At 46.8% G+C, this 1,153,433-nt stretch overlaps 5 protein-coding genes, 6 long non-coding RNA genes and 3 pseudogenes across 36 annotated transcripts; 9 read left to right on the forward strand and 5 right to left on the reverse strand.

Annotated features, from left to right (window-relative positions):
- The first annotated feature begins 5,246 nt into the window (after window positions 1–5,246).
- LOC147828984 (uncharacterized) lies at window positions 5,247–11,740 on the forward strand. The gene is made up of 2 exons (XR_015449923.1): window positions 5,247–9,207; window positions 10,747–11,740. It is a non-coding gene; the product is annotated as an uncharacterized LOC147828984 (long non-coding RNA).
- Window positions 11,741–26,398: 14,658 nt separating this feature from the next.
- Window positions 26,399–637,603, reverse strand: Ptprn2 (protein tyrosine phosphatase receptor type N2). Its single transcript, XM_004860321.4, has 23 exons — window positions 637,332–637,603; window positions 574,879–574,929; window positions 492,292–492,405; window positions 423,940–424,042; window positions 416,985–417,147; window positions 397,201–397,561; window positions 373,642–373,761; window positions 372,475–372,515; window positions 369,854–370,233; window positions 363,239–363,325; window positions 353,889–353,968; window positions 233,853–233,917; window positions 115,264–115,476; window positions 100,068–100,262; window positions 76,347–76,494; window positions 68,737–68,810; window positions 62,327–62,404; window positions 50,766–50,885; window positions 49,639–49,805; window positions 45,031–45,084; window positions 42,944–43,008; window positions 31,879–31,952; window positions 26,399–27,831 (listed from the first exon to the last, which is right to left on the reverse strand). The coding sequence occupies exons 1-23, from the start codon at window positions 637,438–637,440 to the stop codon at window positions 27,760–27,762; spliced, it is 2,934 nt and encodes a 977-aa protein (XP_004860378.3). The 5' UTR covers window positions 637,441–637,603; the 3' UTR covers window positions 26,399–27,759.
- On the forward strand, window positions 122,752–129,718 carry LOC110345042 (uncharacterized). Of its 2 annotated transcripts, XR_002388089.2 has the most exons (4): window positions 122,752–123,004; window positions 123,167–124,180; window positions 125,146–125,331; window positions 125,827–129,718. It is a non-coding gene; the product is annotated as an uncharacterized LOC110345042 (long non-coding RNA). The 2 variants fall into 2 exon arrangements; XR_015449922.1 differs by having other exon boundaries at window positions 123,167–125,331.
- Window positions 383,005–383,781, forward strand: LOC101715993 (UBX domain-containing protein 2A pseudogene; annotated as a pseudogene).
- A 7,620-nt stretch (window positions 637,604–645,223) lies between the features above and the next one.
- Window positions 645,224–707,353, reverse strand: Ncapg2 (non-SMC condensin II complex subunit G2). Of its 9 annotated transcripts, XM_087207715.1 has the most exons (30): window positions 707,207–707,338; window positions 705,159–705,328; window positions 704,767–704,883; window positions 702,480–702,668; window positions 702,027–702,141; window positions 699,418–699,572; window positions 697,738–697,872; window positions 696,042–696,136; window positions 694,789–694,858; window positions 692,438–692,524; window positions 691,071–691,166; window positions 689,916–690,041; window positions 687,681–687,860; window positions 679,235–679,387; window positions 675,235–675,457; window positions 674,934–675,037; window positions 672,061–672,234; window positions 667,560–667,630; window positions 666,461–666,614; window positions 666,186–666,347; window positions 665,464–665,580; window positions 665,238–665,378; window positions 664,763–664,862; window positions 661,544–661,731; window positions 660,275–660,415; window positions 654,722–654,825; window positions 653,576–653,676; window positions 651,925–652,024; window positions 646,802–646,965; window positions 645,224–645,601 (listed from the first exon to the last, which is right to left on the reverse strand). In XM_087207715.1, exons 3-30 carry the CDS (start codon window positions 704,842–704,844, stop codon window positions 645,579–645,581), a joined length of 3,546 nt encoding a protein of 1,181 aa, XP_087063841.1. In that variant the 5' UTR covers window positions 704,845–704,883; window positions 705,159–705,328; window positions 707,207–707,338; the 3' UTR covers window positions 645,224–645,578. The 9 variants fall into 9 exon arrangements, 7 of the variants coding, with proteins under 7 accessions (XP_087063841.1, XP_087063844.1, XP_087063843.1 ...); XM_087207718.1 differs by lacking the exon at window positions 705,159–705,328 and having other exon boundaries at window positions 679,235–679,336; window positions 707,207–707,353; XM_087207717.1 differs by lacking the exon at window positions 705,159–705,328 and having other exon boundaries at window positions 674,940–675,037; window positions 707,207–707,353.
- Window positions 707,354–726,047: 18,694 nt separating this feature from the next.
- Window positions 726,048–829,365, reverse strand: Esyt2 (extended synaptotagmin 2). Of its 7 annotated transcripts, XM_013078036.3 has the most exons (24): window positions 828,741–829,361; window positions 795,558–795,599; window positions 794,551–794,685; window positions 793,204–793,280; window positions 789,065–789,137; window positions 788,778–788,867; window positions 774,862–774,917; window positions 770,170–770,290; window positions 767,552–767,728; window positions 765,811–765,893; window positions 764,458–764,506; window positions 763,099–763,188; window positions 762,153–762,248; window positions 760,073–760,174; window positions 757,162–757,224; window positions 753,435–753,509; window positions 752,404–752,490; window positions 744,801–744,950; window positions 743,448–743,821; window positions 741,537–741,635; window positions 730,553–730,684; window positions 729,724–729,829; window positions 728,893–728,942; window positions 726,048–728,788 (listed from the first exon to the last, which is right to left on the reverse strand). In XM_013078036.3, the coding sequence occupies exons 1-24, from the start codon at window positions 829,068–829,070 to the stop codon at window positions 728,743–728,745; spliced, it is 2,703 nt and encodes a 900-aa protein (XP_012933490.2). In that variant the 5' UTR covers window positions 829,071–829,361; the 3' UTR covers window positions 726,048–728,742. The 7 variants fall into 7 exon arrangements, with proteins under 7 accessions (XP_012933490.2, XP_004860373.2, XP_021096609.2 ...); XM_004860316.4 differs by lacking the exon at window positions 757,162–757,224 and having other exon boundaries at window positions 828,741–829,360; XM_021240950.2 differs by lacking the exon at window positions 760,073–760,174 and having other exon boundaries at window positions 828,741–829,359.
- LOC101714111 (uncharacterized) lies at window positions 731,995–736,180 on the forward strand. The gene is made up of 4 exons (XR_015449921.1): window positions 731,995–732,304; window positions 734,655–734,773; window positions 735,429–735,544; window positions 735,780–736,180. It is a non-coding gene; the product is annotated as an uncharacterized LOC101714111 (long non-coding RNA).
- On the reverse strand, window positions 737,115–741,530 carry LOC106007510 (lysine-specific demethylase 2B pseudogene; annotated as a pseudogene).
- A 3,633-nt stretch (window positions 829,366–832,998) lies between the features above and the next one.
- On the forward strand, window positions 832,999–841,150 carry LOC147828985 (uncharacterized). The gene is made up of 2 exons (XR_015449963.1): window positions 832,999–833,914; window positions 839,802–841,150. It is a non-coding gene; the product is annotated as an uncharacterized LOC147828985 (long non-coding RNA).
- A 5,821-nt stretch (window positions 841,151–846,971) lies between these two features.
- Window positions 846,972–927,936, forward strand: Dync2i1 (dynein 2 intermediate chain 1). 5 transcript variants are annotated; one of them, XM_004860312.3, is made up of 25 exons: window positions 846,972–847,432; window positions 852,947–853,000; window positions 853,644–854,058; window positions 857,416–857,504; window positions 859,537–859,818; window positions 862,521–862,576; window positions 864,439–864,493; window positions 866,612–866,677; window positions 871,969–872,046; window positions 872,889–873,108; window positions 877,689–877,791; window positions 882,507–882,636; window positions 886,862–886,973; window positions 888,142–888,230; window positions 897,028–897,157; window positions 899,957–900,129; window positions 901,129–901,291; window positions 912,574–912,687; window positions 912,904–912,965; window positions 913,427–913,478; window positions 915,930–915,990; window positions 923,494–923,593; window positions 923,790–923,921; window positions 925,153–925,376; window positions 927,395–927,936. In XM_004860312.3, exons 1-25 carry the CDS (start codon window positions 847,418–847,420, stop codon window positions 927,618–927,620), a joined length of 3,201 nt encoding a protein of 1,066 aa, XP_004860369.2. In that variant the 5' UTR covers window positions 846,972–847,417; the 3' UTR covers window positions 927,621–927,936. The 5 variants fall into 5 exon arrangements, with proteins under 5 accessions (XP_004860369.2, XP_087063970.1, XP_021096482.2 ...); XM_087207844.1 differs by lacking the exon at window positions 866,612–866,677; XM_013078053.3 differs by lacking the exon at window positions 852,947–853,000 and having other exon boundaries at window positions 846,990–847,432.
- On the forward strand, window positions 879,339–882,576 carry LOC110345045 (translocation protein SEC62 pseudogene; annotated as a pseudogene).
- Window positions 927,937–956,276: 28,340 nt separating the features above from the next.
- On the reverse strand, window positions 956,277–1,015,733 carry Vipr2 (vasoactive intestinal peptide receptor 2). The gene is made up of 13 exons (XM_004860311.4): window positions 1,015,581–1,015,733; window positions 1,013,523–1,013,622; window positions 999,971–1,000,078; window positions 997,631–997,728; window positions 977,353–977,450; window positions 970,860–971,001; window positions 967,777–967,927; window positions 967,088–967,148; window positions 965,865–965,934; window positions 965,468–965,559; window positions 963,114–963,243; window positions 963,007–963,048; window positions 956,277–962,287 (listed from the first exon to the last, which is right to left on the reverse strand). The coding sequence occupies exons 1-13, from the start codon at window positions 1,015,641–1,015,643 to the stop codon at window positions 962,114–962,116; spliced, it is 1,329 nt and encodes a 442-aa protein (XP_004860368.1). The 5' UTR covers window positions 1,015,644–1,015,733; the 3' UTR covers window positions 956,277–962,113.
- An 88,667-nt stretch (window positions 1,015,734–1,104,400) lies between these two features.
- LOC147828986 (uncharacterized) lies at window positions 1,104,401–1,141,876 on the forward strand. 4 transcript variants are annotated; one of them, XR_015449971.1, is made up of 8 exons: window positions 1,104,401–1,104,493; window positions 1,106,039–1,106,116; window positions 1,110,635–1,110,713; window positions 1,111,330–1,111,450; window positions 1,125,153–1,125,230; window positions 1,129,755–1,129,833; window positions 1,130,450–1,130,570; window positions 1,141,351–1,141,876. It is a non-coding gene; the product is annotated as an uncharacterized LOC147828986 (long non-coding RNA). The 4 variants fall into 4 exon arrangements; XR_015449968.1 differs by lacking the exon at window positions 1,110,635–1,110,713 and having other exon boundaries at window positions 1,104,416–1,104,493; window positions 1,141,351–1,141,828; XR_015449970.1 differs by lacking the exons at window positions 1,110,635–1,110,713; window positions 1,141,351–1,141,876 and adding an exon at window positions 1,131,312–1,132,242 and having other exon boundaries at window positions 1,104,416–1,104,493.
- Window positions 1,141,877–1,141,900: 24 nt separating this feature from the next.
- LOC147828987 (uncharacterized) lies at window positions 1,141,901–1,150,705 on the forward strand. Of its 4 annotated transcripts, none has more exons than XR_015449965.1 (5): window positions 1,141,901–1,142,944; window positions 1,144,163–1,144,225; window positions 1,146,852–1,147,011; window positions 1,147,318–1,147,377; window positions 1,147,817–1,148,022. It is a non-coding gene; the product is annotated as an uncharacterized LOC147828987 (long non-coding RNA). The 4 variants fall into 4 exon arrangements; XR_015449966.1 differs by lacking the exon at window positions 1,141,901–1,142,944 and adding an exon at window positions 1,148,054–1,150,705 and having other exon boundaries at window positions 1,143,749–1,144,225; window positions 1,147,817–1,147,870; XR_015449967.1 differs by lacking the exon at window positions 1,141,901–1,142,944 and adding an exon at window positions 1,148,686–1,150,705 and having other exon boundaries at window positions 1,143,749–1,144,225; window positions 1,147,817–1,147,870.
- The last annotated feature ends 2,728 nt before the right edge of the window (window positions 1,150,706–1,153,433 follow it).

Below are 1,153,433 nucleotides of genomic sequence, written 5' to 3' on the forward strand. Positions count from 1 at the left end.
GGAGATGTTTCTGCATCTTCTAATCTGTTCCACTGGTCCTCAGGTCTTTGCTAGTACTATGCTGTTTTTATCACAGTAGCTTTGTAGTATAGTTGCAGGTTGGGGATTGTGATACCCCCTGCCATGTCTCTGTTACCTAGAATTGCTTTTGCTATTCTGGGCCTCTTCTTGTTCCAAATGAATTTTTGGATTGTTTTCTCAAGGTCCATGAAGTATGCTGCTGGGATCTCAATTGGAATTGCATTAAATCTATATAGCAGTTTTGGAAGTATGGCCATTTTCACTATATTAATCCTTCCTACCCAGGAGCAGGGCATGTCTGCCCATTTTCTGATATCATCTTCAATCTCTCTTTTCAGAGTGCCATAGTTTTCAGAGAAGAGGTCTTTGATTTCTTTCGTTAGATTGATTCCTAGGTATTTCAGTTTTTTGGATGCTATTGTGAAAGGAATTATTTGCCCTATTTCTCTCTCAGTGAGTCTGTCATTGGTGTAGAGGAAAGCTATTGATTTTTGTGTGTTGACCTTGTAACCAGCTACTTGACTGAATTTGGTTATTAAGTCTAGAAGACTTTTGGTGGAGTTCTTGGGGTCTTCTATATAGAGTATCATGTCATCTGCAAATAAAGACAATTTGACTTCCTCATTTCCTATCTTTATTCCTTTTATTTCTTTCTCTTGTCTAATTGCCATGGCTAATGTTTCCAGAACTATATTGAACAAGAATGGTGATAGTGGACATCCTTGTCTTGTTCCTGATTTGAGTGTGAAGGATTTCAGTTTTTGACCATTTAGTATGATATTGGCTGTTGGTTTTTCATAGATGGCTTCTATCAGTTTGAGGTAGAGACCATCTATTCCAATTTTTTGTAGGGTTTTTATCATAAATGCATGTTGGATTTTGTCAAATGCTTTTTCTGCGTCTATGGAGATAATCATATAGTTTTTGTCCTTGGTTCTATTGATATAGTGTATTACATTGATTGATTTTCATATATTTAACTATTCCTGCATCCCTGGGATGAATCCCACTTGATCAAGGTGTATGATCTTCTTGATGATCTTCTGCATTGTTTGCCATTATCTTATTAAGGATTTTTGCATCTATGTTCATTAGTGGGATTGGCCTACAGTTCTCCTTTTTGGTTGGATCTTTCTCTGCTTTGGGGATCAAGGTGATGCTTGCTTCCAGGAATGAATTTGGGAGTATTGCTTCCCTTTCAATTTCATTGAAGAGTTTAAACAGTAGTGGCAGCAGTTCCTCTCTAAATGTCTTGTAGAATTCAGCAGTGAAGCCATCAGGGCCTGGGCTTTTCTTAGTTGATAAGTTTTTAATTACATTTTCAATTTCATTGGTTGATATTGGGTTGTTCAGAATTTTTAGGTCTTCTTCGTTCAACTTTGGGAATTCATATGTATCTAGGAATCTGTCCATTTCTTCTGTGTTGTCCATCTTATTGGCGTATAGGTTCTGGAAGTAGGTATTGATGATCCTCTGGATTTCTGCTGGGTCTGTTGTCATTTCACCCTTTTCATTCCTAATTGCATGGATTTGGGCCTTTTTTTCTTTTTTCTTGTAAGGTTGGCTAAGGGTTTGTCAATTTTGTTGATTCTTTTGAAGAACCAACTCTTGGCTTCATTGATTTTTTGTATCGTTCTCTTAGTCTCCATTGCATTGATTTCTCCTCTGATCTTTATAATTTCCTCCCTTGTATGAGCTCTGGGTTTGTCCTGCTCTTCTTTTTCTAGAAGCTTGAGGTTCAGCATCAGGTTGTTTAATTGGGCTCATTCTGTTTTCCTAATATGCATATTCACTGCTATGAATTTCCCTCGTAAGACTGGTTTCATTGTGTTCCATAGATTTCGATATGTTGTATTGTCATTGTCATTTAATTGAAGGAACTGTCTGATTTCTTCATTAATTTCCTCTGTGACCCATTGGTTATTCAGAAGTGTGTTGTTCAATTTCCACGTGTTTATGAAATTTTTTGAGTTTCTTTTGCTATGGATCTCCAATTTCATTGCACTATGGTCTGATAATATACAGGGGATAACTTCAATTCCTTTGCACTTACTTAAACATGTTCTATGTGTGAGTATGTGGTCTATTTTGGAAAATGACCCATGTGCAGCTGAGAAGAATGTGTATTCTGATTTTGTGGGGTGGAAGACTCTATAAACATCTGTTAAGTTCATTTGTTCAAGAGTTCGATTGAGTTCTAGTATTTCATTACTTATTTTTTGTCTAGTTGATCTATCTATTTGTGACAGTGGGGTGTTGAGGTCCCCCACTACAATTGTATTAGCGCATATATGACTTTTCATGTCTTTTAGCATTTATTTTATATAGTTGGGCGCACTAGTGCTTGGTGCATAGATATTTATGATTGTCATCTTTTCCCCTTTGATTGTTCCCTTTACAAGGATGTAGTGTCCTTCTTCGTCTCTCTTAATCAGTGTTGGTTTGAAATCTACTTGATCTGCCAAGAGGATAGCTACTCCTGCTTTTTTTTTGGTTCCTGTCGCATAGAGTATTGTTTTCCACCCTTTAACTTTCAGTGTATGAGTTTCATTTTTAATTAAGTGTGTTTCTTGTATGCAGCGCATTGTTGGATTTTGCTTCTTGACCCATTCTGCCAGTCTGTTTCTTTTGATTGGTGAATTGAGACCATTAAGATTGATGGTTATAACTGAAATGTATTGACTTGTCATTGCCATGACTTTTTCTTTTTGTTGGGTTCTCCCCCTTTCCATTTAATTTCTTGTCATGCCAGATGGGTTCATTCTGCTTTGCTTCCCGGGGTTGTGATCCTCAATGTCTGTTCCTAGGATATTGTGTAAAATTCTTTGGAGCGCTGGTTTGGCATTCACGAAGTTCCTAAGGTGCTCTTTGTCATGAAAGTATCTTATTTCTCCATCCATTTTGAAAGATAGTTTTGCAGGGTACATCGATCTGGGTTTGAGGCTGTTTTCTTTTAGGGCTTGGAATATGTCACTCTAAGCTCTTCTTGCCTTGATGGTTTGTGTTGAGAAGTCTGCTGTGATTCTGCTGGGCTTTCCTTTCTATGTGATTTGTTTCTTTTCTCTGACTGCTTGGAGAACTTTGTTCTTCTGCTGAGTTTCTGGAATCTTAACAATTATATGCCTATGTGTCGATTTTTTTTGATCAAGGCTATTTGGAGTCCTATATGCCTCCCTTATCTGTATGTCAAGCTCTTTTCCCCTGCTTGGGAAGTTTTCCGCCATTATTTCTGTGAAGAGATTTTTTATATCATCTCCACTCTCTCCTGTTTCTTCATTGATTCCGATCAGTCTTATTGTATTCTTCTTTGCATCATCTAGCAGCAGCTGGATTGATTTCTCATGTTCCCTTATAATTTTGAAGCAATTTTTCTTTTCCTGGTCACTAATTGCAATCTTATCTTCTATATCTGAAATTGTGTCCTCACATTGGCTCATCTGCTGTGTAGACTTTCAATGGAGTTTTTCATGTCCTGGAAATCTATTTGCATCTGTTTTATGGATTCCATTTGTTTCTTATGTTGGGATTCCATCATGTTTCTGAGCTCCTCTCTAGATTTATTAATCATGTCTTGCACTAGGGGCACAATTTCTCCTGTTATCTGAGAAATTATTTCTGATTTCATTTTTTCCAGATCTCCTTTTGTTGCCAGTTCAGTGGGTCCAGGTGGTTGAGTACCAGAGTGTTCCATCTCATTTCCCTTTGGGGTTGCTGTAGGTGATCTGGAAGTCTGTTTTTGAGACTTATTTACATGTTTTCTCATTTTGACTGTGGGGGGTTGGCTGTTGGCGCCTGCATGGATTACCTCCTCTGAGCTGGGTGAGGTGGGACAGGGGCTGGGAGCAGCAGTAAGCATGGTGGCCCAAAAGCCCTTTCCTGTGGGCTGGGAGCAGTGGGAGGGATGGTGGCTGGGAAGCCCCTTCCTCTGGTCCAGGAGCAGAGGGATGGTGGCTGGGAAGCCCCTTCCTCTGGTCCAGGAGCAGAGGGATGGTGGCCCAGAAGCCCCTTCCTCTGGGCCGGGAGTGGTGGGACAGAAGGTGGCCCAGAAGCCCTTTCCTCTGGGCTGGGAGCAGCGGGAGGGATGGTGGCCGGGAAGCCCCTTCCTCTGGATGGGGAGCAGTGGGACAATGGCTCAGAAGACCCTACCTCTGGGCCGGGAGCAGCAGGACTCAGTATTGTGGTCTGGTGGTCCGGTATCCTCTGCGTCTTTGTAGTGTGGAACCAGGTGGCTGTACAGGGGAGCGGGCAGGTGTGGGGGGGTGTCCAGTGGATTGTTGCTGGGGTGTGGGCTGATTCGGCGTGTTCCACGCGACTCGGGACCTCGGTAGGTTGTCTGCAGACCTGCCTGTCTGCAGCGGGCTGATTCGGCCTCTTCCGAGTGACTTGCGACCTCAGTAGGGCCGATCTAGGCTCTTTTTAAAAAATTAACTTGTTATTTCTCTCCATATGATAAACATTTACTGTATGACATTTATTGCAAACCCACCCCCCTCTATTTTTAAAAATTTAGTTTGTGGTTTGCTTCCTGTGTGAACTTTTCCATCTTCATGGAGAAAAGTCCCTTGGTATTTTTCCTTGTGATTTCAGGTGTCAAGAGTCATTAGAGGGCTGGGAATGTAGCTCAGTGGCACTGCACCTGCCTGGTAAGTGCAAGGTCATAAGTTTGATCTCTGGTACCGACAGAAAATAAAAAGTCATTAGAGACACAGGCAAATATTTACATATATTTTCATTTTTTAAAAGAATGTATAGGTTTGGGTTTGGAGTTTGGTGTGAGGTAAGGATCTAAATTTATTTTGCCTTTGAATAAAAAGCAGCTGCTTCCCCTGCCTGTTAGGATTCCCTGCCCCGTGGCCTCATGCTGTCTGTCTATCTCCTTTGTCACATGCTTGGCTTCACGAGTTTTCTGATTTTGTTCCTGAGCACAGTGCATGCCTGAGGGACAAGGGATTTGCTCAGGGTGCACCTTGCCTGCCTGGCCCCCAGCAGTTGGTCTGCATGGTGCCTGTATGTGTGACTGGGCCTGCGCACATGTGTTTACCTGTGCGTGCCTCTACCTGTCCAAGGTTCATGGAGTCAGGTGTCTTTATCAACAGCCGCAGGTCTCTATGTGGACACATCTGTGCCACTTGCCCTGTGATGCAGGCCCAAGCCATCACGTGAGTGTTGTCAGTCTCCTCTGGCCAGGTTAGTGGTGTGGGGTGGGAGGGTGGGGCTTGTGGAAGGTGGTTGGATCCTGGGGTGCTGTGCTCAACCTGGGAGTTCCGCGCTGTGTGGTGTTAGAGGCAGGTCATCAAGGCATGGCCTGGAGCGTGCAGCCCCCTCCCTGCTCCTTCCTTCTCTCTGCTTCCTGACGTCAAGAGCTGAGCAGCCCTCCCTCGGCTGTGCCATTTCTGTCTTGGAGCCTGCCGACCAGGGCCTGTAACTCTTCTCCTCGCCTCCTTTAAGCTCCAGGTGTTCGTCATTAGCTCCCACCTGCGGGAAAGTGATCCCTGCTCCCATCTACAGGGACTGAAGTCTGCCCTTCCTCCTCCGAGGATGCTTCCTGTCTCACCACCGTAGTGAAATGTGGAGAGAAACTGGATGTTGTGGACATCAAGCCAGTTGCCCCAGAGGGACAAGAGGATAGGGTTTTTGGGCAGGGACTTGAGCATGTGTCAGCATCCAAGCAGACTGCTGCAGCTTTGATAGGAAAAGTCCAGGTCTGTCCTGCTGCTGGCGGCACAGAGCACTCCTAGGATGGGGCACAGACAGTGTGGTGGTGGGAAGCCAGAAGATGACTTAAGACCAGTTTCCCACCAGTTCCCAAGAGGACTGAGCAGGAGGTCAGGGGACAGGAAATGGTGGAAGGAAGTCCTGGGAAGGGAAAACCTGAGGACAGGAGGATGTAAGACAAGAGGATATGGGGACAGGGGGATATGGGGCAGGAGGGCTTGGGCACAGTTTCCTGGAAGTTGGCTGTTAGCTCTGGTTCCAGAGACTCCAAGATACTTATCTGCCTTGTCTGGGCTTGGGACCCCACAGCTGTTCCAGCCGCTCCTGTCCTGGGCCCGTCCCCCTGGTGGCACTGGAGTGACAGTAGGACTATTATCCATCAGATGATAGACACACTGGGGCTGTGACTCTTCCCATTCCCATGGGAACAGGGCTGGGAGACTGGAGGCTCCCGGGAGCCCAGGGCTGTACAATCAGTGTCTGCAGCCTGGCATCAGGATCTGCCCTGTCTGCCACCCCCTCCTAGCCGTATTCCTGCAGTCCTCAGTCCTCAGTCCTCTGTCACCCAGGTCCCCTCTGCCTTGATCCCTGGCTCCCCAAGCCCTCAGTACCTCTGGGTGATTCCTGCAGCCCATTTTCTGGTGACCCCGGGCTTCTGGCTCCAGGGTGTGGTGCTGCTGGCAGCAGCCTTGTGTTTCTGTCCAGCAGAGTTGGGACACATACTCAGCTGCACAGCATTGCTCTCTTTTTGAGCATGCCATCCCGTTTCCCCAAGGCCTGCTCTCTGGGACTCCAAGTGACTATGATCCCCCACATCTCCTGCTGTGGCTGTGGCCAGGCTGAGGACAAGGTAGTGACTTGGCTGCTCAGGGACTGGGGATCAGACCAGGGTATCCAAGTCTCTGCCAGGGCTCTCTCTGAGTCCCCTCAGGAATGCCACAGGGGCTGTGCTCCATCTGGCCTTGCCACCTACTGCCAGGAGCTATGCCAATGGCCTCACCCAGGTGGTGGCTCTCAGTGTAGAGGAGATGGAACCAGCCAACCCCATCACAATACCATTAGCAGAAGAGCTTCACAGGTGACAGGCTGGGGATGTGTCCACACTGTGTTCCGTCACACCTGCCACCCCAGGGCCTCACCCACCATGTGGTCCGCACATCACAGGCATTAGCGATCACAGCTGTTGTTTTCCTTGCACTAGGGTTCTGCTAATGGGCAGCCACTTAGTTTCTCTCTCCCAGTTACTTCCTCTGTCATTTTAGGGTCTCACCTTGTTCCAAGAAAAGAGAAGAAATCAGGGATCTGAGGTGCAGTTTCTCTGAGGGGTTGTTTGATGTGAAGAACATCCACCTTTAGGACTTGGAAACAAAGAGCAAAGAGGCCAACATGTCCTTCTCCATGTGCAGTGCTACCTGGAAGCCTCTCCAGTGGGATCACAGATGTGGTCTGTGGATCTGAGCATTGATTGCAGACACCTCCCAGGACTGGGCCTGGGGCTCTGGTGATGAGCCTAACAGGAAACTGGGCCCTGCCCCATTCACACAGACGGCCTCCAGCCCTACTGCCCATGGCTTTGCGCTCAGAGCTGAGCAGGAGGGACAGTGGCCAGGCCGTGTCCTGTGGTCTGTGTTGTGTTGCGGTGCCCCTTCAGGGTAGAGCGCTTCGATGGGATGGAACTCAGTGTCTGGCACATTTTAACAAATCCCTAAAAAAGCACAGGGACAAGACTAAAACTCCAAAACCCTGCACTGTTAAGCATGGATTACACTAGTGTTTGTGGGCATCTTATCTGTTTTGTGCAGCTGTTGCAGACTGGTGACTTGTAAAGGACAGAAGTGGATTTCTCAGTTCAGGAGCCTGAAGTCCAAGAGCAAGGCTCTGGCAGGCCGGGGTTTGGTGAGGATTTCGGCTCCCACGTGGCGTCAGGGAGCTTGGTGGTGGGGAAAGAGCCTCACTCCCAGCCAGGCCTGTATGATGTGTCGTCCCCAGGATGGCAGGGCCCTCACCACCCCTCACCCTCCAAGGCCACAAGTGTCGGCACTGTTGTGCCAGGCTTGTGTGCCTACCACATCACATGCACACATACACAATACCACACCCAGACCCACCACGTTCACACACTGGGTGCACACACGCCGCACACACACATATGCCACGTGCACACTTACCCCATGCGCACACAGACATACACAAAGACATACAGCACATATACACAGAGACACATGCCACATGCACACATCACATGTAACACCGCATACGCACACACGCACACATACCACATGCACACAGACACACGTTCTTTGCACAGTCTTCCACACAGTTGTGCCATTGCACTCCCCTCCCTGGCGCTGGAAGTCTGGAACCCTTTGCTGGTGCGATGCTGGCCCCGTGTCCGTCTGGCTGGGCTGTGGGGCTCAGATGGGCAGTCGGGCTCTAGTTTGGGGGTACTTCGGGCGTGGCCTTGGAAACATGGAGAATGGGCTCTGCTCACATTCCTCTCTGATCGGAGTCCTTCAGGAGCCCAGGGAAACATGGTCCCTTGGAGCTGGTCCATGGGGCAGTCAGGGCCTTGCATGTGGGCAAGTGTGGTTGGAGCATGTGTTTGGCTGTGTGTGTGTGTGTGTGTGTGTGTGTGTGTGGTGTCTGTGAGATTTTTTTCCAGACAAGCTGCTGCTTCTTTGCCTTAAAATAATATCCTAATTAGTTTTAATACCTGCCTGACTGTGCATCTAAGTCTGTGTCACCGAGGAAATTGCTAACAGCAAGTGTGCCAATTTGCAGGGTAGGGAATGTAACCTCTGAGAGGGGAGGGCAGGAGAGGGAAAGAGAGGAGAGGAGAGCAGAGGCACGCAGCTTTGCCTCCCTCAACGTTGAGGGAATCGGTGCGGGGCTGATTACTGAGGCAGCCTCCAGACAGATCCACACAGCTATTGAAATTCCAATCACTGCTGTGTACCATTCCCACCTATATAATTGTCAACTGGCCCTTATCATTATTTATTATGCAAAATTGAATTTTTTTGAAGCATGAAGAATGAAGTAATTTCATATGCAAACAGTTGAAACTCTCGTGTGTATTCTGATTACGTACGTGTTGATAAATCCACTTATGATGAGTGACAGTGTGAGGTTTGGGGTCCGATCGGTCAATCTGTGGAAGGCGCTGATGAAAACGATGAACTAAATGCCAGAAGAGTCCCCGGCACATCTCAGGACGGAGTGTGTGAATGCTGCTGCCTGGCCTGGGTCTATTAATAACTCAATGTGATGGTGTGTAATGAGCGGAGATTTTCCTGGTGATTGAAGTATGATATTTTTGATCTTCCAGATGTTGCTGCTTAGAAATTCATATTGCTCTTCTGCTGATCAGCACATAATGACCTTCCCAGACCTCTTAGCTATTGAAGGCCCTGTTACTCCTACACCAAGTCGAGCTGGCTGTGTGTGTTGTTGTACACCCTGTTCTTTGTTGTAAGTCTCCTTTATTCCCTCTCATTTTACCCACTTTATCCTTTTGTATGAGGCTGCAGAGGTGGAGCAGCTGAGGCAGGTGGTCACCTGGGGGTGGATCTGCCCCTTGCAGGTCAAGGTCTTTTCATCCCTGGGGTCTGTGGCTATGGCCCAGGCACCAAGACCTGGCCTTCATGTGTGAGAGGTCTGTGGTTCCTAAGAGCCACCTAGTGTAGCTCCTGGGGTCGTGGGATGGGGTGGGGAGGTCCATTCTAGGCTCCCAGGGAGCCCCAGGGCTGTGGCTGCCCAGGAGTGGAGAGAATTTGGGCTTCATGGCTTGACTTGTCCCAAGTCCCAGAGGAACCCAGGGTGCCACGCTGGTGTGATGGAAACCAGATGGGCACAGGGCTGGGCCAGTCTTTGGGAAGCACAGGATGACCCTGGACACAAGAATGGATGAGGGCACAGGGGTCATCATAGGGGCATCCACAGGTTATGGATGAGACACAGGCATTGTGGTTTTCAATCAGTGTTTATGAGCAGAATCTTTCCAGCATCCATGAAGGTCCTGTGCTGTTCTGAAGTGTGGATAGGGTGAGGGAGGGGTCCAGAAAGCTCTGCTCAGTCTGATTCTGAGTCTTGTGTGGGCCTGGGGTCTGTGATGGGCTCTTGGATGCCCATCCCATCTCCTTGGTTTGTGAAGCCTGGTCTTTGCCCTGGCTTGGGACAGCACTTCATTCTTAAAGTGCCCTTTCTAGGGCGCGTTCCCAAGCCCACACTGGGACAGACAGAAGCACCCGATTCTCCCCTTTCCCCCGATGGCCAGAGCAGGCTGTGGTTTGGCCAGTGGCTCTCACACCCCTCCCCTTCACTTGCCCTGGTGCCCACTAAAGATAGACCGGGACAACTTGCCTCCGTGTCTTCCAGGGTAACTTCACGGCTGCTCGTGGAGCCACTTCCACAGGAGGTGCAGCTCAGCTATCAGCCGAGGCTCCCCTCCCCCCATCCTGCCACTCCAAATGGTGCCACTTCTCTGAAGAAGAAATAGGGAAAGCTCAGCCTTAACATGGCAGAGAGTGGGGAGGGATTAGGTCCATTGTTAATATCCCCAATCTTCCCCAAACCCGGTAATCCATGACAAACCCAGCTTACCCTTCTGGAGATTCCCTACTGTTTTTACAGAGATGCAACAGGCTGTCAATCAAACAGCCTGCATCTCCTGATGTTCCACCAGCCCCTTGGCCATGACAGCTTGGCTGTCCTGGATGCCCTATACCCACTCTGGGAGCTGTCTCCTTTGGAGTGGGCTTGAATTTGAACCAAGCAATGGAAGTGAATTTAGACCAATCAGTAGGGACAAATCTGAATTTAGACTAATTTGGACCAACCACAGGCCTGCAGCTGCTATATAAGCATCACTCCTTTCATACTTCCCAGCTGGTCTAGGAGAGTCTGTTCTGGTGCACTGACCCTCCCTGCCCTGTGCTGCAGCCCCAGGTTTGTTCAAATAAAGCCTTGCTCTGGTGGTCCTGTAAATCTCCCTGTGATTTATTTCTCCAGTAGTGTGGGCTAGGAATAGCAGAGACCAACAACCAGAAGAGTCAAGTGATGGTGTCCAGCACTGGCAGCATTAAGGGCCAGAACTGTAACAGGAGGACTGAGGATCATTGGCCTCAAAGCCTGGTGCTGCTAGCAGAGCTACACGTTGCCAATACACAATTTCTATCTGAATCGAGCAAAAGAACCCTCAACTAACTGGTGATAGTTATGCTATCAGAAAGTTATTGTCCTTCCAACACATATGGAACACTCGGTGTTTACATGATGAAGCCTTTGTGCCAACCAACAAACCCAAAGTTAAACACAGATCAATGGAAAAAAGCAAGTAATGCAAATCATGACTATGAGTTTGTGAATCAGCTGGGTTGTTCTGGGCAGCTCAACACAGTAGTGACTTGTAGTGGCCTTGCTGCATACCCACAAGTCCCATGTGTCACTCTGGCAGAAACATTTCCTTTGGTAAAGAAGATATGTTCGGGGAAGCTCATTGTATGGCTGAGCTCCTGTGACTTGCTGTGGGCTGAATCATGTGCCCCTACTAGAACCTGTGTTCAAGGCCTGAGCCCCAGGACCTGTGAATGTGACTTTATTTGGAAACAGGACTTTTGCAGATGCAACCAAGTTAAGATGAGGGCATTAGCATGGGTCCTGATCCAATGATGAGTGTCCTTATTCAAAGGTCATGAGAGGACACAGACCTCTGGAAACATGTCATCGTGTCTTTGGATCCATGAACATGGGATGATGACTTTCTACTTATTTATATCTTCTTAATTTCTTTCAACAATGTAGTATTCATTATGTGTTACATTTCTCCTGTTAAACTTATTCCTGAGTATTTTTTTGATGCTATTGTGAGCAGTATTGTTTTAATTTAATGGGTTGATTGATCATTGCAAGTATATGGGAATGCAATTGATTTCTATGTAATGAGCTTGTGTTTACCACTTTATGAGCTCATGCATTAGTTCTAATAAAATTTTAGTGGATTCCTCAGGATGTTTTATATATAAGATCGTCTTCTGCAAACTGAGATGGATTTGTTTCCTTTCTACTTTGAATGCTTTTTATTTCTTTTTCTTGCCCAGTTGCTTGGGGAGAACCTCTAGGACAGTTATGGCATATATATAGACGTACCCCCAAAGGTTCAGGCACTCACAGGTGGGGCTTTTGGGAGTGACTGGATCATGGTTGTGTGATATTGGATTTGTCCACTGATGGGTTTAGCATAGTTCTGGGTGTGGATAATGGATTTATTGAAGAAGGAAGAACCAGCCTGGGTGTGGGTGGCACCAAGCAATTGGCTTATAGCCTGGAAGGAATAAAGAGGGAAAGAAGCCGCCTGCCTCTCAAGTGGAAGGTCCCGAGTTCGATCCCTGGTACAAAAAAAAAGAAAACACTCCAATCCCGCCCCCCCCCCCGCCAAAAAAAAAGAGGGAAAGAAAGAAGGCTGGCTGCCTCGTGCATACCACTCCATGAATTGTTTCTCCTGTACCATGCTGCCCTGCCTTGGAACTAGCTGACTCTAGACTGAAACCTCTACAAACTCTGAGCTAAAATAAACCTCTTCTCCTTTAACTTGTGTGTGTTGGGTATTTTGTTCTAGCAATGAGAAAGTAACTAAGGGATTTTGGTACCAGGTAAGTGGGATTGTTGCCATGATGCTACATGACAATGTGGTTCAAGAGCCTTTGAAACTGGCTTGTGGGAGGAGTTTGGAAAGATTTGGAGAGGCCGGCTGGAGAAGCAGCCCTAGATTGTTGTGAGACAAGCTGGATAGGAGATTGTGGTAGAAGCTCAGAAGCCCAGAATGCCGAGACTAGTGCACCTATTAAAGACCAGGCTCAAGAGGTTTCTACTGTGAAGAGGGGCTCCATCTGCTGTTGGAGTCCAGGTCATGTGTGTTATGCTCTGGCAGACAATTTGTCTGTGTTTTGTTCATGTCCTGAGACATTGCAGGAGGCTGAGATTAATTAATGCAGCACACTAATTAATCTGGCAGGAGAAATTTCAAGGAAATCTAGTTTTTTTTTGTATTAAATTCTTTTATTGGTACATTGTAGGTATACAACACAATAGCATTTCTCATTGGGAATTGGACCTTTACATAATGCATCTTGGTTCTTATTTTTCCCCATTCCTAGCCCTCTGCCCTTCCCTATTTACAAAGACTTTATTTCCATTTTTTCCATTTCTCAGCATTTTTTCCTTTGCCTTCTTTCATTTCCCCTGCCCCTCCCACTACCCCTACCCCTTTGGACCTTTTCTTCCTATTTTACATTATCGATTATTCATTCTAATCATTGGTACATTTTAGGTATACAACATAATGACATTCATCATTGGAAATTTGCACCTTTACATAATCTCTCTTGGTTCTTATTTTTCACCCTTACCCAGGCCTCCCTTCAACCCCTCCATTCCTCCCTATTTACAAAGCTTTTGTTCCTATTTTTCCATTTTCTCATATTAATTCCATTCCCTTCTTTCTCTTCCCCCACCCCTCCCACTTCCTTCCCTTTACCCCTTTTCTTCCTATTTCACATTACCTATTATACATTTTAGTCCTTATTTATACTTTTGGTTTCTCACACCAGAGACACTATTTGGTATTTATACATGTGTGTCCTATTTCTTTCACTTAAGAGTATCGCCTCAATGTGCATCCACTTAGCTATAAATGTCTCTAATTTCTCATTTTTTATGGCTGAGTAGTACTCCATTTTATAAAAAACCCCCACATTTTCTTTATCCAGTCTCCAATTGATGGGCATTTGGGCTGTTTCCAAGTTTTAGCTATCACAAACTGTGCTGCTGTGAACATGGGTGCACATATATCACTGTGGTATGATTCTTTTAATTCTTTGGGGAGGATCCCCAGCAGTGGAATAGCAGGGTCAAATGGGACTAAGGAAATCTAATATTGAGGTGATGGTATGACTACTACTGAGGGCTTTTAGCTAGATTTGTGTTGAGAATCAAGAGGAAAGGGCCCAGTAGAATGATTTAAAGTTTTGAGTTTGGTCAGAAAAGAAACTCTGGTAAAGTTGCATCCTGCTAAGATGGAGCAGATGAGAACTTGGTTGCTGAAACAATTTTCATTAAAAATCCAAGTACTTTGGGACAGGACAGTAGAAAAGATGGCCTGTGGACATCCCTAGATGTTCAGCAAGACTCCACCATTTGCAGCCTCAAAATTGCAAAAGTGAAAGACTTTGCTTTGAGAAGAGAGCCCCAGTGGACCATGTTCCAGAATGGCAGCAGCCTTGGGAATTTGTTCTTCTAGATTGGGTTCATAGTACTCAACAATCTAGGCACTCAAACCCTGCAGCCAAGAGAGAAGAAAGCCTGGCTACTACTCCAGCTGGTGGCAGACTTTGGTGTTATCCACGTGGTGCTGGTTTTATTTAAGCACATGAAGAATGTGAGAGTTGTAAGGTCAGGAAGGCTTCCACCCAGATTTGAGAAGAAAGTGTGGGGGGGCCAGTCACTGTGTCCCTGAGAGGGCAGTGCACGAAGCTGTGAACGTGAGGCCAAAGATGCAGCGGACACCCCAGGAAGTTGGGCAAGCCAGGCATGTGGAATGTCTGAGAGCTGCAAGGAGTAAGTAAAATCAGCCCAAGAGAGGCCATGAGGGCTACAGTCACTGGCTGTGCCACAGGAGATGGTCCAGTCAAGCCATTTGGAGTTCACATCTTGCACAGATGTCTCAGGTATTGGACACGGAAGTACAGGATGTAATGTCCACCGTGCTGGATTTTGGTCTTGTTTTGGTTCTATTCCTTTCTATCCCCCTATTTCTACCTTGTGGAATTGGAATATTTACTTTGTGCCATTTTATGTTGGAAGTGTTTTACTTTCTTTTCTACAAGGGCTCATAGGTAAGAGTTTGTCTTAATTCTCAAAAGAAGACTTTAGAACTTTTCAGCAATGCTGAAACTGTTAGTGTTCCATGTAGGAGTGGATAGCTTGCCATGCCATGTCACACCATGTCACTGCTCTGGTGAAAATGCAGCTCCCTATGATCTTAAACCTGGACCCAGAAAAGAACTAAAAAAAGGCAAAGTTTAGTATAACAAAAGATGGTTTATTTAGGGAGAAAAGGTGGAAAAGGAAGAGGATATATAGCTATAGTGAGGGGATAGAGGGGTTCAGAGCTGAAAGCCCAAGAGCTCTTATTCCTGGCTTCTTTTATCGGGTACTAGTGTCTTCCCCATTCCCCAGGCAGGCGGGCACTTGTTGATATCTGACCTAACCTAGGCATGTCTGCCTACATTTTTTTTGTCCCTTTGTAATAAATGAGTGAAGGGGGAGGACCTATTAGGATGACAGCTTACTTAATGATTAAGGGAACATGTGTAAATGCATGTATCTGGTGCAATATCACACTGATGTTAAAGTGAGAGCATACGTACATGTGTATATGTGTAGATGTGTGTTGTGCATGTGTGTACACATGTGTGTCTTACATATTAAATAAGAGTCCTTAGGTGGCTGTCTCTTATCGCTCTTACACTTTGTCAGGTGGGTGAGGGGAGCTGGCTTTCCTGGTAAATGTGTTGCCTAGAGCCTCTCCCAAGTCTAGCTAGCTTTTTCTTCCTTTGTCTTACTAACTACCCTAACTTCAGAGTCTACCTGTGAGGGTAGAAACTGCTTTTGGTGGTACAGGCAAGAACTGCTTTTAATAAGTTTCCCTGTCATGCATGGCCTGAATGAGACCTTTGTAAAGCAAACAGGCTGGTCTCAGCAAACAACAGGCTAGTCTCAGTAAACAAGACAGATGGTCATAAAGAAAATTTAAGGCAGAATATACAATCTCCCCAGCATTAAGAAGTCCAGTGATTATTTGCACACCTGCGCTGACCGTCCTTGGATCCTCAGTCATAAACATTCCTTATGACCACAGGCCCCCTTTCAAGCTCTATACAAGCCTAGTTCCCTTCCAAGCTAACTGCTAATCTCTCTCTCTCTCTCGATGTTAGCCCATCCACACAGATGAAATTTTCCCCAGCTAGCTGCTGAAATCTGCCCCTGATTTCAGTCTCTGTTCACTCCTAGAATAGAATAAACTTTTTTCCCCCACAAAGCTTATCTCTGAGTAGCAACTCACATTCTTTTTTTTTTTTTTTTTTACTTAAATTCTTTTATTGGTACATTGTAGGTATACAACACATTTACATTTCTCATTGGGAACTTGTACCTTTACATGATGCATCTTGGTTCTTATTTTTTTCCCATTCCTAGCCCTCCCTTCACCCCCTCCACCCTTCCCTATTTACAAAGACTTTGTTTCCATTTTTTTCACTTCTCATCATCTTTCCCTTCTTTCCTTTCCCCTGCCCCTCCAACTTCCCCTTCCCCTTTGCCCCTTTTCTTCCTATTTCACATTATCTATTATACCTTTTACTCCTTATTTACACTTTCAGTTTCTCACACTAGAGAAACTACTCGGTAAACTCACATTCTTATTGATCTTGATAAAGCTAAATGATCTTAATCATTAGCTCAATGAGGCCTTTATCCTAACTTTTTCCTACCTCTGGGGCCCCTGGTGGTACATGAGGACTTTGGCAATTCTTAGAGATGGACTAAATGCATTTTTCATAAAAGGATGGATATGAGTGTTTTGGGGGCCAGGGGCAGAATGTTATGTCTTGTAGCCTGGATGGAATAAAAAGGAAAAGAAGAAGGAAGGCTGGCTGCTTTCCTGCCTACCCTGCCATGAACTGTTTCTCCTCTGCCAGGCCCTTCTGGCGTGCTGCCCTACCTTAGAGCCAGCCAACTATGGACTGGAACCTCTACAAACTCAGAGAGAATAAACCTCTCCTCCTTAAACTTGGATGTGTCAGGTATTTTTATCCCAGTAATAAAAAAGAAACTAAGACAGACATTGAGGATGTGAATGGACATGTTGGTCCTTTTTTCATGATCTGAGGGTAAGATATACAGTCTTTCATCACAAAATATGATGTTAGTCGTGGGGTTTTAGAGGGCTCTTTTATCAGATGGGAAAAGTTCCCTACTACTAGTAGTTTGTTGAGTGTTTTTGTCATGAAAAGATATTGGGATTTTTTTTGGAAGTGCTTTTTCTGCATGTATTGAGAAGATCATGTGATTTTTATCTTTATTTTATTTTACTGACATAACGTATTACCTTAATTAATTTTCACATATTCAACTAATCTTGGGCTCACAGGACAAATTCCACTGGGTCATGGTATATCATTGCTTTTATTTGTTGCTGGCTTCTGTCTGCTAGTATGTGGTTGAGAATGTCTGCATCTGTGTCCCTAAGAGATATCTGCCTGTACTTTTCTTTCCTTGTCATGTTTTTGCAGTTTTGGTAGTGGGTAATACTGGTTTCATGAAAGACTGCATATTCTTAAAAATAATTCCCGTCAATTAAGGAAGTGATTTGGGATTTTGCTAGGGACCAAAATGAAATTTGCCAGTCTCACAGGTACCAGCCTCTCCAGTTGTGAGGACCAGGGCAGCAGACAGTTGGGTGTTCCCACTGCTGCGTGGTAAGACAGTGGTCAGCTGCCTGCAGTTGTGACTTCTGTTAGTGAGGACACCTCAGGGCTGAGGTGCTGCCCCCATGCGGGTGCTGAAGCCCACATGTTGCCCATTTCCTTCTTGTTGGGGTCAGGCCCACATGGACATGGTTCCAGCCACCTTCACATCTCTTCTAGGGAGGTGCCAAGTGTCTTGGGGATAAACTGGGGTGGAAGCCTCAGTTAGCGATGACGAAGCAAGGGGCTGAGATGCAGCCTGAGGAGGGGGCAAGGCAGGTGGGACCTGGGCTTCTGTCTCCTTATTCTGTCAGTGCTGTCCATAGGCAGAGGCAGGGAGCAAGAGACATCTTCAGGGCTATATAGAAATCAGTAAGATGGGAAAGACTGGCAGATACACATGGAACCTGGAACCTGCACCTTCCTTAGGAAGTGCTCCTGGGATTAGAGTGGGAAGTGGCCAGGAGCTAAGTGGCCATGTTTTCAGCAGCTCTTCTTCACGGAAGGGTAAAAGCCCCCAGCCCTGTCTCTCATCACTTATACCAGCCTGGTCCTCACTTTTACCCCGACCACCTGTGACCAATGAGTTGGACCAGGACTTCTGAGCAGGTGGGAAGCTGGACACAGAGACTCTGACCTTCTCTGAGTCTGTTTCTGGCTCAGAGAGCTGGATGAACCTGTGCTGATGCAGGAACTTATAATACAAAGCATCTGGCTCTGCAAGCTTGACACGGGGGTCCTGGGAAATCGTTTTGTGTGAAGTTTTGATCCAAGCCACCTCAGATCCTCCCAGAGCAGGAAGGGGTAGAAAGTAACAGACAGTGAGAGCTGGGGGAGGGAAGGGGCTGTGGTCCCCACCTCCAGGATGTCAACCCACACCTACTATGTGAAAGAGTGCAGGATACCAAGAAGAACCAGAACCTAACCCTGCCCTAAAACTGCTCAGGGCTGAGAAGAGGACAGCCTGGGCCACTGAGTCCCACACAGCTCCCGAGTGGAGCAGGCTGGAGGCCGGGTGGCACATTGGAACATTCTCAAGGTCAGTATGGTTCAGGTGGTAGGGAGGACACTGCGGGAGGACCCACAAGGCTCATGGTGGGTAGAGTTAGCAGTACCTTTCAGGGTGCGTGGTGAACAGCATTGGCACGTACACCCCCCCCATGGCTCATGGTGGGCAGAATTGGCATGGACCACAAGGCTAAAAGTGGGCAGGATTTATGGGGAACCCCTGGGTTTATGGATGGCAGGAAGGATCCTAGGGCTCATGGTGTGCAGACATGGTGGGTACCCCCACATGGTAGACAGAACTCACATGGACTTACAGGGCTCATGTGTGGCACCATTGGCAGGGACCTCTAAAACTCATGGTGGTCAGAGTTGGCATGGACCCCTCACAACCATTGTGGGTAGAATTGTCGGGGACCCCAGAGGTCATGAAGGAAATAATTAGCAGGGATCTTCAGTAAAGTTGGCATGAACCCCAAGGTCTCAATGTGGGTAGAGTTGGAAGAGTCCTCCAGGATTCATGGTGGGCACAATCTCCTTGGACACCCAGATGTCTTGGTGGGCAGAGTTTGTGGAGACACAAGGGCTAAGTTTTGGCAGAGTTGTCAGCATTGCCAGGGCTCTTGTTGGGGACCCCCAGGGCTCATGGTGGGTAGAGTTGGTAGGGACCCTTAGGGCCCATTTTGTGCAGAGTTGGTGGAGGGCCCTGGTGTTCATGGTGGGTGAAGTTGGTGGGGATCCCTGGGTTCATGATGGACATTGATGGTGGTGATCACTGGGGATCCCTGCAATGAGGTTCCAGTACCCTGCAGACCTGAGAAATAAATGTGCTATGGGAAAGAACTAAGAGAGAGAAAGCGGGGTGCCAGGATGACCAATGCCTGTGCAACAAAGGCCCTGGTCAGTCCCAGGCACTGACTTTTATTGGCAATCAATTGGGGTAAAGGCAAGCTACATGCAGTTTCTATGGAAATTAATGTAAACAAGCCTCAGAAAGGACAAGACAAAGCATTCTTGAATTAGGAACAGAATAGACAAAATATATGGTTGTAATTAGAACATTGTCCTAGTTGAAGGTCTTAGTTGTGGAATGGAGTTTGGGTGCGAGTTACTCTGATCTTTGCATGTAGGCTTCAGCCAGACTCACTTCTATAAACAAGCCAATTGTGGAGTTAACTCTTTACAGCCTTCTTTGGGCATAATCAATGTTGCAGTCCTCTGCAGGGATCCCCAGGGTTCATGGTGAACAGTGTTGATAGGGACCCCTTGAGGTGGGCATAGTTAGCAGGGACCCCCATGAGCTCCTAGTAGATAGAGCTGAAGAGTATCCGCCAGATTCAAGGTGGGTAGTATTAGTGGGAACCCCCAGGTCGGCAGAGCTGGCAGAGACCCCCAGGGTCCATGGTAGGCCTAGTTGGTAGGGTTCCCCAGGTTTATGGTGGACAAAGTTGTCAGGGACCCCAAGATCTCATGCTGGATGTACAGTTATCAGGGCTCCCCAGGGATTGTGGGGGGGGGAGAGTTGGCAGGGACCCCAGGACTCTTGGTCAGCACAGTTGGAAAGGACTCAACAGGGCTCATGGTGGACAGAGTTGGCCAGATCACCAGGGCTTATGATGGGCAGAGCTGGCAGGTATTGCCAAGCCTCGTAGTGGTAGAATGGGCAGTTTCTGGACTTCTGGAGTAGTTCTCCTGTGACCAGGCCCAGCTCCAGCCATTCCCCTCCTCCTGTGTGCCCTGGCCATTGGCCTGCTGTTAGTGGGAACCCCTTGAGGTCGGCCCCCAGAATGCAGGCAAACAGCAAGTGCTGCAGAATTGAGCCTGAATCCTTTCTAAATCTGTTACTGTTGACATCTGCCTGGCCTGAAATCAACACTCATGCGCAAACATAGACCTTGGAGCCTGGGCTTGTGGTAGCTGTCATGGCTCTTGTGTCCCCTCTGCAAACTAGGGCCATGACTTCCTGATTTCAGGCTCGGGCAAAACGGGGTATAGGGGTTTGCAGCTCATGTAGCCCTCAGGCTAGGTCCCACATGCTGAGTGGACATTGGACATGCATGTGCCCACATGTATGGGCATGTGCAGTTGGGGCCATCATGGTCCATCTTGTTTTGTGGGAGCCCGTGCCCCAGGAGGGCATGGCCACTCAGTGCCTGGCCCTCACCCGTCAGGGCCTCCTACCAGTCTGGCTCCAGGCAGCCCTCCGGGGAACCAACTGCCCAGGGAGTGCCCTCATCATGGGATCTGGGGGTCAGCCCCTGCCTACCCCTGGGGCAGAGATGAGGCTGGGGCATGGGGTGTGTCACCTGCACAATAGGGGTGAGTGGCAGCTGTGCAGGGTTGGGGAGATACATGGACAGCTCTGGCACCTGCTGAGTGCTCAGTGGGCGCTGGAGCTGTTCTTCATGGGAGGGGCATGGAGCCAGAGTCCACTGTTGTGCATAGTCACGCACAGGCACCATCACACACAGGCTATGGGTGGGCTGGGATGGTGGTCGAATGTACAAGAAGATATGTCTGTTCTTCCAGGTGGCTGGTCATCCACTGCCCCCACCTGTAGCTGTTGGCTGTAAGAGCAGTGAGACACGGGAGGGACATGTGCAGGAGGCATGTGGGAGGCACACGGTGGGGACCCAGGAGGGACATGGAAGGGATCAGGATTCGGCTCCCTGGGCAAGCCTGGGCCTAGGGCCAAGTCCACTTACTGGAGGGTAGGTGTGGCATGTGAGGTGGGACAGGGGATAAGGGGCATCACAGGGCTGCTGAGAATCTGGTGTCTCCTGCAGGGACAGAGCAGGCCGTGGCTGAGGGCCCAGGGTGGGCCAGCAGGATGGGCACTAAACGGTTGGGCTCAGGGAGTGCCTCTCCAGGAGGCTTCCCTGGGTCCCGAACCTGGATGCATTTCCTGGACCCCAAGCTTTCCTGTCGTGGTCTCCACACCCACACCCAGTGTGTGTGGGTGACCTGAGAAGGTGTCACCATCTCTGAGCTGGCCTTGGGATGGCCCAGACTGGGCCTGTACCACACAGGCTTGTCCTGGGGGTGGACTGGCCTGGAGGGTGGCAGTTTGAGCTAGAGACACTGCCATCACACCAGTGGGGCCAGGACAGCAGTAAGTGAGCTCTCCTGACCCCTCATGGATGCCACCTTTATCGGACACCTCTTTGATAGACATTCAGTGGCTGCAGAATGAGCAGGTGGGTCTGAAACAAGCAAACCACAGGATTTCACGCGGAAGCGGCTTCCTTCAAAGGGGGAATGGGATAGGGTGGGGTGGAGGGGGAGAGGCAGAGGAAGAGGGAGGCTGTGGCGTACAAGGCCTCCCCTTAGAATAGAGGCAGGACGAGTGGGAGAGCCGGGTGACAGGCAGAGTAGTGGCAGCGGCTGCCTGCTGTCTCTGGAGCCCCAGGCCCCATCTCGTTCCAGCCGTGTCTGCCCCCAGGCTCCCCCTTTCTCCAGCTTCCAGTGCCAGTGCAGGGAGTCCTGGGAGCCACTGCCAGACACCACTGCCCTGTACCGGCAGCTGCGACAGCGCAGGACAGGACAGGGAGGCTCATGTCCCCACACGGACTAGAAGGACACATGCAGCTGGGCTGGGCCACAGTCCCGTGTCCCACGAAGGTCCCAATACCACCCTCCAGAGGAGAGCGGAGAGCTGAACAAGGGAAAATCACCTCGCATTCAGGAAAACCTCCGGGATATTTATTAACTCCGTACCACTAAAAAGAGTAAGTGACATAAACCATCTGGTTTGTTTAATAAATGGAGTGACCTAAATGGCTATGGCCAGTTTCTAAACGAATACCCAAATAAAATGAAAAGTGCCTATTGTTCAGGAACAAAGGTATAATCAAATTCTAATTTTCTATTCCAATAAACATCTTTGAATTAATGCCTATTCCACTAATGATGAAGGTTTTTTATTAGTGTTCTACTTGATTAATAAAGCACAAACACAGATTCCACATAATAGCGCTGTCATTTCCCCGTGGAGGGCGCCTGGGTGGCTCCATGCATACACTGAAACCCAGGAGGGAGAGAAGCGAAGCTGAGAGGAAGGTGGTGAAGCATGAAGGCTGCAGAGAAGGGAAGTCTGGTGTGGAGCGGGCAGAAGGGTGCTTGGCGCAGTGCCTTGCTTAGCACAGCCCAGGAAGATATGCGGAAGGAGCAACTTCAACCCCACTTTCAGCAGGGAGCCCTGGGCTCAGAGCCCTGCCGTGGCCTTGGGAAGCTTTGGGAAGAGCAGCGGCCCTGCAGCTCTTGCTACAGAGGCTGTGGGCAGACACCTGCCTGCCACCCAGCCATGTGGAGGCCATGCTTGTGCGCTAGACAGCAGGGTGCACTCTCAGGCCTGAGGCATGGTCCTGGGGCTGCAGGGAGGATGGAAATTGTGAACTTGAGTGGAAGGGTGTGGTAGGGGCTGAGGAAGGCAGCATCCTGAGAAAGGTGACCTTGCAGAGCTGGGCCGAGGACTGTCGACCGAGGCTCAGAACATGCAGCATGGTGGCATCTTCAGGGAGACTCTCTCTCCAGTGAGGATACGTGTGTGAGGACAAGTGGGTACGTCCCAAAAGTCCAATCCTCCCCACCCCAACACCCTGATATCTGTGGGTCTGATTTCTCCTAAAATTGGGATTGAACCCAGGGCCTTTGTACTGAGTTACAATTTTTTTAAAAAAAAATTTTGAGACTGGGTTTTGGCTGTTCTCTAAGTTACCCAGGCTGGGCTTGAACATGTGATCCTCCTGCCTCAGCCTCCCAGAGGGCTGGGATTACATGCCTGCACCACTATGTGAGGCATCAGTGTCATCACTCTGTGAGGCATCAGTATCTTAATCACCATTAAGATAAGCGCTGGTGCATTTCTTCTTTTATTTTTTGGTATGATCACATCTAACCATTTTCTCCCATCATCTTAAGCAATATTCCATAAAAATGCATCACTGATTGCTTGGGATTACTCAGAACCCTCCACTTGAGGTTGGCAACCAGGCAGGAGGCTCTGGTCATCTGGGCCTCTCCACCAGGCATCAGACTGAATCAGAGCACTGTGCTCAGGGTACTGCCGCCCTGTGTAAAGTGGGGTGGATTAGCCACGCCCCTCATCTAGCCACACCCACCCACTTAGCCCCGCCCCCACTCCTCAGCCAGATATGGGTCCCCACCTTGTTCACTGTGGCCTTAGGAGAATTAAGGTCCCAGTGAGCTCACCTGCTGTTCTCCAAGGACAACATCTCGCAGTCCTCTCCGCCCCAAGGCAGGCCGTCACAGGCAGAAGGAAACCCTCCTCGTTGCCCTGGGTCTCGACCCCACCCTGGCACACATCACAGCTTTTTGTCACTGTGACAGTGCCCAGGGAAGTGCCTATGGAGAGCTGACTTGCTGAGCCCAGGCTGTGGGGCTCTGGGCCTGGCACAGGCTCAGGTGACGTCCTCATGGGTGGTGTCACCACGGCGGAGCATGTGCAGAGGGGAGCACACGCTGAGGGATGGTGGGGCCTTTGGAGGTCGGGCTGGCTCTGGGCAGACTCAGGCCCCATAGGACCTTGGGCACTGCACCAGACATCACAGCCATGTATCCTGGCCACAGCCTCTGTCAGGCAGGAGCAGGTGTCCCTGGCTCCCTGAGCTGGGACCCCATAGGGACCAGGCTGCGGAGGGGCTCCTGTCCCTCCTGAGACTCCTCTCTGAGTTTCCTTCCCTGTGGCTTCCCCATTCCTCTTGGAGTTTCCAGCTGCACCCCTCTTCTGTTCAGCCCGACACCAAGTTTCAGTTTCTGCTATGTCACCATGCTCTCCCTGGGGGTTCGTGTCCAGAGGACCTGTTGGGCTCCTCTCCATGTCTGGCTGTCCTCATTGCTGCTGTCCTCATGCCATCTGCAGGCACAGAGTCATCGTCACTGCCTTCCTGTGTCCTCATGTGTCCTGTGCTGGTTGTTAGGAGTGGCCCTCATGGGGTCCTCAAGGGTCTACTTACCTTCTCCTATCTTGGGGACCCATGGGACTCACTGGGTCTGGGTCAGTTCGAATTGTGGGCCTTTTGTCCTGTGGGGTGGGACCAACTCCACACCACACTCTCTTGTAGGACCTTTTCTTTTCTTTTTTTCTTTTCTTTTCTGTTCTTTCTGGTACTGGGGATTGAACCCAGGCCTTTGCACTGAGCTACACCCCCAAACCTTTATTTTTCCTTTTGAGGTAGGGTCTTGCTAAGTTGCCGGGCCTGGGCTAGAACTTGCAATCCTCCTGCCTCAGCCTCTCAGAGTGCTGGACTTGCTACCCCTGGCTGGGGCTCCTCTTTCTGTGAGACTCCTCTCTTTGAAGTCCCGAGGCACTGTGTTCCCCCCCACCGTCTTCAGACTTGCACGTTGCTGTTCAGAGGAATTTCATAGGTGGTTGTTTGATATGGCCATTAAAATTAAATGACATTAACTGACATATTATATCAGGGTACAGACAGTAAATATTCAACTATGGAGCAAGGGCTTGTGGTCCTCCAGGCTCCCAGGGAAAACAATGCCTGCAGCAACAGGTTTTTGCAAGAGAAAAAGCTTTATTGTGTGGGTAGCATAACCAGCCAGGGTCTGGGCTGAGCTCAGGTTGGGATTTTACAGGAGGGAGAGGGGCTGAGTTTTCCCTGGGTGGCTGCCCTGGCACAGTCTGGGGGATTCTGAGCTTGTTGCGTGGTCCTTGGTGCTTCTGCTCCCGTTGGTCCTGGAAAGCCACTCCCAAACTGTGACCAAGGTTAGTGGAAGGCCCGGGATCCTCCTGGGAGACAACTCTAGCACTTGGTCACTCAGAGAACTCATGCCCATGTGAGTCCAGGCCTTAGCTGATTTCAAAACCTGGCTGCTTCCTAATCATTCCCACTGTTTCTGTTGCCTCAGGTAGCTGTACTCTTACCTATGGCTTCCCCTCCAAATTCTGCCCTGGTGCTGTCACACTGGCACTGTTTGCTGAAGGTGTGTCAGCACACAGGGCACCCTGCTTGTATCTTCAGTGTGGATGATTGTGTAGATGTCACATGTATGGTGAAGACAGGATGCAAGTGTGTGGGGCCTGGGGCCTCCCCGTCAGGGACAGCACAGGAAATCGAGGACAGAGTCCTCCAGGATTGGAAACTAGCTACCACTATGGGCAAGTGACATCCAGGTTCATGTCTCCTCCTGCCCATCCCATGGCCACTGTCCAGTGCATTCCGGTGGGAGGACTCTTCCCATCACCACTGCGGGCTGGCCCAGGACACAGAGCTCTGGATAACTGGGGTATGTGTCCCATGGGCACATTCAGGACTGAAGGCTCACGGGGCAGGGGTGCCTGTGTCACTCTGTCCTTCTGCCCCTCAATGGCAGCATCATGGCATAGATTTCCCCAGGGCTGGGTTAACATTCCCGGTGAACCCAACCCAGTATCCAAGCTGAGCTCTGCCCTCTGTGCAAGTCCCGTAGTGAAGCTGACTGCTCTGTCCTCAGCCTAGCTCTGACACCCTGGAAGCCTGGTGATGGTGAACCAGTGATGTGGCACCATAGAGGGCAGTGGGGTCTCAGGGACACCAGCAGGAGGCACTTGGAGAGGAAGTTCCCAGGAGGTCACGCTGACAAGGACACACCAGAAGCTCCTGTGCCCGGCTTCCCAAGAAACACACACTGACATGCTGATGGGTGCTGTTCAGGAGCAACCTCGTATGTGACAGCCTGACTGCCCGTGACTTCTCACCATCACTGGATGAAAGAGCCAAGTAGAGGAGGAGTCAGAGCGACACTGCAGGGGTGCCATCCCCTTACCTGTGGCCTGAGACATCCCGAGTGTGCTTCCTGTGCAGTGAGAGGTGCAGGGCTGGGGTGACACAGGCTCTGCTCACTGAGGATGGAAGAACCAGTCCCCTGGGTCAGATCTTGGATGACACATGCTGTGGGGCTCGCTGGGCAGGCACCGCACATGGAGTCTGGCACTGCCTGTCGCTCTGCCTCACCACCATGATGGGGGCAGCCCCGACACCCACAGATACTCTGCAGGCCCTGCCACCGCCTAGAAAGGACCACATTCTGATTGAGCCATTGATCATTCAAGATCTTCAGGAAACAAACAGATGGACAGGAAAATAATTGCTCTGTGCTTCTCAAATAAAGACCACCAAATGTGAAATCAGAAGTTTAATATGACACCATTAAATATATTTATATATCTCACACCACAGGGTTTTATTAAAACATAGGAATTTAGAAATTACAAGTAAGTATATGATTCCTATATTCAGATAAATTCATTTCTATTAATTATTATTTAAATTCCAGGTAGGGAGAAATGATTTCAGGAGAGGACAGGTATCAAAGCAGGTCTACAATACCACTTAAACCAGAGCATCCACCCCCTCCCTCCCTTCCTGGACCTCCTCATCACGCTTGGCCACAGATGGCACACGGAGGTGGAAGGGATGGAGGGGCACTGGGCGGGGCGGGGTCTCTATGTTCAGCCTTAGAGAGGTGTCTGTGGCTCTCGGCAACACCACTGCATCACCCTGATGTCGTCTACAAAAGGGGCTTTTCCTACTTGGGGGGGCAGGGGGAGGAAACCTGATGCTCCAGTGTGATTTTGGCACCTCTGAATCATGCAGACTCGTTTTGCTAACCATCGGGAGGCAGGAGGGCCCAAGTCTCTCCCGGGGCTGGGGTGTGGATGACAGCGGAGTCAGGCCATCCGCCCCTCTCCTCCCTGGACTGGACCTCCAAGCATCCCCTGGGACCACTGTGCCCTCAGGACTCTTGGAGCTTGCTGATCACCCACTCCTGCTCCAATTGGATCACCTCCCAGGAAAGCATGTCAGGGCATCTTGTTCTAGAGTATAGATCCTGATATTCTCACATTAATAATGGGCCTCACCTATAACCTCAAGTGAGGTCCTGACCTCGGAAAGAGTGGCAGGGAGGTGTCACCCAGGGAAGCTCCTTTCTGTCCTGGGGGACCTGCGTGGCTGACTTGGCCCTGCACAGTGCTTGGGGAAGCAGGTCAAGAGGAGCTGGCAGCGACGCCTTGGGGAGGTTCTTCCTTACCTTTCTTATCCAAGCTGTGGATGCTAACGTTCCTGCCTGAGACTTCTCCCATGATGGACCAGCCTCGAGGCCGGTGCCACGGTCATTTCCACACCTGCTGGCTTCCCAGGTGCCTGCCTCCCTGCCCCACTCACCCACTTTGACAAGCTGCTTCTGAGACCATGCTGAAGGGGCCAACTACCATGTCACCAGCACGGCAGGATTTGCGGTTAAGAATGCAAATGTGTGCTTTAGGAAAAGTAATCTTCTCAAGAATGTGAAAACAGATGAACTGATTCTCCCCTCTTCCAGTCAGATGTTTCTGCAAGCCCCTCTCACTCAGTGAAACATAAATACATTTTCGGGGGTGAAGGGCGCCAACCACAGCAGCTTAAGGACCCTATCACTATTTGGTCACGATGGGAGACACACGGGTGGAGTCACGGCGTGGTCCTGGTGGCTGCGGTGGTGCCTACTGGGGCAGGGCCCTCAGGATGGCATTGACCTCCTCGGCTACGGCTGTCAGTGCAAACTCAAACTGCTCCTGTGAGGGGACAAGGAGAGGACACATGAGTGTGGCTTCAGTGGGGAGCTGTGGCAGAGATGCTGGGAAGAGAGAGGAACCAGCAGTCATTGGTTTGATGACAGACTGGTCAGTGTGGAGGGCATGGACTTCAGGGTGGGACATGTTGTCTCCAGAGCTGGGTGGGGAGCAGTGGGTCCAAGATTACAGGGGACCCCTCAAGCCTTGCTGAGTGCTGACCTTGGGACTCCGCACCCTAGCCCCTGCCTTCCTGGGGTGGAATGGGGGGGCAGGCAGTGGGGGCATGGCCATTAAGACCATCACAGCCATAGCCACGGTGGGCTTGTTCTGTCCACAGATGTGTAGAGGCGTGGTATCATCATAGCTTGGGAAGCCACCTGCCCCTGCATCCCTCCTAAGTGATGTGTGGTGGCCAACCTGCCTTGGGAAGGGTATGCACACTCACATGTGACCTGTTTGCACAGAGCCAGCCTTGGTCACCCTGGTATCAGGACTGTGGGCTTCTCGAGGGGACAAGCACAGACCTGATGGCACAGAGCTCCAGGGAGACACCAGGCACTTGACAGTCACACCAGAGGAGTCACGGGCACCATGGACCTCACATGCCATTGCCTGGCCAGCCAACTTGATTAAGGATGGGCCCACCGGCGGATGGAGCCATTCTTCCCTGTCATTCTGGTGGCAGCGCTGATGTGGTCTGGTGCCAGCCTCTGCCCCACCATGGTCACAGTGTGTGAGGCTCAGCAGTCGGTGGCCATGTGTGGAGTAGTGTCCTCTGAGCTGGTTACCCGGATGGGCCCCCAGGAGTTGGGGAGGAGCCCCAGCGTTTGAGTGTGAAGTGCACTTGTGAGAGGAATTCACACCAAGGGAAATAGGAAAATGACTGCAGAAGCTGCACTTAAGGAACAAGCCCTGATCTCAGTGAGTGACAGAGACACTGGTTTTCTTGGAGCAGGACCTCAGGGCCTGTACTGTCGGGTGGCACAACTAAGGGGCTCCTGGTGATCGATCTGCCTTGGTGGGGAGTGGGTTTAGAAGCAGCGCCGAGACGCGCTGGCCAGGGGGCTGAGCCCAGTGGGTGGTTGTCCAGCTGCCCTGTCCACACTGGGCAGGAAGAAGGCCGTGACCACGGACACACATGTGGGGCCAACCACAAGGGAGCAGCCACGCTTCTCACACTCACATGCACACGTACACACACACTCTCTCACACCCACGTCCCATCCGGGCAAGCTGGCATCCTTCTTTCCTGGGTGGGGGATGAGCTAGTCACTGCTTTATCTCCACAGGGACAAGTGTCAAGGAGGAATGCAGGTGCAGGAAGGGAGCCTCAGGTTGAGGACACCCCGCCACTGAGTTGCCACGGTGACCTCACTGCAATGCTGTGCTCTCTTTGCAGCAAGCCTACCCATGTCCTCACCCAGGGCCTCATGGTGACAGCTCCTGGGGCACCGGGTCTCTGGCCTTGGCACTGCCACGACTTCCCAGGTGTCCAGCTCACCCTCGGAGGTGACAGATCCTGTTCCATCAGGGGACTTTGTTAGGTGTCTGTGGTTCCTGAGACCCATTCTGCTAATGCAGGGCTCCACTAGGCGGCTGCACAGTGCCAGGTCTGTGGTCACATGCTCCAAGCAGAGAGGTGTCAGCTCCCTGGGCAGGCGCAGACCCCAGCCTGTGCACGGGGTGCTCAGCTGCTGTTTCATACACTGTGTCTCTCTGGGGTGGAGCCGACCTGGGATTCTGCAGCCTCAGGGGTGGTGCTGGCATGGTGGTCACTGAGGAGGAGTGGCAGCAACTTCTGTGTAGCTCAGCTCCCAGGAGCTGGACTGATGCACACACCTCAGGACGACTGACTGACCTTGATGAGAGGCAGTGGGTGCCTGGGGCCCACAGGGAGCAGGCCCTGCATGAGGAGAGCTGTTAGCTGGGACGGAGGCCACAGGACGGCGTCTGCTTTGCCACAGTGCTGGGGCGAGAGTCCAGGGTTGCGGCAGATGTGGCTCCTTTCTCCTCAGTGTGTGCCACAGCGCCTTGCTCAGGTGGGACTGCTGAGGCTGGTATCGGGGAATAGGACGTGGACACCAGGGGCCGAAGGGCTTTGTCCTTGTGGGGTGTCAGGAAGGTTAGGTTTGTACACAGGCCTTGTCTGGAACCAGGTGCAAGTCCACACTGAGCTCAGAGGTGCAGGTAGGCAGGGACACTGTTGGCTTGAATTTCCCACCATTGTCATGGAGTAGGGGCCTGCATACATCCAACTTTGTCCACAGCAGAGGTCGATGCTCCTTCCAGGGTGTGATCTCCCTGCCTACTGATGTCACCCGCCTCCACTGCCTATCCCCAGCTACCTGCAGCTTGGGGGTGCAGGCCAGCGGGGTGGTGCCTGGCCTGACCTCTTGTGGCAGGATGGACCTTCCATGGGGCATGGAACCTGAGAGTCACCTGAAAAGTCACTGCCTGTGATGCCGTCTGTCTACAGGGGCACTGTGGCTGGTCTCTCTCAGGCGACACTGGGTCACTAGAGGGAGCAGCCATCACCTCGAGGAGGCTGGGTGCACTCTGGGCTGAGATGTGCTGTCTGTTCCCAGCCTTGGCACCTCTCTATGGGAGCCAGTGCTATGCCTGGGTTCATGTGGCCCACCCTACCCTGCATGCACATGCTACTGTCACAGTGCTCAAATTTCACCCTAACGTCTGGACAGCATGAGGGGTCTAGGAGATGCCTACACCTCCCAGAGAAATCAGCTTGGCCTGGACGTGCAGCCAGGGACCATGGGGTGTGGCTCGTGGTCTGCCAGGCAGTGAAGGGTTTTGTTGTGATGCTGGGATTGAACCTAGGGCCTTGAAAGTGCTAGGCAATTGCTGAACCATGGGATACATCCCCAGCCTCTGTAAGGTTTTTAGAACTTAAGATCCTCTTAAGTTATGGAGTCAATCGGCAAGGGGATCTTTCAGCAATCTCACATCTGTGTGCACACTAAGCATCCAGTGTGTTAGGACCTGACACCAGCAGGGGAGATCCATATTTGTGACTTCAGGATGTCCAGGATGTGTGATAGATCTGATCCCTGTCGGTCTCCAGCTGCCCGAGTTCCTGAGCTCCTAGATCAATCACAGCCCATTCCTACATCCTGCGGTCCCCACTGGAGCCTGGGAACAGTGCCTACTTTGCCAGGACATGACACACCTGTTCCGCTCACTAGGTCACAGCGCCCATTGCTATGGCCATGTACTCAGACATTCTCACTCCCCCAGCCTCACACCCCTCTTCGCCTCCTGCCACCTAAGCCCATCCATCCCACAACCCCCCTGCCCTAGCCCTAAAAGACCCAGCTCAATAAACTGGACCCAGACTCGCTTTTGGAGTCACTCCAGAAGGTCGTGCCTGGACACCCCAAGTTCAGGTTGGCTGTGTTCTTCACTGGGTCACTGTTTACTTAACAGGATGGACATGCAGGAGCTGCTGCAACTAGACACAGCATTTCTGGAATGCTCAGGGAAGAGGGAATTGGAGCAACCTCAATTTTAGGTCTGGTTAATCAGAAAGCTTTTGTTTTTACCCCTGTTGTTGCAACCTGGTTTTCGCTGAGTCTGAGCGATTCCGGGGGCACCAGGACCCCCTACATCCTAGGGACAACTTGATGCCTTCACCCCAATGGCCAGGACCCAGCACAGGTATGGTTAGGGAGGCAGGAGATGGAGGGCCAGGTATGCATTTGGTGAGCTGGGGACATCCCTGGGTCCTGGGGTTTGTCTTTTCCCTCTTTCTATAGAAACTTGGTGTTCGTCCCCCGGCCTCAGAGAGACATCTTGTTCATTGAGTCTCCTACTTGGGCTCTGCCTGCAGCTGTAGACACCGACAGTTCTCACAGCTATGGGTGCCCTGTGACCCTCTCAGGAGGGCCAGGGTGCCCCTGCATGAAGAGGACGGGGTTGGACAGCAGCAGCCGGCCCATGTCAGATCAGCCTGATCCCCTCTCTGCTCTCAGGAAACAGCTGCAGAGAGACACCTCTAACACCCTGAAAGTCCCGGAGCACTGATTGACATACCTTTGTCTGGACCATGCCTGGTCTCTGGTCCCTCAAGTGCTCCAGGGTAGCCGCGATATCAATCTCTTTAGCACCTGCAACAAACCACAAATTGGGCTGAGCTCAGTGCACAAGATAATCCACGCTGAATCTGTCAATCTCCTGTTATCGGGCTCCCTCTGGGCAAAGAGGCCAGTTGAAAATTATTACACTCGTCCCTCAGCAGGCTTGGGAGGCAGCTGCAATTTCAGTGTTCACACAGAAAATAAGGCAAGGGCAGCTTTCATTAGCATTAATTTGAGAAAGCCGGGCTAAGAACAGTCCTAGATGCCTGTATAGATACCACACTCACCACCAGCAACAGCCACCACTAGGAACTGAGTTTTGTTGGGTTGTTTTGGTGGCATCTGGACTGTTAAGTCAGAGGAAGCAGAGTATGTTTTGACTTTGATTGCATAGAATTATTTCTCATTTTATGAAAGGAAGGTTAGAGCGATCTCTTACACCTAGTACTGGCCTTTGAACGCAGAGTTCCCTGGTTTCTAAAGCTGAGGGCTGCAGATGTGAAGCAAGGGCTTTGCTGTGATGAGGAAACAAGAGAGGTCCAAGGCCATGTGCAGCGGACCGCACCAGATGCCACCAGGCACCACAGGACAAGCACAGGGTGCTCTGGAGAGCAGCCCCCGGGAGGAGAATCCCCACCGAGCCGGAGTGTGGCCTTGGCAGTCTTGACACCCTAGTCCTGTGCTGCTGTGGCCTCCTGGGTGGCTGAGCAGCCATGGCCAGCACTGCCTCAGGAGCACACATGCTGTGGCCTGTAGGACCAGAGGTGGCAGAGCAGTGAGGGAGAAGGTAAAGCATAAATCTAGCTATGGGAGCTAAGGAGAGGGGACAAGATGGGCGGCACCTCAGGGGAACCAGCTGAGCTGGAACCGTACATCACATCTGCATAAAGGAAAACAGCAAGAAGCCTGGGGAAGCTGTGGCAAGGCTGCCTGGTGCCGTCACTGACTCTACCATCCCCGGCCCACGCAGCACTGGGGCCTCTGGGCCACCCAAGGGCAGGTGAAGTGCCTTCAGAGCTGACCAGAGGTCTCCCCAGCTTCTGTCCATGGGCAGCACACCTCCTCTGTGTGTCTAGGACACCAGAGCCCACTGCCCCTTCTCCGGTAGCCTCTCCCTTGTGGGTGGCCAGTATCCCTGGGAGCTGGATGAGAGGCATTCTCAGCTGAGGACAAGGATCAGGTCCTGGTTTGCTTAGGTGTTGCTCTTCAGGGGTTCAAAGGCTGTCAATGCTGAGAGGCCATAGGACCCACTGCCTCATTTTAAAGAGATTCCATGCATTTAGAGCAGTCTGGAACAGAAGGGTGAGTCTCAGGGGGTTGGTTAGGAAAAGGAAGTGGCAGCCAGCCAGGTCCCCTGCAGGGACCATCATCCCCCAGCAATGGAGCCCACACAGCTGAGTGACAGTGACAGCCATGCAGGGAAACTTCCTTCTCCCAGAACAGGCCAGGAGTGAGAGAGGGGCTTCAGGGCTCCCACATGCGGGCTTCTGGCCTTGCCAGGGCACCAGCCCTCATGGCGGCCACGACTGGCCCTCAGCAGGGCTGCAGCTGCTGGTCATGCTGCACATTCTGTTGCACCTGAATTTCAAGTGTGAAGAATGCCAACCTGCAGATAGCACGGTGCCTGAGAGGATGCTCATGGCACTGCCTTCTCCCTCATCTCAAGCCCGTGAGGTCTCCCCAGGGATGTGGGGCACAGGCTGGGCTGAGCTCACCCAGAGAATGGTGAGCCCTGTGACATTTAGTGACAAGGGCGGAAGAACAGCCTTGTGACCAAACTCGGCAGCTTCCCACAAACACCCTACAGCCCACAGGAGGATTTCTATGTCCCATGAGCACTATGCCAGCACCCTCTGCCCTCTCACAGGGAGGGGTGGCTTCTGCAGCACCCATGACTCTCACCTGGGGGCCTGTGCATGGCCTAGGGCTTCTCACGAGCATCCCAACTATGACTGATGTCAGAAGCCATGGGGCCCAGGTCGTGTGGCAGGCACGGCTCCCAGATGCAGAGACCAGCAGGGACACTCCTGGCCAGGGCTTTGTGTTCGCTGTGCAGTGTGCTCAGTCAGGCCTCTTTGGTGGTGTTGTGGGATTGGGAGCTGGGCTCTGATGAAGTTCATCAGGACTGGTCCAGGGTATTAAAAATATGTCTTTTTTTTTTTGGGTGCCAGGAATCAAACTTAGGACCTTGCACTTTCAAGGCAGGCAGCGGAACCACTGAGCTAAATCCCCAGCCCCAAAATACGTCTATTGGTTTTTTTAAAAATAAATTTTATTTTATTTTATCCCTTTCCCCCCTCAATACCCCTTGTCTATTGGTCTTTAAGAAACTTTTCTGAAACAGAAAAAGAGCAGTTCAGAGTAGAAATGTCCGGTTGGAATCCAATGTGGCTTTCTGAGTTCTACAGAATGGGCATGGCTCTGTGTTGGGGTCCTGGTGCTGCTGTGAGTGTGGATTCAGGCCACCACCTTGTCCTGTGGCAGGGGCTGTGTCAGGGCCCTGAGAGACGAGGCCAGCGATGCTGTGATCTTCAGGGTACAGCAAGGCTCACTTCGGGGACACTCCAGACAGACGGCAGCTCCACAGCAACTATTGCCCTCTGACCCTGGGCCTCAGGTGCAGCGTGAGGCATTGGCCTCAACAGAGGAGAATTTCAGTCCTCTGAGGTTGTCACGTTGAGGGTCCACCTGGGACACAGACTCAAGGCTTCCGTGATTTAATCCTGAGGGCTGTCTGCACCGCAAGCCTGGGTACACTGTTAGCACTGAGAGCCACTGGCTGCAGGCCATGTCCCACAACTCTCGTGGGGGGCCGGGGGCCCCTGAGAGCTGGAGCTGGTGTGGCCAGAAGAGCTTGTCCTCACGTGGGCAGTGACGTGGACAGGTGGTGCTAAAGACAGACCCCAGGGCCAGGCAGGTCCTCTGGTGAAACGCTATGACCAAACCCTCTTGCTTCACGCCTCTGTGACGTCCTTTCACAAGACTGTTCTCAAAAGAAAGTGGGAAAGGGAAGCAGAGTGCCCTGAGTTCACCCAGATGGGGCACGTACGTTGTAAGAAATACCAGGGAGATGCTCATACTTCGCCTGGCTGACACCAAGGCAAAACAGCGGAGGAAATTAAATTAATGCTGAAAAAAGTGGAGAGCACTAAAGTTAGGTAGGTAATGGATTTGTTAAGTAAAATCCATTGTCTGAGGTGGATGGCTAATGTCTTCTTGCATGCTAGAATTAAGAATAATTAGTTATCTGAAGTGTGTGTGGAGACAGTTTTAATAGAGCTCACTGCATAATCCCTTATGAGGGACAGAAAGGCAGCAGTGAGTAGCTCAGCGTAGCCGCCCCAACACCAGTGTGAACTTTTGCAGGCAGAGTGGCAGGCAGAGGGCTGAGTGCTGTCCTTTCCCTTTGTGGATGGACCACTGAGCTTCAGGGTTGGTCTGAGCCCTGGCCCAGAAGCTCCTCTGGCATCAGTGGTAGAATTCTTTCCAAGAATGTGAAGCCGAAACTGACAAAGGTCACATTCCAGGGGGCAGTGATGCTCAAGTCAAAAAGCTGGTGGACAGTCCAGGGATTTTATCACATGCAAGAATCCAGGTGGAGGAGAGACAGGATGCAGGGACACAGTGGGCAGCCCGGTGCTCTGCCCGGCCCCCAGGAAGCCCATCCCCCAGGCTGCATATCTCCCATCAAACACCACAGCACCAGCCCCGTGTGTGTGTGTGTGTGTGTGTGTGTGTGTGTGTGTGTGTGTGTCTTGCCCTCAGGGCCACCCAGAGGCATCCAGTGCGGCTTGGTGACACTGACTACATCATTCCACCTCCAGTCATGGTGGCTGAGGAGTCTACATATTGGAAAATACATTTTCAAGACAGCGGAGGCTTTTTGAAAGCTTTAGATAAAAAGTATTACCCAATAAACATTAAAAGAACGTTAGTATTAAAGTATTAAAACTATTTTTTACGATGAAAGAATCAATTTGAAGCTGAGGAAAACTGAGTGAACGTGCCCCTGGCGTCTCTTTATGATGTTTGCTTTGATTTCTGTGGGAGTTGGTTCCAGGCTGTGTGCGGCGCCGGCTGGCTTATGCCATTACCTGTCTCCTTCAGGTGGATGGGGCACCAGGCGGCCGTCCTGGGAATGCTGGTTGTGGCTGCCCAGCTTCCCACATTGCTCAGGAGTGACAATTTAATAAGCATGGAGGCCTCTTTGTAGCTGTCTCACCCAGGAGGTTCTCAGACTGTAGGACACGACGTGTTCTTTATTGAAGCAAACCATAGTGTGTATCAAATGTCCGTGAGAGAAAGGCCTCATGCACAGGGAATTTTCTAATTCTATCCCCTGGAAGGTCCACGAGCACAGCTTCTTGCACCCAGCCTGGGGGTGCCTTGGTTTGAGCCTTTGGTTAGGAAGGGCTGGACCACGAAGGTCAAGTTCACCCCATCCCCTGGCCCTGCATGGGCATGGAGGTGGGTGGCAGAGGGCACAGTCTGAACCCTGATGGGACCTGGCTCAAGGGCACAGGGCTGCGTGGGCTCTGGAGTCAAGCACATCTGCCTGCACCACAGCTGGGTGCTTGCTGCCTTTTGGCACCATGTACTGCAAGCATGCAGGCACACACATGTATGTGCCCACTGCACACACCTTACACACACACACACACCACCCTGCCACATGACTGCGTCCACATACAAGAATCATACATGCAAAACACCTCACCACACACTCACATGCACACACGAGACATCCTACGTCCACAATAGCCCACCACACACACACACACACACATACACACATATCTTTGGGGGCCTGTTTTACTGAATTTTTATTCATACTCCTATGTGTGATCCTAACTAAACACTTAGAAAAATTGAGCTGGGTGTGTGGCCCAGGCCTGTAATCCCAGCACTTGGGAGGGAGGCTGAGGCAGGAGGATCGCTGTGAGTTCAAGGCCAGCCTGGGCTCTGTAGTGAAGTCAAGGGCAGTCTGAGCTGCACAGTGAGACTCTGTCTCACCCCCACCCCTCAAAGGGCAGGAAACTTATAAGCAGGAAGATTTTTTTGCTGATCTCCTTTTTCAACATTTCGGTAGGATCAAAGGAGAGAAATCTTCATCATATTCATTTGAAAATCAAGTATTTCAGAACCAAGACAAACTAGGTATTGTGTTTCTTCTTTTGAACAGATTCAAAATCGTTTGTGTGGAGAAACTGAGGTATCTCCAAATCTTTACAAAAGAAGAAAGCTGAACAAAATCTCTAAGTGTGCATTGTTGTCTCAGTTGCTTCCTCTACTGCTCTGTTCGGAACACACGACAGGTCCTTCAGCTTCAAAAGGGCACTGACACTGTGCAGTTACGGGCTGGTTACCTTCTTGGGGACCCTGCCTGACTGGTGTCATAGAGACATGGAGGGATTTAATTCGGTGTGGCAGAGGTATCCCGACTATGGCCTCAGCATCCTACTGAGTAGTGACCAGGGTGCTGTGCATGGGACCCTCCTGTCACCAGGGACGTGCTGGCCAGGAGTGGCCCCGCCCTGGGCTGGGGAGAAGGACACGGGGTGGGAGGCTGGCAACGCTCTGGTAGCTGCCCAAGTGCAGAGAGCCCAGCAGATGGAGAAATACTCTGGCTCTGCCCAGGGACCCTGGAGTCATGGAGGGACGGCGCCAGGCCAGGGAGGCCGTTCTGGCAGGGGCCAGAAGAGCAGCAGGAGAAAGGAGAGGAGCAACAGGAGAGACCAAGTGAGCAGGTCTCTGCCCACAAGGTGCAGAAGAGGACCAGGTACAGACACAGGACATGATGCCTTGGGACAATGCCCGCCCACACAAGCCCGCTCCCCTGCGTATGCAGAGCCCATTAAGACTTTGAGTCCTGACGCAGCTTGGACCTGAAGAACGTGGACTTAAGAACTGTGCTCAGAACCCCAGGATGGTGACATCCTCTGCCAGGGTCATACTCTGTTTCTACCGAACTGTCCCCAGGTTCCCAGGTCTGCGGCTGTCAGCCCGAGCAAACTCTCCAGGGGCTCTGCTCTCTTATGGCTCAATCTCTGGGTGCCAAGGGTGGCTGGGGACCAGGAGAGGAGGTGCAGAGCCAGGGTTAGCTGCTCCTGCTGCTTCTGTTGCTCGGGGGTTGGGGTCACCTACATGGTGACCGTGGCGGTTGTGGGTGCAGTGGAGGCCACAGAAACCCCAGAGGGCTTGTGTTCACTGTGGTTTCCAAAGACTGAGGTGTCACCGGGTCCCAGGGCCCAACCCATGACCATTTGCATGTCTACTACCTGGCATGTCTCGCAGTGCACCTGCTCTCAGAGCCACATCTGTCCCTTGTGCAGGGCCCACTGCCATCTGGCCTGGGGACACATCCGGCTCTGCACACCCATGTGCCCATCACCACTACTGGGCACCGGACACTCAGAGGGGGAATATGTGGAGAACACTCAGATGGGAGGCGCCCTTGGCACTGCCAGGACAGCTCCTCCAGGGAGGGGGCCCAGGGCCATTTGTCCCTCTGCTGAGCAAGTGGGTCCTGTGGAGCCAGTGAGAGCTGGTGGCAGGCGCTCCCACCAAGGCCTCCACTGGCCTACAGGCCATTGGCAGGCACAGGCTCCAGCGACCGGGCCCTTCCTGCCTCTCACCGAGGTGTCCTGGAGCCGTGCTGGCCAGCAGCGGGTGCTGAGCCGCTGGGCTGGCTATGTGAGGCTATGGCTGTCCCTGTGGCCCCGAGTGGCACCTGCATGGTTTGAGTCCATGTTTCTGAAGGAATAGTGACCAGACGGTGCCCATGAGCAGCAGACTCCACAAGAGAACAAGGGGAGAGGCCCAGGTGCACCACCCAGGCCGCAGGTAACAGGTGCAAAGGTCCTGCGTTTCGTGGCCCTGCCAGGGGAGTGTGGCCAAGAGTGAGTCAGTGACCATGGCAACCAGCCCAGGGTCCTGGAGATGCCACGTGAGGAGGATGAGAGGGGTGGGTACAGGTCAGAGGCTGTCACCCTGCAGCAGGAGGTGCGGCCCCAGCTCACTGCAGAGGACCCTCTGTCCTGATGGGCAGCTCTGTTGCTGCACTGCCCACCATGGCGGGTGTCCCCAGTGCCCTTGAGGTCAGGCCTGTTTTGATTTTATTCAATTTTAATTAAAGTAGCCCTGGGTGGCCATGTATTGAACAACCCAGTTCTGAGGGGTGTTGGTCTTAAGAGTTCAAGGAGCCAGAATTGTCACTGAGGAAGATCCTCCAACCTCCACCCCATACTGGGCATGCCTAGGCATGCCTGTGCACAAGGGTGGCTGGCCTTGCTATGTCTGCAACCCTGGCTCCCTTCCAGCTGCCTCCCATGCCCCACTCAGCCGCTCAATTAGAAGCCAACGCCTCTCGTGAGGGAGTGGAGCTTCAAGACTTTGGATGCAGCCGCGACAGCACAGGCAGTGAAAGAGGAGTTTCTAGGAGTCTTTAGATGGCAACCTGGATGCTGCCCAGTATTTTCATGCCACAGAGGCCACGTTGGAGATCATGCCTGCTGAGGGGCCACTTGTGGGCACAGGGAGCCCTGTAGCAAGGCCACTGCCCATGCAGAGGGCGGGGCTGAGCTGACACAGGTCCGTGGCAGCTGGGCAAACAGCCACAAGTGCACAGGAAGATGGTCAGCATCATGGGGAGATGCAGACCAAAGCCACACATGACACTGCCTAGCACTCCCTGGATGACAGCATTGAAAAGACCAGTGCCAGCTGTGACAGGGAGAAACAAGGACTCCTGTGCCCTGTGGTGAGGATGAGTTAAGCACAGACTTGCTCCTTGATCCAGCAGTTCTGTTCTTAGGAATATACCCCAAGAACTCAACACTGAGATTTGAGCAGGTGCTAGAAACCCATGTTTGTAGTGTCACCAGTCCCTATAGCCAAAGGGTGGAAACACCACCCATGTCCATCCATATCATGCTCCACCAAGCGGGGGAACATTATTCAGTCCCGAAAAGGAAGAATTCTGAGCCACGTGGTGAGCTGTGGGACTAAAGGACTTGGCTCCACTTGTGGGAGGCATTGCAAGTTGCCAGTCAGAAGAAATGAAATAGCAGGTCCCTGCCCCTTCCCCAGTGCAGAGGAAAGCAGTGAGATGGACCAGGATGCTGAGGATGCTGCCAGGGTCACAGGTTCTCATTGTCTGCTCACATGCATGCAGTCAGACGGCCCAGGAGAGTGCTGCATCTCCCGGCACAGGGACCTGGCTAGATGTGTGCTGGACGGTGAAACCCCTACCTGTGGCCCGGCAGGGCTGCCTGAACTCGTGCTCTGGGTGCTCTGTATGACAGCAGTGCAGGGAGGCTGAGCCACGCCCACCGGAGTGGAGCTCCATGTCTACCTGGCAGGAATGTGGCCGGGCACCGAGTTCCACACCACCCCAGCTGTGCTGCCTGCCTCCTCACTCTGCTGGGTCCTGGCCATTGTCTAGCTAAGGAATCGTGAGGAGACAGGGAACCTGTGGGCTTGGAGGTGCAGGATGGCTGGAAATGGGCAAGTGCGAGTGGAGGGCAGCTGGGCTGGAATCAGCTTCTGCGGGGTGTGAGCTGAGCCTCCCAGCGAGGGGGATGAGCTGCCGGGACCCCGTTTGTCCCAATAGCAGTGACACTCGCAGGCCCCACTTTCTACTACCTTGTGCAGAGGGCAAGCCTTCTGCTTTGATTTCCAAGTGCGTCTTTGTCTGCTTGCTAATAAACTCCACAGTGGAGAGAGCACTGAAATGATTCTGTGCTTGTTCTTCAGGCCTCATGATCAGCCCTGCCTTAATCCCTGAAAGGCTGAGTGAGCCCTGCCCGACGCCATGCAGCTGGGCCCTGGACGTGCCCAGCCCACTGAGCCACGGACGAAGGCGGGCACACAGGAGCGCGTTGCAAAGCATTCTTTGGGAGCTTGCACAATTCATTCCTTTCAAGAAAGGGAAACGGGAAGAAAGGCTTCGTGTCCAGGGCTTTGGGCCTTTGATCATTTGATGAACGCTGGGCTGCAATGTGGGCCTCCAGCTTCTCAGGCCAGACAAAGACGGTCTGGCCAGCAGCACGGGACAAAACCCCAGTGGCCTCTGAGGGCAGCCTGGGAAAGGCCACCCGCCCTTTGATCTCTCCCGAGACCACGGGGTGGGTCAGGGGATTTCACACCAGGAAGGGGAGCAGGTCAGGAGCAGAGAGAGGGTGAGTAGTCTCAGAGAAAGCCACAGCCATCCCTGGGACTGTTCCACACGGCTGGGCTTGCACTGCAGGACACCAAGCCCACACTTCGAATGCAATCTGATGCTGCATAGTTGCAGAGTACGGTGAGCCAGCAGCACCGGACAATAGCCAGCCCTCTGGGGCAGCAGAGAGCAGCTCTCCGTGCTCCTGCGGGAGGGAACCTGTGCCCCCTGAATTCCACCTGCAGTCACCGAGGGCCTCTATGCAGACCACATCAGTGCCAGCACCCACTCAGCACCCTTCCTTGTGCAGGAGCAAGTGTCCCTTTGCAGGACGCTATGAATGTTGTGTATGACCCGCCACAATAGACAACACGTAGGTGAAACGGCCGGCCTTACTCTGGAGGTATTTTGAGCAATAGAAGGAAGATATGTTTGGGAGAGAGGGAGGGTGGGTAATAAGGGAAGAATTATAAACTCTGTCAATAGCTCTGAGCTCCAATTTGCAAAAGAAAGGGTGTTTAAGGAGAAGACAGGAGCATTAACAAAGACAAAATGACTTTGAAATAAAATTTGGGATTGTGTTATGTTTTCAAACCAAAAGGTAGCATTAACAGCGATAACAGAGCACTTGTGTTTTGTCCCAGCTCAGCCTGTGCACATCCCCAACACTCAGCTAATTTCGGTGGCACAGAGACCAGCTTCTTGAGTCCCTGGCAGGGGCAGAGGAAGAGGAGATTGGTGTGGTCTGGCACCAGCCACCAGGAACTTCAGGTGACTGAGCCTGGCCACAGGACTGTGTGAGTCACTGGCCTCTGTTCCCTCTCCACACATCTGTCCCCGCAGCTAAAGAAGAGCTCTGGCTTTGTTTTTGCCAGAAGAAAATGGAGCAAGAAAGATGCTTAGCCTGGCATTTGTGTGTCGTGTGTGGAGACCCAGGTTCACACCCCAGGCCTGTGGAGGGGAGGTACCCTGTGCGGAGGGGTGACTTCTCCATGGCCCATGCATGCTCAGAGCCTGGGGAGAGTGCAAAGCCCCACCCAGCTCTGTGTTTCCCAGGGTCCTAGATTACACCAGGTGCCACAGGAAAAGCAGTGCTCTCAGAAGGCCTGGGCACAGGGTGTGGGGTGTGGAAAGCTAGGACACACTCACTGCGACTCAGTGCCTGCGACCCCAAAAGAGGGTCCCTGGAGCCTCTGCTCCAGAGGCCACCTAAAGCTCTGGGTACCCTGTCCCACCTTCTCGGAGAAGCCAGGACAGCTCTGCCCCTTGCTTCCTTGTGGGGCACTGGGCCCTGTGCTCTCTAACAGTCCCTGATGGCCAGCGCTTTACTGTTTGGACACTGCACCAACTCTGGGAGGGGGAATTTGGGGTCTGGGGGCACAACTTAGTGGTAGAGGGCTTGACTAGCATGAACAAAGCCCTGGGTTCCATCCCCAGGACTCCAGTTCGGGACATTCCTTTGAGACAAGGGAATTTATGTTGGATGACATGGCCACCGGAGACTTTTCTGCAAACACAACTTTAACAGCAGCAGAGACCTGTTCAAACAGTAGGGATGTCTGAGCCTGCTGCAGTCTTTTAAGATTCAAGCTATGCTCTCCCTGGCTCTGACAGAATCTCAGAGTGAATGTGGTGGATTCTTATCAAAGCCCTACTATGTGTCCAGCACATGCAGGCTGATAACAAAGGCCCGACTGCAAACATAAATGTGCTGGAGGTAAATAGCATTCAAATGATTCAGGAAAGGAACAACAAACAGCTGATTTTCTCCAAGGCCTCCAGTGAGTATTATGCCCCACGTTGCTGTGGCAACACCTCCCATCTCTGAGCCACAACAAAGCAGCCAGACGTGCGCTCTCACCTTTGGCCATCTTATTGAGAACCATGTCGATCAGGATGTAGGTTCCGCTCCTGCCGGCGCCGTCGCTGTCAACAGAAGGAAAGAGAGTGAGCATACTGTTTATCCCCGTGAGCGGGGCACCCGCAAAGCCTTTATGTTCCCGGGGGGGGGGTTGATGGGGGGGCTGGTGAGGGAGATGGGAGGGTGGGAGGCTCTAGGGAATCAGCCATTGTGTGTGGTGCATTTTCCTTGTCCTCTACCTCTGCCCAAAGATGGGCTAAATTTTGTCAGCAGAAAAAGGAAATAAAGAGCTGCACGGCTGTGTCAGAGGAGATGGTGTCATATTCAAAATGTCTGAAAGACACTGTCCCCCACACCCTGGAGGATATGCAGATCTCGGGCATGTGCCTGTCCTTCCTCTCAGGAGTGGAAATGTGCGTATTGTTTGTTCCTGAATCACAATCTTGAAAGGGGCTCTTATTTGGTCTCTTCCTGGCTTCACCAGCCAGAATGGGTATATTTACCATCTGGTCTGGAGTTGTAGAATTGTTTTGAATTCTGTCTCAACAGCTAACTGAAGAGAATGAAAGTTCCTTTTCTGGGAGGTAAACAGCCCTGTGTCACCCTCTTCTCGTGAGAAGTGTGTGTACCACTCCTTCCCCACGTGGACGTGTCGCCGAGGGCCTGAGACAGGCTCTGAGACCAAACAGGTTCTGTGTTCACGGTGATGTCAACTGGTACACGGAGAACATTCACATTGTCATCCCTACAGGAACCAGGGTGGCTTTAAGGAAACCATGAACATTTCCATTTCGAGACTTCAAGAAGAATATAACCGGTACCAGTTGTGGTGGTGGAGGCCTGGAATCTAGCACTCTGGGAGACTGAGGGGGAGAATTGCAAATTGGAGCCCAGCCTGGACAACTCATGACTTAGCAAGACCCTGCCTCAAAATAAAAATTAAAAAGGGTTGAAGATGTAGCTCAGTGCAAAGGCCCTGGATTCCATCCCCAGTTAAAAAAAAAAAGTACAGGACTGGCAAATTGCTTTGCTCTCAGCTTCTGGTTGGCAGGCTGGCTGTGACCTCCTAGAAGTCAGAGGTGAGCCGGCTGGCTGGCTTTTCATAGCGAAGAGCCCCTACATTTGGTTTTCACACTGATCAGCTGTGGTTGGAAAGAGAAACACTACACACCTTGTGCTTCCGTCTACACTCATCCTCACTTGTGTGGTCGTAGAGGACACACAGTGCCCCTTCTCACTGTGTGACCCATGCACTTGTCTTGAGCGTCCACACAACTGTTCTGAGAGGCTCTTCGGGAGTCCTCCAGAGAAGGTGGCTGGCTCCGTGCCCAAGGGTGAATGATGCACTGTCTATGGGGAGCACAGAGGATGGAGGTGTCTCCCCTCACAGATAGGTGTGTGTGCACACCTGGAGGCATCTGGGCTTGACCTCTGGACACAAGTTTCCTTTTATTCCAGGCAGGAAGGCTTGTTCAGTGAGGAAGTTCTGGAGAGCGGAGTGTGAGTTACACACCACACACAGCTGAGCATTCAGTCCAGTGGACATGACCCCCCCCGCCCCCGCCCTGGTCTCAGCTGCAAAGACCCTCTCCTCCAGGTGTGCATCCTGGATGCGGACTGCTGGTCTACCCAAAGGTCCAGACCCCACATCAAGACCTGCAGGTGCTGTGCCTCCTGTGATGACGGATGCTGTCCCTCTTTGAAGCTGGGCTGGGCACCTTTGGTGCACGCACGGCCCCTCATCTCTGCCAAGCGGCCTCCGGAGGCTGATCAGACACCTCTCTCAGTTTTGTAGTACCAAGAGGGTTTAGGAAAAAATAAGGTGGTGAGATACAAATCCTTGGAAATAGATGATGGAACAGGATGTGTCACTGGCAGAAAGAAAACACCACTCCAGGCACGGTGAGATAGGAGAGCAGTTTTTCAGCCAGGTGGCAGAGCCAATTTTGTTTATACCTTTGGTTTCCCATAGAGATACCAGGGAGATATATTCACTAAACCATAAGAAAGTCCAGCTTCTATACTAACTGTACTGGTTACTTCAGACATGGCCACAACTTCTTAACCCACATTAAAGTTGTACTTGCCTGCAGTGAACGATTATTGGACAAGAACGGCCCCTGTAGCACTTGTTTACTTTTCTGAAATAAAAAGAGATAAAAATTACAGCGATGCACTAAGACTATGTGTTCTCCAAAATAACTCCTAAGCCAAGGCAGCAGTTATGTGCCCCCAAAATCAATTTGCAACTGCTTGTTTGCATAGAGAATAATAATTGCACATACAATTTCTGGGACTTTTCAATATTATTAAACAGAGCTCTCAAAGCAGCTCTCACACTGCACAGCACTTTTCCCCCTTTGCAAGTCAGAGCTCCAGGCTTTTAGCCTTGGTCCCCGGGATGCCGCCAGCTCTGGTGCCCTGCCCTTCCCCTGGCCCCTCCTCCTCCCCTCTCGGGCTTTGAGGGCCATGAGCGCGGTGTGACACAGCCGTCTCCATGCTTCGCTGAACTTCTGAGTTGGGCAATTTAGGTTAAGGGTTTTGTCTACCCTACACATCATGTTGGAATAGGATATTGCTATATCGTCTAAAACAGCATTCCCGGAGCCCTGTTTCACCTGTCAGTCTTGGGTAAGGAGATCTAAATTACAGAGAAATCCCACTAAGTCCAAGATAGTCTTTCCCATTTTTAAAAATCTGTATCCTTAACAACGGCCCCATTGTGCAGCTTTCAGAGCAGAGGTTGTGAATATTAACAATGAGAATGTATTTATGATTTCACCAACTAGCCCCTATTCAAATAAGAGGGCTGATTTTAAATTTACTGTATAAACTTCAAGTGGTTTTTCCAAAAAATTCAACAAGACAAAACACATTTACAAAGCACATCAAATTCTCAGTAAAATGTTTCTTAATAAAGAAAACCGAAGGCACGATCTCAGTTTATTGGCAGGGAGAATGGGTGAGGAGCATTCTTCTAGAAGTGCTGTAGGAGCTCCTACAGCTGGAGACTCAGATTTAAAAAGATGATGGTACAGCAAAAACGTTTTTTCCCTTGAACTACAAACAGGAACTGTCATGTTTCTTTGGAAAGTTTTGCTATTCCGCACTGTGACTGTCAGGTGCCAGTCGGTGCAGGCCTCTGGCTGAGGAGAAGGTGGAGGGAGGGGCGGGCACCCCGCGCCTCAGGGGAAGCAGATGCTTCTGTCACTGCATCTGAGGGCTCTTTCCCTTTCCCTACTTCCTCCGTGGAGTCAGCAGCATGAGGCACTTCTGAGGGGAGTCTGAGCCCGCCCTGGGCCACGGCGCGGAGTGGAGGGCAGGCTGCAGAGCAAGATGAGACTGCCCACCTGCAGACAGGTCGTGTTCAAAGCCCTGCTCAGCCTCGCAATTGATGTGTGCACCGGGCAGCATCTTAGAGCTTGTGGACCACCCGGCACCGCTTTAAAGAGGGGACACAGGTAAAATAAGCCCGTGTCCTTTAGGGTTGCACGGCCTTCTCCACCAGAGCCACTCCCGGCTTTCAGCGCACACTGCATGAGAAAGAGATGGGAAAATGGATCCAGTGGTCTGTACTGTTAAACCGGCCCCTTCCTGACTCAGTGGTACCAAACTGACCTAGACCACAGGCGTGTACTCGGCGCAAGAAGGGCAAAGCCCCTCGCTGCATAAAGACTGCATGGGGCAGTGGTGAGCTCCTGCATAGCACGTGCAAGGCCTGGGCTCCAGCCCCAGCACCACCAAAAAAGATGGAGTGCATGTGCTCAGCCGGCGGGCCCATCCTCCTTCAAACAGAAATTTCTCCTCACTGGGCTGTGCTGACATGGATGACCTCGAGGACTTCCTGGGCTTTCACGGCTGGTTCTGGAGATTGCATGGACTAGGGGCAATGTCTGTGTGCTCACACCCCTGCCCGGTGGCCGCTTGTGCTCACTTTCTCCTGACAGGACCAACCCTAAAGCAAGGCACACCGAAAGCCACCAGCCCAACAACCAGATGCCCTTGAAACTGCACTAGTTTAAGAAGACGGTGTCCGAGAGGCGGCAGTGGCAGTGGCCATCTGGGCTGCTCAGGCCCTCTTTGGAAAAGTGCACTCACTGTCACCCTGGGTCAGAGAGGGTGGTGAAAGCAGAGAGTGCTGGCGGTGGAGGGTGCACGGCTGGTCACTCCCGTGGCCTTGTCTCTGCCTGTGGTGTGTTTAGGGCATCATCTCCTCCAGGGGCCCTGTGGGGCTCTGCTGCCACCGTGACATCTGTGCCAGCCCCCACCCCACGCCAGCCCCAGTTACAAAGAACCACAAGCAGTCCAGGGTGTGGTGGGAATGGGCCGCGGGTACGTTGGAGAACTTTATTGACACAGAATCATGCACTTCGATCGTCACACCGCGAGATCGCAGACAGAAAAGCGAAACCACCGCACAGGGAGCCAAGCTGCTCATCGAGGCTGCAGGTTATTCATGGAGGTGAGCGGCTCGCAGCGTCCCAGGGCTCTCAGACGCTCGCCAGCGAGCCAGAGGGCTCCAGCACCGAGAGCAGGTGGCACAGAAGGAGTCACCGGAAGGACCAGCCCTCGGTCCCCGAGTGAGGAGGACCCGCCATGCACCACAGCAAGCAAAGGCGAGGTCGTTAGCGGTTCGGGGTCCCCACATGTCCCTGCAGCAGTCACAGTTTCCAATGATCACTTTTGTGACTATGCAACTGGGCTCATATTACTAGCTGCAACATCACAAAAATGACACCGGCCACCGCTAATTAGCTGGCAAAGTAAGGGTTTGTCCATTTTTACAGTGAGCAGCAGCATTAGTGGATGCCATGGCACACGGCAAGAGGTGACGGGGAGAGGGGTGGAGGGGAGGGGGAGAGAGGAAAGAAAGAGAGAAAGAGGTGGAGAGAGGGGGAGAGGTGTCTGAAGCGAGCGCTCACATGGGATGCTAATAATCTTTCAGCAGTTTCCTTTAAAGTGTAAATGTGCTCCCTCTGGGCTCCAGAAACATCGAATTACACCTCATGGGCCCCTGAGCACACCCCAGGCCAGCGTCTGTGTGCAGGAGGAGGAACCCTGGCTTCTGCAAGCGGCAGGTACTCCAGCAGGGCCTCACCTTGCTGTGGCTGCAATGCGGGTGCCTGAGGGTGCTGTGCTCGGAGGGGCATGTGGCCTTTCGCCCCAGCTGTCTGGGTGAGGCTGAAAGGCCCCTCAGGAACGAACTGCTGGGTTCTGCCAAACACGGCAGGAAGCCAGAAAAGCTTGAACCCACGAGCCTGTCCAGCTGGGCCTGAGAGTTTTCTTTCTAACAGAAACCCTGGTGCACATGGCAGACCCTGGAGAACGGGATTTTCAGGATCCCTATTTTTCTTCGTGATGCTTGAACTCAAGTTTGGGCATGGCTCTGCTCCGCCCATATATGGGTACAGGTGCGTTCCTGTATGCAAATATGCACAAACACACGGATGAGCCCAAAGACGGGTGCTAGAGGAGTGTCGTCTTTGTGGCTACATCCATTTTGCCAGTAATGACTGTTTTCGAAGACTACTTCAGGAAATTATGTAAAATTTTCATGTCTTTAGAAATAAATTTGCACTGAGAAAACATTGAGAGGCCAGGGCCCTGGAGTGAGCAGGTGGGGTGTGTGTGGCTGCTTTTTCTGATGTGCTTGGGCATCCCCAGGGGAGGGGGCGGGCGTCACAGGTGACACCATATTCTTGTCTGTCCTTGAGCTCTGTCACACGCTATCTGATCCAAAGAACAATTCAGATAAAACTTTTTTGATTTTCAAAGCAGACTAGAAGGCAAAAGAAATATTATCATGAAAAGCTTAGGAAACTGTAACACACAAAACAAGAAACCCAGAGCTGAGTCCAAACCTCATCTTTACAGCAGTCCTTGGGTCCCTACCACCCATGGGTCGCAGAGCTGGGTGGACAGTGCCCAGACCCGCGGCCTAGCGAGGGGCAGTGTGGGTGCCTCGGTCTTCTACCCCTCGCTAGATACAGGGAGCCTGGTCACTGTGCTCCTGGACAACTCTGCTTCTTTGAGGTTCACCTCACCCCGCCCCAGGAGGCTAGGCTACCTCAGTCGCCACCATGTGCAATACACGGACAAAGCTCCCGTCTTCCATCTGCTTTGTTTGTGTGCTGTTCACACCCTTCTACAAGACAGAGTCCAGCTCTCAACAGTTCAGAAAACACACTTTAAAACAAGAGAACATGTTGGTGACTGGCTGACTAGAGCAATGAATGAAAAAAAAGGGTCTGTTTAAAACGGTCAGCCTTGAAATCACACTAAGAATGCCTACAGTCTTGTGTGAGGCCTTCCCCGAGGTTATCCATGGTGGCTCTGGCCCTGCCCTGACTAAACCCCCTCCTGTACAACCAGATGAGTGGCCAAACTAAAAATCCAGGTCTATTCACCAATATCCCATGAAATATAAACTTCAGGACTCCGTCAGCTGCAGAATCTTATCGAAAACAACGGCCATACTCCCCCAGTTCTAAGATGCCTTGCCTTGAGCATCGACACCACTAGATCTGGTGCCCATTCCCATTCCTGGCATCCCCACCTCCCACTCTGTCGCTCCTCAAACACAAGTGACCCGCAGCTGGAGGTGGCATCTTAGAAGCAAGAAGTCTGGCCTCTGCCTGCCCTTCCTCCTGGCCTCTGGCTCTAGCTATGTGCCTCTGGGCGGCTCTGGGTTTTACCTGCGGAAATCCAGAAGTGACCTCGTGGAGGAAGGCACGCCCTGGTCATACCAGCTCAGGAAGTGGAACTGAGTCACTGTGCGTGTCTCGTGGGTCTGAAGGTTCTTCAGGTAGAAGCTCCGCACCAGGAAGTCCTCACACCAGATGTGTTCTGAGACCAGATTGACCTGGATGGGGTGGGGGTGAATATAGCACAGGGGGCGCGTGGTGAGTCTGGGAGCTGCTGAGCGCTGTGCTGCTCTTGAGGTGAGAAGGGAAATCACTGTGCAAGGCGACACACATGTGTTGAGGGTTGGCCCAAGCCCTCCGTACGGCCAAGAGATGGCCAAGGGTTACCCAAGAGATGGCTGTTTGCATGAATGTGTGCGTGTGTGTGTGTGTGTGTTTTCAATGGCACTTAGGGGCTTGAAAGTCATAGTTTTAAGTAGATGTTACAGTGCAGAACTGCTTTAGCCAGAGAGGGAAGTTAGCTGGCGAGGAAGCACCCCTGGGGCAGACCCCAGTGTGCCAACTGCAGTCTCATCAAGGCCAGGAAGGGTGAGGGGCCAGGGCCCAGCCCAGCCTCCTGGTTCAGCAACCGCCAGCCACAGGGGTGTGGCCCAGAGTTTTGACAGGCTCCCACATTGCTGCCCACTGCGGGCCCCTGACTTTCTAAACTCGGAGCACAGCAGGACAAAAGGATGGACACTGGCTCAAATGCCCACGTTCAGGGAGTTCATGCTCGATGTGGGCAGAAAACCCAGCAAGAGAAATCCTCTGGGCGCAGGTTCCTCTAAGTGTAAGGCCCAATGCTGTGGCCACCAACTGCTAGTGAGCCCATGGGGCAGTTCCACAGTGGAGCCTGCCAGACACTGGCGTCATGGCCACATTCCTGGGAGCCTGGGCCGCTGGATCCTGCGGACCGCCCTGTCGGGGACAGCCCAGGGCCCAACCACACGTGGTGTGGACATATGGGCTCCCCTGGCCGGATGTGACGTGCTGACCCCTACCCGGAGCTGTCCCAGGCTCGTGAGGTACATGGGCCAGGCTGTCCCCCTCTCCCCGGGGCCACCCGGGACAGGGATGCCTGCTCCTTGCACGGGGACAGCAGCCCCAGGGCCCCCTAGTGGCAGGCCCTGCTCCAGTACCTCGTAGATGTGGTAAAGGTTGGAGCCCTCATCGGGCCAGTAGTGGTGGCACTGCCGGACGCCGTTCTCTGTGAGTGGGGTCAGCATGACGATCACGGCGCAGCCACTCTCCCACACCATCTGCAAAGGCAGGCCGAGGTCACTGCATCAGCATCTCCGTCTCCTTACCGCGTGACATGGGTAGTTACCATGCAGAGGGTCAGTCCCAACTTATTCCACTCACAGGAAATTTATTTCGTGGTCACTGGACACGTTTACTCTGCAGCTGCTTCACATCTCTGAATACTCTCACCTCATATTTTACCATGAAATATTAAAAAAATCACAGTGTTCCTTCCCTGCCACGCAGCACCTCCCTCCTGATTCAGGCTCCACTGTCCAGCTCCCCAACTTCTGAGCTACAGAGGAAACTTTAGATCACATGACACAGTAGGCACGTGGGCACGCCTGTGGAAACCCTCACTCCTCCCTGGACACAGCGAAAGCCAGTTGCCACGCCCACTGCTCCAGGGGAAACAATGCTCTGTGGCATTGCTGCCCTTCAGGACCAAGCTCCGAGGCGCGTGACGGAACTCATGCCAAAACAGCACCATGTATTTAAAGCAAATCCAAAATCCATTTAATAATTCATGGCTACCACATAAAAGCTGGTCTAAAACACAACCAACACAAGAACACACATTTAGTACACAGTAAGGACACATGCAGAACCTGCCAATCACCCTCTCTGTAAGCACGACTTGCCATTCTGGGTGCAGACTCCACATTCTTAGCACAGGGCCTGGGGCACTCGTGGCATCACAAATACCTTGTACAGAGTGAAAAGGACTCTGCTTCCCCTACAGGGGTTACGTGAACTTCACAGAGATACTTATAAGCAGCCTCATTTAGCTGTCAGATTGGTGTCAGAAAGAACTTCCATTTTAAATACACATGTAAAATCCGATTAAGATCCTCTGATTTAAAAAGAATTCTCATATTTCACGTATAAAATGCTTTCTTATCACAGCTCATGTTAATGAATTCTCCCACTAATTCACAATTTAAAAATCAAATATGTGGATGATATTTTCTTCTTTTACTATTGATTTATATTCCTGCAAGGGTAAAAATAGCCAATATCCTTAGGGTACTGCACTTCTACCATTTATATCAGAAGTCAACATGTCCTTCTGGGATATTCACAAAAAAAGCCCACAAATAAATACGAACTATGCCCAGACCTGTACAACTCCCCAGCTTAGTGCCAGTCCACCAGGAGGAGAATCCAAAGCCTGCCTTTTGCTGTAAGCCTTCAAACCTGTTCTGCCAAGTCAGTGCTGGCCACATCAAGATTTAATGTGCCTCCAGAAAGTAGAGGAGCTCATTGAAGCCATTATGAAAATGTGGAGAAACATGGATTTTATGAGTGTAATAAAAATGCAATGATCTAGACCATAAACTAATCATCGAGCATTCTGCCAGGGCGCCTGAGTGTGACACTATGGAGCCCCTGTCTGAGGAGGGGTCCTCGAAGTGTGGCGGGATCTTATTGGCTCCCACACACAGTGCCTCGTTCCGGGGAGCCTGCCAGCCTCTGAAGGTTTGGTTAAGATGAAGCCTAAATAAAACTTAATTTAAGCAAACAATCCAAAGGTACCCTGAGGGGGTGTTCTTTTTAGGTCATTGTGTATAAAAGAAGGGAGGGGGTTTTCTAAATGGCACAGCTCGTAAACACAGGGCATTTACTAAATGGTAGCTCAACTGAGTACTACTGGCACAAGCTGCTCACCAATCTGGCTGAACATCCTGTGTCTCAGCCGAGGTGGGAGACCAGGGTCCCTCCCTGTGTCCTCCTCTGTCTGCAACACCTGCCCAGTGAGACTTCAGAATATGTTGGAAAAGTCATAAATGTTTGTGGGAACACAGATTATTACTAAGAATTTCAGCCTGCTAAGTGTCAATGCCTGAAGCTTCAGTGTTTCTTCCTGGGCTTGGTTACCCAGGTGGAACACAGGTGCCATGGTGCAACAAACCCTGACAATGCAAACTTTCTGTTCTTGAAGTAACGACCCAGAATCCCCACTTACTCTTTGTGCAGCTCATTGGAAAAGGTGGTTTATGAAATTAAAGCTCTGTATTATCCAATTCCAGAAATGGCAACTCCTAGCACTTCTGTCTGGTCAGGTAGTACAGAGCACCACATTTTGGGCGGCCAGAGACCCAGGAAGACCAGCACTTTGGCACAGGCAGGGTATGGCATGGCCCTGGTGTCCACAGTGTCCATGATGCCTCTGTTGGCAGAGTTACAGTGACTGTTCTTCTGGGATCGGAGCAAAGCTGCTGGTGTGGGTTGAAGATGATCCATGAGCACTGGGGCCCCAGTGTGAGCTCCTGCTTCTGCTTTAGAGAACTGGAGGCACCTGGTGCTCACAACACACTGGCACCTTCCTTGGAAGCCATCTTGAAGGCACAGGGTTCCCCAAATGTGACCACCCCGAGCCCTGCTCCCTGTGTCCCACCACTGTCTTCACTGTGAGTTGTGGAGTAGAAATATCAGCTCAGTGCTTCTCGCTGGTGCAAGAACCACAGCTCAGCCTGGGAGCTGCCGGTCCCTGTGGACCACCCATCTGACGTACTCGGAGACGTCGTGGACTGGGAGCACGAGGTGACAGCTGCAGCCAGCACCAAGCAATGGGAAAGCTGGGGTCAAGGGCTCACTCAGCTGATATCCACAGGACAGGAGACGCAGGCTTGGGCTGTTTCGACCCGACTGTGGCATTCACTGACTGCTGATTCAGAGGGTGTATGTAGTCTTCGTTGCCTGTTGGACTGTGTCCTCCCCAACAACCATGCTGAAGCTGAAACCCCTGCACCTGTGAATGTGGCCTCATCTGAAACAGGGTCTTTGAGGTCATCCTTGGAGACCCACCACAGGGGTGTCCTTACAGGAAGGGGCAGCACGGGGGTGGGCCGGAACACATAGGAACAGACAACCCCATGAAGACGAGCAGGACAGAGCATTGTTGCCAAAGCCAAGGGGTTCTGGAGTGGCAGGATCCTCCCCCAGAGGCTCTGGAGGGCACACAGCCCTGCTGACACCTCAGTCAGGACTTCCGACTCCAGAACGGGGAGGGATACACTTTAGCTGTCCTGAGCCAACTAGCTGGTGGCGCTGTCACAGCGGCCGTGACACATGACCAGCTCCTGGACACACTGCCCATTCAGGAAATCACTGCAGATGTTGAAAAACTAATTCCATCTGAGTTCTATGTCCAAATGAAAACGGGCAAAAAGAAGTATTGGTTCTCTTCATTCAAAGACCTTTTTGAGCCTTAAGTATTTAACTAACTAGCACACAAAACATAACCCAACTAAAAACTGGGTAAAGGACCTGACAGACATTTTTCCAAAGAAGACAAATACCAACAGGGTATGCAAATGTGCTCAGTACCACCGACCTGGTATCGGGGGAGCACAAACCGAGATCACAGAGAGACATCTCCTCCCTCCAGTCCAGTGGCCAGTCCAGTAAGGTGAGAGGTAAGCAGTGCTGGTGAGGATGTGGAGAAAGTGCCTTACACATGGAGGGGGATGTGAACTGGCAGAGCTGTAACGGAAAAGGAATGAAGAATAGCACAGGACCTGGTGATCCCAGTGCTGGGTGTGGATCCAAGGAACCAAAATCCATGTGTCAAACAGATGTCTGCACTCCGAGTCACCGCAGCATGGAGAACATGGTGTCTACACTCGATGGAGCACTACTCAGCCCTGAGCAGGAGGAAGCCTCTGACCTTCATCACCTGGTGAACCTGCAGGGCATTGTGCCAGGTGCAATTGCCTCCCACTCATGCATAGAGCAGGGGAAAGGTGGCACAGCTGGAGGCGGGGGAGGAAGGCACGGAGGCCCATTGAAGGCAGACTTCTGTCCTGCAGACCTGTGCCCTGTGGCTCTACTGATACACTGTGTCCCACATGTTTGCCGAATGGGCTTTGGTGTAAGAAGAGGGTGCCCTCAACTGCTAGATGGTGCTCACAACACCATACAGCACACCTCAGATGTACACAATTTAACAAGACCGCCCTTCTGAAGACTCAGCAGACCTGAAAAAGGAACCTTGACCCATGTTCTCTGGACAGCATCCTGGGCCCTCTGGGCAGGAGACTCCCTCTGCCCAGATCTCTTGCGATGCATCCCTCCTAGCTTGCCTTAGCCTCACCTAGGGTTCTCACATCTTTCTTGGGCCAGATCCCAACTCCTCACAGACGAGATCCTGTCTGGTTACCATTTCTATCCTCCAAGGCATTGAGCAGAGTGAATTATTTAGTTGACTTGAATATTTATTTAAAAAGAGGGAACTCAAAGACCATGCTAGCGGAGGCCTGAGTGACAGTCCTCCCAGGACTTGCTTAAATGTACAGAAAAGTGTTTTCTAAAAGCAAGCATGTTGTTTTCACGCATGTGGAAACCTCTGGGATAGGAAGACACTCTTCCTGCAGGGGAAGTCGCTTTGCTGTAACCCTGACTGCGGCCCTCTGCTGTGTAAACTGTTTCCAGGGGGAGCAGAGGTGAATGGAAGCTGCTGGTCAAACCCTGACATCAGCTGCCAGCCGGGCCTTGTATGTCACCCCCTGTGAGCTCCCTGGTGCCGTGATGGCATTGTCTAAAATATCGGGAGAAAACTGGGTCTCTGACACCTTTGCCGGGGAACCCAGCCCGGCTCCTGTCCCTGGGAGGCCAGCTCCAGACACTCAGACAAGCTTCCAGGGTGCTGCAGGTCACTGACAGAGTCACCACAGAGAGTGGTAAGAGTACTGTTCTGTCTCCCACATGTGACTCGTGAGGTACCCATCTGCCTGGGGGGAATGAGAAAGAGTCTTCTAAGGGGCTCCCCAGAGCCCGTGGAGGAGTGGCGGTAGCGGGTGTTCCCCATGTCACTGGGCACCCATGGCAGTGCAGCCTACACCTGCTTCCCTCTGTCCAGCCTGCACGGTCATGCTGGGCAACCCTGTCACCAGCTGTCCCCACCTGGCCCAAGGACATGAGCCACATGGAGTCTGGAGTCTTAGCCCGTGCCCGTGGTTCCAGTTAAACAGGCACCGGATCTCCTTAGAGAGCAGCGGCACCGTGAGGGCCCCGTGCTTCTCTCCCAAGTCAGGACCTGAGGTAAACACGTCTGACCTGGTGGTGAAGAGGAAGGAGGAGGAAGAGGAGGGCGCAGGGGGAAGCTGATGGTAAGGAGACTAATGCCTCACCTAGAAGCAGAGTGGCCAGCTGTGATCCACAAAAATCACTTGAAAAAGCGCCTCAGGATAGTCTCTTCTTACATCTGAGCCTAACTCAAATGCGCCCTGGGTCATTTCCCACCATGGTGGCCCCCAGCGTGATCATGGGCCCAGCTCCCTAGGTCGTGTTTTCAAACCCCAGACCCTGAAGAGCCATATGACATATCTTTCACTTCTAAAGGTTTGTGAATTTATGTACAGAGAATCCATCAAAACTGCATACTTGAAGTAAGAAGTCCTGGAAAATGGAGGGCTTGTGGTTAAGGCACACACAAATCAGCATTTCCTTTAATCCAGTGAGTGTGTTTCCAGCCACCCAGCCTGTGCTGGAGGGCCCTGGTGCACCCCCATGCCATGCCAGGAGACTTGGAGTCTCTCCTGTCACTTATAGCCCTGAGGAGACAGGGATGAATACCTGACAGCAAACTGGGCTTGAGGCATGCCAGCACCCTGGCCTCTTGCTGGATGCTGGACATGGGTCTGTCTGGCCAACTTGGGACGCCGAGCCTGCTGTCCCAGCTCTGGCATGCTACACAGAGCACTGTGGGCTCAGAACATATTTGTGACTGGTGGGGCAGGGGCCTCCGTCTGCAGAGGCAGGTGGTCTCTCTGGAGGCCCCATGGGGCTCTTGGAGGTGTCATCGGCTGGGGGCACCTGTCACCTTGTCCTGTGCCAGGCCACCCTGTGTTTCCACTTCATGCCCCCCTGGGTGGTCTGCACGTGGGAGGAAAGTCATGGCCTTGCTGGATGTCCTGGTGCTCAGCCTGGCTTTTCTATACCACAACAGGAATTAAGACCAAGGAACACTGAACACTGCAAACTCTGCTTAGACCAAGACTATGAACCCTAGGATGGAGAAGGGCAGCTTTCATGGGGTACTTTAAACAGTGGAAGGTGGAGACTGATGGTGGCCTTTGTCCTGGTGAAATGTCACTCGCAGCCATCGGAGTGAATGTTAGCTGGGGACTGTGTGGGTTCTTTGAGCCTCCCTGTGGGATTCATGCCCCAGCGCCAGCCTGGGGAGAACGGCGTCCTGACTGTCCTAAAGGTCAGCCCTTGGTCACACAGCATGGGCAGGGTGGACGTGAGGATCCCTCTGGACTCAGCCCCCTGCACAGTCAGTGGGGCAGTGGCAACTCTTCTGTCTCCTACAAGGGGCTCCCAGGTGGCAGGTGTGTGTGCCCGTGCCTGGCTCTGCACCCCGCCTCTGAGAGTATGCGTGAGGCCCTGGACAGGCTGACCATGCTGCTGTGTCTCCAGGCACCCAGGATGTGATGTGGGGACCATAGGCGGGAGCACATGGTTCTATGGCTCACCCTGCATGTGTACAGGGTGGGGACCTGCCAAGGTCCCCAGTCACACAGACGGCTCAGGACAGGACGAGGGTGATGACAAGGTGTGGGCAGAGGCCATGGGTCAGTGATGGGGATCGGCTGGATGCGCCTGAGGTTGTCCTCACCCCACTGTCCTCCATTAGAGCAGCCCTGTGCCTGCACGGCACCTGGCGGGTGTGGGGGCTCTCGGTCTGTGGCACCTCTGCACCTAGAGAGACCTTCACCCTTTATGATCCTAAAATGACCTTGAGCACCTGAAGAATGGGATCCTCACCTGCACTGCACCTTGGGGACGAGCTCAGGATAATTGCACCCTACAAAGGGCTTGCCCTCCGACCCCCGAGTCCTCTCAGTTACCAGACCCGGGCTCAGCCTCCCCTGGTGGGATCAGGCTGTTGGCTGCAGGTCTGTTTAGAGACCTGCAGGGATGTAATACGTGTAACACACAACTGACCATTCTGAGTGCACGACTCAGCAACGGCCATCACCACTGCCATCTCTGGGATGCTCTCATCTCCCCAAGTTGCAGCTCTGTCCTCGAGGACACCCAGGCCTGGCCCGCCGAAGCTGGGCCTTCCTACTCCCATGACTCTGATTGTTTTTGATCCTGTCCAGCTGTGTCTGCCCTGCACTTGAGCAGCCCTTCAGACTGAAACACATCTTCTAGAAAAAGGTCACGGTCCCAACACATGTGCCGAGCCACAGGACAGGGACAGTGGGCTTCTTGTTCCCTTCCCTCTCTTTCCTGACATTCAGTCTCCCCAAGAAGCTGGGCTGCTCCAGCTGGGCTGTGATGCTGCTTGTACTGAAGGCTGCTGTCAGGCCACCTGGGAGTTAGTCAGAAGTCCTGAACAGGCAGCACACCCTCACAAGACCACACAAATCCTCCTGACTGAAATTTCCTATAAGCTGGAGGTGGTGGCACATGACTATAATCTTAGCACTCTGGGAAGCTGAGGCAGGAGGATCTCAGGTTCAAGCCCAGTCTAGACAACTTAGTGACTTAGTGAGACCTTGTTTCAAAATAAAAGAAAGCTGGGTATGTAGCACAGTATGAAGGCCCTGGGCTTAGTCTCCAGTAACATGTGGATGCACACACACACACACGTACACATCTGTGTCTGCTCTGCCAATGGGAACCCCCACCGAAGACCACTCTGTTCTTGTGGGCCCCAACTCCCCTCTCTGGCTGTCGCCCAGCACTCTGGTCGGCCTGGGTACTGACCATCACAAGTTGCAGTGGGTTTGAAGCCATGGTTACGGAACAGAGCAGCACCTTCCAGAGGACTGAGCCGACTGGAGCACAGGACTGAGGTCTGGAAGGGGGCTTTAAGTGGTGCAGCCCAGGACAGTGTCACACTCTTAAAAAAGTACTCATGTGACAAGATGACCCCACTGCCCCAGACTAGGTATTTTTTCCTTTAAAATGCAGATGATTTCTAAGTCCGTTTGCTCCCCTCTGGGAAAGCTGACCTCGGAGCCTTCTGCCTGGGGTGGGCGCCCACGTGGGGTGCTCAGCCTTCTTGTGGATGGGACAGTCGTGGTTTCTCTCCTGTGTCCCAGCGAGGCCTCCAGACTCATGGGCTCCATGGCCCTGGAGTCAATTCATGTGGATTGAAAATATGTGAAGAAAACCATTGTCCCAGGACATGCACAAGCGTCCTCCTTCCTGTCAGTCTCGGGATGACGCAGCGCAGCAGCATCACACGCCCTGCGCTGGACTCGGTGTTGTCAGTGACTAGAGCGGCTCTGATGACCAAGAGGACAAGTGCGGGCCTCGTGACCAGATCGTTGCCTTCTGTCAGGACCAGAGCAGCCTGGTCTGGGGCCTGTGTGTAGGGCGGCTCTGCAGCCAATCCTCTCCTGTGTGGGGACAACTGTATACTTAGTTTTGAAATTTCAAAATATAAATCCGATGTTTGGAAATAAGTCTTAAGATCCGTGCTGTGTTTGTAAGGAAAGAGCCCCATCACTAGAGAAGAAGCAGTCTGTGCGGGGACAGGACGGCCCCTCCTCTACTGGATGTCCAAGCTTTGCTCTGGATGTGCCCAGAAGGTCAGGGACTGGCACAGGGATCTCAGTGCCCAAACTCGGAGCTGTGGGGCGGGAGGGCATGTGGCCTTGGGACTGCCAGGGATGGAGGGGCCTGGAGGGCCAGATGCAAAGCCTGGGAGGCACGTGTGGCCTTTTCCAGCTCTCCCTGTCCTCGTCATGGCCGCGCTGTCCTTCTGAAGACTTGGGACACCAGGCTCTTCCTTCCTCCCCAGCCCTCTCCCTGCCCACTCTCTGGACACCACAATGACCACAGGATTTGTTATAACACTGTGGTGGCACCAGTGGGCTGCTCAGTAGAAGTCTGCTACTTACAACATGGTACTAGGAGGAGCGGCGTCCCTGTCTACATCCAGTCAGAGCCTGGCTTCATGGCCACTGCGCTGGTGAGGCTGGTGGCCCTACAACATTCTGCCAGAATCTGGTGATGTGGTCCTTATCCTGGACAGAAGAGGGTTCCTGGTACATCCACCTATATCTGGCAATGTTGCCACTGTACTGGGGAGGACCATAATACCCCCACTCATGTCTAGTAACAACTTGGGGCTATGCCTCTATGTAGGAAAACTGTCTTCGCTGATGTCACCAGGGAAGATGAGGGCACGGCAGTTAAGATGGACTCCATGGCTAATGGCTGGTGTCTTTGAAAGGGGGAAATCTGGACACAGAAGCAGACACAGTGGGAAGGAGGCTCTGTAATAGTTGGGGCAGAGACCAGAGAGATGCAGCCACAATCTAGGAAATGTGACTGTGGCATCTTGAACAGGGCAGGTTTTCCCTCCAGCGTCCAGTGGGGCCAGCCCTCCCCACCTCAATCAGGCCTTCTGGCCTCCTGGGCTGAGCGAGCACAAACCCTGTCATCCTAAGCCACCTGCTGTGTGTCACTGTCACAGTCACAGTGGCCCTAAGGCAAATTTGCTCACTGCTGACAAAGCACACACACTTGCAGCTCTAGCAGGGTGCTCAGATCAACACCCCAAAGCTGGAGGGCTGAGCAAGACGTGCTGCCCATTGCTGTAATGTGTCTCGAGGTTTGCAGTCAAGGTGGTGAAAGGCCATGAATCCAGATAGTGGGAAGAAGGTTAGCTTTGCTGTCTGCCACCAACAGCTTCATATTTCCGTCTGAGTTTTCTTCCCCAAAGTACTCCACCATTTCTGTGGATTTGGAAGGGTTCAGCCTTGCTGAGTGTGTGTCTTGTGTCTGGGTGTTTAAGGGTACCTGTCTGGGACAAGCCATCACTCAGTGCAGGAGGACATGCTGGACAATGCCGACATCTGCAGACACAGGACACAGCCGCTCTCTCCACCGTGCTCGGGGCCAGCTGTGCAGCTGCTCTCTGCTCCTGCTTAAGGAGCATCCCTGAGGCATCCAGATGTGAGCACGATATCCAGTCACAGGAGTTCAGGAGAGGTGAGGCCAGCTTCTGCGATCAGACCTCCTGGAGGACTTTGCTGCTAAGGGCACAAGGACATCCCAGCAGGGTTGAGTATCCAGCCATCAACTCCTCTGTCTTGGACACTGTGTTTCCAGGAACTGTCTGCTGCATCCTGACCGAGGCATCTCACTGATCTGGTACTTCACCTCAGGTCAACATTTTCTCTAGTAATTTCACTTGGAGATGTTTCCTTTGTATTCCAAGAATGTGCTCCTCAACAACTCTCTAAAAGACACTGTGAGCTGTGGACAAGGCTGGAGTGAGCTACCTCCAGCCTCAGCAGGTGCCGACAGTACTCAGGCAGAAAGAGGGGCTCATTTGGATGAGGGGTTCAGGTGGAGGGCAACATATGAGACAGGGGTGCAGCGTCCTCCTCGACTGAATGAGCTCACACAGAGGGAAGCGCAGCATCTGAGATGGAGGGGCCCAGGGCTACGGGCTCAACAATGAGACTTACAGGGCATGAAGATGCAGGCACACTAAGAGCAGGTGGTGACATCAACATGGTGCAAGTCCCAGCTTCCTCCCTGCAGCTAGGTGAGCCTGGGATCTGTTGGGTCTCACTTGGGAAATCCCAGTCCTCCCTAACTCCCAGAAAGCTCTGTCTGACTGACCTCTGGCAGAGAGAGCAATGTCCCCTCCCTCTAGGAGGGGCAAGAGAGGGTGGACGGCAGAGTTGGGAAAGGGAACATGATTGAACGGACTGGCCTTTACGGTCTAACTTACTGTCATGAATTTCTCCATGAGAAGATGGTGCCACATCTAGGGCTGAAACAGCCTAGCTACAGTATGAGCCTTGTATGGCTGTCGGCAATGCGGCCTCCACCCACTGCACCCACCGGGGCCAACACATGAGCTGGTTTTGCCTCCTCCTGTGCTACCCTGGGACACAGCATGGCCGTACAGTGGCAGAGGTCACATCTGCTGCTGGGGGAGCACACATGCTGCTGAGAACCACAGTGCCACTCCCAAACCTGCTCCTGTTTAGCTTTCTCAGAGGTTGGCGAGGGGAAATCCAGAGTTCTGCTCCTATTTAGGGAATGCTAACCTTCACCCTCAATGTTGACGCCTGGGTCTGGGATCCAGGATGTGCTGCACGAGGAGGCTGCCTGGCCTTCCAGACACACGAGACTCCTCAGAGGGGAACTGTACTTTAGCATCATCTTTACCTTCCTAAGACTGAAGCAACAGGTAAGAGGCACATTTGAATAAAAGTGTAACAGTGTAAACATGCATGAACTTCATTTCCTTATACTGAATAAAATGAAATTATGAGAGTTTATCATACTCAAGTCTGAAGACCGAAAGATCAACAATGAAAATATTAATGGACATATAAGTTCTGGAATCCTATAATATTTGATGAACACCTGTAAACAAGTTTGAACTGGGTTAATGGAATTCAAGGCCTAATTCATGGCCAATTTATTAAGATTTTATTTTTAGAAAAAGTAGTAATTAGAGAAGACTCACCTGCCAGAAATCAGCCACCGTGGCGGGCAGGGGTCCTTGGGTGGTGATGTATGCAGGGTTCCTCGGGTCATGGTCCATCTGCAGAGACAAGGTGACTGTCACAAGGGTCAGCTGCACAATTGGAAGACTGAAGAGGAAGGACCCCAGCTGAGGAGGACAAGGGTGGCATGGCAGGCGAGGGCACTCACCCACACGCAGGGACCCAGCCCACGCACCATACCCTGAGCCTGGACTCACAGGTAGGATGCTTTTCAGAGGCCCGCACTGAGGTTCTAACAGCAGCATCAACAGAAGCAGAGACCAGGAGCCCTGAGGGCCCCATGTGTGTGGCGGGCTGGTGGCCCTGGCTATGCAGGATCAGTCAAGGAGGTGGGGCTCAGGGCAGTGCTGCCCTGGTACCATGTGGATGTCCTCTGCCCCCAGGCTTAGAGCCTGCCTATTAAAATAGTTACCCTCTGGGAGGTCCATGGAGGGCTTGGGCACCCAGGGCCCAGGGACAAGCTCTCCATGACTGCACGCCTCAGCTGGGTGCCTGGACCTGCCTGGGCCATGCCTGGGGGCTTATGCAGTTATTGGCCTGCTCGAGGGCCACCCTCTGTCCATCCCTGCCCAGTGGCCCAGCATTGGGAAGAAGTAGATGACCAGGAGCCTTTCCAGAAGCTGCTTTGCCCCGCACATGCTGCTGGCTCCAGCGGGGACTCTGGGCTGGAAGACCTCAATTACAACGTGATATTCAAAGCCTGATGACACAGGGACAAAATACAAAGAACATGAGGACAAAGCTTTGAGAGACTAGTGGACTGAAGCCACTGAGGAGAGTAGTCATGCCAGGTACTGCCTGGCTACCCTGCAAAGGACAGGGCATCTGCCTCACTGTCCCCACATCACAAGGAAGCTCTACACGCTCCAGCAGGGGCCCTATGACCCACCCAGAGGGCAGGAGGGTGGGAATCTGGCTGGGGCAGATGGTGGCCTGCTCAGACTTCCGCCCTCCACTTCTGGGGATGAGGACAGGAGCGTGACGAGGGACCCGGGATGCTCTGAGGCTCAAGATTTTTCAATGGTGAGAAATGAGAGCGTTTTAATGCTATATAAAATCCCTGATCCCTTTAAAACACTTGGACACCATCAACTTGGAGGCTGTTTGGATACCCACGATGAGGCATGCCCTGACGAGGTGCAGGGAACAAGGTGTAAGTTATCCCTGCAGAACACCGCATGGTGCTGGCCTATGGCTGGGCAGCTGGAGAGCTTTGTGCACCTAATTTAGGGCTTCATAATTAAAATTGGACCTTGTTTGGAAATTCACCTTAACACACACAATACAGGTAAAGTTATATTCCTCTCCTTGAAAGCCCCAATTAAAATGTTGCAGTAGAGGGCCGGGGATTTAGCTCAGTGGTTCTGCTGCCTGCCTCGCAAGCATAAGATCCTGAGTTCGATCTCCGGTAACCACCCCCCCCCCCCCCCCCGCCAATGTTGCAGTAGAAAAACATTTGGCAGAAATAAGGAGTTTGTTTAGGATGTGCACTTGCTGGGGCGATAGCTGTTTAGGAGACCCTGTCCTCCTCCCTGCAGGTGGATGCACCTGCCTGCATGTGTTTCCCTGCCCCAAGCAACATCTTTAGAAAATTATGTGCTCATGCTGGCAGTTTAGGTGCCTTCAAAATGAAAAATATAAGATTTAGAGTAAAAATTGGGACAGGGTTTTTGGAAGGTGTGCTGGATTAACTAATGGTCACCTTATAACACCCAGCTGAGCTGAATCAGTGTGGTCTGGGTGTGGAAGATCCACTGGAGGATTGTAGCCAATAGCCATAAAAAGAGAACTGGAGGGGAAGATCATGGCCTGCTTATTTTCTAGGAGAAGCTTGCTTCGGATGGTTTTCCTGATGCAAACTTGGCTGTTCTCGGCATCAGAGGAGCTGTTGCTGGGAACGGCTGCTGTTCTTATCAGGGGACCTCTGATCTTCACCTTGAGCATCACTTCCTGTATGGGTCCCTCAGCCTGGTGGCACAAATCCTTCACCACACCAGTGTAGGTTTTCGGGCTTCCACTACTGGCCTTTGGGCCTTCCAGGTGCAGATCCTCAATATGGACAAGCATGAGACATTGCCTGGGCTCTAGGCCACTGGCTGGACTCGTGTGTCACATTGCCTTCTACTCTAGGGCTTTAGCTGGACCTGTGTGGGACATTGCTGTGGGATCCAGGTCTTTGGCTGGATTCTCTGGGCCTCTAGTGTGCGATTAATCTCTTGCACTCCTCTGTATTTGACTTTTTGGGTAAATATCATAAAAGAGTCCTATGAACGGTGTCCTGTATTAAATGTATTTCTTGACTACAACAGAAGGCAAATGTGCTAACTTCTGAGATAGGTCTTAGTCACTGAGATTTAGAAATTACTCCAACCCACCTCCTGTTCAGCACCCCAGAGCTAAGCAAAGGAAGCAAGGTCTTGGCAAGGGGCTCTGACACCAGCCAGCTCCCCATGTGCCCTCCCGCTGCTCCTCGGCCACCTCTGCTGGGGTATGGTACCCATCTCAGTCATGCTCCCTGGAGAGGGTGGGACTAGAGGGGGTGCAGAGCCTGCCGCAGTCCTTTGTGAGGCAGAGCAGGGCGATGAGTGGCTACACTGACAGAGGCCCTCGCTTGTCACTGCAGGATCGCGCCTACAGGGGACGTGGGCGAGTCTGCAGCACTGCTGTCTCTAGGGAGGCCTGGGCAGGGCCTCCACTGCAGGCGGGGCTCCGCCATCTTCCTGGGGACTCCCCGTCCTCCGTCCTCATGCCTCATCTTCCCGTTCCTCCTCTAGCTTCCATCTGCCTCTGATGGGCTTTATATCGGGGTGGTGCTGTGTCCCATAAGCAAACTCTGTGACCGTGGAGAGTCAGTGCAGTCTGGGCCTCAGTGCCTGTAAAATGGGGTACTGGGAAGGGGGTGTCAGACAGTGTCACCTCTAGGCGCCCGGGAGCTCTGGGCTCGTGTGCACATGTGTGTGCGGACTGGTCTACACATACATCTGTGTCTTGCAGTGAAACCCTGGGACTCCGTGCTCTGGGGGGGTGAGGCTGTGTGCAGAGCCTGCCTCTCCCTGTGAGCTGCTGCAGGGCAAAGCACCCACCCCAGGAGCCCATCTCAGTATTAAGCACTTGCTCCCCAGCTCCTCTGCGAGGTCACAGATGGTCCAGCCTGACTGATTTCAAGTGACTTCACAGTGACTGATGGTCAGAGGACACGGGGACCCAGGTACAACCAACAGTATAATTTTTCTTGAACATTTTTTTTTTCAGAAAAAGAAAAATCATTCACTTGTGTTGATTCCATTGTCCCTCAGTGGAGCCACCTCAGGAAGGGACCCAGTGAAGCATTACTGTGTTCTGAATGCAGGGTCTGGGATCTGCCATCAGCTGTGGGGTGACAGTCCATACGTGAGTTGCCTGACTGGTTCAATCTGTGTGACAAACCCCAGTGGCAGTCCCCCAATATTCCAAACCAAATGGAATGATTCTAGAAACAGAGCATTCAACCTCCCAAGACTACAAACCCTGTCCCAAAGCCCAGGGCTCACGGGGATCGTGCCCACTGGAGGTGCCCTGGAGGATTGTGTGTTTCCACACCTGGCACTAATGCTTTCTTCAAAACTTTAGACTTTAGCTGGGTTAATAGGTTGGGTTAACAGGTCCCGGTGCCAAGAGTGGCATCTGCTGGGGCCTCAGCTCCAGAAGCCATCAGGAGAGAGACCGATCCGTGAGCATGAGTCGTTTCCTATTTATCCTTGAGTTGAGATTTTTGTGAGTACAGTGCTGAGAGTAAGCCATCATTATGCACGTAGATGCTTGGTTGCAAATAGTTCCTAAGAACCGTTGGTCGGCCCTTGTATCTGCCAGTCTCTCAGGAGCCTCAGGCCACTTTACTGCGGTCCTTTGCTGAGGAAGGAGCCCTCTGACCCCACTTAGCTCAGGGAAGTGAATTTGAATGGAAACAGAGAGCAATCTCTAGCCTTTAATAAACACGGAGGGCTTGTCTTCAGGGTTCATTAGGACCCTCAGGCCTGGGCCTGGTCATCAGCTCTTGTGCTGTTGGAGCCCCAGTCCAGCACTCTCCTCCAGAATAACTAAGCTGAGTCCTGAGAGAAGCTGATGGGTTTCTCTCAGACGCCCCAGCAGAGGAGCAGAATTCCCATCTGCTTTCATGACCTCTGATTTAAAAGCAAAGATTGCACATTATTTACTACTGGTGGCTTCCCTGAAATTTAATGAGGACTAAGTACAAATATGACAGATGCAATTATCATAGTTTCATTCTGCACAGCCAGGGTCTTGTGCTGTAATTGCAAGCTTTCCATTCAACGGCTGCTGGAAGGTCATTATCACTCAGCCTCCATTTATTTCAGAGCGAAGAGGCACTGTGGGTTTCTAGTTCATTCCGACAGCTCAGATTTGACCAAAAAAAAAAAAAAAAATAGAATTGTGGTATGAAGTGAAGAAGAAACAGAATAGGCACCATAAAATTACTCCTCTCTCCTGCACTGGCTTCTGTCCCAGGTCCAGGACAGGGAGGCTGCTCTGGACTCACACCAGAGAAGTGTGTGTGTGTGTGTGTGTGTGTGTGAGTGTGTGTGTGCATGTTACACAGTGCAGCTGCTGCACCCAGCGTGTGCCACCGAGCCCGACCAGCTGGGATACCTCAGCTGCTGCAGATCCGGACCCACCATGCTGGGGGAGCTGGGCTCAGCCACCTCAGATTCTTGATGCTGGGACTTGAAGGTGACAACATTGCTTTTCACTCTGGCCTGGGCATCTGGTGTGTTCCAGGGAAAGGGATGACTGCTTGGGGAGAAAATGGCTTTTCTTTTCCTTCAGTTTTGTTATTTCTTTGGTACTGGGAGTCAAACCTGGGGCTTTGCTTGGTAGGCATGTGTTCTATCTCTGAGGTACAACCCAGCCCTTTGGAGACAGTGCTGAGTGGTCATCACTATCACCTGCTGGTCAGGGATAAATCCAGGGACCTACAGGCCTTGTTCCCAAGGAACGGTGTTGTTCAAGAATCATGAGCTGAGTCAGTGCATAAGATGCTGGTTGTGTTTCTGAATTGGTCTTGTGGAGAAGGGTCAGCATCAGGCGAGAACATCCAGGGCAGATGGACCCACCTTGTGGCCACTTCTGCGAGGTGAGGAAGTCATCCTCATGACCCATTGCCAGGTTGGGAGCAGGTGGGTGTAGATAGAGCACCCTGGACCAGCTCCCCATTCTGAGTTCATTTTCCAAAGTGCATGTGCTCTCCTCGTGGGCTGTGACTCTTCAGGGAAGGTGACTCTGGGGTCTCAGGGAAAAGACAATGGTGCTGAAGTGATCAGCAGCCAAAGACGTACTGCCACCTGAAGCCCTCATGTGCCTTTTAGGGTCTCATTCTCACCAACAGCAGCAACCCAAGGGCAGGAGGGTCGGGGACCCCATGGACATGCTGGACCCGAGATGACCTGAGTGCTCTCGACCTTACTGGGGCAGGGCATCCTGCAGGCTGGAATTCCAGTGACCTCCCTGATGCCACCCTGAAGGCTGAGGGGGAGGAGCAGTGTGGAATGGGAAACACATCTTGGGTCACAAACCCACACTGAATTGTGACTTTCCCGCTTGGTTTCACCAATGGTCGCATGGGGTCTCCAGGATCCTGGCTCTGGACACCTCATTTTCTTCTCTTCGCACCTGCCCTTTGCTTACCTGGGAGAACAGCCCGGCCCCCATCAAGGAGACCCTGCATCCTGGCCCCTCTGCCAAGGAGACCCCGTGGCCTGGCTTCTGTACTGCTCATCCTGCCCCCTCTGCTCACCCAATTTCCCCTTTGCGGCTGCCTGCTGCCCCTGGGCTTGGTACGGGTGAACACTTAGGTGGTGCCCACAGTCACAGGTTTCGAGGGCCAGTGAGGAGCCCCATGAAAGTCAAGGATGCTCGAACGGGGGAGGCCATCATGCCACTGTGCCCAGATGCAGGGTTCCTTCATCCTCATGTGTGGTCCTCGAAGCCACAGACCCAGACGCCGGCTCGAGTTTTATTAAAAGGATCCTGACCACCAGAGAACCCAGAGCAGAAGACTTTGAAGCTCTGAGCTGGTTTCGAGGTCATCGACACAGGGGTGGGTTTGGGGCTGGATCTCTGTCTCCCTGGGACACAGGGAGAATAAGTCAGGCGCTCCAGGAAAGGGGCTGCCCCCAGCATGAGTGTCCTCTGGGCATGGGTTCCTCATCATTTCGGACCTTCAGTCCTCCCTGAGCACCAGGTCCACCCTGCCCAAGCGGCCTGCCTGAGAGAGAGGCAGGAGGCCCGGGACACTGGCGCCAGGCCCTGAAGGGAGACTTTCTAGGGACTCCCGCTCCCTGAGGAGAGCTGGCCGGGCCTTGGCGGTACTCACGATGGGGCTGGCGTTGATGTAGTCTGAGTTGCCGTGGCTGTTCTCGGCCTTCAGTAGGATCCGGGAGTGGTCATCTGTAAGCAGAACCAGAGCAGGTTACTGGGGCTCAGACAGCCCTGTACCCACAGAGAGGCTGTGCAGCCCTCAGGCTCAGGGCCAGCTGGTCCCTGAGTCCCTTCTAACGGGGTCTCTCTTCCTCCCTTCAGCACAGGAGGCACAGCCAGGGTCTTTGGGGCGTGGCCCAGAGCCCACCTAGGAGTGAGGGATCCCAATGTCTCTTTCACGTAAAGCTCAAACACCAAGGTTATTTCCTCTGTGATATTTTCTACGCTGTTTGCCTTTACATCACAGATACAGCTGTCAACGTACAATGAATAGACATAAGTGAGAACATGAGCCAACCGGCTGTCATCTGAAATGTAAGGTTTTGTAGTTGATGAATGCTTACATCCCTAAGGTTACTGGTTCAGACCTAAAGAGACTGCAGATGAAAAGGGAACATGCAGGAGCATCCAGAGGAGGCTCGTGAGCACGAAGACGGCCCGAATAGGGAGACACTGGACCCACCACAGTATTAGGGATTCGTGAAGAGCAGTGTGGACAGTGCATGAGCCACCTGGCTTTGCCATGGAGTGAGCCCTGCAGGGCGCCCTCAGCAGGAAGGCGGAGGAGTGCGGTGAGAGGAGGGGCACAGTGCCGCCCCACAAGTGCTGCGTGGGACCTGACCCTGGTCTTCTCTCCTGAGATGGCGACGTCTGTCTGGAGGCCTCCGGAAGCCAGTGTGGGAGCCTTCCTCTGGCTCTCCCTGGCCCGCAATCCCCACGTGTACAGCCACTTTCTTTGGAAGAAAGGACCCAGTCACCAGCGTGGCTTGGTAATGAAGGCTTGGAGACTGTGCTTTGGCTTAAACCTTCATTTGTCTTGGAGATTTTACTCAGTTTTTAAAAACCAACAGATTCTGGGGCTTGGGAAACGGTGAATCTTGTAACAGGTGAAATTTGGAAAGTTCATCTGTGGGCGATGTGATGGAGCCAGAGACCCTCCTGGGAGCTCTCCCCATGGACACAGTTGATCCCGCACGCGTGTGTGTGTGTGTGTGTGTGTGTGTGTGTGGTTTGTCATAGAGAGAGGGGTTCCAAAGTCACCCTAGCAGCTTTTATTGCCTGGTACTTGGGCTTGAAATCAAGGCCTCCAGTGTGCTGGACAAGTGCTCTGTCACACCCCAGCCCATTGGCTTTCAGCAAACGTGTGAATAACAATCTTAAAGTCCCAGGGATGCCTTGGCTTCTTCCTGGACATATTTATTCCTAAGAGAGTGCAAAGTGGTAGTGACAGGAAATTGAAATAAAATTCATGAGAAAAAAATTGGTCAACTCTAACTGCCCGACATCCTACAAACACTGCCCCCAAAATCAGAGTCCAGAAGCTCTGATTCACAGCGTGGTGCTGCATAATCCTACAAACAAGACTCCCACTGTATGCAGAGGCAGCCCACTGTCTCAGGGCACAGCTACACTGAAATCTGGAATGAAGAGCTGGACTCTTATCTGGGTTCTGAGGGCTGAAGTATTTTTGACCCAGGCGATTTTAGGCACATGTGCTATGGCAACAGGTGACCGCTCCTAGTTGTCCAAGGAACTGTTACAAAGAGCAGGTTGGGAGTAAATGGAGACAGGGAAGGAAAAACCACAGCTTGCAATTTCCTGCATTGTGGGTGGGATGCAGCACATGCACCCCAGAAGGGCCACACGCAGGGTGGGAAGGTGGCAGAACCCGCCTCTGACAGGGGACAGTGCTGCCTCACTCCCTGGCCCCTGTATGCCATGGATGGCTGTTTTCTCACTGCAAAGCTGGGAGGTGCCCCTAAATTGGGGAGTCTCTGTGAGACATGGATGTGGTCTCCTAGGACCCCACCTGCACTGTGGACTGGCGGGACAGTCTGTCGGGAGCCTGCCACACCCCAGTATGGTGACAGCCACACCACAGAACTGCTGTAGTGCCTGATTTCAGCTGGGCACAAGGGCTACAAGAGCTTCAGAGCCCTCCTCCCTTGGAAGGTATCTGTGGTTCTGCATCAACACCTGGCTCTTAAAATTAAATGTGACAATACTTTGTTTTTGGCATTGGGCCATCTTGAGGCACCACTGGAGGGATGGAGCATAGCAGCTGGCTCTGTGTGCATAGGAACGAGGCTTGTCGGGTGGAGACTTGGCTGCTGGGCACAACTCCAGACTACTTTGTGGTTCATCTTTTTAAAGAGATGCCCACGCCAAGCTATGGGTTTCCCAAGGTTAGGCTCTGGCACTGCCAGGGTTGGTAAGGTTGCCTACGTCTGCTAGGATGCTGGGGAGGGTGGTGGCCTGGCAGGAGCTGGGTGCTGGCACAAGGCTCAGTGCAAGCTGGGGAAGCAAGCTGGGTGGTCACTCCCTGCACTCCTGACTAAGCTGCCTGTTCCCAGAGCACGTACCCTCCTAGCACTGGGGCCACAGTGCATTTCAGGGAGGGCTCCTCAGAGACCCTGGACTCTAGAGCCAGAGCAACAGGAAGTCTGACTAGCTCCTTCCTTTTCCTCTAACAGTGAACCACAGATCTCTGTCTTTCCAGAGAGGGGCGGAGGAAGCAAGTGTGGAGAGGACGCTTGTGGAATGAATATCTCGGGCCTCCTCCCCAAGCTCCTAAAGGACCTGTCGGTGTTACTGGACACCACAGATTTCTCTGATGCTCTGCATTTTCACATACATCATCTCTGACCACCTGGATCCTTGTGCCATGGGTCAAGTAGGCACAATTTACTTATTTAGTTGGAGAAAGGGAGGCCCAGGAGGGCCAGCCGGGTCCTTAGCAGCAGCAGACATGGCCTCACATCCCAGTCCTGCCACGAACTCTCCAGGTGATGCTGAGGTAGATGATTCATGTGTCACACATCAGGTTCTTCTTCCTGAACATAGTCATGGCACCCAGCCCACAGGCTGCTGGGATGGGCAACAAGGAGCTCAAGAGGAAGCTCTGGGTCACAGAGGATATCTGCCAGAGCACAGGCCTCCATGTGGGCGTAGTGCACCCAGGGCACACGATCTCTGCAGTAAATGTAAGATGAACTTTGTGAGCAACCAAGGGAGAAGCAAATTCCCAATGTCTCCTGTGAACAGTGGCTGTGCTGGAGGCCCACAGAGCCCTCTGTAGCCCAGGTCAGTGGACTCAGGCCTGGAGCCAGCTGTGTCCCTGAGGGAGGCACCTGGATGCTGCCCATGACTTGAATGTCTCCCTGCAGTGTGGCTCTGCTCTTCCTCTCATCTGAGGGAGCCCATGTGTGCAGTCCAACAGCCTGGCTTTTCACTGGTGTGTCCCTAAGTGCTTTGGTCAGAACATCAAATGGAGTAGGGGTCCACACGTGTTGGCTCCATGGTGCTGGGTAATGGAGCCACCCTATCCAGGTGGGGCTGTGTCAGTCAGCTCTTCTGTCCGTGGACAAACACTGGCACCCCAAACCTAAAGGAGGAGAGCACAAATGTGGTTTCAGGTGATTTCTTCCACGGTCGGCTGTTCCAAGGCTGGAGCCTCATGGTGGAAGGGCACAGTGGCCCTTCATGGTGGTCCTTCATGGTGGCTGCACAGCAGAGGGGAAGAGCACTAGGAGGACGTGGTGCAGGACCAGGTAGACACCCCATGACCAGACAGACACATCCAGGACCCTGCTCTACTCATCTGCTGAGTGTCTCTCACTCTAATCAAATTGGCACCAGGATCAATGATCACAGGGCCCTCAGCTGTCTGCATTTTCTGTTGAGATTTAAATGGAATCATGTATGCCATGGGTACCATGTTCTTGCCTCAGTGGTGTGGCTGATGGCGACATGGACACATCTGGTGATGGTGGCAGTTTGCCCTGGAAGGTCAGGGCTGTGCAGCTCCAGGGGATTCTTGGCCTGGGATGGCATCCGTGACCACGGCTCCTCTCTGGTTTCATGGATCCACTGGAGGTATGACACATGGTGAGGTCTCTGTGGTGGTCACCCACTGCTGTCCTACACCAGCCACAGGTGCTTGCCTTGCCTCTCTAGCTACTGCACATGGAAGGCTGTGTTCTGACTTGTCACAGTAGACACAAAGTGACACATCATCATGCCACATCTGTTTAGCTCTGGGATGCTCAATTGACGAGGCTCTCTGCAGATTTGAAGACATGAAGACAAGTGGCAGTGTGACTTTGAGACTCCATCTGTGGGGTGCATCCTCTGTGGATGAAGGCTCCTCCCCACACTATGTGCTTCCCGCTGTGATGCCTGTGACCCAGGATTGGGAGATCATGAAGGTCATTGTGCACAGAAGAAGGCCACGGAGCTCTATTTATGGCCTCCGTGGATGGTGATGTGGCCTTGCATCTGGGCAAACAGGCATGGCTGGGGTGTCACATCAGAAAAGCCCCCTGCATACTGCAACAGCCTCAACATAAGACTGTTTCCCTCCAGGGTTTATTGGGGAGCTGCCAAGCAATGATGGCCTGTGTTTGGCTTCCTTGCCCTGAGCCCACCAGCAGAGCTCCGGAGCCATGACCGTGACCTAAAGGTGGAGGTCTTGAGTAGTACTCTTATTTCTAAGGTGTGTCACCAGCATTCCCAACAGGTCTCTGAAAAAGCAATCCCCAAACAGGACCCTGTGTGCAAGCAGAATACAGGGTCTGAGTCTGACCACATGAGCCCCACTGCCTGCCTCGGTGTGGAAGGGGAACTCCCAGGCGTGGCTGTGTGCTAGGCAGAGCAGGGGATGTGTCTAGGCCACTCCCAGGAGCTGAGCTGAGTCCCTCCAAAAAGACATGTGTACCCAGAAACAGGATCCATACAGAGGTCATCAAGTTAGACAAGGTCTTGGGGGTGGTGTCTTTAGCAAGGGTGATCTGGACACAGACAGGAGAAGACACTGTCTGAGCCGCAGGAGAGAGCCTGCAGGCAGAACCAACCCAGCCACGCCTTGATCAGGATGTCAGCTTGGACCCAGAGAGAATAAGCTCTGGTGTTGGAGCCACCCACATGCTGTTAGGGCAGGCAGCTCAAGCAAGGGGATACAACTAGATATGGGGTGATGCAGGGAGTTACTGTCACTTTCCTTGGTCACGATGGCAGCAGGTGTGTAGGAGAAGGTCCTTATTTTCAGGAATTGTGGACTAGAGTACTTTGATGTCCACTGCCTGAAACTTACTTTGAAATAGTACAGCCAAGAATAAACGAAGCCCACACACACACACGTCATGCAGATGCAGCGTGATGACACGTGGAAGTAGTGGCATGTCCAACTTGGCAGGGGACCACACCGAACCCCAGAAGGGGGACCCCTAGGGAGCAGATAGGGGATGCAGCGGGCCTGCCAGTGGGCAATCATCACAGGTTGGAGGCTAGGCACCTTCTGGTGACTTCAGCTGTGGGTGTGAAGGACCTCCAGTTCTGGCTCCTTCACTTGCACAAGGGAGACATACCAAGGACTACACAGGCATCAGGAGGACACTGTGGGGACATGTTGCTTGCACTGGGTCCACACTCCACTCCCTGTAGGCTGGTCCTGGCCAGTGTGGAGAGGCTGGACATGGAGCCCACACTCGTCCTGGGCTCTGTTCTATTGTGACACGGAGACAGGAGAAACGTGTACCGAACAAAAGGTGGCGGCACTGGGTAGGGGCCACGGCGAGTCAAGGGCCAGGTTCTTCATGGTTCTGAACAGGGTTCCACCCCCAGAGACCACTGAAGGTCAGGTCCCTGTCACACTCACAGACTGTGGAAGGGTGCACGGTGGCCAGGGGTCCTGGCCCAGCAATGGCCCTCATGGGAAAGACCCAGGTTTCAGGGGACAGCTGCCAATGTGGCCAACATGGCCAAGGGCACCTGTGGGATGCAAACTCCACCTTCCTGCAAGAGCACCAGACTGAGGGCACCCACGTGGCCCTGGGTCCTTGGAGGTTTCCATCCTCTCTGGGTAGAAAGCCAGGATGGAGAGAGAGGCTGCATGGCCCAGTTAACCTGGCTCTGGGACCGTGAGCTGGGCTGGCACGGCCCTGTCTGACGATGCTTTCAGGACCCAAGAACAGGACCCCCCATCTGTCCTGTGCCCCTGGTCTGCAGCCCTCCATCCTCTCTCAAAATTCTCCAGTCATGCTTTGTGTCTGCATCTCTCTCTCTCTCTGGTTATTCTAACACAGAACCAAAGGGTTTTTTCTGCTTAAAACAGTGCACCAAAATAGCATCAGAGTTCTGTTCTTAATTTGAGAGGCAGACAACAAACTGCTCTTTTTAAACCATGCAAAACACTGGCCATGCACGAGCACATTAAGGGCCTCACACTTCTGAGATAACAGAATGAGACCGACTCTAGGGCTGACCAAGCACCTCATGAGCATCGGCAGCCTTCTCCTCTCAAGAGCACTCCATGGAATGAATCTCTGTGCTGGGAGGGACCCAGCGTGGCCAGCGATCCTGCTGTGAGTGTCCTGTGGCCTCAGCACCAGGAGTTGCACTCAGACAGGACCACATGGGCCAAGGCCCAGAAGTGGGGAGGGCGGGCACGGGCCGCTCAGGGTGAGCGGGAGAACACACTCAGAGGCCACACTGTGTTGGACAGAGCAGGGATGGGCTGTGGCTTCACGCTTGGGGGCAGGTGACAGCAACCTGTTGCACTCAGCCAGTGGGGAGGCAGCATCAGGGAGGAACGGGAGGCTGGAGGGTGCACAGTGAAGACCTTTCTTGGGAAAACGTGGGAACCCAAGAATGTCATCACCAGACATGGTCATAGGAGCAAATGCAGAGTGCACAACAGACCCCATTTCCTCCTGAAGACACCAAGACGCCACCGCCAGGAACATCTGGCAGGCTCCCTTGGAGCCCCAGGAAGGCGGCCTATGGTCCACTCCAGCCTCACTGCAGGCCCAGCTCCGCCGGCTGGGAGGACAGGGTGGACAGAGAGAGGATGAGAGAGAGCCAGGGCCCCTACCAGAGCTGGGAGGGCCAGACAGCAGGGCAGGCACACGTGTGGGCCAAGTGCACCACTCCCCCGAACACACCCCACCCACGTGTGACAGCCAGACACGGGACTCGCCAGCCCCATGGGACCACGCTTACCCCAGCCCTGTAGTGCTAGCCAGGCAGCCAGGACCCTGAGGGTAGCTGGGCCCCTCCTGGCACTTCTGGACGCATCGCTCTCTCAGCCTCGGGTGGGGCAGGCTGAGGGCTCGGCACAGGGGATGTGCGGGGCCCTGGTCCTCCCGGCCCTGCCCGAGGCCTTGCTCCTGAGGACAGTGCTCCGCCATCACTGGGCTCCTCACCTCTGAACGTGCTGCCAGCACTGTGAAGATGGTGCCCCAAGGCCATGCAGGCCGATGACAGGGCAAGGACACACCAATGGGCCAGCTGTTACTGGAGGGTGTGTCCCCGAGGAGCAGGCTGGATTCAGTCCTGAGCCAAAGCTGCTGGTCCATTCCCCATCAGACATGAGCAGTCTGAGCATGTGTATCTGCTGGCCCAACTACTCCCAACCCCTGTCCTGGGGCTCGAACCTAGGCTGGTACAGAAGGGGCTCTGCAGGCCAAGGCTGGGTGCCCACCCCTGCAGACACTTGCTGGTACGTACAGGTCAGCACAGCTGGGCAGCGGTTCTTGGCCAGGTTCTCCTCCCTCTGGGCGGCAAGTGAGCTGCTGGGCTCTGCCTGGTAGGCACACAGGGCCTCCCACTCCTTCTCCAGCCGGTTCTTGTTTTGCAGGTGGTCCTCCATGTAGGCCTGAAAAGGAGAGGCAGTCAGGAGGGTGTGCAGGGCATGGAACACAGGGCTCCCTGAGCCCTGGGCACCAAGCATTCCTGAATCCTATGGTGCTTTCTGGAGCAGTGTGAACCCTGGCACACCAGCTTCAAACATGCAGATGGTCCAGACAAAGCTGGCATGGAAATATGTGAGGGTGAGGGACTCTGGGCTGGAGCAGGTAGGGTGGACCCTGGCACAGGATCATGGTCAGGCCAGGGCGCTGCACCAGGGGACACAGGGGACAGTGCACAGGGCGGGGGCTCTGGGTTGGGGCTGCAAGGGTGGTGGAGCTGGTGCTTGGGAGCAGCCCGAGGACAGTGCTGCCCACGTGAGCAGGAGCAGATGTGGTGACACAGTTCACAGCAAAGAACATCCCTGGACAGGCTAAAAAACAGGGCTTAACACCCCATTAGATGAGAACTGCTAATGAACTGAGTTCACTAGTGGATGTCCTGTGCTCCAGTCATTCGATTTCTCCTCCTCTTCCTGACCACCAGCTACCAACAGACTCTACCTGCTAAGAATTCCTCAAAATTATCTACTTGACAAACAGGAAGCACAGTGCCAGACAGTGACCTTACAGTCAAAGTGGCGTCAGAGCCTGAGGTGGGGACTCAGCCTCCAGGACCCTTGTGGGTCGGGGAGAGTGGGGATGCCCTGCTGGGCACAGCCCCAAGGCAGCTGTCTCTCCTGAGCTCCGGATGGCCCCGTGGGCACACCACCAGGTCGCCAAGGACGCCCATTTCATGAGAAGCCATCATCTCCCAGGGAGGGGCTGACACACACATCCTGCCTGTGCCATGGTGGGCACCAGCATGTGAGATGGCTGCATGCTTCCACATGCACTATCCATGTGAAAACGCAGGTTATGAGGCAGGGGTTTGGGAACTGGTTTACCCTAGAGATGGTGAGAGTCACCAACTATTGAGTTCAGCCCTTTCGTCTGTCCCTTGTCCTTCTTGTGTCCACACGGAAGTCGTTTCCTTGAAAATGGTGTGCTTCTCTGACTCCCTGGGCATGCTGCTCCTAAGGCACAGGGCACACAGGGCTGTGCCCACGTTAAGAGGTTCTAGTGTTAAACAGACAAAAATCTCGACTCTCGCTGTTCCGCCCCTGGCTGAACTGGCTCTTGCCGGCAAGGCCAGAGTGCTAGAAGCAGCTGGGGACCCCGAGACTCTGAACTCCCTGTCACAGGGACACCGTGTGGCCGGCATGCTGGCTCGTCCCTTAGGATCCGTCCAGTTGAGACCCAGCGGACTCAGAAAGCTTCTCAAGGCCCGTGTCTAGTGTATTTCAGGGAACGGCAGTCTTGGGCCCACACGCGACACAGAAACACAGGCGTGTGTGTGCGTGCGCACGTGAGCGCAAAGGCAGCACCTGGGACCTGGGGCCCACGTTCCCTCAGCCTCCAGCTCCCCACGCCCCCACACCCCCAGGGGACCCTCGTGGCCTCTCTGTCCCTGGCACCTGGAGCAGGACGGTGGAACAGCTGTGGGGGCCGGGAGGGAAGGGTCCGCCTCACATCTCCACAGCCCCTTGGCTGTCACCCTCCCCGCTGCTCTGAAGGTGCCAGATCTTGGCAGGCATGGCTCAGGGATCCAGGGCATGCAGATGGTGCGACGAGTCCCTGCCTGGGAGGAGCTGAGAAGCTGCTGTGAGGTGTGCGGCAGGGGACCCGAGGCTGCCTGCTGGAGGCGTGGCTGTCCTCACCACCCTTCGGCCTGCGTGACCCACTCTCCATCCAGTGGGCCTGCCCGTGAGCCCCGGGGCTGCCACTGTGGAGCGGGCATCTGCAGAGACGGCCTGTGCGGCGAGATCAGGCAAAATCCAAACGGCCCCATCTAGAGAACGGAGACCACGCGCTGCTCTCCTCCGAGATGACTGTTACAGAATATCAAACACACATTCTTGTTCCCGTTTCCTAGAGCAACAAGTCCTGTGGCCAGGGCACAATCTAAATTCTGAGCTGACCACAACTGGCTCCTCCAGCTTGAGCCCCTGAGGTTGTGGAGCCCAGGCAGGTGTGCGGCCACTTTCCTTGGCCCCTGGTAAAAGATCCTGTCCTGCTGTGCTTTGGAAACTGCTCTTCGCACAAAAGCCACATGGACACCTGAGCTTCTCCCAGCAAACTATGGGGACCAGCAGGCCTGGGTCATCCCAGGTTTCACCTGCAGGGGGCCCGGTGGCATCCAAGTACCTGTGCCCTGCACTGCTTAACCTGGCCTACATTTACCTTCCCTATGGAAAGTGCAATCACTGGACATTCATGCAAATTTCTAAAACCATGGCATGAAATCTAAAGTGAACTTCAGGTCGGCAAGCTTGGCTATGGAAGGGAAGACGCAGATGTTGATATTATTTCCCCCTGAGAAGTCAGTCATCTACAGGTGAACTTGATTCTATTAAACAGGCGAGATCTTCACTCTCTCAGCACTTGCTGCTCCACCAGGCTGTTGGTCCTGGTCCGTACGCCTTGATCCGATATGTCCCGTAGTTTTCTATTGACATTCTTAGGAATCATCATTCATTATAAGAAACTGATGATTGCACTCAGCCACATCCTCGGAGTCACCCCTCTTCTGTGGTTTGCGGGTAAAATGCCTCTCTTCTGTCAATTTGTGGGGAAGCTGGTCTTTGTGGTATAATAATATATTTTAATCAATAAAGCAAAACCAGAAAGTGCCACAATCACTCAGTGTTCTTCAGGGATGCAAAGAGCCAGAACCAGCCAGAGCCAGCCTCGCTGGTCAGGCATCAGTGGGACTTCAGCAACACCCAGCCCACCTGCCCATGGGCTTTAGCTGGAAATACTGGGGAGCAGACACCCAAATGCTCTTATTTCACAGAGGATTGTGCATGTGCAGGGTGTGGAGCCGGAGAGCTTAGCTTTTTGTTTGTTTGTTTGTTGGTTTTTTGGTACTGGGGATCGAACTCAGGACTTTCCGCTTGGGAGGCAGACAGCGGAACCAGTGAGCTAAATCCCCGGCAGGAGAGCTTAGCTTTTTAAAAACCTGCAATGTCTTTGTCATATAAATAGCACATGTAGAAAAGAATAGAAAACCAAGACAAGAATGAAGACATAAGGCTCGAACAACTCGATCACCCAGTGAAAACTCAGAGGCTTTCAGATTCAGCCCCTCTCTGTACTCAGGCTGGCTTGCTTTCTCTTCAGAGCTGACCATTATCAATGCTTGGGCATCCTCAATATTATAGATTTTTCTTATTTAAGATGAAAAGATGCTGATAAGAGGCTTATGTCTTATATAAGAGGGAACAAGAGAAGGCAAACATCTGGTTCTTGGCTTCTGCAGCCAGTGGCAACTCTGGGCTGGAGCCTGGACTTGGAACACACAGAGGCTCTGTCCTGGCTGGGTTCCTGATGCCACATCAGCCTCTCGCAGCTGCCTTTGTCACAGAGCAATCAGGCCAGGACAGTGGTCCAATCGCTGCAGAGGACAGGATGCTGGGTCCAGGGCAGTGTGAGCTCAGAACACATGAGCTCTTCCTGAAACATAGGTACCTGCGGCAAGCGTAATTTGCTGGTCAAGCACAGGGACAGAGTAGTAACAGCCCCTGCAGCCCTGGGCAGCTAGAGCCCACAACAAGAGCTTTCACCTTTTCACTTACAGGAAGTTCTCCTCAGCTTCTCCCTGGCACATCTGAGTGGCTGGCGTCATGACCTTTGTGCTTTGGGGCCATCGCTAAGTAAGAGCACCCGAACACCAGCCCACGACACCATGCACTTAACCTGAAAACTGCATAGGGGGCAAACACTGCGTGCAGATGCTAGACAAAAGCACAGTATCCGCCCCGGGTGGGATGGCTGGGAAGGTGGGAGAGTCCACCTTGCTCCTTGGAATGGCTGCAATCTGAAACTCAGGAACTTGTTCATTTCTGGGATTTTCCAGATAATCTTTTCAGACCACAGTTGGCCATAGGTAGCTGAGACTTCAGAGAGCGAGACTGGGAATGAAGGAGAAATTATTATTTTTTTGTGCAAAGTACGACCTTCAACAACCAGCAAGGGCCAGGTGTGATGTGTACACCTGTAATCTCAGCTGCTCAGGAGGCTGAGGCAGGATGATCGAAAGTTCAAGCCCAACTGGGGCGACTTAGTGAGACCTTGTCTCAAAAAATAGATAATAAGGAAAAAAGCCTGGGTATGTAGCTTGGAGTTAGAGCATCCCTGGGTTTGATCCTAGTACTGCAGAAAAACACAAAACAAACAAACCTCTAAGCCAATCCACCAGGTGTGCACACACTAGCACAGTCCTCTGTCCAGACTCTGTTCACTGACTTGTTGCCATTCACGCCTTGGTCCCTGAACCCCATCTCTAGCTTTGTTCCTGATGCTGCTGCTGTGTCGAATCCACTCTGAATTCCAGGTCCAGCTGGAGCATCTGCTCTTCACCCTGCCCCATGTTGTGCACCTTTCTTCTTAACAACTGACTCTAGCACTGAGCACTTCCACTCCATGCTATAACTGCAGCCTTGCTCGAGCTCTCTGAGATGCAGTTTTTTTGTTTTTTGTTTTTGGTACCGGGGATGGAACTCAGGTCCTTGTGCTTGCGGGGCAGGCAACAGAACCACGGAGCTAAATCCCCAGCCCTCTGAGATGCAGTTTTTCTAGGGTGTGGACTGTATTTCAGTCCCTCAGCCCAGGCAGTGACCCACTGGATGATTCCTGGTAATCTGTAAGTAACCTGCACTTCGGATTAAAGCCTCACATTGGCCATGGGCACCAGAGACATTTACTCCGAGTCCTCTAAAATTTAGAAGAGTTTCCCCAAACTGTGACCTCAGGAATGTTGCTGTCTCCTGACATGTTTCCCGTGGTCCTTCTTCCTTCCTGGGTTATTCAGAGCCATCTTTAAACTTGAGCAAAAGGGTGACTCCCATCCTCTGCCCCAGCCCCAGGCTTGAAGTCCATCCAGGCCCAGGTGAGGCCAGACCCTTTGAGGCTGCCACAGACTTCAACCTCCAGTGCACACAGCAGGACCTTCTTTTGCATCATAGGCTGGGCTGCCCTAGCCCTGTGAGGGGTGCTGCTCCCGGAGCCTGGAAATGAGCCTGACCCCTCTCTGCACCGTCCCTAATTGGGTGGCACATGGCCCTGTGGAAGCTCTGATTAGGAAGTGCTAAGACGGGCAATGTGAGGGTGACAAGGCTGGGTGGAGCAGCCAGGGTGCACCACGGCCTAACATCAACGAAGAACCGGCACTTAGCACTCGCTTCTGCAAGCTGTCGCTGGGGATTTCACGGCAGGGCATCTTGGTCTTGGAGATGCTCAGCCCACACACACCTTCAGGTTCTGAAGGGCCCTGGCTGGACAGACTCAGCAGGACCTGCCTGCGTGGAGTTCTGCAACTGCTCTAGATTCTGGCTGCACCCCAGGGGACAGCGCTCACCCCTCTCCTGACCTCTCCTGCTCCCGAGGTGACACGTCACATGCCTGTGTGAAACACAATCCCAGGTCAAACTGTGGGGGAAGCAGAGCCCCCAGTGTCAGGGAAGTGCACACCCACACATGGCCGAAGCCTTCAAACTTCGAGGGAGGCCTTGGCATCTTCAGTGGCGGAGGATAAACTTGAAAACATCATCAGCTTTCCAAAGACATTTTATGAGACCTGAACACAACCTGTGGTGTTCCTCTTTGACTTTTTCTTCTCACCTCAACTTGCCAGCTGCCCCTCTCAGATCTGTTTCTGGCACCCACTCTCAGGCCTTTTACAGAAGATTCAGAGAAGGTTCAGGTGGTGAGGACGGTGCCGCTAGGCGTCAGACAGACCGCTGACTCCACATGTACACAGACTCCCAAGCCCTGTGTAACTTAGGGTCACGGCAGCACAAGGTGGAGTTCACATCCACGTGCATTCACAGAGCCCATGTTCATCCTGCACCATCTTCCAGCCAATCGTCCACGCCCAGAGGGCAGGAGGGAGAGAGAGATCCAAGAACACGGAGGCTGCGTGCTCTGCCACACCATGGGCTATATTGCCGTCTCCAGAGGCTCTGTCCTCAGGTGAGGGCACTGTCACATGGCCCTCACCACACATGGGGACTCCGACTTCGTGGGGGCCCTCTGGGAAAGCAGGAGGTGCTGGGCTGGGTGGCCGTGGTACAGGAAGGGCTGCTCTTCCATGGTGCACCTGTGGGCGGCTCCTAGGTAAAAGGAACCCTGGTGCGCAGGATGGGGACTACGCTTGTGTTGTAAAGGTGGGTTTGAAGGTCGCCTCAGTTGACACCTGCCCCGAGTCCGGTGGACGTGGGTGTGGCCTTGTGGAGAAAGTGGGGTGGCTGCAACTTCCCACCAGGGACACGGAGTTGGATAATCTCTGCGGCTCTCTCCACCGTGACTGACTGTGGTCCTGGGGGCTTGGAAACAGGACACAGGGAGTGGCCACAAGTCCCAGCCACAGGCAGTGTCTATGGGGACAGTGGACACAATGTCTCTGCGCGGTGCTGTGACTGTCAGCGAGGGTGGGGATGCCACCAACAGAGACCAAAAACAACCAGCAGTCTCCCACTGCGTGGGCCAGGACCATGACGTTTCTAACAGACTTGCTGTCTCCTCATGGCTGCTTATCAGAACGCAGAGCAGAGCCTCCTGCCCCACGGTCCATGCGCTCTACCAGGTGAGTGGCACGTGCAGGAGCACACCTGTGTCCCCTTTCCTGTGTGCTGCTGTCTTGAGAGGAAGGTCTTCCATGATGATCTCGAGAGAAGGAAGCCCTGGGAGGTTCCCAATTCAGAGATGATGGAAACCAAGCTTCTGCTCGGCAAGGATGACTTTTAGCATGGCAACCGCACATGAAGGCCAGGGGCCTCTGCGCACCATGGTCACATGAGACGCAGAGACAGGAGGGCACCATCTCACCAGTGCCACATCAAGGACCAGTGTCCACGAGGAAACAACCCATTCATTAGAATTAAGCAGCCACCTCTGAGTGCACTGAGCCTGAGCTGGTGGCAGAATCGGGGCACTGACTTTATGAAGAAAGCAAATGTAGCTGTGCGCCTGACCTGTCCACCCCTCATGTCAGCCAGGAGGGAAAGGCTGGGACGGTGGCTTGGGACCTGTGAGAGGCCCACATGGTTCTGGCCGCGGGTGTGGGGACCTTGGTAGAATCCATGCCACGCCTGCAGGTCCCAGGCTGAGGGGCTTCAGGAAATCCTAGCGGAGTGGCAGGGTGCAGCCTGGGCCGGGCCAGCATGAGTTTGGGTCCACTAAAGGCCACAAAAATTGTGCTATTGTAGCATCTCTTGGCCTTCACCAGGATGGGTGCAAGAAGTTTTATTATTAGTATCAAAGAGAATAATGAGAATAGACTCCTCCATGTAGTGCTGCCGCTCAGGAGGAGGGCAAGCGCTTGAAAAAGAAGCCAGCATCTGGCAGCAATCAGCAGCGTTTCACGTCAGTCAAATGAGCCAAGACCACCAACGTCAACACAGAAAGTCCTCAGGGATCGCCAGACCCCACCACTGTGGTCTGTAGATGTGGAACACACAGAACTGGTCACAAGGAAATATCATTCCTGCGATGAACGGGCAGGAAATAAACATCTAGCCCGGCATGGTGGGGAACGACTGTTATGCTACTCTAGGAGGCTGAGGCAGGAAGATTGCCAATTAAAGCCCAGCTTGGGCAACTTAGTGAGACCTTGTCTCAAAATGAAAAATAACAAAAAGCTGGGATGTAGCTCTGTGTGAAGGCCCTGGCTTCAGTCTCCAGTATCTCCCCAAAGGAAAAAGACATATAACATCTGTCCACCGAGGCAGAGGTTATTTTATAAAGCAGGATTTTGTGGATATAGTTAATACTAGAAAAGCTCTGATTCTCTTCCTTCTTTACCTTGGTGCCTACTGTGGCATAATGCTCTTTAATTTAGTGATGCTACAATCAAACCCTCTGTTAAAGGGAAGAACACCACCTGTCTGCATTCGACAAGACCCCCATAGGGCCTGTGTTTAAATCTCTGCTGCTATCTGGGGGAAGGGATGACCTGTTTATCTTTAAAAATAAACATGCCACCTGGCTTCACGGATACACTAAGGGAAACGCTTACACTAAATGCTTGACTTCTAAAGCAGGACATTTGAATTTCAACACAAATATGAAAAGAAAAGTCGAGAGGAGGAATGGAATGGGTGGGTGTTCAACCAGCACACAAGGGCACCACAGAGCAGGAGACAGCGCGCTGCTTGCTGGGAGGGTACTTTGGCTCTCTACAGGTTGCTGCATCAGGCACATTTTAAACATTATTTATTAATATCATGCAGCGTGGTCGGGCATGGTGGTGCACACTGGTCGTCCTAGGACTTGGAGGCTGAAGCAGGAGGATTGCTACGAGTTTGAGGCGAGCCTGGGCTACACTGTGAACTGCATAGCGAGACCCTGTCTCAAAAAAAAAAATCATGCAGCAGGCATATTAAAATATGTGAAATCAAAAATTCAAAGTAGTGTGTGCAACTCACAGGTCAAATGCATTTGAGTGACTGAGGAGAGCCTTGCTGCTTCTCAGCCTGGGGAAGATCTGCAGAAACAGGAACCATGAACCCGGTGATGGTCTCTGAGTTACCTCCAGAATAACAGAGCGACTCAGTGGGCAGGCACCATCTTGGTCCTGAACACAGTCCCCACCAGTGCCACTCACAGCCTGTGACAGGGCAAGTGCATCCTGCTAGATGTTGGAACGTGGACCTCGTTGGCTCCTCAACCAGGATGTCAGAGTGTGGAGCAGGTGTCCACATATCATAACAGGCCACCACCTGGCCACCACTCAGGGTAGCTAGCAGCCCATGTGAAGTGGGCTTGGGAAGAGCAAATTTGGTGCTGGAAATGACCTCAGGGTTCTCTCTACCAGGTCTGAGAAGGAGGGCCAGGGCCAGGGGGATGATGGGGAACAAAGAAAGGCCACTCATGGGGTCTTTTTCTATGTGTTGCACTTTTTAAAAATTGCTTTTGTGGAGTTTTTCTAAGGATGAGGCACTCCCAGTGAGGAAGGAGCTCCCTTCCCCAAGGGATCAGGAGGTGTCAGATGTAGGTGTGGCTGGTGGGCAGTGAGGACCCGGGCACACCGATGCCACATCCTGGGGCCTCTGTGGGCACTCACTGCCCTGCTCTCAGGAGGGAGCACCTGCAGGAGCACCTGCAGGCCTGGTGCTCCTTGAAACCCGTCCTGGAGATGATCTTTGTGTGACTGAGAAATGACTCCCCTTCCTCACACTGCAGCCAATGGTAGGTAGAGAGGGCAGACAGTTTTAAATCATTTGAGTAGTGGAGAAAAATTCAAATTCTTCAAAATAGAAAGCCTTCTGGGGAGTCCCCAGGGACATGCAGGTCCAGGAGAAGAGGGGCAGTGAGAGGCAGTGAAAAAGTAGCTTGAAGGGGGCCCAAGAGCGAGGTGGTCGGGAGTCAAGACCTGGAACACCACTGAGTTACCCATTTTGTTTAAGATCCTAACCGAAAAATAAAAGATACGCAAGACCTAAGAACCCCTCTCCCTCAAAAACAGCTCAAGATGGTGGCATGCAGCCTTTGGAGAACCATGAGGGACAGACCAGGGAGGACAAGACCCTCCCGTGGCATGGGGAATGAGACGACATCCTAATTTGAATGTCCTTCTGGATGAGGGAAGAAGAAGAAGGTGGTCAACTCTTTGCAAAGTGATGAATTAGAAGGACATGAAAACCGGTTAGATCCCCACTGTGCAGAGCTCAAAGTACCTGGAAACTTAATTACTACATTTTGATGACTGTAATTTTAGCTTTCAGTATTCTAAATCTAGAAATCTTCTGGAAGTCTGGAAGTCCAGTGCTGGAAGATCACATCAATTCAACGGCGGCCTGAACGCCTCCTGGCTGCGGGATGTTCCCCGGAGTCAGGAGGGTGGGTCTGTCTCCAGGTCCTGTTGGGGTTGTGTTTTACAGTGTGGGGGTTCACGCATGCAGGGCTGCGGCAACCCAGGCCCGCAGGGTCACCTCGGGAGGGCAAAGCTCTTGGAGCGCTAAAGACAGAGTGACCGTCGCTAAGTCGTGACTCCTGCTAACTTTTATGTTATAGATTTATAGAAAGAGAAAATCACAGCTCTCCAGACTCACAGTGGATGCCTTCTGAAAAATGTCAGTGAACACATTCTGTCCCAGAAACGTTCTAATTGATAAACCTGAAAAAACAACTCCCTTTGTCCTTGCCACCTGCACAGGGCGGGGCGGGGGGGGGGCTGGGTCCTTCCTCCACAGGGTGGGTTTGTCTCAGGCTGGCATTCTCCAGCCCCGAGTGGTACTGGGGTGTGTGCGTGGGAGGGGCGACAGAGGTCTGCCTCGGAGGAGCTGCGCAGCCATGGTGACGAGGACAGTGACACCCCTGCATGCTCAGGCTGTCACTCTCGAGGAGCTCAAAGAATTTTAAATGAACAATTGTATGAATCTTACCTTATTTAAACATCCTAAAAGTTAAGGTCATCTGAACACGGGTAAAATACAAAGGAGAGGGTTTATAAGAAACGGAAAATAATTAAGGGAATCACCACCTTTTCCACGAAGGAATAACTCTTCATGTTTAAAGCTGCAGGGAAACTGGATGCTGTCTCCAGTTAAGGGGGAATCGAGGGCAGGGCAATTGCTGAAGTCAGATTTTTGCCCGCTTGTGGGCTGGTCAGTCACTGGTTCAGCTGGTTTGAACCAGCACCTCCTTGGTCAAGGCCGTCTCCATGGGGCTGATTCCGTTAGTTGGAGGAGTGTCCAGGACACGCAGACAGAGAGAATTAACATGATGGCTTCAGATGACAGTACAGGGCATGAAGATGCCACCCCAGTGTGACAGAGGCTTGGGCTGGGAGACCCCAGACCTGTGTTGGAGCAACTGTGAGTTCCTTTCTGGAAGACAGGGGGACTTGGATGTGTAGAAGCTCCGTAGGCAGTGGAAAATGGGGTGGCATGGTTGCAGCCTGGGTGGGGATAGCTCTGGAGCCTCCCAAAGGGCAGGGTGGCCTGAAAAAAGGGAGGAGGAGGTGTCCAGAAGTCCAGGGCCAGAGTCTGGGGCCTGTAGGTGTGGTACTGAGCCAGGGTTACTTTAAGAGTAAGGGAAAGGGATTGGGAGGTTTGAAGCAAAAGAAGGGCCCTCTGCCTCACCTCTGAAGGCTCCTCCCTCTGCAGGGAAGTGAAGATAGGGCTGGTGAGGACACTAAGACTAAGGTGAGGGCCTGAGGCTGAGAGGCACCCGGTGGAGGATGTCCCAGAGGCAGAACTGCCAGAGTTTGCCAGAAGAGCACATGCGATTTTAGTCTGTTTCATCACCTAACCTGTTCTTCCTTATACTCCTAAAATTTCTGTGACCTTTGATTTTGCAAAATATTTTGTAATTGCTTAGACTCTATCCCTCACATAACTGCAGCAAGAGACGGCATCTGACTCAATCTGAGAAACAAGACCTTGGTTTACCTGAAGTCAGAAGCCCGAACAGAAGCCAGAATGACCCTGATATTTCCAATGACCTCCATGCTTGGGTTACAGGGAGAAAACATTTAGATCCTCGGTAGCACCATTTGGCTTCCATGTCACCCGCTGTTCGCAACCTCACTGAAGAAAAGTTTGCTCAGAGTAGCATGGAGAATTAACAGCCAATGGCTGAACCCAAGATCTTCAATGTAAAAAGCTGCACAACAAGAGGAACCCGAAATGTCCTGATACACTTCTCCACAGACAGGGCAATTCTGGAAATGCAGACAAGCATGCTGAGGGCTCATCCCCAAGCCCATGCATGGCTCTGTAGCAGATGCCTGATGACTAACCCCCCTGGCAGGCGGGGACACTGCATCACCCTTTTGACCACCTGGACCACCCTTTCGGCTCCAGGTATTACATGACTCCTGCTACCTTGAGCTGAATGTCCCGTGACACAGGCTCTATGACTTGTAAGTTGGAGGAGACGGACGGGGCTCCACTCCTTCAGATATTTTTCCATGGGAACCAAGGAGTGGCTGGGTTTTGAGTAAAGGAGAATTCACCTCTGCACAACACATGGTCACCTTCACGCACCTTTATGGGAAAGGGCTGAGAACTTCTTGAAGAGCTTACCAGAACTCTGGTACAGACACCATGGTCGGCGAGGACATCTGTAGCAAGGTGTCCAGCCTGGGACATCATGAGTGCCTGGTGCAGGCTCTGAGGAGCCGTGACAGCCCAGCTTTCTAAGCTCCTGGAAGTGAGAACATTGCCTCTCTCTCATTCACAGCTATCTGGATAGCTCCATCTATTTAGTATTTTTGTCAGTGTCACCAATTCAGGGGGAAAAATCCAGAGCACAGATCAACGGACGGTATGTTTTAGGCCCTCCTCGTAAGCTAATTTTGTACCTGTAGGGTATGCACAGTGTCTGGGTAGAGCTGGGCGTCGGCTGGGTGATGGTAAACACTGCCGAGTGGGTGCAGGGTCCAGACACCCCTGGGTCTGGGGATGCAGAACAGCTCCCCAGTTCTGACCTGAGCTCCAGTGCGGTCCAAGGCCAGTCACATGTGGTGGGAACTCAGATGTGAGGCCACAGCACATCCACCCTGGAGAGGCTGGCAGTGGTGCAAGCCCAGCAGAGCTGCCTCTTTTATAGCTCTGGACCACCAGGCAGCACTGTCCTGTTGGCTGACTTTCTCTTGCCATGTCTGTGTCCATTCCCTACAGTGAGGAGCCATTGGGAGGGGCAGGGACGAGGCAGATTCCTATGGTATTAAACAGTCCAGGAAGTTTCATTCTCTTAGGGTGCTGTCCCATCTTCCTCCTTTTCTGACCCCTGGCTCTGGTCTTAGCTGGCTCAACAGACCCACCTGGCCAGGTATGTGGGAACAGTGATAATTCACTCCTGGAATACATGACCAGCTCCAGACCAGATAAAATATTCATTCACTTTAAAAAATATTTGCATCCTGCTGTCAAATGTAGACAAATGCACATGGAGCATCAGAAAATGGCCATTCTAAAGACAGATGTTTTCCTCCAGCCTCCCTTTCCACTAAAACATTTTCTTTAAAATTATTTTCATAAGAAAGATTAACAATTTCAACATTAACTGCTAATCCTTTTTCATTTAAAACTCTGCTGATACAATTCTTTGCTTGTCATTCAAAGAGTAAGTAATAATTATAGATTTGAGGCTTCCATCTCGTGCTTCATTAATGGCAAATTGTATGGAAGTGTGACGCGTAAGTCAGCTTTGATACATCGCAAAATGCAATTTCCATGCCTTCCCTTGGCTGTGTGCAATTAATTACACAGTTAATAAGGGAAATATGTTAATGAAAGGAACATTATTTATCCAGACCACCTGCCTTTACCAAATATCTTTTGTGTGTTTCTCTTCTTGTAATTTTGGTCTGCAGACACTAAGAAAAAAAATCACAATGTGGTGATTTTAAATACCAATCTGCAGCTACTATATTGCAAACGAACCTAAAGAAAATTTAATTCTATTTTATAATATTTCTAATGATTTCTGCCTTTAAAAGTTTAAAAAATATCTACCCATTGAATCTTGAATTCCTGAAATAGCTCTCTATCAAATACTTACAAATGAAATGTCTTACTTCGACCAATGATGTAGTTATCTTCATAGGTAAATAGAAAATTTTAGAAGAGACTACACAGGAAACCAAAAGATAAATCTCAGTCATTCTAAACAGATTAGAGTTTTCTAATTCTTTTCTCATCCTTTTAAACCTCTCCGCTTAGCAATAATTAAATCCTCTCATTCCATTTGGATAATCAAAGTTTGAATGTGGATAGTTTAACACAAAAACCAATGTTGGCCTTTACAAAGAAAGTTAATGCCTTCTAAGGCTTTGGCAAGTAATAGAATCAGAATAGTGCCACTACAAAAGGGGAGATGCCTGGCTAAATCTGTATTTTTGTTTAGTCTTTATAACTTACTTGGATGGTATGGAAGGATTTATTTGCAAATATTTGGTTTACAATAAATTTTTATTAATATCCATCAATATACATTTTTTATTAAATAAGAATTTGAGTCCAATCTCAACCACATCCCTTTGACACAGGCAATGTACTCTACACTATGAGTTACTTAAAAATCCCACGAACTGGTAAATTCACTGGTAAGCCAGCCTTGGGTTCCAAAGAGTTAATGGGAAAGGCAGGGGATAAGAGATAAAGGCCTCTCATGAAAGTGCAATTCTAAGATGACCCAGGATAGAGAGATCCAACGGATAATAAACAGTGAGGAGAGCAGTCTCCGGGAGAGACTGGGTCCACTGTGGGGGCTGTGGCAGCAGAACCAGGGTACTTGCCGGCTCCGTTCACAGTGGCACTGGGGGACGCAGGTGGCGTTGGTGCCCTTCAAGGCCTCTTCCTGAGCCGCTGTGGGCTCTCTGTGTCCCTGTTACAGCAGATCTGTTTGTTTCAATGGCTGTCTACCTACCTTCCCCGATTTGACTGTCACCTATGAAATTCAGATGCCCAAGGTCCAGCCACAATCACAGGACATGGTCTGCTCAGAGACCAGCACCTCTGCATCTCGCCCACCCACGAGAAGACCTGGAGGAGACAGTTTTACTCTTTGGATGACGACAGTGGTTATGACAGGGAAGCCTTGGGAGGGGGCAGAGGAGGGTGGTTGCCTAGCAACACAGGCAGCACTAGCGGTGACAGAGCAGCGGGTCTTTTCTTAGTAGCAGCCTTTTATGTTCTGTACCAGTAATGTACTTGTTACGATTTTCTGATGAAGTTTTTTTGAAGAATAAAGAATTCCAGTGAGTGCAGTAAAGGTTACCTAGACAGTGACATAGGTGTGAATTTTTTTCTCCCATAAGCAGATGGGAAACACTGAATTCTATAACATGTTATTAGAAAATATTTGCTAGAATTCTAGAAGTAGTCATTAAAAGTAGAATGTTTTGATTTTTTATCTTCCTGAAACAGGGTCTGCACTCATGAGGAATAACTGGAATGAGAAGATGCAAATGGCCCTGCGAACACAAGTCCTGGACCCCAAGATGTCTCAGCTCCTAGCCAACTGGACTTGCCCAGATGGATGCAGGCCAAGCCACCATCCCTTCTCTCCCCAGCTCCTAAGAGAGCAGAATGGCTGAGCTGGGTGGACAAGAAGCAGAGCCAGGTCAGGGTCAAGCCCTGTAGCCAGGAGCTGGTGGGGTCAGGTCTCACAGAGGAGCATGAGGAAGAGCGAAGACAGAGAATGTCAAGAGTGGGGTGTCACACTGCAGGGTAAAGTCAGAGGTCAGACCACTGTCTTAGTTTCGCCCAGCTTGATGCCAAGCACGCCACAGACTGCCCAAAGCATGCCCCCATGCATGCGTCCCAAGGGCTGTGGTGAAGGACAGTGCATTATCAGGTGTCAATGACCTTTGGGGTGAGCCTGCCTCTGCCAACAGCTGCCTGAACTATTGCAAGCGCTCCCTGGTATCAGGGACTCGCAGGGCACACATGGCACCACTGTGTGGCCCGAGGGTTTACAGGCCTTCCTGAAGCCAGGCAGCAGCTCTGTCTTACCCAGAAGGGTGAGTGTGGGAGCCAGGGCACCTGGGGGAGTCTGTGTTACAGAGGACACAGGTTGGTTCTCAGATGCCACTGCCCATGTGCTGAGAAATCAAAAGCAGCACAGCCTTTGCACTATGGCGCCTTTGTTTAATGCACAACAAGTGTCCCCAGTCAGATGGAGGAGATGATGCCATGGATAGCTCCCCCAGGTCAGGGAAGTCCTTGGATTCTGGGTGGGGAGGGACATGAGAAACAGTGTGGGGATGGGGGCTGAGTGGGTAGGGCAGGCAAGGTGGTTTCCTGGGCGTAAAATAGAGTCCTGTGCTCTGCAAGACTTGAACCAGGATCCTCCAGCCACCACGCTCTTGGGGAGAGAGTGTGCTGGGCCACAGGAGGTATGTCCATCTTCACTGGGCTCCGAGGGGAGGCAAGAACCCTGGCCTCAGTGTGGATGGAGGCTCCAGTCAACCTCCCATGAGTGACCCAAGCCCCCGAGGAGGAGCTCAGGGAAAAGGGCCTGATGTGAAGATGCCCAAGCACCCAGGTCTACAGAAGTGGTTTCAAAAAGCCCCTTAGCAAATGTGCTTGGCACAGGGCCACAGGAGAAGCACAGTGTGAAGCCTATGGATGAGGGCGATTGGTCAGAATACAACCAGACCGCACATCACCAGGAGCAAGTCAGCTCAACAGCAAAGAGCAGGATGAGGCCCTGGGACTCCACAGATGCAGAAAGTAGAAACAACTGATGCATCTGTAATGCATGCAGGGATTAGGGTGGAAACAAATGTCACAGCAGAACAGCCCAACAGGCAGGTTTTAGAAACAACAAAATGGACCAACAGAAGTGAAAAACATACTCCGTGAAATTACAAATCCAATGGGTGGATAAGCAGATTAGATGCTGCTGAAGAGAGGCACTACACATCGGAAGTGACAGCTGAGGAAACTCAGGACACAGTGGTCAGGAGAGGGCTATGAAAGACACAGAGGTGTAGGCATGAATGCCCAACTTGCTTCTACTAGACAAGGGCCTCAAAGAGAGGCAAATTTAAATAATAAATGCCTTAAGAGTCTCCAGAATTGAGAGGAGATGGGAATTCCCAGGTTCAGGGATTGCATACAGTAAGTCTCGAGTGAAAATAAAATAAAATAAGTCCATTCCAAGCTGGGCACAGAGGAATTCCCAATCAAGGCAGGTGCAAAGCCAGGCAGAGAGTTGCAAGTAACATGAGATCTGGCACAAGACCACAGCACCAGGAAAGGTGGAGAGAGGCCTGGGATGTCAGCTTGCCCAGCACACGAGGGACAGAACCACCCCACATAGGCCCTAGAGGAAGACAGGCCTCTCCCCAGCCTCAAGCCACCGGTGTGGGCTTCACACACGACCTTGGCTGTGGGCTGAGCTGTGTCCCACCAATCTGTGCACCCCCGACCCCCTGGAGGCTGTGAAGGGTGTGACTTCATCTGCAGAGAGACCCTAACGAGGACTGACTTACAATGAGGTCATGGGGGCTGTCCTCAGAAGAGGGAGTGGCTAGGAAGTGTGCGTGCTGCTGGGAGGCCAGGCCGTACGGAGACACGGTGGGGCCCCTTCAGAGGACGGACTGCCATGTCTGACACGGGAGGAACACACGGTGTGTTGCAGTTGCTCCAGGCATGCAGACCCTGGCTGCATGCTTACCCTCAGCTCCTTTTCTCGCCAGTGTTGTGGGCAACACTGACTGGAAGCACAGCCTTGCATATGGGACACCAAGGTTCCTGCCTGTGACCCTAGGGTTACTTTGAGGTTTCCCTGCCTTCCTGAAACTCTGCCCTGATGAACTGACACTGCGGCGGAGATGCCTAGGGCTGTCTGGACCATGGAAGGGAATAAATGGGTCCACAGAGAGACAGGAGCAAGCAGGCTGGATTCAACATCCTCTCTGACCTGGGGTCTATAGCACTGTGCCTTTCAGGAGGAGCTGCAGGCTGCCCAGAGGGGCCACAAAACCATCCTGGGGAGGAAAGAGGCTCTGAGATGTGTGAAGGATGCTAAGCTCACGCACAGGAAGAGAAAGGTGAAGCTGCCCCTTCCCTGAGGTGGCTCAGGGGCGGGCCAGCCAACACCATCAACTGCCACTTGGGCAGTGAACATGGGAATATCTACCAGAACAAACCTGGAGCATCTGCAGGGGCTCAGGGTCATCTTTCAGAAGGAAGGAGGGCATCTATTCTCACACAGTCAGTACTGTCTGAGGGGTAAAATCTTGAAAATTGCTGGAATTGTCCTCAGCGAGAAACACTGAGCTGCCGTACCTGGAGCAATAGCAATGTGGTGCTGGGATGGGGAAGGTCTGCAGGGGGTGTTGCTGCTCAAGGCTGTCTAGTACCTTCCTGCTGCACAGGAGGCCGGGCCCTGGGGCCTCAGGAGTCCCTGTGACTCTGACACTGGAGTGTCACACAGGGTGATGGCACAAGGACCTTAGGATAGGGCTCCAGGTCTAGGCCGGAAGACCAAGAAGCCATTGACGGTCAAACTGACACTTGTGGCTGGTACTGAACTGCTCCTGAGGGGTCCCAGGTGCAGGAGCAACATCAGGACACTGGGGCTCCAGGGGCAGCAGCTCTCTGGCTGGATGGTCCCTTCCTCTCTCTGTCCCCTCCTCTGGGGGTTAGCATGGTCTCAGGACACGTAACCTGGTGACATATAACACTGTGCCACATGGGTGGCCACGGGAGAAAGACTCTAACAAGGGTCTTCCCTGTTTGCAGATGACATCCCTCACCTCACAAACACCGCTGTCTATACCCACCATGGGAAATGGCTGCCTCTGCTGCGCACTGGGGAAGATGGTGGTGAGGGGCCCGAGACCGAAGGAAGGCAAGGGAGGTAGGTATCTCAGCCCAGCGAAGTGGTGAGGCCTGAGAAGCTGCCAGGGAAGCCTTGCTGCAGGGAGGACCCCGGACCTCTGCACCTTCGACCCACTAGTGATGGGACGGGAAACTTCTGGCCATTCCAGAGCTGCTTAGAGGGAGGAAGACACTGAGACTGGAGCCTGCTGGGGGCCTGGGACCCAATGGCTCCTCTTGCTCTCCAAGGGGATCTGTGGATTTCCAGATACCACCCCGTGAACAATGAGCCTGTGCTGTTGCTCAGGGTAAACAGAGGCACAGCCAGTCAGCATGGCATGGGAGGGGACAAAGAGCCAAGGGCTCTCAGGGATGGCATGTGGCTGTCCCAGACTTTGTCTCCAGGTGGATGCATGGTGTGTCCTGCATACCAGCTGTAGGATTCTCCATGGTGAACCTAAGAGCCCTGAGAGCCCCACACTGTTAACCGGGCTCCCTGTGCCAGTGATTGTCAACCAATGTCCTCTGTTGTCTGGGATGACAGAATCCTTGGGGCACTTCCTGTGATGGTGGAATGTCTCCCTTCCGTGTTTTACACCCGTGCTCTGTGTCCTGCGGGCATCTGTGCACAGCCTGGCCATGCTCCTGTGGCGTAGCTTCTTGGGATGGTGTCTGCTCTGTGACATCACCATGACATCCTGGGAGTGAAGGGAAGGCAAAGGCCACCCACGGGCCGCAGTTCCACCTTCGACACCAAGGCAGATATCTTCCTGAAAAGTTCGTATTCAGCACCGTTTTCCTGAATTCAGTTCTGTAAGTCTAATGGAGAAGGTATTAAATGAACTTTGTTTTTTAAGTAGTGGTGATGGCGATCGAACCCAGGGCTTCTCCATGCTAGGTAAAGACTTTACCATTGAGCTGCATCCCAGCCCTTTTTATTATTTTGAGACAGGGTCTCACTGAGTTGCCCAAGGTGGCCTCGAGCTTGTGATCCTCCTGCCTCAGCCTCCCAAGTGCAGACATGGGCTATGCCCAACACAGCATGTTTTCCATGTTCTCCTCTCCGGAGGCTCCCTGCTGGTGCTGGCTGTGCAGGACGTGTGTGTGGCACCCTGATGACTCACATGCAATTAGAAATCAGGATGGTTGCCATCCCTTCCACCCTCACATGGAGCCCGACAGATAGAAGCTTCGCCCTCCGAAAGCAGGAGTGATACTGGAATAGGACTTCTAAACAATAAGCCCCTCACAAAAGACACACCAGAATCTCTTAGGAAGGCATGCCCCCCGATTCCTTATAATACAATGACAGTTTTATAACAGTTCTATTAAGTGACATGAGGGACCTCACTTGGTTTCTGGAGGTCCTGACTGGAACAAGGCCACTGCACTGCCTTGGAACATCCCCCGACAGCAGCCAGTGTCCTGGTGCGAGGGGCTGCCCCGTCACCCTCCCTGGGGCCCCACCCACCACAAAGGCCTTCTCCAAGATGGTTCTAGGTGCCAGACCCTCCCCTCTGCCAGGTGGCAGTTGGGTGGCATTGCAAGGAGAGTTCCCTGTGGATAGTGCCCTCTACTGAGCTCACCCAAGAGTTGGGCTTTTTAAAAGGCACTTTCCCCAATGAGAGGGAACACTGAGAGGTGCTAGTGTCTGTCCTGGGTCATTCCACTCCACATAACATTCTCCAATGCTCTGCTGCAACAGGGCTCATTCTTCCTCATGACTAACACTCCACAGTGTGCACATGTGTGCAGCTGCACACACACACACACACGCACACACTTGCACATATGCTTTCCTTATCCACTCATCCGCTGGTGGACACAGGCTGGTTCTGTCTTACCCTGAATTCAGAACAGCAATTCCTAGAGGCCGGAGAGTGAGGTGGGTAGAAGGACGCTAGATACGATCAGTGTACTCTACACTTGTTGGAACATCACACTGATCTTTACTGAAATATACAACTAGTCCAGGTGAGTCAAACATCAAATATTTCAAAAACACTGTCTGAGAAAAGGAAGGCAAACGTGACAAAAGCCAAAATCAAGGTGGGAATCAGAATGGGTGGAGCTTGCAGGACTCAGCCTTGAGCCTCGGGCTGCATGTGGAGCAGCTGCAGCCCAGGCCTGATGCAGGCCCACCTGTTCTGGCCTGGTTCACAGAGGTGAAAACAGGGGCAGATCTGTCCAGAGATGCAGAACTGCAAGCTCATGGGACCCTGGAGCCTGGCCCCATTTCCATCCACTTCATATGTGAGCACACAGCATCCAGGTTGGGGAGTGTGCTGACCACCTGCCAATGTGCCCGTTTATAGCTCCCTGGCCTTGCCCATGAGTGCCCACATGTCCCGAGCCTCTGAAATCCTCACTCTGCATGGTCAGTTCCACAGCAGACACCCTGACTGGGGTGATGCGCACTCGACCTCCTCCAGGGGTGCTGCTTGTCCCCAAGGGCTGGGGTCTCCAGCAACTCCACAGCCTGTGTGATCTCATCATGTCACCAGTGAGACCCCTTCTCCTCTGAGAGAAGCTCCCTGCCCTGGCTCCTTCAGCATTGCTCCTGAGGGAGGATGTGCTCTCAGAGTTGTTTCCATGGTTTCTAGCATGGATGTGAGCGAGTGGTGGAACATGGCCATCCACAGTGGAGGGAGGGTGGGGGCTCTGGGCTAGGGTCTTCCTGCAGGTCATGGCCCGACCAGCCTGGAGGGCCCAGTGTTCTAGGAAGGACTCAGCCCAGCACTCCCCAAGGGGCTGGAGAACAGTGCCCCCAGAGACTCAGCTGCTCCTCCTGGTGCTGGGGGTGTGCCCTACCCCCACACTGCATTAAATATAAATAGCCCTGCTCCTTATTCTTCAGATCGTCATGTTAAAATGCCGTGCTTTGCAGATGCTCCAGCAGAGCAGCTGAGTTTGACCAAGAATTTGGAACACAATCTTCAGATTCACCTGGATGCTGCATAATTTATCTGATGGTACCTAAGCCCATGCCACATAGCTGGGATGACCATCATGTTTGCTGTCTGATAAACATGAGCCATCCTTATGGAGGGTTGGGCTGACTGATCACCATGGAATCATCTTCTTATAGCTTTAATGACCCACAAGGTCAGTTTCTCCAGAACAGTCCATGCAGGTTTTCCCTGTGGATCACCTGGGTACCACTTCTGGTCCACTTGCCATGGCTCTCAGCCTTCCCCTGAGGACAGCCTGTCACCCCACAGCCAATGGGTGAGCTAGGTGGCCTCACCTGTTGAGGGAATGAGCTAAGTTTAAGAGAGGTGCAGACTAGGGTTCCCCATGCCAGGCAGGGCTCAAGGTAAGATTCCATGTGGCCTGAATCCACCTGGAGTTAGGCCAGGTGCAAGAAAGTCAGGACTTCTTTCCTGAAGGGAAAGGAGTCCCAGGTTTTAACCAGCTGTCCCAAACTGCAGTGGTGTCCATACATCCTGCCTCTCTCCATGTCAGCCCGTGTCTTGCAGTCAGGGAAATGTGCCTGGTTGTGTCTCTTGCACACACAGCACTGGTGGCAAGGAAGAGTCAGTCTCCCTGAGTTTACAATCTCCACAGATGAAGTCCCTAGAGCTGGTGGAACTCACAGTTGACACCAAGGGTTTGGGGATGCAGGGAGGCATATTTGGACAGATGTTTGTGACAGGGTCTCATGGCATTAACTGTGCTTCCAACAGGACACCTTATTTTAGGCCAACTGAGACAAAGTCTTCCTTGTGGCTTAGGTATTTCAGTTGAAAAATAACCACTGCGCTATGTTCAGAATCACATCATACACGTCACCATCAAAGCCATTTGCCTGTGAAGAGCCCATTATTCCCATGTTCCATGTGCCCTTGAGATGTCACCAGGTCCTGCTTGGTGTCCTGGAATATGATGAACCCCACAGCTGCTGGCAGCAAGCACTAACTGGCAGATTCAGCTGAAGCACTGATTTCTGCTGAGTCCTAACTTCGGGTCTTGTCTCCTTTTCTGAAAGCAAAAAACCCTGAAAATCTCTGAAAAGTCCCACCCAAGTAATGTGACTGCTGTTCCTAAGGAGAAACAGTTCTGCAGATGGTAACAAGCACAGGCACAGAGTAGGAGCTGACAGAGGTTTGCCACGTGAATGAGGAGTTGTTTTCACCACCCTGATTCAGCATCTCCACCAAGTCAGTGCGAGGCATTTGGAGCCCACTGCAGGGTGTGACGGGGACGTGAAGGTCACAGGCAAGAAAAGGCCATTGTCGATTCACTGACCAGGAAAGGGAGACTTCTTAATCGTAGAGCCAGCTTCCATGTGTCTCAGTTTCCTTGCTTGTCCCATCCGTATGGCTCTGGAGCTGAACATTCATGGACAACTTGGCCAGTGAGGCCTGGGGTTCACCAGCAGCCTCTGGGATTCACCGACCAGCTCTCCTTCAAGAAGTTTTAGTAAAATACACTTTTCTGGCTTTTCAAGGTCTAATTCCAGCAGTCCATATCATTATTAGGTAATTGGGTAAGGATGGTTCCCCAAAACTTGAGCTGCATACTAACACCTCCAGGTGACCCTGGCTTCACTTTACAGCTGTGAGTCCTCCCAGGTCCCACACAGAGCAGCTTCTGCAGCCAGAAGAGGAAGGGGGCTTGGCTTTGCCCATGGAGGGTGAAACTCCAGTGAGAAAGTCATTGCACTAGGTTGGCATTCTGGCTTTCACGGTGCCTACACAGGAAGGTGCCCATGGAGATGGCATGGAGATCGGGAGACAGCCAGTGTGAAGATGGGGGGAATTATGAACATCTCTCTAAGGACAAGCTGGACATTTATTACGTACCAAGTAGCACCACGCAGCCATTCTGTGTGGTCACTGCAGGGGGCAGTGTGCAGCTGGAGAGGGGTGTATCCCTGTGGAAGGGGCATGAAAAGGCTCCCCAGGCTCCCCCAGACTTCAGTGACAGTGCATACCAGTGACACTTATTTACCTAGTGGTGCCAGTGGGCTGGGAACTGAGGGTGAAGGAGGCGACTGCCATTCCTGGGTTAGGGATCCCAGGAGCAGTGCCCACAGCAGGCACTCATCAACTGCATCCCAATGTTGAGAGCAAGGCAGCGGTGCGGGCCTGACAGGGCCCACGCACACCAGGCAGAGATGCTTCTGCCTGGAATCACCAGGGTAGCTATGGGACCAATAGCTGTGGGATCTCAAGGAGACACTGCTGCCCAGGGAAGCAGGATGTGAGCTGTGGCCTTACCAGGATCATGTGGCCAGTGGAGATGTCCATGTTGGACTGCACAGGCTCCTCGGACCAGGAGGAGGTGCTGCTCCGAGCTGAGGGGCTGGGCATGGGGCCGTCGCTGAACTGGGAGGAGACGCTGCTGATACGGGAGGCGTGTGGACCCTCTGGCCGATCAGGCAGGCGCACAGCCATGTGCTGGCGGCACAGCTCCTGCAAGACAGTGAGAGGCATCAAGGCGTGGCCTTTTTCGCCTTGCTAAGCACCACAGTTCACACAGACCAAAGGCCACCAGGTGGCCCAGGGTCACCTTGACTCAGCATACCTTCCCTGGGTCCTGGTACCACATTGCAGGTACTCCCAACCTCATGCGGGGAAGAGGTGGGCTCCTCCCCATGAGCCACAGGCCACACAGGCCAGGCTGGTTCTGAGCACAAATGCTTGCATGCACGCACACATACACAAGTGTGGACACACACACACATATGCACACACTTGCAGACTCAGAAGGGGTCTCAGCCTCCTACATGGCTCAGGCAGGGATCCCCTTCCTCAGGAGAACATCAGCCATGGGGTAAGGGGGTTCTCACACGGGTGGAGCACAGAACCTCACTTCCCAAACAGCTTCCCAACTGAGGGTAGCCTGTAGAGACCCAGGGCCTGGCAGTGCCACATCTGCTGCCATTGACCCTGTCATTGGGGTCTGGCTGGAGGCTGCTGCCCCTCTGGCCAATGTGGCAGCACGCAAAAGGTTCCAGGATGATCCACCACAGAGAGAAGGCTCAGCTCACCATGCTGAGAGAGCCTGGACCTCAGCCCTGGTGACAGGCACAGCCACCCACCAGCCCCAGCTCTGGATAGGTGGGGAAGGAATACCACAGGCATTAAGGAGTCAGGGATGGTGACCGTAAGAGAAAAGGCTGCTGTGAGGACAAAGGGAACAGAAAGAAAAGACTACGCCATGGCTGCACCTCTGCTTCCTCCCCGTCACAAGTTGTCCAATGCTTGTTGGCTTGCACAGAGCCTCTGAACAAAGAATTTATTTTAAAAATCTCTATTCCAGTGCTATTGCCCAAATGGAATGCAAACAAAAGCCCATCCGGGAATTCTGTAAGGCAAGTGACACACCTGGCTGCATGGAGTCTTGCCTGCCTCCCACCTGCACCACGGAGAGACTGGATGGGGTCAGGATGTGGGGCCAGGGAGTTGCCCAAGCTCCGAGGCTGCAAGTATTGCACCTAGAACAGCAGGGACAACCAAGACAGAGCCAGCCACTGCCCAGGTGAAGAGAGCTGAGGGGTCCTCCTGGAAGGAAGTAAGGTGCAGGAGGAGATGGAATGATTGGGATTCCTCCACAGAGGAAGGCGCGTGTCACCAGGCGTATCACCACGCATGGCCCAGCACCATGAAACCCAGCGGGGAAGGAAGCCCCAGGCTAGGATCCACCTCTGCTTTGCTGTAAATATTTTACATGAACTTGGCAAGTCACTGGGGTCTCTAATCCTGGTCTGTTCACTTTAGAGACAGATATCAGTATAGCTGTGAAGATCAAAAGTTCACAGGGATAAGATGTTTGGCATGGTGCCCACTACAACAGAAACCCCCAGACTCCAGCAAATGACCATGCATGGTGTCCGTGCAACAAAAACCAGCAGAATGAAAACTAAACCAGAATGAAACTTGAGGGCTGAGCAAACTCAAAGTCATCTCAAGGGCATCGGGACATGAGTGCTGGAATGCTGATGGCTGCAAGCTTACACCTGCCTTGCATGGGGCCATGGGCAGGCGGGCGACAGCATCGAGCAGCCCTGGACCCTGGAGGACTCAGCTGGCCCTGCTCTGTGAGGACTGATTTCGGGCTCTCCAGTAGCCTTTAAGTTTTGTGTGTCTTTTATGAGCACATATTGGCTCTACAGATCAGGGATTACATTTTGGCAGATTTGTCCCTGTACATGGCACACTTTGGCTACTACCCATGTGGGTTTTTATTGGTTTTAAAAGGGAAAGGGGAAGCTGAGGGGGAAGAACCCAGGGAAGTGCCCCCAGGAACAAGGAGCCCCACACAGTGCCAGCCCGGGAGAAGCTGTGCAGCCTGGCTGAGGGCTCCCAGGAGGGGACCCTGGGAGCTGTTCCCGTGTGGGACCCCACCCCCGAGGGCTCAGGGGCACCTCCTGCGGGGCAGGTCCTGGACTGACTACACCAGGTCTTGGTCCTGGGGTGACAGACCCAGGATGCCCCCTGGGAAGGTGGGGTTGGCGCTCGGCCGATGGACACCTCAGGTCCTGCTCTCCACTTCCCAGGCTCAGCAGCCTTGGATGGCAGACTGATGGCCACATGTCATGGCCTCCAGAAGGGTGGCACCTCTATGAAGCTGCCCACAACTGGACGCCTAGGTCATCCACAATGACAAGGAACCCGGAGCCTGTGTGCCTGCCTCTGAATCCCGGTGTAGGCATGTGCTGGCTGTGTGGTCTGGGCAAGCTGCCCACCCTCTCTGTCTGTCTCCTCACTGGTGAATGATGAGTACCACGCCAAGCAGAGTGTACAGTGGCCTCATGAGGGCTCCAGTCGGGAGTCCACGCTGACTCCAGCAGCAGCTATGTAAGATGCAAATTCAGCCGCCAACCACCACCGAGTGCCTTTGGGTGTGAGCACAGCCAAGTCCCTGCCAGCCACATTTTCCCTTGGGATCCTCACAGGCCCAAGGGGCCACAGGATGGACTTTGCAACTCCTACAGTGGAGCCAGGTGGGCAGCTCAGCTCCAGGAGGTGCATGGGAGTCAGGGCCCTTCCTATGCACCCTCCCAACACCAGGTTCATGCAGGGGCCACCGCAGGGGACCTGAGCACGTCTGTGGCCTGTGCACATCCAGTGCCTACTCCTCAGTGGCAAGGAAGAGGTCAATGGGCGTGAGCACAAACAGTTCCACTTTGTGAAGGGCTGCTCTCTTCATCTGTACCCTGCTGCCTGGACCTTGGGATCTGCATCTCTGGAGAGGCCTGCTTGGCCTGGAGCACCTGGTTCTGACCTCTTGGCTATGTGGCCTCTCTGGTGTGTTGGGAGAAAACCAGATGCAAATCATATCAAGCTCCCAGTGAGAAGATGGTGGACAATATGGAAGGGGGATGCGCCGGTGGCACCATACCTGTCACTGTCCATGGTTACAAATGCTCTACTCTTGGGAAGTAAGTGTGCCACAGACATTGGTGTCTTAAAAAAACAGTCCCGCAACAACAAAATCCATTACTGGGAAAGAGGATGGGCCTAGGGCAGAGCCAGGAAGTGCGCAAGGCTCTAGTGTGATGTGTTGGTTCAGGGCAAGGACTCTGCAGCCAGACTGTCCGGTCCGAACCCCAGCTCTGCCCCTCTGCCCCTAAGCTCCATGGCTCTGTCTCATGACCTGTGAAGTGGGGTTGATATGTGTCTGTCCGAGGCACTCACGCTCTGCTCAGCCAGGTCTCAGGCCCCTCACAGCTTCCCTGAAAGCTCACTGCCAGCCGGGGGTCCTGACTTTGGATGTCCTCTTTCTAGACGCTAGCCGCCAGGCCAGATCTGCAGGGCTGTCCCACTGTGCCAGGTTCCAGGGCCACAGCACAGTCAGTGTGGCTCCTGAGCACCCCACTCACCGAGGAGATGCTCTCGTCAATCTCAGCGCAGCCAGAGTGACCGAGGCTGTGAGGTGATGAGAGCAGCCTTCCCCACAGACCCTCTCCAGGTAAATGCTCCGTTACTAAACAGACAGGAAGCTTGGGCCACGCTGTGTGAACCATCCAAAGAGCATGCCATTCGCCACGCAAGGCAAGACGAGAGGACCTGCCGCAGGGGCCAAACTCTCCCCTGAGAACACAGGAGAGGCCAATCTCTGATGGCCTCATGCAGCCTCCAGGGGCAACATTCAGACTGCAGGAACCCAGGGCCTCTGAGCCCCACCCCCACTAGAGTACCGGGCTGCTTGGATTGGCAAGCCACACACCTTCCATGAAAATCCTTGGGGCACGGGCATGCAGATTAAGCAAACAGAGGCGCACGTACACGTTGGATACCACAGTCATCACATTCTGCATGACCGCCTGCCTCTGCTGCATGCTGAGCTGAGCCCTGGGAGGCTTCCACAGTGCCCTTGAAGTACTTTAGGCTGCTTTATAGCACAATTTGCAAAATAAGTTGAATAGGATTCTGGGGGCAGAAATTCATCCATACACACAATAATGCAAATGTCTCATTTCTCAACTCTACATCTGATGGGGGAAAATTACAGAGAGCAGGATCACTCTGAGAGAAAAGACCTGTCATTCTCCAATTCTGCCAAAAGAAAGACCAAGACTACAAAGGCTCAAGAAAAGCTCTCCGTACCTTTCGAGGAACAATCAGAACAAAGCTGTGCGTTGCCTAAGTATGCACACAAAGGACGCCTGGAATTTTTAGGGTTATTTGTGGAGCATAATTAGCAGTAACAGGACAAAACTAAGGAACAGACACACAAAGCCACAGAGGAAAAAATGGTTCATTAGGATGTGCTGGGCGGTATAAAGGCCAATTACTTCCAGGCTGGATAAAACACGGGGGGAGCATGTTGCACAACCCGGGGCCCAGGCTCCACAGTGCAGTGCACTTGCTACGAAAATGGCTGCAGGATGGCCCTGTGACGGCTGGCAGGCTGCAGAGCATGTGACCGCAGGGATGTTTGTATCACAGAAAGTCAGACTGACTGTAAGAGCACACGTGAGGGTGGGTAGGCAGAACCCCAGAACGTCAAGAGCCGAGTTAGTTATCGGGGACTTGATCATGGGTGGAATTAAAAGTGGTTTTAATTTTAATTTTAATTTTGCTTATTTGGGCAGTTATTACTTCTGTAACAAGGAAACAAAATGAAACAACAAGGTCCTTTTAAAACATGCAGTTCGACATTCAGGGCTATTATAATGAAGTGTTTGGAAGTGCGGATGGGAAGGGCCAGGCAGAGGCGTCTGTCCTGTGATGGAACAGGCTCCTTGCATAATCACCCTCTTCATTCAAAAACAGTTCCATTCAAGAAGCTTCGTGTCCCTGTAAACCACATGTGACAGGGAGGGTGCTGCCTTGTGCACAGCCTAGGCCTCGAGGAAGTCTGATTTCTGTGTATAATCCCACTGTAAAAATCTTTGAGGATGCCGGGGCCATACCCCTGTGGGCACACCAAGAGAGGGGTCAGGACCCGGAGCCACACTCCTCGCTGCAGGGCACATGGCCAGGCCAGAGCAGCACACAGTCCAGAGTGGGGCTACCACTCCGTGGAGACATAGTTCCACTCTGCAGGGGGCTTCCCCATGGTGCCTGGACCGTTGTCACACATAGACCAAGGGCCACACATGTGCACTCATCCCAAGCACGCATGCATGAACATACCACACACTCAGGGAAGGGGCTGCTTAGAGCTAGTCCTGGGCCAGCTGCAGAGACAGAGGGCATGGCCCCACTTGCTGTCCTCCCACCCTGCTGTCCCCTCCCCCAGGCTCTGAGGACTCAGTGAGTGACATCCACCCACCCAGGAACATGCAGCTGCTTTATTTGAATGGCTGGCTCCACGTTAGCAAACCAACCAAAACAGCTCTGAATAAACAGTGTTTACCAAGCACCACTGAGTAATTTTTCCCATCTTGCAAGATGTTTTCTCAAAATAAAATTTAAAGACACAGACACATCCTGAGCCATGTGAAAATGCCAGCCTGCCCTAGAGCAGCCTCGGGAGAGGAGGACTCTTCTTCCTATGTCACTCCTCCCATACATCCCTGTCCCTTCTCAGGCTCCTCCAGTGGGCACAACCAGATGCTGGATAGACACGTGCTCCCCAACATGTTCTGTGCCACCAGTCACCTGCCAGCATGTCTGGATTTGTGGCTGTGTCTGGCTCCTGTTGCCTCCTGGTTGGTGGCAGGAAGAGGCAATGTACATAGATAAGGGGTCTCCATGCTCCGCAGCTGGCACACTGCCCATGGCAAGGACTGGGCTGCAGATAGCCTGGGTGTGTGGATGCGGCAGAGTGCCTGCTATGCCAGTCTATCTCTCCCAGGACTTCTACCTTCGCTCTGCACCTGGTGAGCATCTGACGGTACACAGGAAGGACTTGTGAACATCAAACATAGAGGAAAATACAATTCCAGTCAGCCTCTTTGTTCTGAATAACTCATGCAGTAATCTGAAATTATGCTCTAACTAAAGAAGTTTTAGATGTCAGAGAGCATGTACTGGTGAAGGACACTGGTAACCCTTGCAGGCGTGGCAGGGACCTGGCCACCCTGGCCACCACCTCAAAAGGCAGGCACAATAGCACACACCTGGACTGAGTTGAGGCAGGTGATGACTCGTCACCCACATGGGGGTCCAGGGCTCCCCAAGGAGTCACAGGAGCGGAGTCGTGCTGGTGACCCCCTTGGGCACCATGGTGTTTGGTCCCACATTCAAACACTGGGAACAGCCAGGCCAGGGAGAGAGAAACCACAACCTCCTTGCAGCCTGGGTAGTGTGGCCTGGCCAGGAGCAGCCGTTTTCTTCAAGAAACTTTTGTCACCTTCCTAACATTCTTTTTGCTCCAAAGTAAATGAATGACCATCCCTTATCATTCTTGCCACTGTCCCTGGCAACATCTACAGCATGGAGCATCTAGTGGCAGCTTCCTGCATTCTAGGTCCTGTTCTGACCCTGGAAGTTTTGGGCTGGCTTTCCAGAGAGTTCTAAGTGACTCTCCTGCCCAGAGCCTCGGACGTCGATGTCTTAGTTCAATCCATCAATTAGTGTTATTGAGCACTGAAGGTCCCTTGCTGGGGGCTGCGAGTTACAGGATGTAGTGTGTGAGAAAGGCAAGGTGCAGAGGGAGCAGGTGGCTGCAGACACCTGGGTTTCCTGGGTGTCCTTGCCCAGGCAGGAGGCACAGTGAGCCCAGGCTGGTGGGGAGATGTGAAACATCACTGCGGATATGAGGGGACACTGGGTAAAGAGCCGGGTGGTGGCGTTCGGGACAGGGCCTAAAGCCCTGGCTGGGGTGCAGGTCCCACACTTGGGGCTAACAGATGGCAGTGGTCGGGATGTGGGAGGGCAGAACAAAGGCTCAGAGCAGGCAGCACAGGGCGTTGGGGGCTGGAAGGAGTGGCTAGGACACAAAGGGTATTCAGGGCTTTCTGCTGGGCACTCCTCATTAAGCCAAAGGGCAAGGCTGTGGAAGAGTAGGGGGAACAGCTGCTCAGTCTGTATTCTCCAAGGCTGCCCATCATCCTGGGCCCAATTACCCCATCCTGTACCATTTGGAGGGGCGATCTGACTGCATGGGCTGAGACTGAGTCAGGGCAGGGCTGGGGACCACGGGCGAGGGTCTTTAATGTCTAGTCAAGGACTCCAAGCTCCATAGCCTACTGGTCTCCATATACATTCTCTGCCCCTAAGGAGCAGATGAGGCACACCAGGGGGCACTAGTGAAAGTGACAGCTGGGTGCGGTGGGGTCACTTCTCCAACACAGCCTCAGCTCTGTCTGAATGTGGGTGTCCAGCCAGGGATGGGACAGCGGGACCAGAGTCACACAGCCTTAGGGGGCATCCTGGCCAAGGCCAGAGAGAAGACACTCCAGAAGCAAATGACAACCTTTCCCCTCACACTTCAATTTCATATTTGGGGACCAAAAAATTCTCCTTCCATCTGGTAGAGGAGAACATCACAGACTGGGAAAAAGTAACTCTGAAACCTCTAAATCCTGATGTAACTTCCAGCTCAATTAATTATTTTGTTTTATAAACAAATCTGCTTTTATTTCTTCCCATCAAACATATCTTTTTTTTTTTCCTTTTGGTGTTGGGGTTGAACCCAGGGCCTCACGATGCCAGATAAGCATCTACCATTGACTGAACTCCAAGCTCCAGCAGTCTGGTTCCTGGCTTAAGTGTGTTTTAGGGACAACGAAAGGTGTGATTCTGCAGCTACTCCTTCTATTCTTCTGCTTTGTTATCTTAAAAAAAAAAGTGTGTGTTGGGGGGAAACAATACAGTGCTTAACTGTGAAGGAAACCAGACTTTCTGTTTAAGGAGTGAACTCGAGTCCACTTGCACACTGGTGTCAGTGTCATTTGGCACGTTTGTCACCTATAAACGAGTCTCACTGGCTGACTGCTCAGCATCACAGGGTCAACCCAGGTTTAGGTCTATGGTTTGAACCTATGTCCCTCAAACACCGTACACAGGTACTCATTTTCAAATAGCTGGCTTTGCTGGCTAATGTAATCACAATAGTCACACATCTAGACACCGAATTTCGCTGGTTCCCTTATCTTATATTTTAACAGATCTTGAAAGAGTACCTGCTCACACCTGCCCCTGTCCTATAGGGTTCTTTGGTATAAATGTTTTATACTAGTGACAGAGAATTAAGCATCCACACTTTGCTCCTGACCACTGCATCCTCCCAGAGTAGAAACTCAGGCGAGGACATCATATTTAGAGCAGCCAAGTCTAAAGATGGGTGACTGATGGCCTAGACAGACACTGTCATGGGGCTCCTGCAGGGAACAGGCAGTGTGGTTCCCAGGCCCAGGAAGATGTTTCTCCCTGACGTCCCACTTGCTCTGAGTCCCCGCGTGCCCTATCTGGCCACCAGGCATCATCACAGTGCCACATTTCCCCTGCACTGAACTCTGGGGTTCCTCACCAATAAGTTCAGGTCCTGCTCACGTGCAAAACTGAGTTCAGCAAGCTCCTGGTGGTTCAGAAAATGTGGAGTCCCAAGGTGCCTGGGTGGCCCCCAGGTAGGAGGCCCAGGACAGACACCAGCACCCTGTAGCTCCTGTCAGGGGTGGACAGGGAGATGGCCTCACCCAGGGCCGGCCCCTGCAGACTGCATTCCTTGGTCAGCCTGGACCCCAGAGAGGCCTATCTGCATCTAGGGTATGGGAAGGCGGGGCCTTGAGAGGGAAGTGCAGACCCAAGCGAATTGCACCTGGTACCTTCCAGGTGCCACAGCCACTTTCTTCGGAATGTTTTTTTTTCTGGTACCAGGGATTGAACTTGGGTCCTTGTGCTTGTGAGGCAGGCAGTGGAACCACTGAGCTAAATCCTCGGCCCTCTTCTGAGTTTAAATAATGGGAAAGGAATTTACAAAATGAAAGCATAGCAAGAAGGAAATAAGACAGAAGAGCAGAGCAGAGCAGGATAAAGGAGAGAATGTGGGGCTCCTCCCTCCATCAAAGTGGTCCCCGGGGGAATGGTGGGCATAGTGTCCTCACCCCAGGCCCAGGCCATCCAAGTGGGTTCCTCTCCATAACCCCCGGAGGATCCCCATTCCCACCTCCACGATGAATGCTAGCCTGCCCCAGGGACCCTGGTGCTGCAGCCCCTAGCATCCCTTCTACCATCACCACACACATTTGGCTGCCCAGTGCCCTGCTCCACGCCCACCTGGGAGCCTCTACCCACCCTGATCCATGGATCCATCCACCGTGAACCTTCCATGAGAATCCAGCAGCTGGCTCACACCCCTCCTGGTCACCTCAGTATCACACTGATCCCTCCTGTCACCATGTGTGGCCTGGCCATGGGCTAACACTTTGCCTGGTTCGTTGCATACCCACATCTCCAAGAAATTGCACACTGAAGACACAGGTGTCCCTGCTCCTGAGTCCCAAGGGCCCTGTTCCACGGAGGAGCCTTGGGGCAGCAGTCCCGGTGTGGGCACGGAGGAGAACAGGCTCTGCCCATCACTGGTGCTCTGCGGGGAGACTTCAGCCTGGCGTCTGCCCGAGCCGATCCAGAGGGTAGGGTGGGGCTGCTTTACCCACATGTGTCCCCACCTCCCTCAGGCGGCTGTGAAGTGACAACTTGGGGACCTGCTGGGGCACTGCTGGGCGGGTGCAGCTGGTGGCCCGGGATGGGCACTGAGTGTCTCTGTGGAGCACAGGCTCCCAGAAGCACCCCAGGATCTCAGTTGTGGAATGGTCTCATACTCCCTACAGACACCCCACACCGCCCTTCTTACTGCTGAGCTCCCTCCTTCTTTGGGCCAGAGACCCTCCTGCCTCTGCGCCAGAGAGCAAAACCAGGTGGCCTAAAAAGATGTCCAGCGTGCAGCAGAGGCTGTCAGTACATCTCCCTCCTTCCTTTTCCTTTTCCTTATTCCTGGGAACAGTGGTTCAGGAAGTATCCAGGTTTGCTGATTAATCAACAACATCAGGGCAACAAAAGGAGCCACTGAACTCAGGCCGCAGAATGCTCACGCATTTAATATCCAGTCTCCGGTTCCCACACATCTTGCTGAGTGCTCTGCTAATTTTAATCACGCTGATCTAATTACTCCTGTCTGACCAAGGTGGGCAGTAGATTTACTTTATGCTCAGATGTTCACTGTGTCAAGGAGTTTGTATGGGCCATGTTGCAGAACAGGCCTGGAGACACTGATAGGAAATTACATATCTGAAAGTTCAGGGTGTCTGAGAACAGCATGTTGCTATCAGGTGCAGGCCTTCTGGAAGAATGCTCCAACCTGCAGTGAGAAGGCATCTCGCAGATTCACATGAGCTTACAAAAACATATTGATCTTTTGAAACTGTTGGGAACAAAATGTATTCCTTTATCATCAGCAGGGCGAAATTTTTGCAAGTTCTCCTTAGATGGTCACATTTCTGCCTCAAAAAGCATGGAATGTGGCACCAACTGAATCACTCTGGCTTTATTTGCAACTAGGCCCTGGAGCATCCCAGGGCACGGAGGGCCCAGAAGAGCAGGAGGCCTCCCCTCCAGTCCTTGGCATCCCCAGGAGGAGACGGAACACATGTCTGGGAACCACACCAGTCACTGGGAAGGCCAGGCAAGTTCCACCGACAGGCTGCTGGCTTCTCTTGCAAAGGTGAAATTAGAAAACTCCCGATTCTCAGGTTTGACTGTGTTGTAATAAAAGGATGTTCTTTAATATCATGTTTGCCGACACCCTTCCAATTCTGAAGCAGGACTAGATTTTGCTTCTTGAATATTTGCAAAAAAACTATTATTTCAACCTGAAAATTTAAATATAAAGCCAGAACAGCCGTTTTAAGAAACACAGCTGATTGAGTAGAGAGGCCTTTGTAGAAACTTGGGGTAGGGTCAAGTAAACCTCAGGAAAACTCACTGTTCCCTGACTTAATTCCTATCTTTTCTCCACTTCCATGACTAGTGATTACACCAACTGCAGAAGATTAAGCTCACCTAGAAAAGGAGGGGGGTCTCTTAATTCATAAGAGAAGGAGCAGCATGTGACCTTACATAAGCACTTGGCTTCCTTTGCCAGAGGTGAGAAGTCAGGGCACTTCTGAGCCTGCAGAGGCATCAGCCTGAGTCTGCCGAGCACCCTAATAGCAGCAGCCACACACATGCTGTTATTACATTAATAACCACTTGCTAATGGGTGCCACGGCAGCCAGATGTGCACTTAGTGGCTCTGTTTATGGGGATCCCTGTAGCCCCAGCGCATGCCTTCCTCTGGGTTTGGTTCCAAAGGCCTCAAGTACACAAGAAAACCTGCTGGGTATTGTGAAATAACCATCAAAAGAGAACTTGCTGAAAATTCTGCAGGAGTCTCTGCCTTGGTGTTGGGGAGGAAGAGCAGGCAGGCGGAATACTAAACTTGCTGTTCAGAGATGATCAAAGCCTCAAAGAAATGGATGCAACATTCAAAGACACTCAGAGAGAAAAAGGGGAGAATATCTCTAATCATCCAACAACTTATTTTTGGCACAGTTTTACCCAACCACCTTCCTCAGAAATGGGATATCTATGTGAAAAAGATGCATAAGATACACAGGTATCAAACACGGCAATTCTCACCCTCAGAGTGGGTGTGTCCATGTGAATCCACACGGACCCATATGACACACGTGGACATGCTGTCCTAATTTGAAAGAACAGAAATAAGCAAAATCTGTTTTTAAATGACCAAGTGCAAATTTAATCCAAATATGTTATGTTGCATGTATGTTGAAAGAAAATTCACTGAAACAATGGGGAAAAGTTTGGTGGTAATATCCTATTGAAAATAACTTTGAATTCAGAAAGTTAGTCTACCCAGTTTTTAAAGTGTGAGCAAATTAAACTTTACTGGACTATCATATGGGATTGATATCTTGGAAGAGCATCAAAAGTAAGAGTCTGCCAAAAAGATCTGGTTTTACCAATAAATAAAGCAAGAACAAGTATCACCCCCCCCCATAAACTCAGAAAGTGATGAATTCCAATGGTCTCGGGAACAGGCCCACCTGGAGGAAGGAGGCACAGATGTTTACAGGAGAATCTCATCATCTAAGCCCGCAGGAAACGGTTTTAAGAAAGGGACACTCAGGGACTTGCTGTGCCCCTCGGCCTGTCTTGCATGGTCACGTGCACCCGGGAAGCACAGGCTGTCCCTACCACATTCAGCAGATGGCCAGGTCACCACTGAGGGCCTCCCGGCTCCTGCTGTGAGTGTCCCCAGGGCCACTCACACGAGTGCTCAGTGGAAACGTGTGGATTCTCCTTTTGGGACAGCAAGACCAGAGGCTGCCAGTGCCACCCCAAACACAGTCACCTTCCCCACGCCATCCAAATGCCCCACTCAGTGCCTTCCTTTCCCTATGTGTGAACTTTCAGCTCTCTCACTTCCCAAAGAACTTCAAGATCTGACATTAACAGAACTTCGTATATTGTCACTGATCATCTTATTGCCCCCAGGCTACTTACACAGGAATGTGTACCAATTCTAGAAACTTCAAAATAATGCATGGAGTATGCGTGCCATCCCATGTGACATGAAGCATAATATCAAATTGCTCAACTTTCTCTGTACCCCAGCAATGGGAATTACAGTGAGGTTACCTACAGCCTCACTTCTATTACAGAATTAAGAAATACAGAAGTTCAATGATGTAAAGGTAAGTACACTCAGACAACTAGACACTTTCCCTAAAATTTATTGTTTTATGCTTGCAATATTTTGAAAACCTTTTTATAAGATTTTTAAACTTGAAGGATATCTCAATAGCAGCTTCAGAAAACTGGAGGCGATGGAGATGCACTCATGAATTAACATCGGCTTCATTCACCAGTGTACGTACGCTGTAACCACAATGGTAGGTCATCCACTTAAACCCAAAGCCAAAAGCCACAAAGACCCCGTCGTAAGGGTGGTGTCCTGCTCTGCTGTGCTCGGGTTCCCTCTGGAGGAAGCCCCTAGCGTGGTGGCAGGAGACCTTGTTACCCAGGTGGTTCCCCAATGGGTGTCTGATAGTGCTTACAGAACTAAGCCCAACAGAAAATCTTTATAATCATTTCCAAATTTTCCCAGATTATATTTTTAAAGAAAAAGGTTTTTTTCCCCTCTGTCTTTTCCCCTTTTTATTAATCTGGATTGAAGAAAAGCACATATTTCATTTATTGTCTGGATTACAGATTCTTATTAAACAAACCAGAGCTCATTATAAAATCAATATCAACTTACCCACCATGTCCCCAGGAGGAACACAAAAGGTCACTCTAAGAAATTCAAACAATTTTCCTGCTAGAAGGGCATGATTTTAATTACAGATACTATTAATTAGAGCTGTCACTGGGAAGACTTTTTTCTGTTAATTATCACAAATTCAGTTCTAAGTATGCATTTTCAACCTGCATTTTTGTAAAAATTAGTCATTTCTGCATGCAAGTCCAACCTTTCCATTCTATCAATATTTTATATTTGAATTTCAAAGTATATCAAAGGATGCCATGCTTTCTAGAAATCTACGCCTGTATGATCTCCTGACTCTCACATTTGGAACAGAACGAGGTGATAATTTATTTATGTTTTGACACAGGCTAGGCCCTGAAGACCTGGCATCCTATATTGATGGCCCCGCTCAATAGAAGCTCTGGGTAAATTCTTACTAGTTTTGTGACATTTTTTTCAAGCTGCTTCTTCAAATGTGGTTTTTCCTTTGCTTTGAAGCAAAGCTACGCACTGCCCTTGAAATGCCATCTCCAACCCATTTGAAGCTGCCATTTCTTTATACGAAAAGGATAGTCCTGACTGGGCTTGTGACCCCTCCAGGAGACTAGAGGTTTTCTCCATTCAGTGACAATACTAAGCATTTTGAAATTAGTGGAGAAGCTATGTCATGGTCTCTTTTAAGCACAGAAATTTTATGAATTCATCGGAACTCCTTCCATGGGATAAGGGGTAGGGTGGCCCATGGGGCAATGTCCAGCCAGCTCCATGCCAGCTGGGCATCGGGCATCTACCTCGGTAAAGCTGATGGCAGAACAACAGTACTGACTTTCTGTTGTGAAACATGTGAATTATTTACACGACGTTGTACACCATGGTCACATGACCACAGAAGACAAAGACCGAGTCCAGTGGGAGAAAACCTTACCAATGCATATTGATTAAACTTTTAAAATGGCAATGAAGGTAATTATTTTTACCTTCTCAAATGGGAATACTGTATATACATGGAATCAACATATTTTTATGTTACAGAAATCAAATGTCCTGACTTGTAGATGTGCTTGGCTTGTACTACTGTCATAACTAAAGTCTTATTTTATTATGCAGTGTTATTAGATACGAAACACACATAACAGAACATCCCAGAATTCTGAGGTTTTGTTTCTGTCCATCATCTCAGGTCTCCCTTTCTCTCCAAGTGTGTCTGCTGGAGCCTGGCACCTCCTCACACAGCTGCCCACCACCTCCTGCAGACATGTGGGCTTATTTCCCATTAGAAATCAGCATTAGATTTCACTTTATCTGAGTCATAGCAAAGGGTGGCAACAGATCAGGTCAAAGGGGGCTTTTCATACAGGACCCTGAGGAAGTTGATGATTTAAGAGACATCTTCAAATATTTACACAACCAATTCATCTTGCTACTCTGGCATGTTTCATTAACAGTCGCCAAAACTAAGAAAGATAACAGATAATACGTAATTCATGTATTGTACTTTTTCCACATCTCTAATTAGCAACCTGCTTTCACAGCTAACACCAAACTATCCAAGAACAGTAAGATTAATACAGAGCCGTAAAGCTGTGGTTGCAAGGTATTTACATGAATGCTAATGAGAAGTTTCAAATTGTCATCATAAAAGAACCCAAACTATGAATAAATGAGCAAGTTCTGGGAGTGGGGGAGGGACCAGGGACAAGTAAAAATAAAGATTATCTGCTCAGTGGATGAACCCAGCAAAGGCCTTTGAAAGGAGTCTCTTCTTACCTGGTAGGCAGCAGTGGCGTCCGCACTGGGGTCACCCCCCAGGCCCGATAGCTTCTTCTTCAGCTTGTGGTGGGACCTGTGGCGGAGGCAGTAGATGAGGCTGGAGGCCAGGAGGACGCCCACGATGCAAGCCATGGACAGGAAGGTGAGCACAATGAACTTGGTGGAGTCCTCCTGATCTCCCCGGTGAGGCAGGAGCTTGAGTTTGCTGCTCTGCACAGGGATAAGGAGAGAGGCCATGTTAGCATGCAGAGAATCACCACCTCTCAGAAAGCCAGCCTCTGCTGCAGTTGAACACTAGTGCCACAGGACAAGACAGGGAGCAGGCACCGGCACACACAATGCTGGAGCCCCTCAAGGGGAGCCAGTGTGATAGCACCTGGAGATGGTCCATCGGATGACAAGGGGGCCCCTGTGTTTCTCTCCTCACTGTTTTTCAAACTTAACAACATAAAGTGCTCTGCAGCTCATTCTCTGCCTTAGAGCAAGTGGGGAGAGGGACAGACTGCAGAAGATAAAGCAGCAACAGAGTTACAAAGTCGGCGGCATTCCGCAGAACAGCACAGCCTCTCTGCCCATCATGTTCTGAGGAATCTGCCATCCCTGAAAGGCCCATTTGCCTTGGGAGGCATCCAGTGTCCAGGAGCACCAGACCCCAAGGTGTGGCTCCTGGAATTAGCCAGGGTGGGGACAGGGAATGGGTGGCCTGAAGTCTACCCCTCAACCCTGAGAGTTAAGGACCCCAGGCCCGCAGCCTCCTGGAGTCCTCCTTGGGTGGGGACAAGGCATGAGAATACCCTTTGGTGCCTGTCACTGGTCTCCCGGGGCAAGGAGCCTGGCGCCCCTCATTAGCTTCATTAGGAGGTGTATTAGCGACAATTAAAAGCGCCACAGGAAAATGGACGCTGCGGCACATTGCCCACGACTCCCAGCCAGCGAGCCCCCCACAATTACCCGGGAAACGAATGGGAAAGCACGCCCTGCCTCAGTCCTGGTTGCTACAAGATGAGAACAATTAGCAAACTCCTTTCCACCACCTAATTTCGCGTGGTAACAAAATGGATTTTTCCCCATGAATGCCTGGCCGGCCTAGTCATTATCTCTCTTCTATTCGTAATTTTCTGCACCGCATTCAGCCTCCCAACTCTTCATTTCCTTCTGCCTCCGAATGTACACAGTGCCTCTTATGTCAGGCCGGCCCATTTTTATCTTGTAATCATGAAGGCCACCAAAGCAATTATCGCCGGTCTTGACTGGAAAAGCTGCTCATTAATTAGCCTCCTTTTGCCTTCCGTGCGCGGATTAGCGGGCGCCGGGACCGAGTTAATGGAAACGCGGGTTAAGTGAGAAAGGACGCCCGGATTTTCCTGCCTGGATGCCGCTCCGCTCTGGAGGACCGCGAGGTTCGGGGCTCTGAGCGGATAGCGTGAGGGGAGGGACTGGGACCGGGCCGCGGACGGGGCCGGACCGGAGGGGGGCGCGGGGCCTCGCAGAGAGGTGGTGGCGACCCCTCCCCTTCGCCCCCTCCCTCCCTCCCTCCCGCCTCTCTTTCCCTCCTCCCCTCCCCCTCGCCCTCCCGCCTGGCCCCCGCAGCCGCTTCCAGGAAGGAGTCACCGGGAACCGCGGCGACCCAGAGCCACGCAGAGGCGGGAGAGCGAGAGCGGAGCGAGCCCTCGATCCGGGTCCGGGTCCGCGCGCCACCCCGTGCGTCCCGGGCAGCTCCCGCCGGCGCAGCTGGGGACCGGCCCACTGGGACAGGGCTGGGCCCGCACGGAGCGGGCTCACGGACCCGCGTGGGGGCGTCTCCCGGGCGGCCCCCGCCCAATTCGAGTCCCGTCTCGCATTGGACACGCAGTAGGGCAACAAAGGCGAGGACTGGCGCGACCATGTGGCCGACTGCGCCCGGGAAAGGGGACCTCGCAAACCTGGGGCCCACGCGAGGGCAGGCCCATCCGACGAGGGCGCGGACGCGCAGGGGATCCAGGGGGCAGTGCCCAAGTCTACCAGTCCAGACCCGCGGGGCCCAGGAGCGGCCAGGGAAGGGAGCGCCCCGGGGACCGCGCCCGGTTCGTCCCAGGTCGGCTGCTTCCCTCCCACGAAACTCGCGGTTGCTGCGGTCACAGTGCGGCCGCGCTGGGCCCCAGCAGAAAGCGGGACGGGGCGGGAGCGCCTGGGATTTACTCAAAGGTCAAAGACAAATGTCAAGGAGAGAGACGGCGGAGATCTGGGGCTCCTCTCCCTGGGCGCCGCTAGGTCTCAGGCGTTGGGCAGAGCAGGGTACCCCACCTCCCAGAGTCGCGCAGCTCCCCCGACGCCGGGGCCTGCGCTTCCCAAGGAAGGGGTGGCAGTGTTTCGGAATGGGCGCCAGCGCCCCTCCCAGAACTCCTCAGGAGCCCTTCCTGCAGCCGGCGGGGGGGCCTGGTCACCAGAGGGACCCTGCGGTCGGTCGCAGGGTCTGACCTTGAGGGCTTGACCTTAGGGGCCGCTGGGGTGGATCCCCAAAAGTTACCCCCCGCCCCCAGCAGCCCACAGCCCCACCTAGCGTTGGGTGGGGAGGGTGGATAGCCGCGCAAACAGGGCTGCAAGTCTTGCTTTAAGAATCCCGGAAGAAACGAAAATTAAAGAAAATTGAAATGGCTGCGTGAACGCCCTTTCCGGGCACAAGTGGTTGAGTTTAAATAACTTTACAATTACTTTATTTCATTGCTTTTCGTAGCGTTAAAAACAAAGTTAAACACCCAGGTAACCAGGGAGCTTTGCGAAAAGCGCTTCAAAGTGTTTGGGTCCCAGAGCCAAAGCCCCTCTTCCTCCCGCTCCTGCCCCTCGGGCGGAGGGCTGGTGGGGACCACAGGCGCTTTCCTGGGGCTGGGCCCGGAAGAGAGCCCAGACTAATTAGAAGCATTTTATCAGTCTTGACTTGAAATTGAAAGAAAATGATGTTTAAATATTTATGACTTTGACATTTGCAGCCAGCCGTCTTTAAAAGCAGAACACCTCCTTCTGCAGGGAGCAGGGCTCTTTCTGAAGTTTGGAGCAGAGGAAAAGAGGAGAAGGTAGAGAAACAGCAGTTCTCAGAATCAGGTCACAAGGCTGGGGTGACAAGCATCCCGTGTCAGAGGCGCCGCTCACCAGCACTTTGGTACCAAGTTGTTGAGAACGGGGATCTGACAATGGTTCTTTAAGTAGTGAGGAATGAATAATCGAGTCGAGTTTGCATCCCATTTAGATGCATCTTGAGAGGTGAGGTGAAGTACAACATTACATATTTCCTCTCTCATCTCCACCTGCAACTCCTCAAATTTAGAATATATGTTATTGCAAAAGTTGTGATTCAAAATAAGTGTGTTGGCACAGCAGTAATTTGTGGAACTGCTCTTAGGAATCAGAAGCTGCAGGTAGGGCAGCCCGGACTGGTTTAGTATTCTGATCTGTGCTGACAAGCCAAGGTGCCTGACTCAGGAGCCGGCTCTTCTGAGCCCTTCATGGCCAATGCCCTCAGAACTTTTTTTTTAAGCTGTCCAAGAGGAAGCTTAAAAGAAGAGAAAAGAAAAAGGAACATTCTATACTCAGACTCGATTGTGAGAAATGAGACAGCCACAGTGCAGAACTTTATGGTAAATATTTGTTGTTGAGTAGCAAAATCTAGCATTTTTGCAAGGCTGCATAATGTAACCAGTTCAGAAGACCATTATCTGACTCACTGAATTGCAATTTTAAAAGATGCTTCTACTAAAAACAGGTGGGAACAGACATTCAACTTCATCGATATTAAACTTCTAATATTGTTAGTGCATTTGTTTGTGTCATTTTTAAGGAATTTGATTTGCGTGCATCCAACCCCAGGCTGTGTTTGTCTGCACATTTTTAAAGGGTAGCAGAAGCCTTTACTGAAAATGAGAGGAAGGAGGTGCCCCTCCACTCCCCAGGGCGGCCATGGTCTGTGAGGATGGGCTTTACTCTAACTACAAAGACCTTTTCCCCTGTAAAATTCAGAAATTAGTTTTAGAAGCAATTAATGAGTTGCTATAACAAGTTTGCCTTTGGTTCGCTATGTGAGCATCTTAGAATTATTTGGAAATTTCATTCTAAAAGTATTAAATATATTTACTAAAATATAGCAACTATTACATTAAAGCTGTTCACAATTTTTAGCAGTTTTCAGGCCAGGACAAGTGACCATATTTAAAAATCTGGGGGAGGGGTGTCTTACAATATTTTAAAAGTATTTTTTAAAGCTGTTAACTGAACTATTTTTAATTTGGAATTTACCACAGAATTCTAATAAATGAGAGAAGTCAGGCGGAAATAATCATGTATTAATTCTCTGCATTACAAAATCTTTTCAGAAGCTATTATCAGAGCAAGAGGCATTGCGGTCTGAATTCAGGGTGGGAGAAGTCCTTTGTGCTACTGAAAGCTATTGTTCCTCTGTGCAGATGAAATTGTACTTGCAAATCTGCCATTCAAGTAGCCAAAAAAGAGGAGGGAGATATGGGCAAAAGAAAAGAATCTCCGAAAAGTAATTATTCTTATACACAAACTTTAATGAAAATAAGTTGGAATGGACTGTTTTAAAATGGACTATTTGTTGAGGTTTCTCAGGCATACACACAAAAAAAGTGGCCATGCAAAAGATAACAAATCGTTTATTTGCCATCTTTAAGCACTCCCAAAAGTATCAGTTTTAGAAAAATACTGTTTTAAGACATCAGAGAAGATTTACGATACCAATATTTAAAGGAGGAAAACACTCCGTGCACACTTCTTTTCCGCCAGGCATGATAGCCACATTTCGTCCCGGGTGGAAGAGACAGGACCAACCAACTGAAAGCAGGCTGAAACGGACGGGGTAAACTCGCTCCTTCCCACCTCTTTGACTCCTTGGCGGCAGCATTTTCATTACAGCAGAGCTCAGACTAGGCCCCTGTTCCTGGCAGGCCTGTTCTGTGCCAGGGGCCTGGTGCATCCTCCCGTGCTGTCTTAGGCAGGTGTTGCCCAGGATAATGACTTGGTCTGGCTGAAGGAGGACACCCATGCCATGCCACCCTCAGCAAGGACAAAACCTGCTTCAGGTCTGGGACTTCATGCTTTGCCTGCCATACCCAGGCCAGGAAGCCTGCACTGGACTCTCGAAATTGCGGTCGGGACTCCACTGTAGTCCAGGGAAGCCAGGGTTGGCTTCCAGTCCCCTCCCCCACCCGGGGAGGCGGACCTCAACAGGCCTGCGACTTTCTCACCCCTGCCTCCCTGTCCCTTCCCCCTCCTTAATTCAGGAGATCCCCACAGAGGTCGGAAAGATCAGACCATAGCGCAGGACACAAAGGGTTGAGGCTTCCCCTGGAGCCGGGGTTATTCACAGCCTGAGAGGATCCCCTTCCCAGCAGGGACAATGCAGTGGCCCAGGCTTCCAGGCCACAAAGCACAGTGCTGGAGGGAGGAATTTTCATCCCCAACAACTCCGGCACCCATCTAAGAATCTCAGAGCTACCCAGTCCTCTGCTGCACTCTGGGGCTGGGTGGGGTACACCTGCTGGTCGGGTGGGCATTTCTTCCCACGTGGGTGGGAAGAGAAGAGCTTCCTTCTTCTTCCTCTGCACAAACCTCCACTTCCTCCCATTTGCCTGGCCCTGTAGCAGGGGATCTGGGCCAGCTTGGAAGAACTCTTGGACACTCCGAACTCTGGACTCCAGGCCAGGACCCAGTAGGGACCAGTGAACTTAGATTGGCTAATAAAACCCAGAGCAAAGGGGTGCATTTGGGGTTTCAAGGAGGTTGGGGATGAGACCAAGGGACAGGAGAGTGTTGTGCATCCTGGCCCCCTCCAGGAGCCTCCAAGCTGACCTTGGTGGGGTGTACTGGGTATAGAGCATTGGTGACCGTGACAAGGATCTCTCTTGCCCCAAGGCCAGCCTGCAGCACTGTGAGCTTAATGCAGAGGATGCAGAAAGTTGGGAACCTCTGACTCCAGGTCAATGCTGCCCAGATTTTAACACCTAAATTTGGGGTGCACAGGCTGCCTGGGGCAGGCTTCTAGCCAAGAAGCAGGCCAGTGTTCTGACCACACCACACTGTAGTTAGGGAAGAATGAAGCCTTCCTTCAAACCACCGGACTCAGAAGTTTCTCTGGCTCTGCTGAGCAGGCACATCTGGGAGGTAGGGTGCACAGGTTTCCTCCCGGGGAGGGGACCCAGCTGACCCCCCCCCCCAGTACCCTCCACACTTTCTGACTCCCTCTCGTCCTCTACCTCTAACTCACTACTTGAGAGATGCCTGGATGGCATCGAGGTGCTCCTGGACCCCGAGAAGAGGGTAAAGAGTGCCCCAAAATGCACGGGAAGAGAAATGCCCCACGCTACTGCTCTCCACTCTGGCTGTTCTTCCTGTCCTTGCTGTCCACCTCCTTGCCCACACCCCTCCCCATCTCTGTGCCCGTACCACGGCCAGCCCCGCCGCCCTGTTCTGTCAGGTCTGAACTGCCCCAGTGGCAGGCGAGGCAAGTTGCAGGCTGACAGTAGAGCGCGGGGAGAAGCGGGGCAGGCCGCGGTCCAGCCTCCTCAGACTGGGTGGGGGGACTCGCGGAGCAGGTAGGGGCCACCCCCTCCCACTCTGTGTGCAGGAAGGGCTGCCACCTCGGGATCCTCCTCGACACCCACCCCAGACCACTTGAGGAGGACCCTGGGCTAGGATGCCTCCCGCTGGCCGACCCTTTGACAGGTGTCCTGCGGCGAGTCAGTTTACCTCTGAACTGGGTACGACGCCCGCCCGGGTGGCCCATCTGAGCCCCCACGCACACCTCCACCCTCTCATCACCAGCTCCACGCCCTTCCATCTCCGCACCCGGCGACGGGGGTGGGGTCCCCTCCTTTTCCCTCCCACCGCCGCCCCAGCTCCTCTCGGCTTTCCGAGGACCCACGGGCCGCTCCATCCAGTGTCCGCGGGGCCGGGCGCCCCTGGTTACCTGCAGCTGGGCGGTCGCCGGGAGCCCCGGTGGGAGGAGGTGGGGGCGAGCACCCCGGCGAACGGCCTCGGGGCGCAGTGACTGCCGGCAACGGCGACGCCATCATCACAGCCAGCCGCTTCCTTGCGCTGGAGGCACGGATGAGCCAGCCCATCCCGCTTCTGACCACAAACTTCTCCGCGGCCGGTGGAGACAAAGGTGCCGCGCGTCGCAGCTCCAGCTGCAGCCGCACCGCTCGGAGCCCGCGGGCGCACGCAGCTCGGCGCGGCCTCTTGGGGCCGCTCTGCGTGCCCCGCCTCAGCCCGGCCCCTGGCTAGGCGCGTGGAGCCGGACGCGGCGGGCGCAAGAGGGCGCAGGCCGGGCGCGGGACGGTCCCCGCAGGGCTGCCGGCCGCGCGCGCAGCTCCAACCAGCGCGGCCGGCGCGCCCCGCCTTATATCCGGCCCGGCGCGCACCCGGCCGGCGGCGGCGCGGCTCTCGGCCCAGCCACCGGTTGCTATAGCGATGTCCCCCCACCCCCCACCCCACATGTTGCTGACAGCAATTGGCTAAGGGGCTGCGGCTTTCCGAACCCTCTCTCCCGCCCGTGACTATGAATGGACATCGGCGTTGTCAGTCACCCGTACTGCGCCGCAACCAGGCCCTTGGCCGGTCTTTCTGTCTTTCTTTCGTCGCTGATTCCTACCTCATCCTGGGCAAGTTCAGGGTAGCACTTGGGAGCAGAGGAGCTTCGGCAAGGAAAGTCAGCCCGCATGGCCCTAACGTGACCGTCGGTTATGGGAGGGTAGGTGGGGTGTGATGAAACTCTTGCAGGAGAAAAATGCGTGGCCAATCTTTCAAGTTACTTTAAAATTGCGGTGGGGGGTCTCTTTGCTTCCTTTCCAAACTGAAGCATGTCAGTTACGCAGGGAATCCCTTCCCCATCTTATGTGAAACCCTCCCCCAGGTTTTAGGCCTAGGAGGAGCGTGGAAAGCGCACAGAGGAACTAAGGCTTTGCTACCGTTGGTCCAGGCGGACTGTGAGCCTCCAGTTCAAAAGCTGGACAGAGTTGGCGGCAGCGAAAACCGAGGAATCCCAGCTGCGTCCTTATCTTCTTCTTCCCACCCCAGGTCAAAGGTAGAACCTGAGCCACTGCCTCTCGGGTGGGACGAATGGAAAAGGTCATAAGATCTCGTTGCCAGTCGCTCGAGACGCCCAGCGGCGTCCTGGCGCGGGTCACACAGCACCCTGTAACAGGCCTTCTTGGGTCTTCGCCACTGTGCCGCGTTCCCTGCCCCCGTCTCCCTCCCCAAGCCCTGGATCCCCGGTCGGTCGCAGCCACAGGTTGCTGCACCCCGGTGCGCGGCGCCCCCCGCCGCGCAGCCTCCGCCGGGAGTTGGAACCCAACATCTGTGTGCACAATGCGCTCTCCGAGGCCCACAGCTGCAGGCACAAGGGGAAGAAAGGAAGGAGCGGGGGAGCAGATCCTGTCACACGCAGATGACAGTCTGCAGAGGGCTCTTTAGTGTCTCCTTTTCTGGAAGCCCTGGCGCCCCCCTCCCAGTTCCCTCTCCTGCCGCCTCCCCATTGTTCCTAGCGCTCCGGACAGCTGGAGACGACGACCACACCACCCGCCGCTCTCCCTCCGCTCCCCTCCCGCCGCTCGCCAGGCGTCCCCTCTGGCAATCCGCGGTCCCCACCAGGGCAGGGCCAGGCGGGGATGCACCGCCTCGTACCCCACCCCCGGCTCCGCCCCGACCTGCTGGTGCCGGAGCTTGGCCTTCGTGCACCTCTCCGGTTGTCCGCCCCTGGCGGAGTCGGCGGGCAAGGCCCCTGGCAGGGCTTTGAGAAGAGATCCAGTCCTGCGGCGCGCTCCGGGGACTCCACTTTCACTTGTGTTTCTTGTTTTTACCGGGCCGGGAAGGCGCGCTTCGCAGAGCCCCAGGGCACGCGGTGCTGCATGGGCCACGGTCCACGGAGGTAGGAGAAGGCCTGGGGTGCCAACCGCAGGGAACTTGATGGGGCTGGAAGGGGACAGGGAGTTCCGGAAGAGGCCAAGAGTCGAAGCCTCAGCCGGTTACTCCCACGCCCCTACCTCCACAGGCCGGTAGGGGTAAGTCACCCGGGCCCTCTAGTCCGACTCTCAGCGGGCCGACACGGGCGGGCAGAGGGACCAGGATGCTGTGGCCCTACGCCTTGCGCTCTGAGGCATCACCGTCGGCCAAGACCCTAGCGGCAGCGGTTCCTGTCCCTCTCTGCGACCGTCCTCACGGCTGTGGCCGACCGGCTGTCCTGTGCCTCGGCGTCCCCCGCCAGCGTTCCGGGCTGGGAGCGTGGCCCAGGGCAGAGACAGGGGAGGGGAGGTGGCGCGCGCGGAAGAGAGGAAGATAAGGGAGAGAGGCGGCTGGGGAGCCAGGCTGGCAGGAGCTGACCTGCGCCCTCAGCCTGGCTGGCAACCGGCCCTCCATAGCAACGGCCTGCCAGAGCCTGTGGGCGCGCGCGTTTGTGCGCGCGCGCGCGAATGTGTGCGGTGAAGATCTGAGCCTTCCCAGTCCCTGGGTAACAGAGGCTGAACAGGATCGCACAATCCCGGGTCGGGGACCGAGGAGTCCCCTTCAGGAGGGAGGCTCAGCTTTGCAGGTGCGGCTGGCGCCTTAGGGCCCGGGATCCCTCTCGGCCCGGGGTGGGGATGCGCCCATCTCAAGCTCGGTTTCAGGGTCCCGGGGCTCCTGGCCTCCTGCCCAAACCTCCTGTTGCAGCCGCAGGATCAGGGAATTGCGCGTGGTGCGGCTCGAGCGAGCGCCTGAGATCTGGCCCGGAGCGTGCGCCCCCGTCGGCTGGCTCCCCAGAGCCCAGAGGGGCTGAGCGGAACAGGCCGAGCGACCCGTGGCCACCCTCCGCTGGGAACCTGCTCGCCGGCCTCAGGCGCTCCTCTTGTCCTCCAGCCACGTGGGATTCCCTGCTGGCCCAGCCGCATCCCGCAGCTCAGTTTCGGAGAACCGCGTGAGGGCCCGGCAGTGGGCCCCAGGATCCTGAAGCCACCGAATACAGGCTGAACCCCAGAGTAGGGCATGCAGCTCCAGGCCAGATGGCCAGCTTTGTGTTCTCCACAAATTGATGTGACTTGACAAGTAAGTGAGTAAAAAATTATTTCACGTAGTTTTCTGTCGTCCCAAAGGATCCTACTTTCATGTCAAAGCACCACACTAGATTAGACCTGAACTGAAAAACCCAGTCTTTCCAACAAGTGGAGGAAGGATGGGCTCGGAGGTGGCTCAATGTAAGTTGGATTTTGGTCACTTTCAAAAGAGTGAGATGGCTTTAAAGGCACCATAGAAAAGTACGTTCCCCCCCCCCCCCCGGGCTTCCCCTGTGGTGGGCAGTGACTTGCCGTGGACAGCCCTGACCCATGGCCCCTGCTTCCCATGGACAGCCTCCAGGATTCTGCTTGATCCCACACCATGCTGGTCAGTTCCCAAGGGGAAAGACAGACTCTCCAAGAAATTCAGGAAAAGAAGTGTTTGTAATTTAAGTGGGGACCCATTTAGCCTGCTGCTTCAGAAACAGGTAAACTAACCTACTAGATTCTCATTCTATTTCATTTTAAATTCCTTTCTCATTTCCAGGGCAGAAAAAAATATATCTTTTAATTCATGAAAACACTCTGGAAAAGTTTCCTGGCAGTCATGACTCAGCTATCTTGAAGAATGAATAATGACGTTAGCTTTGTTATTTTCTAATGTTTTGGTCAGGAGGCCCTGGACTTCATTTAATAATAAATATGAATTTGTATAATTTTGATAACATTTCAGAAAAATTTCAACACGATACAAAACATTTCTGAAACATGTTGATTGAAATCATTTATATATGACAAATGAGCACATGATTCACACAGAAGTTAGGGTTGCTTGACTAATGAATAAAAAAATCTGGCATTTATAGAATTTCCCAAGACTCACAAAATGCCTAAACAATATAAGTAGTTTAAAATGATTTGCCGATCCCTGCTAATTCTTCTTTTTAAGTGTGCTTCACATTTGTCATGTGTAAAAACTAATGTGCTGTGATAAGAATCTCATTTTCAATTTAGGGAACAATGGACTGGTTGGTAGAGATCACACATTTCAGTGATTAGAATAAATCTCCAGTGTTCTAAATTATCAAAGAAAACCTATTTTTAAACAAAATAGAGAATGGCTGTTATGGAAAATACGATTATTATAAAGCAAAATACTTTTAGGAACTTAAAATATATGGTAAGGTAGAAAATATTTTTTAAAAACCTTTTAAAAACCTGCTTCATTTCATAAAATTCTAAGCCGATTTTGTTTTTAAAATAAATGCTAATTTATATAACTACAGTTCACCAACTATATTTCAAATACTTTGGATTTGGAAATCCATTTATAAGAATGATTTAAAATTATAATTTAAAAATAGAACTAGATCTTTGTAAACATCGTAGCACTCTTCAGATAGCTACTAAAGAGAATAACATTTTGCAGTACCAAGGAGTGAATGATGGGAAGCAAAGTGTTTCATTTGGCCACCCCCCTAGTGACATGCAGTAATCAGCCCTGAGGAAACTTAAAAAGGTACTGGTAAGGTCCGTATGGAATCTGAAATCTGTCAGTTGTCAGTAAATAGCTATTTTTAAGGCCTCTATCCGGGTGAACATTAGATGGCAGTGAGAAGTCTCCCCTCCCTGTGGGAGAAGCCAGCCCACCACAGCTGCACTGCCGCATCTTGGAGGAGTCCTTGCCATGCACCCTGCAGCCCTTGACCCAAGTTTAACCCAAGTTTATCCCTCTGTGCCGTTGGTTCCCAGCCTGGGAAGAGTCCTGGCGTAAGGACTCTTACGCCAGAATATACTGCTATCAAACCAAGGTCTTAGCATTAAAGTTCACAGGAATTGAAAAATACTGAATTTATTTGCTCAAATATTTCACTTCATTAAAAACACGAAGTTTTCATTCAAAAAAGAAAAATGCAAGCCACTTTTTTGTTTTAAAAAGAATTATCAGAATCACCTTGCTTTTATCAGCATTCAAGTTGGCTCATATTCTGAATGATCTAAAGTTTTTGAAATCTCCAAATAGTAACTCTATTATGAGATATAGTTGCTGTTCCCCCAGTGGCTTAACATGATAACATGAAACCACATCCTTAAAAACCAAAAATGTACTTTAACATAGATTTATGCTTGATAGGATGGTCAAAAAAGTCCAGATTTTTGGACTTTCTTTTTCAAACTTTGACACAATTCAAAGGACAAGAAAAGTCTCAACACCTTGTGATTACTATTACTAGTTTTGTCCGTTGACCACAGTATTCTAAAAACTACCGCTCACTCTGGAAGGCTGAGGCAGGAGGATTACAAGTTCCAGCCTAACGTGGGCAACTTAGAGACTATGAGACCTTGCCCCAAAATAAAAAATAGAAAAGGGCTGGGGATGCAGCTCTGTGCAAAGGCCCCGGGTTCAATTCCCAGGTCCACAAAACCAACCAACAACAGGAAGAAAAAAAACCCCATACACAACCACTGTTCATGGGGACAGTATTTATAAACAGAACCATCTTCCTGGAGTTCCTCTACTTTTCAGTCTACCTCCTTGTAAAGATCTAGTTTTTATTATTTACAAAACAGTGTTACAAAAGGTGTGCTTAAGCACTGATGTTCAGCGTAGTGCGTGTTTTATGTTTGTGGACAGACATAGTTCAGCTAGAATTCCTTGACCGAACACTGTGAGACTCATCCCCATGCGGCAAGAAGCTGACTTTTTTGAAAGTGGTTAAATGGTGCCCTTGTGATCCAGTGAAGGGAAACAAGGTGCTATGTGGAGAGTTTCCAGGTATCTCTGTTTTTCAGTTAAAAGCTCTTTCGTGCATTTTGTCACTTACAAGTTGCAGGTCCATTATAGTTGTCTAAAAACAGCTTTTCCCTTGAATTGCTCTGAATTAAAAGTAGAACAACAGTTCAGGTAAACGTTTGTTTCACAATTACATAACTCTGCGATGTTTGCATAGACTCTCAGAAAGGTGCCAATGTATATTTTAATGCCTGAAGACAGGCTCTGATGAAATGAAAGAATGGCCGCTGCCTACCGAGCTTGCCTCTGTACTGGACTCTGAGGAAAGGAATCCCTATAAAGTGCCGTCTCCTGACTATATTGCAAGTGGGTTTGTAAGCATTCAGACTGAACATGAACGAAGACTCAGAGCAACCAGTTGCCTGGTGTGGAGAAGACACAGAGCTCACCATCACCCTATAGAGTGAGTCTCGGTTGTCCAGAGCTCTGTACAAATTCACTCGCAGCTGCTAGAGCCAGTCGAATGGAAACAGCAGCTCCTCATCTACAGACTCAGTCTGACATGTGCTGCTATCTACGAGGGATGCTGGGTGTGGACGATGCTGTGTGCCGTGCACTCTGACGCGCTTGCAGGCCGTCTCCTTGGCGCATACGCCCTTCAGCTTTGCCCAGTCAGTTCAGAGATTCCCATCTGTAATCATCTCCACAGGCACTCCATCTAAACTGGAAGTCTAATCTCATGGCTTTAAATCGTTCTTTGCTTCTGATTCCCCCAAACTGGATAACTTCACTCGATCACCCCTTGCTTTCTCTGTCCTTTTCTCCAGTTACTTTTGAGAATTAAAAAAAAATATAAACTACCTTTTAAAAGATCCCTTCCTCCCACTGAGAATATGTTTTTAAAAGGCCATTTCAACAGATTAGTGCTCTGAGTCTGGTAAGCTGTGTGGGGTGGCAGGGCAAGGCCTACCCTTCTGGGATGCATGGGGAGTGGCGTCACCTCTGGAACCTTTACTTTTCCTCTGTTGGGTTCCCAGTTTCCATGGCGACAATCTCTCTGTCCTCAATGTCCATCTCTAGGGTGAAGCTTGAGGCTTTCCTGTCCTTTGTCCTTGCCCCCCACCAGATTCTGCCACTTTCTCAGGGTGTCACTTTGTCTGTCCCCATTCCAAGCCCCACCTGTGTTAAGGGCATTGGCCCAGGTGGCCCTGATGACTCCTCCTGCATCCACTTAGCTGGCTTCCTCCCTCCCTGAGAATTCAGCACCTCTCCCTGACCTTCAGAGTGTCCCTGCCCCTTGTGTCCCTATATGCACTGCAGTCCTTATCCCTGATCGACTGCTCCAAAGTTATTACATGCAAAAGCCTAGCAATAAACAATTCACAAGTCTTCAGTTATGCACTTGCCTGCTGCCCAACCTGCCCTGCCCTAGATGGGAATCATGCCTGGACCCCCTGGCCAAGATGTCTACATGGCCTGCCTGGTTAGTCACTCTGAGCCATCTCTGCTACCGGATCAGCTGCTACAGAACCACAAGGCTTGTGTTCAAGTGACCTTTATACTTAATGACAGGCCCCAGTGCATGAGAGCAGCAATTCACGTAAAGCTTTTCTTTATGACATAAACACTCAGTCATAAGATCCATATTTTTGAAAATGTTTATGTACTTCACCTCTCAATAATTGAAAGAGATGTTTTCAAATCATCTACTATCATGATGAATGTTTTGACTTCTTCCTGTAATCTTATCAGTTTTTGCTTTATGTACTTTAGAGTTATTTTAAGAGATGGGGAAGGAGGAATCAGATGGGAAGGAGAAATAAAAAGAATTAAGATGCATTATATACATGCACCAACTCCCCACAATGAATGTAAATCATGTACTGCAGACATTGACTAATGAAAAAAAATTCAAGTTCAAGGGGCTGGGGATTTAGCTCAGTGGCACCACACCTGCCTCACAAGCGCAAGGTCCTGAGTTCGATCCCTGGTACCGCAAAAAAAAAAAAAATTTTTTTTTAAGTTCAAACAAAACAAGAAAAGCCAAAGAAAAGCCACACAATGCTTCCTTCAAGTGAAGAGGTGAGGGTGCTCAATTAAGGAGAGGGAAAATCATATGTTGAGGTAACGGAGATCTACGGTGAGCACAAGACACAGCAGAAAGTGCAGAGTGGCATATACCATGTGTGGGCTTAGGGCGTGGGTGGCATCCTCAGCAGGTCAGGGGGACATGACCACCTCATACACACATATGCAGGACTGTGCACGTGTACACACAACTCATGAATGCCCCACAGTGTTCCTGCACTGTGCACAACTTCACAGAAACATGCATCCCTGTACTTTGTTTCCTTCCCATCTCTCAAAGGCCAGGGCTTTGTGCACTGAGAAACCAAAGGGTAAACGAAGTCTTTCAAACTGGTCAGTGCTGGAGCCACAGCAAACCCACAAGCACATGCACCTGTGCGAACACATGCATGGCACACATATAGCCATAGCCTCAGGGCAGCACAGGGGTGATGTGGGCTCCCTGGTCTCCCCTGGGTCCTCCAAGCAACCTCTGAGCAGGCATTATTATTTAAATGATAACTCAGTGGTAGTAATCGTTTTTGAACAAGGAGAGGGCTTTGACCCTCGATCTTTTATGTGATGTGTCCTGTGAACACATTTAAAAACCTCCGGCGTCTCTCCTCACACTTGCTCAGCTGCTGCCCCTTCCTGTGCCAGATCCTGGAGCATGCAGTACAAATCTGTCCCTCACTGGGGACAAGAGCACTGGGGTTTCCCAAGACAGCACAAGTGTTGCCTGAGCTGGGTGGCATTGGTGGCCCCTTCAGCATGGACTGGGTGACGTCGACAGGGCAAAGCCGTGCTGCCTTCAGCTTTTATCAGTTTCAGTATCTGTGGGTTTGGAGTTGATACCTGTTAAACAAACACAGCAAGAGACATAGACAGGATGGTACAGATGTGTGAGGCTGGCCCGGCCCATGCTGACGCATAGCTGGGTGGCCTCCCCACCCCGAGGCCAAGGGAGGATGGCGGGAGGAGCCTCAGAGAATGTGGTGGTGACCCTCAGACCTTGAGTGGCCCACAGGCCAGAAATCCTGGAGTGGAAATGGAGGAAAAGAGGGTCATAGCTGCATTATGCGACACTTGAGAACAGATCAGTAAGAGAGGCTCCCGAGTGCAGCCCATCCAGGGAGATCAGCTACACCTGGGTGGCCGGTTCTGAGACATATGGGTGGTGACCTGTGGCCAGTGTCTTGGCCAGCATGAGAGGACAATTTGGCCAGGAGTCCTAGTGTCTACAGGACTACACCTCCCAGGCTGCTGAGACTGTCGGGTAAAAAGTACTGCTTAGGTGCGGAGTTTGGGGACAACATCTTCTGCCATAGATGTCAGCACAATGGTAAGCGAAAGCAAGCTCCTGGTAAGGAACACCTGAGGCAGGGCCTTCCTGAGAAAAGCAGTCCTCTAGGTAAGGCCAAGACATGACGATGGATGCATCGGAGGTGGGATGCTCCTGTGGACGACTCCTGTGTCTACTGCCCCAAGATCCCCAGAGATCCCTGGCCTCTGCCCCTGCTCGCCTTCAGGAGCTCAGACAGGGGCTTCTGCCCAGCCTGGACCCTCAGCAGTGGGTGCCGGAGTGTTGTTGCCCTCACAAATGGCTTTTCCTTCCTCTGCAATCTTCATCAGAGTGCAGCAAATACTCTGAAAGCATCACCCCAAGGGGCGCAGGCTCCTCACAGGTCACCTCTGTCTATGTGGGGAAGGAGGGACAGCCTCTGTCACTTCTGTCACTGTCAGCCCTGGGCTGGGGTGGCTGGCCGGTTCTTCTGTCTTCTTCCTGTTGCTACTCACATGCCAGGGTGCCCAGGGGCAGCCCCTTGTGGGGTTGGGAGAAGGGTCAGCTCTAGTCTGCCTTTTGCCAGCTGTGGACCTGTGCCTCAGTTTCTTCATCTGAAAAGGGGGCTTGCAGAGGACAGGAAGTGCCAGATGGAGCACCCAGGACAGCATATGGCCACGGACACCCCAGAAAACAGGCTGCTACTTATTGCTATGGTTACCTACATCTGCTGTGCCCCTCATCTCATCATTTAGGATCAGTGCTAATGCTCTGATGACGATGGCATCAGTCAGCAATAAGGAGAAGTCACCAGAGCAGAAGATGGTCCCAGCAAGGGTGCCCACCAGCCTAAGGTGGCCGGAGCCAGGGCTTCTGTGCCTCCTCAGGCATGTGATCCCTCCTCAGGGCCTACGGGAGGGGAAGAACAGTTGGAGATAGACACCCACCTGACTCCCAAGTTCACGGTGGTTGACAGAGGTGATTCCTTTGCTCGCCTGACATATATGTTCCTTCTCAGCTTTGACACATGCTGCATACTTGCATGTTCTGTGTGTGTATTCATTTGTGTGTGTGTGCAGTTGAGAACAGCTTTCACATCAGAAGCCCTCTTGCAATGACTGGGTTATGACCAAGTAACCTGTGTGCAGTGCTGGGCTCCATGCTCCCCTGCATGCATGGGGCTCTCCTCAAATCCACATGACCCCAGGAAAGGGACACTGAGGATAGAGGTCCTGGGTGACCTGCTGGAGGCTGTGCAGGTCAAGGTCTGGGTGCCCTCCCCCGAAGAGAACTCTGACCAGTGCTCCCTGAATTGAAGAGAACCATGCTAAACTGAATCCACTATGGCTTCTCATCAGCCCCAGCATTCCACATTGTCCTTCTACACACACGCACGCACGCACACACATGCACACCCTGTGCCCTGTGCCATACTCACGGACAGGGCTGTCACTCCACTGAGACCACTGATGAATGCTGCAGCCCACTCTGAACATGTGCTCGCCAAGCACTATCCAGGGGGGGATCACCAACCATCCCGGACGAGGGTGACCCTGAGAGGTAGAGGCAGATCCCTTATGCAATTTTTGGAACAAAAGGAACAACAGCAGTTCCATGCTTTTCATTTTTATCCTCCTCATGGAGGAACAGACTCCTCAATATCTTGTCTAATGGTGGCAGATGTCCCTGTAGAGGTGGTGACCTATATCGTGCAGAGGGGACAGGAGAGGAAGAAGGACTGTGTGCAAGGCTGGTGGCAAAAGTCATGCTGCTTGTCCCCTTAGAACAAGGTCTGGCCCCTGTAGCTGAGCTTCCAGCTGCAGAGCAAGTGGCCAGTGCACCCAGAGATGCCCAGAGACAGAGATGGGGAGAGAACAGTGGGTACCTGAGTGCTCTTGCCAGGCGTGGGAGTACTAAGGACCCTGTGTTTCTGATGAAATTGCCATCACTGGCCATGCTGCACATGTGCCTGAACTTTTACAAAATCATATAAGCATCGTTGGAAGCGATCTCTGCCTTTATGCGTTTTAAGGCGGTTTAGTGTTCCACATGTAAGGCCCAGTGCTGGTGGTGCCTGTGATTGGTAATTCTCTCTGTGGGACTTATGGGTTCATAAAGCAAAGAATGTAATCTAATCACCCATAGGTACATGATTTCTTTATCCCTCCTATCAGATGTAATGTGGGTCATAGTCACAATTTAATAACGGCCCAAGTAGGGCTCAATAAAAGTTACCATTAAGAGCTGAAAATGTTCTCCCATTTATTTCCCTGACAGAGCCTGGCTGCCACACAGGGTTTGGATGGAGATTAATGTCACCTGAGAACTGATGCCCTGCCAGGGCGAGAGAAACCATGTCGAGCCAGGGCTCGATGCTGAGCTCTGGCTGTACCCACAGAGGGGAGAGTCGGGGGTTCTGTTTCCCATGTGGGGTTGCAGCTGGCAGGGATACACTGCTCGTAGCGGAGCTGCTTGGCTGTTATCCTGTCTGCTGGGGACAGCAGTGTGTTCTCGGTCTCCAGTGGGAGAGGACATACATGTCACGGGTAACTATGATCCTCAATGCCACCTTCTATGCAGCAAGTCCTAGTGGCTGTGCTATTTGTTTTTTTTCCAAGGGAGTCAGAAAGATGACTTTGACCTCTGCCAACCCTTTAGCCCCTCTTCTGTGGAGGTCACTAAGAGCAGTGTGAGCTGAGATGAGGGGTTCAGAAGCCATCCCTAGTGCGTATTTGTAGCTGGTGACTCAGGATACGGAGAGTGCAAGACAAAGGCTGGGCTCCCTCCACTTGGAGTGGTCTGTGGGGCTCCAGCCTGGAGAGGGCGCTATGCTGACACACATTCCTCGGCTGAGGGGCACACAGCTTTTCAGATGCGGCCTCCAGTGGTCCAGGCCCAGAAGTTGCAGAGGCAGAATGCACATGTTGATAATGGCCTGGGGCAAGGCATATGCAGGAGATGCGCTAAGGCTGAACCCATAGACACACAGGAAACCCAGAGGGGAGAGGAACACACATAAAGAGAGGATCGGCAGCAATGCTTCCCAGCAGGAGCCTGTGTTCCATTACCTGGGAAGAGGAGCAAGTGCAAAGTGTGACGCTGAGGGAAGAGTGTGCAAAGTGATGCTAGGGAGGAGTGTGCAAAGTGTGATGCTGGAGAGAGGAGCCTGCAGCACCCTGGGCCCAGGATGCTGTAAGAGCGAAGGTGCACAGGTGTTCCTCCATCAGAAGTGGTGCTCACTGGAGATGTGGGCTCCCTGTGTCCTGTGTCACCCTCCCAGCCCTGGGAGTCAGGTGCCTTGGCCAGGCAGTGCTGCTCTATTGTGTCTGCACCCAAGACACCGTGGACCTTGGCTCTGGAGGAGGTGGCTATGTCTGCGAGGTGGCCACTTCAGGACGTTAGAGGGAACAGGCTAAGAGAAGGCCAGGACCTGACAGTGGTCAGGAGACCACCATCAAGGCAGGGGACACAGGCCCAGCTCTGAAGCTGTTTCAGCAGTGTCCACATGCCAGGGACCCTAGGACTCGAGGATGTAGGCCCCGAGGATGACCTTCCCTGCTCCTCAGCCCACCCAGTCTACACCTGCTCTCCGGAACCCTCTGGACAAGTGTGCGCTCGCGATTGCTTGTGGCTCTGAGACGGGGATAGTGTCGCGTGCTCACTGGAGTCCTTCCTCATAGCCCATGGTGTCCACAGCTGCACAGACCCCAACCCTCAGGCTAGTGTCCTTGTCTATCAGTGCAGGGCTTGGACTCCAGCCCCACCTCCCAGCTCACCTCAGCAGCCCAGCTCCTGTCGGGCCCCAGGCTGGGCCCTAAGCAGTGGAGGAACACAGGGTGCAGGGCTCAGACAGTGGCCTTGAAGAGGTGAAGTGTGGCTGAGGAAAGGAGTCTGGATGCAGAGCCAGTGGCCACACCCCAGCCCATGGGGTCAAGGGGACGTTCCTGGCCCTGCAGAGTCAGTCAGTTTGGTGGCTGAACGCCCTGTCCAGAGGACAGGGCCCTCTGGGAGCTGGACAGTGGCAGTAAGTGGATCTTTTCACCCTAAAGTATGCCAGGCGCTTCAGGAGTAGTGAGCTGCTGGCTGTGTCCCTCATAACCCTGACCATTTATGCCTCAGTTGACTTCTCATCATGTTGGTGGGCCTCTTAACATCATGCCCATGTTTTCTTGCCTTGGGTAAGAAAAATATCCAGTGTTTCCAACACATCCAGAATAACAGCTCATGAGCATGTGCTTTCCTTGGCTGCTGCAGTGCTCTAACCAGGGCTCAGACCCTGGGCATGTCACCAGCCTGGGCTTTATAGGTGCCTTCGCCAGAACCTGGGGCCTGACCGTGAGGAGTATGTGTGGAGCATGTGGCATGAGGTGTGTGTGGAATATGTAGTATATGATGTGTGTGGACATGCTCCATGTAATGTGTGTGGAATATGTGGGTATGAGGTACATGTGTGTATCATGTGGTGTGTGAGTTGTGTGTATAATATGATGTGGTGTGTGAAGTGTGTGGAATACATACTGCATGAAGTATGAGAGGATGTGTATTATGTAAGGTGTGTGTAATATGTTGCACATGAGGTGTGTGTGGAGTTTGTGGTGTGGGGTGTGTATAGAACATGTGGTATGTGGAATATGTGGTGTGTGGAGTATGTGTGCAGTTTGTGGTGTGTGTGTGTAATACATGGTGTAGAACATGTAGTATGTGGTATGTGTGTGTAGAATACATGGTGTGTTGTGGTATGGAGCTTGATTTTTGTATTTTAAAAGAGTCAGATGTCTGAGTTCTTTATGGGAAGTTTCTCAAGTCTGAGAATACTCAATGGGCTCTTTGGGCGGAACTGTGTCCACTCCCAGTGCTGTGATACAGCCTTTCTCTCAGGTCCTCAGATAGTGACTCTCTTTGGGAAGAGAAAAGGGACCCTCTTCTGAGAAGTGATCTGTTAAGATGGGGCTCTCAGGTGGCCCTAGTCCCAGGTGACCGTGTCCGCATGAGAAGGAAACCTCAGACATAAGGACAGACACGCAGAGGCGAGGGGGCCCAGCACACTCAGGGAGGAGCTGCATATGGGCTGGGGCCGGAGCCACAAGCCTGGGATGCTGCAGCCACTTGAAGCTGTGTGGCAGGCAGGGCCTCCCCGGGAGACAACAGCGCCTGTCAGTTAAGCCACCAGCATGCAGTGCCCTGCAACATTGGCCCAGGAATTGTGGTGAACAGGGCTGACACTGGCCCTGAGGTCATTTCCAGTCTGTCGCTCCACCGGGGCACTCTCTGCCACCAAGGTCGGCCTGTGGCTAGAGTCTGTCCTCATCACGCCCTGCTGCCCTCCCTCCTCCTGGCCCTGACCCAACCAACGCATAATAACCCTGTCTACATGTCTTTAATTAAGTCTTGACAAGAACATGGGCCGCATGGAATGGAGGGATGGCCAAGTATGTGTCCCTGGAAGACACCTCCACTCCCTCTGTCCTTTCCATCCGTCAGTTATTTAATTAATGGCTAGTAGTCTGCGTGAGTAGAAATTTATCTAAGGGCACAATCATTCCATTTCTCCATATTTTCTTTTGCGGATTTTGTGAAAAAAAAGAAAGCAAACCCTCCCACTCATGGTGTCACAGCTGTTCCTGGGTCTCCTGGAGGAGAGGGAGGGGCCAGCCCTTGGGGCTCCATCCCCTCAGGGTTGAATGTGTCCTGGACTTCGGTGGGGACCTGGCAGGATGGTGGTCCCAGATCGCATGAGTGTGTGGCTGTTTGCTGCTTGGTCCTTCCTCTGTCCCCAGCCACAGTCTCCTTTGCACCCCTGTGGTGGCCATGAATCCTCACCAGGGTGCTCAGGTGCAGAGCATGGGGTCGGGCTGAGTCTGTGTCACCCAGCACAACTGGTGCACACAGCCACTCTCCATACCCTGACTGCCCTGCACCCCTGTCCGTGGAGACAGACACAAGCCCAAAGCCGCCACGCTCTGTCACTGCTGAGACCTGGTGTCCTCGTGTGCCCGCTGGTGGTCCCGCCCTGAAGGAGAGACGATGGAAGGCACTCCATACTCCACGACTGCCAGCGCCACTGGTCACTGCCCCTCCTTCCCGCTGTGAAGGTTTTGAGGTGACAGACACGGCTCTGTGAGCTCAGCCCACCACGCACCGCCAGCCCTGCCACTTTATGATGCTACGAAGATCTGAACATAGGAGTGCTCACCACAGGCGACGGTGCAGTGCCATTGCCATCTGCCTCCTTTACATGCATCTGTGATGCTGGGCTAGGCCTGGGGCTGCAGGAGCTGAGACCCCAGTAGAGACTTGAGACACAGAGGGTGACTTAGGAACTTAGAAGCTGCCACACAGCTTCTAATTGACATGGAGCAAAACATTTCAGCTGGCTTCTCCCTTGGAAGATCCATACCCTGCACCCTTCCTGAGGTCAAACCTGCAGGCAGGGTGAGCACACTCTTCAGGCCCAAGCTGTGGTGAGACTGTACCCACAGTCCTATCTGGGCTCCCGCCTGTCACCTTTGCTCCGAGCAGGTGAGGGTCTGCTGTCCAGTGACCTTGTGCAACAGATTCTCACCTGAAGGTTGGGAGAGAAATGTGTATGGGGGGCAAGGGCAGAGGCAGGGCTGGGAAGATGACGCCTAGGCAGGCCACCTCATGAGACACAGGGACATGGGGGTGCTACCTTCCTCTGGCAGCAACCCCATGAGTGCCACAGAAGAGAAGAAGGAGGAGGAAGAGGAGGAGGAGGAGGAGCCATAGCTAGGCAGAGTAGGGGGCAGCTGCTGTGCCCCAGGCTGGGGGACAAGGTTGCCTTTACCCTGTTTGTCCCCAAGTGCTGTTGAAGGCTGGTCTGACCTTAACTGCCAGGTGACCAGCATTGCCTTGGGTGAGATCACAGAGTCCCCGTGACCCTTGTCAACAGCCCTCCAGAGGTGGATGACAAGGACTCTAGGCAACCTCACCCAAGTTAGACCTGCCAGGAGGAAGTGCCCTGTGATCTGTGTGGAGCCACAGGGGCTACTGTCTTCCCATCCTGGGGTTCTCACGAGTACAGCAACTCCTGAAAGACAGAAAGCAGACGCCTTTGGTCCTGGGATGCACAGGACACTTTGGGTGGTGACAACTGACAGGCGGTGACTTTCAGGGGCGTTATTAAGTGCTATGATCTAACTTTGCTCTTTCTCCTTTTTCCCTAACCCAGCCCTATCTGAGATACCACTGTCCCCAAAACTGGGCGTGAAAACCAAGACCTCTGGGATCCTAAAGGAGTCATGGGACTTACGGCTCTGGCCGTCCCTGTAGGCGATGCCCATAGACTATGGTGGGGTGCTGGTGCCCTGTGAGAACCTCTGTCTGGTAGCTTGTGAATGTGGACATGGGATGGGACATAGATAGGAAGTGGTCATCTACATGGGTCACTCACATCCACTAGAGAGACTGGAACAGGATGAACACGGGCAGCTGTGCTTGGCTGCTCAGGGGGCACCCATGTTTAGTCCTGAACCCCAAGATGGGGTGGTGGTGCTGGGGAGCAAGCGACAGCCCAGCTCCTAGGGTTGGCACCCCAAGGATGCCAGCTCTGGCACTGTCAATACACATTCGAGGTCCCACGCATGGTGAGCGTCTGCACTGCCTTGGCCTGTTCCTCTCTCTGGCCACCACACCACCTTCTGGACCCAGGAGAAAGGCCTTTCCCCGCAGCCTGGACCTCCTCAAGCATCACTTCCTGTGGACACGCAGCTGTGCATCACGTCACCCCAGTGAGCCCCAGCCCGACTTCTTCTGTGGGCTGGCAGCCCATACCCTGCAGGGCTGGTGCACAGCTATCAGGAGCAAGGACCCTGGCTACCAGGCGAAGACCGTGAGCTGCTCCTGCCATCGTGTAACCCTGGGATGATAGTGTAGCCATGTGCAGCGCTCCTCCCAGCAGCTCTGATGCACACGGCCACCCGCTTATGTCCCTACCCTGTGGGCTACCCAGCCCTAGGCTGCTTCCCCTGGACACCACAGCTTGGCTCTGGGGAGGATAGGTTTTGTCCTTAGATTTTCTGTGGGTGGCCTCGCCATGGTGATGTCTTTTTTACCCTATTATAAATTACTTTTTTGCAATCTTGCTTAAGCCGTTAGACAGAGGGAGGGGGCTGCAGGAAGTAAATACATATGCAATAAAAGCGGGATTTGCAAAGATGATAAAATCAGGCTAATTTGGATGAATGTGGCAAATGCATGTAGAGTTTCTGAACTACAAGCTAATTCTACAAATAATCACTCATAGGAGAGGCTATTTTTAAAACAATTCATTTTCTCTGCTTTCATGTCAACGAAATAAAACAAGGGATTAATGAAAGCATTCTTTAAGCACAAACTTGCCCGGGACACACAGCAGGAACAGACCAGTCTGGAAGCAGTGATTATTGCAAGGTGGCTTTGCAGGGTGCAGGTGGAGAGAGCCCTGGCCTTTTCCTTCCCAGGTCCTCTGAGCCTGACCAGGTTGCCCTGCATGAATCCTAGGCTGGTCTGCAATGTGCACTGTGCTGAGGAGCACAGATGCTTGTCCAGGGCCCAGGCTGCCCCTGCTGGCCTCTACCATATGTGCAGACCTTGACAATCCCAGACTCCAAGTCTGCCCGAACCTTTCAGTGCTGCCTCTCCCCCAGGCCCCACCTTGGGGTGCTCTGGGAACAGGGTCACAGCAACGCCTCTCCTCGGATGGCTGTCCACAGTTCCCCAACCCAACCCACTCTGCAGCCCCAGCCAGACCTCACGTTCCTTGCGATGAGACCACCCACCCTGAGAAGGACACACCCTGGGTCCATCCCAGGTGGCCCTGGTTCTGGGAGCCACTGTGTCTCAGAGCCACAAGTGCCTGTTGTTCAAGGTGCCAGTGCTTCAGACCTTCTGGGGCACCATGCCAGGTGTCCTATGGGTGTGTGGTGTGTCCAGCCTCTAGCCCACCAACCACGGGGACCAGGATCGAGCTCTCCAGGGGCCCTAGATCCCCACTCTTCAGAACCTAGAAATGCTACAGGCCTCCACTCTGGCACCTGAAGGAGTGGTACTCCCCGCCTTTCCTCACATTAGCCTTCTGCCACACTAGGGGTGGGCATCAGGCTTAGCTGGCTCTGGGTGCACCAGCCCTTTCCATAGGAGTGTGGAAGCTCCTTCCACTTGCTCCTGGGACTCAGCATTTAGGAGCTCCCACCGTCACAAAGCCTGAGATGACACCATCTTATAGCCCCACGAAGTGGCCAGGGTGAGCCTTTCCCTGAAAGAGAGGGCCCAACCCTAAAGGGCTACTTTAGGAGTTATAGGAAGGGCCAGAAGAGGAGGGAAGACCTTCAAATCTCCTTCCTGAGATGTCTTCTTCAGCCCCTTGCCTTCTGGGAATTCCCCATTCACCTTCTTTCCTCAAAGGCTGCAGGAGTTTATAACTAACTGGACCAAGAGAGTGTGACCAGGAAGGCTACGCATCAGCTAATTAATTCACCAGTCTGTAGTCATCAAACTCCTATTGGGTCCTTACTATGCTCATGGCCCTGTGAGCGTGACTGTGGGGGCCATAAAGCCCCTGTGTGGTCCCTGTGATCCCAGCACTTAGGAGGCTGAGGCAGGAGAATTGTGATTTCTAGGTCAGCCTAGACTCTACGGTAAGCTCATGGCCAGCCCGAGTGAGACCCTGTCCCCCCAAAACAAAACAGACAAAAAGGTCAGTAAGCTACAGCCCCTGTCACCAGGATCTTATCAGAGAGGCAGGGAGCCTCACCAGGACTCCAGGAGTGGGAAAGTGAATGGGTGCTGCGAGAGAGAAACACAGTGGACGGCTTCCGAGTCGCCTAGGTCCACCTCAGGCCATCTGCTTCCTGTGGATCTCACTGGATTTTCCAGGGACCATCTCCCCCGAGGCCTGCTGCCATAGGGAAGGCACCATGTCTGTCCCAAGCCAGCCCCTGCGGGGCTCTGTGTCTCTCTCCTCACCCCACCCCATACCTCACACCTCTTGGTTCAACCCTACACATTTCCTCCCTACCTCTCCCTGCTCACCAGCTCACTCGCTCCCTGCTGGGGAGGCTGCCAGCCCCCGAAGTTCTCTGAGTCACGGACACCAACCTTAGGCACCTCACTCAGGTGTACAGTAATCAGTGCTGGAGTCTGAGCGCCCAATTGTGGATGCAGCAGACTCCACCATGCAGTCAGCAGACTTCAGAGTTATGCTCAAGACAGAAAACCACAGGGTAAGGGTATCCAAACTAGCTTTACTTTATAAGACTTTAGCCCACCCACGTCCAAAATGTGTATTTGCAGAGGCTTCCTCATAAATTGCCCGAAACTTTTCACTTCATCTTGTAATTTATAAATGAGACATGGCAATTATAAAAATAAAATTTTTAATCTAAAGGGTAAGAATATTAACCATTAGGTCCAAGCATCTTTGTCTATTATTGGAGCCACAGCACCTAGTTACATTTCCATTTCCACTTTAATATGCATCCCATTTCCAAACTAAACACGGTATATTATGGCTGAATTTACTTTTCATGAGTTATGCTTTTTCTTACATAATTAATTTAGAGTAAATTAAAAAGTATTCCTTACATGCTAAATCAAACAAAGTCAATATTTGGTTTTATATATCATCAATATTTTAAAGGTCATATTAAATAAATTTTATAATGTTTAAAAATGTACTAATCTGAAATAAAACTCCCCTTTACTTGAACACGACCTGTTTTTTTTCCATGTATAAAAAGGAGCTGACTTTAAAAAAAAAGTCTGTTCAGAAAAGACATAGGGCTGTCTCTCTAAGAAATGGTGCTGGGGAAAGCGGGTGGGTGTCTGCGTGCAGACCCTCACCTGTGTCACCTGGCATGAGATAGACAACTGCAGACTCTTAGGAGCACATACACAGGGAAGAGCGTCGCCATACTGGGGTCTGGCAATGACTTGGCTATGACACTAAAAGCACAGGCACCACAAAAAGAAAATAGATCAATCTGGTTTCATCAGAACAAAAACTTCTGTGTATCAAAGGACACTAGGAAAAGAGTAAAAAGGCAACCACAGGACAGGAGAAGCTACTTTCAAATCATTCTTCTGCCAAGGAATTAACATCTGCAACCTACGAGAGTTCCCAAGACTCAAATAGCATGTGGGACCCAGTCCAAAGTGGGAAAGGACATGAATCGACATTTCTCAGAAAATGACACAGCTGGCCGGGAAGAACGTTCAGAGCTCAGGTCACTCCTTCTAAGGGAAACGCACATGGAAACTGCAGTGAGATTCACTTCACACCCGTGAGGACAGGAACCACGGAAATGCAGAAAATAGCAAGTGCCACCGAGGCCGTGGGGAGAGGAACACTTGGGGACTGTTGGTGGGCAGGTAAAATGGTGCAGATGCCCCAGAAAACAGCAAGAGTTCCCCCAAAACATGAAACACAGGATTGGCACCAGCCCCAGCAATCCCACCTCTCCATACATCTCCAAAAGATCTGGAAGCAGGGACCCCAACAGAAACCTGCACATCCCTGTTCATAGCACAATTCCAATACCCAAAAGGTGGAAGCAACACAACTGCCCATCCACAGACGAATGGATAAGCAAAACATGGCCCATTCACACAACCGAACACCATTCAACCTTCAGGAGGAAGCGCGTCTGACACTGGCTGCAATAGGGTGCTTTGGTGAGATTAGTTGGTCACGGAGGGGCAGATATCATATGATTCTCCTTACATGAGCCATTCCCAAATTCACAGCAACAGGAGGCAACATGGGGGTTGCTGGGAACTGGGCAGGAAATAGGGGTTGGCATTTATTGGGGCAAGAGTTCTAGTTCAGGAAGATGATGCAGTTTTGGCAATGGGTAGTGGTGATGGCTGCACAGCACCGGAATCTGCTTACGCTGCCAAGCTGTGCACTTAAAATGGCTAAGCAGGTCCAGTTTGTTACGTGTGGTTTTACTATAATTAATGAAGGGAAAACTGAGGGGCCGCGTGGGACCACGTTGCATAGAAAAGGTCTGAGAGGGCCTCAGAGGGCACGAGACTGGAAATGGGGAGTGGTAAGGCTGCTGTCCAGCGCAGCAGCTCCCATGACTGGGGCTCTGCCTGCAAGCGCAGTCTTCTCTGTCCCAGACCCAGGACCTCCCCTGCTCCACCTCACCATGACTTCAGCCTGCAGAGCTCTGGCAAGGTTCTGACTCACCTGTCTCCACCCAAAAGTCATGCATGCCTGGATGCTCTGCACTGGAGGGTGGGGAAGGACAGACAGTGCTCAGCCGCCCGCCTGCCTGCCAGTGTGACGAGCAGCCATCAGAATGCCACCCCTGTAACAGCATTGAGGGACCTTCCTGGTGGAGCCGCCCTGGCCCCTTGTCCTGGGGAGCAGGGGGTGCCATGTGGCCAGAGGAGCCCTGTGGTCAGCGGGGACAGGGGCTGCTGGAGCCTTTCTTGGGAAGTGACCAGGACCATGGCTGGGAAGGCAAGGATGTCTGTCGGGGGCCGGTTTCCCTGGTGTCAGGCTTGGGGACCAGAGACGCCCACAGTCCCCACTATAGGGTCACGTGGTGCCCTTTCGTTCGGCAGACAAAACAGCTTTAAAGTTCAAGGCTCATTCAAATTGGATTTCAGAAACGCAAAGTCTTAAACATTTGTACCCAACTAAGGGATTATCTCTTATCTGTCCACAGAAAGGCTTTTGAAGAGGTAGGGAAAAAAGGTGGCTCAAATTTTAAATCGGGTCCTCAAAACTTGCTTGTCTGTGGCTCTTTCCTCGGGCTGGCTGCCTATTATCAAAAGGTAAAATGTCTCAGACTATTGAAAAAGGGATTTGCATAAATTGCTTTCACCTGCTTCTTATACGAGGTTAATGAAATTGGAATAGAAAGGAGTGGATTTCAAGCCAGAGCAGCCTCACTCCCCCAGAAGGGGCCAGCCTGAGCCCCGGGCTCAACTTGGGGACCCCTCCCTTAGGGGTCAGAGGCTGGGCCCACCACATCCTCTTCTGAGCCTAGGATCTGGAGCAAGCTCAGCTTGTTGTGCAGATGCTGCCCTGTCCTCGGGTCCCCCTGCTGTGGTGACTGGGTCCCCACATGAGGCGGCCACATAGGCACGGGGACTCTGGGCTGTCACCCAACCTCTGAATCTGGGCAGAAAAGATGAAGAGTCAGTAACTAACTTGATGCACTAATCTGTTTTGGATGCAGCATCATTAAATATAATAGAGTGTTTTACGAATCCATGGACCATCTTAGAATCTTCACATGTTTAAAGGAAGAAGAAATATAGAACACTGTCACCTTGGCTCGCTGTCCAGGAGGCACCTGGAGCCCTGTGGGCTCTGCAAAACTGGAAAGTGGGCTTGCCTGGTGCTGCTCTGTCTCTGATGTTTTGGGTTCCCCAGAGAAACTTCTCTCAGAGGAAAGGTCCCTGTTGCTAAGCTGGCATGGGGTGGAGGACGAGGGAACCTTCGGCACAATGATGACACCCATGCCCTGCACAGGGGAGCCCTGGAAGAGGCCTGGGCTCTGCAGATGGGGGGGCTCCCTGGCCTCCACCATGGGCCACCCTGGCTGTGCCCCATTGAGTCCACTACAGGCCCCGTGACCCCAGCATGGTTGCAGCTTGCTGCCTGGTGGCCCTTGGTTCACTCTCCCGGGGACTGCTCTGCCTCTCCCAGCTTCTCTACCCCTCGCCACCCCCTTTTCTACAGTGGGCAACCAGTGTCCTGCTCCAAAGAGAAAATGGCGCACAGGGCTCTGTGCTGCTCCAGCCTGGCCAAGGTGTAACCTCCTGGGTATAACCCTCCCCTGCCTGTCCTAACACTCCCAGCATCCTCTGCTGTGCCCCGCCCCCTTGTTCCTGCATCCTGTGTGTCTCGGCTGTTCTGTCTGGGCACCATCCGCACAGCCCGCATACTCACTGGATTACGTGAAACACCACACAATACACACAGAACTCAAGAGCAAACCCATGTCAGCTTCTTCATTCTCTTGAAACTAGCCAAAGACAGTGACCTATACTCTGGAGGCTGAGGCAGGAAGATTGCAAATTCAAGTCCAGCTGGGGCAACTAAAAGACTTAGGGAGAGTCTGTCCAAGATGAAAAAATAAAACATAAAAAGGGATGGTGATGCAGCTCAATGCAAAGTCCCTGGGTTCAAGTGTGGAGTGTATGATATGAGAATCATGCACAAACTGTGGTTACCCCCTATTCTGCGGGGGAGAACTTCTAAGACCCAGTGGGCATCTGAAGCCACAGCTAGTGCCAAACCATGTATACATCATGCCTCTTCCTATTCATACATTCCTATGACAGTTGTTTAGTTCATGACAGTTTAGTTCAGTGTCAGGCACCGTAAGAGATTCACAACGATAAAAATATAGAACAGGCATGATACACCATCATTGTGATGATTTGTCTTGATTGTCATTTCCTGGGCTTGTGAGACACTTTGCAGATGAATAAAGCACACTTCTGGGTGGGTCTGGGGGGTTGTAGAGGAGAAGCCTTGGGGACTGTGTCTGGTCCTCAGTGGCTTCTTCCTCTCTGGCTTTTTCCCTTTCTGCTTCCTGTTTGCCATGAGGGGCGAGTTGTTTTCCCTCATGCCCTTCTGCCATGATTCTTGGCCTGGCCATAGGCTTAAAGCAATCGAGCCAGCCAGCCATGGACTGAAACCTTTGAAACTGACCAGAACAAATCTTTCCTTCTTTAAGTCGTTTATGTCAGGTATTTGGTCACAGCCAAAAAAGTTGACTAAAACAGTCATACAAGTTACTTGAAGCTTAGGAATTTATTTTTGGAATTTTCCACTTATTTCTGGTTCATGGTTGACCAAGGTAACTGGAACCTGGGAATGCAGATGGCAGGTGGGTGGGACCCCTGCGTGTCAGCTGCATGGTGGGCCTTGCCAGTGTCTCTCTGGATGAGGCTCACTGTGGGAAGGTCACCTCCTCCATTTGGTGGGCTCTCAACTGGATGCTATGTCTCAAAGGTCTGGGTGTCTGGTGTCTTTCCGTCTGGCTATGAATGGTCTATTTCCTGTATTCCCCTTGGCTTTGCTTTCTATGCCTCCTGTCAGGCAGATAACACATGCCTCTCGGCTGGCCCTGCCATCTCACCATGCATGTGTGTTCCTCCTTCAGTAAACGTCAGCTGCACACCTTCCCCTAGATGAGCTGCCCACGTACGCACGCACACATCACATCACACTGCCGTCACTGTTCCCACTCGCAATCCCAGGACTCCTGTCTTCATGGCTAGTCGGCCTTCCCTATTCCTGCTCAGGTTATTGTTTGAAACAACGCCCTCAGGGGACACATCTGTTCCTAGGACAGGATTTTCAGATGAGGCTGGTCTGAGGACTCTCTCCTGGCATTTCTAGGTGGCCCTATATCCTGGTCATGGGGACCTCTGCAGTTCCTAGGCTCTTACAGTACCACGAGGGTCCATGGCTGCACTGCTGCAATTGCTTCCTCTGCATCTCCTCTTCCTAGAAAGTACTGGTTGACCTTGCCCGGCTGTTAGAGCATCCTGTCCACGAATCACCATCTCTGCCAAGCCCACTCTGAACTCCCCAGGAAGGGACGGCTCCTTCCTGCCCCTTTAGTGCCTGTGACAGCATGGCCACACGGTGTCACAACTGCTTGCTTGCAGTGTGGGCCATGTAGCTGCTGGAGCAACACCTGGCTGGGCAGATGCTCAGTGAATAGTTCTTGAAAGGATGATAAACAAGCTAAGGAGCTTTCTTTGGGACCGGGACTAATCGCCCCTGGGGGTGCCCCCCCCCACACTCTGGCCACACAGTGGGTAAGCAGTCAGTGCTCCATAAATGTTAGCTCCATGAGAATACAATCTGCTCTTTTTGAAAAAGATACACACACCACTTCAGTCCCAGGCACACTTTCATAAGCATATGAAACTGCTTTGGTGAATCTCAGCTTTTTGCATTTGCACAAGACAGAAAGGGGAAGGGAAACTTTCAACATCTTCCTTTCCCAGAGATGTACAAATATTTTAACAACATCCCAGTGACTAACCGGTGATTCAGCCAAGATTCCCAGAATAAACAGAACTCTATTCTTAACTCTGCTCTGATCTTACTCAAGTGTTACCAGGCTACACTTACATCTGGCATGAAATTGTGTTGCCTGGGCTTTGCAATGACAATGACCCAGGGCCATGGCCAGAGAGGTCACAGTCCAGCCCCACCCAGCTGCAGTCAAAGCACGCAGGGCAGCAGGGAAGCTAGGTGGAGGTCACCTGAGCTAGCGCCAGGTGGTCATCTCTGAAGCCAGTCTTTGCTATGCTCCAGCCTCTTCCAGGCTGGGTGTTGGCACAGGAGCCAGCCAGGCAGCTACTTGGGAAATGCACACATCTGAGATTGTCAAATAGCTGCCTCTTCCTGCCACTATGAGAGGGGTCACCACCCCAAAGAAGCTGTAGTTGTGACAGTGATATGCAGCTCAGGTTGGTGCCTTCGAATTGCAGAGCATCGGCTTTGTGGAGTTTGGGCAGAGCCTATCTGGACGTGGCACCTGGGTGACCAGGGCCCTGCTCTCCCAGCTGTGTCAATCTGAGCAGCTCCAGCAGACCTGGTCCTAACTCTCTCTTACCGTTGTCCCTCCCAGTGCCCAGCAAGTCTCAGCTGGGTCACATCCATGTCTATAGCACCCATCTCTACCAAAGAGATGACCCTTGATGAAATTTGGCTGGGAAATCTACAACACTGGTCATTACTGGACTAAACTGATGGGTCACTTTGGTAAGAGCAATCCCCTTTACATTGCCTGTGGACACTGCTGGGTGTGTGGCTATGGTATGTCCAGGGCTCCAGGCAAAAGCCAGGTAGGACAGTGGGGATCCAATTTCCCCAGCCATCAGCACCTTACTGGGGCTCACACTCACTGGAGCCCAGGAGCCCAAGGTCTGGGCACAAGTGAACTGAGTCTGAACATGGAGTTTTAAGTCTATGCTCAGAAATCATTAGGTCGCTCCAAACTCAGTGAGTATTTTTACAAAGTAGTTGGGCTAGACTAATGGAAGTCTATTTGACACTGTGAGAGTGTCAATACACTTGAAACTGCAGGACCTGCCCCAGCTCCTGGGCTGGGCTCCAAACCCAGGGTGGGGCACGTATCCACCCTACTCCCAGCACACGCTCTGCGGAAGACAGACGGCAGCTCGGTGGAGTAGAACAGACTCCTCTGTCCACTTGGCTCCCCAGAGCATGGCTGCTCACTGTTTTCTCAGGAAACCATGGATCATGGAGATTCAGGTGGACTTGGGCAGCAGCTCACGGTCACCTGGGATGGTCTGGGATGGGCATGCAGGGCTGGCCACATGGCTCCAGAGAGTCAGCCTGGCTACAGCCTGGTGTCTCTTGAGAACAAAGCCTGCCGTCAGGCCCTGGCCCAGCATGGTGCTCTGTATTCTGAGCCTAGATAACTTGCACAGCCATGGGAGCAGAGGCAGCTCTGGGACTCTGGTGTGCACATGATCGTGGAAGAAGACCTGGCCCCTGCCTGGTGCTCCAGTACACCATGTCCTGCTTTGTGCCTGGAGTTCTGTGTGTCTACCTTGCACATGATTCCCTCCATTTTCAAAGAAGAGAAAAGGAAACAGTTCTGAGGGTGCCGTGGGAGCGTGGAGGTGTTGGTGCAGGGGCAGCAGCTTCCCTGTGTGGCTGGAAACCCCTCTGCCTTGCACATGGGCTGACATTTTAAAAGGGTAGAATAAATTTGCTCCTTACCAGTGCCCTTTGCAGAAGCTTCATGACACTCCCAGGTGATGTGGCTTCTTAGTAGAAAGCAGCCCTGGTGGGGACCTCAATGGACACCCTGGACAAACACGGGAGTGGAGCATCGGTTCAGCTGTATTTTTTTCACTTGCTCAGTAAGAAGGTGATTTGACACCTGTTTCTGGAAGCCTTACCCTGCACACCACGTTGCCCACCCATCTCATCTTGTACATCTGCTCACCAGAGTCCTGGTAAGATGTCCTCTCCTGGACAGCCAAGGCCCTGGGCTGTCCCCAGACGTGGCCAGGTGTGCATGTGACCCCAGGGTATCTTTGCCTGAATGATTTGGAGGCTGTATTTGCTGCACTTTGGACTTTCTTTAGTGTGGTCCAGGAGCCATGGTATCTTCGGACACGCCAAGCACACGTGTGAGCTGTGTAGGCCTGGAGGCTGGGTGTACTGTGAAAGGCTGGGCTGCCTTTCTTCCTGGTAGAGCTGGCCTTATGTCCTGGAAAAGACTCCAGAGGAGGGCTGGCTTCCCCTTTCAGGGGCCAAGTGTCCTTGTTCTTATACCATGTCCTGTGTGGAAGCTCAGGACCAATCTCTTGCACATAAAAGTCTGCTCTTCACAACAGTGGCTGGCGTGGCAGAAATGGGGCCATGAACACCAGTGTTCAGGGATATTGGAGCATTGCTGTGTCCTGGGAGGAGTTGGTCACTGTTTTCAGGGCAAAAACATGTGCGGAGTCCCTGCAGCCCACTTGGAATGCCTGGACAGAGCCAAGGGCACTGAGCCTTAACCTGGATGTCCCTGCGCTTGTGGGTAATATGGGCACCTGCCTCTTGGGGCATGGGCTTGGGTAGACATGCAGTGCACATGGTACCTCTGCTGCTCTAGAGAGCCTCACCATTCTGGTGAGTGCTGTTCTTCAAATTTTATTTTATCATGAAAGCTTCTACTTTTAAACATTATGAAACCTTCTTAGTGCCATATTTCTTTTACAAAATCTATTAGAGTAGAATGTCACAGTGTACTAATAGATCAACTAGACACTGGCTGTGTCCAGTGAGCTACTTCCGACACTTCAGATCTGTTGTCCTCAAATGCTATAATCTTCCAACATCAGGAGGAGAGCCACTGGGACAGAGAGGGGCCCGGAGGAGTGTGGAGCCAGCCTTGGCAGGGTGTGTGTCAGCAGGACACAGAGGAAGGAGAACAGAGTTCAGACAGGGAGCCACAGATGCCACACAGAATCTCAGCTGGCGACTCCCTGGTCCATGCTGAAACCCATAAGCACAGAAGAGCAGAAGGGACGATGGCTATGAGAGAGTCTTCGGCTAACTCTTTGGCTCAGTGCTGGCCATTTGTGAGCAGACTAGGTTTATACTCAGGATGCCCACTTTGACAGACTTTACACATAACCCTTTGGTAGCTGATGTCTCAGGGATCACAGCTGTCAGGTTTTGCCTTGGGAAGAAGCAGAACCCTGTGCTGCTCTAGATGTGTTTTATGCTGTGTCCATTCCTGTCATGGTGTGCAGGCCTGGGTGTGTTCTTAGGATGTTAGTAGTAGGCCAGGCTGTGGGCTGTCCCCATGCCCTGGGGATCTCAGGGAGGATGGGAGGAGCCAGGCACAGCTGGGGGAGCAGGTGAAGGAGACAGGTGATTTTGAAATATAAATCTTATTCACTTATTTCTCACAGGCTCTCCCACTTAGCATCCTTTCCCCCAGGAGCTCAGAGTACTTTCTGCATATGCTTGTATTTCTCATTCCCAGGTCCCCATGAAGCGGGAGTTAGGTTTCATGGACAAACTGTCCTCGAGATTGGTAGCCAGAGCCAGGGGCTGGTGACTCACTTGAGGTCACAGGGCTAATGCAGATGTTCTGAAATCAGGGCTACTTCAGTCCTTCTGTGTAGTGGGAGGGTTGCTCGACAGGGTGCCCTGAGGTGACATTCACAAAGAGCCCTCTCTTCTGAGCCACCTCCCCATGAAGGACTGGATCAAGAACGCTGCTTCAGCAGCAGCTTGACTTCCCCTGCAGCAAACATGAAGTAACCTGTGTGTGCTGATCCAGGGGTCCCTGGGATGAAGTGCGGAGGGACATGAAATGGACCAGGTTCCAGGTTGTGATCAGAGCCCTCGCCTCGCTGTTGCCAGTGTGACCGAGGCACCAAAGCATCATCTCAAAATATACGCGACATCTTGTTCTAGCTCTGTGGAAGGCTGAAGCAATATTTACTTTGTCAGAGAAGAAAAATAACCAAACTAACTCACCATTTCAGAAACCACTGAAAAGAAGCCATAAAGAGAACAGAGAAAATGACACCCATCCCCGGAAGCTGCTGGCAGATGAGCAGTGGAGAATGGACTCAGATAACTTCTTCACACTCTCTCTCCAGGCCGTGGTGTCCAAGCCTTCATCTTGCCCGGGTGGCACCGAGTGAAGAGCAATTGTCTTCAGCCACACATAGAATATGCGGTGTAGTTCCAAGCACCCTGGGCCCAGCAGAGTCTCCATCCTGCATCAGCCAGAGCCCTGGACACAGTCCCTGCCTAACTCAAAAGGCCAGTGCTCTGTCTGGTTAAGCAGCAAGGGTCAATGGCTGCCTTTTCTGCCTGGTACTCTGGACACCTGTGAGACACCACCCAGCACTCTGTGCCCTCAGTAGGCTTGTAGAAATCTGTACATGTTAGTCCTGGGCAGATTTGTTTCTGAGAGTCAGATCTGAGAGCCCACAGGAGCCTTCACATCGGGAGCCTGTTCCACAGACACTGGAATATACATTGGGTTAATAGCATTGAGGCCCAACCAAAAGAAATCCACAACAGGAGCCTCAGAAACAAGGCCCATACCTTCCCTGGTCTGGTTATTGAGCTTGAACAGCTGCCCTAAATGGGACTGTGGACAGAGGCCTCCTGAATGGAGTGATCTCCATACAAACTCCCAGACTGTGAAGGGGGCAAAGAGGAAGGTGACTTGCAAGATTAAAGACTACTGACCTGGGAAGAAAACAGTCCTCTGGAAATGCACAGGAACTTCTCTCTCACTCTTTTGTTTTTTCTTCTCCATAATTGGTATGTTTTTGATTTTTCACTATTTTGTTTTTTTATTTTTCACTATTTGGTGGAGTTTGGAGTTTTATCACCCACTTCCTTGTCTCTCCCTTTAGTAGGACTTTGACGAATTTGTCTGAATAGGCCTTCCTTTCACTCTCTCTCTCTCTCTCCCTCTTCTTTTCTCGATTTCTTTCAACTTGTTCCCTCGGTATTTTTTCTTTTCCTCTATTATTTCTGATCTCCACTCTATTATTTATCCTTCTCCTAAGTGGTTGTCTGTGTTACTGTTATCTAATACCACTAACTTTCCTTTACTTCTTTACAGGATTTCCTACACCAGTCTTACCACATTCCTCACATCTACTGTTGCTTTGTTTTTCACAATTTATTTCTTTTGCTTTTTTTCTTCATACTACCGCACGTGCACCACCTACCCATATGAATCTATAGGTAGTTAGCTATATCTTACTACAACTGAATACTGCTTTACAGTGAAAGGGGGTAAATTGCTCTATTGAGGACATATTGACTGTATATAATTTTCTCATTAGTCTTAGATTTTGTTATATAGTTATAAGTCTTGTACCTAGGGTAAAAGGTGACATAATATTAGTTATTACAGTTTGTCATTTTCCAGTTTGAGTTTGCTACCATAGTTATTACTTATTGTACTAAGTTAGCCAAGGTGACATAGCTGTTGTGATCAATTGATCCTCCTTGTATGCCAATACCTGAATTGTATGGAGGCCATAAACAATACTACACCTAGTACCAAAGAACTGGGTGCCAGGCCAAAAAGGCTGCAACCTCTCATCCCTAATAAACAGAGGAAGTAGGATCCTGGGACAGATTCAAAGGCCAACAGCCAGCTACATCTAGAAGACACCTCTGAAAAGTAGTCATTACGTAAACAGATCTTGATATAGTAATAAAACTACCTACTGTATGCAACGTACAAGGCTCAACACATAAAATAAACAAACAAAAAAGCAAATAAAATGAGAAAACACAGAAACAAAATGCAAACCAATACATCCAATTCACCCAAAGCAAGCCCAGAGGGCATTGAAGTAAAAGAAATCAAAACCATCCCAGCTGAATTTTATGAAATGATAGCAGCAGAAGTAACAAAACAAATGAATAAGTCCCGAGACAAAAACAACACAGAAATAATCACACAGATAATAGAAGAGATGATGACCATAAGGAAGGAAATGATTAGTGAATCTAGGGTAGATGCAGATAAAAAATAGAGTAGCTTAGGGAAACCATGAATGCCTAATATAGGAAAGAACTAGATGCCATAAAACAGATACTAAAAATTATACTGAAAGCATACTCAGTAGGATCAACCAATGTGAAGATAGAATATCAGATCTAGAAGACAGGATTGTGACTGGCAATCATCAAATGAAAGACCTCTTAAAAATAGCAAGGGACCACAAAAAATCAACCCAACAGCTGCTAGATAATGCAAAGAAGAATAATATAAGACTAATTGGAATCAATTAAAAATCAGAAGACAACACAAAAGACATAAAAACCTGTTCTCAGAAGTAATAGCAGAGAACTTTCTAAGCATGGGAAAAAAATTTGACATACAGATAAGTGGCATGCATAGAACCCCAATTAGCCATGATCAGAAAAAATCCACACCAAGGCATATAATAGTCAAGATTCCAGAAATTCAACGCAAGAACAGAATATTAAAGGCTGTTAGAGAAAAGAAACAAATCATCTATAAAAGAAAATCCATTAGAATCACAGTAGACTTCTTAACTTAAACTCTTAAGTCAAGGAGAGCTTGGAATGAAGTATTTCAATCCCTAAAAGAAAACAACCTCCAACTCAAATGGTTGTACCCTGTGAAGTTATCTTTCAAAATTGATAGAGAAATGAGATACTTCCATGATGAAGAACACCTGAAGAAATTCACAATCATCAAACCAGCACTCCCAAAATTTCTGAAGGATACTCTAGAAAGAGACAATGAAGACAACAATTCCAATAAGCAATTCTCTCCCAATAGAATGAATCCACCAGGCAAGGCAAACAATTAAATAGAAGGGAAATAAAGGGAGCCAATAACAGGAAAAAAATACAATGACAAGGATAAGTCAATACCTACCAGTTATAACCATCAATGTCAATGGTCTCAATTCAACAATCAAAAGAAACAGATTGGCAGAATTGGTCAAGAAAGAACCACAATATGTTGCATACAAGAAACACATGTAACTCAAAAAGAAATTCATAGACTGAAAGTCAAAGGATGGAAAACAATACTCTATGCAACAGAAACTGGAAAAGAGCAGGAGTAGCTATTCTATTTGCAAAATGGATTTCAAGCCAAGACTGAACAGAAGAAACAAAGACAGTCACTATGTACTTGTTAAGGAAAGAATCCAAGAGGCATAGATAATTATAAATACATATGTAACAAATACTGGTACACTCAACTATATAAAACAAACACTATTGTATATGAAAAACTAGATATACACTGATACAGTTATAATGGGGGACCTCAACACCCCACTGTCACAAATAGAAAGATTTACTAGAAAAAAAATCAAAGAATTATCAGAGCTGAACTAAATCTTTGAACAATGGACTTAGTAGACATCTTTGGAGAGTTCCACCCCACAATAACAGAATATGCCTCTTTCTTAGCAGCACATGGGACTTTCTCCAAATAGACCACATGCTCACTCATAGAGCATGCTTAAGTAAATGCAAAGGAATTGAAGTTATGCCATACATATTATCAGATCCTAGTGCAACAAAATTAGAAATAAATGGCAAAAGAGACCACAAAAACTATATAAACACATGAAAATTAAAAAATACTCTCCTGAATAACCAATGGGCCCAGATGAAATTAAAGAAGAAATTAGACAGTTTCTACAATTGAATGATATTGCCAATACAACATACCAGAACTTATGGGATGCAATGAAAGCAGTCCTAACAAGGAAGTTTATAGTGGTGAATTCCCACATCAGAAAAACAGAGTGAGTTCAAATAAATATCCTAATGTAGAACCTCAAACTTTTAGGAAAAGTGCAAGTTAAGCCCAAAGCTCATACGAGAAAGGGAATTATAAAGATCAGAGCAGAAATTAATACAATTGAGACTAATGTAACAATTCAAAGACTCAATGAATCAAAGAGTTGGTTCTTTGAGAGACTAAATGAAATAGAAAAACCTTTAGCCAACCTTATAAAAAAAAAGGAAAGAAAAGACCCAAATCCATGCAATTAGAAATGAAAAGAAGAAATCACAAGAGATCCTGTAGAAATCCAGAAGATCATCGGTACCTACTTTGAAAACATGTACTCAAGTAAGATGGAAAATTCAGAAGAAATGGATAGATTCCTAGATACGTGAATTACCAAAGCTGAATCAAGAAGATACAAAAATTCTAAAAAGTCTAATATTAGTCAATGAAATTGAAGAAGTAGTAAAAAACTACCAACAAAGAAAAACCAGGTCCCAGCAAATTCACTGCTAAGTTCTACAGAAATTTAGCAAAGATCAACTCTTTAATGAAATTGAAAGGGAAGCAATACTCCCAAACTCATTCCTGGAAGCAAGCTTTACCCTGATACCAAAATCAGAGAAGGATCCAACCAAAAAAGAGAACCATAAGTAAGTATCCAGAAACGAATGTAGATGCAAAAATCCTCAATAAGATACTGGCAAATAGAATGCAGCAAATCATGAAGAAGATGACCAAGTAGCATTCATCCCAGGGATACAGGGATGGTTCAACGTACACAAATCAATCAATATAATATACCACATTAACATAATCATCTCAATAGACGCAGAAAAAACATTTGACAAAGTCCAACACCCATTCATGATAAAAATCCTACAGAAAATTGGCAGAGAAGGTCTTTATCTCAATCTGATAAAAGCCATCTATGACAAACCAACAGCCAACATCATATTAAATGGTCAAAAATTGAAAGCTTTCACTCTAAAATCAGGAACAACACAAGGATGCCCACAATCATCATTGCTATTCAGTGTAGTTCTGGAAACATTCTTAGCCAGGGCAATTAGACAAGAGAAAGAAATAAAAGGAATAAGGATAGGAAAGGAAGAAGTTAAATAATCATTATTTGTGGCTGACATGATACTCTACATAGAAGACCCCAAAACTGCACCAAACGACTCCTAGATTTAACAACCTAATTCTGTGGTGTAGCGGGATACAAAGTCAACTCTTGGAGCCACTTTCTGGGTGAACCATGGTCTCCTGGTCCCTTGAGGAAGGATGCCGCCAACAGTCCTGTGCCCCTTGGGTCCTGGGCTTCCCAGCGCTTCCTCAGTGTGGTTCCCAAGCCTTGGCACTTCACTCCCCGCACCTCACTGTCACCCACCTCCTTTTCTTTCCTGGTGCACTGGGGTCCTTGAAGGCAGAGTCTGCATCTGATGGTCTCTGAGTTTTTCACAAGGTCACAGACCTTGAGTGGCTGAGAGCCCAGTCACCTGCAAAGTCAGGTGTGGAGAGACCAACCCCCTGACGGGTCACTCTGCACCAGTGCTCCAGCCCGGAGTCAACAAACACAAAGACAATTAAGTATGCTTCCCCCAGGAAGCTTTCCCCAAGACAGCTGACAGTGCTCCATGCTTTTAGGTAAGGTTTTACCCTCACCTGTAGCTTCTTTGTGTGGTGACTAGTTTGAACCGCTCAGATGGTCAACATCACTACTTTTGTCTATGTGCACGGAAACCATGGCTGGCTGGGCCCTGGCCACATGGCTGCTCTCACCTTGACAAGGGGAGGTAAGGCAGCTCCTCAGGGGTGATCAGGCTGAGTTTCCTGTCCACATCACAAGGCTCCTACTCATCTGGCGGCTGCAGAGGTGCAGAGAGGGGACCCAGCTACTTTTTCCAAAAGTGGGTTTCTATCCTGCTGACTGATGGGGTCACTGACCACCCAGGAAGCAGGGCAGATGGGGAAGCTGTGGCGGGCTACAGGTGTCACTCTGGAGGCTGGGGGCAAGCTTGTGCACACCCCAAGGGGAGAACTCCCAAGCTCACCCTGATACTGGGCAAGGGGCTGTGGACCTGCACTGCATCTCATACTTCCCAGATAAACCTCCAAATGTTGTCATCTCTGATAGCCACTTGACAACCAGGCCAGACATAAGACCATGCTAACTTGGACCTGGCTTCTTCCTAACAGCTCCTACTTGCCATTCTCAGGTTCTGATGTTTATATCTCAGAAGGGGCCAAGGAAAAGACGAGGCTGCTATTCGATTACATCTGCCTTAGCTAGGCTTCAGGGTGACACTGGGCTGGATTCACTTGGCTAAGTGCTCCACACTGTAGTGGATTCAACATCTGAGGGGAGAGAACCTAAGGACCCTTGGGCAGTGTCCCTGGCTTGGAAGGAGTATCCTAGAGGTACTGCCTCGATAACTGCTCCTCTAACAGTTCTTACCCACGCAGAGTCCCTGTGCCCTATCACCTCCTATAGGTCCTCCAAATACCATAGTGTATGTACTTAAGGATTAAGTCCACAGCACTTGAGCTTTGGGAACCACATTCATCCCATAGCCACCTCCCCACAGAGAGTGCTGCTGCCTGCCCAACCACCAACCAGGCCCCCGCGCCCACAGAGTCCTGTTCTCAGTATCCACACCACACTTCCTTGCCTGAACGAGATACACTTTCCTACTTGGGATACACATTCCTGGGTGACTGAGCTGAGAAGTCACTCAACTGGGCTTCCTGTAACACTGAGGTAGAGCTGGTCTGCCCTGGCCATCTGCATGACTTTGTGGAAACTGGGAGACAGTGGCAGCATGCTCGGCCCCATTCCACTGGGCATGGTTCTCCACGACACTGTCCAGATAGCTCCACCACTTTCATGCTGGTGCCATCTGATCATCTCATGTCTTGATCTTTACACAAAGACCCAGATTTACGCTATGTGTGCTGAACACCTGTGGCGTGTCAGGTGACAGGAATGTATTATCTGGCAGATCATGAAAACATAGCAACAGGGCAGGACCCACTCTGGAAATAATACACAGCTCTTCGTGAACACACCAGGCTTCCATTCTAATAATGAAAAATTGAAAATAATTCTTTACTTAGAACATAGTTACAATATTGTGGCCATTGATAGCCTTGATTTAAGATAGGAATCAGTTCTGCTTTGAGGCTGAGAGAGCGAGGAGAGCCTGGAGTTAAGTTTTCACACATAAATATGTGCAGCACTGGCGCTGCCCAAATACACCTGTGATGGGAAACAGGCGCCCAGGGGCAGGCTGCGGGGGGTGCCGAGACACTGTGACCACTGCACTCCTCCACACATTCAGGTGGGCACACAGGAAGGGAAGCCCTGGCCACCAGGATCCCTAGCCTCTCCGCAGTCTAGGCCCAGCCTCGTGGCCCTGCTCCCCACCTCTGCCCATACCTAGGTTCCCCCGAGCTTCAGGACACCAGGCCCCGTTCTGTTGGGGAGAAGTAATTAAGGCTTAGAGATGGTGATGGCACTTCTAGGGACCCAGGCCCAGGGTTAGAAGGAGAAATAGGTACGGGGGAGGTGGGTACTTCCAGGGCAGACCCAGGTTCCTGGCCTCAGCCACCACCTGCACGGCTGTCGGGCTCCATCAGTCAATTGCTCTATGGTGAATGTGCCCCCTGGGTCTCAGACACTGTAGAGTCCAAACTTCCTCCGCCCCATGCACAGCTGAGGCCCAGGAGCTGGTACCGTGGGCCCCCTGAGGAGAGGTACCCACAGTCATGGGAGGTGGCTCCCCAGGAGCCAGCAGTCTGACCTAGGGTGGCCCCACAGCCTCGCCACTGTGGCCCTGCCAGTTCCTGGTGTCGGGCCCATCACACTGGACACTCTCCATGTTATCTAATGTTTGTTGGAATGTCTCTGGCCTCTTTTGAAAGTAGGTTTGGGGAGCTAGGACTAAAGCGTGAAGTATCATTCTCCTCTGGTCCTTGGTTTCTCCTCTTCTTCCTGGCTCCACTATGGCCAGGCACTGCACTGGTCCATTGCTGTTGCCACCACAGAATATCTGAGGTCCACTCAGTTTTCAATTCTGGTTGCCAGAGGTCTATGAACACAGAACCAGTGCCTGGTAAAGGCACTTGGTGCAGAAATAAGAGAACCAACCTTCGTGGATGAGGTGCTAGAGCGGGGAGGAGCCAGGCTGGCTCTTCCAGAACGATCAGCCCTTGTGGAACTACTCCTTTCCCAACAGCACGAACCCCTCCCAGCACAGCATTCCATGACCTATGACCTCCACTAGGTCCCACTCTCAAAGGTTCCTCCACCTCCACCCAGGGAGGCAGGAAATGTCCCTGGTGCTGACATCCTCAGTGCACTGGGAAGTGTCACTCATGGCCTCTGAGAGGCCTGCACCAAGCAGAATGTAGCTTCTCTGGGTGCTGGGCACAGGGTGCAGAGTAGTTGTTGCCCCGGGGGTGAGGGTAGGGGGACCTGCCACCAGACAGGGTGTGTTCAGGACCACACCTTGCCTCTGTGAGAAAGGGACACAGACCCCAGGCTCCTCGAGAAACTGCTCCCCAGTAAGCACCCCACCCTGCAGGTGGGGGGTAAGGCAGTTGCATTACTGACTGTGGTTGAGAGCACAGTTGGTGTCCAAAGGCCCATTAATGGGCTGGGGGTTTGCACTTGGCCCCAATACCAGGGAATTGATTTCTTTCTCGGTTACAAATTGCAAATGGAGACATCCTGACATGCTAAGGAAAGTCTGGGGATTGGGGTGCATGGAGCAATATCCAGACTAAAGAGACAGCTAAATTCTAGCTCGTGTGAGCTGGACAAGGTGAGGATGGGTCAGGAAGGGAGGGGGACAGTGGGAAGAAAATCCATACAGTGAATACGCTGATGGCGGTGGCAGGTTTTCTTTTGAATGAGAGCACCATGCATTTAAATTAAATGTCAGATGCAATTTAGCAACCAGGCATCAGGAGGCTGAGGGTGTGCAGAGAGAGCCGACAGTCCTCGGGTGGTTAATTGCTGCCCCTCCAGCACCCTGCAGAAGGGTCCCTTTCGGAGGTGAGCTGAACCTGCCTTCATGAGGGCTTAGCCAAGGTGATAAGCAGGGGCAGTGCCTGGAACAAGTGAAGTTGTTGCCTGGAAGGCGGTCCCCTCCAGTGCCCCCAGTGACTCTTAATTGAGGTTGCTCCCTGGGTGGTGTGCATAGTGGAAGCCTGACCTTACTTCGAGAACTTAATCAAGGCTGATGGAGGAGCGGAACCATCCCTATGGCCCATGTCTTTTGTTTCCAACATTAACCAAGGCAGAGGGACAGTTTCCGGAGGGAGGGAAGGCATGGCAAAGGCATTCCTCTAAAAGACAGGAAGGAAGGAAAGAAGGAAGGAAGGAAGGAAGGAAGGAATAGGGAGAGGAAGGAAAGGGGGAAGGCTGAAGAAGAGCAGAGTGGTGTTGTGCTCTGACATGAAGGGATGCCACAATAGACAGGTTTTGCAGCTAAGTGTGGCTCACAGTGAGCCAAAAAATCTGCTTTTGTGTGACTTCTGACCCTAAGGAGCCCCAGTGTGCTCAGATATATCCTGGCTCGAGCACGGGACAAGAGCTGTGCCTCACGGGCATTCCCACTGCCCTGGTTCGAGGGCCCTGCACTCCTCTCCCTCCATAGTTCTTGCCAGGCAAGCTGGGCTGTTTCCAGGGCTGGGGACACAGCCCAGGGAGGCTGACCAGCCCGGCAGGGGACGCAGTGGGGCAGTTACATGGCAGTTACATGGGACTCTTCAAATCTGGCTCCATGATGAGGACTGCACATGCAGGGGCAGGGCCACGGCTCTGAGAGCCTCAGGCGGGCACCCAGTGGGTCCAAAGTCCATCCTCAGCATTCACAGTGGGCTTGGCACACTGTGCAGCCTTCGCCCCTCTCGCTCTGGCCAGGGGCCACCTGCCCCGGGGCTGATTCCCACCCATTCCTCCCCATGGCTCCGCCCCTCCTCTCAGGTCTCGCTCTCAGGATCCTGCCTCACCCTGATCAGCCCTGCCTGCTCTCTCTGGTCCTCTCCCTGGTCCTCGCCGCCTCCCATTTTCAGCCTCTTCCTCTGCCACCAGTGAGATATGGTTCTACCTCCTGGGACGAAGAATCACACTTAGAGGTGGCCGGACACTGGAAACCAGGATCAGAGAGGGGCAGCCACATGTGAGGACGGGCTTGGGGTAACAGGGACACACATGGGTGGCCATGGCCTCGGGTGTCGATCAGGATGGTGGCACTCAGGACCTGTGACAAGCACCTCATGGTCTCATCCATCATGGAGACCACACCGCCGAGTCCCAGGTGCTTTCCACCGTGAACACTGGGGCTGAGGACAGAGATGGCCACTGAGTAGCCCGGCCCCTGCAGGGTGGCTCTGTTTCTGTAGGAGACAGAGGCCTGTGCAGATGAACCTTTGTCCTCTGCTTCGGCCTTGGGTGGGGACACAAAGTCATGCCTAGGGATTCCCAGCTCCCAAACGAATGCCCACCTCTGCCTGGCCAGGGCTGTGCCCATCCCACACAGCATCCCTTCCGCGGTCACATGCAGCTCAGGGGTCATCTTCCCTTGGGAAGCAGGTGCAGCCCCATGAACTTTGTGCTGGATGGGCTCCTGCAGATAAAAGATATGGTCCCAGGACTCTTAAAAGGAATATTAACAACTTGTAAGAATAAAGTCTGATGCATTAATATATTTTTCTGCAAGCAGATTCTTCCTGGTGCCATCAGAACATAGTCCTTGATTAAAAACCCCATTATGGAAATGATAGTTCCCTGATCATACTTGAGTTCCAGCTTTACCACCTCATCTGTCCCCAGCCCCGCAGTGGCCTGTCAGGGCCCTCAGCTGGTCATATGACATTTCCTTCCTCTGACCTCCATCTCTGAACTGCCTTTGCCTCTGAGTCTCACACCCACCTGCTCTCTGCTCTGTGGGCTCTGCACGTCTGAGCTTGGCCTTGTGCCCTCTGGATCTGTCCCATGGCCCTGCTGATGGCTCCAGGCATGTGGCATCTCATACGATGTCACTGTCCACATCCTTTCTTGCCACCTTCCTGTGACACCAGAATTAAACTCACTTGGTGACCATCAGCTCTGGAGTCCCTGGCTGGGCCCACACTGCCCGCCTCCCCCCAGGATGACCCTGACTGACCCTCAGGGAGGACCCTCATCCTTGTGGCTCCACCGACAGGGGGTCCGGGGACACTGGGCAGGAGGCTTGCAGCCCGAGGAGGTGGGTGGGTAACGGCAGCCAGTGTATGCTCTTAGTTACACTCAACAGGCACGTGAAGCACAGATCCCCGAGGAACCTTGGGGATGACTGTGGAGCTTGTGTTGTAGGGCCAGGGCCTGGAGGTAGGTGAGCGGGAACCCAAACTCCCTTCCTGAGGACCTCGGGGCCACCCCGGTGCCAACCCCATTCTGCCTGATGGCCCCTCCCACCTGTGCCTGTCTGAGCGACTCTGTCCTCACCTGAGGACCTGGGCGAGGTGGCACACGAGGGCACCTCAAACCCTAAGCCTGAGAGAGAGGATCTGGGGGAGGCAGAGCAGAGGGGTCATAGCTGGAGGAGCAGCACAGACAGAGGCTCTTTACCAATGTCCCTGTGCCCTGCCCTGCAGCCCGAGGACAGGTGTCACCACTGTCCCCAGGGAGGTCCAGGCCTAGATGGACTGTAACTGCCACCTCAGGCCCTTCCCAGTGGACCCCATGTGCCACATGGGGAGGGCGACCGCCCTGGTGAAGAGTGGGTCTCTTTTTCCATGGCATTATGAGGTGGCACGTGAAGTGGGGATTTCAGGTCCCATTAGAGAACCATACGTGATGCAAAGATGATCAGGGTTGTGGGAATAAGTCTGTAGTTGGCTACCCAGATGGAGTGAGGTGGATATGAGGTTTAACTTTTAAAAATCTATGAAAAGCACAAATACTGGGATGTTAGATTGAGCAACTGGCAGAGGAAAAAGAGCCTGGTATGCTGCCACATGTAGAAGAGGGCAGGTATAACCCAGGAACTCATTTCTGATAGTGTCTGTCAGGTTAAAGCTGTTGTCCAGGGGGAAGGTGCTTGGGGAAGTGTGACCAAGCAACTTCCTTTCTTCCCCCCCGGTACTGGGGATCAAACTCAGGACCTTGCGCTTGCAAGGCAGGCGACGGAACCACTGAGCTAAATCCCCGGCCCTAAGCACCTTTCTTGAGTGTGACAGAGTAAAGTCTTGTGACAGAGATCCTTCCTTGTGTGTGACCAATTTCAAGTGTGACAGTGTTACTTCCTTGAGTGTGACAAAAGCTTTCCTCATGAGACAGAGCACCTTCTTTTTGTTTAACAGAGCCCCTTCCTTGAGTGTGACACAGCTCCTTATCAAATGTGACCGAGCCCCTTCCTGGACAAGTTTTTACCTGGAGCTGCATATTCATGGCTCTGTTCTTGTGGAGGGACTGTAACCACCTATCACAGGCCCTTGGAATTATCCTCTGGGACATGAACAACTATATGGGGCATTTTAGTTTTCCAGAAGTCCTCAGTGTGTTCTAGGTAATACTCAAGGACCGCAGGCCAGGAGGGCTTAGTGCCACACAGAGAACTAGGAAGTGGGACTTGGCATTTGCTATGTTGACAATTTTCATGCAGGATTTGTGCCACTGCAGGTGTGAAGATGGTACAAAATGGCAGTGACAATACCAAAAATCACACATCGTATGTGTCTGAATGTTTTACGACAGGTCTCTGGAGAGTGGCTTTTTTGGCAAAGGGTTTCCACCACTGAGTGTGGCTTTGGGAAAGGCTGTAATTCAGCCCTGACTGGTGTACACCATAAACCAGGGCAGCTCCTTCATTGTGCCAAGCCCAGGGTCCCGTCCTGTAATGGAGCTGGCAATGTGGCCATCCACGGGAGGAGTGCAGAGTGTCCCAGAGACTGTTCAGGATGAGAGGGACAGTGATCAGCACCAAGGCCCTGTGGACATTAGCTTTGTGCTCACCTTTGCAGGAACTGAGGCCGAGCCATGTACGGGTAAGTGTGCCATGAGGAGGGAGTAAAAAATCAGTCCACCCCCTGCTTCTGTGGGCAAAGTGCGCTCAGGAGGAACAGCTTTTCTGCTCCATTACTCCTTGGCTAGTGGCTATGGATTGGAAAAAATGGTCAATAACTTGCTGAAGAAGAGAATGTCTGCGAACACAGCAATGCTCTGGGGACTTTCACATGCAGACTGCCCTGTGGCTCTGAAGTCAGGGAGGTGCAGGGCCTGCCGTGAAGGATCTGGCAGGAAACCGAGGCCCTCGCCAGCAAAGCGATCTTCAGGGACCAGAGGGCCATTGCTTCCCCAGGCAGTACAGCCATGTACCACTGCCACCAGCACACCAGGAGGGAAGCAGAGTGGCTGCTGTGGGGCAGAGTCTCCACTCATGGCCAACGTAGGAAGCTGGGCTGGAGGCAGAGGGCAGAGCTCCATCTTCAGGCCAGTGGCCATGGGACAAAGTGGGAACTCCAGTCAGTGCCCAGGTCATGCTGGAGACGGGAGATGGAGGACGAGCATGAATACTGGCCATGAGGGTTAGCAAGTTATGGTGGTTAGTGGTCTATGGGTAATCAGCTGGATAGCAGTGGTCAGCAGGTTATAGAGGTTAGCTGGTTATGGGGGCGGTTAGATGGTTATGGAGGTGAGCTAGTTATGAGGGTTAGAGGATCTTGAGTGGTGAGTGGGTTATGGGTGGTTAGTGGGTTATAGATGGTTAGTGGGTTATGGGTAGTTAGCTGGGTATGGGTGGTCAGCGGGTTATGGAGATTAGTGGGTTATAAGCGGTTGCTCATTATAGTAGTTAGCTGGTTATGAGGATACTTTGATCTCTGAGCCCTGCTTTTCATGATCTGCCTCTGGCCATCTATATAGCTCATAGAAGTGTATACTGAAGACTTGGCTCAATTGATAGGAAAGGTATTTAAGAGCAAACCTCCCCTACCCTAAAAACAAAGCACCTCATTAAAATATACAGTATAAAAGTCCAAGAAATAACTGCCCAAGCCCCCGGCTCTCCAAGCAGATCACTGAGCTCTCTGAGGAGTGTGCCATGCGTGCGAGTCACAGAGGACTCTGCCCTGGCCTCCTGGACACTGGGGAGCAGCAGGCCCCGGTGTTTCTTCAGTTCATGTAAAATTTGGCCTGGAATGAGGGTCGGCACCGTCCCAACAGAGTCCCTGGACCCACGCAGGGATCCACGGCTGTAGGACTTGACTCCTAGAGGGCAGGAGACAGCAGCTGGCAGGAGGAAGCACAGGACTCTGAGGCCAAGGAAGGTGGGAGGGGCGGTGGGACCCGGAGACACAGGGACAGAACTTGCCAACCGCAACTCCTGCTTCTTGCAGAGACTGAGCAATGAAAACAGAATTGCTCCCATGAATCACAGACTCCGTAATGTGTCAACAGATCCTGTCCTTCTGAAAGCAAAAACGAAAAACAACAAAAATCCAACTGAATAGGAAAGACCCCTCCTTGAACTGAAACACTGCTTATATTTCTTTGTTTAGTGAAACCAGTAACTGAAAGGTTTGGTTAGTATAGTTGCAACCTATATTTGTGAATCCCCATGCGATCCCTAAATTTCCGGAACTTCAAATCCAGACGCAGGAGATGGGTGCAGAGAGAACAGCCCAGGAAGTTCATTTTACAGCCAATCAGTCACTTGTGCAGCTCCTCCACATCTAGTTATGAGATGTTAGCGCCTCTGCTGAAGCAGGGCACATGCATGGCAGCTCCTGCACCATCTCCCTCAGGCTTTGCTCTAGAGTCCAGCAGTGACCATGTCACTGGACACCCAAGGTCCACACCCCACCCCTTGCCCCCACCAGGTGACAGACCACTTGGTGCTGCAGCCTGTCTTCATGAGACATAATGGGAAGGAAGGTAACCCTTTCATCTCAAGGGCCGTTGTCACCCCAGCCAGCCTGCCCTGAATGGGTTGTCAGTGGTGAAAGTGGTTTCTAAAAGATAAACTTAAAAATCTCTTGGAAATCACACTGAATTCCTTAAAATTTTAGAAGTGCTCTGATTTACTGCAACCCCGTTTGCTCTGCAAGACGTGTGGTTTCTGCGCTCATCGCAGTGTCTTTCTTCAGTGAACAGTGACAAGTGACTGGCAATGTGTCGGCACCACAGCCTGCTGCCACGCACGAGCCTCCAGCACGAGGAGAGCTCAGCCAGGCGGGCGCACAGCGTCCCTGACTCAGCCGTCTCCTCGGAATCTCTACCCTATTTATCGACACACAATGACTGTCACCATTGTGTGTGTTACTCAGCGCGAGCTTACGTGTGCCAGTCAACATAAAAGAATGGCCATAATATTGGCATAATTTTTCATTATTGTCTTCATTAACCACACTGAGTGGAAGGAAGAGCTTGCCCGTGCCCTGCCATCGCCATGACAACCTTTCAAAGCCCGCCGGCCCAGTGTCCACCCGCGAGGGGTGGCTGAATGTCCCCATTATTCTGCCCCTCGCCTGCCTCGCCCGTGCCAGGGGAAGGATGGACGCACAGGCGGGCGATTTATCCCTGGATTCCTTCTGACAGCTTGGCATGGTGTCGGGGCATGAGGCAACGGTCTGATTTCACAGTTTAATTACTGCTAATCTGAGAGGGGCAGAGCTAATGAGCTGCCAGCCGTTCAGCAGAGTACCACGGGGCGCCCTGTTGGAGTCCCTACCACCCGCTCCTCCAGCAGCACGCCCTCTCACCCCAGCCCCGGCGATTCTGGCCTGCTTCAAGGAAGCGGCTCATGCTGGCTCTCAGGTGTAACAGATGATAAGCAAATCCGGAAGCAGGAAGGTTGGGAAACTGTGCCTCTCAGAATAACCACAAGAAGCCAACACAGCACTGTAGGCATCCAGGAGTTTTGCCACTATGAGCCCAGGATGGGAGCCTGCAGTGCGGATTCCCACAGTCCCGGGTCTCCGGGAGGCAGGGAGCAAAGGAAGGTCTGAGCCTCACCCTGGCTCCTTTGAGTCCAGGCACAGCGCCTCCCCATGAGAAACCTTCGCTGGGCGCCCACTGGCCCCCATCCCGGGCCCGTCACGTGGTCCTGGGCACTGCCGAGTCCTCCCTGGGGGATGGCCCTCCCCCTGCCTCTGTCAGTGCCCCTCTGCCTCTGCAGCCCTGCTCCGTACCCTCCCCTCCTGGCTCCCTTCTCCATCCCAACATGAGGGGACCAGAGCAAAGGCTCTCAGTGGACGATTAACTCAGTGGACGGTGTGCTACAGGGTCCCGGGCAGCTGCTGGAACAGCCATGGGCTTCACCCTGTGCTCCTGGGCACCAAACAGAACAGAACACCAATCCAGGACTCGCTGCAGCCACAAGAAGAACGCTGCGCTCACTCTGACGTGGTGGAGTCAGTGGACGTAGCACGGCCTCATACCAGGCCCATATGGCTGTCTTCTAGAAGGTTCCTCCACATCAGCCAGGGGCACTGGGGGCCACTACCTCATCTGGGCCCGCAACAGCAGACTCCGCTTTAGGCCTTGCCCTGACAGCTGTCTGTCCACAGGGGCCAGTGGGCTGTGACCCGGGCTCGTGACACATGGGAATTTAGCAATCCAAAGTTTTCACTCCTGGCCTCATGCTGTGTGACACTTAGGTATGAAATTCTAGACCTGCTTCTATTTGTTTAATCCAGCATATTTAATTTCAGAAACATACTGGCTGGGTATAGAGACGCAGGTCTAAGTTGGAGCCCAGTCTGGGCAACTTAGCTAGATTCTATCTCAAAATAAAAAAAATATAAAGCTGGGGGAATACCTCAGTGCCAAGGACTTGAGTTGAATCCCCAGGATTTGGGGGGTGGGGGCACACTGACATTTGCTTAGCTTTAGAGCTTTTTTATATAGATTCAATGTAACTGGAGGTTCCTGCTGGTTTAAGTGTAGCAGTCACAGAACTCTTAGGGCCCAGTCATAAGTTAGCTGAGTATTCGCAACAGCTCACATCAGGGTTTCGGTGCTGAGGTTCTTATCTGCCCAGAGGTCCTCTGTTCTCACTGACTCTGAGTGTGCACTCCAGTTGCACCCCAGGGCCCTCACCTGTCTCCTTGCCTATTACAGAGTTGGCCCTGGGTTCAAAGTGAAAATATTTCCTTGAAGATGATGCAAGCTGAGAACAGAGCCCAGGGACACTGGCTCAGGTAGGCGGAGGACACAGGCCGGGAGGACACCAGTCACCAAGGGAGGACTCGGGCACAACCTCCCAGCTCAGCTCGGCGGGGAGTGGTCATGGGGATCTTCCTCCTCCACTTCTGCCAGCAGTAAGCCTTGCTATTGGAGTCTCTGAAAGATCGAGGCTGGGTCCCAGTGGAAGGCCAGCACATTCCCAGCACTGAGGGACAGAGAGGGGGAGGGGATGCGGCCCAGCTGCCCAGGGAGGTGACGCCTGGAGCTGGGAGCTCACCTGGGAGACCACGTTCCCTACAGAGTGAGGGAAGAGCACTGGCCACCGACCTGGAGGGTGAGGACAGAGCTGGAGAATGGTATTGCTGTCACCCCCGGTCACAGTGCAGGGTAAGCCTGGGGATCCCAGCAGGAGGCCTGGGCCCATGTCACTGCCCCAGGCCCTGGCAGCTCCATGTCCCCAAATGGTGTTCTGCCCCGACAGAGCCTGGCGCCTTGAAGCTGGGCTTTTTGCATTGTTTGAGCAGTTTCCATTTATAACCTGTATAATAAAGCCGCTACCTTCTGTGATGCTAAAGGGCAGGTTAGTGAGGTGACAACAGCCAAACTGTGCAAACCAAAGACCAAGGGTGCTGTGGACAGAGACCGAGAGGGACCGTGACTCAGCAATGGTCAAGCACTGACAGGCTCCAGTCTGGCCTGCGTCCCCAGGTCGGATCTGCTGGAGGCTGGCGACACAGTGCAGGCTCTCACTCACCACATAGCTGCCCTGAGGCTGGAGGCCCTGTGCCAGGAGAGAGGGTGAAAGGTGCCTGGGGGGGCACAGCTGGGTAGGTCCCTGGCATGGGGGCTTCTTCTCTGACTGCCTGGAGGTGGGGAGCCCTGGGAGCAGCATCTGGCACCCTCCTTCCCCACCAGTTCCTCTGGCTACAGACGCGAGCCCTTCTCTGTGCCCCAGGCGGCAGCCGTGCTCCAAATTCAATGCTGGCAGATCTGGCAACTCTGCAGGAAGAGTCACTCTCTAAATGAGAGTGGGGTGACGTCCTCATTGCAGGAACAGGGTCCCCCCGCCCCGGCCTGGGGCCGAACCTTCTCCTGTCTTCCTAACATTGCTCGCTTGTAGCCACACGCCCCTCACGGCTGCTGAGAAGGGCTTTCTTGTGCAATTCCACCATTAGTTACTCATTCCTCTGTGAGTTCCCCCATGCACAGTGCCCCTGGGAGGCCTAACACGTACATAGGCTTTCAATTTCTAGGCTGTGATAGGAAGGACCTCTCAGCACCCACTCAAACAGCAGCTCACCGGATTCCTTGCAGACATAGGCCAGGAAGGCACATTCTGGAAGTAGGGCGAGAGGGTGGAGACGTGCTGGGTTTTGAGAGCCAAGCCCTGTCTTTGTGTCTTGAGCCAGTGCTCAGCGGGCTCCCTGGGCTCCTCTGCACTGGTGTCAGGGGTCTGCTCTGCTGCTGCCATCGCAGGGCCTGGGGCAGGGCTCACCCTTCCCAGCCACACAGCCGTACAAGTGCACGCAGGCAAGCACTGCATGGAGCTGACCTGAGACTTCTGCTGCTTTGTGAGCTGCAGCATACGGCTTAGTCTGCAGGTGGCTGCTGGATGCCTTGACTGCAGTGAGCAATGGCCCCTTTCTGTTGGGGTCGTTGTGGGTGCATGGGCAGTGCCCCACCTCAGCTGCTGCCCCAGGCCCAGCCAGGAGCCCAGATCTGCAGCTTCCTAGGACCCAGTCACACCTCCATTCCGTGTTCATCCATTTTCAGGACTTGGGCCCCAGCTGACCTGTGTCCCCTAGGTACACAAGATGGGGAAGACAGGCTAGGACTACAAGGATCTTCCATGTGTCCCGTGGGACAGGTGTGGGAGGTGGTGGGGACCAGGTGGGTATGAGAGGCGCCCGGGGTCCCACGGAGGCTGTGAGCCCTGAGGTGGAGAGGAGCGGCCCTGTGCCTAAGTGGCTAGGGGGCAGCAGGCCCCAGGAGGCTGAAGCTCAGATCTCCTGAGCATCTCCCACTGGAAAGCCCTGATCTGGGCTGGAACCCTAGATATGCACAGGGGAGGCTGGGCCACGGGTAACAGAGCCACCGAGAGCTCCAGGGTTGCCCGGGGCACAGGTGGAGGCACAGACCATGCGGGGTTTAGAGGTAAAGCTGTGCCTCTCACGGCCTGGCCCATTGCTGGCTTCAACAGAGCATCCTGCTGCTTCACTTTGTCCCTGAGACACCATACCTCTCTCCTCAACCACTGTGAACCCCATGGAAAATGCTCACCCCCCCGAAGTGTCCTGGTTCGCTACGGTTCCCTGCCACCGCCTCTGTCACCAAAGGGATCTGTGACACCACTGAGCTCACAATGTAGTATGTGGACTTTGTGCTTGGCTCAGGGACTCCACACTTGCCACAGCACTTCTTGCAGGAGGGATAATGAGGTGACAAACTCTGGCACCAGAGGGGAGGGAGGGTCGCAGGCCAGGAAGAAAGATGGCAGAGGGCTGGGAGGCGAGGGAGCAGTCAGGGTGCAGATGGTGTGAGTGGGGGGCACTGGAGAAGGACCCTGGCATGGTGCTTCTGCAACCACTGCCATGGCCGGCCTGTGGGGACCTGGTTGTCACACGCCATGACTGGCCTCCAGGGTACAACCAAGGGGCCCAGGTAAGATGCCTACCCAGCCTGCCCTTTTGGCCTGGGTCACAGGGCACGGGTCCAGATGGCCACGGCTGTGTGCCCAGAAGGTACAATGTGTAGGTGCTCCAGCTCCAGGCATTCAGAGCCAGCAGAGGGAAGGCTCTGGGAAAAGCTGAGGCCAGCCATGCTACACTGGACCCTGGTGTTGCCCATGGTGTTTCTCTGTGGCCAGTGAGGGGAACCTGTCAGAGCTTTCAGTGATAACAAATAGCCATAGAGTTAGCCCCATGCTCTAGCCTTCTCCTGTTTCCCTGTGTCTTTCTCTCATGCCCCTGTTCTTCCTCTCCAGCCTTCTCCTCCATCCATGAACAAGAGCCATCCATGCCTACTATATGGGCTAACTGTGACCTCCTCAGTGCCATCCCCTAGGTGCCCCCAGCTCAGAGTCTGCCATGCCATGGATGTTCCACCACACTAGGGTGTTTCTACCTCAAACCCACATGCATCTCACTCCACCTACCAGTGTCACGAGCAGGTAGATGGACCATGTCAGCATCCATGGTAGGGTTCAGTGGCAAAGAGTTAATTCCTCATGGCCTTGGCTCTCTCTATGGGTCTCTAGGTATCAGATGGCAAGTCATGTCCCAGATTCATGAACTGAGGACACAGACAGGTGCAGGGCACCATTCTAGGGCACAGGCACCACCCATGGGGGCAGGCATCACCCTCTATGCACGGGATGAGTCCTGGATGATCTTTGCAAGTGGACACTTACTGTCACCTGCTGTTATGGCTTAGATCTGAATGGGCCCCACACAGCCTCATGCACTTCTTGTGAGGCTTTTGGGAGGTGCTTGGATCATGAGGCGTGATACTCATCACTGGATTAGTCCACTGATGAGTTCACAGCTAAATGTGATGTTGGGAGGTGGAGCATGGTGGGAGGAAGTGGTCACTGGGCATGGTCTGGGCAGGCTCTATCTCCTTCTTCCTCCTTAATCTCTCTCTGCTTCCTGCTGCCATGCTATGAGCAACTCTCTTCTGCCCTTGTCGCCTATGGACTGAAATCTCCATAAACTGTGAGCCAAAATAAACCTCTCTTCCTTACAGTTGTGGGTGTCAGGTATTGTGTCCCAGTGATAAGAAAGTGACTAAGACAGCCTTTCTCTGGGCTCCTGGAGTAGCTGGTGGATCTTGAGATGTATCAGCTTGACCATGACCCATCAGGATCCCCTGATGACCCGACCGACATATGCCATGCCTGATGCCAAGTCCATGGTGACACGTCCCATGATGACATGGGAGAGAGCATTTGCCCGTTTTTCACTGCTGATCTCGTAGAACAAGATGTCTACTGACAAGGTTGTTCCTCTCAGCCACTGAGGAAATCCTTCCCTCATCAAGGACAGTGATACATGACTGACTTGGAGAGCACTTTCCAACAAATCTTCACAACCCCAGCAGGTGAAAATCAGCCCAGGCCAGACCCACCAAAGGGATTAGGAGTCCCAGAGCCAGAATTTGAAGGGCACAGAAAGATGGAGAACTGTTCATACATCCCCACCCCCGCAGGACAGGCAGGGGAAATGGCATAGCCGCAGTGTCAAGCTCCACATGGTGAAGGACGCTTACCTGAACAAACGTGTCAAATCCCCAATGTGACACCACAACCCTGCACCCTCATGACACAGCTGTCCCCTGTGCAGCCACAGTGTACCCATCACTGGAGTGTGTATAGGAGCACAGTCACATCTTCAATTGAAGCAAGACAGAGACAGGCTCCCTGTGCCCGCTTTGAGGGGATGCCACAGTGCTATAAGGACCTCCTAGCAGCCCCATCTCTGAAAGGTCCACAGAGCCTCTGGTGCCGCCAGCCAGGGACCCAGCCTTTACACATGGACCCTGGGGGATGCTTACCCCATTCTCCATTGGCCCACGACACTGACCTGCTGGCTGTCGCCAACCCCTTGAGCAATGTGCTCCCGCAAAACCCTGGCTCTGAACGTTGAACCTGCTGTGATCCTTTAGAATAAAACCTCTTCCTTGGTCTGGGTTTCTTTGATACAGTTTATAGATATCATTAGTTCATTATAGAATCAAGGCAGACTAACATCAGTCACTGTTCAGATCTGCCTGGATTTAAAATCTTCTTGGAATGACAGACGGTTCCCCTTGACACACCAAGGCTGTTGGTGTCAAGTCTCTCTGAGGAAGTCCTTGTCCAGATTACACAGCAGATGGGACACGGCCAGGTACGACTCAGTGTCATGGCTGATTCTGCTGATGCACGTGGTTGGAGGCACAGGTGTGAGGGAATCTGTATGAACTGTGAAGTCCCCACTTTCTCCACCGAGCCCCAGGTCCCCTCCTGCTCCCCATGTTTCCCCGACTCAGAGAAGTCAGAGCCCAGGGCACAATCAGGAGGCCCCTGGGTGGCTCAGGACGCCCCTGGGCGGCTCAGGACAGGGGACTTGCTGTTGACTCAGTTTTCTTCTGGGTTCTTTTCTTGCCCTCGATTAAATTGCAATTTTTACTCTCTATCAAATCACCTAACTTCGCAGCATCCAGATCTTTCCATTTCAAGTTCACCCACCTACCACAGCCTCCTGGCCAGCTCCAACCATGCTCTGGCTTACGTGGGCTCCCTGGAAAAATCACCCTGGCTTTCTGGGTGACAAGGACAGACCCCAACCCCACATGCTCCTGTGATCCCAGTGGCACTAACGTTTTCAGCCATGTCTTCTCCTCCAGGTGGGTCACAGTTGGCACTGATTTCTGGTGCAGAGGAGACACAGACTTGGCTGTTAGGCTGGCTCAGCTGCACCCCACCCAGCACTCAGAGGACAAGGTGTGCCCCTGTGAGCAGACAGGAAGGGAGGCTGGGTTTGAGCCTCAGAAACAACCTGATGCTGGGCCTCCTGCACCTCCTGCAGGGCACCCCATGAGTTACGTGGATCCGGACTTGGCAACCAGGAAGTAAAGGGGTGCAAGGTTGGAGTGCATGCTGCGCCAGTGGGGTCAGGCGCTGGAGGCACCCTGCAGTGGGGAGCTTGGACAGAACTTGAAAATGTGGAGGGCTCGGCACCAAGGGGATGGGGCCGCAGTCTCTGCCTCTGCAAATGGGCTTCACTCTCACTGATCAGCCATGCGTGGAAGTGACCTGGGGTCAACCTGTGAAATCAAACACCCAGCTTTGCTGTCTTTCATCTTAGCAGCAACAATCAGAGCAGGAGAGAGAAGCCAGCTAAAAACTCATCCATGTGTAATGCATGGCTGCTCCCAGGTGTCCCTTGCAGGGGCGCTGGGAGAGATCATTGAGAAAATGACTGCCCAGGTGACGGTCACATGCACATCAGCATTCGGCTCTGCTTCCCAGCAGGAGTTGGCTGCTCACAGAGGGCATCAGAGGGGAGTGGACACTGAAGAGAAAGGCCCTGTTTCCTCTCCTTACATACCAAAGCTCTTGGCACGATGGGACACATGTGCTCCTTGGTGTGCACCACGATGCTGCCGTGTGGGTGCTCTGCTGCGACTCAATGCCACAGCTGCTTCTACTCGGGTGCCAGAGGCACTCAGAGACCTCACACAGAGCACAGGTCATCCATCCCCAATGCCAAGATGGGTCCAGTCTCGTGCTTTGAGTGTTGGAGTTTCTGAAGAGGAGCTAACAGCCAAAGCCCTGATATCACATTGTGTTTATGTACTGCAGTGTAAGGTGATCTTGTTAATAAGACTCCACCAATTTGGAGGCTTAGGAATGCAGCAGATCCATGTCACAGATGACAGATCTGCCTTGAACAGTGCACAGGGTCATAAACAAGATTCTGGGAGATGAAGTCAAAGATGTAGAAGATGCCCTCTGAGGATGCCTTTCACACTTGTGGGCCCGGGATAGGACAGTTTTGTGTACCACGCGTCTGTGACACAGGATGGCTTCACACACTTGTCTGTTCTAACACAGGACAGCTTTGCACACTTGAGTGTGACACAGGCCTCTGCTCCCCTCCGCCAGATTCTGAAGGGGAGATGCTTCCTCTCCTGGACTCCTGGATGACCAGGGACAATCCTCCTTGTGAGGCCACGCTCATCTTATCCTAGCTCCAGGCACTCTGTGGTGTGGGTCCTGCCCTGTGCTGTTCAGGCAGAAGTGACAGCAAGAGAACATGTGTTTCCCTATGTCTGAATCCACAGCCGCTGTCTGTGGAGGGTGTGCCTGAACAGCAGTGTTGGGGAGCGTCAGGGTCCTGGGTGGCTGGACCAGGGAGAGGGCAAGAGAGTCACAGCCTTGAGCAGGGCGAATGGTGAATGCTTCTCAGAGGAAAGCCCATCTCCCTGGAGTTAACAGATGAGAGGTGAGGAGAGGGTGCAGCAGAAGCTGTTCAAGCCTGGCCGCTTCTGTCTCCTCAGTTATAACAGCGATTACAATAGCTACTTCATACTGTCATTGTAAGAATTAAAGAAAATTATATTTGCATGTATATGTCATCTTGACACAGTGCCAGGAATTGTTGATTAAACATTTAAAAAGTGGCAATCACAGGCATCTTGCCAAATGGGGGCCTGGCATGTGTGGAAATAAGAGGTTTATTCAGTTAAACTGAATGCGTGTTTGAGGAAATTTTACAAACTCTACGTGATAACCTCGTGTGTCTGGACAACCACTCCCATGCAGACCTGCAGCCCTCTGGGGACCGGGACACGGCCAAGCTTGAGCCCTGTGTGGGCTACCTGGGGGGTGAGCAGCTCCAGAGCCCCAGGAGCAGGGCTGGGGGGCTGGGCCAGGGCAAGGCGGACACCATCCACAAGCACTCTTGTCCCAGGCAATTCTCAGCCTAGCATAGGACGAGCACAAGGTGGACCCTGGGGCACCAGGACCATGGGCCCCTCCCCGCTGTGTGGGAGGTGGGCTAGGAGGACAAGGGGGCTCAGCAGCCCTTCTGAGGGAGTCGGAGGGAGGAGCTACTTTAGAGATGGGTCAGGGAGGCTGAGAATGAGGAGCCTAGAGGATACATTTTTGTCTTGTTTCTGTTTTTGCAGAACTGGGGATCGAACCCAGGGCCTTCTCACTGAGTTACGTCCTCTGCCCAGCCCCTATCCTCTTTTTAAAAGATTTTGAGACAGGTCTTGCTAAGTCACTCAGCTGCACAGAATAAGCTTGAGCTAGTCATCTGCCTGCCTCAGCCTCCCAGCCGAGGTGTGCACAGGTGTATACCGCCATGTCTGGCTAAGAGTGGGTTTCATTTCAGATGAATGGTTGGGCTGACAAGCAGGGTCACAGTCTCCGAATGGATAGAGTTGGCCATAGGGTCAATCTGACCTCTTCTGGGATGTCTGGAAATGTGACAGCAGACCCAGGTTCGCAGCCCAGGGCAGCTGCCCAGCCAAGACCTGATGCCAGACACTTTCCCTGATGCCAGGAAAAGGTGGGTGTGGGCCCCCCAGGCTGGTCTCCTCCCAGAGCTGGGCCCCTCTGCTCCTCCGTGGTCTCCACCACACCCTACCACGCTGCATCACAGGGAGGAGCCACCACCCAAGGTGGCCTGGAAAGATCCCAGTTCAAACTTCAGAGTAAGATTTCTCTGAACACATCACTCATGCCATGGTGACATGGAAGAATTGTCCCTATGTGTGACTGCTAAATTTGCAAAGACCGAAAAGTTACTGTCACTCTTGTCCTAGGCGTCCAGGCTACCAGGATAGGGTACGTTAGTATTATGGATGCTTAAAACAATGACATTGTGTCCAGGGCTCCACAGCCCTCTCTACTGGACAGTACTGAGAACACAGCAAGGTTGTACCAGGGACTGAGGGCAGGCAACTAGAGGCAGGAAGGAGCTCGGCGTCCTCATCTGTTTCCTGGAGACTCTGGTCAGGCCTCTGCTCAGCTCTGCACATGCTAATCATGGAGGAGTGTGGGTAACACCAGCCAGGGTCTTCAGCCCTGTATCACCTTGCCTGTCTGATCCCCTCCAAGCCCGAGGGCTGCAGGATCAGAGGCACTAAGTCGAATTTAGGATCTGCCAGGACATCCATGCCTGGAGCGATGCCGAGAATTCTCCGGTTGTCATCCTAAACCTGTAGTTACCTCAATTCCAAGAAAAGCACAGCCTCGAAGGCCACCCCATAGTGTGGTCACCCCTCAAGTGGGAGCAGTCCCTGTGATGGAGAGGAGCCGTCATCTCATGATGGCACTGAACCACCCCCTCAGGCGATGAAGCCTTCTCCCAGGACCAGTCCTGAGATGGCGATCAATCAGACCACACTTGGCCAGGATTCCCTACCCTACCATCTATGTCAACCCCAAACTTCACCTTAGTTCCCCCTTTCTACAAAACTCCAAAGCTTCTGTCAGCCCTGTGAAGATGGATCTTGCCCCATGTCACACTGCTGATAAAGCTTCCCTCCTGGCCTTCCTGCTGCTGGGCTCTTTGATTGGCTTCATGGGGCAGGCAGTTGAATCTGGTCTGTTGGGATCCTGGAGCTGCAGCTTTCGGCCTAAAACTCCGACAACAAGACAGCTGAAAGAGGGGGTGCCCAGAAGTCAAGTTTTCTTTTTGTCTGTTCTGTTCAGACAAAAAGTGAAATGGGCAGAGCCATGTCCCAATGGTAACAATGAGCACAGATGCCCGGGAATCAGTTTAACTAGAAAAGTGGGTACCTCTGAAGAAAATGATGCACTTGCTAAAAGGAAAAGCAGTTCTCAGTAAATAGAGGGATTAGTCACACTTTGGGATTGAAAGACTTTCAATTGCGAAGGCCAGGCCATTATAAAGTAATACACAGTGTTAATACATTTCGAATGGGAACCCTGACGAGGTGCTGTGTGTGTGTGTGCACTTGTGCATGCAGGGCTGTGTGTCCAGTTGAGCTGGCTCTGAAGATCATCTGGATTCAGGTCCTGGAAGCAAAAATGCTCAGGAACAGACAGGAAGGTCTGTTCAAGGAAGTGAGAGTAGGAAGCAACTGCTCCCAGAGTGGAAGCACATCAGGTGGCATCCAGGTGGCACTGGCTGAAAGGAGAGCCGACAGCACGAGGGCCGAGAATCCAGAGATGGTGCCAGACACAACTGGGGGCTCAGCATGTGCTGGAAGGAGCATCTCATACCAGTGGGGAAGAGCACAGTAAATAAACACAACCGAGAAATGACTGTTGATGGTGGAAGGAGGTTGACACAGGACCTGGATTACATTCTCCCAGACACAGGGCATTGTTCTGGGGGCTTCCGGGAATGACCGCCTGTCTTTCTGCAAGGAAGATTGGTAAAACCTTAAAAGTTTGATAACCCTTATTTTTTCATACACTGTGGATGCACACTTAAATTGGCAAAGCCCTCTCAGAGGGTAATTTGGCAATAAAAATGCACATACTCCATGAGTGAAAAATTCCATTTCTTGTAATCTAATTTGCAAAAATTATAGCATAAGCGCATACGTTTGTGCAAGAAGAAAAGCTGCAGCACTGTCTGCCATAGCAGATGAACAGGCAGAAGACTCAGCAGTCCTTTCCGTGACTGAAAGCATGAGGTGGACCCATGTGGTGCGGTAAGGGGAGACACCAGGCTCCACTTCCTGCTGTTGGGCATTTTTAGCAAAGTGTGGACAAAGTCTACCCCAGGCGGGTCAGAATCCAGCCAGAGATGATGATCTCAAGGCCCGTGTCATGGTGCGGGGTGCGCGTCACGCGGGGTGGGTGAGGGGCCTGTCTCCATGACGTGTGCCATGGGGGTGGGGGGGGCTGGGCTGGCCAGACAACACCCTCCCTGCTTCATACCATCTTCAGTGTGAGACGGTGGGGTCACAAGCTGTGATTTACTCTTTTGTTTTGCACTTTTCCATATTTTTCCTGTGAAGAAAAATCTTATAGGAGGCAGAACTAGCTTAGCTAGGGCCATGCAGAGAGGTCAGTGGTGCTGGACACAGCCCTACAAGAGACCTGGGGTCAGGACATACATGGACAGGGGCCTCAGAGGTAATCTGTGCCCCTTGCACTGATGCCTCAGGGTGACCAGATGAGCAGGGCCCCCCTTCCACCACAGGCTTCCCCCTAGCTGTACGTAAATTGGTGACAAAATATTTGAGACAGAATCTGAACTTCAGCGTGGCTTACATTGCCCAGAGTGCCTTCCTGAGGAGCTGCTCCTGTAAAATGGGACCCCCGAAGCCCATGTCAGGGGGACCTCAGGCTCTGTGTCCTGACTGCCAGAAAGCCACAGTAGTGACAGGGCAGGCGGGGACCTTGGGGGAGGGGTATTCAGGACCCACAGCCACGGGTGTGACCCTACTCCACATCATTGTGCTGTGTGCACCAATGTGTGCAGCATTTACGTGTTGGTCATCTCACCAACATGGCTGAGGGACAGAGCGGGTATGCCACCAAGAACTCCTCCCTGCTCAGCCACCCTTCCCCCGTGCTGTCCCACTGGTCACCGTGCTCTGTTTGCCTGAATTAGGCAGAGCGGCCACTTTCCCTCTCCACTGCACCAGGAAGTGGCTCCTTTCAGACATACAGGGTCTGGTGTCCCCATGCATCCCCTCACCAGCTGGTGCAGGGGCACTGTCAGTCGTGTCTGTGGGCCGCAGCCCTTGGACCCCTCCTTGCTATGAGGAGGCTGCACAGGCTGGGGGCAGACCTCTGCTCCAGGGGACTCGGCGGGGCACATGCTCAGGACCCCTTCCTCACCCCTCGCCCACACATGGGCTGTCTGAGCCCCACCAGTGTGTGACCTGGGGGACCTCCTTCCCATGGAACGGCCCACTGGCTACAGTCAGATGTGCTTTCCTGCCAGCCCAGATCACTGGACCTCAGCCCACCTCGGCTCTCACGTCCTGCACGTGACTGGGGCAAGGGGACCTGGTGCTTTGGACCTGGCATTTCTTATTCACGGGCTCATATTTTAAAGTCTAGCTGGTGATCTCACACGAGCAATCAATGAACTCTGCGTTTTAACTTCAAAGCATGAAGGAGCCGATCAGTCTCTCCATGTCGCTCCCGCAGCCACAGGCACAGGGTTTAAATCCCATCTCCTTTCCCAAAGGGGAGGCTGGGACCTCAGCCTAGAGTTAATCAGCAGTGATGGGTTTAAATCAATGAGATGAATTTTCTGTGTATCACCTGGGTATCCCCACATCCATGGGGCCCCTCTACGAGGTGTTGCTTATGGTGGGGCAGTGCAGTCTCCCTGGGCTCCTGCTCAGAGAAGGTTCCAGACCCAAGTTGCGATGGCTCAGGATGCTACTGCTACCAGCCTTTGCCTTTGCAGTCACACTTGCACATCAGGGAACGTTCAGGTGAGAAGTGCCACAGTCTGTAGAGATACACGGACTCGGCCTCCAGGCAGCCTGCACAGATCCCTGTCCACACCACAGGCGGGTGCCTCCCACCACCACACCCACAGATGCTTGTGTGGCTAGTGTGGCCAGACCCTGGAATCCCTCAAGTCATAAATGAGCCACAGAGACCCAGGTCTGTGGGACCCAAGAGGTGTCCTGGCCCCATACTTTCGTGCCCCATGGGGTCCTGCGGCCAACTTGAGCACCTTGCAAGTTCTGTCACTCTCAGGAACAAACACTGGCTCCCTGAGACTATATTCACTTCCTGTAAGCCACACGTAGACTGAGAGGAAACTGTCACCACAGCCACTGGTTGTCCCAACGGGCCTCAGGCCAGCAGGGTGAGAGGTGGGGTGCCTTGGAGTCCCGGTGATCCTCTCCTGGAAGCACAGAAGCAGCTGGTGCAGACTGGGCCTCAGTGTGCACCAGGCCTCCTTCCAGAGCAGCGTGAGGACTCGAAGCTGCCTCGCCTGTTCCCTGTCCCTGTCCCACTCCCTAAGCCACGCTGCAGCAGCCTCAGCCGTGGAATTTGCTACTCCCAGTTCCTAGGAGCCAAATTCTGAGCTGGGCCTCACACAGTGTCATGTGGAGGCAAAGGAGATGTGGAGGCAAAGGAGATGTGGAGGCAACACTTTGTACCCTGGGCCTTAGCTGGGCTGCTGAGGACCAGGGATGGAATTGTGGGCACGGGCTGGACCTCAGTAGGATAGAATAAATTAAGGTAGGTAGAAAGGAGACAAGGAAAATTGACATTTTAAAATAGTGCTTTTCAGAAGAACTGCAGCTTCAGGACACACAAGTTACTCCACCCAGTTTACATGTTTTTTTCCTCTCTTCTCCTACACAACGAGCCCAGGCAATTCATTTCCACCTACAGACTGGCCCTTTCCACCTGCGAACAGCCCATGCTTTCTGCCTGGAGTTGATCTCCTCTTGGCATCTGTGAATTGTGCTTCCTCCTCCTCGAGGAATTAGTTCTGTTGTGGGCAGCAGATCTCAGCTTGCTTCAGACATGTGAAGTGGCCGGCATCGATATGGCCTAGAGGGATGACTCGGCAGGAGGAACATGCATCCTGGGCCACCCGACCTGAGGACACCCAGCCCACAGACACCCAGTTCAGGTCCCAGTGCGCCTCTGCCTCTCCCAAGGGCTGCACTCTGTTTCCTTGTGAGCTTTCACATTTCTGCCTAGTAACCCTTTCCACGACAGGAGTCAGCAAGCCTGCCGGCCTACTATGCATCGGCTCCAGTGTCCTCAGTCACCACCTCCAGCTGCCCAGTCATCAGCTCACTCTCTCTAGGCCTCACTTAGAACAGAAGATTAGCTGAAGAGTCCTGTTTTATAGATGTGCTAGGGTCCAGCCCCAGGCTCCCTCTCAGATTGGGCTCCAACATGAGCAGGTGTTCCCCAGCAACCCGGCCTGTCTGGCCAGGAGGAAGCGGCGTTCTTGGCGTGGCAGGGCACGAGAGCGGCTCACACGAGGGCTCGGGAGGCTTTTGCTCTTCCCGCCCTCCATTCCCGAGGAGAGAGGGTGCCTGTCTCTCTTCTGCCTGTGCCCAGGGGAGCCAGATGGCCAGAGAAGGAGTAGAGACAGTGGCCAGGCACAAGCCCCTTGGGCCCTTCAAATGGCTCAGCTGCACCAGGTGTCTTAGCACTACACTGTGTACTTGTGCACCGCGGGAGCACAGTGGCTGTCTCTGCCATGAGGCAGTCTGCAGCAGCGACATGCACGTATGTGCTTACACACACACACACACACACACAGAAATACACAGGGAGAGACACAGATACAGAGACACACAGATATACACACAGGTACACAGACACACAGGTACGTACAGAAATACAGAGCTATACACACAGATACAGAGACACTCAGACACACAGACAGGCACAGATACACAAAGACACACACAGAGATATACATGCAGAGATATACAGATACACACAGTCATGCACAGACACACAGACACACAGACACACAGATATACATACACATACACATAGATACTGATACTGACACAAACATATACACCCAGATAAACACACATAGACACACAGATACTCAGATACACACAGACACACAGACGCACCATGACCCCGGTGAGAATGTCCTTCCATTCTATTACCGTTTTAATCTAGATGTCCCTACAAAGCCTCGTGTACTCCTAGGGAGGTAAGTGGTTCGTGGGGACTATATTCACAGGCGGGTTAGTCCACTCACAGTTTAAGGCTGAATATGCTGTTTGGGGTGGGTCTGGCTGGAAGCAGGTCACCAGGGTGTGGCCTGGAAGGGTCTGTCTCCCTCCTCCCCCTGACTACTCCCTCTTTTCTGGCCCCATGCTGGGAGCTGTTTCCCCTCTGCCCTGCAGCCCCCCTGCCTTGGAGTCAGCGGCAGAAACCTCTACAAACTGAGCCAAAATCTATTTTTCCTCTTTTAATTTGCAGGTGTTGGGTATTGAGTCTCAGTGGTGAAGAAAGTGACAAAGACACAGTCCCTTGAACAGGACATTTCCTTCTCTTTCTAATCCGAAAAGCAACCTATCTCATATGGTCCTGATGAGATAGTTGCACCCTGTAATTAGAACTTCATTTTATTAATTACCTCTCTTCTGCTGTGGATGAGACCAGTCGGAGGCTGAAGGGATCACAGACTCCCTCAAGACTTGGGGTTTGGAGAGCAGACCTGGTACACACAGTTTTGGTGGGGTGGGAGGTGGGGAGGCCCTGCCTCCTGCCCACGCTCCATGATGTCTTCTTGGTCTCGTCACCAGCCTCAGAGACTCTTCTTCCTAACACTTCCCAGGAAGCGGCCTCAGGACAGGATCCCTGCCTCCACAAAGCCATCTGTATGGCATCCCCAAGTGCTTTTTCCTCTGAGTTCCAGGTTTGGTCTGAGGAAGTGATCTAACAAGCCCCAGCCCCTCATCCCTTCCTGGTCAGCACAAGCTACCACTATGTCAGAGCCTCCATGCAAGAAATACCTCAGCCTGGAGCCCCCGGGGGCCCCTCTGCAGCTGCTCACCTGCAGGCCCTGTGCCACCTGCCTTCCCTGAGAGTTTTGGCCTCACAGGGCCTGGCTCTGTGCCCCAAGCCTATCTTTGTCCTTCCATGGGACATCCAGGCTTGGGACAGAGCCCTGCTAGGCTGGTGCAGCCAGAACCTCGTATCTGATCACCCCTGTTTCTCATCTCCTCTGTATCTGATCACCCTATACCTAATCTCCCACATACCTGATCACCCCATTTCCATATCTGACCAGGTCTGTCCTCCTGCCCCACCCTCGGGGATGCCAGTTGCCCTGATCCATTTTCAACAAGAATCCTGCTAGGGCACCTTATCCAGAAGCCCTCACTGAATGTCCCCTCTTAGCTATTTTTGTCACTAACCCTTGCTCCCTGGCTACAGCCCTCTGCCGCCTCTGCTGCGCTGGGATGGAGGCCTGCTGCTCCCTGCTGCATCGCCCATTACCCTGGCCCTAGCACCGCACAACATCCTGAATGAGTCTCTGTCCCTCGCTTTAGCATCGCTCTCTAACCCTCCGGGCCACGGCTGTCAGGGAAGTGAGGTTGGTGGGTCCTCAGAGTCCCTGTGGCTCTGTCCTTGCCTTATCCCTCACACATGCACACCCCTTGGATCCCATTTCCGTTTGATTTTGTTTGTCCACCTGGAAAGCCTTCAGCTCCTGCATGCCTAGGAGGAGGCTGGCCCCTGGCCCTCTGTGTGCCGTGGTTGGAGGCTGGTCCCTGGCTCAGGCTCAGCTCCAGCTGGAAGAGACTCATTCCAAGTACAACCACGGACCCAGGGGTTGGACTATGCTGTTGTCCTGAGCGTGGGGATGCCCCTTTCTGGTCATTTCCCTTTACACGGTCCCCAGTGAATGGTGCTACTGTGGCTCCCATTGCCACCTGTCTGCAGCCACCTGTCATAATGTACTACCCACATCTCAGGCACAGGCTGCCCGACTTAACTCCTGTAACTTCAGCAACACACCCTCCAGGTTGCAATTGTCACTCAATTCTGCACAGGAGGAAGCTGAGTGCAACAAGAATGCGGAAGTGACTGGGGACCTGACTGAACAGCTATCTGATCACTGTCACCTGGGAAAATGTGGCCATCCCTGTCCTATACCATTCCTCACGGCCACGGCCACCTCCAGCTGAACAGGTTCCTGGCTGGCTGTGGCCAGAGATCCCCGTGCACTGCTTTGTCCTGGGTGTGTCCAGGTGCCGATAGCTAACAAGGACACAGAAGACCCCATACCTGCCGTCCCACCTCCAGACTTCAGCTGCCAGGGGACCAGGATAACACAGCCAGCAGACATACGCTGAGAGGAGGTGAGCGTGTGTGACTCCTGAGCCTGGATGTGGAGGAAAAGAGGCACAGTGTCTTGGCAGGAGGAGTGGCTCTGTACTGGAGTCTTGTTCTTGGATTTGCTTCAGTCAGAACATTGTACTGGGGCAGTGGGCTGGGCAGGGGCCCGAAGGGCTGGTCAGGGTCAGGCTGTCAACAGCCAAGGTCAGAAGGCAGTGGGCTCAGCCCTGAGGCTCCAGAGCAGGGAGGCCAGGGGACAGAGGGAAGCCGGATGCAGGTCTATCCCCTGTGTCAGAGCAGCTGGGGCACTCTTCTCCAAGGTGCTGACCCCTGGACTGCAGAGCCATGAAAGAGAGGAGCAGCAGGGAAGTGGCCCTGGGCTCACCCGAGGCTTGAGTGGAGTCAGCAGGGTCCCAGGAGGGGGACAGCCTGGTGGTGAGGCGGCCGGGTCAGGGCGGGGGCTGACGGTGTGGATGCATCGTGGGCTGGATGGGCCCTCACTGCCAGGCCTCAGGCTGGGTCCTGTTGTCAGCCAGCCTGGCCTCGAGCCTCTCCCAGACCCGCACCTTGACACCTTTGCCGAGAATCCTCCCCCAGGCTCCAGCTGTGCCCCTAATCACTCTTCAGAAGTTCCATGTGAACACAGGCCAGCACCTGCTGTGCCTCTCCAGGCCACTCAGGTCCTTCGTATTCCCGCCCCGCCCCGAGGCCATTGAACAACAAGACACTGTCACCCCACATGCCCAGTGGCCGCCTGCCACTCCCTCACCTACCCAGGCCCCTGTCCTCTGTCTCATCTCGTGGGCCCGTGGGCCCTGCTCTGGCCACCTGGACCTGGGGGAGCTTTTAGAGTGTCATCTGGGTTGCTCTGCTCTCCTCCTGGCTTCCCGCCCACCAGGCACCCAAGTCCTCTTTGTCTGGGACAGCGGAGCCCTGGTGGTCCAGCTGCTGCTGTCCTAGGCCAGCCCCTGAGGTCTCTGAAGCTTCCTCCCATTCATTCCGGGTGGGCTCCTTATTGTTCCTGGTCACCTCTGTGCCCCAGGCCAGTGTTCATCCACTCACTGGGCTCTATTCCCTGCAGGTCACTTGGCACCATGCTTGTTGGCTGGTCTTCCCCAGGGCACACTCTGTGACAATGTGGCCTCTGATCTGCATTCTTCCCCGCAGCAGAGTGACTTGGTTGTTGCCTGTATCCCAGGCATAGCCTGTCCCCGACAGAGCACCTGGTATAGACACTCCACGGAGGTAGGTTTCGTTTCCCCACCTCTTGTACCTTGTTCATCGAAAATTTAATCAATGTCTTATTAGGGAGACAGGTTTTCTGTTCTTTTTCAACCTTTAAAGGGTGAACGCCTGATTCACAGCTTGCTCTGCACAGGTGTGGCTATGGTGCGGGTCACACATCCAATCCGACTTAGTGACCCAGGAGGAAGTGGCTCCACGGGTGCACTGGGCTGAGGCCAGAGCAGAGATGCCATGCTGCCCCGAGGTCTGGCCTGCAGGACAGTCTGCAGCAGCTTCGCAGCCGCTGCCCTAGGACAGAGGGTCCCTGGGTGCTGGGAAGAGCTGCGGTGACACCTGCAGGCCTCGTGCATGACACTTGGTCACCAGAGTCCTCCACATGAACGAGGAGATGGAATCCTCCCGGTGGGGGCAACCGCAGGAGTTTTCAAAATGCTGAACTCCGCATGAAAACAGCACAAATCCCCATTTCTGCCCCACTGGGTTGAGAAATCTGTGGATGACAGGGTGTAGTAAAAACACATCTTTTTAGCCTACATGAAAACAAACATTATCTTGGAACAAGGAAAAGGCAAATGTTTTAAAGGAATAAAAACAATTATTTATGCTAGGGGAATGTGAGGGACGTGACAGATTTACTGCCAGATAGTATTTAAATGGAATTCACAGGAGGGAGGAATGGGGCCTCTGCTGTCAGGGTTCAGCATTGTCTGGCATGTGGAGAACCCTACTTGGGTCAGACATGGCCTTGTCGAGAGGGCTTTGTTTCTGGGCTTCACCTGCTGCCTCCACAACAAATGTGGCTTACTGGAAGCTTGCAGGATTGTTTTGATTTGGCTTGGAGCTTTTTGGTGGCTGAAAAATAACACAAATGGCCTCTCTTCACGGTTTTGGCGGCCAGCAGCTGACAGGGCTCTTACTGGGCTGAGATGGAGGCACCCAGAGACTCCCTGTGTGGTAATGGACCTCAGGGGTGGCTCTCATGCCACCCATGCTACCTCCTGAGTCTCCTGCCTTCCTGCATCTGTCCTCTTCATGGTGGACGCTCAGCCACAAACTGCCAAGTGTGCAGCACAGACTTCCTGACAGCAGGCATGGGCACAGCAATCCCTGGGTGGTGTTTAGGGAAATGCGCAGGAGAGGCTGCCAGTCGGCTGTTCATCCAGTGGAACCGAAACCCGGCGTGGCCAGCACCTCCTCTGCTTGTCTGAGCTTAGCCCTCGAGCCACCACCTGGCTCTCTGCCTCTGCAGGTTCCATACGTGAGGAGGGGCAGGGTCAGCTCAGTGCCTGACTTATTCGACGTAGATGGCATCCCCAGCTCATAAACGTCCTTGCTGATGACAGAATCTCATTATTTTGAGACTGAATAGTAGACACAAGGTATAGGGGTCTCATGTTCTTCATCCATTCATCACCTGATACACCCTCAGGTTGTTTATGTTTCTTGGTGATTATGAATAGTGCTGCACGGAACACGGGGCAGGGGCCAGGTATCTCTTTGACAAACTGACTTATTTCCTTTGGATGGGTACCAGTAGTGGGGCTGCTGGATCCCATGATAGCTCGCTTCAATGTCTCGCGGACCTTCCATGCTGTCTTCCATCATGGCGGTGCCAATTGTATTCTGACGGTTAGTGTGCAGTTACCCTTTCCTCCACTTATTGGCCAACGTTTATCTATGTTTTTGACAGTGGATGTCCCAGCGGTGTGAGATGGTTTTGATTTGCCTTTTCTTGGTGATTAATGGTAGTAAGCACCTTTTCATGTATTTGTTGCCTATTGGTACATCTTCTGTGGGAACATTCACCTGGCTCTGTTCATTTTTCCACCCGGCTATTTGTTTTTTTCTTTTTGTGTTGCTGTTGAGTTGTAGGAGGCCTGGTATATCTTGGGTATTAACGCGTCTCAGACACATGGTTTGCGAATATTTTAGCTTCACAGTTGCCCATGAATGTGTCGCTGGTCTCCTTTGCTGATCAGCTTTGTAGTGTCGTGTGATCAGCTTTGTAGGCTGGTGTAATCCCTCTCGTTCACTGTTGCTTTTGTGACATATCCAGGAAATCCCTCCCTAGACTAATGTCATGAAGGTTTCCTCTGCTTTCTTCTTATAATTTTATGGTTTTAGGCCTTGAGTGTCAGCCCTTAATCCATTCTGAGCAGCTGCTGTGTAAGGCAAGGGTCCACCTCCACTCTTGGGCACGTGGCTATCCAGACTTCCCCCCACTTGCTACTGAAGGCACTGTCCCTTCCTCCATGTGTTTCTCGTCCCCTAAGAGGGCCAAAGATGAGTAACCACACACGTGGGAGTTTGTTTCTGGGTTTTTTATCCTGTTCCTATGGTTTGTATGTCTGTGTTTTCTGCCAGTACTATGCTGTTCTAATAACTGTAGCATTAATAATTGTAGGATTCGTATTTTGAAATCAAAAAGTATTGCATGAATTTTAAATTGCAGTTCTGAGAAGGTTTTCCTGACAGCAAAACACGTCAATTTTGGGGGTGGGGGCAATAATTTCTTCATTGCAGACTAACATTTTCTTTAGACAATGAAGTAAAAGCATTTTCTCAAGTCCCTTGGAAGAAACTGTTGGAGTTCTTTAGTATAAAAATGGGGAAGCATGGATAATATCGGTGCATCCTTAATGCACATGGAAGCTGGAATTAAAGAGCTTCTCTTGGGACTTTAGAAATCTCGCCATCGGGGCTCCTGAAGCAGCAGCCCAAGCCCTTAGTTCCTGCACAATTGCAGCTCCTCCTCCCACACGCATCAGCTGTCTCGAGAGGGGGGCTTGTTTGTTGTGGTAGCCAGCAGCACCTGGCTCTTGGCAGTGTTTAACTCTCAATATCAGAGAGGATTGGTTTCTAATTCAGGTGACAATGTGGTAGGTTGGGAGACTTCCCTTCAGCTTTGTGTGAGTGCCTGCCCTTCCTTGTTCTCCTTCCTCCTCCACACATGGCCTCACTCACCAAGTATCTGCTGAGTGTCCAGGTGCTGTCTGAGAAGTTCCAGGTACAGGTGACCAAGGGACAGACTGCGGCCCTAGTGCTCAGCCAGAGCCCTGGTCTTTATCACCATCCTGGGGCCCCAGATGGAAGTGTTCAGCTCCCCTCTGCATGGCTGAGAGGCTGTGCTGTGATGTACATGCGCTGGTGTGCGCACGCACGTGACCTCCCCTTGACCCTTTCTCCCGGCCAGGTAGCTACCCTCAGTGAGGCAGAGACCGAGCAGCCATCACCCAGTTGGAACCCGAGGTCCAGTGAGATGGCTCTGCGACACCAGTTCCCCTTGCCCGTCCTGCGCCACCCACCCTGCCAGCTGTGGGCCTTACTGATTCAGGGGTGAGCACTCAGTGTTCCCTGTGGCGCCTGCAGCCCAATGGAGCCCATCCAGAGGTGTCACTGGGAAACAACCACAAAGTGCAGGCTCTGCTGCTGGGCCTCCAGGTGCCAGGGCCCCATGCATTTCCCACCGAAACCAGAGAATGGAACTCCGTGGGAAGGATGGGCTCCTTCCTTCTCCTATATCTCAGTCCCTCCCCTGTGGTCCTTTTCCTATTTTGCAATTCAGAAGGTTTTTAAGCCCCTGTTGTTTCTTTAAGAAGCAAAGGAAAAACACACATACCATCAAGTGAAGATTTAAATGAAGGAAGAAGATGTCAGCTTATGGAGAGTGAAGGAGGCTCATTCTCCAGCTCCTCATTAAAAGTTCAAAGCACATTTTTCTTATAAATTAGGCAGAAGTAAAATTCAGGGAGACAGGAAGAGAAAAAATAAGGTTTTGAAATCTGCAAAGCATCTAAATGAGCAACAGGGAGGAAAATCAGATGCATGGAACATGCATCAGACACAAAACCCTGAGCGCTTAACGTGTGCCAAAGTGTCGGTGTCAGCTGACGTTCCCACAGCCGTGGCTGCCAGCTGTGGGGCAGGGCAGGGCCGGTTCACATTTAAGAGAGGGCTCTCCGTTAAATTAGCTCAACAGCATGTGGGTATAGGGGTATAGGTATGTGTGTACGTGTGTGTATGGGCATGTGCCTCTCTGTGTGTGCACATGCACACATCTCTGTGTCTGCACACTCACACATATGTATGTGTGCATATGGGGGTGCATGTTGTGTATGCAGGTGCATGAGTACATGTGAGTATAGATGTGTGTATGTGTATACATGCATGTATATGTGTGTATGCATGTATGCAGGTATATGGGTCTGGTGTAAGTTATATGGAAGAGTATGCGTGTGTATGTGTAGGTATATGCATGTATGTGTGTATATATAAATGGGTATGCATGCATGTATGGGTATGTGTATGTGTGGGTTTGTGTATATGTAGATGTATGTATTTATATGTACATACATGCGTGTGGGATGACCAAGAAGCCAGCTATTGTCCCACCCTGACCTTCAGCTCTCTGGTGGCTTGAACAGATGTGAACTAGGAGGAGAAGCAGAATATGGCCACTCCAACGTCCCTGGGTACAGCCATACATGGATGGTGTGTGCCCTGGGAGCCATGCCAGAGAGTGCTGTGTCCCACAAGGCCAGGCCACATGCTCCATTGCCAGGGAAGCTGCCCCTGTGCTGGCTGTATGAGCATGTGGGGTGTATAGCACAGAGCTCAGGGGGACACCCAGGACTCTGTCACCTTGCCTCTCTTGCCTTCTGGGGATGGACTTGGATGATGGGGAGAATTGGAACACCCATGTGTGTGGTGTGTTCATGTGTGCTCTATATGTGTAATGTGTCCACATACATGTGGTCCATGCCCATGTTTTGTGTGTGTGCAGTGTGCACATACATGTGGTGCCTCGTGTGCTTGTGCATGTGTGTCTACAGATTTTTTTGTCCAAAAGACCCTTCCCTAGGACCTGGTGCAGGTAGGGCACCATGGCTATGGCTATGCCAGGTGTCAGGGCACCAAGATAGAAACCATCTCATGGCAGAGAGGAAACACAATTTCTGCCAGATGCAACACCTATCACGGGGACTCAGAGCCCTGGAAAGGTGGGAGGGAGGGCTGGGCAAGTAGAGAATTGCCCTTGGGGAAGCTTCTAGTGGGGAGGTCCCCGAGCAGAGACCTCATGACTGGAGTGTCTCAGAGGAAAGGGTGGCTTGGGGCCCCAAGATCCAATTTCCTCATCCACAGAGTGAAGCAAGTACATGATTTACCCTTTCCTGGACACTGATTATGACTTTAGTGACAAACGTGGACATCACATGCATTCTTGTGATCAAGCTCATGCATCTGCTGTGTGCTGAGGCCCTGGTGCCCACACCGAAATCTGCCCCGCACACAGGGCTGCCCTGTTGCCTCCCAGGCACCTGCCATGTTCCATGCCCCTCTGGAAGCCCATCTGGCCTGTACCTGTCAGGAACCCACACCTCTTCCCACCTCACCAGGGGACAGAGGAACAGGGGAACAGGTGGATATGACCTTGTGAGTGCCTGGCCTCTCAGACCCCTTCTGGTCCTCAGAGCAGCAGCTGTGGGAGCTGGGTTGGTGTGTGGTCCCCAAGGTGGCGGGGGGAACCTGTCCTGTTTGCTGGGTCTTCTGACATGGCCCCTGCCCAGTGCTTCATTAAAATCAGTCTGATAGGCTGTGGAACCAGGCGGAGGATTTGGGTTAATTAGGGAGATTTTTAACTGGCTCCAGCTCTGCTCAGCCAGCTCTGCCTGCAAGAACCTTGTCCATCAGGCAGCTCAACTAGGACACGGGCTGGGGCCCAGCTCACAGAGGTCTCCCAGAGGGAGAACCAGGGGAAGCCCCTGTAGCATGCTCCCCAGGACAGATGCACACCCTTCCTCTGTGTCACAGCAGGGCGGGCTCCTCAGGGAATGTGCTGGCAAGGGAGAGAGGGACACAGCCGGGTCTCCCTGTCACCAGCTCCTGGACAGATGGGCTCTCCTTTGCTCATACCCACTACTAACCACTCACACATACGTGTGCACACACACAGCATGCAACATATACACAGTCTGACCTGGGGCCAGGCCACAGCAGAGGCACGAGGATGTGGGATGTGGGGCAAAGGGGGGGCTCAGGTGTTGCTCACCAGGAGGGTGGTGTACTTGCCAGGGAAGGCGAAGCACAAAGGAACAGATCCAACAACCAGCAGCAGGGAGCAGGGTCAGCCTGGGGTTCACTAAGAGAACCAATGCTGCTGAGCAGGGTTTGCCTGTGTGGTCCCCAGGGGTGTCATGGGCTGCAGGAGGTGAAGAAGACCAACAGAGACACCAGGCAGCTCGCCAGGTCATGCAAGGTGCTGGCACTGAAGCCTTAGGCCCTGAAGCCCGGCGTGTACTCGCACCTTGATCTCCGGCTGAGTGGAGAGGCCAGGGGTGATGCAATGGAGCCCAAGGGCTGTCCTTTCTGGCAAGAACCAGGGTCATAGAGAGTGTGCAGCAAATGCCAGGAGCTCAGTGTTTACCCTGAGAGGTGACAAGGCCCCAAGTGGGGAGGAAGCCTGGAGTCCAGGAAGAACTCTGATCTGAGCTACACAGTCAACAACAGTAGCACTGAGTTATGGGGGTGAATAGGGCCATCACAGGGACAGTCCTTGGACAAAAGCGTCCTGAGGCCTGAAGGGTTGAAGGGTCATGTGGGGTTGATACTTCTGCGGCCAGAGAAGCAGCAGATAAGAGGTGAGCCAAGGAAAGAGACAATTTTGAGAATAGGGAATGCATCTACTCTCAAATGTGCTGGAGAGGTCACCATCAATGAGAAGTAGAAAGTGGTCTTGGGCTTCAGCACCCTGAAAGTCACAGACAGTAGGATGACAGTGGAACCCATCCTGAGGTGGGCTGAAGGTGCATGTTTGGCCAGAGCACAGAGGCAGTAAGCTAAGGAGGTTAGAGCCTTGAGGGAAACAAGGGAACCAGAGGAGGCCAGGCAGCTGGATGGCTCTTGAAGCCACAGAGAATGATGATGATGATGAGGCTGTGATAAAGACAGCTGTGAGAGACTAAGGGGCAGGGGTCTGGGTTAGAAAACCACTCATCCATCCGCTATCCATCATCCATTCACCATCGATCACTCATTCATCATCCATCCATCCATTGTTTCACTATCCATCATCCACCCACTATCCATCTACCCAGGCATGCGTGCATCCACCCATCCTTTATCCCCTTAGCTATCCATCCACTCATCCATAGCCACCTATCCATCTACCAACCTATCCACCATCCGTCCATCCATCCATCCATCCATCCTTCCATCCACCCACCCATTTATTCATCCATCATCAGTCCACTGATCCATCCATTTATCCATCCATCCATCTACTCATTCATCCATCTACTATTCTTCTATCCACTATTCATCCATCCATAATCCATCCACTCATCTATCTACTCACTAGCCATGCTGTCTATCCATCTATCAATCCACCCACTATCCATCATCCATCATCCATCCATCCATCTCCTATCTATCATCCACGTACTCACCCATCCATTTGCCTATCTATCCATTAAATCACCTCTCACCCATCCATCCATCCATCCATCCATCCCCATACCCTCTATCCCAGAAATGGTGAACCTTTTAGAGACGAGTACTCAAACTGCAACCCCAAACCCAGTTCTTTCTTGAAAAGTGCTCAACACTGCAATTAAACCTGAATGCCGAGGTTTTAGTTTAGAAAAGACTCATACATTCATGTCTTTTGTTTTAAAAGAAAAGCAAATAACACACATGCCACAGATTAGCCACCACTGCTACCCACCCTTGTTCCATTCTCCTGCCAGTCTACTTGTCCATCTATCCATTCACCCCACCACTTGCCACTCATCCATTCACCCATTCATTTAGCAACCAGCTGAACTTTTGCCTGTGGTGTCCTGTGGGCCAGGCCATGGGGTTCAAGGTTGGTGAGGACATACTTTGTGTCATAGGGGAAGAAGAGACCTATAGGAGCTGGTGGAGTGAGGAGGCTCGATGGAAGCGGCACGTAGGGTGCATGGGGCGCAGGCCCAGGTGTCACACTCTACAAAGGTCGTTGACACCACCCTCACAGGACTTTTATGGACACACCCAGGGACACCCACAGATCTGACTGAATCCTTGAGCTCATGTCTTGCTGGCTGTTTGTGCCCACCCTTCCTACTGGCATAGTGGGCTCCCAGTGCAGAACATAGCACCTCCTCCACGCCCACATCTTGTCCTAGGTGCCAGGGCATGGGTCCCCTGGGGCATCTGAGGCTTGGGTCCCTGTATTTTACATCCACCACCCCACATAGCGTATGCAAGCAGCTTGGCAGAGCCCAAAGTGTGCCCAGGGAGGAATGCTTACTGGAAATAGAACTCCCGCCCTATTATGTCTACTCAAAGCCCTCTGCTCTTCCAAGGAGCTGCTGAGATTTTAATTTCCTTGTGACACCACCTCTGATCCCCCAGACCTTTCTGATTCCACCCTTCTCAAGTGGTGAGCACAGGCTAGGTCAGGTTTTAACAGCTCCTTCTTTAATTGTTGTGTGACTGTGTGTGTAACTGTATAATTATGAGCATGTGTCTGAATGTGCATACTTATGCAACGTGTGAGAGCGTGTGTCACTTTGTGTGTTTGTGCCTATGTGTTTGTGTGTGACTGTGTGTGACTTTGTGTAACAGTGTTCGAGGACCCCTCTGGGTGTGGCAAGTGTCGCTGGTGCTCTCTGACATACATCAGGGAGGCGGGAGGGCTGGGGAGATGACCCTGAGCAACCACCAAGCCTTCAGGGCTCTCTCCGTCCTTCATGGCAGCTACAGGCAGCACCCAAGTAGAGGGTGGGTCCAGGCTGGAAGCCAAGCTCCATTCTGGATGGCAGAGGACCCACAGCTGGCCAGAGGCAGCCACCATGTGTCTCAGCCTTGTCCTGGGTGCAGCTGCAAGTCAGGACCTTAAGGCTCCTACATGACCTCCAGAGCCCCTCCTGGTGGGCTGCTGGACCTGTGTCTGGAGCCCTAGCGTGGGCAGGCATGGGCACCACCCTCCTCTGCAGAGTCAATGTGGGAGGTGTCTTGCATGGTAAAGTGGGCCCAGCTCTCTAGTGGTCACTGCCCTGACCTCCTGCACTAGCTCTTTCCATGTGCCCCTTCTGGGTGGCTTTCAGCCTGGGAAGGGCTACACTTACCATAGCCCCTGTGCTGCTCAGGTCCACCCTGCACTTCTGAGCAATGCCCAGCCAGGCCCTGGGCACATGGGTTAGTGTGACATCTTCTCATTAACATCCTTGCTCGAATGTTGCTGAGGCAGTGGGTGCTGGGGGGAAGGACATGACTTCTCACACAGAAATCAGACAAAACGGCCAACAGGGGAACATATGGGAGGCATAGAACCCTACATTCTGGTCGGCTTCAGTGCCCAATAACAGGATGGCCCTCCTTCCCTGGCCATTTTTACGTAACTTATAATGTTGTATTTGGGTTTCAATGAAATGTGGGTGGAGGTTCCCTTCCCTTCCACCCTGTCCCACACACGACGACAACTCTGAAAAGTGCCCCTAAAAACCCCTAAATTAGTCTTAAAAATACACACAAATCTATGGGGGCAGGGAGCTGCCCATAACGGAGTGGTAATTACCGAGAGAGGAGGGGCGGTGGCCTTTGTGCTCTAGGACTGACAGCCTTGACTCATGCATTATTCAGGAGCGCGGGAACAATACGGGAAGCCGAATTGAAAGAGAAAAAAAAGAATGGTGCAAAAGCAAAGCCAGGAGTAAATAAAGATTGCTCAGGGAACCCTACTATTTTTCTTCAATTGACGAAAAAATGGCCACATTTCTGGTGCTGGGGTATGGCCCTGGCCACCTCCGGGACGCCCTGGTTGGTTTGGCACTGTCCCCTGCTGCTCGTGGCCTGCAGGGCTGCAGGATGCCCTACGGTTTGAGTGACACTCTCTCCTGTCCCCTCCTCTCCCTTTCTATCCACCATAATGTAAAGCTTTGTCAAGCTAATACCTCAAGGATCAACATCAAAATTGGAACTTTCTCTTTCTATAGCCACATCCAATTAAAAGTATCTTAGACCTCCCAGCGGCATCCCCTTCGGGGCAGCCTGGCTGTCAGGGTGCTGGAACTACACATACATTTTAAATCCAGCTCAGGCTGCAGCAGTACACAGTGCTATAAGCAGCATTATCTGCAGCCCCTTTGTGTGGGGGGCCGTGTGTGCCTGCACATCCTGCATGGGGACACTGCAGGCGACCCACTCCCGCATGGCAACAGCCAACCCCTTGCTGGTCACACACCCATGCGCTTCAATTTTTTCCTGGGGGAAGAGGAAGATTTTGGAGTTCAAGTAGTGCATCCAGGGCTTGCAGGCCATTTCTGAGCAGTGCCTGAGCTCACCGTTTACCTTCTTGTCCAAGCTCATGAGAGCATTTAACAGCCCCGTAATGCCTGTGCCCCATACGCCTGTGCCTGCTTCCTAGCTGCTGTCGGACCTGGGGCTGGCAGGCATGCATCGAGTGGGAAGACCACACAGGGCACGTGTAAATGAAAGACATTAACAAGCAGGAGGAGCGAGAGGGATGGGTAGCACCCTTCTTGGAGGCAGGAGACGTGTGAGCTCTAGCACAGCCAGTACGCAGAGTTGCCGGACGTGGTCTCCGTGCCTCTCTCAAATCACGCTCTGTGAACATTGCTATGACAGTGAAAAACAAGATTTTCCCCCTGCAAAATTAAATGTCACTCCTGATAGCATAAAATCTGAAACATCATCTTCCCAGGTCACACCAATACTTTACGCAGAAGATTAAACTCTCTCTGTTTATTGAGTGGATAATGTAGCCTTCCAAAGTGTGAGGACCCCTGCTAAGTGAGAAATTAAAAAAGCTGCACTGTAAAGTCTAATGGTATGTATGAAATAAAGAAAGGTAACTTAATTGGTAATCAGAAGAAATCATAAAACTAATCTTGCAATTAATGTCTTAGAAAGCAAGCCTGTGAGTGAGGTGTGTGTAATTACAAGGAGACAATGTGACAGTGGCCTGCAGTGTGATGAGGCCAGTGACACCCCCCTCCCTGGAGATGTGGGGGGTTGGGGAGTTGGGGATCCCCTCATAAAACGTGGGAGGTTGGCTGCTCCCTGAGGGCAGGTGCTGAAGTCTGCTTTGGTGCTGATTATTCCTGGTCAGAGCCAGTGAACAGGATGTTAATTTGTTGATGAAAGGGAGGGAGGCAGGGGTCTGCATTCTGCCCAGGCAGCCGTGTCGTCCTGTGTCCCCCATCTTGCATCTCCCATGCAGGGTGCGTTCTTCCTAGACAGGATGTGGCAGGAGGAGAGTCGGGCTTCCCACTGCAGTGTGGACAGTATCCCTCCGCAGGACAGAGATTGGAGGAGGCTCTGTCTGCAGCCAGCAGCCCCAGCTACACTCCTTGGAGGAGCACAGAAGCTGGCAAATGTCCCAACCTCAGCCTGCCACCATCCAGGTAGAGTCCTTGGGCCACACAGTGCCTTCCAGGGCCTCTGACTGCGGGGGGGACAGAGGACCCCTGAGCCGAATTCAAGGGGGAGATGAGACATGGGCAAAGGCCCAGGAAATGCAGAGCGTGGAGCACTGGGCCTGTGGGGTCGGCTTGGAGCCCACCCGGTATTTCCCATACCATGGCTCAGGACAGAGGGTCAGCTTTTGCAAGGTGAGCTTTTGGAAATGAATAAAACACTATCATTGTTTTATGAGCAGCTGGGAGAGGGCCTTTTGCCATGACAGCTATGTGAGCTCCATCCCTGAGAGCCGAGCAGGTGGTCCCCAAGGGACAGAAGTGGGCACCAGTGCACGGCCGGAGCATGCTGCTCACCCTATGGACCCTGTGAGGGAGGGACGAGCTGTCTCTTCTGGAATGAGCCCTGGGCACCCTTGGCGTGGTCATCACTCTTAGTGGCTCTGTGGGCTCTCACTGCGCCCGGCTGGCAGGTGTGGGGCACGGCCCTCAGGGTCCCCCAGGACAGCAGCTGGCGATGCCTGCTTTCTCTTTAGGGTCTGCATTTGTCAAAAACAGAGATGGGTGACTGAGGCACAGGAACAGGAAAAGAAGACACCATCCTAACCTCCTTGTCCAAGAAAGGCGAGAAGGATGCAGGTGTTTTCTTTACTGTCACATGGAGTATTTTATATCTGTAAAAAGGTGCACAGATGGACATCACGAACGCAGTGGTGAGAGAAGACAAAGGACAGGCACTTGACAGCCCTGGGTCACTATGGTCAGGTGGCCTTCCCCTGCCCCCATGTCACTAGGAAGTGATTTGAGAACGATGGCCCTGGCACCTTCTGGTTTCCCTTCCATCAACTGGGGTTTCTCATGCTCTTGTCTGTAGCCTTGATGCACCGTGCGGACACTGGGTCACTGCTGAGGACCCTCCTGATGCAGAGGACACTGTGCAGCCTGGGGGCTCCACAGTGTCATGGGCTGGGCAGAAGCCCCAGGGCAGAGCCCCCAGAGGAGGACAGGGGGACTCAGGTCTTGCAGGAAGAGGAAGGACCATGCCATTTGGCTCCACACAGGTAGAAGGAAGGTAAACATGGACCCTGGCTTTCCGTGACTGGGCAGATGAAAGCCTGAGTACAACTCAGTTATGAATATTTCCAAGAAAAATATCCAAATAGCTCTCTGAACTCAGGGTAGAAAACCATATCCTCAATTTCTTCACTGGAAAACACAAACTACGGAGAGGAGGTGGACAAAATCTGATCAGTAAGTGGATAGGGTGCTCTGCCTCACAAAAAGACCACAGGCAAGGTCGGTGGGTAGGGTGATAAACTGCACAGACTCGCAGTGTTGCGGCCTTGGGCATTTCTGCCCTTTCCACAAGGCAATGGGAACTAACAGCGCAGGGAGACGGTGTATCAGCAGGAGTGTGGGACCCCAGGGTTCCAAACCTGCCTAGGCATGGCTGAGGTCAGCGCCTCAGGGATAAAGAGGCTATAAAGACCCTCCTCCCAGATGTGGAGCGTGCCAAGAGACCTTGAGGGGGCTCACTCTGCAGTACAAAGCTTCCAGGGCCAGGGATTTGGCTCAGTGGTTCCACCACCTGCCTCGCAAGCGCAAGGTCCTGAGTTCGATCCCCAGTACCCAAAACAGAACAAAACAAAACAAAAAAACAATACTCCTTACCACAAAGCTTCCAGCCTCCACGGTCTGAGAAGCCACAATAGAAGGGCTCAATGCCCAGCATGACCCAGCAGCAGCATCTCAAGTGGTGATGGCCAAGACTGCCTGGAGTAGCCGTTTGGTTTTCTTGCCTAGTTCTCTGGCAAAAAATCAGCAGCAACCCAGCAGAGCATGGGGTGGGGGGCTTTGCCTCCAGAGCAGGCCCCAGGGATCTGCTTGACTTTGAAACCAGCTCAAGACAAACCAGGGATGTCCCAGCAGGGATCAAGTCCCTCTTGTCTTCTGGGCTATGTCTCAGGGCCTGTCTGGCCCGGCTGCCGAGCAGGACCTAGCTCCAGGGACATCCTCAGGAGCTGAGTATCCTGAGCCTGTTTATACCACCTTCTATAAGAATGCTCTCCTCTAGGGGGCTGGAGATTTGGCTCAGTGGTTCCGCCGCCTGCCTCGAAAGCCAAAGGACCCGAGTTTGATCCCCGGTTCCAAAAAAAGGAATGCTCTCATCTAAACAGGCTACTGGGTCCAGGCTGCTTCCTGGGGGTGCCAGGACTGTCCATAATAAACAGAGCTGTGCTGTTCTCTCCACTGTAGACCAGGCACTTGGAGTTATACTTCCAGGAGGTTTAGGAAATGCAGCCAGGCCTGCCATTTCCTATGGAGTGCCTCAGTCTGTTACCCCAAGGGCCTGGTGTTTAGGGGGTCGGTGTGTGGACTATGTACTGACACTGCTGCTCAGTGTCTCCCATGGCACACGGATGCTCCCTTTCCCAGCCCCAGTGGACTCAGTCCGTAAGTTCCTTGTCATAGGAACCTCCAGGGGCCAGGCAGGGTGTGTGGCCAGCTCCAGGGGAAATAGTCTGGGTGTTGTGGGCTCCAGGTCAGAGGCTCCTCAGGGCCTTCTCTGCCTGAGTCACTGGGGAGATGGAGCCCAAACACTCCTGCAGTGCAGGACTTGACCTCCATGGTCAGGGGAGCAAGCCAGAGCCTCAGCCACTGTGCTGTTAAGCAGGAGCTGCCTCGATGCTTGGGGAGGAGGGTGCTGGAAAGAGGATTTAAGCAGAGGGACCAGTGGCTGGAGCAAGGTGGGGGTGGCAGGTGGCCACCGGGCCTGCCCCCTGGGGCTTCCTGCCCCATACCACTGCATTTCTAACTCACCTCTGCACCGGGCCTTCTCCCACCCCTCTGGCCTATACAGAATCCTTGGTAATTACCAGCCCTCTCCAGGCGGGGACTGCTTCATCATTCCCTAATGAGGCTGTTTTGGGTGCCTGCCTCCTAGGGAGTGGTAGTTAATGCTTAACAAGCATATGCACTATTTAAATAATAAAGAGAATATCAGCTGAGAATCTAAATTATCCCTTAACTTCTCAAAGTAATCATAACAGGCATTTGAAAATTCAAACGAATATGGCTCATGAATAAAAATGCACTTTTGATTTTTTGATACAAATATGTACTAACAGGAAGCTGGGTGCTGGGGTACCCTGAGTTCTAGGCTATGGCAGCAAGCTGCTGTCCAGTAGGTCCCCGGGCACGGGACATGGGTGTCGCTGTCTCGTGAGGGAGAAGGATGGAAGTGCAGTCCATGCTGGGTGGCACCTGTGCCGTCTCTGCCCATCACACAGGAGTTGGTCACCCCAAGGGGCCCTGGCCAGGTGCCTCCAGGTCTGCTGTTTCCATCTCTTCCCCAGACCCTGACAAAGCCCCGTAATCCATCAGGGGGTGTGGACCAGGAGCCCCTCTTGGGATTTCCTGTGCGGTGTTCACTTCCTGCTCGGAACCTCAGTGTAACTGAGCAAAACTTTCCCCAGGAGCCTGGAGATGCTCCCACCCACCTAGCTACAGGCCCCATGCTGTCCCTAAAGCCTGCAAGATGGGGTCTTCTTCAAATGTGCTGCAGAGAGAGGTCAGGAACGTCTCATCTCAGGCTTTCTGAACCAGCCTCTTTTACCAAATGATCATTTTAATTTAAAATAAATTGACCTTAAAAACCAATTCAGCAGGAAAGGCTGTGTTTAAAGGGAATGGTTCCTATTTTCAGTTTTCCTCCTAGTAATGAGGGTGTCTTTCATGGTGGCTATAGAGTCGTCCCAAACAAGCCCCTCACAGCTGGGTTCGGAGCAGGTCATGTGAACCTGGAGTTTCCCAAGGCAAACGCTGTCCCAACTCATCTCCCTTCCTCTCTGAAAGACTCTGACCTGGGCAGCACTGTTCCATCACGGGCCTCAGTCCTCCCCCAGCCCCAGCCAGGAGCTGCACTGTTCATGGGGGTGAACGAGAAACACCTCAAGGTCACCCCTGATGAGTTACTGGGTGTAGGGCAGCTGCTTTGTCCCTTGCCATTCGAGGAGTGATTTATTCACAAGCAATAACAAGTAGATGGGAAACCAGTGTGAGGACAAGCAGTGGGCACTCGAACCTTCTGCATCAAACGCTGTGGGCGGCAAGCATCCTGCTCAGGACACAGAAAAGCCAGCTGATCCAGGCCCCGGAAGCATTTTTGTTTGGCCTCTCTGCTGCAAATACCTCAACTCATTCCATCCTTTGTGTTTGACTTTTGTTTAAATGCTGAAGTGGGAGACCCTTGCAATCAACAACCTGAGCTCCCTTCCCAGCTGGGCAGGCGCAGCAGCCTCTGTCCCAGCGGTGCTTCCCTCACCCCCCATCGGAAGCACCGGCAGGTCAGGGCAGAGGCCGAGCTTAGAGAAGGCGGAAGCAGAGCCTCCAATGGCCTCTCAGCATCCGAGCACAGGGAAGCTCCAGTTTCTTTCCACAGGGCTTTTGGGCTGTTCCTCCTCCCTGCTGCTGCCCAGAGGGAAAGCCCTGGTGGAGGGAGACACTTCCCTCACATTAGGGGTTCCAGTGAGTCTCCTTGAAACTGCCACATCCCGACCTAAGTTCCTACAGATGTGGCCTGCTTGGAAGCAGCTTTTGTAGCTGTAAGGGAGGTCATCAGGGTGGGCTCACCCAGCCTGGCTGGTGTTCCGGGGGATCTGAACACAGAGGGACACAGGGAGGAAGGACTAAGTGATCATGAAGATGCCACGGATAAGCCCAGGAGGTGACTCTTGTCCCACGAAGCCCTGATCTCGGGCCTCTGTCTCTAGATGGTAGATCTACCCTTCCCAGCCATTATCAGGCTTCTCTCTCCTTTCCATCCTGCTGTCCCCAGCTGAGCTGGCCTCACGGATAGGGAAGGCCTGGGTTTGGTTTGCCTGTAGGAAGAATGCACCCCAAACCAGCATTGAGGGTGTAGGGTCAGCTCAGTCAGGGCCACCTCCTGCCCACCTGCCACATCTGCATCTCTCCAGCCACACAGCCTGTTACACACCCACACCTGAGGCTCTCTGTGGCTCCCACAGGAAGGATGTCCGTGGAAAGAGGCCAAGAGACTCTGCTGGAATCCAGAATCAGGGACTTTCTGCTTACGAAAAATTAAGAACGTTTGTGTCTTCAAGTCCAGCTAGCTATCTGTGAAAACAGGCCCTGATACCCAGTGCGCTAGTCTCTGAGGGAGGAAGTGAGGGAGCAGTGGGAAGCCAGGGGCTGAGGCGGGACCTATTCCCTTCTGGGCTAGGCGGGAAGCCACGCCCTGCGGGGTGAGGGCGGAGCTGCCAAAGCCGGCCTGGGCCTCACAGGAGGAGAGGACTGGGAGGAGGGATGCAGGGGCTCCAGCTCCCCTGGGGCATCACACCAGTGGGTGTTAGGGAAGGCACCAGGGCTCCAGGCCCCGCTGCTGCTCAGGTGTCTGAGATCTGGTGGGAGCACCGGAGAGAAGGGCAATGCCTGAGACATGAAGTTGAGTGAGAAAAAAATGCCAGCTGGGAAAGACTGCCAATCATCTGGTTCCATTAAAAATATTCCTCATCTGCAAATTGGCACTTGGCAGGACCTGATATCAATACTGTATCCATGTGTATCCAAATGTATACACTGCAGAACCTTTAAAAGACGAGGACAGGTCAAATAAACATTTAATAACAACTCTGTTCTTTATAGCATGAGATGATTTTGCTCTCTCTAGAAAATGATTATTTTAGCAACAGGAAGGGTTGTGAATTTGTTGTTATTTTTGCTAGATCCAGCATCGTCTTTGCGAGTGCCTCACAGATCTAGCAGCTGGAATGCTGCTGTACACGGTGAGTTGGTTCACATGGAAACAGCCCGCTGTGCTACGCAGATCATGGTGTTTACCTCCCAGTCCTACCCAGCAGATGTGCAAAGGTGTCTTCCTCCTTGCCTGGTACTCGTTTTTTGAAGCAATTCAAAGGTCATATACTTTATTATAATTTTAATTTATATTCAGTGGATGGAAACATTTTATTTGGAAAGATGTTAGGAGAGTTAGAAAATTCCAAGTATTTTGGGAACAGAGCCACGACTGATCTTACAGGGGACACAAACTCTTGTCCTTCACCATGTTGTAAAGGGATGGAAACATTACCCAGTACTCATTTTCATTGGGCTCTATAGCAGGTGTGTTTTTTGCTATTTTCTTTTAAAGTAGACTCTTGCACATCGTTAAGCTGTCTCTTTTGCACTAAAGGTTTACTCTATTTTAAAATATTTTCTGGGCACATCTGCTCTCACCACAGGCCAGCACTCCTGAGACACTGGCCCTGGACGCCCAATCTACATGGTCCTTCCTGACAACCGGCCAACCTCCGCCATGCACAAGTTTTAGCTTTCTTCCTATGTTATTTTAAATCTTCTTACCAGGTATAATTAACAACAGTTCAAAGGTCTTGGTTTTATAAAATTTATAAAATTTAGAGTATGCTGAATGCATACAATGAACAGGCTGGACTATGAACACCAGGTTCTTGGGGTGGTGGATCGGAGGGACAGAGGGGGCTGTGCTGTGGGCTCCTGAATTCTTTCTGGTATCTGAGTCTGAGTAGCCAATTCCTCTCTGGTAATTCTGATTGTAAAATTCTCCCTCCATGGAGCACTGCTCTTATTTCCGAAGTCATTCATTGTTTTAAATACACCTTGCTCTTCACACCTTTCCTTTAATGGTTTGCAACAAAGAACTTCAGGAAAACTCAGTAGTGACACTGCATTTAGCAGCCATCACAGAAGGGACAAGGTTTGAAACTGGATCTGTTCATCCACCACCTCTGCAGCAAACCTCCGCAGCTCACCGTTCACCCCCGCATGCCTCTCCAGTGGGTCTCTGCCTCTCTTCCCAGTGTGCGCTGGCTGGGCAGGGCTATGTTCGCAGTGCTGCTCGTGCCATGAGCTGGTGGTGTTACTTGTCAGCAGTTGCGAGGGGGTTCCCAGAAGCAGGAGACACTGCTGCCCTGCTGCTCAGCCCACCCACCCCAGTGCTGGAAAGAGGGTAGAGACAGGGCAGAGGAAGAACTCCTCCAAACTGCTCAGGCCCTCTCTGGATGGGGAAGGTGAGTCCACTCATCCCTCGAGGGTTTTGGTTCCCACCACACAGGCCCAGCCATCCAGGGAGGAGGGAACAGGAGCCATCGCCCCCTACAGGACAAAGGGCTGTGTGTCCCTCCTTGTGTCCTTCTTCCCTCCCCACCACTGCTCCTCTGTGTCGGGTGGAGTCTCTTCCTCTTCGGGTTGGCCGGACCACATCAGAGTTATCTCTGAGGCCCACATCAGAGGATCCAAGGCGTGGACATGGCCAGCCAGCAGGGTGTTGTCGTTCTTCCGGTCCACTACAAATGACTCAGTGCCTCTCAGTCCCAGAGCACTCTGGGTGCTGGAGACAGGTGCAGGTGTGAGCAGGCTGGGCTGTTGCTGTGAACGCTGGGGACAAGGGTTTAGGTAAATGTGTCTCTATAACATGTGGGTGCCCAGAGCAGGCCGGTCCTGCAGGCTCCAGGGACCAGAATGGATGCCAGCCAGAGGGGCAGGACCAGGACACTTGTCAGGGCGGAGCTGGAGGAAAATAGCCCTGTGCAGGACTCAGTGTCCACACTGTCATCTACCAACCCTGAGAGGTGCTGCTGACACCCCATAGGCAGAACCTTGGAAGTCCCAGATGCTGAGCCACAGCTTTCCCCAAAGATCAAGCTGGCAGGCAACATACATCCTGCCAAGTGACCCTGAAAGCCCAGAGTGAGGACAGGCATGAGAAGCAGCCAGCCCCCGTTCTGTCTCTGGTGGCAACCAGGCCAGGCCCAGTAGGGTGATGGTGGCAGGCCTGTGCTCTCCTTGGAGGCCCTGGGAGACCTAGGGTCAAAGGCAGTGCCTGACCCATGCACCTCTGAAGATGATGTCTACGAACTGGTCACAGCTCCTGGAGGAGCTGGCAACACCTCACTAACAGGAGTCCACATCAGTTGACCACCAAGTGATTCTGCGGGAGCCCCACACTGCATTTTTTCAGTGGTGGAGTTTGTGTTTTTAGACACAGTGTTGGGTGTTCATCTTTGTACTGTGTTTTGGAGCTGGATTGGCTGGGTGACTGTGCGCCCTGTAAATGCATTTCCTCTAGAATTGGAAACTGTTCTATGCAAATCCCATTTCTGTTCTCTAACGATGCCTTTTAATATCTAATCTTCTGCTTTGATATCGTGCTCACTAAACGTGTTGAGATAATTAGGTGATAGAGCTAGACAATTACTCCAAGGGAAGAGAGCGGGTGGGTTCTTATATTTATATAAATATGAACGGTTTAAATAAAACACACACCAATGACAGTCGCAGCCCAGCAGCATGAAAACCCATGGCACTGCCTGGCTCTCTCAGTCAGCAGCTGGCTGGTTCGGTTAATTTTAATTTTAATTCTTTTGTGGAACTGGCCAATAGTTGACACTGGAGTCTGAAGCGGCTGGGTCAGCTCACAGGTCATTACTAACCAAGAGGAAGATGAGGGAATATGGCAAAATGTCCTTTCTCCTCAGAAGGCTGCAGCAAGGGACAGGACGGACGCTGAAGGGACAGGAGGTGCTGCAGAGAGTGACAGTACGGATGCTGGATGTAGTATTTGATGCTCGTGTGTGGAAGGAAATGTTGGTCAGAGAAATTCTTTACACTTGGTTCATAATAGTGCACAAATGCCTAATTCTTACGGGTTTTAAATGGCAAAATCTTTAAAATCGTATCTCAAGGACTCTGTAAAGCAAGAGGCCTGGAAGATGCAGGAGGCAAGTCCAGCCGGCCAGATGGCTGGCAGGGCCTGAGCTTCGACGTGGGTCCCTGGTTGGCACTGACCGTGCTGCTTGTTGGTCACGGGGCCGTATCTTGGGGGTTCTGTGTGCGGGTCTCGCTGTCTCCGGATAGCTGATTCCTCCCCATGCCCAAGCTCCCAGGCCACCAGCCTCACTCATCTGCACTCCAATGCCTTACGGGTACTGAGAGGCTGCTGAGAGCCCACAGGCCTGTAGCTCGAGACAGCAGACATGACAAGGCCGGGGTCTGGTCACAGTGCTGGCAGCCTATGCCCTGCGGACTCTCCCAGGCAGGGTCCTTGCCCGTGTTGCTGCTGCCCTCGGCTGGCACAGCCTTGCTCCCAATGCTGTCCACGTCATTATGTGGTGTCTTCCTTGCACATCTGCATCCTGTCCTCTCATTGGCAAGGCAACTGCTATATGGGTTAAGGACCCGCCTCTCCCCATTGTGACGTCACCCTAACTTAGGAATGATATCTGCAGTGGTCTCATCTCCAAATATGGCTGGGCCAAGACTTTCACACAGGGCTCAGGGACACGATTTGGGTCCTGAGGCAAGCGAGGGACCTCAGTGGGGGAACCCCATCCCATCCTAGAGCCCACTACAGTGGGTCCTCTTCTGAAAATCAGAATTTCACGTTTATTTCAAGCTAATTTGTCATAACCCCCTACTTGACCTAATTATAATGTATTTTTCTGTGTTTTCCTATTGGATTGTTACATAACTGGGGGCAGGATCCGCTTTATAGCTGTCTCACTTTAAGAACAGAACTCAGCATGTGATGGTCAATAAATATCATGGCCTTGCTCTAGACACCTGGAGAAGGAGATGCTGGTGACTACTCTGCTGGCAAAAGCCATGTCCCAGATGGCATCTGGAGCAAGCACAGTTCCAGGGTGAGGAGGTGCTTTGAGGATGAACAAGAATTTAATTCTCACAAATTGGCAATCAATCAGTCAATCAAATGATAAACAATGGAGGATCTCAGGACCTCTTATCCAGCATGAAACATCTTACTTTTTTCAGTACTGGGGATTGAACTCCAGGCCTTCACACTGAGCTCCACCCCCAGCCCTTTTTTATTTTGAGACAGGGTCTCGCTAAGTCACTCAACTGCTCTGGCTGGGATTGAATTTACACTCCTCCTGCCTCAGCTTCCAGAGTGCTGGGATTTCAGGCATAGAGGCTTGAAGCTTGCACATGGCACAGGCACATTTGGCCTGGCTGTGGAGCATGAGCCCCGTCACATGTAGGAGGTTTGCAAGGGCAGCCTTAGCCCCATGTGGCAGATGCTCCTTACCCTGCATGGTGAGGAAAAGGGACCGTGAGGTGCACAGCCAGCCACTGATCCACACAGCATGGCCCTCATGAGAGCCCATGACAGACACGGCCCTGGAAAGCTGGGTCTCAGGGAGGTTTCTCCCCAGGCGTGCATGGCCCATGGCCCTGGTTACCACCACCTGTTGTCCTATGGACCAACAATGTCCACTGCATCACCAACCAGAGTCATGAGAAACCAGGTCTTGTGGACTCCATGTCTCCAGGAGCCCAGGCTGTAGCCTGACCCTCTTCGCCGAGTTCTATCCAGTGCAGGGTTGGCAGGTGTGTCACATACCCCGCAGCCCATTGGGCACACAGCTGCTTCCTTAAAGACATCTGTGGAATCTGTGCTCCAGAGGACATGGCCCTGGTCATCTTCCTTCCTGGTCCTTGGTGAATCCTTGAGACCTCATCCGAGGTCATACCCTGGTTGCTCCTTCTGGCCTCTGCGTTTGAAAAGATGCTAATGCCTATATCCAGCTGGCCTGTAAAGCTCTATGCCATAGTCAATTTTTTAAAAAGTGAGGAATTCCAAACCCTGAGAATGTACGTATAATCCCTCAAAAGAAAACTGTCAGGCAGAGGCTGCATGATTCACTGGCCTTGTTAGGGGATGTGTTCCCCAAATTCGTGCTGGAGTCCTGCTCCAGCATCTGAGAATGTGACTGGATTTAGAGACAGGGCCTTCACGGAGTTGACCAAGGGAAAGGGAGGTCTTGGGAGGGGGGACTTGAATCCGACCTGTCTGTTTAAAACAGGAACAGGACATCTGGACGCAGAGGTGGACCTGGATGGGAGACTGCTAGCCAAGGAAGGCGGCTGGGGTAGATCCTCCATGAGGCCTCAAAAAGAAGCAGACCCAGCTCTGGACTTCAGACCCCCAAATGGAACTACAGACTTCTGCCAAAGCCACACTGCCTGTGGAACTCTGCTCTTGCACAATCCAGGCCCCCAACATCTCCTCCTGTGTTATTCTGGCCATGGTGAGCACACAGCAGTAGCTGCAGCCTGCATGGTGTTAACCATCTGATTCCTGTCAACTTGGGGACCTGAAAGCCTTCCCAGAGCTCCTCCTCAGCACAATCTGCCCATAGGCTCTGTGGATCTCTCTTGTCTGGGATGCAGCCTGGGCCTGAGGCTTCTAGGGAATGTGTCCTGCGGAGCATGGACCCATGCTTGGTAGCCAGCTGTGGAAGTGGAGCTCTTCGTGGTCCTGGGGCTGTGTACAGGTTGGCAGTACCAGGCTGTTCTGAGGGGCCTGGAGGAAGGAGGATCACACGTGGGAGCTCCCTGCTCCCATCTCTGTGCCTTGGTGTTGTCCACACAGATCTAACCCTGGCACCATCACACACCTGTCTTCTCTGTGGGACAGTGAGTGCCTCGTAGGCCTCTCCAAAGGCTTGCTGACCCCAGTGTTGGGACAATGCCTGGCAGTCCTGGGAGCTGGGACTGTGCTGTGATGAAGTTGTCTCTTGCTGGTGACAGCCAGCGTCCTTGCATGGCTCCTGACTCCATGTCCCCAGCGGTTACCCCAGGCTTCCCTCCCCATGCAGCCTGGGCTGGGTCTTGGTTCAAGACACCTATGTCCACTCAGGATCCTGCTCTCCAAGGTCACAGGACACAGTGAACCTGGACTGCCCAGTCCTTGGCCTGCAGGTGTCCTTCTTAGTGGCTGTGTGGGTGCCTGGTGTGCAGGGGGCCCAGCAAGGTGAGCAGCCGTGTGCCCGCCCAGCCCACGAGGCTCTTCTCACTCCTGACTGGTTACATTGCAAGGGGGTGACTCCTGGCCAGAGAGGACAGCTTGGCGGGGGGCCCAAGTGTCCAAGTCGGGCACTGTCAGGCACTCACTCCTGCCCACACTGTTGGGGGCAAGGAGCTGACTGCCAGGACATTGTTGGTGTCAGATTCACATGGGGACACTTCCCTCAGCCCAGGACCCTTCAAGTCTGCAGATTACAGGCCCCAGGGTTACAGCCGGAAGAAGAGACAATTCTGGTCCGGCTGGGTCCAGGACTGCTGGTCAGAAGGCATCACACTGCTCAGATGACTAGATGGTTGTGGAGACCCTGACAAAGCCCATGGGTGTCTGACCTCCCAGCCTCACTGCTTTTCTGGTGGATGTGATAAATTTAGGCAACTTGATCTGCATCTGCAGACCGGCCGTGGGCTCCGGCCTCATTGTCTGGGAGCCAGAGCTGGTGAACTGACCAGCTGGGGCTGCGACCCCAGCTGATGTCACCAATGCCAGCCTGGCTGTGGAGTGGCCTCCAGGAGCTTGTGGGGGGAGCATGGTTAACATAACAAAGGCCTCCCCAGCAGAGGAGCTGGCCTCCTCTCTGCACCCCTCCCAGTGCTGCTCTGACAGATGCTCCCTAGCACCCTCACCCTCCCTGCCTCCTGCACCTCTGACAGCGTGTTCTGGTGCAGCATGGAGCTCACTGTCTGCATGAATACACTCGCAGCAGATGCTAGAAAATGGGAGTCCAGGCACCTTTTTGTTGTCTCTCCTTCTTTCATAGGAGCTCTGCATGCACAATGTGAGGGTTATGACTACAGGGAAAGTGTCAATCATGTGGAGCCTGGTGATGAGCTGGGCTGGAGCCCTCCTGGGCCTGCTGCCCCTTGGCCTCGGTAAATTAATCATCAGTGAACGGGAAATGCTGTTGTATTACATGTGTGCACACATGCACAGAACACAAAGCACATATACATGCACATGTGTGTCCACATGCATACTCATATGTACGTGAGCACACATACAAAGCACACATGTGCAGACACAGGCAGTGCTCCCACCATACTGCTCTAGACACTGCTCATCTCTTGGTGAAATTTAATGGTTAGACTCAATGTTGACCTCATGGGGAAATTGGATTTGGTTCTCGTCCGATTTGGTTTGTGACCAGAATCATGGGGAGAATTAAGTTCGTGAACCTAGGTACCACTGTGAACTCAATTCACGGACACCAGCACAAATGTACCTCACCATGTAAAGCAGATGGGAGACGCCAGCCTGTGCCTTCGCACTTGAGGAGGGAGACTGTGACCCCTCCAAGACGCCTACAGCCCATGCTGCACACAGACTTGGGCCTACCCTGGGCTGTCTCAGTCAAACCTGAAGCCCACGAGTGGAGAGGTGTGTAGGTGTGTCAGGGTGTCGGCGTGGGTCTGGCCCTGAGGGTGCCCCATAAAGTCCACAGAGCAGGGAGGACATGGTGCCACTGCTGCCTGGCTGGTTCCTGAATGGCAGGGTGCCACAAATCCCTCAGAACTCAGGGACACAGGTGCACTCCTGTGGTCACCCAGGAAAGGGTGGCCAGACACATGTATCCTGTGCTTACCAAGGTAGGAGGCAGACGCCATACCCAGGAAGCAGAGTCTGCAGAGCTGAAGTCTGCAGTTTCACCTGCTGACTCAGACGTGGGTGTCCCATTGTTTGTGTGCCTCCTGCACATAAACCGGGCCTCCTGGCCAGTCCAGAGGGCTCCATGGTGCCCTGGTGCTGCATCTGTTACCACTCATGCCCATGGTGAATGGTGGCACAGGACGAGCTGCAGGCAGGCCCAGGCCATTGGTTTCCTTGCAGAGCTTGCTCTTGACAGCTTCTGAGGAGCATGGAATGCTATGGCACTGGGTCACTGCAGGGCAATATCTATAGACCTGGGCTTTGGGAGGAAGCCCCAGCTGCTGGTTTAAGCCAGGCCTGGATGAAACCACCCTGTGAACTTCAGAGCTTCTCAGCCCATCCTCTGTGTCCTCCCTGGTTTAATGCAGCAAAACCCGATTTCAGGAACTGGTTAAATTTGCAAAGGGAGGAAAACCATGGTACGTGAAGAATGACTTAATTTCTACTCAGGACCACCCAGGAAAAGAGTTCTAAGCCTGGCAGATGAAGTGTGAACTCATCCACTCAACCATTCAACCATCCATCTACGTATCTATCCACTCCTCTGTGGTCCTCCAATCATCCATCTGCTCATTTTCCCCTCCATTCATCTATCCCTCAATCATTGGTTGATCTTCCCAGCCAGCCACCTATCCATCTATCTATCCACGCATCCATCTGTCCACTCATCCATCTATTCATTTATTCATCTATCCATCCATTATCCTTCTATCATCCTTCATCCATCCATCATCCATCTATCCATCTATCCACCCATTCATCCATCATCCATGGATTCATCTATCATCCATCCATCCACCCATCCAACAGAGAGTGACTGAGGCTGGATTCAGAGCACATACTGACCTGGCTCTTTCAGGCAGATGTGGCTCCTGCATTTGTGACTGACCTGGCCAAGTTTGCAAGACCATCACCCACTTTTGCTGTCTCAGATTTGAAGAAACTGAGGCCAACAGATGTCACATGATTAGTTCAGCATCACCAGAGCATCCATGACTCAGCCAAGACTCCCCCACTCTTGCCTCAGCACCAGGAATTTTCCTATGAGGCTCCACATAGGACCAGAGGTTACTTCACCGAGGCCTATGAGATGAAAACCATGGGATTCCTGGACACCTGGCAATACCGTTTCTCATCCTTCCCTTATCCTTATCCTTCATTCCTTGCTTTCAGTCACCTATATTCAATCAGAGTCCAGAGCTATTAAGTGGAAAATTACAGAAATGAATAAGTTATGAATTCTAAAATGTGCATTGCTCTGAAGAGCATGATGCACTGTCCAGCCCTACACCAGCTGGGACATGAGTTGTTCCCTGTCCGGCGTATCCACACTGTCCACACTACCTGGCCATCCATCACCTGGAAGCTGTCTTGGTTGTCAGGCTGATCATGGCAGTACTGCAGGGCTTGTGATCCAGTGACCCTTACTGTACTTAACTATGTCCCCAAAGCACAAGAGTGGCACTGTTGCAGAGCAGATGTACAAAGAGAATTCATGAAGCGCTTCCTTCATATGAGAAGGTAAGAGTTCTCAATGAAGAAAGAAAAATGTTGCATGTGGAGGTTGCTAAGGTCTGTGGTAAGAAAGAGTCTGCTGTCTATGACAATGAGAAGGAAAAAGAAATCCATGCTAGTTTTGCTGCCATACCTCAAACTGCAAAACCATGGTCACTGTGTGCAGTAAGTGCTCTGTTAAGATGGAAATGATGTTAAATTACAGGGTTTGGGACTCTCAGAGGTTTCAGGCATCTCCTGGGGCTCTGGGAACAGCACCATAGGGTGCTGGCCCTGGGTCAGCAGACTGCAGACCTACTCTGTCCAGTCTCTCATGTGCAGAATGCCTCATTCAATGAGAGCACAGCATTTCCTGACACTGTGGCAAAGAGAAGGAAATGTACGAGTCAGGAAACAAATGTCTTCAAGAGCCTAGAGGCTGCTCCATGGGTTGGACAAGCTCAGAAAAGCATCAGGAGTGAGGAGACAGCTCTCAGGAGTCAGGGTAGAGCCAGTGGCTACCTCCCCCATACCCACTCTGTGGAGGCTCAGCCCAGGGAGAGCTGGGAGACATGCAGCCTATGCAGATGGAGGATGTACCTCTGGTTGAGCCCAGATATTGGGGTCAGGACAGCCAGTCTCCTGTGGAGACTTCTGCATGCCAACTGCAAGGTCCTGCTGTTCCCTTTGTGGGCCACATAACCAGGGCTTCATGAGGCATCATGTGTCCTGAGGCTGCCGTTTGGGAAACCGAGAGGAGGGGTAGGTGTGAGGCCTGCACTGTGACTCGGCCTATTGGGCACTGAGTTTTGCTGTGATGTCTCTTTGAAAACACTAGAAGTAGGCTGGGCAGTGTGGTCAAGGTGTTTGGGGCTGGTTTTTAAAACAAGACAAAACGATAAGTCTTTAATGGGAACTGAGGGTGCCACTGAGGGTTTCTTCCATTGGAGTCCAGTACTCACAGCAGGAGATGGAAACGTATGCCAGAGATTCTGATGACCTTGCTCAAGGTCATGCATTGTCTTTCTGATGTGGTGGCAACAGAGAATTTCAATTCAAATGCCAACTGTGGAAAAGAAGTCCCTGTTGCCCAGGGTCTTTTATTGTACGTCTCAGAAGTCTTAATTCTGGGAGGCAGTGACCCCAAACAGATCTTTCAAGAGCCTTCCAATTTGTCTATTTTTCCATCCCTTCTTCATATCTTTTTTTCCTACTTTATCCTTTAAGTCTCGGTAAATTCTTGGTAACCTTGGAGGTTTAAGTCACCCTAATTTTGGGATTCCATTAGCACTGGAGAAGAGGTGTGTAAGTGCGGCCCCTAGCGGTGATGCAGGATGCAGCAACGCAAGCGTTAGGAGGTCTAGAGACACTGAAGTCCCACCTCGTCTCTAAAGGAGGAGGGTCCTCCTGGGCTGGTGGGTGGGTCTTGCCTAGGGAGCCAGTGGAGCTCCCTGGAGTGAGTTCTCTTTCTGACGATTTCCCTCTCTGGCTGTCCACCGCCAGCTCTTCTGATGATGGCTCCCAGTTTTTAACGCTGAGGTTCACTTTCATCCCATGCCGACTTGGCCACCCTGGGTCTCCTTTGTTTATGGTAGCATCTCCCGGGAAAGTCTGTGTGTGTCCTCAGAGAGTCCGTGTTGGTCCCCACCACGGTGAACAGCTATCTTTTGTCATAGAGTTGGGGTGGCAGGTGGCTGATAAAGGGGTGCGGTGTGTCTAAATCCTGCACTTTTTTGCTCTGGGAAATTACCCCTTTCTTGAATAAGCAAAGTTGCATATTAACAACAGCACACATAACCCCAGTTGTTTAGAGCTTTAGAGTTGTTTAGGCACAGAACCTGAGGAGACATTTTTTCAGAGAGGACATGGCCAGCAAGCATGTGAAGAGATTCTGCATTAGCAGCACACAGGGCCTCTGCTCTCAGTGACACAAAGTTCTTTCCACTCTCCAGGGCAGAGGGCTTTCCCAGGAGAAAAGGCTGGGCTCTGTACAGGCGGGATGGCAATGGGCCTGGAGCCCAGAAGGGACACAAACTGACTTCTGGGAGGACCAGGCTCTGACAAGCAGGAGGTGCCCTCATGGCTTCTCAACCCTTCCTCCTCTGTGCTTAGGAGCAACAGAAGATGCAGCTGTCCTAGAGAAGCTCTGGACCTGAGCATGAAGTGTGGGCACCTCTTGGCTCTTTGTCTCCTGCTGGGTACGCCCTTTGTCTGAGGGGAGCAGCGTTCCTGTGACCTCAGCCAGGTCAGGCTCGGAGTGGGAAGCTGCAGTCCTGAATGAGGCCTGTCCAAGGTCCTGCCCTGTCTCCTTGGCCAGGGTTCCTGACCAGTGGAGCAGAGCTGAGAGAGGAGAACTCTATCCAGAAACCGGGGTTCTGTGTTGTCTCCAAGACAATCAGGGCCACTCTGCCTGGCCCAGGGCATGAAAGCAGATAGAATATCACTATAAAATACACACTGATATAAACATTCTGCTCTAACATATTAATAGTGGTCTGTTTTCTTCACATAAATAGGGAACAACTGTGATCCATGGCAGAGGCTACATCAGCAAACATGGACCAGCTCCTGGCTAGGATGGAAGTGAGCCAGCCCCTGAGCAACGTGTGAATGTGAGCTGCAACAGTGGTGACCCCAGAGACTCTCTCTGATGGCCTGGGGTCCAGCACAGAGCCCTGAACACCAGGAACTCACAGGGTGGGGAGGCGGGACCCAGGAGGACACACATGGCGACGTGTGTCTGTGCTTCCTACTGAGGAACAGCATGGGCTCTAATCCCTGTCAACATGCAGGGAAAGCACATGCCCAGGCAGACAGCAGGACCCCACACACCCACACACCCACACAGGCACACACGTCAGCACACAAGCACACGCGCATGTGCACAACCACATCCTACAGTTATGATCTTTTCTTTTTCTGTCTTTTCGTGCAGTGTCTTCTGATTTATGATAATTGTCAACAAAAGCAAAAACACAGACAATTTTAACTCTGCGGTAGCTATGAAGTAACTGGCATGAAATTATGTTTTTTTCTTTTAATAAAAGGGAGGGGTCCTAAAGTCTCCATGGCCTGTGCACAGTGGTCTTGTTCACCCAGACGCCCCTCGGCCCTCTGTGGCCACACCCACCTGACAAGGACCCACCCCAGAATATTTGGCCAGCCAGGGCCTGGAGGACTCTGAGTTAAACTCATTTCCATATCAAACCCAATTTAGATGAATAGTCTTGGTTAAAAAAAAGCCACAGCATCAATAGCCCCTGATTAGATTTTCATCTCCTGAGCAGACAAATATGAATATTTATTACCATGAATGCAGATTTTTCTCTTTCCATTGCTCTGATCTTGAATATTATCCATTGCTAATTTTTATGAAAATTTGGGCAACATGATGTTTTCACATAAACTGACAGTTCTTGAGATAATCCTGTTATTGTCTGGTTGAAAATGACAGCTTCCGCTCATTCATGTGTTAACGAGGGATTAAATATTGTTTTTAATTCCCATAATCTAAGATGGACTGGAAATTAAAAATTGAACATTGTGTATTAGCAGGGCTTTGAGGACCAGAATTTGTTTGCATTCACTTAGAGAAGATCTATAAATTAGCAGCCGTGCAACTGGTCCCTTGATATTGCCATGAAGCCAGCATCGTGAAATACCAAGGACATTTCTCAGTCAACTCTTCACTGTACCTGCTCCCTCCACCCCAGGGGGCAAACAAAAAGACCCTTTTTTTTTGGCCCTTTGCCAAAAGAGCAAAACCACAATTCTCATCCTGGCATTGTCAAATTCTTCTCCAGGCCCTCACGCCAGGGGACAGTGGTGGCTCCAGGGAGCTGGCATGTAGTCTGTGTTCTCACCTCTCCTGAAGAAACCCAAGGACAAGGACCTGTGGTGCAGAGATGTCTCCCCCATCCTCTCCTGGGCACATGGTCACCCCCGGGTATCCCTGTGACCCCCTGGATGTCCTCGTGACAGGTCAGCTGGCATGTGTAGGGGTTCTACTGCATTGCTGTGCCAACAACTATGGGCCTAACTGTGGATCTGATGAGATTTTAGACAAAACTTTCCCATTATGCTTCTAAAGACACACTAGACTTCCTTTACCTATCTGTTCATCCATCCATCTATTCATTCTTCCTGATTGCTTCAGTAGAATTTTGTACTTTTTCATTTCTTGTTGATGTGGTATAGAGAAATAGCATGGACATATTTCTTAGCAGGTGGCTTGTCCAAACACTGTCTTTTGGAAAGAATGAAAAAAAGAAGCCCAAAGTCTAATGAGATGCTAATGGGTTGGGTTTGACGATGGGTGAGTGCGGTGGCTGACTGTGTCTCCAAAATTACTATGTGAGGTCTTAACCCCAGGGCTTCAGAGTGCGGCTGCCTGGGAAAGAAGTTCTTCATGGAGAAGTCCTTTAAAGTGCAATGGGGTCACTGGGGGTCCCCAATCCAACAGATCAGGACCCATCCCACACAGAGGGATGGCCATGTGAGGACACAGGGAGAAGGTGCCATCTACGAGTCAAGGAGAGAGACCTCAGGGGGAGCCAGCCTGTGTCACCCTAGCCCGGAAGGCCTCAGTTTGGGGCACCCCATTCATGCACATGGCAATACGCTAGTAAATGTCCCTTCCCTTGTCTCTTGCCCATCTTCTATTTGTTATAGGATCTGTACTGATTAAGAATATTCTTTTCCCTTCCTTCCACTGGTAACTCAGCCACTGTCTCTGAGGAGAGGGGATCTCACTGGGTAAGCACATGCATTGGTGAAAACTGAACCCTGGGGCACCATGGTCTCGGTGCTGAAACGGTGGACTCCAGCCTGCTTCGTCTCCAATGGGTCCTGCAAGAGCAAGGCTGTCTATGCTTCTGTTCCTCACCCAAGCACCACATTCAAAGCAGAGCCTTGGGAGAGCGCAGCACCACCAGTTGGGGCATCGTGCACCACCGTATTCCATAGCCGCCTAGGACTGAACTCTCTGGCTTGTCGGTGGCCTCGTGGAGAAGGCCCTGGTGGTGACACCTGTGTAGCCCTCACCTGCCTGGACCAGAGTGGTTCTTCCCAGGGACAGCACTTCAGGGCTGGTCCCAGAGTGTCTGGACCCTTGTTGGTGTAACAGACTCAGGTTGGAGAATCAGGGGTTTCCATTTATTTCCACTTATCTCACAAACTTTGCCAGATCAAAATTTTATACCACTGTTCATTTCAGATGCCCATGTTTGGACTGGGTCTTTAAATTTGGGAGGTCTGACTTTTTTAAAGTTCTTTATAGATTCGAGATAGTAGACTGTTGTCTGAGGACAGCTGGTGAAAATTTTTTCCCACGTGGTAGGTTGTCTCTTCATGTACCGTTGGTGGTTTCTCTTGCTGTACAGAAGCTTTTTTTTTGGTACTGGGGATCGAACTCGGGAACTTGCAGTTGCGAGACAGGTGGCAGAACCACTGAGCTAAATCCCTGGCCCCGAAGAAGCTTTTTAATAAGAAGAGATCCCACTTGTTGATTGCTTGTGCTAGTTCATGGGCAACTGAGGTTTTGTTCATAAAATCTTTTCCTACACCAATGTCTTCAAGAGTTCTTCCTAACCTCTCTTCCAGCCGGTTTAGTGTTTCTGTTTTAATATTTAGAACTTTAATCCATGTGGTTTTTTTTTATTAAATGGAGTATTACTCAGCCATAAAGAACAAGAAACTAGAGACGTTTATAGCTAAATGGATGCACATTGAGGCGATACTCTTTTTTTTTTTGGTACCAGGGATCGAACTCAGCTCCTTGCGCTTGTGCAGCAGGCAGCGAAACCACTGAGCTAAATCCCCGGCCCTGAGGCCATACTCTTAAGTGAAATAAATAGGACACACATGTGTAAATACTGAATAGTTTCTCTGGTGTGAAAAACTGAAAATATAAATAAGGACTAAAAGGTACAATAAATAATGTGAAATAGGAAGAAAAGGGGCAAAGGGGAAGGGGAAATGTGAGGGGTAGAGGAAAGGAAAGAAGGGAATGGAATTAATATTAGAAAATGGAAAAATGGAAACAAAGTCCTTGTGGATAGGGAGAGGTGGAGGGGTTGAAGGGAGGGCAGGGGAAGGGGGAAAAAATAAGAACCAAGACAGATTATGTAAAAGTGCAAATTTCCAATGATGAATGTCATCATATTGTATACCTAAAATGTACCAATATAATTTAAAAAACTTTATCACTGAGTTTAAAAATATTTTATATTCACAGAATATACCAGATACTAATGGATCTTAGAGATGGAACCGGAAGATTTCAGTGTTTAGGAATCTTAATGAGAAAAGATAACCTGAAAAACAATGAGAATTAGCTGGGTGCGGTGGCACACATCTGTAATCCCAGAATTCTGGGAGGCTGAGGCAGGAGGATCACAAGTTCCAGCCTAGCCTGGGCAATTTATCAACGTAGCAAAACCCTGTCTGTAAATAAAAAATATAAAAATGGTTGAGGATATAGCTCAGTGTGAAAGCTCTGGGTTCAATTCCCTGTATCATAAAAAAGATTACTTACTTTTCATATTCACTTGAGAATAGAAAACTGTCAGGGAGTCTGTAAGCATCTCTTCTCACCCTTTGCTGCTTCGCAGGCAGTGATCAGCGATCACCCAGCCTCTGTGCTTCCAGTGGTTCTGCCACCCCTGGTCTTACAGGAGGTGGGGCTGCTGAGGTGTATGGGTGGGGCAGGAGATCCAGCCCAGCTTTGGATTGGTGCATGCCTGTAAATTCCGTACATGGGAGGCTGAGGCACGGGGATTGCTGGGAGTTCAAGGGCAGCTTGAACTACACAGTGAGGCCTTGTCACTCGCAAACAAACAAAAAACCAAAAAAACCCTAAATCAAACTTGGTTATTATGGGGAAACGGCTGTGGCTGGAGAGGATGGTAATGCAACACTGTGTGAGGTACTGTGCTCCCAGAAGGAAAAGCATGCTACTGTAGAGCAACTGGTCACTGACATCATCGAGTGGAGGATGCCTGCGATCCAGGTATTGTGGGCTGATTTGGGTCTCCCCAGTCCTAACCCTCTGCACCTATGACTGCAGACCCCTCTGTAAATAGGGTCATTGCTGATATAATTAGGTGATACTGCAGTCCTGGGGGACAGGGCTGTGTGCTTAGGAGAAGATGGCATGTGACGACAGGGCTGCATCCTCAGGCCAAGGAGCACAGGGTCACAGGCAGCACCAGAGCTGGGGAGGCTGAAAAGACCCCAGAGCTTGCAGAGACAGTGTGGCCCCCAACACAGGAAGTCCAGTTTTAGAACCATGCACAGCTCTCTGTGGCATGTAGCACTTTGCTCTGGTGTCCCCAATGTGCTGCTGCCCAGGTCAACAGGGCCAGCAGCAGTTCCTGGGCCCAGGGTCTCTGCCAGTTAGTTGTGGGAGCCTGGGGCCATGTCAGGCACAGTCCTGTTTAAGTACCAGGATCCAAGTCCAACACCTGATCCTGCAGAAGGGGTGGGAGAGCCTTCTGCGGTCATCTGACTTGCACAGGGTCGCTGGTGAGGTCCTGGGCTCTGGTGTGGCCTGGTCAAGAACTTCTGTGGAGTGAGGATGGGGCCTGGAGTCTGGGGGCTGAAGTGGGTGGCCACTCTGTGCCCCGGGTGTCCAGGATGGGAAGAATGGAGAGGTGTTCTTGTCCCCGTGGTGCTGACATGGAGGGGCCCAGGAGGCCTGAAATTCTGTCCAGGCTGTGCCTTCTGCTGGCAGAGCATGTCAGCTCCACATGTGACTCACACGTTGGCTCTGCTAGGTGCTGGGGCTCTGTGATACATCAGGCTCCACTTTGAGGACATTTCTGTACGTAGGTCCCTTCTCTCAGTGCAGGAGAGGTGTTCACACATCTCGATAAGAAAGCAGGTCTACGTCACATCTGTGCCTGCTGCATTGGTGCATTATATGTCTGTGTTGCCATGACCTAAATTTAAATTTAGCACCTGGTTATATTTAGGGTTATGTGGATGACTATTTCACGAGGGTCAGAGCAGCCTGACATCCTCATGCCCATGGCACCAGGCACAGGGTGGGCTCTGTGTCTGTGGCCCTGGAAATAAGTGGCCACAGCTGTCCCCAGCTGGTGCTCTTGGAGAGGGTCCTATATCGGAGGCAAGGCGGGTGCCGTGGCTGAGGGTAAGTGGGTGGAGAGTAACCCCATCTTTCATGGGGATCCCAGGCCCACAAGCACTGAAAGCTGAGAGTGAGTGCCACCTAGGGGCATCCACCTGAGTGTGGTGTCACAGCCCCATTCACGGCTCATGTCACAGCTGGTGTGTACCCAGTTCCTGGCATGTGCTGGGCACTGTGCCACCTGCCAGAGACACCACGGAGATCATAGCACACTGTCATGCCTGAGCTCACAGTTTATGAAGGAGATGGATGTGGAGTCACGTGGTCAGCAGGACTGTGATGAGGGCTCTTCAGGACATGGGCAGGATGATGAGAGAGGCTGTGCAGGGCACCTACTCTGTCACCCCTGCCCCAGTGCTGCCCAGGTAGAGTGGGCAACACAGGCTGGACCTGGCTCAAGGGGTCACTGCACCTGTCCCAGTGTAGCCACCATGTAGGCCCTGCTCTGGGGTGTGTGGGGTGGGAGGCAGCTCTGATGCAGAAGCCTTTATTGTTCCCAGGCTTGGGGCAGCCCCAGTCACCAGCTGGCAAGGTGTAGCTTAAGGAACAAGATGTAGGCTCTGGACCAGGCTGCCCGGGCTTGACCCTGGCTGCTGTTTCTGCTGTGTTACTTACCCATCCCTCAGTTTCTCCATCTGTGCCATGTGTCACATATTTGGGATAGATCCTGGCAGGGAGGAGGTGTCAAGCAGCGGTGAGCAGCTACTGGCCCACCATTCCCTTGTGAGGACTGGGTTGGCATCCTGAGGGCTCCCTTTAACTTCCCTCTGAAGAGCTCTTTTCAGGGTTTAGATCTACATGGCCTCCAAATTCCCCCTTGTCTGCAAGGGCACTGGATCACGGGGCACCACAGCTGAATGCAGTAGGAGGTGGGCCTGGTGAGAAGCAGTCACCAGGGCATGGCTGGGAAGTGCATCCCCTTCCCAGGCTCCCTCTCTTCTCCCTCTGCTTCCTGTCCACCATGACCTGAGCAGGTTTTCCCCACCAGGCCCTTCCAACATGCAGCTTTTGGCTGGAGCGGGCTGACTATGGACTGAAACTTCTAAAGACTGTGAGCCAAAATAAACCTCTCCCCCTTAAAGTTGAGGGTGTTTGGTATTTTGTCCCAGTAATGAAGCAAGTGACTAAGATAAATTCCAAGTCTTATAAGGAAGAACCAAAGATGTTTCCTGAGCACTACCTGATGGCTCCTGGGACTCTCCAGAGTTCAGGTTTTCAGTGAACACAGGCTCTGACGCCACGCTTATCAGGCTGGGAAACTATGGGAACGTCTGTGCTCCATGGGCCTGTTTCCCAAGGAACTCAAAGGATACCATCTGAATCCAGCCTCAGACAGCACACGCACCCCGCAGCTGGAATATACATGATGGGTGTGTTTTACAGAAATGCAGCTGGAATGCTAGAAAAGGGCAAGGAAGCATTGAGAGGGCGGTGGGAGGTGGAGCTGCCACTGCCCTCAGCGGACATGACCAATGGATCCCATGCTATGCAACTATGTACTTGAACAGTAAGGTCATTACTATAGCAACTGCCACTTCGTGTGACCTCTCCTGCATCTAAGTCATGAGGAAGAACTCCAAAGGCACTGGAGAGCCGAGGTGGCACTGGGTTTCAGAAGAGAGAGGTGCTTCAGACAAGCTCCTGTTTGCTGATATGTCAAGTGCAGTTAATTACATCGAGTGCACCCTGTGTCACTTTCTTCACTGTGAGAAGCAGGAAGAGTACAAGAAGCAGTGGGGGCGAGACATGGGGAATGCTGTGGGCCTTCCAGTCCTACAAGGTCAGCGTCAGCCTCTGTCACACATAGCTGAGCCCAGAGAGGGGATGTGGGACCTCTGTTTAGCCAACACCTGCTCACTCAGGACTCTGGGTACACCCAGCTCACACAGTCGTCCAGGGTTAAATGCAGGGCCATGTCTGGGTTGCCACAGACAGTTAATGCAATGCTACACAGAGTCCCTTTTCAGACATAAGCAGGAGGGTGTGAGGGTCATCCGGCTTTTCTTGGAGTGACACACTTCTGCAATTAAGAGAATAACTGTGTCCTCTGTCAAGAAATGCAGGTTAGATGGACAGGAGGAAGGTGGCAGGTGTGGAGCAACAAGGTGTGCTGAGTTGCAGCAGGACTGACCAGAACACAGCCCTGCTCCCAGGCTGCTGGGGGCGGGGCTGGCGCGTGGGGCCCTGAATGAGCTTGGGTGTGAAGCCTCACACTCTGGACTGTGCCCCTCTGGGTGCGAGGGGTGGTTGTGGCCTCAGGCTGTGACCTGGAGCCCAGCCCTCCACTGAGGGCTGTGACGGGATCCAGGGCATGTCCAACCAAGCAGCCCCAGCCTCAGCTCTCTGTACCTAGGCCACTGCATCTCTGACCCCAGCTTGATGCCCAGTGTCCCCACCCTGCCAGCCTCTCCACGGAGCCTTCCTTCCTGTTGGGCAGATGTCCCCTCCCTCACACTCTCCAGGAGCTGGGGTCTCCTGCCCCAAAGCCAACGGAGGAGCAGGTGGAGGGTGGACAAAGGGTTTATGGAGCTGCTGCAAGAGGGAGCACCCTGGGCAAACATGGATTCCACAGACAGAAAATGGAAGGACAAGAAAGAGGGCACAGTAAACCACTGTCACAGCTTGCAATGGGGGCTCAAGCCTGTCACTCCTGTCCCCCATCCCAGGCGGGAGCTGTGCTCAATCAGCAGGTACAAGGCATCTCCAGGTGGCTTTTCACCGACCAGTGTCAGCCCCATGTCTGTACCTCCAGCACTCTGAAGACTGAGGTGGGAGGATTGCTGTGAGTTTGAGGCCAGCCTGGGCTACACAGTGAGACCATGATTCAAAAAACCGAACAAAAGACAAAAACCACATGATCCTCTCAATAGAAGCAGAAAAAACATTTGACAAAATCCGGCACCCATTCATGGTAAAACCCTACAGAAAATTGGAATAGAAAGTTTTTATCTGAACCTCATAAAAGCCATCTCTGAAAAACCAACAGCCAATGTCATACTAAATGGTCAAAAACTGAAATCCTTCATGCTAAAATCAGGAACAAGGCAAGGATGCTCACTATCACCACTCCTGTTCAATATTGTTCTGGAAACATTAGCCATGGCAATTAGACAAGAGAAAGGAATAAAGATAGAAAAAGAAGTTAAATTGCCATTAATTGGAGATGATATGATACTTTATATAAAAGACACCAAGAACTTCACCAAAAGTCTTCTAGACTTAATAACCAAATTCAGTAGAGTAGCTGGATACAAGGTCAACACTCAAAAGTCAATGGCCTTCCTCTACATGAACAACAGACTCACTGAGAGAGGAACTGGAGATATAACTCCTTTCACAGTAGCATCCAAAAATATAAAATACCTAGGAATCAATCTAAAGAAGGAAGTAAAAGACATCTACTCTGAAAACTACAGTACTCTGAAAAGAGATCGAAGAGGTTATCAGAAAACAAAAGGATACCCCTTGTTCTTGGGTGGGAAGAACCAGTATAGTGAAAATGGCCATACTTCCAACTGCTATATAGATTCAATGCAATCCTGATTGAAATCCCAACAGCATATTTCACAGAACTAGAGAAAACAATCCAAAAAAACCAGAAGAGACCTAGAAGAGCAAAGGCAATTCTAGGCAGCAAAGACAAGGTAGGGGGTATCACAATACCCAACTTGAAACTATACTACAAAGTTACTGTGATAAAAGCAGCATGGTACCGGCAAAGAAACAGACCTGAGGATCAGTGGAACAGATTAGAAGATGCAGAAACAATGCCAGACACACTCAGCCATCTCATCTTTGACAAAGGAGCCAAACACCCTCACTGGAGGAAAAATAGCCTCTTTAATAAATGGTGCTGGAAAAACTGGGTTTCAACTTGTCAAAGATTAAAACTAGACCCATATCTATCACCGTGCACAAAACTAAAATCAAAATGGATCAAAGATCTAAATATTAAAACAGAAGCACTAAACCTGCTTGAAGATAGGTTAAGCAGAACTCTTGAAGACATTGGAATAGGAAACGATTTTATGAACAAAACCTCAGTCCCACATGAACTAGCACAAAGAATCAACAACTGGGATCTCATCTTATTAAGAAGCTTCTGCACAGCAAGAGAAACCATCAACAGAGTGAAGAGACAACCCACAGTGTGGAAAAAAATTTTTTCCTGCTGTTCCTCAAACAAAGATCTACTATCTCGAATCTATAAAGAACTTAAAAAAATTAGACTTCCCCAATTTAAAGACCAAATCCAAAAACAGGCATCTGAAATGAACAGACATTTCTCAGACAAAGAAGTAGAAATAGCAAATAAATACATGAAAAAATGTTCAACGTCACTGGTCATTCGAGAGATGCAAATGAAAACAACGCTGAGATTCCACCTCACTCCAGAAAGAATGGCTGCTATCATGAAATCTACCAATAACAAATGTTGGCGGGGCTGTGGGGAAAGAGGAACCCTGCTCCACTGCTGGTGGGAGTGTAGACTGGTGCAACCACTGTGGAAATCAGCATGGAAATACCCCCAAGAACTAGGACTGGAAGTCCCATTTGACCCAGCTATTCCCCTGCTGGGGATCTTCCCCAAAGGATTAAAAGCATCATACCACAGTGATATATACACACCCATGTTTATAGTGGCACAGTTTGTAATAGCTAAATATTGGAAACAGCCCAAATGCCCATCAACTGGATAAAGAAGATGTGGTGCTTTTTGTTGTTGTTGTTTTTTAATAAAATGGTATACTACTCAGCCATAAAAAATGATAAACTAGAGACATCTATAGCTAAATGGATGCACATTATGTGAAATAAATAGGGCACACATGTGTAAATAACAAATAGTTTCTCTCGTGTGAGAAATTAAAAGAGTAAATGAGGACCAAAATGTATAATAGATAATGTAAAATAGGAGGAAAAGGTCCAAAAGGGAAGGGGAAGCAGGGAGGGAGGTGGGGGAAAGGAAAGAAGGGAAAGAAAAAATATAAGAAAAGAAGGAAAAAATGGAAACAAAGTTTTTGTAAATAGGGAGGGGTGTACAGGAGGGAAGAGGAATGGGGAAAAACAAGAACTAAGAAAATCAGATACAGGTACCAAATCCCAATGATGAATGTGATCATAACGTATACCTACAATGTACCAATAAACTTCATGAATAAAAACCCCCAAACAGACAAAACAATAAAAATTTAAAAAATAATAAGCACATGGCAACCGTGGTCACTATGGGTGGGTGGGCTCGAGGACTCAGCAGCTTTCCCAGCACAGCCAAGTATGTTTACCCTGCTGGTGTCCTCCCCAGCCTTGCACACACAGCCACATGAACACGCACTTGCTTGCGGCAGCTTCCTGGTCTTCATATTTTTCCTTATTTTTCAGTCGTGTGGGGACGGCACCAGGGCCTGTGCAGGCTGAGCATGTGCTCTGCCAGTGAGCTGTACCCTAGCCCCATGTTCCCTGTGACGTGTGCACAGTGGAGTTGAGGGAGAAACCACTGAGCTGCACTCTGTTGCAGCCACAGCGAGGCCCCAGTTGGCTGATGTCCTGCCAGTGTGCAGACCTAGCCATGGGGACCTCGCCAAATGACGGAGGCCAGGGGCTGTACTGTCTTGCTTGGCCGTGTCCTGTGAGTCGAAAGGACAGAGGCAAAAGATGGTTTGAAAGAAAGTTTTGCAGGAAGGGGAAACCCTTCTGTGCATGTTCCGGTGCTGCATGAGACTTTGCCCTGTGCAGTGCCCACACCGCACTGGAGGGCAGAGGCCTCACCGCAGCCTCTACAGAAACCGTGGATTTGATCACTACAACACAGTTAGTTACCTTCCTATGGCTTCATATTGTAAGTCCATTTTATTTTTGTTGCAAGGGCTTTTTTTCTTTTTATTTCCTTACTTGGTGAATGGCCTTCTTAACCTAAGTTTCTGGGAGTTTGTCTATTGACCTGAAGGGCAAGGTGTATTTTTTTTTCCACAGAGGGCCCAGGCATGCTCCCTCCCTCCCTTCCTCCCTCTCTCTCTCTCCCTCCCCCGTCTTTTCTTTCCCTTTTAATTTTTTAGGTTTTGCAATACAGGGAACTGTACCCAGGACCTTTGCACTGAGCTACATTCCCAGACCTTTTATTTTTTATTTTAGGGCAGGGTTTTGCTAAGCTGTGCAGGCTAGACTCAATCTACAACTCTCCTGCGTCAGTCTCCCAGAGTGCTGGGAGTATGGCATACTATGGTATGGCATACCACACTTGGCTCATATTGTTCTTTAGAAGTTAAAATTGGCTTGTCTCCAGAGAGTAGGTGTATTCAAGTTTTAGCATATTTAGTTTTTATTTAAAAGCAAAGCTATCCATAAGCACCCTTCAATTTTGTTGAGATGAGACTGGTGGAAGTCAGGTGTCTCCACCTCACTGACACCACAGGCAGTGGGCTCCCCGTGTACCCCCTGGCAGCAGCAATCCTCTTGCCTGTTGTGTACCCTGACATGTCCTGACCTAGAGCCTCCTTACTGGCCTGCCCCTTGTGAGCCCCCCAGACACAGCAGAGTGCCTGTCACTCTGCCAACAGATGCAGCCTTCTCTTCCCTGGACACTCACTTGTGGGCGAAAGTCCCTCTGTACTGATGGTCTTCTGGTCAAACCTGGCCTAGCATACTGGCATGTGAGCAGTGGGGGTGGTGTGTGTGTGTGTGCATTCTCCCAAGCTTCCTGTGACAAAAATGCCTGGCCTGCTGGACCATCATTTTCCTGTCCATTTACTTGGCCTAAGTCTGCATTCAGTATCCAAGCTCCTGAGCAAGGAGAGTAGAATTCTGAGAAGGTCATTTAAAGTAGCAGTATCGGGCCAGGGATTTAGCTCAGTGGTTCCGGTGCCTGCCGTGCAAGCACAAGGTCCCGAGTTTGATCCCTGGTACTCCCCCCCCAATAAATAAAGTAGCAGTATCTCTTTCATCAGCTGGGAGGGGACTGGGTAGGGTTTGGGGGAAGAGAATGAAGCTGTTTTCCTGCATCTCCATTGCACAGTCTCATCCCAGTCATGCCCATGGAGACCACCAGGTACCCACACCCGCCTCTAGCCAGCGTGCCCCATGCTCAGGGAGCCCATATGAGCTCACCAGACAGGATCCTGGTCACAGGCTCAGGGTTGGCAAGGGGTCTGGACATGGACATCCTCTTTTCTTTGGATCCAGGATGTAGCAGAGGCAGCAAAGGCACAGAGCTAGTGGAGCCAGAGGTGAGATGTCCAGTTCATATCCACCCATGACGTTCAGGAGGCAGAACTCTCCAAGGCCCTGGGGCTCTGGAGAAGCACCTAGAAACTATGCTTGCTACCAGTGGGAGAGCTCACTTGGCAGCTAGCCTGCTCCACACAGGGACCTGGGACTGGCCTCTCTGGAGTGCTCCCTGCTGAGGCCCGGGTGGCCTCGTTACTGGTTACTATTGTGGAGGCCAGGAGGAAAGGCCTGCAGCTCCATGCTCATCATTGCCGTAAGGGGCGCAGGTGCTTGCTTGGCCCACACACCTGGGAGCTGGGCCCCAGATGCCTCCTGGAAACTTCATCTAGATTGGTTTTCTCCTCAGCTTTTGAGCTTTTCTTGGGGGTAATAATAATTTTCCCTTGGAAGAGACATTACTATTAATTTGGATAAAATGTGAAAACTTTTCAAGATACCAGATTATATTTTGAAACATATCAAAATACCACCCATCTATTAGAGTGTGTGTATGTACCAGAATCTATTTTGTTTCCTTTAAATTTTGTTTTGAGAGATTTCTATTTGGCTTAAAAGGTTTTAATTCTGCTGTCATCACGTGTGTGAGTCACAAGCGCTGGGGAGAGATTCTTCAAATGCTGTTAGATTTTTAGTAATCAATCTCTGCTTTACTTTTCAGAGTCAGGAATTAGAAGAATTTTAAATACATTTAAAAAATCGGAATCATGAAGATCAGGCTTCTTGAATAAGGGAATTAAAATTAGGAAAATGATATCACTAGCTTCTTGGAAATTTCTCAACTGTACTCTTCTCTCCTGTTTTTTTCTACTTCAAATTTGCTCCAAATACATAACCTTCCCTTCCTTATGTCAAGAACAGCTTCCAGATTGGGTATTGGAGGGGCAGAAATGAAAGGGAATGTGTAGAGATCCAGGCCTGAGATCCCACTGAGAACAACACCATGCAACTTCAAAGGTATGAGAAATACTATCTTTTGGGCTGGAAAAATTGACACTAGAAAAGGACAGGAGGGGCAGAGAGCTGGTCTCAAAAACCTGAAGGACCAAGGACACACCTGGGGACAGCAATGAGGACAGAGCATGGGATGAATCAACGTCTCCCAGCCAGACTTCAACCAGAGGGTGACCGGAATGACCTAAAGCTGGGTTATTTTCTGCTCTTAGGGATGGCAAGTATTCCGGTCACTTGAGGACTGAGTGTAGGACCACCTCAGATGTGGGAGTGAGATGCAGGAGCCAGTACTGTGATGCCTGTGTGCTAGGCTCCTGCCCTGTTCCCACCAGCAACTGGGAGCCACTGGTCCATGGAGAGCCACGCAGGAGAAGGGTGGACATCTGGAGTGGACAGAGGGATAGTCCTCTGCCTCTACACAGCCTGCTTCACAGATAATCTAAGTAGTGATTCACACTTCAATAAATCGGAAGTGATGAGAGGAAAATACTATGGACCAGAAAGAGGTTGAGGCAGCAAAGTGGAATCTTGCTTTGTCCAAGTCAAGTGTGAGGTATTCCTACATGCCCCAGTGGACGAACCCCAGAGATGGCTAGGTGTGAGACGCCTGCATGGACATTCAGGTGGAGAAGTCTAGAAGGCAGTTAGATCTGAAGTCTAGGATGCTGGTGACTAGACACATTTGTGGCTTAGCACCAGAGACTTATGCCAGGGGTCATTGTAAGATAGGTAGATGACATAACAATCCATGGCCTGGATGAGATTCTAGAGGAGAGAGTACCCAGAGGCATGGGGTAGGGATAGTGCCTTGGATTTGCAGATTGGTGGCAGGTGGGCAAAGGAGAAGCTGGCCGTGAGGGGTCTGCGGTGACACATCCATGCAACAGGTGTTTCAAGATGAGTGAGAGTAGCCACTGCGGAGCCCATGAGAGGTGAAGGTCAATTTTCCAGCTCTGAGGCTCGGATGGTTCTGGCAGTGGACAGTGCCATTGATCGTGGAAGTGGATCCTGACTGGAACATGTGGGGAGAGACAGATTCCAGGACACAGGCTTGTTCTGGATAAGCTTTGCTACGAAGGGAAACAGGGAGGCTAAGAAGGGGTTTCTGCTGAGAACCTGGTCTCGAGGAAGGTTTAGACAGTTTTCATAAGATGGGAACAGGAAAGTGTACTTGTCTGTTGACAGCAATAATGTGGCAAGGAAGGCATCCAGCCATGACAGAAGAGTTGGTGCCAGGGTGGCTGGCCACTGTGAAGAAGGAGTAGGCAAGAAGTTCATTCTTTCTGTGCAGCAGGTGGAGGCACCATACAGGCTTTTTCTGCTGTGAAATGCCATCAAGGTCACGGGCTGTGGGGACAAGGTGGCTGTGTGCACGCACATACACATGTGTGTGTACAAGCACCCCAGCATGCAGGTGAGTTGCTGGCATGTGGCAAGAGGAGAGTGACAAAGCAGATGTGTGGAGAGTGGGAATCACTGTCTGTGTTGAGGGCTCTTCTGAGAACTGGGGTGAAGAATTTCAGGTGAAACTGACTGGCATGGCAGTGAGGTGAAACCGACCTCAGCAAGAGGCTCCCTGCCATCCAGAAACCTAGGAGGGAGGTGGATGAAGACACATACTTTCAACAATGCACAGTAATTCCTGAGAGCACTCAGGTGGGCTCAGTACTCACTGGTACAATGCGGGGAAAGAGGAACCTGCTCCACTGCTGGTGGGAGAGCAGACTGGGGCAAGCACTGTGGAAATCAGTATGGAGATACCTCAAAGAACTAGGACTCGAAGTCCCATTTGACCCCACTATTCCCCTGCTGGGGATCTTCCCCAAAGAATTAAAAGAATCATACCACAGTGATATATGTGCACCCATGTTCATAGCAGTGCAGTTTGTAAGAGCTAAAACTTGGAAACAGCCCAGATGCCCATCAGCTGGAAACTGGATAAAGAAAATGTGGTTTCTTTAATAAAATGGAGTACTACTCAGCCATAAAGAAGGAGAAACTAGAGACATTTATAGCTAAGTGGATGCACATTGAGGCGATACTCTTAAGTGAAATAAATAGGACACACGTGTATAAATACCGAATAGTTTCTAGAGTGTGAGAAACCGAAAGTGTAAATAAAGACTAAAAGGTATAAAAGGTAATGTGAAATAGGAAGAAAAGGGGCAAAGGGGAAGGGGAAGTGGGAGGGGTAGGGGAAAGGAAAGAAGGGAATGGAATTAATGTGAGAAAATGGAAAAATGGAAAGAAAGTCTTTGTAAATAGAGAGGGATGGAGGGGTTGAAGGGAGGGCAAGGGAAGAGGGAAAAATAAGAACCAAGAGAGTATGTAAAGGTGCAAATTTCCAATGATGAATGTCATTATATTGTATACCTACAATGTGCCAATAAAATAAAATTTAAAAAACTACTCATTGATAAAAGAGAAGAGGTAGTGATTGGAACAGGAGGTTGGTATGGACTATAGAGACTCGCAGGTGTGGTCAAGGCTGGAAACAGAAAATAAGACTCAAGGGATGTGGGTCTCAAAAGACCAGAGATAAAGTCCAGCAGGAGCCCCCTGGGTGGCAAGGAGAGGTGGCCATGATGCAGGTTCACAGGGATGGGTCCTCCCTGAGTTCAGGGGTCCCCTCTGCTTCTGGTTGTGGATTCAGTCATTCACACCTGTCACCACGTGGGACACTCACCATGAGTACTGAATGGATGAACGAACGAACGGTACAGTAAACTGATGAGGGCAGGGACCCTCTCTCGAGCTGGAGACCTAAACTATGAAACACAACACAGCTGAAAGAGGACGGGGCCCAGTCAGAAGGAAGAAGGGGTCTCCAGACACCTAACATCAGGAGAGATCAACACTGGTCTAGTCCAGGAGCCAAGGTTACAGCCGTTCTGAGAGGGGCAAGGACCTGGGGCTTGGGTTCCTAATGGCTCATGTGGCTGTGGGGTTGTGGGGAGGGGGGAGTTGGCACTGAGTCCCCACATTAAGCCTAGGACCTTAAAAGCTGCTTCACTGCTTCACCTGAGGACAGAGGACCCAGACTACACCACCCACTTACCGCGGAGGGCAGGGGAGGCTGAACCAGACCTGTGGCTCGTGCTATTGAGAGCCATGCTATATAATCTTTGGAGAAAAATATTTCCTAATTAAATTATGGTTAGGGCACCTAAAGCATAGTGTCTAGCCAGGAGAGCTTGGTATGGTATGTGGAAACATAGCTCTGGTCCCAGTTGGGGACTCAGTGGTTCCACGATGCTGTGACACTCCAGGTCAAGATTACATGAGCTGAAGACATCCTAGACCCGTTAGAACCCAGTAGTAATAAAAAAAGAGCAAGGTTTCACCTGGGGGAAGGACAAATTCCTTATTAGCCTGCTATCTCCTCCCACCTACTATTGTAAGAATGCTGTGCCCGTCTCACCATCCTTACCAACATGAGACCCTCATCAACATAAGATCCCCCTCAGCAGACCATCACTGCAGCCCTCTGAGCCACCCAATACTCCCTCTGGTTATTATGAGCCCCGAATAAATAGTGGCCAGCTCAGAATGTCTTTGTCTCTGCCCACTCTGGCACTGACCTCCCAGCCCCTCATGTACTTTGGAAGAGTGTCTGTCTTTCTTTCTTTAGCCCTTGCCACACTCCTCTCTAGGCAGATTGGAAGACTGATTAGCCTCCATATCATGCCAGCGTGGTGCAGAAACCTCAAGGTGGGAAGTTAATGCAGGGGTGGATGCTGAGATATGGGGAGAAAATGCAAAACTTCTTATGCAGAAACTCAGGGGACCCACAGCTCCCTGCTGAAGATATCACAATTAAAAAGAAACCACAAATCTACTTCCCTCCTAGAGAACACACTTCTCAAGTGGCCCTGATGCTCCCAGCCTCTGGCCTTTCCCAGATGGGGTTATGCTGATGGCACTGACCCGTATCTCCTGGGTTCGCTTCCAATCTCAGGGCACTCTGCTCTGGAACCCAGAAGCTGCCCTGCTGGGCTGGTGTGCAAAGGGGGGAGGGGAGGCACATCTTGTCCGTGCTGAGACTGGCAACGAAACCCAGCCCTTCCCCCAGTGACCAGCCTCCACAACACAGTGGGCCTCTCTGCCATCAGTCACCACCCCTCCTGCTGATCAGGACGGCACTTGGGAGGGACACTTAGTCCTTCTCTCGCCCTACACTGGTGCTGAAGGCACAGCAAACTACCAGGGACACCAGGATACTCAGCAGTCAAACCCCATTAGTCCATCCGGGGCAGCACAGCTTCAAGGAAGTACCGAGAATCGAGCAACTGTCAGGGCCTCAGGCATCTCTACAAAGTTCCCTCAGATCACTGGTGGTGGCCCCACCCCTGCCCATCAGTCTCAGAATGCACATCCTCTCCAGCTTCTGTGCACAAGCTGGTATCAATACACATACTTCGTAAATACAGGGCCTGTTTGAGTACAGCCATCAATTCAGCAAGTTCTCCTCTCAAGATCTCAAGACCAGCACGGGGGAAGAGGAGACAGCCCCAAAGCGGCAGCTTATCTTTAAGTGACTCGCCAAGGAGATTTCTGCCACACAGAGAGGCGCCCACGTAACAAGCCTTCCTCAATAGCTAATTATCTTGAACGGCAAGTGGAGTGAAATTTCAAACACAGAGCAAGACTGGTTTGGTCCATGCTGACTTCTGAGAGGAGTCAGTCTGCAGCTCTGTGGACAGGTCATTCAATCATCACTCAGTTGGGAGTGTGGTCACTGGCCTTGATGGTGGCTGAGACTGCACATTGGTGGCCTCAACGGTGGCAGAGCGTGTGGTCAAGAATACACACAGTCAGTCACTGTGCCCCCACATCATGGGAACACACCCTCTTTTATACCTTATACCTGATGTCAGATGCCCCACCCCACTGACGCCTGGGAGGAAGCAAATGTTTTCCCCACCACTCCCATCCACGCAACACCTGCAAAACAGCTGCAGAAGCAAGGGTATGTTTCTGTAGGCTTCTCTGCTTTACTTCTTTGCAACTGATCTTTCAAGAGGAAACAACAGATTTGGATCTCAAAGGCTACCCAAAACCTTAAATCTGGGACACCCTTAGCCAGAATCTCCAACAACAGAAGGACCCACTGCAACGACAACTGCTCCAGTGGAAGGAGCATCAGCACTACATCCTTGGAATCAGTCCACAAGCCACCAGACCCCAAGAAGACACCAGAATAGGACGCGCATGCATGAGGCCTTCCTCATATTACTCACCGGCCCAGTACCGCTCTGAAGGATCTTCAGTTCAGATGTGTCTGCCAGCTGGTTCTTGTGGTCAGCTGTTGGGAAAAATGAAGAAGCAGAGGGTCATTGTGGGGAGGGAGTGGGTCTCTGGGTACAACTGGACATGTGCCCCCAAAAAGGAAGTCGATACCTGCACGGCTGCTTCAGCAGGGCCCTAGTGGTGATCAAGAGGCCAGTGACCCACTGAGCCCCGTTCCTGCCTTGGGCCACCGTGTGCCATAGGCCGAAGTCAGAGGATAAGGCCACCCAGGTGTGGCGAGGAAGTGCAGGTGACTGTGCTTTACAAACTGTAAAGTCTTATTTTAGAATGATGTAATGTAAGTCCTTATCCAGTCACTGGGAAATAGCGTTTGATTAATTAACATTACATGTTCATAAAAGATGCCCCAGGAGGCAGAGCTGGATTTTTGGTATTAGTGCTGGAGTTCTGATTCCCCTTGCTTCTGCCCCTTCAAGAAGCATCCAGGGTGATTTAGCTCCGGTAAAAGCCTCCCTCTAGTTTGCTCCTGACTTTGAGTGAAGAAGACTCCTAGAAAATGAATCCCACTTGAAGTCATACTTGCACAGGTTAGGTTTGGAAACAATCAGTGGTGTCAATGACAATGCAGGGTGCTGTGCGGAGGCAATGAATCCACCCACCCAACTGCATAGACAGGAAGTGTGTCAGAAGGCAATTGACTTTGGATTATAGTTCTGTAGGAATATCCTTTTGGATAAAGCCCCTGTCACTTTGCAAATGAAAACCAGAAAAAATAGAATTTGATTCCAAATTCCATGAAAGAATGCATCGCAGTTGTGATTAATATGGAACAAGAGAGCAAGAAAACAGCAATCACTTCCCCTGTTATTGCCCTACACCTACAATAATCTTGTGTAATGAAATGATATCTTTCAGAGGGATACAAATGAGACCTCATGCCAGGCCACCATCCCCACCTTCCGGGCCTTTTACTGTCTTCCAGAAGTTTTCCCTTTGAACAACAGGCATTACTTTTTACACATAGGTAAGTGTGGCTGCGTTGAGAATGAGGTGGCCCTAAAGCAACACAGGTCATGCAAACGACTGGAGACTCCTCTGGGGGGCAGGGAGAGCAGTCCAGGTGCAAACTGTGAACGGCAAAGGGTATTTTTAAAGACACAGAACACAAAGCAATCCATTTCATGGGCTCTTGCAAACAAAAGAAGCATTTTATTGAATGGCCAGCTATTTGGGGGCGGGACAATGGTGAACTCTTTCAAGCAGCCTGAGAAACAGAAGTGGATAAAAATGGGAATAAAACTACAGCAGTCTTTGCCACAGAGCGTGAGATTTCAGGGTCAGGAATGAGAAAAACCCCTTCCAGTCGATAACCAAGTAGACCGACCCAACTGGGGGTTAGCAAGCTTTTATTGAAGGGGCAGGACAGTGAGTGTCTCAGGTGTGGCAGCCCCAGCTCGGCTCCCTGGCTCCTCCGCTCCGCCCTCCAGAGGGCCCGAGGTCATTGGACCCTGGGGTGCACAGTGGACGGCCAGCTTGTGTTCCTGTAAAACCATTCCCGGGAGCAGCTGGCAGCTCCCAACAAGGCCATGGAGCCCGGCCAGATCTCTGGGAGGTGCGTTGGCTGCTGGACAGACAGCGTCTCGGAAGCTGGTCTTGCAGACGGGGACAGGAACTACAAGTAGTGCTGCTTTGTCACCACTGTGCTCCTTAGACCCTGCAGTGGGAAAAGCGTGGGCACAGTGCTCTGAGCAACTGAGGAGAGGGCTTGGAATGTGAGAGTGTGTGAGGATTTCATCCACCTGCTACTCCCACACCATCCTTCGAGGTGTTGCAGGAGTGATTTGCGGCGAGTCTGAGAGAGTTTCACTCAGTCAACACACACTATCCCAAGTGACCACAAAGCACGCATCTGTCCTCATGCCACAGCCCCTCAGAGCCCGGAGACAGGGCTGCCTGTGGTGAGGTCCCTGCCATATGTCCCAGGCTGGCGAGGAGGTGCTCGGCTGCTTCGCTCCTGTTTGTGAACCCACGACAACACCACCAGTGCCGAGTCTCTGCTGATGCACGCTGAGGGGCAGAAAAAGGACAATTCTGTCCACTAAATGTTCACATTTCAGTTCCGAGTTATTTTTCAGCCAAGTTCTGAACTTTGGTTTGAAGTATGAGCCTAGGCCACCAGGCCAGGATGGGAGAGCAGGACACTGCTTCAGGGAAGGCAGAGAACAATGTGGGCAGCCCATTGTTACCTTCTTAGGAGGCAAAAAGGCCTTCTAAACACAAAAAGGAAGTCTTTTAAAATTAAATTCACTAGATGAAGGATATGCAAATCACCTGAAGAAGCGGAACCCTGTAATGTTCTCAGAATTCTGCAAAAGCCTATTTAATTAGTATTTTAATTTATCAGAATAATTCTTTGCACTTGACAATTTCTGCAGCATTCCATGTAATTAAGCATGTAGCTCAGCGGAATGGGTTTGCCTCCCCTTTCTGTCCCCACTATTCTAACCTGAAGGGGTGTGCAGAGGTCTCCTCTGTGATGTAAATGACAATGGAGGCGCTTAATGGCTTTGCACTGTGCAGGGAGGCCCCGGGCTGGCCCTGTCACCTGGCGGGCCTGCTGGCTTCTGGACAGCTGGCCACATAGTGCACCGTGCACATCTTCATGCCCTGAGTCTGGACAGCAGAGTCAGTCCTTGCCTGGGTGATTGGGGGACCCTGAAGGACCCTTGGGCCCCCCCATCTCAGCTTGGTCTCACAGGAGGTGACCCAGCTCAGTGTGCTCAGTCTCCTTTTACCCTGGTGTTCAGAGGCTGCACATCTGGACAGGCAGCCCTGCTGAGGGGGAGGGACCAAGGTGGGGCTGACTCAGCACCTAGGTCTTTCTTTCTTTCCTTTTTTCTCCTTTCTTCCTCCTTCCCTTCCTCCTTCCCTCCCTCCCTGCTTGCTTGCTTGCTTGCTTGCTTGCTTTCTTTCTTTCTTTCTTTCTTTCCCTCTCTCTCTCTCTCTCTCTCTCTCTCTCTCTCTCTCTCTCTCTGTTTTGTTTTTCTGAGACAGGGTTTCACTATGTAGTTCAGGTTGGCCTTGAACTCTGTTGCCCAGGCTGGCCTCAAACTTGTGGCAATCTTCCTGCCTCAGCCTCCCAAGTGCTAGGATTACAGGCAGGCACCACCACACCCAGCCTCACTCCTCCTTTTCTACATTAGGACCCAAGGTGGTCACAGATCAGTGTCCAGGTGAGGCATGCCTGGGGCATCCCTAGGACCTAGGGTAAGAGGCCACATTTACCTGTGGGAGGAGACCTATGTGGCCCTCATTTCCTCAGGGCCCTTGGGTCCCAGCCTCTGCAGCCCCTCCCTCACATTCTCCCTTCGGGGAGCCAGGGACAGAGCAGAATCTGGTGGTGGCCACATTTCCCCTGGATCTGCCCTGGTTTCTCACACTGGTGAGAACCTGGCACTTGAACAGCAGTGTGTCTGACCCTGCGCCCTGCATTCTCCCTGCATAGGTGTACCTGTAATGAAGCTTCATTTTAAAAGAGCCTTGTATGAGGTGAACAGCAATGACCAAGATAAAGTAGGACAATTACAGCAATATATCACAGTGGGACCTCCCTATTCTTTGTTACTGGTTCTGGGAAGTGTAACCAGTACTGAACTCAACAAGGACCACACAAGCTGTTTATGCCATCCGGCCGTTGACACCAAGTTCTAGTTTGAGCATTGAGTACCGCACAAGGTATGAGTATATTTTGGGGACAAAATTTTTGTGTCCACATGCATCAAGTACCAAATTTGATGAACTTCAAAGCAGTTGAGTACTGGTATCTGACTGCATAGTGAAAGCTATGGAGCGTGGTGTCTCTTTCTTAACAGATCTGTTATAACACATATCCCAGCAACTTCAGTGCATGATACTTGCCTCCGTGAGTGAAGAAGTCCCTTTCACTTAAAGGGAGTACCTTATGGCTCATTTGAATCACTGGATCACCGCCCTGTGCTCAGAAGCCAGGGACATTATGACAGTCAACTTGACCCCTGGGTACCTACCAGGCTGGTGCATGTAAAGTGTGGATTCGATGGACAGAGCCTTCCCATGGGACCCACTCAGCCAGGCTGAAGTCCTGGTGGCAGCTGCAAGGCCCCTCAGGATCCAGTCCCTGCTGCCACTGAATGTCATCTCCAGTGCCCCTCCCTGGCTCAGGTTCAAGTCCTTCTACTGGGACCCAAGGCACACACCTGCCCCAGGGCCCTTGTCCCACTGTCCTCCCTGGGAATCTACAGGACTGCTGCCCCCACCTGGTGGGGCGACACCTCACCCCATTGGCAGTCCATCCCTCATCCTGCCTGATGTTGCTGGGACACTGATCATCTTCTGTTAAGACATGCGTCATGTGACATGAGTTCAGCAAAGGCAGGATTCACACTGTTTCTCAGGACACTCTTGGTGACTTCCAGAGGAGAGGACAGCCCCACACCCTGGTGGCAGTGTTGAACCAAGGCTGCTCTACCTCCTGAGTGGGACATAGAGCCACTCGGTGAGGAGCCTCCTCCTTCTCCTGACAGTGGCCTCCATGAAACTGGCTGGAGATCATGCAAGGTGCTCACTCAAGCTCAGCCCGCTCAGGGCTTCCACCACCCCTGGCGACACATGTGGTGACTCAGTGACATGGAGCCTGGCTTGTCCTAGGAAACTCAGGCAGAGCGAGAGTGGACAGTGGGAGCACAAGACAAGTTGTGTATGTGGGTCCCCAACTGCCCAGGGCCCGGGGAAGGCTTCTGTCAGGTACTATGATCCACTGAGCAGTAAAAACACACACAGGGAGATGTTTGGATGCTAATGTTTTGCATAGAGTCATCTGAAAGGAGTGCATTGTCACAATGTTTGGGCATTTAACTGTCAGAAAGAATCACGAGGAGTCACGCGGAAGATGCCGAATCAGCCCGCTGCAGACAGGCAGGCCTGTGCACACCCTACCGAGGTCCTGAGTCACGCGGAAGACACCGAATCACCCCACTGCAGACAGGCAGCCACCTGATTCCACATTACCAAGGCGCAGAGGACACCAGACCACCAGACCAAGGTACTGAGTCCCACTGTTCCCGGCCCAGAAGTAGGGGCTTCTGAGCCATCTTCCCACTGCTCCTGGTCCAGAGGAAGGGGCTTCCCAGTCACCATCCCTCCCTCTGCTCCCAGCCCAGAGGAAAGGGCTTTTGGGCCACCTTCTGTCCCACCTTCTGTCCCGCTGCTCCTGGCCCAGAGGAAGGGGCTTCTGGGCCATCATCCCTCCCACCGCTCCCGGCCCAGAGGGAGGGGCTTCTGAGCCACCATCCCACTGCTCCTGGTCCAGAGGAAGGGGTTTCCAGCCACCATCCCTCCGGCTGCTCCCAGCTCACAGGAAAGGGCTTTTGGGTCACCATCCCTACCACTGCTCCCGGCCCCTGTCCCACCTCTCCCAGCTCAGAGGAGGTAATCCGTGCAGGCACTAACAGCCCCCTGCCCCAGTCGAAATGAGAATACACATAAATAAGTCTCAAAACCAGACTTCCAGATCACCTACAGCAACCCCAAAGGGAAATGAGATGGAACACTCTGATACTCAACCACCTGGACCCACTGAACTGGCAACAAAAGGGGATCTGGAAAAAATGAAATCAGAAATAATTTCTCAGATAACAGGAGAAATTGTGCCCTTAGTGCAAGACATGACTAATAAATCTAGAGAGGAGCTCAGGAACATGATGGAATCCCAACATAAGAAACAAATGGAATCCATAAAACAGATGCAAATAGATTTCCAGGACATGAAAAACTCCATTGAGAGAGCATTCTCCACAGCAGAATGAGCCAATGTGAGGACAGAATTTCAGATATAGAAGATAAGATTGCAATTAGTGACCAGGAAAAGAAAAATTGCTTCAAAATTAGAAGGGAACATGAGAAATCAATCCAGCAGCTGCTAGATGATGCAAAAAAGAATAACATAAGACTAATTGGGCTCAATGAAGAAACAGGAGAGAGTGGACATGACATAAAAAATCTCTTCACAGAAATAATGGCAGAAAACTTCCCAAGCATGGGAAAAGAGCTTGACATACAGATAAGTGAGGCATATAGGACTCCAAATAGCCTTGATCAAAAAAAATCTACACATAGGCATATAACTGTTAAGATTCCAGAAACACAGCAGAAGAACAAAGTTCTCCAAGCAGTCAGAGAAAAGAAACAAATCACATACAAAGGAAAGCCCATCAGAACCACAGCAGACTTCTCAACACAAACCATCAAGGAAGAAGAGCTTGGAGTGACATATTCCAAGCCCTAAAAGAAAACAGCCTCCAACCCAGATTGATGTGCCCTGCAAAACTATCTTTCAAAATGGATGGAGAAATAAGATACTTTCATGACAAAGAGCACCTTAGGAACTTCGTGAATACCAAACCAGCACTCCAAAGAATTTTACACAATAGCCTAGGAACAGACATTGAGGATCACAACCCCAGGAAGCAAAGCAGAATGAACCCATCTGGCATGACAAGAAATTAAATGGAAAGGGGAGAACCCCACAAAAAGAAAAAGTCATGGCAATGACAAGTCAATATGTTTCAGTTATAATCATCAATGTTAATGGTCTCAATTCACCAATCAAAAGAAATAGACTGGCAGAATGGGTCAAGAAGCAAAATCCAACAATATGCTGCATACAAGAAACACACTTAATTCAAAAGGAAACTCATAGACTGAAAGTTAAAGGGTGGAAAACAATACTCCATGGGACAGGAACCCGAAAAAAAGCAGGAGTAGTTATCCTCTTGGCAGATCAAGTAGATTTCAAACCAACACTGATTAAGAGAGTCGAAGAAGGACACTACATCCTTGTGAAGGGAAGAATCCAAGAGGAAGAAATGACAATCATAAATATCTATGCACCAAACACTAGTGAACCCAACTATGTAAAACAAATACTAATGGACATGAAAAGCCATATATGCACTAATACAATTGTAGTGGGGACCTCAACACCCCACTGTCACAAATAGATAGATCAGCTAGACTAAAAATAAGTAATGAAATACTAGAACTCAATCGAACTCTTGAACAAATGAACTTAACAGATGTTTACAGAGTCTTCCACCCCACAAAATCAGAATACACATTCTTCTCAGCTGCACATGGGTCATTCTCCAAAATAGACCACATACTCACACACAGAACATGTTTAATTAAGTGCAAAGGAACTGAAGTTATCCCCTGTATATTATCAGACCATAGTGCAATGAAATTGGAGATTCATAGCAAAAGAAACTCAAAAAATTTCATAAACACATGGAAATTGAACAACACACTTCTGAATAACCAATGGGTCACAGAGGAAATTAAAGAAGAAATCAGACAGTTCCTTCAAATAAAGGACAATGACAATACAACATATTGGAATCTATGGGACACAATGAAAGCAGTCTTACGAGGGAAATTCATAGCAGTGAATATGCATATTAGGAAAACAGAACGAGCCCAATTAAACAACCTGATGCTGAACCTCAAGCTTCTAGAAAAAGAAGAGCAGGACAACCCCAAAGCTCATACAAGGGAGGAAATTATAAAGATCAGAGGAGAAATCAATGCAATGGAGACTAAGAGAATAATACAAAAAATCAATGAAGCCAAGAGTTGGTTCTTCAAAAGAATCAATAAAATTGACAAACCTTTAGCCAACCTTGTCAGAAAAAGGAAAGAAAAGGCCCAAATCCATGCAATTAGGAATGAAAAGGGTGAAACTACAACAGACCCAGCAGAAATCCAGAGGATCATCAATACCTACTTCCAGAACCTATACTCCAATAAGATGGACAACACAGAAGAAATGGACAGATTCCTAGATACATATGAATTACCAAAGTTGAACAAAGAAGACCTAAAAATTCTCAACAACCCAATATCAACCAATGAAATTGAAAATGGAATTAAAACTTATCAACTAAGAAAAGCCCGGGCCCTGATGGCTTCACTGCTGAATTCTACAAGACATTTAGAGAGAAACTGCTGCCACTACTGTTTAAACTCTTCAATGAAGTTGAAAGGGAAGCAATACTCCCAAATTCATTCCTGGAAGCAAGCATCACCTTGATCCCCAAAGCAGAGAAAGACCCAACTGAAAAAGAGAACTATAGGCCAATCTCACTAATGAACATAGATGCAGAAATCCTTAATAAGATACTGACAAACAGAATGCAGAAGATCATCAAGAAGATCATACACCCTGATCAAGTGGGACTCATCCCAGGGATGCAGGGATGGTTCATCATACGCAAATCAATCAATGTAATACACTATATCAATACAGCCAAGGACAAAAACCATATGATTATCTCCATAGATGCAGAAAAAGCATTTGACAAAATCCAACATGCATTTATGATAAAAAAAACCCTACAAAAAATTGGAATAGATGGTCTCTTCCTCAAACTGATAGAAGCCATCTATGAAAAACCAACAGCCAATATCATACTAAATGGTCAAAAACTGAAATCCTTCACACTCAAATCAGGAACAAGACAAGGATGTCCACTATCACCACTCTTGTTCATATAGTTCTGGAAACATTAGCCACGGCAATTAGACAAGAGAAAGAAATAAAAGGAATAAAGATAGGAAATGAAGAAGTCAAGTTGTCATTATTTGCAGATGACATGATACTCTATATAGAAGACCCCAAGAACTCCACCAAAAGTCTTCTAGACTTAATAACCAAATTCAGTCAAGTAGCTGGTTACAAGGTCAACACACAAAAATCAATAGCTTTCCTCTACACCAATGACAGACTCACTGAGAGAGAAATAGGGCAAATAATTCCTTTCACAATAGCATCCAAAAAATTGAAATACCTAGGAATCATCCTAATGAAAGAAATCAAAGACCTCTTCTCTGAAAACTATGGCACTCTGAAAAGAGAGATTGAAGATGATATCAGAAAATGGACAGACATCCCCTGCTCCTGGGTAGGAAGGATTAATATAGTGAAAATGGCCATACTTCCAAAACTGCTATATAGATTTAATGCAATTCCAATTGAGATCCCAGCAGCATACTTCATAGACCTCGAGAAAACAATCCAAAAATTCATTTGGAGCAAGAAGAGACCCAGAATAGCAAAAGCAATTCTAGGGAACAGAGACATGGCTGGGGGTATCACAATCCCCAACCTGCAACTCTACTACAAAGCTACTGTGATAAAAACAGCATGGTACTGGCAAAGAAACAGGCTTGAGGACCAGTGGAACAGATTAGAAGATGCAGAAACAATGCCAGACACACTCAGCCATCTCATCTTTGACAAAGGAGCCAAACACCCTCACTGGAGGAAAGATAGCCTCTTTAATAAATGGTGCTGGAAAAATTGGGCTTCAACTTGCCAAAGATTAAAACTAGACCTGTATCTCTCACCATGCACTAAACTGAAATCAAAATGGATTAAAGATCTAAATATTAAAATAGAAACTCTGAACCAGTTGGAACAGAGGTTAGGTAGAACCCTTGAAGACATCGGTGTAGGAAAAGATTTTATGAACAAAACAAAACCTCAGTTGTCCGTGAACTAGCACAAACAATCAACAAATGGGATCTCTTCTTATTAAAAGGCTTCTGCACAGCAAGAGAAACCATCAGCAGTGTGAAGAGACAACCCACATTGTGGGAAAAAATCTTCACCTGCTCTTCCTCAGACAAAGGTCTACTATCTAGAATCTATAAAGAACTTAAAAAGATCAGACCTCCCAAATTTAAAGACACAATCCAAAAATGGGCATCTGAAATGAACAGACATTTCTCAGACAAAGAAGTAGAAATAGCAAATAAATACATGAAAAAATGTTCAACATCACTGGTCATTCAAGAGATGCAAATGAAAACAACGCTGAGATTCCACCTCACTCCAGAAAGAATGGCTGCTATCATGAAATCAACCAATAACAAATGCTGGTGGGGCTGTGGGGAAAGAGGAACCCTGCTCCACTGCTGGTGGGAGTGTAGACTGGTGCAAGCACTGTGGAAATCAGTATGGAGATACCTCAAAGAACTAGGACTGGAGGTCCCATTTGACCCAGCTATTCCCCTGCTGGGGATCTTCCCCAAAGAATTAAAAGAATCATACCACAGTGATAGATGTGCACCCATGTTCATAGCAGCGCAGTTTGTGATAGCTAAAACTTGGAAACAGCCCAAATGCCCATCAACTGGAGACTGGATAAAGAAAATGTGGGTTTTTTAAATAAAATGGAGTACTACTCAGCCATAAAAAATGAGAAATTAGAGACATTTATAGCTAAGTGGATGCACATTGAGGCAATACTCTTAAGTGAAATCAATAGGTCACACGTGTAAATACTGAATAGTTTCTCTGGTGTGAGAAACTGAAAGTGTAAATAAGGACTAAATGTATAATAGGTCATGTGAAATAGGAAGAAAAGGGGCAAAGCGGAGGGAAGTGGGAGGGCTAGGGGAAAGGATAGAAGGGAATGGAATTAATATGAGAAAATGGAAAAATAGGAACAAGATTTTTGTAAATAGGGAGGGCTGGAGGGGTTGAAGGGAGGGCTGGGCAAGGGTGAAAAACAAGAACCAAGAGAGACTATGTAAAGGTGCAGATTTCCAGTGATGAATGTCATTATATTGTATACCTAAAATGTACCAATGATTAGAATGAATAATTGATAATGTAAAATAGGAATAAAAGGTCCAAAGGGGTAGGGGTAGTGGGAGGCACAGGGGAAAGGAAAGAAGGGAATGGAAAAAATGATGAGAAATGGAAAAAATGGAAATAAAGTCTTTGTAAATAGGGAAGGGTGGAGGGGGTGAAGGGAAGGCTAGGAATGGGGAAAAAATAAGAACTAAGATGCATTATGTAAAGGTCCAATTCCCAATGAGAAATGTAATTGTGTTGTGTACCTACAATGTACCAATAAAAGAATTTAATAGAAAAAAAAAAAAAAAAGAAACAATCATGACACACCCGGAACTAACTGCTTACCCTACGACTGCTTCCTAAAGCCAGGAAGCCATTACAGAGCTGTTCATTCCCAGTGCAGCCTGGCTGGAAACTACTGATGGTCTCTGCTGCCCTGAGCGAGGCTGTCTGTGGCCGGGCCAGGGGGCAGCAGGCACAGCCTAGGGGCAGGAGCAGCCACAAGGAAGGGATCTCCAGCAGGAGGGCGAGGCTGGTGTGGCCCCAAGAGCAGGCAGCAGAGGACAGCACAGGAGCTGAAAGCCCTGACTCTTGCTGGACTCATACATAGACCTCTGGCACAGGAAGAGGCTACATCCATACTCAATCCTTTAGTTCTCCCCTGACCGAGCACCCAGTTTCCCTAGTGCTACCAGCCGACGCGGTGCCTATCCTGCAGACATGCAGACACTCTTGCTCTGCCATCAGTCAGGTCTGTGGTGCCACCTCCCAGCTCTCTCAGCAGTCTCCTTCCCACCTAGGCTGCTGGGTCTGACTGTAGCCTTGGCCCTCCACTCTCTGCAGGAAGGCAGTCACTGCACATGCTGACTTCTCTAGGTGTTCTCTGGACCTGCACTCGCTGACAGAGCCTGCCAAGCTCATCTGTCCTCCTGCCTGCCTATCCTCTCTCTCTCTCTCTCTCTCTCTCTCTCTCTCTCTCTCTCGCCATTTATCCAGCCATTTCTCCCTCCCTGCCTATCTATCCATCCATCTATTCATCTCTCCCTCCCTCCCTCAGTCCCTCTCCTAACTAGCCATCCACCCATCCACCCACCATCTTTTCCTCCTCCCTCCCTCAGTCTATCTAGCTATCCCTCTGTCTGTCTTTCTCTTTCCTGGAATTCTTGTTAAAATTTTGTTTGAGATTTGGAAGAATTAGCGTTATTATTCTCAGAACATAAAGCTTTATAATTTTTCCCATAAAGGTCTTGTAGATTTAAAACATACATATTCCTGGTACTTCATCTTTCTGATGCTATTATAAATGGTTATTTTTAAACTGCATTTTCTAACTTTTTTCCTAAGTATAGAAACACAAATGATTTTCTTTTTTTTGGTACCAGGGATCGAACTCGGGTCCTTACGCTTGCGTAGCAGGCAGCAAAACCACTGAGCTAAATGCCCGGCCCAAAACACAAATGATTTTTGCATATGATGTCACATGCAGCCTCCTCAACCACCTACTTTTGCTGATTTATCCTGTTGATGGCATTCAATGTCAGCTCCAGGCTCGAGGGTTGAAAGCTTGCCCCCAGTGTGGGGGTGTTTTGGGTGAGACCTCTCAGTGGGGGAAAAGGTTGGGGCACTGGGGTCCTGAGAGGGAGTGTGGCTGTCCTGGGACCTGGCTGGTTCCCAAGAGAGGACTGTTTAGCATGAGGTAACTTGGCCCTGCACTGCTCTCTGTTTCTGCCTCACCTGTGACCCCTTCTCCCCAGCTTGTCCACCGTGCTTCTGTCCACTCTACGCCCATCAGCAAAGACAAACAGATGGGGATCACAGGCTTTCAGCCTCCAAACCTGTCAGCAAAAGAAACCTCTTCTCTTTAGAAATCACCCAGCTTTGGGCACGCTGGTGCAGCAACAAGAAACAGACAAATACCGAATCCAGGTCTAGGTGGATGACTGTCACCCTCAGAAATACCCAGACCTCATTCTGTCTTCTGGCTTCATTTTGGCTGCCAGGAGTCCCACTGTCTGTGCCTTCTGGTGCCTGTTGTGCCCCTGGCCCCACCTCACCCATTAAGGATCCTCTCTATGGGATGCAAATGCAGACTCAGAATCAGCATCACCTCAGTGGGCTTCCTACCCCACAAGTGGAGAGTTTTCAGCCTTTCTATCCTAAAATATTACCTCTACTTTCCTCCTGGAGCTCTTAAAGGAATAGAAGATGCTTCTACTCTGCCTTCTAGGAGTCTTAGCCTATTGTAATATTTTATATTTATTTTTCTCTGTGGGTTGCATTCTGGAAAATTCTGTTCTATCTTTTGTTTCATTAATCTCAAATATATCTAATCTTCTACCTCCCCTCCCCTGCTTCCTCTCTTGAAGGGTTCCCCAGCTCTTCTTTTAAACTCTGAGACAGGGTCTCACTAAGTTGCTAAGTTGCCCAGACAGGACTCAAACATGCAACCCTCCTGCCTCAGTCTTCCAGAGTGCTGTAAACTCATTGTTTGAGTAAAACTTTTCTATTTTAGTATATTTCATTTGCATTCTACATCTGATAGTTACAACTACCGGGGTTTTGGTTGCTCTTTGTTTCAGTCAGCTTTTGATCAAGACTTACTCAAGGTACATTCTTGTATATTTTATTGTGGACTCATATTTCTTGGAATTTTACCTCTAGGAATCCCTTAAGGCCAGAGGAGGAGAATCCTTCATGGAGGTTTGCATTTCCTTTCTCGAGCCAGGGCCCTGCCACCCTGGGAACATTTAGCCTGAATCCTGTGCTTGAGATTTTGTTGGTGTGGTGGTCTGGCTGGGCTTCCTCTTTCTGGGGGCTGACTGGGGTAGCTCCTCCTTGGGGTCAGACAGGACCTGAGATGTCTGCCATCCTCTGAGACACTCTGAGGCCCAAACCTTGGACCCAGGCCTTGGGACACCACCCTATCATCCTGGCCATGTTGAGCTCACCCTCCCTCTGGGCTTCTGCTCTCCATGAGCTACAGGTCCTGGATTTTGGAGTTCAAGTTTACCCAGTCCTGGGAAATATCCCAGGTGAAGGTCAACATGGGCTCTGCGTTTGCTTAGCTTAGGCTCTCCTAGATCTACTTTCATACACATTTGAAACCATGACTCTGTCCTCACATTCACCATGCTAGGCGGTTCTGAAAGAGTTGGCCCCACAGTCACTTCCTCTTGTGCGTGGATGGAGACAGAATCTCCAGCCTCCACATCTCTGCACTGCTCCAAATGAAGACGGCGAGTTCTGGGTGGAGAAAGCCTCAGGGGGAGCCAGACGTGAGGCTCTGGTGGACACATGATGGACAGACGCATGCGGATGTACAGCTTGTCAGTGCTTCCGTGTGGGCCGTAGGTGCTAAGGCCAATGGGGCCCTCCCTGACTCACAATCTGCACTTCTCTTCCAGAGCGGGGCTCACCTGGGGTCACATCCTGAACTAGTCCTGCTCTGGGAAGGACTCAGTTCCAGATCCACAGGCTGCTTCCCTAGTGCCATCCATTCTAATGCTGGGGTTGGGAGGTTTGGCCAGCTCTTCCCAGCCCCAGGCTGATCATGAGTGGCAAAGAAGTGTTGTTTTCATGCTATAAACTGCTGTCTTTTCATTAATTCTGTTCACAGAACAGGGATGGAGGACACACCTGAGGTGATGCTGTGTAGCAGGAAGCCCCTCAGTGCTGCCATGCATGGGCTAAGGGTTATGAATCCGGTTTGCAGAACCCTGCTCAGAGGCCTACATGGGGATTCCCACGGGGGCATCACAAGGCACCTGTGGGACTCCAGAGCCCTTCCTTCTCATGCACTCCACCTGCACTCAACCCTGTGACTGTGAGCCATGGGCCAAGGGGGATGCTACAGCAGCGGATGCTTGGGCTTCACACACCCTGCTGTTCCATGCCTGGTTGGTTGGTTTGTTTTTAAATGTCCCGTGCGAAAGAAGGCACGGAACACGCTCTCATGTCTATTGCAAACATGTGCATTGCCGTCAAGGTATGAGCGGCCTCTCTCCTTGGAAATGGAAAGGTCAACCTGCCAGCCTGCAGCTCAGTTTCCAGAAGGCTCCTCGGCCCTGCTTTGCAGCCGTCGCTGGGTAAACAAATGAGACTTTCTGAGGGTCTCCTGCGACTCCCGTGGTCGACCAGCATCGGTGAACAGGGTCTTCATAGTGATAATGATGACAGGCTGGTAAGAGCCAGTGTCAGCTTCAATTTCCAAGTCATTTTTCAAATTATTTTAATTAGATATTGTTTCAATCTCACTTACATTAATTTAATATCTGATTTCAACATTTCAGTTTTCAATTTGTTCAAATGATTTTTTTCCAGTCTGCTTGGTTGGTTGGATTAATTTAAAATACAATGTTTATCTTCAGCAATTTTCAATGCCTGGGTCTGGGGCAAACTGCTAAGTTCAATAAAAGTGATGGAAGGGAGGCCCAAGGTCCTATGTGGTGCTTAGGAAAATGGAAATTTGTCTCCTTATCATTTATCTCTAGACATTAAAGTAAGCAGGTGGTACAAGGGCTGCAGCTCATAATAATAAGATTTTCCACCAATTTCTCTATGTAATTGGCTTTCCCCATGCAAATTCCAGCGGAACCTGGTGAAGAAGGATTTGTGTATTAAGAAGCACCTGAATGAGCAGCCATGTTCCCTCAATGCATTTTCTGGCAGTTTTTATCCACGAACCCTCAAACATGCATCCAAGTGTGCTTCCTGGACACTGTCAGGAGGAGTTGTTGGTGTGGCGCTTCCTTGTGCTTTGTCCCTTTCTCCATGTGTTAGCTCTGACCCTGGGAAAACATTTACTTTAGAAAGGCAATGGGAAGCTAGCTACAGCAGGCACAGGAGGTGTGCGTTTTCCTGACTGCTCTCCTAGGACACCGGAGAAGTAGGAACTCAGATCCTGGCTGGCTACAAAGTCTGAAGAACATAACTGGATGGATGCAGCCAACTCCTGCAGAGCACATAAAAGCAAGGCAAAACATAATTTACAGGCAAATGCCAAGAAATAGGAAGGGAGCATAAATTAAAAACATAGTAATGACAATAAATATAAATAGGTTAAATTATCCTGCTAGACCAACTTTCTCCCTTTGATCAAACTATGTGGAATCTACAAGAAACATCTAAAATAAAGAAGAAAGATTGAAAATTGAAAAAGTAGGGAAAAAATACCAGGCATATTAACAGAAATAAAAGGTCATGATATTAACATTAAATGATGTACAATTTTCAAAAAGCTTTTTTAATAAAGTGGAATAGATAGGGTCATATTATACTAATTTTTAAAGTTCAAAATGAAGGTATAGTATTCACGTACTGGTGTGTACCAGGAAATGGGCAGTGGTCCAGGGCAGCTGTGCTCCTCACCCCTGAGTCCTCAGTGCCTGCCTCACAGGGTAGACCCCTCACAAGAGCCTAAACAGGTGTCTTAAGCCACTGTGTTGTGCTACCGAGGAAGCCAGGCTTGGGGATTAGTAATTACCCAAAGTCTCAGCCTGGTCAAGACACCCATGGTAGAACACACCTCGCCCCCCACAGTGACACAAGAGGACCTTAGGACTTCATTACCAAAGACGGGCCACAGTGGTCGGCCAGATCGACTGATTCTGTGGTCTAGATGAGAAAGGGTAACTAATAGACGCTGGGCCTCAGAGGAGGCAGTCATGGCGTTCAGTAGTAGAAACTGTACAAGGCACATTCTCTAACCATAATCTAAGGAAATTAGAAATTAGTAACACAACTTCCCGATTAGTTGGGCTCTGACAATACGTTCTTTGATAATTCTTACCTTAAAAAAAGAAACAGAAACTATAATTGCCGAATACTTAGAAGACAATGACAATGAGGACTGTGTGAGTTAGAACTGTGGGCGGGGAGCCCAGCACTCAGCAGGCAGTGAGGAGCACTGAGTACCTTCTCAGGACCAGACACAGATGGGGCAGGCAACCAGCTGCTCAGTTCAGGGAGCCCAAGTGAAATGGGTTAAAGAAAAGAAAAACTTGAGGGGGGAATAGAAATTCAGCAATGAACATGTAAATAAATCAATTATAAAAGGGAAACAGGATTGGACAAATCCAGGAGCCTAATGTTGGGGAAAAAGACACAAGCTCTCAGTACAAATCGAATATTGAGAATAGTAGGTTTTTTCACACCTTAGGATCACTGAGCATTGATAAGAAAAGGAGATGCAACCACAGAGATGACAGGAAGATAAGAGTTAGAAGCCAACGGCACTACTTGTGCATCCAGGTATGAGAACCAGGAGTTCTGAGGGTAAATACAAGCTACCAGCTGGCCAAGAGTGAAGGAAGGAGTCTCAACAGACAGCTGTGAAGAAACAGAGCCCTCAGGAAAAGAAGCAAGTCCCGAGCTCTGTCCGATTTGACACAGAACAGCCCCTCGCACCTGGGAGGAGCAGCTGATGCCACCCACTCAGCATAGAACGTTGGTCCAGGAGCCCTCAAAGTTATTACTTTGAGACAGGGTTTCATTAAGTTGTCCAAGCTGGGCTTGAACTTGTGGTCCTCCTGCCTCAGCTTCTCAGAGTGCTGGAATTACAAGCATATGCTATGTGCCCAGCTTCAATCAGTGGAAATTGACAGCACAGGGAGGGACCAGGATCTGGCACCAAGGGCCTCAGTGGGCTGGTCTGACTGTCCTGCTGGTTCCTTCTTATGGATGTGGAGTTCAGATGCTGAGATGTCTGAAGTGATCTGAAACCTGGAGCTGAAGAGGTTTTGTCCCTACGTTTGTATGTCAGAAGTTCAGAGGCACCCACAGAGACAGTCACTGGTCTGGACACAGGAGCAGGGCCTGCTCAGGGGATACCTATGTGCAGAGTGAATCTAGACATACATGTGCTCCACGCAGTGGTCAACCCCAACCAGACCCACACAAGAAATGCAAACAATAACATCCAGGAGACAAATGCAGAAAGCCCAGAAAACATCTATTTAGACATAACGCCAAAAGCACAGTCCATAAAGGAAAGATCAGTAAGCTGAGCCTCATCAAGATTATAACTTCAATATGCATCCATTTAGCTATAAATGTCTCTAGTTTCTCATTCTTTATGGCTGAGTAATACTCCATTTTATAAAAAAACCACATCTTCTTTATCCATACTCTTAAGTGAAATAAATAGGACATGTGTAAGTACCGAATAGTTTCTCTAGTGTGAGAAACTGAAAGTGTAAATAAGGATTGAAATGATTAAAATGAATAATTGATAATTTGAAATTTAAAAAAAGGTCCAAAGGGGTAGGGGAAGTGGGAGGGGAAGGGGAAAGGAAAGGAGGGAAAGGAAAAATTATGAGGAAAGAAAAAAATGGAAACAAAGTCTTTGTAAATAGGGAAGGGTGGAGGGGGTGAAGGGCACACAGGTAATGGGGAAAAAATAAGAACCAAGATACATCATGTACAGGTACAAACACCCAATGATAAATGGAAATGTATTGTATACCTAAAATGTACCAATAAAAGAATTTAAGCAAAAAAAAAAAAAGATTACAACTTCAAACCTGTGAAAGGCACAGTTAAAAGACTGGCAGGACAAGTCACAGCTTGGGAGGAAATACCTGAAAGACTCATATCTGGAAAAAAAAAACTATGCAAAATGCACACAGAGCTCTTACAGCTCAGAAATAAGAAACAAATAGTCCAATTAAAATAGGCAAGAGGTGAATGGAGGCATCACTAAAAATATATGACAAACAAGCAGGTCTCCGAGCTCACCAGAGACATGCAGATGAAGACATCTGAGACATTAGTTCATACTTGCCAAGACAGCTGGGGCCAGGTGCTGACTTCACAAACTCGGGAGAGGACACAGCTGCGGGACGCCATCCTCTACCAGGGTCAAAAGATGGTGCAGCACCCTGGGAGTTTGGAGGCTTCCGACAAAACCAAGCATGCTCTTGGCAAACCATCCAGCAGCATACCCAAAGGGGTTGAGTACCAGGCCCATACCAAGTCCTGCACACAGGCGTGAGCGGCAGTGGCATCATTATTGCTAACACCCAAGAGTTCTCCAGGAGGGAGGGATGCACTGTGGGACACCTAGTGGGGTGCGCTCAGCGGTACAACAGGGAGCTGGTGAGCCAGGAAAAGACAGGGAACCGGAGTGCCTGTCACCGAGGGCAGGAGCCAGTCTGGGAGGGCTGCAGGTCAAAGGACTCCACCTACATTCTAGATGGGGCCAGCCTGAGACAGGAGCAGGATCAGTGGTTGCCAGGGTGGAGCGCAGAAAGGGAAGAAAGAGGGAGAGCACAGAAGCTCTGAAGGGCAGTGAAGCAATTCTGTTGTGTTCTACACGGAGGGAGGGTATGTGTCATTGTGTATTTGTCCACACCCACAGCACGCGCAGCACAGGGAGCGAACGCAGTATGAGCTGTGACTTGCATGACATGCTGTGTTGCTATGGGTCCATTGCTGTGACAAATGTGACCGCACGTAATGGAGAGGGAGTAGGGAAACCTGGCAAGGGTTTGTGGAACTCTGCAGTTTCTGCTCAATTTTTCTGTCAACTTTAAACTGCTCTAAAAATAGAATCTATTAAATCCAAATAAAAAATAAAGGTTAAGAGTCACTTGTTTTTATTTGAAGTGAGAGGTCCCTGGGTAGGTGTTCAAACACCTTACAGACTTCAGGTAAAGGGCACACAGATTATTACTGCCACAGAATGGCCAGAAGAGTTGTGAAGAGAGATTATTATTTCCAAGCTCAGCTGCCTGGTGTTCTGAGTTCAACATCTCAGTGTGGGGTTTTTAATTTTTAAAACCTGGGGGCCAGGGACAAAGAAGGAAAGGTGATGGGCGGCAGGGCACAGTTCCGGCTCCGCCATGCTGTGCCTCGTGGCCTTGCACTGTCCTATGTGGAACAGAGTTGGGAAGAGAAGGCGGAAAGCTGGGCTGTACCCTGTGTTCCCAGCGTCCATAGCTTACCAACTCTGCAGAACTGGAACCACACTGAAAATTCTAGATGGGACACAATGGGGGGTGAGTGTCCGTGGAGAGCAGTGGTTCAAACAATGTAAACATCATTCCCTTCAGCCCGACGCAGATTGGCAAGTGGGGCTCTTTCCCCACATTCTGCCGTGCGTGTTATGGTGGTGGCACAGGCTGCATCCTGACTGAGGGGTGGTGTCCTGTCCCTCACACAGTCTCGTCAGAAAGGCCTTTCATATTTCAACTGACTGGTTGCTTCACTAAGTCACAAATAACACAGCTAATCCTTAAGGTCAGTTGCTTACAAAAATCTATTTGCTCTGCTTTAGAGCAAAATAAAAACATAACACAAATGACGCTACCAGGAACAGCCTGCTCTGGGCTCAGCCACCCCACTGTTCCCTTCCAGCAGTTAAAACAAATCTTCCCTTGCCTTGAAGCTGTTTTAACAGTGACCCCAGAGGCTTCTTACTTGGGTGAATGTGCTATGTAACCAGTGTTCAAGGTAAGATGTAGCCTAAACTGTGGGGGTTTCCATGAAGCTCTATAAATAAAACCTCATTTTGGGGTTTCCACCCTCAGGCCAGCACCCTGCACCGCCTGTGTGGGGCTGCAGCTGCGAGGCGCATCTCCCAATTCTGTCCCCAGGCCTGGTGGATGAGTCCGTGCAGGTGCTGGGATGGGCAGCCCGGGACTTCAGAGGGCTCTAGTGCTGCTATGCAGGTGAGCAGGCTGAGGCCCGAGGGACCTGCTGGAGGTGTGGAGATAGGAGCCCGGTCCCCTCCTCCAGCCCCCAGCCCAGGCTCCCCTGCAGTCACTGGACCGGTGTCTGCCGGCTGGTGACGGCCCAGTCCCACAGCTCCTCTGCCCAGCTCACCGTCCAGAGCCCCAGGTCTGTCCTCTTCTCCAGCCTTGTCAGTGACTGTGCTTCAGGTGGGGACGGTGGACGGCAGCCGGGAGACCCACTGATCCCAGGCCGTGGAGACCCTGGGTCTCCTGCACACACGAGCCTCAGCTGGTCAGAATGAAGACATCTGGCCAAGCACGAGGCCAAGTCAGGCCGGGTGTGGCTGACACTGGCACTGGGACCTTCTTTTCTCATGCTGGCCGCGTCCAGTCACATCATCCCAGAGGGCAGTTCACCCTTCAGTTGGCCTTACCCCCACCCTTTGCTGTCCGGGCAGCCTACTCTGCGACAGTTCTCCAAGGCCTCCCTGTCCTCACCAGTACTGCAAGGCCTCAGACCAGGCTGCCCCTCACAGGAGGCAGGGGTGGGTGGAGTCTGTAGGAAGGGAGTGTGCTCAGTGCCCTCCAGTGGCCTGGGTACCCTGCCTCAGAATAGGCCGAGTGCATGTCCTCATGTGGGCCCTAATGCCCGAGCCTGCTGGATATGTGATAGGGTGACAGAACCCTCCCTGACTGAATCCATGTGAGGGTTCATCCTGACTGTCACCTGACTGGACTGACAGGCACTCAGAGGTTAGTGGAGCACACACCTGGGTGCATCTGTGGGTGTCTCCAGGAAGACTGGCACATGGGGCAGTGCAGGGACTGGGAAGTCCCATCCTGAGTGTGGAGGTACCATCCAACCGCAGCCCGCATGGGATGAAGGCCGGAGGACAGGGAGCCAGCCAGTGCACACACGCTGGCTTCTGTGTGCGGGTGGATTGGGAGTTTTTGGCTGCTGCCACTGCCTGTGGACATTGGGCGTCCCATCTTCAGCCTCAGACATGGGCTTACCAGTGACAGTCCAGAGGCTTAAAGGCCTTCAGCCTCCAACTGGGGCTGTGTTCTTGGTCCTCCTACTCTGCAGCTCCCAGCTTCTTGGATTGAGTGGATACTGGATCCCAGGACCACTGTGGATTCTCCTATAAGCCAGTCTAATAAAGGACCTGTTGTAATTTTATATAAGTTTTATTACTTCTGTTTCTCTGTGGAAAACTGACCAATGTCTCACACCAGAACTGCATCCTCATTGGCCTCAACCTGTTTCTCTGGACCTTCCTGCAGAGAAATCCCAGGGCTGTAGAGGGGCTGCTGGGGCACTGGGCAGATCCAGGCCAGAGTCTGTACCTTCTTGTAAACCAGAAGTCCTATTTGTCACTGCCCAGGTCCCCCAACCCTGTCCTGAAATGTTAACCGCACACGGCACAGTAACAATAGCAACCAATATGCAGCCTGCTTTGTCAGTAACTGGCCATGGTGCGGTAAGCTGTGACGTCCTGTGGCCTCCTGGCTCTGCGTGCCCTGGCTGGTGGGACCCGCAGTTGGCTCCCCAGCTGCTGCTGATCCTCGGGGGTCACTTCTCCCTGGTCTGTGTGGGCAGGTTTGGGCACTGTAACCAGCTCAAGTGATTTTCATTTCTCCCATTGGATGCTGTAATTCCTGCAGGCAGTGCTGATGCTTTCCCTGTGAATTTGGAGGCATCTGCAGGGTGCTGTTTGCTGCTCCCCACTGACCCACATTGTGCTTGAAACACCCACCAACAATGCCCCAAAGGGGCTTCCTGGGCGCAGCTGGGTGAAGGGCAGGTGGGCCACCCTCTTGGTGCCAGCCTCTGCAACAGCCAGCACACCATGGAAATGTAGCAAATCAGACAGCATCGCATCCATCTCCATGGCCACTCACAGGCCAAGTGTGATTTGTCAATGAAAAGTATATTTTTTCGGGAGTGTTAAGAATTCTTTTTGGTTGCCCAAAATATCCGAGATGCCTTCCTATGTTTGAAGACGTATTTTTCACCTGAAACAGAACGGACTTCCCACCACGTCAGCCAAGAAGTCAGCTAGATCCAGCCTTCTCCCTTTCCCAACAGCAAGCTGCAGACCTGTGACAGTGAATGTCCTGCCCAGGCCCTGCATGCCGAGGGGAAGCAGATGTAGAGCAGCCTTCACAGCAGTGGTGGGGCTGTGGGAATCAGGTTCCAGAGGTCCTGGGCTGTCAGCAGCATGGGTGGCCATGGCCGGTTCTGAGGAGGGGCAGTGCTGGTCTGAGGCCTGGGGTTAGGCCTTTCAAGGCTGCTCTGAGCTGCCTGAGATGCTTGCTGTGCTCTGTGAGTCAGCTGGTGTCTTTCCACAGCACATCTGCCACTCACAGATAATTACACACAGGTCACCAGGGACGCTTCTTCCCATCGTGCCCGGTCTTTGCCCAAATCTCCTGGGCCAAGCAGGCCCTTTAAGAAGAGCAGCCAGGCTGCTGCTGACCCCAAGCTGGGAGCCAGGGGTGGGATACAGCCTGGAGCTCTTCCTACCTGTGGCTCACAGTGCTTGAGAGTCAAAATGCAAGTGCCTTTTTATTCTTATGAGTAATTCTACAAATATTTATTTTTATGTATGACAGCATTTTCAGTGCATTATTGGACTGTTAAAAGTGTGTCTTTGCCAAGCTACATTTAGTAACTGGGTGCAGCTTCCTGAAGATGGGAGATGATGCTCCCCCTACGTCCACTGAGGCCCAGCCTGTGGGCAGCACTGGGCTCCTCTGCTGGTCTTGGTGCTCTGTTGCTATTCTAAATTGCTTTTTCGTTTTATTTTTTTCAAATGTTGTTTCAATATTTGCAAAAAAGTTGTAAGAATATCACGCTAAAGACTCCAGTACACCTCTCCCTGCTCTTCAAACACCACCACCTCAGTGTACTTTAATCTCTTTTTCAAATGCTCTCTGTATTTTATTTAAACATATTTTAAGTTTGTTACTCTGAACCATATGAGATAAAGTTGTGGACATGATATCCTGTAGTCCTAGATACTTCAGTGTTGATTTCTTACATAAAAAAAAAAGACCTTCTCCTATGTAATGACAGGCAAATGTCAAAATCAGGAAATAAACATTGATGTAGCATTAATATCAAAGCAATAGAATTTATGTAATTCTTCTTGTTGTCCCAATAGCATCTTTATAACAAAGTAAAGCAAGCTCAGGTCGTGAGAGGTGCGTAGGGTTGTCATCTCTTTTCTTTAGTTTAGGATGATTCCTCAGCCTTCCTCCATCCTTCACAATACTGGCATTTTTAAAGCACACTGGTCAGTTTCCTCACACCATGTGCCTCGATGGGCTTGTCTGCTGCCACCCCACAAGGTTCAGCTTCTGCTTCCCGGTGATACCCAGCAGTGCTCTCTGGGCTGGAAGTTATCCTCTTTGCAGATGAGTTAACTTGCTCACTTTAAGGGGTGCCTGCCGCGTCCCACTTTGGGCACATGGCCTCCCCACTGTAATTCAGAGGCATCTCGAGGAGAGGCCCATGCAAGTGGTCTTCGGAATTTCACCCTTCGCTTTGGTACGCACTACGCACTGACTCCAGCGCCCTGAAGATTGACTTAGTCTTGGTACAAGGAACATCGACTGTGAGGTTTTAAGTCTTTGCTTGGCAAATATGAGCAATTTATCTCTTGATTTTCCTTCAAAGGTGGGTGGGGGACGAGAGGGCCAGGGTCAGGGACTTGGACAGACGGGAGTCAGTCTGCACAGCAGTTTACTGGGCGCCACTTTGACGTAAGAGACTGGCAGCCTCGGGCATGTGGAACTCTTCCCCACTTGAGTATACTCCGTCTTCATGTTTACTTTCTTTAGAAACGCGAACTTATCTCCATGTCCCTCTCCTGCCTGCCCTGTCCTTCGGGAGCTCCCTGCAGACCATAGGCCTCGCACCGCCCTGATGGGGTGGGCTCTCCTGCCTTGTCCCCCTGCAGGACCCTCAAGCTCTCACACGTCCCATCCAGGCGTCTCTGCTTGCCATGAGGGATCTTTGCTCCCGAACACAGGGCTCCAGCTGCTCCTCCCCCAGCAGAGAACTGTCTTCTGGCTGTGTGGAGCAGATTCTCCCAGGATGGGCTGGCATGAAAGTGGGTTTTCCCACCCTTATCTTTTTTTTAAAAAAATAACTTTATTATCAAACACACACACAGACAAAATTAAAACTATTCAAAGAAGAACAATGCAAGGGAAAAAAACTACAATAATACTCAAATATGGTAGAACTCAACCAAAACAAAACTGAAAAGCACTTATACATTTTTCCATATAACTTAAAAAAGCATCTCAAGCACCAACAAGACACCAGAGGATGTGATTTGTTTCAGAAAGATCCCCCAAACCAACACTGAACAAATAATGATCTGGAAAACAATTCCAGTTAGTTAGCAGGCTCCACATAAGCCAAGCTTCTCCCTAATTTAAATTTCAATACAGTCATATGACACGCGATGGAAACACAATCTGAGAAATATGCTATTAGGCAATTTCATCTGTGTGTATCCTTAATTACACTTTCAGTCTCTCACACTAGAGAAACTATTCGGTATTTACACATGTGTGTCCTATTTATTTCACTTAAGAGGATGGCCTCAATGTGCATCGGTTTACCTATAAATGTCTCTAGTTTCTCATTCTTTATGGCTGAGTAGTACTCCATTTTATAAAAAAATCATATCTTCTTTATCCAGTTTCCAGTTGATGAGAACTTGGGCTGTTTCCAAGCTTCAGCTATTACAAACTGTGTCACTATAAACATGGGTGCACATATATCACTGTGGTATGATTCTTTTAATTCTTTGGGGAAGAGATCCAGCAGGGGGATAGCTGGGTCGAATGGGACCTCTAAGCCTACTTCTTTGAGCTATCTCCGTACTGTTTTCCACAGTGGCTGCACCAGTCTACACTCCCACCAACAATGGAGAAGGGTTCCTTTCTCCCCACACCCCTGCCAGCATTTGTTATTGGTTGATTTCTTGATAGCAGCCATTCTTTCTGGGGTGAGGTGGAATCTCAGTGTTGTTTTCATCTGCATCTCTCGAATGACCAGTGATGCTGAACATTTTTTCATATGTTTATTTGCTGCTTTTACTTCTTTGTCTGAGAAATGTCTGTTCATTTCAGATGCCCATTTTTGAATTGGGTCTTTGAATTTGGGGGGGGGGTCTGATTTTTTTCAATTCTTTATATATTCTAGATAGTAGTCCTTTGTCTGAGGTACGGACGCTGAAAATTTTTTCCCACATTGTAGGTTGTCTCTTAGCTCTGTTGGTGGTTTCTCTTGCAGTGCAGAAGCTTTTTAATAAGATGAGATCCCAGTTGTTGATTCTTTGTGCAAGTTCCTGTGCCATTGAGGTTTTGTTCATGAAGTCTTTTCCTATGCCAATGTCTTCAAGAGTTCTACCTAACTTATCTTCCAGCAAATTTAGTGTGTCTGTCTTAATATTTAAATCTTTAATCCACTTCAATCTTAACTTAGTGCATGATGATAGGTATGGGTCTAGTTTTAATCTTTGGCAGGTTGAAATCCAGTTTTTCCAACACCATTTATTAAATAGGCTATCTTTCCTCCAATGAGAATGGTTGGCTCCTTTGTCAAAGATGAGGTTGCTGAGCATATCTGTAGTCGTTTCTGTATCTTCTAATCTATTCCACTGATCTTTGCATCTGTTTCTTTGCCAGTACCATGCTGTTTTTATCACAGTAGCTTTGTAGTATAGTTTCAAGTTGGGGATTGTAATACCCCCAGCCATATCTCTGTTGCCTAAAGTTTCTTTTGCTATTCTAGGTCTCTTCTGGTTCCAAATGAATTTTTGGATTGTTTTTTCTAATTCTGTGAAATATATTGTTGGAATTTCTTTTTTTTTATTGTTGGAATTTCAATCGGCATTGCATTAAACCTATATAATAGTTTTCCCACCCTTATCTTGAAGATGTTTTATCCACTACTGAGGATTGAACACAGGGCCTTCACAAGGATCTACAGCCTCATCCCTGTTTTATTTTTAATTTTGATCCAGGGCCTCTTTAAGTTGCTAAGCTGCCCATGTGGGACTTGAAGTTGTAATCCTTCTGCCTCAGCCTCCCAGAGTATTTGAAGTGTATGTTTTTTTGTTTTTGTTTTTGTTTTGGTACTGGGGATCAAACTCGGGACCTTGCACTTGTGAGGCAGGTGGCGGCACCACTGAGCTAAATCCCCAGCCTGTGAAGTGTATTTTTGATGGACATGCATAACCTTCCTTTCCTTGAAGGACTTTGAAGATGTTAAATTGATCAGGGGAGAAGGAGCCTTGTGCCCACTGAAGCTTCTCACAGGGACAAGCCCCCAGGAGAGGCTTTCGTGGGGAGACCTAAGAGGAGGGCTATACTCCCCTCAGGGGAGAATCACGGCAGCAGGGCATGGGCGGACAGGAGGGTCAGCACCCTGTGTACCCCCTTGATAAGCAGGCAGTGAGCAGTGGATGAGGGTGAGTGGCTGTGGCCAGGATGTGGGCATCAGCAGGCTCTCCTGGGACCTGGGGATAGGGCACATATGGTGGCCCTGAGAGGAGGGCTGGAGTCAGGAGTGCAGCCCCACTGAGAGGCAAGGATGCCAGCAGGGCCTGGCTGGGTCCCCAAGGCTCTGCCTCTGCTCATGTTTTCCAGCCTGAGTGCCTTCTGAGGCTGAGCTGATGGAATGAAGATTCTCATCTGGTTCCTGCAGACCCAGGCAAACTCCCTGTTCCTGAGGGCTCTCCCTGCCCAGCCCATCCTGAGAGGTAGGAATCACTGGGGAGACATCTCTGGAGAAGATGAGCATTCAAGCACCCTGCCTCTCCCTCCTGCCCAGCCTTCTGAGTTGGTTATGGCCATCCTGTTGTACAAGGGGCCTTCTGCCTCTGGGGGCCCCTGCAGAGAGAAAGGTCACTGAGAGGCCACCATGAATCCCATGGGAGCAGCACTTCCACCCCGTTGGCCCCCAGATGCGTCTGGTGAGGAGCAGGTGCTGGATACTGCCAGCACAGTACTGAAGCTGAGCAAGCTTCCAGCAGAGACAGCAACCTGCCTTGGTGGATAGGCACTGGGAGTGATCAGCAGTGACCAGGGACACTTTTGCAGAGTGACCACTATTTGCAGTCATCCTGTGCCACGTGTTAAACTTTCTTCTTCCTGAGCTGCGCTTGCCATAGCATGAGCCCTCACGTCAGATTGGCCAGGGCATTAGGGTCCCTGAACCCAGGCCCATAGTGTGAAGAGGAAGCACCTGAAGGGTCTCATTGCAAATGACTTGTCCCACTAAGCTGCCACTGCCTCCCTCTCAGGCTCCTGCTGGCCCTGGCATCCACGTTGGCAGCAACAGGCTGCACTGCTGGGCATGAAGAGTCAGAGCCCAGCTCTCTACCAGGGCCTGCCTGGTGGACACCAGGAGAGGATGAGAGAAATGTCCTCACCCTCCTAGCACCCACCAAGAACCAGCTGCTCCCAGCCCCCAGTGCACTTCGGGATGTGGAGGAAAAAACCCCAACTTTTCTCCTCTTGTGAAATAAGCAAAGCAACTATCTGAAGTGTCCTTAGGACGCGTGCACCTCCTGAGAGTTCTTGCAGATGTTTCTGTGCTTGAGAAGTCTCTCAACACACACACACACACACACACACACACACACACACACACACTCTGGTTGGACTTTAGAGGTTATCCCTTCTTCATCCTTGGAAACCCAGCAAGGCCTGTATTGCTTATATACTGAGTGAAGTCGCCGAGACAAGAATATGTAAGCTATATTTTTCACACTGTTTCACTCAACCATTCTTTCCCAGTGCAAGGACTCTGCATTTCACCCTTCACATATCTGCACACAAATGAGCAGCTTTTAATTATTACTGCATGACCAGATGTGAAGGCCTATGCCAGGAGCCAAGGTGTTAACCCCAGGAAGCTCTGGCGACAGTTCTCCCAGCTGCCCAGGCCACGTGTCCCTTGGCTGATAGAGACCCTGGATGGCCACCCAGCAGGGTCAGGGCTGAGGACACCACGGGAAGATCAGGTATTTAAAAGAATGAAGGCAGAGGTTGCATTAGTTTGGGTTTCCACAGGAGGAAGTCATCGGCAGTGCCGGAGCCAGTTCCCAGTGTGGGCAGCATCCCAGCCTGCAGTGTCCTCTGAGAGACATGTGGAATGGGCCTCAAGTCACCTGGGGGCCAAGGGGCAGAAAGCTTCACCCCACATTCCCAAGGGCCTCTCTGAGGAGGGTGACTCCACGCAGCCCTGGGCTGGCTTGGGACAGGCAGAGACACAGGTGCTCAGAGCGAGGCTGTGGGCTGTGAGGAATCGCCCTGCAGAGTGGACGCATGGAGGGGAGCCCCTGCAACCTGTGCTTCCACAGAAGAAACAGCAGCTTGCAAGTGCTGTAAGGATCAACTTTTTTGGATCCCTGCAATCTCATTTTAAAAGTATCTTGCTGTAACCAGGGGCTGCTGAATGGAGAAAGGGGCTGCTAAACTCTGGTGTGAAAGCATTCTGCTCTTCTTTTTCTTTCCCACCATTACCCCCCACTCCTGTCTCCCTGCAGTTGTGGTGATGGCTGTCCACATTCCTGGTGAGAGTCAGTGGAACCAAGGACCTTGTCCTCACGAGTGACATAGCCTGATGTGACCTGTCTAGCTTCCTGCAGGACCAGTGCCAGTGGTAGCCTTGTGTGGCACTTGGGCAGATCAGTGTCCAGGAGGCAACTGCAGAAATCACTACACACGAATACTGACCAACCGTGCCGAGAAAAAGAGTCCTGAAAGCACTGAGCGGAAAGTAACTTGTCACATCTGAGGGACCCCGAAAGATTAACATCTGATCTCCCCTCAGAAGCCTGGAGGCCAAAGGATGGTGGAAGGGTGTACCTAATGTGCTAAAAAGAAATCGACTGCCAACCTAATAGTCTGTATCTGGTAGAATTCTCACTCTAAATGAAACCAAAAGTAAGATGGTTCCAGATAACCAAACGCTGAAGGAACTTGTCACTAGTGGGATTTACCTATTAAAAAAACCTTTTTAGAGTGCTAGAAATGTGGGATGTTAATTGAAGTCCCCATGGTAACCACTAAGAAAATAACTAAAAATGTACAAATAAGGAAATGAGGGGATCAAAACAGTACTCAAAATAACCCCCAAAACAAAAGAAGGTAATATTGGTGGAAAGGAGAAAAAAGAAAGGTGTAAGATATACAGAAATGAATAGCAAGGTGGCAGCAGGAAGCCCTTCCTCATCAGAAATTACTTTAAATGTAAAGGGCCTAAACTCACCAATCAAAGGACAGAGATTGGCACAATGGATTTTATTGGTCCATTGTAGGTATACAACACAGTTACATTTCTCACTGGGAACTGGACCTTTACATAATGCATCTTGGTTCTTATTTTTTCCCCATTCCTAGCCCTCCCTTCACCCCCTCCACCCTTCCCTATTTACAAAGACTTTATTTCCATTTTTTCCATTTCTCATCATTTTTCCTTTCCCTTCTTTTCTTTCCCCTGCCCTTCCCACTACCCCTACCCCTTGGGACCTTTTCTTCCTATTTTACATTATCGATTATTCATTCTAATCATTGGTACATTTTAGGTATACAATATAATGACATTCATCATTGGAAATTTGTGCCTTTACATAGTCTCTCTTGGGTCTTATTTTTCACCCTTGCCCAGCCCTTCCTTCAACCCCTCCATTCCTCCCTATTTACAAAGATTTTGTTCCTATTTTCCCATTTTCTCATATTAATCCCATTCCCTTCTATCCTTTCCCCAGCCCTCCCACTTCCTTCCCCTTTGCCCCTTTTCTTCCTATTTCACATGACCTATTATACATTTAGTCCTTATTTACACTTTCAGTTTCTCACACCAGAGAAACTATTCGGTATTTATTCATGTGTGTCCTATTGGCACAATAGATTTTAAACTCAAAATCTAACCACCCACCATCTACTAGAGACTCACTTTCGACCCAGGACACAGAATGAGAGTGTGAGCACAGGGCTGTGCACATGACTTTACTACCTACGTGGAACCCTTCCCTTCACAGCCTCTTGTGCCACATGCACTTCCGTCAGCTTCTTTATGGGAGTCCATCCCTGCAGCTGTGCTGTGCTTGTCTGCTCTGTAGTCTCTGCATCTCTGCTTTGCAGATGTTTCAGAGCACAGAGAGGCTCCACTTCCTCTCTGCATAGTTCCTCCCAGTGCAGTGCCAGGCACAGCGAGTGTGAGGTACTGGTCACACAGAGCAGGCATCTGAGTGACACAATGTCTGTAGGATGGCATACCCTGGAGCAAGTGCTCACATCCTCCTGGAGGAGGCCCAGCCTCGTGTGCAGCAGGCAGAAGCACTGACAGGCACAGACATCCTGTGTGTGTCCCCACTAGGCTGGGAACTTCCAACTGGGTCCTCCACGTACTATGCCAGTGCTCTGCTTCCCTTGCCCTCTCTCTCTTTCTCCAGGAATGGAATGGAGTCTCTGACTCTGAGGGCAGCACAGGAACGCTGTCCCAGGAGAGGAGGGTGTTCTCCTGGATGGTCACTCAGGCAGGTCCAAAGACCAACTTTACCTCAGGCAACTTAGTTTTGCAGAGGCCCAGTGTTGGCTGGCTTAAGACTCTCCTCAGATCTTCCTGTACTCCATCCACTGAGGGTGTGCACCACCTGCTAAGCCTCAGCTGAGGTGGAACATCCAAAGACGACATCTGCACTGTAAGGTTCACCCTCTGAGCTGGAAATGATGATGACCCACCTGGAGAAATCTCAGTCTGGCCTTCAGAGGATAGCACTCTGTTCCCTGTGGCCACACAGGACTCACTCGAAGGCTACAGGGCCGGTGTCTCGCCAGGAACTGGACACTGGCCTCTAACTTGAACCATTTCACAATGGGCATCAAGCTCCATAAAGTTCCCTACCCCATTACTGACAGGAATGCCTCTTGCAGCAAGTGCTTTGGGAACGAACTTCTCCATTGGAGAAGTCGGTCAGTCACGTAAAGAACCCACGTGGCTCCATGCAGCAGAACTATAGAAGAACTCGGCCCTTCTACCCGACGCTGAGGGTGGCCCTGTGTGCTAGAACGCACTCAGCCAGCAGGATGCACCTTCCCCCAACACCTGGTCCATGTCTCTCTCCCTCGTGGCTTTCCTTCCTGGATTCTGACTGCATCCCTCTGCCTCCTGCCTCTGTCAGGCACAGCACCCTGCTGACTGGATGCTTATGCTCTGGGGAGAGCAAGTGTCAGTCAATCCAGGCAATGAGGAGGCATTTGCATTTTAAGCCTTTTATCTTTTGCGGAAGTGAAAGATTCTGTTCTGTTCTAAAAAGATTTCTGTCAGTTTCAAGAAAAGGAGGAATCACTTTTCTGACGGTTTGGGGGACTTTCTATTCTCCTAAAAGTCCCAGTGTCCTCTGACAGCCCTCTGACTGCCACTTTGACCCCTGAAGCATCCAGACAAGGTGGGGCAGCTGGTCCTTTGGGTCCCTGGTGGGATCTGGACCCTTAGGGAGCCTCCTGCCCCGATGCCACCTCCCAGGGACCCAGGCTGTGGACCTGGCACATCCCTGGAGACTCTTCCGCATTTCCTCTCCTGCCCAGCCCAGGCATCCATTTGTCCATCCTAGATTTCTGTCCCCACAGCCGCTGCCTGACCTGAGCTGACTTCCTCAAAGACCCTTAAACCATTCTTGATGAGAGATCCAGAAAAAAAGACCCCTCCCTCCTTCACCTGAGAAGGGAAATTGATTGAATCAACAACCAAATGGCTGGAACTGATCTGAAAGGGGCCAGGCAGGGTTTGTTTCAGGAAGGTCCCTGGTGCTTCCAAGAGGATAGGCCGGGTCCAGCATGTCCAGTCATATCACCACGGCCCAATTTGGGTCCCTCTGCCCCACTTCTAGCACTGGAAAGTAAGGCAGATACCCTGACATTTCAACTCAACACCAAACCCATGTATTTACTCTCTGACGCTCGTTTAGCCAGCTTCATTGCTGGTCTCCTCTTTGACTTTTGTCTCAGGTCTGGCAGGTTTGGTGCCTTTGCAGACCATGGGGATTTTCCACCTACTGTCCTGCTTCATCAGGATGGCCAGCGGCACCTTCCCTCTGCGGTCCACCTCTGTATGTCACCTCCATTGTCTTGGATCTCTGTACCCTGTCTGATCTGCACATCTATCATCCAGTGAAGGTGGAGTGGTCCAGCCAGGGATGCTGCAGTGGCCCTGAGCACACAGTGTGTGTGAGTGGACCGTAGAGTGAGACCTGGTGGCCCTTCCTGGGAGCCTGCCAGTTCCCAGTGCCTAGGGCTAAGGTGACAGCAGCACTCAAGGAGTGGCTGGCAGGAAGCACATGTGGAGGACAGCACTCTGGAGTGGGTACAGTGAGACCCTGGGACTCTCTCTTTCTCTGACAGCCAGCTTTTCCTTAGGGTTACTGATACTTCAGACGTTGCTCTGCACTGAGCTGAGTGCCACCCCACCTGCAGTCCCACCTGGGCTCCAGGTCTACAGAAACTGCCCCTTCGCTATTCCACTGACCCATGATTCCAGGGGCTGGCAAGGTGGCTGGCTCGGCAGGAGGACTGGAGAGGGGGAGGGATAGTGGGAAAGTACAGGGTGGTGGTGGAAGAAAGCTGTGCTTGAGAAACAGAAAAGGGGCATTTTAAAGCAGAGAGAGCAGGTGCAGGATTTTCTCCTTTCCCTTACCCTCAAATGCACATGTCCTCTGAGAACACATGCATGTCTGAGCAGCTTCACCCAGAGAACACTTTTAAAAGAGTGTCTTTAAACGTCACATCAGCAGAGGCTCCGTGAACAGAGCTGGTGTCATTTTCTGGGCTAAAGAGTGAATGTTCCGCACTTGACCTTAAGCTAGCTCATCCTTAATCGCCTGGGAAACCCGATGCTGTGTGTGTTAGGTGTGCATGGGTGAGTGCTTATGTGTGTGCATGGTTGCGGTGCATGTCTGTGTGTGTGTGCTTATGTGCAGGTGTGGTTGTGTTTGTATGTGCATCCGGCCCCAGCCCCTGCGTGAGGCTGCCATCTGGGTGCTGCCTGCCCTGCTCAGCCCACCCTGAGGGAGGCATGGGACAACTTTGGAGCCAAGTCAGGGGGTGTGTGTAGATAATTTATAAGTTTTCCAACCATCATTTCTATTTACTTCTGTTAAATCACCTTTTAAAATACATTTTAAAAGTAATAGATCTGAAATGTGAAAGTCGGGAAGCTCCTGGCCTGTCCCGTCTCCATACAGCACTGCGCCTGAGTTCATCCCATCTTCCTCCCAAGGCGAGCAGGCTGCGTACCGGGCCGGGTAGCCCTGTGGCCCTGAGAGGAGTGGCCCATAAGGAATATTCAGGAGAAGGCTGACTCCCAAGGATGTCCTTGCTCACATGTGTCCGCCTCTAGGCACTGAGGAGAGCCAGGAGAGCCTGGGGACACTGGGGTTTTCTAGCCTGCATTCCTCTCTGCTGCTGATTAAGTGGCCTCTTGTTGCCGGAAACGTGCTAAATGTATGCCAGGTCACAAGTGCCTGGCAGGCAGAGCAGTTCTGAGTGCCCTTGGCAGGGAGGAAGTCCTGTCTGTGACACAGTTCCCATGGAGGCCTGAAGACGGCTGCATGCCCCTGCTGGGAGCCATTTCTGGACCTAATCAGCTGGCCACAGTAAGGCCCTGCCAGTAAGGTAATTTTTTGATCATTTTCACTTCTCAAAGGCAAGCCCAGGACGCTAGCCCTGGCCACCCCCGCCCCTTGAGATTGGCCGCCCTGCAGTTCTATGCCCGGGCATGCCCCAGACAGCACCAACAGGGTGGGGGTTGGTCAGGGTCTGAAGAGATGGGTTCCAGGAGCTCATCCTTCCCTTCAATGGCTCCTAATCATTCTGGTTTTGGGAAGCAGGGGACTGTGTGGGAAACAAAGGCCAGCACCACAGCTCAGCACCATGGGGTACCAGGGCAGGTCTGCAGATACCTGGGCCTGAGTTGATCCCCATGTCCTTGTCACAGAGGGCCAGGGCCTCAGCAAGGACCCAAATCCTTGGTCTTATTAAGCAGAGGTTAAAAGGCTCCCAAATAGCACCTCTGAGTCCAAAAATTGGTATAATTTTCAGCAATAAAAAGTGGCCTTTGAGAATTTCCAAAGAGTCAGAGGTGAGCAGGAGCCTGGGAGACCAAGAAAGAAAGAAAGATGTAGATTTTGACACATGTGTTCTCTCAGTGTGATGTCAGCATAGGCACCACCCAGCCTCTGAACCCAGGATTCAGGGCTCATGGGTTTTACCCTCTTGGGTCTACTGTTATCTATGGTTGTCTCTTGGGGAAAATTGAAGGACCTGCTGGTTTTGAGCTAAGAACATTTCACAGTGGGCTCTCTGTGAGCCCAGGACTCACTGGATAACAGGAAGAGTGGAATGCCAGGGCCCAGGGCCTGCTTTCATGATGCACCTGAGACAGAAGGCAGAGGAGACAGCGAGAGCTCACACAGGACTCATCACAGATGCCAAGGAGAGGACATGCAGCCACTGAAGCCAAGAAGCCCACTGATGCCCAGTCCCCGACTCCACTACCCTTAGAGTCTGAGAAGCACTGAGGTCTCCAGATGCAACCCACATGGAGACTCTGTGCACAGCCAAGATGTGAAGGGCAGTAGCAAGTATGGCATTCCTGTGGGCCCTTGCCCACCTTTCCTATGGCAGCCTGGGGGCCTTGCCCAGCTGGCCACCATGTGCATATAAAGAACTAAAGAAGTTGTGGTTGGCCAAGCCACAGTGCAGAGGTGGAGCCACCTTTCTGTGGGGACATCCTAGGGCAGCCAGGGAGATGGAGCCCAACAGAGGCAGTCAGGCTTCAGGGCACTTGGTTCAGCTCCTAAGAAAAACTCACTTTCCCATTCTTAGAAATAGGGTCTGGTTTCTTCTGGATCCTGAGCCTGTGAGTTGGAACCAATTTGCATGACTAATTCATGCTAACAATTCACAAAAGGAAATTTGTTTCAAATGCCACCAACCAATGGAGCCACATAAACTTGGACTCTGGCTGGAACTGAAGCTCATCCTACACTAAAGTGGGACCCTGGGGAGGAGAGGAAGATGAGGGACATCCTGCTGCAGGGAAGACCAGATAGGCAAAGAGACATCTGTTGAAAATGATAGCTCAGAGAGAAGGCAGAGGCCATGAGGCAGTGAACAAACTATCCAGGCGTGTGTATCTGTCCAAGCCCATCCTGAGGCCCATGTGGAACAAGAGAAATGTGAAGTCACCCAATCCCAAAAGACTGCCTGTGTGCACGTCCTGGCCCTGTCTCTCTCTTCCACCCACCAGTGAATCGCATCCACAAGCTCATCAAATCTGGCCTTGCCAGTGCAGACTCATTCATCTGGTGAATTCCACAATGAGACAGTGCAATGAGTGGTCAGAGGCTTACAGGGAAGTAGGGCAGAGTGCGGGGAATCCTCCCTAGAGAAACACTGACAGCATACATGGCAGATGAAAAATTAAGATAACCAAATGTACTAACACTTTAAAATAGCAATATTTTATTACTATGATTTATTTATTATTAATTTATTAGCAGTTATTATTTGAGGCTTTCAAAAGTATCCCAACAAATTGAAAGGATTATAAGGAAGTACTATGAGTAGCTACACACTAACAAATTGAAAAACCAGTATGAAAAGGACAAAGGCCTTGGGACACCCAACCCACCAGGGCTAAAGCACAAAGGAACAGGAGCCTGACTGGACAGTGGACCAGCACAGAGGTGGAATCAAACCCCAACAGAGAACAGTTCTGGGGCAGACAGGTCCATGGAGAATTGGTCCAAACACTCAAAGAAGATGAACACTAACCCTCCTCAAACTTTTCAAAAATCTTGAAGTGGGAACACTTCCTAACTCATTCTATGAGGTTAATATTACTTATGCCAAAGCCAAACAAAGATACCCCAAGTAAAATACCCACAGACCAATATCTCACATAAATATCAGTGGAAAAACCTCAACAAAGCTCTAGCAGAGCAAACTCGACAGCAAATTAAAAGAATTGTATACTACACCAAGTGGACCTAGAATGCAAGGATGGTTCACTATGTGAAAATTATTCAAGGTAACACACCATATTAGCAGGATGAAGGAATGTACATGATCCTTTCACTTGATGCAGGAAAAGCGTTTGACAAAATTCAACACCCTTTTGTGATAAAAACACTAAAAAACCTAGGAATTAAAGGAAACTATCTTCATATAATATGGGCCATATATGAAAACCCATAGCAAATGTAATACATGTAACACAGTGGTGGAAGATTGAAAACTTTTTAAGATCAAGAGCAATTATAAGCATATCTGCTGTCATGACTTTTATCCAACATAGTACTGAAAGTTCTAGCCAGCCTGTTAAGCAAGAAAAATATAAATAAAAAGACATCTGCTATGCTTAGATCTAAAATGTTTCCCCAAAAGTCTCACATATGTCGAAGGTGACTGGATCATGGGGTGCTACACTTATCAGTGGATTTATCCATTGATGAATTCATGGCTGAATGTGCTGTTAGGAAGTAAGGTCTAGGGGTTGGAGTTGGGTCTCTGGGGTGTGACCTAGAAGGGGGTGTTCTTGTCTCTGCTCCTCCCTTCTCTCTCTGCATCTTGGCTGTCAAGTGGTGAGCAGCTTTCTTCTATCATGATATTCCTGCCTTGAAGACAGCTGACTGTGGACTGAATCCACTAAAACCATGAACCAAAATAAATCTCTCCTCCTTTAAATTGAGGGTGTTGGCTATTTTGTCCCAGTGATGGAAAAGTGACTAATACAACATTCAAATCAGAAAGACAGAAGTTAAATAGTTTCTCTTCATTGAGATATGATCTTATATGTAGAAGCCCTGAAGATCACACACACACAATCCTGTTATAGTAAAAAATTAAGCAGAGCTGCAGGGTACAGAATCAACACACAGAAATCAAATGTAGTTCTATACACTAGCAATGAAGAGCCTGAAAGAAAATTAGGAAAGCAATAGTATCAAACAGAATAAAGTACTTGGAAATAAACTTCACTAAGGAAGAATAGGATTTATACACTGAAAACTACAAAATGCTATTGAAATAAATTATATATGACACAAATAAATGGAAAGACAGTCCATGCTCATGGATTGTATGATGTAGCATTGTTAAGACATTAATATTACCCAAAGTGGTCTACAGATTCAATGTAATGTCTATACAAATTTCTTAAGTTTTTGCAGAAATAGAAAATTTTATCCAAAAACTTGAATGGAAATGGAAGGAAACTCAAATAACCAAAATAATCTTAGAAAAGCACAAACATGGAACACTCATGCTTCCTGATTTCAAAGCCTACTGCAGAGGGAGTGATCAAAGCAGTGTTGTGGCAGCATAAAACAGGTACACAGACCAGTGGAACAGAGCAGAGGGCAGGAGCCAGCTGCTCTACTGGGTCAGATTCTTGCCGCCTGGTGCCAGCACCATCCAGAGGGAAAGGACTGTCCTCTCAACAAACAGTTCTGGGACAAATGGATCCTATGTGCAAAAGAATAAAGTCTGACCTGTAGCTTACACTATACACAAAACTCAAAATGGATCAAAGATTTAAACATAAAAGCTAAAACTACAAAATTCTAAGAAAACAGGGAGAGCTTCATGACATAGATTTGGCAATGATTTCTTAGATATGACACTGAAGGCATAGGCAAAAAATGAGCAAATGAGACTTCATCAAAATTAAAAACTTTGGTGTATTGAATAACATTATCCAAAATTGAAAAAGTAATCCAAAGTATGGAGGAAAATATTTGCAAATCACCTGTCTGAAGTGAGTTTAATATCATGATACATGAAGAACTCCTACCATTTAACAACAAAAATGTAAACAATCCAATTGAAAACAGGCAAAGGATGTGAGTCATTTCCCTCAAAAAGACATATGAATGGCCACAGTCCACAAAGACGTGGCCGCTTCACCTGTCACCAGGGAAGCACAGACCAAACTTACGCCTCACTACTCGCACAAGTTTGGAGGGCTGCTCTCCAAGGAACAGGGAATGAGTGCTGATACAGTGTGAAGACATCAGAACTTCAGTGCACTGCTGGAAATATAAAATGGCACAGCCACTGCAGAAACAGCTTCAGGGCTCCGCTAACAACTAAAGGTAAAATTACCATAGGGGCCAGCACTGGGTTACAAACTCAGATCTGAAGGCAGAAACTCAAATAGGTGTCTACATTCCCTTGTTTAGAGCAGCGTTAGTCACAATAGCCAAAAAGGGAACAACCAAGTGTCCACAGGTGGACGAGTGCACAAACAAAATCTGTTCTACTCCACTGTGGAATATTACTCAGCCTTTAAAAGGAAGCAAATTCTGACCTATGTCACAATATCAATGAGACTTAAGGACATTCAGCCAGACACAAAAGGGCGAAAATTGTGTGATTCCATTTATTTGGGGCATCCAGAGTGCTCAAATCCACAGTGACAGTGGAATGGGGGGGTTCAGGGACTGGGAGGACAGTGTGTATAGGAACAGAACTGTGCTGAGAACATAGGAAAGTTCCGGACAATTTCAATGCTCCAGTGCCATGGAACTGCACACTTAACATGATTAAAATGATAAATTTTATGGTATGTATATTGACCACTGCAACAAAAACACTGCAAATAAGCCGTGGGAAAATGCGTGCTCTCTTACTGTCCTAAACTACAAATCAGCAAGTCCATTCTGAAAATAAGCCAGACAAGACTTATCAAGGGACCTTAAATCACAGGTAGAATGTGATGAAACAATTTAAATTTTGGAAATATATCTTTAATTCTATCAGTGCTTTTAAAAATACAGTAAATGTTAAAGAAAGCCTAGCAATAGGAAACTAGCTAATTAAACAATAGTTGCAGTCCATGAAAATTCACTCATCCATTCAAATAACCCTAGACACTTTTATAGATACTAGATGTGCCTTTGAAAAAAATTCTGAAAGCAGAATCCTGCTCTTGATCACATTAAATTACGTATAAGACTCCGGAAGGGAGCATGCTAGATATCAACAGTAGTTACAACTGAGTAGACAATTGTGAAGGAGTATTTTTCTTTCCCCTTTGACATTCCTCCAAACCTTCATAATGGTGCATATCATATCCTTATACAAAATTCAGTAAAACAATAATAAGTGGAGGGCAGCAGGTCTGCTCTAAGGGTCAGAAGACCTGGCACAGGAGACACAATGACCATGGTGCTACCAGGTCTGGGCGTCCCAAGTGCCACCGAATGCTGTTGCCCCAATGCAAAGGCTCCCACAGCCCCAGTGTCCCTCACTGGCACAGTTTCCTCACAGAGGGGACCCACAGCCTCTGCCCAGGGTCTGCCACACACACAGGCAAGGATTTTGTCCAAATGTTTAAATGAGTTCAAGACAACAAAGTGGGTAACTTATTAAAAACTGCCAATGTCTTCTATTTGTCTTTGCAGTTTGAGAGGAACATGCTTTTAAAATCTATTTTTGGAGTAGCACAAACAACTATAAATGCTTGTTTTTCCAGGTTGTGGTGAGATTGCCATGTTGGTAAGACAGGCGTTGGATGTGAGCAGCCACCCATCAGTGTGGGTGTCATTCCTGTCCTCCATCCTGTGGTGTTGGTTTCAACACAGAAATAGTGGGATTTTCTAGCTCAGTCACTGCCAGGTTTAGGTTGAATAATAAGCTTCATTGTTCAAAGTTAGGGCACTTTCAGGTAAAAGCTGCAGCCCAAGTATATAGTTTAGTTTTTGGAGAATGTGTAATACACATATTGTTTCGTGTGTATTTAGACTCCAAGCTCCTGCAGTCAGCATCCCACCTTTCATGGATCTAAGCCTACCCAGTACTGAGCACAACCCATACAGGGTGGGTCCTCAGGAAGCCTTGTGGGTGAGATGATGGAGAATCCTAGGGGTTGAGCCTAGGGGTGAGCAGAGGTGGCCACAATCTAGGGTATTTGTTCTTGCTGTGGACTTGGGAAGGTTCAACATAAGCCAATCAAGAACAATTGCTGCCAAGCTGCACAAGGAACTGACAATGCTACTGTCACAGGCTGTTTCCTGAGAACTTCTTATTTTGTTTGGGGACGGTATACCATGCAGACCACGGGGACAATGAACCCGTGTACTGTTCCCAGTCCATCTCCTGCTGCTCATGTGGCCTTTGAGCCCTGACATGGGGCTGAACTCTCCTGAGACCTACGAGATCGGTAGAGTATTTGCATTGGTTGCACCGTTTCCCTACCTCTGAGCGAAGTGCACACCTCACAGAAGGGGGTGAGGATGGGCCAGGTCATCAGGCACCTGGAACAGCACTCAGCTCCTGTGCACTCCATAAACTTCAGCTCTCACCTCTGACTGCCATTGAGAACTTGAATGTGACCCATGGCAGAGCAATGGCTACACACTAGCCAGGTACTTAACAAGTGCTGTCCTTTTCTACGTCTCCATGGTAGAGTCTGGGATGAGGGGCTGTTGGTTAAGACAAGGGGCAGAAAAAGGTTCTGCAATGTAGGGAGGGGAGGTAAAAGTATGGGAACTAGGGGTAGAAACAGGTTTTTGAGCAATCTACAGATACTATTTATTGAAAACATCCCCATGTTCCAGGACTAAAATAATTAAGACTTGATTCGGGTTTTTTTACTTCTCTTTAAGCACCACATCTGTGCTTAAGACCCAATTCTCAAGAAGAATTACACAGGATGTGAGTTACATACCTCAGTTCGGTTGCTAAACAGCCCATTAGCCTCTGTTTAATTACCCCCCACTTCCCTGAGAACGCATTCCGCAGACGTGCAGAATTCCCACGGTGCCTTGCAAGCTTGGCTGAAGGCAGAACGGCCCTGGCTTGGGCAGAGCGGGCAGAGCCGGGATCTCTGGCCAGCTTCTCGCACTTCTTCCCAAAGCACACAGATGCTTTCACCCCTTCCTAGAGCTACAACAGAGACGGTCCACTCACAGAATGTCAGCACGGTATCAGTATCTGGCTGGTTTTCATTTACCGTTCTACATATATCAAACTTAATTTCTAGTAGTAAATCCCACTTCCGTGTTTTTTGTCCTCATTAAGTTCAAATATTAAAAACATTAGTTTTTAAAATCCGGACTGTATCCAGCAGACACTGTTCTCGTCTAGAAGTGGCTGCCAAGGGGACCTCGTTCTCATGCTGCTGGAGCCCCCTCCTCATGGCGCTCGCTTTCCCCACTGCGTACCAGGCGGCTGCAGGCCCTGGTGAGCCTAGTTCTTGTCCCTACTCCCCACCCACTGGGTGGGAGCCCCGGCCCCTACACCCTTGGCGGGTCCTGGTCTGCTGCACCGTCTGACCGCTCTGACCAACGCTGTGGGATCTGCCTCTCTCAAGTCGTCTGTGGGAGAGCTAGCACCTGGAGTCACAGTTCGGAAGCAGTGGTGTGGGGCTTCACATGCAGGCGGAGACCAGGAGAGCTGCAGCGTCACTCTAGGTCCGCTTGCAACAGGCATGCCCGTTCAGCACACCACTTGTCTCTCACCAGGAAGCATAGTTCAGCGACCGCAGAGTCTCTGGAAACATCCTGTCATGGCGGGACGTAAAACTACTCAGGCAGCACTGTTACCTGGAGCATCCGCTTTCCCATGCAGGGATGGCCTCCTCACCTGCTCCCAAGGCCCCTGCTCCTCCCTCTTCTTGCCATCACCCCTCCATTGCTACCAGTACCACCACCATCGCATTGATCAGCACCAACATCGCCACTGTTGCGTTCAGATCGCAAAGTCCCCTCCATGTCTTGGGTGTTCAGAGGTGGGGCTTTTGGGAGGTGACTGGACTGTGAAGCATGCTGCTTATCAGTAGATTAATCCACTGATGGGTTCACAGCTGAATGTGCTGGTAGGTGATGGGACTTGGTTGAAAGAGATAGGTCATGGGGGCGGGACCTGGAAAGAGGCATTATTTTTTTCTGGCTCCTCCCCTTTCTCTTACTGCTTCCTTACTGCCAAGGGATCAGCAGCTCTCCTTCTCCAAGGCCTTCTACCATGCCATTTCTGCTTGGGGCCACCTGGCTTTGGACTTGAACCCACTGGAAAACATGAGCCAAGTAAACCCCTTCTCCTTCCAATTGTGTATGTTGGGTGTGCTGTCCTAGCAGCAGGAAGTTTGACGAAAACAACCATCATCATTGTCATCATCATGATTACCGTCATCACCACCACCATCAGCATCATTTTACAGAGCAACCGAACCCTAACGGCTCCAGGTGTGAACGTGGATGGAGGTCCTACGGCTGTGCTGTGCTTGAGTCCTGACCTGTGGTCCTCAGTGCCTTTCTTCCATAGTCGTATCTCCCATGGAGTCTCTGCTGCAGTCCCTTTTCTGCTCGTATGGATCCTGTGATCTCATTGAGCCTCCACAATCTCCCCACCTCCCTCATACAATCCCAGGTGCCACCTAAAGTAACGTATTTACAGGCTCCGGGGCTGAGGGTGAGGCAGCATTGCCCTGCTATTCTGCCGGCCACGGAAAGGGTGGGCGATTTCACAGACACAGACTGGGAGCTGGGTGTGCATTACCAAGGGGTGCTCCTTGTTCCTGTGCAGTCAAAATTTGATTCTTCCAACGTGAAACTGGGGTGAAACACAGTGTCCTCTTATTCAGCCAGTCATCTATGGATGGAGTGTATTAGCCACATCTTTAATCTGCAAAGGACTACCCAGTGGCGAGTCACCTTCAAGGCATGGTGAGAATACCCCTAAACATACACATGGAAATAGAGATGCCGCCCCGAGAGCCACTGTCCTCCCCTGTCTCTGTGATTACCCAGTCGACTGCCAGGCCCCTGGGAATATGAATGACTGCACAGGATTGTGCACTACTGTCTCTGTGTGGCGGATGGCAGCTCACAAATGTGGCTGACTTGAGCCATGCAAGAGGCTCAGGAAATGCAGGAGGGTTGGTATCTGACCCTGGGTGGAGGGGGCCATACAGATGGGTGGTGTGCAGGGCTCAAATCCGGCAGCTGGGGCATGTTGGGCTGCAAAGTCAATGGTGGGACAACTTCTGGTTTTCGGGGTTTCTGAGATGGGGAATGGCATCATTCGGTGCTCCAGAGAGCGGTCCGCAGCATGCCTTGTCCCAGGAGGGGACTGCACGGTTCTGTGTCCTAGCGAGGCTGGAAGAGCCTGGGGTGAAGAGCTGCTCTGGACCTGGGATCCTAAAGTCCCACTGGCACCTCCCCTGAGTCCTCAGCAGATGAAGGACATGAGCTTTTTTTGAGCCATCGTAGGACCTAGGAGGTTTTGGTTTTGTCTTTTCAAATGAATTCCTGAAATCATTTTATTTTTTTGCCATATATATTGTCAAGTGGATAAGGCAAAACAGAGAATGATCAAGTCAGTGCTTGCAACTCAGGTATGTGGGAACTAATTTCCTCTCCTAGGGAGCCGGAAGAAGCAGGGAGGCGGATCCCTGGACCCTGGAGTTCAGCGAGCTTCCTATGGAAATGACCTTTGTCTGCGGCTCAGTGGAAGCTACCAGAAAAACAGCAGGCAGCCTCCCTGTCCCTGAGTCACAAAATAATTTCCTTATTAGATTCATACGTAAGTTTTGAATCCAAGAAAGACCATGGGAGTCTGCATCCTTCTGCAAGAAGCAGGGGTGAAATTGTAACATGTTATGCTGTCTGGCAGCAACATTTCTACCTTTCCAATGTCCTGGGTTTGTCTGTGGACGCTGCCTCACAGCTCGCTTATGAAAAGGAATCACAACAAGGAAAGTTGGGGGGGGGGGGCAGGAGACTCTGGCTTCATCAGACCTCCTGGGGAGAGAGACAAGTTGGTGACCATGGAAACCAGGAAGCCCAGCTAGGGAGCTGTTGGCAGGAAGGTTATTGGGGGGGGAGGGGTTCCTGGAGACTGCAGGCACAGCCAGGGACATGGGCGGGGCAGTGAGTCTGATCTTAGACCAACAGCTCAGGTGGCAGGGAGCCACCCAAATAGAAGTGCTCACAAAGGGTCTGGGTCGGAGGTGACCAGAGACACAGGCCTGGCAGGAAGGCAGAAAGGGCTCAGCTCCTCTAGTACATGCTGGATGTTATGAAAGAGAGCACAGTGAACATTTGCACAGCCACCGAGTCAGGGGAAATGGAGTTTGCACACCCACATGGGGACAGTTGTCCCTGACAGGCCCAAAGGGACAGCAACCCTGAAGAACCAGACAACAGGAATTCCAGCAGAGGCCCCAAAGGGCGGGTGGCCTTTTCTAGCTGACACATCGTGCAGGCCCATTGAGGAAGTGGATCCCTCCCAGGGATGGCCGGCCTGAGACTCCCCACTGCTGGGATCCGGCCAACTGATCCCAGATGGAGCTGGCAGGATCCCCTCACCTGGGCAGCTATGCCTCAACACCCCAGTGGGCATCTGAAGCCCACTTTTGAGAAGTAAGTACCAAACCCTAGGTATAGTGTGGTTTTCCTATGCATACATACCTATGATAAAATCTGGCTACTGAATCAGGCACAGTAAGATATTAACAATAATAATAATAAAATGGCAATGGGCAACAACATACCGTAATACAAGTTTGTGAATGTGGTCTTTTTCTCTCAAAGGTCAAGACAAAGATTAGTATTTTGGGACTGTGCTGACCTTGGATAGCAAACTGTGGAACACAAACTGTGGATAAGAGGGGATGCCCAGGCCTGAGCAGGGAGCACACTGCTCATGGAGCAGCTTCCCATGGCCCACCCACAGCCACATCTGGCCATGGACTCTGCAGGCTCAGACATGACCCGCCTGCTCTCTGCTCAGGCTGTCTGTCTGCCTGGCCACTCCTCGGCACTTTCAGAAGCAGCTGGGTCTCATCTCCTCGCCAATCCTGAGATGGCCCGAGAGGAGCCCGTGCCCACCTCTGTCACAGCTGCCAGGATGCACTACTGCCGTCTGCCTGGTGTACAGGTGTCCCCTGACAGCTCAAGCAAAGAACCTTACATATATTCTCTTGTCTCATGCTGAGTCTGCCACCCAGAGTCTGTACATGGCAAACGTCTGACTTGTATTCAATATTTTTTGAATGAATGAATAAATGAATGTTTAAAGTATTAATCCCTCAAAAAGAAAAAGTGATTAAACTTTCTCCCTCTAACCATTTTGAATCCACATTTGAAGGCTTTTGGAAGAAAAGCGAATTGGAAAGTTCCAACATCAGTGGTGAGCCTGGGTCCCTTGCATCCTGGTCCAGTGGGTGGCACACCCGGGGAAGCCACCCTGCAGGCCTTTGGCACTGTCGCTGCGATGAGCGAAGATCTTTGCATTTCCAGCACACTTGGAAGTAGCAGGCTAATCATTGTTAATTCCTTTGGTATTTCTATGATAACATTAATCACAGCAAAGCCACCTGAAGTAAATGGAAAATCAGGAGCACTCCCGGAATGTCCCACAGCACATGGCATTAATTAACTGGAGCTCCGCGTAGAACTGCCACTCTGTTTCACGATTAAGTGCATCTCTTGCACACTCTGATTAAGACACAAACCCCAAGCCAGTGAAGGAGGAGGTGGGTGAAGGCTCACCAGGCCAGAAGGCTGTTACTGAAACGGGGCTTCTGTGGAACCGGAGAAAGAGCACACGGAGAAGCTGCCAACTGAAACGCCTTATCTGTGTTGTAACTTACTAGATGCCAGTGCACAGGAATGCTTCAAAACATGTGCTCAGCATTCCATGGAAGGAAAGGGGATGATTTGGAAAGATGCATGCTTAGTAAATACGTAGGAGAGAGATGAAGCAGAGACTCCCAACAAGCTTGTGCCCAGGGACAGACAGCACTTGCTTTACCACCGAGGGTTAATGGTCTGTTTGGTTCAGTCTTCACAGCGATTGGCACTTGGAAATCCAGGAGGAAGAGGAGGAGGAGGAGGAGGAGGAGGAGGAGGAGGGAGCTCACCACTGGGCTTCATGGTGTGGAAGTGCAGCGTGCTCACCAGGGCAGAGGCTTGGCAAACCAGGTCCAGGTCCTGACAGAAGTCACAGCAGTAGCCATGGGGCTGTGCAGGCGTTTCTCTGTCAGGCAAACTCAGTCTTCCACCCTGCCAGAGGTGTACAGTGGACACCTCAAGCCTCAGAGGAGGAAGCGGGGTCAGAGTGCTATCTCAGACACAGGGATTGACCAACCCCATGCACGAGTCAGAGGTGCCCGCGACCCTCCAAGGAAAATGACTGCAGCCGTGGGAACAGGCGCCAATGCTACCCACCAAATAGCCTGCATGGGGCTCCACTGGGGCCCAGGCAATGGCACTCACCAGCCTGCCAAAGTCCATGACCCCCACCAGCGTGCATGACCCTCACCTTGCAGGGGCCGGGCAGGGCCAGTGACATCCACAGGAAGGGGACTGCTGTCAGCAGAGGGAAGACAGGGCTGCCTACCTCCTGCCTTTGGCTAACAGGCTGACAGCACAGTCACACATGCAAATGCAGAGAGTCACAGAAAACCCACAAAGGTGAAGTAAATTGCATTTGAGGGGAGAAGGGAGGGACAGGGTGGAAAATAGTGAGGATATACTCTTTCAACATTTAAAAGTTCCAGCTACCCATAGACTGCTTATGTCACTTTCTTGACTGGAGGGAAATTGATTTCCAGTACCTGGGGATACTAGAAGGAGTAATTTCACCAACTCCTCAAAGGCCTTGGAGAGGACCCATGCACAGGGCCCGGGCTGCCGTGGGAGGTGAGCACTGCCATGCTCTTGCCCTATGAGGAACAGCTGTGTACCACACAGCAAGGGCCTCCTGAACACAGCCTCCACTCCACATTCCCCTGTACAGCAGCTGCCTGGCTCCTAGCAATGGGTCAGACTAACTTTGCTGTAAGATTTAAAAATCTGTCTTTAGGGTTTTAAAAATGGCAATATACAGTGAAGAAAAATAAAACAACAAAATAAGCAACACAAGTTAGAAAGGCGATGTCGATGGAGCCCAGCAATCCCATTGCATCCACCTGCAGGACAAGGGCTACTCATCAGCTCATGGTTGACCCCATCTGCACCCAAGGTGAGTTTCTTCCCAGAATCAACCCTGATGGCACCTTTGTGATGAGGGCTTCTGACAGCGAAGGGACAGCAAGTGCGGCCACGTCTATGCCCAGGGAGTGAGACGTCCATGGCTGGTAATGACTGAAGGACACTGACCCTGGACCAGCCGCACCAATGTGCGAGGGTCCCCGTCATCCCATGAAGGAAGGTATCACTGTGGGGGCATGCGGTTTGGTGTTGCTCAGTCTGGTCTGCTGTGCTTCAGCTGGGACACGAGGGTGGCACACAGAGGGGCCAGTCCTACCCTGGGGGCCCCTGAGAGTCTCTCTCCCAACCACAAAACCTCACACTTCGTGTGGGCCATGCCAATCTGGAGCAGGTATGAGAGGAGCCTCCCCACTAATTCTGAGGTCACAAGGCTGGGTGACACATCCTTAGTTTCCCATGAGCCTTGCTGTAGATGACACCTCTGACATGGGGGTTATGAGAATAGTGACCTAGGTCACTTCCCGGGGACTTGAAGGCTGCTTTTGCTGAGGACAGTGACTCTTCACTTGAGCTGCAGAGGTCTGACAGTGAGGAAAGTAGAGTAAGAGTGTGCACATTTGTCTTCGTCTTGTGTCTGTCCCTGCTGCTGTCTTAACCCTCGGGTCAGAGTCTGCTCAGTTCTGCATGTGGACCTGTCTAAAACCACAACTCAGGGACAACCCAGACTCTTGGCCATGGAGCTGGGATGCTTTCTCTCTCCCTGTGTTTCTTCAGCAACTGCCATGACCCAAGCACCTGCATCCTTCAGCCCCATCCTAAGGCTGGGACCAGACCACGGCAGAGCATCCATACAGGCTGGTGGTGCCAGGTGCAAGAGGAGCTCTGCAGTTCCTACCATGGGACAAGTTCACTCTGCCCACCTGGTGGTCGGAGTCTCAGGAGAAGAATACATCTCTTATAACCACGGCCCTGGCCAGTGGGAACTTCCTGGACTTTGAGCCCACCCCAGTGAATTCTTGAAAGCTTGATGCTTTCTTAGACTGTGGGTATCCCAAGGTTCCTCTTCTTGGTAGTTCAGAGCTTCTCCCCACTCAGTCTGGCCTGTGTAGGTGGTGTTTGCAGCACTTGGTCTCACTTCTTCTGGTGACCTCCCTATGCCTGCAACACTGGAGCACCTGCCTCTGTGTCAGTATCAGCACAGTGTGACCTTGGATCCCCTTCACACCCACTGCCATCATGCCTCAGCTGACCTGCATGCTCACAAGTCCACACAGGAGAAGAGCTGCACTGCACACCATTCCTGTCTTCCCTGTGTGCAACATGGAGCCTGGTCTGATATCACAGTGACAGCATCCCCTGGTGCCAGGCTGGGGAAAAGTCACTCCCCTCATCCTCACCCTCCATGCAGTTTCCATCCCAGGAAGTCCAGCATTGGCCTGGTTTCACCTGGGTTTGCCTTGGTTCCCACCACATGCGTTTCAAGAGGCCTTGGAGACCCAGGTGTGCAGTGGGTCCAAGGAAGCTGAGACTCTGAGATGCTCCTGTCTGCTGTGGCTCATGCCAAGTTGAAGGACCAAAGGGGCAGATACAGGTACAGCAAGGGGAGAGGGGACACTCAGAAGTGGCCAAGTCTGGGCCATAGTGGGATGACAGGCTCCTTCGATGACAGAGAAGGACACACTGTGGCCTGGCAATGGGGAACTTGGCAGGGACACCAATGGCCACCTGGGCCCTCCTCAGCCTTGCCCAGCCGAAGTGCCCAGCCATAGATCCGCGTAGCTGGAAGGGGATGGAAGCAGGTGCCACAGTGTCCTTGGGAAGGACTTGTGAACACATCCATCGCAAGTCTTCCTACAACAGAGCCTGACCTCATATGCCCCGGGAAGAAGCTTATGCTCCTGCCGCCACCATCCAAGGCTTGCTCACTGGCTGCTCCTGCTCCTCAACCTTCTCCTCTGCTCCTCTGGGTCTTGTGGGACACTGGGCATTGCTTGTTCCCTGTGCCACTGGGCTCTTCTCACTTTGTTCAAGTCTTCATCTTCAGCTCTGAGTGTTCAGTCTGCTTGAGGGCCCTGCTGAGGACCACCATACCAGCCCGGCCTCTGTGGCTCCAGTCCTCTGAGCATTAGCTCCTGGCCCCCCACAGACCCCCAGCCCATGCCCAGCATGCCTGCTGGGCCTCAATGCCCAGCCCTTATCATTATCTGGAATTGTCCAGATAGACTGGTCCCACCATGGAGGGGCTCAGGAAGCTCTGCAGGGCCAACATCCCTGCACATGGCAGGCATCCTAGTGACGTGTCCACACTGCCAGCTGTGCACACTTGACTTTCCTGCCACAGGCAGGGGTGTCCAGGCGATGGTGACTGCGTGAGTGTCCTTGCCTACAGGGACGCTTCACTAAAACCCCTTCCTCCAACCTGAGCCCCATGGGGCCAAGTCCATCCTGTGCTGGCCACACCCTATGGGGCTGGCAGATGCCTGGGCCTTGCAGGCTACCCATGTGCTAGCCACGTGACGCCCACATGTCCTCCACAAGGTGCCGGTGCTCATCTTGTACCCCATGCCCTAGTGCTTCCAGCTTCCACCTGGTCCCCAGCTTCTGGTCTTCTGCACAGCAGCTTGGGGACCGAACTGCACAGCCTGCTTTCTTCCCTGGATTCCAGCCCTCCCAAAGGAACAGCATCCCTGCCCTCTGCCCATCTGCCCCACAAAGGACCCCATCATACCCTCCCTACTCAGGAGCCCCTGCCATGCCCAGCATCACCTACCTCTGCCTTCGCGACCCTGCACCCTGGGCTCCCTCAGCTGCCAACCTCCTGGCCCAGGTTCTCTCCTCAGGCCCCGGTGCTCTGTGCTGAGGCTCCTCAATTCTCTTGGCCCCACATTCTCCATGTTGCCCCCCTACTACGCCCCCCACATTCAACCAAGAGCAAACAAAAATGATTAGAAAAGTTATGTCTAAACTGAGCCTGTGCAGAGGTTTATCTTGTCCTTATTCTCTTACGGTAACATGTGACAGCCTTCTGTACAGGGCTCCCCTGCACCAGCTGTCCGAAGCCATCCACAGGTTATTTCAAGCATGCGTGGAATGGGTAGGCTACGTGCAAGCCCTGTGCCATTGATACCAGCAACTCCACCCGAGGATGTCAGTGTCCTGGGGGCCCGGGAAGGAACCTTGAGGACGAGAGGGAAGACACAGAGGCAGCCACGGTGCTTGCTTTCCCTTCTCCACACCCTGCCCCATTCCCCCAGGTCCCCACCCCCTCCCTCTGCTCTGTGACCTTTCCAGGACCCCCGCAGCAGTCCTTCCCCCAGTTCTGGCAGCACCACTGCTCTCGTCGGGTCCTCCCATTGGACAGTAGCAGCAGGATGCCTGGGCCCTGTTATGCTGAAAGCACTCAGTGCACTCTGCATCCATCCAGAGCTGGCATGGAGAGGGAATGGGCCAGTCAGAGCCAATCACTCCTTCCTGGATACCAAAGCAGGTGCTGTCTCATGACCGAGCAATCTTCGGTCTAACTAGCACTTCTCTCCGGCAAGTTTTAACCTATTTGCTGTCAACACCCACTCTCAGCATGGGGATGTGGTTCTGAGCATGTGGTGCATGTTCACAAATAATTTCTATGGAGAGCAGCAGCCAGACATGAGATGGGCCCAAGGTCACCTCATTACCAGGATTTGTTCCAGCTGTCGTTAGACATATCACACTGTGTCACTCAACGTGGGAAAGGACGGACTCTGACACCAGCACCGAGATCACAGAGGAGAGACACAGCAGTGCTGGGAGTTCAGTGGGTAGGAACTTGTGTGGGTTTGAGGTTCTGCCACTATGGACCTGTCATTGTGGACCTGTGGCTCAATCTTCCCGGAATCTTGGCATTTTTTCCGGCATGAGTCATCATAGGGTGCCCTCGGAATGACACCCCCTGGCTGATGAGCACATGGAGAGATGCGAGAAGGAGTCATACACAGAGCATGGCACGGTGCCGTCACGCACAACTGAGTGAGAACCCCGGTCAGAGTCCAACGGCTCATACAGAAAGCACCTCCAGAATGCAGGCCCTGGAGGCTCCTGAGATGACATGTGTCATATGGGTCCCACACTGACAAGAAGCAGGAGACACAGGCACACTTAACCCCAGGTGAAGGCAAGGGTTCTGGCCCTCACTGGGTCTCATCCCAGGCATCACAAGAGATGGGGATGCACAGCCCCATCTGACATGCAAGGGGGACGTCAGGAGAGTCTTGTGGGCCACACAGCCTGGGCTGTCAGTGTCCCTAATCTGTGTGGGTCTCAGTATTTCTACCATTGGTTTCCAGACAATGCTGTATCTGAGCTTTGGCTTGTGATGGATTCACAATCATAGAATTGGGGGCTGGCAGATGGTCGACCGCTGTCCTCATTTTGAAGACGCAGAGAGGGGAGCCTTTGTTGATGATCATGGAGGACTAGTGGCAGAGAAAGGACACACTTCAGGACAGGGTCCTCCTCTCACTTACAAGGACCTGTGTCATGGCCAGGCCCATCTCACCTGCACAGACCCGGTCACTTGCTCTTTCATGCCCTCCTCACCTGGTGGGGCCCACAACCCTGTCCTGAGATCATCTGAGCACCCTCACCTGGTCACCCATGACCTCAGAAGCCCAGGGCCTGATGTGACCTACACTGGCCTCTTTGCCCTTGTTGACAGAGCAACACTCAGTCCCTGAAGCAGGCCTATTGCAGATGATGGCCACACGTCATTCCCTCTGACACCAGGATGTGTATGACCTCCTTGCTGGGTGGCCAACACCTATTCCACACCAAGCTCCTTCCTGCCCACACACACTCCTTGCTAGCTTGAAGGTCACAGGCAGGCATCACATAAAGAAGGGCAGAGGCGGGCACAGTGCCAGGAACCACCTGGCCTTATGAGCAGACCATACTGAAGTCGAGACCTGCGGGAAGCCTGTGACCCAGTGCCACGGTCTGTGGTGGCCAGGTGAGGCACAGAGACCCAGAGTACCAGCCAGTCAGCCTCCTTGGAGGAGAGGAGAGCCCATGAACTGGGCATCGACCTGCCTCCGGGTTCTGACAGCACATGCACTCTCCTTCGGCTCATGACTCAGCCACGTTCCTCCTGGGATGGAAAGGGCATGGCATGGTGGGCCCTGGCTCCACTGCACTGTCTGCCCTGGGCCACACAGGCTGCCTGTGACACAGAGGAACTTAGCTCCCTCTACAAAAGCCCACAGGACACTGAATCCAGATGTGTGCAGACGTGGGCTTCAACATGGGCGTCACAAGTTATTGTCTTTGTTTGGAGCTCAGTGAACGTGGCTTTAGAATGAAGCCAGGTGAGGTTCTAATTCCCAGTCTGAAGTCCACTGGGCTGGACACCATCCTTGTACTCTGTGGACAGGCTGCTTCCTGCAGCATCAGCATCTCAGGTGAGTCCAAGCCACAGAACCTGGGGTCCCTGACAGACGGTGAGCTGCAAGAGCACTCAGGTGTGAACTAAACTATGCTGCACACTGAGACCCCAGCACTGCCATTGACTGCCATCCATGCCCTTGTCACCCATCCCTGTATGTGAGGTCCTCCTGGACCTCCTGACAGACCCAGCCTCAGGCCTTGAAGATCCACAACAGATGCTCAGTCCACTATGCAAGCAGGCTGTGACCCAGGGCTGGGGGGAAGCAGCACAGCTACCAAGCACAAGTGTCCTTGCATGAGGGAGAAGCACCATAGTCACCAAGCACAAGAACCCTCACTCAAAGTGGAAGCAGCGCAGCTACCAAGCACAAGCACCTCTTGCTCAAGCCTGCAGTTATCTGGTCAGCCTGTTCTATCTTGTTTTAAAAGCAAACCATAAACCATTTCTCAGCTCATCTCCTGGTGACCTAAGTGACTGAGGAGGTGCTGCCTGGTCTCCCCCGAACCACATGACCCCATTTCCAGGAGCTCCAGTGCCACAGAAGATAAAAGCATCCAACAGGACCATCAGACAGGCATCCTCACCCTCTCCCTCCCTCCCTCTCGTGCAGTGCTTTCTACCAGCATGCAGTGGGTCTGGGCCTGAGGGCATGAGTCCGGATGAGTGCCCTGGGTCCTTCATGTCCATCTGAGCTGAGGGGCCATGGGGATTCCCAGGTTTTGGAAGCCCCCAGCCTGTCCTCCATCAGCCTGAGTCCGGGTGAAACACCCAGGTGACCATGTCTCTTGACACCCAGCACCTTCTATCAAAGCCACCTTCCCAGCAGGTGGGGAGGCCTGGGGAGGGGCAGGAAGCCCTGATACCCACTGCTGACTTTCCATGCTTATCTAACAAACTCAGCCTCTGGTCAGTTTTTTAATTAACTACTTGCCTCACCAATAAAACTGTTTTCTTTTGCCCAAGGATTGATCTCAGGTTATAGTCAAGGGAATAACCAACGAATTAAAACAAAAGGTTAACATCACTTCAGAAATGATCACAGTAGTATAGGGGCTGGGTGTGAGGCCTGCCACAGCCTCCTGTGCAACAACAAGGCCGAGGGCCCTGAACACAGCACCGGATACAGCACACACCACACACCCTCGAATCACACTTTGAAAACACCAGGCCCTTGATGCCTGTTGCTCTCAGCTTGTGGACAGGCAGCAAACTTTGTTTCCATACGACTTCCACAGGAACGTATGGATGAAGTTGGAGTTCAGGGCCTGGCTACAGTGAAGGTTGGGTGGGGTGCATTTGCCTCACTGGTCCAAGTTGGCAGCAACCCTGGGAAGTAGGTGCAGGGTCTGTGTTTGCAAGAAGAGACTGAAATACTTTGCCTAAACTCACACAGCCATGAAACCTGAGCCAGATCTGGAAATTGGTGCAGCTGATTCCGAAGCTACTTCCTATATGCGTAGTTCCCTAGGTCTCAGGGTTCAGGAGTCCACAGAGACCCTCACACCCTCAGGGGACTTGGGGACAGGGTGGCAGCCCTCCCACTTTCGAGCACTACCACACGGAGAGGCATGCGGGTAGTGCTGTAGCTGGAAAAGTATGACACAACTCCAAAGCATCAGAGACTTGTCACTTGTCTTGCTACAGTTTCTGTCCTTGGCCTGAGGACCCCGTGCTTTGGATGCTGTCACCTACAGATGCCCAAGTCCCCCATCACATGGCACCATGTTTATATATATATACAGGATCCTGAGTATCCTTCAGATCACCTGGAGACTCACTATACCCAGTACAGTGTAACTACTGGGGAGGGGGTTATTACACTGCATTGCTTAGGAAAGAGTGACAAGAAAGTGTGGGCATTTTTCCTAATATTTTCCATCTTTAGTTGGTTGATCCCACAGATAAGGAACTCGTTGATGGGGGGCCCATGGCTGCCACAGAAAGAGCTGTAAATGCTGTCAACATGTTTAGATTCAAAACCTTTATGATTCCAGGACCGTGCCTGCCTTGGTGTGGCTGCCTTGCTCATGGTGTCTCAGCTGGGCCTGTGCAGACATGCAGGTCACTCCATAGCCCCTGTGTCCCACCAGCTGAGATCACTGCGTGCAGACACACCTGCCTGGGAGACTCCGAAGTCCTCTTCCGACTGTACATAGACTTATGGTCTCCAAACACAGAGGCCAGTGGCTCAGGCAGCAGACTGGATTCTGAGCTTTACCTCGGAAAGAACACCTGGTCCCATCTCCCTCCACTGGGGACTGGGCCCAGTTGGCACCACCAGTCCTATCTAGCTTTGCCCTCGCAATCTTCCCCCAGGAAAGAAAGCCAGAGAGCAGGTCCTCAGAGCATGCCACCCCTCACCCCCACAGGAAGCCCTGGTCTGTGAGTGGCGGAGGCTGCCCTGCCATTAACCACCTGCTGCACAGAGGGTGCTGCCAGAAGTGGAGCTGTGCACCACACACGGACATTGGCCCTGTGTTGTTTAGGTGGAGGCCAAGATGAGAGGATGAAGGCACCAGCATTCCAGGGAGGGCTATGAAGATGGGTGCTGTGGGGCTCTCACCCTTAAGAAGCTTGCTGCTTACTGACTTGACTTGTTCTGTTTGTTCCTCAATGCCAGGCAGGTGCTCCACCTTGCTGAGGTGTAGTGGTGGGGAGGGGAAATGCTGGAAACCAAACCAAATCCCTGGTGCAGCGAGTGGCCTTCAAGGAGGCAATCAGCTGGGATGAAGTCTCTGGGCAGACCTGACCCAACAGGACTGGTGTCTTCAAAGGAGGAGGAGGAGACAGCAGATATGAGGGATGTGGCCTTAGGGGCACAGACCATGTGAGGATGCAGCTCCGAGACTGTCTGCATGTGGGGCACAGAGGCCCAGGAGGAGCCAGCCCGCCCACTCCTGGACCTCAGGCTTCCCGGCCTCAGATGTGTGAGGTCATGTTTCTGCTGCTCCACTCTGTCCAAGCTGTGTGTCCCAGCAGCTGGCCAGGAAGAAAGGAGAAGCCTAATGGAGTTGGCCTTTGGTGGGGCCCCTTTCCTGGCAGCAGGCAGCTTTTCATCTGGGCTCATTGACCCTCCCATCAAGGGGATGAAACCTCTCCAGCCACCCCTTTTTAGAGCAGCTCACTTGTCTAATTGCCTTGAGAACACCCATTAATTTCATCACGGTTGCTGACTTAATCAGCAAGCTTCATTTACAATTCTATAAACTGCAAAAACACTGCTTGCTGCTGTCACATCATTGCAGAAGGCTGTCAGCACCTGTGAATCTGGCTGAGGTTTCCCTTCTCACCCACTTCAGGAAACCTGTATTGAGCAGAGTGCGCTGGGCCTGAGCTGGGCTCCATCTCCGTGTTGAGTCCCTAGCTGGTGGCGTTTGATGACCCCAAACCATGGGCCAGGCAGAATGGCTCTATGTGTCCTTCCAGTGTGTAACTGGGGGTGAAAATGGACTTCACAGTCAGAGTGACATTAGCAGTGTTCAGCAGAGAAGAGTGTGTGGGTTCTGGGGCCTCTGGGAACTGCTCTGAGCACCTTCCAAGGATGGGAATGGAAGTAGCCAGCTGCCCTGTCAGCGTGGACAGAGTGCAGTCTCAAGCCCATGCACAGCAGCATCCTGAGGGAGCCCACTGTACCCAGGCTTCTCCCTGGGGGTCTACCTGACCATGCTGGGTGGTACCCTGTATCTGACAGCAGATGCAAAGTTAAACAACATGTATTTTAAACAGTTGCATAAATTCCCTTGCTGCAAATAATGGCTTTGTCAATTCAAAATTAATTGAAGGGACGGGGATTTAGCTCAGTGGTTCCACCACCTGCTTTGCAAGCACAAGGACCCAAGTTCGATCCCCGGTACCAAAAAAACCCCCCAAAAACTAATTAAAAAAATCAAACTTTAGCAGAGCGGCAGTGGCAGAGGCACCTGGGCCAGGCATATGGGCTGTAGCTGGGGCCACCCAGATTCCAGACCCCAGGGTCACTGGTTGTGGACCTCGGGGAAGCCTTTGTGCATTAGTGCTGCGGCAGGGCTGTGGCTGGACACTCGGGGAGGCTGGCGTCGGGAGCAGACCAGTGGTGTGCTACCTAGTGTAGAAGATCGCATATGAATCAGTTTGTTAAGAACATGAAAGCTTTGAAGAGCTGAAAAAAGAACCCAGCAATAAACCTGTTTTTTCAAACTAATTTTTAGGTCTTCGGTGGCTCCCAGCCCAGAGGATGCTTCCAAGTTGGTGTGACACAGCTCCCAGCCAAGAGGAGGATTCTGGGTGGGCATGCTGCGGCTCCCAGCACAGAAGAGGTGACCCCCCCCAGGCCAAAATGAGAAGACAGGTAAACAAGCCTCAGCAGAACCAGACTTCCATATCACCTACAGCAACCCCAAAGGGAAATGAGAGGGAACACTCTGATACTCAACCACCTGGACTCCCTGAACTACCAATGAAAGAGGATCTGGAAAAAATGAAATCAGAAATAATTTCTCACATAACACTGAAGATTTTCCTCATAGTGCAAGACATGATTAATAAATCTAGAGAGGATACAGATAAAAAAAAATAGAGGAGCTGAGGAACATGATGGAATCCCAACATAGGAAACAAATGGAATCCATAAATCAGATGCAAACAGATTTCCAGGAGATTAAAAACTCCATTGAAAGTCTGTGCAGCAGAATGAGTCAATGTGAAGACAGAATTTCAGATATAGAAGGTAAGATTGCAATTAGTCACCAGGAAAAGAAAAAATTCTTTAAAATTGTAAGGGACCATGAGAAATCAATCCAGCAGCTGCTAGATGATGCAAAGAAAAATAACATAAGACCAATTGGGGTCAATGAAGAAACAGGAGAGGGTGCAGATGACATAAAAAAAACTGTTCACAGAAGTGATGGCAGAAAACTTCCCAAGCAGGGGAAAAGAATTTGACATACAAATAAGCAAGGCATATAGGACTCCAACTAGCCTTGATAAAAAAAAAAACCAAACATAGGTATATAATTGTTAAGATTCCAGAAATCCAACAGAAGAACAAAATTCTACAAGTAATTAGAGAAAAGAAACAAATCACATACAAAGGAAAGCCCATCAGAATCACAGCGGACTTCTCAGTGCAAACCTTCAAGGCAAGAAGAGCTTGGAATGATATGTTTCAAGCCCTAAAGGAAAACAACCTCCAACCCAGATTGATGTACACTGCAAAACTATCTTTCAAAATTGATGGTGAAATAAGATACTTTCATGACAAAGAGCACCTTAGGAACTTCATGAATACCAAACCAGCATTCCAAAAGATTTTAGACAAAATCCTAGGAAAAGACGAGGATCACAACCCCAGGAAGCACAGCAGAATGAATACACTGGGCATGACAAGAAATTAAAAGCAAAGGGAGAGGATCAAACAAAAAGAAAAAGTTATGACAATGATAACTCAATACATATCAGTTATAACCATCAATGTTAATGGTCTCAAATCACCAATCAAAAGAAATAGACTGGCAGAATGGGTCAAGAAGCAAGATCCAACAATATGCTGCATACAAGAAACACACTTAATTCAAAAGGAAACTCATAGACTGAAAGTTAAAGGGTGGAAAACAATACTCCATGCGATGGGAACCTGAAAAAAAGCAGGAGTAGCTATCCTCTTTGCAGACCAAGTGAATTTCAAACCCACACTGATAAAGAGAGACAAAGAAGGACACCGTATCCTTGTAAAGGGAACAATCCAAGAGGAAGAGATGACAATCATAAATTATGCAACAAACACTAGTGCACCCAACTATATAAATCAAATACTGATGGACATGGAAAACCATATAAGCACTAATACCATAGTAGTGGGGGACCTCAATACTCCATTGTCACAAATAGATAGATCAACTAGACAAAAAACAACCAATGAAATACTAGAACTCAATCAAACACTTGAACACATGAACTTAACGGATGTTTACAGAGTGTTTCACCCCACAAAATCAGAATACACATTCTTTTCAGCTGTACATGGGTCATTCTCCAAAATAGACCACATAGAACATATTTAGGTAAGTGCAAAGGAATTGAAGTTATCCCCTGTATATTATCAGATCACAGTGCGATGAAATTAGAGATCAACAGCGAAAGAAACTGCAAAAACTTCATAAACACATGGAAATTGAACAACACACTGCTGAATAACCAATGGGTCACAGAGGAAATTAAAGAAAAGAATCAGACAGTTCCTTCAAATAAATGACAATGACAATACAACATATTGGAATCTATGGGACACAATGCAAGAAGTCTTACAAGGGAAATTCATAGCAGTGAATGCACATATTAGGAAAACAGAGCAAGTCCAATTAAACAACCTGATGCTGAACCTCAAGCTTCTAGAAAGAGACGAGCAGAACAAACCTAAAGCTCATACAAGAAAGGAAATTATAAAGATCAGGGCAGAAATCAATGCAATGGAGACTAAGAAAACAATACAAAAAAATCAATGAAGCCAAGAGTTGGTTCTTTGAAAGAATAAACAAAATTGACAAACCCTTAGCCAACCTTATCAGAAAAAGGAAAGAAAAGGCCCAAATCCACGCAATTAGGAATGAAAAGGGTGAAATTACAACAGACCCAAAGAATCCAAAAGAAATCCAAAGAATCATTAATACCTACTTCAAGAACCTATACACCAATAAGATGGAAAACACAGAAGAAACAGACAGATTCCTAGACACATATGAATTACCAAAGTTGAATAAAGAAGACCTAAAAATTCTAAACAACCTGATATCATCAATGAAATTGAAAACGTAATTTAAAACTTACCAACCAAGAAAAGCCTGGGTCCTGACGGCTTCACCACTGAATTCTACCATACATTTAGAGAGGAACTGCTGCCACTACTGTTTAAACTCTTCAATGAAATTGAAAGGGAAGCAATACTCTCAAAATCATTCCTGGAAGCAAGCATCACCTTGATCCCCAAAGCAGACAAAGAGCCAACCGAAAAAGAGAACTATAGGCCAATCTCACTAATAAACAGAGATGCAAAAATCCTTAATAAGATACTGGCAAACAGAATGCAGAAGATCATCAAGAAGATCATGCACCCTGACCAAGTGGAATTCATCCCAGGGATGCAGGGATGGTTCAACATATGCAAATCAATCAATGTAATACACTATATCAATAGACCAAGGACAAAAACCATATGATCAGATCAATAGATGCAGAAAAAGTATTTGACAAACTCCAACACGCATTTATGATAGAAACCCTACAAAAAATCAGAATAGAGGGTCTCTACCTCAATCTGATAAAAGCCATCTATGAAAAACCAACAGCCAATATCATACTTAATGCTCAAAAACTGAAATCCTTCACACTAAAATCAGGAGCAAGACAAGGATGTCCACTATCACCTCTCTTGTTCAATATAGTTTTGGAAACATTAGCCACAGCAATTAGACAAGAGAAAGAAATAAAAGGAATAAAGATTGGAAATGAAGAAGTCAAATTGTCATTATTTGCAGATGACATGATATACTCTACATAGAAGACCCCAAGAACTCCACCAAAAGTCTTCTAGACTTAATAACCAAATTCAGTAAAGTAGCTGGATACAAGGTTAACACACAAAAATCAATAGCTTTCCTCTACACGAACAACAGACTCACTGAGAGAGAAATAGGGCAAATAATTCCTTTCACAATAGCATCCAAAAAACTGAAATACCTAGGAATCAACCTAACGAAAGAAATCAAAGACCTTGTCTCTGAAAACTATAGCACTTTGAAAAAAGATACTGAAGAGGATATCAGAAAATGGAAAGACATCCCTTGCTCCTGGGTAGGAAGGATCAACATAGTGAAAATGGTTATACTTCCAAAACTGCTATATAGATTCAATGCAATCCCAATTGAAATCCCAGCATCATACTTCATGGACCTTGAGAAAACAATCCAAAAATTCATTTGGAACAAGAAGAGACTCAGAATAGCGAAAGCAATTCTAGGTAACAAAGACATGGCAGGGGGTATTACGAGCCCCAACTTGAAACTATACTACAAAGCTACTGTGATAAAAACAGCATGGTACTGGCAAAGAAACAGACCTGAAGACCAGTGGAACAGATTAGGAGATGCAGAAACAATGCCAGACACACTCAGCCACCTCATCTTTGACAAAGGAGCCAAATACCCTTGCTGGAGGAAAGATAGACTCTTTTATAAATGGTGCTGGAGAAATTGGGTCTCAACTTGCCAAAGACTAAAACTAGACCTATATCTTTCACCATGCACTAAACTAAAATCGAAATGGATTAAAGATCTAAATATTAAAACAGAAATGCTGAACCACCTGGAACAGAGGTTAGGTAGAACTCTTGAAGACATTGAGGTAGGAAAAGACTTTATGAACAAAACCTCAGTTGCCCATGAACTGGCACAAACAATCAACAACTGGGATCTCTTCTTATTAAAAAGCTTCTGCAAAGCAAGAGAAGCCACCAGCAGTGTGAAGAGACAACCCACAATGTGGAAAAAATTTTCATCAGCGGTCCTTCAGCAAAGGTCTACTATCTCGAATCTATAAAAAACTTAAAAAGATCAGACCTCCCAAATTTAAAGACCCAGTCCAAAAATGGGCATCTGAAATGAACAGACATTTCTCACACAAAGAAGTGGACATGGCAAATAAACATATGAAAAAATGTTCAACATCACTGGTCGTTTGAGAGATGCAAATGAAAACAACACTGAGATTCCACCTCACTCCTGAAAGAATGGCTGCTATCATGAAATCAACCAATAACAAATGCTGGCAGGGGCTGTGGGGAAAGAGGAACCCTGCTCCACTGCTGGTGGGAGTGCAGACTGGTGCAACCACTGTGGAAATCAGCATGGAGATACCTCAAAGAACTAGGAGTGGAAGTCCCATTTGACCCCACTATTCCCCTGTTGGGTATCTTCCCCAAAGAATTAAAAGAATCATACCACAGTGATATATGTGCACCCATGTTCATAGCAGCACAATTTGTAATAGCCAAAACTTGGAAACAGCACAAATGCCCCATCAACTGGAGACTGGATCAAGGAAATGTGGTTTTTAATAAAATGGAGTACTACTCAGCCATCAAAAATGAGAAATTAGAGATATTTATTGCTAAATGGATGTACATTGAGGCGATACTCTTAAGTGAAATAAATAGGACACACGTGTAAATACCGAATAGTTTCTCTAGTGTGAGAAACTCAAAGTGTAAATAAGGACTAAAAGTTATAATAGATAATGTGAAATAGGAAGAAAAGGGGCAAAGGGGAAGTGGGAGGGGTAGGGGAAAGGAAAGAATGGAATGAAATTTATAAGAGAAAATGAAAAAATGGAAACGAAGTCTTTGTAAATAGGGAGGGATGGAGGGGTTGAAGGGAGGGCAGGGGAAGGGGGAAAAAATAAGAACCAAGAGAGTATGTAAAGGTGCATAGCTCCAATGATGAATGTCATTGTATTGTCCACCTAAAATGTACCCATAAAAGGATAAAAAAAATCAAACTTTGCTTTCACTATGAGGAATAGCAGATCTTATCTACCGCTTCATTTCCAGGACCCTGGGACACTGCGCATTTGTAGGAGAAAAAGTGATCACACTGCATTTGGCTCTTCCTAAGTTTGTTCCCATTTCCTAAAAACTCATGACAATATTGAACTCCCAGACATTTTAGAAACTACATCCTTCAAGCAAATAAATGTAAATTTCACTTCTATAACTCTGATTTAATTTTTAAAAGTTACAGACATATCATTCTCACCTCTACCAATTTATCTTTGACACACTCATCTCTGCTCTTCTCACACAACAACATTTATGAGGAAAGATTCAAAACTTCTTGAGGCATGGACACATGCCTCAAGGAATGTTCACTGCTAATGGTCACATGGGCAGAGGCGGAACCCACATGTGAGAAGCAGGGGCTGGGCCTTCCCTCATCAGCCCAGGAGACAGCACTGTGAATGTGCACATGCCTAGTCTGAGGCTGCTTTGGTAGTGAATTTGGAAAGGTTACGACAGCGTCTTTTGTGGATTTCTTCTAGAAATGCAAAGAAGAAAAAGGTCACTAAGCAGTGTGCTCAAGATAGTGTGGACTTCACTAATCTAACAGTGACTAAAATCTTAAAAATGGGGCCTGGTAAAGCCCACTCAGATGCACAAAGCCAGACCAGAAGTGGTGACGTGGTCTTTGAGCTCTCAGAGCACAAGAGCAGGGGCAAAGAGAGGGCAAGTCATTCAGAGCTCAGCACCGAGGGACTCTGCCAGGGTGAAGACCACCGGAGGAGCTGGGACTCAGCCTAGGCCAAGAGTTTGTGAGGGATGGGATGTGCCCTCATTCACCTGCAGCTCTGCCCTGGACTTGGATCCTGTTAGAATCCCACATGTCAGTCCAGCGTGAGTCCAGGTGCAAACGTGTATTGCTGGGACACCAGGTGCTGTCTGCTTCCTGTCATTCTGCAGGATGTGAATAGGCAATGTGGGAGGCTGAGCTGTTCCTGCCCTGGCTGACCCTGAAGCTCCTCACACGATTGTGTCACACCTTTCAGCAGGTGTGTGGCTCTGCCAGCAACTGTCTGGGGCAGGGTTGTGGTCCCTGGTGGGTGTGTCTGAGCCTCCCATCCTGCTGTGCCCAGCACAGACGCTTCCTCCTTCCTGACCTCTGCCGAGTCCAGCAGGTCTGATGTTTCCTGTGTCTTCATGACTCAGACCACGAGCCCCAAGAGCAGGGCCTGTTCCACACACAGAGCAGCCACTTGCATGCTTCACAATCCCCTCTCCAGGTAGATTAGAAAATACCTTCACTAATGAACAAGTCTGTGTTTGCCCCTTGTGTGCACACGTGGCTCGGAGGTACAGACCTGCACTGGGTCACCACAAGTCCTAGTTCTTTCCGATGAGGGATTTCCCCAAGGAAGCTACACTCGAGTGGCCTCTCACATGTAGCCAGGGAAAGGTGATGTCTTATTTTAAATGCAAGTGAGATCAGTTCCGAGTTAGAGGCTGAATCATCAAGAGAAATGGTGGATATGTGATCTGTAAATCCCAGCATATTAAGAATATAGTAGATAAAGAGTTTCCAATAATAGGGCCATGATTCCTCATTGATAACTGGGTAACCCTAAAAGGTTAGCTAGACCAGTGAAATTTTCCTCCTCATGTACTCTCACAACATTGCCTTTAAATTCTGGCCAAAGGCAGCATTATCCTGAGAGTCACCCTGCCCTGTGTGGCATCTGCCCTGTGTGGCATCTCACAGCCCATGAAGACTGTGAGGACATCAGCCCAAAGCCTGCAGGAGAACAGGAGAGGCGATGCCAGCTGAGCATCTGCAGGTCTCGCCGGGACCTGTGAGCACTGCCAGTCACACGCCCATCATAGGTGTGCCACATGGATGCCCACACTCCTAACCCAGCACCCTCCCCGCCCAGTCATTGGAGGGCAGGCTGGGCTCTGCCTGCCTCAGAGCCTTTCCTTTCCTGGCTCCTATAGGAAGGTCACGCAGGACTCCTGTTGAACAGGCTGAGGGACCATGTTGCAGTATCCCAGAGTGCCAGGACTGCCACCTCTCCACCTGCAGGGCCTGGGCAGAGCAGCCTCCTATCCTTCTCTCCAAGGCCCTTCAGCCCCCAGCCAGCACCACCCAGAACTCAGGACCAGCAGGCGACCCCACCATCCAAGCTTCCAGCAGGTGCAGGCTGGAGCCACTGAGACCACAGACTGGCTGCTGAGCAGCTCCACAAGGAAGTGCATCCCCTTCCGTCATATGCAGGGCACGTTTGGGTCAACAGACAAGGAAAGAGAAAAGTGCAGCAACTGCTGAGCCACAAAGGAGTTCAGGAGCATTTGCCCTCATACTCCAGGAAGGAAGAATGGTGGGAGTGGGGTGGGGCTAGGCATCTGAAGTCAGACAGTGGCAGCGCATTTATTAGTATCAGTGAGGTAGAAGTCATACCAAACAAGTGTATTTCGCGACAATTTAAACCTACGTAAGCAGCAGCGGGAGAGGGTTTGATACGTTAGGCGGAGTCTCTCACTAAGAAGGGCCACTTACTTTTCACTGCCTTGAGCACGCCAGTGTGAGCACAGCTCACTCATTCCTGATGCCTGGGCCTGTTGGTTTTCTGGGGCTGGCAAGGGGTCGTCTCTGTTCCACCCCAAACGCCTGGCAGTTGGAGTGATTTATCCTCATTCAGAGGGTCCCAGGGAAGGAGAATGCCACTCAGTTAAATCCTCCACTCTGAGCACACAGAGGCTGCAGAAGTCAACCGCCGACATCAGGATGCGGCAGGTGAGGTGCACATGACAGTGACCAGGAGACACAGACTAGGAGACCTACTTCACCAACACAAAACCTCATCTTCAGGCCATCATTAAGGGAACCAACCCTGCCTGTCCGTCCCTGTAAAAGTCAAATCGGGGCCTCTGCTCCCCCATAACACATACCAGTCATCAATGAGGGTTGGCAAAAGCCCCTCCCATGACCTCTGGTTTATGACTTCCTCACCGTGAATGACGGCAACAGCTCCAATCCCAAATCAAAGAAATGCAGCCTGCAGTTGAGAAAGGGTGAGTGTTAAATGAAAGAGACCTCAAGCCCAGAGCCTCCACAAACCACACTATGGGCTGAGTATGGGAAATCACCGGATGATGTGGTGAAGCCCTTGCCTGGCACTCAGGCCATGAGCAAAGCCAGGCACAGACTAAGAACACTGACTCCAAATGTGGAAGCAGGAGCTGCACCTGTGTTTTGGCCGTGCTGGGGATGGGTTTGTTCTGCAGACTCAGGATCATAACATGGCACAGGCTGGCTGGGGACTGGCACTTGGACTGACCTCTGCCCTGCCACCCAGTCCTAGCTGCTGATAAGAAGAGGGGATGGCGCTGAGAGATGTCTTTGCATCTAGGAGAAGGAGCATCTTGGAGAAGGAGCATCCACCTTGAGAACCCACTGGTTTGTGACTGGAGGTGGTTCCTTCATAGCAAGGCACATTTCTGTCATTTCTTAGCCTCCACCTTCAATCTGCGAACAGCTCAGCCAGGCCTGCACCACTCTGCATGCCTGCACCGCTTTGGACGAGGGTGGGAGCTCCTTCCCACACACAGCGGGGCTACCTGGACTCCCACTGTGTAGAAGGGCGGTTGTCCAAAACTGTGCCCTTTGCAGAACTTCCTCTGGTAGATTGCCAGTGTGTGGGGAGGGTCATCGCGTCCCTTCCTGTGTGTGTCCGTGACAGTGTTTGTGATTCTCCTTCCCAGAGTGGATGCTCAGAATACCTGCCAGGTAAGCGAGTGGCTGCGTGAAAGGGTGGAGAAAAAGATTCCCGGGACTTTGATGCACAGTGTAAGAGATGCTGCCTCATGAGGCTGACTCCCTCGAGCCTGCACAATTTACACAGCAGGGTTTTCCAAGAAAAAACCCACAGCACTTAGTAAACCACAGTGAAAGATTTTAAAGTGAGGTGTAATAAATCCACATGGAAGAATTACCAAAATTCACATGATATAGGAAAGTACATGGAGTAATTAACAGGGGAGGGTGTATACCTGCAGTGAATGAGGAGTTGCCCTGAGGCACCCCGAGGAGGCACCAACCCTCCTGGCATCAGCTTAGCTGCCAGTGAACAGAGCAACCTACATAACAAGAGCAGAGCCACACAGCAGCTTCCACTCTCTTGTAAGAAGGTGGGAATGGGCTGCTCAGGGCTGACATAAAGACTCATGCATATAGCTGCTTCTCCTCACAATGCCCAGGTCTCCTGGACTACATTAGGGCTCCAGCCATCACCTCAGCATCCTGGGAACAGAACTGAAGGGAGACGAAGAGGAGGGAAGGGCATACACAAAACATGCCAGCCGATAGCTCTCTAGCCAGACTCAGCCCAGTGGGCACACCTAGGTGAAAGGGAGGCTGGGAAATGTGACTTCTTGGTGGGTGGCCACATGCCCCAAGCCAACCATCAATAGCTCTGTTGCTAGGGAGATGGAGGAGAGGGATTTGGGCTCAGCCATACCTCTGAGGGATGGTGGGACAGAGTTCGGATGCGGCTGAATTAGATGAGCTATGAGAGGCACAGGGAAGCCAGGACTGAGATTCTGAAAAGCAAGGTGCTATCCTCCCACCACGGGGGTGATGCCAGGCACACAGCTTCATCCTGCCATGCAGGAAGCACAGACCACTGAGGACCTAAGACAACACCCAGACATGGTCACAGGTAGGGTTCTCCACCCTACAGGAAGAGATGCATGAGCCATCAAAGGCTTGGTTGTAAAGGACAGAAGCTGACGTCACCCTCACACACATGACCAGTCTTTTCCAGCTCAGCAGCACTCCTAACAGTGGAACAGCCATCTTTAAGAGATTCTTCTCTTCTATCCATTTCACCTCAGAATCAGCCCTGTGTCTCCTCCTCTCAGCAGGAAGATCCCTAAGGAGGACAGGCAAATTTCCAAGGTGCTGTTCCCCTAGGCAGGGCTACTGGAACTGCTGAAGGTTTCCATTTGTCCATTTACCCAACCACGTATGTGTCCATCCACCCATCCATCCATCTATGCTTGTTTTCATTCCTTAATTTTTAAGAGAATATGAATTTCTCCAGGACGTCTTACTTCTTCTTCTCTCTTACCTACTTCCATTTTATCTTGTGAATCCCTCAGAGAAAAGTGGGTTGCTGAGATGGGAGGCCTGGACAGAGCAGAGGGAAATAGCTCCAGCTCCCAGTGCCAGGGTCTGGGTGTCAGCTGGCCGTTTTTTGTGAGCAGAGCTGAGGGCCAGTCTGGGCCTCATTTGTCTTCCACACTGAATCTAATTATTTGATTAGCTTAGCACTTCTCTAAGCCATAGTATCTCCAGCTACTTTTCCTCCACTTGCTCTCATGTTTGTTTATTTTGTTGATAGCCTAAAATGAACAGATTCACAGTCAACTGATGAAGGAGGTTCGAGGTTCTTCCAATTAATTTGTTCATAGAGAGATTGAAAGAAAGGCTGGCAAGGGAGGAAGGCAGAGGAGGCTCCGGAAGAGGAAGTGGAGGACCAGTGGGCAGAGTGGGGCAGAGCCGCTGCCCTGGGAGCACGGGGCTGCCCTGGGTGGCAGAGGCATGGATGCAGGCTCATGCTCAGTGCAAAGCCAGCCATGGTTCCACATTTTCCTCCCTCCCCAGTTGTCCTCAGCCACCCCAAGATCTGGACTCCTCTCCCAGAGGAAAGATTGCCATTTCCTCCTTACTCACCAGCCGCTCATTTTGTTAATTTTTAACAAATCTTTACAGAGAATTGATTTTTGCCACTAGCAGAGAACAGTGAGGGTTTTCTTCCTTTCTGCTGCAATTAAGCAACTAGTTATTTGGAGGAGTTCAAAACAAATAATAAACATGTCTCTCTATTACAGTCTGACAGCTCATGTTCAACACTAAGGGAGACATCCATTCATTAGACTCAGCTAATTAGGACAAAAATATACACAGAACCTGAGATGGGGGTGAAGGAAAGGCTGTGGCTGAAACCCTCAGCCACAGCACCGAAGAGTTCAGCATGCTCCTCCCTGGGGCTGGGCACAGGTGGGAGGGACCTCAGGGAACCACTGCACAGACTTTGGGCTCTGGAGCCTCAGCCAGGGCAGACCGCAGGGTCCGCTCAGCCGTTCCCTGACAGGACAGGGTGCATCCCTTTGGCTTGCGTGAGCAGAGAGCACAGACTTCTCCCCCAGGCCCTTCTGAACCTCTTCTTGGGAAGGTGACTGGAGGAGTATGTGTCCACATCTCAGCATGGTCTGGGCAACGTCAGTCTCCTTGTGAGGCCTGCCTGTGTGTGGACATCACCCCTGACCCCCAGGGTCCCATGTGGAACCATGTCAGCAGGCTCAGCTGAGGTGGGTACCAGAAGGAGGTGGGCTGTGGATGTCTTGGTGTCAGAAGGTCAACCTGAGTCTCAGGACACTGCACTTGTCACCCTGGCTGGGACGAAGAGGGTCACAGGCAGACTTACTCTCTGAAGGTCATCAGAAACGAATCCCAACACCCCCCCCATCAGATTAGCAGACAAAATGGTTTCCATGGCAACGATTGGACAAGAGCAGTCTCCTGCAATTGGCATTAATTTAAAATATTTTCCCGAGTCTCCTTAGAGTCGGTTCCATGAAACACAAGTGCTTGCCAGCTCTCTAATCTCCGGCCCCCTTTGAAATCCCATCCAGTGTGTGCTGGAGCTGAGCCAATTAGCAGGAAGAGAATTGGGTGGATCGCAGAGAAGCTGGCAAGACTGTGTTTACCAATTAGCTTTTTTTATGATGCAAATGTTGCACACCATGCGGCAGGAATAAAAGCTAGCTACGCTGAATATGAAACTGTTAATTGCATTTTCAGAGACGCGGCTACAAGGTGAAACTAATCATACAGATGATAACCGAGTTTCACCACCTACAGTGCTCTGCTATTGCACTTCCACTAATCTGTATTAAAACAGCCCCCGTACGTTTTTGCAGGAGAGGAAAACATAGCATTTGGTGTAACCTTCCAATTTTAAAGAGAAAAATGTGTGTGCATGTGTGAAGCAATATACAGGATAATTTTCATTTAAATTAGATTAATAGTGTTAGCAAACACCATGGCGAAGGGCAGGGTGGCACTGCTTGAAGTGTGTTTTTGCTCTAAAATTGCAGAAAGGTGTGTCTGCAAATGAACTCGGCACAGTCAGCAAGTGTGGGTCGATGTGAGTGAGCTTGTGGCAGAGAAAGGGCCATGGTGAGTAGTGGCATCAGAGAGGCCTCTGGGGTCACTATGGGGAGATGTCCCTGGCTGCCCAGGGTCCAAGAACACCGCAGCCAGGCAGGCCGCCTGCACAGAGGTGAGGGTCAGTGATGGTGCCCAGAGCACTGGCCCATTCAGGTCTCAGCACGACACGGTTCTGGAATGGGGTGTGGCTACATCATAGGCTCCGGTTTAGGGTTAAATGCCCTACATGAACTTATGCTCTTGTTCTCATTTCTGTATTAACCAACCTAGTCGTACTTGATTTAATGTTCAAATGCCTTGACATTGATGGAAGAACCAGGTGGGTGGAAGTAGGAAGCCTTGGCCTCTGCCCTAGGCAGCAGGTTCTCCAGCCTCCCAAGAGAGGCTCTGGAGCACAGGGGCTGCAGGACACTTGCTATGGCTCAGCCCCCATCCCTCGGTCCCTCTCTGCAAGCACCTAGAGGGCCTGGTGGACACAAGGCCCCATAGGCGGGCCAGCTCAGTCTCAGGAGGATATGATGTGCACCATGGCCTCTCAGCAGGAACCAGTGAGGCACTCCTGTGTCCCAGGGCCAAGTTGGTGCCATCTGAAGACCCTGTTGAGCTCTGCATGGTCAAGGCCAAGGAGGGTGCTCTTCAGACTCTCGTAAAAAGTCTGGGGTGGAAGGAGCAGCCCATTGCTTTGCAGGCAACACAGAGCTGAGTGCAGTACTCACGGTGAGGGACCAGAACATCTGTGACCAGCACAGGACCCAAGGACCACAGCAGAGCACCCTGCAGTTGGCACAAAGGGAAGCAGGCATATGACTCTAATGCATCACCAAACTGGCAGGATGGCACGGAGGGCAGGGTGTTGCTCTGAGGGGACCCCACCATGTGGATGTGGCATCCGGCCCATGGAGGTTCTTCGGTGTGCATAGGAGTCTGTAAGGTTTAAGATCTGTGGCTTGGACTTAGAAATGTCTTTCAGAAAAATAATCTGCCTCAGAGTGAAAACTTCTGGCCTAGAACTTGACCTGTTCCCCCCTGACTGCTGGGTTCACATCTCCAAATGTGGTAGAGGTTGTCCCTGCTTGACATTTGGTTTGTCTCTCTGAAATACAGGGACATTATTAAGAAAGGGAGGTACCTCTTTAACACCTCAACATAGAAACTCATTCTAGTAGGGCCCACAGAGCCGGGGAAGCTGAACGACTGACCTTCCGCAGGTCTCCAGGGTCGTTGTGCAGAGCGGCACTGTCATAGGGGAGGCCACCTGGGCCTCGGGCTGTGCACAGTGTACTAGAACACATTTGGTCACTCAATGTCTGCTTTGTTTCAACCACCATTTCTAATGTGCAGGCACTTTCTAGGTTGATGAGAGCCATGATGGCTTCCAGTTGGACACACGAGAGAAGAAGAAAGCAGGGAGACAACCTTTAGGGTGGCCCTTCCATGGCAGACATGGTGGGGGGGCATCGTGTGTCCCGGGACCTGCCGGTCACTTTATTTCATTGAAGTAGTTATTTCTTTTCCTTCCTAAGAAAAGATTCAAGAAATGAGAGAGGGCGTTTAAATTAAATAGAAAAACAGATCATCTTGGGTTCCACTGTATCAAAGACCCGTACTTGGGAAACCAAACTGAAGACTTGGGGTCCAAGGAAAAGGGGGTGTGGTTTTGCTCCTTGTCCTCACCTTGTCACACTCTGCACCAGTGGGCCCTGGAGCCAGTCCGGCCGCCATGGCTCAGCCTCTACCTTCCCAGAGCTGCTCAGCTCAGCACAGCATTGCCTGCATCCCCTGAGACTCGCATTTCCACTTTCCCTGTCCTCCGGGCCAAATGGCTGTCCCGATGTCCCCATGGCCCGTCCTGCAGGCTTCTGTGTGGCACCTCACTGTCTTGGGCCTTCTGGGGCTGAGGCTCCCTCTGCAGCATGGCCCAGGTCATGGACAGCACACCCCAGACCAGCTCTTCCTCCCTGTCCTTGTCACAGTCACTATCCTAGTCCCTGCTCAGTGCAACCCTGCCTGCCCTCCATCTCAAAGCCTCCCACGGACCCCGAGACCCGGGGGTCTGTATTTGTGAGTTCGATCAAACACGGATGAAAACTATTGTTTAAAACCTGCATCCATACTGAACACATACAGACTTTAATCTTGTTATTATTTCCTAAACAACACAGCAAAGGGTATTCTGCACAGTACTATGCTGTATTAGGCATCATATGAGATCCAGAGTTGACTCAGTGTCTGGAAGGACGTATGTAAGTGCTGTGCACCTGAGGACCCTGGAACCACTCCCCTTGGGTCTGGAGCAGTGGTGTACACAAAGCAGGGCGGAAGCCCTGGGAGCCACTTCCTGCAATGCTTGCTTGGCCTGACCAGGGCTTTCAGAGGCCAGGGCAAGGGGGTGTGGGATGCAGACACCTCGAGTGCAGGGCTGGGGGAGCTGGCTGCAGCTCAGGGCTGACAGGGACCCGCTGGCAAGACAGGATGGTGGGACAAGAGGAAGGTAGATAGCAAAGTACAGTGGCCTTGTCAGAGGAGGAGGGAGGGGTAGCTAGTTGGGTGGCTTCTGACATGGCTGGCGAGGTTCCTGAAATTGCCCGGCTAGTGCCCAAGATTATGGCAGAGGCAGACACACAAGGGGATGAGTTGAAGGCCTGGGTGGTAGCGTAGGGCTGAGTCCCAGTGGAGGACATGGAGGAACTTGTGAAGGATGCGGAAAGGGAGGAAGTTGATGGTTCTAACACTTTACTAATTCAGACAAAGCAAAGCTTGATGTTGGCAGTATAAATGATAAAAATGTGTTTGTGGGGTCATTAATAGGAAGTCCTTGAAGAAGACTCATGGAAAGAAGTCCGCTGCTAATTAGAACAGAGCCCTCTTTGCCCCAGGGACACAGTGGGGGGCCCAGAGCCCAGGACAGAGGCCCAAGGAAGCCAGCCTCTCCCACACCTTTACCTCATCCTTCCAGCCCTCAGCTTCAGGGACCAAGGTCTGCGATCTCAAGCCCCATCTTGATATTTTATGGCAGCCCTAAAAGACTATCTGGCCACCCTGTCTCCAGTAAAACTTTATTTAGAAAATTGAGTGGCTGCTTTGCCCGCCCTAATTCCTGACCTCTGGTTTGGGGATGGTCTTGATGCCAAGAGCTAGGTGAGCCACCAGGACTGCCAGGGAAGAGGGGCAGGCGGACGAGGTTGCCTGACCTCAGCTGGCAGCTTCCCAAGAAGGGACCCAAAGCCTTGGCCTTGGGATGCCAGGCAGGACAGGTTCCCCAGAAGGTGCCACTGTCACATGTTGGGATGATTGGGATCCCAGAACAGATGTGGCCTCCTATGAGTGTTCTTTCCATTAGCACTGGCCCACTTTGCTTGAAGTGCACTTGCATGTCCTGAAGGTCCGTATCTGGATGTCAGCTCCTCTGCAATAGGAACCCGAGTCCACACTCTCACTCTTTAATCCCAACCCTGCCATTCTCATTCCTTGAGAAAGTTTACCCACTTGCGCAGGCTGGCAGGGCCTTGAAGCATGCATCCCCAGTGTGGGTGTCCAAGCTTCTCCTCTGGGGTGGTGTCTGACTTATCACACAGCCTAGGTCAGAAGGTCTTCTCCAAGAGAGGCTTCAGCCAGACCTCAGAACACCTTCCTAGACCCTTTTGCAGGGAAACGTTCTCCTCCCAGCCTTCAGTGGGAAGAAATGAGGGCTTTGTTCTCAGCATCAAGAAGCTGAGCCATAAAACTGAGGCCCATTCACCAAAACAACAGCTGTTCTGTGCTGTACCACTGACTGACAACTTTTAAACATGTTCGTCTTTGTGGAAAGCTGTCCAACAGTTTAGTGACAGCCACACTGAAGCTGCCACATCTCCCCTTTTCCAGTACTGGTGATCAGAAGGTGGCCCAGGCCTACTTCTCTGCTGTCTCAGTTTGCAGAGCAGTTGGGGTAGGAGTCCTCAGCCTGTGTCCCAGATGCCACATGGGAACCTGCTCTGAGTTGTTCTCCTCGCCTTTTTCCCACCTGGAAGGCATGGCCTCACTTCCATTTTATTATTGTGTTTTCTTCCATGGTAACTGACTGTCCTTTTTAATTTTACTTTTTCTATTCCCATACTATGAAATAAATCAAGTAGAGGTTACAGGTTTTGGGGTGCACAGCCTGTGGCATCGACACCCCTATGAATGAGGAGAGAGTGGTCTTGCTCCTCTTCTAGAGAACCTGGGCCCGCCTCTGTGAGTGGCAGCCCTGGGCGAGGAGACCATGATGCATCTGGGAAAGCAGCATCTTTGGGAAGAATCCGCCTCCAAATCAGGAAGCAAGCTGTCAGTCTCCAGTCTTTCATCTCTCTTCCTCTTCACGTGTTCAGCCTCCCTTCCCTTTACACATGTGCTCATATGCACTCAAATGTGTGCACACACAGGCATGCAGATGCCAACCCCCAACCATCCCAGCTGGCAGCAGCATGCAGCCCTACTCAGCCCTAGAAGTTCTGAGGACAGTCACCTTCTCACCAGAGATGGCACCGACTCTGTTAGACAACACAAGTGTCAGCAACCTTGTGTGGGCTACACACAACCCATGCACATGACCTTGCCCAGCCATTAGCTGAATACTGACAGGTAGGATTTGGAAGCAGAAGCATAAAATATTGAACAGAACCCTAACCCTTATAGAAAGGGCCTGTCTGGTGGAGGGAGGCACTGCACAGTAACTGATGCAGGTTCAGCAAGTGGACCTGCAGAGAGCAGTATGGGCTTTTGGGCCAGGCCTGTGGATTAACACACCAGTGGATGACTCACATCCAGAGTGGAATTTGCTCCTCGGTTTATTTTTATTGTCTGGGTCTTATTTTTCCTTTCAATTCCTTTTGTAACAGAGGTAGCTGTTGTTATTGGCAGGCAACAGGAGGCTTCAAAGGCAGTTGCATTTGAAGGAGGCAGTGTTCTGTGGTGCCAGATGCCACTGCTCTGTGCTCCAAGCTCTGTATGCCAACATCCCGGGGAGAGAGCAGCTCAGGTGGGGCCAGGCTGGGAGTGGAGCCGGGCACTCATGTGTTGGGGTCTTGCTCACATTCTTGGTTCCTCCAGAGTGAATGTCTACGAGGGAAGATTGTGGAACCTGCATCACTGCTACAAATCTATGCCCAAGTATGAATTCACAGGAGAAACGCCAGTGACAATGGAACCCTGTGTGCCCCCCGGGGGGTGGCTGTCCAGAGGGAACCACATGTAGCAGGAAGAACATGTCATCCACGAATCCCAACGGCATGTGGCCTGGAGCCTGGGCACTAATGCCACCTGTGGCCCAGCAGAACTGAGTCTGGCTGGGTGGGCTCTGTCCAGAGGCAAAGACCCTTGCTATCACAGAAATTATTTCACTGTTGATGCACATTGAGGCAATACTCTTAAGTGAAATAAATAGGTCACACATGTGTAAATACCAAATAGTTTCTCTGGTGTGAGAAACTGAAAGTGTAAATAAGGACTAAATGTATAATAGGTAATTTGAAATAGGAAGAAAAGGGGCAAAGGGGAAGGAAGTGGGAGGGCTAGGGGAAAGGATAGAAGGGAATGGGATTAATATGAGAAAATGGAAAAATAGGAACAAAATCTTTGTAAATAGGGAGAAATGGAGGGGTTGAAGGGAGGGCTGGGCAAGGGTGAAAAATAAGAACCAAGAGAGACTATGTAAAGGTGCAAATTTCCAATGATGAATGTCATTATATTGTATACCTAAAATGTACCAATGATTAGAATGAATAATTGATAATGCAAAATAGGAAGAAAAGGTCCAAAGGGGTAGGGGTAGTGGGAGGGGCAGGAGAAAGGAAAGAAGGGAAAGGAAAAATGCTGAGAGATGGAAAAAATGGAAATAAAGTCTTTGTAAATAGGGAAGGTGGGGGGGTGAAGGGAGGGCTAGGAATGGGGGGAAAAAAAAGAAATTATGTCACTGCTCTTTTACTAAGTTTCTCATAAGCATAAACCAGGGAAACTCTTTAAGCTTACAGTTCTGACATCTCATAAACTAAAGCACAATTGCTGGTTAGAGATAGAACCAAAACCATGTGGCCACCGCAGAGGATCAGGCCACACCTGGAAGAAGCAACCAGGAGGTCACGCAGAAAAGTGCTGTCTTGTTTCACACCTGCCCCTCGGACCTCGTCACATACATTTCAGCCAGTATGGATTCTCTGATTTGGACCATAGGTACTGGGCCACACCCTGAGGCTAGGTGACTGGAGCTTTCCACCAGAGTTTGCCCCTCAGGTTCCAAGCTGCATGTTGGAGCTGAGCCCAGGGCAGGCTGTGGTCATACCATCACCCTGTGGGCACACAATCCTTTCGCTGTGGACTTCACATCCAAACCCCGAGGTCTCTGGATCATTTCTGCAGGCACCACAGGGCACAGCCAGCTTGGCCAGCGGCTCCTCCCAGGACCACTGCCCCCTCACTCCTTCTCTCTCCTTCCCTGTTCCCAGTTCCAGCCCATAGCCAGCTGGGGTCACAGACAAAACACTCACATCACCTTGCACTTGGCTGCACCTGCTCATAGGCCAAACTCCCAACACAGGTGGGGAATGTGGCAAAAGGGTGTCCATGCATGCACAGGGTGTTCCTAGAGCCCACGTCATCTCTGGCACCGAACACCTGCCTGCTGGTGGACCTGCTGCCCAGGACCATCCTCCACCCAGAGCTGTGCCGAGTTCCCTTCAGCACCCTGACCTTGGTGTCAGCGTTCTGTTCTACCTCCCTCCACATGTGCAAGCTCTGCATCTTCCCCCTCAGCCTGAGCGTCCAGGGGCAGCTGTAGTCAGGGCACACGGACCCCCATCCCAGGCCACACCCCTCCAAGGCCTCCCTCATGTTTCCTCAGTGGATTCGCCTCCCATTCTTGCAGCTCCGTTGAGTGCTCCTCAGGGCCTCTTGAATGCACAGCCACAAGCCTCATGTGTTAAACACCATGTTAAAGCCACATCTGGACAGGAGCTCTCTGACAGCATTAGTGCACAGAGCCCACTGTGATGTGACTCCAGTTTTGCTCTGGAAGAGGGGATGGGTCCTGTGCCAAAGTCACAGGAGTCACAGGCTGAGCTCAGAGGCTGCAGCAGAAGGCGGAGGAGCTCAGCACAGCCACAGGAGACTGGAGTCTGCCTCACCTTCCCGATTTCCCCAGAGACTAGATCTTTCCAAGCAGCATCAGAACCCTCAATGGCTCTGCAGCCCTTCAGTCTGAACTTCACATGTTCTAGAAGTGCAAACAAACCAAGAAGATGTCACTGTGAGTTTCAGTAGAGACCATGTCGGGACTGATCAGTCTGTTTCATGAAGATGGCCAGTGGAGGGTCTGGTGGGCAGGGCCTTGCCTCCCCTCACCAGGCAGACCCCGAAACCCGCAAGAACAGACCTTGCCCAGCTCCCCTGCGGCCTCTGGGGCCAGGGCTATGAGGACAGTGCTTCAGGTGTTGCTTGGCTTGCAGAGAGACAGGGACAGAGAGAATCAAGGCGTCCACTCGAGGGAGAGGAGGAAGGAGGAGAAGAGAGAGGGAGCCAGAAGCTAAGCTGAAGGAACTTGGAGAAGGTATGTGGGTGACGCAGTGGCTGGGACCCAGGGCTGTGTCCTCCTCCCCCAAGGCCAGGGTCATCCCCATGGGGAGGGCACAGTGGGAACAAACAGACAGAAAGGGCAAGGTGATCACATGGAGAATGCCAGCAAGGCCCAAAAGAGAGAAGAGATGGCAGAGGAATAAAATGAAAACCAGAAACAAGGGAGTTAAATTAATCAGCATTAGCTGGAGACAGGGGAGGCTAAAGTTCTGGCACAGAGCTGCCTTCGGAAGCCTGAATGACGGGCAGATGGGCCCCCGGGCCATGTCCCCACAGTGTCCCCCATGTGATGCCACAGGAAGCAGCACTGCTCCTAGAGCCACACTAGACACCTGGGGTGGCAGGCAAGGGAGGTGCTCTGTAAAGTGGAGAAAAGAAGGGTTGTATCTTGTCTTTCTGCTCAAGGAGGCCAGGTCTCTACCAGGGCCATGTCTGCAGCTAAACTAATACAGCTGCTGCCAGGCTCATAATGAAGGTGTAGTCAGATAAAGCATGGAGGCTGAGACTGTCCCAAGTCAGCGTGCACATCATACCTCTCCCTGGAGCGCCTCAGCCTAGCCAGTGGCCAGAAGAGCAGCGTGTTGCCTCAAGGTTGCCAGCTAGCCAGGAATGCAGCTGCCGTCTCTGCCCAGCATCAAGAGATAGCACTATTCTGCTTTCACCATCAGGGAAAAGTCCAAGCTCAAATCCTGAGCCTGGGTCCCATGGGTCCCACCGGAAGTATATCACTTTTACATCATCATAAAGTCAAAAGCATCCTTGGCACTTCTTTAAGCGTCATTAAGTAGGACACTGACTACCATGATAACCTCAGGTCTGTGCTTCCATGAATCTGGCGCACATCTTAATGTCCAACCAGAGCATTGAGCTACCAGCACGGATCCACAGGCTGACCTCAGCATTAGGGTCAGTCATGGACACCCAGCAAGGTTGGTTAGAGGACGGCGGAAGTTGGGGTGCCTGGCCCCTCCCATGATCCAGACCCTTGAGGCCTCTGTATTCCCCACTAGGCATGCAGGGCCTCTCTGGTTACTCTTCCCAGCCCATGTTTCTCAACAGGCCCCAAACACTGAAGTCTTCTAAGCAGAGAGACACAAGAGACATGTGACCCTGTCCTTTGAAATAAAAAAGCACCTACCACCCATCTCCTCACCTGAGATCCTGTCAGAAGGCCAGCACCAGTCAGGGGCCAGGTGTCCTAGCTGCCTGCGTCCACAGCAGGGGAAATGAGGACCCATGCATTGCTCCTCCCTGGTCCCCACCACACAGGACATATCTGCCCTAAGCGGGTGCACTGTGTGTCGATAGCGGTGGAGCTACCAGGTTCAGACACATTCAGAGATGCATAGGGTGGAAACACACACAGATAATGATGATGATAATCATTACAATAACATTTATTAGAAGAAACATTTCCTGAGCAGAAGCAACACTGGCTGAGGCCACACAGAGAAGACTGAGGGCATGTTCCCACCACGACAAGTTCAGAGGCTACAGTGAGCCTGTTTCCCGTATTTCACCCTTTAGTCTGCTTTACATGTGGAGCTTGGCCATACCCAGAAATGAATCTGCATGGCTCATAAATAGGACCAGGCCCCGAGGATGCCCCAACTCTGGGAGATACCTGTGAGGAGATGGCTGCACTTATGTCCTGTGCCACAGAGCTGGCACCACCTGGGCATGAGATGGCACTTGGGCATGGTTTCCACAGAGGTGATCTAGTTAAAGTGGGTGTTAACTCCTAATGACTGGGGACATTTGGACACAGCCAGACGCCTGCCCCCTTAATCCCTGCACTGCAGTTGTTCAGGAAGGAGCCAGAGTCTGGCATCCGTGCTCCTCTCCGGAGTCTGTCTGCCAGTCATTCCTCTTCTACATGACTGTTGCTAGATCCCATGTGGAATAGAAGGAATCATATTAAACAATATCGTAAGGAGATGTTTTCAATATCTGCTAAAGATATAAAGACAATATGTTTAAGGCAACACACCGTGGGTGGAGAATGCTGAATAAAACAGGTATGGGTAAATTAAACGACTGCTACCTTTAATATTTTCCTAGTCCACCCAGGTTTTCCAAAATTTATAGCCACAACCAATGCCTGCTTTGGAGCCTCGGTTCTGTTCCGCCTCAGCCCTGCAATGAGGATTCGATGATTTGACATCACACCCGCCCAGCTCTCCTGCATTGCTCTCACTGTTCTCTGCTCCCTGGCTCTCTGCTGTGAAGGAAGCAGAGTTCTCCCAAGGTGGAGCAGAGGCAGCAAAGCCAACCCTGCCCAAGCGTAGCAAGGTGCTCACTTAGAGCTGTGAGTCTGTGCCAGATGCCCAGCCTTGTGATACCATAGTGCACACAAATGAGAGCAGGGAAAAAGTCCTTTCAGCTGCTTTGTGTTTATTTTTTAGACATAAAAATACAATACTAATACATATTCAGGAACTGGTAAATTAATGCTTTCACTGGCTTCAGAAAAACATAAATGAAGGGCAGACAAAGGACATTTTCTAGGCATGGCACCTTCATAAGCGCCTTTCAAAAGGTGTTTTAATCTTCAATAGCTGTTACTATTCATTTGTTAAAGAGAGAGAAGAGAGAGAGATAGAGAGAGATTAAGAGCCACTAAATAAAGTGACAGAGAAAGCCAGGAAAGCAATTTAAATCACCTAGTGAAAAAATGGAGGAAGGGGGAGGAGGCACTTGCAGAATGGCATTTAAACACTTTAATTATGGTTGGAGGCTGTGCAGGGCCTTTGAAGCTCCTGACTCCTCCCGGGGGTCCAGGTTACCAGGCCACAGCTGCACCACCTCCTGAGGGCTCTGGCTGTGCTGCCCCTGTGCCCCCTCTGAGATGTGGCGTCCAGGCCTGTGTGCAGCCTTGGCTTCCCTTCCACACCAGCCTGAGTCCTGGTGAGCAAGGAGTCTGGGGCTCGGGGAGGGCCCCCTCCTGGGGCACAGGCAGCAGGAGCCCTGGATGCTCACTTGCTGGCCTGTGAGGATCCTCTCCTGCCCAGCAGGCCACATGGAGGAGACCCCTCCATGCCCCTCCCCAGGCAGAGACCCCGCCCTGGGGTGCATCCTGTTCCTGGCCAGTCGGGTAGGGGGAGTGTGACACCCACACCTGCTCCCTGACCGGCAGGTCCCTGCAGACCCGAAGGGGACTCGAGGGAACCCAGGGGCTGTGTGACGGGTGCTGCTGTGAAGACTTCGCTGCCTGTCACAGAAGGACCGTGTGAACCTGCACATCCTAGGTTCAGGTAGATGCTTGTCTGACACACACACTGAGCCATGAAGCTCTGTGACAGGTGACTGTCCTCAGCTCCCATGGGGACACAATTCTAGGCGACTGAACAGCCTAAGTCCCTAGTTACTGACATACATGTGACTCAACCCAAAATATTCATGATGTCACTTAAACAAGGCTCTAAGGTGCCTGGGGTTTAGAATACATATCAACATGATCCTTCTTTAACCATCATCTGCATATCTGCACACATGTGTCACACAGGTGAGGCCATCCCAGACCCCAAGTGGCGGCCACTGGACAGCCTGCCTGTCCTCAAGGCATTGGAAGCAGCTGCAGGGGCACCAGGCACAAGTCAGTCACTGCGCCTCCAGGGACCAGTGTCACCTCACTTCACTTCTGAGGGGCCACACTCTTTACAGAGGGAAACAGTGTTGGAAAAACGTTTCATCGAGGAGATGCTGTGGAAGAGCAACCGAATGTGCTACAGGATTCCTCACACACCACCTCAGCTCCATGTGAACATCTCAACACAAATGAAGCCTAGAGACAAGTACTGTAAAGGCAAACTGAGTTTTAAAAAACAGGAAAATCTACAGTTAGCACATTCTCAGTCCAAAACATGAGCCAAGGTAGAAGGATGAAGTATACAGAACCTGAGGGCACACTTGGCTGTTCTGACCCAAGTTAGGCTGGACCTAACTTGACCTGACAGACCAGGTAAATTCAGGGCAAAGGGCATGGATCGCGGGAAGGAATGCTTGCACAGCTGTGACCTTGAGGGTCCTAAAGCTAGGTGAACAGGAACACAGGGAAATCAGGCATGGGCTCTGCTCACCACCTGGGCCTCCATGTATACACAGCAGCTTTCAAGGAGGGTACCATGCCTGGAGGGTCCAGGAGAAGCCCAGGGTGTGCTGCTCCAAGGACAGAGGGGATGCAGAGGAAGGGAGAAGGGTCCTCACCTTGGGACACATCATCAGTGCTTCTCATCTGGAAATCACACACTGGTGTAACTGGCCACCTCCCAAGCCGGGACCATGCTGGGGCACACCATGCAGACTGGACCAGAAGGGCAGCAGATCCTGGTTGGGACACGGACCTGGAAGACCCAGCCTGAGGAGCAGGTGCCATACTAGATACCTGGAGACATGCCCAGAGGGCCAGGCAGCAGAGGAAGACGAGGGACAGAGTCAGGAGAAGCAGGAGCTAGTGGTGAGCCAGAATGAGGACTTTCTACCCTACCAACCATGAGAGCTGGGCTTTGCCTGGCTACTGGCAGTGGCCTTTACATCCTGGGGATTCCTGAGTGCTGTGTGTGGCTCACCCTGTTGACAATGAGTGACACAGGAGTGGCAGGCCCCTCCAGAGGACCAGCTGTGAGGCTCCAGGGTGGGGCCTTGGGCCAGCCTGACCTCAGGGTGGGCTGAGACTAGGTCAACTGTGTGGTGGGGATTCAATCAGTCCCACCAGCATGATGGGCTGGGGCTCCCTGGCTAGCAACGTTGTGTACTGTTACATATCAAGGGGCCAGCACAGATGACCCAGCCTGACTCATCTAGTCTCTTCTTCCAGATGGTCCTAAAGACGCTCTCTTTTTTTTTCCTATAATAAAGCTCCTATGATAACTATAGTGCTTTTCTGTGCTCAATGAGTCACTGTAGCAAAGTATTGCATCAGAGTGTGTAGGAACCTCAGTTCACAGCCAGTTGGCCAGAAGTATAGGTGGCTGTGCATCAAAACTGGACAGAGGAAAAACAAGAAAGAAAAATAAGTGAATTTCACTTCACAAAAATATTAGCAAACGGAATCCCACAGAGAAAAACCAGTAAGAAGAGCATCCTGTGCCCTCACTGCAAAACGGCTGTCCAGCAGAAGCCCACCAGGATCTGGACCACAGAATCATGCGTCACAGAGACCTTGGGCCTTCAAAATGTTTTAACTTGTAAGAAACTAAGAATAAAACTTCTTTAATCCCACAAAGATTATCTACTAAAATCTTTTGGCAAAGATCATCCTTTACCTAGATGAAACATTGAAAGACTTTCTTTAAAGTGTGGAAAAGACAAAATCTACATGACTTTTAATGTCCCACCACCCTCAGGTCCCCAGATCATATATAAAACAAAACTAATAAGGATTGGAAAGAAAGAAGACAACTGTTCATAGCTCAGATGACATGCTTGCCTACACAAAAAATCCCAGAGGACTGACAATCAAGCATTGTAACTAATACAGTATCTCTTTAAGGACTCAAGATACAAGGACAAAATACAGAACAACATGCCTGTGTACCAGCAACAAGCAACATACAGTAACTTAAATAGCTAGGAATTCCTGGTGGAAGTTGGAGGTGGAGTGGCGGTTCAGAGGTGGGGTTCTGGGGCAGGGGTGGGAGAAGTCGGTGGTAGGCGCTGTGTGGCAGCAGACAGGAGAGGGAAGTGTGGCTGGTGTGGATGCAGGGCAACCTCAGGTAATTACCATGTACTGTGCCTATCAGAAAATGAGAAGAAAGGATTTTTAATGTTTTCACTATAAAGAAATTATAAATGGGGCGATAGATATACCTAATTTTATTTAAATAGCACACAATATAGTCCGTCTTAAACTCTTCCACAGCAGCACCTCATAAATATGCATGGTTTTGGCTTTTATGCTATCAGTTAAGATAAATGCAATAAAATTAAAAATAAAAAACTAAAAATTAATTTGAAGATAAGGTTTTAAAAAAATCACGTTTTAAATATGGTAAAAAAAAATGGTAAAAAAAAAATAATAAAACTTCACAGAATGAGAAGGGCCTCCGACATACACAGGTCTGTATCTCTGATGGGAAGGCTCACCACTGAGAACACTGATTCCATCTACACAAAAGGTTCCACCAGGGTTTTCATGAATCTGACAAACTCGCCAGGAAAATAATACTGTGATCATGGAATAAGGGACGCATTAGTACTTTTGAAGAAGAGTAGAGAAGGATGAAATTCATCTCAGTCATTGTAGAGACACCAGGAAACCACCAAAAAAGCCAGGTCTACCATATGCTGCGCAGAGCGGTGAGCAGACTCAGGCCCCGTGCAGGCCCTGGCCCGGCACCCTCAGGGTAGAGGCTGCAGGGAGACTCAGGTGGCCGGTTCAAGTGGCTGGATGGTGGCCAAGGGTCAGCACAGGTGCAGCTCCTCTTCAGAGAGCACATGAGCACTGCACCTCACGTAGTTACATGCCAGCGCACACACGCACACACACACACGTGAACTACAGCAGTGAAGACGTGGGGCCCAAGAACAGAGAAGCCTCGAGCCTTGGGAGGGCTGTCAGTGGAGCTGGAGGGAGAAAACTGAGACACTGGACAGTCAGCGTCTCTGTGAGCTGGGTTTTCACCAGTGGGAGCTCAGCCTCACAGGGGAAGGGACGGCTCAGCTACGCTGTGCGGGCAAAGGGCTAGTCCCTGTCTAAACAGCATGTGATCACAAAGTCCTCTACCACAGCAACTGAAGGATGGCTACTGCCTGCACTCTAAGAGAAAGCATGGGCAAATATTTACATGACACGGACACCAGGCCTGGACACCCGCATCACACTGTACATGGACATACTGAAGAACTAGATGAGAGTGATGATTTTTTAGTTCTACACAATAAATGATGCCAATTTAACAGACAAAAAGCAAGCTAGATTTTACTATTGTATATATAATACACTGACAAAGGAAAGTATTGAAATCTAAATATTATATACTATATAATAAAAGTTCTACCATATATGTTTTATAGCATTTACATAAAAATATTTGCATGAGTTATTTTTATACATCTAAACTTATATAAAATCCATGGTATTTAGGTTACACATAGCATACTTATACAAATAGAAACATTTATCATATAGAATGTATACAATGTATGTATAAGTATCCATAAAATAATAATAAAATAACCCAAAAAACCCTACAGTGAAAACCAAAGTGTCCAAATAACCAGCTAGTTCACAGAGGGACTCTGGCCAATTTGTACAAAGCCTCCATGGTAATCAGATACGAGCAGAGGAGAGCTGTAGGACACCCTTGTATCATGACAGACCAAAATGTGTGATAAAGGTTTAATTAAACATACTGTAAGGAATTAGAAAAATGTAAACACTACCTAAATATCCCTCAGAAGAAAGATGTTTTATAACATAATCCCAGACCACCATTAAAATAAGTACACAAGATCTAAAGGTATCCACCTGGGGAGTCCCCAGAGTGTCCCCCAGAGTTGAAGCATCCTCCCAGGACAGGGGCACCAGGCTTCCCGGGACAGGAGCACCCAGTCCTCTGAGGATGGGGCAACATGAACCAGTGGTGAACTCTCCAGGCACCTCGTTCTCCCAGGGCCTGCCTTCAGAGACTTCTGAGCCCACCTGGCGTGGGAAGGGACGTGCCCACCTCAGCCTACCAGCCTTCCTGTCCATCTATGCAGGAAGGAAAAGCTCAGAGGGCTGAAGATGGTGCCCACCAAGGTGCAGGCACACAGATGGGGATGTAGCCATGAGGCTACAGTATGCTGCCCTTCCCTAAACCCCCTCCCACCCCACTGCAGGTTCCTGTGGGTCACAGCAGCTCAACTCAAGGAGCTTCTAGGGAAACACAAAGAAAGTAGGAAGACAGCCAAGGGCCTGGGAGAAGGGCCAGTTCCTGGCAACCTCACCATGGTGGCACAGCCCCACCCAAAGCCTCAGCTCCTCTGGGTATCTCTGGCTTTCAGCAGTTCCCAGGCTTGCTAAACACGGCTGGAGAGGCCAAGCCACGGATTCTGAGACAGCAGCGATCCTGCAGTGTCTGACCAGGAGTCTACAGCAACTATGATTAATATGCAATTACTCTCACAGAGAAAGGGGACACATGCAAAAAGAGATGTATGATTTAAGCAGAGAGATAGAAACTAAGAAAAAATCAAAAGACAACATTAGAATTCAAAAGAGTGTAGCAGAAATGAGGCAGGCCTCTGACGGGCTCATCAGTAGACTATACAAGACTGAGAAGGAATCAGTGAGAATGCAGATATGTTAAGAGAGAGTCCCCAAACTGAAAAGCAAAGAGAAAAGGAAATGAAAAAGATAGAACAGAATACTCAAGAACTCTGGGATGTCACCAAGGTGTAACACACACCTAATGAGAATCCCAGAAGGAGGAGAAAGATGGGAAAGAACAAAAGAAGTAGGTGAAGTAATAGCTGCAGAAGACTTTCAAAATTAATACCAGATGCCAAGCCACAGATCCAGGAAGCTCATAACAGCAAGATTTGTGCAAAAAAGAAAGGGCACACCTCTACATATTGCATTCAAAATCAAAGACACTCTTTAAAAAATATATTATCTGTATAATAATGGCTTACTGCTTTCTTCTAACTTGTTAATAACATTATAATAAAAGATAAGTTAAAGCTAAAAACTATCACAATTATGTCTCTTGAAAAAGCTGTGGCCAAAAAGGTATCTGGGTGACTGGATCCAAAAAAGAGGAACCAATTTGTGGTTCTATTAAGTGCAGCTCAATAACTTTGCTAACTGTTGTCTGTCATGTGACCCTGCCCAACCACACTTCCTGCCAAGATTAAGTACAGTTTGAAAGCACACACTTCTTCCAAGCCATGTCTCACTCCTTTATTCATTCTTGTATCTTCTGAGCTCTTATTAATTACATGGTTTTAAATTTTCCTATACAGATATCACCTATGTTAAGCCTTAGCAAAAAACAATATCGGGCCAGGGATTTAGCTCAGTGGTTCCACCATCTGCCTCGCAAGCACAAGGTCCTGAGTTTGATCCCTGGTACCAAACCAAACCAAATCAAACAAAACAAAAAACAATGCCAAGACAAACACATATGTTTTAAAGGTATAATTGAAGACACCAAGACTCTGAGGCTGGACGCACAACTTTGCCTATGAGTCATTCTGCAAAGTGCCTGTCAAATAATGAAATGCTACTAAGAAACCACAAGCACTGAAATACTCACTGTGTGTACAGACTTTATACCCAAAGGACTAGTGAGTGGATTTCCAATGCATGGAAAAAGACTCCAGGAGAAGTGAAACAGGAAGACTAGGAGCTCAGCACAGAACACCTCTGTGGTCAGCACTCCCCAGCGCAGGTGATGACAGGCAGTTCCAGTTAAACTTCTTGGTTAAGCCAAGCACAGCAGCCTGGATGGGACACACATTCTGTACAGTGTGCTGGGGCATGGGAGGCAGCTCCCTACCAAATACTCAAACCGCTGATTTAGAAAGAAGGGAAAGAGAAGTGCAACTGGAAAAATGACACTGGATACAGGCTTTCAGTTTATTTGCTTTGTCCTTGACACCCTCACCAGGCCACTCTGCACTTGATAAAATGGTGCAATTTTACTTTTTGGGGGTGTGCTGCACTCCTCTCCTCCATGGAAACTTGTGCGGGCAGAGACATCCTAGGCTCAGTGTCTCTACAGAGCTGACTGACCCAGGCAGACAGTAGGTTCTCAGCAAATGCTAGTTGGTTAAAATTCCCACTGGCCTAACGACAGTGCCTTGGGCCAGGGTGGTGAGCACCTGCTGTCCATCAGTGGAGAGATGATTACAGCTGACACCACAGAAGGCAGGTTTCATGAGTTATCTATGATTTGATTCATATTGTGTTGTCGTCATTATTAACAGGAAAGATTGTCACAGTTTTGTTCTTATAGAGTCCACAATTTTGTGCAAAAGGAAACATTAATAAAGGCTCTGGAGTTCTTCAGTATGCATACACCTGGCAATTAAAAGCAGAGATGAAGCAGAGGGAGGGAGGACTCTGTTGTATGAAGGGGAAATGCCTTTCTAACCTGGGGAACACATTCGAGGTGTGGAGCCAGAGAGGGTCCTGGGTGCAAAAGCCCTGGGCTCCATGTGACAGTGACATAAAAGTCAGGACAAAGGACAGATATCAGAGGACTTCAGTTTCTGTCACCTGGCTTTTGAGAGTGGTGAAGTTTCCATAAGATGCCCATCACTACTCAGTGGTCCCTGACCCCAAGCCCTATGCAGGAGGAGGTGGCTTTAGGGTGGCAGAGCTGGAGGGAAGGGGAGGCCAGCAGGGGCTGGGTGCCCCAGGCCTAGCACACACGTGGGATTACCCAGCAGGTCCCTAGGCCTTCACAAATCTGTTCATGAGCTCCATCCTCACCCTAGGCACAAATAGCCAACTTCTGGAACTGCTGGATTATGAAAGCCCCAGGATCAGCTCGGAGAGGACACTTCAGTGTGGGACGGAAGGTGAAAAAGCACAACCCCAGGGTTGGTTTGGCACTTCATAGTTATACAAAGGTTCATTGTCACTCATGCAAAAACACTTGTTGCCCCAGTATGCACAGACCATTTGCCAGCACAATGGGGGCCACCATGTGTGAGGAAGAGGTCACAATGCCACCTGCAGTGACAGACCATAAAACACTCACATAGTACATTCCAGCATGCACATTTAAAAAAAATAATTAACCCTCAAAGTGACCCTATGGAGTACTTAAGATAAGAAAATTTAAAATAACTTTATCTGAGTTATATGATTTTAAATGCTAACAACTGATGAAACTCCCAAAGCCAGGCTTTGGTTATATAAAAACCAATTTAGTGGTGTAGAATACAGGAGAAGTTATGAAGCCAGCATGTCCTTCCTGAGGAGGTAAAACTGGACAATAGGATGGGGAGGCAGAAGGTTGCAAGGTGGCATTTCTTCCTGTTAGCCACTTGGCCCCTCCATGATCCTCAGCCCCTTCTGCCACAGAAGTTGCTGCTCTGCAGAAACCTGCAGACACACAAAGAACACTACTGTGTCCTTCTCATCCCTCTGGACCTCCATCCCCAAAGGCAGAACAGCCTTTGCATCTGGGAAAGGACTGGCCACAATTGGGCAGCAAAGAGCTGCCAGAGCAGAGCCAGAGGAGGCAGGGGTGGTGCCCAGCTCAGGGGGTGCTCAGGCTGGGATCAACCACCGTGGAGACCCCCAAACCCAAGTGCAGGAGCACAGAAACATACAAGGGGCTGGCTCTGGGGAAGGAGCATGCCAGCTGCTGAGACCACAGACATCCTAAGGGACTAGGAGAGACTGTCCTGACAATAAAGAGTCCCAAAGATGACCAGAAGGAAACCACCCTCAGAATGGCACCCAGGGGTGCTGCAGACCCAGGTAACATCTCTGCTGCTTGGAAAACACACCCTTCCCTGAACCATTTGCCAACAGATACCAGCCTGAGCATAATTACACTCTTAAGGGTATTCTGCAGGAGTGAGTGACACTCAATGACAGCTCCCAAAAGTTGCTATGAGCACCTCACAGACAGGAGAAACCTTGAACCATAAAGGGTGGTCAAGGCACTGTGAGTGAAAGTTACTTCCTTAGGACATGCTTGAGATTTACATCAATAATGTTTAAAAATCAAAACTTTGTAAATGAAAACCACAACAAAAACATGTTATATACTTAACCCTCCTGGACTGGACTTTCTAACCTTGGGCTGAGGTCTTATTAGAGACCAGAGACTGGGGACCTGGCATGGCCAGAAGGCCTCCCATGGGGAGATGCAGCACTTTACCTTCCGCTGAGACAGTGACCAACCAGTGAAGCTGGGCAGTCCCTATGGTGTGCTGCTCCTGATGGCTGGAGAAATAAATTTTTATTAAAAAAAAGTAAATTGGAAACATGTTTACATTCTAATCTTTCAGTTTTTAGCAGTAAAGATCCGGGATAAATGCTGCTTGAAACATCCCCTGTCCTCTGTCAGCCCTGGTCTCATGTCAGCATTTAAATATCCACACTGGTAACATGGTAGGAGAAGCAGGGTGGGAGAGAGGACGTGGACCATGTAACCACTTGTGGGAGATGGAACAGACTCAATGGTTATAGGCACAGCCTCCTGTTTGGTCCCTGGGGACCACAGGGACAGAGAGTTAATGAGTGGAGACAGCACAGCCAGCAAGTGAGACCAAGGAGCAAACCCTAGACCCAAGCACTGACTTTCCAATATGTTAACAGTTTTTCTTTTTGCAGTAGAGGGGACTGAACCCAGGCCCTCATGCACACTAGCCAAGCACCCTACCCCTGAACCACAATCCAGTCATTTCTTTTTAAACAGGGTCTGCAAACTGAAATGATCTGCTGGCCAGTTAAATACCCTGGAACAGCGTGAGTGGCCATTTCCCCGACACCTTGGGCCCTTCCCTCCCCTCACCACTGTGCCTCCTCAGCACCTCCCCTCCTCACCGCCCCGCCCTCCGCCCGTCGCTGTCCCATCCCCCACTCTTCTTACCCCCGTATCGTCACCATTACCATCATCCTTGCTGTCCCGACAGCTACCCCACCACCAGCACCTGTCGATCACCACCGCCATCTCCCTCAAGTTTAGATCATCGCCACCACCGCCAGCACCGTCCTCACCATCCTCCTCCTCACCACTGAGGCAGAGTTCCTGAGTGAAGCCTACTGACTCGGACACTATAGTTTTGTTCTACTTAATGTCTGTAACTAGATAGGTTTATCTGGGAAATTGAGCATGAATTGGGAATTCATCTATTCACATCCAACTCATTAGAAAATATTAACATTGGCAGCCACCATGTGTCGACACACTGTGTAAAGTATATGAAGTCTTCCAAATAGCCCCCTGAGGTGGGCACTATTACTACTATGTTACACAGAGGAAACTAACATTTATGGAGATTAAGCAAACTGCCATAGTTGCAGTCACCTGCTCGGGTCTCAGAAGCCAAGGCCCTTGCTCCTGACACCCCTCCCTTTGCCGGTTACTTGCCTGCCATGTCTTCCCTCCACTGCCTTTACACCTTCAGAGAACAGCCCGCAGCACCAACACAGGCCCCTGCCCTTCCAGCTGCCCACACTCCCAACTCACTGGGTCAATCCCCTTGCCCTGCATGCTTGGCCTCACCCACTCGCCTCCCTGCACTTTGGGCATCTCAGCTCCAGCGGGCACATCAGCCACAAGCATCTACATCCCGAAGCCAGGGCACATTCACCTGGGCCCTCGGCAGGCCTTAAGCTCAGGTTCCCCAGGCACATGACCCCGACTTCACAGTTTCCCACTGCTGAGCCAGGACGGCCTCAGAGGATGCCACCTGTGAGTATGTGGTGCTCAGTAATTACCCATAGCAATATGGCTACTACCTCCCATGCCCATGGAAGTTGGAAGGAGAGAGGAGTGGTCTGGAAACACGTGAATTCATAGCCAATGACCCCCGTTTATTAAGACAGAAACAAAGTAGCTGTGGGATAATGGACACCTTGGTGTAGCTAGCAAGTGTGCTCTGAAAAGATGTCTGAGCATTTTATTTTCAGTTCTGGGGACTGAACCAAGGGCCTTCACACTGAGCTATATCCCCAGCCCACTTTTAGTTTTTATGTGGGGGCAGGGTTTCACTAAGTTGCCCAGGCTGGCTTCAACTTGCAATCCTCCTGCCTTTGGCTCCCAGAGTGCTGGGATTATAAATTCACCACCACACCTGTAGAATACTTTTTAAATGGCCTACATATGGCTGGTGTTTAAGCCACTGTGGATAGAATTACAGTGGACCCTCAAGTTACGACCAGCTTGACATACGAACAACTTGGGTCAATGGAATATTCATCTGCCTCTTGTTATCTGTAGTGTGTACCCAGGTAAACATCCAGATCTCAGCTGTACTGACTTACAACCAACTTGAGTTACAACCAGCCCTCAGGAACCAATCGAGTTCATAAGTCAAGGGTCCATGATACTTCGAAAAGAATGGAAACAGTGAATGCAGATTTTTCACAGACTATTCACATTTTAAAGCAATTACACTTACATTTCTGTCTTCCATTAGAAAAAAGAAAAACATAATCCCTAGGATGAAATCTCTACTAAGTTACACACTGAGCACCTGTGGGTCCAATTTCCTTTTGCGCTGCTTTGGTCTGGTGTCCTCTTTTCACTGACTCCTGCTACAAAACCTCTGCTGGCCCCTCCAGAAACTCCTCTAGTGACAGCAGGATCTCGGGGTGCCCCCTCAGCATCACCTGGTCCTCCTAGTCTTTTCTGCAGAGGCTTCTCTGAGACCCACAGCTTCTGGCCTTACCTGCAATGGCCCGGATTTCCAGAAGCTGTGTGTGTTCTGCAGGAGGGAGCAGACATTCTCCTTTCCTGCAGCAGTTCAGGCCCCGGGTCTTTCTGTTCCTTCCACTCCTCCTGCCCTGTCCACTCCCAGTGCAGCACCTTCCTTCCCAGAGGAGCAGCGTGTTCCTCCTGCGTGTGCACTGTCCATGCCTCCGCAGCCCCAGCAGCCCTGCTGGGTATCAGCTATGCTGGTCCCTGTTCCTGGCTCCCTGGGGCCCCTTCCCCTTCTGCTGGGTTTTCGGAACTCACTCCCTCCATGCAGGTGCAGGAGGCACATGGCCTGGACTGTGAGCAGCATAAGACAACCTCACCCCACCAGTAAACCCCAGGCACGTGCAATGGGTTGCCTTGGGCATCTGCATTTCCTTTACTAGTTTGTGACTAGCAGGTAAAACCCAGAGGCATTGGAAGGCATGGCAGAGAAACCACAGACACTGGTAATGCCATGGGAATTGGGGCACTGCCCCAAAAGGGCCCTCCTAGAAGAGTCTGCAGCCAACTTCAAACAGCCTAAGTGTGCTGAAGATACCAGGGTCAGGGCTGTGCTGCAAGGGGGAAGGCATGCCGGGGGCATGGAGCAGCCTCACCCTGGGCACAGGTTGGTTCTTACTGTGATGTGACTCTGGGGCAGGAAACATACCCAAGAATCATAACTTCCTGTGACTTCCAATGAAACACAGGCCCTGCCCCCTACACACACCTGCCCATATGCACCTGCAGCAAGGCCGCACCCCTTTCAGCACTTGAGAATGAGAAGGTAGGGAGCCTCCTTCTGCAGCAGCTACAGGTGAAATCACTCGTGGTACAGCTAGAAAACTAGCTAAGCATGATTTTACCCTTCAGGCCTTCCCTAGAAAATACCTGCCACCCCTTCTCCCTGAGCACCAATGGCACACAGTGCTGATTACAAAGTGTCCCAGCTGGTAGTGAGTTCACTTCATTTTTCTTCAAGTGCCTTTTTTATTCAGTTCACAAATGAATCCAATTAGCATATCATTGTGACTGATTAAATATGCCTCATGTAAATTTACATGTCAAAATACACACTGTACTTAAACAAGCAGTTCTGGCTGCCAGCATCTGCAAACAGCTTTGCCAGCGCGGGGAGCCCCAAACACACAAGGTGAAATTTATAAGTGCCTGGCTACCTGAAGGAGAGGAAGGGAGCCCTGCTCATGCTGGAGGGACAGGGTGAATATAGACATTTGTCTCTCTTTGTCTGGGACGAAAAGCTATTGACAAGAGAGTCCCATCTGCACAGGAGGCTGCCACGTCCAATTAGCTCATCAGGTGATGAAAATTTGGCCTCTGCTCCAGAAGAGTCCCTGTGCACTGAAATTGAGACTGTTTCAAAGAGATTATATTATCCTAGATGGCAGGATTAAATTAATATGGCAAGGACTTCTACTGGAGGAAATTTTTTTTGTTAAACATGTGCTAATGTTTATTATGCGTAACGTTGTCCATCATAAGTGATCTTCTCCAATGCTCTATTTAATTCTTCATTTCCCAGACCTTCTCTTTAGCAAAGAGCAAAAAATCCCCCATAAAAATTGAATTGGGGAAGTTAAAGAAAAATAGAAAGTCTTAATTGGATTCCTCTAAAAACAGTGACCATGGGCTTCATGGGATATTTGGGAAAATTTTTCAAATGGTGAAATTCTGTTGAGTGTAGGCTAGGCATGCCTCACTCAGACCACTCAGGCTCCTCTCCACCCTGCCATCTCCTCCACAGGACTGTCTAGGTGCAGCACCTTCTCCCGAGGCCAGGCTGGTCAGGCTGAACCTGACACTGGCTTTTGCATCCAGGAAGACCTGGCGCATGGCAAGCACATAGCTGGTGCACCACCTGTGACTCCATGTTCTGCACTTCCACTGGCTTAGTAGTTTTGGGACAGGGCTGTCTTTCCACCTGAGTAATGCCAATGAAAGTGAGTGTTATCAGCTGACCCAGGTCCATTTCCAGGCCGGGGAGCGCTGTGGGTACCTGGGAAAGACATCCAGAGTCAGGCCCTCCCTCCAGGATTTCTGTGTCCAGGTCCCAAGAGGAGCTTCAATGACAACTGAAATCTTAAGAAAAATCTCACAACTTATTGGCACATTTGGGATGAGTAACTGATGGGAAATACCAGCGTGTCAGGAGTGCTTTGGAGAGCCTCCACCCCTGCCTGGCTGACTCTGGACGTGGTGCTGTGGTTGAGGCTCAGCTATCCACTCAGTGTGCAAATGGAATGCAAAGAAGAAAACAGAATAGCCAAGAAAGAGAAAATTTGTTCAGGACTAATGTGACCATCTCATATCAAACATAGGGAGTTCTGAAAAGGAATGAATATTATGACAAAAGGGAAAACCAGATTTTCCTGCTATATTTTATTAAAACACACTTAAAGGGATTAGGCTTGTTTAACGTAAGAGAAAAGTATTTAAATGTAACAGGCATGTTCCAGAGAGCTGCATATAAATGTGCTTCTTTTCATTTAAATAATGCTTAAACCTATTGTGGAAGATTTAGAGAACCCTAGGGAGTGTGGAACCCTATAAGGAGAAATCACTTCCAAACATATTCTGGGAGGCAGTTAGGAGCCAAATCTGGAGTTATGTGCAGGGTTGGGCCTGTGGGGACTCCCTCCAGTGATCTGATGTGTGCTGCGGGCCGGGCCTGCTTCTGAGGCTAAGAAGAAAACTGCTGAGCCCAGCAGCGAACTGAGGAAAAGGACAGCAGGCTTGTGCTGCACCCCTGGCTGTGGCAAGCATTTCCTGTGACACAGGGTTCATCCCAAGAGCCTGGAGCCACGCTCTTTCTCCGCTGAAGTTCTCTCACCAAACCCTGCTGATGGCTCCACCTAGACATCTCCTGACTCTGCCCTGTACCCTGAGCCTGGCAAAACCACAGTCTCCCTGGCTCTTGCCCCTTGCCCTGCTCCAGCCAGCTTTTTGGTCAAAGGATGTTTCTCATGGCCCCAGCTCAAACCCCTGGCCCTTGGATGACAGCTGTCACTGGGCTCCACCTTCCTCTGCCTCCCTATTGCTACTTCCTCTTGGGGCAAAGAGTTAGTTCATTCCTTTGAAAGAGCTCTTGCTCTTCCTGATACAGACCTCGGGCCATGTGAACCCTCCACCTGGAAGGCTAGAGCAATGCTCCCTTGTCATGTTAATCTGAAACTACTGGTCATCTCTGCCAGGGGGTGGTGCTTGCCTTGGACAAGGCTGGACTTCCCTGTGGATGCGCCTCCAGAACACAGCCATCACACCCAATCACAGACACTGGCAGGAGCTGCATCCCATCTGCCCCACACCTGCTTGTTTTCCATGGCACCTCTGGGTTGCTGGATGCTGACGCAGACTCAGGCAATGGTCAAGTGCATCCTCAGGGAGGTATTGGGAACCACATTTAAAAGTTACTTCTGTGTTCATTTTCCAAGAGAACTGAGTTACTGCCATGTGTCCAGGATGGGTCAGGGATTAAAATCCTGTGAGGGGCACAGAGATCTAGGAAGGACACTTCCTGTGCCTAATGTCAGAGGCCACAGCTCAGGTCACACCGCACAACTTGAATTCAGTTGCTGGAGCAGGGCTGGGCCACGTTATGTTTTTTGCTCTTCTGGTTTTCAGAAAGGTTTACTTCCTTCGGTTGAGTTCTTCAAGTTTTAACTCAAGTGATTCTTTTTCAGTGTGCACCATCAGCGGAGAGAAGAATGGGTTTGGCTGGCACCAGATCTTCTGTTAACTCTTTGAGTCAGCACACTTTCCTCCTCCAGGTTCCAGTCATCCTTCATGCTGAGAGGACAGGAGCAGCTGTGAGTCCCCCCACCCCCACCCCCGCCATGCACAAAGCCAGGCCAGCTGGGGTCGCTCTGAGCAGGACCTGTGCTCTGCTCCCCTGCAGCAGCACTCACTGCAGTGCCCTACCTGGTGACACTACTGCCATCATATGTGCCAGACATAGGTGAAACTCAGCCACAGACACAGACAAGCAAACAAGTAAATGGCACAGACAGCACAGCTGCCTGGAGCCCCTCCCTGAAGGCTGCTGCCTCACTGACCTCTTGTCTGTGTTCAGCTCTGGGCTGCAAGTGCAGGGATGTCACATTTCTTTGTCTGCAATTCTAATTTATGACATATGAGAAAGCACCCTGTGTCCCTCTGTCCCCCTCTGGGCAGGTCTTACTCTCTCTTTTCTCTTTAAGCCCTCCCCGCTTCCTTTGCTTTGGGGTTGAAAGGGGAATGGGCACTTCTGTTGGGTTTTCGGGTATGCTCTGTTCATATCTCCTGATACCATTGTACTAGAATCATCAAACTCTGAAAAGTGTGATTAATTTCAGCTTTACATGTAGCATTGCCCCATACAGTCATCCCTTTTTAATGAAAGCACTTGGGTAGGCTATACACCAAACAGTACCCTCCAACATTGTCACAAATCTGAGGAGGCTTAAAAATACTACAGTATGCATGTAAAATAACAGGGTTTCCTGGCTCTACAATAATAAACTCTAGATTTTTTTTCCTGGTTCTGTGTGTTAAGAAAAATAAAACAGATCTCTAATTACTCACTACAGCCTGGTGCAGGTAGGACAAACTTAAAGGCTGCTGAGCAAAGGTGATGCTTGGTGGAGAACGGAGACCCAGACTTTCCCATGGCAAGGGCTGACTTCCTTGGTCACAGGGAAGACCTGCATGTCCCCAGCTGCAGGGACCACATGTCCCTGGCACGAAGACCCTGGCAGGCCCTTGGAACTGTGCTAACTTCTCCACCTCCACTCACACACTGCAAAGACACTAGGATCAAGCCAACTTTGCCAGGGGGAGTCTCCCTATCAGCCCTCATTTCACATTGGCAACCTGACTTGGTACTGAAGGAACTGAGGCCCTAACTATGTAACAAACTGTGAATCTGACTCAGTCTTGGTAGCCAAGCTCTAGCCAATCATCACAGCAGCTCAGCTCCAGCCAATCATAGCCAGGCTCCAGCCATCACTGACAGGCAGAGCCCACTCAAACCACCTTGAGATGGGAGGGACTCCAGTTCTGCTTGTCCCATTTCTCTTTCCCTGCCCACTTTTCTCTGGCTACAAATGTACTCTCCACCTGTGGAGTGGAGCTCTGAATTACTTCTGTCCAGATGGCGGCTCAATTCAAGTGAAATCCAAGTAAGAGCTGCAAAAATAGATTTGTTACAATTTTGTCTTTCAACAATACTCAGAAAAAGTTACCAAAGTAACCATCTCAGGCTGTACAATAAGTAATGGGCCTGCTACAGTTACATGGTTTTAAGCCTATTTCCGTGACTGCCCCATAAAACAACAGCAGAGAGAGGTATGTGTGGGGAGGGGTGCTGCACAGTCAGCGGAATGGATACACACAGGTGATTCTGAGAAGAGTATTTCAACCAGCCTACAGTATGTGTGGGCCTGTGATGCAAGCATTTATTGCTTTTAAGCAGAAATGCACATTTTCTTACTTAATTATTAAACATAGCTTGTGTTGTTTCATGAAATAATTTAATATATTAAAAGATAATAAAGAGGTATTGCTACTTATATGCATTAACTATATGTAGCCTAAGACAATTCCTCTTCACTCAGTTCTGCCTAGGCAAGCAAAGAGATTGGACAGGAGGAAGTTAAATTCTTTGGATCTAGGAATAAAATGATATCTTTATCCCCTTGCTTTCTTCTAATTTGTTTAAATCTCTGCACTAAATTCCCCATTCTTTGAAGAATATTCTTCTTCAAACCCCATATAAGGAAATACTTTATAAGAGATTGTCTTTAAGTAATTGTCTAAAAATAACTAAGTACAATGATCTACCACAGGAAGAATATTGCTTACCTGAAATGCTTGGGTAATGAAGTATTTGATTTCAGTTTTTCAGATTGTAGAATATTTATGTAGATCATCATGTAAATATTATGTAGAATAATGGCCAGGCCTAATCTAAAATCCTAAATCTAAAATATTTCATGTGCTGACACAACTCTCAAAATATTCTAGATTTTGGTGGAGTGTTTTTGATGTAGGGTTTCTAGATTAGGGGTCCTCGATCTATGTAAATAAATCTGAATTGGTTTCCTTTTCTTTGAGAAGACCGAGCTGCAGTCCACAGTCCCTGTTCTGTTTATAGGGGACACCGTGGTAGACTAGAAACATCCCTCCTGTCCCCCACAGGGTTTCCAGGCAGCACTGCTGGACACAGGTCCCAGTCTTTAAGGAGCCTCCTTCTGAGCCCTGATGTCTCAGCCCAAAGTCTCCTTGAGACTGACTCCTGAAGGTCACCATGCACCTCCTGCTGGGATGGATCAAAGCAGAACAAAGGCTGAGCAACCCTCTCTTTGAGCTACATTTCACGCCTCCCCAACCTGCAAATGCCACACATCAGCCCACTTGCACCATCCAGAAACTGGGCTCCTCCCTGGCCCTGCCTTTCTCCACTGTTCCAGCTGGTCTACCATTAGTTGGCTTCTCCTGGCTCCTCAGTTCTCACTGTTCTCTCCCACTGCTGTACCCTTCTTACACAGGGTGGCCCACTTAGTCACTGTGCTCCTCTCATGGCCTGAGAATCTGCCACCTGCATGGCAGCCAACTGTCTAAATAACTCAGAGGATGGTTCTTCAGAGACTTTGTATCCCCATCAGAAAACCAGAGATCTCCCTGAGGGCCTAAGGGTGCTGATGCCTTCCATCCATACAGCACCACCCACTGGTACGCCTCCTGTGTTTCCCTGTGCCCTGAACAAGCTATGCTCCTCCTTGCATGGGGACCACAGAGGCAGATGTCTCCTGTCTTTCTGAACTGGACGAGGCTGAGCCCATTTACTTCTCCGCCCAGTCTTGGCCTAGATGTTGCCTCTCTGGAGAGTCCCCTAGCCTCCTCTATCTTTGCCATCAGCTCATCTGATGCTCTGACACATATGTGACCCTGTCATCAGCTGAGTATGTGTCCACTTCCCTCATGTACTTCTTCCCTTGGAACATCGTCCTTGAGAGGGCAGAGAGAGCATCCACTTGGTTCCCTGGCAGCTTACACAGTGCCCATCCCAAGTCCTATTTGGCAGATGTTTGCTGGATGGCAAGGGGCCTGGGGAGAGGAGAGGTGGTTTTGGGGCTAGGGAGACACAGAACAAGATGGCCAGCCATGTGTTCTGGAGAAGTGAGGAGGTATGGGATGAAAGGACACAGAAATTCTTGTCACTGCTAGTACCATGCTAAGCATTGTGGTTCTCTAATCTACTTAATTTCCCCCCTACATCAGGCTGGCAAGTATCTTGTTCACCTTCCAAGAGGGGAGACCAAGCTCAGAGTACCTGAGCCCCTGCCTGAGGTCATAAAGCAGTGAGTGGCACAGCCAAGTCTGCTCAGCCTCCATTGTTCTCACAATGCAGTGCTTTTGCCTGTGGTTATACCAGACAGGAGGAAAAGAACAGGAGCAAAAGCCTGAAGTCACATGTCCTACAGACAGTCTTTTCTGTGCCAGGCTCAGCTAGAAGCTGAGACCTGCACATTCTCATGTGGTCCACTGCATGTCACACCGGGACCCACCCCAGTACCCTGCACCTGATTGCATCACCAGTAAAACCCTCTTTCCAATGAGGCCACATCCACAGGTACCAGTGGCATGGGGCTAGATGGGTCTCTTTGAGAACATTTTCTACCCACAGAGGTGGTGGTGCTGGCTGTTGTCATGGGGCACTTCCCATATCCCCCACACCGATCACCATCTTTGTCTGGTTATGAAAAAGGAAAGGTTTTGCAAAGTAATGAACAGTATGGAAAAAGACTGTGTGGCCTTGTTAAGAAGAAAGGCCTAGAAAGGAGGGGAGGAAGACATTGTAGGGCCTTGTGTTAGAATAAGAAGCTGCATTTATTAAGTTATTTTCTGGAGAACACTTATATCAAGGCTGAACTCTCAGCCTAGTGTTTATAAACTGCATACCTTTCAAAACATTCTATCAATCTGACATTTCCTTAAGCCAAACTGACCTTCTAGAATATGGAACAAATCAGGGTGGTTTAACTGCACTGACTGAAGAGTGTTCCCATACTGAGACGGGAAGACGGCAGGCATCCTGTCATTCAGTATCACCCACTGGAGTGTGATGGTGGCAGGTAGGCGGCAGCCAGAGATCATTTCCTGCACCACAGCACAAATTAGAGGGATAGAAGCAGCCAAGCACTCTGCTCAGAGAACAAGTGCCCAGCTCCCTCTGCAATTACCAATGTGCACACATGGCCCGGGAAACACTTAGGCCCCAGCCAAGACTGGTGGACATGGGCACAAAGGCAAGGGCAAGACCCCGCCACTTGACAGTGAGCACCCCCTTGACAGTGTACTCTGTGCCCTGCGCCATGTGTCTTACACGCCTGGCCCCAGGCCTGGCTGAGCTCTCTGGTGGATGAGCTGCTGGAGCCCTTCCTCAGCACAGGGCCAGGCCAGCACAGCATAGGATCCCCCTCCCCCAGCTCACCACCCATTCAGAAGAGAGGACTCACACTGCTATATCCCCTGGAACCACCATGTGAGGAGCCAGAGGTGGCACGGTGGTTCCTGAAGCAGTGTGAGTGTTCGACATACTGGTCTGGACCCAGGGGAAGCCCGTGGAGCTAGAGGCTGCTATTTTTAGAGCCACTGGCCTGGAGCTCCAGGAGAGATGGCCATGAGCTGCCTCCTTCCCAGCGCCCTTTCCCTCACACCCTGTCAAGCACCAGGACAGCTGCATTCAGGGTTCATGCCAGGAACCTGAGCCTGAGTTCGGGTGGGAAGCCTGCTCGCCTGTCTCTGTGTCATGATGAAGGAGCATGAACCAGTCAGCCAACTGACACTGGAGGCCTTCCAGCCCATGAGGGAGAAACAGTAGCTGATGATTTAGGATGAAAAAGTGATGCAATCCAACAGGTCAGCTGCCCTGCCTGACTGTACTGGTGGTGCTGTGTGGAGGTGCAGCAGAGCACACACAGCCACCACCCTGGCTGCCAGAGCTCTGAGCACAAAGACCTTGAGCCTTGGCCATGCTGTCATAGGACAAGCACAGCAGCCAGGTTCCTAGACTTTCAGAGACCACCTTGTGGACCCCCAGCAGCCAGTGCAAGGTCTTGAGCCCATGTGAGGACAGGAAATGAGGTTTGGAGAAGACTCCCAACTTGTCCAAAAATGCATGAAACTAAGAGGCTAGGGACCCAAACCCCATCCTGCTGGACTTCGGCACAACATGTGCTGGGACACAGAATGCCATGAGCATGTGTGCAGGGCTGGGCAGTTTTCAGGCATGGTCAGTGACAGGGAGGTGGTGGGAGGTGGACACAGCTTCTGGAAGGGTCACAACAACATTAGTATCCAATTAACTGGGGCCCATTCTGCAGCCTTGGACACACACACAGAGACAGCTGTGTATACATATACACTTTCACACATGCAGATACGCACATAATCAGACAGCTAGGTATACACATACAGCTGGGCAAAGAGATAGCTGGGCATGCACACACTCACACAGCTGGTAGAACCTTTGGGATGGGCTGGGTGGAACAAAACCTGTCCCCACCTGCTCCTGCCCACTGGCATGTCCTGAGGGAGAGCCACGGGGAGTTTGTGCAGATTCTCAGCAGGGCTGGCTCTGGCTCACTGTGGAGGACACTGGCCACACACAGCGGTGGTGAGTGGCTTGCTGTGTTCCGCTGGGCCCCACTGCCCGTGTCCACCAGTGAGTGGATCTCTGTATGCTGTTTGTGGTCTGAGAGGCTCCAGCCTACTGCTAAGCACAGACCCTGCTCCCTTCCCCTGCACCCCATGAAGGAGGGAGACACTGGATGAGCCTTCCACACCTCAGCAGAAAGCAGACAGCTCCACAGGCAAGAGGCTGTGCCTCACTGGACTCAAGTGATCTGGAAATCACCACACACTCTCATCTCCCTCATGAAGGCCAAGGTCACAGCATCATGGTATCACCAGACCGAGGTCTATGGAAACCAGCAGAGCAGAGCTCAAAGGACAGGTTGATTGAAAAATAAAGCCACAGACAGGGTGCTGACTACAGGTGATGGGAGTCCCCCAGAAAATGTCCCATGAGTCAAATTGGGACCTCAGAATTCTGCTCTTATAATAAGTAGATGAGCTGAGCCACTTGGTGCGGTGATGCCCAAGCTCTTCTCTAACTCAGCTTGGAACAGTAAGATCAAAAATCCAAAAGGGCTAGGCCACCATTCCACTGCTCCCAGACCAGAGGAAGGGGCTTTCAGGCCACCATTCCACCACTCCCAGCCCAACAGTAGGGGCTTCTGGGCCACCGATCCACCACTCCCAGTGCAGAGGAGGTGAGCCATGCAGGCGCCAACAGCACCGCCCCCCCCCATAGAAATGAGAAGGCACATAAACAAGTTTCAAAACAAGACTTCCAGATCAACTATAGCAACCCCAAAGGGAAAAGAGATGGAACACTCTGATACTCAACCACCTGGACTCCCTGAACTGGCAACAAAGGAGGATCTGGAAAAAATGAAATCAGAAATAATTTCTCAGATAACAGCAGAGATTGTGCTCATAGTGCAAGATATGGTTAATAAATCTAGAGAGGACACAGATTAAAAAAATAGAGGAGCTGAGGAACATGATGGAATCCCAACATAGGAAACAAATGGAATCCATAAAACAGATACAAACAGATTTCCAGGAGATTAAAAAATCCACTGAGAGTCTACACAGCAGAATGAGCCAATGTGAGGACAGAATTTCAGATATAGAAGATAAGATTGCAATTAGTGACCAGGAAAAGAAAAATTGCTTCAAAATTGTAAGGGACCACGAGATGTAAAGAAGATGCAAAGAAGAACAGATGCAAAGAAGAATAACATAAGACTGATTGGAGTCAACGAAGAAACAGGAGACAGTGCAGATGTCATAAAAAACTGTTCACAGAAGTAATGGCAGAAAACTTCCCAAGCAGGGGAAAAGAACTTGACATACAGATAAGTGAGGCATGTAGGAATCCAAATAGCCTTGATCAAAAAAAAACTACAGGTAGGCATATAATTGTTAAGATTCCAGAAACTCAACAGAAGAACAAAGTTGTACAAGCAGGTAGAGAAAAGAAACAAATCATATACAAAGGAAAGCCCATCAGAATCACAGCAGACTTCTCAACACAAACCCTCAAGGCAAGAAGAGCTTGGAGTGATGTATTCCAAGCCCAAAAGGAAAACAGCCCCCAACCCAGATTGATGTACCCTGCAAAACTATCTTTCAAAATGGATGGAGAAATAAGATACTTTCATGACAAAGAGCACCTTAGGAACTTCATGAACACCAAACCAGCACTCCAAAAAATTTTAGATAATATCCTAGGAATAGACAATGATGATCACAACCCCAGGAAGCACAGCAGAATGAATCTACTGTGTGTGACAAGAAATTAAATATAAAGGGGGAGAATCCAACAAAAAGAAAAACTCATGACAATAAGTCAATACATGTCAGTTATAACCATCAATGTTAATGGTCTCAATTCACCAATCAAAAGAAATAGACTCGAAGAATGGGTCAAGAAGCAAGATCCAACAATATGCTGCATACAAGAAACACACTTCATTCAAAAAGAAATCCATAGATTGAAAGTTAAAGGATGTAAAACAATGCTCCATGCAATGGGAACCCCCAAAAAGCAAGAGTAGCTATGCTCTTTGCAGATCAAGTGGATTGAAAACCCACACTGATTAAGTGGACAAAGAAGGACACTACATCCTTGTAAAGGGAACAATCCAAGAGGAAGAGATGACAATCATAAATATCTATGCACCAAACACTAGTGCACCCAACTATATAAAACAAATACTAATGGACATGAAAAACCATGTAAGCACTAATACAACAGTAGTGGGGGACATCAATACCCCACTGTCACAAATAGATCAACTAGACAAAAAACAACCAATGAAATACTAGAACTCAATCAAACTCTTGAACAAATGAACTTAACAGATGTTTACAGAGTGTTTCACCCCACAAAATCAGAATACACATTCTTTTCAGCTGCACACAGGTCATTCTCCAAAATAGACCACATACTAGCTCATAGAACATATTTAGGTAAGTGCAAAGGAATTGAAGTTATCCCTGTATATTATCAGACCACAGTGCAATGAAATTGGAGATCAACAGTGAAAGAAACTGCAAAAACTTCATAAACACATGGAAATTGAACAACACACTTCTGAATAACCAATGGGTCACAGAGGAAATTAAAGAAGAGATCAGACAGTTCCTACAATTAAATGACAATGAAAATACAACATATTGGAATCTATGGGACACAATGAAAGCAGTCTTATGAGGGGAATTCATAGCAATGAATGCACATATTAGGAAAACAGAGTGAGCCCAATTAAACAACCTGATGCTGAACCTCAAGCTTCTAGAAAAAGAAGAGCAGGACAACCCCAAAGCTCATACAAGGGAGGAAATTATAAAGATCAGGGCAGAAATCAATTCAATGGAGACTAAGAGAATGATACAAAAATTAATGAAGCCAAGAGTTGGTTCTTCGAAAGAATAAACAAAATTGACAAACCCTTAGCCAACCTTATCAGAAAAAGGAAAGAAAAGGCCCAAATCCATGCAATTAGGAATGAAAAGGGTGAAATTACAACAGACCTAGCAGAAATCCAGAGGCTCACCAATACCTACTTCCAGAACCTATACACGAATAAGATGGAAAACACAGAAGAAATGGACAGATTCCTAGATATGTATGAATTACCAAAGTTAAAAGAAGAAGACTTAAAAATTCTAAATGACCCAATATCAATCAATGAAATTGAAAATGTAATTAAAGTCTTGCCAACTAAGAAAAGCCCAGGTCCTGATGGCTTCACCACTAAATTCTACAAGACATTTAGAGAGGAACTACTGTCACTACTGTTTAAACTCTTCAATGAAATTGAAAGGGAAGCAATACTCCTGAAATCATTCCTGGAAGCAAACATCACCTTGATTCCCAAATCAGAGAAAGACCCAAGCAAAAAGGAGAATTACAGGCCAAACTCACTAATGAACATATATGCAAAAATCCTTAATAAGATAATGGCAAACAGAATGCAGAAGATCATGAAGAAGATCATATACCCTGATCAAGTGGGATTCATCCCAGGGATGCAGGGATGGTTTAACATACACAAATCAATGTAATACACTGTATCAATAGAGCCAAGGACAAAAACCATATGATTATCTCCATAGACGCAGAAAAAGCATTTGACAAAATCCAACATGCATTTATGATAAAAACCCTACCAAAAATTGGAATAGATGGTCTCTACCTCAAACTGATAGAAGCCATCTATGAAAAACCAACAGCCAATATCATACTAAATGCTCAAAAACTGAAATCCTTCACACTCAAATCAGGAACAAGACAAGGATGTCCACTATCACCACTCTTGTTCAATATAGTTCTGGAAACATTAGCCACGGCAATTAGACAAGAGAAAGAAATAAAAGGAATAAAGATTGGAAATGAAGAAGTCAAATTGTCATTATTTGCAGATGACATGATACTGTACATAGAAGACCCCAAGAACTCCACCAAAAGTCTTCTAGACTTAATAACCAAATTCAGTCAAGTAGCTGGTTACAAGGTCAACACACAAAAATCAATAGCTTTCCTCTACACCAATGACAGACTCACTGAGAGAGAAGTAGGACAAACAATTCCTTTCACAACAGCATCCAAAAAACTGAAATACCTGGTAATTAACCTAACAAAAGAAATCAAAGACCTCTTCCCTGAAAACTCTAGCACTCTGAAAAGAGATTGAAGATGATATCAGAAAATGGAAAGACATCCCCTGAACCTGGGTAGGAAGGATTAATATAGTGAAAATGGCCATACTTCCAAAACGCTATATAGATTCAATGCAATCCCAATTGAGATCCCAGCAGCATACTTCATGGACCTTGAGAAAACAATCCAAACATTCATTTGGAACAAGAAGAGACTCAGAATAGCAAAAACAATTCTAGGTAACAGAGACATGGCACTTGAAATTATACTACAAAGCTACTATAATAAAAACAGCATGGTACTGGCAAAGAAAAAGACCTGAGGACCAGTGGAACAGATTAGAAGATGCTGAAACAACTCCAGACACACTCAGTCATTTCATCTTCAGTAAAGGAGCCAAACACTCTCACTGGAGGAAAGATAGCTACTTTAAAAAATGGTGCTGGAAAAATTAGGTTTTAACTTGCCAAAGATTAAAACTAGATCCATATCTCTCACCATGAACTAATCTAAAATCGAAATGGATTAAGGATCTAAATATCAAAATAGAAACGCTGAATCACTTGGAACAGAGATTAGGTAGGACTCTTGAAGACATTGGTGTAGGAAAAGATTTTATGAACAAAACCTCAGTTGCCCATGAACTAGCATGCACAATCAACAAGTGGGATCTCTTCTTATTAAAAAGCTCCTGCACAGCAAGAGAAACCACCAACAGTGTGAACTGACATCCCACAATGTGGGAAAGAATCTTCACCTGCTGTTCCTCAGATTAAGGTCTACTATCTCAAATCTATAAAGAACTTCAAAAAATCAGACCTCTCAAATTTAAAGACCCAATCTGAAAATGGGCATCTGAAACGAACCAATATTTCTTAGACAAAGAGGTAGAAATAGCAAATAAATATATGAAAAACTGTTCAACGTCACTGGTCATTTGAGAGATGCAGATGAAAACAATGCTGAGATTCCACCTCACCCCAGAAAGAATGGCTGCTATCATGAAATCAACCAATAACAAATGCTGGCGGGCCTCTGGGGAAAGAGGAATTCTTCTCCACTGCTGATTGGAGTGTAGACTGGTGGCAATCACTGTGGAAATCAGTATGGAGATACCTCAAAGAACTAGGACTGGAAGTCCCTTTTGACCCAGCTATTCCCCTGCTGGGTATCTTCCCCCCCAAATTAAAAGAATCATACCACAGTGATATATGTGTACCCATGTTCATAGCAGCACAATTTGTAATAGGTAAAACTTGGAAGCAGCCCAAATGCCCATCAACTGGAGACTGGATAAAGAAAATGTGGTTGTTCTTTTTTTTATAAGACGGAGTACTACTCAGCCATCAAAAATGAGAAATTAGAGGCATAGGACACACATGTGTAAATACCTAATAGTTTTTCTAGTGTGAGAAACTTAAAGTGTAAATAAGGACTGAAAGGTGTAATAGATAATGTGAAATCAGAAGAAAAGGGGCAAAGGGGAAGGGGAAGTAGGTGGGGTAGGGGAAAGGAAAGAAGGGAATGGAATTAATATGAGAAAATGAAAAAATGGAAACAAAAGTCTTTGTAAATAGGGAGGGATGGAGGGGTTGAAGGGAGGCTGGGGAAGGGGGAAAAATAAGAACCAAGAGAGATTATGTAAAGGTGCAAATTTCCAATGGTGAATGTCATTATATTGTACACCTAAAATGTACCAATAAAATAAAATTTAAAAAAAAATCCACAAGGACCTTCAACAAATAAGATATTCTGGATTTTATTACAGATAAAAGAAGTCTGACTTCTATTTTTTTAAAAAAGGAGAAATTGCCTATAAAAATGGAAATCACCCCTAGAGCATGATAATGGCATTGTTTCTGTGTGTATTAGTATAGAAAAAGCAAACCGGGTTCTGAGTCACGTGGAAGATGCTGAATCACCTCGCTGCAGACAGGCAGGTCTGTGCACACCCTACCGAGGTCCTGAGTCACGCAGAAGACAACAAATCACCCTGCTGCAGACAGGCAGCCACCTGATTCCACACTACAAAGATGCAGAGGACACCAGACCACCAGACCAAGGTACTGAGTCCCACTGTTCCCGGCCCAGAAGTAGGGGCTTCTGAGCCATCGTCCCACTGCTCCTGGTTCAGAGGAAGGGGCTTCCCAGTCACCATCCCTCCCGCTGCTCCCAGCCCAGAGCAAAGGGCTTTTGGGCCACCTTCTGTCCCGCTGCTCCTGGCCCAGAGGAAGGGGCTTCTGGGCCACCATCCCTCCCAGTGTTCCCGGCCCAGAGGAAAGGGCTTCTGGGCCACCATCCCACTGCTCCTGGCCCAGAAGAAGGGGCTTCTGGGCCACCATCCCTCCCATCACTCCCGGCCCAGAGGGAGGGGCTTCTGAGCCACCATCCCACTGCTCCTGGTCCAAAGGAAGGGGTTTCCCGGCCACCATCCCTCCCACTGCTCTCAGCCCACAGGAAAGGGCTTTAGGGTCACCATCCCTACTGCTGCTCCCAGCCCCTGTCCCACCTCACCCAGCTCAGAGGAGGTAATCCGTGCAGGCACTAACAGCCCCCTGCCCCAGTCGAAATGAGAAAACATGTAAATAAGTCTCAAAACCAGACTTCCAGATCACCTACAGCAACCCCAAAGGGAAATGAGATGGAACACTCTGATACTCAACCACCTGGACCCACTGAACTGGCAACAAAAGGGGATCTGGAAAAAATGAAATCAGAAATAATTTCTCAGATAACAGGAGAAATTGTGCCCCTAGTGCAAGACATGATTAATAAATCTAGAGAGGAGCTGAGGAACATGATGGAATCCCAACATAAGAAACAAATGGAATCCATAAAACAGATGCAAATAGATTTCCAGGACATGAAAAACTCCATTGAAAGTCTACACAGCAGAATGAGCCAGTGTGAGGACAGAATTTCAGATATAGAAGATAAGATTGCAATTAGTGACCAGGAAAAGAAAATTGCTTCAAAATTATAAGAGAACATGAGAAATCAATCCAGCAGCTGCTAGATGATGCAAAAAGGAATAACATAAGACTGATTGGGCTCAATGAAGAAACAGGAGAGAGTGGAGATGACATAAAAAAATCTCTTCACAGAAATAATGGCAGAAAACTTCCCAAGCATGGGAAAAGAGCTTGACATACAGATAAGTGAGGCATATAGGACTCCAAATAGCCTTGATCAAAAAAAAATCTACACATAGGCATATAATTGTTAAGATTCCAGAAACACAACAGAAGAACAAAGTTCCCCAAGCAGTTAGAGAAAAGAAACAAATCACATACAAAGGAAAGCCCATCAGAATCACAGCAGACTTCTCAACACAAACCATCAAGGCAAGAAGAGCTTGGAGTGACATATTCCAAGCCCTAAAAGAAAACAGCCTCCAACCCAGATTGATGTACCCTGCAAAACTGTCTTTCAAAAGTGATGGAGAAATAAGATACTTTCATGACAAAGAGCACCTTAGGAACTTCGTGAATACCAAACCAGCACTCCAAAGAATTTTACACAATAGCCTAGGAACAGACAATGAGGATCACAACCCCAGGAAGCAAAGCAGAATGAACCCATCTGGCATGACAAGAAATTAAATGGAAAGGGGGAGAACCCAACAAAAAGAAAAAGTCATAGCAATGACAAGTCAATACATTTCAGTTATAACCATCAATGTTAATGGTCTCAATTCACCAATCAAAAGAAATAGACTGGCAGAATGGGTCAAGAAGCAAAACCCAACAATATGCTGCATACAAGAAACACACTTAATTCAAAAGGAAACTCATAGACTGAAAGTTAAAGGGTGGAAAACAATACTCCATGGGACAGGAACCCGAAAAAAAGCAGGAGTAGCTATCCTCTTTGCAGATCAAGTAGATTTCAAACCAACACTGATTAAGAGAGATGAAGAAGGACACTACATCTTTGTGAAGGGAAGAATCCAAGAGGAAGAAATGACAATCATAAATATCTATGCACCAAACACTAGTGCACCCAACTATATAAAACAAATACTAACAGACATGAAAAGCCATGTATGCACTAATACAATTGTAGTGGGGGACCTCAACACCCCACTGTCACAAATAGATCAACTAGACTAAAAATAAGTAATGAAATACTAGAACTCAATCGAACTCTTGAACAAATGAACTTAACAGATGTTTACAGAGTCTTCCACCCCACAAAATCAGAATACACATTCTTCTCAGCTGCACATGGGTCTTTCTCCAAAATAGACCACATACTCACACATAGAACATGTTTAAGTAAGTGCAAAGGAATTGAAGTTATCCCCTGTATATTATCAGACCATAGTGCAATGAAATTGGAGATTCATAGCAAAAGAAACAAAAAATTTCATAAACACATGAAAATTGAACAACACACTTCTGAATAACCAATGGGTCACAGAGGAAATTAAAGAAGAAATCAGACAGTTCCTGCAATTAAATGACAATGACAATACAACATATTGGAATCTATGGGACACAATGAAAGCAGTCTTACGAGGGAAATTCATAGCAGTGAATATGCATATTAGGAAAACAGAACGAGTCCAATTAAACAACCTGATGCTGAACCTCAAGCTTCTAGAAAAAGAAGAGCAGGACAACCCCAAAGCTCATACAAGGGAGGAAATTATAAAGATCAGAGGAGAAATCAATGCAATGGAGACTAAGAGAACAATACAAAAAATCAATGAAGCCAAGAGTTGGTTCTTCGAAAGAATCAATAAAATTGACAAACCTTTAGCCAACCTTGTCAGAAAAAGGAAAGAAAAGGCCCAAATCCATGCAATTAGGAATGAAAAGGGTGAAACTACAACAGACCCAGCAGAAATCCAGAGGATCATCAATACCTACTTCCAGAACCTATACGCCAATAAGATGGACAACACAGAAGAAATGGACAGATTCCTAGATACATATGAATTCCCAAAGTTGAACGAAGAAGACCTAAAAATTCTCAACAACCCAATATCAACCAATGAAATTGAAAATGGAATTAAAAACTTATCAACTAAGAAAAGCCTGGGCCCTGATGGCTTCACTGCTGAATTCTACAAGACATTTAGAGAGGAACTGCTGCCACTACTGTTTAAACTCTTCAATGAAATTGAAAGGGAAGCAATACTCCCAAATTCATTCCTGGAAGCAAGCATCACCTTGATCCCCAAAGCAGAGAAAGACCCAACTGAAAAAGAGAGCTGTAGGCCAATCTCACTAATGAACATAGATGCAAAAATCCTTAATAAGATAATGGCAAACAGAATGCAGAAGATCATCAAGAAGATCATACACCCTGATCAAGTGGGATTCATCCCAGGAATGCAGGGATGGTTCAATATATGAAAATCAATCAATGTAATACACTATATCAATAGAGCCAAGGACAAAAACCATATGATTATCTCCATAGACGCAGAAAAAGCATTTGACAAAATCCAACATGCATTTATGATAAAAACCCTACCAAAAATTGGAATAGATGGTCTCTACCTCAAACTGATAGAAGCCATCTATGAAAAACCAACAGCCAATATCATACTAAATGCTCAAAAACTGAAATCCTTCACATTCAAATCAGGAACAAGACAAGGATGTCCACTATCACCACTCTTGTTCAATATAGTTCTGGAAACATTAGCCATGGCAATTAGACAAGAGAAAGAAATAAAAGGAATAAAGATAGGTAATGAAGAAGTCAAATTGTCATTATTTGCAGATGACATGATACTCTATATAGAAGACCCCAAGAACTCCACCACAAGTCTTCTAGACTTAATAACCAAATTCAGTCAAGTAGCTGGTTACAAGGTCAACACACAAAAATCAATAGCTTTCCTCTACACCAATGACAGACTCACTGAGAGAGAAATAGGGCAAATAGTTCCTTTCATAATAGCATCCAAAAAACTGAAATACCTAGAAATCAACCTAACGAAAGAACTCAAAGACCTCATCTCTGAAAACTATGGCACTCTGAAAAGAGAGATTGAAGATGATATCAGAAAATGGACAGACATCCCTTGCTCCTGGGTAGGAAGGATTAATATAGTGAAAATGGCCATACTTCCAAAACTGCTATATAGATTTAATGCAATTCCAATTGAGATCCCAGCAGCATACTTCATAGACCTCGAGAAAACAATCCAAAAATTCATTTGGAACAAGAAGAGACCCAGAATAGCAAAAGCAATTCTAGGTAACAGAGACATGGCAGGGGGTATCACAATCCCCAACCTGCAACTATACTACAAAGGTACTGTGATAAAAACAGCATGGTACTGGCAAAGAAACAGACTTGAGGACCAGTGGAACAGATTAGAAGATCCAGAAGCAACAGCAGACACATTCAGCCATCTCATCTTTGACAAAGGAGCCAAACACCCTCACTGGAGGAAAGATAGCCTCTTTAATAAATGGTGCTGGAAAAATTGGGCTTCAACTTGCCAAAGATTAAAACTAGACCTATATCTCTCACCATGCACTAAACTAAAATCGAAATGGATTAAAGATCTAAATATTAAAATAGAAACTCTGAACCAGTTGGAACAGAGGTTAGGTAGAACCCTTGAAGACATCGGTGTAGGAAAAGATTTTATGATCAAAACCTCAGTTGCCCATAAACTAGCACAAACAATCAACAAATGGGATCTCTTCTTATTAGAAAGCTTCTGCACAGCAAGAGAAACCACCAGCAGTGTGAAGAGACAACCCACAATGTGGGAAAAAATCTTCACCTGCTTTTCCTCAGACAAAGGTCTACTATCTCAAATCTATAAAGAACTTCAAAAGATCAGACCTCCCAAATTTAAAGACACAATCCAAAAATGGGCATCTGAAATGAACAGACATTTCTCACACAAAGAAGTGGACATGGCAAATAAACACATGAAAAAATGTTCAACGTCACTGGTCATTCGAGAGATGCAAATGAAAACAACGCTGAGATTCCACCTCACTCCAGAAAGAATGGCTGCTATCATGAAATCAACCAATAACAAATGCTGGTGGGGCTGTGGGGAAAGAGGAACCCTGCTCCACTGCTGGTGGGAGTGTAGACTGGTGCAAGCACTGTGGAAATCAGTATGGAGATACCTCAAAGAACTAGGACTGGAAGTCCCTTTTGACCCAGCTATTCCCCTGCTGGGTATCTTCCCCCCCAAATTAAAAGAATCATACCACAGTGATATATGTGGACCCATGTTCATAGCAGTGCAGTTTGTAATAGCTAAAACTTGGAAACAGCCCAAATGCCCATCAACTGGAGACTGGATAAAGAAAATGTGGGTTTTTAATAAAATGGAGTACTACTCAGCCATAAAAAATGAGAAATTAGAGACATTTATAGCTAAGTGGATGCACATTGAGGCAATACTCTTAAGTGAAATCAATAGGACACACATGTGTAAATACTGAATAGTTTCTCTGGTGTGAGAAACTGAAAGTGTAAATAAGGACTAAATGTATAATAGGTAATTTGAAATAGGAAGAAAAGGAGCAAAGGGGAAGGAAGTGGGAGGGCTAGGGGAAAGGATAGAAGGGAATGGGATTAATATGAGAAAATGGAAAAATAGGAACAAAATCTTTGTAAATAGGGAGGACTGGAGGGGTTGAAGGGAGGGCTGGGCAAGGGTGAAAAATAAGAACCAAGAGAGACTATGTAAAGGTGCAAATTTCCAATGATGAATGTCATTATATTGTATACCTAAAATGTACCAATGATTAGAATGAATAATCGATAATGTAAAATAGGAAGAAAAGGTCCCAAGGGGTAGGGGTAGTGGGAGGGGCAGGGGAAAGGAAAGAAGGGAAAGGAAAAAATGCTGAGAAATGGAAAAAATGGGAATAAAGTCTTTGTAAATAGGGAAGGGTGGAGGGCGTGAAGGGAGGGCTAGGAATGGGGGCGGGGGAAAGAAAAAGCAAAGTGATCATTTGGCTCATGAAAGAGATTTCTTTAAAATGGCTGTAAGGTGAATGAAGGGGAAGGCACATAAAAGACATTTTCTAGTGAAGTATCCCACCCTGGCTTTCTGACTCTAAGTCAAGATGGGCTCAGTCATGGGCTCTGTGCCCTTTGGCACGAGGTGATGTTTCCATTTTCCTTCCTGGGGAATCACATGGTACCTTCTTTTTCTCAGTAAATATTTGCTGTGAGCAGTGGAGGCCTTGGCCTTGGAGCAGTGCTGGCAGACCCCATTTCTAGGGCACTGCCACTCCACCCTGCCCAGCTTCTTCCTGATTTTCCAGGGTGGGTGAGTCCATGGCTAATGTGCCCCTCACTTCAGCCCTTCTTCACATGGAGCCCACCATTCCAGCTCCAGGGATGACTTTAAACCTGACCTCTGCCCCATGAGGTACCAGGGCAGGGCTAGGGCTGCCTGCATGTCGTCACATTGCCTAGGATAAGCTCTCCACTGGGAACTGCTGCCCATGGCCTGCTCTTCACTGTGGAGACTCTGGGTGCTCTAAAGGACACCAGCCCCAGTACATGTCATGAGCCACCTCCAGAGTGCCACAGAGAATCCCAGAACACACAGCCGAGTATGAGGAGGCAGCCCCTACAGAAAGATGCCCAACTGGTGATCATGTCTCCCTGAGCTGTCCCAGCTCTGGCCTGCTGTGCTCCTGGCCTGCCCTGGCTTGGACCTCACCTCCTAGGGAACCTGGCCACACTGGACAGATACCAAGGCAGGTGCCTGTGTCTGCACTGTGGGATAGCACAAAAGTACTGACCACTGGGACATGAGTGCATCCCCACAACATGGCAGGACTCTGTGGTAAGGGATGCTGGTCGGTCACCAAGGTGTTAAGCAGGAAATAAAAATCTTAGCAAAGTTTCAATCATTTTTCCCTCGACATCAGAAAATCCTTCAAACATTACAGTGAGAATAAGAGCAGTTGTGGATTACAGCCTTAAATCAGAGTTGAGGAGAAAACTGGCTGTTCTGTTTGGTCTGCCTGAACCGTTTCTGCTGGCCCCAGTGGTGGGTGGTCCACAGTTGCTCTGGTATGGACAGAACAGCCAAAGGTGGTGTGTGGTGCACCCAGGGTGGGTGCCACTGGGTGACACAGTAGCTTTTCAATGAAGACTCTTTCTGCACTTAGGGAATCTCATGAAAGGGGAAAGCTGATTTCAAACACCTCACATTTTCCTGTTTTCCACATGTTCTCACCATCAAGCACTTATTGAGCTCCTGCTGTGGACAGGCACAGGATGTATGATAGGTGTATCAGTCCTTCCTACCACTACAGGGGGAGGCCTGCAAGAACAGAGCATGCCTGCCACAGTGTCCCCACTTCCATCACCAGAGCAGTCACAGTTAAGCAGGTCAATGGGCCTGGGCAACTGTCTAGATTCTAAAGCTCAACCCAAACACTGCAGGCAACACAGGTGTCCATGTGTGCTTCTTTCTACACAACCACAATAGAAGTCTGTACAACAGTGGCCTTGCAAACCAGGGGTATTGGTGGGAGGTGTGTGAAGGGGGAGAGTCTATCTGTACATTTTATACATGGGAGAAACTGTGTAATTGCTCTCACTAAAGACTGCATTCTGAATTTGCTATCTCGTGCTTTGCAATTGTAATAAGACAAGGTGTTGGTAGAGTACAAACTGTCTTCAGACCTGAAGGAATACGTGAACACCACCTTAATCAGTGCCAACAGCCAGCACAGACCAGAACTGTCCTTCTGAGCTGCTTGCAGATGGTGTGCTAACTCTGGTGCCAGCATGTCTTCAAGTGACCTTCAAGTGACCATCCAAGGCTGTGCAAAGCCCCAGCCACAAGCCTCTTGTTAGCACAGGCTTCCTGGTGTACAGGCACAGGAAGAACACTGAGAGGGCCCCACTGCCTGGTCTGGGCTACCTCAGTATATGAGGCATGGACCCCACTCCTCCACCCTCACCCACAGCACACGGCTCCTCTCCTCACCCCTGAGACACCACCACCACTACAAACATAGTCTTCCCTGTGATTTGGCACAGTATCTTTTTGGTTCTACGCACCCTGGGCAGTGCTGGGGCAAAGCCAACTGAAGTCTTTGGCAAGCAATGACACTGACAATTTGTTAGTCCTTTAGCATTAACTTGTACTCTCAGGTCAATTCTTCTCCTTCACTTGATCCCAAAGTAACCTCATGGAGTATTGCTACTCATCCTGTCCGACAAAGAAGGCACAGTTGAAAGTTGGAAGTGGAAAGGTGCACATGAGTTGTCAAAGTCACATGGCAAGAGGTAGCAGTGGGCTTTGAACTGAGGTACTAAACTTCAAATCCTTGCTCATCCACACTTCTGTATTTCCAACCTTGCTGCTGTGAAATATCAGGGAAGACACCAGCCGGGCTGGAAGAACTGGAGCCTGGCTTCTTGGTCTCCTGATCTGTGAGGCTGGTGAAGGGCTCCAGTGCGTGGGTGTGACACATGGTATTCTCTGGGCAGACACCCAGAGGTGGCTGTCCTGAGCTGGGGAGGAAGCCTGGGATCCCAGGTCCCTCTCTGCCCATACAGAGGGATTCTACATCACTATAAGCATGGGAGTGTGCTAAGAACTTGCATCCCGGGGCTCTGACTCAGGCACAGCTAGGGAAGCCAGGCACAGGCTCAGGCAGTGGGACCAATGTCCAGAGGCCTTGCGCAGGTGAAAGCACAGACTCCATTGTGTGGAGATGGGAGTAGGAGCCAGGCCTGAGCGATGCAGTGCCTGGTGCTTTGTTCCTCCCGAGCCTGACCTCTCCTGACACGGGTCACAGTCGAGCAGGTGGCCTGAAGATGATGAAGGAACCAGTCCATAGCATTCACTCATGTTCAGACCGTAACCTGATGAACACTGGCTTTTGTGACTTCTGATTACAGAGCTATGGCCACCTGGGTCTCTGCCAGCTGGGCCATGCGATAGATTCTGGATGTCAACAGTGCTGGCCTCCATGACAGCCACAGTTCTCACAGTGCCAAGTTATGGCCTGGCTGTGTGGCAAGAAGCGGTAGGTGTCACTGCCTCCCGTGCTGACAGCCCGTGCACAGCCACACTTTGTCCTCACAGGGGTGCTCGTGTCTGCCAGGGGCTGTCAGCCATCACAGGATAGGAGCCACCTTGGCTGTGACACAGGCCTCCTGCAGGGTCCTGCACGGCAGTGAAGGGGTCAGGCTGCAAGACCAGGGCTGCTCGAATGGGGAAGGCAGAAGAGGTAATGATCCTGTGAACCAAGGAGCTCCCTCCGACTGAGGAGCAGGGTTCTGCTGAGTGGGGACAGTGTCCCTCTGACTGAGCTAAAGAGACCACAGACTGCAGGGAGTCCCCCAGATGAAAGAGCAGAGTCCCCCTGATTGGGGCTGGGGTTCCCCTGACTGGCACCCCTTGAGTACCTCCTGTACTGACTCCATGCTATCCCACCCTCATCCAGCCTGGGATCTCTCCAGTGCCCACATGGCAGCCAGTTTGGTCCCTGCACACCCAGGCCTGCCACTCTAGTCACACCCTTAGAGCTCCTCTCACAGGGAGACGAGACCCTCCCCAGCCTGGAGGACCTGCCCCTCCATGTCCCCCCACTTTGTGCCAGGGGTAGAGTCGGCAGCCTGGCCTCTCCCTTGCACCTAGGTCTCCTCATCCACCCCTCGTGAGTTTGCCCTACTGTGGCCTCCCAGAGGCCATGTCTGGCTCCCGCCCCAGCTCCATAGCCCTCCTGATTTCCTCCCCAGCATTTGGCACACAGAGTCAAACACACAAAGGAAACACACCACACGCTGCAAACCCAGCTTCTGGAGGCCAGGAGGGGAGTGTCTGCAGAAAGGGCCTGGCTTCGGACATGTGGGAGATGCAAGGCGGCTCCTGGCAGCAATTCACGAAGGCCAAGGGTTATCAAGTGGGATCTCCTTGGAGGAGGAGGGGAGCGAACACAAACACCTGCTTCTAAAAGATGATTGGCTATGTTTTCTTTGAAGAGAAATGCAAAAATTGATGAGAAATTTGCTGTTTTAAGAATCACCTCCAAAGAGGGCCGGGATTTAGCTCAGTGGTTCCGCCGCCTGCCTTGCAAGTGCAAGGACCCGAGTTCGCTCCCCGGTACCAAAAAAAGAATAACCCCCAAAGAAACAAGAGAAAGAAAGGGATCTTTCTGTCCTGGCCTGTGTGACTGAGTGACGTGGGCCACAGGACCAAATATACAGCTGGCTACACCTGTGTGCCCCACGTCGGCTCCTCAGACAGATCGCGTCTCCTGTGTGACCCTCTCATCTTACTACGAACTGGTTCCTTATGTTCACACCCAAGCTCAGAGACCAGGCAGAATTCCCAGGAAAGGATCACGTAGGACAAGGAAGAGCTCACACGGTGAAAGCTAGCTGCCCTGGCCATTCAGCATAAACCCCACATGGTGCTTGATGGGGACTGATGTGGCATCAGCTGTGTGCCTGTCATTAAGTTTCCTATCATTCTGTGTAAGCTTACAAAGTAAATGCCCTTTAAATTCTGTTGCCAGGATTATCTCTCCCTTCATTAATAACAAAAGATGTCCAAGTTTGTATCATCCAGTACCAAATACCAACCACAGCCTTTGGTCTTTCGGGCAGCCCGTGACATTCCCTGTCATATCAGCAAAAGCCTCATCAGGCTCAGGGTGCTGATGGTCCAGGCAGCAGGACCACCGCTGTCTTTCCAAAGCACACAGCTTGCCATGACACTAGCAAGAGTCAATGCAATCTTTTAAACCTAGATCCCACAAGAAATTCTTTTTGGGTTTAAACTCCTTTCTTCTCACTTCCCACATAGGGTTGCCATTTGGTGAGGTGTTGCCACACTCCGTGACACCAATGTCCTCTAGCAGACATGGACTAGGTACCCAGTACCCTTGACATTTCTGCTGCCAGACTCTAAGATTCGTATGCTCTCATGCTTATGTTGTATAATCTTTTCCCTGTACAGCATCCACTACACTTGTAATACTATAACATTACTTGAAATATGAAAGGAGCGAGTGTTTTTATAAATTATGCACGGATGTTAACAACTTTGTACATGTACAACAAGCAGGAAACATTGTGGCTTGCATAGCTACAGCAGTTAATATAAATGCACTAGAGTAAGTTAGGAAATCGAGCATTCAGAGAGTTGTTGATATGAGACTCAAACATCCATTTGATAGGTAATTTCTCCCTTGGTACAACACATTAGTGCATGACATGAACACATTTGAAACGACCCAGAAACTAGATTTCAAATAATCAAACTCATTTTCCCTTGAAAGCAATAAAATAAATGAAAGGACATTGTCTGTGAGTATATTGTCATGATTAAAAAAAGATAAAAAGACTATATTGCATTCCATTTTATTCCACTCACAGCCTCCTTAAGTTCCAGCAAATCCAATTTTAGGTGAATTACTTCCCAGTCCTGGGGTGAACTGTCAAGCGTGGAATAGCCAAGGGTGTGTTCCTGCATACAAACCTGACAACGAACCGCTTCTGATGAGGACAGTGCATGAGTGCACCCCAAGGCTGTTGAGGACAGAGGGGCCCCAGCTATCACAGTCCAGTCCCCCTCTTCAGGTGGCAACACGTTCAAAACGACAGCTCTGGGCTCCCTCTTCCCAGGCCCACAGGAGGCTGCTCTGCTGTGTGAGGACACTTTGCCCTGCCATGTCATGTCCCAGCTCCAAATGGCTTCTGACGAAGCATGGTGACAGTGAGGCTGGGGATCCAGTTCTCTACAAAGTCCATGTCCCTCAGACCTCTGGATTTAGCACAACTTTGAAAAGGATCTTTTTCTAATCAACACCTCTCAGTGGTCCAATCACTACCTTCAGGAAGTAAGTTTGTCTAAGAGCATAAAGACTCCTATGAGCAAACCCAATAGCAACCACGGCAGAGGAGCTGACAATTTGCCCCCTGTGGGGTGGCAGCTCCTGCATGCTGTGTTGTCCACCACTGATGAAGAAGCTGCATCAACAGGACGCCCTTGCATTGAGGCCTCAGATGTGTACAGAAACTGAAGATCAACTCTCTGAATCAGCGGGAACATTGTCCTGCACTTGCCATTGAAAAAACAAAATACTTAAATTTCAATAAACAATAACTCCCATATTTCACTCCCATATTTAGGGATGACTGAAGCAGAATTGTGTTCTGCCCTACCTGGACAGCACCCTTAGCCTGGCCTCTCATAAATGACCACAGAGCATGAGGTGTCCTTCCTGCCAAGTCACCCCAGAACACCAGAGCTAAGGCTCTTTCAATTGGCCTTCTTAGACTGTACAGCACACTCTATACGATTGCTCCATCCCCAAGAAAATGTGTTTCGGAAATTCAAAAAGTATGTCCTCTACCCCTTCTTGCTCTTCAAGGCATTAGTGAGTGGCGATTTGTGATCTTCTACTCCATGACAACACTGATCACATGGCCAAGGCCACTCCTGCTCCATCAGGGCCCAGGTCTGAGAAACACAGGAGCTTGGGATCTGTCAGGAAACCACCATGTTCACTCAGACAATGCCTGTGCTCGGCCCTAAAGCCTCAAACCAAGTCACACAGCTCTGTTCACACTGGGCCCTGTGCACACCAACTCTTGTGTCTCCAAGCCTCTCAGATGTAATGCTGAGGTTTCCTCTCCTGTCAGAAGGTTGACAGGTTGTGTGTGACAGAAACCCAAACAGCGTGGCCCAGGTGGCACTTTCTCTGATGGCCACGTCTCTGCCTAGACTGTGTGGGGCACACACACATGTGGAAACAGCCTTACCTGTGGCCCTTGCGACGTCTGCAGTTGTCACATTTCGGACATTGGCACCCACTTTGAAGGTCACTGCCGGCCCCAGGACACTGGAAGAGACCATTCAGGAAGAGGTCATTACCAAGTCACCACAGGGGTGGTCTGAAAGCTCCCCAGCAAACCCCAACGAGTGGAAGCGTGTCTGAGGCACTGTGCTGCAGGCGTGATCTCCTCCTCAACCCTGGGCTGTTTGGCTTTGAAGTGTGACTCGGTTTCCACCTCCAATTCTATTAGTGGCTTTGCCATGGGCTACCCTCTTATAAAAATGTTCAAATCCATGCTAGGACCCAATACTCCCCCGAGGGAACAGGAAACACTGCATGGACCCAGGCCTTGTCCTGAGCTCCCAAGGGGGCACCAAGAGTTAGGGCAGGAAAGAGGGAGACAAGGTGTTCAAACTGCTCGTGACAGGAGACTTTTTAAAAACCACCACTGTTCCATATAAAAGTGCCCGGCGGGGAATAGCTTGACAGGAATTATCTAAGTGTCAGTTGCTTTGTAAACACCACGTTCAACATGATTTTGAGAAATGACATCATCTGAAGACTTCTGTGTCTGAAGGACTGGATGCCAGGTGAATACCAGCTGTGTACAGATGGGGAGACCAATGTGATCTTGAAAGCTGGGACTTCCTCCACCTCCACAGTGACCGTCTTCAGAATGCCCCTGACTCCTGTTAACCCACCTGAGGACGAGAGGTGGGGAAGGAGCCAGCCAGTATGCAGAGGCAAGAGAGGAAGTCCTGACTGCCTAAAGCTCCTACAGTATCCCTGGGGGCTCACAGAGCCCCGGGCTCCTCTGTGCCCCACCCCAGCTCCCACTGAAGTGTAGAAACCCAGCTAAAACCCTTCCCACCCACCTGCTCCCTGCCAGACTGCATCTCTTAGGCATTGCAGAGTTTGTGGGCTCCACTGCGCTCTCTGCCTGTGAGCCTTGGTGTCCCCTCCAGTCCCTCTCTGGAGTTCATCCTGCTCAGGCACAAGCCTCTGCCAGAAGGAATCTCGCCACTGCCAGGCCATGACTATTCTCTGTCGCTGTAGGAGCCTCCCCATAGAAGTCCAGCATCACTCGGGCTCAAGATCCACCCTGGACCCCTACTGTAAGGATTGGCAGGTGCTACCCACTGGGCACTTAGGCCAGATACATCCAGGGGGTCCGACGCCTGGAAATGCCAGTGTACCCATCGACCTTCTCGTTCCAAAAGCTGCATTCCAGCCAAGCTGTGCCACCATGTAGCAGAGCCAAGTTGCTTCTGTGTCTGGCTCTCCTGCCTGTCAGACCAGGCATCCCCCTGGGCCCCTGTGCAGCACAGGGCTACAGAAGCTGTCTTAGGACCTCACCTAGTCCTCCCATTGGGAAGGAGGCCAACAGGCTTGCATGGTCTCAGAGGCCGGCTCCACTCCAGGAAGGAGGCCATCCATCCCAGCGTGGCCTCGCCCTTCACATCACCACCCCAGTGCCTGATTGCTTTTGCTCCCTCCCCCTGCGTTCCACATCTAGACCCACTGTTGGTTCTGAACATGAGGTAGCTCTGGCGTGATGCCCACATTCACCTCTGCTCAATCCTGGTGCAACTGTCACAGCCCAGAGCTCCAGAGATTCAGCACCATGTCACAGAGCTGGCCTGGAGCTCAGAGCCTGGTGGGTTTCTACACCTGGCCATCCTGAGGACCAGGGACCAGAATCCTCTCATTTCCTCAGGCCTCTGTGGGAGGCAGTGGGCAGGGAGCACCAAATTACTTTCAGAAGGTTGACATGTTGTGTGTGGCAGGGAGCCTCTGAGCATCCCATGGGGCCAGGAGAGAAGCTGGAGCCCAGTTCTGCAGAGGTGGTGGTCACATTCCGGGCACTGATATTAAGGATACCAGGAACAAGTGATTGAGGCATCTTCAGAATGTGTCTCCTGCAGCCAGAGATGCTCTGGAGAGAAGGTGAGGTGGACAGCAGGTGCTGTGCCTCCTGCCTGGCCCTCCTGCAGTGCCAGGCTGCAGGCATTTGTCAGCAGTGATCATTATGGGTAGACAGCCACAAAGGATCCACTTTTAACCTGGGACTGGGGAAAGTAACTCTTCCTAAGGGACATCGTCGGCCATTGTGTCTCAGTCAGTGGACACTGAGTGGTGGTCTGGACTGGACCCTGGGAGCCTCCTAGGTCCTCTGCATCATCATGGCCAGGGGACACAGAGACATATGCACCATCAGTGCCGGAAGCTCTGCCAGCTCAGAAATGCCACTCGGGGGGCCCACTGGGGAGCACATGGCCCCAGATCTCACAGGAGTCTTGGCATCTTCCTGATAACTTTCTGAAGAAGGAGAGGGGCAAGCTGGGCTCCATCATTACCCTGGCACTGGGACAGACAGTGCCTCCCAGGCAGTGGCTCTCCCAGTCTGCAGGGTTCAGGGTGTCAGGTGAGGGCAACCGTCTTCAGGGGAGAAAGGACCAGCAGGGCAGAAAGGCCTGATGACTGAAGGACACCTGGGGGGCCAGGAAGGTGAGGTCCACCTGGGGACATTGCCAGTCATGCTGTGAGCTGCTGCATAGCACCGGCCTCCCAGGCCCCTCCTGTGGAGTCTCCACCCAGGCCTCACTGTCCAGGCTGATCCAAAGCATGCCACTGGTTTCAGTCTTCTCAAGGGAGCAACTTATTTCTACCTGACTATGCAGAAGCTTCCATGTCCACAGCATGGGCTCCTGTGTCCCCATGGGAGCTGCTGTGGACGCAGCACAGATCCTGTGCCTTTGGAGGGATGAACATGCGCCTCAGTCTCAACACCTCCAAGACTGCACGGTGCCCAGCACTCAACCTTAGCACTGTCTCATCAACTAGCCAATACCTTGTCCTGTGTGGGTTTCCACTCTAGGACACCTAATTTAATGCACTTTGTTGAGTAGCTGACGCTGAACTCACAGGCCTCAGCCTGCAGCCCCACTGGCAGGATGCTCCTGTGATGTCCGAATACCCTCTGCAGCAGCCCAGGGTCCAGCATGCAGAAGCACTGGGCAGCACAAAAGCATGAACAGCGTGGCACCAAACCAACCACGGAAGCCACCCTTGCTCACAGTGTGAGTCGGAACAGGGAAGCAGTGTCCCAGGCTGGGAGCATGTGTGTTGGCAGCCCACGGCTTTTTGGTGCTCTGCATATGTCCAGGAATGGCCATGAGAGCGTCATAAGAATTGACACAAATTTCCAGATAAAAACCACAAATGATGAGCACGGATGATTTCCTGCCATCTGTGATGACAGTTCCCTGTACGTCACTGATTTGGCTATTTTTTTCACGTTACAAGTTAATATTGTAGAAAACAAGGGTGTTGGCATCTAAAAGCCTTACGTGACTGTTCCTTGCTAGTGATTTTGTCTCACCATATTCTTTAACCGCACAAACAGGGCTGAGAAGGCCCATCTTGGAGGGCATCTGGGTGACTGATGGGCACTGGCACACTTTAGGGTGGTGATGGTGAACCTTTTAGAGCTTTTAATGATACAAAAAGACCGCTGCAGCATGCGTGCCTCAGGTCTGCCACCACTATTCTAGGGTTTCACTCTAACCAGGGAGTTCTTGCTGTACCCCAACAGTCCAGGCAGCTGGTGGCCTAGAAACTCTGGCACCCACTCTCTGGATGGAGGATGCTGCATAGCGCATGGAGCTCTGCACACTGCAACTCTTTTAATGGCCTGGCTGATACGAGCGGCAAGATCATTCTGCTCTCCCCTGGCCCTGTGACTCTGGGATATAGGTCCTAGTCCCTGTGGGGCCGACTTCCAAAGGCTCCTGGGGAGGTCAAGTCAGTGTGTGGCATATCCTCCGGGGCAGTATTCTTGGTGGGGAGCACACAAGCATTTTTGAGTCGTGGTCCCTGAAGGTCCACTGAGTTACTGGCTGTCACATTCAGTTGTGAGAAGTGACTGCTGCTGATATGGAAGCAATGAAGGAGGAACATAAACCTGGGCTCATGTCCTCCATGCCCCGGGAAAGAAGACATTTTCAAACATCCCAGTGGTGTGCAGAACTTGCAGCGCACTTTTTACATGGCTCCTATGATAAACAAAGCTCCCCATGACCACGAGATTCAGTTCCCTCCAGACTGGACACAGCAGAAAAAGCTACATCCTCGAGAATTTGCAGAATTCTTCATTTAAAACTACCTTTAGCCAATTTAAGCAAATCATACTTGTCCACATAGATAAGCAATTGCTCCATAGCCGCAATCCCAGCTATAATTATTTCCATGCTAAATGCAGGTCTAGTCGCTCTGAGCTCTTCATCATCCAGTGGTTCTACTCAACACATTACCACGTTGATAATAATTCACTCTCTTTTTATGGTCATGGGCCATGCTAACAAAGAACAGAAATAATTTCTAAGATTTCAACACTAATATATTTTCCAGAAACTTTGCCTGCTATCAGTTAAGGCAATGCAAAACAAACAAGCCAGCCCAATGCTGATGAGTGTCAGGCACATGAACTCTGCTTAACTGAGGGCTTAGAAACCAATCTTGCCCACTTTCTCATTAAAATAATTTAAAATGCATACAGTGTCCTGCCATCGTAACATCAACACATGACCTATGAGTCTTCTCAAAGGCCACATGTTCCAGGTCATCTCTGACTGTGACACCACAGTCTGACACCCTGGCCACCCAGAACTCGGTGCATGCTCTGACTGCAGGTCCATGAAGTGTGCGGTAGACTAGCAGACCTTGGAGACAGCTTCTTCTTGTTTAAAACCATTTATAAAACACAGAACCTCCTAGAGCCCAGTCCAGTGAAGCTCTCTCTCAGTGTGGTTAGTCTAGGAGTTGTTACTTTCATGTAATGATGGGTTATATACACACAGGACTACTGGTAGCAAGTCTACCTTTTTTTTTGCAGAACTGGGGATTGAACCCAGGGCCTTCACACTGAACTACATCCCCCAGCCCTTTATTTATTTAATCTTGAGATAGGATCTCACTACATTTCTAAGTTGCCAGGCTGGCCTCAAACTTGTGATCCTTCTGCCTTGGCCTCCCAGAGTGCTAGGATTACAGGCCTGTACCACCATACCTGGCTCAAGTCTACCTTTAAGGTCTACAATGAAGATAACACAAATGATGATAGTTGCCCTTGTAAACCCTACTTTGTAGTCAGTTTAAATAAGACAAGACTTGGGTCCTAAAATTCTCTTTAATTTTGCAGATAAAAAGAAGATAGCAAGGATATATTTGGCAACAATGGATAATTTTAAGGTGAATCGTTTAATGTTGATACTTTACAACTAACATAAATGTAAATGCTGTTCTTATCAATGAATGAACTTTTTTTTTTCTTAAATTCTTTTATTGGTACATTGTAGGTATACAACACAATTACATTTCTCATTGGGAATTGTACCTTTACATGATGCATCTTGGTTCTTATTTTTTCCCCATTCCTAGCCCTCCCTTCACGCCCTCCACCCTTCCCTATTTACAAAGACTTTATTTCCATTTTTTCCATTTCTCAGCATTTTTCCTTTCCCTTCTTTCCTTTCCCCGCCCCTCCCACTACCCCTACCTCTTTGGACCTTTTCTTCCTATTTTGCATTATTGCATTATCGATTATTCAATGAATGAACTTTCTTGAATGCTGTTTAGAGATAAGATGAACTTCTGATAGGCTATTTTCATTAAAACTTGTTTGCTAGCTTACTCCTTTTTGGCCTGGTAGACTGACCTGTTGTCTGTTTGATACCTGAATTTTAGGTGCAGTTCACAACACATGTGGGTGGGTGGATGGATGGATGGATGGATGATGAATGACAGACAGATGGATGGGTGGATGGAGGATGCTGGATTGATGGCCAAGAACCACTTTGTGGGTGGGCTCTTCCCGCAGTCCCTGTAGCGTGACCCTGGCTTGTTCCTATGGACCATAGCTTCCTCCCAGTCTTGCTCAGCCCCTCTCCTCCTCCATGGAGGTGACCCCGGTTTGGGAGTGGGTGAGTCTAAGGTGCTCATGGGAGCCAACAGGAAATGAGGGCTCCCACAGATTACCTTTGTGTGCCCCATTCTGTCCAGGTCACGGACCAGAGGACAGGCCCCGGCCATGACATCTAAAATTTCTTGCAGATGGCAAAATAATGCAGACACACACTCCTAAAGCATACTTTCCATGATCATAATTTCTGCAGTTAGATATTCCTGCCTCCCAATATTAGGCAATAATGTTTCAAAAGATCCAGTGTGAGAGCTTATAAGGGAGGAGGGACTGAGAGAATCAATTCCTATTTGAATGTGCAAGGAAACAAAGACTCACTAAGTTATTGATTACAAGGTAATTTAATGTAACCCAAGCTTTAACCAAAAGCACAGTGATGGATGATGCTCTCCTTTCCTGGGGCTGAGCAGCTGCATCACTGGCAGACTGCATCTCCTCTAAAGTCATGCCGTGATCTGTATGATCTGGGGCTTCCTTCTTTGATTAATCGACGCCCTGTCTTGCAAGTGAGGCTTTGCTCTGAGCCTCAAATTACTGTATTGAGTGGGGCTGGCCCAGTTCCTGCCCCAAGAAGCCTATAGTTTGCTGGAAAAAATAAAGTCTTAGCTCTCATGGGTCAAACATCATCACCCGAAACCACAGTCTCCCAGGGAACCCCTAATTCCTGGACCAGTTCTACACAATGCTTCAGGCTGGGCCTAGGGAAGAGCCGAAGTCCTAGAAAAAAGAGCTTACTAGGATGCTTAAGTCCAGATCTACTCATGTTAGTTTTTCCTAACAGTGATAGGAATGATGCACCATTGCACAACCCACCACATGCTGTGTGTCTCCATACCAGGTGCAGCCCGAAGCTCTGAGCAGGGCACCCCCCTGGGGATCTGCCAACCTGCATCAGCCATCTGTGGGGCCCTTATGGAGATTGATGAGGGTTTAGAGAGGGTGACAGCAAAGCGTGTTCCTGTGAGGGAGCTCCTGAGAGGGGCCGAGACCCAGGCCACACCCAGACTCCCTACTATGCAGAAGGGAAACTGAGACTTAGGAAGGTAAGCGACTGACTCCCTCCAAGTTGTCTGAGACTACAAAATGGGCTCAACCAGCATGTAACAGGCTAGCATTGTTAACCAAAGCGCGGGCCTGGGTCAGTGAGCCGCAACCACCTCTCTGTCAGAGAGCAACAGCTACCTCTCTGGAATTGTTTGCAAACACACAGCGGCTCTCCTGACATCTCACCATGATCCTTATTTCAAGGACAGCGTGTACCTGTGTCTGGCAGTAGACCACCTCCTTGTAGCTGTCTAAAGCACCCGACAGGGTGCTGAGGATGGAGCCTGCACTTTGCTCCGGGAAGAAGGCTCTGGACACCAGGCCCGTCCTCCTCTCTTCTCAGTGCCCTCCCTTCCCTGCTTCCCGTGTGCCAGGGCAGTGAACTGACAGCAGCAGGACTGTGAGTGGCTGCGAATGCCCCTCATTCGGCCTAGTGACCCTCAGGTCCTGGTAAACCACACTACATTCATGACTTAGCACTGGCTGCACCTGTGCACCTGTGCTTAGGCTCTGCTCAGTGAGGGCGCTGCGTTTCTGGTTGCCTCTGAGGCCCCAGTGATGATAAAGCCCTGGTTAACTTGTTCTGTGTGAGGGGTGGGGCAGGAAGCAGGGCTCAGGGCTGGCGCAGGCATCTCCCCAGCTCTGTGCACGCAGGAGCCTGGAGCATAAGTGCCAGGGTGGAGGATTCCCAGTGCTGCATCCTCGGAGCTGTCTTGAAGAATAAGAGCCCAGTAAATCACACAGAGGAGAAATGCAACTGTTTCTGGCAAACGAGAGCCATGAAGATTGATCATGGAATTAAGCTGTCCTCCCGTGACATGCCGGGTGACCTAGGAGCGGAGCTCGTCTGAGGAGAATTGACGCCTGGCACCTCCCTGTGGCTCCAGGGTCTGGGCAACATCTTTCATTGGCACTGCTCACCCTGGTGCTCCCCACCTGACCGCATACCATGGGAGGCAGCCCTGCATCCATCAGCCCACCCGGGACAGCACGGTTAGATTGTAAAATCATAACTGTGGTCGTTGTACGTCTGCTGGCATAATTACATCAGCATGCTAATGCCATTTTAATGGTCTCTAATGATGTAATAAGAAATAATGGAATTTATTTGACAGCTACATAACCATTAACAAAACATATTAAGCATAACTAGTACTTCCATAAAAATGCAGACAATGTCTGCCAGCGCCAGCGCACATGTCCCCTCTTCCCCACTCCGGGAACAATGAGGCCCTGGCCCTCCCTCCCAGGGCCTGAGGTGCAGGGGCCCTGAACAGGTTGGAGGAGTACACGTCCATCGCTGTGGGGCAGTGTTCAGAATTGTTGGGATGTGCCGGTACTGCTAGTGTGTTCAGAAGTCAGTGCTGTCACCAAACGCATGCACACACATCACACACGTACAATGGCTCAAAGCGCAGGGTGGCACAGAAGCCACAGGGCCAGGCCTGGGGGCTTTGGAGGAGTGAACGAAGGTCGGGGGCAGGATGAAGCTGAGCAGGACCGCGGCTGTGGGGAGGACACTGGACAGGAGCTGCAATGGGCCAGACTCTCTAAGGCACAGGTGGGTGGTGCTCAGTGCCTGTGCAGCAGGTGACACACCAGGCCTGAAATGCTCTGAAAGGGTTTGGCTGGCTCAGCCCAGGCCTACTTCTCAGAGAGGCCCAGACGCCTGTGTTGGAAGTCTGGCCTGATGCAACCACACAGGAGGACTGTGCCAGGTCCCTAGCCAGGGTCAGTGTGAAGGATGGAGGACAGGCACCTTGCCCACTGCTCCACTTGTGAGTCCCAACCTCTCTTTGCTCTCCCACTGTCTGTGCACTGGGCGCCCAGCCCTCTTGCACTGCCAGCCCGTGCTAGTCATTCACGCACACAATTCCTTGAGTGCTGCTGGCTTCAGGAGTGGAGAGGGGCTGCCCCACGACATGCCCCTGTGAGGCAGGGACACTGGCATGCTGGATCACTTCAGGGGCTCAGGGCCAGGCTCGCTCTCCCCCAAGGAAGCAAGCTTTTGAGGTAATGAGGGATGCTGTGTGCCACAGGCATTGGTGACTGCTGGCTGAGCATCCCTGGCAGGGGCACCAGTCCCTCCTTGCTTCCTTAACAGTGGAGTGGGCCAAGCCAGTGCACCACATCCAGGGTCAGAATGCACACCCTCAAGCACAGCTTCTGCTGTATTTACAGCTTCTCCAGCCACTGCAATGTCCCCTCCTTTCTCCCCTACAGCTCCTCCCAGACACAGTCAACAAGGCCCCATGCCCAGCTCACCCTCACAGGCTGATCTCTGAGAGGACAGGCCGGTATCCTGCACTTACTCAATGTCCTCGAAGATGTTGGGCGGCACCTGCAGGAGGCGGGCGACGTCTTCCATCAGCTGCCTCCCCTTCTCTGGGCTCAGGGGGCTGTGGAGAGAGGAGAGGCAGGGTCACCAAGGACTGGGACCAGGTTCTCCCTTGGGCAGGCAAACCCCTGCATTTCCAGCAGTAAACAGAAAATACAGCGCAAATGGGATTGTTAGGAGGATAAGGGGCCCTGATGCCCCTGTGACTCATCTCAGCCTTCAGTAAAAATACAATAAAGAGGGTGAGAGAGGAAAACTGAGAGAGGGGAGGAAGAGGAATGGGAGCTGATGCTGGGGGTCAGATTGCTGGGCCGCGTCACGTGCACAAAGGAAAGAGCTGCCTTATGTGGAGTCATTTCCAAAGCGAGTCACAATTCCAGGAGGTGGGTGTCTAAGTACCACATGTGCAAGTGTAAACGGCGGGGTGAGGTGGACACTCCCACTGGCAGCACCTTGTCAGAGGGGCACAGCTGTCCCAGACAGACACTGTGACCACGGCTGCCCAGCAAGGCCACACCACAGGGAGAGCCTGGAGCAGTAGGCACATGTGACTCAGAGCTCCAGTTACGACTCCTGAATTCCAGGGTTCTGGTCCCTGGACCTTCGAGCCTGTGAAGCCCACCTGTGCTTCACCGCTGAAGCACTAATTTATGTTATTGCGACAGCAAAGGCATCAGCCCCGCTAGCACTGTTTCCTTCACTTGCTCAGCAAATGCTGAGGAAGGAGCACAGCCATGGACAGTAGAGACTGGACCCTGCGTTTGTGGGATGTGTGCTTGTGTGGGGAAGACCAGCCACAGACATTCATAGTCCTGTCGTTAGTGTTGAGTTGTCATCCAGAGACCCATCTGTTGAAGTCCGAACCCCAGAGAGCGTGAACTTCTCTGCAAACAGGTTACGTGAGCTTACTCAGTCAAGGCGGTGTCACTAGTGGGGCCCTGAGCCTGTAGTCGTCACCACCGTCCTTGTCGAAGGGGGGACCCAAGTAGGTGCAGTGGGGGAACACTATGAGGACACAGGGAGAAAACCAACCACATGTCAAAGTCATCGAGACCACCGGTGGCGACAGATGGCCTGGGACTGGCTCCCTCAGGCCAGCCAACACCTTAATCCCGGACTTCACATCTCTAGGAGAGGTTATACACTGTGGAATCGGCTGCCCAGCTCGTTGTGTTGTTAGGGGACCAGAGCAGGCTGGTGTGCACATCAGCTGGTGACAGGGGCAGGGAGAGCTGGAGTGTGGGTGAGCAGGATCTGTCCTCGATGGGCGAGGTACCATTTCCCAGGAGGCCACATCTGACAGAAGCACAACACCAGGCCCTGGAATGGCAGGCTTGGCGGGTGGCAGTCAGGAGGTCAGCATGACAGGGACAACACGGGCCGGGCCAGGATGTGCACAGGTACGACGGGGACCTGCAGGCTTCTCCGGAACAGCGAGGACCCGTGGGGGAGGGGCCAACCGCGACACTCCCCCTGGACACAGCTGTGGCCCACGACTGTGATCAACATAAGGACCCAGGACAAGCTGACCACGGACTCAACCCCTCCTTCTCTCATAAATGCTAACCCAGGGATAAGAGGCACTAGCCAGAAGACCACAGGGGGTAGGAGCAGGCCCCACAGGGGAAACGCACTGCATGGGCACACATTCTGGGCTGGGGCTGAGCTTGTCCTAGAGACCCAGAACGTTGGCCAGTGGGGCCCATACCTGTTCCCTTCAGCATCACACACAGCTGCACCCCTCATGAGGGTGCTCCATGTGTGCCCACACCTCCATGTACACCAAGATATTTGCCAGATGCACACAAACACCTCCACGTGCACCAGGACACTCCCCCGTGCACACACTCTCCAGGTACACCAATACACTCCCCACATGCACACAGACACTTCCACATGTATGAAGACACTCTCCAGGTGTGCACGTACCTCCATGTACACCAAGACACCTACCAGGTATACACGCAGACAGCTATGTGCACTAAGACACTCCCCAGGTGCACACAGCCAACCAGCAGTTTTCCACCAGAGGGTGGTGGGCCCAAGTGGAGTGTGGCATCATCATGGACTCAGCCCCACTGGCCCTAGGACTCTCCAGACACCACACAGGAACTGAATATCACCACAGCGAGATCAGTCAAGGCAGCCTTGAGGGTCACCATGGCATCTGCAGCCAGGATCATTTCATGTCCTGCAGACAGGACATCCCCAACTACCCCAGCCAAACAGCAGGACAGCCAGTGCCTTTCAGTCTCTCTGTGGCCACTTGTCATGGGTGCCAGCAGGGAAAGCACGTTTGTAACGACCACAGTGGGGCACCTGGGGTGCTCAAAGGAGCATGCACTCATCAGTTCATTTCCAACGCATGCTGTCGTCTGTCCTGCCGTGGTCTGAATTTCCATAGGAAGCAGTTAGTTAATCTCGAAAATCAGTGGGACGATTCAGCATGAACAGTTCTACCTGGCAGTGTGTGGCAGCTGTCACCCAGTCCCCTGATCATGGTGCTGCCCTTGGACAGCAGGCACCGAGCTCTTGTGGACCAGGATCTGAGCTGTGAGGGCTGGGGACCTCAAGCCAAACCTGGACAGTGAGCAACAAAGGGTCTCAGAGATAAAGAAGGCATCTCCTCTCCACTGCGTTTCCAGTCTGAGGGAAGCGTGCTGAGATATTTTAATGCTACTGTTCAAGATTTTTGACTAAATAAACAAAATGGAGAGAATCGAGAGGGTCGGTAATCATCCATTTGCTGGGAAGTTCACAGTGGGAGGTAACACCCGTCTTCCCATGACGCTCTCGAAACACCAAGGCTGCAATGTGGACGTCCACACAGCACCTGGACTGAGGACCTAGCTGCACAAGCAGTGAGGAATATGTGGAGAGCACCCTTCGCATAGAGACCGGGGAGTATAACGGAGGGTCAGAAGTACCAAGAGCAGAGAGAACTGCTGGAAGGCTCCCTCAGGCTGCTCATAACACTTGCATGGAAAGCACTGTTGCTGACTCACTTATTTATTTTTTTATTTATTTTAGGAGATGGCCTCTGTCTGTGTTGTCCAGGCTAGCCCTAACTCCTGGGCTCAAGTCCTTGGCCTCTGTCTCCAGCAGCTGGAACTACCGGTGAGCACCACCATGCCTCATTTTTTAAAAAGGGAGACTGAGACTGGAAAAATTATGCTCCTAGACCAGGATCCTTCCACCAGGAAACCTCCAAGAAAGAACCCATCCAGGCAGGTCACTGGAAGGCTGACACTCAGGGTGGGTGTCACAAGAAGGGATGGCCTGGGCCTGTGGCCTCTCATGGGCCTCCTACAGCACAAAGCTGAGAGTCTGCACCTGCGATCACTGCATCATGAGTCTCTATGCCTCCTCACACAGCAATGCCATCCTCTCTTACCTCCAGGGCAGCTGAGATCAAGCTGAGAACAGCACGCTGTGGAGAGCACTCCTGCTGACCTGCTTCACATCCGTGTCTAAGGGCTGAACCACTGTGTGTCTGCCATGCTACTTGCTCAACTGTGGACAATTTACAATCTATATGAAATTGCACTAAGAGTTAGGGAACCACGATGATGGGCTGTGAAAGAAAAAGCACTCGACTTGGGTACGAACCCGGGGTGATACTGGAAACCAGTGGAGGGACTGAGGTTTCCTTGGGATTTGCCGATTATCCCAGTTCCCGCTCCGTCACCCTAATCATGGCTCACCTGTGGGCTCCTCCAGTGTGGAGAGGCGCAGAAGAGGGCACCAAGAAGAGGCAACCACCGGCCTGGTATCTGCTCCCTCCACTTCCCTCTTAGAGAGCCAGGGAGGAGCCTGTGACCACCTGCATCCCAGGCCAATTCATCTGAAGTTGATAATGTTCCCTACAGCTCCTGAGAGCGATGCTATAAACAACCACTGACTCCCACAGCAGCTGAGGAACTGCCATGTGCCAACAACTCTTTCTCAACACCAAAATGAGAATGTCCTTCTCGGTATAAACACATTAATTTCTCCACATTGAAAAAAATGTCAAGAGTTTAATAAAAATCTAAGCGGCTGTTTGCACAGAACTTGGCCTTGGAGACAGTGATCCCGTGTTCCTGTGAGGCTGGTTCGCAACTCTACAAACAGCCAGGCGAGCTGTTGTGGGAGTGAACCCGTGATGACTTCCTCCCCACCCTGAGATGTCTGTGAGGGGCTCTTCCCTGGATGGCTCCAATCCCTGGGATCCAGGACCCCCTGAGGGCCCTGACACCCACAGGGAGCTCAGCACATTTTTCTGCTCCATGCTTGAGACCAGGGAGGTCCCGCAGAGAGAAGCACTCAGCATGGAGGACAGGGCCAGGCTGCTGACTGCCGGGCTGCCCAGAAGGGTGGCCAGTGTACTGTGGGTGGGGACAGGATGGGATGGGGGTTGCACTGAGGATGGCTCCTGGGCTGGCCCAGGAGCAAGGGCCCAGGCGGTGACTCCTCGCAGAGGGCTCCAGCAGGAGGGCAGCCCCAGTTCCCACCCACGGACAGAATATCCTGAACTACACCCTGCAGCCGGGCTGGACATGGCTGCCCAGTGTGGGCCCTGCCATCTCTGCCCTCATGGCTGCCGCCCAGCACACTCACACACACATGTGCACACACACATCAGATAGACACACCATACACATATACCACACACACACACATACACACAACACACAGACATATTACATACACATACCCCACACATATACACACAGACGTGTGTGCGCACACAACAGGTAGCCACACCACACACATGTGCACACATACAACAGACATACCATATGTGTATAGACACATACATGTGTGCACACACAACAGACAGACACACTGCACACATGGACATACCACACACACAACACACATAGACACACCACGTGCACACCCCACACACAAAACACCACAGACACCTCCTGGACACATACAGGCATATGTGTATAAACAGTCAGCACACACAGACACGCATCACCCCACAGCCACACCCACACCCACACCGGCATGTAGGCTGCACACACCACCTGCTAGGACGACACTTCCAAAAGCACCAGCCATCCTAAGGGGTGGATCCATGATGACCCTTGAACCCGACGTATGCCTGCCCCAAGCCCCTGCTGGCTGTTCGCCCTCGACCCTGTGCCCACTCCCACTCCCTGAGGGAGCAGCCCTGGTTCCTCTCTCCCTCTTTCTCCGAGAAAGCCCAGCCTCTCAGGACCGGGGCAATAACACCCTGTGTGCAAGACGTGGTGCAGGCATGTTCCCCGAAGCATGCAGGCAAGAACCCTGAGAGCCCTCTGTATGCAGAACAGAGAGGACCCCACCCTCCCGAGGCTTCTGTCTCACACAGGCAGAGCGTAGACAGAGGCAGGGACAGAGACAGCAGCTAGTGGCTCCTCATCCGGGCCTGATCATCCTAGTGAGAGAGAGCCCTAGAGAAACAGGGTCAGCAAGGACCCCAGGGAAAGCTGCTCCCATCTGCACACCAGTCTAAAGTCATGGGATCACCGGTGTGAAACTGGTGTGAAATCTGAGTTTGGTTTTGGTGACCATCTGTGGTTTGAGCTCACTATGAAATCTCTACCCGATTATAATACACGTGTGTCCCTCAAGGGTGAAGCATGGCCTCGTGGGCAGCAGGGTGGAGTCTGCCAGAGCCAGGTCTCTGACCCACTCCTTCCCCACTGCCACGGGCAACAGCTGAAACATGCTGGGCTTCCTGGCAGGGGGAGCAGAGCGTGAGCAGGTGCGCACTAGTTACAAATGAGCACACGTGCACACTTGAGACACTGCCTGTGGGAGACCCAGACTCACCGAGATGGCCCTAGATGTTGGCTCATCAGTGAGGGAACCAAGGAACCAGCTGGCCCTGTACTCACAGGGCTCATCACATCCAGATCCCTTTCCCGAGAGTTCAGACTGAGATGAGGAGAAAGAACACTGTGCTTCAGTGGGGCACACTGTCCCTCTGAAAGGCCCCTCCGGCACTACTATTTGGGCCATGGGGTGTGAAACAGACAAAGCTTTTGGAGGAGTTTTTCACTCAGTACTGGGGATTGAACCCCAAACCTTGACACTGAGCTACATTTTCAGCCCTGTTTCAATTTTTTATTTTGAAACAGGGTCTCACTGGGTTGTTAAATTGCCCGGGCTGGGCTTGAACTTTTGATCCTCCTGCCTCAGGCTCCCAGAGTGCTAGGATGACAGGTATGTTCCACCACACCCTACCTCTTCTGCAGTTTCAACCATCAAGGAACCGGCACAGAGTTGAGCTCTCCAGGCGTCCTACCAGGAGAGCAACCTGTCCTCAGCCTTTGCTTGGCCCCAAAGGTGCCAGCCTACCAGGTTTGGGTCAGAGCCAGAGAATGAGGAAGGACCTTGAGAGTCTGGCTTTGTTCACTGTACTCAGAGCACCACTCTGGAGCTTAGCACCAGGGTCACAAGCACCAGACAAGCACACGGGGCTCCTGGCTGCCGCCCACCTATGATTTCAGACCCCACACTCAACAGACATTGAAAATAAGATTGTTTTCTGCCTCTGTGAGACGCCCTCCCGCCAGGGTCTTGGGGCACCAGGAGGTGAGAGTCTTCTACTTACTCAGTGTCTGTCACGATGTAGCCCAGCTCCTCACCCTCAGAAGGCCTGGCTTCCAGCTGCAGGCCTCCACCTGGGGGGACCTGCGCTCCTGCCTGGGGGCTCTGCACATCCTGCAGTGCCCCTGGATCCCAGCTCTGGAGCCCTCCAAGCCCAGTAGCCCTGGGCTCTGCGTTCGCCTTCTCCAGGAAGTCTTTGGAGTATGTCTGGCTCTTCACGTTCTCCACCCCCACATCCTCTTCCTCTGAAGACAAGGAAGCCACAGGCTCCTCGGATTTCTTGATCTCTGTTGGGAAGGATTTCTCCAAGGGATGCTCTCCGGGCAGGAGTGGGGACCCGTGGTCCTCCAGGAGGTCTCCAGGTGGGACACTCAGGTGATTGACCTGGCAGAAAGGGAACTCCTGTGAAACAGTGTATAGAGAGGACAGCAGGAGCTGAGACCGAGGGATGTCTGCAATGGAGTCCCCCACGTGGGTCACAACGGGACTTGAAAGGAAAACCCTGGACGAAGGTGGTGCCTTTCTGTCTCTATCTGGAACGCTATCTAGGAGAGACCCTGCAACCTGCTTGGGGCAGGGCACTGTGTTTGAGAACCACGTGATCTCAACTGGAAACTGGATAAAGAAGATGTGGTTTTTTTATAAAATGGAGTACTATTCAGCCATAAAGAAGGAGAAACTAGAGACATTTATAGCTAAATGGATGTATATTGAGGCCATCCTCTTAAGTGAAATAAATAGGACACACATGTGTAAATACCGAATAGTGTCTCTAGTGTGAGAAACTGAGAGTGTAAATAAGAGTTAAAATGATGAAAACAAATAATTGATAATTTGAAATAGGAAAAGGTCCAAAGGGGTAGGGGTGGCAGGAGGGGATGGAGAAAGGGAAGAAGGGAAAGGAAAAATTATGAGAAAGGGAAAAAAGTGGAAAGAAGTCTATGTAAATAGGGAAGGGTGGAGGGGGTGAAGGGCACATAGGTAATGGGGACAAAAATAAGAACCAAGATACATCATGTGCAGGTACAAACACCCAATGGTAAATGTAAACGTATTGTATACCTAAAATGTACCCATAAAAAAAAAAAGAACCATGTAATCTCGACCCCACCCTTTCCTGAAGAACCTGACTCTGTAGCTAGCACAGTGCTCTGCCTGCACTGGGATGTTGTCCTGGGCATGAAATCATGTCACTAAGGTTACATTAGCCAGAAATAGGGAATCAGATTTGCTGGAGAACTTACTTTACCAAACACATTTACTTAGGAAATTAGGAAGGGTCATGAAGGGAATCAGCCCTTTTTGACTAAAAACGTGTGATTCCTTGCCTTTTCTTTTTCTGTTTCTGAATATTTAAACAAAATGGCAGTCCTCTGACAAGGTCTGCTCATATTCAGATCCTGGGTCACACGGGTACATAGCATTTACCTTGCTGACCAGAGACCAGACAATATCTTTGGGCTACAGAAGGAAAGGAGAAAATAATCTCCCAGGGCTGGGGTTTCACCAGTGAGGACAGGACTCCAACACCCAACACCTGCTCTGACAGAGCCGCCTGAAGACCCAGCAGGCTGTAGAAATGAGTAGGGGATTTCTTGAGTGGGGGAGGCAGTTGTGCTGAGTCTTGGCCACCCTGTGGCAGAGCCCAGCCAGCCAGCAGCACTCTCTGTGACTGCGGTTTGGGGGCCACTGGCCCGGGGTGCTGCCCTCAGCCACTGTCAAGCTCTCTGTCCCTTCCTGAATTTGGAACCAGCCACTCGGAGAGAATTCAACAGCACTGTGGGGCTTAAAATGTTCTCAGGTCCTTGCCAACAGGCACTGAGCCATACACCACTAAGATAATCTGTTGAGCGGTTTACCCATGATTATCTTTTTTCCACTCCAAAACCAGTGTCATGGAACCACATAATATCATTGTCATTGCATGTGAGCTGATTGTGGCATTCTTAAGGCTTGGTTAATGAGACAAGTCTCTAAAATAGGAAAAATGAACATGAACACACTAACAGTGATGGGCAAAACTGATGCATGGTGAGCAGCACCATCTGTACCGAGCCCTTCACAAGCCACTGCCCCAACAGCATGTCTAGCAGCCCCACTGGACGCTGGACAGCCCATGCTGCAGCTGGACTGGCCTTGGCCACAGGTGGAGACCAGCACTTGACCAGTGGCCAGTGCTGCTGAGGAGCTGCTGGATTCTATCTTAATTCACTGATGTTTGGGGCTACACAGCCATATGCTGCTGGATGCTGCTGTGCTGGCCATCACTGTGGGCCTTTGTAGGCCATGCCCTCCACCTGCCCCTCAAGCACACGGGGCAGCATCATGACTGGGAAGGGTGTGCAGGGAAATTCTGGGAATACTGGTGTTCTTGTTTATATTAACCATATTTCTTATGTTTCTACAACGTGTAAAAATTAGTTTATAATCTGAAAATGTCCATCATTATGTACTGATTACATACATTTTATGTACTCTTTCCATTTTTCTCAGTTTAGGGACTAGAAGGTCTCTTCCCTACTTTTCTTAGGGGTGAACTTTGCCTTTCACAACTGCTCTAAGCCTTGAATGAAAGGTTTACAACATGGTTGAACGTGAGCCCAGCACCCAGGGACTTTGTCTCACCTCAGAGGAGCCTGGGCTGTCATCCTCCCATGCTCTGCTACCTGTAACAGACACAAGTGTCACCATGGCCTTGCAGCACAAAGAGCCACAATGAAGGTGAGCAACAGTCAGGGCTCAGTCTCGCACACAAAGTGAGCCTTTCTGACTACAGCCCCAAACAGCACCTTATAAACAAGAGGGGAGAGGGTTACAGCTGAGCAGCCAGGAAGTTGGCATGGAGCGCACCTCCCCAGGCCTAGGGCCGAGTTTGTCCTCGTGTTGGCTCTCACACGTAGAGCCTGCTATCCCACGCCCAAGTGCTGCCATGGAAATGCATGGTGAAGCATCCGAACCAGCAGCCTCAGTTAAGACTGCTCCACCACCCTGACTCTGGTGACCACGCTGTGCTTCTCTAGAAGAATGCCCTACCTGTAACACCCAGGGTTGTGTGACCCACTGTCCACGCTCCAGCCCATATTTGGCCACCCTCTCAACAGTGGCGCTGCTGGGCACAGCACATTGCCGTGTGGCAACCCCTGCCTTCTGCTGTGTCCTCCACTGCCACTAGGCAGGACACCCACTCCCAGGGAGCCCCAATCCACTGCAGGGAAGGGGCCTTGCCATATGGCCCATGTGCTGGCCATCTGTAGGCACTGACCTGGAGGCCCAAGGGACACCAAAGTGAGGGCAATGGGGGGCCCAGCTGCATGGAGTGGCAGTGGAGGGGGTGACCTCGGGGAACCAGACAGCCAAATAGGGTTTATTATTCAAATATCTGGCAGTACCCACTCATAGTAGGAGTAAAACAAAAACCCTCTCCATTCCTCCTGCTCTCTGAATCCTAAGCCTCAGCATGAAGGAACAAAAGGTCCTCGCAGAGAGCAGTCTGCCCTTCAATCTCACTTCTCCGGCAGGCTTAGTCTGTTAGGAAAGCTTTTAGAGGCAAGAGTTCAAACAGGTAAACATTATTAATACAAATCCCTTCTTCCCAGCAGGGACTGTACTGTGGCTAGGAAGCAGGGTCTCTCCGAGGTGCCACGGTCTCATCCCCTCCCCACGACACCTGAACTGCAGATATTGGAGAAGTGAGGTCACCTTGGAGCATGGCTTCCCGGCCTCCCACTGGCTCCTGTAGCTGTTGCTCAGCTCCTCCCTTGGGGCCAGCCTGGACTTCTGCTGGACACTCACCTTGCCTCGCAGTGGCAACAGCGATCACATCTGCCATCCCCTCCAGCCCGATGGGGGCCCCGTGCTCCACATCAGCCTGCTGCCTCCTCAGATCCTTCAGGAGACTAGGGACAAGCACTCCTGGGGACACAGAAGGCACAAGGACACAGTGGGTTCAGCCTTCCCAAGGACACGAGGGCAGCTGGATCACGGAGCATGACAGGCCACTCGACTTCCCTGGGAAACTTCCCACAGAAGCTGGAGGCGGTCAGCCAAAACATGGCGGCATGTTGGCTGTGAAACCCAGGTGCTCTGGTCAGGTTTAGGGGAAGCAGAGAGCCAGAGCAGGACGAGCTCATTGACCTGGTCAGGGACAGAGGGAGGTCTCTGGGGAATCGCCTTCAAGACTGGGCATGAACAAGCCGTGAGAAACTGCTTCCCTCTCACCTGGAGAATAGATCACAGGCCCGAGGAAGAGCATGGAGTCCAGCACCTCACTGGGCCTGTGACACTGTGGACGTAGACAGCTGCCATATCCCTACAGTGTGTTTAGGGGGAGCTTAGTGGGAGCCCTGGGCAGTGTGGCTGACCTGTCCTGGCCACACATGGCAGCCCAGGCCCTGTGTGGCGCCCACGAATCAGTAAGAGGGGAAGCTCCGGAGTGTCCCCCCAGGCAGCCAGGCAGACCAGCCCTCCATGGCAGCAGGGTGATGTAGTTCCTCTCAGATAGCCACCTGTGGCACAGCCAAGGGGATTATAGGAGTCATTGTGCTTATCAAGGGACCCTCTCCTCAGTGAGCTGGAAACTGGGCACGCGAGGTGCATACCAGTGGGACATCCTGAGCCTCTGTCTCATCTAGGTCAAGCCTCTGCCCTCTATCCCCGACAAGGATGGACGGTGTGATCAAAGATCATCCCTGACCATGCGCCAGGGTAAGGAGCCTCCTGGAGAGGTGAGCAGTCAGAGGGCGCTAAATTCCTCACTGAGACTCACTGTTGGGGTACTGCAAGGAGGGTTCCAGGGGGAGGTGGTCACTGGAGCCTTTGGAGGGTGCGTCTTCCAAACCAGTCTCTTCCCTTAGGTTCTGCTTTCCAGCCACCGCAAGCAGGTGACTTTGCTCCACCACACCCTTCCACCATAACACTTCTGCCTTGGATCCAGCCAACCATTGACTCAAATCTCTGAAACCCTGAGCCACATAAGCCTCTCCTCCTTTAAGTTGTAGTGTTGGGTGTTTTGGCCAGCAACAGCCTCCAGCTGTCCACACTCCATTCAGGCGGGAGGGAAGAAAGAACACCTAATGCGAGGCAGGAAGATGCCGATCTTCAGAGGCCCTTTCCATCCAAGCTGTGTTTGATTGAATGGTGGAAAGGTCATCACCCCTCCTGGGCCCTTCTCTCTTCCACGATGCCTACCAGCCCTTTCCCAGGTGAGATAGGGATGTGTCTGTCAAGCTTGTTTCAATATGGCCCATGATCCAGTCACCTCTCTGTTCTTCACCTGCTTTCCACCTGTTCATGCACCTGACACTACTAATGGATTGCTTTGCAGTCAGAGAAGACACAACAGAAGGGGTCTGCACATCGGCTGCTGGCTGGGGGGTTTCCCTTAGCAGCGGGGCTGGGCAGATGTTACATGGAGGACAGCAGTGGCCCTGGGGTGGGCAGACGGGCATCACACGGAGGACAGGAGTGTCGCAGGGGCAGGCGGGTGGTCATAGGAGCTTTGGCACAGGGTGGGAGAAAGGAGCCCACAGTACTCATTCATGGTGACTTTGATCTGGCCCTTGTATGAAGCGGGACCTTGGTCCCGTTGGCTCCACTCATGTGAGGCTGCAAGTGCAGTAGTCCTCACTTCAGACAGCTGGCACCCAAGGGGCACCCATGGGAGCTGTTTCCAGACTGTGGGCCACAAGGAAGTGGCTAGGCAAGGTGAGCCCCACCCTGAGTCTGAGCAGCTCTGCCCCAGAGTGGGAGGTCAGGGGTCAGAAGTGGGCAGGGTGGCTGGGATGAAAGGCAGGCAGGAGCCGTGCATGGGCTCCCCTGGGGCTGCAGGACTGCTGTGAGCATCACGAGGCCAAGCTGAGCAGTGGGTAGAGGAGCTCCAGCTCCTACCTGCTGCTGTATAGAGACCAGTGAAACCCAGTGGCCATTGCTGAGGATCACAAAGGCCCCGTCTTTGAGGAAGTCCACCACCACACACAACGCCCATAACTACCCACTGTAGCTGGATGTGGTGGCAAATGCCTGTAATATCAGCAGTCTAGTAGGCTGAGGCAGGACTACAAATTTCAGCCTAGAATGGGCCACTTAGTGAAATCCTGTCTCTAAAATTTTTTAAAATTTAAAAATGGGCTGGGGATGTAGCTCAGGGCAAAGGTCCTAAGTTCAAGTCCCAGTTCGTAAGAATAAAACAGAACAAAACAAAAACATGTACCCTGAGAGGACCACAGGGTCAGCCAGGAATGTGGCTGCTGCTGGAAACTGTACAGAAAGGAAGTCAGCCTAGGGGCCTCAGGCACAGCACTCAGCACACAGCACAGGGACGGCGCCACAACGCAGGCAGCCAGAAGGGGACCGAGCTGGGGACAGGCAGCGCCGGTCCAGATGCAGGTAGGAAGGGCTGCATAGCGAGCACGGCAGAGGTGTGGGCACTCAGCGGAGAATCTCGTGGAAGCTCTGGGAGGAAGAGTGCAGACCTAGGCAACAAAACACGTGGTGTGGCAGTGGAGAGGATGAAGGGAAAAGCGGGGAGAGCTACAGCTGCCTGGGTCCAGGGCAGAAGAAGCCTGCATGACCATGGAAGTGGAGCCTGAAAGAAAGTCCAGCACATCCCAGATTTGGTGAGGAATATCCACTTAGAGATTCACGACACCCAGGAAATCCCAAGAACAAACAGAATTCACCACCATCGGATGTCACAGTCCACATGCTGACCAGGATCAGGAGGCCCGGGAGAGGCGGTTGGGGCAGAGACCAGCACGGCCAGCAGCCAGCTTCTAAAAACAGGGGGCCCAGACCCACACTGAGCATCTTGTAAGAACACATGCCTGATATGTATGACCGCGTACCTGATATTACACATACGAATGACATTCTGGATGTGGTGAAAGGGAATGCCCAACCCAGAAATCTATAGCCAGTGAAAACTCCCTTCAAACATGAAGGTGAAGTAACATGTTTTCATGCAATGCACAGGAAACAGACGCCATGTGCATCCATCCCCAGCAGACTCTGACAGCTCTGCCAGGCCCAGGAGCACTTTAGCATTGCCACATGGCTCAGTAGGCCCGGCCACCAGTGGCAGCCCCAGATCCTCTTGTCTCTTGCACTGAGGGCTTTGCTCTGGTTGGCCAAGCAGCAGAATGAGGATCTGTTCCGAAAGAGCAGCACAGGCAGGGCAGGAGGCAGTGCTCTGGGTCAGGTAGGCTCTGCTGACTTTCTGAAGAGAGGGTAGGGGAGCCCTCAGGAATGCCCATGGCAAAACAAAGGCAGCCCCTGTGACCAGAGGGTTGAAGCTCCTCCAGTAATCCCTATACATAGTCACGAGGGCCATTTCAGTGTTTCGTTCTTTCTAAGTGCCCACCCGCCTGCCTTCCCCTCCCTATGTCTGCCAAGGAAGGGTGGCATCTGCCCTGCCCCCGCCTGCGCCCTGCAGGGACTGTGACCCTGGCTGGCACCCTCAGGAGCTGCCTCTCAAACATGGCCTTATGTGGGCTGGCTGACTGTCCATGGTATCCTTTAAAGTCAGTGCCCATGAGCTCAGAAGGGCATGAGCATGAGCCACCACTCCAACTGAGTTCTCGGGGAGAAGCCAGGTCCCCGCTGGACCTGGGCCTGGGCCTGGGCCTGGGCCTGAGCTCCACAAGGGTAGGCTCCAGCTCCACTTTGCCACCAGGCTCAGCTCTGACTCAGCCTCATATCTCAGGGCTCTGACAGTGGGTCTGGGGCCACCCTGGTAGTGAGCACTCACGGAGTGAGCACGTGCCCCTCCCTGGGGGCTGTCAGGGGACCACTGTCTGTGTGCCTGAGTCTCCACATCAAGGGGACCACAGAGGCCTGGAGCCACACAACCTGCCCAGTGCAGGCCATTGATCCTGGCTTGCTGACCCTCCTCAGAACTTCAGTGAAGGAATGGCTCGGTGCCCCTACCTCTTTTGCCTTCCAGCACCCATGCTTCCCTCCTGGCCCTGGGAACTGTGAGTGATACCTTTCCTTCTGGGGGTGGTCACCACCCCACACACTGACCTCACCACAAATGAATCACAACAAAAGCCACATCTAAATGCGGCTTCCTCCCTTGGGCAGAGACTCAGGTGTGCACCATGGCTGCTTCCTTCTGGTCCCACTGGAGCCTCTGCCCACAGTGGCCCTGGCCCAGGGCTCACCAGGGCTAGACGCTTGCCAGAAGAGGGGATGGCAGTGACAAACAAGGGAGATACCTCTAGACTACATGCCGAGGCACTTGCTCTCGCCTTGTCACTCCTTGTGCAAGTGCCAGAGTGATGCTTTGCACACTCCACATGGAGGGTGGCACAAGCACCCACATGGCTGGCTGGAAAACTGCACTCATGACCTCCAGATCAGAGGAGGCATCTCAGACCCAGACCCACACACAAAGCCACTTCCAGGCACAGCCTTCTCCTCTCTGTGCTGCACTCTGCACTCACCGCACCTTTTTCTTGTCTGTGCTGCTGCCTTGTGAAGTCTTATCTCAGGCACACATATCCACAGGTCTAGTGACAACAACAAAGGAAATCTCAAAGAAAATGGAAATCAGGAGGGAGGGGAGGACAGAGCTGTGGGAAGGCTATGGCCACAGCCCTCCTGCAGGGGCTCCTGCCCATCCGGTAAGACCAAGCCACTGCCCACAGGCCACTCCCCCGAGCACCAAGCTGCCAGAGAGAAACATGAGTCACCTTGAGGCCTCTGCCAAGACAAGGACCCTGAGGGGGAAGAGTCCCTCACATGGCACCACTGTTCCAAAGCCCCTGCCTCCTGTGGTGGACAAGCTAGGGCAGTGGCCTCCATGGCCAGGTGCAGAGGCAGAGTCGTCACAGGGGAGGTGGCCAGGCCAGGCACCACAGGGGAGCCCCAGGCTCTGCATTTCACCCAAGGGATGGAGAAGGCCAAGGGCTCACAGGGAGGGCACTTTCTGTGGGGCCCCAACCAACGGATGCCACCACCATTCAGCTGACCAGGCTTACTGCTCAGGAGGTGGGAAGGGGCCCAGAAACAATGGCATAGCCAGAGGCTACCTCTTGGGCAGACAGTTACTTTAAATGTGGTCACAAGTGATAAGGGGGAGCCACAAAGACCACCGCGTTCAAGTCAAGATCTTTCTGTTCCCCCAAAAGAGAAATGCACCCTGCACAACCAGCTCAGGATGGTGGGCACCTAGAGCAGAGGTGCAGAGCCTGGCTTGCCCTCCCCTGTTGAGCACAAGCCTCAGCTGGCATCAGAGGGTCAGAGACCTGTGGGTGGGGCAGGCTCAGGGGTGCTGCTGTGCTCTCTGCGAGGCCACATGGCTTGAGGGTGCTGAGGAGGCAGCAGCCAGTGGAGAATGGCAAAGAAAGAAAATTCTGTGGCCTCTCAACAAAGACAGCTAAATGTTTCCTCAAAGTTAGGATTTCTTGGGAACACAAACAAAGCTTCATGATCAATACCGACAGCCAAGATGTGAATGTTTCTGAGCCCTGGAAGGTTTAGACAGGTGGTACATTGGTGCACATGTGTGCCTGTGCCTATGTCCACCTGTGTGTATCTCTGTGTGCGTGTGTATCTCTGTGTGCATGTATATGTGTGTCTCTCTCTACGTGGCTGTGTGTGGGTGTCTGAGTGTGTGTCTGTGTGTGTATTGGGAGTATTTGCTTCAGACTAGTAAGGAAAGCCAACTAGGAAGGAAGCCAGAAGGGAAATCACGTTGGAAAGCACAGCCCTGTCGGCACCTTTCTTTGAAACCTCTCAAGTCCAGGAGCCCTCTGCCTTTCTCAAAGGACAGGAGTGTCCTGGGCTGCTCCAAGGGAAAGGCGCACAGAGCCCATGTCCAGGGAGAGTGGGGACCACGGAGGCTGATCAACCATGTGCCACACGAGTAGAGATGTTTTGCCACGGCCCCTCCTTCCAGAGCCGCACACTCACTCAGACAGAGCGTGTCTTCAAGACAAGAAGTCACAGTGACTGTGTTCTTTATGCCAGCGGCCCCCCCCACACACACACAGCATGCCTGCTCCCTCATCACGGTGAGGATGAGAACCAGTCACTTGTGTCCCAGTGGATGGCACACTTGGCCACACAGAGAACCTGACTGTGGACATGGCCAGGAGAGACTGGCAGCTGCAGTCCCAGAACCAATAAGGATGGCTGAGGAGTGGATCAGGGTCTGTGCTTTCCAGGAAGGGAGGACACAGAGAGGATGTTTCTCATGAGGGCAAAGCTAGAAGAGCCAGGCACGTGGCAGGGTCCGCTGGACCTGTTAGCAGAGTGTCTGGGCACTGCCAGCTACCCTAGTGGACAGCACTGCTCTTATGTTGGGCCAAAGGATTCCAAGACCCATAGGGTATCCTCCCTTTTGCTATAGTTGTGGCTAAGGCTCTGGGCCCCACTGGTCACATTGTGCTTCCCTGTGTACTACACCTCAGGCTTGCTGACCTGGACTCAAAGGAAGTGGACTAGACTGCCTTCTGGTGGGAAAAAGACTGTGTTGTATCCCAATGTGATTCCACGGAGCAGAGAGGAATAAACCTACAAGTGTGGGCTCAGGAGTCTCATGTAGGCCTGGTGAAAAAGGCACAGTGTGTGAACCTCATTATGCCTCAGTTTCCTTATCTATAAAATGAAGACAAGCGAGACAAGAGGATCACTTATCCAAGTATCCAGTACATTGTGAGTGTTTTATAAATAACAAATACCCTAACAATGGTTAGGCAATAATGAGGGCTCATGTTAGCCCCCCATTGCCTTTCACCCCTTCCAACCCATTCTGAGATCCAAATACTTGAATCTATGGTAGGTGCTGGCTACAGCTCACAGCACTCCTTGAATAAGAAGCACAGAACACATCAGAGCGCCCAGCCATGCACGTGAACTCCTGTCTCCCACTGCACTCAATAGCCAGTTTAAAACTGTATATCATGAGCCTGCCCTTTGCCAGAGTGTAAGCCTATATCCAAAAGTGTGAATTTCAGTTATTAAAGTTAGACTCCAGGCTGCACTGAGCTACTCATCCATCCAGCCATCCTTCAGTCCATCCACTCTTCCATCTAGCCATCCATTCATCCAACCCATCCAGCCAACCAGCCAACCATTGTTATATCAAGTCATCTGTCCATGCATCTATCCCTCATGCATCCAACAATCTACTTATCCATTCACACATCTATTCCTCATCTATCCATCATCCATCCATCCATCTACTCATCTACTCACCCATCATCCATTGTCCATCTATCCATCCATTATCCATTAACCATCCATCCATCCACCCACCCATCCAACCAGCAATCTATACATCTGCCCATACATCCACCTATCTACTCATCCATCCATCTATCTATCCATTTCCTCAACTTGTCTTGGGCAAACATTGTCTTTAGAGTCCAGGAGATTTTATTATGAGAAATGGCAGCAAATTAAAGGCAAACTTTTCTGTAGAGTCACAATACACACACACACACACACACACACACACACAGACCCATACCCATACACACACCAAAATATTGTAGGCCCAGAGTCTAAAGACACTGGAAAGTACAAGCAAACTTGGAATGGGCCAATTATTAAGACCTACAGAAAAGTTGCATGGCAGCATCTTCAGTCATTTGTCTTTTCTCCTAAAACAGACAAGCATTTAGGCTGTCACGTTACCAAACTGTCACGTAGTAAAGTATTTGTAAAGGAAGCTTCTTTCCTGAATTCAACTAAACAGTCTCCAAACTATTAAAACATAATCTATTTGTAAATCACTCCTTGTATTTTACCCCCCAAAATTAACAATTAAATTTGACATAAATATGATAAAAATCCCTTTTCACTATAAACCTTTAAAATATAAAAAACATAAAATGTTACTTTTTTTAAAAGTATAAAACTTTATTTTTTATCTCTAAATAAAGGTAATTCGATAAATTTACTGATTTTTAAAAGATAAACCTAAATTAGGTTTTGAAAAAAAACCCTTACTATATAATTTTGGAATATTGAGTTATCCTGAGCAAAAAGTGTCAAATGTATATTTTAAGTAGAAAATTAATAAGATATGAAGAAATGATATAGAATAAAAAGTACACAAAACAATTCTCAGTGCACGTAAGCCTCATTATGAAAACGAGGAATTGAAGTGATCTGTACCGTGGCAATACCAGCATAGAGATGAGAAAACGCCACCATCTGAATCAAGAAGCTTCCCTACCAGGCTCCTCCAAGCAGAGGCCCATTGAGGACACTGCTGTTCCTGCAGGCATAGGGCCTCCTAGGGTCCAGATGTGAGACCTGCCACAGGTTCCCAAAACATTTCCCAAGGCAGGTAAGTAGATAGAAGCCTTTATGAGAAATCTTTAGTGAGTGTTGAATGAAAACATGTTCTGTTGGATGCCAACAACCAGAAAACCCAGCCAGAAAGCCCGCTGCGCTCTGAGTGCTCTGGTTAGCCAAGCACGAGCTCTGGGTTTCTGGGACCATCCTTGATTTGCTAAGAGACCCAAAGATACAGTCCCTGCCACCTGACCTGGTGCCAGTGTGCAGAAAGGAAGGAAACTAAGTGGCTGGTGGCCATGCTGTAGGATGGCAGGAGGGTGGGTCCAGTATGGGGACCTGGCTGGATAACTCACAGCAGCCCTAAAGCATTCACTCTGACACTCCACTGTCCACCAGCCTGGGTGGGAGTAACATGACCCGCACTGGTCAAAGACAGCTCAGTCAAACCAGAAATCCTACAAATCCACAGCAAACATACCTGACAGTCTCCCAGAGTAGGGATCACCATGGAATCCCAGGGTCTCCTGGAGCCAGACCTGGGTTCATAACCCCAACCTGCCAACGCAGTCCTAGAAGTCTAAGACAACCTGTCCAGTCTCCTCCTGTCTCAAGTCTCAACTGTGTCAAGTGGAGTCAATCATTCCTACATACATGGTCACCGAGGAATGAAATGAAGTAGATAAGTCACCTTCCACGTGGTCAACACTCAGTGCCATTGATCTAAAAGGACCCCTGTCCCGTGCCCTTGCCCGCGACCTTGGCATGTGACCGCGTAGCCAGAGTGGGTCTGGGGACGGCGCGCCTTCTGGAGTGATTCCCACCAAGCCGAGCGGTGGCGAAAGTGCCCGCGGGCCCCGAGGGACTGGAGGGCCAGGCTGCCACCGCGCCCCGGGAAACACCAAGAGAATGAAAGAAGTAGATAACCTTGAAAGTATAAAAGAAGAATGGGTTTGTGAAACAGGACCTGACAATCACCGGCTTAGTGATAAGCGACGAAGGAATTGTGAATATTTTGTTGACAGTCTTTTCGAGGAAGCTCAGAAGATTGGAGCCAAATGCTCATCCTCCACTGAACAGAAGAGACAGGTAGATGTAAATATAAAATTATGGAAAAATGGATTCACAGTCAACGATGATTTTAGAAGTTATTCTGATGGTGCAAGTCAGCAGTTTCTGAACACCATCAAGAAGAGGGAATTGCCTTCAGAATTACAGGGATTTTTTGATAAGGAGGAGGTGGATGTTAAAGTTGAAGACAAGAAAAATGAAGTATGTATGTCCATGAAGCCTGCATTCCACCCCTTTTCAGGGCAGAGGCACAGACTGGGAAGTGCCACACTGCAAATTGTTTCTAAAACAAAGACTGTTGAAGTTGAAAGTAAAAATAATTTGTCTGTTGTTTCACTGAATAACTTGGAGCCCATCACTAATATAAAGATATGGCTAGCAAATGGGAAAAGGATCATCCAGAAATTTAACATTTCTCATAGGACAAGCCACATCAAAGACTTCATTGAGAAATTCCATGGGTCTCCGAGCAGTCCGCCCTTCTCCCTGGCAACAGTGCTTCCTTTCCTCAAGTCTCTGGATGAGTTGCTCACTCTAGAGGAAGAGGATCTGCCGAACTCCGTGATCATTCAGAGACTCAGAAACACTGCCGAGCCTTTTAGAGAACTTTCCTAGTGTTGGTTTCTGAGAGACTGGAAACTGCAGAAACGTGATGGTTGCAAGCGGACGTGCAAAAGTGGGAGAAAGGAGAACTCAAATTTGCTAGACTTTGATCTAGAGATATTTTTGTTGGTACCGGAGATCAAACGCAGAACCTTGCATTTGCCAGGCAGGCGAGTGCCACTGAGCTAAATCCCTGCCTGACCTAGTGATATTTAATTCTCTCCTGATGAGAGGTTTTTTTTCTCAGTACTGGGGATCAAACTCAGGACCTTGTCCTTGCAAGGCAGGCACAGCACCACTGAGCTACATCCTGGGCCTGATGATGGGATTTTTAATCATTACAAGTTAGGAAAGTAACATATGACTGGAAGTTGTATTTGTCACACTTTTTTCCAAAAGGCTACTCAGAAAAAAATACACTTATTTTCAAATACCAGTTAATCAACATAACATATATTAACTGTATCTTTTAGAATCTTAATATGGGCTGGCCATGGTGCTGCACACCTGTAATCCCAGCACTCAGGAGGCTGAGGCAGGAGGATCATTGTGAGTTTGAGGCCAGCCTGAGCTACACAGTTCAGGGACAGCCAGAACTACACAGTGAGACTCTGTCTCAAACAAGAGAATCTTCATATGGTATAAGTTAACAAAAATGTTCACAGCATCAGTTACTTACATATCATTTCCAAACAACAGGTATTTATCTAAATTTTAGCTATCTCAGAATTTTTAAATAGCAATACATTAAAAATGACAATTCCAGGTTAAAAGCATCAGTGTAATTGTTTTGTGCCTCAGATGGAATCAGAAGTCTGGGGTGAGCTGGGTATGGGGGTGCACAGGTGTCCTGAGTTCAAGGCCAGCCTAGGCTTCATCACAAGGCCCTGTCTCAAGACAAGACAGAAACCCTAAGATAATGACCTGTTTCCACCATCACTTTGTCTGGACCTCAAAGCCTTCTCAGTGTTTACTCTACTGGGATGATGTATGCACATATTTGTTGGCACCGGTACATAGGTTGTATTTTCACTTAGGTGTAAAATTGTGCAGTTTAGGATAATGTCACTATTAAAAAAAAATAAATGAATAAAAGGACCCCTGTCCCAACCACCTGTCCACACTCACAGTTCAGAAACATTCCCTCTCATGGTCACCACACAGTTCTCCTTGGCCTGTCTTCATTAACCTCCCATTAGACAGAGAGCGGAGCACAGACACCCCATGTCTGGCAATGCCCCACGGTCCTGAGGGTGAGCACATGCATCATCAAGGGGACACTTCCTTCTCCAGACGACAGAGGTCAGAGGGAAGGAGCACATTCAGCAGGCCTCCTACCACGACTGTGACAAGAAGACACGCTCACTTGAAGACAGCATGATAAAAACAGCCCCTAAATCACCTCCTCTCATCTCCAAAAGCAGCCTCTGAGGTTATCATTGGTGACCAGCTTTAGAAATGCCTGAGGGAGATGCCGGAGCCCTCAATGGCTACAGCACATGTGGCACAGTGAATGCTCTCTATGAGCCACATTCACACGTGTCAGAACACACTGAGTCACCTCAAAGGCTCCACTGTCAGTCATCAGAGGATGAACCGAATGAGGACAGACTTGAAGTCCAACCGTCTCGGTGGACAGAAGGACCAGGCACAGAGAGCAGTCAGATGCCTTGAGCACCAAAGTGACTATTCTTTGGTTTCATCCACTGACTGTGCGATTCTGAGATCTGGCCAGCTGATAACGACATTTTACGTAGCTTCCAATGCTTCAAGTGGGCTCTGGTAGGGCGATTATATGAAATGTCAGGATCAACTATATAGGGCTAGAGAGGAGATCAAGTCACAATGACTCTGCACCCATGCCTGCTGTAGACCCGACCCACTGAAATTATGTGTCTCTGTGGGGTCTCCCAAGCCAACTCTGAGGATGAGCAATGACATGCAGAGAGCCTGCTACGGAAATGCTCTCACCAAGCCATGAGTCACACAGGGTGGCTTTTGCTCCTGAATGTCTTCATTAGTGTATGTGGAAGACAGGACACAGCCTAGCCACGCCTGGACACCCGTGGTCCTCACCATGCTCATCATCATCCCCACCACCTTCACTACCATCACTAGACTCATGGTTACCATCATCACCATCATCAGGAGGAAGTGGCCATGCTCCTTTTGTCTGGAGGGCATATAGCATAACTGCTGGAGTGCAGTCCTTGCATATTTGCAAAGGATTCAGATAGATTCAGTAGGAGCTTATTATTTTGCTGTCTTTGGGCTTCTAGCAGAAGACATGGATGTAATTATGTCAGCATCTTGTCTATTTTCACTGGAGACAACACAGTGATCGCAAAACGTGTTCCCCTTCCAATTTGAGGGGCCTAAAGTAGCATAGCTAAGTGGCAAAGACTACTCCCTGGTGAATTCTAACAGCTCAGACTGCAGGCACCTGTTTCCCAGCCAGGTAATGTGAGTTCATATTCAGGGGGCTCTGTGTTCACCCAGCCTACCTTTCTACTCCATGCAAGAGCCAGGTGGAGGGGCAGTGAAGCTCAGCCGCTCCCAGCACCCAGAAGGAAGCTCCCCTGCTGCCATCCCAAGCTCCTAGGGCACAGAAGTTGAGCCGCGTGGGCGCCAGAAGCACACACCTCCCCCCGCCGCGGAAATGAGAAGACACATAAACAAGCCTCAAAAACAGACTTCCAGATCAGCTACAGCAACCCAAAAGGGAAATGAGATGGAACACTCTGATGCTCAACCACCTGGACTCTCTGAACTGGCAACAAAAGAGGATCTGGGAAAAATGAAATCAGAAATAATTACTCAGATAACAGCAAAGATTTTGCTCATGGTGCAAGACATGATTAATAAATCTAGAGAGGACACAGATAAGAAAGTAGAGGATCTGAGGAACATGATGGAATCCCAACATAGGAAACAAATGGAATCCATAAAACAGATACAAACAGATTTCCAAGAGATTAAAAACTCCATCGAAAGTCTGCGCAGCAGAATGAACCAATGTGAGGATAGAATTTCACATATAGAAGATAAGATTGGAATTAGTGACCAGGAAAAGAAAAATTGCTTTAAAATTGTAAGGGAACATGAGAAATCAATCCAGCAGCTGCTAGACAATGCAAAGAAGAATAATATAAGACTGATTGGAGTCAATGAAGAAAGAGGAGAGAGTGCAGATGACATAAAAAAAACTCTTCACAGAACTGATGGCAGAAAACTTCCCAAGGAGGGGAAAAGAACTTGACATACAGATAAGTGAGGCATATAGGACTCCAGCTAGCCTTGATAAAAAAAAAAAAAACAAACATAGGCATATAATTGTTAAGATTCCAGAAATCCAACAGAAGAACAAAATTCTACAAGTAATTAGAGAAAAGAAACAAATCACATACAAAGGAAAGCCCATCAGAATCACAGCAGGCTTCTCAATGCAAACCCTCAAGGCAAGAAGAGTTTGGAGTGATGTATTTCAAGCCCTAAAGGAAAACAGCCTCCAACCCAGATTGATGTACCCTGCAAAACTATCTTTCAAAATTGATGGAGAAATAAGATACTTTCATGATAAAGAGCACCTCAGGAACTTCATGAATACCAAACCAGCACTCCAAAAAATTTTAGACAATACCCTAGGAAAAGACAATGAGGATCACAACCCCAGGAAACCCAACAGAATGAATCCATTGGGCGTGACAAATTAAACACAAAGCGGGGGAATCCAACAAAAAGAAAAAGTCATGACAAGGCTTTTAAAACTTTTGACTTCATCTCCCTAATGAGTGTAGAATGCAATCTTATTATTGTGCTGATTAGTATTTTTCTGATTCTAGAATTGCACACCATTCCTTGTGCTATACTGGCTCTTTATCATCTTCTTATGTCTACATTTTAATTGGGTTGTCTATTAATGAGCTCTAAGAATTCTTTATATATTCTGCTCATAGGTTATACGCATTGTAAATATGGTCTGTTTAAGGACTACTTTTCATTTTAATGATGTCATTTAAAGTTCTAAATTTTGATGGAATCTCATCAATTTTTTTCTTTTATACATCATGTTTTTTGTATCCTAGGTAGTTCTTGCCTACCCTGAATTCATAAATATTTTCCCTTATAATTTCTTCTTAAAGTTTTACACTTTTAGGCTTTCTTATTTAGGTTCATAGATCCCTTCAAGTTATTTTCATGTATGGAAATAAAGGGTTGAGGTTAATTTTTTATATACGGATACCAGGTGTTCTAGTGCCGTTTGCTGAAGACATTATCTCTTCCTCGGCTCTTGAATGGAGTTTATATTCTATAAAATGCTAATGTTAAATAATCTTTCAAAACTCAGTGGACCATATATGTGTGGTTCTATTTCTAGATTCTCTGTTTTATTCCAATGATCTATATGTCTTTCCTTACACCAACACTGCCTTGATTACTGTACCTTTAGAAGAAGTCTTAAAATTGGGTGCTAAACGTCTTCCAACACTGTTTTTGTTTTTGTTTTTGGCTTTTCTGGGTCCTTTGTACTCCTACATAACTTTTAAATTTCAATATCCAGTTCTTCATTTATAGAAAGTATACACAGACCTGAATTTTTATATATACCTTGTGTTTTCTAATCCTGCTAAATTCAAGTACAAGTTCTAGGGGCTCCTAGAGATTTCTTAGTATTTTCTCTGTAGATGATCATTTCATCTACATATAAAGATTTTGCTTCTGCCATGCCAATCCTATCCTAGTTGTGTCATTTTATTGCCAGACTATTTTGGTTTAGACCTATGTTTCAAAGTCTAATGGACAGATGAAGAGTAGTCATACCTGCCCTTGTTCCCCACTTTAAGGAGAAAGCATTGTATCGTCTCCATTCATAGAAGGAGTTTTTGTTGGAAGTATGGAGTACATGTCTTTGATCTGTTGAGAAGTTTCTGTTGTACTTCTAGTCTCCTGATAGCTTTTACCATGAACAGCTGTAGAATTTAGTCCAATACTCTTTCTCCAACTAGTGACAGGATCATATGGCTTTTTCCTTTCCCCTGTTAAAATGATGACTTTTGGGGGTGGATCTTCCAATGCTGAACCAACACTGCCATCCCTATAACAAAACCACTTTCTACATACTGCCAGATCTGACTTCTAATAGTCTGTTTTGTTAAACAAATTTCTATCTATGTTCATACTTTTTTCTTCTATTATCTTTATCCAATTTTAGGATTAGCACAATGTTGAGTTCCTGAAATGAGGGGAGAAGTGTTCCTTTTTTCTGCTTTGTTTGATATAATTTATCAGTTAAAATGTTTATGAGCCTGCTGTTGTCATATAGGTAGGTTTTCAAGCTAGAAATATACTTTCTTTAATAGGTGCTTTTCAAATTTTATATTTCCTCCAGAGTTAGGTTCATTAATTTGTTTTCTAAGTTACTTCTTAGAAGTTGTCAAATTTATTTCAAAAAAGATTTTTGTAATATGCTTTCTGTATCCTTTTAAATTCTGTAAAATCTGTGGTAATGTCTCCTAGATCTTAATATTGTAATTTAAAAAAAATGTATAACTGATATTGTGTAACAGGAAGAAAAGGTCTAAAAGAGCAGAGGAAGTGGGAGGGGTAGGGGAAGGGAAAAAAAGGAAAGGAAAAAATATGAGAAGAGGAAAAAAATGGAAACAAGGTCTTTGCAAATAGGGAAGGGTGGAGGGGGTGAAGGGAGGGCAAGGGAAGGGGAAAAAAATAAGAGCCAAGAGACTCATGTAATGGCACAAGATCCCAATGATGAATGTAACTGTATTTTATACCTAAAATGTACCAATAAAGTTAAGGGGGGGGGCGGGAAAGAGCCAGGTGGAGAAGGGCACCAGTTAAGTAACTGCAGTGGGTGGTGAGCGGTGGAGGTAAAAATTCTCCTCCCTCCCTTCCTCCTTCCCTCCCTCCACTTTTCCCTTTTTGCTGTGCTGGGGATTGATTCTAGGGCCTCATATGTGCCAGGCAAGTGCTCCAACACTGAGCAACCCCTGAGCCTCAAACTGCTTTAAGTAGCTTCACTCAGCCTCACACAAGCAGGGCTTTGCGTGCTCAGATGTTACCTGGCTAACGACAGGGAAGGCAGCTGGGCCTGTGCTGGTGGTCAAGGCCAGAGCAGATTATGGCACTCTCCAGACATGGCTGCCAGGGTAATAAGTGTGTCCATTAACTAAATGAGGTAAAGCAGCACTCAGAAGAATACTCTGAATGGTAAGATTATCTGGCAACACTGGCAATGCCAACTGAGATGAGGAGGAGCAGGCACGTAGGTAACACTCCTCTACCATTAGCCGTGTGGCCTAGGTTCAGAGCAGACCAACCCCTGCCCAGCGCCCAGCAGCCTCAGGACCCAGCTCCATGTGCGGGGCCACAGGTGCACTCACTGGAAGGTGAGGACCCCTGCTGTTCCTGCACATCCTGGTGTCTTCAGTCAGCGGTCACTGCCCGGCCAGAATGCTCAGGCCAGGGGGGCAGAGGTGGACGGGGCCAGGATGGGTGACATTCGGGACCTTCTTGGTGGGTGTATACTTCTCCTGCATTCCAGGAGCCAGCCTGTCAGAGCCAACCACGGGAAGAGAAAGCGACAGAACATGAGGGTGTGAGCAGCTGAGCATGCTGCCTGTGGGTGCTCTGTGACCCTCATCTTCACTGAGGGAAATTCCTACTCAGTACCTGAAGAACTGTCCTGCCAATCCAACTGGCTTACAGGTTAGCACCAAGTTCACAGGTATTAAGGGAGCTGAGGGCCACCTGTCAGAGATGCTTCAGAAGAGGGGTCCCTTGTGGAGCCTGAGCCATGCGTGCCAGTGCTGATCTGGTCAGGGTCTCTTGCCTGGAGGAAGGCATGCCAGTAGGTAAGGCAGGGCAGTGTGTGTCCAGGGGCCCTGGCACACAACGGCTGTCACCCAGGTGTGAAAGACCCATCAGGTGCATCCCTGTCAGAGCTGCTGAGCGCAATCTGCAGCCAGAGGAGCCACCAGCTCGTGTGTAAGCCACAGTGTCACCCAGCAGCTGCCACTTTCCTGCCACCTCCTGCCCTGGGGAAAATATGTCTGCCTGCAGGGTGAGAGGCCTCTGACTACACAGCTGTCTCCTCGTGACACAGAAGGGGTTCACACATTGTAGGGGGATGTGCATCTAGGGCAAAGGACTGTCGGCTGCTTCCTCGACTCCACTCAGTGAGCGGCAGGGGTCCTCCTCAGCAGGCTCAGTACAGTGTGGCAGGCCGGGCATACTGCCCTGCACTTGGGGCAGCATGGCACTCTGCAAACACACGAGGCCAACAGGGCTTCACTTTAGTGAAAGGGACTCAGGACCAAGGTCTCACTGTCTCCAAGGGGACAGAAACAGCTGGCCCTGTTTTTCTCTACTGACATTGGCTCTGGTCACTGTGAGGATAAAGCTTGGCATTGTGCCTTGCTGGGAAAGGATGGGGTGCCTCTACTTCCCAACGGCCTGCAGGCCCACAGCACCAATGGGGAGGGATAGCACTGCAGGCTCGGAGGGAACAGAGGTCTGGCCCGAGGGAAGGTCAAGCAAGAGTGCACAGAAAGGAATGTCCTCAACGCCACCAAACTGTGCACTTGAACATGGTAGCACAGTCAGACTATCACACCTGTAACTCCATCACTCTGGGAGCCTGAGGCAGGAGGAAGGCAATTTTGAGGCCAATCTGGGCAACTTATTGATTTAGCAAGACCCTGTCTCAAAATAAATAATGGCTGGGATGTAGCTCAGTGCAAAAACCTTGGGTTTAATCCCTAGTACTGTAAAAAGAAAAAAATTTTAAAGTTAGCATGGTAATATAAGGTTTTGTGTATTTTATGCAATTTCACAAATTTAAAGTGAATAAGGAACTTGTTACATATTAAGAGTTCATGTTGCTGGCCTGAGTGTTTGTGCAGGGAGAAGAGAGAAGTATGAAAAGGACAGAGGCTGGTGGCCATGTGGTGCAGTCCCATGGTAGTTCCTCAGGCAAGGGCTTGCAGGGTGCTGGGGACACTAAGTGCTGGCAGGTCTGGGCCCTGGGGAGGAAATGGAAAGTGGTTCTCTCTGCATAGCCATTTTTCAAGTTGTGTACACGGATCATTTATTACTTTCACAACTGGAAAAGAGTACAACAAATCTTCTACAAACGCCGACACCCATGGTGACCTGATCACGCAGTGACCCAGCCTGCTGTGTGTGTGCGGTGACCGGGGTGTGGAGGCCCTCTCGGTGCCTCCACAGCTCACTTGCCGTCCTCCTGCCACCCCATGGGGCACACCTCTCCTAGCTTCAAGTCACTTTAAAGCTTTTGGAAAGGAGAAGAGTTGTAAGTAATGAATAAAGGAAGAGGAACTGTTTTCTAAGTTTTTACCAAATGAGCTTCTGCTGTCTGTGTCCAGCCAGTATCCTCGTGTGTTTGTCACGAATCAGGGAGTGGGTGTGGGTGGGGGCACACTGCAGGGGTCACATCTGGGACTGGACAGTGCTTCAGAGCTGCCCCTCCTCGGCTGCCACCATGGGACACGGCCTCCCCTTGGGGCCTTGAAGACATCCAGCTACCTAGAGCCACCTGCCCTCACAAGTCTGTGAAAACATGCACCCCAGAAATGTGGCGGGCCACCAAGGAAAAGGCAGTCCATCCACCTCCTCTCATCCTCCAGGTGAAGCTGGGCTTAGTGGAGGGGCTTCAGTGCCCCATGTCCCTCCAGTGATTCTGTCTCCTGGCCAGCTGAGCCTTTCCCAGGAGTCACCACTTCTGCCACGCTGCTGCCCACTTTCCAGGGTGAAACATGACCCACACCTGCCCTCCTGTCAGGCAGCTGTCCAGGAAGCACAGACTCGAATCCGGAGCAGCTTCCCTTTCCCTCCTGGCATTAGGAAGCAGATCTTCACCCCTGCCTGGACTGACTATTTCCTGGTGGCAGCTCCTCCCAGTGGCATAGCACTTGTGGACAGCCAGGGGCCTCTCAGCCTCCAGCTGCAGGGTCAGTGCAGAGCAGCCTTGCTGTTCCCAGCTGCCCATGAAGTCTCAGCAAACCCCAAAGCTTGAGGAGTATGAGCCAAGAAAGCCTGGTGCTGGAGCTGAATGGCCATTTTAAACATTGAAGCCCAGGAGCAATTCACCATGGCAGTGGATTGCTGTTTAAACCTGCATCACAGGGAGTGGGATTTTTGAAGGGATCTGAATTTTTGATCAAGTCACAATGTTAGCCTTCTAGGCTTGTTTCCTTCTCTGGAAAGTGAGGTTGTAGGAAAGGGAGACTGACAACAAAGCCACCCCTTGGGGCTGACAGAAAGCTGCTAGGGACAGCGGAGGGGAAGCATCAAACCCATGTGCACTCAGCACTCTCAGTACAAGTGGCCTGGTGCAGACACTGAAAAGGACACCATTCCCTGCCATCATGAAGGTTATGGCTCTAGGGGCAACAGCCACTTGTCACAATCACACAGTTGTACAGTGACCAGCTGTCCTCAGCAGCCACGAGGCGCAAGTGAACTGCTGGGTAGAACTCATCCTGCTGAGGATCAGGAAGGCAGGCTTCCCCGAGCAGTGTGTGAACTGTGGAACGGGAATCTGCCAGGCAGGCTACATGACCCTCAGGTGCCAGCAAGCCGAGAGGGACCAGAGGACACGGCACACTTCCCTGGAGAATGCTCCTGAAGTCCTCTGGCTAAATGCCGAGCACTCCTGCTCTTCCTTTACAGGGAACAGGAAACAGAGCAGAGGAACATGTTACACATCCCTGGGACGTAATGTGCACAAACCAGAATGTGAAAAATTCCTGGAGACAAATGATCCAGTTTCTGGAAAAAAATATCTGGAGTGAAAAAAGAGGGAGAAGAAGCTCCTCGATGGGCCCCTGCAGACCCTGCTTCAGAAGAGCCAGCTGTGGAAACTGTGGCAAGTGGGGAATTTGAGCATTGAACGGCTACCATGGTATTCATCTTTGTAGCCACAAAGCTATTGTGGTTTGGTTCACAGAGAATCTCATCTCTCAGCAGTACCGAAATACTGACAAGTGAAGGAATTCGATGACTGAGTTCGCTTTGAAATCATGCAGGGGCTGGCAGGGAGCAAGAGGGCGAGGTGCTGTAAGCAGAAGTGGGGCAGGCATGCAGGGGGCTCCTTGCACCATGACTCCACTCTGTGCGTGATGCTTTGCATGAGGCTGTGACAGCATGCAACACAGATGGGGCACAACAGGGTAAAAGGGTCATCAGCACTGCCAGGCAGCATGGGAAGTTGCCAGAGAATCACACAAACAAGAGTGAAGAGGGCTCTTTCAAGGAGGGGCAAGTTCCCAAAGATCTGCTCTGTGGGCCATGAGGACAGCCCAGTGCCAAGGAGCTCAGATGTGGGCACCTACAGGGACAGGGGCAGGAGCTCGGGCATTGTGTGCCATGTTCTTTCACCAATGGCCTCCAGCTGGACTTAGTCCCTTAGCGGTGGCAGTGGTATTGACCTCTCCCTGTTTCCATTAACTAGAACCAAGGTTGCCAGCAAGTAGGATTTCTTACACCCTGTGAGAAGGAGCAGGAGACAGAGGAGGCTCAGAGAGAAGATGACTGAGGATGAGGATGGATGTGGCTACAGGAAGGAGCATCAGAGGAGCATGCAGGGGTGTCAGGAACAGTTCAGGGTGGGCTTGGAAGGCAGCAGGATGGGAGGCAGGGGCTCTGCAGTGCAGCACAGCAACTAGGGACCACACTGGGCTGGGGAACCAAGCCACCGGATGATACCTTAGCCACATCGGCAGGAAGGGCTGCTTACCAGAGCCAAGTAATAAGGGCAGTGTGGAGGACACGGGGTCACAGAGAAGGGTGGCCAGGGCTTCAAAGAGAAGACCATCCCCACAAGTGGCACCCTTTGGGGGGTCAGCAGTCTCCCAGATGGCCCAGGAACGGTGTGGATGAGTGCACACTGTTCTGTCTCCCAGGGCACCCTCTGCACACAGCAGTCCGAGATAGCACTAGCGACAGTCACGCACCCTCCTCTCTAATCATCACTCCACATCTCCACTTAAGAACTGCTGTTAATGGCTGTTTGGACAGAGAGAGCAGAGAGGTGCCAGGCTGCAGAGCAGCAATGAGAAGAAAATAGGACTTTTACAGAGACCACAATTAGGCTTCTCTTATGGAGAACAGCGGCGGCCAATTTTAATGCAAGTCTCAGTCAATATTTTTAAAAGCTGTCATTTGCTTGGCTTCAGGCTGCATGTGTCCTCACAGGAGAAGCCTCTTCTTGTCAGAATCCCACTCCAGGCCAGGCTGAGAAAAAGGCTGCTAGAAACACCAGAGTCAGAACCTTCCATACATGGTGGAGGAGCAGGACAGGAAGCATCCTGCACTGTGATGGTGGCAGCTCACACAAAGACACTGCAAGCTGCAGTGTTGACACAGTCACTTCAGGGTCTGCACTCCACACTGCTGCACTGAGGATGGCGCCAACTGCAAACCAGACTCTTCTGAGGACAAAGCAAACGACCATGGCTAGGCTGCTGGAAGTGGTGAGGTAAGGCAAGGGAGGCATGACATTGCTCCTACTCAATTTTCCAAAGCACAACTGGGGCAGAACCTGTTCTGTGAGGAAGTTCCTCATGCTTCATCTTCACACAAGAGGTCAAACCTAGATCCCTATCTTTAACCTGGAAAAAACCTAATTCAAAATGGAGCAAAGACCTGAAGCTTTGACTCTGTTAGAAAAAAACATAGGGGAAACACTTGAAACTGGAGGAATAGGCACAAACTCCCTGACTAGGATTCCAGTAGCTCAGGAAATAATAGCAACAACCAACAGATGGACTACATCAAACTAAAGTTTCCAGAAAAAAAACTAACGAAGTGAAACACTCTACAGAGTAGGAGAAAACCACTGCCAGCACTGTTGCACCAGATAAATATCTAAATCTCTATAAAGAACAATGGAACGGCCCAGTCAAGAGATGGCAAGTGAACTGCACAGATATTTCTCAGAAGTACAAATGGCCAATGAACGTAGGGAAAATGTATAACATCCTTAGCCTCAGGGAAATGCAAATAAAAACGAACTGAGATTCCGTCTCACCCTAGTCAGAATGGCTGGTATCAAAGATTATAAAAAACCACATATGCTGCTATAAATGGGGAAAAGAAGGAACTCTTTTACACTGCTGGTGGGAATGTAAATTAGTAGAAACCCTGTTTCCACAAAAAAACTAAACAGAGCTACTGTGTGATCCAGCCACAGCACTCCTTGGTGAACACCCAAAGAAATTAAAGTCAGCATGGTATAAGGTAGTGATTGGAAACCTTTTAGAGACCGAGTGGCCAAACTGCAACCCCAAACCCTCTTATTTATTGCCAAGTGCCAACACTGCAATTGAACCTGAGGTTTTTGTTCAGAGAAAACAACTGTTATCTGATGCCCAGCTACTGAGGCAACTCGGCTCACATGCCAACAGAGAGGGCTCTGTATAACCACGGCAGCGCATGTGCCACAGGTGTGCCACCACTGGTATAGGGGTATTTGCTTATCTGTGTTTACTGTAGCACACTTCACAACAGCCAAGATACAGAACCAGCCTAGGTGTCCATCAATAGATGAATAGATAAGGAAAATGTGATACACATACACAGTGGAGTATTACTAAGCCAGAAAGAACTTATGGATGGATCGAGAGACCATAATGTTGAGTGAAAAAAGCCAGACTCAAAAAGAAAGGTATCTCATGTTCTCCCTGATGTGAGGGATCCAAAACAAATGACATGGAAAGTAGAGGGGCACTATCAGAGAAGAGGAAAGGAACAGGGGGAGGGGATGGGGGATGGACGTGACCAAATATATTATACTCATTGAACCCCAAAACGTTATAAAGTCAGTAAGCACTAATAAAAGCGAAAATCTTTTTAAATGTTAGCTTCATATTTTGAGGTAACATCCAGTGCTGTACCAAATGATAGAGCAGCTATTAGCTATAGCTGGCTCTGGAGTGCTTGAAATACGACCAACCTGAATTGAGGTGTGCTGTGTGTATAAAATACTTCCTGGCTTTCTAAGCATGAAAAATAATGTACAATGTGCACTAATTTTAAATATTGATTATATGTTAAAATTGTAATTTTTAAAAATAAAATTATTACTAAGATTTTTAAAACTTGTGCATTCAAGACATCTGGGGAGGACTGAGGAGAGGTGAGGACTCATGCAGATGGAGTGTATTTCTCCCTCAGCTGGCTCTGTGTCCAGGGGAGTCAAGACCACCCCTTGCCCATTATCCACATGGAGGGGACCAGAGGTCCTACAGTCCCTCCACTGCACAGTGGCCTTCCTGCTAGACCCTCCTTCCATGCAGGACAAACTCTCAATGTGGTCAGAAAGCAACAAAAGCAGCACCAGGTATCCGGGCCAGCAAATACACGCGAACCCGGGATGGGGGCTGACCGACTCACCATTGCCTGTGCTCAGGGGCTGCTGGGTGTCTCCTGGAGCTGAAAGCCATTTCTGGGGGGGTGCCAGTGCAGAGAGGGGCCTCGGCGCTCTTGAGGGGCTGCGCAGAATGTACCTCGGCCCTGGGTCACCCTCTCGGGCTAATGCTGGAGGCATTCGAACAGTGTAGGTGCCAAGAGCCTCCATCAGGTGCTGTCTGTCCACACTGCTGTCTGCCTTTGGGCTGAGCTGGTCTGGCTGGAGCTGACTGATGGTCCTCAGTGGGAAGGCCTTGGGGTTCTGAGCCCGGGTCTCTGGAGGGTAGGTCAATGCTGACTTGTGGGCCACATAGCTCAAGATGTTCTCAGGGAAGGGCAACTCACCCTGAGGGGCAGAAGAACACAACAGTGAGAGCTGAATCATTACCACCAATACCCACACAGGATGGAACTGGGTTCAGTGTTTAAGGCGCTGGACAGCACCAGATGTCAATGAGCCATTAGCCCAAGGCCTCTACTGGACCAGCCAAGTTCCATACTTTATAGTCACTGCTGCATTGGTTTTAATAACAGCTTTATGGATAGAAGACACACACCAGTCAGTGGGTTTTCCTGTACTCAAGAGTTGTGTGAACATCACTCCAAATACCTCCACAACATTCTCATTGCCCCTAACAAAAATAAATCCTGTACACATTTCCATTTCCCTCCCAGCCCAGGTAATCACCAGTCTGCTTCTTGTCTCTACGGCTGTGCTTGTGTTGTGGATATTTCACATTCCATAATCTTACAGTGGCCTTCCCGGTCTGGCTTCTTCCACAGCTCATGCTCCGGGTACACACACATTGCAGCATGTGTCAGGATGCTCTTCCTTTCTAAGGCTGAATACTGGGCTTATGTGTGTACACATCACATTCTATTTATTTTATTATTTTTTGGTATTAAATTCTTTTAATGGTACATTGTAGGTATACAACACAATTACATTTCTCATTGGGAACTGGACCTTTACATGATGCATCGTGGTTCTTATTTTTTCCCCATTCCTAGCCCTCCCTTCATGCCCTCCACCCTTCCCTATTTACAAAGACTTTATTCCCATTTTTTCCATTTCTCATCATTTTTCCTTTCTCTTCTTTCCTTTCCCCTGCCCTTCCCACTACCCCTACCCCTTGGGACCTTTTCTTCCTATTTTACATTATCGATTATTCATTCTAATCATTGGTACATTTTAGGTATACAATATAATGACATTCATCATTGGAAATTTGCACCTTTACATAGTCTCTCTTGGTTCTTATTTTTCACCCTTGCCCAGCCCTCCCTTCAACCCCTCCAGTCCTCCCTATTTACAAAGATTTTGTTCCCATTTTTCCATTTTCATATAATAATCCCATTGCCTTCTATCCTTTACCCTAGCCCTCCCACTTCCTTCCCCTTTGCCCCTTTTCTTCCTATTTCAAATTACCTATTATACATTTAGTCCTTATTTATACTTTCAGTTTCTCACACCAGAGAAACTATTCAGTATTTATTCATGTGCGTCCTATTGAATTCACTTAAGAGTATTGCCTCAATGTGCATCCACTTAGCTATAAATGTCTCTAATTTCTCATTTTTTATGGCTGAGTAGTACTCCATTTTATAAAAAACCCACATTTTCTTTATCCAGTCTCCAGTTGATGGGCATTTGGGCTGTTTCCAAGTTTTAGCTATTACAAACTGCACTGCTATGAACATGGGTCCACATATATCACTGTGGTATGATTCTTTTAATTCTTTGGGGAAGATCCTCAGCAGTGGAATAGCGGCGTCAAATGGGACTTCCAGTCCTAGTTCTTTGAGGTATCTCCGTACTGATTTCCACAGTGCTTGCACCAGTCTACACTGCCACCAGCAGTGGAACAGGGTTCCTCTTTCCCCACAGCCCCACCAGCATTTGTTATTGGTTGATTTCATGATAGCAGCCATTCTTTCTGGAGTGAGATGGAATCTCAGCATTGTTTTCATTTGCATCTCTCAAATGACCAGTGATGTTGAACATTTTTCCATGTATTTATTTGCTATTTCTACTTCTTTGTGTGAGAAATATCTGTTCATTTCAGATGCCCATTTTTGGATTGTGTCTTTAAATTTGGGAGGTCTGATCTTTTTAAGTTCTTTATAGATTCGAGATAGCAGACCTTTGTCTGAGGAAGAGCAGGTGAGGATTTTTTCCCACATTGTGGGTTGTCTCTTCACACTGCTGATGGTTTCTCTTGCTGTGCAGAAGCCTTTTAATAAGAAGAGATCCCATTTGTTGATTGTTTGTGCTAGTTCACGGACAACTGAGGTTTTGTTTTGTTCATAAAATCTTTTCCTACACCAATGTCTTCAAGAGTTCTACCTAACCTCTGTTCCAACTGGTTCAGAGTTTCTATTTTAATATTTAGATCTTTAATCCATTTCGATTTTAGTTTAGTGCATGGTGAGAGATATAGGTCTAGTTTTAATCTTTGGCAAGTTGAAGCCCAATTTTTCCAGCACCATTTATTAAAGAAGCTATCTTTTCTCCAGTGAGGGTGTTTGGCTCCTTTGTCAAAGATGAGATGGCTGAGTGTGTCTGGCATCGTTTCTGCATCTTCTAATCTGTTCCACTGGTCCTCAAGTCTGTTTCTTTGCCAGTACCATGCTGTTTTTATCACAGTAGCTTTGTAGTAGAGTTGCAGGTTGGGGATTGTGATACCCCCTGCCATGTCTCTGTTACCTAGAATTGCTTTTGCTATTCTGGGTCTCTTCTTGTTCCAAATGAATTTTTGGATTGTTTTCTCGAGGTCTATGAAGTATGCTGCTGGGATCTCAATTGGAATTGCATTAAATCTATATAGCAGTTTTGGAAGTATGGCCATTTTCACTATATTAATCCTTCCTACCCAGGAGCAGGGGATGTCTGTCCATTTTCTGATATCATCTTCAATCTCTCTTTTCACAGTGCCATAGTTTTCAGAGAAGAGGTCTTTGATTTCTTACATTAGGTTGATTCCTAGGTATTTCAGTTTTTTGGATGCTATTGTGAAAGGAACTATTTGCCCTACTTCTCTCTCAGTGAGTCTGTCATTGGTGTAGAGGAAAGCTATTGATTTTTGTGTGTTGACCTTGTAACCAGCTACTTGACTGAATTTGGTTATTAAGTCTAGAAGACTTTTGGTGGAGTTCTTGGGGTCTTCTATATAGAGTATCATGTCATCTGCAAATAATGACAATTTGACTTCTTCATTACCTATCTTTATTCCTTTTCTTTCTCTTGTCTAATTGCCGTGGCTAATGTTTCCAGAACTATATTGAACAAGAGTGGTGATAGTGGACATCCTTGTCCTGTTTCTGATTTGAGTGTGAAGGATTTTAGTTTTTGGCCATTTAATATGATATTGGCTGTTGGTTTTTCATAGATGGCTTCTATCAGTTTGAGGTAGAGACCATCTATTCCAATTTTTTGTAGGGTTTTTATCATAAATGTATGTTGGATTTTGTCAAATGCTTTTTCTGCATCTATGGAGATAATCATATGGTTTTTGTCCTTGGCTGTATTGATGTAGTGTATTACATTGATTGATTTGCGTATATTGAACCATCTCTGCATCCCTGGGATGAATCCCACTTGATCAGGGTGTATGATCTTCTTGATGATCTTCTGCATTCTGTTTGCCATTATCTTATTAAGGATTTTTGCATCTATGTTCATTAGTGAGATTGGCCTATAGTTCTCTTTTTCAGTTGGGTCTTTCTCTGTTTTGGGGATCAAGGTGATGCTTGCTTCCAGGAATGAATTTGGGAGTATTGCTTCCCTTTCAACTTCATTGAAGAGTTTAAACAGCAGTGGCACCAGTTCCTCTCTAAATGTCTTGTAGAATTCAGCAGTGAAGCCATCAGGGCCCAGGCTTTTCTTAGTTGATAAGTTTTTAATTCCATTTTCAATTTCATTGGTTGATATTGGGTTGTTGAGAATTTTTAGGTCTTCTTCGTTCAACTTTGGGAATTCATATGTATCTAGGAATCTGTCCATTTCTTCTGTGTTGTCCATCTTATTGGCGTATAGGTTCTGGAAGTAGGTATTGATGATCCTCTGGATTTCTGCTGGGTCTGTTGTAGTTTCACCCTTTTCATTCCTAATTGCATGGATTTGGGCCTTTTCTTTCCTTTTTCTGACAAGGTTGGCTAAAGGTTTGTCAATTTTATTGATTCTTTCGAAGAACCAACTCTTGGCTTCATTGATTTTTTTGTATTATTCTCTTAGTCTCCATTGCATTGATTTCTCCTCTGATCTTTATAATTTCCTCCCTTGTATGAGCTTTGGGGTTGTCCTGCTCTTCTTTTTCTAGAAGCTTGAAGTTCAGCATCAGGTTGTTTAATTGGGCTCGTTCTGTTTTCCTAATATGCGTATTCACTGCTATGAATTTCCCTCGTAAGACTGCTTTCATTGTGTCCCATAGATTCCAATATGTTGTATTGTCATTGTCATTTAATTGCAGGAACTGTCTGATTTCTTCTTTAATTTCCTCTGTGACCCATTGGTTATTCAGAAGTGTGTTGTTCAATTTTCACGTGTTTATGAAATTTTTTGTTTCTTTTGCTATGAATCTCCAATTTCATCGCACTATGGTCTGTTAATATACAGGGGATAACTTCAATTCCTTTGCACTTACTTAAACATGTTCTATGTGTGAGTATGTGGTCTATTTTGGAGAAATACCCATGTGCAGCTGAGAAGAATGTGTATTCTGATTTTGTGGGGTGGAAGACTCTGTAAACATCTGTTAAGTTCATTTGTTCAAGAGTTTGATTGAGTTCTAGTATTTCATTACTTAATTTTAGTCTAGTTGATCTATCCATTTGTGACAGTGGGGTGTTGAGGTCCCCCACTACCATTGTTTTAGTGCATATATGACTTTTCATGTCTGTATTTATTTTATATAGTTTGGTGCATAGATATTTATGATTGTCATCTCTTCCTCTTGGATTCTTCCCTTTACAAGGATGTAGTGTCCTTCTTCATCTCTCTTAATCAGTGTTGGTTTGAAATCTACTTGATCTGCAAAGAGGATAGCTACTCCTGCTTTTTTTCGGGTTCCTGTTGCATGCAGTATTGTTTTCCACCCTTTAAATTTCCGTCTATGAGTTTCCTTTTGAATTAAGTGTGTTTCTTGTATGCAGCATATTGTTGGATTTTGCTTCTTGACCCATTCTGCCAGTCTATTTCTTTTGACTGGTGAATTGAGACCATTAACATTGATGGTTATAACTGAAACGTATTGACTTGTCATTGCCATGACTTCTTCTTTTTGTTGGGTTTTCCCCCTTTGCATTTAATTTCTTGTCATGCCAGATGGGTTCATTCTGCTTTGCTTCCTGGGGTTGTGATCCTCATTGTCTGTTCCTAGGCTATTGTGTAAAATTCTTTGGAGTGCTGCTTTTGTATTCACGAAGTTCCTGAGGTGCTCTTTATCATGAAAGTATCTTATTTCTCCATCCATTTTGAAAGATAGTTTTACAGGGTACATCAATCTGGGTTGGAGGCTGTTTTCTTTTAGGGCTTGGAATATGTCACTCTAAGCTCTTCTTGCCTTGATGGTTTGTGTTGAGAAGTCTGCTGTGATTCTGATGGGCTTTCCTTTGTATGTGATTTGTTTCTTTTCTCTAACTGCTTGGAGAACTTTGTTCTTCTGTTGAGCTTCTGGAATCCTAACTATTATATGCCTATGTGTAGATTTTTTTTGATCAAGGCTATTTGGAGTCCTATATGCCTCACTTATCTGTATGTCAAGCTCTTTTCCCATGCTTGGGAAGTTTTCTGCCATTATTTCTGTGAAGAGATTTTTTTATGTCATCTCCACTCTCTCCTGTTTCTTCATTGACTCCAATCAGTCTTACGTTATTCTTCTTTGCATCATCTAGCAGCTGCTGGATTGATTTCTTATGTTCCCTTATAATTTTGAAGCAATTTTTCTTTTCCTAGTCACTAATTACAATCTTATCTTCTATATCTGAAATTCTGTCCTCACATTGGCTCATTCTGCTGCATAGACTTTCAATGGAGTTTTTCATGTCCTGGAAATCTATTTGCATCTGTTTTATGGATTCCATTTGTTTCTTATGTTGGGATTCCATCATGTTCCTCAGCTCCTCTCTAGATTTATTAATCATGTCTTGCACTAGGGGCACAATTTCTCCTGTTACCTGAGAAATCATTTCTGATTTCATGTTTTCCAGATCCCCTGTTGTTGCCAGTTCAGTGGGTCCATGTGGTTGAGTATCAGAGTGTTCCATCTCATTTCCCTTTGGGGTTGCTGTAGGTGATCTGGAAGTCTGGTTTTGAGACTTATTTACATGTTTTCTCATTTCGACTGGGGCAGGGGGTTGTTAGTGCCTGCACGGATTACCTCCTCTGAGCTGGGTGAGGTGGGCCAGAGGCCGCAAGCAGTGGTAGGGATGGTGATCCAAAAGCCCTTTCCTGTGGGCTGGGAGCAGTGGGAGGGATGGTGGCCGGGAAGCCCATTCCTCTGGGTCAGGAGCAGCGGGACAGAAGGTGGCCCAAAAGCCCTTTCCTCTGGGCTGGGAGCAACGGGAGGGATGGTGACTGGGAAGCCTCATCCTCTGGACCAGGAGCAGTGGGACAACAGCTCAGAAGCCCCTACCTCTGGGCTGGGAACAGCGGGACTCAGTACCTTGGTCTGGTGGTCTGGTGTCCTCTGCATCAGACAGGTGGCTGCCTGTCTGCAGCGGGGTGATTTGGTCCACATTCTATTTATTTATCAGTTGGTGGACATTTGAATTGTCTCTAGTTTGGGGCTATTTTGAATAAGGCTGCTACAAAGATCCGTGAACCAGTTTTGGGGTATACATGTCTTCAATTCTCTTGGGCATCTACCTAAATGTAAAATAGCTGGGTCAGATGATAAGCATATTAAAAATTGACCAAGCTGCCATCTGCTTTCCAGCACAGCCGCACCATTTTCACCCTCATCAGTAAGGTGAGGGACACAGAGCATGCACAGCTCCTCCTCACCCTTGCGTCCTAGTGGCTGGAAAGGGACCCCACTGTGGACTTGCTAGCATTTCCCCGATGGCTCATGATGGGCAGCACACTGTCCTGTGCTTATTGGCTATTTGTGTTTTCTTTGGAGAAATGCACACCCAAGTCCTCTGCCTGTATGGTGGCTCCCAGCACAGTGCCCCTAAAACCAAGTCCACAGGTCTTGATCAGTCCAGCTCTGTTACTTATCCTCTAAGACTCACTGTATCCCATGTGTGGACAGCAATATTCTGCAAAGGGAGGTGCTCAGGGTCTCTTGTTGAAGAAACACTTGTGATACCGCTTACTAGTTGATGCTCTGCCCAACATGGTCTCTCCTTGAATCCTGTCTGCACTTTCTCCTTACTCACCTAGTGGCATTCCCAGGAGGACATATCCCCTTTGTACTTTGTGTCTGCCATTAGACTAATCAAGGCCTGGTGGTTGTCCTTGTGTCCAGCACAGTTATGAAAACGATAGATGTCTCAATGTTCTGCTTTGACTACGGCTCCATCAAGACCTCACAGACACAGTGATTTCTAACTTCATGACCTTCACAAGGTGAAAGCTGTCCTGGACAGGCATCAGAGCTGCCTTGATGGGGGAGAGGTCCTTGGGCTGCACAGCTGCCGATCATGCCTGGCTCAGGGGCACATCCCTTCCATCCTAATGGGGCTGCAGCCACAGTGGACTTCAGACCAAGTGTTCAGACCTCCAGGTCAGCTATTTCCAGGGACAGATCTGTGTGTAGGAGGCTGGAGCTTGGAAAACGGGTTGACAGGGGCCTGGTTTCAGCCCTCATGTATGAACTTGGGCAAATCACTTCACCTTCTGAGACTTGCTTCTTCTGTCAAACAAGAGTATGAACAGTGTCCCTAAGGTTTTTTTTATCATCATTTTAAAAATGGTATGACTTCAGCTACCATCCAAATTGTTTAATCTTGTCTGAGGACTAGCTAAAGTCAACTGTTCTGACTTAGGAAAAGAGAAAGTAAGCTGAGAGATACAGAGACTGAGAGCACCGCCAGACTGCTGCCCCAACAAACAGCCCTCCAGCAATTTCCTGCAAATTGGGTATGAGTGTCAATTGTAGGCCCTTCAGCACTCCTTCAGCAAAGCTGCCTCTGAACACCTGGGCAGGTCACTTCATTGGCAGCTGGGGACTCTCATCCAAATGCTTCATTAATGTGCCTTTGGCATCTCCCCTCACTGTGAGGGTGCAGCCTAAGTTGAAGCTTCCACTCACAGGACTCTAATTAAAGTCACAATGGATAGCTCCAGGCAGAGGCCTTGCCAGGTTTAGCACAAGCATTACAAGATCACAGCATCTGTGCAGCAGGCCGGGATAAGCAATCTGCTCTTGGTTTGTTTATGCTCTCAATCAAATTAAGATGAAGAGGAGAAAAGAATATATCAGTAGGCAGTACAAACAGCAGTGACGGTAGAAATAATAGAAAACACTGCTTTCATACTTCAGCCAGGTCCTCTCTGAGTGGCACCAGCACTCAAGAAGTGACCACAGCCTTGAGGTGACCCTCCCCTCCTGGTGAGGAACATGAGTCCCTTCTCAGGGTCTTGCTCTTCTGTGGCTTCAAGTCTAGAAGGGGAGGGTAGCAGGCTCTCAGCTGCCAGAGTGGACATCCAGTTCTTCAGTGACCATCTGGGAGCCTGTGGCCCCTATACCCTCTGCAAGTGGGTAATAATGACAGTGACACTGCCATTCTGTTGTTGCTCTGCTGTTGTATGTCTTCACATCTGCCTGACCATCCTGGGGACCCAGAGGACACCCAGGAGGAACCACTCATCATTCTTTTTCTTCTGCCTCCAGCTCTGAGTTTAAAATTATGTGACTTACTTTTATAGCCTCTACTTTACAGATAGCTTAAGTTCCCAAGTAACTATCTTGTTGGGTTTCCTGAGATGATGCTGGATAAATTTTAATACCAATGCTATCCAAACTCAGAAATTAGCAATCTAGAAGCAAGAATACTTCTGGCTTCTGAGGACCTCAACAGTGCATAAGAGAGCCGAGTTGGGCACCTGGGTAGGAACTGCTGCCAAGTGCTGAAACTTGAGCTAAAATGACTTCCTCCAAGTATTTTCCTTCTCCCAAACCATTTCTATACAAGAAGTAGAACCACTCAGCCATACACTGATAAAGAACAATGGGAAAGAAGGCTCATTTGGAAGCATGCCCAATCCTATGTTGGCATAGCTCTGGGAAACTTGTATAGTTCTGAACCACTTATTTACCTTCTTTGAGCTTCATTTGTACCATGGAAAAAAGAAAAATTGAAAACACATTCCATTTCTGTAAAAGTAGCTGTGAGTATTAGGGAGAATATAGGAGCAGGTGCCTACTTCAGTGCAAGGACCAGAGGAGGATTTGATAAATGGGGTGTCACCGTCAGCAGCATCCCCACTACCAACACCAGCATCACCGTGTCAACTGCACCATCCCCACAGTCAGGATCCCCACCAACTCTGCCAGCATCATCCCTACCACCAGAAGCACTGTCCCCACCAATACCATCAGCGGCATCCTTACCACCATCAGTACCACCAGCAGCATCCCACCCTCAGCATTCTCCCCACCACTACCATCAGCAGCATCACACTCCTTCTGATGCTATGTACCAAGCTCTCACTTGTATTCTATGGGGTAGAATAACTCAGATGTGGCCCTTCCTCAACAGCTTGCAGGCTGATGTGAGAGTTAAGACAGAGTAATCAATAACTGAACTAATTTGGAAGCAGAATATCAGAAGGATGAGGACAGCAACACTGGTTTGGAAGGAAGTGATTATGTTCTGTGGGGCAGATCGGAGCAGCCTCCCCACCTGCCCAGCAGCAAGGCTGCTCAGGAGTGACTCCTGGTGCTCCAGCTTGACCAGGCTGCACAGCCTCCTGTCACTGGCCAGCACACCTCCGCCCAGCATACATACACACTTCAGGGTGAAAGGGAAATGGAGGTCCAAGTCCCGCAGGACGGGGAGTAGGTGAGGCTCATGTCTGCATGCTGGCTGCTCACACTCGTCAGATATTTTCTTATGCCCAGGTCCAGAAACAAATTAGGAAGCTCACATCAGGACAACATTCAACCACACAATGCATGTTTTCTCCTGCCTGACTCACAGCCTGGGGCAGTGTTGACAGGCACGGTGATCAAGATGCACTTGCTGCTGGGTTGACAGAGCATGCAGCACTCGGGCTGTCCACAGACATCCTAATGAGCTGGCACCACAATGCCAATGGGTCACTCAGGGCCACAGATGTGGGAGTACAGAGCAGGGCCACAGGGGGATCTTGGACACCCGTCATCTCCTGCTTGTTAATGTTGAGCTGCTTGGGCGTGGAGTGTATGGAGGCTCCTGGTTTACTCTCTCTGCTGTTTATTTATCTATGGTCTTGCTGCCCACTACTCTTCCGTCTCTGTCTCAGCACGTGGCCCGCAGTCCAGGCTCTGGTGCGTCCCGCTATGTGCCGAGAGGAAGCCCACAGGCAGCCCTTCCAGCCAGCAGTCCTGCTCTTCTCCAGGGAGCACAGGAGGCTGCCGTGCGAGTCATAGCAACACAGCAACCCTAACCCAGCCTCATGCAGCCCTTGGAGCTCCCCGGGTCCAGGAGGTTGGAGAAGTGTTAAGTCCGAAACCTGAGGATTAAGAACGGAGCAGAAAGCTGATAGTACCATGTACAGTGGCATCAACTCAGGGATGCCTTTGGTGTGCTACGCTCGGGAGGATCCTGAGGCCCATACGAATGAGGCCAGCAGGCTGCTCTCCCCACTGCCCAGCCCCAGCCACTCCTACTCCTCTCATTGTTGGCCTCCTGGCCCTGCACCTACAGCCTCATATCCAGTAACTGAGAGACAACGGGCTGAGCGGGCAGACCTACTTCCTGTTCACTTGGCCATTAAACCACCTGGGCACAAGGACTCTGGCTTTGATTTCATTCTCATTGCTGCTCTTGACTCCATGGCATAGACATGATCACCCCCATTCTGCAGATAAGGCGAGATTCCCGTGGAGTGAGCTGGCAGGGCCAGAGTCCTCCCACATCCCCCTGGCAGAAAATGATGGAACTTGCTCAGCTGAGTTTGGAGAAGGAATGTTTGTTTCTGGCTTAAAAAAAAAAAAAAAATCAAGAAGCTGGGCATGGTGGCACATTCCTGTAATTCCAGCTACTTGGGAGGCTGAGACAGGAGGATGGCAAATTCAAGGCCACTCTATGCAAGCTATCAAGACTCTTAAAATAAAATTTTAAAAGGGCTGGGGATGTAGCTCACTGGTCAAGTGGCTGCCCAGCATGTGTGAGGCCTTGGGTTCCATCCTCAGCACCATTAAAAAAAAAATCAAGAAAAAATTGGACAAGAATTCTAGGATTCTGATTTCAGCTCTACTACCAACTAATCATTTGAAAGTGGCTATTCTGGTCCTCTCCGGGTCTCAGTTTCCCTGTCTGTAGGTGACAGGAATGTACCACATTCCTGGGGCCTTCTCATGTTACCGTGACTGTGCCACAGGCAGGCAGGTGGTCCTCAGTAACAGGGTGTTGCTCTGTTTCCTGGGCGCACCCATTCTACTGAGAGTTCAGCTGGGGTCAGTCAGCCCAGGGAAGAACACCAAAGTATTGCCTATGCAGGGGGACAGAAGAGAAGTCAGATTAAAGAGAGAAAAAGGCTTCGTTCAGCCCACACAGACTCCATGCTAATGCAGAATATGACAAAGACATGCTTCCCAAGAGGCTTTGTCCCTGCTGAACTTAGACATTCACATCCTGCCTGTCCAGCAGGTCACCATGGTGCCTAGGCATGGGTATTTCCTTCCTGGAAACCATGGTGTCTGGGAGAGGAGCACAGGGTGGTAGCAAAGACAAGCAGCTTGGCGGCAGGGCGCAGATTTCCTCTCAGGCTGGCCCAGGTCCCTGTCACTGTGGAGGGAAAGGGACATGGCTGCCAGCAGGGCAGTTGAGTGACACTCAGCAACTGAAACATGGATGCCGGCTCAGGAGACACGCTGGATGAGTGGAGCACAAACATCAGGCCCAAGGACGCCAAACAGAGCCCAGCTCCCTCCTCTCAGGGAGCGCTGGCCTAAGCAGGGCTGTCATTTAAAATTCCAGTCAGCATTCTAGATGTGGCACACAAGCCATGTTCATGGTCCTCATGGCTCTGTGCCTTTGCACGCATGGTCCCCAGGACACAGCTCAGTAAGGACAGCAATGTGGCCTCCAGAAGACAGCCTTGAGGGGGATGTTCACACCATCTCGGGTCTGGGGCCACATGAGGAAGGCAGGCACCGCAAGCAGGAGTCCTTGTGGACACGGATGAACGCTGGTCCTTCTCTGAGGCAGCGGCCCAGAGTGGAACTGCAGGCCCAAGGTAGACTAAGTCTAACCTGAAAGAAATCACCAAATTGTGGCTGTGTCCATTTGTATTCCCATAGTGCAAGGCTGGGTCCTACTCTTCATCCTCACTGAGAGTTGATATCATTGATTATTTTTAAACACATTTTAGCCAGGGCAATGGGCATGAATCATCAACTCTTTCCAGCTTTATGCTGCATTTCCCTAGTGAGTGATGCAGAGCAGCTTTGGTGCCTTCGCTGGGCATTTATGTATTGTTTTTAAAGTATCTGTTCAAAACTCATCATTTTTGTGTTGGTTGCTTGTCTTTTTTTCATTTTCAGTTTTGTTGTAGATGACGACAGTGCACATTGGCTTCTAGGTGGCTTCCACCCACGAGACTGTCCCCAGTGCTGAGGCCATGAGCACACCTGTCACTGGGTTGTCACGGCTCCCTGTGCAACTCTGACCACTTACACCCATTCTCGGGCAGCTGAGATCTGTTCCTTAAACATGAGTTAGCATTTTCTATGATTCCACACAAATGGAAATAGGTACTCTCTTTCTGTCTCTCTCTGTCAACAGAAATTTTGAGATTCATCCAGGTTTCATCAATAATTCACTCATTTTTACTGGTGAGTGGCATTGCAGATTATGGATCAAACAAAATTCATTTATTTACTTACCTGTTGATAGACAGTTGGGTTGTTTCTGGTTGCGGGCATTTTCTACTAAAGCTACTAGAAGACTCACTTACAAATCTTTGAGGCAATATTTGCTTTCACTGGTCTTAGGTGGAGGTAGGATGGCTGGATCACAGATAGACATGTGTTCAACTTTAAAAGAACACTTTACCCTCCCATCAGTAGTGTATGAGAATCCCAGGTCCTCCATCTCCATACCAACACTTGGGCCAGTCTTTTTCTTTTTCTTTTTTTTGAAAAAGGTATCACTAAGTCACTAAGCTGCCCAGGCTAGACTCAAACTCGTCTTCCTCCTGTGTCAGCCTCCCAGGGTGCTGGGATTACAGGCGCGCACCACCATGCCTTGGCTTAGGGGGTCAGTCTTATAAATTCAGCCATTCCAGTAGGCTTGTGGTGGACTCTCAGCGTGGTCCAGTTTTCATTTCTTTAGTGAGCAATGATGCTGGACATTCTACAGAAGTCTCTTTGCCATCCATGCATCTTCCTTGGCAAAATGTCTCAATTTTTGATTTGTATCATTTTTCTTTTTAATGCATTTTGAAAGTTCTTAATACATTCGGAAAAGAAGTACTTTTTCAGAAGTATTATTTACAATTTTTTTGGCAGCCTTTGACTTGTCTTTTCATTCTGTCAACAGTGTCATTTGAAGAAGGAACTGTTTAAATTTTGACAAAGTCCAATGAGCTGATTTCTATGTCTTGGTGTGACATCTATTAATTAGTTTGGAGGAATTGTAACACTCTTGAGTCTTCTGACACATAATCACGGAACAGATATCCTTTAACTTACTTCTTCTCTAATTATTCACATCAGTGTTGTGTAATTTTCATTGTGCAAGTTCTTATACCTATTTTAAGATTTATCCACAATTACATCATAATTTTGTAAATAGTAGCTTTAAATTTTTAATATCTAATTGTTCCTAGTGTATATTCCACAACCTTACTAGACTTAGTTTTAGCAGTTTTTTGTGGTGCTATCATTTCCTACAGAAGTTATCATGCACTCTGGATGCTCTGTGTTTCTTTCTTTTGTTGAATTGCACTGTTGAGGGCACCCATGCCATGTGGACTGGAAATGAGGACAAGGGTCCTGTCCAGCAAGGACTTCAGCATAAAGCGTTTGGCCCTCCCCTGTCCGCTATGCTGTTAGAAGCAGGGTTTCATCAAGAAGAGTTGGCTTTTGTCAGGTGCTTTTCTTTTGTAAGTTAAGATTATTGTATTTTTTTGATTTACTTTTTCTTGTTAAGGTGGTGAATTATACTGGTTGGTTTTCAAATGTAAAATTAACCCTGCGTGTCTGGAATAAATCTCCCCTGGTTGTGATGTGTTATCCTTTTTATAAATTGTTGGATTGGACTTGACAGAAATTGTTTTAGATTTTTGCTCTTTTATCTCTGAAGGGTAAGGATGTGTATTTTTCTTTTAATATATTTGTATAGTTTTGATCCACTGAAATTTGTTAAGATTTATTTTATGGCCTAGCAAATGATCTACCTTGGAAAATACTCTGTGTACTTAAAGAGCATGCACATGGTAGTTTAGGGGTGCGTCATTCTACAAATATCAATGAGGCCAGGCTGGTGGAAAGGGTTGATCAAATCTTTTATATCTCTATGACATTTTATCTACTTGTTTAATCAGTTACTGAGAGAGGAAGATTAAAATCTCTAGTATTGATTGTAGACTTGGACATTTCTCTCCTTAGCGTTCTCATGTTTCACTTTTGTCTGAAGTGCAAACAATAGGTCCATAAAAAGGTTTCCATGTCACCATAATGAACTAGCTGATCAGTGACTCGTTACAGAGTTGTCGTAGAGCGTGTCTCTGGCAGTGTTAGCTGACCGAGGGGGCTTTGTCTAACTGGCACAGCACCCAGCCTTCCTGTCTGTAAGGCTCCCTCTCTGCACACTCCCCTTCCTCGGACTCCATCTCTTGGAAGGAGTGACAGGTGCGGGTGGTACCAGTTGGCCCACCTTCCTCAGAGGTATGGACACAGGTGCTGTGAGGCTCTGGCGACCTCTTGGTGTTTTGCAGCCAGGTGCCGGGAAGCACAGGAGCTCAGGATAGCTGAAGACATCTCTCCTGTCCATCCCCGCCCAACTCTCCCAGACAGCTTTTTCCCAACCTGCTTCCTTTTCCCAAGCCCTCAGGCCACTGCGCTGCCCTCATAAAGACTGCAGTTCCTGGGACGACCTCCTCCCTCTCCCCCTCCTAGCAGAGTCCACTCTGGGCAGCCAGCTCGCCCTCGAGCCAGCCTCCACATGCGATACCAGTGCCTTGAACCTTGTCTTCACACCCTTGGCTTCAGGTGATTTCTTAGCCACGAGGCCCAGCAGCTCACCCGGCTTGCTCGTGGAGTCAGAGTGGGTTGGGGAGGTCTCTGGACATACTGTGTGCTGCGTGCACCAAGACCTTCCACCGGGGACTTCTGGTTCTCCTTCCACTCTCTGTCCTCTGCAAGTCTCCCCGAACACTTAGGCCCCACCCCAGCAACATACTTGCCCCATTTCTCAACCCTGTTGTTGATAGTTTGTTGTCTCTCTTCCCAGTTAAACTGTAAAATGTTACAGGACAAGGACTTTTATCTTTCTAATCCCAGCACAATTTCTTATAGATTAAATATATTTTTACATTGTTTCCAAAACAAATCAATTGATGGTATTGCCAAGTAATGTATTTTGGCTTAAATCCCTCAGTGACACAGTGAAGTAGTGGCTTGGCAGTGTTCTCTGTAATGACTGGAGGGATTCTGAGCCAGTGCTGCCGTAGCCAATAAAACAAGAAGTTGGGTTCCCCACTAACAATGCAGAAATAACGATAACACTTTGATTTAGCAATCGATAAGAGCTCAATTAGCGTGTCAGAGCTGTGAGCTGGTCGGTTTGATTTAAGAGGAGCAGTGTGATTTTATTCCCTATGGCTCCTGTTATGAAGTAATCAGTATGAGAGCTTCAAAGATAATAAATTCAGAACGTGTCTCTGACTATCTACGCTAGAGTCAGATTTTTTATGATAGAGACATAGCAAAACATGATTTGTAAATAATTCATTGGAAATTGGTTGTACCTTAAAATACGATCAGCAGATCAAGCTTAAATTTCTAACTGAAATATTTCATCACTCAAGCAGAGCGGGGCTCGAGAATGCTGCCCAAATCCCCATCTGGCCCCAGGCCCCACAGCGGCATGGTGGCTCCCACCGTGAGCTTCTTGCACTTTATCCTATCCCTGCACCTTCGGAGATAACTAAGCTTTCTCCTTGTTCAAACACTGGACAGAGAAAATAACGAGTTCTGGGTTTTCATGCATTTTTTTGTTTTGTTTTACAGTGAAGAGCCATCTATCTTAACACAGAAGAAAAATGCCTAAGACAAAAATGCCACCCAGTGCTCACTTTCTGAGTGAGCTGTGACTGGCGGGCTAAGCCAGCCAGGTGGCAGGACAGCCTCAGGCTTGGTTGGTCCACACTGGGCTACATCAAGAAGGGAAAGGTGGCTTACGGAGAATCACTCTGGGCGGTGGGTGTAAGCCGGCCCTGTCACAGCACAAAGGTCAACCATGGCACGGGTCACCCTGCCAGGTGGGGGTCCCATGATCAAACTTAGGGCAAGGTGGAAGCCCCTCCTGATGTGTGCTGGCTATGCCCTGTGCCAGCGCCCTTCCATTGCTGGTTCTTGACAGAGAAGCAGGTGGGGACTCAGGCTGCAGGGAAGGGTCCAAGCCAGGAAATACTCCATAGACATCCCACCGGCCCCTCACAGACTCCTGCAGGCTCGGGTGGCTGGTAGAGTCAGGATTTTCATTCTGCAAAGGAAGGGCTTTGTTTCTAAGGCCTGGATGTCGCACCTGCTCATTTCCTGCATATCAGGTCACTAACGGCAACAAACAGATGTGAGAACTCAGTGAATGTCACTCCAGGGACTCAGGCCACTGCATGCCCAGGGGTGAATTCTAGCTCAGATATAATGCGTTCACTGTAGCAGGAAGGCTCACTCAATAATAAAACTACACTGAGGGAGAAGCACAGCTGTGGTCCAGAATTGAGCCCTTGGAAGCCAGTGGTTGCTGCAGGGAGACCTCTGTCTGGAATGGCCCCAGGGGAGGGGTTGGCTGTGCCTTGCAGCCTTGGCCCCTCCTTCTTCCCCTTCTGTAGTGGATGTGGGTATGGACATCGCCGTTATGCTGAGGAAAAGACATTAAGCCTTCACAGAAAACTCCAAGTGCTTTCCTTTCATTGGAACTTTTGCTGAGTCTCTGGAACTTTCCAACACTCCCCTCCTTCTCTTGCTTTTCTGCACTTGGGTTGTGTTCTGACGCTTTACCTGCACTCTCTGGGACAGGATGGGAGGTCTCAGGCAGCCTGGGCATCCGGATGCACCATGGGCACCATGATCAGAACACACAGACAAAGGAGGAGGGCAGGAAACAAATTGTGTGTGCGTGCATTTGAGTCACCACAATTCCAGAGAACTGGGGAAAGGCAGACTCCACCATGCTATGACTGAAGAGGCTGGCACCATGTGGAAGAGCAACACATTTGCTCTGGAGCCTGGAGTCCTCACACTCCTCGAAGAATCACAGAACTCCACTGGTGTTCAGACTCTTGACCTGATTTCCATCTTATTTTGGAAAGACTGTCACATTAACAATAATGATATCATAGCTACCATTAGCACAGCACTGCATAAGGTCTTTCAAGTGGGTTTTCTTGCAGTCCCCACAAGGATTTCATGACCAGGGACAGAAGACAGAGCAGTTGGGCAACTTCCCCAAGGCCACAGAACATGGGGGGTGGTGGGGAGCAAGGCCTGAGCCACTTCAGCATCACACATTGTCTTTCCCTTCACTGATTCCCAAGGAAAAGGTCCATGTGAAATCTATTTCACCCTAGGACCTCTAGCTGCATGTCTGGCATATCCAGAGTGTACACTCACTATCAGTGAAAGTAAAAAAGCTCAAAGTTTCATATTTTTAAATTAAAGTTAAGCAGACTAGGCTCACATAGGTAGGACACCCCGTCACCTCTTGCAAGTCAGGGAAGGCCCGGGATGTGACTTCCATCCAGCCCTGTCTGTGTGGAAGTGGGTGGGGTGCTGGCACACTGGATGTCCCTGCACCGTCTGCTCTCTACCTCCAAGCTCCGCAGCCCCGTCACCTGCTGTCTGAGGGCTGAAGACCCCACTCTGGCTGACAGGGAGTGACTCTACAAACCAGGAGACCTGGGCAGACAGACAAAGACAGAACAGAGGCCCCGGAGCAAGCCCTAAGGTGGGGTCTCAGCCTGCACCTGAGCCAGTGTTGGGACTCAGCCCAGTGGCCATGCCCAGGCTGCCACAAAGCACACTGTGATCTCACTTGAGGGTGGGTGGCAGAGGAAGGAGGAGGAGCTTCACAGGAGTTTCTCGGGGAGGGCTGGGCTCAGGCCTGACCTCTGCCTAAGGGTGGCTGCTCAGAGCAGAGCTGGATGCAGCCAGCTTCTGTGAACACACATGGCTCTGCACCAGTACCGGGATCCGAAATGGGTCTGCGGACCTCCTCCATGTCATGTCCTCTAAGGCATTTTACCTTCAGTGCAGGGTTTGCCCAGTCTCCTGCTCAGGGTTAGCTTAAGCAATTGCAGTGGCTCCATTATAGTAAAACCATTTTCCCAGCCTACACCACCTTCTGAGAAATCCCAGCACAGTCCAGGGAGAGTTCCAGGCATCCCTGCCCAGCCAGCAACACACATCAGTCTCAGAAAAATGTGCTATGTCTCATTTTGGTTAAGTGGCACATCAGCTGTCAGAAAAGAGGCTCCGAACACCACTGTCAAGCGCCCAGCACACCAGTCACCTCGGGCCCTTTCCTGCCAGCCCCACGATGGCCAGAATCATGCATCCTGGTAGACGTTAGGGTGGTGCCCTGGATGATGGCCCCAGAGACGGCCATCCCTGTGCCCGTCCCCTGTGCTTTCCTGCCCAATGCAGTGTGGCAGCACCCTCCCGAGGCTGTCACAGAAATCACCGTCCTTTTCCATATAGAAGCTGCTGAGATCCTGACACTGCTCCTTGTTTAAAGCACCCCTCCGCACAGCTTGGCACACCCTGAGGCCCTTTGCACTGGTCTGAAATGAGCTTGTCCCCAGCCCTGCCCCTGAACAAGAGCTTGTCTGTCAGCACCCCAGCCTGCCTGCCCTCTGCCTATCTCGGACACTCACCTCGTTCCCGGTGCCCAGACCCCGGTGCCCAAGGCAGGCAGAGCCCTCTGCTGTCCTGGTCACCCAGCCAGGTTGCTCTTCCCGGGAACGAGTGTCTTAAATGATAAGTAGGGGCAGCATCAAGATCACGACCCTGGGTGCCAGGGTGTAACTCCAGCCACGCCAGAGCCCCGCATCGCCCATCCGTGCTGACCCCACTGTCACCTTGGGCCCTTCCTGCCCAGCCCCACGTGTCCCATCTGTGCTCATAGAAGTCACTCCCTGAAGGCCACTTGTCCCACAGAAGGGCTCCTCAGGGCCCTGCCTGAGGCTGCCGTGACACCACTGTGGTGCAGACACCCCAGCACCAGGGGAGCACACACAGCCCTAGCCCTGCAGCTGTCCCTGAACACAGGCCCTCCCTGCACTGACCCCAGCAGGGACCCAGGAAGGCAGCAAGAGGGACCACAGTCATGAATCACCCATCACCTGGGTGCCCTACCCTGAGAGAGTGGCACAAAAAGGGTGTAGGCATCACCTTGGCTGGCAGCTTCTCGTGCACCATCCCTTGGTGTGCATTCAAGGCCATGGTGTGGGACAGACCCTCCAAGTAGGGCAGGTAGCGCTGCAGAGTCTTGGCCAGAGCCACATCGTTCTCCAGGCTGTACTGCCTCTCAGTGTCCACATTCTGCTGTGAGACCCTGAAGAGCAAAGCAAACCACAAGTCAATTGTGTGTGCAGTCTGTGTGGACAAGCTGCTGGATGTGGACAGGTACGTGGGATGTGCTCTGCACAGCTTAGCAGATCATGCAGGAATGCTGCTGTGAGGCTCACCTGCGCCTGATCCACACTCTGCCTTCCCCTGCCAGGGGGTTGATTTCTCAGGGACTCTGGGCCTCCTGGGGAACTGACAAATGGTCCAAAAGAGCATTCTCCTCACTGCGAGAGAGGGAGGGTGAGGCTACCACAGAGAAGGGGGATGGCGGCCTGGGAGTGGGACGGCCACTGCCGTGAGGTTTGAAGGTTAGCAGGGAACGTGGCTGCAGAAGCTGGACATGGCCAGTCACCATCCTCACAGGCCTCCAGAAGGTCCTGCCCAGGAAGACCCACGTCTGAGCCTGGGGCAGAGGTGATGCTGGACAGCCAGTTTGTAGTGTTTTGTGTCTGTATTGTAGTGTTTATTACACAGGACAGGAAACCAATATGGCATCCTGTGCCCCTAAGTCCTGACTATTGCTTTGTTTGACAGCTTGTTGCCACCTTCTACACAGATGCACACCTAGGCAGAGAAGTCTGAGGCCAGGACGACAGGGCAGATGCTTCTGTGGACACGATGGATGGGGCCCACTGTGTGACTAGGGTGGCGAAGCCAAGGCCACAGCAACCCAGACACCACCACAACCCGGCTTCTCTGCCCACACCACAGGGCACCTGGGGCTGGGGAGCAGTGCAGTGTGCCGGACATGATTACACACACTTGACAAATGCATTGGGATTTCAGGTGGATATAACTGATCATAAAGCCCCAGTTAAAGTAACTGGGGATTCAGGCAGAACAGCTGGTTCTCAGGAATGAGCCAGGGAAGGTGTGTGATATCTGTATGTATTAAAATGGTCACTGTCACTAGCCAGCAAGGAAATGCAAACAAAACCACAATGAGATACTATCTCACCAAGTAGAATGGCTACTACCAAGAAAGAGAAAGAATACCAGTGCTGGTGAGGATGTGGAGGCAGAGGACTCCATGTAGCACTGGTGGGCGTACAGGTGAACACAGACACCATGGAGAAGTGTGGGAGCTCCCTTAAAACCTGAGAACAGATCTACCTTATGCCCAGCCATCCCACTTCTGGGTATATAGCCTAAGGAAATCCAATCAGCAAAATAGAGGGACACTGGCACACCCATATTTATTACAGCACTGCTCACAATAGATAAGATGTGGAGGTGCCCATTAACAGATGAATAAAGAGAATGTGGTATATGTACACAGTGGAATATTATTCAGTCACAAAGAAGAATGAAATCTGTCACTTGCATAAAGATGGATGGAACTAGAGGATATTATATCAAGTGAAATAATCCAGACACAGAAAGACAAGTACTGCATGATTTCTCTCATATGTAAAAGCTAAAGAAAGTCACCTTGAATGTAGAATAGTGATGACTGGGGATTAGAAAGGAGAGAGGAGTCAGATGATGGGCACCAGAATAAGAGGAATAAGTTCCAGTGCTCCAAAGCAGAAGTGCAACTATAGTTCGCAAGGACCTACTTACTACAAGCTTCTTGAAGAAGCAAAAGAGAGGAGCTTGAAGGCTCCAAACAAACAAATGATAAGGACATGGAAATGCTACTACCCTGATTTGATCAATGCATGCTGTTATATGATTAAAATATCACATATAGCCCCCATTGATGTGCACAATTAACACATGGTGATAAAAAGTTCTAGGGTGAGATTTTCCCAGAACCTTCCTATCTGTGCTGAATTACCTCAGTGGATAACCCACCATTTTTATTTCTAGTGTCTCTTCAAAGTGTATTGTCTCAGGCTTAAATAGGCATATAATTTACCAGGTGATTCAGGTCTTCGCGTCTCAAAACATGGCTCTGCTTTCCTTGACCATTTTTTTCCCCTTAAATTCTTTTATTGGTACAATTTAGGTATACAATACATTTCCATTTATCATTGGGTGTTTGTACCTGTACATGATGTATCTTGGTTCTTATTTTTTCCCCATTACCTGTGTGCCCTTCACCCCCTCCACCCTTCCCTATTTACATAGACTTTATTTCCATTTTAACAGATGAAATTTTGTGTTCTATGCTATTGGAGTGTAATTTAACTGAACTCAATTTACTTGTCCGGCATTTTGCTTATTTTTCCCACTAATTACTAATCAATGCAGATGGAGCCGGCTCATAAATGTGCCTTTAAATTGTCTTATTTATCTTCCCAGTGCCTTGTCCACACACAGGGACTTGTGAGTGACACTGTGATGTGTCACAGTGACAAGTCATCACTGCTCTGTGCAGCACTGTAGCGATTAATTTGCAGCTGGCTTCTGACCTCTCATCTGGCTCTGTGGAAGTTTCCCCTGCAGAAAGACGGAAGGCTCTAGCACTGAGCCCTGCCACACTCTTCCTGCATTGAACTTGCTGCCCTTCAGGCCTCAGCACATGGCAATGCTGGAAGTTGTCACCCAACTTCTGAGAGGAGAAAATCCAAGTTAGAAAAATCATGGCAAGCCTGGTTCCCACTGAGCCCCTCCATAATCACTTGAACCTGTTTGTTTCCCGTGTGCAGGCTCACAGCACCCTGATGTTCCCCCATGGAGTCATGGGCCCTCCAGAGTGGCCAGCCATCCTGGTAGCCATTGCACAGGCTGGCTCTCAGTTCTCAGCTACCACTTCTGTGCCAGGTCTGCACCTCACAGCAGCACCTGTGATGTCCACTTGCTGATTCCCAAGCTGCACCCCAATCAAGGAATACAAGGGAGGCCAGTTTGAGCCAGCTACTGCTTCTGTTTAGTCAGCCCAGGACAGGCAAGGGACTCCCAAACCCTAATCTCACCTTTGCTGCAGAATGAGTCGTCAGCTCCAGGCAAATTATGGGGTCTTGCTAAGGATTAGCAGCCAGGTATGAAAAAGGCCAACTGTCTGCTCCTGATTTGGACAACTACAAGGCTGCTAGATGCAGAATGCTCTGGAAACATGTGGGAAATGAAGAAAGCCAAGGGTTGTGAGCCAGTGTAGTGACCCGTGCAACAACTGAGGTATCAGCAGATCATTCATGCTGTCCTCGCTTCATTTAGTCAACAAATGTTGACCCAATATCAGCCTCATGAAGGGTATGCCTGAGGTGCCAGGGCAACATTGCCAGGAATGGCACTGGGAAGGAGCCAGGGAGGAAGGCAGAAGTGTAAACAGCCCCTTGCTCTCAAGGTAGAACCAAAACATATGGATTATTTTAAATAACAGAGAAAAAAATGTAAAAATAGTGTGAAAACCCAGGAGTGACACCCACAAATCAGCTTGAAGTGCTAGAGGAGACAAAAGCAAGAACATCACAGTCCACAAAGTAAAGAAGGAAGAGAGAAGACGGGTGCCTGTGAGTGTAGACGCCCACGGGGCTCCAATCACAGAGGGAAGAATAGACGTTTGCAGGTATGGACACGCCATGGGGCCCCAAAAAGCAGTTAGGAAGCCACTCGGTGCTGCTCACAATGCTGCCCTTCAAACACAGTTAGCAGATCAGGTTAATCGGGCACAGCAAAGAAAGAAAAAGCAGAGATTGCAACCCTAGCATTAGAACAGTGGAGTCCAAGATGGAAGAGTCAGGCAAGGGAGGCACCATCCTGCAGGGCAGCAAGTGTCTGGAGGAGCCTGGACACGCTCACAAGGAGCTGGGCCCTGGCAGGAACCCCACAGACCAAAGGGCATCGACAACAAGTGGAACCCACAGGAACACACATTTTGCCTGAGAAATTTCAGTCAGTAAAGGATACATCAGGACATATGGATTTGGGGTCATATCATGGACATCTATATTTATAAATAACTATATATTACATGTATATTAAAGTGATAAACTATGCATAAAATTCTGTGAATAGTGGTACAAATATCTTTTTTGAATCGCTCATTGAAAATTAGTAAAAGTGTGGCATAAGCTAGGATAAAAAGTTAAAGTTGAACTTTTGACTAAAATGCAATAAAAATTACACACTAATACAAACGGAGCCCTAGTCTGCCATAAAGAAGGATAAATTCAAGTCATTTGTAGGAAATGGATATACCTTGAGACCATAATGTTAAATGAAGTAAATCAGACACACAAGCTTAAATATTGCATGCTTTCTTTTATACAAAAAATTCAATATACAAATAAAGTGTGAAATGAAAAACAGATAATAGGGAAAAAGAGAGAAAAAAAGTTAATTGTAATCCTGCATGGACAATGTACAGTATCTAAAAGTGCACCTTGGTTTAGTATAATTGTTTTATATGGTTTTTTGGCCTAATAGTCTGGCTGTCCATCTGTCTATATGATAATTAACTTTACAATGACTTATAAGATACATGAATCTAATGCTGGCAAAATAAAAGGGGTGTGGAAGGAAGGGAAAAAGAAAGAACTGAGGTGTGTTATGTACTTGTACCAATTCCTTACAATGAATGTAATCATTTTGTATTGAAAACACTAATAAAAATTTAAAATTTTTCTAAATAAAAATAAAGACAAAAACAATAACATCTAAATATAGAAAATCTGATATATATTTATTATTTCAAAGGGATATAAAATGACAATTTTGGAAAATTTATAAAATAAACAAGTGAGAATACATCAAAGCTATAGAATGATTGCCAAAACTATGCTAAAGGTAAACAGACTTCAATGACTTCGTTACTTTAAAAAAATGAACAAGTAAAGATGTGAACAAAATATTTAATCTAAAAAGTTTTATAAAGAAACAATAAATCTGAGGATAGCAAACAGAAAAAAAATCCAAGGTATTTTTTAAATTGTGTTAAGGTGTTGGAAGGAAAAATTAAAATGGCAAAGAAATTATAACTGCACATATGCTGAACAATTTTAAATCATAACAGGATCGATATATAGGACAAAGATATACTAATAAAAAATGAAGCCAAGAAATAAAAAAATTTAAAAATTAAATTGTATTAGGATAACCAGTATGACAGTATGTCAACAATCTTGGAAATCTCTATGGAAGGGATGGCTCCCTGCAAAGATAGAAATTCACAAAATAAAACTTGGGAGTGGGGCTGGGGATTTAGCTTAGGGGTGCCACCACCTCCCTCACAAGTGCGAGGTCCTGATCCCCAGTACCAAAATAATTAATTAATTAATTAATTAAAAATTGGGAGTAAAATTTACAGATACTCTTGTAAGATGATGAAAATGCTATAAGAAACTTACCTATAAAGAAAGATTACTTTTAAATAATCGCAATGATTAAAATGTCTCCAGAAGTTTTGGAAAAGAATGAGATCTCATCAACTGATATCATGGCAATGACGCAGGAGCGGAGGCCAGGGAAGAAGACAGCTTCCTGATTCCCGCAGCAGCTGTGGGTCCTGCTGGGTCAAGGTGACTGGCACATGGCACTGGCACAGGGGGAGTGACAGAGAAGCCCGTCCCAGCAGAGGACACCAGTCCACAGTGTCCCAGAGAGAACTGAGAGGGATGTGACCGTCATGACCTTGGGAAGACATAGCCTGTGCCTGGGGTGAGGAGCCAGAGGAAGAAGCCCATTGGTCAGACCCAAGGGAGTCAGAGACAGAGGGGGTCTCGTGGTCATGCAGGCCATGAAGTGCCGGCTCAGACCAGGTAGCAGAGAGGGTGCAGCAATCTGCCAGCTCCTCCCAAAGAGGGCCCATCCTCAGAGCTGCTGCCTGGGCTCATTCAGGTTCCACCCCCACCCTTGACCCTGGGCTAGCCAAGAGCTCTGGACTTTCACTTGTAACTGTGCTCAGCATGTCCTGCACAACAGATGGACAAAAACACTTCTGTATCATGCCACAAATAAGTCACTAGCCTTAAATCCTCATAAAACAAGCAGAAAATACAAGATGTGGTTTCATGTGGACAGTGATGATGTACAGTACATGAGGAAACCAGGCACAGGACACCCATTAAGGACAGTATGTCATACTCTTATCTCACTTGCTATAAAAATAAAAGCAAAGCTAAACTACAATATTCACAGTCAAACCTTCAAAAGTGCCCACACTCCCAGCTGTGAGAGTGCACAGTCCAGGCCTCTCCTATGTCCCTTGGTGAACTGGAGACAGCTCTCTGGAGCTCTGCAGGAGGCCGTGTCCCTTACCACATCTGAGAACACCCAAGACCCCTTCCTGGCTGTTCCCCAACCCTCCAGCCCCTCAGTCCTTTTCCTCTCCCAGGTGACCCAGCCCACCCTGGCCTTGCTGGGGCTGCAGCTTATTATCCACTTCCATGATTCACCCTCCACCCAGGTCCTCCCCTGCAGGACAGGGAGACCCTGTCACTGCCTCACAGTGGCAGGGTGGGGACACAAGGACACAGGACCAGGTAGAACAATGCATGTGTTCAGCCCAAACTGCTGCTATGGGAAAGGACGGCAGGATTTCATGACTCAGTCCTGTTCTTTGTGCTACACTGAACTTCATTTCTCAGTGAGCAACAAGAGTTCCTGGCTTCTGCGTTTAAGCAAGGCTCTAAGGATGCAGGATTCTTCCAAAGGACTCAGAAAATCGGGGTGGGGAGACCCTCAGGCCTCTCTCTCAGTGGCAGCAATGCAGTGCTGCAGAACTACCACGCTATGCCTTGGGCTTGTGGTGAGGGCTCAGTACAGCAAGCTCATCTCTCCCTGAGGACTCCCAAGTCCCTAACATTCCTGCTCAGAGGAGGGTGGGTCCTTGTGCCCAGCTCAGTGCTGTGGCTGGGTGGGAGTAGGCAGAGTCAGACACATCCACACTTACCTGGCTGGGCTGGAAGTTTCCATGTGCTGGGGGTGGGCTCTGAGGAGGCCTGCAAGCTCCTGGGCCATGATGCGCTGGGTGTCGTCATCCTGCCACATGAAACCTTCGGGAAGAGGGGCACAACCAAGTTACCATTCAGAAGTTTGGCCAAATTCTTGCTTTAGTCTCATGTGCAGGGTTTTTCTGGACACTGGTGATGCCACTCAGAAACCAGCGACCCACTGTGGGTCACTGAAGAGATTTCCTCACAGAAAATCTAGCTTCCTTTATTTCGAGACCAAAAAAGACACTCAATGCTTTGTTACGCTGCTTTCAGAAACAGACATCCTGTCTGCTGCTCTCGCTAGCAGCAAGGAACAGTACACCAAACACGATGTGAGTCAGAAGCAGTTCCATCTAGCGTGGAAGCCAGCAGGGTTTGGTCACAGCAGAGACTCCTCAGCCCCCAAAGCTCACATCTGCCTGGCGGCTTGCTCTCCCCACCCCACACTGCTGGAGAGCCAAGCATTTGGATAGAAGAAGGGGCACTGCTCCCATGGAGCAATTGTCGTGGGGCTTAATGTACTGTATCTGGGAGCCAATTACACTATATTTACACTCAAATGTTATGACAAAGAGCTTTGGAACAAGGGTGAAGCAGTTATGAAGGCAAAATCCATGTGATTATGCATTAATTACATGCACTGTGGATCACATGATAATTATGCTCAGAATTACCAAATAACTCCCAAGAATAATTATTATGCAATTTGTACATTTTAGATCTTATGGTAACACTTTCACACTTAGAACTACCCCATGCAATTATCCATAATTATCTAATCACTAAATATCATGTAATTACAGAGGTATATTTTTATGCCCTGTACAAAAAACACATTACTAAAATCTTCAAATCAGGATAGCCCTGTGTGTGTGTTCATGCGTGGGGGGGGGGGCTAAGGAAGTCCAGAATTCTCTGGATGGAATTAAAGGAAGTGCTCAGTAGATATAAGTGGCCTTCATGAATACACCTAAATTGTTTTCAAATGCAAATCTATATTTGTTTAAGTTTACAGATGGTAAGATTCACACAGCCATCACACTCATGGGTCCCACAGGCCCAGAAGTGCAATTACCGAGGAGGGTGGCCTCAACCCACCCTGACCCCAGCTCACCCTGAAGGGCCCCCTTTGAAGTGTGACACACGGAGAGTCAGTCACTGTGGGGGACAGTGTCATAGCCACTCTGCCCTGACTTAGGGTTAAATGCGCTTCATAATGAGCAAGTCCAGCCGTCCCACTTGTGAAACGCGTGCTCTCAGAAACACATGCTCCGTGGCTGCTCCTGGCCCATCCCAGGAGCATTCTCAATGGAAAGCACTTTTGCAATGTAACCAAACAGCCAGAATTTTGGATTGAAGAAAATAAGCCTACTTTAAGCATGCCATTCCCCAGTGGTAGCCTTATATTAATATTTATCAGGAAACAGAAAATCAACGATGCACAGGGAACTTTCCATGCAAACATTTTCATTTATAAAATTTAGATAACTGAAATTCAATAACATTTTCTACCTGAAGAGCACAAAAGCCTGAGCTGTGTCAATCCTGGGGTCTGAGATAGGGCTCAGTCCTCCTGGACCACAGCTGGCTGGCAAGGAGGGGCTGCCCAGGTGGGTGGGCTGGGGAGGACTACCGACCCCGCAGCCCTGATTGCTGAACTGTCCAGAGAGCGGGAGGGAACAAAGATCTGGGGGCCCACATCCCTGTGAACTTCTCCCAAGGCTTGTCTCAGAGAAGGAGGCACGGCCCAGAGGAGAGGACTGGCTTCTGAAAGGTGGAAAGACAAGTTTTTTCCCATTCCTCTACTAGGTGGACCTAGGATAATGGAAAGACTCCAAGAGAGGAGAGAAAAGAAAGCAGGAAATGGAGCCTGACCTTAGGAACGGCCTAGGCTTCCCTTTGTCTCATGCTTGACCTCGGAGCAAGCAAGGCCAGCGATGCAGAAACACCTAGACTGGGCAGACACGAAGCCCTGACTCAGCTGCCTCTCTCAGCCAGAAGGCCAGGAAGAGGGGCAAGGTCCAGAAATGACAGACACCCCAGAAAGGGCAGAGCCCCACCCAGCAAGGCTTAGAGGCATCCTAGGCCTCCTCCCTCATGAGACACAACAAGCTGCTAAACATGGCCCTAAAGATGGCTGAGTAGGGCTTCAGGGTCCACCACCATGGTCCCAGGGAGACCCCTTGGGGGCTGAACCTCCTGTCCCTCTCCTACCCTCAGGTGTGGGCAGACAGAGGGACTTCTGCCCCCACCTGTCACACAAGTAGCACCCTACCCCCACCTAGCAGAACAGTGCAGAAAGGCCAGGCCAAGCGCAAGGTTCACATGAAATCTGGGCCGGGCCTGGTGGCTCATTCCTCCAATCCCAGCACTCAGGAGGCCAAGGCAGGAAGGAATGGAAGCAGGAGCCCTCCAGAGTTCAGAATTCATGGTGGAGACTGTCCTTGCCACAGCACTTCTCAAAGTAGGACAACCTCCATTCTAAAGAGTTTGCTTCTGTTGTTTTTGAGCTTTTGAAAGGACGAATGCAGATTAAAAACAGAAAAAAGTAAAAGATTGATGCAGAAAGTGATTACATCCAAAATCATATGGTTTTGTCAGTAATTCAACCGCACAGAGCTAACATGGAACCCAGAACATCACAAGCAGGTGAGTCATGATAAGAAGACAAAGAATACCAGATTAGCTGTGATGCTGCAAAAGGCGTCCTCCCAAGAATGTGGGAAACATTTCAAGATGCAATGAGAGGCGTGACGCCTCAGGGGAGAGCCACAGTTGGGAGATGCCTGTCAGCGTGGTCATGGGGTGATGAGGTAGCAGGATGAGCCCTTGCTGGGCACGGGATGACTCAGGAGGAGGAACAAGCCAACTTCTAGTTTGATCGGCTTAGTGCCCTGCTACTTCTGCTCAGGACACGTGGCCAGCAGGTGAGCCTGAAGAAAGGTGCCATCATCAGACAGCGGTGAGGACAAGAGCAGACCGTGGGCACACGCAGAGCGCCGAGATGTGCCTGCCGCAGTGGATCACCAAGGTGGATGGTGTGTTGGCCTGGGACAGAGGTTCCCGTGTGTGGTGGAGCAACTCTTGCGGGGAGGCCGCAAAGGGCAGTGGCAGAGAAGGAGAGAAAGGCACCTCAAACTCTCTGTCTCCACGAGGATCTGCGCCTCCCATGAGGCCAGCAGGGCATGCTCTCCTCACACCAGACAGAGGCCTCCGAAAGGGAACACTGAGACCTGCATTTCCAGACGGGAAACTGAGTGGTGGAGCCAGCACACAGAGTGGTTAGCACGTCGTGCAAAGGCCAGTCCAGGGTCTGGCAGGGGGCGGGGATGGGTTCAATGGACCACGTATGTCCTCAGCTGCATGCTCACAGACCACCAGCCCAGGGGGGCAAGAGGGAGGAGAGAGGGCCTGTACCTTCATAGTTACGGCCATTCCTGAAACGGCAACACTTTAATAAAATCACAACTTTGTCCTTCCAATGGTGAAGAACTAGGGACTTCCTTGAAAACAGAAGAAACTGAATGAGTCTTTAACGTGCTGTGGGCCACACTCAGACGCCACAAGGGGGACGAGGTGGGCTGTGCAAGGAGGCCTGAGGCCCTCCCGACCTACACAGCCTGCAAGTGAAGAGCCGGAAGGCGCCGCCTTCTCCAGCACATGCCCTCACTCCCGGGACCCACGCTCAGGCTTGCCAGAGACCACTGCCACCTTCTTGCGGGCTCTCTCGGAGACACAAATCAAGCCACCAGCTCCCTGGCAATGGGCGGCTGAGCTGTAGGTCAGGAGGGAGCAGCTAGGCCAGCCCCATGGGGTGGATCCCCAGGCACAGCAAGCGCTTCCAAAAGGAACCTGGCAGGAGCTGGACTCCCTTTTTCTCGAGATACCCCAGAGAGGGATATTTATTGGAACATAAATTTTAAAACATTGACAATGATTCTAAAATTTTCAAAGCACTGTTTAAGACTGAATAAACAAAACAAATATGCAAACACACTACATAGCCACAAATATGCATATACAGTGTGCACATAGCACATACACACAGACCACGTGCACACATAACCACACACACCAGCACAGAAAGAGCAAAAGAAAGAGTCTTAAGGAGAAAAGCAAAAGTTCTAAAAAGAGAAGTTTATTTTCTATGTCAAATTTTAAACCAAATTCTTCTGGTTTCTGCCCTTTTGGGTTTTTTTAAATAATGTAAAATATGTTTGATTTCTGAGCTACAGTGCTGGTATTTTCTTTCAAATTGACATCAACTGATGTTTAGCACTATGTCATTTTCAACCAACTATAAATTTGCCTTGGTAACTATGTTTACATAAAAGACAATTTCAGTAGCTTTCCTAGCTGTAGGGAAAGTGCCAACAATGCATTTATTCTTAAAGTGCTTGTGGAAAAATTTTCTCAAAGGAAAAAAAAGTCAAAATCATTGATAGCAAATTGAACACGTTTTTAACTTGATTATAAGAAGTACAGAGATTAAAGCTCTTTTGAAATCAGGGTGGAAATGGTATGAAAGCAGAGCATGGGTGACAATTCCCGATCTGGGCTGAAACTCGAATCCTAAACGTAGAAAGAGAAGCAGCGTGTGCAGAGCCTGGTGGTAGTTCACATCCTCCAAGAATAAGGTAGAATAATGGAAATAATATACTTATCCTTGAGAGTACAGGAATGACAGCATGTGGAGACAAAACAGAAGCTAAATGTCCTTCTGGGATCCCTGGACATGAGCCCTGGGACTCTTAGATACCAGCGATTGGACTGAAGAAATTATAGCCTTTCTCCCAATATAAACAACACATCCCCCACAAGGCTCCAAACTATCTAGGGAGGCCAAGCATCCTCGCCCACTAGGCCCAGCGATCAGTAAGTAAAGTGAGTCTGTGAACATTGAAAAACTCAAAAACCAGAACTATGACCAAAGCCTCCATTTCCTTGTTTGAAATACGTAAACAGGACTTCAAGACCATGTGCACAAAATGAGCTCCCAGGATGGATGAGCACGCATCTGCTAGGCTCTGGACAGGTCACAGCAGAGCCCTTCTCCCTGCTCACCGCCCAGCACACTCTCATCTCACCGAAAATCAAAGGTCAGTGGGAAGAGGAGGTCTCTGTCTTCCCCTGAGTGCCGGCCTCTCAGTTGCCATGGTGACTCAAGGTAATCCCCAGCTGCTGTGGAGGGGGGATTCAGCTAGCAGAGCACCCATGGCCTGACAGGTTTTCATTGTCTCCTCTATTGCAGGAAATCCGAGCAATAACAGCAGCTCATGCCACACTACTCAGGCAAACTTCTCAGTGCCAATTACTTGGAGGAAAAACAAAATCATGCCTGTGCCTCTGGATGGAAAGTGGTGTCGCTGTTCAAATGGCTCAGACAAAGCCAGAGGCCCAGTGTGTGGGGTGGGGTGGGGGGGGAGTTTCTGTGCAGACCTGAGCACATTGCTACTAAATTATTTGTACGTCATTGGACAGTGTGCACTCCAGAGGGACCTGTCTCATTTCTGCCCTGTGAAAACCACAGACAAACTAGAGACATATTTCTCCAAAAGACTGTGGGCTTGACAGGCACCCCTACTCATGTGTCACAGGTACATGACAGACACAGGAGTGCTAGGGACCAAAGAGGAGCTGGATCTGGGTAGCTGGTTAGACTGAGTGTCGTGCGGTTAAACAGTACACAAATTCGCCACACAATACAGTATGGTGCAAACTAGGAACTCAAGCCACCTACTCCAAATCCAAATCACCTAGGGTATAAACAACCCCTGGGCGTTCGGATGGGCAGGATAGAGTAGCATGCTGGGGAAATGAGCCTGCATCACAAAACAGATGCATTTTATTGGGGAGATCTGACTGTTCTTTCCTAACCCTTATCTGGATAAAAGTTAATTTGTTCTCAAATTCCTTATCTCCCTCTCAGGAAACCAGGAACTGAAGACAACATGGAAGAGACTGATTTCATAGACCAAATTTAGTTGTTCAGGCCAAACTAAACCAGAAGTATACAATCAGTTTTTTTAACTGAGTGCTTTAAGTATGTGTCAAGCCCTAACACTTGGAGAATTTAAATTAATACCTGAGGCTTTTCTTCTAGTAAGTGGGCCAGTCCCTTAGACCTCTCTGGGGCAACTGGCCCAAAAGAAGCTGTCTGGACTGAGCAGGAGCCTATTCCGGGAGCCATGAGGTCCCACCATCAACAGTTTGCCTTTCATTTGTTTTAGTGTTTGTTCCTTTCACAGAGCAGTAAAGCTGCAGGACTTGTCTCAGGCGGCATGTTTCAGAAGGGAGCGGGGGAAGACACCAAATGAACTCTTCTCCAGTGAGTGGACCTAACTTCATCAGTGGATTAATGACGGCAGTGATGAGGTCTTAATGTGAGGGTATCATGGGAGGTCATGGAAACAGGTGGTGGGGCCTAGTTCAAGAGCAGGCCTGGGCTGTGTGACTCTGGGGATGTCTGTGGTCTCCAACCTTCCTCTCTGGTCCTTTCCATTTCTCTTTCTCTGCTTCCTGGCAGTCATGCCCTTCTGCCATGATATCTACCTGAACACAGATCTAAAAGCAATGGAGCCAGCTGACCATGGATGGGAACCACTGAAATCATGAGCCAAAATAAACCTTTCTTCCTCAAGTTGGTTTTTAGATGTATTTTATCACATGACTACAGACTAACATAGACCCAAAAATTATGGGAAAATATTTGAGGCATGTGCCAATCTAAGGAAAATGGAAACATTCTTGAAGACATCCCCTCTTCATCGGCCACCCTCAGGACTATGCTCTGTGAGGGGCTTCTGTCCCTTGACGTCCAGTGTCCGTGGGGAGAACACACTCAATGGGAGCTTTTACTTCCTCTTAGGACTCAGGCAAGCTGAGATTTCCCTCTAAAAGCACAACTAATTGTAACTTCTCTCAGCAAAGGTGTTGGGGACACATCTGTCCCTGCTTGCAAGCACCCCAGAAGCCGACACCAGGAAGCCAGGCCTGTGATAGAGCCTGGGCCGGCCTTCCAGGGCCACACTGGTGTACCCAGGGAGATCAAGGCACTCAGTGTGAGACTGTCACGTGGGTCACAGAGGTGGGGCTCACCTTCCCTAACCAGGAAGAAAAGCTTTGAGGGCCCCTATGGGATTCTCACCACTAGAGAGTCAACTGAGCCAGCTCGTTGGAAATGAAGGTGTTCCTCAGCATGGTAGCTTCAGAATAAAGGCATCCTGACCTGGGGACCAGGTAGGGAAAGTGTACAATCGTGTATTTCTGGTGGAATGGGGGCATTCTGTGCTCCTCTCTCATTTCAAGATGTTGCTGGCAAGTTTGCCACCAGCTCCAGTATCCCAGCTGTGATGCCTCCATTCTCACCAGGGCTGTGCTGATCAGTCAGCTCTCAATGTGTTGCTATCAGGACTCTGGGCTCTCTGCCTCCCAGCCCCTCACTAAGAGGTTTGGCTTCTTCTTCATTGCAGTCTCTGGGCTCAGTTTGACCAAAGTGCCCATCAGGGTTCCATGGGCCTGACTGGCTCTGTCTGTGTCTCTGGTCTAGGAACACCCATGCCACTCCCATTTCCTCATTATCTCTCTCTGTCCGGTTCTGGGCCATGTCCATCACCTGAGGCCCCCACCCCTTGACACTCTCAGAAACACCCAGCCTTGGACGGTGTCTTCAGGTTGAAAATGCCACAGGAAGTGACTTGCTGGTACCTCCAATACATGCTCCATTTTCCTGGTGGATTTAATTTGTGGTGCTGTGATCCAAACCCTGAAGGTGCCAACAGTGTTTCGTATCATTGGAGGGACATCCTGTGGCCCTGACGGACTTTGATTTAGAGAGGAAGCCTGTATCCAGGATGTCCACCAGAAGATTTCTGTGGGAGGCATCACTGATGAGGATGCTTCAGTGGTCCCTGGCCGCCCACCTAACGGAAGAGCTTCGAAGAAGCCCAGCCCCTACTGAGGCCTGACCGCTTGGGATGCAGCCTCACAGACTCCCTGAGGGAGGGGATGCATCAACAGGGACCAGCATCTGCATTGCTAATGGGCCAAGACTGCTCTGTTGAGTGTCCCTCCCTGCCCTTTCCTGCCCACCATATGTGACACTGTACCTGGCAGAGGTGTCATCTTAAAGCCTGATCTTTGAATATTTGGACACAATCTTCAAAGATCTACTCTGCCTACCTCCTCACCCTGAGAGTCTGGTCCTCCTGACCTGGTGCCACCTCCAATGTTAACTTTGCTCCCCGCCACCCCCTCTGCTCTGCTCAGTTCCAGTCCTTGGCTATCCTTCCCTGAGAACAGGACAGTCTAGAAAGACACTAAAAGACTGAAGCAAGGGGGAGTCATGGATAACTTTTCTGTGCTGATGGTGTGGGTGGGAAACAGTGGGGTCCACAGAGCCCTGGGGCCCCTGGAGGGCAACACACTGGACACACAGCATCATCACAAAGAGCAAGGTCCCTAAGGTGTGTGGGCCACACATGGTAAGGGGAGGGGACAGCCACACAATGTCAAGTGAGAGGCTGGCTGTGTCCTCGGCACCCTGCAGCGGGATGAGGGGCTGGTTTGCTCAGAAACAAGAGGAGTGCATCTCATGAGGGTACAAGAGCAAGAACATCTCGATCCCCTGTGTGCGTGGGCTCGAGGGCAGTGGGAACCCATCCGTCACTGGGTGTTGCCATGAGCACACTCCTGGGAGCAGTGGCAGTGTGGCACTGCTCCAGCCAACCTCTGGGCTTCCAGCCATCACTTCCAACCTGTAGGGCTCTGGCCATCAGGGGGAAGTGGCTTTAGAAGTCCTTTGGAGCAAAAATCTAGATGATGCTCTTTCTGAGCTGTGACCTTGATTAAGCTCTAGGAAATCCAGGGTGGAGGAGAAAGAGTCCTTTTCTTTCACTAGGACTGTGACCATCTCTCAGGTGAGAATATCCTTTTAGATACAAACCAAGGAAGGAAATGAATTTGGAGCTGGATTTCAATGGCATAGACCTTCCATACCAAGGACCCATTTGCTCAATGGGCCAACGATCAAAAATTTTATTTCTTGAAATGTTTTCCACCCTGAGACTTCCTCCAGGATGCACTTCAGGGGTCCATGACTTGGTCATTCCTAGTTCTAGGCCATGTCCTTGAAGTTTCCTAGCTGCCCTTTCCTAGTTGCCCAGAAATGCCCACTGCAACTATGACCTTGACCCTAGGTCACCCTCTCTGAGCCATTTACTGCAGCCTCTATCCCTGGAAGCCATGAGCCTGGTGCCATGATCCTGGTCTCCTCCTGCCTGCTGGCACCTGGATGCTCCTGTCTCCTCCACCCTTGGCATGCCCAGCCCTGGGAGGAAAAGAACATCAAATCACTGCCCTCAGCACAGCTTAGCTGGCCCTTTCCTGACATTGATAAACCATGGAGAACTGAAGCCACAGATGGGCCCAGACACTTCCTGGAGATCCTGAAGAGGAGTCTGTTTGGATAAAGCTGGCAGTAAGGTGGTATTAGATCTCAATGCTTATGTACTCCAAACACCCCAAACTGTGGCTTCTTAGCCTGCAGACATTCAGATGTTCATGGGAAGTCTAAAGTCCTTGTACACATAACACACTCACATGCAAACACTGAGTAGATTAGAGGCAGCTGCTTAGGTGTTCAGAGGATAGGCTGGCCTGGACAACCACTTGCCCCTCACAGAAGGCGGCACTGGCAGACATGGCTCCATCCTCCTGAACCCTGAGAAGAAAAGTGACCTGAGAAATCTACAGACCTAAAAGCCAGTCACCCACATGCACAGAGACACCAGCGTCTTCCCTGTGCCCAGGAGGGGAGTCCTTAGGAGAGACTGGCCATGGGAGACCAGGGAGGCCCTTGGTCTGCAGGCAATGGACACAGTCCACGCCTCTAGATCAGTCAGGAACCTGTGGTCTACCCTGGATGGGTTGAAATCTCTGAATGCAAGACCAATCCACCACTGAGGAGTAGAGGAGGGAGACCTTGCCACAGGCAGTTCAGCAAGCAGGTGGGGAACAGACTGGCTAGCAGATATGTAGACAGGCCAGCAAGTGCAAATAAAGGCCAGCAGACATGCAGACAGACAGGCACTGGATACACAGATGGGTCACCAGGCACAAAAACAGGCCAGCAGACACATAGACAGGCCAGTGGGCATGTGGACAGGCCAGCAGGCAACAGGAAAAGGCCACCAGGAGGGCACCACAGGCCAGGCTGAGTGTAGATATGGCAGGGAAGCCATGGACTGGAGGCTATGGCTTCACCAGGAAATAAAAACACCAGGGACTTGAGACTGCTCCTTTCCCTGGCCTCCCCATCCTTGAGATCCCTGGGTAGACACTTGTCCGGACCCCAAGTGACAGGCTCAGCCCACAGGCAGGGATAGGCAAAGGCAATGCACAGGGACTTCAGGCAGCAGCTCCCTGTGAACAGTGCCCTGTCCCAGGTGGCCCCAGTCCTCCTGCCTCCCCCTGGTGGGAAGGACACTGATGGACTCCACATGCTCCAGATTAGAGCTCCACTAGCCTGTCCTGAGCCAGGACACGGAGGTCTGCTCTGCAGGGGTTTTCTTTAAAAATCTCAGTTTTCTTTAAACTGCACACTGAGCAACTGGTTTAGAGAGTCTGAGTTCCAGTTGGATTTTAAACCCACAGAGCCACCAATGACTGTTGGCCACTGGACTACTAAGCAAGTCTTGTGCTCTGCTTATCTATAAAAAGGTCTGGACAAAGGAGCCACCTGGCACCCCACTTCCTAGGACCCCTCTCAGTTACTGGGAGCCTTTTTTCTTCTTTAATTTCCAATAAATACTTCCTCTTTAACCTCCTTTCTATCAGTGATTCTATTCTTTGACTTTGAGCTCAATGTATATCATAGTAGCTGTTTTAAAGGAATCAGGGCCCAGCCCCTCTGACCTTGCCCACCCTCACATAGGGCAGCTTCTGTGGCTGTGTCACAGGTGTCACTGTGGACTCCCTGGGCAATTCCTAGAGAAGGCTCAGCTAAAGAAGGCAAGGAAAGGAAAAACTATGAAGAGCTCCGTGTGGACTCAGGCTGGAGTCTCAGGACAGTCTCCATCCTGAGGTGCTGCTTGGCAAAAGGAAACACCAGGCTATTGGCTGGAAGCAGGTCCTGCTTTGGGTACCAAAGGGGCCAAGGGGGCTGAGTGGCTCTGCAGAGTGGCCTCGGTGGACACAGCTGTGAGACCATGAGCAATCAGAGGCAGTGAAATCTCTGTTCCTTTAGAAGATTGAGCTCTCCGTCGTCCACTTAATAGCTTAGAGGGCATTGTCTGACACCATTAAAGGACTCTGTTCAAATATGCCAGATTAAAAAGTCTTCATTCATTGGCCATACAAAAGGGAAAATAAGCCCCATTGTTCTGAAGAGTGGTGGCTTGATTTAAATGTCACTGCTGATCAGGTGCTGGGCAGCGCTGGAACCTGCCCTGCACACTAGCAGGACTACCCCACCTCATGCCCCCACCTGTCTCTGCATCTGGGAAGCTGGTATTTGCCGTGTCTACGCCGCTAAAGGGCAGAGGAGCTGGGGGAGGAAAAGCCTGACTCCTTCCCCTGTGATGATTTATACATGGCTCACCGCCACATCTACATGCTTCTGCCCAGCGCACAAGAAGCTTTTTAACCCAAGAGGTTCGGAAAGGCTCAAATAGTGAGGGGAGCTAGAGAGCACCCAGGCAGGTCTGAGGGACAGGGCAGTGCTACTGTAATCAGCATGTCCCTGGCAGAACAGCTGAAGCTCAGAGGGACACAATAGAAGGATGCTCCCTTCACAGAGCTGCTATCCCTGGTGTGAGTGGGAACACAGCCAGCCTCAGCCTGGAGGATGCAGGACTCTGTCATGGGGCTTAGGATGCAGCCAGTCTCCCAGAAAGAGAAAGAGGGGCCCTGGGCCAAGGGGCTGCTGTTGCAGAGCTGACCCCACACTGTCCTCAGCTCCTGGAGATGGGATGCGCCAACTCCTGGGGCCCTCGTCCTTTAATCTCTTCCCTTTCCAGCATTTAAGCAGAGACTGCTTTAAAACATTCTCTAAACAGCAGCACAGGTCCGTTTCTGGGTGTCAAGGGCAGCAGTGAGGTCCAGCAGCTGCACAGCAGGCACCCTTTGCCATCACTGTCCCTGTTGTGCGGACTTCCGGATTTGTGCAGAGTGTGGGAACTCTGTGTCTGTCCCTTTACAGTCAGGCACTGACTCTTCCCAGCCCATGGGGCTGCAGAACATGTAGGGCTGGCCCAGCAGGTCAGACTCAGGAATACTGGGGCCATAGTCATGGTGCAAGGGACACACAGTCTCTCCAGCCAAGGCAGTGTCTCCACAACCATCTCTGCATTTGGCCAATAGCGACTTGGAGACTTACAATGGATCTGTGACACGATCCAGTCTTCAGCATCAGAGCCACCACTACAGACGCAGCCAAGCACACGGCATCCATGTCAAGCTGTCCTAGAAGGCAGCAGGCAGCAGCCGGCCTGAGAACTGCAGTCCCCGTGGGCCCGTCCCACACACTCAGCTGTGCCTTCAAGAAAGGCCGCTGCTCACTGCATCTATTGATTTGAGGGACACAACATCATCACCACTGTCCCCAGGCATCCCATCTTCATTAGATGAGCTCACCAAAGGGATCTCCTCCTGCAGGGTCTTCCCGGGGGAATACACAGCACCCGTTCCAGAAGGGGGTGCAAGAAGTGCTAAGCATCAGCCAGTGAGTGGAGCTGCAGCCCAAGCCAGCACCAATCTTGTGCCCATAGGAACCTTTAGGAACTCCTTCCTGCCAGATGCTGCGGGAAGAAAGAACTCAGAGGAGAGAGAAGTTTAGCGCAAGTGTGTAGCCATGATGACTGTGCACATATTTCTCTAGCATCTCCATGCAGCAATCAGCTCTGAGCCACAAGCAAACCCCAGCTTTGGGATAATATGGACCCTAAGTGCTTTTCACACCAATATACTGCACTGGGCACTGTAATTAACAGAACATCCAGAACTAAGCAAACTCACATTGATGAAGCAGGGCCAGTGGCAACTTCTGATGTGGTGAACAATGATGTCAACTACAAAGAAAAATCAACACACAACTACATGGGTGCAGCACTGTGCCCCAGGTTCTGCCCAACCCATGGGCATCTCTGCAAAGGACTGTAATACTGATTATGCCCAAAGCAGGCTGTGAAGAGTTAACCCCACAATTGGCTGGTTTATAGAAGTGAGTCTGGCTGAAGCCTACCTGCTGAGATCAGAGTAACTCGCACCCAAATTCCATTCCCACAACTAAACCTTCAGACTAGAAGGACAATGTTCTAATTACAATCATATATTTTGTCTATTCTGTTCTGAATTTGAGAATGCTTTGTCTTGTCCTGTCTGAGCCTTGTTGACATTAATTTCCATAGAAACCACACTTTGCCTTTATCCCAATTGATTGCAAATAAAAGTCAGTGCCTGGGACTGGCCAGGGCCTTTGTCGGTTGCACTGGCATTGGGCGTCCTGGCCCCCGCTTTCTCTCTCTTAGTTCCATCTCTTAGTGTATTCTTTTTCTCAGGCCTGCATCACACACTGGGCAGGTGGGTACTGGAACCTGACTACAGGGATCTCCAGCACATCTCTGCAGAGACCCTGGCATGGTGCCCCAGGTCCTATCCAAGCTATGAACATCTTAAAAGGCAGTTTGGCATGGTGCCCCCAGGTTCTGCCCAAAGCCATGGGTATCTAGGCAGGGAGCCTAGCACAGTGCCCCAGGTCCTGGCCAAAGCCATGGGCATCTAGGCAGGGAGCCTGATATGGGTCCCCAGGTCCTACCCAAGCCATGGACATCTTAACAGGAAACCTGGCACCATGCCCAGGTCCTGCCCAAAGCTGTGAGCATCTCAGCAGGGAAACTGGCATGGTGCCCCTGGGTCCTGCCCCAGTTATGGGCATCTCATCAGGGAGCCCAGGGCCCTGCAGCATAGCTGGGGGCTGGTTGTGGTCAGGCTTCCCTGCAGATGCTGCCTGTCAGTATGTGAATACCAAATTTTAATATCAGTAAGTCAAGTGGCAGGGTCTTACCCTGTCTGGCTGCTGTAAGCAGGTGCTGTGAATCGGGCACTTATTGCAGCAGATACATTTCTCACAGCTCTGGAGCTTCAGTCAGAGGCCAAGGTGCCCACAGAAAACCTGCTGCGTCTCTGCTCATGTCACCTTCAGACTCCACACCAGTGGGAGCCAGCTGCTTGAGGCACTGGAGCCTGAGCATGTCATCTTGCTGGCTCCTTGTTATGTCAATTAGAAAACTGTTCTTCCTGTCCATGGAGACCACATGGTCTCACCAGCTGACCACAGAACATTTCATCCTGAGCTGCAGAGGCAGAGGAGAAAGGGAAGGGTCATGCCAGGGAAACTAGTCCTGATAGAAGACCTGGGGCAACGTGCCCTTCTACCTCAACCAGCTGCTCTGCCTGTCACAAACTCCCTGGCCTCTGGGCCAAGAGTGGGGATTGTCAGTGCAGTTTAGAAGCCTTGGTCTTCATGGATTGATTTCTTTCTTGACTGAGGTATTACCCAGGAGATCAGGGCAGTGTGTCCAGGAGCAGTGCGTCCTCCTCAGGACTACCTGACTACCGGCCCTTGACTCCACCTACACATGGCCCACCCATAAGACAGCTCACACAGTGCTCTCAGGCTCACTGCCTGACTCTGGCTGCTGAGTTGGAGCCTCCTTGGAGCCGGTCCAGAGTGGGCACCAGAATCCGTTACTGGGGGCCCTGAGTTGGCCATGTCTACCTGCATCTCCCATTGACCTGGGAAGTGGGGGTGACTGTGGCTTCAAGAGTGTGAGCACCCCAAGGAGAGGAGGCCATGGGTGAGAGAGGAGGTGAGGAGGAAGGCGGTGGGTGAGAAAGACCGAGAATGACAAATAGGGCGCATAGCAAGTGATTAGGACCCCGGGCTGCCCGTCGGTGCTGGCCCCAGGCCTGGGCTTCCTCACCCCAGGGCACCACCTCCCACATGCTGTGCCCACCCAGGGACCCAGCCCTCCACACTCATTGCCTCTGCTTGCAGATCCTGTGAGCTTCAGGGCTGACCTAATGAAGGCCGTGGTATTTATTTTCGAGACACATTCATTTTGATATCGTCTGTTATCAACTTCTTTGGTTCTACACAGGCAAGATCATCACGGCTCCGGAGTTTGCCTTCACTCCTCAAATCACGTCTGGACCATCGTAGGGAGTCGGTTATGAGCCTCCGTAGAGCTGATAAATGTTGGCATTCAAACTTGGCATATTTCTTTGTATCATTCCCTCCTGTGTGCTACTTCTGTTCCAATATTCAGACAGTGCTGTTTGCACTGCTTTTAGGTCTGCTGCCTCTAGACTCTGGATCTCCTCCCTAGGAGTCAGGATGGGCCCTAGAGGTGCTGCACTAACCGTGACCCTGAACCACATGTGCACCGCAGTGGAGCCCTGTGTCCTGTCCATCCACATCCCCTGTGAGCCAGGTGCCTGCCAGGGCTACCTCACTGCCTTCCCAGGGGTCCCACTGACCCAGCCTGCTCCCAGTGGTGGCTCTGGGACTCACTGGGGCAGGGAATTGAGGTCTCAAAGGCTAAACCCAAGCCAGGCTCAGGGACAAGCAGCCCTGTGCTCATGGGCACCTTCCCATACCCTTGACCAGGACCAGCCTTTCTGCAGGAGGGCTGAGATGTGTGAGCCACAGGGCCTGGGAAGCAGCACCCTCCCCACCTGCAGGCCTAGGGCAGGGCCAGGCACACGGCCACTGCAGTCAATGTCACTGGTAAACATAAGGCTGCTAGAGTCCCCACTGTTTGGGGAAGACTCAGTGAGCACACTGTTCTTTCCAGTGCAGAGTATGACCTACTCTATCTTCTCCTGTCTTGTATTTAGAGTAGTAATTGATCCTGGTCTTCAAACTTTCACCCTGCTTTACCTGGTTAAACGCAAACCAGAGGGCTTGGTGCCCTCTGCCTCTGTCCTTCCCTAACCATCCTTTCTGATGACAAGTTGGCAGCTACAACTGCTGTTTCCACTCAGAAAGACCAAATCAACACACTCAGAAAAGGTCAGTGCTCACTGGGGCGCCTGCTTCCTGTGCAGAACCAGCAAGTAAAAGAGCCAGAAAGCACTGTGCAGGGTTGGACTCGGGCCCTCACAGGTGGTTTCTACACATCAGTGAGCAGTAAGCCAGCCCAAGGAACTGGTACCTCACCTGGGCTCCAGACCACGTCTCCCGCTGCAGGGACCACCCAGAGCCAGCCAAGCTCCACTGGTTCCTCCATATTGACCTGAAACACTGCATCAACCCATGGGCATGAAGGTCCTCAACCTTGCTGGTGCCACACAACCCAGAAGGTGACACCTACCTGGGAAGACCAGGCAAGGCTGGGATGAGGATGTATGTGCTGGCCCAGAGTTGCCCAGTGCCTGCATGCTGGGCCTTCTCTGTCTTAAAAACAAAAGAGAGCTCATCCCAGCCTGCACCTGCTGGCCACCAGGAAATTGGTCCCAGCCAGGCACCCAGCCCCCACATTGTGTGCCCTGCATCCTCCAGGCAGACAGGGACAGGTCTCAGCCAGCACATTCCCAGGTCCAATGGGCGTGGGTGGCTGCAGCCTGAACCATGGTGCTCAGAGCCGCCTCGCTGTGAAGCTTTCTGGAGACGTGTGGTTGGGCCACATGGACAAGAGGTCAGGCTGGGTGGCTCCTGTGTTTGGTACTGGAGGTGCATGCCGGACACAGAGGGACTCAGGTCCCCACCATGGCTGAGACATCCCCGAGACTAAGGACCCCACTGGCCATCTGGAGGGAAAATCTGTTTGTAATTCTCTGAACATCTCACCCGGACACAAGGCAGACTTTTGCACAGTTTTGTCACATGATTAATTTCCAGGGTGCCATTATAACAGAAACAAGGTAAAGCTGTACTGTGTTCCTCAAAATGTGCAAGAGTAGGATCTCATAAAGCCATGGCAGTGACAACCTGGCTAGCAATACGTCAGCATTCAGAACCATTGCTGGGACTGTGTGCCCGCATGGTAGTGACTGTTATTACATCCTCTGCTGTGCTTCACACGGCAGGCATGTGTCCTGTACATGCCATCACTTACTGTTCTCTTACCCTTCCTGTGATAGCTGGGGCATTAGACTGAGTTTTAAAGACTGTTGTGTGTTGAGGACCCTTATCATTTATTGTTTTGTTTCTGGCCAGTGAGAGAAGCATTACAAAATATTGGCTCTAATAAGACCCCTGAGTCTGAAAAGGCCAAGACTGTCCACCTAGGTAGAGACCCACTCAGCAGGGGCCACTGACTCTGCTGCAAGGCAGGTAGGAGCTCCAAATCCCAAGGGCAGAGCACGAACCAGGGGTGCCCATACAGAGGCAGAAGAGGCCCTGCCTTTTCTTGAGACAACACGTCCAGTCCCAGGGGATGGCGCCAAGTGGCAGCACATGCCTGGCCCGGTGTCTGTGGAGCAGGAGTCAACGGGAATGTGTGGCCCACTCTGGGAGCCTCCAGTGACTCTGAAATTTCACTATAACCCCGGGTGGTGGGGAGAGGTAGTGAAAGTTAAAATGAGAAATTTGTAAGGGAGAATAAGGCACATTCCCAGATAAACCTTTGTGGGTTCTTTCCTGAAGTTCAGCCAGAATGTTTATTTGTGCGGACAAAGGAGAGCACAGCCCTGCTCAGGGATGGATCTCCCTTCCTGTCAGACATAGCCGCTGGCTGCTTTTCAGTTACAGTGCTGCTCACAGGGTCCTGGTTCTGTCTCTGGCAAGGAACATGGTGGGGAGGCGTCATAGCTGCTTCCTCAGGGCAAAGGCTGCTCATTTCCTCAGTCGAAGGTTAACGCCTGCACCCTATGATTCTCCACTGAAGTGCACAGGCCAGGGGCTTTGAGTGTCTGTGGTCAGCAGCCGTCGCCACAGTGCATTCTAAAACATGGCATCACATCAGAGGGAACCCCATAAACAGTGGTGCCCCCCAGCCCTTCCTGGCAATGTTCATTTACTTTCGCTCTGTCTACTACTCCTTCTACTCCTATTCTCCACATGTGTTTGAATGTCCCTCCTATTGTTACCCTGCACTGATCTCGCACAACCCGCTCCACCTAGCCAGACTCCTATGTCTTAATCTTCCTTGTCTTTGAGGACAGGAAGACTGTGGGCCAGAAATTCCTCCTCAGGAGGAAGCCAAACCTGGATGGATCTCAGAATCAGTACAAGGACCCCAGATAATCTCTCCTTCATGATAATCTGCCTGCATGCTGACCAATGCACCCCAGCGCTGTGACAATTGACAATCACCATGACAACAGCCAGAAAGAACCACAAAAGGAGCAGAAAGAGATGGCACCCAGATCCCCGAAAAGACCTGATTATTCTTCCCATTCCTAGCCTGCCCCTCCCCCTGCTTCTTGTACCTAATCTATAAGCTTGGCCCCTGATGGGTTGGCAAATTGATCTTCAAGTTTATCTCCCACTTCTGCTGCTGGCCAAGATACAGGTCTCCTCCACTGCCCAGCTACGCTCAGTCATGGGAGAGCATCACAATTCCCAAAAGGAGGAAGGACCCACTCTGGGGTCATGGTACATCCTCTGCCCAGCATCTCCTGGCCCCTCCGGTCACCACCACTCTACTCTCCACTGCTGTGAGATCCAGCCATGCAGATTCACAGTGTGAGATCATTTGGAATTCGGAGACCAGGAGAGGGAAATGGAACAACCGGATTCTGATTCCAGCATGGCATCAAGGACCCCAAGGTGAGGAGCTGGGCACTGGAAGCCAGGGCTGCTGCTTCTCCAGCCCTCCACTCCCACTGCTGCCTGGGCTGTGTCCTAAGAGGACAGCACACTGGTGGGGTGCTCTCTGGATGCCAGCCCAAGGGCCACTTTCCAGAGCCTCACCAGGCCAAGCTGCAGGAGGATGGAAGGCTTCAAAGTGGAATGGCTCCCTCCCTGCTCCCTGCTCTGGCACTGGAGTCAGCTGCTCACCCTTTCTTTCCCATGTAGCCTTTTCCAAATGTCCTACCCAGAAAATCTGCTGAACAAAGTGCCTGGAGAAAAGCCACCAACAATAAAATTCACAGGCGTCTCTTGAATAAAGGCATCACCCAGAAAATGTACTAAATTAGGATTTAATTGCTAAAAATTACTTTCAATTACTAAAAATTACGACAAATTACTTGTTGAATAGACACATTCTTTCACCACCATTAATAATTTAAAATTGCTAATTATATGTAATTGTCAGTAATTTTTGTTCTTTGGTGAGAAGTGAGGTGTGCGTTATGTGGATTCACTTTTCAGGGCCAGCCCACGGCACCTCTGTGTGTGGCAGCTGAGCCAGCCCTCCCAGGAGAGTCCTGGTTGCCTGGGTATAGCCAGGGTGAGGTAGCCCTGCTCCCAACAGCCCTGTTTCCTAGGGTTGGTGAGGACCCACAAAGTGCCTGCACGCGCCTCTATCCCAGAATCAGGCTGAACAGGATGTGGAGGTACAGCCACAGCTGTCTTGGCCACTGCTTCCCTACACCTGCATCTTCCCTCCCTCAGGGGTTTTCCTTTCCCACCTTCAAGGATGGCTCCTCCCGGGAGGCCCCTGACCAAGTGGCCCTCAGGGCTCTATGCTCCCATGGTCTGTCTGCTGCCAACTGCTGTCCAGCCTAGAAGTCCTGGGTGCTATGGGCTCAGTGAGCCTTTCCCGATGACAAATCTGGCCCCATGACTGAGCAGGAGCTAGCTCCCCGAGTGAGGGCAGAAAGCAGGCCTTCAAGTTTCCATGTTCCCTCATAGCTCCAGGGAAGCACATCCTTGGGGATGCCCTTGGCCACTGACCTGAGCCAGGGACAGGGAGGCCCCTCGGCTGGCCTCGGCCATGCCCTGCTGAGGCCATGCCTCTGTCCTTCTCAGAAGACATGGGCTTGTGAGGCTGGCCACTGCCTCTGGGCTTCAACAGAGTGGGAGGGACAAGGTCCGCGTGGAGCCATGCCTGCCCACGGTCTTACCATGCCCTGCTTCTAGAGCACTCTCCAGTCAGGAGGAGGCGGAGATCTTCCAGGAGGCAGTTCCTCCAGGACTGAGGGAGAACTGAGGACACAACTCGCCTACCCACCCCAGGTGACCTCCCCTCCGGGAGGAGAAGGGGGCTGAGTCCCACCCCTTCAAGAGCACGGATGATAGTGGCCCTGTGTTTCCCGGCCGGAGGGGCCTGTGAGCCTGACACCATGCAGCACATGTAAACACATCTCATCAGCTCCCTGAAGACAAATCATCGCAGGCCACACCCGGCACACAGCCCGTCACTTGGACACCTGGGTGGGACTCAGTACCGTGGGGTGGGACAGCCCTGAGGCTTTAACATGCCTGTCAGCTTCCTGCGCTGAAGACCATGGGGACACGGATAGCGTCCACCACACCTCTGCAGCATCTCCACTCCTAAGTGTGCAGACTGAGGCGCTCAGCTTACTGGTCCCCTCTTGAGTTGGGAGGCAGCAGGCTCTGAGGACACCGTCCCCAACACCACAGCTGTGGCTCATCAGGAACAGGGTGAGGAGGTGGGGTGGCCTGGTCGCCTGATTCGGAGGGCAGGGGGAAGGGGCCAGCTCCACCTGGGGCACAGCGAATCTCCACGGGCTCCTCACACTGTGCCTGTGTGTCTAATTGGCCCTCAACGGGGGAGGCTTTGAAACCAGGCCTTTGAAGACTTTTCATGATGTTTTCAGATAGAGGGAGAAGAGAGTGGGGGGGGGTGTAGAGAGAAAAAAGAGCAGATAAAAAGGGAAGCTAGAGATGAAGTGGGAGGGAGTCAGGGATGTGGGGGCCAGGCGGTGGGCAGCCCAGGGTCTCTGGGGACCTCCACACTCTGAGCCAGGTCACCAGCACAGCAAGAGAAGGCCAGCCTCCTTCTCACAGAGGACCACATTACCCATGTTCAAGTTCCCCCGATGCTGAGCAATGCATGTGTTGTTTGCAGAAAGAGTTTAGCTGGTTAAAATTAGAGAAATAAAAGTGAACTGGGGCTGATGTGGAGAGGAAGGGGGAAGAGGAGGGGCCCCGACCTCCCGATGTTCAGGCACCACACTAGGAATCACTGCTTACTCCTCATCAAATCTTTTATCTAAATCTCTGTGTATGGTTTAGAAGCACACAGCCCATCAGAACAGTAGCACACATCATCCTAAATGACCAAGCACAAAGAGCACCTCAGTGCCGCCCGATACGCTGTCACCAAGCACCCAGAAGGCTGGGTAGGGCCATACATGCAGGACTGCAAAGCACCATCATGCCCACTGCCCACTGCCCACTTTGAAGAAACTGGTTCAGGATGTAGGGTGGGGTAAGAGCAGAGCTTCAGCTCAGGGCCCAACCCTGACATTCCAGCTCCCTGGTGCCATGGCAGAACTCCAGGAACACAGGAACTGAGGCAGCCCTTTCTGCTTAGAACCGTGGTGGGAAAACCCCAAATCTTCTAGGAACTACACCCCTCTCTGCTCCCTTCTCTCTGCTCTGTAAAGCTGCCAATTAATAAGAGAGAAAGCCAGAATAAACCCTCCCATCCTCCTGAGATGACATGGCCACAGTGCTCTGCCATGGCAGGACCTGTTTTGTTAAAGAGGAACAGGATTTAGGGTTTAAAGGGAGCAAACTTCACTTTTCCCCATGGAGGCTCCCTAAACTCACATCACCTCCCAAACTTTGCCTTGTAAGGAACCTGGACATCTTTGTAGTGTTTTGTTTTGTTTTTTGAAAAGCTGTTAGCAGCTTACTTTGGACACTCTGAGCCCTACACAGGTGGCCCAGGGCCCAGGGCTGGCCTCTACCTAAAGGAAAGAACAGACCTAATTAGATGGGACACACTCAACCACACGTGTGAAAATCTGTGGTGGGACCTGTCATGCTACAATGAGGCAGAAAACCAAGCCAGTTCTTTACTCAGACAACAGCGTTACGGGAAAACTAACTCCTGCTTAGGATGTCAGTGGAAGGCAAAGTCAGGCTGCTCCCAGGTCCCTCAAGGAGAATGTGCGGCTCACAGTGCTCTGCCCCAGAGCTGCTTGCTCTCATAAGATGCTGCAGAGCCCACAGAGTTATTTATGCTGCAGGATGGGGACTGGAGCAAAGCCACACAGACCATGAGGGTCTCAGTGGCATGAGGGAGTCAACCTCTTGGAAGGAAGCCGGGCCCTACCCATGGGAAGGGATCACACAGGCTTGCCAAGATGTGAGGAGTGGGGGAGCTGCCAGCTGGCACCTGGGCAGAGGCTTGCTCTCAACAACACAGGAAACCAGCTGTCAAGGGATTAGGTCTCACCTGGTGGGCGCACCCATAAAGACTTTAGCAGAACTGCAGCAGACTCACAATAGGCCACAGCATCCTCCTGGGTCCACAAGGCCCCCCAGCCCCTCACTGCCTTCACCCTCAATTCCATGTCCAGGGGAAGCAGCAGGAGTGCTAGTGCAGTGCAGGCACTTTTCCTTCAAAATGATTGTGTGCTGCTTTATAAAAATGGTAAGTTTGGAGAAATCAAAATTAGATCAAGTGTTAATGACATGACTAAGATGTTTCATAGCTGTGTTGATGTCATTGCATTCCCGTTGTGGGCTGACGTTCTCCAGTTCCCTCAAGCCCACTTATACACACAGATGTGTGCCTGTGGAAATGTGTGTGTGCAAGCGACTAGTGTGTGCCCACATGACTCAGCGCTGGCAAGGTGTTAAGTCTTGAGAAGATCCTAAATAATCATCACAAAGAACAAACAAGCGTGGCGCACTTGCTGGGTGTGTCCCACCCCACTCTGACCTTCAGTTCTCTGTGGACAATTGCGCAGGGGGTCCCACTTCCCAGGGGAGAGCCCACGGGGCAGGGAGGTGTGGCACGATGCTCTGTCGGGTGGGAGGGGAGAGGGAGTGGAGGCAGACAGCGCTACTGTCCGCGGTGCTGAAAACTGTCACCTAGATTCTTGTACTACTTAACAATCCCTTAGGAGAATCCACCGTTGGAGTCAAATTTCCTCAGGCGCACCTCTCTGCCTACTCTCAGGCGCCATGGAGATGTCCACTGGTCCGTCCCAGCCCTCTCTCCAGCTCTGCCCCTCCACACACGTTGCAGGGACTTCCGTGCTCTGCTGCATTCTCCCCAGTGACACATATAAAATCATGCATATGCTCATGGATGTGGACTTTCAGAGTAGAAACATGGAATGTGCATACCCTCATTGTCACACACCTCCCTTCCCCACACTGTGCTGACCCCTGTGGGTTTCTGCAGCTGTCCAGCCACATCACCAAGGCCAGACTGCACCACAGCCTGATGCCTCCCTTCCCTGGAGGAATAAAAAGGAAGATGACCGCTCCCTCCACTCAGCATGTATCATCTCAACAACTCCCTGGGTTTTTTCATGGTTTTTTGCATCTAGTCTTGTTTGTTTTAAGAGGAAAACACAAAGCGTTCCTACTGCCCCAAGCCCTGGGTTGTGCTGGGTTGTTTATTCCACTTCTGCAAAGCAACCTGTATCATACTCCTGCCTGGAAATTTCAGAGCCAAACAAAGGGAAGTTTGGGGTCCTATGCTGAGAAGACTCAAGGGAATATGCAAAGTATCCCAGTAAATGAGAAATTCCAAAGCCAAGAGTTACTTTCCAATGAAGGGTGGCAAAAGAACCTACCAAATGACAGGTAGCCATCATCCTCATGAACACCAGAGCAGCCCCTGCCACCTTCTGATGCCCACATAACCCCACCATGCCACAGGTGTGAGGACACAGGCCCCCACTGTCCAGAGCCCACACTGGCAGCAGGGTCACCTTGGGGCATGGGCCTGTTCCTGCCCGGCCTGGGCATTGCCAGGTGTCAGAGTCCCCCTCACTCACTGTCAGCAACCAGGATCCTCTATCTCTGTTGTTCCTCCTGATGTGGCCCAGGCACCCACACACAGGGCCCCTGTCCTATGAGAATAGCTGTGAGCTTGGCATAGATCGTCTTGTGCTGAGGTGCATTATTCTTTACCTAATTTGTTGAGATTTTTATCATAAAAGGGGGTTGAATTACATCATATGTCTTGCTGTATCTACAGAAGCGATCATATGGTTTTCACATTCTATTAATGTAATGCATCATATTTGTAGATTTGCAGATATTGAAACCACTCTTGTATCCCTGATATCAGTCCCACAGTCAGAGTTTCTGACCCTGTTAATGTGCTGTTGGGTCTAGTTTGTGAATATTCTGTTGAGGAGTTTTGTATCTATGTTCACCAGGAATGTTGGCCTGTACTTTTCTTTTCTTGAAGTGTCCTTCTCTGTCATTGGCCAAGAGCAATGCTGGCTTCGTAGGTTGTATTGGGAAGTGTTCTCCACTTCAATTTTTTGGAAGAGCTTGAGAAGAATTGGTATTGATTGTTCTTTAAATATTTGGTAGAAATCAGCTATGAATCCATCCGGCCCTGGACTTTTTTTTGATGGGAGAATTTTTATTGCTGATTTAGTCTCCTTATTTCTTATTGATCTCTTCAGGTTATCTATTTCTTCAGGTCTATTTCTTCAGTCTTGGTAGGCTATATGTGTCTAGAAGTTTATCCACTTCTTCTAGGTTATCCACTGTGCTGGCTTTAATCGTTCAGTATTCTCTTACTATCATTGTATTTCTGCAATATCAGTTTGTAATGTCTGCTCTTCACTTTTATTTTGAATCTTCTTTTTTAAACTAGCTAAAGGCTTGTCAATTTTAATTCTAATTTCAAAAAAACCATCATTTGTTTTTGTTAATCTTTTCTATTGCTTTTCTAGTTTCTATGTTATTTATTTTTGCTCTTATCTTTATTATTTCCTTCCTTCTACCAACTCTGGGTTTAATTTGTTCTTTTTCTAGCTCCTTGAGGTATTTAGGATCTTTCTTTTGTTTTGGATATCAGTATTTATCACTAAAAATGTCCCTCTTAGAACTGCCTTTGCTGTATTCTCTAAGTTTTGGCATGCTGTGTTTCCATTTTCGTTTGCGCTGAGACACTTTTTAATAATTTCTTCTTTGACCCATGGGTTCCAGATCATGCTTCTTAGTCTCTATATATTGGCGGATTTTCTTAGGTTCCTCATCTTATTGCTATCTAGCTTAGATAATTATGGTCATTAAAGATATTTGATATGATTTAAGTCTTCTGAAATTTTTTGAGATTTGTTCTATGGCCTAAAATATGATCCATCCTAGAGAATGTTCTATGTGCACTTGAAAAGAATCTGTATTCTACTGCTGCTGAATGAAATGCTGTCTATGTGGTTGTTAAGTCTATTTAGTCTGTAGTGTAATTTAAGCCTGATAGTCCCTTATTGATCTTCTGTCTAAATGAGCTATCTATTGCTGAATCAAGTGTTGAAGTTCCCTACAACTATTGGATTACAGTCATCTCTCCTGTTGTGATTGTTAATTGTAATCTGCCAATTTGACTTGGGTAAGAACCACCTGGCTGATTAGTAAGCCTGGGTGTGTCTGTGGATTATTGACAGCTAGGCTGCAAATTGAGCGGGGGAGGGGGGGGAGACCCACCCTGAATATGGGTAGCCCTAATTAATAGGCTGTATCTCCAGAGGAATAAAAAAGAAAGAAGAAAGGAGTCTGTCCTTTTTCTTCAGAGGAGCTCTGGCCTTTGCCTGTGCCTTCGGACATTCATCTCCAGTTCCTTCAGGCTTCTAGGGCAGACTCTTCAGCCTTCCAGTACAGACTCACACTGGTGACTCTGCAGAGAGCCTCCAGGCTTCTGACCTCATGCTCTGCTGTGTGCAGATGGCCATTTTGGATTCTTCCACCTTGGTTCTGCGGGTCGCCATGGGGACTCCTACCCTTCTGATCCTGTAAACCTACCTCATAAACACTAGTTTAATTGTACATATATTTTATATTAATTTTATTCCTCTAATGAACCCTAATCTACCCTTTACACCCATGAATATTTGTTTTATATATTTAGGTGATCCAATATTGGGTGCAGATATATGTATAATTGATTTATCCTCTTGATAAATTGACTCCTCTATCATTATTTAATGACTTTCTTTGTCTTTTAGTTCTTGGCTTAAGTTCTATTTTATTTGATATAGATATATTACTTCTGCTCTCTGGTTTCCAATTGCATGAAATATAATTTTTTTTAAGAGTAGGAAATTTATTGAGGGAGAGACAGCTCCTGAGAGGCAGGAGGGGACCTGGAAAATGGGTTGCTCTGGAATATCATTTTTGATTTCTTCACTTTCGGTCTGTTTTTACTTAGAGGTAAGGTAACTTGTGGAGAGCAAAGTTGATGTCTATTTCTTAATCCACTCATTAGGGAATTTAATTCATTTATATTGAAGGTAATTACTGATAGGTGAAGATGATTGCTAGTTTGTTCATTGCTTTCTAGTTGTTTTATAGATCCTTTGTTCCTTTCTTTGGTTGCTGTCTCTCTTTGTGATTAGGTGATTTTTCTTAAGTGGTATCTTAGATTCCTTACTTTTTATATCTTGTGTATTTACTGTCAGTTTTTGATTTCTAGTTACATGAGGCTTACAAAAAGATCCTATAGTAGGTGATTTTAAGCTGATAATAACTTACTTTTGCTCACATAAATGCCCACTTTTATCCTGTGCACATTTAATTTTTTGATGTTACTTTTTAGGTACTCTTACATTATATATCCTTTAACAGTTATTGCAATTATTATCATTTTGAGAGCTTTGTCATTTAACCTCACACTAAAGATATAAATGTCTCATGTACCACCATTACAGGATTATTTGTAATATGACTATTTACTGTTACCAGTGAGTTTTGTACTTTCATATGTAACCGGTGAGTTTTATGCTTTCATATGTTTTGTGGTACAAATTAGCACCCTTTTATTTCAGCTTGTAGAACTCCCTTTAGCTCTTGTAAGGCAATTCTGGTGGTGAGGAATTATCTTAGCCTTTGTTTATCTGAGAAAGTACTTATCCATCTGAAGGATAAATTTTCCAGTTATGGTATTCTTGGCTGATCTGGGTTTTTCTTTTTAATCCTTTAGCACTGGAATATTGAATTAGTTAGCTTTTTAGTTATGGAGGCACAACACCTGATATCCACAACTTGAAGGAGAAGAGGGTTACTTTGGCTCACAGTTTCAGAGAATTCAGTCCATAGCTGGCTGGTCCATGGGAGAAACATCATGGCAGAAGGATGTGGTGGGACAAAGATGCTTAGGTCATGGTGTCCGGGGAGCAGAACAGGGCAATAGTGCCAGAGAGGAAGTGGTGAAGGACCAGATACAGATCACACATTAACACCCCCGTGAGTCACTCAGACACACCTAGAAGTATGCTTTAATAGTCCCCTTGGCAGCTTCCAACCCAAACAAGTTAAAAAAAACCCTTAACCAACACAAATATAACATCCCGTTCTCTCCTGGCCTATAGTTTCTTGTTACAGTGAGCAACTGCAGGTGGCGTAAAAGATGAAAAAGATTACTCAGAGACAAGACTTGGTTCAGTCCACCGAGAGGCCCAGAGAGGCCATTTCTCACCTGAGAGTGCCCAGCCATTAGGGAGATGCAGGGAGAAGAAAAGACCACCAAACTGAGAACTCTGACTTTTATTTAGAATATGAATGTAAGAGGAAAGACCAGGAGAAAAAGCAATTTGGGCCAGGAGCTGTCTCCAGGCTGGGCAGTTTTTGAGGGGAAAGAGAAAGGACAAATGGTCAGACATAACATGCTTCACTGAATCTGAACTTCTTGCTGTTTAACCATTTGACTCTCACACAGCCTGTGTGCTTATGCCCTGTAGTTTAATTTACTCCTCATGGAGCCTGCGTGCTCTTTGTCCTACAGTTTATTTACTTCTCACGGAGCATACATGCTTTTTGCCTTGCAGTTTGTTGTTTGTGTGCTGTTGCTGCTCATATCAATCGTTCACTCCTCATAGAGTCTATGCACTTTTGTCTCACAGCTTAACATTCAGTTTGATCATTCACTCCTGGCCAGGTCCCCCACAGTTGCTGATGAGAAATCAGGTGCTAGCCTTACTGGACCATCCTTATTTGTGACTTGTTTCTTTTCTTATGCTCCTTTCAGGAACCTGTTTGACTTTCATTTTTGAAAGTTTGATTACAGTGTGTCTTGGTATAGTCTTGTTTGGATTGAATCTTGTTACAGATTTTTGACTGTCCTATATCTAGATATGTGTACCTTTCCACAGATTTGAAATTTTTTCTTCTATTATTTCTTCAAATAAGCTCTTGACTGTTTAACTCTTTCCTCTTAGTCTTTTAATAATGTTTGCCTTTTTAATACTGTTCCTAATTCCTGTAATTCCTAATTCCTGTAATTTCTAATTCCTAATTCCTTGTAATTTCTAATTCTTAATTCTTCTTTGGTTGGGTACAGTATTTGCAAATAATCTATCTTCAAGTCCACAGTTTTTTTCTCTTCTGCTTCTTTAATTTTGTGATTGATACTATTTTATTTTCAAATTAATTCATTGTATTTTTCAATTACAAAGTTTGTTTGATTTTTTAAAATAATTTCAATATTTTGATCTCTATTACATTTCTCATTTTGGTCATTTCTTGTTTTCTCAATTTCATTGAATTCCTTCTCTGTATTTTCACAATGTTCAGAACTTCCTTAAAATATGGGGGCCGGGGATTTAGCTCAGTGGTTTCGCCGCCTGCTGTGCAAGCACAAGGACCCGAGTTTGATTTCTGGTACCAAAAAAAAAAAAGAACTTCCTTAAAACAATTATTTCAAATTCTTGATCAAGAGATTCATGTATCTCTGATTCTTTGGGGTCAGCTACTGGAACATTATTGTGTCTTTTGATGGTAATATATTTCCTTTGTTTCTCATGCTTCTTTTCTTATATTGAATGCCTGCATTTGAAGAAGTAGAGACTTCTTCCAATCTTTGGAGAATGGCTTTGTCTGGGAAAGCCCAAAGATTCTAAGAAGACTGTCTGGCATGATATACAGGAGGACTTTCTGCTGGCTAGCCTGGTGCGAGGCAGACCTAGAGCCTACAGCATCTGGGCCAGTTTTGGGCAAGGTGCAGAACCTGGAGCCATGCAGGTCTTAGAGATGCAGCAGGCTGTAGACCAAGTCTACAGGGCAAGCCCAGAGTGTTTGGATATGGGATCATCCTAGAAACTAGGGCTCTAGGGCTTGCTTGGCACTGAGTTTTACAGGGCAGGCTCATGCTGGTGTCTGAGGCAATGTCTTCTTCACCCAGTGCTGCCTAGGTTTGTTGTGGCACACGTAATGTACAAATGTGACTGTTCTTGTTTGTTCTGTACCCAGCTGCTGTAATCTCACATCTTGCTTCTCTAGCTCTTTTGAAGGCACTTGTTTGTGTGGCTAGTGGTTCAAAGCGATGTTTCCACAGAGGGACGAGCACTGAACTGTCCTGTGCTGACATGCTTCTCCAGATAAATGTCGGCTATGTAACCATCGTGAGTATATTCAGGGAAAGGGATATTTAATTCCTTAAGAAGCCAAAGGATAAAGTGTGGACTCTATTTGCTGAAGAGAGAGGAAGAGGGCTGCTGAGCTCACAGAAGGATGTAGAGATGAGGCATTTCCATTTTGGGGACTTGGAGGAGGTTTACAGCCACATGACAGAATTTTCAAAGGTATGTCTTTATTCTGTTCCACTTGGTAATGGCATAACAGCTTCCACTTATATAGCATTTTATAATTTCCAACGTGTATTTGCCTACTTTCAGTTCATCATCCAACAACTTTTGTAATGTGGATCTGTCTTACTTTGTAGTATTTAAGATGACTGATCATTTTCCTTCTTGAGGATTCTAGGGATTTTTATTATATTGTCTACTTTTCCCTTGATATAAAAAGCCATATGACATTAAACTACATATAGCTACAGATCTGGAGAAATAGAGAAGGCATCATTTATTGAAGTGTGTTTATATTTATTTACTTTTTCTCCCCTAAGGCCTAGGAGCTCTGCCTCTCTTGAGTTTTGATGAATGAACTAGATCTTGGTTGGTTTATAATGTTTTACCAAGTGTTTATCCATCTTTTTTTAACTGAAACTTTGAATTGCTGGACTGATGAAATAGAGCTGTATTTCGAGAAACACTGCTAGGACAGGGGAGACCGCTGCTGGGCACCACAGTCACTGCCTCTGCTTTGTAATCATCCTTCTAGGCGGACTTCAGTGTTCAAAGACATTCTCTGTCTACACCAATGTTCCTTCTCTTTGTAATTCAATTCCTGACTTCAGATAAAAGTGGCTTCTTCACATAGCTCTGCCATTTCCTGATATGGACAATGAATGCCACCAGAACTCTATGAAATCACAGGAAAGTTTAACTCGAGAAGAGAGAAAGATGAAAGAGGGAGAGAAAGAAGAAGAGGGGGGTAAAAGCCATTTCCAAACTGAGAGTTCCAGAAATCAATTTGTAATTATCTGCCCACACAAGTCCAAAGGCTTTTATTTGATAAGACAAGTAATACACACGCCTGTAATGTGAATTATTTCAAGGAATAAAAGCCTGATTGTCTCCATGACCTCTATAGCTTTTAGTGAGGTCTAAGGCGAGATTGCATTCTACACAGCCCGTAAGTGGGCCCCTCCTCTCCCCACCTGCCTGTTCCTTTCAGAAATGCCAGGGTTTTCGGTGCCATCTGGTGAGCTCCCAGGCCTTGCTAGGTCTCCATTTCCTCCTATGTTGATACATCTACTTCTCTTGAGTGTGAAATGAAGCTCCTATCAGACAAAGGTTGCCCACTCCAGGGTGTTCAAAGCAGACACCGCCTGCCTCCTGATGAGGCTTTTCCATTAACACTAAATAGTGCCCTAAATCAAGCTTTCAGCGATTTAAGTTTTAAATAGGGATACAGTCTACCCAGCCTCATCCTTTAAACTTAAAAGGCAAAATCCCTACTTTGCATCAGAAAAAATGCAAGCTTTTAAAGCATGCAAAAGTAAGTTGTCTCATTTTAACCACGAGAGTGGGGCATAGCCAATCAATATTGCCTGAACCTACAAGAATATCAAAGCACTTTGTGGAAGCCAATAATGAGATTCTCAAATACACATAAACAAGAATGACTCTGGTTTGCCCCAAAAGCAATGAGACTCCAGGAGACTCACTGTTTTCATTTCTGTTCCCATATTTGTAATAAGCCTTCTGTGTAAAGGTTCACTCAGGTGTCTGCTAGCTGCCTCCTGGTGCACAGTGACAGAAGTTCCATTCTGTACATCCTCTCTGCCTTGGGAACAAGTCGCAGGACTCCCTGAGCCCAGCTCCTTGGCTGATTCCTGTGAATGGTAGCATCAGAAATGTGTGTACAGCCGGGGATTTAGCTCAGTGGTTCTACCGCCTGCCTCGCAGGCAAAAGGTCCCGAGTTTGATCCCCAGTACCAAAAAAAAGAAATGTGTGTACATTGCCACTGATGAGACAGCATCATGGGATGAGTGGCCACACAGGACGGGATGGGACAGGAGAGGCAGGCCAGAGCAGAGGGAACCGGGCCACACAGAGAGGGCAGGGAGGGGGACTGGAGAGGGCAGGACCACAGCAAAGGGTCCCAGGAGCAGTTGGCAGCAATGTGGGCTGCTCACGTTCCATATGCTTCAGTCAGCCATGGTCCTGGGATCTGCATGTATGAACACAGCCAAACATTGCTTCTCTTGGCACTTCAGTGTCTTAATAATGACTGACTTGTTCATTAGTGTCCAAAGCAAGGTATCAAATCATCTTGTCAACTTGCTTTGCACATTGTCAGACACCATGTTTAAAATGGTTAGTTGGTTAAATGCATTGAAAGACAGATTTGTGTTATTGATCTCAACCTGTTGCCCCAATCTTCTGAGGTCACTGTCTCTCTGAGGCACCAGACTGGGCACAGGGTATATGCTGTGGTCACTGGTGCACAGTCTGTGGTGCTAGGGCCTACCAGATGCTGCTCCCAGCCATGTCCACTGGTCTCTCCTATACATGGCCACATGAAGCCACCCTGTCCTAGGGCTTCCCAAGTGCTGTGTGACAGCTGTGTTCTCCATGTACTCTCACTTCTCCTGAGACCACAAAGCCACCATAAAGAAAGTTCTTCAGAGTTGTTAAGGAGATGTCCCAGGCAAATCTGGTCTTGGCGATGGCAATGGGAAATTTTCTTATAAAACAGGAAAGCATGGTCAATATCTAGAAGGGTAACAATTTTTGCAGTTTGGATTGCTATAAGCACACACTGCCAGTGTTTAAAACAGCACCTGTGCTGTTCAGCCCATGGCATGACTACCATGTTTTCTGGCCACTCCCACACCCTGGAAAACAGGGCAAGGTGTCTGTCAGGGCCAGGATGGATTTCCTGCTGTGAGTGTAGACTGTTCTCATGGAATTTACAACACCAACATTTTGAAAATTTAAGTATATGTATTTTAAAACAACTATAGGCATATTAAAGTTTTCTATACATTTTGTGTCATTTTCATTGGTTTATAGATTTTTTAAATGGTCTTTTCAAATGTCTTAAAACAAAGTCATGACAGTACAGTATCTCCTGTGACATTGGAATGCAACTTACAAAGAGTGAGGGTCCCCTTTTCCCCAATAATTGTATTTTATTCCCTTTTTTGCTATTGATCAGAGAAATGTCCTACAAGTCTTTTCAAAGAATTAGAGGTTTTGTTGTAGTTTTGACCCTTGCTATTTTATCTTTTCATCAACTTCATTATTGAAGTTGTCTTGTCTTGTCTTGTTTCCTTCTAACAACATCTTTTAACTGCTTTGTTGGTCTTTTGATTTTTAATGTATTATGAAATGCTTCATGGACACAAGAAGGAAACAAATAAGAGCCTATGTACCATGGCCCACATTTTCTTGGGATGTACTGTTGAAAACTCTGAAGGGCCCTTTCTTACTGGTGGGTTTTGCGATCCAAGGAGAAGGGGAGGTTGATAATGAAAACCCTCTCAAGGCAGGATTTCTTTCCTCCACATCTAACACAGACATACATTGCACTACGCCAGGCTCTGTGAACTCTGCTGGAACCTGATTTTCTGCTCAACATAATGTGGATACCTGTACGATTAATTTGTTCATTTGGATTACTTTGTAGAGTTAAACTACTCTCTGGTTAATGGACATTCAGGCAATTTCCATTTCATTTGCTACTATAGTAAATGTAGATACAAACATGATGTATATTTCCTAGTGCACAGGTGTTAATTTTGTATATAACTAAACCAGGAAGGGCTGTGATGTAGGATTTCCACTTGCCCAATTTTTGTTGCCAAAATGATTACGTCAACTATGTCTGAAACTTTCCACTGTGTCCTAAGCTGTGGCCCACACTTGGGATTGTCAGATTCTTTATTTCTTGATGTTCTTATAGTCCTTGATTTAATTTTCACCGCCAGACTCCAGGGCCGTATTTCCTTGCTGTATTTCCTATTGACCTGTGAATGTTTTCATGCTCTGGCACCAAGGTTTTGTTGGTTCTGTACATCACAATGCCTTCCTATCTCCGTCTCAGGACTCTGCTTTTGCATTTCCTTATTGACACACAACCCGTTGGAAATATAATATTTCAGTCTTCTCAGATTTTTTTCTTCTACAGTTCGTATTTTTGCAAAAGGAAGTTCTTCCTCCAATGCATGCTTTGGAAGTTCCTTTAGTTGTGTCTATTAATGGGAAACTCACCTTTTTCTGTCTGTCATTCCGTTTCCTTGACCTAGGGTTTCAGTGGCCATTCCATTTCCCATGTGAAGATTATTTGCTCTGGGCCTTTCTGAACTTCCCACCGTTTTTGACCTTTATTTCTGCTGCAGAAGGTGGCATCTGTCCCTCTTTCAGGCCTTCTCTCTTCCCTCTGGCTGTCCCTAGCCTTCACTGAGACTGGTGTCTGGTGCCATGAAACATCCACGTCCTGCTGGACACTCAGGGCCTCCCACAGGAACAAGCAAGTTAATTTCCTGGAATTTCCCATGCCTGCCTGCAAATAGTGCCTGCCCTGCATTCTCTCAATCCTTCCAGAGTCCTCACCTCATGTCCCTTGGACCTTCCAAATCGCTCGCTGGCTCCTGCATATTTCCATCTCTTTATCTCAGTAGGTGGCATTTTTAGGGATCTCTTCAGACCATCTACAGGTCGATAATGCTCAGCCCCTGTGCCTAACAGCTGTCCCATCTACCCACAGGCTTTCTAATTCCCATGACCATATCTTTCACGGCAAGATGTCTGGTTATTTTGCTTCGACCTTCCATTCTTCCATCCTGTTGCACTTCTGTGGTGGTGTTCATTGTTTCCTTAGTAATCATCTTATACAGTTAATAGCTCCTTCCCAACTGTTCCATTATTTTTAATTCTCACAGTCTGATTCTCCTAGGTGTTGGGCTCCTGTGGTTCCACTTTTTGAGGGCACCCTGTGTGTCGCTGCAGAGGGGCCTCCCTCTCCTTCACTAGGCTTGGGGTTCAAAGGCTGTGGAATTCTGTCCCTATAGCAAGCACCCCTCTAAGGACTGCCAAGTGCTTTTCTCAACAATGCCATGATGCAGATCTACTTGAGAGAGTATCTTTCAGGAACTGTCTTCAGAATCACAGGTAAATAATTTCTTTAATGTGTAATGTTGCTTCTCACTAAAAACCTTCCAGATTGTTTTATTTATCTGATGTTATTTAGATATTCTAAACATGTTCCATATAGAAAGTGTCCTGCCTTCAAGGAGAGACCCAGGTAAGCAAAGTACGGCCTGACTGCATCCTTGGAGTGTCACAAATGTCCCAATGCACTGCTGGCAGAGGTGGTGAGGTCAGGGTGGGATGAGGACAGCTATCCTGGTTCAGACACATGGCTGGAGCTGGCCAGAGGCCTCACTCATTGTTGACTGAAGGTGGATGTACAGGAAGGACAAATTTTCCTTGTCATCCACCTGAGGGACATGACGCCAACCATATCTGTTCCACCCTGACCCATACAATAGAACATCAACCCATCAATGAGCACATCACATGAGGACTGCACCATATGATTACTTGCAGACTCTTCAAATGCTTCAGGGGAGCCTAACTTAGGGTGCCTAGCTGAGTGGGAAGCCCTCCCCCCAGCACTTCTAGGCAGGAGGGCCTTGGGTGGGTGCCCACTATGGCCTTGCAGTCTGGTCACCTCAGGACACCTCTGATCCATCCACTAGCACACGGTGCCAGGCAGGAAGAAGTCGAGACAGGAGAGGCCACACTGACCCAGGGCAGTGATCCTCCTTCCCACCCCATGCACAGGGGCTTCTTTTTAAAAACACTGTCATTACTGCATGTCAATCACAGAGGACACTGAGTTACACTGTAACATTTTTATAGGTGCAGATATTCACTTTGATCACACACCCCCATTGCCCTCTCTCCCTCCCCTGTCTTTCCCCTACGTCCCCATCCTGTCCTTTAATAGCTTCCTAAAGGGGCTTCTGCAACAAGACCCTCATGTGTCAGGTCCAGCTTATTCTAAGATGCCTAATGCCCCTGAGAAGCAGAACTTGTCCTCCCACAGCACCCTACTAGATGAAGGCCTAAGAGGCTTGGCTACAACTCCTGCACAGCTACCTGCAAGAAATGCTTTGATTGTGCACTTATAGAGGTGACATGAAACAGCGAAGCCCATTTTATGCAGCATTTCTATCATTCAAATGAGACACATGTGTGCGAATGAGCTATGAAATAAGCATTTTATGTTTTTGCAATTCTGCATGTGAATTAAATGTTCTTATACCTACATTGAAAACCAGCATTGCATGATATAAAGATGAATGGTGTCATTCATTCCAATAATTTAAAATCTTAACTTTTCCTTTTAGTATGCTGGACATCAGAAACACAATGACAAGTCCGGAAGGGGCTGTGTGTGGGAAACGCCCTGGTTCCTCTAGGGGCTTTCTGATCTCCAATGCCTGTATGTCCACTTTGCATGGGCCGCTGCCCACTACGCATGCAGCTGGCACCGCAGGGCACAGACAAAGGGTGTGAGATCTGCTCAGCTGTCCTGCAGCTAGCTCTGTGCTGATGATTCTTGACACATTCCCAACTCTGATTTTCTAATCTTCTTGGATTGATGTGTGCTCAACTGCAGAAAACTGAACAAATGCACTTACTCAGTTAACCAGAGTTCTCAATTCCTGTTGGCAGCCAAGACACTTAGCAGAATGCTAGTTTACCCATGAAACTTAGCCACACCCCAGCCCTGTCTGCTGGGGAGACTGGACACCACACCCTGGACCTCTCCCATGCTTGCTGAGTCATCCGTACCTTGAAGTTGTAAGGGGGGTTGCCACAGGCTCAGTAATGACAGGAAAAGGCACCCTCACCCCAAGGACTTAGGGGAGGCTGCAACTGGCTTTAATCTTCGGGGCAATCCCATGAGACAGCACCGCTGTGCTCTGTCCACCTAAAAAGCCGTCTGACAGATTGTTCCTCCAGAATCCCTAAGGGAAAACTGGCAGCTGCTGATGCAGATGCACACTGATCTCAGGGACAAGGAAATGACCAGCCCTTGGGTAGGGATGAGGTTTGCCCTGGTGGACACTGCAGACACCATTTCGGGACTTTGCCCAGCCACAGGTCCCCTTGGCTGGGAACTGCTGGGTCATTCCTTAAGCAGCAGAACAGCTTCTCCCAACTCATCTCCTGTGGGCAAATGGCACCTAGGAAGCCCAAGCAGGGCCTGAAAGCCGAGCCCTAGAGCAGCCCCAGGGTACCTCAAAGGATCAGCTCGGGATCCCAGCCCACATCCCAGCCCAGGGCCACCCTCTGCCAGGCTGTCCCCCCTCACCCACACAACTGGGCTTCCCAGGCAAACCTTCTGCTTCAGGGCCTGGGCCCTGCATGCGTGACCCGGGACAAGGAGGAAGCCTTTTCTCATGTCACAGGAAACAGAAACCAGGGACAACACGTGGCCCCCCCGGTGACACGACTCGTGAGTGCTGCCACTGGGGTTTGACAAACTGTGTTCTGACTCCAAGTCAACCTTCCTCAAAACACATGGCTCTCAGGGTGCACCCTGGCACCGCTGTGGGTCCCCATGACCTCTCAGGTGGTCCCTGAGGTTAGCATGGTTCTCATAAGGTTCTGAGACATTTTTTGTCTCCCTTACTCCTGACCTCTCAGGAGAGTATGCTGGGGTGGTCCAGGGGCCACGTGGCTGTGAGCTGCACACCATGAGATACACAGAAGTGAAATAGACACTGAGGACTGTGCATGCAGGGACAGCAAGGACAGTGGTGACTCTGTCAGTGGTGATGAAATGGAGCCGTAAACACTCACATGGAAAAGGGAGAAGCTCTTCACTCAGTCTAAACCTCCACCTTTAGAAATTTAGAAATGAGCATCAGATAAATCCAAAGGGAGGCCAGAAATAAATATTGCATCATGAATGAAATACAGAATAAAAATCAATTCTTAAAACCCCAGAAATTAATTCTTTGAGGATCTACAAAATGACAAACTTTTAGCTAGACAAAGAAAAAGGGGAGGAAGATGCAAATTACTGAAATCAAGAATGAAAGACAAAACATTACCATTGACCTTACAGAAATAACTACAAGGACTATATAGAAATTCTATAACAATTGTATGCTCAGAAATTAGATAACCTAGACAAAGTAGATAAACTTCCATACAGACTCAAACTGCAGAAACTGACTCAAAATGAAATGGAAATTTTGAATATACTTATGAGAAGTAAAAATTTAGATTGAGTAATTTAATATCTTCCCATAAAAAACAGGCCAGAGCCAGATGGCTTCCCTAGTCAATGTCTTTGTTTCAAATGTTTAAGGAAGAATTAGCAACACTCTTTTGCATACTCTTCTAAAAAAACAGAAGTGATGCAACATTTCCCAAGTAACTTGACAAGTTCAATACTTCCATGATGCCGAAACCAAAGCTATCTCAAGAAAAGAAATATCCCTGATGAATGCAGATACAAAAATTCTTAACAAATTACTAGCAAACTGAATCCAGCAACAACAAAAAGGATTATATGGCATGAGCAAATAAGAACTCACCCAGGCACACAAGGTTAGCTCAGCATGAAAATTAACCAGTATAATACACTATATTCACAGAATGCTAAATGATGGAAGGTTCCTGACATTCCCACTAAATCTACAGTATTAAATGCTACAGACAGAGAGTTTCCAGAACTTATTTTTGGGAAGGAAATCCCTGTGCAGTGGTGCTGGGTGGTAATGAGGTCATGAGGGCACAGGCCTCACAAATGGGATCTGGATCCTTATGCCCCATAGGACAGTGGGAAGATGGCCATACAGGAGCCAGGAGAAACCCCACCAGACAATGAATCTGCTATAGCCTTGAGCTTGGACTTCCAGGCCTCAGAACTCTGAGAAAGTAATGCATGTCATATGAGCCACATAAGCTGTGGAATTTAATGGTAGAACATAACACTGGGGTCCACAAACACATCGCTTATTTTTCTACTATAAATGTTTACTTTAGCATAATAGTAGCCAGCTGTGTGTCTCAGTACCTTTTCCTGAGGGATATAGGAAGGAATCTTTGTGTTTACCCACTTGGTATGATGAACAGCAAGGTGTGTGCACATATGCAAAAGTGTCAAATTGGGATTTTCACCCATATGATGCTCCATCTAACAGGTTTTGTGTATGTTTACCTGAGCATCTCAGAGAGGATAATACACCCACACCACTCCAGGATTTGTTTTTTAAATTTTTCTTCTGATTTTTCTGGTAGAAGTAGCTGAATTCAGTACAATGGCACAGGAAAACCCAGATTTGCTAGTTTTGGAGGAGGTCAAGAGTGAATCATCAGGTTATTCATGCATGATGATGAAGATGATCTATTACAGTAAAATACATGTTTTCTTAACAGGACTCATGGTGTGAGTGGATAATGATGATGATGATGATGATGATGATGATGACTTTGACATTGGCCATGTGAGCCAAAGTTCCTGTGACACTGAAATGGAGCAACAATCGACTGATACAGACACAGGGAATGCAGACCTCCTTGATTCAGATAACAAAGAAAACAGCAATATGAATGCATATTTGACTAGTTGAAATGTTGCAAAATGATAGTGCAACAAAATGGAATGATCCAATGCTAGAACTAGGTCCAAAAATATAGTGAGGATTTTGGCAGGAGTGAAACCTATTGGACAGAATGCTAGCACTGCCATTCAAGGTTGGAAATTGTAACAGATGAAATGCTACAAGATGTTGTGAAATAGACAAAGGCTGAAATACAAATAAAATGTTCTGTATGTTCTGTATGAATAGCTATATTTAAAAAAATGTATTTATTAGGACACCTCACTAGATGAACTGAAAGCATTCATAGGTCTGCTGTACTTAGCAGGGATTTCTCATGGTAATTGCAGGAATGTAAAAGACTTATGGAAAAGATAAGGGTCAAAACATGACATAAAAATTTATGCCCTTGCAGATGCGAAGACTTATTATGCTTTCAATTTATAAATTTATCCTGGAACTCAGCCAGCAAGTCCTTATTTGTATAGTAATAAACTGAATGATACTGTGAACAGACTTGTTACTTGTGGCTCCCAAATTAATTGAAATATGACATTCATCAATTGGTCTACCAGTTTCCAATAAATGTTACATTTGCTAACAGAGAACAAGTGACCAGCATAAGAACTGTAGACAGAAATTCCAAGTCAAATGTTGCAATTTCAAAACAAAGAATTATATAGTACAATTTTTGGATTTCGGAAAGATTTACATTGGCCTTGTATATGACAAAGAAAAACAAACTGATCCTGCTGATGTCAACATTGTGCCATAATAGAAATATTGATAGGGAAACCTCAAGAAAACAGAAGTCTGAGTGAAAACTTTGTACAAGAATTTGTACACCAAAAAGACAGTCGATGTTGAAAATTTTGATGCTTTTTTATAAACATTCAATAAATGTTAAAAATTCAATACTTTCTTTTTGTGATTTTTTTTTTTTTTTCTGTTAAGGGCCATCCCACGCTCCTAGGGCTGAGAAGCTGAGCCAGTCCCAGCACCCGGAAGGAAGCACCCCTGCTGCCATCCCATGCTCCTAGGGCAGAGAAGGTGAGCCAGTTCCAGCACCTGGAAGGAAGCTCCCCTGCCACCATCTTGTTAAGCACTCATTGTTTAGTATAATAAAACTCATAAAATTAAAATTAATAATTCATCATAGAAATATTCTAAAGAATAAACTTTGGTGTGACAATCGGCAATTTATGAGAAAATTGGTATTACGCTTTGCTTAGTGAAAGCAGCCAGCACAGATGAAAACACAGGATGAGATCACATGGTCATCTCAAAAGAAGTAGCAAAAAGTGTTTGACAAAACACAACACCCTGCCACAATAAAAACATTCGATAAACTAGGAATAGAAGGAAATTTCCCCAACCCACGAAAAGATGTCTATGGAAAGAAAACACAAGGATTACTCTTGCCCAAAAGACTGAACTTTCCTAAGATCAAGAATAGAACAGACACGCGGAATCACCCCGCTGCAGACAGGCATGTCTGCCCACGCCCTACCGAGGTCCTGAGTCACACGGAACATGCTGAATCAGCCTGCTGCAGACAGGCAGGTCTCTGCATGCCCTACCGAGGTCCTGAGTCATGCGAAAGACGCCGAATCACCCCACTGCAGACAGGCAGCCACCTGGTTCCACACTACAAAGACGCAGAGGACACCAGACCACCAAAACAAGGTACTGAGTCCCACTGCTCCCAGCCCAGAGGTAGGGGCTTCTGAGCCGCCATCCCACTGCTCCTGGTCCAGAAGAAGGGGCTTCCCGGCCACCATCACTCCCGCTGCTAACAGCCCAGAGGAAAGGGCTTTTGGGCCACCTTCTGTCCCGCTGCTCCTGGCCCAGAGGAAGGGGCTTCTGGGCCACCATCCCTCCCACCACTCCCGGCCCAGAGGTAGGAGCTTCTGAGCCACCATCCCACTGCTCCTGATCCAGAAAAGGGGTTCCCAGCCACCATCCCTCCCACTGCTCCCAGCCCACAGGAAAGGGCTTTTGGGTCACCATCCCTACCACTGCTCCTGGCCCCTGTCCCACCTCTCCCAGCTCAGAGGAGATAATCCATGCAGGCGCTAACAGCCCACTGCCCCAGTCAAAATGAGAAAACACATAAATAAGTCTCAAAACCAGACTTCCAGATCACCTACAGCAACCCCAAAGGGAAATGAGATGGAACACTCTGATACTCAGCCACCTGGACTCCCTGAACTGGCAACCAAAGGGGATCTGGAAAAAATGAAATCAGAAATAATTTCTCAGATAACAGGAGAAATTGTGCCCCTAGTGCAAGACATGATTAATAAATCTAGAGAGGAGCTGAGGAACATGATGGAATCCCAACATAAGAAACAAATGGAATCCATAAAACAGATGCAAATAGATTTCCAGGACATGAAAAACTCCATTGAGAGAGCATTCTCCACAGCAGAATGAGCCAATGTGAGGACAGAATTTCAGATATAGAAGATAAGATTGCAATTAGTGACCAGGAAAAGAAAAATTGCTTCAAAATTAGAAGGGAACATGAGAAATCAATCCAGCTGCTGCTAGATGATGCAACGAAGAATAACATATGACTGATTGGGCTCAATGAAGAAACAGGAGAGAGTGGAGATGACATAAAAAATCTCTTCACAGAAATAATGACAAAAAACTTCCCAAGCAGGGGAAAAGAGCTTGACATACAGATAAGTGAGGCATATAGGACTCCAAATAGCCTTGATCAAAAAAAATCTACACATAGGCATATAATTGTTAAGATTCCAGAAACTCAACAGAAGAACAAAATTCTCCAAGCAGTCAGAGAAAAGAAACAAATAACATACAAAGGAAAGCCCATCAGAATCACAGCAGACTTCTCAACACAAACCATCAAGGCAAGAAAAGCTTGGAGTGACATAGTCCAAGCCCTAAAAGAAAACAGCCTCCAACCCAGATTGATGTACCCTGCAAAACTATCTTTCAAAATGAATGGAGAAATAAGATACTTTCATGACAAAGAGCACCTTAGGAACTTCGTGAATACCAAACCAGCACTCCAAAGAATTTTACACAATAGCCTAGGAACAGACATTGAGGATCACAACCCCAGGAAGCAAAGCAGAATGAACCCATCTGGCATGACAAGAAATTAAATGCAAAGGGGGAAAACCCAACAAAAAGAAAAAGTCATGGCAATGACAAGTCAATATGTTTCAGTTATAACCATCAATGTTAATGGTCTCAATTCACCAATCAAAAGAAATAGACTGGCAGAATGGGTCAAGAAGCAAAATCCAACAATATGCTGCATACAAGAAACACACTTAATTCAAAAGGAAACTCATAGACGGAAATTTAAAGGGTGGAAAACAATACTGCATGCAACAGGAACCTGAAAAAAAGCAGCAGTAGCTATCCTCTTTGCAGATCAAGTAGATTTCAAACCAACACTGATTAAGAGAGATGAAGAAGGACACTACATCCTTGTAAAGGGAAGAATCCAAGAGGAAGAAATGACAATCATAAATATCTATGCACCAAACTATATAAAATAAATACGGACATGAAAAGTCATATATGCACTAAAACAATGGTAGTGGGGGACCTCAACACCCCACTGTCACAAATGGATAGATCAACTAGACTAAAAATAAGTAATGAAATACTAGAACTCAATCGAACTCTTGAACAAATGAACTTAACAGATGTTTACAGAGTCTTCCACCCCACAAAATCAGAATACACATTCTTCTCAGCTGCACATGGGTATTTCTCCAAAATAGACCACATACTCACACATAGAACATGTTTAAGTAAGTGCAAAGGAATTGAAGTTATCCCCTGTATATTAACAGACCATAGTGCGATGAAATTGGAGATTCATAGCAAAAGAAACTCAAAAAATTTCATAAACACGTGGAAATTGAACAACACACTTCTGAATAACCAATGGGTCACAGAGGAAATTAAAGAAGAAATCGGACAGTTCCTTCAAATAAAGGACAATGACAATACAACATATTGGAATTTATGGGACACAATGAAAGCAGTCTTATGAGGGAAATTCATAGCAGTGAATATGCATATTAGGAAAACAGAATGAGCCCAATTAAACAACCTGATGCTGAACCTCAAGCTTCTAGAAAAAGAAGAGCAGGACAACCCCAAAGCTTATACAAGGGAGGAAATTATAAAGATCAGAGGAGAAATCAATGCAATGGAGACTAAGAGAATGATACAAAAAATCAATGAAGCCAAGAGTTGGTTCTTCGAAAGAATCAACCAAATTGACAAACCTTTAGCCAACCTTGTCAGAAAAAGGAAAGAAAAGGCCTAAATCCATGCAATTAGGAATGAAAAGGGTGAAACTACAACAGACCCAGAAGAAATCCAGATGATCATCAATACCTACTTCCAGAACCTATACGCCAATAAGATGGACAACACAGAAGAAATGGACAGATTCCTAGATACATATGAATTACCAAAGTTGAACGAAGAAGACCTAAAAATTCTGAACAACCCAATATCAACCAATGAAATTGAAAATGGAATTAAAAACTTATCAAACTAAGAAAAGCCCGGGCCCTGATGGCTTCACTGCTGAATTCTACAAGACATTTAGAGAGGAACTGCTGCCACTACTGTTTAAACTCTTCAATGAAATTGAAAGGAAAGCAATACTCCCAAATTCATTCCTGAAAGCAAGCATCACCTTGATCCCCAAAGCAGGGAAAGACCCAACTGAGAAAGAGAACTATAGACCAACCTCACTAATGAACTAGATGCAAAAATCCTTAATAAGATACTGGAAAACAGAATGCAGAAGATCAGCAGGAAGATCATACACCCTGACCAAGTGGGATTTATCCCAGGGATGCAGGGATGGTTCATCATATGCAAATCAATCAATGTAATACATTATATCAATAGAGCCAAGGACAAAAACCATATGATCATCTCAATAGATGCAGAAAAAGCATTTGACAAAATCCAACATGCATTTATGATAAAAACCCTACCAAAAATTGGAATAGATGGTCTCTACCTCAAACTGATAGAAGCCATCTATGAAAAACCAACAGCCAATATCATACTAAATGGTCAAAAACTGAAATCCTTCACACTCAAATCAGGAACAAGACAAGGATGTCCACTATCACCACTCTTGTTCAATATAGTTCTGGAAACATTAGCCATGGCAATTAGACAAGAGAAAGAAAGAAAAGGAATAAAGATAGAAAATGAAGAAGTCAAATTGTCATTATTTGCAGATGACATGATACTCTATATAGAAGACCCCAAGAACTCCACCAAAAGTCTTCTAGACTTAATAACCAAATTCAGTCAAGTAGCTGGTTACAAGGTCAACACACAAAAATCAATAGCTTTCCTCTACACCAATGACAGACTCACTGAGAGAGAAATAGGGCAAATAATTCCTTTCACAATAGCATCCAAAAAACTGAAATACCTAGGAATCATCCTAATGAAAGAAATCAAAGACCTCTTCTCTGAAAACTATGGCACTCTGAAAAGAGAGATTGAAGATGATATCAGAAAATAGACAGACATCCCCTGCTCCTGGGTAGGAAGGATTAATATAGTGAAAATGGCCATACTTCCAAAACTGCTATATAGATTTAATGCAATTCCAATTGAGATCCCAGCAGCATACTTCATAGACCTCGAGAAAACAATCCAAAAATTCATTTGGAGCAAGAAGAGACCCAGAATAGCAAAAGCAATTCTAGGTAACAGAGACATGGCAGGGGGTATCACAATCCCCAACCTGCAACTCTATTACAAAGCTGCTGTGATAAAAACAGCATGGTACTGGCAAAGAAACAGGCTTGAGGACCAGTGGAACAGATTAGAAGATGCAGAAACAATGCCAGACACACTCAGCCATCTCATCTTTGACAAAGGAGCCAAACACCCTCAGTGGAGAAAAGATAGCCTCTTTAATAAATGATGCTGGAAAAATTGGGCTTCAACTTGCCAAAGATTAAAACTAGACCTGTATCTCTCACCATGCACTAAACTGAAATCAAAATGGATTAAAGATCTAAATATTAAAATAGAAACTCTGAACCAGTTGGAACAGAGGTTAGGTAGAACTCTTGAAGACATCGGTGTAGGAAAAGATTTTATGAACAAAACCTCAGTTGCCTGTGAACTAGCACAATCAACAACTGGGATCTCTTCTTATTAAAAGGCTTCTGCACAGCAAGAGAAACCACCAGCAGTGTGAAGAGACAACCCACAATGTGGTAAAAAATCTTCACCTGCTCTTCCTCAGACAAAGGTCTACTATCTCGAATCTATAAAGAACTTCAAAAGATCAGACCTCCCAAATTTAAAGACCCAATACAAAAATGGGCATCTGAAATGAACAGACATTTCTCAGACAAAGAAGTAGAAATAGCAAATAAATACATGAAAAAATGTTCAACATCACTGGTCATTCAAGAGATGCAAATGAAAACAACGCTGAGATTCCACTTCACTCCAGAAAGAATGGCTGCTATCATGAAATCAACCAATAACAAATGCTGGCAGGGCTGTGGGGAAAGAGGAACCCTGCTCCACTGCTGGTGGCAGTGTAGACTGGTGCAAGCACTGTGGAAATCAGTATGGAGATACCTCAAGGAACTAGGACTGGAAGTCCCATTTGACCCCGCTATTCCACTGCTGGGGATCTTCCCCAAAGAATTAAAAGAATCATACCACAGTGATATATGTGCACCCATGTTCATAGCAGCACAGTTTGTAATAGCTAAAACTTGGAAACAGCCCAAATGTCCATCAACTGGAGACTGGATAAAGAAAATGTGGTTTTTTAAATAAAATGGAGTACTACTCAGCCATGAAAAATGAGAAATTAGAGACATGAATAGCTAAGTGGGTGCACATTGAGGCAATACTCGTAAGTGAAATCAATAGGACACACATGAATAAATACTAAATAGTTTCTCTGGTGTGAGAAACTGAAAGTGTAAATAAGGACTAAAATGTATAATAGGTAATTTGAAATAGGAAGAAAAGGGGCAAAGGGGAAGGAAGTGGGAGGGCTAGGGTAAAGGATAGAAGGGAATGGGATTAATATGAGAAAATGGAAAAATAGGAACAAAATCTTTGTAAATAGGGAGGAATAGAGGGGTTGAAGGGAGGGCTGGGCAAGGGTGAAAAATAAGAACCAAGAGAGACTATGTAAAGGTGCAAATTTCCAATGATGAATGTCATTATATTGTATACCTAAAATGTACCAATGATTAGAATGAATAATCGATAATGTAAAATAGGAAGAAAAGGTCCTAAGGGGTAGGGGTAGTGGGAGGGGCAGGGGAAAGGAAAGAAGAGAAAGGAAAAATGATGAGAAATGGAAAAAATGGGAATAAAGTCTTTGTAAATAGGGAAGGGTGGAGGGCGTGAAGGGAGGGCTAGGAATGGGGAAAAAATAAGAACCAAGATGCATCATGTAAAGGTCCAATTCCCAATGAGAAATGTAATTGTGTTGTATACCTACAATGGACCAATAAAAGAATTTAATTCAAAAAAAAGAACAGAACAGAGGTATGCTGAGGCTCCCAGCATAGAGGAGGCTTCCGTGTAGGCATGGTGCTGCTCCCAGCACAGAGGAGGCCTTCAGGTTGGCGTGCCATGGCTCCCAGCCTAGAGGAGACTTCCAGGTCAACATGCCGTGGCTCCCAGGCCAGAGGAGACTTCCAGGTCAGTGCACCAAGGCTCCCAGTGTAGAAGAGGCTTCCAGGTAGGCATGCCCTGGCTCCCAGCACAGAGGAGACTTCCAGATCAGCGTGCCTTGGCTCCCAAGCAGGAGGAGGCTTCTGGGTAGGTGTGCCACAGTTCCCAGCACAGAGGTGAGCTGCATGGTCGTCAGGAACACAACCCCCGCCCAGCGTCAAAATGAGAAGATAGGTAAACAAGCCTCAGAACCAGATTTCCAGATCACCTACAGCAACCCCAAAGGGAAATGAGATGGAACACTCTGATACTCAACCACCTGGACTCCCTGAACGAGCAATGAAAGAGGATCTGGAAAAAATGAAATCAGAAATAATTTCTCAGATAACAGCAAAGATTGTGCCCATAGTTCTAGTCATGATTAATAAATCTAGAGAGGACACAGATTAAAAAATAGAGGAGCTGAGGAACATAATGGAATCCCAACATAGGAAACAAATGGAATGCACAAAACAGATGCAAACAGATTTCCAGGAGATTAAAAACTCCATTGAAAGCCTAAGCAGCAGAATGAGCCAATGTGAAGACAGAATTTCAGATATAGATGATAAGATTGCAATTAGTGACCAGGAAAAGAAAAAATTGTTTAAAATTATAAGGGACCACGAGAAATCAATCCAGCAGCTGCTAGATGATGAAAAGAAGAATAACATAAGACAGATTGGAGTCAATGAAGAAACGGGAGAGAATGCAGATGACATAAAAAAAACTGTTCACAGAAGTGATGGTAGAAAACTTCCCAGGCAGGGGAAAAGAATTTAACATACAGATAAGTGAGGCATATAGGACTCCAACTAGCCTTGATCAAAAAAAATCAACACATAGGCATATAATTGTTAAGATTCCAGGAACCCAACAAAAGAACAAAATTCTACAACTAGTTAGAGAAAGGAAACAAATCACATACAAACAAATCACATGCAAACCCTCAAGGCAAGAAGAGCTTGGAGTGATGTGTTTCAAGCCCTAAAGGAAAACAATCTTCAACCCAGATTGATGTATCCTGCAAAACTATCTTCCAAAATTGATGGAGAAATAAGATACTTTCATGACAAAGAGAACCTTAGGAACTTCATGAATACCAAGCCAGTACTCCAAAAAATTTTAGACAAAATCCTAGGAAAAAATGAGGATCACAACCCTAGGAAGCAGAGCAGAATGAATCCACTGCACATGACAAAAAATTAAAAGCAAAAGGGGAGGATCAAACAAAAAGAAAAAGTCACAACAATGATAACTCAATATGTATCAGTTACAACCATCAATGTTATTGGTCGCAATTCACCAATCAAAAGAAACAGACTGGCGGGATGAGTCAAGAAGCAAGAGCCAATAATATGCTGCATACAAGAAACACACTTAATTCAAAAAGAAACTCAGATGGAAAGTTAAAAGGTGGAAAACAATACTCCATGAGAAGGGAACCCAAAAAAAAGCAGGAGTAGCTATCCTCTTTACAGATCAAGTGGATTTCAAACCCACACTGACTAAGAGAGACAAAGAAGGACACTACATCCTTGTAAAGGGAACAATCCAAGAGGAAGAGATGATAATAATAAACATTTATTCATCAAACACTAGTGCACCCAACTATATAAAACAAATACTAATGGACATGAAAAATCATATAAGTACTAATACAATAGTAGTGGGGGACCTCAATACCCCAGTGTCACAAATAGATAGATCAACTAGACAAAAAACAACCAATGAAATACTAGAACTCAATCAAACTCTTGAACATATGAACTTAAGAGATGTTTACAGAGTGTTTCACCCTACAAAATCAGAATACACATTCTTTTCAGCTGCACACAGGTCATTCTCCAAAATAGACCACAGACTCTCACATAGAACATATTTAGGTAAGTGCAAAGGAATTGAAGTTATCCCCTGTATATTATCAGACCATAGTGCAAAGAAACTGGAGATCAATAGCAAAAGAAACTGCAAAAACTTCATAAACACATGGAAATTAAACAACACACTGCTGAATAACCAATGGGTCACAGAGGAAATTAAAGAAGAAATCAGACAGTTCCTTCAAATAAATGACAATGACAATACAACATATTGGAATCTATGGGACACAATGAAAGCAGTCTTACGAGGGAAATTCATAGCAGTGAATACTCATATTAGAAAAACAGAGCGAGGCCCAATAAACAACCTGATGCTGAAACTCAAGCTTCTACAAAAAGAAGAGCGGGACAAATGCGAAGCTTATACAAGGTAGGAAATTATAAAGATCAGGGCAGAAATCAGTGCAATGGAGACTAAGAAAAAATACAAAAAATCAATGAAGCCAAGAGTTGGTTCCTTGAAAGAATAAACAAATTGACAAACCCTTAGCCAATCTTATCAGAAAAAGGAAAAAAAAGGCCGAAATCCATGCAATTGAGAATGAAAAGGGTGAAATGACAACAGACCCAGCAGAAATCCAGAGGATCATCAATACCTACTTCCAGAACCTATATGCCAATAAGATGGAAAACACAGAAGAAATGGACAGATTCTTAGACACACATGAATTACCAAAGTTGAATGAAGAAGACCTACAAATTCTAAATAACCCAATGTGAATCAATGAAATTGAAAATGTAATTAAAAACTTACCAACCAAGAAAAGCCCAAGTCCTGATGGCTTCACCACTGAATTCTACAAGACATTTAGAGAGGAACTGCTGCCACTACTGTTTAAACTCTTCAATGAAATTGAAAGGGAAGCAATACTCCCACATTCATTCCTGGAAGCAAGCATCATCTTGATCCCCAAATCAGAGAAAGACCCAACCAAAAAGGAGAACTATAGGCCAATCTCACTCATGAACATAGATGCAAAAATCCTTAATAAGATACTGACAAACAGAATGAAGAAGATCATCAAGAAAATCATACACCCTGACCAAGTGGGATTCATCCCAGGGATGCAGGGATGGTTCATCATATGCAAATCAATCAATGTAATACACTATATCAACAGAGCCAAGGACGAAAATCATATGATCATCTCCATAGATGCAGAAAAAGCATTTGACAAAATCCAACATGCATTTATGATAAAAACCTTTAAAAATCGGAATAGACAGTCTCTACCTGAATCTCATAAAAGCCATCTATGAAAAACCAACAGCCAAAATCATACTAAATGGTCAAAAACTGAAATCCTTCACACTCAAATCAGAAACAAGACAAGGATGTCCACTATCACCACTCTTGTTCAATATAGTTCTGGAAACATTAGCCACAGCAATTAGACAAGAGAAAGAAATAAAAGGAATAAAGATAGGAAATGAAGTCAACTTGGCATTATTTGCAGATGACATGATATTCTATATAGAAGACCCCAAGAACTCCACCAAAAGTCTTCTGGACTTAATAACCAAATTCAGTAAAGTAGCTGGATACAAGGTCAATAAACAAAAATCAATAGCTTTCCTCTACACGAACAACAGACTCACTGAGAGAGAAATAGGGCAAATAATTCCTTTCACAATAGCATCCAAAAAACTGAAATACCTAGGAATCAACCTAACAAAATAAATCAAAGACCTCTTCTCTGAAAACTATAGCACTCTGAAAAAAGATATTGAAGATATCAGAAAATGGAAAGACATCCCTTGCTCCTAAGTAGGAAGGATCCACATAGTGAAAATGGCTGTACTTTTAAAATTGCTATATAGTTTCAATGCAATCCCCATTGAAATCCCAGCAGCATACTTAACGGACCTTGAGAAAACAATCCAAAAATTCATTTGGAACAAGAAGAGACCCAGAATAGCAAAAGCAATTCTAGGTAACAGAGACATGGCAGGGGATGTTACAAGCCCCAACTTGAAACTATACTGCAAAGCTACTTTGATAAAAACAGCATGGTACTGGCAAAGAAACAGACCTGAAGACCAGTGGAACAGATTAGAAGATGCAGAAAGAACTCCAGACACACTCAGCCACCTCATCTTTGACAAAGAAGCCAAACACCCTCGCTGGAGGAAAGATAGCCTCTTTAATAAATGGTGCTGGAGAAATTGGGTTTCAACTTGCCAAAGACTAAAACTAGACCTGTATTTCTCACCATGCACTAAAGAAAAATCGAAATGGATTAAAGATCTAAATATAAAAACAGAAATGCTGAACCACCTGGAACAGAGTTTAAGTAGAACTCTTGAAGACATTGGGGTAGGAAAAGTCTTTATGAACAAAACCTCAGTTGCCCATGAACTAGCACAAACAATCAGCAAGTGGGATCTCTTTTTACTAAAAAGCTTCTGCACAGCAAGAGAAATCACCAGCAGTGTGAAGAGATAACCCACAATGTGGGAAAAATTTTCACCAGCGGTCCCTCAGACAAAAGTCTACTATCTCAAATATATAAAGAACTTGAAAAAAATCAGCCAGCATCAAGAAGGAAGCTCCTCTGCTGCCATCCCACACTCCTAGGGCAGAGAAGCTGAGCTGGTCCCAGCACCCAGAAGGAAGCCCCCCTGTCACCATCCCATGCTCCTAGGGCAGAGAAGGTGAGCTGGTCCCAGCACCTGGAAGGAAGCTCCCCCACTGACATCCCACACTCCTAGGGCAGAGAAGATGAGCTGCGTGGGTGACAGAAGCACCCCCCCCCCGTGGAAATGAGAAGACATGTAAACAAGCCTCAAAAACAGACTTCCAGATCACCTACAGCAACCCCAAAGGGAAATGAGATGGAACAACCTGATACTCAACCACCTGGACTCCCTGAACCGGCAAGAAAAGAGGATCTGGGAAAAATAAATCAGAAATAATTACTCAGATAACAGCAAAGATTGTGCCCATAGTGTAAGACATGATTAATAAATCTAGAGAGGACACAGATAAAAAAATAGAGGATCCGAGGAACATGATGGAATCCCAACATAGGAAACAAATGGAATGCATAAAACAGATGCAAACAGATTTCCAGGAGATTAAAAACTCCATCGAAAGTCTGCACAGCAGAATGAACCAATGTGAGGATAGAATTTCAGATATAGAAGATAAATTTGCAATTAGTGACCAGGAAAAGAAAAATTGCTTTAAAATTGTAAGGGACCATGAGAAATCAATCCAGCAGCTGCTAGACAATGCAAAGAAGAATAACATAAGACTGATTAGAGTCAATGAAGAAAGAGGAGAGAGTGCAGATGACATAAAAAAACTGTTCACAGAAGTGATGGTAGAAAACTTCCCAGGCAGGAGAAAAGAACTTGACATACAGATAAGTGAGGAATATAGGACTCCAGCTAGCCTTGATCAAAAAAAGTCTACACATAGGCATATAATAGTTAGGATTCCAGAAATCCAACAGAAGAACAAAATTCTACAAGCAGTGAGAGAAAAGAAACAAATCACATACAAAGGAAAGCCCATCAGAATCACAGCAGACTTCTCAATGCAAACCCTCAAGGCAAGAAGAGCTTGGAGTGATGTATTTCAAGCCCTAAAGGAAAACAGCCTCCAACCCAGATTGATGTACCCTGCAAAACTATCTTTCAAAATTGATGGAGAAATAAGATACTTTCATGATAAAGAGCACCTCAGGAACTTCATGAATACCAAACTGGCAGTCCAAAAAATTTTAGACAATATCCTAGGAAAAGACAATGAGGATCACAACCCCAGGAAACCCAGCAGAATGAATCCATTGGGCATGACAAATTAAATGCGAAGGGGGAGAATCCAACAAAAAGAAAAAGTCATGACAAGACTTTTAAAACTTTTAACTTCATCTCCCTAATGAGGGTATAATTCAATCTTATTATTGTACTGATTTGTATTTTTCTGATTCTAGAGCTGCACACCTTTCCTTGTGGTGTACTATTTATCATCTTCTTGTGTCTACTTTTTAATTGGGTTGTCTATTAATGAGCTGTAAGAGTTCTTTATATATTCTGGTCATAGGTTATATGCATTGTAAATATGGTCTGTTAAAGGACTACTTTTCATTTTAGTGATGTCATTTAAAGTTCTAAATTTTGAAGGAATCTCATTTATCAATGTTTTTCTTTTATACATCATGTTTTTTGTGTCCTAGGTAGTTCTTGCCTATCCTGAATTCATAAACATTTTCCCCTATAATTTCTTCTTAAAGTTTTATACTTTTAGGCTTTCATATTTAGGTTCATACATCCTTTCAAGTTATTTTCATGTATGGAAAAAAAGGGTTGAGGCTAATTTTTTATATACGGATACCAGGTGTTCTAGTGCTGTTTGCTGAAAACACTATCTTTCGCTCAGCTCTTGAATTGAGTTTATATTCTATAAAATGTTAATGTTAAATAATCTTTCAAAATTCAGTGGACCATATATGTGTGATTCTATTTCTAGATTCTCTGTTTTATTCAAGTGATCTATATGTCTTTCCTTACACCAACACTGCCTTGATTACTGCAGCTTTTCTTAAAATTAGGTATTAAATGTCTTCCAACACTGATTTTTTTTTTGCTTTTTTACTTTTCTAGGTCCTTTGTACTCCTACATAACTTTTAAATTTCAATATCCAATTCATTTATAGCAAGTATACATAGACCTGAATTTTTATATATATCTTGTGTTTTCTAATCCTGCTAAATTCAAATACAAGTTCTAGGGGCTCCTAGAGATTTCTTAGTATTTTCTCTGTAGATGATCATTTCATCTATATATAAAGATTTTGCTTCTACCTTGCCAATCCTATCTTAATTGTGTCATTTTACTGCCAGACTATTTTGGTTTGGGCCTAGGTTTCAAAGTTTAATGGACAGTTGAAGAGTAAGCATATCTGCCCTTGTTCCCCACCTTAGGGAGAAAGCATTGTATCTTCTCCATTCATATAAGGAGTTTTTGCTGAAAGTATGGAGGACATGTCTTTAATCTGTTGAGAAGGTTCTGTTCTACTTCTAGTCTCCTGGTAGCTTTTACCATGAACAGCTGTGGAATTTAGTCCAATACTTTTTCTCCAACTACTGATAGGATCATATAGTTTTTTCCTTTCCTCTCTTAAAATGATGACTTTTGGGGATGGATCTTCCAATGCTGAACCAACACTGCCATCCCCATAATAAACCACTTTCTACATCCTGCCAGATCTGACTTCTAAGAGTTTGTTTTGTTAAACAAATTTCTATCTATGTTCATACTTTTTTCTTCTATTATCTTTATCCTGTTTTAGGATTAGCACAATGTTGATTTCCTAAAATGAGGGGAGAAGTGTTCCTTTTTTTTTTCTGCTTTAAATTTTTGAAATAATTTATCAGTTAAAATGTATACAAGCCTGTTGTTGTTATATAGGTAGGTTTTCAAGCTAGGAATATCCTTTCTTTAATAGGTGCTATTCAAATTTTATATTTCCTCCAGAGTCAGTTTCATCAATTTGTCTTCCAAGGTACTTCTTAGAAGTTGTCGAATTTATTTCAAAAAAGATTTTTGTAATATGCTTTCTATATCCTTTTAAGTTCTGTAAAATCTGTAGTAATGTCTTCTAGATCTTGATATTGTAATTTTAAAAATGTATAATTGATATTGTGTAATAGGAAGTAAAGGTCTAAAGGAGCAGGGGAAGTGGGAGGGGTAGGGGAAGGGAAAAAAGGGAAAGGAAAAAATATGAGAAATGGAAAAAAATGGAAACAAAGTCTTTGCAAATAGGGAAGGGTGGAGGGGGTGAAGGGAGGGCAGGGGAAGGGAAGAAAAATAAGAACCAAGATGCATCATGTACAGGTACAAGATCCCAATGATGAATGCAACTGCACTTTACACCTGAAATGTACCAATAAACTTAATGGGGAAAATATGTTTTATTTCTAGAATGTCTGATACTGAGAAAAAATAAGCTACTTAACATTTTTTGGATATTGAGGCAAAACAAACAACATAACTGGATTGGATCTGTTATGCAATCGTAATTATTGATGAGCACTTTCTATATCATTGCTATAAGATATCCTGGATTTTTAAAATAATTTTCATCCTTGCCTTTTCTGATATGTGAGGGATCAACATTTCCTGAACCCAGCTGATGTGATGATTTATTGGTGGCTGCTATATTTTATTTTAAAGGTTATTGGAGAATGTTTATTTTTAAGAAACATATGGTTGCTTGTTTTGCCTCAATGTCCAAAATATTTATGGTTTACCTATTTTGATGCAGTCAGGAGTGATTTGCAGCACAGTTTTATAAGACCTGTTGATCACATATGATACAGGCAGAACAGCTATGCCAAGGGGCCAGAAAAATTTAACAGTGCACTGTTCTATGGGCTCACTTCTAAGGACTATGTGCTTTCAACAGTTCCTTGAGTGATTATAAAACTGGCTCATTTGGAGTCAAATAAATTCTCAGATATAGACAAACACTTTAGAAGTGATGTTACTTTTGAAACTTTTTGATGTGTAGAAATGTCTTATAAGATATGGGTGTACATATTTTCACAAGGGTGATATATACGCTTCTGAACCAGAGGAAACAATTAATTATCATTGTTATTCTTGGCTCTGTGATTGTTTTATTGTTTAATTTTTGTCTTACATTCCTAACTAGTAAGTTTCTTTACTATACATTTTGTATGTCTTTCTATCCTCCAAGGTATTTACTGAGGAAGCAGACAGAGTAACAGCCCCACTAATGCCAGTTTCACTGTCAAGGACATTTAGCATTTCCAATGATTGGGGCAGAGGGATTGAGACAGGGTCTCACTATGCAGTTCAGCCTGGCTTTGTACTCACTATGTAGATGAGGCTGGCTTTGTACTTGTGGTGATCCTCCTGCCTCAGCCTCCCAAGTACTGGGATTACAGGTGTACACTGCCACACCTGGTATTCCAATGATTTTTACAGAGTCAAGCGGGTTTGGGGTTCTGTGATATCTTATTAGAATTTTAGCTTCATTGGTCCCTTACAATGAGTTGCAGAAATTCCTTCATTAACAAGCCAAAATTGCACATTCAAAACACAGCTTCCAGCAATATCAACCATGTGATCTGAGTTATCTTGAAGGATTCACAGAGGCTGCTATAGTGCTGGGTAGAGCACGTGAGGAAAGACAGAAATAGATGCTGCATTGATTTGCTGAAGATCATAACTGGATTGCATCATTGTGCAATCATGATTATTGATGAGCACTTTCTATACCTTTGTTATATCATAAGATATCCTGAATTTTCTGAATCATTTTTCATTCCTGCCTTTTCTGACAAGTAAGGGATAAATATTGCCTGAACCCTGCTGATGGGATGAATTGTTGGTGGCTGCTGTATTTTATTTTAAAGGTTACCGGAGAGCATGTGTTAAGAAAAACAAATCATTTTCATTGAACTATTTTGATAATATGAAGTCTAATACAGACACTCCTGTTTTAATGACCTACCTAGTTAATGACTGTTTGGGCTTGTGACAGAAGCACACTGTTCAGACTTGTGACCTGTCCTATTTCTGGTACAGTTCTGTACATCTTGTTGATAAAGCTGCAATGCCTTTTTTGGTATGGTACACCTTGTTTACACAATACTATAATTTTTGCTGATTGTACTGTGCAGTATAGTACTGTAGTTCTTTCCACTGTTATGCATGACAGTACTCCACATAAGAGTTATGCAAATAAGAGCAAAGTCACCAAGTTGGAGTTTCCTTTGATGATTTCTTTGTTCTGAATATCCTATGAACATACTATATATGATTCCTCACTTAGTGACCAATGAGTCCCTCTCAGTCGCAAGCTTCCTGATAGTCCCCTGATTCACATTCTGAAGGCCAGACCCCTGCTCTGTGTCGGGAGCCAGGAGCCAGGAGGGCCAGGTCAGAGCTCATAACAGAGTGAAGCAACTCAGACAGCAGGCCGGGGTGTGAAAGTGACATGTACTGTGGTGCAGGGGCGCGAGAGCCATGTCTCCCCTGTGCAGCCGGATACAAGGCCCCTGTGTGAGGGTCAGAGGAGGGTGGGGCAGCAGCCTGGCCTAGACCTCATCCAGAGAGGATGGCTCCCATTTCCCTGGCAGCAGGTGGCATTGCATAGGAGGGGACAGTGGCTAATGGAGTCAGGAGCCCACAGAGGGCAGCTGGTGGTGTCACAGCCACCAGCACCCCAGACAGCTAATGTGACCAGCAGCCTCAGGGCTGAAACCAGTTTTGTGTTTTGGGGTTCTTTTCACTCTCTTTTAAGGAATGATGATGCTGTGTTTGCTGTGTTAAAGAAAATGTATTTTCTTTATAATTTTGCTTTGCTGCTTTTTGCTGTTGATATACAGCTCAATGTATCAGGAGAGTCCTGCCAGAAAATAAATCCATAGCTGTTTTCATGACAGCAATTGCATGCCAACAAGTGACATGTAAATGCTGCATTTTAATGGCTTGTCAAAAGAACTGAAATGTATTTTTAAAAAATTTAGTGTGAGTTCGATCTCCAGTACCAAAAATCAAAATAAATAAAATTTAAAAAAAAAATGTAGTGCGTGAGAGAACAGCATTTCTGCCCTTGTAGTAGACAAGAATGGTGAAAGCAAAGTACGTTTTGTTCATTGGCATGTCTGTTCATGAGGAGGACGAGCACAGCACCATTACTGAGGGCATCTTTCCTCCACCTCCACCCACCCCTGCATCTGCATCCTTGTGCCAGTCTGAGTCTACACTCCATCTACATCTCTGTCCATACCTGCTCTTCCACCCACCTTGCATCCACACCCACACCTTCTTGTGTCTGCTCTGCACCCACAGCCACCTGCACTTCCCACTGCACACCTGCAGGTGCACCGGTGCCCCCGCCATGCCTGGGAACATCCACACTAACACCCAATCCCCCCACTCACACGGCCCATGTCTACTGAATCCCTCCCTATCGTCCGTCTACCTACTGGCCTCTTCTTATCCTTCGACTATGTCCCTTTACCTAATTCCTCTCATACAGTTCTTACAATTTTTAAAATATTGGGATAGCTACCATTTTTTAAAATTTTAAATATTTATTAGAACATTTGCAGTGCATATTAATTACTTTCATTGTGAGGAATTGCTACATGTTCATAACATCTCGATTCTCCCCCTTCCCATTTTTGGAAACACTTTTTTGGGTCATCATCAGATTCATTTATTTTATGTCTTTATCCATTCAATTATCATAAATACAGATTAACAGCCAGACTAACAGGCCAGAAACATATAACACACATAAAACAATCATGCTAAATAGAGACACACTTTTATATACATTGTCCATGCTGGATTACAATAACTTTTTCTCTCTTTTTTTCCTATTCTCTGTCTTTTATTTTTGTACTTTACTTATATATTGGGTTTCTCATATAAGAGAAGCCAAGTAATATTTAAGCTTATGTGTCTGATTTACTTCACTTAAATTATGGTCTCAAGGTGCATTCATTTTCCTACAAATGACTCACAGTTATCCTACTTTATGGCGGAGTAATATTCCATTGTGTATAAGTACCACATTGTCTTTATCTATTCATCTGTTTATGGACATATAGGTGGCTTCCAAGATTTAGCTATTATGAGTTGTGCTGCTGTAAACATGGGTGTGAATGTATCACTGTGATATGATGTCTTTAACTCTTTCGAGAAGATATCTAGAAAGGTAATAGCTGGGTCACATGGAATTTCTTGTTTTAGTTTTTTTGAGGAATCTCCATACTCATTACCATGGCAGTTGTACCAGTTTACATTCCCACCAAGGAAGAAGGGGTCTTTTTACCCTGTAGCCTCACCAGTATTTGTTATTGATTTCTTGATGATTCTTCCTTGGGTGAGATGGAATCTCAGCATTGTTTGACATGTTATACATGTACTGTATGTCAGCAGTGTTGAACATTTTTTCATGTATTCCTTGGCTGTTTCTACTTCTTCATCTGAGAAATGTCTATTCATTTCAGATGCCCATTTTTACTAGGTCTTTAAATGTGTGTGTGGTCTAATTTCTTGAGTTCTTCATATTTTCTAGATACTAGTCCTCTAAGGAGTGGCTGGCAGAAACTTTTTCCCATTCTGTGGGTTGTCTCTTCACTCTGTTGGTGGCTTCCTTTACTGTGCAAAAACTTTTTAATTTGATGTGAGCCCATGTGTTGATTCTTGGTATAATTTCTTGTGCAACTGGGGTTCTGTTCAGAAAGTCTTTGTCTATACCTACGTCTTCAAGAGTTTTACCTATTTTGTCTTTCATCAGATTAAGTATTTCTATTTTAATATTTAGATCTTTGGTCAATTTTTATTTTATTTTCATGTATGGTGAGAGATATAGGTCTAGGTTCAATCTTAGACATGTGAATAGCCAGTTTTGCTAGTATCATTTGTTAAAAATGCTATCTTTGCTCCAGCGAAGATTTGGTCCATTTGTCAAAGTCCCTTTGCCAAGTGTGCCTGGAGCTGTTTCTGCTTCCTCTATTCTGTTCCATGGATCAGCATGTCTGCTTTTTTTCCCAATACCATGCTGTTTTTATCACTGTAGCTTTGTAGTATAACTTGAATTGTAATGGCCCCTGCCTTGCCCTTGTTGCCCAGAATTGTTCTTGGTAGTCTAGGTCTCTTTTGATTCCATATGAATTTTGGGATTGCTTTCTCTAGTTCTGTAAGAGATGCTATTGATATTTTGATTGGGTTTGTGTTAAGCCTGTATAACAGTTTTGGAAGTACAGATACCTTGTTTAACCACACACCTGTTTAAGTTATTTGGACTTATGACCTTCAGACTTATGACTTGTCTTTTTTTTTTTGTAAAGTTCTGTACATCTTGTTGATAGAGCCACAATTCCCTTTTTTGCACAGTACCCCTTGTTTATATAGTACTGTGATTTTTGCTGATTGTACTGTATAGTACAGTGCTGTAGTTCTTTGTTCTGTTATACATGACAGCACTGCACAAAAGAGTTATGCACAGAAAAGCAAAGGTATGCAGTTGGAGCGTCCTGTGACCATTTCTTTGTTCTAAATATTGCAGTGTATGTACTACATACAATTCATTAGCAACCAGTTTGTTTAACGACCTCGTTGCTGGAACAGAACTCAGCTGTTAAAGGAGGAGTGCCTGTATGGCCATTTTCACTATATTGATTCTGCCTATGAAGGAACAGGGGATGTCTTTCCATTTTCTGATGTTCTCTTTGATTCCTTTTTCAGAGTACTGTAGTATTCATTATATGGGTCTTTCACTTCCTTGGTTAGGTTAATTCCTAAGGATTTCATTTTTCCTGACACTATTGTGAAAAGTTTTGTTGCCCTAATTTCTCTCTTTTATTATTGATGTACAGGAATGCTACTGCCTTTTGAGTGTTGACTTTGTACATTGCTACATGATTAAATTTGGTTATTAATTCTAGGAATCCTCTGGTGGAGCTTTTGGGGTCTTCTATGTAGAGGATCATGTCACCTAAAATAATGATAATTTAACTTCTTCCTTTCCTAGCCATATCTGTATCAGTGAGTGCCAACTACAGAAACAGATTTAACATAAGGTATATATCCTTATATATAAATATATAAGGATAGACAAGGTGAGTCTAAAATGGCCGCCTGCAGAGTAACATGTGGAAGAGTGCAAATGGGCTGGCTCCAAGCTGGAGACCCACAGTATCTAGTCAGAAGCCAAAGGTCTGGAGTCCACTGTACATCCCACGTGAGCTCACGTCAGGTAACCAAAGGGTCTTCATTGGAAGCCAGGAGATGACATCCAATGCGAAGGTGAAAACTGAAGCTCCTCTGAAGAAACAGACGGGGACCCTCCTTCTTCTTTCCCTTTCTTATTCTGTTCAGGCTACAAGCCTACCAGTGGTGCCATCTACACCCAGGTGGGCCTCCTGTCTTCAGTAAGTCCATCACCCACACCCAGAACTGTGCTGACGCAATCATCTGCCTTTTCTTACTAAGTTTCTACAGCAGTTAACTATTACACTATCCCTTTTTTTTCTTTCTCTTGTCTAACTGCTCTGGCTAATGTTTCAAGAACCATATCGAACAGCTGTGGTGATAACAGACATGCCTGTCTTTTTCCTGATTTTAGGGAAAAGCTTTCAGTTTCTCTTTGTTTTTCATGTGATGTTAGCCACTGGATTGTTATAAATGGCTTTTATCAGACTGAGATAAAGATCTTCTATACACATTTTCTTCAGGGTTTTTATCATGAATGGATGTTGGATTTTTTTTTTTTGCTTAAATTCTTTTATTGGCACATTTTAGGTATACAATACATTTACATTTATCATTGGGTGTTTGTACCTGTACATGATGTATCTTGGCTCTTATTTTTTCCCCATTACCTGTGCGCCCTTCACCCCTCCACCCTTCCCTATTTACATAGACTTCGTTTCCATTTTTTCTTCTTTCCTCATAATTTTTCCTTTCCATTTTGTCAGATGCTTTTTCTGCATCTTTTCAGATGATCATGTGATTTTTTTGTCCTTGCTTCTATTTATGTGCCATATTACATTTATTAATTTGCATATGTTGAACCATACCTGCATTCCTGTAATAAATCCTACTTGGTCATGATGTATATTTTTGTTGTTTTGCTGTATTCTATTTGCCAGTATCTTTGAGGATTTTTGCATCTATATTCATTAAAGAAATTAGCCTGTAGGTCTATTTGGTTGAGTCCTTTTCTGGTTTTAGAATCAGAGTAATGTTTGCTTACAGGAATGACTTTGGGAGTACTGCTTCCCTTTCAATTTCATTAAAGAGTTTGAGGAGCATTGGTGTTAGATTTTCTCTAAAGTTCTTATAGCATTCAGTAGTGGCAGTTCAAGCCAAAAGATTTTTAACTTTTTTAAAAAAGTACAAGTAATACAAATAGGCCATTCCTAATCCTGTATGTATTACTCAGGGTTCTCTAGAGAAATGAGCCACTGAGAGCGATGGAGAGAGAGAGGGAAACAAGAAGGGAAGGAAGGAAAGAAGAAATAGAAAGATGGTGGGAGAGATTAAGGAAGGGAGGAAAGTGAGGAGCGGGGAGAGAAATTACTCTCTGGATTAGGAGCTAAGAAGTCCATTGGCTGGGGGTTTAGCTCAGTGGTTTCGCCGCCTGCTGTGCAAGAGCAAAGACCCTAGTTCGAACCTCGGTACCAAAAAAAAAAATTCCGTGACAGGCCAACTGCTGGCTGGAGACCCAGGCATGCTGGAAGCCTGGCTCAGCCCAGGTTTAGAAGCCTCAGAACCAGGGACGCTGGAGATTTAATGCTCAGGATGAAGCGAAAGGGGAAGTACCGAGGGGTCACTGTGAAATACCAAGTTCCATTGCTGGAAAGCTGGGAATTCTGCTGTTCACAACAGGAGGAATGGCCCACCCTGGCAGCGAGAAAGGAAATCCACATCCTGCCTTTGTGTTCCAGGGGCCTGGTCTCCCTGTGCAGCCCACAGCCACCCATGGCAGCCTCTTCCAGGAGCCCCAGTCACAGTGATGCCTAAGATCACCCATCGCATCATGACAGGGGGTTTAAATTAAAAATGGGTTTATCAATATCAATCAATGAAATTGAAAACATAATTAAAAACTTACCAACCAAGAAAAGCCCGAGTCCTGATGGCTTCACTGCTGAATTCTACAAGACATTTAGAGAGGAACTGCTGCCACTACTGTTTAAACTCTTCAATGAAATTGAAAGGGAAGCAATACTCCCAAATTCATTCCTGGAAGCATCACCTTGATCCCCAAAGCAGAGAAAGACCCAACCAAAAAGGAGAACTATAGGCCAATCTCACTAATGAACATAGTTGCAAAAATCCCTAATAAGATACTGGCAAATACAATGCAGAACATCATCAAGAAGATCATACACCCTGATCAAGTGGGATTCATCCCAGGGATGCAGGGATGGTTCAATATACAAAAATCAATCAATTTAATATGCTATATCAATAGAGCCAAGGACAAAAACCATATGATTATCTCCACAGACACAGAAAAAGCATTTGACAAAATCCAACATGCATTTATGATAAAAACCCTACCAAAAATTGGAATAGATGGTCTCTACCTCAAACTGATAGAAGCCATCTATGAAAAACCAACAGCCAATATCATACTAAATGGTCAAAAACTGAAATCCTTCACACTCAAATCAGGAACAAGACAAGGATGTCCACTATCACCACTCTTGTTCAATATAGTTCTGGAAACATTAGCCACGGCAATTAGACAAGAGAAAGAAATAAAAGGAATAAAGATAGGTAATGAAGAAGTCAAATTGTCATTATTTGCAGATGACATGATACTCTATATAGAAGACCCCAAGTTTCAGTAAAGTAGCTGGATACAAGGTCAACACACAAAAATCAATAGCTTTCCTCTACACAAACAACAGACTCACTGAGAGAGAAATAGGGCAAACAATTCCTTTCACAATAGCATCCAAAAAAACTGAAATACTTAAGAATCAACCTAACAAAAGAAATCAAAGACCTCTTCTCTGAAAACTATGGCACTCTGAAAAGAGAGATTGAAGATGATAACAGAAAAATGGAAAGACATCTCTTGCTCCTGGGTAGGAAGGATCAACATAGTGAAAATGGCCATACTTCCAAAACTGCTATATAGATTCAATGCAATTCCAATTGAGATCTCAGCAGCACACTTCATGGACCTTGAGAAACCAATCCAAAAATTCATTTGGAACAAGAAGAGACCCAGAATAGCAAAAGCAATTCTAGGTAACAGAGACATGGCAGGGGGTATTACAAGCCCCAACTTGAAACTATATTACAAAGCTACTGTGAAAAAAACAGCATGGTATTGGCAAAGAAACAGACTTGAGGACCAGTGGAACAGATTAGGAGATGCAGAAACAATGCCAGACACACTCAGCCACCTCATCTTTGACAAAGGAGCCAAACACCCTCCCTGGAGGAAAGATAGCCTCTTTAACAAAAGGTGCTGGAAAAACTGGGTTTCAACTTGCCAAAGAGTAAAACTAGACCTATATCTCTCACCATGCACTAATCTAAAATTGAAATGGATTAAAGATCTAAATATTAAAACAGAAATGCTGAACCGGTTGGAACAGAGGTTAGGTAGAACTCTTGAAGACATTAGTGTAGGAAAAGATTTTATGAACAAAACCTCAGTTGCCTGTGAACTAGCACAAACAATCAATAAGTGATCTCTTCTTACTAAAAAGCTTCTGCACAGCAGAGAAACTACCAACAGAGTGAAAAGACAACCCACAATGTGGGAAAAATTTTTCACCTGCTGTTCCTCAGACATCTATAAAGAATTTTTAAAAATCAGACCTCCCAAATTTAAAGACCCAATCTAAAAGTGGGCATCTGAAATGAACAGACATTTCTCAGACAAAGAAGTTGAAATAGCAAATAAATACATGAAAAAATGTTCAACATCACTGGTCATTCGAGAGATGCAAATGAAAACAATGCTGAGATTCCACCTCACTCCAGAAAGAATGGCTGCTATCTTGAAATCAACCAATAACAAATGCTGGTGGGGCTGTGGGGAAAGAGGAACCCTGCTCCACTGCTGGTGGGAGTGCAGACTGGGGCAACCACTGTGGAAATCAGTATGGAGATACCTCCAAGAACTAGGACAGAAAGTCCCATTTGACCCAGCTATTCCCCTGTTGGGGATCTTCCCCAAAGAATTAAAAGAATCATACCACAGTGATATATGTGCACCCATGTTCATAGCAGCACAGTTTGTAATAGCTAAAACTTGGAAACAGCCCATCAACTGGAGACTGGATAAAGGAAATGTGGAGTTTTTTATAAAATGGAGTACTACTCAGCCATAAAAAATGAAAAATTAGAGATATTTATAGCTAAACGGATGCACATTGAGGCAATAATCTTAAGTGAAATAAATAGGGCACACATGTGTAAATAGCAAATAGTTTCTGTAGTGCGAGAAACTGAAAGTGTAAATAAGGACTAAAAGGTATAATAGAAAATGTGAAATAGGAAGAAAAGGGGCAAAGGGAATGGGAAGTGGGAGGAGTAGGGGAAAGGAAAGGAGGGAAAGGAATTAATATGAGAAAATGGAAAAATGGAAACAAAGTCTTTGTAAAGAGGGAGGGATGGAGGGGTTGAAGGGAGGGCAGGGGAAGGGGGAAAAATAAGAACCAAGAGAGATTATGTAAAGGTGCAAATTTCCAATGATGAATGTCATCATATTGTATACCTAAAATGTACCAATAAAATAAAATTTTTTAAAAAACAAAAAATAAGTTTATGATAAAAAATAATAATAATACCTACAAGATGCAAAGCCTCATACTAGGCACCCATAAGACTCCCTAAATGCTTGGTGGTGTGTGACTCAGTGTGGCTTTTGGTCCAATGCACTTACAAAGTGTGCCTGATCTCCTCTCAAATAGGTTTCTTTTGCTGAGAGAAAAGAGACAGGCCTCCCAGTGCAATCTCCCCTGGACTACCAATGTGTGACTTGCTCCATCCCTTTGTGGCCCACACTACCCTCACCCCTCCCCAAGTCCTCTTTCTGGAAGGATCAACCCTCTGCAGCCCCCAACACCAGGCCCTGCATGGGCCTGAAGGAAGGGGTGACAGGAGCTGCCAGCACAGCTGGCCTGGAGCGCAACTATGGCAGAAAAGGTGGTGTGGTTGCCACAGGCTTGCTCTCTGTGTGATGTATCCCACTGACAAAATACACAGGATCTGACCCCCATTCAGTCCTTGGTGCCTAGACAGTGATGATGAAGGAATCTGGTGTGTTCCCAAGCTCCAGCCCTGATCTGACGCCCTCCTAGGGGGGCTAAATGCCTGGGTGTGAGAGGCCAGGATACCCATTTAATGTCCACTCCATGGCTTCATGGGACGAACATCTGTCAAGGAGCCAACACACTACAATGCATTTCCATCTTCATCATTGCTGTCATCTCAGGAAAGAACTAGGAGCTGTCCTCACCCATGGAAAATCATTGTTTTCCTGCTGTTTGACCTTATGCACAGAAATAACCAACACAGAAAAAAATTGCTATATCTCCACTTAAAAGTAGTAAGTGCAAATGTTCTATATAACAGCTATCATAATTTAGAAGTAGAATGTCAAAATAAAATAATATTTCACATTTGGAAATACTAGTATTTATAAAATTTCTTAAGCATTTTATTTCATTTGACCTTCACAGCAACTGTTTGATTATTCACATTTACCAAATATAATGTCAAAGAAGCTTAGTGACTCACCTATGCCTCCACATCTCCTTACAAGACAGGGTGGCAGCTTCTTATAACACTGAACATATTGCTGCCATGTGTGTGGTGATCCCACGCTGTGGTACTTGCTCAAATGAATGGAAAGCCGGGTCCTCTCAAAAAATCTGCACATGAATGTTACAGCAGCTTTACCCATACCTGCTGCAACTTGAAGCAAATACGGTGTCCTCCTTTAGTAGGTAAATGACTGAGAAATTCTGGAGCACTCAAACCATGGATGGTATGTAGTGATAAAGAAATGAGGTTCTGAGCTACGAAGAGATGTGGAGGAAACTTAGATGCACTGTACCAACTGAAAGAAGTCAGGCCAATGCCAGCTATATGACATCCTAGAAAAGGCAAAACTCCAGAGACAGAAAAAGGTTAGTGGTGCCAGGGGCTGAGAGGGGGTAGTGTGTTAGAAAGCTTTCTGTCACTGAGACAAGATGTCTGAGATACCTCACTTATAGGAGGAAAGGTTTCATGGTTTCAGAGGGTTCAGTCTATGCACTATTAGGCTACACCACACAGCATGGCTTCTGGCCAAGGACTCAGTCCACAGCCAGAGAAGCACATCATAGACTCCAGCAGCCTTGCCTTACTTCCTGCCACCCTAGGCCACAGGTTGACGGAATGTGAAATGGCCTTTGGAAGACACCATCCTAGCATCTAGCAGAGCCAGGCACATTTCTCCAGGAAGCTGGCGTGCTCTGAATTGGCACCCAGTTCATGGTACTCTTTATCTCCCTGCCAGGATTCGCTAGTCCAGGAACCAAGAGATGAACCAGTCACCTTTACCCCAAGTTGCTCACTAGCAAAACTTCCACTCCTGTCCCCAGGAATTTATGCTCAGTTGGTGTAGACGTTGGTTCTAGAAAGAAGAGTGCTTCCATCAGGGAAAAGTACTTTGCTGCTACCCACCTGGAGATAGGAGAATTTTGTCAGAGATGCACAGAGTCTCTTTGTACCCCGTGTCTCATGACTGCGGTTAATGAACAAGTAAAAGACACTGGTGCGCACAGGCTGCGAACAGCCCGAAAGGACAGCACACCACCTCGGGAGCCCCAGGGAGGGGGACACATGTGTGGGGCAGGTGGGGAGAAGCAGGTTGACAGCAGCCAGACAAAGCTGGTTTGGGCTAGGATCTGCGTGTGGCCCTGTATCAGAACATGCTTTCACCTCATCCCTCTCGTCTCTTTACCTCTGAGATGTAGCGTGTTGGTACCTCTGCAGTACTCATGCAGTCAACTTTGCACTCATGACGTCAGTTACAAGATGTGAGAGGGACAGAGCCCGCCGGTGGGTGACATCAGCAGAGCAGCTCTGGGCAGCCCTTGCCCTTGCCACGCTCACTACCCTCAGTACCCTCGCCCTCTCCACCAGGTCGAGGTCACACGACAGGGCCACAGCTGTCCATCTGGACACCAGCTTGCTGACCTCTCTGCCCAACCCCTTCCATGGGCTCATCACGGTCCTGCTACCCTGAACAAACCTCACAGGACGCAGTGTGGAGAGACAGCGAGCCCTGGCCTAAGGGCCTTGCCTCAACAAATGACACACGCCATCAGCAGAGCTCCCCGAGGCCTCTGATCAGCCAGCGCCCCGTGAGCACTGCAGAGAGGGTGGAGGGAGCCACCAAGCCTGTTGACCACAGGCCTTCCCTGTGGAGCAGCACACCTGGCCCAGAGTGCTGTGACCCGCAATGCCAGCTGGAGCTCCAGTCACGAGTCGCAGGATCACTGGCTCCACCTCTGCCTTGCTCCCCAGTGTGACAGATATTTAAGTCCTGACTGTGAGACACAGGATTTTACCCCATGCCACTCTGAGCTGTAACACTACATGTGGCCGCAGCCTGGGTCTTATTCAGAGCAAAAGGAGACATGACCATCTTGGGAACAGGTCGTGAGAATGTGATCTCATGATGGCCCCCTCCATGTATAATTATGCACACAGAAAGTTAAATCAGGAGCAACAGAAACTGCATAGGCAGTGCAATAATGTATACCTTTAAAATGACCGTAATTTGTTAAATGATCTTAGCACCCCTGTGAAGTATACAGGAACAGGACTCTCTGGCTACCAAACTGTAGTACATGGCACTGCACAGAGCCTTGGGCCAGTGCCGACTGTGCCACATCTGATGGCTCAGGCTGGGATGTGCATGGACTCCGCCCCGCCCTCAGTTACCCTTCCTCTCTGTAGAAGCCCCAGCATCTGTCCCTCACTCCCTGTGATTTCCACCCGTGGCCCACAGACAGGACACCACAGGGGCCTTCCTGGTGTAGACCCTGGCCTTTCTGGACACCAGGCCTTGATTCATGGGGTCCTCCCACCTCCTCACCCCTGGAGACCTCATGGGTGCTGGCGTGGGTATAGCTGCCCAGCCTTACCTGTGCGAGACAGCGCCTGCAAGGTGGCCCTCAGGTGCTGCAGGGCCACAGGCGACACTTCATAGCGTGATATGTCCAGACCCGGAACCTTCTGGCACCTTCCAAACATGCCGTCTGTGGGAAGAGGAAGGCAAGAAAGACTTAAGGTTTGGTCCTCAGAGAGCAGAAAGGTCTGCACGCGTCCTGTGAAACATTCTAACTATGTACCTAGCAGTGGCCTTGGGACAGCGAGATTGGGAAGTCAAGAGCCCTGAGGACACAGATGCGTTTGGAAAGCACTGATTTGCCTACATAGAGAACCAAGCGTCATGGACAATACCAAGTGGAAGGCAGAGGAAAAATAACTGGTGATTTGAACCTGTTTCGTGAGGCAGTGTCACACTGTGTGGCCCACACTGGCCTCTGACACCTGGGTCCAGCAATCAGGACCCCACGTGCACCCTACGCCACTGCAGATTTCGCTCTGCCTTCCCAGCACCCCACACACTGCACGGCCTGTAACCCTCATTTCTGACATGAGACCTGCATCCGATGGCTCAGTAACAGAAACTCACTAGCACTCAGGGCCGCTCTGCAGAAGGAACAGACACCCAGGAGATATGAATATTAACTTTTAGAAGCCTCTGGGACCTTTGGGGACACCCCAGAGGCAGCAGCCTGCTCTGATGCCCAGGAAGCGGGAACACAGAGGTGGTCACAGACACCAAGCTGAGGTAGCTCTCTCCCATGTGTCCACAATGACAGACCCCGCTGTTCACGGCCCTCCGAGCCACACCCTCTAACGAACTGAGCCCCAATTAGTCTTTATTCAAGAACTGTGCACTTTGAGATGAGCTTCGTGGGGGGCTTCAAACATTCAAATTTCCTTCTCTGGCTTGTACAAAAGACTAATTCAGGGTCTAGTGCTTCCCACACCGGCAGCCATCTGCAGACCCTGCCACGAAGGGAAATGGTTTCTTTCATTGTTCACAACAGTTTTGCTGCCAGTGTGGCCAAGAAAGCCATTCAAAAGCAACAAGTGTAATTAGCAGAATCGCTCTAGCTGGGCCAGGCTGCTCCTAATGGCTGATCGGATGATACTGCCTACATGCTCACCATGGCAGTGCGATTAGCAGAAAACAACCCTCAACCCACAAGCATCTTGTGATTTCTCTGGGACTTTGCAATGCAGAGGATAACGGGCCCACCTGTGTGGAGCAGGGAGCAGAGCCCTGAGGACGCAGCCTCCTGCTGCCAGCCCTCCTCAGTGGGTCCGCCGCATGCCCCATCCCAAGCTGTGGCCACACAAAGCCAGGATGGCTCCCAGGGGTAATTTCTGTAGAGGACATAGCACCCCACAGCTCCATCCGGTGGGAGAATGGGGTGTGCACAGGACCAAGAGTGTGTGCCCCAGCTCTTTCTCTGTCCAGTCCTGAGAATGTTGTGTGTGTGCATGCATGTGTGTATGTGTGTACACTCATGGGCGCGCTGTTGAGGGGGCAGAAAAGACCAAGAGCAAAAAAGAGAAGCACTGCAAAAATGGAACTAAAACTTGTATGTGAAAAGCGAAGGTGTCACAGCAGGCAGGAACACTGAGGATCAGGAAAGGGCCCTGAGGATCTGCTCACTTGCAGATGAGGAATCCCGGTTCACAGTGCAGTGACAAAGGCCATGAGGTCAAGGAGAACATGGGGCCAATGGCTCCCCAAATCCTGGGCCACCCCACCCAGCATCCCAGCCCTGCTTCCGGACACAAGGACTCTGAGGTACCAGCAGGATAGAAGAAACAAAAGGCAGGTAGAAAGGAACCATAACTAAGATCTGTACTTCAAGGAAACTGTGATTTTCCAGGACCCAGTGGAAGTCACTACAGCGAGCATCCATATCAGCTTCCTTTGGTTAAATTAGGCTCCTTCCTTCCAGACCAATCAAAATCAAAATTCCTCGGGAATACTGTACTGAAAGTCCTTAAATTGGCTTCAATGAGAAAGAATCAGGAACCTGATCCTAAGATAAAGGAACAGGTTGAGACCATCCAAACAATGCTTCAATTACCTATCTGAAAAACAACGGGGCTCAGACCTGTAAAATAAGTCAGTGGCTTTCTAGGGGGTGGGCCACCCTTTCCTGGGGTTTCCACCCCTCAAGACAAGCATAAATGATCCCAGTTCTAGGAAATAAGTCCTCTCTCTCTCTTTCTTTCTCTTGCCTGCACTCTATTTCTTTGAGTGCATACTTGAAATTCCTGCCTAATAAATCCCTTTATGTCTCTTACTGATGCATCCTCAAAATTCTTTTTCTGAGACTATAGTCAGTGAACCCGAAGACATTCTACAGGCAGGTGGGTCAATTCCTTACCTCAGCTTCAGGAATCTTCACAGGCCCTGACTAGGGACCCAATAATGAGTGCTTCGGTGCCAACACAACCCAGACAGCTCACTTTCAGCTGTATCCCAGCCCAATAGCAGTACCACCTGGGACCCCGCAGGCCAAGGAAGCCCCCAAGGGGAAGTCCAGTGGGGGCACTGGGACTCGGCTCCCAAGTGCTCCCCAGATGTCATAAACAGGAACTTGGTGGTGAATACAGGAGAAGCTGCATGTGGATAACTGCACACCCTCAAAGACATGAGGGAGAATTACCTTCCTCAGGAAACAAAATCATTCGGGTTTTCATAGGAGAAAAGGCCAGAGACACTTCCTATTTTGGAATTATCCAAGCAGTTACTTCTCTTCTTGGGTACAATGGAATTATTTCTTAAACTTGATTTGTTGCATTCAATGTTGCAAGTATATTTTCAGAATCATATTTATTATATTTTGTTGAAACTTTTCTTTTAAACATGTATAGAATACATTAAATACAGTCATACATAATATTGCTTATACGTTTAAAAATAGTGTTAGCTAATAATTTTCTTAATGATTTGAAGGTTAAAATAGAACTAACCACTGGTTTTCTTTGCCCCTAGGCTATATAAGGAAATAGCAAAGCAAGAGAAGGCTGGAAAGGGGAGCCTGAACCAGGCACACGCCCACTGCTATGTGACCCAGAGCTGCAGATCTGAGAGGCGTGTGGTGCAGGCACCGGGCGCCCAGAGCAGAGGAATCAGAGTCCCCACAAATCCAGGCCAAGTGCCCCGCTCACTGTCCAAGAGCATTCCATCCCTAAAGCTACCCCAAGGGCCGCCCTGTGGCCAGCAACTGCATATGTACCCCCGAACTGCCCAGAGTGCTGCCCTGCAGGCTGCCCCGTGGCGCCCTTCCCTGGTGCCTGCCTCATTCCCCTCACACACTCAGTGCCAAGATGCCTCTGGGACCAAACCTCATCAGTGCTCATCTGCTTTGACTTCCTATTTCTTCTCTGTGTCTCTGACCTGCATCCTTTCGTGTAACCCAGCACTGGAGCCTTGGCCAAGGGCCTGGGTCTTCAAGAACAGGCAGCGTGTGAAGGTCCTCATTCTGAGCCTCGCCCAGACACACAGGGCTCACACAGCCATGAATGTCATGGAGATGCGAAGAGGTTCTCTGTCACCTGGGAGGAGGAGAGGAGATGAGGCCATGTGTTCTCCCATCTGTCTCCTGTCATTACCACCACCCAATAATCCATGCGTGCCCATGTGTCTGTAGACATGAGTAGGCACACACGTGTGTGTACATGTGTGTGTGAACATACATGGGCATGAGGTGTATTCGTGTGTGTGTGTAAATGTGGGCAGGCATACACAAGCACTCCCATGGCATCTAGCCCTGACTGCCTTACTCACCCGGGAACCCGAGCCGCTGCGGGGCCAACAGACCCACAAACACTGCCACACAGGACCCAACCCACGAAGCCACTCTCGAGACTGCCTGAACTTCAGCGACTGAGGGGTCCCAGGTCCCTAGCATTGTAAAAGGGCCCAGCCCCTTGCTGGGCAGAGCAGGAGACCCCCACAGCCTTGGACGACACTGGAGTCAGAAAAGGAAGGGGCGCTGAGGTGCCATGGGCCACTGCCACCTCTGGTTAAGTGACCTGGGCACAAATGGAGCAACTGGAGGAGTGGGAAGTCCCTATTAAGAGGTTTCACTGGTGTGGTCCAGAACTAGGGCTCAGTCTCTGCTACTTGAAGGGGAAAGTGCTGATTTCTCCGCTGGATTTTTTAAAGAATGTTTAAAACTGCGCTTATCTTGCTCACTCCTTCATACTAGCTGGCACTCCTTGGCACAGTGTTCCCACAGGCAGAAGCCACTCACAAACGTCATCTCAGAGGATGGCGCAGCACCTCGAGTCAGCCGCCAGGAAGTGTGGATGCACAAACCGGCCTGGTCCCAGCCCAGGGCCCCACAGGCCTGTCCCGCCCTAGGACCAACTGCAGCCGTCTCAGCTCTCTCTGGGTCTGTAGGCTGCCCATGGCCCCCAGCCCCACGCGGCAGGCACATGCACACACATGTACATACACACGCATATCCATCATGCAGACACTTCTCTCGTGCACAGCTTCCTCCCGAGTGAACATATGAACACACAAGCACAGTCTTACATACATGCACACACTCACCCACAAACATCCACACATGCATGTTGCATGAGCGCACACATGTGTGTGCACACATATGCATGCGTGTCCACTCGTGTGTGTGCACCTGTGTATACAATCACATACACACACTTGTGTGCTCACACATGCGCTCTCACAATGCTATCTCCATACCAGCCAGTCAACTCCTAGCCTGACACGCCTCCAGCACCACCCTCTCCCTCATGAGTCCCCAGAAGGCAGGGGTCACTGCTCCAGCCTCCGCATTCCCCAGCAGCTGACACAAGTGTCTCACCTCATGTGGATTAGGGAGAACCAGCGACTGATTTAAAAGGAAACTGGGAGGCCTGTGGAAGTGCCTCACATGAGCCAGGGGCCTGGTTTGTTGGAATACAAATAGATTAAGAAGTCTTCACCCCTTGCCAAATGATCTGCTGGATGCCAGACCAAGAGCCTGAGGCAGGGATGCCCTGGAGTGGCAGGTGTGTGCTCGGTCCCTCCCCTATCTCTCTGGTTGGAGCTGGAAGGCTGTTTTCTCCCAGTTCTTCCATCCCCAGCCAGGATGCTACAGGCAGCAGAAGCTAGTAGAGGAAGTGCTCTGGGGAGGAGGATAGGGCTCTACTGGCTAGGGTGCCTGCAGGTCCTGGTGCCCAGAGAGTGGTCTTCCACTTTCTATGACTGTGCAGCTGCTGGTCTCTCAGAGGATGGCCCAGAAACATCAAGGCAAACCACCAGGAAGTGGATGAACAAGCTGGCCTGGGTCCCCCATAACTGAGGCGCTCTGCCTAGGAGAAGCAGCTGAGACCCTCGGGCTGGCATCCAAGGGCCCCCAAGGAGAGACAGCCATGGAACCTGGTTGAGTGTCAGCTAAGAAACGTGCCCTCCCATTGTCCGAGACTCTGAGTGGAGATCCATATGGAAGTCCCCCAGCTCTGGGGCCACCCGCTTCCCACCACTGCAGGCCATGACTTCCACTGACCCCGTCCACCTCCCTCTCTGCCCAGGGCCATGGACAGCACAGTGTGAGACAGATCCTTCCTCACTGTGCATGCTCTGACGGAGAATTGAGGGCACTGAAGTTTCCTTTGCAGCTATAGTAATTTCGTCTTCTTTTCTCCTTTACCTAATTCTTTGCCTATTTTTGGTTCCATTTGCCATTTATTTCCTTTGCCTATTTCCATTTCTTCACAGTCTTTTTAGAGGTACCTACAGGACTTGGGGATTAATAAGTACAAAACCACCACCTAACTTAGTAATTCTAAGTGGGGTAATTGTTATGGCAAGTGCACACACCTGTCCCATCCTGTGGGCAAACAATTCCTTCAGTTCACCCATGCTTCTGGGTATCTGGTCTAGGTTCCTTTAAAATTCTTATTTGTGAGCAAGAGGCAGGAAAGGAGCCACAGTTAGGAAGTTTCTGTGAAGAAGGCACACTAGAAGTTGAGCTGAAATTATTGTGGGCCAAGCAAGAAGCACACAGCAAGCAACCCAACCAGCAGAACAGGTAAGAGCAAGAAGGCACTCAAGAGCTGGGCCAGGGAGCTGGGTGGTTTCTCTCCATGGTCAGAAACCGATACATTTTGCTTGCAAAATGCTATGTCCAGTACATATCATGTGCGTCTCTGCCACTCCTGCATGGAGTCAGTGGCTGGCCATCCAGAAGAAGGACCACAAGGTCCATCTCAAGCCCTCCCTAGGAGCACAGAGAAGCAAAGCTGGGAAGAAAGGACCCCAAGAGGTTCCTAGAACTCAACCCGTTCTGAGAAACAGCAAAGTACAGAGCTTTCCAGGGAAACCCCAGCCCATAACAGGAACAAGGGCCGTCCCTGCCACATACAGTGAGCCCATTAGTCTACGGAGGGCAAACACCTAAATCACTTTGCATTGGATTTTGAAACTCCTCCAGCACTCACTGCCTACATCCAAGCGCCAAGTGCTTAGGCCATGAGGACCAAGCAGCAACAGTGCCCTCTGGTGGCCATCTCTCCAAAGCACCAGGCTCACCACTGAGACAGGCAGCAAAGGAGCTCTGGTTCCAGGACCCACCACAAACCCAGGGCAGTGGTCCAGGAGCCAGCAAGACTAGGAGCCTGCCACATGGACATCAGGAGACAAAACGATGACACCTGGAGGGCGGGAGAAGTAACACACATGTGCTCACCCATGGCACCCAGATATGCACACAATATGTGCACACAGCCATACCCAAGCACAGACATCTACACTTGCCCTTGTACTCAGGCTGTGATGTGGAGAGGCACCCAGAACCATGCACCATCACACATGAGCGCAATGAGCACAAAAATCACACCCACACTCACTTACACACACATGCACACACTCCTGCAAGGTGCACACTTGATCCAATACACATGTTCACATGCACACTCTGAAAATAGCAGCACAGCCCCCCAGACTTCCCTCATGTGGTGTACAAGTGACCCCACATCCAGTGTCCATAGACGCCTGACCAGAGACCAAGCTAGGGACTCTGACTGCAGGGTCAGGACCAGGACAGGGACCCTGTCTGCAGGCAGATGTCTGTCCCCACCCTCCAGCTCACCCTTTGACCGCAGGCCTCCAGGTGTCTCTTCTGTTCAGAACAGACCCTTTTCCTTCCTTTCCCACCACCCTGGGGTCTCTCGCACCCTGTCCTCCTCCCTTCCAGATGGGAGCTTCCTAGCCCAGGTCCTTCCCTTTTGGCTGTCCTGAGACCCTGGAGGCTGAGGACTCCAGAAACCTCCTCTGGCAGGACCCCCAGGACTGCTCATGGTTACTTTTGGAGAAGAGAGAAGTCAGAACAGCCTGGATCTCTGCCTCCCAGCAGAGAAGAGCTTCCCCGAGCTCCATCCTGCACCTTGTACAGCCTGCAGCTAAGCTGGACATTGTTCTTTCCCAGAAACTCTGCAGAAGCCGCAGCTCTAAGTGCTACATGAAACACGGAAGAGTCCTGGGAGGAGCAACCCAAGGCCCCTGAGGCATCTGGGCCCAATTGCAGCCCAGACCCAGAAGCCCTGGGTCTGTGAGCCTCTCCAAGGCCAGATCACTGCGCAGTCTGGCAGCTCAGTTCTTAAGGACACACATGGATAAGCCGGGCCTGTCCCTCTGAACACTGCTTCTCTTCCAGGATTTCATGGCAGCTCAGGCGGCTCACTGACCAGCCACAGAAGGCAGGGGCAGGGGGACAGGAGGATGGTGCTGAGCAGCTGCCACACTTAAGTGGGTCTGGAAGGGCCCTAAGTGCTCTAAATTACCACACCCCCTTTCCTCCAGCACAAGCGCCATGTCCACAGAGGTGAGTGATTTGCTGGGCTTGCAGCACAGGCTGGTGCTTGGCACTGGGCAGGGAGATGGGAAACCAGAATCACAGCTCCACATCCTTTAATCACCACCACCACTTGGTCTCGGTCCAGGGAAATAAAACCCTTTGGGGGCTGAGAGAAGAAGGCAAGATGCATGGGCCTGTAGTTCTATTAGCTTGTGCCTGCCACCACCAGTTCTTCACAGGCATTCTGCCCTGGGGCACCCTGCAACCCTGCAGAGAACCCCAAGGTATGTGACCAGGAACAAGCAGACTCTGGCTCTGCATGTGGCCCTGTGGCCGAGCAGCCACCAGCCTCCAGTGCTCTCAGGAGATGGTGTTGCAGAATGGAAGGGTACAGTGCCCTCCTCAAGATCAGCAGGGAATGGATTCCTGTGTCAAGCCTGAGATCCAGCTTCTTGTTACAGCTGAGAGCCCTGTGGGACCACCACAGTGACCACAGACCAGAAAGGCCCTCTGCACTCAGGCCAGGCACTGCCAGCCATGGCCCTGTGGTCGCCCCACAAAAGCCAGCAGCAACCAGCTCAGTTCGTGGGTTGGGAACACTCCCTGCTCCACCACCCTCTTGTCTCCCAGGGAAACAGAACAGATCACAGAAGGACCGGAGTCCCTGTGCCTCTCGGATGTACTGCTGGGAGCTGAGTGAGAAAGTGAAATCCTCAGTCTTATGAAATGACAATCTATATTAAGTCAAGACAATTAGGGACTTTTAAATAAGAGGAACGTTTTAAAAAGCATTTCAGGACAAAGATAGAATAATGTAACCTCCAAAATTGAAAACATGTGCATTGAAGGACACTGGACAGAATGAGCAACCCAGGAGTGTAGAGAACGTCAGCACACCCTGCAACAGAGGTGGGAGGGATTCGGGAAGACAGGGAGACGCCTGAGGTGAACAGCAGATATACCTGGTGTACAGACCGGGGGAGGCCTGGAGCAGAAGTTCTCCAGAGAAGACACAGACAGCAGCCTTACACACCTGTGCAGCAGGCATCAGCAAAGAGTCGAAGGTGACATTTCCAGACATCAGCAAGAGTTGGAACTTGCCTCATCCCCATCCTGGGGCTATGCTGTGCACTCACAGGCCAAGGGGCGAGACAGCAGTTCCCAGTCCAGGAAAACCTCCTCTCACCTCTCGCCGACGCCTGCATGGGGTAGAGCCCAGCATCCCTCACAGACATGACCACACCCCACCAAAGACCAAGCATCAGGCTGCTGGAGAACCCATGGCCCCAGAAGCAGGGGCAGGACCTCATCCTAGGGACCACAGATGCACAATTGCACAGCAGGTAAGTCGAGCCGTTTCACTCCTGAATGGGAGAGACCACAACCCAGCCCCACGAGGAGTGAGTCTCTTGGTGGGCAGAAGTCATGAAAACGTTGTGGGACTGGGCTGACCCACTGCCAAGACCCTCCATCCACAGGCCTCCATCCCACAGCACGACAGCAGCTCGCAGGATGCAGTTCCTCCGTCAAACTGACCACACCAGTAAATCCATGGTGCACGTTCAACACAAGAGATTCGGGGATGTGGGCACAGTGCCACCCTGGAAAGCCAGGCTCTTCTTGCTCAGGAATAAGTGAAACACTGCACAATGACAGAGAGGCCCATGGGTGACCTCTGGACAGACAGTGAGGCTCGATGCCAGGGTGACCAGCCCTTAGCACCACCTCCAATGGAGACGCGGCTGGAGCACAGGGCCTGGGACACTGAGAGCAGACAGACAGCAGGACAGGGAGGCCAACAGCTGCCCAGAGCATGGAACACCTCTGCAGTGGCTTTCTGATGACTAAGACCTCCATGGACACCTTTGTGACTACCCACAAGTGCAGCACCCAGGATGGGCCAAGGCCACACAGGCTGCAGAAGAGGGCAGGGCACAGGGCAGGAAGCACCAGTGGGAGATTCACAAAAGGAGAGAGTCACCTGCAGGAGAGACAGGAACACCAGCAAGGCTCTGCCCCAGAGCATGGACATGATGGTTGGGGAGAAACCAGAGAGAAGGTTGGGCAGGTCCAGGACAACATCTGCTCGCCTTGGTGACATAAAAGGCCAGTGGTGCTTGGTCTGGACTCCCTTGCCCCAGTAACATGAGGAGCAGCATCTCTTGAGACACTACCAGCATCCTTGGAGCAGCACCACGCTGTCCCCTGGGGCTCTCTGCCCTGACCCTGGATGTGCTCATCCAGCCCCACACCTGGTGGCGTTGCCCCATATGGGCTTCTCTGCCCAGAGTCTCCTGCTGCCTGAGACACGGCTGCAGAGGAGCCACCTGACGAGCCCCCTTCCAAAGGCCCAGAGCCTGCCCCGGAGGCCAGCTTCCCACAGCCACAGCCAGCCTGCCCAGTCCATGGGAGCAGCCTCTGCAGGCCCGAGATGCTGTCCTTGCCAGGCCCTGTGCTCAGGCAGGGAGAGCAGGCATCACAGAAGGAGCAGCGGCTCATGTGGGGCAGATGAGGCACCAATGACCTCCCTGCCGGCGCCCACTGCCCAGCCTGGGCCCAGAAAGCACGTCCCCAACACCTGGACAGTGCGAGAACAGCACCCTCCTTCTCTCCAGGAACAAGGTCCAGGACCAGGCCCTGGCACTGATGGGGCTGTGCCCAAATGCCCCAGCTCTGGAGCCCAGATGATGAAGAAGGCAGCTGCGGTGCTGCAGTCAGGTTCAGTACTTTGCTGCTCATCCTAAGAACCCTGCAGATGGGCAAAGTAAACTGCCCCCAAGCCTCAGGGTCCAGGCCTTCCCCGAAAAGTAACCTCTAAATAGCCTCATGTGTGGCTTTTGGCCATGTGGACCTACTCATCCAGGCCAGGGCAGTAATGAGTTTCAGTGGAGACACTGACCTTGCTGACCTGGGGCCCGGGCCTCTGCCCCCTTGGTTGCTGGCTGTGCCGGCGCCCACACTGGATTCTACCGAGCCACATGCCCTGCTGACAGGAACGCTCCTCCCCCCAGCCTCCTGACATCAGGGCACCCCGCCACACCACCATGGTCACAGCAACCGGGCTTCTACTGTGGGCCGCAGAGAGCAGGAGCATGCGTCTGGGGCAGGCACTTCCCCTCAGGGACCAGAAGGCCGGTCCTGAGAGGTGGCGCTTCACTGTGGAACCACGGTCTGGACCCTGCAGGGTGCACTACCCACACTGATGTCTTTTAGTGGAAAACAAGGGAATCAAAAGTAAAGGCAGAGAAGGTATAGCACAGTGCTGTGGGCTTGTCAACCAGTCCTTGAAAACAGACTAGCAGATGTCATTTACTTTGCTAAGTCGATACAGAACCTGGGGCTCACAGCTTTCCCTACGCTTTTGTGAGGCTGTGCTCAGGCAAGCCCCTGGAGTCTCATGCTGCCCTGAGTCCTATTAAAGGATGGAGGGAACACCATCACAGCCAGTGGGGCCCAGAGGTGGCTTTCCGACCCCACCCCATCACCAGCCTGGTGTGCAGCCTCGGGAAAACAATTTCACTTTTCTGTTTTCTAAAGCCACTGAATTAGAAATGTCCTTAGGTCTTTCCAGACAAATGCTACTTGTGGGGACAAGCAGGACGCAGATGTCAGCCTGGAGCCCAGGTTTGCAGCCAATGGCCCTGCCAACCTCCGCTCCTCCTCAGAAGCACCCATGGCCAGCTCTGGCTGGTGCTCCACTTCCCACGGCCCTGTGTCACCTGTCCAGCTGTGTCAGGAGCTGAGGAGACACTGCTGTAGCCCCCACTGCTCTTGCTGGCCTCATCACCTGCAAAGATTCAGCCATGGCCACAAGTAGCCACAACTGATCCAGAAGCCAGTCCCCAAACTGCCAGGCTCTGCAGAGCTCCCCGGCCACATCCAGAGGCTAGTGCCTACCTCTGCGATGACCATGGGAGCTGGCATGGAGGACCACAGGGAGACAGAGCTAGGCAGGGAGCCAAGTCAGCAGCCCTGAGACTGTTTATCATTATTTATCATAGAAAAACCGCAAACCTTTGTCACTGGGTTTTCACCCAAATATAAACAAAGAGAGTTGTCTTCCTGGTACATATTCGTGGCATTCCAGCAGATGGCTAAAATGCCCACAATTAGGGTGCAGTGTAAGACTTCACCCAGGGACACTGACCCTTGTAGGTTCCACTTTTCACACTGAATTTTTGTACACATATATTCATATTTTTACAATATATTTGGCTCTTTTTCTTCACTTTTCAACTTCAAATACATCAACCTTATCACTTTATCATTTCCTTACTTTTATTTTTTTGGAAAAAGAAAGTCAAATATAATCAAAAGCAATAAGTATAAAATAATGTGCTTGGCAGATCATAGATGCTCAGTACATGCCTTTGAATAAGGGAATAGCTAGCCCAACTCTGAAAATACACCTTTTCCAGGGTTCTGCTGAGCAATGTACATGAAGAAAAACCAAGACAATATGACAAAATTCTATCTGCAAGGAGTTCATGCTTTATTTAAGGAGCCAATATGTGGCCAAAAAAGTCTGGAGCATCACAAAGCAAAATGTAAAAAGAGCTAAAGAAAGCAGGAGCAATTTCTAACAACCAAGTTTGCTCTTTGTATTTTCTATTGGGAAATCAAGAGAAATTTACTCAGTGGGAAGATGCTTCTATGGGCCAACCCAACCTCAAGTGGTCTCCATGGAAACTGTGGACCAACCCAATCACAGCATGGTCTCCATGGAAACTGTGGACCAATCCAAGCTCATCTTGGAGACTGGACAAATCCAACCTCATCATGGTCTCCATGGAAACTGTGGGCCAACCCAGACTCATCACAGTCACCATGGAAACTTGCTGGGAAAATTGGAGGAATCCAAGACCAGGGCTTTGGTGTGGCTCTGTCAATAATCAGCTGTGCAAACCTCAAGTGACTGCTTGCCCTCTCTGGATTTTCAGGTTTGTTTTTTCTGAAAATAACAGAGTGGAACCAAATGATCTGAACATCCCTTCCAATTCTGAAATTACATGGTCCTGCATAAGCAATCAAAAATAGCAACCAAGAGTCAAGGATGGTGGGGAGGCAGCAGATGTGAACAGGGCTTTTCCATTGCCAGAACCCTGAGTTCAGGCCAGAAGCAGTGCTGCCTGTAACTAACTCGTACTCTCCTGGGAAATAACCAGAGTAGGAGATTGAGGAGACAGAGAAAGCACTCAGTGAGAGCCTGCCCAGCCTTGGTCCCACACGGCAGCAAGTCAAGGCATGGTTTCAGCCTTCACACAAGGGCCAGACACCACGATCGCAGATGAGCACGTGTGGCCTCCTTGCATGTCACTGTGAGTTGCAACCAGCTGGCCTGGGTGTCCTGCTTGCTCAGCCAGGGGCCAGGGCCACAGGCAAATGCCAAGGGCAGAGGGTATCCTCCTGGAGGCTGTGGGCAGGAGACGGGCCATGGGGAGAAGTGCTCCCAAGTCCAGAGGATCCACTCCTCATTCAGCTGAGAACAGAAGGGTGAATACCCAAGACGGAGATGGCATGCAGTGTGGAAGAGGAGTGATCTGCATCCTCACAGTGGCTGCTGTCTCTCGCTCTACTTAGCGATGCAGCCACCTAGGGAATGAAGCCTTCCCAACCAGCTCTGCTGCACACCTCCCCCCTCCCTCCTCTCTCTGTCTCCCTTCAGTTTCTGTCTTTCTCCTCTGTGTCTCTGTCTCTGTCTTGGTCTGTCATTCCCCCTCTATGTCTGTCTCCAGACACATGGCCAGTCCTTGGCAGGGCAGGCCTTGCCGTCTGGGTCACCCCGTTGCCAACAACAGCCTCAGGAAGCCTGAACACAGCCCCAGCTGCCTTCCCCACTCCACCCCTATTCATGGACAAGCGGGGTGGGGGGCGCAGAGTGAGGGCACTGTGGTGGGACAATTATGCTGTCCAGGCTCTGGCCATCCTCTGGGGCCACATGGGAAGGGCTAGCTGTCCACACCTCCTAGAAGCAACTGACACCTGGTGAAGTTCCCACCTCTCTGACACCTGCACCAAAAGCAGCCCAAAGCCAGAGTTGCCACACGAGAGCTCAGGGGACTGTGACCCTGGGCCATGGAGCCTCCCTGCAATCATGCTCACAGTAGGCGAGTGCACTTGCACATGGGGCTAGGGTGACTCGGAGACTGCTGCACTCTCTCATGGCCGGAGCCAGCATATGCAGAGGGGCGAGCCCCACCCAAGCCAGAATACAAGCAGGGGCCACTCCTGAGTGTCAGGCCAGCTCTGTGCCCCAGGTCACGGACACGCATCTGTTCTCCACGTGCAGGAGGCCCCATGGAGACTGAGGGAGTCCTGCAGAGGCCGCCTCTCTCGCCTCTCACCCCACCGCACCCGCAGTGGTGTAACGGACACTGCAGCCCTGCACCCTGCTCCCCTCTCAGACTCACCTGGCTCCCTCAGGCCTCAGTCAGCCCCAAAGCTCCGTAAGGCCAGGGAGCCCAGCAGCCCGGAACACTCTGCCAACCCCACTGCCTCCTGGAGGGAATGCAGCTGGTGCATCTTTCACAGCTCAGGACCGCCATCTGTGGCCTCAGAAACAGCTCTGTAAGAATTTGCCAAGTTCCAAAGAGGCCCTTAGAAACACTTGCACAGCTGTGATCTCAACACCATTGTCCCCGAGAGCAAAAAGGCAGAAGCCACCAGGTATCCACCATCAGGTGAGAGAATAAACACAATGTGCCCCATGCCTACATGGAGCATCCCAAAGCTCACCTACACTACATACCGCACTGTGAGCCTTGGGGACATCACACTCCATGAAAGACTGTGGTCACAAAGGACAGATCCTGTCGACCCCACCCACACAAGGCACTGGAGAAGCAGACTCATGGACTAAGGAAGAATGTGGGCCCAGGACTGGGGTGGGCTGGGGAATTGGGGTTCAGGAGGACATTGTCAGCTTGGAGAGATGAGAATGTTCCACGGATGGATGGTGGCAATGGCTGCGTGTCACAAGTGTGCTTGATGCCTCTGAGCAGTGCACTTGAGAGTGGTTAGGAAGGTAAATCCTCTGTTAGGTGTCTTTTGCTACAATCTTATGATAAGTTTAATGAGTGAATGGGAAGCTGACTGGGAGAGGCACCGCCCCCACACTAAGGAGCCTGGGAATGAAACTTCCACTGACACTCAGCAAAGGAGCTCTCTGGCTGCCAAACCCAAAAGGAGCTGCTGGATGATGCCAGTCCACCAGCAAGTCCTGCCAGACCAGGCAGGCCACACCAAGCCACAGGGCAGATGTTGTCACTCTGATTGTCGCTCACAAATTCACAGGGACGAGCCGCCCCCACAGAAGAGCTTACTGACAGCAGGGCACGTTTCCTGTTAGGATGGGATCGTTTCTTAAGGGAGAGAAATCAGTTCTGTCAATGGTGGGATTTTTAAAGACTTACTGTAGCATCTTGTTGACAAAAAGATCTTTTGGCCAGGCTCACTATCAGTAAGCAAGGAGGCCATGTCCAGTTGCCCAGCTGGACAGAGAGTGGATGCTGCAGGAGAGGACCTTGCACGGCCAGGCAGTGGCCACTGCCCAGAGCAGAACAGGGGCTGTCCCCAGGCTCCCACTTCAGGTGTCTCTATCCAGAGAAATGATTCCAGCAATGCTCCAGGCTATGTTTCAAAAACCAAAAAGTAATATCTGCACATCCAGCCCAGATCATCTTTAATTACTGCACTGAAGCCAGGGCTGTTTAAAAACCAAGTCAGCAAAGCAGCTGACAAACACTAATGAGCAGCAGCATACACGGCAGATGAGAGGATAATGAAGGCAATTTATCTGAGAATTAATACATGATTAAGAATGGCAGCCATGCAGAAGGACCAACACCTAAAGAAAGGCTGGACGTGTGACCACGAGCCTGAGGACATGACTCTCTGTCCCCGATAGCTGTGACGGTGACCTGACCAGCCTTAGCAAGGACTCTCAGAATCAGACCCCACAGTCCAGAACCAAAGAGGTTGGATGCCTCGAAGGCACAGTGTGCCACAGTGGCCTTCTGATGGGGACACTGACATGCCCACCCACCCTGTATGACCAGGCAGACATGTGCCCACTGACTCCAGGATGACCACACAGATGGGTGTCCCTCCATAGCTAGGCCCCATTTCACTTGCAGATAAGGGAACTATGAAAACCACCTAGCTCCTGGCTGCTCAGATCATCCACGTGCTCTGACAGAGTCCCGGCCACTGGGTTCCCAGTATGCTCCGGACTCTCAAACCCAGGCACCACACCTAGTAGCTGCATGGAGACAGCCAGGTAGCAGCCTTCAAGTCTGAAGCCAGCCTCTCCTTTGGGACACCTTCTCAGAGGGTGCAGATCCAGCAACCTCCCAGTGGGCTCCTGGGCGGGGGAGCTACCACCTCATGTGCACTGTGGCATCCAGCAGGGCCAGGCCCTCCTGTTCATGCTTTCATGCATGCAGATTCTCCTCCCTGGCATGCATACTCGGCCTCTGTCCACCTCCTACCCCGCTCCTGGCTGCCCGGTCTGATCTGTAACTCACCCTCCCTGCTCTGTTCTCGGGTCACTGTTGTAACTGATGTTTGGGCCCCTTCTCCATCGGCAGCAGCTAGTCTCCTGCATCTCTGTGCCTGTCGTCCTGAATTTGTGCTGCTGCTGACTTCCCAGTGCAACTCAATCTGTCACATCCTCTTAAGGCCCAGTACAGGAACAGGGGAAACCACAGGCCCCCATGCTGCCTTTCCTAGGCCCTGCATGCCTGGCACTGATAACCTGCTGTGACATCAGAGGAAGTTTCCCTGCCACCCAAGCCCACCAGCACCAACGGGAACTTCCCAGCACCCAGGCCACTGGGCATGACGTGGCAGAGCAGAGGGAATATGTTCCTCAGCACACACAGAAAAGAAAGCAGCTGATTCTGCTTTGCTTGTCATTCACTGAGCATGCAGCAACTTTGCCCTTCAGATGCCGGATGGGCTCTGGGTTTGAGGTAATGATAATTCAAGTTGCTGGTAAGTAAAGCCAAGCCTGTCCCTTTCAGGTGGGTGCAAATTCAATGCCCCTTTCTAGAGGACAGGTTAGAAATATTATCAAAAAGTTTCAAAATGGCCAAACCCTAGGACCACTAGAAGTGACCCTACTAGAAGTCTATTCTAAGGAATTAATTGGACACTTGTATGAAGACTTAAGTCAAGTTTTTCCACTGCAGCAGAGCTAATACTATGAAATAGGAAGTCTGGAGTTCAGCCTTGCAGGAAGGGAGGAAGCTGGGCACACACACCTGATTTGCAAGAAAACGACTCCTGTCTTGGCTCAAATGTCCAACAGATGACAAGCCAAGCCTCATGCAAGACTGGCTCACCTTTATTTCATGAGCCCTGACCTTGAGTGAGAATTAAACAGGTAAAGGCCTCCAGATGACATCATCATGAGCACAATCTCTGCCAGGTGGTCCTGCCACCAGTGACCCGTCGTTGGTTTATGACAACTGTGTTGGAGATTCCAGGTGTGGGGCAGGATTGCCAGCAGTACAATTCCAAGAAAAGCATCTTCTCTGCCTTCCCAAGTGGGAGCAATCATGGATAGTAGCATGCCCACCACTGGGATCAGGTTGACCCTCAACAGAAGGGTGCCATGGGGGGGCTTCTTCAGGAGAGCCTCTCTGACCTAAAACACACCCACACCTAGGTTCAGAACAGACAAAACAGACCAGGACAAGCTAGCCACTGGCTCTGAACTCCTCTCTCTGGCCAGACAGCTCCCACCATCCCTGCAAGCTTGTCGACCAACTCTGCTGATTCTCTAGGGAAGGGGGCCACACTGTCCTGCTAAGTCACTTGGTGACCTCCACACCTGCTCTGGAGACCCTGCAAATCTGCTTCAACCGTGGGGACATCCCAGAAGGCCTGGCATCAGAGCTGCACAAGGTGCAGGATCAGGCACAGGTGGGGACCTCAGCAGGGACAAGAGGGGCCACACCAGCAAAGGAAGCAGTGGGGACCAGTGGCCCCAGTGTGGGGACACAGCAGCTGGACTGCAGCACAGGAGACCACTGCAGGCACACAGGCACACACACAGACTCACACACTCTTCACAGACCTAACTTCCTGTCTGGCATGGAGTCTCTCTCCTTCCTTGAGGCATTTTGAAAGAGCACCAGTCAGTGACAGTCTGGCCCCTGGGACTGAGGAGGCAGACCGAGTACTCAAGGCCCGCAGAGCCTCCTCCCTGATTATTCCACACCACTGCGAATCCAGCCACTGAGTCTCAACATCCACCTCACCTTTACAGGGCCGAGTCTGAACAGAAATGGCTCTTTCCCTGGCTTATAATGCTGAATTCATTCTTAAATATTTCCAAAGTCCTGAGAATTGAAGCAAAAAGGCAGAAGGTTGCTGGAGTTTAACAGGTGTTCACGTGGAAGGTGAATCACCTTCAGCTGAACATCACACTGCCTGGAGCACCATGAGTGAGTCCTGAGTACCACCCCTGTCCCTGAGCCCCGCAGCACAAGCTCTGCTCCCTCTCAAGGGTGTCAGCACACCCTGATGTATCGTAGGCCTCACTCCAACCCAGGCTGCTGCGTTGTCGCTCCGGACACAGTTATGCCATCAAGGCACATTTACCCTTAGTGCACACATGCCTGACAGGGGCTGCTGGCCCGAGAGCCACAGGCCCTTGGGAAGGACAGTCAGGGGCAGCAGCCATAGCCACAGTGAGGTAGGGGCCACACACAGGGCCAGCAGTTGGCACCTCCTGCACACAGCCACCCGAGCACACACGAATGCCCACAGATGTTCTCACCCTAAAAACAGCCCAGGTGGGTGACTTTCCCCAAACTATTCCAATGAACAGACTTCACTTTTCAGATATAAGCTGAAAAGATTCACATTCAAAAATGGGCCCCGTCAGTCAGGACTAGAAACTGTTGTACAGGTGAAGTGACACTGCCCAGGGCCCCGGGGACCCCCAGCACGAGTGGAAAGTCCTCATGTATTGCATGTCTCTGGGAGCCCACAGAGTTGAGAAGTTCGGCTAAGCTGTGAGTGAGTTTGACTGGCCTTCTGAAAATCTTTCTCTAAACTCATTGCAACCAGGCTGTGACTTTATCTCTCTCCCTTCTTCTCTTTTCCCCACCTCCCCTCACCTCTCCATTCTCCCTACAAAAGAAGTCAGATGACATCTATTCCCTGATACTCGGAGCTCTGATGCAGCAGGAAAACATTTGTGCTCTCAGGAAACGGCACATGCTCTGGCACAGTGCACATGTACATCGAAACTCAGTGTGCACAGGCAGGAGTGCGGGTATGTCTGAATGACATGCCACACATGTGCTTACACACGCGTGCGCACACAGAGCATTATCAGGAGAAGCTGCAGCACAGATGCAAGCTGTCAATCCTGACACCACATCTTTGCAGCTTGGAGATAATGAGGCATCTCCATAGCAACCCTAGAGCAAACACCCACAATCACCCTGTTTCCCTGAACACCGCGTGTAGCTGCATCTCCATCTACCGGAACACAGGCTGTTGGAGGGCAGGAAATCGTGGGGTGGCTCTTGTCACTTGCTGTGACTTGTGTCAGACTATGCCCCTCCTGGAATCCACCGTCATATACAGCCAGGGTCTCAGCCTAAATTTCATCTTTGCCACTGGTTGCCCAGAGGTTCAAAGTTGCTGTCATTCTACTGTGTTCTGTTTCCAGAGCCACTGTGAATGGAAATGAACCTTGGGAATCACTGAAAACCACACAGGGAAAGCCAGGAGGATGCAGAAAACAAGGCTGCTCCTGTACCCAACTCCAGGTGTTTCTGCTGCTGGACTGCTGTTGCTGAACAGTTCTGCTCCCTCACACTCAGGACTCAAGAGCCACAGCTTCAAGGGCACAGGGTGAGCATGGCAGACCTCAGCACAGCTGAGATCTAGGCAAGCCTCTGAAATCCAGGGCCAGGCCCACAGATGTGCAGCTGTACCTGAGGCTGCGGGGAGGCCTTGGTCTGATTCTTCACCCACGTGCAATCTCCCGTGCCCCACAGCTTATGCCCCAGAGCCACCCTCTGACAGCACAGGGCAGTCGAGACCCAAGGTGGAAGGCCAGGGCCCCGTGTTTCCCTCTGCGATGATGGTGGAGCAATCTCGCTCCCATCACCGAGTCCTCTGGGCTCAGACACACCCAACAGTGACTGAGTTCCAAGGACACTGCTTCCAAGACTACCCTACGGGAAAAAACAAAAACAGACCCCACACCTAAAATAAACAAAAATAAACCTATTATAAAAGGAAGAAAAAGTCAAGGTGATCAGGGACAACACTATGATACTCAGGATGAAGGCGGGCTCTTGGCTCCCCAGCTGCACCTCCCCAGGGAGCAACTCACACAGCCTGGCCCCCAAGGGTCCTCTAGAGCCAGCGTCCTGGACCCCTCCCTCTGATTTTTCTCTGCTTTCATACAACTTGCTTTCATTGTAGGTGCATAAAAATATCACTAAACAAACGAGCCCAGAGGAGAGGAGGCCAGTGGCATCTCACTGGGCCGTCACTGGGCACCATCCAAGAGCCTTGTCGGTGGTGCTGCCGTGAGGCCTGCTGCTCAGATCCTGGCCTGACTGCTTCTCACTGTCACTCCTACAACTCAGGGCACCCTCAGCCACCCTGGATGCCCTGCAAGAAACCAAAGATGGAAAGGAGCATTAACACTGTTACACACAAAACTAACAGGAAGTGGCCACCCTTTCTCATCACTAAAGGCCACCCCTGGATTGCATCATGTAACTGGAGTCCCAACAGACACCCCAGCCTTGGCCTGGCCTACTGCAGATGAAATGAAGACGACTCTGAAACACAGTTTTGCCATGAGCTGCTCTTGCTTTTGCTAAAAGTTTGAAGGCCTTTCTAGTCCAAATGAGTATGAATAGCTTTCATTCCATAGCATAACTCAGCATGTCCTAAACACATTAGTTGAACTATGGCTCCAGAGGCCAAAAGGCCATTTCTGTAACACCCAGAGTTACCAAGAGGTCTTTGCTTAATCTCTTTGGAGGGAAAAATAAACCAGCTACCATGGGAGAAAGTCTCCTTCCTGCCACAGACACTTGGTTGTGTGGGGTCTAGAGATGGCTGTTTTCTGATGAGTTTGTGTGATTCACCCATCTTTGAAATGAAGAATTATACTGCAGTGTAGTCGCCTGCCAGGAAATGAGGACACCCCTCACCTGACACAGCCTGGGCCTGCTTCTGGATAAACACCTCGAGAAAGGTAAAAAAACAAAAAACAAAAAACCTCATAAAATTCAAAGAATTAATATCAGTGTACAAAGACCTGAACAAAGGGCTTTATGAAAAGTCATGGCTACAATTACTTCTAAAAACACTCAAGAACTGGCTATGGTCATGACCAAGGCCCCTTTTACCAGTTCGTACACTAATTATTCTTGTTTGCACTTACAGACCTTGCCTGTTTAACAAATATCCATAAATCCTCTCTTCTAGACTTCAAGCTATGTTCCTCCTCCACAGGCTTCCAAGCCTCTGATCAACTCCCAACTGGCCCCAGTCCACGTGTCCCCTTTGGACCCGTTAGGGTAAACATTACACGATTCCCGTATAGGCAGGACTGTAGTTCCAAAAGAACTGAGACCATCAGGCTTCAACACACACAATGAATTACGGGAATTTCACCTCTCAGGGAAAACTGAGACAGAAGGTAGAGCAAGGATGAGTAAACAATAGGAACCCACAGGGCAAGAATTGAGAAACAAAGGTAGAGCAAGGGTGGCTCTATCAAAACAGCAGGAAACTGACAGATGAAGGTCACCCTGTCCCCCACGACTTCAGGCATGTGTCTGAGGAGCAAAAGTGGCCAAGAGAGTAAGGTACTTCTGCCTCCATCCCTGACCATAACCCTCTGATATGGCCTATGAGGCCAACGTTTGCTTCAGGATGGAGCAATCATGCAAATACTATCATACAACAAAGGAGGAAATAACAAGGACAGAAAGGTCACAGTACAGTCTTCTCCAGGACAAGAGGCCCTCATGCCTCTGTAGTCAACAATTTAAAATGTAAAGCTCTGCCAATGCATGTGTTCTTGCTTTCTCATTAATTGCATGGAATCGTGCACTTTAAATATCCGACAGGGATTCCAAGAAATGATTTTTAAAAGTTAACTAGCTGCAGTGTCTGAACATTAACATGACCTTCAAAAGCCAAGAGAGCACTGAATGAAGTCAGCAGAATGGAAGAATAAAGGGAAAGGAAGGTGCAGGCAAACGTCCAGGCACTGGCAAGCTCAGCTCTGTACCTAGGGTGAACGCACAGAACCCTAGGAGGGTGGCAGAGCGGCTCTCACACATCTGTGCTTCTCCGAGTAAACTGAGTCTCAGAAAGAGATGTGTAGGCCACTGAGCATGAGAGCCATTTGTGGTTTTACTGACTTCTGCACAGAATTATGAAACAATGCCATCACTGTCTCCAATACCCTTTGCCTGGTGAGATGACTCATCCAGCAGGTTCGGGAACACTGAAGAAGGCTTTGCTTGCATCCTTGCTGTTAAAAAGCTCCACACTGTGGACTGTTAATTTCTGTCAAGAATATTCTCAGAGAACAGTGCTTTTACATTGAGGACATAAATAATTATGCAGCCAAGAGATCACAGCAAACAATTTCACGTTCCACCATTCTTGTTCAACATCATGGGCCCATGTAACATACTGACTTCGCTGTCCACACAGCAGGATTTCCTGTCAGCTCTTAGGAAAAGGATATGGTTAACCTTCCGCTTGTCAGACATTTTCCCCAAAAATGGAAACTATTGGCTTTGAGGCTTTGCGGAAAGTTAAGAAGACATCTCAAGAAGCTCCCAGCTTCTCCTGGGAGCAAAATACTCAAGACAAACAACACTGGGAACAAGTAACCAAGCTGCCAAGACTGTGGCTGTGGAAACTATTAAGTTAGTCCTGCCAGAAGCAAGGGCTAGGCCTCAAAGGCTTTCCTACTAACCTTGGTAAAGCTGGGCACTGGCCATGTACCAGGAAGGGCGGGGGAGGTGTTCCCCACCCTCAGAGACCTCTGCAAAGTAAACATCACCACGTAGATACGGGAGGAAGGTTTTGCTTAAACAAATGCAGGCACGATACAGCAACACCGGACTTCAGAGGGCTGAGTAAGCCAGAGCGATGTGTGTGGCAAAAGCGAACATTCGCTTTCATCCAAAATCACAAACAAACCCTATACACAGGTCTTAGGCACTTTTCTTGTCACTGAGACACAACACCCAATATCCATCACTTAAAGGAAGAGAGGTTTATTTTGGTTCCCAGTTTGTGGCGGTTTCAGTCCATATCCATTGGCTCCAAGGCAGGGTGGCCTGACAGAGGGGCCTAGTGGGGAAAAGCTGCTCACTTCATGGTGGCAGGAAGCAGAGAGTGAAGGGAACAGCACTGGAAGGAGACAGATCCCAGTGGCCACCTCCCAACATCACACTTAGCTATGAACTCGTCAGTGGACCCACCCACCAGGGACTCTCAGGCCCCATGATCCAGTCACCTCTCAAATGGCCTCGTGAGCACAGGAGGCTTTAGGGAGACATCCAGTTCTAAACCATAACAAGATACAAGCAGGACCTACATGAATGCTTAAAATAAATGTGATTTTCTAAAAATATTAATTTTAGTCATGAATGTGCATTTTTATAAAACTCACCAAAAGCACAAACCCTGAGGTACTCGTTTCCAGAACATACAACCACGAGTAGGAGGGCCACCCACATGATCAGATGTTAGTGAGAAATTCTGCTGCCACCAGCTCCCCTTGATCTGTCTCAGACACCTCCTCACAGTGCGGGTCACTGTGGGACAGCACCAGAATGCACACTTTGGTGTTTGTTCCCATTACTCTTACTGAGCTGTAAGACAACACCGCAAATGCTGTGTGTGGCCAGGACTCTGTGTACACACAGGCAGTGCCAGAAACATACAGCTATTGTACAGCTATGCATTCATTTTTAAAATAATGGAAAAAATAGCATTCCTGACTTGGAATAAAAGCATGAGGTAAGCACTTAACTGTTTCTAGCCTCCTCCTTGACCCCCTGTGCGTGTGCTCCCCACTCTGCCCTCTGGATTTCCCCTACCCCGTCCTCTAGACCCCAGCTCCTGGGTTCCACCCCTGCAAGAGCCTCTGCAGCTCCCAGGCACAGGCACCAAGGCTGCACAAATGAAACCCGCATGACTCCTTGAATGGAGACTCCTCAGTGGCAGGGAAGGGAGACCCACTGCACACTGCACAGACCAGATGTGGGAGACCCTGGGTCCTTCTGCAACACGATTAATGCACTTTATGTTTCAGCACAGTTTAGGGTTACAGAAAATCAAGCAGAAAGCACAGAGTTCCCACGTGCCCTTCTCTGACATGCAGAGTCTCCATCACCAACACCCTGGCATAGACATGGCATCACCCGTGGTCCACGGTTGACACGGGGATCACTGCTGCTGTTGGATGTCCTGCATAGCGCCATGTCCACCAGCACAGTACCAGGGAGCATTTCACATGGCCCTGAAAGCTGTGCACTCGGCCCACTCCTTCCCTCCCTCCCAACCCTGACTACCACTGAGCCCTCTCCACAGTTCTGCCCTCTCCAGGCCTTAAGATTGGCTTCTTCACCCTGGACTATGAACTTAAGTTTCCTGTTTGTCTTTTCAAGCTCATAGCTCATTTCTTTTTAGCGTCAAATAACACTGCATGGTCTGGATGTACCACCGTTAAATTATCCCTTCTGAATAAGGGACACTCACTGAAGGACCTCTTTTTTGCTTCCAAGTTTTGCACTTATAAAAACCTATTTTTAAGTTCAATTTTTTTATACTCAGTTTTCCATTTATTAAGCAAACATGAGCAACAAGAAAGAAATTACATTCCGGTGACTGTGGAGAGCGTGCAGCATGGGGACTGTGGCATCTGAAGTGTGATGTTACTCGGGAAACATGTTTAAAATGAACAGTGCTGCTCTCTGCTTTCCACTGTCTCTGGGACCTGGGGCAGGCAGCAGTGGATGGGGCGGGGCTGACTGTGACCTCTGCTGAGCTTGAGAGGTGCTGTCTCAGACATTTGGCCTCAGTGTCCTATATGGAGCAAAGCGCCAGGTGTACCTGCCTCAGGGGAATTCTGGATAATTTTCTAGAATGGCCCACAGAACTCAGGAACTCTGGGTCACTTACTGTCCCTGGTTTATTACACAGGAACATCCAGGGGAGATGCATCGGACAGGTGTTGAGGTATGTGATGGGGTGAGACACTCCTCGCCTCCTTGGCGCATCACCATCCTGGTGTCCGTGAATCCACCCACCCTCAAGCTCACTGAACCCTGCCCTAGGTTTCTCTGTGCAGACTCCATTGGTAGGCAGGGCTGATCACATCCCTTGCTCGTGGTTCTGAGGTAGGCCTGTTCCTGAGGTGCAGGGGCCCAGCCACTGGTTCTGTTGCTAATGTACAAAAGCCACTCCCTCCACACACACAGACACACACCCCAAGATCCCAAGGGACTTAGGACCTGTGCTCTGGGAGGGATGTGCATATTTTACTAAACCACAGTCAGATCCTACAAAACTTCTCTGGTTCTACAGTTCCCAGTGCTGAGCCCAGCCTGGAGGAATGCACCTCCCAGAGGCTGCACTCAACCAGGACTGTATCGGACAGCCCAAGAGGCTTCCAGCCCGAAGGGAGGAAGAAATAGCCACGTTAGCACCCAGATGTGGGGAGACAGCCAGGCCTGGATGCTGGCAAACAGAAAGGAAGGGAAGTGTTGAGATGAAATGAAGCCCTGGCCAGAGCAGGGGACCTGGCCAGGGCCTCACCACCTTCTGGTGAAGAAAAGACAGCAGAGCAAATGCCTTCTTCACCAGTGTTGTTTCCTAACCCGGTGTGTGTGTGAGAGGGCACGAGGATGAGGGCACCTCGAAGAGGAGCAATGCACTTCAGCTGCAAAATTCTGTTACTGTGGATTTGCGCCCTGAAAGAACAAGTTCATTAGGAAGAAGGTATATGGAGCCCTGGTGCTACCTTGCTCCTCAACAGATTCTCTGGCCGCTGAAGGATGAAAACATCACCTGACAGGCTCCCCTTCGTGGAGACAAGGGTTAGGTTAATGGTGACAGTAAAAAAACACAGCCAGCCCACATGTGGGATTCCAGGAGGGACCTCCTAGAATAACTTCAAAGGGGAGTCCAAGCCCAGTTCACTGAGCTGGGTCTTTATGGATCGGTTAGGGTTAGGGAGACGGGCTTAGGAGGTATGAGGTGAAGTGGGGCATGAGATTAGGGAGCAAGAATGCCTGAGCAAGTGGCCACAGCAACAGCTGATGCTCTGTTGTGGGTGTGCTGTGGCCTAGCAGGCGGGGCAGGTGTCCTGTGTCCCAGGAGAGTAGGCATTGTTCCCCGGGCTCAGGTGGCTGAAAATGGCTATTCCAGGAGCTCCGGTGGCTGGGGGAGGACAGACCTATCAATAAGAGCTCAGCCATTACGGGGAGGAACTGACTGTGGCTGGGTTTCCAGGTATGTGGCCACCGCAGCCTCCCGGCCTCAACGTCTCCCTCCTCACCATGGTGCAGAAGCACCTGTGCCCCACGGCGAGGTGAGGAGTGTGCATCTGACAAGAGGATGTGCCCTGGGTGTGGCTGGGAACAGGGAGATGCCTTCCCAGGAGCTCCCTATGCCTGGAGACCACCCTGTCACACTCACTGACTTTGGCTGGCAAGGACAGAGGGCAAGAAGAGAACAGATGAGAACTTGGCAACAATTTGTGCTAATCAGCTTTTCATCCCTGTGACCAAATTCCTGGGGAAATGACTTCAAGGAGGAAAGGTCTATTTGGGGTCGCAGTTTCAGAGGATCCAGTCCGTGGTTGGCTGGCTCCACATTTTTAGGCTTGAGGTGAGGGGGAGTGCAGTGGTAACTCAGTTTATAAACTTGATTTGTTTTACCATTTGGAGGAAGATGATTACATTGGTGTCTGAGGGGAAGATGACTGTGATCATGTCTGCCACCCGATGCAGAGTAGCAAACAGGAAGCAAAATTTTGCCAAGCACTTTTGTTTGTGAATTTAATTGTTTGCAAAGAGAAGAGTTCATGAACTGAGGTATTACTGTAATCATGGCAGAAATAGGAGGTGGAGGAAAGCCACTCACCCATGCTGAGCAGGAAGCAGACAGGGAAAGAGCAGGAGGGGAAGCCTGGGGCTCAGATACAGCCCTCAGGGCACATGCCCCTGGTCTACTCCCTTCATGAGCCCCACCTCCAGCTCCCAACCCTCCCAGTAATTCCATCAAATTATGATGTATCAATGGAGTCTCCCACCGATGGAGTCCGAGGTCTCGTGACCCAGTGGCCTTTCCAAAGCCCCACTACACACAGCAGCAGCTCTCCAGGGGTGTTCCCGGTCCAGAGCACCAACCCATACCATAGTCTTTAGTGCCATTTACATCTCCCACCCACCTAGCATCAGTGGCTTCCTTTCACTAAAAACCTGAGCTTGAGAATCCTACAAACACCCAAGATGCTTAAAGCCTGTGAGTATACATTTAGAAAGGTCAAGTGTACTCACCAACGAGCACCACATGGAAATTAAAGTTCAGCCAGGTTCCTCAAACAACATCACCTGTGGGTGTGTGAAGCCATCCTCCCCAGGAGCTGTTCACAAAACCACCCTGGCTGCAGCTACATAAATGATGCAGAAAGGGCTCCCAGTGTGAACGGTGACATTTGCAGCACAGACCTCAGGTCCAACCTTCCCTCAGATGACACAAGGTCCTGCCAGTTGCCCGCTGGGGCTGTGACCACTGGCTGGTTTCTTGGGTGAGTTTGTATCCTGGAACTGAAATTCTTCAGACATCGTTTTCAGATAAAATTTCTTGTTTCTCAAAGCAATTTCTCAGGGCTTGTTGGGTGATTTTTCCAAAGGGCACAATCACTCTAATGGCACCTGACACTGTGAAGACATGATCATAATGTCTCACGGCGGCACCTCACTGGGCATCTGGAGAAGGACAGCAGCTCAGAAAGGCTCAAGTCCATGTGTGCACCCACCCTGCCCTGCCCACTCCGTGGAGGGCAGGCCCAGAACCACAGGAGGGCACGCAGGACGACGAGGTACGTGCTAGGGCTGGGTGTGTGAAAGGCACCACCCGCAGCAGGCTCCCTGTCACAGTCCCAAGAGTTGGGAGCCAGAATGGAGCCCTGTCCAGGGCAGAGGCCCCCAGAGCTGACATCCACCGCTCTCAGCCTCACTTCCGTATCCTCAAAGCACAGGAGAGGAAAAGACAAAAATGTCAGTCGAGCAAAGGGAGAAATATTCTACCACCTGGGGGCTGGGGCAGAAGAATAAGTGTCAAAGCATCTGGCTCTGGGGCTAGGTAAAGAGGACCTCGAAAATGACAAAAATTGTGGAGACAGTGGGAGCTACTCAACTACCTGGCTCAGCATGGCCTTCAGCTCCACTGCCCTGACCCCAGGACCTGACCCAACCCTGTGAGGTCACGAACCCGAACTCCAGCACTCAGCCAATAACAGATTCATCCCCGCTTCCAACTCAGGACCGACCAGAGAAAGCCACATAAGCCCCACCAAGTCACACAGGAGGCTCAGCTTCCAATGAGCAGCCTCCGACTTCCCTGAGAAGCCACTGCTGTTCCTGCTCCTCTGCCCAGAGCCAACCCTAACCCTAAGCAGTTGATCCCCTGATTCCAATACTGAAGGAGTGGCCTCTCCACCCCGGGGAGTCTTCCTTCACTCCCCACCTAGGGAGCCCAGGACCCTTCTCTGTGGCTGGGAGGCTGCGATTTCAAAGATGGCCACTAGATGGCATGCGGGACACTCCGTGCAGGATCCAGATACCGGCACCTGCGGTGGGGACCCCGTCTGGGGCCAAGAGCCCGGAGCTGCAAGAGGGCTGGGTCTGCAGAATCCAGCCCCCCGCATCAACTTCTCACCCCAGGCCCAGGGGCCCAGAGGCAGAACCATGGTGATACCAGGCAGGGACCGTTTCTACAGCTGCCAGTGGTTCTTAGGAAGCCAAGTGACCACGGTGGGCAACTGCAGCCCGGTGTGGCCTCAGCTGTGCCCCGAAGTGAACCGGCTGAGTTCCCCCACGGGAGAGGAAGCCAAAGGCCTTCCCTGGACAGTAGAGACACACACAGTCGCCTCAGCCAGTAGGGACAGGGAGCAGGGGCCACTCCCCAAGAACAGTGATTGGTATATGTGGGCTTTTTTCAAACTTGCAAAATGAATCTTTTTTGTTGCTAGAACAAAACGCCAGAGCCACATGCAATTTAAATGAGGAGAGATTTATTTTGGCTCACAGTTTCATTAGCTTCAGCGCATTATGTTGGTGGGCTCCAAGGGAAAACAGCACGGCGGGAGAGCCTGGCCCAGAGGCAAGTGGCTCAGCTTGTGTCGTGACAGTCAGGAAGCAGAAAGAGCAGGGAGGAGCTGGGGAGGGAGGTGCATCCTTCTAGGTCAGGCCACAGGCCTGACCATCCAGGTCTCCTCCCAGGCCTCCTCGCTCACAGCAAGTCAGCTACAGAGCTCCCATAATCCAGTCCATTTCCAGAAGCCCTGCCACTGAGTGCGTGGGAGCCATTCCAGATACAAACTGCAAAATTCTGCCTCTGGCCCCTGAAGGTCCATGTGACCTCTTTATGCAAAATTCATTTAGTCCATCTCTTAGAGAGTCACCAGAGTTTTAACAGTTTCAGCATTGCTCAAAGCCCTGAAAGAAAAATCTCTTTACATCACCACAACTAAATCACAGCCATAAAAATCAATGGGATCACTTTGCAATCACTCCCGCCAACTTCTCTGAGACTCAGAGCCATTTGACGTCAGTACTTTACAGAGGCCCAGTGCATGGAAATCAAATGAAAACAATGGCGAAACTTAGCCTGTGGTCTCTGGTTTCAATTCAGACCTAAGCAGAAGTGACAGGGGCTCAGTCAGCACCTGTGAGATAGTCAAACCCTTCCCCAAATGAAGAGAGTGACAGGTCACCCAGCTTTGAGCCTCTAAGAAGTGAGACCCTCGGCCTACACATTGCTGACCCCTTGAAGCTCCAATGCCCTGCTCTTAGCACTCAGGACTTGGGCTTCAGAACCCAAAGGGCCAAGGTGGGTGAAAGGAGGGACAGCTCCAGCTGAGGCTGTGGAGGACAGGTGAGTGGGAAGGCCAGTGTCTGCACCGTGACCATCGATCCCTCCATACTCTGCCCAGCAGCAAACACAGGCCTAAGGCAGGCACATGGTGGGTCAGGCAGAGAGGCCAAGTGCCAGTTATGGGGGAAGAAACCACAGGGGCCTGAACAGCAGCCAGCGCCAAGCCTGAGCCCTGCCTGAGAGCAGACTCCAGGCCACAGTTTTCAGCTGTCAGGCCCCTGAAGGGCTCACACAGAAACAGATACATCCTTGACATCAGAAGAGAGCAGCAGGTCCTCCTCCATGGTGGAGTCCTGCTGACAAAGGCAGTGCAATTTCCCTCCCAACCAGCATCCCTTCACCCACATGTGTCCTCCCTCACAGCAGGATTACACCCTGGAGGTGCCAGGGAGGAGGCATCTCCAGATGGCTGCACGGTGTCCAGAGTTTACTGCCCCAGGAACCACCTGCAGGAAGGGAGGAGCTCCGCAGCCTGGCACAGGATGGGCACTGCATGCAGGTGCCGTACCTAGGGGAGGTCATACTGTGTACATCTCCTCCAGGAGGGAGGGAAGCTGTCTCACCACAGAGGTCCCAGCCTGAGCTGCTGCCCTGAAATTAAAGTGCAAGGTCTTTCACGAGGACACAGTGACCCTCACACAAGACCCAGAACAGAACCCAAGGCCTGTGCCAACCCAGTGCCCACAAACACGCCGTCTTTGTTCAAGTCCAGCTGGGTTTGGCTATAAACGGCCCAAATAAAGAACACTCCTTTTCAAGGCTGCACCCAGAGAATAGCTGCCCCTCCTCTCCAGGCTCAAGCTGAGGGAGCGGCTGCCTCTTGGGCAGTCTGGCTGAGATCCAGCTCCTCCTCATCACTTTTCAAGTCTGGAATTCAAAATATGGGGGCTTTATCCCCTCCACCTGACCACCTCCGTGACCGCTGCAGACAGGCAGGTACGCAGTGTCTTCTCCAGCCTCGGGCTCTCAGGAGGTTTACACTGACCTCTGGTGGCCCTCGGTGTTGAACAGAGTGTGCATTAGAGGAGCAGGCCCATGTTTCCTGGGACTGAAAGCAACAGTAGCACAGCCAGAAACCTCATAAAACGTTAATATAACCAGGGTGATGAGAACAGCTCTGTGCATATTCTAATCTTAATAACCATAAAAAATGACCGTGATCTTCCTCTTCCTGGGCCAAATCTCAGGACAGATTAGAGCAGCCCTTCTAGTGCAGCTTCAAGTAGTGTTTTCACAGGGGAGAAACACAAGGAGAGGAAAGAGCATGCGGGAAGGAAGAGGAGGAGTCTCAGCCACAGCACATCCCTCCCGCAGGGACTGCAAGCACAGGCTGCTGCCTTCACACTTCCCCAAGTGGATGCTTATTACACCTTCCTGAAAACCTACTCACTTCTAAGTGTGCCACAAGCCCCAATTAATAAAACAGGTGGCCCAGGATGTTGTGGCACACACCTGTAGTCCCAGCTGCTTGGGAGGCTGAGGCAGGACGATCAAGAGTTTGAGTCCAGCGTGGGAAACTTAGTAAGACCTTGTCTCAAAATGAAGTGACAAGGGCTATGGCTATAGCTCAGCACTAGGGCACTTAACTACATGTGTGAGGCCATGGGTTCAACCCCAGCACCAGCAAAATAACAATAAAATAAATGAAATTAAAAAACAAAAATAAAAATATGGGATTCAATGGGCTCAGAAAAAGTCCAGATATTAAGAAAGGTAAATTGCACTCTATAAACAACCAGTATTCTATTTGCAGAAGTACACTTAGTCACAGGGCATCCTTGGGGTTTGACTATAGCCATAAGTAAGCTGTAGTGGTGAGGAAAGTCAGGTCCAAATTTCCTACATGGTCACTGCCTACTGAGCAAGTGCAAGGACCTGAATTCGATCCCCAGTACCAAAAACAACAAAAAAAATTTCCTACATGGATCAAGGTCAAAGATGTTTGATAGGACGTACTGTGGCCACAGACACCTGCCAAGTGATGTTTGTATTCGTTTGCTTGTTACTTTCTATCTGTGGTAGTTAACAAGAACCACCTGGAGGATTAGTGGAACCCAGTTCTGGGTGTGCCTGGATATTGACAGGTAGGGCCAAAAACTGCCCAGAAGTGGGTGGCACCAACCAATGGGCTTATAGCCTGGGTGGACTAAAGGGAAAGAAGAGGAAGTCTGCTCTTTTTGCTTCTTCAGAGGAACCCTGGTCTTCATCATTGCTTTGGACATCTGACTCCAATTCCTACAGCCATCTAGGGCAGACTCCAGCTTTTGGATACAGGCTTGCACTAGACTCTGCAGTGAGCTCCAGACCTTCTACTTTGAAGTGGACCTTCCACTCTCTGGTAACCACACAGCCATTCTGCATTCTTCCACCCCTAACTCTGCAGGAGGCCATTGTGAGCCTACTTAGTAAATCTGTTGTGTATTATACTACTATATATAATATGATATTGCATTAAATCTGTTCTCCTAATCAACCTGTTATGGCTTATACCTAGACGTTCCCGAAGATCCTCATGAGCTCATAGGTGGGCTTTTGGGACATGACTGGATGATAGCTGTGTGGTAACTGGATTAGGGTACTGGTTGATTTAGCATGATTATGGGTGTGGATAACGGGAAGACTCACCCTCGGGTGTGAGTGGCACCAACTAATAGTCCTGTAGCCTGGATGGGATAAAAAGGGAAAGAAGGAAGACTGGCTGCCTCCTGCCTCCCATGCCATGAGCTGTTTCTCCTCTGCCATGCTGCCCTGCCTTGGAAGCAGCTGACTGTGGAGTGAAACCTCCACAAATTGTGAGCCAAAATAAATCTTTCCTCTTTTCAACTTTGGGTGCCAGGTATTTTGTCCCAGCAATAAGAAGGTAACTGAGACAGAACCCTAACATCATGATACACTTCAGTATGAACACAACTGGAAACACTGTTGCTGCAAATATAATTTTAAAAGATACAAACTTCTTTATAATTGCCATCATTCTAGCAATTGCTTTATTCTTAATTTTTTAAGAAAAGCTTCAAAAGGCTAGTGTCCCAGACCAGACGCAAAACTAAATGGGTTACATACACACACTCCAATCCAATTTTCATAATATCCTAGAAGTTGCATATTTTTATTCAGGATTCCCACTTTACGGATGAGCAGTGGTGTCTCTGGGAGGCATGTGGGTACCTAGGGTTCACTTCTGGCCCTGAGCCTGCCCCGCAGCCCAGCATCTGGCCGGGCTGTCTTCTCTCCCCGAAGCTCTGCCCTTGGCCTCGATTTCCATCTCCAATTTAGCAGCTCCTCTGCAGGCTGAAATGTGCTACTTCTTCCAAGCAGCCTCCCACTGCCTGCTCTGTGCCCCAAGCCTCAGCCAGGCCCTCTGGCCCATCAGCTCTGCCCAACCTGGTGCCCCAGCAGCTCCGAGTGGACAGCGATGACCAGGTCCCTGCAGAGGCCCAGTGGTGTGGCACCCTCAGGCATGGAGGAGCAAGCGAGCATAGCAGGTTCCAAAACCAGTGCCTTTGGTGTCCCTGCCTCCACCTCCTGGGACTGATCATTTGCACTTCCTGCTGATGTGATCAAATTGACTAAAAACTTGATTTTACCCCACCCAATACTCTTCTGCTGAGTCCCTTGGAGGACATGGAAATGGTAGGAAATATAGTTACAAGAGGCCAGAGGCCTGGGGCACAGAGCTGTCCTCCAAGCACACATGTGCAAATGGCGCCAATGATGGTGCACCTGGGATGGCCTCACCTATACTTACAAAAGTAACAGGTGGCCAGGGGTGGGCCTTCCTGTCCTGATGTGGGTGACACAGCCGCCGTGTGCTCCAAGGAGAGAGACTGAGTGTCAATGGCCTCTCAGTGGCTCCCTGATGCCATCCTCTGTATGCTGAAGATGCCCAGAGAGGATTCTGTCATAGCCTGACACTTAGGCTGAGCACAGGAAGAACTTATGAGACACCCAGGACTGGGGAGGTGAGAGCGGGAATCAGCAAAGGCAGGGCCACTGGCCACTCCAGATACCCCAACCTCTGCAGAGCACGCAGATGCATGTCTACACAGCCTGCCTGGGCTGTGGGGAGGCAGTGGCAGCAATGGCCTGGAGCTTCAGGTCTGCAGGTGCAAATGTATGATGACAGCTTGGGTCACATCTTGATCCAGTAACCAGGCAATGTCATGGGCTGACAGTGCCAGGACTCCTGGGAGTCTCAGAGTGTACTTATCTCTGACCACACCCAGAGAGACCGGCTATCAAGGGCCTAGGAGCCGGGCCTCACTAGCATTTCATCTCTTAATAAAAACTCCTCTATTCAGTAGTGGGCAGTTCATTATTTTTTAAAACATAGTCTATTTCTCAGACCAGACTAGTCAATGCTGGGTGTCCTCCGGCACAGGATCATAGGACCCAGGGATTACCCTGGGGATCTGAGGTTGGCTCCACCTCTGACATGGGCATGTTTGAAGCCTGTCACAGGACATGGCCACACCTCCACACTGCCAGGGGCCAGACAGGGGTGCTGGGCTCCCAGCTCCCGAGGTGCCTGGACAACCTTACCAAAGCACGTGCCATCCACACTGGCAGCAAGGCTGCTACAGGCCTGTGAGCACCGTCCTCTCTGTCCAGGAAAGTCTGTGGATGCTGATAACACATGCCTGTGTTCCCTTTTCATCCCAAGAGGTGATTCCCCAGCTGATGCGGCTGCCCCTCATAGGGCAGGGCTGGAGCATGCTCTGCTGCCTATGACCTATCAGAGCACCCTTTACATGAAACTGGAAACTTGGGTAGTAATGAGCCCACCACCACCTCCAAGGCCCACACCACCCATCCCCAGCCAGGGCCACCTCAGAAGGCCGGCAGCTACAGATGTTCCTGAGAGCCACTGCCATCCTCCTGGGGCTCGGTGGGCCATCTCATCCAGGCTGTGAGGGTACAGTGAGGATCCGCACATCAGTGCCCACCACACGGCTCCCACTGGGCACCACATCATCACCTTCCCCGTGCCATGGGGCAGAGCTTACTGTAATTTCAATCTGAGAGATGCAGGCTGATGAAAGACACATGAGAAAATCTATACTAAGAAAAACAAATTTGGAGATAAGACTTTGTTCAGGATCAAAATGGTTCTTTGTGTTTTGTTCACAATGAGTCATACGGTTATGGGGAAAAGAAAGATGGTTCTATTTCTGGGGTAAGGTTAAATTTCCTGTACAAATCACTGCATCTGAACCCAAACACAGACAAAAGCAAGACACTGTCTTTAAGGGACTAAGATGCACATGGGGGACCCTTGGCCCAGCTGGGCAAAGCTACGTCCATCTGTGCTGGGCAAGGGCAAGGCATCCTCGGACACAGCAGGGCTCTGGAGCTCTCCCCGAAACAGGGTGGGTTGCCATGGTAACTGCAGCCACAAGCTCACCAAGGCACAAGGAGAGGACCTCTGCAGGACAAGGTAAGTTCCTGCCCAGGCCACACAGGACTCGCTGCCGCCTTAGCCCATCCTGCAGGCTCCCAGGTGGCCATGTGACATCACCAGCCCCATATGCAGAGCATCCGGGCACCAGGACCCCAGCCCAGCCCAGTGCTCCTCGACCTGGGCTTCCCTTCTGCACTGATATCAGGCTCCCCCAGGCAACCCCCATACCCAGGCAGCTCATGAGCCACCGAAGAGCAGTTGCTGTACAGAATATAATGCCAAGAGTGTTTGAAGGATGGAAGAAGAGATCCTAAACCCCAAGCACCCCACACTAGAGGTAGCTATCCAGCTACTTCCTGTCACCAGCAGCACACAGTGAACAGCCATGGGCCAGGACCACAACATCACACACTTATTTTAGGCCAGGGAGCTGGCAGGAGAGTCAGCCTGTGAAGATAAAGGGAGGGGCCGGTGGGCTGCCCCATCAGCCCAGCACACCTGGGAGGGCACCAGGGTGCTTAGCGCCACACCCTCTCCTCACCGCAGAGCCAGAAATGGCCTTAAAATAGAATCTCACCACGTCCCCCCAGACCAAATCTCACTCAGTAATTGCATCTGTGAGAAGAGAACTGCAAAAGCAATTAGGCCTCCCTGGGCTCAGCTGTAAGTAATATATCAGAACCACCCTGAGAATTCCATTAGAGAGCACGGCTCGCAGGGCCGAGTCTGAGCAGAGGCAGAGCTGCACTCCCAGGCCCCAAATCCGGCAGAATTGTCTGCCTTGCACCTCCCTGGCCAAGACCACCAAAATGTGGGTGACTCCGGTGATGTCAGAGGGGCTTCCCCAGCACCACCCTCCCCAAATCATCATGCTAATTGAATGAAGCAACTTGTTGGAAGAAAGTGTTACCAGTCACCCTCGTGAACAGGCAAGGAAGGGCTCTGTTGACTGAAAGCATGCAATGGAATTAATGGGGCTGCTCCCACAGTAATTCTGTTAAACAGGAGCTGAGCAGCATGGTGGTGATAAACCAGTCACTGCCCGACCTCTCCCATGGCCATACGTTGTACAGCCTCATGCTTCGAGATTCACGTTTACTATTCAGTTTCCATGCCATGACCTCATACCTCACTGGAAAACAGCTGGAAATCTGATGAATGGAAGTTGAGCACACAGAGACAACCCTGCAGTGGCTACTCTGAGAAGCAGGAGCACTGTGTCTGGCCCTGGCCTTTCTAGGCTGCAGCGGTCCTCACGCTGGCTGCAGTAGGGTCCTGGGTCTTGGAAAGGCAGGTCCTGGACCAGGCCTCTCTGGAGCATGCCTGGGCATCAGACTGCTCTGATGCCTCCTGGAGGTGGGCAGATGCCGAAATGGTATAGAACCTTGGCCTCCTGGATGAAAACCACATTCAGAGCCTGGGCTAGGAATCCTGCTGAGGACCTCCCTCCATAGGCTCCTTACTATCACACCAGAGAGACCTGGAAAGGCTTATTCATCTCTTGCTCCTCATTGGTTTATCAATGAGAAAGATTTTTGAGGAAAATTTAAACAAATCTGGGTGATGTCACCTAGATTAGGCACTAAGAAGGAACCTCAGCAGTGTTTATAAAGCAGCATCTCTAGGGCCCTTCAGTGAGAAGGAGCCTGGACAGAGCAACTGGACACCTGGCACCTGATGTCTTGAGTGAGCACTGGCACCAGCTCCACGTCCTGAGCTGGCCTAGTGGGCACTTTCACTTGGAATGCGTGTTCTGTCTCCTCTGGCTTCCACACCCCACTCTGGTAGCAGTTTCTGGAAGTTAAATCCTACACACTAAGCTTCCCCTGTGGCACGTCAGAGCCCCCTGGGATGTCACAGACACACACACTCTGGGCCCCACAAGTCACAGGAAGTCTTATTTGAAGGTCTTTCTGGGCCCAGGAATCTGAATTTGGTTGTACTCACTAAGCGAGGTTTGCTTAGTCAATGATGTGATTGTATTAGCCCATTCTCATTTTGCTGGATCCGACACATACAGCTGACAAAGTTCAGTGATGCCACGAGCCCCAACCACACAGTCCAAATACTAGCTACCACTATGTACTGCTGGGCAATTTTGGCAAAAGTATGAAGTTTGCTGTGAGCTCCTCAGTCTGGAAACTGCTATGTGGTAACAGCTGTGGGCAACTGGGTGGGCGCTTCCTCTTCAGCTCAGGGATGGCCAGCATGGACAGGCAGCCCTCCATCTGCCATTGACGGGACACAGACCTTTCACAGAAAGATGGAAGTGATGTTGCAGGGGCCAAAAGTGGTGCCTCAGGAAGTACAATTCACATTAAAAGCTCTTGGGTTTCAGAAGAGACCTCTAGCCTCAGCAAGTGGACAGGGCCACTGCACAGGAGACCAGGATGCACAGCCTGAGCCAGCAGAGATGACTTAGCCACATAAACAAGGCCCATGGCTCACCAGGTTGAGGGATAGGATGCTAGGAGCTGCTCCAGACCAGGAAGGGATGGAGCCAAGGGAAAGCTGCTCCCTTGGTGTCCGGCAGGATGAAACGGGAAGCCGCTCACACGCACACACTGTGACTCCCAGTCCCCAGTCTCTAAGTTATAGTGCACTAAGGTACCGTACACTTGCCAAGGACAGGAAGAGAGTTCTCAGCGTTTTCACAAAGATGCTAAAGATCATGGAACCACCATAACTGTCCCCAAGGGTTCTGATGGGCTTCTGCTCATGCCTTTGCTAACCTTCTCCCTGTACAAGGCCAGCAGGCCTGGTGTGAGCCCTGTGTGGGCCCTGTTCCTGTTTCTGGCAGTGCAGCTTCCTATGTCTGAGCTGTATCTCAACCTGGTCCCTGCACAGCCAGCCTGTGTGTCACTCAGCCTGAGGATGGGACCCAGTGCCCAGCCCTGCCAGTGATGCTCTTCCCTGTGTACCCTCACTCACTGAAATTGAACTGAGAAGACAGCACAAACCTGAAAATCATTGTTTAACACAAAGCATTTTGGCCAAGATAGCACTACTTTAGGAGACAGCATTTTGCCGGCGTCATATATGCTATAACAAGCAAGAACCCCTTCTCTGCCTTATTTAGAAATCGCAGAGTAGGGAAGCCTATGCTGGCCATTGGGGACCCTCAGGACTCTCAGAAGTGCACACAAGGTCATTAACATGGGAGATTGGATGAGATCAGCACTTTCCTTCCCATCACGGCTCCTGAGGGATGGACACTGACCTGCATTCAACACAGAGCTGCCACCAGAACCAAATGGGCCTGTACCACCCACTGCTCCTGGCCGTGCCAGGGTCCCCACGGTGTCCAAGATTGCAGACACAGTGTGACCTTGAGGGCTTGCACTCCACACCACGATGTCCCCCACCCAAAGACAAGGGAACATGCAGAGTGAGGTAAAAACAGAAAACCACCCCCTGGTGCAGTGGATGCCAGGCTCAGTTTTGTCACCTCTTCACTGCTCTGTCAGGCACCTGCTGAAGGCCCTGTGTGGTGACAGCCATGCTCCCTGCACACATCCTGACCCAGAACTCCCAGCCCTGTGAGAGTGTGTCCTGGTGCTCTGTGAGTAAGCAGAGTTGGGACATGTCCTCTCCCTGCCCTGCTGCTCGTTTTCCTGCCCCCCATGGCTGTGGAATACCTTTCCCTAGGACCAGAGCACCAGCCACTGAGGAAGCCCGAAGATGAGAGGCTGGCACCCAGGGAAGACCCTGTGCTCTCCTCAGCTCACACTGGCGTCAGCCATGGTGTGTCAGCCTTGCTGCTGTACTGGGCACTTCCTATTGTGGGACAAAAACCTGACAGGCCCAATATAAAGGGGGGAGGGTTGCTTTGGTTCACTTTCTTGGGGGTTTCAGTCTATGATCGGCTGCTCCAAGGCAGAAACTACAGAAGGCCGTGGTGGAGGACACCTGCTCAATTCGTGGCTCCCAGGAAGCAGAACAAGCTAGAAAGAGCCAGGAAGGAAGGAGCTGGGGACCAGATATTGTGCCCATAGTCACACTTCATGGGCCACCCAGACTACCTGGAGCATGAGTCTCAAGCTGATCACGATGGCAATCACAGTGAATCATCACACTGACAGACATCACCCTGGATCTTGGCTCCTCCGGGGGTGCCTGAGTTACCTTTTTCTCTCATCAGAACCAAATATCTTGGCTGTGTGTTTGTTTGTCCAGGGTGGGGGTCCTCAGGACTGCTTCAAGCAGAGGCCAGCACACATTTCTCACCTTCCTCAAAAACCAAGGAGAGTGGCATGTTTGCAAAGCTTCCACCTCTAAGAGCATTTTGAAAACCTATGTAACCGATTCACACACATGTGTGTGTGTTTTTTTTACTGAGTTCATTTTCCTTCCCAAAGACCCAACCCAGCATGTAGTGCATCATGAAAACCAGGCCCTCACAATGAGCCCACAGTGGAAGTGGCTCCTGTGTCCCCTCTGTGTTGCCATTGGCCCAGAGTCCTGTGCAGAAGGCAGTCAGGTCTGGCTGTGGAAAGGGGTGGCCACTCTGAGCCAGAACCTTCCACATCTGTGGTGATGAGACCTGCATAGCTGTGATATCACAGGGCTGTGTCACTCACACACACACACACACACACACACACACACACACACACACACACAGGACAGACCTGGCTCCAATAGCCCAACAGAAACTCACTCAGCCCAACTACCACCCTGCCATGCTGATGCTGCCTTTCAGAAAACAGTGTCCCTAGCTCTGCAGTGTCATCCAGTGGTAAAGACAGGTGTAAAAAAGAAAAAAGATCAGCTCATTTCTCGCTTCCAAACAAAAACAACCAATGATACAGTGCAATTGTAAAACTACAGTGAATGTATAGTTTTTCAAAAGTTTGTTGCAGTAAACATTGTCATGAAAGTCCCTCAAAATACATCCTTCACTTCAAACATGCTCATCCCATGGTCCTTGCCACTTTGTGCAGCAGCTCTGGAGTCCTCTGTCCTGAGTGTCTTTAGTTGTGCTGTCATGGCAGCCTCAGTGTACTGAATCAATCAAAACCTTTACCTTTCATGGTGACTGTGACTTTGGAGAAGAGCCAGAAGTCATACAGTGCAGATCTAGCTGATGAACACGGTGGAGGAGGACACAGTGTCATGTCTCTACGAGCTGCCTTTTTGTTGGATGGCACATAGCAGTGGCATTCACTGTAAATTGATCACACCTCCTAAAGACACTCAGGCATGAAGCAGGACATCCAGAACTGCTTTAGAAAGTGGCAAGAATGATGCAACGAATGTGTTCAAAGTGAGAAGGAGGATTTTGAGGGGGAGTCGTGGTAATGTGCCTGTTACTGTAATAAAATTTAATTTATTATATATTTCGATCACCCCGTGTATACCCACTGCTGTAGTTTAGATGTGGAATTCCCCCAGTGGCCTGTGTGTTGCCATTTTTGTCCCCAGCCTGCAGTGCCACTGGGAGGTGGTGGAACCTTTGAGAAGCAGAGCCTCATGGGAGGTCATTGGGTCAGGGTAGGGGCCCTCCTTGGAGTCCCCTCCTCTGTGTCTTTTGGTTCTTGGGCACAAGGTGAGTGGGTTTGTGTCACCATATGCTCTTGCTGTCATGCTCCATCTCTCCACTGGCCCAAAGCCAAAGCTGGGGCAGACACACCTTGTGTCTTTGTGGTGTGATGGGCCTCACACACAGCAGACACCGCTAGGGTCATGTGTGTGCACTGTCACTTCCCCTCAACTCTGCAGACAAGACATAGACCAGAATCCCAGCTACAAAGAAGAAAACCTGTCGGACACTGCTAAGGGCCACACCTTTAAAATATAAGAATATAAGATTCGTTTGGTTTCCTGGGAGTTTTCAAATTATTTTTAAGCTGGGGTAATAATCACTGGGTTTTTGATTCTAACTGGAGTATAACATTGAATTATTTATGCAAAGTGCACTGACAGAGTGGCATCTAAAGTTTCTGACATACTTTCCTTTTTCCTTTTTTGTACTTTCTCCAAGTGAGATATGTCAAGAAGCAGCTTTCCTATAATGCGCTTTAAAAATAAATGGAAAGAAAGAAATGTAGCAGATGGCTTGGGCGGAATTTGAACAGCAATAAGCAATGGCTTGGAGGCCAGCTGGGTACTGTACTCCACTCAGAAACCTGCTTTCCCGGCCGGTATAGCCTCGAGGCTTCAGGACTAGGCTGAGGGTGGGTGAACTGCACATCCTCTCTCTGGCACCCTGCAGTATTCCAGAGCCAAGTGCTCTGTTTGCTGGAAACAGGACAGGATTGTGGGTTAGAATTTTGCCTCTAAAAGCAGCAACCAAGCATTCAGGCCACATATTCATGAACATCTATGGGAAAATAAGTCCTTGTAACTCCTAAGTTGAAGTCTGTCTTGCGGCTAGGGACTCTGGAGCTTCCTTCACTTCGGATCCACAAAACACTCTCAGAACAGCATCAGAGGCCAGAGACGGAGCTTCTGATCACAGGAGAAAGCCCTGTCACTAGCGGCCGAGGTTCCATGCCAACACCAAGTTTCAGCACAGAAATACATACATAAAATCCACCACTCAAAGACCAGCCACAGAAGCCTGTCACTGCTATGCCTTTTTTTCTGGAATTGGTTAATCTGGCCAGCATACAGAGCCTTCCTTGGGGACGCACACTGCAGCACAGCCAGTGTAGGACACACGCAGCTGTGTCCCACAGTGTGACGGCAAAGCTGCAAGCTTCTGGGAGGACAGCTTTCTGCCACGAAGGCTTGGGGAAACTGGAAGGGCACTAGGAATCAGCAACAAGCCTATCCACGGCAGCTTCCAAACAACTGCCTGCTTATCTCAAGGAAGGTGAAATGAAAGGAGGGTAGAAATGTGGAGAAAGAACAAGAAAGCCTCTGCTCTAAGAGATGCACAAATGCCGTGGCACGGTACCAGGCTCCACACTGGACATGCGGCCAGCCTCAGTCCCAGTGCCCTGTGCTCACCGGCTCACAGTGCAGTGCCACCCCCACGGTCAGAAGGCAAAAGAAGTCTCCAAAGGCCCAGCACCAGCCCCTCCTGCTCCCCAAAAACAGGTAAGAGAAGGGCACAGCAGGGCCCTGTGGGTGCAGTGTCCCAGGCAGCACCCTGACTCACATCCAGGAGAACAGGGCATTCTTCTCTGCTAGCCAGCCTAAAACCAGAAGAAACAGTAAGGGTGCCATGGGGCCCTCGAAATACACAGTCATCTCAAACACTGTCACTTTGTTGGTTTGTTTTGTTTTGTTTTGTTTTGTTGAGAGACTCACTATATTGCCCAGACTTATTTCAAATTCCTGGGCTCAAGTGATTCTCCTGCCTCAGCCTCCCAAGTGCTGAGACCACAGGTGCAGGTCATCATACCCAGCGGACCCTGAACTAGGCCTGGCCTGAGAGAAACTGTATCAACAGAATCACTGGGGAGAGAAGTAAGAAGCCCAGTGGTGACCAGTAGGAGAGAACCAGGACCCATGTCACCTACCTGCAGCTGTCAGGTCCAAGCAGCGCCTGGTGTGGGGATGGACTTGCGCACTCTGCCTTCTGTCCTCCACCCCTCCCTGAGGAGGACGACACAGGCCATGCCACCTGAAAAGGCGCTCATGGGACCTGGGGCTGCAGCAGGGCCATAGGGACCCAGAGAGGCCTCGAGGTGGCCCTGAACTTGGGGACCTGCCCGAGTCCCATCCGTCATCCAGTGTGTCCAGCATCCCCAACAGAAGAGGCTGTAGAAATCATCCCCTCAGCCACACTCCCTAGATAAGGATGGAGATGTCACAGAGCCTTCACGCAGAGACATAGCCCAAACTGGCACTTATTCACAAAAATAGCCAATAAGGGCCGGGGATTTAGCTCAGTGGTTCCAGTACCTGCCTCACAAGCGCAAGGTCCCGAGTTTGATCCCCAGTGCCAAAAAAAGAGCCAGTAAGCTCTGGGTTCTACTCACTCCGCAGTCTGTATTATCTCTTCCAATCCTCCAACCCCTCCTGGGAGTAACCGTCTCATTTCCACTTCACCCTCAAGGAGAATGAGGCCGGAAGAGGCTAGGATCCTTCGACGTCCTCAGAGCACCGGAGCTACCGCTCAGCACCCTCCTGGCCCTGGGTGCCGCAAGTTACAGGGAGAGCACCCTAAGAGCCTGGGTGCGCCCCCTGACTGGGTCAGGGAAGCTGAGGAGGCAGGCAAGTGGCACCATGCACTCTGTCACGTGGGGCCCAGCCTGCCATTGATCTCATTATGCCCCTGCCCAGGCGGAAGAAAAGCAACCATCAGCCCGGAGTCGCTTGGATGCTCTTGGCTTGTAGAGTTCAGGTGAGGGGCAAATAAGGCAGCATTTTCAAACCCTCTGCTTAGCGACATGGGTATGGCACACTGTGGGAGGCGAGTGCTGGGTAAGAGAGTTCTCCCGGGTCTCTCTCCCTGTGTTGGGCCTGACTTGCAGAACACGCGGGAACACAGAGTGGACTTCAGCAAGCATGATGCAGCCAACGGGAAACACTGGCAGGCAGGCTGAGCAGCCAGACAGCAAACGCCCTTCACAGCTGAGGACAGGGGACCCAGCCCTCTCAACAACCAGGCATAGGCAGACCCAGTTGGTGCTGTGGTGACTAAGGCCATGGGCCAACCAGGCCCAGTCTCGGTACCCAACTGCCCAGTAGCACCCAGGGGTTGCTGTGTGCTTCTCTCATAGCCATGGCAAGCACCCTGTCAGGGCCACTGTCCAGGACACGACCTTCCCAGGTCCCCTTAGGAACTCACCTCATACCCCAGAAAGGCCACCCATTTGCCCTCACAGGAGAGCCCTCGACCTTTGACTCTCCCGGCTGCTGTGGCAATGGCTACCGTGGCCTCCACTGGAACCACTGCGGGCACTGGGTCCTCCTCACCCAGAGCCCAGGGTTAGCAGAGGTCCCAGAACTCAACAGCCACCCTTAGATCTTCAAACCGAGGCCACCCAGGAAACCCACTCCTACAAAAGGGAAGAGGGAGCTGAGCGCTTTCTTTCCTGTCAAAATGGGAAAAGAGGGGTTTAGAACTGGGGAATCGAATGTGGTGTGTGCATAGCAGAGGCAGGTGTGATTCCTAGAGCGTCCAGAAAAAGGGGCCTGCTCTGTTGGCTCAGGGGGATGGCACAGCTGAGACGCTCAGGAAATCTCTCCTAAAGTCACTTAGGGTGTCCTTTGAAAGAATTCTTGGACAGTGGACATGATGGTGCTCACTGACAATCATAGCAGCCCAGGAGGCTGGGGCAGGAGAATGGCAAGATTGCAGTGAGCCTGAGCCGCACAGCAAGATCTATCTCAAAACAATTTTTAAAAAATGTTTGTGCACACAGAAAACTGCAAAGGAGAAAACGAAACGGATCCATAGCCCGCCAAGCTGCAAAGAGCACGGCTGGTGCTTTGGTAAGTTTCCTTGCCTGGCCGAGATCACGTCCCAGGCTCAGCTGCTTCTTGTTTAACATTATCCCACCAGGATCCTGCGCCCCAAGAAAACCCTCATGAACACCGCTGGGCAGCCTGGAGTGACTGCCGCGTGACACCACTGCCTCTGCCCAGCACACAGCACCTCGGTGGCCTGGGCTCCAAGGCCCAGGCCACATGCCAGGAGGAGCCCAAAACCCCGCAAACGGTGGCCTCATGATAACTCACTCCCGAGTCCCAGAGTCCACCTGTGCTGTTGGGTCGTCCCTTTCGGTGTCTCTTCTAATACACACAGCTGGTTTCACAGGAATCAAAAAGGCACGGCAATGCCCTGGCCGCAGGAGCACACCTGGCGGCAGGAGAGGGTTCCTGCGGGGAAACAGGCTGGACAGAGAGGGACAGACAGCTCCACACATTCCCGCTATGGCTGAAATGCTCCGCGGTCACAGCAGTCACCAGCCGGTTGGCCTCAAAGCCCAAGCTTGGCAGAGGCTGCCAACTCCTTGTGCCATCTCACTACATCACGATATTCTCCCAGTTGTCACAGCTGTCTGACTAACTAGGGTGTCTTGGACATGTGACCTAACCAAGCAGGGATGTAGTGTTTTGTGAGGTGTTTGCAACTCCTCCTAGCGGCAGCTCCATATCTCCAGGCAAGATGTTCAGCCCAGAACAGAAGCACAGTGCAGTGAGCCCAGAAGGACAGCAGCCAGGGAGGGCCACCTGCCCATGGGCACAGTCCTGGAGCCTGGGGCCTCCAGACAGGCGATCCTGAGGGGATGCCCACTGAGACACAAGGCTAACCTCACCGTTCAACTTCCCGCTGTCCTCACAGCTTTCCTACTTAGTGCAATTTGAATTCAGAGGACGCAGGAACAGGCTTCCCTAATGCATCACGGATTATGAACTGATAGGATTTGAAATGCCAAGTCCACCTCTCCAAACTAAAGCGATGATTTAAAGGAAGATGAATGAGGGAATAAAAAACAAGACTCAAGTCCACACAATAATCCCCCAGACTTAACTAATCTCACACATGGTAAAGATGCTCCCTGGTGCCACATGGAGTTTCCTTAGACAGTATTTCTGCAGAATCCACTAGAACTGTGCTGCAGCATACACAGCGTAGGAGACAAGGGTGGCAGGGACCAGCCCCGCTCTGGGCCAATGGAAGAGGGGTCTCTGAGACCCAGAAGAGGGAAGCAAGTTACACTGAGCATTCTGTGGGACCTGGTCATGGTGAGAAGGGCCCTGAGCAAGGTCACCAGGGGGCTTGTTGGCAAGGAAGCACACAGCTCAACATGGCTGGGCCCTCGAGACCGTCACACCGAAGTGTGGCCCCTGAAATTCACCATCAGGAAACAGCCCGGTGCTCAAGATACAGTAAGAGATTGGGCTATGAGATTAGCGCTTGCTGCGAGGCCCACACAAGTGTCATGCAGGCCAGTCCTGTGTGTCATGTGGCAATGTGACCAACCTGATCTGAGATTTTTAACCCTGGCTAGGGCTTTCTAAGAGAGGAGACTCCCCTAGCAGTGCTGCAGCTTGCTCCAGGAATAAATGCCCTGTATAACAGAAATCCCTGGTGCCTGGCCCCACTAAGCACAGGAACGGGGAAGGGAAGGACGCCCCAGACTTGGAGACTCTCCCAGCCAGGTGGCGTCTGTCCCTGTCCTGGGACACTGGCCTGCTCCCCATCAGCTGCTGGGCACCAGAATAAGGTGCGCAAACTTAAAACCGCATCTGAGTGCACCTTGGCTAAAACCTGGACCAAAGGAGAGAGGTCACCCTGGGGATGCTGGAGACTGAGACCTTGAACACAACCCACGGGGAGAGAGCAGAGGGGAAGAAGGAGCTGGTGTCCATGGCTCTGCTACGTGTTAACCGTGTGACTCTGAACCTTCAGCTCAACCCCGTGTGCACCTGCCCCAGGGTGAGTTCAGCCACCACACAGGGAACTCTAGTTGACAACCCCAAGCAGCCAGGGACAGGGCTCATTCAGAGGGGGCTGCACCCGAGGCTCCAGCACATTGTCTGTGCTCTGCTGTCCCCTGCCTGACCTGCCTCTTACACTGACACCACCGCTTGGGACCCAGGCGGCCCAAGCGGGGAAGGTCCCTGCAGGTTTAGGTCCTGCATTCACCATGACAAGGTCAGCTTCCATCCCACACAAGGAAGGCTGTGGATTGGTCTCACTGGCTCTGAGCATGGGAGGGCTCAAGTCCTCATGTAAGCCTATCTGTTGTGAGGGAGACGGGGAGCCCAGCCCAGAGGAGACAGTCATGTATTCTGCAAGACCCACCAGGAGACCTCCCGGCAAGGCTATGAGGACCATATCTGGCCTGCATGAAGGACCCTTCAGAGGCCACTGTGGGAGGCGCCCTGTGACCACAGGCTGGCTCCCTGAAAGAGGCTCCAAATTCATCAAGTGAGGACCAGATCTGACCGACAAATCCTCCACCTAGAGCTCTGAGGGAAGATTTCAGACATGCAGTTTGTGAGTCTGTGGAAGGACCCAGACTAGACGTGTCTGTCAGCTCGCTAGAACTGTCACAAATATCTGAGACAATGACTCCTAAAGAGGAAAGGCTCACTCCAGCTCACAGTTTCCGAGGTCCCAGTCTGTGGTCAGGTGGCCCTGTAGCTTTGGGGTGGCAATGGTGGCAGAGGAGTATGGAAGGCAGAGTTGCTCACCTCACAGCCAGGAAGAGGAGAGGAGGGGCTGGGGCCCCAGTGTCCCCATGAAGGGCCCCACTGACCTGGGGGCTCCTGCTAGGCCCTACCACCCTACAAACCACCACGGGTAGGAACCAAGCCTTGAACAAGTGGGGTTGCCCAAATCTAAAGTGCAGCAGAGAAGGAGCTGGGCGAGGTGGTGCATGCCTGTGATCCCAGCCTCCCGGGAGGCTGAGGCGGGAGGATCGCCAAGAGTTCAAGGCCAGCCTGAACTGCATAGTGAGACCCTGTCTCAATCGGTCAGTCAATCAATCAACAACAGCCAACTGTGGCGGGGAGAATGCTAAATTCTGGACCCAGTTCTATCTGCTGAAGTGAAAGTCACTTATATTCAGGGGGTTTCTTCCTCAAAGATTTTCTGAAAGTGTCAGATAAGACAATATATTTGAGTTCCCTGGAATATGTTCAGTGTTATGTAAATAAACACATCTATTAAAAGTGACTATTTTATAAACATTTTCTTGAAATACTGTGCATTTTTCACGCATGCTAGGTAAAGTGCTCTGCCACTAATCCATGTCCTCAGTCCTGTGCATTCCAGAATGCCAAGATGAGAGCATTTAGCTTTTTTCTTTTGAGACAAGGTTTCACTATGTTAGCTAGGCTGGTCTCAAACTCATGGGCTCAAGTGATTCTCCTGCTTCAGCCTCCCAAGTAGCTGGAATTACAGGCATGTGCCACCATTGCCTGGCTTCAACTTGATGAAGTTTACAAAATGAACACACTTACCTGGACATAACTTTGTAACCCAGAGGCACCTCCATACCATTCCAGCACCTCCATTCTAAACTCCAGGATGGAAATGAGCTTTGTGTGTTCTGAACTTTATTTATATCAGTGAATCGCACTGTGTGTCCTTTGTGAATCTGGCTTCTTACCCCAACATCGTGTCTCTGGGATTCACCCACGTTTTTCGGTGTAATGAGAACTAGTTGGTTTCCTTTTCTGTTTCTCTTTGTGTTGCTCTATAGTTATTTCCCACTGGGGGCTGTCATGAATCAAATTCCTATGCAGACCCTGATAACACATCCTTTGTATGCTTAAGTCTGTATTCTGTTGGGAATACATACCTGGGGAGGGAGCTGCCAGATCATAGCATAAAAATATATATATACCGAAGTTTCTCACTTTATTTGCCTTTTGAAATTTGCAGGGAGAAGTTATTTATAATATTCTTTAATTATCTTATAAATGTCTGGAGGATCTATAGTGATGTCCACTTTTTATTCCGATTACTGTAACTTGGGCCTTCCCTCTCTTTCTTGATAATAAATTTGTGGGATCCAGCTAATGCTACGATTAAACAGAAATTATAATTTAAATCCCTTTATTAGAAAAGAAGTTGAAAGTAATCTAAGCATCCATCTTGAAAATTTAGAAAAGGTCAAGAAATAGACCTCAAAGAAATAGAAGGATGATACAATTAAGATCTTCTTGAGGTCCACATGAACGGCTTTGCTCCTTCTCTCTGCTATGCATCTGTTTTCTGTTACAGTATTTTTTGTTCCATCTCTGTGTTGCACACACAATATGTGGTGGTGGAGATTGTTAGGGTTCGTATTTAGATGCCCCCCCCCAAGCCTCATGCTTTCTCAGAGGTGGCTGAATTAGAGTGTGTGATTGATTTGAGGTGGGGGCAGGCCTGAGGGCACTAGGAGTAAGGGCATGAGTGCTACCTGCCCTAAGTAGTCTGGATAAGATTAAAGGGGTAGAAAGATGCTGTTAAGGCCTCAGGTTGCTTTTGCTGCTTCTGCCTATGTCACCTTGCCTTGGAGTGAGCCAATTATTGACTGAAACCTCTATGAACTGTCAGCCAAATAAATCTTTCCCCCTTTAGTTTTGGGTGTTGGGTATTTTGTCTCAGCAATGACAGAAAAGTAACTAAAAGACAAGGTCTTCACACAAGCTAGGTAAGGGCCTTGCCACCAGTCCACAGCTCCAGTCTCATGTTCTTCTTTTGATTATATCCTTCTTCTGCTTCTTGGAGGTCTATTTCCTGAGCTTTGTCTAAATTCTTAAGATGGATATTAGACCACTTTCAACTTCTTTTTTAACAAAAGCGTTTAGATTATAATTTCCTTTTACTCATAGCATTAGATGGATCCCACAAATTACTGGTATTGTCTTTTCATTAACATTTAGTTCAAAGTATGTTCTGATTTTATCCACCTTCTTCTCTGACACACAGGCATGTAGGAGAGTGTTACCTAATCTCTGCAGAGTCATAGATTATGTTTGTCTCATTGATATCTGACTTAATTCCTCTCATCAGAGAAATGCTCTGAATGATTTCAACCCTTAGAAATCTGTGAAGATTTGCTTCATCTTCTGAAATTGCTTTTGCCCTACGTAGTCATGGTTGGTAAATTGGATTCCACGTCTACATGGAGAGAACACGTGTCCTATCCCAAGGGCAGAGTGTCCCCTGCATGCCTGTTGGTCTTAGGTTGCCAGTTCTGATCTTCGCTGTTCTGTAGCCTCATTGTTCTCTCCAAATCACTCACGGTTTTTTCTCCCTCTTTGTAATTCCCTCTTCTTTCTGTATTATTGGTCTGTCCTTCCTACTACTTCAAGAGAAATGCTAAATCTTTGGGATGACTGCACGTTTTTCCTCTCCTTTAGTTCTTCTATTTGTGCTTAGATATTTTGATATCCCACACCCTCAGGTGCATGGGATCTGTGATTGCTCTGTGTTCCTGGTGCCTGACCCTCTTACCTCTGGGAAGCTTCCTGCTCCCCCTCTCCCAGGTCTCTGTCTCTGGCATCCTCTCACAGCCCTAGACTCTGTCTTTCACATCCCAGCACTGGCAGTGCTAAAGGGAAAGCAGCATAGAGCGTGGTCTTATTTTTCAATGATAATCCTAATCTTCAGTTGGAATATTTAGCTTATTATTTTCAATGCAATTACTATTATATTGTGTTTTTTAATTTGTTTTCTCATTTTGTTTCTTTATTACCTTCTTTTGGATTGAATATTTTTGTTATATTTTTCTTTTTTTGGTACCAGGGATTGAACTCGAGATCTTGTGCTTGCGAGGCAGGCGGTGGAACCACTGAGCTAAATCCCCGGCCCTGTTATGTTTTTCTTATTTATTAGATATTCTCATTTGCAGTTGCCCCAGAAATTATAACCTGGCTCCCGGACTCATTACAGTGTGACACCATTCCCTGCCAGGTGGAAGGGGATACCGTATACCCTCATGCAAAGAGTGAAACCAGAAACTTCTCTTGCAACATACACAAAAAACCAGCTCAAAATGAATTAAATATTTAAACATAAGACTGAAACTGTAAACTTTTATGACACTGTTCCTGGTAATGATTTTTTTCAATAGTTCACCAAAAGCATAGGCAACAAAAGCAAAAATACATCAGTGGAACTACCTCAAACTAAGATACCACAAAAGAAATGATCAGGAAGTAAAAAGGAGACCCATACAATGGGAGAAAATCTCACAAAAAGGTTCATATCTAAAACATATAAGGAACTCCTACAACAACTCAATAGCAAGAGATGTCACCTCACCTGTTAGGATGGCTATTTCCAAAGCAAACCAACCAAGGACAGTGTGTGCTTGTGAGGGCAGAGGGAGATAGAACCCTTGTCCATTGTTGATGGGAATACAAAATAGTGTGGCCATGAAGGAAAACAACATGGAGATTCCTCAAGAAATTAAAAATAGAGCTATTAGGAGATCCAGCAATCCCAATTCTGGGTATTTGTTCAGAAATAATTGACACTGGGATCTCAAGGACACCATTCCCATTCCATTGCAGCAATGTTCACAGCAGTCAAGAGCTGAGAACAACCCAAGCTCTCATCCATAGATGAATGAACTTTTTCAAATGTGGTACGTCCATACAATAGAATATTATTCAGCAACTTGAATCCCACAGTGTGTGACCACACTGTGAAATTATCCAGCCACAGAAAGACAGGTCGCATGTTCTCGCAGAAAGTTCCTGAAATAGTCACTGGCACAGATGCAGAGAGAATGGGGTTGTCAGTAACTGGGGTGGGGGTGGAGTGGGGGAGTTGCTAAGCACTGGGTATGAAGCTTTGTGCTAGAAATCTGCTGGGTGGTACTGTGTCTAGTCATCAGGACTGCATCATACACTTAAAATACGTTAAGGGGGTAGGTCCAGGGTTAACAAGCTCTTACCACAGTGAAAGAATGGATTCATGACCTATCACAGTGGAACACCCATTGTCACCCCCCAGAGGAGGCCGGAAGCTGAGGACACTGACCCTACCTTCTGTGTGGTGGGCATGTGCAGTGTGGCCGCCTGCCCACATCTCCACCAAGTTCACACCTGCCTGCACTTCGGTTTCCACTGGGGTTATCTGCCTCCTGCAGAAAGACTTCTGCTAGTATTTCAGTGGAGGAGTCCCCTGAGGTCTGCGCACCTGGACATATCTTGATTTCACCTTTACGTTTGAAAGACCCCTCCAGTGAGACCAGGCCTCCGGCTGACAAATACTTTCCTTACCACATCAAGCATGGTGTCACCCTGTCTTGTGGGTCCTGTGGTTTCTGTGATGACAATCTTATTGATGAATGCCATGTGCCTTTCCTCTTGCTGCTTTTCAAATTTCTCTGCCACTTTGATTTTGCTAATTTTATTGTGACGTTCAGAAGCATGGGCATCTCTGTATTTATTCAATGAGTTGCACCATACAAAACTGCCAAAAGTCAACTTTTTTAACCTACAAAGAGGCTATGGAATAGATCTTTTAAAATCCAAGGTTTGGTGTCTACCTTCAATTTTTTTTTTCTTTTTTTTCTACCTTCAATTTTGAAAAGGAATCTCAGCCACTGTCTCCTTCAGGGCTGCTTCCACTCATCCCTCCCATACCGGCACTGTGGCCACTGAGGGACCTTTCAGCTGACAGCACCATGGTTTCGGGACTATGGTTCTGTTCCTCTCCCTGGTGATCTCCTTCTGCCCTACTCCCAGCTCTCTTGCCCTTTCTGTCCTCCATGCTCAATCTTTCGTTACATGCATCTACTGAGTTCTTAAACCCAGTTCTAGTGTTTCCACTTGATTGTTTTGTTTATAGAACCCACTTCTCCTATCTTACCATGTATTTTTTCGACACATCAATCATACTCACTTTGAAATTTGATGTGACAGGTACAACCATCTGTGGGCCTGACTCTGTTACCTGTTTCTAGGTCTTGGTTGGTTTCTTGATGACAGGCTGCCAGGCATTGTAGTCCATGAGGCTGCAGGGGCTCTGAGTGTTTACCCTCCCCCTCCTCCTTGTTCAACAGCCACATGGGGAGAGAGCACCCTGATCTAGATGGAACTGGAGCCAGCCAGTGTGGCCTGTCATCTGCACAGCTGATCAGGCTCTACTCTACCCCACAACCAGGATGTAACTCACCTGGTGTGGAGATCTGGGATGTGCATGGGCCCCACTGCAAGTTCCTGAGTTCCAGCTCAACTTGTCAGCGTCATGTGACCGACTGCCACCAACCTGTTCCACTGTCCCTGGCTTCCTGGTTAGCAGCGGGTGGTGCACCCCAAGAACCAGGTAGATGTTCAGAGGAGAAGCTGCGGGTGCTGTCCCCCTTCTCTCTGTCTGCTTTCTCTCCATCTCCTTGCATCCTGGCAGCCTTCGCCCCACACTTCCACCTGTGTCTCTAACCTGAGTCTGCCCGGTGCCCTGCCAGGTCTCCGCCTCCTTCCCCACAACCCACCTGTGCCCCCAAACCCTCTGCAAGGACCAGGTGCCAAGGGAGCAGCAGCCCACGGGTGTCCTCTGCCAGGCCTCCTGTGTGGTCTTGACCTCTCCCGTCCTGGAGGCTCTCAGGCACCGACATCCTCACAAACACTCTGTGCTCCAGCCCGTGCCTCCACTGCTCACTGCCGGGAAGCTACCTGGCTGAGAGAGAGAGACCAGCACAGCAAGGAGGACTCTGAAGTCCAACTCCGATTTCCATAGATTCTCCTGGCAATTGCCAAGCACAAGTGCATACCTGGGCAGCACTGAGACCCTGAATGAGCCTGGCACCAGAGCTGGCAGAACTCACACTTTGTGACCCTGTGGCAGCGCCAGCTCCAGGCAGCTCTTTTTTATACAGCCTTTGAGGTTAGAATGATTTACACATTGTTAAAGGGTTAAAGGCGGAGGCAGAGAAAGAAAAGGAGTAGGGGTGGAAGAGGCCACACTTGATGTGGCCTAAGAAGCCAAAGATAGTTACCATCTGGCCTTCTGCAGAGAGAGTTTCCATACCCAGCCTTGATAGCCTCTCATCATTTGAATATCAGGCCTTAGTGTGTATCGAGAGACTAATTAAACACGTTAAACAGATAGGGAGAGTTGATGCCACAGAAACACCTCAGTGTTCCCCAAAGCCACAGCTGTGAAAGCACAGGGCTGGACTATGGTCTGCAGAGCCAGGCCCTTCAGTGTTGCACCCCTGGAGCTCTCAAAGGAGCCACGCACCTGAACATCATACAGAGTGGGACACTGAGTCACGGGGTGGCTGGAATTGATAAGCCTCTGTGCAGGAGCTGAGGTGATGGCTCCAGTTCTGGGCATCTTGTGAGATCCCACATGTGCCCCACACATGGGGCTGAGCCCCAGGGAAGCAACTTCGCCCCTACTGCCTGGACTCTCCTCCAGATGTGAGCACAGGAACACCTTCTGTGGACAGAAATGCTTTCTTCACACACACCCCCACCTGAAGGTCAAGACAGCAGAGGCCTCACTGCCACTACACCAGGGTCCAGTGCAGCAGCAGCCCGATCAGTGGCAGTAAGGGGCATTGTCACCCACTGAGAGCCACGCTCCCCAGGGCAGAGCTGAGAACTTATCAAGTGAGGGTAAGTGGGAGTCCACTTGTTCTCCACCTGCCACACATGCCACGTGGGGACCCTCGCTGCTCATGGCAACCATCCCCATCATGAAGGCACGGTGGAGCTCAGTTTTCCTCACTGCAAGGTGGGTTCAATAAGCACAGCCATAAGACGGACAAACCATCCCTCTGGAGGACAGTTTCTCAGAATTCAGGGCTGAGAATGGCTGCATCATGGTGACAAGAAAATCTGCAGAACCGTGGGACTGTTAGGTCTGCACGCAGCAAAGCCCCAGACAGGACATCTGCTGGGCTGTCTTCACCATGCTTCTTGGGGCCCCAGGCAACCAGGACTTCTGATTCTACACCACCTAACCCACCCCACTCCACATGGCTCCTGTGTTAGCCGTGTGCACACTGTAGTTAGAATCATGGGAAATGCACCTGTGAAAAATGCACAGAAGAAAACTTACCCATGCTTCCTTTCTCATCAGAGAAGAAAACAATGCTTTTCCAGTTTGGGAAAAATTAAAACAGATATCACCTACTTCCACCCTTTCTACTGTATGGGAGTCAAGACATAGAGAGAGCTCCCATACAAACTGCATTTGTCAGTTAGTGAGTAAAAAGAAATTTTTGAAAATCTAAAATGTCAAAGCCTCTGGCCTGGAAAGATAAGTACTAAAGCAGACAAAAGCCTCTGCAGGGACATAAGTATCTCTTAAAAAGATCTTTTGTTCTGATCAAACCACAATACCTCTGTCCCTGGTCCACACACATGGTAGGAACTCTTCCCAGAGGAGTGGGGTCAAGGGGGCCATGGGAAGAACACAGCAAGCATCCTCCCCAACCTGCTTCATCTGCCCAGTACTCCTGGCAGAGGGCACCACAGGCTTCAGAGTAGCTTCCATGTGCCAAGTGCCCAGGCCAAGGGACTGGACTGTGTCGGTCGATACCCCAGCTCCACCCCTGGGTAACGGATGAAGGGAATCAATGGAGAATCAAAGAAAACTGTTCCCTCTAGATCTTCATGTGCTGGGATCCACTGTAGAGCCTGACAGGTTCACTTCCCCCTCTCAGCTGCCAGGCAGCCTGAGGAGGGTGAGGAAACAGACCTGGGAGGAATCTCTCCTGTTGGGCATCTGTAGCCATTTGTCCCCTGGGCCAGTGCCCGTTCCATGATATCAAGACTCCTTAGAGACAGCCCAGCAGCCTGCACTTGGGTCACAGAGTGCTTCCTTTACAAGGTCTTCTTGGGGACTGAAGGTGGAGAGTGATCCTCAAAGCTGTCAGTAAAGGATACCTGGGGGTAGGGAGCAGCTGTCACGTGGGGGGCCCACACTAACTTAGTCCCAGCAGCACCTTCTCTGGTCCCAGCAGTGCCCAGTTAGGACCCCTACCCTTCTTCCCTCTTCGCTGGCCCAACACACAGGTCCGGACTACAGCTGGGCGCACAGTCCCTCCAGGACCCCCAACCAGCTGTGCCCTCGGGGAGGCAACAGATCTGAGCCTGGGGCAGGTGAGGGACAGGAGCCCAGCCTACCTCGACATGCATTCTTTCTTCGAAATCCGAGATGGCATTTTAGTTGGCGCCTCCATGTCTACCCAGTAACCCTGCCCTTTGCCCTCCCAAGTGCCTGGGAGCCCAGGGAGAGGCTGGGTTTCCGAGTCACAGCCAATACATGGATGAGGCAATGACCCAGGTTCTGTCCCTACCCAGGCAAACCTTCAGTGCAGAAGCAAATCACAGCCTCAGACAATGACTTGTTCTCACCTCCACTGCACGCATTTCCTCTGTCAACCCCCCTCTCCTCTGATTCTGGAGCAGAGGAGTCTTGGGCTGCCCTCTCAGTCAGCCTCATAACCCACTGTCACCTAGTCCTGCCCACTCTGTCTTCATGAGGACCAGGTTACCCACTGTCCTTACCCACCTGGATGGGAGAGGCATGGGCTGGTCACAGTTGTAATTACACAGTGGAAGTGACCATGCAAACCAGTTTCTAGCTCTAGTCTTTTCTAGAGTAAAACAAAAACCAGGGCTGTGCGGCAGTGGGAACAGTGGAAGGCAGCAGAGGGAGGTGGCTTGGACAAGACACCAGACATCAGACCTGAGTGGGTGGGTCACTGTCTCCAAGCATCACATACAGGCCTGCAGGCTGCATTTATGCGCCCACCTCATCACTGAAACTGGGGTACACAGTGGTATATTCTTCCCAGGGGCCGGTGCTACAGAGGAACATGAGCTGTCTGCAACCCCCCCTCGCAGCTCCTCATAAGCTCCTCCCCAGAGGAAATCCCTCACCATCCACAGCAAAGCATGTATGGAGCACCCCCAGCCCCAGGGCCCTCTGAAGCAGTGGGATTTGCCTTAACACAGCCAGTGTGCTTTAAGCTGGCCTATAGTCTGTCGTGCAGGATGCATTCTCTGAAGGGAGAGCAGGAAGAAGGCTTACTCTCTACTTGTCTCTCCACCTGTCTCAGCGCCTCTGAGACATCGGGGACACATCTGTGCCAGGAGGGGACCACTCTCTGGTCATCAGGGAGGCAGGAGGCTGCAACCCATGCTGTGATGACAGGGCCACAGAGCCAGCATGTATGTGGGGACCAGCTCTGCATGTCACCAGAGAGGGCCGCACCTGGCCCCGGCCCAGCCACTGCTGGGCTTGGGGGGTTCGTTCTCCAGTCCAGTGGCCCTGCCGCTCAGAAGGCAGCCCTTCCAGAACTTCTACCCTGAGCACAAGCCGCTTCTTTTACATTAGGCTGCACCACATTTTACAGAGAACACACCCCTGAAATCAGTGCATTTTCTGTAAGAAGAGAACTTAGATATGACCTGCTTTTTATTGTAAAAATATTCATTATTAACAATTTTTAAACAAATTGTTTCACTTGGTTAAAACAAACAAAAGCAACTCCCTAGACATCTGCAGCACAGACCCAGCCAGTCCAGTACCCTGTGCACTGTGTGCTGGAGGCCCTATGACAAAGTGTGACGTGGATACCGCCTCCTGCACGTCTCAGGTGGGGGGCTTGCAGCCCACACCCAGAGCTGGAGTCCCACCAGCCACCACAAGAACGTGCTGGTATTTATCCAAGTCCAGCGCCTCTCATCCCTCAAAGTGCCACCAGCAGAGCAACTCCATAAGCAAGATGAGTCCAGGGTCCAGAGCGGTGAGTGTAGCCTGTTCCTGCCCTCTGTCCCCTGAGGACATCTCCACCACTCCCCACATGATACACACAGCAAGAACACACAACTGCGCTGGCCATATAGGCTTTGGTGAAATTGCCTAGACATTAATTGTTTGAAAACTGTGTTTCACGTCCATACTTGAGAAGGGTATGATTTTATTTTTTTTTAAGCAGTAAATAGAAAACTGACAATGAAAAATAAGCATTACCCTCTACCGGCCTGCCGATCCCCAAACCAATGCTCGCCAGTCCTTGGCATGTCTGGGTCAGCCCAGGCTGATGACAAAACACAGACATGGGGGGTCTACAGAAACACCCCCAATTCCAGGGCTAGACGTCTGCGATCAGGAGCCAGCCTGGCTGGGCATGGGAACATCCCCTCCTGGTGGCAGATGGTACCTTCCTGCTGTGTCCTCTGTGGCAGAGGGGGATCTGGTCCCTTCCTCTTCTTACAGAGACTAGGCTCCACCCTTTGGGGACCTCATCTCTCCCTGACCACTTCCAGTCAGGTTAGTGCTTCAGTGCAGGAATCTGGGAGGACAGGACACTCAGCTCAGCATGCCTGGTTCAGAGAATGTCTTCCCACAAGGATGCACACACCAGCTCAACACAAGAGGAACTCACTTCCTTTTTCCCTGACCTTCTTGAGAAACACAGTGAATATACAGAAATGCGTGTGAACAATCACTGCATTGGTCAGAAGCACAGTCCTGACAGCCACCAGTGCCCGAAGTCACAGCTGCTGGGGCCTCTGTGCTGACCTGAGCCACGCCCTCCCCTACCTATCCAGCTGAGACCAGATTCACAGGGTATGGCGAGATGGTCTGTGTCTCGCCTTTGCCCACAGCTTCCTGTTAGTGAGACTGACTCCCACCGCATGGGACAACTCCTCATCCCTCCTCCCCAGGTGCATCTGGGCTATGCCCAGACAGGGAGGTGTGGACCACGCTATGCCTGGGTGCTGTTTGGTGTCTCTCTCTCTTTTTTAATATAACTTTATTATCATTCACTAAAAACTCACATATACAAAAATTGAAATTATTCAAAGAAAAGCAATGCAAGGGAAAAAAACTACAATAATATTCAAATATAATAGAACTCAACCAAAGCAAAACTGAAAAATACTTAAACATTTTTCCATATAATTTTTTAAAAATCTCAAGCATTAACAAGACATCAAAGGATGTAATCTGTTTTAGAAAGATTTTCAAAACTAATATTGAACAAATAGTGGTCTGGAAAAAAATTCTAGTTAGCTAGTAGACTCCACATAGGCCAAATTTTTTTAATTTAAATTTCAGTACAGTCACGTGACACATGATGGAAATATAATCTGAGAAATGTGTTATTAGACAATTTCATCTGTGTGTATCGCAAAGTACCACACAGAGTGCCAGTTTCTAAGAGCAAACTGCAAAGGTGTACGTCAATCATCTGTGACGGCCCCTTGATATTATCCAAATACGCAGTTAAACATGAGATACCTGAGGCTACCACTGGCATAGCAGCACACTGATTTACAGTGAACTCTTTGATATAAGTAGGATTATGCTCTAAAAGATGAAAAGCACAGCATGTTATGATAAGTACATAAAACAGTAACAGTCATTTTTCACACTCTGTGGTGTCTCTTAACATGTGCATCATGTCTGTGACCATAAGGACTGGGCTCTCGATGGAAGGCACACACCCTCAACACCCAATGGCTCCCCACCTCCGTGCTGCAGCCAGGACACTGCATTCACCACCTCTGCAAGAGTTCTTACTCTGTGTCCCCAGTGACAGCAGCAGCTGGACAGCCTGCGTGCACCCGACTAGTGGGTGACTCTCTGAGTCCATGTGGCTTCAACTTCCATTTCTCTGACTTCATGATAAGCTTGAACACCATTTCATGGACTTCCCAGACTCATTTGGATTTCCTCCTGAGCATCTTCTGGCCAAATGTATTGCAAATGCCCTCTTATGTGTCTCTCTTTTAGTGATTTGCCAGGGCTCTGGATATTTTGAATATGCCATCTTTGCCAGTTTTGTGTGTTGAAATAGTTTCTCCCATTCCGTGGCCTGCCTTTTGATTCTCTTCCTTTAGAGCTTCTTTTTCTTTTATTAAGAGAGTCTGGGGCCAGGGATTTGGGTCAGTGGTGCCACCATCTGCCTTGCAAGCACAAGGTTCCGAGTTCAATCCCCAGTACCAAAAAAAAAAAGAAAGAAAGAGAGCGAGTCCAGTCTTAGTGTAGCTGAAGTTAGTGATCATTTCCCCGTGGTGAGAGCTTTCTGCGTCCTGTCTCAGCATCTCCCTCCACACGGAGGGCGTGAAAACACTGTGTTCTCGCCTAACCTCTTCACAGTCTCGCCTTTCACCTTTGAGGGCAGAGGAGTTGGTAGCTGGAGAACTAGTTCGCACTCAGCCCTCTGATGTGGGTCTGGCTTGTCTGCACCTTCTCCAGTCCCTGTCCCCAGGCTCCCCTACCTGGAGGGGCCACCCTTGAACGCAGGACAGTTGGGCCCTCTTTTGTGTTCTCCAATGAGTTTTCAAAAATCATATCACATTGGATCCTTTAACATATGTTTGAACATATTCACCACCTAATTTCCTAGGAATGTGGCTGCTAAATTAAAATTATGTGAATTTTACATTTTCTTAGATATTCGGTTTTCTGTCTAGCTTTAAAAAATTAATTCCTGCTCAAAATTATTAAAAATTCTTAAGTTTTCTTCTAGTACTTATAAAATTCCTTTATATTTTTAAGACTTTGAGCCATCTGGACTTTATTTTGGGGGAAGAAGCTGGGAGGGATCCAGCTACATATTTTCCAAATGTCTGGCCAGTTGTCCCCAAATCACTATCGAATAATATATCTTTTCCCCTACTGATTTAAAATGCCATCATTATCATACACCAAATAAGCATGTGCACTTGGGTCTATTTCTGGGCTTCCTATTTTCCACAGGACCTGTCTGTCTCTCCCTGTCCTGGTCCGCATGGGCTCTGTCTTCTCTCCCCTGGGCCTGTCTGTCCATCTCTCTGTCTCCTCTCCCCCCATGTTTTCCCTTTTCTCCTCAGGATTCATGGCACTCCTGGCACTTTTCTTTGACGACTTCCACATGCTTTAGATTCCTTTTAGTCTTCATCTCCTCGAATGCTGCTCTTGCCATTCTGTCTCCTCCCCTTTGTGGACAGCAGTCACATACAACCAGCCTTCCCACTCCCCAGTCCTGTCTGCTCCCTGTGCTTCCCCACCAACCCCGCTCCTGCTCACTCTCCCTCACTCTGCTGGGCCTACCCTGCTATTAGGCTCATTGATCACATCCTAAATCCAAGCAGGGCATTTCAGTACCAGAGCTCCCCTCTGGTTCTCTTCTGTAGACCGCCCTTCTCTGACATCCTCCATTTGCCAGCTCAGGTTAGAAGGTGCTGAGCACACTCATGCTGGGGTCCAAGGCCTCTGGAAGCAACAGAGGCTCCCACTGCAGCTCTCAGCTCCCTGCCCCTTCTTTTGGTCCTGTCCCTCAACCACATGGTAGTGTTAGAATGAATGTTTGTGGGCACAAGAGAAAGAAGGAAGGAGCTCTGCCTGCTTCACACCTAAAAGCATCATCCTTGGCTCTGATGGCTGGAAGTACAGGTGCAGAATCTCGGTGCCCGGGACTGAGCCAGTCTGAGATTGGCTTCACGTCTCCCATCCCCCTTGGGAGCTCTGGCCAGAAGCCAGGACGTGCACAGGGCCTAGATGATGGCCTGTATCCCCACCGTTCTGTTCCTGTGTCTCAGCAGCTGCTTCCTGCCGGGTCTCTGTTCCAGCTCCAGGGAGCAGCAGTCGGGAAGCCTGCTCCCTGCCTGTGCTGCTGGCCTGGGTAGCTCTGAACTCATCTCTCAAAATTCACTTATTTCAATCAAAGCAGCCCATGTACATGTGCATGGACGCCAACTGCCACCGTCTGAACAGTGGCCGCAGTGACACACTCCCATAGCAGTGGCAGTCAAGTCAGCTTCTGGGTTGGTGCTTCACAAGTTGCTCAGGAGCAGACTAGGACATGTGGGGATGAACATGAGGTGCATGACAGATTAGTGCTGCTGTCACAGCACACCAACACTCAGGAACCTGGTCCAGAGACAGTGCTCCAAGAAGCCAGCTCAGGCAGGACGTGGAAAACCCCCAACCAGAACTCAGAGGAACATCACATTCACACCAGGAGATGAAACCCTGGCAACTCTGCCCCAGAACTTTCTTCCTTCCTCTCTGCTCTCCTACCTACCCAGAAACCCAAGCCTGGACCCTCCTTCTCCCCAGCCTATATGGGGCTCCCGAGGTGGGGCTGTTTCATCTCCTATGAAGCTATCTATCCCGCTCCTGCATCCTGAGGCCCGAACCCCTGCACTGACCACGAGGTCTGGTACTGACACTTGTTCAGTCTCAGAAACTGACAAATGAATGGGTAAATGGGTGGATGGAGTCTTCCAGGCAGTAAAGGAGGATTGCAATTTTGATATTGACATCAGGGCCCAAAACTAACCTGTTTTGTATTTGGAAAGAGCATAAAATAACATGGGATCCCTTCTTGGCCTTTTGGCTAAGATCAAGTGTGAAATAACATGGGGAAATATTCCATAATTTAGAGAGAGAATTAAAATAAAATGTTTATAAATGCATGAAACCCGTCCAACTATAGGAAAAACACTAGAAAAAGATTAGAAACAGTGACAGTTGTCAGGTGATATCACAGCAGGTCACTCCAGCATGGCTGAGCACGAGCCCCTTGGGGTCACCTTCCTCCAGAGCCAAGAAGCCCCATCTAGGAGCCTCCAGGAGTCAAGAGGGTTTAAACTGGAATCCCCACTTCCAGTCCCGACCTTGTCTTCCTTTTGCTGTATCCCTGCACCCTGCCCCTCCACACTGCCACTGCCATCTCCCAGCCCCAGCTCCAGGCCCAGAGAAGCCTTCCCTCCCGGCAACCCTGCCTCAGGACCCACCAGAGGATTTGAACCAGCCTGCCTCGCTGCCAGCCACAGCAAGTGTTTTGATGCCCAGAGGCCAGGTGGCAGTGACGGCCCAGCTGCCATCAGAAGTGTGTCTGGGCCCTGAGACTTGCAGGTTCCACAGCAGGGCCTGGCATCAAGCAAGCCCTGAGGTTTGTCCTCCACCAAGGCAGGATGAGGTGCCTGGAAGCACTTGCCCTGCTGCAGCACAGCAGGCCAGCCAGGTCCCCCTCCCCAGCTTCCTGGCCTGACCAGCAGGTTCCCACCTTGCCTCGCCTAGTGCACTGTCCCAACCCCACAGTGAAGCTGCAGACACAGAAGCAGTAAGCTGCAGCTCATGCTGGCCATTACCAAATTTCCTTTCTGACCCACAGACAGTGACAACCAACACTCACCATGGAGAGAGGGCCACGAGACCATGGACAGAGAAAAGGCACTTTGGGAACGGGGGCTCAATGAGCTGGAGGCTGGGGGAGGTCCAGCAGAGACAAAGGTAAAGGAGGGAGGAACGGGAAAGCTCCCACCATGGAGGCTGCACCCAGCAATGGCAGCCCAGGTGAACACAGCGGGCTTACACACAGGGTCAAATCAGGCACAGGATCTGTGCAGATGCCCACACGGCTGTTGGCCATGCCAGAACTCCCTTCTCTGTGGTTAGATCTGGAATTATGAGAAATTATGAGAAACTGAATCTCCCTGTACAGTCAGAACTTCACAGGCCTGACTGAGCTCCTTCCACCCATCAGGCTTGGGCTCTCAGGAAGCACCCAGTCAGGTTCTTAAGTCTCCTCTTCGGATGCATGACCCAAAGAGAGGTGGTTGAAAAGCCAGGTGAAAGGGCTCTAAGGGAAAGTTGGTTCCTGTCTTCCAGGCCAGCCAGATACCTCCTGATGCAAGGGTTTGTGTCCTGCAGCCCTCAATCTGCGGCAAACAGACCTCATCAAGTGTCCTTCCAGTGACAGCTTCCTGTCCTCCACACTCAGCCTGCACAGCCTCCCTTCCTCCCGAGTACCACAGCATGCTTGATCCCTGTACACACGGAGCTGCTCAAGGACAGAGCCACGAAACCGCACTGGGGCAAGTGGTCAATGGTCTGTTGGGAGTCCAGGTGGTTTGACGCAGGGCAGAGACCCAGGGCCCCAGCTCAGGATGTTCTCTAGGGCTGCACGTGGGAATGCCCACTCTTATCTCACATTCTGATTTAATGACAAAGCTCTGCAGCCCGAGCACAGGGATTTGTAAAAGCTCCCTGATGGTGGGATGATGTGCTGAAGGGGTACACAGGCACACACATGTGCATACGCAGGCTGCAGCAGGCATCAAGGTAAGACAGCTACACACATAGGCTGCAGCAATGAGGCAGCTGCACACACATGCACATGTATACACACATTCGGGCTGCAGCAAGCATGGGTTAGAGCCCAGAGCCTGTACTGCCCCATGATCTATAACAGTGATGGTGACCCTTTTAGAGCTCTCAATGATAACAAACAGCTGACTGTGGCACATGTGTCATAGGTTTGCCACCACTGGTCTATAGGCTGCAGGGCCCATAGGAGAGGAAAGCCAGCCCTGGTCTGCCCCTGCCTCTATATTCCACACAGTGCTGCCAACACTATGGCTCCTCAGCCTGACCACCAGTATGTCTTTGCCCCATCATCCTCTCAGGGCCACACACAAATGGCATAGAAAGCAGCCCCGGCCTGGGAGTCACAGGATCAAATTAGATGAGGTCCAAGCAACCTGCTGCCCACCCTACCCCATCCCACCCCAGTTTAGGGTGCTGGGTCTCCTGCCTGTCTCCATCATAGAACCACTGATGAAAGAGTGAGATCAGGGGAAAGTGACTTCCCCTAGGGACCCGGGAAGAACTCTCGTCCTAGACTGCTGGTCCATGCCACCCTCCTCTGTGGTGGCTTCCTCCTGAGCATGAGGGTCACTGAGCATTGAGCTGTCTGGGGAGGAGGCTCGTGAGTTGACAAACAGTGATACAGTTTGCTGAGAATGTCTGGCTCTGTCCTGGAAGCTCCTCTGGGTCAGTCCAGGCATAATCCAGCTTCCTTCCCCCAATGCACTTGGTCAAGCAGATTCCAATGTTGAGGAAAGTAATGCATCACCCACTTCAAGCCAGAACAGCTGGCTAAAAACTATTTAGGAACAGAGAGCATCTCCCAGAGTGGCTCTGAGAGCAGATTCCCAAGCAGGAGAGTTTCAGAGAGGAATGTCCTGTCTTTGTGGCCTCCATTCCTCACGTGAAGTCTCCTGATAACCCAAGGGCATTTTCATACACTGAAAGGACAAGCAGCTCAAGGCTGGACAACTCTGAGCTGCCTCTTACTGTACCCAGGGCCTGGGAAACTGCAGGATGAGTTCAAGGTCGCGACTGGGTCCCTTGAGGCAAATCCGCCCACATCTCAGCTTAACTGAAGAGATGTCAAGGTAAGAGCAACCTGATTTGATGCACCAGCAACATGGGGTGCAATTCGTCCTGCTAAGCACGAAGGACTGGCTCCATGGCGTGTGCTGGTGGAGCAGTGGTCTAGGCCTGGACTCTCAAACTACCTGAGCTAAGGAAGGGCCTTAGAAATCCTCTGCTTCCCCAGCCTGGCTGCAGCTGAAATCACGTCCTACTGAAGGACTGTAAGCCCGGCCAAGTGGGGAGGCATGAGGTCCATCTGGAGCCAGCCCCATTCCCCGGGGAACCTGGTCACGCGGGCATCACCGACAGGCCAGGCCCCCGACACCCAGGTCCTTGAGAGGTCGGTGTCCGAGGGCCAGGAAGGCTGCGTCCCCACCTTTCCTTCCTCCCATGCTCGCCATCACCATCATCGTCACCACTCTCATCACTGCCACAGCCACTAGCACGGCCATTGTCGGCATCGTCGCACCATCCTCAGCCTCACTGCCACCGTCACTGTCCCAGCCGTCACTACCATGGCCACCATCACCATCACCTTCCGCACAGTGGCTGTGTCACATGGCAAACGTCCCCTGGGTGCCAGGTCCTGTACAGACCCTTCGTGATCACTTTCATCCACCTTCAGAAAAGTGCCGTCATCCGCATTTTAGATGTAGATGATCTGAAGAAAAACCAGAGCATTATCACTAAAATTTTGAGAAGAGAAGTTGAGGATTAGAAAGGCTGAGTAACTTGCTTAGGAGAACGCAGCTAGTTAGAGAGGTTAGCTCAGATCACAGATGAGCACTAACCTGGGGAGGAACCCTAATTCCAGCACTAATTAGTTGGGGTCCATGGACAGCTCCTAACTCGCCTGGCCTCCTCTTCTGTTGCCCAGTGACACCGTGCATGCCTGCCGGTGTGAAGCAGACACCATCTTCACAACCCAGATCCATCCCAAGTCCATCCCCTGTGTGAGTATCCAGAGGGTGCAACCAGGTGACCCAGTGTGCACTAAATCTCCTGTGAACAGTATGATACCATGCAGTATTAGTAATAATTTGTAGTATTTTTACTGTTTTCCTGTGTCTTGGGCTAATATCTTTAATAACAAAACACAGAGCATTGTCACTCAATTAGACTAGGGTTATTTACCTAAGACAATTTTGCACTGCAATTTGCAAATTCTCAAATGGCAAATTAGTCATTTGCATTGATTTGCATGCCCGCAGAGAAATATCTTCCAAACTAATGGTGTTCTTGCTAACAGTTCATAGACATGATAATGAGGAGCTTGAGTTCCCTCCCCACAACTTTGGCTTTGTTTCACAAAGCTCAGCTGGCACTTAGTGCAGACATCACAGAATTTTTAGGGTAGGAAGGTTTCCTCGGGCTCATCTGGCCCAGGGTCCTCAGCTCTGACTGCTCATTAGAGTCACCTCAGGGAGTTCACAAAGGGAAGAAAGGAAGAGCAAGAAAGAAAAGGTTGCCTGGGCCCACCCTCCAGAGATTCGGATCCAGCTATGCCAGGTGGAGCCTGGGTGCCTGTATTTCTTAAAGCATCCAGGTGTTTCTAGTGAGCAGCCAGCAACAACCCTCCTTACAAGTGAGAAACTGAGGCTGTGGTGGAGAAGCAACTCACAGACACAAACAAGGTCAAGCTAACAGCTGAAGTCAGAACCAGACAAGCCCAGGGTTTCCTGACTTCCAGCCTGCTGTGTTTGCATCCCACTGATTGTGACCACGTGATGGGAACCAGGTGCTCACAGCAGATGGGTCAGCCACATCCATCAGCCTCTCAGAGGAAGGAAAGAAGCACATTATTCTACAATGAGCAGGCCCAAAATTCTACAATGTCAGGTCTACTTGTTTTGTTTGTTTCTTTTGCAAGTGTGAAGAAGCAAAACACAAGTTGTGGACTACATCCTCAGCTGCAGTGCAGGAGCCTTCCCAGCCCTCTGAGGCTCTGCTTGAGTTCACTTTTGCTCCCCAGAAACAAACCTGAATAGCAGCAAAGTCACCTGATCGGGAAAGCTGCTGGTGAGCCTCTATTTGTACCACACAGCAAGCAAGAGAGGAACCCAGCCTAAGGAGAGCATATGGAATCGGGCACTAAGAATCCTTCCTACCATCATCATAATGGGGCTTGAGAAGATAATAAAGTAGGAATGAAAGATTTCCATTTGGATGTAGATTATAGTAAAATATGTCCTTGTTGAAGAACTCAGACTGGCCAGGACAACTGGGCTGCGAAACTGACAGCCATGTATCTTCCTAGCAGCTTATGGGATACATTGCTTTTTTTATTTTAGTTTTTACATTTCTGCTTCTACCCAGATTCCTGGGTTTGGGTGGTGAATGTTGACACAAACTCTGCCCTTCTCTGAGAAGCAAGAAAGTCCACAGCAGCCTTGCTCACAACTGCCAAAGACCAGAAACCACTGCCTTATAAACAAACACAAAATCCAGTTCATTCAACCATGAGTGTTTCCCAGTAGCAAGAAGGGACAAATCTATACAGGGGAAGTGGAGCAAGAGAGGGTTGAGGAAGGACAGCAGCATGAAGGGGAGCACAGGCCAGCTCAACAGGAGCTGGGTCACTTCCAGAAGCAGAGCCTGTAAACAAGGTCTACCCAGCTATGGCTGCAATCTTCATGGATCCTTACAGATCATACAAATTCATGGAGCAGGTGGGGATGCGCCCTGGGATGACAGAGGAGATACTCTGGGTGGGGGGTCATTTGGTCTGCGGCAGAACTCCTGGGCACCAGGACATCCTGAGGGGACTCAGCAACACTGTAGGAAGGGCCGCAAGACCTACCCTCTGCCACGCTGGAATGCAGAAGGTCTTTAAGACCCTGGTCCTCAGCAGCATGGCGACCCCATGTTTCAACTGGGGCTGGGGTAAATGATTTGGATCCACCTGTTAATCTTATGCCGTTCTCATTCCTTCACCCCTTGTGCTGCTCAGAAAACGGGATTCCCTGCAGACAGCCCAAGCTTAGCATGGTCAGCCAGACCTGGGCCAGACCCAGGGGAAGCTGTGGTGGGTACCTGGGGATCTGGGGATCTAGAGATGCTGCCCAACTGGAGCCCTGCATGTTTCAGACAATTGCATTTTTCTGCCTTTCTCTTCAAGTACTTTCAAAGGATCATTTTTAAGAAAAATCAGATTTTTGTTCCTTTCATAAGTTAAGAAAGAAAACTGGAGTGGTTTCAGTGGGCAGCTGAGGAAGGGCTTCCCAGAGGAAGCACATGCAGGGCTGGCACTGCTGACACCGAGAACCACCCTGCTCAAGCCAGCTCCTCCTCTCCTCCCCACATCACCAGGCACTGACCATCCACTCTGGCAGGGTCTCGCCACATGCAGAACGACTGGGCTCCGGTCCCTGGGGTCTCTCCCATCCTGAGAACAAGTTCAACCTAGGGTTCCACAGTGCACCTCAAGCCCTTGAGTAAAAGAGGGTACGCCCCTCCACAGATCATTTCTCTCACTTTGGAACATGCTCCCCATGGTGGGCACCCTGGGCACAGGGCTCCCCTCAGGTGGAAATGGTGAGTCTTGATTCATTGTATCTGCTGAAAGTAATTTTCAGGGCCAAAGGGAGACCTGTGACATCCCAAGATGGGAGGCCCTGCCCAGTCACAGCTCCTGCCGATGTGATGCAACTGCACTTCGTGTGAACACTCACCTCACCCATAAACACTGCTTCTGCTCTCTGCCAGCATCACAATGACATGTTTCTTAAAGGCAGACAGTGAGAACCACCATGAATTCTGTGGCCATGGGAGGATGAACAGGGAGAACTTGGGTGGCCATGGATCTAGGCGGGACCCTACCACACATCACCAGCACTGACATCTGAGAGGCTGAGCTTACATCTTCTCAGTGAGAATGAAAAGTCCTGCTACTGCTCAAGACGTGGCAGAATCTACCCAGATCACATGTAACAACCAGAGCCAACACGAGCATGACCCAGTGCCCTTCTGGTCCCCACAGCCACGCACCGGGTTTTAGGATCCAAGTTTAGTTTAGTATTCTGCTTTAACAACAAAGATTTTGTGTGCTGCATCCAATCTCTTGGTCATGGATGAAAACGCCAACAGCTCCATGGTCCCCAGGACCCCATTGCTAGACACCTCCAACCCCCTATCAAAATGAATCAAAGTCACATTAGGACTAAGTGACTTTCTCTGATGCAGCAAAATTGGACCCAGAATTCTCTGAGCAGGAGCAGCTGTCAACATCTGTGAAAACCCGAAATCCTTCCTGCCATAAGCCACTTGCTTTCTTGAGCAAACCATCCCCATGGAGCTGTTCCAGCCAGGGGGCCTGGTCCCCGGGGGTCCACAGCTGAGCCGGCACCAAGGGAGAGCCACAGCATCCTGCCTGGCCAGCTGAGCTGGTTGCAAATAAAATACCTGTGTGTGCACAGTGGGCCTCACGCTCCTCCATAATTTATATAATCTCCATGGCAACTGGGCTCCAGCAGGAAGAGGATGCTTCCTGATTCCTGCAGCAGCAGCAGCAGCTGCTTCCCAGGCTACAGAAATGCATCCCCTAGACACAGGGCCAAAAGAGCATTGTCATGGGCTCAGGAAGTCCAGGCAGACCTGAAATGAGCTCATTAAAATCCCAACCTTGACTTCAAAACTCAGTGCAGACCACCCAACTAGCTTGTCAGTAGATGATGATATATTATAATTTAAATATTTATTTTCACAAAACAGGTTGGTTATAAATATCTTAAAAACCAAATGTCTTAAGCATCCAAAAATCAAAGAAAATGTTTGTAAAGCGCAAACTACTCTAGCATAAACCTCAAGCGTAACATTTCTTGGCTTTGCTGTCATCTAATTTGCTTGATTTGTTTGACCCAAGCCCAATACCCCTTTCCGTAGAAGCTCCGTTCTCTTCACCTCGGTGGCACACAAGTAGATACAATCTTGTGCATAGAAGACCAAACCCAGACCCAGGCATGGGCAGTCGGGAAGGACTCAGGAGAGGGAGAGCTGGGGCAGCGAGGCCGACACAGGCCCTGCGGCGTGGGCACCGGCCCAGCCCACCCGAGCAGAACCCCGTAGCGCCACCCCCACCGCCCAATTGCAGCAAACACATGAGACAGAAGGGACACCGTGAGCTCCACAGATGCCACAGGTAGAATTTGCTCCTTCATCAAAAATTGAATTTGAAAAAAAAATGAATTTGGAGAGTTAATTTGATAGGTGGGTAAATCGATCCAGAGCTGGAGGTAAAGGTGAGAAATCCTGTTTATAAACAGTGACAGGGGGCACCCAGCAGACATCTGGAGCAGGGGGTGCTTCTGGGGCCTACAGGCGAGCAGAAAGAGGAGTCTTTCTGTGGGAGGAGGGGTCCATCCAAGGTGGGGTGGGCGAAAGACCCTCAGGCAGGTGACAACCATCCTGGGGAAGTCAGGAGAGCCAGGCTATTCGTGGTGTTGGGGAGAACAGGCCACTTGGTGAGAGAGTGTTCCTAGGGGTGTAGTGGAGAGAAGCCGGGCGAGATGGGGCTGCCAGGCAAGCTAAACTGGATACTGGGGCCACAGTTCTTGGGTGGCCTGAAACAGGGCAAAGACAGCACACTGCAGAATTCAGCGGGCTCCTTGTGCCCCTTGCAATGGGCCTTGGCTCAGCTCCTGGGTGGAGCTGAGGAGGGAGGAGTTAATAAGGACCAGCATGGGCAGGTTCTCCAACTGTTCAGGCCTAGGACCCCTGGGGCATACTCCTCCAAGGTCCCATGGTGGAGGACAGGAGGTTCAGGCTCACAGCAAGCTCCCTGGGACATAGAGGTAGACACCCCACAAGAGCACACTCTACTGAGGGCCACCCCATAGTCTGGTTCCAGCTGGCCTTGGGCAGCGCCCAGCCAAGCTCTGCTCATTCTGAATTGGAAGACTACAGATCTCCAAGTGTCCCCTTCATTCACACAAGCCATTCTTCTAATGTGGCCATGGGGAAGGGGTCCTGTGGATAGGTGACAGATCAAGGAGACCTTGGATACCCTCTGCTCCAGCTTAGCAGCACACCATCAACCCAGGACCAGCACCACATCTCAAGATATGAGGCTCTCTCAGCAAAAGGCCTGAGTAATGCACACCTGCCCTGCACTGCCAGCTGACAGGTCCCAGGCAACAGGACACCTACAGGAAAAGGGTTATTGCCACACTCTATCTTTCCTGATCATCTCCACACTGACTTCCCCACTCCTAAGACACACCTGGTCCAGGTGAGGTCACCTCCATGCTGATGTCTCCCACTCCTAGGACACACATGACCCAGGTTGGGTCACCCCTACCCTGACCTCCACTACAAGGACATACCTGGTCCAGGTGAAGTCACCTCCATGCTGATGTCTCCCTCTCCTAGGACACACCTGGCCTGGGTTGGGTCACTTTTACACTGACCTTCCGTACTCCTAGGACACACCTGGCCCAGGTGAGACCTCTTGCACTCCTAGGGCATACCTAGTCACTTCCATGCTATCCTCCCCCACTCCTAGGACACTGTCTTACTTTTTTCATTGCTGAGACAAAATACCCAACACCCAAAGTTAAAGAAGGAAAGGTTTATTTATCTCACAGCTTGTAGCAGTTTCAGTCCATATTTGGCTGGCTCTAAGACAGGGTGGCATGGCAGAGGGGCATCTCAGATGAGTTAATGGCAGGTAGAAGATACCAAAGCAACAAGAAAAGAACCTTAACAGTGTCTTTCTGTCCCTTTTATATTGTATCTGGTCTACCAGGATTAAGGTGGTGCCAAGCCAATCAGTGGACTGATTTAATAGTCACCCACCCTTGATCCCAGCATCATACACTCTAGGTCCAGCCACCTCTGAAAAAGCCCCGCCTATGACTGCATGAGGCTTTGGAGGGGGGACATCTGAACACAGGCCTTAAGGGACACACCTGGTCCAGGTCAAGTCACCTCTAATGACCTCTCCCATTCCTAGGACACGCCTGGCCCAGGCCTGGCCATTGTGATTCTGGATTCTTCTGTGCTCTCTGGGGACTGTAGGGCTTGCTTTCCACTGTGCCCCTTACCCTCTCTGTGCAACCACCTCTCCTCAGCCTCTTGTGTCATGTCACTGCCCCTGACACTGCTTTGTACTCCACAACCTTGGACTCGCCTCTCTTGAGACTGATTTACTGAGCGGATGCAGTGGTAGGAACCCCCAGTACATTCTACATTCAGGCTGTCTCATAGGACAAGTCTGGCATACAGACACTGAAGCCATGCTATGCAGACCCAAGATGCTCAGAGTTACCTTTTTAACTTGGACTCAGCGACCACAATCCCAAGACAGCACTTGGAGGCTCTGAAGCCCACACCCTCCTTCCTGGTTGAGGATTTCTCCCATGCTGGTATGTGTTCCATATCAGATACAGTATCCCCCAGCATTCATCCTCTTAGTCACAGAGCCACAACAGATGGGGCCAAATCAGTGTCACATCCATGATGCCAGCAGGATGCATGAAAGCAGAATCTTCTGTTTCTGGTACAGGATAACCCTAATCCCCAGCACGCAGCAAGGATCACCAGAACCTTCATGAAAACCCACAGCACAGAAGCTGCCAGGCAGGGAGGTGAGGAGCGCCCTCTCGGGGTGAGTGTGCCCCCATTGCCGGTCTGCTGCTCTCTGTTGAGGATGATTCGGCCAAGCACCCTGGGGCTGGGAGACAACAAAGACCACCGTCCCTCTCTGCAAGGACAGCTTCCCCAGTCGGTGCCGTAAATACAGCCGGGTCGAGCAGAGGCGGGAACACCGTGCTCCCTCTGCCTCTGCTTCCAAGAGCTCCAGATGAGCCCTGAGGAAGGAAGAGCACAGGAAGGATGGGGCCAACTTTGACCTGCTCACTGCCGGAGCCCTGTGGGGTTCAAATGGAGCCCTGTGGGGTTCGACCTGTTGTGACCTGCCATTAACAGGCATGAACACTGAGGCTCAAAATTACATTGCTGGGGCTGGGGATTTAGCTCAGCGGTTTCGCTGCCTGCTGTGCAAGCGCAAGAACCTGAGTCCAATCCCCAGTACCAAAAAAAATAAAAAATAAAAATAAAAAAATTACATTGCTTTTCCCATTAAAATGCCAAATTAGACCTCGTGTCACACAGTTTGATTTGGTAATTAATTTCCATCACTTTTTACAGTGGATTAATTAGAATTTGGGAGTGAAATGGACTCCCTGTCACACTAGTGATGTACAAGGGTGATCCAAATATATGGTGAATGTTTGATTTTTTTAAAATTTATTACAGTAAAAGTGACATTGCCAGGAATCCACCTCAAAATACACCTCCCTTCCCCACTTTGAACACATTTATCCAATTATTCTTGCCACTTTCTGAAAGACTTCAGGAAGTCCTCTTTCCTGAGTGTCTTTATAAGGTGTGATCAAAAATACAGTGAAAGCTGCTACTGAGTACCAACCAAGAGAAAGGCAGCTCATAAGAACATCTCAGTGTGTCATTTCCCACCTTATTCTCCAGACCTGGCACTGTGTGAATTCTGCCCCTTCCCAAAGTCAAAATGACAATGGAAGGGAAACATTCTGAATTGGTTCAGGACATGGAGGCAGCCACAGTAGCACAACTAAAGACACTGGCAAGAATGGTGGGATAAGTGTATTCAAAGTGAAAGAGAATCTTTGAGGGGGCTAACGGCGATGTGTTTTTTCCTGTACTAATTTTTTTTAATTTAAACATTCACTGTATTTTTCTATCACATCTCCTTTATCCATATATTTACACAATTTATTTTTAAGCAACCCATGATAAAGCTGAGAGAGAAAAGCAGCCACACATCCAATGCCTGGCTCATTCCCTCTCATCAGTCACACTGTGCTGCCATCTCTCATTATTAACCTAAGGCAGAAGAGTAATGGTGGCCAAGAAGTTGGCTTCAAAGAATGTGCAAGTTCTCTCTTGAGGGCCAAACAAACCAAATTATTAAAATCCCAAGTGTATGACTCTGCATGTTTCAGATGGGGCCGAGCGTGAGATCAGTCTTGTGGGTTGGCCCCAGGCAAGGTTCAAAGTACCCTTCTGAGAAAAGCGGAAAAGAGCAAAACCAAATCTGCTGGAAGTCCCTGGGCTCAGCCCTACGGTGGTTGGTCACGACCCAACAGGCAGACAGCGTCCACAGACCCACCACCAACCTTCTCTCCGCCATCCTTGGCTGAGAATGGGGGGCACAGGAAGGGGGTGAGGGAGGCAGATGGAGGCAGATAGATAGGGTGCAGAGGACTTCCCAGGGCACCGGCACCAACGGCCATTGTCCTGGGTTAGAGCACTTGTGTCTGCCCAAGACCAGCACAGGCCCAGCTCCTCAAGAGGGTCCCCAGTGCTGCCCTGGACCTCCAGACCCACTCATATGCTCTGACCTGGAAGGCCAAGCCCCACTGGAGGACAGGGATCACCTCGGGAAGAGGACAGCCCCAGACACGCTCCTGGCCCCAGCCTGGAGCCAGTGGCTCAGAGGCGACTCTTATAATCAGACAGTCCTGAATCCTTCTTGGAGCTGAATGCAAACGGCAGGGAGGAGCAGGAAAGCACAGGCTGTATCTCCCACATGGGCATCTACAGAGCTCCACGGAGTTCTGAAAGCTGCCATGCTGTGGGACCTTCCCAGCAGGGCAGGGTCAGAGACTGGTCACTGCAGGACACTGTGACCACGTCTGAGCATGGCTCCTTCAAGGTGACTGCGACACACAGAACAGTGGTGTCCAGGACCCAGCCTGACGTCCTGCTCTCCGGGGCAGACTCACAGTGTACCTCTGGTCCCTGGCCTTGATGTCCTCTGTCACGTGTAGGGTCAGCACCAGCACCTGCCACCCACAGTACCCTGAGAGTGAGAATGCACAGAGAGCTTGACATATTCAGGCACAACAGTGCCAGCTACCATGATCGTCACTATTAGTGTACTGATTAAGCTTACAAGATATTGCCACAGCTTGTCAATTAGCATAAACAAAATGTTAAATTTACCATTGTTCCATGTTATTAGTTCATCTTCATATCTCTCTGGGACTGATTTACCCCTGTGCCATAGACCTGGGGCCCTACATGCTGCCTGGTGGATATTCCATGCCTACTGGGATGCCCAGAGATGGCCCTGCCTGTGTCCAGCATGGTGCCATCCTACCCCCAGGAGGCTTGGTATGGCATGTGCTGGCAGGAGGCACAGGTGGCCCCTGACCTCAGATGTCAGAGGGCTGGGGTAACGGTCCTGACAGACCCTTTTGTTTAATCTTTATTAGTCCATGTTTGCAGTTCATAGTGACTCCACTCACTCAGGGAGTGGGTGCACGAACACGACCCATGTCGATTCCTCTCACAGTGCCCTGGCCCCATGCACATGGGGGTTGGGGGGGCTGTCTACCTGGAGCACCTCCCTGGGGCAGGACCCGCTTTCCCAGGGACATGGCAGGTGCTCAGGGTGCCCACTCCCACCACACTCAGGCAGAGATGCAGGTAGCACAGCTGGGTGGCAAGCAGGGGAACACAGGCCTTCGATCAGACCGTCAGGCACACAACTCGGCCGAGGCCTGGAGCTCAGTGAGGTCCTCACCTTTGCCAACCCCCGGCTTCTTCACATGGGGCTGTGAGGAGTAGGCTCACTGGCTGAGTCCCGTGGTGTGGCCAGCCAAGAGCTCCGAGGGCAGTGGGCTACCTTGAGCTCCTATAATGACAGCATCCATGCTGTTGTAAAGGGAACTCGGGCTCTAAATGTGCATCTAGCAAGGACAGGCCAACCCTGCCCTCTTTTCTTTCCAAAGCCTCCTTGGGGTCTGAGGATGCAGAGTGAATAAATACTTTTGTTGGAAGTTCTTGGAACACTTTTTTTCATTTTCACGTTCAGCGACCACACGCTGGGTGTTTCACCCGCCTGTGTGATTTAGTGGGTTACCCTGCATGCTGTGGAAATTTGATAAACAGGGCTATTCTGTTTTATTGCGCTGGAAAAATAAGATAATAAGAAGTTTTAATTTGACAACTGGGAGTCTGTGAGAAAGCACTGTTGGCTTGAAAAAGAGATTAGGTAACAGCAATAAAATCCACACTAGATGAATCATGAGCCACTGAAGAGCAGGAAAAGGCAAAAACTGAGGGAATGTGGGGACCACTGTCCCGCTGAGACATGTCCTGGGTCTGGATGCCCCTCATCACACTGCAGAGAGGACCAGCCTGTTCCCAGGACACCTCTTCGGGATGATTCCCAGAGAGCCCTGAAGCAGCCTCACAAAGGCAGGAGGGCCCGAGTCCAAGACCAGCCTCAGCAACACAGTGAGATTCCTTCCCAAAAACCAAGTCTGCCTCACTGCATGGGGGGCCGTGCCATTGCTGTTCGAGATGTTGCTGTTGAGATAGCAAAAGAAGCATCATGGAATCCCCAAATTACAAGCTCTTTACTTGGCAGTAACATCCTGGTAGGCTTCAAGGAGGTAGAGTGTGCAGCCACTTCTGTGAGTTTGCTGCTTCGTAGGACCTGGCTGAAGGCGTGAAGGTGGCCTCCTAAGAGCTGGGCTCGGACAAGGAGGCCAAGTCAGCTGCTTTTGACCTTCACAAATGATCCCACTCATGAGCTTTTCTTAGGCAATTTCTGAAACATGCTTCTGGGACTTGACACACTACCCCAGTGCACGCACTAACACAGCATTCAGCACTTTGCATTGAGCAAAGAGCAGAAGCAGAACGTAGAAGCTCAAATTCCCTGCCCTTCCAGCAGCCCACATTGGATGCCCTCCCTGAGCACACTGAGCCCCACCCCACCCTGGCTTACCACCACTGCCTCAGCTCCTCTGACCCAGGCACACCTGCAGGATGTCCATAAAACACAAGCTTCCCTGTTTCTCCCTGTCTTCACTTTTGAAGGTTCCTGGGTGAGGTAAAATTAATATGAAGTAGATGTGGATGCTTCTCTCTCATCCATCTGGTTTTCATTATAGGGGTCTTGGCTGTGGACCCAGGATGGATGAGTAAAGACATCACCCTTTGGTCCAGGGCTGGGGGTGATGCTCTTGTGTTGTGAGAGTGATGATTCATTCATTCTTTTCTCCCTTTGTTCATTCAACAACGGCCCGGGTGCAGCCCTCCCTGCTCCTGGGAGGGAGAGCACTGCCGAGGTTGATGTCACACATCTCAGATCAGGGAGACTTTGGTGGTGCGACTGTCCTAATACCCTTCACTCTGGGCAGCCTCTGTGTTGCCTGGAAGGCAACTTTCCTCATCAGACCCTGAATCTTGGGACAGAGGTGGCTACTAGCCTGGCCTGGTTGAGCCGAGCATTTTCATCCATTCTGTCCTTCCAGCACCCTGGAGGAACCATATGTGTGTGGGTCCAGTGGTGATTCCTTCAAGGAAGCTCAATTCTCCTGTCAACAGCTCAGGCCTTGACTCCTCACTGAATGGATCCTGGGTTCTTGTTCTCTTTTTTAGAAACAAGTGCATTGTGATAGATTCTCATGCCGTGAACCCACCCACACCCGTGCAGTGTGTGGCGCTTTTGTATTTAGAGCTCTGCTCCCTCAGAGGTCTCCTCCCCACACGAGGAAATTGGAAACCAGTGCTGTCCCACGCCTGCTGCTGCTGAGTGGCTCCTGGCTGGAAGGGTGTGTGGACGCCTCCCGAGTCCGGAGTCACAGAACACGTGACTGGGGCCTTGCATCTCAGTGTAACTGTGAGGTTTGTTGTGTTGCAGTGTGACCCAGGGCTCTGTCTGTGCCACCTGCCCTTGCTTTCCCCTGAGGACCAGATGGCTGTGGGTCCCTCTTCAAGTAAGCCAGCGGAAACTGGTCCAATCTAAGGTGCCAGACTACCCTGCCTTCACCCGCTGTGTATTCAGGGCACGCCCTGCAGAACCAGGACTGTTGCCATGACAACAGCTGGGAAGCACCCTAAAAGGGGAAGAGGTGACACCTGGCTCAGCCTTGCACCCTGGCCAGAGCCCGCCGGCTGTGAGCTGCATGACCCTCCCTGCTGCCGCACTGCTGTCTCTCCGCACATGGGGACCCGCCTTGTTTCCTCTTGCTGGATCTAGGTAGGAGCACCCACGGTGCAGCTCTGCAGGGGTGCAGCTGTCCTGGCCAGGTCCCTCAAAAGCTCAGGCCATCCTGGGTGCCCCATCTCCAAGCCTGTGTTTGTCTCTAGAAATCATGTCTTTACAAGGTGTGATCAAAAATATGGTTAATGTTGCTGCTGAGTAAAGTCTGATAAAAATGCAGGCTCATAAAATTACAATGGCGTGTCCTCATCTACCTTATTCACCACATCTGGCATGTAAATTCTGGCTCTTCCCTCAAGTCAAAATGGCTATAGAAGGTAAATATTTTGAATCTATTCGGGACATCGACGTAGCCAGGACAGCATAACTAAAGACACTCAGGAAAAAGGACTCCAGAGCTGCTTCAGAAAGTGTTCAAGGCAAGGGGGAGTATTTTGGTGGGGATTCGTAACAGTGGGTCTTTTACTGTAGTTTTTTAATTTAAATATTCTCTATATTTTTTTAATCACACCATGTGTAGTGTAACTGATTATCATGCCTTTGAGGGTTCTCCTTAGGACCCGCCATCTATCTCTGGATGTGTCCCACTTGGAGCTATAGAATGTTATGATTAGTATCCAAAATTTCCCCCAAAAGGCTCATGAGTGTGGAAGGCTTGGCTGCCAGGTGATGGGCTTTGGGAAGCAACTAGATCACAAGGACTCTAACTTTATCAGTGGATTAAACCATCGATGAATTCGCCAGCTGAACAGGCCGACTAGGTGGTGGAGCCTGATTGAATGAAGCAGGTCACCTGGTCACTACTTTGAAGGGTAGATTTTTGTCCCCAGCCCCTTTCTCTTGGGCTCTTTCCATCTTTACTTCCCAGGGGCCATAAAAGAAGAAGCTTGCTCCACCAGGCCCTTCTGCCATGATATTTCTAACTCCCCTCAGCCCATAGTAGTGGCACCAGCTGACCATGGACTGAAATTTCTGAAGCTGAGAGTCAAAATACAGTAAATGTTTTCTCTTTTAAGTTGTGATCCTCAGGTATTTTGTCACAGTGATGAAAAGCTAATACATTGACCAAGAAATCGAATCTACTTAAATTATTTGGGAACCTGTTTCCCTAACCTGGGATGCATGTGTGACTACATTTAAACGTTCTTTTCTACAACCTGCTCGAGGATGCTGTGATCACTTTACCTTAAGATGCACCCTCAGAATGCTTACAATTTTTTCTCTAATGACCAAAATTATTTCAGTTTACTTTTCTGAACTTTTTATTGTGATTAATAAACATATAACACAAATTTACCATTTTACTATTTTTAAGTGCACAATTCAGTGGTGTCAGACATATTCATATTATTGTGCAACCATCACCACCATCCATTTCTGGAACTTTTTCATTTTTCCAAAGTGAAACTTCACAGCAATTCACAATTCCTCACCTCCCCTCCCCAGCCCCTGGCAGCCACTGTTCTACTTTCTGTCTCTATGAATGTGACAGGCATATGCTAGGACCCTCCTAAAAGTGGAACCATACAGTATTTGTCTTCTTGTCACTGGCTTACTTCACTTAACATAATGTCTTCACTTTGACCCATGTTATAGCATGTGTCAGAATTTCCTCCTGTGAGGGTCAATGATGTTTCGTGCTATGGATGGACCACATTTTGTTTCCATGGACACTTGCATTGTATCCACTTTGCGGATTTTGTGAATCACGCGGCAGCGTTCATGGATATTCAAGAATCCCTTCAAGTCCTTGCTGTCAATTATTTTAGAATTCTTTTGGAAGTAGGTTGGTGGATCGTATCTATCTTTAACTTTCTGAGGAACAGTCATGCTGTTTGCCACAGCACTGCACTTTTTACATTCCTGCTGATTCCCCAGATCCTTGCCAGTGCTTTTTTTTTTTCTTATAATAGTGTTATGGTTTACATCCAAAACTTCTCCCCAAATTCTCGTGGCTTTTGGAATGTGACTAGATTATGGGGCATCACACTTATCAGTGGATTCACCCACTAATGAGTTCACCAGCTGAGTGTAAGAGGTGGGGCCTGATGGAAGGCGGGTCTCTGGAAGAATTTAATCTCCCTCGCTAGCTCCTCCTTTCTCTGTGTGCTTCCTGTCTGCCAAGACATGAGTAGCTTTCCTCCACCAGGCCTTTCTACCGTGCCATTTCTGCATTCGAACAAGCCAATACCATGGGCTGAAACTTCTGAAACTGAAAACTAAAATAAATCTGTCTTTTAAGTTGTGGTGTGAAGTCTTTTATCCCAGTGAGAGGAAAGTGACTAAACAGATAGCAAGCCTAATAGGTGCACATTGGTAAAGTAGGGTTATCATTTGGCTTTACGAAACGTTCTGGCTGTGTCTAGAGGTCCCCGCAAAGCCCCCTGCAGTCATAGGTGGGGCTTTTTCAGAGGTGGCCAGATCTAGAGTGTGTGACGCTGGGATCAATTCATGGTGCAATGCTAGGCTCAAGGGCACTAGGATTAAAGGGTGTGAGTGCTGCCTGCCCCGAGAAGTCTGGATAAGGTATAAGGAATAGAAAGAGCTGTGGTCATCCTTTGTCGCTATGTTGCCTTCTGCCCACCATGAACTGTTTCTCTTCTTCGATGCCTGTCTGCCATGCCACCCGCCTTGGAGCCAGACAATTACAGACTGAAACCTCTCCAAACTGCGAGCTAAATAAATCTTTCCTCCCGTAACTTGTGGGTGTTTGGTATTTTGTCTCAGCAATGAGAAAAGTTAATAAGGCATGAAGTATCTTATTTGATCCAAAAATTTCAATTGTTTCTAACAAAGGCCTATTGAGCTTTTAGAAAATATATATATAAGCTAATGGGATTATACATTTCTACTTGCATCCCAAGAAAAGGGATCTGGGGAGGAAGATTGGTGTCTGACTGCAGAATATTCTGGAACACTCTGGACTTCCTGTCCTCGGTGTAGCTGCCGCACCCCTTGGCCAACCAGTTGTCAACTCCATTATGCAATCACCATGACAACCATAAATCCAGGCCGCAGCGAAAGCAGCAGGATGCACTGTTTCCCACTGCTCCTGACCTGGAGACTTGGAGCACAGTTTGAGAGGTGGGGAGGTCTGCGTGGCTGCTTCCTGGACCTTAACTGTACTAGAAAAAGATATCAAATATCACCTGTTGCTATGAATGAAGCACTGATGATTTCTACTTACATTTAACTTGCTTTACCTTTTCGAAAAAATTCAAAGCGGTTATGTTAATATAACATTAATAGAACTGCCCTCAAGGAAGGCAAGAGGAGGTTAGCAAAGAGAAACCTAAGAACAGTCACAGCATGTGGTCCAGGCCTGCTTTCTGTCAAAGGGGGTGCAGAGTTTTGGTTTTATTTTGCTGGTGCTGTGTACATTTCCAGTCAGATCAAACACATATCTGCTTTCTTTCTTTTTTTTTTTTTTGGTACCGGGGATCAAACTTGGGACCTTGCACTTGCGAGGCAGGCACTGGAACCACTGAGCTAAATCCCCGGCCTCATACCTGCTTTCTTTAACTTCAAAATCTGTTGAGTTCAGGAAGATAGCATATTTGAATATAATTTTTGAAATGCTGCCTCCAAATGAAAGCTGCCCAGGGTACATTCCAAGGAGCCTAGGGCCAAGCTGGGCAGAGGCGATGCAGCCAGAAAGAGGCACCTACCTATCTTCAACCTGCCACAGCCCCCAGCCACTGCCAAGCTTCTCTTCTCCTTGTCCTGAAACCCAGGCCACTTGTCATATTCTGTGCAGAAGCCTCCCTGAGAAGGAACAGGACAAAGGAAAACAGTCCAGACTGCCAAGCGCGCCCTCTCCAGGGCCAACAGAGTGTAGGTCTGCCAGCCCTGAGACTCCCAGGCTCCCAGGGTGAGCAGGGCACCTTGCTTTTGCCTTCCAGACCCACAGCAAGTGGTGTTCACACTGAGACCAGGACCTGTGCTCTGGAAGGAAGGGCATCTGCGCCTGACCTGAGCCCCGACAACAAGGAGCCCCAGCTGTGCCCCAGTCAGGCCCTCCCATGCACATGGGTCCCCCCACCACCGCTGCACAGAGAGGCCACTCAAGAGGCAACTTTGCCAGGCCCTGACCAAGGCATGCGAGGCCCCAGCAAAGACAGAGCCCACACTGCGGCAGAACTGTGGGTGGCATGCTGGGATGGGAGCGTGTGTCCCCCAGACTCCACTTACTTTGGGGAAAGTGGCTGTGTGGATCTCTTTGTCCCTTTTCAGATGTTCAGGTTTATATCTGACTTCAAACTGCAAACCTCCCTGAATTCATCACCCGTGGAACAAGACGCAAGCAGCCTCCTGCAGAGGAGGAGCCCCCACAGCTGCCCTTCCCCACCCCACAGTGTGCCCTGCAGCTCTCAGCAGAACATCTCAGCTGTGAGTCTGAGGCCCGTCTGAAGGTGAGTGGAGGGCAGAAGGGCAGAGAGCGAGGAGGAGAGGTATGGGGGAGCAGGGCTGCCATCTGGGCCGCTACCTGGCCAGCCCAGAGCCGCTCCCATCCAGCTGCAAAGCCTCCCTCGATCCACCCTAAGACATGAGAGCACCAACAGACCAGACGTTGGTGCACTCCTCTGCATGTAGAGCGTGCGACCCATGCTCATCCACCTTCATTCTCCCAGTCGCAGGGCAAGAGGGCACACAGAACACCCGCCCAGGGTCACCTGGCGGGAGAGACAGACCCAGACATCACACACTCACCGTTTACACAGGCCTCCGATGTACCGCAAAGGCCATCCTCCAGCAGGCAGCCTGGGGGGAAACAAGGAGACAGCAGTCAGCGCAGGAACAGAGATCTGTACCCGGGCACCACCTGCCACAGTAGAGGCTCCATGTGGACCGAGGCAGATCCACTACTTTGAGATGGGACTGGGTTATTTTGGTTTTTGTTTTGCAGTGCTGGGGATCAGAGCCAGGGTCCTGGGCATCCCAGGAACGTGTGCCACAGAGAGCTACACCAAAGGTAGCACAGCACAGCCCAGCACACACCCACGCCAGGCAACTGTCTAAGTGAGGCCTCTGCATAGCCCTTCATTCCCACCAGGCAGCACAGCAACTCTGCAGGTGGCCCCAGCCTCACTGTTCCCCCTGCTCCCCAGGGGCCCAGACCCCAGGGCACCTCACAGCGCCAGGACAGACCAGGACCTCCAGGGAGCCCACATGCCACATGCCAACACCACTGCACGACACAGGGAGGAACAGGCAAAGGGTGCCTGGGGGAGTAGGGAGTGACCATGTGGCCACCAATGAGGAAAAAAGGACAGCAGGGCCAAGGAAGGAAGAAAGGAGAGAGATTCAGGGGCAGTCACTACTGGGTAGGATTCTACACATCCCGGGGAAGGGCTCTGGGAACCCCATGTCGGTCAAGAAAGGCAACAGGGCTGGGGAGGCCACGTTGCTGTGTGTGACGCTCTGGCTGGCCTGGTGGCTACTCTGTCAGTGCATCAGACAGGACTCCCCACATTGTATTGAGACTGTAGTCCAAGGACAAATTCTCCCTTTGATTACAGGGCTCTCAAGGTTAGGGCTCCATCCCTTTGCGGCTGTCCAGGCCAGGCTCTGGGGCAAGCGAATGGGAACCCATTAATTAGGAGAGAGCTGGTAACTATGAAGGAATCCACCCCCAGAGTGACTTTAAAGTGGAACCATTAACTTTCTGGCCTAAAATCCTTGTAGCTAGAACACCCGATTACATCAAACAGATTCAGTTTGAACAAAGCCCAAAACTGTGATCCACAGAGGACCCAAAAACAAACATTACACAGAACCAAAGGTCAGAGTCACCCTAAATCCACACCAGTGGACTCCTGTACTTAGACATCTTTTCAAGCCTCCCAAGGAAAGGGTGCTGGTTTCAGTGAGACCTCTTCCTACAAGGGCCCAGGGTCATGTGTGGCTGAGGATCCCTTGCCCGACCCATATCCGCCCCATGCCCGCCCTGTGCCTGCTGGATCCCACACTCAAGGCCCGCAGCCTCTGTTTTTCTGAGATCATCACATGAGCTCCTGGGCAGCAGGTTCTTCCTCTCCCATCTCCGACTCCCTGTGTGTGTGGTTCCACTGGAGCTGACATCCCCTGTGCCCACTCTGCTTGCCCCATGTTACTCCTCATCCACAGGCATCGAGCAGCAGGTTGTGAAGGAAAGGCAGCAGAGGCAGGGCATTCAGGGATGCCCTGCAGCAGATGTAAAGGTCGGACCTTGCTGGCCTGGAGCCGACTGACCCTAAAGGTGGTGGCCCGAGGTCACCGTGAGCATTAGGTTGGCTCCAGTTGGGCCATCTCTGGGTGCTCCATCCAACCTCCAGGGCCTCCCTGAGGGGTAGCAGCCTGGGCCTGGGTTTGGGCCCATCCTGAAGGCTTGGTCCCAGTTAGTGAGACAGGGAAGGGGAGCCCTAGGAGATGGGGCCTGGCTGAAGGGGGCAACTGGGTACCCCCTGAGGAGAGTGCTGGTGGGACCTCCTCCACCCTCACTCCTGCTCTCTGTTCCTGGCTGCCTTTCCTATGGCACACGTTCCTGGGCTATGACGCGTAGTGTCACCTCAGGCCTAGACTGATGGAGCCAGAGACCATGGGGTGAAAACACGGGAGGCCATGAGCCAAAATAAACCTTCCCTCTGTCACACCAGTTTTTCTCAGGTGCTCCGCCACTGCAGTGCGGAGCAGACTGGCACAGCAGCCCAGAGGGACATTCAGCGTCAGGAACCCACCACTCACCAGGCTACCTGGCCCTCTCCATGGCTCTGGGTGGCACTGTGGGTTGGACAGAGCAGAAAGTACCCAAGATGTGATCGTGTTGAAAGCTTTAGTTGAGTCCTGATGTTGCAGGACCTTTGCACGTCCTGCCATGGTAATAGTACAGGACTCAGGCACATCATCACAGTGCATGCCCGTATACAGGAACAGAGACCCATGTAAACACAGGCTCAAGCAGTGACTCACACTCAACTGTGTCTGCCCTATGAAATGGCAGGTGTCCAAACTCTGCTAGGAAGGCACAAGACAAAAGCCTGCTCACTGCTTTCCAGCTCTGCCTTGATCATGGCAGACAGTTAGACATGACGTGAACATGACCTGCACCACAAGGAGCGTGAGCCCCAGCCTCAGGGGTGTCATCATCACTGCCTGCCCATCAGGGTCCCCAGGGCCAGGAGACACCCACAATCCTGGGAGCCAAAGCGGCAACAACACTACAGGGGATTTATTACCAGAGCTGCAGATGTGATGCACATTTTACACCAGGACTCAATATGCTAACATGACTGCTGATTTACAAATGTTGTTATTTGCTCTAAAAATTAAGGACAAACATATTTCATTGTGAAAATCAGCCACCAACTAAGATTAATTATGACCCTAAGTCACAGAGAGAAAGGACGTGTTGCCAGCAGACACAGGTCTCCTACTCCGCAGCCTCTGAGGGCTACCTGGAGGCGCTCCTGCCCAGCACAGTGGCCACGGCCAGCCCACAACACCCACACCTGCCACATGGGCAGCATGGGGTGGTCCACAGCCAAGCCAGGTGATGGGCGGAGGCCAAGCAGTTCCATCTGTGGAGCCGGTCTGCCCTTAGCCGCGTGGCACCCAGCCCTCAAATCCAGAACTCCCTGAGTTAAGACACTGCCCGCCTTCCCGTGGAAACACACGCCATCTCCAAAACTCTCAGCAGGGAATGGAGCAGGGCACACTCTCCACCCATCATGCCCATAGGTCTCCTCCAGCTTCGACACGCCCTGAACACGCATGCACACGCATCACAGGTCTGAACAGACACGCGTGCACACCCCCCTCCACACTTAGACACGCACGCACACACACACACAGACTTCTGAGTTCTAACCCTCTTCCCTTTTGTTTCCTCTGTAAATCGAGCAGTGTTTGCCACCATCCTCCTGCCTCGTTTTTGTTTTCAAAATAAAAATGGATCCAGTTCTGAAAGGAGCCAGACCAACTACCTGCCTACCCTCTCACCCTCAGGGGACTCTTAGAAAGAGGTCTTGGGGGAGAGGCTCCGCCCTCACTGCCCTGCTGGTCCTTCACTCTCTCAACTCTGTTCCTAGGCCTCCTGGCCTTCCTGGCCCCTCTTCTGCCTACACAGGGGGAACTGAAAGGACTGTCCTCCCGCCATGAGGCTTGGGAAAAGCCCTGAAATGAAGGCGGACGCTAACAATAGGACAAGAGAGATTTTGTTACCTAATAACATAAGGGAAGATCAACGTGAAAATGAATTCTATTGCCAAAAACCACTTTCCTCTCAGGAGACCACATGGACAGCAGCGACGGTTTTGGATGCCTACAGAGCACGTGGAAAATGCTTCCAAGCCAAGCACATTCTCACCAAAGTCTCAAAACTGGAGCTGATAATGACTTGAAGCCCAGATCGATTCAGTACTGTAGCCAACACAGCTATGACAAAACTCCATCTGGCATGTGGACCATGTGGCATATGCTAATCAAAGTCTATTACTGTTTTTCCAATGGTAATTGTCCACAAATTGCAAAGTTTCTATTATGATACAGTTTCTCACGTCTGAGTCTCCACTCTGTGAGCAACCACATCACGTAACAGCACCTCCCTGTCCCAGCCAAGCGTGGCTCCCACCCACTGTCGGACTCCAGCTTTGACTGCATGCACCCTGTGTTCTCTCTACTCCATCCACACCCTGAGATGTGCTCTCACCACTCCCAGCACAGGCTCAGAGATCAGCCACACCCACAGCCAGAGAGCTGGTGCACGGTGGAGCCACATTTGGGGCTTGGCCTGTATCCCCAGAGCGTGCTCTTTCCACTGTCCCAGAGAAGAGGCTGTGCACCTTCTCACATGTGTGTCACGTGTGGGCCCATTCACAGCTCACACCTGTGAGTCACAGCAGCAGGGAGCAGTGGACAGGCTCCCTCAGTCAAGTTCTTCTCCCCATCTGCAGCCCATAGGCCTCACCAGCCCTGCAGCCCCTGTCCCGCCTGATGTGAGAAGGACACCAGGTGATCTTGGGCCTTTGTCAGGCAGGTGATTTACACGTGGGCACCGTGGGAGGCCTCCCTTCCTCCGGCCACACATTCTGCCTCCTCCTCCCTCTCCTGGCAGCAGCCCCTCCCTGGACACCCACAGGAGAGAGGATTCGGTAGGAACCATCACAGAGGCGCTGTCTGCTTGCAGATTGACCTGCACCTCCCCTGGTGGCCCCAACTTGAAGCAGCGTCATGGCAGGCTCTGCAGAAACCAGTGACATAAGGGAAGCCACCGGCAGTGGGGCCCTGCGGGAGGCAGACACTGTTTTTCTCTTCATACTCAATCTTAATTCAGTGCACATTTTCTTTGTTTTCTGTTAACCTTCAGAGGCTGCTTTCCCAGCTCTCTCAGGCAGGAGTAACGATCCACACGCAGCCCCTGATCAGGGGGATCGCAGGGAAGTGAGAGGATCTGCCCATGGCCCTGAGATTCACCACCAGGCAGACTGTGGGCTCCTCACGTGGCTGTGGAGCAGCCTGGACACCTCTGTGACAATTGCAGTCCCCCTTACCCCTCAGGCCCACAGGCCCTCCCCTGAACTCCCCCACACCGGCCTTCACACTCCTGGTCTGCACTGCACCCTCCCCAGCCCGGGGCTCCGCCTTCCTGCCCCCTCCAGGTAGCGGGCACCTCCAGGCTCAGGCTGTCCCTGCCCTCACATGTCAGGGCCTGGAAGAGGCCCCGACCAGGTACTCGGTGAGTGGAGGCCTCTCGGGTGACAAGGGTTGAATGGAAACCCCCAGGTCTGAAACGTGAGGCCTCCACAGCCGAAGTCACTCCACGTGGAAGCCGCCTCTCGTGGGCTCAGTGATCCCTCACTCTCGGCAGTCGCCACAAGCCCACAGTCGATCTCTGGGCTTTCGCCAGCCTCCCTCCCTGGGTGATGGTGACCGTGCGGGGAGGGTCTGCCCCACCTAGACCCCAGAGCCCCGGGGTGATATCAGGTGCCCGGGATGGGGACAGCCCCTGCCTAGCGCCAAGCTCAGGAGCTGCTGCAGAGCCTATGGCCGTCTGGTTGGGGAGGACAGTGGGAAGCTCTGGGGAAGGGAAGGGAGGGCATGCCCACCCGGCTCTGTCCAAATCATTTGGCTAAACATTTCAGAGGCCTAACATCCAGCTGCTGGGAGCTGGCATATGACAACATGAACCCCCACAAGAGGCACCTGTGCCCTGTGTGGCACCCAGCCACGTGTCTCCTTTGAAACTCACAGCCTCCCTTACCTCCTGCTCCTGAACACTGTGTCCTGAAGGCTGAGACTAGGCACACTGTGAACAGGGCCTCAGGGACGCTGAGGAACTATGCTGACCAGAGAAGCAGGTCTTTGGGGAAGCACCCTACACCTGGCCAGCAACAGAGGGGATGGCACTGTCATCCTGCTCACGTGCAATGAGACCTCAGCTCCTGCGCAAGGAACACACAGGCTCCCAACCTGAAAAACAGGGCACGAGGAAACAATACAAACCAGACCTTTCCTCTGCCTCAATACCTCCTGGACCCACCAGGCCTCACCCCAGTCCACCTGTAGGGACACAGTGGCCACGGCTCCTCAGACGCCTCCCCTGACCCTTCCCTGTCAGTCACTTGTGGCAGAAGGCACTGCGTCGGGTCCCCTGCCCCTTACAAACCCGGAACAGTTGCCCCGACCCCTCTGGAGATCACCTGTCATCTCAGTATCCCCCTTAGGAAATTTAAATTATTTTGTCACCATCACGATAGAATAGTGTTTCTCAAATTTTGAAGGAACCAACTGGAGAACCTGTTAAATACGTCTTGGCAGGACCCAAGATTCTGCATTTCCAACGAGCTCCTGGGGAGGCAGGGCCTGGTCTCCTCTCCCACCCTGAGAAGCAAAAGTAGAGCTTATGGAAGTAGTTTTGATTTAAAATCTTACATTTAAATTAAAATTCAAGCACATTATTAAAAATTGTACGTAAGGTAAATTTAACAAACTCTTTATAATTTACTCTCTGGATCCAAATTCTTTATTATCCTGAATAGCAAATAGCATGCCTCAAATTATTTTAATCATTTAAATTATGTCAGATAAATATACCACCTGATTTTTATAAATATATTAGGTTCAGTTTTAAGACTGGATATATAAATACACACAGCAATTTAATTAGGATTAAAGAGATAAAAAACTCTTCTTTGCCCTGATGTTTAGAATTCCTATACTTTCAGCTCAAAAATAAGTCAAAGGGTTTGTTTTGATCATTTTCTGGTTCTGTTTTTAAAGATAAGAATGTTTCTGTCTGCTCTTCGTGAGCCCTGTCTACAAATAACTCTGCCAGTGAGAGGTTGCTTCAATGCCAAGACAAAAAAACAAATTAGGTCAAGTGTTTACTTTCCCCCTTTGTAATACGGACCCTGGAATGACAGGCATCTAGATGGAAGGGATTTTACCAGAGTATGAGGGTAGGCTCCTGGAAGCTGAGGTGGGTGAATTTAAAAGACAATTTGTTTAATCCTCCTGTTCAACTTACTACACTCCTGGCCTGTCCATGCTCTACTTACTGCCCACTGTGGATGGAAATTCACTTACACTCTACTGTAGTGAAAGTCCACCCCAGTAGTCAGCAATGCTCAACAGATGACAAAGTTTGGCAGAGCACTGGTGTGGTGCTGGGTTAATAAGGGTTATTCAGGAAGGGTTTGGGGTTAAATACATTCGAAATATGTGAGCTGAAATTAAGGTCTCTTTCCTGCAGGGCTTCTCAGAATCTGCAACTCTCCCTCCAAAAGAAAGAGACAGTGTTTCTCAAACCCCTTGACCCTGGAAACTTATCATACAGTCTCTCATCAGAACATGGGAAACTAGACTGGGGAGGTTCTATCATCATGAAAGAGATGACTATGACCCTCAGAAGTTTCCACCCGGAGGGCTTGTTAAATCGGTCTGGGGCAGGGCCGGAGGATGTGCACTTCTAACATGTCCCAGTCCTGGGGCCTATCCCTCAACGTTGCTTGGCAGGTAGAAGGCTCCTGCCAAGTCCACCTACGTCATCTACATCTTCTATGTCCCTGGAGCTCAAAGGCAAATTAGGTATCAAAGATTCAGTGAGTTCTTCCTGTGATGAGAATTTGATTAGCTTTGTGAAATCTAGGTTATTTTTCTATTTTGTTATTTAATTTTTTAAACCATTACATCTTTGTGCATGTTCATGTACAGAAATTACAACCACTTTGATACCACACAGGGGAAATAGTCGCTGACTTCTTCCTGAAAGGAACTCTACAATCTCTTATGCTTCCGTGTAAGTTGGTCTCAAAGTCCTTCCTGCCCCAGGTCACAGCCTAGCAGATATGGCCCAGCTCAGTGGCCCAGCTCGGTGTCCCAGCTGGCCAGGTCAGAACCTCTACTCTCCTGACAGTGTGAGCTTCCCCCCTAGGACAGGACGGCTTGCTTTCTGCTGAGCATCCCTGTTCTTATCCTGCAGCCACCTCAGATCCCCTACATCCCAGGCCAGGGAGGCAGAAATCCAGACTTGTCAGCAACACTGGGCTTCTTCTTCCAAAACATGCAACAAAAGGAAGACTAGCACGGAGGCATTGGCCACTTGGGACTCCTGGGTCTGAGACACAACTGTGAGAGCTTTAGAGAGAGGTGACAGCACCTGTTGGGTGACAGGAAGCATTGCGCAGCCCCGGAGCACACTGCTGTGTGGAGGCCATCATGGCCAGGGCTGCACACAGCCACAGAGGATACTTGCCACCAGGGAGGTGACTCGTGTTCAGACAGCGCTGAGGCTGTTAGGGCTTTACTTTATGGGGACAACTGTATCTACTGGAAGCTCTCATCATGGGTCCTTACACTACTGGGCACACACAGAGCACAGCTTCCCCCTGTTCCAGCAAGATGGCACTCAGCCCTGGGCTCTGTGCCGCGCAGACATCCTGCTTCCATGGACGCACTTCCTGTTCCTCCCCTTCCTCCCAACAGCCCTCGATGTCTCCATTTGGCTCATCTTCAATTTAAGCATCTCCGGCCTCAGCACCCAACGTGGTTTCAAATCTCTTCACCGATCCAACCCTGCCTTTCAGCTGCCCATTTGTTAGGACAGGGCGTATTTGTGAGAATTAAAAGTAAAATTTCACAAGTGACAAAGCTACCATGGAGAGAAACAGCCCCTCCTTGTTCTCACTGCCACCATAACCGGAGCATGATTCCATCTTGTTCACTGGAGGTTAGCCAGGAGTTGTGAGGCTCTGAAGGACTGGTGCTCCCAGGTGAGCCGAGACCTGGCCCAGACCCCACAGCCACGCTCTTTGTGAAAGACGTAGCGTCAGGAGCCACGCCCACTGGCTGACATGGGCACTTGTCTTCAGCCCCCATGAGTAGCACCTGTCACCCCACACTCAGACAATGTCCCTACCAGTGTTCTGGTTTTCAATCTTTATATATGAATATATATTGAACTGACCCTGGATCATAATGTATATACATTTTCATAACCTGCCCTTCTATAGGCTGCATTGTAAACATTTTCCTGTCTTAATATTTATCACCACCATGAATTTAAATCACTGCCTATTAATTGTTTCTACTTATGTACATCATCTATTGCACCAGCCCCCTCTTGGAGTAACTTTACACTGTTTATACTCCGTTAAAAACAAAGCGGTGGGGCCAGGGATGTAGCTCAGTGGTTCCACCACCTGCCTCGTAAGCTCAAGGTCCTGAGTTCGATCTCTGGTACAAAAAATAAAATAAAATAAAATAAAATAAAATAAAGCTGTAGTCAGCAATCCTGATTATAAGTCTTTGGAGATGTCTCTCATTTTTCCCCCTTAAAGTTCTATAAAAGAATTCCAGGCACTTTTAAGTCACATGTGTAAGACTATAGAAAAATATTGCCAAACTGCCCTCTCATCAATAGACTACAAGTGAGCCTGGAACTTCAGCCTCTTAATTTATTAAAAAATAAAAATTATCCCCTTCTTACTTTATAGGGTTTCTGGGAGAACCCAAGGGCATAACAAAAGTTAGGCCATCCTGTAACTGAGGCATGCAGAATTGCTGTTCACCATTCACCATGTGGGAGACAGGACTTTTCCTCACATCACTGAGGCTCAGGTCTAAACCATCATTAGTCAAAACACATAAACAAATTAGCTTAAATGATCCCACAGAGCCCTTATGGCACAATGGCACTTCCAGACCCAGCCACAGACTTTAATACCACATCCGGAACTCCAAGATGAGCTAAAAGCTTTGTGGTCTCTGCGCGAACAGAAGGATTTCAGTTGACAAATCCCCCACTGCTCCCCAGAAAAATGTCTTCTACTTCTGCACCACAGAACCTTTGTGGCATCCAAGTCATCCCATTTGCTACAAAAGGAAAAAGAGGAAGGGCTGCCTGTTGTCTCCTGGAATTTTAACAGCAGAAAGAAAAGGCACTAAGCTAAAGCACAAAAACACATTTCTGAAGCACACACTCTTGCTCTTCCCTGGCTCTGCTCCTCTGCCATCACCACAGAAGGACAAGCCTGCTGACCTTCAGGTCCCAAGAGGAGCCTCAAAGATGCTCAGGCAGAGACACCAACAGGAAGCCCAGCCTGGAGCAACCAGACCCCAGCTGATCTAGATCTCAAAATAAGTGAACACTGTCTTGTGTTCTGGGGTGGTCTGTCACTACTAATCGTCAGTCAATACGAGGGAATCCAACTCCAACAGGAAGGCCCCTGGGGGAAACTGCACGCTCTGCTGAGAAGCATCAGGTTCCAGAAAGACTCGGCATCGGGCTGGGGTTAAATGGAGAGGCAGGGAGAGGAGGTTGATTTGCTATGGTCAAGAAGAGGTGCTATGATGAAGAGTCCATGTGACACAGGCAAGCAGCCAGTGGCAGGAAACTCAGGAGGGACATCTGGGAGGTGACTCAAGCACACAGGAAGTGGGGGCTCCAGAGGTGGGGTGAGGGAGGATGGTGGAGACTTGCTCATGGAAGTGAGAATGTGGGAAAGAGCCCAGGCAGGCGGGTGAAGTTCCCAGAGAGGTGAGGGAGGAGGAGAGTGCTCAGGAGTCAGCTGCTATTACAGGGAAGCATCACAGCAGCCCCTCACTTCAGGGCAGCCAGAAAGCAGAGAGGAGGAGGAGCCAGGGCTAAAGAAACACCCTTCAAAGGCACGCCCCCACGACCCACCTCTTCCAGCTGGGCCTCGCCTCACCTCCTCACAGCACAGGATGAGTACTGTGCCCCCAGGATCCAGCCACCTTTCAAAAGCTCCCGGTGAGCATGAGAGTTCAGGGGACATTTTAAACCCGAATAGGTGCACATGCACACAGCTGAGCAGCCCTCCACAGCTTTGGAGGAAGCAGAGAGGGGAGAGTACCGTCCTTACAGAGCACTGGCAACAATGGGCCTACCTGTCCACACCGCTGCACTGGGGGTCAAGGAGCACACATAGGAAGTCCCCAAATACACCCCACTGCCTAACTCCCTGCAGCTACCAAGTCCTGCCAGCTCTCTCTTCTGGGTAGCCCTGAGACCAGTGCAGCACCACCCCTAACCTGGGTCTCTGCTCTAGCTCATTTAGTCTGGCTGGCCCAGACTTGCTCTTTCCCAGTCAGTCCCATGCAGCAGCCAGACCAATCTTTTTTTTTTTTTTTTGGTACCGGGGATCAAACTTGGGTCTTTGTGCTTGCACAGTAGGCAGCGAAACCACTGAGCTAAATCCCCGGCCCCAGACTAATCTTTATAAAATGCAAAAGGGATTACTCTACCCATGCGCTGAAAGACGCTGCGGCCTTGTGAACAGTGACTCTAGACACGTCCTCCACTAAAGCCAGGTAAGGCTTCGTCCAGCCCTCAAACACTCATTGTGTTCACACCCAGGCTTTCACACGTGCCACTGTGTGAACACCTTCCCTCCCCTCTTGGCCTAAGCTCCACTTGTGTCTTAGGTGCCAGGTGCAAGGTGCCATTCTTGGTGGGGCTCTCCATGTCCCGACCAGACTGAGCTGCCCAGCAACACATTTCCTTGCCTCCAAACTTCCCTACCCAGCTCTCCTGATTTTACCATAATCATTTCAGTACTTGTTTCTTCCATACAAGAAATAGACTCCAGGTAGCCAAAAGCAGGTCCATCTTGGTTACTGCCAAGGTGTCTATATAAGAGTTAGTGCTTTATCAATGCTTTCTGAATAAATAAATCAGTTAATAGGGATGATGGAGATTTAATTGGGTAAGAGAAGGAATATGAATATATGATAACATCAGAGCTGCTACCATCTTTTATCTCTGTGTTCAAAGGTAAAGTTCTGCTTCGCAGGAAGTAGGATGACAAGGGCAAGAGTGTTAAGGGTTCACCCTTCTCAGAAGCCATGGTAAAGGAGATTTCCTGGCCTTGGAGTCATCAACATGACAGATCCTTCGGCATTTGCAACCAGTGCCTGCCTTTTCCAGAAGGATATCCACACTCCAGCGCATGGGCTCTACTCGGCATGGCCGGTCCCCTGCTTATGTAGCATCAGCCAATGCTCAATCTACAGTGCTCAGTAAAAAGAGCACACGGAGGGCCAGCTGTGCATCTGAGACACGGGGAGCGGAAAAGTGTGCTGCAAGGTAAGAATGCCAGAGATACGGGAACCTCCATGGCAAAGGCCCATGTTGTAGCTCACATCCAAAAACATTAAAAGTTGGCCAGAACTTTCCCCAGAGGTGCAAACACTCAAACTTTGCCTTTGAAAGAGGATGGATTTAGATCCACAGAGAAGTGGAACATCATGGGACAGTGTTTAACCGAGAGAGGGACACATGGCCCTTGGGAATAACCAACACAAACTGCCTGGGAGAAGCCCTGGTCCTCAGCTGAGAATGTGTATGGGGACCCGGAGTCAGCTGGAACCTGATTTGGGCTTTAGGGGTCTCGTCATCCATGGTAATGCTGAAGGACTCCTCTGTACCAGCAGCCACAGTGTCCCCCATCACTGCAGGAAATAAGGGGGTGTAGGGTTCTGCCCAGTGGTGCCTGGGGCCTTCCTGTCCCAGGCACTTCCTGGGATTCAAATCCCTTTATCCTCAGGGCTGTTTCAGCTGTTGAGTGGGAAAGGGAGAAAACATTAAAAGAAGTCCCTGAGCACAGACACGGCTCTGCTGCCAGTGTATCGAGTCCCTGTGTTGAGTTTGCCGTCATCCCAGCTGCCTCCACTGAGCACTCAGCTAGCCATGACAGCTGAACTTCTTTCTCATGCCGAGACCAGAATTAGTCTATAAATAAGTAAAGAGGTGCTAGGGCTGAGCCAGTGACGCCTCCTACTTCCAGCTCTTCCCAGGCCAAATCTGTTGGGGCTCACAGGGTGTCAGAGGTACTGTGTTATGTTTGAGTTTTTTCTCTACACTGAGACCTGCATTATCTCCATTGGGTCTGGACAATTCTGACCTAAGTTCTTCAGACATTCAGCAATCTAGCAACCATGTGCTGTCACTGATGTCATTAATGCTACTGATACGGTTTCCCAGAAATGTAAGGACTTTCTTCCATTTCCAGTTGCCAAGTGAAGTGACTCACTTTAGAAAGAGGAAAAGGGTGACCCAAATGCCTCTGTCTTTAATTCCAGTTCTCTGCCGCCAGCACAGCAGTGCTCTGTGAATCAAACCCATCTGCTCTCACGGTGTTTTCCAGCTTTACTTGTCATTAGACTAAAACCAATTTCTCCTCTTCAGAGTAATTACTATTCTGCCACACGAACACATTCTGGATAGGACATGTGGCATGGGAAACATTTCACTGCAATGAGCTTTCTGAATCAACACAGGATGATTTTTAGAACTCCTGGGCTGACCCCAACTCAACCTTGTCATTTCTTTTCACACAACAGTTCCAAGAAAGGGAAGTACCAGTCATGTAGAGCTGACCCCTGCACTTAACCTTCCAAGAGGAAGATAATAGCATGGAGACCAAAGGACTTCAAGCCCTAAAGGAGGAGAGGTTTATTTTGGCTCACAATTTTAAAGGTTCCAGTCCATGGTCAGCAGCTCAAATACAGAAACATCATGGTGGAAGGGCCTAGCACAGGGAAAAGCTGCTCAGCTCATGGGGGGAAGGAAGCAAAGAGAGCAGGAAGGAGCTGAGTACAAGAATATCCCCTTCCCAGTCGCACCCCCGGTGGCCACCTCCAACCAGGCCCCGCTTCCTAACAGCACACTCAGCTGTGAACTCATCAGTAAATGGGTCCACCCCATGTAGACCCCATGGTCCATCACCTTCCACACACGTGAGACTTTGGGGGGCATTTGGGATCTAAAACCTAACCCAGAGCAAGCTAGAGGGACTATTCCGGTCTCTGAGGGCCCTGCTGTGACTTCCACCCAGGGATTTCATGGGGTGGAAACAGAGAATTCAGCCAAGCGCCTCTCATTTCTCTCACAGCAGAATCCCAGCTGTTGCAGTCATGACCTTATCACAGGATTTCTCTCCATGGATGCCTCTCAGATCTGTGGTACACAGGCTTCCTGCCTATCAGGGCCTCAGTGTGTGAGCTGGGAGGTGCTAGTGTCATGGTTGGTTATGAAATGTTCCCCAAAACTCATGCATTCAGAGATGGGGCTTTTGGGAGGTGATTTGATTATGGGGTGCTAATAACTAAATGTACTGTTAGGAGGCGGGGCCTTGTTGGAAGAAGCCTTACCTGAGAAGGTATAGTGGTACCTCAGTTTTGTTTGCAATTTGGTTCACAAACAGAAGCATTTGACAAAATTTTTTGTTTGTGAACTCTGCATTGGGTTATGAACATAACCATAGCCATCTTTCCTGCAGGAACACAAACATGGCCATCTGTTCCAAACTTGTGGAACAAATAAGTTTGTTAACCGAGGTACCACTGTATCTTGTCCTTTTTTCCTCCCTTCTTTTTCTCTTGCTGATTCCTGCCATGGGTTGAGCACCTTTCCTCCTCCAAGTCCTTGCACCATGCTTTCTGCCTCGGAGCCAGCCAAAAATGGACTGAATCCACTGAAACTGTGAACCGAATAAACCTCTCCTTGAAGTTATGAGTGTTGGGTATCTTATCCCAGTGATAGGAAAGTGAGTACGACAACCAGGAGTCTGGTGTTGAACATCCAGGTTCTCACTCTGGCCAGTATCTAACCACTGCAGAAGGCAGATGGATGACCTGATCTTTCTAGACCTGGATTTCTCAGCGGCAGAATGGTACATGGTTTCTAAAGTCACCTCTAGATATAAAATTCTGAGTCCCTGAAGCACTCAAGTCCAAACAAGCTTGTCTCACATCAGTCCCACAGTACAGCCTATTGGGCCACACATGCTCTGTTGAGGTCAGAGGGTGAGCTGCCAGGTTGCCCAGCACCCCTGGTCACGTTCAGATGCAGTTCCCAGACAGGTGGCTCATGCACTCATACAGCTCCTTTGCAGATGGAGCTGTGCTACTGCCACACTAATGGGGGACTCCTCGGGCAGGTGGATAATCACAGGCTTCCCTGTACCATGCTTGGGTAAAGGGACCTCCTTGGGCACCCCCTCATGCGGTGACAGATGTAGTAACCTTTGTCACCTCCTCCCTTCTAAGAGGAAATACTTCATTAGCTAATTCAACCACAAAACTGGTGTTTATTGAGCACCTACTCTACCCCAAGCACTGCTCCCTCACCAAGTATTTGCTCCCATGAGGTAATAAAACATGCTGTGATTTTGACAAAACGTATCTTCTGCTACAGCCACTAGACAGGTGCAAACAAAAGCCAAAAGCATCCTGAGAATATCTAGACCCATCATGGTATCAGGTGATTTGCCAGTGCCACGTAGTTGTTAAGCTAGACACGGAGCCAAGGCCCCACTTCCCAGCCACTGCACTACTTCTACACATCATGTTGTCTCTTTACTTCTGAACTTAACAACGAGGAGGAAATCTGTCATCAAATGGCCAAATACTGAAGCAACAACTCCAAAATGAGTTTACAGACAGTTTGTGAAGAATAACATGGGGGCTGGGTACAATAGCAAATGCCTTGAATCCCAGGTACTCAGGAGGCAGAGCAGGAGGATCATGAGTTCCAGGCCAGTCTAGGACAGTTCAGTGTGACCTCATCTCAAAATCAAGCAAAGACAACAAAGAGCAACCTGAGGGGTAACAGCTTCGAGAGGCCAGTCAGCGCCAGAATCACTGGCCAGTTAGCTGGCATGAATGCTACGTGGGCCTCAGCGAAGGACGTAGCCAGAACAGTCAGGCCTCCCGAAGCCCAGCCCAGCAGTGGGAGCTCTGCCCACGGGGCCCAGGGACCTTCCTGTTACCTCAAGACATTGCCTTTCCTTCACTCTGACACTGCCTGTAGCTCCAGTTCCTCCCTCTCCCCAGCTTCAGTCCTCACTCCCACGTGATCCATTTGCAGCACCGTGAGAGGGAGCAGGCACCCACTGGGAGGGGAGAGGGTGAGGCATACTTGGAACACAGTGGGGTTGAAGTGAGCAGACAAGCCCCATAAATGGAAATATCCAAGAATAAACAGTTCAGGGCTTGAACAGAGATGAGATAACCTAAGAACCAGGAGTCGTCAACATCAAGGTGGCTGCCAACACCTTGACACTGGAAAATGAGGTCTTGGAAGGTCAAAGATGAAAACACAGGCAGCCAGGGTATGAGTCTCAGGACCAGGAGGAGACATCGTGGGAAAGCACAAAGGATGGCCAGGGTGGCTGAGCAGCCAGAGAGAGGCAGCTGGGACCAGCAAAGGAGCCTTGGAGGAGGAAGCAGACAGGGACAAGTCAAAGGAGGAACTCAGTGGCCTCCAACAGTGATGCTCCCAGAGCAGGGAGAACTGCACTGCTGGGGAGCAGGAGGAATCTGGGAGCTGTTCCGGGTAGAATCGAGTCCCCTCAAATTCATAGGCCAAAGTCCTAGCCCAGCCCCTCAGAAGGTGCCCTGACTTAGGAATGGGGTTGCAGATGTAATCAGCTAGGTGAAGCCTAGGTCATCAGGACAGGCCCTACCCCAGTGTGACCACACAAAGGGGACATTTAGGCTCAGGAGGAAAGCTGCCTGAAGAGGACCACAGAGATTGGGATGAGACGTATCAAGCCCAGGGGCAGCAAAGCTCTCCAGCAGGCAGGGAGAGTGGGACAGATCCCCCTGCAGCCTCAGGAGCCAGCCCTGCCTGCACCTTGGCCTCAGGCTTTGGGCCTCCAGGGGCGTGGACAGTAAGTTCCTGCTGGTGAGTCCTCCCTTCTGTGGAGACTCCCACAGAGCTAAAGGAATCAGGTCAATGAGGACAGCACCAATCATGTCCTCCAAGGACGTGGGGCTGGAGCAGAAAGAGAGGGGCCTGAACACCATCCCCTACCTGGGAAGTGCAGGAGAGAGGCAGAAGACTCGGAAGGTACCTAAGAGAAACACCACTGCCCCTCAGATCTGAAGGGGACATTCGAAGCAGTAGTGAGGACCATGGCTGTCCTCTGCTGGGCTTCCAAGTGAGTTACATACTGACCTACCAGGCTGCAAAATCCTGGCAGAGTCCAACGGGAAGGCTCTGGAGCTGGGGCAGAGCACTTGCTCCGCAGAGGAGAAGCTACTTCAGGGAAGTGGGCTAGAGGTCATGGCTTCCACATTTTGGAAGCTGGGCATCTGCCAAGAATCTCCACAGCCACCTAATCTGCAGCGGCAGATTCAGGAGCACTGGGGCATAAGCCTCAGCTGGATGATACATTGTCATTTCCCAAACAGCCTGGCCCTGGTGGCCCTTCCTGGATTCAGAGCGAGGAGTGGAGTCTGAGTTGCAGACCCAGACGGGCCTGTCCTTCCCTTGGCTCCTGTCAACAGCTGCATGGGGGTCTTCTCAGGAACCTGGAGGTGGCCCCTCACCCTCCATCCTCCCTCCCTGCCAAGACAGGCACTTTCTGGCCCTCCCTCCCCACCGAGAGGGACAGCAGCCCAGGTCCCTGAGGTGTCACTGTTAGTGAGTGCAATGCCGACTGTTCCTTGGTATAATGAAGTCCATGCCAGGGGTTTTTAAAGATCCTCTTTCACAGGAGCGTTTGTGCCCTCCTGCCTTCCCCACTCCCAGGCTCTGCTCCCATGACAGAGGGTGTCTCCTCCCCTCCCTTGCAGAGTGCCAACATGCCCACCTATCTCTCCAGCCTTCACCTCCCCACCTGTCCCAGCGCCCTGTGTGTGCTCAGGACCCCTGGAGATGCTGGGAAGAGCACCCCACACTGTAATGGGCAGAGCCAGCCACACAAGAAGCCCCCAATCCCATGGCTGGAACCCTGAGAAAACGGCACACCCCTCTCGGACACAGGTCCCCACGTGAGTACCCAGGGCCCTCTTCTCTACAAAATCACTGCACACTACGCACAGCTCACCCTCTCTTCACATGCGCACACAGGAGAGGGAGCTACCTCAGAATGCCTGTCTATGAGTGAGTGCGAGTGTCTTCACATGTGAGTGTGAGCCTATGCTGGGGTCTTTGTGTGTTCACGAGAGTGTGTTGGAGGGAGCAAAAACACCAGGGAACAGTGACTACCACACACACATGGTTTTTAAAACGAAGTCTGGAATCAGCACCACCATTTCTTCAGGTGATGCCAACAGAACCTCACCTCTCTGCCCTTGCTGGGAGGCCTGGGGGCTGAGCTGGCATGCATGACAGCAGTATCCCCACCAAGGATACAGCCACTGTGGGGAACTCACACTTGTCACAGGCCAAAATGAGACTGTACACAAGAACACTAAGCAGCAAGCAGCTCTCGGTATTGACAATGAATTAACCTCCCACATTACAGCTGTGTGGAAAGCTGCCCACAGCTGCACAACACAGAGCCATAACTCCTACACTCTCTGCCAATGGCCTCAGCCCCACTTCTGTCGGACTCAGCACCACACTACAGCAGGAGCGCCTGGGAGAGACAGGCACAGCACAATCTCTCGCAGGCCCTGGCTACAGCTGCAAACACAGCCTGTGCTGACAACAGGGCCAGGGAAAGTCCTGACACCACCAGACACTCCGCACCCACAAGCCCAGGGCATAACAGCCAGGACTGGCACATGGTAGAGAAGCACCAACCCAGATCACAGGCTCCACCTGTCTCTAAAGACCAGAGTTGGCCCAGCCAGCTTTCCACTAGCCACCAGGACAGGGTGAGGAGGACCCCCACCCCCACCCCGGCAGTGCCTCCAACAATACTCCCCCACCCCGGCCTCTGGCCTTTTGGCTTCGCAGCTACTTGGTTACACACTGCAGAGGCACAGGGGGACAAAAGCCATTGTCCTGAGCTCCAGAAGCGAACAACAGAGAGAGGGCCTGTCTCAGGCTCCCTGATGAAAACAAGTACATTGGAAAAGTGATGGGAATCTCTGCAATAAAGGCACACCAGACCACCGTGATTGGTAAGTTGGAGGGATTATCAGCTCCCATCGGAAACTGGACCTTCTTCAGGGGAAAAGCAGCTGAAACCTGTAGTAGAAACTTTCAGAGTGCAACCCTGCAGGAGGACAGGGAGCTCAACTTGGGACTTGCAACCAAAATCTGCCTGAATCTCATGGGTCTGGGACTGGCTTACTGAGACTCATTGACACTGCTGCCCACGTTGTCTACTGTGACAGCAGAGACACACCCTGAAGAAGGCCCTTTATTTTTTAAAGGTGATAGATTAATAACTACCACAAATTGTCATTCTTTAAGAGGTATTTGATGTTATGGTGTTGCTGATTGTATGACTTGGGCTAAGGTGTTGTGATTGATCTGAACAGTTTTCCTTCCTGGTATAATGAAAATGAGACAGCCTCAGAGTCATTAGAGACTCAAAACCTAAAGACCTGCTATATCTGGAAGACACCTCTGAGAAGCAATCATTCCAGAAGGGTTTTAAATAGATCAACAAAGATAGTTACAATAAACAACTTCATAATATCAACCCAGGAACTAAACCAGGGACAGTACCAAAAAGAAAAATGAGAAGGCATTTAAGCAAGTCACAAACCTACACTTCCACCCCACAAAAGGCAATTTCTGGGGGAAATGAGATGCAAAAGTCTGATAATCAACCACCTGGACACTCTGAACTGATAGCACAGGAAGTAACAAAACAGATAAATGAGGCTCTAGAAAAATTCAAAGCAGAAATAATCTCCCAGATAACTACAGAGATGGTGAGCAGAGTGAAAGACATGATTAGAGGCTCTAGAACAGAAACTGATAAAAAAAAAATAGATGAGCTCAGAAACATGCTGGAAGCCAGAAATGCCCAGCATAAGAAAGAAATGGAAACCATGATCACCCAACAAAAGAAAGAAATGGAATCCATGAAACAGATTCAAACAGATATTCAGGAGATTAAAAACTCCATTGAAAGCATGCACAGCAGATTAAGAGAATCTGAAGATAGAATATCAGATATAGAAGACAGGATTGTGGTAAAGGACCATGAAAACAGAGATTTCTTAAAAATAGTAAGGGACCATGAGAAATCAATTCAACAGTGCTAGATGATGCAAGGAAGAATAATATAAGACTGATAGGAGTCCACGAAAAAACAGGAGAAAGTACAACGTACAAAAAAAAAATGTTCACAGAAGTAATAATAGAAAACTTCCCAGACAGAGAAGGAGAATTGGACATACAGATAAGTGAGGCATATAGAACTCCACCCAGCCATGACCAAAAAAAATCTACACCTAGACATATAATAGTCAAGATCCCAGAAACCCAACAGAAGAACAAAATCCTACAGGCAGTTAGAGAAAAGAAACAAATCACCTACAAAGGAAAGCCCATCAGAATCACGGCAGACTTCTCAACACAAACCCTTAAATCAAGGAGAGCCTGGAGTGAAGTGTTTCAAGCCCTAAAAGAAAATAACTTCCAACCTAGACTGTTGTATCTGGCAAAATTATCTTTCAAAATCAATGGGGAAATTAGATACTTCCATGACAAAGAACACCTGAGAAATTTCATGAACACCAAACCAGCACTCCAAACAATTCTAAGCAATATCCTAGAAAAAGGCAACAAAGGTTACAGCTCCATGAGGCTTAATGGAGGGAAGCCACCAGATAAGGTAAGATACTAAAGGGAAAGGGGGAAAAAGAAATAAGAGCCAACAACAGTAAAACATCGTGACAAGAATGAGTCAATATCTCTCAATCATAACTATCAATGTTAAGGGGCTCAATTCACCAATCAAAAAAAGTAGACTGACAGAATGGATTAAGAAGCAAAATCCAGCAATATGCCGTATACAAGAAACACACCTAACTCAAAAAGAAATTCATAGACTGAAAGTAAAAGGATGGAAAATGGTTCTCCAAGGGACAGGAACCCAGAAAAAAGCAGGGGTAGCAATCTTATTTGCAGACAAAGTAGATTTCAAACCAAAACTAATTAAGAGAGACAAAGATGGTCATTACATCCTTGTGAAGGGAACAATCCAAGAGGAAGAGATGACAATCCTAAATATATATGCACCAAATACGAATGCCCCAACTATACAAAACAAATATTAATGAACATGAAAAACCAAATAAGCACTAATACAGTTGTAGTGGGGGACCTCAATACCCCACTATCACAAATAGACAGATCATCTAGAAAAAAATCAACAATGAAATTCTAGAACTGAACCAAACTATTGAACAAATGGACTTAATAGATATTTACAGAGTGTTCCACCCCACAAAATCAGAACACACATTCTTTTTAGCTGCACACGGGTCATTCACCAAAACAGACCACATTCTAGCTCACAGGACATGTCTAAGTCAATGTAAAGAATTGAAATTACCCCCTGTATATTATCAGACCACAGTGCAATAAAATTGGAGATCAATAACATGAGAAACTGCAAAGCTCCCACAAACACCTGGAAATTGAATAACACACTCCTGAAAAACCAGTGGGTCACAGAGGAAATTAAAGAAGAAATTAGACAGTTTCTACAAGTAAATGATGATGCCAGTACAACATATAGGAATCTATGGGACAAAATGAAAGCAGTTCTATGCGGGAAATTCATAGCAGTGAATGCCCATATTAGGACAACAGAGAGAACTTAGTTAAATAATCTAATGCAGAACCTCAAACTCCTAGAAAAAGAAGAGAATAACCAACCCAAAGCCCGCACAAGAGAGGAAATTATAAAGATCAGAGCAGAAATCAATGCAATGGAGACTAAGAGAATGATACAAAAAATTAATGAATCAAAGAGTTGGTTTTTTGAAAGAATAACTAAAATCAATAAACCTTTAGCCAACCTTATCAAAGGAAAGAAAAGACTCAAATCCATGCAATTAAGAACGAAAAAGGGGAAGTCACAACAGAACCAGTAGAAATCCAGAGGATCATCAATACCTACTTTGAAAACCTATACTCTACCAAAATGGAAAACACAGAAGAAATGGACAGATTCCTAGATACATATGAATTGCCAAAGTTAAATGAAGAAGATATAGAAATTCTAAACACCCCAATTACAATGAGTGAAATTGAAAATGTAATAAAAAATTTACCAACAAAGAAAAGCCCACATCCGGATGGCTTCACTGCTGAATTCTACAAGACATTTAAAGAAGAAGTAATGCCATTACTCTTTAAACTCATCAAGGAAATTGAAAGGGAAGCAAGGTTTCCAAACTCATTCCTGGAAGCAAGTGTGACTTTGATTCCAAAACCAGGGAAAGACCCAACCCAAAAAGAGAACTGCAGGCCAATCTCCCTTACGAACATACATGTAAAAATCCTCAACAAGATACGGGAAAACAGAATACAGAGGGTCATCAAGAACATCATATACCCTGACCAAGTTGGATTTATCCTAGGGATGCAAGGATGGTTCAACAAACGTAAATGAATAAATGTAATACACTATATTAACAGAGTCAAGGACAAAAACCATATGATCATCTCAATAGATGCAGAAAAGGCATTCGACAAAATCCAACACCGATTCATGATTAAAAACCCTACAGAAAATTGGAATAGAAGGTCTTTATCTCAACCTGATTAAGGCTATCTATGAAAAACCAACAGCCAACATCATACTAAATGGTCAAAAACTGAAAACTTTCGTGCTAAAATCAGGAACAAGACGAGGATGCCCACTATCACCAGTCCTGTTCAATATAGTTCTGGAAACATTAGCCACAGCAATTAGAAAAGAGAAAGAAATTAAAGGAATAAAGATAGGAAAGGAAGAAGATAAAAGGCCATTATTTGCTGAGGATATGATACTTTACATAGAAGACCAAAAAAACTCTGCCAAAAGACTTCTAGACTTAATTGACAGATTCAGTAGAGTAGCTGGATACAAGGTCAACACTCAAAAATCAATAGCCTTCTTGTACACAAATAACAGACTCACTGAGAGAGAAATTAGGGAAACAATTCCTTTTACAATAGCATCCAAAAAAATGAAATATCTTGGAATCAATCTAACAAAGAAAGCAAAAGACCTCTACACTGAAAACTACAGCACTCCGAAAAAAGAGATCGAAGAGGATACAAGAAAATGGAAAGACACCCCTTGCTTCTGGGTAGGAAGAACAAATATAGTGAAAATGGCCATACTTCCAAAACTGCTATATAGATTCAATGCAATGCCAATTGAAATTCCAACAATATACATCACAGAACTAGAGAAAACAATCCAAAAATTCATTTGGAACCATAAGAGACCTAGAATAGCTAAAGCAATTGTAAGCAACAGAGACAGGGCCAGGGGTATCACCATCCCCAACTTGAAACTATACTACAAAGCTACTGTGATAAAATCAGCATGGTACTGGCAAAGAAACAGACCCGAGGATCAGTAGAACAGATGAGAAGATGCAAAAACAACTTCAGACATGCTCAGCCACCTCATCTTTGACAAAGGAGCCAACCACCCTCATTGGAAGAAAGATAGCCTATTTAATCGATGGTGTTGGAAAAACTGGATTTCAACCTGTCAGACATTAAAACTAGACCCATATCTATCACCATACACTAAACTAAGATCTAAGTGGATTAAAGATCTAAATATTAAGACAGAAACACTAAACTTTCTGTAAGATAAGTTAGGTAGAACTCTTGAAGATATTGGCATAGGAAAAGACTTTATGAACAAAACCTCAGTAGCACGGGAACTAGCAGAAAGAATCAACAACTGGGATTTCATCTTATTGAAAAGCTTCTGCACTGCAAGAGAAACCACCAACAGAACTAACAACCTACAATGTAGAAAAAAGTTTTTAGCAGCTGTAACTCAGACAAAGGGCTACTATCTAGAAGATATAAAGAATTGAAAAAAATCAGACCCCCTCAAATTCAAAGACCCAATTCAAAAATGGGCATCTGAAATGAACAGACATTTCTCAGACAAAGAAGTAAAAGCAGCAAATAAACATATGAAAAAATGCTCAACATCACTGGTCATTTGAGAGATGCAGATGAAAACAACCCTGAGATTCCACCTCACCCCAGAAAGAATGGCTGCTATCAAGAAATCAACCAATAACAAATGCTGGCGGGGTTGTGGGGAGAAAGGAACCCTTCTCCATTGCTGGTGGGAGTGCAGACTGGTGCAGCCACTGTGGAAATCAGTGTGGAGATACCTCAAAGAACTAGGACTAGTGGTCCCATTTGACCCAGCTATTCCCCTGCTGGGTCTCTTCCCAAAAGAATTAAAAGAATCATACCACAGAGATATATGTGTACCCATGTTCATAGCGGCACTGTTTGTAATAGCTAAAGCCTGGAAGCAGCCCAAGTGCCCATCAACTGGAAATTGGATAAAGAAGATGTGGGTTTTTTTAAAATGGAGTACTACTCACCCATAAAGAAGGAGAAACTAGAGTCATTTATAGCTAATTGGATGCATATTGAGGCCATAATCTTAAGTGAAATAAATAAGACACACATGTGTAAATACCGAATAGTTTCTCTAGTGTGAGAAACTGAGAGTGTAAATAAGGACTAAAAGGATTAATAACTAATAATTGATACTTTGAAATAGGAAAAGGTCCAAAGGGGTAGGGGTGGTGGGAGGGGAAGGGGAAAGGGAAGAATGGAAAGGAAAAATTGTGAGAAAAGAAAAAAAAATGGAAATGAAGTCTGTGTAAATAGGGAAGGGTTTAGGGGTGAAGGGCTCACAGGTAATGGGGGATAAAATAAGAACCAAGATACATCATGTACAGGTACAAGCACCCAATGATAAATGTAAATGTATTGTATACCTAAAATGTACCAATAAAAGAATTTAAGAAAAAAAGATGAAGACCAGAGTTGTTGATCCAGGCCTCCCCACCTGGAAGGACAGGATCACAAGGTTTAATTTCTGTACTCACACTCACATAAGCTCCCAGTCGTCCTGTGGCAAAGGTAAATTTTGTTCTTTCCACAAGCTTATCAAAGAAAATAGCAACTTTGATCTGGTACCCTTAGCACCTTGTGCAGGGAAGCCATGGGTTTTGAGCCAAACACACCTGCTGGAAAGTAGGCTCTGTCCCCTTCTTCCCCAGGGCCCAAAGCTCAGTGAAGTCAGGAGTCAGCAGCTCCCACCTCCCTGGGCCAATGAGTCTGGTTCCAGCTCAAATGAGAGCCAGAGGACAGCGCCTGCCATGGAACCTGTGCCGGCCTCTCTCCCGGCCCTTACTGTGTCTCAGACCCTGGGCCTGAGCTGGGGCACACATCCACAGCCCCATGCCGTGACGAGACCTGCCCTGGAGCTCAGCACAGTCAGGGGTGGTTTATTCAGAACACACAAAAGCATCACTAGGTAGCCACTTAAAATCAGGTTATGAAGATTTTTTTCAATGACTTGGAGAGCAGCTAATACAACACAAAGTAAAAAATAAAAGCAGTACACAGATTGTATGAGCACAGTATGTCTCCATCCAATTTTTTAATCATGCACTTAAAAAAATACTGGAAAGAAACAACAAATCTCAATACAGTGGCCAAACTTGGTGTTATTTTTTTCTTCATTTTTTAACAAAATGTCTGAGTTGCCACCACAAGCCTGTGTTATTTTTATAAGCAGAAAAAAAATACTTCCTTCAGAACCGAGTAACAGTAGACAAGATATGTAAGGAGAACAAAATTTCAGTCACACCCAGAAGGCTGGGCTCTTCCCAAACAACCCCACCCCAGCCTGGGCCCGCGGTTTGGTTCGGTGGTAGTTGCCAGTGATGCAAAGTCCCAAACTTCATTAATCCAACCAGTTAAAGTAATAAGGAAGTTATAAATGTGAGAATGGTCTGAAAGGCCTCTGAGGTCTGCTGGTCATCCTCCCCGGGCGCCAGGACCCTCTACGGCTGGATGGAGTCTAGATGACACTGAAACTCACTGGGCCCCTGAAGCCGATGACAATTTAAGGGAATGAGCAAATAAGAATGGAAGAGGAGTGCACGTGTGGCACTGTCTGGACTCCGCCTGGCCCATGTAGGACAGGACAGAGCACAGGAGTTAATCTGAGCAAACATTCTGTGGTCAGATGGAGAGAGAGGGGCACGAGCTGAATGCCCGTGACCGCAGGACCCCAGGGTGACAGCCCCCACCGCATCATGGCGTTGGGCCCTTGGGCAGCCGCAGGCAATGAGAGGAGCCCCTGACAGGGTGGGTGCCCTTGTAAGGAGCTCAGGCACTCATTGCTCCTCCAGTAAGTGAGGACACAGGAGGGGCACAATGTGCAAAGAAGGAAGCAGCCCTCCCCAGGCCCCAGTGCCCCGTGGTCTCCGGCCTCCAGCCTCCAGAGCTGTCCGTGATGAATATGTGTTGCTTAAGCATTTGTCACAGCAGCCTGAGCTAAGACAGAGGTCAGTGTCCAATTAAGATAACAGGCAGCGCATCAGTAGAGACAGTGTGCCTGGCTGTGCAGGCCTGCAGCAACGGGCTGGAGGTTCTGACTTGCCAAACAGAAAGGACAGTCGTGGATAAGGAGGAGACAACAATGTGAGCACAGTGACCTGCAGCTGGAGCCACGCAGACACCCGTTCATCCCCGTCCTTGCCTGGCAGCTCCTGCTGAGGTGCTGCACCAACCCGAAGGAGGGAGCACTGAGGAAAGACTCGGGGCTCAGGCCATCCCGAGGGACAGGCAGAGTGGGGACAGCAGGCAGATAGCTCCCAGGCTTACTCCTGCCCCCAGAGCACCCACCCTCACTGGTGAGAATCGGGCCATTCGGCCCTCAGCTGTGCCACCTCTTGGCTGGATCATCCTCCTGCCACTAGGTGCCTCCCTAGAGCCTATGGGCCTCTGATCAATGTCTCTTCTTTTTTATTTATAAATGTTCCTTTCCATGCAATATTGGCTGGTTTCACCTTGACCTCACAAATTTAATTTGTTGTTTCAAATTCTAGCACCAGAACTGCATTTCGAAATGCTAGGAAACCATCATTCTTCCTACTGAGGAAAAGTACTGGTTTTGTTCACCATTTCTTTCTTTCAGCTTTGTGAGCCAATTCCAGCTTTCCAAGTGCTAAATCCAGCTGAAGACCTCAAAAGCTCCACAATTCCCCAGGCTGCGGAGAGGGGCTGGCAACCAAACCGTGGGCATCTTTCACAGTCTGAGGCTGCATTTTCAGAGCCCTTCTGTGGCTTGCTGTTGTGTTTGGAACACTTCCAGACATTTTCGTGCCCTGCAGAGCGCTCTACCCAGCTGTGGATCCATCTAATGTGGAAACTGTTTCCAACTTTGCTCTTCCGTTCACCAAAAAAACCGAAGAGCACCACTGTAACCGTCTGTTTTCATCACTCCCCTCCCAGCAACTGGATTCTCCTGACCTGGCATCATCACGTGGGCACCAGGAGTGCTGACCTGGAGTGCGTGCCCACATGCTTCTTGCTCCTGAGTGGCCAACGAGAGAACAAGTACAGGCTCTACAGAAAAAGTATTGGTTCCATGACTCTTGGAGCTCCTGGGTATAATTCATTCTCATTAACAGGTGGGCCATCTCTGAGGCAGTGTGATGAACCTTAGGGACCTCCCACCCCTGACAAGCAGGTGCTACCAAGTGACAGGAGGCAGGGGCTGGGTTTGCCCTGGGAACAGGGCCATCCTCACACTGTGACACCTGCCATGGGCTCCACATCCTCACCTCCTGACCCAGAGGTCACTACAGGAAGCGACATGGAGGTGGCTCCCCCGGGGAGGCCTGGCCCCGGGTGGCTCTATACCTGCAGGGAGCGATGCTGGCCCAGGACCTAGGTCATGCTGACATGCAACATGGGAAGAGCCACCTACACCTCTCGGCCCTGAGGGAACTACAATTGCAGATTCTAGTGTTCCGGGGAAAACAACGCTCCCTGATGTTACCTACAATCTGCAAAGCTAGAAACCACAAAGACTCACCCCGGTAAGAACAAGCAAACTGGCATGTCCTCCCCTGAGCTACTTTTCCAAATTTCCACTAAATGTGTGACTGAATTCAAATGAGCCTGAGGATCTGTGAAAGTTTATACTCAGAAGCACAAGTATGGCTTTGCTGTCCAGCCTGTCCATGTTTTAAGGGCCTTAAAATACAAGCCATAGAGAAACTGACTGTGTGTGTTTAATACAGATTTCCCCCAAATTAGCAGCTGGTCTTTCAAGTGCCTTTGGGGTTACTGCCTGTGAAATCAAGCATTTTATTTCCACAAAAGTAAAATGCACCAGCTCCTCTCTATGGATGGAACATCCAAATCCAGCCCCAGACTGCCTTCCAGTCCCACCTGCTCCCCAGAGCCCAAATCTGAGGCTGGATCTGGCATGGACTGGGCTTAGACCTCAGGACAAAGGCGTAAGGGCATTTCTTCTTTCTTTTCTATTTTTTATTTTATTTTCGAGACAGAACTCTGCTATGTACCCGAGACTGGACCAGAACTCATGGTGATCCTCCTACCTCAGCCTCCCAAGTGCTTGGATTATAAGCATGTGGTACCACACCCAGCAGAAAAGTCACTGCTCAAAGGGCCTTCTGTATCAGTCAGCCTTCTGCTGCTAGACAATACCCGACACCCACAACTTTAGGAGGAGAGGGTCATTTGGCTTCACCACACCGTCTCTCCAGCATCAGCACAGGGACGGGATGAGGAAAGAGGTGCAGATGGAAACAGACATCCCGGAAAGTGCACCTGCTCAGAGCCCACTGAGGGGAGTAGGGGGGCCCCAGAGGTTAGCAGGAGGAGACAGCGTGGGCTCTCATGAGCAGCTCATTAGAGTGCAGCAGTGGCTTTGAAATTGAGTGGAACCAGCTGTTTCCAGGTCTCATCAGTGGTTCCTCTGCCTCCCCAAGCAATCTGCCCACACACAGTCACGTCCCTCCGAGGGCAAACTGGAGCCAGGACTTGGTCAGGGCTCCACAGTCCATTGTTGAGTTGGGACAAGGAAAGCCCAGCAACCTCCTCTGAGCTCCTTCCTACCAGGCTCAGCCCAATAGGACCTAACCTCAGGCCAGCTGCAGACACAACTCGGGAATCATTCAACTGGGCAACTAAGACTGTGGCCCCCACCCCAGGGTGCAAAGTGGGGCAGCCCACCATCAAAGCCCACCCAGCGACACCAGAGACAATGCCTACCAAGCCCCAACCGGTGCTGAGGGTGTGCTCCAGGACACCCGGGGCTCAGGGTGCGCTGTGGGCAGCTGCTTCCGTACCGGTCAGCCTTCTGCCCAGGCTCTGCATCCTAGACCTTGGCTACTGCGTGACTGGAAGCTTATCACAGGATATGAGAAGCAAGCTCAGTAAAGGAGAACGGAGCCTGACTCGAGCACTCCTGTCACCAAGCAAACTCTGCTTTCTTCTCCTGCACCTACACACTCTTCCTCACACTGCCCTCTCCTCCCTTCCTGCAGCCAAAGGCTCACGGGGAAGCTGGACCTCTCCAGCCTGGAGATCACAGGGGTCCCATCCTCCCAGCTCCCTCTAGAACTGCAGTCCCTCCCCACCCACAGACGCAGGAGTTTCCTGGTCCATGGAGAGCTACAGCCATATGTCCAGCCTTGTACATTTTGCTTTTCTGGCTTCAGTGCCCTGGTTTTCACTGTGTCTTTTTTTTTTCTGGAGGGGTAGTCTTTGTTTTCATCTTTGTTTCTTGCTACTAAAGGAACTAATTATTGCATCTGTGACCCTCTCGCCATCCAGTCTCCCACGGGAGCACGCAAATCCGATTCCTCCCTCGCTGTCTCTCTGACCATCGGGTTCTTCACACCTCCCTCACAGAGAGCACACAGGCAGGGTCCAGCTGTCGCTGCCGATGGTCACGGCATGAAGGTCACATGCATCACCTCTTTCTAACTCCTTTTCATCATTCCTCATATTTTCCTAAGCTCTTCACAGCATATTTCTCTCTTTTCTATCCACTTCCTGAGAGTATGGGGTCGTTTTTCCTCTGAGCAGTGGCCCTGAGATCTCAGGCCCAGTGCCACCTGAAAGGCCATCAGTGGGCCTCTTACCTGTCCCTCCAGCTGGTAATGGAGAGCTGGGGTGGGGGCACAGCACACTCCGCTGTGGGGCAAGGAAGGAGGCAGGGACCCCACACTGCTGCCCTGAAACTGCCATCTCGCCTGGTTCCTTGTGCTGCCCCTGTTAACATTCAGATTTTCAGAATACGAGATGCAGCCTAGTAATCATTTCTTGCAAGGGCTAGAGGCCAAAACTGGGCACCGGCCCATAACCACATGAGCTAGGCGCCCTGGGAACAAGGGCTGAGGCTGGAAGCAGCTAGTCAAAGACAGGGCGTAGCCACACGGCCTGTCCAAGTGTGTGGCTGCGGGGGAGCTCAAGCTCACGGTGAGGTTAGGGTGCCCCCAGGTACCTCTGATGGGAGCATTTAATTTGCCCTAAGGCGGGGCATTGCAGGCTCACCAGTGCACTGGGTTCTCAGCAACAGTGCACTACCTGTGCCTCCAGCCCAAGGTCCAAGCAGCAATGCCCATTTCATACTTGGGTAAACAGAGTTGGGACCCCAGGTTCTCAGCAGCTGTGCCACCGCCCATCCAGGAACCCTTATGCTACACCAGTGTCCTGTGACCTCCAGGAAGCCACACCAATTACCCACACAGCCCCCGAGGGCAGCTCCTCAAAAAGAGCCACAAGACACAGCCAGGCCAATGTCCACCCACACCGTGTGCACAGGGCCTCTGGATGGCCGGACCAGAGGAGAGGAGGCCTGGATTGGGTGCCCTCTGGACAGCAGCACCCAGCTGCACCCACGTGAGAGGTGCAGGGCTGCCTCCCTCTATCTCAGACCTCGCTCACAGAGTGAAGTGCCACCTGCCCCAGACGAGGCCCCATGCTTCAGCTGTGGGCACAGCACCTTGGAAGGGACTATGCACACCACACAGGCCCGGGGTGATGCCAGTATTCCCAGCAGTTCCAAAGGGAATATGGGAGGTGAGGTCCTGAGTGAGCCTGGTCTCAGTGAGATCCTAACTGACTAAAGGACAGGAAGAAAGTGGCCATTCCCACACGGAAGCCCTCAGAGCCAAGCTGTCTGGCAGCTGAGCCCTCTGGGCAACAGCCCCTCTCCTTGAGAACGGGCATGCAAGAGGCTAGAGACCACTGTATGGGACCAGGAGGAAGCACCAGCACCAGCCTGGAGGGAGATGGCAGTAAGGGGGACCCTGTCTGTGAGGACAGGGCTCCTCAGCCACTGCTATGGTCTCACAGAGGGTCGAGCAGACACTGCTCCATGTTGGGAACTGGGGGCACTTGGGGGAGAGGGAGTAGGGCTGGCTTCCTGGCTGTGCCCCTGGCATCTGGTCTTGCAGCAGAAGATTCCTGGAAGAGCACTGCTGTCCACAGCATTTGGACGACACTTTTCAAGGACCAGACTGGCTCTGAGTACCAGCAACAGGACATGGAGGTCCCCAGGAAGCCGGTAGCTCCCAGGGGACCCATGGGACACACCTGGCTCTTCCTTCGTGCCCCACTGTGACCAACAGTTGGTGGCCAGGGCTCCGCTTTCAAGGCCAGGCCATCACCTTGACGGGTATCCTAGGAACCTGTGCAGGACATTGTAAAGACTGAGCTCAAGCCAGGTGTTATGGCACACCTCTGAAATCCCAGCACCCCAGGAGGCTGAGGCAGGAGGATCACAAGTTCCAGCTTCGGCTCGGCAAATTAGCATCATCTTGTCTCAAAAAAAAGACTGAGTCCAGACTGCAAGCGCCCGCTCCAGGTCCCCCACTTTCTCCTTGTGGGATGAAGGTCAGGGTCCTGTTGTGGATGAAGTTGCATGGCCTAGTGGGTCGGAGGCCAGGAGAAGCTTGCCATGCTATGCTGTTGGAGGCACCTCTGCAGGGCCTGCTCTGAGACCCCAGCAGCCCTGATTCTGTCTTTGGTCCCCTTGAAATACTAGAGGAATCAGTTACTGTACTGCCACAGCTCACCAAGACCTTGTTCTCTTTTTAGGCATTGGTCAAACTCTGTCTTCTAGACCTTTCCGGGTGCACTTGGAATACACAAGCCCATAGCTCCCCTTCCTGGTCCTGCCTGTGGAGTCTCCTCCAAGGCCCCACCAGGCACAGGGAAGAAGGCCTTGGGGGGCAAACACACACAGAACACCACCGGGCCCACATCCCCAGAAGCCAGTCGAGGAAGCTAGGCCTCTCATTTACACCAGCACCTGAAGCCACCAACAAAATTAGGATGTTTCTTCAAAGACTTTCTTTCTATAGAAATGTGTGTGACCTTAATATTCTTGTGAGACATGCCCTAATGTCTTTTTATCGAAAACATGTTTCCCTCCCCTCACCAGCTAGACAGGATGCTTTGAGGGAGAAGGAACAGGTGAATGGTCCACCAGCCTCTCCCGTGCCATGACTGCCCTCACCACAGTGCGCAATGAAGGCCAGGCAAGTGGCACAAAAGTGGCACTGGGGCTGGCTGGAGCCCCTCCTAGAGGAGAGCTGCGGAAGCACCAAGCATAGCCGGCTGGAACACAGGAAGAAGGCCTATCTGTGAAAGGGAATCCTACTTGGGAACTGTGGAAGCAAACCTTCTGGGGAGAGTGGGATGGCTGATGTCTCTCCACACCCACGCTCAGGGGACAGTCTCCACGGGGAGGTGACAGCCCCACAGGCAGAGGAGTTTTTAACTAGGCCAGAACCAGATGGCACTGCCCCAGTTCTTCCTGGGACCTCACTGGCAGATTCCAGCCATGTCAGCCTGTGAAGGCCAAGGTGAGGAGGTGTGGCCAGCCCACCTCACGCTGCCCAGGGTCCCAGCCCAGGACCTAGATGAAGGACACAGCACTGGGAGGCAGAATGAATCTAAATTAAGGATTCTGTCTACCTTGTCTCTTTCCTCAATGAGGCAGAGACCTTCAGAGCAGAGCTTCTCGCCCAGCAGGGTTGTCCGGAGGAAACCAACCTGGCCCTGGATGGAGAGGGCCCTCCAGGGTAGATGAACAGGCACAGGGCATGAGCGAAAAGCTCCAGAATGAAGACATGAGACTCAACTCTCCTGGGTCCCCAGTGGGGCTACCACTGCTCACTGAGGCCTTCAGCTGCCTCTTCCAGCCCTTTCTTCCTCCCAGCCATCTGCTTTAAGAACTTGTATGCATTTAGCCAGGTGTGGTGGCCCTCACTTGTAATCCCAGCCTTCTGAGAGGCTGAGGCAGGAGGACTGCAAGTTCAAGTCCAGCCTGGGCAACTTAGTGGCTTAGCAAGACCCTGTCTTAAAAGTAAAACATTTTAAAAAGGACTGGAGATTGAGCTCAGTGTGAAGGCCCTGGGTTCAATCCAGTACCACAAAAAAAACAAAACAAACCTATTGGGAGTGTAGGCCTTGCTTGTTTTCAGTGACCTCAGGAGGGTCTCCCCCCTTACCCTCTTCCTGGGGCCCCTGGGCAGCCATGAGGCTGCCCGCTGCTGTTCAGGCTGCCAAGCTCCATGAGCACATCCTGGTACCTTCCTGTGAGGACACATCCTCCACAATCCTTCCTTGTTCTGGGAATGAAAGGTAGAGACCGCCTGTTCCCAGTCATATCCCTAGGTGTCCAGGATGGGCTGATGTCCTCAAGCCCCATAGACCCTGGATGAGAGGCAGGGGTCACAGGTCATAGCTGCTCATCCTAGATTCCAAGATAAATTCGTGGGGACTGCCTCCCAGGGCTGCACATTGTTGCTCCAGGCTAGGGGGCAGCCTGCTCTGCTCTGTGTGGGTTCCTGACCCACCAGCCCAGAGGAAGCTGGGGCTGAGTTGGGGGAGCAAGGGAGAACTCCCACTGCCCCCTCTGGCTTTGTTCTTGTTTCTAGGTAGCTCCTTTACACTTCTCAAAGATGTGTGTGCTAGAAAGGTCAGCTGTGTCCCTCAGCCCAGCCTCAGTGTCTGAGGGTGGCAGGCCACAGGTCCAGGCTGGAAGATCCCCAGGTAGATTCTGTCCCAACATCCATCCTCCCCACGAAGAAAGGGAGCAGAAGCCATGAACGGCAGGTGGTTCCTTTTCCAATTCTTTACAACTCTCAAATATCCTTTGAATCCTACAGGCACAGACTAGACAGAGACCTATGGAGCAACAGAAATTCCCTAACCAAGACTCTGCCTTTAGGGCGACAACCATGGGGCTAGAGAAAGAGGACACACATAGCACTGTACGTGACAGATGACAGACGTTTGGTAGCTATGGATGGCAGATGCATGGACAGGTGATAGATTTATAAGTAGATAGAAAGGTAAACAGGTGACAAGTGACAGCTCTAGATGGTGGATGAACAAGTAGATAGGTGACAGACGATAAATAGACGACAGATAACATGGTAGATAAATAGGTAAATGGTAGACAAGAGATAGAAATGGTAGATAAATAGGTAAATAAATAAGTAATAGATATTTAGATGCTAGATACATAGGCAGATAGATGGATGATACAGATGATACATGGATAGAGGACAGATGGTAGATATGGATGAGAGATACATATAGATGCTAGGGGACAGAGAGAAAAATAGGTGAGAGAGATAAATATTGGCTGAATATTCTTACACATTCTCCACCCCCTGTAGCAATCAGCCCCTTTACACACTGGTAAAAATCAGCTAAGCACTATAAACCAACATCCTTTGGGTTTCAGGACCAAGGACAGGCAGCAAGGTCCCATGGTCCCTCTCTGGTTTCTCTCAGTGTAACAGAGATTCTTAAAAGAACAAGTACACTGGGAAAACAACAAGATGAAAGAAGTATAATTGGACCAAGAAACATCCAAAAATAAGTCTCAAGATTGCCTTACAATGTGGGCACAGTGGTGTATGACCGTAATCCCAGCTACCCACAGGCTGAGGTAACAGGACTCAAAGTTCTAGCCCAGTCTGTGCCACTTGCCAAAACTATCAAAAAATAAACTTTTAGACAAAGAAGTAAAAGCAGCAAATAAACATATGAAAAAATGTTCAACATCACTGGTCATTTGAAAGATGCAGATGAAAACAACACTGAGATTCCACCTCACCCCAGAAAGAATGGCTGCTATCAAGAAATCAACCAATAACAAATGCTGGGGGGTGTGTGGGGAGAAAGGAACCCTTCTCCACCACTGCTGGGAGTGTAGACTGGTGCAACCACTGTGGAAATCAGTTTGGAGATACCTCAAAGAACTAGGACTACAGGTCCCATTTGAGCCAGCTATTCCCCTGGCGGGTATCTTCCCAAAAGAATCATACCACAGTGATATTTGTGCACCCATGTTTATAGCGGCACAGTTCGTAATAGCGAAAGCTTGGAAACAGCCCAAGTGCCCATCAACTGGAAACTGGAGAAAGAAGATGTGTTTTTTATAAAATGGAGTACTACTCAGCCATAAAGAATGAGAAACTAGAGACATTTATAGCTAAATGGATGTATATTGAGGCCATCCTCTTAAGTGAAATAAATAGGACACACATGTGTAAATACTGAATAGTTTCTCTAGTGTGAGAAACTGAAAGTGTAAATAAGGATTAAAACAATTAAAATGAATAATTGATAATTTGAAATAGGAAGAAAAGGTCCAAAGGGGTAGGGGAAGGGGAAAGGAAAGAAGGGAAAGGAAAAATTATGAGAAAAGAAAAAAAATGGAAACAAAATCTATGTAAATAGGGAAGGGTGGAGGGGGTGAAGGGCACACAGGTAATGGGGAAAAAATAAGAACCAAGATACATCATGCACAGGTACAAGCACCCAATGATAAATGTAAACGTATTGTATACCTAAAATGTACCGATAAAAGAATTTAAGCAAAAAAAGCAAAAAGAAAGAAAGAAAATAAACTTTTAAAAGGGTTGGAGATGTAGCTCACACTCTCTGGGTTCAAGTCCCAGTACATTACATAGTAGGGAGTTTTGTCTGAGGTGATGGACGTGCCTACTACCCTGATCTGCTCTTTACACACTGCACACTGAAATGTCCACCCTGGCCCTTACATATGTACAATTACTGTGTCAATTAAAAATAAAAACCACAATTTAAAAAAAATTATACCAATTTTCAAAAGATTGCAGTCTGGCACCACGAAACACGAGATGTTTCTGCAATGAGACAGGGCCAAACGCACAAAGCCATGATGGGGACCTTCAGTGGGTCTACTGGAGATCGATAGCCAGACTGAACTCCCCACGCACAGTGGCTAAGGTGAGCTGGTTGGCACCGCTGTGCGGCCACGAGCTGCTGACCCACGCATAGGACCAGCTCCAGGCAGGCCTGCTGCCCTGGGCCCCACTGTTTCTCTCTGGGTGGCACAGCTACAGCTCCCCCACGCCACCTCTGAGCTCAGGCCTGTGGCAGCACCTGACCACCACTCTTGAGAGGCCCAACCTGAGAGAAGTGTGGGTCTCACTCCGGGATGAAGGGGCCAGAAGTTCAGCTCCACCTCCACCCAAGGGAGTCCATGAGCCTCACCTCAGGGGTGGGCAGGCCAGGGACAGAGGCTGCCTCAGCTGAAAGCCATCAAGACACGAGCCCTCCATCCAAATCTGCAGACAGTGAGGAGAGCTAGGAGGCGTGTGGTCCCTACAGACCCTGAGAGGCCAGCAGTGAGGCTGCCCTGACAGAAGCCCCCTGAGGCCAAGAAGACCCCCAGAGAGGCTGCAACCCAGCTCCCAACCCGGCTGGGAGATGGGTGCATTAAGGCGCCTCACCTCAGGTGCTGTGTCGCACAGTGATAGCAAATACACCGCACTGCTGCTTCTGGCTCTCCTTCCTTCAGTCCCTCAAACCTTCAGAGCAGAAGACAGAATGGCCCCCAGAGGTGTCCGGGCACCTCATGTTGACAGGTGGGCTGTCGTCATACATGTACTTGTAGGCAGTCAGCCTTTGTCATCAGGAAGGGCCCAAAGAGCTGAGTGTGGTGATACACACCTGTAATCACAGCACTCTGGGAGCCTGAGGCAGGAAAATTACAAGTTCAACCCCAGTGTGAGTAATTAAGCAACTGTCTTAAAAAGTAAAAAAGGGACATGGATGTAGCTCAGTGCAAAGGCACTGTGTTCATTCACCAGTACAGCAGGGAAAAATAAAAAAAGAGGGGAGAGGGCAGAAGAGCCTGGGAAAACAACAGCCCTTCTAAACAGAGTGTGTCCAGGGCAGGCTGAGGAGGGTTTGGGTACAGAGAGTCCGCCAATTGCTTTATGGGTTTGAAATCAACTAGTAACTAAGGGCTGGGGTCTCTTCCTAGACAGCAGAGTCCTTCTGGGCCCTGGGCCTGGGGAGAGGGTCTGCAGCCATCTATTTCTGTGGTCTGCAGAGCTGTCATCTAGGTTCTGATCTGAGTCTCCAGAAGGACCCGGCAGAGGCCCAAAGGCAGGCCCAGGGCTCTCTCCCAGCCCACCTTTATCAGGAGAGGGAGGCTCTGAGACCTTCCACAGTGGGCGGGTCTCCTGGGCTCAGGGACTTCAGTCCTTGCTGTGAATGAATATCTGTGGAAATCTGACGCAGCGGCCCCTCGCAATGGCCACATCAGAGCCAAGGTGAAGGCCACCCTCTGACAAGCAGCTCATGAAACATGGGGGCCTAGCCAAGACTCCACACTGAGCGAGCACAGAACCACACTCAGCTGCCCACACCTGAGCTCTGGGACAAGTGCCTGAATCTACTTCACGGCCAGTTGAGTAAGACCAGGAGCCTATACAAGTGGACACTTTCCTCCAGAGCACAGGAACCAGAGAGAGCATTAAGGGCTACAAAATGTCTAAGGGCTCTCAGAACATGGGGAAAGGGTGGATTAGACACTAAGAGAGGCAGAACAATAAAATGCAGCAGGGTTAAGAAAATCAGGCTTGGGGCCGGGGATTTAGCTCAGTGCTTTCGCCGCCTGCTGCGCAAGCACAAGGACCTGAGCTTGATCCCCGATACCAAAAAAAAAAAAATCAGTCTCCTAGAAGGTTGAGGCTGTGTGTTGTTCTCTTCCTTCCAAACATAGGCACACCTGGAATATAGGGCCGGTGCCATGAATGTGAACAGACACAAATATGAGCATACTGAGGGCTCTCTTTGTTTTTTTGCTTAAATTCTTTTATCGGTACATTTTAGGTATACAATACGTTTACATTTATCATTGGGTGTTTGTACCTGTACATGACGTATCTTGGTCCTTATTTTTTCCCCATTACCTGTGCGTCCTTCACCCCTAAATCCTTCCCTATTTACATAGACTTTTGTTTCCATTTTTTTTCTTTTCTCATAATTTTTCCTTTCCATTCTTCCCTTTCCCCATCTCCTCCCACCACCCCTACCCCTTTGGACCTTTTCCTATTTCAAAGTATCAATTATTAGTTATTAATCCTTTTAGTCCTTATTTACACTCTCAGTTTCTCACACTAGAGACACTATTCGGTATTTACACATGTGTGTCCTATTTATTTCACTTAAGAGGATGGCCTCAATATGCATCCATTTAGCTATAAATGTCTCTGGTTTCTCATTCTTTATGGCTGAGTAGTACTCCATTTTATATATAAAAAAAACCCACATCTTCTTTATCCAGTTTTCAGTTGATGGGCACTTGGGCTGTTTCCAAGCTTTCGCTATTACAAACTGTGCTGCTATGAACATGGGTGCACATATATCACTGTGGTATGATTCTTTTAATTCTTTTGGGAAGATACCCAGCAGGGGAATAGCTGGGTCAAATGGGACCTCCAGCCCTAGTTCTTTGAGGTATCTGAGGGCTCTTTTTAAAACTGTTTCAGGAGCTGGGGGTGGAGGCGCACTCCTGCAATCCCAGCACTCAGGAGGCTGAGGCAGGAGGATAGCCGCAAGTTCGAGGCCAGCCTGGGCTACATAAGTGAGTTCAGGACCGGCCTAAACTACAAAGAGAGACTGCCTCAAAAAACAAAACAAAACAACAACAACAACAAAAACCGTTTCAGGGAAAGCCAGGTTTTCTTCCTGAGTCTAGGACTAAAGGAAGCTGACCTTACACCTAGTGCTGCTGTTCCCATTGCCCCAAGGGAGATTCGCCTGCCCCTCCCCACATCACCAGCCATGAGAGGCCCCAATGCCACCAAACCCAAGAGGACTGGGGTCTCTATAAACTGGGCATTGAAGACATGCGGATGCCATAGATCACTGTTCTGTTCTCTGGCACGGACCCGGATGGTGCCCCTAGGCCAGAATGGTCCTGAATCCAATCAGCAGCTTGCAACAACAGGTCGGGGGCTGGTGGTGAAGGGCTGGGCCCTGACTCTAGCCCGGTCCCAGCAGTGCTGCCTCAGGCAGGGCGCCTCTGGAACCAAGTCAGATGTTTGAACAGGCTGCTTCTCCCCAGGGAAGGTGTGGGGATCTCCTTCAATTAAAACAGCAATATCCCAAGAGCCAAGTCCTCCTTTGTGGGTGGCACCATGGGCCAGGTGGCTGCAGAGGAGGGACTCTGGGTGTTGAACCCACTGACTGCGCCTCTCAGCCCTGGGTGGTTCTGGCAGGTGCCATGATTTTTCTGGGCTTTATTCCCAGGATGCTAAAGAAAACAATGGGGATTTTGAGGCATGTGTCGGACCTGGCACAGCCAGCCCAGCTGCCCACCACACAGTGTGTTAGCAGAGTGAGCTAAGTTTCTCCCCATGTGGCTTTTCCAGGGGTCCTGGCACTGGGCTGAGAGAGTGGGGATCAGGAGTTGGGGGGTCATCAGAACCCTGAGTGCTCAGCTGTTCTTCCACACCCAAGGCATCATGATTAGGACAAAGTACTTACACCCACCCTATTTTAGTTACTTTTCTCTTGTTGCTGAGACACAATACCCAACACCCACAAGTTAAAAAGGAAAAGGTTTATTTAGCTCACAGTTTGGAGAGGTTTCAGTCCGTAATTGGCTCGCTCCAAGGCAGGGTGGCATGGGAGATGGGCCTTGCAGAGGAGAAACAGTTCATGGCAAGGCAGAAGATAGCAAAGAACAAGGGAGGACCACAGCTCTTTCTATCCCTTATGTCTTATCCAGACTACTTAGGGCAGGTGCCATTCACACCCTTAATCCTAGTGCCCTTGAGTCTGCTTTGCACCATGAATCAATTCCACCATTACACACTCTAGATCTTACCACCGCTGAAAAAGCCCCGCCTATGACCGCATGAGGCTTTGGGGGATATCTAGACACACCCCCACTGGGGCTCAGGACAGCTGGGCTGGAACTTGTCCCTATGGACACACCTGTAGAATGACAGCCTGTCAGCTGTTAAGGAAGCCCAGTGTGCCCAGTGGCAGACAGAGCTGGGATAGGCCCAGCTGCACCACACTCACCACTCAGCCTGGACTTCCTCTTACAACAACACAATGCCACCTTTCCCGGTCAAGGAATGGAGCCAAGAGGCTCTAAAGTGCAGGTAGATCCATTTATTTACCACTAGTAAAGATAACCACTGCTCCCTCCTGTGAAGGACAAACAGGACCACTAGGGCTCATGCAGGTGAGACGCCCTCTTTGTCCCTGGCCCATGGCTCAGACTGTGAGACTGACCGAGCCTCAGGGTCCCTGGAGGCCTCGAGCAAAGACAGGGAACTGAGAGGCAGGTATGCCACACAAAACAACTCCCTGCTGCTGTCTTCCCACTTAGGTAGTTTAATGTTGTTTACTGCTTTTAATGCAGACTGCAGCAGCATCAATTATGTTCTTACTGCCATGCAGCAGATCTCTAGGACTTTCTCAACTTACCAAACTGAAGCTCTGTCCTCAGTAGATACTGATTCCATACCCCCCGGCCTGGCACCGTCATTCCACTTCCTTCCCTGTGAGTCTGACCACTCCAGGGGACTCAAGCAGTGGAACCCTACAATGTCTGTCCTTCTGTGACTGGTGTCTTTCCTCCAGTATGATGTCCTCCAAACTGGTCTGCAGTGTAGCTGTGTCAGAATCTCCTTCCTTCTTATGGCTGATTGCTGCCCTGTCATATGGATGAGCCACACTGTGGTCAAACATGCAACCACTGGTGGACACATGGGTTGTTTCCATGCCTGGCTACTGTGAATAGTGCCACTGTGGCCAGAGAAGTTTCATGTCACTCAGCACAGCGAGGAGCCTGGTCACACCTGTGGGTTCTAGAAAGGGGCTGCTCTCAGGATGACAAATCCAGTCCTCAGACAATCTCACCACACAGGCATCATCTCTTGCATTTTCCCATGAAGAAACCTAACATGTGCCGAGGGACACAGGGCAGAAAGCAATCACACAGAAGTTAGCCCGAAGTTATAGCAGAAAGTGTCTGGCTTGCTGCAGAAGAGAATGGAAGCATGCATCTTGAGGGGCAGCTGTTCAAATTCACATTAGAGCACTTGGTGCCTTCTGGCCACGTGCTGTTTCGGAGGTCCTTGGCCTTCTTTACTTAACCGAATTCCCAAGGTTCATCCCTACCAAGAAGGCTCATAGACCTATATCAGCAAAACTCCAGACAGAAAGGACATACCTACTGATGTGCAAAGGGCCTGAGCTTGGGAATCAAAGGCACTTGGTTTGATTTACCAAACTTCACCACCCTTGTAAACTTGATCAAGTCAGTGAATCTCAGGAATTCAGGAAGATTAAGCAGATCAGGAGATCGGGTTAAGTGATACTCATAATTCCTTGAAATCAGAACATTCCAATGATTCTAAGTTTCCTAACGCTAACAATTCTGATTAATATTTCAAGATATTTTTCAAATTTGTAACACTTTCTGCCATAGAGTCCAAAAATAAATTTCTCTCTTTTTTTTTTTTTTTTGTACCAGGGATCAAACTCAGGACCTTGTGCTTCCTCTATTTTTTGAATGAGTTGTTTCTTTCCAAGATCTACAGTCTTGGAATCCAACAAGTCCATTTTCTCTGCCTAGCTTTACGGACTGTGGTTTTGTGAGGTCCCACACACACACACTCCAGAGGACCCTCTGCCCATTTGCCCCAGACTGTGGCAACTGTGTAGGCTGAAGCCTATCCTTTCCTCATGCTGGTGGACAGGAAAGCAATCAGATCACTGACCTCTGTGCAGGATGTAGACAGTGGGCTGGAGGATCAAGCAGACTCCTGGATTTAAGGTTAGCACTTTCAGACTCAGCTGCCTCTGAAAGTCACACTCTCTGGACCTGGCTTCACACCACAAAGAGCTGGACCCCATGTCCTTCCCAGCCTGTGTTTAAAATCCTCAGGGGCTCTATATCTAGCCCACACCCTCTCTGCAGCTGTCTCTTGTGGCTGTCTCTCACCCAATCTCTGTGTTAGTGTAACATTGGAAATCATGAAGTGGAGTTGTTCTGTAACTAGGTCTTAAACAATTAACCCCTTCCCACAATGGCTCCTGATTAAACTCTCTCATATGGTGGGTGTGACCCTGAATTTCTTCTCTAATTCCAGCCTGCCAAGTGGAAGGAATCACTTTTGTAGTAAAATCCAACCTGTTTTTGCAGTCTACAATAGCCAGGGGCTTCACTTGGGGCTAGTGCCACTGGTCCAGTAGGTTGTTTCTTTCTGGAGCTGCCGACCTTCTGGGCTTACCTTCTCTCCCCAGATACTGGTCTCACTCACAGTCAGGTCTGTAGGTTGGTCAATGCCTCTGTTGACCCATGCCGAGGGGAAACAAAATGCAGAGCAGACTTGGAGTTGGTTGGTAGCCATGACCAGGACATGGAATCCATAGGTGAGGAGTTGGCTGGAGGTAAACACAAATCTCTCATATTTCCTCAGTCCACAGTGTCAGCTCCATGGGGCTCCAGTGCACAGGCCTGGCATTGGCAAAGACATGCTCAGCTGCCCAGGGACCACAGAGGACCTCTGGCAGCAGGGGCCTGCTTAGCCCCAGTGCCACAGAATCCAGTGCCTCAGTTCCCAGTGATGAGTACCTGCCTGGGCCCCCAACCTCAGCTCTGGATGCCACACAGTTCTCCTGGGCTAGGGACCCCAGTACTGCACAGTTACTCACTGAATACAAGAAACTTTTAAACAAAGGATCTGTTTGTCTTCCATGAACCAGACTTTGGTGAAATTTACTCTTTCAAAGCAATCTGAAGGCCCCCCCCCGTGTGTGTGTGTGTGTGTGTGTGTGTGTGTATCATCATGGTTCAAACCTGGGGCCTTGTGAACACCAAGTAAGCACTCACCACTGAGCTGCACCCCAGTCCAAGCTGGTCCTGATTCAGACCTTGCTCTGAGTGTGGCTTAGCCAGCAGCTCCAGCCTCCTTGGGCCTGGTTAAAAATGATAAACATCGGTCTATTCTGCCCTTAATAGCCAGCACTTGGTAACTCAGCTTCCAGGCAAGTAGGACACTTCTCAAGGGCAGTGGCCCATGACAGACCCCAGGATCAGCCAGCTTCCTAGGCCCACACTCCAACCAGCTGTTCATGCTCAGCTAGGACACTGAGCTCCAGGTGAAGAAGCCATGAACCATCAGATGTGGGGCTGCAGGTCCTCCTGGCACTGGCTGAAGGGCAACCCTGAGGTGGTGGGCATGCATTCTCTAAGGAGAATGGACAAGGGAAGTTTCCTGGGTGGAGATGGGGTGGAATGGGGGTGTCTTAGCTCAGAATCCAAAGCCTGGGTGTCTGTAAACAGCAGGTATTTATTTCCCATGGTTCCAGAGGCTGCCAGTCAGACCAAGGTGCCGGCAGGATTGGTGTCTGGGGAGGCAGTGACTGCTTACTGTGTCCTAGTGGAGGGAGAGACGGGCAGCTCTCTGCAGTCCACAGTAAGCCATGTAGGGCACTATCCCATCATAGGGCTCCTCATCTCCCACAGCAACCTCCTAATGCCATTGCCTTGGGGCCAGGAATGCATGTGTGATCTGGGGGGGCCACCTCTGGACCATGACAGGGATGGTGCCACATGGCTCCGTTCTCCCCTCTTCCCTCCACATGGGGAAGCAACCCTACAATCAATGGCGATGACAGCAGCAAGCATATTGCAGATCAACGCAGCAACACACCAGACCTGTCTGCACTAAGACACCCGCTCCGTCTCCACAGATAAACAGTTATGTTAAAGCTGCCCATTATTAATAGTCCATTAGCCTTAAAAGCAGCAGCACCAGTCCTCACACGAGGCCTACAATGCTGCTGGGAGGCTGAGAAGCGTGTGTCGGCAGCGTGAGAGGACAGTTCCCCTCACAGCCCTGGGCTTAATAATTCATACAGCCCCACATACCTCATTTCACGGTGATCCTGGAGCCGGAGGCTCTCAGAGGTAACAAGAGATTGAGCACCACTGTGAGACCTAAAACCACAAGATGTACTTTGCCCACCTGCTTGGGATAGTGTTCAGCCGTCCCCTGGCAACAGCTACCCCAATGTCCCAGGTGTAACCGTTTGCAGCTTGGGTGCGCAAGGCACAACCAATCAGGTTTAATTGCCAATCTAGAACCTTGCTGTACCCACTCTAAAAACTCCTGCTGATTTGGAGTCGGGGCTCTCAATCTTGACCCGCTGCGGCGGTGACGGTTGGGAGTCCCTGCTCAAGCTTGAATAAACAACCCTCGTGTGTTTGCATCGGAATCGGCTCCTTGGTGGTCTTTGGGGACCTCGAAATCTGGGCACAACACCACTACTGGAGCATGAGACAAAACGAGCAGGGCCCACTCCAAACCTCACGTGTGGACAGAGAGAGTCAGCAAGATGCACTGGGGACAGGTCCTTCAGAGACCAGGTGTCCCCACCCAGCCGGCATCTGCAGGGATCTACAGCATCTGAGACTGGGTCACCTGTGGGAAAGGGCAGTGCAAGCCTCCCAGCTGCACCATGGCCATCTCTGGTCCACCCAGAGCCCTGCTCCCCCTGAGGGCAGGAAGTCATCTGGCCCAGCATGGCCTGAGGACAAAGGATGCACCTGAAACCCACCTACAAACCTGTTGTCTCCAGTGAAGGACTGCAGGCTCCTGTAAGAACCTGGCTGGTGTGGAGACGGCTTCTTGGGAAAGACAGAGTCACTGCCATTCACATCCAGTGTGAATTGTCAGTCACCAGTGTCTCCTGCTTAGAGTTCAGGGCAGGAAGCGTCCAAAGGAAATGCAGGTGGAGTGCGGCCATGAGGGACCAGAGCACCCCAAAGCGCAGGCCTTGTTCACCAGCAGTTTGCAAATTGGCCATGATGTTTCACAACCTGAGGTTTGGAGGAAGCAGTGCCAACACCAGCTGGAGCAAGCTGAAAAATCAGCCGGGCTGTCGGACCTTGAAAATTCAACCTGATTACAGCAAATACCTCTCTCCATGGAGCTAATCACATAGCGTTCAGCTGCTCCACTGATGATACATTCAACCAGACATCCTGACACAAACACAGCACCAAACACACGTGTGCAAGCAACCATCTTTGCACGTGTGCAGTACCCCCACGTGTTTACATGTACTCAAGGGAGAGATGCTGGTGCCGGCAGTGCCAGAGAGTGACCAGCTTGGTCCAGCAAGCTGCAGATCTTCCCACAGTCCCAGAAAAGGCTCCACAGCCCCAGTCTTCCAGGAAAATAAAGGAGGAGAAAGGACTGGCTGGGAGTCAGAGAAAAACATGTACATCCAAGCATGATGAGAAGGGACAAGCAGAGCTCAGGTCCTCCTCCATGCAAACTTGCTTTAAGTGGGATTTGGGCTCGCGAAACCACAGGGAGAACTCTACTGAGGCCCTGCCCAATATAACACCTTTGCACAAATTATGACATGTGTCCGCCAGGCACACACGGCCAGAGAGGCTGTTGCCATTTGAAAAATTGTGTTGTAGGAAGAGAGGCAAGGACAGGACAGAGAGTGCCAAGAATCTCTTCATGAAATTATGAGCTGTCCAGGCTGCATCCAGAACTGAATGACAGGACTCAACTGTTTTTGCAGCCAGGGTTACTTTTGGACCTGCAGTCTACACAATATTTGTAGCTACATGAACACACATCGTCAGAATGGCAGTAAATGACCACCTTTCAAATACAACCTCACTAAGAGAGACTTTGCAAATTAATAGGACCCATCCTGGGGGACGAGACAGAGACATCTTTGGGATACAGCTATCACCTCAACCATAGGCACTGGGCACTACCCCAGCAGAGCCCAAGGACAGCCATGTCCCCAAACAGGAGCTTCCTTCCAAATCCAAAGAGAGCCCGTGTCAACGGTGAGAACCCTGGACTTGGAACTAAAACTTCCAGTCTGGTGCCGGGCGTGGTGGCACATGCCTGTAATCCCAGCACTCAGGAGGCTGAGGCAGGAGGATCACTTCGAGTTCAAGGCCAGCCTGGGCTACATAGTGAGTTCAGGGCCAGCCTGAACTACAAAGGGAGACCCTACCTCAAAACACCAAAAAACAAAACAAAACAAAAATTCCAGGACCAGGGATTTGGCTCAGTGGTTTCACCACCTGCTGCACAAGCGCAAGGACCGGAGTTCAATTCCCGGTACCAAAAAAAAAATAAAAATTCTAGTCTGGGATCCACAGACCCCACCAACAAAGCACTCAGGAAACCCATCAGAAACAGAGTCTCAGAGCAAAGACGCAGTGGACATTGGGGCCAGGATCATCTCTTTAACCTCATGACCTTGATTTACTTTTTCCACGTGAAAAACAGGAACAACTTCGTTTGGCCCCCAGCAATCCCCAGGGCAGGTGCTGGTACCACCCAGTGCACAGATGAGGAAACTGAGGCACAGAGTGCTTGGCAGCGCTCCTCAGACTGCCTGACTTTAAACACAGTTGTTAATTAACCCCAACACCTTCCACTAAATGTTTAGGGCAGCTCTATTTTCCTGTGTCTTGGCTATTTTCCTTACTTTTAAAAATCTTGCTCTGAAATTATAAATAATTTTTATAACATTGAAGATTAATACAATTACTGTCCTGTCCACTGGCATGGAAAGGCTATCCTGGCCAAGCTTTAGCTCCCAAACAACCAGAAGAAGTCAGAGAGAAGGCTGTGGTGACCATGGACCCTGGCCAGTCACCCTGGCCACAAGCAGCCTTGGTCACCAACCTCAGAACAACTTAACATTAGGACCTTTACAAGTCAGGAAGCCCTAGCTTGTGAAATTGGATTCCTTTCTGAACTTCTTCCTTTACAGGTCTCCAAGGAGAAGAGTATGTTTCATTTCCTTCACATTTTGTTCCAGTGGGGAGGTGCAGCCACTGCTCCTCTCTTCAGCTCCGTGTTTGGGTAAGTGGCTGTTATCACACACACCTCCTTCTTAACAAACACCAACACTGTGGCCTGACCAGAAAGTCAGAGGAAGGTGTGGTTCTGTGGGCTCCACAGGGCCTGGTGCTGCGCCTCCCGATGGCTATAGGTTGTCCCAAGGTCTCTGGGGCCAGAAAATCCTCACTATGCTCATGACCTGTCTTCTTGCTGTGACAAAGAGGACTGATGAGGCTGCTTTCAATTGCACTTTCCACCATCCACACAGGCTCTGTTAAATGTTGTGCAGGCTGTGGTTATTTTTAGGAAGGCTTTTCATTATTGCCATGCAAAAAGTCAAGGCTGAGGCAGGCTCAGTCCAGGCCTCCAACTCAGCTCATTAACACGAGTGTGAGAGTTCCTGCCACGTGCTAAGTGTGCATGCAAGTACTCAGCGGGCACCCAAGTTAATTAACTGACTGGAAACATAAGAGGAAGGAAGCCCTTGCAGGGACGCACGCCCAGGGAGACAGGGCCTCATGTGAAGGTCGGAGGCAGTGAGGACAGCGGATGTCAGAGACCTGAGAGGGTCCAAGAAGACTGGGGACCTTCGGGCTGTGAACCAGGATGACAGAGGGACTGTGCACTGAGCCCCCAGACCTGTTCCATCACTGACCCTCCAGCAAGCTCGAGCCTCACAGAGCTGAGGGCCAGGGCCAAGGCCAGACCACAACAGCCTCTTGTCTTCTCCCAGCAGCATGAGGAGCTGCCTAGATGAATCACGGAAAGTCACAGGAATGTGTGAGGAGGGTTGGGCCTGGGACCAGTCCCTGAAAGAAATGTAACAGCAGGGTCAGGATGAGCCGGGGGACCACAGGGATACCACACACAAGGGCAGCTCGGACAACAGAAGCCAAGGAAACACCACAGCTTCACTAGACTTCTGTGGTCAGGAGGGGGACACTCCTGCTGCTGCTGAGACAATAAAGGTGCCAACCATCCTCCATGACAGCACTGCCTCTCCGTAGCATGTCATGAGCTATGCTAACCACGTCCCACACTTTCTCAATACTCGCTACTCCACATCACCACTGTATCGAAGAGAAAACAGCCCATCTTCTCCAGCTCCTGTAGCCATTAGCGCACAACCGTCCCCAGAAGGAATCTGTTCTGAACCCAGTGGTACTTTCTCTTTTCAGGATGATCTCTAAGTCCATGGGCAGACAGCAGATTCCAAAGACAGGAAGTGTCCAGTTCAAAAGGATGGTTCCTTCAAGTAGGTAGGTGCAGCCTGCCTCTCTTAGCAGTCTGGCGTCTTCCCCACCCCTCGGGCGCGGCACAAGGCCGCCAGCTATGCCCCCAGGTCTCCGGGTCAGGCCTCCAGACCAGGACCCACATATGGGAAATGGTGCCACGGGGATGGATGCAGAGAGGTCTCTGACCCAGAAGTACCTCAGGAGAGGGTCAAGTGCTGCAGACTGGGAGACCCCTCACCTCCAGGGGTAGGATGCAACACTGACCCCACCATGGCATGCAGGGCAGACCAGTATCTCAGTTGCCCACAGTGCACACGTGGTCCAGCTGGCCTTTCCTGCCAAGTCACTTTTCCCTGCCCCAGTAAGCTTCCTTTGCAGTTTTCCTCAATGATCATCCAGATCACAAGGCCACCAGCACCCACACGGCCTGGTTTTGTCACCTACTCTGGACCCCCAGGATTTACCCCACCTCATGTTGCTCATCTCTGAGGACAAGACCCTTGTAGTATGCTAGGAAATCCACTGGCTCTCAGTCAGGCCCCAGAGGGACCACTGGACAGCCTCCCACTTTCCCCAGTCGAATTCCCATACTTAGGAGCCACAGCTCCCAAAGGAGCAGGAGGGGCGGGGTCCAGCCTCCAGTCACCTCCACTTGAGCCTTCTGGGCCTGGCCCGTCCCTCCCCTCAGTTCCTCTACCCTGTATCTGACCTTCCCACCCCAGCAGGTCCAAACTTCGACCTTCGAACTGGGCTCCCTTTCTCTGGCCACTGAATAAGCTTGTGCTGTTAGCACTCTGCATGTGGTCCCTTTTAGGGGACCAGTGAAGGTAACATTCACACTGGACCTGACCCTCCACCTCAGGAGCAAGGCTTGGACTATTTTGATTTTGTCTCTGTGTTTCTTTCTTTGGGTCCCTTTGTTTGCAACCTGATGAAAAGGATCTGTTTCTGGTCGGTCCCTTAGAAGCTAGTGTCCATTTGCCAGCCGTTATTAGGAAACAAAATAAATATCCATGAAGTTAAAGTGGCATATCTACTCACCAAAGTCTTCTCACTGAAGGAGTAAGAGCTGCCCAGACCAAGCAGTGCGTGTAGCATGGAAAATCCTCTAGTGTTGTGCCCAGATTTCGAGGTCCCCAAAGACCACCAAGGAGCCGATTCTGATGTAAACACACGAGGGTCGTTTACTCAAGCTCGAGCAGGGACTCCCAACCATCACCGCCGCAGCGGGTCAAGATTGAGAGCCCCGACTCCGACTCAGCAGGGGTTTTTATAGTGGTTACAGCAAGGTTCTAGATTGGCAATTAAACCTGATTGATTGTGCCTTGCGCACCCAAGCTGCAAACGGTTGCTAACTACTGAATAGCTGTTGCTAGGGGACGGCTGAACACTATCACATGCAGGTGGTCAAAATACATAGAAGTGAAATTTATGCCACCAAATTTTAGAATGGAGTCACTTAGGTCTCACACTAGCATTACCTCAATTAGCCAAACAAAATTCAACCAAAGAACAAGTGCTGGGAATGCTCCGGAAAGAGAGAGGCGCTGGTGAGCGTATTGGGAGGCAGGAAAGCTTCTGGAAGGTAGCAAAGAAGTTTCTGGAAGGTAGCACGGAGGCTTCTGGAAAGTGACAGGGAAGATACTGGGAGGGGGCAATAGGAAGAGCCAGGGGATAGGAGCCCTGTCCTGTTGGGTTCACTTCCAGATGCTCTGCATAGTTCTTAGCACATAGCTGGGGGGAAAACATGCTTCCAGTTGGCTAATTGTCTTGTTCATGGAAAATGGACCCTTGGTTCTCTGTGAGAGCAGAGGAATCTGACAGAGGAAAACATCTGCATTTCCTTCAGCACAGTCTGGCCGATGCTGGTGTCTGTAACCTGCAGGCCCAGTAATGCTCCCTTCCTCCAGAGATCTGCTTCTGCTCTGCCTGCTCTACAGATTTCCTCGTCCCCCAGGACAGAGCCACAAACATAGTCCTCTGACCCCTGGAGGACCACCCTGTGTGTGCTGTGGCCCTCCCTCGCTCAGGCCTCAGGCACACCAGGGACCCCTCCCCTCCAACCTTCCCAAGACTGGCAATGCCTCCAGGGATGGGTAACCCCTGTCCCCTCACCTCCAGCTCTTCACTCTGATCCTGGTGATTTCTAACACTGTGTAGAGAGATTCTCTCCTGTCCATGGGAGCATTTGTTAAACCTCAGTGCACCACTGTTGCACTCAGAGCTCTTTTTGAATCTTGGACATTGAAATTGCTTTACATTTTGTTCTTTTGTTTGGTTTTGTTTGTTCATTTTGAGACAGGGTCTCACTATGATATCCAGGCTGGCCTTGAACTTAGCCCAGGCTGGCCTCCAAATCTCAGCAATCCTCCTGCCTCAGCATCCTGAGTGCTGGGATTATAGGCATGTGCCACCATGCCTGGCTTATGTTTTGTTCTTCAGTAGAAAGTGACTAAGCTGATAGAGGAAAGGCAATTTCTAAATGAAGATGAGAGCGTGATGCAGAGCAAGCTGCCCACTGATGCTGCCAGCAGGAAGCTGAACCCATGAGTTTTCTCTTCTGAATGGTTTACACTATATCTGGACTGAGTGAGTAAACACCACTCCTGATGTGCTCTGAGCTGAAGGAGGGTGGATAGCTCATTGCAATTTTTAGAAGAATCGGATTTAAAAGGGATGTGAGTGTGAGCATGATGCACATCTTTAGGCCAGGGTTCTGGCGCTCACTGCAGAAAGGGGTTTCTTTCTCCTGTTTTGCTGTCAGAAAGAGTTTGAAGAATTACTGACTGTGCAGGGAACAATGCCTTATCTCAGGATTGACATTGCTTGGGAGCCCATTAGTGTTTTGTACCATACTGACCAACTTGAGGTCTGTGTGCCGCAGAGAGAATATTGTCTCCTGGAAACCAGCGCTAGCTGCTGATGAGGCCAGAGTACTTTCGAGATACAGTCAAGTGATTTTTCAATTTAAGACTATTTGTGAAAATGGTCATTCCACAGTACCATTTTTTTTTTTTTTTTGGTAGTGGGGAATGAACCTAGGGAGCACTGATCTACATCCCAATCCCTTTAGTTTATTTTTCTGTTGTCGTTTGGAGAGAGTTCTTGCTAATTTTCCCAGACTGGTCTTGAATTTGTGATCTTTCTGCCTCAGCCTTCCACATAGCTAAGATTATGGGCATATACCACCACACCTGGCTATGGTACCATTTTAAAAAATAATAAAGCATCTGCACACATAAGGGGCTCGACTCCAACCCTATAGGAGCCAGCAGGGCTAGCCCCAACTCCTGACTGGAACAAGGGCTCCACAAGTCTCACAGATTCTCTCCTTGGAGCCTGACCAGGACAGACCCAGAGACACAGCGACTGACGAGGCCTCTAGATCCCCGCCAGTCACTCCACACACCTCCATCTGCATCTCTCCATGTAGAAGTCACTCGTAAGTTAACAAAACTCTACTGAGGACTTCCCCAGAGCCAAAACCCTGTAACTGAAGAACTCATTTATTCAGCAAAATTAAGAGAGCAGACCACACCCGACTGCCAGCCTAAACATGAGGCATGCTTGACACATGGGTTAAGGCGCTATGGCCATGGGCTGTGGTGGTGAAGAGTCAATGGCTTGCCTGGGTTTGAGCTGGCATCTGCCACAGCTTACCAAGGCCTACGGAGAGACCAAGGGTGAGGGAGCACCCAAACCAACAGGGCACCCAAAGAAGCTGCTGCTCTGGTACAAACATACACCTCCTGGGGCTGCTCTCCAGACCCATTCGCAGGGGAATTGAGACCCACAAGAAAGGTGTCACCCTGCACGGTTCCTAGATGTGGACTACACGTGTCACCATCGTAACCAGCACTGTGCTAAGTACAGGGAGGCGGGGACACCAAAGTTTGGGCAGTGAAGATGGCAGACATTTGAAAGCTATGCATTTGATGGGACTGCGGTCCCCAGCACCAAAAACTCAATAGGTGACACGAAGTATCTGAAGTGTTACTAATACCAATTTTAGTGAGCATGGAAGTGACTGTACCTTCAACAAAATATTTTAATCATGAGCGGGACATGGAGGCTGAAGCAGGAGGATCGTCACAAGTTTGAGGCCAATCTGAACTACACAGTGAGACTCTGTCTCAAAAACAAAAACAAAAACAAAATTAAATAATGAATATTTAATCTCTCGTTATTTTAAATCATTACTGAGTTTGCTTTATAATAAACACGAGTTCAGTAGAGCACACACATTACTTGTGAGTGTGTATCTGAATGCACAGACAAACGTGCTCTCAGGTGAGAGGCAGAGAGAAGAGAAGCCTCTAGGGCCCCTCTGGCCACAGGCGCCCTAGCCTCCTTCCTGAGGTCAGGGGAGGTATCCAGTTGTGGTGGTGATTCTGGCCAGAACGGAATGATGACAAGGTTTTATTCTTTCTTTCAAAGTTGGTTCTGCTACAGCTCAATTTATAATAGCTAAATCTTGGAAACTGCCTATTTGCCCATCACCGGATGAATAGAAAAAGAAAATGTGGTATTTATATACAATGAAGTACTACTCTGCCATAAAGAAGGATAAATTTGAGACACTTTTAGCTAAATGGATCCACTGGAGACTATAATTCTAAGTGACATAAATCAGACACACAAATATCGCAGTTTCTCTTGTATGAGAAACCGAAAGGGTAAATACGGAGCAAAAAGGAGGATAGAAAGGTCCAAAGGGGTAGGAGTGGTGGGAGGGGCAGGGGAAAGAAAAGAATGGAAAGGAAAAATTATAAGAAAAGAAAAAAAATGGAAACGAAGTCTATGTAAATAGGGAAGGGTTTAGGGGTGAAGGGCGCACAGGTAATGGGGAAAAAATAAGAGCCAAGATACATCATGTACAGGTACAAGCACCCAATGAGAAATGTAAATGTATTGTATACCTGAAATGTACCAATAAAAGAATTTAAGCAAAAAATAAAAGGAGGATAGATATTGGGAATTAGGAAGAGCTTGTTCAAATGGGAAGGGGAGCAAGGGAGGGGGAGGGGGAAGGCAGAAGGTATTTAAAAAAGAGTATGGAAGGAAAAAATGGAAACAAAGCTTTTGGGTTTTTTTGTTTTTGTTTTGGTATCAGGGATTGAACTCAGGTCCTTGTACTTGCAAGGCAGGCACAGTGCCACTGAGCTACATCCCCAGCCCCGGAAACAAAGCTTTTGTAAATGGAGAGGGGAAGATTTGAAGTGAGGGGGGGGGAATGGGGAAAAATTTGTTTTCTTGTTTTTGGGGTGTTTTTTCTTGTTGTTGTTGTTGTTGTTGTTTTTTATGAGACAGGGTCTCATTATATAGATCAGGCTGGTCTTGAACTCACTACGTAGCTCAGGGTAGCCTCAAACCCAATGAAGATCCTCCTGCCTCAGTCTCCCAAGTCCTGGAAGTACCACCCACCATGCCCAGCCTAAAATGTGCTATGTACAAGCACAAATTCCCCATCATGAATGTGATCATTATGTATGGCAAACATATACTAATAAAAAATAAAAATAATTTCATAAGTTTTCAAATAAAAGTTTGTTCTGCTACAATTTAAGTCCTCCCTGTCTGTCTGTCTGTCTCTCTCTCTTTCTCTGTGCATTTGTTTGTTTGGGTTTTTAATTCAGTACTGAGGATCAAACTCAGGGCCCCACACATGCTAGGCAAGCTCTATCCCAGCCCTAAGCCAGTTTCCTGCCCTCCCACAGGTGAGGACTGGGTGGGTGACCAGCACCTTCCTCCCAAGGCTCTATCTGCTTCTGGGTCACTTGCTCTCAGTTTCTCTGGCTTTCTGAGCAGAACATTTCTCCGAGGGGCTGAGCTGTGCATTGCTGGGTGCTGAGAGGTGTCCCTGGCTGCCCACAGTCTTGCCCTAGTTACACAACGTCCCCAGCTGAGAACCACTGTTTGTCCAAAAGCAGTGATCACCTCCAGGATGAGACCCTGGGTCTTCAGCAACTGCCCCGCATTAGCCTACAATATTTTCCTCTCTTGAAGAACTTGTTTCAGCCTCAAACAAGGAGCAAATAGGAGCTCTTATGCCCAGGGGAAAGGGCATTTCCTAGGTGTTCTGGGCTGGACAATAGTGGCCATGTGAGGCCATGCAGAAGGGACCAACTGTCCACAGCTGTATGCAAATGGAGGTCTCTGCACAGTTTGATTTCCAGTATCAGTTTTTTTCTTTCGATTCAACTCTGCTACCAAGCAGAGTTTGGGGTTTTTTGTGTTTGTTTTGTTTTTTAGCACATTTCAGGGCAACAGGTGTGAAAAAGATTAAGGAAAAAGATGTGGGTAGCCAGCTGTGCAGGCCCTTGAGCCTCCCATGGGAAGGAGCCACTGCGAAGGAGCTGCTGGGGAAGCAGCAGGAGCAGAGGGCTGATCTGGGATCCAGCCCCGCATGGATGGAGCCCCCAGCAGACCCTGCCCTACCTGGGCCACCTCCCAGCCTCCAGCCCACAGCAGGACAACACTGCCACCCCTACTTGCATCCCAGAGTAGAAAGCTGGCTCAGGCTCCCCATCTGGCTTCAGAGTGCCAAGCTGCACCCAGAGCTGCCAGGCTGAGCAGCCCTGCGCCTCCCCACCTAGGGGGTTTCTGTGAGCTATCCTCAAACACTGTGCATAACACTGAAAAACACCGCAACCCAGACATATAAAATATATTTTTAAAGTGCTCTGAATTTTGCATTACTCAAATTTCACATAATAAAATATTTAAAAGAAAGTAGTATGTCTGAAAGAGTATGTACTTTCCATTTTTATGACACTTTCAAATCAAACTTGTAAGAAACTTATTATCATTTAAGTCACATTTCTTTAAGCTCTTTGAGAGGATGATGCCAAATAAATTTCAAAAAGTGTTGTCATCATTACTTATTATAACAACATAATCATGCCTGCATTTGAGTTGGATGTGACTATTTTCAAAATATGTGTATTCAAAAATAAAATTGCCACTACTATTGATAATAATACTTTTGCAAAAATGTCAATAGTCAATTCATCTGAAACTTCGACTCTCCAAAGTGACATTATTTTCAATAATAACAATATTCTATCTCATCTGGCCATCAAGCTCCAGCACGAACTGGAGAAACTTGGGGCTTCCAGGAGTAGCAGTTAGAACTTGCTGAAAACTGCAGTTATCAAGAGTTCTCCCATCCATCTCAGGTAATCCTCTCAAAAAATGAAGAACAAGCTATTTTCCTTATTGTATAAATTCAGAGATTACAGTTGACATTCTTCCATTTCTCTGTGCTTCTAAATATTAGTACAAGCTACAAATATGAGACTGGGAAGATAAGGCAACTTCTCAGCAAGTCAACAGCACATGTCACCTTCTGTCCTTTCATTTGGGCTCTTAGCCCATGCACACAATACCCACCATGTCAGATTACCTGCAGTTTCTCTCTGGAGGACTCCACTCTGAAAATCCCCAGTTATTGTCACCTTAGTTCCCTGATTTCATGTTGACTATGTCATGGAACCAAGGGCCAGACACGATGGCAAAGCAAGTGTCAGGGTACTGAAAGATAATGAAGCCGGTACAAGGACACAAGAGCAGAGGATGCTGGGAGGAGAGGATGCAGGGGAGGAGAGAATTCAAGAAGAGGATGCTGGAAGGAGACAATGCAGAGAGGAGAGGATCCTGGGAGAAGAGAATGTAGGGAGGAGAGGAAACAGGGAAGAGAGGATGCAGAGAGGAGAGGATGCAGTGGAGGAGAGGATGCAGGGCAGCAAAGTCACCAGTTTCAGGATGCAGGAGGCCTCTGTGCTCTTCCATGGGAGCCGGAAGCTACACTTGAGCAGACTCTCAGGCTCAGCCTGTTTCCAGGCAGAATGCTTCAAGGGCTTCCAGTGGAAGTAGGTGTGTGCTGAGGACTTGAGCAGGAAGGCCACTGGCTGCACCTCACAGTCCTCCTCCCAGGCCACATCCCCTGCCCGCCAATAGCTGCACGGGACACCAGCTGTCTCGGAGAATGTGCGGGTCGCTGAGCTGCCTGCAGTCCCACCTCAGGTGATGCTGCTTGATGCCTCTCCAAAGGGATAAGCATCAGCACCCTCCTGCCAACGTCTTAGCAGCTCCATCCATCCATAGCTGAATGGGTCTGCTGTGAAAACCAGACCCGACTGTGCCATCCGAGCAAAGTCCTTTCCCCTAGAAACCAGGTCAGCAACCAGAATGGGCTTTCAGAGCTGGGCAGGACAATGAACGCCCATGCCACAGGCTGGGACCATCCATCCTCCCCTCCACAGCTACTTCAGAGAAGGGTGTGTCACTGAAGGGGCCCACACAGGCCTGCATGCCTCCAAGAGTCAGGCTCGCAGGAACCTGCTCTCAGATTTACCTCATGGAAGTTATCCCTTGCTCATCCTTGTTCTGAAGTGGGCTTTTTATTATAAGTCTGGGATGAGGACTTCTCTAGGGTTCGTACTGCCAGCTCTTTAAGTCTGAAAGACACTCCTCAAGTGTTTGGAACAGTTGAACACACAGAAAATCCTGTGAGACATTCACATCTCTGCTTGCACAGAAGGCTGAAAGGTTCAAAACAAGCCATCCCCTTCCAACATCAAAGTTCCTTAGAACAGACTAAATACTTCAATCTGACCCCCAAACAAAACCCAACCAGTGCCAACAAGCATTTTAAAATCTTCCTGGAACAGGCTGAGCCGACCCCTTGCAGGTTCTGAGCTCCTAAGAGAAGAGCCGTGGATCAAGAGGAGACAGTCCTAGCCCTGCTGGGGCAGGGAGCACTAACTCCTGTGGCCTTGGAGGGCTGTGTACTCACAGCACGAAGCATCCTGCCAGACCTCAGGAGCCTTCCTGGCCCACTGGGGTTATCCACGGGGAGAGAAAGAGGCTCTGGAGGCCATGGACACTTCCTTAAGCCAGCTGAGTGAGTCCCGGTCCCAAGACTCCTTGTTTGGGCTGTCCTAGGGCACATCAAGAGGACATACAGAAAGCTCAGGCTCAGGACCAGGGCATCAAGGGCAAGGGCAGCTGTGGGGCTGTCACTGCAAAGGGGTAATTTGTTCTGTGTTCTGACAGTAGAGGGGGCCTGAATCCATACGGAGAATGGGGCACCAAAAGAAAAGAGCCGATGTTCAGTATAATTTTAAAATAAAATTTGATCTGTCTTGCAAGGTGAGTTCCTCCCCTTGCCTGCCGTGTGCCTGAATTGCCCTGAACTGACTGGTCAACACAAGGCTGAGAGGGCTCGTCCTTCGCGTTCTGAGTCAGCCATCAATACTGGAGGGAACAGATAAAACAAGCGAAATGCCCTTACCCACCTCCACAATGAGTGTGGCACCAGGAGCCACCGCTGGTCACCGCCCCTCCGGTTCCCTCCCATCACCTGTACCAGACACGGAAAACAAAGGTGGCTCTAGACTCAAAGTCCAGCAAGAGCCACTGCTTATCAGCTGGGTAAGGCAGACTACCAAACAAAAGGTACTTAACGTGTGGAGGAGGAGGTGTCCTGGGAGGGGAGCCTCGCCTGCTTTTACTTCCTGTCCTAGATATTTAAAGAGTGGCTTGGCACAGTGCTAGAGATAGCACGAATTAAGAGAAAAAAATGTCCTTCCTTCAACAAACTGTTTCCACACTGTTTCCAAGCAGCAGAAAAGTAGACTGACTTTTTTGCTTCTCCAGTTTTCTGGCCTTCTATCAGCCAAGACTAGGAAAAATAAGTCCAGCTGGGTCTACACTTATGAAGGTCAATTTAGACTAAAGTAGAAACAGCTGCCAGGTGCGTTTCTGTGGAACAGGGGGTTATCTACCATGAATTCAGCTGTTTGCTTTCTCTGGGAAATGGGACATCTTGTCAGAAAAGATAAGACAGGTTCTGACCTAGCTGAGGCATACTGGCCTTCATCTCTGAGATGCATCTGGATAGAAACCCTTTCTGTTCATTTCTTAAGGCTTTTCTTCACCCCTCCACATAAAAGGATCCTTAAACTAGCAATATTTGCACATACCCTGGCAGATCTTAAGTCCCTGCCACCCAAAGCCAAGAGTTGTTTTCAGTTTGGGTCATGTTGAGTTGCAAAAGGAATATGAAATCCCAGGATGACCTCCAAGGAGGAGCAGTGCCAAACTGTCACAGACAGGGTTGCCCAGAGGAGACAGGGACCTCTACTTAGACATGTCAGTGTGAGGCCAGGTGCAGATTTTTGAGGCAGAGCTGGATAGCAAGAGGAACAGGAGTAACCAGAGGGGTTTGCTCTGCTCACAAAGGCAGAGGATAGCTTTGAAGGATTAGCTGAGGTGGGCCAGGGCCTGGTGGCTCCTCTCGGTTTGGGTTCCCAGAGCTCTGGAGGAATCCTTATGACTTGAGGGCCAACTTGGTCCCCGTGATTGTCCTTACTGGGGGCTGCAGGGTCTCAGTTCCCATCATGGGGTAACTGCTCCAGCTTGGAGGAGGGGAGCTCACAACGGGGTGGTCACCAAGGTTCTGCTTTTCCTGGAATCCAAAGTGACTGCAGGTTTGAGGACTTCTAGGCATTACTCCAGGAGGATCTTGAAGTGGATGTTGTGAAAGAGGGCAAATGAGAGTCCCTGTGAATTGGTTTCTCTTACCTTGAAGTCCTCGGTCTTGAGAGGTTGAGGTGGGCTAGGGAAATTCAAGGCTAATAACCCCTGCAGTACTGACACTCCTGAGGGTTAGCTGTCCTCAAGAAGAGCTGGGGCATCTGCCCCATAGTTTTAAGGTAATGAGGGAGACAAAAAATGTGTTTCCTCATGTCCTTTCTACCTATCTCTATTTCTGCCATCTCAGAATCTTCTTAATAAGACCCTGTATGGCCACAGCTCAGCAGCCCTCCTGCCTTCACACTTCTCTACCTCCACCCACAACTGCATTCACGAATTAGGTAATGCCATATGTAAAAAATAGAACAAAACAACCTGGAGTGGAGAAGCCACATCACATGAAAGAATCAATGATTACAGCAGAATTAGAACCTGAGGCTGGGGAAACCACACACTACCTGACTTCCATCCACAGCTCTGCTGCCACAGCTGCACTCTTCCTGGGCCAGGACCCCCCACACCTGCACACCTCCTGGCACACAGACACCCTGGCATGTGTGCTGGGAGGGGACCCACTGGTGCAGGCAGAGCTGCCCCTCCCCCTAGGGGTCACCGAATGATGACCTTGACAAGCAGGTGTGAAAACAGATCGGCTTTGAAAGGAGAGCTGGGACGCTGGGGTGCACAGCTAAGCCTATCATAGGGAGGAGGCCGTTTACACCCTTTTATTCCCTGCTGACGCCTCTGAGGCTGACACACTAAACAGCCACCTCTGCACACAGGACACAGCACCCACACCTCCACTCGGAGCATCTCATTTTGCAGTGAGCCCACTGCTGGGCACCCCCGGTCCAGCCCAGGTACACCAGCCCTGAAGGCTGATGGAGAGGCAGACCGAAGGGCAGGAAACAGATCACAGATGCGGAGACAACTGGGCTCCAGCTCATTACCATAGAGCCAAACACAGTCAAAGACTCTGGACCCCAGGAAGCAAAGACAGGTTTGTGCTTTGGTGAGAGGAAGCATCCTTTGATTTAAAATTAAACAATCAGGCCATGCAGTTCACAAAGCAGCCACTCCTGCTGCTGCCAGCTCTGCTTCTTAGCTCCATGTGGTCTCGTGGGTGAATGAAGAATATGTATGGGCAAACGGAGAGAAAGCAAAGGAGTGAAATGAACAATCACCTGTCCTCACAGCCAGTACCTGATGAGGTTTGAATCTGGACTCTCCAACCAAACTATGATGAAAGGTTGGCCTTTGGCAAAGGAGATGCACACTTCTTTAGCAAAAGGGGGAGGGTACTTCAGATATCTTCAGTCTGAGAGCTACCAAGCAGGTTCACAAACTGACCTCCTTGGAACTGCAGAATGGTGGCTTATGCTCAAAACAGACTTAAGGAAAAATACTGAGAACGTGGACAAAGGAGGCCCTGCAATCCCAAAGAAGGATGGAGAGGGAGGCAGCAAGGAAAGGAAGGAACGAAGGAAACCCAAAGACAGAAATGTACAGTCACCAAGCTGTCCTGGACAATACTACCTAGCGCAGAAGACTTGTCCTGATGAATTGAATCAAGTCATTCAAAAGGGATGCTGTCGCCTATAATCCCAGCTACTCCAGAAGCTGAAGAGGACTACAAATTTGAGGCCAGCCTGGGCAACTTAGCGAGAATATGTCTCAAACTAAAATAAATAAATAAATAAATAAATAAATAGGGCTGAGGATTTAGCTTAGCACTCTCTGGGTTCAATCTACAGGGCTGAAAAAAGAAAAAAGTAGAAGAGAACATGTTGCTGTATCCCCTCCACTCAGCTCTGACTTTGGCCTTACATATCACTAAGGAGCTTTGTTTCACCACAGAGACCCCCCAAATGGGAGGTGCGAGGGGAGAAAGCTAAAGTGGCTAAGAGGAAGAGTGTCCTCCCAGGACAGAAAATGAGGCAGTATGGGCAGCACACCATGGTGTGCCACATTGTTTCTGGGGTCAGCACCCTGGAGGTGGCCCCAAGTCCTGAGGATAAATGCAGATGCACAGCTCTTAGCTCGAGGGTCTCGTCCTCAGCTCCTTCACCCACCATCCAAGCAAGAATAGCCCTGCACAGGTAGAACCAGCCTAGTTCTAACCTGTGAGGCTGTCTGATGTAACAAAGAAGCAAAGACAAGGGTCTCCTTCAGCCATCTGTTCTGTAGGCCTCAACCTGAGAGACAAGTGATGGCTGGGCCAGGTTTGAGGTTGCTGTGAGCATCTTCAACTTATTCTTATTTGGAACAATACAGTTGGTGCGACCACTACCAAGATCCAGATGGCAGAGACAGAGAACAGCAGCACCTGTTTTTCCTGCCAGGTCTCCTGAAGAGAGGTCCTGAGCATATGCAGCGGCACCTGAGTGGAGCTGGTGCAGGGTCAGGCCGAGAGGCACAGACGGTGGCATCTGCCAGACATGTTTCTGGTTACATGGGGAAGATGGTGTTGTTCCTGTCCCTGGCGTCCTCTGGGAAAATCTTGGGGCCTTCATGCTGTTCCACAAAGACTGCATCCCTAAGGCACAGCCCCTACAAACTGGATAGAGGGGAACAGGGCACCCCAGCACCCAGGATTTTCCCGTGGTCTCTGACCCACTTGCTCCCAGACTAGCGAGACCTGCACACTCAGGCAGTGTGGCCACAGAGGGCACGCCTTTTACATGGCAGGATTCCACTTTGCTGTTGCCAAGACAACATCACTGCATTCAGCAAGATGGTCCAGGACAGCATGGTGTCTTCATACACTTCCATCTTTGGGTTTCCTCCACTCCCCCTCAGCTCCCTCCCCTTTCTCTGGTTTTGGCAAAACGCTATGAACTGCCAATCACAAAGAAAGAGAGGCCACTGAGGCCCAGCAGGCAGCTCATGCCATGATGCCCCACCTTCCCCAGGCATGGAGGGTGGCACCTGGCTAGCTGGGCAAACACAGCTCCTACAAGTCCAGGTCAGCTCGAGCTGGCCCTTCCCAAGGAGTGCTGCCCCTTCCTGAGTGCCAGGACACAGCAGGGTTGACCAGGGTGACTGAGGTGAAGTAGGGAAGGAGAGGCAGCAGTGAGATCCCAGCTCCCCCAATCAGGGCATGCCTGTGCACTGTCCTGGAGCACACACAGCCCCATGCTCTGCCTGTGCGAGATGCCAACTGCATGGAGTGACAGGAAGCCAGAGAGCCTAGAAGAGACTGAGATTGCTCTGTGCTGGCGCTGGGTCCAGGAAGGCCTCTGGCTGCCTCCTGCCCTTCGGTTTTTGTTTGTTTTGGGGATTGAATGGATGAAGCAACGCTGAAACCAAGAGGCCTAGCAGCAGGAGGAAGGTGCAGGGTGCCTGGCCAGCTTGGAGGCTGCGTCTGAAGCCTGCCCAGGTCTGCTCACTGTCCCCAAACCCCAGGGTTCCCATCCACGGCCAGCAGCAGTCCTGGCCCCGCCGCCTCCTGCACACATTGCCTCTATGGCAAACCTCCTCAGACAAGACCAGGAGGGAGGTGCCATGTCGGAAAAGACGGCAGTGCCGCCCTCCCTCCTCCCTGTCGCCTCCCTTTCCTTCCCCACCAGGGAGGAAAATGTCCTCCGCTCCTGCTCTCCGATCTCAGCGGGGTCGCGGGGCACCGGAGGCCCCACGGCGCCCGAGTCCACGCGGCCCCTTCCTCCACGGTCGCGCTGCCGGGGCTGCCCGGGGATGGAAACTGAGGCAGGGGAGTAAGGCCTGCCGGTGTCGCGGTGAGAAAGGGCCAAAGTCTGAGGCTGGCGTGGTGGCGCTAAGCCCGCGACACCCGCGCCTCCTCCGATCCCCCCCGCGACCCCTCCCTACAGGCGCCCTTCCCCCTCGAGGGGCCCCCTCCACGCCCAGTCGCCTCCTCCGACAGGCACCCCTCCCCTCCACACCCCCTCTCCTCCTTGCCCCTCCACCCTGGCGCCCCTCACTCACCCAAGCGCCCCGGGAGCTGCCGGCTGCGGGGCGCGGGGGCGGGGGCGGCGGGCAGGGCGAGCGGCAGGAGCAGCAGCAGCAGGAGCAGGAGAGGTGGGAGCGGCCCCATCCCCGCGACAGGTCCAGCGCTCAGTCCATGGCCCCGCGGGAGCGAGGACCGAGGGGGACGAGCGAGGCGGCGCCAGCTGCCCCAGCCGCGCCTCTCCGCGCTCCTGCGGCGGCGCCGGGCAGAGCTTCAGCACCGGACAGCGCCACGGGCCCGCCCCGCCGCGGAGGACACGCCCCCGACCGTGGGCCGCCCGGGGAGAGCCGCCCTCGACACGCCCTCGAAACGCCCAGGCGCGGTCCAGCCCCCAGACGCGCCCGCCCCGGGAGGGCTTTGAGCTCGACCCCGCTCCGCCCCTCCTCCTCCCAGCCGGCCACCCCACCGGGCCTCGTGCGTCAGGGTTCTCGGCCGTGCAGACTCTTAGGCCCCAGAGTCGAGGTTAAGCTGCTCCCTGGCGCTGGCGAATTCATACTTCTGTTTGAATCTAGCTGGCCACACGTGGGTGCAGCTGTGGCTGAGCGTGGGGTCGCAGTGCGGTCAGGGGACCCGGCCAGAGCGCACAGGGAGCGGGAACCTCTTGTCGGGTCTGCGCAGGGTGCTTGAGGGGCCCTCAGCCGGTAGCCGGCGCCGGGAGGGCTGTTGTGAGGCCGGACTGGGGTCTGCCGGAGTCCTCCCCAACCACCTTAGACCTAGGTCCCCTGGCCCTTGTGAAGCCTCCTTGAGGGGCTTCTTTCAAAAAGACCGGGACGGGGCGGGTTCAGGAAGTAGCGTTTGGGGAATGGGAAGAGGATCTATATGTTCTGCTGTGCATGAGTGGTTGTGAGTGAGGGGTGTGGCGGGGGTTTGGGGAATGGGAAGAGGATCTATATGTTCTGCTGTGCATGAGTGGTTGTGAGTGAGGGGTGTGGCGGGGTGTAAATGGGTGTGTCCGAGAGTATGGGTGTGTCCGAGAGTATGGGTGTGCACCTTAGGGTGCCAGTTCCCTCCAACCCGTGGCCCTCTGGGTCCCCAGCCTCCTCACCTGCTGGCTCTCCCCTGCACATGCTCCTCCTTCTCCAGCCCTCCCTTCTTCCATCTCTCCCATGTCCCCTGTCACCTGGACTGGGGCATCGGGTGGCAGCTCACAGCCCAGCCAGCCAGAGCTTAGAACTTGATTTGGGGCCTACTATCCTAAAGGCCCCTGCATGCCCCACTTGGCAGCTCCTCTTCCTGTCAGTCTCTCCTTCAGGCCCTGTGCCTCACCTCTATACCCAAAGGTCTCAGAGCACCTGAGCGGGTGCCCAACCCAGAATGTTGCAGCTCTGCCTCCATTTTCTCCCTGCAGTGTTGGCCAAGTGCCTCTCAGTAGACTTGGTTTCTCCGGTGCCTTCTTTCTGGAGCATGGACTGCAGATCAGCCCAAGAGTGCTGTCATAGGGATGAATGAGACTCCTTGAGAATTTGTCCATGAGTTGATTCAGCTGCAGACTTGCTGCCCACAGCGTGTGCGCACAGGGCCCACCACCAGGTGGGCTTGGTGGTGAGAGGTCATGGAAGGCGCCAGGGAGACTGGGCAGACAGATGGAAGCCCTCTGAGGTCCTGAGAGGTAGCTTATAGATTTGGTGACACTAGACAGGGAAGATGGAGACGGGCTGGCAGAAGGTGAGGCGCTCTGTGTCTCACGGTGATTCCGCGTAGGCAGGACCAAACTGTGCTATCAGTTGTTCTCTGTCCCTGGTACAGAGGTCACTGCCGAAAGCCACCTCCCATATCACTCATTCGGTTGGCACCTGTGGCAACTCGGTTCAGTGCCTTGGCATTTACAGAGGACGCTGGGGACTGGAGGAGCTTGACAGGCGTGCCTACATCCTGGACGACTGTTTGTTTTGGACTGTGGAGTCTGGTTCCTTGTTTATTGTTGAACAGGTCCCAGGATGAGATTATTTGTCCTTTCTTTGATTGCTGCTTAAATTAAAAGTAGTTTCCTCAAGGAGGTCCTGTTTCACCCCCAAGGGCCCTGACCTCAGGACTCTGTTAAGACAGAGTTAAAAGGAAAATGTCCCAAGAATGGAGAAAGTGAAGAACTAGGAATGGGCAGGATCAGTCATCAGTAACAAAAGCAGGTGACAGAGGGTGTGGCCAACACTGCACACACAGCTTTGACTGCCCTGGGCAGATCAACCCTGGCTCTGCTAAAATGGCATAAGAAACTAAAGGCAAAGAAATGCTTTCAAACACATTCTTATTTCCTGAGCCTTCAGATGGGGAGGATCTGTCAGGGTCTGTATCTAGAAGTCTCTCAAAGCCTATGTGCGCATAGGTTGGGCTGTGGGAAGGTGCTTGGATCATGGAGACCAATAGCATTAGTGGATCACTCTTGAGAGCACAGCACAGGGAAAGCCCAGGTGAGGCACATGGGACAATGGGTTGTCTCCACTCTTTTGAAGTGGTTTCCAGATACATGAAGCTAAAAACAAGAAAGGTAAAGCGTTATCTGGTATGCCACCATTTATCAGAGAAAGAGGGCTAGCAAGCCACAGATTTGCTTACTTTTTAACAGAATAAGCTGTACACTTAGAAAATGAATTACCTATTTTGGAAATGAGCAAATACATACTCACTAAATATATCTTTTTGAAAATCTAATCTTGGCACCATGTAAATATAGGACTAAAAACAGTTTTAAACGTGCCTACAAATTGATGGTAAAAGTAAAGAAGTACCTGACTATGTACCTAGCTGGGGCAAAACGGCCACATGGCCATGTGCTCCCCTGTGGGGTCAGCCCCTAGGGCAGAAGACTGCACAAACCATGAGCTGTTCTCAGGAATCATGGGGGGGAGGTGGGTGTGTGAAAGGCTGTGCTGACAATGCAGGCTTCTGCCTGCTGAGGGATATGGCCTGCACCCAGCGAGGCAGGGCTGAACCTTGACATCCCTGGGATGACCCTGGACTCATCCTCCAGTGTTATACATAACAAAGGCAATTATCACAATTGCAGGACTTCCAGTCCTTTACAGATCCTCTTCTGACCGTGCTGGAAAGGCCACAGCCAGCCACCAGTGGCCCTGTCAGAACAACCCCTTCCAGCCACACGGCTGCCTCCAGACCAGGAGTCCTTGGAAGATGGCCCATTCCAGATCCAGTGCAGGAAGCTGGTGGGCCAGGCCCTGTAGCCCCTGCAGCCCGGCCTGGATGAGCCATGCAGTGTAACAAAGCGCAGTAGTGAGTGGCACTGCTTCTGGAAGATGGTCATTATTTTAAATACTTGTAAATAAAAGGGGAAACCCAGCATTTTTTCCCAGACAGACTGTACAATAATCACCTACCAAACATTCCAGCTGCTGGAAGAGAGGACAGAACCCATGGTGAATCAACACACGGAGACAATCACCATCAGTAGCTGGAGTCACCATAGGGGGAAGCAATCACAGAAGCAAGTTCTGTACATGGCAAAGGGCAGGATGACCAAGAAGTGCAAGAAACAAGACAGTGATTTCTAGGAAGACAGAGGGACCCAAAAGAGACATAGAATACCAGTGCATAAGCCCTTCTGGGGTCCCAACTGAAGGAGGTATGTAATAACCAATCTGAGAATCTGAGATGAAAATATTGTGCAGTTTTTATCATAAGTGTCCTCTAATAAAATTTGAGACTGCTTCATAATTCATTTAAAAAATTTTTACTTATGATTACATTTATTGTAGAGAGTTGGTACACATACATAACACATCTTAATTCTTTGTTCATCCCTTTCAAACCCCTCCTCCCTCCCCACTCCATCTCTTGGTCCCTTTCCCTTTTAACCTAATTAACATCTCATTTACATAATTATTTGGGTATACTAGTATTATGGTTGTTTTTATGTGATATACAGGATATACTTCAAAGTCATCCAGGATTGGGAAATGGGTGAGGGTAGAAATGAAACAAGTCTGCCACACAGTTGACAAACATCCCCCTAAAAGGAAGGACAGGGCAGACAGCACAGACAGCAGATCTCCGCCATCTCCATGTGCACTGTCCTCTATGCCCAGGCACTGATACCTCCTCCCCTGTTCAGCACCCAGACCCCCGCAGGCAGGGATGGAGCTGTACAGACCTTGACCAGTCAGAGGGGACAGACCTTGAGACGCTGCAGGTCCCTGACAGAGAGACCCTTACTCGGCTGACACACCCATGGTGGCCAGAGTGCCGGCCTTTCTAAGTACCTGCTCTTAGGATGACAAGGGCCCCCGGCTGACACTGTCCCCACTCCTCGGGTCTCCACAACACAAGGCAATCAAAGTGACAACCAATAGACTGACCTGCTTGAAGAGACCAACACCCAGGAGGAGGGTTTCACTTCAGGACTGAAATGTTACCCTACCACAGAAATGGGTGAGAGACAGCCTTGGAAGATGGGCCTGGAGAGTCAGAACTAAACAGGGATCTCCTGAGGAGATGTGACGGTGGGAGACCAGGCTTGGAAAGTATAACCCTCATAGGATGCAGTCCAGAAGAAGGCATTAAGTCTTGTGGTATGTTTGAGCTCTGGCACTGCTGCCTACATCTAAAAGAAATTAGTGATCTGAAGTACTTTAGGTCAATATATGGGTGGCCTAATTGTCTTTGCTAAAATCATATTTCTCTGTTCTGTAAGCACTGTGCCTGAGGGTTGTTAATATTCAGTTGACATCTGATGCTACTGCTGTTGCTTAATTTACTACTATAGCCATATAGTACTGGCTGACAATTGGTTTTCCCTCTATGCCAATATCTGGATTGCTTGGGGGGGTCATAAATCATTAAGACAAAACGAATATACATATAAACAGGATCATAGGAAAGCAAAGCAACAGAAGACCCGCAAGGTCTCCCAACTATCCTAAAGCAGAGCAAGGGGACACAAATGGAGAGGAAAGCAAATACCCAGTAGTGCAACGATACAAAAAGGTTATGTAAGAGATGAAGAAAGAATCAGACCACTTAAAAGACCCAATCAAGATATGGGACAAGTGAAATGAACAGACACTTCACAGAGGAAGAAGTACAACTGGCCAATGAAAATATGATAAAATGTTCAACATCTTTGGCCATCAGAGAAATGCAAATTAAAACAATGCTAAGATTCTTACACCAAAGAATGGTCATCAGCAGAAAGTCAAAAAATAACAGATACTAGCATGGATATGGTAGAAAAGGAACACTCCTACATTGCTGGTGGAAATGTAAACCAGTATAACCATTATGGAAATCAGTATGGTAATTTCTCAAGAGACTAAAATTAGAAATTCCATATGACCCAGCTATCCCCTTTCTCTGTATCTTTCCCAAAAAGCCAAAGACATCATACTGTAGCCATACATGCACACCAATGTTTATAGGGGCACAATTCATAATAGCTAAATCCTGGAAGCTGTCTGTATACCCATCAGCAGACGATTAGATAAAGAAAATGTGGTATCTGTATATAATGGAATACTGCTTGGCTATAAAGGACAGATTGAAACATTTGTAGGAAAATGGATGCACTTGGAAAATATAATGTTGAATGAAACTAGATCAGACACATAAGCTTAAATACCATACAGTATCTCTCATCTGAATAAAGCAAAATACAAACAAAGAACATAATACAGGATGGATGGGAGACAAGGGGACAGATCTCTTTCAAATGGGAAAGGGTCCTAGAAGAGGAGAGGGGAAGGGGAAATAAGTAGAATAAAGATATGCCATGTGCTGAGACCTAATAAACTCAATGGATGCAAACATTTTATGTCATAAACATGAGATAATATGAACAAGAATGAAAATGGGGAAAGGAGATTTAGAGGAAAAGGGAGGAAGGTTAAAAGGGAAAGGGAAGGGGATTAAAAAAGAATCAAGCTGAATTATCTACTCCCCAAGATGACTGTGAACTGCATGTCCTGCACATATGGACTAATAAAAAAATTTTTTAAAGTTTTTTTTTTTAAAAAAAGGATGACTAGACATATAAGGGAAGCCTCTGATGAAACAGCCTAGAGCATGCAGCCTGGGAGGGGCTGGAAGCAGTGGGACAGTGGAGCCCAGAGAGAACAGGAGGAGGGCAGAGAACTGATGAGGGACAAGGCACCACAGGAGCCATGGATAACCTGCAGATGGTAAAGACAGACCACCCGGCAAACAAAGGGGCCTCACAACTCAGTAAGATGGACAGCAGGATCATACAGACAGGGAGTGACCTGAGCTGCCACTTCCCCAGCACAGGCCCACAAATACTGAGGTGTCCAGCACCTGACACCCGCAATGAAAATGAAGCCACAGCCAGTCACACTACACACCCACAGAACATGCACAACTGCACCCCGAGAACAGTCACTGTGGGACAGTCACTGAAGTATAAAACATCACGACCAGTGTGGAGAACAGGGCTAACACTTAACACACTGCCCCACACCTCCACTCCAAGACGCAAGCCCTGTGAACACACATAAAACTGCAGTGAAGGTGGATGCAACACCCACCAACAGGCAAACGCAGGGAGCCCTGTGAGCACCATGACTGCAGATTGTCTCGCCTCATAATCATCTGGGTGGGGCCAGTCATCTCCATGCATGTTACAGCTTGAGAAGCCCTGTTCTAGACAGCAGACTCATTTAAACTTTGATTACTGCATTTCCTGTGTCCTGGGACCTCCCCATTGCAGAATGCCTCCACTGCAGAAAGTGTTTAAAACCCATGTATTTGTTCTCTGTCATGTAGCCAGGCTCTGCCACTCTGATGGTAGTGCCACCAGAGGGAAGCTTTCAATCCCCCCCCACCCCCGCACCCCGAGCCTGGGATAGAAAGGACTTCAGTGCTAGAAGTGGGGTCCTAAGAAGTTAGCTGGGAGGAGAGGTAGAGTGCCAACTGAAACATCTGTGCCTAGCAGCAGTTGCGAGACTCATCCTCTGTGTGGCCATGAGGCGCAGCTTTGCTGTCAACTCCCAGCCCCGGTCAAGGTCTCCTGAAATTATCAGGGGTTAAACAAACCACACCCCCTTCACAAAGCAGCACAGCTGCAAGAGCTCTGCCTACTGCACACCACTCCCAGGGGCAGAGTGTTGGAAAGCCTTACATAAACAGCCTGTCATTCAAGGTACCTCTGGACATTTTCACTACCATGGGGTACATGGCTGCACAGAGGCAAGCCAGCTGGTGAATGTGGTCTCTGTTCACGGTGGGCATGTACCCAGCTACAAAATCAGTCATGGCATTCCTGTGGGAAAGGGGGAGAAAGAATAATGAGAGAGAGGTATCAATCTCTTTCTCAGTTAACTGCCTGATAAATTAGCACATACCCTTTCCAACAAGCGACTCCAATGTATCAGTATCAATAGAAACGTATTCCCAGTACAATGTCACTTACCAGAACACAGTTCAGTTCACAAATGTGTCCAGAAAGTCCTGTTTTCAAAATCAGCTGAACCAAGCTGCAGTACTACTCCAACCCCCACCTGTTTCTCAGATGTACTTTGGCAAAACCCTAAATGCTCCTCAGTATAGCAAGTCTCTTGTATCTTCTCAGGGATGCACAGATGGAACCCTGGGATTTCTTAACCCTCTTGCTCAGAGGCTGAGGAAGATGAAACGAACATGAAGGTCAAGCAGCACTCACCCTAGTCTGTTCCAAGGTATTTCCCACCAAGACCACTTGGTGCCGACAGCAGGGAAGAAGAGATCACAAACGATGATAAACAGCTCCGGGTGTGACAGTGCTCAGACAGAGGAAGACAGGACTCAGTGGTCCTTTAGGTGAATACACACCCTGAGCCATCATAGCCACGGTGCAGGACCCCTGGCAGCCTGGGGGTGGGCAGGTTGTACCAGAAAGCTGTTGGCCCCACAGGAAAACTCACAAACATTTAAATGAAGCATTGCTTTATTACTGTCTGCAAGAAATATTGCATATATATAAAAAGTCATTTTTAAAATAACCAAATTTGTTGGAAAAGTGTCCTTTTGTTTCTTTGCACCATGGATTTCAGCACCATTGGCACCTAGAATCCTCTATGTGAAATACATTATCTATGCAGGCACTGAGCAAACCTTCAGGAACTTCTGAGTTCTCAGCTCATAACCGCTTCTCACCCTACCCTATTATCAACATTAATAACCAGGAAAACACACACACATTTCACTTTTGTGAGTCCTTTTCCCACTTCTCCATATCCAAAGATGGGGGCTTGGTCAGGAATTCAGAAGTTCTCCCAAAGTCCTCATGGATGACTCATAAAGAAACCTGGAACACAAAGAAAAGACTCAACAAAGAAAAAGTGCAAAAGTACATGTTTTCAAAACACAGTCTCAGGCCGAGGATTTAGTTCAACAGCACTGTGCCTGCCTTGCAAGCGCAAGGTCCTGAGTACAATCCCCAACACCAAAAAAACCCAACAAAATACAGTCTCAATCTGGTGTGCAACAAAGCTGAAGTAATTTATGCCTGCCTTGTGCTACGCAGATCAGAACCCTGCCCGAGAAGAGCCTGGCACTGGTGCCATTGGGCACCAACTGTGCACCTCTGCACAGGGTGCCCACAGAGTGATCCCAAGGCAGCGAGTGCTCTCCTCAGAAGACCCACAGCACAACACATGCTCATCCCTCTTTCCCTCAAATCTGTCCTGAGCTGCTCTCTACTGCACAAGAAAACAAGACACATAAGCTTAACCAGCACATTTTCTCCTATATGAGAAACTCAAAGCATAGATAATTAAAGAGCAAACTAAAAAAATAATAGGAAACAAGGAGACAGATCTTTTTCAAAAGGGATGGGACCAAGAGACAGAAGGGACAGAGGAAGGGGATGTGAAAAGAATTGAGATGTGTCATGGACATGTACCAACTCCCTACAGTGAATTTTGTAATCATGTACTGCAAAAGTGTACTAATAAAAATAAACATTTGAAAAAATAAAATGAAAACGAGAAACAGGAAACCTAGGTCATCCACCAGCATGGACATGACCTTGCTGGTTTATAGCTGCCAACCCGGCCCTGTGTTCGCTTGCAGCGTCTATTTCACTTCACTGAGGACAGCCTGCACACAGAGCCAGTACGATGTTGCTGTTGTGGGTTTAAACATATGTATTTGCAGACTGCCAGTTCCTTTTTCTCTACTGTCTCGTAACTCCAGGGTGATCCAAGGCATGTTGCGTGGTGAGTCTGTTCCCAGGGCCCCTCCTCAGAGATAATCTCCACATCCTTCTTCCACCCCAATCACTCACTCAGCTGGCTCTGACATCCTGGATCTCCCTGACCTTGCCCGCGACAGGGAGCCTCAGGCCAGAACCACATTCAGTGCTCTGCCATTTCAGGTGTTCTGGAAGGTTATTACGAGACTGAGAGAAACTGGCAAAATCTACTTCATGATGTTTTCTGTAACCCAATCCATCCCAACACACATCTACCTGTAAGTCAACATAAGGTAATCACTGAAGTCTTACACCCTCTGGGGAGTTTCCTTCGCATTAGCTCTCTGGGCCACTGCCCATCCTTCCTGCCATCAGCAGCACAGCTGCCCTTGTGACAGTGCTCGAGGGACCACTGGACGAAGAGCCTGATCCTCACAGCCACCTCTGCTCTGGATATCCTTTTGGTGAGTAATGTGCTGGTAATATAATCATAGTTAATTTGCAAAGTGGGAAAAATCCATGAAGTAACACAAATCTTTAAAGACTATTCATACTTTGTCACCTCAAATTACAAACTTGCCACTGTCTTCATATTATTAAAGTAATAAATATAACATACTCTTCATTTAAATGCAACAGTGCAGTGGCAAATGCACATTGTTTCTCCTGAGGAAACACGTCCAATTTACAGCAGCCCATACTGACTGAGGAATCAAACCACAGTAAGAAGCACTTTTTATTCAGCACCCAACAGACCAATGCCAAAACACCAGCCCTGCTAGGGAGGAAACAAACTAGTCACTAAGAAAATGCTCACTTCTACATTAGTGCCCACTGCCTGAAATACTGCCTGGAGCAAGATGCTTACTTGCGCTGGTGTCTCTAGTCCAAACATTAAATCAATACCACTTAAAAATACAGTCCTGGGCTGGGGTAAAGCTCAGTGGTAGAGCACTTGTCTAGAACCCAAAGGTCCTAGTTCAATCCCCAGGACTGCAAAAGGAAGAATAAAAATGTACCCTAAAATCTCAATGTTTACCTCCCGTTAAACTGACTTTTTGTTTCATTTAGTTTTCAGACTGATTCTTTTTAGCACTGATTTCACCGCAGACTGCTTCAAGCCTATTAATTAAGAATGAGTATTTTTCCACATTTCTTTTTCCCACTTGTTTCCTGAGGAGTTTCCTCCTTTCAGGAGAACTCTTCCTTCTGTCCTCAGGTCAGCTGAGTAGGGAGGATGGCAGGCACTGGTGCAAACGGGGGAAACAGTGTCACAGCCGTGTGTTACGTCCTTAGGCCCTTTTCTCACAGTTCAAATTCAGCCTGAAAGTATGTGCAAGTGGAAACAAAAGACACCCTAACAAGGAGCAAGCATTCCTCCCTCATCTTCGGCGTACTACAAACACTCCACATGCAAGCGGCCATCCTTGCCAATGCTATTTCCAACAAGGAAATGCTGGAAAATGCTTGGACTTCTGAGAATGCTGCTATGTGTCGTGAAATAATAGGACATTCCTGGCTGGTGATTCTGATCACCCTATTTAATCCTGCCTCTGGAACATGTGCCCCTTCATCTCCAGAACCGATCATTTTCCAAAAAAATTCATAAAGCTGATAGTCTGCCAAGGTTCTTCTTAAAACACAGGATGGCAAAGTTTACCTGCATTAAAGAGAAGTAGTACTCAGCTGTTTGAGAATGAAGTACAGAATTAAATGGATCTCCTTTACTCACACCCAGCTGCCCTGCACTGCAGCCTGCTCAAGGTCTCCCCCACCGGCCATGGAAGGACTGAGGCCATGGAAGGACTGACGATCCAGGCTCCCGGGTGGCTGGGCTCCAGCTCGGGCTTCACTCTTGACTTCACTGAGGGATCCAGGTCCCAGCACTGGGGCTCCTCCTGCGGCCTCTGCCTCCCATAGGGTAACCTTTAGAATTGTCTTAATGGTCCATCACACCAATCCTGGTAAGAATTCCTGGCTGAGCTTTCTTGTCCAAATCATTGTGTGTCTAGCTGCTGATTCTGCCTGGAACTCGACATGCACAGAACAAACTGTGGTTCTGATATCCAAATAAACAGACCTGAGGGAGAAGCAACCCTAGAGACAAAGAGGGGCCTCCGTGAGAACAACGGGTCAAATGATTGAGAAGACATTCATGTATCAGAACAGAAGACCTACAATCAATCACCCGAACGGCTATCTCAGGAAAACAGAAAGAGAAGGGCATATTAAATTCAAAGTAAGCAGATGAAAAGAAATAATAAAAATTAAAGCAGAAACTGGTACAACTGAAAAACAGGAAGTCGGTCAAGAAAAATCAACAAAACCAAAAGCTGGTTCTTTGGAAATACAAATAAAATAGACAGGCAAACCTTTTAGAGATGAATCCAAACTGGAACCCAAAACTCACTTATTTATTGCAAAGTGCCAACACTGCAATTAATCCTGAATACTGAGGTTTTAGTTTAGAAAACACCATACAACTTGTGACATCGCAGAGAAGGCTCTGTGTGCTTGCTACAGCACACATGCCATAGGTTCACCACCACTGTTCTAGTGAGGCTGATTAAGAAAAAAAAGAACATGCAGATTACTAATGTCAGAAATGAAAGAGAGAACATCACTACAAATCTTATGGACATTGAAAGGATCAATCATTAATTTGACAACCTATATGACATAAAACATTTTCCTTCTTTGAGTCAGGGTCTTGCTGTGTCACCCAAGTTGACCTCAAACTTGCAATGCTCCTGCCTCAGGCTCTCGAGCAGTTAAACCAGTTTATTCTTTTCTGGGGATGAAACCCAGAGCCTTGCACATGCTGGACAAGCATTCTACCACTGAGCTACATCCCCAGTCCCACTTTAATTTTATTTTGCAATCCTCCTACCTGAGCCTCTCAAGCAGTTAAACCAACTCTTGAAAGACACAATCTGTTAAAATTTAACAAAAGAAATAGACGATCTGGAAGATAATGATATACAGTGTAGTAACTATGGTCATTCTCTTATTTGATTATGAAATTTTATTTTATTTTCTTCATAAAAAATTTAGAAAATAAAGACCTATTAAGACTCAGAAAACCAACTGAATAGGTCTAAATCTATTAAAGAAATTCAATCAATAATTAATAACCTTCTAAAACAGAAAGCACCAAACCCAGATGGGTTTACTGATGAATTCTACCAAATGTTTAAGGAGAAAAATTATACATATTCTTTACAATTTCTTTTAGAGGATAAAGAGAGTATTTTCTAATTACATGAGGCCAACACTACCTTAATACCAAAACCACACAGATATTACATAAAAAGAAAATGACAGACTAGTATCTCTCATGAATATAGATGCAAAATTCTACAACAAAATATTACCAAATTGCATCTAACAATGCAGAAAAAGAGTTAGATATCCATGACCATGTGGGATTTATTTCTGATATGCAAGGCTGGTTCAACACACAAAAGCCAGTTTACACAGTCCATCAGATCAACAGGCCAATGGAGGAAAAGAACATATGATTATATCAATAGATTCAGAAAAAACACGTCACAAATTCCAACACCCATACACTAAGAATGGAGAGGGCTTCCTCAACATGATAAACAATATCTGCAAAAAATCTATAGGTATAGGGTAGAGGATTTAGCTCAGTGGTTTTGCCGCCTGCTGCGCAAGCGCAAGGACCCGAGTTCGATCCCTGGTACCAAAAAAAAACCAAAAAATAAAACTATAGCTATAACAGTTAACTGTGCAAAATTTAGTTTCCTACTACAATCAGACAAAGGGAAGGATGTACCCTCTCATCATTTCTACTGAACACTGAACTATAAGTCCTACTTAATGCAATTAGAAAAAGGGAATAAAAGGTATACTGATTGAGAAGGAAGAAACAAGACTGTCTTTGTTCAGATGACATGACTGCACAAAGTCAAAAGGATCAACAAGAAAGCTCCTGAGAAAAAAAAAAAAGAAAGAAAGCTCCTGAGATAAGCAACTATACTAAGTTTGTTGGATACAAGATTAACAAGCTGGATACAAGATTAATATGCAAGTTAGTCCCTCTCCTACATACCAGGAATAAATGGAATATGAAATTAGAAATGCAACACCATTTTCATTGGTACCCATAAGAATGAAATATTTAGGTATAAATCTAACAAAATATGTATAAGATGTACATGATGATAACTATGAAACTCTGATAAAAGATATCAAGGAAGAGCCAAACAAATGGAGAGAGATCCCATATTCATGGATAGGAAGATTTAGTACTGTCAAGACGTCACTTCTCAACTCGATCTAAGGATTTATGCAATTCCAGTCAAAATCCCAGCAAACTATTTTGTGGCTATTGACAAACTTCTAAAGTTTATGTGAAGAGGCAAAGATGCAGAATAGCCAACTTGAACTGAAGTACAAAGTTAGAAAACTAATGCTACGCAATTTCAAGACTAACTATAATGCTACACTAATCCAGACTGTGCAGTATTGGCAAAAGAATGGACAAGAAAGTCAATGGAAAAGAACAGAGAGCTCAGAATTACACCAACATGAATACAGTCAACTACTACTGACAAAGAAGCAAAGGCAATTCAATAAAGCAATAAGAGACTTTTCACCAAAGAATGCTGAAACAACTATAGAGCTCCTTAAAGATTACGTAGGAGAGGATCTTAGATTTTCGATTCTTAGCCTTGGATTAGTCGCACCACTGGCTTCCTTAATTCTTAGTACTCTAGACTCATACTGAGCCACGCCACTGACTTCTCCGGTTATGTCACTTCCATAGGTAGCATATGGTGTGACTTCTCAGCCTCACACACACAAACAGATATATGTATTGGTTCTGGGAGTTCAGAGGGAGGGTGGGATGAGCAGACAGCACAGAGGATTATGGGGCAGTTGAGCGACTCTGCACAATGCTACAGTGGTGGATACAGGTCATCATACATTTGTCCAAACCTTCACAGTACATGAGACAAGTGTGAACCCTAATGCAAGCAATAAACTCTGGGGATAATGATGTGTGTCCGCCAGCTTGTCAGTGCTAATAATTTGTCAGCTCATCACTTTGGTTTATTATATCAAAAGTGGGGGTTTGTGGACATGCACGGGAATGAAGATGTATGGAAAATCTCTGTACCTTCATTTCAGTTTTTCTATGAACCTAAAACTACTCTTATTAAAAAACAAGAAACTTAAAGACTCTTTGTATGTGTAGTGCCCAGGCCTCTACCACTGAGCTTTATCCCAAGACTAAAAACAATTTTGTTCTTTGTGAAGATGAAATCAGTTAGTAAATTAAATGGAAATGTTTCTATCCTTACACCTTAAGGCTTTTAACCACCTGACTGTAAGCAGCAGGAATGAAACCACAATCAAACATGCTCAGTTTTCGTGTGGTCACAGCTGGAGGATATAGCACGCCGTACCTTTCGAGGCTGTCCTCTTCCAGTGTAATCTCCATGAATGTCTTTAGCTTTCTGTGGACAGTGGCTGCAGCCTCCTTCACTTCTGAACTTCTGTGTTTACCTAGGAGAAGATTGAAGACAGAGAAAATGTTACCACACAGAAGCAGATTCACTCTGCCATGCACATGGTTGATTTCCCCTTCCCTCCAACGTGACCTTACAGTTGTAGGATGAGAGCCATCCCTCACAGGGTGCTGTGAAGGCTGAACACTGGTAAGACCACATCGGCTGCACAATGACGTCCACAAGGACGGTCCATGACACCAAAAAGAAACGACTCAGTAATTCTGAGTCATTCACCAGTTTAAATCAACTCTGAAGTGCCTGTTAAGTGCCAGGCATGCAACACCCCAAGCTCCAGCCCCATGCCTCCTGGTGAGGAACACTCCTCGTTCTGTGCAGTTCAGCTCCAGGTATGGGGCAGGATTCTCTCTTTGTGCCCAAATTGGGTCCAGCAAGTTAGAAAGTATCACAGACTGAGTATTCCTAATCTGGAAATCCAGAATCTAAAATGTTCCAAAATCGGAAACTTTTTTGGTTTTTTGAGACGGGGTCTTGCTTTGTAGTTCAGGCTGGCCCTGAACTCACTATGTAGCCCAGGCTGGCCTCAAACTTGTGGTGATCCTCCTGCCTCAGCCTCTCGAGTGCTGGGATTATAGGCATGCCAACATACCTGGTGCTCTAACATTTCAGACTTTGATGCATTTCACATTTTAAATTTTCAGATTAGGGACTGTCAGTAGTCTACACAAATACAGTGGTACCTCACTTCACAAATGCTTTTGTTTGCTAACAATTTGGTTTGAAAACAAAAGCTTTTGGCAAAATTTTTTGTTTGCAAACTATATCAGGTGACAAACACAACCATGGCCACCTTTCTCACACAAACACAAATGTGGCCATCTTTTCCAAAATCATGGAACAAATTAAGTTTGTGAACAGAGGAATCACTGTATTCCAAAATCTGAATGACTCTGATCCACAAGCATTTGGGGTACAATTACAGGTATTATCAATTTACACCACACATTCAGGCTCAGGGGGAGAGCCTGCCTCACAGGAACAATCTCTACGTGCAACATAGTGAGTTTGAGAATGAAGTCAACATTACCAGACGGCACCACTGTATTTCACAGAGGTGGGCATTGTACAGGTATTGCTAATGATTATTCCAATACTATTTCAACTGGGTGAAATATTCAAAATAGGCATTATACCAACATGTCCATCCATTATTAACAAAAATAAATTTAGATTTTCTTTTTCATTCTCACCATGTTGGCTGGCTTTAAACTCCTGGGCTCAAGTGATCCTCCTGCCTCAGCCTCCTGAGTAGCTGGCCCCACAGCCTGTACCACTGTGCCTACCCAGCAAATCAACAAAAATTCAATTCTGAGCAAAGAGAGGGATGCTTAAATGTGCCCAACAGCAGATGGTGAGAGGTGGAAAGGAACTAAATGGTAAAAGAGTAGGAAGCTTGTGCATACAAAGGCAGGCTAGGGAAGGAGAAGCCTGCCCTGGTGGGGAAAGGTCAATGGGAGATGAGTGCCCCTCACAGTGAGGTGAAGTATACCCAGCAACACCCCAATGCAGCACAGAAAATGTGACCAACCTTTGTTAATAACCAAAATAATGTGCAGAACTGCAGTAAGGCAAACAATGCCTTCAATATCGCCAGATGTCACACATGCCTTTAACTCACTCAAAAATGACCTGTAGAAATCAACAAGCATCAGCAGTTACTTCAAGGCAGATGTCTAACACAAGGCAAGGCTTATCAACAATCAATGCCACTTTTCAGGTGACATGGAAAATGGACCCAACTCCTCTTCCACTTTTTACTTACAGCAGGCCAAGTCATACAAGTGAGTCATTGAAATCAGGTGATAAGCCGGGTGTGTAACCCCAGCTCTCTGGGAAGCTAAAGGCAAGAGGACAAGTTCGAGCCTAGCCTGGGCAATTTATCAAGAGCCTTATCGCAAAATAAAAAATAAAAAGAACAGTGGGGAGGTAGCTCAGTGTGAAGGCCCTGGGTTCAATCCCCAGGACCACCAAAAAAAAAATCCATACACATGACAGTTGCTGGAAAAAGAAAAGGAACATTGTAGCAAGTGAGAACACGCTACTCTGTACACCCTCAATGCACACACAAAAAAAGTTAATAAAAAAAAGTAACTCATAGCTGTCAATGCACCTGCTAGAAAGCTCCAGGGCTACGGGAGCTGTCAGCCACTCCCTCTGCATCTTGATCCTTGTGTGACACAGCAGACCCTGGAGTCCACTCAGTTGACACAGGAGGAAATGAGTCACAGCTGTGCACTGAACACAACTCTGCTGAGGCTTAACTTGATGAAGTGTTTGAAGTGTTTTGAAAGTGAACAGTAGTCAATATGTTACCATACTCACATTTTTTCCCTCTTCACTGAATTTCAGTTACAGTAACATAACCAGAGACTAGATGAAAATTTTTAATAGAAAATTAGAGGGTTTTCTCGTGTAAGTTTAATGTAAATATTTTCTATCACTGATAAGATGGAGGAAAACATTCTATGGAATAATTTTCTCAAAGAAAAAAGATGTAGCTTTGAAAATGTGAAAGTAAAGCCAGGGATTTAGCCCAGTGGTTTCGCTGCCTGCTGCGCAAGTGCAAGGACCCGAGTTCCATCCCCGGTACCAAACCGCAACCCCCCCCCCAAAGAAAGTAAAAGGGAATCTGATGAGACAAAAAGTTTGGAACCCATGAAGAGAAGATGATTACCTGACCACGTTCGAAGACTTCATTATTATTCCTATTAAACACCTTGAAAATGGTGGAAGGTCAGCTAGACACTCTGGTGGGGTTAGCTCTTCTACATCAGAAACCTAAAACAAGTTTCAAATCAGTAAAGAGTAAATTGAGGCTGAGCTAACTGCTTATTTTGCATTGCTCTGGGTTTTCTCCTATACCAGATAAAAGCATTCCAGAAACTTAAAAGAATGATTTTATTAACATTGAAATGTCTACAATAATTATGAATCATCTACAGAGAAGCCTTACTCAATGTGACAGAAATAAAAAACATGTCCCTCAGCAAGCCTTTTGTCTAATGGTCTGCGATATCATCTTCTGTAAAGTTTCTGGGTCAAGCTAATTCCACTCTTTCTTCTCCTGTGGCTAAGAACTTCTCAGTCTCAACACAGCAGCCCCCATCCTGATCTCTGTGGTGCCACTGTGCTGTGCCTGGCCTGGGAGGCCTCAGTGCCACAGTACCTCTTGCCAACGCCTGGAGGGGTGGAGCCCGCAGTGAAATGGCTGGTCCACACCTTCAAAGCACCTACCTGATGACACTTTTTACCGTCGGCCACACGAGGTTGTACAAGTTGTCCAGCATTGGGGAGTGAGTTCCTTAGCAAATGGCTCCTGTTCTAAATCCAGAACTCCCCTCCCCAGCAAGGCTTACTGCCATTGTTCTCCACCTATAATCGCTGGAGTGTGAAAAGGCCCATAGCATCTTCTATCTCTCCTCCACTGTCTTTTACCTTATTCTTGGCTATCTTTGAGATTTCCTGTCAGCAGAACAGACTTCTTGTAAGCCTTCCCATATTTCCTCTGTTAGAGTTGTAACACAAATTTGAATATTAAGGAGAATCATCATTACATACAAAACAGCACCATTTATCATTGCAATGATTCAATCTTAAAGTGTCAGTAAGTGAGGCATAGCGCACACCTGTAATCCCAGCATTCTTAGAGGCTGAGGCAGGAGGATCCAAAGTTCAAGCCCAGCCTAGGGAACTTAGTGACTCAGTGAGACTCTGTCTCAAAATTTTAAAAAGAAAATTTTAAACAGCATTGGGGATATAGCTCAGTATCAAGGCCCTATGTTACATTATAAAATAAAAACATAAAAAATTAAAAATAAAGTATAGTAAATGTATTTCTATACAATGAGACAACAATATTAACCAGTTAAAAACTTAATAAAAATAGATCCTGATATTTTAAGCCAGTATGGGAGTGAAACATGATCACAGGAAGACAGGTGGAAGGATTCTAGTAGGAAGAATACTGTCACAAGATTCCTACAAGGTATGTGGTGATGCTGACTGCTGAAGGTAGGTGTGATAAGTGTAACATGCATATACTAAACCCTCTAGAGAAGCCACCACAATATTACACTAAGAATAATATAAAGTCAACAGAGAATCTAATAAAAACAGAGCAGTAAAAACATCTGATTCAACAAAAATGGCAGGAAACAACAATAAAAAAGAACAGAGAAACTAATAGAGCAGATGGGACCAAAGGAAACAAATGCTGAAATAATTGGCTTAAGTCTAAACATATCAATAACGTCACTAAATTAAATAGGCAACAATTGCCCCAAGTAAAGGCAGTAACTGTCAGACTGGAGTTTTTTTATTTTTTTGTTTTTAATTTTTAATTTTTATTTTTTTGGTACCGGGGATCGAACTCCGGTCCTTGTGTTTGCAGGGCAGACAGCGAAACCACTGAGCTAAATCCCCAAGCCCCCAGATTGGAGTTTTTAAAACCACTCATGCGGTGTTTAGAAAAAACACTTTAAATATAAAGAATGATAAGTAGAAGTAAAAAGATCAAAACAGATATGCTAAGTAAACTCAAAGCATAAGAAAACTGGTGTGGCTATGAAAATATCAAAATGGACTTCATGAAGAAGTCTATGCACCTGGTAACAAAGCTCCCAAACACATGAGAGGAAAGCAAGCAGAACAAATGGGAAGAGAAACAAACCTACAATCACAGACCAAGCATGCAGTGGGAGACAGCACAGAGGGCAGCGGCACCCCCAGGAGGACAGGAGCACCCCAGCTATACAGGAGCTCAGCTCCATGGCACAGCACAAAGCAGCTCAGAAGACACAAAGCAAACACCACATGTGTTCCACAGGACGGAAGAGCTGGGGCAAGGCAGGTTCGGCTGAGGCATTAATGATATAACTTCAGCTATGAAGCTCAATGGAATAAGTCACTCCTAATTTTATTCTGTGTCACTTAGCAATTACTTTCCTAAACTAGATGACTTCCCTTCAAGCTTGATAGTGGGCCTTAAATTCTATTTAATGATTTAGAATTTAGTAAACATCTTTTTAGGCACAATTTTATGTTACAAAATCTATATAACTTTTAGGCACATACAGTCCTGTGCTATGTATCAATGTCTTGGTAAACAAGGCACAACAGGTAAAAGGTATCCAAAGACTGTTCCATCTATGCCATCTATGTCAGCAACTCCGGGATGTGGTACCTCGAGATCATCCAGCAACATGTCCCTCAGACACATCAGTGGCTACATAGCACATGACCATAAGCAAACGAATGGAACTCAGTGACACTTCCCTCCAGAGGCCACTCATCGTCACCTCTGCTCTCTGCACAACTCAGGCCTCACAGGCATCCTCTCCAAGAAGGAATGGACACCCTGCACTTTCACCTGGCCAAATAGACTCATAATTTCTGTATTAATAATTATCTTCTGAGGACATATGAGGAGGCAAAGACTTCATGAACAAAACACAGACCACACGGGAAATACTACAAAGAATCAACAACTGGGAACTCATCTTATTAAAAAGCTTTTGCACAGCAAGAGAAACCAAGAGAGTGAAGAGACAACCTACAGACTGGGAAAATTTTTACCAGCTATTCAGATAAAAGACTATTATCTAGAAGATAAAAAGAACTCAAAAAAATAAGACCCCCCCCCAAATTTAAAGACCCAATGCAAAAATGGGCATCTGAAATGAAAAGACAGTTCTCAGATGAAGAATTAGAAACAAATAAATATATGAAAGTGTTCAACATCACTGGTCATTCATGAAATGCAAATTAAAACAACACTGAGATTCCATCTCACTCCAGAAAGAATGGGTGCTTTCAAGAAATCAACCAACAACAAATATTGGATGGGTTGTGGGGAGAAAGGAACCCTGCTCCACTGCTGGTGGGAGTACAGACTGGTGCCACCACTGTGGAAATCAGTGTGGAGATTCCTCAAAGAACTAGGACTAGAGGTTCCTTTTGACCCAGCTGTATCTCTTCTTGGTATCTTCCCAAAAGAATTAAAAACATCATACCACAGTGATATATGCTCACCCATGTTTATAGCAGCACAGTTTGTAACAGCTAAATCTTGGGAACAGCCCAAATGCCCATCAACTGGAGACTGGATAAAGAAGATGTGAGTTTTTTATACAATGGAGTACTACTCTGACATAAAGAAGGATGAGATTCAGACATTTATAGCTAAATGGATGGACTTTGAGACCATACTCTAAAGTGAAGTAAATTGGACACACATGTTTAATTTAAATACTGCATTGTTTCTCTGGTGTGAGAAAATGAAAGTGGAAATAAGGACTGAGATGTATAATGGATGTTGGGAAATGGGAAAAAAGTGTTCACGTGGGAAGGGGAACAAAGGAGGAGGGAGGGAGAAAGGAAGGAAGGGACAAGAAAAAAAATGAAAATGGAAAAAATGGGAACAAAGCTTCTGTACATAGGAGAGGGGGCTTGGGAGGGGAGAGAGAAAATAAAACAGGGCCAGGGATTTAGCTCAGTGGTTCCGCCGCCTGCCTTGCAAGCACAAAGTCCCAAGTTTGATCCCCAGTACAAAAACAATTAAATAAAATAAAACTTATTTAAAGAATCACAGTGAACAAAATAAAGGATAGCTAATAGGAAGTAAGGCAAGGGGAAACAAATAGGGCAAATGACAAGGGGAACAAGAGATGGGGGAGGAGGGAAGAAAGGGAAAAGAGATTAAAAAGGAAAGAAAAAAATGGAACTAGAGCTTTTTCAAATGGGAAGGGGGCTAAGAGCAGGAGGGATCAGGGAGAGATGGGAGAAGAAGAGGACAATAAAAAATTAAGATGCGTTATGGACATATACAAACTCCTTGTGATAAATGTAATCATTATGTACTGCAAACATGTTTATAATAAAAAAATTTTTTTAACTATGAAAAAAAATTATCTTCCATCCAACTATAGTTACTAAGAGAACAAGCCAGGATGCACTAACAAGTGATCTACTGAAACTGATGTCAGAAATTTAAATCTCCTATGCTTAGAAATGAAAAACAGAAAGGTAATGATACAGCAGGCAGTGATAAGAATTACTACATTCTACTCACCCCTAACTATCCCCACTTTCATCTCCAGGAAATAATCTTAAGAAATGAATCAACTCAGCCAGGTGTAGTGCCACACGCTTGTAATTCCAGCATTCTGGGAGGCTGAGGCAGGATTGAAAGTTACCCAGCCTGGGTAACTTAGTGACTTAGTGAGACCCTGTCTCAAAATAAAACAACAAAAAAGGAGTGGGGATGTAGTTCAGTGTGAAGGCCCTGGATTCAAGACCTAATACCACTACTACCACCACCACCACCCAAAAAACCGACCAACTCATTCAAGCCCCTTGGTGTCCAACCTTTAGGCTTCCACAGGCCACACTGAGGGAAGAGGAATTGTCTTGAGCAGCATACTAATTAATTAAGAAAATTTATTGGTCTGCTTAATACCCACCCATGAATGCTGTCTTCATGGGCACATGCTTAGGTAGGGTGAAATAGTATCATCCGTGAGCACTGCATTTTACTTGCCAAGTCGCACAAGCACAATCTATACTTAAGCACCGTGCAACCGAGTCGTGAAAAACAACACTAAAAATCACACATTAACCACTGGTGGAACATCCATGACTATCCCAATGGCCAGCTTGTACCACTGGTGGTACAAAGGGATACGAGAGGAACAGGAAAAAAAAGAAGCAAGACTGCACAAGTGCAAGGACACAAGTTCGATCCCCAGTACCAAAAAAAAGAAGCAAGATACATCATAGATTCCCTATGATGAATGTTATCATGTATATCTAAATTGTACCAATAAAATATAAAAAACAAATAAAACAAAACAAATCAGAGGCACTTGACAGTGAGACATATGAATTGTGGGCCCACTGTGAATGTGTGAACCTTAAACTCGAAGTTTACATCTTATGATCTTATGAGGACCCTTTACTGGCTGCCCAGGGTTGCAGGCTGGACATGTGTGCCCTGAAATGCAGCCAACACAAATGCCCCAACATGAACTGCCTCTATCTAGTCCCTGGCACACTTCCCACCATCACATGACTCCCAGCTGCCATCGGCCTGAGAGAGGAGTGCAGCACTAGGAAAGCACACCGCTCTCCATGGAAGGGTTTAGGTCTGAAAACTGAACCTGCTGCCAGTAGGAATGGCATTCTGTAAGCCAAAAAGAGGCTGGCTGGTTTCAGGATCGGCGCACCTTACCTTCCGCAGCTGGTGGCTGATCTCAACCACAGGTGCCGCGATCAGAGTAGAAAGCATGCCCCGGTGGACTGGACTGTCCTTGTGCCACGTCTGCACAGTGGTTATGAACTCATGCAGGGGGAGCTGCACAGAATAAAGGAGCTGGAAGAAAACACATTAGTCACTGTCAGTAGAGCTGCATTACCTTGGTTTAAAAAAAAAAAGACTTCAAAATGAGCATTCTTAGCTGGAACTGTCACCCATTTAAACATTTTTTTAGAATTTTCATTAAAAATAATAGCTTACTGATAGAAAAAGTAACAACTCTCTTATAACACGAATTTGTTCAGGAATTGGCATTACATTACTTTTAAGAGTGAAGCAGCCGGGGATTTAGCTCAGTGGTGCTGCCACCTGCCTCGCAAGTGCAAGGTCCCAAGTTCGATCCCTGGTATCAAAAAATATATATATATCGGGCCAGCGATTTAGCTCAGTGGTTCTGCCACCTGCCTTGCAGGTACAAGGTCCCAAGTTCAATCTCTGGTACCAAAAAAAAGAGTGAACCAAATCTGGCACGTTTTTGGTTGTTTTAGAGTACTGAGGTACATTCCCAGCCCTTTTATTCTTTTTTAAAAATTTTCAGACAAGGTCTCCCTATACAGCCCAGGCTGGCCTTGAGCTGCTTGCTCTCCACCCTCCTGGCTCTGCTTCCTGAGTAGCTGGGATCACAGGCGTGCACTACACACCCAGCGCCCACAGGTTTTCTTATATGGATCGGCTCCTCAGCACGCTCACTGCACATCAGCTTTCTACCATCCACAGGAAACCAATATCTGCAACTGCTTCTGACCAGGGGAGAGCTAACAGGCAGCAAGAGAATGCCTATTATGGGAAGCAGCATTTCTCCCAGCCAAGGTCTCTGTCACTCTACAAATAATCAAAATTAGCATCTTCAAGTCTATTCTATCTGAAAAATTCTGGAAGTAATTATGTGCATGCAGGGGCTACAGTGATTAGTTCTGCTTCCTGTCTTGTGGCTAGTGGGCTTGAACTCCTGAAATCCTGCTCTGATCCTGGGGGGCTACCTGGGACCCAGGATCTGGACTCTGCCCACCTCCCCAGTGCAGAGAACCCTTTGGGTGAGCCCCCAGAAGACACAGCATGCACTACAAGGGTGCCTGCAGCAATGCCCCCACCCAAACCTGAGCAGCCACAATCTCCACACAGCTCAACCCTGGGAGCCCTCAGGCAAACACCCTCAGCCCAATGCTGACAGCAGGGCATCAATACCCGAAGGCCTTCTTCTGGTTGCTTCTTGAAGCTCCGTGCCATGGATTCCAACATTTTCTGAAACACTTTCTGGACTGTGTCAAACAGCACTGGAACTTCTTCACCTGAATCTCTTTCCTGAATCAAGGAACTTCCAGTGAGCTCTTTCAGAATGCCAAGAAGTAATGACACATAAAAAAATCCTTTTACTAGAAAGAAAATGAGAAAAATCAGTTATAAATGGCATAACTAGTTGAAAAATCTTACTACATGCAATAGCAAGTTAAAAGAAATTATTACCATGAGCCAATATAACACTAGGTTGATCAACTGATCTACATTCTAACCTAATTAAAAAGTTTCCTTCATTTAAGTATAAACCCAACACTCCCAGGAGCAGTAACACCAAGTTGGTACTTTGTTCATTGTACCTGTAAACACACAGCAATTTGGTCGTGACTCCTAGAATATCTGAATTATTTCTGTCTCTTTTGAGGAAAGTCAACAATCAGTTACCAAGAGGGATAACCAAGAGGGCCTGAGAGCTCCCAAAACTTAATGTATCTCACAGAGGAACTATGAAATTTCTAACACTTGGGAGTAGCTTACTGGTTGTCTCTCTCTTCCAAATAATCAACTTGTGCTCTGCATTCTGCCTCTCAAGGCTGTGGGAGCTCATAGGACATCACTAAGTAGAGGAAGCTGTCAGTCTAGCAGAAGGAGTCTGGGTTCCCATGGCTCTTCCAACATGGGATCTGCCAATGAGCAAGCAGCTCAAAAAAAAAACAGGATGTCCTGTGAGCTGAGGGCCATCTTGTGCTGTCCCCATCCTGTTCATGGCTGGTCTTGGTCTCCAAGATGCAGCAGCCTCAGCCTGCCTGACATCCCTCCACATCAATTTCCTTCACCTTTTCATTAAGACAAAGTCCTACATTTAATATAATCTTATTTTTTACGAACTTAACATTCCTTTTTATTTGTGCTGATACTTTTTACTAGGAAGTCTTCTTTTTCCAAGATCGCAGTTATTTTTAGTGCTTGATATTATAGAATGCATGGTATTTTTCAAAACATACATATATGCAGTTTTTGTTGCTTTTTGTTTATTTTTGGTTTGGTTTGGGGTTTTTTGGTAATGTTGGGGATTGAATCCAGGGCCTCATGCATGCTAGATCAAGTGCCCTTCCACTGAACTATGCCCAGTACAATATTGTGTTAAAGCAGGAACATCCACACATTTCTGAGCCTGGCTTCTAGCATGTGGACTATGGGCTGGGCCATCCCAGTTGTGTTCTAGAAATACCTCTTGGGTTTTTTTTGGGTTTTTTGGGGGGTACTGGGGATCAAACTCAGGACCTTGTGCTTGCCAGGCAGGCGGTGGAACCACTGAGCTAAATCCCCGGCCCCTAAATGTTTAGATTTTCTTTTTTTTGGTACCGGGGATCGAACTCAGGACCTTGTGCTTATGAGGCAGGCGCCGGAACCACTGAGCTAAATCCTTGGCCCGAATACCTCTTGTTTAGTACCCATTTCAGCGTGGAGGATGTTCCAATATAACGACTATAAAGGAACTAATTTCTTTTTTTTTCTTTTCTAGCTTTTTGAGACAAGGTCTCACTATGTAATTCAGGCTGACCTTGAACTCATGGATCCTCCCACCTCAGCCTCCTTAGTGCTGAGATTAGGCCTGCACCACCACACCCAGTGAAGAACTAATTTCTTAAATAAAAATGGTTTCTATATTAGAACTCTTTCACTTAGGGCAAAAAGTCCAGCAAATAAGTAGATTCTGGGTCTATCTGGCTGTAAACTGTTAATTATGTCCCCAGGTACATTGTGACAGCTATGGAATGGCTACACAGTGTTCTCATTCTGGAAACCCTGGTTATTGGAATGTGTAAAGATAAAGGTCACATTAGTTTGGTCACAGGTCAAGGGAGTAGTTTTGGGCCTTATTTGGAGGAAACATAACACCATATGACAAAACTGGCTCATGGGAGACCTACAATTCTAGTTAGCTGCTCAGAGGAGTAAATTCTATAAATACCAAAAGAAAAATCATTCCTACATAAGTTTCAAAAATTATAAAAAAAAGTCATCTGGACTGTTTTAATCATTAAGCTCAAGTATAAAATGCAAATTTTCATAATAAAGTGTTTAAACAAAGAAAAGCTAGACTCTGAAACAAATATTGGTTCCACTTAATGTTAACCTTCAACTTTGGACATTTTAAACATGAATAATCTTCCTTGTAATCAAAGACTAACTTAAGGATGTTGACCAAGGTCCCAGTGCCAGTGCTTCCAAAGCACCAGTGTGGGGAGGACACAAGACCCTCTCGGGTCTGCAGAAAGATGCTCAGACCAAGGGAACAAGATTGCAAATGAACTATTACCCAACCAGATTACCAAACCTAGCTCCCTTGGGATGTCACTCTCAGTCTCCTCTAGAAAACCTCTAGGCATAAAGGAATGTAAATCTCAGATGCTGACATTTCCCAGGTCTCAGTACCTGGGATGTATAGTAAAAATCACCTAGAAATAGCCCACATCACAGAGGACCAGGGCTGGAGGCTGGTGGTTAGGAAGTAGGGTTGGAGGTTAAGGATTGGTGGCCCCTAAGGGTGAGGGATCAGGGTTCAGGATGGAAGTCACAGCCAAGCTATTTCCTTCCTGGTCAGAGTCTGATCAGAAGGTGATGGAGACCTGGCACCAGTACTAAATGAGGTGCCCTCCTGGGCCATATCACAAGTGCCCCTTCCTTCAGGACCCTAAGTGGCTGCCCTTTCACTCCCTCACGGAGCACCCAAGGAGCCAATGTGGCATCATTACTAGTTGCCATGGGTGACCCATGCTACCCCTTTTCCTTGGCCCAGGGAAGGGGGTCATTACCCAACAACTCCCAACTCACCCCACCCTCAGCAGCACAGGCTAGAGAGGACTAATCAAGGCTCCTCTCTAAGGTTCCTTACAGAGATGCCAGGATGGGGAAATTTAGCCTGGCAATGAAATAGATCCTAGGGAGAAGCAGAATCCCAAGGACCTCGTCAGAAACTGGATAGTCATACATGACCCCAGAAACACCTCTGAACATGCTGGCTGTACCAGCCAATGCTCTTCTAGTATAAGGTGGTTTCCATCACGTATCTAACACTGGTCAGCTAGAGTCCTGATCCACAAAGTAAGAGAAGGCTTTGACTTATTATTCTAAGAGTCCTTTTATGGATGGTGTACACTGTACCTGTTTGCATGACTGTAAGACTCCGCTGCAGAAGCTGTATCTGAAACTTTAGATCTCCAAGGCCGACCATGACAACATCTTTACACACAGTCAGGTAGGTCTGTAAGATGAAGGTGGGGTTATCAGCAGAGGCCATTAAGAAAAGAGCTATGCAGGCCCAACAAAGCTGCTCCTACATGGTACACTAGCTATCCCAGACCAAACATTTACACTCTCATTTTTGTCTCTCCATAAGAAATCTAGAGACATATTTTATGTAATTCCACCAATGAAACACCTAGCACATACAATGTGTAAAATTAGATTAAAACCACACAGTCTATGCTTTGTGAAAAACTCTAGATATTTAAATGCCACTATGAATATTTTAAAAAGACTAACACCGAGGTGTAAAATTACACTCTGAAAGAGAAAAGGCAATCGTGCACACCAAACACATGGTCAGAACCAAGGACCCACAGCCCACAGTGCTGACCTGGATGATTTGCTGATAGACAATCCTGTGGAGCTTCAGGTGTTCTTCTTCTTGGTCTTGAATTAAAGACAAAACTTTGCTTTCTAACCAAAACCCAGTGTTTTCCAAGACAGATAGATGGACTTTCCCTTCTGAGGAGAACTGTTCAATGCAACCACAGAGAGGTGTATCAGTGACAAAAATGGCCCTGACATAAGCTGTCCATGCCAGGAGGGATGCAACGCACCTTGTGCTCAAGATGGACGCTCAACCGGCAGTGGAGGCTGAAGGCTTGCAGGGCAGCAGACTCACTGAAGTTTGGGGGCTTCCCACCTGGTGACCGCAGAAATGACTCCAGGTCTGCCTGCAATAATGTCACAACCTCAGGAACACATTCTGATCCCATGTCACCACAACAGGAGGCACCTGACTACAGGCAAACCAAGACACCTGCTCAGTGACACCTGCCCCACCATCTGTGCACCCGACAGCAGCCTAGGGTGGCTGGAGGCACACAGTTTGGGAGCAGGTCGCTAGGCAACAGTGCTCTTTTGCAGACCCCATCTTGAGCCTGGCTGTGCTGCACAACCACACAGAGTGGCAGTAGTGATAGTGCAGGAGGGAGGAAACAGAACTTCACAGGGTCCTGGGGCCCCATGAATTCACACCAAACACTCTCCAAGACTCTTGGAAAGACCTGCTGAGTACTCTGAAGGGAGCTGGTGTTTCACCACTGATGGGCAGAACTTGTGTGTAACAAGTCTTCCCGAAGATGGTATCCTCTGAGAGGCAGGAGACCAGACAGGTCCGATGTGGGCTCTATCCCCTTCTATGAGTAGACCAGGGCTGGGAAGTGGCTCAGCTCCCAGGCTTACTGCTGGCTCAGTAAGCTTGGGGATTGTACTGTTCTCATGTCCTTTCCAACTCAGAACCTGTTACAGCAGCTCTACTTTCAGGGCACAAAGTTACCTTTGACAACTCAAGTGCTTTCAAAAGTTGGCTGAGTTTCCTCCGGGGTGCGGAGAGCAGACACTCTCGATTCTTTGGATGGGTTAGCAAGTACTCCATGTAAACCAGGGCCAATTCAGGCTTCACTGGGCATGTGTCCTGGATCTGCACTTTACGCTTATTCTGAGGAGGGTACAGGACAGGCAGACAGTTGGAACTTGAATTCCCAGGAGAGAATGAAATTTCCAATAGACATTGTCCCTCCTTGCCAGCCTCCACAGAGAGTCCACACGCACCTTGGCCTGGGGCTGCTCCCCCGGCAGCCAGTCATCGATGAGCTCCAGGACATGCCCCACTTGTCCCCAGGAGCACAGGCAGTCCAGCAAGGTGCAGTAGCTCTTGTCTGCAGTGCCCTCCTCCTGGCTCCTCAAGGTGGAGATCACCCCACAGCTGAGAATGCCAAGTACATAAAACCAAGTTCACATTTCAACAGCAAGACCACCAAAGTGAGGAAAACCAAAGAGCAAAAAGCTCAGGTGTACAGGTTCCTCTTACAACCTTAACACCATGACATCCCCCCAGAGCAGGAACACATGTTCCTCTTGAAACAACACATGGAGAGCTGCTTTTGAAAGCACTGAAAGACCAAGAACCCCAAACACCCAGCCCTTTATTTCTGCCACCCATATTTCTGTGCCATCTCTTTCAGGTTCTACAGCAAGAGTTCCTAATTCCAGGCATTCATTTTTTAGGGGCACCAAAACATTTATTTTTGTTTTTGTTTGTTTTAGTAAGTCATTTTTACTGAGGTAACCAAACCACTAGAGCCAGTGTCCAACAGAAATTAATATGCAAAAGGATGAGAAAAGAGATGGGTGTGGTCCAATGGCAGGACACTAGCCTAGCAGACACAAGGATAGCACTAAAAAAAAAAGAAAAAAATAGTATGCAAATCTGGCATGTAATTTAAATTTTTAGCACCCATATTTTAAAATGTAAAGAAAAATAAGTGAAATGAATTCACTAACATACTTTAACCCAATCTATCCAAATCATTTTGGCACATAGTATTTAGCATTCTCCCTTTCACACTGGGACTCTGATTCCTTATGTGTTTTGTGCTCAAGGCACAGCTCAATCCAGAGCCCTCGAGCACTCAGAGCCACCCACGGCCTCTCAGCCTCCCCACACCAGGCGTTAGAACAACGTGCAGATTTTTAAGCACAGTTGTAGCCTTGGACCCTCAGGGTCCCTCCTTCCTTACTCAACAGCCCCAGAGCTCACCACAAGCCCATTCTGCCACCCACACGGGAGGGCTCTGGAGTGAAAGCTCAGTATGGGCAGTCAGGGACCCAGCCAGTGCCACAGCCAAGATTCTGCCACACTGCAGCATACCTGAATGGTGGGACGGCAGATGCTGGCAGGAAGGACGTCAGCATGAGCAAAGGGATCTTGCAGCGATCATCCTAGAAGCATAGAGCAAAACAGAATCCGTGACACTCTCAGACTTTCTGGAAGCCTCTCCTCATGACTTCCAATCATCTATTCCCCAAGTCCCGCAGTCAGTCAGCGTTCCTAAACCTCAATATTGCAACAAGGAAGCAAATTAAGCAGATTTCAATTGTTGAGAGTTCCCCAAGAATAACCCACAAGAAACACTCTTGCTTGGTAGAATGAAGGCATGGTGAATTCTAAAGGAAAAAGAAATGATTTTCCTGAAAATATATGTGAAACAGAAACAGCAGCAAAACCAAAATCTGATGTTTTCTTCATCTGTATTTGGTTAACTAACCCCTGGCCCTCAACTCCCAACAGAGACAAGATTCATTCTTAATGCTGCAAGGAGATTGAGGTGTAGCTCAGATCCGCTGCTTCAAGGGAAGGGACACAGGTGCCCCAGCTCCTAAAAGCAGAGAAGCCAGCTCACAAACACAAGATTAACTGACTACTGCCCTCTGATCCTAGAAAGCCTGCACCCTGCTTATCTGCTCTCCTAGCCCAAGTGGTGGGCTTGGTCACCTTCTGGAATTTCTGAGGTATTGCTGGTTTCTCAATCCACAGTAATAAGCTGCATTTTAAAATTTACTAGTGAAATGTCTGTTCATTTCAGATGTCCATTTTTGAATTGGGTCTTTGAATTTGGGGGGGGTCTGATTTTTTTCAATTCCTTATATATTCTAGATAGTAGCTCTTTGTCTGAGGTACAGCTGCTAAAAATATTTTCCCATATTGTAGGTTGTCTGTTAACTCTGTTGGTGGTTTCTTTTGCAGTGCAGAAGCTTTTTAATAAGATATCCCAGTTGCTGATTCTTTCTGCTAGTTCCAGTGCTGCTGAGGTTTTGTTCATGAAGTATTTTCCTATGCCAATGTCTTCAAGAGTTCTACCTAACTTATCTTCCAGCAAGTTTAGTGTTTCTGTCTTAATATTTAGATCTTTAAACCACTTTGATCTTAGTTTAGTGCCTGGCGATAGGCATGGGTCTAGTTCCAATCTTTGGCAGGTTGAAATCCAGTTTTTCCAACACCATTGATTAAATAGGCTATCTTTCCTCCAATGAGGGTGGTTGGCTGCTTTGCCAAAGATGAGGTTGCTGAGCATGTCTGGAGTTGTTTCTGCATCTTCTAATCTATTCCACTGATCCTCAGGTCTGTTCCTTTGCCAGTACCATGCTGATTTTATCACAGTAGCTTTGTAGTATAGTTTCAAGTTAGGGATGGTGATACCCCCAGCCATGTCTCTGCTGCTTACAACTGCTTTAGCTATTCTAGGTGTCTTATGGTTCCAAATGAATTTTTGGATTGTTTTCTCTAGTTTTGTGAAGTATATTGTTGGAATTTCAATTGGCATTGCATTGAATCTATATAGTAGTTTTGAAAGTACGGCCATTTTCACTATATTGGTTCTTCCTACCCAGGAGCAAGGGGTGTCTTTCCATTTTCTTGTATCCTCTTCAATTTCTTTTTTCAGAGTGCTGTAGTTTTCAGTGTAGAGGTCTTTTGCTTCCTTTGTTAGATCGATTCCAAGATATTTCATTTTTTTGGATGCTGTTGTAAAAGGAATTGTTTCCCTAATTTCTCTCTCAGTGAGTCTGTTATTTGTGTACAAGAAGGCTATTGATTTTTGAGTGATGACCTTGTGTCCAGCTACTCTACTGAATCTGTCAATTAAGTCTAGAAGTCTTTTGGCAGAGTTTTTTGGGTCTTCTATGTAAAGTATCATATCCTCAGCAAATAATGACACTTAAACTACTTCTTTTCTTATCTTTATTCCTTTTATTTCTTTCTCTTTTCTAATTGCTGTGGCTAATGTTTCCAGAACTATATTGAACAGGAGTGGTGATAGTGGGGATCCTTGTCTTGTTCCTGATTTTAGCGTGAAAGTTTTCAGTTTTTGACCATTTAGTATGATGTTGGCTGTTGGTTTTCATAGATTTCTCAGACAAGGAAGTAAAAGCAGCAAACAAATATATGAAAAAATGTTCATCATCACTCATCATTCGAGAGATGCAGATGAAAACAACACTGAGATTCCACCTCACCCCAGAAAGAATGGCTGCTATCAAGAAATCAACAAATAACAAATGCTGGTGGGATTGTGGGGAGAAAGGAACCCTTCTCCATTGTTGGTGGGAGTGCAGACTGGTGCAACCACTGTGGAAGTCAGTATGGAGATACCTCAAAGAACTAGGACTAGAGGTCCGATCCGACCCAGCTATTCCCCTGCTGGGTCTCTTCCCAAAAGAATTAAAAGAATCATACCACAGTGATATATGTGCATCCATGTTCATAGCGGCACAGTTTGTAATAGCTAAAGCCTGGAAGCAGCCCAAGTGCCCATCAACTGGAAACTCAATAAAGAAAATGTGGTTTTTTAATAAAATGGAGTACTACTCAGCCATAAAGAACAAAAAACTAGAGTCATTTATAGCTAAATGGATGCATATTGAGGCCATACTCTTAAGTGAAATAAATAGGACACACATGTGTAAATACCGAATAGTTTCACTAGTGTGAGAAACTGATAGTGTAAACAAGGGTTAAAATGATTAAAATGAATACTTGATAATCTGAAATAGGAAAAAAGGTCCAAAGACAAAGGAGTGAAGGGAGGGGAAGGGGAAAGGAAAAGAGGGAAAGGAAAAACTATAAGAAAAGAAAAGAAAAAAAAAAGGAAATGAAATCTATGTAAATAGGCAAGGGTGGAGGGGGTGAAGGGTGCACAGGTAATGGGGAAAAAAAAATAAGAACCAAGATATATTATGTACAGGTACAAACACCTAATGATAAATGTAAACGAATTGTATAACTAAAATGTACCAATAAAAGAACTTAAAAAAATAAATAAATAAAATTTACTAGTGATTTTGGCAACTGAGATGATCCACTCATGCGGCAGGCCATTTTTTCCTTTCAGGAGCAGAATGAAGGTTAGAGACTTGACCACCACAGAAATAAGGTGCCAAGGTTGAAGCTAAGTTGTCCAAAGTCACATGCAATTAGCAGAAGACCAGAGAGTAACATTCAGGATGGCTGGCTCAAAAGACATACACAATATTTTTGTATTTAAATTATGCTTTTTTATAGCTGGGAATAACTTTGCGTTTTGAATAGTTGATCTTTTTTAAAATTTAGTTTTGAAATATGAACTTTCTGCAGGGTCAGATATATCTCAGTGGTTGAACCCCTTGCCTAGTATACATGAGGTCCTGGGTTCCAGATATCTGAAATTCCTTCAGAAATAAAAAGTTAAGGAATGAGAAGCTTTCCCTCAATCAAAACAGAAACCACACATGGAGAAATAATGGTGGTTGCCAGAGATGGGATGGGACAAGGGGAGGGGAGAGTGGTTCATCAAAGGACACAAGTTCCAGTGGGACAGGAGCAGCAAGTTCAAGTGACCTCCTATACAGCAAGGTGACAACAGCTGGCAACAACAGATTGCACAGCATTCTCAGAAATCTCTAACAACACATTTTAATTGTTATCACCACAGAAATTGCTAAGTATGTGGGTAATGCATGTTATGTAGCTTGTTCAGCCATTCCACAAGGTATACATATTTCAATGCATGTCAAATACAATAAATACATACAGGTTTTTTATCTTCAATTAAGAAAAAACAATTTTTTAAAAATGAGCTGGGCATGGTGGTGCACACCTGTAATTCCAGCACTAGGGAGGCTAAGGGAAGAGGGTTGCTGTGAGTTTGAGACCAGCCTGGGCTACAAAATGAGTTCAAAGGGCGGGGGATTTAGCTCAGTGGTGCTGCCACCTGCCTTGTAATTACAAGGTCCTAAATTCGATCCCTGGTACCACAAAAAAAAAAAACCAAAATGAGTTCAAGGCCAGCCTGGACTGTATAGTAAGACCCTCCTCTCTCAAAAAAAACCTCCCCCCTCCCCCCGCCACCAGGTACTGGGGATCAAACCAGGACCCTACATTTGTCAGGCAGACCACTGAGCAGCACCACTGAGCCACATCCCCAGCCCAAAAAGAGGACTCTTATGGACAGTTCTATATGTCCTGGTGACAGACACGACACCGGTGCCATAGGGTGGTGACTCCCCGAATGCCTCTAGGGTGTGGAGGACTGGGGTTGGTGCAAGTGCACCTCCTGCTCACCAAGTCCCCTTCTCCAACCCTGCACACTCCTGGATCCTAGAATATATCTCTGGCCATTAGAGCACAAAAGCCAAGCACTCAGAGTAAACACTGCTCTGGGTGCAGAGGATACGAAGCAGAGGCCAAGTGAATTGCATGGCAAGGCAAGCATGAGTTCAGTCTTCCAGTGGTAGAGTGACAAATTCCTGTGGGGGTAAACATGCCAGCAACATCCCCCAAATTCTAAGCCAATGTAACCATGACATACCTCACTAACAGGTAGCCCAAGACTTACCTTAAATACTTTCAGATACTCTGGAAACACAGAAGCAAACTTGTTAACAGTATAAACTTTGGCCTCTTTATTATTTTCCAGACTTCTATGGATGCTCTTCCAGAGAATAACAATGATTTCTAGTAAACCTGCCATGGACCCAACATCATTTACCGACAGTGTTTTGTCCAGAACCTAGAATAGAATAACAAGTACTAAGAGACAAAGCACTATCATCAAAAGAATATTTCAGAGTTAAAGACCTAAGACAGAAATGAAAAGAATATCAATATACCCTAACATGACTTTATTCTCTATTTTAGAGTCTCTTTTAGGGAAGTAAATTTTTTTCAAATCCTACCCAAGAAATAAATTCTAACAACTCTATGTCCTTTGTGCCCAGCAGGACCCACTGCTACCACTTCAGTCTGCAGCCAATGGAAACCAGCCCTGAGCCTGGAATAACGATGGATCTGGACTAACATCCACTGCAAGGCAAGCTTCTCTGGTTTGTGTCATCTGCCTTTGCCTGATCATATGCTGGTAGTGCACAATGACCACAGAACTGAGTTCTCAGTGTAAGCCACAAATATGCTCTAGAAAATTCCCTCTACCCACAGAGCTGGTGGCACCACGCAGCTAACACCGCCGGACAACCTTATCTGTACCAGTGACTGGCATTGCCCCTGGTGACCCAGACACACAGACTCACTCAGTGGAGACTCTGCCGAGGAGGCCTGCAGTGCAGCCACATGGGGGCAGTCTAGCAACTGGCTCCAGAGCCAAGGTTAGAAAGTCTACCTTGAGATGGGCAGGATGATTTAGTTTGGGTTTGGTATTTTTTTGGCAACTGCTTAAGTGTGAGACTAGGAAAACTTAAATTTGATTAAGCAAAGTACACAGAAAAGCAAATGTGGTTTCTATAAAAGGTTAGCTATTTCAACATGTACTTAACGGGGGGGAGGAGGGTTCATTAATAACAATTAAATTTACAAAGCAAAGAAACTCCTAAGGGTTTAGAAGCTACCAGAAGAACAATCTAAAATACAGGTTGACAGCAAGTTTTCATTCCGCATTTAACTTTACTTTTTCCCATTCCAGCTCTGTGGGTATGAGGAGATTTATCAGTGTCTTTGTGGTTTATACCAAGCATTCAGGTACAAGATGACCACGCACTATCAGCATATGCTCAGGAAAATATAAATAGGTACCATTTTTTCAACGAACTAAAGAAGCCCATGATTTAGCGCAGCAGGCTTATCATTAAAATTTCATAAGAAAACCATCATATCTCTTTTCATGAACATCACTTGAAAAATATGCTAAACTCCTAAATAGTAGTTCATTAAATGAGGTCACCTTTTATTTTATAAGAAAACATCTTTGATTTTTAGCAGATGACAACGAGAAAGACTTAAAGGGCCACTTAAAAAAAATTTTGCTTCTAGCCATAAAGATGTTCTTACAGTGAGAATATCTATATGTATATGACAAATTATATTTTTCTAACACAGGTTACAATGTGGCTATAAACTCCTGTCTAGAATTCAAATACCTATATGACATGTTATGTAAACTTTTTTCATAGTATGCAATGGAACTACATATTTCTCAACTCTTGTCTTTTCCAGTGGCACAGAACTTGACCTAAAAGGTTATAATGCAAGCTTTCTCAGTAATGTGTAAGTATTAACAATGAGGTGAGAAATTCCTTCAGTATTTAGAAAATCTAAAAGCCTCTCAACTATGGCAATACAAATATGTCTTTCCTTTTGCAAAGCATTTCCAATCCCAGTGCCAATGCACGATGGTCCAGAGAGGCTGTCTGTCCACACCTAGGTGCATTCACTCTCTACCTGTCACCGCTGTCTGCACGCAGCTGGGCTCTGGAAGGACCCTATGAGCATGGTGAAATCAGCATGGTGCATTACCAGCCCTGGTTCCAGGGATTGCTTCCCTGAGAAGTTCTAGATTCCCTTGCCACACACTGAGGGGAAGCCCAAGAAAGGGACCTCAGATTCCACCCACCCATCCTGACTGTTCAGTGGGGGTTTCCATTTGTGCGATGGAAGCAGCTAGGCAGTAGTGGTGTAAGGATCTCCTAGTGCTCTTCTTTCTCTACTGCACATCTGTTTCCTTGTACTTTTTCAGCAAAATTCCTGCTGAATAATTTCAGCCCAGTTTAACTATCTGTGGGGCAGAGAGAAAAGGGAATCAGCTATGTACTGGTACAGCTAGTGGCCTGTTGAGGTGCAACAGAGAATGTGCTGGGACCACTGTGACATCGGCTGAGAAGCCACCTTGTGGAAGAGGCAGAGTCTGGGCAAACCTGACTGCCTCTCCAGAGGGGACAAGGACAGGAGTAGCTGAGAGGGGCTGCTGGCCCAGGACCTGCCATGCAATGAGCACACTAGTTCCAGTTTCCGCAGAGAAACTGCTCTTGATCTGCTCCAGGCCAACTTCCTAACTGAGCCAGGTGCTTCAAAATAACCCCTAAATGCTACTGCAGATGCCACAGCTTATTGCTGGTAAACAGTATGTTCAAGTCTTAAATACTGTTTTCTTCTGCTATAACTGGACATTTTGGGTTCCTAAAAAACAGCAGGCAAAGTGTCCCTTTAATAAATCACATGTAAAAAGACAATTCTACATATAGCTCACATGCAGAAATTCAGCCCCAAGATGTCTTTAGTAGAACCTCGTGTTAGACACTATGACAGAAACTACCTGTAGCATCAGTACTTTATATATACATATATATGTACATACATGTACACGTATGTTATATATTACCAATATTTTACTATCAATACTAAAGGAGCAAGTAGAAAAATAAAAACCCTGACATAACAGCCCGGAAAGGGTTACGACCAAGTTAACACGCAAGCACTCACGCTCACATTCTCCTTCTCCCGTTCCTCTTGGTCCTCCTGATGCTCTCTTAATGCTCTCTGGACACAGGAGTTCAAGCAGTGGCGAATAACGTGGATCAGCTTTGCTAAAACGTTTAATAATAATTAACTGAGCTGTTTCTTCCACAAAATTAACTTCTAATAGGGAAATTATAAACCCAATTACTTAATTTATTTTAAAGGAAACCATTAAAAATGCAATAAAGCATGGAGTTTATTAAAGTGACGAGTCTGAGGAACTATGGGAAAGTGCACTAGGCCAGGACGGGAATGGCAGTCAGACCTATGTTGGTACAGGCGGTGTGCTCGTGGGCATACTGATAGAACCTCCGGGCAGCTGCAGGATTCATCTGGATCAGCGTGACACAGCGCTCACACCAGACCTCCTCTGGCTGGTTCACAGGCAGGAAGGAGTTGAAGATGAGGCTCACCAGGCGCCGAGATACAGGTCGAGACTCCGTTTCCAGACGAATCAAAATGTGCTCCATGGGGCATATTTTCCAAAACTGTGAAAAGCACATGTGCAGAAGGAAACCAGCAATTGCTCACATTATCTCCAAAACTGCTTAAGGGACATTTCCAAAATATAACCAAAGAGGAATTAATTTTTACATTTAAGAAAATTCAGCAGCAAATAAACATATGAAAAAATGTTCAACATCACTGGTCATTCAAGAGATGCAGATGAAAACAGCACTGAGATTCCATCTCACCCCAGAAAGAATGGCTGCTATCAAGAAATCATCCAATAACCAATGCTGGCAGGGGTGTTGGGAGAAAGGAACCCTTCTCCATTGCTGGTGGGAGTGCAGACTGGTGCAGCCACTGTGGAAATCTGTATGGAGATACCTCAAAGAACTAGGACTAGAGGTCCCATTTGACCCAGCCATTCCCCTGCTGGGTCTCTTCCCAAAATAATTAAAAGAATCATACCACAGCGATGTATGTGCACCCATGCTTATAACAGCCCAGTTTGTAATAGCTGAAGCTTGGAAACAGCCCAAGTGTCCATCAACTGGAAACTGGATAAAGAAGATGTGGTTTTTTAACAAAATGGAGTACTACTCAGCCATAAAGAATGAGAAACTAGAGACATTCATAGCTAAATGGATGCACATTGAGGCCATACTCTTAAGTGAAATAAATAGGACACACATTTGTAAATACTGAATAGTTTCTCTGGTGTGAGAAACCGAAAGTGTAAATAAGGATTAAAATGATTAAAATGAATAATTGATAATGTGAAATACAAAGAAAAAGTCCAAAGGGATAGGGGAAGTGGGAGGGGAAGGGGAAAGGAAAGAAGGGAAAGGAAAAAATTATGAAAAAAGGAAAAAATGGAAACAAAGTCTATGTAAATAGGGAAGGGTGGAGGGGGTGGAGGAAGGGCAAAGAATGGGGAAAAAATAAGAACCAAAATATATCATATAAAGGTACAAGTACCCAATAATAAATGTAAATGTACTGTATACCTAAAATGTACCAATGAAAGAATTTCAGGAGGAAAAAAAAAAAAGACAATTCATTTAAGGTTGGGCACAGTGGTGCACACCTGCAATCCTAGCGCTCTAGGAGACTGAGGCAGGAAGATCACAAGTTCAAGCCCGGCCTGGACAACTTAATGACTTGATGAGACCCTGTCTAAAAATGTTTAAAAACAGCTGGCTGGAGATATAGCTCAATGTGAAGGCCCTGGGTTCAATCCCCAGTACTGAAAAAAAAAATTCATTTAAAAAAAATATACTAGAAACTCATTTTTCTGTGAAGGGTAGAATTAATAAGTCTACATTTTAAGGGGATGAAAAGAGAATTAAGATGTGTTACGTACATGTACCAACTCCACACAAGGAATGTAAATATTGTATACTGCAAACATGTACTAATAAAAATAAAGCTGGGCATGGTGGTACACATCTGTAATCCCAGCACTGGGGAGGATGAAGCAGAAAGATCACCGAGAGAGTTTGAGGCCAGCCTGGGCTACACAATGAGTTCCAGGACAACCTGAACTGAACTATAGCCTATCTCAAAAATAAACAGATAGGTAGGTAGGTAGGTAGGTAGATAGATATAATGAAAACACTAAAAAGAGAAGTACCAATGTATAGATCGCCCAAGTAAAAGGTGGTTGGAAAGGTTAATTATAATTATTTAACACCATGATTAATGTACAGTTTTAAAGTGCCAAATAATAAATAGCCATGATTATCAATCTAACCATTTAAAAATTTCTTAAAATGCCGTAACTTTAACCAATATAAAAAGTGAATTTTAAAAATGTGTAACTAGGATAGAAGATGTAGTTCAGGGGTAGAACACTTGCCTAGCATGTATGAAGCCCTGGGCCCCATCAACAGCACCACAAAAAAATATATATAAAATGGGCCGTAGAATTTAGCTCAGAGGCACTGGCACCTGCCTCGCAAGCGCAAGGTCCTGAGTTCTGTCCTTGCTACAAAAAACACACACACACAAAACAAAACAAAAAAAGGTACTACTTTTGACAAGGACACTACTCCTTTCTCAGAGGGCATCCCCCTTGAGTCCCCACTCCTACAGCAGGCAGTCTCTTCTAACACTGCGTCCCTATTACCCCACACTCAACAGCCTGGTCTCTTTCTCCATTACTCTCTTCTTGCAGCCCACCTTGCACGCCTCTAATGTGTCAAACCCGGAGAGATCACACTGCACCTCTAATGAAAAGATCCAGTCTCTAGACAACCTTCCCAGTTCACTTGGCAGGTAACAAATGTTATCTCCATTTCCCTTCCAGCTATTACCTCACAAATCACTGGCAAACAATTTTACACTTCAAACATAACACTACACCAAAAATAACCCCTTTATAACTAAAGTTTTAATAGGCTGTTAAAAAAAAAAAAGGCAAGCTGGGCATGATGGCACACATCTGTAATCCCAGCAATCAGGAGGCTAAGGCATGAGGATCACTGTGAATTTGAGGCCAGCCTGGGCTACACATTAAGTTCAAGGCCAGTCTGAACTATATAGAAAGACCCTGTCTCAAAAAACAAAAAACACACAAACCAAAACCAGGCAATCAAAATTATAGCAGGTTTTGTTGAAACTGACATGCCATCTCTTTTACACTGAAATGCAGGGTCCAAAATAGCCAGAGAATTTTGAAAGAAAACAAAACTGCAGAGCTTACAGTATAAGACTTACTGTGAAACTGTAACAACCTGGGCAGCACAGTACTCAGACATCGACAGACAGGATGAGACAGACAGACAGGATGGAATAGTAGTAGAGGAATAGAGTAGAGGCCAGAAACAGACCACACAAGGTCTGTGAATTCCAACAAAAACTACAAGTAACTCAACTGGGTGTGACAAGAAACTACACAGATCACTCTAAATCTTAGTTTCTTCTAACACACGTGTCTTCCATGGGAACAAAGCCCCCAACCCTGGCCCTGGATAGTACCTGTGGCTCACCTCAGGCAGTGGTCACTGATGCTTTATTTTCCTCCAGAAGTTCCTTATCTATATCTGAGCAGATACATATATGTAACTTCCTCTTTTTCTACAGCTGTTCACACATCACGAACACCTCTGTAATTCATTTTTACTGCTGTATCTTAGAAGCCCCACAGAAAGACCATCCCTGTTCTTTTGCAGCCACACAGGGTCATTTCTCCTATGGACACACCTACACTGATGGACCTGTCAGGGTGTTTCAAATGCTTTGGTACGACGAAACAGCACTTAAAGGGAATTTCTCAGAATATGAAATAGAGAAAGTTCACAGTGTTACCATGTAACAGGGAGGTCAAGAAAACTACACCCAACATTTTTAGCAAGAAATTAAACAACTAGTGCTGGAAGGGGAAAATTACATAAGAAGTTCATACAATGCCTGAGTGTCCATTTTTAACCAGGTAAGTATCTTCTTACTTCTCTTGTGAAGACGAGGCTTATAGCCAACCTTCCCAAGTAACACTTAAGTGCTTACCAGGTATCCAGTATTTAAATACTACAGCAAATATTTCAATAAACACTGTCACACATGATTTTTAAGAAATCATGTAAGGGGGACTATTTATATTAATGTATTTCAAAAAGGAAACAAAAATTTATATTTCTGAAACCTTCAATGGAAAACACAAAACAAAATTTTATTACACAAATGATCAAATATTCCAGCTATCAATTTGCTTAAAATGCAATTATTAATACTGAGGATAAAAATTACTTTCTCTCTGTTGGATGAAAACAAATGCACTTGTTTATCTCATGTCTCCAACAAAACTCCTGATTACCTACCTTTGCAGCCCGCACAGCTTTGATTTTCAGCAGCATATCCACAAAAGCCACTCGCACTTTCTCTGAGTTGTCATGGAGACTGTATCTGAGTCCTGGCAACAGCTGTTCCAATAAAGGGTGGCTCAGTTTGTTATCCAAAATTATCGGCAGACACTTCGTCAAAGGAAAAACAACTCAAAATCAGAACATGCCAATAAAAAGTTCAGGTAAGAAAAATTCATTTAGAAGACATGCAGTTACATGTTTACTAGAGATAATTATATCTATAGAAAATAACACTTTTCTCAAAGTTTCATATCAAAAGTATATTTTTAATGAATTAATATGGTTTCAAAAACTGATAATCACTGCACCCACTACTGCATTCAAACAAGGCTGAAGCAAGTCTGCTAACAAAAGAAATCTTCAGTGTCCCCTTAGCTAAACTGTGGAGGGTTCTGGGTGGAAAGAATGAGAACATGCAGACCAAATGGGGCCACATCGAAAGCTGAATCAAGAATCCATTTATCTTTTAACAGCCCGTGCACTCTGTATTTCCAAACTTGATATCCACATTTGTTTAACCTATATAGCCAGATCTTTCCTGGGATGCAAGGCCAGTACCTGTGGCAACCCAGGAGTGCCGGCTCAAGATCTGAGTGCACACATCTCCAGTGCTCTTCCACCTCCGGTTACTAGAAAGAACACTTTTGTAGGTTCTTACCAAAACAGCCTATATCAGTATGCTGCTCAGGTACACAGAGCCACTATTCTAAAGTGCCACACCCAAATGCATGCTGACTCATCCATCTGCCCACACTATGTCTCCAAGGCTGCCAAGGCTTCTGACAGCCTTCCTTCAGCCCAGACCCTCTATGATGGTCAAACTCATCAACATGACTGGACTAAGAGATTTCTGTAAAGGCGACTGGATCATCGGGGAGCTGAACTCATCAGTGGATTAGCCCTGATGTTCACATCTCAATGTGCTGTTAGGAGGTGGGGCCCAGCTGGATGTGGTCACTGGGGGCTGCCTTTGGAGGGTGTATTTCTTGCTGGTGCTTTTCCCCTGCTCTGTTTCCCAGTCACCATGAACTGAGCAGCTTTGCTCTGCTACAGCCCTTCCAAATGCTGTTTCTGTCTTGGAGCCAGTGACCATGGATTGAATCCTCTGAAACTATACACAAATGAAACCTCTCTTCCTTTAAGTTGTGGGTATATCACCCCATGGATCTGGAACTAAGTAAGGAAAAGGGGACTGAACACTTAGGGGCTTTTTGAAAGTAAAGGCTGCACTAACAATGACTGCAGAGCGGCAGGGCAACCATCAACACACCCAGCAGCAGCATCTGGAGACTCCTCTGCAGAAGTGCAGGTTCCTTTTTTGGGGGTGACGCCAAAGAAGAGCTGCTCTCTTTCAGATCTGAGAAGGTGCACAGTAGAGAATAGCTCCCATAGCAAGGATGCAGAAGAAAGTCAGGCAGGTGGGTTACAAAGGAGCACCGGGCTGCATGGCAGAGCCTAAGACCATCTCCCAGACTGTCAGCTTTCTCGAAAGGGAGGAGAAAATCACCAGCGCTAAGTGTCAGGAGCCAGCCCCTGTCAACAGTTGTCTCCAGGGTGGAAAAATGAGGTCACTTGGCTCCTCTCAGCTGCCATCCTGAAATTGCCATACCCTCTAAACCTGTCAGAGCACTTGTGGTCAAGGCCTGGACACCATGCCCTGGCTCACCACCACATCTACCCTCCCTCATTCTATCATCAGCAGGAGCCGAGAAAACAAATCAATGACCACCACCTAATGTCCACGTTACAGTGTCCACAAACCCCAGGCACTTTGTCCTGGTGGCTCAGGAAGAAAGGTGTGAGGTGTCTTTGCAAAGGATGAGCCAGTGAAGGGCTGGCAGGTAGAGTGTAAAAATGACTCACATTAATCCAAACATACCCCACATACAAGGTTCAGCACACAGCACTCAAACTATAATCCCTTTGTAAGAAAGATTTGTGCTGGTCAATTGTAAGGGTGGCAGAGACCCCCAAAAAGGGGCAGAGGATCAGCGGGGAGCAGAAACCTCAAGGCCGGGATCTTGTGGCCAGAGGGCGAGGCCTCACGCACCCACCCGATCTAGAGAGCATTCAGCCGTTCCACGCTGTGGATGGTAAGTCACATCCCTTCACAAGTCCCGCAGACTGTATTCTGGGCCCCTTCACACATGCATCCTCTTTCTCCAAAACATGCCACAGGGTGCTGGGAGCACCCTCCCCAACACTAAGCTAACTAGTATTATGTCAGGAGTCATCATCTGTAGAAGACACTTTTGGTTTCTCTTAAACCTTACTTTGGAAACACAACCAAAGTATCAATAGTATTGCATCTACAGAGGAGAATAATGGTTGATTTTTTAATCTTTTCCCTTCTCCGTACTTCATAAAACATTACTTTGTAAAATCTTACCTTAGGAGGAGCAGAGCTCCCCCCTCCCCCGACCCAGTGCTGAGGAGGTGAGACTTTCGGGCAGCTGTACCACCACCCGAGTGCCGAGGAGGTGAGCTGCATGGGCACCAGCAGCACACAGGACACGCCCCCCACCGACACGGCTGATAGATTAATAACTCCCACCAACTGTCATTTTCTAAGCTATGCTTGATGCTATTGTTGTTGCTGACTGTATCACTTGGGCTAAGGTGTTGTGATTGATCTAATCAGTTGTCCTTCCTGGTATACTGAAAATGAGATTGCCTAAGAGTCACTAGAGATGCAAAACCTACAGACCAACTATGTCTGGAAGACACCTCTGAGAAGCAATTATTCTGTAAGGGCTCCAAATACAAGCAACAAAGATACTTACAATAAGCAATACTGAAGAATCAACCCAGGAATTAAACCAAAAACAGTACCAACAACAAAAATAGAAATGAGAAGACACCTAAGCAAGGTGCAAACCCAGACTTCCAGCTCACCAAAGGCAAATTCTGGGGGAAACGAGGAGGAAAAATCTGATAACCAACTACCTGGACACCCTGAACTGATAGCACAGGAAGTAACAAAACAGACGAATGAGGCTCTAGAAAAATCCAAAACAGAAAAAATTTCCCAGATAACTACAGAGATGGTGAGCAGAATGAAAGAAAGACTAGAGACTCTAGAACAGAAACAGATAAAAAAAATAGATGAGCTCAGGACCATGATGGAAGTCATGAATGCCCAGTATAGGAAAGAAATGTAAACCATGAATCCCCAACATAGGAAAGAAAAGGAATCTGTGAAACGGATTCAAACAGATATCTAGGAGATTGAAAACTCTACTGAAAGCATTCGCAGCAAAATGAGCCAATGTGAAGAAAGAATTTCAGATATAGAAGACAAGACTCCAGTTAGTGACCATGAAAAGAGAGATTTCTTCAAAATAATAAGGGACCACGAGAAATCGATCCAGCAGCTCCTAGATGACTCAAAGAAGAATAATATAAGACTGATAGGAATCCACGAAAAAGCAGAATAAAGTACAAATGACATAAAAAACTGTTCACAGAATTAATGACAGAAAACTTCCTAAACAAAGCAAAAGAATTTGACGTACAGTAGGTGAGGCATATAGGACTCCAACTAGCCATGATAAAAAAAAAATCTATACCTAGACGTATAATAATCAAGATCCTGGAAACCCAACAGAACAAAATACTACAAGCAATTAGAGAAAAGAAACAAATCACATACAAAGGAAAGCCTATCAGAATTACAGCAGACTTTTCAACACAAACCCTCAAGTCAAGGAGAGCCTGGAGTGAGGTTATTTCCATCCCTAAAAGAAAAAAACCTCCAACCTAGACTGATGTATCCTGCAAAACTATTTCAAAATTGATGGGGAGGGCCAGGGATTTAGCTCAGTGGTTTCGCCGCCTGCTGCACAAGCTCAAGGACCCAAATTCAATCCCTGGTACCAAAAAAAAAAAAGCAAACTTGATGGGGAAATAAGATACTTCCATGACAAAGAATACCTCAGAAACTTCATGAATACCAAACCAGCACTCCAAACAATTCCAAACAATATCCTAGAGAAAGACAATGAAGATCACATCTCCATGAGGCCCAACAGAACAAATCTACCAAGCAAGGCAAGAAATTAAAGGGAGAGGGGGGAAAAATAAAAAATAAAAGCGCCAACAGCAGGAAAATGATATGACAAGGATAAGTCAACACATATCAGTTATAACTATCAATGTTGATGGCCTCAATTCACCAATCAAAAGAAACAGACTAGCAGAATGACTTAAGAAGCAAAATTCAACAATATGCTGTATACAAGAAACACACCTAGTTCAAAAACAAATTCATAGACTGAAAGTAAAGGGATGGAAAACAGTTCTCCATGTGACAGGAGCCTGGAAAAAGGCAGGAGTAGATTTTAAACCAAAGGCAAAGTAGATTTTAAACCAAAACTAATGAAGAGAGACAAAGAAGGTCACTACATCCTTGTAAGGGAACAATCCAGGAGGAAGAGATGACAATCATAAATATATATACACCAAATACTAATGCCAACTATACAAAACAAATATTAATGGACATGAAAAACCAAATAAGCATTAATACAGTTGTAGTAGGGGACCTCAATACCTCACTATCACAAATAGATCAGGGCTGGGGATTTAGCTCAGTGGTTTCGCCACCTGCTGCGCAAGTGCAAGGACCCGAGTTTGATCCCTGGTACCAAAAAAAATACCAAAAAACAAATAGACAGGTCATCTAGACAAAAAATCAACAATGAAATACTAGAACTGGACCAAGCTTTTGAACAAATGGACTTCATAGATGTCGACAGAGTGTTCCACCCCACAAAATCAGAGTATACATTCTTTTTGACTGCACACAGGTCATTCTCCAAAATAGACTACATGCTAGCTCATAGAACATGTGCAAGTAAATGCAAAGCAACTGGTTATCCTATCAGACCATAGTGCAATTAAACTAGAGATTAGTAACACAAGAAACAAAAAGAACTTCACAAACACATGGAAATTGAATAACACTCTCCTAAACAACCAATGGGTCACAGAGTAAATTAAAGAAGAAATTAGACAGTTTGTACAATTAAATGATAATGCCAATAAAATATACAGGAATCTATGGGACACAATGAAAGCAGTTCTAGAAAGGAAATTCATAGCAGTGAATGTCCATACAAGGAAAACAGAGTGAGCTCAAATAAACAACCTAATGTTGAACCGTAATCTCCTAGAAAAAGAAGAGCAAGACAAACCCAAAGCTCATAAAAGGGAAGAAATTATAGAGATCAGAGCAGAAATCAATGCAATGGAGACTAAGGAAATGATACAAAAAAATCAAAGAATCAAACAGTTGGTTTTTTGAAAGAATAAATAAAATCAACAAACTCTTACCAACCTTGTCAAAAAAAGGAAAGAAAAGGCTCAAATACTTGCAATTAGGAATGAAAAAAATGAAGTCACAACAGATCCAGCAGAAATACAGAGGATCATCAAAATCTCCTTTGAAAACCTGTACTCTAATAAAATGGAAAACACAGAAGAAATGGACAGATTCCTAGATACATATGAATTACCAAAGTTGAACGAAGAAGATATAAAAAATCTAAATACCCCAATTACAATCAGTGAAATTGAAAACGTACTTAAAAATTTACCAACAAAGAAAAGCCCAGGTCCGGATGGCTTCACTGCTGAGTTCTGCAGGACATTTAAAGAAGAACGATTCCCACTACTCTTTAAACTCTTCAATGAAATTGAAAAGGAAGCAATACCTCCAAATTCATTCCTGGAAGCAAGTGTGACTTTGATTCCAAAAGCAGACAAAGACCCAACCAAAAAAAAGAGAACCACAGGCCAATCTCCCTAATGAACATACATGCAAAAATCCTCAATAAGATACTGGCAAACAGAATACAGAGGGTCATCAAGAAGATCATACACCCTGACCAAGTCAGATTTATCCCAGGGATGCAAGGATGGTTCAACACATGCAAATCAATAAATGTAATACACTACAGAGCCACGGACAAAAACCATATGATCATCTCAATAGATGCAGAAAAAGCATTTGACAAAATTCAACAACCACTCATGATAAAAACCCTACAAAAAGTTGGAATAGATGGTCTTTATCTCAAACTGCTAAAGGCTATCTATGAAAAGCCAACAGCCAACATCATACTAAATGGTCAAAACCTGAAAACCTTCATGCTAAAATCAGGAACAAGACAATATCACCACTCCTGTTCAATATAGTTCTGAAAACATTAGCCATAGCAATTAGACAAGAGAAAGAAATAAAAAGAATAAAGATAAGAAAGGAAGAAGTTGGGCTGGGGATGTAGCTCAGTGATTCTGCCGCCTGACTCGCAAGCACAAGGACCCATGTTCAATCCCGGCACCCCCCCAAAAAAATGAAAGGAAGAAATTAAACTGTCATTATTTGCCTATGATATGACACTCTACATAGAAGACCTAAAAAACTCCGCCAAAAGACTTCTAGACTTAATTGACAGATTCAGTAAAATAGCTGGATACAAGATCAACACTCAAAAATCAATAGCCTTCTTGTATATAAATAACAGACTCACTGAGAGAGAAATTAGGGAAACAATTCCTTTCACAATAGCATCCAAAAAAATGAAATATCTAGGAATCTATCTAATGAAGGAAGCAAAAGACCTCTACATTGAAAACTACAGCATTCTAAAAAAAGACATTGAAGAGGATATAAAAATGGAAAGATATCCCCTGTTCCTAGGTAGGAAGAACCAATATAGTGAAAATGGCCATATTTCTAAAACTGCTATACAAATTCAATCCAATCCCAATTGAAATTCCAAGAGTATATTTCACAGAACTAGAAAAAATAATCCAAAAATTTATTTGGAACAAGAGACCTAGAATAGCAAAAACAATTCTAGGCAACAGAGACATGGCAGGGGGTAACACAATCTCCAAGTTGAAACTACACTACAAAGCTACTGTGATAAAAACAGCATGGTACTGGCAAAGAAACAGACCCAAGGATCAGTGGAACAGATTAGAAGATGCAGAAACAACTCCAGACATACTCAGCCACCTCATCTTTGACAAAGGAGCGAACCACCCTCATTGGAGGAAAGATAGCCTATTTAATAAATGGTGTTGGAAAAACTGGACCTCAACCTGCCAAAGATTAAAACTGGACCCATACCTATCACCAGGCACTAAACTAAAATTGAAGTAGATTAAAAATCTAAATAATAAAACAGAAACACTAAATTTGCTGGAAGATAAATTAGGCAGAACTCTCAAAGACCTTGGCATAGGAAAAGACTTTATGAACAAATCCTCAGTAGCACGGGAACTAGCACAAAGAATCAACAACTGGGATCTCATCTAAAGCTTCTGCACTGCAAGAGAAACCACCAACAGAGCTACAAGACAACCTACAATGTGGGAAAAAATTTTTACCAGCTGTCCCTCAGACAAAGGTTTACTATCTAAAATATATAAAGAACCGAAAAAAATCAGACCCCCCAAATATAACGATCCAATCCAAAAATGGGTATCTGAAATGAACAGACATTTCTCAGACAAAGAAGTAAAAGCAGGAAATAAACATATGAAAATATGTTCAACATCACTGGTCATTCGAGAGATGCAGATGAAAACAACACTGAGATTCCACCTCACCCCAGAAAGAATGGCTGCTATCAAGAAATCAACCAACAACAAATGCTGGTATGGCTGTGGGGAGAAAGGAACCCTTTTCCATTGTTAGTGGGAGTGCAGACTCGTGCAACCACTGTGGAAATCAATATGGAGATATCTCAAAAAACTAGGATTAGAGGTCTCATTTGACCCAGCTATTCCTTTGTTGGGTATCTTTTGAAAAGAATTAAAAGCATCATGCCACAGTGATATATGTGCACCCATGTTTATAGCGGCACAGTTTGTAATAGCTAAAACTTGGAAATAGCCCAACTGTACATCAACTGGAGACTGGATAAAGAAAATGTGGTTTTTTAATAAAATGGAGTACTACTCAGCCATAAAGAATGAGAAACTAGAAACATTCATAGCTAAATGGATGCACACTGAGGCGATACTCTTAAGTGAAATAAATAGGACAAACGTGTAAATACCGAAAAGTTTTGCTGGTATGAAACACTAAAAGTATAAATGAGGATCAAAATGTATAATTGATAATTGAAATAGGAAGAAAAAGTCTAAAGGAGTAGGAGAAGTGGGAGGGGGAGGGGAAAGAAAAAGGAAAAGAAAAAAACATGAGAAAAGGAAAAAATGGATACAAAGTCTATAAATAGTGAAGGATGGAGTGGGTGAAGGGAGGCCAGGGGAATGGGGAAAAAATAACCAAAATATATCATGTAAAGGTACAAGAACCCAATGATGAATGTAACTGTATTGTATACCTAAAATGTACCAATAAACTTAATCAAAAAATAAATCTTACCTTAAAGACAGAGCAACGCACGTCAGCTGAGCTAGTATCAAACGCCAGCTCCCCAGTCACTCTCTTCAGGAGGTCAATGAGAATGGTGGGGGGCATCATTTCCCAGTATTTGGACGTTATTTTACAAACACCAAGGATTCCTGTGGAACGGACCATCGGATAAGGATCTTCTAGAAGGCTCTATAAGCAGGAGGGGGAAAAGGCTTAAAAATCTTAAGTCAGTTCCCTTAATATCAGTATCTGCTTTATACACCAGCACTTTTGGAATTTACAACTTAATAACAGACATTTAAAGTTACAGAAATACTGATCATATACCCATCCTCCCCCAATACCCAAGGAAGACAGGATCCAGGACCGGGGTACCAATCCACAACTGCTTCAGGTCCCACATTAACAGGGTGCAGCATCTGCACATAAGCTATACACATTCCCTTGTACATTTTAAATCATCCCTGCACCACGCATGACACCTAAAACAATGCAAATGCTATGTAAACAACTGTTTCCTTAGGGGATATGGACAAGAAAAAAGTCTGTACATATCCAGTACAGACACAATTTTTCCAAATACTTTCAATCTGCAGTGAGTGGAATCCAGATACAGAATCCACAGCTAAGGAATGCCACCGTGTGTGGATTCCTGGATCCCAGACTGCTTGTATTTAAGAAGAGCAACCTCGAACGTGGGGTGCTCATGTGTCACCTCCATCTGTAAGACTCTTGATTCCATGGCTCAAGTATCAGCCTCATCCCTTGGTGAGATCTGTCAACCACAGGAGGCATTCCAGGCAGACACCACTATGGACACCCCTATCTTCAATCACAAAATGCCGTAGTGCACAGGGCCCACAGTAAAACAACTCTGCTGGAATGCACTAATGCAGGCTAGCACTGTCTGCGGTGGTTAACAATTCAGAACGAGAAAATGAGGCAGCCTGGTTACATACCCTCCAAGGAAGCACAGGACACCACCAGGGCAAATTCTCACATGACAAACATAGATGCACCAATGTGAATCCCCTCAACTGCATGTAGTTACCTACCTCCAGGAAACACAAGGGCCCAGTAACATGTTAGAGGCATCATGGAAATGAGTTCTACAAAACAGACTCTGGGAAACTCAGTAGATAAACCTCTCCTCCAACAATGTTAAAAATGGCAAGTTAAAAAGAACAAGAAGCCCAGTGTGGTAGTGAATACCTATAATCCCAGCACTCAAGGAGGCTGAGCCAGGAAGACCACAAGTTCAAGCCAAACCTGGACAACTTAATTTAGCAAGACCCTGTCTCAAAATAAAATGTAAAAAAGGCTGGAGATGTAGCTCAGTGGAAGGTCCTAGGTTCAATTCCAGTGCCAGGAAAAACAGAAAAAGAAAAAGAGCTTGCCAGAATGGGAACTTGTAGTCCAACAATATCTGAATCTTAGCTAAATACAGATTCAAATGAACCCAGCAAAATGGGAACAGTGACTGGATGTTTGATGACAAAAAAGGTCCTGTCTTTTAACATTACCTTCTGAAGTATTTAGCTGAAATAATATGGTATTTCTGATGTTTCAAAACAAAAGTCAGATTAGGCTTACTAGGGAAGAATTGAACCAGCTATGGGTACAGAAGTATCCATTGCACTACTCTACTTTTTATTTTGTGAGAAACTTTTAATTACTAAACTTTATAAGTACAAAATAATTTTTAGTTTCTCTTTTTCAGTTAGAAAAACAGAAGCTTCAAAATGCATTAAGCACTTACCTATCTCCTCCCCAAAATTAAAAATAGGTAAATAAAGTGTTTAGTGATGACACAAATAAAAGGCTTGAGGAACTTCTCTAAGAAAGAGTTAGGGTCAGGTTCACAGATGAAGGAGCAGAGACAGTGTGACTGGGACACTCCGACAAGGAGTCCCTGAAGGTGAGGACCACAGACCACTGACTCTGGGCAGGAAGACATGGGGAAACAGCCGCCAGAAAGCATGTGCATGAGGACAAGCAAACACACCGAGCAAGTCCAGGTCTGTGGGGGAGGTTCCTGGAATGGACACTGCAAAAGAGTGTGTGAGGACGCCAAACATCTACAAGGGAGTAGCAGGAGTAGGTGCCAAGGAAGGGCTCCCTGCCAGGTGAAGGGCAACCAAGGCCAGCTATAATCACAGCTGAGGAGGGGCCATGACACAACAGTGGTGCCACAGTCTGGACACAGCAGAAGCCCATCAGAGCTCCACCACATAAGATACGTACATACAGTTCTTCAAACTGTTTCTGAATTTCACTATCCATCTCCTGAGCATGGAAGTTAGGATCTCGAACAGGAAATGCCTCAACGAACAACAAAGCAGCATTTGATCGAACTTCAGAGTTTCTGGTCTATAAAAATAAGAGAAGGGTACTTTTACAATCCCAAAGAGAGCAAAGGCTTATGTCTAATGTTCCCAAACTGATACTTCTATTATCTCAACATAGACTTAGATTCGAATGAAAGACAATTATAATATTTAAATTGGCCAAACTGGGTGGGGGTTCAATGGTAGAGTGTGCTCAGTATGCATGAGGCCCTGGGTTCCAACATTAATCAATCACCAAACTTGGTGATACTGCCATTAAACTAAGCCAAAACTCAGTTCAGCACCAATGGATGTTAAAAGATCAGCCTCCTCACTTCAGAGCACATTTCATGTCATTAAGAGATGGCCATTTGTGGAGGAGCCTCCTGTGCTAATCAGGAATGGCTGGCCTCTAGCCAGTCGCCGGCTGGGGGCTGGAAGACAGGCATCGGCAGCCCAGCCAGCCTGGTGGTCCTCACACACACCAACATCCTTCCCACGCAGCTGCTTCAGAGTAGCCCTGTACTCGGCACTCAACTGATCTACCTTTCCCATTAAGTAAACCCAAGAAGCGCTTTAATTAAAAAAGACACGTTGAGAACCAGGTATGGTGGTGCTCACTTACAGTCTCAGCTACTCCAGAGGCTGAGCCCAAGGAGTTCAAGGCCAATCTTGAAAGGTAAAACAGTGAGACCTTGTCTCAAAAAAAAAGAAAAAGAGGGCCAGGGATTTAGCTCAGTGGTGACGCAAGGTCCTGAGTTCGATCTCCAGTATCAAAAAAACAAAAGAAAAAGAAGAAAAACATTTTGCTCTATAAGTCCACAAAGCTTGCAGTCTCTCGTATTGGTTTTACTTCCTCACTGCACTCTGAATTAGCAATGATCAATTCAAATTGCAATTAGTATACCCTGAACATGGATACACTATTTAAAAAAAAATTTAATTAACATGTTAGCAGTACATGATGATTACATTCACCATGGAGAATTTGTACGTGTACATAACACATCTCAATCCACCTCCCCCTTTTTGGTCAGCATCAGATTTATGATACGCTATTTGAAATGTATACCTTTAGTCCTCTCCAAAGGATGGGCTTATATAATCTATACAGCATCTCTTCCACTCCCTGGCGAACATTCTTTTGATGCTGAAAGTAACTCAATACCTAAGGATTAAAAAAAGGGGAAAAGAACACAAAAATGAAAAGAAAGGGAGTGTTGTTACATTTTAAAAGTATTATTTGAAAAGACCAACAAGAGAGGCTGTTCTCTCTAGCCTGTAACCATGTTCCTTAGTGAGAAGTAGGACAGCACTGGATGGAGACATGAGATAGAAATAAGCACCAGAGGCCTGTTATTATAGCATAGCTTGGGTTCTAATTTCTACTATCCAAGTCAGGGGCAATGGCACAAACACTGGGGAGGCTGAGGCAGGAGGATCACCTGAGCCCCAGAGATCAAGGCCTGCCTGGACAACATAGCAAGATCTTGTCTCAGAAAACAATAAATTAATTTAGAAATTTAAAAAATAAATAATTTCTACTGGCCTACTAATAGCCATATAACCTCAATAAAACTGACACTTAAACCCTTGACCTTCAGAGCACAATGGAAGCAGTACTTCTAGCTTCCAAAATGCCCCCGACACCTGTTCCCACTGACTGGTGACACGAAGTGGCTCTGGACACAACTCCCTGATGAACAGGGGTCACCACTTATGACCCTTCACCGTACAAGTTTAGTTTAGGTACCAAGTTCTTCCCAAAACTTATGAATAATCAGAAAACACATCATCCTCAGAGGTTCCATTCCTTTCTAGCAAGAATCTTCCCACAACTGTGCAGACTTTCAACCCCAGGAACAACCACCTTTCCCTTACCTTTGTAATTTACTCCTCTAGAAGTTAAAATTAATTAGTGAAAATGGGAAACAGAAAACATTAAGCAAGCTCTTAAACAACAGCCTACACTTGAAATGAGCTTGTACCATTGGTACCCTAAAAGAACTACAGGATGAGGATTATTTTTTCTAGTTAATTCTTTATTTCAGTTTTGTTGATGGTGATAAAGAGGCTTTAATCTTCACCTTTCTTCTTATGTCCATATTATCAAATTTGGGCACCAATAGCATACTCACTTCATAGAAAGATGGTTTAAATGGCTTTATAGATATATAACTCATACCCCTCAGAACTCACTCTTTTACCGCACACAGTTCTGTCTTAACAGCATACCTTTGCTTTCCTGATTACAACACTGATGGCAAGAATAAAGCTGCCAGATGCCAAATACCAAGGCTCTGAAAAACCCTTCTGAATAACAGCATGCAAATGGTAACTTAATCTGTAAACCTAACCAAAATAATGTAAAAACAAAAAGGATGAGACATAATCTTAACAATGTGTTCACAATCTATGTGATCGAAAATGCCCACTCACCTCCCGTACTTTGGAGTGCACCGGAGACCTCCTTGGAAGGTGGATGCCATGGAACATCAAGTCCTGGATGCAGTCATTTTCAATAGCCTGAAACACAAACGCAATGTAGTGCTCGGCACCTGTGTCCCTAGGTGGAAGGGCAGCACTGCAGCATGGAGTGGAGTCTGATCTTCCTGAAGCCCTGGGACTATTCTTCCCTGGAGCTTTCTGAAGGTTTATCCACACCCCTCACAGCTTCCTCCCTCCCCATGCACTGAGGAGAGTGCTCAGCAATCATGACACTGGAGGGTAGCTCACAGGGGAATTTGGGGATTGAGGGTGAGGTGAGTGCCTATGGGTGGGAGCCCCTCCAAGCCAGGAAGACCTGGACCTGTTCCAAAAGTGTGCCCAGAACTAAGAAGGAATTTCTCCTCCATGGAGGTGGGAACTCTGTTCTGACCAAAATCAGACCTCTTGAGGCTGCCACTGAGAAGGGTTCGGGCAGGAGAGGGTGTGCAAGCTCCATACAACCCACTGCACTGAAGGCACTCAGGAGAGGCCCAAATCCCACCACAGCCCTGTCTGCAACACACCCGGGCCTACAAGCTTCAGAGAAGGACTCAAGATGGCCTTGCTATCAGCATGGCCTCTTCTCAAGTAATGATGAAGACACTCCACTCCCTTCAGCATCACTAAGTGTGGACAGTGCACTGCTGGACTTATGATGGGACATGAGACAGGCCACACTCCCTGGGAACCTACAGGTATCACAAGGGCTGAACCCAAGCTAACCACCAGAAGACAGACACTCCTATACACCAATGGCTTAGATCCATAAAGGGAGCAATAGAGAGCAGCAAATGCCACATGATTTGGATCCTGATTCAAAGACTGAGAAAGACATCTTCAGATAGTAAAAGGTTTAAATATGATCTGATTATTTTTTAAATACCACAGATTTATTGCTAGCTTTTTAAGGTATTATAATGGTACTGCATAACCACATTTTTGAAGATGCACAATGAATTTCGTAGAAATGAAATAGCATGTCTGGAATTTGCACTAAAAACTTAAGGAGGGTGGGAAGAAGGAGAGGGAGGCTGAGAAGTGCACAATGTTGGTGCTAATTCTGTACATATCCAGTCAAATAATATGGTATTAATTACAACTCCTATTTTTTAAAACACTGCTGGAGAAAAGGGGGAGGGGACACTCCAAGGACAAATACTGCTTCCTAAGAACAGATTTTGTGTACTAATAAAACACCATAAAAAAATGCATAATGACATCCTGGCTTTGCCACTTTGCTCAACAAATTACACATTCTAAAAGTATTTTAAGCACTGTCTACAGGGGAATATAACAGATAATTTTTGTTTTCTAGAAGTGGAAGTCAGTGGTTAGCCCTGGCAGCAGAAACTAAACTTCAAGTGGGGAGAAACGAACTACAAAAGTGGCTCTGCCAGCTCATCCTGCCCCCACCTGCCACCATCACAGCCTGCTCCCCAGAGCAGCTCAACCAGGGTGCTTTCTCACTTACAGTAGAAATTCTACTCACATTTGAGAACCCTGAAGGAGAAAAATGAAAAACACTTAATTTTTGTCCAAATGAGTCTCTGAATGCTTAACTGGGGTTCTGAATGAGATTGCTCTATCTTCATAACATAATTATTGCACCTGCTAAAGGCTAAGGAACCATATTCAAAATGAAGGTCTCTAACTTCTCAAAACAATGTCACTGAAACAGGCACATAAGGTGCTGAAGAGCACCATCCACAGAAACAACAGGCCGCACGCACAGCTCTGCACTTTCTAGTGGGCACGTAAAGAAAAGAAAAGAAACAGGCAAAATGACTTAGTAACACACTTTGCCGTTATCTGAATAATGCACTTATATCTTGATATTTTTGTTTATATATTTGTTTTACATATGTATATATTTGTGTACAAATATGGTTTAGTTTTATTTATATTAAATTATATTTAATAATGTATTTTGTACATCCAAACCACTATCTTTTCAACATGTGATATTTATAAAAAGTGCTAATGAGATATATTCTTCATGCAGTTTTTGAAATCTGACATGTATCTTCCACATGCAGCCCATCTCAGCTCAGAATGGCCACCTTCTGGGAACCCACAGAGCAACCAAAATCGGGGTAAAATCTCTGTTTCTCTCCAGCTGCACCTCCCAGAGAGGGACACGGGACGAGACACAGGGAGAGTGCAGACTACCCATGCCTATAACACAGAGATTTGTCATTCGGCTTCCTTTTCATAGACAGCATGAACACAGGTTTTAAATAGACCTCACTTGACTATTTACTTAGTAACTAGAATACAATAAACATTTAATAAAATCAAAATACCTCTAATATTTTTCCCGAAGCCTTTTTCCAAGCTCTGAAATAAATTTCTGCAATGTGCACCATCAAAGATCTATTTAAAAGACATTAAAATGCTGTTAATGCAAGCTTAAAGAATTATACCCTTAGCACAAATTGTTTCAGTTACTCCCCTGTCCTAGGGAGGGAAGACTCAGGCTAGGCAAGGCCTTGCTTATTGTTCCTAGAGCTGCTACTTCCCTACAGTGGAAAGCAGGAGAAGGACTTGTGTGGGGAACGGAAGCCAAAGTGACAGGCACCTCCTGTGCCTCGGGACAGCCTTCCTCAGAATCTTCCCACTTTCAGAGAAACTGAGACACTAAGCCCACACCAAACTTGAAAGTCACAACTCTAAAGATTAAGTAAATGTTTAACTTGGACTCATTTTGGACAATTCAGGCTCTAATTCCTGACCCACAAGATGCCATATCAGAGTTGATATTAGAACCATAGAAATTTAGAAATTTATTACTAAACCTAAATAGTCTGCACACGAGGAAGTAAGAGAAAGCAATCTGAATCCGGTAGGAGCTTTGTAATCAAGAGACACAATACTTAAAGGGCTTCCTGACACTGGGAAATTCAGTAACCAAAGCCCATCTCAAAGGACTTGTTTAAAATGCAGACCATGTGCTCAGCACCAGCACAGGAGCAAATGAAAGCTGACTACTGCCTTTCAACAGGAGGCAGTGCTGGGGCCAGAAGGCTCTATGCTGGCTTCTCCCCATTCTTGCACTGCAGCCCTCTTTTCAGCAACCACACAACTCAGTCCGTATTCACCTGACAGGTGTAGCTCACATTCAAAATATTATCAGACCTAATGAAACAGGCTTGTGAGTGAGGCTAAAGTCTAATGGGCATGTAATCTAAACAACTATCACACATTAAAATTTTAATCTAAATGGTCACTACTAAAAGAGCATTTCCTATAAAAGGAAAATAAAAGCCAGGCATGGTGGCATACACCTGTAATCCCTGCACTCAGGAGCTGAGGCAGGAGGGTCACAAATTTGAAGACAGCCTGGGCTACACAGTGACATTAAATGGACTACACAGTGAGATCCTGTCTCAAAAATACCAAAAAAAAAAAAAACCCTCAAAAGAAAACTACCCAGTGATACAAGAGTATATAATAATAATAATAAATAATTTTTAAAGTTTTCAATACATTAACTCCTAAAAGTCAGATCACTCTTTCAAAGTCAGATTAAGATAGCACAAACTTTTAAAATACTTACTTTTGTAATCCTTGTAACTGGTTTTTAATGGTTCCATGAATCATTTTAATAAAGTTTATATTCCAATTGAAGAGAGAACTAAGAAATCTTCTTCCCTATAAATACAAAAATAAGATAAAAACTGCACCTAAATAGAAAGTTCCCATTAACAAACATGTATTTTTGACTATTTAATACTATTAAAAGTAGCCATTTCTAAACAGAAAGCACATGTGGTTCTAACTTGGAATGGATGCTGGCAGCTGTCTGCAGAATCTGCTCCTGGGGGTACAGGGTGCCCTGCTCCACCTCCCACTGAGTGGCTACACTGGGCACCTCTGCCCTTGCAGACATCAGACACAGCATAGATCCATAGGCATTTTGTGCTGGCTCTGTCACCGACAGCTAATCTAAAACCAGAGAATGCCTGAAATCTAGCATTCAGAAGTGGGAACTGAATTAACAGTTCATTTTCCTTTGATAAATAAAAAACTGAGACTCATTTTGTTAAGAGGTTGTTTGCCAGGCAAGAATTTTCAAATACAAAGAGCCTTCAGTTCATAAGTGGCATTAATTGTATCATGTAATAATTTACGTGGATGCTACTGGATTATATATGTGAATCTAAAAGAAAGAATATGATATTCACACTCTGGAGAGCGCATCAACTCCATTGGCCACAAACCTACAGTGACAGCACCTCATGTCCCCACTGCTCTCCAGCATCTACTGCAGGCTCTGTGCCCCAAAGAAATGCAGCACAATGCAATGACTCCAATGCAGCAAAGATGGCTGTGACAGTAGCATCCCCTGGCAGGAACTTGCCAGTAGAGTACAGGATGTTCGTGGTGCATCCAAAATGACTAGCAAGTGGCCTGACCTAATTAATGTCTGGTTGGGAAACTGAGTGTAGACACCTTAAACTCAAATGAGCCCCTCAATCTATTTATTTATTTTTTTGGTACCAGGGATAGAACTCGGGACCTTGTGCTTGTGAGGCAGGCGGTGGAACCACAGAACTACATCCCCAGCCCTTACACCAATTTTTTTAAAAAGGAAGTTTTAACACACACAGGATAAACAGTACAACTCATCACTGCCTGTAAGTCAGCATAAAAGATTTATTTGTCTGACTCCCATCAATTTCTTTCCTCATAAGGCTGGAGATGCTGGAGGCACAAGCCAGTGTCTGTAATCTTTCCAACAATGGTGACAACAGCAGTGACCTCCCTGTGCTTCTCACACACCAGCAACTGTGGGTGGATTCACTCGCCTGCCTCACCTGCTCCTCGCAGGGTGCTATGGAAGACTGACTGCTGTTCCTAGGTTCAGGATGAAAACTGGCTCATACAGCCCACCTGTTACCTTCTGATTTCACGAAGAAATAGACAAGGACCTGTGACATGTCTGCATCAACCCTATCATGCTATAGAAATGATGTGCAATAAACACATGCCACTCAGTGGCCATGCTGGCTCTTCTATAAAAACACTAAGAACAGTGTAAATAGCATTGTTAAGATGCGGTTCACAGTCAGGCCTGGGTACAGGTGCACACTTACAAATCCCAGCTATTCAGAGGCTGAGGCAGGAGGATTACATTTATTAAATAAAATGTGCCAGGAATGTAGCTCAGTGGAACCCAGGTTCAATCACCAGTACTTTAAAAAAAAAAAAAAAGTAGCTCACAAACAGACCAAAAGAGAAAAACCCATTACCTCTTCTTTCCTGATGTAACTAACATTTATGAAGCACTCAAGCAGCATATCTTTAATTTCTCTACTCTCCTCTGAGTCATAATCAAAGCAATATAAAGCCTGATGTACACGCCAGAGCCGACACACATCTGCACCCTAGGAATAACACAGCAAAGAAGAACGTTACCCTCAGCACTTAAGGGTTTTTTTTTTCCGGTACCAAGGACTGAACTCAGGACCTTGCACTTTCGAGGCAGGCATGGCATCACTGAGCTAAATCCCCAGCCCTACTTAGGGTTTAAAAATAAATAAATAAATAGTAAGGTCTATTTCAAATTATGTATATTTTATTTCTATAATAATTGTAGATGAATCATCGAAGTAGGAAATAGTGACAAGTGAAATGATTTTAAAATTCACAAATGCTACTGTAGCTTTAGAGAGCATTTTTTTAAACACAGCCGTCTGAACTCTGGCCCTGTTCAGTACAACCTCTGCCAAGACAAGACACCCTTCCTCTGTCTGTGCAGGAGACACCAGGCACTTCTGGCTCCTGAGCTCCTGAACTGTGACTACTGCAACCAAGAACCCAAATTTTTCTATTTTTTAACATTAAATGAAATGGTTACATGTGGCTAGGGGTTACTGTACTGAACAGCACAGGTTTAGAATATTAGGAAAACATTAAAAATGGAGTTTTGATTTAAAAGCAGAACAATATTGACAGGGAAAATGAATTTTAAAAAGACAAATCAATGATGGCATGAAAATAATTCTGATACAAACAAGGGTTTCTCAGTCACTGTCCTTGGCAGCAGGGAGAATCAGAGAGCTGGCCAAGAAGCAGCCAGACAGGGCTTCATGTCCTAACAGTGGCTGCTCCTGGGCGAGGGTATGAGATCCTCAGACACAGTGGCAGGAATGTGAGGGAGTACCAGCTTTCTAGGGAGCTGCTGGCAATCTGTGTCAAGTCTTCACGTACCTCCTTAAGGAAGGGGAAGTCCCGAGTGGAAAGGTCAAAAAGAAATAACCTTCAGTGTCCTAAAATAAGGGTCACTTTTGATGGTGGAATTACGGATCATTTTTATTTTCATTTGTCCACCTTTCTAAGATTAACACATGAATTACAGCTTGATCAGGGAAACCGGTGTTCTTTGTCTAGATTTTTGAACGATTTACTGAAGACTAAAGTTTGAGGAATCTTCAAAGGTGCCCTCTGCAGCCCGGCCACAACTTCCTTGGGACTGCACTGTGATGTGACATGATCCCCATCACAGTCATCATCACACCTACATCCATCCTGAGGCTCCCTGTGTGGAGGGCCTGCCTCTCAAGGACCCCAAAGACCCAGTAGACCCCACCTTGCCCTTTCCCTCTCTGCTCCTCCAGCACACAGAGGTGCTCAGGGCTGAGAAAGGCTGACTCTCCCTGCTCCCCTGCTTTCTCTTCCTGCCTTAGCTCCTATGACAGGGTAGAGGGGGAACAGCTGTGCTGCCCCTGGAAAGTGACAGAAGGACAGAAACTACCCTGAGAAAGGAGAAGGGAAAAGCCAAGTTTTCTATCTCAGTGTGGAGCTGCCACAGCCACCCTGACCTCTCCACAGCCAACAGTTGACAGTACTCACCTAACCCAAGAAGCTACCTTGGCCCGGGCCCTCCTAGCCAAACAATCCAAATTTTTAAACAAAGAAAGTGAACGCACAGCTTTGGTTTCCAGACTCCTCCTCAGCAGCATGACAAAAGCCGTCTTCCCCATGTCTTCCTTGGCAGGCAGGCCCTTCTCCCACCACCTGACGCACAGGGCTTGGATGGAGCTCCGAAGGCTCCTCTCAGATTCCGGCAGCGCATACAGAATGCCTACAATGGAGCACAGCCTTCTTCATTAGATCCAACAGTGCACAGCCCCATGACTACACACTGCAGAGCATGGTAAGCAGATACTCGTCAGGTTTAATGTGCCAAAGACTTATATACATTATTTATAGAACACAATGTTTAATAAAATAAACTGATTTATTACCATTGTAAAAACAGACAAAAGAGAACACAGCACTTCAGACCTGGACATCAGAAAAACCATACTGCCCAAACCACAACATCCACTGCTACCCTGCCTACACAGAGCCAGGTCAGGTCCACTGAACACCAGTCTGCTACACCCTCCCTCAGTGTTTCTGGACTCAAGTTTGGCTCAGAGGTGAAAAGCAGCAAAAATAACTATCATAATGAATATAAAATCTCAGCGTTTTGCTACACACAGTTGTATATGCCTGTGACGCCACCACTGAGGGAGACTGAGGCAGGAGGATCTCAAGTTCAAGTCTCATCTGGGCAACTTAGTGAGACTCTGTCTCAAAAAACCCCACAAAATCACAGAGTTTTCGTAAACAGAAAATGAAGAATGAATGGTAATAATGTGCTCACAATTATCTGCAAATATCTGAATGTCATTATATGAACACAGAACCCCTAAGCTAAATGGGAATGTGGTAGCAACCACAATGTTAGCTCTAATCATCTTATCAAACAAGTATTTGGAGAATGCAAATAAACTGGTCATATAATTCACAAAGTACTTGGGAACTATTTATCTTGATTAGGGGTAACTTTTTAGTAAGAGACTCTATTTCAAGAATTCAGACTAGGGGCCGGGGATTTAGCTCAGTGGTTCCGCTGGCTGCCTTGCAAGCGGAAGGATCCGAGTTCGATCCCCAGTACCAAAAAAAAAAAAAGAATTCAGACTAAAATAACATACTGAAGAGATACATAAATCTAAGTGACACCAAGAATAAAGTTTACAGAGCTGCCAGCATGGTTGTATACGTCTATAATCCCAGGACTCTGGGAGGCTGAGCCAAGAGGATCACCAATTCAAGCCCAACCTGGGCAATTTAGCAATGGAGACCCAGTCTCAAAATAAAAAATTAGGCTGGGCATAGTAGCACTTGCCTGTGCTACTTCCCCAACACTTGGAGGGCTGGGGCAGGAGGATTGCTGGGAGTTCAAGGCCACCCTAAACTACATAATGAGACCAAACCCCCCCAAAACTGAAAAAACCCAAAATAAATAAATAAAACTTTTTAAAAAATAAATTTTTTAAAATGCTTGATGGCCAGGTGTGGTGGTGCACACCTATAATCCTAGCACTTGGGAGGCTGAGGGAGGAGGATTGCTGCAAAATCAAAGACAGCCTGGGCTACAAAGTGAGTTCAAGGCCAGTCTGAACTACATAGTGAGACTGTCTAAAAAAACCAAAAAAAAAAAAAAAAAAGTTTGATGATGTAGCTCAGTGCAAAGGCCCTGGGTTCAATCTCTAGTATCAGAAGGAAAAGAAAAACTTAATGAGAGAATTTGTGCCATGAAGGCTACGGGTACTTGGAGAAAATTCTTAAAAATCATTCCTTAAAGCCAGGGATCTAAGGGCCAGGGATTTAGCTCATGGTTCCACTGCCTGCCTTGCAAGTGCAAGGTCCCGAGTTTGGTCCCCGGTACCAAACAAAAAAAAAAAAAAGCTGGGGATTTAGCTCAGTGGTGCCACGCCTACCTGGCAAGTGCAAGGTCCTGAGTTTGATCCCCAGTACTGGGGAAAATAAAAATCATTCCTTAAAATAAAATTGCTTTTATACCTTTTATATCTGTAAAATAACTTCATGTAAATATTTTATAATCAGACCTTTCATTAATTCAGACTTCTACTTCCCCTAACTATAGCTTCACTGCCCAGTGAAAACAAGATAATAAAAGCCGAGCATGGTGGCACAGCCACCCCCAAAATCCCAGCACTCAGGAGGCTGGGCAGGAGTGCCATGAGTTCAAGGTCAGCCTGGGCTCCACAGTGAGTTCAAGGCCAACCTGGACTACACAGTGAGGCCCTGTCTCAAAACCTGACAAGTACCATGGGGATCACTAATTATTCCTCACATCAGGTTCATAAGTATTAAAAAGAACAATGTCACAAATTCTCAGTTAAACTGACACTATCTGTTATAACACAAGCTGGGAAACTGACAATCAGATATTGTCCTTCAAGCCAGCTCTTGGTCATTGTCCTTTAAGTGAAGAACCTGGAAATAGCAGTTGGTGCTCAGAGCTGCACGTCTTCCCCACTGTGAACACTGAGTTGGAGTGGGAATTCACTGTGTTGTCCAGGATGCCCTTAACCTGGGCTATTTCTCCAGCTGGAGTTTCAGAGCCTGAGAGCAGAGCTGTGCCTTACACCACTTCTGTGCCTACCCTAGGGTCACTTGTGACAGTAGATCTCCTTTTCAGGCCCCCCACTGCTACATGTGCACCAACAACAAAGCCACTCACCATTCAGTATGACAGCACATTCCAGGAGGGCCTCATAGTTCTCACTTTCATTTATTACAGAGATAGAAGCCAGAATCACAGATGTAATTGCATGAATTATTTCTATGTTTTTTTTCTATAAATGGAAAAGCATGAGTGAATTAAAATCGCCAACTTAAAACTCAACTTTTAAAAGAAATTGAAAAGTTACTAAATTTCTAAACTCAAACCACTTCTAGCTTATTCTAAAAGTAAATTAAAGTTGAATAAAGTTTGTCCTAAAAGAAGAGCAACAGCAAGTACTAGATTAACAATTGTAAGGCTGGAAAGTATGTAAAACTGCAATAAACAGAACATCTAAAATTCTTTGCTTCTAACTTCAAAACTTTTCTTAACTTAAAACTTAATTATATACAATAAAAAACTTTTTTAACACGGAAAAGGGAAAATTTTTTATTTCTGAAAGACAAATACCATCTTTGGACCTTGCTCCGTTTCCATATTATCTTCAGCCTGGACTTCTACTATCTCCCACCCATCCACTGGGCTTTCTAGCAACATTTCTGTTAATAAATTCTTCAGTCTTTGCCATAATTCTTCTTTTTGTTTCCTTGACAATTCATCTAATAACTCATTCAGACTGAAAGGATCAGAGGCATCTTTCTGCAAAATAAATACAAAAAATTAGGTGCATCCTTGACAGAATGACATCAAAATAAAAAATGAAGTGTTGGGGCTGGGGATTTAGCTCAGTGGTTCCACCGCCTGCCTCGCAAGTGCAAGGTCCCGAGTTCAAGCCCCGGTACAAAAAAAAAAAAGAAGTGTCAACTTAGTTATAAGTTCAAGAGTTATGTTGCAGTTTTCAAAATCTATTCATAAAATTGAAAAAGTACAGGGCTTATCATATAGAAAGTAAGAGTTTAAAACTGACTCCAGGATTGCAATGAAGGACAAAGACTATGTGGCAAGTGGTATCCCTGGTAAATCTGAGCGTCTTGTACTCTTCTTGCACCTGTTCTTTAACTCTGCAATTATTTCAATAGGAGAGAGAAAAGGGGAGGGGGAAGAAATGGGAGCCGCTGGACCAAATCCCTCAACATCCAGCACAATGTTCTTCGTCCCCCTGCTCCACCTGGGAAAGGTTAGCCTGCCAGGGGCATGTGGTCAGGCCCTTTCTCCTTCTGCCTACCTTATCATTTCCTTACTGGCGGAAATTAGATGCCACCTCACAGCTGCACTGGCTGTTCTTGCCAAGGCCCATGACAGCCAGTGACCACTTCTTGGTCCTCATTTTGCTGTTCCTGCCATACTCCTGACAGCCCCTCTCAGCTCACCTCCCACCTGGCCACTTCTACTCACCCTCCTCCTGCCTCGTGGTGCCTTGCCTCAGCATCCTGCCTCCCCACATTCCCTAGTCGGACCTCTGTATAAGAGTCCGACAGACCCCTGTGAAGTTCAGTGATGCACCCAGCACTCCTGTCCTTTTTCCCGCTTTATTATTTACATACTTGTCTGTTTTTCTCCCTCTACATTGGAACTGTGACTGTATTGTGTATTCTCTGTACCCTCAACTCTCCAAGCAGTACTTGTACCCCAAAGGTGTATGAAATGTTTGTCAAAGGACTGAGCCTTCCTCAGTGCTGTAATCTCCTGTCACTGCCTCTCCACAGGGGATCAGGCACACCATATAGCCAGTTCTGCTCTATAACACTTGTTTGGAAACAGTTTGTTCCAATGCTGTAAATTCATTAGGAAACAATATGAGCATAAGGCAAATTTCACTTTTGCTTCTGTGGGGCCACCAGGGCCACCCAAATTCACTGTACTCCTGGCAGCTCAGCCCATCCATAACTAGGCCACTCACTGCTACCACAGCTGTTGCCCCCAGAGACCCCAGCAGCCCCATGTTTCCCTCAGCTTTAGTTTTCTCTTCCCTTTCTGTTCTCTCTTCTTCCTCTCTCACACAGGGAGGACAGGTACATCATACAAACACATACTCACTTCTATTCACACACTTCCATCTCCAGCCCAGACTTCTTCCTTGGCCCTCAAACACACCTAACATCTGCTTACTGGCTACAGCCTTGGGCATGTCTCAATGGGAGTCATCCAGCACCCCCAAAACTAAACCACTTTCTCCTTTCAATCTGGGCTCTTTCTAGACCCAGTCCCTGGTATCACTCAATCAAACAGTGCCACCACTTCTCCAGAGATCTTCTGCTCCAGCCCACATCCAACCACGCCTGAAGAGCTCACCCCAACTACAACTACTGCCCAGCAGCTTGTGGTCCCTTTACACTGTTCTTCATGGGCATCCTCATCACCTCCCTTCTGCCCTAGTTTTCTCTCCACTCTTTGGTTCCCCTCCTCCTTGGATGCAGGGCACTCCCTATGGACCCCCATCCCCCACCCCACTGCCCTCAGGACAAAGGGTGAATTCCTTAAAAAGGCACAGAGGGCTCCCTTTTCACCTGGTCCACACTCAGGCCCTGCAGAACCTCTTCAGGTTCAAACATAACATCCCTTCTCCTGGCCAGGGTCCCCTCAGCTACTTGGTCCTCTGATTCACTTCTGTTTACCTTCCACATCTCAGCTCAACCCACCTGCAGGTCTAATTGAGTTTACAGAAGTTTTGTTGTCTTTTTAAAAAAAATAAACATGGGTCCCTATGGTTTCACTAAAATAACTGCATTTCATTTGGGGCATGATGATTTTAGAACATGACTTTATATTAACCATCAAAGTCAAACATAAAACTTACATCAAGTTGAACAAATTGCAAAAACTCTCCAACCAGCTCCTTAGACACTGCCTGTACAAATGCCTCCCGTTTTTCCATGACAGATGAAACTGTTCAAATGGCATTTGGCTTTTAAACCTAGTGGAAAAACACAATTATACTGGAGCTTACACTTGCAAATATATCTTTTTCTGCAGATTTTACTTGGTAGAACATCAAAGAACTGAGAAAATCTTGTACCACCTATGGTGAAGTGTTCCTAACAATATTCTGATACATAATAAATTATAATAATCTAAAAAATAATTTCATTATTGAGGATATTATCAACATAATACCAATAATATAACATCAATTGTTAATATAAATACCAACTAAGGAAAGAAAAATCCAAATGGCCCCAGGAAGCTCACCTTCTATCCTTCTTCAGTATCTTAGCTAGATGCTGGCACAGGCAGATCTGAGTTAATTCCACAGGAAAACAGGCTGATCCCCTTCCCAGTGGCGGAATTCTAAAACTCTCCCTTGCTACAGGGTCTTTTCTCTTAGAAGATCTCACCTTAAAGTCCTCTTGTTATTCAACCTTGTTATTCAAAGTAAGGAACAGACAGAGGCCGTGGGGTCACCAGGGAGCTTGTTAGCTTGTGCAGAAGGTTTGCTCAACTTCAAAACCCTTTCCACCCCTGCAGAATAATGAGTGCTCAGGGACCGTGTACACCCTCCTTCTAGCCAGAATTCCCTCAGGAAATACTGCTTTACACTTAGACCACCTGATGCTAGTCTTGGCTTACTCAAAAGACATCAACCCAAACACACAGTAATAGCAAATGAGGGAACATATTTGCAACAGGACTTCCTCAATCTGAAAATAAAAACTGTCCCATTAAGCTGGGTGTGATGGTGAATGCCTGTTATCCCAGCACCCTGGAGGCTGAGGCAGGAGGATCACTGCAAGTTTGAGGCCAACCTGGGCTATGTAGTGAGTTCAAGGCTGGCCTGCACTACAAAGTGAGACCCTGTCTCAAAAAATCAAATAAATAAGGGGCGGGGATTTAGCTCAGTGGTTCTGCCACCTGCCTCAAAAGCGCAAGGTCCCGAGTCCAATCCTCAGTAGCAAAAAAACCCAACAAAACAAAACAAAACAAAAAACCAGATAAATAAGTAAAGCTTTATGGAGAATTATTGACAGTAATTTTGGAGATAGGGAATCATCTTAAACATACAGACCTAGACTTTAATTTCTAAATTGAACAAACAAAAGTAGAATAAACCGATGACTCTCATAAGTAAGCCTGAAGCACAGTTCCATCATTCCTCAACTCAGACGGCTAAACTAAGAAATATATACCCTGCTCACCGCGAAAAAGGGAAGTGAGAATGGACAGCAAGTGCGGAATAGTGGCTAGTACCAATTTCTGGCTTTAGAAAAATAAAGGCTAGTTCAATAAGGTACAACAAGCCCATGGAGTCACACACTGGCAAGCCTGTGGCGTGCCCCCTTCCCTAACTCTGGTCACTTTTCTTGTTACAGGTTCCCAAGAGCACACCTTTGGCATCTTAGTTGAGCACATACTAATCTGCTTCTGTTTTACTAACAAACTTCTACCATACTTCTGATTTCTCTCTGACACGTGAGCACAGTTTTTAAGGGTTAACTTTTCCACATACGCTCAGTGTATCTCTCAAAGCGGTAACACTACAAGTCTCGAATCTTCTTAGCAAACCCCTTGCCATTCCAGCCAGAGTGCTACACCCAGAAGAGTGGGCATCTCACCATCCGTTTATCCATTCACATGGCACTGTGCTCCTCACATGGGATTAGGAGGCTCTTACAGGAGACTCTTGTCACTTTCTCATCACCTGTGAGTCCCCAGGGTCAGGACCATCCTCACAGACAAACCAGAGGCGGGTCAGTTACCGGTTCCGCGCCAGGCTCCAGTCCGTGTCCGTCCCGGGTCCCGCACCGGGCTGCTGTCAGTCCCAGGTCCTACCTACCCTGGGCTCCTGTCTGTGTCAATCCAGGGTCTGGGGCCAGGGTCCGGTCCAGGTCAGGCCCAGGTTCGAGTCCGTGGTCTTGTCCTAGTCCCTCCTGGGTCCCAACCTGGGCTCCTGTCTGTCAGTCCCGGGTCAGTCCCGGGTTCAAGCCTAGGGTCCTGTCCGGGTCAGTCCTGGGTTCGGGGCCGGGGTCCTGTCCTAGTCCCTCCCGGGACTCCCACCCAGGGCTCCTGTCCAGGCCAGTTCCTGGTTTCAGGCTGGGGTCCAGTCTGTGTGAGTTCCGAGGCTGGGCTCCTGTCCTAGTCCTTCCTGGGTCCCGGATCTGGTCTCCCGCTTCAATTCGCCCACCGCGACCCGTCCTGTCAGGGTCCCTGGGATCAGATGGTGGCCCCAGAGGAGAGGCCCCATCGTTGCAGGCGCGTCTTTCCCGCCTCACTGCCGCGTTCCGGGGCCGAAAGGAACCCACCTGGCTCGCCCTCGGCGCTCACCTCCTCCAGGACCCGCGGCTTCCCGCGCTCGGACCAGATTCAAACACACCCGCCCGCGCCCGCAACGCGACCGCCCTCCCGCGCGTCAGCCACCTCCGCTCTCGCGAGAGCTGGGGCTATGCTCTTCACTCCGCCCACACGCCCACCCACGCCTCGCCTCTGAGCACCAAGCCCCGCCCTGGGCGTGGTCTCGAGGCCCCAGCTCCGTCTCTGCCGCTGGCGTCCTTCCGGGCTGCGCGGGCACTGACGTCACCGCACTCGTGCGCGTCCCCTCCCTTCGGTGGAGTGTGGAGAGGAGGGGAAGAGGAGAAAGGGGCTGGAGCGAGCCAGGGAAGGTAGAGGAAGGAAGGGGAGGAGGCATCGTGGGGAGGCGGGGAGGGAAGGAAGAAGAAAAGGCGCGAACAGGAGGAAGGCGCTGTAGCGGGAGGAACAGCCCGGAGGAGGCGGGCAGGCAGGGAGGCAGGGAGGGAGGAAAGGCCGAAGCGCCGCAGCTTGGATGCCCCGGGCAGAGGGCGGTCTCTCCGTTCCTCGCAGTATTTTACTTCAATGCACAAAATCATTCTGCGCTGTCATCGGTTTTTCTTAATTTTTGCCAACAAGTAACTTGGGCTTTCCCGGGTTTTGTTGAAAGCAAAGTCTTAGAAACCTGGTCACTTAGAATCCTTCACTTCCTCGAAAGTTTAAGAAACCTCTGGGCCAGGGGTTTGGTTCAGTGGTTCTGCCTCCTGCCTTGCAACCCGAGTTCCATCCCCAGTATCAAAAAGAAAACAAGAATAAGAAATCTCTCCCTCGATACAGCTGTGATGTTTGGTATTCCGTTTGAAAGTTTGTGTGATAATACAGCATTTTAAAAGCTTTTGTTAGATTTGGGTATTTTTGTCAAACCTTGGATAGGTGATATAAACGGATTAAAGTCCGCTAATGGAAAATGTTCTGAACTATCTGGTTGCTGTGTGAGACCTCGCTATCAAGCCCAATCATAGTAACTGTCAAAAGGTCTGAAGGAATATGAACTGTTGACCAAACGATGCACCGCCCTGGTTTTGTCCCGTGACAGCGCTGGCAGGAGGGGCCTCGGGGGACGGGCCTGAGGGCGCCCCCTCCTGGGCGTGGCCGCTCTAACAGGTCTCGGAGGGGTGACTGCCCCCACCAGGTGAGGACCAGTGTCAGGTGCTTCTGGAAGCAGACAAGGAGCCCGCCTGGTCCTTCATCCTAAACCCCAGACTCACAGATGGCAGATAGTAAACACCTAGTCTGAGGAATTTGTTACAGCACAGAACAGACGGACACTGCATCCTCTAAGACGCCCGGCCCCCAGGTGAAGGTCGCATCTTCCGGCTAGTCCAATCGTCCCAGCACCCAGGACTAAGAAAGACTGGCAGCCTGACTGAGCTCCAAACCCTCACCCTTCCTGGGCTGTGTCCTTTACCCTGACCCTACCTCACCAGCCCCCGCCACACACATCCCAGTCCCCAGCTGCCCCCCCCCCACTTCTCCCAGCAAACCAATACAAAGCAGGCACTCATCTGTGTTCTCTAAACCATTGATGTGGCTAGTGAGGAAGATTTGCAGAGTTAAAATTGGACCCCACGGCAAGGAACTATAAAGCTAACACTAGAAGGGCATAAAAGTTGACTAAAATAACTGTTGAGAGTGACATGAATATCTTTGATAATGGGCTAAGAGTGAAGTTCACAACTTTTTAGAATTTTTTTCGGTACTAGGGATGGAACCCAAGGCCTCATACTGAGCTCATGCCTAGCCCCACACCCATCCCCTTTGTATCTGAAACGGGGTCTTGCTAAGTTGCTGAATTGCCCAGGCTGAGCTTGAACTTTTGATCCTCCTGCCTCAGCCTTTCAGAGTGCTGGGATTATAGGGGTGCACCACTGTGCCCAGTTGGAAGTTTATTTTGAACCACATCATAACAATCGCATGGTTGAAATCCAAGTGATACGAAGAAGTTCCTAGCAGTCTCCTGAAACCTGATTCCTGGACACCCAGCTCTCCTCTCCAAAGGAGACCAAGGATTATCACTTCTCAAAAATCTTTCCAGAAATGTTTTCCACCTAAATAAGAAAAAACAAACTTTATAATTTAATCATGATTCTTGCAGCTGGGGGAGCAAGCTAAGGAACATATTCCGGACAGAGCTTTAGAGTGCAGAATCTGCTGTTCCCTGGGGAACCCAGGGCTGCACAGCCCAGCCCAGCCCAGCATGAGTCACTGATTCCAAGGAAGGCGCAAAGTGCAGGGCTGATCAGGAGCCATTTGCATGAATATTTCTTTCTTTTTTGTGGTTTTATACAGCTCTGTCTGTAAAAACAAAAAAAATTTTTTAGTTTTAGTTTTGTTTTTAAGCAAAACATTTATTGGTACATTTTAGATATACATAATGATAACACTCATCATAGAGAATTTGCACCTGTACATGACTTATCCTGCCTCTTCTTTTATTCTTATCCCCCCTCTCCCCTCAAACTCCCCTCCTCTCCTTATGTGCAAAAGCTTTGTTTCCATTTTTTCCTTCTATTTTGTTTTTTGGGTTTTCTTGGTACCGGAATCAAACTCAGGTCTTCACGCTTGAGGGGCAAGCAGAAGAACCACTGAGCTAAATCCCTGGCCCTTTTCCTTCCATTTTTACTTTGTAAAAGGAAATTTGAAATTGGAAAATGTGGGTGTGGAAGGTTGATCCCTAAAGTACAAGAATTTAAAAAATGGGTGAAAATAATCAAAGTCTGCTATATATATATCAGTGCCAAAATAAAACCTATTATTCTGCATAAGAAATGTGCACTAGTAAAATTTTAAGAGAAGTAACAATAAGCTTGAGGCCCATGGCCCCCTGCAGTTGGGCCAGTGGCTCTGCTGGTCTCCTAATCAGGGAGGCCCTGAGGAAGGTGCAGAGATGAAACGGCATCCCAGACCTGGGTGCCCACTGACACCTGGGTAGTGAGGTTCAGACCCCCTAGTGGCCAGAGCAGATCCCTTGGGCTGCGAGGTTGAATCCCTCTTTATTCCTGAGCACTCTTAAAAAGAATTTGAAGGAAGAAAGTGATGTAGAGAAGTAAACTACCCATGTCTAGGACCCTTTGGGGTCCTGGGTGTGGGTGTGGGTCACCATGGCAGAGCTAAGGCAGTGCTTTGAACTCAGGGGTCTCCTCAGTGGACAACCACAAGCAGAACTGGACAGTCAGCCATGGAGCACACAGATTGGGCTGCTTACAAAAATACTGAACCCAGATTTTTCTCCTGACCTATTAAATCTGACTGGGATACAGCTGGGCATTTGCATATTTCTACCTCCCTATGCTGCATGCTAGAAGATAATGCAAGAAGATAAGCAAGCTGGATGTGCTGAGAGATGCCTGTAATCCCAGCACTGGGAAGGTTGAGGAAGGGGGATTCCTGCGAGTTTGAGGCCAGCCTGGGCGACAAAATGAGTTCAAGACCAGCCTCAATTACAGAGTGAGACCCTGTCTCAAAAAAAAAAAAAAAAGTATATGTAGCTGAGCCCAGGTCCCAAGCCCCACATTGGTTGTCCACTGTAACCAACCCTGTGTACTGAGCTCTACGTTGAGGTGCCACCTGTAGCTGACCCAGTCAGAGTCCTTGTCCTGGGACCTACACTCGCTACTTTGTTCTCCCTGACCCAGGCGTCAGTGAGGGTGAATGACAAGGAGATACAGAATCAATTTAACCTGCAGGCAGCCAGGAAGCTCTCAATTCTTAGTAGCCAGAGGAGCACCTCGTGTCTGGCTCATCTTGCATTTATTCACCCAAACACAGGTATAAGCAATCAAAGTAACAAGATTCATCTGGTTTCCAATATGCATTACATACTCTGGTAAACAATTTAACCTCAGCTGGAAGGACAGAGAAAGGAGAGTGACTGCTAATGATTGTGGGTTTGGGATGATGAAACTTATCTATAATTGATGAGGATTGTACAATCTGAGTATACCAAAAACCACTCAGGTATATACTTTTTCCTGTGTATGTGTGTGCCACTGGGGGTTTAATCTGGAGCCTTCTGAGTTACATCTCCATCCCCCCCTTTTTTTTTGTTAAATTCTTTTATTGGTACATTTTAGGTATACAACAACACAATTACATTTCTCAATGGGAATTGTACCTTTACATAATGCATCTTGGTTCTTATTTTTTCCCCATTCCTAGCCCTCCCTTCACCCCCTCCACCCTTCCCTATTTACAAAGACTTCATGTCCATTTTTTCCACTTCTTAGCATTTTTCCTTTCCCTTCTTTCCTTTCCCCTCCCCCTCCCACTACCCCTACCCCTTTGGATCTTTTCTTCCTATTTTACATTATCGATTATTCATTCTAATCATTGGTACATTTTAGGTATACAATATAATGACATTCATCATTGGAAATTTGCACCTTTACATAGTCTCTCTTGGGTCTTATTTTTCAGCCTTGCCCAGCCCTCCCTTCAACCCCTCCAGTCCTCCCTATTTACAAAGATTTTCTTCCTATTTTTCCATTTTCTCATATTAATACCATTCCCTTCTATCCTTTCCCCTACCCCTCCCACTTCCCCTTCCCCTTTACCCCTTTTCTTCCTATTTCACATTACCTATTATACGTTTAGTCCTTATTTACACTTTCAGTTTCTCACACTAGAGAAACTATTTGGTATTTACACATGTGTGTCCTATTTATTTCACTTATGAGTATTGCCTCAATGTGCATCCACTTAGCTATAAATGTCTCTAATTTCTCATTTTTTATGGTTGAATAATACCCCATTTTATTTAAAAAAACCACATTTTCTTTATCCAGTCTCCAGTTGATGGGCAATTGGGCTGTTTCCAAGTTTTAGCTATTACAAACTGTGCTGCTATGAACATGGGTGCACATATATCACTGTGGTATGATTCTTTTAATTCTTTGGGGAAGATCCCCAGCAGTGGAATAGCGGGGTCAAATGGGACTTCCAGTCCTAGTTCTTTGAGGTATCTCCATACTGATTTCCACAGTGCTTGCACCAGTCTACACTCCCACCAGCAGTGGAGCAGGGTTCCTCTTTCCCCACAGCCTCGCCAACATTTGTTATTGGTTGATTTCATGATGGCAGCCATTCTTTCTGGAGTGAGGTGGAATCTCAGCATTGTTTTCATTTGCATCTCTTGAATGAACAGTGATGTTGAACATTTTTTCATGTATTTATTTGCTATTTCTACTTCTTTGTCTGAGAAATGTCTGTTCATTTTAGATCCCCATTTTCGGATTGGGTCTTTAAATTTGGGAGGTCTGATGTTTTTAAGTTCTTTATAGATTTGAGATAGTAGACCTTCGTCTGAGGAAAAGAAGGTGAAGATTTTTTCCCACATTGTGGGTTGTCTCTTCACACTGCTGGTGCTTTCTTTTGCTGTGCAGAAGCTTTTTAATAAGAAGAGATCCCATTTGTTGATTGTTTGTGCTAGTTCATGGGTAACTGAGGTTTTGATCATAAAATCTTTTCCTACACCAATGTCTTCAAGAGTTCTACCTAACCTCTGTTCCAGCTGGTTCAGAGTTTCTATTTTAATATTTAGATCTTTAATCCATTTTGATTTTAGTTTAGTGCATGGCGAGAGATATAGGTCTAATTTTAATCTTTGGCAAGTTGAAACCCAGTTTTTCCAGCACCATTTATTAAAGAGGCTATCTTTCCTCCAGTGAGGGTGTTTGGCTCCTTTATCGAAGATGAGATGGCTGAGTGTGTCTGGCGTTGTTTCTGCATCTTCTAATCTGTTCCACTGGTCCTCAGGTCTGTTTCTTTGCCAGTACCATGCTGTTTTTATCACAGCAGCTTTGTAGTATAGTTGCAGGTTGGGGATTGTGATACCCCCCTGCCATGTCTTTGTTACCTAGAATTGCTTTTGCTATTCTGGGTCTCTTCTTTTTCCAAATGAATTTTTGGATTGTTTTCTCAAGGTCCATGAAGTATGCTGCTGGGATCTCAATTGGAATTGCATTGAATCTATATAACAGTTTTGGAAGTATGGCCATTTTCACTATATTAATCCTTCCTACCCAGGAGCAGGGGATGTCTTTCCATTTTCTGATATCATCTTCCATCTCTCTTTTGAGAGTGCTATAGTTTTCAGAGACAAGGTCTTTGATTTCTTTCGTTAGGTTGATTCCTAGGTATTTTGGTCTTTTGGATGCTATTGTGAAAGGAAGTATTTGCCGTATTTCTCTCTCAGTGAATCTGTCATTCATGTAGAGGAAAGCTATTGACTTTTGTGTGTTGACCTTGTAACCAGCTACTTGACTGAATTTGGTTATTAAGTCTAGAAGAATTTTGGTGGAGTTCTTGGTATCTTCTATATAGAGTATCATGTCATCTGCAAATAATGACAATTTGACTTCTTCATTTCCTATCTTTATTCCTTTTATTTCTTTCTCTTGTCTAATTGCCATGGCTAATGTTTCCAGAACTATATTGAACAAGAGTGGTGATAGTGGACATCCTTGTCTTGTTCCTGATTTGAGTGTGAAGGATTTCAGTTTTTGAGCATTTAGTATGATATTGGCTGTTGGTTTTTCATAGATGGCTTTTATCAGTTTGAGGCAGAGACCATCTATTCCAATTTTTTGAAGGGTTTTTATCATAAATGCATGTTGGATTTTGTCAAATGCTTTTTCTGCATCTATGGAGATAATCATATAGTTTTTGTCCTTGGCTCTATTGATATAGTGTATTACATTGATTGATTTGCGTATATTGAACCATCTCTGCATCCCTGGGATGAATCCCACTTGATCAGGGTGAATGATCTTCTTGATGATCTTCTGCATTCTGTTTGCCAGTATCTTATTAAGGATTTTTGCATCTATGTTCATTAGTGAGATTGGCCTATAGTTCTCTTTTTCAGTTGGGTCTTTCTCTGCTTTGGGGATCAAGGTGATGCTTGCTTCTAGGCATGAATTTGGGAGTATTGCTTCCCTTTCAATTTCATTGAAGAGTTTAAACAGTAGTGGCAGCAGTTCCTCTCTAAATGTCTTATAGAATTCAGGAGTGAAGCCATCAGGACCCGGGGTTTTCTTCATTGATAAGTTTTTAATTACATTTTCAATTTCATTGGCTGATATTGGGTTGTTCAGAATTTTTAGGTCTTCTTCGTTCAACTTTGGGAATTCATATGTATCTAGGAATCTGTCCATTTCTTCTGTGTTGTCCATCTTATTGGCGTATAGGTTCTGGAAGTAGGTATTGATGATCCTCTGGATTTCTGCTGGGTCTGTTGTAATTTCACCCTTTTCATTCTCAATTGCATGGATTTGGGCCTTTTCTTTCCTTTTCCTGATGAGGTTGGCTAAGGGTTTGTCAATTTTGTTTAATCTTTTGAAGAACCAACTCTTGGCTTCATTGATTTTTTGTATCATTCTCTTAGTCTCCATTGCATTGATTTCTCCTCTGATCTTTATAATTTCCTCCCTTGTATGAGCTTTGGGTTTGTCTGGCTCTTCTTTTTCTAGAAGCTTGAGGTACAGCATCAGGTTGTTTAATTGGGCTCATTCTGTTTTCCTAATATGTGTATTCACTGCTATGAATTTCCCTCATAAGACTGCTTTCATTGTGTCCCATAGATTCCAATATGTTGTATTGTCATTGTCATTTAATTGAAGGAACTTATTTCTTCTTTAATTTCCTCTGTGACCCATTGGTTATTCAGAAGTGTGTTGTTCAATTTCCAATTTATGAAATTTTTCCAGTTTCTTTTGCTATGGATCTCCAATTTCATCACACCATGGTCTGATAATATACAGGGGATAACTTCAATTCCTTTGCACTTAAACATGTTCTATGCGTGAGTATATGGTCTATTTTGGAGAATGACCCATGTGCAGCTGAGAAGAATGTGTATTCTTATTTTGTGGGGTGGAAGACTCTGTAAACATCTGTTAAGTTCATTTGTTCAAGAGTTTGATTGAGTTCTAGTATTTCATTACTTATTTTTTGTCTCGTTGATCTATCTGTTTGTGACAGTGGGGTGTTGAGGTCCCCACTACAATTGTATTAGTGCATATATGACTTTTCATGTCTGTTAGTATTTGTTTTATATAGTTGGGTGCACTAGTGTTTGGTGCATATTTATGATTGTCATCTCTTCCTCTTGAATTCTTCCCTTTACAAGGATGTAGTGTCCTTCTTTGTCTCTCTTAATCAGTGTTGGTTTGAAATCTACTTGATCTGCAAAGAGGATAGCTACTCCTGCTTTTGTTCGGGTTCCCATCTCATGAAGTATTGTTTTCTACCCTTTAACTTTCAGTCTGTGAGTTTCCTTTTGAATTAAGTGTGTTTCTTGTATGCAGCATATTGTTAGATTTTGCTTCTTGACCCATTCTGCCAGTCTATTTCTTTTGATTGGTGAATTGAGACCATTAACATTGATGGTTATAAATGAAATGTGTTGACTTGTCATTGCCATGACTTTTTCTTTTTGTTGGGTTCTCTCCCTTTACATTTAATTTCTTATTATGCCAGATGAGTTCATTCTGCTTTGCTTCCTGGGGTTGTGATCCTCATTGTCTGTTCCTAGGACATTGTGTAAAATTTTTTGGAGTGGTGGTTTGGTATTCATGAAGTTCCTAAAGTGCTCTTTGTCATGAAAGTATCTTATTTCTCCACCAATTTTGAAAGATAGTTTTGCAGGGTACATCAATCTGGGTTGGAGGCTGTTTTCTTTTAGGGCTTGGAATATGTCACTCCAAGCTCTTCTTGCCTTGATGGTTTGTATTGAGAAGTCTGCTGTGATTCTGATGGGCTTTCCTTTGTATGTGATTTGTTTCTTTTCTCTAACTGCTTGTAGAACTTTGTTCTTCTGTTGAGTTTCCGGAATCTTAACAATTATATGCCTATGTGTAGATTTTTTTTTATCAAGGCTATTTGGAGTCCTATACGCCTCACTTATCTGTGTGTCAAGTTCTTTTCCCCTGCTTGGGAAGTTTTCTGCCATTACTTCTGTGAAGAGATTTTTTATGTCATCTGCACTCTCTCCTGTCTCTTCATTGACTCCAATCAGTCTTATGTTATTCTTCATTGCATCGTCTAGCAGCTGCTGGATTGATTTCTCATGTTCCCTTATAATTTTGAAGCAATTTTTCTTTTCCTGGTCATTAATTGCAATCTTATCTTCTATATCTGAAATTCTGTCCTCACATTGGCTCATTCTGCTGTGTAGATTTTCAATGGAGTTTTTCATCTCCCGGAAATCTATTTGCATCTGTTTTATGGATTCCATTTGTTTCCTATGTTGGGATTCCATTATGTTCCTGAGCTCCTCTCTAGATTTATTAATCATGTCTTGCACTAGGAGCACAATTTCCCCTGTTATCTGAGAAATTATTTCTGATTCCATTTTTTCTAGATCCCTTTTTGTTGCCAGTTCAGTGGGTCCAGGTGGTTGAGTATCAGAGTGTTCCATCTCATTTTCCTTTGGGGTTGCTGTAGGTGATCTGGAAGTCTGGTTTTGAGACTTATTTACATGTTTTCTCATTTCGACTGGGGGGTGGGGGGTGGGTGCTGTTGGCGCCCACATGGATCTCCTCCTCTGAGCAGGGAGACATGGGACAGGGGCTGGGAGCAGTGGTAGGGATGGTGGCCTGGAAGCCCCCTCCTCTGGGCTGGGAGTGGCAGGACAGAAGGTGGCCCAAAAGCCCTTTCCTCTGGGCTGGGAGCAGCGGGAGGGATGGTGGCCCAGAAGTCCCTTCCTCAGGACCAGGAGCAGTGGGATGGTGGCTCAGAAGCCCCTACCTCTGGGTCGGGAGTGGCGGGAGGGATGGTCACCCGGAAGCCCCTTCCTCTGGGCTGGGAGCGGCAGGAGGGATGGTGACCGGGAAGCCCCTTCCTCTAGACCAGGAGCAGTGGGAAGGCGGCTCAGAAGCCCCTACCTCTGGTCTGGGAGCAGCGGGAGGGATCCCCATCCCCTTTTTTAAAGTTTGAGACAGGGTCTCACTAAGTCACTAAGTTGGTCAGGGCGGGCTTGAATTTGAGATTGTCCTGCCTCAGCCTCTCAGTACTGAGATTACAGGCATGCACCACCACACTCAGTATATATTTTTAAAAGGCAAGTTTTATGGCCTAAAATTCTATTTCAATTTAACTGTTAATAAGCCAGGCATAGGGGTGCATGTCTGTAATCCCAGCACTTAGGAGGCTGAGGCAGGAGGATTACTGTGAGTTCAAGCCCAGCTTGGGCTACATAGTGAGTTCAAGGCCAACGGAAACTACTTAGTGTGACCTTGTCTCTCTCTCTCTTTCTATATATATACATATAAACATATATATATATATATACACACACGTATATACACACACACACATACACATATATACATATGTATATATCTTTATATGGCTGTTATAACATTGTACACTAGCAGATGTGTGGCACTGGGGCTTGGGACCTCAGCTGTGTAGGAGTGGACAAAGAAAATTGCTAAGCCAGCAGTCACAATGCTCACAATGCCCAGGGCATTGGCACTACCAGGGGCTGGCATCTGGGGCTGCTGGAACCATGCTCCAGCCTGTTCAAGGGGAAATTTCAGAACTGTCAACCCTGAGCACACATTAGAATCACCGAGTTCAGAAGATGAACCCAGAAGCCAGAGGGCACCATGGCAAGAAGTCCTGCATATGTGCTGGAGGCAGGCAAGAGTGTGAAGGGGTGCCCACCAGGCAGGGGACAGCAGGCACATGCAGACACACACTGGAACTGGCCCAGAGGCGAAGTGTTCCCAGCAGTGTTTCCCCAACTACTGGCCCATCTTTTAGAAGCCAGAGTGTCTTTTAGGACTTCAGAACACAACATTTTAAGAATGACAAGAACAGGGCCGGGATTTAGCTCAGTGGTGGGTGTCACGCCCGCCTCACAAGTAGATCTGAGTTTGACCCCTGGTACCAAAAAAAAAGAAGAACAAACCATTTGCACATTCTGTGTATTCAAGCAAATCCCTTATTGTGTGCATGCCACTAAGTGACAGGCCTCAGTGGCTGGTAAGCGCTCCCTGCCTTCTGACCCTGGCTCCCCATTGAGGCCCCTGGGCTTCCCCTCACTAGGAAGGCAACAGCATGGTGACCACAGGGAACACACATTGAGATCTGTCTCTGTCCTGGAACTCAGCCATCCTGGCAGTGAGCTCTGGTTTCTTTTCATCCTTGAAATAAAGGGAAATGCAAAGGTTGGATGAAATCTATTGTATTGTGCAACTGATAAAGTTTACCAACAGAACACACGAGAGCCCTAACAATGTGTCCAGGTGGTCAGTGGGACATTTTGGTAAAATCTGCAGAGAGAGACTTCTGTCTGTTCTGACTTTCCCTCCCCCACGCTCCCTTGCTGTGTGGCATCTGGAGGAGGGGTCTGAGCTGGGGTGCACTTGGTTTGGGTCTACTGGGAAGAGTGGCTTCCAGATGAGATGCAGGCTTGCTCACCATCCTGATGCGGAAGCTGCTTTCTATCCGTGCCTGGTCTCCCAGCTCTGTGACACACAGCAGCTGACAGGCCTGTCAGGTAGCAGTTAATTGATAAAACGTTATGATCTAATAGTGCTGAAACTTGGAAATACATCTGGAAAACATTGTAACCCCTACCTCAAGCTATAAATGAAAGTCATCTCAATATGGACCAGAGATCCACAGTTAAAGCGAAAACTATGAACTCTATATAAAACCTCCTCTTCCTCCCTATTCTTCCTCACTTCCTTTTCCTCTTCCTCTTTTTTTTTTTTTAAACAAAACATGTATTAGTCCACTTGGCATTACTGTAATAAAATGCTTGAGCCTGGGTGACTTTATAAGGAAGAGAGGCTTAATTCACAGCCCCTCGTCAGCAACGGGCAGGGCATCACATGGTGAGAGATGCAGAGCACATGTCCTTTCTGATCCCTTCCTTTTCCTTTTTTTTTTTCTTCTGAGTCAGGGGCTCCCTATGCAATTCGGGCTGGCCTTGAACTCACTATGTAGCCCAGGCTGGCCTCAAACTCAAGGTGATTCTCCTGCCTCAGCCTCCTGAGTGCTGGGATTACACGTGTGTGCCACTTTAAAAACTTTTCCTTTTCTTCTTTCAAGACAGGGTCTAAATTGTTAAGCTACCTGGGCTGGGCCCCAATTTGTGATGCTCCTATCTCAGCTTCCCAGAATGCTGGGATTGCAGGTATGTACAACTGTGCTTAGCTCTTCCCTCTTCTGAAACCACTGGGATCCAATCTTGGGCCTCCCTCCTGTGATCTTATCTAACTAGTACCTGCACACACATGTGAGAGCCTAAGTACCTGACCTGTGAAGCCAGAGACCTCCCTGTGGCCACGCACACTACCTTGATCATAGCAGGTGCACGTCTGGAAAGGTGCTGAGTGAATCAAGGACACTAACTAGTATTCTGGACTTGAGTGCATATTTTGAGAAACTCATTAAGATACTTCACTGGTCTACTTTCTAAATTCAAGGGACACAGCATATTAACAAAGACTCCTCCAAAACTATTTCCTACAGTGACCAGAAGAATGAAAAGGATTTACAATGCTGCCCACCCTCAAAAACATACCTTACCAGTCACCGTTGATGGTGCAGTATTCAGGGTGTTTACATATTCAGGAATTTTGATGAGAGGTTTTCAGTGACTATCTCGAGGCAAGTTTTTGGAAGGCTCATTGCAAAATAAATGATTCAAGAAGTTATGGCATTATGTTTTATTTAAGTTAAAATTTTCATAAACAAAAAGCTTAGCTTCTACACTGAGAGGTGAAGTACCTTGCAAAACCATGGAAAAGTGCAAGGGAATCTTGGGCAGAACAAGGTCCTTTGGTATTGAATACTTGTTAGACAATTAAAGAGAAGGCGACACAAGGAAACAAGGCATCTGCCATACTGGGGTGGAGCCTGCAGGGACAGAGGACTGCAGGCAAAGTTCAGCTTCATTAGAGAAGGGGCAAAGGAGGGAGTTGAGCTCCTGCAGCCCTGCTGTCACTTGGCACTGTAAACTTCTATTGCTCTCATGTAGTCCAGGCAGCAAGTGATGAGCACGGGAGGACTTCCTCTCACCTCGGCAGGTCAGTTAGGTTCCAGGAGAGTGTGCGTAGTGTCTGTGGCCTGTGTGTGTATGATGTTTTGTGTGTGTTACCTACATGTGTTGTTATGCTGTGTGGTATGTGACCTGTACTGTGTATATCGTGCATTATTTGTCTTGCTTCTGCATGCATTGTATATAGTATGTATTGTGAATTTTGTGTATATTGTATATTACTTTGTATGTGTTGTGTATAGTACACTGCATCTATGAATATACATGACTTAAGTCTGTGTGGTATGACATTTGTATTGTGCTATTATGTTGTCATGTGGTGTACTGTGCATTGTGTATGTATTGTGTATATTGTGTTAAGTGTGTATGCGGATGTAGTGTTCTGCGTGGTACTATACCTGTGTGTACTGTGTATGGTGAGTATATTGCATGTTGTGCATGTATACTGCATATCCTGTCACACATGTGTCATAATCGTGCTGCATATATTGTCCTTGGATTAGTTCTGTTTTGGACTGTGTGCACGGAGATGTGCTCCATATTATGTCACGTGTACTGTGGTTTGTGGGTGATGTTGTGTCATGTTTCAGTGTGTGTGCTGTAGTTTCCTGCTGAGTCATGCTCTGCAAACCCACTCTCCACAACTGACCTTGGAACCATCACACAGGCAGGAGCTGCTGGTGGCTTCCTCAGGACAAGAGCTGCTAGCCCAGTCACCAGAGGTTCCCCTGGGAAAGGAGGATCAGGCAAGGGTGTCTGGGAAGCAGGGTGGCCTGCTTGGGTCTAGGGTCCCGGGCAGGGGGCCCAGATGCTGAACCGAAGCAGCCTGACCTGGGCCTCAGGTCTGTGTGGCCATGCTGGCAACGGAGTTGAGTCCCATCTCCAGTCAAACCTGGTTGACAGTACTCTCACTGTGAGGAAGTTCTACGTGAATCCACAGAGGATCCCATTTACATGAGGCTCAGAACAGGAGAGAAGTAACCTGCAGTGTAAGGCATGGGACAGGAGATCCCGAGGCCAGAGCACAAGACAGCGTGGGATGCTGGCATTGCTGCTCATCCTGAGTGGTCACACAGGGCACTCATCTTGTGACAGTCATTGTAGCAGCAGTTAGAAGTGTGCCTTTCTGCACGTACTTTATACTGCAATGAACAAAAGAATGAGAAGCCACACTGCCTTGTTTGTAGGGAATAAGAGGCTGGGTGGAACCCTGTTGGAAGTCACGGGGGTACTCGCTGTGGGTGTGTCCAGTCCTTTAGGAGAGCAGTGTGGGAAGGGATGTGGGCATGTGCTAGGAAGAACAACGTGGTGTGACAGCACGGCACGGCTGCTGCCCTTGCCTGGTGGACAGGAAGCGGTCACTGTGTCCTGAGGTGAGAATGAGTAGACTAGCAGTCTCAGCGCTTGCAGGGACCCAAAGCGGTGTGCTCCCACACTGCCCAGGGACACCTCACCTGGCCCTTAGCACCACTCTCTGGACAAGCGCTGTGGCTGCTCCTGTTTACCGACAGTAGTGGCCTCCAAGGCAGGGCTCTCTTCCTCTGGGTCTCGCCCTCCCCAGACCCGGAGCTACTGCACCACAGAAACAGGTAGCAAGAGATTGATCATAAATGTGTACCAAGGAAGAAGGGACATCCCTTTAGTATTTCCTGCAGGGCAAGTAACCAAAAAAAAAAAAAAAGCTTTAAGTGACAACGCCTAAACTTTACCCTCCTTTTTGGACAGTAGTTGGAGACAGACTCTTGGCTGAGTCTCTCTCAGCACTTGAAATCTGCCACCCTCTCCTTCCGGCCTTACTGGTTTCTGACAGGAAGTCAGCCACTCTTGCCAAGGAGGGTGAGGAGTCTTTCTCTAGCCGCTTTGTCTATGTGCTGTGACTTTAAATAGTTTGACTAAGAATTTAGCTGTGGCTCTTCTTAAACTTTTAGCACTCGAGTGTCTTTAATGTGTGGTTTTCCATCAAATATGGTTTTGCCCATTTTTTTCCTACATTCGTTTTATTTGAAACACAAGTATTTCTCTTTCTGTAATGGCAAATGGTTCAAATAATGCTGAAAATGAATCACTAATACAAGGGTTTTAAATATGAAACAACAATTTTTGCTGGGGATTTAGCTCAGTGGTTTTGCTGTCTGCTGCGCAAGCACAAGTACCCGAGTTCGATCCCCAGTGCCAAAAAAAAGAAAAAGAAAAAACAATTTTTTAAAAAAAGCAAAATAATAAAGTTTATATATAAAAAAACCCTGGAATCTACAAGCTGATTCCAAAATGAAATGTGTTGAAAATCTGTGGTGAAACCACAGCAATCCACCTGTTTGGAGGGGCTGTCATCTGACCTTTAGTCAGCAGAAGGTGGACTGAGAAAGGAGCTCTCTCTACACAGAATGTCAGGTCATTTTTCCTCATGCATTATCTGCACGTCGTCCATTATTTAAGATAGTATATCTTTTTTAGCATTTCCCCCTCCCCTCGAGCCCCCACCATGCATGTAGGGTGTCCTGCTCATTTCTCTTCAGGCATCCCTGTTCATCAGGCTGCATGATCTCCTCACCCATCTGCAAGTTTGCTGATTCACTGTAGTGAATTCTGTATTCCACTTTCTGTACTTGAAACCCCAGAACTGTACTTATTGCTTCTGTAATTTTTCTTTTTTGGGTATCGGGGATTGAACTTGGGTCCTTGCGCTTGTGCAGCACGCAGCGAAACCACTGAGCTAAATCCCTGGCCCAAATTGTACTTTTTTTTTTTTTTTGTACCAGGGATCGAACTTGGGACCTTGAGCTTGTGAGGCAGGCATTGGAACCACTGAGCTAAATCCCCGGCCCTGTAATTTTTCTTTATTGGGACTGTTTTGGTGAGATAATCATTCTGATACATTGTTCTCATTCTTTAAATATAGTATCCTTTATTTCTTTGAATGTCTTTTAATAGCTGACTTAAGGTTTTCTTAAATCAACATCTGATTTCCTTAGGGAGTTTCTTTTTTTCCTGTAAATAGCCTGTACTTTACAGTTTGCTTGTATGTCTCATAGTGTTTTGGTTGAAAACTATAGCATGACAACTCTGTAAATATGATCCCTCCTCCTGTCCATTGGGTTTGCTTTGCTCTCTTGGATTGTCTAAAATCTGTATTCCTTGACATCTCTGCTTGGTTAGCTTATTTGGTCAGCCAATGATTGGACAGAGATTTTGTTACACACTTTGAACTAATCAGTCTCCCACTCTTTGTTGAGGGGCTCTGCATATGCTGGGCAGTTTACAACTCTAACGCCTTAGCCTTTTCTCTCTGACCGAACAGATCTCTCTCCAGGCCTTCCCTAGGCACGGGCATGGCCCTGCACATGCACATGTCACTCAAGACCCCTGGGGAATGCCAGTTTCTCCATGCCCCCACCACAACTCATTTCCTGGATTTTCTCTTGATGTGTTTTGGTCAGCCTCTTGTTTGTCCCAAGCAGCATCATAGGCTCGGACAGCCGCAGGGTTGTTTCCACTAAATTTTTGACAAACACTCTGGAGACAGATTTCCAGGATCCAGATGGTTCACACAGTGACAGTTCTCTGGGGAATGGGGCTTTTTGGAGAGCAATAAACCCATTTTCCTCCTCTGGTGACTGCTGGTTTTCGCTGCTGCTATAGTTCTAAGGCTGTTGTATGATTTTTTTCCCTACTTTCAAACAGCATATATGACAGAGATATGTATAATGCTATGCCTAGCCACCTTATTAAATATTTGTTCAATCCAAAAGTTTTCAGATTATTTTCTTGTTTTTTTTTTTCAAGCAGACAATCTTGTATCAGAAAACGCCTTTCCCAGGGCTGGAGATTTAGCTCAGTGGTTCCACCACCTGCCTCGCATGCACAAAGTCCCGAGTTTGATCCCTGGTACCAAAAAAAAGAAAAGAAAATGCCTTTCCCTCCCAATGAAGTTTCTAATCTATTTCTTTTCATATTCAATCACCCAGGAGTTCTAAAACATTACTAAATACAAGCAGACTTCCCAGCTATGTTCTACTTTTATACTCAAGGTGTTTCTCAGATAATCACACTGTGGATATTTTATCTCAATAGCATTGTTTAGTATGCTTCTCGGTGCACTCCCTTTAGTCTTATACTAAGACCTTTCAATAGGTATTTATATCTTTCTCTGAATGAAAACCTGTTAAAACGAATAGATGCATGCTCTCTCAAACTTTATTTAGGTGAGAGAGGGTCTTACTATATAGCCCAGGCTAGGCTTGAACTCACTATCCTCCTGCCCCAGCCTCCCAAGGGCTGAGATCAGGTGTGCACCTCTATGCCCAGCTTGGTCTCTTCAACTTTATACACCATATATTCAACAGATACTTGGTTCATCAACCACACATCAAGAACCACCATCAGGAAAACATTTAAATCACATACAATTTCTAGCCTTGGGTGTTTACAATCCAGGGAGGAGAATTTTAAATAACACTAACTTGCAACTATGTCAAGCAAGCACAATGACAGGGTGCCTGCAGGAGGACCACTCGAGACGAACAGTGCCGGCAGAAGGTCCTGGGGCAGAATAAGACGTCGTGGTGAGAAAGGGGGGGCGCTGACCAGAGTTGTGAAGGCCTTCGAGGACAAGGCACCTTTGTGGCTAAAGTGCCACAGGAGGGGACCATGGAAGAGATGCAGCTGGGCCAGGCTCAGGGCCACGTGAGCTGTCATGTGCCCTTCGTCTTTATTCTAAGAGTGAGAGACAGAAGTCGAGGGACAGGTTAGGATTTATATGTCTGAAAGCTCCTACTGGCTGCTGGTGGAAAACAGGAGGAAAAGAGGAGCAGGAGCTACAAGCCAAAACTGATGTTTGATTGTGTTAGGAGGATGGATCATGGCTCAGGCTCCACAGACAGCAGCTCTGAAGTTAGGGCCCACGTGCTTAGTATCTGCACAGGGAATGAGGAGCAGCAAAGCCAGGTGCTCTTTAGTTCTCCAGCTCAAGTACTTCAGAAGACAGACAGCCGATGGACAGACTGTGACCACTGTGCAATACCCAAGCAGACAGGTGTCGCGGAGGCCTGGAGCTCACAGGAGGGTCTGCACAGGTGAGGGCAATTCTAAGACCATGGCCTACTAATGGCCTGAAGAACCAGAATAAACAGGAACAATGCATATCACTCCAGTAGTTAAGAGTCTGAGTAGAAGAGAGGCCAGTAAGAGATACTCTTGAGAAATGGCTAGCATCACACAAGGAGTATTTAAAAAGGCCTGGGTGGGGTGCAACTCCACGGTAGAGCACTTGCCTAGCATGTGCAGGCCCTAAGTTCTAGCCCTAGCACCACAAAAAAGAGCAAATATAGTAAGGTATAAAGGCCAAGGGATCCTGGCTTTGAGGTATGAGTGAAGAAGTGGTTTTACATCCTGAGATGCTAAGAAAAGACTGCAAAATATCCACTCGTACCCATGGTGGGTGTCAGCAGGGTAATCCCCAGCCCCCATTCCCCCTCCCTGGGCTCCAACCTTCAGATCCCAGCTTCTGTCCCAGGGCTGACCATGGCTCTGGTCATCATGTACATCTAGAGCCTTACTTCTTGCTCATCTTTACCCTGCAGAAGAGCTGCTTTCAAAACCCGAAGTCTGCTATGCTGGGCAGGAGAGTCAAAGTAAGATGGGAACAAGAGCAAAGACAGCAAATGAACTGCAAATAAAAGAGTTTGCAAATAGTAGATACACATGGCACACTATATCCACTTTCCAAATTATTTGGTCCCACATGAAAAATTTCATTTCAAAAGAAAAAAAAATCACAAGTGAACTAATGTAAAAGTTTTATTGAATAAATACATGCACTGCCATGTAAAGTTAGCTAAGCAAAAGGACATTCTGGGATTGAAATTCTCTGCTGCCCGAATCTTTCAGGGGGCAAACGGCTGGAACTAGAGTGAATGCAGCAACAGAAACCAAATGTACACTGTCCACGCTGCCTGCACCTGCCTGGGTTCTTGACAGGACTGACCTCTGGATAAAGAATACCTGTGAATGGTGGTAAAGACAGTCATAAGGCTTCTTCTGTTTTAGTCTGAAACCCGAAAACACCACCTTTGGACTTTAAGGCACAGGATAAGCAACCCACATGTACAAGCTAACAGAGCTTCACCTCAAGTTCACCTATGCTAATTTTCCCTCCACTGGTTTTGGCTCAAAGTAGAAAAGTAAGTTCCCTTTTTCTAGACAATCCATTTTTAAAACTAAAAGTAAATTTTGAGAACAAAGCAAGGCATCTTCCATTACCAAGCCTCTGGAATGCTGAGCACACCTTGAAGGTAACTTGTAGCCTTCCCCTACATAGTTCAGACAGGACCAGGACTCTCTTTCTTCCTTTGTAAGAGAATGGAAGCAGCTATAGAGGACTGAAGTGTCTGCAAGTGAGGACCTTGTGCCCAGATCCTTGCTGACAATCTGCTGGCCTCACTGCACTGAGGTCAGCTCACTATGAGCTCTGCACCCTGAATTGTGTCCACTGTGCCTAACCGTTTAACTTATAAAGCACCGCAGTAAGTAAAGTATACACTGAGCAGACCGTGTGTCTGGGTGTCAACTCCAGATGTTTAGGGTGTTGGAAAAATTATTGGCATGATAAAATTTCAAGAACTATTTCTTCTCTTTTACAGACATTGGCAGAAGCCCTTCAATAGACCTATTTTTTTTTAAATTAAAAAAATGAATACCACGGATAAGCACCTAGATTTAAGGACACTACTTTTCTCCAGCTAAATGTTTTATGTGCATATATGTTCATGTGTGCATGGCACATTTATAAATTCCTCCCAGAATAAACCATCTTGTATACTGATTGGAAATGACTTAAAGAGAGATTTCGGAGAAGTGTCCACAGACAGGAGACAGTGAGATCATATTGGTCGTTATGATTATGTGCAACATGCTGTGAAGCCATAGATATTATTATAAATAAATCCACGACACACAGCATAATTGTAAGTGAAATATAATGTGCTCGACGGGAGGAGCATGTGGAAGTAATAATCAGTGCTTGCCACAGGCACTTTGGTATGTGTGGTCACAGGAGCTACCCACTGCCATTCAGCTTTAGTTACAAAACTGTATTTCCCCAAACATGTGTATGTGTTGCACAGGTTCTAATGGCTAAGAAAGCCCCCTCTCATACTGCAGCTTAAAATGTATATTGAAGTCTCTTTCTGTGCATATTTCACTTACAGACATGCATAGTTTATGACACTGCTACACAGCCTTACCTCACAAGAGGTTTTGGTGACACTGAAGGGTATAAAACATGCTTTTAATAATCTAAAAAGAAAAGACTCCAAAACGAAAACCATGTAACAATACCCTGATAATAAAGTCAGTCATGGCATAAAATGAAATGCAGGACACAGTGAGGAGCAGCAGGCTCCATAGGTGGCAGAACAGAGCTGGGCCCAAGGCGGGCCTGCCACTGGCGTGGCGGTGGTGGGAGTCAGTGGTTCTGTGTGTGGGATGTGGAGCCAGTGCTCACGGGACCCCATGAGCGAGCAGCCATCAGCTCTTAGGGTAATGCCCTCCCTGCTCACCTCAGTATCTTGACCTCACTGCTTTAAAAAACTCATTTTAAAATGACAGTGTGCATTTCTGTCATCAAAGGCTGGGAAACAGGGAACCAAGCAGGCTTGTGAAAGCTGCTCACTGCTAACACAGAAGGGCTGTACCTGGCTTTGGAAGCATCACATGTGTGTCTCTCACTACTTTATGAATGAGTTACAACAAGCAACTGGAATAAACAGAACATATTTTTTAAGTTAGAAATTCCAAAGCAGCACACATGATTCAGGAATCATGACAACTCCCTGGACATTTTATATTACTCAGTTATGCAGCATGTTTCCTTGTAAGCCTTTTACTTGACTTCCCAATGATACACCTTTATATTTATGAAAATGTTAATACTTTGAACACTTTTTCATAATGGGCAGAAATAATATTTACTAAACTTTTCACTTTTCTCTTTTACAAAGAAACACCACAAAACAAGTCACTGAGAATGTTGTGCTAGAAAGATGAAAATGAATATTTGCCATAAGAATTGAATAAAATTTTAGAAGAAAATATGTATTTCTTTGATTCATTTTTTTGGGAATCAAAACCAGCATGTAGAGATTATTAAAAAATAGTCTATTTACATGGCATGGTGCACCACAGCGCTGTACAAACAAGGCAGCAACGCAAGTTGAGGCGCTGGCCTCTCAGCGGGCACAGCTGACCACACCCTGTTGCACACACAGAGGCTGGCCAAGCCTGGAGGAAACTCAACATAAAAAGTCAACAATAGTATTGGCCAAATTTGCCTAAAATGCCAAGAGTTTCTATAAAATTATTATGGTATGTGTAACAAAATACACGAAATTATAAAAATAACATTGGTACGTCTGCAAGAGGGTGTGTCTGAGTGGAGGTGGGCAGGCGGTCACTGAGGAGGCTGCCTTGCATCCAGCATGGCTACGTCACCACCTGGGGTCTCATCCCATCCTCTGTGAGGTCGTACCTGAGAAAGCACAGAGAGCACAGCAGAGGGGTCAGGATCACAGCACAGTGTCGAATACACACCTAGAACCTGGCCCTGCCACTACCTGGGGTAAGGACACTTACCACTGGGTCCAGCCCTTGGTGAGCTCTTCAGAAGCCAGAGCCACCAGCACCTGGGGAAAGAGAAGGGCTTGTTGAAATGGGCTGAGTAGCTCCTTTTAGATCTGCTGCCTGTCTAATCTTCTCTTGTCTTAATCTAGCAACATGGAGCTCTCCTCCCCTTTTGTTGAGACTCATTTTTATTCTTTCTACCCTTATGACTAATTTGTAGTAGATTATGCTTGATTATAACCAAGATATAACCTGTCTCCAGCAGCTATAAAACTAAGTTACCATGAAACATCAGTGGAGACAGTCCCTGGATACTGCTTGATGCCATCAAGGACAGCACTGTAGAAATGGCTTGTTCCTGGTGCTGCTGACAACAAACATGGGTTTATTGTGCAACACTCTTCCCTGGCTTGATGCTGGCGTGCACATGACTAAGGAAGACATAATCTTACTCAAAAATTAATGGTGAACATGGACAGAGACAAGCTAAGGATTTGCTGGAGAGAGCAGTGTAACCCGTGGGGGAAGTGGGCTGGATGAGGTAATTTTCCTTTGTGGTTTTTACAACGTAGTATTGAACAAAAAGTTAAAAACCTGAAAATCAACCTTTTTTCAACTAAAAGTTCCTGGTATCAGTATGATTAATAAGCCAATAACATGAATACATAAAACCGACAAGAACAACAAAAAATATCTTTAGCCTGAACCAAGTCTTAGCACACTATTTTACAAATAGCACTAACTGCAGGATAAGCTTGCCCTTTTGGCTAATGTGTGTGCACTTTGGAGAAAGATTTAAGTTGTGCTAAGTGTAGTAACGTGTGAAGATTTCTTTATGCTTACTTTGCCGAGAAGCCCTTTGTCTTTGGACAGGAAGCCGCCACTGTTCTTCACTGCTACATCTAGTGTTCTCTTCTGCACCTCGGGGAGCGACACGTTGAAATCAAAGCTGTGAGGGACCAAGGAACTTTCTCTGTAATTCTACTGTATTTTCTTTTAACTAAAAATGGCATTTCTGCCTATGAGATCATTAAAAAAATTATGTGTTTTTTTCCTTGTAAAATCAGGTTCTCCCTTTAGTGTGTGTAGGGCAGGAATCTGACTTTTAACTTAGTTACTGTAGTGAAAATACAGAAAAGTGAGGAGCACCTTTAGATACAAAACGGAGCTGAACCAACACTGATTTACTATTTGCAAAATGCTGCCAAAGAGGACAACATATGGACAGACCATGATCCAAAGATGCCTGAACCTATGAGACTGACCACACAGGCAGTGCCACCCTCTGCTAAGCTGGAACACTCAACAGAGTTGCAAAATGTAATATCATCATTCTTTTTTACCAATTATTTTTGTAAAATATAGTACTCTTTCACAAAAGTTATATTTGAGTCTGTATTTGAGATATTACAATTGAGATGTCGTGTTACTGTAAAATAGATCCTCATCCACAGTATTTGTAACTTGGGTTTATTATGTTTAGCATTCCAATGAGAAGTTCAAAATGATTATTTAACAAATGTACATGTGCTACACTGTGGTGGAGACTCTGCCACTTATACTTCCCGGCAGAGCACTGGCTGCATTCCTTGGGCACTCAAAGGTACTTCTAAGGCCTGGCTCTGCTCACTTCACCACAGTCTCTCCTCAGCCGAGGAAGCATCTATCATACCTCTGATCAAACACGGGATTTAAAGTCTTCTTTGACACGTGTGTTTTCCTCCTCCCTGACCTCCTCTTGTCTGGCAATAAATACATGCGGACATATGGATCAGAGCCATCTTCTGAGAAAGCGATGAGATTTCTTGAAACATAGACCAGAGAAGACTAGATATTAGAATTTGGGAAAATGAGAGCACTGTTGCTTTCAAATTTGCTGATTTCATATACATCTAAACACCAAGAAGCAACAAGAGAGCCAGGGTGTACCTCAGTGGTTCAGCTCTTGCCTGTCATACACAAGGCCCTGGGCTGCATCCCCAGCATGTGTGTGTGCATGTATGTGTGTGTAGGGGAGTGACAAGGGACAGTGAGGAGTAACTGATACCAAACTCTGTGAGGCCTTTCCCAGAGGCAACTTGACTCCATTTCTGGAGTCCAGAGTCTGGGGGACATTCCAGGTCCTTGCTCTGCTTCTAACATGTCTTTCCACCATATTTCTACTGGTTTATCCAGATGAAGAAACAAGAGTCAGGCTTTGGCCAAGCGAATCGGCCCCAGGTGTCCTGTGTGGCATCCTGGTTCCCTCTGATGCCTACCTGGCCATTCACCTTCACCCATCCAGCCCCTGCATAGGACATACCTCCTCCACTGAGCCTGCCCTGCTCTTTGCCTAGGACAATGGAAATGGGCCAGACCAGTCCAGCACTCGTCCCCATGACCACTTTGGGCTCTGCACTGACTGGTGACCAGCAGTCAATGGCAGGCGTTGCTGGCCACTCCTCAAGGCCTCTCTCTGAGCAATAATCTCAGTGGCAAGAATATACAAGGGGCTCCACAATCACTGAATTGAATTCTATGTTTACTAATTTTATTTTCTTCTTTCCTACAGGTTTTTATTTATTTGGGGTTTTTTTTAGAATTTTCAAATGTATTTTATCTTCAATTTGTACTTTTTATTAGTACATGGTCACGGTACATGATGATCAAATTCCTCGTGCAGAGTTGGTACACGTACATAACACATCTCAATGTTTTCATCCCTTCCCTTCCCTTTCTTTCCCCCTCCCTCCCTCCCTAGGTCCCTTTCCCATTTACAAAGGATCCATCTCCTTACTTCCTATTACGTATCTTTTATTTTGCTCTTCATTTAGATTTTGGGATATTATCATCATTATTATTATTATTATTTTTCACATTTAAGCATCTATGTATTTATTGCACTAAATCATCAAAGTTCACCAGAGTCTAAAACCACAGACAGCTTTTCTAGTTAAACATTTGGTGTTTCTAAGAAGCACACAGATTTTTGTTCCATTGTGAAAAGAATGGGGAGCTTCTTATCAGTAAGTGTCTTCTTATAGGAGGGCTCAGCTAAGGACCCCAGCACATGACCTCACTTCCTTGGCGACAGGTCCAAACAGAACTTGGAGCCCTGTCACCAGGCACCACAGTCTAGCGACAACTGCCTCCCCAGTCAGTTGGCTGAAAACAGTCAGCAGCAAACATGCTGTGCTGCTTTCCCAGGCCTCCTGGTCGCAGCCTCAGGACCCCACGCAGGGAAACCACTCGGCAACAAGTGAGAGGATGCTTCACTCGGCCCAGAAGCTTCAGGACCCTCGCCAGGAACCGTCCAACAGCCATGGGCAGCACAGGGCAGGTCTCACCAGCCCCAGCCCCTAGATGCCCAGAGACAAGAGAGAGCCCAGGAAAAGTGTCCCTAGGTTCAGCCACCAGACACTTGGAGCCACTGATACCTGGACAGGTACATTTAGAACCGATCACTGCTGTGAGTCCCCCTAAACAACCAACACCTCATCCTCAGCATATTTGTGTCATGGCTGGGGGTGGGACAGTGTCCTGAGAGAAGTCCTCCTGGATAGGACTGGGTGGTGGGAGGCTGTGAGCATGGGGTCCTGTCATATTCCTAACCTGGACAGGGCAGGCAGCAGGAGAAAGGCAGAGCCCAAGTGTTTGTCCCCAGCCTCACTGGCATCTCCTGTCCTCCTGAGGCAGAAGCCTGTGACATGTCTATTGGTTGTGTGGGGAGCACGTTATCTGGAACAACAACTGCACAAATTATGGTCTATTCATTTCAGATGCCCATTTTTCGATTGGGTCTTTAAATTTGGGAAGTCTGATTCTTTTAAGTTCTTTATAGATTTGCGATAGCAGACCTTTGTTTGATGGACCACTGGTGAAAATTTGTTCCCACGTTGTAGGTTGTCTCTTCACACTGTTGGTGGTTTCTCTTGCTGTGCAGAAGCTTTTTAGTAAGAAGAGAATCCACTTGTGGGGAACTGAGGTTTTGTTCATAAAATCTTTTCCTACGCTGTCTTCATGAGTTCTACCTAACCTCTGTTCCAGCCGGTTCAGCATTTCTGTTTTACTATCTAGACCTTTAATCCATTTTGATTTTAGTTTAGTGCATGGTGAGAGATATAGGTCTAGTTTTAGTCTTTGGCAAGTTGAAGCCCTATTTTTCCAGCACCATTTACTAAAGAGGCTATCTTTCCTCCAGTGAGGGTGTCTGGCTCCTTTGTCAAAGATGAGATGGCTGAGTGTGTCTGGTGTTGCTTCTGGATCTTCTAATCTGTTCCACTGGTCAAGTCTGTTTCTTTGCCAGTACCATGCTGTTTTTATCACAGTAGCTTTGTAATATAGTTTCAAGTTGGGGGTTGTAATAATCCCTGCCATGAAAGTGTAAATAATGACTAAAAGGTATAATAGATAATGTGAAATAGTAAAAAAAGGGGCAAAGGGGAAGGGGAAGTGGGAGGGGTAGGGGCAAGGAAAGAAGGGAGTGGGATTAATATGAGAAAATGAAAAAAGTAAACAATGTCTTTGTAAATAGGGAGGGAGAGAGGGGTTGAAAGGAGGGCAGGGGAAGGGGGACAAAATAAGAACCAAGAGAGACTACGTACAGGTGCAGATTTCCTATGGTGAGTGTCAGTATACTGTACACCTACAATGTACCAATAAAAGGATATACAGTTGAAAAAAAGAAATACGGTCTAGTGCAGCCTCATGCTTCCCTGCCAACTGCTGGGCATTGTCCCCACAGAGCCGTATGCAGCGCAATGGCCTGGAGCAGGCTGCCGTGGGCCTGTATGCCACGTGCCTACACCGGACACTGGGCCCCACAGGAACGGCAGAGGCCCGCTCAGGTGCAGGGTGTGGGTGTGAGCAGAGGGGAGCTGAGAGGACGGACCTCTGGGGCTAAATACCAACTTCAGCAGCTCCTCCAGAGCTGGGTAAAGAGGGCCATGGTCCCGGTCCCAGAAGAGTCTGGGGTCTCCTCTTCCCAACCTCAACACTCTTTCCGCTCAGCCACGCACCTGGCCAGGTGCACTGTCACTGCCTTCAGCTTGGTGGGAGCATCACGATAGGAACATGGACACTAAGCCACTTCACTTCCTGACTCCATTTCACTCTGGCATTTCACCTCATTGTAAATCCTGGCTCCAGGAGCCCATGTGGCACTGTCCCGACTGTCCTGGCACCCTGTCTCCAGCTCTTACACAGCATCACATCTGCAGAGGCGAGCTCACCCAAAACATCAGGCCCGTGCTACTCTGTCATTTCTCTGGCACTTGCTGTCTCACAGAACTTATGCAGGCCCTGCAGGTCACAGGATGGGGTCCCCATTGGCTAAATGACATTGTATAAGGGAAGACGGTGAACACGGCCACTCTGCCTTACCAGGTAAGGAAACCAGACCTGATTCTTTCATGGGGGCCTTTCATCAGAAGCCTGGGGAACATTCTGTGTGACCTCATAAAGGACTGGGCCACCTAGGATGAGACTCTGTTTTCTCACCTCTACAAGCGGAGGTTGTCTCAGGACACATGGGCTGTTGTTCTTCATACATGGAGTTCTATACGTCCTGTACGCAGCTAATAAGCTGGTTACATAATGCTAGTATTTGTAGGTTTCCTTCTGAAATTCAACTTTTAGTATAAGAATCCCTTTTCTGCTGGGCTCCTCGTGTGCTCCCTCTGGCATGAGCCTATATGGACCATTTGGAGTGTCATCATTGCTTTAGCCTCAAACTCTACTGGGAATTAATGGGGGAGGGGACACTAATTCCATGACACTCTACTGTCTCATCACAGATTGGAAATCAGTCAACCGAGAGCTTGGCAGGGGTCTGCACAGTAAGCACGGTGCAGGCAGGGATTCCTCACACTCCAGTGGAGACCCTGGGGCAGGACTTCCAGGATAACAAGACCAGGTGGGTGCCATCGATCCACAAATGCATATGAAGAGACACTATGTGCAGAAACATTGACCATGATCCTAGAAGCAGAGCAGATGCCATCACTGCCCTTTTGGGTTTCAATGTTGGGGGCCACAAAGTCACCCTGGGCAACAGTTCAGATATTCCTCACACTAAGGTAGATTCCACCCTTTCCTGGCCTCCACAGATGGGGATACAAGCAGTGCAAGTGTGGCCAGAACAGACACAGAGAACTGAGCAACCCATTACTGCATGAGCAAGAGACTCAGCTCTCACTCCTACTCACAGACTCCTACTGACCCCTCACATCTCACATATTAATGCAGCAGCCCTGTGCCCTAGTGGGCAAGGACACAGCAGATACCAATCCCTGTCCTCATGGAGCTGACCTGCCAGTGAGGAGAGGCAGAGGTCAGGCTTCCCTGAAGAAACAGAGCTATCACACCACTAAACAGGGATTGACTCCCACGGAGCCTTCTGTCAGGGCTGCCTGGGACTGGACTGTCCCTTTCAGGGTGGGGAGCTTGTAGACCTGGCACTGCACAGATTGGGCAGGAGACCCCTGTGTTCATACTGACAGGTGCCCTGGGAAGATAGTGTGGATCTAAAGGCCAAGCCTCTCACTTTGCTGCCTACCTGTCTTCCCCAGGTGCACCTTTTCTGTCTTTGACTCCTCAGTGGAGCTGAAATCCCAGGTGCATCCCCAGGATGAGCTACTCCAGGACCACCTAGTGCCTCCTGAGTCCTCTGATGAAGCGCCCCAGGGTGAGAGGGCTGTAGAATGGAACTGTGGAGAGGATACGGGCCTTGAAACACAGCAAGGCTGTGAGCTGTTGAGTGACGCATGAACACTGAGGCACTCAGCAGTCAGTGGGGGGGTGCAGGCTGGGAGGACTTCCTGGGGCTCTGTTGGTGCACACAGCTGTCTCTGACAGGCAGAGGGTTTTGCCCAGAAGGGAACAAGAAAAGTTGATGATCTTTTCTCCTCTTGCAACTGCAGTGCCAGCTCCAGCCCACGATGATGTCCCACCTGTAGAGCTCATGCCAACTGCAACTGCAGCTCCCTCACCAGCTCTGACCCCACAGCAGGAGCCAGGACCTGAAACCCCTTCTCCACCAGCTGCAGAGCTGCAACTCCTGGTGGCTCTACAGCAAGTGCTATCTCTTGAGCTCTACTTGAGGCCAACTCTTGACACATACCAGCAATTCCCCTCCCTTACAGATTTAGTTATTATTGTATTTATTGTTACTCTTATTTTCCAGAGACAGGTCAATGATAGAATTATTTAAAATAAAATTTAAGCTTTTAGTCTTGTTTAAAATGATCAACTTGCTGCATTTTCAGTGCATTCTCATTCATTTGCAATGTTGTGCAACCTTCACCACTGTCCAGTTCCAAGACATTTTCAATACGCAAAGGTATTTCCTCCCTTCTCCCCTGCTGCTAGATCCACTCATCTTATGTCCTTGTAATTAATCTATTCTACATTTTTCACAAAACTGCAATCATATTGGTCTTTGGCTGCAGAATCTTGGAAGCTACTGTTCAATCTTGCTTATTGGAGGACAGGAAAATCCTAGATAGATTCCCATGACTTCTCATCACAAACTAAATTATGCAGTGTTTTTCCAGACAAGAGAGAAGTTTTGCAGTAAAATACAGAAAGCACCATAAGGAAAGACACAGAGATAGTCATCCTACAGAGGAACAGGGACCTCTCCCCCGGGTGCTCCTCTTTTGTGTCTTCATCCTAGGGTTCAGGTGTGCATCTCTCAGCTGCGGGATGGGGAGTCTGGCAGAGCACAGCTCTCCTGTCATCTCATGTATGCACTGGGGAAATGGCACAGAGTCATCCTCCATCCCTTGACATTTTCAGTGCCTACACTGTGACAGTTGTCTCAGGAACTTTTGCTCTAGACTCTTTCCAAATTTTCTCCCCCATACCAGAGCTGAAGGAAACATCTGCATCTGTCAGTGTCATTTTTTTTTTTTCACCTTGCACATTTATTCTACTCCTTGACTCACGGGATAAATTAGGTCGATGTGAGGTACAAGCGCTCATGCTGGAGCAAACCCATCCTGAGCACAAAGGCTGAAGTTTCAATTGTAGAATCTTGAGAAAAAAGTGACTTCTTTATGGAGGGAACTTGGCAACATGTCTTACTTTGACTATAATTTACATCTATCCACAACATGCTTGTGTGGATTCCTGATGTGTACAGCAGGCTCTGGCTTCCAGCTAAACATGCTTTTAAGTGGAAGACTTGCCTGCCGGCTCAGGTCTGGGCACATCTGTGTCGATGAAGTACAGGTTGAGTTCTCTCCTACCTGAAGGAAACCAGGAAGGTTGGCAATCTCAAGACAATAAAAACACTGGTATGTATTCAAACCTTGCATAAATAACTTTTAAACAATTTGTACAAAAATAGTTCTGCATAATCAAACAAAATGTGTCAGGATGGCAGCAGATGCGGCATGTGGTCCACATTATGTTGACACCAAAACCCTCAACCTTGCAAGGACCTGGGTGTCCAAACAAAAACACCACCAAAGCAACCCCCAACCCCACACCCACGTGAGCCCTCCTCTCCTGACCGGAGTGTCTCCTCCCAAGGCTACCTGAGAAGTGGTCCAGAGGGCAGTGTGGTCGCCACACACAGCAGAGCAGGCGCCCCTCACTCACTGGCGAGGGGCGAGCCGCTGCTCCCTGGGCAAGACCTGCACACGGAATTGCAGTTGCCTGCAGTCCCGGTCCAGAGTTCCAGTGGGAAACAAAGCCCTCCGTGGCTATAACATTTTTCCCTGCCAACACTCCCTGCCCTGCCCCGTATTTACACACTTATCCTTGGACTAACTCAGTTTTTGCAGGAGTTTTTCTTCGACTTGCCCGAACTGGACACTCACAGACATCTCGACAAACTGCTCACAGCCTTCCTTGGTGACTTGCTTCCAGTACCTCAGGTCAATCTGGCAGATGTTCCCACAGCGTTTGAAGGAGGACAGGCACTGATCAGTGACCTTACTGCAGTCTGACAGGATGATCTCGGTCAGAGTCCCGGGTGGTGGTGCCGACCGCAGTGAGCAGGCTGATGGACTGGTTCATGACGTGGTTACAATAGCTGAGGTGCAGCTTGGAGAGCAGGGGCATATGGCGGATGATGAGCCGCAGGGAGGCGTCTGTGATGTCCAGGCCTGCCAGGCGCAGCTCCACGATGTTCTGGAGCTTACTCCGATTGTCCATCCGACCCCGGCTGTTATCTGTGGGCAGGGACATCTGGGCGTCCTTGAGCCCTTCTACCCACTGGACATCCAGGGTCTGGAGCAGTGGACAACTGGAGCTACAGAGCGCGGAGACTGCAATCCAGGAGCAGCTCGCCAGCATCAAGTCTCAGAGCCCAGGCAGCCGGTTGATGAGCCAACTCAACTGCTTCTTAGAGATGTTGGTCCCGCTGAGGTCGAGGGAGACGGGCTGGCGCCGAATGATGCCACTGACTGTCAGGGGCGTGATGGACTTGCAGTAGTTCAGGTCGATGCGAGTCCACAACCACTTATCACAGCACCAGCGGTTCCAGGTCCTGCAGACCCGCATGCAAACACGCAGGTCTTGGTGGTGTGGGGCGCCCCATGGTCCAGGGGCAGCGACTCGGGTGGGGGGGCTGATGGGGGGCGGGCGGATCACGTGGCGCTCCATCTGGATGCACTTGGGTGAGGACACAGAGGGTGGGGGCCGGGAGATGACACGGGCGGGCTGTGCAGGCCATGGCCCAGCAGGTGCCGCAGCTCCCGGGGGTGCCATTGAGCCCCGCGCTGAAGCGGTGGGGGTGCTCACAGAGGCCCAGCGGCCGCTTGGGCTCCCTCTTCTTGCTCTCGGGCTCTGACCTGATGGGCTGGTGGTTCTCGTGGGCCAGGCTGCTCTGTTTTCTGGATCTGGTGGGTGAGCTCCTTGCTCGGCTCCTTATTGGGAAGCCGTTTCCAGCGCCATCTTCACTTTCTTCTTTTCCTCCGAGCCCTCGGCCCCCTCCGTGCTGGGCCCTGCTGTGGGCGAGTTAGAGCAGGAGTGGTCGCTGTCCCTGCTTCTGGGGCCGCCTCAGGCAAATCCTCCTCTGGCTCCTGCTCGAAGCGCCGCAGGGGCTTGGTAGCCAGTGGCATCTGGTCCTCAGCGTTCTTCCAGGACCTCCGCTTTGTCCTGAAAAGCTTACCTTCTTTGCCAGGCTTTAGCTGCTGCCCTAAATAAGTGAGGCCGGATCTCCACCAGGGGCTGAGGCTGCTGCCTAGGGGGGCCTCGGCGAGAGGTGAGAGGAGCCGGGGGGCGTCTGCAGCGTGGGTCGAGGCTCGCTGGCGTGCGCTCAGCTCCTGGGGCTTCTCGTAGTTCCCCTTCCTCCTCAGGGGCACAGTATCCAACTTTCGGCGCAGGATGCTGTCCACCGGCACCTTTGGGGTGCTCGTCCGACCTGCGCCTGGGCGCCTCCTCACACTCACTCCTCCGCTTGGCCGGCTCCTGGCCTCCCTTGTTGTCCCGGTTCATCTTCCGCTCCTCGGAGCAGGGAGCTCGGCAGGTGGGAGGCATACTTAAAGCCAGGGCCACGCTTTTGTTTCCCGGTCTGGCGGGCGTTTGCACTTGGGACACTCCCAGCAGTTTGGAAGCTCGTCGCTGATCACACCCTCTGACTCCTTAACCTTGAGGCAGCCAGGGTGGATGATCTCACTGCAGATGGAGCACTCCATGAGCATGAGGTTGAACTTGCCCTCTTCCTCTTCCACTGTGTCCTCCTTCCCTGCCTCGCCACACACAAGGCACACAGCGGTGTGGGGCAGCACTGGCGCAATGCACTGCCGCATGATACAGCTCTGCTTCATCCGCCCGGGCCCCCCGAGCTTCTTCATGTCCTTGCAGAAGGAGCGCTCTCTGCCCTCTGTCCTCAGGCACGCCTCGCACTTGCGGCATGGTGCCTGTGAGCTCCTGCCACCGTTCGGTTGGCAGCCAATTTCACTGTGGAGGACGGGCCCAGCTTGCCCTTGGGCCGACCCACTGCCCGATTCTGGTCCGGCTCCGATTCACAGTTGTCCTCCTCGGCGCTTACGGACATGGGACATGGAGATGGCTCATGGTGGGGCCAGGTTCATGTGCGCTGACATGGCCGAGTGCGCTGCTGCTGCTGCCGCCGCTGCCGCCACCACCACCGGCCGCTGAGCCCTATTTATTTGTTTTGAGACAAGGTCTCACTGTGTAGCCCAGGCTGGCCTTGAACTCCCTACGTGCTGAAATTACAGGTGTGCATCACCCTACCCAGCTCCTACAGGCTTTTATAAACACTAAATATTTATATCTTTTAGTTTTTTTGGTACCAGGGATTGAACTCAGGACCGTGCGCTTTCCAGGCAGGCACAGTGCCACTGAGCTACATCCCTGGCCCTATATCATTATTTTAAACAACTGCCAGATAAGGAAAACAGCCCATACCATCATCCTCAATCAAATACAAACTAAAGCAACACTGTCCTCCCACTTCAGACTCACTAAATTGGTATACCAGACTAGTTAAATAAAATTTCTTGTGACTGTGGGGGAAAAGCCACACCCATACCCTTGGAGTACCCATGTCAACTGTGTGCTCTTTTTTGAAAGGCTGGTGTAATACCTATCATAAACCCAAAAACATTTTGGATCTTTTGATCCACATTTTCCTACTTCTGGAAATTAAATCCAAAAAAGTACTTCAAAAACAAGTTCATCATCACATTACGTTAATACAGATACCCAACAATAAGGCATATTACATACTTGCATAAATTACATTATAGCAATTCAAGGGAACATTATAAAGCCACTAACATGCTTATGAATACAATAGAAATGTTTATGAAGTAATGTTAATAACAAAAAAGGAATAAGTTATTTACTGGCATTTTAGTATGGGAAAATACAGGATTATAGAGAAAGACCAGAATCTAGAATTGAATGTAAGACATGAATGACATGTGCACATGCATGTATGTGTCTGTGGGTACAGACAGGAGGCACATGTGCTTGTGAGGGGGGTAGAATGATTGATTTTCTCAGAATTCTCTTTAAGGTTGCTGTCCTTTTTTTAATCATTCAAATAGCTTGATGTTAGGTTTTTCAGCTTTGCCATAGACTGGGGAAATCTTTAACACTTTTAAGCTGTTTTACATACGTTTCTGTATGTTAAAAACAACCTAGCAATTATTAATAAAAGCAAAAATATTCTTCAGTTTGCTCATATTTCTTTTTTTTTTTTGTATATCCTTTTATTGGTACATTTTAGGTGTACAACATAATGACATTCATCACTGGAGATATGCACCAAATTTTTTTTTTTTTGGTACCGGGGATCAAACTCTGGTCCTTGCACTTGTGAGGCAGGCGGCGGAACCACTGAGCTAAATCCCCAGCCCTTGCTCATATTTCTTTTGAGAGAAAGCAATATTCTAATGTAAGGAGAGATTCTTTCCCCAATTCTCCCCTCCTTCAAACTGCTACATGATAAAACTAATTCTCCAAATATAATTCACACATATGAAGTATACTGATTTTATTTGTTTGCTCTCCATCATAGTTGAAGAGAAATTTGGTACTAAAGAAAGGACCAGAACATGGGCTTCCAGTGGCACAGGAAGCAGGTTCAGTTGCTTTGCTCTTGAAAGAAGAGCCAGCCCTGTGTGCCCTGTCTGGGGGCCAGCAGCAGTGCTTAGAGTCCTTTATCCTGGGTCAAGAAAGAGGCAGGCACCACTTACCTGCAGGAGTGTACCACCACGATGAGCTTGTTTCTCTGGGAGCTGTGCCGGATGGTCAGCTGGATCTGCCCCAGCGGAGACTGCCCCAGCATCGTGCCACTGTAGGAAGCAGAGCAGGTCACCAGGTATGTCCAGTGGCACAATACACATAGCAAGATAATACACATTCATCTGGACAGAAAGGAATTAGATTACCCATGAACTTAAACAGTTTGAAATTTTGAGTATAAGTTGAATTGAAGTCCTATTTCACGTGAGGGTTCAATACAACTTAATTATTCAAAATCAGTAATTTTCCAGTGAGAGCCCAGTGTAAAAGGTGACAAATTTGTCTGCTAGATACCAGCTCCATGGCCTCAGCTCAGCAATGTCCACCTCGGCCATCACCAGCTCTATCCCGGCAGTGAGCCCCAGTGCACCCTCCTTTCTACCCTCTGCTCGGGGAGCATGCTCTGGGACAGTGACTGTGCTCACTCACTCTCCCCAAGGCCATTCAGCTACTCCCCAGACGGTGGTCCTGAGAACAGGGGGTTTTTCATTTAAAACTGTTTCCTTCTAGCAAGAAGGAAGAGACCAAATTCTTTTTTCCAAAACAATGGATATGAAAAAGAATGAAGAAAAAGGTGTCTGGGATCAGAGAGGGCCTCACAGACACGGCATGGCCACGTGCCTCCTGGTGCTTTTCTAACCATCAGGCACAGATGGTGTTTTCACCTTTGCCTCTCTAACTCGGTTCTGTTTCTTCACCACTCAACACATTTCTAACAACAAGCAGGAAGAACAGTTTCAAAGGTCATTTTACTTCTACCTACAGGAAGTGTTAACATCTGAAACTTGTGATAACTACACTATTCTCTCTTCTTATTGAAGAAACCATTAGCACATCTATGAACCATGGAGTTTAATTAAGAAACCAACACCAACACCCAAAGACAAACAGGGGCTAGTCAGGAGTACCAGGACACCGACCCCACATGAAAGGTCAGGGCCAATTCTTACACTACAAAGAAGAGCCACGCTTTCTGCCAGACCATCACCTGTCCCACACTAGGAGTTAACAGTCACCCTTTGAGCTTGTCTTCCTGGCATGAGGAGAGGTGCTCAGTAGCTTCACAGCTCTAAACCTCTTGTCATTTTCATTTGTGATAGCTCTTACTCCATCGTTTCCTCATCTTTAAATGAGGAGGTCCTAGAAAATGACAGGTTTTTTTTTTTTGTTTTTTTAACAGTGGCAAAGCTTATTCAAGAAAGTAAGACTGGGGGAGTACTGGCTCTGCAGAGCAGCTTGGGCAGAGTAGAAAGAGGATAAAAGCCAAAATCAAAGTACACGCTGCATCTGGGAAACTCAGCATGGGCTATCGTGGAAAGTTACAATAGCCATTTTTTTGAGACAGGATCTCGGTATATAGTTCAGACTGGCCTTGAACTCACTATGTAGATTTGGCTGGCCTCGAATTGGCAGTGACCCTCCTGCCTTCCAAGTACTGGGATTACGGGTGTGCACCACTATGCCTGGTGACAGGTTTTATTTTGATTTTAGCATATGTGCTGCCGAAGTGAGCACGACAAGTTTTATTCTGAAAGTCAAAGACTCAGCAGGCAAAACAGCAACACAACCCCAAGTTTCTCTAGCTAACTTAAGATGATATCTTCTTCCCCTCAGAGGTCAGAGATGAACTCTGGCCACGTTAACAACAACCCCCAAGGCTAACAGCCACTGTGTATGTCGGATGTGAACTGTGGTGGTTCTGTCATGAACTCTGTTAACAGCTTCTGCATTATATCCTGAACTCGGGGTCAAAAACAGCCCTGTGGTATGTGGGACCCGAACTCTGATGGTGTTCACAGCAGCCCTTGTAATATGTTGGTTGCCTCGCTGACCATGATAAACAACAGTGGGCATGTAGTTACTTTTCAAGCTGTCGCAGCCTCTGCCGCAGCTCCTGAGTGGCAATGGGCAGAGATATGTCTGAGGCGATACTAGGTGTGGGCTCTTTGATGGAGGTGTGGCTTGGTGAGGTCAGGAGGCTGGAGGTGCCTCTGCCCAGGTCATGCTGGGCTGGAGGGCCGGCCTCTGAGGGCTGGGCCTTCTCTTCTGCACCAGGCTTCTCTATGGCCCCGATGATGGGTGTGGAAGGAGCTGTGCTGCTGCCACTGGTGGCTGGAGATGCAGACACCTGAGACTTGACAGGCATTTTCCTCCCTTCTTTGGAAATGGAGGGTCGTTTCACTTGAGCTGAATGTTGGTGGTTTGGAGGCCTTTCTTGCATTTCGAGATGGAGCACCTAGAGGTGGAAACAAACACTGAAACCAGTGACACTGGCAACATCCTGATACTTGAGTGGCTCTAGCTGTATTTATCTACAAGTAGTTATTTAAAACTTGGCTCAAAACATTAAAAAAAAATCCAGTAGTATCTGTTCAGCTATTCTATTAAAATAATGCCATATTACAAAAAGTTTAGAAAAAGGTTAAGTAATCAAAATATTGCTTCTCAATATAAGCACTATTTCGTGTGTTCCTTTATCCTCCTCCATTTACACATATTCCTACTCAGGTGAGAGACAATGTTCTCCCTGCAGAAGCCCGCTGAGTTACAAGTCCTTGACAGAAGCCTAAATCCCTTGCTTTACAGAAAGGTTTGCACCAGGAACCCCCAGAGGAAGGAAGAACGTCCTGAAGCCCTGCTATCCAGCAGGATTCCCCCATGTGTGAGGTGGTGCCAGTCAAGCGGGACAGCCACACCCCCAGTCTGGAGCAGCAGGCAAGTAGGGCTGGGCCATGACCCTGACCAGAGTCTACACTTGGCCTACAGAGACGGCCTGGGGACTTTCTCTGCTTCTGAAATAAAGCAGCGGTAAACCTCTTTACATTCTGTGGCTCCCTATATTCTGCAGGATTAGCAAAAGTCAGATGTCAGGAAACAGGAATACTAGTTCAAAGGCCAGTAGGGATGATGGCTTGGGGATGCCACAGTCCTTTCTAAAAGACTGTGTCAATAACCAGAGTCCTGGCCAGTACAAGGAGACCATTTCCACCGCACCCTCAGCAGACTGAGTCCATGTAGGTTCCACCCACTGCAGGATTTTATTAAATTCTCTCCCCTGAGCAACAACACTACTGCGGCTATGGTCTTTGCCATCGCAGCACTGCCCAGGCCTATGGCACCATCCACCACACAGACCAGCCTAGGAGCAGCACTCCAGTGGCCCCTTCTCCTCCCACCCAGACCAGTTTCCTGTGAGGCTGAGGGCCAGATGGTACCCTGAGGGCAATCTTCATCTTCAAAGTGCTGTTGGGCCCTGAGTTGCTGAGTTGGAAGCGCTGGTTCACAGTCATGTCCTCACTCGTCAGCAGCTGACTGAGTGAGATCCTCAGGCTCCCCAGACTGCACTGGTGCTGCTCATCTTTGACCTGCAGAATTCAGGTTAGAAAATACACTTAGCTCAGGGGGAAAGGTGCAGAAACTACAGAACATGTAGAAAAGTACAAAAATTCTCTTTTAAGAAATATGATTAAAACGAGTAACTGATAATTTGAAATAGGAAGAAAAGGTCCAAAGGGGTAGGGGAAGTGGGAGGGGAAGGGGAAAGGAAAGAAGGGAAAGGAAAAATTATGAGAAAAGGAAAAAATGGAAACAAAGTCTTTGTAAATAGGGAAGGGTGGAGGGGGTGAAGGGAGCACAGGGAATGGGGAAAAAATAAGAACCAAGATACATCATGTGCAGGTACAAGCACCCAATGAGAAATGTAAACCTACTGTATAACTAAAATGTACCAACAAAAGAATTGAAGCAAAAAAAAAAGAAAAGAAATATTCTTAATGGGTGTGGTGGAACACGCCTGTAATCCCAGCACTTAGAAGGCTGAGGCAAGAGGACTGCCAGGAGTTTGAGAGGGCAGCCTAGAATATACAGTGAGAACCTGTCTCAAAAAACCAAAAAAAAAAAAGAAAAAAGAAAAAATTCCCTAGGCCCAATGGCCTCATTGTTTCACTGCTGAATTCCACCACACATTTAAAGAAGTAGTACTACTACTCAAAGTTTCCCCAAAAATTGAAGAAGTAACACTTATTTTATGAGACCAGAATTACTCTTATACTAAAGCCAGGCAAAGACACTACAAGAAAAGAAAACCACAGACCAGTATTCCTCATGAATACAGATGCAAAAGTCCTCAACGCAGCCCTAATAAACCAAATCCCACAGCATATGAGGGTTACACAGCATGACCAAGAGTGGCTGGTGTTTGGAATGGTGAGATGGCTCAGTCACAATAAGGAGACAGATCAGTGTAACCCATTACATTGGTTAAATGAGGAAATAACTCACATAGTCATCTTTTTTCTTAAATTCTTTTATTGGTACATTTTAGGTATACAACACAATTACATTTCTCATTGGGAATTGTACCTTTATATAACGCATCTTGGTTCTTATTTTTTCCCCATTCCTAGCCCTCCCTTCACCCCCTCCACCCTTCCCTATTTACAAAGACTTTATTTCCATTTTTTCCATTTCTCATCATTTTTCCTTTCCCTTCTTTCCTTTCCCCTGCCCCTCCCACTACCCCTACCCCTTTGCCCCTTTTCTTCCTATTTCACATCACATAGTCATCTTAATTGATGCAGAAAAAAGCATTTAACAAAATTTATACTTTCAAATAATGACAACACTCTTGGCAAACTAGGAATAGGAGAAAACCAAAATAAAAAGTATGATCAGAAAATTTAAAAAAATATATTCGTAAAAGAATCCAAAAGATATTTTGGCCATATTCTTCATCCCCAGCTGGGGACTAAACTCAAGGAGCTACATTCCTAACCCTTTTTAAATAATTTAAGACAGGGTCTTGCTAGGGTGCCCAATCTGACCTTGAAGTCACCATCCTCCTGCCTCAGCCTCCCCAGTTGCTGGCATTACAGACATGTGCCACCACACCTGGCTCCAGCCATGTTTTTTAATGTTTCCATAAACGACCAACATATCAGACAACTTTCTCAGCAAGACAAAACACTGTCACAAGCAAAATGTCCGTCACATGTGTCTGACATTTGCTCATGACAAAACCATAATGAGCACAACAAAGAATACCACATTCTATTAATTTGTTATAAGAAATCTGAGCTAGGAGGTAACGGTCTACAGAAATCTGAAGACTGGAAGGAAACGTCAGTGAAAATGGAATTAAAAGACATATGTAGGGCCGGGGATTTAGCTCAGTGGTTCTGGCGCCTGCCTCGCAAGTGCAAGGTCCCGAGTTCGATCCCCCATACCAAAAAAAAAAAAAAGACATACATAGCGATGTGTGAAGTTTCTACTGGTGACATTTATGAGGCAGGCGGCGGAACCACTGAGCTAAATCCCCAGCATATTGGTGACATTTATGGACAAAATGCATTTCTAAGTACTTTTAAGCCATCTCTATTCAAAGTTTACATGGCTGTTTCAAACATTTATAATATTTGCTTTAAATGCATGGTAATTTATCATGAATAACAGTAACCCTCATTCAGCCCTGGCTCTGTAAAATGAAGCATTCCCATCATGTTGTACAAAAGTATGATCAAATAAAGTAAGAACTGTGGAGCTTTCAAAGCTCAGAGAAGCTGACACAACTCCACAGAAAAATCTAAAATCCTGACTTATTTCTTTCAAAACTATAATCAGCCAGGCATGATGGTGCACACCTATAATCCCAGCACTTGGAGGCTGAAGCAGGAAGATTGCCGAGAGTTTGAGACCAGCCCGGGATAGTGAATTCAAGGGCAGCCTGGAATACATGAGACCCTGTCTCAAAAACGAAACAAAACAAGGCCCGAGGATATATATATGGGTAATTTTAAATGAAATAACTATGATATAGTATTCATAGAAAATCAAGTTATTTTTAAAATTCAAGATCTAGTAAGTACAGATTATTTTAAGAATTTATGAAGGAGGCCCGGCATGGTGGTACATGCCTATAATATCAGCACTAGGGAGTCTGAGGCCAGCCTAGGCTACATAGTGAGCTCAAGGCCAGTCTAAATATAAACTATACAGTGAGACCCTGTCTCAATCAACCAATCAATAATCAATAAATAGAATTTATGAAGAAAAAATTATCTAGGTAAAATAAAATGATTTTGAACAAAATAAGACATAAAGATATAGAACAACAAACAATGACCCAGGGCATAGCTGTCAACAGCTGGGCTATCCAGCCCTCATGGCCCTTGCTGTTCACATCTGTTTAAAGACGTCCTGGATGCATGGGGCAAAAACATACTGAAAGGAAAAACAAATGGAGTCACAGAAATGGACACACATTCAAGCTCCAAGCTTTCAATCCCTGACACAGCAGATAGATAGGAAAACCAGGACGAGACAGAGGACCTGGGCAGTACTGCCACCACCCAACATGGCAATGGATGTCCACAGAGCATGTGTGTGACAGCAGGAGGCACTTTGGGTAGATTTGGGCAGGAACCAAGAGGGACAACACCAGGCCATAAAACTAGTCTCAAATGAAAAGGACTCAAGTTATATCAAGTGTGTTCTCTGAACACTATGTGCTGAAATTAAAACTAGAGCTAGGGCCAGGGATTTAGCTCAGTGGTTTTGGTGCCTGCCTCACACACGCAAGGTTCTGAGTTCAATCCCCGGTACAAAAAGAAAGAAAAGGAAAGGAAGGAAAGGAAAGAAAGGAAGGAAGGAAGGAAGGAAAGAAAGAAAAGAAAGAAAAGAACGAATGAAAGAAAGAAAACAAACTAGAGATCTAAAAACATCCCCAAACACTGAGAAGTGAAATAACAGTTCTTTAAGTAAATAACTCATGAATCAAGAAAAATCAAAGAGGAAATTATTAAGGAAATAATAAATCAAAAAAGGAACTATCAAAAGGAATACAAATGAAACCACAAGAAGTCAAAATGTAGCTAAAGCAGAATTTAAACAGAACTATATCTAGCTGGGCATTGTGGTGCAGGCTTCTAATCCCAGCACTCCAAAAAGGATGAGCCAGGAGAATGGCTATGAGTTCAAGGCCAGCCTGAACTACATAGTGAGACCTTGTTTCCAAAAACAAAACAAAAATCAATAAACTTCTTGCCAGACTCAGTAGGAAGAGCAAGCCTCAGGGGCACACCTCTGGCACTAAAGAACAGTCCTACCAAAGAAGGTCAGCAACTTGAAGGAAATGAATGAATTCCCTGGATGGCAAAAATAACAAAACCCATCAGGAAGAAATAGATAACCTATAGCTCTATGTATGTATTGATAGAATTGAAACACCTTCTTACAAAGAAAACTACAGGCTACTAAGTACATAAGACAAACTATTCAGATTCTAAACAAATCTTTCCAGAATCCAAGAGGAGGTGACACTCAATTCACCATGCCAGCATTATCATGATACCAAACTAGAAAAAGACACCGCAAGAAAACAGAATTACAAAAAAACAAAAACAAAAAAATCCAGAATTACACAGTAGCCTTTATAACTAAGATCCCAAAAATGTTAACGATCATAACCAAGTAAGGCTTATTCCTGAATAAAGGTTTGCTAGCAAGATTTTCAAATGCTAACCTTGAAAACCAAAACAGTTTTTAAGTTTATTTAACATTTGAGAACCAACAATGTTTTCACCAGAGTTACAAACATGAAAAACCATATAAAGATCTTTATCACTTTTAGTGACATTCAACACTCATTCATTATTACAAATGGGAAGGATTAGAAACTTCTCAACCAAGACAGAAGGCACCTAGTGCAGGGGCCAGGGTCCTCTCACACCAGCCCTGCACCCTGCCAGGCTGAGCAGAGCGAGAGAAGTCATGAAAAGTAAGTGAAGGCATCCAGATGAGAATGAAAAGTATGAGTGTGATTACTAGCAGACAGCATGACTGTCCCCATGCAAAATTCTAAGATACTTACAGCTAGAACTAAGAAGCAAGTTTAGCATGGTTTTGAGATCATATCAATACATGAAAATCAAATGTCATTATATCCTTGTTAAGAGAAAAATGGCATTTCCAGTATTGCTAAAAAGTATGAAAACACCTGGAGATAAGCAAAGATGTATGTGATGTATAGTGTACATTAAAAAGTATAAAACATTAATGAGAGAAGTTAAACACCTATATAAATGGAATACAATGTTTCTATAGATTGAAAGAGTCCACTCCCACCATAGTTTTAATGAAGTTCTCATCAAAATTTTAGCAGACTTTATGTAGAAACTGACAATCTGATACTAAAACTCATATCGAAATGCAGACTTAGACAACCTAAGAGAACCATTAAAAGTAACAAAGTTCTGGGCCAGGGATTTCCCCAGTGGTTTCGCCACCTGCTGTGCAAGCACAAGGACCTCAGTTCGATCCCCGGTACCCAAAAAACCCCCAAACAAACAAAGTTCCAGCTACTCAAGTGACTGAGGCCGCCAGGAGTTTAGCTCAGTGGCACTGTGCCTGCCTTGCAACTGCAAGGTCCTGAGTTTCATCCCTGATACAAAAAGAAAAAAAAAAGAGAGGGGGCAGTAGGATTATAAGGCTGGGAGTATAGCTCAGTGCTAGAGAACTTGCCTAGCATGAGGCCCTGGGTTCCATTCTCAGCACCACAAGCACACAAGCATGAAAACAAAGTCTGATGCTTGCATCATTTGAGTCTAGGATCTGTGCACAGAGCACCAGTGATGAAGACCAAGGTCCTGACACAGGTCAGAGGTGCAGGACAGGGGGGCAGAAGGCTCTTCAGAAGCAGACCCTCACTTGGGGGCCCTGCATCGCCATGGTCACCAAGCTCATTAAACAGAATCAGCTCTTCAACAAGCACTGCTGAACAATGGGACAGCTATATCTACCTGAGAAAAAAAGAAAAGAACCATGACCCTTCCTTCTTCCTGTAAAGGAAAACTCACTGAACATAGAGCTAAGTGTAAAGTTAGAAATATAACCTCCAGAAGACACAGAGGACAAAGGCTCAGAAGCCAATGGTGGCAAATATTTCTTAAATAGGACACAAAGAGGATAAACTAAAAAAAGAAAAGGGCGATAAACTGAACTGTGTCAAATTGTAAACTTCAGCTTTTCCAAACATATTTTTTGTTGTTTGTTTTGTTTTTGTGATGCTGGGGCTTGAAGCCAGGGAACACTGAGCTACAATCACCAGCCTTTTTTTTTATTTTAAGACAGGGTTTTCCTAAGTGGCCCAGACAGGCTTTGAACTTGGGATCCTCCTGTCCTAGCCTCCTGAGTAGCTGGGATGACAGATGTGTGCTTCCATGCTGAATTCCTAAAACACTTGTAAAATGGAAAATCAAGCAGAAAATTACTGTAGAAAATATATCCAAAAAAATGCTTTTTCTAGGATATATATATATATATATATATTGGTACCGGGGATCGAACTCGGGTGCTTGAGCTTGGGCAGCAGGCATTGAAACCACTAAGCTAAATCCCCGGCCCAAGGATATATTAATCTTATAATCTTATTAATCTTGTATTAAGTAGATAAGTAACCTAACTCTCCAAAATAGGCAAAGGAATTGAAGACACTTCCCTATAGTGAAGACACAGATGGCCAATAAACATGTGAAAAGATGCCCACATCATTAGTTATCACACTGAGACCACGAGATGTTGCTGTTGCCCTCATGGATGAGGACACATGCCCAGTGGACAGTCGCAACAGCAGAGAGCACAGAACTGACATGCTCTGTTTCTCTCCCATGTACACATATTGGTGATGCAGTTTATTTTATAAAGTACGCACAGTGAAAGATGAACAATAAACAAATGAACAACTTTTAACAATATGGTGCAATAAAAGTGATGTGAGGCTGGGGATTTAGCTCAGTAGTGCCGCCGCCTGCCTCGCAAGTGCAAGGTCCTGAGTTCGATCTCTGGTACCATTAAAAAAAAAAAAGGAATTTGAATGTGGTCTCTCATGTGCTCTCAAAATTAGTCTCCCTGTGCCAGGTGTGGTGGCGCATGCCTACGCCAGCACTCAGGAGGCTGAGGAAGATTAAAGTTCAAGGCCAGCCTGAACCACATAGGAAGACCCTCTCTCTCTCTCACACACACACATACAGATACACACACAGAGCCAATGTCTCATTGTACTGTATTCTGTTTGCTTGTGATGTGGCCCACAGTTCAGACTGGAACCGACCATGGCTAAGAGAGGCTGCAGGTCAGGGCTGCTGTACTTCTCACCCACTAATTGGAATCTTGGCAAGGTGTACAGAAGGCACTACTGTCATGCACTTTGATGGAGTGTCCAGCAGCACTTCCACTTTAGGGACAACCGGTCAAGGTATGGAGAAGCTAAACATGCACCAACCAGTCTGCTCCTAGGCATCTGCCCAGCCTATGGAATGGAGGGACACGTCCACACAAAGACTGAATACTCACAGCAGAGCGATTTGGGATAGATCTAGGCAGGAAGAACCTAACCTTTATCAAGCTTTTACTGACAAGTGAATAGATAAGCCAATTATGGCACATCCATCCCATGGAATACTACCCAGCAATTAAAAAAGGACAAGCTACTCATACCTGAAACAACACAATAATTACATGAAACAGTGCACACGAAGAGCACAAACTATAAAATTCTATTTATATAAAATTCCAGGAAATGAGAACAGTGATTTACAGTGGTGTAATAAAAGGCAGATCACCTGTGTTTAGGGAGAGGTGTGTGGAGGTGTATGGGGTACAGAGGAAACTGTTTTGGAGGATATGTTATCTTGATTCTGCTGATGGGCCCATTAATGTGTGTATGTAGGTCATAATCCATCAGACTGTACACTTTAAATATTGGTAGTTTATTGTAGGTCAATTATATTTCAACACACCAGTGAAAAGGCACAAATAACATACCTCAACCTCAAGATCTTGCCGTTTGGGGTTGTGAATGAAGAAGGTGAAGTTTTCCTCCCACACAGGTTCATTGGTTTTATACCGAATCTGGAAGAAATATATCAGTATCATCTCTGTGACATTTTCTGTAGCAAAGGGCTACTTACTCATTAAAAGTGTTCCACAGCATAGTATGACTTTAATTAAACTGTAAGACGTATTTCCTGAGTATGTGCCCTTCTATCAGTAAGTGTGGAAGGTATTCAAAATTGTGAGGTGATCCAAAGCTTCTGAGTTTGTTGGGGAAGTCAGTGTGCCGTGACAGAGACTTCACCTGCTCAGTGGCCTCAGTGCTTGGCCCACCACCACACATGGCCTCTTTAAAGGGTTAACCATTAAATGTAAACAATGGCTTGTAACTGAATCAATTCTGAAATGCTTTCTCTTGAATCCAGAGAAACATTTTATATACTGCAGTAGCAATATCATCTTTCTGCATGTATGTGTGTGTGTAGTACTGAGGATTGAACTATATCCTTTGCAGTGAACTATATCCCCAGCGCTTTAAAGAAACTTCTTATTTTGACACTGGGTCTCACTAAGTAGCTAAGTTGTCCAGGCTTGGCTCAAACTTAGAATCCTCCTGCTGCACTTCCTAAAATTCTGGGATTACAGGCATGTGCCACTATGCTTGGCTCCTTAATTCTTGAAGCTAGCTGCATTTGTTGAATTTTATGCACTGCTGCTTTAATATTTATCTTTAAATACTTATGCAGTGCACCAAAGAAACTTGGGGAATTATCTCCATGAAATCAAGGAAAAGCATATTTGCATGGTTTTTTCAGTGCTCTTAAAAGACAATATATCAACAACTTAAGGGGTCAGCTATCTGAAATGACTGTTTTAAGGGTAAAAAAATAAAAACAGAAAAAGCAAAGGTCTCGATGCCTAATCCGCCACAAAACTGAACACTGTTTCCTCTGCTGGTGACAGGGATAAATGTGAGTATGTGAAAACATTCTCACAAAACCAGTTAAATATCAGCATCTTACCTTACTCTCCTGAGCCTTGTGACCAACTGACATTTGGACAAGAGGATTTGGGTTGCTGTTTATTTTCTTCCCTGACTATTCAAAAACAAACACAAAAACAGACAAAATAAATAGGTACATTCTGGAAACACATTTTACTAAAAATGACACTTTGGGCTGATATTAAGACTCATTTTTATTTACCTCTGATACTTCAGATACAGAGAATAAATATATGGGAACAACTTAACTGGAAAATAACTGCTGGAAAATAATAACTGGAAAATAATTGCTAAGCACATTTGGACCCATAACTTTCTACTATGAAACAAATTTTAAAAATTCTATTTGCCTATAACTTTTTTTCGTTTCTGGTTTTTTGTTGTTGTTGTTTTTTTGGTTTTTTTGGTACTGGGGATCAAACTTGGGACCTCGCGCTTGCCAGGCAGGCAGTGGAACCACTGAGCTAAATCCCCAGCCCTGTTTCTGTTTTTTTTTTGAGACAGGGTCTCACATAGTTCAGGCTGGCCTTGAATTTGCAGTGATCCTCCTGCCTCAGCCTCTCGAGTGCTGGGATTACAGGCGTGCACCACCATACCCGGCTTTCTTTTTTTTTTTGATGGAGTCTCACTCTCTTGCCCAAGCTGGTCTCAAACTCCTGGATTCAATCTTCTTGGCTCAGCCTCCCGAGTAGCCAGAACTACAGGCATATGCCACTATGCTGAGCTACATGTTTTGTTTTGTTTTTTTTCAGTGCTTGGGATTGAACCAAGAGTTTGTGTAAAGTTACATTCCAAGCCCCTTTTAAATTTCTTTTTTTTTTTTTTGTACCGGGGATTGAACTCGGGTCCTTGCACTTGCGCAGCAGGTGGCGAAACCACTGAGCGAAATCCCTGGCCCTAAATTTCTTTATTTTGAGACAAGGCCTCGCTAAATTGGTAGGATAGGCTCAAACTTGCCATCCTCTTGCCTCAGCTTCCTAGGGTGCGGGCATTACAGGTGTGCACCACCACGCCCAGATTGCATTCTATTTTAAAAAGTTACAGTGTGTTATTTTGAAGCAAGTTACTTTGGGAAAATTGAATCTTTAAGAACTCTTTAATGTTAGAGTTTTCAGAACTTATTTACTAGACTAACAAAACGTACAAAGTGTAGTAAAGAGAAACTGAAAAACATGGAAAAAGACAAAAGTAAAAGAACAGTGATTCAGAATACTTCTCCAGCTGGAGTAATAAAATGCTATAAAGTTTCAGATGCGTGGTTTGCATTTTTAATCTAGAACCCTCCTTTCAAACATAAGCAGCTATCAGACATCAAATCTTGCTTAACAGCTGCTAATTTTGATGAGAAGAGACTTCTGTTTAGAATTGCATTAATTTAAGCCAATTAAAATTTCAGAATAAGAATAGCAAGAAGCATTCTTTAGTACAAATAGCCAATGGAAGAAAACATAATAAAACAAAACAGATACGTGACATGAGGTTTATTTACAACTTAGCCCCACAAGAAGGTGTAGTTAAAAATCTGTTAGTGGAAATTAATTAGAAGATCACAAAATGTTTTTTAGTTAAATAATTTTAGAGTCAATCCTCAACACTGCAGCAATGACAGAAATAGGTGTCAAAATCATATGAGTATTGGAAAAGTATTACTAGCCCAAACCTACTGTGATAATCTATTTCTGGTTCATCTTTTTGATGTGAATGAATTCTGCAAAATGAAATAAATACTGTTAAAAAATATCCAAGGCCATAGACCACTGTGGCAAAAATACTAATTTTCCCCTTGAATTCATTTTTTTTCTCTTCCTTTGATGTTGGAACCCTAAATTTTAGCTGTGAATAAAGTTCCACTGCCACCATGCCCTGCAGTCAGCATGGAGTACCGAGTCCTGGCCCTGAAGAAGGGCTTCCGCCCTGCCTGCCCCATTCCAGGTTGGGAGTGCAGACAGCATTGCAGAGCCACAGCCACATACTCCTGTCTTGCTTAACTCACTGCACCTGTGAGTATGTGCTTGGTTTTGGGCATTCTGCAGTAATGAGACAGTTCTCATCACTTTAACCAATTTATTTTGCTTTTATACCTACACGGACATGACAAGGTAAAAATCTGTTTATCCTAACTCTAAAGCTCTCAGTAAACACTATCAAATGTAGCTGGCACTTTATAATCTTTCTCCATCCTTCCTTCCTCCTTTCCTTTCTTTCCTTTTCTCCTTTGTGGTGCTGGGGATTGAACTCAGAGCTTTTGCACTGAGCTATATCCTCAGCCTGACCCCTCTCCCCTGCAAACCCCTGCTTTTAATTTTTTATTTTGAAGTAGGGTCTCACTAAGTCACTAAATTGCCCAGGATGGGCTTGAACTTGTGATCCTCTTGTCTCAACTTCCCAAAATGTTGGGATTACAGGCATGTGCCACCAAACCTAGCTTTATAAATGTTTTAGTGGTACAGAAAATAATGGTATACCTTAAAATGGATGACTTTAGATTATATAAAGTTAAACCACTAAGTTTTCTAGCATGACATAATTTTCAAAATGTATCAGCACAAGTCAAAGGCACAAATTATAATGAAACTTTCAAGTCAGATTGTCTTGAATTTAAATCTCAGCTCTTTACCTCTCCATTAGTGGGACATACATGTTTTGTCACCTGCACTTGTGTTTCCATCTATAAAAGGGGCACGATACAATTTCCAGAATTTCAGTGTTAGGCTTCAATGAGCCAATGCAGTAACATGACAATTATAATATATCTATATTCCTGCCTAAAGCACTTTTATTTGTGTTATTTTAATTTTCTCAGTAGTCCCACGGAGAAGATAGGACTTCCGCTCTATAAAACCACAGAGTGAATGAAGCGTTCCCAGTGGGCACTCGGCAGAGCAGTCCAACTTCAGAGCCTTCTGTCTTGACACTGCTCTCACTGGCAGTTGTCAGAGAGCAAAGGATGGCACCGGCCGAGTGCTGGCCAAGTCCGCCAGCTCCAGCAGTGCAGGTGCAGGCCCTGTGCCTGCTGTCAAGCGCTCACAGGCTCAACCCAAGGATGGAAGAGGGCTAAAGCACAGCACAGGAGGAAGCAATCCTTTCCCTACTTCCTTCACCGTTCTAGGGGATACTGTTAAAAACTCCTGTTTCTCTAGGAATTTTCTTAACATAATTACATTTAAAATCCCTTCCCCCAAATATTTAATCCTAAAATGTTCAGAGAAATTAGAGGAAAAAAATAGTAAGACATTTTCAAGTCATAGAAAATTTTCGATAATTTAATCAGAGAAGGCACACTAATGTTGTGTTTTAGGTAGTGGAGCTGAGTTTTCAATATACCTCATTTAATCAGATTTAAAGTTCTGGAATGATCCATCACCTGAACCCGCAGTATCAAAGCTGTCAGGCTGACTTGGAGAGGCCGCTACTCAACATACTGGAAGAGGTGACTTCTTACACGTGTATTCATGGTTTGCAAGGTGTATCTTTATATCACAGATCACCATTTCACAAACTCAAATCCAAATAAGGCCAAGAGGAAAGAATCTGACTTATCATATTGCAGCTTTACAAAATTCATCTTCAGAATCAATGTAAATTTTAAGCATCAATTCTTGGATAAATAATAAGTGGGAAGTTTCCCACCAGATAAGAAGTTACTGTGTCAGGGTGGGAAGGGTCTGCCACACGTGTGAGTGTTAGACACCATCTCTTTCAGTATGTCTGGACTGACTGCGACCTCAAGGGAGCACTGCATTTACCTTGAATGCTCTCTGAATCGCAGCCTTCTTCAAGACACCGGGGTTAATGTCTAATGGGTTAGTCTTTCAGGTCAGAAGAAAATGAATACACCAAGGGTTAATAAAACATGCAATGAGGAGTTTATGTAAGGTTAATGACATGAAAACTTATGAGAATAAACCAAAACAATTAAACAAAATTTCCAAGAATTACAAAAGCAACCATCAAATTCTTTATGCCCAAGATCTTATCTTAGAGTGAACCTTTAATCTAGAAACATCCAAACACATTTCCTTCTGTTCAATAACCCCTTTCTCCCTGCCACCCTTATCCTTTGGGATTTGAAAAATGCAGGAATGAGGCTTTAGGAAAGGGCTCTGTTTATTGCCCTTTGCTGAGTAAACCCCCGAAAAAGCATCACAACTGGAGGTCTTACATGCTGCACACTTCCGGCCTAGGAGCTGTCACTCTCAAGGGTCAGATGTCACAGGTGCCTTTTCCTGAAGCTCACCCTAGGCAGGTACAGCTGAGCTGAACGTGCTTGTTCTTCTAACATGCATCAAACACAGGGAAACAAGGAAGGCAGTGTACTGGGGGGAAGGTGTGTGTAGCGAGCCAAGTGAGGCCAGAGAGCTGCACAGCCTGGAGTGAGACGGACCTGGACCCCGAAAGGCTCTGGGCTCAGGTCAGAGGCTCAGAAGGCAGGCACCCTGCACCCTAGCCTCTCATCATCAATAGGGCAGCAATATACAACTGCATTGTTATCTTTAAGGTAGGTACTACGAACACCTCTCCTCTCAGGAAAATTACACATACAGCATTATGAGCCTGTGAACTTGATAAGGTGACAGTTCACTGACCCTGTAGCTGAATCTCTAATCTCAGTGCACTCTGTGTTGTTCATGTCTCTTGGTCTGGAAGGTTTAATGAGGCGCATGTGCAGGGCCCTCAAAGCCCTGCCTGGCTATTGCAAAGTGCTCTGAAGCAGGAGTTACTACACAAGTCCACAGTTCTAATACTGCCACCACAGCCAGAGAACATCTTCACTGTTCATGCCTGAAGGTCAAGTACAGACTTCATCAGAAGAAGTATGAGAGCAAAGATCTAAGCACCTACATTCTGAAGAGGTCATTTCTAAGTACAGGGGAAAGTCCTGCTATTTTGCTTTTTCATTTGGGGATCTGGGAGGAGTGGAAACTGAAGGTGTCTGTGTAGGTGGGAAGTAAGACAGCCGCCATGGGTGGGGAGCCATCTAAAACTTTACTGGTGGAGCCAGGCCTCCACCTGCCAGAAAGGGCTGAGAAAACTGATCTGACTTTATTCTGGAAACTGGCAGGTAACAAGAAAGTGCTGATATCTATTTCACAGAACATTTTATGTGCTTCATATATTCCAATCATAAAGTGCAGTGTGATTTTGATAATTCAGGAGGAAAGTTAATTTTGAGAATCTAGCAGTGTCATAGGCTACATATATCAAAGTGATTTGAAAATCTGACATAAAGTCAGAACTATTTCCTTTCCCCAAAGGAAGCAGTTGTAGACTGGGAAAAGTGATTTAGAAAAGCTACTGGGGAGAGGCTATCAGAATTTACAGCAGAGCCATCTTGTCATCGTACTAGTTTATGATGACATTTTCTATGAAGAAATACAGAAGGAGAAAATCATTTTCTTAAAAAATGATAGCATATGTTGTATTACACACCACTGCCTTGCTTAAAGAGGTGCAAGGGGACAGAACCTAGGAGGTCTGGTCTCCACTTGCTAGTGGTGTAACTGATAGCTCACTTACTCTCCTGTGTCTTGAATCTCCTCAGCTATAAAATGGGGCAAAGTACCTTTTCCATTCCTTCTTTTTAGAAATATACAAACAGACTGACAGTGATTGCAGAAAGCCTTTGGAAACAGAAATGAAAACTCCAAAATCGCTGGGCATGGTGGTTCATGCCTATAATCCCAGCAGATGGGAGGCTGAGCCAGTTCAAGGTCATCCTGGGCTGCATAGTGAGTCTAAGGCCAGCCTGGACTACATAGCGAGACCCTGTCTCAAAAAACAAACAAACAAAAAAACAAAAAAGAAAAAGAAAACTCCGTATCTGTAGAGCACCATCACTAGTACATTCAATGGGCAAATGGACTTTGGGAATCTCAGTAATTATTGAAGTAAACCTGAAGAGTGACTTTCTAGACTAAAGAGTAAGTCTGGGATCCCTAGAACCCCAGAGCAAGTGAGACCAGCCACCAACTGAGAACACCCAGCAGAGGTCCAGGAATAAAGGTTCTAAACATGGTCATGGGGAACAGAACATGTTCCTAGTAAAATCAGAGTAAACAGTGCTCCGTGGTCCACTTCAGGAAGTGAAGTTCCCATAAAGCAAGCTGGATCATGAGTGCAATGTGGTTTCTGCTGCTCTAGAGTCTGTGGTTAAGTCACCTGGGAGAAGGCAGGCTCTCACCAGGATGGTGACTCCTGTCCTATTATGACTGTGCCTCAGTGATTAGAGGGCATTGGATGGCTCGGGCTAAAAGAGGTCTAACACTGCTGTGTTAAGTCAGGAGAAAAATGCAGGCTCAGGAAAGTGTCATGAAAGCTAACAAAAAGATATTTACATCTCACAATGAGATGAACTACAAGAAAATCAATGTTAACATTATGTCTTCTTTCTTCTTCAGAGGAAATTTTACTATTTTCTGGGCCAGTAGCAGCTGTGGAATCTCAAGTTAGTTCACCTCAGGTCAGATGCACTCCCTAATGTTACAACAGTTGCAGTGTTATATTTTACAAAACTGGCAGAGTGAACACACGTAACTGAGACCATGCAAGGAAATGCGCACAGCATGCACACCATTCCACATGAGCAGACTGCACAAAGTTCCAGGCCACACTCTCGCAGTTTCCACCCAAGAAAAGAAGGAACGCTGGAGGACTCACAAATAGTGCTCTATAGACTGAGGTAGTATTTTCACAAAATACTAGTCCCGATGCTCGCCTCTCTTTTAAGTAGCCACACCCAAAGTTTCCCTCGTAGATACTCTTAGGAAAGTGGAGATGGGAGGAGAAAGCAAAGAATGGTGGATTGTGGTCAATGCACGTGCACCAAAGCACAGGAAATTGGGTGCAGAGGCAGAGTCAAAGGATCCTGCTGTAGGGACCGACAGGGACTGACACCCACACCCAACAGGGCAGTGGCTCTGCTGGATCCTTTGCCTCTGATGGCCATAGCACACTTCATGCACAAAGTGCCCTTGTAAAAGAGGGTCAGTACATTCACTTTGCTTCTTATTGCTATGTGGCATTACTCAAATTTCAATTCATTGTGACAAAATACTTCTACCGAATGGCCAAATCCTGTCCTGCAAGTTCACCAACTCTGTTTTCTATATCCTAAAATAGACAATAAATTCACTTCCATCAGGCACTATAAAACATTATAATATTACAATATTTTGAAACAAACATTACTGTGATCAAAAGCAGAAAGTCCTAATGTATGAGAAATTCTGTTAGAAAGGTTAAATAATAATTAGGTGACTTTTCCCAATTTGAAATTAGAGCAGAAAAACAGTTTAATTAAAAGACTGGCCAAAGGTTAATGTAAATTCTTTAAGAAAAATGTAAGAATTTAAGAAGTCAAAATTGGTCAAGAAGCCTTATTGAAAGAAAGAATACAATTATAAACATATTACATAAATAAAAAGTTTGATTATGTCCTCCTAACATGAAAAAAATTAATGCTCAGTCATATTTTAATTATTAGCCTTAAGTAAAATGTACTGATGCACAAAGCATGCTTATTTCATTTTGGAGCAAAACCCAAATAAATCAATAACTTTCAAAACTTGAAAGCTGCTAAATGAAACAATTTCATGACCCATAAATAAATGGTAAGTGGAACTGTAATGGATGAAACAATTTTCATTCAAGACTAGGATATAGTGTTGAAAAAGGCAAATCAAGTGATTTACGGCCTTCTTGTCTGGAAACTCTTTATTCACAAACACGCTCATGTGGATGGACACGTGTGATGCAGAAGAATTATGCAATAGACTATCTTAAGGACAGAATCTCATAATGACAGCAGTATTCCTTTTATAAGTTTTGTTTTCTGTTTTTTTGAGACACGGTCTCATTATGTAGTTCAGGCTGGCCTCGAACTCTCAGTGATCCTCCAGCTTCAGTGTCCTGAGTGCTGGGATTATAAGTGTGTGCTACCATGCCTGGCCTGGTAGCAGTATTCTTTCTTTCAACAAAAGTAGCCATTACCACAGTGAAATAAATAATCAGTACTTGGTGAAAAAGAATATAAGCACTCAAAAAAATTATTAGATAATGTAACACAGTGATGACAACATTGCCATACAGAATGGGGTTTAAAGTACCACAGTGGAAGATCACACTATTCTGACATGATCGAAACAACAGATTTGCCTTCTCCAAGGTTGGAGCTATTATCTATAAAACTGTATTTTATAGGGTTTTTTTTTCTAAGAGCAAAACAATTCTGATGCAAACAAACAAAAGCATATATTTTCCGGTTATAAAACATTATTTTGACAGTAGATTACTCAGATGTCATGTCTTTTTGTTCTGCTAGAGTACTCTGACACCTGAGGACTCTGCACACTTGTTCAGCGGCATCACCATGAAATCACCATGACAACCTGACGGCCCAGGAACTGCCAGGACATAGCAGCTCATGCAATAGCATCCACCTACAACCTAGCTACAGTTAGGATGAGTTTGTAGTTTGTAATCAGAATTGCTTCATTTTATTCTCATTCCAACTAGAGAAAACTACCACCTTTAGGCAATTAAATTTTAGTAACTAGAGATAAAAATCATGTACAAAGAGAATGCCAACTTATGTCTTTTTGCTGCTGTGTTTGCAGTGGAAGTGCAGTGAAAACACAGCCAGACAAGACTCATTGAGGTGACTCATGGAAGCTGAACAAAGCAGTGCTTCCCAAGCAAGATCTGCTGCCAGGAGAAATGAGCTACCATTGTTACCTACCGGAAGGTTCCTTGCTGAATCCAAATATAAGATCAGCAGTGCAGAAGAAAGACCATCATTGGCTTGATCTTTGTCAGCTCTGATGTTTGTCAGCACCTACGGGGGGAAAAAGCCTTAGTGGGCATATGTTCACATGACAGTATGCTATTTCTATCTGACTGTATTATTTCCACTGTGCTCAAGAAACAAGAAAAGTAATGAATGAACCATCCAATTTATACAACAGACGGAGAATCGAAACAGTAAATGTCTTTTAGATGACAAGAGTATTACAACTCAACTAAAAGGAGCACTCAGGTGACTTGTGGCTCTCCCAATCCCTACACTGAGCAAGCACAAAATTTGAAGATCTCATAAAATAGGTGTAATGACCTCTATTTTTCATTTTATAAAATTCTGTCATGATAGCCAGGAATAATGGTTCACATGTGTAATCCAGCATTCTGACTCGGGCAAGTGCATCACAAGTTTGAGCCTAGTCTAGGCAACTTAGTAAGACCTTGCCTCAAAATCAAATATCAGGGCTGGGGATTTAGCTCAGTGGTTTTGCTGCCTGCTGCGCAAGCGCAAGGACCTGAGTTTGATCCCTGGTACCAAAAAAAAAAAAAAAAAAAAAAAAAAAATCAAATATCAAAAATAAGAGGGCTGGGCCAAGGATTTAGCCGCACCTCCCATGCAAGGTCCTGAGTTCGATCCCTGGTACCGCCAAAAAAATTTAAAAATAAAGAAATGGGCTTGGGATATAGCTCAGTATGAAGCTATATCCTGGGTGCAATCCCCAGCAGTGAAAGAAAAATAAACTTGTTATCTTTATCCCAACACGACACTGACTTATAACACAATAATCAAAACTACTGGTATAATTTTAAAAAATCAAATAGCAACACAATCTGAGACATATCCCAGGGGTCAGAAAGGCTGGCCCGCGAGCAGACACTGTGAGTACCTTGTCAAGATATGAGGCATCCGGCAGCAAGGTGAGCCACTCTAGCTTCAGGTGGAGCTTTCCTCTGGGAACCTCATCCAGAGTGAACCACTGAGGAGAAAATGGAGAAGCTCAGAAGTTCTGAATCAAAACTTCACATTATCTCTACAAATGTTCCAAGTTCTCACTGCAAGCAGCGAAAGTTCTCAACAATGGCTGTAATGAACATGCCACATGCGCTGAATGCTGGTGACCTGCTGCTTCCAGATGACAGGGAGGGCTGGGGCTGGCCAAAAAGCACTCTTAGGCTTTGCATGCATCAGTGTGTTGAAATGAACAAAGCCCGGGAGAAGTAATAAGCACAAACCCCACTGCTTTGAATATAGGATTCCAACGTTCCCAGTGCTGTCCAGGCCTAGGAAAGCCTTCTGCACATGGATGCACATGGAATTTAGAGGCCAAGAGATATACAACACTCATCCCTAAACACTGAGTATCAGTATTGAATAAGTTAACATATTTGTATCATTCATCACTATAAGCCAATTAATAAAATAATATATAGTTGGGGCCTGTGATTTAGCTCAGTGGTTCTGCCGCCTGCCTCGCAAGCGCAAGGACCCGAGTTCGATCCCCAGTACCAAAAAAATAAAATAAAATAAAATAAAAAATAAATAAAATAATATATAGTAGTTTCATCTTAAAAACCACAAAACAATTAATCAAAGAAGGCCCCCAAACACTCAGTGGTGAAAAGAGTACCACAGGCCAGGCTTTATCTATTCTGTCCAATGTTGTGCTCAGTGTCTAGCACCCAACAGGTGCACAAGAACATGTGACATATGGGTGCTGAGCACAAAACATGCAGCTCTAGAAATAGCAGTGTCAACACTGATTAGGCTAGTTAGGCTTCACTTACTGAAATCTTACCTTTTAGAAGCCTCTATAAATTTTTCCTTTTATGTTTTATTCTGATAGCAATATCCCTGCTTAGGGTGGTATCTTCTTGCTGTAAATGCTCACTGTATTTACAGATATCTTTTAAAGTCTTACTGGACTATGCTATGTCTGCTATGAATTCCTACTACCATGGAAACTGCCCTATGCATGGGTCTCTGGCAGCCTATGCTTACCTCCTTCCTGTAGGGCGCAGTTTGTCTGCAATGACATCAGTCTTGTAACCAGAGCTTCTAGCATATGGTAGGTAGGACTCCTAAATTTCTTTTTACTTTGCTATACTAAAGGCCTATACTATTCTTAATATTTGTGAACAAAATGCTGTTCCTATAGTATTAGCTAAGACCCCTGCACTGGGTGGATGGGTGGCAGCAGTGATCTACAACTCCTTTGCTTATTAAATAAACCAAACGCAGAACTTACTTCATCTAAAAGGCGCTCCTTTTCAACTTCAGTAAGATCAATCATAAGACTACAGGAATAACAACACAGAAAGTTTAGAACATAAGACACTCACTTCTTACAACTAAAATAATCTTAAACATTTGTCTATGAAAAAGTACTCTAGAAATGCAACAAAATTCTATATAATTTATCAGGAAATAGGCTATTTTCCCCCAAAAAAGTTCCCTCCAGCTTATGGCCCAAAGTGTCAGGAGAAGCAGGGACAAAAGCAGGATTGGGTTTCTGTGAGGTCAGAATACCCAGTTTGACCCAGCTGAAGCCAGAGCTATAATAAACTAGTCTTCTTCACAGTGTATTTCACACCAGGAATGTTTAACAATATTTCAGCCTATCTTCCACATTCTCCTTGGTATTGCCATTCACCACTGGACTCGGTTACCCACATACCGAATCCAAACTCCCGCTCCTCTGCAGCCTTGCTCAAGCCTCACACAGGCAAGTCCAAGAGGAAACCTGCTCTAGTTCTCCTAAACAGTCCCACTCTAAGTCAGGGATGGAACCAGCTCCACAGGAGCCAGAGTGACTATGATGGAAGATTACACCTGTGCTTCTCTTCAGCAAGTCCTGCGCTCTGTGCAACTACCTGGATCTTGCTGGACCAGGGGTCATCAGGCCCCAGCTGGTCTGTAGTCTGCAACCCACACGGTGACTGTGCTATGACGATGTTGATCTGCGCTCATCCTCTCCAAACTGCTCCTGGCTATGCTGTTGCATTTACAGTCATGGACTCTGTAGCTAAAACATGCGACTCTGGACGAGGCACAAATCTCTACGGAGTCATGCTTTCTTATGCTCTTTTGACCACAATTAATTCAGTTAAATAGTAAAGATTAGGTTGAGGTGTACCTTTCAAAACTCATTTTTCTTCAGCTCTATTAGTTGTTCAACTGAAGTAAACAAATCAAAATTTATTCTCCCAATGTGGCAGCACAATGTAAATTACTATATTCACACAAACTAAAAAAGCTTAAAAACCTATTTCTACAATCTAGGACACGTCTGTGAACTCCCTGTACCAGGGCAGGCTCTGCACATGGCAAGTGCATGGCTGTGTTTGACAGATTCTAACTGCCTTTGTGAAGCCCCTGGGTAGTGGTCATTGTGACAGACAACCAAGCTAGAAATCTGTCTTCTCTTCAGTGTAGTATTTTAGGAATTAAAAATGTTTTAAGAAATCTAAGTGAAACAAAGGTTATATCTAAGAACATTTAAAAATGTACGCATCTAAATAAACTTTTAAACTCATATTCGTTAGTGTGATTAACAGCAGAGTGCTCCTGTGCTTTCCCAACACCACAGGGCTTTCTTCACCTTCCTAAGAAGTCATCTTTGTCTGGATCTTCATCAAAAAGCTCAATTTCCAATTCTTGTCCGGGGTGCTCATAGACTAAGGCCTGAAAAAAAAATCAACGGTGAGTAGTTACTAAATTTTTACTAATACAGTCATCTATTAAGTATGATGATTACAGCAAATACACGTACTTCTTTTACATGTATTTTTCTCCAGCAACAAAGTTTTTTAAAGCACTTAAAATTTTTTATTGTCAAACCACACTTGGTAACTGAGTCATCCGAAATACCTGCCATATAGGAACAGTCTACTGAGCCTGTTTCTAGGCATCTGAATTACATCTCAATGGGTCAAGTATAATGCCCCCAAACCAGGCCAAAGACATTACCCACAGTCTCCCTATGGCCTGGGAAAAGCGAAGACAAAGGACACACTGCCTGAACCCTGACATAGCTCCACTCAAGACAGAAGCCCCGCATAACTGCAAGTTACTCATTTACCACTCAGAACACAGGGAACTGGCAAGACCTAGGCTGAGCAAGGATGGAAGACAGGAGCTGAAGGGGCATGCACTGTTCTGAGGGACAATCTTGTCCTTTAAAAACCTGTGCCTTGGAAAAAAGAAACTCTCTACACTGTTGGTGGGAATATAAACTAGTACAACCACGATGGAAATCAGTGTGAAGATTCCTTAAAAAGACTAAAATTAGAAATTCCATTGACCCAGCTATTCCCCTTCTGGGTACCTTCCCAAAAGAATTAAGAACATCATATTACAGTGACACGTGGGTGCCCATGTTTATAGCAGCATAATTCATAAGAGTTAAAGCTTGGAAGTGGCCTATACGTACATAAACAGATGAATGAAGAAAATGTGGTATTTACACACAATGGAGTACTACTCTGCCAGTACCAGAAGGATAAATGAGTCATTTGTATGAAAATGGATGTACCTTGAAACCATCTTAAGTGAAATAAATCAGACACACAAGCCCAAAGATTGCAATTTCCCTTGTATGAGAAACACAAAGCATAAAGAGCAAACTAAAAGACAGGTAACAGGAAGCAGGGAAATAGAGCTTCCTTAAAGGGGATGAGGATCAAGAGGTGGAGGAGAAAAGGGGATGAAAAAAAGAAATTAAGATAGGTTGTGTATATGTACTGACTCCCCACAAGCAATGTAAAAATTATGTACTACAAACATATACTAATAATAGATCTGAAAAGAAAGAAAAAAAGCCATGCATTCTGATCCAGTGACTTAATGGTGAGGAGCTACAAGTGAAGAAAAGCACATGTGCATCACTCTCGCACAGTGCTGTGCACGCTGCGCTGAGTAACGGGCCTCCCCAGTAGCTCCTCTGGTGGGGAGGCCATTGAACATCTCGTGGGGCTCTGGTCACTGAGACGAAGGATGGACAGTAAATGTGAAATTCACAAAGCAGTGCAATCTCAGTTCTGCATGCGTCTGTGGATTAGTGACCACATCAAACACTTCATAATTAGGAAAAGAAATGCCATTTATATTATGAAAAATATTTTGTCAACTATTCATCTTGATAGCAATATATATAATAAGGTTTACAAATCTCATGTGTTCATATAATAAGAATGTTACATGGTAGGGAGAAAAGGTACAATATCTTTTAGAAGATGGGAAATTAAAGCAAAGAAAACTGAAATGATGACCTAAATCCATGGCATTCCTGTGGGATAAGCCTGGAACTAAAAGCTGATATCCCCATGCAGTGGACCACCTACCTCGTACACCTCGTTCCACTTTGGACTGAGGCTCTCTTTGATGACCTTGCTTTGGAAGATTTGGTTGCCCACACGGATAATTCCATAGGGGTCTGATTTTCCCTTGACCAGGCCCTTGAGATAAGTATCTTTACCCTGAAGATCCTGAGCTTCAATGAAATGTATCCTCAGAACACCCTGAAAGAAGGGCAAACATTTAGACCACTCAGAGACTCATGTATGGTGGATGGGAGATAGCTGTGCACCCAACCCTGTCCTAGGAACTGTGGGGTTGAGGAAAAGACTTTTCTCTCAAGCAGTATGTGTCCCAGCAGGGACAGTATCAGTGTGACAGGTCAGGAGATGAGCACTAGGAAAGATCATAGCATCTGTGTGATGCTGACTAGACCGGAGAACAGACACCTTAGCAGAGACAGAGGCAGCCACATGGATACCCATGGAAGGGGACATGCAGAGAATGAGTCATGTGACATCCCGGAGCCCATGACATAGGGAACACTGAGCACAGAGGTCCCAGAGTGGCAGTGTGCTCGGCTCCAGAAAGCCATGACACAAGTGGCTGACAGCCCAAGTGGATGTCTAAACAGTCCCACAATCTGGTCCTCAGTAATGGTAGCTTCGTGGTATGACGTGTCAGGCCTGCTACTCAGTGCTTGATATGCAGTTACTGTATATCAAGTTTTTGCAACAGCTCTGTGAAATAGTGTCCAGAGATCTGTTTTATAGAGAAAACTAAAACATGTATTACTCATTAACTTTAAAAATAAGTCCTTCTTCTGAAATAAAAGAAACATTCACTCCTACTGTCAAGACAAACAAAGGTGGTAGAGTTCAGCAGGTTAGCATTCTACCCCTCAAACTAAAAAAAAATTAGCACAGGAAGACTAGCATCCCTACAGGTGAACATACTTAAAGCTGGGTGTGTTGGACCATACCTCTAATCTCAGCTACTTGGGAGGCTGAGGCAGCAGGATTGCAAATTCAAGGCTAGTGTGGGCAATGTAGTGAGACCTTGCCTCAAAATTATTAAAAAATTTTTTAAAAAATATATATATTTATATATACATACTAAAAATGTAAGAGAGAGCTGGGGATATAGCACAATGGTAGAATGGTTGCCTAGCATATGTGAAGCCATAGGTTCAATCCCTAGCACCACACAAATAAATAAGCCTAAGTCTGTAATCTTAGCACCCTTGAGGATGACTGAGGTAGCAGAATCTCAAATTTGGAGCCCAGCCCAAGCAACCTAGTAACTCGGTGAGACCCTGTCTGGGGGGAAAAATGTTTTTAAAAGGGCTAGGTATATAGCTCAATGTGAAGGGCCTAGGTTCAATCTTCAGCACTAAAATAAATAAATAAATAAATAAATGTTCTTCTTGTTTATATATATGTATTTTTTCTTAAGTTCTTTTACTGGTACATTTTATATTTTTGTGTGAGTAAAGGTCAGATGATCTGGCTATATATATCTTTCAACAATGTTGGCTTTTAAGCCCCTAGAGTTATGGGTGGCTGGATCCAGTGCTCACTGTACTAAGGGCACAGAAGGCCCACATGACAAAGGTGCATGAAGTTTCCTACCTGTGAGGGGAGCCCTGCATCCTCAGGATGAGACTCCTGAGTTAAGGAAAAAAGACATTCTCTTCTAATAGGTAGTATCACATTAAATCTGTTTAATGCCAACAATATAATTCAGTCATTAAATTAACAAGGTGTGTTATTCTTTAAAAAATGTGAAGATTGGGCCAGGGATTTATTTATTTATTTATTTTGGTACTGGGGATCAAACTCAGGTCCTTGTGCTTGCGCAGGAGGCAGCAAAACCACTGAGCTAAATCCCTGGCCCAGGGATTTAGAGTTCGATCCCCGGTACCAAAAAAAAAAAAAAAAGTGAAGACGTAGCTTATGCATGTTTGTCAATCTATGTACTGAGACCTAATTTAATCCCATAAAAAGTAAAGGCTATCTTCACTTCAGGAAGTAAAAATGAAGACAATATCCCTGCTGAAACAGCATGGACTCGGCTCCCACTTCAGTGTGCCTCCACATTCCAGCCCTTGCTGGCAGTAGAGAGGCAAATCCTGGTCCTGGTGGCAAGCCTTCATGGGCTGAGCACATAGGGAGGGACTCCAACACGTGCAAACTTACAGATGTGGAAGCTGAGGCCCAGTTATATGAGTGCTTCTCTGCCACTTTCCTTGTTAAATAACTCCAGAAGTAACCATATTCCAAAGTCTGAGAGAAAACTTACACAAATCCTATCAAAATTCTCATCGTGTCAGCAGTCTCATCTGGCTTGTTGCTAAGAACTGCCACATTTTAATAAAAACACAAGCAATATATACCTTCTGAAATAACCAGGCTGTATGCTCACAGCTATCATTACGACTTTCAGGAGCATCTGCAGAATCAGCCCTACCAAAACCTGGAGGAATGCAGCTAAGGCTTAAGAACCGCCCCACGCTGTGGGGGCAGAGGCAATGAACAGCTAATAGTGCACTGAGATGCTGTCAGGAGAAACACAAGATGTTACAACACCCCTGCATAACCCCCCATGGAGTTGAAATGGTGCTCAGTATGTTTTCCAGTATCGCTAGATGCTACAGCACACTTACCTTTGGTATAGGAAACCGCAACTGATCTATTTGAACTTCACTGACAAGGGGAACAGTGATTCGATTGGGAAGCACCAGATAGTTTGATATTATATCCGAGATGATAGTATCAGATAAGCCACTGTTAGTTGGGAAGTAAAAGAAAAACAAAAAACAGGCATCAATACTTGCTATCATCTTTAACAACAAACATACCACAAACATGACATCCATTGACAGAATACTGTAGCTGTCTAAATTATCCAAAACAGTATTTAAAGCTAACATTCCTTTTCTTTTTTCTAATACTGGGGATTGAATCCAGGCCTTCACACTAAGCTACATCCACAGCCCTTTATTTAATTTTGTGACAGGCTCGAACTTGCCATCCTCCTGCCTCTGCCTCCCAGAGTCCTGGGATTACAGGCAGGTATTTCAGTATTTCAACTGCAATACTGCTAAGGTTTGAGGTAGAATTTATTCTTCAAACACAAAGTAAATTTCTAGCCACATTTAATGATTTCCTAAATAATTTTTCACTCAGTCCTCAAAACTTAACCATAGATTTAACATTGAACAACTAAGATACATTTCGTTAAATTTCTTTGAAACATATTTTAAACATGTGAAACTGCAGAGAACAGTATAACATCCATTAACCCATTCCTTGTTTATACACAAATTTCTCTTTATTGTTGTATGCTAGCTCCTAATGAAATACTCGTTTGCTTTTTTCATATTAATACTAATAATTTGGTGCTACTATATTTTTACATACCACTAAACACCTAATTTAAAATTTTAATAAAAATGCTTAAAGGAATTGTTCACCTCTTCAAGGTAAATGCGAGAATTAAATACTGTTCACATGACAACTTTTGAAAGCATACAATGCAAGTTTCATTGCTATAGAACAGCTTTGCCTGAACTGTGAAGTTCAAAAAGAACCACAGTTCTTGCCAGTTAGATGCGGACTCGCTAACACACACATGTTTAAGAGTGCCCACTGAGAGGAATCATTATCATCTCCACTCACCACATGATAACTGAGCACCTGCTGCCAGACAGGCATCCACCTGTGATGACAAGACAGACTTAACAGGCCTCTCTGTTTAACTGGAGAAAAAGATCGTAAAGCTTCCCAACATGGAAGCCACACCCAGAGCTGCTGTCTGAGCCCAGGTGAGCTCCCTGAAAAACGGTCAGGTGGGCCAAGTGTGTTCTCACTTCCACATTTTCCTCCAGGCCTGCCTCTCCCCTTACACCCCCGCACGCTCCTGACCACTGGTGCACCACTGCTCCTGGCCTTCCTCGCAGTGTCACCCAGCTGGGCGACTTTCCTGGGAAGCACTTTTCCCAGTCTGTCCTCCAGAACTGTTTGTTCCTGTTCCTCACCTTCCTTCTGCCTCTCAGAGCCTTCAGCTCTCCACCTTGTACCTATGCCCTAGAGCCCTTCACCAAGACAAATCATTCAGGTTCTTTTGTAACCAGTAAGCACAATGTACAGGTGCCCATTTTGTAAAGCCTAGGGCAAACTTCATTGTATTGGCTCCTAGCTATTCAATATGTATCTCTTTGTTGGATATTTAAAACATCAGGCTTGTTATGGCTCTGATTTGATAAAGTCTTTAAATGAGAACCAGAAGTCACAATTTTATTACATAAAACTTATATAGTAGAGGTTGCTACATTTTTATTACCCTAAATTTACATGATTATATATAAATTACATATTATATGAACATATATAACTTTGTTTTAGAGATATTCTATAGAGCCCTTTTATACCTCAGACACAATTTTTAAGTGATGTATTTTTATCTCATATGTAATACATGTAAGTACATATATATTCAATGATAGAATTCTATATATGGGAATATATACTTTTATATTAGATAGGTAAAATCTGTATCTATAAATTAATATCTAGAAACTACTATTACATGAAAAAAACCTGCCCACGTATAATGATTGAATAAAATGAAGCTATATGTGTATCGATATATATACATGTATGTCTATTGTGTGTATTCATGTATATCTCTCTTTTTTTTTTTTTTTGGTACTGGAGATCAAACTCAGGACCTTGTGTGGCAGCACCACTGATCTAAATCCCTGGCCCCATATATCTCTTTTAAATACAACAGTATGGGGCCAACTGCAGCCTTGCCAGGACACAGAACACCCTGTCTGAGGTGACCCTTCCAGGTGGTTAACACGATGTGAACAGCAGAGTAGATGCTCAATAGACTATTTCAGTCCTCCTATGACACTGAAGGAAGCCAAGAGAATGAACTCTGTCTACACCAAACTGCAGACTTACCTGTCATTTCTTCCTGGCTTACCTTTATCTTCTCTGTTATGCCCAGTGGAAGATTTCCCTTTTGGGGGATACCCCATTCTGGGGTTTTGTCTTCTGCAGGGCCACACATGAGACCCAAACCTAATCATCAGAATCATGGGAATCTGTCCAACATAGGTGGACATACACGAGCTAGCCCTGGCACTTTTGCTGGAACTAGTGGGAAAAGTCCTTTTCCAATCAATGCAGTTTGCAGAGCAGAAGCTGGCAGGTGCTGCTGTCATGGACAGAGCCTTCCTGAAGACAAGCTGCAGGGATTCATCCTATCTGAGGCAATGACTGCACAGAGAGCCCTGTAGTGTCCCTGGGCACCAATACTTGTCTGTGCTTCTGTGAGGGACCGGGTGTACCTCAAAGCAAGAACTCAGTCAGTGCTAGGTGTCTGCCGAGTGACCAAACTGCCTTAAAAATATCTCTTACTGGACTGTGGATGTAGCTTCATGGTAGAACATCTGCCTACCATGTGTAAGGTCCTGGGTTCAATCACCAGCAGTGAAAAAATATTATATACTTAGCTCTTTAAGACCATCCAAGTTGGTGTAATGGGTTAAATATGAAGTATGCCCCCAAAGACTCAGGTAGTAAGGGCCTGGTCCCCAAGGAAGCAAAAGGTGGGGCCTGGAGAGGGACTGAATCATAAGAGTGCTAATCTCAAGCTGGAACAATCCAGTGATGAGTCTTTGCTGAGTGGGCTGTCAGGAGGTGGGCCCAACCAGAGGAAATGGGTCACTAGGTGGGTACATTCTTGTTCCCTGCCCCTTTCTGTTTGTCTCTTTCCTCTCACTCTGCTTCCTGGCAGCCACAAGGTCAGCTGCTTTCCTCCACTATGATGCTCTGCCTTTTCACAGGCCTAAAGTAATGGAGCCACTCAACCATGGACTGAAACTCCTAAAACTGTGAGTCACAAAAACCTTTTCTCCTTTAAATTGTACATGCCAGGTATTTGTTCACAGTGATGAAAAGCTAACATGGTTGGGTTTATTGTCTGTAACCACAAATCCTAAAGAACATTTTAACAAATCTTATTTATTTATTTATTTATTTGAGACAGGGTCTCACTGTGTAGTTTGGGCTGGCCTGGAACTCACTATGTGGCCCATGCTGGCTCAAACTTGCTGCAATCCTCCTGCCTCAGTCTCCTAAGTGCTGTAATTACAGGTGTGCACCACCACACCTGGCTTAGCAAATCTTTTAAAGTTGTACTTTTCTTTCTACAGATCTCTTAAAGAAAACAGTATTTTTCTATATTCATTAAATCATAGTGCCTAAAATACTTTTTATTTATGATGATGCCTCAGGTTGCTAAAGTTATCATTTTTCCTAATAATGAAACAAATTAAAACTTTTTCTAATGGCCATTTCAGAGGCAGAAACAAACATACAGGAGTAGAAAACTTTGTTTAAAACTAAACTTTCATAACTTAATTTCCAAACCATTTTAGGAAAAGATATCCATAGATAAGCCAAATACTAGAAACACGTAACTTTAGCCAATAACTAATGCATGTTAACCTTCAAATAGTAACATCAGTAAAGGTAAATTCAGAAGGTTATAATTTCAAAACTTCCTGTTGGGTGGGGCCAGGGAATTAAGTTCAGTGGTTCTGCCGCCTGCCTCGAAAGCACAAGGTCCGGAATTTGATCCCTGGTACAAAACAAAACAAAACAAAACAAAACAAAACAAAACAAAACAAAACTTCCTGTTTGGCCGTGGCCTGCCAAGTCTGTGCATCTCAGCTGAATGGACTGTGACAGTGAGGACATACCCTTCACAGTGTCAGGTGACTGCTGCAGGCATTTTTCTTAGTTTTTCGATACTAAGTTATACAAATGGAGACCAGACTCCCAGTGGGATGGCAGAGAAACTTCACACCCAGGCTCCATTCTGACACCATTCATTTCAGAGAGGCAGCTAAGGGAAGGAGCAGCTCAGGAAGAGCATAGGGTTAGGTTTTAAACACAGATTCATTTTCCAAGTTTTCTCTATTATTTATAAGAAAACAAAACCAAATTAAAATTTTAATTTACAGAATGTGACAAGGCTAGTACTTTTCTAAAATGCTACCACTAGGAAAATACCTTGAGAGGAACAAAAAGCAAAGGCAGAACACAGTGCTCTAAGACACTCCTGAAACCATTCTACTTTTGTTCATTTGGACCAAGCAGTTTTATACATAGGAGAAAAAACTCAAATCTCCTCTTTGCTGGTTTCTCAGGGGAGCCTGGGGAAGGCACTAGTTCTACTTGGTAGACATAAGTCTTGTCCTTCACTTTTCACATGTTATTTTTAGGACCCTTAAAAAGGCATAACCCCACTCCTAGCCTGTGCAAGGGCCCACATCACTCACTTCAATCCAGGGATGTCCAGAAGATTGGTCAGTCCCGTCCAGTTAATCTCTAAAAGCTGTTTTTTAAAAAGAGTAAAAATAATTATCTAAGCTGTTTCTAGTTATCAATTCAAATACACACAGGTTCTTTTTTATGTAGAACAAAAAAACCGGTTACATAATACTGTCTTATACCTTTTTTAAGGCTATCTTTCCTACTGGTAAATGGAGACCTGCTTCTGCTTTGGTTTTTTTTTTTTTGGTACCGGGGATCAAACTCGGGTCTTTGCACTTGCGCAGCAGGCGGTGAAACCACTGAGCTAAATCCCCGGCCCCTGCATTTGTTTTTTGATAATGCTATAGTTTTCACTAGTAAAGTCATACAATAATTTATTTACCCATCCACTTATGGACAGACACTTAGAATATCTTCAATATCTCTCATTATAAGTCAGAGATCACCTTTTTACATACATGCTCTTGCATACATATGCAGACTAGCATTCAAAAAGTTGAATTTAACACATTAGCAGCGGGGTCATATAATCTGTATGCCTCGCTGCTGGGCCACGTGTACCACTAGAAGTACATGTATGACTGTTCCATCGGGCGGCTTGTGCCACCTGATGGGACAGTCGTGCATGTAACACTGGTGGTTCAAGCCAGCGAGAATGTGTTATGGTCAAGATTTATGTTTACTTTCAGTGTTTGAAAATGATACCTAACTGGCCTCTAAACACACTACACGGATTTACATTCTCACAAAACTGTATAGAAATGTCCTCTTCCCAAACTTCATCAAGACATATTACTAAAATTCCATCTTACTCCAGAAAGAATGGTCATCATCAAGGAATAAAATAATAGCAAATGCTGGTGAGCCTGGGGGGGAAAGGAAGGCTTCTACATGGTTGGTGGGAATATAAACCAGTAAAACCACTATGGAAATCAGTCTGGAGAGTCCTCAAAAACTAAACATAGAAATTCCATTTGACTTAGCTATTCCCTACTAGGTATCTTCCCCAAACAGTTAAAGACAGTGATACATGCATACTCATGTTTATAGCAGCACAATTCAAAATGGCTAAATCTCAGAAGCAGTTTATATGGTCATCAAGAGATGAATAAAGACAATAGAATATTTACATACAATGGAGTACTACTGTCTTAAAAAAGGATAAGCTTCAGTCATTTGTTAAAAAATGGATGCCTCCTGAGATCATGTTAAGTGAAATAAATCAGACACACAGCCTAAATATTGCATGGTTTCTCTTGAGATACCCAAAATATAAACAAAGAGCAAAATAAAAGATAAATAAGAAGACAGGGCCAGGGACTTAGCTCAGTAGTTTCACCGCCTGCTGTGCAAATGCAAAGACCCAAGTTCGATCCCTGGTACCAAAAAAAAAAAAAAGACAGATCTTTCTCAAATGGGAAGACGATCAAGAAACAGAGAGAAAGGGAGAGGAGAAAGGGATTTTTAAAGAAGAATTAAGATGTGTTATGTGCATGTACCAAGTTCCCATAAGGAATGTAAACATATACTCCAAAATGTACTAATAAAAAAATTTTTTAAAACATTAAAAACCAGCCCATCTGGCAATAAAAAAAAAAAAAGATACTTTACCACTGTTTTAATTTGCATTTTCCAGCTGGGCATGGTAGCATATTCCTGTAATCCCAGTACTGGGGAGGCTGAGGGAGGAGGATGGATCACTGAGAATTTGAGGCCAGCCTTGGCTACAGTGAGTTCAAGGCCAGCCTGAACTGCACAGTGAGATTTTGTCTCATCAAAAACAACTAATTTGCACTTTCCTATAAGTGGAACATATTTCACCCATTTATTTCACATTTGTACTTATTTATCTCAAAGTAATTCCCACATAGTTAATATCCTATTAAGTAGACATCAACCAGTTAAAAACGTTGATTAGAAATATTGCTTTCTGGAAAAAAAAAAGACTGCTTTTCCTATCAAAACAGACACTGCAGGCTGGGGATTTAGCTCAGAGGTTCCACTGCCTGCCCTGTCCCAAGCTCGATCCCCGGTACCAAATTAAAAAAAAAAAAATAGACACTGCACATAATGCAATTATGTTGGAGACCAGCCATGATATGTATAGATTGGTGAGGGCCAGATTACAGGCCCACAGTCCTGAGGCCCAAGGCCTGGGGAACAGAGAAGTATGCTTCTTGCCTGTGTGGGAAGGCCAAAAACACAGTGCTCTGAGGCAAGATAACATCCTGCTGAGGGCAATATGAAATGCAGATATCCTGCTATGGGGAAGGACCTTACCTTGTTCCACTTGGAGATGCTAAACTTGGTCCCTCTATCTTACTAGTCACTGTTCTTAAAATAGCACACTACCACCCCCCCCATGATCCTTCCTGATTAATAAAAGAGGGTCCACCATAGAGTTCAGGAAAGCCTGTCCACTAGAGACAGACTCCTCCAGGTCCCCCTTACATATTGAATACTGCTTCTGTCTCTTTCTTTTATTCCTCATCATTTTCCCTATAGTTTGGGGGATCTGAAGAGCTCCTGATAATTGGCGCCTGAACAGGGACTTGAGACTGAAGGGAGAGGCCTATCTGAGTGGAAAAGGAGTGGAACAGATGACGGAAGACTGCAGGATGACTTCAGAGATGGCCGTACAAAAGTAAGCAGTAGCGCCATGGAAAAGCTTTTCCAAACCAGGATAATGGGGCAGAATTTGTCAGTAAAGGAACAAAGATGATAAGTACAGTTGGTAAAGACAACACTGAAACAGTCTGGGACTCGGGTTAGTATCTACTTTCTTTCAAAAATGCTACAAGATATTACCAAATATACCCCATGGTTTCCAAAGAGGGGACCTTTTTTTGTTTTGTTTAGACAGAGTCTCACTATGTAGTCCAGGCTGGCCTCAAACTTTCAATGATCCTCCTGCCTCAGCTTCCCAAGTGCTGGGACTAGAGGTGTGAGCCACCACATGTGGCAGGCAGGGGTAAATTTAGATGCAGAAAATTGAAATAGAGTAGATAAAAGTCTAAGGAAAGCTCATGCCCGAGAAGAATAAATTACCCCAATATGTTTTCAACATGGAAATATATATTAGGACCCCTATGTGTCGTAGCAATTAATACAACTGCCACTTGCTTTCCCTGAAGAGGGAAAAGAGAAAGACCCTAAGGAGAAGAAACTCTCTCATGGCCCATACCTCTAGAGATCCTTAAGGCAGAGGCCATTCCTGTCTAAATATCAGTAACTTGTTCGGCAGGCTATCCTGGCAGCAGATCTTATCAGGCCCTGTTGTTTTCTTATGACCAGACAGGATCCCAACAACTGATATATAAATATAAATAAATAAATAAATAAATAAATAAATAAATAAATAAATAAAATATATATATATAAAGCTAAAAAAAATTAAAACAAAATATAATAAATAATAGCATTCAAAGACCTTTTTTTAGGGGGGGGGACCAGGGATTGAACTTCGGATCTTGTGCTTGCAAGGCAGGCAGTGGCACTACTGAGCTAAATTCCTGGCCCTCAAAGACTTTTTATATTAGGCTTATTAAGATTTATTCTGGGGGTACTCAAGGTACTAGCACAGAGACTGCATGCTGTGTTAGAGTCCCAATGCCAGCTGCTATACACTGCATGCTCTGTGTGGCAGGGGAGAGAGACACTGGCCAGTCCCAGGATGGGTCAGCCCCATCTTGGGCCTAGATAACCAGGGTCAAGAAGGCTGAAACTGAGTCCTACCTGGCATAAGGGAGTTATAAAAAAAATTAAATTATAAATTTTAACTCGAGTTCGATCACTGGTACCAAAAAAAAAAAAAAAAAATTTAAAAGGCTATAAATTAGATACATTTTAAATATGAGAGGATTTTTATATGATAAAAGTTTTTATGTTGTTAGATTAAAAAATGACAAGGCTAAAAAGCTTGAATTTGTCAAAAAAATATGGAAGTAATTTATAAAAAAAAATGTTTGACTGTTGGATAAGTCAATGGTATTCCTTCAAAAAGCTCTTTGCTGCTCAAAAATATATATGGTTGCTTGTTAATTTGATAGAGCTTCTCAGATTATTCCTAAAACAAAAGTACTTGAAAAAACAATTCACATCACAACAGAGTAAATATAAAATAAAAAGCATCAAAACCCACTCCATTAAAAAAAAAAAAAACAAGAAAAACAAAACAGGGGAGAATGGCTACCTCCACAAGTGTAATTAGATCTTGCTGTCTTCACTTAAAATTTTTCTGAACCTGCTTGTAGAAAATAAATATTCCATCAGAACTTCACTGGCACAAGGACAAATCTACAAGCATGCCCTAGGGACAAGTGCTGTAAAAGGATGTCCTAACTAAAAGGCAAAATGGGGCTGGGGATTTAGCTCAGTGGTTCCTCCACCTGCCTCGCAAGTGCAAGTTCCTGAGTTCAATCCCCAGTACCAAAATAAATAAAAGGTAAAATGGCCCAGTGCAGTTACTAACATGGGGATGAGGGTATGCTTGTATAAATGACAGAAAATAAACACCATTATGGGTAACATCTCTAAACATACAACCATAGAGAGAAAAGATTCCCAGATCGAAGGTAGGGTCTGCTGCCACCAGGCCCACCAGTACAAGCCTTATCACAGATACAATCTAACTTGCTTGCCTGCTTATCCACGAGTTTAGATGGCCCATTATAAAAAACAATTCCTGAAGTCTGGGTTCCAGTAAATCTATGGAACCATGAACTAACACCCCTGCTGTTCATTTGTTACAGTCTCTGATTGACCATCTTGTACAAAGGATAAAAAAGATGTTAGGACTGATTATTGCTAGAATTATCTCTTTGATATCGCTAATTTCTAGTCTTGCTGCATCCTCTGTAGCTCTTGCTCATTCTATACAAACTGCTTATTTTATAATTAGATTAAAACTACAGACAACACATAAATATACAATGCTCTATTAATACAAAATTACTATGGCAAATCAGTGTCCTGAGACCAGTGTTATATAGATGAGAGATCAAATAAAAAGTCTACAGTTACAACAGAGTCTCCAGTGTCATTTCAATACTATTTGGTATTATATAACTCTCATGTATAACCAATCTACCCATCTTTGAGAACATATAAAAAACATATACAGAGAGCTATACATAATAATATAACTACTGATCTAGAGGCATTACAAAAAGAGGTATTATCTATATCTCAGCAGACTCAAAATTATGATGAGCAAATTCAAGACTGAGATAAATTTGCTGATGCCTTTAATCAACTTAATCCACAAAAGTATCTCAAGGACTATTTTAGATTTTATACTAAATTGATTATATCAATTGGTGTGTGCCTTGTGCTAATTATCCCAGTCTAGCACAAGGGAAGAAAAACCCAATTTTAACGCCTAGACACCATTCAAACTTAAGTCAGTTCCAACTCTTTTTTTTTTTAGTTCTTTTATTGGTACATTTTAGGTATACAATTTGTTTACACTTATCATTGGGTGTTTGTACCTGTACATGATATATCCTGGTTCTTTTTTTTTTTTTTAACCCACTACCTGTGCACCCTTCACCCCCTCCACCCTTTCCTATTTACATAGATTTCATTTCCATTTTTTTTTCTTTTCTCATAGTTTTTCATTTCCCTCTTTTCCTTTCCCCTTCCCCTCCCTTCACTCCTTCGTCTTTAGACCTTTTCTCCTATTTCAAATTATCAATTATTCATTTTAATCATTTTAACTCTTATTTACACTACCAGTTTCTCACACTAGGGAAATTATTCGGTATTTACACACGTGTGTCCTATTTATTTCCCTTAAGAGTATGGCCTTGATATGCATCCATTTAGCTATAGATGACTCTAGTTTTTCGTTCTTTATGGCTGAGTAGTACTCCATTCTATAAAAAAAACCACATTTTCTTTATTGAGTTTCCAGTTGATGGGCACTTGGGCTGCTTCCAGGCTTTAGCTATTACAAACTGTGCCGCTATGAACATGGGTGCACATATATCACTGTGGTATGATTCTTTTAATTCTTTTGGGAAGAGACCCAGCAGGGGAATAGCTGGGTCAAATGGGACCTCTAGTCCTAGTTCTTTGAGCTATCTCCATACTGACTTCCACAGTGGTTGCACCAGTCTGCACTCCCACCAGCAATGGAGAAGGGTTCCTTTCTCCCCACACACACCCCAGCATTTGTTATTGGTTGATTTCTTGATAGCAGCCATTCTTTCTGGGGTGAGGTGGAATCTCAGTGTTGTTTTCATCTGCATCTCTCGAATGACCAGTGATGTAGAACATTTTATCATATATTTGTTTGCTGCTTTTACTTTGTCTGAGAAATGTCTGTTCATTTCAGATGCCCATTTTTGAATTGGGTCTTTGAATTTGGGGGGTCTGATTTTTTTCAATTCTTTATATATTCTAGATAGTAGTCCTTTGTCTGAGGTACAGGTGCTAAAAAATTTTTCCCATATTGTAGGCTGTCTGTTAGCTCTGTTGATGGTTTCTTTTGCAGGGCAGAAGCTTTTTAAGATGAGATCCCAGTTGCTGATTCTTTCTGCTAGTTCCTATGCTGCTGAGGTTTTGTTCATGAAGTCTTTTCCTATGCCAATGTCTTTAAGAGTTCTACCTAACATATCTTCCAGCAAGTTTAGTGTTTCTGTCTTAATATTTAGATCTTTAATCCACTTTGATCTTAGTTTAGTGCCTGGCGATAGGCATGGGTCTAGTTTCAATCTTTGGCAGGTTGAAATCCAGTTTTTCCAACACCATTGATTAAATAGGCTGTCTTCCCTCCAATGAGGGTGGTTGGCTCCTTTGTCAAAGATGAGGTGGCTGAGCATGTCTGGAGTTGTTTCTGCATCTTCTATTCTATTCCACTAACCCTAAGTTTCAACTCTTATAATTACAAAAATGAAAAAGAGGAATTGTTGGGGACCAGCCATGATATGTATAAGATTGGTGGGGGTAGATTACAGGCCCCCAGTCCTGAGGCCCCAGGCCCAGTGTTAACGTGCCTGGGGAACAGAGAAGTATGCTTCTGGGAAAGTCCTATGTGGGAAAGTCACAAACACAGTGCTCCAGAGGCAAGATAACATCCTGCTGAGGGCAATATGAAATGCAGATGTCCTGGTACGGGGAGGGACCTTACCTCGTTCCACTCTGAGACGCCAAACTTGGTCCCTATCTCACTATTCTAACCCTACTACAGTCACTGTTCCTAGAGTAACATGCTACCCCCTCCCTCTATGGTCCTTGCTGACTAATAAAAGAGGGTCCACCACAGAGTTCAGGAAAGCCTGCCCACGAGAGACAGACTCCTCCAAGTCCCTCTTACATATTGAATATTGCTTCTATCTCTTTCTTTTACTCCCTGTCATTCTCCCTACAGGTATTTGGGATCTGAAGAGCTCTCGATACAATTACTTGTGCTTCATACTTGTAGAAAAAATGTTAAGTGAAACTGCAGGATTGCTGGGGAAACAAAATTGTTCAAATCTCTCCTGGAAGTCAGTGGTTAGATACAAATGTGAACTAGAAAGGTCAAGATCCTATTGGATAGACCAAAACTAAGAAAAAAACAATGGATTTTCAAAATTCCTTCCTAAGATTTTTCAGCATGAGAGGAATGAGATCTAAAACTCAGGAAGGGCTACGTATGGTGGCACACACCTGTAATCCCAGCACTCAAGAGGTTGAGGCAGAAGGATTGCCATGAGTTTGAGGCCAGCCTGGGATACATAGGGAGACTCTGTCTCAAAAAAAATAAAAGCAAGCAAACAACAACAACAACAAAACACCTCAGGAAGGAAAAGAATAGGTAGTTAATTTTAAATCTGGATTTCATGTATCACTGAGCATCCATAAATCTCCTGGGCCAACCCTAGATCAGGTCCAGATATGAGGGCAAACTAGGGAGAAGACATTCCCAAAACCCTGATTAAGATCTTTAAAGAGCTTCCACAGGAAGCAACAGGGACTTAACAGTTGATTATAGGGCGGGAGCAGTCTCTGATCACCAGGAGAGAGTGTTTGTTAGAATAATAAGGATACTGTAACTAAGGTATAAACCTGTGTGAGAGTGGGATATTCCAAACCATCTGGCAGAACCACTTGGGTAAATTTATAAGCACTGTGACATAAGGACTTATTTTCCTTTTTCTTTCCTCTCATACCATAAGGTCAGAGAATCTCTTTACAAGTTAAAAAGGAATGGGTAATCTTCAAAAACCAAAAGAAAAATATATACATATATATATTTTTTCTTTTCTTTTCTTTTTTTGAGAAATGATCTCATTATTAATCCAGATTGGTTTTAAATTAAGTAGCACTAGCTGGCCTCGAACTTCTGGCAATCCTCCTGTCTTAGGTTCTCAATGCTGGGATTATAGGTGTGCACCACTAAACTTCTAGCTAAAACAAAATATTCTGATCTTTCAAGAATACTTGTATCTCAGGACACTTAAGACTTAAGAAATCATTATGATAGGATTTTATCATTTAGGCCTAAAGATTCTTTAGAGAATCTTCACAGATGTACTTGAGGAAACAACAACATACCAGAGACGCTATGTGGAATTTTTGCATTTGGATTAAATTCAAATGCAAGCACCAGACGTGGTGCTCTCACCAGAGATGCCTAAGTCATGGCTGCCCCATCTGCAGAGCTATGAGACTCCAGGAAAGTCACATGCTGTTGAGCAGGGAGACAGGCAAGCATCTAAGTAAGATTAGGTGATACTGTACCATTACAGATATAAAAACAGTTAAAGGGAATGAAATTCAGAAGATGCTACTTAACAAAGGACTTTTCTTACAAATACACTTTCACGGTAAGTGTCCTAGTCACATTTTATGTCATTATCTTGTTACTTTAAAAAATATCAGTATAATCTAATGGCATTAAAGTACAGCAGTTTTATTCTGGAAGTTTTGGACAACAGAATTAAGAATTCTTTTAACAGTATTTGTTAATGTAGTTGTTTCAAGAATATAATGCAGAGGGCCAGGGATTTAGCTCAGCGGTTCCACCACCTGACTTGAAAGCACAACGTCCTGAGTTCGATCCCGGTACCAAACCAAAAAAAAAATATAATGCAGAATGCTTGAGATTTGTGTTATAATGAGATTTGATTATGGTTCCAAGTAGTTGTGTGGTAGTTTGGGGCCTATTAAACACTTGGATAAGACAAGGACTAACTTTAGAAGTCAGCATGTAGCTAGTTTTAGCTGATGTTTTGGACCTATGAGGATTCGGGTGAGACACGGACTGGCTTTACCTAAGAGTCCTTAACAGCCAAGTGAATTGCACTATGAGTAAAAATGGGGTGTGGGGGATAAAAGACAAATGTAACTAGTGACAAGTTGTAGAAAAAAATACAGAAAGTGAAGGCGGGTCCTGCTTCCCAAGATCACAGTATCAGGTCGGGGATTTAGCTCAGTGGGTCCGCCGCCTGCCTCGCAAGCATAAGGTCCCAAGTTCAATCCCCGGTACCAAAGAGAAGAAAATATTTTGCCGGGGATTTAGCTCAGTGGTTTCACTGCCTGCTGTGCAAGTGCAAGGACCCGAGTTCGATCCCTGGTACCAAAAAAAACCCCCAAAAAACAAAAGATCACAGCATCACTTCTCACAGCAGTCTGAAGGCCATTCCCCTGGCCACTGGTTTTGACATTTTCCTTGTTTGAACAAAATTACAACCCAAGATGAAAAAACTGTCTCTTATTACACTGACTCATCAGCTTTTCCTCAGATGTACTGCCATTACTCAACAAGATGGGGTAGCAGAGAGTAGAAGAGATACCCACAACTGATGTAAGAAACATTATAAATACCATGCACAGATGTGCTATATAAAAACCACTGTAGCCAGCATGGTGGCAGGCATGTGTAGTTCCAGCTGCCCAAGAGGCTGAGGCACGAGGGCTGTAGAAGCCTAGGGCTGAGCTGGACAACACAGTGAAGCCCCACCTCTTAAAACAGAATAAAATCCACATGTGTTTTGTTAACATCTTTACCAGCTGATGTGTAGCCCATCATTGTGTAAAGATTTTAAAGGCCTGATGTACCACTGAAGTCAACATTTTGCTACTATCTTGAATAATAAAAATCTGCCAAGTAAAATCTCCATAAATGGGTAGTGGTAATGCTGTTCTTGTGGGCAGCTAGAACAAAACTCCTTCAAGACTATCTGGAAATCTTAAAAGATGTTCTGCCATCAGAACCAAAGATAAAAGGCATCAAAAGTAGAAAAAAAATCCACTCTGCAAAGAATATGAAAGGCTTGTTGAAGGTAGGTGTGGTGGTGCATGCCTATAATCCCAGCACTTGGAAGGCTGAGGCAGGAGGATCACCACTAGTTTGAGGCCTGCCTTCCTGGGTTACATAGTGAGTTCAAGGCCAGAGAAAGATCCTGTCTGGGAAAAAAAAAGGCTTGTTGGAGTATGCTCAAAAAAGGAAGCAAGAGCTGGAGATGTAGCTCTGTAGCAGAGCGCTTGCCTAGCATGTGTGAGGCTCCAGAGCCTTCAGTCCTTGTTACTGGGAGAAAAAAAAAAACTTTTTAAAAAAGGAAGCCAAACTACATATAAAATTGGCCTAAAAAGTAGAAACTGAGACTAATGAACTGTTTGAGTTACACAGATAAGAAAAATCACTGTGCATGGTGACACACACCTGTAATCCCATTACTTGGAAGGCTGAGGTAAGAGGATTGTCATGAATTCAAGGCCAGCCTGGGTTACACAGTGAGTCCAAGGCCAGCCTGAACTGCATGAGACCCTGTCGCCAAATAACAACACATCTATGACCATATCACCTGAAGGTGCTCAATCTTCTCAAAATAACAAAAAAAAAGAAAAAGAAAAAGAAAGAAAGAAAGAAAGAAAGAAAGAAAAGAAAAGAAAGAAAAGAAAAGAAAATTGAGACCTAGACGAAACTTCACAGCTGAATAGCAGGAGAGAAGGAAATCCTCATGCTTGGTTTTTAAGGGGGTTTTGTGCTAAGCTACACCCCCAAGTCTCCAATGTGCCTTGCTTCCTCACGCCAAAGTCTTTCCAGACGGGGTAGCCCTAGCATGCAACTACTTGTAGGCCTCGCTACCTTGGTATGGGTCACATTGCTTATGTAAGATACACAGAGCTGCTTCTTCCCAGGACAGCCTTGTTAAGATGACCGGGATGCCCCTAAGTGCTACTGAAGTTCAGGGAAATCAATCACAGGGAGGCAGGAGCAGGAGTCATGGCAGGGTAGGACTGAGCTGGGCTTTGATAATAACGGACCTGAGTGCAAGAAGGAAACCCCAAACAAAGGGTCCCAGGTTCAAGGTGCTGAAAAAGATATACACAGCTTATCCCTGAGCACAGGGGTGGGCCACGGGGCAGGAGACTGAGTCTAAGATCCAGGTAGTGTACAGAGGAGAAAAAGACGGGTGTGAGTATGAGGACGAGTGTGAGAGTAAGTGCCCATGAGAAGAGGAGGGAGAGTGGGTGAGACTGAGCACAAGTGAAAAAGCAATCGACTGTGAGAATGTGAGAAGCTGAGTGATAAAATGAGAGGACAAGTATGTGGTAATAAGTGAGAGGACGAATGTGGAAAATGAGTGTACGAACAGATCAAGTGAGGGAGGACGTGTGTGTGAAGGTGTGACAACGTGAGAAAGAGGGTCTGAGAAAAACAGCACAGGTGTGCCAGTGAGACTTAAGGCTCAGTTTGAAAAGTCTGCACAAGGACACCAGGCAGGAACAGCAGGAGCCTGACAGGCAATGCTTTGGAGAGCCCCCAGCTCTGTAAAGCGGCTTTGGAAAAGCAACTAAAATTAGCAACCCCGCCTGGCTTCCCCAAAGACTCCTGGGGGACACTGGGAACCAGGGCCTCTGTATGACTGACAGTTCTATTTCTGGAAACAAGGAGTGAGGGGAACATGTGTTTCCAAGCACAGGAAGCCGTATCTGAGCAGTGGCTCCTCTATGAGAAGCAGAACCTGTAGCCAGGTCCGTGATTATAAAAGCAGGTCAGGTTTCACCAGAGCAACAAATGTATCCACGTATTTCATGAAAACCATGCTGTTCAGAGGAAAAGTCATCTGCCAAAGCCTGTTAAAATACAAACTGATGGCTCCACTATTTTTTAGTGAGTTTTCCCACCAGGGTTATTAATGTGTCAGATTTCGGCTAGTAGTAAAGTCAAAGAATGTTCTCTTTGTTTTTAAACACCAGGATTTCTGGATTTCATTTGAGGTGGCAGAAAATTGAAAGAGCACCACTCTTGATGGTTTGGGGAATTTTTAGTTCCCCACCCCCACCCCGCCCTAACAAGTACTACATCATCATCAAAACTAACATAAATAAGTCACTGCATGTGGCTGTGCACACCTGCAATTTAAGTACTCTGGGGGGATGAAGCAGGAAGGTTCCAAGTTTGAACACAGCCTAGCAACTTAGTGAGATCCTATCTTAAAAATGAAAACAAGGAGGAGGAGGGAGAGGGGTGTAGCTCAGGGCAAAGGCTCTGTGTTCAATCGCCAACAAAAAAAACTAAACAAATCAACAAGCAGAAAAATGTGTATGTTTTGTATGGCACTATACTTGTGAATCTGCTGGACAGTCAAAAATAAAACAAAAAACCCCTTCTAAGCTGTATTTTTCAACAGGGTAAGGAAGAATCATTTGGCAGCTAGCAGTAAATCTCTTCTCGTATTTTCCAGTTGAAAGTAACAGAAAAAATTCCCTTCTCTCTGAAGCATGTTCTTTCTATGACTTTACTCACCATATAAGGAAAAGAGCGATTCTGAACTTTTCAGCCTCATTCTTCTTTTCTGTCATTAAATTTTATTTGAAAGTTAATACACTTCCATTATTTTATTTTATTTTTTGGTGCCAGGGATTGAACTTGGGACCTTGTGCTTGCGAGGCAGGTGGTGGAACCACTGAGCTAAGTCCCTGGCCCCACTTACATTATTTTAAAAGTCAATTTCTCTGCAGAAGACCCAAACTATAGAAGAGCACTATTAAGTTTTGGAGAAGATTAAAAGATTTTAATTTTGTTTCACTCTAGGAGATGGGGGGGCGGGTTTCTTTAAATTGTTAAGAATGTCCTAGCTGGCATCTCCCTGCACACTAGGAGACTGAGGCAGGAGGACTGAAAGTTTGAGCCCAGCCTAGGGAACTTAGCAAGATCTTATCTCAAATTTAAAAAAATATATATATTTTTTGTATCAGGGATAGAACTCAGGACCTCGCACTTGCCAGGTAGGTGCTGTGTTGCTGAGCTAAAGACCCAGCTAAAAAAATTTTTAAAGGGCAGGGAGTGTAGCTCAGCATGGAGGTCATGGTTTGAATCCTCAATATTACAAAAAACAAATGAAAGAAAATCCACAAAACTGTATGTGCAGTGCATCAAACATACTCCTCCCAAAAAAGGGAAGGAAGTGCACCCAAAGAGCAGCAGCCCTCTGACTCAGGAGGAGTCAGAGAAGCCCAGCGGGGGGCCATCACCACAAAGTGCTCAGGAGCATAAGCTCTGTATGACTGACTAATCTAGGCCTTGTACAGGCTCTAGTACTTGTTAGCTGTGCAACAGTAAGACTCAGGCTCAGGTCCTGATCAGTAAAAGTAAACACTATTTAGCTTCAGAGGCATGAGAATTAAATAAACAAATCTCTACCATACAGTGATTGGTGCTGAATGAAATTTAGCTGAACCTTATTCCTTTTTAGAAAGTCTGTCTTTTCTTTCTACAACAAACTATTTTTATTCTAATGAAAGAACACTGTTTATTAAGAGATGAAGTCCTCACTTAAGGAATAAAGTATGAAAAACTCAGAGGATTCATCTATTAGAAGGAGAAAAAAGTGAGTTAAGGATAGAATTTTGTTTCTCCACTTTACTCTCTGTCCACATTCCTGTCAGCAACAGGCAGATAAACATGGAATAAATGTTGACTTACTGGTTTCCTAAGGAAGAAGAGGGACAAAGCGCCGACTAAAGGCATGTCTCCAATCAGGGGCTCCAGGATCACCCGCATTGTCCCATGGATCTAAACTCAAACAGGAAACAGAACACATAAGAGAACATAGCTACAGAGCTTCTTAGTGACTTTCAAACATCTGACCATTTTTCTCCCAACTAGGACCACAAATAAAAATGTACTTTTGAAACCTTCTGAGCTAGTAAAAACTGTAATTTTCTTTTCAACTACAGAGAGCTTCAGAAATGAAAATTTAAAAAACTTACCTGTATACTTTTCACGCCAGCTCTACAAAAATAACGTTTGATCTCCAGATCAACCTCACAATTTCCTACAAAACTGGCAAAGAAAAAATTTTACATTAAGTGAGTGAAATTAATTACACTTTTAGTTACTATAGAACTGAAAGGCATATCATCTGAATAAAATGATATTAAAGCAACCAAAATTAGTCTGTAAGCAAAAACTGAAAAATGTGGCCCATATCATACTATTTTGCTGCTCCAATTACAGGTTCAGGCAATCCTCACAAAACCTGTGAAAACTACTGTTGTGTGTGTGCATGCGCGCACGCGTGCATGCATGGAAATATACATGTTATATACAAAAACCTTATCAATTAAATATAAATGTCCATTTTTCAAAGGGAAATGTAAGTAACAATGAGAATTTTTGAAGTTTGATGGAAGGTAGTTATGAATTCTATTTATTTAACACATAAAAAGGTTTATACTTCCTTTCAATACCAGTAAATTTCATATCCTTCCTCCTCAATCATGAAAATTCTTGCTGAGGTGCTCCAAGGTTCTGTGACATCAAAGGTTAGAAAAAACATGTCTGTTCAGGGTCTCAGCTTTATGCAAGGATTAAGTCATTTCAAACATGAACAGGAGATGAACATGAATCTACTATGACACTGAATGTGAAGTTTGCATCTATTTTTAATGTAAACATGAGATGCCATATAGGTTTGCATGGGATGGTGTATGTTTGACCCTTACCCTTGGCTCCTGGCAGCAGGGCATCACACTCCTGCCTGGCACGTTTGTGGAGTTTGATGAACGCTGGTCAGGGAGTGTCCAGGCAGATGAGCAAAACAGTAACAAAAGGGATCTGGGATGAAATTCTTCCAATATTTATTGTCCTAGTGTCAAAGCCATACCTACAGATTCTTCTCACTGAGAATTATTCTCTACCTAGTGATAAATTTGCCAATGACCTATTATAAACCTTTTCTTTTCTTCACCTAAGACTTGGTCACTTTATTTCCTAATTCTTTAAATTTCTCCTTCCCCATCTCCACAGCCAATGTAGTAAAGGTCCTTCTCTGGAACACACACACACACAAAACAGAATGCAAATGTTGCTATGACTGCATCTTCAAAAGGACATCAATTAACTGGTTTATTCAAATATTTAGACAATGTGTATAGAATACTCATTTGGTGCTGGGGGCACCAAAGAACAGAAGTTTCCCTCCTAATGAACTGTATCATCAGTTTTGTAGACAGGCCTTCCAGGACATGGCTTGACCTGAGACACAGTGACCTTCCTCTTTTATGTCACTGATGAAAACAGTATGGCTCCATTCTTAGCCTCTGATACTACTGGGAGGTAACAGAACCTTTAAGACACAGGGCCTACTGGCAGGAAGTCAGGTCACTGAGGGGCGTGCCCTTGAAGGAGATGTCAGGATACCATCCCTTTCCTTCTTCCCTTTCCTAACTGCCACGAGGTGAGCAGTTTTCTCCTCCACATGCTGCTGGCTTGTATGTACTGCCTCACCACAGGTCCAAAGGCAAGGGGGCCAAGCAACCATGGGCTGAAACCTCTGAAACTGTGAGCCAAAATAAACCTTTCCTCCTTCAAGGGTATCTTAGGTATTATTTTCAGTGATAGAAAGCTGACTAACAGGCCTCACACAAAATGCAGGAAGGCATGAGTGAGTTCAAAAATGAGGACAGAAACAAACTCATCTTTACTATGCTAGGCACACCCTCAATTTCTTTTTTTTTCCAATTCAAAAAACTGTGTTAAAATACACAACACAAAATTTACCATTTGTAAGAATAAAAATCAATGGTATTAAACACATCCATAATATTGTGCACTCCTCAACACCATTCACTTCCAGAATTTTCTCATCTTACAAACCAAAGCTCTTTACCCATTAAACACTAACTCCTTACTTCCTCTCCACATCTGGGTACTCACCATCCTACTTTTTGTCTCTGTGGACTTGATTGCTTTAGGTACCTCTTGTAAGTGAAATCATGTGGCATCGGCCTTTCAGTGTTTGCTTATTTCACTCTTTGAGAAAGTGAAAGGGCAAGTACACGCTTGCTCTGCACTCAAGAATATGAGGGATGGGCTTGCTTCCTAACCATCTGCTCTCAGTCCCTCAGGACCAAGACCCTACATGCATGAGAAGGGCATTAATCTGTCAGTGAGGGCTCCATTCCCATGACCCAGACATTTCCTGCTAGGTCCCACTTCCCAACACCGCCACACCAAGAAATGAAGTTCTAACACATGCATTTTCAGAAGAAACACTCAGACTACATCATATGTATACCCAGAAGAATTGAAGCAGGGACTTGAGCAAATATTTGCACATCCATATTCTTGGCATCACTACAGTCATGTGCTACATAGCATTTCTGTCAGCGATGGACTGCATACATATAGTGGTTATAGCCCTCCCTGATGGGTTAATGCCCTTCTCATGCATGTAAGTTCTTGCTCCTGAGATTGTGAGAGTAGACAGGAAGTAAGGCCATCCCTCATATTCTTGCTGCTCTACACACACCTGCACTTGCCCTTCCACCTTCCCCAATGAAGTAGTACGAGGCCCGATCTTAAACTTCCCAGCCTCCAGGCCAGAGAACCAAAATAAAGCTCTATTCCATTTAAATCACTGTCTTAGATCCTCTGCTATGGAGACAGAAAATGGACTAAGACAGGACGGTAATTATTTTTAAGGTTTTGAATAAATGCCAAACTTTCCACAGCAGTTACACCATTTTTTTCCTTCCTGCCAATAGCGCCCAAGGGTTCCATTTCTCCACATCCTCATCAGCACTTGTTAATTTTCTCTTTAGCTAGCCTAATGAGTGTGAGGTGGTATCTCCCTGTAGTTTTAATTTGTGTTTTCCTAATAAGCAGGGTGCTAAATATCTTTTCATGTGCTTATTAGCCATATAGCCACCTTGGAAAAATGTCTATTCAGTGCCTTTGCTGATTTTGAAGAGGGCTTTTTTGTTGCTGTTGACTTTCAAGAGTTCTCCTATATGTTCTGAATATTAATCCCTTAAGATTTATGACTACAGAGATTATATTAAGTCTATAAGACTGCTTTGGGTAGCATTAACATTTTAACAATATTAAGTTTTTCAATCCACAAATATGGAATATCTTTCTGTTTACATGTGCATTAACTTCTTTGATCAATTTTTTAAAGTTTTCATTGTACAAGTCTTTCATCTCCTGAGTTAAGTTTTTTCCTAAGTATTTATTCTTTTCGATTCTATTGTAAAAGAATTTTTTAAACTTCCTCTTTTGGATTTTCACTGTTAACATATAGAAATGCAACTGACTTCTGTGTGTTACTCCGCATCCAGGTTCTTTGCTGAATTCATTCATTAGTTGTAACAGTTTATATGTGTGAGATCTTTATAAGATCATGTCACCTATGAACAGAGATGATTTTACTTCTTCCTTTCCAATTTGGATGCTTTTATTTCCTTTTCTTGACTAATTGCTTTGGCTATGATGAATAGATGTGGTGAAAGCAGAGATCCCTGCCTTGTTCCTGATATTAGAGGAAAGAATTTCAATTTTCCACTATTAAGTATAATATGTGCTATGGGATATTTCATATGTAGCCTTTATTATGTTGAGGTGGGTGTCCTTCTATTCAGAGTATTGAATTTTGTTAAATGCTTTTACGGCATCAACTGAGATAATATGTAGTTTTGTGGGTTTTTTTCCTTTTCTTAATGTGGTATATGACATTGACTGATTTTTACATGCTGAACCATCCTTGCACTCTGAGAATAAACCCTACTTGGTAATGGTGTATAATCCTTTTAATATGCTGCTGAATTAGGTTTGCGAGTATTTTACTGAAGATTCTTGTATCAATAGTCAGATATTGACTGGTCTATAATTTTCCTGTATTCAATTTCTTTTACTGAACATATTTTCTCATTGTCAGTTATCTAGGCTATTACGAACTGAGAGTTAGAAGATGTATAAAATTCGGATCTCCAGGAAGAATTTAGTCAAATTATAACAGCCAGCAGGTAAGAACCATGTTTATTATGTCTTTTTTCTGATGGGTATAGCTAAGTGGTACTATACGTTACTAATCATGACACAAATATAACACAAATAAAAAACTTACCTAACCTGAAGGTCCAGGATAATTTGCCTTTTGTCTACATTTTCAGTATATACCTTAACACCATTGACCCTAAGGGGCTGAAACAAAAAGTAGCTTATTTTAAAACACAGGGATGTTAAAAAACCAACCAACCAACCTACCTACCTACCTTATAACATAGCATAGAGGTGATAAGAACAACCTTTAGCATCAGACTATAGGAATTAAAATTCTGTTTTCACAACATACTAGCTGTTTAACTGTAAGCACTAACCCTAACCCTTTTTCTCAGTTTTCTTACCTGTAAATATAAATAACAATGGCATCTATTGCCCATAAAGTTCTTGACATTACATGTGAGCACTAACACTGAGATGAGACAGCACAGCTACTGCATGCCCCATGTTTAGAGGTGTCCAAGCTAAGGGAACTGCTAGCACACTCTAGGAAAGGCAAACGTGAGCCTGTGCTAGAGAGACTGTACTTAGAGTAACTACAGAAGAGACAGTACATTCTCTCCAGGGAGAAAAGCAGCATGGACAGGGGAAGATGTTCCACAGCCTGGAGAGCATGGGATGGACACTGACATGGCCAGCAGGTGACACCACTACAGTCTACCAGACACTCCCTTGGTCACACCACTACACCCTGAGCCATACAGCATGGGATGCCTATGTGCTGTTTATACCCTGGGTTACGTGAATTGGGTATTATTAGTCATGTAACACACTGATACCTTGAACTGTTGGTAGCTCTTTAAGAACTGACTTAAAAAATTAAAAAAGGAAACTTACTATGATCAAGTAATATAAGAATAATCCTCAGGCTTTCATTACAAGTGATAGCAACCCAAAGCTTCCTTTTTATACATACAAGATATGACATGATCCCATTAACAAAATCATCTTTCACCTATGCAATCCTACAACCCAGCATCAGGGTCCTTGGCTGTTGTTTTTATCATCTGGAGAAGTAAACATATTAAGCTCCTTGTCAACTACTATACCTTCAGTGTGATGTCACATTTCAAACTCTCTAGCAAGACAGGCTGTATATCTGAAAAAGACCATTCTATCAGAAGAATTTGGGGTAGCAGGACACTACAGAAGGTTCAGGAAACATGGAAATCTATGCCATGAAGGCTGAGCTGGCCAGAATGACTCAGTGAAGAGGCAACCTAGGACCCTGCAGCCTAAAAAGGGTTCACATTGGCACAGATCCTGAGCTGTACCACAGACAGACCAATCAGCCTTCATGGTGAGTGTTTTCCTCCAGAACATGTGGTTTAAAGTATTGTTATGTTCTGAGAGCAATCCTACTGTACAAGAAGTCCTGAGCACAAGGAAGGACACAGATGGAGGGACTGACCTGATGGCCCATATCCACCTTCGTGAAACTGAAGGTGCCGAGGTGGGTATTTGCTCCCCGAACAGCTGGCTCTATGGTCTCTCGAAACAGCTTCTCTATAAATTGGCAAATAAAAGGCCACATGTGCTTTACAGTCTGAAAGAAAAAAGGACTCATGGTAAACAAATGCTACAATGCATAATATACTTGAGTCACTGTGAAAATTAGAATCATGTAGTTTACTAGAATTTGATTTTGGAAAATATAAGGAAATGGTCTTTTCATGGAAAATCTACACTTGAAAGTTCAAGTAAACTTTAAAAATGTACTACAATTTATTTGTTACTGATTAACCAATATACTACAGGAATTAGTTATTTTGGGTAAATATTCTGTTTAAGCATGTCAGCAGAATTAACAATCACTAAACATCCTGTGGTTTCAGCTCATTACTGGAAACCTTAAATTTTATAAAGCTCAGTAATTATCCATGAATTTTTTTTTCCAGTCCTCAGGATGGAACCCAGCCAGGGTTTTGCACACGCTCAGAATGCACTCTACTACTAAGTTACATCCCCAGCCTCATGAATTCTTTCAAAGCCAGACTAACTTCCAGGTCTGTAGGGTGATCTCTATCTAGACTAATATTCACTACATAGTCATAGTGATGCACAAAATACAAGGTAAAAGAGATCCAGTTCAACCTGTACTGATCTGAAAATGTATCTTAGAACATATTATAGAGATGGCTAGGCTTTTGGGGAATTATTTCCCTTTTCATAATGTTCCCAGAATTTCTACTTGTTATTGCTTATAAAATACATTTCAGTGTACTCTGCTTAGGAAGAGACACAAAGCTGTACAGCAACGCCAACCACCCAGATCTCTTCAGAAAGGAATGAAGCACACGCTTATGACGACACTCCCAGGAGAGTGGAAGCCAGACTCCCAACTCCCAAATATGGAAAGATGGTCTTTCATACTCTAATTCCCACTGATCTCTGGCATTTGGAATACTCTAATCTTACCTTATTTAGCCATTCTGCTCTTTCAGTGTCTGGAAAATGAACCTAAGGGAAAAACACACACATATGACTCCCAACAATGGTAAATGTCCTGTAGGCTGTTTAATATTCTTACCGTGTACCCTGCATTTACATAGCACTTCTTTAAAACACTCTGCTCTAACACTCTGGAACACAGTCTCTGAAAAAGAAGCTGAAATGTGCAGCACCTGACTGGTCACATTCTCAGAACCTGCAGGCAGAAGAGCCAAGGGCCAGCAAAGGCCACCAGAGCCTTCTGTTTCTGACTATTCAAGGGGTGCCCCTGGGATATGAAACATCCCAGAATACATGAAACTGACCACTTTAAAAAGAATCACCATTAGCACGGCATTCCCCATGCTGTGGACACCCGGGCTCAGAGCCTTCACCCCACCCGCATGTCACTCTCCTCTTTCCGTTGAGCAGCCAGCACCTTTCCATGAAGCTCCTCTCCACAAGGACTCCCACCCCACCCTGTGCCTGCTGTAACTACAGTCCTCCACGGATACTGGAAATGTTTGAAAAAGCAAAAAGAAATCTACTGTATTTAGAAAAATGGTGAAAAATATTTCCTCTGCCATTGGATCTAATATAAAACATCCTTGCAGAGGAAGGCTAGCACTGTTTCTGGGCACAGATAGGGAGGTCTCAAAGAAAGAAAAGGACACAGGCCACACCAATGCTATGATCACACACTCGGTTTAGAGGTGCACTGGATTACAGCACGTTTGTATTGGTGCCTGAGAAAAGGACAAAAAAGGCTCTGATGTCTAGACTTTCCTAAGTTACACAGAACTCAAATCAATTAGCCAGGGGACCCTGGACGAGGCACAGGACTAGGAGCTGAGGGAGTTCATGGCAGCTGGGGATTTCCAAGAGTCTTCTCTGAGATACACTCCACCTCCCATGTTTGAATTTGAGAATAACTGAACATGGAATCTATCAGCAGTCAGTCTTTGGTCCCAGAGAGGCCACTGTGAAGATGCAGGTCACACCCACATCAGTCCCAGAAGCCATGGAGTTTATTCACCCCGGGTCTTGGCAGGAAGACAGCAGTGGCAGCAGGATTGGGCTCCCTCTGCTTATGGCCCATGCAAGCCTCGTTCCTTATGCTACCTGGCATGAAGTGCTTGATTTGCTTCAACCATGAAGTGGGCTAGAAGGAGCTGGAATAAGTTGTTTCTTGATTAAATTAGCCTAAATCCATCCTTGAAAAAGAACCAAAACCAAAGGGGCAGCAACCTCCCAGAATCAAGGAAATAGGTGAGAAGTTGAGACAGACGATATTCAAGAAGCCAGGGCTGGGGACGTAGCTCAGCGGCACGGTGCCTGCCTGGCAAGTGCGAAGAAAGAAGATGAGGAAGAAGACGAGAAGGAGGAAGAGGAAGAAGAGGAAGAGGAAGAGGAGGAAGAGAAGAGGAAGAGGAAGAAGAAGAAGAGGAGGAGGAGGAGGAAGAGAAGAGGAAGAAGAAGAAAGAAGGAGGAGGAGGAGACGATGACGACGATGACGACAACAAAGATCAGGAGAAAGAAAAGCCCCAGAGATGATCACTGTAGTTCCTACCACTGCTGCTGAAAAGGACTCTGACCCTGGTGGAAATGAATATAACAGTGGGCTGCACGTTCTCCAGGAACAGGGGGAGGCACTGCCAGACACATCTAGTCACACACTAACTCTGTGCAATTCATCCCCAAATGGTTCTCTGCTATTTCTCAGCACTTCTTTTCTTTTTCTTTTTGGGTACCGGGGATCGAACTTGGATCCTTCTGCTTGTGGCGCACAAGGCGGAATGACTGAGCTAAATCCCTGGCCCTCGACATTTCTGTAAAGTAGTTCAGCACACTAAAAGTCGAATCAGGAATGGGATAGGTGGTTGCCACTCAAGGGTATGCTAAGCCTTAAAGAAAACATTCAGCTGTGTTCTCTCCCACATTTACTGTGAGGCTGTATCTTTCTGTCCCTTCCCTCTAAATTCATTCAACCACAATGACATCAGAAAGAAAAAAAAAGCAAATACGAAGCACCTTCTGGTTGCTGACAGCCAGAATGTCTTCATCACATGTGCTCCTTCTTCTGTAATTTCAGAGTAAACACACCAAACAACATCTCTGAAGACGCAGACCTCAACACCTGATATACTTGCCCTCTCTTTGATGTCTGTCTACTTCCCCGAAATGGCCTCTTGTCTGGCTTCCCAACTAGACTAAATTTGACTACCAGAACAATTATCCCAGAAAACAGGAATCTTTCCATTTACTTACTCAAGACCTTGAGTTCTTGTTTATAAACAGCTTAACTTTCTCAAGTTGATCTTCAAAGAAAGCTCGAATCATATTTTCTCGGGTCTGCATCTCTGAAGTCTCACGCTGTTAGCATGCTCCTATGGAGTCCACAAGGCAGCCTTGGCTCTCAACAGAGATGTGCTCTTCTCTGCTCCCCTCAAGTCCTCCCTACTCCCTCCTCAGCCATCTTTCTTCAGAACCAGCTTGCCCCAGTTCTGCACACCTTCCTACGGGTGACAGGACCCACAGCACCATTCCTCTCAGGCTCTGCCTAGGAGTCTGCATTTTTCACAACAATAAATGCTCCCCAACAAGATCAGGGTCAGAACCCTTACTTCCTGCCACCAAGTTCATATCTTAAAATAATTGGCCAGAGCTGGGGATGATGGTACACGGATGCCTATTATGCCAGCACTAGAGAGGCTGAGACGAGAAGATCACAACTTTGAGGCTAGCCTCAGCTAGACAGTGAGACCCTGTCTCAAACAATAAAAAATAAAAGTAAAATCATCAGGCCATTTAACTGGGTCCTCTTCTATTTTAGGGCATCAGAGAGTTCCTATTCATACAGAATCTTAATACCACAGTAAGGCCAGTAAGTACTAGTCTGTGTTTTCTAGTCAGTACAGAATGTTACATCAAATTCATATTTGAAAATACCATCAAATAAACTTCTATTTTCTAAAAAAATCATCGATAAATTATAAGAAAGTACTACATCTAGTAATATAAGACAGAGGCAGATTTTTCAACCTATAAAAACAGAGGCCATCTATTCTTGGTTTTTTTTTTGGTACTGGGGATCAAACTCAGGACCTTGAGAGGCAGACGGCGGCACCACTGAGCTAAACCCCCAGCCCTGGCCATTTATTCTTAAAATACTGTTTGTTTGTGTGTGTGCATGTGTGTGTGTGTGTGTTTGTGTGTATACATACACAAACAGTATATATATATATGTATGTATATATATACACACAAGCACATATTTTATAAGTTGTAAATGTTTATAAATACACAGAAATGTGCAAGAATATACCCAGTAAATTAGTAACAAGGAGGATAAAGCACCTTTTCCACTATGCATTTCCATACTTTTGAATTCCTTATGAGAAATACAAATTACTTTTCCAATTAGTATTGGAATTTAATATTAAAATTAAGAAAATGTTTCTAACACAGAAGCATATTTGTAAAATAACCAAAATTTTGTGAAAATAAATTTCCATAAATTAAACCATATTTTAATTATATTAAAGGTGATACCTGGAAATAGGATTCTCTTACAAGTAATCTATTCTAAATTTGATTTGATAGAGAATTTTTCATACATCAAATTTGAAAGCCAAACTACAACTATGTTGACCAAATGGCTCAGTTGGGTGCTCCAGAACAGCAGCTTCTTCCCCTGCAGCATTGTTCTCTAGGCTCACTGACACTTCTTGGGGGTCAGCCACTGTGCACGTGACTTTCTGCCCTGTCATCGTTAATGCTAGTGACACCTAAGATCAGATTCCCACCAATGCCAGTGATGGAGATAATCACAATACTGAAAAACAAGTAACTTTTGATACCAGTAAACTCTGAACTTAGGCACAGCCTTTTCCTCATACCTGCTCAGTAATCTACCTCACACCTACCTGTTGGATGTTCTTTCTGAAGAACCCACGTATTGCACACTTAGGGGCCCACTCCTGCCTGAGGAAGAAGGAACCAGAGGAGCATGGGGAGGGGTCTGATGCTGCCTGGAAGGGTCCATCAACATTCAGGAAGAAGACACAGTATACATCTTTGGTTCTGGACATGCAGCTCCTAAAATCCTTCTATTTTAGGATCTGTTCGAAATTTGGTCCTTGACCTTCAGTTTCTAACATAGAGCTCCTAAATCTCTTGGAATTTCTTGGTTCTAATCAGATGACTCCTGGTGGGCTCCTGGACAGGATGGGAACTAGCTGAGAATACAGGGTTGGAGCTTCCAGCCCACCATTCCTCCTCCCACCAATGGGGAGGAGAGTAGGCTCATGGTTGAGTAACACGGCGACTTACCAGGTCTCCAGCCAAACCAAAAGGACAGGGTCTGTAGCACTTCCAGATGGTTGAACGCATGTCGTTGTCTGGAGCAGTGCTTATCTGGAGCATGTGCAGTGGGTACAGAAGCTCTGTGTCCCCTCTCTATACCTTGTCCTATGTATCTCTTTATCAGGTTGCTCACTTGCGTCCTTTGTAATACTCACTACGATAAACCAGTAAACATGAGTGTTTCTCTGGGTTCTACAAGCCATCCTAGTGTTAATTTATATAATTGTTGGTCAGAAGCACAGGTGACATCTTACTACATGCAAGTGATACCTGAAGTGTGTGGGGGGGGGGTTACTGAAATTCTTATAGGACTAAGTCCTTAACCTATGGGAAATGACACTAACTTCAGGTGGAGAGTGTCAGAAGAAAAAAGAGTTATACGACACCAGCTGTGTCTGCTGCAGAACTGCCTGGTGTGTGAGGACACAGGCCAAGAGATAACACATGAGGCACCCAACCCACGGAAATCAGTACCTTGATCCAGATCTTCCCTCATTTTAGTACCAGAGGCGAAGTTCTGTGTTGAATGCATAGGAAAAAGTCTGATCTTTCCTATCACTTATATCAGGCAAAGAAAAAAGAAAATTCTTTTTTTTTTTCTAGTACTGAGGATGGAACTCATGACCTTGCACTTGCGAGGCAGGTGCAGCACCACTGAGCTAAATCCCTGGCCCGAAAAAAGAAAATTCTAAGCCACATGGGATCTGCTGTAGCTGGAGTGGAGAAGGAGGAAGGGCTGCAAGGAAGCTGGAGGTGTGTTCTGGCCACACTGAGCAGGGTCAGTTCTATTCTATAAGCCACGGCCATATAAGCTTCCCATGGAAAGATGTGAGTTTAGAGCTCAAGGAGATGTTGTGCAGAATGTAGGCTATTCTAGAAGGAACAGAGAACCACTTGCACAAACAAGCCTGCCACGCCAGGGAACTGGCCTGTGGCATCAGAGATTGTGAAAGATGATTTTCAGTATCACATCTCCTAGCAGCATCCTGAGGCATTCAATAGTTCTGAGGTTTTTAATTGGTAAGTGGTTACTTCAAAGAACCAAAGAAAATAAGAGAATATATCAAATTTGAAGGAAGTAAATCTGCTACAAAATTTTAAATTATGTTCAGAAAGTAAAAATGTGCTTCTAATACATATTCATAAACATTTGCTTATTTTGCACAAAACAATTTAAAGTGGAGAAGGACTGGACCATAGGGATAACACAAAACATATTCCCAAGTCATGCAGAAATACATGAATACATACTATTTAGTTTTAAATCTTATCCTTATAACTGAAAAAAAGAACCTACTCAAATCTCCTTAAGTTCCAATTATAAAAAAGCTTTTTTTTTTATATTATCTCTATGAACCAGCAGTGATCATTGTAAGATTGTTCAAGTTTATATTATACTTAAGAACTGATACTTTCCTGAAAATCTTTTTAATGATACCTTTAAAAGAACAAAAGCCTATTTCCAGTATGTTGATATTATCAGAATCATATTATTTAGAAAAATAAAACCAAATATACAAAGATTGTTTAGTTGTGTGCCAGGAACTCTATCTTGTTTAGTGCTCACAGGAACTCTTTGAAGAATCAATGGCTCTACCTAACAGATGTGTAGCCAGCATGAGGAACCCAGGGGGTGTCCAAGTTCCTTCCTGTTACACCCCTTGATGTGGAGAGAATAAAACAAATTTATAAAAGTAAAAATATTCTAATTAAATATTTTGTCATTTCTGAGCATAAAAAATGTTATTTGGGATGGACTTTGAGACCATACTCTTAAGTGAAATAAATTGGACAAAGGTGTTTGAATACCACATTGTTTCTCTGGTGTGAGAAACTGAAAGTGGAAATAAGGACTGAGATGTATAATGGATGTTGGGAAATGGGAAGAAAGTGTTCAAATGGGAAGGGGAACAGGGAGGAGGGAGGGAGAAAGGAAGGAAGGGACAAGAAAAAAGTGAAAACAGAAGGAAAAAATGGAAACAAAGCTTCTGTACATAGGGAGAGGTGGGGGCTTGCGGGGGGAAATGGGATAAAATAAAATTCATTTTTAAAAATATATAATTTGGAATAATATTTAAAATTGAAGTTAAATGAAAGGAATGAATTTCTTCAACCAACACTCCCTTGAAAAAACAGCTTAGCATTTGTCCAGGATTTTACCCTCCACAAATTCTATACCCTCAGCATTAGAACATAAGCAAGGGTAACTACCAATAGCACAGCAGGCATGTCAAAGGGGTAGGGGAGTTCTTTAGACATCACCAGCATCAGTGGCAATGGAGCATGTGGCATAATCTTGTTGACTCCTTGTTAAAGGAAAAACCTATATGGAGTTTAACTTGGTAAGGTCTGGGAAATGTGGTATCATGTCTAACTCTAATATAATGGGAGCATTATTGTAGTATTTATATCTTTAAGTAAAATTTAAAAGATAAATGGATACAATGACCATTTCAGCAACCCATCAAATAGTAAACTGGCTAATCAAAGTCACTTACTCATCATATTCTTATTCTGAGGAGTTAAGCTTTGCTCAATTCTAAATACCTTCAGGCACTATCTCAAAAGAAAAGAAAACAAAAATACCACAAACTTATTACTGGCAACAATGACTGGTTACAGGGGACAAATTCTTTTACTATCTGAGACCACAACCGGAGGAGAGGAAGGAAGAATCTCAGTCATCTGTCCCAGCAGCCCTTGGGAGGGCTCTGGAGCCCGCAGGCCCAGTCAGCTCACTGGGGCACCAGCCAGCTGTTAGCAGAGGCCCATTTGGAGCTCACTGTCCTACTTGCAGCCCCAGCACACCTGAGCCACCACCCGGCCTTGAATCTCCACCCTCAAGCACACCAACATTCCCATACCAAGTAGGAGTTCTTTATAAGTCTACAAGCTGGAAGATCTAAGCAGGAGTTTTGTATCCTTGTCTAAAATCAACACAGCTCAAACACAGAACAGGTAAGACAAAATGAGCAGAGCAGAACCGTGAGATCTAAGAAAACATGACATGCCTGTACTTCACTAGTTATACTCAAGAGCAGTCTCTGCTGGAAACCTTCCTCTGCCCAAAAGTACACTGCAGGTCACTACACATGTGTTCTGAGAATTTAACCTGGAAGAGACTCTCGAAAGATCTGTACGTATCTAAGATGTTCAATCTTGTTTCGTCTGCATACAAATTAGCCTTAAAAATCTGTGTAAATGGGGAAAAACTTGCGAAAAGTTAAAATTGCCTGGAAAATGTTGGTTTATATACAAAGCAAACAAAGGAGTCCAAGGTCTAAATATACACAGAACATCTTTCTGGGGAGCCAGTCTTGGGAACTGCTGCTAAAAGGTTAGGGGCCAGACACCAGCACAAGGGCAACTTTCCTCCCTCCTCATTCCAACCTGCCACACACTGAGCCAACCTGACACCTACCTATAATTCCCTACCCAGTACTTTCTGGTCCGGACACAAATGGAAAGCAGGTGTTTTGAGGCCTGCTGTAATGCACTGGAGGGAAACTGATGTGGGGCTTGAAGAAAAATAACTCTATACAACCTATTCACATTACATAATCATGATGAAGGAAACAAGCACTAGGAGTGGCATTAAAAACTCACACTGGCTAGGTGCAGTGGTGCACACCTGGAATCCTAGCTACTTGAGACGCTGACACAGGAGGCCTGAAAGTTCAAGATCAACCTGAGCAACTTAGCGAGACCCTGTCTCAAAATAGTAAACAAACAGGGGATGTAGATCAGTGGTAAAGTGCCTCTGGGTTCAATCCCCTGGACTGGGGGAAAAAATAACATTGGGCAAAACTTCCAGAGAAAAGCTGTTAAAAATTTAAAGCCTTAAGCCAGGAGTACCTGGCAGAGTGCCCATTCCTCTGAACACAGGGAGGAGGCCTGCACCTTCTGGCCACCTGGCTATTGAGCACATTGAGAGAAACTGACAAAAATGTATGTTGGTATCCACACAAATTTGTGCCTTCTGATCTTTTCATGCTCAAACTTCTTTACCCATTTCCAACCTGACTGTCCTCTTCCAGTTTCTTGATTCCAACCAGCCCATCCCGTCTACTCTAGAGATTTGGGTTACTCATGGAAAGCAGAAAAATGGGGACAAGAAATCTTAATATTAAATAGCATTTTTCTAAAACACTGGAATGTTTTGTCCAACTAGGTGCTTCTATAAAGAAAAAAAGGGGGTCAATGTTGAAAGACTGGTGAAGAGTGTCTCCTTGAAAACACCTGCCTACCCTGGAACAAATGGTCACAGCATTTGTTCACATTACTACTTTGATGCTAAAAAGCACAAAATGGAGCTTTTAAAAAAATCTATTTCTAGTCTAAATAAAAATCAGGCAACCAGTTAACTCACAGAGTAAATAAAGCAATTGGTCTCCAAAAATCCCCAAGGCTGTAATTTTCTCAGTGGCCTGTGTCAGCTTTATGTAGACTGCAGTTACTGAAGCAGTGTAACTCGACACACCAAAAAGAACACTAGGGTACAAAGACATCGCCGAACATGCCGCCCCTTTAAGGCAGCTCTCCTAACAGGAAACATGTTCAAAATTATCCGAAGTGTCACAGGTTCACCACCACTGCCCTAGGCACTTTTTACAGGGAGGGAAAGTTCATCAGGGAATGTGAAAAAGAATTAATATTGGTGAAGGCTTTACCTGAGACTACACGGAGTGACCATAATTGCTCCTGCATATTCTCATCACAAATCAAATGGAGGTCTACCAGAATCAGGGTAAAACTGTGACTTCCCTATGTTTTCTCAGACTCTATGGTATGAAATTAGGGCTAGCTGCTGACAAAAGAAAGCTGGCTGAGCCACAATGGAACCCACAGGTTTGGTGCCATCATCATGGTACTAGGCTCTTTCTGGCCAAAGAAGGGGCAGTGATAGCAGACACCAAATGTCTACTTATTTCGGTCTACAAAGGGCTCTTTATAGGAGTACTTATCTCCATTAATTCATTGCTATTTCTTTGTTATATGAATGACCATTAACTATTTTTGTAGATTAAGAAATAATTTTTTTAAAAAGCTGTCTGAATTATTCAAAAACCAATTCTTATTTCTAACTCACTAAAAGAATGTTACTTGAACTTCACACTGTATCTGACACACACTATTCATCCGTCCAATTATTGTTAAGGGGAGCTTACTTTTTAAGGTGGCTATGGAATGACAGCAGAATTTAAGCCAGGACTAACATTCAGAGGCAGAATCAAAACAAGAGACCTCATAACTTATGTCATGAGTACAGTAAGACAGTATTTCATCAAAAGACTCCTGCCAAGAGAGTTATCTAATCCTCACAAGTATGTATCCATAGGTGACATTTTTTTTTAAAGAAGCATGTTCTAACAAAACCCCAAGTCCTTCCTATTGCTGACAGAAGGAAAAGTCACAAAAACAGATTATTCAATAATCTTGATTTAAATCATGATTTTGGCTTGAATTACATCAATCTCACTAATTCAAATCAGACCAAAGTAGAAAGCCTCTCATCTCATCTTCACTAAAACACTTAAGACAGTCTGTTTGGTTTTTATTTTAAGTTCAAATCAAATACTGCTATTCAAACTGGCATTCTTATGTTTTGACTGGAACAGATCACTGGACATGTAATTGTAGCACTGAATTAAATGCGTATGTGTCTATCTGTAATCAATTTAGCTGTGTTCTACTATGTATATATGTAAGAAGAAACTATATGAGACTACACTCTTTTAGAATTCAGAAGTGACAGGAATACTTACCACCTACATGGCTTCAGAAGTTGCATCAGATTTAAAGTTTAAAAGTTTTCATTTTCTTTTTTTGAGACAGGGTCTCACTACATAGTTGACTAGCCTTGAACTCACTATGTAGCCCAGGATGGCCTTCAACTCTCAGTGATCCTCCTGCCTCAGTCTCCTGAGTGCTGGGATTATAGGGGTGCACCAGCATGCCTGACATTTTCAAAAAAGAACTTTATGTCTTTCCTCAGGGCTTACTCTCTTGTACAGACAGCAAACATCTAAAGAGTTGTGAGAATGAAGCTAGAAATGTGCCATCCTAAAGCCTACTGTTTTCAATCTTTTTAATTCTTTAGCTGTATTTTCTTGAATATAACGATTTATCTTAAGCTTAGTGGTGGTGCCACCTGCCTTGCAAGTGCAAGGTCCCGAGTTCGATCCCTGGTACCAAAAAAAAAAAAAAGTTTAATAGGTGTTTAATATTAAGATTCCAGGGCCAGGGATTTAGCTCAGTGGTTTCGCCGCCTGCTACCCAAGCACAAGGACCGGAGTTCAATCCCCGGTACCAAAAAAAAAAAAAAAGATTCCAGTAGATCTATCCCAATTACAGCTTGTTTGCCACACTATTGTCATTAACTGTGATGTCAAATGCAAATATTTTTTTCTAAAAAAAAAAACCCTACAATTTTGGTACTGTAGTCACATTCCAGAGAGAAACAGCATGGTTTATTCTATCATGTTTTGTTCCATACAAAATACTGAAGGAACCTCAGGAGAGAAATTACAAAAGTGTGTATTTATCTCTTGATCAAATTTCTGACTCTTTATTTCTTCCTACAAAGTTTACTAATTTATTCATTATATATGCATAAGTACATATAGAAATGAATAATTAGGGCCGGCGATGTAGCTAAGTGGCACTGCGCCTGCCTGTCCAGCCAAAGGTCCGGAGTTTGATTCCCAGTATCGGAAAAAAGAAAAAAAAGAAATGAATAATTAGCTCATAAGATTCCTGTAGTAAAATTAAAAAATACATATTGGGTCTTTGTCGCTGGCTCTTGGCACACACCTCCTAAGTCCCTTGGGATCTCTGGGGGGCAAGTGTCTTTGGTACACTAGCAAGAGGACCAGTGGCTGGGCCCCTGCACCTCAGGAACAGGCCTACCTCAGAACCACGAGCAAGGGATGTGATCAGCCCTGCCTACCAATGGAGTCTGCACAGAGAAACCTAGGGCAGGGTTCAGTGAGCTTGAGGGTGGGTGGATTCACGGACACCAGGATGGTGATGTGCCAAGGAGGCGAGGAGTGTCTCACCCCATCACATACCTCAACACCTGTCCGATGCATCTCCCCCAGATGTTCCTGTTTAGTAAACCAGTGACAGTTAAGTGACCCATTTCCTGAGCTCTGTGGGCCATTCTAGAAAATTATAAAACCTAAGGGGACAGGAGCCCTGAATCTGTAGTTGGCTGGTAAGAAGTATGGGTAGCCTGGGCACCTCACCCCATAGATGGCATTTTTAGTGGGGACAGTCCTGTGGAGCTGAGCCCTTAACCTGTGGGATCTGATGCTAACTTTGGGTAGTATCAGAACAGAATTGAATTACAGGATACCCAGCTGATGTCCACAGAGTCTAAGAATTGGCTGCTGGGTGAAAAAAACCCTACATATGTGGTATTGTAAGTAACATTTAGAATTATAGAATAATTACAGAAGCTGTAAAAGCACAAAAAGGCCTTGTATACTCTTCACCCAGTTTTCGCAGTGGTTATATCTTATACAACCACAGCACAGTATCAAAACCAGGAGATGAATACCCTAGCCCTCCTCCAACCATCACATGGACCTGTGTAACCACGCCACCACAATCAAGCACAGAAGCCAGGAGATGAACACCTATCACGTGGACCCGTGTAACAGCCACTACAATCAAGACACAGAACTGGCATACGCTTATGGGAAAATAAAGCTGGAGAACACCAAGTTCCAAGCCAGCCTGGGGTACACGGCAAGTTCAAGACTGGCCTGGATTACATATCCTGTCATTAAACCAAGCAACCAACCACAGAACGGTCCCATCACCACAAAGGATCCCTTGCCTGCCCCTTCATACCCATATCCTCTTCCTCATGCTCCCACCATCCCTAACCCTGGTAACCACTAGTATGTTCTCCATCTCTACAATTCTAAGAATAATATACAAAGGGAGTCACATACTATGTGACTGTTCAAGACTGGCTTTGTCATCCAGCACAGTGCCCCTGAGACCTGTCCAGTTTGCTCCATGTTGCAGCAGTTCGTTCCTTTTTAATGCCAGGGGTACTCAGTGGCAAGGGTGTAACAGTCTGCTTAACTACTCACTTACTAAAGGACATTTTGCTTGTTTTAATTTTGACTATTACACATTAAGCCATTATGACCATTTGTGTAAAGGTTTTTGTGTGAACGTAAGTTTCACTTCTCCAGAATAAATATCTACGAGTGCTTGCTGAATTATGTACTAGGGATGCATTTAATTTACCACCTATTTAATTTACCAACTATTCTCTAGTGTCTTCCTTATTTTGTCCTTCCTCCAATGTGCAAGAGAAAGATTCTTCTCCTGTTTTTAAGTTATTCTAGTAGGTATGTAGTTATACTTCACCATAGTCTTTTAAATTTTTTATGATTTAAAATTTTATAGCAAAATATAACAAAATGTATCAGCCATCTTTAGATGTAAGATTAAGTGGCATTAAGCATATTTATGGGCTGGGGATTTAGCTCAGTGGTTCCGCCGCCTGCCTTGCAAGCGCAAGGACCTGAGTTCGATCCCCAGTACAGGGGGAAAAAAAAAAAAAGCATATTTACAATGTTGTGGAAGTATTACCATGATCCACCTCCAGAACTTTTCCATCTTTCCACTAAAATAATCTTTTACTAGTTTATTTTAATCAAATATTTCCCAAAACAATGACAGAACCAAGTAAGTAACTCTAGAGGCCTAGAAATAAATCAGGAGTCTAATTCACAGCTCCTTGTTAGCCGGGCAAACCAACATTGTTAACTGTCCTTGAAGAGCACTTTGCTCAGTCTCACTAATGAGTGAGAGACAGAGCCCTGCCATTACAGGTTCCAAATTACCTGCCACATCAGTCAAAATCCCAGATGTACATCATAACTCAGTACACGGTGAGACCAGACAGATGGCATATATGTGCACATGAACACAACACAGGTCCCCCTTTGTACACCTGTGTGCACACACACACCCGTGAAAACACAAAAGAGCTGTCCAGCCAAGAAGGGTTCAACAGGCTGAAACTTGGAGACCAGAGTAGTACGCTGACAACATTGTGTAGCTCTTCCCTTCAGGAATGTGGTATAAAAGGTTGAGAAATCCATAAAAATATATCCAAGAAACAACGAAGCCAGCAGAGTTCAGGGATGTCTCCAAGAGCAGGAGACAAGAACGGGAATCTGGCTGAGCTGAGGGGTAAGAACCCTGGAAGGAGAGGCACAGAGATGGGGATTTGCCCTCACAGGCCTCTCTCAAGAAAGATGGACCAGCTTCTTATGATACCCAGGGCAAGAAGCTAGCCTCGGAAGAGCAAAGTATGGCTTTTGCAGGTCCCTCATACTTAGAAAGCACAATCAGACTCTGGGATGAAATGGAGGCTGAGGACACACTGCAACCTACAGTAGAGACCCAGAGGCAGCTGAGCCTCTTTTGCAGCCCAGTGCAAAATTTCTCCTGGTTAAGGCAGCCTGTACCCATTCTGCCTTTCAGAGGACAGCTGAGCCTCTCCAGAGTAGGAGCACACTATCAGAGCAGGGAAAGGCTCACACCTGCTCACCACTGCTTCTCTGGGACTACTGACTTCACTGCAGTGTAAATATTTCCCACCACTGCCAGTCTCGAGCTATAAAACTACCTCACTAAAGGCAAGGTTGGGAAGAAATACACAAAATCGTGTAATGGTGGTATTAGTCACTAAAGAAATGCAAATCAGAACCACAATGAGATGCCACCTCACACCCATGAGGATAGGTATATTAAAGAAAACAAAACCAAAACTAAGAGTTAACAAGGAGCTGGGGGAACTAGTGCCTTCATACATTGCTGGTGAGAATGTGAAATGGTACAGACACTGTGGAAAATAGTTTAGCATTCCTCAAAAAGTTAAACATAGACCCAACAATTCCACTCCTAGGTAAATATCCAAGAGAATTGAAAACAGGCATTCAAACGAAAATTTAGACCAGAATGTTCATTAACAACACTATTCACAAGATGGAAACAACCCAATGGCCACAAATGAACAAATGAATAAATTGTGGTATATCTAAGCAATGAAATTAAATGTTAAATATTTAAATATTTAAAATAAAAGAAACTAAATATTTAATAATGCTGTGAATGAACCTTAAAAATATAAGACACAAAATGGAAATAAAGTCTTTGCAAATAGGGAAGGGTGGAGGGCGTGAAGGGAGGGCTAGGAATGGGGAAAAAATAAGAACCAAGATGCATTATGTAAAGGTCCAATTCCCAATGAGAAATGCAACTGTGTTGTATACCTACAATGTACCAATAAAAGAATTTAATACAAAAAATATATATGACACAAAAATAAGCAAGACACAAAAAGTCACATATTGTACAATTTCATTACTGTATGAAATACCCAAAATAGGTAAATCTGCTGGGCTTGGTGGTGCAATCCCAGCACTCGAGAGGCTAAGGCAGGAAGATTACCATGAGTTCAAGGCCAGCCTGAACTACATAGCACGACCCTGTTGCACAAAACAAAGTAAAGGTAAATTCATAAAGACAGAAAGCAGGCTAGACTTCTTAAACTCAACATGTAAAAACTGAGTTGACCTCCCACCCTGGCCACATGTCTGCCTTTCTGCACCTGGAGTCTTCCTTACTTCCTCACTGCTCTCCTCCACTAGTTCAACGAGATTTGGAAGCCCTTTCTTCCTCAGGCTATCTGGGTATCATTGCCAACTCTCTCTTGCTAAAGCTCCTTTAAATCCAGACATACCACCTTTGCCTGTGTTTCATATTTGCTCAGTATCCAGCAGCTAAAGCCAACCCCCTCTACCTGTGTATTTCAAGGCCCTGTAGCAGGGGTAGTGCTGACCTGGATCTATGCCTACAGGTCAGGTCACCCAAAAAACTTCCCAAAGAGGAACCTCAATCCAAAGGAGTTCCCTAGGATGTCTGTGTCCAGGAAAGATACTGGGAAGCATAGCACATGCACTTTGCAGAAAACAGTTCGAAGTGGTTACTCTGTGATTTCCTCTCAAAATACTAATAAACCGGAAAAATCAATCTTTTAAATAGAATCACCCAGGTACCTGTGGAAAAATACTTTGTGCATTTAAAATGTAGAAAGCTGGGTGCAGTGGCACACGCCTGTGATCCTAGCACTTTGGGTTCAGCTCTTTATTCCACTTGGGTCTATTCCACTTGGGTCTGTATTTTCTGTCCCCAGAAGACCACACACAATTCTCAGATGGAAAATGGAAATAACCATGGAATCCAAGATGTGAGCAATTATAAACTTACATCATTTTATGTGCTACTAAGAACGAGCACTGTGGATTAAATAATGCACGCCATCCTGGAATGAACCTGTTTTTAGAGATATCAAACTAGGGGGAAAACATGCCTGGGAACAGATGAGATATGGCTAGGTAAGATTACTGCTGCTGTTGATCCATGCTGGCTCCTGGGTATTCCAACACACGGGCAGTATGGTAGACTGTACAATGTCCCTCCTCCCAAAAGACAGCCACATCTTATCTCCAGAATCTGGGAGTATTGCCTTATGTGGCAAAGAGGCCTTTGCAAATCTGATTAAAGATACTGAAAATTTTTTTTAATTAAGGATCTTGAGTTGGGAGATTATCCTGAATTATCTGCATGGGTCCCAAATGCCAGGGCAAGTGTCATTATAAGAGGGCAGAGAGAGATTTGACACAGAGGCACAAGGCCAAGTGCTGGCGGCAGCAGCGGTGGGATCTGAAGGTGGAGGCCGGCCAAGTGCCAAGGGACACAGGCCAAGAAGCTGGAAAAGCCACGGAAAGGGCTTCTCCCCTTCAGAGGGAGCCACAGCCCTGACAATTCAAAGGTAGTTTCAACCAAATCAAAGATCTGGGCCTCCAGAAATGCAGAAGATGAATTTATGTTGCTTTAAGCCACCAAATTTGCAGCAATTTGTCACACTAGTGCAGGCAGCAAGCAAAAGCATATGCATCCTTTCCACTTCTTGCTCTATTATTCTGACATTATAATTGACAGAGGATTCCTCTAAAACTTTTGTTTCATACACTCAGTGCTATTCACTCTATTTCTTTCAATATAAAATCACAACTGAACTCAAGTTATTAACTAAATCCTTCTATTGTTTACTGCATGAATTGTGAATCTTCACCTACGTGGAAAGAATAACAGAAGTTCTATTGTCATTTTTATATTGGATTACAACTGAATTTTTGGTTTTAAAATCCCTGTACTCAGATACTACTATAGAAAGTATTAACACGATTTTATGCATTCATATGCTAGGCATTTAAATACTCTATTGAGAGAACAAATGAAATAAACTAACATCAGTAGGTGGTTTACCTCTGGTATGTATAATAATGACAACATGGGGCCCAGGAATTAGCTCAGTGGTTCCGCCGCCTGCCTCGCAAGGGCAAGGACCCGAGTTTGATCCCCGGTACCAAAAAAACCAAACAAACAATACTGACAACATGGGCATTGAACATCAATTTACTAATTGGGTATGGAAAATGAAAACTGAACAATCTGTTTAGGTTTACTGAGCACAAACTATATGCAGATACAGCATGCTAGACACTATAGTGGATATAATTATTAAAGGTTAAACTAAATCCTTTAAAAAATATGTAATGTTTTGTAAGAAAACAAAAGGTATCTGTATTTTTTATAATAATTTTAGAAATTTGTAGTAGCATCTCAATGTGAGCTACATCACCAAAATCTAGTGTGTAATATGTTCTCCAATGTAATATTTATGACATGAAATGAACTGGATAATGTTCTCCCACATCACTAAATTTATTTTCCACAGATCTACCTTACTCTGGGAAACCTAAATCATATGACTCCCTCAGATGTAAACAGAAGGAAACAATTCCACATTTAATGCAGGTTAGAAATAAGAAGTGCATTTTCAAATGCGCACTTCAGTCACTAACCATTACTTATTCACAAATGAAAGGAAATGAATACTGCAACTAACAAATTTTATAATCTGATAAGCTTAGCTGTACTTTTAACTACCTAATCTCCTGATTCAGGTAATTAGCATGTCCTGGGGCAGTGTTTGTTGTAAAAAAAGAAGACAGGAGAGCCAGTTGGCATTCATTTTAAGGACAGACGGGAAAAAGAGTGAGAAAGTGAAATTATAAGTCATACCTTCAACTGTTAAAAACAGCCAAGAATTCTGGTTATTAAATTCTTAGCAACAACACAAAATAAACAAACTGCAGTGAAACAGAAACAGAGAAATTCTCCCAGGCTCATCTGTTCCACTCCAATGGAAGTGGGGGAGGAAGGTGGCAAAGGGCAACTCTGGTGAGAGAAATGACTCAGGCTACACTAGAGGCACCAGTGAGAGGACATCAGTCACAGCTGCGCAGGCCTGTCTGTGATTCAGCTGGCAACCAAGCGAGCACTGCACTGTCTGCCTGCCTGTCCAGCATTTCATTGGGCCTCTCCCCATTCCAGCCTCAGAGGCGACTGCAGGTCATGTCCATTTCAACCCCATCTTCCTGACAGGAAAGGCAGGTCGGAGAGGTGGAACTGACTCAGCCTGGGGCTCAGAGTTGGGGGAAGGGGTCCCAGAGAAGAATTACATCCATCAGAGCCTGAGCTTGAGATGTGATTTCTGCAGTGAGATCCTCATATTAGTAATGCAGCCAGATGACACTGATCTGGCCAGGTGGGCAGCTGCTTTCAGAGAAGGACAAGTCAATCCCGGAAGTCTCCTCAGAAATCTCAAAAGGAGCTATCACTTTGTGCTACAAGAAACCACTACTTCACGAAAGAACATTCCTATTAACAAGTTTTAATATCCCCCACAGGAAGAAAAGCAACCTAAGGCAATGACTCAGCGCGGAGGGAATGCTTTTCTTCCAAAGGTCATTTCCATGAGAGTTGTGGATAAATCTTCCATGTATGTAATATCTTACCATTCAAAACAAACACTGGTTTCCACAACTAGCCTTCTGCTTTTAAAATCATCATGCCTTTCCTATGAGTTCAAATTGACACTCACACAACCCCCAGATACAGATCTACTGAATAACTCAAGCAAATACACTTTTTTAACCTAAAAAGAACAAATTAAATATTCTAATTTTATCTTTTTCTTACCATATATATCTAACAATCTTATATTTCAAATGTACTCATTGGACATCATTTACATAAATAGTAATTCCATAGATAGATAATATTGTAATATTCACAGTTGTATTTCTTTTTTTTCTTTTTTTTTTTCACAGTTGTATTTCTGAATGAGAACATCCATTAAAAAAACTACCAAACCAATAGAGGTTATGTAAAGGTGCAAATTTCCAAAGATGAATGTCATTATATTGTATACCTAAAATGTAACAATAAAATAATAATTTTTTAAAAACCAAAAAACTATCAAAATCAATTTACCCATGGTTACCACTAGTTAGGGTTCCAGGTTATTTTGCTCCAAAGCTTGTGATGAGCATGAATTCGTTGCACATCAGAAAAAGTATATCTTTTTAAAACCTGTCTACACACAGGAAATGAAAAATACAACTGCGTGTTCATTAAAAATAGACAAAGGGGGCCGGGGATTTAGCTCAGTGGTTCTGGCACCTGCCTCAAAAGCACAAGGTCCTGAGTTCGATCCCCAGTACCAAAAAAAAAAAAAAAAAGACAAAGGGTCTTCGCTACATGATTCAACAAAAAAACCTTCAAACCGAAATTCTCTTACTTTTGAAGTACTAGGGACTGACCAGGGCCTCACCCATTCCAGGCAAGTACTCTGCCACTGAGCCACAAAGCCCAGCCCTTACTAGGTCAACTTCAACAACTCTAAATGGGAGGGGGGGGAAAGCACAACAAACATCACTGTGCTGACCTTTCCACTTCTGTGCTAGTGTGGCTGTCACTCATTTTAGTGCACTGTCAGAGGGGAACAAGGACACTACTGTGGCTGACACCCAGGGCACAGCAGACAGACAGCTTACTCCTGTGCACTGGTATTTTTGTGTTTCTCCTGCTGTGATCCACTGAGAAAACACCTCATTGAGCCACGAATTTCAGAGGCATCCAACAGAAGGGTGACTACAAAACTGCCCATCAGCCAGGCACTGTGGTACATGCTGGTCATCTCAGCACTTGAGAGGCTGAGGCAGGAGGATTGCAAGGTCAAGGCCAATCTGGGCAACTTATCAAGACCTTGTCTCAAAATTGAAAATTAAAATAAAAAAAGCCTGGAGATATAACTAAGATCAACCTCTGTTCAATCCCCAGTACCACAAAAACAAAACACAGAAACAAAAAATTGCCAGGCACAGAAAAGTAATGATGACATGGCATAAAATTAGACCTGAGTACCTAGAGCAACAAACCCTAGAATAAATTTTAATTCTCTATCTTAGTAAATGTACGGCCAGGTGTGGTGGCACATGCCTGTAACCCCGGCACTGAGGAGGCTGAGGTAGGCAGACCTCTGTGAGTTCGAGGCCAGCCTGAACTACATAGCAAGACTTGTCTCAAAAAATGGAAACTAAATAAACAAAATAAAATAAACAGAACAAAACAAATATACAAAATGCCCTAAGGACGGTATTCTTTTAAATGGACATATTACTTTAACTGAGACCTAACGAAGGTCTTTCTCACCCTTTTCTCCATAGGTAATTAAGAGTCCACAAAATTTTAAAATCCTAAACCATACTTTCCAGAACAAATGATTTTTAGTACGGTTGATAAGTACAAATAGAAAAACCCACAGCTCCATTCAATTTCTAGTTTCCCACCAACTACCATCTTGGGTGGTTTGGGATTATGGATAGCATTTTTAATGCATTTTTCTGGATTTTAAAAAATGACATGTATTTAAAAAAAGGTGTTTTTTTAAAGCCAGGGGTGAGAGGATAGAGAGGAGATACTAACCAAGGACACCAAATTTCACCTAGGCTGGGAAAGCCCAGGAGACGCATGACACAGTGACCGCGGTCAATAACAATCATCTATCCTTGAACTGCGAAGGGAGATTTTAAGTGTTTTCACCACAAAAATGATAAGTATGTGAGGCAATATATGTTATTTAGTTTAATTCACCCATCCAGCAATGTAAACATGTTATAAAAACATGTAAATATACAAGGCGCAGCCAAAAAATACGGTGAATGCTTACATCTTAACAAAAACAATTTATGGTAAGACACATTGCCAAGAACAATGGGCTGTGTCTGAAGCAAGGGGGAATATTTTGAGTATTCTGAAGGGAATTAATTACAATGTATCTTTTTTACTGTAATGAGATTTAAGCATTCACCACATTTGGCGTGATTACCCCTCATATATAGTTTTTGTCAGCTTGCTATAAATTTAAAACTAGGACTATGTACAGATTTTTGTTATTACCAGCTAGTAAATTTGCTGAGTTTAAGACCCTATCTTACTCATATTTGTGTTGCTAGCACCTAGCCTAACGCCTGAAACATAGCACATGTCTAATAATGTTAGTTGAGTGAATAAATGAATCCATAAACACTCATTTTTAGTCCCGACACATAAATTAATGGGTTAAGGTTCTTAAAATGTAATTTATTCAAGCCAGAGATTTAGCTTAGTGGCACTGCACCTGCCCGGTAAGCGCAAGGTCCTGAGTTCAATCCTCAGCACCAAAAAAAAAGGAAGTAATTTACTCTAGGAAAAATTCACTGAAAAAGAGTCTGCTAAGAAAAGTAAAAGAAAAACCAGCAACACAAAGAAAGGTCATGAGAAAAACCTCTGTAACTAAAACATGCCTAAGGGAAAAGATGACAAAAAACAGCTAGGGACAAAAGACAACTAGGGACATATTAACCGCTTCAGTTAAGAGTTATGCCCCACTCAGTTCCAAAGAACATGAATGAGGTGCTCAGAGTTTAAAGCACAGTAAGATCACTGAAAGTAATAGCTGTGTAAGTGAAGGTGGCTGGGGTCTGCCAGCTACAATGGTATAGCTCACAACAATCCAGCTAATGTTTCCTGTAAGATTTCTGGTAAATAGAGGAAGAGAACAACATTACATTCGTTACAGAGCAGGTTTCCTTTACTGAATTCACAAGTTCAGAACTGAATGTATCACACTTTCAGCCAGCCCCGTGTCTAAATACTCTATGTCTAAAGTGTCAGGTACTTCCGCTCAGGTACTGACTGCTTGCAAATTTGGAGAATTGCATGGGAGCCCTGGTTGGCGTCAGTGGAAGCACTTCTGTTCCTCACTAGGGAGCCCTGGGTGGGGGTCCAGTGGGAGCGCCTCTGCTCCTTACCAGGGAGCTCTGGGTGGGGTCAGTGGAAGCACTTCTGCTTGTCACTGCAGGACCCTGCTCATTTCCATCTTCTACCACGTCAGGAAATTACAACCACAATAGACCTTCCACAGAGTTCCAGAAATCCACCTCCAATTGTCCTCCACACACCACTGCCTTCTGGAGATCTGGGGCTCCTGTCCCATAGAACATGCCATGATTATACTGCTGTCCACTGAATTCTGTATGTGTATATTTATGCATCCCTTACCATTAAACTCTCCTGATCCTTTCGTCAAACCACACATGACACTCAGGGGCATTCACCACAGCTGGCCTCAAGAGTTTGTCTCCAGTTGCACGGAACTTGCCGAATCAGCCCGCTGCAGACAGGGAGGTCTGCGGACAACGTGGAAACGTGGCGGGTCGCACGGAACGCATCGAATCAGCCTACGCCCGGGCAGCAATCCACTGGACAGCCCCCGCCCCTGCTCCTCTGTACAGCCACCTGGTTCCACGCTTCAAAGAAGCAGAGGACACCGGACCACCAGACCACTGTACTGGGTAAGTTGGAGTCATCTTCACCTCCCATCAGGACCGGGACCATCTTCAGGGGAAGGGCAGCAGGAACCTGCAATACAACTCTGCAGAGTTCAACCCTACAGGAGGACAGGGAGCTCAACTTGGGACTTGCAGCCAGAAATCTGCCTGAATCTCATGGGTCTGAGACTAGCTTGCTGAGACCCACTGACTTATATCTGCACACTGCAACCCACGTTGTCTGTTGTGACAGCAGAGACGTACCCTGAAAGAGACCCTTCATCTTCATGGTTATTTTTTATTCCCAAAATTAGTTTTATTATTTTGGTTTTTTTCTCCTTTCTTTTCTTTCGCTCCTCTTATCTTTAATTTTTTTCCCTACTCTTTGCAAATATTTGTTTTTCTCTCCTTTTTTTCTTTTCTTTTCTTCTTTCTTTTCTCTTTCCTTTCTCTCTTACACTCACTCTCTTGCTCTCTCACATTGTGCATCTTCCCTTTTTGTCCCTGTTTTGGTCCTCATTCAGAGTTCTTCTTTATTTTCCTATTATTCTCTTTTTCCTTCTCACCTGTGTCCTCTGACCACACTGCTAACCTTCCCCTGTCCTTCTTCCCATCTATCCCTCCCTCCCCAACCCCTTCTAACTCCCCATCCCAAAGGGTAAAGTTGTTATATTGAAGAGTTTATTCACTATATGTTGGGTTGGTCCTCGATCTTGATTTAATTCACACAGCTAAAGGTGACAGATTAATAACTACCACAAAATGTCATTTTCGAAGATGTACTTGATGCAGTGGTGTTGCTGATTGTATCATTTGGGCTAGGTGTTGGTATTGGTCTAGTCAATGAACCTTCCTAGTATAAGGAAAATGAGATAGCCTTAGTCATTAGAGACTCAAAACTTAAAGACCAGCAATATCTGGAACACACCTCTGAGAAGCAATCATTCCATAAGGGTTCTAATTACAAGCAACAAAGATACCTACAATAATCAATGTCAAACTATCAACCCAGGAGTTAAACCAAGGACAGTACCAAAAACAAAAATGAGAAGACATTTAAGGAAGGCACAAACTCAGACTTCCACCCCACCAAGGGTAAATCCTGGGGGAAATGAGATGGAAAAGTCCCATAACCAACCACCTGGATACCCTGAACTGATAGCACAGGAAGTAACAAAACAGATGAATGAGGCTCTAGAAAAATTCAAAGCAGAAATAATCTCCCAGATATCTGCAGAGATGGTGAGCAGAGTGAAAGACATGATTAGAGGATCTAGAACAGAAACAGATTAAAAAAATAGATGAGCTCAGAAACATGCTGGAAGCCATGAATACCCAGCATAAGAAATGGAAACCATGATCGCCCAACATAAGGAAGAAATGGAATCCATGAAACAGATTGAAACAGATATTCAGGATATCAAAAACTCCACTGAAAGTATCCCCAGCAGATTAAGGGAATCTGAAGATAGAATATCAGATATAGAAGACAGAATCGCAGTTAGAGACCATGAAAATAGAGATTTCTTAAAAATAGTAAGGAACCACGAGAAATCAATCCAACAACTGCTAGACGATGCAAAGAAGAATAACATAAGACTGATAGGAGTACATGAAAAAACAGGAGAAAGCACAATTGACATAAAAAAACTGTTCACAGAAGTAACAGTGGAAAACTTCCCAGACAGAGGTAGAGAATTGGACATACAGATAAGTGAGGCATATAGGACTCCAACTAGCCATGATCAAAAAAAATCTACATCTAGGCCCAGGGATTTAGCTCAGTGGTTCTGCCACCTGCCTCCCAAGCACAAGGTCCTGAGTTCAATCCCCAGTACCAAAAAAAAAAAACCTACATCTAGTCATATAATAGTCAAGATCCCAGAAACCCAACAGAAAAACAAAATCCTACAAGCAATTAGAGAAAAGAAGCAAATCACATACAAAGGAAAACCCATCAGAATCACAGCAGACTTCTCAATACAAACCCTCAAATCAAGGAGAGCCTGGAGTGAAGTATTTCAAGTCCTAAAAAAAAATAACTTCCAACCTAGACTGCTGTATCCTGCAAAATTATCTTTCAAAATCGATGGGGAAATTAGATACTTCCATGACAAAGAACACCTGAGAAATTTCATGAACACCAAACCAGCACTGCAAGTGATTCTAAACAATATCCTAGAAAAAAGCAATGAAGGTCACAACTCCATGAGGACCAACAGAGGGAAGCCACCAGGCAAGATAAGACACTAAAGGGAAAGGGGGAAAAAATAAGAAATAAAAGAGCCAACAAAAGTAAAACATCATAAGGATAAATCAATATCTGTCAATTATAACCATCAATGTTAACGGCCTCAATTCACCAATCAAAAGAAATAGACTTGGGGCCGGGGATTTAGCTCAGTGGTTTTGCCGCCTGCTGCACAAGCGCAAGGACCTGAGTTCAATCCCTGGTACCAAAAGAAAAAAAAAAAAAAAGAAATAGACTGGCAGAATGGATTAAAAAAGAAAATGCAACAATATGCTGTATACAAGAAACACACCTAGCTCAAAAAGAAGCTCACAGACTGAAAGTAAAAGGATGGAAAACAGTTCTCCATGCCACAGGAACCCAGAAGAAAGCAGGAGTAGCAATCTTATTTGCAGACAAAGTAGATTTCAGACCAAAACTAATTAAGAGAGACAAAGATGGTCACTACATCCTTGTGAAGGGAACAATCCAAGAGGAAGAGATGACAATCTTAAATATATATGCACCAAATACAAATGCCCCCAACTATACAAAAACAAATATTAATAGACATGAAAAACCAAATAAACACTAACACAATTGTAGTGGGGGACCTCAATACCCCACTATCACAAATAGACAGATCATCTAGACAAAAGGTTAACAAGGAAATTCTAGAACTGAACCAAGCTATTGAACAAGTGGACTTAATAAATGTTTACAGAGTATTCCACCCCACAAAATCGGAATACACATTCTTTTCAGCTGCACACGGGTCATTCTCCAGAACAGACCATATGCTAGCTCATAGGACATATCTAAGTAAATGTAAAAGAACTGAAGTTACCCCCTGTATACTATCAGATCTTAGTGCAATAAAATTGGAGATCAATAACATAAGAAACCGCAAAACCCCAACAAATGCATGGAAACTGAATAACACCCTCTTGAACAACCAATGGGTCACAGAAGTAATTAAAGAAGAAATTAAACAGTTTCTACAAGTAAATGAAAATGCCAGTACAACATACAGGAATCTATGGGACACGATGAAAGCAGTTCTACGTGGGAAATTCATACCAGTGAATGCCCATATTAGGAAAACAGAGAAAACTCAGATAAATAACCTAATGCAGAACCTCAAGCTCCTAGAAAAAGAAAAGCAAGAAAAACCAAAAGCTCGTACAAGAGAGGAACTTATGCAGATCAGAGCAGAAATCAATGCAATGGAGACTAAGAGAACTATACAAAAAAAAAAAAATCAATGAATCAAAGAGTTGGTTTTTTGAAAGAATAAATAAAATCAATAAACCTTTAGCTAACCTTATTAAGAAAATAAAAGAAAAGGTTCAAATCCATGCAATTAAGAGTGAAAAAGGTGAAGTCAGAACAGATCCAGCAGAAATCCAAAGGATCATCAATACCTACTTTGAGAACCTGTACTCGAATAAAATGGAAAACACAGAAGAAATGGACAGATTCCTAGATACATATGAATTGCCAAAGTTAAATAAAGAAGATATAGAAATTCTAAACACCTCAATTACAATGAGTGAAACTGAAAATGTAATAAAATATTTACCAACAAAGAAAAGCCTAGGTCCGGATGGCTTCACTGCTGAATTCTACAAGACATTTAAAGAAGAACTAATGCCATTACACTTTAAACTCATCAAGGAAATTGAAAGGGAAGCGATATTTCCAAATTCATTCCTGGAAGCAAATGTGACTTTGATTCCAAAACCAGGGAAAGACCCAACCCAAAAAGAGAACTACAGGCCAATCTCCCTAATGAACATACATGCAAAAATCCTCAACAAGATACTGGCAAACAGAATACAGAGGGTCATCAAGAAGATCATACACCCTGACCAAGTTGGATTTATCCCAGGGATGCAAGGATGGTTCAACATTCATAAATCAATAAATGTAATACACCATATTAACAGAGTCAAGGACAAAAACCATATGATCATCTCAACAGGTGCAGAAAAGGCATTCGACAAAATCCAGCAACCATTCATGATAAAAACCCTACAGAAAATTGGAATAGAAGGTCTTTATCTCAACCTGATTAAGGCTATGAAAAAAAACCAACAACCAACATCATACTAAATGGTCAAAAACTGAAAACTTTCATGCTAAAATCAGGAACAAGACAAGGATGCCCACTATCACCACTCCTGTTCAATAGAGTTCTGGAAACATTAGCCACAGCAATTAGAAAAGAGAAAGAAATTAAAGGAATAAAGATAGGAAAAGAAGTTAAACGGTCATTATTTGCTGATGATATGATACTTTACATAGAAGACCCAAAAAACTCCGCTAAAAGACTTCTAGACTTAATGGACAGATTCAGTAGAGTAGCTGGACACAAGGTCAACACTCAAAAAACAATAGCCTTCTTGTACACAAATAACAGACTCACTGAGAGAGAAATTAGGGAAACAATCTCTTTTACAATAGCATCCAAAAAAAATGAAATATCTAGGAATCTATCTAACAAAGGAAGCAAAAGACCTCTACACTGAAAACTACAGCACTCTGAAAAAAGAGACTGAAGAGGATACAAGAAAATGGAATGACATCTCTTGCTCCTGGGTAGGAAGAACCAATATAGTGAAAATGCCATACTTCCAAAACTACTATATAGATTCAATGCAATGCCAATTGAAATTCCAACAATATACTTCACAAAACTAGAGAAAACAATCCAAAAATTCATTTGGAACAAGAAGAGACCTAGAATAGCTAAAGCGATTGAAAGCAACAGAGACATGGCTGGGGTACCACAATCCCCAACTTGAAACTATACCACAAAGCTACTGTGATAAAATCGTGGCAAAGGAACAGACCTGAGGATCAGTGGAATAGATTAGAAGATCCAGAAACAACTCCAGACATGCTCAGCCACCTCATCTTTGACAAAGGAGCCAACCACCCTCACTGGAGGAAAGATAGCCTATTTAATAAATGGTGTTGGAAAAACTGGATTTCAACCTGCCAAGGATTGAAACTAGACCCATACCTATCACCATGCACTAAACTAAGATCGAAGAGGATTAAAGATATAAATATTAAGACAGAAACACTAAACTTGCTGGAAGATAAGTTAGGTAGAACTCTTGAAGACATTGGCATAGGAAAAGACTTCATGAACAAAACCTCAGCAGCATGGGAACTAGCAGAAAGAATCAACAACTGGGATCTCATCTTATTAAAAAGCTTCTGCACTGCAAAAGAAACCACCAACAGAGCTAACAGACAGCCTACAATATGGGAAAAAATTTTTAGCAGCTGTACCTCAGACAAAGGACTACTATCTAGAATATATAAAGAATTGAAAAAAATCAGACCCCCCAAATTCAAAGACCCAATTCAAAAATGGGCATCTGAAATGAACAGACATTTCTCAGACAAAGGTGTAAAAGCAGCAAATAAACATATGAAAAAATGTTCAACATTACTGGTCATTCGAGAGATGCAGATGAAAACAGCACTGAGATTCCACCTCACCCCAGAAAGAATGGCTGTTATCAAGAAATCATTCAATAACAAATGCTGGTGGGAGTGTGGGGAGAAAGGAACCCTTCTCCATTGTTGGTGGGAGTGCAGACTGGTGCAGCCACTGTGGAAGTCAGTATGGAGACAGCTCAAAGAACTAGGGCTAGAGGTCCCATTTGACCCAGTTATTCCCCTTCTGGGGATCTTCCCAAAAGAATTAAAAGAATTGGACCACAGTGATATATGTGCACCCATGTTCATAGCAGCACAGTTTGTAATAGCTAAAGCTTGGAAACAGCCCAAGTGCCCATCAACTGGAAACTGGATAAAGAAAATGTGGTTTTTTTATATAATGGAGTACTACTCAGCCATAAAGAACGAAAAACTAGAGTCATTTATAGCTAAATGGATGCATATCGAGGCCATACTCTTAAGTGAAATAAATAGGACACACATGTGTAAATACCGAATAGGTTCCCTATTGTGAGAAACTGGTAGTGTAAACAAGATTAAAATGAATAATTGATAATTTGAAATAGGAAAAAAGGTCCAAAGACGAAGGAGTGAAGGGGGGGGGAAGGGGAAAGGAAAAACTATGAGAAAAGAAAAAAAAAATGGAAATAAAATCTATGTAAATAGGGAAGGGTGGAGGGGGTGAAGGGTGCACAGGTAATGGGGAAAAAAATAAGAACCAAGATATAACATGTACAGGTACAAACACCCAATGATAAATGTAAACGAACTGTGTACCTAAAGTGTACCAATAAAATGTACCAATAAAATTAATTTAAAAAAAAAAAAGTTTGTCTCATCTCCCCTGGTTATTTGAAGACAGGATGACCTCAAATTCTGTCAGAACAGTCCTCAAACTTTAATAAAATTTCTCTGAGACAGAAATGTCATGAAACTGAAAAAGATAATGAGCTGACAAACTATAACAAAATGCAAAAGACCACATAGTACATTCTAAAATGACAGAGTACTCTAATAGACTATGCCTAGTATAAAACAAGCCAACCTATAGGCTAAATGCCTCAAATATAAGAATTATACATCAATACCTTGAATCAGAGTTAAAAGTTTAAAAAAACAGAAAACACAGATTCAAATTATTTATATCTTTGAAGCATGGATCTCTGTAGTTATTCAATTGGAATTTGTATATGGAGGCTGGAAGTGTAGTTCAGTGGTACAGTACATGTTTAACATGGCCCTGGGTTCAATCGCCAGCAGCAGGAGTATATATATATATAGATATAAATGTAAATAAAAATTTCATATATGTATATAAAAACCTATTTCAGACAACATTGCATCAGTGTCTATAGAAACATTAGGCTTAAGGTAAAAATATTTACCTACTTGCTCTTTGCATTCATTCATAAACCCATCCCTTTTATTAAATATCTTTTAAAGTGTAAATACTCCCAAATTTTAAGTTTAAGCTAGAATATTATAAGCAAAGGGGTATAGCTCACTTTGCACTGACTACCTTTTCACTCTTTTAATTTTGAAACATATTCAATGTCTATATATTTTTGGGGGGGCTACCGAGGATTGAACTCGGAACCTTGTCCTTGTGAGGCAGGTGGCAGGACCACTGAGCTAAATCCCCAGCCCTCAATGTCTATATTTTTAACAGTGCTATTAATATATAATTCACATACTATTCAAATCACTCATTTATATAATTCAGTGATTAAATGCTCTGACCAATGTAGCAATCATGAAAACTCACAGAGCAGAGGTTCATTAGACCTAATGACAACACAAAATTACATCAGTTTTCCATAACTGATTCTTCACAGAATTGAGATTTGTATTTATAAATGTTTTAAAATACATATACCTTAATGAATGTATTTATATCCTAAATCTTTTTTTTTAATTTTAAACAACAAAATCCCAGGTATTTTCTGCTTTATTTTTAGCAAAGTTGGAGTGTCATGTTCTAATTTACTGAAACATTCAGACCACATAACACAAAGCAATGTGACCGTCCAAGTCCTTTCCCCTTTGTGTCAGCCACAGGGGTGTAAACAAGAAACCCTGAGCACCTATAACCCCATCGCAGCTTCTCAGACCACAGAAACACTCTGGGATGTAGTACTCAGTTAAAAGAATTCTGAACTATCATCTACTTTCTTTCATCAATCTTCACAAAATTTTGTGAAAGTAGTAAGTCAATGATTAACATTGAAAGAAAAAGCAAATATTTACCCTTTATTTATGAGGCCACAGCACATTTTAAAATTTTGTTCTTATACTAAATGTACTGCATTTTGGCTATACTTAAATTTTCCTAACTTTCCAGAAGAACAATGAGGAGAAAGTTTCCCCAAAGAAAGCTTGTGTGCAATACTATCCAAGAAAGCTAACTTTGCTTTCTCAATAGTCCAAATACCTGACTAATAAGACCAACTGTCCCGCAAGTTGAGCTATACCACACAACAGGTTTGGGTTTCTATATATTTGCACATAACATCAGCAATATGAACAATAGTAAAAAGCAGGCAAAAGTCACACAGGTTATTAGAACCTCCAAGTTCTAAATTTTCAAATAAATAAAAATAGCAATGAAAAACTGTCTTTATTCATTTCTACAGAAGCTCTTCAAAAAAATTCTTCAGAGTAACTTTCTAGGGCCCCACTAATACAAGGTAGCTATTTATACAATAAAAAGCTCCATCATGAATCCATCAAGCCTGACAGGCCTTTTCCCTGTTTATGGAAAGAAGAGTGGAAGAATGACTTAAACGGTTTACATTAAAGCTGCAGGCCCATACTCTTGAAAAACTATCACATGTTAAATGAAAGCCATCTTTCCATACCCTAATAGTCTCAATTTAGAAACTACATATATTTTTTCTCAAAGTACTAATATTCTTTAATTATGTCATTTCTACATTTTTCTATAAGTATATCATGCCTAAATTTTTATTAAATAAAATGAGGAAAAGCTGTCAGTGAATACATTCAAAATACCATATTCATTAATGGTTTCCCATACTTCCACCATATTTCTATCAGCTTCCACCAACATTATGAAAACATGTAGTCTTTGGGGTATACAAATACGTCTTGTTCAAAAGCCCAAGAATCTGAAACCCCAAAGACCCACAGTAAAAATCAAAGTATTAGTAATACTGAAATCTTAACTTCTCTTAAGGCTTTTTATTGTTGATTTGCTCCCTGCCAATTCCAGTGGCAGAGCTTCAGGCACAATCCTAGACCATGCAGCTTACTGGATTTATTATGATAATAACTCATGAGGATTAAAAAAAAGAGATAATCCCCCCAAATCTACCTAAGACCTTGGTTATGATCCTGTCAAGTTTCATGAGAATCTTTCAGGAAGCTTTCTAAGCAATATAGGTGTATTTAAGTATGTGTGTTTGTGTTATGAGCTCAAATACAAAATCAGAATAACACAATGAAAATTTCTGGAGAAAATACAAATTCTTTTATAAGATAAAAAATTATGGTTCAAGCAGATTTTTTAAAAGTCCATGAAAAGACACTGTCTAATCACCTATTTATTCCACTAAAATTAATTAGTTCTTCAAAATGGCAAAATAGTAATAGTATTTAATTCACTATGTGAAAATAGCCTGTTTCATATACTTTTTTCTTACAAGCAAATTAATCAGTCAATTGCTCAATAACCAAGTATTTGTGAAAGTTATTACCACTCTCTTCCTACAGATTTCAGCCTTATGTTGTTTTCTTAGTAATTTTACCTGCTGTTTTTAGCTACCTTTGTGAAGCATTTGATTTATTATAAACACAAGATGTCCAGTCAAAATCCTTTTGCTTTTCAAAGTACACCTCTGGCCCTGCCTGGTGGAGCAAGCCTGTAATCCCAGCCCTGGAGGCAAATGCAGGAAGATCACAAGGATCACAGGAAGCTCCAGGCCAACCTAACTACATACTGAGTTCTAGGCCAGTCTGAACTTCGAACAAGACCCTGTCTCCAAAAAACAAAAACAAAACAAAAGAAACCCACCTCTGTTCGTGATTTTTCTCATCTTGGTTACTCTAACTTCCTGTTTTCTACTGCCAATAGCTAAAAACTATGCTAATAGTTACTCTGATTCTCCAAAATACTCTTGTCCCACATATTTAAATTCCTGAAGTCCTTGGTATTCTTATCTCAATTGTTATTTGTCATCACAAAGTGCTATTTCTTTCCTTTATCATTTTAGGTGTTCCTGCTTTCTAATTTTTGTTTGTTGGCCATTTGTGTCCTACATTCCATGCCTTACTTCCCACATGTTGCCTAGCTGGAAACAGGAAGCATTCTCTAGGCCCTATTTTCCACTAGAGAAAATGACTCTTCTGAAAGTCACTGCAGCCACTGTCTCACATTAGTTTACATCAAGTCTAAGGTAAGCGTCATTTATCTTTTTAAAAAGCACTATTTCCCACAGTCTGAAACTGTGACACCAATTCATCGCTAAGAAAAAATTAGGAAGAGAGGAGGAAAATGATGAAGCCAACTCCATTTGTTTCTATGCTCTATAAACATGTTGACAATTGCTCCAAATAAAAAAGGAGTAAGCAATATGGTAATTCTTGTTATGAGTGTAACTCTTCCACAACTTTCTGTCATATATGACCCTATACAGAAAGGCTCACTCTCACAACCGGGTACTGGCAAAACAAAACACGTTTCAATTACCGTGAATATCAGTAAATCTTTCAGTACACCCATTCTTCTGTGTCACAAACAACTAAGAAAGGAATAAGTCCTCACAGGACAGCGGTCACTACATCTTTCAGATAGGAGAGAAGGAAACCTGGGCCTCAGAGTCGCCCAGAGGCTCCGAATAGCAGAAACCCCGCCGAACCGCGCCCGCCACTGTCTTTCCAGACACCGTTCTCTGTACTTCCCGACCCGCAGGGCGGGGCAACGAGGACAGCCCTGGGCGCAGACAGTGGCCCCGACACCTCGCCAAGGGCAGGACGGGGGATGGGGACACCGGACTCGGGTGGGGACCCGGGAAGCGGTGGCGAGCAGGGAGATCGCAGGCGCACCCGAGCAGGTGGGCCGGAGAGGCGGCGGCAGTCGGAACCTGCAACGGGCTGTGTGCTCCGGGCTGAGGATCAGGACGCTGAGCCCGCAGACAGATCCCGGGGTTGGGAGGCCGGGTACGGACCCTGATCAGGCCGACACTCCGGCCCGGGGCTCGGTGAGAGGGTCCAGGTGGTGCGTACCCGGCTAAGGGTCGGGGCGTGGGGTCCCGCCGTACTCACCCACGCCGGCAGGTCGCAGGCGCGCACCCCCAGGCGCACGGCGCGCTCTTCGTCTTCCAGCAGCGCCAGGGCACGGCACAGGCGGCTGGCCTTCAGGCCGCGGCTGCGGCGGCACCAGGCGAGCAACCCGAGCGCCAGCAGCACCCAGCTGAAGCTCAACCCCAGGTAGCCGAGCGCGTACACCGGCAGCAGCAGCGCGAAGCTGCGCGCCAACTGCGCTAGCAGCCCCAGCACGTCCAGGCTCAGCATGCCGCCAGGGGGCTCGGGCGCCGCGCGGTCCCCGGTTCCCCCCGCGCCGGCCCGCGGGGCCTCGTCCCCCGAGCCACTCATCGCCTGCCGAGGTGGGCGCGGCGCTTGTGTAGACCCTGAATCAGTCAGCCCCGCGCGCCAGCGACGATCTGAGAAAACAGCCCGCGCGGCCGAGGCCCTCCCGCCGGCCCCGCCCAGCGCAACTCAGAGGGGTCTCGCCCGCCCCGCCTTGAATGGGCGGTGCGCGGCGTGAGCACGCCGGGCCCGGTCAGCAACGCTCTCAAGGGCTCAGTGGGACGGCCAGGAGGTGGGCGGTGCGGCTCGTCCTCACCCCGGGACCGCCCCGCCCCGCCTGGCGCAGCTCTGAGGGGTTCTGCTGGACAGCCTAGGGTTGGTAGCGCGCGACGTCATTACGCCTGACCGGCCCCATCCCACGGTCCCGCGTGCTCCGCCCGGGTTTGGGGCATGACGTCATCATGCCGAGTCGGCCACACCCTAGCGCCTCAGGCCCTGGCGCCCGAGGAGGGGCGGTGCGTGACGTCATCGCGCTGGGCGGGGCGGGGTTCCGCGAGAAGATTCCTTAGGGTCCCGTGCTTGCCTTTCGTGGTCGGCTCGTTGTCTCCTCTGAGTGGACGGGCAGGGTGGGTGCCCGACGGAAGCCGGGCCTGTGCTTTTGGCCTGCCAGGACCCCGCCGGGTTCGTGCAGACCGCGGGGGCTGGTCACTCCACCCTGACTCCCTCCCGGAAACCAGCGGTGGCTGCGGTGGTTTGCGTTTCCTTAAAGCCGCACACTGGAAGAGAGCATCTCGCTTGGGTGTTTCTGACCCTGTTCCCATGGCTTGGTAGTAGGAATGAATAAACTCAGTCACTTTCCTAGGCGTGCCAGATCCTTTGCACTTGCTGTGCACAGGCACGCTGTGAGAGGAATGTTTCTCAATATGGTTGTAGTGCTGTGAGTGCGCCTTAGCACCAAATTATAGCACGTAAATTGTAAATAAAACGGTGTCTCAACCCAGTTTCCTGTGTACCACCTTAATGCTCTTAATGCTACCTTTCATTCAGACAGTTTTAATAACATCTAAATAAGAGATTCCCTTGTTCACACAGGGGAGGAGGAGAAGGCTTCCTCTTTTTTGAAGTCTTTTCTCTAAGATTATATTATTTGGATCCTGTAAAGACTTGTAGGAACAAACGTCGCAAGAAATCCTACACTGTTTGCTCTCAAGCATTTGACCTAGGAATGTGAAATAGATGACTGAAAGTAAAATGTCCCCATAGAATACCAGCTTCCTTTGTAGCCCCCAGTGAGCTTCTGTCCCTGGTCCAGTTACTAGATTTTTGCAAATGTTTGCCCTTTATAACCCCCCAGTCTCCTGTAGGCTCTTCGTGTTCCCTCCGTCCTTCTGTGTTGACAGTTCCCCAAGGAAAGGCATTGTAGTCTTGGAGGAGAGTGTCATTGTCAGCATTTCTGTACTCAGCTGGGAAGTTCAGCCTGTCTCCTTTCAGAGAGAAGTGCTACTTTTTTTTCCCCTTTTCTCATATTTAGTCCTTTCCCAACTCCTTCCCCATCCCCTTCCCCTTTGGAACTTTTTTCCCTATTTCACATTATCTGTTATACATTTTGATCCTCATTTACACTTTCAGTTTCTCACACCAGAGGAACTACTGAGTATTTATACGTGTGTGTCCTATTTATTTCACTTAAGAGTATGACCTCAAGGTGCATCCGTTTAGCTATAAATGTCTAATTTATCATTCTTTATGGTTGAGTAGTACTCCATTTTATTAAAAAAAAAACCAACCACATCTTCTTTATCCAATCACCAGTTGATGGGCACTTGGGCTGTTTTCAAGATTTAGGTGCTACAAACTACGCCGCTATAAACATGGGTGCGCATATATCACTATGATAAGATGTTTTTAATTCTTTTGGGAAGATACCCAGCAGGGGAATAGCTGGATCAAAAGGGACCTCTATTCCTAGTTCTTTGAGGTATCTCCATATTGATTTCCACAGTGGTTGCACGAGTCTGTGGTCCTGCCAACAATGGAGCAGGGTTCCTTTCTCCCCACAACCCCTTAAGCATTTGTTATTCCTTGATTTCTTGATAGCAGATATTCTTTTTGGAGATAGAATCTCAGTGTTGTTTTCATCTGCATCTCTCAAATGACCAGTGATGTTGAACATTTTTTCATATGTTTATTTACTGCTTCTACTTCTTCATCTGAGAAATGTCTCTTTATTTCAGAGGCCCATTTTTGGATTGGGTCTTTAAATTTGGGGGTCTGTTTTGGTAAAGTTCTTTATATACTCTATATAGTAGTCCTTTGTCTGAGGAACAGCTGGTAAAAAATTTTTTCCCACATTATAGGTGTCTCCTAGCTCTGAGGGTGGTTTTTCTTTCAGGGCAGCTTTTTTTTTTTTTTTTTTTTTTTTGGTACCAGGGATCGAACTCGGATCCTTGCGCTTGCGAGGCAGGCGGCGGCACCACTGAGCTAAACCCCCGGCCCAAATTTTTTTATTTTTTTGGTACTGGGGATGGAACTTGGGACCTTGGGCTTGCAAGGCAGGCGCCGGAACCACTGAACTAAGTCCCCGGCCAGAAGCTTTTTAATAAGATGAGATCCCAGTTGTTGATTCTTTGTGCTAGTTCCAATGCTACTGAGATTTTGTTCACAGAGTCTTTTCCTTTGCCAGTGTCTTCAAGAGTTCTTCCTAACCTCTCTTCCAGCAAGTTTAGTGTTTCTGTCTTAATATTTAGATCTTTGGGGCCGGGGATCCGCCGCCTGCCTCATAAGCACAGGTCCCGAGTTCAATCCCCGGTACCAAAAAAAAAAAAAAATTTAGATCTTTTATCCATTTCACTTTAAGTTTAGTGCATGGCGAAAGATAATGAGTCTAGTTTTAATCTTTGGTAGGTTGAAATCCAGTTTTTCAAGCACCATTTATTAAAAAGACTATATTTCCTACAATGAGGGTGTTTGGCTCCTTTGTCAAAGACGAGGTGGCTTAGTATGTCTAGAGTTGTTTCTGCATCTTCTAATCTGTTCCATTGATCCTCGGATCTGTTTCTTTGGCAGTACCATGCTGTTTTTATCACAGTGGCTTTGTAGTATAGTTGCATGTTGGGGATTTTGATACCCCCTGTCATGTCTTTGTTGCCTAGAATTGCTTTTGCTATTCTAGGTCTCTTCTGGCTCTGAATGAATTTTTGGATTGTTTTCTCTAGTTCTGTGAAATATACTGTTGGCATTTCAATTGGGATTGCATTGAATGTATATAGCAGTTTTGGAAGTATGGCCATTTTCACTATATTGGTTCTTCCTACCCAGGAACAAGGGATGTCTTTCCATTTTCTTATATCCTCTTCAATCTCTTTTATCAGAGTGCTGTAGTTTTCAAGGTAGAGGTCTTTTACATTCTTTGTTAGATAGATTCCTAGATATTTCATTTTTTTGGGTGCTATTGTGAAAGGAATTGTTTCCCTAATTTCTCTCTCAGTGAGTCTGTTATTTGTGTACAAGAAGACTATTGTTTTTTGAGTGTTGATCTCGTATCTAGCTACTCTACTGAACCTGGCAATTAAGTCTATAAGATTTTTAGCAGAGTTTTTTTGGTCTTCTATGTAGAGTATCATGTTGTCACCAAATAATGACAGTTTAACTTCTTCCTTTTCCATCTTTATTCCTTTTCTTTCTTGTGTCTAATTGCTGTGGCTAATGTTTCCAGAACTATATTGAACAGGATTGATGATAGTGTACATCCTTGTCTTATTCTTAATTTTAATGTGAAAGATTTCAGTGTTTGACCATTTAGTATGATGTTGCCTGTTGGTTTTTCATAGACAGCTTTTATCAGGTTGAGATAAAGACCATCTATTCCAATTTTCTGTAGGGTTTTTATCATGAATGGGTGTTAGGTTTTGTCAAACACTTTTTCTGTATCTATTGAGATGATCATATGATTTTTGTTCTTGACTCTGTTAATATAGTATATTACATTTATTGATTTACATACGTTGAACCATTTCTGCATGTCTGGAATGAATCAACTTCATCAGGGTGTATGATCTTCTTGATGATCCTCTGTATTCTGTTTGCTAGTATCATATTGAGGATATTTGCATTTATGTTCATTAGGGAGATTGGCCTGTGGTTCTGTTCCAGAAATCTCCAAAAGAAATACATGGAGGCACAGAATTCGGGTAAAATAATAAAATTTCTACTCGCGAGCAGGCGGGACCGCCAGAAACCTCTCTGGTTAGTATCCATGTGCCCCTTTGTTCAGTGTTTCCCTTTTTATGTCCTTTTTAGCCATTATCGCATCCCTAGTGGTCTTTAATGTGTAAATACAATTCCAGTTCCTATTTACAAGTCACAGACACAAGATAGGCACCTCTACATTGTAAATTCACCCTGGCATTGCAACTTTGTTAGGTTAATGAAGTTACTGGTTCAAGAGTCAGATTGCCTTCACCTTAAACAAAGAGCGTTATGGGAAAAGTGTAGGGGGCCCTGCCCCCCCCCGCTGGAAATCTTGAGTGCCTTTTACGGACATATCCGGGCCTGCTACAAATCTACCCGGCAACAAGGAAGTAGCCCCAGTACCCTCCTCTTGCTCCTCCCCTCTAGCCCTACGGTATATATGTTGTAACAGCTTCTGCAATAAACGAGACTTGATCAGAAACCTGTCTTGTCTCCATCTCTCGTGTCCCCTGTCCCCTCTCATCCTCGCTCCCCCTCTAGGGTCTCCGTTGACTTACCCGCGGGCCGGGACAAGTGGCGCCCAACGTGGGGCCAGAGAACGGGGGATCCAGTGAAGGACGCTGCTCAGGGGCCCTAAGATTAAGATTGAGGAACAAAGAGCATACTCGACATAGAAGAGGCTTGCGATTGACGTGGACCTGCCGTCTTTTTGCACCTCGGTAAGTTGAGCAGCGATTATGGGACAGGGCATTAGTCAGCACGAACTGTTTGTGCAAGGTCTCAAGAAGACATTACAGGCACGAGGGGTAAAGGTTACAGTCAAACAATTGCTGAAATTTTTTGATTTTATTAAACATCTCTGTCCCTGGTTCCCTGCTGAGGGAACCATTGACGAAGAGAGATGGAAAAAGGTGGGGGAGGCTCTCCAGGATTATTATGCCACTTGTGGACCCGGGAAGGTCCCGATTGCGGCGTTCTCATATTGGAATTTGATTAATGATATTATTTCCCAAAAAGCAAGGGATCCACTGGTAGCTCAGGCTATACAGGTTGGGGAGGTAGCCCTCCGTAGTGGTGAGGAGCTAACACCCGCTGGTGACACTGACGCAGTTCCCCGGGACGCCAATATGGCGCTGGGACCCAGGCCAGTTAAGGCCACGCCTTCCTCGCCAGACGAGGAAGAGGACTTGATGTCCTTTGACAGTGATGATGATCCCGCCCCCGACGGACATAACGTTCCCTCGGACCAATCCCAGACGGCCGCGATCCCTGCCAAGCCCTATAAGGCAAAGCCTTGCCGGACCCCCGCTTCCTCTTCCTCCATCACTGCCTCTAAGGCAACCCCACCCTCGCGGGAGGTTCCGCCCCTATATCCCTCCCTTCAAGCCTATCGCTGCTTGCCTCCGCCCCCAGATCCACCCCAAAAGGACTCCGGAACTGACGAGTCTGCGGGGGAAGCATTGCGGGGCGGCTCTGGGTGCCCCCCTCCTTATATCCGTCCAGGCCCCAGCACTCCCGCTTTGGCCTATCCTGTTGTTGATCCCCAAAAGGAACTCCGGGACAAAATAGACTTTCTAAAAGAACAGATAAGGTTAGAAAAGGAACATCAAGAACTTATTACCCAGCTTGAGGGCTTAAGAACAGGCAAGGCTCATGGAAATGTCCCTAGAGAGGACACCCATAAGCCACGACCCCCCATTAGAGGGGCGGCCCCCAGGGTGCCGTCCGGGTCAAGGGTACCCCTAGAACTTGAGCCCGTGGAAGCCTTCCCTGTCACTGAGACTGTTGACGCACAGGGTCAGGCATGGAGACACCATGGCGGCTTTGATTTTAAGGTTATTAAAGAGCTTAAAACGGCTGCGGCTCAGTACGGGGCCACTGCACCTTACACCATGGCTATTCTAGAATCGGTGGCAGAAAATTGGCTCACCCCAATTGATTGGCAGACTCTGGCCCGTGCCACCCTTGCAGGAGGTGACTACTTATTATGGAAATCTGAGTATGTTGAGAATTGTCGAGAGACCGCTAGACGCAATGCTCAGGCGGGGAATGGTTGGGTGCTTGACATGCTTCTTGGGGAGGGGGCCTACGCCGCTAATGACCAGCAAATGCAATTTGACGTGGGGTTGTATGCCCAGATTCAGACCGCAGCCACTAGGGCCTGGAGGAAACTTCCTTCCAAAGGAGACGTGAGTGCCTCCCTCACTAATATCCGGCAGGGGCCGGACGAGCCGTTTGCGGACTTTGTCCACCGCCTTCTCACGGCGGCAGGCCGGATTTTTGGGAGCGCAGAGACAGGGACAGATTTTGTTAAACAGCTTGCTTTTGAGAACGCCAATGCCGCCTGTCAGGCCGCTATCCGCCCCTATAAAAAGAAAACTGACCTTTCCGGCTACATTCGCCTTTGTTCTGAGATTGGGGCCGCCTACCAACAGGGCCTTGCCATGGCGGCCGCCATGCAAGGCTTCACAGTCAAACAATTCTTACAACGCCACGTCGGCAATAAATGCTTCCGGTGTGGGGCCATCGGCCATTTTGCTAGAGAATGCCCGACCGCTAAAATGCAGGGCCCCGACGCTCCGCCCCCAGGGCCCTGCCCCCGATGCAATCGGGGGAGGCATTGGGCGAGTGAGTGCCGATCCAAGACTGATGCCCAGGGTCGACCCCTCCCCCCTCTCCAGGGTTTGAATTCGGGAAACGGGAAAGGGGGCCAGCCCCGGGCCCCCAATTCCAAACAAATTTACGGGGCGCTCAATTTTGCTCCAATAAACAGCAATCCATTTCAGACCTCGTCAGAGCCACAAAAGGAAGTGCCGGATTGGACCTCAGTGCCACCACCCACACAGTATTGACCCCAGAAATGGGAGTTCAGGCCCTTGCTACGGGAGTCTTTGGACCCTTACCTAAGGAGACCTTTGGCCTCGTAATAGGCCGAAGCAGCAGTACCATGAATGGACTGCTGGTTTACCCAGGAGTGATTGATAGTGACTACTCTGGGGAAATTAAAGTTATGGTTTCTTCCCCCAAAGTTATTAATACCATTCAATCAGACCAAAGGTTTGCCCAATTGTTACTCCTTCCCCTTCTCTCCACCTCTAATAAGGCTCTTAAAAACGCCCGAGGCAGCCAGGGTTTCGGCTCATCTGATGTCTACTGGTCGGAGGTACTTTCAGCACAAAAGCCTCTCATGACCTTGTGGTTAGATGGGAGACAATTTTCTGGGCTGGTTGACACTGGTGCCGATGTAACTATCATAAAGGGAGAGGATTGGCCTCAGGCGTGGCCATTGAAGGACACCCTCACCCATCTCAAGGGTATAGGGCAAAGTCAAAATCCTAAACAAAGTGCCAAAGATCTGACCTGGAGGGACCAAGATGGTAATCAGGGCACCATTCAACCTTATATCATCTCAGGGTTACCCATTAACTTATGGGGGAGAGACCTATTATCACAAATGGGGATAATTATTTCCAGCCCCAATGAAATTGTCACTATGCAGATGTTTAAAAATGGGTACATTCCAGGAACAGGGCTGGGAAAACACCCTACTAGCCTTACTCACCCCATTGAGCCTGTCCCTCGGCCCCCTCGAGCAGGGTTGGGCCATTTTCCATAGGGGTCGCTGACACTCCTGCGGTCCATGCTGAAAAGATCACCTGGCTCTCAGATGATCCAGTGTGGGTCGATCAGTGGCCCCTCTCCAAGGAGAAGTTGTTAGCAGCTCAACAGCTGGTGCAGGAGCAGCTTTATGCTGGCCATATCATTCCTAGTCACTCCCCTTGGAATACTCCCATTTTTGTCATTAAAAAACGGTCGGGAAAATGGAGGCTCTTGCAAGATCTCAGAGCAGTTAATAAAACTATGGTACTCATGGGAGCTTTACAACCTGGTCTTCCCTCACCGGTAGCCATCCCCCTTGGATATTATAAGGTTATTATTGATTTAAAGGATTGTTTTTTCACCATTCCCTTACATCCTGCAGATCAAAAACGCTTCGCTTTTAGCCTCCCGGCGACCAATTTCTGCGCCCCAATGCAGCGCTTTCAATGGCTAGTGCTACCCCAAGGCATGGCCAATAGTCCCACCCTATGCCAGTCATTTGTAGCCACAGCACTTCAATCCACCCGAGACAATTGGCCTCAAATGTATATTATCCATTACATGGATGATATTCTCGTGGCGGGACAATTGGGAAGTGAGGTTTTGGCTTGTTATGCTGACCTTCGGCGGGCCCTTGAATCTTGTGGCCTCCAGATTGCCCCTGATAAGGTTCAACTAAAAGACCCTTACAGTTACCTCGGATTTCAGATGAAGGGACGTCACATTTCCTCCCAGAAGCTCACCTTGCGGCTGGACGGTCTTAAAACTCTGAATGACTTCCAAAAACTGCTCGGAGATATTAATTGGCTTATGCCCTATTTAAAGCTCACTAAACATGACCTGAAGCCTCTCTATGATACCCTGCAAGGTGATAGCCACCCCACTTCGCCTCGGGAGCTCACTGCTGAGGGGCGCAAAGCCATCAGCACAGTAGAACAAGCCATTCAAAATCAGACAATTACCTTTGTAGATTATAACTCTCCTTTACAATATATCGTTTGCAGAACCTCTCTCTCTCCCACCGCTGTTTTTTGGCAAACCGCTCCCCTTTTATGGGTTCATCTCCCAGTTTCCCCTAAGCGGGCCTTTTACCCTTATTATGTTGCAGTTGCAGACCTGATTGTTCTAGGTAGAGACCATGGAAAGATGTACTTTGGAAAGGAACCTGATGTCATTATCCAACCCTACCTTAAAGATCAAATCGATTGGCTTATGCAGACTACCGATTCCTGGCCAATTGCTCTCGCTTCTTATTCAGGATCATTGGACAATCACTATCCTCCCAACAAACTCATTGACTTTGCTAACAGACATGACTTCATTTTCCCAAAGGTCACTTCTTGTTCTCCTCTGCCAGAAGCCCTATCCGTTTTTACAGATGGTTCTTCCACTGGGATGGCTGCCTATGTGTGGGACGATAACATTGCCCAGTTCCAAACCGCCCACTCTTCGGCCCAATTAACCGAGCTGCAGGCAGTTATAGCGGTCTTTTCTACATTCCCTGCCCGAGCTTTTAATCTTTTTACTGACAGTGCTTATATTGCTCAATCTGTCCCCTTATTGGAAACATGTGGATTGATCAAACTTGCTTCTCAGACTGGTGGTCTCTTCCTCCAATTACAAGATTTAATCAGAAAGAGATCCGAATCCTTTTTCATTGGACACCTTCGTGCCCACTCTAACTTACCTGGCCCACTCACACAGGGCAACCGCTTAGCAGACCTAGCTACAAGACCTCAAGTTTTGGCCTGTTCAATAAATACTGATGCCCCCATTCCAATTGACCAGGCACAAAAGGCACACCAACTGCATCATCTTAATGCTCACACGCTTCGCCTTATGTATAAGCTTACTAGAGAACAAGCTAGACAAATTGTTAAGGCCTGCCCTACGTGCACTCTACACCTTCCTACACCTCATCTGGGAGTTAATCCTCGTGGCTTGATTCCGAATGCCCTCTGGCAAATGGACATCACGCATTACCCTGAATTTGGAAATCTTAAATATATACATGTTAACATTGATACCTATAGTGGATTCATATTTGCCACCCTGCAGTCCGGGGAAGCTACTAAACATGTCATCGCTCATCTCCTCATTGCCTTCTCAGTACTTGGATGCCCACAACAAATTAAAACAGACAATGGTCCCGGCTATACCAGCTCTGGCTTCTCCAACTTTTGCAAACAATTTGAAATAACACATATAACGGGAATCCCATATAATCCTCAAGGACAAGGCATTATAGAAAGGGCTAATCTCACACTCAAAATTACTTTAGACAAAATAAAAAAGGGGGAATGGTACCCTACCAAGGGGTCTCCTAGAAATCTGATATCACATGCACTATTTATTCTTAACTTCTTAAATTTGGATGCCAAAGGTTCATCTGCAGCCAATCGTTTCTGGCAACCAGAGACGCAACGACAATTTGCCTCGGTGATGTGGAAAGACCCCCTGGACCACTCATGGCACGGGCCCGATCCTGTACTTATCTGGGGCCGAGGGTCAGTGTGTATTTATTCCAAGGAAATGAAGTCAGCCAGATGGCTCCCAGAACGCCTAGTAAAACAAGTTGATGGGCGTGCTGATGATGCCGATGACCTGACGTTGTCCAATCCTGATCAGTTAACAATGGCGCCCACAATTTCAATTTAAAATGAGCAAGGATATAATTCAGCTTATCTAGTAATGTTTGGGTGCACCCTGATGTTCTACACCGTCTTACATGTTTGTCTAGTGTTTGTTGTTTGTGGTCATGTAATTGAGCTCAAAATGTTCTTTTCTCTTTAAGGGATATTCACCCATTGTTACATTGATGATGTTATTTTGTTAAAAGATATGCTTTTCTCTTGGATCAAGGTATCACTGGAATTTATTAGATTAAAGTGATTTTTAGATGGGAACTCCCTTTGATGAATATAGAAGTGGCCACCCAGAAAATATTGTTCTGGTCTTAATTCCTCAAAGGGACTCCTTAGTGAAATTTATATCATGTGATCTTAGGGAACATCGTCATCATTTAAAGTTTGGACCTCCGGCGCACAATGAAGAGGGAATTCGTGAAGGACATCTGGCTGAATGAACGATCCGAAAACAAGAATAGGATGAGCTGGAAATGTCTAGTTCCCCTAATGTTGCTGACCAGGGTAGGGGTGATGTCGCCTTCAGAAGGGTTAGACCACATGAAAAATATATGGATTCAGTTGGCAGGCTCGCTCAACTTGTCTGAGTTTTGTCTAAGTGCTGATGTAAACTTTCATTATATGTTGGGAAGTTGCCTCGTTCCTGTATGTACCCCATTGGAATCATTGCGGCCTTATACTCTGTTTAAAGATATCCCAGGAAAAAATCTCACATATGCAGATAGTTACAATTGGGGATCTGCTACTTGTCACAGGCCCAAGAATGCTGTCAAATTATATTCACCTAAGGTAATTATGTCTAATAAGACCGAATGTGCTGTATACAGAAATTGTACAACTAAATGTCTGCAAGTTAAACGTTTGGAAAACATGTCCTGCCGTGTTGAACAAGAAATTATGTATAGTAATTGCCATGTCTCTTTGCCAATGGGTTGGTTTTACACTTGTGAAAGGGAAACTTTTAATTACATTCCGGCCAACTTGAGTGACACTCGTTGTTGCTTGAGTCGGTTGGCTGTGATATTACCAGACAGAACTGATTTGATTGTACCTAATCGAATTAGACGGTGGTCGCCGTATACCGCCCCGGGATGTAATGATGATGTGGGTCTATTGACTGATGCAGAAGTGTTAGTCATGATAGGGTCTTTTGTTGCGCTGCCGTCCATCGGGGTGCATGCGGAAGCAGCAGTACGAAGATTGGCCTGTAAAGTGGTAAAAGGATTGAATGCCACCTCCACCGCCCTGGCGTTGATTAATCAAGAATTACAGGAACAAAGACAAGCTATTTTGGATAATCGAGCAGCAATAGATTATTTGTTGCTTTTTCATCACCAGGGCTGTGAAAAAATAAAAAATATGTGTTGTTTTAATTTGACTGACAATGGAGAAAAAATCGATGATACAATAAAACAATTGAAAGACCTGGCTAATAAGGTGCACAATGAGGATGGCGGAGACCTATTTAAATGGTTGACCTCATGGCTACCCAACCTACAATGGGTAAAACAATTGTTTCTTGCCGTTGCAATTGTATGTGTTTGTCTGTTATTGTCATGCTGCTGCATACAATGGATACCAATGCTTATACGTAGAAATCGCTTTGATTTTTAGATAAAAGGTTCAGGCTGATATGATTTAAAAGCCTTGTATTCCCCTTTGTATTTTAACCTATGTTAATCTTAGTAACTAAAATGTCCTCGGATAGTTCTGATTTTGTAAGGTTGTGATTTCCCCTGGAGCTATAGTGGAGACAAAGATGTACGTCAAAATCAGCGGTAAATTACTGTCAGGATGTTGGCTGGACATACGCCACATGGGCCGATTCCATCTCTGCCACGGCGTAAAAATTCTCGCCCTACCTGGTGAGCGGGCTGGCAAGCCAATGACGGGCAACTGAGCAAGCGTGCCATGCAATGAGAGAGCCCTCGTGTGCCGCCTAAGACAGGTGCCAGAGCCTTGACTCTCTGGTTAACCGATGACGGGTAAGGTGCATGGTGCAGACACGTATGTTGCTCTGACCCAAGACAGGCTCAGCCCCCGCAGGCTTGATTCTCCTGACGCTTTTCTAAAAAATAATTTTAAAAGGGAGGACCTGTAGGGGGCCCTGCCCCCCCCCGCTGGAAATCTTGAGTGCCTTTTACGGACATATCCGGGCCTGCTACAAATCTACCCGGCAACAAGGAAGTAGCCCCAGTACCCTCCTCTTGCTCCTCCCCTCTAGCCCTACGGTATATATGTTGTAACAGCTTCTGCAATAAACGAGACTTGATCAGAAACCTGTCTTGTCTCCATCTCTCGTGTCCCCTGTCCCCTCTCATCCTCGCTCCCCCTCTAGGGTCTCCGTTGACTTACCCGCGGGCCGGGACAGAAAAGCAAATCTTAAAAGAACACATTACTTATTTTGCTTCTACAACTACCTTAATATTCAGTCTATTAAGTCATCTAAAACTTTTCCCTATCAGTTCTCTTTTTTGGTTGGGTCTTTCTTTACTTTTGTGATCAAGGTGATGCTTGCTTCCAGGAATGAATTTGGGAGTATCACTTCCCTTTCAATTTCATTGAAGAGTTTTGAGAAGTAGTGGCATTAGCTCTTCCCTAAATGTCTTGTAGAATTCAGCAATGAAGCCATCAGGACCTGGGCTTTTCTTTTTTGGTAAATTTTTAATTACATTTTCAACATCACTGATTGATATTGGGGTGTTTAGAATTTTTGTATCTTCTTCATTCAACTTTGGCAATTCATATTTATCTAGGAATCTGACCATTTCTTCTGTGTTTTCCATTTTATTGGACTATAGTTTCTCAAAGTAGGTATTGATGATCCTCTGGATTTCTGCTGGATCTGTTGTGATTTCACTCTTTTCATTCCTAATTGCATGGATTTGCAATTTCCTTTTTTGATAAGGTTAGCTAAGGGTTTGTCATTTTTATTTATTCTTTTGAAGAATCAACTCTTCAATTTGTTTATTTTTTGTATTGTTCTCTTAGTCTCCATTGCATTGATTTCTGCTCTGATCTTTATAATTTCCTCCCTTGAACAAGCTTTGGGTTTGTCTCACTCTTCTTTTTCTAGGAGCTTGAGGTTCAGCATTAGGTTGTTTATTTGAGCTTGCTCTGTTTCCTAGCATGGGCATTCACTGCTATGAATTTCCCTCCTAGAACTGCTTTCATTGTGTCCTATACATTCTAGTATGTTGTATTGGTATTATAATTTAATTGTAGAAACTGTCTAATTTCTTCTTTAATTTCCTCTGTGACCCATTGGTTGTTCAGGAGGGTGTTATTTAACTTCTATGTTTTTTGTGATGTTCTTGTGGTTTCCTTTGCTATTGATATCCAATTTAATTGTGCTATGGTCTGATAATATGCAGGGGATAATGTTAGTTCCTTTGCATTGACTTAAACATGTTCTGTGAGCTAGGATGTGGTCCGTTTTGGAGAATGACCCGTGTGCAGCTGAGATAAATGTGTATTCTGATTTTGTGGGGTGGAATACTCTGTAGCCATCTGTTAAGTCCATTTGTTCAAAAGTTTGGTTCAGTTCAAGTATTTTGTTGTTGATTTTTTTGTCTAGATAATCTATTTGTGACAGTGGGGTATTCAGGTCCCCCACTACTTTTATGCTTATTTTGTTTTTCATGTCCATTAATATTTGTTTTATATAGCTGGGTTCACTAGTATTTGATGCATATATATTTTTGATTGTTATCTCTTCCTCTTGGATTTTTTCCTTTAAAATGATGTGGTGACCTTCTTTGTCCCTCTTGATTAGTTTTGGTTTGAGAGCTACTGTGTCTGCAAAGAAGATAGCTACCCCGGTTTTTTCTGGGTTCCTGTCACATGGAGAATTGTTTTCCATTCTTTCACTTTCAGTCTGTGAATTTCTTTTTTAATTAAGTGTGTTTCTTGTATATAGTGTATTGTTGCATCTTGCTTCTTAATCCATTCTGCCTATTTCTTTTGCTTGGTGAATTGAGGTTATAACTGATATGTATTGACTCTTTCTTGTCATGATATTTTCCTGTTGTTTCCTCTTTTTTTATTTTTTCCCCTTTTCATTTAATTTCTTGCCTTGCCTTATGGCTTCGCTCTGTTGGGCCTCATGGAGTTGTGACCCTCATTGTTTTTTTTCTAAGATATTGTTTAGAATTGTTTTGAGTGCTGGCTTGGTATTCATGAAGTTTCTCAGGTGTTCTTTGTCATGGAAGTATCTTATTTCCCCATCGATTTTGAAAGATAGTTTTGTAGGATACATCAATCTAGGTTGGAAGTTATTTTCTTTTAGGGCTTGAAATACTTCACTCCAGGCTCTCCTTGATTTGAGGGTTAGTGTTGAAAAGTCTGCTGTGACTGGGCTTTCCTTTGTATGTGATTTATTTTCTCTAACTGCTTGTAATTTTTTGTTTTTGGGTTTCTGGAATCTTGACTATTATATGTCGATGTGCAGATTTTTTTTTACCATGGCTAGCTTGAGTCCTATATGCGTCACTTATCTGTATGTAAAATTCTTTTCCTCTGCTTGGGAAGTTTTCTGCCATTACTTCTGTGAACAATTTTTTTTTTAATGTTATTTGTACTTTCTCTTGCTTTTTCGTGGACTCCTATCAGTCTTACATTATTCTTCTATCATCTAGCAGCTGCTGGATTGATTTTTCATGGTCCCTATTTTTAAGAAATCTGTCTTTTAATGGTCACTAACTGCAATCTTGTCTTCTATGCCTGATATTTTATCTTCACATTGGCTCATTCTGCTGTGAATACTTTCAATTGAGTTTTTAATCTCCTGGATCTCTGTTTGAAATCTGTTTCATGGATTCCATTTCTTTCCTATGCTGGGCACTCATGGCTTACATCATGGTCCTGAGCTCATCTATGTTTTTAATCTGTCTCTGTTCTAGAGTCTCTAATCATGTCTTTCATTCACCATCTCTGCAGTCATATGGGAAATTATTTTGTTTTGAAATTTTCTAGAGCTTCAGAGAAGTGCTACTTTCTGTGTGAGGTCAATCCTTCCTACTTTGAGGTTCTTTCTCTCAAAACCTCATATTTGTCAAGGACCAGAGGAGAATTAGGGCCGAAATGGTCTCTATGAGCACAAAGGAGAAAGGCTGCACTCAGGTCTGATTGCATCTTTCAGGCTCTAGGGAAAAGTTAAGAGAGCTGAGGTTAAGTTGTTTACCGGCGTATGTAATGCACATTGGAAACCAGATGAATCTTGTGTTACTCTGATTATGCATGTTTGGGTGAAAAAAGGCAAAGTGAGCCAACACTCTCTGGCTGCCAGCACGTTAAGCTGACTCTGTGTCTCTGTGTCGTTCATCTTCATTTGCTCCTGGGTCAGGGAGAAGCAAGTATTGGGGTCTAAGTTCTGGAGCAAGGATGTTTGGGGGAGTCAGCAACAGGTATTATACTGTAGAGGGTGGGAGCACACACTCTGCATCTTTGCCTTTCATGCTAACAACCTCCTTTTTTCTTCCCCAGCAAGAACTCAGAAAATATTTCAAAGTGTAAGCCTCAGAGGAAGGCTTAGAGCCTCAAAGTTCCTTCCTCCTGTCCCCTTTGTACCTCAGGCTGTAGCAACTAGAATTTCTGTTCCCCAAGGCAGGCCATAAGAACTAGAACATCTTTTCCACAAAATAAAACATGAAACTTAGAAACATTCGTCTTCTTCATCTTTTTCCCAGTTACCCTTAAAAAAAAAATTCTCTGACCTACTTTGATAAAGATCATCACAAGACCTCCGAATTCCAGAAAGGGTCTGGGGGAATGAGCTGCTGCACAAAGAGGCCAAGAAGAATCTGAACACACAGGCCTTGCTGGTTTCTTCCCTTATTCTCTAACCATTAGGACATCCTTTCTGTCCAGTCACATTGCTACATGGCTGTCCATGCCTCCTTAAACCTATGTATAAAAATAGTTCACAGTGGGTCTTTGGGTCTATTAGTTGGAAGGTCCTTTTGTCCTGTGAAGCTATGATCAAACAAATGTGCTACCTCCTGGTATTGTCTACTAGTTGTTGTCCATGACCCTTGATGATGAGCAGGAAGCAGACTAGTCCCTTAGCAAAGGAGCTATTCAAAGAATAATTTTTTTAGGTTCTTCTCTAGACCAAACTTTATTTATTCAGCAAATAATGGGACATAGTGAGAAAGCAGTGCAGAGCTCTGTAGATGTGATGCATTTGGTGAGCTTTGAGCTGTTCTGTTTGGTGATGAAAGAGTGCCAAAGAGGTTGGAAGTGATGGGCGATTTAGCTAGCTTTGCTTGCAGTGGACAATGGGCTGGTTTGGACTGGAATAAAGAAAAATTGACATGTTCATAGTTAGGAGGTAGTCTGACAGGAGTTTGTGATTGCAGGTAAAGGAGACGGGTCATCATTCCTGTAGTGTGTGACCTCTTCTTTTTTTTTTTTTTTTTTTTGGTACTGGGGATTGAACTCAGGACCTTGTGTTTTCAAGGTAGGCAGCGGCACCACTGCGCTAAATCCCCGGCCCCATGACCTCTTCTAATACTGTGGCCGGTGGCTTTATTTCTTATCCATTGTCACAGTGAACAGAATATGAAGCCTTCCAGTATCAGCTGTTTGGGACAGTAGTGGTTAAGAGATGGACTTTGGCATCAGACCGCCACCTGCCTCACCAAGTCATGCAAGTGAATCATCCTTTCTGGCTGAGGTCTCACGTAAAAGACAGTAACACAAGACACTATGGGAATGAGGTGCATTAGCAAATGGCTAGCACTTTAGTTTGGTAACTACGTGCTTGGGACAGCCACTAAATAAATCACAGTTGTTATCAAAGTTACCTTTCCTGCCTTCCTTTTATGTGCTGATGAATGAAAGTGAAGATAGGAACAGAGCACAAACAAATACGAAAGGCTTACTGGCTTTGATAATACTAAGACAAGGAGCAGAGTTTGTTACCTTGTGGCTGTCTGCCTGCATTGTCAGGTGGCTCAGAACAGCATGCAGTTTAAAGCAGCGCGGCCAAAATAAATTTCCCGTCTGCAGGAAGACGTAGGGCCAGAAGCTCAGAGCACCCCTGGCACAGGCACCTAGGCCTCACTGTGAGGACGCGGCAGGAGACTTGAAGACCACCTCGGCCCAGGTCTTGCTGAAGACTGGCATTGTGTTTTTAAGCTGTAAGTAGAATAAGGCCGAGCCAAAGGATATTTGTCTGCTTTCTTTTATGCTTTCTATAAAGTCTCTTTCAACAACTATTTTCCAAATACTTTGATTCCCATCTATCTTTCTTGGGCATTTTCATTAAAACAGTACGTGGGGACAGAATTCCTAAGAGGCAAAGCCCTATTTAAATGTAAAGCTCTTCTCTCCATCTTCTCTCCCGGTCACGGTCACAGCACCCGGGAGATACTGAGGCTGGGATACCAGCCCCACAAAAGGCCGACAGGCGGGGGGGGGGGGGGGGGGGGGGGAGAAAGACCAGCGACCGACCACTCGGCCCTCTGCTGCTCCTGCCTGGCGCTGCAAGGAGTCTCGGTTCCGCAGGCGCACTGGGACCCGGAAGTGAGCAGGAGACCCTCTTTAGCTCCGGCCTCGCTGAGACTAAGAATAGGGAATGCGCAAGCGCACTGGGAGTGACTGGTCTGTCCTCTCCAGCTCCTGCGGGTTGCTACGAGGAGTCGGGGAGGCGCAGGTGCACTGGCAGCTGCTGCGGGAGACTGTCAGACTGTGACTGCTCGGTCCTCTGCTGCTCCGGCCTGCCAAGTTGCTAGGAATCCGGGTGAGGCGCAGACGCCGGAGGGCAGCAGAGCAGGCCGGGCAGCGGTCGCTCCGCACTCCGCTGCCCTAGCCTGTCGGTTGCTAGGAGTTGTGGACGCCCCAGGCAGGCAGAGGCCCTGCAGCAGGCCCTGGCTGGCCAGGGGAGTGGGGGAGCTGGCGGGCTCGTCTCTTCCCAGGTGATCCGTGCCTGGCCGGAGCTGAGGGCATCGTGGCCGCTCGAGGACGGGAGAAACGATGGAACCTGGGAAGGTCGGTGCGTGGCGAAGTCTTGGGAAGGAGAATACTGTGCGTCCTTCGCCGCGTGATGCGGCCTGCACCCGGTTCTGGACCGCTGGGCTTCTCACGCTCCTGCGAGGGATTCGAGGGAAGCCGGCCTAGGACGTGGGCAAGGGCTTGTGGGTGCGAGGAGCAGTCTCAGTCCCTTTCTTGGAGCAGCGTTTTCTCCTTGGCTGGGGTTGGAGATCCCGGGCTGCTGGAGTTGCGCGAGGTGTCCTAGAGCGGGGCTCTAGTTGCTGGATGTCTGGGGGCGGGGTGTGAGTGGCGGGCTGATGTAAGGGGGCGCGTGGGGGGGGTCTGGGGGGGACCCTAGAGATGTGCTTGGGGGAAGTGCGTGGAGCACGGTCTAGGGGCCTGTCTGAGGGGCGGGCCCAGGGCGTGTGTGCTGCTGATGTGAGGGGTGGGGTTGGGGCGTGTCCGAGGTGGATGTGAGGGGTATGGCATAGGAGCATCTTTGAGCGGGGATCAATGCTTGGAAAGTTCTTGGCCAAAGGGACGTGTGAGCAGCCTTGTCTTGGAGCGGGTCTGCGGGCGTGTCCCAGGGCTGGGGTCCAGGGGTGGGCTGAGGGGCGTGTCCCAGAGGCCAGGTGTGTCCGGCGGGCGCAAGCACGGGGTGTGCAGTAGGGTCTCCACTTTGCCCCACCTCTCATCTGTTCCCTTTCAGAGGCAGGAAGGGAAGCTGAGGCAGGGCTGAGCACCTCGGGAAAGCACAGGACACCTCCGTTTCAGGCTCTCTCCTGATGTAACTCTAAAAGTCCAAACAGTATTTGGTACAGCGTTTGAAAGCTTCCTTTTCCACTGCATAAGGTGAAGGAGTCTTGATTACTCTTGTTTTTGTTTTTGCGGTATTGAAGATAGAACCCAGGGGCTCTCAACCCCTGAGCTGAGCTACACCACCAGCTCGCGTTCCCCCCTGCCCCTTTGCACTTTGAGGCAGGGCCTCACTAAGTTGCCCAGGGAGTACTCGAACTTGCCATCCTCCTACTTCAGTCTGTCTCTGTGCTGGGAATACAGGCGTGTTCCACCACTCCCGGCCTCGTGACTCAAATTTAGTTCTTCGGTGGTTGCCTCTGTTACTCTAGTGTATGCTGACTCCTTTCTTCGCCAACCGAGTTCAGCCGAGATGCATCCTGGAGCTGCAGTGGAGCCCGGCTATGTCCTGTGCAGGATCGCCGTGAATGCTCAGTGTCTGCCTGGTCCAGTTTGGTAGTGCCAGGCCTGAGCATGCTCCTCAGCCCCAGGAATGTGGCTGGTGTGACTTCAGAACCATTTGTAAATTTAGTTCCACTTTAGATGTAAATGGTGAGATGCCACAGCTTCTGGAGGTTAAGATAGCAGTCTGGATGCCTGAGTTTGAATTCCAGTTTCCTTTGTGAGTGTGGGAAAGTTACTTAACATGACTTCTTTCCTGGTTGGTAAAATGAGCTGGGTAATAGGAGCAAGCCAGAGTGTTGATGGCACTGAGATGAAATTTGAAAGTGCTTAGGATGGTGCCCACTGTTTTTAACTGAGTGTTAATTAGTGTTATTTTTTTACCCACTAAAAGATGAAGAACTTAGTTTGAATACATTTCTTCCTCCTTTGCCTATTTTCTTTTTTTCTTTCTTTCTGTGTGCAACTGGGAATTGGACCTAGGAGTATTATCCTGCTGAGCTACACTCCCAGCCTTTTAATATTTATTTTAAAAATTTGAGACAGGGGCTTATTAAGTTGCCCAGGCAGGTTTCAGACTTGTGATCTCCCTGCCTCAGCCTCATGAATAGCTGGAGACTATTCCTGACCCTCTTTTCTAAATTTTTTTTTCTCCTCTTGTTCACTTAATTTGTGCTACATCACCCTTAGTATCTTACAACATTTCTCTAAGATTAGGAAGTTGCTGGCATTTGGGGCCGGGGATTTAGCTCAGTGGTTCCGCTGCCTGCATCGCAAGCGCAAGCCCCTGAGTTCGATCCCTGGTACCAAAAAAAAAAAGAGAGAGAGAGAGAGAGGAAGTTGCTGCCATAAATTACCTCCATTTCTCCTTAAATTGACTTCTATCAACTTTATATTATTCCCATGAGTTATTCTGTACTTTAAGTTTGCTGTGATTTGTTTATAGGTTGACACATCGTTATTATGTCAGTAGAATTCACTGCAGACCCAGCCTGTGACTGGACCTGTAGAGAAAATACAGTCCCAGATCCCTAAACTCCTTTTCAGAGAAAAATGTTCCTGGAGAGTCAGTTAGTCTTTTCCTGTATCCAGTTAATGTACCACAATGTAGTTTTAGGCATCTGCACACTTCAACATAGCACCCCCACACATCCCACTCCCATCTATAAAAGCAGGCTGCTCACTGTGACAGCTTTCCCTAATTTTCCATATTTGGGGAGATTTTTTAGTGACTTACTCATGATAAGTTTTGTGTTTTTCATTTGGACTACTTCTGCTTTTCATTTGAACACACTTATTAAGCCCCTTTGTCATTTATACCTTGAAGGCAGTGTTTCTTAAAGGGAAACTAACATAGAGATAATGTTACAGTGAACTCTTGGCTTACGAACTTGATTGCTTCCTGAGGGGGGGGGGGTTGGTTTTAAGTCAATATAGCTGAGATCTGTGTGTTTACCTGGGTACACACTGTAGACAATAAGAGGCAGTTGAATCTTCCATTAACCTAATTAACCCAAGTTGTTCATATGTTGGGCTGGTTGTAACTTGAGGGTCCACTGTATTTCATTTTAGGCAAGAAGCTGTCCTTGATTGATTTGCTCAGCTGAGGTTACTGTCATCATTAAGCTGAGGCTTACACAGGGTAGGAACCTGTGTCCAGGGTGCACGACAAGCTTCTCTCTTCTGTACGCAGTTGTACCCCAGAATGAAAAGCTATGATTTCACAAGCAAAGGGAGACAAATGCCACTGGGAAGTGACAGGGAAATGCCAACCAGAGGGTGAAGGTGGAGAAGGGGTGGCCTTAATCGGTGTCACTGATTATGCTTCAGGGTTCTGTAGTGAAGGATTTGGGATGGCTTGGGTGGAACCCTGGTTTGCAATCACAATGTCATCTGAATGCTTAATGGGGCCATGGCTTCCCTTCTACTGTCACCTCCCCCACCTGTGGTGCTGGTGTTTCTGTGTCCTTATGGCCTGGCAGCTGCTTCTCCTCCAGTGAGGGATACTGTGTGAGCCCCAGAGGCAGGTAGTTGTCACCCCGCTCTCATCATTAGGGCCGAGTCACTGAATCCTCCGTCATCTATGGGAAGGGGAATTGGGCTGGATGTACAAGGGGGGGGGGTTGTTGGAGAATTAGCAGACTGCTCTTAGGCCACTGTGCTGTGTTTAGCATTTCCCGTTCCATTCTTAGAGCAGCTCGGTGGCTCATGAGCTAACTGCCCTAGGTGCTCCTTCACAGGGACCCATAGTTCATGTTTTCATGGGTGACCTCGGTAAGGTACTGTTATGTGCTGAACCAACCCATCCTGAAGGCAGGGGTTTCACTAGAGAGATGTGATCTGTGCTTCACCGGTAATTGGAGAGGTGGATATACCAGGTGTGGAAGACAGCTGGTGAGATGTGTTCTTGCCTCAGAGAGATGCAGAGACATGACCATACTGGAGGAAGGGTGGAGAGAAAGCTTGAAAGACAGCTTCTCTGACCAGGTGCAGATACTGTGATCCCAGCAAACATTAGAAAGGTGCAGTACAGGTTACTGCAGGCTGCAGAGTGGCTTCTGTCTGTGCAGAGCTTGTGTGTGCAAGGACCCCATGTATGTTTGCTGAGTGAATGTGGCTTTTCATGTAGGATGGGGACACTATTGAGCTTGTGGGCTCCTAAGTGCCCCCAGGCAAACAGATGATTGCTGGGCCGCTCCGTGGGATCAGCAGGCTTTTTTCACAGTGACTGTCATTTGTTCATTCATTCCACAGGAACTTTTTCAGTTGCTGTCATGTGCCTAGCAATGTGTGGGTCTCTAGAGATGAAGCCGTTTAGCTTCTCTGTGCCTCAGTGTCCTCATGGCAAATGGAGCCCATGACCTTTAATAAGGGCCATGAGATTCAGGGGTAGATCTGACTCAGTAGAGCATCTGGCGTTTCTGTCTGTCCATACTTCCACATGAAGAGCCAGCCCGAACTCTGTTGTGCAAGCCAGCAGCAGCCCCTGTCGCTTGCTTGTGTGTCTGAGAGTCAGGACGTGGCGAAGGCACGGTGGGGACGTCACGGTTCTGCTTGGTGAGCTCTGGCCGGAGCTGCAGGACATAGGCCTGGGAGAGTGGAGCACACCGTGCGGGCTCCGAGCTCTCTCACTTCTGGCCTCTGGGGCTGACTCTGGGCTCTGAGGGTGCTTGGCAGAGACATCACCTGGCTTCCACCCAGCAGCTGCTCCTGCCCTCACCTGAGTCCTAGAGCAGCGTCCTGAGTCCCTCTGCCCTGATGGCCCCACTGTAGCAGGAACACAGACCCCACCTGCTTGCCCGGTGGGCACAGCAGGAGGGACAGAGAGATGACTGTGGCCATTGAGGGAAACTGACGCGGTGTGTGTCTCCTCATTGCGGTTTTCATTGGTAGGCGTTTGCAGTCCAGAATGGTTGCATCACTTGTGGGGTGTCCTACTGTACAAAACACTTCTTTTTTTTTTTGGTACCGGGGATTGAACTCTGGGCCTTGCACTTGTGAGGCAGGCGGCAGCACCACTGAGCTAAATCCCTGGCCCCAAAACACATCTTAATTCTTTTTACATTCCCTTCCACTCCCTTCCCTTCCCCTTCCTCCATCTCTTGGTCCCCTTCTTTATTTCTTATTATCTATCTTTTTATTTTCCTCTTTATTTATAGTTTGGGTTTCTCATGTAAGAGAAACCATGGGATATTAAGCTTGTGTGTTTGATTTATTTCACTTAACATTATGGTCTCAAGGTGACGCAGTGTATTTTAAAGCCACAAAATATTTGTTCCTGACCTCTTTGGCTGTCGTTGTAAGCTTTTCTCTTTATTTTGTAACATTTAGTGATTTTGAAGTAGCCAAAGGCTACATTTTATAACAGTTATAGGTGATTTTAAGCTAGGTAAGTAATTTTTCTTTTTATTTTTTTTCCAGTATTAGGTATTGAACCCAAGGCCTTTGCACTCAGCTACATCCCCACCCCTTTTTTTATTTTTTATTTTGAGACAGGGTGTCCCTAAGTTGCTAAATTGACTAGGCTGGGCTCAAATTTGCAGTCTTCTTGCTCCATCCTCCCTGAATGCTGAGATTATAGGAATGCATTACTACACCCAGTTTAATTTTTTAAAATCTGTATTTAACCATCTTTTGTTTCAGTAGGTAATCGCTTTTCAGCCTTTTGGCTAAGATCAACTGTATTTCAGTAGGTAAACAAGTACTTTTTTGCATATCAAGAATCAATTACCATCAATTTAAATAGTGTAATGAAAAGCAGCTCATGACAGCAGACAAAATTAGTAATTAGTGATTTTACACTTTAAAAATTCTAACTTTATACTTTCTTTTTAGAGACGAACCAAAGATGATACTTGGAAAACAGATGATCTCAGGAGACACCTTTGGGTAGTGTATCTTAGAGTTCAATTGGGGTCTAGATGGAGGCTTCCTACCTGGCTCTTCTTGCATATGGCATAGTTAGAGTGCATGTGAATCAAAGATGGAGCCATGTGGAGGATGGTGCAGCTGTAGAGGAATGAGGCCAGGGCACTCTTATCGCAGTGCCTGCAATACAGAGTTCCCTGTTCCTGCAAGCAGCAGGGCAGCGTGTGGCAGGGTTGAGGTGTGAGGCCCTGGTTCCCAAGAGTGTAGGAAGGGCCCTGGTTTTAATGGCACCTGCTGGCTCTTGCCTCAGCGGCATTAGAACAGCTTCATTATCTCCTGTTCTTTCTAATCCTGTCCTATTTTGGGTTTGAATGGCCAATAAACACAAAAGCCTCTTGTCATGGAGCCCTGTTCAGCAGTTACAGAAATACTAAGCATGACTCGAATTACTTTAGGGTTCTAAGAATGTTTGTTTAGGTCCCTTCCCATCTTGCTGGATTCGAAAGCAGTTGAATTGAATCAGGACCTGCGTGTGGCTGAGCAGGACAGTGCTTGCCCAGCACATGCCAGGCCCTGGGTCCCATTCCCAGCACTGACAGAAAGAAAGGTCATCAATAGAAATGTGCTCTCCTGGTCACAGAGACCCTTTCTCCTGTAATCTTAGGCTGTGCAGTCTGGTGGTGCTAAGGAAGAGAAGAAGCACAGAGAAAAGCAGCTGCGCGAGGAGTCAGAAGCAGGCATCTCTGACCACAAGGAGCGCAGGGATCCTGACCTCCAGAGGCACAGGGACGGGGCCCCCCACAGAGATGCCCGAAGCGCCAAGGAGAATCCCCTCAGGGAGTGGGACCAGGAAAGACAAGGGGAGAGGAGGAAGGACTCAAGAGACAGGGAGAAAGGGAGACTGAGAGAGAAACGTCGAGAACAAGATGCAGAGAAGTCTCACAGCAAAGCCAAGGACAGAGAAAAGGAAAAGGAGAGGAGGGAGAGGCGAGAGGAGCCCCGGCAAGCCACTGCCCACCACGGCCCGCTGCAGTGGGAGCGGGAGGCGCGGCCCAACAGGGTGGAGAAGAAGCGCTCAGGTGCGTCCTGGCTCCCCATGGCCAGCGGGCTGTTTCCTCCCAAGGTGTCACCCAGCTGCCTGTCACAGTGTTTTGTGAGCTCTGTGTCCTGTAGACATTCTTACTTTTTGTGGTATTTCCCTCTTTAGATATGTGCTGTTCATCATTTTGTTTTCTCTCATGGTTTTTGTAAATGTTTCAGCTATTCTCTGTGTGTGTTACTCTGGTATGTATGTATGTATGTATGTATGTATGTATTTATCTATTTATTTATTTTTGGTGCCAGGGATTGAACTCAGGACCTTGTGCTTGCCAGACAGACGGCGGCACCACTGAGCTAAATCCCTGGCCCTACGCTGGTATTTGTAATACTTATTGAGTAAAGGAATAAGCTTCTCATTATTTGCTGGCATTTTGTTATTGAAACATACAAGGAGTGATAAAAAGGTACTGCGATTGTTTACATTAAAAAAAATTACAGTGAAAGTCACATTGCCATGAATCCTCCTCAACACGCCCCCTCCAGCTTTGAACAAACTTAACCCATCATTCTTGCCACTTTCTGAAGCAGCTCTGGAAGTCCTTCTTCCTGAGTGTCTTTATGAGGTGTGATTAAAAAAAATACAGTTGGGCCGGGGATTTAGCTCAGTGATTTCATCGCCTGCTGCACAAGCGCAAGGACCCGAGTTCAATCCCTGGCACTAAAAAAAAAAAAAAAAAAAATACAGTGAATGCTGCTGCTGAATGCCATACAACAGGAAGGCAGGATGGTAAAAACATGACAGTACGTCCTCATCCACCTTATTCACCAGATCTGGCGCCATGTGACTTCTGGCTCCTCTCTAAAGTCAAAATGACCATGAAAGGGAAATTTTGAATGGATTCAGGACATTGAAACAGCCAGGACAGTGCAACTAAAGACCCCCCAGGAAATAAGACTTCTAGAACTGCTTCAGAAAGTGGCAAGACTGATGGGATAAGGGCTGGGATATAGCTCAGTGGTAGAACACTTGCCTAGCTGCATGAGGCCCTGAGTCCAATTCCCAGAACCTTAAAAAAAAAAAAAAAAAGAAAGAAAAAAGAATGATGAGATAAGTGTGTTCAGATCAAAGGTGGCAAGGGTAATTTTTTTTTTTTTTTTTTTGAGACAGGGTCTTACTATGTAGTTCAGGCTGGCCTTGAATTTACTTCGTAGTCCTGGCTGGCCTCTAATGTGCAGCAATCCTCCTGCCTCCCTAGTTCTGAGATTACAGGAATGGGCCACCATGCCCGCCTGCAAGGAAGAATATTGTGAGGGGGATTGATACAATGTGTCTTTTACTGTAATAAATTTTTGAAAAATTTAAACATTTACCCTAGTTTTTGATGCTACCACATGTTTTAGATTTATTATCTCAATATGTTTTTGTTTTGGATTGGTTTTTTGAGACAGGGTCTCACTACATAGTCCAGGCTGGCCTTGAACTTGTGATCCTCCTGCTTCAGCTTCCCAAATGCTGGGGTTACAAGCATACCTCACAACTCCTAAACTATCTCAATAAATTTTAATCCCTTTGTGGTTAAACAAAAATAATGCTCTTTTGTAAAAAGTATTACTCAAAAGTGTCGTTTCATTGAAAGCAATATTTAAATATTATTTATCTAAATTGTTGGGAATTCTGGCACCATTTCTTCAGTTTTTTTTGGAGGGGATCTATAAACAGTATATGTTCTCATAAAGATTCAAACCCACAGCAGAAGTGAAAAAGGGGAATATGTTGTAATCCTTGGAATCAGCGGAAAGGTAGGAGGCCTGGCTCTGCAGGTGAGGGACACGAAGGCCTTGCTCATTTCAGTCTTTGTCTCCTGTGCCTGGGTAAGGACCAAACCACCAGTCTCTGCCCACTTCACTGCTGGTGGCCATCAGGTTCCTGGCAGATTTAGCCTGTTAGGAATGAGGGTAACAGAATGGGCATATTTTGGTGTACATAAGTGTGTATTTTTTTGTATGTATGGCTGGGAATGGGTTAGGTTAGGTGGATTGCCACCAATTAATTTTAACAGTGGCCATTTTATTTATTTATTTATTTTGAGACAGGGTCTCACTACATAGTCCAGGCTGGCTTTGAATTCACTATGTAGCCCAGGCTGGCCTTGAACTCATTTTGATCTTCCTGCCTCAGCCTCCCAAGTCCTGGGATTACAGATGTCCACCACCACACCCAGCCAGGCTCATGGTTTTAAACACCACTTATCCCTGATTTTGAGGTTTTGGTCCCTAACGGCCCCTCCCTGGATACCTGCTGTGTATTTGCCTGTGTTTTAGGTCTAATGGAGATTACAAACTTAACAGGCCCCAAACTGACCTTCTTGGAGCCTCACCCATCAAGGTAACACAATAGTGTGCTTCCATTCCTGAAGCCATTCCTTGCCTTCTCATCCTGACTCCTTGAGGGTCACAAGGGTTTTGTGTTCAGGATGCACCCAGAGCCTGGCCCTGCCCTCTGTCCCAGCTCCTGGAGAGCAGTCAGTGCTCAGTGAGTACTTTTTGAAAAAATGAACTCTGTCTTCCTGATCTCTGAAAGTTTGATTTTGCTCCCCTGTCTTTTACAGTGTTGATTTTTTCTTTTTTAAAGTAATACGCTTTAAACATTTAAAATTTTTGATTATGTGTTACTTGTACATATTAATAGGGTTTGGTATGATATCTCAACACATGTGTACAGTGTGCTGAAGTGTCGATTTCCTTTATTGTAAGCCTGATGATTTTTTGCCTGCAGGTTCAGAAGCACAACCCCCCCCCCACCCTGCCCCCGCCCCGCGGTTCCTTGTTGGATGCTGCCTTGGACAACGGGTTGACTCTCCTGGGTATCCCTGCACACCATTGCTTATGCCTCAGCCTCGTGCTGAGTGGGCCATGCTGGCTTCATTAGCATCAGGGCCTCTGTGTCCCTTGGTAGTGGGAGTGCCTGTAGGCTGGGGAGCTGTGGGTTTGCTCCACACACCAGTGCCAGAATTTCTTTGGGTTTCCCTGTTGGTTGGGTTGCTTGCCTGAGCAGCTCTTGCCCTGGTACCCAGAAACCCTGAAGGCGTTATGGGAGGCTGACATCCCCTAGAATTTCAGAGTTGCCCAGACATTTTCCAGGCACCTGAGCAAACTGAGAGGAGGAAGAGTTGTATCTGTCCCTTAGATGGCCATTTGGATCTCTACTTTATTCCATCTTAAGTTTAGATTCCAGAACTCAGTCACTCTTGAGTTTGGAGAACGCATTTCAGTTGAAGAATATTTTTAGTTACCTGTTAATAATATAATATGATTAGAGTCTGCAGCAAGGTGGTAGAAGGGCATTTGGATATGCTACAATTTGGGAATATTAAAACTATGTTGCATTTTTGTAGTAAGTAAAGTGAGAATTGAAGAGAAAGAGAGAGATGAAGACCCTGAAAGAGGAGATGAAGACAGAGAAAGAAGATACCGTGAGAGAAAGGTAAGTAGGCCAGGCAGGAGGAGGCCGGGAAGGCCAGGCTGTGGGGCAGGCACTCTGTGCTGACTCCGGCAGCAGCCCAGGTGGTTGTAGAAAATTTACAGATACAGATAAATAGTAAGAAATCAAAAGCTGCCTATTCTCCACCCAGAGATTATTATTGATCATGTTTAGATATATATCTGAATGTGATATATATGTTGTTGTTGTTCTTGTTTGTTTGCTTTCTTGTTTTTCTTGACAGTCTTGCTATTAGTTCATTAGCTCACGCTGGCCTTGAACTCACTGTGTAGCTAAGGCTGGTCTCAAACTCAGGGGAATTTTCCTGCCTCAGCCTCTCAAGTGCTGGGGTTTCAAGGTTGTGTATATGTTTTTTTTCTTAAATTGGATTTTCATTGTTTTGTAAGTTATTTAAACTTAATACATCTTAAACGTTTTTTGAGTAGTCATATTTCATTATAATGTTCAATCAATGACTAAATTAATATTCAGTGATGTAGGTATTTCAGTTCTCTTGACATATCTGATTTTTTTACAATACCAGGCGAGTGCTCTTACCACTGAGCTACACCTCCAGCCCTTGTCCTGTGTTTCTGGACACAGAGGTTGCTTCTAAATTTTTTTTTTTTTCATGGTCTTGAGGAGGCCTCTTTGCCACCCAGAGGCATGGAAGTACTTGTAGTACTTGTGTGCCTTATTCTAGGTCTTTGGAAATTTTTTGTAAAGACTTAATTGTGGCAAATTGAAGAGTTTGGTCAGAGACACCTGTTTTCTTTAGGAAAGCTCTGCTGGTATAGATGAGCACTTGGACCGGAGGTAGAGAGAATGGAGGTAAGGAGACACCGGCCACCCCAGAGGGGTGCAGGGTGCAAGAATAAGGAGGTGGTGTGGACTGAGTCCAGGGATCCCACAGGAAAGCTTGAGACAGGTTGACAGTGCTCCCAGAACTGGGTCTGAGCCCAAATCCTGATGCCATCATGACCCATTGTATTGCTGGTGGTAGATGCTGCCCATCACTGAGCAGCTGCCGTGTCTCCTGTGGGTTCTGAGACAGATGAAAGATGGCACCCCCTTTCAAGACTGCCCGTTGGTGTGGAACTGGTTGAAAAAGAGTGGTGCAATGCATCACTGCAAGAGATGAGGCAGACTTAGGCTTGGTGTTCACCAAAGGGCTCACCCTCCTAGGGAGTGATGGTCAGTCTTATAGCAGGAGACTCCAGGCTGGGGAGCTTAGGTGGGATGCAGAATGAAGTGCTATAGAGTTACAAGGGGTCTGGATTGCTTTGCTAAGTGCAGGAGTCAGCTTCCTGTTCCTATAATGAAATACCTGAGATAACTGACTGATAAAGAGAAAAGAACCAAGGTGGTATAATTCCAACTATTTGGGAGGATGGGGCAGGAGGATCACTAGTTTGAGTATAGTCTGCACAACTTAGGAACCACTGTCTCAAAAAATAAAAAGGGCTGGGGTATAGCTTGGAGGTGTGGCACCCCTGGGTTCCATCTCCAGTAGTGGGAAAAAGAATAAAGATTTCCTTTGGCTCCCAGTTTTAAATGGTCCAGTGCATGACCATTGGCCTGGTTCTTTCAGGGCTGTGGTGAGGCACCATGTCATGGTTGAGCACATGGTGGAGCTGCCGACTCATATCACAAGCGCAGGGGAAGAGAGAGAGAGGGAGAGCCTGGGTTCCCCGTCCCCTTCCAGGGCTCGCCCCAGTGGTGTGAGGACCTCACAAGCCCCTACCTCCCAAAGACCACAGCTCCTCTCATGGTGCCATCCTGCAGGCCAAGTCCCAGTCCTGGGCCCCAGGGGCAGTCACCATCCAAACTGTCACACTGCTGTCCACACAGCCAGGGCTGTCAAGCTTCCTTAGGGGAGCAGAGGGGTTGTGAGGAAGGAGTCTTGACAAAAGGAAAGTGGAGGTGAGGAGGACAGCGAGGTGCCATTCTGAAATCTTGCCTGCTTCCTCATCATCACATGTGTGAAAGTCGGTGCTTGTGTGAGTTCTCATGCATCCCACTGCCTGTCCCACAGCTTCAGTATGGCAGCAGCAAAGACAACCCTCTTAAGTACTGGCTCTATAAAGAAGAGGAGAGAAGACACAGGAAGAAACACCGTGAAAAAAGCCACACCAGGGAAAAAAGAGAAAAGTACTCCAAAGAGAAGAGTAGCTCATTCTCTGACAAAGAAGGGGAAGAAAGACATAGAGAGACGCGACATAAAGAAAGCTTTCATGTCGATGAGGAGCGGCACCGAAGCAATGCAGAGAGAAAAGAGAGGTCATCGAAAGAAGAACCCAGGAAAAGGGAGCCTGAGGTATCATGTTGATGCTTTGTGGCTTTTCCACCCACTCCTCGATCAGCTTGTGGGAAAGTGCATGGTGTAGGTAGAGCCAGGTAGCAGGAAGACTCGCAGCCTGGTGGCAGCATTGAGGTGAACGTGACACAAGTCTACACTGTGTGGTCACTAGAGGGAGTTGGTGGTCTTTTAATGAGTAGGACTCAGCTCTTTTGGTTATATTGTGAATGTACCTTTGGTTTTGTTGGCTTTTTTTTTTGGTGGTACTGGGGATTGGACCCCTTCAAACTGAGTTACACCCTCGGCCCTTAAATTTTTTGTTTTAAGATAGGGTCTTGCTAAATTGCCAGGTTGCCCAGGCTGGGCTTGAACTTGTGATTCTCTTGCCTCAGCCTCTGAGATTATAGGCATGCACCCCCATGCCTAGCTTATGAATAATATACTTTTAACAGAGATTTGGAAATCTGTCATAAAATTTTGAAATTTGACATTTAAAAAGAGGCTTTTAAAAAAAATAGGTCTTCCTACATAGTCCAATCTGGCCTTGAACTCACTGTGAGGCCAGGCTGGCCCCAAACTCATGGTGATTCTCCTGTTTCAGCTTCCTGAGCACTGGGATTATAGGCATGTATGAGCATGCTCTGTGGAAGCTGATACTTTTAAAGTAGAAATTAAGCAAATAACTTATGAAATAATGACTTTCAGCCAGGGTGATAGTATACGTTTGCAAAAAAACAAACAAAACAAAGTAAAAATATAAAACTATTGAATTGCAAAGGATCTAATGTGTATGACTTTGTCTCTATAATTAATATTTTCTTGGACTCAACTTGGTATCTTTCGTTCTCACATATGTACTCCTTGCTGCTCTATTTTTATTTACTCTGTTGATAATGTGGTTTTATGAACCTGTTTCTTGATGGCGCTTCCTTAAAGAGGAATCAGAGTCTTTCCAGGAGGGTGGGGGTACCATGGTATCCAAACCTTCAGGGAGGACATGGTCTTGGCCCAAGCCAGGCTTAGGGTCCAGGGTGCCCCTGAAGATGTTGTGTGTTTATGGTTTCCATGAGAACAGCCTATGGTGGGGAAGGGCTGCTGCCCTTGGCACTGTCATGGTTGTGAATCAGAGTCCCACAGTGCCATGACCCTTGTCCTTCTCACAGCCCTGCTGGGCCCCTCTCTCACCTACAGCTCCTAGCCCTTCTTTTGGGTCAGAACAGTCATGTTTCTCACAGTTATAAGGCATTACCATGTTTTTATTTTTCTTTGGGGGGGACACTGGGGATTGAATTCAGGGCCTTGCTCATGCTAGGCAAGTGCTCTACTACTGAGCCACATCCCCAGCTGTTGCAGGCTGAGGCAGGATGATCACTGCAAATTTGAGGCCTGGTGTGTTAGTTACTTTTCTCTCGTTGGTGAGAAAATACTGGATACCCAAAGTTGAAGGGGAAAAGGTTTATTTGCCTTATAGTTCATAGAGGTTTCAGTCCATAATCAGCTGGCTCCAAGGCAGGGTGTCAGAGGGGCATTAGTTCATGGCAGTGGAAGAAGCAAAAGCAACAAGAGAGGTGGGAAATTTGGGAGGGGCATCATAGACTAGAAACTGTCTTTCTTATTCAGACTACTGGGGATTAGGGCAGTTCCAAACCAATCACTCATGTGTAGAGGTTTACTAACCACACGCCCTTAATCCTAGGATCACACGTTCTAGATTCACCCACTTCAGAAAAAGCCCCACTTAGGACTGCAGGAGGCTTTGGGGGGACATAAGACACAAACCACAATACCTGGGTCATATAGTGGCTTCAAGGCCAGCCTGAACTATGTAGTCAGACCCTGTTTCAAAACAAAACAAAAAATCAAAATTAACAATTTTAAGTACTTAACAGTTCAACCCAAGCATCACTCAGGCAGCATGTTTGTTTATGTACTGACTCTCCCAAGCATCGCCCAGGCAGGTGTCATTTCAACCAGTCGATTCTTGTATTAAATACATTCAATAAAATTGTTTTCATATTTCTTGTTATATTCTTATAAAAATTAATAAAAACATATGTAATTTTTAGTCATCCTGCATTTAAATAACTTGACTGGTAAGTAGTTAAGAAAGGGCTGGGGATGTAGCTCAGCGTAACGATCCTGGGTTCAGTCTCCCAGTACCCCAGGTCCTAAGGAATGCAGTGAAGCTGTCTGTGCTTCTCATGGAGCAGCCAAAGTTTGTGTCCTCACAGGTCAGAGTGACCTGGTGCCCCTCAGGCCGCAGGCCGGTACACAGTCTGCCCCGAGTCTCCACCTGCGTGTGCTCGTTTGTAATCTCATAGTTTTAACAATTCACTTAATTCAAGAAAAGACCGCTTATATTTTTTTCTATTGGTGTATAGTTCTGTGAAGTAGCTATATTCTGTATTTGAAAATTCATAATTTTAAGAAATGTGAGGAACTTGTCGGATTTATCAGTAAATTAACATTGTGCTTATGTGAAATGGATGACTGTAACACAGAGGTAATTTATAATCATCATTTAATATATTTTCATTCAGTTTCCTTATATTAGTTACCAATTTACTATAAATAAGTAGTAAAATAGTTATTAAAAATATACTTGTAGGGTATATGGTATTGTTAAAACTTGAATCCATGTCTGTATAGAGTTTATTCATTATACTTAATTCGTATAACATACAACGTAGTGGTTATGGAATTCTTTCTCTCTTTTATAGAGTGGTGAACACAGAAACCAAGGTGCACATTTGAGAAGAAATGGGACTGGCAGCCAGTAAGGAATACCCATTCTCTTGACCGTTAAGGCTAACACAGTTCTCATAGAATGCTTTAAAAATGAGCTTTTCTTATTGGGCCTAATTATAGCCAATAAATGGAAAGATATTATAGTTATATTTCATTTTTTCTGGATCTAACCCTTCCAAATTATCCTTTAGGTATACTAGAGGAGATTGGAAATTTCCTGTCTTAGTTACTTTTTGGTTGCTAGGACAAAATATCTGACACTCAGAAGTTAAAGGAAGAAAGATTTATTTTAGCTCACAGTCTGTAGGGGCTTCAGGCCATGGTCAACTGGTTCCAAGGCAGGACAGCATGGCAGAGGGGCAGCATACAGAAGAAACAGTCCATGGCAGGTAGGAAGGAAGCGGCAGTGCCTTCCTTCTTCTTTCCCTTTTTATTCCATCCAGGCTACAAGCCTATTGGTTGGTGCCACCCACAACCAGGAATAGTCTTCCCTCGTCAGTAAATCTGTCACCCACACCCAAAACTATGCTAAACCAATCAGTGGACTAATCCAGTATTACACATGCATGATCCACTGTCACATACTCATGACCCAGTTACTCCCAACAGCCACACTTACGAGCACATAAGGTTTTGGGGGGACATCTAGATATAAGCCATAACACTTTTTATAAATTATTATTTTAAATATTTGCTCATATGAATTTAGAGAACCAGTATGCACTCTGGAGAGAATAATTCATTTGACTGTCTCTTCCTCTGCGTAAAGCTTCAGCAGCTGCAGTGAGTTCACACCCTCTTGTAGGTGCAAGTAAATGTGAGGTGCTCACAAACCTCCCCTCTCCAGCATTTGCAGACTGTGAACTCCAGGGAAAGAACTAAGCCTCAGATAGCTGCAGGCACAGTGGGAACGGGTGCTACCAACCTGGGCTGGATTTCAGTTTGCCTTTCAGTTGTGACATTAGGTGGCCTTTCAGTAAAATAATGATGCCAACACTTACTTTTGAAGATTACATATTAAAGTTGTGTATAAATTCATTTTCCCTATAAGCCTCAGAGTTTATTTTAGTTCTGCAGTGCTGGGGATAGATGCCAGGTGCTCTACCACTGAGCTGCATTCCCCAGCCCAAGTCCTGGAGTTTAGTTTGTTATGACACCTATATCTTATAGCTCTTTTCCACACATTAGGGAAATTTATATTAAAGGTCTTTCCCAGATGTTTACCAGTTTGAACAAAGCCAGGGCTTATACCTAGGGAGCCAATTTCCGGATTGTAGGCTGCAAACCTGCTGAAATGAACAGACAGCTTTGCTTTCTTCTGTGTATCTGATGATTAGTGTGATTCACTGGAGTGCTATGAACATAAGCTGTAAAAATTGAGAATCAATTTGAAACATGAAAATCTTTTAGGTCCCAACTAACATATAAAATATTAAAAATAGAAAATACTTTAGCATAAATATTTCTTTTGGACATGTGAACATCTTAGATATAGAATAGTATTCAGGATTGACTAAAATTAGAAAATTTTTAGAATCCTTAAAGGATATAGATTTGTACACAGAAAAGTTTGTGAAAACACATACATTCTCCTTTCTTTTAATTAATTAACTTTTTATTAAGTGCGTGTTTACAGTACATAATGATTGCATTCATCATGGGAAGTTGGAATACGTTCTTTTTTCTACTAAAGATATTTTCTGTCTTGACTTACTGCGAAATAGTAAAAATGTTAGGGAGGCTTCAGCATTCACAGTTGTAGTAAAACATGATTTACCAGCCTGTAGCAATTCCTAATCAAAGCACAATATTGATAAGAGCCTTGACTGAGGTGGAAAATGTTTTATTTTTGAAAAGTAAATTTTAATTTTGATTACGTTTGCTTTCTAGGCATGCAGAGAATTTAGTAAGAAGTAAGGGGAAAGATAAAGGTTCAAGGAGGAAGGTAAGGCAATGTGCTCTGGGACCAGGCAGACTCCTACCCCTCAGAGTAGCCATGTGGCTGTGCCCGGCCCTTTGACAGCACAGCCTGGGACCACAATTTACCAGTTGCTCATTTGAGTGGGGCTCTCCAGAGGCACACTAGAGACTCATTTAAGATTAGGAGACTCAAATGGATTGAAAGTAAAACAATAACAAAGATAAACCATCAGGCACAACCATAAGGGAGCTGGAGTGGTTGTCCTAACATCAAATGAGTTAAGAGGCAAGAAGTATTGCTAGAGACAGGCATTCCATAATGACCAAATAGCAGCAGGAAGATACAGCACTTTAAATGAATATGTACCCAATGACAGCCCCAACGTACAAGAAGAAAAATTGACAGAATTGAAGGGAAAAATAGACAATTCGCAATAATAGATTTTAGTGTCCCACTTTGAACTGTGGATAGAACACTTTTTTTTGGCTAACAGTAGTTTGGACAAGTTAGATGAAAAGGACAAATTCCTAGACACAAATTACCAAAACCCCTTTGGGACGAAATAGTTAATGAGCAAAGAAATCATGTTAGTGCTAAGAATCTTCCCATCCATGAGCCTGGCTGAGAAGGCTCCTCTGGCACAGTCTGCCAAACGCTTGTGATTGTGCTAATGTGACTGGCAGTCCCTCCCCTCACACACTCGCTTTCCTGTCTAAACACCTCGAGTTGGAGTCGAACTGTGTGCTGCTCTCGTCACTTAGTATATCAGCATTTCTTCATGGTCTTTTCTTATACCGTTTCATAATTATAAGAACAATATTCATAATGATTATTTAATAACTATAAAATAGTACACTGTGGAGTTATGATTATCATCAGACCATTTTTCTAGTTTTTGGTTTTGTTACTACCAAATGTGGCACACATACTTTGACTTCTTTTGAATTATTTCTGAAGATTAATTTTTCTTTCTGTGATTTTGTATTGGAACTCCTGACCTTGAAATAATCATACGTAGCAATGTTGTGCCGTATTTCGGTGTGTCTTGTGTCCTGTGAACATGCACAAAGCAGGCGGCTGCACAGAAGTGGGTTGGGAGAGCCTGTGCTTCATTCGTCTAAGTGTGGGGCAGGAAGGTCCACTCACTTGCTGTAGCCACACCCTCACCTCAGAAAGTGATCTGTTATTTCTTCTTCTGTAATCTTTTATGATCATATCTCCATATGTGTATTTGGGAGTTTGTTTTATACGCGAACATGTACTGTACAGTGCTGCTTTCCCACTTCATTGTGGAAATTTCTCAAGTTCACACAATTCAGATCTGCCTCATTCTTTTTGTGGGTAAATTTCTTGAAGTAGAATTGTGGAATTATTGGATAAAAGGGTATAATTTTTTTTGTTTTCTTCATGTCTACCAATTTTTTCTGTAAGCTCCAGACTGGAATTTTTTACTAGAATTATAATGTGAGCCACATTCGTAATTTAAACTATTCTAGATGTTACACTAACAAAGTAAAAAGTATGACATTAATTTTAACAGCATTTATAATCCAAATAATGTAAAACAGTATCCTTTAAACATATATTCCATATAAAAACTATCTAGATTTTTTGATTCTTTTTTCCCAGAAGAATGAAATGTGTGATATGTTTCTCCCAAGACAGAGTCCAGAGGGAAGCTTGGTCTCTGGCTGCTCACTGTCAGGTTGTGATCAGGTCCTGTATTTTATAGTGTCAGCACGGAATTTCTGTTGTTCAGTTCTTTAGCATGTGTGGAGAGCCTGCTGGATGCTTGGGTATTTTTTGGACCTGTGGATAATTCTGCTTTCCTCACAAAGTGTACATTGTGCTGCCATCCATTTATACCCTGACTAGTTTTGGGTATTAGACCTTCCCGGTGCCAATGACAACAGCAGGTGATGCTTCCCAGCACTTTATGTGCGTTATTTTAGCCAGTCCTCTCACTAGCACTATGAAGTAGATACTGTGGTTTTCGTTTTCCAAAGAAGATGGCAAAAGCACAGAGTCACTTGCCCTGAGTCACACAGTTCATCCGCCACAGCAAGGCCCCAAGCCCCGAGTTTCACAGTCTTACTCCTATTGAGCCGTGCTTGGGCTGACTGGCTGTCTTCTGTCCTCTAGCACAGCCGTGAGGAAGGCCAGGCTGCGGGGAAGTCAGCTCCAAGGCAGGGAGCTGAAGAAGCTGTGGTAAGGAGCACCTGTCTGTTCACTTGTTCGCAGTCCCATCCCAGCACAGCCTTTGTCTTATTTGCAGTTTTACTGACATAATTATTATTCCTTTTAGATGGCACAACAGATCTGGAGGGGTAGACGAGACCTTAACGTAAACTTTGCACCAGTTTGAGCAACCTCCTTGTGTTGAAGCTGGGCCTGGTGTGGGGTGGGAGGAGGTGTGGCTTTGGGTGCAGACTGGAATGGATAGCCCGTGTTTTCCCGAAAATAAGGCCTAATCAGATAAGAAACTTCAGCTGTGATTATAGCTGGTCATTACCTTTGTGGTGGCCAGTGTCATGCAGAAAACTATACCTCACTGTTCTTTTGCTTAGTGGCTACTCTATAATGGCAGATAAGGAAAGGATAGGTTTGGGCCAGGATGTAGCTCAGTGGCACCGTGCCTGCCTAGCAAGTGAGAGGTCTGGAGTTTGATCCCTGGTACCGAGAAAAAAACCCAACAAACAAACAAACAAACAAGAAACGAAAGGATAGGCTTATTGGGGATGACATTTTTGATCTCTAGTTAGGTCTTATTTTCGGGGAAACATGTTATCACAGGAGAGGGGATGGATGACACACCTCTGTGGGGCTAGGAGGTTTCTGTGGTATAGGCAGCCTTCTCAGCTCTGAGGGGCATCTGAATTGAGGGAAGGTAGGGGATTTGAGGAGGCTAAACAGAGGAATCGCAAGCCACATGCTTCAGGCTGTTGATGGTGAGTAGATAATAATTTTCAGAAATCTGTGTGAAACCAGAGAAGAAGAAACAGGTATCCTCCTCCTCTGTGAGGGGAAGGTTGATCCTGGGTGACTGCAGCATCCTGTGGGAGATGTGAGGGGTGAGGCAGAGGTGGCCATCTCTGAGGTGGTTCACTCCCGAGGTGCCATGGAGTTGGGATCATGCAGCGTGAGCCTTTCACTTAGTAGTAAATGGGTCCAGCTCCTCATTTCTTTTTTGTGCTGAATCTATTCCATTGTCCGGGTGCCCCACTCCCTGAAGGACCCTTGGTTGGTTGCTTTGGATGTGGGCATTGTGAATAAAGCTGCTGTTAACATCTACGTGCAGGTGTTTGTGTGGACATAAATATTTTTCTCTTCCTTTAAATAAATACCAGGAGCATGCTTGCAGGATCATTTGGTAAAAGTATGTTTAGTTTTAAAAGGAGCTGCTGGATTGTCTTCCAGAGTGGCTGTGCTGTTTTGCATTTGCCCTGCAGTGAGTGCAAGGCCTGCTGCCCCATGTCCTCTCCAGCACCTGGTGTGGTCAGCGTCTTGTGTTTTAGTTGTCTTAGTAGGTGCATCCTGGTATCTCATTGTTTTTTGTTTTGTTTTTTTTTTGTTACCAGGGATTGAACTTGTGACCTTGCACTTGAGAGGCAGGCGTCAGAACTCATTGTTTTAACTTGCATTCTGCCATGATATGTGATATTAAGCATCTTTTCCTGTGCTTAGCCTCTATCTTTGATCTTATTTGTTGAGAGGTATGTTAATATCATTGGTCCATTTTTTAATTAAACTGTTTATTCTCTTACTGTTGAATTTTGAGAGTTATTAGTATGTTTGGATAACCATCTTTCATCAGACATAATCTTTCACAAATGTTTTCTTCCAGTCTGTGGCTTGTCTCCTCTTTGTCTTGACAGTGTCTTCCATAGAGCAGAAGTTGTTCATTGTACTGAAGTCCAGCTTATCATTTTTTTCTTTTGTGAATTGTGTTGCATCTAAAAAGTCCTCACCATGTCAAAAGTCATCTGGGTTTTTTCCTGCGCTATCTTCTAGAAGTTTAGCTTTGCATTCTACACATAGGCTGTGGCCCGAGCTGTATTGGTTTTGTAAAAGTGTAAGGTCTGTGTCTAGCCTCTCTTCCTTATTTTTGCATCTGGCTGTCTAGCAGTTCTAGTACTGTTTATTTTTTGCTCCATGAGATTGCTTTTGCTCCTTTGTGAACAATCAGCTGACTATATTTATGTTGGTGTATTTCTGGGCCCTCTGTTTTGTTCTTCAGTGTAGCTGTCTGTTCTTCAGTCAGCACCATGCTGCTTTGAATGCTGCGGCTTTGTACTAAGTCTTGACATCAGGCAGTGTCAGCCTTCCAGCTGTCCTCCTTCATAGGATGTTGACTTTTCTGGTTTTATGGTCTCTCCAGACAACCTACATTGTCAGTTTGCTGATATCTACAAGTTCACTTACTTAGATTTTGATTGGGATTGCACTGAATTTGTAGGTGAAGTTGGGTAGAACTGATATCTTGACAGTCTTGTCTCTTCTTATCAACAAACATGAAATATCTCTCCACTTACCTAGTTCTTCTTTGATTTTGTTCAACAGAGTTGTAGTTTTCCTCATACAGATCTTGCACATAGTTTGTTAGATTTGCATCTAAGTATTTGATTTTGGGGGGGGGATGTTAAAATGTAAATGATAATGTGTTTTAAATTTCAGATTTCACTTGTTCATTGTCAGTGTATTGGAAAGCAATTGACTTTTATATAGTAACCTTGTCCTGTAAATTTGCTGTAATCATTTATTAGTTCCAGGAGATTTTTTGTTTTCTTTTTTTGGTACTCGGAATCGAGGAAGTGTTTTTGTTTTGTTTTGTCAATTCTTTTTTATTTTCCACACATACAACCATATCACCTGGGAACAAAGTTTTATTTCTTTCTTCTCAATTACCATTACCATAACTTCAGTTCTCTTTTTTGTCCTATTGCATTGGCTAGGACCTCCAGTATGATGTTGAAAAGGATTGGTGAGAAGGGACATCTTTGTTAGTTCTGATTTTGTTGCGAAAACTTTGAGTTTCGCATCAATGAGTGTGATGTTAATTTTAGATTTCTTTTGTTGCTGCCTATCAAGTTGAAGGAGTTCCCCTTTTTACTTAGTTTGCTGAGAGTTTTATTATAAATAGATTATGGATATTGCTGGATGCTTTTTCTGCATCTATTTATATGGTCATGTGATTTTTCTTTTTTAACCTGTTGATTTAATGAATTATATTGATTTTTGAATATTGAACCAGACTTGCCTACTGGGATAAAGCATAACTAGTCATGATGTACAATTCTTTCTATACATTGTTGGGTTCTATTTGGTATAGTTTTTTTTAATGAGTTTTGCATTCATGAAACATATTGGTCTGTGCTTTTCTATCCTTGTAATATCTCTGACTGGTTTTGGTGTCAGGGTAGTGCTGGCCTCCTTGAATGAGTTAGGAAGTGTTTCCTCTGCTTCCATCCTCTATTAGAGATTGTAGGGCATTGTATAATCTCTTCCTAAACATTTGGTGGGAGTCACAGTGCCAGTGACTTTTAGCACCAGCTGAGTGGTGCTCTGTCTTAGAAGGGTTTTGACTATTGAGTCACTTTTTTCCATAGATGTAAGTCTGTTCAGACTCTTTATTCTGGTATGAATGGTGGCAGCTTATCTCTTTCAAAAATTTGGTCTAATGCCAGGAATTTAGTGCAGTGCTGCTGCTGCCTGCCTTGCAAGCACAAGGTCCCGAGTTCAATCTTGGTTAAAAAAAAAAAAAATTTGGTCCAGTTCACCTGGGTTATCAAATTTGTGGGCAGATAGTTCATAGTATTCCTTGGCCATTTTTTTGTTTTTTTTTTTTAATAAATTTTTTTTGTTTTTTGTTTTTGGTACCGAAGATCGAACTTGGGACCTTGTGCTTGCGAGACAGGCAGTAGCACCACTGAGCTAAATCCCTGGCCCAATAAATTTTATTTTATCCCATTCTCCCCTCAAGCCCCCATGTACAAAAGCTTTGCTTCCATTCTTTTCCTTCTATTTTCACTTTTTTCTTGTCCCTTCCTTCCTTTCTCCCTCCCCCCATCCTTGCTCCCCTTCCCACGTGAACACTTTCTTCCCATTTCCCAACATCCATTATACATCTCAGTCCTTATTTCACATTCAATTTCTCACACCAGAGAAACAATGCGGTATTTAAACATGTGTGTCTGATTTATTTCACTTAATAGTATGGTCTCAAGGTTCATTTATTTAGCTGTAAATGTCTGAAGCTCATCCTTCTTTATGGCAGAGTAGTACTCCATTATATAAAAAACCACATCTTCTTTATCCAGTCTCCAGTTGATGGGCATTTGGGCTGTTTCCAAGATTTAGCTGTTACAAACTGTGCTGCTATAAACATGGGTGAGCATATATCACTGTGGTATGATGTTTTTAATTCTTTTGGGAAGATACCAAGAAGAGATACAGCTGGGTCAAAAGGAACCTCTAGTCCTAGTTCTTTGAGGAATCTCCACACTGATTTCCACAGTGGTGGCACCAGTCTGCACTCCCACCAGCAGTGGAGCAGGGTTCCTTTTTCCTCACAACCCCTCCAATATTTGTTGTTGGTTGATTTCTTGAAAGCAGCCATTCTTTCTGGAGTGAGATGGAATCTCAGTGTTGTTTCAGTTTTCATCTCTTGAATGACCAGTGATGTTGAACATTTTTTCATATATTTATTTGCCATTTCTACTTCTTCACCTGAGAAGTATTTTTTCATTTCAGATGCCCATTTTTGCATTAGGTCTTTAAATTTGGAGTGTTGTTTTTTTTTTGAGTTCTTTATATATTCTAGATAATAGTCCTTTATCTGAATACCTGGCAAAAAATTTTTCCCACTCTGTGGGTTGTCTCTTCACTCTGTTGGTGGTTTCTCTTGTTGTACAAAAGCTTTTTAATAAGATGAAGTCCCAGTTGTTGATTCTTTGCAGTATTTCTCATATGGTCTGGGTTTTGTTCATGAAGTCTTTGCCTACTCCTATGTCCTCAAGCGTTCTACCTATTCTCTCTTCCAGCAGATTTAGGGTTTCTGTTTTAATATTTAGATCTTTGATCCATTTCAATTTTAGGTTTGTACATGGTGAAAGAGATGGGTCTAGTTTTAATCTTTGGCATGTGGAAAGCCAGTTTTTCCAACACCATTTATTAAAGAGGCTATCTTTCTTCCAGTGAGGGTGTTTGACTCCTTTGTCAAAGATAAGAGATGTCTAGAGTTGTGGTTAAAGACTGATGTCTCCTCAGCATTTATTATTTATGTATGGTTTAAGCTTCAAAATGCTTTATTCTATCTCTTTGCCGTGTTCAGTATATTTTTGTTAGAAGAGTATTTTTGTAAAATTTCAAAGATGTTATTTGTATTAATACATTTGAAAATTACCAATATCAGGAATATTGGAAAACATGTTCTTTCCAAAATATTTGCAGTATTCTAGTTTACAATTTTTTTTTGTCATGTTTTATTTTGTTACTTCTAGGAAATTAAGAAGGTCGACATTGATTTAGAGAATGCTGGAGCTGATGAATACCCTGTCACTTTTGAAGATGATTTCGAAGCAAGTATAAAAGTTAATTTTTTTCATCTTAAATGTATTTATTCTGAAAACTCAACTTATGTAATTTAATTGCTTTTTTCCCTCTTTTTAGTACTGTTAATACTGTTTGCTAAGTTTCAGTATACATCTAGCTATTACCTATTAGAAGCTTGTTATACTTCTACTAGTGCTTGTTGATACGATGTAATTCAGTAATTTTATAATTTAACTCATTTTTAATTTTATTACATTCATATGTATGTGTGTGTGTAACTATGCACATACATACACTTTCACATTTTTGGTGGGATTGTTTACACATTATTGTTTCTTTTTTTTTTTTTTTTGGTACCGGGGATTGAACTCAGGACCTTGCGCTTGTGAGGCAGGTGGCAGCACCACTGAGCTAAATCCCTGGCCCTACACATTATTGTTGTTAGTGGCTCATAGTGTCTTTTTTTTTGTTTTTGTACCAGGGTTCGCACTCAGGATCTTGCATTTGAGAGGCAGGCGCAGTGCTACTGAGCTAAATCCCTGGCCCGCATAGTGTCTTTTATTGCATATTTTGTGGCACATTTTTACAGAAGCAAATGCAGCAGTAAATACAAATTTATAATTCAGTAATGTTAAAATCTGTGAATTATAACATCTTCCTTAGCCTTAATGAGGACTTTGCCAGGGTTAAGTTATAATTTTTTTTTTTTCTGGTACTGGGGATCGAACTCAGGACCTAGCACTTGCAATGCAGGTGTGTTGCCACTGAGCTAAATCCCCAGCTCAGTTAAGTTATAAATTTAATGTTTCATTCTGTACAAGGGTTACTGAACTCATTTGTCTTAGAGTGTGAAATCTGTTCTTTGTAGGACTATGAAGATGATTTTGAAGTTTGTGATGGAGATGATGATGATAGCAACAGTGAGTCTGAATCAAAAGAAAAAACTGAAGAACTTCCTCTAGCTCGAAAAAAGGAAATACAGGAAATTCAAAAAGCCATTAATGCAGAAAATGAAAGGATTGGCGAGGTGTCTTCACAGTGGTTTCAGAAGCAGGTTTGGCTAGAGAGTGACAAGGACTCCCGGGCAGGTATGTGGTCAGTCCTGATTACCGGGTCCTGTGCTCAGGTGAATGGGGGTGACGTGTGCTGGAAGTACATTCAGTTAGCTGAAGGCCTTGAATGTCACTACAGTGCCATGCCCTGTGCCTGTGATGCAGAGAGCCACTCGGGGTGAGAATCCTACATCTAAGGACCCACCGTGAAAAGAGGTTCAGTGACTTTTCAGTGCAGCAGTGAGGCCTGAGGGTGGCTGCGAGCACCACAGTTCACCGACTCCAGAGTACATCGGTGCTCTCTGTGCCTGTGAGCACATGTCCTTGTTATTCCCAATATTGCTCACCCTGAGCATCCACAAAGAGCAGTCACAATAATGGCAGCAGGCCCAGAGCCCAGCAGGGGAGGCCCTGACCAGCAGGTGGAGGCCCGGGGTCAGCAGGCCATGAGGCTCAGGGAAACCCTCTTAGGAAACAGACTTCTCACCGGACCTTTCTGAGGAATCTCTCTTTGTGTATTTAGGACTGTGTTTTTTCCCCCAAATTCTTAGCATTGCGCCATGACAGGTGACTTATGAAAGTAGTAGTAAGTGTTTTAAAATCACTTAATGATAAAATATTTGCACTAAAAGTAGCATTAAAGGTAAAATAGAGCATTACAAATAGTATTTAGTGATATACTACCTTAAATCCCCTTGTAACTAGTAATTAATTATAATCAGTAATTAGTAAGTGTAAGAATACAAATGAAAGTCTGGAAGAAGGATTATTACTCTCGTATTTTGTGCCTGCTACAGAGGTGGTGAAACTGGTGGCAAGTGCGGATATTTAGAGTACTCTTTGAATTCATAAGTAAAGACATCCTGGCAAAGGCAGGCACTGTCATACCCGAGTCCCCTCCTGTGACTTCATTGCAGAGCAGCCAGTGCCCATGGTCCTGTGTGCCACCCCTGGGCGTCGTCTCTGCATCCACAGCTCGTGGCCCTGGAGTTGTGGAAGTGAGCGAGATTTTATTAATGACCCTTTTTGTTATGCATTTCCTGCGCTGATACTTAGCATCCTAGCTGCCTTAGCCTGACTTATGGGATCAGCACTGACCACCCTCAGCAGAAGAGGTTAATGATATTCACTCTCAGACCTGTACTGCCCAGTTGGAGCTGCTGCCTACTCCCTCAGTGCTGAGCTGGTACAGGTGGATGGGGAGGAAGCAGTGCCCTCATTGTGCTCTCTGCACGGAGGAATTAGTCTCTGATATTTAGTACTCATTCTGGAGCTTCAAATCCTGGCCCTGTCACTTGGTGGCTGTGCAACTATGGGCAGTTACCTAACCTCTCTGTGCCTCAGTTTCCTTAAGGGTAAGGCATCTTTAGGGTTGTTGTTAATGTTGTCCACAACTGCAATTTCATTCCTACGATGCAGTTGCTGACCATATTCATGTTCGGTGTCCTACTTGGCTATCCCCAGCTGTCAAGGTGTTGTGTGAATGCCCTGCTGCATCCTGGGGTTAATTTGGTTGTAAATTGCACACCTGATTTCTTTCAGGGCAGTAGGAACCACTTGATAAATAGCTTTTTGCAGTGCGCAGCGTACATTGTGGTGTTTTAGTGTTCGTGAACCTCTAGAGATAAATGGTCCACCTGGTCAGTGAGTGAGTATTGACCAACTGCTGGCCTCTGGCACAGAGGTGTCTACTTTGCCCCAAGGATTTCATTATTAGAATCTTTTTTTTTATTCATTAAGCTTATTGGTACATTTTAGGTATACAATATGATGACATTCATCAATGGGAATTTGTACCTTTACATGATATATTTTGGTTCTTAGACTGGATAAAGAAGATGTGTTTTTTTAATAAAATGAAATACTACTAGGCCATAAAGAATGAGAAATTAGAGTCACTTATAGCTAAATGGATGCACATTGAGGCCATACTCTTAAGTGAAATAAATAGGACACACATGTGTAAATACCAAATAGTTTCTGTGGTGTGAGAAACTGAAAGTGTAAATAGGGATCACAATGTATAATAGATAATGTGAAATAGGAAGAAAAGGTCCAAAGGGGAACGGGATGGGGGAGAGTTAGGGGGAAGGAAAGAAGGGAAAGGAATAAATACGAGAAAAGGAAAAAACAGAAACAAAGTCATTATTAGAATCTTTTTTTTTTTTGGTACCAGGGATCAAACTTGAGTCCTTGCACTTGGGAGGCAGGTGGCAGAACCACTGAGCTAAATCCCCGGCCCTCATTATTAGAATCTTAATTGTGCAACTTTAGACACGTCTACCAGATTCCTCATGTTTAAATCTAGAACATGTCTCTTAAGGCACTTTGAGGTTGATACTGTGTTCTTCCTAAGCATGATGTGTTCTGTTCCCCATCATAATCAGTATGGCAGATGTCCTGATCACAGGAGACAGAGGTGCTCAGACTCTCGCATCATCACGCAGGCCTTGGCATGTTGGGCCCTGAACTCAAGTCTCCCAGCCCAGATTGCTATGTCCTCTGAGGTGACCCTTGGCACCCTGGCCCTAGGAAGTGAAATAATGTATGTGCAAAGGGATCTGGGAGGTTGTGAAACTGTAAGACAGTATGATTGCTTATTCTGCCCTTGGTAAGTTCAGATACATATCTCATAAGGAATGAGAGGCAGATTAAGATACATCGAAGTAACTACGTAGAAATATGTAGACAAATACAAACTACAGCAATCCTCTGGGGAGAGGGGAAGACTGAATACTGGCCCGTTCCGTGAGGAATGTGGTGGAGTTGGCTCACGGTCAGCAGCATATGTGAGGTAGTGAGTGATTGACTCAGTAGTGATTTACATTTATTTTTACTCTTAGCTGGTTTGTATTTCTCTCCCTATCCATGGGAGGCACACCCCAAGGCCCCCAGTGGATGCTGGAACCCGAGGATAGAACCGAACTCTACACATACATGGTGGCTGTTAACCTGCGCTTTCTGACTGTGTAGATAGACACAGGCCAGTGCTTTCTGTTTTCTAGGGCTTGTGAATTCTTTACTCTGTACACTGTACCTGGCTTCATCCCATGTTCTGTGGCATTGCCGCATAGAGTTCATCTGTCCTCCCAGGTCCTGAGCCCTGCTACTCTTGTGCATTTTCATAATTATAATTTCCACATGGCATCTCCCTGAAGAGCCCAGTTTCATTGCAGTGGAAGACTTGTATTGGATGTTGTCCTTCCTCCCTGGCAACTTCTTCAGCTCTGTGGAAATGTGGTAGCAGTGTCTGTGCTAGCAGACATAGCTTCCTCAGTGATGTTTATATTTTTTAGTCCAGACTTGTCTCCAACTCTGTAACTGTCCCTCCCTATAGGTGTGGCGGGTGCCCTTATCTTAGGGGATCCCTTGCTGAAATCTTGGCAGAGGCTGGATGCTTTCTGGCACAACCATTGTTGCCATCAGCTGGGACACGTTTTCTGCCTGTGTTTTCCACCCACAAACTTAAGGCTTATCCACCTTAACCAGGCCCCTGTTGTGCATGGGGGCTCTAAGCACTGCTGCTTTTGAGGTACAGCAGCAAAAGTTGCATGAGTTTATTTTTATTCTTTCATATTTTCATCAATAGGTGATTCTTCATTACCATAGATCTTAGCAATCAAAGCATATGAGTCTTTTCTTTCCTTAAATTGAGAATTGTCATCTTTTTACTTAAAGGAAGCACTTTACAGGTTCTCTTTGGCACAACTGAATGGCCAGGATCATTACTCTTGTGCTTTGGGGCCATTATTAAGTAAAAGAAGGGTCACTTGAGCACAAGCCCTGTGGGACTGCAACAGTGAATCTGATAACTGAGATGGTGGCTGAGTGACTAATGGTGGGCAGTAGATACACTGGACAGAGGGACAGTGGGTCTTACATTGTGCTACTCAGAATAGCATGCAACTTATGAATTATTTTTGGAATTTCCCATTTAATACCTTCAGACTAAGGTTAACTGTGGGCAACTGAAACTTCAGAAAGTGAAACCATGGTTAATGGGGGAACTGCTATATAATCTTTATTCATTTATTTTGCAGGGTGGTTGGGGACAGAAGATTGCATACTACATATATTCTTTTCTTTTTTTTTTTTTTTTGGTATCGGGGATGGAACTCGGGTCCTTGTGCTTGCATAGCAGGTGGTGAAACCACTGAGCTAAATCCCCAGCCCCCTATGTGTATTCTTAAATAGTTCTCAGACCTTTTTTTGTTTTGTTTTGTTTTGAGACAAGGTCTCACAGTGTATCTCAGGCTCACCTCAAACTTGCTGTGTAGCCCAGGCTAGTCTCAAATTCAAGATCCTCTTGCCTTAGCTCCCCAAGTGCTGGGATTACTGGACATACTACCACACCTGGCTTCAAATTCTTAATAGTGTGATTGGCACTTATAATAGATGATCAGCAAATTTTCCTTTGTTGCCTGAAGATTTCTGATGAGGTAGCAGGACCAGGCTTCTTAAATGTCTGTGGAAGATGTCTGTTGTTATCAGTTTCAAGTAAAGAGCTTATTGAGTGTGATTGCTATATATGCTTCTAATTGTTTTACTGTGAATTTTTTTTGTTTGAAATATTTCATTATCACAATATAGCTAAAAAGTTTTATTTTCTTGTATAGATCCAAACAGTTCCCCTTCCAGAGCCCCTGTTTGTGGAATTTTTGTGGATTTTGCAACAGCTTCACGCCGTCAAAAGAGTCGGACTCAGGCCCTTAAGCAAAAGTAGGTGTTTTGGGAAATTTGTCAAAGATGTTATGAGATTTTAATACACCTCTCTTAGATACTCTTTTAAAGACAGAGCTTTACACTTTATTTTCCCTGTTGACTGTTTTGATGTATTCCTTTATTTTTGCTATATTTCTCTTGGAGTTCTGATGTTAGGCTAATAGTGCATATGTGTGTGGGTGTTGCTGTGCACTGGGTACACGGCATTCAGTGCTCCTGGTTAAATTCGTGCCTGGCTCTTGAGGACTCACCCTGGGGTCCATGGCCTGTTTGGGCTGGGATGGAGCCACAGCCGCACATTCACAAATCTGGGGTCTTTGAGGCCCCCAGACAGAGCAAGACTGGCTGGTATTGCTTTGAGTCTTGGTAGCCATCTCCACTATGGAAGCGCCATGAGCTTTGTGCTGTAGGAATCAGGGTGAAGCTGAATATCACAGTGGAAAGTATGTGATGGAACAGAATGGTTCACAGAAGCAGAGAGAGACAGGAAAGGGCCAGGATCAAGATACTCCCTTCAAAGTCAGACCCCTGTGAACCCCTTCCTCCAGTTGGGCCACCTCCTAGCAGCCCATTCAGCTGTGAACTCATCCATTGACAGATTCACAAATTGATGGACTGTTGGGAGTGCTTGAAGCTCAGAGTTAGGACCCAGGCGAAGGAACGGGTCCTTGGTGGCATGCCTTTGGCCACTGTATCTTGTCCTGGCCTCTCCTTTCTTGCTCTCTCTCTGCTTCCTGACCTCCATGAGGTGAGCAGCTCTGTTCTGCCACATGTTTTCTGCCATGATGTGCTGCCTCCCACAGGCCATGGGGATGGGGCCAAGTGACCGTGAACTGGAACCTCTGCAAAATAATTTTTCTACCTTAAGTTGTTCTTTTTTTTTCAGGTACTTTGTTGCAGAGATGGAAAACTAACACAGGTGCCATAAAATATTCATAAATCAAAAGTCTTAATATGGCAGTACTTCAGTTTCTCATAAAAAATACACAGTGAATGCCATTCCAATTTTTAAATCACAGCAGGGTGTGTATATATGTGAATTCACACATTTTAGAATGGTGATTCTAAAATGTCAGGGTTGCAAGTAGTGAAGACAGTATTGAAGAGAAAAACAAAGTGGAAGCCCTAAACTCAGATGTCAAACTGAGTTTTAAAGGTGCAGTAACTGGAATGCAGGTGGCACAAGAAGTGGATCCAGGTAGCAAAGGCGAGCTCTGGGGAAGTTGGTGAGAGGCTATAGCCAAGTATGTTCGATTCAACTGTCCAACAAAATTCACCAATATGATGGGTTGATTATTTTATTGCTTCAAAATCAGTGGATTGCCTTTTAGATTCAAAGTGGGCAAAAGCCAAGAAAGGAGAGGAAGCTTTATTTACAATCAGGGAGTCTGTGGTTGTAAAACAGACTTTGTACTACAACAGGCTTTTAAAACGTTTTTTCACTGAGCACTTAAGATAATGAAAATTTAGTATGATAAAGATTTAAAGAAAGAGAAAGATAAAGGAAAAGCTGAAAGTGGAAAAGAAGAAGATAAAAAGAGTAAGAGAGAAAATATAAAGGAAGAAAAGAGAAAAAAGGAAAAAGAGAAAAAAATGGTGAAAAGGAAGACTCCAACAAGGAAGAAACTCTAGGAACTCCCCAAAAGAAGGAAACTAAGAAAAAATTCAAGCTTGAACCACATGATGATCAAATTTTTCTGGATGGCATTGAGGCTTATGTGTGGATCTATGACCCAGTTCATATTAAAGCTTTTGCCATTGGATTAATTCTTTTTTTTTTTTTTTGGTACCGGGGATCGAACTCGGGTCCTTGCGCTTGCAAGGCAAGCGACGGAACCACTGAGCTAAATCCCCGGCCCTGCCATTGGATTAATTCTTGTGATTACAGTAATAGCAGCCACCTCTTCCCACTTCGGACAACTGAAATGAGAATAAGTGTTTATTATGTCATTGTGGGCACAGGCTGTCTTGCCGCTAGCATTCTCCTTGCTGTTGCTCGTTGCATTTTGTTTCTCATCATTTGGCTTATAACTAGAGGAAGGCACCACTTTTGGTTCCTGCCCAATCTGATGAGGGCTTCATTGACTCCTTCAGGCCTCTGTACACATATGAATACAAAGGACCAAAAGCAGACTTAAAGACAGAAAATCTGAAACCAAAAAACAGAAGTCTGACAGTGAGGAAGAGTCAGACAGTGAGAAAAAGGAAGATGAAGAAGGAAAAGTAGGGCCAGGAAGTCAAGGAACAGAAGGCTCAGGTGGAGAACGGCATTCAAATACAGACAGTAACAGGAGGGAAGATGACAGATCCCAACACAGTAGTGGAAATGGGATTGATTTTGAAATGATCACCAAAGAGTGGAGCAGCAAACAGGTGAGGATTGTGAAAAGAAGAAAGAAGAAGACAATGATGGAGAAACACCTAAATCTTCACATGAGAAATTACAATCTGACTAATTTGGGGACTGAATAAGTGCAAGAGGTTGGATTTTCTATGTTGGGAGATCATCATAATGTACATGTGGCATTTGTAGCATTCTTTAAGTCCATTTGCTGAAAGTATTTGACAACCACACAGTTCTATTCAGTCTTTCATTTTATAGAATATTGGAACTATTTTTTTTCTATTGGTACTATTATTGGTACAGTCTAAAGCCATTAATAAGTTTTATGCATTTGATAATTTTACAATAAGTAGGTCTCATTTTGATAGTTATCAAAGATGCATTTTCCACAATGACCTTAAATTAAGGGCATTTTTGATAGTTACATGGCTTTTTACTATTAGATTAATCAAAATAAAAAGAATAAACTCCATGGCTTACTTTTTTTTTTTTTTGCTCCCAGGGATCAAACTTGGGACCTTGGCTTGTGAGGCAGGCGATGGAACCACTGAGCTAAATCCCCGGCACTTTAAAAAGAATAAACTCCAACATTTCAGATTATTCATAGTTTATGTAGCCATTTCACAATTTCTTTAGGTTGAAATACTTAAACTCATTGTTCTTTCTTTTTTCAGAACCAGGGATCGAACTCAAGACCTTGCCCTTGTGAGGCAGGTGCATTGCCACTGAGCTAAATCCCCAGCCCCTCATTGTTCTTGATAGTTACATTTTTGTTTTTCATTATAAAATTATGGAATTTCATTATAAAATTCTACCAGAAATTTCTTAAAGAGTCTGAGTTAGCAGGGTTCAAAAGCATTTGGTGGAAATTAGCCAGCTAACAGTGCAGGAATATTTTTGGTTTAGCTCTCCTTTCCAACTTAGGAAATTTAAGCTGAATTGTACACTAGATTCAGAGAAAGATGGTCATCTCCAGCAGGAAAGTGAACATCATCGGTTGGAAGATGATGGCTCTTCTTTCTTCCCCATCTCCTTGTCATAGTGTAAATTGCATTCTGTACATAATTTACAATTAAAATGCTTTATTTTAATTGTAACTTATTATTTAGACATTTTCAACACTTAAATTTGTAAAATTAAGATCATGTAAGGTTATGTTTTTAGAAAATGGAAGTTTCAATAACCTCTGGAACATCTGTAATCTTTCTACAGCAGCTTCAGTTTTGTGTCCACATTGTATGTATTTGAATATAAGTAAAAATTGATCCTTATCAAATGGAAAAAAAAGGTGCAGTAGCTGAATTGTGTCCTTGGCATGAGGATAGTAAGATTGGCCCAGTCAGTGCTGGAGTCCAGGAGCAGACTTAGATGCCTCTGGTCCCTGACTGCAATGCCACTGCACATAGTGGATAGAGTGGTCTCCCATGAATGATGCTGGAGCAGTTAGGTACAAGTATGCAAACGGAGGAACCCATGGCTCACACTCAGGAGGATGTGACAGACCAGGGGAAGTGGGAGGTGGTGGGTGCCATATGCTTGAAAGGTTTTGGAAGCAGTACCTTGGAAAGTTAGGAGGTGGTGGCCAGAGAATTAAGACTACAGAAGCCACAGTTTTTGGTAAAGCAAAACTACAGATTGTGAGGAGAGGAAGGCAGAGGAAAGGAGAGGCAATAGCAAGTCAGGCTATGGCTATCGGAGATCATTCATTTGTTCACTCGTTCAATGTGTTGTTTTGCACCAGCTGTGTGAAAGGACATAAATGAAAGAAATAAAGGTTTCTGCCCTCACTTAGCTGATGTTCAAGAAGGGGTGGCAGAGGATCGAGCCCAGGCACATTAGTGTTAGGGTGTCTTGAAGAAAAGGAGAATCCAGCCCAGGTGATGGGAAAGGGCAGTCGTCAAGGAAGAGGAAGCCAGCAGATGGAGTGTTTCTGAGGCTGTGGGTGATTTACGTTGTCAGGTGCCACCTGAACACCAAAGTCCTGTGGAGCCAAAGTCTGCAGCAGCCTCCAGGGGGGTGAAGTCTGGACACCTGGCCAACTGTGCAGCCTGTCACTGCCTGGCTGATGTGACAAATATGCTATACTTCAAGCCGGAGACCAATTCCTGAAGCAAAGTGGCAAACATACATCTTAACTCTTATTTGTGTTGACCCCAGGTGTGCCGCCCTGGCTTATCACACATTTGGTTCATGTGTTGGTGTTACTGTCTTTTACTTAGTTATTTTTAACAACTGCTACATACCTCAAGCTCACACCCACACAAAAATCCTTTCTAATAACCTGCATATGATTTCTCCTATCTCCCCTTCATCTCCCTGTGTGTGTTACTCTTTTTAACTTTTGTCTCATTTCCAATTTATTTTAAAGGTCAAGAAGCACAAAATTACTTCGGCTTATTGACTTGGATTTTTCATTGACTTTCTCTCTGTTGAATCTACCACCAGTTAATGAATATGACATGTATATCAGAAACTTTGGGAAGAAAAATACCAAGCAGGTTAGTATGAGATGTATTAATTCAGTGACAAAATGCAAGTGAAGTGTCAGTTTGTGCCTTCCTGGGTCTTGTTACAGAATATGTATGTTTGGGAATAGTCTGTGGAGGCAGTAGTTTTAAGGGAAAGGGTATCACATGGTGCTCATTAGCTGGAGAGATTGTATAAATATGAAATCAGAAGGTTTTCCAGAAGCCATGAGGTGTATGGATGGGTGGGTCCTGTGCAGTGAGTTACAGATAGTGGGGCAACAGTTCCAACTTTGAGTACAGCTTTACGTAGTGTAGATGTTTTATCTAAAGTCAGAGGATTCAGGTTGGATTTGGTTCTCAGCTTCCAGGTGAGTTTGGAGCAATCATACTTGTCTATATGAAATATTTATAATCCAAAAATCTCAGAGTGGGTAATTCCTGTGCTTTCAGTGTGATATCCTGTCCTCTCTGATTCTCCAGAGCCCTTATTCCTGGTCTCTCAGTGAGCCAGGCTGCTCTGTGTCTAGTTTAGGCTCCCCTCCTTCCCTCTGCCCCATCTGGCTGACACCATTCCACATCCAAGATCTGTTTTTTCAGGACCAAGACGCTTTCCCTAGTGACTTATGCTAAATTTTCTCTCCTCTTCAAAAGTTGCTACAATCCATCCCATACAATTTTGTACATACTAATAGTATTTTCAGTTAATAATTGTGAGATAGTCTAACTTCATAACAAGGCTATAAAGTCTTTGTTTTTAAGTACTGAGGATTGAAGCCGGGGTCTTGTGCACGCTGGGCAAGTCCACCACTGAGCTGTATCCCTAGCTTGGTATAAAGGTTTTGAAATCAGGTATCCTATGTCCTGTTTGTCTATGCTCCTGGTAGTGGTTCTATCAGTCTTCACATTGTCTGTCTGTTCTCCTCAGTAATCCTTGTTAGTAGAAGGAAGGTCACAGCATGGACCCAAGGAAGCTGGCAGTTTCAATCTGAGTCTTGCAGCTGATTCACTCTGACTTTGAGTAGACTATCTAACTTTTTGCTTGTTTTCCTCATCTCACAGGTACTGGTAACAAAACTGTCTTCACTAAAGTATATACCTTTTTGAAATAGAAAAATTATGTTGGTTTTGCAATGCCAGTATGTTTTGTGAGAATAGCATGTGAGTAGGCTAGGTGGCAGTGTTTTCAAACTAAAGCGAAATTGTTTGATGGGACTTTTGAAAACCTTTTGGAAATTAGGCCTGCATTTATCAAATATTTGAGACACAAGCAGGCTTTGTAGGATCATTATTTTTATGATGACATTTATTTTTGACATAAGCAAAAAGACTTGTATTAGCCTTTTAAAAATGTAATTGTTACTAGATAAAGAAGATGTGGTTTTTTAATAAAATGGAGTACTACTCAGCCATAAAGAATGAGAAACTAGAGACATTGATCGCTAAATGGATGCACATTGAGGCCATACTCTTAAGTGAAATAAATAGGACACACATGTGTAAATACCAATAGTTTCTCTAGTGTGAGAAATGAAAGTGTAAGGATGAAAATGATTAAAATAAATAATTTTTTTAAAGTTTTAATTGAATGGTACACTTTAGGTATGCAATATAATGACATTCATCATTGGAAATTTGCACCTTTACATAATCTCTCTTGGTTCTTATTTTTCACCCTTGCCCAGCCCTCCAACCCCTCCATCCCTCCCTATTTACAAAGACTTTGTTTCCATTTTTTCATTTTCTCATATTAATTCCATTCTCTTCTTTACTTTCCCCTACCCCTTCCACTTTCCCTTCCCCTTTGCCCCTTTTCTTCCTATTTAACATTATCTATTATACCTTTTAGTCCTTATTTACACTTTCAGTTTCTCACACTAGAGAAACTATTCAGTATTTACACATGTGTGTCCTATTTATTTCACTGATGAGTATCACCTCAATGTGCATCCATTTAGCTATAAATGTCTCTAATTTTTCATTTTTTATGGCTGAGTAGTACTCCATTTTATAAAAAAACACATTTCCTTGATCCAGTCTCCAGTTGATGGGCAATTGGGCTGTTTCCAAGTTTTAGCTATTACAAATTGTGCATATATGACTTTTCATGTCCATTAGTATTTGTTTTATATAGTTGGGCGCACTAGTGTTTGGTGCATATTTATGATTGTCATCTCTTCCTCTTGGATTGTTCCCTTTACAAGGATATAGTGTCCTTCTTTGTCTCTTAATCAGTGTTGGCTTGAAATCCACTTGATCTGCAAAGAAGATAGCTACTCCTGCTTTTTTCGGGTTCATGTCCCATGGAGTATTGTTTTCCACCCTTTAACTTTCAGTCTATGAGTTTCTTTTTCAATTAAGTGTGTTTCTTGTATGCAGCATATTGTTGGGTCTTGTTTCTTGAGCCATTCTGCCAGTCTATATTTTTGATTGGTGAATTGAGACCATTAACATTGATGGTTATAACTGATATATTTTGACTTATCATTGTCATGACCTTTTCTTTTTGTTGGATTCTCCCCCTTTACATTTAATTTCTTGTTGCGCCTGATGGATTCATTCTGCTGGGTTTCCTGGGGTTGTGATCCTCATTATCTTTTCCTAGGGTATTGTCTAAAATTTTTTGGAGTGGTGGTTTGGTATTCATGAAGTTCCTAAGGTGCTCTTTGTCATGAAAGTATCTTATTTCTCTATCAATTTTGAAAGATAGTTTTGCAGGGTACATCAATCTGGGTTGGAGGCTGTTTTCCTTTAGGGCTTGAAATATGTCACTCCAAGCTCTTCTTGCCTTGAGGGTTTGCACTGAGAAGTCTGCTGTGATTCTGGTGGGGTTTGCTTTGTATGTGATTTGTTTCTTTTCTCTAACTGCTTGTAGAACTTTGTTCTTCTGTTGGGCTTCTAGAATCTTAACAATTATATGCCTATGTGCAGATTTTTTTTTTTTTTGATCCAGGCTATTTGGAGTCCTATATGCCTCACTTATCTGTATATCAAGTCCTTTTCCCCTGCTTGGGAAGTTTTCTGTGATTACTTCTGTGAACAATTTTTTTTTATGTTATCTGCACTATCTCCTGTTTCTTCATTGACTCCAGTTAGTCTTATGTTTTCTTGTTTGCATCATCTAGCAGCTGCTGAATTGATTTCTCGTGGTCCCTTACAATTTTTCTTTTCTTGGTCACTAATTGCAATCTTATCTTCTATATCTGAAAATCTGTCCTCACATTGTCCCATTCTTCTGTGTAGACTTTCAGTGGAGTTTTTAATCTCCTGGAAATCTCTTTGCGTCTGTTTTATGGATTCCATTTGTTTCCTATGTTGGGATTCCATCACGTTCCTGAGCTCCTCTCTAGATTTATTAATCATGTCTTGAACTGTGAGCACCATCTCTGCTGTTATCTGAGAAATTATTTCTGATTTCATTTTTTCCAGATCCTCTTATATTGCCAATTCAGGGAGTCCAGGTGGTTGCATATCAGAGTATTCCATCTTGTTTGCCGTTGGAGTTACTGTAGTTGATCTGGAAGTCTGGTTTGGAGACTTGTTTGCATGTCTTCTCATTTAGACTGGGGATGGGTGGGTGGGTGTGTGGGTGTGTGTGTGCTGCTGGCGCCCGCGTGGCTCACTTCCTCTGCGCTGGAAGTGGTGGTACGACAGCCTGGAACCCTCCACTGTGCTGGGAGCAGTGGTACCACAGCCCTGAGCCTCCTCTGCGCTGGAAGTGGTGGTACGACAGCCTGGAACCCTCCACTGTGCTGGGAGCAGTGGTACCACAGCCCTGAGCCTCCTCTGCGCTGGGAGCCGTGGTACGGTGGCCCAGAAGAGTCCTCTACATTGGGAATGGTGCTATGGCAGCCCAGAAGCCTCCTGTGCACTGGGAGTGGTGGTACGGCAGCCCAGAAGCCTCCTGTGCACTCTAAAATGAATAATTAGTAATGCGAAAAAGGTAGAAAAAGTCCAAAGGTGGAGGGGAAGTTGTAGGGGAAGGGGAAAGGAAAGAAGGGAAAGGAAAAATTATGAGAAAAGGAAAAAATGGAAATAAAGTCTTTTTAAATAGGGAAGGGTTGAGGGGGTGAAGGGAGCACAGGGAATGGGGAAAAAATAAGAACCAAGATACATCATGTACAGGTACAAGCACCCAATGATGCATGTAAATGTATTGTATACCTAAAATGTACCAATAAAAGAATTTAAGCAAAAAAAAAATAAGTATAATTGTTTTTATTACCAAATGTTAATTCTCCATACCTTTGTTTTTAAGGCATATGTTCAGTATAATGAAGATAATGTTGAAAGAGACATTCAAACTGAAGACATAGAAACCAGAGAAGTGTGGACACAGCATCCTGGAGAAGGCGCCATTGTGTCTGGAGGTGACACCTTGGGTCTTGAATGTCACCTGTGTTTACATTTTTGTTTTATTTTTATTTCCTTTCTTGTTCTTTCCCATTATATCTTTCTCTCATGTGGTGATGAGCATAAGAAGACTATGAAAATACCCAGTATTCTTTGAAAGAAACAAACTCACTTTTGTCAATGATTGCTCATTAGAGCTATAAGAAGGCTTTAATGTCCTGGAGCAGGATCTGGGCCCTGATCAGGATTGATACAGAGATACCACATTCCGAACAACCACCTTACACCTGGACTTGTGAAACACACTCTGCTTTTAAGATGGGGACAGTCTGTTCTTGTCAGTATAGAATTTTCATTTTTTAAAGTGTGGTTTACAAATAAGGTCCATCAATTGAAAGTACCTGCTAGTTACTCTGCAGCTATTTACATGTTAAATACTTTACTGGTCGATTATTTTTCTTGAGAAATTATCTCTACATGGCAAGGAATTATTCCCTTTCCTCAAGTAAGCCTCACCGTAGGAGGGTAATACAGTTTGATTGTCCCTTAATTCAAAGTGCTTGGAACTAATAAGTATTTTAGATTTTGGAATTTTGGATTAGGACTGCTCAATCTGTATGCCTAAATTTGGTCCTTACGTAGCGAATTGATTCCTTTTTCTGAGACAGAGTCTTGCTGTGTAGTTGAGGCTGGTCTTGAACTCACTATGTAGCCCAGGCTGGCCTTGAAGTCACAGTGATCCTCCTGTCTCAGCCTTCCAAGAATGAATTGATTCCTTTAACTACTTTTTAAAAGACATTTGAATAAGATTCAGTTTACAGACTTTCTCTAAAATGATATGCAGTTGTTTTTGGAAAAAAATCATTCAGATCTAGAGACTATAATGCAAAGTTTTCTGATTTTTCCTTGTAGGACTCTTAATTTTCATTTTGTTTTCTTTTTTTTTTTTGAGACAGGGAGCAGGCTGGCCTTGAACTCACTATGTAGCCTAGGCTGGTCTTGAACTCAAGGCGATCCTCCTGCTCTGGCTCCCGAGTGCTGAGGTGATAGGCATGCCCCATGCCCAGCTTCAATTTTCATTTGGCTTTGATTCTCATTTTTAACACCTCTTTGAACTCTAAGATGTGAACAACACAACTACTTTAAAGTCAACTTTGTTGATTCTGTGTAATCTATTTTTTTTAGGTAGTGAAAAAAGAGAAACATCTGATGCTTCAGTTGTACCAAAAATTGATACTCCAAGGTTAACTAACTTTCTCCGGGTGGCCTGTCAGGTATACTTTATGTTGTATAGTCTATTCTATGTGTAAGTGCTTAAAGATTTCAATATATGTAGAAGCATAGGAACTACTGAAATCTTGGAGAATTTACAGCTTAGATAAATTAGAGTCAGTTATTCATTTTCAGGTATTATTTTCTTACAAATTATCAATGGTACATTCATTCATAAGCCCTTGTATGCAAAATGACCTGGGAACTATGTATTGCTGGAAGTATGTTTTTAGGTTCTATTATTTAATATTAATTTCTTTTTTTTCCTGGTACTGGGGATCAAACTTGGGACTTTGCACTTGCGAGGCAGGCGGCGGAACAACTGAGCTAAATCCCCAGCCCAATATTAATTTCTTATATTTAAAAATAACTATACACTAAAACCCAAACATATTGTTCACAAAGTAAGCATAAATGTAGGTATTTGAAAATAATAAATTCACGATTTTAAAAATGGATGATAGAAACTTTCAAATTCACACAAAGTAAGGGAAATAGTCTGGCGAATCCACAGTACTTATCGCTTCACGGCCAGTTTGTCTTATTTGAAACCTTCCTCACCTCCCCCTAGCCACCCTTACATGTGATCAATTATTTTGAAATTAATCCAAATCATCATAACTTTTCCTCTGTAAGTATTCACTATAAATCTCTAAACAAATCTATAGAAGCGTTATTACTAATAAGTTCTAATATATTAAAATTTGAAGTAAATGTTCACATTTCCTCAGTTATCTCAAACATTTTTCTATGTAAGCTCAAAATTTAAATATAAAGCAGAAATAAACAGCATAACATTGTTAAACCTTGACATGAGTTATATTATGCCTGCTTGTCAGAGTTAGACTTGTATGAAGCTTGTTTATCCGAGTTAGCTCTGAAAACCTAGTTACTTTGCTCAATGCCATTTTTATATAAGAATCTGTGGTTTAAAAATGTGATTAGACTTCACATAATTTTCCATCCTCAGATTCTGTTTTAGTGTGAGTTTTTAGGAACTAAGACAGCAGTTGGGTACAATGAAATGGGAAGAGGGAAAATGAAATGAATGCAAATGAGATGTAGACAGAGATTGGTCAGCCTGGGGCTATCCCTGACTTCACAGTTCTATATTCATACTATAGGAATGTCTTCCTTAACATCATTCCTGTCCATCCTCACTGAGCATGCCTGGCCCGCCACATACCATTCCTGTCAGTCTTCACTAATTATACCCCAATTGCCTCTCACTATTTCTGTCAGTCCTCAAATCCTCTCCCTTTCCCTTGCAAGCCCTAAGGGGATGAGCCCTTTATTACAATTGTAATGATTTAAAACTGTCTTAGTTACTTTCTTGCTGCTTTGACAAAATACCCAGCAACCACAAGTTAATGGAGGAAGTGTTTATTTTAGCTCACAGTTTATAGAGGTTTCAGTCTGTATTTTAGTATATGTGCTGCTGAAGCAAGCACGAGGCTTCAGTCTATAGTCAGCTGGCTGTAAGATGGGGCAGCATGGCAAAGGGGCATGGCAGAGGAGAAACAGTCCATCGCAGGCAAGAGGGAAACAGCAATGGCACCTTCCTTTTCCTTTCTATCCTGGCTACAAGCCTATTGGTTGGTGCCACCCACACCCGGGGTGGGGCTTCCCATTTGCCACACTGAAAACCATGCTAAACCAATCAATGCACTCATCCATTTACAATCCAGCCACCTCCCAAAAGCCCTATCTGTGAGTACATGAGGCTTTAGGGGGACATCTAGATACAGTATAAGCCATGACAAACACTGACTTTGTCCAAGGGAAAAAGATTGTAGTGGTTATCTGATGTTGATGTATGGTACTGTGTTCATTTAATGTTGTTTGGTATTCAGCCCTTTCTCTGTGATTTTCAGTAGTATATCTGGTGGGAAAATCTCTCAACATTTATCTTAATTGATCTTTTTTCTGTTAGTTTCTAATATTAGAAAGGGTCACGCATTTTTAAAAAATTAATTTTATTGGTACATTTTAGGTATACAGTATAATGACATTCATCATTGGAAATTTATACCTTTACGTAATCTCTCTCTCTTGATTCTTATTTTTTCCCTATTCCTCCGCCCTCCCTCCAACCCCTCCATCCCTCCCTGTTTACAAAGATTTTATTTCCATTTTTTCATTTTCTCATATTAATTCCATTCTCTTCTTTCCTTTCCCCTACCCCTCCCACTTCCCCTTCCCCTTTGCCCCTTTTCTTCCTATTTCACATTATCTATTATACCTTTTAGTCCTTATTTATACTTTCAGTTTCTCACACTAGAGAAACTATTCAGTATTTACACATTTGTGTCCTGTTTATTTCACTTAAGAGTATCGCCTGAGTACACCTCCATTTAGCAATAAATGTCTCTAATTTCTCATTTTTTATGGCTGAGTGGTATTCCATTTTATAAAAAAAACACATTTTCTTGATCCAGTCTCCAGTTGATGGGCATTTGGGCTGTTTCCAAGTTTTAGCTGTTGCAAACTGTGCTGCTATGAACATGGGTGCACATATATCACTGTGGTATCATTCTTTTAATTCTTTGGGGAAGATCCCCAGCAGGGGAATAGCTGGGTCAAATGGGACTTCCAGTCCTAGTTCTTGCGGGTATTTCCATGCTGATTTCCACAGTGCTTGCACCAGTCTACACTCCCACCAGCAGTGGAGCAGGGTTCCTCTTTCCCCACAGCCCCACCAACATTTGTTATTGGTTGATTTCTTGATAGCAGCCATTCTTTCTGGAGTGAGGTGGAATCTCAGCATTGTTTTCATCTGCATCTCTCGAATGACCAGTGATGTGAAACATTGTTTCATGTATTTATTTGCTATTTCTACTTCTTTGTCTGAGAAATGTCTGTTCATTTCAGATGCCCATTTTCGGATTGGGTCTTTAAATTTGGGAGGTCTCATATTTTTAACTTCTTTATAGATTCGAGATAGTAGACCTTTGTCTGAGGAACAGCAGGTGAAGATTTTTTCCCACAATGTGGGTTGTCTCTTCACACTGATGGTGGTTTCTCTTTGTGTGCAGAAACTTTTTAATAAGAAGAGATCCCATTTGTTGATTGTTTGTGCTAGTTCACGGGCAACTGAGGTTTTGTTCATAAAATCTTTTCCTACACTAATGTCTTCAAGGGTTCTACCTACCCTCTGTTCCAACTGGTTCAGAGTTTCTATTTTAATATTTAAATATTTAATCCATGTTGATTTTAGTTTAGTGCATGGTGAGAGATATAGGTCTAGTTTTAATCTTTGGCAAGTTGAAGCCCAATTTTTCCAGCACCATTTATTAAAGAAGCTATCTTTCCTCCAGTGAGGGTGTTTGGCTCCTTTATCAAAGATGAGATGGCTGAGTGTGTCTGGAGTTGTTTCTGCATCTTCTAATCTGTTCCACTGGTCCTCAGGTCTGTTTCTTTGCCAGTACCATGCTGTATTTATCACAGTAGCTTTGTAGTATAGTTTCAGTTTGGGGATTGTGATACCTCCTGCCATGTCTCTATTGCCTAGAGTTGCTTTTGCTATTCTGGGTCTCTTCTTGTTCCAAATGAATTTTTGGATTTGTTTCTCAAGGTCCATGAAGTATGCTGCTGGGATCTCAATTGGAATTGCATTGAATCTATATAGCAGTTTTGGAAGTATGACCATTTTCACTATAATAATCCTTCCTACCCAGGAGCAGGGGATGTCTGTCCATTTTCTGATATCATCTTCAATCTCTCTTTTCAGAGTGCTATAGTTTTCAGGGAAGAGGTCTTTGATTTCTTTCATTAGGATGATTCCTAGGTATTTCAGTTTTTTGGATGCTACTGTGAAAGGAATCATTTGCCGTATTTTTCTCTCAGTGAGTCTGTCATTTGTGTAGAGGAAAGCTATTGATTTTTGTGTGTTGACCTTGTAACCAGCTACTTGACTGAATTTGGTTATTAAGCCTAGAAGACTTTTGGTGGAGTTCTTGGGGTCTTCTATATAGAGTATCATGTCATCTGCAAATAATGACAATTTGACTTCTCCATTTCCTATCTTTATTCCTTTTATTTCTTTCTCTTGTCTAATTTCTGTGGCTAATGTTTCCAGACTATATTGAACAAGAGTGGTGATAGTGGACATCCTTGTCTTGTTCCTGATTTGAGTGTGAAGGATTTCAGTTTTTGACCATTTAGTATGATATTGGCTGTTGGTTTTTCATAGATGGCTTCTATCAGTTTGAGGTAGAGACCATCTATTCCAATTTTTTGTAGAGTTTTTATCATAAATGCATGTCAGATTTTGTCAAATGCTTTTTCTGCATCTATGGAGATAATCATATGGTTTTTGTCCTTGGCTCTATTGATATAGCATATTACATTGATTGATTTGCGTATGTTGAACCATCCCTGCATCCCTGGGATGAATCCCACTTGATCAGGGTGTATGATCTTCTTGATGATCTTTTGCATTGTATTTGCCAGTATCTTATTAAGGATTTTTGCATCTATGTTCATTAGTGAAATTGGCCTATAGTTCTCCTTTTTGGTTGGGTCTTTCTCTGCTTTGGGGATCAAGGTGATGCTTGCTTCCAGGAATGAACTTGGGAGTATTGCTTCCCTTTCAATTTCATTGAAGAGTTATTCAGCAGTGAAGCCATCAGGGCCCGGGCTTTTCTCAGTTGATAAGTTTTTAATTATGTTTTCAATTTCAGTGATTCATATTGGGTTGTTTAGAATTTTTAGGTCTTCTTCATTCACCCTTGGTAATTCATATGTATCTAGGAATCTGTCCATTTCTTCTGTGTTTTCCATCTTATTGGCATGTAGGTTCTGGAAGTAGGTATTGATGATCCTCTGGATTTCTGCTGTGTCAATTGTATTTTCACACTTTTTATTCCTGATTACATGGATTTGGGCCTTTTCTTTCCTTTTTTTGAGAAGGTTGGCTAAGGGTTTGTCAGTTTTATTGATTCTTTTGAAGAACCAACTCTTGGCTTCCTTGATTTTTTGTGTCATTCTCTTAGTCTCCATTGCATTCATTTCTGCTCTGATCTTTATAATTTCCTCCCTTGTATAAGCTTTGGGGTTGTCCTGTTCTTCTTTTTCTAGAAGCTTGAGGTTCACCATCAGGTTGTTTAATTGGGCTCACTCTGTTTTCCTAATATGCGTATTCACTGCTATGAATTTCCCTTGTAAGACACCTTTCATTGTGTCCCATAGATTCTGATAAGTTGTGTTGTCATTGTCATTTAATTGAAGCAACTGTCTGATTTCTTCTTTAATTTCCTCTGTGACCCATTGGTTATTCAGAAGTGTGTTGTTCCATTTCCATGTGATTAAGTAATTTTTGTGGTTTCTTTTGCTATTGACCTCCAATTTCATCACACTATGGTCTGATAATGTACAGGGGATAATGTCAGTTCCTTTGCACTTGCTTAAACATGTTCTGTGAGTGAGTGTGCGGTCCATTTTGGAGAACAACCCATGTGCAGCTGAAAAGAATGTGTATTCTGATTTTGTGGGATGGAAGACTCTGTAAACATCTGTTAAGTTCATTTGTTCAAGAATTTGATTGAGTTCTAGTATTTTGTTGCTTATTTTTCATCTAGTTGATCTATTTGTGACAGTGGGGTATTGAGGTCCCCCACTACTATTGTATTAGTGCTTATTTGATTTTTCATGTCCGTTAGTATTTGTTTTATATAGTTGGGTGCACTAGTGTTTGGTGCATAGATATTTATGATTCTCATATCTTCCTGTTGGATTGTTCCCTTTACAAGGATGTAGTGTCCTTCTTTGTCTCTCTTAATCAATGTTGGTTTGAAATCCACTTGATCTGCAAAGAGGATAGCTACTCCTGCTTTTTTGGGGGTTCCTGTCACATGGAGTATTGTTTTCCACCCTTTAACGTTCAGTCTATAAGTTTCTTTTTCAATTAAGTGTGTTTCTTAAATACAGCATATTGTTGGATCTTGCTTCTTGACCTGTTTTGCCAGTCTATTTCTTTTGATTGGTGAATTCAGACCATTAACATTGATGGTTATAGCTCATGCATATTGACTTATCATTATCATGACTTTTTCTTTTTGTTGGAGTCTCCTCCTTTACATTTAATTTCTTGTTGCGCCTGACAGATTCATTCTACTGGGCTTCCTGGGGTTGTGATCCTCATTGTCTTTTCCTAGCATATTGTCTGTAATTTTTTGGAGTGCTGGTTTGGTATTCATGAATTTCCTAAGATGCTCTGTGTTATGAAAGTATCTTCTTTCTCCATCAATTTTGAAAGATAGTTTTGCAGGGTACATCAATCTGGGTTGGAGGCTGTTTTCCTTTAGGACTTGGAATATGTCACTCTAAGCTCTTCTTGCCTTGAGGGTTTGCATTGAGAAGTCTGCTGTGATTCAGATGGGGTTTGCTTTGTATGTGATTTGTTTCTTTAACTGCTTGTAGAATTTTGTTCTTCTGTTGGATTTCTGGAATCCTAACTATTATATGCCTATGTGTAGATTTTTTTTTTGATCAAGGCTAGTTGGAGTCCAGCATACCTCACTTATCTGTATGTCAAGTTCTTTTCCCCTGCTTGGGAAATTTTCTGCCATCACTTCTGTGAACAGTTTTTTCATGTCATCTGCACTCTCTCCTGTTTCTTCATTGACTTCGATCAGTCTTATGTTATTCTTCTTTGCATCATCTAGCAGCTGCTGGATTGATTTCTCTTGGTCCCTTACAATTCTGAAGCAATTTTTCTTTTCCTGGTCACTAATGCAATCTTATCTTCTGTATCTGAAATTCTGTACTCCCAGTGGCTCATTCTGTTGCATAGACTTTGAATGAAGTTTTTAATCTCCTGGAAATCTATTTGCATCTGTTTTATGGATTCCATTTGTTTCCTATGTTGGAATTCCATCATGTCTCTCATCTCCTCTATTTTTCTTATCTGTGCCCTCTCTACATTTATTAATCATGTTTTTCACTATGGGTGCAATCTCTGCTGTTATCTGAGAAATTATTTCTGATTTTATTTTTTCCAGATCCTCTTTTGTTGCCAGTTCAGGGAGTCCAGGTGGTTAAGTATCAGAGTATTCCATCTTGTTTCCCTTTGGGGTTGCTTCAGGTGATCTGATGTCTGGTTTTGAGACTTGTTTCCATGCCTTCTCATTTCAAAGGTTCTGCTAGCACCCGTGAGGCTTACCTTTCCAGTGCTGGGGGTGGCTCTGCTGCTCAACACTGAGGGTGGTGGTACGGTGGCCTGGAAGGCTCCTCCTTGTTGCTGGGTGCAGAGATATGGCATCCTGGTAGGCTCCTCTTCAGCTCTGGGGGTGCTCAGGGCTGTGGTATGGCAGCCTGGAAAGCTCCTCCTTGGTGCTGGGGGTGGCTCTAGGATCATACTTTTTTTTTTTTTTTTTTTTGGTGCCAGGGATCCAATTCAATCCCCAGCCCCTATTTTTTTTTTTTTTGTATTAAATTCTTTTATTGGTACATTGTAGGTATACAACACAATTACATTTCTCATTGGGAATTGTACCTTTACATAATGCATCTTGGTTCTTATTTTTTCCCCATTCCTAGCCCTCCCTTCATGCCCTCCACCCTTCCCTATTTACAAAGACTTTATTTCCATTTTTTCCATTTCTCATCATTTTTCCTTTCCCTTCTTTCCTTTCCCCTCCCCCTCCCACTACCCCTACCCCTTTGGACCTTTTCTTCCTATTTTACATTATCGATTATTCATTCTAATCATTGGTACATTTTAGGTATACAATATAATGACATTCATCATTGGAAATTTGCACCTTTACATAGTCTCTCTTGGTTCTTATTTTTCACCCTTGCCCAGCCCTCCCTTCAACCCCTCCATTTCTCCCTATTTACAAAGATTTTGTTCCTATTTTTCCATTTTCTCATATTAATACCATTCCCTTCTATCCTTTCCCCTAGCCCTCCCACTTCCTTCCCCTTTGCCCCTTTTCTTCCTATTTCACATTACCAATTATAGGTTTAGTCCTTATTTACACTTTCAGTTTCTCACACCAGAGAAACTATTCGGTATTTACACATGTGTGTCCTATTTATTTCACTTAAGAGTATTGCCTCAATGTGCATCCACTTAGCTATAAATGTCTCTAATTTCTCATTTTTTATGGCTGAGTAGTACTCTATTTTATAAAAAAGCCACATTTTCTTTATCCAGTCTCCAGTTGATGGGCAAATGGGCTGCTTCCAAGTTTTAGCTATTATAGACTATGCTGATATGAACATGGGTACACATATATCACTGTGGTATGATTTTTTAAATTCTTTTTGGAAGATCCCCAGCAGTGGAATAGTGGGGTCAAATGGGACTTCCAGTCCTAGTTCTTTGAGGTATCTCCATACTGATTTCCACAGTGCTTGCACCAGTCTACACTCCCAGGAGCAGTGGAGCAGGGTTCCTCTTTCCCCCAGCCCCGCCAGCATTTGTTATTGGTTGATTTCATGATAGCAGCCATTCTTTCTGGAGTGAAGTGGAATCTCAGCGTTGTTTTCATTTGCATCTCTTGAATGACCAGTGATGTTGAACATTTTTTCATGTATTTATTTCCCAGCCCCTATTTTTTAAGTTTGTATGATGTGGTGGAGCCAAGCATTTATTTGTAAAAATGGATAAGATGAAAAGGTGATTTTTTTAAATACAAGATAACAGATTTTTTTTTTTTTTTTTGATACTGGGGATCAAACTTGGGCCCTTGAGCTTGCACAGCAGGCAGGGAACCACTGAGCTAAATCCCTGGCCCATACAGGTTGTTAATTTACTGTATTTACAAAAGAATACTCACTTGTCTTTGAAAGGTGATTGCCATTTTGCTTGAAGAGGATCGTTTGGCTGCTGAGCCCACCTGCAAGCTCAGGGCTCAAGACCACACCCTGCCTATCAGTGACAGTGCCTCCCAGTTGAACACTGGCCTGCCATTCCTTCAGAGTAAGAGGCCTTTGTGGAACATGGCTTTAATTCTAATTACTAGACATTTATTTTGAAATAGTAACTTTAATATTGCATTCTATTTTAATGTGATATGGTTTACTGTATATAAAACAGGGAGATCCAGTTTCTTTATAACTGAAAAGTGAGTGGTTAGGTTTTTTATTTTAACATGTGTTAAATGCTTGAAAGTTGATTAGAAGAAGAGTTACAGTAATTTCAAGTAGTGAAATTATTTAAATGCTGAAAACTAAAGTTGTCTATAGTTGGTTTAAATCCTATAATCTTTTTCCTCACAGTTACTCAGCTGCTTTTGATTTCTTGAAATAGAATAGAGGAAATGGAGCAGCATGGGAGTGTTTAGGTCAAAATTGTCTTATTAGTTAGACATGTGAGGAGGATGCTTCAGGTTTAACATAAATATACTTAGATTTTTAAGTTTATCCACAGTTATAAAACAAAAAATGGTAAATGGAGCATATGATATCAAACATAAAGAATACTTGCATGTAATTATGTAAATTAGTTAAAAACCTGTAAAGATTAGGTCTTTGTAAGATTAGATTTAAGTTTCTGTAGCTAAAAATAACATGTTGACCTTTGAGAAAAGTGGCTAGCAAGGTATGTTATGGCCATTATGGCACTTGTGTGTGTAAAAATGTGACAGGAAGGGGCGAGGCCAGAAGTTGGTTTCTCTTTTACAGGTTAGGGTACAGATATGCTCCTGGTGACGTGTGAAGCCAGAGTACCTGGTGCTACTTTTTGTAGCATTTCTTCTATCCCTCCTGCTATTTAGAGACAGATTAATGCGTGTTTCTCTGTCCTTTTACATTAACAAAAATGTCACTGTTAATTTAAATCTTCATACTCTTTAAAAATATTTTCTTTATCTTAAACAAAAGAGTTGTCCTGTTAGGAAAAAAGTAATCCATTGCGTGTGTAGTATTTGGTGCACTGACCATACCCCACCCCCTACACACAAAGGAGCAGAAGGGAAGCTGCTCTAATCTCCAGGAGATGATGCAGAGTGGAATGGTCGCCAATATCAAAAAATGTTAGTTATACATGTCTGTAGAATCCTTCAAAAATTAATATATGTCTGTTCTTAAAAGACTAACCACATGCAAAGGGAGTGGAAGTTTTTCTTGTTGCTTATTTTTGTGTTTTAGTAAAATAAATATTGAAATAACAGAAGGAAAATGAGGTTCGGAAGAGAGGGACCTGACAGAGTAAATGGTCTCATCTTTGTGAACTCAGCCCTTGACTCACAGAATGCCTTGATCTTTGATCAAACATAGTGACATGTCAGACCTCACAGAATCTGCCCATCCCCATCATCACTTTTAGAATGTGTCACAGCAGGCACACTTGTGATGGTCTGTTCACTCATTCATTCATTCCACACACAGTGTCTTTTGTATCCTAGGCACCACTGAATAGGACAGGCAGAAACTTTGTCCTCCTGGAACTTTTATTTTGGTGGGTCAAATAGGTTGGTTACAAACTGGCTAAATAAGTGAAATATGTGATAAATTAGAAAGGGATAAGTCCTAAGGAGAAAAATGAGGACAGTGTCTGGTACAGAAGGCCTCGTGATGGGTAGTAACCAGAAGGAGAGTGCGTTCTGAAGAGATTGGGGAGCTTCCTGAACAGAGCATGAGGCCTGGGCACTCCTGTGTCTCATAGAGCCAAGGAGATCCACAGAAGATGAGGTTAGAGTGGAGACAGCAGGTCAGAGCTCCTGCTGGCCTTCCAAATGTCAGATCTGCTAAAACATAGTGCCTGTGTTCCTAAAAATCATCATATCTTGGAAATTTTCCAGTAAAACCCAGAGAACTCATGGGGAAATGGGTCAGAGCTCAGCACTCAGAAAACTTTGTCAGTGTGTCGTAAGAATAGAAAGGTAGTACATGTGGTAGCTTTTGCTCATGTTAAGTGGTTAAGAAGCACACAACTACTGTGTCCCTTTGCTGAGGGGGCTGAAGTTTGCTGTGGAGGTGGCCCTGAGTCTGCAGTGTGAATATGGCAAGGGGACCTTTGACCCTGGGTGTGGAAGGAGAGGGTCGCCCATGCAGTGAGCTGAGGCGCTGGTGGGTGTTTGTGGTATGTGCATGGTGGGTGATCCTGTGCAGTTTTCTGGGTTCAAGTACCTCCCAGCAGTACTGTCTAGTTCTTCTTTGACTATAAAGTTCTTGCCAGACTCTTACTTAATATCTCTGTATTTCTTCACTTTTATCTGTGTCTTTTGCTGACTTGTGGGGACTGTTGGGTGAGGCCAATGCCACCAATCACTCACTAGAACCGAGTCATGTCTAGAGAGAGGCTCACTTGTCTCTAGCACTGAAACACAGCTGTTTGCTGCATGGAACCCTGAAAGCTAAAGAGCTCTGAGGTGCCCAATAGAGGTGTCCCAACACTGCTGAGGCAGAAGGGCTGCTTCCGGCCATTCCCAGTGTTGCCCACCATGAGGTTCTGCCCCAGAACACAGGCAGACCTGGGCACAGGCAACCTGGTTCCTTGGGAGTTGGGAGTTGTTGGCAGACAGGAGGAAGCACTCTGCCCTGGCTGCGCTCCACCAAAGCTGATTTCTCTTCAGCAGATTGCAGTGTTGGCTCGGACAGACCGCTCAGGTACAGGCTGTAGCCTTTCATCAAAACCCAGATTTCATTGTTTCAGTTTTGGAAGGATCAGGTTTGTCTATTCATTAACTTGAGATTTATTTCAGTATTCTGAAATGTATTAATTTTACATAGAATCTGGCAGATCACTAAAATGCAAAATTATTTTTCTTATCTCCAGATCGGAAAGTATCCTGCTTGCATGCCTCTCAAGTTCAGAGACAGACAGTGGTCTCTGTCCATGATTTACCTGGAAAGGCATTTGCCCAGCCACTGGACCACAGATACATCCTTTGCGTGTGGGATATCTGGCAGCCTTCAGGGCCCCAGAAGGTTCTGATATGTGAGTCCAAGGTACACTCGGGAGAAGTGTGGGTTTGCTGAGTGGCAAGGAGGGGGGTGGACAGTGGAGGCACAGAAGATAGAACACAGGGATAGCCGAGAACAGCAAAATGGTAAAGGCCAGGGCCTGCCTCATAGCTCCCTCAGCTGTGCTACAAGTGTGACAAGATACACCGGTGTGTTTGCCTTGACTCTAGAAATTCTTGGTTCAAAGGATCGATTCAGACTGAGATTATCATGGGGCAGTTGAGAATAGAAAATAAATGTAGTTATGGGCTCAGTAAAAACATCCACGTACCTGAGCGTAGCTCTGAGGTCCTAGAAGTGTCCTTTTCTGGCTTGCATTGTTTGGGTCCTGGATATTTAGAGATTTTGAAAACTGTGCGATTTCTTAGAAGGGTTTAAAATGCTCTATGACTTACTCAGAGCACCCCCGCGTGCACACACATGCACACCTTTGCATGTCTCTGGCTTGGAGTTACTGACAGACCCCATGGGAGAGCTACCCTTCATGTTTCTTCCACTTGATTGGGAAAACACCCCATTTACATGTTGACCTCAACACCACTGCTTCTCTCAAAGCCACAAAGAAGAACTTGAACAGGTGCTAGTTTAGGGGCTTGAATATAAAACCTTTTTCCAGTACAAGATATAAATAAAATGACAAAGCATGAAATTTTCATTTGGAGATGAATGGAAGGGATAATGGAACATTTTGTGTACTCAGATGTGTGCCAGACACCTTATGTTTGTGATCACAATCCTACAGGGTGAATTTGTTACCCCTCCTTTATATTTGAGGAAACCAACACCCAGACGAGTTAATAAGTCTGATTTATGTGCAAAAGTCTATGTTCTACTTACTCCACCCCACAGCTTCCTGGAGTAAAGATTTTATGGAGCATCCCTCAGGGTAAAGTGAAAGGTGCCACAGGCTGTAGTCAGTAAGCTGAGCTTCTGTGAACACAGCCTCATATGCTCCAGTCATCTGCTGTCTGTTTTTCTTTTTAGGTTACATGTTGCTGCTTTAGCCCTTTTAAAGCATTTCTGCTGTTTGCTGGAACTGTGCATGGCTCTGTTGTTGTGTGGGATTTGAGAGAAGATTCTAGGATACATCAGTATGTGAAGCTGAGCGGTTATTCTTGGACATTCAGGATGCCCACATTTTCTACTGGTCAGTATCACTGGTCTCCCAATCATGTGTCTCTAGAAAAGCCATAACATGGGGCCGGGAGTTTAGCTCAGTGGTTCCACCGCCTGCCTCGCAAGTGCAAGGTCCCGAGTTTGATCCCCGGTACCAAAAGAAAAAAAAAAAGAAAGAAAGGGAATAGAAAAGCCATAACAGATTTGAGGATGAAATCTCAAATTCATTTGCGTTTATTCATTCAGATTATCTAGAGGATAGGAGCCAAGCCATGGGCAAAAGAGGCATTTGGTAAATAGAAAAAAAAAAGCAAAGTTCATTGAAGTCATCCTTACCTAGTAGCCAACAACAATTGGAATTTTGTGTAAAATTTGTGGATTCCAAAAATCCTTTGAGTTTTAAGTTAGCTTAAGGTATATTGGTATGTGTATAGTCCTGTGGCATAGTTCACTAATACTTGAAGTAGTAAAATCAGTCAATTTGTGGAGGATGGAAAGAGAGAACAACTGGACTTCCTGGGACCCTTACTTTTACTCAGGTGAGCAGTTCCACTGTGGGTGACCATGCAAGTAGTAAGTACTTCCTGTGTCTATTACTTTGTCCGAGTGCTCTGTATACATCTGCTCACTTTACTCTCGTAAGGGCCCTGTGTTCCAGGCACTCAGAATCATGGAATGTTTGTTTAAGGCCAGGCTGACTTATGGGACGCTTTAATCAAACTGAAATTACCTGACACCATCTACCTTCCTATGAAGGAAGGAATCGAGATTCCGACTGGAATCTCGTCGGCCAAAAGCTCAGGTGGAGGCCTCACTCAGTCACATTCCTTCCTCTGTCTCTGTGTCTCTGGTCACACTTGGAGCGCACCCACACTACCCTACACAACACTATACCAACACATGGTATCTGTATCACTCTTTTCCACTGGCTGTTAATCTGTTTTCCATTCCCGTAGTTGTACTTTTTCCAGATGTTGTAGGCATGGAATTGTACAGTAGCCTCATGCATTTGGGATTCCTCTGTACTACTGCACATTGCAGAAGTCTACCCCTCCTTTGCTGAATGGTGTTCTGTTGAACCCGTGTTACTCAGTTCCCCAGTAGATGGACGGTTGGTTAATTCCACTTGTTCGTAATTATGGTTAGTTTGTACCTGGCTACCTGTGTCTGTGTGCCTATACCATTTTACATTCTCTGCAAAATATGAGAGTTTCCAGTAGTCTACATCCTCCCAGTACTTGGTATTATCACATTTTTTGGAAAAACATTTTTTAGCTTTTGTAGTAATTATGTGGTGGTATCTCATTGTGGTTTTGACTTTCATTCCCTAATTACTAGTGAGGTTGAGCATGTTTTCATGTGCTTATTTGCCATCCATATATCTTTGTTGGTACATCTGTTCAAATGGTTTGCCAATTTTTTATTGGATTTTTTTCTTATTAAGGTTTTTTTGTTTTATTTTTGTTTCTACTGGGATTGAACCTGGGGCCTCATGCATGCTAGGTAATTAATTGCTCACATACCAGCTGTCATTTTATCCCCTTTTTGGTCTATTTCTTTTATTTATTTCTGATTAGGTATTTTTATTTGATTTTATTTTGAAGAGATTCAATTGGAATAAGAATATTGAGTTTTGGTTGTATTCTGCTTCATGCTTGTATTTGGGGGGACAGGAAGAATTTTCATCAGCTGAAATCCTTTGATTTGTGTCTTAGTAGCTGTGTATGGAGTCTGACTTTTTCTGCTGCTAGACATTCTGTAGATGGATATTCTAGGTCAAAGAGATTTTCTCTGTTAATTGGAGGTGCTTTTCTTTATATTATTTTTTATTATATTATTACTTTTATTGGTACATTTTAGGTATACAGTATAATGACATTCATCATTGGGAATTTGTACCTTTATATGCTCTATCTTGGTTCTTATTTATTTCCCCATTCCCCTGGCCTCCCTTCAGCCCCTCCACCCCTCCCTATTTAGAAAGACTTTGCTTCTGTTTTTTTCATTTTCTCACGTTAATTCCATTCCCTTCTTTCCTTTCCCCTACCCCTCCCATTTTCCCTTTGACCCTTTTCTTACTATATCACATTATCTATTTTACCTTTTAGTCCTTATTTACATTTTCAGTGTCTCACACCAGAGAAACTATTTGTATTTATACATATATATCCTATTTATTTCACGTAAGAGAATTGCCTCTGTGTGCATCCATTTAGCTGTATATGTCTCTAATTTCTCATTCTTTATGCCTGAGTAGTACTCCATTTTGGATGTGCTTTTCTTTAATGGAGAGTGTGGTGGTGGATGCTGAGTTGGTATGTCCCTTAGCCTAGTTTTTTGTTTTCTGGGGCCCTGGGGGTTGAACTCAGGGCTTTCACACTGAGCTACATCTCCATTCTTTATTTCTTATTTTGTAACAAGGTCTCACTACGTCAGTAGGTTGGCCAAGTAGGACTTGAATTTGAGATTCTCCTGCCTTAGCCCCTCAGAGTGCCAGGATGAAAGGTGTACATACCACCACACTCAGCTCTGGTAGTATTGGTTTCGCCAACACCTGATTTTCCTCCTCTTCCAGGCTGGTGCTGCCCTGAGATGCTCCCTTGTGTCCTTTCACTTCCCAAACCTTCCCTTAGCTGTGAAGGGACCATGCGACTCTGGCCTCAGATTGAGGTTTCCCTTTCTGAGGTGATTTTGTCTAAGCTTCCTCAGTCTTTTTTTTTTTTGGCTTAAGTTCTTTTATTGGTACATTTCAGGTATACGATTCATTTCCATTTATTACTGGGTGTTTGTACCTGTACATGATGTATCTTGGTTCTTATTTTGTCCCCATTCCTAGCCCTCCCTTCACCCCCTCCACCCTTCCCTATTTACAAAGACTTTGTTTCCATTTTTTCTTTTTCTCATAATTTTTCCTTTCCCCTTCCCCTCCCACTTTCCCTACCATTTTAGACCTTTTCTTCCTATTTCAAATTATCAGTTATTTATTTTAATCATTTTAATCCTTATTTACACTTTCAGTTTCTCACACCAGAGAAACTATTTGGTATTGACATATGTGTGTCCAATTTATTTCATGAAAGAGGATGGCCTCAATATGCACCCAATTAGGTATAAATGTCTCTAGTTTCTGGTTCTTTATGGCTGAGTAGTACTCTATTTTATAAAAAAACCACATCTTCTTTATCCAGGTTCCAGTTGATGGCCACTTGGGCTGTTTCCAAGCTTTAGCTATTACAAACTGTGCCACTATATAACATGGGTGCACATATATTGCTGTAGTATGATTCTTTTAATTCTTTTTTTTTTTGGAACCAGGGATCAAACTCGGAACCTTGTGCTTGTGAGGCAGGTGGCTCAATCACTGAGCTAAATCCCTGGTCCAATTCTTTTAATTCTTTTGGAGAGATACCCAGTGGGGGAATAGCTGGGTCAAATGGGACCTCTGGTCCTAGTTCTTTGAGGTATCTCCATACTGATTTCCACAGTGGTTGCACCAGTCTGCACTCCCACCAACAATGGAGAAGGGTTCCTCTTTCCCCACAGCCCCACCAACATTTGTTATTGGTTGATTTCTTGTTAGCAGCCATTCTTTCTGGGGTGAGGTGGAATCTTAGTGTTGTTTTCATCTGCATCTCTCAAATGACCAGTGATGTAGAACATTTTTTCATATGTTTATTTGCTGCTTTTACTTCTTTGAGAAATGTCTGTTCATTTCAGATGTCCATTTTTTAATTGGGTCTTTAAATTTCGGGGGGGTCTGATTTTTTTTTTTTGTATCAGGGATTGAATTCAGGTCCTTGTGCTTCTGCAGTAGGTGGCGAAACCACTGAGCTAAATCCCCGCCCCTGGGGGTCTGATTTTTAAAGTTTTTTATATATTCTAGATATTAGTCTTTTGTCTGAGGTACAGCTGCTAAAAAATTTTTCCCACATTGTAGGTTGTCTCTTAGCTCTGTTGGTGGTTTCTCTTGCAGTGCAGAAGATTTTTAATGAGATGAGATTTCAGTTGTTGATTCTTTGTTAGTTCCCATGCTACTGAGGTTTTGTTCATAAAGTCTTTTCCCATGCCAATATCTTCAGGAGTTCTACCTAACTTATCTTCCAGCAAGTTTAGTGTTTCTGTTTTAATATTTAGATCTTTAATCCACTTCGATCTTAGTTTAGTGAAAGATGATAGGTATGGGTCTAGTTTTAATCTTTGACAGGTTGAAATCCAGTTTTTCCAACACCGTTTATTAAAGAGGCTATCTTTCCTCCAGTGAGAGTGGTTGGCTCCTTTGTCAAAGATGAGGTGGCTGAGTATGTCTGGAGTTCTTTCTGCATCTCCTAATCTATTCCACTGATCCTCAGGTCTGTTTCTTTGCCAGTACCATGCTGGTTTTATCACAGTAGCTTTGTGGTATAGTTGCAAGTTAGGGATTGTGATACCCCCTGCCATGTCTCTGTTGTCTAGAATTGCTTTTGCTATTCTGGGTCTCTTCTTGTTCCAAATGAATTTTTGGATTGTTTTCTCAAGGTCTGTGAAGTATGCTGCTGGGATCTCAATTGGAATTGCATTGAACCTATATAGCAGTTTTGGAAGTATGGCCATTTTCACTATATTAATCCTTCCTACCCAGGAGCAGGGGATGTCTGTCCATTTTCTGATACCATCTTTAATCTCTCTTTTCAGAGTGGTATAGTTTTCAGAGAAGAGGTCTTTGATTTCTTTCATTAGGTTGATTCCTAGGTATTTCAGTTTTTTGGATGCTGTTGTGAAAGGAAGTATTTGCCCTATTTTTGTCTCAGTGAGTCTGTCATTCGTGTAGAGGAAAGCTATTGATTTTTGTGTGTTGACCTTGTATGCAGCTACTTTACTGAATTTGGTTATTAAGTCTAGAAGACTTTTGGTGGAGTTCCTGGGGTTTTCTATATACAGTATTGTCAGGTAAAAGGGCCAAAGACCAAGACCAGACCAGGCCACAACAAGCCTTTATTAGAGGAATAGATCTGCCGGGCTGTCTCTGAACAAAGGAGAGACAAAAGCAATATGGCTGGGGCAGGGAGAGTCTTTTATAGAGACTGGGGTGGGGTTTGTAGGGGCTGAGGCGGGGTTGACTGAGGTAGTGACTAGGGAATGGAGGAGCCGGTGATGTCACTAGGTGGTAGGAGGTGAGTGAGTATTAGGTTACTCTCTAGGTGGGAACAGGGGCATGCTGGGAAGAAGGGTTTGTTCTTTGGTGGGAGCAACCATCTTGGCATGATGTCACACAGGGGAAGGGGCAAGGCACCATAGGAAGAGGGCAGCTACTATACCTAATAGCTGCTGAGGTGGTGGGAGACCTATCAAGTATCATGTCATCTGCAAATATTAACAATTTGACTTCTTCATTTCCTGTCTTTATTCCTTTTATATTTTTCTCTTGTCTAATTGCCATGGCTAATGTTTCCAAAACTATGTTGAATAAGAGTGGTGATAGTGGACATCCTTGTCTTGTTCCTGATTTTATTGTGAAGAATTTCAGTTTTTGACTATTTAGTATGATACTGGCTCTTGGTTTTTCATAGATGGCTTTTATCAGTTTGAGGTAGAGACATCTCTTCCAATTTTTTATAAGGTTTTTATTATAAATGCATGTTGGATTTTGTCAAATGCTTTTTCTGCATCTATGGAGATAATCATATGGTTTTTGTCCTTGGCTCCATTGATATAGCGTATTACATTGATTGATTTGCATATGTTGAACCATCCCTGCAGCCCTGGGATGAATCCCATTTGGTCAGGGTATATGATCTTCTTGATGATCTTCTGCATTGTATTTGCCAGTATCTTATTAAGGATTTTTGCATCTATGTTTGTTAGTGAGATTGGCCTATAGTTCTCCTTTTTGGTTGGGTCTTTCTCTGCTTTGGGGATCAAGGTGATGCTTGCTTCCAGGAGTGAATTCGGGAGTATTGCTTCCCTTTCAATTTCATTGAAGAGTTTAAACAGTAGTGGCAGTAGTTCTTCTCTAAATGTCTTGTAGAATTCAGCAGTCAAGCCATCAGGACCTGGGGTTTTCTTAGTTGGTAAGTTTTTAATTACGTTTTCAATTTCAGTGGTTCATATTAGGTTGTTTAGAATTTATAGGTCTTCTTCGTTCAAGTTTGGTAATTCATATGTATCTAGGAATCTGTCCATTTCTTCTGTGTTTTCCATCTTATTGGTGTATAGGTTCTGGAAGTAGGTATTGATGATCCTCTGGATTTCTGCTGGGTCTGTTGTCATTTTACCCTTTTCATTCCTAATTGCATGGATTTAGGCCTTTTCTTTCCTTTTTCTGACAAGGTTGGCTAAAGGTTTGTCAATTTTGTTGATTCTTTTGAAGAACCAACTCTTGGCTTCATTGATTTTTTGTATTATTCTCTTAGTCTCCATTGCATTGATTTCTCCTCTGATCTTTATAATTTCCTCCCTTGTATGAGCTTTGGGGTTGTCCTGCTCTTCTTTTTCTAGAAGCTTGAGGTTCAGCATCAGGTTGTTTAATTGGGCTCATTCTGTTTTCCTAATATGCGTATTCACTGCTATGAATTTCCCTCGTAAGACTGCTTTCATTGTGTCCCATAGATTCCAATATGTTGTATTGTCATTGTCCTTTATTTGAAGGAACTGTCTGATTTCTTCTTTAATTTCCTCTGTGACCCATTGGTTATTCAGAAGTGTGTTGTTCAATTTCCACGTGTTTATGAAATTTTTTGAGTTTCTTTTGCTATGAATCTCCAATTTCATCGCACTATGGTCTGTTAATATACAGGGGATAACTTCAATTCCTTTGCACTTACTTAAACATGTTCTATGTGTGAGTATGTGGTCTATTTTGGAGAAAGACCCATGTGCAGCTGAGAAGAATGTGTATTCTGATTTTGTGGGGTGGAAGACTCTGTAAACATCTGTTAAGTTCATTTGTTCAGGAGTTCAATTGAGTTCTAGTATTTCATTACTTATTTTTAGTCTAGTTGATCTATCTATTTGTGACAGTGGGGTGTTGAGGTCCCCCACTACAATTGTGTTTGTGCATATATGACTTTTCATGTCCGTTAGTATTTGTTTTATATAGTTGGGTGCATTAGTGCTTGGTGCATAGATATTAATGATTGTCATCTCGTCCTGTTGGGTTGTTCCCTTTACAAGGATGTAGTGTCCTTCTTTGTCTCTCTCAATCAGTATAGGTTTGAAATCTACTTGATCTGCAAAGAAGATAGCTACTCCTGCTTTTTTTCAGGTTCCCGTCACATGGAGTATTGTTTTCCACCTTTTAACTTTCAGTCTATGAGTTTCATTTTTAATTAAGTGTGTTTCTTTTATGAAGCATATTGTAGGATTTTGCTTCTTGACCCATTCTGCCAGTCTGTTTCTTTTGATTGGTGAATTGAGATCATTAACATTGATGGTTATAACTGAAATGTATTGCCTTATCTTTGTCATGACTTTTTCTTTTTGTTGGATTCTCCCTCTTTACATTTAATTTCTTGTCATGCCAGTTGGGTTCATTCTGCTGGGCTTCCTGGGGTTGTGATCCTCATTGTCTGTTCCTAGGATATTGTGTAAAATTCTTTGGAGTGCTGGTTTGGTATTCATGAAGTTACTAAGGTGCTCTTTGTCATGAAAGTATCTTATTTCTCCATCCATTTTGAAAGATAGTTTTGCAGGGTACATCAATCTGGGTTGGAGGCTGTTTTCCTTTAGGGCTCAGAATATGTCACTCCAAGCTCTTCTTGCCTTGATGGTTTGTGTTGAGAAGTCTGCTGTGATTCTGATGGGCTTTCCTTTGTATGTGATTTCTTTCTTTTCTCTAACTGCTTGTAGAAGTTTGTTCTTCTGTTGGGTTTCTGGAATCTTAACAATTATATGCCTATGTGTAGATTTTTTTTTTCATCAAGGCTATTTGGAGTCCTATGCCTGCTTATCTGTATGTGAAGTTCTTTTCCCCTGCTTGGGAAGTTTTCTGCCCTTACTTCTGTGAAGAGTTTTATAATGTCATCTGCACACTCTCCTGTTTCTTCTTTGACTCCAGTCAGTCTTATGTTATTCTTCTTTGCATCATCTAGGAGCTGCTGGATTGATTTCTCGTGTTCCCTTGCCATTTTAATGCAATTTTTCTTTTCCTGGTCACTAATTGCAGTCTTATCTTCTATATCTGAAATTCTGTCCTCACATTGGCTCATTCTGCTGCATAGACTTTCAGTGGAGTTTTTCATCTCCTGGAAATCCATTTGCGTCTGTTTTATGGATTCCATTTGTTTCCTATGTTGGGATTCCATCATGTTCCTCAGCTCCTCTCTTGATTTATTAATCATGTCTTGCACTATGAGCACAATCTCAGCTGTTTTCTGAGAAATTATTTCTGATTTCATTTTTTCCAGATCCCCTTTTGTTGCCAGTTCAGGGAGTCCAGGTGGTTGAGTATCAGAGTGTTCCATCTCATTTCCCTTTGGGGTTGCTGTAGGTGATCTGGAAGTCTGTTTTTGAGACTTATTTACACGTGTTATTTCGACCTGGGGGTCGGGTGCTGTTGACACCCACACGGCTCACCTCCTCTGAGCTGGGAGAGGTGAGACAACAGCTCAGAAGCCCCTTCTTCTGGGCCGGGAGCGGCAGGATGGACAGCAGCCTGGAAGCCCCTTCCTCTGGACCGGAATCAGCAGGATGGATATCGGCCTGGAAGCCCCTCCCTCTAAGCTGCGAATGGTGGGATGGCAGCACAGAAGCCCCTTCCTCTGGGGCAGGAGCGGTGGGACAGATGGTGGCCCGGAAGCCCCTTCCTCTGGGCCAGGAGTAGTGGAACAGTGGCTCAGAAGCTCCTACCTCTGGGCTAGAAGTGGTGGGACAGATGGTGGTCCAGAAGCCCCTTCCTCTGGGTTGGGAGTGGCAGGACAGCTGAGCCTTATAAAATCAGGAGCAGAGGTGTTTTAGAGCAGGAATGAAAGCTGGTCTGAGGAGGATTGATATCCATTTCTTTGTTATGTTGGGCGATCATGGTTTCCATTTCTTTCTTATGCTGGGCATTCATGGCTTCCATCATGGTCCTGAGCTCATCTATTTTTTTTTTTATCTGTTTCTGTCCTAGAGCCTGTAATCATGTCTTTCACTCTGCTTGCCATCTCTGTAGTTATCTGGGAGACTATTTCTGCTTTGAATTTTTCTAGAGCCTCATTCATCTGCTTTGTTACTTCCTGTGCTATCAGTTCAGGGTGTCCAGGTGGTTGATTATCAGACTTTTCCCCCTCGTTTCCTCCAGAATTTGCCTTTGGTGTGGTGGAAGTCTGAGTCTTTGCTTAAATGTCTTCTCATTTTTGTTTTTGGTACTGTCCTTGGTTGAATTCCTGGGTTGATACTTCGAAATTGCTTATTGTAAGTATCTTTGTTGATGTATTTAGAACCCTTCTGGAATGATTGCTTCTCAGAGGTGTCTTCCAGATATAGCTGGTCTTTAGGTTTTGAGTCTCTAATGACTGTGAGGCTATCCCATTTTCATTATACCAGGAAGGACAACTGATTAGATCAATCACAACACCTTAGCCCAAGTGATACAATCAGCAACACCATAGCATGAAAATGACAATTTGTGGTAGTTATTTATCTATCACCTTTAACTGTGTGAATTAAATCAAAATGGAGGACCAGCCCAATATATGTTTATAGTGAATAAGCTCTTTGATATAGCAACTTTAACCTTTGGGATGGGGAATTACAAGGAGTTGGGGAGGGAGGGATAGATAGGTAGAAGGATAGGGAAAGGTTAGCAGTGAGGGCAGAGGACACAGGAAGATCACGCAAACTCTAAGGAACTGTTGAAGACAAGAGGAAAAGACAGTATGAAAGAACAAAATGAGAACAGAACAACCTAACAGCGATAGGGCGGCCAGAACCTGTATTTACTTTCCTTTAAAACTAATGACAGTCGAGAGAAGGAAGGAGAGAGAGGAAAAGAAAAGAAGAAATCCGAAGTAGGGCCAGAACAGGAACAAAAAGGTAGATGAAGAACAATGTAGGACAGTGGGAGAATGAGAGAGAGAGAGAGAGAGGGAGGGAGGGAGGGAGGGAGAGAGAGAGAGAGAGAGGAAAAAAGAAAGAATAATTTGAAGAGTAGAAAAAAATTAATAAGAGCAAAAAAATTTTGAAAATAAAAAATAAAAATGAAGGGCCTGCTTCAGGGTGTGTCTCTGCTGTCACAATAGACAATGTAGGCAGCACTGTGCAGATATAGGTCAATGAGTCTCAGCAAGCCAGTAGCAGTCCTGTGAGATTCAGGCACATTTCTGGCTGCAAGTCCCAAGTTGCGCTCCCATCCTCCTGCAGGGTTGAACTCTGCAGAACTCTGTATTGCAGGTTCTAGCTGCCCTTCCCCTGAAGATAGTCCAGGTTCCGATGGCAGGTAATGATCCCTCCAACTTACCAAGTGTGTTGGTCTGGTGTGCCTTTATTGCAGAGATTCTCTTCACTTTTCCAATGGGCTTCAGTTTTCATCAAGGAGCCTAAGAGAGGCCCTCTTTCTGTTGTTCACTTCTGTTCTATCTTCTGGAGCTCAGGACAATGGCCTTTATGACCCCCTGTGCCTCTGTAGTGTGGAACCAGGTAGCTGCACAGCTAGGAGGGCTGGGGGTGGGGGAGTGGGACTGCAGGCGGCCACGGCTAAGCTGGTCACTGGGGGATGGGGCGCAGGCGTGACAGAGCAGGGATTCTCATGCCAAGGTCCTCACCTTCCTCCGGCTGGTTGCTGGGGGTCCTGGAATCTCATCTTATTAAAAAGCTTCTGCACTACTCAGAATGTAACAGTGAAGTCAAAGAGGCTTGTCCTAGATTGTAGTCACAAAGCAGCGATTTAAAACTGTAGCTCAGTAGTACTCACTTGACTAGCATTTGGGAGTCCCTGGGCTTGACTCTAGGGTGGGGTGGGGGATGTTGGAATCTCAGCTCATCTGGAGTAACCACTCGCTCAGGGGGCAGTCAGAGGAATCAGCTTCCTCAGTCTTTAAGACAGTCTTTTGCTTGGCCTGTCTTGACCTCTGTCTCCTGCCCTTTGACCTGTGCTCAGCAGTAATGGTAGATGCTGTAAGAGGGCACACAAGCTTTGGTGCTTGTTTCTCTTCTCACGGGTCTTTGGGGTTTGTGGTCCCTGTTTCCCAGTAGCGCTGAAAGCAAGGCCTTGGATCATTTATGTGTGGCTTTGGTGGGATCTGAGGAGACCTTTGGGTCCTTTAGACCCTCAGCCCTCTGTGTTCATCTGCGTGGAGTGTGAGTTGCATTTCTGTGGTATATTACTTATATTTGGGTGCTGTGGTTTTTAATCTCTAGATGGAATCCTGACATCTGTAAACCACCAGAGTCCTCTTCAAGCTGTAGAACCCATCTCCACATCTGTCTGCGGGAAGCAGAGCTTTGTGCTTTCGCCCTTCCGTGCTCAAGAAGGTATAGGATCCTCCCCTCCTCAAAACGCTCGATCAGCACTCATGGGATGTGACTTCTGTGTTTTTTTGTTTTGTTTAGTTTTGCTTGTGCGGTACCAGGGATCAAACACAGGACCTTGTGCTTGCGAGCCAGGCACAGTGCCACTGAGCTAAATCCCTGGCCCTGTGACTTCTGTGTTTAAAGTCACTTCTTTATTTTCCGTTCTGTTTTCATCAGGAACATCAGGCCTGTCGTTCCACATTGCTTCCTTGGACGAGAGTGGGGTTCTCAATATGTGGGTGAGTGGGGCCCCGCATCTCAGGAGGGGCTCAGGGAAGGATTTGGACAGGGGTGCAGTCAGCTAACATGGGGAACCAGAGCAAGGCTGGGCATGCTGGCTCTGGGAAGAGGGAATACAGAATTTCACAGAGCAGGAATGAAAAGTTTAGGACCCCTCCTGCAGGCCTCTGGGCCTGTGGTAAAAATGTGAACCTGGTGCCAGGGTCTGGGGTTCGATTAGGGTGCATCCTCTGGGGGGATCCAGCTGTGGTGAGGCCAGGAGTGAGAAGCAAAGAGAGATCAAAGAAAGGAATTACTGAGATTTAAAACATGAGTTCTAAAGTTGGTGACTGGTCTTTTTTCTGGAGCAGTTGTATTTATAGAACTTAATATAGTGTCCTTTCTTAATTGAGCTATTCTCTGCTTAAATGATTTCATAATTCTAAGTGATGTCACTTCATTTTCACTATTCCATTTTTAGGTGGTGGTTGAATTGCCAAAGGCAGATATTGCAGGTTCAATAAGTGATTTAGGTAACTATTAAATAAAAAAATTAATTTTAATATTTACTAAAATGAGTAAAGATTTGGGATAACAATGCCTGCTTTGAGAAATGTGTAATTAACTACCTGAGAAATGAACATGCAAGTTGTCTGAGCTCTTGAGCAGTGCCTCGTTGTGCATTGTGATAGATGCTGCCCCCCTCTGTCACTTCATGTTCTGCTCTGGATGAGCGGGGGTGTCTGTGCTCGGCACACCTTTCCCAGTGCATCCTACTCACGCTTTGGATTTCCTCCCTTGAGTTGGCTGGCATTTACCCAGGCACGACCATGCTCTGAGCATGAGCTCCGAGAATGTGCCCAGGTGCTCTGTCTAGGGGAGAAGATGCAGCTAAGATGGACCCGTGAGTGCTGAGTTTGCCATCTGTACCCGGTGGAGCTTGGCTTCCAGTCCCAATGGGGCTGAGAGACCAGAGGCTCAGCCTGTTGCTGTCCATGGTCAGGTGGTCCTTTACCTTGTTTGTGTCAGGGGGTGTCCCTGGGCAGGTCTGGGAAAACATGACGGGAGTGGTGTCAGTGTTGTCCCCAGCTCTCCCTCAAGGGAGGATGACTCTGTGTCTGTGGAGCAGTGGCTGTGTGACTAGTGAACCCTGGGCTGAATTGTGTCCCTGTTTCCCTGTGAGCCCTTGGGGCAGAGTGCTGTGTCTCCTGTGGTGTCGGCTCTGCTGTGCATGCTTTGTCCACATCCAGATGTCAGGTTACTCAATAGAATTGAAGGCTAGAGGTTTCCTGGGTGCTCTCCTCAGCGTACATGTCAGTGATGAGGACAAGTCTAGGCTTGAATCTGCCCTGGACTGGTCCTGCCTGAGTGCCCAGTGCATCTCGATTGCCCGGGACCCTCAAGAGCTCAATGTGGGGCTGGCCGTGCTGCTCCCTCCTAGGTGACATGGTGCTTTCGTGTGGGCACAGATGGGGAAAGGAGCTGGTGTCTCTGTCTAATTACTGGGAATCTGATTGTTCTGCATGAAAAGTATTTGCAGTAAAGTGTTTTGTAGTGTGTGTGGGATGGTTGTCTAGAAGGTGCAGAGCAGTGTGTATTTCCCTGTTAGAAGCTGCTGTTTAAAAGCACTCTTTAACCCTCTAGCAAAACTTGGCCCTCAGGAGGCGAGGGGACAATGTCCCTTGAAGCCACAGCTACTGGTTGGCTCTCAGCTCCATGGTACAGGCCTGAGATGCAGACTGAGCCATGTCTTTCCTTCACTATGAAAGTCACACAAACCAGGTCGCAACATGGTGCCAGGGAGGCCAGGGCAAGAAAATGTGGACTGTGGATAGTGACTGGGATGTGGTTTCTAGAACCGTGGGTTTGCCAGGGCAGGGCCAGGTCAGGGAGAGGGGGGATGGCAGGCCTGCCTCACATCTATGGAGGGCAGCTTGAGCTTTCTTGTGTGATGGCGATGGTGACAGCAGCACAGGGAAGGAACCCTTTTCAGCTGCACACTGGTTTAGTCTCTATGTACAGAGCTAGGCAGCTCCTTGCCCGGAGTTTGAATTTCAAAACGTTGAAATCTGTTCCTCCCTTTGCAGTAATTAGAAAAGGGAGGGGGACACTAGGACACACTAGTAGGCCAAGCCAGTGGATGGCCAGCCATCAGAGCTAGGGAAAATGAGGGAAGGAACAGCAGAGTCGTCAGGCCTGAGAATCAGCTCTGGCTCACACGCTTGACAGGGGAAGCTAGGAACCTGACAGGGCAGTCGATGAGGCTGGAGGAGCTGGGAGACCCTGCACCTGTTGGCAAACCCGGAGCTCTCAAGGCCATCTGTAATGAGAGGGTTCTGCCTGCTCCTGTGGACGGACGGCTGTGGCTGTGAGCCTGGGATGTGTGCTGCCCTCTGTGGGTGGAGGCCTGGGCCCACTCCTTTCACCCCGGGCCACACAGAGCCACCGCTCAGAGTTTGTAGTTTGGTATCATTTCTCAAAATAGGTATTTAAGTAGTGAATTTAGTTACTTTTATCGTTGCTGAGGCAAAATGCCCAATGCCCAAAGTTAAAGGAGAAAAGGTTTATTTAGCTCACAGTTTGTAGTGGTTTCAGTCTTTAATCGGCTGTCTCCAAGGTGGCATGGCAGAGGGGCATTGCTGAGGAGAAACAGCTCATGGTGGGCAAGAGGTTGCAAAGTGAGCAAGCAAGCAAGGGACCTTAGCAGCTTTTTTTCTGTTCCTTTTATAGCCTGTGTAGGCTACCAGGATTAGGGCAGTGCCAAACAAATCTGTGGACTGATTTGGTGATCACCTACCATTATTCCTAGCACCCGTAATCCTAGCATTGCCCGAATCAATTCACACTCTAGATCCAGCTACCTCTGAAAAAAGCCCCACCTATGACTGCAGGGGTGTATGGGAGATTTAAACACAAGCTATAACAATGAACAATTTTGATTTCATTCACTAAGAAGTACTTTTATTCTGTGCATCTGTTTCCAGGCCTCATCCCTGGAGGGAGGATTAAGTTGGTGCACAGTGCTGTGATGCAGCTGGGTGGCAGGTGAGACCCCCTCCCCACTTCACAGAGACCTGCGTCCTGCAGAAGCCACAGGACCATGAGTGACGGCAAGCACAATAAATAGTGTTAGTGTGCATGACCAAGATGCATTTCCTCACTTTCATCTTTGTCATTTAATTTATTAGTAATGGGTCCGTGTAACAAATACATTTTCCTATATACAACTGACAGTTTTTGATAAAAAAAAAATTACTTCCTATCTTTTCAGTTGATACTTTTTGACTGTTTTCAATCTTGTTTTAATGCAATCTTGAAGTTCAACTTGTAGGGAACAGGGGAAGGGGACATTACCAGAACCTCTGCAGTGAGTCCTAGTCTCCTGTGAGCCACGGCAGCACACGGCGAATTACAGGAAAGGTAGACAAATGAGCCGAAGAAGCTGAGCTTTGGGTCTGATCAGTGCTGCTCTGGGCAGCAAAGACAAAAGCCCCCCTAGCTTGCAGCACCTTTTATTCAGTACGTGGAGAGAAACAGATGTAACAAGTGAAAAAGCCAGCACTTCACATTGGGATAAACAAGGTGTAACAAAAACCTGGGGGCAGTGGAAATCTAAGAACAATGAGGAACTATGCAGATGAAGATTTGGTTCCTCCCTGGCGTCTCCCATAGGTGTGGTCTTGTCCTGGAGATTGCAGCATTGGGGGGGGGGGGGGTCACTCAGGTCTCAGTTGTGACCGGAGGCCAAAATGCAATTATGTCTGGAATGTCCTGGCTGGGCTGTAGGCAGGAGAACTAGGCCTGCTCAAATGACTTTTCCTAGAATTATGTAGCATTGCTCCCAACACAATTTAGATGAAGTTTCAAGAACCAGAAACACTGATGGAAAGTTTTATTTAGAAATGGACTTTTCTACTTTTATGCACGTAACATAACATGACATACAAATTCTTTTTTAAGAACAGATTCAGCCATTTTTATAATTTGCTACATATATTTTATAGCTACCTTTATATACACACAATTTATTTTCACAACCATTTGAGTGTAGATAGTATACACTATACCCATTTACCTTTTAATATTTCATGTATCCATTATCTAAGAGCTTCAAGAATAGTCTGTTATATAGCCAAAGTACAGCTATGAAGATTAGGAAATTCAACACTGATTAAAAAAACAACAACAACAACTTACCTAAACTGCTCCCCATATTTCAATGTTTTCAGTTGTCTCAGCTCTATCTTTTAAAATATTTTTTTCCCTCCAGGTCAGAATCCTGTCCAGGATCAAGAATTCTTGTCACATCTCCTTAGTGTCTTTTAATCTGTAATAATTCCTCAGCTGTACTTTGACTTTAGTGGCATTGACATTCATAAAGAATTTAGACCATTTACTTTTTTAGATAATTTATTTATAATGTATTCTTCAACTAGGTTTGTCTTGCATTTCTTCACAATTGGATTAGATATGAAGAATTCCCTGCCTGAATACTAGATAAGAGATGGTGTTCATTGCAGGGTAGCTTAACCACAGGGACATGGTGTCCATCTGCCTTCATATTTATTTATTTATTTGGTACCAGGGATCAAACTCGGGACCTTGCGCTTGCAAGTCAGGCGCCGGAACCACTGAGCTAAATCCCCAGCCCCATCTGCCTTCATTGATGGAATCAATTTTGATCACTGTCAGGGCATTTTCTGGTGCACAGAAATTTAGGAATGATCCCAAATCAGATCTTTTGTGAAGATGTGGCCCCTCTTTAACCTAAGACAATTCTGGAATTGAAAGCCAATCTCAAGCCAGAAGCAAGTCTGATTTTTCTGCTAAAAATGCTGCCCAACCAATCTCTTCACCCTAATCTGTTTTCAGGGCCAGAGTTTGACCTCAGTCTACTCTTGCCTGCATAGGGTCTGGATGGGACTCAATACAGCAGCAGGTCATTCCAAACATTCATGTCTTCAACAGTCCACCTGTTTTATGTTCTGGGAGAAGGATTTAGTTTTTCTGGTACTAGGAACTGAACCTTGGGCCTTCAAACTTAGATACCTCCTTAGGCTTTTGTTGTTGTTGGGTTTTTTCCCCATTAAGTTTATTGGTACATTTTAGGTATAAAATACAGTTACATTCATCATTGGAATCTTGTACCATTGCATGAGTATCTTGGTTCTTATTTTTTCCCCTGCTCCTGCCCTCCCTTCAGCCCCTCCACCCTTCCCTATTTGCAAAGACTTTGTTTCCATTTTTTTCCTTCTTTCATATTTTTTCTTTTTCCTTCTTTCCTTTCCCCTACCCCTCCCACTTCCCCTGCTCCTTTAGACCTTTTCTTCCTATTACACAATATCAATTATACATTTTAAAAATTACAATATCAAGATCTAGGAGACATTACCACAGATTTTACAGTTTAAAAGGATATAGAAAGCATATTACAAAAATCTTTTTTGAAATACATTTGATAACTTCTAAGAAGTACCTTGGAAGACAAGTTAATGAAACTAACTCTGGAGGAAATATAAAATTTGAATAGCACCTGTTAAAGAAAGTGTATTCCTAGCTTGAAAACCTACCTATATGACAACAGCAGGCTCGTATACATTTTAACTGATAAATTATATCAAACATTTAAAGCAGAAAAAAGAAGGAACACTTCTCCCCTCATTTTAGGAAATCAACATTGTGCTAATCCTAAAACTGGATAAAGATAATAGAAGAAAAAAGGATGGACATAGATAGAAATTTGTTTAATAAAACAAGCTATTAGAAGTCAGATCTGGCAGTATGTGGAAAGTGGTTTTATTATAGGGATGGCAGTGTTGGTTCAGCATTGGAAGATCAGCCCACAAAAGTCATTTAAACAGAGGAAAGGAAAAAGCCATATGATCCTGTCACTAGTTGGAGAAAAAGTATTGGACTAAATTCTGCAGCTGTTCATGGGAAAAGCTATCAGGAGACTAGAAGTAGAGCAGAACCTTCTCAACAGATAAAAGAAATGTACTCCATACTTTCAGCAAAAATGCCTTATATGAATGGAGAAGATACAATGCTTTCTTCCTAAGGTGGGGAACAAGGGCAGATATGCATACTCTTCATCTGTCCCTTAAACTTTGAAACATAGGCCCAAACCAAAATAGTCTGGCAATAAAAATAAACAAATAGAATAGGATTGGCAAGGTAAAATCTTTATATGCAGATGAAATGATCATCTACAGAGAAAATACTAAGAAATTTCTAGGAGCCCCTAGAACTTGTATTTGAATTTAGCAGGCTTAGAAAACACAAAGTACATATAAAAATTCCAGTCTATGTATACTTTCTATAAATGAAGAATTGGATATTGAAATTTAAAAGTTATGTAGGAGTACAAAGGATCTGGAAAAGTAAAAAGAAAAAGGAACAAAAAAATAGTGTTGGAAGACATTTAGTACCTAATTTTAAGACTTCCTCTAAAGCTGCAGTAATCAAGGCAGTGTTGGTGTAAGGAAAGACATATAGATCATTGGAATAAAACAGAGAATCTAGAAATAGAACCACACATATATGGCCCACTGAGTTTTGAAAGATTATTTAACATTAACATTTTATAGAACATAAACTCAAGAGCAGAGGAAAAGATAGTGTTTTCAGCAAATGGCACTAGCACACCTGGTATCCGTGTATAAAAAATTAACCTCAACCCTTTATTTCCATATATAAAAATAACTTGACAGGATCTATGAACCTAAATATGAAAGACAAAACTACAAAACTTTAAGAAGAAAGTGTAAGGGCAAATGTTTATGAATTTAGGGTAGGCAAGAATTTCCTAGGACATAAAAAACATGATTTATAAAAGAAAAAAAATTGATAAATGAGATTCCATCAAAATTTAGAACGTTAAATGGCATCATTAAGAAAATGAAAAGTAGTCCGTAAACAGACCATATTTATAATGCATATAACCTATTACCAGAATATATACAGCTCTTACAGCTCATTAATAGACAACCCATTTAAAAAGTAGACACAAGAAGATGATAAATAGCCAGCCAGTACAGCACCAGGAAAGGTGTGCAACTCTAGAATCAGAAAAATACTAATCAGTACAATAACAAGATTGAATTATACCCTCATTAGGGAGATGAAGTTAAAAGTTTTAAAAGAATAAATGTCAGCTTAGGGGTGAACCAGTTAGAGCTTTCTATTACTGCTAATGTGAATGTAAAATGACAAAATGGAAAACAATATAGACATTTATTGTATTACTGTTAAGAACTAACAGTCCTGTTCTTAAGTTTTTACTTGAGAGGAATGAAAACACATGTTCACAATAGATTTGTACAATCAAGTTGAGTATCCCTTATCTGAAATTCTTGGGACCAGTGTTTCAGATTTTTGTTTGAAATCCACCTGATCTGCAAAGAGAATAGTTATTCCTGCTTTTTTCAGGTTCCTGTCACATGGAGTATTGTTTTCCACCCTTTAACTTTCAGACTATGAGTTTCTTTTTGAATTAAATGTGTTTCTTGTATGCAGCATATTGTTGGATCTTGCTTCTTGACCCATTCTGCCAGTCTATTTCTTTTGATTGGTGAATTGAGATCATTAACATTGATGGTTATAACTCATACATACTGACTTATCATTGTCATGACTTTTTCTGTTTGTTGGATTCTCCCCCTTTGCGTTTAATTTCTTGTTGCACCTGACAGATTCATTCTGCTGGGCTTCCTGGGGTTGTGATCCTCATTGTCTTTTCCTAGCATATTGTCTAAAATTCTTTGGAGTGCTGGTTTGGTATTCATGAATTTCCTAAGGTGCTCTTTGTCATGAAAGTATCTTATTTCTCCATCAATTTTGAAAGATAATTTTGCAGGGTACATCGATCTGGGTTGGAGGCTGTTTTCTTTTAGGGCTTGAAATACATCACTCCAAGCTCTTCTTGCCTTGAGGGTTTGCATTGAGAAGTCTGCTGTGATTCTGATGGGCTTTCCTTTGTATGTGATTTGTTTCTTTTCTCTAACTGCTTGTAGAAGTTTGTTCTTCTGTTGAGTTTCTGGAATCTTAACAATTATATGTCTATGTGTGGATTTTTTTGGATCAAGGCTAGTTGGAGTCCTATATGCCTCACTTATCTGTGTGGCAAATTCTTTTCCCCTGCTTGGGAAGTTTTCTGCCATCAGTTCTGTGAACAGTTTTTTTTTTATGTCATCTGCACTCTCTCCTGTTTCTTCATTGAGCCCAATCAGTCTTATGTTATTCTTCTTTGCATCATCTAGCAGCTGTTGAATTGATTTCGCATGTTCCCTTACAATTCTGAAGCAATTTTTCTTTTCCTGGTCACTAATGCAATCTTATCTTCTGTATCTGAAATTCTGTCCTCACATTGGCTCATTCTGCTGTGTAGACTTTCAGTGGAGTTTTTAATCTCCTGGAAATCTGTTTGCGTCTGTTTTATGGATTCCATTTGTTTCCTATGTTGGGATTCCATCACGTTCCTGAGCTCCTCTCTAGATTTATTAATTATGTCTTGCACTGTGAGCACCATCTCTGCTGTTATCTGAAAAATTATTTGATTTCATTTTTCCCAGATCCTCTTTTGTTGCCAGTTCAGTGGGTCCAGGTGGTTGAGTATCAGAGTGTTCCATCTCGTTTCCCTTTGGGGTTGCTTTAGATGATCTGGAATTCTGGTTTTGAGACTTGTTTGTGTGTCTTCTCATTTCAATGATGGGTGTGTGTGTGCAGCTGGCGCCTGTGTGGCTCACCTCCTGTGGGCTGGAGGGGGTGGTGCGGCAGCCCAGAAGCCTCCTCTTATGCGCTGGGCGTGGCTCACCTCCTGTGTGCTGGCAGGAGTGGTATGGTGGCCCGGAAGCCTCCTCTTGTGTGCTGGGAGCGGCTCATCTCCTGTGTGCTGGTGAGGGTGGTATGGCGGCCTGGAAGACATACAAATTCTTAATGTGTAAATATTATTTGTGGTATTTTTTTTTTTTTGGTACTGGGGATTGAACTCCTGACCTTGCACTTGTGAGGCAGGTGACGCCACCACTGAGCTAAATCCCTGGCCCCTTATTTGTGCTATTTTTTATGTTCCATATTGATTTGATACTATTTCTTGTCCTTTACCTAGTGCTATTAACATGTGAATTATCCTTCAAAACTCAAAAAACAGTCTCTGAGCCTGGTTCCTTCTCCTCACACAGAATACCTCTGGTTTGTGTTAATGAATTCATACCTGCTTAGAGATTTTAAATCAACTTCAGTTGATTTACATATAATTGAAAAAGTGAATCATTAAGTTTTTAAAAATCATTTAGTTTTGAAAAGTCATCTAATATAATGCAGAGCCCAAGGTACATGGTTTCTGGACCAACCACAGATCCACACTCCACGCAGTTCCCTTGCTGAGCTTCTTTAGGACTATTTTTATCTGTTATGTTCTTTTGCACTCATGCCATGCGTTGTGTTTATGTTATAAATTTCTCCCTGGTGTAAAGTATCTCAGGTATCTGATGCTGTATCTTCTCCCAGATTGAGTGGTGTCTCCACTCCACAGAGGAAGAAGGGGTGCTCTGCGGGAAGGTGGGGTGGGTCTCCAGGTTAGGATGGGCTCAGCCATGGAGCTGAGGTGCCCAGGAGGCATGTGGAACCACAGCAGGATCTCCAGGGTGCAGACGTACTCATCAGCTGACGGTGACGCTGTGGTCTTGGATGTGGGAGAGACGGAGGAGCTAGGAGAGAAGGCTGAGTGCCGGCAGACCCCGACTCCTGGCCGGACAGCAGGGCTACCGAAGGGACTGGGGCTTCCTTCCCCTGGCAAGGGTGTGTGCTGCGTGAAGGAAGAATGGCATCCAAGCGAAATGTGACTTTAAAGAAGTAATGCTAGGAACAAGGAGGGACTCAAGTTAATGACAAGCTTCAGAGCTGATGTGTGACAGGCTGGAGGTGGGCATTAGGCCTAGGCCATCGAAGGCCTTCATCTTGTGCCTGTGGCTGGAGCCCTGGACAGGAAGTGCTGGCCTTGCTGGCGTGTAGGAGATGGAACTCAATGCCCTTTGTCATGAGAGCAGTGGGAGAGCTCACCTGCAGCCAAGGGAGGCAGGAGCTGTGGAGTGTGAAATCCCCATTGCCTGCGGGCCTGGGCATTGCAGGCAGAGAGGTGCAGAGTCCCAGGTATGCTGCTTGGTAGGAAGGAATACTTCACAAGCTGGGGCTCACAGGATTCCCACAAGCAGTCTGCAGAGATGTGTTTATGCATAAAGAAGCACCTACCACAAAAAGAACTCAGAGTGACTGTGCAGTCTAAAACCCCTTCAGAAATTAGTATTTGTGAAAGTCAAATAGCAGATTAGACATAGCTGAGGAAAGAAAGAATGAACCAGGATTACCTGCAATGGTTATCAAGCCTACACGAGCAGAGAAAAAAGGAACTAGGAAACAGAGTGGTTAAATCAGAAGATGTTGGAGTGGCCTAGTCTGTATCTTGTGATGGGATAGGTCAAGTGAGTGTTCATCATCTTTACCCTCAAGCTTTCACAACAACCCTGTGTTCATCTCTGCCTTCTCTTTCAGTCTTTCCCGTAAAGATAGTGAGTTCTGGGGCACCACACAAACCCTGAGCATCAAATTTCTGCCTTCAGATCCTTGTCACTTTATTGTAGGCACAGATGTGGTGAGTGATATTTTACATTTCATTCTATTACTCATCCTGTTCTTCCCAGAGTTCCCCAACACACATCTCTATCAAAGATGAACTTATTGTTGCTTTGCTTATAATGTCACTTACATTGTTTCAAGAGTAACATCTTTACCTGACTTTATACCTAAGACTTCTCTTTGGTCTTTCTTGGTCTTCCTATCATCACTAGGGTCTTATAAATCATGGCACAAGGCAGGATTTGAAAGTGTCTCCCAGATCTTTTAAACCTCAGCAGTGCGGCCTAAGAGCAGTGAATGTTAATGTGATCGACTTTTCACCATTTGGAGAACCAATATTCTTGGTAAGAAAGTCTGTTTTTTACAGCGCCAGTTCTTTTTTATGGCATTATTTGTTATTTGGGCAGCAGAACACAGTGATCCATGGAAAAATCTTGACAGTTGATCATTTATGGGGCTATAACTTAATTACATATTAGGGTTCAGGGGTCTAAAATGGAAAAATATGAGATTAGTAATAAAGAAATTTTTAAAAATTAGCTCAGGAATTTGACTCTCTTAAGAAATACTTTCTTCAGTGGCTGATTATTTAGAATTTAACAGACAAATATTAAATGTCAGCCAGCTCTGTCGTACCCAATCCAGTCCTGAGAGCCTTCTTCCCATTCGTATGTGATGACCATTAACTCTTTAAGCGCATGCCAGCCTTTAAAATTTGTTTCTAGCCAGTGCTACATATCTATAATATCAGCACTTGGGAGGTTGAGGCAGGAAGATCGCCTCAAGTTCAAGGCCAGTTTGGGCTACATAGTGAGTTCAAGGCCAGACTGAAGTACATAGTGAGAACTTGTCTCAAAAAACCAAAAAAAAAAAAAAAAATTGTTTCTTTTTGTGTTTCATTTTTACTCCCATTCTTGTTGATTTTCTTTCTTTTTTATTTTTCTTTTTGAGTATGTGAAAGATTATTTTTCTCTTTGTAAGCTAAACATTTGGGTCCCCGCCCCCCCAACCAGAGATTGAACTCAGGACCTTGTGGTTGCCAGGCAGGCACAGCACTACTGAGCTACATCTCCAGCCCTTAACATTTGGTTTCTTTTTTTTTTGGTACCGGGGATCAAACTCAGGACCTTGTGCTTGTGAGGCAGGCGGCGGAACCACTGAGCTAAATCCCCGGCCATCACTTGGTCTTTTACCAAACCCATTAAGTTTTTATTTTTTGAAAATTTCAATCTAACAGGAATATATAACCACATTATCAATGCAGTTGTTTTTTTAAAAGTGACTTATTTACTTCTGTGGAGCCAAGCTTCATGACCCGTTGCTTGCATTGGAGATGCTCAATTCTATTAGACTGTCCATGGCTTTGCCACCATGTTGATTCTCAGAGTGGGGAGGCCTCTGTGTCAGAGTTGGATAGGTGCTCACCTTCACAACTCATGAGGCTGGTTTTAATTTACAATTGTATGTCAGAAAAAAACCCCAAAACTGTGTGTTGTACAAATTGAAGAAGCAAATACTTTGGAAACCCCCCTGGCTTCAGTTACAGAGAGACTAATGGTTGTCCCTGGCACATAGGCCGGCTGCTCCGATGGCAGCCTCCGGCTGCATCAGATGACCTCCGAGTGGCCGCTAGCACAGTGGGATGACAGCACCGGGGGGCATGCCATCACCGGCCTGCAGTGGTCCCCAACACGGCCGGCCATGTTCGTAGTCCAAGATGCCGCATCCACTGTGTATATTTGGGACCTCTTGCAGAGCGACCTGGGCCCTGTGGCCACACAGCCCATCTCCCCAGACAGGTGAGTGAAGTCAGGACAGGTCTGGAGGGCAAATGGTCTGGTTACCTTGCTGTTTCTTAAAATTTTACATTTTATGTCAAATTCTCCTACTACGAAGGTTTGTGATAGCTTGGGAAGGAATCTCATTTCCCTTTTGTGAAGAGGAGGGTAAAAGTGTCCAGAGCCAGGTGACAACTTGACAGAATATTAGCGATATACTAATACTACCTGGCAGAAAGTTATGAATTGAATTTATTTAGTTCGAGTCATTGGTATACTGACATTATCCTAATTATTAAAAAATTCATCAGGAGCTGGATCTGGTGGTAAATGCCTATAATTCTAGCTTCTTAGGAGACTGAGGCAGGAAGATGGCAAGTTCGAGGCCAGTCTTGGCAATTTAGCAAGACCCTTTCTAAAAAACAAAAACCACCCCCAAATCATAAAAGATCCAGACTATGACTCACATATGCACACATAATGTACCCACAGCTTGTGGCTTCAGAAAGTCTGTGAGTATGTCATTGTTAAATAGCGTGGTCTTTATTGAGCACCAGCTGTGCCCGGAGCTGGTCCCTGGGGGTGTGTGGGTGATGACTGGGGTGGAGGCGGAGCCAAGAGTGCATCAGTTAGAGCACATGCATGTTGAGAATGTGTCAGGCCAGCTCTGGGGTGATCCACACATTCCTTTCCCTGAACTCCTCCCGTGTAAGTGCTTGAGTTAAAGAAGTGATGTTTGTGCTCGATTATCTTTCCTTGGCTATAAAGTACAGAACAGGAAGAAATGAATAGGAAGGCAGGAGTGTAGGTGAGACTCAAGCAAGGACTGATAGCCCCAGACTCAACCATGCTGTGAACCCAGGATCCTGTCTCGGGGGGGTCTGAATACAGGCTGGCCGCCAGCCTGGAGGATACCCAGGAGCTGGCAGTGCCTTTGGTAGCTGTGGGTTTTCTGCCTTCTTTGCATGGTTCTGTCTACCCTGCCCCTCGTCCAGGGACATTCTACCTGGGATGTGCACATCTGTTTGAAGTGATGTCTCATCCATGAACCCATCGTCCACTCTCGACAGTCCCAATGCCAGGGGAACCTTCCTGATTTGTCACCATGGGTGTCCTTCTAGGGTGGCAGTTAGACTCGCCTGTGTTCCTCAGTGGCTGTGTTCAGTGCTGAGCACTCAGGGAGGCCCTAACAAGTTCATGTCCTGCTCCTTTGGAGGGTTCATCCCCACACTCTGCTCCCCTGAAGTGTTGCAGCTCTTCCTGATGGTGCTGTCCATCTTCAGGCTGTGGCACCAGTAGGTTGCTGTCATGCTGCCTGGAGCACTGTGGGTGAGACCCACATGGTCCTGTGATGCCTGTGCTGCTCAGGTGCAAACCTTGTCTACAGGACATTTGAGGGCAGCCAGACCCCCATGGGGACCCTGCCTGCAACTGCTGGCTCCCTGAGAAGTTCCCTAGATGCTGGGATCTTCATGAGGCATAGGGGTACTGGGGGTTCTCTGGGGCTGATGACCCTGGCTGAGTCTCACAGGACAGACGGTGAGCTGGGCTGGGCCAGTCCATGAGTGAGGGGAGGAACAGAAGACTGGTGGGCTGAGCTGGACGCCTCTGGCTGGGGATGGGCAGGGAGGATGCAGATGGGGTGAGGTGAAGGTTGGGTGGAGGAGGTGAGGTTGGAGATGGGCCATAGGCACGGGTGCAGTTCTGGAGAGCAGTGGGCATGGCCTGGCATGGGCTAGAGTGCGGAGGAAAGAGGGGGCCACTACAGAGCTTTTCACTCCCTAGCAGGGTGGGACAGAAAAGCAGCAGGTGAGGTGTCAGTGTCCAGTGTGGGGCAGTGTGTACTCCTCAGCCACCTTTATAAGCAGTCGGTCTGCACTCCTCTAAGGGGCAGAAACACGTTTGCAAAGCTTGTTTCTGGTCTGACTTTTCTTCTTGACTATTGGTGTTTTTAGAAATTCTCTAGTTTTCCTCCTCCCTTGGAGGAGACAATTTGGAAGACCCATGAGAGTCCCATGCATATTCCCTCTTGCCTGCAGGCTGGTGGCCATGACTGTCATGGGGGAGCCCGAGAGGCCTGGCGGCAGCTTCCTAGCCCTGGTGCTGGCCAGGGCCTCGGGCACCGTGGACGTGCACTACCTGAAGAAGCGGTGGGCAGCCACCCAGGTGGAGGAGAGCCAGTGGCTGCGCCTGTTCCTTCAGGAGGCCCCGGTGGAGCAAGGCCACGGAGGCTGTGGACCTGTCGGGAAGGTGGTGTGTGTGTAGCACCCAGAGTCAATCTTACATCTGTGTGCATTGATCTGTATATAGGAAATGTATGTCCTGTAGTATTCCCAATCATTATTTTTGAATAGAAATAAATGAACATTTTTTATACATATTAAACTTCAGAGGAAATACTGAGTCATGTCCAATATGCTCTTTTCTGAGAATATTTCTGGTTATTTTTAGAAGGGCTTTAAAATATTGTCACATTTATTATTAGATTTTTAAACAACCCACCATGAAAATGTATTTTAATGGACTATTTTCTTATTCATGCATAAAATGATAATTAAAGGGAATTACTCAACTGAAATGACCTCTGCCAGTTGTGCTTACTTAAAGCTCTTTTTGAGCATTGACCATTTGAATGTCATCCACAGAGCAGAGTCAGACACATTTAATGTTAAGCTTTAGTACTGTCTTTGTATAGGAATAATACAAGTAAATACTCATGAGTAGGGCCGGGGATTTAGCTCAATGGTTTTGCCGCATGCTGCATAAGCGCAAGGACCCGAATTTGATCCCTGGTACCAAAATCAATCAGTCAATCAATAAAATACTCTTGAGTGTTGCATTTCAGATGTAGGGATAGAAGGTGCCTTGGTCCATCTGTGCTGCTGTAGCAAAATGCCTCAGATAGGTAAGTTATAAGAGCCAGAGTGGGTTCCTCTCAGTTCTGGAGACTGAATCCCAAGGCTGGGGCTCTGGTGAGGCTGCTGTCAGACCTCAGGGATGGCACTGCACTGCTGAGGCCTCACAAGCAGGAGGCAAGGGCACAGTGGGCCAGGGTGCTTTGTCTGCCTCCCCCACAAGGGCACAGAAACATCCATGAGGGCCCTGGGTCTGCCTTCCAAGAGGCCCGTCTTCCATCACCACTAATTCAGGGTTCTAGTTCCAACCCGTGACTTTGGAGGGACACAGACACCCAAACCTCAGTGGGAGCAGAGGAGGGCAGTTCCCACCCCATTGCCCCGCTGAGAAATCGGTGAGGAACCCAGGGCCATGTTTATACCTGATGGTGACAGAAGAGCTTCTCTTGCCCAGACAGCTGGAGCACCTCTGGGCCTTGGGAAGCTCCAGCCAGGCCTCACCCGACACTGAGACTCGCACTGACATGGGGATGCAGCCCTCGCTCCTGGGACAGCATGCTCAGACCCTCACCGTCTCTGTCCTACTATCCCAGCAGCCGGCAGTCTGTTTCCTTTTACGTTATATTGATTTAAAGCTATCAAAGCTTATGAAAACTGCTGCACCAGAATGGTACACAGTGGCCTCCCTAGTACCACCTGGGCATGGTCTCGTGCCCAGGCCTGTCTGCACACATGTGCAGCACAAACACTGATCTGTTGTGGTACTTGCTGAAGACTGGCACATGGTGGCAGCAGTTGATTTGCTTTTGTCCGCCAGGAGAGTCTGAGATTCATCCTATCCTGCTGGTCACTGGATCCCAAGAGGCAGGGACAACCCTGTGTGGTGAAGAAACCTGCAAAATGAAGCCTGTGGTTAGGAGGGTGGTGGCCACGTGTCCACCTGGCCCTGCTGCAGGCCTGGTGTGCAGCAGCTGCTTCACCACCTGTATAGAGGTCTGGGGTCCTCATTTTCCTTCTGTGCCTCCTGCTGACACCATCTGTCTTAGTCACTTTCCAGTTGCTAAGACACAGTATCCAATACCTGCAAAGGAAAGAAGGAGAGGTTTATTTGGCCTTGTGTTTTCAGAGGAGTCAGTCCTTGGTCAGCTGGCTCCATGACAGGAAAGCATGGTAGAAAGACCTGGGTGCAGAAAAGCCGCTCACATCATGGCACCCCGGAAGTGGAGAGGGCAAGGGAGAGCTGGGCAGGGAGATGCACCCTTCCAGGTCATGGTCCGGTGACTTGTCTGCAACCAGTGGCAAGTTAGCTGTGTCAGTGGAGTGATGATGGGTATCAGGCCTTCGTGACCCAGTCACCTTCCAAACACACAGGACTTGGGGACACCCCAGATCTAAGCCACACCACCATCCTTGGGGCTGTTTCTCCTTCGTGACCTGCTTGATCACTGGTCTAGAATAGTCAAGACTGATGTTACTCGCAGGTTTTTAGCTTTCATATTCCATCTTACTTAGAATTAGTATTCACCCCTCTTCTTCTTTACCCCTCTTCTACAGCATGTGATAAAAAATAGTGAATACTTGCCATGCGTCTCCCTCAAGATCCTCCCCTCACTTTGAACACTCATCCTATCGTTCTTGCCACTTTCTGAAGCAGTCCTGGAAGTCTTCTTTCATGAGTGTCTTTAGTTACACTATTGTGACTGCCTTGATATCCTGAATCAATTTTAAATGTTTACCTTTTTTTGGGGGGACGGGGGATTGAACTAGGGACCCTGTGTTTGTGAGGCAGGTGGTGGCACCACTGAGCTAAATCTCCAGCCCTTAAATATTTACCTTTTAATTATTATTTTGAAGTGGAAAAGAGCCAGAAGTCACACAGTACCGGATCTGGTGACTAAAGTGGGTGAGGACACTGTAATGTTTTTACAAGTCTGTTTTTCTGTTGGATGGCGCTTAGCAGGACCATTCACCGTGTTTTTAATCACACCTCATAAAGATACCCTATAGCAGTTCTGCCATGCTACTCAATCTTTCTTTCACTTGACTTTTGGTACCTGGGAGCCATCTATGACACATGGGTCTCTGTGATTGCTCAGTGAGTTGGATGATGCTGAGGTACAGGCCCCATGCACCATGCTGTCACAGAGTTAACCTTCTAATGCAGAGTCTTCTGATGACTCAGCTGTATCCTTCAATTTTGGTGAACGTCACGAGTGGAAACTACCTCACACCATTCCAAAGTCCTCACTTGTGTGTCACAGGGAGATGTGACAAGGAGAGGAAGCATGTACCACAGAGGTCAAGGGAAGACTTCCTCAGTACTCAGTGGCCACATGGTACACGGAAAGCTGATTGGTGTGAAATGCCGCTTCCAAGATGCGTGCTTATTCTGTGACCTGTGGCCATGTGCTGGAAGGAGATGACATTGGGAGTGGTGCGGTTGATTTATAATTGCTGTGCTCTGTCCACCTTGCTGGGTTGGAAGCTTTCTGGGCAGTGTGGCTGTCTCCTCCCTGTTGTCCTCCAGGCCTGGGCTCTGCTCAGGAAGGTGCACAGCAGTCAGAGAAAGAGATGAGGGCTGTTGAGCTTTGGCTAACCCAGGACAGAATCACACCAGAGCACATTCATGATGATGTTGTGGAAGGTTCTAGTCCTGGAAACCAAGTAACCGGTCCCCTCCCTAACTTGCACCTCCCCAAGTCCTTGAGTGGTCCCCCACCCCAGAGAAGTCCAATCATGACTTGATTTCCTGGTTGTGGTTCATGATCACTGTCAACTCAAACATTTAACTTTCGGGGACTTTCAGAATAACATGACAGATGATTAATGGCCTTATGAGTTCTAAATTCATACTTAAGTGCTCAGGAAGACACAAGGAGTGGTCAAGTATTGGGGCCAAGGATGATTCCAGTATTTGAAGAGCTCTTCCCTTGAAAACCCTAGACACCCAGAGCCTAAGCAGCCCTGGTTCTGGTTCCATTTCTGGTTCTCTTCCTCAGTGCTGACATTCAGAGCCAAGTCCCCATCTGCCAGGCTGCACTCTGTGGGACAGATGGCCCTCCCAACCACCGTGTGGTCCCCTCAGAGGTAACATACCAGAATGAATGTGAGTCTGCCAGACACGGTCATGCTGGTGGCCCTGACTAGGGATGCAGCTTTTTGGGGATGGTTTATTGAGAATATCAGAGACAGACACTGTTGAGGCCCACTTTAGCCCACTGAGCAGTGGTAGACAAGCTCTGCCTCACCTCAGGTCTGTGTCCCTGCCTCAGGGTCTGCAGGAGAGGGAGGGTCCTGGGGACTCTGCTGTCTGGAAGGGTGACACCTTGAAGAATGGAAACACCAAGTACCCTGCACCACCCGTGGAAGCATGTCATCTGAAAATGCAGTGGGGACACAGGTGGGTACTTACTGCCCAGCAGGGTAGGGACACGCAGCTTCCTTGGGAGGGGTGAAGCTGTGGAAGATCAGGCTGGGCCTACAAAATAAGACAGACAAGACTCTTCAGAGTCAAGGCTTTAGTCTCCTGTGTTTGGCCTTCTTGTGAGTAAACTGAACCTTTTTATGGTTTTATTTTTTGTCTTCTATGAACTTGTGACTCAAAATTCTTTAAAGAAGTTTTTAGTAATGCCCTAGCATCAAGAGCATCTTTGATAAGAGTCTTATTTCTAAATAACAATGTGTTCCTTTGTAGGGTGAGAAGCAGCACAGCGTGTTTCCAATTCCTCCCTCCCCTCCGTGTGCTTTCCCGTGTATTTTATTTTCATATGTGCGGCAGACAATACCTTGTCACTTTTGTTTTGGATAGTTATTGTTTCAAGCAATTAAAAGTAGAAAATTTAATTTCATTTTACCTCCATGTCTTCCAATTCCTATGGTTTTTCTTTCTTTGTGTAGATCCATGTGTTCTGGTATAGTTCTTTTCCCTGAAAAATGTTAGCATTTTAATAAAGTAGATATGCTAGCAATAAATGCCTGTCATGTTTAAGGAAATGTGTTTCTTCTCCCAGGCAAGCAGGGGATCTAAGAATGGAGGGAGAAAGGAGGCAGGGAGAGGAAGAAAAAGGGACTAGGATGTGATATGTAAGATGAATGTATTAATTATGTATCAGGACCTTGTACTAATAAACAGAAAAGAAATCTGTTTATTTATTTTCAAGAGCCTTTTTTAGTGTCACGTTCTGGTTGATTTTCACTGAGGCACTAGCTGCTGAGGTGCAGCTTGGTGCTCACTGAACTGCACTGACGTGAGGCTTGGTGTTATTGATTTTGGAAGATTCTAGGTCATTGTTCCCTCAACTGCCTCATCTTCCCTGTTCCCTCTCTTCTTCTGGGAACTGGGGAATGGATTTAGTATGTTTCCTGCCCTGGGGCATGGTTTGTTGTCTTTTCTCTTTCTGCTCCAGTCTGGACATGGCTATTGACTGCCTCCTTCCTCAGCTGAGTGGAGACCACAGCTCTGCCCACTTAAGTCGTTCTGTGTTTCTGTCACTCCTTTTCTGCTGTTTTTTTATTTATAGCAGTTGCAATTTTTTGGTAGTTTTTATCTCTCTACTGAAAGTATTCACCTGTGTGTTGTTTACTTTTGCCACTGTAGTCTCCAATGCACTAGTCAGAATTATCTCAAATTCCCTGAACAGCGCCAACGTATTTCGTATTGGTGTTCTGTTCTGACCGGTGGCTGTCTCTTGGGAGTGTGTTGTTTATGCTTTTTTCTATGCTTAAGCCACTGCCCCACCCTAGAAACAGTTGTGCCTTCCTCCGGCTTGACCTCCCCTGGCAGAGGAGAAGAAGGCTCCGTGAGTCCTGACCCATTTTGAGCCGTTGCTGCTCTGGATCCTTGGGCGGAGACTTTGGTAGAAGTGGGGGTGGGGACAGTCAGAGGGTGTCCCTTCCGGTGTGTTCTTGGCCTCAGCGTCCCTCCCAGTGCTGGACCTCAGAGGGTCTGTGAAGTGCTGTGGTGTTCTGATTGGCTAGTGGGGCTCTGTCTTGGGGCCCCTCCCTAGTACCCACCCCTACCAGCGCCCACATCCTCACTGTCCCCCTCCAGCTGTGCAGGCGTCAACTTGTCATGAGGGGCAGTGTCCTTTGAGAAGATATGGGCCCCTGCGTGGCCCCAGCTCTGTGCCTGGAGGGGCTCTGTGGGAGCCGGGTAGAAGGGGCTACGCTGGGCAACAGGGTGGTCACTGCACCATGCTGTACACCCTGTCTCCTCGAGAACCAGCTGGCTGGCCACAGTGCGCTGATGTGGTTCAGGCAGGTGTGTGCCTGGCCTCTGGGACTTAGTCCCAGGGTCCCCTGGGGACAGCCCAACTCCCAGGAGCCAGATCACTGCTTCCTCATAAAGATGTGTCAGTGAACCTGCATGAAGTGTGCCACTCCGGCCACGTGGGGGCAGTAGCTCCTGCCGCTCAGGCCAAGCCCAAGTCCTCGTGTGTGTGCGTGTGTGTGTGTGTGCGCGCGCGCACACACTAGAATTCCTCTTGCCTGGTTCACAAGGAGCCAGATGGTTAAAAACACTTTTTAAAGAAATATTTTTGAAAACACCCACAGAAATTCCATCTTTTTCAGATTCTGGAGGAAAGTGTCTTTATTTTTATTTATTATTTATTTATTTTTTGGTACCAGGGATTGAACTCGGGTCCTTGCGCTTGCGCAGCAGGCAGCGAAACCACTGAGCTAAATCCCTGGCCCTTTTTAAAAAACATCTATTTTTGACAGGTATGGCAATGAAACACTTGAAACACTATGTAGGCAAAACCGTTTCTCAGGGAAGTGCAGCTTCATATTCACAGAGAGTGTCAAAGCAAACTCCTTGGCATGGTCAAACTGCAGACTGGGGACAGCCCTGGACAGGTGTCTTCCACTGTGTGTGGGGTGCCCAAGAACCAGTGTTTTCCACGTGGAAAGGGAAAACATGGGGATGAACATCTACCACATGGGGATGAACAGTAATGTCTGCCTAATAGCACTGATGTTTCAGGGAACTGAAACATACCCCCTTGCTCTGTGCTGCTGTTTGGAATTGACCATGTAAATGCAGACCAGGAGTCCAACTTGTGCTCACAGGTGCATTTGGGCCCAAGAGTGCTGCTTTGAGAGTGGGTTTTGGTAATGGCCACAGGGCTCACAGGTCCTGGAACCAGACTCAGAAAGACACCCTGACCCATGGAAGCCTGGGCAGGAATCTGTGTGCAGCAGACAGGAGTGCATGCTGCACTTACAGATGCCACTGAGGAGGGCACTGACCCTGTCACTCAGGACCTGTGCAGGCAGAGCTCACCCCACCTGGTGGACCTCTGCAGGGAGTTCTAGGGAAGAGCCCCACCTACCAGTGCTGCAGAGGCCAGCAGGCCACGTGGGACTGGCTTTTGTGCCACACCTTGGCTAAGCCAAAGTCCTGGGCACACTTACAGCATCGTCCCAGGGCTCACCCCAGACCCTTTCCTCAGCCCTCCTCTGCCTGGCACACAAGTTTTAAAAGTGCTGTGGATTGTTCTCATTTGCAGCCAGGACTGAGAACCACTGTCTCTCTATTGATCATCTAGGTCTGACTCTATCTATTATCTATCTATCTATCTATCTATCTATCTATCTATCTATCATCTATCATCCAGCTATCTATGAGGTGTGATCAAAAAATACAATGAATGTTTAAATTTTAAAAGTTTATTACAGTAAAAGATATATTGCCATTAATCCCATTCAGAATACTTTCCCTCACTTTGAACACATTTATCCCACCATTCTGGCCCCTTTCTGCAGTAGCTCTGACATCCTCTTTCATGAGTGTCTTTAGTTGTGCTGTCCTGGCTGCCTTGATGTCCTGAGTGGATTCAAAACATTTACTTTTCATGGTCATTTTGACACTGGGGAAGAGCCAGAGGTTGCACAGTGCCAGATCTGGTGAATAAGGTGGCTGAGGGACACGCTGCGATCCCTCATCCCTTTATGAGCCTGCCTTTCCGTTGGACAGCAGCCAGCAGCAGCATTCACTGTATTTTTGACCCCACCTCATAAAGGCACTTGAGAAAGGACTCCAGGATTACTTCAGAAATTGGCAAGAATGATGGAATAAGTGTGCTTGAAGAGAGTGGGAGGATTTAGAGGGGAATTAATGGCCATGTGTCTTTTAGGTAATAACATTTTTTATTTAAACACATACTGTTTATTTTGAGCACCCTTGTGTCTTTCTGTCTAATCCTGTCTAATCTCTTTCCATCCTCTCTGCATAAGGGATATTTTAATCTTTCCTGTCCAGTGCTACTTCTGGGAATCCCTGTGACACTTGCCCAGGCCTGGATCTGTGCCTCTCGGCCAGTGGAAGGATTTCCATGTACACAATCCCCATTGTCACCATTTCCTGTCTGTTCTCTGATGTTAAAGATGACAGAAACTTGACTTGGCTGGGCAGTAAGTGTCTTTTGGAAGAAAATAATCTTTATTATGAATTTTTCTGATAGCTCCAATGATCACTTCTCAGCTCTCACCTGGACTGTGGCAGTAACTTTCAGGAGATGGAGGAACCCTTCCCTTTCCCAGGTGACTGTCCACTCATTGAAGGCCATGTAGCCACCCTTTTCCTCATGACATGAGTCTGCTGGTTTGCCAACCATGGCCTGGGTGTCTCTTCCAGCCTGGCATTGTGGAGCCTACACTCTGGACCACATCCTACCTTCCTGGTCCCTGCAGTGTGAATCCTGCCCTTCCCAGGAAGAACAAACTCGAGAAACACTTCCATTTCTCTCAGCTTGGGCATCATGGGAAAGATGTTCCTTGCCACCTGTGATTCAGGGTGGATGCCAGCAAAGATGGGCTGGCAGGGGCCAGAGAGGGGCCAGGCAGGGTGGGGAGCAGTGGGTAACCTCTTCCAGACCCTCAGCTTCCCATGGTTCCCAGGTCCTCACGCATTTCCATTATGTTTTCTTCTCATGGTTTTCCTAGTTTCTGGGTGTACAGTTAAGTCTTTAATCCATTTTGAGTTTATTTTTGTTAGCTACTTAAAAAAAATTTCAAGGAGTTTTAAAAAAGAGACTTAAACTGCTAAAAGGGAGAAGAGGAGGGGGTGTAGACCGAGGCCACCCCCTAAGGTCAAGGCTCACATCTCTGTAACGCCGAGCACTGATTTGACAGCAGAGAAGACTCACCTGCGCCTCCAGCACAGGCTTCCTGGTCACCTACAGCTTCTCCAGGCCCTTCTCTCAGCACCAGGTCTAGGCAGAGCGTCCTCCACCCAGCTCCGTTCCTGCCCCAGCTCCTCAGGCCCCTCCTACAAGCTCAGAGTCTCAGCTCCAGGGTGTCACCAGGCCGTGCATGGGCTTCAGGCCATCAGTGACAGTGTGGATATGTCTTGGCATCCTCAGCAGCTAAGTCCACAGGAAGTGTTCCCTTAAATCCAGGCAGATGGAACTGACCCACATTTCTGAATTTGTCTGGGTGGTTCGAATCAAACAATTCTCTTCAATGAAAACTACAAATGGAGACTACGGGGCTCTTGCTCACATTTGTACTTGGGTAAAGAGAGAACCTCTCGTGCATGAAGTACTTATTGAGAGCAGGAATTTTACACATATTCTTTTAATGTTGTTTACTTCTTTAATTGGAAAGTAATATTTGTACAATGAGGACAGTGTGTATTCCTGGAGCAGGCATGTGCCTGTGGGTCCGAGTGAGATGTGGGCATGTGTCCTGTCTCCTAGCTGTGGGTGTGTCTGGTCACTCACCCCGACTGCTCACTTGCAGGTTCGGACGGAGATGGTGAGTTCGGGTGGAGACAGTGAGACATGGCCCTGCCCTCGGGTGGGCATGGGTGAAGACACCAGCTCCAGCACAGATCAGAGGGCCTGCTGTACAGGGTTTTGTTTGACCTCCGTGATGTTTAATAAATGTTTGAATAGTTTCCACAGGATGGGGCCAGAGTCCCCCAGTCTCCATCCCACTGTTCCTGGAAGTGCAGAGCTGGTGACCTCTGAGGTATGTGTCTAAACACAGTCTAAACACAGGCCCAATGCTGGGCACAGGCTGGGTGCCTGAGATTGGGCGGTGCAAGTAGCAATAAACATGGCAGTCACCAGCCTGGTGTTCCTGCAGGCAGCCCCTGCCCTGTCCTTAGATAATTGTCTTCCTCCTTGGAGACCTGCATGGGGTCTGCAGATGTCAGTGTGGTTAGCTCACCTCCTTCGTGGTTGCTGGCATCCTCAATAAAGCCTTCTTTCTTTCCCCAAAACTCATCTCTCTGGTGATGGATTTTCTGTGGGATGAGCTTATGAACCTGCACTGGGTGACAGCAGCTCTTCCTGCCATGTGCTTTTCACCTGATTTTACTGTTTGTCTGTACATGGGACCCCAGATACGGGGATCTTTCCTGCTGGGCTGGAGACCATGCTCACATCCTCCTGCTCGCAGGGCAGTCTTGTGTCCCCAGATTTTCTCCTTTGTCCCTTGCAATGCCTGAGGCTCAAGGGGGCCCTGACCTGTGGCCTCTCCATTTTTCCCAAGTCCACCCATGCCAGGCACTTGGTGATTCTGAAGCTGTCCTGGGACTTGTGGGATCCCTGAGGAACACTGGCTCTCTGCAGCTCTACCTACCACCCACCTCACCCTGGCTTCTGGGGAGCAAAGTCCTCCCTACCTCCCATCCAACAGCCCTGGACACCCACACTGCCCTCAGTGTTCCCTCTAAGAGAATCCCGTCCTCTCCTGAGGGGACACTGAGTCCCTGTTCCTCGATTACCTCTCTTTCATCTCCAATTCTCTCAGCTCCTCATGCAGCACAGTAAGGTGCTGTGTCCTCATCAGGGGTCTCAGCTTCTGTTCCCCAAGGTCTCTGGGTTTCTGTAGCTGAATAGCTGGACACTCATCAGCAGCCAGTTCTGACAGCTGCCAAGATGTAGTCTGTGTGCTACATGAACCTGTCACACAGTCCTTTCCATCTTGAAAATTTTGTGACATATTTTGAGATATCTGGAAATGTCTCCTTGCTATCATTTTATTGTGTGCCACAGGGAAGCCAACTAATTGCATAACTGACAATGTTCCAATTTAATGCATCAGACTAAGGTGTTTTAAAGGCATTTAAGGCCCAAATTTGTGATGAAATTGACATTTGAAGTACACGGAGTGGCCCTCAGACCCCAGGGTTCGGGTGATGACAAGCCAAGGACTGGGCCTATGCCTGTGGCTTCGAACCTTACCTGCCAGTGACACCTCATCCCCATGTGACTTCTGTTGCACTGATTAGGGGAGGCACTTGGTGCCAGAACAGCAAGACAATGGTGACCCTGGAGAGCAGAGTAGGACGTGGGCCATGCAGAACCCACCCTGGCACTGGCCTGGTCTTTTTCTCCCCGACGTCCAGGCCCAGTGCCTGCTGCCTGGGTGACTGGAACATGCAAACTCACCCTCCTTGCCCTGGCTCTTCTCGGTCATGAAGAGTCCCGACCCCACTGCTGCTCTGTGCTCATGGTGGCTGAGGTCTGTGGGCACTGACACAGCCGCCACGTGGGGCTTCCTCCATTCTGTGACTTCCTGGCCCATCCTGTCCACATTGCATCAGGCTCCACTCACTGGAAATTCCGGAACAATGAGGGATGGAGCCTGGGGTTTTAAATGCATGTCATTCTCCTAGCTTGTACAGCAAATGAACAGAGTGGATTCTACCTTCCTTTGCCGATTGTATAAACATTTACACATAAAATTCTTCCCATAAATGTGCTCAGAATCCAGTCTACCCACAATAAGGGCAGATTTCATTTCCTTGAATTGAGCTAATCAGCATGGTATTAAAGAAATATTTCTTGCATGTCTGAAGAATCCTGTGGAGAGGCCCTCAGAATGGTGCTGGGTGTGCAGTAGGGTCCATGTGGCAGGGACGTTTCCTCTTTATAGGGCCTGAGGAGCACCAGGGGCAGTGCAGCAGGCAAGTCCCCTCAGGGCACTACCTGAGGAGCACATGGAGGTTGTACAGCTCCCTTGTTTTCCAGCTGTAAGGTCTGAGACAGAGCAGGCAAAGGAGCACAGACCCCCATGCTGCTTGGTATAGAGATCTGAGTGCAAGTCTGCTGGGAGCAATTGGGTGCTGAATCTGTGAACTCTACTTAGAGTCACTCCCCATAGTGGCCAGGTCACCTGTGTCTAGTGGCACCTCAAAGAATATTAGTTGTCTTGGTGGATCTCACATTACCCAAGGAAGTGTACATTCTCACTGTCCTAAGAGAAAGGATGGTGACTTGCACCAAGTGGCACCACATTGGATGGCTTCACTGAGGCCACTGCTCCAGGGCCCTCTGATGACCCTGAGTGAAGGCCGGTTCTCCTCTTAGGCACCAGTCATCTATGTCCTCTCAGAAAGCGGGGCTCAGCGTGGGGAGCACAGCACTTTCCCAGCAGCTGCCTGTCCCTGGTCTCTCCGCCCGGCCCAGTGTGGACCCAGCTGCCTTTCAGCACCGGAGTGCCCAGCTGTGTCCTTCTCCACATCCCCTGGATGGGTGTCTGGGGAGATTCAGGAGCTGGTGTCACCGGCATCTACACAGCTGGGAGACCTGTGTGGGGGCCATGTGGACCTTAAATTTGGGGGCCTCTGTACCCATCCTGAGATGATGGCCCTGGAGGAAAAGTGAAGCTGAGAGAATAAAATAGAAGGAAATGGGGTGGAAATCCAACAAGTGGCTTCTTTGTAAATCCCCTCACTCACCATCACCCCAGGCAGAATCATCTACATTTTCTTTGCTTCCATTTTATATGCAAAGCTGCTAAATTAAATTAATCCATGGAAGACCCTGACTCATACAGCTGGTGTCTTGGCATCATGGGTGCTTTGGCTCTGAAGAGGCTCAGCTTGCATCCAGAACCATGGCTTGGCGCTGGGAGATTCCATCAGGGACTCAGGATGCTGTGATTGTGTCAGCTCAGAGCTTCTCCACAGACAGCCTCAGACCTTGCCGAAGGGCCGGGTCAGCTGTGGTGTGGTGCAGTGAGTTTCAGCCCCACTGCTGGTCAAGGGGAAGCCGCGCAGTCACACTCCTGGCTGTCATGGTGGCCTGGGGGCTGCAGCTGGCTAAAGCCTCACTGCCAATTTTCTACTCAGGAAGTGCCAATAATTCTGTCCCCAGGTGCTAAGTAGTCAGGGTTTTGGTTTTTTTTTTTTGTACGAGGTATCGAACTCAGGACCTTGTGCTTGTGAGGCAGGCACCGGAAACACTGAGCTAAATCCCTGGCAGTGGTCAGGCTTATTTGAGAAATGCTCTATGCCTGAAGAAAGAAAGCTCTGTGTGCACATGCGCACACACGCACGCATGTTTGTGCATGCATCTGGATGTGTGTAGTGTTTGTGTGTGTATGTGTACTCTGGTGTGCAGTCTGCACATGTGTGTGTTTGTACAGGCACGTTGTCCCTCTCTGGGATTTTCTGAAGCCCTCTGTCCCTGTTCACGGGCAGAGCTGGAGTCTTCCTTCACTCACCAAATTCCCATAGTGCTTATGACTCTGAGTATCCTCAGCTGTCCTTTGGGCTGATTCCCATCTGGCCATAGGTGGCAGTGACCTCCTGGCATGGGGCTCAGTGACTGTCACAGTGTTTCCTTCTGTGTGGACCAAGTGTGTGGACGAGAGTGTGTACATGGGTGTGGCTCTTATTCAAGCCTGACTCTCGGAAAAGTCTGCAGTTCATGGTGAGTGTCTGACAAGTTTTCCTCCATCCAGGCACAGCCCCAGGGACTGACAAGCCCTCCCACCCTTCCCTTTCCTCCTGATGTGGATGGATGGATGAGCTGCTCCTTGGTCACCCTTTCTGAAAGTAGGACAGGCTTTGTCTCTCCTGAACCACAGGGACTGGCACTCAGCAGATGTGAGAAGACGGCCTGCTCTGGCCCGCTTTCCATCTTGCTCCAGCTCTCCGTTTTCCTAAAGCAGGGGTAAAGGGCATTCAGAGGTTGTGGTCAGGGTCTCAGCTCTGGCACGTGTGCCTGTGTGATGCAAGGTGAGGTAGCTGATCCCTTTGTGTTTGTGTCTCCCTCTGTCCCTAGGTTCCCTGAGCATTGAGATGATCTCCTCCCTGAGGGGTGCTATGCGGGGAAAATGAAGTAACCCACACCAGATGTTCAGCACAGATTCAGCACTGGTGAAGGCCAGATAAACACAGGCTCCAGTCTATGTCACTTGTAAAGAACACTAAGTGTGTGGTTGAATGTGGTTATTTAACTTGAGAAAATGAGACCAAATAAATTAGCATGTTTGGCTCACGGTTGTGCATAAGAAATCTACTTATTAGTGAAAAGGAGTTCAGGGTTGCAGTGTCTCTGTAGCAACACAGCAACAAACACTGACTGAAAAGGAGGCCAGAAATTGGGGAACAGCCTGAGATAAGATGCTCTTTTACAGGCCTCTTTGGTCACCTCTCCAGGCCAGAGGCACAAGGCACCCTCCCAGATACTGACCACTGGCTTCTGAAGTCCCCTCCCAACACTGTGGCCTTGTCACCTGCAGCTGCTTGCTGGTTTCTGTTTGGTTTGGTGTTGGCCTTGCCTAGGCCTGGAACATTCCAGTACTCAGGGAGTAGCTGGTGAGCAGATGGGCAATTCGGCTGTTGGCTGGAGACTGTTGGTCCTTCCAGGGCCCAGCTGATCGGCCGGTCATCCATACTGGGAGCCACAGGAGGGGCAGGAGTGAGGATCCTGGTGGCAGCACCAAGGAAAGGGTTGTCATCAGCAATTCCCAGCTCTGTGGAAACATCTTAGTGACCTGGTGTAAGAACTAGGAGTTCATGAACACCCAGATTTCCCCCTCAATTGCAATAATAAAACATACTATTTTGGGGCTAAAAAGTAACTATTTTTCCCTAGGGGAGTTTTCATTTCTAGATGGCTTATAAATATTGGGCTTTATGCTCAGCTTTTGGTCCCCCTGAGTAGTTCTTGGATCATCAAGATGGCATCTCATATCAATGATCACATATGCCACACAGAGCAGCCACACACTGCCTGCTCCATGTATTCTGGTCACCATGTTTGGTGTTTTTGCATCTGGAGGCCGAAAGGCATAGGGTGGCCTGTTGGGGCTGCTCATGTGTCCTGGGGAACCCTAATGGGAGATTCCTTTGGGGACCCCACTGTCATCATCTAAACACTCTATGATGGCTTGATTCTGGGGTGGTGAGTCAGGGTCACTTTGTGACATGGCTTTCTGAAGCAGTGGTGAGGCACATGGCTGTGTCTGAGGATCAGAGTCCACATGGCTCTGGTGGCCTCTGATGTGGTGAATGCTGAGTCCTGTTACAGCTTCCCTGGCTCCAGAGGCTGCCTCTTATCTCTCTCTCTCTCTGTACCTTCTTATCTTATTTCTGCTTTTTTTTCCTTAGGACATTCTAAACCTTTGCTATGGAAATGGAGTATTGTCTAAGGGGTGGCCAGCTGTGGACCTGGTTTAGGGGTGATGCCTCACAGGTGTTTTGAATGTAATGCAGGAGCGAAAGCTGAAGATGTCCTATAGATAAACATATATGGCTCTCACAACTGAAGTATGGTTATGTTTTTGTGGGGCTTTAAAATAAAAAAGACATTTGGAAAAGAAGCTGTCACCAGTGCGATATGGAACTGTGTAGCACTGTGGTCAGAAGGTGGCACCACATCCCAACCTGGCTGACTTGGACTTGCTATGCACAGCATGGGAAGGAGGAGGGAGAGCTGTTCTGCCTATGGGGCCCTTCCTTGCTCCTGTGCTGTACTGGGACCTAATAATTTGGGTCCAGATCGTGCAAGGTATGTCTGAAGTTGTGTTGCCTTGGAATGGAATGGAATCTTGGAATGGAGTTTTCTTCAGGAGCTAAACTCAGGAGCTAAAGTCTGGTTGATGTCTTCCTGCCCCTCAGCAGGGTCATTCAGGGGTCTTTTGCTTCATCATTTCTGGTTAAGAGTAATTTGCTCTTTTGTCCTTTCCATCTGTGTCATGTGTTTTTCCCCTCTGGCTACTTGTAAAATTTGGCTTTTGATTTTCAGCAACTTGACAGTGATGTGATTAGGTGCTTTATTTGTATCGATTGACCCTTGAGTGGAATTTTCTGAGTTTCTTGCATCTATGGAATGCTTCGTGTGATCAAATTAGGAAATATTGTGGACATTATTTCTCTTTTTATACTTTTATGCCTCTCTACTTCTGGGACTGTAATGACACATGCCTGTATTCCACTTGATACTATCCATAGGTCAGGGGAATTCTCTTAATATTTAAAAACATTTTTGTTGGTGTTTCAATGAGCATAATTTATATTGACCTGTTTTAAAGCTCACCTGTACTTTGCTTTGATATATTTAATCTGCTGTCAACTCTGCAGGGGAGAGAGATTCTCCAGAGAACACTGGTGTTTATTTGGACAGCAGAGCATGGTGGTGGGAACACTTGGCATCATAAGCCTTGGTGCTTTTGAGGAGGACAAGGCAAAGGGAGTTTTGAAACAATGATTAAACCAGGGTGGGTCAGGCAGTCATGGGGCAGAAGTCCTTATTGATGTGCCTTTTCTATGAAGCCATGGTGACCTCTATGCAGGGTGGTGGTGATGGAAGACTTCTGTGACATCTCCTACCCACAGTCATGTGTAAGAACTCCCTTCACAATATCCAGGCTTGCTTGCTTGATTTATTTATTTCAACCAACAAATTTTTTATTTCAGTTACTGTGTTTTTCATTTCTAGTATAGCCCTTTTAAAAAGTATCTGACTTTTTTACCCATTATATCCATCTTTTCTTGTAGAATCTTCAACACACATGAACACAAAGTTATTTTAAAGTTCTTTTCTATAGAGCATCTTGTTCATTGGTGGGTCTGCTTCTATTGCCCTATTTTTCCTCTTAATTTTAAGTTGCATTTCCTGTTCCTTCAAGAACATTTTTATTGTGACTAATATGTTATGGAAACTGGATTCTGTTGTTTTCCTCCAAAGAGCGCTGTGTTCTAGGAGGCAGTTTTATTCCTGGTGGGTCACTTTGAGATTGGATTTATAGTTTGTTAGGGTGATCATCTCTTACAGTTTTGTCCTTGGTTCTGGAATAAATCCCTCCGCATAGATTTGCTGTCCTGGCTCTTCCAGGTTTCCAGAGTGAATGTTCAGCAGACCTCAGACCTGTGAGTTTGAATCCTGATTCTTCAGTCTCCCAGGTCCTGAAATCATGGCACCACTCCAGTCTCTGCTCTCTGCTTAAGATTCCTTTTATTCTTACACTGTGTCTTAGTCACTTTCCTTGTTGCTGGGGGTCAGCACATGCCTTGGCACAGGGTGAGGTTAAAACAGGGCTGGGGGGCTCCTCCTGACTCTGCCTTCCAGAACGTCCCTGTAGTCTATACAGAGGTGGTTACTCTCATTCTGTTTCCCTCAGGGGAGAGGCAGCACAAACAAGCATCCTGCTTGGAGTGTTACTTGTTCAAGGTTGAGTTTCTAGCAACTTCCTGGTCTCATCATGTAGAACCTTGTATTCAGTGCTCATGAGGCATCTGGAGGAAGCTGGTGGGCTGGAGCTCAGGGTGAAGGCTGCAGTACTGACTCAAGCCCTGAGCATGTTGCTCGGGGTGCTGGACAGAGAAGATACTGGTGGATGTCCCAGGAGCTCTCTTCCCACTTCACACCAGGAGGCCTCTGCAGCCTTCCCATCTATGAGCCTACACTGTTTCCCAGCATCTGGTCTTTTATCTAGCTGTGATCTGTGGCTTCTGTGGGGAGGTTTCCTGCCTAGACTCCTGTTCCACCCAGCTGGGCTCTAAGGCCAATGCTCCTCGGTGGAGTTGCTGCCCTCAGTCACCCGTGGGCCTCCTCTGGACCCCGCAGTCACAGCATCTCTCATCTGTCCCCCTCTGGCCTTGGATGTTGACACTCTGAAATCTGTCTTTACATCACTTCTGGTTTGCTTAAGATTCCTTTTATTCTAACAGTGTCATAATCACTTCCCTTGTTGCTGGGACAAAATACTCAGCACCAACAATTTAAGGGAGAAGAGGTTTATTTTGGATTGCATTTCAGTCCATGGTCAGTTGACTCAAAGGCAGGACCATATGGCAGAGGGACCCTGTGAAGGGTAGCTGCTCATGCCACAGTGCACAGGAAGCAGAGAGGGAAGGGAGAAGATAAGGAGGGAGACAGATCCTTCCAGGCCATGCCCCTAGGAGCCTGTCTCCTTGCTATATCAAGTTAGCTATAGCACCCCCGTCCATAATCCAATCACCCCAAAGCCCTACCTATGAGCTCATGAGGCTCTAGGGGGATATCTAGATAGGAACTGTAACATATAGCATAGGAATCTTTTCTCTTTGTGATATGGCCCAACTTTTATGAAGACATTTTCATGTTATGAACCAACAAGTCCCTGTTCCCAAGGCTTGACCTCATCTTGAGAATCTGACATCACCACATGGTGTCCCAAGGAGCAGAGCGTGACACCTACTATACATCATTCAGAGAAGTGCGCTCATTTCTGAGAAAACATTTCGTGCTTGCTTTTTGACTTGTTTCACTATGTTCTTGGCATCAAAAATATTGCACCAAAATGCCAAGTACCCATTAAGAGAAGCTTTCTCTTGATCCCAAGTATTCCCATGGCTAATTTAAACTGAAAAGGGATTTTTAATGAGAAATTGGGTAGGTGACCCAATTGGAGCAAGGAACCAGATGTGGGCACGTGTGGCCAGGATCCAGGGGCCTGGTGGCAGAGACAACTTGGCCAGGGCCTTGCACCCAAAGGCATGTTTTCAAATGTCTGTTTCTATCTGGACCCTGAGTGCTGCCCAGCCCCTGGGTCCTGGACACGAGTCAGGTATGTTGAAGCTCATCACCCCTCTATTGTCCCCGCAGACATAGTCAACAGTCCCCTGACCCAGAGGACACTGAGAGGAACCATCTGGTCCCTCCACTTCCCCTGGCCCTGTATCAGGGAGGACCTGACACCCCATCTCTTACCCTGCCCGTCCTGGGGCTTCTGCAACATGTGGGTTGCGCCAAGGACCCAGGATCTGACTGCTCTTCCCTGGGCCATTTCCTAGGGCTGGGTTCTGAGGGAGAGGGCAAGCACCCTGGGGCAGAGGTAGGCCCCCTGATGGAGGCTGCTCCCTGCTCACCAACTCTGCCACAGCCTCGCCTCTGCCCGGGTGTCTGGGTGCTGGCTGTGACGGGTGAAGGTGAAGGTACTGGCATTTGTTGGTCTCCCACGCCCAGTGTCTCCAGACACCACAGTTCTGTCTGTCCTCAGTCCCTGGGCTTTACTGTCCCAGGGATTTCCCTAACCCAGAATTCTGACATGTTAAGGGTACTCCCAGGAGAGGCGAGGGGACAGTGGCAGCAGAGATCCCCCATGAGCCTGTGCTGCTGCACGTGCCTCTGCCGCAGTCTCCACCCCTGGGATCTGGTGGCAGCTGTGCAATTTGCCTCAGCTACTTTGAGGTCAGCAGATACTACATGGCCAAGCATGGCAGAGCTGTAACAGCTTAGCCCACTGTGGCCCCATTCTGGCCATGTCTGGAGCCCTGAGACCAGCATGTGATGGCTGCAAGCTTGTCCACAGCCCAGCCACACAGGGGACACAGCTCTAGTCAGCCAGAGCCAGGTTGTGGGGCCAGCATCAGCCAGGCTGGGCATGTGGGGTAGAAACAACTCCTGTGAGCTCCTCCTCCTCAAGGTTTAGTGTTTGCCCAGAATGTCCTGTTGTGGGGGCCACAGTGGAATATTATTCAGTGCTGAAAAGATATAACTGTCAAGCCATGAACAGACATAAAGGAACTTGAACTGCATATTACGAAGCAAGAGAGTCAATCTGCAAAGGCTACAGACTGTGATTCCTATGGCATGACATTCAGGAGAAGGCAGCACCATGGAGACAGGAAAAGATCATCGACCAAGGGTTAGGAAAAAGGGAGGAGGAGCAGGCTGCATTAGACAAGAAGCCATCTCTTCTCGGCTGATGGCAATGACTCTACATTCTGACCCTGTGGACACTTCAGGCGGGTAAAATCATACAGTTGTCACCTTTGGAGACTGGTTTATGTCATCTAGCATGGTAATCCCTTCAGCATTTGCTCCCGGTGTAACAAGTGGCAGGGTTTCATTCCTTTTGAAGGCTGCATACTTTCCCATTGTGTGAGGCTGCATGAACACTACTGTGCATGCATCTCTCTGAGACTCTGCTTTCAATTCTTCTTTGTATTTACCCAGGAGTGGGATTGCTGGTTATGTGGTGATTTGCAGTCTTCTCTGTTGCTATATGGGAGTACCTGAAACCAGGTATTTCTAAAGGAGAGAGGTTTACTTTGGCTCACAGCTCTGGAGGCCAAGGGGTCCAAAGTCACGCAGTTGTTGCATTGGGTGAGGGTCTTTTGTGGCTTCAACTCACTCAGAAAAAGAAGGGCCAGCAGGCCATTTGAGGAGAAGGGGAGGCTGCTGGGCAGCAACCCCATTCCTCAAAGGCTCGGACCTTCCCTGAAGCTCCACTGTGATCCACGCACCTCCTGACTAGGCACGAAGGGATAAAGGCTCCAGCAAACGAACCTGTGGGGGTGGCACACGTAATCATGGCATATGGTCATTTTATTTTCAAGATTTTGGAGGAGCTGCTGAATGTTCTCCTGGTGGCTGCACTCTAAACCTTCCCAGTGGCCACACATGCCAAAGCCTCATTTCTCCACACCCTATTTTTCTGGACACCTGTCATCCTAATAAATATGGCGTGAAATCTCACTGGGGTTTGAGTTTGCATTTTCCTGATAACTTGTCCCATCAAGTGTTTTCCGCACGGTGATTGGCTTTTGTGTATCAGCCGGAGTGATGACTCTCCCTGCCTTCTGCCCTCTGAGTTGGACTGTTGGTTTTGCTGTCCAGTGGCTGGTGCTTCTCCTTGCCAGTGTTTGTACCCTGTGTGTCATTGCAACTCCAGGGCTGTGCCAACCAAACCACGCCATTTTTCATGCCTTGATCCCATTTCTAGGTTGTTTTTTTTTGGTACCAGGGATCAAACTCAGGACCTTGTGCTTTCGAGGCAGGCAATGGCACCATTGAGCTAAATCCCTGGCTCTCTAGGTACTTTAACTTGAATCCATCATTTAAAAGAATGAGAGATTTATTGTGCTCTTTAGAACCAAAAGTTAAAAATCTTCAGTCAATACTCTGACTTTCACCTCGGCACTATCTGGAGTGCATGAGAAATGTTGGCTCTGCTGAGGCATCCTTTCAAGGCCAGACGCCCCAGGGTGGAGAGCAATGGTGTCACAAATGGCAGCATTGAATTGTACTTTGCATAAGCCCAGTAGGTATTTGCTGGAAGCCAGAAAAATCCCACGGCAAAAGCACAAATGGAGTTCATCAAAATGGCAGTGCTTACTCCAGTGCTCAGTGGTGTGGGCCAGGGCACTGAGGTCCGCACTGTTCTCCCAGCAATGGGCCGGCAGAGAAGGCTGCATGCAGATATGAATCCAGACACGGAGCAGCTCACCGCTGTGGAGGACCAGGCATTGAGGTGCTGCGAGCCCTGACTTCTCCCTCCTGTCGCTGCAGAAACCAACAGGCCCCACTTGCCATGGCTTCTGAGATGGCCTGGTTATTCCCAAGGGCAGCCAGCATACTGAGGCAGCACTGTCCCTTCTGCAACCCAGGCTCCATCTCATGCACTGCTCTGCCTGGATCTCACACTCATAGGTGTTTAACCCATATTACCACCATCGTCATCGAGGTACTGGGGCTTGAACCCTGGGAATGTTGAGCTGCATCCCTAACCCTTTTTATTTTGACAGGGTCTCACTGTGTGTCCAGCTGGGCTTGAACTTTGGAGCCTCCTGCTTCAGCCTTGTATGTGGGTGGTGGATTACCATGCCTGCTCTGATTCTTTCTTTTGATCCCTTTTGAGCTGCGGCTCCCCTACAGCTCTGTGTGAGGCAGAATGTGGAAGCAGCGTGGAAGTTCAGAAGCTCTTCTTAAGCCTCCTTCTGTTCCTGGGGTTCTGAGGGGATCAGTTTTGATCAGAGCACCTGGATGATCAGGGCCCATCTGTTCCTCCATTGCTCTCTCTGCTCTCATCCAGAGGACAGCCAGGGTGGAGGGTTCCCTTGGTAATGGCTCAGGTCCTTCCCGACCACCGGGGATGGCTCTAGATGGCATCCTTATGACAGCTATGGTTCTCTTAGACCTAAATTTGCACCGTTTCCCCAAAATGAACTGCTGGATACTAAAGGACATAAAGACCATTTATCATCCTCCAGTGATAACTTTTTTTTTCTGGTACCAGGGATTGAACTCAGGACCTTGTCCTTGTGAGGCAGGTGTAGTGCCACTGAGCTAAATCCCCGGTCCTCAATGATAATGTTTTTGAAAATTGCTCTGGCTGATCCAGGTGGGATGTGCAGAGTCACTGGGTGTCATCCACGTCACACCAGGTCCTCTCTTCTGGAGCCCTCACCCAGGTCTGAAGGAGGCTCTGTAGGCCCCGGGCCCTGTCAGCACTCCAAGCAGGGCTCTGAGCTGGGCTGGCTGGGACACATGCACGCTGTCCCTCAGGCTGCCTACCTTCCCACCATCTGGATGTTCACCTCTCAGGCATGGGTGGCTGCCTGGTTCACCCTAATGGGACATGGGCAGAATCCTGGGTCCACACCAAGAAGAGTGGTGCCATGGGGGCGTGCAGACCCTGAACTGTGCCAGCTTCTCATCTTCACACTAAAGGACTTAGGAGAAGAGAGAGGAACAGTCTGTGCCTGGTGCTGTGTGTGGAGAGGCCACAGCCATCAGCCTGGACCAAAAGGTCCAGGAGAGGTCCGGTAGTGCCATGACCCCTGGCCCTCACTAGTCATCAGCATTGAGGACTCTTGGCTTAGTGACCTGGTTTACACCTGCCTCCCTGTGGGTGGGGAGTCCTCTGCACAGGGTCTTGCACGGGCTCAGGAGCATGGTCTCCACACAAGGAAAGCTCAGACAGCACTGCCTTCAAGCCCGGGTTCTGCTAACACACAGCCAGTGCTCACCATGGTCTCCTGGGTCCCTAGGGGACAGCTCCCTGCCTCAGTGTCCTGTGATGCTTCAGGCATTTCTGGCTGGGGCCTGGGGCCCCCATGACTCACTGCTCTGATCCCCCTTCCAGGCCTCCAGGAGCCTCACAGGGTGGGCAGCACTGGAAGGTGTGAGTTTCCCCATAGCTCTTAAGCTCTCCTAAAATCACAAACCCTAAATCTTGGCCTTCTGTTAATAACGGAGAGAACAGATTCCCTGGGGATTTAAAGGCACAGCCAAGACAGCTTGTTTGCTAGCCTGAAATTCTTTCAAACATAGACATGAAGGAAATTCCTCTTTGACCTAGAATCTCAGTGCAGTTAAGCCTGCTGACATTTCCGAGGCCAGGCAAGCATGAGAAGTGCATCTGGCGCCAGTCCTGCCCCGTCTCTTTAGGTGCATTATTCAGGTGCTCCCTGAGTTCTTCCCAGCACTGCGCTGGAGGCCTTCCTGGAGTCTGAAACCATTCCTATGCCTGGCTGGGAGAGGAGAGGGCTGTCTACTCTAGAGTCCCCCGGGGCTGGGGATTTAGCTCAGTGCCACCAAGCCTGCCTTGCAAGCATCAGGTCCTGAGTTTGATCCCCGGTACCAAAGAAAGAAAGAAAAGAGTACTCTAGAGTCCCCTGGAAGAGCCAGCGAGTTGCTTCAGGCACTGGACCTCATGTGCCCAGCCTCAGCCTGGCACCTTCGCTGTCTCCTCCCACCACGGGTTTTGAACAGGGTCCGAGGGATAACCCCTCTCATGACTTCTCTGAGTGAAGTTGGAAAAACGAGGTCAGAACACAGCAGCGGGGGTGTCGCCCTGCCCAGGCTCCCCAGCTGGACGCCTTACCAGCCACCAACCCTTTTGTTCAGATTCAGTCTGGAGGTGGCTTGCTGTGTGGGTTCCCAGCAATTTCATGATTTGGATGATATTTAGGGACTTCTTTCCCCTGCCTGGCAGTCGCATGTGTTGTCACATTTTCAAACAGGCTCATGGTGGATGTAACCCTAGGAACATTTCTTGCTGATTCAGGGGCCTCACTTGGGTTCCTGTTACCTCTGCTTTATCTTTTTGCAGGAGTGTTTTCTAATTTCCTTTATGTGATCAATTCCTTCATTTTACAGACATTTGCTGAGCACTTGCTCTGGGACTGGAGCTGCGCATGGGAAACAGGGAGGCCACCTCCAATCCCAGCTGCTGGAGGTGAAGGAATGAGCACAGCTGTGGGCTCTTTTGGGGCTCAGGGGTGGAGAGTGGCTGGTGACGCTGCCCCTGGAGAAAGCTAGGGCTCTCATTCACCACAGATGTGTGCAGAGGGCCACAGAAGGCACTGGTCCTCGGGATGCTCGGTCCATCGGGGAACATCAGGTAAGAGCAGTCACCTGGCCTGCAATTCACACCTTTATCTGCTCTGCAAACCTAGTGGAGGCCTCAGTGTGGGCCATCTCAGTAGACGCGTGCCAACAAGGCTGTCCTCCCCCGAGGGACCTGAGGCTGCAGAGCAACTTCTCTGTTCACACTTAGGGTAACCCTGAGTGTCCAGCTCCAGGAAGCTGGAGCTTCCTCAACTATGGAGAGCTTTTGGGGTGCTTCTCGCGAGGCCACCCACTTTGCTCGTGGCAGGGATTTCGGTGAGGACGGTCCCTTCTAGAGTTTACATTTTTCTCTTAAATATTTGAGACTAAGCCTATAGTCTTGGGCCCTGCACACAATAAAACAAATTTCCATTTTTACTTTATAAGCCCTTCTGTTTACATACATACCAATCAGAACACGCAGGGCCTGGTGAGAACCATCACGGAGGAGCTAGGGCTCAGCAGGCAGCCGGAGGAGGGGCCGGTATAATCCGGTGTCACCCGGGGCTGGGTGCCCGACTCGACCACCAGGGGCAGCTGGGCTTGGGGAGGGCTGCTGAGGTTTCTCCGGCATGGCTGCTGGTTGCCTTGTTTTGTTCAGTTCAGGGCTCCCCAGGCGTCCTCGTCCAGGCATGGGTGTGCACAACATCCCGTGGACACCTTCTCCCTGCCGAGAGCCAGAGACTCACCCCGGTGGGCCCGAGCTCGGCGCCCAGCCGCCTAGCCTCTCCTAAGCTGCCGTGAACTGCAGACAGCCAGACGATTTTTCTGAGTGGAATTTTTAAAAAACCAATTAGAAACCAAATGACTTCAGTTCCCAGCTTCACTCAGGTTCCCACCACAGCCCTCAGGCAGCAGATTCCATGGCTCCTGTGGTTGCTGTGGGGAAACCCGAAATTTTCAAGGAAGAAGAAATCCTCCCGCTAATTTGGGACACCCCGGTGAACTTCGAACCTTGTGAGAAACTTTCTTCCTCCTAGGTGTTGCCACACAAGAACGTGGGGCGCCTCTCTGCTGGTCGTCCCTCTGTCCTTCAGGTAACTGGCTGGCCTCTGGAAGAGCCTGGTCTCCGGGACTCCTGGGGAGGGCGAGGCGCCTCCCTTGAGATGACTGGGGCTCGCTAGGCTACATTTTTGGAGACTCGTTTTTTCTTCATTTTTCCTACTCCACAAGCTTCGGTGAAAAGGACAAAGGGAGAGCCATGCTTGTTTCTTCTTACTGAATGGACAAAGAGCAACAGCTTCTTGGAGCCAGAACCAGCAGTTTCTGCTCATTTTGTATCTGCGAGACTTTGGTCAGTCACAGGCCACGGTCAGACCAGTAACAGCCAGAGTTAGACCAACAATGGTCAAAGTTAAACCAATAACTGGCGAGAGTTAGAAATGATAATTGGCCAAAATTAGAGGAATAACTCACATGCTGGATCTGGGTCACACTGGCTTGCCAGAGCCAATGTTAAGTTTTCGGTTTTGAAAGCCAGTTTGTAAACAGTTGTTATGGTTTGGATCTCAATTGTCCCCAAAGGCCATGCCTGGGAGGTGGCAGGAGCTTTTTAAACTGAGGCTCTGGAAGGAAGGGAGGTGGCTGGGCTGTGCTGTCAAGGGGATGCCAAGGCACTGGTCCTCCTCTCTTTCTTGCCTGCTGGCTGCCATGAGCTGTATGGTTGCACTGCCATGTGCTCTGCCATGAGGCACTGCCTCATCAGTAACAGCAGCACCATAACCAGTGGACCAAATCTCTGAAACCATGAGCAGAAATAACCCTTGACTCCTTTTAGCTGTTTACCTCAGGTACAGAAAGCTAACACAGTAGTCACTATTAAAAATTAAATTAACTTAATCATGTAAGGAAATCATATTACACAAATTATAGTTAATACCATTATAAAAATAAATGCATTACAGTGAAAACAAAAGTAAGAAATGCTGAGAGCTTGTCCCTTGTATTTTACTGTCATCCATGCCCTGGGAGTTTCTACATCTTCTGTCCCTGTGTGCTGGCAGTAATGAACACTGCAGTTGGGCGTGCCAAGAACTCCCTTGTCCCGTGCAGGAAGGTCTGCTTGGCCTTTGCTTGGTTTTTGGAGGTAACAGCTCAAAGTCAGGCGAGATGCTGGAATCCCCAGTGACAGGTGAGATGCTGTCACTCATGGTTTATGCCAAGAAGTGACTGATGAGAAGATGTGGACAACGGCTGGTCATGCCAGAAAGACGAGAGGGCTGGGCTCTGTGCCCTCAGATATCGCCCAGCTGGGCTGGAGGTCCATTCAACTTGAGACCAGTGGTCCACTTAATCACATCCAGTTAAAGCTCTGGACACCCCGGTTCAGATGGAAACACGAGCTCTGTGGCGTCACAGGTTGGTGTCCCTGGGAGGGTGACAGGGCCCCCCAGTTTGGTTTGGTGCACACATGTAAAGTAGTGTCAACAACTACCCATCATTGTGTAATGCAGCTGTTAGCTGAGTGCAGACCAGAGCTTGGCAAAATCAAGAGAGTTGCTATGAGAATCAGACTCCAGAGCTTTTGCAATAAGGAGCATTGGACACTGTTTTCTGTGTTCTGGGCTATGCATCCTTGTGACAGCTCCTGGTGTGTCTGTGACGTGAGCTTTGCAGAGGTCACAGTAGATATGTTGCATCTGTCTGCGGATGGCCATGATTACAGCGTCTCTGGTATCTGAATAACATGGGTTTCAGCACTCCAGTCCATCCCGTGGACTTGGGACTTGCCAGCCTCATCCATAATCACACAGGGCAATTCCTTGAAACAATTCTCAGTCTCTCTCTAATCTGTATCTATCTGTGTCTGTGTATCTATGGATCCCTGCCTCTCTCTGTGTTTGTTTCTTCCTGCTCTGCTTCCCAGGAGGATCTCAACAAATACAGGGTGAACTGGAAAAAGGAGGAAGTGTGAAATAGTCTGACCTGGCAGGTGAGGAAACAACAAGAACTGTGCTTGTTAATTTGCACTCTGTGGGTAAAACCAAAAGATTAACACAGATGTTGTTTCATCTTGATTCATGCAGCTACAGGCCAGGCTGCCCTGCTTGTGTGCAGAGCCCTGACTAAGACCTGTGATACCGAGCAGGGGTGGAGTCGCCTCCCAGGGTGACACCTGTGCACATCAGCTTCTGGGATCAGGTGGGGCTGGGCCACCTGAAGATGGAAGCCTGAGTCCCCATGGTCATTGGAGGTAGTCCTGCTCTGTAGGAGTGAGGTCTGGGCCATCCTGTGACCCGAACCCTCTAGAGACCTGGACAGCTGGAGCTGTGAGATAGGGCTGGGTGTGCTCTGAAGTGAGCCTTTGATGTCTGCTTATGACACAGATGAGATGGTTGCAGAGAACCATCGGCAGGGTCTGTGTGGAGTGACCGTCCAGCCATCAATGCAGGTGAAATCCCACATTAGCAAGTTATTTTATAATTTCTGAATGATCAAAAATGATTTACAGTCCTCAAGATAGGACATACTTATCCCCAAATCAATACCACAAAATTCTAGGGACGTGTTTAAGTATAATTTGAACAGAACAGAAATCACTGGCTTCTAGGGCCAAGAATTCCTAAGATAAGAAAAAAATAGGTTTGGATCAGGGTGAGCCGGGAAGATCCCCCTAGGCACCTGAATAGCAGTGGAGTAATTTAGCTCCTTTCAAAGCTGGACACTGGGCTCCAGAGAAATGCAGTGGTGAGATGCTCTTGGGCTGACCTTCAGTGTGGCCAGGTGAGCACTATGCAGGGTATAGAGGCAGCTTTCAGGGCCCTCAGAGGCAGCCAGGGGCACAGAGCCTGTCCTGATGGTGGACCCCAGTCCTGGGGTGCCCAGGCCTGGGAGGGCTGATGGTGCAGACAGGGAGGCAGAGGACATTCTGTGATGCAGCTGTTCCTCTACTGTCATGTTTCTGGTTTCTGCTGTGATGTGCATCCTTGTATCTAAATTTTTATTATTTATTTGAAGTCGAAGCTTTTGATTTTACATAGGAGCTTAGATCACCGAATTCTCATTTGTTTTTCTAAAATCTGTATTTTAAGCTACAAATTTCTTCTCAGTAGTACTTCAGTTGCAGTCTACACATTTTGGTGCACTTTTCTTATCATTCAGTTCAAACTGTTTTGAAATTCCCTTGTGATTTATTTCTTCTTTGATCTATTTACCAGTAGATGTGTTGCTCAATTTTCACATATTTGATTTTTAACAATCTTTTGTTATGAAGTTCTAGTTTCAGTTTCCCTTGGCCAGAGAATCCACTCTGCATGACTTTATTTTTCTAAATTCATCAATTTCTGCTCTTTAGTTGCATGTGGGCTGCTGGGTGCTTGAGTGAATCCTGACCCCAGGACCTTGACCCATGGTTGTTTGGAGAGGGGTCTTTTCAGGAGTCATTAGGTCAGTAACAACTGAGTGGGCACTTGAAAAAGCAAACATTCTGAAGCTACTGAGTGCTCTACATATGTTAATCAGGCCAAGTTGGCTAATATTCTTGCTCAAATGCTCTATGTCTTTATTGACTTTTTTGATTGGCTTGTCATATCAATTAGAGAGAGAAGTGTATTAAAATGTCCAATTAGGGCCATGTGTGGGGACACATGCCTATAAGCCCAGCATTTGGGAGGCTAAGGCAGGATTGCCTAGGCTACATAGTGAGTTCAAGGTCAGCCTGAACCACATAGTAAGACCCTGTCTCAAACAACAACAACAACAACAACAACAACAACAAATTGTGATTATGGATTTGTCTGTTTCTTTTTAATTCCATCAACTTGGTATCACTTGTCTTTAAGCTTGCTGTGTGCACATTTAGGATTAGGTTTTCCCGATGCATTGACCCTATGTTATCACGAAGGGTACAGGGCTGAGACTGTCAGGCAAAGGTGTCAGTATTCAGAAGGTGCCAGGCTGAAGTCCAGGGTGCCAGAACCCCTGTGTGGGACCAGTGGACTCTGCCTTCCTCCTGCTCCCTGCATCAAGATTGGCTGCCCTGAATTTCCTTGCTTACTGTCCTTCCTAGGTAAGCAATTGGATCACGGAATTTGTGTTGAATTATGAATGGTTTGCTTGGCAGAGTTAATTACTTGGAGGAATGCAGAGTGGTGGAAGCTCCAAGGGGGAGTTTCCAGTCTATAACGGCACTTCACTTTTAGGGTTGCTCGGGGCAGAACCGGCTAGAGCTCATGGCCAGCTCCTCCCCCAGCCTGGGGATCCTGGGAGGAGGCAGATGTGAGTGACTACAGGCCCGAGGTGGCTCACGGCATACAGTGCTTGAAGTCACTATTGTCCCAAGGGGCTTCCCAGGCCGGAATCTTCATTCTATATTCATTTCTTAATCATTTTCAAGGATTAAACACTTACATTATCTTCAATTCTTGGATAGTAATATTATAAATATCAAATGATCATTCTTATACACAAATCATTGTATATAACTCTGAAAATTAAAGTAAGGAGATTTCCCAGAAATGAAATTACAGGGTAAATTGGAATGAACACTTGAAATTTTATAGCAAGTTTAAAGTTCATAGAGTAAATAAGAATGGTAAATAATGTCTGTGAAATTAATGTTACATAGTATTACGATAATACAATAACATAAAAACCTACTAATTAAGGGTGTAACCACTGTGGAGGTGATGCGAAGCGGGCTGCATTGTCACAGGACCTGTGAAAATGTTACTTGCAACTAAGGATCCAGATTTAATTTACTTTTCTTATAAAGCGATGTAACAGTTTGCTTATTCTATTGCCTTTTACAGTTTCTGGTACAATGGTTACTAAATGCCCAACTTCAGGACATGGAGTAGCCCTGGGACAGGATCCTTGTGGTACCCAGCTCCAGGGTACAGGGTGACTCTGAGACAGAACAGGTGGTCCTGGTGGTCAACACGTCCAGGACATAGTCACATGGTGGCCTGGGTGGGGGTCTCTGTGGCATCTCTTGTTCCCTGTGTCTCAATGTTGTCATCAGGTGACTCCAAGGACACCAGTGAGCCTGACCCACTGGGTCTTGGTTTTGGTCCTGTGCACCCCACAGTCTCATAGAGCTGTCCCTAATCCTGCTTTGGCTTCCATGGCCCAGGATTGGGTAAGTGGGGAGCAGGTGCAGCTCACACACACTGTTTCCTCCTCTGGATGCCCCCAGCCCATTTGGGGTCCCATCTGTTCCAATGTATCAGTGCCCCAGTTCCTTATGGTGCTGAGCCTGGATGGGATCTGGGTTTGTTGAACACAAAAGGCCCTGGCACCCTGGCTGAGTAGCAGAGGGTTTTGGACTCAGTTCCCGACCTGGTCTCCAGGCGGCTCTGTGAGCCCTGGGAGCAGCTGTGGCGCTGCTTGGGGTCCTGATCATTCCATTCAGCCTCTTGCTTCTGCTGCCGTCCTAGACCCTCCCTGCTGTTCCTTAAGTCATCCTGGTCATGGACCTTGGCCCTGTCCCAGACCCTCTGTCACGGTCACTGACTGGCCTCCCCTCTAAGGTCCACAGAGCCCTGCAAAACGCTTTCCATGTTCCTTGGAGAACAGGTCAGAGCTCAAGTTCGCTTGACTGGCTTTTATCCAGTTGTTCTGCTGGGAGCTGCACCTTTGTGCCTGGGCTGCTCTGTCTGATCCACGGTTTCCTTGCTCTTGTATCCTCCCCACCCCTTGCACAGGGGCCTCTGCAGAGCCATCCTCCACTGGCTCCTCTGTACTGTGCATCTAGAGCTCCAGTGCACAAGCCTGGGCCTGGGTGCCCCCAGTCCTATGAGCTGGAGGAGCCCTGGGGGCTAGGAGAAGGAATGACCTTAGGCTGCACAGACTCCTGTATCTTAGCGCTGGCTCTCAGTAGACTGTGATTATTTATGATTTCAAAGTCACAACTCTTTCATATTCTGGACTTGCGTTATTTAAACCACCGTGTCTTGTGTTTTTCAGGTGCACTGAATCTCCACGCTGTTTTCTTGGACTTTCACATGCAGCCTTCACACATGAGGCTACAGAACCCTGAATCTCAGAGTGGGTCTGGCCCAGGTCGGTGTGGCTTGGTGATTATATCCCAACAGTTTGTCTCCCTCCTGTTCCCCCAGTTCCAGGTGCTGAATAGACACCGCTCTAACCAAGGTCCCAGGGATGGCCCTGGGGCATCCAGCCCAGGACTTGCCCTGAAGAGCCCTCTGTGTCTCACGGAGCAGAGGACGAGGGGCGGGGCGGGAGGCTGCCAGCTGAGGCTGCCTGCCCCACTTCTCTTGTCGTCGAACAGAGAACATAAAGGAAGCACGACACTCTTTTCTTCCCACCCTCAATGAGCACTGTTTTGGTATAAAAGATGCCCTGGATCCTTTGTGACATCAGTGTCCCCACACAGTGGCTCCCAGGCACCTGCTGGTCCACGAGTGGTGCTGACGTGGATGTGGGAGGACGCACGAGCTCTGCTGCTGTGGGACGCTGGCGCTGGTCCACTTTGTTAGTGGGTCAGGTGAGGCTCGCTTTTAACAGAGCTGAAGAAAAGCTCTCTGTAGAGGCAAGATGCTCACTGTTCCTTACAGTTAAAGACATGCAGATTAGAGAAATGGGGCCCTCAGGGTCCCCTGCAAAAGACAAAGCACCCACCAAGGTGTGTGGTGCCTCAGAGTGGCTAGAGCATGACTTGCTCCCACTGTTCCCAGGGCAGACACCTGCTAGAGTTGAATACCCTTCACCCCATGAGGACCTTAAGGATTTATTCCGTGAGAATACTCAGGCAAGCATAAATACAATGTAAAAGCAGCTCAAACAGGGACAGTGAACTGACCGAATAAACAAAGTTATGTCTAGGCTGTGAGTGATATGGAGCTGTGGAAATAGTGCAGATCTGAGCTGGGTGTGGTGGCACACACCTGCAAACCCAGGTATGAGAGAGGCTGAGGCAGGAGGACCTCAAGTTTGAGGCCAGCCTGGTCCACTTAGTGAGACTGTCTCAATAAAAATGCACATTTGGACATTTAGATGGAAGGATCTCCATTCTGTCTTAATTGGAAAAAGCAGGCTGCAGAACCTCTGTACAAGGCGACCTAATTTCCATGAGTAAACAGAGAAGGAGAGGGGGAAAGATCTGTTTGGTAGACAGGAAAATCCTAGACCAACAGCAGTGCTTGCGATGACTACCTCAGTGGAGCAAGGAGGACCCAGTGTGTCACTGCCCCGGAGCTGAAATTGTGACTCTGCTGTGTTCATCACTGTTCATCCTGCAGAGGGTGTCCTCAGAGCCCTCAGCCCTCCCATCAGGTCAACTCTCCTTCAGCATCTCCCCAATACTTCCTACCTTACGGAGCTCACACCTTCTCGTCAGCAGGACCTGCACTGGCCCTCCTCCTTGGCTAGCCTGCTTTGCTCTGATCAGCAGACAGTGCTCTGCTTGGCTCCATTTCTAAGTTTGGCCTTCTGAGAGCCTGATTTTTAGCCCTGTGTCATGTTCCTCTTGGCAATCCAGCAGTTTGGTTGAGTGTGGAGTAGAAATATTTTTTCTCTGTCTATGGCATAATTATAGTTAAGGGTAAGCACACACACGTATAAACAAACACACATATACACACAGACATGGACGCCCTCTTATGTGCACACATACAGGCATGCATGCCCTTCCATGTGTACATACACATGTATGCACATCCTATCAGGTACACACACACACACATACACATGTGCACTGAGTCCCACTCTGGTCCTGGATGATAGGTCTTCAGGTTCTGGGGAGCTGAGGAGCTGAGGGCAGGGAAGGTAGTTAGGCCACATACCCCAGCTGCCACACATACTCCTTAGCCACCTCAGACCTGCCTTCTTCCTGAGGACCTGAAGGGTCAGGTACAGCCTCCAGGGAAGCATCCTTGAAGGAGCCATGTGGCCAGCAGGATTCTGCCTGCGGCACTGTACTGAATATCACAGAAAATCTGTACCCAGGACAGATGTGACACCAGGTTTACAGCCGCATCTACATAGCTCTTCTCCAAAAGGTGGGCTTGTGACATCACACATGGACTTGGGACACATCAGAGCATACAGTGATCACTGCTACTAGTCAGTTCCCTCAGCCCTGTTTACAGAGTCTTCTTTCTGTCCCTAGGCACTTGCTTAGACAGGCAAGCACATTCCATGTGTGGGCAATGTCCACACCAGTGATCAAGGTCCACGGTGCACAACCCACACCTAGACACCAGCAACATTTCACTTCCTTCCAACAGCTGGAGAGACAAATTGAGCCGGAGCTCTCTTTATTCACCTGTGCTCCTCTCAGTAGCTGTAGCCCTCATACCCAGTCCCAGGTCACCTGTCTCCCATGCTCCCATAAAGGTTAGGGCTTGGGGCCTCTGGATCCCCTGAGCTGCCCACCCCACTGTGATTGCAGAAACAGGGACCTTATCTGCAGTACTGGGGAGGCATCCAGGGATGGCTCGGCTGGATAAGGGAGCAGACTTGGGCTGGCTCTGCTGTCCCAAGGCCCATGTCCCATCTTACTCCCAGGAACATGGGTGTGGGGTCTTGTTCTTTGCTGCCTCCTGGCCCCCCAGCCTCTGGCCTGAGCACCTCCATGGTGATCACCAGTACCTGGATGGCCAGGGTCCACATGGCCACCAAAGCCGCCAGGGACACTCTGAAGACCTCAGCTTGAGGGACAAGTGCTGGGTCTCACAGGGGCAGCTGCTGGGCTGATCCTGCAGGCCCGAGTGCTGCGGGGCCAAGGGCTTGGTCTAGGGATAGGAGGGTGCCCCTCCCACCCATGTCTGCCTCTGTGGCCATGTCAGCAATTTCCTTGGGATCTGCAGACACTTCAAAGAATAGAAAGCAAGGGCTGCTGTTTGCAAATACCAGACAGGAGGCTTCATACCATTTTATATATTGTTAAAACAATTCTCCATTGAAACAGAAATAACTTTAATATTCTCATCAAAAAGAGAATAGGTTTGCTGTTTCTCCCAGGTAACACCTGTCCCTTGGGCCTATTACCAGCCTGGGTAGAGCAGCCCTCTGCCAATGCAGGATTGGGTTTGGGGCCAGGCCCTCCTTGAGTTATCCTGCTTTCCCCCAGTGGTTGGGGCTGGGATGTTGGGTGCACAGCCTTTTGGGGACATGGTCAGGGACCAGGAGAGAGGGAGGGGAGGCTGCTGTACTTGCTGACCACCCCTCGTCTGTTGTGGTTTGAGCTCCCAGCTTCTGTCCAGCATCCTGTGGGCTTCCAGGGCAATGCCCAGCCCAGGTCTAGGCCTGGCTCCCACCACAGGACCTGTGCTGGGCAGAGTCAGCAGAACCTAAGAACTCTTTTGTAGCCTCTGGCCACAGCTCCAGGTCACGGATGTTGATTCTGACGTTTAGGGCTGCCTGGTCTCTCCGGTTCATGTTCAAAGTGGATCCACTTACACAGCTGAGCAACATTATGAGCAAAATGATCTAAATGCTGCCATTTAACAATAATGTGCACTTACATCAAATCTATCACAAGGCTGCCTGTTCCACACACAGCACTGAGCCGAGGAGGGGATTATGTTAAGGAGGGGCAAGCTGTGGACCAGCCCAGTGGTGGCAAGGGGGCAGCAGGAGGAAACACCTCGCAGAACAGTTACATGACTGAGGTCTCCGTCTGTAGGAAGGACTGGGTACGGGAGCCCCGGTGGATCTGCAGGGCGCTCTCTGAGCCATGCCGGGAGATGGACCAGCTGTGCAGCCGGTAGTTTCGGCCCCCAGGCTGAGTCAGGCATAGGCTGTGCCACCTTCTTTTCAGCTCGCACTGGACCTAGGGTGGGGGCACCGCAGATGTTAGCTGCTACCCTGGGTGGAGGGCCTGCTGCTGTCTCCATGGCTGAGCAGATAGATAAAGATGGCCTGGAGCAGAAGGGACATGGGATGCCAGAGTAGGAGAAACTTTCCCGGCCAACCCAGTACCAACGGAGGGGCCTTGTACATCAGCAGGGACCTTCCTTGTTGGGCAGAAATGTGGCTGCTTGTGACACAGGTCTGGTTATGCCTGGCACCAGCCCTTTAGCTCCAAACACAGTCCTGGCTGTATAGGGTCCCAGCTGGCCTTCTCCTCTCTCAGGAGTCTGAGTGAGGGGTACTACCTCCTGTGCAGGCTGGGGAGGGGTGATACAGGGGACTGAAGCTCAGAGAAGAGGGGTGTGCTCTGGAAAAGACATCCTTAGCGATGGGGGAGGGAGCCAGACTGTTAGCCGTGCGGGGCTGCCAGGCTTTTGGGTGAGCAAGGTCCCAGATTCCAGCTTCATCTTGGGATGAGATGGGGTCTCATGGAGATCCCAGCCCCTCCTGCCAAGGCCCTGCCTTTGTGTACTGAGTCAAGATCAAGGAGCAGGACGCTAACCACAGGGGCGCTGGGCATTGAATTCTACCTCGTGGAGGGAGGAAACTATGGTTTTGAGGGAAGCTGGGCCAAGATCTGCAGGGCAGGGCTCTGACCTGGCTGTGAGGAGCAGGGAGAAGACAGGGACCAGGGCTCACCTCACTGTTCAGGAAGCAGTAGAGCACCGCCACCACCAGGCCCTGCAACGGGAAAGTGTCAGCATGGCCCATGGTCCCCTGCACCCACCCACAACCCCTGCACCCACCTGGAAGGACCCGACACACAGCTCGAACAGGATCTGGTACTGGGAGGAGATGCCAATGGGGAAGGCTGCAAACACCATGTAGTGGACACCAAACAGCGGGATGAGCAGCAGTGTAGACTTGGCCAGCCTCCTGGGCCAGAGGGAGAGGGACGTGGTTACTGCAGGGGTCAGAAGCTGGGGCATGTGGGGTGGGGGCATGCACGGCCTCATCTGCTCTTGCACCCACCAGCCCTGGCCCCGGCCCTGGCGCGGCTCTCCCTGTGTATCTGGACAGGTGACAAAGGCTTTGCCTCCCAAGGGAGATGCTGTTACAGGTGTCCTGTGGGGCTTGTGCATAGTGCGGCTCTCAGGGGGCGCAATATCCTTGTCAGTGCTTCCACGGGCCAGTCACCAGGCTGATCACAGGGCCAACCCAGCATGGTGCCTTTAGTGCACAATTGGCTGCCAGCTGTTGATACAGGCATGGTGATGTGGTGCAGGCGGCTGTGGCTGGACACCCTGCTCCCTACCCCCAAGGCAGAACCTCACCTTCTCCCCTGCCCCCCGTTGTCTCATCCAGGTCTAGAACCTCAGCTCCTGGGAATCCTGGCCTGGAAACCTGGTGATGGTGCAGATCCCACCACGCTCACAGCTCAGGGGCCACTGATGACCCCTGGCCCCATTCCCAGGGATGACAGGACCCACTCTGAGAACCCAGCTCTGGGCTGCAGCTGTGTGGCCACGCATTGGGAGTCACAGGCTTGACCAGGCAGCTGCTGACGTCGCCGGAGGCACTGTGCTGGAGTCTTGTGGGCCTCGGAGTAAGCATCCTGCTGAGCCCCGTACGCCCCTGGTTGACTAGACACTGAGCTGAAGGAGCTGAGGGCTCCCGACCTTCCCTCAGCTGCCCCCAACATTCAGGAAAGCACCAACAACTTCAAGAATATATTTCCTCCTCTTTTCCCCTTCTCCTCCTTGCAGTACTTGTGCTTCACTGCAGGAATTTTAAAGGTGTTTTCTTTGGGGATATGGTCTTGCTGAATTGCTCAGCCTGGGCTCGACTCTCAATCCTCCTGCCTAAGCCTCCCAGAGAACTGGAAATACAAGCCATCACTGGCTAATGCCAACTTTTTAAACTCATTGTTGAGGCCCCCACCTTAAATGCACACCCAACTAGGGAAGGCTAGTTCTGGAAGTATGTTCCTTCCCCTACATCCAGCATTTCCCCTGCCACGGGTGGTTGGCCCAGGGTCAAGGCCAGCTCTGGGCACTGTGATGTTCAAGAGTATCTGCTCATAGCCCCTTGTCAGCATGCCCACATGGTCTCTGGGCACGTGCTTTGGGCTGGCCATCTCTTTGCAGAGACTGGGAGGGTACAGCACAGCACTCTGTGTTCCTCATCTCAGAGAAACAAGTTTCATCGGCCACATAACTTTGTGAAATAAAACCATCTCTCTCATGATCAACTTAACACCAAGGAGCATGAGGGAGTCTAGCACAAATGCTGAGATTTGCAGAAGGTTCAAGTTCCAAGGGTTGGCTGGGCAGGGAAAGTTTTCCTTGGGTTTCACACATGAGATGGCCAAACGAAAGTGTTCTCCAAGCCCGCTCACAGTGCTTCTTGCAGGCACTGAGTGTCTTCCAGGTGACCTCAGTGGATGCTCAGGCCTTGGTGACAGACTGCTTCCATTTCACAGATGTGGAAACCAAGGAGCAAGTAGGGGGTCACTTCTCTCAGCCCCTCACTGGGCTGTGGCCTTATACTGGGGTCCTGCCTGGCTTGGCCACCCTGATCCCCTGTTCACCCCTGAATAGGCAGGCAGCCACCCAGGTGACACAGCTCTGAGCCTGAGCAGCCCTGTCCATCTGTGCTCCAGGCTTCTTCTGAGCTGGACCAACTCTTTATCACCAGACTCAGGCTTACTCAGGCCTAAGGACTGAACTTGAGTTTTTCTTTATGAACTATGGGTAGAAATGTATGGAATCTTCAAGTTTCCACATGGATTCCTCAGATCATCACTGACTGGCTGGGGACTCCCCTGGCTTCTGCCCTCCATGGAGGGATGACAGTGGCATTCACTTGACCTGTGAGTGACCACTGGACTGTCACCAAGGTAGGACATCCGGTGCTAGCTGTGGTCCTATGGCTGTGGACCATGGAATCTGATAGGGAAGACAGCTAACCTGTGAGTTATGTGTACCCCAGAGGACAGGTGGCCCCAGAGGAATGTGGTCACTGTCTAACAGCATGCTCACCCCAGGAATCTGGCACCATCAAAGGTCACACAGGAACCGGCAGATCTGGGGGTCAGCACCAGCCACACCTGCAGCCAATTTGGCACATGGACTCGGGAGCTGGACTGAAGCACACTCACTTGTACTGGGATTGATCATTGCCGCCCACATCCGGGGACGTCAGCTTCTGCAGTAAAATCCTTATGATGCTGATGAAGAGCACAAAATTGACCTGTGCAGAGAGACATGGGTGCTTGGTTTCCCTGTGCATGGTGGGGGCATGTGGGGCACCTGCAGGGCCAGAACCTTGTCAGAATGAAAGCCACCACCATGCTCCCCAGAGCAGTGTGAGCATGCGAATGGGCTAGGCCCCAGCCTAGCGTGGCCCCAAAGTCCAGCCAGGGGGGTTCTGGAGTCCTCTTTCTATGGGGAACCACATCCCTGAGCTCCTCATGCCCCTCAAGGCCTTTTGTAAGATGACAGAGCAGATGGCCGTCATCTCCAGGGGAGGCCACATTTCCACAGGAAGTTACTCACTAGGATGGAGACCAGAATGGGTGTCCGGATCACCCACCAGGGGACGCTGTGGTCATTTGTGTCCCAGCAACTGTGGGGGAGAAGGAGCACCGTGTCAGGCTGAGTCCAGGGAGGGCAACTGTGCAAGGGACACACCTGTACCTGCAGGGGCCCCACACCCTTCCTGACACCACCCTGCTTGGACACCAGGCTCTGCTTGGAGACAGTGCAGGGCGTCTTCCCTGAGGAGAAAGGCCTCCCCTTCTACAGTCTACAGCCCTCCCACAGTCTGCAGTGGAGAAATGGGACTGAGAGTGGCCCAGGTCAGCTCTGGAAAGCCCGGCAGCTTGTCACTCGTGGCGAGGCCCAGGCTCATGCTTCCTTCTGCTGACATCATGAAAAAGGATTTTTTGCTACTGAAGGTTAATTTCCTCTTGTTCCTGAAATGGTTTCCATGTATCTTGAGTGAAAGTTTAATTGTGCCTTCAGAATGGATGAGATGGGTCTGGCTAGGACTGTTCTGTCTGGCAATAATCTGGATTTTGATTTTCCATGTGAGGATTGTCTCTAGTGGGAAGCATGATCTGTACTGTGAACGGCCTCTGTGACTCCATCCCAGGTTCGTGCCCCTCCTGGTCCCCACATCCCTCCAGTGCCCCCAGGATAGGGGCAGCAGGGGGATCAGTCCACTCAACCAGGACCTCTGGGAAGGGGTCTGAAGAGGAATCACTGCAGGGTCCACCCCAAGTCCCCAGTCGCACACTAGACCAGTAGGTTGTTTTAGGCCATCCACCTCTGAGGGGTTTGTTGCTGAGGATAGCAGACACCCCGGGCCTTCACAAGGCTCATTTGTGCTGAGAATGCCTGGCTGTGAGAGCAGAGTCTGGCTCTTCACAGAAAGGGCAGGAGCTCCAACCCACAGTGGCCACAGGAACCGGTGGGCGTGGGGGGTCAGCACCAGCTACATGAGCCACAGAGGTCACTGGGCAGCCACTCAGTGCTCTGCTCTGTGGATGCACCTGCTACTCCTTGGCGTTCTTCTGTGGACTAGTTGTGTAACATGAGACCCCACCTATCTTGCCTGGTTTCTTCACGGCCAGGCCTGGCTCCTTCCTCCAAATGTCTGAGGCTTTGGACTTATAGGGGCTCAAACGCTTCTGTCCTTACCAGGAGCAAGCTTCTCGAGCTTCCACATAGCCAGCATGGCTGGATCATTTTGAAGGCTGGGCATGGGCGCAACTCACCCTGTGTCTTCTAAAGAGAGCCGGGTAGCTGTCCACACTCCAATGCAAATGGTGGGGATTCCTGCAGGGACAATGGGTCAGACCACCCCACTCAGAGATCAGGCCCAACCCAACTACAGCATGGGCCAGACCGGCAGGAAGGAGCTTCCCACCCAAGGGCCAAGTCTTCATCAATAGGTGTGCCTTTATATCCATGCCTTCCTAGGCAGCGAGACAGTCAGGGCATCCAAAAGCTGAGGGCCTGATGGAGGCCGGGACCAGGCTTCTGGGGCAAGAAGTGTAGCTTCAGACTCAGAGGCCCCATGTGATGAAAAATGTGCCTCCTGCCTCTGGGCCAACCCCAGAGGCTGACAGAGGCCCCATGGGGTGACATCTGTCCTGCTCCTCCTCTGCACCTCCCCCTTTCTGATTTCTAAACACCATAAGCTGGGTGGGAAGAGGGAAGAGTCACAAAGAATTTCCCTACTAGTCAGCAGCTCAGTTTGAATCTGGAGTAAAAGGGGCCAGCAATAGGGATTTGAAACATTTTAACCCAGGTCTCTGATTTCCAGAAATACCCACTTATTATCTACTGGACTCTCCTGTCACCGAATATGACCCTAAGGTGCACCTAAAGGAGTGAAGGGTTTTCTGGGCTGGAGGAGTCTGTTGATTGGGGGTGGATGGAGTCAGTGTGGAGGAGTCCTCACCCCATCCGATCAGCAGGTAGGCCAGGAAGCACCTGCTGGGGGAGAAGATGGCCACCAGGAGTGTGTGCAGGTACAGCCCCTCCACCAGGAGCCAGTAGAAGTTCGCCATGATGCAGTACTGGAAGAAGACCAGGCTGAGCTTGCAGCTGACCTGAAACAGAATGTGTCCTCAATAAAAATGCACAGCTGAATGCTGCTCTCCTGTTGTCTAAGGAGTGAAGGATGAGCCAGGTGCTAGCTCTCTGGTCGTGGTGAACAAGAACCTCCTTGAAGAGGAACATGGCCGGGGGTAGGGAAGCCACCCTCAGGACAGAGCGCTGTGATAGCACAAGCTGTGGGTGTCCTCCTGGATGTCACGCTCTGCTGACCCCTTCTTGCCCTCCTTTCTGCCCTTTTTCCTCCCCTGCTCTGATGTGTGGGCTCTGCTTCTCCTCCACTGTCCACTCGAATTGTGCCCTTCTGGGACAGAAAGTGTGCCACGTACTGGGGCTACACTGACATCTGCCGGGCTGGGCCAGGCACTTTGGGCTCAGCCTGTGCCTGTGGCTCCTGGCCTCTGTCCCCACATCTGACCAGGATACACAGGAACAGCTGTGACTTGTCGAGGCCATTTCCCTATCAGCATGTCAGGAAGATCGGGAAGAGAAAGCAACGGATGGGGCAAGGTTCCTAGATGCTTCTGTAAGAAATTCTGACACCATAATTTTTCCAATAGTAAGAGTAGTTTTAATTTTCAGAGACTACATCGAGATAAAAAAAGGTAAAAAGTGAGAAATCTAGCAAATGAATTATTTTCCCCAGGGATGCAAAACCGTTGTCACTGGAAAAAAATGCCATATTCTGCCATATTCTATACAATACATTCATTTTCAACTCCCGGATGTCCTTTCATACAATTAAACTTACACTTATACACATACAGATGGGTGAGGACACCGTTACATGTACACACAGTAGATTTGCTTACACATGCACACACAACTGGACAGTCACACACACGAAGGGTGTGAGGAACAGGGGGTCCTTCACCCTGGCCTGCTCCCTTCCTCCGGTGTACAGAGCATCCTGAATCTCTGAGAAAATTCGGGCATTTAGCATCTAGTCCCTGAAACTCTGTGTTCCCAGGATGTGCCAAGTAGGGGACACTGTAAGTAGACGGGGACCGGACTGTCCAGGAAAGCATTCTCTGGAGGATGCCGGGATCTGGGCCAGCTGGTGTCACCTGCAAGAGTCACTCCCTGCTGTGTGTTGTCAGCTGCTCCTTGGGACACTGGCCACACAATGGCACAAGGACAGCTAAGGACATCGTTGTGATATTGTTTGCTCTACAAATCCCCCTGCAATACCGCCGCAAGCAACTCATCTAACTGGCCACCAAAGCTGCCGAGTGATGCTGTTGTCAGGTTCCTGCTGTCCCTCATGGAGTTGCCAGGCAGTGATGCTGTTACTGAGCACATACTGTGGGATTTGCCAGGCTGCTCTCTTGCTGAGTACAAACCTCTTGGGATTTTTCTGGGTGGTGCTGTTGTCGAATACACATGTACTCTGTGGAATCTGCCACCAGAAGGTACAGCTGTTAAGTGTGTACCTGGTGAGATTTGCTGAGTGGCACTGTTGCATGGTACTTTCCTTTTGTGGACCTGCCGAAATGTGATGCTGGGCCCCTTTGTACTTCCTGTGGAGCCTCCCTTGCTATTAAGTGGAATTACCCCTTTACTTCCCTGTTAGTCTTAATAAACCCAACTGCACAAGTCATCTCCAGATATTTTCTTCTGACCCTCAGCAACCTGCTCCTCTGCCCCAGCCCAGCTGGGCTATGGATGGATGCCAACCCAATCGTCGTCAGTTCCCTCATTTGGGAGCAGGACAACTGCTCTTTTAAAGGCAGCTGAATGTTTACTGCGTCCAGGGAAAAACTTGGCAGAGGCTAGAGGGTCTCTGCATAGGGGCAAAAGAGAGTTGAGAGGTGCTGCTTTAGGGGACATGGGTCTTGGCAAGTTGTCTGAGGATCATGGTTTTCTTAAATAAGAGCTACAGACAGACATCTCCAAAGAGCAGGGTTAGAGACCACCTCAGCAAGGGTGTACACTCTTGGGGTCCCAATACAGGACCAGAGCTCCAGGAGCCCTAACTTCCACCTGGGGGAGGATCTACCAGGTGAGGGGTCTTCATCTTTATTATTACAACAGACTCCGCACATAACCTAGTCCTGCATCCTGAGCGAGTTTGTCCTGGACATGTCTTCACTTGCAGGGTACCCAGATGGCTTCAGATCACCAAGGACCTTCCATCTCAGAACTAAATGAGCCCACATCTGCTCAGGCCAAGCATCTGTGCCAGCGGATGAGTCCATTGCCTGGGGTATGGGAGGTGACAGTCTCCATCCTTGGAGCTGGATCCCAGGTCAAGGATAGCACATCAGCATCTCAAATGTGGAGACAAAGTCAGGACCTTGCAAATAGGAGCTGCTCATTAAATATTTCTAGATCTGACTTGACCTTATTAAGTTCTAAGTAACCACTAATAACCAGGACAAATGGCATCAGGAGAGAAAGACGGCGCCAGCATGGGAAACAGGGAAACAGTCTTTACTGCATGTGTAGAAACTAATAATCTAGATCATTTATCCTTGTGACCAAGTGTTGGACCAGGCACAGTTACAGACATGGAGCTGGGTTCCCAACTGGGCTTGCATAGAGCTTACTTCTGGCAAAGGTTGACTTCCTCCACCAATCTGAATGGAAGCATTTAATACTCAGAATCTGGGATATTAGATAGAAAACATGGGTTCATGACATCAGGATTTTCCAATCTCGAGCTGCTATGGCTGCTGCCCTTACCTTGCTTGGGCTGGGTCTGCTGGGGTCAGGAAATGGGACCCTTCACTCCCAGCCAGGGAAGCAGTCTGAACCACAGCCCTCTCTGCCCATGGAGCCCCACTGGGGCACAGCTGCTGTTCCACCCTCTCTGCCAGGCTCTCCTCATTCCTCAATCTGACCAGGACAGTGCGCCCATGCTGAACATCACTGTTGTGACAGCAGGGAAGTGCTGGGTGCTGGAGTTTGCCCTCAGGACAGCCTTACCCAAGAGGAGGGCTGGTTGGGGCAATGCAGCGTGCCTGAGCTGGAGTAGAGGACGTCGTCCTTGACCAGGACAGAGACAGCTCTCAGAATGAAGGAGAGGAACAGGTTCAGGTGGATGTAGTTTCTGGTACAGTGCAGCTTCCTGAGGGGGACAGGGGAGGTGGAGAAGAGATGATCAGAGACTGAGGTACAGAGAAGCTTCCTGTGGGGCACAGGAGAGGTGGAGGAGAGATGATCAGACACTGAGGTGCAGTGTGGCTTCCTGTGGGTGGAGTTGGTAATGAGATGCTGATACTATGGACATCTTAATACTCATCCTTGTGCCTTAATCTTATGTTTTTTTTTTCTGGTACCAGGGATCGAACTCGGGACCTTACGCTTGCGAGGCAGGTGGCGAAACCACTGAGTCAAATCCCCGGCCCCCTTAATCTTATGGTTTTCTTTTGTAGGAAGCAAACATTTATTTATGTCTTCTATGATTATTTTATGGTTAGGTTTTTCCTGTTGTGCAATGTGATACGTATTTCTGCAATAAATCTTTCTGATTATTGTCTGTGGTTATATTTCAGGATAAAAGTATATGGGAAAGCCCTGCAGAAGTGGTATTGGAGGGTGTGGATATGGGACAGGCTTAACTGGACTGGGGCTGCCTCTCTTCTCCTGGCCTCTCCTGCTGCACCGCAGCACTCAAGCTGACGAGGCTCGATGTGGGGTGTCTTTCCTCCTTCCTCTTTGTCTTTTTTCCAATTTTATATCTTTGAAAGGAGAATTTCAGTTGCATATGAAAAAGTTGGTTTCTGTCCTGACAGACACTGCTGCAGCTATGGGAGGTCAGAAATCTGAGCTCACTGGAGTTCATCTGGAATTTAAAGCAAGGGGCCAATGAAGGGGCCAATGTTCCTAGTATTGCTTCATCCCACTGTATGACACAATTGAAAACATTTGCTCAGTTTTCTCAAGCAGATTCTAAAAAACCACCTAAATTTTGGTTGTTAAAACTCTTCAATATATACAAGGTTTGAATAAAACCTATGGCAAATGTTTAAATTTTAAAAATGACAGTAAAAGACACATTGCCATTAATCCCCCTCAGAATACCCAAGATGCTCCCCTTGCTTCAAACACGCTTATCCCATTGTTCTTGGCAATGTGTCTTTTATTGTAAAATGTTTTTTTTTGGGGGGGATCGAACTCGGGTCCTTGTGCTTTCAAGGCAGGCAGCAGAACCACTAAGCTAAATCCCGGGCCCATGTAAAAAGATTTTTAAAAAATTTAAATATGCAATCTTCGATCACCCCTTGTATGAGCAAAAGCCGCGGATGAGAGATTTCATGGAGCGGCTCAAGGCCACAAGAGACAGTGGCCAAAATGATCCTGTGGCAGCCAGAGTGTGCTGAGAGTTTTGAAGATTTCACAGGACTCTCTGGTTGTCAGATTTCCTGGGAACAGCATGGATGCCATCCAGACCTTCGGTGACCACAGGTCAATGACAGCGTGACTTACAGTTCCTTGGGGCACTGCACTGAATTTGATGCCCCAAAAGTGGGCAAATTTATTTAACATAGGCAGAAAGATAATAAACAACATGCTTTTTCTTCAAAGTTAAATAGATTCTAAAAAAGGTGATGTGATTTTGACAATGCTATTGTGAATATTAACGAAAATGACCCTGGGTACCTGATTCACTGGCTAAGACTTTAAAGTCTGGACAACTGATGCATGTTTGAGCAAATTTTCAACTGTGAATTTTATGAAATCTAAGTATTTCCAATAAAAATTTAGTGGCCATATTCAGCAATGCTGTGGGAATGATAAAGTGGATTCTGAAGATTTACTGTGAATAAGGAATGTCAAAGTGCACATTAATGTTCTTTACTGTGATCACAGATTGAAATGACAATAGTTTGGATCCAATGATTTAAATAAAATGGGTTATTACAATTGATTTCACTGGTTTCTTTCTATTTTTAAGATCTGAAAACTAGAACACTCAAAATCACCCAGGTGGTTGGCATCTTCCATCTGCACGGCCACCACATGGGGAGGTGCTGGGCTTGGTTCCTTTCTCCTGGACAGCTGTCAAAGCCCTGGAAGCCAGCACAGTGCTCATTTCAGTCCTCCAGGGTGTTCCATGGGCCCCAGAGCCCTTCGCAAGTCCTGCAAGCCTCACTGGAGCACTGAGAATTCGTATTTCCCACTCAAAACATTCTCCAATTAGCCTTTCATCCAAGGTTCTCCATTCTTAGGCTTCAGTGTTCCTGAGCCTTGTTTTCTTTTATTTTGGCTTACTCTGTTTTATTTTATTTTAAATTTATTTATCAATACATGTTTGTAATACATAATGACTGCTTTCATTGTGGGTATATTGTACATGTACATAACATTCACTGTCTTAACTCTTTTTTACATTCCCTTCCACTACCCATTCCCTTCTCCCTCTATCTCTTGATACCTTTCCCGTTTGCAGCAACTCTATCTTCCTAATTCCTCTTATCTATCTTTTATTTTGCTTTTTATATTTTGGCTTTCTCATGTAAGAGAAACCATATAGTATTTAAGTTTGTGTGTCTGATTTATTTCACTAAATACTGTGGTCTTAAAGTGCATCCATTTTCCTACAAATGACTCAAATTTATCCTTCTCTGTCGCGGAGTAATACTCCATTGTGTATAAATACCACGTTTTCTTTATTCATTCATCTGTGGATGGACACATAGGCCACATAAGAATTGGGCTGCTATGAACATGGATATGCATGTATTACTGTAATATGATGCCATTAACTCATCTGGACAGATACCAAGAAGAGGAATATTTGGGTAAAACGGAATTTCTAGTTTTAGTTATTTTTTAAGGAATCTTCATACTGACTTCCATGGTGGTTGTACTGATTTACATTCCTTCCAACAATGTAAGAGGGTTTTTCACCATAGTCTTGCCAGCATTTATTATTGATTTCTTGATGACAGCTATTCTTTCTGGAATAAGGTGGAAACTCAGAGCTGTTTTAATCACATGTCTTTAATGGCCATCAATGCTGAATGTTTTTCATGTATTTATGAGCCACTTGTATTTCTTCTTCTGAGAAGTGTCTGCTTATTTCAGTTGTCCATTTTTTGATTGGGGCTTTTATTTGGGAGGGGGTCTAACTTTTTTGAGTTTTTTATATATTCTAGATATTAGTTTTCTGTCCAAGGTATAGCTAGAAAAAAACTTTCTCATTCTGTAAGTTGTCTTTTCACTCTGTTGGATGTTTCTTTTGCTGTGGAGAAACTTTTAAATGTAATATGATCTCATTTGTTGACTTTTGATGTTATATCTTTTGCAATTGGGGTTGTTCAGAAAGTCCTTGCTGTTGCTCATGACTTCAAGAGTTTTTCCTACTTGACTTTCCAGCAGGTTAAGAATTTCTCTTTTAATATTTAGATCTTTGATCCACTTTGCTTTTAGTTTAGCACATGATGAGAGACATGGGTCTAGCTTCAATATTCTGCATGTAGATACCCAATCATTCCAGTACCATTTGCTAAAGAGGCTATCTTTTCTCCAGTGCATGTTCTTGGCCCCTTTGTCAAAGATCAGGTGGCTGAATGTGTCTGGATTGTTTTTGTGTCCTCTATTCTGTTCCACCGATGCACATGTCTGTTTTTGTGCCTGTATCATGATGTTTTTTTCACTGTAGCATTGTTAATATAACTTTAAATCTGGGACTATGATGCCACCTGCCTTGCTCTCATTACCCAGGATTGCTTTTGCTGTCCTGGATCTCTTTTTGTTCTGTATGAATTTTAGGATTGTTTTTTCTAGTTCTGTGGAAAATGCTGCTGGTATTTTGATTAGAATTACATTAAATCTGTACATCAGAATTGGAAATATGGCCATTTTGACAATGTCTGCCTACCCAGGAACAGCAGACATCTTTCCATTTTCTGATATCCCTTTCAACCTCCTTTTTCAGAACCCTATAGCTTTCACTGTAGAGGTCTTTCACTTCCTTGGTTAGATTAGTTCATAAGTACCTAACTGTCCTTGATACCAATTCCTGTCTATAAACACACCATACTCTCTCCTGCTCTTCACTGTGTAGTGAATATGCTTTGGGGAGTTAATTTATTTGTCCTCTGCCTGGTCTGCACTCCCAATAAAACTCTCTCTCTCGGGATTCTAGTTCATCTGCAAGAGGCACCAAATGTCAGTGTCAGAGTTTTTTGAATTTAACTTTATGTGAGTATTCAAAAAATACTCAGGAATTTTAATTTGTAATTCTCATATCACATAAATTCTGCCTTGAGGAAGACCTAATCTCAACTTACACTGACTTTGGGGGCACAGACTACATGTGACACTGTTCATATCTATCTTATTCTCACCTCCCTGCTCCTTTCTTTGGCCTGAGAGATGCTTATTAGACGGTTGTTGAATTTTTCTTTCCCTGCATTAACAAGGTTTTTGAGGTTGTCCTATGCCTTTTATACCTTGGTATAGAGAATTGACTTAAGATGGCTGAAGTTAAGAGTTCAATATGTGGGCCTAAGAGTAGATTAGATACAGCAAATGAGAGTTTTATGAGTTGGATCTGTAGAACATACCTAGGTTACAGTAGACAGATACTAAATAACAGAAAAGATAAAAAAATGGTAAGAAAATGTATGAGAAATGGTCAAAACACTGAAGATCATGAAAATGGGGTCTCAGATGGAGAGAAGAGGGTAGAAGCAACATCCTAGAGAATACTAGCTAAGAGTTTTTTTGAAACTGACAAAAAACAATAACAAATAAAAGAAACTCCATAAACACCATGAAAGACAAATGCACAGAAAATCACATTAAGTCTCCTGAGTGTTTAGCTACTGAAAGCCAAAGACAGAGAAAAAAAAATCTCATCATCAAGAGAAAAAAAGACATGAACAATGGTGAGACTGGCAGCTAACTTTTCAAAAGAAGCAATGACGTACATCCTCAGTGTGATGAGAAAAAATAACATTAACCAATTGGTACTCTCAAAATAATCTCAAAAATGAGGGCAAAATTAAGATGATTTCAGGATATCAAAACTCATGAGAATTCCATAATGCTATGGGGGTCTTCTTGCAGCAAGAAAAGCATTCTAGTAGGAAACAGGAGACCAGGAAGAGGGGAGCTCCAGAGGTAAACCTGTGGGCACCCTAATAAACACCAACTTAAACAACAGCAATAACAGTGCCCATGGGACTTGAAGTATATACAGAATCAAAATATGTGCAAAACACAAACGACATGAAATTAAGACATGGAATTAAAATGCTGCAATGTTCTTGAAATCAGGGAAAGTGATAAAAGTAGTATGGAGGCATGTTGTGAATGGGAGTGATAACTAGAAGAATAAAAACAATATTACGTAGCTAATAGTCTAACGGGAAAACTAGAACAAAGAAAATACTTGATCAACTCAAAAGGAACAAGAAATGAGTGCAAAGACAACAAAGAACAGCTGAGACAACTAGAAAGCAAAGAAATAGAAGATAGATTAAAGGTCAGCATTGTCAATAAGTGTGGTTGTAAAGATGTTGCATTTTAAAATAAAGGTTGTCAGTCTGGAGATAAAAAGCAAATTCTAATTAAATGGAGCTTATAAGATACCCAAATTAATAAATATAAAATTAAAAATAAAAGCCTAGAATATGATATACTTTGCAAACACAAAATAAAACAGTAAATATAACTATATTTATAGTAGACAAAGTAGATTTTTAAGGCAAGGGACATTATTAAACATGGTCAGTTTAAACTGGTATACTCCTAATAACATAACCTCAAAATACATACAGCAAACAGTGAAAGAAATAAAAAGTGGAATGGATAAGGCTACAATTGTAGTTGGAGATTTAATACATTTACTTTTAGAATAAGCAGTTAAAACAGTGATGTAAATGATATAAATCGGCAACACAGAATTTACACTGTTTTCAGATGAAAGTAAAATAGATCATGTGCTAGACCATAAGGCAAGTAACAAGAGAATTGAGAGTGGGTCTCCTTAGAAAACCTTGAGAAAGAACTTTCAGACTACAGAGCCCTGATCCCAGTCACGCACAGTCTAAGCCCTCTTAATTCACCAACACTGCCCTACAGCAACCTCTGATGTGGCTCCATTTGCCTCCACACTTTACAGTTGCACACAGGGGTTAGGTCAGTTGTCCAGGGTCATGCAGCTACTGATAGCTCAGCAGTCTCAGTAGGGCACTCAAGACCTTCCAAGTGGCTGCTCTTGTATTTTCATGCATTTGCGTGCTGCCTAGGGATTTAATAAATGATAGCTCTAGTGGACTTTACCCAAGGTCAGTACTGTATCATCTCTTCACACTGGAAACGCAGACTCTCGAGATACATGCACCTTGCTCACATGTTCCAAGGGCTTGGCACACAGTGGTTCCAGGCTGGGAGTCCCCATCTGTGGTGCCAAAACCTTGTTTAGCTCACATTTTTTGCAGAATTGCTCATTTCTGCTCCTTACCTGAAGAGGCAAAGAATTATGCTTCCAGTTGCAAGAGACATCAGAGAGACACTGTAGCCCAGGGTGTAAATGGCCTTCACCAGAATATAAAACGTGATCTACAAAAAAAAAAAAAAAAAGAATATCGGATCTGTAAGCTGTTGGTGACCCATGTAGGACAGTAGGGTGTTCTGAGGTCTGGTGCTGGTTTTCTGGGGCAGGAGACAGGGTCATCTTATACTTGCACCTCCATTTGAGCCCAAAAGGTCATCACCCTTTGAATACATAACCTTTCAAATAAGGTAGTAGGGATAACTTTGGGGTGGCTTCTATAAAGAGATCTATCTGAAGGAACTGGATCTATCACCATCAGGGCCCACAAAGGCAGCAGAGCTGATCTGCACCCTGTGGGCTGAGGGTCCCTGAGTCGTGCAGTCTGTACACACCCACTTCTAGATGACACTTTCCCGACTACATATCTGAGCACAGTAAGAGCCATGTGGCTTTGTAGGTCTCAATGAGGTACTCAGAGTGGCTTTGGGTTTGTTTTTTTTTATCATCTAGCATTTCTTGGGTTAGCAGTTTCATGGCTCAATACTTTTAATCACCACAAAATCAGCAGGCGCAGGAGGGATTAGTGACAATAATGGTCACAGAACCAAGTCATGTTCCTGCATATGTGCTGCCTGCTCAGAGCCTGAGTGTGGGCCATTGGGGGCCTCCTCATATCAGGATAGAGATCCACTGCACACAAGAGGACAAAGGAAATCATTTCAACAACAGCACAGTTTCCTCTACCAGTTTAACGGGGGATAGCTCAGTGTGCTGCTTGGAGTCCAAGGAGTCACCAACTCCCAGAAATGTGCTGCAAGCCCAGAATGCCACCAGCACTAAGTCAATGACTGCTTCCTGGACTCTACCCTGAGGGAGTAGTGTGAAGTCCGGACAAAGACATCTGCATGAGGACAAGCCATCCATTCAATGGAAATAGAAGCAGCCTAAATGCTTGGCGAGGAGAGGTGATCAGTCTGGTGCCAGCACACACCCAATACGCCTGCTGCTTCCTGCAATCAACACATATTTACCAGGTGCCTCCTGGGGCTGAGGAAGCCAGTGAAGCAAACAGACAAGAACACTTGCCTCAGGGATCTTACACTTTAGGAAGAGAAAAAAAAAAAAAACACCCCCAGAATGGCTCGGTGAGCCACAGGGCGAGTATGAGGTGGTTATGGAAGAAATGCACATGGCACAAGATCCAAGTGGCTGCAGTGAGCAGAGGTGAGTTACAGTCATGAGAAGTGTGGTTGAGATCTGCCTTGGGGTGAACAGGGAGCAGCCAAGTGGAAGGAATGGCCAGTGCAAAAACCCTGTGGTGGTGGGGCCCATTAATACCAACAGGGAGGGGGCAGGTCATGAAGATGTGCAGGCTGTGAGAATGGGCCTTGAAGAAGAAGGGTCCACTGGGCAACCTGATCTGCCAGTACCTCAGGCTGCTGAGCTGGATGGACTCACAAGGGCTGGCAGGGGGGTGCAGATCTTCCTGGTGCCAAGTGCACGTTCTAGTTGGATACTGTGGAAACAGAGTGGCAAGAAGTGGGGTCCTAGCAGCTTGAAGGCAGGGCCAACAGGACCTTCCAGCAGATGAGCTATGGGATCCGAGTGAAGATGGAGCCACAGTGGATCCAAGGGCTCTGCTGAGGAAGTGGGTGAGGAGCTGTATGCACCGAGATGGGAATGGGCAGGAAGAGCATTTTTTTAATTCATTATGTTTACTGGTACATATTAGAACTAGATAAAGAAGATGTGGGTTTTTTCTTTTAAATAAAGTGGAGTACTACTCAGCCATAAAGAATGAGAAACTAGACTTTTATAGCTAAATGGATGCACATTGAGGAAGGGCATTTTCTTTTTTTTTTATGGTACTGGGGATCAAACTCGGGGCCTTAAGCTTGAGAGGCAGGTGGTGGAACCACTGAGCTAAATCCCCGGCTGTGAGGAAGGGCATTTTTGGTGAACTCTAATCCAGATGGAAAGAGCATCAGATAGACCAACGAAGAATTTCAACACTAATCAGAAGAAAGAGGGACAGCCAAGAAAGAGAAGGAAAAACCCAACAGGTTCTGCTCTTCCCACTCAGAAACCACTGCTCCTCCCCGAGACCTCCACCCCTTGGTTTCCCCCAAGCCCACCTTGCCCTGTGCCCACCTCACCCTACCAACTCACTCAGAGCCTCTGGCCACAGACCACCTGCTTTCTCTAGGGTCTCCAGGCCAGTCACTGCTCGTTGCCACCACAGTGTACATTAGGCAGCCCCTGGGCCTAGCATGGTGCCCAGCCAGCACTGACACACTAAGAACAAATGCAGGTACAATAAGCACAGAGCTGTGAGGTCTGGGTCCTTCTGAAACAACAAGACCCTCTTACGAAGCAGTCATCTAGCCTGACGTGCAGAGACAGGGACGGGTATGGGGAGCAGGCTTTCCTTCAGGGCCTCTGCTCTTGTCTAGCCTAGAGGGCTCAGCACCATGCATCTCAGGCAGGTGAGTCAGTATTTCAGGCCAGGAAGCATCACTTGCCTGCACCACTCCCCACATCCTTCTTTGCAACCTGACAGGGAACCCCAGCTCCAAGAGACATTCCCAGGGAAGTCCTGCACTCACCCTGCCTGGGCTGGGCCTCAGGCTGATGTTTGAAGAGTAAATTAAATTGATCAGTGGAAGCCCTCACTTAGCACAAGTAATCAGAGAGAACACACATTTGAACTAGCAAACTAATGTATTAATAAAACATTAGAAGAAATTTTTTTCTGACTTGTAAAACCTCAGTGGTCAACCACAACCCTCATTATATGGAACACTGGTGCTTTCCAATATGCCTCTTGCCATATGAAGCTCTTTAAAGTAATCAAAATTAAAGAGAGTCAGGGATTTAGCTCAGTGGTGCTGCCGCCTGCCTCGCAAGTGCAAGGTTCTGAGTTCAATCCCTGGTACCAAAATTAGAGTTTAAGCCCCAGTTACTTGGCTGTACTGACCACATTTCCATGCTCCACACTCCATTCGGCCAACAGCTTCACCCTGGACAAGGCAGATCAAAAGCATTTCCATCCCAGGAGGAGGCCCATTGGCACCAGCACTCAGTGACAACATCTGCATTTATCTACTCGGGCTGTTAATTAACAGTCACATGTGATATCAAACTTCCACCCCACTTGCAGGAGGACCCAGCAGACACTTTAAAGACTTCTGAAGGTTGCCACCTCTGCTTGGTTGAATGGGGCCAGGTTTATTCCCAGCACAGAGCCTAGACATAGACACAACCGCAGCCACACCAGATCCCACAGCAGATCCCTCTGTTGCAACGAAGTGAGCCCTGCCAGACACACTGACCTTTCTGTAGAAAGGACTCAGCATAGGCAATGGGTCATGCCATTCTGACATCTCAGTGACGCTCATCTCCTCAACCCCTTTGCTGTCCTTTCAATAAGGAAGTGTACAATTCAGTGTTTAAATCTCAAGAAGGGACAATAGCCCCAATCACCATGGGGTTCTAAAAATGCATGACTTCATACTAGAAAGAGAACAACCCAGTAGGAAATGTGCACTCTTGGTGAGAAATGGCACAGTCCAGCAGCTGTGACTTCGGTAGTTAATTCTAGCACTGATTTTGGACAGCAACAATTGCAAGGGCTTGAAGTTCTTTCTGTAGATCTAAGGTACTACTGAAGCCAAGGAGAAGGCAAAAGACAATTTCTGGAGAGCAGATTCCTAAGTGCAGCCAGGCCTCCAGAGATGCTCACTCACCAGGCCCAGACGGCCTCTTGGTGCACACCTCAAGGGAGAAGTGAATGTCACAGGTTCACAAAACAAAGCACTGAAATCAGGAGTATATTCTGAAAATAAAGGAGCATCTGGCAGTCTGCTTTTGTATAGCTGTCCCACCCATGGTCCTGCAAAAGGCTTGCATGTAAACTGATGAGAGGAGCATAAAGCCCAGGCCTTTTAAAATGCAAGCCTAGTCTTTTCATGTTTTTTTTTTTTTACCTTTAAGGTACTAGAACTGATTAAAATGTGTCAGGGAAATGCTAAATGTTTAGCATGACAGCAAAGTCATAGACCTCAAGCCTGAGGCTCTCTTTCCTGGACCAGCAGCTGCTGGAAACAACACATTTCTGGGTAGCACAAGTGATGATTTGCTGCTTTTCTGCTTCTGCAGGAAGAGAGACCTCCTCCCAGGTGAGGCTTCTGTGTCCCAAAGCAAACTGCAGGCTGAGGAACAGTGTCCTACCTGGGGAGGAAAACCCCTGGCTGTTTGTAGGGAGTTTTTTAGCTCCAAGTTTTGTATATGACACTTGTATTTCTTGCTGAACATATTTGGTATCACTGGTTAATTTGATTCATTCTATCCAACACATTACAGGGATTTTAACTCAATCCAGACACTGCAAAGTGTTCCAGGGAGTACAGTGATGCCTGAGAAGGTCAAACCGCAGCCTTAGCTTCACCACAAGAATTTTACTCTGGGGACTGTCCCAGGAGATGTGAGCTAGAAATTGACACAGGTATGAGTTAAAATTTGTGTTTCTGTGTCCATTAAAAAGACAGGAATGTCCACATTTCAAATATTAGTTTCACAAAATGGGCTTAGAGTTTATATATTGTTATGGTTTGGATCAAAAGCATCCCTCAAAGGGCTTATATGTTTAGACGTGGGACTTTTGGAAGGTGATTAGATCTTGGGATGTTCACCTTACCAAGAGATGAGTCCATTGATGCACTCATAGCTGAATGCACTGTGAGGAGGTAAGGCCTTGTGGGGACAGCTGGTCACTGGAGTCTCAGCCCAAAAGGGACGTTCTTGGAACTGGTCCCTCTGGTCTCCTCCTGCTGCCTGCTTCCTGGCTGTCATAGGCTGAGCAGCTTTCCTCTATGAGGCCCTTCTGCCATGATTTTGCTGTGGAGCCAGCCCACCATGGACTGAAACCTCTGAAACCATGAGCCACAGTAAACCTCTCATTCTTTAACTGTGTGTATCAGGTATTTGGTCACAGGGAGAGAAAGCTGATATATACAGCCTGGTGTTAGGCTTCATTTGGAAATGAAAAAATGTTCAACATCACTGGTCATTCGAGAGATGCAGATGAAAACAGCACTGAGATTCCACCGCACCCCAGAAAGAATGGCTGCTATCAAGAAAACCAATAACAAATGCTGGTGGGGATGTCTGGAGAAAGGAACCCTTCTCCATTGCTGGTGGGGATTTAGCTCAGTGGCGCCATGCCTGCCTGGCAAGTGCAGGGTCCTGAGTTTGATCCCCTGTACCAAAAAAAAAGAAGGCTTCATTTGATTACTACCAGCCACTCCATCAGAACCTTGAAGAGCAGAGCAAGAGACCTGAGTCCAGCACAGGGATAGGAGGCCTCTACTTCAGCAGAATGCAGAACCCAAGGATCCACCAAAGGCCGCTAAACACACCCTCAGTGGACAGGAGTCTTTCCTGATTCAGCTTTCAAGAGAACAAAATGAATCACAACACATAGGGGTCTCGAAGGAAGAAGTAGGAGGAGCAGACTCTGGGGCCTTCTGGAAGGTACACATGGTTTCAATTTCCAGGATGGAGAATGAAGGAGAAGCCAGGTCAATGCGTCGTGAGATTCCTGGGGGTGGAGAACACTGAGCGGCAGAGGGTCAAGAGCTATGGGAGACCAGGATCACAGGAGGTCATTGCTGCACTCCAGGGAGTCCTCTGGCCTCTGGGGGGCAGCTAAACCCTCAGCCTTAGGCCCAGAGGGGGTCTGCCTGGGCCTTCTGAGGAAGGGTTAGGTTCCCAGGGCTCATAGGCGCTCTTCATTTCTGGAGACCCCAGATCCAGGTCACTGCTTCAGGCCTCAGTGAGGCCCCACCCGGACTATGCCCACCAGCCAGGGAGGCCCCCAGACCACACCCAGCACCAGGCTCCTTGTCTACAGGGCCTCAAGAGACAGGAAGTAAACCATGAAATATTACTAAACAGAAAAAGTTTTGTCTTTAATGTAGATCCAAAGGCAAAAGGAGAAAAGCCTTCATGCCCAAGTCTTCCGGTAGATGTAAGCGAATAATATGTAAGGTACCCCAGAGCACAGTGACCCCCCCCCCCCGGCACGGTTGGTGAGTGGGCTGCAAGAGGCAGGTGTAGGCAGAACAGCCACAAGAAGCCAGAGATGAAGTACTGAGTTCTTAAGGCATGTAGAGCATGGATACATGCAGTGCAAAGTATGAGAATAGTTAAAACTTGACAGTCAACCTGTTCTCTACCTAAACTCAAAAATAAAATTAAAATTTTAAAAAATCTGAAAAATCAAGAAAACTTCAACATTACCATCTGTTTCAAAACTATTATCAGCAACATGATTACAGCCTTAAATGCCTCTCTTAATAAATAAGGAAATTAAGTATTACAACAAAGAGCCATAAAATTACAAAACAAGCCAAATAAAGCATGAAGAAGGGAATAATGATGAAAAACATGACCATGAAAGAATTAGGCTGTTTCCTTCTGGTGATGAGTTCCATGAGGACACGGACTTGCTTTAATTTACTGGGGTAAATCAGAAACTTTCTGAACAGAGCCGGCACATAGCAAGGCTGCACAATACCTACTAAGGTGGGTGAACTAGAAAATCATCAGATTTACATACATCTGTGAGATAGGCTCACGTGGGTGTAGGTTAATATAGTAGGTAGATATGTTTATGAAATAGCAAAACAAGAAAAATAGTGGGAAACCAGTACCTAAAGCTGTCGACTAATATTCACACATTTTAATTAAAAAGTGTTGGGCATAATAAAGTGATAAATAAGGTCAAAGTGTTAAAGAAATGAGTAATACTCTGGGCTGAAAATTATGCCAAGACAGATTTAAAGAAAGTCCTCAAATACCAATGAGAGAAAAGATATTTTTAAAAGTTGGTGAACTATAATGTGCAACACTGTTTCCGAACACAGGTGGGCTCTTTCTTCTAAGAAACAAATTATTCTTGCGATGTAAAAGTTGTTCCAGAGCAAAACAACAAGTAAAGGAAGTGCATGATATTTTATTTATGAAGTAGTGTATGTCTGCTGTCAAAAGCAGACAATAAATATACTAAAACAAATAAAAACAAAAAAACTGGGGCTAATATCACTTTTAATTCAGAAGGAAAAAAAATCTCAATTAAAATATCTAGGATACAACAAAATCGAGTTACAACTACGTTTTAAAAAATAAAACCAAAGACACACATGTCAATCAAGTGGATCTTCCCAATGTGCAAAGGTGACACATGATCATGATTGTGCAACATCTTTGTGCCAAGGAGACAGTGCTGTCTCAATAGCCCTCAGGCCATGCTTGTCCATCCCTTCAGCTGGCCACAGTCAGGGCAAGGACTTTGAGGCGCCCTGGAGGATGAGCCCCAGCGGTGCCTGAGTGTTTTGGGTTTGGGGGCTGTTTGGTTATCGAAGGACAGCATGGAACTTTCTTCAGAAAAATTGACCACAGGCAAGGACCCATGACACTGGATGCAGAGCCTGCCCTGAGGTTTCTCTTTCAGAGTCAGGGATATGCACTGCTGCTTCTACCAGAAAATGCTTTTCAAATTTTCACTCATAAAATAAAACATGAAGAATAAAAGCTTTTCACACACTGGCAAAGAATAAACAAAACTACAGCTTGCAGGTGGGCAGGTACACAGCCAGAAAAGAAGAAAACGTGGCAAAAATGATACAGCTACCAAGTAGGCTTAGCCAGGTCTTGTTCAAACCACCACACATGGCAAAATATTTAGGAGTAAACTTAAAAAAAAGTTCAACACTCATGTGAGGAAATTGAAACTTGTCCTTGAGACAGACCTGGTTTCTTGCATGAAAAGACTCAGCTGTCAGGACGAGGCTGCCTTTCTTCCTGAACACAGGTGAGATTCACAATGCCAGTTTAAAGCAGTGGTGGCGAATCTATGGCACACGTGCTACAGTGGGGGCTGTTTGTATCATTGAAAGCTTTAAAAGGTTTGACATCGTGGGTTTAAGGGCACAGGGGATGTAGAAATCTTGAGGTTTATTTGGTGGAATGAACAGCTAAGACCCCAAAGAAGTTCTAGCTGGGATGGGAGGTAGTTGGGATAGCTTAGAATGTGGTCTTGGGGTGGCTGAGTGGGTCTGGGGGTGGCCACGCCACACTGTGGTTTCCAGAGAAGGAAGGATGGGAGGCAATGGGATCTTGGGACAACTGACCAACTTCCTATGAAAAAATTAGTCCTTCTTTGCCAGAGTTACTACAAATACATTCCAAGTGGGTTAGAAGGTTGGTGTAAAAAATTTATAAGAAGAAAAACTACAGGTGTATAGGTATCTGCTTTTAGAATAAAGAAGGCCCTTTATACTAAAGCAAAGGAAGAATTCATAAAACAAATGGCAAGTGGCTTTTTATTTGCACTACCAAATATAACTTCAGTGAACTTGGAAGAGCAATGTGGGGAAATATATGCAAGAAAAAGAAGGGAGTGTTCTTAGTGGATAAAGCACTCTCACAATGAACATGAGAGGAAAACATTCCCATGGGAAAACTGGCAAAGGAAACAAGCCAAAATGAAACAAAAGAGAAATGAACAATAAACCACAAAAAAACTTTTAGCCCCACTACTAATCAGACAAATATAATAAAACACTGAGATATATTTTTTGGTTCATGAAATTGGTGAGAAGTGGAAATGCATGAAGCTACGTGGGTGGGTGCCACGGTTTGAACATGAGTCCCCCCATGCTCAAATACTGGGTCTGGACCCTTGGCCTTTGGGAGGTGGTTATCCAAGGTCAGATGAGCGCCCTCATGAGAGAGGCCTTGAGAGATCCCCACCCTTTGCCGTGCAGGAAGGGTGAGGAGGCAGCTGCTGGTGAGGAAGGTCCTTGCTAGACATGAAATCTGCCCTGGAATCTTTTAGGAATTCACGCTAGACTAGAAAAAATTAGAATCCAGAAAGATTTACCTGCCTGGCAGTGAGCCAGTTATATAATCAGTGAGGCAGAAGTTTATCTGCAATCACCGGATTCCTTCTGGTGGCTGGATTTCCAGCCTCCAGAACTGTGAGGAATGAATCTTGGCCAGGTGACAGATCCCAACAAAGCAAATTCGCTTAATAATTAAAGGATACATAACTATTTATCTTCAGCCACTCATTGAGAAGCCCTTCCTTCATCAAGCATTATACACAGCAGAACACCGAGGTTGCTTCAGGAAATGGGCGGGCACCCAAAGCCAGCCACAGCACTAACCACTCTTCTATTTGAAGGAATCTGGTGGCTGCAGACAACCCTCTGCCTCACTGATTACATGATAACTGGTGCACTGCTAGGCAGGGAAGTCTTTCTGGATTCTAACAGTTTCCAGTCTACTTTAAATTCCTAAGTCCATCTGAATTTTATCCCAGGGTGAGGAACAGGTGTACACAGACATTTTCAGAACTGCTGCATGTGATCTTCAAAAACATTGGAGGATAGTGTCACCCAGGGATATTTTGTTACAGCAGCTTGAGTAGACCAAAATACATCCTCCTGAGTCACTCTTTTGATGAGATTTTTATAAAAACTTGTTTTCCTTAAGCCAACAACAACAACAACAACAACAACAACAACAAAATCAAGATGTGCAGGAAAATCTGCTGTTTGTAATTCTCCCTATTCTGTAAACATTCAGGTACCCACCATGCCTGAGGTGCTATGAAAAGGTAGGCAATAGGACAGGTCCTTCTACAACATTTAGGTGATCTCTAGTAGCTCCACTTTTAGAGAAGACAGTTTGATGAAGCCAGGCTACAGTAATAAACATTTATTCCCTGTTAGCACAATGTCCACACGTGCTGTTTGCAGATACTGTTGATCCATAATCCTAACCCATTAAATAGTAGTAAATCTGGGTCTAGGACTGACCTTCACCTCTTAGGCACCAGCTCCCACTAGGCTCAGCAAAAGCCACAGAGGCCCAGAGCCACTGGGACTGTGGATGGAACTTCCTCTCTGCTCCTGTGGCTTCTGTCCAGCCTCGCTGTAGCTTCTGAAGCGGGAGAAGCATCCATTCCACAGGTTCTGATTGACTACTGAGAAGCAGGACACTCACAGCTGGTGTCTTAGGGACTAAGAGGTGAGTCCCACCTGGCTTAACATTTACTGTGGACCAGGGTCTTGTGCCTTTCTGGAAAAACGAGTGAGTTTCAAATAGGATAACTTGCACCTGCTTGGGGCTCTCAGTTTTTGATACAATTTCCACCAAGGGGAGGTTCTGAAAGAGGGTCTAAAACCTTTTCAAGAGACAGCAAAGGGCAAAACGTTCAAAGAAACAAAGGACCACAGGAATCCTGACAGTGTGCAGGTGGGAGGCCCTGGTAGAGAGCTGGAGCCGTGGGAGTGGATGACAGGGTGACATTTCACAGGGTGGGCCTAGATAGCCCTTATCCAGTGGGACCTCAGTTCACATGCTTGCTTCTTTCCACAATTCTGGTTGCAAACTGAGTTGGACGAGAACCAAATCAAATTCAATTGGTTAGGTTCAATGTTGACCTTATGGGGAAATTTGATTTGGTTCTCATCCAGTTGGGTTTATGACACTGTAAAATGTGGCTTTATGTATTTTGCCTGTCACATGGCTCAGAGTGAAAGCTATAAATTCTCTGTATGCATGATGTTAAGTATACTTTTCACCTTTGTATGGTATTGCCCAAATTTATTTGTAACAGAGTCCTATTTAATTGGCTTAAAGAAAAAAGGGCACTTACATAAATTAAGTATTCCTAAAACTCTCAAAAAAACAGGTATTAACAAATACTTCTGATGTTTCTGTGACTTGGGTAATCTTGGGTAAATGAGAATATTGTTAGTTTAGTTCAATGTTGTTAGCATTGCATATAACATCAGCATACAATTTTTGTTCATAGAGTATTTTTATGTCACAAAATTTTTCAGCAATAAAAATGAAAAACAAATGGATTAAATCAATGTAAATCCAAATAAGATAAAATACTGAAACACCAGTTGCTGAACATAATTTTATCTACTTTTGGACGGAGGCTGAAGAGGCCTGGTCTGCCCCACTGTCCCGTGCCACACTGATGCGTTGTATTTGAGAATCAGCACATGTGGACAGCTGGTGAGAGAGAGGGAAGCGGGGAAGAGAGATGCTCTTGTGTGGTCAAGCCGACTAAAACTGAATTATTATGGTTTTTCAAATGAGCATTAATATAAAAATACCTTAATGCAAAAGCACAATTTGTTCTCTCTGTTAACAGGACAGAGTTTTGGTCTGCTCCTGAGAAGAGATTTTGAAAAATTTTCCTTGGCCTTTTGAATAGTCTATATAGTAGGAAGCAGAAATTCTGTGTTTTATCAAAAAAATTTCCTGTGCCCCATGTTGTTTTTGTTGGAGCTTTGATTATTTATACCTCCTCTATTAATGAGTTAGTTTTTTTTGTGTGACAACCATGTGACTTCCTGTACTTGCCTTAAAAACTTTGTCACTATAAGGCAGATAACTGCCTGTGATCCTATCCAATTGAATGTTCTACATTTTTTGATATGTTTGAAAAACTTCTCTAAATTTAATTCTAAATGAGGTCTTTAAAAAGTATTTAAATTAAGTTGTAATTTTCCACCGGGCTCTTATAAACCTCAAAAGAATTTGTTCTCTCTCTTTATAAAACAGAGAGATGTTAAGCTAATGAGGCTCATTGCAGGGGAAGCACTGAGCCACAGAGGTTGGGCTGATCTTCCTGTTGTATTTGTTATACATTATTAATGTAAATGTTTCCCTGGAAATCTGATATTTCCTGTACAATGTTGTCAGTCACAATTGTAGTTATTATCTTAAAATGTTTTAAATAAAATCTTTAGCCAAAGCTATTTTCAATTCTTTGGTCATCCTGTTTTTATCTTACTCTGATGCTTTCCTAAGTGGCTAAAATCCCAGAGGATACAAAGAATGCTTGACAAGTGCAGGTTTCTGAGAGCATCAGGATGGTACCAGTGGACAGGGCAACAGACTCCTGAGCACCACAGAACTGGACAGAGTAAGGAGACCTCTAACCAGGACCAGCTGAACAAGAATTAGCCACGTGGGAGGCTAATTAGTCACCAAGGAGGGTGACTGGGACTGTCACAACTTTTTGTCTAAACATTGCTGAGCTTTGATGTTTTGTTTTCTAGATTTACAGAACCCATTTCTTTACACTTAAGCTACATATAACTCAGTGCAATCTGGTATACAGTGCAATCTTTTGTAAACAAAAGAGATGTAAGTATGCTTTTCCCTTTACCTGGTCCCTCCAGAATTCAGCTGCCTTATTGTGTATTCTAATTTTATAGAATGTAGAAATTTACATAAGTTCTTATAACAGGACACAATTGGGTAGATCCTCAGTCAAAAGGCTTTTAAAAGTCTAAGCTGAGGTTTCTTGTTACCAGATAGTTGTAAGGTGGCAGGACAGGTTCTGTCCTGTTTTCCTGTCTCCCTCCCTCCTGCAGAGAAACTGCTGGAGAAACACCAGTTATAAACCACTTGTTGATTTGTCTCAGGTTTCCTCACCAACAAACGTCACTAACATCTACTGGACATCTAAGAAGTACTAATAACTTGTTGCTATGGTAACCGTCTTCATTCAGAGAGTACTCTGGTGGTTAGCATCTAAGAATGGTAGGTTCAGATACCCTAACTGATGGGACTGTGATAAGCATTTTGACAATGAAAGGAATGCTAACCCAACAAAGTCCTCCTCCCTCTCATAACAGCCTTTCAAGCTTCCTTTGCACAGGGCAGCTTCACAAAGGAGCCCAAGGAGCCCTTCACCCTGCATACACTCCTTATGCCAGCATGGGCAGTGAGGGCTGGGGTCCATGGGACCCTCCCTGGTTCTGAGTGTGGTGATCCCAGGGCGCAGTACAGAAAAGAAAACCTTGGGCGGAAACCTGTAGACTGCCTGGCGGTCCTGTCCTCACCTAATAGATGAGGCCAGGCTGCCCAGCCAGCTGGGACAGTAGACCCCAGCCGGCACCGCCCCTCACCTGGGCCTCAGTCAGTCTTGCAGGCAATGGGCACACAAGTCCTGGACCTTCTTTGTCTCCCCACCTGTCTAGCCTGCTTTAATGAACATGCTGAGTCTGTGGGCTGAGTGTTTTTAATCGAAAGGCCTCAGCAGCAGCCTGCTGGGTCCCAGGGCCACAGAGGCACATCTGAGACCTGTGATTCTCGGGCTTCTGCTGATGGTTGGCCCAACCTAAGGGCAGGAGGAGGAGATGACACTGAGTGTCCCTGCCTGCTAGGTTTCTCCTCAGAGCAAGAGAGTGAAGAGCATTTCTGGATCCTAATTCATCACTGCTCTTTGAAACACTTCTGTGTAACACATCTACCCTCCTTTTATCCAAGACCCCCACACCAATAAGTGCACAGCACCCACCACAGCCTCCAGTCCAGATCCTTGCAGCACACAGCAGACTGGTCTCTTCAAGCCGAGTCTGTAAGAGGAAGAGGTTCATCTCTTGGCTCTCAGTTTGAGGGCTGGGACCCTGGGTATTCTGGGGGCCTGGGGCAGCCTCAGGAACATGTGCCAGGGCAGACTGCCCACTTGCCCTCAACTGTGATGCCAACAGTAGCCACCTCCTCTTAGTTCACAAATGCATACAGGCTCAGGGCTGGGGTCATAGCAGTCTCTGCAGGGCTCATGGCTGAGGGAGCTGAGGGGGCTCAAAGAATCTGAGATTCCATCCAGTGTGACTCACTCCAACCCTGGGAAGTGTGGTCTGATTGGGTGGAGGCTGGGAGGGGCAGGAAAGAAGTAGAAAGTATTTCTTTTCAAAATTCTTGCAGCTCCTGGAGCCATGGAGAGGTAAACACAACTATGTATATTTAATAAGCAAAAACGTGGACTCTGGGCAGCCTTCCTTGCACTCCTTGGCTGCTCCTTCTATCCAGAAGGGAAACGCCCTCACAGGAGGTGGATTTGTTGATCCACCCCATCTGCTCAGTCATCCTACAGGAAAATTCCTCTGGACAAACCACTTTTAAGGGAAAGCACTCTTCAGTAAGATCACAGCCACTGAGGTTTGAAGACGTCTTCAAGAAACTGGGGAATCAAGAAGATTCATTCCACCTGGAACTGTCTCTGTGGCTCATAGGAGGAGCCAGGGAAGTCTCTAGCTCATCCTTGGGTATCCTTAGATGTTTGGGGCTGGTTCCAGGACCCCCAGGACATGGGAATCATGGTGCTAAAGCCCTCAGGATAATGGTGCAGTATTTACAAAGAACCTGCACACATCTTCCCATGCACTCTGTGTCACCTCTGGATCACTCACAATGCCCAATGCAACTCGAATGCTGTATAAATACTCATCATGCCATGGTCTTGGCCTGACACAGGGCCATCAGCACCATGTTCCTATCTGAGATGGGCTGAACCCCAAGTACCCTCTCATTGGGACTCCCATTACCCCACGAGGGCTCCAGATGCATGAAAGAGGTCAGGTAACCCCAGTGACCATGAGCCAGCACCACAGTACATGGGGGCCTGGCACTGCTGGCAACTCCCTTACCTCAGAATAGGTTTCCAGAAAGATAAGAGAGAGACACGAGTGACAACTGAGTACCCCACTGTCCTAACAAAGTCCATGGTCAAAAAACAAACTTGATATAAATGTATTGTTTTTGAAAGGCTTAAAATTTGATTGTATGTAAACAGAAAAGTAATACATGCTTATCACAGAGGGTATTAGGGAGGACACCAACACCGAAAAGCCCCAGCTTCTTCCGTCCCTACTGGATCCTTGTCACTGGCTGCCAGCCCTGTCCTGTCACCTGGTCTCCAAATCACAGGACATGAGGGGACATGAGGCAGCCAGAACCTCCTTGTCATGGTCCCTAGGCCTTTCACAGACAACCTGGAGCCGAGGGAGGCATCCCTGCATGTCTGAACTTTCTTCATCCCGGTAGTACCTTGAACTTCTGCCCTGAAATGTGCCTGTGTGTCAGTCATGTGGAAAGTAATGATGATCCAGTGGACAATATGGTGGCTCTCAGTGTCCTGGCCGCATTGGCTGGGATGACCTCTCCTGATGGTTCAAAGCCTGTGACCCACCTGCTGCAAGGACCCTTGGGAGGGTAGCCAGGGTCTTCTGTAGAGACCTCCTTTGCAATCCTGGAGCCTCACGCAAAAGCCCTGCACACAGCCACAGAGCTAGCTACATACCGAATGCCTCATAATCACCATGGCAGAGCCTTCTGCAGTGGCTCCTCTGACTTCCCTTGAATGCCTGGATATCATCTCGTCAAAGAAATCTTTGTCCTTTCACTTTCTAGATTACACAACCCTTAACTCCAGCACTTCACCCTCCTATTTTTAGGATAGTCCTCCCTAATTCTTTCAGGACTTGGGGAATCTGGAGACTTATCACCTGCCCCGGCCATGAGGTGTCTGCAGGACCTCCTTAGCCTCCAATTCTGCTTCTCCTCTGTACTTGAAGAACCTCTTCTTATACTTTCAGAATGCCATGTGCACAGACTTGGTTACAACAAGCCCAAACATGGTTTCCCATCTTGACCAGTCTCTGTGGCTAATATCAGGGAAAGTCTCTGTGGATGACTCCTCCCAACCCTAGGACAAGTGTGCCCCCCAGGGCAGTCGAGTGTCAGGCTGGTTCCAAGGCTGAGCCATCAATGGGTCAGGAGGAGCCTTGTGGCAAGGAGCCTTGGGGATGCAGAGCAGCAGCTAGAGGGAAAGAGTGGCCATGGTGGGCAGGACACTGAGAGGAGATAGTATAAATATTTTTAGGAATATGGCATAATATGGAAGAAATGTGTCCACTTGACACAGAGAAGGCTGAAATACCAAACAGCTCTCAGCTAAATTTAGCAGAAGTGCTTTTACTTAAGAACTGCGTAGGCAAAGGCTTCATAATACAGAAGATGTGCCCAGGGAACCTGATCAGCCGCAGCCACCAGTGTGCCATGTCGTGGCAGGGCTGAGCCCTGGCCATTTGACCACAGGGGTGAATGGGTTGGGGCCGCACAGTGCTGGAGACATAGAGGTTCGACTGCTTTGTCCCAGCTAACCCTGACTCAAGGTCCCCAATTCTCTGCTTTTTAAAAATTCAGTGTCCGAGGTGATTCTTCAATTTCCCAATGCAGAATTATGCTCCCCAAGGTTAGGGGAGTGTTTACATGTTCTTTCCAACACCTCAGTTCAGGGCACAAGGTCAGGGAGGAGCTCTGAAAAAGCTGAGCAGCAGCCTGAGCCATTAGCAGGGGCTTTCCGGTGTCTAGGTCTGACCTGGGGATTTTTCAAACTTACTTGGCTATTGGACACTTGGCCTTGAAGGCCAACACCAAGGCTTCTGAACTGTTAGCATCTTGTGGTGAGGTAGGAGTCTCAGCTCCCACTGGCTGGAAATATTGGACCTGCATGGTGCATAGGTGGGGTGTGCATGCAGCCTGAGCTCTGCCTGGCAGAAGGAGCGACTTCCACCTTGCACCAGCCATTCCATCTGTTCCCTACTTCACAGCCTGTGGTCACCTGTGGTGGCTCCTGATCTGTCTTCTACACCTATTCCCAGCCTCAACCGTGGACACCACCCAGTAGGGCTAGTGCATGGCACTGAGGACCTTCTTTACATGGGATCCTGGTCCGCCCCAGTCCGGGAACTGGTTTGGGAGGACACAAACCAGGACAGGTGGGTATGGAAGCTGATGAGAGAGCCCAACCAGCTGGCTGGCTCGTGGAAGCTGTGGGAACCACAAGTCGAGGCCTGGACCATGACGCCCCTGGGTCCCTGCACCTTCTCTTGTTGTGGGGACTCTGGAAATTCACTGTGCTTTGCCTTTGGATTCCTTTGTATGCAGCCAAGCCTGTGGCTTTAGTGGAGAGCACTTTTTCCCTGGAATTTAATTAATTTGGAAGCCAATAAGAATTACACACACAACACCCAAGGCAGAATTTGGCTGTTGGTGAGCAGGAAATTCAATTAAATCCATAGTCCTGGGAGAAAACTGAGCAGCTGATGAGACAGAGTGGAGGGGACTCTGAAGAGCATGCGCTGCCACACGTGTCCAGCCCTGTGGTAGGTAGCATCATTCCATCTCAACATCAGTCCTCAAAACACCCAAGTGTCCAAAGTTTTCAGCAGAGGCTGCCATCGGGAGCCTACTTATTTGGGTTTTGTGTCATAATTTTTATTGCTTTTTCAGATTAAAATATTTTGACTTTCTAATCCGTTATTAGGGAATATGCATTTATGGTATTTGTAGGGCCTCTGAAATGTTTAATTAAGAAGAGAAACAGTTCTTCAAGGGAACTGGTGCTGGACCCTTGCCCTGGTGGGCCACAGAGACGGTACGTGCAGGAACTTGCACCTGGTTCTGATGAAGGGAATCAAGGACAAGGGGTGTGCTCTACAGTGAGCACACCCTACCCCCGCTGGCGTTCTCTTGTACCCAAACCTGTGTATAACCCCAGACCAGGTCAAAACAGAGGCTCCCAGAAGCCTCGGCACAGGAACGCAGCACGAGCATGTGCACAGGCATGCTAGGACAGCCCTGTTCAGAAGATAATGTGCGCATGCGCATCATACCTTCGCTGCCCACAAGAGAATGTGCGCATGTGGATAAGGCCCATGCCTCCCCAGGCTACACACAGTACTGAGTAGTCGCTGAGCACAAGTCATGGGCACGGCTGCAGGACTGCTTGGCACCTCTCAGTCTTGCCACTTCCCAAGTACAATAGCAGACCAGGGTCAGACACAAGGTGAAGCTCAGACGGGGAGCCTTGCATGGCAGGTTGTCCCTCCTGGACATGGAGTCCTCCCCCTGGAGCCTACAGAAGCCTCAAGATCCTGGTCACAGCATGGGAATCCACAGCCCCTAAGATAGTCTGGTAAGTCCAGGAGGGCCGGTCAGGGGGTCCCCGGGTCCCTGTCTACCATCCCTGCTTGGGTCAAAATCCAGGGGTCTCAGAACAGGGCCTAATGACCCTTCTTTCTAAAGAAATAGCTGTTTAGCTAAGTCAAAGACTTCTTCTCAGAGAGCCCACAGTATGGTCTCCTGATGTGAACATACTAAATTACTACAGAGCTAGTTATTTACAGTCTAGCCTGGGATCCTGGAATCTACAGGGCTGTGGGCTAACCTGAGAGTCCGGAATTGCTACAGGGTGGTGGGTTATCCTGGGAGCCTGGAATCTGCTCAGAATCTCCTATGAAAACATGATCTGAATTCAGAGTCAGTGACAGGGTTGACCTGGTCTCTGACCTGGGCTCTCCTTCATCCCCATTTCCTGCTGGGACAACTGAAGATGAAGCTTAGATGCCAAGCCTTGGCCCCAGGCAGTTGCCAGGCTCCTGCCAAAGGGACTTATATAGAGGCTCATGCCAGCCTGTTTGCATGGGCTCAGGTGGCTGTTATTTGTGGGATCCAATAAATACAAGAGAATAAACACTGAACACAGTAAGGGGCAGCACTGTCTGCCATCAGGATGATCCTGGAGAGAGCCTGTGTGAAAACAGGGTGTGACTACCTTTCCAAGTGAGTGGGGCAAGAAGGCCATCACAGGGACTTGGTGACGAGGGAAGGGATGGAAGATGATGGAAACTGAGACTCAAGACCTGCAGGACAGCAGAACTGGACAGTGAGGTGGTTTCATTTGCATTAAATTCTAAAGTCAGGGCTGCTCCTCTCCTGCCCATGTCTGCCTGGTTCAGTGGCCTGGGATGTGTGGGTGGAGTGTAGCAACACTAATTCCAGCATGCTCCCGTGATCACCAAGTGCAGATCACACAATGGCTCCACGTGCTTTCTATACCTCATGGTACGGGGCCACCAATGCTCACCCATGCTCTATGGATAACCAGAGGGCAGCAGCCTCTGGAAACATTAAACACTTGACACAGAAAGGCACAACAGACCAGGTGGGCTAAGCTCATGACACCTACTGAGGCTATTCCCTCCCACAAACCATCAGGGCTAAAAAAGTCGGCATCTTTCCAAGAGAGTCATTTTTACCACCAAGTGACATCACCTATAAGTCACCAAGCATGTGTAGTGTGGGGACGAGGAGGCCATGAGATTCCTTTCTCCCAATACTAGGACCCCTAGAAGGGTCGCTTGCAGGGTGGGGTGAGCCCCATCCTTTCCCTGTGTACATGGGGCACCGTGAGGGTCCCAGCCCCAATGCTCAGCTGGTCCCTCAATTATGCTGGACCTGCCTGCATCCTAGCAGGACCTAGGAGCATTGCCTGCTAACTAGCAGCATATTGGCCAAAACAGAGGTGTTTTCTTTCCTGGGGCTTTATTAATTTGGTGGGAAAATAATTGGCTTTGAATCTTAAATCCCAGTGAAGACAAGAAGGCTTGAATGAAGAGGGTGAGGAGGTGGGATGATCCCTAGAGGCCCCAGAGGCAGAAGGGCACCTGTGCCATGTGGGGTGAGCTGATGGCGGCTAAGGGGCAGGAGTGAGCGTTTCACCATATTTTGTGGGCTTGTGGAGGAATCTATGAGAGGTGAGTATTTCCTGAGGCCTCTAAAACCTCCTCTGTCTGCCCCACACTTGTGTGGCTGTGTGTCCATGCATACCTGACCACAGGTGTGTGAGAGGACGGAGGATGTGGCAGGGGGCAGTGGTCTGTCTGGCAGTAAAGGAGACCACGGTCCTACAGTGATGTAGGCTGGGGAAAGTGGTGCACACAAAGCTGGGCAGAGGTGCAGGCTGAGCGTGGACTTGCTCCACACAGGAATGTCCTTGACTTCTAAGAGCACATTCCCTCAGGAAGAGTCACAGCAGAAAGCCGAGTCAGCAGTGCTACAGCTCTGGCTGTGAGGGCTGCTGTCTGTGGGCTCTGTGTGCCTAATAAGCTACCAGTAGCACTTGCCTAGACGCTTCTCTGCTACAGCAGACCCAAGCTCTGATTGAAGGGCACTCAGTCTAGATCAAGTCCACCATGGGCTGAGGACTTCTCATCAGGCCAGACTGTGGTAAAGTCTTAGCTGGAACAAGGAAACCCATATGGCAGGAGGGTGGGCCGATCAGGACCAGGCAGGGAACCTACTGCTGGGGTCCCCATCACCCAGACACAGGTACAGAAAAGACAGCCTTCCGTGCCTCTGAATTGTGGAGCAGTCAGCAGATCCCAAATGCTGAGCAGCAGGGCTGAGACAGAGACCCTGAGAGCAAGCAGTCTCCTGCTACTCAGAGGAAAGGAACCTGTGCGTTCTCACAGGAACAGGAGGACACTGTTGGGCCTGTGTTGTCAAGAAGGGAACATACCTTGCCTTCGTCCTCGAGGTCATTGTAGCCACATGCGTCTATGAAATCTGGGAATGTCTCTGACCATCCATCACTTGTGCAGTTTTTGCTTATGTTTCCTGAAAGGAAAGTTTAAATGTTTTATCTACAAGTCTGTAGAAACTAGACTCAGGACTGATAACACGGCTGTGCAGAGGCCTGGCCATCCCGAAATAGTGCCTGCTCCAGCTCAGCAGGCCACAGCTGCCACTCAGAAGCCCTTCTTTGGCTTCCCATCTGCATCACCTGTCCACATCTGTCACATGGGCTCGCAAGTCAATAAAACAAGTTAAATTCTAACTGCTGTAAATCTGAATGTTTTTATTTTGGAGCAGAATGATTTTGAGATTCTTTCACCATGAGACACAGTTACGGCCAAGTCCAATCCCCATGGACCCTGCTACCCACTATGCCTGCTCTGTTCACTGCCCACTTTTTCCCATTCTTCCCCAGTTCCTGGTACTTGCTCCTTTCCCTTCAGCCCATCTCTCACCCTTCCCTGCCCAAGAAGCAACATATACCAACTGGAAGAAATAGGCTGTGGAGTTAAGGTTTAATTGCAAAAAAAAAAAAAGGAGCTGTGATCTCATAATCCTACTGTTTGTACCTAAATCTAAAGTTCCATGTTAAGCTCAGAAATGCAGTGTCCCCTCTGTCTACAAAGAATGTGTCCTCAGAAACAGCCACACAAATAGATGATGCTCTCCACAGGTGCTGTAGGGGTAAGGAAAGAACAAGGGGACTGATACCTGAGCCTGCCAGGCCTAAGCACCTGCTTGAGTAGAGCCTCCACACTCCTCCCCAGAGCTGCTGCCTGCCCTGGGTTGCACCCACAAGTCCTAGGGCATCAGATTCAGCAAATATTCTCACATCGTCTCTATTTTCAGGGGAGGCAGACTTGGCAGGTGTTGCTGATCCCACTTTACAGATGGAAGAATAAGGTCCTGAAGGTTGGATGACTACTTAGTAGGAGATAGATTTTTCTGACTCCAGAGTTCTGACACTTCTACACCGTGGCTGCTTACCTGACCATGGCTTTGAGTAATCAGAAAAAACTGAGAGGAAGCTCATTCCATCACAGGAGCAATGTGTCAGTAGCTCCTGCCAGGCAAACTGCTGGGTGTAGCAGGACTGAGACCTGATTCCCCAGGCTGCATAGCCTCCCTGGAGGCCTGCTGGAGGTCTTCCAGATGTGTCTCACTCAGGCCACACCTGACAGGACCGGGCGGCTTCCTGATCCTATGCTAATAGGACTGGGATTTTTCAGAATATTTACATCCCAGCCACTGCTTGGGTGGGAGTTTGTAAAGTTCAGATTCTCTCAAGTGACTCAGGTCACTCAAGACTTGTAGATGGCCCATGGCACCGGCACAGGTATGACCTCAGCCTTGATCAGCTGCAGATGAGGAGCAAGGGTCCTTTCCCCATCCCAGTTTGTTTTCAAAGCTGTTTTAAAGTTCAACATTATTATTCTTCAAAGTTTCCACCCTTCAACATCCACCCAGGAAAAATAAGTTCTCCACAGTTCTGCAAAGCATCAAGCTTTCCTGTTTCCTGATGAATCTTCTATTCTCCAGTTTTACAGACAGACGTCCCCATGATATGAAAACCTGGATCACTCACAAAACCCAAATCCTCCTCTCAGGAATGAGGTGGGTGAGCGTCCTGTGCAGAGCAGGCCAGGCGCAGAAGAGGGGTCTGGGTGGTGTCCAAAACTGCAGATGCAGAAGCTGCAAACATCAGGCAATGTCCAAGGAGCTGGTGAGGTGGGGCTGAGGACAGCGGGGTCAGTGCAGCAACCAGCCACTGAATGGTGAGAGGGAAGCTCAGTCCCAGAGACTGCCCTCCTGCCAGTGGCACAGCTTCAGGGAGTTGCTCCTCTCCCTTCCCTCAGGGCCCAGGGGAAAGGGTTGGGGATGCAGCTCAGCAGTGCAGGGCCTGCCTAGCAAGCCAGAGACCCTAAGTTTAATTCCAGGAGCATTCTCTCGGGTTTATAGGAGACTCTCTCTGCTGAGGCCAGTGGAATCTTTTTCACCTTCTCTACTGCCCCCGAACCAGTTTTGGTGCTGACTTCCTAAGTCTGCGTCTCTGGTTCAGCCTCTCCCTTCACACCTCCCTGCTTAGCTGTGCAGGGTCAAGTGGATGGTGTCTCCCTGCTCCCCAATGGCAGTGCTCACCACAGCACAGCCCTGCTGCTCCCTGGCTGCACTTGCAGCAGGAACGGCTGCAAGGGACCACAGGAAGTGAGGCCCAGCTTCTGTGAGGGAAAACCAACTCTGAGATGCAAACTCCATGGGCCAGAAGCCAGCACACATGGCGTACCTGACTTGCTGTAGAAGTTGCTGAACACCACAGGGCAGGGCACAGTGACTGTCTCACCCAGTTCCGCAGGCTGCCAGCATGTGAGGTTGTCCCAGATGCCAGGGCAGGCTGGAAGGAGAAGCAGAGCGTGAGGCCACACAGTCAGGGAAGCTGCAGGGGCAGATGGCTCTGCTCAGATGCTCACAGGGAGGAAACCCAGCAGTCAGACAACTGTCCTGCAGGCTACTTCTGAGAAATGTGCACAGCAAGGTCACAGGAACACAGCAGCTTGGTGTGCTCATTTAATTAGTTTTCGAGAAACAACCAGGTCTGTGGTAGGAAATATTTGAGTAATTAAAGGGCACTGTGCACTTTTCAAAGTTTTATTTTAATTGACAAAAATAATTTTATCTGTTTATGGAATAAATGTGATATCTCTGTACATGCAGAGTGTGGAACGATCGAGTTAAGCTAAAGAGCATACACATCACTTCAAATACTTACCACTTCTTTGGGATAAGCACATTTAAATTTTACTCTTTTAGTATTTTGAAATATACTAAGTACAGTTGCCAGGTGGTGTGATAGTTCTCTAGGACATATTCCTCCTTTCCAACTGAAAGGTCACACTTTCAGCTTCTGGCCACCACCTCTCTCCTCTCTGCTTCTGTGATCAACTCTCACATTCCACATGAGTGTGATCCTGCTGTGCATCTCTTTCTGCTCCTAGCTATTTCATTTAGCATACCTCACCTAGCTACTTCACTTCAGATCCATCTAAGTTGCTGCAAAGGATGAGATTTCCATCTTTTTAATGGCTGAATAGTATTCCACTCTATATCTAGAACACATTTTTAATTGAACATTTTTGAATTTAAAAATTCAAAGTTATTTTTTCATGTCAAGGAATCATTACTTCTTACTGATCTGCACCCCACTGTGGTGGAAGGGGTACCTTTTGTGTCAAAGTCTTGGAGACGTGGTGGGGGTTGGAGAGTTAAGAGCCTAGTAAACTAATACTGGGTAAAGCAGAAGTCCTAAAACACACCCTAACTGTTCTAATGTAAAACACGGGTGTGGGCATTATGGTGGCTCACAATTTAGAGCTGAGTGGGCCTTGGCCTGGGCAGGGAGGTGCAGGTCCCTGCGGGAGCTGCCTTGGCAGGGCCAGCCCTACTGCTGTGAGAGGAGCCAAGGCGGGAGCCAGGAGGCACAGTGAGGGCTCTGTGCCTTCCAGCTGGATGCAGGGGAGGAATGACCCAGCTGGCACGGGCAGGACTGAGGCCCATCCTCTAGCCTCCACCCAAGAAGCTCATCCACTGAGCTCCTGCAGAGCCAAGGCGGTGCAGGAAGGCCCAGAGGTGCCAGGTGGCTGAGCTGGATGGAGGTGGAGCATCTGCCATCAGCGGCAGGGCTGGGACCACCTTCCTCCCACCCGACCAGGCTGAAGACCTTCCTTGTCGTTCGTATTAGTTACTTTCCTGTTGCTGGGATGCAAGGCACTTAAGGGAGGAGAGGTTTATTTAGCTTCATGAGTCCAGTCCATGGTTGGCTGGCTCCAAGGTAGAAACAGCATGGTGGAAGGGCCTGGCAGAGGACTCCTGGCAGCCAGAAAGCAGAGAGCAAAAGAAGCAGTGGGGACAAGAACTCCCCTTCCAGATCAGGCCCCCAGTGACCACCTTCCATCAGGCCCTGCCTCTTAACAGCACATTCAGCTACGGAACCTCACGATCCAATCACTTTGCAAACTCAAGAGACTTCGGGGGACATTTTAGATCTCGACCCTAATACCATTCTATGGTGATTTAAAGGCCTTGGTCAAAAAACACAGCCAAAGGACTGTGTTTTCTGCAGTCTCCACATTCTTGCCTCACATGAGCAGCCAGATGCCTCCTAAAGACACCATTTGAGTAAGACACCTCCCCAGGGGTCTCTGCTGCTGGAATGCAAACACCACTGGAGTCATATGCCCTGTATTTGAAGCCATGCCACAGGCCAAGTCCATCTTGGTGCACAAGGTGGAAACCACTTCATCGTCCAGATGGAGGAAGGGCACAGTATGAACATCACCTCACCATCCCCCTAGTTGTGCCCCCTCTGGATCTTTTAATGTGAGCAAGAAGATGGGAGGGACAAAGAGAGAGAGCTTGGAGAGTGACTCCTATTTGACTGTGGGAAGAAAAGTGCCTCAGGCCTCTGTCTGGACCAGCTCAGCTGAGCCAGCCACACTGGGGAGGCACAGTCAGGTCCAAGATCATTTATTATAAAGCATGATTTTTCTCCTTCCTAGGAGAAACCACAGCAAAGCACTCCTTGTACCCTGGCCTTTCCTAGTATAGCATTTGTGGTGGCCAGAAAAGAATGGCCGTCTGGCAGGATGTGGAGTGACACAGAGCTCCTCTCCAAGGCTGTCGTTCTCTCAGGTGCACCTGAGTCATGCTCCAGGAAGAAAAGCCAGGAGTGGGGCCAGGCTCACTGTTCTGCACCCTGAGCTCCTGAGGACAAAGCTCTGAAGAAAGTTTACCAGCGAGGCTCCAGGTTCCAGATGCTCCATCCAGGGCTATGGAAGAGCTGAGAGTAGCTGGACTTGGTCTCTGAGCTCCTGGGCTTGGTGCTGCCTCCTTGATCCATACTATTGGCCTGTTCTGAGGCCCTTCACTAGAGAACCCCTGGCCCTGCACTTCCCAGACCCACTGCTGTGTGACCCTCCAGGCCAGCTTGTTCCATGGGGTAACACTGTGAGGAGGTGCCGGGTGGCCCTCTCTGCCCAGTGGCACCCAGTGTCCAGCGGCCATCTCTGACCATTGCCTTCTCCCACTGTAGCCTCCCTGTTGATCTTCTCAGCTGGGGTGTCCCTTCCACAAGGGATGGCATCTCACAAGCCGCATCACTGTGCCTGCAGAGGTACCTGTGAGGTCTGCTTCTGAGCCCTGCTCAAGGCATCTGGTCCTGGCAGGGGACCTGCCCCCAACATGTGAGTTCTTTTTACAGAAGCAGGAGATCATCTATATGGACACCTCCTTCTTTCCCATTTAACAATATATCTCTTACATTTTCACAGGATTTGTGTAGAGTACCATCAGTTTAATGGCCACATAATATTCCACTGTCTGTGAGGTGTGATCATAATATACAGTGAATGTTTACATAACAATGTATTTCAATGACACTGCCATTGTGTGTCTGTACCTCTATGTTCTTGTACCTGTGTGAAGATCAGTCATGTGGGGCTGCACCTATGCAGGGCTTGCCTGTGTGGGGGTACACCTGTGTAGGGCTCACCTATGTGGGCCTGTACCTGTGTGGGGCTGCACAGGTGTGGAGCTCACAGGTGCAGGGCTCACCTTTATGAAGATCACCCATGCTGGCAGATGTCTGTCTCTTCTCCAGTAAGGTGAGGACTAGGCAAAGAAGTTTCTTTCTGGGATTCCTCTGAGTTCTACATTTTGAAGTAACCATCTTTTAGAAAAACTTATTATCTTCATTTTGGCCTAAAGCCATGATCCTCTATGCATGTCATTACTTAAAGAACTAAAAGCTGGACAGAATTGGAATCAAATTCGGAATAGTCCGTGTTGGCAAATGCTTTGTCCTCTGCAATACAGCTATTTGTTCTGACCTGAATTGTCCCCGGCAAGTGACTCCCGCCTGCCAGCCTCATGTAGCGCCAGCATCATTCATGCTCACAGAGGACGCTGCCTTCTCTTGGGCCCTTGTGGAACATGGGCCAGCCCCTCTTGCAAAGCCACGCCAACAGGTGTCTAGCACACTGAAGATCCCCTTATAGCCTGGAGCCCAGACCCAGCTGTGTGCCATGTTCACCCCAGCCCATAGGGGCCTCTGTGGTGAGATGTTAGTGTCTGGCAGTATTTCCATCACTACCTCATTGTGGCTTTCTGCTCAGAGACCCCTCAAGTGACACCATTCTTGGATACCTGGTGTCACTTGGACACTTGGTGCCATCGCTTCAGGACCAGCCACCTGAGCTGACCATGAACAGTGCAAAGGACTCTATGGGGCCTGGTTCCTGAGTGTGGGCAGACACTTGTCTCTGGGCAGCTGCCTGTCAGGAAGCCATGGCACAGAGGTCCCTGTGGGAACGTAGAGGAAGATGGATGTGATCGCCCAGGTTGAGATTCCATGGCCCTGAGAGGTGAGCATGGTAATAGGGCAGTAAACCCTCACCTGCACCTGGGCTCTTCTGCAAGATTCCCATCGCAATTTGCCTGCTCAGGTGGTCGACTAGCAAATACCCTGTTACGTTGAGTCCCATCAAATCCTAGTACGCTGAATGGAACAATGGCTATACAAATTCTGACACGTGAAGGATTTCTTTTCTTTTTGTTCTGAGGATGCATATTTACATTATTTGCCCTTAAAATATTTCCCAGTAAGACAAGGTGAAATACATCTATATATTAGCAAAGGTGAGTATGGTGCCAAATGCTGATTTAGAAAAGCTGCAATTAGGATGATGACAGTAATCACTACTGGTGGAAGCAGAGAAGGAAGCCTTTTGAGGGAAACGCCCAAAGCAATAACCTGTCAAGATGATGAGAGGAACACGCTCTGTAATGTGCAAAATGAGAATGTGCTCAGAGACCATCAGGGTAGCTGTAAGATGACCCCATGCTGGGAGTCTGGAGATGACTCGGGAGACAGACACAACTCAGGGTGTGATGATAGCCTGCCCCAGGACGCAAACCCTAAGCAGCAGGCTGTTCCTTCCCACTGATTTCACATGGCTTTTAGACAAGCTCCAGCCAAGCATCTTATAACTTGCAGTACTGAATACTCACATCTTCAACACACTCTCACAAGCCAGGACAGATGGAGCGACCCTCACCTTACTGCAGTTTCACTAGCCACTGTGTGAACTGAGTGACCTTCTCTTTATTGAGCTCCCATGAGCCACAGTGTGGACAGAGTGACAGTCACCTTATGGCCCTCCCACAGAGTGGTTGTCACCTCATGGCACTCCTTCCAGCTCTACGACAAAGGCTTTGCTGCCAGAAGGACAGCAGAAGCTAAGTGGTCAACACAGCTGTCAACTCGAGGTTTGCTGGTGGACACCTCTGGCTCGTGGACAAGCCCACATGAGGAACATGGAGGAAGAAGTTGGGGCAGTAAGGAACTGAGGTCCCACACAGCTATGATGCCACATATGTTTTGAGTGCCGCCAAGACACTGCAGATATTAGAGCTCTGTAGATCCTGGGGAGACCTGGTCCTCTGTCTAGTTCAGGGATGTCATCAACTAGATCTGATGTGACTCCATGTCAGAGATGAGAACGTGGCTTAAAGTGAGGCTACTGGACCACCAGAAGCTGGTCCAATTTCATGATCAGGAGCTTGAAGTCACTCCTCAAATGCTGATGAAAAATTTCATTCCCCAAAACTAGGGCATCATTTGTAGCAAAATAATGTCAGTGGCCTGGGAGCCTGGGAGAAACCAAAGGAACACACTAGAGTCTCACACAGCTCTTACATAGCATCTACGAACCAGTGCAGAACAGTCTGCAGATGCACTATTAAACACTAAAACAGAAAAAGAGCAAGATGACGACCAGAGTAAATATACACATTGTGTACTGGCTTGCGGGTGTGCAAAGGACTGAAGGTGCTGCGTGCAGAGTCACAAGAAGGACTGAGAGGCACTGGCTGCAGTGGTCTGGTGTGGACACTTCTCACTGTATATGTTTTTATTTTATTTTTTTTTGGTACCAGGGATCGAACTCAGGAGCTTGTGCTTGTAAGGCAGGTGACAGAACCACTGAGCTAAATCCCCAGCCCCATGTATATATTTTTAAACAGTATTTTTTGATGTGCATAAATCACTCTTTTCTTTCTTTTACTGATTGACTGATGGGTTGTATTTCTTGGGATCAAACCCAAGGCAAGTGCTCTACCATTGATGTTCATCCCTAGCCCCACACTTAACTTGTAATGTGAAAATATTCACTAATTCTTTCCACAAAATCTAAAATATCTTTCTAAAGCCTGTAAAACTTGGGATGCAAGCCAGGTGTGGTGGTGCATGGGAAGGTCCATGAGTTTGAGACCAGTCTGAACTCCATAGCAAGACCCCATCTCAAAAACCAAAATGGGGGGAAAGAAAGATTTGGGTGATGTAATAGGAAACAAGATGTTGCTACCTTTCTTTGACCATGATGTGGCAGAAGGGGCAGCAGTCACGGTGAGTGGTGGCCAACAAGGTGACTCTACAACATACCTGGGCAGTAGACGATGTCCAGCCCCCGTGGATTCACCTGGCCTGTGCAGGTGTCTCCAAGGGCACCTCATGAAGAGGTCCTGCCGTCTTTCTGAGGCTGTACCCCTGACCCTCCCCCAGGCTGCTCCATGGTCCAGGCACCCTCTCTGGAGCACAGAGAGCAGGCTGGCCAGGGGCCCCCCAGGGGACACTGCAGTTTCCTAGAGTGTGACACAGATGCCTTCATGAACACAGCCATCCTAAGGGATGTCAGGGGATCCTGAGGATGTGAGCTCATGCTGTGTGTGGCACCACAAGCAGGAAGTCTCTGGTCTCTGACTTCAGCCCTTGTGTCTCCTACCAGGATCTACAAAACCATGGTTGGCTGCCTTGTTGACTTGCAAGAGGGGACCCCTCATGGTTCCTGACATGTAGATCATAGTCCATTTAGTACCCTTTGTTTAAAACAAACTGAACTGAGCCATTCAGGCTAGCACCTTCTGAGGCCTGATCCTGAGTCAGTATTTGACATGCATGCTTCAGCCCTGTGCTACATAGGAAAGGGACCGCCAGAAATGCCGGTGCAGGTAGGCAGGACCTGACATGAAGTCACATGAGGTACTTTGGGCCCTGAGGGAGGAGCCTGCCTCAGCCCACACAGGCCATGGGTGGGTTCAGCAGGATCTCAGGCATCTGTGGCCTTTTCACACTCACCCACATGGTGGTGAGGCTAAGCTGCGCTTGGTGATGCATCAGTATGGTCATAGATCTCTATCTCCTCAATGTACACAGCAAGGGCTCTAAAAGCATTCCGGACTCGAATTGGTTTTTGTTTTGATTTGTTACAGGCTTTGTTTTTTTTATTCATTGGTGCTATGATTTGAATCTATAATGTCCCCTCAAAGTCTCTGCATGTTCAGAGGATGGGAGTTTGGAAGATGACCGGATTATGAGGACTCTAAGTTGACATGTGGATTAATCCATTATATGAGGGCATTATTAGGAGCTGACGGAAGCAGGACCTTGGGGCCTGGTTAAAGGGAAGGGGTTTAGGGGCATGACTAGGGGACTGCGTCTGGTCCATGGACTTTCTTCTTTGGCTCTTTCTGTTTCCTACCTGTCATGAGGTGAGCAGCTTTTTTCTACCACAACTTCCCACCAAGATGCTCTGTCTCATCTTAGGACTAAAGCAAAGAAGCCAGCTGACCATGGACAGAAACCTCTGAATATGTAAGCCAAAATAAATCTCTCCTCCTTTAAATTTTTCTTCTCAAGTATTCTGTCGCAGGGACAGAAAGCTGACTAACATAATCATGTAAAAAAGACTTACAGCAGCTCAGCCGGTCCCAGTACCCGGAAGGAAGTTCCCCGCCTCCATCCCAGGCTCCTAGGGCAGTGAAGCTCAGCCAGTCCCAGCACCTGGAAGGAAGCTCCCCCGCCACCATCCCAAGCTCCTAGGGCAGAGAAGCTGAGCTGGTCCCACCCGGAAGGAAGCTCCCCCACTGCCATCCCAAGCTCCTAGGGCAGAGAAGGTGAGCTGCGTGGGTGCCAGAAGCACTCCCCCCACTCCCGTGGAAATGAGAAGACACATAAACAAGCCTCAAAAACAGACTTCTGGATCACCTACAGCAACCACAAAGGGAAACGAGATGGAACACTCTGATAGTCAACCGCCTGGACTCTCTGAACTGGCAACAAAAGAGGATCTGGGAAAAATGAAATCAGAAATAATTACTCAGATAACAGCAAAGATTTTGCTCATGGTGCAAGACATGATTAATAAATCTAGAGAGGACACAGATAAAAAAATAGAGGATCTGAGGAATATGATGGAATCCCAACATAGGAAACAAATGGAATCCATAAAACAGATACAAACAGATTTCCAAGAGATTAAAAACTCCATCGAAAGTCTGTGCAGCAGAATGAACCAATGTGAGGATAGAATTTCAGATATAGAAGATAAGATTGCAATTAGTGAGGAGGAAAAGAAAAATTGCTTTAAAATTGTAAGGGAACACAAGAAATCAATCCAGCAGCTGCTAGATGATGCAAAGAAGAATAACATAAGACTGATTGGAGTCAATGAAGAAAGAGGAGAGCGTGCAGATGACACAAAAAATCTGTTCACAGAAGTGATGGCAGAAAACTTCCCAAGGAGGGGAAAAGAACTTGACATACAGATAAGTGAGGCATATAGGACTCCAGCTAGGCTTGATCAAAAAAAGTCTACACATAGGCATATAATAGTTAGGATTCCAGAAATCCAACAGAAGAATAAAATTCTACAAGCAGTGAGAGAGAAGAAACAAATCACATACAAAGGAAAGCCCATCAGAATCACAGCAGACTTCTCAATGCAAACCCTCAAGCCAAGAAGAGCTTGGAGTGATGTATTTCAAGCCCTAAAGGAAAACAGCCTCCAACTCAGATTGATGTTCCCTGCAAAACTATCTTTCAAAATTGATGGAGAAATAAGATACTTTCATGATAAAGAGCACCTCAGAAACTTCATGAATACCAAACCAGCACTCCAAAAAATTTTAGACAATACCCTAGGAAAAGACAATGAGGATCACAACCCCAGGAAACCCAGCAGAATGAATCCATTGGGCATGACAAATTAAACCCAAAGGGGTAAAATCCAACAAAAAGAAAAAGTCATGACAAGGCTTTTAAAACTTTTGACTTCATCTCCCTAATGAGGGTATAATTCAATCTTATTATTGTACTGATTAGTATTTTTCTGATTCTAGAGTTGCACACCATTCCTTGTGCTATACTGGCTATTTATCATCTTCTTATGTCTACATTTTAATTGGGTTGTCTATTAATGAGCTCTAAGAATTCTTTATATATTCTGGTCATAGGTTATATGCATTGTAAATATGGTCTGTTTAAGGACTACTTTTCATTTTAATGATGTCATTTAAAGTTCTAAATTTCGATGGAATCTCATTTATCAATTTTTTTCTTTTATACAGCATGTTTTTTGTATCCTAGGTAGTTCTTCCCTACCCAGAATTCATAAATAGTTTCCCTTATAATTTCTTCTTAAAGTTTTATACTTTTAGGCTTTCTTATTTAGGTTCATAGATCCCTTCAAGTTATTTTCATGTATGGAAAAAAAAGGGTTGCGGTTAATTTTTTATATACGGATACCAGGTGTTCTAGTGCCATTTGCTGAAGACACTATCTCTTCCTCCGCTCTTGAATGGAGTTTATATTCTATGCTGTTAAATAATCTTTCAAAACTCAGTGGACCATATATGTGTGGTTCTATTTCTTGATTCTCTGTTTTATTCAAATGATCTATATGTCTTTCCTTAAACCAACACTGCCTTGATTACTGTAGCTTTAGAAGAAGTCTTAAAATTGTGTGCTAAACGTCTTACAACAGTGTTTTTGTTTTTGGCTTTTCTGAGTCCTTTGTACTCCTACATAACTTTTAAATTTCAATATCCAGTTCTTGATTTATAGCAAGTATACATACACCTGAATTTTTATATATACCGTGTGTTTTCTAATCCTGCTAAATTCAAGTACAAGTTCTAGGGGCTCCTAGAGATTTCTTAGGATTTTCTCTGTAGATGATCATTTCAACTACATATAAAGATTTTGCTTCTGCTGTGCCAATCCTATCCTAGTTGTGTCATTTTATTGCCAGACTATTTTGGTGGGGACTAGGTTTCAAAGTTTAATGGACAGATAAAGAGTAAGCATATCTGCCCTTGTTCCCCACTTTAAGGAGAAAGCATTGTATCTTCTCCATTCATACAAGGCATTCTCGCTGGAAGTAAGGAGTACATGTCTTTAATTTGTTGAGAAGTTTCTGTTCTACTTCTAGTCTCCTGATAGCTTTTACCATGAACAGCTGTAGAATTTGGTCCAATACTTTTTCTCCAACTAGTGACAGGATCATATGGCTTTTTCCTTTCCTCTGTTAAAATGATGACTTTTGGCGGGTGGATCTTCCAATGCTGAACCAACACTGCCATCCCTATAACAAAACCACTTTCTACATCCTGCCAGATCTGACTTCTAAGAGTTTGTTTTGTTAAACAAATTTCTATCTATGTTCATACTTTTTTCTTCTATTATCTTTATCCAGTTTTAGGATTGGCACAACGTTGAGTTCCTAAAATGAGGGGGGAAATGTTCCTTCTTTTTTCTGCTTTAATTTTTGATATAATTTATCAGTTAAAATGTTTATGAGCCTGGTGTTGTTTAGGTAGGTTTTCAAGCTAGGAATATACTTTCTTTAATAGGTGCTATTCAAATTTTATATTTCCTCCAGAGTTAGTTTCATTAATTTGTCTTCTAAGTTACTTCTTAGAAGTTGTCAAATTTATTTCAAAAAAGACTTTTGTAATATGCTTTCTATATCCTTTTAAATTCTGTAAAATCTGTGGCAATGTCTCCTAGATCTTAATATTGTAATTTAAAAAATGTATAACTGATATTGTGTAACAGGAAGAAAAGGTCTAAAAGAGCAGGGGAATTGGGAGGGGTAGGGGAAGGGAAAAACGGAAAAGGAAAAAATATGAGAGGAGGAAAAAAATGGAAGCAAGGTCTTTGCAAATAGGGAAGGGAGGGCAAGGGAAGGGGAAAAAAAATAAGAACCAAGAGACCCCTGTAATGCTACAAGATCTCCATGATGAATGTAACTGTATTTTATACCTAAAATGTACCAATAAAGTTAATGGGGAAAAAAAACAGTATAAGCAGAGTGACATAAATTATGATATAGCACCTTGCTGAACCATTATCAATTAAAAATAATAATGACCACAGAAATAGTAATAGTTGAGTAAGAAAAATCAGAATAGAATTTTTTTAATAGTGTAATATATATGTTTAAATTAAAACTAATACAAAAGTGAAATACTAAAAAACAAAACAAAAAAAAAGACTTTCAGAAATTTCCTCACTAGAATTGAAAACTAGTAGCCAGGACTTGTGGTACATCTTTATAATCCCAGCACTCCAGGAGGCTGAGGCAGGAGGATCAGAAGTTTGAGCCTGGCCTGGGCAACTTAGAGACTTAGTGAGATCCTGTCTCAAAATAAAAAATAAAAAAGGGCTGGGGATGTAGCTTAGTAGGAAGTCCTTGGAGTTCAATCCCCAGCACCACAAAAAAATAAAAAAATAAAAAAATAAAACCAAACAAAAAAGAATTGAAAATTAGTTTTTCTCTTGTTTCTGGTGCTCTTCCACACAAATTTATTATTGCTATAGAATCTAAAAGTGGTTCCCACAGAGAAATACTTCTACGTCACTTTTGACTTCGTGAGGCAAACGTCTGCTCGCATGCTATGGCCTCACTCAGCACTGGCACTTCAGGCTCTGGTTCCCATCACCTATGGTATCTCCATCCTCATAGCTCACTACTATTTATATCCTGGCATTTGAGCCATGCATATTTCAAAGAGTAAGAAGAAGCACTGTGGATACAGGCTGTCTCTGCAAGAGCTGAGGATGGCTGGGCCCGATCAGCTCTGCTTTTCTACAGAGGGCTGCTGGCAAGAACATGTCTTGCCAGTCAGACAGGTGGAAGGAATCAGACACATATATTAGCTACTTTTGCTACAAGGTAATATTGAAATTAAGAGCCTGAAATATAAGAAGTCTAAGCAGATACTTGTCATCATAAGAAAACTGAGAGAGATTCCGCTGCATCCAGGAAAGGCAGAGTTCTGTGGTCTTGGTCTCAGCCACTGTACTCCTTGGCTACACCGGAGCAAGGAGAGCTCTGCATCTCAGGAACAGTGGCCCAGGGCCCTGTTGTTGCTCATAGATGCTCTCTGAGGAGTATTTTTCAGTGTGCTGACTTATCTTTGGAAGCAATGCCCAACAGGAGTCAGCCACCACCCCTAAGCAAGCAGTGCTGGCCACAGAGGTCTGTCTGCTCCTGCAGAGCTTGTTTTCAATGTATCATTTGCAAACTTTTAAAAAATTGAAATATTTGATGTAAAGTTTGTATTTTTGGTAGACACTCTGAAAACAGGGAGCTGGGCCATTAGTACCTGCCTTTCCTCAGGGAGCAGTGAGTGGAGGTGCAGGCGGCTGCCCCTTAGGACCCCAGCAGCACTTGACCCCAAGCTCCATCTTCTAGGTTATCTGGATTTTCACTGAAAAGAGCAGACCTTGCAGCCATGAGCTCACATACTCAGACGTGGCAGTCCAGGTCCTCAGAGCCAGCCCTCAGCACGTGCTGTCTCTGAATCTGGAAGGGCCCTAAGGCCAGAGTGCTGTTTTCCAGATGGGGACATGGGGGGCAGGGAAGGCAGAGATGCCTGTCTCTAACAGTTAGAGCCATTATGTTTGGCACGGGAGCAGCTAGCTGTCCGCGGCCCAAATGGCAATTTGATGGTAAGTGCAAAAAGCATACCAGGCTTCTAAGACTTAGTATGAAAAATGTAAAAGTAATAATTTTAATGTTGATTATAAATCAAAATGATAAGCAAGCAGACAAATTTGGGCAAATATATTATTAAAGTAATCTTACAGGCCGGGGATTTAACTCAGTGACACCCCGCCTGCCTCACAAGCACAAGATCCTGAGTTTGATCCCCAGTACCGGGAAAAAAAAAAGTAATTTCACATTTCTTTGTATTATTTTAATATGGCTGCTAGAAAATCCCAGTTACCTACAGGGCTCCCATTCTGTTCCAACAGACAGGATGCCAGGCTGTCATGACAGAACCTCACCTTAATTCTAATCCTGTTCTTGAAGAGGATAAATGATGGCACAAGTAGAGCAAAGAGAGCTTACAGGCAAAAGGCTGTGGGTAAACTGGACCCAGAGCCTCCACAGCATGAGCCTGTGCCGTGGGACACCCAGCAGCCCTCTGCACCCTCAGAGCCCATTCGCAGGTCTACAGTATTCACAATAGGTCTGTCTGCAGGAAAATAGAAGTCCATTTTCCTGTTTGCTTTCTGGTGAACAGGAATAAGAATCATTGTGACAAGGCTAACATTTTAAAGTTCAAGAATTCAGATAAATGCTCCTTCTATGGAAAAGTGTAACTGTGCTTGCAAAGCGTAACAAATCCTTGAAATTATGTCACAGCTATTGCCGCTTCCTCAGTCACAGAAACCATCACTGCTAAGGATTAAGGGTTTGTTTGGGTTTTTTTGGTACCGGGGATACTTGGGACCTTGTGCTTGCAAGGCAGGAGACCCCACTGACACAATCTGCATGAATTTTGCCATTGGTTCAATGAAACTCTGGAAAGTGGACCTGTCTTTAAGACATACACACCCTCACCCTCGGGCAGGAGGGGGGCTTCGAGATTCGAGATGCAGTAGTCAGACATTCACTGTTTACCACGAACACAGGCTGACTCCCATCACCACCTACCTTTGTGCTTTTCTGTTTGAGTGCTTAGAAGCTCTGAACATTTCGTCTCTTCCTCCTGTATTTCCAGATGAAATCGGCATTCTGGGTGAATGCTGTTCACCTGTTCAAGGTTATAAGAAATAGAAGTAACTATGAATTGCATAAGAGGTAAGTCAAGAAAAAGTTCTACAAAAGAATCCAAAACCTCACAGTCTCATAGTTCTAAGCCGTTCCCAAACTGAAATTCATTTAGAAGCCATCATCTTCATTTTTCTGGCAAGGTTATTTATAAAACCCTTGCTATTTATTTTGTAAATGTTTCATAAAACAAATATAAAACCCAATGAAGTTTTGGGTTTTTTTTTGGTACCGGGGATTGAACTCGGGACCTTGTGCTTGCGACACAGGCAGTGTTTTTTTTTTTTTCTGAGCAGGAAAATAAACTAGCAGGACAGATTGTGTGTTATTAGTACTAATTTCAAGGCCATAGAGCCCTTTAAACCAATACTGTCAATAGTCAAGTCTTTCACTTCACAGCCCTTGATTTGATTAAAGCAAATCCACATTTCCTTGTAGAACCACTCTTGGTGATGCCAGTTTGGTTTTCTGGAGGGCTTCTCCATGCCTACTGCAAAGCCGTCATAGGATGACTAGGTTTTTAAAGGCCTCAGGACATGTTCAAAACTTAACCCTATGAACGAAGATAAAACTGGAACCAGTTTTTTACTGACTTTGGTGTGAAAGAGCTTTCAGAAAGATTAAAGAGATGAGAAGGGAGACAGAGACCATTGAGGGGTCTACAGAGGCAACAAAAGTTGTCACTGGCGGTGTTTACTGACACGTAAAGGACAGTGCCACCTGAGGTTCCAGTCTCAGATGATGACATACTCTGCAGCTTTCTCCTCCCTCTGCCAGCCTCAGCAAGGGCCCACGCTGCTGGCCCAGCGACCCTGGCTGCTCACGAGCTTGTTTCTGCCTGCCTGTCTGAATCTCCCCCACCCGTACCAACTTTTACTAAAATAGTAACCGAAGAAAACCACGCTCTCGGCAATATCATGCCCATCTACGTTTAATTACTCCAATACTGACACAGTCTAGACCGAATCCCAACCAGGAACACATTTCCCTAGCAGAATTAAAAGAAACTTAATGCGTATACTTCTGCCACATCTATCCCACCACAAAAAAACTCAGAGGTTTCTTTAGTTTTACTGGCTTATTATTTATTACACAACCTCCAAAGGCAGATTCCTGGTTTCAATCACGCTGTGCTTTGCATATACGAACAAGCCAAAGGTCTAAATTTCGGAATTAAGGAAATTGTGTCGATTTAAAAGGGAAAATATTAGGATGTTAAAAGCACAACACACACTATCTGACACTGCTGGCCTGGGAATCCCACTGATTAGAGGGCCTGGGCCGGCAATTCCTGACACTGCTCAGCCAGGCGGGGCTCTGATCTCGCGGCGCGGCCGAGGATCCCAGCCCGGGGATGGCGGTGCCCACAGCTTCCCGCACTCAAACGCGGCCTGTGAAAACTCGCCCGGAGAGCGGACACGAGGTTACCACCTCCCCAAAAAGGTTTTCAAACGAAGGGAAGAATTCCTGAGAACTACACGGCAAACTTGTGTTCGGTTTAACATTTCCCTCGTTAGACTCCTGAAATAGACAGAACGGTTCCCATAGGAAACTTCCCTGCGGGCCCCGGCCCCTCGGCACGCGCCGTGACAAGGACCAGGTGGCCAAGCACTCGACGACCGGCGGCGGGGCCGGGGTGGCGGGAACCCGAACCCGAAGCGACCCAAGCCCCAATCCAAGCCCGAACCCGACCTGACCCGAACCCTAACCAGAGCCAGAACCCGAATCCGATCCGACCCTAACCAGAGCAGGAACCCGACCCAAATTCGACTGGACCCGAACCCTAACTCAAGCCCGAGCCCGACCCGATCTGAACCAAAGCCCAATACAAGTCCAAACCCGAACCCGAACCGAACTCGCCGCACGGACAGCGGGTCTGGGGTCCAGGTCCCCTCTGCGCCTCTCGGGAAGCGCACGGGCATGGGGGTCGTAGGCACTCACGGGGACCAGCAGCCAGCAGCAGCAGCAGCAGCAGCAGCAGGTCAGTAGTGCGGGCGCCCTCATCCTGGGAGCAACACCGCCTAGTCTGCAGCGCCGGAGGCTGCGCCCGCGCTGCTCCGACTCCCAGGCTGGGCTGTGGGCGGGGCACAGGGAGCTCCCGCCCACAACCCCGCCCCACCCGGACTCCCCCGCCCCCAGCCAGACCCGGACCCGCCCCCACCCGGACTACGCTCCGCCTTACTCCCCCGCCCCAACTCCGCCCACGCTCTAGCCCCGCCCCCCCGCTCCAACCGCGCCCACCCCCTACCTCTGCCCTCTCCCCGCCCCACATCCCGCCCCTATCTCCAACCACTCTTAAATTTACCCACGATTAACCCCGCCCCAAACCGCCTGGTCCCGCCCCCACCTCTCCGGGCCCCGCCCCCTCCCCATCGCCCGCCCCTGTCCCGCACGGTCCCCTTCCTCTCTCTTTGCTTTCGCTCTGGTCTTCTTTCCCCCTCCGGCCTCCCCGGACCCCTGTCGCCTCCCCAGCGCTCAGCCATCGGCGACGCGAGAGGGGACAGAAGGCAGAACGGGCTGGGCGCTGAGGCTGGAGAAGAAAACTGGAGTCTTTCTGGTGGAGCAACGACCTCGGGAGAGGAAATGGGGTGCGGAAGGGAGCTCAGCGGGGGACCGGGCTGATGTCACTAGAGAGGACACAGCAAAAGGCTGCGTAACTTTTTATCTGGGGATAATTCCAAACAGTATTTGGATGCGTAGGAATGGCGCAGAGCACACCTGGGTTCAGCCACCAAAGCTTCCAGTCCCTGAGCTGAGCATCCCTGCGGCTCCCGGCCCTCTCCGTCCGAGTCCGTGCTCACCACCTGTCTCCATGATCAGTCACCTGCCATGCATGCACTACTCACAGCTGTCATTTACCTGACTTCTACCAGACCTCCAGTGTCCCCACGCCTCCAAGGACTTTTCCAACTTGCACCTTTGAATAAAGTCAGCTTTTGCCAAATTTTTAGTGTTTTACAAACCTGGAGATTAGACTTTAGTAAAACAAACGAAAACCTCCCCACCTTAAAGCCTAAGGTGTTTGAGAACCTTTTGTCTGTCCAGTTCCCTCCCCACTCCCAGCTTTGGAATTCCCTGGAAGGGGTCTGGCAGTGTGTGGGTGTCGGTGGGCTCTTTCTCTAGGCCTGGGCCCTACTGGTTCTGTGCTTCTGGGCTCCTTGAAGCAATTACAGAGCATGGTAGTGTCCATCTGGTGTCCAGTTCCCAAAGGCAGGTGGCATGGCACCTCTTGCTGTCCATGCTCGGGACATGCTATGGAGTCTGTGCTGATGTTGCCCATGTGAGCTGCTTAGCTCTGGGGCAGAGTAGCATTTCTAAGAAAGCCTGGCAAATTCTCAAGATAAGTCAGGTCGGCATGGAACCTCCATGCACCGAGTACTCAGGTGTGTCTCTGTTGGTCTGTTTCTGGGCTCTCTGTTCTGCCACTCAACTGTTTGCCTGTTCTTTGGCCAGTGTCACACTGTACTAATCATTGTTGCTTTAAAGCACGTCTTGAAGTCAGGAGGTGTCAGTGTTCCTACAATATTGTGTGGGCTATTCTGAGTCTTGCTTTTACACATAAACCTTAGAATAAGTTTGTCAATATCCATAGAACAACTTGCTGAAATTTTGATAGTTTGTGTTTAATCTACAGATCAAGTTGAGCAGAACTGACATCTTGACAACTTTGAGTCTTCCTGTCCATAGACATGGGATGTCCCTCCAGTTATGGAGATCTTGATTTCTTTTGTCCTATTTTCTTGTGCATTTAATTTTTTGGTGCTGAAGTAAATGGCATAGTACTTTTATGGTACCGGGGATCGAACTTGGGTCCTTGCGCTTGTGCAGCAGGCAGCAAAACCACTGAGCTAAATCCCTGGCCCTATGGCATAGTATTTTTAAGGTCAAATTCTAGTTGTTCCTTTATGATATATAAGAAAGCAACCGAGCCAGGTTCAGTGCCACACACCTATAATCCTAAGCACTTTGAAAGGGTGAGGCAGGAGGATTGGAAGTCTGAGTCTTGCCTGGGCAATTTAGCGAGCTCTTACCTCAAAAATAACAAAAGAGCCAAGGATGAACTTTACTGTGAAGGCTCTGGGTTCAATCCCCAGTACTACCAAAAAGAAAAGAAGAAGCAATTGACTTTTGTATTATAACATTATGTACTAGTCATCTTTCCTGTTGCTGGAACAAATAACCGGATCCCCAACAACTTAAAGGAGAGGTTTATTTGGTTCATAGTTTCACAGGATTTAGAGGATGGTGATCTGGCTCCAAGGCAGGAACAGTGTGGCAGATAGAGTGTGGTGGAGCAAAGTTGCTTAGTACATGGCAGCTGGGAAGCAGAGCAGGGAAAGAGCACCAGAAAGGAAGGGGTGAGGGACCAGATATTGACCCCAAGTCACACCTCCATGATCCACCAGGACACATCCAGAAATGTGCTTTACTCATCTCCTTTACTACTAAACCAACCTACTTGACAATCTGGCTTAACTGTCCCATCCCACCCCTTGCCCATGGTTACCCAAATACATCTCCTGAAAACATACTTAATTTCTAAATAAACACAAGGTTATAATTCCATCTAACTTCATACACCTGTCTCACGTAAAACCAAAATATGATCATCTCTTTCCAAAACTCTCAATAGTCCTAGCATTGCTAAAATATCCAATTCAGTGTCCTCTAAAATTCAAATTTCAAAAGAAGTTACATAATCTCAAGGTACAAAGGCAAAGGGTAAACATTCCCTTTCTAAAAAGGAGGAATAAGAGGATACCAGAACTGGACCAAAGAAAGACTAAAATCTAGCAGGGCAGATATTAAATCCTGTAGCTCTATAGGCAGCACCCATGGCACATGGTGTCGGGACCTGAGTTCCAAAGATCTCAGGTGGCTCCACCTCACATCCTTTCTAGTTGCTCCTCTCTTGACTGGGCTCCACTCACTGCCCTAGCAGATGCTCTCTATTCCTGTCATCTCCTACTTCCTAGGATCTCCATTGCACTTTTGGCTTCATTCTCACACCTTCACATATTGCTTTCTCAAGGGCTCCTCACCTGGCCTCCCAGGTTTTGTTTGCAATTTGGGTGGAAGTCTCTATGACCCCACAACTCTTGTATTTGCATGATGGTAAAACCAGCATCAAATAGACAATGCCAAATTCTGCTGCTAGCATGAACAGTAACCAGGACCACTTGGGCAGCGGCAGCAGTGGCCTCTGAGCACCTGGATAGCTGTACGTGTGAAATGAACCCTGGGGAACCAGTTCCCTAGGCAGCCCGTGGCAAGCAAATGGGAATAAGCCCAGAAGCTCTCTTCTCAAATGAAAGGTTTCTACTTTTGCACTCTTGAGCCTGCAATAGGTGGGGTCTTGCTGATTCCTAAGATGCCCTCAAGTCATTTTTCATCTTGTCCTTGTTCAAAGTATTTAGTGTCTTTTTAATGGTGCTAATCTCTTCAGAAACCACATGTCTTTGATCCCAATTTTACTTGTTGTTCTTTTCAGGCCAAAATTTGTGTTTTTCAAATGGTTCTGCTCTGCTATTTGCTCCCAGTTCTCACTGTAAGTCTACCTTAAGGTAGCCATCAGTACACATGCCACAACCTGAATGCTAGGCTGCCTTGAAATTTCTCCACCAGATTAATTAGTCTACCACTCTTAAACTCAACCCCCTACAAAGTCTCAGGACAGGGGCAAATGTAGGCAAAAAAATTCACTTTTTTTTACAAGAGCATAACATAGTGGCTTTTAGTTCCCTCAGTTCTAACTGAAACCTCACAAGTCTGGCCTGACATGAGCATTCTTGACAGCAATCTGTCTCCTGAGGTCTGACCTATTAGCTTGGTTTATAGCATTTTAGGCTTGCTTTAGCCTGCTTTTCCAAAGTCCTCCTGCAAACTAGTTCCAAAGGCTTCTGAACCACATGGTCAAGTACAGTCATAGCATGAGTGTCTTTATGAAGTGTAATTAAAAAACACAGTGAATGCTGCTGCCAAGTGCCATCCACTAGAAAGGTGGGCTTATAAAAACATTACTATGTGTCCTTATCCACTTTATTCAGTGGATATGGCACCATACCATTTCTGACTGTTCCCTAAGTCAAAATGACCATGAGAAGGAAGCATTTTGAGTTGATTCAGGGCATTGAGGCAGCCAGGGCAGTACAACTAAGGACACTCATAAGAGAAGACTGTCAAAACTGCCTCAGAAAGTGGCAAGAAAAAGGTGCTATCTGCGTGAAGTGAAAGGGAGTATTTTGAGGGGGGAACTAATGGCAATGTGTCTTTACCATAATATTTTTTTAAATTAAAAAATTCACTGCATTTTTTTCAATGCCATCTTGTATGAATTCAATGCTACAAATTTCCTTCAAAGTACTGCTTTCCCTGTATCCTGCAAATTTTGATAAGTTGTATTTTCATGTTCTTTTATTTCAAAATATCTTTAAAGTTTTTAAAGACTTTAAAATTTTTTTAAAATAACTTTATTATCAAATACACACATACAAAAAATTAAAACCATTCAAAGAAGAACAATGCAAGGGGAAAAAACTACAATAATGTTCAAATACAGTAGAAGTCAACCAGAACAAAACTGAAAAGCACTTAAACATTTTTCCATATAATTTAAAAAAGCATCTCAAGCACCAACAAGACACCAGAGGATGCAATTTGTTTCAGAAAGATCCCCCAAACCAACACTGAACAAATAATGATCTGGAAAAAAATTCCAGTTAGTTAGCAGACTCCACATAAGCCAAGCTTCTCCCTAATTTTTATTTCGATACAGTCATATGACATGTGATGGAAACACAATCTGAGAAATATGTTATTAGACCATTTCATCCATGTGTATCCTTAATTACACTTTCAGTCTCTCACACTAGAGAAACTATTGGGTATTTACACATGTGTGTCCTATTTATTTCACTTAAGAGTATGGCTTCAATATGCATCTATTTAGTTATGTGACTCTAGTTTTTCATTCTTTATGGCTGAGTAGTACTCCATTCTATAAAAAAACCCACATCTTCTTTATCCAGTTTTCAGTTGATGGGCATTTGGGCTGTTTCCAAGCTTTAGCTATTACAAACTGTGCTGCTATAAACATGGGTGCACATATGTCACTGTGGTATGATTCTTTTAATTCTTTTGGGAAGATACACAGCAGCAGGATAGCTAGGTCGAATGGGACCTCTAAGCCTACTTCTTTGAAGTATCTCCATGCTGATTTCCACAGTAGTTGCACCAGTCTGCACTCCCACCAACAATGGAGAAGGGTTCCTTTCTCCCCACACCCCTGCCAGCATTTGTTACTAGATGATTTCCTAATAGCAGCCATTCTTTCTGGGGTGAGGTGGAATCTCAGTGTTGTTTTCATCTGCATCTCTCAAATGACCAGTGATGTTGAACATTTTTTCATATATTTATTTGCTGCTTTTACTTCTTTGTCTGAGAAATGTCTGTTCATTTCAGATGCCCATTTCTGAATTGGGTCTTTGAATTTGGGGAGTCTGATTTTTTTCATTTCTTTATATATTCTAGATAGTAGTCCTTTGTCTAAGGTACAGTTGCTGAAAAATTTTTCCCACATTGTAGGTTATCTCTTAGCTCTGTTGGTGGTTTCTCTTGCAGTGCAGAAGCTTTTTAATAAGATAAGATCCCAGTTGTTGATTCTTTGTGCAAGTTCCTGTGACACTGAGGTTTTGTTCATAAAGTCTTTTCCTATGCCAATATCGTCGAGTTCTACCTAACTTATCTTCCAGCAAGTTTAGTGTGTCTGTCTTAATATTTAAATCTTTAATCCACTTCGATCTTAATTTAGTGCATGGTGATAGGTAGGGGTCTAGTTTTAATCTTTCGCAGGTTGAAATCCAGTTTTTCCAACACCATTTATTAAATAGGCTATCTTTCCTCCAATGAGAATGGTTGGTTCCTTTGTCAAAGACGAGGTGGCTGAGCATATTTGTAGTTGTTTCTGCATCTTCTAATCTATTCCACTGATTCTCAGGTCTGTTTCTTTGCCAATACCTTGCTGTTTTTATCACAGTAGCTTTGTAGCATAGTTTCAAGTTGGGGATTATAACACCCCCAGCCATATCTCTGCTGCCTAAAATTTCTTTTGCTACTCTGGGTCTCTTCTTGTTCCAAATGAATTTTTGGATTGTTTTCTCAAGGTCCATGAAGTATGCTGCTGGGATCTCAATTGGAATTGCATTAAATCTATATAGCAGTTTTGGAAGTATGGCCATTTTCATCATAGTATACCTTTTTCAACAACTTTACTTTTAATATAGCTGTGTCTTTCTATTTAAGGTAGGTTGCTTAAGGTTTTCTAACCTATAGTTGGATCTGGATTTTTATTCATGCCAACAGCCTCACTTTTTAATTTTATACCATTGGTATTTAAAGTGGTTTAATACAATTGGATTAATGTCATATGTAACATATTTGTTATTGTTTTTATTCTTTTATTTTTGTTTTGCTTTGTTTTTTGAGGCAGGGGTCTTACTGTGTAGTTCAGGCTAGTTTTGAACTCACTGTGTACCCCAGTTCAGCCTTGAACTCACATGGATCCTCCTGCCTTAACCTCTGGAATGCTGGGATTACAGGCCTGTATCACCATGCCCAACTTTTATTCATTTTCTTTCTTTTCCCTTATAGAAAAACATTTATTGGTATATTTTAGGCATATGTAATGATAACACTCATGGTAGGGAATTTGCACCTGTACATGATACATCCCACCTCTTTTTTTCCCATTCCCCTCCTCCCCTCAAAGACCCTCCCCTCCCTATGTACAAAAGCTTTGTTTCTATTTTTCCTTCTATTTTCACTTTTTTCTTTTGCCTTCCTTCCTTTCTCTCTCCTTCCTTCCTTGTTCCCCTCCCCATTTGAAGATTTTCCTCTCATTTCCCAATATGTATTCCCTTTAGTCCTTATTTCAGCTTTCAGTTTCTCACACTAGAGAAACAGTGTGGTATTTAAACATGTGTGTCTGATTTATTTCACTTAATAGTATGGTCTCAAGGTCCATCCATTTAGCTATAAATGTCTGAAGTTTATTCTTCTTTATGGAAGAGTAGTACTTCATTGTATTAAAAAACTCACATCTTCTTTATCCCCTCATCGATTGATGGGCATTTGGGCTGTTTCCAAGATTTAGCTATTACAAACTGTGCTGCTATAAACGTGGGTGTGCATATATCACTGTGGTATGATGCTTTTAATACTTTTGGGAAAATACCATGAAGGGTAATAACTGGGTCAAATGGAACCTCTAGTTTTAGTTTTTTGAGAAATCTCCACACTGATTTACACAGTGGTTGCACCAGTCTACACTCCCACCAACAGTGAAGTTTCCTTTTTCCCTCCAGCCCCTCCAGCATTTGTTATTGGTTGATTTCTTTTTTTCTTTTTCTTTTTTTTTTTGGTACTGGGGATCAAACTCGGGACTTTGTGCTTGCAAGGTAGGCAGCAGAACCACTGAGCTAAATCCCTGGCCCCATTGATTGATTTCTTGATAACAGCTATTCTTTCTGGAGTGAGATGGAATCTCATTGTTGTTTTAATTTGCATTTCTTGAAAGACCAGTGATGTTGATCATTTTCTTATTCCTTGCTTCTTTATTTTTATCCTCCACTCTTTTTCTGCCTCCTGTGGTTTTAACTGAGCATTTTATTTTTCTTCTCTTTTAGTATATCAATTATTCTTTTGTTTTTTACTCTTTTTTTTTTAGTACAAAATGATTGCCCTTGAGTTTTCCATATGCAATAATAACTAAGCCCACTTTTACAAAACACTGTAGCACTTTGTGGGAAGTGCCTGTGCTCTGTGACTGAGCATTCCCCATAACTCCTCCTGTTCCTTATAATTTGTCATTTAATTCACTTATCCATAAGCTATGATCAGCAAATGTGGTTGCTATCATTATTTTGAGCAAGCTGTTATTTGCTTTATCAATTAGGAATAAAAATTAAAACACGTTATTATTTGTTCTCATTCATGCCTTCTTTAACATTTCCTTTACATAGGTCTGAGTTTCTGAATTATTCCATTTTACTTTTCTCTGAATAACTTTTTTAAAAACATTTTTTTTGTAGGGTGGGCTTACTGGCAATACATTCTCTCAATTTTTATTTCTCAGAAATTCCACATTTCTTTTTCACTTTTGAAGATTAATTTTTCTGGACACAGAGTTCTAGGCTGCTGGGGTTTTCTTTCAACATTTTACACATTTCACTCTACACTTTTGCTTGTGTGGTTTTTGGAGATAAGTCTGTTACAGTTCTTAGCTATGTTCCTTATAGGCAAGATTCCTGCCTTTCTGTTTTCTTTCAGTGTTTTTCTCTGTGTCTTTGACTTCCTACAGTTTGAATATGTAATTCACAGATGTGGTTTTGTTCTTGTTGTGTTTGGTTTACTCTAACTGTCCTAATCTGTGGTGCCTACCATTAATTTTGGGAAAAAAAATCTGTCACTATTGTTTCAAGTATTTTCTCTGTTTCTTTCTTTCTCTTCTTCTTCTGGTATTCTCATTATGTCCATGCTGTACATTCTGGAATTGTCTCACATTTCTAGAATATTCTGTTCCAATGTTTTCATTTTTTTTTTCTTTGAATTTCAGCTGCAGAAGTTTCTGTTAGCATTTCTTCAAGCTCACGGACTGTTCCCTAGTCATGTCTAGAAGAGTTCATCAAAGCATTCTTCATTTTTGCCCCTCACTGCCATACCCCTTGATTCTTGGCACTTCCACCTCTTTGCCTCTCTGCTTGCATTCCTCTATGTCCTACCACATTTCTTACTTCATCCATCAGGACCCTTAGCATATCACTCATAACTGTTCAATTCTTGGTCTGATAATTCCAGCGTTTCTGCCATGTGTGGCCTGATCCTTGCTCTGTTTCTTTAAACTATGTTTACCTCTTAATATACTTTGTCATTTTTTTTTGTTGTTGAAAACCTGACATAATTTTCTGCATAGAAGGAACTGAGCTAAATAGGCCTCTTGTGTGAGGCTTTGTGTTCATCTGCCCAAAATTAGGGTTTATTGCTGTTTGTGGGGGCTGTGGGCAGCTCTGAGACTAAACTTCCCTGGTGGGCTTGTTTGTTTCTGCCCTGCTGTATGTAGAGTGAGATGAGACTGAAGGTCTGAGACTGCATTCTCTGCATTGTGTTCCCCTGTTGGTTGGTGAAGCCTCAGACGGGAAAAGTCTGAAAGTCCTGGCTGTGACTGTCGTAAATGCTGCTCAGCTTCTGCCCCTTTTGGGACAGGAGGGCTGGTGGGGGGGCTTTTGCCAGGTCACCTCAGCACTAATGGCTGCCTTGCAAAAGCCAGAGGTGGCCACAGTGACCCTAGGAGTTCCAGTGATTCAGCCTTTGCTGCCCTTTTCTGCTTCTGCCTCCAGATTGCTGTCAAACAGCCAGGTGTCTTCCACATGCAGCTGGGATCTCCTGGCATATAGGGAACAGGGAAATGGGACTTTACTAGAACCTCTGCAGCAAGTCCTAGTCTCCTGCGAGCCACGGCAGCACACAGTGAATTACAGGAAAGGTAGAAAAATGAGACTGAGAAGAAGCTGAGTTTTGGGTCTGATCAGTGCTGCTCTGGGCAGCAAAGACAAAAACCCCCTAGCTTACCACACCTTTTATTAGTACATCGGGAGAAACAAATGTAACAAATGACTTGCAGAGAGTTCAGTACCTCCTGTGCAAATAAGATGTAACAATCCAAGAACAAGGAGGAACTGAGTAGATGTTTGTTCCTCCCAGGATGTTTTCAGCTCCCAGGTTGTTTCTTGTCCTGGAGAATCACAGACAGCATCACGGATCATTGAGGTCTCAGTTGTGACCGGAGGCCAAAATGGAATTATGTCTTGGAATTCCATAGCTGGGCTGTAGGCAGGAGAACTAGGCTAACCAAATGATTTTTCCCTAAAATTATGTAGCATTGCTTCTGACACTGACATGTCCCCCTCTCCTTCACTTTTCCTTCAGAAACCTCACCTGTGGCCTATGTCACTCATGTTTCTGCACCACAGGCTTGAGTGGCTGCAGAGGTACTGTGCTGATTTCTGGGCTTCTGCCCAAGGTGGCAGATCAAAGGGATGCCAGCCTCAGGTGGCGTCCTTGCAGGTGACAGTTGTAGGGGGTGCTCTCACCAGACAGGGAGTGCAAAGCATGCCATGGACCATGGCCACTGGGAAAGGTGCTGCTTCCCAGGTCCTGTGGGTGGTGAGAGGGGTTAAGCAGCCAGTTCTGGATTGAGGGTACTAGGGGCCAGGGTGAAGCTGCCCTCCTTGCTTGACTTACCAACACAGCCACCGACAGACGTAGCCTTAGAGTGTCACTTGGAAAGTGAGACCTAGCTCCTTGGAAATCTCTCCCCAGACCACACCACTGCAAGGTGACCCATGATGCTCCTGCAGATACCGGGGACACCCATGTTTTGGGGACCCAGCCCACTCAAGCGGGTTGGCCAGGACCAAGGAGACCCAGGGTGGCTCCTAGCAGGGGTGGTTGGGAGGTAGAGATGTTTGCAGTCACAGGCTTTGCTGAGCAACCACATGACCCCCCTCAAAGTGCCTCCTGCCTCCCATCTTCTGGGGCTGATCATTTTCTTGGGAGGATCACAGAAATCCTCCCTGTGTCTCTAAGCAAGGAGACACACATCACAAGTCACAGTGTGCCACTGTCTTTGTAGTGCTGTTAAAACCATTTCTTGATCTCAGGAATATGCTGGACCCAGATCACACCCCACATGCTGCTCCCTCTGCAGCATCCCCACTGCTATCCCTGTGCCTGGGCCAGCCAGGGTGCTAGCCTAGGTGGCATTGCCACCCCATGGGTTCTGTCCAGAGACCACTGTGCACACAGCCTGGTGCAGGGGCCTCGGGAGACCATGGTGGGCAGAGGTGCTGTGGCTCTGAGGTGGGTGTGGGCCCAGGCTGGACATAGGCACAGGCACAGGGCAGGGACAGGTGTGCTACGCTTGCTGGCTCTCGACTCAGGGACAACAGGACACAGCCAACTCTGAGAAGCACACAGAGCTACATTAGCTACATATTAAGCAGAATGAGAATCTGATTGAGGAGTAAATTGGTAAATGGGACCAAGTTTAAACATTTGCTTCGAAGTGAACAGGGAAAGATAATTACTCAGTGGTCCTTACATAATTAATAGTGTTATAATAGTGGGAGGGGTAGGGGAAAGGAAAGAGGGGAATGGAATTAATATGAGAAAATGAAAACATTGAAACAAAGTCTTTGTAAATAGAGAGGGATGGAGGAGTTGAAGGGAGGATAGGGGAAGGGGGAAAAATAAGAACCAAGAGAGTATGTAAAGGTGCATAGCTCCAATGATGAATCTCATTATGTTGTACACCTAAAATGTACCAATAAAAGGATATACAAAAAAAAAAAAGAGGAAGCAACAGAACTATGGAAGAGTAAGCAATTGCTGTCAATTTGGTTACAATCCAAATGCAATTAAGGTATTGTTTAAAATTCCTGAAGTGGAGGATAGAGCAAAAATAAACTGATAATCTAAAAAGGAGAGAGTAGAGTAATAATCATAATTTGTTGGCTGTACTGATCTCCTGGCCCAAGATGTCTAAGATAAAGTGAGAGTCAGACTTTATAAACTCTACAGTGTCACTTGAGTGTTTGAAAAGGGAATTTACTTTGACATCCTCAATTTCCTATAACACTTTTTCTTGTTACACTTTTCGGCTTTGGATTATTTGTAAGTTAAGGTAGTTCTACTTTTTTACAGCATTTCTTTTACATGACTTAATTTCTTTCATTACAGACCCATATTGCAGCTCTTCTCGCATTTCCAAATATCTGTATTTGTATCTGTGTCTATCTGTGATCAGTATCTGCACCTGCATTTCTTCTGCTCTTGCTCCATCATGTGATCTGCAATGTCTCAAACATATTATTTCCCAAACTATTCTTCCTCAATGTCTAAGACCTAGCCAGCATGGATGGCAAGAGAGCCTATTAGGCTGACCATCCCTACTGTAATTTAAGGTCTCCTCCCTCTGGAGTACCAGGTAGAGTACTATGCAAGTGGCAAAGACAAGGCAGGACCAATATCATGACAAACTCTCTTAACATCCTTCCTTCTTCCAGTCTGCATATGTTGATGCAGAAGAGATTCCAGACTCCGGGGTATGATGAGGAAACAGAGGAAAGAGTTTTCAACAGAAACTGCTGGAATATAGGACTCCTGACTCTCAGTTTACTGGTTTAAAACTGTGCCTTGATGTTTTCCTAGAAATGAGAATTTCACACATGGGAGTCTCCTGACAATCTCTGCCATGAAACCCGGAGTTAAACTGCCCCATGATACTTATCTACCTATTCATCAGCTCTCCATCAAACCTCTGTGTTCTGGGCTGGATTTGCTATCCTGGTCATCCTCTGAAATAAGTGACGCTCTTGGAATATGATGTTTTACATGCCTTGTAAGGAGTCCTTGTGTTTCCATGGGCAATTTCCAGCACTCACAGACCTGAGCTGACTATGCTCCTCCTAATGGGTACATCTCCAGGGGGCATTCAGTAAGCACGTCTTCAATATGTGCCATGTGCTTTATTCTCCCTTCTTCCTCTGCTTTTCAGGGTTTAATTCAAGATTATTGGAGATTCTTCATGTTGAACATCCAGTGCTTCCCAGTTTAGGTTTAAGTTTTTAAAATCATCTTAATTCTTTTTCAGTGTACAGCCCTAGAGTTAAATTTATTCATCTGTAGATCAGATCCTCAGAACTTTACCATGCTGCACAACTGAAACTCTATACTCACAATAGAGAAACGATTTCCACTTTCTCCCTTGGGTTGGATTTTGATTTTTCCTTAGAGGATAACAACATGAAAAAAAATTAATAGTGTTTTCCTGCTGGTGATTAAAATGAAGATTTTCTGAGCCAAATTGTTCTCAAGTAGGAATTTACACAGACCCAGAGCTTCTGAAACGTCAAGAAGCTTTGTTTTCATCTTTGTGTTCAAATTCTCTCTGTTTTCTCTGCCCTTCAGCCTTTCTTCCTGCTCTCCAGCCTGGTTTATCAGGCCCTGTTCCTACTTCCAACTGCACTTGCAAGATGGAAGGCGAGCGGCTCAGGCTGGGGAGGAGTCGTCATCCTGATTTACAAGGGAACATTCGATTTTGCACAGTTCCCATTGCCACAGTTCCTCAGCAGAGACAAGGCCTCCCTCTGGCTGGAGGGCGGCGCCCTGCTATAGTGCTGGGCACTCACTACTTGGTCCTCTGTGGACACTAATGACCTGGGCCCTGTGTGGCTCTGCCATGTGGCCCTGGCCTCCCTGGAGACTGGCAGGTGTGGCTGCTGGTTATCCTGACCCCTTCTCGCACTGTCAATCAAACTGAACTAATATTTAGAAATTAGATTTAGGTGAATTTTCATGTTTTTTGGAGCCTTTGCAGGAGCAAAATGAATTTAATATTGTAAGGGGTTTTACCCCTGTGCTGTCAAGCTGGGGGAATGCCCTATCATGGGCTTTATTATACAAATATGAAAGACTGAATCTCAGGCCTGTTTGCATACCTACACCTGCATAGAGTTCACTGTGGTCCAGTCACCCACAACCCTGCTCTTCACAGAGAGGAGTGCAGAGGGGAAAATGTGCTCATTAGAACGTGACTAAGGCACCAGTGCTGGAACACGTATGATTGCCTCTGAGCTGCACGCTGGACACCTCCCCCATGACTGTGGCTCACACATGGTGTTGTTGGACACATCTGTCAGTTTCTGACACCAGGAGGTGGCTCAGAGACTATGGCCAGGCTCACTGACAAACACAAAAACCCCAAGAATCAATATTAAAGCAAAATAGGCACAGAAACCTGAAAGCAACACCTGGGTGGTGTCATTGACATAAGTGGATCTGATTAATGTCTCTGAAGAACCAAGACAGCGACCGAGCCTGGGACGTTTGAAAAGCTGAGTCCTGGGAACACTGAGACAATGGTCACAGTGGCCTTGTTGTGCTAGTCTCGGCTTGTGTGGTCTCCCATCCCAGGGAAGTTGGCGGAAGGTGCTCTCTGATCCCCTTCCTGAAAGGGCAGGAAGTCCAGGCAGTTCAGATCAAGGTCCTGGGGTTACTGGAAGTCAGACCCCACCCTGGCACTGACAGTGGCCAGTGTCTTCCATGTACAGCACCGACTTTCAGTGTTACTCTAAGAAGGACATTGCTAGGACAAGGTTGGATACACATAAGCACTCTCTGCTTGCCATGGTTACTGAGAAAGTCACTTCTGGCAGGAGGACAAGCTCTTCCAGGGGCCAGGACAAGACATGACTGTGTGGAAACCAGGAAGGTGGCTCCCTGTGGGGCCACTGATGGCGGTGACCAGGGCCTGGGGATGGAGTTACAGCACTGTGTGACCTTAGCAAACTCCCTGTGGTTCAGTGTCCTTCTCTGTAGGATGGGGGATCTGGGGGAATCGCAGGGCTGGTTTGCGATTTGGGAGAACAGTGCCGGTGCGGGCAGCAGTGTGAGTCTCTTGTATCTGCCAGTGTCATGGCTTTCATCAGGAATCAGCCCCACACTGGCTGCTGAAGAACCGCTGTCCACTGGCCTAAGCTGGTGCTAACCATGACTGAGTCCCTGACACTAGAAGGTAGCTAGTGGAGGTCTTCTGGGGCCACAACACTGCATCCAAGGGCAGCCTTACTGATGCACAACTGTTACTCCAGGACTCTGAAAGGCTGAAGCAGGAGTATTGTAAGTTTGACCCTAGCCTGAACTTAGTGACTTAGAAAGAACTTGTCTCAAAATAAAAAAGGGTTGGGGGTACATCTCAGTGCAAAGGTGGGTGTAGGTGCTGTTCCCCTGCCTCAATATCACCTGCTGCAGGTCTCCCTCCTTCACTGTTCTCAGCTGTGCTGCTGTTAACCTGGAAGTTGCAGCCATCACCAGGACTCGTCAAGCTTTCTTGTCCATCAGTGGCTGAACCAAGTGCTGCTGTAGCTGACTAAACCTGATGGATGTGACAGCAGTTGGTGACTGTGTGTGATGTCTTCCAGATCCCGGGTTTAGAAGTGGAGGCCACACAATGGCTTAGGACAGACTGCTGCCCCTGGGCCCAGGCATGAGGTCAGAGGGAACACAGAAGCAACATACGGAGCTTCAAGGCTGAGTCCTCCTCGCATCCCCTATGGCCCCAAATGCAGGTCCCTGAGCCTCCTGATCTTCATGCCAAGTGTGATGCAGGAGGTGGGTGGATTGTCCTCGGGACTCTGCCCTTGCTGGGGACACATCAGACCTCTAATCCTGACCCTTTGGGGCCTGCTGAATACCCTGGAGTGGGGCTACTGGCAGCTCCTTGGGGGTCTTGCACAGCTGGCTGAGGCTGTGCTTAGCGGGTGGCTGCCCTCTGTCAGAGCCCTTTGACCTTCAGTGGTATTGCTGGCATGGTGGGGTGGTGTCCTGCAGGAGAAGACAGGGTTGGTCATTTTCTTTTGGGGGGAGAATAAAACACCACTGGCTAGGGTGTTAATGTGCTTCAGTCCAGCCCTCCCCACCCTCTTCTGGTGGCCACACAGGACAGAAATCCTCTCTCATCTAGCTGGGGATTCAACTGGCTTAGTGCCCATGCATACCAGCCCCTTTCTTGGCCTCTGAGACCTGAGCAGCTCACTCCTGGGATATTATGCAGTTGGTGGGGAGGACGAGTGTCACCCACACCACAGCAGTACGATGTCCTCTCCTCAGCCAGCCAAATAGGGATCAGACAGACAGCAAGGGAGGAGCTACTGAGCTGTTGCCTAAGTGTCCTCGGGCGGATGAGCAACCACCAATTGGCATGGACGGATTATGCTGCTGATGGGGAGTGTTTCTCCTATGCAGGGCAGTCCACTCAGCCCTGGAGTCCTTGTGCTAAGGGAGAGCACTTCAGCTGTCAGCTTTACTGCCTCCTTCCTCAGAACACGTTTGCTATAACTTCTTCATGTAGTGGGCTCTCCTTCCAGAATAGGGAAAGTTTTCATGAGGATGCTGAGAGCAGAAAGGGAAGAAAATTGGAAGAGGGGCCAAAAACCAAAGTGCAGATGCCACAGTCCTGTGACCCTGTCTGGTTCCCCTCATCCTAACATAGCAGGGGGTCTGTGTGGGTGGCTATCCTCAAGCTGCCTGAGTCTGCTTGGGTGCAGTGTCACTGGCACGATATTCCTGGGAATGCAGTGTCAGTGACCTTATATACTTCCCCAGTGTATTATTTCCTGCTCACAGAGGTTAAGGCACACAGGACACTGGGGACCACCCAGCACTTCTGTGCCTCCAAATACAGGGAAAAAACATTTGCTGAAGGACACATGGGTACCTGGGGTGGCCAGATGCAGCTCCCGCTGTGCTCCCCTCAGCTAAAGATCCCTTAGGCTGTCAGGATCCCTCATATACACACCCACAGCTAGTCAGGGTGGCAAGGACACAGGGCCACACTGGGAGGACTCAGGGACCCTGCTCTTGACATGGCTGAATTCTACATGGAAGGGGGATGGTCAGTGTGGGACCAGGTCCCTGTGCTCAGAGGATGCAGGGGAGGGGGCAAAGGAAGCTCCTATCCTGTCCCACTCTGTCCTGAGAATGTTTACTAAATGTACAAATAATCCCACAGTCCCCATGAGACAGATGTCACTAGCATGTTTTTTTCAATGACAAGGAGTGTGAGGTAGTGGGGTGTGTCCTGGAACCCAGTGGTCTAGTGTGGCCAGGATTTAACCTCTTCCTGAGCCTTCTTCATCCTACATCCCTGGCAGTGTAGTGACACTGATATCTAGGAGCCTGTGCGCTGCCTATGCCCTACAGCCAGGTGTACAGCCGCCACCTGCATCTACCTGCTACAAACGAGAAAGATAGCAAGATCCCCAGGAAATTGACATCAAGTTCATGTCCTCAGTCCTGCAAAGAAAACCTCAACCACTGGAATGATTGTCACACTATAGCAAAATGTCCTTTGTTCACTTGGGGACCTGCCACACCCAGCCTTAGCCCCTGCCACAGACACTGTGGATACCCTCCTGGTCTTAGAGTGGAAACAAGGGACTGTGTTCTAAAATTCATTTATTTCCCTACCAAAGTAGGAACCCAAAGGATAAATCAGCTTGCAGCAAACCTTCTATTTCTGGCCATATGCCATCCATCCCCCAAGTCACTGGCGACTCCTGACTGCATCCTCACCCATCCTAGGGGAGCAGGAGGTGCTTGAGGTGGCCATGCTGGATGTCCTCAGATACAGTGCTGGTGACATTTCCCTTTTCTGTCTGGTCCATCACCAGGCTCTGTCTGAGCCACAGTAACAGTTGAGACAGACTTCCTTTTTCTTTAGTACTTTTTCTTTGGTCACAAATTTAGTGTTTAAAGTAAAATTTAGGTAATCATTCAGGTATTTTAGACAAAATCTCCCTACTCCCTGATGCAAAAAAATTAGAAATTTTGATTGGAAAGGAAATCCTTTTTTTCTTTAACACAGTGAGGAAATCATCCACAAACTGGGAGAAAATGCTTGCAAACTATATCTCCCAAGGGATTAATTATCCAAAATATATAGGGAATGAAATGACTGAACAGTGAGAAAACAAATCACCTGATTAAAAAATGAGTAAAGGACCTGAACAGACATTTCTCAAAAGAGAACAAATGGCTAACAGGTTCATGGAAAAGGGCTCCATCTCACTGATCAGGGAAGTGCAAACTAAAAGCACAATAAGCAGTCATGTCACACAGGTGAAAATGGTTTTGTTTAAAAGATGAAAGATAACAAGTGCTGGCTGGAAAGGATGTGTGTTGTAAATTGTTCAGCCACTGTGGAAACAGGGAGACTCCTCAGAACACTAAAAATAGAGCCACCATGTGATCCAACAACCATCCCACTGGTATGTGTCCAAAGACATTGAAATCGGGAAGTTGAAGAGAAATCTGCACTCCCACGTTCAGTGCAGACTTATTCTCCATAACCTAAGTGTGGAAACAGCCAGAGTCAATTGGTGGGTAAATGAACATTAGAGGGTGAGGCATCTAGTTCAGAATGCAGCTCTTGCGTAGCAGGTAAGAGTCCTAGGTTCATCCCTATCACCGCTGTATATATGTATATGTATATGTATATGTGTAGATATATATGTATATATGATAATACTTCAGTTCACAAATGCTTCTATTTGCAGATAATTTGGTTTGCAAACAAAAGTGCTTGGTAAAATTTTGCTTCCATTTGCAAACTTTGCATTGGGTGACAAACATCACCATAGACATTGTCCCCATACAAACACAAACACAGCTGTCTTTCCCCCAAATTGTAAAATAAATTAAATTCACAAGCCTTTAAAAAGCAGAAACTCCTGTCATTTGTGAGAACATGGATGGAACTAGAGGGCATAAGTGACGCTAAAGGACATAAGCCGGTTACTAAGAAGCAAGCACAGCAGGAGCTCCTTCTCCTTCATACACAGAACCTAAGAAAATCTGGGAAGCAAGGGGGATCATGGAGGTGGGCAGGGCTGGGGGATCCTCTAGGGGATCCTGTTAAGCATGTGAAGGCTGTGTTAGAGAGGATGAATGCAGGGTGACTGGACTTAAAAGTAATACACATTTAAAAATTGGTAAGAGACAATTTTCTTAATTTCAAATGCCCTCACCACAAAAAAGACAAGTGGTTTCGGTATAGATATGCTCATTAGCCTGGGGCAGTCATTCCATAGTGTGCACATGTTCAAAAGGTCACATTGTACTTGTCAATGTGCACAGTTAGGACCTGTCAGTTAAGAATAAGGGAGTACAAGAAGAAACCTCCTCTGAAAGGCTCTGGTATAGGTGGTCCCTTCCTCCCTTTGGAGAATCCACCACAATCAGGTTCTGTACATTTCTGATACAGAGGGACATTTTGAAAAGTTTCCAGTTTCTCCATTTGCTCTTACAGTGGGTACAAAGATGGGAATCCAAACGCTCAGCCCAGGGTCTGTGAGTCTGAGGTGTGGAGCTCAGGCCAGCCCAGGTGTGAAGCTCCTGGCTCTCAGGTGTGGATCCACAAGGGATGTGGGTTGCAGGCATCCATGCAGCTGCTGTTCCCGTGCTGGCCTTGTTCCATCCTGGATATAGGCTTGGGGAGGTATACAGCACTGGCCCAAACTGAATGGTACGTCTAGTGCTAGGACCAGTACAAGCTTAGGTGTTGGTCATAACAGGCTTTCAGGAAACCTTTGTCAAGGCTCCCCGGAGACAGGGTGACAGCTGAGTTAGCATCACACCAGCCCCTTCTCAGGGCCTTTCTGCCTCAGCCCTTATCACCTGTTGGCACATGGCCCAAAGTCCTGAAAGATAATGGTGCCATCCACACTGGCGGTGTCCACCCAGGTACAGTGAGGGCTCAGTGAGAGGGATTCATAGTATAGACGGCTAAGTTAGATAGAATTTAATAGGCAGTCAGACAGGGATGGAGTCTACAGGGAGTCGGTGCAGAAGATGAGAACACATCACAACTGTGGCTGGAGTATCTGAAGAAGGCCAGGTCTCAAGATGGAGACTCAACGGCCAGCCCTGCATGCCTTGCTAAGGGATAAACAGCAACTTGAGATTATACTCGGTTCACGAACTTAATTCTTTCCACAATTCTGGTTGCAAACCAAGTTGGACAAGAACCAAATCAAATTCAATGGTTAGGTTCATTGTTGATCTTATGGTGAAATTTGATTCAGTTCTCATCCAATTTGGTCTGTGATCAGAATTGTGGAAAGAATTAAGTTCATGATCCGAAGTACCAACCACTGTACTCTAATTAGTGCCAACCCAGTCCTGTAAGTCCAGATTAGCATCAGATGCCCAGGTGAGTGACCAGAACACCTGGACCCATCCCTTCCCAAAAATGCCTTTGTCCTCTCTATGTTAGAAGTTACAGATAAGCTAAAGTTAATGATGCTTGCCATATACCCTTGCTATGTCATTGCTTCCTATGTGCCTTCCTAATATTGGATCAATATTAGCTAAATGACTATAGCTGTAATCCTATTGGTTGATTGTAGTTTGACCCACTTCATGATTTTGCTGTATAAAAAATTATTGGAAAGGGCCAGGGATTTAGCTCAGTAGTTTTGCCACCTGCTGTGCAGGCGCAAGGACCCAAGTTCGATCCCCAGTACAAAAAAAAAAAAAATTCTTGGAGAAATAGTCTCTGTGGCAACTCTTTTCGAGGCCTCTCCTGTCTCTCAGGAGCTTTCTCTTAATAAATCTTTCTCACTCTTAACCTCTTTCGTCTCTTGGAATTCATTCTTTGATATTTGGGGGACACCAGTTTGATACCTCTGACATCTAGCAGGTCGAGAGTTATTTTTCCCCATCACACAAGGACGATTCGAAGCAGCTGGCAGTGTGAGCACCTCCTGCCTCTCACAGCCTGGCTTGACCCTATTCTGCCCCAGTGCCTTGGGGAAGCTAACCATCCATTCTCTTGCTAGGCAGCCTTCCCAGAGCAGCATGCTGTCTGGCTCCCAGGTGACCTTCTTTTGTCTGGTTGCAGTGCTGTATGATAAATTACAGAGAAGGCTAATGAAGAAAATACTGAGGACAGGAGAGGCCACCATCACTGCTTGGTGACTGAAACATCTACCTTGCCTCGGGTAACCCCAGTCTGAGAACCCCCCAGGCTAACCAGCCTACCAGTCGTACCTCCTCACCCCACAGCCTCCTCCCAGGTAGATGGCTCAGCTAGACACGGTGTCCTCCACCTCCCTAGCTTTCTGGAAGTAGCTACAGAAAAGGGAGTAGGCAGGGGGTAGACAGGGCTGGCTGGGTGTTCAAGCCCTTACCTCCTTGAAATCCCAGTGAGCAAGTCACTCCACCCTGAGCAATAGAGCAAGGGCCTAGTCACTGCCCACCCTTGTCTGGAATAACTGGGGTCCCTGAAAAGCAATGTTTTCCTGGAACCCTCAGCTGGACTGGGCTCCTATGCTAGGGCAAGAGAACACATTTCCAAGTTTCCTTTGGGTGGATCAACCATACTCCCAAGATTTATGATTTTATTTTCCAGACAGAAGGAATTCTAATTTCTTAACGTTTGCAGATTTCTAGTCCAAGAATGTAGGGATATTGATTTATTTCTGAGCTCATGGCCGGCACAATTTCGAGGTCATTGTGACTTCCAGCTCTTTTTCTTTGAGCTGCCTCTACCTGCCCTTTCTGATCCTTTCCTTCTCTGAGTGTTCTGTCGACACCTATCTGCCTGTGTCTTGTTTCCCTAGAAATTGTACCTCATTTGTTAAATCTCTGCTAAAATAGTCATTACTGTGGTTCAAATGTCTGATAATGACTTAAAAACTAAATTCTGATTGAGCCTACATTGCCATTTGTCATCAGGATTCAGAATTTCCTGCCTCCATTTTCCATGTAAAGGCAACAGATACTAGATGACTCTCCTGGTACCTACTATTAAGGCAGTGTCTCCTTGTCCTTAGTGACCATGAAGTGTGTAGTGGCAATGTGTGTACCTGGTGAGGACACAGGTCAAGCAGTGCAGACAGCATTAGCTCAGGTCCACAGATAGAGTGGCCACAGCACAGGGAGCTAACCCACTGGCCTGGAGCAGCGTCTGGGCCCACATAGTCCTCTGGGGCCTGCAGGCTGCTGACATCTCATTATATGCTCTGTGTTGGGAAGAAAGCAGGGAAGCCCTGGCTGTCCTCGGGGGCTCTGCTTCCATGTATCAGGGCCTCACCTTCATGATCCACTTTTCTCCAAAGGGCCACTTCCAGCATCTAGAGTAGCTAGGGAGATTCAACATGGAAAATGGGGACACAGTTCATAGCTAACAGCATGCAGTTTGTGAGGTGGCAAAGGAGTTCTATGTGCTCTAAGTTCTTTTCATTTTTAAGAGGTAAAAGGCTAATTTGTAGGCTGGGGATTTAGCTCAGTGGTTTCGTCGCCTGCTGCGCAAGCGCAAGGACCCAAGTTCAATCCCCAGTACCAAAAAAAAAAAAAGACTAATTTGTTTTCTAATTAAAATATGTGTGCAGTGATCACAAATACAACCAGAAAAAGAATAGTAATAGAACATATAACTATCAAGGTAATAGCAAAAAGGCAAAAACAAAGGAAACAAAAGTTAATCTAATAGAATATGCATAGAGAAAATAGGAATATAAACAGATGAGACAAGTAGAAAGTGATTAATAAGTTGGTGGATTTTAACCTAAATACGTCAATATTTTACATATAAATGGAACAAATACTTTTTTTTTTTTTCTTTTCCTTTTTTTCCCCAGTAACTCCATTGGCACACCCTAGGCACACAACACAGCCACATTCATCATCGGGACCCCGCACCACCACATGAGTCTCTTGGTTCCCACCCCCTCTCCCCCTCCGCCGCCCCCCCACCCGCAAAGACCCTGCCTCCATCCTTCTCCCCCACCCCCTTCTCCCCTCCCCCCTTCCCCTCCCCCACCCCCCAACTCCCCCGCTCCCCTAGACCTTTTCCTCCTGCCACACAATATCAGTCACACACTTCCTAAATTACAACACCAAGAGCTAGGAGACATTACCACAGATTTTACAGAATTTAAAAGGATATAGAAAGCATATTACAAAACTCTTTTTTGAAATAAATTTGACAACTTCTAAGAAGTACCTTGGAAGACAAGTTAATGAAACTAACTCTGGAGGAAATATAAAATTTGAATAGCACCTATTAAAGAAAGTATATTCCTAGCTTGAAAACCTACCTATATGACAACACCAGGCTCATAAACATTTTAACTGATAAATTATATCAAAAATTAAAGCAGAAAAAAGAAGGAACATTTCTCCCCTCATTTTAGGAACTCAATATTGTGCTAATCCTAAAATTGGATAAAGATAATAGAAGAAAAAAGTATGAACATAGATAGAAATTTGTTTAACAAAACAACCTCTTAGAAGTCAGATCTGGCAGGATGTAGAAAGTGGTTTTGTTATAGGGATGGCAGTGTTGGTTCAGCATTGGAAGATCAACCCGCCAAAAGTCATCATTTTAACAGAGGAAAGGAGAAAGCCATATGATCCTGTCACTAGTTGGAGAAAGAGTATTGGACTAAACTCTACAGCTGTTCAGGGTAAAAGCTATCAGGAGACTAGAAGTAGAACAGAAACTTCTCAACAAATTAAAGACATGTACTCCATACTTCCAGCGAGAACGCCTTGTATAAATGAAGACGTTACAATGCTTTCTCCTTAAGGTGGGGAACAAGGGTAAATATGCTCACTCTTCATCTGTCCTAAATGGAACACATACTTACAAGACAAAGGTTACGCCCAAAAGTATATTCTGTATCTAAGAGGCATGGGTAAAATATATTTTAAAAAGTTAAAAGTAGTAGGCTGGAAAAAATATACCATGAAGACAAAGACACAATTTGTTGGTGGCAACTGCTATTCTACAAATATATGTTCCAAATAACAATTTCAAAATGCTTAAAGAAAAAGTGGGCAAAGCTAAATAATAATGAGTAACAATAACAGAAATGGGAGATTTGTGCATACCTCCCTCAGTACCCAATAGAACAGTAATTTAAAAACATAATGATATAGTTTAGTAAATGGCCTAATGTATGGAAAATATTCCCCAAAACATCAGAATACACATTTTTCGAGTACACATGAAATGTCAACCAAAAATTGGTCACAAAATACATAAGAACAGATTCTGAAGGCCTGAAATAATATGAAATATATTTCTCATCACAGTTCTAATAAGTTAGATAAAATTAAAAAGGGGACAATACAACTAGAAAATTCCTTTATATTTAGAAACTTAAAAAATGTTCCTGGGCCAGGTGTGGTGGTGCACACCTATAGTCCCAGGACTTGGAAGGCTGAGGCAGGAGGATTGCCATGAGTTTGAGGCCAGCCTAGACTACATTAAGAGACCCTGTCTCAAAAGAAAAGTTTCTATACTAACTGGATATTTGCTCTCATTTAATGAATTATTTTAGTTTTTAATATGTGATATGTAATTGTGGTTATATTTGTAAAAGCATTGCCATCTTTAAGTGATTTATGCTGAAATAATTATTTGGCTCCTGGAATCTATTTCAAAACTATCAGTGGAATATGTAGGGTACAGATAAGAGACTGGCCCAAGCTGGTAGTCACTGACACAAGCTGTGGGTATGTTGAGTTTCTCTCCCCAATTTTCTCGTTTCGTATATTTCTGAAAGTGTCTTTAGTAACAGGTAAGTGCATACACTTTTAAGTAAGTGATCCAAGGAGAAATAGAAAATATTTGGAACTTAATGGAATTACTATAAATGGACTTCTCACATGCACACCTAAAAAAATATAGCAAAATCTTTGACAATTGAACCAATAGTGCAATTGCTATCTATTTAAGGTGAAATATAATTTTTAGTCTGAGCTTAGTTAGGATGATCACCTGATGAAACAAAGATCAGTGTCCTTGGAGGATTTTTGCCTCCAAATAGGCTAAATGCTAAGGATGCTTTCCAAAATTGCACAACATACTAAGAACTGGAAAGCATGTCCACTTCTCACAGAGACATGGAAACTAAAAGGAAAGCACCCATTGGACACTTTAGGAGTGAAAAACACATGATCTGGAATAACGAGGACCAAAGTGATGATGATGATAAAGGACCTCACTGGGCAGGCTCAGCAGCACAGGACAGCTGTCTTCCATCCCTGATGGTGTGAGCCACAGATTTGGCCCCTGGCCAGGTGGAGACTGGGTTATACTGCAGGTCTGTGGCTTGCATCAATGGGAAGGAGGAACAGGGTGGCAAGTGGGGACTAGATGCCACCGCTGACCCCAGGGAGCTCTGAGTGAGTCCTTAATTTGGTCTTTTTCTCCACTTATGTTGGCTAGTGGACAGGGACAGTGTGTGGCCTTGGCACACAAGGCTCCTCTGTTGACAGCACTTACTGCAGTGCAAGGATGGGAGAGAGGGTCTGAGGATCATTCCACGTGCACTGTGTGGCCTGTGACTCTGCTTCATCCTGTCCCTCAAAGTGCAAAGCTAGAAAAAGCCAAGCAGGGGCCGGGACAGGGCTGCAGCCAGCACCTACTGTCCCCAGGCTGGCACCACTTGGAGGGATTGTGCCTTTGTGCTTTATGTACCTTTCCGGTTTGTGTTTTTCTTCAGACAATATGAAGCTGTCTGGGAGTGGGTAAACACTGCGGGGTCTGGGGAAACATGAACTCTGGCACACTTCGCAGACACTTGCTGCCAGGAATGTCCTGGTTTCTCAGTGAGGAATTCTCTTCCCAGGTGCAATCAATCTGTTCCTTTTCTAGTCAGTAATTTGGACCTCATTCCTTTTTTTTCTGGTTGAAATGACCTAAGTGCTGTGTGTTCTGTTTTTATAACAGAAGCCTTGACTAACTGAGCCCAGAATTATTTCTTTCAAATTGCTGTGCAAGTTGCCTTCATTTTGTGAAATCTGGGGTGTGCAGTGACTGTGTTGTCATCTGCTGTGAAGATGAATCAAGAGAATGCCTTTTTCCAGGATTTTAAAAAACCCATTCATAGCAGGAAGAAATTTTGCTAACTTTGGATTGGGAGGACCGAGCAGGATGATCCCATCATGCCATTCCAGTCCTTCTCAGGAAGATCATGTGTGGAAGTGGGTTGTTCCTGGGACATTGTGGGTGCCCCCCATATTTGGGGACCCCGTTCTCAGAAATCAGGCCCTTCCACATGTAGGAAGAAAAATGTACGCATTTCACTTAAATCACAAGGATCCAGAGTTCTCGTTCCATATTTGGGAAAGAAGCTTTAAAGGTGAGGGGCCCCAACACAGCCAGTTAACAGCTAACTCCACATTGCAGCCATGCAGTTAGGGAATGTGAAGGTGGTCGACAGTGTGGTGATACTCTTGAGAAAGCACACAGAACAGGCACACACCTGGAGAAACATGGGCAAACCTTGCCATTCCTGACAACCTCTTCTATGAGCCCAGTAAGGGTTAAGGATGACAGAAAATCAGTTATCTCACCCCAAAGAGCTCTTGCATGTGTACACCAAAGACAGAGCAGAATGGCTCACATCATAGCAACGCTCAAGAAACAATCTGGGTGGCTACCAACAGGAAGATGAATACATCCTTATCCACCCAAACAACTCATGATTTTACAGTCCCCTGAATTAAGAGCTATAGCAACATGCAACCAGATGTATGAGTTGTAGTAATTTAATTCTGGATGCTAACAGTAAATGAAAACCCCCAAAGGATTTAAAAATAACTAAAATGGAAACCACACTATGTTAAGTGGTATTTACAGGATTGAGCTGCAGGTGCAGGAAGCCCAGGATGCAGATTTCCAAGATGAGGTGGGGGGCCACTGCTCAGGCAGAGGCAGGAAGATTTCTAAACATGTGTTAGTTTTCACTGGGCTGATGCTTTTGTAGATATTTGATAAACTATTAAAATAAATTCATTTTAAAGAGCAGGTATGTCATGAAAACTGATGAGAATACTTAAAAATCTGAAGTTTCAATTAGAAGGAAAGAAAGAAAATGATGGTGTATTTGAGATGGCAGCAGTTGAGCTGAAGAAACCTCAGCAGAAAGACAAAAATCTTGAAACACAGAAATAAATATCCACCAAGAGGGCCAGCCTGAGTGCATGTAACCCTGTGGTCAGTCATGTTGCTGGGGAGCAGCAACCAGCTGTGCCCCTTCGCTCTGGTTACACTCCAGCAAAGTGGTTTCCCTGAAGGGACACTGGAGAGGAAGGCACCACCCTTAGAGGTTTGGTCTTCCTTCTCCTGACCAGGAGGCCTTTGACATCCTGAGTTTCAGGGTCTGCACCTCAGCTGTGGTCCTGGGAGACATGTGCTAGGGACAGGAAACTGTGCTCTCAGATGTGTTTCCAGGAGACTTCTACAAGGTGACAAATCAGGAGGAACATTGCCCAGCCTGGGTCCTCTCACCACTTCTGCAATAAACATCTCCTTTAGTATTTACATGGAGCTTTTAGTATAAATATATTATCACTTATCTAGAAATGAGCTTCCAGTGGTAATAATCATGGTGATACTAATTTTTCTATTGTACTTTCAGTTTTATAAAGCCTCTGTCATTGTATTTGATAAATCCAGTGGTCTGGGAATTGAGATAGTAATTTCTGCTTTACAGACACAGCTGTTCACAAGATATTCCAGGCACAGGGATTGACAAGGGCAGATGACAGCCAGGAGGGCCATGCCTTTCTCAAGAGGCCTCCAGCCATTCACTCAGCCTGGCCTGGGTGGCTCTTTGCAGAGGGAAACACTGAGGCACTGGGCACTGCTGCCTTTCTGTGGGTCTACAAGGGGTATTGGCCATGTGACACCCAGTGGACACTATGCCCCACATTTAGGGTTCACATCTAAGGCTCCTCTGATCATCAGTCTATCTCTGGGGCCCAAGGGGTCTGACAGGGGATGAACTGACAGAGAAACCCAGAGCATCTGAGCCCTAAAAGCCATGCATTACCCCATCTTTGGTGTTCTTCTGAGTCCCGTGTCTTGACACTGGCCATTAGATGCAGTCCGAACCATCAGGATCTCTGGAGATGCCCAGGTGGTGGCAGCTGAAAGGCTTCAACTCCATTGCTTCAGGGACCACGAGGAGGCCCACATATCCTGGGTCCCAAAGTCTGGGGCTGGTTACCAAAGCTTTGTCGAATGCAGACTTCATCAGGGAATACAGGTTCAGAAGAGAAGGAGGGGTCTAGAGGCTGTGACATCAGCCCTGAGAGACCTTCAGGACCTGTTGCCCAGATGGCAAACCTGGTCTGGAACCTGGCTGTGCCCAGAGAACCAGGATAAAGTCATCCTTTTTTTTTCTGGTACCAGGGATTGAACTTGGGTCTTTGCACTTGCGAGGCAGGCGGCGGAACCACTGAGCTAAATCCCCGGCCCTAAAGTCATCCTTGTGGGCAGGAAGGAGGAGCCAGAATGCTGGGGGGATGCATGGTCCATGTGCCAGGGTTCCCCAGGCTCTTCTAGGGCCTGACTCAGAGGCAAGGGGACCTGAGCAGAAATGCACTTGCCCATGGCCAGATCAGACAAAGGCAAACATTTGATTAATTTGGTTTGATCCTTAAGGGCCTCTAAGACTTGACCCAGGCCTTGACTTTTTATGGGCAACAAGGACGAAGTGGCCACAAAGAGCTCTGTCTGCAGGGAAGGGATAGAGTCGGGTGCAGCAGGGCTACCCCTGAAGCTGTGTGTTTTGGGGCCTTAGGGTTGGAGAGAGGGTGCTACAGATGATCAGGATTTAGACAGCTTGGTTGAGAGCCATGGTGTGGGCCCAAGAACTGAGGGACTGGAGCCAGGACCCAGCATGGACTGTGAGGAATGTCAAGGGCTGCAGAGCACAAGATGCACACAGGCATCCTCTCTAGGGACAATGTGAACCCTGAAGAAGGGGCCCAACGGGAAGGTATGGAAGTCAGGATGGACATGGTGGTGGCAAAGATAGGGCTGGTGGCAAGGGTAGAGAGGAGTGGTTGCCTCGGCCAGCATTCAGGGCCCAGCATATCAGGGCTGGTCAGGGGCCACCTGTCAGGTTGAGGGAGAGGGACTTGGAACACTGGTTTCCCAGTGTTCTCAGTTCCTTTCCCCTTTATCTCCACCTCTGTTCCTTGTGAACCCGAGTCAGCCTGTGCAGAGTCTGGAAGAAGAGGGAGCCAGGACAGAAATGAGAAGGGAGCTGTGGACATGCAGTCTGAGGTTTCGAGGAGAAGTCCAGTAGGCATTACCTACCTGGGTCCACATCCTACATGATGCTTGGCTATTTACTATTTGTCCCTATACCTCCATATCTTTAGGGAAACTGTTTAAGAAAATCACTTCCCTGCTCTTTGAGATCCTTAGTGCCCTTCCCAAACTGTTACCTTTGAGCTGGTGTCCCCTTCTCCTGCCCAGGACACAATAGCTCTTCCTAAGATGACAACATCTGGCTTTTCTCTATATTTTCCAGGAAATGGTATGACCACCCTGACAGCACAGACTGGATGCCCCTGGGCTGTGTGACCCATAGGGCTGATGTGTCACCTTGTGGAACTGGTGTCAAAAGTTCTGGGTTGGACAGGACCACTGCACAGGGAGAGGACATCACCTTTTTGAAGTCACTGAGAGGTTATGACCTGCAGTTGACAGTGGCGACAGGAGTCCCAGAGCAGGAATAGGATAGAGCATGGGTCTAAATGAAAGGAGGGATGGAGACTCTCATTCAAACCCACCAACACTGCTTCTCCATTCCCAGAGTGAAGAAGTCCAATGTTTGTAACTGGTTTGAGTTTAATTTGCAGCATCTGCCAAAGTATCCTGATTGTTACCTTGTTTGGCCTTCATGCCTTGGTGCCAGGCCATTTCCTTCACAGATTCACAGCTTCCCCTGAGTGTGAGGCTGCTGTTGCCTTCTGAAGAGAGCCTGGCCTCTCTCCATGCTGTTCTTGAACCCACAGACCACATCTCATTATACCAAATCCCTGTTTGGCTGAGTGTCCTGCTGTGTTGCTGAAGGAACTCTGGACACAAAAAGTTCATAGTCACATTTGGTAAAGACTCCTTGTATCTCTGAGAACTTGCAGAAATTCTTTCTGATTTCCTAACAAAGTCAGTCCAGGTATCCAAATGTCAGATAATAATTCTCTCTAACCTCCACGGTGGGCCCTGTTGTGCTGGTATCTCATCAGCTTGGTTCCCATGTCCTCTGCCCCAGGCCTGTCCCCTGGTTTACAAAGTTGATGATGAAGTATTACTGCTGTTCCACTGTTATGGCTATATCTAGATGTCCTCCAAAGCTTCATGTGCTCATAAATGTGGCTTTTCAGAGCTGGCTGGATCTAGGGTGTGTGATACTGGGATTAAGGGAGAGAAGAGCAAGGACATGGGGGCCAAGTCCTGATCTTGTAGGCCCCAGGAGGAGCTGATGATGCTACAGCACTGTCCTGTGGGTTAGGGCAGAACTCCCTTCTCCTCAGAAGATCATCACATGTTTCTCTGAAGTCCTTTAATCTCAGGCAGGGTCTTGGTGTCCTTATGATTCAGCTCCTGCCATAGAGCCCACATTGCATGGTGGTGCAACATCTGTTCACTCTCATGTGTACAAGTATTTATAGAGACTTACAACATTCCAGGTGCTCATCACGAGGAGGCCTAGGACCACCCCCTCCACTCTGGCACCATTGCAAGAAGGAACACACCAGGCAGCAGGGTGTGCAGTATCTGGATTTGTACTGCAGAGGTGCCAAGGGCCATAAAGGCCATAGTTATGAGCTCCAGAAGATAGAGCAGAAGTGAATAACAGAGAGAGGGTTTCTCTGAGGCTGCTCAATGAAAATTGAAGCCCGCTGGGAAAGTGAAGAAAGTCTCTGCAATAAAGGCACACTTGACCACTGTAGTTGGTAAGTTGGTGGTATCAGCACCTCCCATCAGAACCTGGATTCGCTTCAGGAGAAGGGCTGTTGGAAGCAATGCTACATAATTCTAGGGAAAAATCATTTGAGTAGGCCTAGTTCTCCTGCCTACAGCCCAGCTAGGACGTTCCAGACATAATTGCATTTTGGCCTCTGGTCACAACTGAGACCTCAGTGATCCCCGGATGCTCTAATCTCCAGGACAAGACCACACCTGCGGGAGATGCCAGGGAGGAACCAAATCTTCATCTGCATAATTCCTCATTGTTCTTAGATTTCCACTGCCCCCCAGTCTTTTGTTACCCCTTGTTTATCCCAATGTAAAGTACTGAACTCTGCATTTCACTCATTACATTTGTTTTCCCATGTACTGAATAAAAGGTGCTGCAAGCTAGGGGGGCTTTTGTCTCCGCTGCCCAGAGCAGCACTGATCAGACCCAAAGCTCAGCTTCTTCTCCGTCTCCTGTGTCTACCTTTCCTGTAATTCGCCGTGTGCTGCCGTGGCTCACAGGAGACTAGGACTTACTGCAGAGGTTCTGGTAACGTCCCCTTCCCCTGTTCCCTACAAAGGGCAGCTGGAACTTGGAATAGAACCTTGCAGAGTTCAATCCTGCTGGAGGTTAGGACCTCAACTTGGGCCTTGCAACCAGAAATCAGCCTGAATCTCAGTGGACTGCAGCTGGCTTGCTGAGACTAATCAGTTTGGATCTGCACACTGCGGCCCACATTGTCTACTGTGACAGCAGAGACAAATCCCGAAGGAGGCACCTCCTTTAAAAAAAATTTATAATATATATCTTTTCTTTTCTTTTTTCTCTCTCCCTTCTTGCTCTTCATTTCCCTCCCTCTTTGTTCCTGTTCCTGTCTTATTTCAGATTGTTTTTCTCTCTCTTTCCTTCTCTCAATTGTCATTATTTTTTAGGAAGGTGAATACAATTTCTAGCTTCTCAATTGCTGTTAGTTTGTTTGGTTCTCATCTTTGTTCTTTGCTCTGTCTTTTCCTCTTGTCTTCAACAATTTCCCAAAGTTTGCATGATTTTCCTGTGTCCTCTAGTGTCACTTCTAACCTTTCCTTCTCCTTCTATCTCTCTATCCCTCACTCCCCAAATCCTTGTAAGTGCTCATCCAAAAGGGTAAATTTGCTATATTGAAGGGTTTATTTACTACAAATATATTTTGGGCTGATCCTCAATTTTGTCTAGTTTACATGGCTAAAGGTGACAGATTAATAGCTACCACAAAATTGTCATTTTCTAAGCTGTGTTTGATGCTATTGTTGATGCTGATTGTATCACTTGGGCTAAGGTGTCTTGATTGATCTAATCAGTTGTCCTCGCTGGTATACTGAAAAACAAGATTGCCTAAGAGTCATTAAAGATTCAAAGCCTAAAGATCACCTATACATGGAAGACACCTCTGAGAAGCAATCATTCCATAAGGTTTCTAAATACAAGCAACAAAGATACTCACAATAAGCAATATGGAAGTATCAACCCAGGAATTAAATTAAAAACAGCACCAACAAAAAAAATAGAAATGTGAAGACACCTAAACAAGGCACAAACCCAGACTTCCAGATCACTACAGGAAAATTCTGGGGGAAATGAAGTGGAAAAATCTGATAATCAACCACCTGGACACCCTGAACTGATAACATGGGGAGTCACAAAACAGATGAATGAGGCTCTAGAAAAATTCAAAACAGAAATAATTTCCCAAATAACTAGAGAGATGGTGAGCAGAATGAAAGACAGGTTAGAGACTCTAGAACAGAAACAGATAAAAAAAAAATAGATGAGCTCAGGACCATGATGGAAGTCATGAATGCCCAGCATAGGAAAGAAATGTAAACGATGAATCCCCAACATAGGAAAGAAAAGGAATCTGTGAAATGGATTCAAACACATCCAGAAGATTAAAAACTCCATTGAAAGTATCTGCAGCAGAATGAGCCAATGTGAAGACAGAATATCAGATATAGAAGACAGGATTGTGGTTAGTGACCATGAAGAGAGAGATTTCTTAAAAATAGTAAGGGACCATGAGAAATCAATCCAGCAGCTGCTATATGATGAAAGAAGAATAACATTAGACTGATAGGAGTCCATGAAAAAGCAGGAGAAAGTACAAATGACATAAAACAGTGTTCACAGAAGTAATGGCAGAAAACATCCTAAGCAGAGGAAAAGAATTTGACATACAGATAAATGAGGCATGTAGGACTTGAACTAGCCATGATAAAAAAAATCCTACACCTAGACATATAATAGTCAAGATCCCAGAGACCCAACAGATCAAAATCCTACAAGCAGTTAGAGAAAAGAAACAAATCACATATAAAGGAAAGCCTGTCAGAATCACAGCAGACTTTTCAACACAAACCCTCAAGTCAAAGAGAGCCTGGAATGAAGTATTTCAAGCCCTAAAAGAAAATAACCTCCAACCTAGATTGATCTATCCTACAAAATTATCTTTCAAAATCAATGGGGAAATAAAATACTTCCATGATGAAGAAGATCTGAGAAACTTCATTAATACCAAACCAGCATTCCAAACAATTCTAAATAATATCCTAGAAAAAACAATGAGGGTCACAACTGCATGAGGCCCAACAGATCAAAGCCATCCGGCAAGTCAAGAAATTAAAGGGAAAGGGGGAAATTTTTTTTTTAAAAGAGCCAACAACAGGAAAATATCATGACAAGGATAAGTCAATACGTATCAATTATAACCATCAATGTTAATTGTAGGGAACAGGGAAAGGGGACATTACTAGAACGTCTGCAGTTTAGTCTCCTGCGAGCCTCAGCAGCACAAAGTGAATTAACTTATTATACAGGAAAGGTAGAAAAATGAGACTTTGAGAAGAAGCTGAGCTTTGGGTCTGATCAGTGCTGCTCTGGGCAGCAAAGAGTAAAGGCCCTGAGATTGCCACACCTTTTATTCAGTACACTGGGAGAAACAAATGTAACAAATGACACAGGTCAGAGAGTCCAGTACATTGGGATAAACAAGGTGTAACAATCCAAGAACAATGAGGAACTGAGTAGATGAAGATTTTGTTCCTCCCAGGATGTCTTCAGCTGGTGTAATCTTGTCCTGGAGCATCACAGCATCACCAGATCATTGAGGTCTCAGTTGTGACCAGGGGCCAAAATGGAGTTATGTCTCAAAATGCCATAGCTGGCCTGTAGGCAAGAGAACTAGGATCTTTCCCTAAAATCATGTAGCATTACTCCCAACAGTTAATGACCTCAATTCACCAATCAAAATAAATAGACTGACAGAATGGATTAAGAAGCAAAATCTAACAATATGCTTAATACAAGAAACACATTTAATTATTTTTTTATTTTATTGGTACATTTTAGGTATACAATATTAGGTATACATTCATCATTGGATATTTGCACCTTTACATAATCTGTCTTGGTTCTTCTTTTTCCCCATTCCCCTGCCCTCCCTTAAACCCCTCCAACCTTCCCATTTACAAACACTTCGTTTCCATTTTTTTGTTTTCTCATTCATTCCATTCCCTTCTTTCCTTTCCCCTGCCTTTCCCACTTCCTCTTCCCCTTTGCCCCTTTTCTTCCTATTTCGCATTATCTATTATACCTTTAAGTCCTCATTTACACTTTCAGTTTCTCACACTAGAGTAACTATTCAGTATTTACACATGTGTGTCCTATTTATTTCGCTGATGAGTATCGCCTCAATGTACATCCATTTAGCTATAAATGTCTCTGATTTCTCATTTTTTATGGCTGAGTAGTACTCCATCTTATTAAAAAAAAGACACATTTTCTTTATCCAGTCTCCAGGTGATGGGCATTTGGGCTGTTTCCAAGTTTTAGCTATTACAAATTGTGCTGCTATGAACATGGGGGCACATATATCACTGTGGTATGATTCTTTCAATTCTTTGGAGAAGATCCCCAGCAGGGGAATAGCTGGGTCAAATAGGACTTCCAGTCCTAGTTCTTTGAGGTATCTCCATACTGATTTCCACAGTTGCATCAGTCGACACTCCCACCAGAAGTGGAGCAGGGTTCCTCTTTCCCCACAGCCCCGTCAGCATTTGTTATTGGTTGATTTCATGATAGCAGCCATTCTTTCTGAAGTGAGGTGGAATCTCAGCATTGTTTTCATTTGCATCTCTCGAATGACCAGTGATGTTGAACATTTTTTCATATGTTTATTTCCTATTTCTACTTCTTTGTCTGAGAAATGTCTGTTCATTTCAGATGCCCATTTTTGGATTGGGTCTTTAAATTTGGGAGGTCTGATTTTTTTAAGTTCTTTACGGATTCGAGATAGTAGACCTTTGAGGAACAGCAAGTGAAGATTTTTTCCCACATTGTGGGTTGTCTCTTCACACTATTGGTGGTTTCACTTGCTGTTTAGAAGCTTTTTAATAAGAGGAGATCCTACTTGTTGATTGTTTGTGCTACTTCATGAGCAACTGAGGTTATCTTCATAAAATCTTTTCCTACGTCAATGTCTTTAAGAGTTCTACCTAACCTCTGTTGCAGCTGGTTCAACGTTTCTGAAACACATTTAATTAAAAAGGAAATTCATATGCAGAAAAAGCATTTGACAAAATCCAACATGCATTTATGATAAAAGCCCCACAAAAAATTGGAATAGATGGTCTCTACCTCAATCTGATAAAAGCCATCTATGAAAAACCAACAGCCAATATCATACTAAATGGTCAAAAACTGAAATCCTTCACACTAAAATCAGGAACAAGACAAGGATGTCCACTATCACCACTGCTGTTCAATATAGTTTTGGAAACATTAGCCACAGCAATTAGACAAGAGAAAGAAATAAAAGGAATAAAGATAGGAAATGAGGAAGTCAAATTGTCATTATTTGCAGATGACATGATACTCTACATAGAAGAGCCCAAGAACGCCACCAAAATTCTTCTAGACTTAATAACCAAATTCAGTCAAGTAGCTAGATACAAGGTCAACACACAAAAATCAATAGCTTTCCTCTACATGAATAACAGATTCACTGAGAGAGAAATAGGGCAAACAATTCCTTTCACAATAGCATCCAAAATACTGAAATACCTAGGAATCATCCTAATGAAAGAAATCAAAGACCTCTTCTTTGAAAACTATACCACTCTGAAAAGAGAGATTGAAGATGATATCTGAAAATGGACAGACATCCCCTGCTCCTGGGTAGGAAGGATTATTATAGTGAAAATGGCCATACTTCCAAAGCTGCTATATAGATTCAATGCAATTTCAATTGAGATCCCAGCAGCATACTTCATGGACCTTGAGAAAGCAATCCAAAAATTCATTTGGAACAAGAAGAGACCTAGAATAGCAAAAGCAATTCTAGGCAACAGAGACATGGCAGGGGTATCACAACCCCCAACTTGAAACTATACTACAAAGCTACTGTGATAAAACCAGCATGGTACTGGAAAAGAAACAGACCTGAGGACCAGTGGAACAGATTAGAAGATGCAGAAACAATGCCAGACACAGTCAGCCATCTCAACTTTGATGAAGGAGCCAAACACCCCCACTGGAGGGAAGATAGCCTCTTTAATAAATGGTGGTGGAAAAATTGGGTTTCAACTTGTCACAGATTAAAACTAGACCTCACCATGCACTAAACTAAAATCGAAATAGATTAAAGATCTAAATATTAAAATAGAAATGCTGAACTGGCTGGAACAGAGGTTAGGTAGGACCCTTGAAGACATTGGTGAAGGAAAAGATTTTATGAAGATAACCTCAGTTGCTCATGAAGTAGCACAAACAATCAACAAGTGGGATCTCTTCTTATTAAAATGCTTCTGCACAGAAAGAGAAACCACCAGCAGTGTGAAGAGACAACCCACAATGTGGGAAAAAATCTTCACTTGCTGTTCCTCAAAGGTCTACTATCTCGAATCCGTAAAGAACTTAAAAAAATCAGACCTCCCAAATTTAAAGACCCAATCCAAAAATGGGCATCTGAAATGAACAGACATTTCTCAGACAAAGAAGTAGAAATAGGAAATAAACATATGAAAAAATGTTCAACATCACTGGTCATTCGAGAGATGCAAATGAAAACAATGCTGAGATTCCACCTCACTTCAGAAAGAATGGCTGCTATCATGAAATCAACCAATAACAAATGCTGACAGGGCTGTGGGGAAAGAGGAACCCTGCTCCACTTCTGGTGGGAGTGTCGACTGATGCAACTGTGGAAATCAGTATGGAGATACCTCAAAGAACTAGGACTGGAAGTCCTATTTGACCCAGCTATTCCCCTGCTGGGGATCTTCTCCAAAGAATTGAAAGAATCATACCACAGTGATATATGTGCCCCCATGTTCATAGCAGCACAATTTGTAATAGCTAAAACTTGGAAACAGCCCAAATGCCCATCACCTGGAGACTGGATAAAGAAAATGTGTCTTTTTTTTAATAAGATGGAGTACTACTCAGCCATAAAAAATGAGAAATCAGAGACATTTATAGCTAAATGGATGTACATTGAGGCGATACTCATCAGCGAAATAAATAGGACACACATGTGTAAATACTGAATAGTTACTCTAGTGTGAGAAACTGAAAGTGTAAATGAGGACTTAAAGGTATAATAGATAATGCGAAATAGGAAGAAAAGGGGCAAAGGGGAAGAGGAAGTGGGAAAGGCAGGGGAAAGGAAAGAAGGGAATGGAATGAATGAGAAAACAAAAAAATGGAAACGAAGTGTTTGTAAATGGGAAGGTTGGAGGGGTTTAAGGGAGGGCAGGGGAATGGGGAAAAAGAAGAACCAAGACAGATTATGTAAAGGTGCAAATATCCAATGATGAATGTATACCTAATATTGTATACCTAAAATGTACCAATAAAATAAAATTTAAAAACATTAAAAAAATTCATAGACTGAAAGTAAAACGATGGAAAACAATTTTTCCTGCAACAGGAACCCAGTTAAAAGCATGGGTATCTATCTTATTTGCAGACAAAGTAGATTTCAACCAAAACTAATTAAGAGAGAGAAAGATCACTACATCCTTGTGAAGGGAAAAATCAAAGAGGAAGAGATGACAATCATAAATATATATGCACCAAATACTGGTGCACAGAACTATATAAAAATACTAATGGACATGAAAAACCAAATAAGCACTAATACAATTGTAGTGGGGAACTAAATACCCCACTGTCACCAATAGACAGATCATCTAAACAAAAAATCAACAATGAAATACTAGAACTGAACCAAATTTTTGAACAAATGGACTTCATAGATGTGTACAGAGTGCTCCACCCCACAAAATCAGAATACACATTCTTTTCAGCTGTACATGGGTCATTCTCCAAAACAGACCACATCCTAGCTCATAGAACATGTTTATGTAAATGCAAAAGAACTGAAGTTATCCCCTGTATATTATCAGATCATAGTGCAATGAAATTGGAGATCGATAGGAAAAGAAACCACAAGAACTTCACAAATACATGGAAATTGAATTACACTCTCCTGAACAACCAATGGGTCACAGATGAAATTAAAGAAGAAATTAGATCATTTCTACAATTAAATGATAATGTCAATACAACATACAGGAACCTGTGGGACGCATTGAAAGCATTTGTATGAAAGATAGTCATAGCAATGAATGCCCATATTAGGAAAACAGGGAGCTCAAATAAGCAGTCAAATGCTGAACCTCAAACTCCTAGAAAAAGAAGAGCAAGACAAACCCAAACTTCTTACAAGGGAGGAAATTATAAAAATCCAAGCAGAAATCAATGCAATGGAATCTAAGAGAATAATACAAAAAATCAATGAATTGAAGAGTTGGTCCTTTGAAAGAAAAAATAAAATTGACATACCCTTAGCCAACCTTATCAAAAAAATAAAGAAAAGGCTCAAATTCATGCAATTAGGAACAAAAAGGGTGAAATCACAACAGATCCAGCAGAAATCCAGAGGATCATCAATACCTACTTCGAGAATTTGTACTCCAATAAAATGGAAAACACAGAAGAAATGGTCACATTCCTACATACATATGAATTACTAAAGTTGAATGAAGAAGATACAAAAATTCTAAACACCCCAATTTCAATCAGTGAAATTTAAAACGTAATTAAAAATTTACCAACAAAGAAAAGCCCAGGTCCTGATGGCTTCACTGCTGAATTCTACAAGAAATTTAGGGAAGAGCTAATGCCACTACTTCTCAAACTCTTTTATGAAATTGAAAGGGAAGCAATATTCCCGAATTCATTCCTGGAAGCAAGCATCACCTTGATCCCAAAAGTAGAGAAAGACACAACCGAAAAAGAGAACTATAGGCCAATCTCCCTAATGAACATAGATGCAAAAACCCTTAATAAGATACTGGCATACAGAACACAGAGAATCATCAAGATCATACACCCTGACAAAGTGGGATTCATCCCAGGGATGCAGGGATGGTTCAACATACACAAATCAATAAAATCTATATTAACAGAGTCAAGGACAAAAACCATATGATCATCTCAATAGATGCAGAAAAAGTTCAACAAAATCCAACACCCATTCATGATAAAAAGTCTACAGAGTATTGGAATAGAAGGTCTTTATTTCAATCCAATAAAGGCTATCTATGAAAAGCCAACTGCCAACATCATACTAAATGATCAAAAACTGAAATCTTTCACACTAAAATCAGGAACAAGACAAGATGTCCACTGTCACCACTCCTGTTCAATATAGTTCTGGAAACATTAGCCACAGCACTTAGACAAGAGAAAGAAATAAAAATAGGAAAGGAAGAAGTTAAACTGTCATTATTTGCTGATGACATGATACTCTACATAGAAGACCCAAAAAATTCTGCTAAAAATCTGATAGACTTAATTGCCATATTCAGTAGAGTAGCTGGATACAAGGACAACACTCAAAAACCAATATCCTTATTTTACACAAGTAACCAACTCACTAAGAGAGAAATTGGGGAAACAATTCCTTTCACAATAGCATCCAACAATATGAAATATCTAGAAATCAATCTAATGAAGGAAATAAAAGACCTCTACACTGAAAACTATAGCACTCTGAAAAAAGAGATTGAAGAGGATATAAGAAAATGGAAAGACATCCCCTGTTCCTGGGTAGGAAGAACCAATATAGTGAAAATGGCCACACTTCCAAAACTGCTGTACAGATTCAATGTAATCCTGATTGAAATCCCAACAGTATATTTCACAGAACTAGGGAAAACAATTAAAAAATTCATTTGGAACCAGAAGAGACCTAGAATAGCAAAAGCAATTCTAGGCAACAAAGACATGACAGGGGGTATCACAACCCCCACCATGAAACTATACTACAAAGCCACTGTGATTAAAAACAGTGTGGTACTGGCAAAGAAACAGACCTGAGGACCAGTGGAACAGATTAGAAGATACAGACACAACTCCAGATATACTCAGCCATCTTATCTTTGACAAAGGAGCCAAACACCCTCATTGGAGGAAAGACAGCCTCTTTAATAAATGGTGCTGGAAAAACTGGATTTCAACCTGCCATAGATTAAAACTAGACCCGTATCTCTCACCCTGCACTAAATTAAAATTGAAGTGGATTAAAGATCTAATTATTGAAACAGAAACACTAACCGGCTGGAAGAGAGGTTAGGAAGAATTCTTGAAGACATTGGTGCAGGAAAAGATTTCATGAACAAAACCTCAGTTGCCCATGAACTAGCACAAACAATCAACAAGTGGGATCTCTTCTTATTTGTTTATTTATTTATTTATTTATTTATTTTTTTGGTATCAGGGATCGAACTTGGGTCCTTGGGCTTTCGAGGCAGGTGGTGGAACCACTGAGCTAAATCCCCAGCCCTGGGATCTCTTCTTATTAAAAAGCTTCTGCACAGCAAGAGAAACCACCAACAGCATGAAGAGACAACACACAATGTGGGAAATGATTTTCCCAGCTCTTTATCAGACAAAGGACTACTATCTAGAATATATAAAGAACTCAAAAAAATCAGAACCCCCAAATTTAAATACCCAATTCAAAAGTGGGCATCTGAAATGAGCAGACGTGTCTCAGACAAAGAAGTAAAAGCAGCAAATAAACATATGAAAAAATGTTCAACATCACTGGTCTTTTGAGAGATGCAAATGAAAACAACAGTGAGATTCTACCTCACTCCAGAAAGAAAGACTGCTATCAAGAAATCAACCAATAACAAGTGCTGGTGGGTTTTTGGGGAGAAAGGAACCCTTCTCTACTGCTGGTGGGAGTGTCGACTGGTGCAACCACTGTGGAAATCAATATGGAGTTACCTCAAAAAATTAGGATTAGAGGTCCCATTTGACCCAGCTATTCCTCTGCTGGGTCTCTTCCCAAAAGAATTAAAAGAGTCATACCACAGTGATATATGTGCACTCATGTTCATAGCGTCACAATTTGTAATAGCTAAAGCTTGGAAGCAGCCCAATTGCACATGAACTGGAGACTGGATAAAGATGTGTGTGGTTTTTTAAAAAATAAAATGGAGTACTATTCAGCCATAAAAAATGAGAAACTAGAGTCATTTATAGGTGAATGGATGCACATTGAGGTGATACTCTTCAGTGAAATAAATAGGACACACACATGTGTAAATACCAAAGAGTTTCTCTAGTGTGAGAAACTGAAAGTGTATATAAGGATCAAAATGTATAATAGATAATGTGAAACAGGAAGAAAAGTTCTAAAGGGGAAGGGGAAGTGGGAGAAGTAGGGGAAAGGAAACAATAGAAAGGAATTAATATGAGAAAAGGGAAAAATGAAACCAAAGTCGTTGTAAATAGGGAGGGGTGGAGGGGGTGAAGGGAGGGCAGGGCAATGGGGAAAAAATAAGAACCAAGATGCTTCATGTAAAGGTAAAAATTCCCATTGATGAGTGTCATCATATTGTAGACCTAAAATTTACAAATAAACTTACTATATTAAAAAATTTCAGGTGCTGTCCAATGTTCCGATAATCACCCCTTCTCATGACCTTCTATCTTTGTGTTTTCCATAAACATTTAGGACTGTGGGAGACTTGGTGTCTAAAATCTCTGCTTTCCATCAGCCTTCGCTCAAGTTAGCTTTTTCACCTTTCTAAACCTTTACCCTTGAGCTTAAAAACAGCAAGCATTAACCAGACAATCTCAACAATCAGTGCCAGCTCCATCACTAACCCTAAATGCATGAAGCTTGTTGGGGGTGGGTGGGGTGGGGCTGAATGGGAATCAGGGGAAGAAGAAAGCAGATGAGTGGCCCGAGTCAGGGAAAAGCACCCATCAAGGGGAAGCCCTGTAGGAAGAGGCTGGAGAGGAAGCTGGCCAGCAGAGGGATGATCCACCAGGGCAGAGGACCAATGCCAGCTGACCTCTGTGGATGACACCTAAAGGTCACCCCAGGTCCTTGCTTGGTGTAGTTTGATGGAGGTGGTGGCTGTGGTCCTCCAGAGGAGTGTCAAGGGGATTTACTGCCAGTCAGAAGTGGAACCAGTAGATGTGTGATCAATGGGAATGAGCAGATGTCAGACAGGACTCTCAGCTTCTGCAAGAATGGCTAGCTGAATTCTGGAGTGATTTATTGGGAAGAATAATAGTGTAGAGAGACTTGCTTTCTGAGAACAGAAAAAGGAAAAAAGCCCCTGAGACACAGCCAGAAGTCAGGATATCCCCTTGCTCTCAGAAGGACTGCAGGCAGGTAGATCAGCTTTTTCCAGAAATAGGTCTTTATTGATGTTGCTCTTTGAATTCAGCCTTTCTGGGCCCCAGTGTGGTTAGCATCAGATATTATGGGTCAACTGAGAGAAAATTCAGTTACTCACATGAGAGGCCTGTGGCAGAGATCTGGACCAAGGCCTTGACTACAGCTGTAACAAAACAACAAAGAAGTAACTTCACACTGATTCTCTCTCTCTCTCTCTTATTATTATTTATTTTTGGTACGGGGGATTGAACTCGGGTCCTTGCACTTGTGCAGCAGGCAGCAAAACCACTGAGCTAAATCCCCGGCCCTCTGTCTCTTATTTTTTGGGGGCAAAAAGTTACAGTTAAATCATCAGAGGCTAAAACAAATAAAACCAACCAAGTGTTACCTAGCACCAACTATTTCTATGGTCCCAGCTAGGGGCTACAAACCTTTTAAGATGAATGAAACTGCTTTGTAGGAAACTTCATCTGAGGGAGGAGAACAGCTAGAGGCTGCTCGAATGATTTTTTTGATTCTTGCAGGGAGTTGGAGCACAGAAACATCCCTCAAATTCCACAATATCTCCATTCTGAAATGACCTAGAGGGAACCACGGAATTTCAAATGAGGAAATGTGACTTGCAGGTAAAATGCCATTTAAAGGCCTGATCTCAGAAATTCCTATGTAAATTTGATTGAGCAAAATAAAATATTGAGCACCCTTTGCATAATCTCTATATAATTCTTTGACTATGCATATTTATTTGTATGTGAGTATGTGTTTCTACATTTCTTGTAGGGTTGCTGTCAGTAAAAGTCCAAGAACGTGACTGCAATTACATTTGCTTATGACAGAAAAACAATTGTAGTGTTTTGAACATAAAATTATTTTTCAGAATTGCACGTTGCATATAATTTTATTAGATATATTGAACAAAACATATTTCATAATTTTTTACATAGATAATAAGCCCTGAGATTTTCATTCCTCAAATGCAGTCTTCCCCAATTATTAGGAAGAGTTATAACATGTAATTTTTACCAGCTACAGAGTTAGCTTCTCACAGTCCACAGAGTCCTCTCCGTGGCCTTGTTCTCTTAGACACATGCAGGTGTGACACCTGTGTCCAGGCAGTATGGAGTAACAGGGACTGAATTGACTATATTGCCTTAGCAACAACAGCTAAAACAGATAAAGTATACAGAACCATAACTTTCAAGACATGGGAATTGGGTAGCAAGAGACAATGATCACCGAGACAAAAAACACACAGGCTGGCTCCAGCTGCCACTCCAAGGATCTCCAGGGTTCAGCGCAGTAGCTGGCCTAGGCTGGATAGCTGAGCAGCTGCATTACAGACAGATAAACCTCAGGCCAAACTGAACAATAACAAAAGACAAACGATATAAATTACCAGCCTCAGGAATGGGAGTGATGGAGTACCCACCATCATAGTGAAAAAAGGAAGATGAAGGAGTGGAAGGCATTACTTTATGCCAATTAACTCTACATCTTACATGAAAAGGAAAAATACTTGGATGACAAAAATTCCCAAAGCTCACTTGGGAAGGAAGAAATAGGTTACTTAGGCACTCCTGAGTCATACATTAATGAAATTAAGCAAAATCTAACAAATGGTCTCCTAAGGAAATACCAGGCTCAGATGGCTTTGGTGGAGAATTCTATCAAACATTTTGGGAAGAAATTTGTCTAGAATACTTAACGGAGGGCAATGCTTCCCAACTCTTTTAATGAGGTCACATCACAATGATTTGAAAACCAGGTAGCAGCAATACAAGAAAACTATATACAGTACCAGTATGTCTCATGAAAACAGAGGCAGAAATTATAAACAAAATTTTAGCAAGTTGAATCAAAGCCCACTTAAATATATAACTATAACTAAATAGATTTTATCACAGTGGCCCAAAGTTGGTTTAACATTCACAAATAGCTGACATACATTCTTTTAAAAAACTAAAAAAGAAAAGATAGTGTTATGGTTTGGGTCTAAAGTGTCCCCTAAAAGTTCCATGCATTCACAGGTGGAGCTTTTGGGAAGTGATTGTACCATGAGGGCATTATACTCATCAGTGGGTGAAGTGGGGCTTGGTTGGAGGGAGCGGGTCACTGTGGGCATGACTTGGAAGGGTGAATTCTTATTCCCATTCCCACGCCTCCTGCTGGCTTTCTCCCTTCCTTTCTAGCTGCCAAGATGTGAGCAGCTTTCCTCTGCAAAGCCCCTATGTCATCTGATTTTGGTTTTGGAGACAGCAAATCATAGACTGAACTCTCTATAACCCTGAGCCAAATAAACCTCTCCTCCTTTAAGCTTTGTACCCATAATGGGAAAGTGACTAAGACAGATCCTTTCAATATGGAAAGAATACATTTGAAAAATCGCTATCATTGTTAATAAAAATTCTCAAAAACTTCTCTTAGCATTACAGTTAAGAGCAAAAGTCAGAATGCTTTCCAACTATGACCTGGAGTGGAGCAAGGACATCTACCCTTAGCATTTCTATTCAATATTGGGATGGACATCCTCACCATTGTAGAAAAGGGAAGATGAATCCTCAACCAGATGAGAAAGAAGTACAAGTGTTTATATTTGTGGATAGCAATCATCTCTATAGAAAGTTCTATTGAAGGTAAAGTAAGTAACTACCATATAACTAATGATCAACCACAATAAGTTTGCAAGGAGTAAGATTAATATTTAAAATCAATTTATTTCCACATATTAGCTACAGATCAACCAGAAATTTTTTAAAAAATTAATTACAGTTTTAAAAATACTTAGATTTCAATCTGGAAAGGATATGAAGGACTTATATACTCAAAATAACAAAACATTGCAGAGTCAAAATAAACTTAAATAATGGAGACATTCAGCATTCACTAGTCAGATGATGTAACTTTGCTAAGATTTGAATCTTTCCCAAATTGATCTATTACTTCAATACAAAACCCCCAATGAAATCCCTGGCAGGCTTCTAATTTTTGTAGAATAGAAAAACTGATTCTAAAATATATACACAAATGTAGAGACCTAGAAGGTCCAAAACAATTTTGAAAGAGGATATGGCTAGAGGACTAACATGATTTCATTTTAAGATTTATTATGAAGCTACAGTAATTAAGACAGTGTGCTACTGGATTCGCAGACTGATCAGTGGAACATAACACATATATACCTATAACTTATATATATATATATATAAAACTTTATATATATATAACTTAATTTTCATAAAGCATAGGCAGTTTAGTAAAGAAAGGATAAGCCATTCAATAATGGTGCTTAAACAACTGTAAAACATATTAATCATCTTTAATCCTTGCCTCATACCATATACAAATACAAATATTTACTCAAAATGGGTCATAGATCTAAAAGTTACACAACTTCCAGAAAAAGACAGAAAAAACCTTTTTTTGATTCTGGTTTGTTAGATATAACACAAAAGCTCAATAGTAGAAAAAAACAGATAAACCTTATTAACATTAAGAATTTCTGTTTTTGAAAGATATTAAGAGAACAAAATGTAAGTCATAGATAAGGCAAAATATTTTTCAAATTGGTTATGTGATAAAAGACTTGTATCTAGGAAATATAAAGACTGAAAGCTCATTAATAAAAAAGCAAATTAAGGGTGGGGATTTAGCTCAGTGGCATGGTGCCTGACTTGCAAGCGCAAGGTCCTGAGTTTGATCCCCTGGTACTGAGGAAAAAAGAAAAGCAAGTCAACCCCACACAAAGCAGGCAAAAGATTTGAATGGGTAATTTATTAAAGAAGATAGAAGAGTGCCAAGTAAGCAAATGGAAAGATGCTCAATGTCATTATCCATCAGTGGGATGCAAAGCAAAACTATAAGATACTACTACCCATCTATCAGAAGGGCTGAACGAAAAGGCTGGTTGATATCACATGTTGGTGAAGACAGAGATTCACTTCCTCCTACAGTGAGAACATAAAGTAGGACAACTATGTTGGAAAAGAGCTTGCTAGTTTCTCAAAAAGTAAAGTACACACTTATATTATCCAACAATTCCAGTGCTAGCTGTTCACTTAAGAAAAAGTGAAGTGTGAGTCCACACAAATTCTTGTGCATGAATGTTCATTTGTAATAGCCAGGAACAAGAAACAACTATGTCCATTGACAGTGGATAGGTGAGCTGTGGTGGACTATTACATGGACTATTACATGACTATTACTAATATATGGACTATTATTCAATAATGAAGGAGAATGAACTATTGATACATACTAGTAAAAGGACGAGTCCCTGAATATTATATTGATGAAAGTATCTGGACAAAAAGTAACATGTGCTATATAGTTCTGCTTACATGAAATTTAAATGCAAGTGAATCTATTGTGATAGAAAGCAGACCTACAGTTCATTGGGTCCAGCATCAGGGAAGATCAGACAAGGAGAGATTAAAAAATATGGTGGGAACAGTGGGAATGTTTCTTATAGTGGTGGGGAGTGATGTCATAATATGTTAACACCACACTGTACTTTTTTTTTTTTTTTTTTTTGGTACCGGGGATTGAACTCGGGTCCTTGCACTTTGGCAGCAGGCAGCGAAACCACTGAGCTAAATCCCCTGCCCAACACCCAAAACTTTTAAAAAACCCATGAGATACTATAGTCATTCCTCTTGATGTCGGGTAAAAACCATGGTGTGGAAAATAGGACCGCTTTTTAGCACTGTTGAGTAATGGTTAGGACCATGGAATCTTATGGTAAAATTGACCCGTGGATTCAGAGAGGTCAATTTCCCTTGGTTCGGGAATTCTTTACACCTTATCTTGGATTGTAGGCACCTAACTTTTGAGTTTGTCATAAGTTTGGCATTAAGTCATAGGAAAATAACCTGACCCCTAGCACAGTGGCTTTGTTCAGGGAGGGGCTGGACATGAAATTATAAATGACCAGTTCCACCCCTTCCTTTTTGTGTATAGAAAAGTCCACACTTAGGCCATTCCCAAGGGCTGGAGCTCAGTTCTTGGAGCCTGCAGCCCATCCTCCCCCATCCTGTGGCTGTGGCTCCCTCTGCAGGAGCTCTGCCCTGGGCAGGAATGAATGGCTCCACTGGCACAGTTGCCAGGATGGCTGACCTAGACAAGCCCACTTCCCTGTCCTGGCTTCTGCTCGGCCTGTGCAGTTTCCACCCTGCACCTTGGCTATCTGATGTGTTTTGGTTTAATGCATGTTGCACACATGAGAATTCAGCAGTTGTTATACCACATGGTGAACTTTATATCCATAATTTAAAAATAATCTTCATGGACATAGAAACAAATCTTATAAATTACACTACATTGTTATGAAAGTAGCTTCCGTGGGCCCTCAACTAACTTAAATGTGAGATTTTTATTACTTTCAAGATATTCTATCATTCACATAGTGGGCTCTTTAAGGGATTCTAGCTACCTCAAATTTAAAATGTAACCATCCACAAACAGGGAATTATTCAAAATTCAGAGTATCACAGTGTCATTGAGGAAGAAAACACTTCCTAACATGGAGCTATGTCAGCGAACGTTTTAGTTTGCATTGGTTTATGAGTAGTTTTTGACACCCAAATGAAGAGCTCTTCTAAATGATTTTAGAACTGTCAGGCCTTTGTGCCAATAGCACTATGACATTTCAGAAGAGATCTCACACAATTTCTTCAAGAGTCACTTGCTTCAGAGTAGCTCATACAGTTATAATTTAGTAAAAATACATTTACAATTCTCAGGGGATAACTTGGAAAAATAATAACCAACATGTAAACCGTCAAGACCTGAGTTTTCACTGTGGCCAGCTCTCAGCTCAGGCGGCAGCTGACCAGGGAGCTGCTGCTGGGCTTGACAGTTCTGAGTTCCATGTAACTGGCCCAAAGCATGAGGGTAATAAACTCCTCTTCCTGTTATAAAAAATTTAAATGAGTCTGTGTGTTTGGGCTGGCCAGTGGCCTAGAAAACACAAATGTAATAAGCTCCTTTAACTCAGCCAAACTTAGGAATGTTCTTTCAGAGAAATCATTTGTGTCCAAAATTATCTAATATCCAATGTCTTTCATTTTGATAATCCCCCCAAACTCACTGGACATGAAGTGAGTCCACTTGCAGGGGCTCCCTGTGTTCATTGGTCTCCAGGCAGTGATCATGCCCATGCTTTGAGAAGCCTTGGGGGGACCACAGCTCAGAAACGCAGAGGTCAGGGCAGGGGACATGGAAGCCTGGGCCTCAGGCTGCCCTCCAAGGCCTCTGTGGCTATGCCAAGTCATTTCTGGAAGCCAGGCTGTCCTTGTCTTCTGTCCAGGCCAACCCTGCTCTGCTAGATTCCAAGGATATCCCTCAACCTGCATCCTGGATCCAATAGCCACCCCACTTCCCTGGGTTCCTCCTGCCTCCAGAGTCCTCTCCCTGGGCTCCCCCTGTATCCAGAGCCTCTCACCCTAGATGAGCCTCCTTGTTAAATTATATCTGCATATTTCACTTGCCACTTAAAACCCTGGAAGCCTTTTAGAGAGTATAAGTGTCCCTCATACTCTGACTTAGAACCAGGGAAGATTCTAAATGTTTCTTAAAACTGACAGACCATTGTCCATTAAGCTCTGTCATTCTGTGTTATCGAGTGGAAGTGATGTTCCACAACTCCAAGACATCTACTCTCAAGCCAGACCCAACCTGGCTGATGTCCCATTGCCACCATGTGTGGTAATGAATCGAAGTAATGAGAAGTTTTCAACCCTGGAAACCATGTTCAGATCGGTCAAATGAAAGGGCCTGAAGGACTTTGAATTTTTTATTTTCCTATTTTGAAAATTCTTCTGTGATGTTGAAGTAAGCATTCAAGTTAAGTACAGAAGTGGAAATTACATTTCAAAAAACATAGTGGATTATGATTTGTGAAAAGCTATTAAGAGTAATTTAAATATAGTGAAGCATGTTTATACTCATTGGGGGACATATTACTAGTCTAGGAAATGTTGAGCTGATATTTCAAATTCACGACTGCCTAGGAGGATGAATGCCAGCATCATTCCTTGTTCCATTTAAACAGGATTCGTTGAGATAGCTGGGAGACCAAGGAATGGGAGCAGAGAAAGTCTATTGGTGCAGGTTCTGGGAAAGCAGCAGCCAGAGAAATACCCCAGGCTTCTATGTCAGACCTCAGGAGACTCAGAATGTGGGCCCACAGTTGTACCGTCTGGGGCTCCAGAGTGCTCCACACCTGCTCCTTTCCTCATGGGGTTCCAGAGCATCTCTCCAGCTGGCCTGTGCTTCTTCTCTAGAACTGTGCTGGGCTCCTTGCTGGAGCTTATAGATCTCACTCTTCACCCTGGCCCAGATGCCTGGTCCTGTGGCTGGAACATGATGCAGCGATGAGCACGAGGTGAGCAGAGGGCAGCAGCATAACCCTCCCACTGCCACCCCCAGATGTGTCACCTGCCCATCGTGTCCTGAAGCCTTCCTCTTCCCTTCCTCTCCTTGGACCACCAAGGAGCCATGAGGAGCAGGACAAACCATGTGTCCATAAGGAAAGGCATCTTCTGTCCGGAGGATGAGATTACTGTGCCAACATTCTCCTTGCCAGCTCTGAGCTAGCCACAGGCTGCAGCCAGGTGACAGCTCACGGTCTTCAGTGGCTCCTTGTAACTCCCAGAATGATGAGGGTGGAGTTGGCTGTTAGCCCTGCCTATCTTCTCTGCCTATCCCAGGTCCCTCCAGGTGAGCTGATTCTCTCTCCTTCCTGAAAATGTCTCTCTCCCTTTCTTCACTCATCACCTTGGAGCAGGATCGCCCTTTGCAGAAGGGCAGCTCCTTCTTGAGTGCCAACTCTGGGTCTGAATTAACTCCTGAGCACCCTGTGATGGCTGTTCCCTCATGGGCACGTGTACTGTGTGGGTCCACTGTGCCACCCATGAGCGTCCCTGGGACTGCTCCATTCTCTCACTCCCCCACCATGCTCTGTGGGCTCTGCTGAGAGCACATTCTGAAACCGTGTCCGTGGAGAGGCATGGTGGTCAGTATCTTTGTCCATTTTGTGACTGTCCTCTCACAGGGGTGGGCTGTTTGTTCAACAGTGAGTCTCCACGGTCTGGGCCAGAGCAGTATGCATGGTGGTACTCAGGAAACCTTTGTTAGGGGGAGTGGTGGAGACTGTTGGTGGGAGGCACCTTTCTTGTACGTGAGACCGCGGGGCCGTGCCATTGCTGATGGCTCGAGCATTGTCCTCCTCCATGAAGGCCCTGGTCTTCTCACAATGCCCCCTGCCCTACAGAGGGCCTTTTTAAAAAAAAATTTTATTTACAAGCAGATATTAAAGAAAATATAAAAGCATTCTATGAAAAAATAATTTTTCATACCAAAATTATTAGAGAATAAGCATGGTAAATACACTGGGTATCATGATCTTAAAAGAATATATTTTTATTTGTTAATCTCTCAGCTCATTTCCTAATAATGCTACACCTTTTTTTGCAGAAAAAATTTTAATAATTGACAAAGTATCTTGCATTCTGTATAATTTTCAACACTGTCTTCCTATTTCACAGTAGTTACTATTTTTGGTATTTATTTTCACTTTAAGTTTCTCACACATGTGTGTTCCATTTATTTCACTTAGTATGTTCTCAAGGTGCATCCATTTACCTAGAAATGTCTCAAGTTTGTCCTTCTTTATGGCTGAATAGTACTCCATTATATAAAAAAAACTACATCTTTTTCATCCATTCATCGGTTGATGGACTTTTGGGTTGTTTCAAGATTTAGCTATTACAAACTGTGCTGCTATAAACATGGATGTGCATATGTCTCTGTGGTATGATGCTTTTAATTCTTTTGGGAAGATACCCAGCAGGGGAATAACTGGGTCAAATGGGACCTCTAATCCTAGTTTTTTGAGGAATCTCCACAGTGATTTCCACAGCAGTTACACAAGTCTACACTCCCACCAACAGTGGAGAAGGGTTCCTTTTTCCCATAGCTCCACCAGTATTTGTTGTTGATTCATTTCTTGATAGTAGCCATTCTTTCTGGGGTGAGATGGAATCTCAGTGTTTTAATTTACATCTCTCAAATGACCAGTGATGTTGAACATTTTTTTCCATGTATTTGTTTGCTGTTTCTACTTCTTCATCTGAGAAGTATGTATTAATCTCAGATGTCCATTTTTGGATTGGGTCTTTAAATTTGGGTGAGCTGATTTTTTTCAATTCTTTATATGGTTGTGGGTAGGAGGAACCAATATAGTGAAGATGGCCATACTCCCAAAATTGTTATATAGATTTAATGCAATCCCAATCAAAATACCATTAGCATACCTCACAGAACTAGAGAAATCATTCCTAAAATTCATTTGGAATCAGAAGAGACCTAAGATAACAAAACAATTCTGGGCAACAAAGGCAAGGGAGGAGGCATCACAGTCACTGACTTGAAATTATACTACAGAGGTTTTCAATAAAAACAGCATGGTACTGCCAAAAAACAAAACAAAACAAAACAACAACAACAACAAAACAGACCTGAGGATCAATGGAACAGACTAGAAGATGCAGAAAGAACCTCAAACACACTCAGCCGCCTTATCTTTGACAAAGGGGTCCAACATGTTCACTGGAAGACAGATAGCCTCTTTAATAAATGGTGCTGGAAAAACTGGCATTCTACACATTGAAGACTAAAAGTAGACCCATGTCTTTCACCATGCACTAAACTAAAATCAAAACAAATCAAAGATCTAAATATTAAAACAGAGACACTAAATCTGCTAGAAGAAAGAATAGGTAGAAGGCTTGAGATAGGTGTAGGCAAAGAACAAAATCTAGACTACGTGAAAATACCACAAAGAATTAACAACTGGGAACTCATCTTATTAAAAAGCTTTTGCCTAGCAAAAGAAATCACCAACAGAGTTAAAAGACAACCCACAGAGTGGGAAAAAATTTTAGCTAGCTGTTCCTCAGACAAAGGACTAATATCTAGAACATACAAAGAAGTGAAAAAAATCAGATAGCCTCTTGCACATGGTCATCCTTCAGGTTGGTAATGACAGTTGCTCTTGGAGCCCATAACCCACACAGCAGGCACAGAGAGTGAAGAACACGATGGCTGGGTCTTCCAGCTTCTCAACAGAGCAGGAGAGTCCTGAGTTGCTCTTGGTATTTGGACAAGTTCCCTGAGGCTGGCTTTTTCTGACCAGGATGGGTGGAGGTTGAGGCCATTTCTGAGGACATGGCCCTCATGTAGAGAGATTCAATCAACCCTCGCAGGTCTGCCCTACTGCACCCTGGTTTTTCAGCTCCACATCCAAGCTGAGTCGGAAGATCCCCCAAAACATGCTCTGGGACTTTGGTCAGCACTGGGTGGGATGTCATGTTTACTTTCATGGGAATTTGTAATGATTCTGTCTTCCTACCCAGGAACATCCAGTTTTTATTATGAAAATTAATTTTATTAAATGAATTTTAATAAAATTATATCATTTTCCTCATTAAAATTTAGATACGATTTGTTATATTTCTCCCTGGATATGTTATCTTTTTGTTGCTATTTGAAGTATATTTTTGTACTAACACTCTAATGCTCTGGTGTCTAGAAAGCACTGGGTCACACAGGGTGAGTGCTTCAGCCTAATGTATTTGAATCTCAGATTCCACAGCGTGTCCTCCAGCTCTGAAGCAGATAACAGAGGCCTCTGTTCCCAAGCAGCAGTCGGGATGCCAGTTAGGCTTAGGTCTGTTCTAGAGAACCCTCATACCTTCCCCTGGGCTCCTTGTTGCAGCTGCATGGAGGCAACTCTGCAGCAGGACATTCAGAAAACAGAAAAGACAATGAGGGAGCAGTGCTCAGCAATTCTCCCTCCACACAGTCCCCACACCCTACCACATGTCACTGAGCACAGCAGTCCCCCTGGCCCTCACATGTGGCATCAGAAGCAAAGTTCTTGTCATCTTGCAGTGACCCAGCTGGGCCAGGTCTTCTGGGCAAGGAAGGAGCCAGCAGGGTGACCCTACCTGTACCTTTGGGTGGACAGATCTTGGATCTCAGGCTGCTGGGGGTCAGAGCTGGGAATGCAGTGTGTGCGGGAGATGTTTGGGGCCTGAGCCCAGGCCACCGCAGCATGCTGGTGCTTTCTCCCAGGGCAGCAGTGCTCCCAGGGATTATTGCTCTCAGCATAGTCTCCATGTCCACAGAATCATGCTGTAAGTGTTTCTCTAACAGAGGGGGGCAGGAACACTTATGCATCTAAAAATTTTCACCTGGTTGAGGAAGGTCCCCATGATCAGGGAACTGCTTTGTTAGGCCCCATGCTGGTGGTGAAGACTCCATGTGTGTTTGTTGGGGATGCTGGTCGTAGAGGGCCCAGTGTGTATCCCCATGCCCAGTGCATCATCCAGTACCATATCTGAATCCATTCTGCCAGGCTCATCCCTTTTGGACCTGAAAATTTGAAGAAATTCCTATAAAGATGAAAGCAGTGTATTCCCAGCCAATCAACTCACAGAAGCTGTGGCCTGAGTGACTGAAGTGGCTCTTAGGTGCTGATGTCCCTGTGGAAAGGGGCCAGGCTGGGTCTGTGGTTCTGCCAGCCAGAGGAAAGTCCCTCTGCTCTTGTATGAGGCAAACCACCTTGGGGACCATGTGCTCCACACACGTCAGCAGGCCATGCTCAGGAAGTGGGGTAAATAATGCTGGATTCCTGGTTGAGGATGAGCGTGGGGAGATAGCCCAGCCCTAGCCTTCCTGTCCTGGCTGGGGGAGGCCCCGAGCTCTCAGGGTGAATCTAAGCAGAAGGGGGTGACCAGCCCTGGGCCCTCCCTCTTGATGAGAGGAGGCAGAAGCAGCAGGGTGACTGGAAATCCTGGGAGGGCTGATGCAACCTCTCACTGCTGAGAAGACAGCAGATCTATGAATGACGGGGAAAGAGCAGAGCCCAGTGTCTGGGGGACAGCATGCCAGCTGCTGGGGACAATGGAGCCTGCAGGTGTCACACAGCGATAAATAACCACAGTGATGCTGACAGAGCCAGGGTGTGACAGAAAAGCTGGCAGCTTGGAGGAGAATCTGGCCTCACATTGTCATGCAGGGATGAAATGCTAAAAGTAATCTTGGAAAACACTTAAGAATGAAGCAACTGTTTATTCGCTTGAAAATCTTGCTCATTTCTCTACTGCTGGTCAGAGCATCTGTGAGAGGGATAAAGGACTGCTAGGGTGAAGAGAGATGGATGGAGAATGGAAGCAAGAAGAGGTCTGATGATGCTGAGACCATGGCCAGGAGGAGATGAAGTTACTCATCCTTGTGCCCAGCTCCCAAATTTAAATTTCTTTAAAATTGTATCTCCCACAAAATTGTAAACTGTCTTGGTATAAGAACTTCACTTAGTTTGGTCAGTTTTGTATTCTCTGGTCTGGTAGAGTTCTTGCAATATAGTAGAGGCTCAATAAATATTTCTAAAATGAGTAACTGGACACACATGGGGATTCCCTGAGAACCCTAGACAGTTTGGGGTGGATGGGGACACACATGGAGACTCAGAAGAGTTTGGTGTTTAGGGACAGCAGAACAGGAGAGTCAAGTCCATCTTCTCCCAGCTTCCTTTCAGCTGTTCTTTACTCAAGAGTTTTGGGTTTGGCCAAGGTTCTGTCAATCCTATTAAAATGAGTGGGGGCAGAACCTTTCCCTGGGGAGGTGGGACACATGTCTGGAAAGCAGGAAGTACTGGGAGGCAAAGGAAGGCCCTGTCCTTGGAACAAGTGATCCTTCTGACCCTCACTGATCTTTGGTCAGTGTCACTGTCACCTGAATGACACTGAACTGCCAGGGTTCAGGTCAGCATACTTTCACAGCAGGGCCAGCCAGGGCTAGCTAGGGCTAGCCAGAGAGACACAAGGTCTGTGTGTTCAGTCCCTGGGCTGGGTTCAATTCTGAGAATGCAGAATGGCACCCAGGACTTAGCATGTGCTAGGCAAGTGCTCACTCCTAAACTATATCTGTCCAGCATCTGCTGAGTGAGGACTATATGAAAAATCATGGTCTTTGACCCCAAGGAGGGTTTCAAGGGCCCTTTAGACAATGGAGCAATTCTGGGCATTCACAGAGAGCTCAGGATCCCTGGAGCCCCAATGCTACCAGAGGCCTTCACGGCCTGAGCATTCACTCCTCAAACACTATTTGTTTGACCAATGAATATTCCCAAGCTTTTTTATGTGCTCCATGCAGAGAGGAACTTTTGCACACCTGGTTATAATGCTCTAGAACTTTCTGGACCTTCTTTTCAGGCATGCATTATTTGAAGAAGGTTAATATCCAAATTTGCCCATTCAAAGTCCATGGCTCCCTAAATTGGGTGGGTTCCTCAGGAGAGCTGACCACTGAAGCAATTTCAACTCAGCCTGGGCTGTATAGGGAGTGTTTTAAAGACTGCCATTTAATTTGGAAAGCTGCCAATTTTAGTAAGATAAGTCTACTTCTTTGGAAGCATGGGCCTTGGCTTTCAAGAGTTCTGGCCCAGCTTTCTGGGTGCTTGGATATCAGAATCTTAGCCTTTTTAGTGAGGCTTGAGGTGCTGAGCAGGTCAGACTCCCAGGCCACCATTTACAAGAATGCTTTGCCCATGACAGACAAGGGCAGAGACCCATCAGCTCTGCAGGTCTCAGGATGCAAGCTTGCAGCTCCATCCCTGGGAGAACAAAGCCTAGGCAAGAAGCCCATCATCAACTTTCTGAGGGAGGACATTTTCCCATATGTCCACACACCCAACTCACAGCATTGCCACCACCCTCAATGTGACCTCAGCATGGCCACTTGTAGTCACTCTGCTGTTCATCCAATGACACACCTGGGTCCCTTCCCCAACCTCAGATGCCCAGGATACAGTGGTAGCCAATTTGGACAAAACAAAGATATCATTACTTTTTTCAATTTCTCCAAGTAGTCATTAATAATTCTATGCCCCCTTATATTTTTACAAGTTCTATAATTTATAAATGCTGCCACATATATTGTACATTAATATTTTGAACTCTTAAACTCCTCATTTTAGAACTTCCCTTCTCTTCCATGAAGAGCATTCCTGAACCTGTCATTGTGTCTTAGAGGTGGGAAAATGCCAGCTGGGCCCTGGAGCCTGAGGGTGGGAAGGAGGTGGCAGGAAGTGGGGATGATTCATCTCCTGCATTCACAGTCCAGGTGGAAAGGCCGAGCGAGGCCTTGCTGGGTTGGACAGCTGAGAATAAAGTCAGGGGCAGTAGGAGGTAAGCTCCATCTTCATTTAGAATTCAGAGATGCCGCCCATTTTCCCAACTGATGTGACAGACCTACAGCCAAATAGAGGTAATTTGTGCAGATTTCTTGGAAGACACAAATGACTAATGCACACTGAAGAAGAAATGTAAAAATTTGATAACCCATTATCTTTTAGGGAAAATTGGAGTCCATAGAAAAACAGACTATCAAGAAAGGGAAGAAAGCTGGAGATGTAGCTCAGTGGGACTGGGCCTGCCTGGCAAGTGCAAGGTCCTGAGTTCAATCCCCAGTACAAAAAAAAAAAAAAAAAGAAAAAGAAAAAAAAGAAAAGAAAAAAGGAAGGGAAGAAATCTATCTCTATCCACCAAACATTAAAACAAAATGAAAAAACTCACTTCTACACAAACATTTCTTAAGCAGAAAAAAAGGAAGACTTTACTTCCAATTTTATGAGATTAGTATTATCCTAATAGCAAAACCAGATGAAAACAAGAAAAGTAAACTACAAAAACCAGCATTCTTAATGAACATGGAAAAGTCCTTAAGAGAATTAGCTGAATATAGCACTACATCAAGAGTAATCATTACTACCAAGTGGTTCTCCAGGCCTGTACATTGGCTTCAACATTCAAAGTCAATGTAATTCATCATATTAAGAGACTAGAAATAAGAAAGTCAAAACTTAATACTAAAACCAAGAGATGCAGAAAACACCTTTGACAAAATTCAATATCAATGCAGGGAAGCTAACTAGAAATAGAAGGAAACTTCTGGAACACCCACACATGACGGCCTTTGGGTAGTGAGGGCCTGAAGCCTCCTTCTGAGGTCTGAATGAGGACTAGCCATGTGCTCTCATTGCTCCTAAATCACATTGTACTGGAGCCCCAATCTGAGCAAGAAGAGAAGAAATAAGAATAAAACCAAGAGAGGCTGGAGAGAAATTGATTGAATACTCTTTCTTTACCTGTAAAAAAAAAAATACATACATACATATATATATATATTTTTTTTCTTTTAAATTCTTTTATTGGTATATTTTATACAGTAGGTTTACATTTATCATTGGGTGTTTGTACCTGTACATGACGTATCTTGGTTCTTATCTTTTCCCCCATTACCTGTGTGCCCTTCATCTCCTCCACCCTTCCCTATTTACATAGACTTCGTTTCCATTTTTTTCTTTTCTCATAAGAATGTATTGTAAAAGTTACCAGAATTTAAAAGTGAATTTAGCAATGTCTCAGGGCATAAAGCTAAATTACAAAACTTAATTGTGTTTCTACATACTAGCAATAAATGTTGGAAATTTAAATTATAATAATATCATTTATAATAACATCATAAAACACACAGCACCTCAAGGATAGGTTTAATGAAGTGTTGCAGTATCTGCACACTGAAAACAGCAGGAATTACTGAAAGGGAGAGAATGTGTTAATTTATTGGAAGACTTGATAAAAATGTCAGCTCTCCTCAAAGTGATCTAAAGATTGAACAAAACTTCAGTTAGTATTCCAATAGTTTTTGTACAGTTTTAAGATGATTATAAAATTGCACGTTAATTCAAAAGATGTAGAATGTCAAAATAATTGGAACAAAGCATCAACTTAGGGGACATATAATGTGTGGTTTAAAAATTGGCAAAGGCCCTGAATGGACATTTCTCAAAAGAAGACATATGAATTGCCAACAGCTATATGAAAAATGGTCAACATTACTAGTCATTAAAAATGCAAATTAAAACTAGTAAAATGTCACCTCGCATCATGACTATTACCAGAAAGATAAAAGATAATGTTGGCAAGGATATGGAGAAAAAGGAACCGTTGTATACTGTTGGTAGGAATACAGTACAGGCATTATAAAAACTGTATGACGATTTCTCAAAAAACTAGAATTAGAACTTCTATGTGATCCAGTAATTTTACCTCTGTATAAATGTCCAAAGGAATTTGGAAATGAGTATGTCAAAAAGACATCTGCACTCCATGTTCATTACAGCATTATTTACAATAGCCAAAATATGGAATCAAACCAAGTGTCCCTCAAAGGACAACAGGATAAAGAGAAAGTTCTATACTCCATAAGGGAACACTTAGCCTTTAAAGAGAAGGACATCCTGACAGTTTTGATGACAGGATGACCTGTTCATTATATTAAGTGAAATAAGCCAGGCACAGAAAGACAAATGCCACCTAATCTCACTTTGTTGTGTAGTATAAAGTAGTCAATACCACAGGAGCAGAGATTAGAATTGTGTGGTTGGGGTTTGGAAATATGCTTGTTGAAGGAGATGAATTTTCAGTTAGAAAGGAGAAATAAGTTTTGCGATAGCACAGCACAGCATGGAGACTATGCTAATATTGTATTGTATACTTCAAAACTGCTCAGAGTAAATTCCAACTTCTCACCACAAAATGATGAGTACATGAGGTGTTGGATATATTGGCTTGATTCAATTGTTTTGCATTGTGTACATATACCATAATATCACATTGTATATATAAGTATATACAATTATAACTTGTCAATTAAAAATAAATAATACAATATAAGATTAATCAATAAAATTTCAAGAAAACTTAGAAAAGAAGAATAAATAGGAAAATGAGTCCCTAAAAAGTCTAGCCATTTTATATTTCAGGTTTCTGAAAACTCTGCTCACAGTTCTTAATTTTGCCAAAATTTGTTGAACACTGAAGAAGTCCCATTCAAGTAAAAGTACTTACTGGTCAGCACTTTGTTTCAAGATGGTCCTCTTACACCCAAGGTCACGTTGACATCTGCCTTGCTTTAGACTTAGATTCAGTCTTGTTGGAGTTGTCATGGAGCAGAATATGTGTCTTGCCTGACCCTCTGGAGGGTCCCACCAGGTTGCAGATGAGGAATCATTCATCTGAGAAAAAAAATTCCACACCATTCATTTTTTACACAAATCTGGGATAGTGTTCTGTTATGTCCAGCCTAACTTTATTCAAAGCTCATGTTGTCTTTTAGGGAACTCAGTCAGACAGCCTCAGTTCTGGGGGGGTCAAACAAAGGGTTTACTTTGGTTCACATCATCCTGATGACTCTCTGCCCTGATTCTGCTTCATGCTTCTGTATGTATATTCAAAGAGGCACTACAATTAGCATGAGGCTGCTCTGTCTTCCCAAGGGAACAATTTTGAACTTTCCTTAAAGCATGGAGCACAGACAAGCTCTTATGTGGCCTTAGATCATTCTGTTCAGCAAATTCTAGGAAGCAAGGACTTTCTGGTGCCAGACAATGATAAATTGAAAAGTTGAACATAATCCTACAGTTCATTTAACTTCTCAGAGAACAGAAATGGAAAACTTTGGACAGCCAACCCAAGGATTCTGAGTCTCCGGCTTCTGGATCTCAAATCCTTGGCTGATCTCTGTCCTCATCACATTAAAGAATGTGTGGCCCACACTCAGGGTCCCCAGAGCTTCAGTCTTTTTGCTTGTGGCAGCTGGAGGCAAGACCTCATTTCCAGGGGTGAGAGATCCACTTATGTCACATGTTTCCTTCATAAAGTTAATCACAGCCTGTGGTCAAACCACAGATGACCTGCAGCCTGCATATTCATGGACTATTCAAGGAACAAATCTGGAATGTGTGGTTTGACACATACTCAATCAAGCTGGAGCAGCTTAGTCCAGAGAAGACCATGAAATATTTTTTAGTTCTTCAGTTTAGTGTCTCTTACCTTGATAAGAGTAATTAGCACCTAGACTTTGGCTGGGCCTGTCATCTGGTATAAAAATCAGACTTTGAGCAATTCAGATTCTACTTTTATTTACCAAAGACAGAATTTTACTTAAACAGGTTATTGGGCTTGGCAATAAAATATAAAGTAAAAAATGATTAATTTTCTGACTCCAGCTCACTACTGTAGACATCAATTTCAGTGCAAGTTACGGTTGTCAAATATGTGGGAAAAGTATTCCAGCAAAGAGGTAAAGCAGTAAAACCTTGACCTGGACTCTGATGACCTTGATATCAGTGACAACTTCAAAATAAGCCAACAGAACATTCCTTTACATGGCATGAAGTCCATGTCTCAGAGACGCAAAATGTAGCTCAGACCCAGAGTGGATCAGTCTGCTCTGGAAAGTGGCCATTTCCCTAGAATGATGGTTATCTCTGCAGAGGGCACAGTCAGTGAGAAAACCTCAGGCAGGAGTGGTCAGATGAACCTGGATAACCTTAGGGGAGGATGAGAACTCTGCTTCACTCTGTGGAAGCAATACAAGCCTCATTTCCTGGAAGCTGTAGAATATTTTAAGCTCTTCTAACATGGCTCAAATAGCATGAACAAAACTCCCCGTGTTTGACCCATCTTTTGGCTCTTAAGTGCTCATGCTTGCCACAGTAAGGTTGGGTGATGACCCTTGTCTATCCTTCAAAGTCTTATAAGGCACAGGAGTGGCAGAGTTATGAATATATCACTCCAAGTGAATGGATTTGAGCATGGAGCTTCAGTGACATATAAGTTATTTTCCTCCCCTGAACTCATGGTTAGAAACAATTCCTCATGGGATATTTGTTTATGTTTCATGTTTCCATGTTACATTATGAGCTGTGGAGGTGTTACACAGAGAATAAGTTCATGATATATGATATATGATCCATGCACGTGTATTTTGCCTTATACACAAATATAAATTTTTGTAGCATATCTTTGTAGTTTCTGTTGTATTTTCAAAATTAAATACTAAAAGTACAGTGAAACCTTGACTTACTAACTTAATTTGTTTGCAAGGGCTGGTTTTAACTCAAGTTGGTTGTAAGTCAATACTATTTTCCCCATAAGAAATAATGGAAATACCCATAATGCATTCCGAATCTCCCAAAGCACCCCTTAACTAACCTTTTTAGTAAAAGGATTGTATAATATGCATAATTTACCAGAAACACCAATAATTTTCCTAATGTATTCATCAAAAAGTTACAAAATGTGCCTCGTTTACCAGAAACAACAATTTCATACTGTACTCACTATTCAAGTTGACATCTTTGCTTGCAGGGAGGGAGGATGAAATGGAAGGTGGTTATTGTTTGGAAAAAGAGCCCCTTCCATAAGAACATTAGGAATCTGGCTCCCTGGTGTCCTTTCTCTCCTTGGGAGAGTCTGTAGCCCATTAGAATCTACTTCTGGCTCACTAGGTATCAACATTTTCAGAACTAAAAACTGGTCTAAGGTTGTCTGTTTCTGTCTTTTCTTTAACCCTGTTCTGTAGTATAACATGACATTGTCATTAAGCAAGTAAATGCAACAATTAGCTTTCTTTCTGTCTAGGCAGATCTTCTTTACAAATGTTTGTAGCTCTTTCCATTTTTTCAGGATTTCCTTGCTTTCAGAAGAAGAACTTTACTGCACTGATTGTTGATACTCCCCATCCTCTTCAGAAAGTTCCTCAGATGCTATATTCTCTGTTGCTCAGCCAGAAGTTGCTGAAGTTACTGTGTAGACAGTTACTCTGAGTGTTTCTCCAATTCCTCAACATCACCACTGTCTCTACTTGTAAGCCTATGGAATCTGTAATTGTGACAATGTCATCAACCACAGGCTCATTTGAAGGCTCAGGCTCCTCTACACAGTCTTCAAAGTCTTTCTCCTGTATAATTTTAGGCCACACTTTTTTTTTTCTAGGCAGATCTCAGTGATCTTAGAGAGATATTGGCCCAGGGTTTCTCAATTAACCCCACACAGGAAAGGATGTAATGCTCCTTCCAGAACTCTTTAAGGGTTAAATCTGTATCTGAGACCATCTGGAAGCATTTCAGGGACAATCCCTTGGTGTAGAGCTTCTTAAAGTTAGCTAAAACCTGCCAGTCCATACACTGCAGTAGAGGAGGTGTATTAGGTGGGAGGAACTCAACTGAGAGCTATGTGAATTCTTCCAAATCTTGTGGTAGACCAGGAGCATTGTCCATGATGATGAAAGCATTGAGTGGTAAACATTTGTCCACTAGATATTTCTGAACAGTAGGACAGAAAGCCTTCCTGATGCACTCAAGAAAAAAATACTCTTGTTACCCAGGCTTTGCATTAGATCTCCACATGATTCCTAGCCTATTCTCTGTGACTTTATGTTTTCTGAATATTCTAGGGGGTCTCAGAGAGGATTAATCTTGAGGTCAACACTTGCATTGGAACATAGCAGTAAGATTAGCCTATCCTTCATAGGCTTGTGGCCTGGCATTTTCTTTTCTTCCTGGGTAATATATGTTCTCTTGGTCATTTTCTTCCAGAAAAGGCCAGTTTCATCACAGTTGAAAACTTGAAGAGAGCAAAAATCATTTCTCTGTGTCATTGTTTCAAAGCAGTGTATGTAATTTTCAGCAGCCCTTTTAACAGCACTGGCTGCTTCACCATGCCTAATTATACTATCAACCCAAGTTTTCCCTTTAAAATTGTGAAGTCACCTCTTACTGGCATGAAATAGTCACCATTATTACTTGTTGATGGATTATCATTTATGAGATCTGTATTTATAGCCCTACCTTTTTCAAAAATTATAGACTCAGGCTATAACCTGTCATCTGCCTTTCATTTATCCACAGGAATAATAGCCTTTCTACCTTTTCTAACACTGTTGATTGTGACTTACTAACTTGAGTAACACCTTTAACAACACTAGCTTCCTTATACAAATCTTTTCTCTGTAAGATTGTCCAGATGGTGGATTTCAACATGCTGTACATATTAGCAAGACTGATCGTACAACCACCACTCTCATATTTCTCCACAATTTCCTTCTTCTTTTTTTATTGTAATTTTTTTCTTTACCTTCCTTCCTTGGCTTCTTTTATAGCATTTTTGGGGCCATTTTGATAGCAGTAATCAGACCCATCATATAAAGCACTGACTGAAATCATGTCCACAAACACATGCATCTGAGCTCAAACTGATGCTTACATACATTTACATATGCTTTTCTGGCAATGAGAGTCTTTGTTTACAACCACACAAATGGCCAGGTCATAACTCAAGATTTTGGTCATAAGTTAAAGTTAAAATTCTGGTTATAACCCAAGTTGTTTGTACGTGAGGCTGGTCATAGCTCGAGGGACCACTTGTAAAAGTGAACTGAAATATTCCAGTGTCCAAGTGATTCTTCTTACACTGAATGTATTAAAGCTCTACCAAGCCCAATTTTTCTGTCCACCCCATGGCAGCCTCAGAACATTGTCTTGCTTCTATTCCTGGACACCTTATCTCACCTGCTTTTTTTGTCTCCTTCAGACCTACACCTGATTTATTTATCTTTGCCATCTTTCTGAATTTCCACTCTCAGAACAGAGAATGTTGCAGCCTGCTGATGTTCTGTAAGTTCCACCTCAGAGAGCACCCACATTACCCAGTCCTCCCTCAGGCCACACAGCTGTATATAAGGAAAACTGGACTAGGTTTGTTGCTCCTAAACCTATCTACAGAACAGTCACCTTGGAATTCCCAAAGTCACACATGGAGCCCTGGAGCTCCAAGTTGGGATGTGCTGTCACAGCCTATGGACCTGAATGTTGAGAACCCCATGGACATGATGCTCCAGGGGCCTCTCCTTTCTGCAAGTTGGTGACTTGTGTAGCCTGTTGCACAAGCCATGAGAAAGAAGGCCTTTCAAGAGAAGGGTAACTTGGCGAGGATGAGCTTGCTTGGTAAAATTTACTGACGGCAAGGTGGGGCTGTGATGGGTAGGAGTGTAGCATATACTGCAGCTCACACAACTTGCCTGGCGAGCATATTTTATTTTTCCACAAATGATCAAATCATTTCTCTCTTCATTGTTTTCAGGGCATTTGAATGAATATGCATATATTTGATACCTATGTATTATCTGTTAGATATTATGTGGTAGTATGAGAAGTAAAAAGATAAATAAAGCAGTATCTGGCAGTACATGGTAGGAAAGCAAGGAAATAAGGATGGAAATCTACCATGGGAGAGGCAAAGCCTATTGATTCTGAGAAGGAAGAATTCACTTTGGATGAAATAAACAATGCAAAGCTTTTGGTATGTTTTATTAATATCTCCAGGTCTGCTCAACAGCCAAGGACAGAAGAGAAGAAGGCCAGATTCTGGGAAGGTGACCTGGGGACAAGGACATGCTCTTGGGGCCCTCAGGACACTGAGGTGGAGAGAAGAGGAAGCAGTGACAGAGCAGGATTAGGCATGATGTGCAGATGTGGTATTGGTAGGGACTCCATAGGTTGCTGTTGACTGCAGAACTTCTGGGAACCCTGGAGTGGTCACCAGAACTCATGCTTCAGGGGAGAGTCTACCCTTCCTCATCCTGCCTCTGCACCACTTGTCTGAGCTGCTGGCCAGGAGCTTGAAAGTCATGGACTTTCTCTGACATTTTAAGAGCTTAGTGGTTTCTAAATTTTCAGCAACAGAAGCATCCAACCCAACACATTCTTTTCCTTCACTCAACCAAGATTCTTGTAAACCTGTTCTTGATTCTTGTAAACCACTTCCTGTTCCTGGCTCCTGATGCCACATCTGCCAAGGCTGAGACACCTTCAGAGCCCTGGGCCTGCAGATCGGATTCACCTTCCCAGCTGTGCACTGGACCTGACCCCTGCAGGCCTGGGTGAGGCATGCATTGGGGTTTGGGTCTGGGCACACATGCTTGGCATCCATGTCAAACTGCCCAAGTCAACTTGGTAAATCGGAGGGGCCACAAAAGTGTCTGCATCACTGGTCCAGGTGCTGATTGAAGGCAGAGGCTGCCTGGCCATTCTGGAAGCCAGGCCTCAGCCTAGGGCAGCTGTAACTACAGACTGCTATATGCATGTGTACAGCCCACTCACCCATCATGGGAGTGATTCTTTCATGCTGTCACTGCTCTTCATGATTGTGAGCTTTCCTGGAAAAATCAAGACCCATCAGGAGAAGCAGAGAAAAAAAAAACTCATGAAAGAAAAACAAAACCAAAATGAGCAAAATTCTTCTAGTTAAAAGGAGGGGAACATGGAACTCTAGTAGTTTCTCTCAATAATGCAATTATCTTTTACTCCTTTTCTTGGCATTTCTGTTGCAAAAACACTTTTACTGTATACATGAAGTCGGTCTTTAAAAATTTTCCACAGAATGATAGCTACTTCCTGGGGACATCGTGGGTGTCATTTCCCTGCAGGCAAAAGATTATCATGAAAACTGCCAGGCTTTCTGTGACTCTCAAAGTAGATGCTGAGAAGTCTCTGAAGTCACAGAAACACTATCAGGAAGATAAGAAAGTTAGAATCATTTTGTGATCATCCAAATTACAGATTGCCTCTTGCCTCATATGATAATATGCTATGTTTATTCTAACACTAGCACAAATGCACTGTACTAATGGTTTATTGCCCCATACAGAAGTGTTTTCACTTGATGCAGAGAAAGAGCTCCACATGTGAAAGTAACCTGAATAAAAATATGAGATTAGACTGCTTCCTGAAAAAAGATAGATGCTTGTAAATTTTAAAAATTAGTCCTCTAGCCAGGTGTGTGGCTCATACCTTAAATCCCAGGCCTCTGGGAGGGTGAGGCAGGAGGATTGAGAGTTCCAGCCCAACTGGGGCTACTTAGCAAAAACTTATCACAAAATAAAAAATAAAGCGGCCTGGGGCTGGGGATATAGCTCAGTGGTTCTGCTGCCTGCCCCGAAAGCACAAGGACCCAAGTTTGATCCTCAGTACCAAAAAAAATTTAAAAAATAAAGGGGTCTGGAGATACAGCTCAGTGTGAAGGCCCCGAGTTCAATCTCTAGTGATGCAAAAATAAAAGAATGAATGAATGAATTAATTAACATACTAAATAAAATAAATTTTAAAATAAATTGAAAAAATTAGCACTCTCAAATAAATTTTAGACTTGTATTTATTGCATTTTCTGCATAATAAACTTAGAAATAGATTTAGCCCCTATAACACTCAATATAAAGGAAATACATTAGTAAGAGGAATAAAATCACGCAAAGAACCTGAAATAAATAGGCTTGATGGCTGTAACTTAGAGCAGGTGTCAGCTGACTATTTACCTTCTTAGGTTATGTTTTCTCCACTCAACCCTCTCTACTGGGTGAGGGATAGCTCTTAACATCATTTCTTTTTTTCTTTTTTTTAAAATTAAATTCTTTTATTGGTACATTTTAGGTATACAACAACACAATTACATTTCTCATTGGGAATTGTACCTTTACATAACACATCTTGGTTCTTATTTTTTCCCCATTCCTAGCCTTCCCTTCACCCCCTCCACCCTTCCCTATTTACAAAGACTATATTCCCAGTTTTTCCATTTCTCAGCATTTTTCCTTTCCCTTCTTTCCTTTCCCCTGCCCCTCCCACTACCCCTACCCCTTTGGACCTTTTCTTCCTATTTTGCATTATCGATTATTCATTCTAATCATTGGTACATTTTAGGTATACAATATAATGACATTCATCATTAGAAATTTGCACCTTTACATAGTCTCTCTTGGTTCTTATTTTTCACCCTTGCCCAGCCCTCCCTTCAACCCCTCCATTTCTATTTACAAAGATTTTGTTCCTATTTTCCCATTTTCTCATATTAATCCCATTCCCTTCTATCCTTTCCCCTAGCCCTCCCACTTCCTTCCCCTTTGCCCCTTTTCTTCCTATATAGTTCCTAATTCCATTTCAAAGAACAATTCTACCCAAACATTGCACAAGAAAACTAAAAAGGAAGTGTCCAGAAGCTCTCTAAGCACTTATGACATTTAGTTCAAGGATAAATACAATGGTTTACAGATAATGTGACCAATGTGTTAAAAATGGAGGTGAGAAGTGATTTGCCCAAAATCACAGTACAGTGGATTATGGCAACCAGGAGCCCTAACTGAATCTCCACAAGGTGGAGAGGCTTCAACAGCACTGTTGGGGTGGTTATGGGGATGTAGAAAGGTGGAAGAGGTGAAGGGGCTCAAGACTCTTTCCTCAATTACTTAAATCAGAGCAACCTAGCTTCTCTGTTCAGTTCAAATATTAGGGGCTTCAGAAAAGATTTTATTTGGAGAAAGACTTTTGATGCTTGAATGAATATGAAAAATTGAAAAGTACTAGGCCATTCTGCCTTCTGTAACTTTCTTAACTACATACACAATCAGTCATTTTGGAAATGGTGGTATGTCCAGCCATTTGCTGATTATGGTGTTTGGCAATTTTTAAAGAATTTAAAAATATTTGTCAGATTTTTTTGTTAGATTATGCCTCCCTGTCAAATGTAAGTGAGTGATCTTTATGTAAATGATGCTTTTGGCAAATATTTTCCCTTCCTTTCTCTCTCTGTGTGTTTGTCTTGTATATGTATTTGTGTGCACTTCAAATTGTTCTTATATCTCAAATGAATATTTATATGATTAGTATGGCATCTGTGTGGGACTGCATAACTCTGTAATCATAAAACTCCCCTAGCCCCAACTGTGATTGAATGTGAGTAAATAGATAAAGATGCTTGTTAGTTCTGGGACACTAGATAAGATCTGTATCAGCCATAAGGTCCCAAAGTAAATTACTCAACTTGTTGTTCGAAACTTATGTTCTGGACACCCCTATCTATAGAACAATCTACAAACATCTGCTGACCATCGATATGTGTCAGCTGACCACTAACCTTTGTTCCTCTTCTGTAAATTTTACCTGTTAACTTCCTCTGCAACCTTGTATAAAAAGAGCCTCAGACTCTGGGCTAGTCACCTCTCTAAGGTACTTTGCTTTGGGAGTGCCGTCTGGCCAGATCAAGGTCTGTTTTACTTTCCAACTTGTCCAGTGTGTTCCTTCCTGGGTGTTCTTCACTGCAGTCAGCTCCTCAGAGCGTTTGGTGAGGCCCTCGGTCTTACATCTGTACTTCAGCAGAATTTTATGTGACTTTAACACTGATCTGTTGAGTTTAAATAAGAAAACCCTATTCATTTGGCAAAAAAGGCAAATGTGTGGAAAAGAGGGCAGAAGACAAAAGCCACAAGCCAGGAAGGTCAGGAGCAGAAAAGGGAGGGTTTCAAGCAAAACACATTGCTCTGAGCAACTTGGAGCCTCAGGCTCAGGAACTTGAATCAAGGTGTCTGTCTGGTGGGGTTTGCTTTGGAGAACTAGACAGCTCCAATTTTGACCTCCACTAATTAATTACGTGATGTATTGTTGGGAGCAATGCTACATAATTCTAGGGAAAAATCATTTGATTAGGCCTCGTTCTTCTGCCTACAGGCCAGCTATGGCATTCTGAGACATAATTCCATTTTGGCCTCGGTCACAACTGAGACCTTAGTGATCCCATGATACTGTGATGCTCCAGGGCAAGACCACACCTGGTCTCCACACCTGGTGGGAGACACCCTGGGAAAACCAAATCTTCATCTGTATAGTTCCTCATTGTTCTTAGATTTCCACTGCCCCCCCCCCCCCAGTCTTTTTTACACCTTGTTTATCCCAAGGTGAAGTACTGAACTCTACATATTCATTTGTTTCTTTTGTTTCTCCCAATGTACTGAATAAAAGGTGCTGCAAGCTAGGGGTTTTTGTCTTTGCTGTCCAGAGCAGCACTGATCAGACTCAAAGCTCAGCTTCTTCTCAAAGTGTCCTTTTTCTACCTTTCCTGTAATTCGCTGTGTGCTGCCGTGGCTCATAGGAGACTAGGACTTACTGCAGAGGTTCTAGTAATGTCCCCTTTCCCTGTTCCCTACAATGTATATTTTGTTTTTCCCACAGTTTCAAGTAATAACAACTTAAAAATAGGTCAAAGAACCATTTATTGAGCATTATACTATGCTTCCTATTTACTTCTTATTTATTCTGCCAGCAACCTATCAGTAATTTTCAGATGAGAGGAACAAAGGATGAGGAGGCCCAGCCACTGCCCAGAGGCAGGCAGCAATGTCAGTGATAGACCTGAAATTTGAACTCTGTTTGTGCTGCTCCAAAGACTATGTAATTGCTATATTCAGTTATAAATGTTGTGTCATGTCTGAGGGTGTACACCACACCATGCCACTGCTGTGCTAGAACATGCGACTACTGGGATCTTACCAGGATTGTAAACTTAGCACCACTAATGAATTAAAGAGTTTAAAAGAGAAAGGTGGCTTATTTGGAAAAGGGCAGGACAAAAGAGAGGATAGACAGTTGCTCTCAAAGAGTAGGGACATCAGAAAGTGAATACCCATAGATTTTTGTCCTCAGCTCCTTTTAAATTAAGATTAGTATGCACCTGCCCCACATTGGGTACCTAGAACTTGTAACAATCTGACTCTCTGGCTGTCTTTGACCCTACCTTGGGTACCTCTGCCTACATTCTTTTGGGTATTTGATTCCTTCCTGCCCTTTTGTAATGGATAAGTATAGGGAGGGAAAGCATCATAGAAGGATAGCTTAGAGTTAGAAACTAAGTAAAGGGGACATGTGTGTATCTGGTGCAGTGGTATGGTGATACTAAAGTGAGAATATACCTTTGTGAGACCAAAGAGACTCGATTTTGCTAAAATCCACCATTCCCCTAGCCTCTCAAATTAATGGTTAAAATGTGTTTGCTCTGGGACAGAAGATACAATCTGTAACAAACCAAAGTTCCTAAGTTAATTACTCAGCCATCTGTTTGCCCAGGAAATGAACGTTCCGGGCCCCCTATCCATAGAACAATCTGTAGATGTGCTGACTGTCAGTACGTAATGGTCCTGACTAATAGTCAGTGTGTCTGCTGACCATCAGTACATGACAGTCGACCACCAACCTTTGCCCCTCATTTCCCTCTTAAAACCTACATGTAACTGCCCCTCAACCCCCCCCCATGCACCTGGCCAATCAAAAATGTACACTTCATGCTTGCTAATTGTCAACCAATCATGTAACTGCTAAATGGAAAAATCTCCAAACCTTGCTGTAACCTCTATAAAAACCCCACTAATTTGAAATTCGGGGCTGTCAATCTTGATCCGCTGGGTCGGTGACAATTGAGAGTCCCTGCTCGAGCTTAAAAAAATGACCCTCGTGCGTTTGCAACAGAATCGGCTCCTTGGTGGTCTTTAGAGACTTCGCGATCTGGGCACAACACCTTTAAGTATATACTTATAGGTATATGTGTATTTTATATATTAAATAAGTCCTTATGTGGCTGCCCCTTATCTCCTTCATCTTTTATCAGGGGGGAGGGGCACTGCTTACCCTGTATTTTTATGTTCTTGGTTACATCCGTGTTTTGCCTGTTGACTCTTTCTGCTAAATTCTTATGCTAACTGTGTTACCTGGTGCCTTCTCAGGTTTGGTCTCTCTGCTCTCTCTCTCTCTCTCTGTATCAGGGATCAAACTCAGGACCTGGCGTTTGCTAGGCAGGCTCAGTGCCACTGAGCTAAATCCCTGGCCCAGTCTCGCTCTCTCTTTTAAACTTTGTCTTTCTAATTGCTGGAGTCTAACTATAGAGACAAAAGTTTCTTTTAGTAAGATTTCCTATTAAGTTTTTAAATAAAGTCTAAAGAGATCCTATTTTATCCTTTGTCCTGCCTGTTATCCCCTGTCCCTATAGTTGTACTTACACTCACAACAAAAATATGACTATTCACATGCTGATCTCTGCCTGCATACTTGAATCTGCACAAAAATATCAACATACAATTTTTAAAAATAAAATAACTCAGCAAAAAATGGATGATTTTTTGCAGAAATTGTAATAATAACAGGTTTAACCCATTAATATAGTAATAACAGAAAGTTGGAGATGACAGACACCCCTTTCTGGGCTTTTCTGCTGGCCAGGCTCCCATGATCCTGCTTGCTAACACCACCAGCACCTCTCAGAGCCTTACCTAATACCAAGGCACCGTTTAAACTGTCTTGGGGAAAAATGCAGGCAGATTTAAGTCCTTAGTGTAACTTTTTCATAAACTCTGCAGGAGAATTTAAGCAGCCACAGGGCAGAGCTGAAGATGGCAGCTCTGACTCAGCCTTGACTCCTTGGAGTGACCTACTTCTTCCAACCAGAGCCCCCCTCCTACAGTGTCCCTCACTTCCCACTAATGCTAACAAATCATGACTCCATCAGTCAGTTTATACACTTGATGAAGTCAGAGTTCTCATGATCCAGTTACTTCCCAAAAGCCTATAAGCTGGTGGTCAAGCCTTCAACATACATGAGATTTGGGGGGGGGGGGCATTTTGAATCTCAGCCATAACAACAGGCCAATGAAATATTGCAGGATTTAAAGTTGTAGATACTTTGTTTTCAGATTGATAGCGATTAGTGACAAGAAGCTGTAAGCTGTTTCCTAGTAATCCAACCCTGTGCCCTGTGTGATTCTCTCCCCCTGAGTGTGGGCTGGAGCTAGATAGAGACTTGCTTCTAAGGAAAAGAATATGACAAAAGAGATGAGATGTCATTTCCAAAATTCAGTTACAAAGGATTGTGACTTTCATTGTAGGGGAAGCCAGGCATGCTGTAGGCTCCCTGTGGAGAGGGCCAGAACTGCTTGGAAATGGCCCTCAGTAAGGAACCAGTCCCATGGCCTGCATCTGCATTGCTCCAAGCATGCCCTCCCCATGACCTTCTGAGGGTCGCTGCCCAGTCAGGTTGCCAGCTCCAACTCTGTGAGTAATGACTCCTCACACAGGGAATGTGAGAGAAGGGATTGCTGTTTTGAACTGCTAAATTTGTTATGCAACAATACATAACTAATACAGGAAAGCAACAAAAACATAAATCCCTATGTCGGTGATTTATTAATTCACTTTACTAAAGGAGGCAATTTATTAAGGAAAGTGAATGTTTAAAATCCAAAGCTGTAGTTCTCAAAATATTGTCAAAGATCATGCATCAGTATCTCTGCTGGAGATTATTTTAAAAGTTGGTTTCCTGGCACCACAAATGTACTGAACAGCAATCTTTCAGGTAGGGCTGGGAACCTGTATTTTAGCAAGTTCATGTGTTGGATGTGGGCTTTCCACACTCCCTTCTGGCAGTCATTCCAAGGAGCAGCACAAATATGAGTTGGGACAAAAGACAAATGACGCCACTGGGGGGAGAAGACAAATCTTGAGAGGATGTCATAGGAGCAGGGGGAGTCAGTGGCAGGGCTGAGTCTGCACCAGGCTGCTTTTGGCCATGACAAAGTGGTCACCCTTTGCACCCAGTGCTCTTGAATCTGAATGGGAATAATACTTTTCTAATGGAGAGTCAAAGAGTACATTTATTTTTCCTGAAACTGACTCTTTACTAATCACTGGCATTTGAATACTTCTTCAACTCAATCTTTCCACTTTAGCAGAAGATACTGCTGGAACAAAAGGCACTTATGTATTGTTTTTCTTTGTTTACAGATTTTGGTAATGTCTTATAAAGTGTACTCCATAATTCCTTTAGAGTACCTTAAAACATTAAAAGAGTGAGAGCAATAGCTTTAAACAAGGTCATATCAGTTTCCTCTCATCAGTAAATATAAAACTCCAGCAAATGTGATTTTTAAAGAACATTATTTAGGAGAATTTCCTGACATCATGATAACAAAATATGAGGCCGAGCTAATTCTATGTTTTAAAAAACAAAACCTCAGGGGAATTTATATTTTTCACTTAGATTCAGTTTTTAATTACAATTAGTAATTAGTGTATATTTGTGACCTTAGTGAATTCAGAGGTGCTGAAAAATCATGGAAGATAACAGGTTTTAGTGTAGAATGATCTTGGTGGTTGCTTTTTTTTCTTAATTAAGCAATAGGCTTTTTATCTGTGCAGAAATCTTTAAATGCCATGCATGTAAATAAAACAGAATTGCATTTGAAATGGCTGTGTAGTACTCAATTGCGAAATTTAAATGACATCATCTTTCTTGTGTGTATGTAGATTCATGAGCAGTTAGTACTCTAACTTAATCTCAAGAGTGAAAAGTACACAGTTTTGTTTATGGGACAAAACAAGTGTCCACTTGGAGTCCAGGGAGGCAGTGTGCTGCTTGCTGTCCACCAGAGCATGTTTTGGAATTGGGTGAGTGACTGTCTCTCACAAGAGGCAAGTTTCAGTTTCCCTTGTTAAATATGTTTAATAATCTGAGAGCTTCTAAATATTGACTCTATCTGGATTTATTTGCTGAAAAGATGTTTACAAAAATTTAAAGAAATGTCAACACTGTCAGGTAAAAGGGCCGAAGACCAAGACCAGACCAGGCCACAACAAGCCTTTGTCAGGGGAATAGATGTGCCCGGCTGTCTCTGAACAAAGGAGAGAAAAAAGCAATATGGCTGGGGCAGGGAGAGTCTTTTATAGAGACTGGGGTGGGGTTTGTAGGGGCTGAGGTGGGGTTGACTGAGGTAGTGACTAGGGAATGGAGGAGCCCATGATGTCACTAGGTGGTAGGAGGTGAGCGAGTATTAGGTTACTTTCTAGGCAGGAACAGGGGCATACTGGGAAGAAGGGTTTATTCTTTGGTGGGAACAATCATCTTGGCATGACGTCACACAGGGGAGGGGGCAAGGCACCATAGGAAGAGGGCAGCTACTATACATAATAGCTGCTGAGGTGGTGGGAGACCTATCATTCCAGGCTTTTGTTGTATGATAGTTGGGCGAAGGTCTCTTCTTCTGGAGCTGCTTCCTGCTGACCAGGGGTGAAGATCGGGGCTAGCCCTGGATCTCATGAGGCCTGTGGCAAGTGGGGACCTCTTCCTTTTGCCGTACTGGCTGGTTCCCTGCCATGATGAACTCTGTGACTGTCTGGCTGGTGAATGCCCTCAATCATTCCTGCAAGAAATTTTGAAAACAGCGAACCAGGCACGGTCCAAAACAGAGAATTAAACAGATAATACTGAGGGGTCCCAAGAGTAGTAATAGCCAGGCGAGCCATGAGCTCCAGGAACCAAACATGCCCCACCATTGATTAGTACCTTGGGGGGCATAGCTATCTGGCCCATTGAGTTTTCATTTTTTTCATTTGACATGTAATTTTTTATTTATTATTTACATAGGTTTTACAGAGACAGCTGGATGTTTAGGGACTCATTTGTTATAGAAGTAAGAGACTGTTATGGAAGAGATCATAGCTCCTGATCTAAGGGCCCCTGTGTCATGTCCTTGCTCTTAGAGAATGAGTGGAAAAGTGATAAACACAATTTATATAATCTTTATAATCCTTTTTTTTTTTGGAATATAAAATGTGTATGTAACTGAGCAAATGTCTTTTGGATGCCAACCTACCGATGAGTGTAGTGTTACTATGAACCTGACTTCTCCTTTAAATTCAAGGCCAGGACAGTTTTATTCCTGTATCTCTCAGTTTTTGGAAGCCTCCTAGATATATTTAAAAATAAAGAGAACTGATAACCTCCACAAGGACCCTGGCCAACTTGAGGCGATCAAGTGTAACATAAAAGGCTTGATCTTTTTAGACACGGGTAGGTATCCAGGAAATACGAGCACAATGGGATGTGCCATCATAAACAGAGAACAAGGATGTACATTATTTTAAAAGGAATAAATCTTGTAGCTGCTTGGTATAGAACTTATCCTGACTGTGGCTGACAAGCAGGTGATTTTTTTCCCAATACTCTTACTTTATGGTTTTTTTTTTCTTTTGATCCCTACACAATAGTTAATTAGTTATCACAGAATCAGAAAAACACTTATCTAAAAGAAGAGACCTGGAGACCAGTGGTTTCTAGGATTGGGTACCCTTAAAGAACTTCTTTTAATTTTTTTGAAAAGAATCTGTACACACTTGTAGCTAATTAATGATTTTTGCTTCTGTTTAGTACCCAAAGTTTTGTCTTTTTGAAATGGCTGTGTCATGAGTGAACCAAAAGATTTTAATGGGTGGGCTATGTCTTAATTTTTCTGAAGCCTAGCTTTATTATTATGTCATTGTTTTATACCTCTTTTGGTTATTTTTTCTGCTGGGTGTTTAAGACCAAGTTAAAGTGAGACCTATGTCAATCAATACGAACCTCTTGTTATCTATTAAGGTCAGGTAAGTCTCCCCAGGCCATTACTTTGGAACCATGCATAGTGCCTCTCTGCTCCTCTGTCAGTGTCAGCCATCTGGATGGGTCATGGCCTTGCTTGACCAAGTTGCTTTCAGTGAAAGCATTGGAGATATTTTTCTTGGTGACCCTCCTTTGGCACACGTACATTGTCCTCTGGTGTCCAGCAATCTTCCAGTTTAGGAGGTTGAGTGACTTACCAAAGATGTAGGACCCTGTACAGAAGGTTCCCTCATGTCCTGCAACTTTGTTGACCTTGAGAGGCCAGGGCCAAAATATCGGCTGTCCTCATAGCCCAGTTACCTTTTAGTTCTGGTCTCCAAACTTTAGTTGTTGAACATCCAGAAGAGAAGGTCAATAGCGTTAGCCTTGTAACAAGAATAATGAACTTAACTATTATAGTTTTACCAGAATAGCAAGCATTTTGGAATTTAAAATATAGAGAACTGTTACTGTTATCAGTCATGGTTGTTTTTTAGTAGTTGAATTCCTGTAGAATATTAACAGAAAAAGAGCCACAAATAATATTTTAACATGACAATTATGATGACTTTACCTTTGTAACACATTTAAATGTCCATCTTGATATAAAATAGCCATTGTTAAATGTACTCATTTTTTAAAAACACCAAAAGTTTTTACCTAAATTATTATCTTTAAAAAAAAAATAATCTTTTGATAGGATACCATCTAAAGAAAATAGCCCATATATGTATCTGTTATCATAAATAGCTAGAGTGTATGAAAAGGCAAATACCTGAACCAAAAAGAGGTTATTATCATAAACAAATATTAGAAAACCTGTACAGTCAGAAAGTCCAAATACATTTAGTACACTAGAAAAAATAAAACCTTGTTATTGTTGTTTTTTACAGGATATTTAGTCCTTTGAAAATGATCAGTGTAAGCACACCATAATAACATATTTAGAATTTATCCCTTTGATGACAATTGATATAAACAGCATAATAATATATTTAAATAATATTTATTCCTGTAAGTCTTTTATAAGGCTTTGGAAACTATCGGGTCAGTCTGTTGTAAGATGAAAACTGTTGAGGTCCCCCTAGTGAACAAAGACTGGAAAATATTCCCATGCGGCCGCTCCTTTGTTCACCAAGGGGAGCATGCCTTGAACTTAATAACCTTTATCTATAAACAGAACAGCTGTATGATTGGACAAAAAACAAAGATATAAGACAATTTCTAAAACTAGAGTGCACTCAAATATATTTAGCCCAATGGAATTATAATTTCTTTATAATTTTAGGTTTATAATTATAAATAAGACTATTTAAAACTTTTTGTAAGTCAATTAACAGAGATGTCTTGTAGAATTAAAATCAGAAGGAATGAAACCTCTCTTCCTATAAACCTTTTATAGCAAACTTGAAACCAACAAGTAAACATATATGTTTCCTTTGTAAATCACTTCCACACACCTTCTTTATGTACCTAGGCCTTTTGGTCTTGTCCTGCTAACAAGACAAACATATAAAATCCTTTTATATCAAAACTATGTCTTTTATTTATAGCTTTTTAAATATTTTGTCTCGGACTCACTATAAATATTTTATACTTTTGTCAGTCATTATCTCATCCCTAGTGGTCTTTGTTAAGTAAATAAAGTTCCAATTCCTGTTTACTGGTTAGATACAGGTGGTTTCTGCCACTGATTACAGCCCTAAACACATGACAGTTAAGGCACATGTCTCACAAGTTTGTTCAAGGATTCCCACTTCGTTCTTTAGTTAGGATGTTATCTATAGTGGAGCTACAAATCAAAGAAGCTATATAACCTTTACTTTAAACAGCAGAAGCAATGAGCTGAGGCGTTTTTAAAGGGATACACTACCTAGCTTGCTTCCACAACTACTTTAATAGCTAATCTATTAAACTTTAAAACTTTTTTCTATCAACAGAGTTATAAAGTGGGGGAGGTATGAGCGGTGAGTGATTGGCTCAGGCTAGAGGACTATTTGAGAAGGAGAACAGGTTTGACAGAGGGAGGGTTAAAAGCATAGTTAGGAAAGGCTTGCATGTAGGGGATTTCTGACCATTTGCCATTGTGTTGACCGAAGTTGTGTAAATCACACAGTAAGTTAAACTTGAAAGTGCCATTTTTGGGCCATGGAAACCCATTATCTAATTTATACTGAGGTCAAACCTGATTTTAATAGAAAACAAGTCTTTTTGGCTTAAAGTCTGGTCCCAACAATCCGAGGGGGTTTGAGTTGTGCCAGAAGGCAGGCCAGAGGCATTGAGGGTTGAGGTTTGGATTGTTGGGCCCCCTGGTTAGAGCAGGTGAGGAGGAGGCAGCCCCTGGGGGGAAAGACAAAGGGGAGAAACGTCCTTGTCTCCTTTGACAATCTCCCAGTGAGTCTCCCAAAGGGAGAGAACGAGAGGAGGCAGGCCGATGGGGCTTCTCCCAGGGGCACAGTCCTGGGCCCAGAGGCCATGGGGGTTTCTCTGACCAAGCCCTTGGATTTCTGAGAAGTCCCCAGATGGGGAGAGAACACGAGACAGAGAATCTGATGAGAGGGAGGCTGAACTCCCTACTCACCCAGACATTGGTGACCAGTGTGGATGTGTAGCACCAGCAATGGCAAAGGTAGAAAGCCTCGGAGGGTCCTGGCAATGGCAGATAGGTCTGTTGGAGATGGCCAAAAGGTCAATCAACCCCGTCCTGGGGGGGATCGTCCATTAATGGACCATATACTGTCCGAGTCACGGCACCAGAAATGTCAGGTAGAAGTGCCAAACATCAAGACCAGACCAGGCCACAACAAGCCATTATTAGGGGAATAGATGTGCCATGCTGTCTCTGAACAAAGGAGAGAAAAAAGCAATATGGTCGGGGCAGGGAAAGTCTTTTATAGAGACTGGAGTGGGCTTTGTAGGGGCAGAGGTGGGGTTGAGTGAAGTAGTGACTAGGGAATGGAGGAGCCCATGATGTCACTAGGTGGTAGGAGGTGAGCGAGTATTAGGTTACTTTCTAGGCAGGAACAGGGGCATACTGGGAAGAAGGGTTTATTCTTTGGTGGGAACAATCATCTTGGCATGACGTCACACAGGGGAGGGGGCAAGGCACCATAGGAAGAGGGCATCTACTATACATAATAGCTGCTGAATTGGTGGGAGACCTATCACCCATGACAAGGAGGCACTAGGGATCATGCCACATCTTAGAAAAAAGCCTAGAGTCCCAAGAGCTGATGGAGGAAAAGAGGCAGATTGTAGACGTCCAGAGGAAATTGCAAGCACCCTCTTACCACTTAGCTTGGCCACTTGGTTCCAGTGCTCCACCCCCCTGGCCCTGTCTCCAGCCCTTGTGCTGGGACCCCCAAAGCAGAAGGTGATCGTGCAGTTGGCCAGGTGATTAAAGTGTGTGATAGTGGCCCGAACGGTGGGCACCAGATGTTCTTTGCCCTTTTTGTTTCTCCAGGTCCAGGTGGAGTCCAGGCAGTCCCAGGGCACCACATTCTTGAACAGCTCTTGTGGAGGAAGACAGCATCACAAGGGCAGAACCCACCCCAGATAGTTGATGGCTTCAGCCATCCACAGGCAGGTGGCTGTGGCCTGAGCTGGAGATCAGGAAGCTGCAGATATGGACAGAAATTTCTGAAAATAGCTGGTTTTTCTCCACTGCCCACTAGTGATGTCCAACTTATGACCTAGGACCTAGCACTGATGTGAAAATCAGTGGCATTTTCCCCATTCCCATCCTGACAACCCAGATATACCATGTCCATGAGGCAGTCACCTCCAAGAGGTGGCATGTGAGTGCGTGAGGCTCTGCAGACAGGTAGCTATAAACTGTCCCCGAGGGAGAAGGACTGGAGGGTGATGTGGGGGCAGGAGGAGGGGCGTGCATCCCTGCAGGTCAGCTTCCCAATCTTGAGCTCTCTCCTCCTGAGACTGGAGCTGGTGGGGCATGCAGTGACACTGAGCGGCCACCGGAGGGCAGCAGAGCCCTGTGCTCAGATCATGCGCTGAGGTTGCCAGGGGCCCAAGCTCTGCCAGTATTGTATGAGGATGCGGAGCATAAAGAGAATATGTTCGCATATTTGTGCTTATTTCTACCACCTTATTCTGTCTTCCTCTCTGTCTTGCTTTCTCTAAGTAGGCTTGAAGCTTTTCCTTATTTCTTCAGAAGTAATTCACCTCACTGTTTCTTTTTCAGAGAGAGACAGAGAGAGAGAAAGAGAGAGAGAGAAAGAGCATGTGTAGGTCTTGCTCAGGAGCCCAGATTGGTCTTGAACTAACAGCGGTCCTCCTGCCTCAGCGTCCGAGATCTGAGATTTCTGGGAAGCACCACCATGCCTGACTTTTCCTTTTCTCTTGCAGTTAGGAGTGATGTATCTGGTTTCTGGTTTTTCCGTAGTGATCATAGAAATCAAACCCTGAACTTTTGCTTGTTAAATTCAGGTCTTTAAATTTCTTGATTAACTTTTGTTTGGAAGAGGTTTACCTTCCAGGAAAACTGAGAGAATGCTGGCCTGGCACAGCTCAGAGTGAAGGCGGGGACCTAGGCTCCCCAGAGGGCGGACTCCTCTGCATAGGAGGACCCTGCTCTTTCCCGGTTATCTGATGGTTTGTTCCTGGGGCCACAGTGACGCCCCGCTGGGATCCTTGCTCTGAGGGATCCGCTGGGCGCCCGAGCTGTGGAGTGGCACAGGCGGGTCTCAAGTGAGCTGTTCATGGCCCTGGCACTCTGCCTTCCTGTGGCCCAGGGCCTTATGCCTCCTGTGACAGGCGCTTCCTTCCTTGTCCAGAAGGACTCTCAAGGAACCCGGCTGCGCTGACAGGGAGGGTGAATTCCGGGCCACACTGGTCCCGGATTCCATGTGCCTGGATGGCTGAGCACTGTGAACTGAATGAATCCCAGGGAACCCACTGAGGTGGCCCTTCTCAAACAGGGTGCCCTGGGGCTCTCCTCTCAAAACAAAGTCTTTCCCTTTTGCAACTGTGAGCCTTGGAAAGGTTGGGCCTTGTGGGTTCCTTATATGTCTTCAAGGCATCTTTTCCATTGTCCTATTGTAAAGTACTTGGATTTGTTTTAATGCTAATCTTTGATCAACATCTGTATCACCCACTTTCTTGTCCCTGAACACAGTACTCAACACTACACATTAAGGGAAGAGAGGTTTGTTTCAGCTCACATTTCAGTTCATAGTTAGCTAGTTCCAGGATGGCAGGATGGCATGTCAGAGGTGCACATTGATAGAAATGCTGCTTGCCTGGTGGTGGCCAGGAGGCACATGGTCAAATGTGGGCCAGGGAGCAAGATACACCCTCCCAGGTCACACCCACGCTGACCCACCTCTTCTGACCAGGCCCACATCCTGACACCAAGCCTGGCATAGCACCCCCATCACCCAGTCACCCTCTGGAAGCCCTCACCTCTGGGTGCAAGGGGCTTGAGGGTGACATCCAGATAGAATCCATAACCTGTAGTTTCCATAAAAGGATGCAATTTCTGATAAGTGATCTAGAAGTGTTATAAGAAATCTATGAAATATTTAGAGCATAAAACCTTACAATTTCTTGAAGACAATTTTCTTTTCAGTAATGCACATTATGATGGACAGAATGGGAGTTAGTACTGATGATGAGTCTTTATTTTAATGTTTTGCTCCAATACCCTGTTTTGTTTGCAGTAGTAGTTTGGTCCTTGAAGTATTTATAACTGTGGAATGAGTGCACAGATGGGTTTCTGAACTGTGTTTCTTTCCTCATTTCTCTTTTGGTCACTTGTACCTGCATCAGCAGTAGATATGAATTTCACAGAAGCATTTAATAGTGATAATCAAGAATAGTGTGGATATCAGGGCTATTTCAGCTTAGGTGATCTCAGACTGAATCAGGTGTGGATGTCAAGGATGTGTACAAGTGACATGTGTTTCACACCTAAATGTTTGAATTAGAAATGGAACAAAGAATGGAAGCTGGGACTGTATTGGGTGAGGATTTAGGCAACGTAATGTCTGAGGAAGAGGATGGGATGTGTACATTTATGCCCAGGGACAGTAGGCACCCTGTAACAGACACTTTTTGTCATGCACAGTTGTAGGAACATCACAGCTTGTTTTGGGAGAACATCTAAACCTTCAAGCCAAGACCTCCATTGTGTACATTTGGGAGGGGATTTTGTTTGGATTAAACCCAATGAGGATAGTCATTTCCATGGTTATACAGGTTGGTTATGAATAAATCCTTTACACAAACCCAATCAGAACAAACGTGAAGAATGTTATTTGAAATGATGTAAATGAGAGTCACAAAAAACCCCCAACCAAAACTGCACCTTCCCCCTTCATCCTAAGCCACTTCCTCACCCTAACTGTAGCAGAACTTTGAGGATGCAACCTCACTTCCTTGGTATTAGAACCCAACGAAGCTGGGCAAACTTCTGAAGCTGTCTCCTGTCCTGACCCCTTGGAGGGAGACAGTGAAGAGGGGAGGATGAGCTGTTGCCCTTTTCCCACTTTCCGAAGGTCTAGCCACAGAAAGGACCACAGTCTGAGCCTTTTCCTACCTTGGCTCGGGTCTGGCCGCAGATGTTTCCAGCTAATGTTCAGGATGAACCCATATGTGAGAGAGGCAGCCCAGTGCCCATCCTGGCCATCAGCGCCATCCGTGACCTCTCATGTGCACTGCTCCCCCTCACGCTCAGTGTATGTAAGGGGCCTGCTTGGACAGGGGCAGGCTGTGAGGTGTCAGAGCTCTGTCCCACCACCCCACCTCCCATAGCCCCCACTTCATGGCTGGAAGTACAGCAAACATTGCGGGCTGCTAGTGTATGGATTGTTTTGGACTACTTTGATTGGAGCCCAGCCCCGAGTGCTCAGGTGCACAGAATTTTGTGCCTGCCTCACTCAGAAAGGATCATCAGTGTGAAGTGGAAACCCATGTTAGCATTAGCCTAGTGGGAAAAAGTCAGCCAAGGCTAGGACAGTCACAGAGGGCTTGGGGTGGGGTCAGCTTTCCTCTACACCGAGGCAGAGAGGACCACACAAGACACAATTCTGTCTCAGAGAGGAAGGGTGGAAGAAAAGCCCGGGCCTCTGACTCTGCTGCTCACTCGTCTCTCCCCAGCACCACCTCTCCCATTTTGGAAACCTGGTCTGAATGGCACCATCCACTGGACATTCCCCAAATCAAGATCAAAAAGGCCGGCTTGCAAGTGAACTCACTTGGAGCAGACGTGGAGCCTCTCTTGTGCCTTCCCCTTGCTCAGGTGGAATAGCTAGAGCTCCATGAGGCCAAAACAGATGGTGAGGGCCACAGCAGTCCGGAAGGCTTTCATGGCTTTTGGTTGGGCATTGGAATCCCCCAAATGGCCAGGATGTCTTTTCTATGCTCCACAGGGAACTGGAAAGTGACTAAGACTGCTGAGCTTTCCTCCTCCTAGCTCCAGCTCCATGTCCAGAACACCATGGGCCTGCTCTGCAGCCAGAGTCAGCACCAGAGAAAGAGCCTCCTCTGGAGACAGGAGAGAAGCAGAAGCCAGCTCCACAGCACTCCTGCCTCTCTGCTGCCGCTGATGAGGACAGGTCCTTGCAGAAGGTGCTCTTAGCCTTCTCTCCCAAGCTGCTGGCAGAGCAGCTGACCTTGATGGGTGCGGTGAGCAGCTGAGCTCTGTGGGGTGGGGTGGGGCGGGGGACACCCATCCTTCTTGCACTGATCTCCTCAGTCCTGACATTCCCAGTTTACCAGATCAAAGTTCCTTCTTCTACCAACTGTATCACCTATACTCGTCTCTCAGCCCCAAGCCACTCCTGTCCTTGGGTGGAGGTTGGACAGTAGAGACAGGGCACTCACATGCCCACTTCACACAGTGACTGTGATGTCAACTGTGATTGGACAATTGGGAAACAGGGCGGGAGTCAGACCAACTGGCCAAGGAGGGTGTGCACTGAGGTGCAGGCAGGAGCATGTGTCACCTTGCCATCATCCCAGGAGACCTGGCCAGCCTTATCACTTTGTAGGCATTTGAGATTCATGGGTTCTACAGCAGACACCCACACAGAGCCCCCAGTCATAGCTGTCCCAGGAAATGTGCCACTGACCTGGGCAAAGGAGCAGAGGGCAGGTGAGGTTGGAAAGAAGACAATACCACAGAATGAGTGGGACTCAGATGTCTGCTCGTGCTGGAGGTTTGGGAGGTTGGGCACGGGGACAATGCCACTGATTTTCACATCAGTGCTAGGTCCTAGGTCATAAGTTGGACATCACTAGTGGGCAGTGGAGAAAAACCAGCTATTTGCAGAAGTCTCTGTCCATATCTGCAGCTTCCTGATGTCCAGCTCAGGCCACGGCCACCTGCCTGTGGATGGCTGAAGCCATCAACTATCTGGGGTGGGTTCTGCCCTTGTGATGCTGCCTTCCTCCACAGGAGCTGTTCAAGAATGTGGTGCCCTGGCACTGCCTGGGCTCCATCTGGACCCGGAGAAACAAAAAGGGCAAAGAACCTCTGGCGCCCACCGTTCGGGCCACTACCACACATTTTAATCACGTGGCCAACTGCACCATCCCCTCCTGCTTTGGGGGTCCCAGCACGAGGGCTGGAGACAGGGCCAGGGTGGTGGAGCACTGGATCCGGGTGGCCAAGCTAAGTGGTAAGAGGGTGCTTGCAATTTCCTCTGGACGTCTACAATCTGCCTCTTTTCCTCCATCAGCTCTTGGGACTGGAGGCTCTTTTCTAAAATGTTCCATGATCCCTAGTGCCTCCTTGTCATGGGGACTCTGACCTCCACTCATAGGTCATGTGGTGTGGTGGGTGCTGTCATGTGATCTAAGCTTCTTTGAGTTTCACTAGAATCCTCCTCCCTGAAAGATAGCCTATTTAATAACTGGTGCTGGAACAACTGGATTTCAACCTGCCAAAGATTCAAACTAGACCCATACCTATCACCATGCACTAAACTAGCCCCAGCTCCGGGCTCGCCGGTGTTCACACTCGCGTGGCCGCGAGGCAGAAAGGGGCTCCTTCGTAGGCGGGACCCGGTGCTTCCTGGGGCCCGGCCAGGCCGGGCTGGAATCACCAGCACAGCCTGGGACCCAGCACCTCAGGGGCCAAGGTCACTGCGCGGGCTCGCTGCATGCTCTGCCCTTCAGCACCCAGGGGAGCGAGGAGCTTCCAGGGCGCAGAAGCCCAGCAGAGGCGGCCCCCCTACAGGCCTCCTCCCGGAAAAGGACAGTGGGGACACTGCCACGCAGAGGACCGTGTGGAAGCCAGGAGAGCGGCTCAGAGCGCAGGCGAACAGGAAGGGAGGAAGCCGGGACCAGCTCGGCCCAGAATTCACTCTTCTTGTCAGCTCAGCGCAGCCACCAGGTCCCTGAGAGGCCTTCGGGACAAGGAAGGAAGCGCCTGTCGCAGGACAAAGAAGGCCCTGGGCCATAGGAAGGCAGAGCGTCAGGATGATGAACAGCTCACTTGAGACCCGCCTGTGCCACTGCGGAGCTCAGCTCAGGCGCCCAGCGGAGCCCTCAGGGCAAGGATCCCAGCGGGGCGTCACTGTGGCCCCAGGAACAAACCATCAGATAACCGGGAAAGGGCAGGGTCCTCCTATGCAGAGGAGTCCCCAGTGCTTGATGGAGATGCTCTGCCCTCTGGGGAGCCTAGGTCCCCGCCCTCGCTCTGAGCTGTGCCAGCCCGGCATTCTCTCAGTTTTCCTGGAAGCTAAACCTCTTCCAAACAAAAGTGAATCAAGACATTTAAAGACCTGAGTTGAACAAGCAAAAGTTCAGGGTGTGATTTCTACGGTCACTAGGGAAACACCAGAAACCAGATACATCACTCCTAACTGCAAGAGAAAAGGAAAAGTCAGGTGTGGTGGTGCTTCCCAGCAATCTCAGATCTCGGACACCGAGCAAGACCTACACACGCTCTTTCTCTCTCTCTCTCTCTCTCTGAAAAAGAAACAGTGAGGTGAATTACTTCTGAAGAAATAACGAAAAGCTTCAAGCCTACTTAGAGGAAGCAAGACAGAGAGGAAGAGAGAATAAGGTGGTAGAAATAAGCACGAATATACGAACATACTCTTTATGCTCCGCATCCTCATACAATACCGGCAGAGCTGGGGCCCCTGGCAACCTCAGCGCGTGATCTCAGCGCAGGGCTCTGCTTCCCTCCGGTGGCCGCTCGGTGTCACTGCATGCCCCGCCTGCTCTGGTCCCGGGAGGAGAGAGCTCCAGCTTGGGAAGCTGACCTGCAGGGATGCGCGCCCCTCCTCCTGCCCCCAAGATCGCCCTCCCATCCCTCTCCCTTGGGGACAGTTTAGAGCTACCTGTCCACAGAGCCTCACGCACTCACAAGCCGTCTCTGGGAGGTGATTGCCTCATGGGCGTGGTACACCTGGGTGGTCAGGAGGTGGGATCTGGGCTGAGAGAAATCACCTGGTTCAGGGCCTGGAAGCCTTCATCTCGCTGCCTCTGCTCCCTGGACTCTGCTTTCTGTCTGCCAGGCCCCTCTGCCATGCCGCGCTGCCTTCGAGCTGCTGACTAGGGACTGAAACCTCTACCAAGTGTGAGCCGAGATAAACCTCTCCTTGGTTAACTTGTGTGTGTCCAGTATAGTGTCTCGGTGACCAAGTCACTCCCCTCGAGGTCCTGCCCTTGACACCTGCACGGCACGTGCATGACACCTCTCGGGGGCAGGTCCAACCTTGGCTCTTGGGGAGGTTCTGGAGATGCGGTGGGGCAGCCCCCGGTGAGTCCTGGATGGGTCTAGGCCCCTGCCCCAGGTGTGTGGTCAAAAACAGTACAGTGTGTGGGTGCAGGAGTGGCTCTGCCTGTGTCTGACGCTCTCCACAAGTCCCCGGCAGCTTCCCGGCTGGACCTGTGCCCACCTCAGCCTGAGGGTGTGGGCCCACCTGAGCCACACTAGAGCTCCTGACCTGGCAAGACCCGTGGGGTCCTGGTCCTTCCACAAGCTCTAGAAAGGTTTGATCGGTCTCTGGGAGGGCCTGACTCCCCTGCTGCTCAGCCACCACACAGCGCCCAGTCATGTCCTGTCCTCGTGGGATTTCTTCCCCAGCTAGCAAGGGTGGTCCATTGTGACCTCACTTGTGTGTAGGGCTGTCTTAGGCTGCAAGCTGCAGTCCTTCTGCCCCAAGACCTCTGCTGCTTTGCTGATCTCAAGACACTGACAATATTGCTTGCTGTCTGCTCAGGGCCTGGTCATCTCCATGGCAAAAGTCTTTGGCCACTCATACCCGTGTCCATCCGTTGCCTCAGCCTTTCTCTTCAGCCATAGCAAGTGTCCTAGCAGAGGTTCTTCAGCCTTAGTCAGCCCACTTTAGCTTGCTCCTTTTCTTCCTTGTAGGCACAACAAGCATTGGGCTCTCCCATCCCAACAGCAGCATATGCATCCTTTTCAACTGGAATAAATTTTAAAGTGATTTTTTTAATAGTGTCTCCCATAATTTATTCTTCTCTTATGGCCGAATTTGTGACCCATATCACTTAACCATATTTCAGGCTAAAAGTAAGAAATAAATTTGAAAGCCTTAAGTAACAAAAAGCTGGTTTGTTTGTTCAATTCTGACATCTGACTTCAGGAAGGATTAAAAAACTTCCAGCATTCACTGTCTTGTTCTTCTTCCTCAGACCTGGCTCCACTTCTTGGTTCTTAGGCATACCTAGTCTTATCTATCCCAGGCTTCCCTTGGGCTGTAGCAGCTCTCAGATGATTTCCCCAGATGAGAAGATATGCATTTCCATCATTTCAAATAACATTCTTCACATTTGTTCTGATTGGCCTTTTGTAAATGATTTATTCATAACCAACCTGTATAACCATGGAAATGACTGTTCTTATTTGGTTAAATCCGAAAAAATCGACTCCTGAAAGTACAGATTGGAGGTCTTGGGTTGAAGGTGGAGGTGTTTTCCCAAAAGAAGCTGGGATGTTCCTACAACTATGCACGACAAAAGTGTCTTTTACAGGGTTCCAACTCTCCCTGAGCATAAATGTATACATCCCATCCTCTTCCTTAGAGAATATGTTGCCTAAATCCTCACCAAATACAGTCCCTTAGACTGTTGAATTATTAAAGTAGAAGAGGTGTCTGATTTGGGAGATGTTTCTGAGAATCTCTAGGACCTCTTGGCTACATATGGACAAGGAGTAATTAAAGACCCCTGAGGTTTCTAGCTGGAGGTTCTGGGTTCATAGTAAGACTGCCAACTGGTAGAGGGAATTTCATAAGAGCAAGGCAGGTGTAAAGTTAAAGAGATTTATATTTGACATGCTGTAATAAAAGACCCTATGGAGATTCCATGGGGAACAGGAACCAAAAAAAAAAAAAAAAAAGGCCCTTAACTGCAATGAGGGAAAAGGTATCTTTATAGTGGAGAAAGCTGGAAGACACCACCTCAACCAAAAGATTAGTCAACACCAAATCCTATGACATGCCTTCTGAGACAACACAGCCACAGGGATGCAAACCTTATCACGTATGAACTTCTACCACCTATTCATAACCTGATTTTGAGATATCAGGAGATAACACGGAATAGATGGACACATTATACAAAACACCCATGCTGTCTTCTTAAAAAAAGTCAATGCCAGACCTGGGGATTTAGCTCAGTGGTAGAGCACTGGCCTAGCATTAATGAAGCTCTGGGTTGGATCCCAAATACTAAAAAACAACCTCAAAATGTGAATGTCATTAAAGACAAACTGAAAAACTGATTATAGCAGCACAACTCATAAGACAAAAATCTTCTAAGCAGCCTTTATGTCCATCAAGGCATGAATGGATATAGAAAATATGGTCTTTACACAAGTGGAGTATTATTACTATGTCATGTAGAAGGATTATCTTGAAGGAAACTTGGCAGGAAATTTGTAGGAAAATAGATGCACCTTGAGACCATAATGTTAAGTGAAATAAATCAGACATACAACCTTAAATATGACATGGTTTCTCTTGTATAAGAAACCCAAAATATAAATAAAGAGGAAAATAAAATAAAAATCAGAGAGATAGATTTTTGCAAAAGGGAAGGGGACCAAGAGATGAATGGAGGAGAAAAAGGATGAAGGGAAAGGAATGGAAAAAGAATTAAGATGTGTTATGTACATTTACCAACTCCCCAAGAGGAATTCAATCATTATGTACTGCAATAATGTGCTAATAAAACTTAATAAAGAAAAATGAAAAATGACACGATAGCAAATTGCAGTGTGTGGTCCTGGGTGGGGTCTTGGATCAGGCAGATAAACTGCCATAAAAAATCCCCACTATTGAAGTTCTCTTACAGCCTAGTTGAACTTGTAGGACTCTACGCGTTGATGTCAAGGCATATTTTGCACCTCCTTCAGTACTACTACCTGCACATGCGCACTCTCAGGTACCTGCGCCACAATGGGCATGCATCGTAAGAACATCCGGGAACTTCCCAACTGGCGCGCACTTGGCGACCGTTAGCAGTACCTTCCTAGCAGCTGTGGTGCCTGACTGTGGCGGTGGAGTCTCAGTCTTGTGAGAGGTTTCTAAAACTGACGTATGTAAAAAATGTGATTGAGGCCCAGCCCTCCAGACCTCTCTGTACTGAACAAGATTTGCGGGCTTTGCCTCCTCACATTTCTGTTCGTTCGTTTGGTTTGGCTGTAGGTTGGAAGGGAGGGAAGAGGCCGGCTGCCATGGCGAACCGCTCTCCAGGTGGGGCAGCTTTCCACAGACATGAGGGGCTGGCTGTACTGGGATGGGTCAGACTCAGAGCAGGGGAGGTTTTCCCCAAGCCTATGTCCTAGCAGGCTTAGAAAAAGCAGGTAGAGCCACAGAGTAGACATCCAGTGTATGGGTTATTGGCATGTTTAAAAGATTCCAGAACAAACGGAAGTTTTTTTAAAGTTGAGGGAAAACATTAAATGGTCCGTTTGAAAAGACCTAGCCCTAGCCAAAGTAAAACTGACAAATCTATCCAGGACCAGGGTATAAGCAACCAATGTTTTAAATTTGGAAGGTAGGGGCCAGGGGTTAGCACAACGGTGCCGCACCTGCCTGGCAAGCGCAAGGTCCTGAGTTCAATTCTTGGTACCAAAAAAAAAAAAAAAAATCAATGGTTAAAAAATGTCAAAGGTTCTCGGAAAGAATAAAAAAATTCAAAAGGAAAAATTATATAAGGCTTTGGTTGAGTGTCACAGGGTAGAGAACTCACAAGACTCTCACTGTGCATGTGTGTGTAATAGTGTGTAATATTTTTAAGGGGAAACCAATGATTATCAAGTCATGTATGAAAGCCTCAATTAATTATACAAGAGATAAGAAACTCCCTCCCTCTGATAAAATTAACTCCTAGATGCACTACAAATATCTGAAAGATTAATAAAAATTTTTGAAGTACCGGTGCATGGTAGAAGTCCTGATGGTGAGGATAACATTGAAATTAGGATGTAAGTCCAAAACGACTATTTTAAATGTTTTAAAAGCATTACAAACATTAAAACTCAGCAGTTTGCCATACTAATAAATGTCTGGACGTGCACAGGCACCACTTTGAGCACCTCGTGTAATGGTAGAGGCCAAAGGTAACTTACATTAATCTCATGATGTCTCAATAAATTGAGTATTAAAATATTTATATGTTTTTTTCTGAAGTATGTATACTTTTTTTGGTGGACTATAGGTGAAAACATTATGTTGTACACTTTAAATATGTATAATACAAACATGAATGTTTCTAAGAACTTTTACTTGTGATTGAAACATTTTAACTATATGAAAGACATTTAAAAATACACACATATATGCAATTCCAGTATCTCAGTGACATAATTTCTCATTTGTTTGAAATCTTTTAATATTTTTATCCATATGAACATATTGCTAAGTTGATAAAACTATATTTTATGCACTTATACATTTTACAGATTTTGTAACAATAATTTGGAACTATGCCTCCTTTTTCACTTTTTTGTAGAATTTTTAAGAGCTGTGTTACATCCACTGTATTTGTATATTACATGCTTTATTTCTTCATTTTCTTATTACTAGATGCCAGTGCTATTTTTCGAAATTATAAATAACTCTGCTCTATGCCACACAGAGGGGTGCCTATAATCCTAGAATCAAGAGGCTGAGACAGGAGGATTTTGGAGAGTGCAGCGCCAGTCTGAGCGACATAGTAAGTATAAGGTCATTTTAGATTACATCACAAGATCCTATCTCAAAAAACAAAGCAAAGAGGGCCAGGGATTTAGCTCAGTGGTTTCACCACCTGCTGTGCAAGCACAAGGACCCAAGTTCGATCCCTGGTACCAAAACAAGACAAAACAACCAATCCAACTTCCCAGGTTAATTTGGGCCAGGGATTTAGCTCAGTGGTTTTGCCACCTGCTACGCAAGCACAAGGACCCTAGTTCAATCACCAGTACCAAGAAACAACAACAAAAAAGCAAAGAAACAAAAGCTAAGTCTGCTTTGAGTATATTTTTGTATATGGATTTTTCTCTTTTAATATTTTCATACTTCTTTTATTCCAAGGTATACATATTCTTTTATTGTGTATCAAGTAACATTTTAGTATATTTGGTTTTTCCTTTTTAAACATTATTGAATTGATATTAAATTTTAAAGTTGAGACTTAGAATTGGAGAAATAGAGCAATCCTAAATATAAATTTGGACTAGGGGGTTTACTAAGTCAAACAAGTTTATGATACTTGATAAGTATATTCAAAATGTCACCTCAAAATGTTTTGCCAGTAACATCAGCATGGGTGTGTGCTGTTTTCCTATAGCTTTTCCAGCATATGTATTTTCCTGATTTTTAATAGCTTTAATAGATGTCAATTATTTCCTTATTATTATTTGACTTAATTTAACTAGTTTACCCTGTATGTGAAAAAGCTATGGATGTAAAGAGAACAAAAGACAAAATTTGAAGTCATTTAAAACATCAGATACAAACGCTTTGATGTCTAGTCGGTAACTTTGTGGAGAAAAAGTCAGAGTTCTTGGCTCTTATCTTTCCATATGTTACATCTGTTCCTCTGCCACATGCAAAACTGGAAGAATTCTGGACAACTGCTTTATAAAATCAAAGAAACTTTAGCTAGATGAACCAATAAGAATCATCTGGTTAGGGGCCAGGGATTTAGCTCAGTGGTTCCACTGCCTGCCTAGCAAACACAAGGTCCCAAGTTTGATCTCCAGTACCAAAAAATATATAAATAAATAAATAAAAGAAGAATCATCTGATTAAACCATTCATTTTAATAAGATTAAGTAAAAACCCATTGAGATTCAAATTATTCAAGATTTTTCAATTAGTAGGTGTCAGGGTGCAATTTAAGACCAAGGTTCCAGACCTTTCTATGAGACATGCTGCCTTTCTGATGCAAATTCCCCCATCTGGGGGCTAATCATGTACCTACAGTTGTCCTTGACATTTAGGCTGAGAAGTGTAAAATTTAGGCTTAGCATACTAATTCTTACTAAATCAAATAAGAGAGTGAATTTCTGTGGTCTTGGACTTATGAGTATAAAGCCAAACCTATATCTGAATAGGTGGCACAAAATGAGAAGCACATTTCATGAACTGTCTTTAATAGGCTTATGCAAAGAATTCTGCAGAAGGTGTCTTAAGCATAGTAATTCAAATTGCAGGTGATTAAATCCTCTGGAAGACTGGATCATCATGATCTTGAATTTTTTCTTGCTGTTGATTGTCTTGTTACCTATTACCTATGAGTTTGTTCACCATTTCTAGACCAAATGAGGAACTGAATTTTACAACTGAAGAAAAGCACACTTTTATCCTATCACCTTTATCATGGCATTTTTCAATCTTTCTTGTTTATAAAATGTTCCCACAACCAGTAACACGAGTCTCAGACTTTAATAATCTTTGACAGCAAAAGTCATACTTCAGATTCAAGCCCAGCTTCCGTGGTGTAAGCTCAAATCAGCAAAACTGCAGAAAACTGTCATTCCTCAAATTATTTCCCTGTTTCTGATGTCCCCAGGTTAGTGCCTAATGAATATTCAGGCCCAGTCACTTTTGACCCCTGCCTTTTTGTCTTTCTTCTGGACAGTAATGCTGCTGGATATCACTGTCTTCCCCTGATGACCACTGATGAGTCATCCTATTATGGTCTCCAAGCAAGGTCATTCCTTCTCCAAATTCCTCATATCTAAAATGTGCTAAAATCATCCACTTTATCTTGAAAATCAAGGAAAAGAAACTTAAAACAGAATAATTTACAACAGCCAGGAGAATTAGATAGGTTTAGAACTGACACATCCAAACTGAAACTATGACGCCCTGCCTCATTCCCACATCCATCCTTTGGTAGGGAGGCAGATCAGGGAGGCAAGAGACAGGCGACTCTGGGTACCTCCCTACTTTGGGACTGAGGTCCAATTTTTCCCACCTTAGAGAAGGAAGTTCTCCAAACTGTCTCAACCTGGGCCTGGCATTGTTTTACTGCCCTGGAGTGTGTTCTTCCCATGATGACTGACAAAAGAAACATCCATTCTCTTGGGGGTAGTGGAAATCCTGTATTTGCTTCACAGCTTACACAAGATAATCACAATAGTAGGTTGTATATATTCTGAAGTTTGGGCTATACATTCTTAAATTTATGCCTTTACAGGAAAAGAAGTCCTACTCCCTATTGGGTTATCTTGTCCTTTGGGAGCTGCTTTACAACTTTGTAAATGATTGATAATGGATAGAAATGCAAAGCATTTGTTGTTTATAAACACCAAATTATTTCCTGTCTGGCAGAGGAGAGAAGCTCAGTCTCTCTCTCCTATGATGGAAGAGCCAATCTTGTCTCAATTTGCACATTCATTTCACTGTTCTTCCCCTATACATTGGACCCTCAAGATACGACTGGCCTGACATACGAACAACTTGGGTTAACTAGGTTAATGGACCTAAGTCTGCCTTTTGTTATCTATAGTGTGTACCCAGGTAAAAATTCAGATCTCGGCTGTATTGACTTACAACCAACTTGAGTTACAACCAGTCCTTGGAAACCGATTGAGTTTGTAGGTCAAGAGTCCACTGTATTTGTGTCTATTCCTTGTTGTTTTCTTTTTTTTGGTACCAGGGATCGAACCTGAGTCCTTGTGTTGCGCAGCAGGCAGCAAAACCACTGAGCTAAATCCCTGGCCCTTGTGTCTATTCTTTGGATTCTCTTTTAAACTGGTCAATACCTTAACATTTTTCAAATTCATGAGAAGAGTAAAATCTTTAACAAATGTTTATTTTGTATAGGAGAATCATGATTTTATCATTTAAAAATTATCTTTTAACACCATGTATGGGATCCTAAAATATGGTTACTCTTTGCTGCCTTAAATCTAGTTTAATTCTAATTATATTTTCCTATTAATATGAAGAATACAAAGGATCCAACTTGTGGGTATTCTCTCCTAGCATAATACACACACACACACACACACACACACACACATACACACAGTACCCATGCCCATAAACACAACCCCCAAAATAAGCAATAATGGTTATCCATAAAACAGTTGAAAATCCATGTGTAAGAAGCAAAGATTCTCTAGTGCATGGAAGACACAGTTCTGATGATCCATCAGGCAGAATGGGTACTACCTCAGCTGGAATGGTCTATTTGGGTTACTTCCCCATTTTCAGGAGTCCTTCAGGAATGTAGAATAGATGGTTTCTATTTATACCATGGATTTTTCTCGGCACTGTTAACATTTTGGACCAGATGCGTCTTCGATGTGGGAGCAGTCCTGTGCACTGTGGGAAGCTTAGCAGCTTCGCTGGCCTCTACCCATTAGATGGCAGTGTCACATCCCCCAAATGGCTCCAGACACTGCCCTGGCCAAAATTGCTCCACTTGTGAATCCCTGATGTATTTTATTAAAGGACACACAAAATAACTTATCCAATAGAAGAGGCAGGATCTCTCCAAAGACGTGTGTATACTCAATAAACATATATCAGCATGGATGGGTCTCAGTGGTAATGTTGTGTGATCACAGCAAGTTACAGAATGATTTGAACAGCATGACCATATTTATGTAAATTTTAAAATCACAAAACTTACAGTGTATATTGCTTATAGGGCCATGGATGTGGGGTGAAAATCATAAAACCATGAACATGAATAGACACCAATTTAATGAGTTTCACTGCGTTTGGGAAAAGAGGAAGGAAATTAGGATAGGTTATGTTTAAAAGAAAAGTCAACTCTTTCTATAATGTTTTTCTCACTTTCAAAGTAGGTCAAAAACACGACTGCAAATGTTACCTTTTTTTATCTGGCTAACTCATATAGAGACATTGTTATTCTACAAACTTTATTTGACAGGAAAATCTATAAAAAGCTATGAAACATGCAGCTTAAATTTTCTATAGTACTTTGATGCTGTTATTTTTCAATCATCTGTTTCATATTGTTCATATGACTGCTTGCCTTCCTAATTAAGAGTAGCTTTGAATTGGCAGTGTTTTATACAGCAATTTTCTGGTTCAGACTCTAATGACAACCATAATATAAATGTTCTCACCTTATATGTGTGGAGTGCTTTATCTTTTCTCAGTACTCTTACACCTGTCTTCTCATTTTGTGTTCACAATTTCTTTCCCCATCAATCTTAGTTTCAAATCTATTCACCATGTTAATGCATGTTTCATCTTTCTATTGCAGTTACCTTAAGTTTGGGTTACTGACCCTGAGATACCAGATCCCCGGGCAGTTTACATAGGAAGTGACCCACAAAACACCGGTAGGTAAAGTGAGACAGCGAGAGAAAGAAGTTCAGAGGCAGCACGTTTAGAGCAGCTTACTGCTTAGGGCTATTGAGGCTCAATTTGACTCCTATGCGTGAACTCCTATGGATGGCTTTCACAATAGAAAGACACAGTGAGTCATTTGAGATAGAAGTTGGCAAAACCAGCAGTACTTATGATCAGGCCCTTTACAAGAAAAGTTGGCTAACCTGTGCTCTATACCATAAAACTGGGAGAAGCATCCATATTTTCAAGAGTTTTGAGAGTTTCCAGTGTGAAGAAATGTGCAAGAGGGAAAATATCCATAAACATTTCATTTTGAAAGAAGTAGGTTAGGGACAAAATCGTACTTCTATAAGAACAAATATTGATTGTTTGGCCTAATAAATGATCAAGATCCAAGCAGACACTTGAGACGGTTATAACTCTACTATGGAATGAGTTGGAAACAGTTCAGGCTTAGGAAATAGTGATCATTCATTGTGCCAAACAACAACTAATTAAAGATTATGGTAGTAATTAGCCAAGACTATGTTCAGGCTGGGAACAGGAAGAGATAGTGGTTGCCAATAATGACTACAGAAAACTAACGAAGCTTACCTGTCATTCCAGGAGAGGAGAAAACAAAAACAACAAAACTAAAATCCGTGAATGAAAGGGAACATGTAGTGTTCCCTTCCTGTGTCCTCAGGGTGATAAGGAAGACTGAAGAAGGAAAATCTACCTACTGCAGGTAGGTTTAGAAGGTATCTAAAAGTGATAGCTATTTTTGTTAAATTAATAGACTGGTTTTTAGAATTTAGTTTTGCAGAAAAGTTGAGTCAATCATACAGGGTTCCCATAGATTTTCTTCTCCACAGTTTCCCTTAATATTAACATCTTGCATTAGTGTGGTACATTTGATACAGTTAAGGAACCAACCCTTTTATGTGTTTTATTAAGTAAAGACTATAGTTTACATTAAGGTTCACTCTGTGTTGTGTAATTCTATGAATTTTGACAAATGCATAATGTTATATATCCATCCTAATAGTATTGTATGGAATAATTTCTTTACACTGAAACTTCCCTGTTCTTCATATATTTACACTTCCCCTCACATTCGCCCCAAATCCTAATAAGCTAATAACCTGGTGACACCTGTTGCTTTTTATTGTATACCTATATCTATATCTACATCTACATCTATATGTATATGTCCTCGCACTGCAAGGAATTGAACACGGGTCCTCCAGCATGGTAGGCAGTGGTCTACCACTGAGCTCTAAGCTCACTCCCTAGCCCAAGTGCCTGTAGTTTTGCCATTTCAACATGTCATACAGTTGGAGTAATACAGTAGGGAGGAGTTTTAGGCCAAATACTTTCACTTAGGAATATGTACGGAAGGCTTCTCCATGCATCTTCTCCCCTTACAGAAAGTTGAATACAAGAAGCACTGAACTTCATTTTTAACCCTTTTCAATTTTATTTTCAGATCTTATCTCACCAAGTTACCCAAGCTGGCCTCAAACATGTGATGTTCTTGCCACATCCTTCTAAGTACCTGAAGTTAGCAGCATGTGCCACCACACCTGGCTTCTTTGCATGTATATTTCCTTTTGTTTTGTTGCTGATATTCAGTAGTGGAGATTGAACCCAAGGCATTGGACATGCTAGGCAAGCAGGCTACCAGTACACTACATACCAGCCCCTCTTTTTAAGTTGTTATTGCTTTTTGCATTGCTTCATGATATTCCATTGTATGAATGAACTAAAGTTTGTTCATCCGCTCACTTATTGATATCACTTGGTTGTTTCTAGTTTCAGGTGTTTTATTTCTCCAATATATTTTGTAGATTGTATCTTGCAGGGAATTTGTCCATTTCATTGAAATGATCAAATTTGCGACATGGCGTAGCTGACCCACCCCACTGGCCAAGTCAAGCCTTCTACTGGGACCTAGACCTGGTACTCTGTTCTTCTTGACCTGGGGGCAAGCAAGGATGAATGACAAAGAGACGTGACTCACTTTAACTTTGGGCAGCCAGGGGGCTCTGGCCCCTTAGGAGCCCCAGCATCTGGCTCATCTTGCATTTATTCACCTAAACACCGGTACAAGCAATCAAAGTAGCACAAGGTTCATCTGCTTTCCAATATCCACTAGTACATACTCTGGTAAACAACTTAATCTTAGGTGTGCTAGCTTTTCCCTGGAACCCGCAATATGGAGTCACCCTGAGTGCAGCCTTTCTCCTTTGTGCTCAGAGAGGCCAGGTAGGCCTCGCTTCTCTGGTCTCTGACAGCATAGGGTTGTTCAGAATACTGTTAATTATCTTCTTCATTTCGACGAGCTCAGTATTGATGTCCTCTCTTGTTTGTGATATTAGTAATTGACCTCTTTCTCTCTTTGTCTTGATGAGCCTGGTTCGGATTTATCGATTTCATTGATCTTCAAAGAACCATATTCTGCTTTTAGCAATATTTAAAAATTTTTCTATTTTTCAATTGTATTGATTTATGCAATAATTTTTATTGTTTTTTTCTTTTGTTTGCATTCATTTTATTTATTTCTTTATTTGGGTACCGGGGATCGAACCTTGGGACCTTGCACTTGTGAGGCAGGTGGCGGAACCACTGAGCTCTCAATCCCTGGCCCTTGCATTCATTTTCTATTGCTCTCATTTGGGTAGCTTCCTAAAGTGGAAGCTTAGATTACTGTTTCTTTTTTTCTAACACTATGCTTTCAATGTTATCAACTTTCCTCTATGCACTGGTTTTGCTGCCTTCAACATATTTTGATAATTTGTGTTCTCATCATTTACTTTAAAATATTTTAAAGTTTCTTGAGACGCTCCTGGTAGATGTGATTTGGAAGTGTGTTACAGTCTAAATATTTTGGGAATTTTCTAGCTATGTCTCTATTATGGATATCGAGCTTAATTGCATTGTAGTACAAGAACAAACTATGATTTGTTAACATCCGTCCCGTGGCCTAGAATGGGGTCTGTCTTAGTAAACGTTCCCTGTGAGCTTCAAGAGAATGTGTTCTGCTTTGTTGGATGAAGTATTTATGAAATGTCAGTTACATCCGATGAATTGATGGTGGCCTTTCATTCAACTGTGCACTTCCATTTTTTCTTTCAGCTGCATCTATCAATTACTGATTGAAGAGTGTTGAAGTTTCCAACTATAATAAGGGATGTGTCTATTTCTTCTGGTAGCTCTAATGGTCTTCCCCCCCCCCCCATTTTGAGAATCAATTGTTCAGGTGCATATATGTTAAGATTTACTATGCTTTCTTGGAGAGCTGACTCCATTTATCATTATCTAGTACAATGCTTTATCCCTGAATCTTTCTTGAAGTCTGCTTTGTCTGAAATTGATATTGCTAGTTCAGATTTCATTGGGTTGTGTTGCCATGGTATATCATCCTTCTCTATCCTTCCACTTTCACTTGTGTCAAATGGAATTATGTAGACTAGAAAAGCTATACTTGAAGTTTTTTCAAAAGTATACTCTGACAGTCTTTATGTTTAAATTGTTATATTTAGGTAATTCAGATTAACAATAATCATTGATATAGTTCAGTTAATCTCTACCGTGCTTGTGTTTTCTAGTCATGACAGTTTTTCATTTCTTCAAAAATCTTCCCTCGTTTTTCTTTTGTTGCTTTGTTAATTTCTAAATTTTAAGCTCTTTTATTGGTACATTTCAGGTATATGATTCATTTCCACTTATCATTGGGTGTTTGTACCTGTACATGATGTATCTTGGTTCTTATTTTTTTCCCCCATTACCTGTGTGCCCTTCACCCCCTCCACCCTTCCCTATTTACATAGACATCATTTCCATTTATGTTTTCTTTTCTCATAGCTTTTCCTTTCCCTCTTTATCTTTCCCATTCTCCTCCCTTCACCCCTTCGTCTTTGGACCTTTTTTCCTATTTCAAATGATCCATTGTCCATTTTAATCACTTGAACCCTTGTTTACACTATCAGTTTCTCACACTGGCCAAAGTATTTGGTATTTACACATGTGTGTCCTATTTGTTTCCCTTAAGAGCATGTCCTTGATAGACATCCATTTAGCTGTAAATGACTCTAGTTTTTCATACTTTTTCATTCTTTATGGCTTTTATTAAAAACCCGCACATTTTCTTTATCCAGGTTCCAGTTGATGGCCACTTGGGCTGCCTCCAAGCTTTAGCTATTACAAACTGTGCCGCTATGAACGTGGGGTCACATATATCACTGTGGTATGATTGTTTTAGTTCTTTGGGGAAGATACCCGGCAGGGGAATAGCTGGGTCAAATGGGACCTCTAGCCCTAGTTCTTTGAGGTATCTCCGTACTGATTTCCACAGTGGCTGCACCAGTCTACACTCCCACCAGCAGTGGAGAAGGGTTCCTTTCTCCCCACAACCCTGCCAGCGTTTGTGATTGGATGATTTCTTGATAGCAGCCATTCTTTGTGGTGTGAGGTGGAATCTCAGTGTTGTTTTCATCTGCATCTCTTGAATGATGAGTGATGTTGAACATTTTTTCATATATTGGTTTGCTGCTTTTACTTCTTTGAGAAATGTCTGTTCCCTTCAGGTGCCCATGTTTGAATTGGGTCTTTGAATCTGAGGGGTCAGATTCTTTTCAGTTCTTTTCATATTCTAGAGAGTAGTCCTTCTGTCATTTTTCTTGCCTTGTTTCTTTAATGAATACATTTTCTCTCTTCACTTAGCATATCAATTATCCCTTTTAAAAATATTTGTGTGGGGCAAGGATTTAGCTCAGTGGTTTTGCCACCTGCTGCGCAAGTGCAAGGACCAGAGTTCAATCCCCAGTACCAAAAAGAAATATTAAATAAATAAAAGTTTAGAAAAAAAGTTAGTGCTTGGCATAGAGTTTGCAATATATATTTACAGCTTCTCTAAGACCACCAAGTCTAACTTGTTTGTTTCAAATAACAGTATACTGCTTCTCTGGTAACATAGGTGCCTTATAGCGGGGCATTCTCAATTCCCCCGTGCTACTGCTCCCTATGCCAGTGGTGGCAAACCTATGGCACTTGTGCTGCAGCAGGCTGTTTGTATCACTGAAAGCTATGAAAGTTTCACCATCCCTGCCACTGTTGCTGTCACCGATTCCACTCATTCATAAATTCTATGCACCCAATATAGTGTTGCTACTATTACTTTGAGCAGTTATCTAATAGATTAAGAATAAAATGTTCTATTTTACCTTTCTTTATTCCTCTCCAGTGCCCTTTCTTTCTCCCTTCCCTTGTTACTGTCCGCCCCTCCCCACCTCTTTTCCTCCCCCTCTCCTGTCTTTCTTCCTTCTACCTTCCTTAATTCCTTCTTTCCTTTCTGCTTCCTTGGTCTCTTTCTTGTCATATTTGATTTCTATCTCTAAAGAACTTATTGGAACATTTCTTGTCTAGCATATCTGTTGGCATTACATTTCTTCAGTTGTTATTTGAAAAAGACATTTTTCTTTATGTCAGAAATAAAGTTTGGCGTACAAAGAATTTTAGCATTGTACGGATGGGTTATTTGTTTCAACACCTTACATATTTTCCTGCATTCTCTTCTTGCTTACATGATTTCTGAGAACGCTGGTGTAATTCTTACCTTTGTCTTTCCGTAGGTAAGGTCTTATCCCCCTGCTTTTTACAAGATTTTCTTTGTTTTTGATTTTTACACATTGAATTTGATACGTGTACTTATAATTTCTTCTGTATTTACCTTGCTTATTGTTGTAAAGGTTCTTGAACCTGAGATTTGGTGTGTGTCCTTCATTTTAGAAAATTCTGAGCTACTATTACTTCAGTTATTTTGTACGTTCCTCTCTTCTTCTAGAGTTCCCATTATGGGCATGTTATGCCTTTTGTAATTGTCCCACAATTCTTGAACGTTCTGGGGTTTTTTTTTATTCTTTTGTTTTCTCTTTGTCTTTCAGCCTAGGGAGTTTCTATTGACTTATCATCCAGCTCACCGATCTTTTCCCCAGTCATTTCTAACCTGATCATCCTTCAAGGCATTCTTCATTTCTGCCACAATGTTTTCTTGTATCTCCCGTTCCCTTTTGATTGTTTGTTAGAGGTTCTATTTCTTTTTGATTATGTTACTGAACTGTTCTTTTTTATAGGTATTAATTTTAGGGTATAGTAGTTTTTAAAAAGGCTGGTTTTCATTGCGGGATTTTCATACAGGCCTATAACATATTTTGATCATATCTAGCCCCCTATTACCCTGCCTCACACCTACTTCTTCCTCTTCTTTATTCCCTTTCTCTGGTCAAGTAGTGTCCCTCCTGCTTTCATGTCCATTTTTTAAAAATCCATGTACTTATTTTCTGAGTCTGGCTTATTTCACTTAATGTGATGGTCTTTATGTCCATCGGCCACCGGAGGGCAGCAAAGCCCCGTGCTGAGATCAGGCCCTGAGGTTGCCAGGGGCCCCAGCTCTGCCAGGACTTTATGAGGATGTGTAGCATAAAGAGAGTATGTTCGTATATTCGTGCTTATTTCTACCACCTTATTCTCTCTTCCTCTCTCTCTTGCTTTCTCTAAGTAGGCTTGAAGCTTTTCCTTATTTCTTCAGAAGTAATTCACCTCACTGTTTCTTTTTCAGAGAGAGAAGGAGAGAGAGAGAGAGAGAGAGAGAGAGAGAGAGAGAGAGAGAGAGAGAGAGAGAGAGAGAGAGAGAGAGTGTAGGTTTTTCTCAGTAGCCCAGATTGGTCTCGACCTCACAGAGGTGCTCCTGCCTGAGTGTCCGAGATCTGAGATTGGTGGGAAGCACCACCATGCCTGACTTTTCCTTTTCTCTTGCAGTTAGGAGTGATGTATCTGGTTTCTGGTGTTTCCCTAGTGACCGTAGAAATCACACCCTGAACTTTTGCTTGTTCAATTCAGGTCTTTAAATGTCTTGATTCACTTTTGTTTGGAAGAGGTTTAGCTTCCAGGAAAACTGAGAGAATGCCGGGCTGGCACAGCTCAGAGCGAGGGCGGGGACCTAGGCTCCCCAGAGGGCAGAGCATCTCCATCAAGCACTGGGGACTCCTCTGCATAGGAGGACCCTGCCCTTTCCTGTTTATCTGATGGTTTGTTCCTGGGGCCACAGTGACGCCCCGCTGGGATCCTTGCCCTGAGGGCTCCGCTGGGCGCCTGAGCTGAGCTCCGCAGTGGCACAGGCGGGTCTCAAGTGAGCTGTTCGCCGCCCTGGCGCTCTGCCTTCCTGTGGCCCGGGGCCTTTTGCGTCCTGCAACAGGCACTTCCTTCCTTGTCCCGAAGGACTCCCTGGGACCCTGGCTGCGCTGACAGGGACAGTGAATTCCGGGCCGGGCCGGTGCCGGCTTCCCTGTGCCTGGATGCCTGAGCACTCTTATTGCTTTTTTCATTGCTTCATGATGTTCCATTGTATGAATGGACTAATGTTTGTTCATCCACTCACGTTTTGATGTCATTTGGTTGTTTCTAGTTTCTGGCGTTTTATTTCTCCTCTATGTTTTGTAGATTGTATCTTGCAGGGAATTGGTCCATTTCATTGAAATGATCAAATTTGTGACATGGTGTAGCTGACCCACCCCACTGGCCAAGTCAAGCCTTCTACTGGGACCTAGACCTGGTACTCTGTTCTTCTTGACCTGGGGGCAAGCAAGGATGAATGACAAAGAGACGTGACTCACTTTAACTTTGGGCAGCCAGGGGGCTCTGGCCCCTTAGGAGCCCCAGCATCTGGCTCATCTTGCATTTATTCACCTAAACACCGGTACAAGCAATCAAAGTAGCACAAGGTTCATCTGCTTTCCAATATCCACTAGTACATACTCTGGTAAACAACTTAATCTTAGGTGTGCTAGCTTTTCCCTGGAACCCGCAATATGGAGTCACCCTGAGTGCAGCCTTTCTCCTTTGTGCTCAGAGAGGCCAGGTAGGCCTCGCTTCTCTGGTCTCTGACAGCATAGGGTTGTTCAGAATACTGTTAATTATCTTCTTCATTTCGACGAGCTCAGTATTGATGTCCTCTCTTGTTTGTGATATTAGTAATTGACCTCTTTCTCTCTTTGTCTTGATGAGCCTGGTTCGGATTTATCGATTTCATTGATCTTCAAAGAACCATATTCTGCTTTTAGCAATATTTAAAAATTTTTCTATTTTTCAATTGTATTGATTTATGCAATAATTTTTATTGTTTTTTTCTTTTGTTTGCATTCATTTTATTTATTTCTTTATTTGGGTACCGGGGATCGAACCTTGGGACCTTGCACTTGTGAGGCAGGTGGCGGAACCACTGAGCTCTCAATCCCTGGCCCTTGCATTCATTTTCTATTGCTCTCATTTGGGTAGCTTCCTAAAGTGGAAGCTTAGATTACTGTTTCTTTTTTTCTAACACTATGCTTTCAATGTTATCAACTTTCCTCTATGCACTGGTTTTGCTGCCTTCAACATATTTTGATAATTTGTGTTCTCATCATTTACTTTAAAATATTTTAAAGTTTCTTGAGACGCTCCTGGTAGATGTGATTTGGAAGTGTGTTACAGTCTAAATATTTTGGGAATTTTCTAGCTATGTCTCTATTATGGATATCGAGCTTAATTGCATTGTAGTACAAGAACAAACTATGATTTGTTAACATCCGTCCCATGGCCTAGAATGGGGTCTGTCTTAGTAAACGTTCCCTGTGAGCTTCAAGAGAATGTGTTCTGCTTTGTTGGATGAAGTATTTATGAAATGTCAGTTACATCCGATGAATTGATGGTGGCCTTTCATTCAACTGTGCACTTCCATTTTTTCTTTCAGCTGCATCTATCAATTACTGATTGAAGAGTGTTGAAGTTTCCAACTATAATAAGGGATGTGTCTATTTCTTCTGGTAGCTCTAATGGTCTTCCCCCCCCCCCCATTTTGAGAATCAATTGTTCAGGTGCATATATGTTAAGATTTACTATGCTTTCTTGGAGAGCTGACTCCATTTATCATTATCTAGTACAATGCTTTATCCCTGAATCTTTCTTGAAGTCTGCTTTGTCTGAAATTGATATTGCTAGTTCAGATTTCATTGGGTTGTGTTGCCATGGTATATCATCCTTCTCTATCCTTCCACTTTCACTTATGTCAAATGGAATTATGTAGACTAGAAAAGCTATACTTGAAGTTTTTTCAAAAGTATACTCTGACAGTCTTTATGTTTAAATTGTTATATTTAGGTAATTCAGATTAACAATAATCATTGATATAGTTCAGTTAATCTCTACCGTGCTTGTGTTTTCTAGTCATGACAGTTTTTCATTTCTTCAAAAATCTTCCCTCGTTTTTCTTTTGTTGCTTTGTTAATTTCTAAATTTTAAGCTCTTTTATTGGTACATTTCAGGTATATGATTCATTTCCACTTATCATTGGGTGTTTGTACCTGTACATGATGTATCTTGGTTCTTATTTTTTTCCCCCATTACCTGTGTGCCCTTCACCCCCTCCACCCTTCCCTATTTACATAGACATCATTTCCATTTATGTTTTCTTTTCTCATAGCTTTTCCTTTCCCTCTTTATCTTTCCCATTCTCCTCCCTTCACCCCTTCGTCTTTGGACCTTTTTTCCTATTTCAAATGATCCATTGTCCATTTTAATCACTTGAACCCTTGTTTACACTATCAGTTTCTCACACTGGCCAAAGTATTTGGTATTTACACATGTGTGTCCTATTTGTTTCCCTTAAGAGCATGTCCTTGATAGACATCCATTTAGCTGTAAATGACTCTAGTTTTTCATACTTTTTCATTCTTTATGGCTTTTATTAAAAACCCGCACATTTTCTTTATCCAGGTTCCAGTTGATGGCCACTTGGGCTGCCTCCAAGCTTTAGCTATTACAAACTGTGCCGCTATGAACGTGGGGTCACATATATCACTGTGGTATGATTGTTTTAGTTCTTTGGGGAAGATACCCGGCAGGGGAATAGCTGGGTCAAATGGGACCTCTAGCCCTAGTTCTTTGAGGTATCTCCGTACTGATTTCCACAGTGGCTGCACCAGTCTACACTCCCACCAGCAGTGGAGAAGGGTTCCTTTCTCCCCACAACCCTGCCAGCGTTTGTGATTGGATGATTTCTTGATAGCAGCCATTCTTTGTGGTGTGAGGTGGAATCTCAGTGTTGTTTTCATCTGCATCTCTTGAATGATGAGTGATGTTGAACATTTTTTCATATATTGGTTTGCTGCTTTTACTTCTTTGAGAAATGTCTGTTCCCTTCAGGTGCCCATGTTTGAATTGGGTCTTTGAATCTGAGGGGTCAGATTCTTTTCAGTTCTTTTCATATTCTAGAGAGTAGTCCTTCTGTCATTTTTCTTGCCTTGTTTCTTTAACGAATACATTTTCTCTCTTCACTTAGCATATCAATTATCCCTTTTAAAAATATTTGTGTGGGGCAAGGATTTAGCTCAGTGGTTTTGCCACCTGCTGCGCAAGTGCAAGGACCAGAGTTCAATCCCCAGTACCAAAAAGAAATATTAAATAAATAAAAGTTTAGAAAAAAAGTTAGTGCTTGGCATAGAGTTTGCAATATATATTTACAGCTTCTCTAAGACCACCAAGTCTAACTTGTTTGTTTCAAATAACAGTATACTGCTTCTCTGGTAACATAGGTACCTTATAGCAGGGCATTCTCAATTCCCCCGTGCTACTGCTCCCTATGCCAGTGGTGGCAAACCTATGGCACTTGTGCTGCAGCAGGCTGTTTGTATCACTGAAAGCTATGAAAGTTTCACCATCCCTGCCACTGTTGCTGTCACCGATTCCACTCATTCATAAATTCTATGCACCCAATATAGTGTTGCTACTATTACTTTGAGCAGTTATCTAATAGATTAAGAATAAAATGTTCTATTTTACCTTTCTTTATTCCTCTCCAGTGCCCTTTCTTTCTCCCTTCCCTTGTTACTGTCCGCCCCTCCCCACCTCTTTTCCTCCCCCTCTCCTGTCTTTCTTCCTTCTACCTTCCTTAATTCCTTCTTTCCTTTCTGCTTCCTTGGTCTCTTTCTTGTCATATTTGATTTCTATCTCTAAAGAACTTATTGGAACATTTCTTGTCTAGCATATCTGTTGGCATTACATTTCTTCAGTTGTTATTTGAAAAAGACATTTTTCTTTATGTCAGAAATAAAGTTTGGCGTACAAAGAATTTTAGCATTGTACGGATGGGTTATTTGTTTCAACACCTTACATATTTTCCTGCATTCTCTTCTTGCTTACATGATTTCTGAGAACGCTGGTGTAATTCTTACCTTTGTCTTTCCGTAGGTAAGGTCTTATCCCCCTGCTTTTTACAAGATTTTCTTTGTTTTTGATTTTTACACATTGAATTTGATACGTGTACTTATAATTTCTTCTGTATTTACCTTGCTTATTGTTGTAAAGGTTCTTGAACCTGAGATTTGGTGTGTGTCCTTCATTTTAGAAAATTCTGAGCTACTATTACTTCAGTTATTTTGTACGTTCCTCTCTTCTTCTAGAGTTCCCATTATGGGCATGTTATGCCTTTTGTAATTGTCCCACAATTCTTGAACGTTCTGGGGTTTTTTTTTTTATTCTTTTGTTTTCTCTTTGTCTTTCAGCCTAGGGAGTTTCTATTGACTTATCATCCAGCTCACCGATCTTTTCCCCAGTCATTTCTAACCTGATCATCCTTCAAGGCATTCTTCATTTCTGCCACAATGTTTTCTTGTATCTCCCGTTCCCTTTTGATTGTTTGTTAGAGGTTCTATTTCTTTTTGATTATGTTACTGAACTGTTCTTTTTTATAGGTATTAATTTTAGGGTATAGTAGTTTTTAAAAAGGCTGGTTTTCATTGCGGGATTTTCATACAGGCCTATAACATATTTTGATCATATCTAGCCCCCTATTACCCTGCCTCACACCTACTTCTTCCTCTTCTTTATTCCCTTTCTCTGGTCAAGTAGTGTCCCTCCTGCTTTCATGTCCATTTTTTAAAAATCCATGTACTTATTTTCTGAGTCTGGCTTATTTCACTTAATGTGATGGTCTTTATGTCCATCGGCCACCGGAGGGCAGCAAAGCCCCGTGCTGAGATCAGGCCCTGAGGTTGCCAGGGGCCCCAGCTCTGCCAGGACTTTATGAGGATGTGTAGCATAAAGAGAGTATGTTCGTATATTCGTGCTTATTTCTACCACCTTATTCTCTCTTTCTCTCTCTCTTGCTTTCTCTAAGTAGGCTTGAAGCTTTTCCTTATTTCTTCAGAAGTAATTCACCTCACTGTTTCTTTTTCAGAGAGAGAAGGAGCAAGAGAGAGAGAGAGACAGAAATAGAGAGAGGGTGTGTTTATGATATGTTTTCTCTTATATAAGAAACCCAAAATATAACTAAAGAGGAAAATAAAATAAAAATCAGAGGGATAGATCTTTTGCCAAAGAGAAAGTGACCAAGAGATGAATGGAGGAGAGAAAGGATGAAGGGAAATGAATGGAAAATGAATGAAAATGTGTTATGCACATGTACCAACTCCCCATGAGGAATTCAGTCATTATGTAGTGCAATAATGTGCTAATAAAAGTTAATAAAAATGAAAAATGACAGGATAGCAAATTGCAGTGTGTGGTCCTGGGTGGGGTCTTGAATCCGGCAGATAAACTGCCATAAAAACCCCCTCTATTGAAGTTCTCTTACAGCCTAGTTGAACTTGTAGGACTCCACGCGTTGATGTCAAGGCATTTCTTTGCGCCTCCTTCAGTACTACTTCCTGTACATGCGCACTCTTGGGTACCTGCGCCACAATGGGCGTGCGTCGTAAGAATATCCGGGCACTTCCCAACTTGCGCGCACTTTGCGACCGTTAGCAGTACCTTCCCGTGCGGCTGCGGCGCCCGACTGCGGACTGCGGCGGTGGAGTCTCAGTCCTGGGAGGGCTTTGTCAAACTGACGTATGTAAAAAATGTGATTGAGGCCCAGTCCTCCAGACCCCTCTGTACTGAACAAGCTTTGCGGGCTTTGCCTCCTCACGTTTCCGTTTGTTCCTTTCCTTTGGCTGTAGGTTGGAAGGGAGGGAAGTGGCCTGGCCCTCAACAGCACCATGTTATGCTCTCTCCTGGTGGTACAGCTTTCCGCAGGTTCAGACTCAGAGCGGGGGAGGTTTTCCCCAAGACTATGTCCTAGCAGGCTTAGAAAAAGCAAGTAGAGCCACAGAGTAGACATCCAGTGTATGGGTTATTGGCATGTTTAAAAGATTCCAGAACAAACGGAAGTTTTTTTAAAGTTGAGGGAAAACATTCAATGGTCGGTTTGAAAACACCTAGCCCTAGCCAAGGTAAAACTGACAAATCTATCCAGGACCAGTGTATAAGCAACCAATGTTTTAAATTTGGAAGGTAGGGGCCAGGGGTTAGCGCAACGATGCCGCACCTGCCTGGCAAGCACAACGTCCTGAGTTCAATTCTATGTACCAAAAAAAAAAAAAAAAAATCAATGGTTAAAAAATGTCAAAGGTTCTCGGAAAGAATAAAAAAATTCAAAAGGAAAAATTATATAAGGCTTTGGTTGAGTGTCACAGGGTAGAGAACTCACAAGACTCTCACTGTGCATGTGTGTGTAATAGTGTGTAATATTTTTAAGGGGAAACCAATAATGATTAAGTCATGTATGAAAGCCTCAATTAATTATACAAGAGATAAGAAACTCCCTCCCTCTGATAAAATTAACTCCTAGATGCACTACAAATATCTGAAAGATTAATAAAAATTTTTGAAGTACCGGTGCATGGTAGAAGTCCTGATGGTGAGGATAACATTGAAATTAGGATGTAAGTCCAAAACGACTATTTTAAATGTTTTAAAAGCATTACAAACATTAAAACCCAGCAGTTTGCCATACTAATAAATGTCTGGACGTGCACAGGCACCACTTTGAGCACCTCGTGTAATGGTAGAGGCCAAAGGTAACTTACATTAATCTCATGATGTCTCAATAAATTGAGTATTAAAATATTTATATGTTTTTTTCTGAAGTATGTATACATTTTTTTGGTGGACTATAGGTGAAAACATCATGTTGTACACTTTAAATATGTATAATACAAACATGAATGTTTCTAAGAACTTTTACTTGTGATTGAAACATTTTAACTATATGAAAGACATTTAAAAATACACACATATATGCAATTCCAGTATCTCAGTGACATAATTTCTCATTTGTTTGAAATCTTTTAATATTTTTATCCATATGAACATATTGCTAAGTTGATAAAACTATATTTTATGCACTTATACATTTTACAGATTTTGTAACAATAATTTGGAACTATGCCTCCTTTTTCACTTTTTTGTAGAATTTTTAAGAGCTGTGTTATATCCACTGTATTTGTATATTACATATTTTATTTCTTCATTTTCTTATTACTAGATGCCAGTGCTATTTTTCGAAATTATAAATAACTCTGCTCTATGCCACACAGAGGGGTGCCTATAATCCTAGAATCAAGAGGCTGAGACAGGAGGATTTTGGAGAGTGCAGCACCAGTCTGAGCGACATAGTAAGTATAAGGCTGTTTTAGATTACATCACAAGATCCTATCTCAAAAAACAAAGCAAAGAGGGCCAGGGATTTAGCTCAGTGGTTTCACCACCTGCTGTGCAAGCACAAGGACCCGAGTTCGATCCCTGGTACCAAAACAAAACAAAACAATCAATCCAACTTCCCAGGTTAATTTGGGCCAGGGATTTAGCTCAGTGGTTTTGCCACCTGCTACGCAAGCACAAGGACCCGAGTTCGATCACCAGTACCAAGAAACAACAACAACAAAAAGCAAAGAAACAGAAGCTAAGTCTGCTTTGAGTATATTTTTGTATATGGATTTTTCTCCTTTAATATTTTCATACTTCTTTTATTCCAAGGTATATGTATTCTTTTATTGTGTATCAAGTAATATTTTAGTATATTTGGTTTTTCCTTTTTAAACATTATTGAATTGATATTAAATTTTAAAGTTGAGACTTAGAATTGGAGAAATAGAGCAATCCTAAATATAAATTTGGACTAGGGGGTTTACTAAGTCAAACAAGTTTATGATACTTGATAAGTATATTCAAAATGTCACCTCAAAATGTTTTGCCAGTAACATCAGCATGGGTGTGTGCTGTTTTCCTATAGCTTTTCCAGCATATGTATTTTCCTGATTTTTAATAGCTTTAATAGATGTCAATTATTTCCTTATTATTATTTGACTTAATTTAACTAGTTTACCCTGTATGTGAAAAAGCTATGGATGTAAAGAGAACAAAAGACAAAATTTGAAGTCATTTAAAACATCAGATACAAACGCTTTGATGTCTAGTCGGTAACTTTGTGGAGAAAAAGTCAGAGTTCTTGGCTCTTATCTTTCCATATGTTACATCTGTTCCTCTGCCACATGCAAAACTGGAAGAATTCTGGACAACTGCTTTATAAAATCAAAGAAACTTTAGCTAGATGAACCAATAAGAATCATCTGGTTAGGGGCCAGGGATTTAGCTCAGTGGTTCCACTGCCTGCCTAGCAAACACAAGGTCCCAAGTTTGATCTCCAGTACCAAAAAATATATAAATAAATAAATAAAAGAAGAATCATCTGATTAAACCATTCATTTTAATAAGATTAAGTAAAAACCCATTGAGATTCAAATTATTCAAGATTTTTCAATTAGTAGGTGTCAGGGTGCAATTTAAGACCAAGGTTCCAGACCTTTCTATGAGACATGCTGCCTTTCTGATGCAAATTCCCCCATCTGGGGGCTAATCATGTACCTACAGTTGTACCTACATGACATTTAGGCTGAGAAGTGTAAAATTTAGGCTTAGCATACTAATTCTTACTAAATCAAATAAGAGAGTGAATTTCTGTGGTCTTGGACTTATGAGTATAAAGCCAAACCTATATCTGAATAGGTGGCACAAAATGAGAAGCACATTTCATGAACTGTCTTTAATAGGCTTATGCAAAGAATTCTGCAGAAGGTGTCTTAAGCATAGTAATTCAAATTGCAGGTGATTAAATCCTCTGGAAGACTGGATCATCATGATCTTGAATTTTTTCTTGCTGTTGATTGTCTTGTTACCTATTACCTATGAGTTTGTTCACCATTTCTAGACCAAATGAGGAACTGAATTTTACAACTGAAGAAAAGCACACTTTTATCCTATCACCTTTATCATGGCATTTTTCAATCTTTCTTGTTTATAAAATGTTCCCACAACCAGTAACACGAGTCTCAGACTTTAATAATCTTTGACAGCAAAAGTCATACTTCAGATTCAAGCCCAGCTTCCGTGGTGTAAGCTCAAATCAGCAAAACTGCAGAAAACTGTCATTCCTCAAATTATTTCCCTGTTTCTGATGTCCCCAGGTTAGTGCCTAATGAATATTCAGGCCCAGTCACTTTTGACCCCTGCCTTTTTGTCTTTCTTCTGGACAGTAATGCTGCTGGATATCACTGTCTTCCCCTGATGACCACTGATGAGTCATCCTATTATGGTCTCCAAGCAAGGTCATTCCTTCTCCAAATTCCTCATATCTAAAATGTGCTAAAATCATCCACTTTATCTTGAAAATCAAGGAAAAGAAACTTAAAACAGAATAATTTACAACAGCCAGGAGAATTAGATAGGTTTAGAACTGACACATCCAAACTGAAACTATGACGCCCTGCCTCATTCCCACATCCATCCTTTGGTAGGGAGGCAGATCAGGGAGGCAAGAGACAGGCGACTCTGGGTACCTCCCTACTTTGGGACTGAGGTCCAATTTTTCCCACCTTAGAGAAGGAAGTTCTCCAAACTGTCTCAACCTGGGCCTGGCATTGTTTTACTGCCCTGGAGTGTGTTCTTCCCATGATGACTGACAAAAGAAACATCCATTCTCTTGGGGGTAGTGGAAATCCTGTATTTGCTTCACAGCTTACACAAGATAATCACAATAGTAGGTTGTATATATTCTGAAGTTTGGGCTATACATTCTTAAATTTATGCCTTTACAGGAAAAGAAGTCCTACTCCCTATTGGGTTATCTTGTCCTTTGGGAGCTGCTTTACAACTTTGTAAATGATTGATAATGGATAGAAATGCAAAGCATTTGTTGTTTATAAACACCAAATTATTTCCTGTCTGGCAGAGGAGAGAAGCTCAGTCTCTCTCTCCTATGATGGAAGAGCCAATCTTGTCTCAATTTGCACATTCATTTCACTGTTCTTCCCCTATACATTGGACCCTCAAGATACGACTGGCCTGACATACGAACAACTTGGGTTAACTAGGTTAATGGACCTAAGTCTGCCTTTTGTTATCTATAGTGTGTACCCAGGTAAAAATTCAGATCTCGGCTGTATTGACTTACAACCAACTTGAGTTACAACCAGTCCTTGGAAACCGATTGAGTTTGTAGGTCAAGAGTCCACTGTATTTGTGTCTATTCCTTGTTGTTTTCTTTTTTTTGGTACCAGGGATCAAACTTGAGTCCTTGTGTTGCGCAGCAGGCAGCAAAACCACTGAGCTAAATCCCTGGCCCTTGTGTCTATTCTTTGGATTCTCTTTTAAACTGGTCAATACCTTAACATTTTTCAAATTCATGAGAAGAGTAAAATCTTTAACAAATGTTTATTTTGTATAGGAGAATCATGATTTTATCATTTAAAAATTATCTTTTAACACCATGTATGGGATCCTAAAATATGGTTACTCTTTGCTGCCTTAAATCTAGTTTAATTCTAATTATATTTTCCTATTAATATGAAGAATACAAAGGATCCAACTTGTGGGTATTCTCTCCTAGCATAATACACACACACACACACACACACACACACACATACACACAGTACCCATGCCCATAAACACAACCCCCAAAATAAGCAATAATGGTTATCCATAAAACAGTTGAAAATCCATGTGTAAGAAGCAAAGATTCTCTAGTGCATGGAAGACACAGTTCTGATGATCCATCAGGCAGAATGGGTACTACCTCAGCTGGAATGGTCTATTTGGGTTACTTCCCCATTTTCAGGAGTCCTTCAGGAATGTAGAATAGATGGTTTCTATTTATACCATGGATTTTTCTCAGCACTGTTAACATTTTGGACCAGATGCGTCTTCGATGTGGGAGCAGTCCTGTGCACTGTGGGAAGCTTAGCAGCTTCGCTGGCCTCTACCCATTAGATGGCAGTGTCACATCCCCCAAATGGCTCCAGACACTGCCCTGGCCAAAATTGCTCCACTTGTGAATCCCTGATGTATTTTATTAAAGGACACACAAAATAACTTATCCAATAGAAGAGGCAGGATCTCTCCAAAGACGTGTGTATACTCAATAAACATATATCAGCATGGATGGGTCTCAGTGGTAATGTTGTGTGATCACAGCAAGTTACAGAATGATTTGAACAGCATGACCATATTTATGTAAATTTTAAAATCACAAAACTTACAGTGTATATTGCTTATAGGGCCATGGATGTGGGGTGAAAATCATAAAACCATGAACATGAATAGACACCAATTTAATGAGTTTCACTGCGTTTGGGAAAAGAGGAAGGAAATTAGGATAGGTTATGTTTAAAAGAAAAGTCAACTCTTTCTATAATGTTTTTCTCACTTTCAAAGTAGGTCAAAAACACGACTGCAAATGTTACCTTTTTTTATCCGGCTAACTCATATAGAGACATTGTTATTCTACAAACTTTATTTGACAGGAAAATCTATAAAAAGCTATGAAACATGCAGCTTAAATTTTCTATAGTACTTTGATGCTGTTATTTTTCAATCATCTGTTTCATATTGTTCATATGACTGCTTGCCTTCCTAATTAAGAGTAGCTTTGAATTGGCAGTGTTTTATACAGCAATTTTCTGGTTCAGACTCTAATGACAACCATAATATAAATGTTCTCACCTTATATGTGTGGAGTGCTTTATCTTTTCTCAGTACTCTTACACCTGTCTTCTCATTTTGTGTTCACAACTTCTTTCCCCATCAATCTTAGTTTCAAATCTATTCACCATGTTAATGCATGTTTCATCTTTCTATTGCAGTTACCTTAAGTTTGGGTTACTGACCCTGAGATACCAGATCCCTGGGCAGTTTACATAGGAAGTGACCCACAAAACACCGGTAGGTAAAGTGAGACAGCGAGAGAAAGAAGTTCAGAGGCAGCACGTTTAGAGCAGCTTACTGCTTAGGGCTATTGAGGCTCAATTTGACTCCTATGCGTGAACTCCTATGGATGGCTTTCACAATAGAAAGACACAGTGAGTCATTTGAGATAGAAGTTGGCAAAACCAGCAGTACTTATGATCAGGCCCTTTACAAGAAAAGTTGGCTAACCTGTGCTCTATACCATAAAACTGGGAGAAGCATCCATATTTTCAAGAGTTTTGAGAGTTTCCAGTGTGAAGAAATGTGCAAGAGGGAAAATATCCATAAACATTTCATTTTGAAAGAAGTAGGTTAGGGACAAAATCGTACTTCTATAAGAACAAATATTGATTGTTTGGCCTAATAAATGATCAAGATCCAAGCAGACACTTGAGACGGTTATAACTCTACTATGGAATGAGTTGGAAACAGTTCAGGCTTAGGAAATAGTGATCATTCATTGTGCCAAACAACAACTAATTAAAGATTATGGTAGTAATTAGCCAAGACTATGTTCAGGCTGGGAACAGGAAGAGATAGTGGTTGCCAATAATGACTACAGAAAACTAACGAAGCTTACCTGTCATTCCAGGAGAGGAGAAAACAAAAACAACAAAACTAAAATCCGTGAATGAAAGGGAACATGTAGTGTTCCCTTCCTGTGTCCTCAGGGTGATAAGGAAGACTGAAGAAGGAAAATCTACCTACTGCAGGTAGGTTTAGAAGGTATCTAAAAGTGATAGCTATTTTTGTTAAATTAATAGACTGGTTTTTAGAATTTAGTTTTGCAGAAAAGTTGAGTCAATCATACAGGGTTCCCATAGATTTTCTTCTCCACAGTTTCCCTTAATATTAACATCTTGCATTAGTGTGGTACATTTGATACAGTTAAGGAACCAACCCTTTTATGTGTTTTATTAAGTAAAGACTATAGTTTACATTAAGGTTCACTCTGTGTTGTGTAATTCTATGAATTTTGACAAATGCATAATGTTATATATCCATCCTAATAGTATTGTATGGAATAATTTCTTTACACTGAAACTTCCCTGTTCTTCATATATTTACACTTCCCCTCACATTCGCCCCAAATCCTAATAAGCTAATAACCTGGTGACACCTGATGCTTTTTATTGTATACCTATATCTATATCTACATCTACATCTATATGTATATGTCCTCGCACTGCAAGGAATTGAACACGGGTCCTCCAGCATGGTAGGCAGTGGTCTACCACTGAGCTCTAAGCTCACTCCCTAGCCCAAGTGCCTGTAGTTTTGCCATTTCAACATGTCATACAGTTGGAGTAATACAGTAGGGAGGAGTTTTAGGCCAAATACTTTCACTTAGGAATATGTACGGAAGGCTTCTCCATGCATCTTCTCCCCTTACAGAAAGTTGAATACAAGAAGCACTGAACTTCATTTTTAACCCTTTTCAATTTTATTTTCAGATCTTATCTCACCAAGTTACCCAAGCTGGCCTCAAACATGTGATGTTCTTGCCACATCCTTCTAAGTACCTGAAGTTAGCAGCATGTGCCACCACACCTGGCTTCTTTGCATGTATATTTCCTTTTGTTTTGTTGCTGATATTCAGTAGTGGAGATTGAACCCAAGGCATTGGACATGCTAGGCAAGCAGGCTACCAGTACACTACATACCAGCCCCTCTTTTTAAGTTGTTATTGCTTTTTGCATTGCTTCATGATATTCCATTGTATGAATGAACTAAAGTTTGTTCATCCGCTCACTTATTGATATCACTTGGTTGTTTCTAGTTTCAGGTGTTTTATTTCTCCAATATATTTTGTAGATTGTATCTTGCAGGGAATTTGTCCATTTCATTGAAATGATCAAATTTGCGACATGGCGTAGCTGACCCACCCCACTGGCCAAGTCAAGCCTTCTACTGGGACCTAGACCTGGTACTCTGTTCTTCTTGACCTGGGGGCAAGCAAGGATGAATGACAAAGAGACGTGACTCACTTTAACTTTGGGCAGCCAGGGGGCTCTGGCCCCTTAGGAGCCCCAGCATCTGGCTCATCTTGCATTTATTCACCTAAACACCGGTACAAGCAATCAAAGTAGCACAAGGTTCATCTGCTTTCCAATATCCACTAGTACATACTCTGGTAAACAACTTAATCTTAGGTGTGCTAGCTTTTCCCTGGAACCCGCAATATGGAGTCACCCTGAGTGCAGCCTTTCTCCTTTGTGCTCAGAGAGGCCAGGTAGGCCTCGCTTCTCTGGTCTCTGACAGCATAGGGTTGTTCAGAATACTGTTAATTATCTTCTTCATTTCGACGAGCTCAGTATTGATGTCCTCTCTTGTTTGTGATATTAGTAATTGACCTCTTTCTCTCTTTGTCTTGATGAGCCTGGTTCGGATTTATCGATTTCATTGATCTTCAAAGAACCATATTCTGCTTTTAGCAATATTTAAAAATTTTTCTATTTTTCAATTGTATTGATTTATGCAATAATTTTTATTGTTTTTTTCTTTTGTTTGCATTCATTTTATTTATTTCTTTATTTGGGTACCGGGGATCGAACCTTGGGACCTTGCACTTGTGAGGCAGGTGGCGGAACCACTGAGCTCTCAATCCCTGGCCCTTGCATTCATTTTCTATTGCTCTCATTTGGGTAGCTTCCTAAAGTGGAAGCTTAGATTACTGTTTCTTTTTTTCTAACACTATGCTTTCAATGTTATCAACTTTCCTCTATGCACTGGTTTTGCTGCCTTCAACATATTTTGATAATTTGTGTTCTCATCATTTACTTTAAAATATTTTAAAGTTTCTTGAGACGCTCCTGGTAGATGTGATTTGGAAGTGTGTTACAGTCTAAATATTTTGGGAATTTTCTAGCTATGTCTCTATTATGGATATCGAGCTTAATTGCATTGTAGTACAAGAACAAACTATGATTTGTTAACATCCGTCCCGTGGCCTAGAATGGGGTCTGTCTTAGTAAACGTTCCCTGTGAGCTTCAAGAGAATGTGTTCTGCTTTGTTGGATGAAGTATTTATGAAATGTCAGTTACATCCGATGAATTGATGGTGGCCTTTCATTCAACTGTGCACTTCCATTTTTTCTTTCAGCTGCATCTATCAATTACTGATTGAAGAGTGTTGAAGTTTCCAACTATAATAAGGGATGTGTCTATTTCTTCTGGTAGCTCTAATGGTCTTCCCCCCCCCCCCCATTTTGAGAATCAATTGTTCAGGTGCATATATGTTAAGATTTACTATGCTTTCTTGGAGAGCTGACTCCATTTATCATTATCTAGTACAATGCTTTATCCCTGAATCTTTCTTGAAGTCTGCTTTGTCTGAAATTGATATTGCTAGTTCAGATTTCATTGGGTTGTGTTGCCATGGTATATCATCCTTCTCTATCCTTCCACTTTCACTTGTGTCAAATGGAATTATGTAGACTAGAAAAGCTATACTTGAAGTTTTTTCAAAAGTATACTCTGACAGTCTTTATGTTTAAATTGTTATATTTAGGTAATTCAGATTAACAATAATCATTGATATAGTTCAGTTAATCTCTACCGTGCTTGTGTTTTCTAGTCATGACAGTTTTTCATTTCTTCAAAAATCTTCCCTCGTTTTTCTTTTGTTGCTTTGTTAATTTCTAAATTTTAAGCTCTTTTATTGGTACATTTCAGGTATATGATTCATTTCCATTTATCATTGGGTGTTTGTACCTGTACATGATGTATCTTGGTTCTTATTTTTTTCCCCCATTACCTGTGTGCCCTTCACCCCCTCCACCCTTCCCTATTTACATAGACATCATTTCCATTTATGTTTTCTTTTCTCATAGCTTTTCCTTTCCCTCTTTATCTTTCCCATTCTCCTCCCTTCACCCCTTCGTCTTTGGACCTTTTTTCCTATTTCAAATGATCCATTGTCCATTTTAATCACTTGAACCCTTGTTTACACTATCAGTTTCTCACACTGGCCAAAGTATTTGGTATTTACACATGTGTGTCCTATTTGTTTCCCTTAAGAGCATGGCCTTGATAGACATCCATTTAGCTGTAAATGACTCTAGTTTTTCATACTTTTTCATTCTTTATGGCTTTTATTAAAAACCCGCACATTTTCTTTATCCAGGTTCCAGTTGATGGCCACTTGGGCTGCCTCCAAGCTTTAGCTATTACAAACTGTGCCGCTATGAACGTGGGGTCACATATATCACTGTGGTATGATTGTTTTAGTTCTTTGGGGAAGATACCCGGCAGGGGAATAGCTGGGTCAAATGGGACCTCTAGCCCTAGTTCTTTGAGGTATCTCCGTACTGATTTCCACAGTGGCTGCACCAGTCTACACTCCCACCAGCAGTGGAGAAGGGTTCCTTTCTCCCCACAACCCTGCCAGCGTTTGTGATTGGATGATTTCTTGATAGCAGCCATTCTTTGTGGTGTGAGGTGGAATCTCAGTGTTGTTTTCATCTGCATCTCTTGAATGATGAGTGATGTTGAACATTTTTTCATATATTGGTTTGCTGCTTTTACTTCTTTGAGAAATGTCTGTTCCCTTCAGGTGCCCATGTTTGAATTGGGTCTTTGAATCTGAGGGGTCAGATTCTTTTCAGTTCTTTTCATATTCTAGAGAGTAGTCCTTCTGTCATTTTTCTTGCCTTGTTTCTTTAACGAATACATTTTCTCTCTTCACTTAGCATATCAATTATCCCTTTTAAAAATATTTGTGTGGGGCAAGGATTTAGCTCAGTGGTTTTGCCACCTGCTGCGCAAGTGCAAGGACCAGAGTTCAATCCCCAGTACCAAAAAGAAATATTAAATAAATAAAAGTTTAGAAAAAAAGTTAGTGCTTGGCATAGAGTTTGCAATATATATTTACAGCTTCTCTAAGACCACCAAGTCTAACTTGTTTGTTTCAAATAACAGTATACTGCTTCTCTGGTAACATAGGTACCTTATAGCGGGGCATTCTCAATTCCCCCGTGCTACTGCTCCCTATGCCAGTGGTGGCAAACCTATGGCACTTGTGCTGCAGCAGGCTGTTTGTATCACTGAAAGCTATGAAAGTTTCACCATCCCTGCCACTGTTGCTGTCACCGATTCCACTCATTCATAAATTCTATGCACCCAATATAGTGTTGCTACTATTACTTTGAGCAGTTATCTAATAGATTAAGAATAAAATGTTCTATTTTACCTTTCTTTATTCCTCTCCAGTGCCCTTTCTTTCTCCCTTCCCTTGTTACTGTCCGCCCCTCCCCACCTCTTTTCCTCCCCCTCTCCTGTCTTTCTTCCTTCTACCTTCCTTAATTCCTTCTTTCCTTTCTGCTTCCTTGGTCTCTTTCTTGTCATATTTGATTTCTATCTCTAAAGAACTTATTGGAACATTTCTTGTCTACCATATCTGTTGGCATTACATTTCTTCAGTTGTTATTTGAAAAAGACATTTTTCTTTATGTCAGAAATAAAGTTTGGCGTACAAAGAATTTTAGCATTGTACGGATGGGTTATTTGTTTCAATACCTTACATATTTTCCTGCATTCTCTTCTTGCTTACATGATTTCTGAGAACGCTGGTGTAATTCTTACCTTTGTCTTTCCGTAGGTAAGGTCTTATCCCCCTGCTTTTTACAAGATTTTCTTTGTTTTTGATTTTTACACATTGAATTTGATACGTGTACTTATAATTTCTTCTGTATTTACCTTGCTTATTGTTGTAAAGGTTCTTGAACCTGAGATTTGGTGTGTGTCCTTCATTTTAGAAAATTCTGAGCTACTATTTTGTACGTTCCTCTCTTCTTCTAGAGTTCCCATTATGGGCATGTTATGCCTTTTGTAATTGTCCCACAATTCTTGAACGTTCTGGGGTTTTTTTTTTTATTCTTTTGTTTTCTCTTTGTCTTTCAGCCTAGGGAGTTTCTATTGACTTATCATCCAGCTCACCGATCTTTTCCCCAGTCATTTCTAACCTGATCATCCTTCAAGGCATTCTTCATTTCTGCCACAATGTTTTCTTGTATCTCCCGTTCCCTTTTGATTGTTTGTTAGAGGTTCTATTTCTTTTTGATTATGTTACTGAACTGTTCTTTTTTATAGGTATTAATTTTAGGGTATAGTAGTTTTTAAAAAGGCTGGTTTTCATTGCGGGATTTTCATACAGGCCTATAACATATTTTGATCATATCTAGCCCCCTATTACCCTGCCTCACACCTACTTCTTCCTCTTCTTTATTCCCTTTCTCTGGTCAAGTAGTGTCCCTCCTGCTTTCATGTCCATTTTTTAAAAATCCATGTACTTATCTTTCTCAGTCTGGCTTATTTCACTTATTGTGATGGTCTTTATTTCCATCCAGTTACCATAAATGACTTAATTTTGTTTCTTCTATGGCTGAATAACACTCCATTGTTTGTACCTATCATATTTTCTTCAACCATTTATCTGTTTTCATCTAGCCTGATTCCATATCTTGGCTATTTTGAATTTATGCCAAAATAAACAATGATATACAAATTTCTCTGTAGCATACTGACTGTAATTCTTCTGTTCCCCATGTGTTCTTAAATGTTTTCTAGTTTTTCCATTATTTCTTGCTCTTATTCAATTCTACTCATTGTCATTTGATTCTGGCACCATCTGTAATTCACAATTTATTTGTTTAGCCCTCCATAAAACTGCCTCTTTCTCTAGATGCCAGCAGCAAGTGTAGTCCCCATATTTCCTATGCTTCTGACTGACAAGCTATAAATTTTGAAGTCCCAGCAACCATTCCAATTTTGATAATTCACTCTAATGGTTCACAGAACACGTCAAAAATGCTGTACTGCTGGGGATTTAGCTCAGTGGTTCTACCGCCAGGCTCAAAAGTGCAGCTTCCGGAAAATGCTGTTCTTACAGATACAGTTTTATTATGAAGGAAACACACAGGAAAAGTTCTGGAAGGCCCAGTATTCAGTGCTCTTGTATCATTTCTATGGAATCTGGATGTAGCATTGTGTGTGCACTGCAGTGTGTTCATCATTTGGGATCCTCCACTCAGTGTCCAGAGTTTTTGTATGGGCTGTCATCACACAGGCATGACTGTGTAAACCACTGGGCATGTGACTGAGTTCAATCTTCAGTGCTTTCTCCTTCATGGAGGTCAGACTGGCCCAGGATTCCAGCTTTCTAATCATGAGTTTGGTCTCTCTAGTGACCAGCCCTGATCCTGAAGCTAATTAGGCATCTACCGTGAGTCATTTCATTAAGATCAACAGTAACACAAACATGCCCATAACTCAGGAAGTTCCAAGGGATTTTGAAATTCTTTGCCAGGAATGGGATCAAAGACCAAATAAATTCTTTAGCATACCATAAAACCTTTAATATATCAATCACAGTTGTTTTAAGCTTCTTATCTGACAATTTCAAAATCTGTGTTATATCTGAATCCAGTACTGATGCTCATTCTGTTTCTTCAGATCGCATGTTCTTCCTGCCTTTAGTATATCCAAAATTTTGTTGTTGGGCACTGAGTCAGTCAGGCTATCAGTATAAAGATGATATTAGTCTGGCCAGGACCTGGGTGTTTCCTGTTTAAGGTTTATTATAACTGTGCACCAAAGATTCCATTTTTCTCTAATTTACCATTGTTTTCCACTTCCATGCTGTCTCCAAGTCTCCTAAGAACCTCTTCTTAAATAGAATGTCTCTCTTAGGTGTCTCATTTGTAACCCACTGTTTTTATATAGGAGCTCTGTCAGTGTAGGGATAAGATTTTGAGGAAGGGAAGCATTCCACCTTAAAATTATATATCAGTTTTTTTAATGGACTTGAGTTCCCAAGTTGTAGCCATCAGTAACTTTTCTCAACTTTTTTTTCCTATTACACAAGACAGAAAATCTAGAATGACTAACAATGTCTAGTTGCTCTTCCTCTTCATCAGATACGGCTGTAGCAAAGTAGCTTCCCTTGAGCACAATCTCATTAGAGAAAGTAGAACTGTCTGGGCTTATTTCAAAGTGGTTACTTCTGTTCTTCACTGCTCACAGAAGAGAAGATTGTCTCTCATATTTTACTCACCCCTGGTGGGTCTTCTGAAGGCCAAACCCACACCAGTATAGGAGGCTCCCTAAAACCGGATACAGTGGATTTTAACTCTGGAGTTAGTCTGAAGTCAGCTTTCAGCAGTTCATCAGTTGCTGTTTATTTTTTCCTGCCAGTTTCTATCTCCATATGTCTCTGGTCCTGGTAAACTGTGATTCTCTATATTTGCATGTCTGTCTGGTTTTTGCTGTGGCAGTTTGTGATGTGACCTCAGTGCTCTTACAGATTTAATTAAAGTTGCTGATTTTTAGTTTGTTCAGCTGTTTTTGTATAGTCAGAACAGGAAAGATAATTTCAGAGCTCTTTGTGTGTCAGAGCTAATCAGGAGGCATGACCAGTATGCAGCTAGAAGCAGGGGTCTGAAATCCATATGTACTTAGGCCATGGCCCATGGGGACAGGCATATTGATTACTTCCAGTGGCCACTGACTCCTTCATAAAACCAGCTTTTCAGCTAAACTGCATTCTAAAAATTTACTACTTGCTAGGTTACTGGTCAGTTAAATGCAGTCTTCAAAAGAAAGACTTTTTAGTGAGATTTGGCTTTGTGATTTGAACTGGCCTTTTTGTTTCCACTCTGTCCAATCTCAGAGGCCTTTTCAGCTGATGAATGGGTTTCTTATATGTTCTGTGCATTCCTGTTACTCTTAACGTATTCTAGAACATGATTTTTCTGGCTTGTAAGCATCTCCAACCCAACTTATGAGTTTTCAGCTCTTTGGATTTAAATCAGAAACATTTTAGTAAGTCTGAGCCCTAGAGACCCACTACTAATAAGACTATCACTAGGATGAATGGATGAAGGGATGTGTGTGTGTGTGTGTTCAAACCTGTATCAGTGATTTTATAAATTTATACCTATGTTATAAATTTATGTATCTGATTTCTATGCTAGGTCTAGTAATATATATATACACTTATGTAAATCTTTTTGAACAATTATAAAATAAGAATTATTTAATACCTATCTTTGTAAGCACATTTATAAACTTTTGACAAGATTTGTAAGTTCCTAACCAGCATTAATATTATATTAAGAAATTTGTAATAAAAGTGTCTGACATCTTTTTTCATAAAATATATAACAGTTTAGGAAAATAGTGTATTTTAATGCATATGTGGAGCAAACTGACATATTCTTTCATCTACAAAAGTTGCAAGAAGTTCTTGAGAAACAAAAAGATTGAGTTGTCAGTATTCATAGTGCTTCTCCCTGTTCATTTATTACTTTGTGCACCAGCATATTCTGGTAAATGCTTAATAACTGGTTCTCCCAAAAGAAATGCCCCAAGTGTGGAATCTATTAACTTCTTTAGTGCAAATACCCCCATAATGGTCAATTCCAGGGCTGCGTAACACTGAGTAGCAGAGGCATGCATTAATCAGATCTCATTAGGTCCTAAGGACTGACTGGAGCATTTGCTGCCTGTAAACAGGAGACAAAGGATTGTTAGGGGCATCATAACTGTCTGAGAGTGTTGGGAGCAATGCTACATAATACCAGGGAAAAATCATTTGAGTAGGCCTAGTTCTCCTGCCTACAGCCCAGCTAGAACATTCCAGACATAATTGCATTTTGGCCTCTGGTCACAACTGAGACCTCAGTGATCCCCCTGGATGCTGCAATCTCCAGGACAAAATCACACCTGTGAGAGATGCCAGGGAGGAACCAAATCTTCATCTGCATAATTCCTCATTGTTCTTAGAGTCCCACTGCCCCCCAGCTTTTTGTTACACCTTGTTTATCCCAATGTGAAGTACTGAACTCTATTTTTCACTTGTTACATTTGTTTCCCCATGTACTGAATAAAAGGTGCTGGAAGCTAGACGGTTTTTGTCTTTGCCACCCAGAGCAGCACTGATCAGACCCAAAGCTCAGCTTCTTCTCAGTCTCATTTGTCTACCTTTCCTGTAATTCGCTGTGTGCTGCCATGGCTCACAGGTGACTAGGACTTACTGCAGAGGTTCTGGTAATGTCCCCTTCTCCTGTTCCCTACATGAGAGTGTTCATATTTTATAAAGATGAGGGGAAAGTCAGAGGTTGGGGCTGGTGAGGCTTCTCAGTGATTTTTCATGGAGATTTTTTTTGAGTGACGATGTGGGCTTTAAAAATATATGGACCATTTGATTTTCAGATACCTAGGCAATCAAGGTGATATTTGTGTTATCATGCTTTTTGTGTGTCAGGTAGGAAAAAAATTGTCAGTTGGGAAATAATGCTGTTTTTTTATTCCTTAGCATTTAGAGTTTAAATATAATGACTTTAGTAATAATCCTATTAATAACTATATGTGTCTTGGTAAGATATACTATTTTTTCCACAGTATTGACCATTTAATCATTGAAGGTGTTATGTGAAGAGAATATGATGACTCTGAGAATGTTGCTGGTACTGAAGTTTTGATGGGATCCAAAGAGTGTTAACGGTTCCCTAATGATGAAAGTGGACCAAGGTTATTTGTTGGTATCTTGATAGAACAGACTGTGTCCTTAAATGTATTTATCACATGGATCTACTTAGGTTCTGGTCAAGACATCACTGTGTACATACATGTTTATTAACAGAGCTTTCCAGGTATCCAGGCAAGTGATAAGGAAGGATAGATAACACCCTTGACTAACACTGAGAAACCATGAAATTAGAACTGTGACACTGGAACTTGTGTTCTCAAGTCTTTTGCTCTCCCATCAAGCTCTTTCCAAGTGCACAGAGATGAGCTGCTGTTACATTTCTCATTAAAGATCTTGTTTCCAGACATCAAGGTAGTTAATGATACTGTTGAAATTCTTCTACTGAAATTGTGTTTGGTATGTGTGCAGATGAAATAATGGCCAGCTTAAGTGGGAATACTCAGCTTAACTGAAGGTGATTCCACATGTGGGTGACCCACCTAAGGATTGTTGCCAGAACTGCATAAAAGGAGGATAGGAGGGGAGGAATGCTGGCTGCTGATTTCCCAGGAGAAGCTTCATTGGAACTGGAACTCAGTGGCTTTTCTTGCTGTTGCTCCCTCAGTGGGTGGGGGGTTGCTGGTCTTTGCCTTTGTCTTGAGCGTCACCCCCTGGTTCCAGTGCAGATCCCTCAGTGTTCTGGCACAGATTGTTCACCCTGCCGGCATAGACTTTTGAGCTTCTACCACTGGCCCTTGGGCCTTTTGGTGCAGATTCTTGATATGAACTTGCATGAGACATTGCTGAGGGCTGTAGGCCTCTGGCTGGACTCATGTGGAATATTATGTGGAAAGATCTATTGCACTTTTCTGGGTTTGACTTTTTGGGAGAATATTGTAAGACAGTCCTATAAATTTGTATATCCTGTGGTAAATCTGTTTCCTTGGAAACACTGACTAGAACAGTATGTTTATAGGTAAAAAATAAATTTGTAACAGTAAACATGGATTTTTCTTTATTTGCAGGTATAGACATGCAATGAGATGTGCACCAAATACTGGGATTTTTAGATTTCTGTCAAGACCTTATAGTAACCCTTTCAACTGTTGGTCAGCACACCATGTAGGTAGGTGGTTTCATGTAGATTCTGATGTAGGCCCAGACCACAGCACAGCTTGGCAATCTTACTGGTTTTACCTTCTCAAGTATTCTTAAAGATGTATTTTCTAAAGCCTTTGCAGATTTCTATCATGAGATCACAGTTAATCTAACATCAGCCTTTAATGGCAGGCATTGCTTTTATGCAAACAAGTGCTGATGTAGACCAAAACTAAAGCACAGACCACCTGATCTTCAGATCACATGAGGCAAGTGGTTATGGTTTCGCTACCACTTGCCATCATGATTTCTTTGCCAGTATTCAGGTGAGGAATAATAACATCCTTAGGAACACTTGAAACCATGCAGTTTCTTTTCTGTATTTCAGAGAGAATGTGTAACCTTGTAAGGAGGTTGCACATATCTAAGTATTTATCACATATTCCCAACTATAGTAATCATAGGAACTAGGCAGATATTCCACGAAGAAATATTGTCTTATCTGACATTATCCTTGACCTTGGAGAACCACAAGAATCCAGGTAGAGTCCTGTGATCATGGATGTAATAGAAGCTATTCAACAGTTCCTGGTATGTTGTGTCTTGATTCCTGTCAAGGGTTAACAGTGAACTTAAAAAGTTCATTATCAGGAGATATTTCTGTATTAGAGTAAATATTTTCATGTACAGCACATGCCAGACCAACCATTAGATCATCAAATATCTGGGTCAGTGATGTTTGTTTCCCTACAATTTTTATCATATGATTAAAAAAATGTAAGTATGTAGATAAGGAATGCAGTATTTCATATTCTAGAAACCATATTATTGCATTATCTTACATTTAGAGAGAATTTACCCTGGGAATTTCAAATGACTTTCACGTACTCAGGTTATTATTATGCATTTATGCATCATGGTAGTTAACAAGTTAAATATTAGCAGTCATGAGATAATGAGGTTTGGAACAATGATGTTCATCATAAAATAATCAAGAATACAAGTAGAGTTGATGAGTCCAGGTAGAAATGAAATCTTGCAATAATGACAATAAAGAAAGTTATTTGAAGGGTCCCAGTAGAAAAGTCTTACCATACATATACTTGTCACCCATGTTTTTACATTTCCATGCAGATACGGTGGTAATTCTCATGATGACGAACAGTGGCAGTTTGTTGAACTCATGGCCATGATGATCAAGAGGGATATTGTAAGTGTGGGGTTCTTTCATTTATTTTAGCATGTTTCCTGTACATATTTAGTAAAGGAATGATTCTGTTTACCACTGCTAGTAACAAGTAGCTTATTATATAAAGTTTTGATAAACTCTGAATTTAATCCTAGGAGGTGTGGAGGCATATGCAGGGATCCATGTAAGTTATTCAACTGATCCACATTACAGTATTGACCATAATTTTTTCTACAGGTAGCCAGCCAAGAGAAAATGGTGTGAAGAACAATATCTCTGACCTTGAAGTTCTAAAGATCTAAGTACTTCAGCTGGTTTCCCTGATGATGGAGGTGACCAAAATTTTAAAGTTGTCCTTTTTTTCTCCCCTCAGGAGAAAGATGTTGCGTCCTAAACACACATCTCAGAGTGTTGTCTAAGATTCCAACAGTTATTAAATTATAGTGATTGAACTTAAGAATGGTAATTTATGAAATGTTATGACTAACCTGGTAAGTAAGAAATTGTCCCTACCAAGATGCCAACAGATAACCTTCAGATTTCTTGGTAAAGTGGATGGGATATCTAACACAATGTTACCCTGGCTTTTTGGCAGGTATTCCATTAAGTTTTATCCTAGTGTACAGGTTTGTTGACTTTAAATCATTAGAGGCATTTCTTATTTTTTGGTATTTATATCATGAATGATGCTTTTGAGCTCCTGTGGTAACCTCTGCTTAGAACACAGTTCAAAATATGATTTGCCAGTAATGCTTTTTGTAAATATGACATTGTACTATGGACTTATTTAGAGATTGTGATAGGTTATTGTATAGGGATGCAGGTCATTGACCATATTTCCTATCCCCTAATATTGACCATGGGAATTTTGCTAGTGTTTCTTCCAAACAAGATGGTATTTCTTAGTAGGCTTTTACCTCAGTGTTCAGCTTTAGCCATGTAATTGTGATAAGAATATTATTTGTCATGTTGAACGCCATGACCAAGGGAATGTGTCAATGTCTTTCTTGAATGACATAGGTTCCAAAATCATTTTTCATGATTTGATTTTCAAGTTCCTCTGAAGACACTGTGATTATCCTACCCATGGGAGTAAGTAAAGTCCATAGAGGGTTATGAAGTAATGCTGAGGTACCCTAAACCAGATCTTCATCTATAGAGGAAAGGGATGAGGGTGTCCTGACTATTACTAGAGTTAGTGGTCACTGCTCCTATAAGAAATAATTTTGTCCTTCACAGTTCTAGTAAATATGAGTTTATCCTTTATGTGCCATAGGGAAAATTGGTGTTTTAGCAAGGACTGCTGAGGGAGTGATTATGAACTGGTTAATTGAAATTATCATGGAACTCTAGGACTGCAGTAAGCATAGGTTAATTTCCAGGGTGTGGAGATGACAAAATATGGGCTCTCTGACAATACTGTTTTTGTTTGGTGAATCCAAGTATCCTGAGGAGTTTAGCTGTCCTTTAGCAATGGACATTAAAAAGGGAGTGGGCTCATGTTCTGACACAGCACCTTCTATGCCAAACTGGCTTTGTACTTTTTTCAGATGCCCTTCAAGAGAACACAGTGATCCAGAAAAGATGGTTGTTGCAGTCACCCTAGTAACAAGGTAAATGATAAAATGGTCATAGTCCAGTGAAGGCTGTTTGATCTTCTATAATCCTGGCAAGTTCTTAACTAGGTGCTCAGATGTTAAGGTCTTGGCTAGTGTATTGGTCTGCAATGAAATAGTCACTCACTAGTGACATCTCATTTTCAGCAATTCATTTTATGACTGTGTTAGGTTTTATTATATTCCCCACTTCTGGTGATACATGTTTTCAAAACATATCATCACCTTAATATTACAAGGATACATCAAATGTCATTGCATCTTTTCTGGAATGTAATAGATGTAATATGCTTGTATTGCTACTGGTGGAGAAGAGATTTATGTAATTTTTACTGAGTCCATCTCTGAAATATTGTCCTTGGAAGGTTTGCATGTATCACTGAAGATAGACAACACTCTCTTACAAGGCTTTATCCATGGAAGCCTGCAAGTATCTAGATAATGTAAGTGGATGCTGAAACGATGAAGTGACATAGGGAATTTGGAGTTGTATAAGTGCAAATGAGACATATACCAAATCAGAAGTCTATGACAAGAGTCCATAGATGGGTGAATACATCACAGCAAGCAAAATAAGTTTGTAAAGTAGAACACGACTGATCTCTCTATAAGTGCTAATGTGGGCATTCACCACATCACAGGAAACCAGATCTTCATATACAGGGATGAGTGATGAGGATGTCCTTGACACTTGTTACTGAGGTTTTGTTACAAGTACTAATGGATGAAATGAGAGACATGATGAAAATATCTAGTGAATGCAATACTGCATTTTGTATGAGACAGAAATGAATATTGAACCTGTACAATTTCAGGGATCCATCACATCATGGTTGGATGTAGACATAGTGGTGTTATAACACAACAGTAAACATTGAAAAATTTACAGATGGCTCTATTACACATTTGGACATGCCAGAGAATACAATTTACATAGAATTAAGGACTATATTGACACATAGCTGAAGGATGCCTTTCTGTTTCTTGGTGAGGGGAAGAAAGAGTCAGTGACATGGAAGAGCAAGATGAGAGCTAAATGACAGTTTTCTGTAGGTGCTTTCAAGTTAATGGAAGTGATCACTTGAATGAGTGTGTTGAAAAAACCTTGAACAAACCAAGGAAAAACAAAAGTATAAATTACAACCCATTGGCACCCATCCAACCTTCAATATCCAGGTGGCTAGCATAAGGGTAATAGCCCAATGAGATGTTGTCATGTACTGGATTCTTATGCCGGGAAGGTCACTGTGACTGTCGAGTTCTGAGCTGACTCCACATTCACACATCAGAGACCTTATTTTCAGATGTGATTTTCATTGTTGATAGTGAAACTCTGAGGTAGTCTCCTTTATTTGGCAAGTGTGAGGTTAAGGGGCTCATTCCTATCAGGGTGTAGAATCAGGTGCTACTGAATCCAGGCCAAAAGTGTGCCTTTAAACTGGCCATTGTAAAGGGGAACAAAAGAGGGAGGGTAGGGGGAGAGGAAAGAAGAAAGAAAGAAAAGAAAATAGAAGAAAAAATGGAAACAAAGCTTTTGTAAATAAAGGAGAAGGAGAGAGGTAGAGGGAGGGGAGGAGAATGGGAAAAAAAGAAGAAGAAAGATACATCATGAACAGGTACAAATTCCCTCTGATGAATGCTATCGTTATGTTTACGTGAAATGTAGTAATAAATTTTTTGCTTCAAAAAAAAAGAACAACAACAAACTAGGCATTGTAGAGAAAAAGCAAGGATTTAGATAATTATCCTAGAGTAGTTCCCTGAGATGCAGATTTTAACAGTTTGTCTGGTGTCTGCTCAGGAGTGTCCATTTTCTCTTCTCTGGCTTTCAGTGTGCATAAATGAGGGTCCTTGTAGTGGTGATGGACACCTGAGTAATCCCATGATGTGCAGATTGTGCAGATGGAGAAAAAGAAGGGCATAGGATAAAGTACAGGATGGGTTCTTTTGGGTGTGTTTTCTAGACCTCACAGCCAGGAAAGGCCAGATCCTGGAACCTCACCAGGATTCAGATAGCAGCAAGTATGGCCTTCATCACAGCACAGGAAATGGATCTTCCTAGGCTTCAGTGGAGCATGTTGGGGCCCTGAGTGTAGCCAATACCATATTTTGTGTGAATAAATTCAAGTATAAAAGACTAACAAATCAGAAATCTAGTCTGTGTGAGTTTTCTTTTTGTATAGGGTACGGAAAGTACTGTTCAAGGTCCCTGTGTCCTGGGATTGCTTGTTTTCTATATGCAGTGACATGCTTGAGTACCAGACTGCTGAGAAAGAAGCACAGGTAACTTGCAGGCACCCACTTGATGAGGATCAGAGCCTTGGGATGATATTCTTCCCTCAGTTTCAATCTGGTATGTGGTGGAGTGGAAGCCTCCCACACCAGTGGTGGTTGTCAATGAATCAAGCACGTTGTATGCTTGCAGAACATGCTGTATCCTTTTAGCATGATCTTGTTCCTTTTCCCTTCATAGATACAGAGTGATCAAGAAGTTGGTTGATGTACACTTATGGAAGGCCAGGGAAATACCACCATGGGTACAAGCTGATCACTAGGCCAGATGTCTGTATCCAGGTCAGAAGGAGCCTCTGCCCAACATGGTATTAACATGTTTCATCACCAGGTATCCTGCCAAAAGGTCTTGGGAGATGCTGCTACCCTCAGCCATGCAACACCTTCTTCTTTACTGATGTACATTGTGGGAGGGCACTTGGGCACACTTTGCTTTTCCCCACTGATTCACCTGTGTGCCAGTGAAGGTGAAATCTTCCCAGTGGCTGCTGGTAAGCGTCCCATTTTCATGTAGGGGAACTGACCCGTAATGTAGTTTTCATGTTGGCTAGGTGTATGGGGAGGCCAGGATTCTTGCTACCATCCACTATGAATATTGAGCCTTAGAACTTCTGCAGGTTTCCTTTCAAGTGAGAAAGAATTCTCTTACCATATTTTTTCTAGGAAACACCCCTGAGACTGAGGTGTTAAAGCAAAGGGGCCACAGTCTAACACAGTGACCTCCACAATACTCACATGTGCTGGTGGAAGGAGACTTGCATGGTCTAAATCAGTATTCTCTGATGTCATTTTCACAGGGACAGTCATGTCACAGTGAGCAGCACAGTATAATCAGGTGGTTGCATACAGACATCCAGGTAAGTGTGGGCTTGTGCCCAGGCCACTAATGAGGTCCTGCCACTTCCACATGTGTAAGTGACAAAGGTGTGGCTTGGCATTTGTAGCCCACTGCTTGATTTGAAGTTGCTCAAGTAAGGAAGGATGGAATCCACAGCAATGCCACTCTCTGGGAGGGGACACTTGGCACAGCTTAGGTGAAATGGATGGTAAAAGAGTGAGCACTGAAGAAGACATGGTGTCTAGGTTTGGGTGCTTGCTGTGTCCCAGCCCGGGGAGCTGTAGCACAGGAGAGTCTGCAGGGGTCCACTTAGGAGAGGTTTGACTGTGGGGACAGGATTGTTTTCATGCAGTTATCCCAGCAGCCAGGTACATTTCCAGTGTGAGTCAGTGGTTTTTGTGGGAATTGAAATGCTCATTGACTCAACACTGACTTTGTCTTCTCCATGTTTTCTGCAGGTTCCTTCAAGGGAAGATGAGCAGACTATGGCTGGAACTGCATGCAGGTGTCAGGTGAGAATCAGCATGCCGGTACCTCATTGGGCACCAAGTGATGGTCTGTATTCAGATGGATGTGAAGAGGGTGTGCACGAGGTATTCACATGTTTCCTAGACATGCACCCTCTAAGGTCTTGACTACTGAGTGGTTCAGAGTTTGTGCCACACTCAGCATCGTAGCCTTTTTTTCTGTGACAGGTTGGCTATTGATGGTGAACCTCTGATTCTGCCCTCTTCATCGAAAAGTGTGGTGCTCTGTGCCTTCTTGCTGTCATGAGGAAGCATCAGATGCTATTGGTTCCCTTCCAGGAGAGATGACATGTATTTCATACTTGTCCCACTAGGGGAGTAAGCAGAGTATGAGGTCACTGTGACAGAGTGGGCCTCTGAGATGGGGATTGGAGTGAATTGGGAGGTATCTCCTCAAAGGCATCCATTACCATTGCATGGCTAGTTTGTTGACAAGAAGGAGGGAGGAGCGTGGTGGTGGTGATGGAACCTGAATGATAGGATGACATGGGAGTTGTACAGGCAGACACGGAGAAGACCACAAAGGGTAGAATCTCTTGTGCTTCTTTTCCAGTGAGGGAGTCCACAGCTCATGGTGAGCCCTGAACATCACCAGGATCTGTGTAAGGACAGCCATGGACCTTCACTGCAGCATAGGCAGAGAATATCCATGGCCTTCACTAAGTGATATTGGGGTCCCTGATGTGGAGTCGTGGGGTAGTGGGGTTGCTGTGACTTTGCTTTAGGTTCTGGAGCCCAGGAGAGCAATGAAGGAAGAACTGAGCCAATCCACTGATGCTGAATATTTCCTTCGTGTATAGTGAAGTAAAATGAATGTTGATCTTCTCTACATCCTTGGAGGGCTTATTCTTTGGTCCAGTGGTGTTGTGATGGGCCCCCCTTCCCAGGAGAAAGCACAGAATTCTTTGCAGGTCAGTAGTTGATGATAATGAGTCTCAGGATGATAGTTTTGCACTCAAATTTCTTCCGGTATCAGAGTGAAGAGAAAGCCTTTGTGCCAGTGGTGATGCCAGAGCACAGCCCAGTGTTCTTGCAGAGCAAAGGATAAGATTTTAGCAGGGTGTGGCTTGCCTTCCTTTCAGATATCTGCAGTGATGAAAAAGTATTTGTTGTGGTGAGATTGCTGATGATAGATGAGACCTCTGTGCATGTAGCCTGGCTACAGGGCATGATATTCCTTAGAAAGGTAAAAAATGAGCCTGTACATAACCTGGCCATGTGATGTTTTCTTCACCATGAATGCTGCTAAGAGCCAGAGTCATGATCAGGTCTTGTGAGATCTTCACCCATGGAATACCTTAGTTTTTTCTGATGAACTTTGAAGAAGAGACTTTGCTTTTCCCTGCTGTTTGACTTGTATGTCAGTGGAGGTAAAACACTAGAGACTTCTCAATGGCTATGAGGCTGCATCCCATTGCCATGTAGAATGGCTGGACCATCCTTCATGGCCAAATGTGCTTTTCATGCTCACAGTCAGAGGGAGGAAGGTAGAAATTATTGATAGTATTCAAATATTCATCACTATAGTTATTGACCCTCAGAACTTCTTCATATTTTCATTTAAGGGAGAAAGAATTCTCTTAGCAGGCTTTATCCTTGGAGTTCTAGAAAGACCCATGTCTTTAAGCAAGTAAGTAGTTTTTTTTAATGTTCTTTTATTGGTACATTTTAGGTATACAGTTCATTTACATTTATCACTGGGTGTTTGTGCCTGTACATGATGTATCGTGGTTCTTATTTTTTCCCCATTACCTCTGCACCCTTCACACCCTCCACCCTTCCCTATTTACATAGATTTCATTTCCATTTTTTTTTCTTTTCTCATAGTTTTTCCTTTCCCTCTTTTCCTTTCCCCTTTCCCTCCTTTCACTCCTTCGTCTTTGGACATTTTTTCCTATTTCAAATTATCAATTATTCATTTTAATCATTTTAACCCTTGTTAACACTGTCAGTTTCTCACACTAGTGAAACTATTTGGGATTTACACATGTGTGTCTTATTCATTTCACTTAAGAGTATGGCCTTGATAGGCATCCATTTAGCTATAAATAACTCTAGTTTTTCATTCTTTATGGCTGAGTAGTACTCCATTTTATAAATAAACCACATTTTCTTTATCCAGTTTCCAGTTGATTGGCAATTGGGCTGCTTCCAAGCTTTAGCTATTACAAACTGTGCCACAATAAGCATGGGTGCACACATATCACTGTGGTATGATTCTTTTAATTCTTTGGGGAAGATACCCAGCAGGGGAATAGCTGGGTCAAATGGGACCTCTTGTCCTAGTTCTTTGAGGTATCTCCATACTGACTTACACAGTGGTTGCACCAGTCTGCACTCCCACCAACAATGGAGAAGGGTTCCTTTCTTCCCCCACCCCTGCCAGCATTAGTTATTGGTTGATTTCTTGATAGCAGCCATTCTTTCTGGGATGAAGTGGAATCTCAGCATTGTTTTCATTTGCATCTCTCAAATGTTGAACATTTTTTCATGTATTTATTTGCTATTTCTATTTCTTTGTCTGAGAAATGCCTGTCCATTTCAGATGCCCATTTTTGGATTGGGTCTTTAAATTTGCAAGGTCTGATCTTTTTAAGTTCTTTATAGATTTGAGATAGTAGACCTTCGTCTCAGGAAGAGCAGGTGAAGATTTTTTCCCACATTGTGGGTTGTCTCTTCACACTGCTGGTGGTTTCTCTTGCTGTGCAGAAGCCTTTTAATAAGAAGAGATCCCACTTGTTGATTGATTGTGCTACTTCACAGGCAACTGAGGTTTTGTTCATAAAATCTTTTCCTACACCAATGTCTTCAAGGGTTCTACCTAACCTCTGTTCCAACTGGTTCAGAATTTCTATTTTAATATTTAGATCTTTAATCCATTTTGATTTTAGTTTAGTGCATGGCAAGAGATACAGGTCTAGTTTTAATCTTTGGCAAGTTGAAGCCCAATTTTTCCAGCACCATTTATTAAAGAGGATATCTTGCCTCCAGTGAGGGTGTTTGGCTCCTTTATCGAAGATGAGATGGCTGAGTGTGTCTGGCATTGTTTCTGCATCTTCTAATCTGTTTCACTGGTCCTCATGTCTGTTTCTTTGCCAGTACCATGCTGTTTTTATCACAGTAGCTTTGTAGTATAGTTGCAGGTTGGGGATTGTGATACCCCCTGCCATGTCTCTGTTACCTAGAATTGCTTTTGCTCTTCTGGGTCTCTTCTTGTTCCAAATGAATTTTTGGATTGTTTTCTGAAGGTCCATGAAGTATGCTGCTATGATCTCAATTGGAATTGCATTAAATCTATGTAGCAGTTTTGGAAGTATGGCCGTTTTCACTATATTAATCCTTCCTACCCAGGAGCAGGGGATGTCTGTCCATTTTCTGATAGCATCTTCAGTCTCTTTTTTCAGAGTGCCATAGTTTTCAGAGAAGAGGTCTTTGATTTCTTTTGTTAGGTTGATTCCTAGGTATTTCAGTTTTTTGGATGCTATTGTGAAAGGAATTATTTGCCCTATTTCTCTCTCAGTGAGTCTGTCATTCGTGTAGAGGAAAGCTACTGATTTTTGTGTGTTGACCTTGTAACCAGCTACTTGACTGAATTTGGTTATTAAGTCTAGAAGACTTTTGGTGGAGTTCTTGGGGTCTTCTATATAGAGTATCATGTCAACTGCAAATAACAACAATTTGACTTTTTCATTTCCTATCTTTATTCCTTTTATTTCTTTCTCCTGTCTCATTGCTGTGGCTCTTTCCAGAACTACATTGAGCAAGAGTGGTGATAGTGGACACCCTTGTCTTGTTCTTGATTTTAGTGTGAAGGATTTCAGTTTTTGACCATTTAGTATGATATTGGCTGTTGGTTTTTCATAGATGGCTTCCATCAGTTTGAGGTAGAGACCATCTATTCCAATTTTTTGTAGGCATTTTATCATAAATGCATGTTGGATTTTGTCAAATGCTTTTTCTGCATCTATGGAGATAATCATATGGTTTTTGTCCTTGGCTCTATTGATATAGTGTATTACATTGATTGATTTTCGTATATTGAACCATCCCTGCATCCCTGGGATGAATCCCACTTGATTAGGGTGTATGATCTTCTTGATGATCTTCTGCATTCTATTTGCCAGTATCTTATTAAGGATTTTTGCATCTATGTTCATTAGTGAGATTGGCCTATAGTTCTCCTTTTCAGTTGGGTCTTTCTCTGCTTTGGGGATCAAGGTGATGCTTGCTTCCAGGAATGAATTTGGGAGTATTGCTTCCCTTTCAATTTCATTGAAGAGTTTAAACAGTAGTGTCAGTAGTTCCTCTCTAAATGTCTTGTAGAATTCAGCAGTGAAGCCATCAAGGCCTGGGTGTTTCTTAGTTGATAAGATTTAATTACATTTTCAATTTCATTTGTTGATATTGGGTTGTTCAGAATTTTTAGGTCTTTTTGTTCGACTTTGGTAATTCATATGTATCTAGGAATCTGTCCATTTCTTCTGTGTTGTCCATCTTATTGGCGTATAGGTTCTGGAAGTAGGTATTGATGATCCTCTGGATTTCTGCTGGGTCTGTTGTAATTTCACCCTTTTCATTCCTAATGGCATGGATTTGGGCCTTTTCTTTCCTTTTTCTGACAAGGTTGGCTAAGGGTTTGTCAATTTTGTTGATTCTTTCAAAGAACCAACTCTTGGCTTCATTGATTTTTTGTATCATTCTCTTAGTCTCCATTGCATTGATTTCTCCTCTGATCTTTATAATTTCCTCCCTTTTATGAGCCCTGGGGTTGTCCTGTTCTTCTTTTTCTAGAAGCTTGAGGTTCAGCATCAGGTTGTTTAATTGGGCTTGTTCTGTTTTCCTAAAATGTGTATTCAGTGCTATGGATGTCCCTCATAAGACTGCTTTCATTGTGTCCCATAGATTCCAATATGTTGTATTGTCATTGTCATTTAATTCAAGGAACTGTCTGATTTCTTCTTGAATTTCCTCTGTGACCCATTGGTTATTCAGAAGTGTGTTGTTCAATTTCCATGTGGATATGAATTTTTTGAGTTTCTTTTGCTATGGATCTCCAATTTCACTGCACTATGGTCTGATAATATACAGGGCATAACTTCAACTCCTTTGCACTTACTTAAACATGTTCTATGTGTGAGTATGTGGTCTATTTTTGAGAATGACCCATGTGCAGCTGAGAGGAATGTGTATTCTGATTTTGTGGGGTAAAAGCATCTGTAAGCATCTGTTAAGTTCATTTGTTCAAGAGTTCGATTGAGTTCTAGTATTGCATTACTTATTTTTTGTCTAGTTGATCTATCTGTGACAGTGGGGTGTTGAGCTCGCTCCACTTTGCGAGTGGCATGGTGCCATCCTGGAATCCTCTCCTGTGGCAGGAGATGTGGTAAGGTGAATGGAACACATTCTCTTTTTCTTGTGAGCGCTTGTGAGCCATTTCTGAAGCATCCTATTAGCTGGGAGTGGTCATACCGAGGTCCAGAAACTGTCTCCACTATGGCAGTGGCCTGGTGCCAGCCAGGAATCCTGCCTGGTTGCAGGATATGTGGTA

The sequence above is a fragment of the Heterocephalus glaber genome, unplaced genomic scaffold (genome assembly GCF_053883595.1).
Source record: "Heterocephalus glaber isolate CG9 unplaced genomic scaffold, H.glaber_assembly_v1.0 deba00000818, whole genome shotgun sequence".
NCBI classification, from domain to species: Eukaryota; Metazoa; Chordata; class Mammalia; order Rodentia; family Bathyergidae; genus Heterocephalus; species Heterocephalus glaber.

Excerpts from the sequence above, each read along its gene's own strand:
- Ptprn2 (XM_004860321.4), bottom strand. The coding sequence starts at position 637,440 with ATGGGGCCGCTCCCACCTCTCCTGCTCCTGCTGCTGCTGCTCCTGCCG. Across the intron at positions 233,918-353,888 it reads AGACGTCGCAAGGGCCACAG|CTGACCACAAGAACCAGCTG; the intron begins GTAAGGCTGTTT and ends TTTTCCCAACAG. Across the intron at positions 100,263-115,263 it reads ACGCCACTGCTGCCTACCAG|GAGCTGTGCCGCCAGCACAT; the intron begins GTAAGAAGAGAC and ends ACTGTCTTGCAG.
- Ncapg2 (XM_021240867.2), bottom strand. The coding sequence starts at position 704,844 with ATGGAAAAACGGGAGGCATTTGTACAGGCAGTGTCTAAGGAGCTGGTT. Across the intron at positions 702,669-704,766 it reads TGCAATTTGTTCAACTTGAT|AAAGATGCCTCTGATCCTTT; the intron begins GTAAGTTTTATG and ends TTTATTTTGCAG. Across the intron at positions 675,458-679,234 it reads AAGCTGTGCGGGCTGCAAAG|TTTTGGAAAATATGCCCCAT; the intron begins GTAGGTAATCAG and ends TGCTTTTCACAG.
- Esyt2 (XM_013078036.3), bottom strand. The coding sequence starts at position 829,070 with ATGAGTGGCTCGGGGGACGAGGCCCCGCGGGCCGGCGCGGGGGGAACC. Across the intron at positions 741,636-743,447 it reads AGGCTGCGACAGCTTGAAAA|TGGCACGATGCTGGGGCAGT; the intron begins GTAACTACATGC and ends TGCTTCCTACAG. Across the intron at positions 728,789-728,892 it reads ACCAAGGGCTGGACCCAGTG|GTACGACCTCACAGAGGATG; the intron begins GTAAGTGTCCTT and ends GTGCTTTCTCAG.
- Dync2i1 (XM_004860312.3), top strand. Across the intron at positions 888,231-897,027 it reads TTCTCCGGGTGGCCTGTCAG|GTGATTGCCATTTTGCTTGA; the intron begins GTATACTTTATG and ends TGTCTTTGAAAG. Across the intron at positions 901,292-912,573 it reads GATGCCCACATTTTCTACTG|ATGGAATCCTGACATCTGTA; the intron begins GTCAGTATCACT and ends TTTAATCTCTAG.
- Vipr2 (XM_004860311.4), bottom strand. The coding sequence starts at position 1,015,643 with ATGAGGGCGCCCGCACTACTGACCTGCTGCTGCTGCTGCTGCTGCTGC. Across the intron at positions 1,000,079-1,013,522 it reads TCAAACAGAAAAGCACAAAG|CCTGCCCTGGCATCTGGGAC; the intron begins GTAGGTGGTGAT and ends TTCTCCTTCCAG. Across the intron at positions 967,149-967,776 it reads CTACCTGCTGATCGGATGGG|GAATCCCCACCATTTGCATT; the intron begins GTGAGGACTCCT and ends TTGTCCCTGCAG.